Source organism: Gopherus flavomarginatus, chromosome 1, assembly GCF_025201925.1.
Source record: "Gopherus flavomarginatus isolate rGopFla2 chromosome 1, rGopFla2.mat.asm, whole genome shotgun sequence".
Classification (NCBI taxonomy): Eukaryota; Metazoa; Chordata; order Testudines; family Testudinidae; genus Gopherus; species Gopherus flavomarginatus.
In genome coordinates, this window is record NC_066617.1 from 62,661,329 (window position 1) to 63,814,761 (window position 1,153,433).

General features: G+C 42.0%; 2 protein-coding genes across 5 annotated transcripts; one reads left to right on the forward strand and one right to left on the reverse strand.

Moving 5' to 3' along the window:
* Positions 1-216,247: 216,247 nt before the first annotated feature.
* Positions 216,248-844,143, forward strand: SLC16A7 (solute carrier family 16 member 7). 4 transcript variants are annotated; one of them, XR_007769459.1, is made up of 6 exons: positions 216,248-216,469; positions 285,337-285,579; positions 338,451-338,594; positions 340,192-341,007; positions 344,271-346,462; positions 844,132-844,143. XR_007769459.1 is itself a non-coding variant. In XM_050923821.1 (5 exons), the coding sequence occupies exons 2-5, from the start codon at positions 285,366-285,368 to the stop codon at positions 344,540-344,542; spliced, it is 1,446 nt and encodes a 481-aa protein (XP_050779778.1). In that variant the 5' UTR covers positions 216,248-216,469; positions 285,337-285,365; the 3' UTR covers positions 344,543-347,479. The 4 variants fall into 4 exon arrangements, 3 of the variants coding, with proteins under 3 accessions (XP_050779778.1, XP_050779789.1, XP_050779799.1); XM_050923821.1 differs by lacking the exon at positions 844,132-844,143 and having other exon boundaries at positions 344,271-347,479; XM_050923832.1 differs by lacking the exons at positions 216,248-216,469; positions 844,132-844,143 and adding an exon at positions 232,542-232,599 and having other exon boundaries at positions 344,271-347,479.
* Positions 720,987-727,942, reverse strand: LOC127040636 (uncharacterized). Its single transcript, XM_050935089.1, has 2 exons — positions 727,836-727,942; positions 720,987-721,958 (listed from the first exon to the last, which is right to left on the reverse strand). The coding sequence occupies exons 1-2, from the start codon at positions 727,875-727,877 to the stop codon at positions 720,987-720,989; spliced, it is 1,014 nt and encodes a 337-aa protein (XP_050791046.1). The 5' UTR covers positions 727,878-727,942.
* Positions 844,144-1,153,433: the final 309,290 nt, after the last annotated feature.

The window sequence follows — 1,153,433 nt, forward strand, 5'->3', positions numbered from 1 at the left end:
CTTTCCTCTCAGGGAGCAGCCAATGAGCCACTCTACTCACCCCATCAATCAGCTATCTAGGTTCTCTTTGTACTGAAATATTCAATCAATCAGGAGATGATTGTTTATATTAACATTTTCAAGGTAAAATGAAATTAAAGCAGATGCCTGAGCCATGTAAGAAGCTGGGATGAGGATATTTGGTTCCCCCAAAGGCACTGCCCTTGTGGTACTGGCACCTGTTTGTTTTCATCTCTTCTCCTCATGCCTACCTACATACATGAAGTGTGCATTAATCAACATCATCACACAGACTATTTTGTCTCATTGCCTCAATATCTGCTCTATGCAATCCATGGGGAAAATATTTCTTACTCAGAATGTGTTTTTCTTTTACTAATCTATAAAAAAATCAGTTTCTTAAAAGAAAAGTGAGTGTTATCAGTTTGACACTAGCATTTGTCACTCCTGTCTAATTGACTGTTCCTGGATCAGAGAAGAGGACATATTAGACAGACTTGCAGAGTGACATTATGAAGTGTCTCCAAGGTTCCATTTCATTATTACAAATGATAGCTGTAAAAACATTTTGCATCACAGCACGAATGAAAAAAAGTTGTTCTGCAGGAAGTCTGTCTCAGGCTGAATAATACCGGCATGAGAATCAGAGTCCCACTGATGATTCATAAATCCTACTCTTTAGAAAAAATTCTGTTTATACTGAAAAAATGGAGAAAGATACAAATATTCTATTTCTCGGGCTATAAGAACTTATTACTCAAGTGCTCCATCTGTTCCTGCTGCTCATTCTATGCAGGTCTAAATTCAGAGATGGCAGTTCCTAGAACAACAGTATGTGTGCTCTTGCAGCATGAAGTCCAAAATGTTATACTGCAGTTGGGTTTAATGTTTCATTTATCTGAATGCCCAGGAGATAGATCTTGGAGAAATGCTTATTGTTAGTTGTGGTTTTTAGAAGATGGACATATTGTCAGTCAAGTCTGTTCCTTGTCTGAATCTCTGTTATACCAATATAATAAAAGCCAGCAGGATCTTATTAAGAGCGATAAGGCAAAGATGTCACATTTATTGCAAATATAATAATAAAGCAAAAGATAAAAGCAAATAACGTTGTTTTACTACTTATTCCTATCACTACTTATTCCTTATACACACACATACTATATGTTTTTAGTTTTTAGAGTCCATTTTTATAGGAATTAATTCCTATGTTAGTCTATGGGAACCGTTTCATCCTGCTGTTCTTGGCTCCATTAGCAGATGGCACATTCCTGGTGGCTCCACACTGTCTAAAGTGGTACATTCCTTCCAGGTGTTTGAGGTGGATCCCAGTTTACCCTCCGAGGGTTGTCTGGTGGTCTATCTGACACATTCTTCTGCCGATGGATCCTTTCTAGGCTGGCACCTCCCTAACCATTCACGTACATCAAACATTCATCAACATACATTCCATATCTTAACCATATCTTAATTTACTGTCTCTACCACTTTTGGGGTGTGTGTTAATTCCTATGAGATTCCCAGCCCTGTAATCACAGAGGATGGGAGTCTGTTTGTTTACATTGTATCAATTACAGTTTAAGGCTAGCACAGTGTTTACTTCAAGAACAAAGTCAATTAACTTGTTTGTAAGTTTTACATAGTAACAGAGTATCTTTCACAGGACAGATACAATCAGTGTTTTCTGCAGACAGGAGCCCACAAGCGCCAACAGAAGAACTAAAAGACCTCTGCACTTAGTGAAACTGAGGGGGGTCACTGTCACTTGGGGGAATCACTGTTAGTACCTTCTTTAATATCCCTACATCTCTACCACTATTTTTCTCTTTTATTTGTACCCGTTACTTATATATTAAACAAGCAAACAAAACATTACATGATGCCAAAGCATGCCAAATAGTGGAGGTGTGTAATTGGGACAGAAGCAAGTTTAATAAGAATTACACCAGTGTATATAAGGAACTGAGGACTCTATGGATTCAATTAAAGAGGGGGATGATTGAATGTGCCATACCTGATCGATGCCAGTACCTTTAAGTTGGCACAAGTGGATGTTATGGTGAAGTATAAAGAATTATGTAATGTAGGTCCAATTTACACAAGTGGTCTCTGGTTTTGCACACAGCAATAATTGTGCACACAGTTAAATGCAGGTGCAAAAGCTAGTATTTAGACATCCAACTACATAACTGTATCTAATCAGATAACTAGATGTCTAAATGCCCACATTTTATCCTGCAACTGAATTTAATAATTTTACAACACAGACAGAAAATTGTCCCCAATATTAGGGGCCAGGTTGAGGACCTTTTCAAAATCTCAGGTGTGGCTGCTTTGAGTGAATGTAAGGAGTTACAAAGCATTCATTCAGGGTGTCAAGGTTCCTTCCCCACTCTGAACTTTAGGGTACAAAATGTGGGGACCTGCATGGACACTTCTAAGCTTAATTACTAGCTTAGATCTGGTAACTCTGCTGCCATCTGGAACACTTTCTGTCCCCCCAAAACTTTCCCCTCCCTGGGTTGCCTTGTGGGACTTCACCAATTCCCTGGTGTACACAGATCCAAACCCCTTGGTTCTTAAGGAGAAATTAACCATCCCCCCTCCTTTCCCCCCACCAATCCCTGGTGAGTCCAGATCCAATCCCCTTGGATCTTAAAACAAGGAAAAATCAATCAGGTTCTTAAAAAGAAAGGTTTTAATTAAAGAAAAAAGGTTAAAATCATCTCTGTAAAATCAGGATGGAAAATACTTTACAGGGTAATCAAATTCATATAGCTCAGAGGAACCCCTTCTAGCCTTAGGTTCAAAGTTACAGCAAACAGAGGTAAAATCTTCTCAGCAAAAAAGGGACATTTACAAGTTGAGAAAACAAAAATAAGACTAATCTGCCTTGCCTGGCTATTACTTACAATTTTGAAACAGGAGAGACTGATTCAGAAAGATTTGGAGAGCCTGGATTGACGTCTGGTCCCTCTTAGTCCCAAGAACGAACAACACCCAAAACAAAGAGCACAAACAAAGACTTCCCTCCACCAAGATCTGAAAGTATCTTGTCCCCTTATTGGTCCTCTGGTCAGGTGTCAGCCAGGTTTACTGAGCTTCTTAACCCTTTACAGGTAAAAGAGGCATTAACTCTTAACTATCTGTTTATGACACAGGGCAACAGGCTGCAAGTACATTTGACATCAATAAAATCATAAAGATATTTTCAAAGGAAAGCAGCATAGCACTGCACACTAAACAGAAAATTTATTATTCAGATACAACATGGGATCCACTCAAGTCTTTATTTTAGTAATATGCTTTCAATACATCTTGCCATTTGTAGACACTAGTCACCCACTAGAAACATAGGGCCAAATAGTGACTTGAAAGCGCTGGCTTGCATTAGGGACTGTGCAGAGCTATAAATTCCTTGGGAACTTCTGGGACAGAGTATGCCTTCCTAGCCCAGGTCAGTTCTGAGTACAAGCATGAAAGTGTATTCACAGGAGGCATGCATGGGTCATGCCTTTTTCCAACCTACTTTAGGTAAATGATCCAAGGGGCGCTTGGAAGGAGCAATATTTATTTGCAGTAGAGTGCAGGAGCTGCAATTCTGTCTAGCTGGTCCACTGTGTGTGGTGAGGGAGGCGCAGGGGGAATGGTACAGGGAAAGCAGTGAAGGCAAGCTTTTTGCACTCTTGTCAATCATAACATAATCTTCAGCATCTAAAGGAAATTGGGGCACAGATGGGTGTTAACTCCCTGGGACTCAGGACAACTGAAGTCCTATTAACAGAATGAGGAAAGTAAAAACGTAGCAGAGAGTTTATCTTCACCTTTAATTTGAGGGGACTGCCTGCCATTTCCATAGCTTCTCTGGGATATCAAGATAGCAGCACCTGGCTGGAATGCTTTTAACATTTACCTGTGTGCTTGGCAAGGAGATTGTTCTTTTCTTCTGGATACAGACATCACACTCCATCGTCCGTGCCTTTGTCACCACAGTGTTGGACTGCTCTATATGGGACTGCACCTTAAAACCATCCCAACTGTACTTAGTACAGAATGCAGCGGCCATTTGATTGGTGGCGTGTCTCACAGGGAGCACCTTGGAATTGTGATCTTTGAAATACATTGGCTAACAGTCAATTTCCAGATGAAATCTAAGGTTTTGTTCTATACAGACCTACTGCAAATGATTTGAGTTCTGCTTAGCTGGGAGACTGCTTCTCCTTATGTGATGCTACAGAAGCTGTAGTCAGCTGAAGAGGTTGCTCTGGGTTAAGGGGTACTGAACATGAACTCATTTCCTTGATCTGCCAAAGCCTGCATTTGGTGACCTTCAGAATGCACTGCAAGAATCCCTGCCCTGCACTTTAAGATGGGGTGGAGGTGTCTGGCTGGCCGGGAGAAGAAGGCAATGCTTTCTGGCTTGGGGGAGGAGGGGAGATGTAAAACTGCAGGAAGTGCAGTCATTGTGGTGGATGACTCATCACCTAGGAATGAGGGGTTTAAAAAGGTCAGCCTGGGCCTGGCCACTCCCCCCATTCACTCAGAACAGGCTGGGCAGCAAACTCCATTGCATGGCTTGCTGCAGGACCACGTGCAGTCAAACGGTGAGTGGGGATAGTGTGTGGCGGGGACCCTTCCTCATAGGGCATAAAAGCAGGCAGCAGTTTGGGACATGGCAGCGGGGGGAGCAAGCACTGGTTCCTGGCTCCATAGAACTCTCCACGTAGCAGGGCCAGTTCTAGGCACCAGCTAACGAAGCAGGTGCCTGGGGCAGTAAATCTGAAGGGGCAGTACTCTGTCCATTCTTGGGGTGTTTTTGTTTTGTTTTTTCTTCTTTGGCGGCAGTTTGGTGGCAGCTTTTTCATTTTCCCTTCTTTGGCGGCAGTTCGGTGGCAGCTTTTTCATTTTTTCTTTTTCAGCGGCACTGCTGTGGCTGCTTTTTTTTTTTGCTTTGCTTTGCTTTGCTTCGGCGGCAAAAAAGGGAACAGCAAGGGAGAAGCAGCCCCTTCCCCAGTTCAGGCCATAGAAACAGGGTTGAGTTGGGACATGGTGGCAAGAGGCAGCAGAAACCCCATGTGAAGCAGCAGGGAGGGGTCAAAAAAAAAAGTGCTCAATCCACTCCCACATAGAGCCAGACAGCGTCAGACAGGGAAAGCAGGAAACCTCTCCTCTCCCCACCCCCAATCGCTACAGGAGGGACAAAGAGGGCACTGGAACCAACACATTTTCGCATATAGCCCATGGTGGGGGGGAGCGAAGAAGCCTCCCACTCTCTGGGAAAGCAGTGGTTGGGCTGCACTGGGGAATAAGAAGTGCACAGGGGGAAAAGGAATTAACGAGAGGTGCTTGGTAATTGAGCAAGCCAGAAGTAGTTGGGGACTCCTCTGATTGGTACAGCTGGGAGCCAACTCCCCCATCATTATAGTCACCTTAACCCCTCCTATGAGGGTTGATGGTAGGTAAGGTCCTGGCAAGGGAATTGCTGGAGGAACCTGGATGAAAAGGGGGGATCTGGTGGAAGCCCCTCCCTTCCCCAAAACTGGCTGGAATTGGAAGGTCCTGGCAGTGGCTCTGCAGGAGAGACATACATTTTGCACCTGTACTGCACATTTTATCCGCTGGGTTTGTCCTAGACATCTATCTAATAATAAAGTTGCGGACTGATTAAACCCATATCTAATGTCTCCTGCCATTCTTTTGGCATAGCCAGACAATCACTTGTTTTTCTATTTTTCCCCAGGTTTTTGGTTGGTGGAGGAGGCTGTTGATTAGAAGGTGGTTGCTGGAGAAAAACTTCATAGTGAGGGTTGAGGAGATAGGGTTAAAAAAAAAAGACTAGACATTACCTTAGAGATCTTATTGTTTTATACTACCACTTATCACCATAGTATCTGAGCGCTTTCTACGTAAAATCAATACTAATTGCAAGTAGTAAACTTGATTGAGTCGCTGGCACTTCTCCATTTCTGGGGTCAAAACCTTTTAAAATTGTTTCATTTCCTCGTGTTTTTTGGGGGGAATGTGAGGAAGGGAAGGGAAGTGTTTAGAGAGAGCTGGGAGTGTCACTCAGTGTTCTGAGTGTCATTCTTCTGGAATTGCTGGGGATGTACAGCACCCAGACACCTGGCTGGAATCATTGAATGGGAATAAAAAATAACCCCCGAGATCTGCCATCGGGCTATGGCATTAGAATGGCATCACTGTGGTACAAATCCATATGCTATTTAGACAACATGTTGCCATACATATGACATATTAACTGTTGTGCCATAGTACAGAGTAATTTCTCTGGCAGTATCTGTGCTGTAAATTTTGTTTTCTCCTGAATTCTATTGCATATGTGCATCACTTGACTACAGTAGACTTTAAATGCCTTTCAGCGACACTCTGAATCTGACTCATAATCCTCAATTTGAAATATAACAATTAGCTTGTGTGGAGAGGATTCTGCTTTCACAAACCATGTCATGTGAGGAGTAAGCAGCAGGAACAGATAAATTCATAAACAAAGAACTTGTCTTTATGCAAATATCCTTAGTAATTGAAACAAGAAAGAAAATATATCAGCAGAATTGTTTTTAAATAGAATATGCAGATTTTCCAAGAAGCATAAACTATGAGTGTGCAATAAATTCCACGCTGGCATGCGTATGCTGACTGAACAGGGTCTGCTTACCACATCCCTTGTCTGTTGCACTGTAACTCAGCCTTCTCTTGCTGGTGGTGGTGTGAATGTTGATGATTTGAGTGCTTTAGGTTGATGTAGCCATCTTGCTATATAAAAAGTTTTTCCTCTCTGGTGATGAAGAGTTAAAATGACTAACATTGAAGGTAATACAAAAACCATCTTACTACTTCATTTCTATCACTTGGTGTTTGTGTTCCTTTAAGAAGGTGTTCAGTAGCTCACATATTGTGAAATTAGCATTTATCAGGGCCTTTTTTCTATGAAACCAGAGTAAACAGGTTTATAATCCTACACTAACTGCCTGTACAGAATTGACTGCTATCTTGGGTCTGCAGTCACTTACACATTTACCCTTGCTGACATTTACCCGTATTTCTATCTAGCGCTGTGAAAGTTTGTGAAAATGCATTTGTTTGTGTATCTACGGAGAGCTTAATTAAAATCATTTGAGTTAGTTTATGTACATCCAATACTCAAGAGCATAGACATGGGAACTAGGGGTGCAGGGGGTGCTGCAGCATCCCTGGGTTTTGCACAGGGTCCCAGTTGGTGGCCCTGGTCCTGGCTGCTAGCCCAGGGGCTCCGTTGTCGGCCCCACACCCAGGACTCTGCTCCCAGCCCACATGCAGGGTCCTGGTTGCCAGCCTCGCACCCATGGCCCTGCTCCTGGCCCCATGCCCAGGGTCCAGACTGCCAGTCCCATGGCCAGGGCTCTGCATCCATCCCCAACTGTGGCCCCAGCCTTGGCCCCCTTATGCCATCTGCTGCCCGCCTCCTGAACCTATGGCCCTGCTCCCAGCCCCAGCTCTTAAGGATGTTGAAGGGTGCTGACAGGGGTAAGGGAGGGTGCAGCTCAGCTCCCCGACTCTAAACGCTGTTCCACTGCCACTGCTCAAGAGAAAAATGGATCAAACAGTACTCTTTTGGGGCTGAATTGATGCCTTTTATTTCTTTACTCACAGTCTCTCTGATGTTCAAGGAAGGCACTTCAAAATGCTCTTCTAGGGGCACTGTCCACACTCTTTTTCTCTTAGCTGAAGAAATCAGCCCTTTTTTGAGGCTGAGTCTAAGCCCATTGACTGTGGGAAAGGCAGCAAGGGAGACAAGTCAAAAATCATTTGAAAACATTAAGCCCCAAAAGAATCAGGGATGTTCTCAGAGAAGAGAGATGAGATTTCAAAAGAAGGTGCGCTTTCATCGAAGTATAGACTCTGATTTTGTAAAACTGGTCTCCAGTGTCACAGGCACAATTTTTCACCCTCAAATAGTTGCAGGAACAAGTTACATCAAGTATGTGTCTAGCTACCTGGTTACGCAGATAGATAGGCAGATGGATGCCTAATTATAATTTTGCCTCAATTAATCATGGGCAGAGTCTTAGAAAAGTACAAAATTGTGTAAGAAAAGTTAGAGATTTAGAGCAAATTAAGCCCCAAATCTATCAGCTCACTTTTTTTCATTTTGTCCAACTCAAGTTATCCAATTATACAAAAGGTTCCCACACAGAAGCATACCACAGTGTAGTAGTTCCATTCTTTATAACACTATGAAGATCCACACTCAAGAGTGTACTAAAGTTTCCTTGGGAAGGCTGAGAAGCCTATTTTGAAATGGTGAATCTGATAGATGGTAGGTGCCAAATCCATGGCTAAACTAAAGCCATATTCCTGTTATTTAGTCTAGTATATCAAGTTTTTAGCAAAGCTCTAAGCATCTTTCAGAAATATATAAAGCATATACATAATGTTTACATTCAAAGATTTCTCCATAAACAAAAATATTATCCTCTTCAAGCAATTCAACATCTCCAACAGCATCCTGCTCAAACAATAAAGCCCCTCTCCCTTCAATCTACTGAATCCTCCACAGCAAGAAAGGCCCGGGAAAACAAATAGGCCTTGCTGCAAGACAAAGTAGATTCTATCAGACAACCAAGAGAACAAATTCCAGAGGCGCGGCTCTTCTCCAGTACCCAAAATGTCACCCAGAAACAAACTAGAAGCCAATACAGACTATGGGATGCAGGTATAGAATTTTCCCCGCATGAAAGACTATTTAATAAGAAAGCAACTGAATTGTCAAAATGGCCTTCAGGTGTAGCTCAGTGTAGAGTGCATTGCAGTAATCTAAGTGTGACAAGGGCATGAATTACTGGAGTGAAGCCCAAATCCAGAATAAAAAGGCCCAATCATCTGAGAACCCCAGACAAATATATCAGTCAGTATCAACTGAGCTTCCCAGCCCACATATGCAATCCGAACAACAAATGGAGACATACTCCCTCAATAGAGGGAGCACATGTAATCTCTGCCATATTCTTCAGCTGCTTTTCCCAGCTGGGCAAGCATGACTTCAATTTTATTCAGGTAGGGTTTCATAGCAATTATCTATTCCTCCATCTCATCCAAAACAGGTAAGTCCAGATAACACAGGTAACATAGCCAACACTGTCTTATAATGCTCTTTATTAGACTCATAACTGATAAACAGGAGAGGTGAAAGAAAATAATCCTGTGGAATCCTCCATGAGGAAGGATCCTGCAGGCAAAGGGGTAATTACACTACTGCTTCCTGGAACTCTCAATCGGAATAGGGCCAACTGGAACGGGTGGAATGTTGCTTCTGGTCCAGGAGAACCAGCATGTGTGGTGGGATCACATTGTTTTGGAAATCAGGAATGGGCAACAGTGGCATCAGAACTTTCAGAACTGCATGAGAAGCTTGCACCAACCCTCCAGTGCCAGAACATTCAATTCAGGGAAGCCATACTGCTGCAGGGGCAGCTGGCTCTCACTAGATCTACAGACGTGAGAACATCACTCTTGTATGCGATATCAAAGGAAACTGTTTAACCTAAAAGGATCAGAACGAAACACTTAATTTTCTTCTGATGATAGATCAAGATGGATCAATGCAGTTTCTATACTATTCACAGAACTCAAAATAATCTGACTAGGGTCAAGTTAATTGGAGGAGTACAGATATTGCTGGAGTTGCCTTTTCAGTGGTTGATAACTGGTAACACTGCTAACATGAAGGAAAATATTTCTTGAGGTATGGCCTAACAGTCACCTCTTCAAGTGAAACCAGTGTCCTGTTTTCCTGAAAGGGATTTTCTTACAAAGCTGATACTTCCCTGCTGGCACTTACCAACCAAGGACATAGGTCTAGATCTCAAATAACCTGGAGCACCTCCATCACCTCCAGAAACTCAGTGAATGATTCCATCTGAGGCTCAAACACAGAAGGATCTGAAACTACTCTGCCACCATGGAGGCAGATAGCCCATTCTGGGTCTTTATCATTCTTTTGCACAATATGCCCAGATGCATCAGCCTACTCACCACTTAGGACATTTTTGCTGATTAGGATTTAGAAGGGGTAGGGTCAGATATTAATGACAAAACCTCTTTTTCTCCTCCCCTGCCACAACATAGGATTTAAGTTCTAATGTCTTCAGCTCTCTAAACCATCTTCCCTCTGACTTTGTCACAAGTCATCTGCAAGAAATAGAGCTGCATACCAGTGATCCATGGGATACAGCCAGGAAAAGAGTGTGTAGGAAACACTGTATTGAGAATAGAGGACAAAAGATCATTATGATTATGATGCACTACTAAGGCTACGTCTACTTTTGCACAGATACTGCATTATTTGGCCATGTACATGCTCATGCACATTCCCCACAGATGTGATGAGTGTCCACATATGCTGTTCTAGAGATGGGTATAATGCTGCATATGTCTGCATCCATACCAGTGGTGGAGACGTGCTGGCCACCACTTCCCACAGCTCCCATTGGCTGGGAACAGCAAGCCACGGCCACTGAGAGCTGTGGGCAGCCGTGCCTGCGGATAGTCAATGTAAACACTGTCTCGCAGCCCACTGGCGGATTACCCTGATGGGCCATGTGTGACCCGCAGGTGCCTACCACTGATCCATACTGATGCTGTTATGCAAAGTAAATGCTACTATTTCAAGGGCAGTATCACTGAGTTCTGTACATCACAGGAGACACTCTAGGAACTACTTTGCTTTGTGTTGTTGATACTGTCGCCCACCTTCTCACATTGATGTAGTTATACTGATATAGTTCTGTAGTGTAGACAAGATCTTAATGTTCATACTTAGCACAGCCAACAACAAATGGTGGAGGGAGGATGGGGGGAGAGAGGGAGGAAATGAGTGAACACTCTCCCACCCCAAACCAAGCTTATTGAGATTAAGTGCTCCTGATAATGGAGGTTTGTAAACAAGTGTGAACATTAAGATCTTGTCTATACTACAGAACTATATCAGTATAACAAACCTCCATTGTCAGGAGCACTTAATCTCAATAAGCTTGGTTTGGGGTGGGAGACTGTTCACCTGTTCTTTTGCTCCCTCTCCCATTTTTTGTTGACTGTACTAAGTGCTCTCAGTGGCATATACCTCAAGGATGAAACTGGTAAAGGTTGGGAGGAGGGAAGGAGCGGGGCCTTTTAATGACTGGGTAGTGGTAGATGCTTGTATAGATATTTTGTGTTTAGTTCTATATATGAACCAAGCCACAAAGATGTTTATCTGCCCATTTTCTGTGTTGTGAGTTCTGATGCTATTAAAACTACCAGTGATCTTGAAGCACACAATAATGCACTTTCCCCATTCCTCCTGAGTATCCTTGGGACTTCAGATATTAATTGGTGATTGGAGGAGGTCCCGGATGACTGGAAAAAGGCTAATGTAGTGCCCATCTTTAAAAAACGGAAGAAGGAGGATCATGGGAACTACAGACCAGTCAGCTTAACCTCAGTCCCTGGAAAAATCATGGAGCAGGTCCTCAAGGAATCAATTCTGAAGCACTTAGAGGAGAGGAACGTGATCAAGAACAGTCAGCATGGATTCACCAAGGGCAAGTCATGCCTGACTAATCTAATTGCCTTCTATGATGAGATAACTGGCTCTGTGGATGAGGGGAAAGCTGTGGATGTGTTATTCGTTGACTTTAGCAAGGCTTTTGATACGGTCTCCCATAGTATTCTTGCTGGCAAGTTTAAGAAATATGGGCTGGATGAATGGACTCTAAGGTGGATAGAAAGCTGGCTGGATCGTCGGGCTCAACGGGTAGCGATCAATGGCTCCATGTCTAGTTGGCAGCCGGTATCAGGCGGAGTGTCCCAAGGATTGGTCCTAGGGACAGTTTTGTTCAATATCTTCATTAATGAGCTAGAGGATGGTGTGTACTGCACCCTCAGAAAATTTGCAGATGACACTAAACTGGGAGGAGTGGTAGATATGCTGGAGGGTAGGGATAGGATACAGAGGGACCCAGGCAAATTAAAGGATTGAGCCAAAAGAAATCTGATGAGTTCAACAAGGACGAGTGCAGAGTCCTGCACTTAAGAGGGAAGAATGCCATGCACTGCTACAGAATAGGGACTCAATGGCTAGGCAGCAATTTTTCAGAAAAGTACCTAGGGGTTACAGTGGAGGAGAAGCTGGATATGAGTCAACAGTATGCCCTTGTTGCCAAGAAGGCTAATGGCATTTTGGGCTGTATACGTAGGGGCATTGCCAGCAGATCAAGGGACATGATCATTCCCGTCTATTCGGCATTGGTGAGGCCTCATTTGGAGTACTGTGTCCAGTTTTGGGGCCACACTACAAGAAGGATGTGGAAAAATTGGAAAGAGTCCAGCGGAGGGCAACAAAAATGATTGGGGGCTGGAGCACATGACATATGAGGAGAGCCTGAGGGAACTGGGCTTGTTTAGTCTGCAGAAGAAAAGAATAAGGGGGGATTTGATAGCTGATTTCAACTACCTGAAGGGGGGTTCCAAAGAGGATGGATCTAGACTATTCTCAGTGGTACCAGATGACAGAACAAGGAGTAATGGTCTCAAGTTGCAGTGGGGGAGGTTTAGGTTGAATATTAGGAAAAACTTTTTCACTTGGAGGGTGGTGAAGCACTGGAATGGGTTACCTAGGGAGGAGGTGGAATCTCCTTCCTTAGAGATTTTTAAGGTCAAGCTTGACTAAGCCCTGGCTGGGATGATTTAGTTGGGGTTTGGTCCTTTTTGAGCAGCGGGTTGGACTAGATCACCTCCTGAGGTCCCTTCCAACTCTGATATTCTATGATTATATTCTATAATTCTATGGTTTTGGAGGTGGGGACCCACGTGGGCGTGAGACAGACAGAAAAGTGTTTGCAGTGTGATGGCACCAGACAGTTACAGTTCCAATTCATTGTGAATTGTGAGGCCCAATCCTGAACCTGAAAATATCTTACGTTCCTCATACTGAGGAAGGCAGGTCCACAGACAAGTCAAGGAAATTTTAACATTTATTAAAACTAGTATATTAATGTGTAACTGACATATTTTAAAAAGGAAACATAAACTAAACATAAAGTGATTGAATCCATGATCCAGGGTCAAATGTCAAGGTCTGCACCTCCTTCTTGCACTTCCCCTCCTCTTCCCCCTGAGTGGAGAGTTGGGGAGAAGAACCACTGTGGAAAATTGTTCTTGGGGACAACCAGGGATGTCTCCTTCACAGGGTTTGAAGGTTTCACTTGGTGGGCTTCAGGGACTTCTATGATCTCATTGTTCCCCTTCTGTACACTCAGGGTGATCCCCTGCAAGGGGTTTCAGCTGCCAGTTGAGAGTGTTGTCCTGGGAGTCCTGCAGGCTTCTTGCAGCCACTCTGGGGGGTTGGGTCCTCCACCTCATCACCCTGGGTGGCAGCTGGAGGAGGAAATATGGTGCTAGTTCCGGAAGAGGTGCAGTGACAATGGCAGCAGGCAGATTCTGAGCTCATTAGACCACCAGTTCTATGAACTGCTCCATTAGGACATGCTCCCGTTCCCTGTGGTGTGCCTCCTGCCCCAGGAACTGGTTCATCAGTGTCTCTCCCTGCTGAAGAACCCAATATCCCTTTGTCCTGAGGAACTCAAACTGTTCCTGGTTCCTCCTGTCCATTCCAATGAGCACTGCAGGTCCTCCAGGGTCCTTTTCTGTCTGCCTTTGCTGTCTCTGTAGTCCTGCTCCTGACCTCCCAGAGTCAAAGGTCCTGCCAATTCAAAGACATGGGTAGCATTTTTTTTCCTTTGGAAGAAGCTGAGAAATCCCCCCCACATAACAAAACTTTGCTCTAGAAGGCCACAATATTGATGCTCCTCAGCATTGCAGCAATACGGCTGTTGGACTATCTTTGGTTCTCAGGCAACTTTTTCAGCCCCCAGGGAAGGAGCAGAGGCTTCTAACAGTCAGATATACATATTATTTTTTAAAATTTAAGTTTTTCATCGTATCTCAAGAAAGTGGAGTGTCAGTTCCTTCCTGGGGCTATGTTACCAGTTTGCCATTTCTTCTTCAAAGGCTGGCCAACGTTTGGAGAACATAGTCGTTTTCAAGGTACCAGAATGGAAAAGGGTTCTTTCTCCCTTTGTGGACATAATATCTGCTCCACCTCCACTCTCTCCCCTTTCATGCAGCTCCTGTTTATAAGGGGATGGTAAGATGTGAGGGGCAGACACTGTTTAGTCTTCCAAGGAACAAAAGTCAGTGGTTAGTAATTTTTACAACCAACTATACATTTTCTACAACTGTCCCATCCCCAGCCAGGACCTTTTAGACCCACCTCCTCCCTTCGTCCAATCTGTTCCCCCCACCTCCCACCCCCGCACCAACTTCCCTGCCTATGTGCTGGCTGCAAAACACAAAGATAGAGGAGCACAATAAATGTTACTTAATATGTTTTATAGCTTCCTCCAAATGCATAATAGTGGTCATGGAAATTCAATAAAATCATCAATTTATAGCCATGACTTGCTCTGGACCATTCTGGGGTAGAGGTCAGTGGGGGCTGAGCTTAAAATCAGGAATGTCAAATCAGAGCAAGAGGTGGGGTCCATCGTTACTTGCCAGCCTTGGATTCTGGTTTCTGCTGTGGTTTGGGATCCTCCTCAGGTTTGTCACAGGGGGCTTCCTCAACCAGGTCCTCCAGGTAGGAGGTACAAAATGTTTCTCTGCCTCTGGGTCTTCTGGGGCATCTTCTGTGGTCCCTGCTGCCTCTTTGCTCTGGCCCACATTGGTATCCCATGGGACAATGACGCTGGTAGGGCTAAGCAGGGGTCTTGAGCCACTTCAGGTTCATGAGGTCACAGTCAAGCTCGTAGTAGAAGGAGCATATATGGCAATCCCTCTTGGAGCAAGTGTTAGAGTCTTTTCCCCTATTGTAAAGGAGTCTCAGGCTCTTGATGTGTTCCTGGCACTGGGCCAGAATCCACTCCAGCTTCCATGAAGTTTCCCAGTACAGCTGTAAGCGCCTGTCACTCCAGGAGAAGCTGTGGAGGAAAGTGTACTCCAACCACACATTGATCAGCACCCGCATGTGGTCGGTGGACCAGGCAGCTGCTCTTGGAGTAGGATCATGTTCACCTGTATTGAACCGTAAAGTGTTCAGTGGAAAAATGTTCTGATATGGTCAGCACAGCTCACTACTGCTGTGACAATGGGAGGGGGCAGGGGTAGGAGCCTTAATAGAGGGGGTAAGGGTCAGGGAAAAGAGGGTTTAATACATTATGGGAATAGGTGGGGGAGGATTATTCAAACTCAAGACCTGGTAGGTGCCCCTCACCCCTTCCACACAGCACATTGGCATGGGTACGGACCTGTGCCACAGGCTCAGGTGTGCGCTTACTTGGACTCTACTTGCCTTCAGACATGCTTCAGGGCTTTAGATGTGGACAATATGAGGATTATGGCACAACCATGTGCATGGATACATGCAGTCGCTCATGTAGCGGTACCCTCAGACATTGACAGCAGACTCTATAACCAAGTGTGTTGCCATGTAATGCAGTAGGTGAACATTCATGTAAAAGACAAAGATAAATCAAGTGTGATTGTGAGATGCATGTAATTATAGCTGCATTCATCCAAGCATGCACTTTTTGGGGTCTGTTACTATTGGAATCTCACCAGGATAGTTTTGCCAGTATATGTCTATCACTGCATAGATCCCATAGGGCCTGTTCTCAGGGGCTGGCCCATGACCAACTATTGATGTTTCACTTGGAAGCTTTGTTTTTCACCTGAATTTGGCTGGGTTCTCTAGGAAGATTTTGCACGGCCCTACTTGTGTCACCTGCTGAATATTATACAAATTAGTGATCAGTGACCCTGAAGTGGCTTGGGGGTCTGGTTCAATGTTGAAAAGAATGTATGAATTTGATTCTCTCTATGTTATCTAGGTATTTCCCATCATGGTAGTATCTAAACACCACATGGGTATTCCTTATCTGAAATGTACTCATGCTCATCCAGTGTGGAATCAGAATGGCAGCTCCTGAGCTATTTCAGCAACTGAGCAGTGGAAATCAAATACCAGTAGGGCTGTGTAAGGTAGTTTGACAAATGATGGTGAGATGTACGGACCACAGGTAAAGATGGGGATGATTATTGGAGGTATCTCAATAAACTGGGATCTATACCATGAATTAAGAACCTGAAGATTTTCTCCTTTATAGAAAGGGTTGCCTTCAGAATATTTTATCATATTTGCCATAAATTATAATGTTACTTTGTGTGTTAATTAGCTGTATTAAAAATTAGCATTTTTAATTTGTTAATCTGCTTCCTAAGCTCTGAAATGCCACTCACTTCCTCATGTATTGGATCACATAATTAAATTTGCATGGGAGCCAATTTTACTTGTCTCTTGTTGAAACACTGAAGGTTTGTCTGCCCCAGAAACATGGAATATTTTTATTTTTGTGTGTTGACAATAAAATATTCATTAATTTTAAGCAGGGTAACAAAGCAATACAAATTCTGCCATTATAAATATGATTGCCTAGTAACAGCATGTTCCTAAATGACAATGTGAACTAACTCAACAATTATGACTGTGTTGCTGTCCACAATTTTTTTTGAAATGTAATCCTCATCCCCAGGTGATCGTTGCCTGTAAAGTGAAGGCATTTGAGCTAAATATTATTCTACTCTATAAAGTGTCAGTGTAATGAGTCAGACCCACAGCAGTGTGTGATTAATCACATAATAATTGGATCATTCCTTCATTGTCAATACATTACAAACTGCATGCTAGGAATTCAATAAGACGGTTTACAAAATCCCAGTTTCTCTGGAGAAATTTCACATTTTTCAATGAATAACACAACAACAACAACAACAAAAATACTTGTTCTCTATTCTAATTAGAGATCAATATCTAGATCTTAAATGTTTACTACGTGTTTTATCTACGTTGGGGAAAAAGATAGTCACTGTTTGCAAGCAATTAAATCTATTAGGGCCCTAATTCCACCCTGAGACAAACTTGCACAACCCTCACTGACTGCAGGAGGAATTGATCTGCAAGGACAGAATTTGGCTCAAAACAACGTAGCTCACACTGATTAGAGTTTACAAAATATAGTGATCAAATCTCTCACGTTGAGCCTTTGATTCATCTGCAAACCTCAGCCTATGCTTACAAAATTTGAAGTACATGAGGTAAAGTATTTGTGATAGTCTATCTGTATGGAATGGCAAAATCTGGCCCTGTGTGATATAACATTGTGAGACAGAGGTTGGAGTTTCTAACCGAGTTCATAATTTCTTTGACAAAGGATTTCTGATGATAGTCTGATGAGGTTCAACAAGGACAAGTGCAGAGTCCTGCACTTAGGACGGAAGAATCCCATGCACTGCTACAGACTAGGGACTGAGTGGCTAGAAAAGGACCTAGGGGTTACAGTGGATGAGAAGCTGGATATGAGTCAACAGTGTGCCCTTGTTGCCAAGAAGGCTAATGGCATTTTGGGCTGTATAAGTAGGGGCATTGTCAGCAGATTGAGGGATGTGATCATTCCCTTCTATTCAGCATTGGTGAGGCCTCATTTGGAGTACTGTGTCCAGTTTTGGGCTCCACACTACAAGGATGTGGAAAAATTGGAAAGAGTCCAGCGGAGGGCAACAAAAATGATTAGGGGGGTGGAGCACATGACTTATGAGGAGAGGCTGAGGGAACTGGGCTTGTTTAGTCTGCAGAAGAAAAGAATGAGGGGGGATTTGATAGCTGCTTTCAACTACCTGAAAGGGAGTTCCAAAGAGGATGGATCTAGACTGTTCTCAGTGTAGCAGATAACAGAACAAGGAGTAATGGTCTCAAGTTGCAGTGGGGGAGGTTTAGGTTGGATATTAGGAAAAACTTTTTCACTTGGAGGGTGGTGAAGCACTGGAATGGGTTACCTAGGGAGGTGGTGGAATCTCTTTCCTTAGAGGTTTTTAAGGTCAGGCTTGACAAACCCTGGGCTGGGATGATTTAGTTGGGGATCGGTCCTGCTTTGAGCAGAGGGTTGGACTAGATGACCTCCTGAAGTTGCTTTGATGCCTGATATTCCATGATTTGCAGACCTCCACTTTTATAATTTACTATTTCTATGTTAATATGTTCCATTATTATGGAACCTTCTATATATTTAAGAATAGTTAAGTGGTCTGAGTATTTACATAGCCAACACTGGATTCTAAAACATTTTAATAAAAGCAGGATCAATTTTGCACGTCTTAAAAAACAGGATTTATTTTTAATTAAGTCAGGAGGCATGAGTTCAGTGAAGGTGTAATGGAATGCTCACCTCATTTTGGGCCAAACTCAGGGACCTTTATTTAGGCCCTAAGCCTGAAAATTGCAACATGTGGCAGACCCCTGTATCCACATGAAGTTTCACTGATTTCATTGGAGCTGCACATAAATAATGGGATTGTTCACACAGAGGAACTCGAGGTACTGGTCCTTAGATTTTACTCCAGGTAAATCCCTATCAAGACATGATATTAATATACATTTATAGTTGAGATTTGGACATCAAGTTCCCATTAGGAATGAATGAGAATTGGGTGTCCAAATCCTCTAGCTGGCTTTGAAAATCTCATCCTATATCTGTATGTGTACACATGCCTCTGCATAGAAATACACTGACGAGCACATACACACATACATGTTACTGGTAGGTACACCTGCAACATGATGACTGAATAGCCATCATTCCCAAAACGGGGAAGAAGGAAGAGGACCGACAATTTAAAAAGGAGAGCTCAGCATAAGTCCCTCATCTAGCTCATTGAGACAATTATATACTTCCATAAATCAAAATATAGGTTTGCTGTTTTAATCTCCACAGTCAAGTCAAAAACATTAATCATGATTAATCGCATTGTTAAATTTCAATTGGTATTCTTTTGTTTATTAAATATTTTTGGATGTTTTTCTATGTTTTCAAATGTAATTGAAATAGATATAACACAGAATACAAACCGTACAGTGCTCACTTTATATTATTTTTTTATTATAGATATGTGCACTGTATAAATGATAAAAGAAATAGGTTTTTTTCAATTCACCACATACAAGTACTGTAGTGCAATCTCTTTATTGTGAAAGTGCAACTTAGAAATGAATTTTTTTGTTACATAATTGCACTCAAAAACAAAACAATGTAAAACTTTAGAGCCTACAAGTCCACTTAGTCCTACTTCTTGTTCAGCCAATCACTAAGACAAATAAGTTTGTTTACATTTGCAGAAGATGGTTACCCACATTCTGCCATATATTCCATGTTATAGTAGTCTCGGCTGATGACCCAGCATATGTTCGTTTTAAGAACACTTTCACTGCAAATTTGACAAAATGCAAGGAAGGTATCAATGTTAAATATCTGAAGATAGCGACAGCACTCGACCCAAGATTTAAGAATCTGAAGTGCCTTCCAAAATCTGAGAGGGATGAGGCATGGAACATGCTTTCAGAAGTCTTAACAGAGCAACACTCTGATGCAGAAACTATAAAACCCAAACCAACAAAATAAGAAAATCAGCCTTCTGCTGGTGGCATCTGACTCAGATGTTGAAAATGGACATGCGATGGTCTGCACTGCTCTGGATTATTGAGCAGAACCCATCACCAGCATGGACACGTCCTATGGAATCGTGGTTGAAATATCAAGGGACATATGAATCTTTAGTACACCTGGCACGTAAATATCTTGTGATGCCAGCTAAAACATTGCCAGGCAAATGCCTGTTCTCACTTTCAGTAATGTAAACAAGAAGCAGGCAGCATGATCTTCTGCAAAGGTAAACAAACTTGTTTGTCTGAGCAACTGGCTGAACAAGTAGGACTGATTGGACCTGTGGGCTGTAAAGTTTTACATTGTTTTATTTTTGATGCGGGGGGGGGAGGGTTGTACATAATTCTACATTTGTACGTTCAACTTTCATGATAAAGAGATTGCACTAGAGTATTTGTATTAGATGAATTGAAAAATACTATTTCTTTTGTTTTTTAAAGTGCAAATACTTGTATTCAATAATAAATGTAAAATGAGCACTCTACACTTTGTATTCTGTATTGCAACTGAAATAAATATATTTGAAAATGTAGAAAACACCCAAAAATATTTAAATAAATGGTATTCTATTATTGTTTAACAGGGCAACTAATCATGGTTAACTTTTTAATCGCATGATTAATCACAATTATTTTTTTAATCGCTTGACAGCCATAATTTTAGGCCATATCTCCAGATGAAAAAGTCCAAACGATTTGCAAAAAAAAAGTTATCATTAAAAATCTATTCTCAAGCTTTACTCTGTTTAAAACAAAGATTTTTCTTCGAGACTATCTGAACACTCACTGCATTTATGTCACTAAGCTGTTAACATCACAACTGTCACTTTGCTGGAGGATCTAAAACACTAGCAGAAGGTGCTAACTGAAGCAGCTTGAAGACAGGAGAGATGCTGGCACAATTAATTGAAGTATCCAGAATTGATGAGAGCTGTCAGGAGCTCTCTATGAGAAAGGCTACCAAGGGAGACTAATAAAGTGACTGAAAGAGATTAAGGAAATCGTGGGATCTCAGGAAAATGGCTGGAAGCAATGATAAACAGTGGGAGAGCACAGTGTGGCTTGTGGAAAAGCAAAAAAATACTCATAAACCCAATTATGAATTCAGGAGTGACTAGGGCACTAGAAGGGATTTAAAAAAATCTAGAGTAAATACCCCTCATCGCTTATCAGTGATCAAGCCACCGCTAACTTGTGAAGATAGAATCAGCATTCTTAGCTTTGTTATACAATATTCCATGTGTTTCCCTTATGTCTAATCAAAACTGTACTGGTAGAGCGGTTGCTTTTTTTTTTCTTTTTAGCTGAATCTTGAGACGTATTAAAATAAACCTTATGCCAGTTTTGTTTCTAATGATACCATGCTGAGCATGGCCTTAAACTGAATCTAACCAGCTGAGATTTTACTGGAAAATGTACTTGGCTGAGTAAAAAATAAATACTGTATATTTTATAAAAGGAATTTAAAATGGAAATATGAGCAACATGTGTAGCATTATCACAGAGCGAGACTTACCGAACACACTAATCCTCTGAATGAGCACAAAAAAACCCTTAGCATGTTCACTGGGGTCTGAAGATTGATTATGTGTTCAAGCTCCAATGTACTACCAGTGCTGAGAATGTCTTTTTAAACTGCTGATTTCACAGTCTACGAAAGCTCTGAAGAGAAGGGGCATTGGCTGTGATCTAGATGCAAGAATGAAAGGTTCAGAAACCACCTTGAGAACATTAATGTTTCTGCTTCTCCCTGGCACTGCAAGGAATTGCAGGCACAAGAAGCTGCAAACTTCTTCATTGATAAGTAGCTCACTCAATATACTTCCAAGCTTTGCAACAAAAATTAAAGATCTATGAAACTAGAGGTCCACACTATTTGATGAATTTTATAATTGTTAGAAAGTTATGCATTAAAAATGTCCCTATTATTAGCCCAGCTAATATGAAACTAGAGGTCCATACTATTTGATGAATTTTATAATTGTTAATAAGTGACACATTAAAAATGTCCCCATTATTAGCCCAGCTTAAAGTTCATGAGGGAGAGCCTCAATGTTGTGAGTAGTCCATGTAAATTGCCCATGCGGCCAACAGAGCTATGACAATTTACACCAGCTGAGGACCTGCCCCGTAAGTTATATTTCTTGAGTAATTTGACAAATACTGTATATTTTTAATAAAATATTGACATTTTCCTATTCAGTCTAATCACTGGTGTAACTGACATTTGGATTTTTTATTTGTTTTGGCTTTAAACTGAATGACAGTGCTAGATTTGCTATGACAATCTCTTATATTAAATTCTGTAGGCATCATTTCAATAATACTGCAGTTAACCTGTTAAATCAACATTCTGATTAGATTTTGTAATTGTAATTACATCCAGAGAAAAGAAAGACAATGAAAAGTACAACATTAAGCTGGAAAAGGAGCTATCCATCAAACTAAAATTTTCCAGACAGCCAGTATCTCTATTTGTACACTTTGTAATGAACTACAGCATAAAGAGCGCTATACTATTCAGTGTCCTACTGATTCCTTTTAAACTCTCAATTAATAACAGAAAATGATGTTCCAGTGTGTTCTGACTTTCCATTTCTAAATGTTATTTGTGCCTTTAAGAATCTCCCTCCTAAAATGTAAACACCAGATTTTCAAAAGGTGCTCAGCACTCATTGTTGGGGACCAGATTTTCAAAAAAGTCCTGCTCCCATGGGTATGTGTCCACTGCACCTATGGGTATGTGTCCACTGCAAGTGAAAAGTGTGATTGTAGCCTGGGTAGACATACCCCCATGCTATCTTTAAAGTAACTAGCACAGGTAACAGTAGTGCAGACATGATGGTTGAGGCTTCATCACAGTCTAGCAACCTCAGTATGTACCTAGGAACCCTGGAAGGCTGGTAGCCCAGATTTTTGCCTTGATCATCTATGCAATTTGATCCCAGGTTCTTCAGTTCTGAAGTACAGGCCACCACCATTTAAGCTAAAGGAGTAGTTTCATTATCTGGCAGTAGTAGTAGGCGTTAGCATGTAATAGACCAGCCCCTAAAGGGGAATGTGATACACACTGTGATAGTGTATATTTCAGTGAACTTTTTTAGTTCAGTTCTATGGCAGAGAAAAAGATGGCAGCCACATTCCCAGAAAAACTGGATTTATGCATGCCAGAGGAGGAGCTGAACAGAAGCTGATGTAAATGAGTTTTGTGGACAAATTTGGTGACATAAAATCACTTACAGGAATTACATGAACCGTGACTCTAAACCATCGAGTCCAGACTGTCAATATTTTGGAAAGACAGAAAAGAACGGCCGTTTGATGAAATTTCAAGTTAGAATAGAGTGACCATAAGTTGATGCCAGATGGCCACAAATATTTCACATTTATCAGCATTAGTTTAAACCAGTTCTGAGATATGCAGGTTTTTATTTCAGACAGGCAACTTGACAGAGATTGATGCAACCATCTGAGAAGAATAAGAATATAAATCTGTCTTATTGTGAGGAGAATGCAGGCAGCAGATAGGGATGAAGCAGAGGACATAATCTACATAGGCTTCAAAGAGACAGTAGACACAATATTGTAGAATGCAATAATAGATCTTCAGGTTAGCAAGTGACGCACAGAAGACACCATACCCTTCAGTCTGTCAGAGATTCAATATGGGATCCTAAACTCTGAAGTGGAGCACATATGTTCTTAACCACTACTTTTCTTTTCATCTCTCTTGTCCTTTAGCCCTTTGTTCCCTCTCTTTTATAAATTCTCCTCCTTTTACATCTGCCCTGTACTATAAATGTCCTTCCCTCTTTATTACCACCTGACTTCTCCTCTTCCTTCCAGTTCTCTGCTATTTCTCTATCCCCTCCTACTTGTGGTTTGGGAGCCAGTGCTTAAAATGCTCTAAAACACAGTGTGTATAGAGATGGTGGGGGTCTATCATCATCCCCACATCTGCTCATTGCTGCAGCTACCCATTCATTCTTCTCCTTCAGCCCCTAGTCCATTCTGCCCCCTCCCAACCTCCACTTTGCACCTGGATTCTTCAGCCCCCTCTCCTATGTCTGAGGGGTGCATGGCAATGGAGTCTTCTCTTCCCCCTCGCCAGGACAGGTATTGCAGGGAGTGGGATAAGAAGGGAGGGAGGAGCCATCCCTGTTGCTCACAGGAAGGGAGGTGGAGGAGGGAACAAAGCTGCCATGCTCTTTCTGCTCCTTCCTGAGACTGGAATTGGATTCTGAAGGGAAGAGAGAGATCTGCTTGCTTTCTGCAGCAGCCCAGAAGAGCTGTTTTTCATAGTGTTCTTAGAGGAAAAAATGAACAAAGGAATTAATTAATTGCAATGGTTTCCTGAAACAGATTTATAAATTGACTAGAAATAAAGGTCACAAATGGCTGCAGCTGTAGTTACGCAGCTGGGTTATACCAAATAATCTCTGGCGCCTTCTTTTTAAGGTTATGTGCTTAAAGATTATCACTGACATGCTCCAAATGCTCCCCTCCCCCTAAGACAATGGAGTTTGATGCAGAAAAAGTAAGAGTCATTGAGGCCACGGAGCAGCAGCAGAGACTCCACAGCTGCAACTGTATGTAACCCCTTTGGGGTTTAAAGAGCATGGCCCTTTTACAATTGTTTTTAACGGAGATGAAAATCACTGAGGAGTTTCTTTGCTCTGTGAAGGAGAACCCAGGGTGTGCAATTTAGGTGTGTGCATGTGTGTATTGCAAAGTCCACATACAGGCGACCAAGTGTAACTTTAGCGCCCTCGTAGCCAAGATTGAGTCTGCTCTGCAGGCAGCTCTAGCCAAGGGAAGGCACGCGCAGGAATGCAGCAGGAAAAATTCCTTTCACCCAGGGACACCTGTTTCAAACCGCCCCCCAAGTGAACGCACACACTGGAAAAGTACAATGGATATAAGAAAGGGAAATATTTATTTACAGAGGGATAAAAGGAGAAAAACAACAGGGGGAAATATAAGGGGAGCGGTAAACCAGGGTGGTTTAAAAGGGCAGACACTAAGCAATGTGTCTGCACACAGAGTTCAAAAGTTTTAAGCAAAATTTCAGTTCAGTGGTAAGTTTTGGGTGCTCCTGGTCATCTTCGGTGCCAGTAAACTTTTCCCAATAAACCTCTTTGGTGCCCTTTTTTGCCACTCTTTGCAAAGCCACGCAGAGCAACCACTTCCCCACTTAACTAGCTAGCAGCCCCCCTCCTTATTCCCAATGCAGGGTTACAAGTCCCAGTACTTACAGCCCCATGCAGCTCTGGGCAGCAGTAATACTGGGTCCGGCTCTGGCTTGCCCTTCTTGGACAATTTCTCCCTGGCACAGTGCTCCTCCTGACTCCTGTCCTGGGGTGTTCCCGATCAGCCACCCCGTTCTTTTCAGGCTTCAGGCAGGTTTTCTGCTGCTTTACTTTGTAAGGACCTGTGGGCTGCAGCCCTTCTCTCTTTCTGGAGCTCCAGAGCCACACCCTGGAGTTTTCCTTTTTTTTCTTACTGCTCCTCCTCCCTCGTTAGGAAAAAAATTTAAAGGGGCCATGATCTTTAAACCCCAAAGGAGTTACATGCATTAAGGAGGCCTCAGTACTCCCCACCACTGAATAGTGCATAATCAAGGGCAGCTCTATGTTTTTTGCCTCCCCAAGCAACACAGTCAGGCTGCCTTCAGCGGCACGCCTGCGGGTGGTCTGCTGGTCACGCGGATTCGACAGTGGTCTGCCAGTCCCGTGCCTTCGGCATACCAGCAGGCATGCCACCAAAGGCTGCCTGACTGCCACCCTCACAGCAACCAGCAGGCCGCCCCGGGCACGCACTTGTTGCTCTGGTGCCTGGAGCCACCCCTGTGAGCAGGAGCGCTGCCAGCTTTTTTGGCACCCTAGGCAGCGGAAGGTCCTGCCCCCGAAATGCCACCCCGATAGAGGCAGTGGAAGGTCCCACCCCCAAAATACTGACGACAACTGGGGCAGCCGAAGATCCGGCCGCCGTAGTCACCGCCCCCAAATCTTAGAGCCCTAGGTGACCACCTAGGTCACCTAATGGTTTGCACCGGCCCCACCTGTGAGTAATAGTGGATGTATTGGCCCCGGTCCTATTCCCTTCCTCCAAACCTGGCTTTACATTTCCAACATATATAGGATCAGAATACATACCCTATATTCCTCACAGTTGCACTATGATGCAAAACCTTCACTCAGACCTTGGCAACATTAATACATTTCTGTAGAGTATCAGTGTAATGGCAAAGTGCATAAAATGTTATTTTAGTACTGGGAAGTATCATGAAGTGATTGTTAGGCACTGATGAGGTACTGTGTCTCAGAATGCCAAGAGAGGGGTGATGGAGACCTGTAGGAATTAATTTTTAAATACATGTGAAATATTTTGGCTTTGATTAGGTTAAGATGATATTTTTCTTTCCTGGCACTCTGATTTTATTAGGCAAAATCATTTCTGGAGCTCCCAGAAGAGAGGGTAATTGAGTCGTCTGTTATTTGGGGAGCTAATAGCTGGCAATTTTCATTCTCATGTTTTAGGTCCTTTGTAATTTTAGTTGTAAAATGTCCCTATATTAGTATTGTTACATTAATATTGTCAGCAATGTTTAGACTGCTTAGCTATTGCAGTGATGCAACATGCCTTTATGAATCTCCTGTGGCCTTGATAATAAACTCCTCAGAACTGTGCCATGAGAAATATAAAGATGTCTCTTTCCACTTTTACAAATATTGGCATACAAGTACCAGCATTTGGCAAGGAAAAAAATTTGGCCTTTTCTGAAATAATGTATATGAACCTCACTATCAAGCATCCCTTTATAGTAACGAGTGCCAATATAGAATCTATTTTAAGAATTTCCCGCAATGCATTAAACCTGCCCTTTGAAAAATGGTAATTGGTAAGTGAGATAAAATTCATGAGTTTGCCCTTTCCACTACTGTCTATCAGATATTTGTCAAGAGTTTTATGTAATGGAATGAGCTTGGAATTCTTCTGACAGACAGTATGATAACCGAAACAACTCACCACCAAAAATTGCTGTCCACAAGTGTACAACTAGTTATAACCACAGTGACCTACTCTGTTACATATTGTGGTCCAAGTTCCGCTCTCATTTACACAAATTAAACTGTGTTGGGATTTCCAGAAATGTGAAAATATCCAGAGATGTTTTCTTTCATTGGTTTGAATGAAGAAGCAGTTAGACAATGAACACGTGCAACGAGAAAGTAAGAGAGCAATATATCAGAGCAAGGATGGAATAAGGAAACTATAGATGAATTAAAGTCTCAGATGGGGCTCAGGAAGTCTGGATTCCGTTTATAAATAGAAAGCCAAAATTCAAAGTGTGGATGCAGATCACATAGGCACATCTATTTCAGAATAACAATATTTTCAATGGCACAGAAATAAGATATTTATTGCAATGCTTGTAATATCTTAAGTGAATAGATTATAACAAATGATAAATACAGAGTCAAGTTCTGCTCTCAGTTACATTGTAAATCTGGCATAAGGAGGTGGGGGAAAATTGCAGATGGTGTGAGAAAATGCCATAGACACACACACTCTTAATCTGAACACAGGAAGTTTCTCCATGGATTTATTGGAGTTACTCTGGATTAACAACAGTATAATTGATAGAAGAATATGACCCATAATTCATAGAAAGGACCATTTGATCATTTAGCATTACCTCCTGTATTACACAAGCTATAGAATTTCCCCAGAATAATTGCTAGAGCAGGGGTAAGCAACCTATGGCACGGGTGTCGAAGCGGCACACAAGCTGATTTTCAGTGGCACTCACACTGCCCAGGTCCTGGCCACCGGTCCAGGGGACTCTGCATTTTAATTTAATTTTAAATAAAGCTTCTTAAACATTTTAAAAGCCTTATTTACTTTACATACAACAATAATTTAGTTATATATTATAGACTTATAGAAATAGACCTTCTAAAAATGTTAAAATGTATTACTGGCACGTGAAACCTTAAATTAGAGTGAATAAATGAAGATTAGGCACACCACTTCTGAAAGGTTGCCAACCCCTGTGCTAGAGCATATGCGGTAGAAAAAAAAATCCAATCTTGATTTTAAAATGGTCAGTTACAGAGAATCCAACATGCCCCTTGGTGAGTTGTTCCAGTGTTAAGTACCCTCACTGGTAAAAATGTATGTCTTATTTCTAATCAGAATTTGTCTAACTTCAACTTCCAACCACTGGTTTGTGTTATACCTTTGTCTGATAGACTGAAGAGCCTGTTATTAAATATTCATTCCCTATATCGATACTTATAAACTATAAGTCTTCTCTCAATCGTCTCTGTTAAGCTAAAGAGCTGGAGCTCCTTGAGTCTATCACTATAAGGAATGTTTTTTAAATCTTTAATAATTCTTGTGGCTTTTCCCAGAAGCATCTTCAATTTATCATGCATCTTCAATAACTTTCTTGAATGTTGACACAGGAACAGGACATAGTAGTCCAGCAGTGGTCACACCATTTGCAAATACGTTGGAAGAATAATCTCTCTACTTCTACTCAAGATCTACTGTTTATTCATTGTCACTGCAGAGTCATACTAGACCACTGAAAGATCATGTAAAAGTGCCCTATTATTAATACAAACAAATGTATGCAGGACAGGTTTAATCATAGATTATTAGATTTGGAAGGGACCTCAGGATATCATCTAGTTCAACTCCCTTCTCAAGGCATGGCTAGTCCTCAACTAAATCCCCACATGGCTCCCTCAAGGACTGAACTCACAACCCTAGGTTTAGCAGGCTAATGCTCAAACCACTGAGCTATCCCTCCCCCCACCAGGTATATTTAATTGGTGGCTTGTTCTGATCCACATCTCTAGCAAACTCAAAAATCCAAACAATTTCTGGTTTCTGCATTCCATGAGTGTTAATAAAGTATTGTCATCCTTGGCTGAGCTGGGTTTCGTTTGCTTTACTTGAGTAATAGGCTTTTTCTAGGAGATTATATTTGTAATATCCTTTATAAAAATCAAACATTGGAGGGGGATATGCTGGATTTCTTTTAGAATAATTATGTTTTGACAGGAGACAGACCAGTGTACAAACTGCTATTTTTTGGATCACTTGTGAGGAGATAGAGGGAAACCCACAACCTTGCTCACATGATCTTCTACTTTTATGCCCAAATAAGAAGTAGGTACAGCACAGAAAGCAGACCTAATTACTACAGAGCAGATTGTGTAGCTTCATGAAAAACAAACGTGTGTACTATTAAAATGTATGCAGCATATTCAATCTGTAATCATTCACAACAAAATATACATGCTTCTCATTCCAACATAGCTTTCCTATTACAGATTTCAAAACTTTATGTTCTACATTATAATTTCTGCCATATACAGCAACTACACTAAGGACTAAGATGAGCGCTTCTTAATACCAACTGTGTGAAGTCTTAAACACTTACTGAAAGGTGCTGAGCACCTTTAGTTCCAACTAAATTTGCTTAGGGTGCTCAGCACTTCATAGAATTGAGCCCTTGGATTAATGCCCACAGTTCAGTGGACTGGGGTTATAAGCAACACCACACTGAAGTAGCTTTAACAGGATATTAATAGACAAGATGGTGGAAATAAGGAGCACATAGACTGACTAGGAAGGCTAACATGGAAGGAGAAACTATGAATGTTGAGCTCCGTACTTCAGATTAAAGAAACAATTTTGCTCACTGAACTGCATGAGGCCTCTGTAGCCGATGTCTTTTTCACAGTTTGGGCCATTCTTGGAGTAAACTGACCCAGCTCCCAGTGACTTCAGATATTGACTTCATTGGGAGTTGACTTCATTGGGAGCTTAGATGAGAGCTGTGTTTGACCCATTCTGGGTGCCTTGGTTGTATACAAGTTTGGAGAGTCAATATTTAGAATCAGTGCTCTCCCCCTCCCACAGCTCACAGAATTACTGTTTCCTTTTCTTAAATGGATGTTATTCTCTCCCCCGCTCCACACACACACACACAAACTATGTGTCATCCGCACAATCCTGTGGTGCCTGGATTTCAATAGATCCATTAAGAATGGACTCACACACCAAGTATTTGTGACATTTTAATACAAACTGACTGTTTGACCATGTCCCTGTATAGTAATAAGTCCCAGCTGAACAACTGAGTTATGTAATTTGACAGTGAAGAAATAACTAGTGTCTTTCATCCCAATGGACAGCCCTGTAATGAATATGGAGAAAGGAGCTGTTATCTGAAACCACAGCAAGAAAGGGCACTGATGTGCTTCAAATGCTCCCCTCCCCCCAAGACAGGGGCATTTGATGCAGAGAAAGTAAGAGTCATTAAAGCCACAGAGCAGCAGCAAGGACTCCACAGCTGCAACTCTACTAAGGAGGCTTCAGTAGGTCCCACCACTGAATAGTGAGCTATACTGGATTTATTGGCCCCAGTCCTAGTCCCACCTCCAAACCTGGCTTTACAGAGAGCCCCTAAAGCATTGGTTTCATTTGGAGCTATGGAACTGAACCTGCTCCACTTTGGCTGGGCCCCTGTGAGAGAGAGATGAGGATTTTCACCCTAGTAGGTATTCATTAGTAAAGGCTGAAAAGAAAGAATAGAATGGAGCAATTGTTTAGTCATGATGTAGAAGAATGAATATGGGACTGGAAACAAGGGGCTTTTGAATTCTAATCCTGGTTCTGTCACTAACTTGCTGTGTAGCCTTGGATAAAGCACTGATCCCCATGTCTCGGTTCCTCATCTGAAAAATGAGTTAATCCTATTTCACTGAGTGCTGTGAGGGTTAATTAGTCAACTTTTGAAAAGCATGTTGAAAGTGCCTAGCACTGTATAAAGGCCACGTATTTTATTTCAAGCTAGAAAGCAGTGGAGATGCCAGTTTTGCTTCTAAGTTTTTATTTAAAGGGAAACAGAACTGTTGACAAGTTATTTTCTTACATAAACAGCTATATTGAGGGCATTGGATATAATAAATAGGTGCATATAGCAGTTTGAGGTAGCTAGTTTTAAGAGGACACATTAAGAACCTTAACTGGTTATATGAGACACCCGAGAGAATGTGTAGAATGGACATTACTCCTTCAGTATAGGCTGACACAATTCCACACAGCAAGGAACTTAAATTGAGATGTTCTGGGATGTGACAATGTAAATAAAGTCTGGACAAAAGTGCTAAAGAAAAAATGAACCACAGTTTTAACTTTCATGCTAGTGAGTTAGAGTCTCAGTGGTGTAATGAAAGATAAGATCACATTCAATAAATTTTCAAAAGAGATCAAATGGATTAAAATATGATTTTGGAATCTGCTATAATCCTTTGACAATGAAAGGATCAATTTCTTCCAATGCTAGAAGTATGGCCCCTAACCTTATAAAATGTTGCTAATTAATTTGGTCTTCTATTCTGGATTCTTGTTTAAGAGAAGTGTCATGAAATATGAGAGTCACTTCTAGATTATATGTCTTTAATAAAATGGAAAAAGACATAGGATTTTATGGAATACAGTCCAAAGATAAAAAGACCAGGAGTACTTGTGACACCTTAGAGACTAACAAATTTATTTGAGCATAAGCTTTCTTTCATAAGCATAACTCCTGTTCTTTTTGCGCATACAGACTAATGCGGCTGCTACTCCGAAACCAGTCCAAAGGTTTTTTTGTTCTTTTTTTTAAATCCCAAGGACCTAAACAGCCTCTTCCTCTCTCCTAGCCGGTGATAGACCACTTGATCCATACAGCTATTCCAAAGCTGTAAAGGGGGCACCACTCTCCCTTCGCATTCCTTGCAGTAGTGAGGAAACACTGATAGTGGCCAACAGAGCTGGCTAGAAACAAAAATTTCAGTTCTGTGGCAAATTGTGACATTTCAATGTCATCTTTCAAAATCTGAATGAAAAGCTGAAATTTACTGAAAAGTGTAAATTCTGAAAAAATTCTGGAGAAATCAAAACATTGTAATGCCATAGTATATTAAATTTACTAATATAATGTAAAAGTCAAAACTGAATTGAACTAATGTAATGTTTTGATATCATAGAAATGAGAAAGCCAGAATAATTAGTTTATACTTTTTCCTGTAAAAAATGTCATCAAAGTTGACAGATACCAAGATCCGCTGTAGTAGCTAAGAGCCACTGCACAGAGATTGTCTGGCAGTCCTGAGACTCTTCCTCCAGGTGGCAGCAGTATGCTTCACACAGCAGTATGCTTCACACAACCCTGCTCAGAAAATACTATGTTCTGACAAAAACAATTTTTCTCAAAATCTTACACTGAAATTGTCTAGTTTTTTCAAGAATATTTCAAAAGTGAAAAATTTCCGCAAAAGTTACATTTGCAGTAAAAATGGCCACCTTTTATATATCTATAAAATCAACCATAAATCAGTTAGCCATCTCTGCTGATGATGTTTGAAAATGTAAAGGATGATGGCTTAGGAGGCCCAGGAAGCCATGCCCATGTGCTGGCCCCTTTCTACGTGAGAAAAAATGCCAGCTCTGTCACTGGAGAAGGAAAGCCCCTGGCTGTGTGCCCCTTTCCTCAAGCATTTGAATACTGACAAAGCAGGGGAACAAACTTCTTCCCACAATTACAAAGGCTATTTACAGAAACAGCCTACATCTCTTTTGATTATTAGTATTCTTCATATCCTGGTTGGATCCCAAAAAAATGATCAGGCCCACACTGTGGTAGGTATAGACACATCAGAAAATATAGGCCTGCCCCAAAGAGTTTACAACTGAAATAGCCAAGACAGACAAAACAATAATACACAGGCTGTCAGGACCAAGCACGAACACATGGGCTATAACTAGGTTGGGTGAAGTTTATTTTTTTTTAAATGGCGACAAAAGACTCTGGTGAATTAGGATAATCAGGATAGAAAATAAACTTTGAGGCAAGAAGCATCTCTTATTTTTATATGTCTACAGTGCTCAGTACTATGGAGGCATATGTTATTATTACATTCAAAAACAGAACATTAAAGTTGCAAAGTGAAGCATTGAAAGGTTAGGAAATGCCAGTATTAAGGTTACCTGTGCAACCTTATTTGGCCCCTTGTGTGTATACCTTATGATATAATTTTGAATTACATGATCATATACTATTTTTCCCACAGGACCTCTGCCTCATTTAATGCATCAGATGGATATAACTTAACACAAGTGATATCCATCCACGGTTATATTTCTCACCCTCAACCTTAATTCTTGCTTTTCCTAACTTTTGAGGGCTTCATTTTGCAATCTCAGCATTCTTTTAATGCATTATTTTGCTGCTAATTTCCTACATTTTTTAAAAAGGTAAACAGAAAAATAACAATTACAGCATATGGAAAATATTGACTCCCACGTGGTTCATTAGCAGTGTTGGGATCTTCAGCATAGACTTACCTAGCAACTTGAAACAGAGTAACTGATAGGAGGTTGTTATTTTCTAGATCGACCAATCAATACCAGGAGATGAATAGTGCTTAATTATTAAGAAATTGCTGGGGCTCAAGCAATAAGGATGGAATCCTCCCACGGAGTGACGTTATACACTCCATATGTCTGAGGTCACGCCTTGCATGTCACTCACATAAGAGATGCCAGAGCTGAGCCCCTGCAAGCCTTGGCACAAATTAAGCTCTGGATATGAGACATTTTACCAGTGGGTTTTGCAGATATTTGGTGCCAGTAAAGTGATGTTGAGACTCAAATCCTGGGTTCAGGTTCTGGAGGGGAATGATTACAGGTTTTTCCACTTTTATAATCCCCAAACATGAGCTCTTCTACCCATGTTTCATTGTCTCTGTCATTACAATTAGCTGATGTGACTGTGTCAAGAAAACTGAATGTAAAGCTCGCAGGACAATTAATGAATCTGTCTTATATCTTTTTTAGTCCCTCATTTAGGAAGGAACCCAAGAGTTCTTTAATAATGTGCTCCACATCTGTAGCTATCTAACAATCCTCTTCTGCAAAAGAGAAGAGGAAAAGATTTTGTCTCCTAACGTTTTCTACTCCAGTGCAAATCAGGTCTGTCAAAAGACCCTAACCTGAAGATGCTGCTCTGCTAAATATTTAGCAACAATGAGTAAGAGGAAAATGGCTGTTGCATACTGTTCATAATAAATGTTAAATGTAGTTTGGTTTTCATTCCTCACACTCCAATTAAAGAAAATTCCATTAAGTCATGTGCAGCTATGGTTGCCATATATTTTATGTGAGTTACTTATACCTTCCTGCACTTAGGTCTGTAGAGTGGCAGTAACAGCTGGACCAGTAATAGCTAGTCTCTGCTACAGAAGGTGCTTGCAGTGTTTTAAACCAAGCATATGTTTCTAACGCTATTGTCCCACCTGAGTTCAACTCCCTTACAACTTGAGTTGTCATTGAAGGTTTGGGTTTATGAGCACAAGAGCTGTCAAAATGGTCTATGAATCCTTTCTTGGATATACTCCAGCACAGTCAAATTCTCTGGAGCCTAAGGAATCAACCTTCCCACTTAGTATCTGAGAGATGTCCTAAGTAATGAGAAAGAAGTCTCCATCCTTCCCATCTGTCAAGCCCAGTCAGTGCCAAATTAGTTATCTGCTATAGGCAAGATTCACCCTATACCAGAAATACAGCTTGTTCCTAGCATGCCTGTGAAAAGGGTAGTGGTCATACTGATGCCAGAACACATCTCTTCACTAGTGTGAGCACCAGCTCATTTCCTGTGAACTCAGAAGGGCTCATCTATGACAGAATAGCTAAAGTCAGAGCCTGGAGACACAAGTTTAAATATGTTTGTCAGCTCTCCATTTCTGCACAACTTGGCGCTGTGTGTCCTTCTTCTACACGATGATATATTAAAATGCTACAGCATTTTTATTATTGATATTGAGATCAACAGATACTAATTTATTTGGAATAAAGGGTGAAGCCTTAAGTTTTTTGAAGTTCCATAGTCTTTGGCAGTCATGGTCCTATGGCCCTGATCATGGGAGAAATAGCTGACCTCTCTTTTTTCTATAAAGTTTTAGTTAATTTAAATACTATTACAAGATTACATTTACATCCCTGGTACACTAAATAGAATAAAATAAAAACCTACCAGCACTGAAAGTCTCCTGCCTTGTTATGCATTCAAACCACAACTGCAATTCTTGGGATGTATGCTAATGTGGATTTATCATACATTCAGTTACCTCTGAATACCGGGGCATGTGGGGCAAAGGGTGGTTGTCCTTATTGTGTGGAATAGCTGTCATTTTCATATAAGGATATGAGTGTGGCTATATAGATCCAAGGTTATCCTCCATATGGGAAGATGGGGCCTGGACAGCATGAGGGCTGAAAAGACTGTGCTGGCTACAGCTGACAGCAGGTTGGTGTTGCTGTTTTATATAATTTATAAAGAAAAGTAATTTTGTTGTAAAATACAGTCCCCTGTTTTAATGCAGAGACCAGGGGCGGCTCCAGGCACCAGCACAGCAAGCACATGCCCGGGGCGGCAAGCTGAGGAGGTCGGCCTGCCAGTTGCCATGAGGGCGGCAGTCAGGCTGCCTTTGGCAGCATGCCTGCTGGAGGTCCGCCGGTCCCACGGCTTCGGTGGCAATTCGGCAGCGGGTACGCCAAAGGCATGGGACCGATGGACCTCCCTCAGGCATGCTGCCAAATCCACATTACTGGCGGACCTCCCGCAGGCATGCCGCCGAATTCGCATTTCCAGTGGACCTCCTGCAGGCATGCTGCCGAAAGCCACCCCTGGCAGAGACCACCACATTGACTTCTGTCCTCCCTAAGGAACTACAAGAGCACTGGCCCCTAATGTGTAGATGTCCCAGGACCTTCACAACAAGCAGAAGCATCTTCACAACAGTGCAGAGCCTTTATGCAGCTCCCATTTTAGGAGCCATAAAGCCCTGGGGATCCTACTGCTATGAGCTGGATGCTGAAAGCCACCTGCACTACATGTCAGCAACAACAGGTTTTTTTGAACCTACTGACTTACAGACAATGCTACAGATTCTTAGGTGCTAGTAGATGGAACTCCTGCTAACTATAGCCCAGTGCACAGGGCACTGGGACTCAAGAGACCTTGCTTGAATTCCCAGCTCTATCGTGCTTCTGCTGGGTGACCTTGGACAAGTCATTTCCCTGCCTGTGGCTCTGTTTCCCTGTTTGTGGAAGGGAAGGGGTGATGATGCTGACTTCCTTTGGAAAGTGCTTTGAGATCTGAAGATGAAAAATGCTACATAAGAACTAGGTATTATTGCATATGGATTTCTCTCTTTTACAGTGAGCTATAGTACCTATCAGTGACTGCTCCCCCCTCAGGGGCAGTGATGCCTGCAGTTATCGAGGTTGAAATACTGCTATTGAAACAAGCAGTACCTCCCAGATTTCTGGGTTCCCTAAAGACACAGTGCCAGAGTCTAGTATTCCTCCTTGCCACTCTCTCCACTTCCCTTGAAGTGCAGAGCCCAAGCCAATGGAATGGCTTTCAGTGGGGTTTGGGGCATGGGAGAGGAATGTAGCAGAAGCACTCCTCTTCTACATGGTCTTGGGGGCTTTTCAAAAAACTTTTTGTGCAAAGTGGGAAGTGTGAGAGAGATGACAATTTCCTGAAATATCCTAACTGTATTGGAGACCGTGCTGTATTGGGTATTACTGTGGGCCAGGATTCTATGTGACCTCTCTAGAAGGCAGATGTGATATAAGGCCTAGATGATCAAAGCACTATATTGAACTCTGCCCAAGAAAGGTGATGGCTGAAGAGCCAGGAACCTAGGGCAGGTAGACCAGGGAAGGGGAATATAGGTGAACTTGCCTGAATTGTGACAGGAGATAGCAAGTGAGGTCCCTGTGTGCTCTTTTATCTTTCTAGGAACTATTAATAAAGCACTAGATCTTATTGAGACCATTCACACTCTTCAGTCATGGCATTAACAAATCAGTGGCTGATCTTTGTTGACTGTTTTGCAAATGTTTTTATAGACATTCTCATTGGGTAAATATTTAACTGAAGTACCACAATCAATCACAGCGGTTTGCTATTAATTGTAGTTTAATAAAAGATTTGACACTTGGAAGATGAGCAAAATTGGAAGGAGAGAAAGAATGTAAATTTAATTCTGCAGCCTGCATGGCTACAACAGATGCAATCTGACTATGTTGTAGCTTCATGGAAACTCATTTGGTAACAGAGGGAAGGTTCTGTACTGGCACTCAGGAAATCTCAGTTGTTTGATCTTTAGAAGTGGGTACCAAGGCACAGAGAGTGAGGGTAATAATACTATTTCATTGACAATCTATTTAGATTGTAAAATCTTCAGGGCATGGACTATGTGTATGTACAACATGAAGCACCAAGAGTTACTGATCTTAGCTGAGACCTCCTGGTGCTACTGTAATACATAGGGCAAGACCTCACAGCATTTATAATAAGAATGCAATATGTATTTCTTGGCTACTACTACACTCGGCAGATTTTTTTTAAAATAATTGACAAAGTATTAATAGTATCAATTTAAATGTTCACAGTTGTGAGAAAGTTGGGGGTTGCAAATCAGACAATTATTTAATGCCAACAAATCTTGAGACTCAAAGATACAACTTTATAACCATTAAAACACAAACTATCAATGTCAAAATTTTAGCCTTAAGGCAAACTCTAATAAGGTCACAAGCAGCATTTTTCTTATATTGTCCATCAGTAAATTCAGATTATCAATGGAAATATTTTTTCATTGATTTCTGTTTATAGGGTTAAAAACATTTACCAATAAAAATCTAACCTTCCAAGCCTAAATACAACAATTTAAGAGTTGATATGGAAATCATTTGTGACTTCATATTTCACAACTCCCAAAGACTTGTTTCCTTCTACTAACCCCATGCAGCAGACAAATCTAAATATTTCTTGGACCTAATTCTTACCTCACAAATTCAGCTTTATTGCAGTTAATCTTGCTGTATGCTGCTATAAGATTATAGGCTCCTTGGGTCAAATCCTGGTCCCATTGAAGTCAGTAGGAGCTTTGCTATTTAATTCAATGGAGTGGGATTTCACCTCTTGTAATTTAGTGCTGTATACGCACTTGATATCTTGTTTGTGATATAAATACTGGGCTATTTAGAAGCAACATATCAAATAACTAAACTTGGAAGGATTAGATTTTTATTGGTAAGTGTCAGTAAACAATTTCACCATATACCCAAACTGATAAATATTTCCATCAATAATTATGAAATGAACAGATAGGCAAAGTAAGAAAAATGCTGAATGAGAACTTAGAGTGTGATGTAAGTTTGATGTTGACAATTTATGTTTTAACAGTTATAAAAATTTAACCTTTTAAATCTCAATGTCTGTCATTCATTATCTGAACTCCACCCATAATTTCCTGTAACTGAAAATTTAAATCAATCTCAAATGCTTTTAAAACGTTATCTGGTAAAATTATTTTTAAAAAAATATAATTCTGCCATCTCTAGAAATAAGTCATCCGTTTGTTTTGAAAAATATGCTTTTTCTTAATCAGAAAGCTCCTTTCTACTTTACACTAATTAGTTTACATATCCCATAATAAGTGGTACTTATGTACAACAATGTAAATATTATACATGATTTAAAAATATTTCACTGAAACCGCATTTAAGATGTGGAGGGAGGACTTAGAGGGTAACATTTTCAGAAGAACACCAACCTGGCCTCTAATTTCTCAAACTGAAAACCAGTTTCTATCCTAAAGGGGCAATCAGGTATTCAGTTATCTAAACACTATTAACTCTGAAACATTAGAGAATTTTAAAGAAAGATCTAAAGTTTCTATTAAAAGATCAAAAGTGTTTTTGGAACTTGTATATAGTCTATGCGGTACCATGAGTGGGGGGAATGTTTTTTTCATATTACACTTTAATTCAAGCACTGGTTTCATTGCAACAACAGGGGGCACTATAATTCTAAGTTTTCTTCCCTGAGTTATGATGAAAGGAAATAAATGTTGATATTAAATTATTTTCATACATATGAATAACAGATTCTGAAATGAACTCATTTTTTTACTATATCCAACAAACGATCTGTAAAAGAAGAAAAGTTGTGTCCTGTGATTGTCAGGAAGTTATACAAATCTAAAAGCAGCAAAGAATCCTGTGGCACCTTATAGACTAACAGACGTTTTGGAGCATGAGCTTTCGTGGGTGAATACCCACTTTCTCAGATGCATGTAATGGAAATATCCAGGGGCAGGTATATATATGTGTGCTAGCAAGCAAGCTAGAGATAACGAGGTCAGTTCAATCAGGGAGGATGAGGTCCTGTTCTAGCAGTTGAGGTGTGAAAACCAAGAGAGGAGAAACTGGTTCTGTAATTGGCAAGCCATTCACAGTCTTTGTTCAATCCTGAGCTGATGGTGTCAAATTTGCAGATGAACTGAAGCTCAGCAGTTTCTCTTTGAAGTCTGGTCCTGAAGTTTTTTTGCTGCAGGATGGCCACCTTAAGGTCTGCTATAGTGTGGCCAGGGAGGTTGAAGTGCTCTCCTACAGGTTTTTGTATATTGCCATTCCTAATGTCTGATTTGTGTCCATTTATCCTTTTCCGTAGAGACTGTCCAGTTTGGCCGATGTACATAGCAGAGGGGCATTGCTGGCATATGATGGCGTATATTACATTGGTGGATGTGCAGGTGAATGAACCAGTGATGGTGTGGCTGATCTGGTTAGGTCCTGTGATGGTGTCGCTGGTGTAGATATGTGGGCAGAGTTGGCATCGAGGTTTGTTGCATGGATTGGTTCCTGAGCTAGAGTTATTATGGTGTGGTGTACAGTTACTGGTGAGAATATGTTTCAGGTTGGCAGGTTGTCTGTGGGCAAGGATTGGCCTGCCACCCAAGGCCTGTGAAAGTGTGGGATCATTGTCCAGGATGGGTTGTAGATCCTTGATGATGCGTTGGAGGGGTTTTAGCTGGGGGCTGTATGTGATGGCCAGTGGAGTCCTGTTGGTTTCTCTCTTGGGTTTGTCTTGCAGTAGGAGGCTTCTTGGTACACGTCTGGCTCTGTTGATCTGTTTCCTTATTTCCTCGTGCGGGTATTGAAGTTTTGAGAATGCTTGGTGGAGATTTTGTAGGTGTTGGTCTCTGTCTGAGGGGTCAGAGCAGATGCGGTTGTACCTCAGTGCTTGGCTGTAGACAATGGATCGTGTGATGTGCCCGGGATGGAAGCTGGAGGCATGAAGGTAGGCATAGCGGTCGGTGGGTTTTCGATATAGGGTGGTGTTAATGTGACCATCACTTATTTGCACCGTGTGTGAGAATATGTTTCAGGTTGGCAGGTTGTCTGTGGGCAAGGAGAGCACTTCAACCTCCCTGGCCACACTATAGCAGACCTTCTAGAACAGGGCCTCATCCTCCCTGATTGAACTGACCTCGTTATCTCTAGCTTGCTTGCTAGCACACATATATATACCTGCCCCTGGATATTTCCATTACATGCATCTGAGGAAGTGGGTATTCACCCACGAAAGCTCATTCTCCAAAACGTCTGTTAGTCTATAAGGTGCCACAGGATTCTTTGCTGCTTTTACAGATCCAGACTAACACGGTTGCCCTCTGATACTTGATACAAATCTAAGGAATTTGGTCTTAGGTAACACAGGCAGCTCAAAAGCCTCTTGTTTCTTGAAAGAAAGGCCAAGATTTTCAAATGTTCAGTGACTCAGTGCATCCATGTTTGGGTACCCAATTGGAAGCATCTGAAAGGGATGGTCTCAAAGGGTCGGTGCTATGTAAGGCTGGCCAGGAAACAAGAATTCTGTTTAAGATCACTTAATCTGCACTTGGTTAATCAGTGTAGAACTTTATCATTTTAGGAGAAAGCTGGCTACACTTTGTTTAGCACAGAATTCTGAAACTGACATTGTGCATGGCAGAAGCATCAGTCTATGAATAAATGTAAATATAAAAAGTAAGTCTTGCCAATCCTGGGATTGATAGCACACAGGCAGACTGCTGTGCCAAGGTGGAACCCCACAGATCTCAATCAGTTGAGGACCTAACATTTTATCTTGATGCCAGCGTCAGATCTGGCCATTTTCCATTCGGTTTATACAATCACAAGAATAATATTTAGTATTTAAATAGCAGCCTCTTGGTATTTAAACCATTATGATAAACTCCTATCATCTCTGCCATTAAGAATTCAAGAGTCAAAGATGTCACATTTCCACAAAATGATCCCAAGAAGAAGTCAGAAATGCCAGTTTAGTTAAACCATGTAAATAGGTTGCATGCAGGGTTGTTGTAGTGGTGTTGGTCCCAGAATATTAGAGAGACAAGTTGGGTGAGGTAATATTTTACCAGACCAACTTCTGTTGGTGAGAGAGACAGCTTTCAAAGCTTGTCTCTCTCACCAACGGATGTTAGTTCAATAAAAGATATTACCTCACATAAGTAATCATTTACGGTTGTTCTGCATGTGTGGCAAGTTCTCATCTTGTGAGCTAGCTAGATGAACAGCTGAGCAAAATTAATGCAGCTTTCAGATAAAAGTTCTGTGACTCCTAATAGCAAGATACAATGAAAATGTTTGCAAAGCCATTATAACTAATTGAGTTAGCTATATACATACGATTCTACTGGTGTGTTTTTTTTCAAAACAAAGAATTAATAGATGTATTTTGATTTATATTTAAAATTCCTGAGATACTTGGTATTCATTATAAAATACACTATCAAAATATGGAGATGGAGGTCAGATCTCTGAAAGGAAAGATGCACTGAGTGATAGGGCACTTCAGGACTCCCTCCCCTCCTCACATTTTAACAGTTACTATTAGATTTCTCTCAAAATCTATTTTAAAAGATATTAATCAGCTACAGCATACAATTCATATAGGTGCAAACAGACAAACATCAATTTCCCATAGCTCCAAATGATAAGCATTGTATTTTCAGCTGTAAAAAATTGAGCCTGCTTTAAAACCAGGTTGACCTATTCTATTCTAGTTTAGCATTACAGTCAGGAAAATATGTCGATAAAATGGCAGCATCTTACTGTAGAGATACGAGTACTGAATTTGGTCTCAGTTTACTCTCCTTAATCTACTGACAAAAATATATTGTCACAGCTCTTATCACTGGATAGTCATCACAGCTATTGAAGAGTGAGCTGGATTTTCTAGCACCCTTATTATCAGTGAATTGCTAAGACCCTGAAGCCTCTTGCACCTACACAGTCCCATTGAAGTCACTGGGGCTCCACACAGATGGGAATCAAACCATTGAGCTCCTGTTGCAGAGTAAAGGATTTAAGATATGTATATACACTTCTGCAGGCTGAAGTGAGGCTGCACTGCACATCTGTGTTTGGCGGGATGCAGATGCAACAGGTACAGGTCTCCACTAAGGTCTTCAGTAATATATGATGCTTCTTCCTCCAAACTGTGGAACCTCTCCTCACTCTAACAGGATCCCAGAGAAGCCAGGAGTCAGGGGAGTCTGGAACCATGATTCATGAAGAAGATGTACTACCCAAGGATGTACAGCGGCAAGGAGTACCTTAGCAGATGTTCCTTCTCTCTGGCACATCTCCAGTGATCTGAACTACTTGCCTCATCCCTGGAGTGACAAACCCCACTCCCTGGTGGGGGAGAGTTCTATGTAAAGTTAGTGACTTAGCTCCTACAGTTTCCACTCCCCTATGTGGGTTATTCCTAGGTAGAAAATAATATAGCTCTGTGTTCAGTTTGTAGATTCTTCAGTATCACTGGTGCTGCTTCACAAGCCAGTGAGCTGGCTGTTAAGAGCCATGGAACATGAAATCACACAAAGCTATATTTTAGAGTCACTTTTATAGTAGAACTGCATTTTAAGAGATTACTTTTGTACTTTACTATTTCAGTTAAGGTAATATTTTCAATGAATTTCTTTATAGATTCTTTATCACTAAAGCTGTTAGATAATGAGAAATGTGATTTTGAATAATTTCATGTTCAAACAGAATATTTGAGCCAGATATTATTCAGCCTCATTTAGACATGAACAAATTATCCATGAATAACCTAGTAAAAGAAAGCAGCAAAGTTAGTAAATGAAAACTTCCTAAATGTGTTGAATATTTTGTTTACACCAACTAATTCAGCCAGCCCTGACAAGCACAGCACTTTAGGGGGATCTTGCGTACTTCATGAAGAGATCATTTAACACTCTTTCACTTTGTACACCTCTCCTGCCTGCCTCCTCCTTTGCAATTCCAATAAGGTTTTGACATTACTGCAACATAAACAACATTTGCACTCTTATTGAAAAGGTGCCAACCTTGCTGATCTGCCACATAAACCAATATTTTAATTACATTACCAAAGAGACATTGGAACCACTTTGGAGAAAAGAAGTTACTGCACCAAAAACTTCTCCACAAAACTTCAACGTCAAACCAAAACCGACCTGCTCTTGGAGTTTAAGAAATTTAACTTTATTTTTCAATAAATAAGGTCCACTTTGCATTCGTATAGTATTCTGAAGTGTGAGACAGTTAAGTGTTGTTATCTCTCTTTTACAGACAGTAAAACAGATGAAATAACTTTTCAAGGTCACAAAACAGCTTTGTACCAGTAACAGAACCCCAGTCTCATGATTCTCAGCCTTATGCTTTAAGTGCTAGATCATATTTTCTGCCTTTTCAGAAATCAATGTTTGCAGGTCTCTATGCTGCCTCACTTTAGGGCAGCAGAATAAGTATAGAAGCTGGGTGAGAGGTAGTTTTGTGGTCCTTTGCAGCCTGAGACATCCCAGGAAGTGCTAGAATTTACCAAGATAATGATTTCCCAGTCAGATGTTTAGAGAAATTCAAGTGATTGAACCAAGTCTTCAAACTAGGGAATGCCCCGGAATTGCAAGAGCTTGGTGGGGTGTTTGGATTTATGGCATTTCAGGGATAGGACTCGGCTGAGAATTTCCGATCAAGATCTGACTGTAACTAAAATTAAGACAGTTTATGGATCTATGGTTCTGATTCAGTTCCATCTCTACAGCAAATATTGAGGTCTGCCTATCACTGGGCTCTTTATTGAACAGTGATTAGAAAGAAAAATCAGTCAGGAACACTGACTTTTTCCTTAAATATTATCAGAAAGTGTAAGAGGTCATTTATTACAGCATAGGACTGCTCATTCCTGACACATTACCTCTGTCAGCTGTGCCATGCCCCTTTAGTCTAGCTTGTCTCCTAGCCTCATTGCATTGCTAACCTTAACAATAACCAATCTGCACATTTACTAATAGCTCCACTTTGTACTGCCACTGCTTCCCAGCTGACATTCTGTTTCTCCTCCTGACACTCTACTTGCTATTGACTATTAGCAAAAGAAAAGAATTCGCAGCTCTGGCATTTCAGTTGTGAGAAGTGGGATGGAGGCAGATCAGGTGCAATTCCACATATTGTGAGAAATTAGCTGTTATTCAGACCCTGAGAGCAGCTTCCTGAATTCTTACTAAGAATATCATTTTAAATGTTTGCTGATTTGGGCCTACTCCTGGAAAAAATGCAAGTGAAGAACTTTAGTCATTTGAATATGAGCAAGATTGGGTCTTCTTTGCATGTACATGAGATAGCATCTCCAAGCAGAACTAGCATAAGCTAAGCTTTGCTTCCCAATGGCAGTGTATGATCTGTGATGTGCTAAAGAGAATAAAGCTGGTACAGAATGATATAATAAATAGCCAGCCATTATATAAAAGAATATTTACTTTTCCTTGGTTATATTTGTATCTTTACTGACAGAGCATAAAATACTGCACTCTGTAAAATAGCCTCTGTGGTTGCAGGAAGTTGTTATAGAGTAGCAGTCACCATAATTATTTAGAAGCTGGCTAGCTTCTAATAGGTCCAATTTTCTACCTTCTCTTTCCTCTCCCGCACCCAGAAAGAGTCATTTACATTTCATCTCACAGTAGAATTTTTTTTTCTGGGAAGTTTGAGGACAAAAATAATATCAGAAAGGAGTTTTAATTACAAGTTGAAATCCTGTCCCTATTAAAAATCAACGGCAAGAGTCCTATCCACTTCATTAGGGCCAGGATTTCACCTACATTGTTTAAAATAGGGTTGCTAGGCATCTGGTTTTCAACTGGAACACCTGGTCAAAAATGGACCCTGGTGGCTCCAGTCAGCAGAGCTGACCAGGCTGCTAAAAGTCTGGTTGGCCGCAGAGGCCAGCTCTGCGCAAGTGGCTGGTGTATTCTGCCAGCTCCTAGGCATAGGTGCAGCCAGGGACCTCCATGCCCTTCCCCTATCCACAGGCACCGCCCCCGCAGCTCCCATTGACCATGATTCCCAGACAATGGGAGCTGCGAAGTCTGCTCTGAGGGTAGCACCAGCGCCGTGGGCAGGGGCAGAACACAAAGCCCCCCAGCCATCCCTGCACTTAGGAGCTGGAGGGACATGTCACCGCTTCCTGGAAGTAAGCGCTGCCCGGAGCCCACACCCCTACTTCCCACACCCCAACCCCGTGCCCCAGCCTTGAGCCCGCTCCCGCACTCCAAACTTCTCATCCCCAGCCCCACCTCAGATCCTGTACCCCCAACTGGAGCCCTCAACTCCTCCCACACCTCTGCCCCAGCCTGGTGAAAATGAGCAAGTGAGTGAGGTGGCAGCGAGTGAGTGATGGAGGAAGGGGGGATGTAGTAAGTGGGGGGCAGGGCCTTAGAAGGAACAGGGCAGGGGCAGAGCCTCAGGAGGCCAGGCACGGGTATTCAGTTTTCTGCAATTAGAAAGCTGGCCATCCTAGTTTAAAAATGTCAATGGTTTTGATTTAGATTTCTTTCTAACAACCAACATTTTGGCTCACTATGTCTCCCAAATGACTTGGCCTGCAAACTCCACATTTACTGTTTGTTGGTCTTGTTAATGAGATGTGCCTTTTAGTTATGTTTCTTTATTTATGCTAAGGGGAATCTAGAGGGAGAAATCAAAAGAGAGAGGACAAGATCATGAAGACAGGCCATTTGATGCTGGTGCTGCTCACTAGTGGAGCATGCTTCAAAATGAGGAGTAGCAGACAGGCCAAAGGTATGCAGGGCCATAACTAGTGAGTCTGATTTGCATGTGTCCATTAGCCACACACCCTATGGAGGGAGTGCCTACTGTAAAAGTGCCCTAATGCCTTGGCTTCATGTTGGGGTGGAGGGTTATGGCTCTACAAATCCCTTGCAGTTGTTCCATCCCTGTAATTCATTATCACTTAGGGTGGAATCCACAAAAGTACTTAGGAACCTAAGTTCCTGGTTTAGGCTCCATTTTGAGTCACAAACCTGGTTGGACCCCGTAGGATCCTAAGTTTTCACGGTAAAAGTTCCCTAAGTGCTTATGCTCTTTGTTATGGTATAATTCCCCACTCTGAACCTTAGCGTCCAAAAGACGGGGTACCAGCATGAATTCCTCTAAACTCAATTACCAGCTTAGTACTTGTAGTGCTGCCACCAACCAAGAATTTCAGTGCCTAGTACACTCTGGTCCCACCAAAACCTTGCCCGGGGACCCCCAAGACCCAGAGCCTCTGGATCTTAACACAAGGAAAGCAAACCCTTTCCCTCACCGTGGCCTTTCCTAGGCTTCCCCTCCCTGGGTTACCCTGGAAGATTACTGTGATTCAAACTCCTTGAATCTTGAAACAGAGAGGAAAATCCACCTTCACCCCTTCTTCTCTTTCCCCCTCCCAGACTCTTCCTGAGAGAGAAAGTAATCCTAACACAGAGAGAAATTAACCTTTCTCTCCCCCTTCCCTCCTTTTTCCCCACCAATTCCCTGGTGAATCCAGACCCAGTCCCCTGGGGTCTCACCAGAATAAAAAAACAATCAGGTTCTTAAACAGGAAAAGCTTTTAATTAAAGAAGGAAAAACAGTAAAATTTATCTTTGTAAATTTAAGATGGAACATGTTACAGGGTCTTTCAGCTATAGACACTGGAAATACCCTCCCAGCCTAACTATACAAGTACAAATTAAAATCCTTTCAGCAAAATACAAATCTGAACTCCTTCCAGCCAAATACACATTTGCAAATAAAGAAAACAAACAAAAGCCTAACTTGCTTTATCTACCTAGTACTTACTAGTCTGGATATATAAGAGACTGTATCAGAGAGATTGGAGAGAAACCTGGGTGCATGTCTGGTCACTCTCAGAACCCAGAGAGAACAACAACCAAACACTAATAGCACACACCAAAAACTTCCCTTCCTCAAGATTTGACAGTATCCTGTCCCCTGATTGGTCCTTTGGTCAGGTGACAGCCAGGCTCACTGATCTTGTTAACCGTTTACAGGCAAAAGAGACATGAAGTACTTCTGTTCTATTAACTCTTAACTATCCGTTTATGACGCTCTTGCACTGGGCTTGCCCCCTGCTGCCTCCCTCTAGGTTCCTGAATGTCCATCTCCCATGCAAACCCTAGAGTAAGCCAGAGAAAGGCAGACATTCAGACACCTATATTGCATGCGGGATACCATCAAGTAGGCAGCATCTGAGCACACCTACCTGATCAGGTCCCATTCAAAAACCCAGCTGGAGGAAGAGACTGTCCCCTCCTTATAACTCTTATCACAGAAGTTAGAGCACTCACCTGGCATGTAGGAGCCACAGGTTCTATTTCCACCTCACCCCAACCACTCCCCAAAAGAAGTGGGAGAGCCCTGTTCAAAACCTTTCTCTACCTCAGGCACAGGGTGGGGGAAGGGAGGAATTGAGCCTGGGTCTACCCCATTCCAGGAAAGCGATCTAATCACTGTGCTCAAGTTATAAGGTGGGCACTGGCAGCACCACCACTACCTCCTCCCAGTTAGGTGTGGAGTAAGGCAGGCACCTAGCTCATACTTGCAAGAAACACCTTAGGCACCTGAGAGGTCAGACTCAGACAGCAGGTTCCTATTCATATATCACTAAGCAGAGCTCAGACTTAGGTATTTATCTCAGAGAGGGACAGGGCTTGGCACACTCTTCCAGTTGTCATCTCCAATTGGCTGTCTTAGGCAGATCCCCACATTCTAATGGATCTTTCTCTCTCCGTTCATTGTACAGGGAACCCAGACACCTCACTCAGCTTTGAGGAGTGCAGTATTATTCCTGTGATTTTCTAGGCAGCATGATGCTCAGCATTGCAATGCCTACGTCTCCTCATGCAACCACTCCGCAGGATTTGCAAGAGTGAGGTTTACTGACAAAGTCACATTGGAAACGAGGCATAGGGTTTTTTTAGTAGTGAGGGTAATTACCCATTGGAGCAATTCACCTGGGTTTGTAGTGGATTGTCCAGCACTGTCAATCGTTATATCAAGATTGGATTTTTTTTTTCTAAAATGGTATGGCCTAGCTCAAACAGGAATTAATTCAGGGAAGTCCTATGTCCTCCATTACACAGAAGGTCAGACTAGATGATCACAGTGGTTCCTTCTGGCTTTATAATATATGAATTTGCGGGAATGTCTCCCATATTACACAGGAAGTGATAAAGAGCCCAATTTCAGGAGAGGATTAGCATCTTCAAGGGGGTTTGTGACCTCAGGCAAAGTCAGGATAAGATGAGGGTGTTCAACACCTTGTGAGAGATTCTCAGTACCACATATGATCAGGCCCAGAGATTCACTTGGCTAAGATTTATCTTCTCTCTGACACTACAGGCAATGCTGCCCTTCCAGCAGTAAGCACACTGAGGCAGAGAGGTTTATTAGCTCACAGCACTGCTCTCTGAGAATTGAAGAAAGGTTGGTAAGAGAATAACTGTCACATTTCTGTATATTTGTCTTTTGCAGCTCTTCGTGCTGAAGGAAACAGTTGGGTTATATCTCCTTAGTCTTCATTTCATCTAGCAATTAAGAGACACTAAAGAGAACCTAAATTAACTGAGACAACATTCCTGATGTTCTGAAATATTTTTAATTTTTGTTTGATGCCTTTTCCAGTTATATGTTTATAAATGCAATATAGATCAGAGTTATTACAGAAATCTCATTCCATGCAATTGTTGACTTAACAGCTATTGCAGACTGTTCTGTGAATGCAACTAATCAGAAGAAAAAGCTGTCAAATTAAAACTAAGTAACTAGTCGGTTTTCTGTAGGCATCTTGTGACTGAAATCAAGGTTTAAAAGGGACACTAGTCAGTTTAAAAAAAATCATTGACAATGTGAAAAAATCCTTCTTATTTCCTTTCAGTGTATGCCCCTACCTCTTCCATTTCACTGCTGCTGCTATTGGTAAATATCCTCTTGCAGTGCTTGGGACAGAGAGTATATGTGAGCCTCCCAGACCAGTGCATGAGTGGGATATTCTCATGCTAATACATGAGACAGAAAATTTATCTAAACTTCAAAAGCGTGAAACCAGAGTACTGTCAAATGCACAGAACAAGCAAACGGAAAATTCTGTATCATATTTGATTTTGTACAACAAATAAAACATTGTGAGATGCTATTCATGTAGTCATATCAAGGCCTCTCCTAATGGCCACTACTTCTTGACCCTCATCATTTTGCCAGGCAAACTGTACTCATTAATCACTACACCTCTCTATTCTCAGTATCTTAGCCCAGCCATATTTTGACAGACTCAACTTTAAAATCTTTGATACTTCCTCTACCTCTTAGCCTATGTACAACATGCTAAATGGCTAGGCTAGAGAGAGAACTCAGCTATCACTCACCCTCTCCTACTTCAGAGTTAAAGGAAGGCATCTAGGTGGAACAGAAACTTCAACAAGTGCTGGCTAGCACAAACAGAACTAGTTTTGAAGTGAACTAGTGAAAAAAAGACCATTCAGTTTCTATGGAGAAACACAGGGAATCTTGAACTGCTGTCTCCTTTCACAGGATCTAGTCTGACTACCTCAGACTTTGCACCATGGTAGTTAGCATTCATTGAAGTAAACAGTTTTCCTCAAGGACCAAATATTGGATAAAGATTTCTACATCAGCCACCATTCAATAATCCTTCTAATGAGATTTCCATAGGAAGAAGGAAGGACTGCAGTGGGGAGTGCAACAACGACGAAAACAACAAAAGGCTGTTATAGGAGCAGGAAGGAGAGGAAACAATTCTTCTTTTCTAAAAGCTGCAAAATTGCTTAATGATGTTGCTCATTAGGCCCAGGGGAGAAAGTAACTGAGGACACTTATCGGTGGGTGGGGGGAAGTGGCTCTGGCTCGCGGAAGGGGCGGGGCTGGGGGTCAGCATCCCCAGCCAGCCCTCAGCCTGTGCCACCCTGGGCTCCCATGTTGATTTAAAGGGCCCGGAGCTCCGTACGCCGCTGCAGCGCTTTAATGTCCCTACCCCTTTTGCCTTCCCTGTCGGGGGCCCTGCTGGTAGGGTCTGTACCGGCAGGGCCACCGACCAGCGGGTGGGGGAGGGAAGGGACAGCAACAGTCCTTTGCCGCGGCCGCTGTTTGAGAATCCTTAAAACACTGCTGCAGCAAAGGACCTTCCTCAAAGCGCTGCTGCGGCTGTGCTTTAACATTGCTGCCCCTTCCCTTCCATTGGCGGTGGCCCTGGTGGTACAGACCCTACCAGCAGGGCCCCCGACAGGGGAGGCAAAAGGGGCAGGGACATTAAAGCACTGCTGCGGCAGCACTTTAATGTGGGCTGGGTATGGGCCGGTGCAGATTCTTCCTGGTATGGAGTAGTGGCCTGTGCCAGCTCACTTTCACCCCTGATTAGGCATCAGATTGTGACTGACCCTCATGTGGGCCTAGTAAGAAGGAAGTGCACAAAGAGCCTCACTTGTACCCTCCATTCACTGGCTATTGTATTGCCTGTACTAGTCTGGTGCCCACTTAGACATATAGCACTGTGACCAGGTCACATGTGGGCTCACAATAAATCAGTGCTGGATCCCCTGTTAAGGGCCAAATGTTTTTTATTTGCTTTTCACCCCTCCTCAGGAAGGACCCCACCTGCAGCAGTCCTCCCCTGCAACAGACAAGTCACTGGTAGCAAATCCAAATAAATAGTCCCACACCAGGCCTACCTTCCCTCAGGAATGCTTTGGTAGTCAGCAGCCTCTACTCAATTCTTGACCCCAGCCAGGCTTGCTCACATAACACAATTGCTGGCTACCTGCTCTCCCTCCTAGCCAGCTCCTAGCTGAGTTGGACTCTTGCCTATTAATCCTTCCCTCCAAGCCTGACACCTAGTGCAGGTGTAGCAGGGTGGGGCTCCTTGAGCTTACAGAGACTCATTCACCTTTTCTAGCCAATGTGGGGTCTGTATATCGCATCACAGGCACTGTAGCCCTGTTTAAACTATGTTCAGAAACAGAGGAGAAAAGAGATGTGTTCCCTTCTAATGATTCTGTGATTCTATGTGTATATTGAGTAATGGACTACGATAAGGACTGGATGCTTTGGGGTAAGGTGAATTAGCATGTCCCATGCTCCAACTCTCCCTTGGTGAGCAGGGTGGTTCACCATGACAATTGGTGTATGATGGCATCACCCTTACATAGATATGCTGCTGTGGTGATCACAGGCATCATGTTTTTTACCTACATGACAATGTTGTGCCAACTGAATTGTTGCTGTCACTGCTGGCAGAAATGATATTCTACTAAGTTGTTTTGGGGTGCAGTCCTATGACTGGATGATGCATATCTGTCTCACTATAGGCATGATCTGCTCCACTTCTGAGCTTCTCAGATGGATTCTGGAACATGGATATATATATCCATGTCTGTATCACAAACTCTAGCTTTTCCTGCTGGTTACACATCCTCATGAAAACACCACCTGTGGAAGTGACTTTCCAAGACCTTTCAAGTGTGCCAGGAAACCAGCTTGATGGTTTCTCATGTTCGGCTCAGATTTATAATTTTTACAATGGTTGGACCTGAAAACCTTCCAGTTTTGCTTTTGATAATGAAGCAATACTACCACAGAATTTGCAGTATCCCCTACACTTAGCACAGGAAAGAGCTATGTAGTACCATAATAATGGCAGCTCCCTTAGAAAACCAATTAATAATGTTTTAAGGATGACCACATCTGCACTGTTTCCTGAAATTATGCCCATAGACATCCTCAGCCAGGATTTGGCCCTCAATGCCATTATGGTTAGGCTTATTTTAATTCTACTGCCAACAAGTCATATGAGCTGTCTTGAAGAAGTTAAAACAAACAAACAAACAACAAGATATACATGGAGAAGTATTTTTTACAGTATAGATAAATAGCTAGTGATTCCTGGAGAGAGTAGCAGTCCTAATACCGTTTCTGCTTTACCATCAATCACACTGGCTTCTTTTATAGTTTCCCCTCTAGCCTTAAGTGAAAACTGAACTCTGAAAAGAGTAAAAATCAAGATAAAATGAGGAAGGTTGACCAGAACTCCTAGAGCTCTGTGAAACAACTTTCATGCAGTCATTTGTGGCTTAGCCTCTATTTTACATCAGCTCCGAGTTATCTCAGGAGGGAAAGCATAGATTTTTTATAACAAAGCTCAGGGTGACTTTGTGCTGCAGGTTATTATTACATTTTAATCTCCAGATCAGATGCTCAAAACCTACAGCAAAAAAAATGAAAAGATGTACATTGTTTAGAATAAGTGATAAGGGAGCTAAAGGTTAGTCTGATGGAGTTAAAGGAATTTAAAGCAACTTTCTGTGTTTCACTGCTTTTCTTTACAAATAATTGCCTGAAATAATGAAAAATGCATGAGATGTGCCAAATACTTTCTCTCTCCACCCACTGTACCAGTTCATTTAAAATCCCCCTTCACATGGGAGGAACTGAAATTACAGTAATGGCTATTAATAGTACCAAAGGGGTTCTAATGTAATTTGTCACTGGTAGGGAATCAAAGTCCACAAGTTTTTCCCCAAGTAAGTTATCTTTGAGTAAATTAAATGAAATAGCACATCTTGAATTTCAAGATGTGAGCAATGGCAACTCATCTACTAATGGTAAGAGAGGCAGGAGATAGTGTGCACATAAAGCAGCATGGAATCCTAAGATCAAAGTAAAATTGTTATAAAAGTAGTGGACAGAATACTCATGCCACTCTTGAAGGCTTCCAGTTATATAATTGCAGTATCTAGACTGGCAGATTGTTATTTTTTCACTCACTTTTGGAATAGATCTTTTCAAAAAGCACTACATATTAGGACATTACTCTAACATTCACAATAAATAGCTTCACGTCAGGAAGAGGGTAACTTGTAATTCAAGTGTGCAGCATAGTAAATGTTTAGCATCTGATTGTAAAGAAGAGGAGGGGACAGAGATTTATAAGGGATCATAGCGGACATTGATGTATAGGAAAAAACTGAGCTGCAGAACTAGACAGTCTGTCAGATTTTTCCCATTATTATGAGCCGATTCTATATATTTTCCTGCCATGATATCCAGGAGACATAACAATTATTCTAACCATTATGCACTATCCCAATAAACAGAGCCTTACTATTGATATGATGGTAACTGATTCCCTCCCTCAACATTTCAGATTAAAATGATCTGCAACCTGAAACAACCAAATACATGCACACGTCTCTTATAAAATATGTGCTGTCTCCTAAACTATAGAAGGAATTTACCATTTACTGTGGTATTCATCCCTCCAAGATTTAATTCAAGAATATTTTGAGATAACACTTTATTTATTACTTTAATACATTCTTAGCTGGTTACAGGGAACTTTTGTTATTCAGATTCGTAATATGGAATCATATTACTGCTTATTCAAAGATGTAAAATGAATATTAACATATTACATATTAATTTGCAGGGCGAAACAACTTGTAAATTGCAGTCCACATTTGAGATTTTATAAAGTAGCATCCAAGAGTCACTTGTAATATAAGTAGAAAATGATATCTGACTCCAGAGTGCAGTTTATGAAAGCTCTACGACAGTCTACAGACATTTTCTTTGCCTCTGTCACACCGAGCTTCAAAACTTCTTGGTTGCAGATGTCCTTATTAGTTTCTCTTGTTAGAGGCTTCTGCAATCATGGCCCAACAGGAGGCACTCTAGAAGGCTGGAAAAAACCTACATTTTAGGAAAAAGCCCCATTAAAACAATTCTGTTCCTTTGAGCTCTTCCAATTTTATCATGAAAGATACTTCTCTTCTTTGATGTTGAAAACCACCCCCAAAACTTTTTGTACTTTGCATGTATTATCTACAAGTTTTAGTTCACTCAGAGGAAAAAAATATAACAAGAAATACAAACCGATCTTACAAACACTAATGTGCTTGCTTAATTGTACTCAAACCTAAATAGTCCTGCTGAAGGCCTAAAGTAATGAACCTGGATGGAAAGAACCTGACATCTATGCAGAGCCCAGCTGACATCAGTGTGAATTCATATGAATGGATAATCTCCAGGGCTGGCCTTACCGTTGGGCGCTGTGGTCAGGATGGCACTGTGGTCACAATGCAAGGAGCGGGGTGGGCCTAAGGTATGAGGCTGCAGAAGGGAGCTTGGGGCAATGGGGGGGTAGGAAGACAGTGGAGCCTGGGGGCAATAGAGGGGTAGGGAGCCTGGGGAGGCAACATGGGTCAGAGGGGATGGGTGGGGTGACCAGGGAAGCAATAGGGGCCAGAAGAGATGGTGAGTAGGATGGGAAGGTATTAAGGAACAGGGGAATGGATGGATAACCTGGGGAGGCAGCAGCGGCCAAGATAGATGAGGGGTGGTGAGTCCAGGGAGGCAAAGGGGACCGAGGGCAATGAGGGGGGCGTCGGGATCCCAGGGAGGCAATGGGGGTGGGGCACCAAAATACAAGTTCTCCCAGGGCACTGTTTCCCCCAAGGCAGGCTCTGATCTTTTCATCTGTGTGAATTTTCACTGAAGTTAATGGAACATGGTTTCTGCATGGGAGTCCTGGGGTGGGGATCCAGTTGTAGGACTAGTCATTAGAACTGGGGATGTGAAATCTGGCTTAAACTGTCTGCTTTGATAAATCTGTTCTCTTTTCTCTATTTTAGGTACAGTACTGAGCAAGGGTCTCTAAAGCTGGAAATCTGATGAATGTGGGGAGATTATTATTTTTTTCCATAAAACTTAATAGTAGAGGTGGTCAGAAAAACTTCCATTGGAAAATCCAGTTCCATCAAAATCAAGATGCTTCATGAAAATGTCAATTTTGCCAAAATTTTGTTTTGGAGGAAAAACTGGAATGAAAAGTTTTGATAATGCCAAATGTCTCACTTCAGCCTTTTTGACTGAAACATTTTGATTTTTTATTTCTAATTTTTTTAAATGTATCCGAATAGAAAATGTAAAAAGTTGAAATCACAACAAAACAGCTTGATACTCTCAAAATGAAACATTAGCTCAATCCAGGAAAATTTGTTGGGAAAGGGAATGGAGGGGAATTTTCTTACACAGGAATTTTCAATTTTGTGGTTTTCATTCCGAATTGAAATGAAGACTGGTTTTGAAATCTCAACATGTTCTGTGAATGAGAATTTCTGTCCTCTGCACAGCTCCACTTCATAGAGTTTTCAGAAATAATTTATACAGCACCACAGCTGTACCTGACATTTTACCAACAAATAAAATGCTTTGACCCAAAGGGTTTACAGTCCATTCAATTCTGCTACATTTAGAGTCAATGGGATTGGGATTGTGTTCCAATATAAAGCCATAACAAGTTATGAGTTACACAACATAACAGTGGTGAAAGAAAAAAAACAGAGCAGTGAGATCAAGTGGTTGCTTTGGTTAGTAATACTCATCTAGAGGGCAATTACATTTTTTTTCTTTTTTAAAGTTACTGTGACTTTGGCCTGGTCTACACTGCGGGGCTGCGGGGGGGGAATTGATCTAAGATATGCAACTTCAGCTATGAGAATAGCGTAGCTGAGGTTGACGTATCTTAGATCGACATAGACTGACTTACTTTGCATCCTCGGGGTGAAGGATCGACGGCCGCTGCTCCCTCATCAACTCCGCTTCCACCTCTCACCCTGGTGGAGTTCCAGAGTTGACCGGGAGCACGTTCGGGGCTCGATGTATCATGTCTAGATGAGATGCGATACATCGATCCCTGATAGATCAATCACTACCCACCGATCCAGCGAGTAGTGTAGACATACCCCTAGAGGGGAAACTATGTTTTATGTGCCTTTGTATTACTTTCTATTTGTCCAATAGGCACCAACTTAATCTTCTGTGGGGCTGAGCTTCACTTAAGCAAAGCATTTAAGCATTGTTGACCTGCCATCATGTGCTTTATGTTCAGCACGTTTCTGTGTTTTGCTGAATAGGGCCAGAATGCCTCTACCAAGGAGCAGATCACTATTAATTCTCACTGATGTAAGTTATAGATGCCCAGTACCTCCCATGACTCATTGGGAGCACTTAACCCACCACTGGTGCAACTCATGACAGAGTTTCCAAGTAACCATGGATTTTCCATACCATGATACCAATTTGCATATATATTAGTGTCCTTCCTCCAAATTATAAGGAGTCTTCAGTAGGTATTATTTCTAAAATAAACATTTCAATCTTTGCATCAGGGATGATTTCAATATCATCAGAATTCCCTGAAGATTTCTCTTGTTCCTTGGTATGATGCTGTACACACACCTTAAAAGTTTCTGATGACATCATAATAACCACAAGAGTGATGTATGAGTACTCTGAGGTCCTATGTGTGCTGGACTTACGAGTCTGAGCAACAATGATCTTCATGTACTAACCCACTAGTCCTTCTATTGACTACTTAATAAGAGATCTAGTGGATAAAGCTTGGGAATCTGACTCAGAACATCTGGATTCTGTTGCTGATTTTGCCACTAGTCTGCTGGGTGACCTCAGAAAACTCATTTAACCTCTCTGTGCCTCAGTTTCTAGATCTGTAAAATGGGGATAATAGTAAAGAGTGTTGAGATCTACTGATGACAAGCATTAGATATTCATTATTGATATTTTAAATTGGCATTGCTAGTTTTCAGAGTCCTGAGTGCATTAAGACCTTCTTCATTAGCCTCATCCTGATGGGCATCAGTTCAGAAAACATATATGTTTATAGATTCCACTGTAGTAAGATGAGGCCCTGAAACATAAACTGTTGTGTCAGAGGCCTAATCTGAGGCCTAAAAGCCTGAATCCTGAACCAAAGGACTTCCAGGCCCTGCTAAGCAAAAGCTGGGCTGTGAGCCAGAGGCAGGCCTCACTCACAGAAGTAGCGAGAAGAGGAACTTGTGCCAAGATGACATCAGGATACTCCATAGACATAACAAGGAACAGCCAAGTGCATCTTAAAGACAGGCCAGCATGATGGATAGATCTGTATGTCTGGAACAACATGATCAAAGGAGAGACAGCACCCTAATAAGCCAAGAGGCTGTACCTCAATACGTCAGGAAGGATGAGTAATCTGTCCTGTAACTGTATAAAAGTACATCCTGGAGTGTGCATCTTTGTCCAGCCTAGGGGTCAGTGGAAAGTCCCGCCACTGACTGAGCTGTGCCCATTGCCAGGGGGCACATATTCGTAGTATGTCCTGTAGAGTCTATAGGAAACTATTACTGTGCTTCATTTGACAATAAACCTGGCTCGGGTTCCTTCATATCTTACTAGAGTCTGTGGTCTTTGGGGGTTCTCTCAGGGTTTGCTCTGTCAGCTATCTGCACAGAGCCGGGACAGCAAGCAGAGGGAACGCACATGCAGCCAACTGTTACCATCATCGAACAAGAGCAGAGCTACACACCAGTAGCTACTAACAACATCCACCATTGCACCAAGGACCAGTGAATGATTAAGTCCTTCTTGATTGCCCTTGGAGTATGGAACTCACTGTCTAGACATGTGATTCTGCCTACTCCTCCCACTTTAAAAAATGCATAAAATATTTCTTCAGTTGCTTTTTAATGGTGATCATTTTCAGGCGTTGGGTAGGACAGCTCCCTTCCACGTTTAAAATATACTCTGTCCGTGGGTGGATTTGTCTTTATAGTAGGGCTGTCAAGCAATTAGGCCCATTACTCAATGGGAGGAGGGGGGAATAATAATAAGAAATGTGGAAATGGCAGAGGTGCTTATTAACTTCTTTGTTTTGGTTTTTACCAGGAATGATGGTGGCGATTTGACATCTAATGTAGTGAATGCCAGTGAAAATGAGGTAGGATCAGAAGATGCTAAAATAGGCAAAAAACAAGTTAAAATTACTTGTACAAATTACAGGTTTCAGAGTGGTAGGCATGTTAGTCTGTACCAGCAAAAAGAAGGAGTACTTGTGGCACTTTAGAGACTAAAAAATGTATTTGGGCATAAGCTTTTGTGGGCTAAAACCACTTCATTAGATGCATGCAGTGGAAAATACAGTAGGAAGATATATATATATATATATATACAGAGAACATGAAAAAGTGGGTGTTGCCATACCAACTCTAATGAGACTAATCAAGTAAGGTGGGCCATCATCAGGAGGAGAAAAAAAAACTTTTATAGTGATAATCAGGATGGCCCATTTCAAACAGTTGACAAGAAGGTGTGAGTAACAGTAGGGGAAAAATTAGCATGGGGAAATAGTTTTTAGTTTGTATAATGACCCATCCACTCCCAGTCTTTATTCAAGCCTAATTTAATGGTGTCCAGTTTGCAAATCAATTCCAGTTCTTCAGTTTCTCATTGGAGTCTGTTTTTGAAGGTTTTTTTGTTGAAGAATTGCAACTTTTAGGTCTGTAATTGAGTGTCCAAGGAGGTTGAAGTGTTCTCTGACTAGTTTTTGAATGTTATAATTCTTGACGTCTGATTTGTGTTCATTTATTCTTTTGCGTAGAGACTGTCTAGTTTGGCCAATGTATGTGGCAGAGGGGCATTGCTGGCACATGATGGCATATATCACATTGGTAGATGTGCAGGTGAAATGAGCCCCTGATGGTGTGGCTGATGTGATTAGATCCTATGATGGTGTCTCTTGAATTGATATGGGGACAGAGTTGGCAAGGGCTTTGTTGCAAGTATAAGTTCCTGGATTAGTGTTTTTGTTGTGTGGTGTGTGGTTGCTGGTGAGTATTTGCTTCAGGTTGGGGGAGCTATCTGTAAGCGAGGACTGGCTTGTCTCCCAAGATCTGTGAGAGTGAGGGATCATCCTTCAAGATAGGTTGTAGATCCTTAATGAAGCACTGAAGAGGTTTTAGTTGGGGGCTGACGGTGGCGTTCTGTTACTTTCTTTGTTGGGCCTGTCCTGTAGTAGGTGACTTCTAGATGTCTTCAAGTCACCAGAGCCTGATGAAATGCATCCTAGAATACTGAAAGAGCTAACTGAGGAGAAATCTGCACCATCAGTGATTATCTCTGAAAAGTCATGGAAGACAGGATTGATTCCAGAAGATTGGAAAATGGCAAATATAGTGGCAGTCTATAAAAAGGGAAATAAGGACAAACAAGGAAATTACAGACCAGTTAGCTTAACTTCTGTACCCGGAAAGATAATGGAGCAAATAATTGAGCAATCAATTTGCAAACATCTAGAAAATAATAAGGTAATAAGTAACAGTCAGCATAGATTTGTCAAAAACAAATTGTGTCAAACCAACTTGATAGCTTTCTTTGACAGGGTAACAAGCCTTGTGGATAGGGAGGAAGTGGTAGATGTGGTATATCTTGACTTCAGTAAAGCTTTTGATACTGTCTCACATGACCCTCTTATAAACAAACTAGGGAAATGCAACCTAGATGGAGCTACTATAAGGTGGATGCAAACCTGGTAGGAAAACTGTTCCCAAAGCATAGTTGTCAGTGGTTCACAGTCATGCTGGAAGGGCATAATGAGTGGTGTCCCAAAGGGATCGGTTCTGGGTCTGGTTCTGGTCAATATCTTCATCAATGATTTAGATAAAATAGAGAGTACACTTATAAAGTTTGTGGACGATTCCAAGCTGGGAGGGGTTGCAAGTGCTTTGGAGGATAGGATTAAAATTCAAAATGATCTGGACAAACTGGATAAATGGTCTGAAGTAAATAGGAAGAAATTCAATAAGGACAAATGCAAAGTACTCCTTTTAGGAAGGAACAATCAGTTGCACATTCACAAAATGAGAAATGACTGCCTAGGAAGGAGTACTGTGGAAAGGGATCTGGGGGTCATAGTGGATCACAAGCTAAATATGAGTCAACAGTGTAAAGCTGTTGCAAAAAAAGCAAAAATTATTCTGGGATGTATTAGCAGGAGTGTTGTAAGCAAGACATGAGAAGTAATTCTTCCGCTCTGCTCTGCTCTGATTAGGCCTCAACTGGAATATTGTGTCCAGTTCTGGGCATCACATTTCAGTAAGGATGTAGACAAATTGGAGAGAAGAACAAAAATGATTAAAGGTCTAGAAAACATGACCTATGAGGGAAGATTGAAAAAACTGGGTTTCTTCAGTCTGGAAAAGAGAAGGCTGAGGGGGGACATGATAACAGTTTTCAAATATGTAAAAGGTTGTTACAAGGAGGAGGGATAAAAATTGTTTTTCTTAACCTCTGAAGCTAGGACAAGAAGCAATGGGCTTTAATTGCAGCAAGGAAGATTTAGGTTGGACATTAGAAAAACCTTCCTAACTGTCAGGGTGGATAAGCACTGGAATAAATTGCCTAGGGAGGCTGTGGAGTCTCCATCATTGGAGATTTTTAAGACCAGGTTAGACAAACTGCTGTCAGGAATGGTCTAGATAATACTTTGTCCTGTCACAAGTGCAGGGGACTGGACAAGATGACCTCTCGAGGTCCCTTCCAGTTGTATGATTAAAAAAATTAATCACATGATTAAAAAAATGAATCACGATTAATCACTCTGTTAAACAATAATAGAATACCATTTATTTAAATATTTTTGGATATTTTCTACATTTTCAAATATATTGATTTCAGTTACAACACAGAATGCAAAGCATACAGTGCTTATTTTATATTTATTTTTTATTATAAATATTTGCACTGTAAAAAAGAAAAAATAAATAGTATTTTTCAATTCACCTAGTATTTTCAAGTACTGTAGTGCAATCACTTTATCATGAAAGTTGAACTGACAAATGTAGAATTATATACAAAAAGAACCTGCATTCAAAAAAAAAACAATGTAAAACTTTGAGCCTACAAGTCCACTTTTTAGAGCATATAAGTCCATTCAGTCTACTTCTTGTACAGCCAATCACTCAGATAAACAAGTTTGTTTACATTTGCAGGAGATAATGCTGACACTTCTTATTTACAATGTCACCTGAAAGTGAGAACAGGCATTCACATGGCACTGTTGTAGCTGGCATCGCAAGATATTTACATGTCAGATGCGGTAAAGATTCATACATCCCTTCATTCTTCAACCATCATTCCAGAATACCTGCTTCCATGCTGATGAAGGGTTCTGCTCAATAACGACCCAAAGTAGTGTGGACTGACACACATTCACATTCATCATTTGAGTCAGATGCCACCAACAAACTTTTGATTTTCTTTTTTGGTGGTTCAGGTTCTGTAGTTTCCATATCGGAGTGTTGCTCTTTTAAGACTTCTGAAAACATGCTCCACATCTCGTCCCTCTCAGATTTTGGAAGATACTTCAGATTCTTAAACCTTGGGTCAAGTGCTGAAGCTGTTTTTAGAAATCTCACATTGGTACCTTCTTTGCATTTTGTCAAATCTGCAGTGAAAGTGTTCTTAAATTGAACATGTGCTGAGTCGTCATCCGAGACTGCCAGAACATGAAATATATGGCAGAATTCAGGTAAAACAGAGCAGGAGACATACAATTCTTGCCCAAGGAGTTGAGTCACAAATATAATTAATGCATTCTTTTTTTTATGAGTGTCATCAGCATGGAAGCATGCCCTCTGGATGGTGGCCAAAGCATGAAGGAGCATTCGAATGTTTAGCATATCTGGCATGTAAATACCTAGCAATGCCAGCTACAACAGTGCCATGCAAACACCTGTTCTCATTTTCAGGTGACATTGTAAATAAGCAGATGCGTTATATCCTGAAAATGTAAACAAATTTGTTTGTCTGAGTGATTGGCTGAACAAGAAGTAGGACTGAGTGGACTTGTAGGTTCTAAAGTTTTACATTGTTTTGTTTTTGAGTGCAGTTATGTAACAAAAATATTTACATTTGTAAGTTGCAATCTCAGGATAAAGATTCTACTACAGTACTTGTATGAGGTGAACTGAAAAATACTATTTCTTTTGTTTGTCATTTTTAAAGTGGAAATATTTGTAATAAAAATAATATAAAGTGAGCATTATACACTTTGTATTCTGTGTTGTAAATTGAAATAAAATATTTGAAAATGTAGAAAAACATCCAAAATATTTAATAAATTTCAATTGGTATTTTTTTGTTTAACAGTGTGATTAAAACTGAGATTAACTGCGATAATTTTTTTTAATCGCGATTAATTTTTTTGAGTTAATCACATGAGTCAACTGATTAATTGACTGCCCTACTTTATAGCATTGTGTGTCTCTAGGCATTGGAAGGTTGTGATTTGTTTTGATATTCTAAATGTTCCAAGGGCCAAGTGCTTTGGCAGAAGAGGCAGCGAAGGAGGGTGCTTTAAGGATTAAAAATGTTAGGCTGTCAAACCCTGAGATACGTAAAACCTCATTCCATTTCCTTGTGCAAGGCTGTGTGTAGAATGCTGAAGAATACACACATTTCTAAAAGAAAAAACATGTGTTTGTTAACATTATAGTAGGATTCCCCCATGGGAAAGATGTGGAATCAGATGGATGGGAGATAGGGAACCCCTGGGGTCCTGGAAAGAGTAGGGCAGGAAAGGGAGTGCCTCAGTTGCTCTGGTGATCTTCTCCCCCCTCATGCCCCCAGAACATACATTCCACTGTGGGTACGGGAGAAGGAGAAGAGTTTTTTGCTACTTCCTTTGCTGTCCATTAGCCAGGCATTTGAGGGAAGGAAAGAGCTCACTGGCTGTCATACCCTCAACCCTGTTGTGTGTAAAGGTCTTCCAGGCACGCAGCAGTCATCCTGCTGGTTTCTGCACTGCGTTCGTTGACTTATTATTAAGGTATAATTTGAACTGTGCTTCCAGCATGCTGTGGGTGACACTCTGCTGGATCACTAGTTTTGGGAATCAAGAAAGAATTCCCCTTGAGACTTTCCTTTGCCTCCATCACAGTATCCTGGAGACCCAGTTTTCAGCTAATAAAGAGTAAGGCACCACTTTAAAGGAATATACATTTATAAGGGGAATTTGTCATTTACAATTTGCAGCCATCATCCAGTGTAAGTTTGGGTCTCAAAAGGGACCAGCTTCCAGAAGAAAACATGAGAAAGAGGCCAGGAAATGGCTGGTGGACCCTGCTAGCCCATAGTGGAGAGGGCAGACCTTAATTCTTTGCAGACTGGGGGACCCTTCCTGTGTACCTTCATTCCCACTTGTGGGAGGAGGGTAAGAAGATTCTCAGATGGACGGGGTCATAGGGGTTAAGATGAAGGGGGCCAACCCTGAATATTAGTTTAATGGCATAAGGTTATTTAGTACCACACAGGACCCAGCTAAATGTCTGGTATTTTGGGAGGCGTTTAGTATCACCTCCACTCTCCCCCGCAAAAATGTAAGGTTAATCTCACAGAGATGCAGCCTGGCACTTTAAATTCATCCCTGTCTGTGTATCTTTCTCCTGTATGTCCTGATCAAATGGCCCCTTTCGTTACAGAGAACCATGGAACAGTTAAGGTTTCAATGACAAAAGTCAGGGGGTTTTGCAAGTTAAAATTTACTACTTCATAAGACAACTGAAGTTCATCATGCCTTGAAGGCATTGCACTTCATATCACCCTTGCAGGAGCTCCAGAGGCATTTTGTGCCACCTTTCTGAGGCCACGTCAGCCCCCTAGGTTAGAGAAATCTCAGAGCTGCTCTAACTTGTGCCCTATTGCCTATGGCCCCAAGAGGCTGCTCCAGCTTCCAGGAGTGCAGCAGTGTTTAGCCATGTCCCAGGAACAGCTCCCAACATGCCACCTTCACTCTGAGCTATGAGAAGAGTGGCACAGAGTCATTATCCTGACTCTTCTTTGCTTACTGAATTCCTCTACCGTGGGGTAATTCTGGATGAGCCAGAGCTACTGGATTCAGCCTAGCTGGTGTAAAAGGAATGCTGAATCAGGCCACCTGCATGTGTGAAATAAAGTGCATCTACAAATGAAACAAAAATGCTATATGTACACATTAATAACATCCCAATCAACTTGGAAAGAAATCCACATACATAATTGTACAATAATTGTATAAACTTCTCAGTTAAATTACATATACAACCTTATTCCCAAGAAACATCAATTGTAAATGCTTGCCAAACAGACTCTGATGTTGATTGATAAATATTTTCCCTAATAATTCTCATTTAGCAGTGCCCCTTCAGAAAAAAAACAATTTAGATACCAAATCAAGTTAAAAATCAATATATAAACAAATCCACACAACAATTCATGGATCAGCATTAAGATAGTTGTGTTATGATGAAATATTCATTTATTAATAAACAAGTTAATCATATGCAGGATTAACTGAGTAGTACAAGATTTATATTCTTATCCATTTCCTTGTTATTAAGTTATTGGGTTTTGCAAAGAATGTGGTAACCAAAAACAATGCTGTCATTTAACAATGTTAACTGAAGTTTTTTAAGCAGTGTTTTGATTTTGGAATCTGGTAAACAGAAGTGTTTGAGCACTGGCTGATGAAATGAAGTAGATCTCACAGACTGAAAATCCAGAGCTATTCCCAACCACAGTGTAACATTGTTTCATAAATAACAATTGTATTTTGTCAAAGTCACGTCAGCCCCTTTAGTGGGCCACTATGACGGCAGTCTATTTATTTAAAAGGGAGATTGTTTACTAGGTTGGGCTTTTATAAGTTCTCATTAGTCTAATGCTGTTTCCAGCCCCTTTCAGCACATTTCTTTGAAGAGGGGGAAATTGCACCATATTGTGGGGCTACTGAAACATGCCTAATGGAAAGATTTCTACTGCTGTAACTGATCATGCTTCCGTTGACTTCACTTCACCCATTACCTGTACACATATCTGACAAGCTAGAGGAGGGAAATATCTTCAACTTTGGTGTCTCCTTAGTTACTTGCAATAAAGCCGCAATACAAACAAATATGATGCAATCTTTGATTAATAATTCAATTGAGGGTGGACAGTTTTTCCATTGCTCACCTCCCTTTTTCATTAAATCCATTGTCAATATCTTTCCAACTGCACTTCCCTGTTTTCACTCTAGCTCTAAATTATTAATGGCAAGAGTTTGGAAGAGTTTTCCCATTGCTTGGTGTCAGATACACCAAGTAAAGTTAGCTCTTTCTTTGCTGTATTTCACCATTCCCTGCTTCATCTGCTTAATAATTCCCTTTTATTATAAGCTACGTACCTACCTACACACACATACACACTTTGATAATGTTAGTATTTGCAGGAGGGGAATGAGATAGGGGAAATTCAGTAATTGCCACCCCTTTTCTAAATTATGCAGCATTAATTAGTTGACTTGGTATTTCAGAGATTGCTTCTTCTCCAGTCGGAATGAAGGCTCTGGGTTCAGAATGGCATCTGTCTCATAGCGTTAGTGCAACAACAACAAAAATTAATAATGTATGGCTTGTGTCACAAAAGCAGAAGTGCTGCATTCATCTGTCTGCTTGCCATCTGAATGTCAGAAATGGAGCGAACACACCACTCTACTGCAACCTCTGGGGGATCACGGAAAGGCTGAAAGAGATATCACTGTTTAGGGCTGTTCTAAATGTAATATTTCTGATACATTTGGAGGGAAAAGGTTAATTTATTTTCCAAGGATTGGATTGCTGTGATGCAATTGCTTTGTCCTAGACAAGCAGAAAAAACAGGAGCTTTGCAACCTGTGAAACTAAAGGTCTTTTTGCTGGATTTAGGAGTAATTTGTAATCCATTGAAACACAGACCATTTCTTATTCTGCTGGAAAGAAGCTAAACTGTACACATTTCACTTCATAGGAGATACAAATGTTGATAGAAACAGAAATGCAGCCATGGGCTTCTCTCTTGACTGATAGTTTAAGGCCCTGATCCTGCTATCGAATCTGTGTGGATTCTATTACATGATCGAGGCTTAAAAAACTAATATATCTTCCTTGTTAGGTGTGGGAATTAACTTTAGAATGCCAGTGGCGAGATGATGCTACAATACTGTCAAGGTTCCTTCCCCACTCTGAACTTTAGGGTACAGATGTGGGGACCTGCATGAACACTTCTAAGCTTAATTACTAGCTTAGATCTGCTACCACTGCCACCATCCAGAATTTCAGTGTCTGGATCACTCCCTGTCCCCCCAAAATCTTCTCCTCCCTGAGTAGTCTTGAGAGACTCCTTCACCAATTCCCTGGTGAGTCCAGATCCAATCCCTTGGATCTTAAAACAAGGAGAAATTAACCATCCCCCCTCCTTTCTCCCACCAATCTCTGGTGAGTCCAGATCCAATCCCCTTGGATCCAAAAACAAGGAAAAATCAATCAGGTATTAAGAAAAAGGCTTTTAATTAAAGAAAAGAAAGGTAAAAGAAAACCCTCTGGGAGAGATTAGCATACCAGCTACTCTCGGAGACAACAGATTCAAAACACAGAGGATGTTCCCCTGGGCACAATTTAATTACACAAAAAAAAATACCCAATTTGATTCTACCTCTAATTGCATAAGACAGGTTACAAAGAAATAAACATAAACCTATTTATTCCTTTCTAAAACTTACTACTCTGACAAGAGGCTTTTTCACTCTGGCTGAAACTGAAATTCAAACAAAGGAAAAACTTCCCTCCTTCCTTTTGAAACAGCTTGTTCCCTGATTGGTTCCTCTGGTCAAGTGTTAGCTAGCCTAGGTGAACTTTTTAACTCTTTACAGGTAAAAGAGGCATTAACCCTTAAGTATCTGTTTATGACAAATACATAGTCAAGGTGGATAAAAAGTGAAATATCAATTCATCATAAAACAGCTGGATTTTTCTCTAGCTGTCATCTTTTGAAAATGTGCATGGCTCTGAAAGAAGCTTCTTAAAAGCAGATTTTAGAAAAAGAAAAAAGAGGCAGGAAGAAACAGAATTGGAGGGAAGAGATCTAAAATGCCCTTTAACAATATTATAATACTTTGCTATAATGTATTAAGTAATATCAATTTGTTTTACAAAAGCCATCAAACATTGAGTGTTTTGCAGAATATCATAGTATTTTTTTAATGAAATGGGAAGAGAGTAACAAGCAATAGGATCTGAAGCCTCAAGGATAAAGGACCAGGCTCTGGTTCCTTTACTCTTGCTCCTGTCAAATAGTATCTTTTCTAGGACTGGTCTCTTTGATTTCGTTGAGACTACTTGCAAGGCTACTGCGGGTATTAAAATCTGAATTAGAATGCACCTAATTTGGTATTAACACCATTTAAATATTAAACCTTGTAAACAGGAAACCTGTTTTCAGTGATTCTTAAAACAAAACAAAAAATCTACCTAGATGATTTTCACTGCAGTAAGGGGAAGAGCTTTGGCTGGTGGGAAAGTAAAATAGTCTTGCATCTGACGAAGTGGGTATTCACCCACGAAAGCTCATGCTCCAAAAACGTCTGTTAGTCTATAAGGTGCCACAGGATTCTTTGCTGCTTTTACACATCCAGACTAACACGGCTACCCCTCTGATACTTAAAATAGTCTTGTTATTCGCTGATAATCAGAATGAAAGGTTTAGACTTGGTTACTGAAAGTAACAGAAAAATCTTCCTGACACTTCATTTTGATGAGTTTTGAAATAGGTTAGTTTAAACTGATGCTGATTTGCTCTGCCTCACTCCTCATAGAGAACCTGTGAAATGACAACAGAGGGTGTAACTAGAAGAGGTAGCCAATCCATCCCCAATGTGAGCAAACTTCTTCACCCACATTCTTCCATGCTAGTTAAAATCTTTAAGGGAACTCCCAGCACTGTAACTTCAAGGAATACTTGAGTCCTCATTATTGTCAGAGATTCCATCGCCCCTGCTGCAACCCCTATTAAGGAATCTGAATGCTGCCTGCGGCTCTCCCTTTAACATGCTAGTCAGCTTCCTGTTTAGGCAGGGAAAATAAAAGGGGTTGAGAAATGTGCAGAACTTCTGTAAGTTGTTTGCATTCCATTGAAATATTTCTTTAGCTGAAGGGGATCAAATCAATGAAATATGATGAAACCATATGCTCATTATTTCAAAAAGAGAGCAGCTGCTTCAGGGAGTATTGAGAAGATTTATTAATTCTACCAGTACTGCTCATTAAGACTAGGTGTCTCTATACCTGTCTTTCTCAACAAAAGCTCCTCAATAGCAAAATCACCCCTATGGAGTTCACACTGATGTTCCTCTTGGCAACATTCCCTGTATTCTTGCAGGACACAGGAGACAATATGCTGAGCTGGTTCTATTGAAGAAGTGGTACACTCATTTCTTCGGAAAAGCAATATAGCACAAGTTAAGTTTGGAAATGCCATAAGAGGAAATGTGTGCTGGCAAAGACTGATTCTGCCTGCTATGGACCATATGTGTATTTAATTGAGTTTGCAAGTTTCCAGGAAGGATGCCAAATGGACAGTCTACTGCCAGGTAAGAGTGAGGAAGTTTTCCTCTCTTGTTCTCTCACAAGCTTTGGGGTCACAAAGATTCATGGAAGCCAAAAGATATGTCCTGCCTGGGACTGATAGTGGTATGTAGGTGAGCAAGCTAATAAGCTACAGGAAGATGAATGATTGTTGCAACAGTTGTACTTAAAGGTTACGGCTCAGACTAACTTTACAACCTGAGTAAGAAGTGGCGCCACTCCAAGAGCTGACCAGGGAGGGAATTGTGACTTTTGGAGTCTCATCCGGTCACAGTTTCCTACAGTGGATCCCCTCTTATTCTAAGGGAGAGGTAAGAGAAGTGATTTGCTACTGATATAGACCAGTGATTATGAAATGCTGGACTTTGGACCACTGGGTTGTCAGCAGAGCATTTCCAGGAGGTTTGCAAAGCTAAGTTCCATCAATGGTAAAGCATGCACAAAGGGAATAGGAGATAGTTGTGCATTCAGTCTTCAAGCAGAGCTCTCTTTTATTCATGATAGTGTCCCATGAAAACCTTCATCGGCTTGGATTGCTGTCCTGGAGCTGAAGTTTGTGGAACAAGTCCCTCTCTTGCTGACAGATAAAATTTCAACCATAATCAAATTTGTTGACAACACTACAAATGAAGCAGTGATAAGAGAGGCATGAAACAAACTACTGGCTTGGAAAAATCAGAGCAGTGGGATCTGCATATAATGAAAGAAAATCAGGTGTTAATAAATATATAAAATCCTGCTTCTACCGAGAGAGGAAATAAACAACAGATGTACAAAACCAGGGGTCAGTAATAACCATGCAGCTGCACCCATCCATTAAGCTGAGTTTATTTTCATTGTGTCTTTGTGATATTCTGTTGTAATATATTTTGATGTAAGTACGAAATAAAGTTGCAACAGGGGAGGAGAGCTGCTTTGTGACAGGTGCTATGCCTTAAGAAGTGGTCCAGATTTGAGAAAGTTGCGAGGTCTTGATTTACAGTATCCTTTGTGCCTCGTTTTCAGAAACACAGTCACCCACAACAAACATCCATCTTTAAAAGCTGCTTTAAACTACTTTCCTGCCTTCAGATGCCAAAATAAACTTTAACCCACTTTATTTTAGGTGCTTCCTTATGGAGCACTAGGGACCAGTAACATCGAAAAGGAACTGAATTGCTTCTGTGCTGTATATGAATGAATTGAATGTGGCGAATAAAAGGAAATATGTAACACATTCAGTAGAAGGAATTGAAGAGCTGATGTTTTTCATTATGCATTTCTTAACAGGCATAGGCTGCCATGTGACACCACAGGGGCAGTAACAGGGTCATGCATTAAACAAATGAAAAGCTCTGTCTGCTGAACTCTGTCCAAACAAAAGAGGAATATTCACAACAAATTCATTATTTTTCCTCAGATGCTTCACCTCTCTTCCGTTAAGCTTTGTTCTAGTAACACTGTCTGAGTTTTCAGCAAAGCTAATGAACTTCAAGACAGCTGTGGTCAAACGTTTGCCATCCCATGACCACAGGTCAGGCACAGTCAGATTTCCATCCTTACTGAGGGAAAAAATATGCATCTCTTTCTCTTACAACTGCTATGAATAAAATATACTGGAACTCAAGTTTGCCTAGGGTTTGCCCAATTAATGAGCACAGTAATTAAGAAACCACAGTAATCCACTCTCAATAAAATGTATCATTAAAAGAGAACAAAGAAAAAAATTCTTGCTGTCTACACTGAAATCTGCAGAAGATGAGCTATTTGATATCTTATCCAATGTATGAATAGCAGTGGCAGCTCCAGGCACCAATGCTCCAAGTGTGTGCCTGGGGTAGCAAGCTGGGGGGGTGCCCTGCTGGTCCCTGCGAGGGCGACATTCAGGCAGGCTTTGGAGGCTTGATTGCAGGAGGTCCACCGGTCCCGCAGATTTGGCAGCAATTCGGTGGCAGGTACGCCAAAGCCACGGTACCGGCGGACCTCCCACAGGTGTGACGCCAAAGGCAGCCTGTCTCCTGTGCTTGGGGCGGCAAAAAAGCTAGAGACGCCTCGATGAACAGGAGTTATTTTTAATCATTTCAAGAAAATATAAAGTTACATCAAAAAGAAAAAAGCTACCTTGTCATCCCAGAGCAGCAAGGGACAGCACAATGTGATTGTTGTGGTTAGTTCCCTTATAGTTAAGGCCAAACCCACTACTCCAGTTTGATCCTTTCTCATAGGTGCTGGAACCAGGGGTGCTAGGGATGCTGCCAGGGCTTTGAAGTGGAGCCCGGAGATGAAGCGCGGAGCAGCTCCAGGGCAGTGGAGCTGCAGGTTTTTGTCTGCAGCTGGAGCAGAGCCAGAGCACAGCTCCAAAGCCCTGGATGCTGCTTCAACTGCTGGCTTGAAGCAGTTTCCATGATATACAGGACTTATGCTTTGGTTCAATGGCTCTCAGCACCCCCACTATACAAATTGTTCCAGCACCCCTATCCCTTCTAAGAGAGAGAGAGAGTTCAAGCAGCTTTAAGTTGCACCTTTGCCAGTCCATCTATAGACCACAGCAGACATCGGTACCAGTGTAAGTCCTTTATTCTTGGATGACTCCAGGTACACAGGATGTATCAGTCTTCATATAATGTAATATCAGACTCAGATGTTTGTAATATATATTTCGTATTGAAAATACACATGAAGTGGTACATTTATGGATGGGAAGGTTCAGATGTGTGTAATTGAGTTGAGGGCACTGAGGGAGGAGCACCATCCCTTTCCAAAAACATCATTATTACTAAAAAGAGTTGTAAATCTCTCTCAGTTTTTTTGTCTAAATGAATATTTTCATGAAAGAAAATCAGTTTTCGTCAGTTTTTTTAAAACACCTGAAAACATTTTATTTTTTGACTGACAAAGCCAAAACATTCTGCATGTGGAAAAAAATACCATTTCCCACCCAGCTCTAATTATTTTTTTGGAGATCCCAGAAAAGTGCTAGATGCCTGACAAACAAATGCAGGTGCAGTCTCTGCCCTGAAGAGTACATGACTTTGATTTGACACTGATGATGATGGAGTCTCACACTGCTGTCAATGTACAAAGATTCAGCAAACACTACACGTGAACATGTACATGGGAGATTAGACCAATGCGAGAACTACAAATATTGTTACATGTGGGACAGGATTTGATTTGATACTTCAAGTGAAAGTCGTAACAAAGAGACTGGAGAGAAAAAGGTAACAATAATAAAAATAAATGATGTAGTTACTCAATTAAGCTATACCTTCAGATTGATGGTTTAGTTCCCTTTATAAAAATGATTTTTCTCCCCCTTCATTTCACATAGCTTTTGTAGGGAGAGTTTTGACTGCAGAGAAGAAGATGGTTTGTTAATATTATATTCAATATTTATTTGTACAATGGTCCTCTCTATAATCTTGGCAATTATGCCTTAGCTATACAGGTAAGCTTTGAAGTACTTACCTGAACTTCAGGATAGCAAATAGCTCACCAGTTATGATTTGTAGCTGTGATGGCATAAGAGCAGAAGTGCTTTTTAATGCCATTATTACAACAGCATAGTCCTGCAGTCAGACTTTGTGCCGCAGAGGAATGACTTTGTGCCATTGCTTCCATGAATTGGAATAGTTTTAAGAAATCACTGATGTCATATTTGTGTATAGTGTTTGGGAACTATGCCTGCCTACTGGTGAAATTATATGAATCCCACAAACACAGAGGCAATGCTACTCAGATAACTAAACCGGTTGGCATGTATAAGGATAAATACTGCAGAGTGCCCAACATCTGTTAGTATAACATAAGCCAAAAGCACTGGCAGAAATCCAGCAATTGCAGCTTCCGAGTGAACATACTGGGTTCTTGTCCTCAGCAAACATTATATATTAATTTTCCAAAAAATTGCACATTATATAGGAAGCTCTAGTTACACCATTAAAAATTCCACCCAAGTGTTTTAGATGCAGATGACCCACATCATTTTCTTTAGTACATATGGGAGAAGGATGTGGGAGTTACATACACAAAAATTGGTCTGGTCTATGCAACAACACCTGAGATAAAGTTAAAGATGTAGGGACAAATTCACGGCTGACATAGAAGAGTGAAATTACCTTGACATCAGTGAAGCTCCATTGGCCCAAAAATGTAAAATGAATGCAATATGACATTATTACATGAGACATATTGGATTTGATCTTAGCTGTGTCTTGCGTCTTTAAGGTAACTGGGGCTTGGTGGTGGTGTTCTCATGCCCTAGTTAACTTTAAAACACATATTGGGAATATCCAAGCATTAAGGTTTACACAAGAAGAGATCTTAATAACATTTCTTTAGTTACTGGAGGAAGAGTTTATTGACAATAGGGTCTGCTGTCTCAATTGTGTTTTATTATTTTAATAGGCCACCTAAGTTCCAGATGTATCAAAGAAAAATCCTGTAAGCCTTGTGGTTGGTAAAACAAAATTTACTCAGTCTTTGGGAGCAGAACCAAGATCAGCTGAGGAAGAAAGGATTATGGGTTTAGCAAAAAAAAGTATTTCTATAAAAGACTAAACTGCATGATGATACTGACAAACTGCAGGACCCTTTATTCTGCAAATTAATTAATTTATAAATATTAGTTGTTGGAAGAGCCACTGTAAACCTACCACTAATGAGTGAAAATTGGATGCAAATTAACTCAGGAAGTCAGAAATTTGATTATTGTTGAAACTATGCACTTTTGTGAAAAATTACTCCCTTCTTTCCTTCCCCATTTCCCCAGTATCCTCAAGAGAAGATAGAATATATAATGGCCAGACTCTGATCTCCTTTCTTCCATTGAAAAACTCTAAAAAGTCCATCCAAGTTACCCCAGATTCCGAATGGATTCCCTGAGATAAAAAATGGCCCAAAGAATGCAAGATGTGCTCAGAAATCCTTTTTTCATTATTATAGATAGCTGGGTGAGTAATTGAGTTTTTGGTTCACTGGTCTAACTGGAAAAAAATCATTTTGGACTGATCCAAAACATCAATTTCAGTTTCCTCAGACACCAAAACAAAACTAATAATGTGTTTTGGGCTGATATTTCAATGTTTAAAGCATTCACCCAGGATGTGGGACTTGATATTCAAGTCCCTCTATTGCCCCAGGTGGAGCAGGGATTGGAACATGGACCACCTACCTTCAAAAACAGACTTCAGTGAGAACTGCAGAACTGGAATTAATTTGCAAACCGGACACCATCAAATTAGGCCTGAATAAAGACTGGGAGTGGATGGGTCACTACAAAGACTAATTTCCCCCTGCTGATATTCAGGCCTTCTTGTCAACTGTTTGAAATGGGCCACCTTGCATCTGAAGAAGTGGGTATTCACCCACGAAAGCTCATGCTCCAAAACGTCTGTTAGTCTATAAGGTGCCACAGGACCCTTTGCTGCTTTTACAGATCCAGACTAACACGGCTACCCCTCTGATGTTTGAAATGGGCCACCTTGTTTACATTGGCCTCATTAGCACTATAAAAGTGATTTCCACCCCTTCTTGTCAACTGTTGAGAATAACCCACTTCCACCTTAACTGAATTGGCTCGTTAGCACTGACCCCCACTTGGTAAGGCAACTCCTATCTTTTAATGTGCTGTGTATTTATACCTACCTACTCTATGTTCCACTCCATGCATCTAATGAAGTGGGTTTTAGCACACAAAAGCTTATGCTGAAATAAATTTGTTAGTCCTTATGCCACAAGGACTCCTCGTTGTTTTTATTTAGTGAATGGCACCTAAGTTCCTCTGTGAATCCATCCAAAAACCTTTTCTTGTCCAAAACTATTCAGAGACTTTTGACACAAATTTGCAATTAGTTTTGGGTAGACCAAGAGTGCATTTTTCAGTGAATACATTATTCATTCAAAAATTTAACCAAGCTCTAATTACAAAAACAGAAAAAATACATTTCCTGATATTAAGTATCAGAGGGGTAGCCATGTTAGTCTGGATCTGTAAAAGCAGCAAAGAATACTGTGGCACCTTATAGACTAAGATGTTTTGGAGCATGAACTTTTGTGGGTGAATACTCACTTTGTCAGATGCATGCATAAGCTTTTGCCATTCATCTGACGAAGTGGGTATTCACCCACGAAAGCTCATGCTCCAAAATGTCTGTTAGTCTATAAGGTGCCACAGGATTCTTTGCTGCTTTTCCTGATATTAATTTGCTTTGTTTCTTTTATGAGATAAATGACAGATATTAGCTGGCAGATAAGAGGTTGATTTTTTTTTCCTTATGTGTGATGATGAGGAAGACTGAAAAAAAAATATTGATTGTACTAGAGCATGTTTCATATCCTTTATATCATCCAATTGCTATTAGTTTTTGTTCAGAATAACAGACTGCATAGGAATTATTGATTTCACTATTTAACTTTAAATATTTGTGCAGAAGTTGATTGTTAATTCCTCATTTATATGGATTTATTTGCATTTTGGGCCAAATCCTGACATTCTTACTCAGAGTAGGTCTCAGAACTGCTGAGGAAGGGAAAGGGTGAAAAGTTGAAAGGTGACTGAGTCATCTTTGCACATTGTGATCCCCAGGCCTTTTTGCATTCATCTAGTCCTCCAGTGCAAGTAATCAATAGCACAGAGATTACCCTGAAATTTGATTAATGACAACCAGTCTCATATACTGTATTGTTTCTTAGAAAGTTTTTGTCATGTTTGACTTTCTGAAAAGTAGGAAAAGAACTATTCACAGTGGTTGGTGCTTAGGTCTGATGCTTGGATTGTAGTAGATTTGGTCATTTCACCCCCACAAAAAATAGCATTTTGAATGATACACGTTTTTTCACAAAAATTGTATTATTTGAACTTTTCTGAAATTTTTCTCAAAATGAAAAATTTTGTTTCAATTCAGCTCAGAATGGAAAATTTCAAGTTTTCATTTCCAGTTCTCCTCCTCTCTTTTTCTCCTTTTTCTGCCCCTCTGAAAGAGAAAGGAGGTAAATAAACAAACAGCCCTGAAAATCATGATGTTCAATTTCAACTGAAAATTTATTTTTCCCTTTTGATGAAAAAATTCTGTGAAATTTCAAACATAACTGTTTGCAGAAACAAATTGCCATTTTTGGCCATCTCTAAATTATATGCAGCATGGCCTGATTACCAACTCTCTATGATTAATAACTCTGCCAGCTGTGATTTTATGGCTATTATGACAGAGAAAAACATTCTCTTTATTTCATTTGCTGCAGTGATGCAGTTTAGCAGCAAGTCTTTGTTTTGATGGAGAACAGTTTTGCACTCTATTAATTTGAGGCAGTTTTACAACACTACTGTTCTATTCATGTCAAAGGCGCTAGGATTTCACCCCAGTATCTATTGATACCTGGGCTAAAATTTGGATCTTAGACCTCAATGCCATAAAATTTCCAGGGGTATAAATATGAATCTTTAAGTAAGAACCCTACTTTCTACAGCTTTAATTCAGATCCAAACATAGAAAGAGTCATTTCTAATTCAGATATGACCAAAACCTTGTAAAAAGAGATTTTCTTTGATTTTTGCTTGACGTGGTAGAAATCTCATCAGAACCACTGATTTTGTGAGAATTCATCCATACCAAGATGATGGGTTGTTGTTTTGTTTTGTTTTTGCAGGACCAGGAGTTCCTGCATTTTTTTTTCAGCCGTCTTAGGCCAATTCTACGTAATATTTTAGGAGGCTGAATTAAAGTAAATAAATTGAAAATAAAGAGTGCAAATATAATGTAAACTGGATAAAAAGTAAAATATAGATTTTTGTAGAAAAGAAAAGAAAAGAAAAGAAAAGAAAAGAAAAGAAAAGAAAAGAAAAGAAAAGTCGTGATATCCTTCATGGCACCAAGTAATTTGAAGCTCTGATTCATGTTTCATTTGAAATGCTAATTCCAGCAACACAGCACACCTATACACCATTCTGGATAAATACAAACTCAGAGAAAGAAGTCTTGAATCATCAACTTCTTGCAGCCTTTGGATTTCTTTTTTAAGATCTCTCTTACTGACCCAGTACTAACCAAGCCTGACCCTCTTAGCTTATGAAATCTGACATAATTGTAATGTATATGTATAATCATAAAGTATCTGTGGGAAAAATAAATGGGCATAAATGACAAGAAAATAGACATTATATGTTTCTTTCTGCTCTCCTACCTGCTATTTCACTATTATTTCTCTATTTATAGGAAAATGCTGTGGCTTCTAAGAAAAATTAATTTTAAATGTTGTCGTGCAGAGTTTATAATATAGCATCAACATTTGGTTATGAGTCTAAGAATAGTTTCAAGATGCATATTTTGAATTTTGTACTTATGTTGAAGGGCAAGAAAACATATGGCTAGGCATTTTATGAATCTTTAGACTGCTAACAGTGGTAAATTCCACACCGAACACAACTGTGAATAGATAAAATTTAACTAAGAAATTAAAATATGCAAACAAGCGCATACAGTAGAAATCCTGGACTCACAATACAATTAAAACCCCCATTAATTCATTTACATTTTTCCAGAGGCAAATACATTTTACATTTGGTATAAATCAAATAGAAACAATTCCTCTCTTCCCCTTAGTCACTGAAACATAGTGAGAGGATATAGCTGTTGCTGGGTTAGAGGTTCCACAATTGCTGCACCAACTGATGCACTGTGTAACTTTGGGCAAGTCACCTCACTTCTCTGCTTCAGTTTCTTTACTTAGCAGAGAGGAAGGGTTGTCCAGTGGTTAGGGCACTAGCTGAAAAGTTGTGAAACCTGGGTTCAAGTCCCTGCTAGATCACAGATTTCCCCTGTGAATTTGGGTTAATCACATCATTTCTCTGTGCCTGTAAAATGGAACAACAACACCCTCCTACACACACACTTACAAGGATGCTGTGATGATAAATTCATTAAAGATTGTGAGATGTTCAGATACTATGGCAATGGAGGCCCAATAGGCACCTTGGATCTGTACTTCCTTTATGAAGTACTTCGATACTTACAGCAGACAAATGGCTGCATGAGAGTACTATTGTCCTGGACAACACACTTGCCTCTTTTAATTAATTACTGCACATTTAAAATATGTTATTCTCCAGAATTCCTTATTATTTTGCTAATCTAGTGAACTTTAATCTTTAGATTTGTTCTTGGGCTGTTTTCAGCACATCTAACAGTTTTCTTTTTTTGGTTCTTCCTCCCTCTTAGCACTCCAGGAAGTTTTAAGAGAAAACAAAGTAGAAGAGTTAACATAGATTTGGGGTCTTAAAACTGTAGTTTGAAATCAATACACTATTATTAATCCAAAGGCTGGTAACTGCTAAGGTTTTTTTGGTTTGTCATTGGTGTGGGGGGTTTTTAAGGATAGCATTTAGCAAAATCAACAAAATTCTTATGTATATTTTTTTTCCTGGAGAAGCTAGTGGTTAATAAAAATTGATTTACTTTTACCCTAAGTCTCATGGATGCAGATCTTTTTTTTTCCCTAGCTGAAAAATCCACAGAATGAGAGGGCAGAAAAAGCAGTCTGGTTAAGGACAAATAGAATCCTGAAAGTATAGATTCCCCCTACTTGCAATGTTGCTTTGTAATGTAAAACACTAACATACAACCTGTGGGATCTGCAGTGTCAGATCAAATGCAGATAGTTAGAAAAGATAAAAATTGCCTCTAAACTGTATTTCAGTTTTAAGAAGAAGTTTGTACAATATTTGAAACCTTCTCTCTTAGTGGAAATCTCCGATGAAGCTATGGAGGGCTCCACATGCAGCAGAACTAGGACAGTTCCAGCCACTCTGAGGGTGGCTACCTGTCGAGACACATGGTGATGAACGGTACAGAAACATTACTACAGACCCACAAACATCTCTTTACTGGATTGCCTGGAAAGTGAGGCAGTAGGCCTCTCAAAATGTCTGGATTGCTTTGGCACCCAGGTAGCCACCAACATGTCTGCTGTGCTTGACTTACTATGGACTGCACACACCCATTCTACCTTTCCAGGGTGAACTATTACAATTAATGGAGATTGTGTACAATCAGAACACAGAGAGCTGATGCAGAAGATCCCTACAGACGGCATATGTTCACATTGTATCTCTGTCCCAGGGCTATGAAAAAAAATCTCCTACTTGACTTGCCAAAGTCCATGAGTACAAACAGACTAGCTCCTTGCCATCTGCACTCACCACACATATTTTGAGTCCATTACCCTGGCTTTCTTGTCCCCTTCTTATTTTTTTTTTATCTTTTCCATACTTCCTCCTACTGGCCTCAGCTCCCTTATTTTTCAGCCCTCCACTCATCCCTGATAGTTAGTTCCCTGCCACCATCCTTGAAATACATCACATGTTACAATAACTGCTCATAAAAGTTCATCACAACATTAACTGTTTTTTCATTAACTTTTTATTTTAGTCCTTTACACATTGCAAAAGGAGAAGTGAGACAACGTAGTCAGACACAGACATACACAAAAAAATGGTGTTATAACTACTTCTGCAATGTCAGAGCATCAAGAACAAGAGCAATACACACAGAAAGGTAAAAGATTAGGAAAAGATTATATTAAAATAAAAGATTTACTAGAACTTGCCATGGCTTTGCTTGAGCAATCACTTTAATTTAAAAACTGCCATGAAAAATATCAATCCTTAATTATTACTCTAAATTAACTGAAATGGCTACCCTCTACTCCATTGACTCAGAAGTAATGAGAGCTAGCCAAAAGTCAATGTTTGCATTACACTGAGTACCAGAGATATTTGTGCTCATTTCAGGTCTCTGTGAACTTTACTTCACAATATAGCTCTAATCAAGATTGAAGAAAACCAGAGAACAATGGGCAGGCTTAAGGAGAAGTCCTAACTATCAGACTATTGCAAAAGTCTGTTAATCTTTGAAACTGTCTTCTTGGCATGCAACCTGTATCATTAGCAACTGATACACTTAGCAAATTAAATTAAACCTATTGAAGATATTCCTAAGCAGTGACTAGCAACCCCACTCCCTCCTCTTGTATACACACCTAACCAAATTCTGCTCCTTATTGCTAGACCACATTGCATCGACAGTAGGGAAAACCACACGTTGTGTGAAAGAGAAGGCTATGTTTGATCAAAGAGACTGGTGACCTACATCAGCTGCATCTAGGCCAGCAAGATAAGAGTGTGAGTGTCTGAAAAATAATTACAATGATAGTTTTGTTCCACTATCCAAGTGCTGACAAAGCATGGCCAAGCAAAATTGCTGCCACCTCATATTATATAACTCATCTACATCTCCAACAAGACTCTCCAACAAGACAGGGTCTAGCAATGGGTACTGTGTGTCCAAAGTGGCTCCTCTAATGTTTATAAACACCATCCAGAAGTTGGAAGGGAAGAAACCAGTCCTTGCCTTCTGAACAGAAGACAGCTGCACCTGTTTCTCTTGATTGCAGAGATCTATAAATAGCAGAGCTGGATGCAATGAAAAAAAGTCACCTTTGGAGGAAAAAAGGGTGCTGGGGGGTGGGAAGTCAGGGAGCTGGATGGTGACCAACCACAGGAATCAGAGCAGAAGGTTGAAGTTACAGGAATAACTTAGAAGGTTTTCTTTCTTCAGGGGTGAAACAAGCAAGGTGAATGACATTTTGGGTTTCCTTTGGGACTTGGCTGAAGAAAAATACCACATTCAATTTTACTTTAGCTGAGGGAGGCTGGTCTGTACTAAGGTTAGGCCACTACAGGGGCAACTTACCTTATTCTAAAAGGCCTGTGACTGTAGTATTTAAACTCCACGATACTGATATTTAAGCCATATCTTAGGAAGTAGTTTTTTCACCTTTTTGGTTTGCTGTGACCCTGACTTACATGTCAGAGTGTTATGTCTATTATTGATTGCATCACTTTTGTCAGAACAAGGTATCAACTCCACCCTTCCTTAAATCATGTGTGATTGATCATGGTGTTTGTTGTCCAAGAGAACCATTTTTGGATCATTACAGGCTCTGTTATGCCTATGTAAAAGGACAGATATCGCACCATGCCCTAAAGGTGATGGTGTAACAAAGTGAATGTCCAACGATGATCACAGATTTAGGATGTCTGATTTAAGGTTCAAAAGGTTGGATATACCTTCTGAAATAGAAAAGAGGAAGTAGGACATTGAATGATGGTTCATATTTCCAAATGCTAACAGAAAAAAAGCTGATGTTAGAAGCAGCTAGAAAATTGTAATAAATGAACACTAACAAAGAAATGAAATAAAACAGCTAGTATTAATGTTAGTGTGAAGAAACTCAAATAAAGTCTATGTGTAATAAGCATCCACTCCCTACACGCTTAGGAGTAATCATATGCTCTTCTTTGGCTGCACATATTAGGGGGCAGAAGGCATTCTGACATGATCTGTAACCTAAGTGACTTTTGTGACCCCTAATGCTGGGTCTAATTCATCCTTGTTGTTATTCCATTCACACAACTGAGGTTACAGTGGGGCTGAAGTTTGGCCCACTCTCTATGATATTTGGCTAGCTGTACACCTTGGACCTTCTGGGCAGCCAGCCCTGCCTAGTTTAGGTTGAAGACCTATCATATTATCATCACTCTGTATACTAACACAGTAATGAGCCCTGTATAAGTAGCATCTGCCTTTACCTTAGCCTACGATCCCACACTATTATACTGCTAAGCTTCACAAACTCCAATTGCTTGCTATAGCTACATGGTAGATTTATCTGAAAATCAGGAGACAATAAACTACCAGTAGTTCAAATAACAAGCCTAGGAAAACAAATCATTATTAAACCAAAGGAACATATTTCCATGAAAATGTCTGGAATAGAGCCCAGCTGAAAGCAGACAGAAGCTGAGTAATTCAAAAGCAAATGACTCAGTAGGGAGGAAGAGACTACGAGAGACTTGTCAAAATGATAATAAAAGAGGAAGTGGAAGGAAAAAGCAAGCAGAGTTCCCAATAAATATTAAGCTAGAGATGCTCAAATGTTCAGGGGGAGTGTGATCGAAAGTTGTACCAGAACTTGTGAGACAGTGAAAGCTACCCTGAGTAGTTAAACAATTCCACAGCCATCAAAGCGTGAGTAACAGCCACATAATGAGTTGTGGATTTTAGATGCAGCTCTTGGGGGTGGGGGTGGGGGGCAGCATACACCCTTACTGGGAGCAATGTGCCCTCACCTACAGAGGAGCCATCCAGGATTTGGCCCTATGATTTATTTTTCCTGTTTTGAAGTCATCTGTTATTTATAAAACACACTGAAAACAAAAAATACGACATCAGCATCATCTGTTATTACAGATTATTTGTATTACAGTAGTACCTGGAGGCTCCAAATGAAAGCAAGAAGTCAAAATCTCAAATTTTTATGAATTGATCCAAAAATCGGATTAACTCACAACATTTCAGTTTGATACTTTCAAAACATTTCATTTCATTTTTACCTTTTTTATTAATTTAAACTAAAAAAGGTTTCAAAACCTCAAATTTCAAAAACAGGAAGTCATTTCAAATAGAAAAATGAAACTCTTTCAATCTGGAGATTTGTCATAATTAAGCCTCTATTCCTAACAGTTTTCGTTTAGAAGAATCACCATTTTTCAATGAAAAAACATTTTGTTGTAAAATTCCTGACCAACTCCAACTCAACTCTGTTCCACTGCTGACTGTTCTAGTGTCCAGTTAAAGTAACAATCTAAGATCAGTTATACAGTCAGCACAGATGGATTCTAACTCAAGCAATAAAATCATAATATGTGGAACTATGGATAAGCAACATTAGAATTTACAGAGTTATAAAGTTTAACGCCAGAAGGAACCATCAGATCAACTGTTCTGACCTTCTGTATATCACGTCACCAATATCACCCGGCATCCACACACTAAGCCCACCAACTGAAATTATAACAAAATATTACAACCCACAGGAAACCAGACTACTCTATGCCATAGTGAGAGAATAGGCAGGACTGAAGTGCACCAATGCCTGAGACTCCTGCCACAGCAGGAAAATGATTCAGTGAGATATATCCAGATAACCTGTGCAAGTGACCCACAGCCACATTCTGCAGAAGGTGGAAAAAACCCCAAGCTCACTGCCAATCTAACCTAGGGGAAAATTCCTTCCCAACCCCACATATGGTGATCAGTTTGACCCTGAGGATGTGAGCAAGAACCAGCCACTGTAGCAGCTGAGATACAGAATGTTCAGTGCCACCTCAGTACTGGCACACCCCATCCATGAAACTGAAGCTGGCCAGAGCTGGCTTTCTCCCACTCCTCACAGAGGGAGCAGATAGTTCTGCCCTTGAAGTCTTCTAGCTCGGGGTTTATACAGGTCTGTGTTTTAAAATATAAGCTCTTCTTGGGGTTAGGGACTGTCTTTGTCTTGTACAGTGTCAAGCACATTGCAGTAGAGGGGAATGAAATTTGAACTTCTGTCTTATGGAAAATTCCAACATTTGGTTTCATCTCAACTCAGAACAAAAAGTTGGCATTTTTCACAGACTGGAAATTCAAATAAATAAATAAATAAATACAAAATGTTGAAACATTTAATTTTGGCTTGTTGGGCTGACCCAAAGCATTTAGTTTCAAACAGTTCAACACTAAACTGCATTTTCCCATTGTGATTCATTGCCTTATGGGATTGTAGTTTGGGGAAGCCAGATACCCCATTCTCCCAAATGAGCCAGAAGAAATCTCCCATAATGCACCCAGCATGTAACTCCTGTGATATACCAAGCACCCTGCTCAGAGGGGAGCACCCACATTGCATTATGGGAGATGTAGTGCTCTAGTTAGCTTGGCCCATAAAAGAGAATGGATGCCTAAACTTCAACACTCATGAGGCAATGCACTGCTATAGAAATGCAATTTAATGTGTAGTTGAACTGATTCAAAATGAACTGTTCAATTTCAACAGTTTCGTTCAACAAAAAAAAAATCTGATTTGGCTCAAACTGAACTGAAACAAAATATTTCATTTTGATTATTCCAATGGCAGGCAGAAAATTTTCAGCAAAATCAAAATTTTCCTATGGGAAAATCTTGATTTGTGGAAACTGCATTTTTCATCTTAAAATTCCCAACCCAGCTTGCCATTGTAGGCACTTAAATAATATTGGTTCACCATTAATGAATTTGGCAATAGACTACACTGTTCAACATCATGGGCTGTATTTGTCCCACCAACATTAACTTTAGCCTCTTCTTATCTAAATGTATATGAAAAAAACATTACAGGGACATCCATTCTTTAAAATTAGTAATTTTATATGGCGGTGAAAATACCATTAATTATGCAAACTTATTCAATTTCCTCTGATCTTCTCATGACTCATAGACTCATAGACTCTAGGACTGGAAGGGACCTTGAGAGGTCATCGAGTCCAGTCCCCTGCCCTCACGGCAGGACCAAACACTGTCTAGACCATCCCTAATAGACATTTATCTAACCTACTCTTAAATATCTCCAGAGATGGAGATTCCACAACTTCCCTAGGCAATCTATTCCAGTGTTTAACTACCCTGACAGTTAGGAACTTTTTCCTAATGTCCAATCTAAATCTCCCTTGCTGCAGTTTAAGCCCATTGCTTCTTGTTCTATCATTAGAGGCTAAGGTGAACAAGTTTTCTCCCTCCTCCTGATGACACCCTTTTAGATACCTGAAAACTGCTATCATGTCTCCTCTCAGTCTTCTCTTTTCCAAACTAAACAAACCCAATTCCTTCAGCCTTCCTTCATAGGTCATGTTCTCAAGACCTTTAATCATTCTTGTTGCTCTTCTCTGGACCCTCTCCAATTTCTCCACATCTTTCTTGAAATGCGGTGCCCAGAACTGGACACAATACTCCAGTTGAGGCCTAACCAGCGCAGAGTAAAGCGGAAGAATGACTTCTCGTGTCTTGTTTACAACACACCTGTTAATGCATCCCAGAATCATGTTTGCTTTTTTTGCAACAGTATCACACTGTTGACTCATATTAAGCTTGTGGTCCACTATGACCCCTAGATCTCTTTCTGCCATACTCCTTCCTAGACAGTCTCTTCCCATTCTGTATGTGTGAAACTGATTGTTCCTTCCTAAGTGGAGCACTTTGCATTTATCTTTATTGAACTTCATCCTGTTTACCTCAGACCATTTCTCCAATTTGTCCAGATCATTTTGAATTTTGACCCTGTCCTCCAAAGCAGTTGCAATCCCTCCCAGTTTGATATCATCCGCAAACTTAATAAGCGTACTTTCTATGCCAACATCTAAATCGTTGATGAAGATATTGAACAGAACCGGTCCCAAAACAGACCCCTGTGGAACCCCACTTGTTATACCTTTCCAGCAGGATTGGGAGCCATTAACAACTACTCTCTGAGTACGGTTATCCAGCCAGTTACGCACCCACCTTATAGTATCCCCATCTAAATTGTACTTTCCTAGCTTATCTATAAGAATATCATGTGAGACTGTATCAAATGCCTTACTAAAGTCTAGGTATATCCCATCCACCGCTTCTCCCTTATCCACAAGGCTTGTTATCCTATCAAAGAATGCTATCAGATTAGTTTGACACGATTTGTTCTTTACAAATCCATGCTGGCTATTCCCTATCACCTTACCACCTTCCAAGTGTTTGCAGATGATTTCTTTGATTACCTGCTCCATTATCTTCCCTGGCACAGAAGTTAAACTAACTGGTCTGTAGTTTCCTGGGTTGTTTTTATTTCCCTTTTTATAGATGGGCACTATATTTGCCCCCTTCCAGTCTTCTGGAATCTCCCCCGTTTCCCATGATTTCCCAAAGATAATAGCTAGAGGCTCAAATACCTCTTCTATTAACTCCTTGAGTATTCTAGGATGTATTTCATCAGGCCCTGGTGACTTGCAGGCATCTAACTTTTCTAAGTGATTCTTTACTTGCTCTTTCCTTATTTTCTCTTCTAAACCTACCCTCTTCCCGTAAGCATTCACTATACTAGACATTCCTTCAGACTTCTCAGTGAAGACCGAAACAAAGAAGTCATTTGACATTTGGATTAGTAAAAGTTGTACTGTATTATGGTCATAAATGACACTTCTGCTAACTTATTGGTCAAAATAGAACATTTAAAAAGAAAACACGCATTCCTACTTTTTATTAAGGTGAATGCAAAGCCTCTAAGTAAACCAATATATCAGCCCCACTCTTGTAATATATCAAATATTCACAATGATATGTTTTTTCACCTACTATATAGAAAAATATACACAGAAGGAATACAATTTAAATTACAGTAGAAAATGAGTTATGTTTGGAGGAAATGGATAGGGAAGAAAGAACTTCTTGGTTGAGGTGATCAGTAATGGGATATGGAACTTTTCACCTCTAGGTTACCACCAGTTCAAATTTGTTTTAGGTGAATAGAGACCAAAAGTCACTGCAATCTAAAGTCTGTTCTGTGGCCTATTCCAAAGGTCTCGATTCAAGAGAGAATTCTCAGCATTGTAACATCACCATTACAACTGGAAACTGAATTGCACCTTTGTGCTTAGAGATGATCTCTATAGAACAAGGTTGAGACAGCATCAGAAAGAATTTGGTGCCCTATAACATGGCAAAATATAACATTTAATTTCCAAAGTCCCAGTTTAGAATCTTTACGGGAGCATTAAAAAATTGCACTAGTGACCTCAGTGAGAACATAGCCTACTGGTTAGAGAATGGGGCTGGAAAGCAAAGCAGCCAACGTTTTATTCTGGGTTGCACTGTGACTTTGCCATGTCATTGCATCTCTCTGTGCCTTAATTACTTCATCTGTAAAATAGGGTTAATAATTATCCACATAAGTAAAGTGTTTTGAGATTATCAGATGAAAGATGCTATTAGAATGATAAGTATCATCATTATTTTTATTATTAAGAAGAAGTTCCAATATTTTATACATAGCATACCTACATCTAACCTGTAAAGAACAGGTGACAACTAACTGGAAAATAGATCTTACAAATTAAAACCCACCATTAAACTCCCTGGGAAAAAATGCAAAGAAAAAAATATTAGAAAAAATGTCAACCTTAGTTCAGCTGAAAGAAAAATCAACCCTGCAGTACTTTGTGCATGTTTTAAGAAAAGGCTAAAACAATCTCATCATCTCTGTGCACTGATCTGATCCCAACTCTCAAAAGAAAAGATGAGCCATATGCAACTTTAACAAGCTGTTAAGAGAGTAAAGGAAATATAAGCATGTCAGCTGTCAATCCTATCCCTGACTAATATATAAACATAATTTTATAACAGAACTTTGCTGTCTTACTGATCGTAATTACTGTAATGGCAGTGTAAATTTAATATAAGCAACTTTCTCCTTTGATGGAAATAGTAGCGATAAATAAATATTTTTTAAAAATCAGAAAAACATAAGGAAAGAAAAGGAAGAAAAAATATTCCTGGAGCTAGAATGTTCCATGATGTCAAACTATGGATCAGCAACAAAATAACAAGTTACTTAGGATTTGAGCTGACAAGCTTTCTTCCCTCAGCTAAAATAGCAGCCAAATTTCTCAACCAATAAACAAGAAATAAGGACAATGAAAAGTGCTGATCTGCAGGTGCACCGAATACTATTTTATGGGGATCCAGATCAGGGAAATTGTGTCCAGTTATTAAATGTCTGCAATTTATAAACATAAAGAAGTTTTATCTTTCTGTAGTAAAATACATCAAACACCTGAAGAAGGCAAGAAAGTTTATTTTCACTTATGTGCAAAGACTTCCTAGCTTACTTCTTGCTATAACATACTTTGCTACTAGTGAGTTACTCATAGACTTGGAAAGATTCGATTTTTATCTGTAAACATCAGTAAACATCAATTTCCCCAAACACCTACAAACCGAAGAAAAAAATATTTCCATCAATAATAATTGACATTTACAGACAGACAAAGAAAGAAAAAAATGCTGCTTGAGATTAATTAGAGTTTGATTTAACGGTATTTACTTTGAATATTTTGATATATGATGTTGATAGTTTGTGGTTTTTACGGTTATAAAGCTTTGATTTTTTGAAACTCAACGTTTACTATCATGAAATAATTATTGTATGACTGCTCCATTGTCTAACCTCCACCCCATAATTTCCCACAACTGTGAACATTTAAATTGATAAAAAGAAAAAAGCTTAAAACCCATAATTCTGCACAACTGTGAAAATGTAAATAGATAAAAATAGAAAAAAATGCATACAGTAAACATTAGTTTTATCTGTCAAAATTACTTTTTAAAATATCTAATTCTACCAAGTCTAGTTATAAGTCATGAGACTAGAAGAACTACCAAACTGGAAAAGATCAATTGTTGCTCTTGTCCACTAACTTGTTGCTGACCATGGCTAATGATGGATGCATCAGTGGAAAACATAAAATCCCTATATACAAAGAAACTATTTACCTAGCCCATGCCACACAATTTTCACCCTTCCCAGGTCCTTTGCCCAGAGGACCTAGCAACAGCAGCCTATCTCAAGGGAGCAGCTTCTGTTCCTTATGTGTGTCTCACTCATGATTAAAAGATCATTATTCCTATCCCCTTTCTCAGCACTCACGACTGCAAGGGCCACAAGTACAATGTACACACTGGGGAGAACTACCAGTCCCAGAATGCTTCTCAGCTGGGCAGAAACCAGGAAGAAGCTGGTCTTTGAACTCACTTTAAAGGGACAGGTCAGTGGCAAAACTCCCATTGACCCCTATGGGGCCAGGATTTCACCCTTGATTGGGCTACTTAAGCTTGAAAAATTATGTAAGTGGTTATTTTTCAAATAGTGTCTGCCTGATATCACTGAAAGACCACTGTTACAGAGGACTAATGGCCTATGCGCTGCATAATATTTGCCATTTAAAAATGTGAAGTATTCCAGAGAGGTTTCTTTGTGAGAACTGATTGTTCTATTTGAACTGTTTTTGAAGGATGACCAGAATTTTGTGAAAATTAACCAAAGCATGTACACATTTTTTAAAGAATGCACACATTTTAAGCTTTTCTGACAAGATGTTTATAACAGAATCATTCAGCCTCGTCCCACATAACTTGCACAAAGCTTAACTATAAACAAAGATATGATGAACATTTTTACATTTAATGGAACTCATTTGAGTACCAGATCAGCGGAATACTAGGTCAAAAAAACCAGGAGCAAACAGGAGAGACAGTCTGGATAATGACTAGAATGAGCACTGATTTCAGATCCTAGCTGACACACTAATTAAGGGAATACACCCAGTGCAACATACTCCATAACTTTTAGTATATAAAACTACATAAACAGTACTGTGGAAACAATTGTCTATGAACATAACTAGTGCCCTACCAAATTTACGGCTGTGAAAAACCTGTCATGGACTGTGAAATAAGCCCTGTCCATGAAATCTAGCTATTGGAGGGGTTGCGGATGGGCAGGGCTGGGGACAGCCCAGCCATGGATTCCTATCATTCTCCAGGCTCCATCTGCTAGTCCCCCAGATGGGAAGGGATGAGATTTCCTCATCTCCTGCACAGCCTCTCTTATGGGGAGACCAGACCCAGCTCCCTGCTGCAGAAAGCTCGGTGGCTGGGCAGCAGCCCTGGAGCTGCTGGGCCCACCCGAGGCTTTCCCTACACAAGCAATGACCCCTGTTTGAGAACCCTGGTATATATATTATAGGAAATGTCTACTTTGCCATAAAAAACCTATCTACAGAGTCTCAGAGCCCAGATCAGCTGACTCGGGATCACAGGACTTGGGTTGTGGGGCTACAAAATAACAGTGTAGACATTTGGACTCGGGCTGGAGCCCAGGTTCTAGGACTCTCCCACCTCATGGAGTCTCAGAGGCTGGGCACTTGCCAAAGTTCAAATGCATATACTGCAATTTTATAGTCCCACAAGCCTGAGCCAGCTGACTGGGGCCAACTGCAGCTCTGTTGCAGGTCTTTTATCGCAGTGTAAACCTACCCTTGGAGGCTCAAACTTGGGAGGTTCTGAGTGCCTTCATCTCCCACTGGTATAAGCATTGGGCCCTAAGAAGTAAAACTCCATATGAAAAGGAAAAAAAGTAATAATTACATAGAAATTCTTTGTCTGCCTTTCAAATACACAAAGGTGCCAGCATGCATTGCATAATATTGGCCTGAATTTTTTCTTGGTGTGTTGTTTTTTAAAGATACAGAAGAGAAAACAAATCTGAAAATAGACTACCTTTACAACTGTTAAAGAGAGTGTATACACCAAGTTTTTATTAAGAGAAAAATTTCAAGACACATCGTTAATCAGAGCAGCATACATGTCCTAGCTATACAGTAACATAGTTGGAGGCATAGTGTTTTAAAGTTACTAGAACTGTCAGCACCCAAGCGTAAAGCCAAGAGTGTTACCTCACTGACAGATGTATTTACAGTTCAAACTGACCTCTTTGAATGCAGGTACGGGATTCAAGGTAGGATTTCAGCTATTATAGCAGGATATAAAATTATACGCATGAGGGCTGACCTTACTCTCTCAAGGTGAGACAAAAAATGAAATTGCCAACAAACATATTACAATTGTGATTAACTAGCATTTTACACATTATTGGGAACATTGGGACAGACAGTTCTGAGGGCAAAAACAAGATTTCTTCTGATTGCACTGAACTATTTGTCTCACTGCAGAGGTCTGATACCAGATTTCAGTAGAAAAATGGTTATAATAAATACATGAATTATATATCATGTAACCATCATATATATCAATGACTCCAGTTAAATTCAGTTACATATCATGAACAATTACACATAGGATTGTCCCTCTTAAAGGTGATTTTTAATGCTCATTTCATTTAAGCTATAGATATGACATATCTTACTTAGGATTTTCAACTTATGATTTTCAAAACTCAGGCATGAAAAAATATTTAATTAAAAACCACCATCTACAAATAGAGAATATTTTAATGCAATGCATTCAATTTTACTATGTATTAGACTACATAAAGCAAAATCCCATCAGAATAATGTTTATTATTCTAGGTTAAATCAGCTACTGAACACTGCGCCACTGCAGGCTTGGAGAAACATATTCGGTTGTTATATTTTTTTTGTCATTGTGAAAAAGCAGAGTTCTTAAAAATTTATGTGTGAGGCCTGAGAGCCTTCTTAGTTTATTTCTTTGTGTATTAAGACTTGCCAAGCTCTCAGCCCAAGGTAAGTACATTGATCAAATATTGGTACTTTGAAAAAAACCCAATGATTATAGACATTTAGGGACATTAAAAGGAGTTCATAGGATACATAAATATTTACGAGGCTGAAAACTAAGCCAGAACTCTGACATTGCTAAGATGAATATGACCAGCACAACTAGAGCAAGCACATGCAAATATTCATCATGATTATTAAGAGTGACATAAAATGGAAACCAGTGGGTTCAATCCATGCACTTGTCAGATATGTGAAATAGCATATGGTGCTTTATTTGGATGGGGAATACCCAGCAACTCCCAAAGTTGTCAAAGACCTGACATTTATACAAATAAGCAGACAAGAATCTGGACCCGGTAAAGACCATACATGTATACACAAAAGCACAGGTATTAACCTGAATGTAAAATCTGCTATGCAACCCCATAGTTCTGGCCTACAATATTCTCTCTCCCTTATTTTGGAAGAAGCCCAGAAATATCCAGATCTGGGCTTTAACTACATAGCTAATTAGAATGCTCTTTCTGGTGTGAGAGAAGACAGCAAAAGCTTCAAAATATCCTATATGACTGCTTACCTGGCCATCAGTCCAATCATCTCTTGTGATAGTCAGTCACAGCCCGGTTCTTGCCCATCTCTTGGGGCTGCACTTACATGCTGCCCTTTACTTGGGCTGGATTGTAAGATTACAATGTAGCCTTAAATCCATGGACATTTTGTCAGGCTGAAAGGATTCTTTGCTGACAATTCATTTACAGAAACCTGACTGGCTCCTAGAGCATAGTGGCTGGGTATACTTTTCTACAAAATCAAATGTAACGACTTGCCCCAAACAAGTCTTTTTGACAAGGTGTTGATAAAAGTTTAACCCTATTTAATTTAGCCCTTACTTAATTTTTAAAACGGTTGCTGACAGTAGATGAGAAGATGCTAATATAGGAAAGCTCGGAAATGGACTTCAGCTTCAATCATTTTTCCCATTGACATCAATGGCAAAATTGCTAACGCGGGAGAAAGGCAGAGCCCTTTATTTGGCTTAACTCTGTTGGAAACTTCAAAAACAGACATGGAGAGTGATCCTGGTTTTATTGAAGTGAATGCCAAAACTTCCAATGGGAGCAGCCCCTTCAGAAGTTGATTATCTGAAGTTCCTGCATGAAAAAAAAAAAGATATTTCTTATCATTTTCCAGTATGATCCAGAACAACAAGAGCTTGGATCCACTGGATCAGAGCCCAGTTAGGGAGATTAACTTTGAACACTGAGGGAAACGGTGTGATTCCAGATTGCTCTGACTGAGAATTCAGGCAGGTCATTCTATCCATCTGAGATGACTTTCTAACAATCTTTTACCCTCCAGTATCAGCTATTGTGGTTCTTACATGCCCTAGCTGCCTCTTCACAGATCCTTATATTAAGATCCTGCAACAGGCAAAGATATTAACTGTCATGTGCCAAATCTGAATAATCATTTCATAAAGATTTTTTGAAATCTTATGCTGCAGCTAGGCAAAAAAAAAGTTCTTAGCCTCCTGTATTGTATCTGCAAGTCCTGAAGAGTGGAATCATTCCAGCTGGTGGACAGCATAATTAGCCAGGGGTGAATCCATTGATTAATAGAGTCAAGGTTTTATTACTGTGTGGAATTTTCATATTGTTTTGCACAGAGGGCCACACTGACCCAGAGAGAGCTATCATTCTCCAGACAGAATATGAAAGGTACAAATGCAAGTTTGCTTACATTTCTACTGATGACACTCACTCAGATTCTGGAGGTGCTGGGGAAACCTTGGGCTACAGGAGGGGTCAGCAACCTTTCAGAAGTGGTGTGCCGAGTCTTCATTTATTCACTCTAATTTAAGATTTAGCATGCCAGTAATACATTTTAATGTTTTTAGAAGGTCTCTTTCTATAAGTCTATAATATATAACTAAACTATTGTTGTATGTAAAGTAAATAAGTTTTTTAAAATGTTTAAGAAGCTTCATTTAAAATTAAATTAAAATGCAGAGCCCTCCGGACTGGTGGCCAGGACCCAGGCAGTGTGAGTACCACTGAAAATCAGCTTGTGTGCCATAGGTTGCCTACCCCTGGGCTACAGGCTGAGAGTTGGATAAGTAAGACCAATGAGGAAGTACTGTGTTTACACCTGTGGGAGAATTTTCAGGAGGAAAAGTGCCTGCTTCCCTTCAGGAAGCATTTCTTAAGACAATCTCTTGATGAGGTCAATATTGCTAGGTATCGGGCACATTCAAATTTTCATTTGCTGATAAAAATAGTTGACAAAATTGTGTTGAGAAAGCTTTAGTTCTCAGTGTCCCTAGAGTGCAATTCTCTGGGGGGTCCTCAGCTCAGGAACTTATTTCTATCCCCACCCCTGACATAAGCTTCTTTACGTTTTTCTGTTTTCCTCAGTGACGGGGTTGCCAAGTCTATTTGTATTTTAATTTTCATATGAATGGCACAAGTCATTTCCTGTGCTTTTCTGAAAGATATCCATACTGGAAAGTTGTCATATTGAGGAAAAGATATCATTCTGTGCATGGCTACAATGCAAATAGCAGATCCCTATTTGGTGCAGAACCCACTGTCAGTGCTTTAAATAGGTAAATGCTGCCAGATTTCCATGGTTCATAGTGCAGATCTGATGGCAGCACATGACCCTTTGTTATTCAATCTTCATAGGAAAGACAAGAACATAGAATTTTCATCTCCTAATACTGTAAGGGCCCTGGGAAATAGTTCTGTTATAACAATGTGCTATACTTCAGATTCTCTTGACTTACTGCAAGTTAATATTGCAAACAAAAAGATATCTGCAGACTGATGAGAACCACTTAAACTGTTTCACTGCCTTCCTGTCTAATAAAGAAAACTGTACAGTGCAGCATTTAATTTTAGTCTAATTTACCACATCAAAAGAGTCTGGCAATTTATATCTAGGACATATTCTATTTTACCACCCATTATGCTTTATATGCCCTACAAGAAAAATAGATGTATTTTAATTGCTTTGTGCTCAGGTGTGTCTAGATCATGAGTCAACTTTACAAGATGATGTTGAAGAAGAAAGGCCATGTAATATAGTTGTAGAGATTTATACTGAAACATATGACTTAAAGCACAAAATGTGAAGTCAGTGGTACTCATTGTCTAATTAAGCTAACAGACTTTTGTCCTAGATCAGTGTAGAAATAGATTTGACAGTGCAAAAACTCCAGCTGTAAGTTTCTTAGTGCTTTGACGATTTCTCAATATAAACAATGGACATATTACCTTTCTATTTTGCTGGTTCAGATATCTAGTTTAATAGTATTTGGAGGGGTTTAAAGTCAAATGTATTTTTCCAACTGTATGTCATGTATTTGTACTAAACCTCACAGTGCAACTCACTGAAAAACATGCAGCATAAGCTGATACCCTATTTTTATGAAAAAAGGGACATGTTACTTAATGTGTGGGTATTCTTAATTGTTGAACTGGTGCTTCTTTAATGATACTGATTCTGATCACAGTAATGGAAGAAATAAAAGATTACAAACATCACTGTAACTTTTAGAAGCATGTTATAAGTTATAATATCAACTATTGGCAGAAAAATCTATGGGCACATAAATTTCTATCAAATTCCATGACAGCAGGACCAGGCTTTCTTTTAAGATTTCCAAAACTGTTAATTGGTATATACCGTACAAGGTCGAATACAACAGGAGTACTGAGCTTAACAAAAAGCAAAATATTTCTCCTCCTCTCCTAATAATTCAAAGATCTCCTGCAAAAGGTAAAGTGCTAGAAGTTGTTTAATGTACCATTCATACAGTTTTACAGTTTTAAAAATAAGACAAGCATGAAGATCAGTGGTTCATATTTTGGAAATCAAATGTACTTACAGGAGTCAGACTTTTCCGTGACAAATTTTCTCATATCTTTGACCAGTTCCAATAAAACTGGTACAGCATACCCCACTTTACATTGCAAGATTGGAGTCTTAGTTGATTTCTAGGCCACAGCCAATATTCCAAGTAATCAGCCAGCCACATGCAGAACCAATACATTTTACATGAGTTAATTTGGGAGCCTGGATTATTTTTTATCTATAAATTATGGGTAAGTTTTTCAAACATATCTAAGCAATTTAGAAGCCTGAGTACAAGTGAAAGTCAGTGGGTCTTAAAAGCCTAAGTGCTAAAGTCACTTTTGAAAATGGGACAGAGCCTTCTATGTCACTTAGGGTATGTCTACACTGCAGTAAAAGAACCATGCCATGGCTGTGGCTGGCCTGAGCTGGTTGACTCAAGCTGGCAGGGCTCAGACTGTGGGGCTGAAAATTGCAGTGCAAACATTTGGATTCAGGCTGGAGCCCTGGCTATGAGACCTACATGCTTGGTGAGGTTTCGGAGCCTGGGTTTTAGCCTAAGCCCGAACGTCTACATAGGAAATTTTAGCACCGCGGTCTGAGCCCTGTGAGCCCAAGACAACTGGTCTGGACCAGCCGTGGCCATAGTGCAGTTCTTTTATTGCAATTGTGATGGGGCAAGGCCAGATGGCTACAGTAAAGTACTGAGAAACAGGTATGTTAGCCCCAGGCTAAACAAATCCCTAGTACCCTGGCAACCAAATGGCAGTTGCTCCAGGTTAATCAAGGCACCTGGGGCCAATTAAGATCTTTCTAGAAGGCAGTGGAGATAGCTACTTTAATTAGAACACCTGAAGCCAATCAAGGCAGGCTAATCATGGCACCTGGGTTTAAAAAGGAGCTTACGCCAGTCAGGCAGGGAGGAGCCAGAGGAGAAGGAGCGTGTGTGAGGAGCTGGAAGCAAGAGGGCAAGGAGCTGAGAGTGAGAGAGTGTGCTACTGGAGGATTGAGGAGGACAAGCATTATCAGACACCAAGAGGAAGGTCTTGTGGTGAAGATAAAGAAGGTGTTTGGAGGAGGCCATGGGAAAGTAGCCCAGGGAGTTGTAGCTGTCATGCAGCTGTTACAGGATGCACTATAGACAGCTGCGATCCACAGGGCCCTGGGCTGGAACCCGGAGTAGAGGGAGGGCCCGGGTTCCCCCCCAAACTTCCCAACTCCTGATCAGACACAGGAGAAGCTGACCCAGACTGTGGGTTCCACAAGAGGGGAAGATCACTGAGGTGAGCAAATCTGCCAATAAGCGCAGGACCCACCAAGGCAGAGGAGGAACTTTGTCACACAATGTAGATGTACCCTTAAGCACTTTTGAAAATGTTACCCAGGGTTACTTATGTCCAGCAACAAAGTGCTGGTAAGAACAAGACAGTCTGAACATACAAAGATACCTTTCAGATAATCAGCCTCATAAAGATAACTCTTGAACTGCACTATACATTAGAAACAATTAAGATAACAGTTGGTTAATGCTAATGAACAAGTTCAACAGGTGGCAAATGTCAATTAGCAAGGAGAAAAGCAGAGTGTGGCAGGAGTAATGGGGATGAGAAGAGAGACCTCTGACAGCAAGCAGGGAAAGGACTGAGATATAATACTCTGGACAGCAAGCCTGGAATGGGAATTAGACCTACACTGCAAAGTCAGGTAAATGTAAACTGTCTTGCGTGAACCTAGCAGTACATTTGTCTGCATTTAAATTTGTCTCCCACAGTTGAAGTGCCCTGTTACAGCATCACATTAGCACCACCTCCGCCAGTGGTGTTTGAGCCATGGTTAATGTACTGAGGTCAATACAGTGTGAATGTAGACAGTCTGTTACCTATGTCAGCCCTAACAGTCCTCCAGCAGCTGTCCCACAATGCCTGACTCTAACTGCTCTGGTCACAGTTGTGAACTCCCCAGCCCAGAGATCACAGAGATTAGACGCCCCCTTTCTCCAGCTTGGTGAGCACACTTAGCATCTCTCCGTGACTGTGTGCAACTGCCTAGCTGACTGTGCTGCCTACATGTTCCAGACACAATCCAGCCTGGAGCAGAAAGGAGATATGGACTATTCAAAGAAACATGGATATCTATGAGCAGATTGCATGATGGATGCCAGTGAAGGTGTACGACAAGGATCAGCAGCAGTGCAGTATGGAAGCAAAGGTACTGTGGCAGGCATATCAGAAAGCCAGGAAGGCCAACTGTCATTCTGGGAGCCGCAGATCTGCCACTTTTACAAAGAGCTGCATGCCATACTTGGCAGACATCCCATCACCACCCTGCAGACAACTATGAATACCTCTGAAGAGCATAAGACACAGACCCCAGCTGTGAACAGGAAGGAGGAGGATGTGGGACAGGGAGTCCATCTATGCCAAAAGTCAGGGCCTGTTAGAGACTCCACAGCAGTCCAGTCAGTCCTGGGGCAGTTGAGCACAGGTGAGCCTAATGCAGGGGAAGGAATCCTGGGTAAGTGTATAATTGTATTTCCCATTAAAATGATGTACTGATGGCACTATCCACTTAACAGGACACAATTATCGACTTTGTATTAATTTACTGGTAATAGAAGAGGTAGCGGCACAACAAAGAGAGGTAGCAGCGTTATCTCCTTTACTTTACATGGAGAGATCTCAATGAAAGCTTCCTGGAGGTACTCTGCAATCCTCTCCTGAAGGTTTCTAGGGATGGCAGCCTTATTTCTTCATCTGCGATAGGACACTTTCCCACACCACTCCACCATAGCTTCAGAAGGCACAATTGCAGTGTACAAGCTAGCAGTATACGGGCCCAGGCGGCTTTGGGACACCAGTAGCAGCTGTGCTCTCTGTGCTTTAGTTATCCTCAGGAGTGAGCTATTAGCTAAAATCACCAACATCTGTGGAAAATGGTGCCAGTCTTCAGTGCCATGGCCTTATACGCATAGTTTCATGCAACAGAGCAATTCTGACCCCATTGCTCTCACTCCTGGTTGGCCACACTCATCGTGGCTGGTGCAGTGGTGGCAACAAGCATGTCTTGTTTAAAACTTGAGAGGAACGAAGGGAGTTCTGAATCTTTCACTTTCCATTGTGACTATACTGACAATGGTACCTCTGTGTGTTTTATCTGCACCTGTTGCAATTGCAGCCTTGAGGGGTTCCCCTGCCACACCTGCGGAATGCCTAGGCCAGATAAGAAGGAGAAAGAAGAGGACTCAGGATGGTTGTTCAGTGAGATCTTGAAAGCCAGTGCAGCATCAGACCATGAGAAGACAGTCTGGAGGGTGAGTATTTCAGACTGTATGAAGAAGGAAAGAGCAGACATGAGAAAAGCCCAGGGTCCCAGCAGGAAGATGAGAGGGAGATGCACCAGGACATAATAGGGCTTCACCAGCAGCAAACACAGATACTGCAGACTCGTGTGAACCTACAGGTTCAACAGTCATAGACTTGCCTCCCTTTGCAATTCATGAAGAATTCCAGTTCAGCATCTCCCTACACCCTCCCTCAACATTCCACAAGGCAAGGGGCCACATCCCTACTCCTACCACTATGGGGAACTTTAAGGATAATCACAACTTCACATACATTGACCTATGAATCATAGTTGCTATATGGGTAGCCAAAATGGACATGAATGTTCTTTCCCCTTCTTGAACTCTGTTCCAGAAATGTATTAAGTTTTTAATGTATTTGCTTTTAACCTGCACAGATCTTTTTGAATTGCTTTTGTTACTCAATAAAAATCTATTTTGAGGGGAAAATAATTAATCTTTATTACCGTAGTTTCCAACATATGCTGCCAAATGCCTAGTGATACTGAAAGCACCCATTTACTTATTATTGTACAGTGTGACACAACTCATAGGATCAATGAAAAACGGTGTAATAATCATAAATGTACAGCAAGCACCACAAAATTAGTAGATGCATTGACTGTGTTATATTCATAGATGTGCACCAAGCACCACACAGGCCCCAAAAAAGCAGAGTCAGATTGAGCACAGCATACCACAATGCATTATTGTGGCTCAAAGTTAAAGTCCCCTTTACAGCTTTGCTTTGAACTCTTCTATTAGCCCCTGTGTCTGGCTGTTTAAACTCAACAGATAGCCGCTCTGTCCTCCACCCCAGCAGCAACATTTTCCTCTTTGCTTCATAGACATGCAGGACACAGCAAGCAGCTATAACCATTGGGAGATTTTTTTCCCCACAGAGATCCAATCTTGTGAGTGAACAACACCACCATCCTTTCAATCTACCAAAAGTGCAATCAACCTGTCATTCTGCACCTGCTGAACCTGTAGATGAATCTTTCCTTTGTGCTGTCCAGGTGGTTGGTGTATGGCTTCATGAGCCAGTGGAGCAAGTGGTAGGCTGTTTTCCCCATGATCACTGTTGCCATTTTAGCACCACCAATAGTAATCCACCAGTTGGGAAAGAAAGTCCCTGCTTGTAGCTTTCTGAACAGACCTGTGTTCTTAAGGATACAAACGTTATTCACCTTCCCAGGCCAGCCAACACTGATATCAGTAAAGCATCCCTGGTGATCCACCAATGCTGATACAACCACAGAAAAGTAGCTCTTTGCGTTGCTGTAACTGTGGCAAGGTAAGCTAGCGCCAAAATGGGGATAAGCATGTTGTCTATCACTGTACTGCAAGTTGGGAACCTCTTTATTGCAAATCCATTGACTGTGTCCTGCACATTGCTGAGAGTCACTGTCCTGCATAGCAGCAGATGATTACTGTCCCTGACACTTGCATGACTATCGCCCTCACAGTGGAATTTTTCAACTACAAATTGATTTCCCATTGACTGGTAGCAATCTCGCATTGCAAGTTCCAGAGTGTGATAGCCACTCACTTCTTCACTGGCAATGCAGTTCTCATTGTGGTGTCCATGTTCTAGAAGGCTGGGGAGAGCTCGGCGCACAGATCCAGGAATGTGGCCTTGCGCCTCTGAAAGTTCTGCAGCTACCATTCATCATCCCAAACTTTCATTATGATTTCATCCCACCAGTCAGTGCTTATTTCTCTCACCCACCATCTGCAGCTGTTCCATGAATGCCACCGACAATCATGAATTGGTTCTTGCTATGTCCCACATCAATATGTCCTCCACAAAATAGTCATGTTCCCCACTGATTCAGTTCTTCTTGCAACTCTGCAAATACCAGAGGATTGTGCATGCTGTGCTTGCAATGCTCATGACAATAGTGCAGAACTATGCAGGTTCCACGATTCTGTCAGAGATGGCAGACAGCAAGGACAGCCATGAGGGTTCATGGGATTTTTTTAAAAGGCACAAAATTATGGGATATGGATGACATTATGGGGTGGAGAAAGTTGCATGCTGGGAAGTTGACCCCTTGCTTTCTCTCATCCTTGATCTACTCATTTCTACCCCATCTTGCATTACCAAAGCATCCAGAAAGACAATACTCTAGATGGTGGTGAGTTGCACACTGGGATACCTACTCATATTGCACGGCACAATGCATCCACACAAACATTGGTGAGTATACACAATGCTGAGGCAAGGAGCCAAGTATGCATATGCACAAGTGATATACTAACTGTGGTGGCTTTATGCTGATATAACTTGCGTTGGCTGACGTTTATAGTGTATACATGGGGTTAGTGTCCGATTAAAAGATCCCTACTAGAAGAAGTGCTATATTACACAAAAGACTGTGACAAACCAGTAAATACACACTAGGAATGGGAGAACTTTCAACTTTTCTGAATTGATGAAGAGTGTAAGACAAATTCTGGGAGTGGAAATTTGTTATTTACTTACTAGACTGTCTGAAAATATTCTCAAGGCAAATAGAGTGTTGGAAGGATCTGTCTTTGAATCACACTGAAAAAGTTTCAATTTAAGCACATCTTTAGTGGTAGTATAGTCTGTAGTTAAAAAAACCCACATCATTTTCTTCATTTTTATTATTCTTTATTAAGCATTGACAACATGCCCAGCCCTGCACATGACACAAAGAGACTAATCAAAAACCTCTTGAAATTCAGGGGAGTCTCTGCATCAGATGCAAGTTCTTCTTAAAACAGTGGCTCCAACAGGAATGAATACACATATGAAGTATGGAGGGTGAACATCTATAATATATAGTCATGTACACCTGGAACTCTCCCTCTGTCCCTCTAGGTCTTCATCTTTCCTTTCTTCAGATCCCGCCTTAAAAAGCATTTCCTCAAAACACTACACAGCCTAATCCTTCCCTATGGGAAGTACTAAGTTTCATTCCAACCATCATAGAAAAAAAAATGAAACTTAGAAGATGTGCTATACTTCACTGCTCATCCAAGAAGCTTTCTGTTGCCTCCCTTAGTCTTCACTGTATTTGCATGTTACCTACCTAAACCGTAAGCTCTTCTGGGAAAGGAATGTATTTTTTTACATGTCTACTAGGTTCTGAACAAATAATGAATAATCATCATCATCATCATCCACAATACAAATGCTTTTTATTGACTTATTTTATATACAACTTATTTCAAATACCAGGAAAAAAAAGATTTATTGAATATAGTATCTGAAGAGCTTCAAGTTATTTGGGATTTCACCAAATACAAGTGGTATTTGACAAGCTACTGCATAAAGCTGGCTGAATAAAAAAAAAAGTAGTTCTTATATAAATTATTCAGAAAAAAAGTGGAAATTACCAAACATTATTCTAATTTCATATGAAGTAGTAATACTGCTGCTGAATTGTTGTAAGATAGAAAGAATGGACTGTTCATTTGGGATTGCAGACTGAGAGACCTTTTTGTCAGGAGAGAAAGCCATGATACATGTGAAGAGTGTCAATCAGAAAGACATGATCATCAGTCCTTCCTGAATGAAGATCTGATATTTTTCAGAGTTTTTTTAATACCCTGTTTTATTTACCTCAATATGGTAGCACAGGGTCTGACCTTTCATTCTCTGAGGAGTACTTTGAAATGCTACCTGAGAAAATGTAAATCTTTCTCCAATACACACAGTCATCCTGACCCTGTCAGAGAAGCAGAATGGTAATATTTTTGAGCTAGGGAATTAAAGTTATAACAATGTGCAGTACTTCTCAGATTCCTTAATTTATTTTATACAAGGAGCTTCCTTCATTATGTCTAATCATTGTCCAGAAAGCGCCAGATTTACAAAGGTGTTTTGGTGCTTAAAGTTGCAGACAGGCACCTAGTGAGATTTACAACTGAACCTTAGAAGTCAGGTACCTAACTCAGGCACTTTTGTGAATCCACCTAGGTGCCTGTCTGCACCTAAACACCTTTGTAAATCTGGCCCTAGGCATAGCTTGCTAGGGTTTCTTCCTCACCCCTGACTAGAATTCACCTGTGGGAGTTATTGCTGAGGACATGAAGCCAGTTAGGCTCTCAAGGTCTTACTTCTTTTGTGAGTAAAGCTCTGATGACTCCTGCAGAGCCATGGTAAATGACCAGGGGAGAGGCCATTATGGAGAAATGAGCCAGTTTACACATAGGAAACAGGTAACCCTAGAGACTAAATTGCTACCTCAAAAACCATAGGAACATTGGACAGGACTGGAAGGAACCTCCTGGGTCATCAAATTGAATCCCCTGCTATTGTAGGCAACCTCATCAGAGAATTCCATTCATAAGTTCACCAAGTTTCATCTTAAAACTACTTATAGTGGTTTGCCCATAACTCCTGCTGGAAGGTTGTTCCAGATCTCACTCCTCCCATGGCTAGAAACTTTTTTCTAATTTCCAGCCTAAATGCATTCATGACCAGTTTATAGCCATTTGTTCTTGTGTCATTGTTGTTTGTCAGCTTAAATAGCTCTTCTCACTTCCTGGTGTTTACCCCCTAATGTATTTATGGAGAGCAATCATATTCCCTCTCAACCTTCTTTTTGTTAGGCTAAATAAGCCAAGCTCTTTTAGTCTACAGAACCCTTGTCGTTACTTATTGCCTTATTTTTAAAACTTTTAATACAACATTTCAGTTCCTAGAATCTATGTTTAGTTTCCAGACAAATAATGAAAACATTTGACAAATACCTATGTCCTCTAGGACCAGATGCGCAATTATCGCACCTGAGCATCCCAGTTAGATGTTCACAAATGGCTCACTATATATCTAAGATACATATATGGCCTCCTTTATCATAATATCTGAGCACCTCACAGTCTTTCATGTATTTATCCTCACAATACTCCTGTGAGGTAGGACAGTTCTGTTATCCTCATTTCACTGAAGGAGAACAGAGACACAAAAAGACTTAGTGATTTGCCCAAGTCACAGAAAAATCTGTAGCAGAGCAGGAATTTTAATCCATTTCTCCCAAATCCTAGGTTACTGCCATAACCACTAGAGTATCCTTCCTCTCTGTGGATGCTGATTCATCCTTCCTCTGCCTTAACTGTGGTATATTTGCATACTTGATATTGAGATGAATTGCACAAGCAATTGAGGCTTGCAGTTTGACATCTAACTTGTTTAAATGTAAGGGGCCTTGTATTTAAGCACTAACAACATTTATCTATACTAGGAAATATTCACTAGTTATAAAGTACCTTATTGCATCATCATGTTTCGATAAAACCAGAGACTATGCACACTACTGTATTGTGATATATACTAAACTCCCAAGTGTTGGTAACATATAAACAGCTTGGTCAGTGAGATTCAATACAACAATTACTAGGTTATGCTACTTCTGACCTAGGGAATAGTCAAGGTTGTGATTGGGTGGAATAATTAGACTAGGTATGTAAAGGGACCTCCACTTCAGAAGAAACACACTGTAATTATAGTACTGCAGGCTCAAAATGTACTTCTTTATTTAACTACATAACAAGTAGAGTGTGTGGGGAGGAATTCCCTAGTAACTGAACGGGGAGCATGCCTCCAAACCATAATACTCTAACTAACCTTGTTGACTCCTTAATGACCACTTTATTATTGCTAGAATAGGATACCTGGCATTGGCATGCTCCCATACACATAAATGGTGTTGGTTACAGTACAATATGCAGTTATTATCAACATCTGTGAACAATGTGGAGAATCCTTCCTCAGAGTCATACCACCACCTAAACTCAAGTGTGGTGTAGAAATAAGAGTTGTGTCACCTACCCTGCAATACCTCAACTTTGAATTTTTTCAAAGCTTTTCTAATATATTTTTAGTTTGTCTCAGAAAGACTATCCCAGGGTGGCACATTAATAAACCTTCTTTTAACTTTGTTGCAAAGCTGCAGAATATCATTTCCTGTGCGTTTAGAATGCCTTTATTTCTGCATTTTGCTTGTAAATTCTCATCTTGAAATTCTCATGACAGCATGTCTTATATCTGTGTAATTTGATAGAAGTTTCTAGCATCAGCCAGGTTATTTTATAGCAACAAACATGTGCCATTTCCACTTCCCTTAGGGAAAGGAACACAGAATTTAAATACACAACAATGGCTACACATTTTCACAAGTGGTAAACATAGTGTTTAAAACAAGCAAAATGAAGACTGGGATATTTTTATTTCTGTAGCAATTTAAAACAAACTTCTTTAATGTTTGACATCTAATAGTGGAAAATATGCTGCTGATATGGGAACAAAATTATATCTGATGTATATCCATGTGGTCATAGTATTCCTGTGAGGTGTGCGGCACATATACTATAGTTAAGCTTAATTCCAATATTTAAGTCCTCTAGAAACCGCAGGCTGCTTCTCACCCAAATCTCTAGGACTCAGATCTAAGCATTCAAATCCATCCCTAAGAGTTCTTTGGTTTCCTAGTGCCTGAAACTCACTGAACGCCTGAGTTTGGGTTTTGCCCCCCTCATAGGAGCATTTCTGAGCATGGGTAGCTGGGCCTTTACATTTGGGAAAGAAAACTAGATACAGATGTGGAGTGAACCCCTGGCTCCATTTAAGCCAGTGACAAAACTCTTGACTGAAGTGGGCCCAGGATTTCATCCTTGATACGGTCATTTTGCCTTGGACTAATGCAACTCCAGCCCTTTCAGCTAGTATTGTTTCTCCCTCACTGTCCTCCTGTCACCCCCCTCTGACACCTTGTCCCATCCTCTCCAAGAGATGGCATATCCTACTTTCTTTTGCCCCTCAGTGTGTCCATGCTTGACTCAACCCACAGGTTAGTTGTTTTGCCAGTTTGTGCAATATCAGTTTTTGGCTAGTGCACCCGGTTAAAAACAAAAGAAAGCAAAGCAAAGCAAAACAAAACAAACAAAACCCCTCTTCCCTGCACGCATTTTGTAACAATTAAAAGGAGGCAACTGGGAAGTGTAATACAGTTCTCAGAGGGCCAGGTTGCCTAGTGAGCAGCACATCCCATTTCCAGTCTCTTGTCTTCCGGCAGGAAGGGTTTTCAGTCCAATCCCCAACCCTTGCATGTAGCTTATCGTCATCTTAGGGTTTCCCTCTTGCCCTCTTCGTTGTAGAGGGAGTGGTGGTGGTGTGGCAATGAGGCTTATGCCCCTTTTACAACAAGGGCAGTTGGCAGGGGAGCCTGGGGCCTCCAATCCAGGACCCTATGAGAGACAACAGGATCAAGCACTCAGGAGCTGCCTCCCTGGGCCACTTCCTACAATCTTTCTCCCCTCTTCCAAGGCCATTATGATATATCAAAAGAAAAGACACCTAAACCTTCAGCCCCAACTGGGCTCACCAGGCAATCAAACTACTTCTTCACAGAGAGGCTTCTTCAGCACCCTTGTTCAGGAGGCCCCCGACTACTTGCTCCCTTTTAACTTCTCTCTGCACTTTGAGCATGCTCTGCATGTCTGGAGGGGCAAAGTAATGTGGGCCTACTATTGTCTTTTAACATCTTCAGGCCTACAGGGGGTTTGTACACCTCAACACAGCAAGGTGTATGTGTTCACAACCACGCTTTCTGGCTTGCTGTAAAGTAGACTGTACATTGTTTGGGGGTAAGGATTGTGTCTTTCAGATTTTTGTACAGTGCCTAAAACAATTGGATCCAGATCCAGACTTCTAAGTATTAACGTAATCCAGACAAATACACGGATACTTACAAAAATTGTACTAAGTGACTTGGAAGCCTAAATCCTATCGAAAATCAATGGGGCCTAGGCTTCTGAGTCACATAAGCACTTTCTAAAATTGTAGTTCTAGTACACAAGTTTGAACATGAAGTTTTAGTTTATACTGTATCTGACCGAGGAAGTACCTCATTTTAAAGGCATAAGACTAAGGAAACAGGATTGAGGTTGAGCTTAACTCTATCTAGCCCTATTGGTGAGTGCTTAATTGCTTAACCTGAACATTGTATTAGTGCTCAGTTTGTATATAGATTATAGATTTTGGAAATGCACCTTGTGATAAAAGACATAATGGAAATAGCAGGTGTTTGTTTTGATTATCGCTGTAGCTAAAAACCATCCTTCAGTTATGAAGATCTAATGCCTCTACAACCTATCAGAGTACAGTAATGCAATGACAAATGCTGCTTTAATAGAAAAACTAATTCAGAAGATGAAACAATTAGCAGGTATGTGTGCATATATAAAATATGGTATTCATTTTCCTGTAGCTCATAAGGAAATCTGAAATCTTTGAAAAGTCATTAAACTCCAGCTTGTTGATATTCAACAGCATAAATTCCCAAACCACTGGTTTCTATATAAAAGTCTAGCTCCCAAGCTTTTAAATAACATTTTTGGGTTATACAGTACCACTGAAAAGAGTTACCAACTTCTTTTACTTCCCCTTTCTTAGGTTTTCTTTACTAGTCTGGTTATTTTGAATATCAGTTAATTATGGATGGGGCTGATAGCTCAAGCACACAATTCTTTGAGGCAAGAACTTTAGCAGGGAGGTGAGCATTAATGCCTTTTGCCAGTGCCACAAATATCTGACCAAACTGGGCCAAGTTACAAACCTGGGAAAAATAGCTGTTTGCACATACTCCATAGGGACGTTCTAGACTACAGCTAAATTCCTTGAAGACTCCAGTTTCCCTGAGCATGGCTTCTAGTGCTGACTAGACTGTGCATACACCATCCCCACAGAGAGACTGAGCATGCTACCTCCAGCCCAGGGCTACAGGGACTCAGAATAACTTTCCCTGTAACTGTTGTTCCCAGCTTCTCTGGGCCAGGCTCCCTGCTCTCAGTAGTGGTATCTCTCTCTTCTGTGCTGTCAATGGCTCCCCTGTTGGCATCAGGGAGCATGGGGAGGAAGGCATCTGGTTCAAATGCAGAGGGGGACAAAAGCTGGATGGAAGGAGTGAAAGGAATAGGCTGGAATAAGAAATCTGATGACACTGCAAGCCATAGTAGGGAGGTTTGGACTGGACATGGATGACGGAAATGGGAGCCAGTTGGCTGCAGCGTGGACACTGAGTTCTGATGAGGACCTGGAGGGAAGACTTGGTCTGGCTGGAGATGGAGATGGACTAGGGACTAGTGAAGGAACGGAGACAGGAAAGAGATCTGAGAAGGAGCTGGGATGTTAGGGGGAGAGAACTGGGACTGGTGAGGCAAGGGAACTAGGACAAGAAGCTAAGGAGAGTGTGATGGGAGAATAAGATTGGATGAAGAGCTAGTACAGGGACACTAGGACTAGTGCCAGCAGTGTGGGGGAGGGGAGAAAGAGGTCAGACAAGGAGCCAAGAGAGGGTGACTGGGACTGGCTGGGCAAGGAAACTGGGATGGGATACAGAGAGAGGGAGAGATTGTGAGTGAGGAGACTGAGACATGGACAGGAAGCCTGGATGTGTGAGACTGGGACAGCAAGGAGAATGTGACTGGAACAATGAGCAGGAAGCAGGGAAGAGCAGGACGGGGACAGGGGAAGGGATCCAAAGTTTGAGGAAAGGGGCAGAAGAGTCTGGCCCCTGGAGCACACTCCCCTCCAGAGCCTGCAATGGATTCCCAAGATTTTTGAGTCCTAGCATTTCTCTGCTGTCATAAAATATCTGTGACACACACTGGCAAAGTGCATGTCCCATCCCCCATCTCATGCTGGTCCACACAGAGGATGACAATCTACTTCTGCTATCAGGTATTCCATTAGCTCAAGTGGAAGAGATCTGTGCAGTGACTAATGATTCCAGCCCTGCTGATGAATGATGTGGGTGTCAATATGACGCCACATGATAGAATATGTTTTAATCAGTTTGTTTAAAAAAAACTGTGAAATTACATGCTCCAAAGTTAGGAAATGCCAGAATTAAGCTGCCTGAATGCAACCTTAATTTGGCCCCTGGTGTGTACATTATGATGCAGCCTTTTATTACATGATCATACTATTTTTCCTACTGAGCCATAGTTCCTGTCTCCTGCATCCCTCTCTCCCAACAGCATTGCGATAAGGGTGATAGGGTTAGGGGAAGGGGGCAGAATAAGGAATTTGTTGAGATATAGCTATCTCCGGCAGGCATATGGTTGGGTTAACTAAACTTTCTAAAACAAAGACTATTTGATATCAGGTCAATTTGAATCTAGGCGACAGTTTGAATCTGTTGGGATTATTTTTTTTTAATTTAGCTAGTTAGATTATGTACCAAGCAACTGTTTATGTTACAAAGCATTTACTTTATTGTAGAACTATCAATATACAATGAAACTTGCACAAGACAGACCATTCTATATTGTCTCTTCAATATTCTTAAACACAGTAAGTATAATTTTGTTTATCATTATTAGGAGTTCACCTTGATTAAGCAACCAGTGTTACTAAGTTCCTTTGAATGGTAGCCTGAGAGAGGTTTCATTGTATTCCACCAATTAGCACTCACATCACTCTTTTTAAAATTTCATTAAGTAAGATTAGAATAAAATAATAACTTAGAAATCATGCTTTTGATCTTTCCTTTAATGAATCTGTTATGAAAGGAATTTTAATGTGAATTCATCAGAATCAGACAGCTGTTGTGTTTTTGTACCTTGCAAAATTTCTGGTAACTTACAATGGAGCTAGGGTCATTTCTGTAATTTTGATTATAATTTTGATTAAAACTAGAGCTGTCAAGCAATTAAAAAAATCTATCATGATTAATCACACTGTTAAACAATAGAATATCATTTAGTTAAATATTTTTGGCTGTTTTCTACATTTTCAAATATATTGATTTCAATTACAGCACAGAATACAAAGTGTAAAGTGCTCTCTTTATATTTATTTTTATTACAAGTATTTGCACTGTAAAAACAAAAGAAGTAGTATTTTTCAGTTCACCTAATACAAGTTGAAGTTACAAATGTAGAATTATGTACAAAAAACCTACATTCAAAAAGAAAATGTAAAATTTTAGAGCCTGCAAGTCTACTCACTCCTACTTCTTGTTCAGCCAATCGCAAACACAAACAAGTTTGTTTACATTAGCAGGAGATAATGCTGCATGTATCTGGTTTACAATGTCACCTGAAAGTGAGAACAGGCATTCTCATGGCACTGTTGTAGCCAGCATAACAAGATATTTACATGCCAGATGCGCTAAAGATTCATATGTCCCTTCATACTCCAACCACCGTTCCAGAGGACACGTGTCCATGCTGATGATGCCTTCTGCTCAATAACAATCCAATGCAGTGCAGACTGATGCATGTTCGTTTTTATCATCTGAGTCAGATCCCACCAGCAGAAGGTTGATTTTCTTTTTTGGTTGTTTGATGTGGAAACTACAGAACCCAGAGTGTTGCTCTTTTAAGACTTCAAAAAGCATGTTCCACACCTCATCCCTCTCAGATTTTGAAAGGCACTTCAGATTCTTAAACCTTGGGTCAAGTGCTGTTGCTATCTTTGGAAACCTCACATTGGTACCTTCTTTGCGTTTTATCAATTCTGTCATGAAAGTGTTCTTAAAATGAACAACATATGCTGAGTCATCATCCGAGACTGCTATAACATGAAATATATGGTAGAATTAAGGTAAAACAGAGCAGGGGACATTGAACTCCTTGGGGGGAGAATTGTATCACAAATTTAATTAACGTACTTTTTTAACGAGCGTCATCAGGAAGGAAGCATGTCCTCTGGAATGGTGGCTGAAACATGAAGGGGCATATGAATTTTTAGCATATCTAACACGTAAATACCTTGCAATGCCAGCTACCAAAGTGCCATTCAAATGCCTGTTCTCACTTTCTGATGACATTGTAAATAAGCATTATCTCCTGTAAATGTAAACAAACTTGTTTGTCTTAGCGATTGACTGAACAAGAAGTAGGACTTAGTAAACTTGTAGGCTTGGAATTTTTACATTGTTTTGTTTTAGAGTGCAGTTATGTAACCAAAAAAATTCTACATTTGTAAATTGCACTTTCATGACAAAGAGATTGCACTACAGTACTTGTATGAGGCGAACCGAAAAATAAATTTCTTTTGTTTATCATTTTTACAGTGCAAATATTTGTAATAAAAAATAATATACCCTTTGATTTCAATTACAACACAGACTACAACATATATGAAAATGTAGAAAAACATCCAAAACATTGAATACATTTCAATTGGCATTCTATCGTTTAACAGTGCAATTAAAACTGGAATGAATTGTGATTAATTTTTTTAATCACAATTTTTTTTGAGTTCATTGCATGAGTTAACTGCAATTAATTGACAACCCTAGCTAAAACCTTTAGGCTCAATGAAGAACACTAAAAGTTAGCCCCTCTTGAAAAATATGATGCACTTTCAATTTTATATATATGCCAAGAGGCACTTATTTCCTTGATTTTGTTAACACCAAAATAAAGATAAAGAAGATCTCTTGCAGCATGTTTAAATTGTCTGCCCAGAAAACACAGGATTAAAAATGGGAAATTTAGAAGCAGAACTGCCATGATTAGGTAATTCAAATAGTATCAATCATTTTTTTACACTATAAAGTTTTAAATTATATTACTATATGTCAAGTATATTTACATTAGCTTCTTTCAAGCTGATAACATGATAGAATACATGAAGAAGAGTATCATATAAAGATAAAATAAATGCCAAGCAGCCTGGATAATATTTAAGATACTTTTGCTTAAGAATAATATTTGACCTTCATCTATATTTATTTTCCCCTAGGGTTTGTTTTCAGCTTTCCTTAGGTTTGTTTTCTCTCTTACAACTGATGTACAGTATTTAAATATACTAGTAAATACAAAAAGAAGAGAATTTGTCAACATTATAATATTGTGCTCTTGTGAGAGTTCTGTGCAGAAATTTATTAATAAACACTATTGTCACATCCAAAAAACCAAACATAAAATAGAAAGAAATCCCAAAAAATATTGTCATGTGAGAACACGCTGTTACATGATGGTTCAATAAACTTTCTGCTCTTCTGAACAGCTCTAAAAGGATCTTTTTTCTTAGACAATGTTTTTTTCTATCATTTCGCACATGGAAATAGACTACTACTTAGACCAACTATGCCTACTTTAAAGTGTTCCTGAGCATAGTGTATAGTATATATATCCAGCTAATTGTCGTCATAATGGCACCAAGATGTACACATGCGTGCCATTTCAGCAACAAATAAATGACCTAGTCCCTCTAGTGGTACTCAAGAGGTTGAGAAGCCATTTTAAACAAGAACGGAAAGAATCTGAAAAATTGCATTGCCATATTGTATATATTTACACGAAATGTGGCTTATTTTATAAACCTAGGTGGACTTAAATGAACATACATAAATCTGTGTGAGATGTAACAATAAGAACACATAATCACCATATATCAAAACACCATGTCCCTAAAGTAATCTTTTGAATGATAGTGTCCTGGATATTCATTGTTAGCTCTCAATTGTAACGTAATACCTCTTTTTTCCATTTAACCCTTTGAATGTCTTGCACATCAGTTTTAAAGTGTACTTAATGATCCAACATCATCATATATAGAACACACCCAAAGGCTTTCACTTGGGAATATGTTCTCTACATAAATTACCAATGAGTTAACATGAAGCCAGAATATGATTACAGTGTTTTTACTAAAGAACTGACCTAGCAACAGAGAGACAGAAATAGTTCTTATTCTATTTTCACATAAACCTTGAATATAGTAATTGCTGAAAATGAAGAAAGAACTCAAGCTAAGATTAGTTCAGCTCCTTTAGTCAAACAAGACTTTAAAAAGTCTGCGATTTCAACTCAACTCTTTTAATGTATTCGGGATTAACTATGAAATGTGTTTTGCTCTGTTAAGGGAACTTCGAAGGTCACAATTCAAGTAGAACTGTCTGGTAAAATATAAGCACCAGATTGTGACTCAAAACCAGGAGCAAGGGAGCCACAAAATAGCATAACTAATTAATCAGATTCTAAAAGCATATTAACACAAGAGTACAGCCAGAGCCTCACACAGTCATGAAGCTCTCAATTTAAAAAGTCAATGTCTGTTTTCTCTAAGACAAGGGAAAACACATTACATAGTATTTCTGTCTAATTTGTCCAGTAACGTTAACTCAAATTTACTGTACATATAGTGCAACAGTGTGGGATATTCTAATTCCAGGAAATATAAGGAATTCTATTTTAAAGGAGTTTTCAATTAACACCAGTGGTTTGTAAAATGACATTAGTGAAAAAGAACATTCTATGTGAGCAATACCTAAAGAAAGATTATTCTGTCCGTAGTTAGAAATAGACAGTGGCTACTGTTCTATGAAAGTAGTGTTGTGCTTCATGATGTCAGATGCCATCTTGCATTGGGCAAAATACTCCTGGAATGCGATGGTGATTTCAAATGACTGATTTTTCTAAACACTTGTTTGCACTAGAAAATGAAACTGATCATATTTGAGACCAAAGTCTGACACAAGATGAACACAGTTAATATCTTATAGAGGTAATTTACTATGAAGATTGTAATACTTGAAGCATCATCACAAAAAATAACTAAATAGGATTACTGATTTTTTCCTCTAGGTTGATCATTTAGTTGCGCAGTGCTACTGTCATCAGATAAGATTAATGATATGGTTTTTGCTCAAAACATTATCATAAGTCATTTGAATATGGCCCAGGAGAAAAGAGATTGTAAGATAAATTGTATAAACTCTTAAAAACAGTATAAAGCTCATCTGCTAGAAATAGGGTTTAATTTGATTTTATTTGTTTGAAAGAACAGAATAGCAAAGTAACCATACACCAACAAATAAGTGTCACAAGTCAAGCAGTAGTGAGGAATTTTTTGATCATCTCACACAAAACACCTGCATTAGAGAAAAAATAGAGGACAATTTTGCTCAATTTAGTTTAATTATAGCTATATGCATTGAAGATAAGAACAGAAGAATGGCCATAGTGGGTCAGACCAAAGGTCCTTCTAGCCCAATATCCTGTCTTTCGACAGTGGCCAATGCCAGGTGTCCCAGAAGGAATAAACAGATAATCATCAAGTGATCCATTCCTTGTCTCCCATTTCCAGCTTCTGGCAAACAGAGGCTAGGGACACCATCCCTGCCCATCCTGGCTAATAGCCATTGACAGCCCTATCCTCCGTGAATTTATTTAGTTCTTTTTTGAACCTTGTTATAGTCTTGGCCTTCACAACATCCTTGGGCAAAGAGTTCCACAGATTGACTGTGTATTGTATGAAGAAATACTTCCTTTTGTTTGTTTTAACCTGCTTCCTATTCATTTCAGTTGGTGACCCTTAGTTCTTGTGTTTCAAGGAGCAATAAATAACACTTCCTTATTTACTTTCTCCACACCAGTCATGATTTTATAGACCTCTATCCCCCCCTTAGTGGTCTCTTTACCAACTAATGGCAGAAGTCTTGTGAGATCAGTTGATCTGCCAAAATTTCCACTATCCTAAACAGTTTAAATGTGAGATCAGTCATTCTTGTGAGATTTCTGCCATAACCAGAAAATAATCTTCCAATTTTGGAGCTAACTCACCATCAACATTATTGTGTGGCAAATTTGGATATAGGATTTAATGTATAACCCCATGTTTGACAGACTAAGAACAATTGCTCAATGACCAGAGTTTAGCGGGTGAAATTATGGAGCCATACAACTTGCCCCAGTTTTGAAACCTTGGAGTGTGGTTCAGACAAAGTCCTAGTCAATGTTTGGAAGATGGCCTGGAAGTTTGGTTTAGGCAGAAGCCTGATTTAAATTTGAGAGATGGAGATCAGTTGGGAAGCCAGGCAGATACAGAGGTATGCTCCAGTTATCCAGAACTAAATCCAGAAGAATTGATACATCTTCACTTCATAACTAAGGGCAGGTATGACACCCACTGCTAACAAAGAGCACTAGCCCTTCCCTATCAAGTTAAACTCTGCAGTGGGATACTCATATTCTTCCCCATATAGACCTCAAATTAAACTTATTTTCATAATTTCCGAGGCCAGAAGGGATCACTGTGATCATCTAGTGAGACCTTCTGTATAACAAGCCATAGAACTTCCCCAGACTAATTCCTATAGCAGATCTAGGAATTTTAATCACAGTAATATTATAGTTATAATATTTTAATCATAGTTTATAAGAGAACAGTCTACTGATATCTGCTAAAATAACAGTGCACTTCTTGTATCGAGCCAGGCATGTCATGCTTTCCCGTGAACATCAAACTCAAGAGCTTTAAACATACAGGAAAAATATATTTTAAAATGCTAGGTCCCATAGGATGGAAATAATACATGCAGGGCTCAATAAGGCAAGGCACTAGTGACTTTACTGGGACTACTCGCATGCATAAAGTTAAGCACGTGGTCAAGTACTTTGCTAGGTTGGGCCTGCAGTGTTCAGCACTTTGCAGAGCTGAGATCATGGGGAGGTGGAGTTTATAAGTAACTGCATGAGGGAACAAATATCTGATAATGGGCTTTTCAATCTAGCAAGACAGACAAAGGCATAACAAAACCCAGTGGCTGAAAGATGAATTTAGACAATCAGACTGGAAATAAGGTGCAAATTTTTAACTGTGATGGTAATTAATCATTGGAATAATTTCCTAAGAGCAGTAAATTGCCATCACTGGCCATTTTAAAATCAAGATTGAATGTTTTTCTAAAAGAGATACTCTAAGTCAAATCGGAATTAATTCATGGATGTTTTAATGCATGTGTTACACAGGAGGTCATACCAGATGATCACAGTGGTCCCTTCTGGCCTTATAGTCTATGAATATTGGGAACAATTTATATTTTAAGTTTAACAAAAACAAAACAAAAACAAAAAAACCAAACACCTAACAGCTGAGAAGAGCTTATATTCAAACAAAAAACCCCATCATCACCTTGATCCCTTTTCCCCACCACAAACTTTTCCTTTAAATCCTTTGGTCTTCTGAATGCACAGGGAGTCTTGCAGCTGAGGTTACTCTGCTGTTCTTTTTGAAGGTTTGGGGCTGTAGTTTGTGAGCTCTTCAGCGCTGGGACTGTTTTCCCCGTGTGTTTGTAGAGAGCCTAATGCTGATCCTGACTGGATCCGTTGGCTTTGATGGCAATACAAATTAGTATTATTAGTGAGTCTGTCCTAGGTCATTGCTCAAAGTTAGAAAGTTATTGCTTATTATTGAACAAGGTAATTTATCAGCCAACAGGTGGCACTGAAAGTACTTAAATTTTATAAATTTCTCCTTGTTTCTTTAGGAGATCTTATGTTTTCCAGAAGTAAATGGTATATCATGCATACAAATTATAACCCAAGGCACATATCAAAGCCTTTAATTAAAAATATTACATATTTTTAAACAATAGTAGAACTATTGAGAATTAAACAGAATCCCAGGCAATATGAACAAATGCATTGCATTATTTGTACCTTTGTCATAACCAGATTTAAGGCAGGATATCTTATAATGCAGCTGGGAACAATAACATTCAAGAAAGCATCATTGTTACAATACTGAAAGTCTGAATATCTGGGGGAAATCTGTAGCATTCCAGCATTGGTTTACATTATAGCTTTTGATGCCAAGATATCAAGTTGTGATTTCTTCCCCCCAACTGCTCTTTGTTGCAATTGTGTGAAGGAAAAAAAGAACATACTGTATAAGTAACAATGTAATTTTTATCTCTAGTGTTCACCAGAATTATATTAATACACAAACTTTTCATCAAAGTGTGAAATTGTTGCTTATAAACAAGCTTCTATGATTAAAATAAATGAAATCTTTCTGATCATATTTCAAAAGAAATGGATATTCATAGGCGGGACTAACTCTCCTCAGTAACACTTTGCTAACCAGACCAGGTTGTTTGAGCAAGTGTGATCCAGAAGTTTTTTAACTTTTGCTTTTTCTGTCTGTAGGGTTGCCAATTATGTTTAGACGTATTTCTAGAGGCTTCATCACATGACATAATCTTTAATTAAAGATTAATTTTTAATTCCTGGAGACTCCGGGATGATGCTGGAGATTTGACAACCCTATCTCGTTATATCAGGTACAAGTATAATCCAATGCTTTACACATAGTCAGGCCTTTGCACATACATACATTCTCCTGTACCATCTTATCCAAGTCTTTCCATTGATGTCAGCAGACTTCGGATGAGAACAGAGAGAGAAATATGAGTGATTTGTTCTCAAGAGTGCAGTACTAACAGCATGGTGCAACATCAATCATAAAAGTTACTCCATCTTCAGATTGCATCCTGGCCACCTTTACAAAGCTTGTAGTTTTAAAGTCATTGTGTGTGCCATAGCTTCTTTCATCTATATCAAATCCACATGCAGTAACAACATCCAGGGCTGGCTTTAGGAAGTGCGGAGCTGTAGAAGTCCGCTGTCGGAAGAGGGGGTTCACCCCTCTCTGAGGCGGCTGGGGGCCCGGCTGCCTCACCACCTGGGGTGACAACAACAGTTCCGGGCCCAGACCCTCAGGCAGGGGCTGAGCAAGCAGTTCAGTCTACAGAGCCCAGGCCCTGGATCAGGGCGGGGCAACAAACACTGGGGCAGGGCTCAGACCCTCAGGCAGGGGCTGAGCAAGCAGTTCAGTCTATAGAGCGCAGGCCATGGATCAGGGCGGGGCAACAAACACTGGTGCAGGGCTCAGACTCTCAGGCAGGGGCTGAGCAAGCAGTTCAGTCTATAGAGCGCAGGCCATGGATCAGGGCGGGGCAACAAACACTGGTGCAGGGCTCAGACCCTCAGGCAGGGGCTGAGCAAGCAGTTCAATCTATACAAGGTAAGAGGCCCCAAGCTTCTGGGCCTGAGCGTTGGGGCAAAGGGGGAGACTGCCACCCGTGAGTGGGGTGGCAGGGGGGATGCAGGCCCGTCCACTCCTCTGGGTAACGAGCACGGGGAAGCTCCGGCAGCTCCTCTGGGTAACGAGCACGGGGAAGCTCCAGCAGCTCTCTGGGTAACGAGCACGGGGAAGCTCCAGCAGCTCTCTGGGTAACGAGCACGGGGAAGCTCCAGCAGCTCTCTGGGTAACGAGCACGGGGAAGCTCCAGCAGCTCCTCTGGGTAACGAGCACTGGGAAGCTCCGGCAGCTCCTCTGGGTAACGAGCACGGGAAAGCTCCGGCAGCTCCTCTGGGTAACGAGCACGGGGAAGCTCCGGCAGCTCCTCTGGGTAACGAGCACGGGAAAGCTCCGGCAGCTCCTCTGGGTAACGAGCACGGGGAAGCTCCGGCAGCTCCTCTGGGTAACGAGCACGGGGAAGCTCCGGCAGCTCCTCTGGGTAACGAGCACGGGAAAGCTCCGGCAGCTCCTCTGGGTAACGAGCACGGGGAAGCTCCGGCAGCTCCTCTGGGTAACGAGCACGGGGAAGCTCCGGCAGCTCCTCTGGGTAACGAGCACGGGGAAGCTCCGGCAGCTCTCTGGGTAACGAGCACGGGGAAGCTCCAGCAGCTCTCTGGGTAACGAGCACGGGGAAGCTCCAGCAGCTCTCTGGGTAACGAGCACGGGGAAGCTCCAGCAGCTCCTCTGGGTAACGAGCACTGGGAAGCTCCGGCAGCTCCTCTGGGTAACGAGCACGGGAAAGCTCCGGCAGCTCCTCTGGGTAACGAGCACGGGGAAGCTCCGGCAGCTCCTCTGGGTAACGAGCATGGGGAAGCTCCGGCAGCTCCTCTGGGTAACGAGCATGGGGAAGCTCCGGCAGCTCCTCTGGGTAACGAGCATGGGGAAGCTCCGGCAGCTCCTCTGAGTAGCGAGCCCGGGGAAGTTCGGACCACTCTGGGTGGCTACCCTGGATTGCAGGAGTCCCCTGGTCCCGAGCTCCTGGAGGAACATCTACTCGCTCCAGCTGCTGGCGCCTCACTGAGCTTGGAGGGCCTTCCTTTATACTTCTGGGTCGGCGCCTGACCCTTTGCAGGGCGGGTTCAGAGCTCTTTAACTCCACCCAGTCCAGCCTCCGGCTGGGCTCGTCGTCCTCCAAGGTGGCTGGGAGCCAGGCCACCTCATTACAGGGGCCCAATTCGAACAGTTTCAATGGGGCCCCGGCAGGGGTGACTACAAAAGAAAACACATATAAAAAAACACATAGGTCTTGTACTCACCGGGCGGTGCTCCAAGTCTTCGGTAGCACTTTGGCGGTGGGTCCTTCACTCACTCCAGGTCTTCAGGGCACTGAAGGACCCACTGCCAAAGTGCCACTGAAGACTCAGAGCAAACGAAGGACCCGCTGCCGAAGTGCCGCCGAAGACCTGGAGTAAAAGAAGGACCCGCTGCCAAAGTGCCGCTGAAGACCCGAAGCGCCGCTAGGTGAGTACAAATGAAAAAGGAGCCTCTAGCCAGGGAAGGGATTCTCTCTGGGAGCGGGGCCCTCTTAGATGCGGGGCCCGATTCGGGGGAATTGGTGGAATAGGTCTAAAGCCAGCCCTGACAACATCCATTACAATATTATATGGGACAGAAGCAAGTGATGTAAGTATGGAAGAAATAAAGCATTAAGTAGTGAGAAACAGTAATTTCTATGGTAGTTAATTACTGCTGCCACCAACTGGTAGCCTACCATGGGATTTCAGTGCCTTACAAATACTAACATTTGCCTGAAAGGGGCGGAATTGAATTGCACCATACGTTAAAATAATAATTGTACTTTGTTAACAAGAAGAGCTCCATTTGTAAGATATTGTCATTTACTCAGCTGTACTGGACTCAGCACCATAACTACCAGAAGCTAGGAGCTTTTCACATATCCCTGCCTATATCACTCCCTGCTAGCAGGAAAATTAAAATGTCTTACATTTGTAGAGCAGCAGCACCTAATAATGCATTGTTACTGCACTAGCCCATGCAAGGAGTAAGTTTAATACCTTTCCACATTACCAGAATGGCTTTAAGGGAGCTATGACTCCTGCAGGTGAGTTATAGGAACTAATGCGCCAGAATCAAAGACTATTGCAGGTTAAAAATTAGAAACATAAATGTAAAGTTAACATTTGTATTTCTGCTTAGGAAATCACCAAATCAAGGGCAAATAGAAGGTGTGTTAAGTTACCAAGAGCTTGTATGACAAGCTCTACTGAGAATAATATATGACATATCACTGATCTAAAACACAATAGGTCTAATTAAAAGTCTTTGTTTGCGTTTATCCGCATTATCCTAGTAACCACTTTCGTATTTCAGTACCTTAATGGAAACGAATGGCCAGAGGTGGGCATCAGTAGCAGTATGTAGATCAATAGAGTTTGGGGCCAAAAACATACAAAAATGGATTTGTGAATATTTTATGAGATAAAAGCAGCATTCCAGCTTGTTGCTCTTGAATACTTGCATAGCCACGGGGTATTCTCAAAGTGTTTGCAAATCTTGAATTTTTCATAAGCTTTTTGTATGAATAATTTGTCTAAAATTTTCTACCCAAAATGCATTATTCATTATTTGTTCTTCACCATTGATTTTATTGTTTATAAAGGTTTATTCATGGATCAGAAGCTGTCTCTGATACTTATGTGACCCCCTATTACCATAGTGTATGAATGCCTCACAATCTCTAACAGTTTTCCTCACACCCGCTGGGAGGCAGGGAAGTGCTGTTGTCTTCATTTTACTTATGGTGATCCATGGCACAGAGTGACTAAGGCCCAACTGCTGAAAGAACTTAGGGCCCCATCTTCCTCTTTAGGTACCTAGGTCCACCTTTTAGGTGCCACTGACATTTTCAAAGCTGTCACTCAGCTGCCACCTAATCCCTTAGCCATCTAAGGGTATGTCTACATTGCAATTAGATGCCCCCAGCTGGCCCATGCCAGCTGACTCAGGTTCACAGGGCTCACACTATGGGGCTGTTTAATTGTGATGCAGAAGGTTTGGGCTCAGGCTGGAGCGTGAGCTCTGGGACCCTTCCCCCTCACAGGATCCCAGAGCTCAGACTTCAGCCTGAGTCCGAGCATCTACACTGCAATGACAGAGCCCCTTAGCCCAAGTCATCTGGCACAGGCCAGATGTGGGGGATTTTAATTGTAGAGTAGACGTACCCTTTGTTCCTATGGCACCTAAGTTTCTACCAGTCAGCATTTGCGAAGCTGCCCAAGCATTGATGCTGCCCCACAGCTCTTGAGTAGCTCAGAACCCTAGCTCAAGCCAAAGTCCTGGGAGACACTGAAGCAGGATTCTCAGATTAGCTATTTTACCAGTGGGAATGGCTATTTTACCAGTGGGAACTGATCTTGTGGGTATGGTCAAACATGCCTCAGACCAAGTAACTGCCAGACCCCACAGCAGGCCACTAATGGGTAGATAGCTCAGGACCTAAACAACAGACACCAGGAGCACAGATAAATGCAAGGCAACTGCAAGAGAGGTATCAAATGTGAGCGGGCAATTCAGATGGTTTGGGCTGCTAAGGCATTATGCGCCTGACCTGGCTTAGGTGTCTAACTCCAGGAGGAGGGTTTGCAATTGAGCAATCCATTTCTGAATGGACAAAGATGCCTATCTCTATCCCAGGTGCACCAGGTTGGCTGCTTAGGTGCCTAAGTCCTTCTCCCCTCCCCATCATTTCACCTGTGATTAGCTTAGATGGCTCCCACTCAGCTTGCTGGCTTCTGAAGGTCCCTTTCTTAGGATCTAAAAATCCTCAAGCATTGGGCACCTAACTTAGGGCTGAGGATTCTACTTAGTGGCAAGCAGTGTATAGAACACCTACGCTGCAAAAAAAAAAAAAAAAAAAAGCCTGCAGCAGCACATCTCAAAGCCCAGGACAATTGACTCAGGCTCACTGGGCTCATGCTCTTGGACTGAAAACAGCAGTGTAGATGTTCCTGCTTGGACTGGAACCTGGGCTTTGAATGGTGAAAGGGTGGGTCTCAGACCCTGAGCTACAACCCAAGTGGGAATGTCCACACAGCTATTTTTAGCCCTGTAATGCAAGTCCTATGAGCCTGAGTCAGTTGACCTGGGCTCTGAGACTTGCTGCTATGACAGGGAGAAGGGGTTTGCCTTACAGGTTAGGTGTTATGATGCTCAGTGGAGCAAATACCTATGTGCCTAAGTGACTCGTTGAAGGTCACACAAGGAAGCCTATGGTGAAGTAGGGAGCTGGGCTTGGGTCTCAAGAAATTCCATGTAATATATCTCACCAATCACACACCACAAATGCATAGCAAAGAGTTAAAGTGAACAGCTCACAAGTAACCCATAGGCAGACACTGCACAGATACCTATGAGCTACAGATACATCTGACATAATCAGGATTGGTTCTTAAATAGGGAAAAAGACTAAGGACCTGATTCTCATTGACACTAAAGGCCCTTATAGACTGCTCTGGCATCATAAAGGGGCCCTTCAAGTTATATGACTTTACATTCCTTTTACTGTGCCAACAGTGTCTTGGTGCAAATGAGAATCAGGCCCTACATTTGCAATGAATATTATTCATAATAAATAATCTGACCAATTCTAATTGGACTTGGATGCTCATCTAGTTCTTGGATATTTGCACCCCAAATAGAACTTTCCTAGTTAATGAAGAAAATCATATTCTTTCTCTAATGAGGAAGCCAACAAGATGCAGTCTAATGGGGAGACTTGTTAAAACATCGCCTGCTGCTAACAGGCTTGGTAGGCATAAATTAGAGACAGTAGCTGTTTTAACCTGCCAGGGCACTTTACTAAGGTGAACGATTGAAAGTCTCCAACTAACTGCCAAAGATGAGATTTCATCTTATGCTTCAGTGCATCCATGCTCCAATTATCTATGGGCAATTTTTTTTATAAGAAATGGAATTCAGATGAAATTTGGATAAATAGTGAAAAGCCCAGGTGCTCATAAAAACAGGGACAGATTTTGTGAGTGGGGATACCCTCACCTGCTCAGGGAGAGCTGCTGCTCTTGGATTTTACACAGAACCTCTACAATTAGAATTGTGCCCAATACATCTGCCCTGGCTCTAAAGCAGCAGTTCCCCATCACACTGAAAAGAAGAGCGCATTAGATGACATTGTGTTGCCTCTGCCCCTTTCTCACATCTCTCCGTGGGGCTGTTGCCTCTCACTTGCTTTCACACTGCAGAACAGAAGCAAAAGAGACAGTCACTGGCATTCCAGCACAGAAGTAGATGCTGCCACTCTTACCCACTGTAGCTGGTGGAGTGGACAAAAATGTTAGAGGAGCAGTAAAAACAGGCAGATTGGAAGGATGGGGCAGAGAGGAAGGGGAGAATGGGCCCAATGGTATATAAAATGGAATAGGAGCATGTTAGATGAACACAACATGGAGAAAGAAAGCAAGAGCAATAATGCTTCTCTTACTTAATTCCACTCCAAAAACTGCATTAAAAATGGCATGGTGCAAAGTGATGCACTTAAATGCCTCGTGTTTCAGTGCTTCATTATATGGCCCCAGACTATTTCTTAAATAATAAAATGTAATATAATGATTATATTACACACAAAAACTAAGTTAAAAGGGCTGTTAGGTAGCAATATCTGCACTCAAAAGTCAGGAAATGCCAGCGTTAAAACTGCCTGTGCAACCTTAATTCCAACCCCTTGTGAATCTGCCCTGTGCTACAATCATACTATTTTTTCCACTTGCCTCATTCAGTGCACTGAAGAGACAGTGCTCACTTAATGAACAACTCTCCGATGTTTTGTTTTCTCCTCCTTGTTCAATGTGTGGCCCCAGGACTTCTTTACTGCACATAATCAAACCTTGCTCTGAAGACAGAATTATACATTTCCTTCTGGGCTTTTTTAGGTCAGGCATCACTGTAATGATTATTTTCACAGTTATCTTGTGATGTGAGTGGTGGGATTATTTTCCCCATTTTACAGCTAGAGAACAGAAGCACAGAGATTAAGGTCAAAAGTATCTTCTATTTTTGAATGCCCAACTTGAGATGCCTTTGGCTTAATTTTTCAGAGTACTTAGAAGGTGCTATCTAATACTGTGTTGAAAGCACAGCTCCCATTAACATCAGCTGAGGTTGTGAGTGCTGAGCATTTCTGCAGATGAGACTCTGGGGTCTCAAATTTGGCACCTAGAATATGAGGATCACACAGATAGGGATCACCTGTGAAAAGTTTGGTTTAAGTGACTTGCCAGCATCACACAGAAACTCTGTGCCAGAGGCATGGTTTGAATCCAATTCTCCAAGCGGCACTCATCTTCCTACCTGTAGTCCACAGCCTCATTCACTATACACCATCCAACGCAGCTGTCAAGGGGTTGGACTTCCTCATGAAACCTCTGCTGCACAACCCCCATCTATGTGTGCAGGTGGTGAAGTCCTCCTTGGTGTGCTGGAGCTCGGTCCTGGCTGGTACTACCAGAGTCTGAGATCATGACTCTCAGCCAGTGCATAGAGTTATCCACCCCACGCCTCCCCCATCATGTACTCCAGAAGATGAGAGAAGTTTTGCTTCCTGTTTCTCACATTGCTTAAGCAAGGCCTGCAGAAAGGTGCTCCCCACCTACCTCTCATTCTTGGACATTATTTTCAGGCCCCCCTGACATGCCACCTGAGACAGCTGCACAAAATCTAGCCAGTCCGCCTCTGAACCACACCCGGGAAACATCTATATATGCTCATGTATTATTCACTTCCTTGCCCTTGTGTCCCACCCTGGTGCCAACTGGCAGTACCTGTTGCCACCCAAGGAGGGCGAGAAATCCCCCACTAGGCGAGTCTGTACTCCACCCTGATCCCATGGCCCACCAGAGACCTTGGTTGGCAGCTCCTTCATGGAATCGTGAGCACAGGTGTATACCTGGCATGGGTAACTATCTCCCATGACACCTACCTATTATGCAGTGAAAGGGAGACCCGCTGCACATCTGCATAAGGTGTGTCAGTTTGCAGCCTCTCTTCCAGCTCCCCCAAAACCTCTTACTGAGGTTCTAGCTGCACTTTTCCCCACACCTCCTGATCTGTTCTCACCCTATCAATGGTCCCACAGAGTTTCAGGACCTCCTCCTCCTCCTGGAGCTAGCCAAGATGGCCATCCATCACACCAGAAGGAGGAAGTTGGATGGGGGATGGTCTGTAACTGTGAGGCCTATTTCCAGTCCCTTATCCAATCACGCTTCTGGGCAGAGTTCCTCTGAGTGGTGTCCACTGACTTCTGAGATGCTTTTGAGGAGCAGTTGGCACTCTCAAATGTCCTCTATTCAGTGTTCCCCTCTGGATCCCAGATACTTAACTTCTGACCTCACCCCTACTCCTGTTTTTTCTGTAAGCGGGGGAATGGTCCCACTATTGTGGGAAACTTTCCTGGCTTCTGCACTACCCCAGTGAAGTGGGCCAGCAAAAGGATCTGAGTCCTTGCTCCCACTTCCTTTACCCAGAGGCCTCCCTGCCCTTGAGGACTCCCTTTCCACTCTCCTGTCTGGCAGAGTCCTCGTAACCCCAACAAGGCTGGGCCCAGGATTCCTGGGGGGCTCAACCCCCAACCCTGCTGTGGTCACCCAGGACTAGGGTGTCCCCACTCCGGGGTACTCTCTTTGCACTGCGCACCTCCCTGACTCATTGATCACATCATACAATTTAAAGCAAATACAAGTTATTTAATTAACAATTAATTTTAAAAAAGAATAAGGAAAAATGGGAAAGGTTAAAGGAAAACACATCACCCCGCTCTGTGGCAGGGACCATCACAAACAGTGTCTCTGACATCAGGGCACTTCACAGTCTGTTCATTGTAGGTCCCAGGCTTCCTTCTCAGGCCCTGGCTGTGCTGCAGGGATGCTGTGGGTCAGACAGTTGCTCTGGTGGTGACCACACTCTCTCAGGCTCTGGGTGGCAGGACCTTTCTCCCCAGTGTTGTTAGAACAAAAGTCAACTATTTGCTTATCATCTAAGCTGCTCACCTCATGCACGTAGCTGCTTTCCACGTGCACGTACTCAGGCTACTCAGTAAAAGAAGTTAAACAGATACATCCTGTTTACACCTAAAGAGGAATTCAAAAAATGCATAGGCTAGTAGAATTTACGCACGCTAAGTTGTTTGTTACCGGGTATAAAAAGCCTGCTCTGCGCTTGTAAGGTGTGTCTCTCCCTCTGGCATGAGTCGAGGGGAGCATCCGCTCAGCTAACTGACAAATGAAGAGTTTGGTATCTGTCTTCTTGTCTTCTGTGCCTCCTTGGGGTAATTGAGTAAGCTCCAGGGGGAAAAGAGCCCGTTTGGCTAACAAATTGGAGACCCAGATGGGACTTCTATCCCTGTAGGGGGCGCTGACTGGAGGCCGAGGGCGATTCCGAGGAGTGGCCACCTCGAGCTGTTGGTTTGCTCAGGCTCCGGATCGTCACAATCGGCCGGGGAGGCTGTGTCCCATCTGAAGATGACTCTGAAGGACCCGGAGGCAAGACGGTTCCACAAGAAGGGGAAGTCCGACTGCTGGATGCGGCCACTCCGGGCGGTAAGTGTGTTTACCTCCTGGGTTTGAGGAATAACACCCCCGAAGTGTGGGTTGGACGATGGAAACCCTTTAGAAGGTCCGTATACGGGAAGGTATATTAACATTGTTGCAGTTCTTTGAATGTCTTGTTGTTGTGTTATTGATTAAGGAGTGAGCGAGTAACGGCTGAGGAGTAATTTTACTAACTCCACTAGTTTTGGGGCCATTTTGGACAATTATTGGGACTTAGAACAATCCCAAGGATTGCTCTTGTTCCTAGTGGGAGTAATCCTGTTCCTCCTCCTAATGGTGTGTTGGAAACCGAAATTATAATTAACTGAAAATCCTTTGTGAAAGGTAGATGAATGCCGCTGACCAGGTCTGAGACTTAAGCTGACTCCAGCCGCCCCGAGACTCCTGCGAGGGGAAACCCGGTGACCAGGATATCTTGATTGCAAGGGGGGTCAGCTGAACCTCGTGACCCAGTGAATCTTTGAGTTGGGACTAGATCCCTGTCTTTCCCTTTGTTTCGATAAAAATTGGGTAAAGCATAATGGGGTCCGGACAGAGTACCTTGTCCAGGACACCCTTGGGATGTATGCTGGATAACTGGAAGGCGTTTAGACGCCAGGCTGATTATGGGATTGTATTATGTAAAGACGATCTTGTAAAATTCTGTACTCTTGAATGGACGACATTCGGGGTGGAATGGCCCGAGGGGGGGACACTTAAACCAGAAATTGTACAAGCTGTACACAGTATTGTGACCCGGGATGGGCATTGGAACCAATATCCCTATATAGATATTTGGCAGGACCTCGTGGCCAACCCTCGTTCGTGGCTGCAAAAATGTAGGTCATGAACTATTAAAATTTTAATGGCCCGTACCCCTGTCAAGAAACTCTGCCCCTCTGTTAAGAAATCTTGTCCTCCAGCTGTGATTCCTTCTGCCCCTGATCCTATGCCCCCTCCCCCTATGTATCCTGGCCTCCCGGTCCGGGCAACCTCGATTGAAAGCCCCCCGCCTCCTCTGAGGATAATGCCTCAACTAAAGAAAAAAAGGATGAGTCAAGTGACTGGGACTCTTCCGAACAGGAGCCCCTTCAGATCTCTTCGACCTCCCCGGCTAGGGAGGACGGGCCATCTTACCATACTAGGAGCAAGACTGGCCCCTCGATAGCTCAGAGCTCCAAAACGCAGTAGAGCTTGTCATCGGACTATAATCCTGGGGATATTCGGTTTACCATTATTAGCCCATCGGGCAACGGCGGCCCGGTATTCCAAATGCCTCTAAAACAGAGCTATTTGTGTCCAATGTGGGAAACTGTAGCCCCTCATGGCGGTCTCACTATGGTATATGTTCCCTTTACTACTAGTGATCTATATAATTGGAAACAACAGAACCCCCCGTTTTCGGAAGATCCCGCCCCACTAACAGCAGTGTTTGAAACCTTAATTACAGCCCATAACCCTACCTGGGGCGACATGAGGATCGCTCTTAACACACTACTGACCGCGGAGGAGAGGCGTTTAGTCCTCTCAAGGGCCCGCGAGTGGCTAGCAGAATCAGTAACAGACCCCGCCGAGGTGGCTGCACAGCTGCCCGAGAGTCCTCCCGACTGGCCACATGACGAGCCAAGCCAAATCCTCCATGGCCGATATGCCAAGGCCATAGTACAGGGGATGAAATGCTGCATTAGAAAAACCCCAAACTGGGCCAAGCTATATAATATAAGACAGGAGAAGAATGAAAAATCCAGCCACTTTTTATGAGCGGCTTTGCAATACTTGTAGAAGATATACCGACCTCGATCCTGAGGACTCCAATGGGAAACGGGTACTGATCCCCCTTTTCATTGGACAGTCCTATGAGAACATTAGGAAAAAGTTGGAGCGGGCGTCGGGCAAGAATATAGAGGAACTTTTAGAAATTGCCATGAAGGTTTATGATCGGAGGGATGATGAGGAACGAAAGAAAGGGGCCCGCGTTTTAGCAATGGCCCTGAGGGAAGGATATGAAGAAAGGGGGGCCAAAACTAAGGGGCGGCCAGGGTTACCGGGGAAGGGACTGGGCCCTCGCCTGGGTCAGAATCAGCGCGCTATCTGTAGGGAGGAGGAACATTGGAAGAATGAATGCCCCCGGCAACGGGCCATGGGAGAGGAGCATAAGGATAGAACCCCGCCCCTTCCGGTCCTTTACAATAGTGCAGGACTTTCGGGGGAGGGATCTTCCCCATAGGGGGGCCGGGGGACCCAGCGGCCCCTCCTGGCAACACAGGCCACCAGCCTGGATCCCACGGTAAAACTAAGGTAGAGGGCCACTAAATTGAAGCCCTTATTGACACGGGGGCTACCCTTAGCTTACTCCCCCTTAATAAGGCTCCCCAAGGTAGAGCCCGGGGACATGCCATTGTCCAAGGAATTGAAGGACAGACTACAGATCTAGAAAAAACTCTTCCCCTCCTAGTGAAAATAGGGGACTGTCAAATTTCCCACCAGTTTGCAGCCCCTCCTGCCCCATCGCGCTGCTTGGACGAGATATCCTTACTAAATTACAGGCGGAGATCTCGTTCGACAATGGGACTATGGAAGATAGGCTTCCTAAATAGCAAACCTCCAACTACCAGATGGCCCTTATGCGCGCGAGAAATCTCTCCCCAAAATGCCAGGGGAGTGAAGGAGACCAGCTGCCGGGGGTTAACCTAGAGGTTTGGGCAGAGGAGGGAGGCGTCGCTCAGGCTCAGAATGCTTCACCAGTGCATATTTCTCTTAAGGAAGGAAGCAGCCCGGTCCGAATTCGACAATACCTTCTTAAGCTGGCCACTCAGATCGGGTTGAAACCTCTGATTCAAAAATTTCTGCAGTACGGGTGGCTCATGGAGGGCACGTCCCCATACAATACTCCCATAATGGGGGTGCCTAAGCCTAATGGACAGTATTGATAGAGGCTCCCTATCCAGTTGTCCCGAATCCTCATACTATCCTGGGTCAGGTTCCCAAGAACCACAGCTGGTTCTCTGTTATAGATTTAAAAGATGCCTTCTTTTCCATTCCCCTTGATTCGGAGTCTCAAAGACTGTTTGCCTTTGAATGGGAGGATCCAGATACCCACTACAAGGCTCAATATCTCTGGACCGTTGTCCCACAGGGACTTACCTGTGCACCTGAGATTTTTGGCAGCCAGCTAAAAAGAGACCTTGCCCCATTCTTGGCTAGACATCCCTCATGCAATATAGTCCAGTATTGTGATGATCTGCTCCTGAGTACTGAGACAGAGGCGTCCTGTAAAGAGCAAACTATAGAGCTCCTCAATTACGTTGGGGCACAGGGGTATAAAGTCTTAAAGGAGAAAACTCAACTGGTTAAACAGCAGATCACCTTTCTTGGATATCATCTTTGTCAAGGAAGTCGTAGCTTGGGTAAAGAGAGAATCCAGATTATACTTGATAGCCCTCAACCCCGGAATCCTCGAGAATTGAGGGCCTTTCTGGGACTGACTGGCTTTTTTCGGCTCTGGATCCCTGATTACGGGGGAAAAGCCAGACCATTATATGAATCCCTAAATAAGGAAGGCCTGCTCCATTGGACATGGACCAGAGAAATGGAAAAAGCATTTCGAGAGCTTAAAGAAGCTTTGATACAGCCTCCCGCTCTGGCCCTCCCAGATCCCCGGAGGCCATTCACCCTATACATTCATGAGAGAGGAGGGGTGGCAGCTGGAGTCCTGTGCCAAAGGTCAGGACCAACCTGGCGACCCATTGGATACTACTCAAAGGTTTGGAGCCTGTCACCAAGGGGTGGCCTGCTTGTTTACGGGCCGTTGCAGCAACTGCTCTCCTCGTCCAAGAAGCTGAAAAGTTAACCCTGGGTGAGGACACCGAGGTTGTGGTCCCCCATGGGGTACCTCAAATACTGGAGACAGGAGCCGGGGAGAAGCATCTAAATCCCAGCTGACATACGAGATATGAGGTGAGGCTCTTATTAGCCCCCAATTTAACCTTTAGGACAGTTAATTCCCTCAACCCGGCTACCTTACTGCCTGATCCTCAGGCTTCCTATGAGACCAACCCCACTCATGACTGTATTGAAGTTTTGCAACAAGAAACTAAACCTCGCCCTGACCTTTTGGACTTGCCCTGGCCCAACCCCGATATCGAAGGATACGTTGACGGGTCTAGCTATGTGGTAGATGGCAAGCGATTTACGAGGGCGGCAGTTGTAGTTAAAAACAAAGAGGTACATAAGTTTAAACTCAGCCCCAATTTATCCGCCCAAGTGGCGGAGCTAGTGGCTCTCATTGAGGCTCTCCGGTTGGGGACCGGGAAAACTATCAACCTATATACTGACAGTCGTTATGCCTACATGGTGGTACATGCTCACGGGACCCTGTGGAGAGAAAGAGGATTCATCACAGCTTCAGGCCAAAGGATTGCACATGGGAGCCTCATTAAAACACTTCTTGAGGCCCTGATGCTTCCTCTCCGGGTCGCCGTGATACATATGCGTGCCCATGGAAGGGCCCCTGAGACCGAACAGCGCAGGTATAATCAACTAGCTGATCAGGCTGCAAAGGAGGCCGCACGAGAAGGGACCTCGTGGCTTCTCTTAGTTCAAGATACAGAAGCTAAAACCCCTCCTCCCCAATATACAGCTGAGGAAGTGTGCCACGCGCAGGCTGCAGGGGCCCGGCAGGTTTCCTCTGGGTGGTGGAAATTGCCTGGGGGAGAGATTTTTGTCCCCAGACTAGTACTTCAGGAAATTCTCCGGCTCTTGCATAAGGAGGGACATCTGGGGTCGGGGGCCATGGCTGATTTGGCCACCCAGTCCCTTAAGGGGTTGCACATGGAGGCCCAGAGAATTGTTAATAATTGTTCTGTCTGCCAACGAACAAATCAAAAGGGGTGTGGCCCTCCTGCCCCAATGGGAGGCCAACCCTGGGCCACTCTCCCTTTTCAAAGATGGCAAGTCGACTTTGCCAAGATGCCCCCTTGCAGGGGCTACTCGTCTTTGTTGATCAATTCACTGGGGGGTAGGGTGTTACTCCACCCGGCATTGTCAGGCCCGGGCTGTCACCAAGGCCCTGTTACACGAAATACTTCCTCGTTTCCATCTCCCCTAGGTAATTGAGTCTGACAGGGGAAGCCACTTTACTTCCCAAGTGGTCCAACAGGTGTCACAGGCCCTCGGTATACAATGGAAATTGCATACACCTTGGAGGCCGCAGAGCTCGGGTCAGGTAGAAAGAATGAATAGAACTCTCAAAGATACCCTCACTAAAATATGTACGGAGTCTGGTTTAAAGTGGCTTGATGCTCTACCATTTGCCCTTACCCGCATTTGAAGGGCCTCGCGTAAGGGTCTTAAACTTTCACCCTTTGAACTGGTCTTTGGGTTTCCTCCCCGAATACTTATCCCGGGGTTCCGGGAGGATGTAAACTGGGAAATGGGGAATGACTCCTTATGGAAACAGGTTTCCGGGCTGCAATCTGTCTTGTTACAGCTGCATCGATATGCGGTGCCCTTCCAGGCCCTTCCCTTGGATCAGCCCGTGCATCCGTTCCAGATCGGTGACCAAGTCCTTGTCAAGAAGTGGAAGCATGACCCCCTCACACCACGGTGGGACGGCCCTCACACTGTTTCGCTCATCAGCCAAGCTGCAGTTAAAATTCTTGGAAGTGACAAATGGACACACCATATGCGGGTGAAATGGTTCCTGAACCCTAACCTGGAGGCCGAGTCAGCAGAAGAGAACATCAGCCCTCTGTCCGCCCCAGCTCCGGAAGCCCGGGGTGGCACAGGTGAAGACCCCACCTGGGAATATCAAGGACTAGACGGACTAAAAGGACTGTTTAAGAAAAAATAAGATAATGCAATTATCATTAATACTTTTGCTTATGTACTCCCATCACTATTATGGTTGGGAAAATAGGTTTTTACAACTAGGGGAGACAATAACGAATTCCTTTAATCTCAGTAATTGTTGGGTGCATGGGGGTCCAGGAGATTTGAATGAATGGCCCTGGGTAGCCCAACCGGTACAACTCAAATGGTGGGTTAGCAACTTAAGTATAGTGCACGATGGGACAAAAATTTGAACTGAGAATAGTAGTCCCTGGCGACTCTATTCCTCTGGAATAGGCATCTTTTGCCTTAATCGGATATGGCTGGAGGGAGTGCATGTAGGAGAAATTAAATGTGAATGGACTCTATCTCCAGGATTTACCCAACTGTCACCCATACGGTTGTTCGGGAATCACCCGGCGGGAGTCTATCAATGGGCATGGCAGCACCCTAATGGAACTCGTACTTATTTCAAATAGTTTTGGTCTAGTACCAATCGGCCAAAATGGGGCTGTAACTGTGTTTGGAAAACAGGAGCTGGGGCCTGGAAATGTGATTACTGCGATTCCGACGGTTCTCCGTCAGCGGTTATGGGGGGGCCATTAGGGCCAGGTAATCACTTATACTATGAGCAACCATCGGACTCCGAGACCTGGGGTGGTCCCTTTGCTAATGGAACTAGGGCCCTGAAAGGCCATTACTGGATTTGTGGGCAATATGCTTACCGAAGATTGCCTCCAAATTGGTCAGGAGTATGTTACATTGGATATATTAGGCCTTTGTTCTTTCTACTACCCCAGATACAGGGAAATAAGTTAGGAATTAAAGTATATGATTTGATTAGAGAAAGGCGTTTGTGGACTCCACATTGGCCGCCGGGAGCTCCCAAACATGGGGAGCTCAGGAGTGGCCCCCTGAAAGAATTATAAAACATTATGGACCGGCCACTTGGAATCCAAATGAATTAATATCAGGGGCCAGGGAACCTATTTATAACCTAAATCGAATAATTAGGCTACACACTGTTTTGGAAATATTAACTAACCAGACAGCCGCAGCCCTCGATCTTTTGGCCGATCAATCAACCCAGATGAGGAATACGATCTATCAGCACCATATAGTCCTTGATTACTTACTGGCGGAGGAAGGAGGAGTCTGTGCAAAATTAAATGAGTCTAATTGCTGTTTACGAATCGACGATAATGGAAAAGTGGTAAAACAGCTAACGAAGGAAATGAGAAAGTTAGCCCATGTCCCAGTTCAGACCTGGGGAGGGTGGAATATGGGTTGGTTTACTTCCTGGTTACCACAATTAGGATGGCTCCGAAAAGGCTTCCTCTTCTTTGTGTTCTTTATTACAGCCCTATTAACCCTAGCTTGCTTTGCTCCCTGTTTAGTTGCATTAATCCGACGAATGGCTAGTCAAGTTGTATATCAATGAATGATGCCATTATACCAGCTGATAAAAACTGAAGATTGGGGGCCATAGGGCTCTCAAAATGCTTTTAAGGGGGGAGAACCTCGTTAGAACAAAAGTCAACTATTTGCTTATCATCTAAGCTGCTCACCTCATGCACGTAGCTGCTTTCCGCGTGCACATACTCAGGCTATTCAGTAAAGGAAGTTAAACAGATGCATCCTGATTACACCTAAAGAGGAATTCAAAAAATGCATAGGCTAGTAGAATTTACGCACGCTAAGTTGTTTGTTACCAGGTATAAAAAGCCTGCTCTGCTCTTGTAAGGTGTGTCTCTCCCTCTGGCATGAGTCGAGGGGAGCACCCGCTCAGCTGACTGACAAATAAAGAGTTTGGTATCCGTCTTCTTGTCTTCCGTGCCTCCTTGGGGTAATTGAGTAAGCTCCAGGGGGAAACGAGCCCGTTTGGCTAACAGTGTCACCCCCGCTCTGTCAGGGTTATGATCCCTCTCCAAGTCTGGCCTGCAGAGCCTCTTGGCTGAGGCGTCTCCCCGTGCTGGGCCCACTGCCCAGGGTCCCCCTCGCTCTCCCCAGCTGGTCACCGCACCCAGCTCCGGACTGCTCCAGCCCCAACTCCACACTGCCTCAGCACGGCTGCTGTTGCTGCTCTGTCTCTAGCTCCCTGGGCTGCTTCTCTGGCCTCTCTGGCTTCAGTGGCTAGAGCTCCGCTCCCAGGGCAGGTCTGCTCTGCAGGCTGCTTCTGTGTCTTTCTCTCAGCTCTCACCTGCTTCCTGGGCTGCTTGTCTGGCCCCTCTGGCTCTGGTTGCCGCAGCTCTCCTCCCAGGGCAGGTCTGCTCTCTCTGGGCTGTGCTCTGGCTTTTTGGGTTGCAGCTCTGCTCCCAGCAGCTTAGCTTGGGCCCTGCTCTCGCCTTAGCTTGGCCCCACTCTGTCTGACCCAGGCAATTCCAGCTCACACGGAGGACGGAACCCACTCTGGCCTTCTGTCTCTTTGATTAGCCTGCCCGCCCGCCCTGTCAATCAGGCTGACCTGGAGCATTGGCCTCTGGCCATTGTTCCTGGGGTCTCTCAGTCTCATCGATCCCTCCCCTTTTAGTGCTGGGAGCTAGCAACCAAAACACCCTCACTGAATGTTAGTAAGGGGATAACAGTCCGATTACATTTCATTTGTTGTCTCCTGTAATCACTTGATCCCTGGATACAGTGGTTCCTCCCTAATTGAGGGGGACAGCCTTTAGTTTTGGGCAGGCCTATGCCTGCCCATCCCCAGTACTTCAAATAGTATACACTTTCCAACTTCTGGAAGAAATGAGGCAGGGGTCCTGCAGACAACACCCTTTGTCACACAGCTCTGATTCACCTCTAGAGCACAGTTAATCCTGAGCACTGAATGAGGCAGGGGTTCTATGGAAAAAATAGTATGTGATTATTTAATTAAAGACTATTTTAATGCATATAAACTAAGTTGCAAATTAAGGTTGCACAGGCAGTCTTAACAGGGGCTTTTCCTGACTTTTGAGTGCTTGACTATCCAACCTTAATGGTTTTAACTTAGGGTTATATACAACAAAATAAAAAATAAATCCTTACACACTGGGAAGTTACACACAAAAACTGGAAAACAAACAAAAATTCCATCATGTGGCAGCACATTAACCACATGAGTCATCACCAAGGGTACATCTACACTACCCACTAGATCATCGGGTAGTGATCGATTTATCGGGGATCGATTTATTGTGTGTAGTGTAGACGTGATAAATCAATCCCCGATCGCTCTCCCATCGACTGCTGAACTCCAGCTCGGCGAGAGGCGGAAGCAAAGTTGATGGGGGAGCTGCGGCAATTGACCCCATGCTGTGAGGACGTGAGGTAAGTCAAACTAAGATATGTCGACTTCAGCTATGCTATTCTTGTAGCTGAAGTTGCATATCTCAGGTCAATCCCCCCCCTCCAGTGTAGACCGGGCCCAAGAATAGAACTTTTAAATCCACACCACAGAACTCTGCCTCTTGAGCTAACGAAGTAACCAAAACTAGTAGTAAGTCCCTGATCCACAGCGTGGAGGTGCCAGAGCTTCTCAACAAAATTGTTTTAAGATGTTTTTTTTAAAAAAGGGACAAAACAACATATTTTTACTTAATCTCATTCCATGAAAAGGCTGGACTGTTTTCAATGAAACTGTCCAGAAAATATCAGGCTAAGGTCATGGAAAATTTCAGCAGTTAAAGTTTGGCAAAGTTATAAGGACCAGAAAACAGGGACTTATAATGTAAAGTGTCAGGCAACCTTAACTACAGGCAGTACATACAGATCCATCTATAATAAGATTTGGGTTGATAATAAGACCAGGGTTTGATTTGGCTCCATGAGTCATTTTTATAAAAGGTTTGGAATGTGTTTATTTAATGTAGATTTGATAGCTGCCATGCAGATTTTCCCTAAGAAGGCTGCTCCATGGAGGAGGAACCATTCCTTCTAGTCTGTCTGGGAAGCAGATAGCATGTAGTGAGTGCTAGCATCAATACATAATGAACAAATTCAGAAGTGACATAAGATTTTGTGCAAGACACACTTTGTGTATGTTGACATACATAAACTGATTTAAGTAGGCCAGATGCTCTGACGTTGGCATAGACAGGTGTGAATTCCATCTCCCGATGTCAGCAAATCCCATTGTGCTTCAGAGGGGATTCACTCTGAGACAAGGGAGCTGCTCGTTCTCCTTAGGGATTCTCCCAGATGAAGGCATGTTTAAAGCTCACTAGGAGTTTTAAAGTAGACACTGCTCAGAGGACACACAAAGAGTTTTGCAGCAGACCCTAAATCATCTTATTACTTGGCTGCCCACACTCTTGGCAAATGCTGCCTAGATTTTTTAGTACAGTGGTCCTGTCACAGTTTCTGGGTTAGTTGTACCTCTCCCCTATCCAGGTTTCTCCAAGAGTACCCCCTGATGGGTTAGGCCTCCTGCCCCTATTGGTCTTGGGATGGAATTTCACAATACTCACACTCTTAGACCAGGACCCAGGTACACACCCTACGGTATCCCAGCCTTGTATCTTCCTGCAAGTCTGATTCAAGTTTAGGCACTTGCTTGATTCTTCCTTTGGTATTCAGTGACAGTGACCAACAGCCTTCTTAAAACAATGTATTTTTAGTCAGCAACTGGAACAAAACAGAGGAAAAAGGATTTTAAAAACAGTCTACATGTATATTTAGTCTCATCTAATCTTACTCTTCACTGCAAGCTAAGTTAAGTAGACTTTCCCCTTAAATTACAAGGACAGAACTGAACCAACTCACATTTTCTTAGAAAGCAAGGATCCTACTGTGTATCTCTGGGTCTTTCAGTCAGCACCTCTCTGACCTCTTGAAACAGTTTGTGCCTGTATATCAGCCAGACAGTCCTCCCCTTTATCCTCCTAGGCATGTACAGTGTACATAAATCATGACCCCTCTGCTCAGACTGGCATGAGGGCTTCCCAGGAGGTTGGGTAGCCATTAGGGCTACTGGTTTTAGCAGTGTTTCTTAGAGACTCTTGAGTGGAATCCCTTAGGTGACTATTAGAAAGGGCCTTCTTTTTCCTCTCCTGAGTAGACTCTGCTTCCTAGCTACATCCCTAGGGTGAAATATTCACCCCCCATAAATGATACAAAGGTAGAGCTAATGAAACATCTAAATATAGTATTAAAGAGTGCCCCTACATTTGTCACAGGTCCCTTACAGCCCACCTCTTCTGATGGGCTACAATGGCCTTCACAAATGGAGAAGAGTTTGCTGAAATGGCCCTTATAGGTGGACAGGAGTTTAAAGCCAAGCTCTGACATTGCACCATCATTGTAGCAGACATTCTATCTGAGGGTTCTGTGCCTACTTTACTGAGCCTAGGTTTCTGCCAACTTCTGCCCTGCAGAAACCAGGGCCATAACAACAACCACTCAGTTGAGATCAGCAAAGACCCTTGAGCTGTAGTCCTACTGATATAAACAAGACGACAAGCTAGCTGGGCATTCCATGAGGACCCCATGGCTCTGGAATTTGTTTCAACTTAGAATTGGTTGGGATTTTTTTTTTAACAGAACATTTTTTGTTAGAAAATGCCACATCCTTGAAAGCAAAACTTTTCAAACAAAATTTATACTGGGTACGTTTCTTAGGTCCAGGGTAGAATTTCTGGTGAAAATGGGAGAGACAGGAGAGAGAAGGAGGAAAAAAAACCTAAATACCATAGAATAGCCAATAGCCCAGTGGTTAGAGCACTCCCCTGGGACGTGGGAGACCCAGCTTTAAGCCTTTACTCAAGGTCTCTGTTTCATGCCAATGTGGCATGAAAACAAATTTTGAAACCTGAAAACGTTTTATGAAACAGAATTGTTTTCCAGCCAGACCTAATCCTTTTGTCTAAAATATGCCAAATCTGATAACTTTCATGGCATATTACAAACTTCATTTTTTTACCCAGGCAATTACCACACTGGGGAATTGTTAGAGCAGGAGGGGGATTGGAGCTCTAGAGTTGCCTGGTTTCCTGGATATGGGCTATAGTTATGTACTTTGGTTATGTTTGGGTGTTAGTTTTGTGTTTTTTAAGTCAGGGCAAGGACAATTACGGTATATGATTCGGTGCCTTTTTTAGTGTGATTATAAAACTAACTACATAACTTCCCTTCAGGGGGTGAAAAGGCAGGACTGTTTGTGGGGGGGGGAGCAGGGGTGTGGATTTGCTTAATCTTATACCTTCTACTACAATATACCCTCTCTTTCACCTTAGCTTATATGTACCATCATTTTACACTCACACCAGTTTACAACAATTTACCAATGTGTAATTTACATAGAACCAAATTTGGAGGTGTAGCAGGTAAGCACCCACTCCAGCTCTGAAGGGGCTGGAAAAGCCCTGCAAAGGGCTGGGGCTGGGTAAGGGAGCAAAACCATGGCTGACTGGGGAAAGTGGCTGCAGCTGGGGCTGCGCCCCAACAGACTAACCGGGCCTTAAAAGAAGGCCAGGGCAACCAGAAGCTCAGGATTCTCTCTCTGCTTGTAGAGAGAGAAGGGTCTGGCTGCTAGGGAGCTGAGCAGGGTACTGGGAGTGGAGCAGGGCTGGGGGAAGGCTAGAGGAGCTGGGGAGCGCTGGCCTAGCTGAGGGCCTAAGACCAGTACTGCGGCTGCAGAAGGGCAGCCCAGCTATAGAGAGAGGCAGTAGGTCCAACCCAACCTTGCCTGTGATGAGTGGTGTATACTCAGTCTGCGCCAGGGAGTGGGGCTAGATGGTGACTGGCAGTAGTCTTACACTGAGGCAAGGTGGGGATAGTGGGTGGGGGGTTCCCCTGGGTGGGGAGACCCAGAGTGTGGGGGTACTGCCAAGGGGGCAGCAACCCAGAGAAAGGGGCACTGGGGTCCTGGGAGGGACACAGGGGCCAGCGGCAAGGTGGATCACCAGCATGCAGGGGGTGCTCCAGGATGTTGGAAGAGCTAATTCCCATGAACCACCAGCAGGAGGTGCCACGGGGTGAGTCCATTTGCTTACAGGAGGTAACATGGTATCTTTCTGATTCTGGAACTGGAAATATAAATGTTCATTATAAGCGTCTCAATTTGTTTTAATTCTATTTTGTATGCAAAGTTTGAGTTTGGGTTGTTTGATTCCTTTTATAACATCCACAAATACCATCATACAATAAATGACCAATGCATCTCCATTCTTCTCCTTATCCCCAGCTGTACCTGTTCTTACAGACAGAATTAACAACTTATTTTCCCTCTAAAAGCAAGATAGACCTAAATCATTAATTAAATGTATATTATTTCCATACACATACACAGAGAAATGAGCTCTCAATAATGATCATTCCATCTGAATCAGATTGCTAAGAACTCTTTTGAAGCATTTGTAATTAGCATAACTTAGTAGAAGTAGGGCATAACTCAATAGCAGTAACCAGAAAAATTGTGTGGTATAAGCATCCACTTTGCTTCTGCATACCAAAAGAAGAAAAATAGATTAATAGATAAATGAGGCTACCCACATGACTGTCTGTGTGACCTGTTGTAAATACCTTGTTTGTAGGGCAGATCTACACTTCCGGCCCATGCAGTATGACTGTGTATTAACACCTGATAATCAGACAAACAAATTAAATTTCTATTGTCACAGCAGCCTTGCAGCCTCACACAAATATTCTATTTACAAGGCAGCTTTGGTGTAGACTTTGTAAGACTCCTCAGAGTCTGGCCTAAGGAGTGGATACCCAGCAGAAACACAAGTAGGAAGTTAGATGGGGGCAACCAATTTCAAATCTGTCTCCTGTGCAAATATCAGAAGTGGGAGTCACACGTCTCTAATGTACATAGCTGATGTCTCCTCAGTCACTGTTCAGCAGCCATTGAAAAAGGCACTATGAAAACATTTGAATCAGAGAGCAGACTTGGGGAAAATTAATGTAAATATTTTAGGATTTAATTACAGCTGATCTGCCAAAGAAATGGAAAATTCAGGTGCAAGAATACTAGTTCCTAGCTGTCCTCCTGCCAGTGTTTTATAAATGAAATTTCAAATTCCTGATCTCTCCAAAAGTTGCTGTCACTGATGATCCAGGCATCACTCCAGATCCTACAATGAGCTCCACATGCATCCATGGAGCCTTATAAATATGTAGACCCCTATTGCCTTCAGTGGTGTTCTGCTTGGATGCAGTGATCTGGCCATATGGAGGTCAGTACAAGATCATATCCGTCTGCATATTCTGCCACCTACCATAGTACAGGAAACTATAGTCATGAGATGTATTTCCTAAAGGGTTAAGAAGTTCATTGTCAAATTAAATTGAGTGATTTAGTCAAACAATATCTTTACAACCACAGTATTTGAGTCTTTTAAAACAAATCAATCTTGGAATTTTTGTAAAAATTGTATCATTTGGAGTCATCCATTAACTCGGGTATACTGATGTACTGTGATCCTGAGGTATTTTGTTGGGAGTGAAGTGGTGATTGGGCCAAACTCATACAAATGGCAGTGATGTTATGGTCTGGATTGCAACTTCATACCTGTGGCCTATATTTAATAAGATGCTTCCAAATCTGGACCCAGCTCCTGTACTACTCACAAGTGTGCACATACACACAGAGACCCACTGAAATCCAAGTGTGCACCCACACCAGTGGGGCTTAATACACTAGATTCAAATCCATTCAGACTTTAGGGAAATTCAGGCCCAAATGTTGCAGATCTGGCCCACATTTAATTAAGAGGGAATTTTTGCAAAAAGAAAAGGTATCCATTGGTATCAACATGAGTGTGCAAACTTTGTGAAACAAAAACTAATTTTAAATTGGTGAAAGAGAAAGACAGACAGCAAGAATATAGACTTGTCCAGAATAGAATGAGTGTGTCACAATTGGGAGTTAGACATTTCTATGAGTGAATCTACTAGAGAAATTGACCTCTAATCATGAGTGTCACAGTTCAGGGCAATCTGTTACCAGATTTGCCCATTACTTTGGGGTATGCTCATTTATTCGAGTTACTCTTCTGGGGGAGGGGATTCTGTAAGTCTATCAATGTACTGCTTGTGTTGCTCATGTTTTCATATGGAGCTCTACTTCTTCCTTCTGCAAGTCCACTCCCAATGGAGTTATCCTACAGTATCTAGGATTGGGTTTCTCCAGCCCCAAAACCAGATGAGCGCACACCCACCCACACATACATTAACAGAGCAAGTCTGAGTGGACCGGATCAATCAGCACCGTCAAGCTGACCCGTTATGTCTCTGGACTCACTGGGCTTGATGAAGCTCGACTTTCAAGCTGCCTCTCCTTTTATGTACCTGGGCTCCATGGACTAGGTCAAGTAGCACTTTCAAGCTGTTACCTTTATGCATCCCAGATTCAGCATGTCCCTATCCCCACTCTAACATCACAATTGTACTGGTAGTAACCTACTTGATGAGCAAATCCCACAGTATTTTGGGTGCTGCAGGGATTTCTAGCTTAAATAAAAGAACTGTTACTGTAGAGTAAATGGGGGGAAGCTAAAAACACAAAAGAGTAAAGTTCAGCAAGAGAGAGAGAAGCAACCAGCTTAACCATAAAAGTTATTTATTGAATAATAGCGATAGCTACACAAGGACGGCTTAACCAACATAACATACATTATTAAAGGTTAATACCTAAGGTAGAAAGGAAAACAGAGAGAGAAAAGGGGGGGGATCTCACCCACTCCATGAAGTTTGAACTGTTTGGGGTTCCCAGGTGATGGTGATAGCTCAGGGTCCTAGAGCAGGAGACAGGCAGAGTCCCCAGTATGATCAGTCAGAAGAAGATGGAGTCCCAGTGGAACTGATGCAGAGTTTGGATCTTAGTATCAGAACCCTGACTACAGGGTGAGTAGGGATTTTTGTAGAGAAAATACACTCTTGGGTATGGGTGGTGTTTTCTTCCAGGGAGTTCACAATGCAACTAGGCTGCTTTCAGTATTTTGGATCTCAGTCAAAGATTCATTACTAGAATTGGTCTGATAATTGCTGAGCTGGGTGTGTCCAGGCATAGGTTCATTAGCATCAGGAGCAGAGATTCCCATGATGCAGTGCTTCCCTGCTTTTTCTGGTCCCAGAGTTCAGTGTGATTCTCTGCTCTCCATTCTGTATACAAATGGAGATGTCTCCCTGTCCCATCTCTCATGCAGATAAGACTAGGGGAGTTGTCTCTGCTCTCCATTTTGTATGCTAATGAAAATGTCAATCTTGTCAGCCTTGTCACGAGGGGTCTAGGTGTGTCTCCCACCACCCTTCATTGCTCTCTGTAAGTCTTTTCTCTGATAGGTTTTGGTGTAAGCAGAGGCGGGGGAGAAGGTATCTTTCATGAATCAGGCTGGATAATGCACCCTGGTTCCACAAGAACACAGAACTGACTGGTATCAAGTTGCAACTATATCTTGCCCTGGGGTCCAGCGAGGAAACCCACTTTTAGAGTCCCAACATCACCTCTCTTGATTAGAGACCCACATTTCTCCCTCTCCTGAACATTTTTTTCCAGGCTGTGAAGTTCCCTGGCTACACTGAGAATTCCCCTGCAAGTCAGACTGCTTAAACAGGCCTTCTTTGCTTGTCTCCTCAGAGGTTATAAACAGCACAATGGCCCACAGTAATAAGGTGTCCCATAGCTCTTCCTAAGCAAGCACATTTATTCTTAAGATGAAAGCATTACAGAGAACACATAGTAAAACACTAAAAGAAACTACAGGCATGCTAATAAGCTCACTAGAGGTCACCTCAACTGCATAAAGGGGTTTTGCAGGTGATCAGTCCTTCAAACCCCACACAGGGTTTTTCTATGGTTACAAGTCCATAATAGCCTAAGCTCAGAACAAGAACCCCCATGAATCTGTGAATCCTTTCTTTATATAGTTCGGGGTTTTGATGTTATCCTCATGAAACAGGTGATCAGTAAAATCCTCTCCTGAGGTTGAAGCCTCAAAAGACTGAGTTCCTGCATAACTGGAGGAGGTATATTTGCATACACCTGCCTCTAGGGATTCCTTGGAAACACATTTAACTTGAAAAGTTCATTCTTGTCTGGCACATTGTTTCAAATAGTCCTTTGAAGCTCCTAACACTTCCCAGTGACCAGAAGTACCAATTTTATAGGGACAGTCCTGAATATCAGGACTTTTTCTTATATAGGCACCTATTACCCTGCACACTCAGTCCTAATTTTTCTTATTTGCTATCTGGTCTCCCTACTTCTCAGGTTTACACTAGTCACATCTCCCTTGTAGAGATGTTACACACAATTCCTCTTGGGAGAATTCTGTGCCACTGCACATGCACAGAATTCATATCTCCTGCAGATTTCTTTTCTTCCCAGAAGAAAAGTGACTGAGAGGGAAGCAAAGGGAAGCCACAAAAGCAGCCATGTGACCCTCCCCAGCAGTATGTTTTGGGTGCCCAGGGCAGTAAGCAGAGTGGTAAATCACTGTGGGGCGGTGGCGGGGGGCGGGGTGGGACTGAGGAAGACCCAGCTGGTAGCTTCTACCCGCACTAGCCTCAGCTACTAGTCCCAGAACAGGGGCCAGGACTTATTATTCCCTTGCATGGCATCTGGGGCCAGGTCAGATCCAACTCCAGATTTCTCCCCAGGCTGCATGAAGCTCTGAAAATTCTCCCCCCTCCCCTGCTTCCTGCCCATTGCTCCTCAGCTGCAGGGGGAGGGATCACTGTACAGGGACCTGCTCCCCCATGCATCCAGACCCCCTCATATTCAGACACTCCCACCAAGCCTCACCCCACCCCACCTAGACCCCTGCCACCACTGAGCTCCAACCAGGTTCACTTGGACCCCCTGCAGGGTCCCATTACCCAGAACCCCCCAACAAACTCCTGTGCATACAGATCCCCCCGTACCCAGATCCCTCACTGAGCTGCCTGCACCTAGATTGCCCCCCACAGAACCCTCTCAACCCACACCTGCTCCCCCCCTGCACTCAGCCCCTCCCACTTGGATCCTGCCAGGCTGAGCCTGCCTGCCCACATCTGGCACAGAAGGACAGGAAACAGGAGTGTTTCTGGGGAAGGCCTGTTCCTTTTACTATGCCAGGTTTGGGTGCAGCCTCATTGCTGAGTCCGTGTCCTGAGAGGGAGCTGCGCAGTGATCTCCCACCTCTGTGCAGCCAGTGATCTGTGCTCCTCAATGCCATGCTGGAGCCTCCACATTTCTGCAAATTTTATTCGTCAATTTTAAAATATTGTGCACAGAATTTTTAATATTTTGGCACAGAATACCCTCAGGATTAACACAATCGCCCAATAAAACATTTTCATTTTTAGTACAGTGAACACCTAAAAGACTTTGTTATAATTTGAATGAAGGTTTGAAAGATTATCTGCCCTTATTAGTAAACAATACAGCTGGAGTACTAAAAAAAAAAACAACTGAATTCCATTTTTGGAAAAACCATCAGCAAAATAAATACGAAGAGAAAAAACAAAATCACTGTATTCATGAGGAGTAACTGGTTGTAGAAAGAATATAGCTCCTTAAGGGCTTTAGGCATTCAATCATTCAATTTGCCATAGGACATGTTGTTGTTATACTCAATAGATTTGGTTGGAAAATGTTCTATAAACTTCCTCACACAACCTGTTCCCATTTGTATTTGAAGGAGTATTTTGAATTATGAATAACATTTCTTTTGTTACTCTTTTCTTTTTTCTTCCACTGTGTAATATAACGTGCTTATATTATTTAGGAAGTTGTTTGAATACTGACCAGATAATTGCTGGGAATACAGGAGTTGAAAGTACATGTACTTTTACTTATGAATACATAAGTACTATTTCCACATCATATTTATACTTAAGTTCTCCTGTAATGGTATGCTGGGCACTTACACTTATGTTCTTATAGCAACATGGCACACAGAGTGGCTCCTTTATTCAATATGCAATAGGTGCTGCTGGATTTCAGTGGCAGAAGTAGGCCTGAAAAGTGTGAATGGAGGTATCATAACAGTAACATTCCAGGGATTGTGAACGTATCTCATTAAAGGTTACAGTTGCAACAGATTTACATTCTGAAGGTATTCCCTCCTGAGACAAACTCAATGATCCAAACCACGAGGAAGGAAATTGAATTAATTAAAGGAGCTGTAGGCACAGATGTTTCACTACTTTTTCAGGCCTAACCTCAAATAATTTATTAATGCAAAAATATTTTGTGCAGGCAGGAAGGGATCTTAAGGTAGCAAAAGAATTCAAAAATAGAGCACAGAGCAACACAGACATTGACAGTCTGACATTGACTACTCAAATGAGTAAGTGCTCACCAGTGTGAGAAAACCACTCTGTAGCACTGATTGTATAGTTTAGGCACATCCCAGAGTATGGGATGGTGCAAAGTCTGCATCAGGGAGGCAAATGCCTCCTAGAGATTCGTGGTACACAGAGGGAGTACACAAGCTTTATGCGGTGCAATTCACCACTATACTGGTCCCTTTATACACCAAGATTTCTTTGGCATTGAAACTATAGTGATTACACTCAAAAGTCCTTAGACTCTGCAGGCAAAAAGAAGAAGAATACTTACTCCTACAGTTCCTTGAAATGTGTAGAGTACAATTTCCTGAATTGTGTTTGTGAGCTGTCACACAGACACTGGGATTCAGCATTATTACTTTTCTGCTTCAGCCCCTACAGAACTGCAGCACTGTATTATTGTATTTTTAAAGAAATTTCTAAGGAGATTCTGCAACTTGGTAATAGAGAAGTAAAGTTTAGGAGAAGCATCTGCTGATCAAGCTTGTTTTGTGTTTTCAGAAACCATGCTCAGTGAGCACAGGATATTGCCACTGAATTGGAGCATAGACATTTGAAGGGTCATGATACAGCCTAAGATCACTTAACCTGCAGAGTAGCTAACTGGGACTATCATACAGTAGGCATGAAAAAAACAGGAAAAAAGAAATGAAAGTGTACCAGAAGTCTCAGTCTATTAGCAACTTAGAGAACCTATGTGCAAATAAAAATTTCTTGACAGATTCATCTGTCACAGCTGTGTAATTCCATTTAAAGGCAATGGGTTTAGACAGGTGTCACAAAAATAATTTCAAGAGACCAGGACCATGCAGGTGTGAGGATCAAATCTGGCTCGCAGAACTTATTACTGGTGGAGATGTGTAAGACAATTCTCAGGGCCCAGGATGAGTTTGCCCATTTATTTTTCTTTTGGAAAAAATATTTTTACTTGTAAACAGAGTACTCTTAAAACACAATTGTAGCTGTGTTGATCCCATGGACATGCTATAAACAGATATCCACAATGTCATTTTTACAGTCATTTATCAGACTAGAAATGCAGTTTAAAGGTATTAGAAACTTAAGACTTTTTTTATTGTTTAGTTACCATTGTTTTTAGAGCTAAAGGGCTAATTCTAGGCTACCAAAGAGAGCAATATCGATTTCAAACCAAAGCAGGTAGTGATTCTCTGAATGTATGTTTGTTTCACTGCTCCAGAGATCTTTGTGAGAAAGGGCAATCAGTCATGTGGGTTGTTTTCCTTCTTATCCTCTTTGTTGTGATCCTCTTCTCACAGTTGTGCTGCCAAAGAAGGAGTTCTGCCTTTCCTAGAAGTGGCAGCTCTTATTGTGTTACCAGGGCCGGCTCCAGGCACCAGACAAGAAAGCATGTGCTTGGGGCAGCACATTGAAAGGGGCAGCATTCCGGCCAATCTTGGGGCAGCCAGCCCAGCCCTGCAGGGACACGGGCCCTGGCCCAGGGGGCGGGGCAGAAACTAGCGATCCCCGCCACTCATCGTGCTGCCAGGCTCCCCAGGACGCGCCACTCCCCATCGCCTGCACTGGCCTCCGCCTCCCGCGCCTTTCTGAGCCCAGCCTGGCCAAGCCATCTTTAAAGGAGTGGCTGAGCCACCACCTCCTGCAGCTCCTGGGCACCGGAAGGAGGGAGGGTGCTGCAGCGGCCCAACGGGCAGCGGAGAGGCAGGCCCCTCCGATCCCGGCACCCGCCGTTTGCACTGTGCCGAGCCCCGCTGCAATGCTGGCCCCGCGGGGAGGTCACAGACCCCAGCCAGTGATGCCTGTGTCGGCCTCCTCGGAGCCTGCCCGGCCGGGAGAGGCACCCCAAGGCTGGCGGGGGAGCCCCTCTCGCCCAGCTGTGAGCAGGCTACAGCGCCTGGCTGCCCACGGGTGGAGGTAGTGGGTAGGTGCTGCCCTTCGAACTCCCTGCAGCTGCCCTTTTTTTTTTTGCCTGAGGCGACAGAAAAGCTAGAGCCGGTCCTGTGTGTTACACAAGAAGTTATAAAGGTGAATGTTGGGAGGCCACCAGTACAGATCACACTCTATCACTCCAGGCAGACACCACAAAAGTGAAGGCTGTTGTCTCCAATGCTGAATGAACAGGGCAGGAGGAAATAAATACTACGCAGCTGAGAATTCTGCAGAAAGCTCGAGGAATATAATTCAGGAAAGGAAGATAAGATACCAAGCACTACTTAATTTGTGCTGCCTTGAATAAATAATCACATTTTATACTAAATTACTCGTTCGCTTCAGTCAAAATGCAACAAAAGTGCTGTGGAGAAAATCACAATGAGAACACTCCTTACTTCAATAATTTCCTACATTATATACTTCTGACCCTGCAATGCACAGGCAAGGAGGTTCTCAACAATATGAGTTGTTCCTGTATGGCTGCAGCAGCACATCTATCCTTTTCTCTTCATTCTCACTGCTCAAACCTTATTCTTGCCTTATCTACTGCAATTTCTGTTTCTCTCCTCCCCTCTGTACATCAGTATTCTCCCATTATTGCCCAAGAGAGAATTACCCTATTGCTTTTACAAGGGCCTCCTACACTCTCTAAAGCAAACCTCTGAGAATTATCCAATATTGAAATCATCCTCCCCATAATCAAGGAGGATTACATGTTAATGAGACTATCAATTCCACTCCTAAATTGACTGGTGTAGCTGTTCAGTAATTTAAGAAACTCACTTAGCCAAGGGGATATGTAGGTCTAAGGCCCAGATCCACAAAGGTATTTAAGTGCCTAAACCCCAGATTTAGATGCCTACATCTCAATTTATGCTGCATTGCAATCCATATAACTCCTGCTCAGCTACTGCTTTATCCTGTAGGTGCCTAAACTCCCCTGGCACCTAAATTTTTAGAGTAAAATTTCCCTAGGCATCTATGTTTCTGCCTCTGAGCATACACTGTTGCCTCACTCTAGGTGTCTGAGTGCCTATTTCCCACCAAAGCCCCAGTTTGAGCCACAAACCAAGGGAAGATAAACATTCCTCAGCCCATCCTGAGCATTGGGCCCAATCTGGTAGATGTGTTCACATCAGGTCCCATTCAAAATCTGGCCAGAGGAGGAGATAGTGACCTGATAACTTCTAGCCTAGAGATTATAGTATTCTTGTGGGAAGACCAGGCTCAACTTTCCCCCCATCTGTGGTGGAGAAAGGAGCTGAACCTCTCTGGAGAGTTCTCTAACCACTGAGCTGCAGAATAGGCTGATGTGAGGCTTTCTCAATCTCTCCTGTTGAGCAGTTACAATTTGGATAAATTAGAGTCATTGGAGCAGGAGGACTGGCTGTTGGGTCTCCCACCTCCCTTCTAGGTGCCCTAAGCACTGGGTTGTAGAGTAATTCACACTCACTCTGTCCCAGCATATCCCATAGTTCAGTGGTTAGAGAACTTGCCTATGAGGTGTTAGAGATCCCTGTTCAAATCCTTTCCCCTCCCCCCCCTCAGAGAGAAGAACTGAACCTGAGTCTCCTACATCCCAGCTGAGTGTACTAACTATTGGGCTAAAAGTTATAATCTGGCACCAGGTCCTCCTTCTGCCTTTTTTGTGTGGAGTGAAGCAGGTCCCTAGTTCATTCTCACAAGAAATGATGTACATGCTGTGACAGAGTGGGGCATCCCCCTCCAGTGCAGGGTGACTACATCCCATCCCTCAAGCTGCCTTCTGCCTCTAGGCAGTGATGCCTAAGGGTTTAAGTACACCAAATGGCTCTTTGCTGTAGGAATATGTGGTTTAGGAGTCAGAGTCCACAGTAATACCCTGATCCACAGGGCAGTGAGGCCTAGTAGCCAGAGTCAATAGCAATACCATGACTCATAGGGCAGTGAGCCTAATGGCCAGAAAAGGGGGGGCCACCACCTAGAGAGGGGGTGGTGGCTAGGGTAGGGGGACCCAGGCCCACCCTTGTCCACCAGGTCCCAGCCCAGGGCACTGGCTGCAGCAAGTGAGGTCACCACAAAGTCAGTGGGGATCAGATCACACAACACATGGACTATGCTGGGGATTATGGCTAGTCCCTCCCCATGACTGCTTCCTACCATGACTCCTGTGTTCATGTTCTGGGTGACTGCAGGGTTCCCAGGTTCCTCTGCCTGGGCTGGTCCTGATGGCTCCAAAGTTCCTGGAGTGTCTACAGGCATCAGGTTGTCTACCAGGTTCTCTGTGTCTCTGGCTTCCACTTTCAGCAGCTGCCACAGCTCTGAGGCAAACACCTGCAACAGACATCCTTCCTCTCCAGCAGTCAACCCCAACTGAGCTGGGCTGCTCCCTCTTATACTGGTGCTACATCTCAAGCATGCCCAGTAGGAACATGGGGGCGTGGCTTCCTCAGCCCACAGTGAGGAGTTAACTTCTCTTTCCCTATCCAGTGTGGATGAGTGCATCCTGTCACAGGCACCTATGCCACCTGATTGCAGGAGACAGGTTCCTAGCTGTGGATTGCTAATAGATATAGGTGCCTCCCTGCAGCCCAGACTTAGGCACCCATCTCAGTGGGAGGGTCAGGGCTTAGGATACATCCCACTGGCTAGCTTTGGTGATCCCCTCCTATCATAACCTAGTCCCAGATTTGGACCTTAGCGTCCAAAATATGGGGGTTAGCATGAAAACCTCCAAGCTTAGTTACCAGCTTGGACCTGGTAAAGCTGCCACCACCCAAAAAATTAGAATGTTTTGGGGCACTCTGGTCCCCCCAAAAACCTTCCCTGGGGACCCCAAGACCCAAATCCCTTGAGTCTCACCACAAAGGGAAATAAACCTTTTCCCTTCCCCCCTCCAGGTGTTCCTGGAGAGAGACACAGAAGCAAACTCCGTGAATCTAAACAGAGGGATTCCACCCTCTTTATTTCCAGTCCTGGAAACACAAGCACTTCCCTCTTCACCCAGAGGGAATGCAAAATCAGGCTAGTAAATCTAACACACACAGATTTCCCCCTGACTTCTTCCTCCCACCAATTCCCTGGTGAGCTGCAGACTCAATTCCCTGGAGTTCCCCACTAAAGAAAAACTCCAACAGGTCTTAAAAGAAAGCTTTATATAAAAAGAAAGAAAAATACATAAAAATGGTCTCTCTGTATCAAGGTGACAAATACAGGGTCATTTGCTTAAAAGAATATTGAATAAACAGCCTTATTCAAAAAGAATACAATTCAAAGCACTCCAGCAACTATACCATGTAAATACAAAAGAAAGCAATAGAAACCTTACTGCCTTGCTATATGGTACTTACAACTTGGAAATAGAAGATTAGAAAGCAGGAAAACAGAAATCACTTCTCATAGCCGAGAGAGTGCAGGCAGAAGACCCAAGAACAAAAGACTCACACACACAAAACCCTCCACCCAGATTTGAAAAAGTCTGGTTTCCTGATTGGTTCTCTGGTCAGGTGTCTCAGATACTTCTTTCCAGGTGTAAGAGACATTAACCCTTAGCTATCTGTTTATGACACCTCCCCCCTACTCAGTGTGCTGGCTTTTGTGAATCCCATTCTCAGGCACTTGTCTCTCTCCATTCATCGTATAGGAAGCCTAGGTGCCTAGCTCAGGCATTGTGGATTGCAGTCTTGTTCAAGTGCTTTTCTAGATGCCTAAAACTTAAGTGCTATGATACTGAGAGTCACCATTCTTAAGTCCCTTTGTGGATCTAGGCCCAAAAAACTCAGAGTCCAGAAAATAAGAACCTCTCACTCCTGCTTTTGTCCCTTTACACTGGCTAAAAGGGCTGGAGTGCCTTAAAGAGGTCCTAATAGTCCCTTTTCTGACCGGGGAGAATTTCCCAGAGTAAGCTCTGAAAAGACAGGTATGAGGCTGTCCTCCAACAACTCCGTTGAAAGCCCTGTCCTCCAACAACTCCGTTGAAAGACCTCATGGGCTGCAATGCTAACTGCTGTGACACCAGCCCTAGTGTTGGGGGCATGACAGGGCTGGTGTCACAGCAGTTAGCATTGCAGCCCATGAGGTAGCCTGAGGAGGATTCTATAACCTGAGAACCTCTGCCACCCCTGGAGCAGCCCAGGAACAGTAAGGCACAAAAATGCCTTACTGTGTGCTGTGAGTTCTATGCTGTACCTTACAGAGGCACAGCAAAGAATCTCACCCCAGGTCACCATGCTCCAGGGCAAGTCACTGGTAAATAAACATTGTTATCGATTCAAATATATGTGGGTTATGTAAGTAACCCTCCTTTTTACTATTTAGGAAATATTTCTTATGTTTGCAAAGTCATCAATAAATGTATGAAAAAATATGTTTCTGGTACTTAAGTCAAATTGTTTCTCATGTAGGGTTGTGATCTCAGTTACTCTGATGTAAGGTGGATAGAGAGCTGGCTAGATCATAGGCCTCAACAGGTAGTGATCAATGGCTCCATGTCTAGTTGGCAGCCGGTTTCAAGCAGAGTGCCCCAAGGGTTGGTCCTGGGGCTGGTTTTGTTCAATATCTTCATTAATGATCTGGAGGATGGTGTGGATTGCACCCTCTGCAAGTTTGCAGATGACACTAAACTGGGAGGAGTGGTAAATATGCTGGAGGGTAGAGATAGAATACAGAGAGACCTAGACAAATTAGAGGATTGGGCCAAAAGAAATCTGATGAAGTTAACCAAGGACAAGTGCAGAGTCCTGCACTTAGGACAGAAGAATCCCATGCACTACTACAGACTAGGGATCAAGTGGCAAGGCAGCAGTTCTGCAGAAAAGGACCTAGGGGTTACAGTGGACAAGAAGATGGATATGAGTCAACAATGTGCCCTTGTTGCTAAGAAGGCTAACAGCATTTTGGGCTCTATAAGTAGGAGCATTGCCAGCAGATCGAGGGACGTGATCATTCTCCTCTTTTTGGCATTGGTGAGGCCTCATTTGGAGTATTGTGTCCAGTTTTGGGCCCCACACTATAAGAAGGATGTGGAAAGCAACAAAAATGTTTAGCGGGTTGGAGCACTTGACTTATGAGGTGAGGCTGAGGGAACTGGGATTGTTTAGTCTGCAGAAAAGAAGAATGAGGTGGGATTTGATAGTTGCTTTCAACTACCTAAAAGGGGGGTCCAAAGAGGATGGATCTAGACTGTTGTCAGGATACCAGGTGGCAGAACAAGGAGCAATGGTGTCAAGCTGCAGTGGGGAAGTTTAGGTTGGATATTAGGAAAAGCTTTTTCACTAGGAGGGTGGTGAAGCATTGGAAGGGGTACCTAGGGAGGTGGTGGAAACTCCTTCCTTGGAGGTTTTTAAGGTCAGGCTTAACAAAGCCCTGGCTGGGATGATTTAGTTGAGGATTGGTCCTGCTTTGAGCAGTGGGTTGGACTAGATGACCTCCTGAGTTCCCTTCCAATCCTGATATTCTATGATTCTAAGTCTATCTCCACCGAAAAGTGTAAGTGAACTCAATATCTGACCCTTCATACCCATTACATTTAACTTCTCAGCAACTTTAATTATTTTTGATCTCCAGATACTTCTAAAACACATCTAAGCTCTGTGTGAGCCAGGCTTTTAGTTTCATTGTAGCTCTGCTCTAAATTCTCTGTCTTCAATCATTTAGGATGTTTGGGACTTACTGCCCTACTAACCAATACATATTACTTGTTTAGCTTTCATCAGAATTGTTTTAAGATCTGAAGTTCTCTTGGATAACTGCAAATACATTGACGGAAAAAATGCCAGTCCTTGTATGGACAGCTGTTCATCTTGAAACCTGTTTTATTGTGCCATGTTATGCAATAACACGATGTAATGAAATGTCTTATTCCAAAATGAAAGAAAACTATACTAGTTTTATAATTGGGATGCTGTTCATTTGAATACTAAATATAGTATCATATCTGAAATGCAAACAGGGACTTAGGCTGGGAAAATGTTACTACTTTATGGTATTTGCTTACAATTATGACCTAAGGTAGAAATGCATTTCACAAGAATTTGTCAGAATCATATCTTCTTCTGAATCTCTGTTTATTGAAAGCTTTACAGAGTAACATTATCTCTGATATATTTTTAATGAAACCAAATAATTTGTTAAAATTCCTCAATGGAACCTTACCCCGGCTTAATGTTAAAGGATTCTCTCCCACCTGCAAAACCTTTTTCTGTATGAAATCCTGAACTGTGTCTGTCTTTGCTATCTAAAATCAAACAGAAAATGCTTTCTTTGTTAATGAGACTTCTGAAAAACATCACTGATGTAATTGGCCAGATTAAAAACTGTAGGAAACAAATAAATCAACAATTTCAGCCTGGAACACAGCGTATAAAAGGCAAAGATAATACGGGTAAATGACCATAGTCAGTTTAGTCTAGGTTCTGAATTTGAATCTTGTTTTTAAAAAGCGCAGGGGAGAGGTAAGAAAATCTACACTGAAATGTGTTTGTGATGTTCGAGAGTTTCAGTTAACAATTACTTTATCAATATAACCACTGAGCTGCAGTATTTTGAGACAAACAACAGTATTCTAAGAGTGTGCAGAAACAAATTATGACACTGACTAGCAACTAAAGTGAAACTGAACATTCCAGATTTATTGCCCAAGCTAAGAGAAATCCAGATAATAAACATTATGGATAAAAAGTGGTGTTATGGCAGGCATTTACCTCTAGAATGTCTCCTTGTATCAAGGCTGCTGTATCTGCTCCCATGCTCCCTATTGTCTCAGTGCAGAACTGTGGGTATGACCCTGCCTTTGTTTCCCCTACTGGGCCTTTCAATGAGCTCAATGAGGCTTTGATCCGATGAATGGTGTCCCATCAGGTGTCTAATTTATTTAACCAAAGACTGAACATTGCACATAAGCAAACCTTCACCCCATCATTTAGCTGGATGTGTAAACCTTTGTCTTCCCCACCTGAGTCCAATCTGTTTCTTTAGCAAAGCATGAAGTTGAATGCAGGTTCAATTGAACAAATGGAACTTAATTAAAACCCATGGTCTGCTCTGTCCATATGCTTGAGTTGCTTCCAGCCTACTCCATCTGTTCCCCTGGTGTCCTTTCAATAACAGTCCTTCCAGGGAACATGGGCCCTCTGACTCTAGTTCCTCTGATGATGATACATCTTCCCTAGTTTGCAAACATTTTAATATGAACATTTAAATCAAATAATTGATGCCCAGACCACTACCCCATGTCCCTTCAGCCAGAGGCTGCTAGTATATAACTCAGTTTGTGTCTTGTCTTTACCACAGAGTCAACTGGTTACATCACCTTAGAGATCCTTTGTGTTCCTCAATAGGTGACCTATCTCAGGAGTGACTTATCTCTCTGCAGAGTATGCGCCCTCCCTGGGGAGTTGCCCTCCAGATGGTTCTCTATATCTTCATTCGGTGATGATCTCTGTAAACTCTCTCTGGGTGTTGTGTCTACTGCCTCATGAGTATCTGCTGTTCTTTCAGATCACTTGTCCCTCTTGCATAGTCCCTGCCTATAACCTGGATGTCACTGTACCCTTCACTACTGCTTTAGTCCACTTCACCTCTGGTGTCTCTTTAAAGGCTAGATCCTCACAGCAGCGCCTGTCTCCAGTGCTGGCAGGTCCTTGGTGGATGTGTCATACTCTAGTGCCTGCTTCCTCTGCTTGTTGGCAATCTCCTCTCAGTGGTGTCTCCATCCTTTTGGTTGCATGGTTTTTATCCTGTGTCCCATCAGTGCCTGCACTGGACTGTTTCAGCACTCTTGTGATGGGGTATTCCTGTGTGTCAAAAAATGCTAAAAAGGGCTCTGAATCAGAAGAAATAGCCGTGTAAGAGTCTCTTAGCTGTTTTCACAGCTGATTTCACCTTACCATTATTCTGGGTATGCTGGAAGGAAGTGTGTTGGTCAAACTCCCATATGAGTGCAAATTCCTTGAATTCTTTCAAGGCAAATTGTGGTCTGTTGTCAGTGAATGCCAGATCTCCCAAAGGGAGCCAATCACTGACTTGCTTCTTGTATCAGGCAGTGCATCAATCTCCTAAAAATGTGTGGAGTTGTGATTGTAATTAAATATTAAATATAGTGGTGTCCCCCAGGGGTCTGTACTAGAACCAGTACTGTTCAACAGCCTCATAAGTGATCTGGAAACAGGGTGAATAGTGAAGAGGCAAAATTTGCAGATGATACAAAATTATTCAAGATAGTTAAGTCCAAAACAGACTGTGAAGAGTTACAAAGGGATCTCATAAAACTGGGTGACTGGGCAACAAAATGGCAGATGAAATTCAATGTTGATAAATGCAGAGTAATGCACATTGGAAAACATAATACCAACTATACATATAAAATGACAGCGTCATGGTAGATAGTTCTCTATCTTATTGGTGTGATTTTTATGTATGCTTCTTTGGAAGGTGAGTTGATACTTCAGATGGGCCCACTGACATTAGCTTCCCTGGAACAGTTCCTGGAAAAGGAGAGGAAGTAACAGAGGCACATCCAATTTCAATTTGAGTTGGGTTTCTGTCTGGCCTCTCTCCTTTGGAGGTGGGAGAGGAGCAAAAACCTTTGAGACTGTTTGGAGGGAATGAGTGAAGGAGTAAGAGGATGCTGGGGAGTGTTTTAGCTAATGATATGGTGGGAACTGGAAAGAGATTGTGTTGGGTGGGGGAATTATGCTATCCCAAGAGTACTGTTAATAGTAATTCTATTCATAGAATGCTTCCACCGACATGCACAGGCAGAAATTGTGGAAAAACAACATTCCTTGCCTTATAACCTAAGTCGTGCAGAACGTAATGCCATCCACAGCCTAAGAAACCACCCTGACATTATAATCAAAGAGACTGATAAAGGAGAGGCTGTTGTCATCATGAACAGGTCTGACTACCAAAAGGAGGCCACCAGACAACTCTCTAATACCAAATTCTACAGGCCACTTCCCTCAGATCCCACTGAGGAATACGCTAAGAAACTGCACCATCTACTCAGGACACTCCCTACACTAACACCGGAACAAATCAACATACCCTTAGAGCCCCGACCACAGTTATTCTATCTATTATCCAAGATCCACAAACCCAGAAATCCTAGATGCCCCATCATCTCGGGCATTGGCATTCTCACTGATGGACTGTCTGGATATGTGGACTCTCTACTCAGACCCTATGCCACCAGCACTCCCAGCTATCTCCGTGATACCACTGATTTCCTGAGAAAACCACAATGCATTGGTGACCCTCCAGAAAACACCATCCTAGCCACCATGGATGTACAGACTTTCTACACAAACATCCCACACACAGATGGAATACAAGCTGTCAGGAACAGTATCCCTGATGATAACACAATGCAACTGGTTGCTGAGCTCTGTGCCTTTATCCTCACACACAACTATGTCAAATTTGATGACAATATATACCTCCAGACCAGTGGCACTGCTATGGGCACCTGCATGGCCCCACAATATGCCAACCTTTTTTTGGCTGACCTGGAACAATGCTTCCTCAGCTCTCATCCACTCACGCTCCTTCTCTACCTATGCTATATTGATGACATCTTCATCATCTGGACCAATGGGAAGGAAACTCTGGAAAAATTCCACCACGATTTCAACAGCTTCCATCCCACCATCAACCTCAGCCTGGACCAATCTATACAGGAGGTCCACTTCCTAGACACCATGGTGCAAATAAGTGATGGTCACGTTAACACCACCCTATACCGAAAACCTACCGACTGCTATGCCTACCTTCATGCCTCCAGCTTCCATCCCGGACAACCACACAATCCATTGTCTACAGCCAAGCACTGAGGTAGAACCGCATCTGCTCCAACCCCTCAGAGACCAACACCTACAAAATCTTCACCAATCATTCTCAAAACTACAATACCCCTATGAGGAAATAAGGAAACAGATCAACAGAGCCAGACGTGTACCCAGAAGCCTCCTACTGCAAGACAAGCCCAGGAAGGAAACCAACAGAACTCCACTGGCCATCACATATAGTCCCCAGCTAAAATCCCTCCAATGCATCATCGGGGATCTACAACCCATCATGGACAATGATCCCTCACTTTCACAGACCTCAGGTGGCAGGCCAGTCCTCGCCCACAGACAACCCACCAACCTGAAGTATATTCTCACCAGTAACTACACACTGCACCATAGTAACTCTAACTCAGGAACCAATCCATGCAACAAACCTCGATGCCAACTCTGCCCACATATCTACACCAGCGACACCATCACAGGACCTAACCAGATCAGTCATACCATCACTGGTTCATTCACCTGCACGTCCACCAATGTAATATATACCGTCATATGCCAGCAATGCCCCTCTGCTATGTACGTTAGCCAAACTAGACAGTCCCTACGTAAAAGGATAAATGGACACAAATCAGATATTAGGAATGGCAATATACAAAAACCTGTAGGAGAACACTTCAATCTCCCTGGACACACAATAGCAGATTTAAAGTTAGCCATCCTGCAGCAAAAAAACTTCAGGACCAGACTTCAAAGAGAAACTGCTGATCTTCAGTTCACCTGCAAATTTGACACCATTAGCTCAGGATTGAACAAAGACTGTGAATGGCTAGCCAACTACAAAAGCAGTTTCTCCTCCCTTGGTGTTCACACCTCAACTGCTAGAAGAGGGCCTCGTTATTTCCAGCCTGATTCTTGCTTGCATATGTATACCTGCCTTTGGAAAATTCCACTACATGCATCCGATGAAGTGGGTATTCACCCATGAAAGCTCATGCTCCAATATGTCTGTTAATCTATAAGGTGCCACAGGACTCTTTGCTGCTGTTAATTGTAGTTACTCTAGGTATCACAGAATCCAATATGTCAGGGGCATGGGGTATCAGTGAAAGGGATATTGTATAATGACTATGAAGATTGTGTAATGTTTCTGTGTATCAAGAAGCCGGGTTTGTGTCTGGGTATTGGGAGAATGCCAGAAGCAGAATCCTGAGCACCATCCAATGGATGCTCTGTGGAGATATGGAGCACCTATAATGAGACTGAGTGAGAACTATTAGTTGTGGTTGACTTCTGGTTTGACTGAACTTCGGATGTCAAATGAACTGTATTTGGAGGATGTGGCAAAGCTTCAGTGCCAAGGTTCTCTTGCCAAGAGGGTTGCAAACATTGTAAGGGGGGAGTAGGCTGTGCCCTCTGGCATACGTTTGGTCTTGATTTTTGACTTTATATCATGTTCATTTTTCTGTTGTGTTGTCCAGAATTTATTGTTTTTACATTGGTTGGTGTGTTTTATAAAAGATCTCACAGGACCATCTATCTTCTGACAGATGGATTTTTAAAAAATCATGGTATTAAGTATTAGTCTGTTTTCTTAATATTGTAAGTAAGGAATTACTTGTTTAAATATGATTTTTGACAACATCTCATAAAATAATAAATGGTCACCTTTTGTATGGGAATGAATAAATAAGTAGGCCTTGTTTTGAAATTTGTGTTCCAAATACCTAAAGTTGTTAAGAAACCTAGCCTCACGGATTGTAATGTGTGCAGAGCTATGCTACTGAGCACATCTTGTACATTATGGTGATATAGCAGTCCAGACTGGAAGTAACAAACACATACTTTATCTATACTCCAGGGTTTGCCTGCAAAAAATAGAAGCTGAAATCTTGCAATTTTTTTTCAGATGGGAGATCACTATTCTGACCAAAGAAGACAAATTTTCAAAAGACAGAATTAGGTCTAGCATTACAACCAAATCCCTAACAAAGTCAACGATGTTTGTATATTGACCATCAATCTGTGTGTCAAAAGAAAAAATTCCCTAGAATTAACAACCTTTTCTCTGATTCATTCAGAATTTCGCAGCATTTTGCCACATCCAATTCTGAAGCTCTACCAAGGCAAAACAGTATTTAGCATCACCCCATGTCACATCATGGCTAAAATATCAAAGAGGTGGGAATAAGTCATAATTCAGACTATACCACCGAAAAACTAAAGTCAAAGGGCTTATGTACATTGAATGTAATCTGAGATCTGAAAGTCGAGCAGAGTTCTTACTTTGGCATACATCATCATCATCACTACATGATTCTTCAAGCCTAATTATGCAGTCAATTACACCTGTGCAACTCATTCGCTTTTACTGCTGATGAGACAAGGAGGGTGAAGTAATATCTTTCATTGGATCAATTTCTATTGGAGAAAGAGACAGTCTTTTGAGCTACGGAGTATTCTTCTACAGGTCTGGAAAGGTACTCAGAGTGTCACAGCTAAATACAAGGTGGAATAGGTTGTTTAGCATAAGGCACCATTCAAGGTGAAGTATCCCGTTAACATCTTTGTACTTATAGGACAAAAAGGAGGGTTAGTGATTTACAGATTAGTGTAAAATAAGTCATAAATTCAGTGTCTTTATTAAGTGATTTTTAGTGTCTAGCAAAGTTATGAATTTAAGATCCCAGGTTTGTCTTTTGAAGATGTTGGGCAGGTTTCCTTTGAGGACAAGGACTGAGAGGTCATATATGGAGTGATCATTTGTGAAAAGTGTTTGCCTGCAGGTGATCTGATATTTTGACAATCATAGATGAAGATATATTTTGCCTGCAGAATCTGTTAATGATGATGCATGAGAATGAAAACACCCGAGACTAGTAGCAGCTTTTGGCAGAAGGGAACTGGAGCAACTGCCTAAGAGGGCTGTATTTAAAAAAAAATTGAGGAAGGTGTTGGGAGCAGCTTAGTGGAGTAAGCCTAAATAGACTGAGAAGCATTGTAGGCCTGGGAACCAGTGAGACATTGTGGTCTGATGATGAGGGTGGACATGTCCTCATGATGTAAAGTCTTAAGGCTGAGATCCAAAGCAGAGGGGCATGAGCAGTACCTCTACAATGCTGCCTGTGGAGGTAATGTGGCTACTTTTGCAATGAAGGAGAGGGAAACTTTATGAACTCATGGGACAAGGCTTGTTCTGGAACTCCTGCAACCCAAAGGCTTGGCCCAGGGAGGACAAGCAGTTTGTGGAAGGGAAGCCATTTGATACTGGGCAGGGATAAAAGACTGTTTTGTCTTGAAAAAGCAAAGGGCTTGTGTCATAAACAGATAGTTAATGGTTAATGTCTCTTTTACCTGTAAAGTGTTAACAAACAGGGAACCGAACACCTGAGCAGGGGACCAATCAGGAGACAAGATACTTTCAAATCTCGGTGGAGGGAAGCCTTTGTTTGTGTTTTTTGGATTTTGCTTTGTTCTCTCTGGGTCCTGGAAGGGGCTAGACGTGCAACCAGGTTTCTTGCCAATCTCCCTGCTACAGTCTCTTATATATTCAGAATAGTGAGTATCTAGTAAGGATCAGGCGGTTATAGTCTTTTTAATCGGTTTTCCTTTATTTGAAAATGTGTATCTGGCTGGTAGAAATTAAGTGTGTATCTGGCTGGTAGAAATTAAATGTGTATTTGGCTGAAAGTATTTTAAATTGTATTTCTGTTGGAGGAGGCTTTTTCGCCAGTTTCAATAAGCTGACAGACCCTGTAACTTTTACCATCTAAAGAACAGAGACAACTTTTACTTTTTTCTTTCTTTTCATTAAAAGTTTTGTTTTTAAGACCTGTCTGATTTTCCCCCTTGTTGAGGCTCAAGGGAATTGAGTCTGTACTTAACAGGGAAGGAGAAGGGAGGGGAAAGGTGGAATCCCTTTGTTTTAGATTCACGGAGCGTGAATCTGTCTATCTCTCCAGGAGACCTAATTTCTCTGTGTTGTGATTCAAGGAGTTTGAATCACAGTAATCTTCCAGGGTAACCCAGGGAGGGGAAGGCTGGGAAAGGCAACTGTGAGGAAAGGGGTTTACTTTCCTTGTGTTAAGATCCAGGGGCTCTGGGCCTTGGGGGCCCCCAGGGAAGGTTTTGGGGGGACCAGAGTGTATCAGGCACTGGAATTCCTGATTGGTGGCAGCTTATCAGATCTAAGCTGGTAATTAAGCTTAGAGGAATTCATGCTGGTACCCCAACTTTTGGACTCTAAGTTCATGGGACAAGGCTTGTTCTGGAACTCCTGCAACCAAAAGGCTTGGCCCAGGGAGGACAAGCAGTTTGTGGAAGGGAAGCCATTTGATACTGGGCAGGGATAAAAGACTGTTTTGTCTTGAAAAAGCAAAGGGCTTGTTTTTCTCTGAATTTGCCCTAGGAGGGAAGATGTTTGACTTGACCAGTGAGCCAAACATAGGTGCTGGAACTATGGGTGTGCGTGCGGAGGTGCTGCTGCACCCCCTGGCTCAAAGTGGTTTCCATTATATACAGGGTTTACAGTTTGGTTTAATGGATCTCAGCACCTCCACTGTACAAAATGTTCCAACACCTCTGGGGCCAAATCCCCAACTAACTGAAATCACCCTACTGAGCATAAGAGGATACTGAGGCATCCTGGCAGGAAAATGGTAGCACAAACATATCAGGATCTTTGAGAAGTTAGCCATAACCTCGGAAGCATAAACAAAATATGAATATCCAAAACAGCCAAAACCTATTTGAAAGTAGCAGACTAGTTTTTCAGAGGAATCTATATCTTCAGCTCCTGGAATTTGCAGAAGTTTAGCAAGTAAAAGAGTCACAAAGGCTGGCAAATCAAAATACCAGAAAAGAAATAGTAAATTCAAAGAGCTTGAAATAATCTCACTGAGCTGGTCATCCTGAAAATAATAGACAGTACTGCTGAATAGCTTGGTCTATTCCTGCCTCCTATGAAAGCGAGAGACCTAGTAAGGGAAGCCCTTCAACTTTCAGCATAGCTCCACAGCCCATCTGGAGGTCATGAGCCCCAGTTTGAGAACCACTGCTAGCTATTTTTCTCAGTAAAACCTCCACTTGCCTTCTTGTACTCATGCTGAGATTGTTATGGCCCTAAACCCACAGCTAAGAGGGCTGAGAATTTCTGTTGGGATTTGAATGCTGCTGTTAACAGGAGCATGTGTATACTAAATTGAGCTCTGATGGCCAAATGGGATGTATGTTCATTTATTTGACATGACATTTTGTACAACATATACAAAATGTTGAAAGTACAAATCATACATATACATTTTAGCAGGAGCTCAGCTTCTGAAGTTAAGGCTGAAAAGCAGCTTCCATTCTAAACCTTCTCTCTATTTCTATTTTTAACTTCCAAGCAAATTCCTTTGTGGAATTTTGTTTGCCCACCCAGAGATGAATTTTTGGTTGGTTAGTTTTTGGAAAGTGTATGTAATAATAATAGAAGTAAGTTGATGGAGCATATAGTAGATAATGCCAGAAGGAGAGTCCAAAGGAGAGACAAAATGGAGGAGTGTTATTTTTCACAAGCTGTCTCACACAGAGAACCCAATTTGATTCTACAGTCTGCTTGCTTGCTCCAGTCCCAATACACTTACATTCTAGCTAACTAACATTCTGTTCAGATTTTAAGATGTATGGGTTTAAAAATACAAACAAAAACCTCACAGCTGTCCCATATATTACAAGAAGAAATATGATAGCCTTCCAACTCCCCCTCATTCTTGCAGTTGTGCTGATTTGAGTTGGTCTAGAGAAACTCAAAGGAAAGTTTTCTTGTTGCAAACATTAGCTGTTCATAACTATAAAACTACAGAACTGATTTTCTTCAAGCTTGGCTTCTGTTGTAGAGCTCAATAAAATTTTAAATCAAGCTAAGTGTGGAGGGAAGGTTGGATAATTTTCATGTTGTATAGAGGACTCTTTATTATAAATTAATCTTAAAACATACACAGAAGACTTAAGGGTGAACTTTCAACTTCACTTGAAAACAGGACGGGCCTTAGGGAAAATGGCATCCTGGGCAAACTTGTATTTTGGTGTCCCTGGCCTCCATGGGCATGGTGCCCCCCATTGCCCCTGGACTCCACATGCTCCCAACTGCTCTTCTCCCCTAACCCCTGCACTGTGCCCTCTGTGCCCCTAACTCCTGCATCCCCCTCCTGCACCCACATGGGGAAACTGACCTGGATGCATGGAGGCTGCCCCCTCCAATGTTGCTGCTCCACACATCCCTAGGGGGCTTTGAGGGGGGAGCATGGAGCAATGTCAGGGCTCCCTGCATCCAGGTTACTTTCCCCATCTGGGCTGTGTAAGGGGAGGACAGGAGAGCAGCAGCCTAGGTGGGGAAATTTACCCAGATACAGAGAGTGTGTGGTGTTGTTCCTCGCTACCCCATCACAGACTCTTGAGGGTGTGGAGGAACATCACGGGGGAGCAGTATCTGTATGTCACTGCTCACCCCCCCTTCTTCCACTGGGAGGAAGCAGGGAGAAATCTGGATGCCTGCCCATGCAGTGCTCCCCTGCCAGCCAGGAGCAGCTTCTGATTCTACAAAGGCAGTGCACACTTCTGCGCTGCTCCACAGCACCTCTTTGATTATGGCATCCGGAGCGATCACCCAGGTGGCCCACCCCTATGGCCAGCCCTGCTTGAAATATAGGTAATAAGAAGTCATTCATGTTTGTATTCCAGAAACATCCAAAAGCCACCTACTGCCAACTGCGGTATTCAGACATGCAGGAAGATATGGTGGCCGTCATCAAGAACTCACAATCTAAAGTGACCAAAAACTACGTGGGTAAAAAGTGGGACCACACAATAACAAAGGAATCCGAGGGTGATGAGCAGAACTCTTGTTAATTCCATTTTTCTTTGCCTTTTAATTTTATTGGTTTATTTACCTTCATTTTTATTATAAGGAAAAGGGTATGTGAGGGTGGATGGCAGGAAGGTGTGAGAAAACAGGAGCAGTGAAGAAAAAAGGAGGGAGAGAAGGATGTAGAGGTGAGTGTGCAGAAAGGCTGGAGCAAACAACCAGATAGCAAACAAAATCATAATATGTACAATCATGCATGTACTTGAACACAAGTGACCAGATCATCATCAGATACTCCAGTGAGTTCAATGAGAATATGCCTGCTGAGAACTGAGCTGATGATGTGACATTAAAAAATGCCCTGCCGGTGACAGGCAGACACACAGTAGAAATTTTTCTATTGACATCAGTAGGAAAAGTACAGAACCCAGCATCAAAGAGCCAATTAAACATTCTGTCAAACATAAGATAAGCACAGCATCAGATTGCTTCATTTAGAAAGGAGTCCATTTGGGTCTAGTAACAAAAAATCACTTGAATTTATTATTTTCTGAGCCTTTAAATGAAACAAAATCAAAATCTTCCTTGCAAGGTGTAGTCCTGGGGCAAAGTAACTTGTGTGATGTATTTCAAACATCTCAATTATGCTTGAAAAGGTATTAATAAAGAGATTGCTCATTTTATGCACACACATCATCATGATGAATTGGAAAGGCATTAGCTAGGACCCCTTTTTTTCTTTATTCCCCCGTCATAAACAGATAGCTAAGGGTTAATGTCTCTTTCACCTGAAGCACCTGACCAGAGGACCAATCAGGAAACCGGATTTTTTCAACTTTGGGTGGAGGGAATTGAGTGTCTAAGTCTTTAGTGACTCTGCCTGCTTTCTCTGAGCTTTGGAGAAGTACTTTCTACTTTCTAGTCTTCTGTTTCTAAGTGTAAGGACAAAGAGATCAGATAGTAAGTTCTATGGTTTCTTTTCTTTGGTATTTGCATGAATATAAGTGCTGGAGTGCTTTGATTTGTATTCTTTTTGAATAAGGCTGTTTATTCAATATTCTTTTAAGCAATTGACCCTGTGTTGTATCATCTTAATACAGAGAGAACATTTGTATGTATTTTTCTTTCTTTTTATATAAAGCTTTCTTTTAAGACCTGTTGAAGTTTTTCTTTACTTCAGGGAAATTGAGTCTGTACTCACCAGGGAATTGGTGGGAGGAAGGAATCGGGGAGATCTGTGTGTTGGATTGCTAGCCTGATTTTGCATTCCCTCTGGGGGAATAGGAAAGTACTTTTTGTTTCCAGGATTGGGAACAGAGAGGGAGATTCACTCTGTTTGGATTCACAGAGCTTGTGTCTGTGTATCTCTCCAGGAGCACCTGGAGGGGGGAAGGGAAAAAGGATTATTTCCCTTTGTTGTGAGACTCAAGGGATTTGGGTCTTGGGGTCCCCAGGGAAGGTTTTTCAGGGGGACCAGAGTGCCCCAAAACACTCTAATTTTTTGGGTGGTGGCAGCAGGTACCAGGTCCAAGCAGGTAACTAAGCTTGGAGGTTTTCATGCTAACCCCCATATTTTGGACGCTAAGGTCCAAATCTGGGACTAAGGTTATGACATGGTGTAGCAGTGGTGGGATATAGACAGAATCCAGAAGCCAGTAGGAATATTATATTTTTCTTTTGTCTGCTAAGGGCTTTTTAGCAGAGAGAGAAACAGTTGGTTTTAAAAGGGAACCAGAGAGAATTTTTTTTTCTGCTCTCTCTGGCAGTTTGTGGCTTGCATGTTAAGCGAGAAGCCATTAAGAGACTGTTGAGGGTCTTTTGTCATGCAATAGCCCTCCCATTAGGAGGCAAGTACCAGCACTTATATGCATGCAAATAAAGTGGTTTTTCTGGTTTACTTTCATTGAACATTAGCTAGAGAGAGAAAGGGAAAAAAGCACTGTTGCTAGGCAGACTTCAGGAGGCAAGAGAGAACCTGCAGTGCAGAAGATAAACACCGGAGGGCACCCCAACCCAAGAAAACAGGAACCATGACTTCTAAGGCAAAAATTGAGGCCGAAGAACAATTCAGAGAAGCTGAACACAGGCGACAACTGGAAATAAAACAAAAAGAGATGGAGATGAAAGAAAGAGAAGAACAGATCAAAGAGGCAGCCTACCAAAGAGAACAGGCAGCCTACCAAAGAGAACAGGCAGCCAAAGAGGCAGCCAAGGAGGCAGCACACAAAAGAAAACTAGAAGAAGAAGAGGTGGCCTACCGAAGGAAACAAGCAGAAGAAGAGTTGGCCCACAGAAGGAAGCAAGAAGAAGAAGAGGCGGCCCACCGCCGAGACATGGAAAAACACCAAAAAGAAATGGAAAAAACAACAAAAAGAAATGGAAAAACAACAAAAAGAGAATGAAGAGAAGGAAAAACAGAGAAAACATGAACTGGACTTGGCAAAAGCTGGGCTGCCTGTGCCAGCCAACCCTAACAACCTGGCGCCAAATATTGCTCCACAGCACAGGAAATTTCCCACCTACAAGGCAGGTGATGACACCGAGGCCTTCTTGGAAAATTTTGAAAGAGCCTGTCTTGGGTACAACATCCCCGAAGACCAGTACATGGTAGAATTGAGGTCACAGCTCAGTGGACCTTTAGCAGAGGTGGCAGCTGAAATGCCTAAGCTGCAAATGAATGACTATAAACTTTTTCAAACCAAGGCCAGATACCGAATGGGGATAACCCCAGATCATGCCCGTCGGCGCTTCAGAACCCAAAAGTGGAAACCCGAGGTGTCATTTCCCAAACACGCCTACTACATTGCAAAAAACTATGAGGCCTGGATAACAGGAAACAACATTCAAACCTTGGAAGAACTGAACCTCCTCATACAAATGGAGCAGTTCTTGGATGGTGTTCCTGAAGACATCACACGGTACATACAAGATGGAAATCCCAAAGATATCGCTGAGGCGGGGGAGATTGGAGCCAAATGGATGGAACTGGCAGAAAGCAAGAAAGCTACTGTCAAGGGGAACGATTACCCCAGGGGGCACACAGACCATAAACCCTACAACCGAGGACAGCCAAAGACCCCACATACCACCCAAGTAAAGCCACAGATACCCTACCCTTCAACCTCACCAGTCTCCAGTAACTCACCTCGGCCCAGTGATCCATCAGATGGAAGATGCTTTAAGTGTAATGAACTGGGACATATCAAGGCCAACTGTCCCAAGAACACCATGCGAGTGCAATTCATTACGCCACCATCACACCAAAGATCCCCAGGCCCGGATGCCTCTCAAATACCCTTGGAGCGAAGGGAAAATTTGAGAGTGGGCGGAAAGAAGGTTACTGCGTGGAGAGACACGGGGGCACAAGTGTCAGCTATCCACCAATCCTTCGTTGACCCCAAATTCATCAACCCAAAGGCCAAAGTTACAATTTACCCCTTCATGTCACAAGCTGTAGACTTGCCTACAGCTCAACTGCCTGTCCAGTACAAAGGCTGGTCAGGAATGTGGACTTTTGCAGTCTATGACAATTATCCTATCCCCATGCTACTGGGGGAAGACTTGGCCAACCAGGTGAGGCGGGCCAAGAGAGTGGGAATGGTTACACGTAGCCAAACCCGGCAAGCTTCCAGACCCATTCCTGTTCCTGAACCGTCCACAGAGGCCCCGTCTGTGTTACCAGAGACCCAGACAGAGGTAGTGGACCCAGATTCCACGCCAACCACTGAAACAGCCACAGCATCTCCAGTCCCAGGCCCGGAACTGGAACAGCAACCAGCACCAGCAAGTGCAACCACATCTTCAACCTCAACGCCAGAGGGCGCCAGCGAGCCAAAACTGGCAGAAGCAAAAGACAGCCATACCCAAAAGGCTCAGCCAGAGCCTGAAATACCCTCAGGTGCACCAGCGGAGAGCGGTTCACCAGCAACGGAAACAACCCCATCACCTACATCGCTTCCAGAGGGACCAAGCCCAAGTCCACAGTCTGAGGAAGAACTGGTGACCCCAGCCTCAAGGGAACAGTTCCAGACTGAGCAGGAAGCAGATGACAGCCTTCAGAAAGCTTGGGCGGCGGCACGGAGCACCCCACCGCCTCTCAGCTCTTCTAATCGATCCCGGTTTGTTATAGACCAAGGACTTTTATACAAGGAAATTCTTTCTGGTGGACACCGGGAAGAATGGCAGCCGCAAAAACAGTTGGTGGTTCCAACTAAGTACCGGGGGAAGCTCTTAAGCTTAGCTCATGATCATCCCAGTGGCCATGCTGGGGTGAACAGAACCAAGGACCGGTTGGGGAAGTCCTTCCACTGGGAGGGGATGGGCAAGGACGTTGCCAAGTATGTCCGGTCTTGTGAGGTATGCCAAAGAGTGGGAAAGCCTCAAGACCAGGTCAAGGCCCCTCTCCAGCCACTCCCCATAATTGAGGTCCCATTTCAGCGAGTAGCTGTGGATATTCTGGGCCCTTTCCCAAAAAAGACGCCCAGAGGAAAGCAGTACGTACTGACTTTAGTGGACTTTGCTACCCGATGGCCAGAAGCAGTCGCTCTAGGCAACACCAGGGCTAACACTGTGTGCCTGGCCCTAACAGACATCTTTGCCAGGGTAGGTTGGCCCTCCGACATCCTTACAGATTCAGGGTCTAATTTCCTGGCAGGGACCATGGAAAAACTGTGGGAAACTCATGGGGTGAATCACTTGGTTGCCACCCCGTACCACCATCAAACCAATGGCCTGGTTGAAAGGTTCAATGGAACTTTGGGGGCCATGATACGAAAATTCATCAACGAATTCTCCAATAATTGGGACCTAGTGTTGCAGCAGTTGCTGTTTGCCTACAGGGCTGTACCACATCCCAGTTTAGGGTTTTCACCATTTGAACTTGTGTATGGTCACGAGGTTAAGGGGCCATTACAGTTGGTGAAGCAGCAATGGGAGGGGTTTACGCCTTCTCCAGGAACTAACATTCTGGACTTTGTAAGCAACCTACAAAGCACCCTCCGACACTCTTTAGCCCTTGCTAGAGAGAACCTAAAGGATGCTCAAGAAGAGCAAAAGGCCTGGTATGACAGACATGCCAGAGATCGGTCCTTCAAGGTAGGAGACCAGGTTATGGTCTTGAAGGCGCAACAGGCCCATAAGATGGAAGCATCATGGGAAGGGCCATTCACGGTCCAAGAGCGCCAGGGAGCTGTAAACTACCTCATAGCATTTCCCAATTCCTCACTAAAGCCTAAAGTGTACCATGTTAATTCTCTCAAGCCTTTCTATTCCAGAGACTTACAGGTTTGTCAGTTTACAGTCCAGGGAGATGATGCTGAGTGGCCTGACGGTGTCTACTACGACGGGAAAAAAGACGGTGGCGTGGAAGAGGTGAACCTCTCAACCACCCTGGAACGTCTGCAGCGGCAACAAATCAAGGAGCTGTGCACTAGCTTCGCCCCATTGTTCTCAGCCACCCCAGGACGGACTGAACGGGCATACCACTCCATTGATACAGGTAATGCTCACCCAATCAGAACCCCACCCTACCGAGTGTCTCCTCATGCCCAAGCTGCTATAGAACGGGAGATCCAGAACATGCTACAGATGGGTATAATCCGCTCATCTACCAGTGCATGGGCATCTCCAGTGGTTCTGGTACCCAAACCAGATGGGGAAATACGCTTTTGCGTGGACTACCGTAAGCTAAATGCTGTAACTCGTCCGGACAACTATCCAATGCCACGTACCGATGAGCTATTGGAAAAGTTGGGACGTGCCCAGTTCATCTCTACAATAGACTTAACCAAGGGGTACTGGCAAGTACCACTTGATGAACCTGCCAAGGAGAGGTCAGCATTCGTCACCCATGCGGGGGTGTATGAATTCAATGTCCTTCCTTTCGGCCTTCGAAATGCACCCGCCACCTTCCAGAGGCTGGTAGATGGTCTACTAGCAGGACTGGCAGAATTTGCAGTTGCCTACCTCGATGATGTGGCCATTTTTTCAGACTCCTGGCCCGAACACCTACTACACCTGGAAAAGGTCTTTGAGCGCATCAGGCAGGCAGGACTAACTGTTAAGGCCAAAAAGTGTCAAATAGGCCAAAACAGAGTGACTTACCTGGGGCACCAGGTGGGTCGAGGAACCATAAACCCCCTACAGGCCAAGGTGGATGCTATCCAAAAGTGGCCTGTCCCACGGTCCAAAAAGCAGGTCCAATCCTTCTTAGGCTTGGCCGGATACTACAGGCGATTTGTACCACACTACAGCCAAATTGCTGCCCCACTGACCGACCTGACCAAAAAGACCCAGCCAAATGCAGTTAAGTGGACTGATGAGTGTCAAAAGGCCTTTACCCAGCTTAAGGCGATGCTCATGTCTGACCCTGTGCTCAGGGCCCCGGACTTTGACAAGCCATTCCTAGTAACCACAGATGCATCTGAGCGTGGTATAGGAGCAGTGCTCATGCAGGAAGCAACAGATCACAACTTCCATCCTGTCGTGTTTCTCAGCAAGAAACTGTCTGAGAGGGAAAGTCACTGGTCAGTCAGTGAAAAGGAATGCTATGCCATTGTGTACGCCCTGGAAAAGCTACGCCCATATGTTTGGGGACGGCGGTTCCAACTACAAACTGACCATGCTGCACTAAAGTGGCTTCATACTGCCAAGGGGAACAACAAGAAACTTCTTCGTTGGAGTTTAGCTCTCCAAGATTTTGATTTTGAAATTCAACACATCACAGGAGCTTCTAATAAAGTTGCTGATGCACTCTCCCGTGAGAGTTTCCCAGAATTCAGTAGTTAAAAAGTGTTCTTCAAATGTAGAAGTCTGTTAGTTATATATTTAGGAGTATATGTAAAGGTGTATGTGTTGTATTAATCTGTTTATTTTCAAGTTGTAGAAGGAAATCGCCGCCAGTGAGCTTCCCCACTGTCTGCAATTTGGGGGGCGTGTCATAAACAGATAGCTAAGGGTTAATGTCTCTTTCACCTGAAGCACCTGACCAGAGGACCAATCAGGAAACCGGATTTTTTCAACTTTGGGTGGAGGGAATTGAGTGTCTAAGTCTTTAGTGACTCTGCCTGCTTTCTCTGAGCTTTGGAGAAGTACTTTCTACTTTCTAGTCTTCTGTTTCTAAGTGTAAGGACAAAGAGATCAGATAGTAAGTTCTATGGTTTCTTTTCTTTGGTATTTGCATGAATATAAGTGCTGGAGTGCTTTGATTTGTATTCTTTTTGAATAAGGCTGTTTATTCAATATTCTTTTAAGCAATTGACCCTGTGTTGTATCATCTTAATACAGAGAGAACATTTGTATGTATTTTTCTTTCTTTTTATATAAAGCTTTCTTTTAAGACCTGTTGAAGTTTTTCTTTACTTCAGGGAAATTGAGTCTGTACTCACCAGGGAATTGGTGGGAGGAAGGAATCGGGGAGATCTGTGTGTTGGATTGCTAGCCTGATTTTGCATTCCCTCTGGGGGAATAGGAAAGTACTTTTTGTTTCCAGGATTGGGAACAGAGAGGGAGATTCACTCTGTTTGGATTCACAGAGCTTGTGTCTGTGTATCTCTCCAGGAGCACCTGGAGGGGGGAAGGGAAAAAGGATTATTTCCCTTTGTTGTGAGACTCAAGGGATTTGGGTCTTGGGGTCCCCAGGGAAGGTTTTTCAGGGGGACCAGAATGCCCCAAAACACTCTAATTTTTTGGGTGGTGGCAGCAGGTACCAGGTCCAAGCAGGTAACTAAGCTTGGAGGTTTTCATGCTAACCCCCATATTTTGGACGCTAAGGTCCAAATCTGGGACTAAGGTTATGACACCCCCCCCTCCAAATTTTTTAGTTCTGTTTAAAAAATGACATTTGGTTTAGTTTCACTTAGTGTAAGCCGAGTCTGAATGAACTCTCCCCTAACATCTAGTGATGAGCTATGGAAGAGGAGTTCAGGAGCTGATCTTGTTTGCATGGGCACACCCACCCCGCCTAGGTGCTCAGCATGATGGGATTGCTTGCCCAAATGTTCACGTTTGGTTGGTGTTGGATTCCCGGTCTCCTTTTTACTGGGGCAGAAGTAATAAAGGGTTGTTATCCTTGTTGTGTGAATCCAGGGCAACAGAACTGCACTTGGCATTTCCTGATTGAGGGACTCACCTTTAAGTAAATGACACTCGCTAGGCAGGGGACATGGGCTCCAAAGTCCAGTGAGTTGAAACAGAGTGGTGGCAAGTATGTGTACCTGGTGATGGCCCTGCCTGGGGGTTCCAGACACTATCTGAGCTGTTCTTTATCCACTGTGTAATAGCAGAGCTAATTTAGACTCACTTGAGAGTCTTGTTACATGCTGTAGAGCTGAAATTACTAATACTAAGATCTAAGTATTAACTTGCTTTAGGATAATATCTCTGATGCAAGAGATTACCCAGTGTGTACCAGCAGTGAAGCTCCCCCAATAACAGCTGAAATTATTGAAAGCTGTGTTAAGTGGTGGGTCCTGAAGATATCAGGATGAACAGTCAGCAGGGTTGCTGGTGGAGGAGTGCAGCAAATGGCTAGCAGGGCAGCTGGTGGAAACATGCAGCCAGCAGGGCGCCTGGCAGAGAGGAGTGGTGAGTGAGTGCCTGAGCAGTGGAGTGAATAAGGTGTCTCATTACCCTCTCCACCCAGGGTGGGAGGTGAATGCTGCAAAAGCACCTCTGAGCTCTGTGTCTGCATTGTCTAAGGACAATAAGTGTGAGCGGGGTGCAGAGGAGGACATATTAAAGGGACTTTTGGGTTGCTGGGCTTAAGAACCTGAGGGGAAAAGGACACTGCCCAACTTACTTGGGGGTGGATCTTTCACTCATGGTTTATGTTTATTAACCCTGTTTGTGGTATTTCCCCAAATTAATGCCATTATTTTCCTCCTTTTATTAAATTTCTTTTGCTACACTCAGAGTCTCTGCTTGTGAGAGGGGAAGTGTTGCCTCTTGATAGGCGCCAGGAGGGTTGTGTGTCATTGTCTCAGGTCACTGGGTGGGGCTTGAGCTGATTTTGTGTTGTACTGTTGAAAAGGAACCCCTAGATACTGAACCCGGCCCTTGTTGCTGCCAACTTTGACTGGCAGAAGGGTTACATTAGCATCTTTAGCTTGGTGGTTCATCTAATAGAGGTTTCAATGAAATAAAAATATTTGTTATTTCTAACATCATCTCAAAGCTGAACGTTAGAAATACAAAATAGAACAAAATCCTTCTTAACATTGAATATTCTTTTCCTAATTTATTGGTGAGAGGAAATCTATAACTTCTTTTAAAGTTCCAGTTCTTGTGGTGCTGACAGGCCATTTCTTAATAAAGAAACCTTCTCCTGAGTGTGAAGCGATAGTACTAAAATGGCTGCCATTTTATGTATTATCCATTTACAGTTCTTTAGGACTAAATTTTACAAATGAAATTTGTAGCAAAATTACTATATCTAATTTTGATCTTTATTCACAGATTTTAAAGGACCATTACAATGATCTAATCTGTCTCCTCCATAACACAGACCCCAGATTCATCCCATTGATTTAGGCATTTGGTGTAGCAATTTGTGGCTGAACTAGAACATGGATAAAACATTCAAAAGTGCCTAAGTGCCTGACACTTTTGAAACTGGGACTTAGGACTTCAGAATACCATATATTTTAGAAAGACATCCAATCCTGATTCCAAGCGATGATGTTTTACAATTTATTTCCAGTGTGAATTTTTCAGACTTCAGGTTCTAGCCACAGGACCTCAGTATGTCAATGTCTGCTAAATTAAAGAACACTCTAGTATCATCTTCTCTCTGCACGGAGATTTACAAACTATGATCAACTTGTGTCTTAACCTTCTCTTTGAATAGCTAAATAGATTGATCTCCTTTAGTGTCTAACCATAAAGCATGTTTTCCATGCCTTGAATCATTCTTGTGGCTCTTACATCTTTCAACATCCTTTTTGAAGAGTGGACACCAGTTTTGAACACTGCATGATTTAGCTACATGGCCAGTTAGAATAGAGTTTTATATTATGCAGCTCACATGAGCCAGTTTTAACAGCTCTTATGGATGAGAGCCGGCTCTAGGCACAAGCAAACCAAGCACGTGCTTGGGGCGGCACATTTTCAGGGGCGGCATTCTGGCCATCTTTTTTGTTTGCGTCCAATGGCAAAAGTCTACAGCTGGCCCTGGCAGCAGCAGTGTGTCGTGTGCAGGGGGCGCCCTGGGGCTGCGACGGTTTGCACCGTGGGGAAGCAGTGCCCGCACCTTGTGACTGGGCCAAGCAGGCTCTGAGCAGGGGACACTCGGGCTGGGGTCCAGCCCTGCGGGGCACACGGAGTCGTCTGCGGGTGCTGCAGGGGGGGCCACCCCTCAGTGCCACAGCCGGAGCTGAGTGAAGCGGCCTGAACCATCCAGGGACTGCAGCAGGGAATCCAGGAGCAGAAACAGCAGTGAGGCCATAGAGGGCAGGGCGCTGCTGTGCAGGTCCCATGTCCCACTCTCCGAGACTCTGCTCCCTCTGGGGCTACCCTGCCCCGGCTTGTCAGCCTCCTGCCGGGGCAGTCTCCTGGCTCTGCCCTCCTGGGTCCCAGCCGGTTCTGGAGGCAGGAGTCCTGGCTGGAGGGACCCTGGGCTGAGGCACAGCCCGGAAGCCCTGCTTCTTACCCTGATCCTGCCAGTGCCGGACTGGCTGGAGGTGAGGAGGGAGCGGGAGGAGTCAGCACTGGTGGGGGGGAGCCCAGAGCTGGGGCAGCAGGGGGTGTGGGTGGGGTGGGAGGAGAGCCCAGAACTGTGGTGGCACGGGATGTGGGGGGGAGAGAGAGCCCAGGGCTGGGGTGGCAGGGGGTGCGGGTGGGGGGCATTGGAGGGGGGGCGAGAGCCCAGGGCTGGAGTGGGGAGCAGTGAAATTTTTTTTTGCTTGGGGCAGTGTAAGGTTCTTGGGAGGCTACGGGCCTACCCAGGGTGCTCTGCAAGAACGAGGCCCACACACACTGTGAGTTATTGGCTTTAATGAAGGCAAAGTGGTACACCCACAACGGGGACTCCTGGCGTTGCTGTCACAGAGGCGGGGAACCCAGCGCACCAAAGCTCAGCCTGGTATGGAGTCCAAAGGCAGGGCCGAGAGCATACAGCTATATATACAAAACACAGAAGCAACTCATATATATGCAAATAGGGCCTTTCCACGGCTCTGTCCGCCCCTTGTCCACAGGCAATGTACGCCCTTTGGCCAAGGGCCATACAAACTGGCTCTAACCAGTTAGGAGCGGGCTATAGCTGGCTTGCCGTGTCCTACAGTGACCGGCCACTTAGAAAGCAGGGGCTTTCCACAGGCCGTCGAGAAAGCAAAAATACCCTAGCTAGGCCATTACACAATCTTCTGCGGTTCCCTACAGGCAGCAAAAAACCTAGAGCCGGCACTGTATATAATATACCAGTAGCTCATTTTATACAAAACTTTGCATAATATAACTACACATGAGATCAGAATCAAATCAATATTTACCTTTGGCTTTTGGTTTCACAATATTCAGCTCTAAAGCTAAGCAAATATTTTACAGAAACAGTGATTTATGCAGTTATAATAAATCTTTCATGGATTCAGGCAAACTTGACTAGTAAAACTCAGTATATATGCCAATAAGATTTGTGAATCACCAACGTACTAGACCTTGTTCCTGTTTGTTTGTAGCTTTGAGATACTGAAGAAATGCAACATATTACTATGATATGATCATAAACTCTATGCCCTGTAATAAATGATAGGTATAAAAACTTTCAGGAGTGTCAGAATGCTAAATGGAATGTGAACCTTTGAGGTTTTTATACTGTTTGGGTCATATTTTCAACATGCTTTGTGCTGCCTAAATTTGGGGGTTAGGTCCTAAATACCTTTGTAGAGCTGGGTGTCTTAGATAAAAGCTAGTCCATCAGACTATGATGTGATGACTTTCACAAAAAGGCAAAGGGTTAGACTAATCCCAAAATATTAGCAAAGGTAGAAAAAGCCTGGGGAATGAGGGGCAAGGGAAGTAAAGTATATGTAGAATAGAAGTCCTCAGGTCCAAGCTAGAGCAGTGTTCCAGAGAGCTTTTTATACTTGGAGAAAAGGATCTGGTTGGAATTAAGGAGAGAGAATAGACTGAATAATGAGACTGGGCTGAGTCCAGTTACATAGAGGGACTGGATACAGAAAATGAGAAGGAGGAGAAATATATGAGAAGCTTGATATAATGTGAGTACTTTCTGAATTGTCATTTGATTCAGAGAAAATAGAAGAGTTCAAACCTTTTGAACCTTATCCAGATCTAGCCATTAATATTGTATTAACCAAGCACAAATGTCATCTTTAACATCCGGGATGAACATGTTATTTCACTTCCAGCCGAAAGAACTGGAAACATATTATTGTAGTCAGTACAATGACAATCTCTCTATGTCCTTCTAAGATTTCCTAGCATAATAACATAGCAGAGGATGCTCCATATAAATTCTTTGCTTCAGGCATCTCCTTCTAGACTCCAGTTGCATAATGCAACTGGTCATCTTAATGGTGTATCATATAGATTGAATTAAGTTCTAGTATTTGCCCCCTGATCTTCTGCAGAAGCACGAACAGTATTAACATTCTTAAAGGTGTCTATTTAGGGACCCATTTGAATTCAAAGTAAAAAAAAATGTAATGACTTGCAAAGGACACTTCTTTTGGCAGTACTATTCAACTTATTCATAAATAATCCATATAAGGGGGTAAACAGTGAGGTGACAAAAGCTGCAGAAGATACAACACTACTCAAGATAGTTAAGTCCAAAGCAGATTGTTTGAAGAGCTACACAGGGATCTCACAAAACTGGGTGACTGGGCAATAAAATGGCAGAAGAAATTCAATGTTGATAAATGCAAAGTAATGGACATTGGAAAATATAATTCCAACTATATATAAAATGATGGGGTCTAAATTAGAACTTACCACCCAAGAAAGAGATCTTGGAGTCATTGTGGATAGTTCTCTGAAAACATCCACTCAATGTGCAGTGGCAGTCAAAAAAGGTAACAGAATGTTGAGAATCATTAAGAAAGGGATAGATAATAGGACAGAAAATATCATCTTGCCTCTCTATAAATCCATGGTATGCCCACATCTTGAATACTGCATGCAGATGTGGTCACCCCATCTCAAAAATGATATATTGAAATTGAAAAAGTTTCAGAAAAGGGCAACAAAATTGATTAGGGGTATGGAACAGCTTCCGTATGAGAAGAGATCAATGAGACTGGGACTTTTCAGCTTGGAAAAGAGATGACTAAGGGGGGATATCAATGAGGTCTGTAAAATCATGACTGGTGTGGAGAAAGTAAATTAGGAAGTGTTATTTACTCCTTCTCAGAACACAAGAACTAGTCAGCAGGTTTAAAATACACAAAAGGAAGTATTTCTTCACACAACATACTCAAACTGTGAAATCTTTTGCCAAAGGATGTTGTGAAGGCCAAGACTGTAACAGGGTTAAAAAATAGATAAATTCATGGAGCATAGGTCCATCAATGGCTATTATCCAGGATAGACACAGATGGTGTCCCTAGCCTCTGTTTGCCAGAAGCTGGGACTGGGTGACAGGATGGATTACTTGATGATTATCTGTTCTGTTCATTCCCTCTGGGGCACCTGGCATAGGCCACTGTCAGAAGACGGGATACTGGACTAGATGGATCCTTAGTCTAACCCAGTATGGCCGTTCTTATGTTCTAAGATGGGCCATTTTATCCCCAAATACGACATATTCACAGATTATTTCTAACCTGTTATGTATTATGAGAACTGTATCAGCAAACAGACCATCCAACATCTAGGAATTATCATGTATCAAGATAGCAGCTGAGTCTAACCCTGAGAACTACAAAAATACCCACTAATCCACTATGTTGTAAGATCAAGAAAAATAAGAAATTTGCCACTTCTAGCTTTCATTTCCAGTAGACAACTTTTCAAAATAAGGAATTAAAAATAATAGTAATGTAAAAATCATCACAAGGTAAAGGGACATGTCTATCCTACTTGCAAGTTACCATATAACATTTTGAAAGTACCCAAATCTTGGCAGGGTACCTCCAAAAATCTAAGACGTTAGGTCTATTCCGCCCCAAAACAACAACTTTCCTTCCATGACGTCTTCTGAAATCCTTGCACGAGGTTGTGGTTGCTCAAACCATGCCAAAATGTATGTTCATTAATTCTAGAAGGTTTCCCCCTGAATCCCATTCAGTCCGCATTGTTGTCCATTCATGGCTGTCTGTAAACTAAAAATACAGTCTAATCTCTTTTAAAAAAATAATTAAAACTGCACCTTGTGTAATTTACAAAATTAAACTAAAAATGCACTTTTCTCCATAATAGCAGATGGGTAAACAAACAAAACAAGAAGAACAACCCACAGTTGCTTTGGGAGGTACAGTTATAACTAATCTCTACAAAATACTGTATATTCTGCATACTGAAATCTGCAAAAGTATGAGCTAGCCTTTTATGATGGCTAAAAACTATGTGTATTCTTTGAGGCATACTTTATTTCTGAGTTAACATCTTCAAGCTTACTTAGGGCTTTGGCTTCTCATTCTGTGGGTAACTGTTGTTTAAACATAAAATCATCCAAATCATTGCAGCTCTTGTATATTTTTTTATTTATCCAAAAAGCTGCTTACTAAGGTTTCACACATAATTTTATAGTAGATTGAACATAAGGATTTCCCTTCTTTTTTAATTCGGTAGCACTCCTTTGATCTTTTTTTGAGCATCTGAACTTTGAAAATGATGATTATATAGCATATAACAACATATTGCCTCCTTAACTTTAGCAGTGTTTTATCAGCTGAATACTAAACTCTAATGCCCAAAGAGAAATGGAATTCTGAAAATAAAAATGTATTTAAAGACATACTGGGAAAGGGGATTTTGCCACTTGCCTCTAACACTACATTTGAAATGCTAATGGCTTTTGCTAGCATGAAGTTTTATTATGATCTTTGTAGTTTGCATATTGATGCTTTAGATGTAGTAAGAGTTGCTTTTTTTTAGTAGAGTTGTATGGTTCCATTATTTGAATTGGCAGGTGTGGAATAAAATATCACATAAAAAACAAACACTAGGGCTTAAAGATCAGCCAGCATTTCTAATTCATATTCTTGTTGAATGTTGCTAATGTAGAATGATGAAGCATTACTTTGAATTGAATTAGATCTCTTTATACATACAGCCCATTTATTCATAGGAATGTCACCATAACCGCAACAGTACTCCTAAATTATGTTTAGGATCTGAACTGATGTTGCTAGTAACAGATTTCCTCTTAGTTTAAATTTTGCTAATAATGACTTTTAAGAAAGAAAGAAAGAAAGAAAACTGACACTTTGACACTGTAACTAATAAAAAGGCTAGAAATTATGATTTCTAACTCAACCATTCAGAGAACGAGAGAGGAATAAGGATTCCCCCTTGTGTGGTCTTACTAGGCTACCTGGATGTCTGATTTGGGCAATATGTGGGGAAAGTTTAAGGGTTGGATAACAGATGATCCCTCCCTTCTCCCTCAGCAGGGCTGGCTGGCTGACCACTGGGAAGGGAGTAAACTGCACTCTGAAAAGGGATGTTTTAAATTACCTTCCTTGCCCAACCCAATGAATAGGAAGCTCTGGACTCTGATTAGTCTCTAGTACAAAGCTTATGTATCTTACCACTACAGATGAAATCTACATTTTGAGCTTTCTTTTGGAGCAGGCAGGACACCTTTTACTCAGAATAAAATTTGCAGAGTTCGTCAAGTACTTAAGTTGTAAGAAAACTGCTATTTTGCTCTCATATTTGGCTGATTTGCATCAGGGACATGGCATAATGAAATCAGGGGAAGAGTATCCAGCAAGACACATGGATATAAAAGGAAATGCTTGAAAAATAAGTGGAACTGTCAGGGGGTTAGTAAAAGCTTTCTGTATGAAAAGCTTTAGCAAATGGAATTGTGCTGATTCTAGATAGTCTAAACACTCAGAATAAACAAGAACAGTGCCACACTGAAAACAAGAAACATGGCACAGGATGCCACAGCTTATAAATGTGGGGTAAAATGATATAGAGTAACAGATTTTAGGATGAGCAGCTTCCATTGTTTTCTCTCAGTGGGTCCAATCCTGTAAGGGGCTGAGCAGTCCAGCTTCTTCTGGCTTTGCTAATTTAGTAGTATGTGTACTATCATGTCACCCAGGAGCAGTCCTTACTGACAAACACTTATGCAATCAGACTTCTATATTGTGTTGGAAGACACTGGAGACAACTGTAGGCACTTATTTAACTCTGAAGTTATAAAACATCAGGCTAAGTTAATTTGCCAACAGTTCTGAAAAAAGTCATAGTATAGGATAAAATACATGTTTTCTTCAATACTAAATTTATCCTAGGTTGATAGTAACAGGTTCTTGTTGCCATCTGACGACTGTTAAATTGGTTTTGTAAAATGAGTTGGTTTCTAATGGATAGTGGTCCACACCACAGAACAGCCACCCAAACTGGTTGACTGGTAACAGTCACAGGAGAAAAGTGACGGATTAAGTGGGCACAGAGACTTAACCGATTTCTTGGTTTAGAGGTGGTCCCTCCAGGCCATTGTTGAGGTACATCAGTGTGGAGAAAGTGGGCTTGCTGCTGCTACTTGTGCTGTCCTTGCTTCATCTTTATGAGTACATAGAAGGTATCAATGTCCATGACTACCATACATACATTGTAAATAAGAATGTAGTCCGCATAAAAACAATGGTTCACTAAAGATATGGAATATGCTAAATTATTTCCCCTTTGGCAATGTTCAAGGAAATTTTCAGGCTGTACATTCTTTAAAAGGTTCTGAAGAGAAAACAAATAGAAGCTGGGCAGTCTTGGTGGATCTTTTACTCAGAGTAGAAATGACGTCTGAGGTTTATCTAGCTGGGTGGGTTTGAAGGGCTTGGTGCTAATCCCTTTTTCCCTAAAGAGAATAGCAGGTCCAATTTGGGGCTCAAAATTCGGAGTCAAGTCATATCTCCAGTTCTCAAGACAGAAGTTGAAGCAGCTGAAACCCACCTTATTATTTAATAAGGATGTGGTTCTAACTTACGCATTTCAGTTTGATACTCATATATATATATTTGTCCCATCTGTAATTTAGTTGTTGTTCTTTACAAGGCTGGGATCTGGCTACTGAATAATTCACAAATAGAAAACAAAATAAAACTTTAATCCATTGCTAATGAAGTACAGTAAAAGCATATTTCATGGCTGTTCCCATCTGTATACCTGCCCCTCAGTTTTTTTATTGCTTTTATTACCAGTCTGATACCAATGCTGTTACAATAGCCTAGCTTCATTATCAGGTTAGTGAGTTTTTTAAGCATAAAAGCTATTGTTACAAAATATTAGTAACTCTGCGGTGTTTTATATGAAGATTGCTAATATAGTACATTATAGAACTCCCTAATATCCTTTTAAAATAGCTCACAGTGACACAGCCTGTCTCTGTAGGAATTATTAGCCTGCTAACTTAAACAATTAACCTTTGTCATATTAGTTATTGATTCTATTACTTTTGTGGATTTATTAAATAAATGTAGCCTCAGATACCACCACTTCCTTTACATTTCTTTTCATAAAGAATGGATCTGTAATTCAAGTCTCAAAATGATGGAGATTCTAATGAACAGTGGTGGATTTATTATCCACAAGAAGAAAGAAAAAAGACATTTGAAGGGAAAGGTTAACTTGAATAAGAAATAAAAAAATGCTTAATTTTAAACAGATGACCAGTCCCACTGAAGTCAAGAGGTTTCATCTGAGGCTTAGCTGTCAGCATGTATTTAAGTGTTTTGCTGAGTTAGAGCAATAAGCATAAAAAAATGGAGACTCATTAAGTGACATGAGAAAGTTAGGGATACACTGTCCCAAAAGCAGGAAAAATGTTGTAATACTTACAGTAACTGGTCACAAATGATGTCTGCGTTATCCATTTAATCAAGGAAAGTGTCTACAATCACGTTTATTTCCAGTATCTGCAATATGACACTTGTTCAAATAAAATTATGGACCAAATCAGTTATGGCATAACTTGACATATATGCAGTTATACATGTAATAATCTTCTCTACATCAAGGACCCTCTTTCCCAAGACTTATTACACAGTTTTGGCCACAGAACTTTAACATGACTTCCTGCCTCAGCAAGGCCCTGTTGCTGATTCATAAATCAAAGTTGTGTTCTTCTCAAGCCCCTGGGAATGCCTCTCAAAATGGTGTTGACTCCTTAAGACATACTTGGCTGTGCTCACTGGGAGGGAATCACCGTATCCACTGTGCCAAGAGCCAGCAAAGGCCTATGCACCAGTAAATTTCATTTAAGCCTTATATAAGTGGGATTTAAATGGTGCATAGGTCCTGAGTGGCCCGCTGCACTGTTGGTGAATTTAATCCACAGTGAGATTATTATTTGAACTCCCTACCTAAGCATGCTTAATAACTCTTCAGATATAAATACAGAAGATAGTTTTTCAGAGGCTGTCAATTAATGGCACTTGTAGGGAGTTACTCTTGGCAGAGAAAAGGTTAGGAGATGTGTAAAAACAGGGCTCTGTTTCTAACTGAAAATAATCATCTGCCTGGCAAACAAGAGCTTTTGTAGGAATTAGTTTAGCTCCAGGATAGATTAACTTTTATGCAAAACAGAAAAAGATGCTCTCATAGTCATGCAGGGCCAATATTCACTGCTGCTGAAAGAGGGAGAGAGCTCCACACATGTGAAAATCTTCATTTAAATTTGTTGCCTCTGGGATTAGGCTCTTCATGGAAGGCATTTGTGATACAGCAGAAAATGGAATCTGCACTCAAGCCAAGTTCTTACTAAATTACCAGACTGGAAGAAAAAGGCTGATCTTCAACCTTTCAGAGTTTTCACTGTGCAAAAGATCAGATCGTTTCAGGGAATAGAGCTGTAAGAGGTTTATTACATGGTGTATGCACCCTGTCCTACAAACAAGTATGACATGGCAGGGCTTCTCACCAGCCTAACAGCACATGTGGTTGTAATCCATGCTTCTGTCACTGATTCTTAACAGTAATAGTTAGTTTTGTTTTGTTTTTGCCAAAAGGGTGGAGCAGCTGTCTACTGACTCCAGCTAGTCTGGGACTAGCAAATAAGCAAAGGAAAAAGTTCATAAACAATTTGAGTATGATCAATAGGGCATCTTCAAGGCTGGGGCCAATTCCACTCCCACACATAGGACAAAAGATGCCAAACTCTTCAGTTAGTTCAGTCAGATAGCCATACCAGAAGGGAGGGGAAGATCTCTGCCCTGAGCTCTGATGCTCACATGCCTGCTTTTACTAATTGCAGCAAGAAGATAAGTGCAAGGAGATACCAGCCTATTCAAAGAACTGGGTATTTAATGTTTCTTCAGCTCAGGACGATGTGGAGACATTAATGCCAAATCAATGGTGGAGATTTTGAAAGCATAGGATTTGTGGCCTGTGTACCTTTTGGTACTGAAGAAATCTGTATGTTTGATATTATTATTATCATTTATTATTATTATTATTTTGCATAACATTTGCTGTAATGATTAGATTGTGTTTAGATTTATGAGGAATCTTAGTTAACTCTCAGATTGTCCTCTTATAAACTTACAGGTTTTTTTAGTCCGAGCAGCTTCACTATATTGTGGTGTCTTTATTCCAAACTGGAGGGTATAGGCATTCACAACTGTCCAAACGTGGAGATTTATCATCCACAGGTAGAAATTCTGCTGTCAAAACAGACTGGTAAATCAGTTTAGTGAGATTACGCTGCCACACCCAGTCCTCTTTAAGTAGGTTTAGTGCCCAAACATAAACCAATAAACAAACAAGAGAACCCAGCCCCTCAGATCACCCTTTGTTCTAGGATTTCAAACAGTCTCCCCGCCCAAGGTTTCTGCTTCTTGCAGTTTCCCAGTCCCAGGCAGAGCCATAACTATGGCGGGGTGAGGGGGCACCTGCCCAGGGTGCAGAGCTGGCAGGGCACAAAAATGGAGCAACACAGAATCAGTCCCAGTGGTGTCTGCTCTCCCCTCCCCTCCCCCCCCACACGCTATGATTGGGCCTAGCAACCTCGGCTGCAGTCATGGGTGTAGTTTTTTGGGGAGACATTGCACCCCCAAACAGAAGCCTGGGCCAGGAGTGGAGGGAGTATGGAGCTGCTTCTCCTGCCCATGGTGCCTCTGCAGCTGGACGCTGCCTCCTGGGTTCTAGTGCTGGTCATCTTCCCCTTCTCCGTGTACTGGGTGCCCTGCATGGCTGGTCAGCATCCTGTTTTTTGTTCCAGGCTGAGTGCCCATGGGGGAGAGAGGGGGGCAGAGCAAGAGGGATGGGGGAGTTATGGGGGCAGATGGATGAGGTGGGGGGAAGAAGCAGTTGGGCAGGATGGGGGATGGGATAGAGCAGGGGGAGGTGGGAGTGGGGGGAGGGAGATGAGGAAGGGGACAGTGGGGAAGAGGGATGGGACAGGGAAGAGAAGGGGATGGGGAACGGCAGTATGGAAGTGGGAGCCCCTCATGAAGCACCCCTTGGTGGCGGCGGCAGCAGCAGCTGGAGCTCCCCCATTAAGCCAGCCCATCCCCCACCCAGCATTGGCAGCCCAACTCTAATGGGTACCCCTGCCACAGGTACCCCCTCTAGTGCCATCCAAATATCCCTTCCAATACACAGACATCCCCTCCAACACTCCCCAAATATCCCCTTCAGTTCCTCTTCTCTCCCTCCCCCCGGTAGTATCTTCTATTTGGGAACTTGAAATATGGTAACCCTAGGGGCTGCTCCATTCTCATAGCCTAGGCTTTGGGACTCTGAAAGGTGGGAAAGTTTGAGAGCTTGAGCTTGTATCTATGCCATAATTAAACAGACCCATAGCCTGAGGCCCACAAGCGCAAGTCATCTGACACGGGCCAGCTGAGAGTGTATAATTGCAGTGTAGATGGATACTGAAGGGCCTGATCAGCACCTTTCCACATCAGGCCATTACTTGGTAGCGCACCTTCCACACAAACTATCCAAAACACTCATAACAGAGTTCAAGGGGAAATACACTGCATACAACATGATCTGCCTGCACAGATTCTTAAACCTACACAGTTCCACTGAAGCTAATGGGAATCAGTGCAGATGGATCCCTTAGAAAGATGGATCCTTGCTTAAAGTTGGTTTTACTGCAGCAGGTAATGCTGGACAGGACAGTGGGAATGACCCCCAATGTTTTTAAAAAAGATTTTAACATCCATTTAGGTATGTTGAAGAGAGCTGGGTTTGGACTAAAGAAAAGCACTCTGACAGTACAGCGTCTATATATATATATATATTGCGATGCTTTCCACTAGGAAGCCTGTCTTGCTTCCTGTAACCACAAAATCAACAAAAGGGAGTGTTTCTTGCAAAAGTCATAGTACAAAAATTACATAAATATCCAATGCACATTTTTGAGGGGTAACTGTTATTCCTTTCCTGAATATTATTTCAATATTGAACTATATTTTATTTAATACAAAATAATGTTTTTTTTTCTTTTGATATTACCCTACACTATCTCCTGTTACTTTTTATGTTTTGTCAAGAAGTCATTTGAAAATTCTGATATCTGTCACCACTAACTGTCTACAATAATTTTCTAGCCAATGGCATACAAGAGAATGACAATATGTTTCTGTAACTCTCTCCAAGAACTGCATTCCAAAATAATGTGCTAATTTTAATATCCCAGCAAGTCAATAAGAAATAATTAAATTGTCATCTTTCCAGGATTTATATTTTCACTGGGCATATATAGTTTGATATTCCAATTTTATTGTTCTTTACAGAGGTTAGTATGCAATTGTTGTTACAAGAAGTAAAGTATAATTAATAAAAATAGGGTGACATTTATTTTGTAATTTTTAAGACAAATATATGTTTGGCAACAGACCCAACAAATTATATGTTTATATGTACACATATATTTGTCAGTTCTGTTGCCAAAATATATATTTGTCTTAAAAATTACAAACCTAAATATATATACATATTAATTTAATATGCTGTTCTACTGTGCTCAGAATTCATTATTCTATTCATGTGCTATCAAAAATAAAGGCCTGAACAAGATGCTATTCCCAGTATTCACAGCTGCATTTTTTTCTTCATCTCCACAACTATATTACAGGAGCATGGTCAAGTCACCATTGGTAAGGCTGCAACCTTCATTATATTGTGAAAGCCCTATTTTAGACTCCTCTTTACACCCTCCCTCATGCTGTAGTTCTTACCATAGTTTCACTTTTGTCTTCACTCCTCTGTGGTTCTTTCTACTTCTGAGTCCTGCTTCTGCCTTGATCTCCTCCCATGGTTACTGTCCTATTAAATTCCACTCCACAGGCACTTGTAGGAAGTGAAAAGGACTAAAATTTAAAGACTTAATAGCCTGGAGAAGATGAGAGTAGAAGAAGCAAAGGTTTTAAACCATCTTTCCCCTCTTCCTGATCCTGGAACTGACCTGCTGTTGACGGGTTCCCTCTCCTTGTCTAGTTGGGTTAGAACATCTTTTAGGGTCAGGAAAAAGAGACTCACAGTAATGAATCTCTGGTTTCCAGATGGTGTCAGGATAGTGATACTGGTTAATGATCCCTGCTACTAACAACATGCAGTGTAATGACTCCAAAATAAGTTGTCCAACAGCTGCCCTGGAAAGCATGTTCAAAGGAGGTGGCAACTCTGTTGTATCAAAATGAACCAATCAGAATAAACATCTAGTGGTTCTACATATGCACTTCCTTTCATTTTAACAAAATCTTAGTTTATTACTAAGTCAATTCTATGGCTTCACTCTGAGCCTTGAAATCCACAATCAGTAGTTCTTTTAAACAATTGTAGTTTGCATCATTTATTTGATTCAATTCTGTACTTTCTTTCAAAAACACGTTTCTGTAACACATTTTATAGGTTAAAATGACCTCTTGCTGTTTTTTACCCACTCTTATTTCAGCAAGGCTCCAACTCATGATACAGACCTCAACACAACGGATTATGTAGGCCCAACTCCTCCCTACATTCTTTGGGGTGATTTGTGTAACAGTAGTCACTAGAGGGAGTGAATACTAATCCCTGCCATGTGATGGGAATATAACCTATTGTAAATCATACAACAGGGGCTCTGAAATAATAGGTAATCCCTATCAGAAGTAAACAAAATCTTTAATAAAAATGGAGCAAATGAAGCCCCATAAATCTATTAGTCTGGATCGGAGTCTGGGAGAGACCCACAGGAAATGATTGCAGCACTTCTATGTTTTCCTGGTTTACATCATCATGTTTTAGAGTTTGTAGTATGTGAGTGCCCTTTACTAAATAACTTTCTTCCTTTTCCTGAATTTCTGTGTCTGTGTTCAATTTAATTTTTATATCCAAAATTCCATCTGTTGTTTCATCTGGGTCACAAAGAAATTAGTTTCACCCTTAAACTCCAATGATTTAACAACTTTGTCAGACAAAATGACATAGATTTAACTTGTTGTAATAAGAAGGCACAGTTGTGGCATGTATCAAGGATGGTAGATCAGTCTAAACTATTAGGTCCTGATTCACTGAGGTACTTAATCATGTGCCTTCAATTAAGCATGTGTATTCCCACTGATTTAACTGGAATTACTTATGTGTCTAAGAACATTGTGAACTGGGATCTATATTTCTTTTTTAATATTGAAATTTGTCACAAGTACTCTTAGAATTTGATTTGCTTGGGATTGTTAACAGTAAAAAGGTACTCATTTGCTATTCTGGGTGTCTTTGACTTTATTTATATAAACCACCAGCAGCAGCAAACCTATGGAAAAAACTTCAGCAAAACTCCACCCTCTACACAACCAAAGAGGTATCAGGCCACAGGGTGTACACTTGGCTTATGAAGACACATAATTAATTATCTAGAACTAGTACAGGCATGAATCCTGTTGACTAACAGAAAATCAAACTCAAGGTATTTTTTGGCTGGGATTTTTTCAGTAAAAGTGCCTGCGTTACTGGCATCATTAGAGCTTTCCTTTAAGAATTCCCATTGGGAAATGAATAGAAATTAACAGAGCTGAGGTTATGTAAAATTCTATTTAGCCTGCTTTGAAAATCATGCCAGATTTTATTAGACATTGCTTAAGTGATCTGTACCAGTGCTAAAAGATTGCAGATTGATCTTGTTTAACAAATATTACTTTCACTGTACATTTGTTGTGATACGAAAAATTACTCAGGAAATGCAATTGCATTAGTGCAAAAAAACTGCCATTCAAAGAACCAGAGAATTGACAAATGAGTAAATAAGATGCACATGAACTTCACTGTTATGTGATATGTGGCAAAAGCCAACACATCCTGCAAAGCAATTAGAGCTAAGTCTGGTTAGCTAAGCATTTGATGAAAGTCGTAAGAAACAGAAACTATTGTTTTAATATTTAGGAGGAAGAAAATTTGTTCCCTGTCAAAGCACAAAATTGTTGAGTACCACATCTTCTTACCTGTGCCAAGCCCAAGTAAACAGTCTTGGCACAGGGATGCACTATGCAGAAAAGAATCCTCCCCTAGAATATCAAGGCCATGCTTCAGTGTGTACAATAACCTGAGTGGTAACTGCAGCCATCACCTCTGCCATAAGGAATTTGTGAATATAATAGCCAGGCCCCCATTCACCCTCCCACAGCTTGCCCAAACCCACAAAACACCCTTGCTGCTGTGATCAGAGATCCACAGACCTATGTGGGGGATGCAAGATATCTGCATTGTATCCCCTTCTTACGCTCTGTGATGGGGTCTGTATAGGTAATGAAAGAGATAACAAGACAGACAGCAAAAAGAACACCTGATTGCACACGCAGATGCCAGCATTCCTTTATTAATCCAAAGGTCACTTGGTGGTGGCCTAACTGCAGATGAAGCCCAACTAATAAGTTTGCTAAAGTTTACCATGATTCAGTTTCCACAAAGTATTCCTTTATTAATCCAAAGGTCACTTGGCGGTGGCCTAACTGCAGATGAAGCCCCGCTGCAGGAGGAGCTGAGGTGAACATAAAGAGAGGAAGCGTGGATAAAAAAGAGGTTGTCAGAGAGAGAGAAGGAGAAGTCTTCTTTGCCTCTTTGGTGCTAGAATGTGGAAGAAAGACCTAGAAAGAAGCAGAAGTACAATAAGCTAGGGAAACACCAAGGTGTCTAAAGGAGCAGATGTTAGTTGTTTGCCACAAGGTCCCTGGACTGGAACCAGGAGGTGTGTGGGGGCTCGGATTCTCCTACCGGTCCACTAGAAAAGGTGGTTAGGAAACAGTCTGACACAAGAGGGAGGGAGAGAGTGTTGAATTTGGAGCCCTGGTAAGTGATGCTCTTCACAAGAGAAGGGGAGCTACTCTGCTGAGCCCAGGAAGGGGTCGAGGAATTATGTTTATTTGAGTTTAGTTTATTTGACTCTTTCTTTTCCCTAGAAGGGGTAAAACTAATGTCACCTGGCTGTAGGGCTCAGTCATGAGAAGAAGTAGACCACCACAGAGCTCAAGGAGCTGTTGGCAGAGAGTGCCAGTGGAGGAGAGGCTGCTACACCACATCTAGTCATTAGAGGGAGCATCAGCAGTGAGTCTAGTCTATCACACACTCCCTCCTGTTCATCACCTAGTATACTGAATCCTCACTGGTTTTGCTGTCTATTGGATTCTTCACACTCACAGAGCAGGATTTAGCCCTGAGTACACTTTTTAGAAGTGTGCATGGATAAAAATATAATTTGCTGTTACAGAACATTAACTAGAATAGTAATTTTTAAGGACTAGTCCTTATACTAGTCCTTATGTTTTGGGGCATGTGTTGATCAGCCGGTAGTATCAGGATAAATTTCCCCATGTCATAATTAGGGATTTTATAAGAATAGTGGGGACTATACCTTCTTCTGACCGCCTGTCATTGTTCATCTTCTCATCTAACTTACTGTATATGTCTCTTTTTTATTTGTTTCAAGCCAATTTCTATTTTCATTTTATATTCATATTACCATATTACAGAGGCATCAGTCAGGACTGAGGCACCATTGTGCTAGGTACTGCACAAACACTAAGATAAACATGTCCCCTACCTTGCATGACTTGCATTTAGGGGACAAGTTACATATTTTGCTGAATGGGTTGAGTAGTTATTGGAAATAAGTTCCCTAATAAGTTTGCTAAAGTTTACCATGATTCAGTTTCCACAAAGCATTCCTTTATTAATCCAAAGGTCACTTGGCGGTGTTTACATCCAAATAAAAATATAAGTACCTACACACTTATACTCTATATTGAGGTCGGCAGCCTTTCAGAAGTGGTGTGCCAAGTCTTCATTTATTCACTCTAATTTAAGGTTTAGTGTGCCAGTAATCCATTTTAACATTTTTAGAAGGTCTCTTTCTATAAGTCTATAATATATAACTAATCTATTGTTGTATGTAAAGTAAATAAGGTTTTTAAAATGTTTAAGAAGCTTCATTTAAAATTAAATTAAAATGCAGAGCCCTCCAAGACTTGTGACTAGGACCCAGGCAGTGTGAGTGCCATTGAATATCAGTTTGCGTGCCACCTTTTGCATGCGTGCCATAGGTTGCCTACACCTGCTCTATAACCTAGCAATAACACAGTTATAAGTACTGGCCAAATACTCACAACAGGATCAGGATCAGGAGATATCTTCCCATCGTGGTACCCAATTAATTATGTCTTCTTTATTTCTATCATCTCAGACCAATCCTTAAACATGATAACACTGGTATTTCAAGGATTGCCACAAGTTTAACACAAATGACTATTCTTTCTCATACTTTTTTGGTCACATGTTTTGGGCCTATCTTTCATGCTAACATCCAACTCAATTGAAAACTATATTTTACTGATGTCTAATGTGGGCCTATGCTCCTATGGTAATCAAAGGTCAACAGAGGGCAGTGTGGAAATCTGCAGTCAGTGAATCGGCTGCCCTTCTCCCTCCTGTTCTGCACAGAATAGGACAGCAAGATGGGGAAGGTTCTAGACTGCTGGGAGGCTGATTGATGAGTGAGTCCCAGAGGGGGCCATGTGGGAGGCCCTGGCAGGAGAGTGACATTGAAGGCAGTTTGCAGAATGCTGAATGGGACCCAACAACATTGTAGCATATCTGACTTAGGGCTTGGAGTGCCTAGTGAATTTTCTGTGAGCTTATGGTGCACAAAGCATACTACTTGACACTTGCCAGGGGCTGGTGTACACAAGATGGGATCAACAATTAAAAGATGAAGAATGGACAGAGAGGGATATAACCAAATATACTAATTTTTTTTTTCAGTACAAAGATTATTAAACAGCATCATGTGTTATTTCTTAGAAAAATTATCTATCGGGAAACATAACTGTAATACTCATTCACCTTAGATTTTTGAAGATGTAGGTACTTAGAGGATTAGAGTCCTGATGAAGCTGTACCCAAAAGATTGGTCAGTCTAACTGCAAAGATTGTAAGATGTTCCTGCAATTCTTTCTATGACCTTGCTGATTTATTGAAAACTCATATACATGATTACAAAAATTTGTAGATCTCTTTGCAGATTAATGGGAGATAAGGCATAATGGCCTGATTTTAATTCACTGACTTCTTCCAAAGCATGCAGCTTTCTGTGCATCTTATTGCTAAACCAGTTCAGAGGGAAACTCCCATTGAACTTAGTAGAAAATGATAAATTACGTTGTGACAAGATATACAGCATGGAAGGACCAGCATGGCAGGAATTAAGTAATTATGTTTTGGACTGCAGTGGCCCTACTCCTCCATTCCTGCAAATCATGCCAGGACTTGAGGAGGAGTTAAAAGGAGGAAACTTCACTCAGACAGGACAACCTTGGGAAGGGAACAAACTGTGGAGCTCCCCAGCTTCCAGAGAGAGATCAGACAGCCAACAGAGCCCCTGTCCTCACATAAAGGAGAACACAGACCCCCTGGACTAAGGAGAAAGAAACTGAGACTTATCCTGGACACTGGAGTGGAATGTGATACTTCCAAGGACCTCTGAAATAAGAGTGGCCAATATCCTCATTGAAACCACCTATAGGTTTTCTTTCTTTTCCTTTGTGCTTTAATTTAACCTCATTTGCTGACTGGACTGTTTTGTTCATTTCATCTGGGACCAAAAGGCCTCGGCTGGACGGTTGAGCACCAGCCCTGCTAGACTGGAATTGGGGGGCAATTGTATCTGCATGCTGCTGCTTCCCATGTAGTTCCTGAAGGGGGCACTCTGCCAAGGACCCGTCTATGACATATATTATTTAGAAACATCCTGTAGGACTTAATAGAAAATTATATACTTGCTATAGTTCTACAGGATGATTTAAAATTTAGCAGGAAATAGGTTTTACGGTAACTTCTATAGAACCCTATTGGTTTCATACTGGTGTATTTCTTTAGCACTTTTCCATAAAGGAAAAATTTAAAGGTTTCAGAGGATGTACTTTGATGGGCACCCAAAAGTTAATCTACTTATCCATAACTAATCTAAACTGTCTGACTCTCCTGCCTACCAAATTGGAGAATAGACTCTCTCAAGAGACCTTTGTATACTTCATCCTGTCCCTCACCCTTTATCTGTTTATTGGAGCAGATACAGTGTCTTCTTATATGATGATACCATACTTAGCACATTATGGATGCTATCAAGAAACCCCTTTGAATGGTGGAGATCCTTGCTGAATCAAGCACTTAATTTTTTACAGTCACAATGGCACGCAGTGTAAGAAGATAGTGGGTAAACAATTTTATTAGAAAGATAATATATTATACTTAGTGCATTTCAAAAGTCAAAGTTTCTTTAAGGACTTTAGTTATGAGAATTCCTGTTTAACAGTGTTGCTCTAAAAAACTCTGGCTTTTATTTAAAAAGAAGTGAGAAAGAAACATACAAAATATTGTGATGGGGAAGGCCAGATGGCTACAATACAGCCTGAGAAACAGGTATGTTAGCCCCAGGCTAAACAAATCCCTAGGACCCTGGTAACCAAACGGCAGTTGCTCCAGGTTAATCGAGGCACCTGGGACCAATTAAGATCTTTCTAGAAGGCAGTGGAGATAGCTACTTTAATTAGAACACCTGCAGCCAATCAAGGCAGGCTAATCAGGGCACCTGGGTTTAAAAAGGAGCTCACTCCAGTCAGGCAGGAAGGAGCCAGAGGAGAGGAAGCTCGTGTGAGGAGTGGGAGCAAGAGGCGCAAGAAGCTGAGACTGAGAGGGTGTACTACTGGAGGATTAAGGAATTATCAGACAATCAAGCATTATCAGATACCAGGAGGAAGGTCCTGTGGTGAGGATAAAAAAGGTGTTTGGAGGAGGCAATGGGGAAGAAGCCCAGGGAGTTGTAGCTGTCATGCAGCTGTTACAGGAGGCACTATAGACAGCTGCAATCCACAGGGCCCTGGGCTGGAACCCGGGGTAGAGGGCGGGCCTGGGTTCCCCCTAAACCTCGCAACTCCTGATCAGAGACAGGAGGAGTTGACCCAGACTGTGGGTTCCACCAGAGGGGAAGATCACTGAGGTGAGCAAATCTGCCAATAAGCGCAGGACCCACCAAGGTAGAGGAGGAACTTTGTCACAATATGTAAGGATTTCAGTTAAGCAACAGTAATTCTTCAGTTAGGGATGCTCCCAGTATGACTTTATAGTTACTTTACAGCACATTTTAAATCTGATATGAACAGTTCCCATGGCTGATGATGTATTCCTTTATCTTATGAGCAAATCCTAATGGGACTACCTTAACCTGTGACTGCCAGAAGCCGAGAGGGGAAGACATGGATGAATACCTCCAACTGCTCTGTCTGTACACACCCCTGAAGCTCTGGTACTGGCCACTGTCAGAGACAAGATATTGGGCTAGATGGACTATTGGTCTTATGATCTTAATATGCATGGGAAACTCCCATTAACACTGATGTGTGAATTACATGTGAGTATCAAGCGGAGAATAATGCTTTCTCTTTTAAAACTGTTTGGTATGATAGTTCTGTTAGTGTTAGGATGGTCTTTCTGTGCAGAAGGCGGGATGAGATGCCTTTGCAGCACTGCCCTTACTGTTTCTTGTATAACATGATGAATACTATGAAAGGACTCCAGATTTCTAAATGAAACTGGCTCTTCATTATGGAAACTATTTACAGAGATGCTGCAACTGCAGATAGCATTCCGGTCATGTGCTCACAAGACTGGCTCCCTGATCCTTCCTCCAAATTCTTCCCTTCTGCAATCTGTATTCTTCCCTCCAAATTTCATGTAGGTTGCTACTGTGATGCTACAACCTATATTCTTCATAGAAATATTATTATATGACTATAGCATAACTAGCAAAAATAAGGCGTATTTTATGCAAGATGGGACATATGAGATATCATTGGAAAGGTTATGATTTACTGAATATGATTATCCTATTTGTATGCATTTATCTTTTCTGTATCTGAAGTTAGGCATATTGACCATCTATCAATTACTAAAGTGTTTGCACCTGGGGAATGCCCACCAGACAGTAGGCAATCAGCCTGGATGGGCCATTAGGAAGGAAAATAGGACTTTGAAGATGTTAATCTCCCTTCTTCCTGAGAAGTTTCCTGGGATCCTGCTCTTACACTGCAGAGTCAGGTGATCATGTCACCTGGTACTGGACACCATCCTGGACTTGTAGTGTTTTTCCACTAAGAGGGACTGGGGGGTCAAATTGGGAAACAAAGGATTCCTACCATATGCAAATCCTATTTAAAGCTGGGGAGTGAGATAATCTCGGTTCATTCTTCTTTAACTCCCCACCTAGGATAACTGTTGAAAAAATCTAAGGAACAAAGACAAAGGGGAAGAGGGTGAGTACCGAACCTGGGCTAGGAATTGTCTGTCCAGTGAATGATATACCTAAAGTTTTAAGCTACAAGCAAGAGCTACCTGACCACAAAGAAATTCTGTAACCTGCTTAAAACAACGTTTAGGGTGAGGAATTACCATTTGTAGCCAGTGTCTTTAGTGTATTAAGCTTAGTTTGCCTGTTTGTTTTATTTGCTCAGTAATCTGCTTTGATCTGTTTGCTTTCCCTTGTAATCACTTAAAATCTATCCTTTGTAGTTAATAAACTTGTTTTGTTTTATAAAACCCAGTTTGTGCAATTCATAACCGGGGGTGTGGGGGGGGGGAGGAGCTATGCATATCTTTCTCCACATTGAGGGAGGGGGCGGATTTCAATGAACTTTTAAATCTGCTGGGACTGCTGCTCAGTCATCTTTAAACAAAATCTCATCTTGCACACATGCAGCTAATCATTCTTCTGGTAGTAGGGGGTAACCACCTGTGGCATTTGCTCCTTGCAGTGTGGCCAGTCCTGGAGTATGAACTGTTTTACTGCCTGTAGCATCTCATCATGCTGGGTGTTGCAGAGCGCAAGCCTTAGGTTTGTCTGGGATTAACTCTAGGAAAGTAGAAGTATGGGTGGGCCTTGGACTGGGCAGATGGACATCATGCCTAGCCCCACAGATCTTCATGGGAGAAGGTTTTTCACAAAGCACACCCCAGGACTCCTGGCAGTGTGGCCATGGCATGTTCCTGGTAGTGCAGGTTCACTAGAGCCATGTTGCTAAGAATTAGGGAGGGTGCAGTGGGGCAGAAGCATGCCAGACACCAGAGCACTTGCAGAGGCACAGGACTTCAAAGCACATGCCCTGCCCTGCTGCATATCCCTTGGAAAGCAATGGGTTAGGGTGGATAGCCTGCTGCTTGCCCCACAAGGGAGGTTAAACTCCACCCCTGGTATGTCTCACAATGGAACAATGTAGGGAAACTCCGTAAGGAAGAACTTTACAGAGATTTCTTCTCCAGAGTTCACCTTCTGGGGGTTCTTCTTCAGGAAAAACTGAAACATTTTGCTATATCTTAAATCTCTTTTACAAACTCAAGTGACTTTTGAATTACAAGAAAAACCCATTTTCTTGACCTCACCATTAAGGAAAACAAACTCATGTAAGGTTGAGACTGTTTGTTTGAAGTGTGCAAAATATAGTGAGCCAAATAGGCCACATTTTAAAGAAGCTACACCAGTTTACACCAGCTGAAGGTTTGGCCCACTATTTTATGAGGGGAGAAATTGTGATTATCACCTGGTGACTTGTGAGGAAAATCATGATTTTAAATAAAGACATGGAAGCAAGATGTACAGTACCTCCCTCTATTGTTCGTTTTATATATTGTTGTACTTTGAATGCAGTGAATAACAAATTTAAATGTTCCCTTTGAAGAATGATTGCTTATGCCAGATGTCCGAATTACCATTTATTCCAAGTTACTTTGAATTCAAGAGTTGATTTATCATTCCCAGTTGTTATCTTGATGAGTCAAGGATATTGGGAGCATCAAAAGAATAATTTGCTCACCTTAATTAGGAGTTTGGATTAGTGTATATGCAAACACTCCTTTGTTAAAGGTTCTGCTGTTGTCAGGAGGAATAAAAAGGGAAGACGCTTGATATGGAGTCATAAGTGTTTCACCCTAATATCTTGCACTGACGTTATTTATCTACTTTGATTTCTTTAAAAAAACAAAAATGAAAAGGGTCTTCCCTAGGATAGAGGCACATCTGACAATTTAAAATACATATAATTCTTATTAATTACAGATCCAATAATTTCACTTATCCCCTCTAGGAAAAAATGACCAAGCTGAAAATAAACACAAATCCATACTGGCAGCACAGTTGTCCCTTCCCCAAAAGATTAGACAGATCGATGAGCTTTATAGTGTGTTCAGATGTCAAGAGACCAAGTCAGAGAGGGATGAAAGAGAAAGCCAGTCCGATAATTTGACTGAATGTTTTTCTGTCAGAAAGTGATTTGTTGAAATCTTTTCCGGGACTGTATCAGTTTTACTGGATTGTCCAGTGGACCTAGGCAAGTTTTCTGAAAGCTCTCCTGCTTGACAGGATGCCTCTGAGCTGTGACCCTGGAAGCCCTATGAGCACTAGGGCTCTTGGGGTTTCCACACTTCCTGCTATGCAGCTAGGAGCCTGGAAGCACAGGCTCAAGCTGGAACTGTCAGGGTTTACAGGCTCCGGGCTGCTGCATAGCCCACCAGGTAGGCAGCCAGAGCTCTGGGAAACTTGGGGAGTCTCATCAATTTTTTGTTTGAAAAAGTCTAAATGGAATGTCACTTCAATTTTTCAAAACCAAAAAAATTGGCAACTGCCCCACTCACATCCCCATTCTGCAGGAAACTTAAAAATCAAAAGATTTTGTTCCAATGAGCAACTTTTTGTGGTTGAAAGTTTGGAATTTTCCATGGAACAGATATTCTGTGTTCTGGCCAGCCCTAATAAGAGATCCAAAGTTCAGAGAACACCCTGCCAGCACCTCCCTTGCTTATTAAACTGAGACACCCTGCTCAAGTGTCTTAGCTGATGTCAATTACAGCGATATAGCCCAGGGAGAGAGGCCTTTGATTTTACTTCTTGAGTAGTTTTGGTCTCTGTTTAATCATAAAGTATTTCAACAATTTGTATAAACATGTTGTTACAACTCTAAGCAGAGTATAAATGCAGAGTATCATTTTGAAAATAATAAAAAAAAAATCTAGAGGATGCCACTTTCTCATGTTTACCTGTTACCTATGTAATCTTGATTCCCCATTAAAGTGACTTATAATGGTTAAAATTACAAAACAATCACTACTAATCTTTGTAGCTTTGACAAAAAAAATCACCTTTGGAGCAGACAATTTCCATGGCTGGAAATTTTCACTATATTTTGAGTGGAGAAAAAAGTCAGCTGGAATACTCTCAAATTAAAAAAAAACAACAAAAACACAACCAAAAAAAGCCACTTTTTACTGTATAAAAAAGGCTAGGATAATTAGCATGCTTTCTGTACTAGTTACAGCAAAAATGCCCATGTGTTAAAATCTTGCTTGCAAAGAGTACTTTGCTAGATTAGCGGTTTACTCTATAACAAATGTACCTGTATGTCCTAGAACTTCACAGGGATAAAATTTGTTTATATTTTTGCCTCTTTCTCTTTCCTTTCTTTTCAATTGCTTTTATCCTCCTGAAGACCCCACACATACACAAGTGAAACTGGCAAGTGAGTTAAGGGAATGCTCCTACATCCCTACTACAATCAAAATGACCTTTGAAATCAATGGGAATTGGGGATGTCATGGAATACAGAGCCATGACCTAAACCTACAGTTCCACAGCATTAAGACTGGGAAGTTATAATAAAAAGACCTAATTCAGACTGGTGTAGATTGTGCCAATAGTTAGATTTGTGTATATGAAAGGAGAATCAGCCCTCAAAATATCAGCATATGCAAAAATTAAGGTTTCTTCTTTCATCTTAACTCTGATTTTTTGGCACTTGCTTATTTAAACTGGTCATGCAATGAGAAGTCTAGGATAAAACATCTTTAGTCAATATTTGAAACTATGAATGTAAATAATCATACTATTTATTGTTCAGTGATATATTAAAGCTACATTTAAAGCAATAGACAGTAAGCAACTAGGACTTTCCACAAACTGGTGTATGTAAATTGGTTACTTTTTATACATGCCATCCTCCTTGGAACTACATATAGAAGTAATTAAAGGATACGAAGTCTTTTTACACACTAGATACTCTTACATAATTGTTAATTTGTATTGTGTCTGATATAAGACATGATTCTATTTTTGGTTGTTTTTTTCCTCTAAACAATAAGACAATGACACTGGTTAACATTTAAAATATATTTATCTGATGTGTCTCATTATTATTCTTCAGCATAAATCTACAGGATGATTCATAACTTTTTTTATTGTACACACAGATTTTTAAAATCACTTTCAAACAAATTGGGAAATAGTCTTTTATTTTTTGTTCATCTCCAAAGAATTCTGCCATTAAGTGTTCACATCTCAGTACCTTCAGCCAGTCTTTGGTGTCCACCTGAGTGGATTAACAAAATAAACACAGATGACAGTGGATTCATTCTAGCTCTTCTTTATTGGAAGGGAGCCATTTATAGACTTTTCTTTGGTACTCACTCTCACTAAAACTCTGCTAACTTTATTTCCCTACAACTCAGTCATGCCATTTGATAATCCAGCAAGATTATTTATCAATGATTCAGTTGTTAAGAATGCATGCGTCAGATCAATGCACTTCATAGTCAGAGATTTGAATGGTGATTTGAATATAAACATATGTTGTATTACTCTTTTAACTGTATAGTTAATACTATCAAATTCTTCTAATCATCAGGGAGAACCTCTTGCTTCTGAGGCTCTCACTGGGAAAAAAAATGAAGTTATATCCAACCCACTGAAGAATAATGGGAGTTCACCAAGAACAGATGATATCATGTGCTCCTCTGAGGATCAGCATCAGACACTCTTCTGTGACATGAATACTCTTTTGTGATTGTTGCGCTAACAATATGCATATAATATAACTTGTATGCCTTGAGTTGTGTATTGTTTCATATTCAATCAACTGTAATTGAGTGTGGGGTCATTGTGATTGAGATTTTTGTCAGATGCTATTTATGGGTATGATCCTTCTTCACTTTACTGTGGTAGTGATTTTTGTAATTGAATATATCAAATAGCATTTCCAACAGTATGTTGAATATCATTCTAGAGCTGACAGGCATGAACAGTAAAACTATTGCTGTCCTTTCAGCAGTAGATGTGACACAGCGTTGTGGAATTGAGTTGATCAGTGACCTACCTGAGTGACCTACCTGAAGGAGGTTTACTATGTCTAGATTGCTTTTCTATTTATCTTCCATACTCCTATTGATGGTCTACTTGCTTCAGCTGATAACTGGCAGCTGCCTCAAATTCTGTGTGAAGCAGGAAACATTTTTTTTTCACATTTAAGTCTATTACTGTGGTTACAAGCAGTGTGCTGTGTTCTGTACCTCCAAGAGCTGTAAAAACATGTTTGTGCAGATTCTGGAATAACCATTTCCTGTTCCTTATATAGAACACTGACCTAAATAAAATCACTCCCACAGGTTACTTTTCATGTGAATTTGATGACATAAGATGAAATCGATCTTGTTTGACAATAATTTTTGAGTAATTTCCCCTTCTGTGTGGTTTTATTTATTTTATTCTAAAACAGGACAATATTTACCTACAGCGTCACGACTCAGACCCATTCATGTGTCAGACACTACTTTCTGGTACCAAATACCATGGCATAAAACAAAAATAAAATGTTGCTTTCTTTTTTTACTTAAAATAGGATTTGTTTAGAGATTTCACTAGTATTCAAATTCTGGCTCATCAGTGTAACCTATACAGTCAGCAATAAAAATGCACAAAAAAGTTCACTGTGGGCCTGACTTCTGCGTTTACCTGTTCTGAGAAATTTATTCTACAGGGATCCCTGTTACTTGTTTTAGGATCTTTTAATCCCAAACGTACATTCATTTAGTCTTGATGCACCTACAAGACATCTTTCTCAAGTATGATCAATGATTCCTCGCTAAGTTGAAAGTGATGGGACTATTAATCTATACTTAGGTTTGGAAGGATTATAATTTTATTTGTAAATGTAGATTTCACCAAGCACCAACCAACAAAATATTTTCATTGATGCATCTCAAAATTTACAGATAATCAAAGTAAGAAAAATGCTCCTTGGGAACAAAGGATATTTCAACATTCTGACATATGATTTTTGACAATTTGTGATTTAAAGGTTATAAAGCTTCAACTTTTTAAAATCTCAGTGTCTATTGTCAATAACTAGTGATCGTCTGACCCTTCCCATAATTTTCCACAACTGTGAAAATGTAAAGAGATAACAATTTAAAACAGTGCTTAAAAATAAACATTGATATTATCTGATAATTAGATATTAAAATGAATTTGGCCAGTCTAATACACAAACACACACACTGAGTGGAGGCACCAATTGCAGCTCTATATTTAAAGCTGAGTTTTGAACCTAATCAAGAGGTTGAATTACAGCTATATATATGAAACATAGTGTCTCCTCTTCAGAATTACAGCAATGGACTGAACTAAATACCAAATAATATGGCAGTGCAAATACAGTGACTTAAGTACATTTTTTAGTTGTAACTGAGGGTGGAATTTGGCTCTAACACTTTGGCTCCAAGGCCACTGTATACCTGGATAACCCAGGGCATGAGATCTTTCAGTATATCAATTGCTCAGAACACCTTTAACATAACTGTCTGTGTCAAGTGATGCCTACCACCCAACTCAGTGGCATTTCTCTGTCTATAACATAACATTTGAAGACTGTGTCCAGTCAATTCCAAACTTGAAGGCAATATTCTGGGCACCAATGGGAAGAACTCCTCTTGATTTAGGTGACAATCAGAAAACCAAAACATTGTAAAAGCCTGACTTCCATAGAGTGCTCATTTCATGCTGTAGACAAAGTGACATTGTGACATCAGTGGTAACTAAACTAAGGCTAGGCCTACACTGGAAGGGAGGAGAGTTAACTTAAGATACACAACTTCAGCTACGTGAATAGCGTAGCTGAAGTCGGCATATCTTAGGTTGATTTACTTGGCTGTGAAGATGGCGGTGAGCCAACCACTGCCACTCCCCCGTTGACTCCGCTTCTGCCTCTCGCCACAGTGGAATTCCGGAGTCGATGGCAGAGCGATCGGGGATCGAATTTATGGCGTCTACATTAGACATGATAAATCTATCCCCAATAGATTGATCATTACCTGCCGATCCAGTGGGTAGTGTAGACATACTCTAAGTAGCACTTTCAGCCTCCAATTGATTTGCATACTTCAATCCTATTGGTTGTAGAAATGAGACAGCAAATGAAACTGAAGTGCAGCACAGAGATGCTTTGACAGAATTAGGGATGTTTGTTGGATTTCAAGCCTGGAGTGGGTGGCTACTTCAGATCTGGAGTTATAATGGCTGAGTAGGAGTGATACTGAAGATTTGCATTTAACTTCGCCCAGTTAAAGCTGTTTTAGTTAATCTAAATGATGTTCATTTGGTGTTACAAGCAGAGAGATTCCTCTGCCTGGAGCACCAAATGGGCACTTTTAAGAAGAAGCTACTGATAAAAGAACAAAGAGAGGAGGAGTTGCTTAGATGACATCACAATAAAAATTTAGATTTACTGGCAGTGTCCTGAAAAATTGCTACATGTACAAAAGTAGAGACTGCATTCCAGCTCCTCCCAGTTTGACTTACATAACCAATGAAGTATGCAATCCTTTAGTAAATAAAGTGTCTCATATGAATGTGTGTGTGTGTGTATATATATATATATATATATATATCTTTCCACCATGATAAATTTGCTTTATAAACTATGTGACAGGTGTAAATCTAGGGTAACTGAGATAAGGGTATATGCTTCTGAATAATGCAGGCAAGAATTACAAACCACCATAAATGCACCTAATCGAGCATTAAAGAGCAGGCCCAGTCCCTCTGCATAGAGACATGTAGAACACAGCATTACAGTTTAGGAGTGGAAGCAAAGAATGTTGTAGTCAAATGAAACTGCAGGATGAATTTAACTAAACAATATAGATTGACCTAGCATGAGATTTAACTAGGCCCTTGGGATTAATTATCATAATACTTATGTAATGCTTCTGCCAGGTGGAGTTGGCAGCAACAAGGGCCAGGTTCTAGGGGATCCTCTTAATAATACAATGATTTAACTGGATAGCAGGAAACCTCACTGCCAGTACAATCTCTGCATTTCCTTTTGTTTCACTTCTGGTCCCTACACCAGGTCTAAGGCATAGCCCCTAGAGCTGCTTGTCAGTGAATTACCTCTGGTAATCACTGAACAGAATCTGTGACTCTCAGTTGAGTCTAATCAGATCTGTCTTTAAACACCAGTAAGGGGACAGTCAAATGGTCTTTAGGCATCATTCACACTCCCCTCCCATCTCCACCAGGCTTTGGCATACCTACTTCCTGCTTAGTGGATGAGGTTCGGTTTAGAATGATCCCCTCAATCAGGGTAGGCTAAGTACAGTTCTGCTGCCCTTTACTCATACAGTATGCAAAACAACATTGCATTCCCCCTACAGTCAATACTAAAGTGATCTGTAAGCCAACATTACACAAAAGTGATTATTTTGGTAAAGGAGTGTCATCATGCTGTATACCTAGGAAGAATAGGTGTGCCTATGCAAACACAGTCTGCTCCTGAAGTATTTTCCTCAGCTCATCACTAGATGTTAGGGGAAAGTTCATTCAGTCCCTGCTTACACTTACAAAAAAAATCACAGTACCTTAATCCCCATAAGTGGTGAGGACCTCAGGTTTTTTTTCTCCTGTGAAAACTGACATTTCCAATGTTTTCCATCATAACACTCAGTGTCAGATTCCTGCAGCAACCGCTTAGACTCAGAAGGAAGATGCTTAACAGTCAACCTCCTCATGTCCTTATCATGCTATTGTACATAGATGTAACAAATAATACAATGAAACAGATGCTTCTACGGAATGGCAGTTAGAAGTTACACTGTATTCTTTCTGAAAATCACAAGGAACAGAATACAGTTTATTCTTTCAAGTGTACCAACACAAACAAAAAGTCCCATGCAACAATACTTTAAAACAGTGTTTTTCAACTAATGGGCTGCAGATCCCAGAGGCTGTGGGGGTGTTAAATTATAATTAACAATCCAAAACAAAGAAACTCTTTTCTCCTGTCCACAGGCCAACCTCTCCCTGTTCACCCTTACGATCTGAGGTCAAATAGTTTCTGCCAGCCTCTTGAAACCCATACAAATTATACAGGTTTATAATTGATACTTTGCTCCAAATCTAAAACTGTTAGAAGCATTTTTTTTTCCAGACAGGAAAAACACAAATGCTAGAGGAAATAAAACAGGGGAAATGAATTTTTTATAATTAATGACTTTGCTTTTTCTTTATTCCATTATCCAGTTCAATTCCATTAAATCTAAATGCACAGCACGGCATGCCAGGTCAGTGCTTCACTGGAAAAGATTATGTGTCTTATGTTTTATAGGAGCTGGCTCTGGTTCTACACTGCCTATGACTTCATTAGGGGAATACCATGTGCTTGGGCAGTTTTTCTATGGAAAACAGCTGACACTGCGTGTTATGCCACCTGTGCAGTGTAGCTGGAAACAGGGTGGCTCCTTTATGAAAGGTATAGTGCCAGCTTCTGCCCTTATGTACATAATTGCAATCCCATTGACATCAGTGGGGTGGCATGCTTGTAACTGAGATAATTGGCTCACATGTAAGTTTCTTTCCCCTCATTCCCACCAATCATTGCTTATATTTTTCTGTTCATTGTGTTCTTCTGGATTGGCATTTCTTCCTAGTTTTTTTTTTTTTACTGTTTTTAGAGTGTATTTCCAATTCTCCTCCTCCCCCAAGCTCCACACACCCAGTCACCTTAGCAGCACCAGGAATATTGGCTATTGTCATAAATAGACTCTGAGGTACTCAGCCTGTTCCAGAAAGAAAAGCAAATATCACATGACTAAAAGTGACGCTTTATATAAGGTACACTTACTTAGACTTAGAATCTAGAGGTAATCCATTTTTTCCCATGTCTGTCCAGAATTAGGTGTTTGACTCCATCATAAGTCATGTCCATGACAACAGCATCCTTTTCAATCACCTTGCAATAAGTCATTCTTTGTCCTCTACACCTTCTTTTCCCACCATGTGGCATCTGCCTTGGGGTAGCCATCTCTTTCTGATTGTTGGGTTCACAGGCTGCTGACCCATAAATACCCAAGATATTTCTTAAATAAAGCTGGTGAAATGCATCATCTTCCTGTTATGGACTTCAACTATCTGCCACATTTCTGAGGTATGGTGTTGGGAAGACAATAGTGTGGTTTAGTCTCATTTTAGAGTATAGATGTATCTTCTTACTTTTCCAGATGTTTGACAAACAGGAAAATGCTTCAATGGCTTTTCTGATCCTGGCTTTCACTTTGTGAGCTGGCCATTAGCAGACATTGTACTTCAAAGATAAAATCATCAACTCTTTCGTACTCTTCTCTATCAATCTCACATCTGCCACTGTTGACAGCATTCTCTCATATCTCCATGATCTTACTCTTCTGGATATTGATGCAAAATTCCACTTTAGCAGCTTCTGCTTGTATGCTTACTGTTGATCTCTGATTACTCTCGCCCCTCGCTCCACCGAAATGGTCACAAGGTGCCTGTTATCTACCAGGTAATGAGCGCTAGGATAGGGCAGAGGCTCGATCACTGGATGTCCTCGGGAGGGGTGACAAGTGTCCCCGAAGGTAGCGATGGGGATAACGCAAATAATGAGTCGTGGGGTTAAAATTGAGGGTTTATTGAATGGGTCACAGGTGCGGATAAGGAACAACTTAATACTAGTTACAACTTGGGCCTACAATACAATACTAGAACAAATAATAAAAATACTGCAATCACAAACAGAACCTGACCCTGGTACCTCTCCAGGTCCCAGTAGTTATTCAGGTCCTTCCAAGGGTTAGTAAAGGTGCTATTGGTGCTATTATTAAGCATAAATGCAATTACACGTCTAAGTAAAAAAAATGCAGTAAGACAGTTAAAGATTGCCGTGAGACTCCGGCCAATCCCCCTTGCGTTCAAGGTTTCCTGGTTAGTGGGTTTCCCCTCGCAGGAGCCTTGGGGCGGCTAGAATCGGCTTTCGTCTCCGTCTTACAACAGACGATTACAGGCTCAGTTAGTTAGCAGAATTAGCAGCTAGGCATACTTACACACACAAACCACAAAAGTTTCATCACCACCGGCAGACGGGTAGGCTTCTGAAAACACGGAGCCGAGGGAGACCTCAAGTTGATCAGGCTCGGTTACGGGTACGGGTTTCTGCGTTTCTCCCTGCCCACCGGTGGCACGGTGGGCCATTTATAAGGGTCATGACGTGTTCAGCTTTTTGGCCAGGTTTCTCCTAATTAGGAGATTTACAGATGCCTCGTTACCACCCTCATTGGGGGGGGAGGCTGTCAGGAACTGGCTGACCACAAAATTTGCCTAGCCCCAACGATTACTTTCAGGGAAATGCTTCTTGTTTGAGAGTACGTGTATGCTCGTTTCCTGAACATGGAGGCCAAGACAAAACCTGCCTAGGGCTGTGGCACTAACATGGGCACTAACACTTACAAAGAGTCTTTTCGTTCCACCCAAGCTGGTAACCAGTATGACTATCTGCAAAATCTAGGTCTCGCAGCTTATATTTTGTCCAAACAATACTAGTGTCTTCTCATCACAAAGTTAATGACAATGAAGAAAAGAAGTGGGGATAGCATGCAACCATGCCTTACACCAGTGACAATCTTAAACCATTCCAGGTTTCCACTCTCTGTCCTGAAGCAGCATACAGTCTCATCACATAACGCTTTTATCAAATTAACAATCTTTGCCTGAATTCCATGATGTCTCAGGATTTTCCAGAAGACTTCCTTACATAACAGCAGTGCCTGAATCTGGAATGAGGACCCATTGTGTTAGGTATTGTACACATGATTAAATAGTCCCGACCCAGAAGAACTTGCAATCTAAGGACACAATACAAAGCAGTGGATAGTAACAAAGAAATAAAAGGAAAATGGAGATGGGAGGATGAGGGTACAATAAAAGGTCACATCTTTCAGGTTTCTAGTGTACATATTGTGACAAGATGGCCGATGTAGTATGGTGGGTCCTGCGCTTTTCTTGATGGGGGGCTAAGATGCCACCCCTTGCCCCTGCTCTTGAGGCACCGAGGGCCCCACTAGTGGCCCAGGAAGGTGGTAAAGGGGGGAAGCAGGGGAAGGGCCTGGGTTTGCTCCTCATTCTGAGTCCTAGCCCCTCTCAACCTCTGTGGGTCCTTACCCTCTTCCCCCTTGGGTGGGGTATCTTCAGTCCTTAGACGCTGGGGCAGGGAGTCTCCCTCCCCTGCTGGGGTAGGGTCTCCCTTACTCCAGTTTTCTGATCTTTCAAGTCTCACAGCACACCTCCAAGCTCCAGTCCTCTCACCTTCCTCCTTCTTTCCTGACTGCCTGAAACTGGGGGTTTTATTAGGTTGCTAACAGGGCCTTAATTGACTACAGGTGCTCCAATTAACTTGTAGCAACCCTCCCTAGTCTTCAGGGAATCACACTTTAATTAGCTAGGGCTTATATACTTCCTCTCTACCACTCTCCCCCTGCTCCCTGGCCCTCCTGTATCACAATATCTTGTGCTTAATGATATTAATACCAGTTGTAAAATAAATCTAAATGTTTTCCAGAAACCCACTCATTTAAAAAAAAATCTCCTCCTTTCTCACTCACCAGCCACAAAATAGAATATCTACCCATCCTCAACCATGGTATATTTCCTATTCCTTTACCTTTACTCCATTTATACATGTGTAGGGAGGTTCGACCGGGGCTCGTCCCGCTCCAGGGCGGCAGGGAGCCAGACTGCCTCACTATGTGGGTCAGGTGTGTCGGGGAATTAGCTTGGCTGTGTGGCAAACAGTCAGTAGCTCAGGCCCTCGGGCAGGGCGGAGCAAACAGTTCAATAGTACCAAGCCCAGGCCCTGGGTGAGGGCGGGCCAACAAACAGTCAATAGCATAGACTCATAGACTCACAGACTTAAGGTCAGAAGGGACCATTATGATAATCTAGTCAGACCTCCTGCACAATGCAGGCCATAGAATCTCACCCATCCACTTATATAACAAACCCCTAACCTATGTCTGAGTTACTGAAATCCTCAGATTGTGGTTTGAAGACCTCAAGCTGCAGAGAATCCTCCAGCAAGTGACCTAGGCTGCAAAGGAAGGCAAAAAACTTCCAGGGCCTCTGCTAATCTGCCCTGGAGGAAAATTCCTTCCCGACCTCAAATATGGCGATCAGCTAAACCCTGAGCATGTGGGCAAGACTCACCAGCCAGCACCCAGAAAAGAATTCTCTGTAGTACATCACAGACCACTGGGCATACTTACCGGCTGATAATCAAAGATCAATTGCCAAATTAATTTCCAAAATTAGGCTATCCCATCATACCATCCCCTCCATAAACTTATCAAGCATAGTCTTAAAGCCAGATATGTCTTTTGTCTCCACTACTCCCCTTGGAAGGCTGTTCCAGAACTTCACTCCTCTGATGGTTAGAAACCTTCATCTAATTTCAAGTCTAAACTTCCTAGTATCCAGTTTATATCCATTTGTTCTTGTGTCCACATTAGTACTAAGCTTAAATAATTCCTCTCCCTCCCTAATATTTATCCCTCTGATATATTTATAAAGAGCAATCATATCCCCCCTCAGCCTTCTTTTGGTTTGGCTAAACAAGCCAAGCTCTTTGTGTCTCCTTTCATATGACAGGTTTTCCATTCCTCGGATCATCCTAGTAGACCTTTTCTGTACGTGTTCCAGTTTGAATTCATCCTTCTTAAACATGGGAGACCAGAACTGCACACAGTATTTCAGATGAGGTCTCACCAGTGCCTTGCATAACAGTACTAACACCTCCTTTTCTCTGCTGGAAATACCTCGCCTGATGCATCCTAAAACCACATTAGCTTTTTTAATGGCCATATCACATTGACGGCTCATAGTCATCCTATGATCAACCAATACCCCGAGGTCCTTCTCCTCCTCTGTTACTTCCAACTGATGTGTCCCCAATTTATAACTAAAATTCTTGTTATTAATCCCTAAACCGCCTCGCTACAGCCCCCCCCCCCACTTAAGTCTGGCTCCCGCTCGTCGGGGCCAGACTCTTCCATACCTCCCAGGCGGGACAGGAAATCAGCATTAGCGTGGTCCTTGCCTGCCCTATGGTGAACCGTAAAGGCATAGGGCTGGTGTGCCAGGTACCACCGCTGTATTCTCATATTATTGTCTTTCATGAAGCAGGGCACAGTCAGTAACTAGGGTGAACGGGGCTCCAAGAAGGTAGTAACGGTAGGACATCACAAGCCCATTTCACTGCCAGAGCCTCCTTCTCCACCACCGTGTAGTTCTTCTCCCGCGGAAACAATTTCTGGTTGATATGTAAGACCAGATGGTCTTCCCCATCTATCTCTTGGGACAGGATGGTGCCCAGTCCTACCTCCAAGGCATCGTCTGGATGAAGTCCGGTTGAAACTTGGGGTGTAGAGGACTGGTTCACGGCAGAGACTCTTTTTGAGTTCCTAAAAAGCGTCTTCGCATTCTGGAGTCCAAACCACATGTCGAGGGCTGTCCTTGGTTAAAAGGCCGGTCAGAGCAGTGACAGATGCAAAATGAGGAATTAAACACCGATAATAGCAGGCAAGGCCCAAGATCTGTCGCACCTAACAATTTGTGGTGGGAAGCGGGCAGGCCGCCAGGGCCTGGACTTTTCCCACAAGGGGCTTCATTTGTCTGTTCCCTATGGTGTAGCCCAGATAAGTAGTCTCTTGCCATCCAAAAGGCCATTTTTTTGGGTGGGCAACCCTGTGGCCTGCAGGGATCTCAGGACTGCTGCTACCCATACCAAATGATCCTCTCAGTGGCGGCTGTAGATGACCACATTGTCCAGTCCTCTGCAGCCCAAGTTTCAACCAGGACTTCATCCTCCAGACGATGCATAGTCTCGATGGGAGTGGAGGACACGGTCCATCAGCCGCTGAAACGTGGCTAGGGCCCCATGAAGGCTGAAGGACATCCGGGTGAATTGGTATAGACCTGTTGGGGACCTGAAGGGCATCCGGGTGAATTGGTATACCCTGTTGGTATAGACCTGTTGGCAAACACGGTCTTCTCCCTCGAAGCGGGGTCAAGGGAGATCTGTCAGTAGCCCTTGCTGAGGTCAAGTGTGGTGAGGAAACGCACTTCCCCTAACCGGCAAGCAGCTCATCTACGTGCAGCATAGGATATGCATCAAATTTGGAAATGGTGTTGACGCGTCAGAAGTCAAAGCAGAAGAGCTGTGTCCCATTAGGCTTGGGTACTAGCACTATCAGACTGCGCCATTCACTCTGTGAGGGTTCAATTACGCCTAGCTCTAGCATGGCTTGTACCTCTTCCTCGATGATCTGCCGCATGCGGTCTGGCAAGGGCCTGGTCATTTCTCAGATCACTACCCCAGGTTCTGTCTGAATGGTATGATAAACCAGGGTTGTGTAACCCAGTTGGCTGGTGAAGGTTCGCGGGAATGCCTGCAGAAGGCACTGAGCTTGCTTGCATTGTTTGTCCTTGGGGGTCTCCGCAAGCTGGGGCCCCCTGGTGTCTTGGGTTAGGGTGGCATGGGGGCCCAGTTCTGGCTCCAGAGGGTAAGGGTTAATTAATAAGCCCTTGCACTCCCGCCAGGGCTTCAGGAGGTTGACATGGTACCGCTGGGTTTTCTTACTCGGTCCGGTTGGTTAACCTCATAGGTGATGGTTCCCACCTTCCAGACCACCTCGTAAGGGCCCTGCCAAAGGGCCAGTAGCTTGGACTTGCTCGAGGGCAGGAGAAGCAGGACCGGTCCCCAGGTTTAAAGTCGCAGCTCTGCATGTCCCAGTTATAGGTTCGTTCCTGAGCCTCCTGGGTGACTCTTAAGTTTTCCTGTGCAAGTGCCCTGGCCTGAGTGAGGCATTCCTGGAGCTGGAGGACATAATTCAAGAGGCTCCGTGTTGGTGATGGAGCTTGTTCCCAGTTTTCGCGCATCAGGTCAAGCAACCCCCGTGGGCGGTGGCCATACAACAACTCAAAAGAGGAAAACTTCGTAGAGGCTGGGACACCTCCCGGATCGCCAGAACCAGTAGCTGGTCCCATTGGTGTAGTTCTTCTGGGGGGAAATTGCACAGCATGTCTTTTAGAGTACAGTCAAACCATTCAACCAAACCATCGGTTTGTGGATAGTAGATAGAGGTGCGCAACTACTTGATCCCCAGGAGTCTACACACCTGCCACAGCAGTTGGGAGGTAAAGTTGGTGCCCTGGTCTGTGAGGATCTCCCAGGGCAGGCCTACAAGAGCAAAGACCTTCACGAGCTCGCCCGCAATGGTTTGGGTGGTGATGCTACACAGCAGTACTGACTCTGGGAAATGGATAGCATAATCTACTAGGACCAACACATACTGAAATCCCATGGTGCTTTTCAGGAGGGGCTCCACCAGGTCCATGGCCATGCATTCGAAGGGTGTTTCGACTACGGACATGGGAACGATGGGTGTCCACAGGGGTGCTGCTAGCTGGCACTCTGGGCAGGAGTTACAATAGCTCCTTACTTCCTGATGTATGCCGGGCCAGAAGAAGCATGTCAGTCTCCAGGCTAGAGTCTTCTCGTGACCCAAGAGCCCAGCAGCAGGGATGTCATGGGTGAGTTTCATTACTGCCCACCAGTGACAACAAGGCACGAGTAGTTGGCTCTGGGGTTCTCCAGTGCGCGGGTCCCATTCTACCCAATAGAGCCAGTCTAGTCGCAGTTTGAAGTGTGGCCACTGCTTTGCCCAGTGCGGGTCAATTACGGCCCCATGACCATGGCTAGTTGCTCATAAGTGTGACTGAGGGTGGGATCTGCCCTTTGGTCACAACAAAAGTCAGTATGAAGCAGGGGTTCAGCAGCAGCTTCTGGAGGGGAGTCCTCCGGCTCTTCTTCTGGTCTGTTGAGGTCTGGTGCCTTGTCCCACTCTGATTGGATCTCAGGGAGACTCCCTTCCAGTACTGGGGTAGTTTTAGGCCTCTCGCTGGCACTGGAGCGGAGGACTTCTGGGAAGCCTGGCCAGTCCCACCCCAGGATCATTGGGTAGACAAGCCGAGGAGCCAGGCTGACCACCTAACACAGCCTTTATTTATATACAATTTTTTCCCTACAAGATGGTTAGTAGGGTTTGAACTAAGGGTCTTAAGATCCTCAGCATAAATTTACTCTACTTAAACTAAAGGAGAAACCAGTAGCAGAGCTAGGCTGTTATTCTCTGTGTCAACTAATCCATAGACAGCAACACAACACATGCTTTGCCAATGGTTATATAACTATAACTATACCAAATGACCAGAGGATAGCTAATGTGACACCAATATTTTTAAAAGGCTCAAAAGGCGATCCTGGCAATTACAGGCCATCAAGCCCAACTTCAGTACTAGGCAAACTATTGGAAACTAGAACAGAATTATCAGATACATAGATGAACATGATATGTTGATGAAGAGTCAATAAGGTTTTTGCAAAGGAAAATCATGCCTCTCCAACCTATTAGAATTCTTTGAGGACATGGTGGTCAAGGGTGATCCAGTGGATATAGTGTATATTCAAGATAAGGCATGTGAGATATAATTGGAAAGATTATTATTTACTGAATATTATTATCCTACTTGTATGCATGTATCATTTCTGCATCTCAGGTAAGGAATATTGACTATGTATCTGTACTACAAACTGTGTTTACACATGGGGAATGCTTACTAGACAGAATGCAATCGGTCTAGATGGCTAGCTGGAAACAAATCAATGGACCATTAGGGAGAACAATAGGTCTTAGAAGATGCTAATCTCCCACTGGGGAAGCTTGCCTGAGAACGCTACAAACAGCCTCTGAGTTATGGCTGCAGGGACATGTGACCAAGTCACCTGGTACTGGACTCCATAATAATATTAGTGTTCTTCCCCTGACTGGGGGTGGGAATCAAACTGGGAGACAAAGGATTCCACACATATGCAAAGCCTGTTTAAGGCAGGGGAATGACATCATAATGGCTCATTTTTCACTAACTCCCCACCTAAGAAAGAAGGCTGCTGGAAACACCCAAGAAACAAAAGAACTGAGCTGGGGGAAAGAGCTGAGCCCAAGCTAGAGAGTGTCCGGCCTGTGAAAGGAACATCTGGAGTTTTAAGCTGCAAGCAAGTCTCTGCAATCTGCCTAAAACATCAGTTAGGGTGAGAATTAGGCACTTGTAACCAATTTCTTTAGTATATTAATCTTAGATTATGTTTTATTTGCTGGGTAATATGCTTTGATCTATTTGCTATCCCTTATAATCATGTAAAATCTATCTTTTGTAGTTAATAAACTTGTTTTTGTTTTACCTAAAACCCAGTGTGTAGAATTCATAACTAGGGGGTAAAAGCTGTTGCATCTCTCTCTCCACATTGAGGAAGAGGGTGAATTTCATGAGTTTACACTGTACAGTTCTCTGTGCAGCACAAGACGGTATAATTTTGGGTGTGCACTCCAGACTGGGGTGTGCACTTGAGTACTGGGCAGTTCTCTAGCTGACCTCAGCATCTGTTTATAAAGCTGCAGATGGGTGTGTCCCTTACCTGTATGTGTGCTGGTTAACTGAAGTCTAAAGCCTGAAGGAGGGCTTGGCCAGCTTGCCTCAGCAGTAGAGTGAAAGGGCCCAGGCTGGTGGGTCAGGTAGGCTCAGTGGTACCCCAGTTCCAAGTGGCACCCCGGGGAAACCCATCACAGTGTACTTGGACTTTCAGAAAGCCTTTGAGAATGTCCCCAAAGGCTCTTAAGCAAAGTAAACAGTCATGGGATAAGAGGAAATGTCCTCCCAAGAATCAATAACTGCTTAAAAGACAGAAAACAAGGGAAGATATAAATGGTCAGTTTTCAGAATGGAGAGAAGTAAATAGCAGTGTCCTGCAGGGATCTGTACTGGAATCAGCACTGTTCAACATATTCATACATGATCTGGAAAAAGGAGTAAACAGTGAGGTGGCAAAGTCTGCAGATGATACAAAATTACTCTAGATAAGGCCAAAGCAAACCGCAAAAAGTTACAAAGGGATCTCACAAAACTGGGTGACTGCAACAAGATGGCAGATAAAATTCAGTGTTGATACATGCAAAGTAATGATATTGGAAATCCTAAGCTCAACTATACAGACAAAATGATAGGGTCTAAATAAGCTATTACCACTCAAGAAGGAGATCTTGGAGTAATTGTGAATAGTTCTCTGAAAGCATCTGCTCAATGGGCAGCAGCAGTCAAAAAACTAACAATGTTAGGAACCATTGGGAATGCAATAAAAAATGAGACAGTAAATATCATGCCACTAGACAAATGGATGGAATGTCCACAATACTGATGTAGTTTTGGTCACCCCATCTCAAAAAAGATATATTAGTAATGGAAAAGGTACAGAAAAAGGCAACAAAAATGATGAGGGATATGGAACAGTTTCTATATGAGAGATTTAAAAGACGGGGTCTTTTCATCTTGGAAAAGACTAAGGGAAGGATATGATAGAGGTCTACAAAATCATGAATGGTGTGGAGAAAGTGATTATGGAAGTGCTATTTACCCCTTCAAATAACACAGGAACCAGGGGTCATCCAATTAAATCAATAGGCAGCAGGTTTAAAACAAACATAAGAAAGTACTTCTTCACAAAACATACAGTCAACCTGTGGAATTCGTTGCCAGGGATGTTGCGAAGGCCAGAATTATAACTGGGTTCAAAAAAGAATTAGATAAGTTTATGGAGGATAGGTCCACCAATGGCTATTAGCTAAGATGGTCAAGGATACAAACCCATGCTCTGGGTGTCCCTAAGCCTCTGACAGCAAGATGCTGGGAATGGAGAAAAGGGGATGAATCACTTCATAATTGCCCTGTTCTGTTAATTCCTTTGATGCATCTGGCATTGGCCACTGTCAGAAGACAGGATACTGAGCTAGATGGACCATTAGTCTGACCAAGTATGGCCATTCTTATGTTCTTATTTGTACGACAGCTGTGAAATGGTGGGTATGATCTTTGGTTCTGTTCCTGGCTCTGGGAGCAGAGTGTGGTCTAGTGGTTTAGAAGCAGAATAACTAAGCTCATCATTTTGGCACATTTATTTTGAAAGGTTGAGTGGAAGGGACTTAAGGCTAAAATGTTAGAGACCTGGGTTCTCTTCCTAGCTGTGTTAAGATTCAGGTCTACCAGACCTTGTATAACCTCTGTTTTCTTATATATAAAATGGGGGAATGATAGTTTCTGCCTCCAGAGCTGAAGATACGATGTCAATAATAAGACCTGTGAGCTTTAAGAAATATCACCAGTATTCAGTTGTTGAGACCAAACCTTCTGGCTCCCAGCCCAGTGCAAATTTCCCCAGTATAAAGGACATTTGGAATTTATCTTTTAGTTTAAAATTACAATAAAAATATATTAAGATTGCAAAGTCTTACACAAAATTAGGAAATGCTAGAATCAAGATTGCACAGGGAACCTTAATTTGGCCCTCTTGTGCATCTGTATTATGATGCAGTCTTTGAATACATGATCACGTATTATTTTTTCCATGATACCCATGTCTTAAGGATGGAATCTTCAGAAAATTTAGCTGCCACTCTAACAAACATCTACTGAACATGTGTGAACTTGAGATTTTTTTAGTCAAGTTTATAACTTGGCCAGATTTGGGCTGATTTCCACAATGATGGCACAAGGCACCTCACTATCAAAAAGGGCACCACACTGCCAAATTTCGAAGTCCTGGCCCAAAGTATGCAGATGGTAAAGTTCTTCAAGGAAAAGGTCATCAGAATTTATTTTTAGCATGGATAAAATAATGAATTTTTCTGTAACCTCATTCTCAGAAACAGCTGACCCATTTTAGCTTCCAAACTCTCCAAAATACTTCAGCCTGATGCAAACACCAGGCATGGAAAATTTCAGCCCTAAAGGTTATAGTGCTGCAAAGATATGAGCAGCTGAAAACTAGATCATGTACTGGGAAGTGTCAGGCGTGTAATAATAAGGGCTGGGAGAGTCTGACACTTTGCCTGCCAAAAGCATGAGTGTCATGTGAAAGGTGTCACACTTGACAGGTCTTGATGGGCCAAGTGCCCTTGTCCTCTCCTTCTCCACCTTAAAAAAACCAAACCAAACCACATCATACAATTATTTGATTCAGGCTTCCTGGAGGGCTGGGGGTCTCAGGTTATCCTGTAGAGCAGAGGAGGGCAAACTATGGGGGGAGGGATAGCTCAGTGGTTTGAGCATTGGCCTACTAACCCCAACATTATAAGCTCAATCCTTGAGAGGGCCACTTAGGGATCTAGGGCAAAATCAGTCTTTGGTCCTGCTAGTGAAGGCAGGGGGCTGGACTGAATGACCTTTTGGGGTCCCTTCCAGCTCTATGAGATAGGTATATCTCCATATATATATATATTTAAATCAGCAGGCAAGATCCTGCTGGGGCACTAGGTTGGGGGCTGCAAGAAGCAGGTCAGCCCCACTCTGGCGCTCCAGCTGGGATGCCAGGTTGGGGACAACACCACGCAGCTCCTGTAAGCAGCAGCATGGTCCCGTTCTGAGGGTTGGGGCCACTCCACACATAGAAGCTGGAGAAGGGACATGCCACTGCTTCCAGGAGCTGCTTGAGGTAAGCGCCGCTTGGACCCTGCACTCCTGAGCCTCTCTCTATGCCCCAGCCCTCATCCCCCTCCCGCTCTCTAAACCCCTCAATCCCAGCACGGACCACCCTTCTGCACCCCAAACCTCTCATCCCCAGAGCCTGCACCCCCAGCCAGAATCTATAACCCTTCCCGCACTCCTGCCCCAGGCCTGATCCCACTCCGCATCCCTCAGTCCCAGCCCAGAACACACTCCTACACCCCAAACTCCTCATCCCCAGCCCCACCCCAGAGCCTAAAACCCCAACAAGAGCCCTCACCCACTCCTGCACCCCATGTGAGCATTCATGGCCCTCTATACAATTTCTATTCCCTGATGTGGCCCTCAGGACAAAAAGTTTGCCCATCCCTGTTCTGTATGTGTGTGTGGGGGTGGGGGGGGGAGCTCTTACCCATGTAGAGGAGTGCATAGGTCAATTGATCTTGGATGCCTTGTTGGGTTTGGGAATCTAGGAAATTGAGGAGGCTGCCGCCAACTACTACCCTTCTGGCCCGACACCTGCTCCTCTCCCACTACTGCCCCTCTGGTCTGACACCTGCTCCCATCCCCACTACTGTCCCTCTGGTCTGACACCTGCTTCCTTCCCACTACTGCCCCTCTGGTCTGACACCTGCTTCCTTCCAGCTAGTGCCCCTCTGGTCTGACACCTGCTCCCGTCCCACTACTGCCCCTCTGGTCTGACACCTGCTCTTCTCTATCTAGTGCCCCTCTGGTCTGAAACCTGCTCCCATCCCACTACTGCCCCTCTGCTCTGACACCTGCTCCCGTACCACTACTGCCCCTCTGGTCTGACACCCGCTCCCATCCCCACTACTGTCCCTCTGGTCTGACACCTGCTTCCTTCCCACTACTGCCCCTCTGGTCTGACACCTGCTTCCTTCCAGCTAGTGCCCCTCTGGTCTGACACCCGCTCCCATCTCACTACTGTCCCTCTGGTCTGACACCTGCTGCGGTCCCACTACTGCCCCTCTGGTCTGACACCCACTCCCAGCCCCACCACTGCCCCTCTGGTCTGACACGTGCTCCGGTCCCACCACTGCCCCTCTGGTCTGACACCTGCTCCGGTCCCACCACTGCCCCTCTGGTCTGACACCTGCTCCGGTCCCACTACTGCCCCTCTGGTCTGACACCCGCTCCCCCCCCTTCTCGGTCTCCTCGGCGCCCCCCCAATCAGGCAGGGCCAGGAGCCCGGTTGGGTAGCCCAGAAGGCGGCTCCGGCAGCAGCCTCCGCCCAGCCACCTGGCTGCTGCTATAGTCGCCGCAGCGGCTGCCCCTTTGTCACCATTCCCCAGGAAACCGGCGCCTTGTCCCGAGGGGCCGCGAGCGGCAGCAGGTCCGGGAGCAGCAGGGGCAGCCGCTTGCCCAGACAAACACAAGGCTCCCTCCTCCGGCTGCTGCTGCTGCTGCTGGGGACACGTCATGGGGAATAAATAAATAAATAAATCCACTCACCCAGTGGCAGTGAGAGGAGCCGGCGGCGGCGGCGGGATTAGATCCAGCCCACCCAGCCCAAGCTAGAGACCAGGTAACGTAACCGACCCCTCAGGAGGGAGGAGAAGGAGGAGGCCGCTTATCGTGGCCCCTGCCCGGGAGGGCCCGGGGAGCGAAGGGGGCTGGCACCAGGGCTAGTGTTCGTGCCCGTTATGTGTACCAGCTGCTGCCCACCGAGTGTGGGTAGCGGGCAGGCAGCGCGCTGCGCAGGGGTCGCTCTCAGACACACACTCGAGCTGCCGCTGCAGCCGTTGGAGCGTGTGCGGGATGCAGGTGGTCCAGTGGTCTGAGTTGCTGACACACACCCCGCACGGACGGCGGCTTCCATTGGCTTGGGTGCGAGGACAGGATGCCCCAGCAGCCTCGCTCATTGCCACTGACACACACCGCGCACATGAGCTGCCGCCCTTGGGTTGTGCGCAAGGGGCAGGTACCCCAGCACAGCCTTAGTCACTGACACCCCCCACACACACACCCAATTGCGGCTGCCCTTGGGCTGTGGGCAAGGGGCAGGTATCCCAGCACAGCCTTAGTCACTGACACCCCTCCCCCCCAATTGCGGCTGCCCTTGGGCTGTGGGCAAGGGGCAGGTATCCCAGCACAGCCTTAGTCACTGACACCACCCCCCCCCCCACACCCAATTGCGGCTGCCCTTGGGCTGTGGGCAAGGGGCGGGTATCCCAGCACTGCCTTAGTGATACACACACACACGCACACACGGACATCACCACAATTGCTGTTGCCCTTGGGTTGGGGGCAAGGGGCGGGTACCCTAGCACGTGACAGCCTCGATCTCACACACACACACACACGGCACTACAACAGCTGCCGCTGCTCGTAGATCGTTTGGGAGCTGCAGGTCCGCCCAGTGCACTAGAGCCTCATTCGTGGCCGCTGCCGCACGCACACAAAGAGCGGCGGCCCTTGGCAGCCCCGCCCCCTGAGCGGCGGAGAGAAGCGCGGAAGCCACCCCCGCTGCGCTGTCCCGCACCATGGCGCGCTGCAGGCGGGACTGCTCCAGCCTCCGGGGATGTTTCTCTGCCCACGAGGCCGGGGCCATTCCCGGGACTGCCGGTTACTGGGGTAGCTGGCCCCGGGGGGATCCGCTGCTTGGCAGCGCTGCAGGGGAGAGGAGGTGAGCGCGCCTTTGTCGCTGCGCTGCAGCAGGAGGCGGCGGCAGCATCCCCGAGGGCCTCCTTAGCCCTCTCATCCCACAGCCCGGCCCCCTTCTCCTCCCCCCGCGCTGGAGCTGGGCGTGCTGCTGGGCAGAGCACGGGCCAGCGCTGGGCTGGCGTCGCCCGTCCCGTTGTCAGCGCCCCTCAGTGACAGAGCCGCGGGGTGCAGCTGCCAGACCGGGCTGGGCCGAGGGCGGTTTCTGCTGCTCCCCCCCGCTCCCCGCGGTGGCCAACAGGAAACGGCGCGGAGGCGGCGAAAGGCAGCTGGAGAGGAATGGAGGCTGCGGACGGGAACCGCAGCCGCCTGGGAGGGGAGGTGGGCTCGGCCGCCTGGCATCGCCCAGCTAGTTGGTTCAGGGGCAGCTGCGGCCGCGTGGAACGCAACCCTGCAGGGCCGAGTTCACTCTGCGTAAGCTGTGCTGCCTCCCGCCCGGAGACGGCCCGACTCCAGCTCACACTGCACACAGGGGAGCGCTCCAGAGGGAAACGTGGGAACTTTTAAAAAAAGACCCGATTAACTTCTCATTGTGAGAGGTGGGGCTGAAAGAACCAGAGATCCTGTCCCCGCAGCCCTCTCTGAGCTGTGGGGAAATTCGGCCAGAATAAGTCTCCCGACTCTGGCTCTCTATGTATTTATTGCTCTGATTACTACTACAATCATTCTGGTGTTGGTTATGGTGGCTGACATTTATTGATCCAGTGGTGTCATGGCAGTGTAGAAAGGAAGAAGGAGACATGAGGAAGTTCATTTTGTTACTGCAACTACTTCATATACTTCAGCATACTTCCAGATCTAACGGGTGCAAAATAGTCCTAAAGTTCCTTCAGGGAATGTTTCCAATTTAAAGGGATTCCTTAGCCCTGCACTACTACCCCCCATTCAGTTGCAGGGTGCCCTGGAAATGGGGCATCAGTGAGGCACTGCCATGCCTCAGTTATTTTTGGCTGCTGGAATGGCCCATATATTGTTACAGTTGAAGCACAAGTTTAGAGCAGGCCAAGAAGCTGCCCTCCGCTAACCCATGCTAGGTTTAACTGTCCCCTGGCGGTCCTAGTATTTAGAAGGCACATTATCGCCTCAGTCTCTGTCCCATGCACAATATCAACATAGGAGTGAGTCCCCCTGAGTTTTCACAGCTAAGGCAGAGACAGTTCAGACATGCAGAGTGCATCATGTGCCCATTGGTGAAGTAGGAATCTTACTGAGATAATTGTTGAAAGCCTGTGTGGTTAAAACATCTGAACAAACTGAGGTCACTTGTGAAGCCTTCCATATATGTTTCACTGGTCTCGATAGTAATTCTTTGCATTGCTGTAGCTCACGCTACTTATCAAATAGTAAAGCATAGGCGCATACAGCTTCCTTTGCAGGAGTGGGGCTGTAAACTCAACAGCACACCAGATAAGCCTAGCAACATACCAGCCCAGGTCTAAAGAGAGTTGAATCATATGAAGGTCATGCTTAAAGGCAAATATTTTGGACAGACAGAAAAAGTAGAAAGAAATTACAAGAGAGGGCCAATAAAGGAAGGAAAAATTGTTTATGTTTAAGTTAGTTATATTTGAGAATATTAATAAGATACATATTTTTTAAAAAAAGAGAACCTTCCCCACTCCTTTAGTTCTAGATTGCATATTAAAGTTCTTTAATATTGAAGATTTCTGATATTCTTTTTGATAAAGAATGCTGAATACATTCAGTTTCTCTAACCATTAAAATGAATTTATAAATTAACTGAGGGATAAAAACTGATAAGTATCAGTTTCATCAGAAGAGAGTTGAGGATGGCTTTTTTTATTAGACATTTCTCTTAAGTGTGTAATTTAGTATGGAGTAATAACTGTATGAGGAGTTAGTGATAGATTATTTAATTTAGTATTGACCTTTTTTCTTAGTGATTTTATCTTGTCTGTTTTCCACAATAAAAGCAATAGTTGTCAGGACTGCCCCCAGTGAGAAGTCATTTCCTTTATCATAAAAATGTTGCTCTACCAGAATACCCAGTATCTGTGTTCGTTCCACTCATATTTATCGTTCAAAATACACCTTTACATTTCTCCCTTCGGTTTTCTTATCATAGACTTCGGGGGTTACAGTTAGGCTAAAGAGGAAATGTAATCTTAAAAGAGGGATGACAAACATCAGAGGGTGAAAGGTAAAAGACAAAGTGGAAGGCTGGGTGAGTTTTACTTGCAGGATTTCCTAGACCTTAATCTTTTCAGGTTAGCTAATGTAGAATAGAAGATCAATTTTTCAATAGTACGCTTTTTAGTTGTTTTCAGCTTTATCTTATTTTATTGTGTAGGTAGCTATATTAGCTACTTGTATGCCATTGCAAGGTTGTGCTTATTGATGAATCATGAGTCATTCCATCACAGAGTTGTTCTTCAGCCCTTTGCTTTGCTATTTTGTAAAACATCGATCAGTTATGATGCTAATACCAATACCATTTTAATATGCATAAGAGAAAAAATAATGAACAAGTGAATAACATGAGTCTCAAACTTAATGCAATTTGAAAAAATAAAAGACATGTCTCTAGTTATACAATGTATATTTGTCCTAGAACTTTAAAATATTTTGAGTTATAGGAATGCTATGTAAAAAGGAACTATAAAAATTACTAAGGTCTAGATCCTGTAATTGGTCCATAGGGATGTTTGACTGCAATGGGGCTTTGTGCACACACAGCAATCCACCTATGTTAATCCAGTTTCAGGATCTCAACTACAGCTGGGCAGAAATTTTATGCTGAATAGCTTTTTCATCAACAAATACATTTCCCGTGATCCAAAACTATTTGTAAAATTGAATTGAATTCAACAAAGAATTTCAGCCAAGAAAATTTTTTTTTATCAAAACATTGTTTCAGCTTTTTCATTTTGACACATTTCATTTTAAAATGACATTTTGAATTAAAAAATTGCCAGTTTTTTTAAATGACATAAAAGTATGAAAAACACCTGAAAACTGCTAAATCAAAATGAAAATCTGTTAAAAAATTGTGCTGAGTTGGCTAAAACATTTTGGTTGACTCAGACCCTCCCCCCAAAAAATTCTATTTAGAATCAACTTGAAATGTTTCAGTGCATTCAAAGTGAAATTGTTTAAAGTTCTTCAATAAAAAAATAAAAAAAGGAAAATGATTTTGGTGAATCAAACTAGATTTTTTTTTGGTTGGGGGGGTGTCAGTCCCCAAACCAAAAAAAATCTATTCTATGCGCAACTCTAATCCTTACGCTAAATTATCCTTGTGATTTAAAAAAGCGTTCTTCCAACTTGAAGCTTTCAGTCCAGTTATAATGTTTAAAAAAATCTTGAAAATAGTATTTGGTAAAAAATAGGGCTGTCCAGTGATTAAAAAATCATGACTAATTGTGAGATTAAAAATTAATTGTGATTAATTGTGTGATTAATTGCATCATTAAACAATAATAGAATACTATTTTAAAATATTTTTGGATGTTTTCTACATTTTCAGAAATATTGATTTCAATTACAACACAGAATACAAAGTATACAGTGCTCACTTTATATTGATTTTTTATTACAAATGTTTGCACTGTAAAAAACAAAGGAAATTGTATTTTTCATTTCACCTAATAGAAGTATTGTAGTTCAGTCTCTTTATCATGAAAGTTGAACTTACAAATGTAAAATTATGTACAAAAAAACTGCATTCAAAAATAAAATAATGTAAAATTTTAGAGCCTCCAAGTCCACTCAGTCCTATTTCTTGTTCAGCCAGTCGCTCAGACAAATAAGTTCATTTACATTTGCAGGAAATAATGCTGCCCACTTCTTGTTTACAATATCACCTGGAAGCGAGAACAGGCATTCACATAGCACTGTTGTAGCCGTTGTGGCAAGATATTTATGTGCCTGATGGGCTAAAGATTCTTATGTCCCTTCATGCTTCAGTCACCATTCCAGAGGACATGCATCCATGCTAATGACAGGTTCTGCTCGATAATGATCCAAAGCAGTGCAGACTGATGCATGTTCATTTAATCATCTGTGTCAGATGCCATCAGCAGAAGGTTGATTTTCTTTTTTGGTGGTTTGGGTTCTGCAGTTTCCCCGTCAGAGTGTTGCTTTTTTAAGACTTCTGAAAGCATACTCTACACCTCATCCCTCTCAGATTCTGGAAGGCACTTCATATTCTTAAACCTGAGGTTGAGTGTTGTAGCTATCTTTAGAAATCTCACATTGGTATCTTTGTGTTTTGTCAAATCTGCAGTGAAAGTGTTCTAACTGTAATCTGTAACCTATCATTTAAATCCGTTTCTGTACCAAATAACTGGAGGACAGCTAATGTAACACCAATTTTAAAAAGGGTTCCAAAAGTGATCCTGGCAATTACAGGTCGGTAAGCCTGACTTCAATACCAGGTAAACTGGGTTGAAACTATAGTAAAGAACAAAATTGTCAGACACACAGTTGAACATAATTTGTTGGGGAAGAGTCAACATGCTTCTTGTAAAGAGAAATTATGTCTCACCAATCTACTAGAATTCTTTGAGGGGGTCAACAAGCATGTGGACAAGGGGGATCCAGTGGACATAGTGTACTTAGATTTTCAGAAAGCTGTTGACAAGGTCCCTCACCAAAGGTTCTTAGCAAAGTAAGCAGTCATAGAATAAGAGGGAAGGTCCTCTCATGGATTGGTAACTAGTTAAAAGATAGGAAACAAAGAGTAGGAATAAATGTCAGTTTTCATAATGGAGAGAGGTAAATAGTGGTGTCCCCCAGGGGTCTGTTCTGGGACCAGTCCTATTCAATCTATTCATAAATGAGTGTGGAAAAAGGGGTAAACAGTGAGGTGGCAAAATCTGCAGATGATTCAAAATTTCTCAAGATAGTTAAATCCCAGGCAGACTACTAAGAGCTACAAAAGGATCAAAACTTGCATGTTCTCAAATTTTACATTGTTTTGTTTTTGAGTGCAGTTGTGTAACAAAAAAAAATCTACATTTATAAGTTGCACTTTGATGAAAAAGAGATTGCACTACAGTACTTGTGTGAGGTGAATTGAAAAATACTATTTCTTTGGTTTATCTTTTTAACAGTGTAAATGTTTGTAATAAAAAATAACAAGATAAGGTGAGCAGTGAACACTTAGAATTTTGTACTGTAATTGAAATCAATATATTTGAAAATGTAGAAAAACATCTAAAATATTTATAATAAATTTCCATTGGTATTGTATTATTGGTTAACAGTGTGATTAAAACTGCGATTAATTGCAGTTAATTTTTAAAATTTGTTTTGAGTTAGTTGCTTGAGTTAACTGCAATTAATTGACAGCCCTAGTCTATAACATGCACCTCAGAAGATCTGATTTCATCTGCTAGGGGACTGTGATGTATACTTACTAGCTAATCCATTGCAATATTATAGCTACAGTTGTATGTCCATATTTATACGTTGCTCATTGTATCCTACGAACATTTTAAAAATGGCAAATGTAGGGGCAGTATACATTGGTCTAGTAAATGGGGTGCTGGACTAAAAGTCAGAAGACCTGGGTTTTATCCCTGGCTGTGTTGATTCACTATGTGACTTTGGGCAAATCATTTAACCTTTCCATACTAGAGTTTCCTATCTACACAATGGGGTGTATAATAGCTACTCACCTTTGAAAAGCACTTTGAGGTCATCAGATAAAAATAAAGATATGAGTGCTATCATTATTTACTATGACTATGCTTATTATTATGGAGGAGTAGGCAAAGTGACTCTAAAAAGAACTGAAGTCTCTTAAGTGCCAACAAACAGTGCAGTCAACAGTGAACAATTATATCCTAGTTGATTTGATTTCTCTTTCCTCATTGTTTCTGTGCTCCAGCATCAAGAATATCACTGAATTGCTCTCTTTTGACACTTTGAATATGTGAGTGTAGGATGAAGAGAAGGAAAGCAGAAAATACAGCGTGTGGAGAGGGAAACAAAGAATGTAAAGGGGAGAGAAGAGAACAGATTGAGGGAAGACAGGATTGGAGGCGGTGAGAAACTAGCTCTCACAAAAGTGATAGCAGATTAAGATAACACAAGAGAATGGGAGAGTTGTAGATAGAAAGAAAAAAGGATAATAAAAGTGATGGGTGATTTAAAAAAAAGGCTGTTATTAGAGGTATAATTTCAGGAAAAGGCCATATAACATACCCAGAACACACAATATATTATATTTTTAAACATTTTGAAAGCTTGAATCCACAAATACAATTTTTAAAAAAGAGGCAAAAAAGAGGTTTAAAATTATTATTTTCACTCTCACCTCATTTCCAAGGAATCAGCCCTGGTTTTGTACAAACCATATAACTATGCATTTCCTGTGTGTTACTAGTTACTTAGGTTGCCTTGGAATATTACTACACTAGTAAATTATGAGCAGTCATTCTATAATTATGCAATTCTATACTGTATTATAGAATTTATGTACTGTATTTGTAAGTAGTGTCCCAGAGGGGATGAACCCCATCTGTCAAGCTTCAAAGCACAGTTCTGTGCCACTTGAGCTGAAAGACTAACTCTAGAAACTGAACATACAGTACAGTTTAGACACATTACAAATTAGATATCCAAAGACTGGAGTCCAGTCTTGAAGCAGTGCATGTATTTTTATTGTTCCTTTCTTTCTCTGACCCCCCACTGATGGACTACCATTGAATGTTTTCACATAAGTAGTTTTGTGTGTTTTAATGAAATATTTGAATAAGGAGAGGATAGTTGTTGTGTTCTTCTCGTCTTACCTAAAAGGCATTGTAAGCAATCATGGTGGAGTCTAGGGAATGCCACAAAGAGTCAGTGCAGTAGGTCTGCATTCTCTTTTTGCACAGAGCCATGCCCTGTTTGGGTGGTCCGTCCACAGTAGTCCAGAGAGGTTTGGGGCATGAAGAGGCTGGAGTAATCAGATCTACTGGTCACTACCATCCCCCAAATAGGATGCTATTAAAGTACACAGGATACCGTAATAGTGGTGGAATATTTCCAGTAGGTGGAAGGATACTCTTTGGTTCCTGTGGAACATCCCTGTGCAAAGTTAATGTAGTCAGGCTTTGTACATTGAAAAGGATTTGGGCCATGATGTACAAGGTAAGAGAGGTGTTCTGCACATAGGGGGCAGCATGGAGCAAGCATGAAAATGAGAAATAGAGGCTTGGGTGAAGGAAATAAAGAGTGAGTTTGTGCAGACGGGGGTAGCTGAGGTTTCAGAGAGGGTGGTAGCTAAGGGTTGTGTGCAGGCAAGGGGGGTAGCTGAACTTGCAGGGATCGGGTAGCTGGGGCTGTGTGCACACGGGGTGGCTGTGGGTTCAGGGACAAGGGTGGCTAGGGGCTGTTCATGCAGGGGGTAGATCTGGATGCACAAAGGTCATAGCTCAGTGTGTAGGGAGAGGGTTTTAGGGGCTGTATGCTGGCAGGACTCCCCTGCAGTCCCTGTTCCTGAAAGGGTCTGCCAGCCACGGAACCGGTCTCCCCACCCAGGGGGCTCTTATGACTGCCTCTGCGGGAGCAAAGGGGGCTGGGAGCTGAGGAGCAGCTTCAACCTGGAGTGCCAGCAGGAGAGAAAGGAACACTGCTGCTGCCTGCTCCATGGCACCAACCAGAGCAGCAGCTGCCCCGCACTACCCGGCTCTGGCTTCCTGCCTTTGACCTGGCCAGGGGGCAGGGAAAGGAGATGGGGGGGGAGGTGTGGCGCTGCCCCTGGGACTGCCGTGATCTTGTTCTGCAGTTTCGGAGGTGGGAGACAATGCCCTCCATGTCCCCTGCTCTGCCCATGGGCTCAGGGTTTCTGCCCTACCAGGAGCACCAGGGCTTGGGGCTCCAGGATTCAGCCTCGCACCTCCCAGCTTCATCCCTGTGGGGGCTGCCGGGGATCGGGGTTCAGCCCAGGGAGGGGGGTTGGGGATCAAGGTTTCAGCCCGGGCTTCTCAGCTTTAGCCCCACAGGGGCGCTGGCGCTAGGGATCAGGGCTTCATAGAATCATAGAAGATTAGGTTTGGAAGAGACCTAGGAGATCATCTAGTCCAACTTCCTGCTCAAAGCAGGACCAACTACATTATCCCAGCCAGGGCTTTGTCAAGCCAGGCTATAAAAACCTGTAAGGATGGAGATTCCACCACTTCCCTCGGTGAACCCCTGGGGATCAGGGCTTCAGTCCCATGCCTCCCGGTTTCAGCCCTGCGGGGGACGCCAAGCATTAGGGCTTCAGCCACAGGGCCCCACAGCCTCCTTGAAAAGGCTTGTGGACCCCGAGGGAGCCGCAGACCCCCAGTTGAGAACTGCTGATCTGTGGGCTATACTCTGGACTGTGTCACCCAGTAGCAAGAGTCAATGGCTGCCTTAGCTTAGCAGCAGGATTCAGCAGCTGTGTCACCCAGTGGCCAGGGGAAGGGCCTGTTCCACCAAGTTCCAACCCAGGGCTCAAAGAAACAATAATTCAAATTGCACAGCATAGGAGATGGGCATCCCTACCTCTGCTGTCTGTTCTACTTCCTATCCCAGCTTTAGCTCATCTTTTGGTATCACTGGCCTGTCTTGAGGTCCCCTCTGGAGTTCTTTGGGGCCACTGTCTGAATGGTTTCCCTCTTTCTGTGGCAGTTTGGCATCCATGGCTGAAGGGTCTGCAGCAGCTTGATTGTGAGGCCTAGTCCCAGCTCTTGGAAGCCTCAGTGGTTCCTCTGCAGAAGGCTGCAGCACCCACCTTCTCTCCTGTTTAATCAGCCCAGCTTCAGGGCCAGTGCAACTATTTAGGTGACCTAGGCGGTCGCCTAGGGCACTGGGATTTGGGGGGCACCATTTTCTTTGGCAGCGGCCAGATCTTTGGCCGCCCCTGTCTCTGCCAGCATTTAGGCAGAGGGAACTAGGGCAGAGGAGTGTGGGGAGGGGCCGCCTGCAGCAAGTAAGGCGGGGAGGCGGCACCAGGGGAACTCCCTGTCTCAGCTCACCCTTGCCCCGCCTCCTTCCTAGCACGCCGTGGCTGCTTCACTTCTCCCACCTCCCACACTTGCGGTGCCTAAGCTGATTGGCGCCGCAAGCCTGGGAGGTGCAAGAAGTGAAGCAGTGACAGCGTGCTCGGGGTGCTTGTGCTCGGAGCAGGGGTGAGCTGGGGTGGGGTGGGTGCCTCAGGGCAGAGGTTGGGGGCTGGGGAGCTGCCGTGGGGGAGGGGGCACCTCAGGGCGGGGGCGTGCGGGGGGGCTAAAGGTGGAAGTTTCGCCTGGGGCACAAAACATCCTTGCACCAGCCCTGCCCAGCTTGAGCTGAGTTGCTCCATTTTGAACCCTCTCTCCATTGAGAGTGTGCCCAGCAGGACACTTCCTATGTCCAGAGCAACTCTTTAACCCTCACCTCACCAGTATGGGGTTGGTACACTCTGTCACAGGGTCCAAACATGCTTATTGTCTCCTTGCCTCCATAGCAAACACCCTTTCTTTTCTAATATGCAGTCAAGTCCAGTGAACACATTCATGCTCAGAATCGTACTCAAATACAAAATCTGAACTTTGAGCTTGGAAAGATATTTACACACACACACACACACACACACACACACACACACACACACACACACACACACACACACACACACACACACACACACACACACACACACACTTAGTTAAAGTGAAATGAAAGATCTTTGTTATAATGGTGGTGGTAAAAGAATCCAAAAAGGACTGAATAGACTAGAAAAGTTGTGGACACATATCAATAGCCTGAGTGTATGCTACTTTGCAAAAATTACACTGTTTAGAAAATAAGTTAGAAATGTCAAGTTTTATGGCTTCCCTTCTTAGTTGAGGCATTGACTTACATTCAGATAACAACCACACCTTTAACTCTGCCCTAATAGAGTTACAGCTATGTAGTCATCTCAAAATGACTAAGAAAGTACAGTACTGTACAGTTTGTGTTTGTTTAAATTTGGGCTCTAGGGAATCTGGATAACTTTAAGAGAAAAATTCATTGATAGATGAAAAATTGAGAAGACTGAGAGAGAAGTAGAGCTGTAGTGGAGTCATCTGCCATGAAGTCTTGTGGTGATTAGGGCTTCACATTCAGTTGTACAGGAGTCTCTGTTTAACATGGACTTTGTGTGGTGCTGTGCTGTTAAGGCACTGGCTGCATGAGGACAGTTATAGTAGGGGGAGATGAGGCAGCCAGCAGCTCAGGATGGGTGAGATTGTGAGACAAAAGTGAACAGAGGAACGTGGGTGACAGGAGTACCAGTGGCAGAGGCTGAAGCAGAGGTGGGGTTGATTCTGGGGATTTGTGGGGAAATGGTGGTACATTGTTGGTTGGGGGAGCAGAAACATTGGCAGCTGGTTTGGGTACAGTCATGGGGTACCAAGTAATCAATTGCAGGGAGTCATGAGAAATCTCCTTAGAATGTGCACCCACTAATTCCCCTGTCTGTGGGCTTACCCGTCCCATGTGGTTGGCCAGTCTGGCTGGCTGGAGAATGTCAGAGTTATTGTCCAGCTGCTTCCCCATTTTTCCTGTTCCTTTGGGGGCACTGTGCAGATGAAGGAACTCTCTTTGCCTCTTCAGGACCCAGGTGCTGTAATTCTGTCTGGTTTTTTTATGAGCCATAGAAGGTTCTTTATGCTGCTCCTTTGCACCCCCATGGAACACACCACAATGCATAAGTGCCAGGGCACACAACACTGGGAAATATGACATATTGTTTAATTTTCAGACTTGAATTTTCCTCATATGCAACACATTCAAACATGTTGTTGTTGAATGATGTCTCACCCCCTGTCAGATCTTGTTATTTGGTTCTGGCATCTCAGGCTATGTCTACACTACAGACTTACAGTGGCACAGCTGTATTGCTGCAGCTACCCTGCTGTAAGGTCTCCCGTGTAGCTACTGTATGCCAGTGGCTCTCCCACTGGCATAATCAGACCACCCCCAATGAGTGGCGGTAGCATTGTCCATGGGAGAACCTCTCCTACTAACAGAGCACTGTCCATGCCAGCGCATTTGTAGGTGAAATTTGTGTCAATCACACCCCGACCGACAAAAGTTTTGCCAACAAAAGTGCTAGTGTAGACAAAGACTCTGTTGTTATCTAAGCCAACAAATCGTCAGTCCTAAATGTTCAAACTGGTAAAATAATTAATAATGAACATTTTATTGGATGAATGTTGTCTCTTTTTCTGAGAACGAATAAACAAAGGGATTCTTGAATTTGTTGTTAAAAATGTGTCTTCACCTAATAATTGTTGTACTGCGAGTCAGTTGTGAGCAGTTCATTGTGAATAGTCCATGTAAATGCCATTACATAAGGCACTGGTTATTGTTCAAGGGTCTGATCGTTGCCCGCTTAAATGACTTATATAGCAAGCAAACAGTGTGAATTTTGAATTGCATTTACATGTCTAAAATTTTAAATTTGCACTGTTGTTAGTTAACTAGACAAGTCAAAACTGGTAAACACAAAAGAGTACATAAACTTCAATTTTCAAGATTACTTGCATTAGTAAAGCTAGATGGCTACCATATTCATAGAAAGCAGGACCCAGCCTATATACACACTATCTATATACTTTCCATGACGTAGCTAAAATTAGCTGGACAGATATACGTATTGCAGACTTCCTGAGTTGCACATTTTACAAGCATAGCAAAACAAAATCCTGAACACAATGTACTGTGCTGCATGTGATTTTCAAAGGCTCATAACTCGGTCAAATTGAAATCAATTTTCTCTGCAGCACATGAGAATGCTATTCCTATGCCAAATTTCAGCTTTCAAGACCATGCCAATGTGACTGTGGGTTTGTTTCAAAGAAAATCGTAAGAATATGTTCATTGTAGAAAACATTCACTCTCCTCTCACACTAACATGGCTATACTGAGTCTGCTCAAACTTAAAATAAATAAATAAATAAATATATCTTAATTTTCAGGCTTGTTTTCTGTTTTATCAGCCCAAAAGAAAATTGTGAGTGTTCAAAAGCAGGTAGTGAGAACATAAATTATTATACAGCATTAAGTATAGTGGTTGCTGCCACTCCTGCTATCATGTATTATGATGATTAGTGATCTTATTAGTGACACAGCTGGATTGTGACAGAAGGATATGATATGGGAAAATAAGATGAAAGGAAATAATATGTCAGTTATGAGCACCATAGTCTGAAAATTAATAGTTTCTATGAATAAATTGTGAATTGTATGAAACAGGTAGTAGTGAGAAGTGAACCTCATCTGGTTGGGAGGTTCAGCTGGATTTTTGGAAGTCTGAATATTTACTGGAAACTTATTTAAAGATTTCTTGTGATCTCCTGGACACCACCTCCACTTCTTTCTAGAGCGGGGGTTCTCAAACAGGGGGTCAGGACCCCTCACGGGGTCGTGAGGTCATTACATGGGGGGCAGTCACGAGCTGTCAACCGCCACTCCAAACCTCGCTTGCCTCCAGCATTTATAATGGTGTTAAATATATTAAAAAGGGTGTTTAATTTATTAGGGGAGCACACCCAGAGGCTTGCGATGTGAAAAGGGTCGCCAGTAAAAAAGTTTGAGACCCACTGTTCTAGAGTCTCTGTCTGCCTCCCACTAATGACTTCTCTAACTGGCTGTCCCTCTCAGTACCCTCTCTTCCAGTGACTGACCTCCTCCTTCCTAGTCTTGTTTTTGGTGATCTTATCGTGAGGTTGCTCTCTTCCTTCAGAGGAGGCCTGCAGATCTTCCTTCAAGGGTGGTGCCTGCAGCTACTCCCTCGTTTCTCTCCCCCTGCTCCTCCTACCCGCCAGACAAAAAAAAAAAAAAAAAAAAAAGACAGCAAGAAGGAATCCTGCGAAAGGAAGTGTAACCCTCTACTGAAGGCCACAGCAGTAGGGGATTATGTTTGCTGACACAGATATATAAGAAAAAGAACGTACACAGAGATAAACAAAGTTGTTGAACTGTAATAGAGCATCCAGCAGGAACAATAGTCTGTTTCCTATTTCTGACCAAAAAAAAAAAGGAAATAGACTATTGTTCCTGCTGTGTTAGAGTTCAACAACTTGCATTTACCACCCCTCTGTGTTTTGTGTTTACCACCTCTCTGCCCTCTTCCTTATGTACTTATGTCAGCAAACATAATCCCCTCCTGCTGTGGTGTTCAGTAGAGAATTGAACACCCTTCTACCAGGTCCTTTCTATTTCTTTAGTAACTGAGGCTTACCTATCACTATTCCCCTTTATCTTCCAGTACACTTCATCCCTCCTAAAGGAACCTGGTCAGATACAAATTAAACTTTCAGACATCACAGAGATTAATTAAATGATTATATTTTCTCATTATTAAACGAGTCGTAAACAAGAGGGAAAAAAAATTTCTTTATTTAAACAAACTCTTATATTGGGTTTGCACATACTAGTCCCATAACAAATTTCAGTGTTTTAGCAAGATAACTACCAGGCTTAGAAATGCCGATTGTAACTAATTGTTATTTTCACATAGATTTAATTCATAGTGAGAATTGCTTCTTACCCTGTGAACTTTCAAAAAGTGCTCGGTAGAGCAAAATGGGAAGTTTTCTTATAAAATCTGTTTCAGACACTGGCGAAATTCACAAATCAAAGTAGTTGATGGTGTGAAACTTTGGAGGTATTAATATTAGTTGTACAGCGACTATTTAGGACAAGTTAAGGTTTCAATTTATTTCTGTACCTGAGGCTACAGAATTTGTTTTCCATGTCATTTAGACATGCGATGTCAACTCTTTCAGCACTGAGTCATTCTTATTGTATGCTGAGTCAAACTGCACATAGAGGACTGCGGAAAACAATATTTTCACTGATCTTATGACATTAAAAACCATTTAATCTTTTTTTTAATTTTTCTATTCTTCACAGAAAAATTGTGGTATTTTTTTCAATCAAAAAGGAAAATCCTTATGTGCAAAAATAATGAATGCATTTTTACATGGGCCTAAAGGGTGAAAAGTTGTAACTTGTTTTGGATAAATTTTTGCCCTTATGCATTCATTCATTTTGCCACATATCGTCAAAATGATTAGATTTCGCCCTTCTTCAAAAGTGAGAGCTTTTGGAAATAAAATAAAATAAAAAAAAATAAAAACCATGCAGCTCTAAAGCAAAATCTGTAGGATACATGCGGAAAGATATCTTTTTAATTAATGCAGCAGATAATAGTGGTTATTAACACATAGAATGTTCTAATTATTCTACAAAACCTAATGTGAAATTTTAGTATGTCTGTGAATTAATCTGACTACAGAAATCTGTGAAATATAAATCCATATTTATAGTTAATTGCTGGATAATTTTGTGTACATCAGAAAAAATTACATTTTTTGTAACATGGTTGTTGCAATATGAATATCTATTTCATGTTTTCAAGAGTATGCATGTGATATTTACCGCATAGTTAACTTTAGTGTTTGTTTGATCTGTCAACTGAAATAAGTAGTGATAATTTTCACTCATTGTACTTCTTAAGTGACATAAAAGACCCATGAGCTCTGCATGTGGAACTCCTATTAACATTATTAATAGACTGAAAACCCTAGTTCCCCCTAAATGTGGGTGTTCATGTTGGATTCTTGTCTGAATTTTTTCCACATATTTTTAAAACAATTGCTTTTCATGCAACATGAAGATTGATTTTCATAAATTATAAGATACATGGTGACAATCAGAAAAATCCTCTGTAGTAGATGAAGAAGCTTTATGAGAGATCCTGGGTAGACTTGTATCAATATTAGGGAAGAACACCAGTTTTACTGCATAATTTTCCCTCTTATGAAATAGCATCCAGACAGAAGCATCATAACTTCATACATCTGAAGATGTAATTTGAGATGCCTGTTCCTTTGGCTATTGGTTGCTCAAAATAAACAATAAAAACATCAAGTGTGGTCATAAACCAATCAGGACTACAAAGAGTCTTTAAATGCTCAGTCTATCTGAAGTCCCTGTAAGTATCAAGACTAGATTATTAGCTGGGACAGCAGCCTCTTCCAGGTAATGTATCACTTTGTATTTTCTTTTACCTTTGCTTAATGATAAGATAGTTTCAAACTACTAGATAAATCCATGCAAGCCAAGCCAGTGTTATACAGAATATTGTGTAATGTGTGATGCTAAAGTATTATGATTATTTCTTTATATAATGCCACTGTAAAGACAAGTATGAAAACAAGGATCCTGTCCGAAAGAGTTATAACAAAAAATAGCATGGTTGAGTGGTGGCAGTCACACATCTTGTAATTTCCTTGTTCAGACACTTTTCTTTGTATATTTTGTTAATACGTCTGTGAAGAGAAGCTGTTTATCAAAGATGAGTCTTGTGAAGAGGAACTAAAAAAAAAAAGGGGGAAATAGCACTGCAGATATAGGCAGGAAATGGGCTTCAGAATTAGTGGACATATGAAATAAGTTACAGAGGCAGGAGTGAGCTTTTATCTACTGTGGACAAGATGAGAAGGGCCAGTAAAAGGATTTGGAAGTGGTCGAATCAGCAGGCAAGGTAGATGATTTTTGTGAAAGTGTGGGGAAGGGAAGACCAGAATCCAGGATGCCAAAGAAGATCAACTCTGTACATCCTCAAAGTGGGCAATCATTTTAAAGAGACAAGATGGGTGAGGTAATATCTTTTATTGGACCTACACTGGAAACAATCATTTTAATATATTCACTTAAAAGATCTTACTGGGATGGGCTCTTGAGATAAGCGTCTTTATTTTTATAAGGGCTTTGGGGAGACAGCAATAACAACATATCTCTGGCATAAAACAATATAGAACACAGTAAAACAGAAACAACGAGCGAAAGGCAGGACACTGAGCAACATTGAGCAGTTACACATTCAGTTCATTTTGCAATGTTAAAACTTTTTAAAAATAAGGGACTAGAGGTTTCTTCAAAGCAAACAATATGAGAGTCTGTTTTAATGAAATTGTCTCTCGCCACTAGTTTTTGCTCCAGGCATTTTAAAATTAATAGTCTGGTTTTGAGTGAAGCATGTCTAACAGCAGTTTTCAACTTTTTATTCATTACATAAAAAAGTAATTTATTTTTTTTTGCTAATAGCCAATGCACCAGTAATTTTCAAGTAGCTGTTTACACACAATTTAAGGCAAAATGTTGACTGAGTTTTTCATAAAGATAAACTGATGATTGTTAGGGTTGTCTCTGTGAAATACATATTATAACAGTTTAGAGACAGAAAGCCTGATGATGAATCTCCCATTGATTTCCATAGTGCAGGATTAGGACCTAAGAGCCAGCTCCTCAGGTAGTATAACATAGCTCCTTTGAAGTCAACAAAAGTGTGCTGAATTACGCCAGCTGAGGAGCTAGCTGTAAATGTATTAAAATATGAAACTCAAAATATAGGTCACTTCAATGGCTATCAGAACACTATGCAAAAGTAAGACAGTTAATTATAGTGTTGTGAAACTTGCATTACACTTTTTTTAATGATCCTCCTTATTGCTTCTGTACTGAGAATCACTGATTTAATTTAGGATTTTTGAGGGAAGGGGCAGAATGGATAGGAAATAGTTTTTTCTGATATGAGCATCTCTATTCAGACATGCTTACTGGCTGCAGCTACTTGTGCATCCCTCCGGAAAAATGTCACTGGTGGTTTCAAAGTATGGATATTCTCACTAGCCCTGGTCAAATATATCACATTTTGAACTTTTTTTAATGAAAAAAACACAATATTTTTGAGAGCGGGAGGGGAAAATTGCAGGAAAACCTCCTTGTTTTTTGACCAGCACTAGTTCTCACCAATGGTCTAGACCACAATATCGTTCATACTTTGGGATGGAGTTATGTGCCTTTCCACACTGAGGATAGGCAACACCATACCCACAGGCCTGGGGGAAGACAGCAAAAAGATGAGTCATGTTGGAGATGACCAAAACTCCCTGCAAAATCTACATTGAGGAGTGATTCTGAGACATCAACAGTTTTTCAAGGTGCTGAAACCTTAATAAAGTCTATGGCTGACTAGTATTCCTCTTGTTTTAACTGATCTCATGCAAAGCTACTTCTGGAGTGCCACACTGAGTTTCCAGGATACCTTCCTGTCCCATCAAACAGCTAGGATGTGGAAGAAGTGAAGAATGAGAGAAAAAAACATTTCCATCTCCCTCTTAAATGCCAGGGACAAAAGAAACACCATGCCCAATCCACTTAGCAGAAAGCACAGGGAAGGAAAACGGGAGAAGGAGGAGAGAGTGTACTAGGGAGTTACAGAGATTATAAAATAATAATAGTGTGATGTTTATACATTGTTTTATAACATTTATCTTGAGATTTTCCATTAGTATATGGTGACACATAGTAACATCGCTGACAACGCCAACCACACTCACACTGTTTTTTTTTGTTTGTTTTTTTATAATCACAGACAGAATCAGGCGTAAAGTAAGTAGGAGAATATGCCCCTTCCTTAAAAAAAAAAAGAGCAGGGAGAGAGAGAGAGAGAGAATTGCAGGGGCACTTAGAAGCTGGGTTAATTACAGCACTAGAGAGAGAAGTTGGTTGATATAAAATATCTATTATTGGACTAACTTCTGTTGGTGAGAGACACAAGCTTTTGAGCTACACAGAGCTCTTCCTCAGGATAGGAAAGGAACATCACAGCATCACAGCAAAATGCAAGGTGGAAGTAGTTAGCACATATTCTAAGAGACAATTCAAGGAAGAGTGGCCCATTAAGGCCTCTGCACAGGATAAAAAAAAGGACTGCAGACTCAGGCCTTTTATTAAAAAAAAAAAAAGATGTTATCTACTATGAATATATCATGTCCATCAATGTAGTACTTGACTACTGTAACTAGGGGTATGGCTACACTTGAAATTTCAAAGTGCTGCCGCAGCAGCGCTTTGAAGTGTGAGTGTAGTCAGAGCACCAGCGCTGGGAGAGAGCTCTCCCAGTGCTGCACGTAAACCACATCCCTTACGGGCGTAGCTTGCAGCGCTGATTACACTGAGGCTTTACAGTACTGTATCTTGCAGCGCTCAGGGGGGTATTTTTTCACACCCCTGAGCGCGAAAGTTGCAGCGCTGTAAAGTGCCAGTGTAGCCATGGCCTAGGACTCTACCAAAATCATGGTCCATTTTGGTCAATTTCAACTCATAGGATTTTAAAAATAGTAAATTTAATGGTTTCAGATGTTTACATCTGAAGTTTCATGGTGGTGTAACCATACCCAGACCCAAAAGAAGGAGCGAGGGGTCACAAAGCTATTGCACGGGGGTCACAGGGTTGCCACCTTTACTTCTGTCCTGCTGCTGGTGGGAGTTCTGCCTTCAGAGCTGAATTGAGCTGGGCTCTGAAGGCAGCGCAGCCATGGAGTTTCTTGCAGCTAGTGTTGGTTCCCAGAGGTGGGTCTGACCTGGCCAGAGGAGTGGCCCCTGCAGGGGAAGAGGAAGTCCTGTCCTTCCCCAACCAGGCCAGAATTAGAAACTGGAGCCCAGCACACAGTAGGAGCCCCCGGCAGGGGTGCCCTGAACAGCACAGGGGAGATCAGACTCTCTTCCCCTACAATAGCCAGATATTACGAGAGAGATCAGATTTCACAGCTGTGAATTTGGCAGGGCCCTAACTATAACCTCTTCCCCTAATGGATCTATGACTTTGTGTCCATGGGCAAGTGAAAGACATAACTTTTGTCATTCAGAGGTTAAAAACAAACACATGCTCCCAAAAGACAAAAGTTTTGTTCACAACAAGCGCTGGTGTGAACAGCGCTTTGTCGTTAGGAGTGCTCTCCTGCTGACAACGCTAATGCCACTCATTGGGGGTAGAAGTTTTTTGTCAGTGCCACCAAACAGCATCTACACTGTGTGCCTTTTAGTAGCACAGCTGTAGTGGCACAGCCGTGTCACTAAAAGCTGCATAGTGTAGATATAGCCTATGCCAGGGTTTACACTGCAGGATGCCAGCATAAACTACTGTGAAGTTAGCCAAGGGTGTGAACATGCAAAATGTAATTATGAAGTTAAAAGAGGATTGATAGGTCCTCAAAGGAAACCCTCACATTCAAAAGATGAGCCTAGGAACTTAAATTCTTTACTCTGCTAGAAACAATCATGGACCGAACAGAGAGAACACTTCAGTCTCCCTGGACACTCAATAACAGACTTAAAAGCGGCAATTCTTCAACAAAAGAACTTCAAAAACTGATTTCAATCAGAAACTGCAGATCTGGAATTAATTTGAAGACTGGACACCATCAAATCAGGCCTGAATAAAGACTGGAAGTGGATGGGTCACTACAAAAAGTAATTTTCCTTCTGCTGAAACTCACACTTTCTTGTCAACTGCTGGAAATGGCTGATGTCCACCTCGATTGCATTGGCTTTGTTAGCACTACAAAAATAATTTTCCCTGTCTTGATATTCACCCCTTCTTGTCAACTGTTGAGAATAGGCCACTTCCACCTTAATCGAATTGGCCTCGTTAGCACTAAGATGACCAGATAGCAAGTGTAAAAATCAGGACACTTTTTTTTTTCAGGGTAGAGGAGGGGAATCATAGAATATCAGGGTTGGAAGGGACCTCAGGAGATCATCTAATCCAACCCCCTGCTCAAAGCAGGACAAATCCCCAGACAGTTTTTTTTTTTTTTGTTTAAACCCCATTTCCCTAGATGGCCCCCTGGGTTTAACAGGCTAATGCTCAAACCACTGAGCTATCCCTCCCCTATATAAGACAAAGCCTTTAATATTGGGACTTAGGTCATCCTAAGCCCAGGGCTCCCTAACACAGCTCAGCTGACTCAAGTCCCACTAACCCTGCACTTAAACTGTGGTGCAGACTCACCCAAAGTGGCCAATGACTCTCCTGCCTGGCTTTATAACCACCCCCACTCCTGCTGGGAGAGATAGTTGGGGGCGGCACATGGGAAATTGCCCCACATCGAGGCACCACTCTGTGCCGCAAACCCCTTGATGCCCTCCCCGCCTCTGGCCACTGCAGGCTGCAATCCCCAGCCAAATGCCTTCGTTGGGTCATGGCTGTTGGCGGGCAGTGGCCCGCAGGGCTGCCATGTGGGAGTGGCGTGGTGGGGGCCGGGGAGCTATTTACCTCGCTGGTGCGTGCGCAGCGCCCAGCACTGAACGGATCCCACCTACCTCAGGGAGCTGTGTGCACGGTGAGTGGGGAGCTGAGCTATGCGGTCTGCTGGGCAGGGTGGTGCCAGGGCCCCCTCCAGCCACCTGGAGCCAGGTGGCGGCAGTTCCACCAGTGGTGCTGTGCCGCTACTTCAAGGCAGGCTTCTCCCCCAGCTCACAGCCGTGCTGGCTTGCTGCGCTTCCTGGGATGGCAGGAGCCTGGGGCGGTGCTCTCCGGTGCTCTGTGCTGCACATGGGGCCCCGATCCTAAGAGACAGAGGGACCTGCTGGGGGGCAAGGTGGGGAGCCCCAGCAGTGCTTACCTGTGGTGGCTCCTGGGAAGCATCCAGCAGGTCTCTCTGGCTTCTAGGGTTGGGTCTGGTCGGGGGGAGGCAGAGGTGCCTGCAAGCCCCACCCCTGCAGCATTGCCGGTGCCTGCAAGCCCCACCCCTGCAGCACTGATTGGGCAGGAGGGAGACAGTGCAGCATGCAGAGACCCTCTCCACCTTTGTGCCTAGGGGCCACCAGCACTGCAGGCTCCTGCTGGCAGGCAGGCAGGCATGCCGCTGGGAGCTGCCCCAGGAAGCGCTGCCACGCCAGCCCCTTGACTTTGGCGGTGATGGTGAACAGTCCCAGATATCGGGACAAAGGGCGTCCCGGCCAATGTGTGGTTGGGACACGGGACAAATGTGTTAAAATCAGGACTGTCCCGATAATATTGGGACGTCTGGTCACCCTATGTTAGCACTGTCCTCCCACCTGGTAAGGCAACTCCCATCTTTTCATATGCTGTAATATTTATACTGCTTACTGTATTTTTCACATCCGTGCATCTGATGAAGTGGGTTTTAGCTCATGAAAGCTTATGCCCAAATAAATTTGTTAGTCTCTAAGGTGCCACAAGGATTCCTCATTGTTTTTGCTGATAAAGACTAACATGGCTACAACTCTGAAACCTGAACAGAAAGACTGAATTTATTGCTTATTACAACTCTCTGTAACCCACTAACCTCCCCCTCCTTGTTCTATGACTGCAAAGGTGTTAATGGGCCATTCTACCTTCATGGTCCCTTACAATATGTGCTAACTACTTATGCTAAACAATCTGTTCCACCTTGCATTTTGTTGTGAATCTGGGAGTACCTTTCCCAGACCTGAAGAGCAATGGGGTGTGGCTAGACAATTTGTGTGTCTCCAACAGGAGCTGGTCCAAAAAAAGATGTTACCTGTCTCACCTGGTCTCTATAATATACTGGGACTGACATGGCTACAAGTTTACTGCAAAATTACAGCACTATTCAGTCGCAGCTTGGTTTTTTTGGGTTTTTTTGCACAGCTCCAAAGTGACTGACAATATTGCAACTTAAAACTCAGTAGTATTTTCTGTTCAATCCACTTTTGTAATCCCCTTTTAACTTCATAATTATATTTGGCATACAGTACTCAAATACTACATTGATTGGCATGGTATCGATCAGGGTTTCTCAACCAGGAGTTGCCACTTGTGTAGGGAAAGCCCCTGGCGGGCCGGTGTGTTTACCTGCCCTGTCTGCAGGTCCGGCTGATTGCGGCTCCCACTGGCTACAAATCGATGCTCCGGGCCAATGGGAGCTGCTGGAAGTGGCGGCCAGTAAGTCTCTCAGCCTGTGCCACTTCCAGCAGGTCCCATTGGCCCGGAGCAGCGATCCACAGCCAGTGGAAGCTATGATCAGCCAGACCTGCAGATGGGGCAGGTAAATACACCGGCCCAGCCCACCAGGGGCTTTCCCTACACAAGCAGTGATCTGTATTTGAGAAACCCTGGTATAGATAACTATATTCATAGTAACAGGAGTACTTGTGGCACCTTAGAGACTAACAAATTTATTTGAGCATAAGCTTTCATGGGCTACAGCCCACTTAATCAGATGCATAGAATGGACCATATAGTAAGAAGATATATATACATACAGAGATCATGAAAAGGTGGAAGTTGCCATATCAACTCTAAGAGGCTAATTAATTAAGATTATCAGGAGGAGAAAAAAAAGTGATAATCAAGATGGCTCATTCCAAACAGTTGACAAGAAGGTGTTGAAGATACTTAACATGGGGAAATAGATTCAATTTGTGTAATGACCCAGCCACTCCTAGTCTCTAGTCAAGCCCAAGTTAATGGTATCTAGTTTGCAAATTAATTCTAGTTCAGCAGTTTCTTGTTGGAGTCTGTTTTTGAAGCTTTTCTGTTGCAAAATTGCCACCTTTAAGTCTGTTACCAAGTAACCAGAGAGGTTGAAGTGTTCTCCTACTGGTTTTTGAACGTTATGATTCCTGATGTCAGATTTGTGTCCATTTATTCTTTTGTGTAGAGACTGTCTGGTTTGGCCAATGTACATGGCAGAGGGGCATTGCTGGCACATGATGGCATATATCACATTGGTAGATGTGCAGGTGAACGATCCCCTGATGGCGTGGCTGATGTGATTAGGTCTTATGATGGTGTCACTTGAATATGTTTGTTTTAAATATAGGGTCTGACTCTTCCAGTCCTTTTCAGGTAAAATTACTATTGAAGTCAGAGTTTGTCTGATGACTTGTCTACACTTGCAATGCTGCAGTGGTGCAGCTGTGATGCTTAGCATTTAGTGAAGACACTATGTTGATGGAAAGTTTCTTCCATTAGCACAAGTTCTCCACCTTTCTGAGAGACAGTAGCTATGTGACGGGAAAAGCCCTCCATTGACATAGCAGTGTCTATACTGAGAATTCAGTTGTTATAACTGCATCACTCAGGGGTGTGGATTTTCCTTTGAGTGATGTACTTATAGCAACATAAGTTTGTAGTATGGACCAGGGCTGAGTAAGGACCCAGGACTGGGCTCAAACACTTTAATGAGAACTAGGGGATACGGAAAAGTTTAATTTGCTTGTTTCTCTGTGCTTGGACAATCAAAATGAATTGGTCAGTTTCATTTTTATTTAGAGACATTTTCAAAATCAGTGTTACTTTTTGGTTCTCATGTATTATTTAATTTAATTAGGTGTATTAAAAGCAGCAATCAAAATTCCAAGTTTCTGTGCAAAAAATAAAATAAATATTAGGGCTGGTAAAAAGTTAAAGAGAGATGAGGGATGTAATTAATAAGGTTACAGACCTGTTTTTTTGTTTGCTTGTTTTCCCCTCTTGACTTTCCCCACTGGAAAATATTGTAAAAAGTAAAATTAAGGAAAAGACACTTTTGCATCGTTTTAATTTTTTTCCACTGCAAAAGTGTGAAAAAAGTAAAACCCAACTTAAAAAAAATTATAGCCTTTTCCCTCACTTTTCCAGTGGAAAATCGGAGGAAGGAATAATGGTGAGAGGGGAAAAAAACCCTAAAAATTCAAAATGATTTTTTTTTCAAAATATTTCGTTTAGAAAAACTTTGTTTAGATTTACTTTCAAAAATGGAGGGAAATTTTCAAAGGAAATGAGAACTTTTTTTTTTCAAAATATCTTGTAAAAAAATTGACCAGCTGTAACTAATATCAAGACAAAAGATTTTTCTGCTGAAAGGCATTTCACAATATAGCCCATTAATATCACAAACTGCCAACTTGACAATTAAGAACCCAGCAAAAATTAACAGCCTGCAACTAGCCGCCCCAACATGTGTCAAGCCACCCTGAGAAAGCCCAAGAGAATGGAGGCCCCTTATAACAGGCTGTGGAGTGAACAAATGAGAGCTCTGTCAGATCACATAAGCTTTATACAATTTTTTTTTACAAAGTTGGTGGCAAATAGTTTATTTTAAAACATTTCCATTATGGAAGAAAGTGCCAGGCATCATTTCTCCTAGTTTTTTGGTTTTGTAAAAGTCCATTTTCAAATACATCTCTACCCCGATATAACGCACCCCGATATAACACAAATTCGGATATAACGTGGTAAAGCAGTGCTGGGGGAGCGGGAGCGGGGTAAGTCTGCACACTCCAGTGGATCAAAGCAAGTTTGATATAATGCCGTTTCACCTATAACATGGTAAGATTTTTTGGCTCCCAAGGACAGCATTATATTGGGTAGAAGTGTAGTAAATTGTGGGTCAGATTTGACCAGACAGCATCCCTTTAATTAGGGAGATCCAGTGCAAATAGTTTTTTGGAGGCCCCATGAGTGGGGTGGGAAGGTTGAGAGCACAAAGAATGCAAGGTCAGGCCTACACTGGCACCCAATAGTTTCTATGTGGGTAAGCATTTGTCAATATTTTCATTAAAAATTTAGTGGGATGCTTAACAGCAACAGGAGTTTTGGGTGCAGAAGTACAGGACTGAGGCCATAACATGGACAGGGATGGTTAGTTGTTTATGAAAAGTATGTCCTATATCTTTTAGGCAACAAACTAGCCACTATGGCATGAAATTCTTGCATGTGGATAACAGACACACAATAAGAGCTTGTTTACTATACATTTATGCCTTTCAACACTATTAAGAGCAATGGATTAGGAATAAAACAAAGAGCATGCTATACATCTATGAAACAGAAACCCTGTTAATGTAACTATTCCTTTAATTAAAAATGGAAAGTGTGACAAAGTTCCTCTTCTGCTTTGGTGGGTCCTGCACTTATAGGCAGATTTGCTTGCTTCAGAGATTCATGGCAGCCCTCAGTTTGGCCACTTTTGCTAGTGGCTCAAACCTGCTGTCCACTCAGCTAACCTCATCACTGGCCAGCATGGGGGAAACGGAGAACAATCCCCACAGTCTTTGTGTCGCACATAGTGGGTCGGGGACAGGCCAGATCCCTTTCCAATTTACACCTTCTCTTTTGGTGTTTCTCACAGACCAGGTCAACTCCTCCTGTGTCCGATTAGGAGTTGGGATGAGGGGAACCCGGGCCCAGCCTCTACATCAGGTTCCAGCCCAGGGCCCTGTGGATAGCAGCTGTCTACAATGTTCCCTGTATCAGCTACAACTCCCTAGGCTACTTCCCCATGGCCTTCCCCAGCACCTTCTTTATCCTCACTGCAGGATCTTCCTCTTGAAGCTTGATCACGCTTGAACGCTTCACTCCTCCAGCTGCACATCTTCTCACTCCCTGTTCCTTTTACTTACTTTTATTTTATATATACATATACATACACAACTAACTGATGGGGGAGGTCATTCTTAAACCAGGTGTCCTGATTAGCCTGCCTGCCATAATTGATTCTAGAAAGTTCTTAATTGGCTCCAGGTGTCTTGTTTAGCTTGCCTGTCTTAATTGGTTCCAGCAGGTTCCTGATTGCTCTAGGGCAGCCCCTGCTCTGGTCACTCAGGGAACAGAAAATTGTTCATTCAGAGGCCAATATACTTGCCTTCTACCAGACTCCTGTACCCCACTGGTCTGGGTCTGTCACAAAAGGCATATATTTCAGTTATAGTGGAAATACTATTTATTGCCAATTTCTCCTAATAATAAACCTTTAAATTTGAAATAGCTTTGCCTTTTCAGAAGTCAGTTGATGGTGAAAGCCACTGTGACAGAAATGTAGACTAATAAAGAGCAATACCCTCAGTGGTATTGTAATGGAGTCCTTTTTGCATTTTATCATGTGATTATAAATGCAAAGTACTTTCTCCTTCAAGGGCAAGAAGTTTGAGAGAAGCTATCAGCAGCTGTATCAGGTTCTGTTCATAAAACCATGAAACATTATGGTGTACTGTCAACAGGCATTCCTTCCCCTACTACTAAAACAGAAAGGCATTTCAAGAACTGGCTAGTTAATTTCCTGCACAAACTGATCTAAACTATAGGCAACAGCGCTATTTAAGGAACAGGTAATCTACTTATGAAGCATTTATAACTCTAGGACTAGTTTGTAGCTTAAAGCCAGGGGCCAGGCCCACTGGATGGGCTGCATCGACTTAGAATTCCTCCTGAGCAGCCTGTGCTGCTGCAGCAGTTCTTTCATCCTGAGAGAGGGAACAGCATATGTTTCCTTCTGTCACTAGCCAGCTGTACCACTGCCTTGCTTCTTTTGGGGAAACAGGCATTGCTTGTGTCAAACACAGGGTTCACCAGCCACAATGTGGCTGGTCTGTACACAGTAGAACAAAGGGAGGATGCAATCTTCAACCCAGTCATATTACACCCCTAGAGTCCCAGCTGATAAGGTGCTGAGCAGTCTGGCTGTGATCCAGCAAAGCACTTAAACACATGCTGAAGATCAGGAGGACACTATACTGAGCCGTTATTATATCGAGAAGCATTGAGTCACTGAAGAACTTTGCTCCCAGCCTGATTGCCCATAGCTAGCTCATTTTTATTCAGTGTAGGTAATAATGGGGTGGATTTTTTTAAAAATAATATTTCTTATCTGACCACTTCTTATTTTTTATCTTTTTATCTATTAACTATCATTTTACAATATACAGCTTATAGAAATATTTTACATTTGATTAAGTTTACAGTTGTCTTAAGTCAAGGAAATATGTATTACCTAATCTTTCATATTTGGGAATAATAAATAATTTCTCTTTCATTAGCTAGTTAATTTTGTATCATATTAAAAATAAAACGTTGAGGACCTCTGACACAGGTGCAAGAGTATGAAGGGTCATTGTGACCGAAGAACCTCTTAATGCCAACTGACAAAGGGGTGTAGAGTGGCTCCAAAAATCTCCTGATTTTGGTATGTGCCTTCTGATTCACCGTGAGGTCTTAAATAAAAGCTGGTGTCACACTGGTCATCAACATCATTGTAAAATGTATGTACAAATACTGTGAAAGGAGACAAATTAGAGGATTGGGCCAAAAGAAATCTGATGCAGTTCAACAAGGACAAGTGCAGAGTCCTTCACTTAGGACAGAAGAATCCCATGCACTGCTACAGACTAGGGACGGAGCGGCTAGGCAGCAGTTCTGCAGAAAAGGAGCTAGGGGTTACAGTGGACGAGAAGCTGGATATGAGGCAACAGTGTGCCCTTGTTGCTAAGAAGGTTAACAGCATTTTGGGCTCTATAAAGAGGAGCATTGCCAGCAGATCAAGGGATGTGATCATTCCCCTCTATTCAGCATTGAGGAGGGCTCATTTGGAGTACTGCGTCCAGTTTTGGGCCCCACCCTACAAGAAGGATGTGGAAAAATTGGAATGAGTCCAGCGGAGGGCAACAAAAATGATTAGAGGGCTGGAGCACATGACTTATGAGGCGAGGTTGAGGGAACTGGAATTATTTAGTCTTCAGAAGAGAAGTATGAGGGGGCATTTGATAGCTGCTTTCAACTACCTGAAAGAGAATTCAAAGAGGATGGATCTAGACTGTTCTCAGTGGTAGCAGATGACAGAACAAGGAGTAACAGTCTCAAGTTGCAGTGGGGGAAGTTTAGGTTGGATATTGGGAAAAACTTTTTCACTAGGAGATTGGTGAAGTATTGGAATGGGTTACCTAGGCAGATGGTGGAATCTCCTTCCTTAGAGGTTTTTAAGGTCAGGCTTCACAAAGCCCTGGCTGGGATGATTTAGTTGGGGATTGGTCTGGCTTTGAGCAGGGGGCTGGAGTAGATGACTTCCTGAGGTCTCTTCCAACCCTGATATTCTATGATTTTATGATTACGTATGTACACTGAAAATATGGTCTTAAAGTCTGTAGGTATTGATCACCACCAAAGGTGAAAAACAGGACTTCTGTCATACAAGGGTGATTCATTCATCTACCTGTTGACGTGTAAATAGAGTATTGTCTCATTTACAATGGGATTCCTATGAACAGTCTAAACTGAATGTAAATGAAGGATTGTGGGGACTTCAGAAAGATCTAACAGGAAGAGAAGAAGGGAAGGGAATGTTGTTTGGTAGGAGCACTTCAAAGGTTTGTTTGACTATAGTTGAGGGAGGTCAAAGAAGACACTAAGGCACCCTTAACTGAGGAAGCAAAAGAACAGCAAGTTTGCATCATGAAAAAGGGGTCTGAGCCAGGCTTGGCTAAAAACAGTGAAGAGAACTTTGGTGAGAGAGAACTTCTTTTGACAAGAGAGTAACTTGTCAGTTAAGTTTACTCTCTAGAAAATGTATCATGATTTTGATTTACATGTAACCATTTATTTCCAATAGTCTTATTCAGTCTAACTTGAATCTTGAAATTTTTGATAATAAACTTATTCTTGTTTTCACCATAAATATTTCTTAATGCTGTAGTGTTAAGCAAGGTGGTGGTCCTGAACTGAATCTTTCAAGCTGGTATGTACTATTCCTTTGGAAACAGCAGATGTGGTAATTCATAGACTCATGGACTTTAAGGTCAGAAGGTATCATCGTGATTATCTAGTCTGACCTCCTGCACATTGCAGACCACAGAACCCCACCCACACATTCCTTAAATAGACCTCTAATCTCTGGCAGAGTTACTGAAGTTCTCAAAGTTCTCAAAGACTTCAAGTTACAGAGAATTCATAATTTACACTAGTTTAAACCTGCAAGTGACCTGTGTCCCATGCTGCAGAGGAAGGTGAAAGCCCCCCAGAGTCTCTGCCAATCTGACCTGGGGGAAAATTCCTTCCTGACCCCAAATATGGCGATCAGTTAAATCCTGAACATGTGAACAAGACCCACCAGGCAGATACCTGGGAAAGAATTCTCTGTAGTAACTCAGAGCCCTCCCCATCTAGTGTCCCATTTCCAGCCGTTGGGGATTTTTGCTCCTGACAGTCACCGATGGGCCACATGTCATCCTAGGCAGTCCCATCATACCATCCCCTCCATAAACTTATCAAGCTTAGTCTTGAAGCCAGTTAGGTTTTTTGTCCCCACTGCTCCTCTTAGAAGGCTGTTCCAGAACTTCACTCCTCTGATGGTTAGAAACCTTCTGCTAATTTGGTGGCTAAATTCATTGATAGCCACTTTGTATCCATTTGTTCTTGTGTTCACATTGGTGCTTAAGTTAAATAATTCCTCTTCCTCCCTGGTATTTATCCCTCTGATGTATTTATAGAGAGCAGTCATATTTCCCCTTAGCCTTCTTTTAGTTAGGCTTAACAAGCCAAGCTCATAAGGAAGGTTTTCTGTTCCTTGGATCATCCTAGTAGCCCTTCTCTGCACCTGTTCCAGTTTGAATTCATCTTTCTTAAATGTATGATACCAGAACTGCACAGAGTATTTCAGATGAGGTCTCACCAGAGCCTTGTATAACAGTACTAACACTTCCCTGTCTCTACCTGAAATAATTCGCCTGATGCAACCTAGGAATGCATTAACCTTTTTCATGGTTGCATCACATTGATGTCTCAGTCATTCAGTGAGTGTTCAGTGGATAAGGGGCTGGACATGGCAGGGATGCTTGGAGGACTCAGGTGATGGCATGTGCCTATTGCTATCTGTACAGAGAGAGCAAGGCCTGGAAGGCAGTGCTTGTGTTGCCAGAGGCTGGTGTAATCAGGGAGCTGATCCACAGCAGGCACAGACAAGGCTGCTTCACACTAAGGGGTTGTGGGGAGATATCTGACAGCCCTGAGTCCCCATGGGGAGCGTCATAGCAATACTATATCTTTCTACAGATAAACCTATTGAAGATGAATAGAAAGCCCAGAAACTGTCTACTCCCTCAGGGGCAAAGCTTTGAGGATTAAGGAGAAGGCATGGGCTGTGGCGTTCAGGTTCCAGCTGTATGAAAACAAGGGGGTGCAAATATGGAGCAAAAGTATGTGTTGCACAAAGCAACATTAGCTCTAATGCAGATATCCACTACACCCTTGGGATACATTACTGTTCACTTGCTCCATCACCATTATTCACTAAGCCACAAAGTCTTGAACCCGAGAAGTTGCAGTCCAGAGGCTTCTGAATGCTTTCAAGAAGGGGAGGAGCATGTTGTGGAAGTGCTGCTTCCCCTACTTTTACTTTTTAAAGCCCTATTTTTCTCTTCTTTGCTCCCTTCCATTCCTACCACCTGGATGATTTTTAACTTCCTCAGTCACTCTGCTCTTTTACATATTCAACCACTCTATCTTGGTTCTCTTTCTGAGAACTCTCTAATGAATCCTTCAGTGTCTCCTTTGTTGGTTTCTTCTCCCTCCCATTCCACCAGTGTGCCTCTATTTCTGTACTTAGCCCTTTATTCTTAATATTACATCTTATTCCTGGGTGATTTTTATTCATTCTTGTTATCAGTCTAGTGCTTATAAGAGTAGTTTATCTGCATATACCATATGTGCACTGATGACTCCCAAATCAACATCTTTATCTTGGCTTTTCCTCCTCTTCCAGTTTTAAAGCTCTAAGATATCAGTTCCTGGATGTTTGTTTGACAGTTCAAGCTCAACATTATGAAAAGAGAACTCCTCAGCCTGCCCTGCACATCCTAGATTTGTGCATCCAAATCAAGCAGCTGCGTGTATGCCTGATTTACATATACAAATATACATTGTTTTTTAAAAAAAAGTAATTCTGTCCCTCATGCAAATACTTTTGTCTGTTACCCTCGTAATCTCCTGCCTATACTGCTTCAACCTCTTATTTTTTGACCTACTTGACTCTCACCTTGCATCCTCTTGTCTCTGAAAAATGCCACTGCTAACCTTATCATCTACTCATTCTCTAATTGTTTCTCTTCACCCCCTCCCCCACTCCAAACACTACCTTTTTCACTGAGTCTTCTTTTCCTACATCACAAGTGAACTCCTTCATATGTCTAGGGATCTCTGACCCTACTTATATCTGAGCTCTTTTTTTTTCTGCTATGTCAGTCCCTCATGCCCTGCTGTCTTCCAGTTCTGTTCTATTTCCCTTTATGCTTCCTTTACATCTTTTTAATATAAGTTCCTCTGTACTTTTTTCCTGCACTGCCCTCTGCATGTCATCCTGCACACCGTGCAACTATGCTCTCCATCTACAAGTTCATTCTGAAATGTTACTTCTTTCAGTTCTCCCGTCTTCACAATGCAGACTGATGCTCCTGCATCAAGTTGATAAAAACAACATATTGAAAAAAACTATGAATAAAAGTGTAACTAGCATGTAACTAGTATTCACTGTAAACACAAGAGAGCACATGATAGTATTTAATGCAAACCTAGAAGCTCTCTCACCTGCACCTTTTCTCTGCTGTACATTACAATCAAATGACCTAAAGATAAATTCAAGATAGTGTTCATGAGATTGTAAATTCTTCAGGGCAGGGGCTGTGGTTTTCATTTGTCTGTAAGACATCTGTATAAATAATAAAAGTCATAGTAATAAAATGGGACCAGATAGTCCTCTGCTGAGCCCACTGCAGGATGTCATTTTGACTGCTGTGGTACACAATTGCTTCTAGTTATTTGTTAGGGTGCTCTGTGCACCACAGGCTGGTGACAAGCACTACGGGCATGCCAAGCACTGGGCTCCGCAGACTCTGTCCGTTGGTGGAGTTCTACTGTAAAGTAAAAGAGGAATCTTTACTGCAGTTGACAGGAAAGAAAGGAAGCAAACTTATTAGGTAGGATTCTCACACATTAGTTGAAAAAGGAAAGTGGATAATATCCAAACTACACCACAGTATGTATGTCTACACTGACATACCCACATAGCCCCCCAGCATGGGTATAATTAGCAGTGTAGCCAGTAAGATATGACTTAGGAGACAAATAGAGTAAAGACATGCCTGAAGGGTGTGGGTATGTACTCACATGTACACTCTGGGGGAGAGTCAATAGCAAGGAAAGGCTCCATCAGTTCCCTGCTGCTGGAGCTTACCCCACCACAGGAAAAGGTTCTGGCAGGGAGGAAAGACCCCAGCAGCTTCCTGCTGCTGGCACATTTCCCCTTTAGCAGCAAGGAAGCAGTGGGGAAAGCAGCTTTCTGCTGCTGGAGCCCTTCCCTGCCACAGTAAAAGACTCCAGCTGTGGGAAAAGGCTCTGTCAGCCCCCATTGCTGGAGCCTTTCCTCACAGCAGGGAAAACCAAAATTGGGGAAAAGGCAGTGGGAAAAAGGCTCTAGCAAGAGGGAGGAAGCAGGGAAGGGCTGAGCCAGAGCCTTTTCTTGCTGCAGTGAAAGGCTGTGGCAGCAGGAAGCTGTTGAAACCGTTCCTCGCTACCACCCTTCTGTCAGGGTCTTTCACTGATATGTGTAGCTACCCACAATAAGATGGGCCCAGCCTGCTTTTCACTACAGAGTGTAGCTACATATACACTCCATGCTTCTACCAGTGGTTTGTAGTGTAGATGTAGACTAGGGGACATACAAATAAAGAAGACAAGCTAACCTCTCAGAGTTCCCTGGGTCTAAGATCCAAGTAGCTTTATTATGTGCACCTCTCTGTGAGGAGATAGAGTCCTAGGCCTTCGGTCTCACAGGCCTAGTTTTCTTCAGTCTCTGGTGTGCTAGCCATCTTCTGACTGTCACACTGAGGATCCTTCCCTGCCACATTGCTACACAGTAGGTCCATATGCTGTTCTGGACACAGTGCCTGCTTCAAAATCCTTATAATGCCTTTATTTGCTCTTCCCTTTAACTCTGGATCATACACTTCTTTCTGCTGGCTAGATCCTAGCCTAAGTCCTACCCATCCTAGAATGATTTATAATAACCCAATGCTTCTCCTTTGGGTCATTCCAAACAAGCAAGGGTACCCCATATTTCAAATTTACACAAAATTGATTATGTTAAATGGCACCTTTGCCAAAACCATGATAATTTCAGTGGGAAAACTACAAACTTACAACTGTTGGGGAAAGTGCAGACTTATCAGTGTAGAGTAAAAAATGTAGGCAAATATCCTTCCGTTAAGACTTGACCCAGGAAATGTTATAATAGGAACAATACTAACATACTTAATGCATCCCTTTAAGCTTTTTAACAGAATTTAACAGGAATACATGAATGCAGCTCTGAATCAGTTAGTATTCTAGTTTTGTTGCTAATTTCTTTCTTTCTGAGACTTCTAGTTTTGTTAAAATATTCAAGAATGCATCATTCAGTGACATCAACAGTGCCTTGGGTTGCCACAAAACCACAGGTATTTGCAAAGTCAGAGAATGATGTATTCTGGATAAGAGGCGTTCACACAATAATAATAATAATTGTAAACAGTTCATGTTACTGCCTGCATACTGAGAGCATTCAGCCCACATTTCTGAGTTTAGTTTTCATATTTGATTTAATGTTTGCCTTTACTGGGCAAAGCAGGCAGGGAGGACAGAACATGCACCATTAGAATTCAGGCCAGCATTTGGAGCATAAGGATCAGTGGGACACAGCAACAAGTAGTGAGTCACAGCATAACAGAGAAGCAACAGTAGGAAGTACTTCTCATGAACGATTGCTGCTGGCTGGTCTTGTGCTTCCAAGAGACCAAAATTAAAACTCAGTGGAGAAGAAGCTTGCCAGAAGTTGGGAATGGTTGACTGGGGATGAATCGCTTGATGATTACATCTTCTGTTCATTCCCTCTGAAGCACCTGGCATTGGCCACTGTTGGAAGACAGGATACTGAGCTAGATAGACTATTGGTCTGACGCAGCATGGCTGTTCTTATGTTCTTAAGAAGATGCGTATACAATGTTAGATCATATTGTAACCTGAGGGCAAGAAGCATGAGGGGAGAATCCAGAGGAGGAACTAGGCAAGCCAGAACAGAAGAGTTACTATGGAGTCATGAGGTCCCCTAATGGCCCTCATGTCCTGTCACAATGTCATGTTACATTACCAAAGGGAACGTGTTGGGGGCTGGGGGAGTGGGAATTAGAAAGGATATATGCTGTCCTGGTGTGTGTCAGTGATGCTATGACATATTGTAGGAAGGGAGGGCTGAGAAAAGGCCAAAATGAAGATGACAGCTGATTATTACAGCATGGGGAAGGGCACATACCATTAAAGTGCGAGGCAAGAATTACCACAGCCACAAGTCAGTTTTCTAAAACTTTCTGATGCTGGCTGGGCAGAGAGAAACTTGATGAGGCCAGTACTGACTCAGTCTAAGAGAACGAGGACCGATATGTTCATGATAGGCTTGGCTACTTGGGATTGGACTGTTTAAGTTTAGATATCTTGTCTAAACTGGTAGAGAGGTGGAAATATCTCATCTGAGAAGTGTGGAGCAGCGTGGATACATCCAAATTCCTAGAGAGCCTTAATATTCATCCCTGAAAGTAGGTGTCTTGAAAGATCTGTTGGATGAGGACAAACTGATGTCTTTTTGAATTTTAAGGGTAAATATGGTCTCATGGACAAACAATTTTTATTGTTATGCAGCTGCACACCAGCCTGATACAAATACATGTAGTGACAAAATAAGGAGGAATTTTTTTTTTTTTAAAAGAGTCTTTACAAATTATTTTAATCAACTCTGGGACTACAAACACGATTATGCACTAATAATAATTGTACTGTCATTTCATAGCATCTATACAGGATGGAGTTAAAGATGTCTGGGTGCCTTACGTGCATTTCCTTATCTTAATAGATTTGAATTTCTTTTAAGCTTATCTTCAACTTTGAATTTCCTGGAGTTGTAAAACCTGTTTTAGGGATAATTACATTATCTCTTAAATGTTTTTACCATGAAATAACTGATATATACTCAACCTTAATCTTAATTCCAGTTTAATTTAGATTTTTTTAAATATGGGACTAATAATAAAACATAAATGTAGCTTTCTTGATAAGGAATTTCTGCAATGAGTAAAATAAATAGCCCAGATATTATTGTGAAATTCATTTGTAACAAACAATCAGTTGATCAAATGCTGTATATTATGTCTGTTAGCATAACTAAATTCTCATAGTGTTTAACATTATATTACTTAATATCTCACCTCTGATCCTTGATGAAGAGTTGCAGAATATGAAAAAAGCCTTGTAGGATGTGGTTTACCTCTCAAGTGAAATGCATTATATTTTGTTTTTTTGTAAGTAGTATATTTGTCCACAAAGATCTCATGTTATTAATTTCTAACTTGGCATGGGTGATTTAAATCAGCAGCATGCTAACATCTGGCTTCATAGTCTGGATGAACTACTTGTGCAATAGCAGCATGTGATGAAAATGGCAAGCAGTGTACATAACTTTAGGCTCAGCTGGTTAAGCAGGCTGAAAAAGCAGTCAGTCTGAGACGTTAATGTAGGAAAATGTAATTAGCTTCGTAATAAAAGTTACAGCAATTCAAGAAGTGGATATAAACTGAGGAACATAGTGCTATCACTGGGCAATCAAACTGGTCAGTTGGAATGCTGGACTTTGCTAGCAGTCACAGTGGTCTGTATTGCATAGTGGAATGCATGGGTTTGAGAGGAAATTACAGAGGCAAAGCCCTCTTTGCTGTGAGTATCATAGATGTCACAAAGTACAGTCTCAAGGGGAGAGATGAAGTTTCCTATGTCATCACAACTGTCCCTGTGGTCAGATGTTTGGCTGTGTGTGTGTATTTTCACAGTGTGCCATTCCAGCTCTGTGCAGATGATGGGTACAGCAGACCTCGATCAGCCTGCCCAATAAATTGACAGACTTGGTTTTCAGTGAAGGCACCAGGCCAGGTTTATTGCTGACGAAGCATGGTCCTAGCTCCCCGGATCAGTGTCTGCAGTTACACTAGCACATGTATGCTCATGACAAGGGACACAGCTCAGTCAGTGGATCAACCACTGCCCCCTAAGGCTGGCCAAAGACACTCCCTCTCAGACACCACTTTATGTTTATATACAAGTTACATATTGCCCTGCTGACATAGTTAATTACTGCCGCCTAACATGGTTTGTACCACCCATTACCTTGTACATGTTGGTTTCATCAAAACATCTCTATCCATCACACTGTCATCCTGACCTTGTCTTTAGGAGGGGTCAGTCTGTTCTCCTTATCTTTGGGGAGTGTGATTTGGTAAATTTTTCTGGAATGTGTGTGCGCGAGTATCCTGTGCTTAGTACTTCTTAGGAACGTGTGTGTGTTTTTGCAACACCAGCCCTTTTCTTGCCAAGTTCATGTATTGGACAGTGATCCTGCAAGCAGGAATCTGCTTTGTAACAGGGTAGGGCCTGACTTGGCCTGACTTTTGCTAACTTTGCTTTATGTCAGCAGGGCTTGGTTACACCAGGCCCCTTGCCTCAGGCTCTCTCTTTCTACTATGGTCCCATCAGTCAATTCACAAAATTGGAACTAAAGAGAAGGGTTAATTTGCAGTGCAACCTACAATATGGAGTGTCAGCTTGGTACGTTCCCTGTAGGAGGACTAAGGTTAAAGAAAGAAAAAGAAATCCGTGAAAGGCATTGCAACCCTTCCATGATAAAAAAAATAGGTATGCCTCAGTTTCCCACTCTTAGTAGGCTAATTTAGTTTTTCAGCTACACCAAGAGTTTCCTCTTCCAGGGTAACAAAAATCTAAAACTTTTACCCTGTCTTATCTCTGGGCAACAGCCCCCCATCAAAAGCCTATCAGTTTTCCTCCTTCTCCAGGGATAACTGCATCTCATCCACTCATTATCTCTCTCTCTCTCTCTGGGTCACATCCCTCACTGAAATTTTCCACCCATCCAAAATACCACACCAACATCCCCTGGTGGCTCTCAGAATCAGAAAGGAGCTCACAAGCACAAACTACAGTGGTGAGACCACCACCTCTCCTCAACTTCTCTTCCCCTAGAGCTAATTCCTTTGACTCTGCTACAATCCTTTAATTCTCCTCTCGGAATTAGCCTTTTCAGGCTTTCAAGCCAAAATAAAATCCTTCCCTCTCAGTGTATTTTACCCAGCCACATGGCTGTCTTTTTAGGCCCTCTTTCCAGGTCATGGTACTAGAGAGAGACAGAGCCTCCGTCACTCTTAGCAGAGATGTCTACATGAGGCCTTACTCCCTCCCTGGTCTCTCCTTACTTATCTGGGCACAGAGTTTAATTATATTCCTATCTCTTTTTTCCCCAGAATTCCTGGCTATTGCCTACACTTTTCAGGGTCCCTTTGGAAACTACAAGCTCTAGAATGTCTTTGTTCTGAGTTGAACTGGGAATAGAGCTTTCCTGGGCTAGGAGCTTGTCTTAAGCAGCCAGCATGCCTTATTGCAGGCATTAAACACATGGGCCCTGATTCTGCTCTCACACCAATTTTACAGTGGTGTAACTCCATGAACTACAATGGGGTTAAAAGTGTGAGAGTGGAGTATATGATACGACAAAAGTAATTGTGCACCTCTTGAGAGGGTTTTATGATACATACATTTACAACTGCCAAAGGTCATGCAAATCTCAGATTGGACTATTTAGTCACATGAGACATTGCAAACCATCTACATCATAGGCTGCAATTTCCACTGTCTCTCAGAGATAAAAGGATGCCAACATCTCTGACAGATGAAGTTGAGGCCACTCATTGTGTCATAGGAATGCTCAGCAGCTTGAAGAATCTAAAGCTCTGAGCATCCATTTTCATTTTTGTAACAAAAATATTTTGTTAATTTTTTTCATATTACTTTCTAAGGTTCTTATTGTTTTTAACTCTTTCTGTTCTCCCAGAATTTCTTTGCTGAGTTCAGCATGTTAAACTTCTATGCCTTCCAACATTCCTTTATTATTTTCTTCATTTCTCCCTCTCCCGCGAGCACATGCTCCTTCACATTCATAACTAAAATCACTGTATTTATTTAAACACATATATGGCTCCAGACCTAAGTTCCCTGTAAGCTGTGTGGCTGCACAGTAGCCTATTTAGCACTGCGCAGGCGCTCAGGGAACCTGCCATGGCTGGAGAAGGGGCACTCCTTCCCTGGCCCCAGCCCAACCCCCAACATGCTGTGACCAGGGAAGGGGTACCTATCCTGCAGCCCCAGCCCTGGAGCTGCCAGAATGGAGAGAGGCACACCTCCCCCCCAGCCCAGGTGCTGCTGCCAGGAGATAGAGCTTGGGGAGTCCTCTCTCCCTGCTGTAGCCCCGGAGCACCCTCGTGCACCCCAAGCCCCTCATCCCCAGCCCCACCTCAGAGCCTGCATACCCCTGCACCCTCCCACACTCCGAACCCCTCAGCCCTGCTCCCACCCCAGATGAATTTTGTTATGTGAACCAAATATGAAAGTGATATGTCAAACATCACTTGCATATTGGTGCACATGACAAACTTCATTCCACATGCGTGTGGGAAAAATTAGAAGGAACACAGCTCCAGACATGAAAATATCTTTGCTTCATGGACATTTCAGGACACATGCACCTTTGCCTCCCTCCCACAAATCCTAAAATCTTTGTACATGGAGGGTCAGATTCCAATCACTCATATCACTGTAAAACAGGAGGAACTCCACTGAGGACAATGGAATTACAATAATATGAGATAAGAATGAGGTCTATATTCCATTCTAGTCCAAACCTTTTTTTTTGAAAACCTGTATTAAAGTGCTAGCCTCCTTTTCTGACACCTTCCCACTGACTGAAAATTTTCATTTATTATATTTACTTTACAGTAGGAGTTTTAATGTTCCCTGGCAGTTTCAGAAACTGTAATAGAAATCATTTTACTAAACTCCAATAGATGCAAGAGTTAAAGTTCGGTGAAACAATCTCCTTATAACTTTTGTCATCTGTGACTTTCACACAGTATCTTTGAGTGCCCTATTCAGTTGCTATAACAACATCTGTTGTTGGAAACTTCAAGTTGTATTTGTCACATGCATACCACCTGAATGGAAGTAGGAAAATTATACGTTAGCTTTGACATCGTATCACATGACATGCCTAATTTATCTGGATGTAACTGGCTGAGAGTGGTTCAGCCTGTTACTTAGCTGGCATAAATTTACTTCCTTGTTGGCTTTGTGGACCATTAGTCATTAATTTTAAGTAGTAGCAAAGTGCTTTGCAGTTTGATTACGGGAGGAACTAATTGTGTAAGGTATGGGATTATTTACAATGGAAAATAAATTAAAATGAGGGTGTAGATGTTCTTAAAATTCTTTTTGGCTTCATTTCTAATGTTTGTCACTGTAGTTTAGTAATATCTTTGTTGTTGGGACATCTTTCAAAACATGTTATGCAATATGTACGAAACATTACAGGAGTTTTCAGAAATTCCTCCAAAGCTGGAAATTTGAGTTTAAAGGAAAAGTCTTCAAATTGTAAAATAGAATTAATTATGCTGGCTATCAAATAGTTTGGGTGCATATTTATGTAGTTTGTAACACTGATTGAGCTCTGATATATTTCTCTGTAAAAATATTAAACCTTTTCTTGACATCATTGTTGATGTTATTAACAAAAAGTCTGCTCCTGCTCCAGTTTAAGTCAATGCAATTTTTCCTTTGGCTTCAATGGGAAGTGGACTAGACCCATAGACTTGGAAGATTTATAAGTTCTAAATATTTAAGGTTTTGTTTTCTTCATTTCTCTAGGCTGAGCCAACTGATTATTGTCAGTGATCAGATATTGTTCTGTATCTCTGTTGGCACATCTAGCACTTTCTTTAAATACCTTTGTAAAAGCACATTTTTCTTCAGGTATTTGGATATTCATTTATTCACAGGTTAGAAAGAATCATTAAGGGAAGAAAAATGTTTTGCATTTTTAGTGGTACCTAAAAATTTTAAATTTTAATTAAGAAACAAATGTAACACATTCCAAGAATAAAATTTTACAGTACCACTAGGTTTTGAAGTATCTGTGAAAGAATGCTTCCATTGCTGCTTTGTTAATTCTGCGTTAATTTATAACTACCAAATGAAAGCCTCCAGCCTCAACAATTAAGAAAACTACAGATAGTTTGAATTGGTTTATCTTCAAAATGTTACTCAGTAGCACAAGATGTTATTTATTATTTATACCACAGCAACACCCAAGGGCCACAGTTAGAATCAGGAGTCCAAGGTGCTGGGAGATGTACAAACATAAAATAAGAGTGTCTCTGTTCTGGTCTGTGCTTCCAATATAAATAGATGGAAACTTAAACTCCAACTGCCACATTTTCAAAAGGTTTTTATTCCAGTCTCCATTTCTGTGTGTGCAACTTTGTATGTTCAGTTTTTGTTTACTGTCTTGCTCACATAAGGCCTGATGCTTCATTTTCCTCCGCCTTATGATGTCATTTGCACATGTGCAAAATGAATGCAGAGCAACTCAGAGTCAGAGCATAGATGCCCAACATTTTCTGAAAAAAAAAAGCTCCTTTAAGTTGTTTCAAGTTGATTTCACAAAAACAGAATTTTGAAATATCAGTAATCAGTTTTGAAAATCATGGCATGTGAGTCCTGGTTTAAACAATAAGATCATTCTTCCTTTCTAGACCAATCCTCCTCTTTATTTTTATGATATTACTCACAAACTGGGAATGAAATGTAGTGTGCCCAAATAAAGGCCAAGTTTTGAAAATTCATCCATTATGTTTTTTTAATATTCCGTTTCCTCCATCCATTATCTAAGCAGTTATTAATTCACCTACCTCCATCCACCACATCTTCCTCCATTATTGTCATGCTATCATAAACATTTCATGTAACTTTGGGCCTGTGAGTTATGCTAAAAATCTAGCTGCTTGTAACTACAACTAAGAAGCTCTATGAATAGTTTTGTATAGTTTGTCAGCAATCAAGAACCCTTGATTTTTCTACCTTTGGAACCTGAACTATTTAAATTAGAGAGGGGAAATAAAGTTTGGGGGAGATTTTGCAGCCCCTTGAGTGCTACATATAAATAGCTTTTTTGCCCCTCCTAAGTAATTTGATCCAGAAGGTGAGCTGTTGCTATAAGATAAAAGCCCTTTTGGCTACTCAGTTTTCTGCATTGTTTCTGATCCCTATAGTATCTACAATGATCTTACTTTCTAGTTATATTCATAGTAAGGGGAAACTTATGTGGGACCAAGCCCCTAAGACTGCATATTTTGCAGGAAACAGTGAATCTCACTATAGCAATGAGGGGACCATAGCTCTTGGTGTGTACTGAATACCCAGACAAGAAGTTAAAGGTTTGGGAGGTTGTGAAAGGGAATTTAAATGATGTAAAAGTTTTCAAGAATCATAACCCTACAAGAGAATAAAAGCTCTGCTTCTAAGATGAAGTTTCTGAGCAATTCTTTTTTGATGAAGAGCTATAACATAAAACCCAGCAGTTTGTCCCAGAACTATTTATTGCCCTTTCCAAAATTTGTTGGATGATTTCACAGTTGAAAATTGTTATATGCTCCAATTCTTTTCCAGAAACATTTTGCACTTTGCACTGCTTAGTTTGAGGAGAGAATGGAGATTGGAAGAACTGAGGGATGACCCCATCTATATCCATACAGAGCTTTAAAAAATAATAGAATAAAAAGATTATTTTATACTACAGTTCCATACATGCAACTGCATATTCTATTGGACCTTTCCGATCTCACTAAAGTTAATGAAAGGACCTCCATTGATTTCAGTGGGCACTGGATGAGGCTCAATAGGCTGCACCCAATCTGAACAGGTCAAAAGTTTCTTCCTGAAATACATAGACAAAACATCTATTTTCAGCAAATTTCAAAATAGCATTTGGGTCTTCCCCCCACCTTTTCAGCTTCATGAAAAAATGAGTAACACTATCTATTATTCCTTGAAAGACTCAGAACGTTTCCTGTGGAACTGTTAAAGTTTTCAAGGATTTCTGATTGCTTGTCACAGATTATCATCATCATGCTGAGGACTAATTATTAATTTTTTTTTAATTCTCTGAATGCTATATATTGTACACTAACGGAGAAGCCTACCCTGGCTTCCCTAATTTCTGTAAAAAATATAGAATTAGGCTTTCTCCGAGTGAACAAAAGCGAACAAGCAACAAAAGCCAAAGACGCCATAAACTAAGTGAGAAGCAAAAATCAGAGAAGTGAAAGTTGATTGCCTATTTTGTAACAAGTGTACATGGTTTAACATGAATCAACTTAGACTTTTTTACATAAACAACTCGCCTTCCCCTACCCTTGCTTGATTTAACACAGAATATAAGTGCATGCAGGGTCAATGAGGGTAAACCAAGGCTCTGGTCACAAGAATACAAAGGTGACCTTGTTCTACTATGATGTCAGATATTTTATCTGAATCCTCAATCGAGTCCTCCAGCTACTGTATCCTTGAGAGAGCTAGCATAGATATTAAAATATTGGAAACATGAAGGACACTGGTTAAATAAGAAGTGTGTGACAAGTTCAGTGGACCGAATGAATGACAAAATGCAATCAAAGCTTCAAGAAATGTTTATGCACACAGCATTCTGATGTATAAGTGAAATAAATGTATTGCTTTCCTGTGTTGTCTGTTGCAACTATTCTGTTTATTTCATTATGAACAAATTCTGCTTTAACACTAAAAATAGGCCTAATTCACTTCCTCTTCCTCTTTCTATTTAACAGGCATATATATACATACTGCAAAATACAGACAGCCATTAATTGGGCTTATGCAGAATGCTTTTTGTTGTTTATCTCTGCTAGACAATGTAAAACACAATACTACTTCTCCAGATATGTCACTGGCTTTGATTTCATGTGTAAAGCCATACCTAATTTGGGTCCTGAGCCCTGGCTGAATCACAGTCCACCTCTCTGTTTCTGGTCGTTTGCAGCACTTAAAATCAGCTGAGCTACGTCTGTATCTTGGACTGGAACTTTGGGGGACTAGATGCAGGACATTCTTGATTCAAGGCCCTTGGCATTAGAATCTGCTTTCAGTGTTGGTCTCTTGAATACCTAATTTGTTGACCTTCAGACTATAATGGAAAGCTCATCTGTTGACTTCTATTAGGGAAATACAGTGGGATGAATTTTACAGAGGTGGTTGCTTCCTATTATCAAGGTTGCTACTAGGCTGCCCTCCACTTTGGTTTGGAAAATTTAATTAGTCTGGAAATTGTCAGATTTATTGTGAAGACATGGGAGAATATTTTTGCAAAGCCTTAAGAATTTGCTTTAATCATTTGTGAGCTAGATCGTTAAAAATTCTCATGATCCGAAATGTTGACTTTGCCTAGTGTTTGTCTCATTCTGTAGCTCAAAATGGCTTGTTATTGTTCCCCCTTTGAGATTTCCACATACATATATCTTGAAAACTTGTGTGCTGGACCAAAAATGAAGAAAATAAATTACAATTAAACCAAGTCATTAATTTAATTTCCTTTGGATAGTTTTAGGTTCAATCCTGTTCCAACTGATTTCAGTGGGAGTTTTTTGCCACTTACTTTAGTGAGAGAAGTCTTGGACACTGTGGCCTAAACTTTCAAAAACATGAGCTCTGTTTTTTAGTCTCAGTTTGAGTCCCCAGCATAAAACAACTATGTTTTGATGTCTTCTTATTTCTAGGTTTAAGTCATATTGAATTTGTTCTGAAGACACTGAATAAACTAAATACTTCTTTTCAAATGGAGCCTTCAAAATAATTATTGGAAAGTTTTGTGTAGTGTCTAGGCTTTCTAATGTCCCTTTACCAGCCCAGTGAAACCCCATTATATCACAACGCTCAAAACATAAATAGATTTGACTGACTATCCGCAGCAGCCTTACTGTTGCTTTTTAATCTTTATACAGTACAAGAGTGATAAGCACTTTAAAAATGCAGATAGATTAGATAGATTTTGACATTGGCTTGTGCAAGATGCAATTTTCAAGGACAGAAATAATAAAATGTTTAAGGATTTTCTATTGAAAAACTAGACACAATTCTCCATCACTGAAAACTGATTGAGAAAAGAAAAAAGCCAATAGAGAATATATTCCACAATAGCACCCCCCATCAGTGATTTATTTCAGTGGCCAAAACAAAGATACCAGAGTTGGTGCTTATATAAAATGCATTCTCTTTGAGAGCTTTTCATGACCCTTTAAAAATGCTGGGGTGATATTTTCCTTGTAGACAGTGCATTTTCAGTGACAGATTCTTTCTACAATTTCCAAATAGCTAGAGGAATGTGGATTTTGTTTTATAGCCATTATTAGTTTGATCAGCTCAGCTCATCCCTTTAATTTAAAGATAGGATGACTCCCTATTCATAACATATCAAATAACTTTATCTTCATTTACCTATGTAATAGACACTGACAAAAACAGCCCTGGGGAATTCAGAAACTATCAAAATGATCCCAAAACTTTGTTTAAAAAACCTAGTTAATGTTGCTAGGTGATTATCTATGGACTTTTATTTATTTAGATTTAAATAATAACTCTAAAGATGCCTATTCAAGACCCACAGGACATTAACACTATATTAATATCATACTTAAATCTCAACAGAATTAAAACTCAACAGAATTAAAACAATCAATTCAACAGGACTTCAGCCAGCCAGCCAACTACAGAAGCTCCTTTACACCTGTTCATCAATATGGTATACATACCTTCAGCACTCTCCAGAACCCATCTCAAGTTTCTTTTTGGAGCATGCCTGCAAGGTCACCACATTTGGGCTATTTCGGAGGGGGGGGGAGGAACAAATTCCAGGGTTTCCGAGCTCTCACACACAATGCCCTGCCAGCCACTTCCTCTCTTTTATAACGAGGAGGATCCATCTTGATCATTCCTGCTGACTGTAGCTGTGGCAGTATGGCACAGGAAAAGAGGCAATCCCTCACATAAGGCAATCCTAGGCCCTTTAGGGCTATATAGGTCATAACCAACACCTTAAATTCCACTGGAGACTAGTGAGCAGTCTAGATGACCCCTACGTTTGAAACCTAATAACTGATGGCAAACACACACTCAATCAAAGGGGCTGATATTACCACCATCACTTCCTCGGGCCGCTTGCCCTACTCCTCCACCATCACCTCAGTCTCATATGGGTTGAGCTTCAGCCAGCTCACTGTCATCCATGACTGTATGACCCCCGTGTTTATAGTATGTGAGCACTTTGAGCTTTAATAGATTTAGCCTCACAACCCCCTAAATGATGAGAAAGTATTACTATACCATGATTTAAATGACTGACTGAGGCAGAAGGGCTCCAGTGAACATGAATGGTCCCACTAAAGCACTTGAACAATGCTTAAGGTCACACAGAAATGCTGTAACAGAGCCAGGAAATGAACCCTGATTGCCTGAGTCCCAAGTCAGTACCTTTAGTCACAAGACCTCCCTTTCATCTTACATGACCTACAAATTGCAAGTACTTAAAAGTGCACAAGTGTTTAAAAATCATAGAATCATAGAACTAGATGGGACCTCGAGAGGTCATCTAGTCCAGTCTACTGCACTCAAGGCAGGACTAAGTATTATCTAGGCCATCCCTGACAGGTGTTTGTCCAACCTGCTCTTAAAAATCCCCAGTGATGGAGATTCCACAACCTCCCTAAGCAATTTATTCCAGTGCCTAACCACTCTGACTAGGAAGTTTTTCTAATGTCCAACCTAAACCACCTTTGCTGTAACTTAAGCCCACTGCTTCTTGTCCTATCCTCAGAGGTTAAGAAGAACAATTTTTTCCCTCCTCCTTGTAACAACCATTTATGTACTTGAAAACTGTTATCATGTCCCCTCTCAGTCTTCTCTTCTCCAGACTAAACAAACCCAGTTTTTTCAATCTTCCCTCATAGGTCATGTTTTCTAGATCTTTAATCATTTTTGTTGCTCTTCTCTGGACTTGCTTCAATTTGTCCACATCTTTTCTGAAATGTGGCGCCCAGAACTGGACACAATACTCCAGCTGAGGCCTAATCAGCACGGAGTAGAGAAGAAGAATTAGTTCTCATGTCTTGTTTACAATACTCCTGCTAGTACATCCCAGAATGATGTTTGCTTTTTTGGCAACAGCGTTACACTGTTGACTCATGTTTAGCTTGTGATCTACTCTGATCCCTTTCCACAATACTCCTTCCTAGGTAGTCATTTCCCATTTTGTAAGTGTGCAACTGATTGTTAGAGTACTTTGCATTTGTCCTTATTGAATTTCATCTGATTTACTTCAGACCATTTCTCCAGTTTGTCCAGATGATTTTGAATTTTAATCCTATCCTCCAAAGCACTTGCAGCCCTTCCCATCTTGGTATCATCTGCAAACTTTATAAGTGTACTCTCTATGCCATTATCTAAGTCAGGAATTGGCTACCTTTGGCACATGGCTCATCAGGGAAATCTGCTGGCAGGTCAGGATGGTTTGCTTAATTGCAGCGTCCACAGGTTCATCCGATCTCAGCTCCCACTGGCCGCGGTTCACCATTCCAGGCCAATGGGGGCTGCAGGAAGTGGCGCAGACAGTGCGAGCTGCGATTGGCTGAACCTTTGGACACTGAAGGTAAACAAACTGTTCTGGTCCTTCAGCAGATTTCCCTGATGGGCGCGTGCCAAAAGTTGTCAAGTATCAGAAGGGTAGCCATGTTAGTCTGGATCTGTAAAAGCAGCAAAGAGTCCTGTGGCACCTTATAGACTAACAGATGTATGGGAGCATGAGCTTTCATGGGTGAATACCCACTTCGTCAGATGCATGCATACCCATGAAATCTCATGCCCCAATACGTCTGTTAGTCTATAAGGTGCCACAGGACTCTTTGCTGCTTGTGCCAAAGGTTGACGATCCCTGATCTAAGTCATTGATGAAGATATTGACTAGAACTGGACCCAGAACCGATCCCTGTGGGACCCCACTCGTTATGCCCTTCCAGCATGACTGTGAACTAGTGATAACTACTCTCTGAGAATGATTTTCCAGTTAGTTATGCACTCACCTTATAGCAGCTCCATCTAGGTTGTATTTCCCTAGTTTGTTTATGAGAAGGTCATGCGAGACAGTATCAAAAGCCTTATGTATACCACATCTACCACTTTCCCCCTTGCACAAGGTTTGTTACCCTGTCAAAGAAAGCTATTTGGTTGGTTTGACACGATTTGTTCTTGACAAATCCATGCTGACTGTTATTTATCACCTTATTATCCTCTAGGTGTTTGCAAATTGATTGCTTAATTATTTGCTCCATTCTCTTTCTGTGTACAGAAGTTAAGCTGATTGGTCTGTAATTCCCTGGGTTGTCCTTATTTCTCTTTTTATAGATAGGCACTACATTTGCCCTTTCCCAGTCTGCTGCAATGTCTCCTGTCTTCCATGACTTTTCAAAGATAATTGCTAATGGCTCAGATATCTCCTCAGTCAGCTCCTTGAGTATTCTAGGATGCATTTAATTAGGCCCTGGTGATTTGAAGACATCTAACTTGTCCAAGTAATTTTTGACTTGTTCTTTCCCTATTTTAGACTCTGATCCTACCTCATTTTCACTGGCATTCACTATGTTGGACATTCAATCGCCACCAACCTTCTTCATGAAAACCAAAACAAAAGAAGTCATTAAGCGCCTCTTCCATTTCCACATGTTCTGTTATTGTCTTCCCCCCCGCCCCACATTGAGTAATGGGCCTACTCTGTCTTTGGTCTTTCTCTTGCTTTTAATGTAGTTGTAGAATGTTTTCTTGTTTCCTTTTATGTCCCTAGCTAGTTTGTTCTCATTTTGTGCCTTGGCCTTTCAAATTATGTCCCTACATATTTGTGTTATTTGTTTATATTCATCCTTTGTAATTTGACCAAGTTTCCACTTTTTGTAGGACTCTTTTTTGAGTTTTAAATCATTGAAGATCTCCTGGTTAAGCCAGAGTGGTCTTCTGCCATACTTCCTATCTTTCCTACACAGTGGGATAGTTTGCTTATGTGCCCTTAATAATGTCTCTTTGAAAAACTGCCAACTGTCTTCAGTTGTTTTCCCCTTAGACTTGCTTCCCATGGGATTTTACCTACCAACTACAAGTTTGCTAAAATCTGCCTTCTTGAAATCCATTGTCTTCATTGTGATGTTATCCCTCCTATCATTCCTTAGAATCATGAACTATACCATTTCATGATCACTTTCATCCAAGCTGCCTTCCACTTTCAAATTCTCAACTAGTTCTTCCCTATTTGTCAAAATCAAATCTAGAGCAGCCTCCCCATGGTAGCTTTCTCCACATTCTGAAATAAAAAAAATGTCTCTAATACATTCCAAGAGATTGTTGGATAATCTGTGCCCTGCTGTGTTATTTTCCCAACAGATGTCTGGATAGTTGAAGCCCCTCATCACCACCAAGTCCTGTGCTTTGGATGATTTTGTTAGTTGTTTAAAAAAAGCCTCATCTACCTCTTTTCCTGGTTTGCTGGTCTGTAGTAGATGCCAACCATGACATCACCCTTGGTTTTTTTACCCCTTTTATCCTTACCCAGAGACTGTCAACAAGTCTGTCTCTTATTTCTATCTCAACCTCAGTCCAAGTGTATACATTTTTAATATATAAGGCAACACCTCCTCCCCTTTTCTCTGCCTGTCCTTCCTGAGCAAGCTGTATCCTTCTATACCAATATTCCACTCATGTGTATTATCCACCAAGTCTCCGTGATGCCAACTATGTCATAGTTGTGTTTATTTCCTAGCATTTCGAATTCTTCCTGCTTATTCCTCGTACTTCTCACATTAGTATACAGTCATCTAAGATACTGATTTGATTTCCTCCCCACCTCCCAGTTCTGTCTTGTCTCTCCCTTATTTCTGCTATAACAGCCCATGCTCCCCCAAATTCCTACCCTACTCTCTTCTGTTTTTGACTTATCTGATGGCTTTGGTCACCATCCCCTGTCGAACCTAGTTTAAAGCCCTTCTCACTAGGTTAGGAAGTCTGTAGCCAAATGTGCTCTTCTCCTTCCTCGATAGGTGGACCCCATCTCCGTTTAGCAGTCATTTTTTCCTGGAACAGCATCCTGTGGTCATGGAAGCCAAATCCCTCCTGGAGACACCATCCTCACAACCATGCATTCACCTCCAGCATGCATCTGTCTCTGCCGAGGCCCCTATTCTTGACTGGAAGGGCTGAAGAGAACACCACCTGTGCTCCCAACTCCCTCACCTGTACTCCCAGAGCTCTGTAGTCACTTCTGATCTGCTGAGGGTCATATCTCGCAGTAGCATTAGTGCCCACATGGATGAGTAGCCTGGGGTAGTAGTCAGAGGGCCGGATGATCCTTGACAATTTCTCCGTAACATCTTGGATATGGGCCCCTGGCAGGCAGCATAGTTAAGGATCTCATAAATGTGCCAGTAGGATAAACATAGACACAGTATTTGTATCAAACACGAAGAAATGCATATTTAATCACAATACAGCAACATTAACACAGAGCTCAAATCAATACTATTATTTCATTAGGAATCTCAAAACATACACACAATGCAAAATACTTCTTGAAAAAGACTGTGAAAAGAGAAAAATGATACATGTACACATTAGTGATACATTGATCAGCTTCATATAGAAACATACATCTGTGAGAGAAAGGATGGGCTTGTGGTTAGGGTGGAAATCTAGGATTTGATAGATCTGTGTTCAGTTCTTTGTTCTGCTACAGGCTTCCAGTGTGACTTCAGCCAAATTACATTCTCTCTCTGTGCTTCATTTATCCAGCTGTATAAAATAGAGCTTTCCTACCTTACATCATTAATACATTAATGATGGTGAGGTGCTCAGGTAACAAGGTCACAGACGTATCTTAGATATATACTTCAGCAGTGCTGTATGCTTTTTTTTAACTCAACTATTTAAACATAATTATCAAGAAATAGCAAAAATCTATTGTCAGTTAATCTATTAATTGATATTACCTACTTAGCAGTGTCCCATAAAGAAAATATTTGAATAAAAACATTAAGATAATAAAAGTAATGCTATTAAGAAGCTACCATTTGGGGGTCAAATTTAAGATTGTTTTGTCTGGATGAAATATATATTTCTTTCTGACTGTTTATAAAGTCCTCATCTGTGGTTGTAGTAGGGTCCCTGTGGTGCAAAGCTGCATTGAGCCGTTTTTTCTTATCTTTTGTTTAAAGAAGGCACTCCATTTCAAGTGCTTTATTGGCAGTTAATGATTTTGCTGTTACATGGTAGCATATGGAAGAACAGTTTCTCATTAGAGCAAGTATGCATGGTCAGTTAGAGCAAATCAATAGATGCTTTGCTGTGCTTATAGACAAATTAAAGGTCTTCTTAGAGTGATGTGCAGCTAAATAACTATCTCTGTTATGAAAGCTTTTAGATATGTTGTGTATCTGGGCTATTTAACTATAATTTATCATTTTTCTGTCTAATTATGGAGGAAGCACAAGTACAGACTGTCTAGTCCAAGTAAACAACACTGCTATTTCTAGGGCATATTTATCGTTTTGCAAGATTCTTTCCATATTACATGAATGTTATTCATATGAAGAGTCTCAAGGCCTACTCTTGTTTCTTTGGTTTTCAAGAGTGATTAAAGGTAATTTTTCTTCTAATAGAACATAAAAATATTTTACTTTTGAGTAATGTTAATCAGTAGATAATTACATGTCTGTTATGCTTTTTTAGGAAGTCAGGCAATTTTTGATTAACTATATTAAGCAATTTGTCTAGTATAATGAACCTTGGAGATGCTGCAGATAAGATCAGTGGTGCAGTAAGGCGGTATGATTCAGTACGCAATACCAGTAAGCTATTTATAGCTGGTATGGTGTACTGAAAAGATACAGTAGAAGCAGAACGTGGGGCCGCCGGCAGCCTCATGCTGGCAGCTTCTCCGGTGCAACTGTACTGTCCCCAGCCCCTTGATGCACCTGCATGCCCAAATCTCCTGTCTGGGGACTGTACAGCAGCCCAGCTGGAGGACAGGGCTGGGGGAAGTACAGCTGCACCACAGGAGCTGCTGGCAAGGGGCTACCCACCCGGTGGCCCCATGTTCTGCTCCTTTTGCCACTGTGGTTTCTGGGAGAGCCCTGAACCACAAGGCTCTCCCGGGAGCTGCAGCAGTGAAAGAAGAAGAACATGCAGCTCCTCCAGTGCGGCTGTACCACCTCCAGGCCCACCCCCAACCTTGCGACACAGCTGCGTGCCTGTCTCTCCTGTCCGGGTCTGTACAGCAGACGACAGGGCTGGAGGCGGGGTTGGGGGTGGTGCAGCTGCTCTGGAGTAACTTGTAGTGAGTGACTGAAAAAGTTTGATTGGATTACTGAAGGCTCTTGTAATAGTCAACTTAGCCTTTTATGCCTAGGTTATCCAACTGGAATTTAACAGCCCACAGTAATGGGTTATGCTGATAGTTCTTGTTTATAAGAGCCACCTCCCATAATCTCTCTGCACCTCATTTATCCAGCTGTATAAAATAGAGCTTCCCTATCTTACATCATCAAAGATCTTCATAATGAAATCTTTTATTGTAGTTTTAGAGATACTTAATTATGAAGTGGCATGGCAAAGTAGCTGAGATCTATATACTATGACCTGAAGTTGTGAGCAAACCTGTTAGTTTTCATCTTGAGCTTATCAAAATTTTGGGTGATCAGCTTTGTCTTGCACTTAGCTTTATCCCACATGCCTCAAAGGAGTTGCATGTTTTACTTTCATTGATTTCCCCCCCCCCTCATCTTACAGAACTAAATGTTGAAAAGATGTGCCATTTTGATTATGTGACTGTTGGTTTTTTGTTTACCCATCATAGTTTTGGTCATAAAAAAGTCAGATTAGGAAAGCTCTTACTGTGGATATCTGGAGGGTAGAAGCTGTAGACAAAAGCCGAGTATAAAAGTAGACAAAAAGACATGTAAAAATAGTCTACGAAATTATTTATCTGGGAACCCTGCTTAGGATAGAGAGTAAGAAGTTTTCCTTGACTCAGTGAAAGATTCAACAGTATTCGTTCAGTGTAATTACGGTAATATAGGTAATTATTACAGGTAATAACATGAATTATACTGAAAGTGTATGCCACACTTTAAAAGCTCACAGCAGTAGTACAGATGCATAACAGGCGGAGACTGCAGCCAATTGAGTACTGCATTATAATGCCTCCAGAGGTATACTGGATGACAAATGTAGCATTGACTCCAACACACGGCAGCCTTGCAACCACTTCCTGTTGTGCAAGGGAGTTTGATCATGGCCACATCTCTGTTATGCCTTGGAGAGGACAACAGCACTAATGGCCCATCTCCTTTGCAGGAGAACTGGATGGGTACAAAGACTCCCTCCACACTTTCTCCCTTTACCCTCATCTCAACAGACTCATAAATGGGAAGGCTTTGTACAGGCATCCTGCATATCCCCTTACCTTGCACAACTATATAGAGACTAGTCACAAGCCTATCCATAATGTACATAATTATACTTTTCCTCATGACAAACGTTGAACTAGTTTGTCTCTGTTCATACTGATTTCTAGCCTTCTGTTTCTGCACACTATCATTTCATTCACTCTCGTGTTTCCTTCAGTCACACTCTCATTCACTCACACACAAATCTGCCAACTCATCTCCCTCTTTAAAGTCTCTATGCCTTCCTCAAGTGCAACACTTCCATTGTTAAAATCCTCTTCCCTCCATGATAACCCATGGCTCAGAGACCCTTGCCACCCAAGCTCAGACCCCTTCCCTTCAGGTGGAGAAGTCCACCCCCATTTCCTAACAATCCCCTGCAGCTCAGAACCTCCCTTCACATCAACTCCAACCCCCCAAATTCAGAGCCTTCCCCTTTCCACCTGAGCATTCCCCCTTAACCAACTTCCCCATTCCAAGCCCACCAGCAGACCCACAGGACAGCTGTGTACACAGTGGCTTCTGGGGTTTCCAGAATCTGGAAAAGCCCCATCCCCACAACCACAAGGAGTTCCAGCTGTCAGCAGGTGATGCTGTACACTCTAATACAACACCCAGACCACAGGTGCTATGCAATAGTATAATGTATGCATATATAGTCTACCATATATAGTTAGTATAGTATACCATAGTCACAGACCTTATATACAATAAATCAGATATTCCTCTCACTTTCATGGAGTTAGTCCTGATTTACACCAGTGTAAGTAAATCGTGTAAAATTGGTATGAAATCAGAATCCGTGTGCATAATGTGGCTGATAGCAGGGGCCTTGCTGATATGGTTTAGTTTCACCAGTCCCTGGTGACCTGGCATCCCAGCTTATTTCCCTGGCCTAGGCAAAACAACTCCATGATCACAATTCTCCTCAGATAATTCTATCATTGTTCGTAATACGAAAATATTCTCAAACTTGAATTCACAGTAAAAATAGCCATCTGTTTGTGTACTTTAAATACATAATACGTGGAAGATTCAAATCAGATTCACAGTACACAGACATATAAAATGATCATGTTCGCATAGTGAGCAGTGGTCACCCATCAGATGTTTCCAGGAATATCTATGCTATTAGACAATGTAACTGCATGTGATAAGATGTCTAGTTCTAGCACCCTGCGTGGAATTATTCATTTATTTCAGTTGGGTGTGGAATTCCTTTTAGAACACATTGGTGCCTATCCAAGGCTGTGGGTGTTCTTGACATACATTTAAATACACAGTAAGTTACAAAACATCAATGGTCAGAATCAGCAGCCCTTCTGTTTCATCACACGTCTTTAATCACTAGTCACGTGACCAGTTCAGTTTAACATATCAAAGTTTTTCACTAGACAAAAATTTCATCTTCATCTGCCAAAACAGGGGAGTCTCATTAGCTCCAATCCAAGAGTATAAATGGTTTTGTGTATCTCTTTTAGTCAGCATGGAATAAGGGACAAGAGAGGAGGTCTTCTGGGAACTACTCAAGTTCCTTGTGATTCTGAGAGACATACAAAATCTTTTAGGCTCCTGAACTGGAATACAACCTGGTCTGGCTCACTAATGAAAACCACTGGGTCTGCTTCTGCCATGAGCCAGTAGAGTTGCCCTGTAACTCACTGTAGGGTCCTAGAACATGGCCAACTACTAATGAATGTGCTCTAGGGAAGAATCCTACACTAGCTGGGAGATTGAGTGGTTACTTAGTAGCCCTTTTCCACATCTGACTTCGATGATGTGGTGCTTTTCTGCTTCTTCTTTTTTTTAAGTTACTCAGGCTATAGGAAGCAAAATATCAAGAGAAAAGAAAACTTATGCAAAAATAAAAGAAATTAAAATATTTGTAAACTTCCTCTAGGAAGACCAAGATGGGTACTCAGCAGCATTCTGAGTAAACATGACATTTAAAAATATGTGTGAGTGGCAGAAACTGGAAATGTAAGAGATGTTCACTTACATCCTGCTATCCAAGATGGTTGCTGCTATTTCAGCTGGAGCTGTACTATTGACTGAGAAAGTCACCTGGACCTGTTAGGAGATGTTACTAAGAGTTTAATCCATGAGTACTCATAGACAGACCCCCCCCCCCCCGCACTGGTCCCATGGAGATCAGTTGGGCTGAGTGTGGAAGCAGGAGTCCATGCACACTTATTACAGAATTATGGTTTAAGCCTTCAGCATGTTTAAGGCAAATATATCTTGATAAAGATTATAATACATACATATTCTAGAGCTGAGATTTTTGTATATGTAGAAATCTATTATTGTTTTGTGGGATGAAAGAGTGACCTTCAGTGAACAATGATGCTCTCAGTGTGATTCCAGCATTGTATTGCATTGCATTGTCAGGTACTTGCAAATGCAAAAGATCTTCCATTATAAATTTCTATTGCAGCTTCTCTGTCTCTCTAGTTCAGTGGTTCCCAACCTCTTTGGCTGGCGGGCGCCAGCCGAAGGACCACTGCGGCGGTGGGGCACCTGCCAAAATGCTGCCGAATTTCGGCAGCATTTCGGCAGCAACGCCTCTCGATGACGTCACTTGTCGACGGCAAGCGACGTCATCGAGAGATGTCCCCGTTGAAATTTGGGAGCGACGCCTCTCGATGACATCACTTGTCAGCGACAAGCGTCTTCACTGAGAGGCGTCCCCGCCAAAATGCCGCTGCGGCATTTCGGCTGGTGCTCTCCCAGGGACCAGGATGCGTGCATTAAGATGGTGCCCACGGGCACCGCGTTGGGGACCCCTGCTCTAGTTCATACACACGAGATATATACATGTATAATGTATTTTGCATGTTTTAACATTTATGCAAAATTTCATGTATAAAAACATTCTGATAAAATCTTGTTTTTATGTATAAGCTGACCTTCAATAGGAATTATAAAGACTCTGACAGCAGTCTACTGTCTATATGTATCTATATGTCACTTGAGAAAAGCATGACTCATGATTTTCTGCTACTGAACTGATTAAACTTCTGTCCTGAAACTACAGGAGAGTCATTGTTCAGACTGATGTTCTCAATGTCCTACATTCAACAGAGTTTACTCTTGATTTATTAAGCTTCCAGGTAAACATGTGTAAATGTGTGGACACACCCCCCCGCGACACCTCCTGCTGGTTGCTTCAGGGAATTAACTCGATTCCAGTTACAGAGAGCCCTCTTCAGGCCAGTGATCCACCTATCCTCTGCTGGCCCCGGGCCCCTCCCTGGACCTCACTGCCCCTTTAACTGGGTCTCCCCCTCCCAGGGGAACCCCACCCCACTATGCCTCAGTATTGGCTACTGCCCAGTCATTGTCTAGCCCTCACACCCTGGGGCAGACTGCAGTATCAGCCACTCATCATAGGCAAAGGGGTTTTGGCCTAACTGCCTTTACCCACCCTCCAGCTGCCCCTCTGCAAGCCCAGTACCTTGAAGGCCTAGAATTAGGCCCTGCAGCCTGGGGAGTTGCTGGCCTAGGGCTTCTAAGCTCCTAAGGCTTTTCCCCCAGCCCTGCCTTCCTTTAGGTCCCCTGGGTGAGTCCCTGAGCGGCTGGCCAGCCAGCCGGCCTGTCTCCCTGTCAGAGAGAGACTCTTTCTGCTTCTGGCTCCCTTGGCCTTCTTATACAGGCCCTCTGGCTCAGTTTGGGGCATGGCCCCCAGCTGCAACCACTCCTGCCATCAGCCCAGACTTTTGGCTTCAGCTATGGCCCCTTGCCAGGGCTGTTTTAACCCCTTCAGGGCAGGAGCAGAGATCCACTCTGCTACAACATGATTTACCTAGTTTCTTGTGCAAATATTTTTACTGTGTCCTTTTGCTAATTGGTATCATAGAAATACTATGAGTGTCTTTATATTTCTGTCCTTTCCAAGCTTACTGTATGTAAAAAAACCAAAATGTATTTCATTTCCCATTTCAGATATTATATTGGATTTTTGTGATTTGAATTGTTTTGATCTATATTTTCTAATAATGATGGAAAACACTTGTTTTGTTATATGTCAGGGGTTGGCAACCTCTGGCATGCGGCTCTCCAGGATAAGCCATACCAGGCCAATCGGGGTGGCGGGAAGCTGTGGCCAGCACATCCCTCACCCTCTTTGCTTCCGATCGCCCCCATTGGCTTGGGACAGCGAACCACGGCCAGTGGGAGCCACAGTCCGCCGAACCTGCCGTGACTGGTAAACAAACTGGCCCGGCCTGCCAGGGTGTTTACCCTGGCGAGCTGTGTGCCAGAGGTTGCTAACCCCTGTTATATGTTATCACACTTGACAGAAAAATAATCTGGAGTATAAAGCTTTTCCTCTGATGATGGAGAAATATCGAAAGATACTTTCAACTAATGCAGTGGTCCCCAACCCTTTTTGTTCGGCGGGAGCCAGACAATGAGCCACAGAGAACTGTGGTGGTGGACAAGCATCCACCGAAATGCCGCTGACAAGCAGTGCCATCCAGAGGTGTCACCGCCGAAATGCTGCTGAATTTTAGTGGCATTTCGGTGGCGACGCCTCTGGATGATGCTGTTTGTTGGAGGCAAGCAGCGTCATCCAGAGGCGTCGCTGCCAAAATGCCACCGAATTTCGGCGGCATTTTGGCAGATGCTTGTCCGCCGGCCAGTATGTGGATGCACTTAGACGCCGTGGTGGGTGCCCTGGTGCCTGTGGGCACCGCGTTGGGGACTCCTGAACTAATGCATATTTTTGTTTCTTTGTTTTTATTGTGGACTTTGGGCATTGGAGGTTTATCACTGTATAGTGCCAGGCCTGATAGAAATATCTCTTGAGGCATGAAAATGGGGATTCAGGGAAGTAAATAATTTAAAGGCATGTTTCCTTAAGATTTGGGGTTAAAGCCCAGATTCCCCACCATACTCTAAACATTTATTGTGTTCAGTGCATGTGAGTTGGCCTGGGAGGGTCCCACTCTGGAATTTTGTAAGATTCCTTTTGCATACTTTAGTGGGTTGGTCTGGACCTTCTTGGGCTCCTCAGCTATTCAGTGGCACTGCTTTAGAGGAACACCACAACCTTAGCATGACATGTAGACTTTCTCTGCATCACTTTCCTCTGCATCCCATGAGGCTATAGCAAATTACAGAAAAAAAAAGTAGAAAAGGAATGTAAATTGATATGTGCTTACATAAATAACATGATAAGAATCTTTACGTACGCTCTAAACTTTGTTACAGAACATCCAAAGATTATCTTGTCTGTACCATTGTAGAAATGTTAGGCCTCTCCATGACTTTGAGAGATATAGCAATGTGATATGCTCATAGGAGGATGTGTCCTGTGTAAGTACTAACTTCCTCCATTAAAGATAAGGGACGTTTTTGATCTCTCCAGGTCCAGTTTTTCACAATGGGTGGCAAAATACACATTAGCATTTGATTAAACCATCTTGTCCTTTAAAGTTAGTTTGTATATATATATCACTGCATCAGCTCATTAACACTTGGACAAAGTACATAGTAAGTTTGTAATTAAACATCCTCTCCCCTCCTATGGAACTCAGACACAATCATACATTCTTCCTTCCTTGTATTTGTTTGTGCTAAAGCCTTGTCATTGCCCCAATTTTGGTACATACTTCAAGTGAATTCTTTTACTGTCATGATTCAAATAGAAAAACAAACATTTTTGCATATACTTAAATGTTCTTTTATTCAGCTACCAGTCCCAGGTAACACATCATGCAAATGAAAGTCAGTTCTTTACTATTATATAACTCAGTTAAGAAATATTGAAACACAAGTACAGACATGACAGAGATTAAAAATTAAATGGGCTGGACATAAACAGCAAGTCCACCGTGGTATTACATGGCTGGCAGACTTCACAATGGCCAGGCAGAAGATTAAAAAAAATGGCAACATATCATAAGCAGATATTATATTAACTGGCTTTTCTCTTGAGAAAACATTCTATTTGAGTCAAACATCTCCCACTCCTGTAATGAAATGTGCTGGAGTTTTAATATTTTTTTATGATTCTGAGGCCACATCAGTTCAGTTCTCTTTTCCTTTTTTAATGTAAGCAATATTTCCTACCTCTACTAATGTCATGTCAAGACATATGGTTGAAATACCCATTCTATTTACTGTAATAATATAGTATTGTAATTCTCAGATGGCCTCAATGTGTTTTGAATTCAGTAGTTTATAGTGTAACCTTTACGGGTAAAGGAAACAACATATTTGTTCTCTCTTGGCAGATTTATGTTGGTTTGATTTTTCAGCTCAAATTATCTATGTCATTTTAATTCTAGTTTTCATATCAATAAATGGGCTCACTCTCTTACATTTCTCTGATCTTACAAAACATACACAATTCAGACATTTTTTCTCTTCTGATCAATGTCACTTGAATTTTATTCTTTTCATATGACTGAAGGGCTTCCCCCGCCCTTAGTTTAAGTAACTCCCAAGTAATTTATTTTTCAAGCCTAGTTTCCCCTTTTGTAAGTTTCTATACAAGTTTTTCTCTCTGTTTCTTTAAACCTTTACTACTTGCCTTCTCTTCTGTGTAATCTAGCATTAATGTCAATTCCTTTCATTGTAAAATAAATAATTCAATAGGTTTTTCCAGGGCACACTTAGAAAGTTTCTACCACTTTAGAAGTTCTTACCATTTCTACTGGTTTCTACAGGAAATGAACAACAGCTTTTAAACTGGTAGAAAGGGTTGAAGGTGACCACTGTGTAAGGTTCTGTACTTTGGAGCTGGTTTTCAGCCTCAGACTATAATTTGAGTCCAATCCAATCATATGTCCTAAGAGAGAGATTCTGTCTCAATTTACATCTTATTACACAATATGAAGAGTTGTCACTGAAACTTAGACATTACACATTAGCGTCTATTATTAGAGTATTAGTAAATGAGTGGGAAGAAAAAAGGCTTTCTTAATTCAGAGACTGATGCCTTCAGGTGAGGATATAGGCCTCTGGTAGGTTAATGCACAGGAAGTTTGTTCAATCATCAGTTTTTGATAAGAAAACAAAAGAGACAATGGGCTGGATTCTAATCTCAGTTATGTTGGTGTAAGTATAGAATAGCTGTAATGATTTTTTTGGAGATATCCACTGGTATAACTAGAATCAGATTCTCTTGCTTCTTCTTAAGCACAAATATTAAATGGATAGATAGATATTAATACTTTTTAATAGAAAATAAATATTACCAATTTCAAAATCATGGCTTTATGTAAGAATCAGAAGTTTGAAATATGAATGTTGTGGTTCAGGAAAGTTTTATCCAATAGTGCTGTCACAGAATAGAGTAGTTTTTGTTAGTATCCATAGTTTTTCTCAGTCCTTAATATTAGGAGAATGGTATTGAAATGATCATCTGTTCCTACTGATCATACAAAGGCAATCTATTTCTTTCAAGAGATCATGCAATATTTTTTTCAAGCAATGTACCAGAGCTGTGTAGGTAACTCCAACACTGCTTTGAAACCTTAGCTCTACCTATTATATAATGTTGAAATGCCATGGAAACATCCTTTCCTCCTCCCAAATCTAAGTGCATACAAAAATAATTGTATGCAATGGGCCGATGTTACAGATGCTGTACTGGTCTGTGAAGTGTTAAAATGTTAGGTACAAACAGTGGGTTCTAGAGACTCTTACAGTTGAGATGTCAAGCTGCAAGTAACAATTATAGATAATGGCTCAGGAGTAATGCTAGAATTTAAGGGATGGAAGGAATAGTTAAAAACAGACTAAGTGGATCAGTATCCTTGCAGTGCACGCAGCCTCCAGTCTGAATGGTAAAATGTGGGTTCACTGTTCTTATTAAAGCAAGTGTTGCGGAAAGGCTGGCTGGTTTGAATTTTTCCAAAGGCTAGAGAGATTTCAGAGAGAAAAGTTAAACTTAACAGAAGAACCAGTAGAGGGATTAATTTTAGCAAAGGGCTGGCACTAGACGATCACTTTTATTGCCAAAACTGATTATTTCTTCAAATTTAACCAATTACATTTCATTTAGATATATGCACTCGGACTTGGTTGTGGTGTTGCATGTTCAAGGCTACAGATAGTCTATAGAATGACTTTCTTGAGGTAATTCAAATGGAATTACTGAAACTTCATGGAAAGCACCATGTCTTCATATATGTTTGTACTGCACTTAACACAATACAGCCCCAATCCTGAATGCAATACAATATTATAAGGTTGGTATAGCTTTTACATTTGTATATTAACAAAAGAGATGATTTTCCAAATTTGATCTATTTGATGAAGTGTCTAATACTTGAGAATTTTCTAATTCATGGTAAACATCAATTACAGATTTCAGTGGTCTTACACTGACTGAAAATCATTTAGATCTTCTAACAGAGAGACTGATATCTTCTTGTGAATCAGTTAAATGTGTGTGACCACAAATCAGCTGAGTCTAACCATGAATATGAGTGATACAAAGTTTTTGAAAGTGTCACGGATAGCTCTTCAACACAAATACCAAATCAACATGGCACCATTTCATTGTTGGATGTGTGGTGAAGAAAAGTAAAAACAAAATGCAAGGAAAAATAATTAAATTAGTAGAGGAAAGATAAATAAATTACTATATTAGACTGAGTGAAGTAATATGTCTTTAATTTCTAACCTTCTTGCTTAATTGTTGGTCACTGGTTTACTTTTCCTCCATTTTCTTTTGTTCAGAGACCTATGTATCCACTTCTTAATTTAATTTGATATTACGGGTGAAATCCTGGCCACACTGAAGTCAATGGCAAAACTCCCATTTTCTTTGATGGTGCCAGGATTTCACCTAAGATCCCCTCATGCTCATACAGTCATTCCAGCGCTACTCTTTGCTGGCATGTCACAGAACTTCAAAATATGCTGATACAATGTCTCAGAAGATGTGTTATTACTATTGTTATCAGTCCTAACAGAACCATGAAACAGCTAAAAAGCAAAGTCTGGGTATTTTTTTTAGTGTAACTTGTTTTATTTACATTCTATACCTTAGTCATTATAAAGATGTGGTCAAACTCCATGCAAGTGTAATGCTGACAGACCCTGGTCATCGGCAGGCAGGATCAACTCTGGGACTTCTGGAGTTGAATGCAGGAGCCTCTACTGCATGAGCTAGAAGCCAACTGGCTGTAGAGCAGACTCATTTTATCTCTCTAAGTGGTCTCGGTGCCACTAGATGGGACAGAACACCACACCCAGGAGGTATGTGGGCAGAGGTGAAAGTAATATTAAACATTTACTGGTACAGGGGCCCAGCTCTGGGCCTCTGGCAGAAGAGGCGGGACCTCAAGCAGAAGGGATGGGGCTAGGGGTCAGCCTCCCCCAGCCAGCCCATCTGCGCTGCCTGGCCTGCTCCGGCAGAGATTTAAATTGCTGACCCCAGGGCAGCTGCCCCTTTTGCCCCTCTCCCCCATCAGTAACCCTGCCTGTAGAGTCCCTATCGGCAGGGCTACCAACGGGGGTGGGGTGGAAGTGGCGGTGGCAAAAGGGGCAGTGACATTTAAGTGCTGCTGCAGCAGTGCTTTAAGGAGGGTTCTTTTTCATGGCAGCACTTTAATGTCAGCTGCATACAGCCTAGTACCAGCTTCTTACTAGTATGCTGTACCGGCCCACTTTCACCCCTGTTTGGGGGTTACATACTTCCCCTAGCTGAGGAAGCATATCTTGAGCTTCAGAGACTTCCCAGTTGAAATCCCGGAATAGCTGCCACTTGTAATGCTGACAGACCCCAGCTGTTAGGCAGGACTGAACCTAGGGCCTTTCGAGCTTAGTGCATGAGCTACTCCTGTATGAGCGAGAAGCCAACTGGCTGCTAGCTAAAGCTGTAGAGAAGACTAATTTTATCTCTCTAAGTGGTCTCAGTGCCACTAGATGGGACAGAACACTACTCCCAGAAGGTGTGTAGGTTACACAAACAATTATCTTCTTTAAGGAATTTTTGCCAAAACACACTGCAATGCCCAGTAAGTAACTCTGCCCCTAGAATTGGCTGTATTTATAAAGATTAAGACAGAGTGCAAATTCTCCTGCTGCTTGCATTACAACATTTCTTCAAAGACGGAACAGTGTTCACAGGGTAATAAAAAGAACATGTACAAGTATGCCTGACTATCCCATCTGGTGATTCCTGCCATAATGAGAAATTACCCAAAGCCCAGTAAATAACAGTTTATAAAAATTTTAGAAAACTGTAATTTCTGCAGTGTTTAAACAAGACAATTTTCTCTGTATTGAAGAAAGTGTAATTCCTGTGTAGTCCATTCTTCTGAACTGGTGTGACCAGCGAACCGTTGATTTTAAATTTAGTAGACATGCCTAATGATGAATGAGTTTGGGATTAAGGTATATCATATCGATTATTCAAATCACTAAACCTCAAATTTCTTTTTGACTTGGGCCCCGATTCTACAATCTAATCCATGCCGGCAGACCCCTGTACAAATCAAGGGATTTGGGCTCCTAAATTATCTAGGTGCTTATGAAAACTACAGCTTTACCACATACTTCACTTAGACACTGATTCTTATCCCTACTCTGCCACTGATTTATTGTGAGACTTGGGTAAGTTGTTTAACCTCTCTGTACATTAGTTTCCCCATCTGTAAAAGGGATAATAATGTTGAATGGTTTCACGAGTTACTGTGAAGCTTAATGCACACATTTTTGCAAAACCCTTTGTTATCCTTGGCTCATCCTACAGGTTTGGAAAGCACTGGACACATACCAAGTATTAATGTTATTGTACCTTAATTAAGGGCAGATTTTTCATATCCCAAGTTCTTTCCATCACAGATGAATGGCTACCTAATCAAGCACAAAGAAATTGCAAGCCTAGTTTGGTTTAAAAAAACCTCCCAAACCTAAAAACATTTACTGTTAGATACACACAAAAGCAAAACTGCAACTCACATAAAAGTAGAGGTTCTGTAAATATGAGAAAGACAAACCTTTTCAGAATATTTCTTGACAAGCTCTTGATGGTTCATTTGGGCAGTGGACAGCTGCAGAATATTAATAAAGTACTGGGAGAAGAACAATCTGAATATGTTGGTCATGGCTGACCAAAAGTCGCAGGGCATGATATCAAGATTTATTATTTATCTCTAGATATTGGTCTTAGTTTGACCTCGTTACTGCAATATTTTCTTTTTCTTTCTTTCTTTCTTTCAGTGGCATTCACTGGCACTAACCTTTGACATTGAACCATCCACAGAGATGGACTGAACATTTACCCAGTTGATTTTCTTAGTGGCCAGAAATTAGATTCCAGTAAGCAAAGTGAAATCTAGATAATTGTGCTTAGCATAATCAGGTCCTGGCCCATGGGGGCAAAGAATAGGCAGAGCCAGCCCAGCACCTGGTGGAAAAGCCTATGCAATGGGTGAATTTCCTGGGGGTTTATGTTTTTGTAAGGTTCAAAAACTATATTTGTTCAACTTTTTCCTCAGAGATGTGATGGTAGTGATTTTTAAACAGGTGTGCGTGTGTGTATATATATATATATATATATATAAAAATAAAATAGAGGACTTACTCAGTTTATTATCACTTTAAACTATGTTACATTATGGACTTAAAAGTTGATGTTATATAGACTGCATTGGTATAATTTTAATGGGTTTAAAATGTTGATACATGAAATATCTTCAGTTCAAACTGATGAAATATAGGAAAATAGATTCATGTCTAAATTTTTTAAATGCGTATTTGTAGGATGTGTCGAAAAAGTTTGTCAGCAGGGCTGGGAAATTGTGATCAGTAGCAGGTAGGAATCTCTTCAATTACCCTGTAGTATACCCTCAGCTGGCACCTATAGGAATGAAGTAGTGTATTTCATGCTAAATTGAGTTTGTTTTCTGAATGCTTAGAAGCGAGATTAATAAATCAGCATGTCTTTTGGATGGCCAGAGGAAATGGTTTTTTTTTAGTTTTAGCATTTCAGACCCTGATTCAGTAAGGGACTTAATCATGGGCTTAAGTGCTTTGCTGAAATTAAACATCAACTAGCAATCTATACAGTCAGAAAAAACTCTTTGTCCTCATTGTCCAGATTCTTTGCCCTGGTCTACAGTATGAGTTTAGGTCAAATTTAGCAGCATTAGATCAATTTAAGCCTGCATCTGTCCACATGATGAAGCCAGTTTTGTTGACTTAAAAGGCTGTTAAAATCAATTTCTGTACTTCTCCCTGACGAGGGGATTAGCGCTGAAATCGACCCTGCTGGGTCAAATTTGGGGTAGTGTGGACGCAATTGGCCTCCGGGAGCTATCCCAGAGTGCTCCATTGTGACCAATCTGGACAGCACTTTCAACTCAGATGCACTGGCCAGGTAGACAGGAAAAGTCCTGCAAACTTTTGAATTTCATTTCCTATTTGGCCACCGTGGTGAGCTGATCAGCACAGGTGACCATGCAGAGCTCATCACAGCACAGGTGAGCATGGAGTCCCAGAATTGCAAAAGAGCTCCGGCATGGACCAAATGGGAGGTACTGGATCTGATCGCTGTATGGGGAGACAAATCTGTGCTATCAGAACTCCATTCTAAAAGACAAAATGATTAAGGGCAGCCAGACACCAGGGCATTAGGAGAGCGCAGCAGGGCATGCTGCGCATCAGAGAAGCTTTGAAAAACAGTTTCATGACTGGCCAGGCTACAGTGTGAAAGTTCTGTTTGTTTCTCCTTGATGAAAACCCGCCCCCTTGGTCCACTCAACTTCCCTGTAAGCCAACCGCCCTCCCCTTCACCTCACCTCTTTGATCTCTGCTTGCAGAGACAATAAAGTCATTGTTTCAGATTCATGCATTCTTTATTAATTCACCACACAAATCGGGGGATAACTGCCAAGGTAACCCGGGAAGGGTGGGGAAGGAGGGAAGCACAGTGGTGGGGTAGTTGTAGGGGCACCCCCTAGAATGACATGCAGCTCATCATAGAAGCGAGATGTCTGGAGCTCTGTCCCAAAGTGGCCATTTGCCACTCTGGTTCTTTGGTAGGCTTGCCTGATATTCCAGGCAGGATTGAATCTCCATTAGACAAAACTTAAAGAAGGGAATGACCTGGAGTCACTTCCATTTATGTCCAGGCGACCCCAACCGACCTCACCAAGACTGGCCAGGACCACCCATGTCTGCCCAGGCACCCCTGACTGACCTCACCGAGGCCGGCCAGGAGTACCCATGTCTGCCCAGGAGCCCCCGACTAACCTCACCAAGGCTGGCCAGGAGGAACCAGGAGACAGCAGCAGATGGTACAATACGGCTGCTAACCATCCTTGCTAACTTGCAAGGGCAAGGAGCTGCTGCTGTGTAGCATTGCAGTACTACATCTGCCAGCAGCACCCAGAAGATCTATGGTGACAGTGAGCTGAGCAGGCTCCATGCTTGCCATGGTATGTTGTCTGCACGGGTAACCCAGGAAAAATGGCGAGAAAAGATTTTTTGTCATTGCTTCCATGGGGGGCAGAGGGGCTGATGACATGTACCCAGAATCATCTGCGACAATGTTTTTGCCCCATCAGGCATTGGGAGCTCAACCCAGAATTCCAATGGGGGTATGTGGACACTGTGGGAACTGTAGAATAGCTATCCACATATTAAATCAACCTAATTTCATAATGTAGACATACCTTTTATTTCTTTCAGATAAAGGACCTGATACTCCTCTCACCCCAGTATAACTTAGTGGAGTCACATGAAAGTAAAACAGGATAAGTGAGATCAGAATAAGGTCCAAGGTCTTGTCTTGTACTTTATGTCTATTATGTGCTGTATGTATGCGACAGGTACCTATTCCTGACAAAACCAGGCATGTCTGATGTGATGCAAAAGCCAAATTATTTGGGCTTTTCCAACTTTGCATAGGAGCCAAAAGTATTTTTATTTGATTTAGCCCATAGAGGTCTGTTATTACAGAAGTGATGTTTGCAATCATCTTGGAGTGCAGTGACTTTATGTATGGGCTAGGCTGGTAATAGATAATCTTAAAGACAACCCTATGTTTGTTTTCTAACATATATTGTATGCCTTGTTAGATGCACTTTACTATGAGTGTACTCAAAGCACACTCCAGAGAGATTAATTGAAGCTAACACACTTCATTTTTTACATTTTGCTAAAGGTAATCATATTACTGCCACCACTGATATAATTTGCTATGAAAAATCTGAGCATTCTTTAAGTGGCATGGAAAAAAATCACATGGAGATCCACTGACAAAAGTATGCATAATGGAAACCTACACATAATTCTGGGTCTGTAACTTTGGTTGATGGTATAGAGGTGATCACTTGAGCTTAAAACAGAGCTGAAATGCCCAGAAAGGAACAGAAGTGGAGGGTGAAAGCTTTATTGCATGTTCTCTAAATGTTCTGGAAAGACATAGATGTAAACACTGAATGACTGCTGCTCCATGTTTTTAGGGTTGGGAGATGCCATGGTGGGAGGATAGCAGGACTGGGAAGCAGACACTCTATCCAACATGTTGTCCACTGACACCAGTTGATTTCTAAGCAGGATGTGGATTGTCTTGGTGTTCAGATACCGGATGAGCAAAGTATAAACCTTAATTAGATAGGGTTCAACAGGGGTTGATTTGATTTTCCCATTAATTCTTGGGCTCCATAGTGTTTGCTGGTTGCACTTGTTATCCCTCCCATAAGAAGAACATGAAGTGGTATATCTGTAAGATTTGACTTTTTAAGCTTTCTGCAATAGAAAATTATTAGTTGTTAAAAGTTTGAGAGATATTTTATTCTCTTCATAAAAAACTCTGCTCTCATATCCTCACAGCAGTTATTGACTTTAAGAATCTGCTACCTATACATGTTCAGAACTCACTGTGACATCAGTAGGAATTCTGTGTATGTCAGAAAAGCAAAGTATTACAGTCAAGTTCTGTAATGTGCAGCTGAAAGAACTGTATTCTTATAAGTTACAGTGTACATCAAAGTATGCCAACAAATACATCATAAAATTATAACTTTTTAAAACTCTTATGATGGATACACAGAGAATTTAAATCTGACATGAAACTTTTAAAAAACATGTTCATATAGTAAAAGTGAAAGATTTCAAACAGCATTCAGTTTAATAAAAGCATTTTTTGGCAATTTGTTACTTTGTATTATTTCCCAAAGACTTGTAGACTTTGAGCAGATGTTATTGAAATGGCATTTAGTCATGGTGGATTGCATTTTTTTTACCATCATTTACTATAAGGGTGAAATCAAGCTTTACTTTATATTTTGACACTTCTGTTTGAATTAAAAAAAGACAACTCTTTAAGACACTGGAGCTATGTCAGTTCCCACCAGCTGAGAATCTGGCCCAAAATGTCACTTTTTCTATAAGTGATTAATTGATTAATATAACTTCAGTGTTTGGGATCAATGATCTGTAACAGTAACAAGGTACTTAATGTGATTCTCTGAATAACTATAGCCAATTAATTCCCCCTATCCCTTTAGGGTAGATATGGTTTTAAAGGCAAGTATTCGTGCTATATCATCCCAAGCCTTCTGGTACCATCTAGGAGTTTGTTCTCTATTGTGATTATGGTTTATAATCCGTTATCATTATTATCAATAATATGTATTTGTTAAATTCAGTGTGCTAAAGCAAAAGGGATGCTATTGAAACATTGTTTCTATTTTTCATTTACAGCCTTGCTTGAAATCAGACAAAGCCTGACAATGCCGCCAGCTACAACAGCACCACAGTACGCACCCCCAGATGGAGGATGGGGCTGGGTTGTGGTCTTTGGGGCTTTTATCTCCATTGGATTTTCCTATGCATTCCCAAAAGCCATCACAGTGTTCTTCAAGGAAATTCAAGAGATCTTCCACACATCATATAGTGAAATAGCTTGGATATCATCGATTATGTTGGCTGTTATGTATGCAGGAGGTAAGGCATTTGAGAAACTAACAAATGGTATAGCTCTTTAAGGTTTTGTGTAGTCTTAAATAATGTAAAGTTAATTCCTGTTGCCTGCTTGCACACTCGCTCACCATACCCTGACTCATCATGGCATAGCTGTAGCTACTCCATTGTTAAGGTTGCATCTATGTTTCCATCGTGAACCCAATTATTTCACCAACCCCTGATCCTTTCTTAAATCTAAAAAGTAATATCAGTCAGGGTTAGGTCTGGAACCAAGATAAAGTTGTTTTACTATATTTGGTCTGTAATTGGACAAAAGATTCTTCCAAAAGACTTCCAACTTTGTCACTTTGTAGGTAAAAAAACCTCCAAAAAATCACTCACTCACACTAAGGGCTTGTCTACATCAGAAAGTTGCAGCGCTGGTGAGGGAGTTACAGCGCTGCAACTTAGGAGGTGTACACATCTGCAGGGCACCACCAGCGCTGCAACTCCCTGTTTGCAGCGCTGGCCGTACTCCCGTTTTGTCTCGGGTGTACAGGATCCAGCGCTGGTGATCCAGCGCTGGTAATCAAATATAGACACTTACCAGCGCTTTTCTTGACCTCCGTGGAATAAGCAGGTATCCCAGCATACCTGAGGAAGCCTCTGGTAATCAAGCTGGTCTCCTTCCCCGGTTTGCTCTCGCGTTCCCCGAACCCCGAGCAAGCAGGTCTCCTTCCCTGAGGTTTGCTGGGTGGTTCCGGGAATGCGAGAGCAAACCGAGAAAGGAGACCAGCTTCGCCGTGGTTTGCTCTCGCGTTCCCCGAACCCCGAGCAAGCAGGTCTCCTTCCCTGAGGTTTGCTGGGTGGTTCCGGGAACGCGAGAGCAAACCAGGAAAGGAGACCAGCTTCGCCGCGGTTTGCTCTCGCGTTTCCCGGAACCACCCTGCAAACCGCAGGGAAGGAGACCTGCTTGTTCGGGGAACGCGAGAGCAAACCGCGGCGAAGCTGGTCTCCTTTCCCGGGTTTGCTCTCGCGTTCCCCGAACCACCCAGCAAACCGCAGGGAAGGAGACCTGCTTGTTCGGGGGTTCGGGGAACGAGAGAGCAAACCGGGAAAGGAGACCAGCTTCGCCGCGGTTTGCTCTCGCGTTCCCCGAACCTCCCTTGAAGCCGCCCAACAGCGCTGCAGTGTGGCCACATCTAACACCACTTGCAGCACTGGTTGCTGTAAGTGTGGCCACTCTGCAGCGCTGGCCCTATACAGCTGTACTAATACAGCTGTAACAACCAGCGCTGCAAAATTTTAGATGTAGACATGGCCTAAAAAACATACACATAAAGGAAGGCAATAAAATTTAGTTGACCTGATAGGTTGGTTTATCTAGTTCAAATATAGGGCTCAATATTGCAAGATGCTGAGCACTACAGTGGGGTGCTGAGTGTTCTCACCTGCCAATGATGCTCAGGGCCTCAAAGAGTTCCCAGTACCAAATATTAGTTGATTGAACTTAAATTTAGAAACTTCTGATAATATTAATATCAAGTTTATGAGGCTAGCTGCCCCTCTGTCCCCCCTGTGGTCTCTCTGAGGGCACTTTCCCTGAGGTGTTAGAATGCTTGCCCTTCCCTGTTTCAGATGGAATCTCATGATTATTCCACTCTTAAACCAAGATCCAGAGTACTCCCCATGTATACCAGCTGCTTATCACCCTGCAAGTCCTACTGGGTTTCAGGCACCTGCATTTCCTCCCTTAGAGAATGGAATGCCCAGTTAATAAATATTCCAAGACACCATGTTCTTGAAAACAAAACAAATAACTGTATTTAAGGTTAGAAAAGGTAATTATGCATTAGGAAAAAAAGGACTAAAAATGAAACTTGTATACATGCCTATCTTACCTGAAGTACTACCATCCCATAATGGCAACCAAGGCAAGTTTTGCTTCTTTAGACATCTCTGCTGGTCGCTCTGAGTATCTCTCTCCACACCCTGGAGAATGTGTGTTTTAAAATTCTGCCTTGTTTCTTCACTCTTTTGGAGACTGCTTTAAGTGTTAGTGGACTTGCCCCCACCCCCCAATCAAACTATTGTTGTAGGCTGTCCAGGGGACTAGCTCAGGGTTATCAAGGCCAGTAATTGTGGCATTGTCATTTAATGACAGTGGAAGCTGATAGGTGACTATCATAAGACATCTCCTCCTTCAAGTCTGGAATGTTCCAGATGGTTCTCTATGGGAAAACACTTAGTCAAAATTATATGTCCTGAAAACAGGCCAGTGGCAGATTAAGATATAGTTTTCATAATTATTAAAGAGCACCCACATATTTCTCAGAAGTGACACCTGAATAATAATACTCTATGGTAATATCAGGCCCTATACACTTAAAAAGTGATTGCCGGAGACATACACTTTCATTTTTAAAAAAGTAAGCTCCTAGTCCTTTTCCTTACAGATGTAGATCTCAGAGCCTCTGTCCTGGGATGTTCAGGGGCTGTGCTTGGACAGGAGATGGAGTATAATCCTTTGTACCATGCCTATTTTGGGCAGTGCTGAAGGCTCCTATATTAGCCCCTGCTCTTTGCAGAATCTGGGAGGCGCGAAAGTGTCTTAAAGCCATTTTTGCTTTCCTTTCCTCTTAGCTGTGCCTTCTGTGCTGGGCCTCCTCAGGGCATGGAGTCTGTCTTACTGTTTGTAACATGCCCCTCTAATCACTGCAAAGTTTTGTAAAGGCAGATTTGTCCTGCAACCCTAACTAAGTGTTTTGTTGCCTGGGATTAATGTTCAATTTACACAACCATCCATATAATCTCAGTTTGGCCCTTAATTATTAGTAGTACAAATGCTAATGATACAGTATTCAACAATGGGAGAGCTCATTTTCGGAGACCATAAAGCAGAAAGAGATTGTTTGTGATACTACCTATTTTTTTTTTATTTAGTATTTCTTTAAATCCAGTGGCCAACAACCTGCTAATTTCCCATTCAATCTAGACTAATCAACATATACCTCAGTCAATGTAAATAACATCAGTACAAGAACACTGTGTAAAGTTATTTTGATATCTTATTACAATACTAACAGTGGGCAACCCTGCCCAACATAAGCTTTCTTTGAAGCCACAGCTACTGTATAACTGTTTCCTAAAAAATAAGCCATTTAGACAATCACTGGCAGAATATGAAATAGGCAAGCCCTAAGAAAAACATTTGAGGTGGAAATCATTCTATTGTTTTTCCTCTCTGGATATGGCTATGTTTGCATTCTAGCATTTGATGTATTGTAATCTGAAATAAGCAGGAGGTACAAGCTGCATTGTTTACTATGAAGTGCAATAGGTATATCTAAAATGTTACTGGTACACTTTGTTCATCATACTGCTAATTGAGATAACCTGAAAAAAATCTTAAGATCTGACACACTCATTATGGCTTAGCATTCAACCTACTAATCATCTCAGTGGGGTCATTGAGTAAGTTAGAATCTATTCAGAGGTTCTTTGCTTTAGAGGCTGCAGCCACTTGCAGTAATTAGATGGCATCTGTGCCTCAGTAACAAGATATTAACTTACCTTTCAATGTTTGAAAAAAATTGAAACTAATAAAAGGCATCCAGTAAGGAGCTAAAAGAATGTTAATTATGTTTATTACTTACTTCATACTTAGAATAAATGGCATTACATTGTAGCAGACCATCTGGCAATCCATATGGTATCCTAGAGTCCTGGTGAATTCCAGCAAATAGGTCAAGCACAATGTTCACCCCATTAGGAGAGCACTAAGCCGAGATGGCAAATAGTATAAATTAAATTAATATGAAACCCTTTTTCCCCTCTCAATACAATATAATGCACACTTGTATGCTTTTAACAATGAGCACATATATTGTTTCTTTTTAGTTAGATAGTTATTTTCTGTTGGTTCAAGTTGATTAAATTGCTAACCCTGAAAACAATATCTTCTGTGTGATCATCATGGTACATGGACAATGGGCAGCCAGTGGCAGTGAGAGCTCCCCATATTGTTCAGCCTGTGCAGTCTGAATCATCCTCTGTGGAGAGGAGCAGTAGTTCAGTAGCCATGGCAACTCATTCTTCTGCCTCTCTTGAGCAGAAACTGTCAATTGTGTTAAATTAAAGGTGATGGTTTTGTGATGGACTCCTGATCACAAGGGACTGAGATTGAGATCACCAAACATTTTACTGGAGGCCAAGACACAGGATGTTGTGGGGTTTGTGTGTCAGTGGCTATAATGCAACTTATTTCTATCTACCTATCTACCTTAATATTTATATAACTATAGATGCATAGATTAAACTTTGCTATTTATTTCATAAATTCACTTTTTACTCTGCAGAGCATTAACTGCCAAAAAGTGGCTGCAGTAAAACAGAAAGCTTCCTCCAAATCGTTACCTTCTTAGGGTTCAATCCACTTCCCATTAAAGTCAATGGAAAGATTCTCATTGTCAGCAACAGAAGTTTGATAGGGCCCTTTGTGACAACTATGAAGCCAGTTCCATGGGACGGCTCAGTACACCCCAGACATGTCTGACCATATGTGTTAATTTTCCTTGGGAAATAATATTTTTGCTATTAGATTCTGCTTTGCTACTGTTTTTTTCAGTCATAAGTTCCATGGTAGCCCAATAATGACTATTTGGGGTTCAGCACAGCAGAATGAAACATTTCTTTCAGAGAAAAGTGTTTTGGTATTTTATCGTTGTAATAGAAAAATAAATAAAATTATGGCCATTTCTAGGTACAACTTTAAAGTCCCCGTCCATTATTTGATAACTTTTATCAAGAACACAGACAATACTATTGAGGGTAACAAATGGTATCACATCTTTATTAATTAAAATATTCTTCCACCCCCACTCCCAGAGGTACTGGCAATACTTAAAATTAAAGACCCACAAGCTTGATAGAAAGGAATGGCAATAGATTATGGTGTCCTAGCCCAGACCAGAGTGGTGCTAAGTGCCCTTAACTCCCATTATCTCAACTTCTCTTCAAGGGAGTTGAGGGATCAGCATTTAGCAGGACTGAATCCCTGAAGAGTTGCCATAGTTCAATGAGAGAAGGATTCATTTCATTCTAAGTGAAGTAATTTTTCTAAATAGATCATTTAAAAAGAACTTTGTGATCCTTCTGGATGAAAGATGCTATAGAAACAAGTAATAAAATTGTGACTATTTCACACTAGATAGACTCTGACAGTGGACAAAAAGTACAGTAGTTCACTTTTCTCGTCTCTCTTTTCCTCATGTTTTAAGTTATGTATGTTTTTGGTTACTTATTTTTATATATCATCAAATTCTGAAAGGGTTTGTTCAGATGACAATTCAAATATAACCTACAGACAAGTGCTCATAGTGCCTTTGTCAAATATTAATTGGGAAAATAACTTTTCATATGGTATGTTCAAAATATTTGCAATTTTACCTCAGTGGTGTTTCAGTGATACTGCTGTGAAGGTGAAATGGCATGCTCTATGGAAATGACAGTTTGCAAAATCCATGTAACACAAACAACAGATGGCTGCATTTTTAACTTTTACACTAGCACTACGCCCCCATGATTTTTCTGTTGACGTACAGAGAGGTTTTTCCTGATTTTTACAGAGATTGGCACACAAATCTGAGTGAATGTGAAGAAGGTGATTGAGAAACTTTCTTGTCCTGATCTATATCCCTTGTTGTGAGGGACAAACCTATATTCCTCACCAAAATATGCAAAGTGTTGAATTTTAATAACCTAATTTAAAGTGTCATTGAAAACAGAACCTATCAACTTTCCAAATGCCTCATGGGCATGAGGGAATAATTCACATTTAGTTTAAAATATATGTCCAACATCTATGTCAAGTTAATTTGAGACTGCAGATAAAGGAAAGGGAGCCATAATGAGATGGCACAAGAACAGAGAATTGTGAATCTCATTAAGAAAATGAGACAAATACAAGAAAAGAAGTTTCAAGAGTAACAAAAATAGTATAAACTTACAGTAGCTTAATTTAAAAAAAAGACTTGCATGTTAAAGAAGCCTGAGAAATCCTTCGTACACTAGTATAACCTCTTCTTCCTATGCCGCTTCCAAGACTTTGCTAATAAGATTGATGGTGTATTCTGTAGGACAGTTTTCTAAGTACTGGCATAGCAATCCTCCTCCTAAATCCTCAAGCTTGCCTAATGCACAGAAGACACTTATTTAACTGGATGCAGGAAGAAAGATGCAAAAAAGATCTTCACCTGTGACTTTTTTAATGTTGCTGTTTTCAGACTATTCTAAACATGTGGATGAGATCAGTCTACTATTTTTCCTTTCTTGTCAGTCTTCATGTTGGGCTCAGATTCAATAATAATAACTTCTCCCTGTGGTCACCTGAGCTTCCCCTGGGAAGCCAGCCTCACAGTTAGGAATATGCTGCTATGGAGAAAAATACCATCTGATTTCGTCTTGTGTTATAATGTTTACCATAATTCTAAATAATTGCTTTAGAAACATTCAAATGTCACAAAACTATCCCCTCAGCCTCCTCCACACCCCCAAAATTGTGATAAATGACAATATAATGTATACCATAAAATATGTTTTCAGGTTAAATTGTTTACGTGGCATGAATTATTCAAACCCCTCACATTTACATAATCCATGTAACATGAATGATTTTATTTATCATTCAGCAGGGCAATTATTTTAATCTCTAACCAGTTTTACTTGCTTAATCATTTTTTTTTAAGCTGGGCACTTATATCAGCAAAGCGCTAATACTACCAGTGTTTCTATCCAAAAATAAAGATTCTTTATTCCTGTCCCAAGTTTTTCTGAGTAACAAGTCACTGAAAAAACAATAATAAATAGAATACACCATAAAGTACAGTCTCTGAGGGACTAAAACCTTTTGTTTGTTTAAGATAGATATCAAGGGACCAATTTTGTCCTTTGATATGTGCATTCAACTTGTAAAGCATGCTTACTTTGTGTGTACTAGTAATATTGGATTAGTTCCCACATAGTTCATCATATCAAGGATCATACGATGCTTTTACTTATGATAAGTGTGTCATGGGACTCAAAAGGTCAAGAAACAATAGTGTAGCACATATGGAATCCTGAGATACTTAGGCAGACACCCAAGAAAGTACCATGAGGAAGGAAAAGTCTATCTAGTCCTGCTGTGTATACTATTGTAATCATATTACCACACTAAATGAAATAATAAACTTAATGTTTTACAATGTACCTATTATAAAGCATAACTATTCCATTGTTTTGGAATCAGAAAAATATTTGCCTGTTTATTTTTGAAGTTTATATTCCAGTGGAACAGAGTTGAATGGAGACTCATTTGTGAGATATTTCCAAGTCAGAATTAAATATCTGTTATTGTTCAGAAGAATTCTACTGTACTTCATAAATATATATGGTTGATAGTGGAAAGAAATAGATCATGGACTTATTAGCGAGAGATGGGTACTGATCCTGAGGGAACTCCAAAATACAAACAATGAGACAGTGTTGACCTTCCTTCTGAGGCTAACGTATCAGTTAATTAAATTAACTAGTTTTCAAGCTCTGTGGGGAGATCACATGCAATATCTACTGCAAAAGGTTTCTCTTTTCAATCAAAACCTTCATGTGTCATTTGTTTAGTACTCTGTCAATTTTAAATTCACCTTTGGCAAACGATCAATTATAACTGCATATTTAAAAAGAAATTGTGCATTTTTTTTCCCTCTCAGAATTTCAGGAGTAACAGGGAACATGGCCAGTCTGGTTTTCTCCCCCACCCCTCGCACACACACAAGTTTTCACAAGGTATTTTTTTTCCAAAGTCAAAAACCAGTGAAGCAGTTGCATTACATCTTTTCACTAAGTTTATTCAGAGGAGGAAATATTTCTTCTAGCTATACTAGCTTTGACAACAGATCAAAGAATGTGATTAAATAAATGACTTTGTTGCGAAAAAAGATGTTGACTTAATTTTAACTCCTCTTGCAACAGTTTCCCTCAATAACTTCTGTGAGCAATCTGTATAAAACTTTGAAGTGATTATAATCAAATGCATTGATTTTACAAAATTTACAATTTAATTCTTCTCTTTAAGTTCCTGCTATTACGATGATTTATATTACACTACCAAGAGAGACCCCAATTGATATCAGGGCCTCATTGTGCTAGGTGCTATACACTAAAAGACAATCCCATTCCCAAAGACCTTACAATCTAAGTACGTCAAGACAGACAGTGGGGTAGAAAGGAAGTATTATTATATCCATTTTACAGATAGGGAACTGAGAGACAGAGAGATTAAATGGGGTGCCTAAGGTGCCACAGGAAATCTGTGGTAGAACAGTGGTTTAACCCAAATCTCCTGAGTCACAAAGTTTTGTCAACATAGCTACCTCAGTTGGGGGTATGATGAGATGTGATCTGTGACTGACAGATATGCTGGAAAAAGCCCCTTGGGTAGAGGCTGTTATACTGGTAAAACTGTACTTTTGCCAGTATAGCTTATTTTGGTTGGGGAGCTGAAATAAACTATACCAGCACAAGTGCAGTTTTGGTAGTATAAACTGTATCTACCCTAAGAGCACTTCGCTGGTACAGCATATGAGAAAAGCTATGCTGGTAAAGCTTTCCAAGTGTAGACCTGACCCTGGTCTAGTACTTTATCTAGAAGACCAATTTTTCTCACTGTGAAGTTCTGCACACATTGTTAGCAGGCAGAGCTTCTGGTGCGTTAAACAATAAACCCATATGTTATTTGATCTACATTTTGTATCCTGAATATCATTTCACAATGTTTCTCTGTCAATGCTACAGCTTTATCAAATGTGAGACCAGTTGTGGTGCCATTACAATTTGCTAGAGCTCATAAAGTTATCCATTTATGTACATTCTTTTTGCTGAAGTTGTTCACTAGCAGTTGTTCTTTACAAATATAATTTCCATTAATATAACTTGCTTAAATCACATCATCCACTAAATACTATCTCAACTGGACATATCTGCTGATTAATCCAAATGAACTGCCAAGTTTACACTCTTTTGTAGTTGATTGATCAAGTGAAGCTTGAAATCTGTGGATCTGTCATCAGTTCTTCTGCTTACTGTGTGCTTTAAAAGTTGAATATACTTCAGTTTCTTTGCAGCAGTGTCCTCAGACATTTCCCTATAAGAGTCAGTATCAGCTAGCCATATTAACTCTTTGCTGATGGCATGAGGCACCTTACATTTTGCAGTTCTGTGTGATGCCTTCTTTGACTTTCCAGAAACAGAGATGGATTAAGTGAGCATTTTCTTCTTTTATAAGACTAAGCTTTTAACCTCTGTAGAAATACTAATTTGACTTGGATTTTATCTCCACCCTGTATGCTAGAATGCATTTGGCCCTTAAGCATGTGAACAATAGAGAAGGCATAATGAATTTCCTTACCTTTCACAGTCTGCATAGGAGCCAGACAACATAGCCTCTGTGAACAGGGGAGCACAGGGATTGCTCCCTGTTTTCCCAGGGGCACACATTACCCTAAATGATTAAGGAGAAAGTGGCACAGCCCTTTTGCAATGGCCTGCTGGGCAGGATTGGCACAAGTGAGAGAACGAGCTTGAAGGGGTGTAGTTGTGGATGTGCCCTCCCCCAGGTGTAGGGAAAATCAAGGAAGAATTTTGTCTCCTGGAGGTAGAATCCCTCCCTGAACTTCTCCCAGGGTAGTTTTGCTCTGAACTATTCCTTCAGTTAGTCTGTGCCTAAATGACACAATTAATCCCTGCAGCCACATTTTTTAAATTGAATGCCTAATGTTAAGCACCTAAATTGATGTTTACACATCTAATTAAAATGCTTCTGATTTTCACAGGTGCTATGATTTAATTCCCTAATTGCTACACAGAGATGCTATTTGTGGAGATATTAGAGAATCCCTTTGCAGAAACCAGACAGTCTAGAAGGGAATAGAGACACCATAATTTCTATGCTGGAGATGTGAATGAGCTGCATATAGTTTTAAAGGTAGAACAGAGCAAACAGTTTTATTAGAGTGAGACTAAGGTCCTTGTTTGTTTTCTGGACCTCTGCCCAGCAAAGAGCAGTAAAAGTAAAGAACTAACACTGGGATATAAATGCTATATTGATAGGTAGTCTGTGGCTGTGTGCTATGTTTGATGAATCTACTGGTCATAGTCAAATTGAAACCTATGCATTCTGAGATATTAATTTAGTGCTGGGTGAATAAAAATTAAATTAAAAAAATAAATTAGATTTTTTTGGTTGAAATTGGATTTTTTTAATTTAAATTAAATATGGGTTTAGTTTTTTTAAAAAAAACTATTTAAAGTTAATTTTGAAATTCACAACCCATGTTAAGGCCTAAACTTCTTATAATATATTAAAATAATTTAAATTAAATAAAAAAATATTAAGTTGTACATGTTTGCCACCAAGTTTTCCCACATTTCCTACCTGTCCTAGAGCTAAAGAAGAGTTCTGTGTAGCTTAAAAGTTTGTCTCTTTCACCAATGGAAGTTGATTCAATAAAAGATATTACCTCATTGTTCCTGTCTCTCTGATATCCTGGGACCAACACAGCTACAGCTGCAACAACCAAGTTTTAAAGTCAAACCACTGAACTGGTGGAAATCATCAGCTGTGCCTGGAACCAGAGCTTGTTAAAGTGCTAAATCAGCTTTAGACAGCAATAGCCCCTTCTGAGTTATAAAGAGAATATTTTCTTCATTTCATCTTAACAATGTAGTTCAGTTCAATGTCTAGTTAATTCAATTATAAGAAACCATCTGGGAACTGAAAAAAAGCAAGAATCTATGAATAAAAACTAGATGTGAGAAGATGAGGTCCTCTAGTTCTGAAATCTAGAAGGACATAGTCAGGGCTGCGCGGGGGGCGGGGGGGCAAGTGGGGCAATTTTCCCCAGGCTCTGGGCTCCACAGGGGCCTCCATGAGAGTTTTTTGGGGGCCCTGGAGCAGGGTCCTTCATTCACTCCGGGGGCCATGGAAAACTCTCATGGGGCCCAAGCCCCGAGAGCTTCTTCTGCTCTGGGTCTTCAGTGGCAATTCAGTGGTCCTTCTGCTCTGGGACCTGCCGCCACAGTGCCCCGAAGACCTGCGGCGGGGGGGTCTTTCCCCCCAGGACCCACTGCCGAAGACCCCAGGCCCCCTGAATCCTCTGGGTGGCCCTGTGGTGAAGGACTTAAAGGAAGTGTTTGTTAAAAGAGCAGAATGGGGGACAGAGGATGGGGTGGGGCACCTATGACTGGCACCGCCGGCAGCCAACCCTCCCTTTCTTTATAGCCCATCTTAACCCTCATTTGAGGGGTGGGGATGGTAAAGTCCTAGCAATGGGTTGGCTGGGGATCAGAATAGAAGAAGGGGATGCTGGTGGAAGCCCCTAGGTTGATATTGAAATGATCATGGAGTTACATGCACTGTACACTTTTATCCGCCAGGTAGTCCCAGACATCTAATAATAAAGTTGCAGCCTGATGAAACCATATCCACTGTCTCCTATCCTTTCAGTATAGCCAGTCAATGTTATTTTTTTACATTTTCAATTAAATAAAACTACTTTAAATGTTCTGAGTATATAAGACAAAAAGTTTAACCATTCTTGTGTATTTAAAATTAACTCATTTACTAAACAAAGGAAGTATTATCTGTAGTTAGTGAAGGAAATCGATTGTTTCTGGTCACTATGTCCAGGACTGCCAAGAGGATTCAAGAGGTCCGGGATCTTCAGCGGCAGAAGCCCCTCGCTATCAAATTGCCGCCGAAGACCCGGTACTTTGGCAGTGGGTCCCGGGGCGGAAGGACCCCCCGCTGTGGGTCTTCGGGGCACTTCGGCGGCAGGTCCGGGAGCAGAAGGGCCCCCGTCACCAAATCACTGCTGAAGACCCAGAGCGGAAGAAGCTCTGGGGGCCCAGGCCCCGTGAGAGTTTTCCGGGGCCCCTGGAGCGAATGAAGGTCCCTGCTCCAGGGCCCCCGAAAAACTTGTGGAGGCCCCTGCAGGGCCTGGGGCAAATTGCCCCACTTGCCCCCCTGGGCGGCCCTGCTTTACCAAGCTATTTATCTGATCACTGTATGTCTTCCCTATGGAGTACCGGCGTTGGACATCAATCCCATACTTACATAATGAACGCTCACCATAACAAAGCCCCCTTGAACCTGCTGAGAGGAAGATGAAACTGCCCCTCTCCCCCCCGCCTCGACTCCACCTTGGCCAATCTGGTGGTGAGGGAAAAATTCCTTCCCAGCAACCCAAGAAAGGAGCAGTTTGTATAATGCTCACAGCAGGTCCTGACTAACATGGCATTTTGCCACTTCCAAGGGCAGAGAGGATGGGTGCTGCTCCATGTGGTCTGGGGAAACAGGGGCTTCTTCTGCCAGGCTCACCCTTTATCAACTCCACAGGCCTTCCAGTCCCTGGGAGATGTTAACATCGCGACACTGACACACTATATGTTTGAATCATCTTCTGTGTCTCTCTCTTACCCCCTAGCTGTAAAGTGCTATACTCCTTCCCCCAGCAAACAGGACAATGGACCGCCCCCACTTAAGGTGTGAGGCAGTCATTTTAATATTTTTAAATTATATTTTAATTTCCATCCAAATAGAACTTTACACAAATTATAAATAAAAGATTAATCATAATCTAGGAAATAAGAGATATATTGTTCACCATTTTCTACATAATAAAGAATGTAAACATTAAGAATCTGAATAAATGTAAGTTAAGCTATTCCACAGATAAACATATGTGGATATACAGTATTCTCCTGGTTAACAAAAAGAAGCACCTAATTTAGTTTAAAGGCTATATTTAATTGCAATTCAATATGTTTTAATGATTAACAGGTAAAGAAACAATCTTTCTTTAGAAAAAAAAAGGTACAAATGCAAAACACAATTAAAATTGATAATTTTAATCAAGGTTTCCTGCTTGCTGATTTAAATCATGATTAAAATTGGTGCCTTAAATTGCTTTGATGCAGACTGTGTCTGCGCCTATAAGTTTACAGCAGCACAATCCATTTCCCATTCCCCTTGCGGTGCGAGGGAAGCTGCTCTCGGCTTCTTGTCCCAAGAGAGTGGAGTCTAATGCAGGCTCCCAGCTGAGAGCGGGGTGTGGCCACCCGTGTTTTTCATCCTGGCTCCCAGCTGGGATCACTGGCTGTCTGGGCCTCTTGCCCTGGCTTCTAGCTGGGAGTGGAGTCCATTCTCCCCTGGTTCACAGCTGAGAGCGGGGTCCAGCTGCCCAGCTCTCCAGAGGAACGAAGGGCAGCTGAGCTCTAGCTTCCCACCTTTCTTGTCAATTTCACTACAGGAGCCATTACATTGACAAGACAGCCAACTGCTGATGTAAGGGATGCAGTGTCTACACAGACACTGTGTCTGCCTAACTACACCAACATAAGCCTTATGCCTCTTGTGGAGCTGGATTTATTATGTTGGGGTAATAGGGCACTGACATCTCCCGGACAAAGGCTGTAGTGTGGACACTGATACTGACATAAAGTTGCTTTATGTTGACCTAACTGTGTAGTGTAGACCAGCCTTTAGTGTCTTCAAGATCAGGGTCTTAAACCAGTTTAGCTTCAGTGGCCTACTTCCCTTAGGCACTCTTGAAATCCCATCCTTAATTGTTACTTACTTCCACTTGTTAAATGAAGTAACATGAAATTATATATAAAGTATTAATCACCTCTCTCCAAAGCAAAATATAAATAAATAAAATAGAATTAACAGCTAAGATGTACAGTATTTGAGCAAAGATTGAACTCCGTCTTTAGATAACCACTTGCCTAAGCTCTTAATGAAACCCATTGCTGCTAAACATATCTCTGCTTCTTATTTTGCTCCCATTTATGTGGGTCTGAAGTCTTGAAAGGAAATGATCTTTTCCACGTAAAATGTACTTTACAATTTTAAATCTTTATATTATCTAATGGAATTGCTCACCGTCGCCTTTTTCTTTCAGCACTGTGTTATAAAACAACGCATTTTATCATTATGATTTAGAAGGAAGAGAAAAATCCTGCTCTGCATGCATTGGGGTTCAACCTTGGCCAATAAGGCACTGTGTCACCGCCTGCCCTGCAGCTCTGGGTGCCTTAAAGGCTATGCTGCTGCTGCGGCTAGCATGACTCAACATCCTGATATGAGGAATTTTGGTCTTATATACGCAACTATACTTCTCCCACCCAGAAAAAAAAAGTTTTCCAATTTTTCACGCTTGCTATCTGAGCACCCTAGCTGCGGCTCACAGTTCTGATACCAATAGACCATATACAAGCATGCAGATCACACCCTGGCTTCCACAGTCCTGGTCCTTTTTGCAGAGTGACCCCAACACCCTCCAAGTCCTGAATTTCCCCCACACCGTCTGTGCTGTAGTGTCCAGCCCTCTTGCTGAACACTTACAGAAGTTATTAAGTTCACTGCTCCTTTAAAGGAACAGGACCTAGCAGCTCATTACCTTGAGTGAGGTTAACAAACACTCTATTTTAATCAAAACACTGAATTAGTTTATAGTAAAAGTAAAATAAGTTTACTAAACAAAAAGTCATAGGTTTAAGTGATACCAAGCATAAGGAATAAAAATAGAAAGGGTTATAAACAAACAAAAGTAGAAATATGCTTCTAACACAAAAACAATTTTCGAAAGTTACAATCTTTGTCTTAGCAGGTTTCTCATATATATCCAGCTTCCAGAGACTTCAGCTCCCTTGCATGAAAGGCCCACCATTCTCTGATTTCAAGAATTCTGGCCCCTTTAATCCTTCGAGTGATGGATGCTAGAATGGTTTCTGTCCTTGCTTATATTTCCCAAAGGTCTATGTCTTTGCTTCAGGAGACAGGAAGGTTACCTAAAGCTGCAGGTTCCGTCATCTGCCAAGATTGTTAAGTAGTCATTTTTCCCCATTTGCTCTTCTGATGGCTTTGCTTACTTTGCATATAAACATGATTTTCTTTGGCTTTGGTCATCCCTTGCTTAATTTACATAGGAGCTACATTCAAGCAGATGAAAACACATTCCTTTGTGTGGAAGAGGTGTGGCTTAGGCACTGCTTATGAAATACATTTTAAGAACATTTGCAGTGCATATCTAAAAAGTGCTTTGTGGGATTATCACACATACATCGTGCAAGAATATTAATAATCAGTGAGTTATTAGTTTTCCAATGATCTATTACATCCCATCTTTTGAATCTATATCATGACAACAGTGTGCCAGCTGGCATTGTGGTGCCCTTAGGGTCACACCCACCTTCTTAATAAAAAACAGGAAACTTCAGAACTGTTACTTAAAAAAATAGAAAGCAGTATTTAAGGATCTTTAGTTAAATATAAAAGTCTCCCTCTATAGAATTTATTGCAAACTTACTTCTTAACAATATAGTTCAATAAAGAAACGCTTATCTGATTAACTATTGCCAGGAGTCCATGTTACTTCTAATCTTTGAGTCTGAGGTCTTTAAAAAAGTGCCCTGGAGATATACAATTGGAATTGGAGGACACTCTACAGCTCAGCTTTAAGAAATATGAGTCTGATTCTCTTCTTCCTTATATAGGTGTAGAGACAAAAGTAACTCTGTTGACTCCCTGGAGTCACACTGTGCAAAAGTGGTGCAAGTTAGAGGAGAATCAGGCCTCTTGAATGTAGTGAATTATTCTAGTCATGTGCTGAGGTGGGACAGTAATCTGGTGTGATAAACCAAGGCTGGTAGTGATCTAAAAGTACATGACTCAAACAAAAAGGCAAAACAATATTAGAGCAGGTGGGAGTAAAGGGCTTCTGCAAAATTTTTGATGAAAATATGTTTTGTTGTTATAGAATTTTTCAGAGGAGCATTTAGACAGCAAATATGAAAAATCAGGACAGGGTGAGTGGTAATAGGAGCTTATATTAGGAAAAAGAACCCAAAATCGAGGCTGTCCCTATAAAATCAAGACATCTGGTCACCCTAAGAGCATTTCAACTTTTTTCAAAAAACAGTTTTCTATAAAAACCAAAATATTTTGTCCCAAAGTTTCCAAAATCCAGAAACATTCAGTGTCCAGCAGAAAATTGTTGGGTTCTCCAATGAAAACAAAATCATATTTTTCAAGAAAAGCAGACACTTCCTGCAAAAAAAAAAAGTGGGTGAAAGAGTTTTGAATTTTTGATCAGCCCTAATTAGCATGTTTATCCATCACTTGAGCCATTACAAACTCCTTGTGAAGTCAGTGGGACTTGTGCATGTGTCTGAACACAGAATTTGGTTCACATCTTATTTAGAAGCTGTTAAGTTGTACATTGGTATAACTCCATTGATTTTAATGAATTTTCATCAGCCAAGGAATATCAACTATCTCCTCATCAAAAACACCAAAACTATGTTTACTACTTTATAGGACCCAGCTTCTCCTCTCATGAATCAGGGAGAGTGCTACTTCCAGAATAGAGATAAATGTGGAGGTGGGCATATAACTTTAGGCACATCACTCTCTGTGTCTTGTGTAAAACAGGGATAATACCTACTTTGCCGGGGTTGTAAGAATAAATACTAGAACTGGTAAAGAATTTTCTGACACAGTGATTTTTTAACAAAAAATTCAGTTTCCACAAATTTAAAAAAAAATAGATTGTTTTTTTGTCATTTGTAAATCCAAATAAAACATTTCATTTCAGGTTGTTCAACCCCAAATGAAAACATTTTAGTTTGTTGACATGACATGAAATGCTTCATTATGAGTTGTTTCAACATTAAATTGTATTTCTCTAGCAGGCATGCATTGCCTTGTAGGAGTTGTAGCTCAAAACCCAATTGTCTCCTATGGACTGGGCTCCCTGGAGGACTCCTATAATACAACGAAGGGACTTCCCTTTGACTGAGCTGTGTCATGTATCATGGGAGTCATATGAGTCTGGTTGCTTTGTGACTGTTGTAGTCCTGCTAGGGAGCCTCTTTAGAGGAAACTGCGAGCATCAGGCTTCCGAACTACAACTACTATAAGACAATATGGAAATGGAAATTGAAACAAAACATTTCAAATAATTTCAACGAACCAAAATGAAATGTTGATTTTGGAAATGTCAGAATGTTTCATTTCAAATGAAAATGTTGAAACAAAATCTATTTTTTTAAAATTTACATTCCATCAATAATTTTGAAATTTCAACTTTTCATCCTAATTTAGAATGAAAACAAATGTTGAAATGTCAGAATTCCTGTAGGACAAAAAATCCAAAATTCATTCACCTCTAATACATATGTTTAAATATTGCAAAATACTCAAATAATATAGTGATGGGGGCCATATAATTCACAATAGTTAGATGGCAAAATAGCTTCCACTGTTTTCCTGAGTAAGTTGGCTGTTCAAGGGACAGAGAAATTAAAATTTTCACTCTATATGGGCTGTAAAGTTACAGCAGAGCCATTTCTCAGACACTAATAAAAAGTCAAGGTTTCAGTAACCTTTATGGCAGTTGTGACTACTGTGCAGAGGAGTTTAGGCACCAGAACAGTAGTCATTAAACACGATTCTTTTGTTCTGAAATCATGGCTTTCTGTCTTGTTCCTTGAAACTCAGTCTGAATGCCACAAAACTTTTGCCTGCTAATTAACTATACAGGAAAGTACTTTGTCCCACTAAACAACTAAATCCACAATGTGTGGGCTAGATTCTCCAGTTTTGCATCTTGCGTCATCATTTACACACGTACAAAGTGTACACAAAGAAGATGTACACCGCTGCCATTCTGATTAGTAACTTTGTACATTCACTTTTCACAGCTGTAAATAATGACTCAGGTGCAAGACAGTGGAGATTCAGGCCCTGTGACCACTGAGAAAGCAGAGTTTATCTAGGATTAAAGGAAAATGGCAAAATACAAACCTGTTGCTACATGCTATAAAAATTTAAGTGGCAAACTGTTCAGGTACATACATCAGTTAGATCAGCCAGGTTACTGTCTAATCATTCCTCATTGAGACATATTAATTCATACTAGGGAATCATAGTTCTTCCTAAAGGAAGAAAATCATTCATTTACTAGTAAACCTAAATAATATTCTCATTACAAGCACACATTCTAAATTCTTGCAGAAGCTGGTATATTTCACTCGATCACTTTAATGTGATCTGGCTGAAGAATATCAACATAACTCCTCAAATGAAAGGTGGTTTTGGTAATGTATGATGTCTAGGCAGCATTTGTAACATAAATCATGAGAAGCCTGTGGTTTAATGGCCATTAATTTATTTTGAACTTGTGATGCATTGCAATCATTAAAAGTAAGCTACTTTACATTAGCTCAAGGAGAATAAGGTTTCTGCCAGTGGTGTGTTATTTCTTGACGCCAGTTAAGAAAATATGTTTCAAAGGCCAAATAAATTCTGCCACTAACCGCAGTAAGATGGCACTTGGTTACCATAGGTGCTGGAACTAGAAGTGCGGGGGGTGCTGCAGCACTCCCTAACTTGAAGTTGTTTCCATTATGTGCAGGGTTTACAGTTTGGTTCAATGGCTCTCAGCACCCCACTATAAAAATTGTTCCAGGACCCCTGTTGGTCAATAATTCTTTCCAGCAAAGTTCACCTGTTTCCCTACTCACACGAGCAAATTTCATCTATATATTTTTGTTAATATTCAGAAGAGCCTGAGTATGGTTCTCTATGATCCATTGCTATATGGAGGGAAAACACACCACTGATTATCACCACCCTTCTAGTCCATGCAAAACTAAGGTGCTAAACATACCATTTTTTGGCTCTCTCTCTTGCTCTGTCACCTTCACTGTCTCATCCTCTTCTAGTGCATCAATTTCAGGCTTTTCCTCTTCACTTTTCATAACTCTAACCCTCCCTATTTTGCCACTTTATGGTAATATTTTTTTTTATCAAGGACAACACATTTTCCTCACAGAAAAAAAAGTCAAAATAGCTTCTGTTGGCTCTGCAGCACATGGGCAATGAATAAATTCAGCTAATCCAGAGAAGAAACACTATGTGAGTTCAGCCACGTGACAACCCCCAACAAATCCAGCTCGAAGCTGGAAATCACACCATGAAAAGCTCCACTGACATTTTTGCTGAAATCTAGGAAGTGTGCATAACTTTGACAGAATGCTGACTTGAAAAATTCCAAAGGCAAAGTTGCATTTTCATGGAAACACAATGTAATGGCCTCCTGGGAACATCCTCTCCATATACATGGTTAGGACCATACATGGTGGAATTAGCAGTGCTGGGGGTGCAGCAGCAGCCCTTGGCTTGAAGTGGTTTCCATCATATACAGGGTTTACAGTTTGGTTCAATAGCACTCAGCACTATAAAAATTGTTCTATCAATTGAATAGGACTTTAGAACAACCTGAAAGACCTCAGTCACCTCAGCCCTCAGTCACCTCAGCCCTGGTTTAACATTAAGACTAGTGCAAGGGTAGGCAACCTTTGGCATGCGGTTCACCAAGGTAAGCACCCTGGCGGGCCAGGCCAGTTTGTTTACCTGCCACATCCACAGGTTTGGGCGATCGCAGCTCCCACTGGCCACGGTTCACTGTCCCAGGCCAATGGGGGAGATGGGAAGTGGTGACCAGCACATCCCTCAGCCCGTGCCGCTTCCCGCAGCCCCCATTGGTCTGGGACTGCAAACCGTGGCTAGTGGGAGCTGCAATCACCCAAACCTGTGGACACGGCAGGTAAACAAACTGTCCCACCCTGCCAGGGTGCTTACTCTGGCGAGCCGCGTGCCAAAGGTTGCTGACCCCTCGCCTAGTGCATGCTGCAACAGGACTTTGGGAGTAGTGAAATTTTTCCACTGATAATAAATTCACCAAAAATTCATTTATTGAGGGACTGAAAAGTCAGGCAATATTTGGCAAATAGTTTCCAGCTGAATTTAAAAAAAATTGGAAATGTCTAAATGTTCAAAATTTTCTATTTTATTTTGACATTTTCAAAACAAATATTTTCAACAATTTTAAATTAAATTTTCAAAATAAAATGTTTAAAATCAACATTTTTCAAAACAAAATGTTGATTTGAATTACAAGAGAGATAAGGTGGGTGAGGTGACATCTTTTATTGGACCAGCTTCTGTTGGTCAGAGAGACAAGTTTTTAAGCTTACACAGAACTCTTCTTCAGATCTTCAGCTTCAGATTTTAACTGTTGTTGAATTTTGTTGTTTCAAAATGTCATTTCAAATCCACATTTGAAATGTTTTGTTTGATTCAAACACATTTGTTGTTGTGTCTGTTTCACTGATGACAAACAAAATAATTCAGTTTCAGTTTGAAGTGAACTGACATTTCTTTAAGCCACTGAACCAAAAAATAAATTATTCAATCAGCTCTATGTGGGTGTATAACCAGTGTTGTGTGACTAGTCATATAGTTAGATAGGAGCAATGACATTCAAAGTACTGCCAGTCCTTAGCATTCAAAAATCACGAGTCAGGCCCTCAGAAATCATAGACTGCCTTTAATATAATGAAATTAATAAATAATAATAATGATTAATAAATAAAGAATGAGGGTTATTTTAAACCTTTTGAGGTACATGTTTTCAAGTTTTTCTCCACAACCATGATTGTTAGGTACTTATTTGGTTTTTTTTAATGAAAGCTGAGATCCTCATGTATTCACTTGACTCTAAGAGCTTTACAAAACACCAGATAATGTGAGACTTTCAATAAAACTGCAAGAGTCGGCAGTAGTGGGTTCATCAATATGCACACTTTCTTATTGAATCTTCCTTGATTAAAGGCAGATTAAAGTTTAGAAGGATAACCAAGATCATAACAAACTGCACATATTTACTTTTTAATATTTCATGTCAGATATTTTGCACAGATTTACATATATACAAGAAGTACTGCAAAGAATAAAATGGGATAAAGACATGGAAGGAAATGGAATATGGAAAATATTGAAAGATACTATGCACATAATAATGTGCTAGGCTTCTATGTCTGTCTGTCTGTCTTCACTAATATCGCCTTTTCCTGGAGGGAATATTATCATCAGGCCTCCACAGAATGTTTGATCACATCTATAATTACTTTAGCATATAGATAGAGAGACAACAGAAGAGGGGAGAGAAGAGCAGGAAGACAAGAAGAGGAGCAAGAGAGCAGAACTAAGTTTCTGTTTTACCAAAACCTAGTTCAGTAAGAAAGTGTGACCTGATTTTGATAAAAAATTCAGTGTAAACTACTCTTGAAATTTTCATGAACGAGTGGGGAAGTATTCCATTCTGAATCCTGCAAAATGGGACCTCCCCATGTTTTGCTCAGCTCTGAGCTGGAGTAGAGGTTAGTGGTGCAGAGTTATATGAAATAAATACGTTTTGAAAAGGAATTCAAGGAGGACAGTGAGACCACTTGGATAACAGAAGAAAGGAAGCTGTTCTAGGTATAATAAATATATTTCAAGCATGTTAAGATTCAGTGCACCACAGAAGTGTTAAGTGTTGTTATTACTACTGCCAACTCAGGAGGATGAACTGGTATAGGGCTTCTGGCTCCTTTTAATCTTAAATCTCCTGTGTTTCAAAGTATTTAACAGTTATATTGCTTCAAATCTTTTTGATCCATAAGGAAAAACAAACAGTGTAACCTTTAGATGTCATCCTGTTATTAAAGGGACCCTGTCAATCCCCATAGGTCTCATTTTTACCTTGCCTGAAAAAACAAAGATTCTTAGGGTTGTTCGATAGCAGAACTTATTTGTGGTTTTATGGTCTTGTCATCTTGCCCATTTATTAAGTGTTCACAAGGAACAACATAAGCTATCATGCTGGCATAATCACACTGATATACTAGCCTGAATTTCCATGCTTAAAATCATGGGGGTGGAAACAAACACATATAGTCTACTCTGTTTGCACTGCCAAGAGTGTCCTGGCATTTGTAATCTAGTGTGTGTATGTACAAAGACAATAGGCCAGATGCTCAGCTTTTGCAAATTGGTATAGCTTTGTTGAGTTCAGTGGAGCTGGCACTGACCCTTTATTTTGATCTTACTGATAGTTTTCTTCTTCTTTTTCCAAATCATTGGTTTTTTAACTTCACAAATAGAAGCATACAAATGTAGGCATCAATTCTGCATTCTAGTAGTCCAATAATTCTATACTCAGACAAGTAAAAACTAAAATAATTTAGTTGGGAACATCTTTTAATCTAATATGAATCAGGTACATTCATATTAGAAGGTTTGAAAGGAGGCACACCAGAAGATCATTTGCTAGTTAGAGTATTTCACACCATCTACAGCTTCTAAAAAGCTCACACTGTAATTGCCAAGTGTGCTGTTTAGATTTAGGCATTGTATCACCATATGTACAGTTTTATGCACCTTTTCTGTAATAAAGAGGCAAATCTGTGATTCACTGCTAACAGTTACAGTACTTCAGCACCCATCTCTAAATACTAAACATAGCAGTGTTAGTCAATTAATGTTAGAGCCAACATTTATTTTAACATGCATCTTGTTTTTATGCAATTTAAAGGCTGCCATCTTCATTGTACAGACAGGGGTCCTCATAGATTAACAGTTTTTCATTACCATTGTTCCCTGACTCACTTCACACTTTAGCTGCCAGTATTGAGGCTGTCTGACACTGATTAGTTTTTAGTTAGTTAGTTTTATCCTGACAGCAGTGCTATTTCATAGTTTACTCAAGTACAGTAACTCCTCACTTAAAGTCATCCCGGTTAATGCTCTTTCATTGTTACATTGCTGATCAATTAGGGAACATGCTCATTTGAAGTTGTGTAATGCTCCCTTCTAACGTTGTTTGGCAGCCGCCTGCTTTGTCTACTGCTTGCAGGAAGAGCAGCCCCTTGCAGCTAGCTGGTGGGGGCTTGGAACCAGGGTGGACTGGCAGCCCCCTATCAGCTCCCCGTCAGCTCCCCGCTCCCTTAAGTTCCCTGTGCAGCAGCTGCCTGCAGTTCAGCTGTGCCCTCCCCCCGACTGCCATGTGCTGCTCCTGCCCTCTGCCTTGGAGCTGCTCCCCGAGACTCCTGCTTGCTGTGCTGGGGGGGGGAGGGAAGGAAGAGGGGGGCTAATGTCAGGGTGTCCCCCTGCTCCTGCACCCCGCTTACTCCATCTTCCATAGAGCAGGGGGGACGCACCAGGGCTGCAGTCTCAGCAAGCTGACCTAATTAACAAGGCAGTGTATTTAAGGGAAATGTGCATATCTCCCTCCATTCCTGCTGGCTTGCAAAGTGAGAGAGTTAACCCTTGAGGGCTCAGCCAATTGCTAGTTCATCATTTAGCAGTAAGGGAAATATTCCCCCCTCTGACTCCTCCACCTCAACCAAGCTTCACAGTCATCATCACTGTGTACCAGTATTAAATTGTTTGTTTAAAACTTAGGGTATGTCTACACTATGGGATTATTCCGATTTTACATAAACCGGTTTTGTAAAACAGATTGTATAAAGTCGAGTGCACGTGGCCACACTAAGCACATTAATTCGGTGGTGTGCGTCCATGTACCGAGGCTAGCGTCGATTTCCGGAGTATTGCACTGCGGGTAGCTATCCTGTAGCTATCCCATAGTTCCCGCAGTCTCCCCCGCCCACTGGAATTCTGGGTTGAGATCCCAATGCAAAAACAGTGTCTCGGGTGATTCTGGGTAAATGTCATCACTCAATCCTTCCTCCGTGAAAGCAACGGCAGACAATCATTTCGCACCCTTTTTCCTTGGATTGCCCTGGCAGATGCCATAGCATGGCAACCATGGAGCCCATTTTGCCTTTTGTCACTGTCACCGTATGTGTACTAGATGTTGCTGACAGACGCAGTACTGCAGTGCTACACAGCAGCATTCATTTGCCTTTGCAAGCTGGCAGAGATGATTACCATCCCTATTGCACCATCTGCCATGCCATTGTAAATTGGCAATGAGATGACAGTTATCAGTTGTCCTGTACCGTCTGCTGCTGTCATGGGTGCTCCTGGCTGGCCCGCTGAGGTCAGCCAGGGGCACATGGACAAAAATGGGAATGACTCCCCGGGTCATTCCCTTCTTTATGTTTTGTCTAAAAATAGAGTCAGTCCAGCCTAGAATAAGGGGCAAGTGTACTAGAGAACCAGAGAGCACAGCCGCTTCGTGTCAGAGCCCCAGAGATCCCGCAGAAATGATGAGCTGCACGCCATTCTAGGGGGTACCCCTGCAACAACCCCACCCGTTGCTTCCCTCTTCCCACACCCCTCCTGGGCTACCATGGCAGTGTCCCCCCATTTGTGTGATGAAGTAATAAAGAATGCAGGAATAAGAAACACTGAGTTTTTAGTGAGATAAAATGAGGGCGAGTAAGCCTCCTGCTGCTATGATAGTCCAGGCAGGACATTAAAGGGTGGCGAGGAAGAGGAGCCCACCTCCCACTGCTGTGATAGTCCAGGCAGTATAGAATCTTTTCTTTAGACATGAAAGCAGGCCGCTTATAGAGCTCAGCCTCCAGTTGCTATGATGAAGATGGTTACCAGCCGTTCTGTACCATCTGCTGGGGATGACCGGGAGTCATTCCCATTTTTACCCAGGCGCCCCCGGCCGACCTCACTGAGGCCAGCCAGGAGCACTCACGGGATAATGATGAAGACGGATATCAGTCATATTGTACCATCTGCCATCAGGAAGGGGATGCTGGAGTTCAGCGCTGCAGCACCCCGTCTACCAGCAGCATGCAGTAGACATAGGGTGACATTGAAAAAAGGTGAGAAACTTTTTTTTCACTTTTCTTTCGGGGGGGGGGAAGGGTGTACATTGATGACATATACCCTGAAACACCCGGGGAAATGTTTTTGACCCTTCAGCCATTGGGAGCTTAGCCAAGAATGTAAATGCTTTTCAGAGACTGCGGGGACTGTTGGATAGCTGGAGTCCTCAGTACCCCCTCCCTCCCTCCATGAGCATCCATTTGATTCTTTGGCTTTCTGTTACGCTTGTCACACAGCACTGTGCTATGGATTCTGTATCATAGCCTGGAGATTTTTTCAAATGCTTTGGCATTTCGTCTTCTGTAACAGAGCTCTGATAGAACAGATTTGTCTCCCCATACAGCGATCACATCCAGTATCTCCCGTATGGTCCATGCTGGAGCTCTTTTTGGATTTGGGACTGCATCGCCACCCGTGCTGATCAGAGCTCCACGCTGGGCAAACAGGAAATGAAATTCAAAAGTTCACAGGGCTTTTCTTGTCTACCTGGCCAGTGCATCCGAGTTCAGATTGCTTTCCAGAGCGGTCACAATGGTGCACTGTGGGATACCGCCCGGAGGCCAATACCATCGATTTCCGGCCACAGTAACCCTAATCCGACAATGGCAATACCAATTTCAGCGCTACTCCTCTCGTCGGGGAGGAGTACAGAAACCAGTTTAAAGAGCCCTTTATATCGATATAAAGGGCCTCGTTGTGTGGACTGGTGCAGGATTAAATCGGTTTAACGCTGCTAAATCCAGTTTAAACGCGTAGTGTAGACCAGGCCTTATACTGTGTGTGTTATATATAATATAGTCTTTTATCTGGTGAAAAAAATTTCCCTCTCATTTACATTAATTCTTATGGGAAAATTGGATTTGCTTAACATTGTGTCACTTAAAGTCACATTTTTCAGGAACATAACTACGTTAAGTGAGAAGTTACTGTAGTGGAAATTGTCATTCCAATTAGACACAACTATTTGTATTATGATAAAGGGATAAGAACAGTGAAGCACACTGTTCAGTAAATAGTATCCATAGATGTTTATTTTATAATAATATGAATAGATGTTTATTTGTTATTAAAATGACTTAGACAAACTAGATAAATGATCTGAAGTAAACAGAATGAAATTCAATGAGGACAAATACAAAGTACTCCACTGAAGAAGGAACAATTACTTGCACACATACAAAATGGGAAATGATTGTCTAGGAAGGAGTACTGGGGAAAGGGATTGGTGGAGTCACAAGCTAAATAGCGTCAACAGTGTAACACTCTTGCAAAACCAGCAAACATAATTCTGGGATGTATTAGCAGGAGTGTTGCAAGCAAGACACAAGAAATAATTCTTCCGCTCTGCTCTGTGCTGATTAGGCCTTAGCTGGAATATAGTGTCCAGTTCAGGAAAGATGTGGAAAAATTGGAGGAAGTCCAAAGAAGAGCAACAAAAAATGATTAACGGTCTAGAAAACATGACCTATGAGGGAAGACTGAAAAAACTGGAGAAGAGAAGACTGAGAGGGGACATGATAACAATATTCAAGTGCTTAAAAAGTTGTTACAAAGAAGAAGAAGAAACATAGGATTTGCAGCAAGGGCAGTTTAGGTTAGACATTAGGAAAACTTCCTAACTGTCAGGGTAGTTAAGCACTGGAGGTTGTGGAATCTCCATCTATGGAGATTTTTAAGAGCAGGTTAGACAGACACCTGTCAGGGATGGTCTAATACATAGTCCTGCCATGAGTGAAGGTTACTGGACTAGATGACCTCTCAAGGTTCCTTCCAGTCCTATGATTCTATAGTTTTTAAATCAAATGTATAATTTACAGGCCATATAGGAACATAACCAGTGTATGATATCCAGAACTGACTTGGATTTGTTCCCAGTCTGTTGACCCAATGAATGGCACTAGTGAGTATCTCTGCATACACACCAGTGTCGTGATAACAATGAAAAAAATTCCCATATCCTTTTGGTGGTGAAGTTGTTCAGAAAGTGTATATTGGGCTTCAATGTTGAATATGGATGAAATACCAAAAACAGAGTTGGGAATAATCTAGGGATAAGTATATTAAGTTAACAGAGCAAATATTCACCACTCCAATTTGAATTTCAATATTTAGATGTCCCACGCATATAGACAAAGCTATCAGTCTCCAAAAAGGATCTGCAGACAGTCTTAAAATCTCAGCTGATTAACTGGAAAGAAAGCAACAACAAATGCAGGATGAAGCATTGGTTGGAGGCACAGTCATACACATCACATGATCTCGTGTCAATGAACTCCCTAGTGTTTTTGATTTAGCTCTTTTCACATTTTCTACCAAGTTGTCTGGCTTCTATTGTTCCTCTCTTGGGCTCTGTCCCTGTAGTTAGGTGAACTTCAGGGGTATATTTAATTCTTACTCCATGGGCAGTGGGTGAACCAGCAGTGGGGGAGGCTAGCTCCTTCCCCCTCCCCTTCTGCCCAAGGCCCTGCTCCTCCCCCTCTACCCCCTCTCCCACTGGAGCCTAGAGCCCCACCACAGCCGCTGCCCCCTACCCACGCCAGGCTAATAACCCCAGCCCCAGGGCCCCCAGTCTCAGAGTGCGGAGCGAGCAGTGCATCCACAGTGGCCCCGACCCCAGCCCAGAGTGCGAGCACCCCCAACTCCAACCACAGAGCACCGGGCAGGTGGTGCCACCGCAGTGCCCCCAACCAAAGCACCAGTCAGGTACCTGCCCGAGCCTCCCCAAGTCCTGGTGGCAGGCCATCTGACCCCAGCCCAGCACCAGCCTGGGCCATGAAAGAGAGAGAACTCACAGGCACTCCTGGGGGTGGAGCATGGGCGGGACCATGACAGATTGCTTGGGGAGGCTCAGCCTCCCTCAGTCTATGATACCTGACATCCATGTCTTACACAATTTGAAATATTTGGCCTGGGCAAGAGGACACTTGAAAGCCCTTGATATTAATTGGCACAGGTCTCCAGCTTTAACTGAGAGGTTCAATTGTGCAGGCAATCTTGAGATTTCAATTTTTCCCATGAATTGCCATATTATTTTTAAAATCAGAATTACACTTGTGTTGCTCCTGCACACAGCAATAGGAGCAGCATAATGAAATGAATGTGATCCACACCTTCTAAAGGGGCTTGTAGAATGACATTATGTGGAAGGGCAGCAGAAGAGTAATCTTCCATGTTGGGGGTTGGTCTGTATGGAATGCACCCCCAGAAGCAATGGAACATTGCCTCTTTGCCCCTGCTGCCCCTGACCCAAGAAAGCACTGCAGTGTGGAACTTTGAGGATTAGATTAGTTTTGCTGTGTTGCTCCTTCTGAGGAAACCCTGAGTAGAGAAGCGCTAAAGGCAGCCCTTAGGGTAATGGGAAATAGAAGGAGAGAGTTTAAAGCTCCAAACCTCCAAACACATATGTTCAAGCCTAACTTTACACAAGTGATATGATGCTAATGGAGATAATGGGACTTCCTATGGCACCAAGTTAAGTGTTTGCATGATCGAGTCCTTAAGGGGGAATAGGAGAAACAAGAGGAGGAGAAGGAAGGATGCAAATAAATGAGTGAGCAAGATATATAAATAAGTAACATGCATATGACAGGGTCTGTCTGGCCTTTCTGACCCCTGCTGAAGGCATCAGTGCCCTGACACTCCTGCTTAAGGAAAACCTTCTCAGGCCAGGCTATCAGCAATATCTAGTCCTCCAGAGGCCTTAGAAGGGCCAGGAAGTGAAACAAACCAATAAGGACCCAGTAGGTCAGTTAAAAAGGCTTGCCTGATTGTTCTGAGGGTAGTGTGGAGTGGGACTTGGATAGAAGTGAAGCTCCCTAGAATAATACAGAACTCCAAGTCCAGATTGGGTCCTGGATTTAAGAGCTGCATCAAAGTACCTGCCTTATGTTTGTTTTTATTTGTTTGTTTAGGGACACAGATTGTCAGATTCTGAGTTGGTTATTATTTAGCTATTTAAGGACTTTATGCCAAAGATTATGGAATATGCTGCCTTTCTTTGGACCAGCTGCCACACTTTGTAAACAGAGCCATGGAGTGTTGTACCTCAATGCAGGGAGGTACAACAGTGATGAAGGGAGTCACAATTTATCTTTTATAATTCTTTGAAATTACAGATTGTCATATACATATATGTGTGTGCATATGTAAGAAATCATTTCTAATTGGGTGGAAAGAAACTCTTTTATAGAAAAAATAAATAGATACTAGGGTGAGGCAAGAGGCAAACAAGAAATATTATAAGACAACTAATATGATGGGAAATTTGCATCAGTCAAAGAAATTCAAATGGCAATATTAACTAGAGCTGGTTTACTTCATAATGAATACATTAGCTGACAAATTAAGTCCTTTCTATTTGCAAATTGTTAGTGAACTTATCCTAGTTTCAGGTAATATGTTTGGTATTCATAAATATTTGCCAAATAGTGTATATGGAATCTTTATGAACAGTTCACTTTGACTACTTGCTATCTCAGACATGTGATTGTTCACCTAAATAACAAAATATTGTTTCTGCTACCTGACAGGATGACCAAAGATTTTTAAACAGAATAAGAAGTAATGAATGATAAGCAGAGAATAACAAACAGGGAATAACAAATAGCTAATTCTCTTGTTCACACTTACATGCACATGAGCAAGTGTATACGAGCATTGTATGAAGAGTAGTCATTCTCCAAACATGTGAATAAAAAACCTCTGCATAGAAACATTTGACAATAGCTAATAAAATGGAACACAGGCAGACAGGGAGCTCATTCAGAATTCAAACAAATGGATGCAAACACTGTTTTTGCAATATTCAGACAGATCTGAGATTAAGAGTAAAAGACATGTTACTTCAACAATCAGAATTTTAATTTACTATAATAAAGAGAATTGTTATAATTTAATCACTCTTTTCTTTAAATCTAGCATTGTTAAGAAATAATATTGAAAGTAAGAACAATAGCAAAAAGAGAAGAATGGCTAAGGAGGAAGATATCTAGGACTCTAAGGGTACATCTACACTGCCCGCCGGATCGGCGGGTAGGGGTCGATCTGTTGGGGATTGATTTATCATGTCTAGTGTAGACGTGATAAAATCGATCCCCGAGTGCTCTCCCATCGACTCCAGTACTCCATGGCCGTGAGAGGCGCAAGCGGAGTCGACGGAGGAGCAGCAGCAGTCAACTCAGCGCCCTGCACACGCTGTGGTAAGTAGACCTAAATACGTCAACTTCAGCTACTCTGTTCTCATGTAGACTAGTGTAGACCAGGGCTAACGGTCTGTCTTAGACAGCAGCTAGGAATGCATTACTAATACAGGTAGATGTATGTACTCTATTTCTGCTTGAGCTAGCATCTAAAAATAGCAGTGTGGCCACAGTGGCACAGGCTAGCCACCTCAGTATGTACCCAGGGAATCAGGTGGGATTGTTTTCAGGTGGCTGTGTGCTGTGGCTATGCAGCTATTTTTAGATGCTAACTTGAGCAGAGCTAGTTTGTGTATATCTACCTGCGTTGTGAATCACACCTCCCACCTGCTCCATAGACATCTCCTAAGGGGCTGATCTTTCACCCCTTGAGGTTAATGGCACTACTCCCTTTGATTTAAGTGGTGCAGGATCAGAATTTAAGAGAAGTCCCAACTAGGAGACAAAATGTTTGCAAATAAGCCTCTGAGCTCTTTATCTTCATTTTTTTAGTATCATATTCTCTGCCTCTTCGAAACAAATCTGAAACAAGAAAGAAGAGATATCACCCCACTATGCCTTTTACAGGCAAAACAAAAATAATGACAGGTTTTGCAATTTGATTTGCATATGGAGCACTTTTCATCTTTAAAAACAGGTTTTATAGTTAAAGGTGATTATCATCTGTCATGCATGGCATGATGCATAGCAAAAGCCAAGTATTGTACATTCTGGCCATTTGTCATACATTTTGAAGTCTAGCTACTCTAGAGATTACAGACTAGCTACTCTAGAGATTGAAAGGTAAGAGTGAGTGTGATTGGCAATTCCTTTTGTTTGTAAGACCATACACTGTCCATGATCCTAGAACACTATCTCCATAGTATATTCTATGTCTTAGCAAAGGGGAGACGATAGAAGTTGATAAAGTACAGGTAGGAACTGAAGAAAAACTGTCAAATGAAAAGGAGTTGCATTCAATTATGTCACATGAAGGCAGACAACTAAATATTGACACATTTTATAAGTGCTTGTATATAACTGCAAGAAGTCTAAATATTGATGGGTGAGCTTGATGAGGATATTGATAGAATAGGCATCACAGAAACGTGGTGGAATTATGGTAACCCGTGGGAAACAGTAATGCCAGGGTACAAAATACATAGGAATGACAGAGTAGGTCTTGCTGGTGGGGGAGTGGTACTATGAAATAAAGCATAGAATCAAATATAATAAGAATCTTAAATAAATCAAACAATACCACCTAATCTCTATGGATAGAGATTCCATGCTTGAATAATAAGAGTATAGCAGTAGGAATATACTACCGAACACCTGACCAAGATGGTGACAGTGATCTTGGGATGCTCGGGGAAATTGGAGAAACAGAACAGAAAACCCAATAATAAAGAGAGTTGTCAAATATCCCCATTTTGACTGGCTATATGGGATAGGAGGACAGGATGCAGAGATAACATTTTTAGACACCATTAATGTCTAATAGCTTCTTGGAGCAGCTAGTCCTGGAATCCACAAGGGGAGAAGCAATTCTTGATTCAGTCCTAAGTGGCACACAATAGGTGAATACTGATTTGTTCAACTATAATAGCTACCATAATGTACTTACATTTAACATTCTGGTAGTGGGGAAAATACCAAAGAAACCCACAACAGTAGCTCTTAATTTCAAAAAGGAGAACTACACAAAAAGGAGGAGTCTAGTTAAACGGAAATTAAAAGGAGCAGTTACAAGAGTGAACTTCCTGCAAGCTCCATGGAAACTTTTAAAAAACACCATAATAGAGGCTCAAATTAAATGTATGCACCCAAATAAAATAAAATAAAATAAATAGTAAAAGGACCAAAAAATGCCACCATGGTTAAATAGCAGAATAAAAGAGGCAGTTAGAGGCAAAAAGACATCCTTTAAAAATTGGTAGTCAGATCCTACTGAGGAAAATATAATAGTATTGTGGGATAAAATAGAGGACTAAAAACCATGAATGGAGTGGAGAAAGTAAATAAGGAAGTGTTATTTACCCTTTCACATAACACAAGAACCAGGATCATCTGATGAAATGAATAGGCAACAGGTTTAAAACAAACAAGAGGAAGTACTTCACACAGTTCAGAATCAACCTGTGGAATTCATTACCATGGATTCTTGTGATGGCCAAAATCATAATTGGGTTCAAAAAGGAATTAGATAAGTTCATGGAGGATAGGTCCGTCAGTGGCTATTACCCAAGATAGTCAGAGATGCAATCCCATGCTCTGAATGTCCCTAAACCTCTTATTGCTAGAAACTGGGACTGGATGACAGGGCTGGATCACTTAATAAATTGCCCTGTTCTGTTCACTCTATCTCCAGCATCTAGCACAGGGCTAAGCAACCTATGGCATGGGTGCCGAAGGTGGCACGCAAGCTGATTTTCAGAGGCACTCACACTGCCTGGGTCCTGGCCACTGGTCCGGGGGGCTCTGCATTTTAATTTAATTTTAAATGAAGCTTCTTAAACATTTTCAAAACCTTATTTACTTTACATACAACAATAGTTTAGTTATATATTATAGACTTATAGAAAGAGACCTTCTAAAAATGTTAAAATGTATAACTGGCACACAAAACCTTAAATTAGAGTGAATAAAAGAAGACTCGGCACACCACTTATGAAAAGTTGCCGACCTCTAATCTAGCACCAGCCACTGTTGGAAGACAAGATACTTGGCTAGATAGACTCATAGACTCATAGACTCTAGGACTGGAAGGGACCTCGAGAGGTCATCGAGTCCAGTCCCCTGCCCTCATGGCAGGACCAAATACTGTCTAGACCATCCCTAATAGACATTTATCTAACCTACTCTTAAATATCTCCAGAGATGGAGATTCCACAACTTCCCTAGGCAATCTATTCCAGTGTTTAACTACCCTGACAGTTAGGAACTTTTTCCTAATGTCCAACCTAAATCTCCCTTGCTGCAGTTTAAGCCCATTGCTTCTTGTTCTATCATTGGAGGCTAAGGTGAACAAGTTTTCTCCCTCCTCCTGATGACACCCTTTTAGATACCTGAAAACTGCTATCATGTCCCCTCTCAGTCTTCTCTTTTCCAAACTAAACAAACCCAATTCCTTCAGCCTTCCTTCATAGGTCATGTTCTCAGGACCTTTAATCATTCTTGTTGCTCTTCTCTGGACCCTCTCCAATTTCTCCACATCTGTCTTGAAATGCGGTGCCCACAACTGGACACAATACTCCAGTTGAGGCCTAACCAGCGCATAGTAAAGCAGAAGAATGACTTCTCGTGTCTTGTTTACAACACACCTGTTAATGCATCCCAGAATCACGTTTGCTTTTTTTGCAACAGTATCACACTGTTGACTCATATTAAGCTTGTGGTCTACTATGACCCCTAGATCTCTTTCTGCCATACTCCTTCCTAGACAGTCTCTTCCCATTCTGTATGTGTGAAACTGATTGTTCCTTCCTAGGTGGAGCACTTTGCATTTATCTTTATTGAACTTCATCCTGTTTACCTCACACCATTTCTCCAATTTGTCTAGATCATTTTGAATTTTGACCCTGTCCTCCAAAGCGGTTGCAATCCCTCCCAGTTTGGTATCGTCCGCAAACTTAATAAGCGTACTTTCTATGCCAACATCTAAATCGTTGATGAAGATATTGAACAGATGGACCATTGGTCTAAAACAATATGGCTATTCTTAAGTTCTTAAGTTTTTATTGATATCACTGGGAGCTCCACTGTCACATGAGGACAATGGCTCTTAATATCAGCATAACAAATATCAAGACTTATACTAAAGTCTTTGGCATTACAGTGAATGTGTTTCAGCAAATTGTTTAAAACCGAGAGGATTATTTTCTTAGTAATATGCATTTAAGCAAAGTGTGAATGCATAGTCTTAGTCTGTGCATAGCTGTTTTCTAGTGAGATTATTCTGAGGACAGAAGAACTACTATAAATACTGGTTAGCTATAGATAAATACAATATTGCTAGGAGCAGTGGGAAATTTGTCCATGACACTGGATTACTTAATATGCCTAATCTTTAGGATGAGGTTAATAACTATTTTTCTTAGTTCCACGGAAGTAGACAAATTAGATAGGGTCCATGTTACTCTTTTCAAAAATACAATACTCCTATCAGCACAACTGCACAAGGAAAGATATTGCCAAACTGTACTCAGTCTTTCACCTGCAACCATCCACATAGAAAGAAAAAGAAACACCCACTGAGATTAATAGATAATATTTCAGAGAAGTGGGCCTCAGCAGGAGGACTGTTATGTGTTTTACTTGGGGCATTGCTAAACTTAGAGTCATGCCTCCTGAAATCTCCTGTGAAGCCTAATAATAGTATATATTTCATGAGGTTTATCATTAAAATAACAGTCCTGTATTTTTAATTTTAGATTAGCAAATTAGTGGTTCCAGTTTGGTTTCTCATTTGAGGAAGGAGCAATCTTTTGTGCCAGTGGTTCCTTGTTCAGGTCACTAGAAATAATGTTTAGATGAGATCTTTGAAAATTTTAGAGATGAAAAAAACTATGTTAAGTTTAGATTCATGGAAGCACATGCGCCCCAAGGGAATTGAATTAATCACTGTTAAATGCTAAGCAGGAAAAGTTCAGTCTGTCTTTTCCTCTGATGGAAACATTTATTAATTCCGCAAAGCACCTTGTATTTGCCAGTGAATTTGCTAATGCTCACAGTGACACATTTACCACTTAAATTACAAGCTGCTGGTTTTCCAAATGTTATGGTTTTCTGAGAAGAGTATTTTCAATTTACATATCATGTGCTGATTCTGTTTCTAGCTCTCTTCATTTCAATAGCATGAAGGACCCTTTTTGAAAAATATGTGCCTTGTGTTGCAGTATATCGATTTATATAGATCTCTTTCATAGATATTTTGGCTTCATCTCATTACTACCTATTTTCCCCTACTCTAAGGATTAGAACCTGCACACATTTATCATGTGTATGTCTTTACTCATGTGAATAGTCTTATTTAAATCAATGGAAATATTCATACGAGCAGGGCTGGTGCAAGGATGTTTCACACCCCAGGTGAAACTTTCACCTTGCACCCTCCCCCGTCCCTGAGCCACCCACAGTTGCTGCCAAAGTAAATGCTGCCCCCCAAATCCTAGTGCCCTCGGCGACCTCTTAGGTCGCCTAAATGGTTGCACCAGCCCTGCATACGAGTAAAGTTAAGCAAGTGCTCAAATGTATGCAGGATCTTGCTTAACTCATTGCAAATGTGACCTGAAAAACTATTCTGCCATCAGTTTTTAAGCAGAAGTTCTCCTTTGAAGTCAGTGGAACTAAAGCGAACTGATTCTGAGGCCATATAACCCTTACATGGGAGATGAAATTATTGAGCTCCTCTCAGAACTGGGCCTATTTTTGACTACACTTGATACAGTTTTCTCCTGCTGCTTTACAAAGAAGTGTTACAAATTGTATTAATTAATACTTCTGTTTTGTGAATTCACTGTGCTACCTTGTTGTAAGAAAAAAGCTCCACAGCAGGGCATACAAGGGATAATAAATATCATTGATAGCTATCCATATAAATAACAATCAACATGGATATATGCTTCTTAAAAACTCGGACAGCAAAATTCCCACAGTTTAAAAAAAATATTTGGCTGGACTCACAACTTCTACTGTGTCTTTGTGTATGTGTGTGTGCATGTATAAAACTGCATTAACTTTAAGTTAAGGTTTCCAGAGTGCATCGCACACAAATCCGCACCATGGCAAACAAGAAAACAGCAATTAAGACATCCAGCATAGCTTTTCTACCTAAATATAACCCATAGCCCACAAATTTCAGCCTCGTTCTGAACCAACCACCAGTCTTTACTGACCACATCTCTACTTCCCCAGTGAACACAAATATGCAGATTTCCATCCTGTAATTTTGATATAAAAATATCATATATGAAGCAATCATTAGCAATATAGCTCACCCATTTGTATAGTTTTTTTGTAAACATTGCCGAAAAGCATCACACAGCTACCATTTTTAATCTGACATAACACCTTGCTAATTTACCTACACCAGTACAAACCCATATTCAGTTAACTCTTAGGGGAAGAGGCAGTCTTTTCATTATGTGTTTGTACAGCACTGTCAGGAGTAAAGCCATGCAGATATGCCTGCTCAGTCTCCTGACAACCTAATTAGCCTGACAGATCTTCCTGCCTGATTGGCTGAAGAAGGTAGCAGGCTTGCTCTTAAGTTCAGCAGTGGCAGCAATTTTCTGGCTGCACAACACATGTGCCTGCAGTTATGCTTCTTTCCTGTGCTTATCTTGTGCCAAGCCCTGCTTTTGCATTGTGCCACCTTGCTCCAGCCTGGACCCTGTCCGATGTTGGGACGGTGCTGAATTATTATGAATTAGTGTAGCTGGTAAGCATGAGTTTGGTATGGGTTGGTACGTCTGAATTTGCTAGAGGATTCTGGGAGCAGGATTCTCTTAGCATTAGATAGATGATGTGGAAATTTACTGGAAGTTCTGAAATTGCACTTGAATGGTTAATAAAGGCTCAACCTGCATGTATGTTTCAACATCGAACTTTGGAATATATCAGCCAGGGGACAGCTCACCAAAGTATAGAAGACATAAAATCATGTGATCAGTGGGCTTGGTAGAGGCTGGCTATCAAAAGACCAGAAGACCTCAGGGTAACCAAGACCATGCTTCAAGGGACATTTGATAGACCAAGTACCTGACAGGGGAAAAAAGAGAAGAAAAGAAGTCCCCATCTAGGACTGGTAGCTGTACCTGCTTTGTCTGCCAATCAGGATATTGTGTAAGGCCATCATAGTTACTGAGGATTTATGCTTGGGTAATTGAGGCTTATTAGGGAGATGTGTATTATGTAACTTTACTGCTTGTGTGATTCTTTCTCAAAGAAATGACTATGCATTAAGCATATTGTTTCCAAATTTTCACTGGTACTGGTAAAAATCTGCCCAGCTGTGCACCATTAAGGATCCATTTCAACATCTGGCACCTGCTTCTGCCTTAGACCTAGCCTTGCCCCTGTGTTGCCTCACTCCAGGTAAACTGGTTCTGACTCTTAGCTCCGATTCATGATCTCTGACTTTGGTTCTGACCCTTGGCTGTGGTGTCTGACTTCTGAGCTGTGGTTCTGACCATGAGTTCCAGCTCCAAGCACCTGAATCTGGCTCTGATCCCTGGCTCTGACACATGGCCTCTGGTTCTGGCTCTGATTCCTGGCTACCAATGCCTGCTATAACAACTGGGCCTGATGCCTGTTCCAGTTACTAAGCACAACTGCCCACATCCTGCTCTTGACAGTTTGAGCATCCACAACCCCCCAAAAAGAGCATTCTCCACCGCACTATTTTCCTGCCACAGACACAGGATGCATTACAGACCCTGCTGGTCCAGGCAACTGGTTGAAGGTGCAGAATGCAGCATTGCAAGGACAGGTAGTGCCATCTCGAACTCTGACTCCTGGTGCCCGCAAGCCAAAGATTTCCCTGCCTGACACATTTAACAGTGATCATGATAAATTTTGAGGGTTTCTAAATCAGTTTCTTGGACACCCGCAGTCATTCCCCGCAGACCAATTCAGAATGGGACTATCAGCCTGCTAACTGGGGAGGCTCTGGTTTGGATCTGGCTCCTAGCAAAAGCAAGCCCACTCCTGCACTAGCTTGAGAACTTTATTTAAACCCTGACTGTGAGCATCAGTGATCTGAATAGTGAACATAGAACTGCCCTTCAGGTGTTGCGGCAGAGATGCTGGAGAAGCAGCTCTGTCCCACTCCCCATCCTGCTGCCAGGGAGAGTGGACGAATGTGGGTGGGAGGAGGAAGGAGGTGCAGGGAGAGAAGCACAGAGACCCCCTCACTCAGGTAACATGGGGCAGGGAGAGTGTTGGGGCCTCAGAGCGGGGACAGGGTTGGGGGGGTCATAGGCAAAGGAGGCACCTGGGGCATCAGGTGTCCTCCTCTTTAGATTGTGCTCCCTCCCCCAGTATGGGGAGCACAGGTCATCTATCAGCACTGGGCATTCGGTCTATGACTATACTGTGGGGAACCAAGACACATCGCATCAAGTTGCCCTGCCAAGATCCGATTTGCTTCCCAGTAGGGAAATGCCAAGTCTCCAGCCCCGATAGAGGGTCTGGGCTAGAGTAGCACTCTCTCCCTCTCTTCAGCACCCAACATCAGTATCTATCTGCTGGTACCTTGGGAACAACTAAGTTTGGACCTGACACACCTCTGATTTTCCCTACAAATCTGGCACGCCACCATGTCCGAGGTCAGCCTTGAGGCATTCATATGCTTCCAGCAACTTCTTGGACTTGGACTGTGTGCAGGTACATATGATCCCCACCCAGTGCAAGAACTCTTCAGACTTGATAGAGTCTATTGACACCTTGCTCCTTTTGTCAGGCCCAGTTACTCACCAGACCATCCCCATCAAAGTTGTTACCCTTGAAAGGTCATTGAGAAACCCTTCAGTTAGACCTTATCTGAGCACCACCCTTTCCAGTTCTTGTCATTCTCTGGTTCACCACCCATGCATTTATTGGTGGGCAGGCACAGTACAGTTCAACTCCCCGTATTTCAACTATTTTGTCTCCTGAAACCTGACTGTGGGGACCACGGACCAGGAGCCTTCGAGTCTGAGCAGGGAATCTCGGCACCCTCCATGGCACCTTCCACTGTGTCTATGCAACCTCCAAAATACAAGGACTTTGTTGCTGTGTGTCTCAAAAATAAATGCAAACATCTGCCACCCCATCGCAGTTAAAACTGTCCCATTGACCTCTAGCCTGGTGCAGAAGCCCCTTTCAGCTACATCTACTCCCTGAACTGCAAGGTCTCCATGATTACCTTCAGGAAAACCTACAAAAGAGTTTATTAATCTTTCCATGGGGTTCTGATTTTCTGTGTAAAGAAAAAGGATGGCTCTCTAAGGCCTTGTGTTGACCATCAGGTGTTAAACAGGGTTACAATTAAAAATGGATATCCCCTCCCTCTCCTTAATGAACTCTTTGAAAGACTCCACAGCACTAAGGTTTTTACTACACTGGACTTTTGCAGAGTCTATAGCTTGGTTCAGATTGCAAAGGGAAATGATTGCACACAGCACAGACGCTTTGAATATTTGATCATGCCTTTCGGCCCAGTGACTTTCCAGCACTTCATGAACGATATCTTCAGGGATGTGCTAGTCTGCTATGTAGGCATTTATCTTGATAATATCTGCATCTTTTTTGATTATCAGGCTCTTCATGATCATCACATATGCAGTGTGAGAAAGACTTCACTAACACCATCTATGAGTGAAGCCTCAAAATTGTGAGTTTTACCAGGATATGATATAATTCATTAGCTATATTATCCCAACAAGCTAACCATGGACCCATGCAAGGTTGCAGCCATATCCAACTAGTCTGTGCCAAAGAACATCCTCAGGGCACATCAATTCTTAGACTTCATTAACTTATACAGGCAGTTCATTGAGGGGTTTTCAAGTCTAATAGTCTCTCTGACTGCACTTCTGCGAAAGGAAGTCCAGTTTACCTGGTCCTCGGAAGCTCAAACTGCCATCAGTTGGCTAACATAGAACTTAATTACAACACCCATCCTGGTCCACCTAGATCCTGCAAATCAATTTAGGGAGGAAGCCAACAGATCTTGTTTCACATTAAGTGCAGTGCTGTCCCAGCCAACAGATCCTAATGGTCAACTTCACCACTGTGCCTTTCAATCTTGCAAGCTAGCCCCAGCAGAAAAGAATTATGATAAATGGGACAAGGCACTCTTAGCCAACAAGGCAGCACTCAAGGGATGGTGTCATCATCTGTAGGGAGACATGTTTCCCATTCAAGTTCTCACAGATCACAAGAACCTGGAGTACCTCTGAATGGCCAGACATCAGGTCCACTGGTCCTCTTCTTGCCTGATTTGACTTCATAGTCACCTATTACTCAAGAGCAAGAAATGGGAAGGCTGATGCCCTGTCCGATAAGGATGAGTACTGGAAACATGGTGGGAAGACTCCTTCCACAATTTTCAAGGCAGTCAGTTTTATTTATGGCACAGTAGACAACAGTCTACTCTTGTCAATTTACTCCTTGTTAACCAGCGACCCCTTCACTGTTCAGATCCGCCGGACCCTGGGTAATGCTGGTGCCATGCCTGCCCCCAACTTCAAGTTCCAAAATGGAAATCTCTACCACCAGGGCCATATCTACATCACTAAAACTTCAAATTCTGAAGTTATCTCATGACGTGTCCCTTGTGGGGCACTTTGGCCATCTCAAGACCTGGAATCTACTTGCAAGGAGTTTCTGGTGGCCACGCTTGCACACATACATCAAGAACTACATAAAATCCTGTGATCTTTGCATCTGGACAAACTGTCCATCCTCAGAACTACTCAGCTTTCTCCAGTCTGTGGCCATTCCATCTCAGCTATCTGCTACCATATCCTATGACTTCATTGTGGAGCTGCCGCATTCCTAGATGCATACAGTGATCCTAGTTGTGGTTGATCTCTTAACAAAGAAGCCTCCCATTGCTTCCTGTCTTGCCATCTCTATCACCCCTGAAAAAACTTGCCTCTTTCTGGAGAACATCTTTTGTCTCCATGGATTACCATCAGTCATCATTATTAGATCATGGTTTCAATATATTTTTTTCAGTTCTGGTGGGAATTTCTAAGGCTTCTGGGGATTGAGCCCTCCTCTGATCCACCTACTATCCACACATCATTGGACAGATGGAGCAGGTCAACCAGATTCTTGAGCAATAGCTTCATTGCTTCTTGAATTATGATCAGGACGACTCGTTGTCTCTGCTTCCATATGCCAAGCTTGCATATATATAATGCCTTCACCCAGGAAAACCCCTTTTTGTACACTAGGGGTTTCATCATGACTTTCTTTTGGATGTCTTCATGAAGTTCCCAGTACCCATTGTCGCAGATCTAGCTATCCATCTCTGCCAAGAGCTCAGGGAAAAATTACAAATAACTAAGGAAGTATTTAAACATCACACTGACCAGGAATGCCAGGCCACTCCCAACCTTGTCCACCTGCAATTTTAAATCGACTCATCCCTTGGCCAAGCTGGACCACCGATGTCTGGGTGCTTTCTAGAGTAAGGCATGGATCAACCTGTAATGTTCAAATGACAATTACCCAAGTCTCTGAAGATTCATTCCGTATTTGACGTCTCCCTCCTGAACCCATATACAGAAACCCCTTCCTGCACCATTCCAGCCTTCTGCCTCCATGTGTAACAATCCAAGGGTAGGATGAGTGCATAATGAAACAAAGCCTTGATTCCCAATGTGTTAGGGGACAACTTCAATGCTTGGTTGACTGGGAGGGTTACAGCTCTTACAAATGGTTCTGGGAACTAGTAGAACACATCCGCACCTCAGGTCTGCTGTGAGCTTCTCCCAGAAACTACCCTCAGAGCCACGCCTGGGGGTGCCTGCAAGGCACTCTCAAAGGGAGGGGGTACTGTTAGGAACAAGGCCCTGCAACTGCTCCTGCTGTCTCCTTGCAGCCTAATGAGCACAGCTAAACCACATCAGTCAAACTGCCTGATGGATCACCTCTCCTGATTGGCTGAAGAAGCTACCAGGCTTGCTTTTAAGCCTAACAGCAGTTCTCTGGCTGCTCATCACATACACCTGCAGTTTATGACTCCTACCTGTGTTTGTCTTGTTCCAAGCCCTGCTTCTGCATTGCTCCCACCTTGCTCCAGCCTAGACCTTGCCCTGCATGCAGCCTTGCTCCAGCCTTGCTTCTTCCTTAGACCCAGCTTTGCCCCTGCCTTGCCTTGCTCTAGGTAACCCAGTTCTGACCCTTGGCTCTGGTTCCTGACTTTGGCTCTCACAATTGGCTATGGCACCTGGCCTCTGACTCCAACTCAGACCCTGGGCTCTCATTCCTGGCTACTGATGCCTGTTCTAACCACTTGGCCTGCTACCTGCTACAACTACTAGCAATCACATCCTCCTGCCAAGTGTCTAGTGTATTGGGCTTCTGCTCTGTGATTGGGACACCTAGGAGCTACTGCAGTAAAAATATAATAAATAATAATAATAATAATAATTGCATTACTGTTATTATTATAAATAAAAAGAACCATGTACAGTGTAATATATGAAAGCAAACCAACCCTATATTAATCAACAGAACTCATGAACGAATAACGCATAAACATGGTTAGAGTTCAAAAGTTGGTCTGGCTGAAGAGAGAGGTATGTGGGCTATGGGTGATGAAAGTGTGGTAGTTTAGCTTAAGATGAGGAACTGATGCATAAAGTGCAGGTGGGATATTGAAAGACTTAACTGCTTTTTCCTTGCTTTATATGCCTTGTGCTAATGAGCTATGCAGTTTAGCAACCTTAAATCAACATTACCCTTTTTTTTTTTGAAAGGAGAGAGAGAATATGTAGATATACGTACTGCAAATTGTGACAAGTTTTAAATCTCATGTATCCTTTTTTGAGTTTCCTTCCTCCATGCTGTGTTGCCCCCCAGTCCTACCCCTCTCCTTAACCCTACAGAAGTGTTCAAAAGCCTTTGGAAATAGAAATCGTATCACCTCACAAAGCCCATTAGTCCCATTTAGACCCACCAAAAACAAAATAGATTTTAAAGCATTGTCTAAGGATTTGAAAAAGTTTTAAATGTGATCAGACTAAAAATTTACGTTTCACCTGATGCCACAGAAGCCATTTTGCAGGCAGTGGCAGGAAATTACAAAAAAGCATTTGTTATTGAGCACGTATCTTATAAAGGAAAAAGTAAAGTTTTGTTTTAGCAAACTAACCTAGGGCTCTTTGTCCAAACAAATCAACTCATCACATGCAAATAGATTTTGTAGGTAGTAAAATACTCAATTAACATTAGAGGGTGTGTTTTGTTTTGTTTAAGATTGTAGAGTTCCTCAGACATTTCCAGTTTGGTAGAAAACAGAAATAAGTCTAAATCCAGACAGAAAAGAGTTACACTGACTTTTCCAACCATATGGCCAATCCTGTAGTTGTGTTTATATCATCTGACTTGGCAGGCTGCCATCTATAACAGTATATTACTGCAAGCTAAAATAAAACTATTGTGCTTATTTTCAATTTCTTTCATGAATTTTATGTTATGTACAAAAGTGTCACAATATTCAAATTGACTCATTTCAAATGCATGGTTTCAAAGGGATCAAGTATGATGTATGATGTATTCATTGCTAACATATGTTTTAAATGCTATTATTATATTAAGCAACCTCTAGTGTAGTTCAATGTAGATGTCAAGACAGAAGAAAATTCAAAGCACAAGTGGGCAGTACACTAAACACAATATGAGGATGAAAGAGTTTTAGTTCCACCAAAAAATATATCAATGAGAAGTCAAACTAGTAAGAAGTAAGTATTGAGAAGATAGCTAAAAAACAAATGTATTTACTTATTAAAATAAATGTCACTTCTGCAGCAAGCGTATACATAGAAAAGATTTGAAGATGACCTCTGTGTAGAACTGAAGGTCATTGGTGGCAGCTTGATACCTGTACCAGCTGGTGTTATCATCTTTGAAGTCTGATTAGCTATCATCCAGTTAAGTTAAGCTAAGTTACAAAACATGTTTCTTTTATCAGAACGAGTGTTACCTGTTTGTGGGAAATCTGTCTAAGGGAAATATATTTGTTCTTAGTTCAAAAAATGACAGAACAGAGAGAAGAAAGCAGGGATTATAGTGTCCTAGATTCTCTCTTCTTATAAATTAATGAAGTATACCTAATATATTTGGACTCATAAATATTATTCTACCTGAGAGCTCTGCAGGATATAGATTTTATGCCAAATAAATCTTCCTTTATTCTATTCTGTGGCCTTAAAGCTGATCTGCCACTACCATTACCTCTAGGTATTATGAAATGGAAATATCTAGGTATTATGAAATTGAAATATTGTTATCTGGTTTGCATCCTTTGAACTCTTAGAAACCTTCAGTAGAATGCTGTTTGATTGTCTTCAGAGTTAGATCATTCATGAACTGTGTATTCCTTTTAGGAATGATAAAAGATGAGGACAGGTAAGTGTGTGAGTGTGTGTGTTTTAAACATATAAAATGAGTCCTAAACATTCAGTTCAGCAGAAATATCATGTTATGATTTTTAACAATAGAATATTTTACTGTTCAAGTTCTTTTAAGATTATATTAGCACAGTTAGTATTTTTTAAGAAGGTAAAAAGGTCATTCCTTCAAACATCTGCTTTTTATACCTTATTATTCAGTCATGTGTAGTCTTTTTAACTGCTGCTCATGTACAGCATCATCGCTTAGCACAAGAGGGAAGATTAAAATGGTGATTGAAAAGAGAAATTTGCAAGTGAGAGGAAAAGAACAACATGGGTTACTGGTACCTTTTTTATTTAAAGGGAACAATAATATGTTCTATTTCTACATCAGAGTCCTGTTGTTCACCTCTGGCCAAATCTTCAGTTGGTGTAAACTGACTGCAATGGAGTTATGATGATTTACACCAGCTGAGGGTCTGCCCAATAGGTTTAAATTTACCACTGTGCAGAGGGGCCAGCACAAGGTGTATTGAACAGTAAAATCTCATGTAAACACTCAAAATAGAACCTAAGCATGAATTAAGTGGCACATAGGCTTTGTGCAGAGGTGATGTTCATCCTTATATATTTAAGAGCCTTCAAGTGAGGGTCAAAGAGTTTATCATGCCACAAGTTTAGGTTACCCTTCCTATGTATAAAGGTACTTTATATACAGCCAAATGCATTAAACAAATACTAAAGCACCTGTAAAATACAAGTCAAATTAATCAGTGACTTATCCAGTGCTGTAGATTACACTTTGGGTGTACGTTAGTGAAAAAAAAAGATTAAAGTAGTGCCATTTGCATCAACCTGGCATCCTGTGGTGTGTAAGATACTTTTAATTTACATACTGAGAAGGCAATAGCCCTGAAACTTTATTGCTCTGTGCCTTTTTGTAATCATTTACATCAGTGCAAAGTGGATGCAAAATGTTTCCGTGCTTTTTGGTAGCATTAGTGTAAATGATTAATTAATCTGCAAGGCTACAGAGAATCAGACCTAGAAGATGAAAAATGCATAAGAGGAAAAGCAACTGAAAAGAGGGTATAAAATAAGCCACACAGGAATTGGGCTTGGTCACAGGATAGAGAATGCATGGGATTATGAAGAATTTCAGAGTGCTGATTTTGAGAGCTGGCTAATACATCCAGCTTTAGTGTTCCCACTGGTGACAGTTTAAGAAAAAAGCTCCAGATACAAATCCAGAGTCTTTGATAAGGCTTCAGCTGTTGCCATCTCCTGATAATCTGCTGAATTGTCCATCTTGCTTTGATAAAACTTCTAGATTTTATTATCAAGCTGGTCATCTACTGTGACCAGTGTTCCTCTCAGTTTAATCAAGCAGGATGTTTTTGTGATGTTTCCTCTGTGTGAGCTGAGGAATGTGCAATGTGTTGAGAGTTTTAGACTGCTAGAAAGGATAACTTTATATTGAGAATGGGAGAAATTTTGCTCAAAAAATCTAGCAAAAATATTTCCATTGTTCATCAACATTTTCACTCTTCCATTTCCATGATTTCTGGAAAGGGAAAGTCTAGAGAAGAGTGGGGTAGGAGGAAGTTGGAAATCATTTTTTTCTGTATTTATTATATACCTCTGGGGGCTCCAATAATAGTGAGACTTTTTAAAGAGAAAAGTAAGGAGAAGAACTATTAGAAACATCCAAGAACATCCTTAAGTATCCTTGGGAAGCCAAGGGAGCAGACCTCACCAACTGGCACGTTTGTTATGAATTATTCCCTTTAGATGCCATATGTTTACCATCTCAAGGGATGAACTGTCTTCCGTCAAGAGGAGTGGAAACTAAAGCTTTATAGTGAAGCTGGGTCTATGGCTCCTTTTTACAACATTTTGCTTGGGACTGTGACTTTCCCAGCCATGGACTTTGGGAAAACTCCTCCCTTTCCCCACCCTTAAGTATGACAGTGTTGCAATAGGTCAGAGTCAGAGTGTGGAATAAAACCACAAACCTTTGGGAAGAACCTGGTCCACTCCAGTGTGAGATAAAACAGAAGTGTAAATGGCTCTCTGGAGAGCAGATATCTAGGCTAAGCAGTCCTGAGGTAAGAAGTCTAGTAGTGACCAAGCATAAAGAGAAGGCTTTGGCAGAATCGTATGGTATTTTTAATTCCTCTGTTGATCAAATCAGTCCCCAGGAAGAAGAAGAGTTTTGACCTATCTCAGCATCCTTGTCAGTTTTACTAAAAACAATGTTTTGCCTCAGTTTTTCACCTGCCTGCAGACTGGCTACCTCAGAAAGCATCTAATCACCAGGGCTGGTGAAAAGGACAACATAGTAGCTGAGTGTACATGCATCTTCAGAACCAGCTTGCATCAGTCCTCTTACATGTTGACTCACTGGTCTCATATGTACAAACAAGATCACCTGATGATCCTACTAATGTCTGAGCTATGGAGCCAGACCTCCCCTGCATGTAGAGCTGAATCTACCTTTCAGTGAGGCACGTGAGGGTGGAAGGGATTGAAAAGAGTCCTCAGCTGCCAAAAGCTGCCTCTGTACAGCTCCCTGACCCTCTGCTAAACCATCTCTCTGTAACCCTCTTATCCATTTTGACACATACACAGGTGAGAATTGTTCCTTTCTTCCCTTGAAAAGTCTGCCCACCCTGCCAGCCAGAGAAGAATCAAATGAAAATCCAGGCAAGAATAGAAGTAGAAAGTAAATAATTTTCCCATTTAAGAGTCAAGAAGTCTGCATATTGAATCAGAATTTATTTTTACTTGTTTTGTAAAAATATATATGTATTAACTGATAGCATGATTTTGCAACTGATTTGTTTCTTGAAGTTGAATGGCTGAAATTTGTTTTATATTCAAAAGAAGAATGTGCAGCAGGTTATAGATACATGCTCAGATGTGAACATTACTTAAATTATTTTAGTTGGAGTTAGATGTAAAATCTCATTTGTGCTTGCTCATGAAAAGCCTGATTACATGCTCACAACTAGAATTTATGAAGATTTGTAAATCCATACATACTGATGAATACGTGGTATTTTACGAGACTCTAAAAACCAAAGTATATGCAAAGACATCAGCAGAAAATGTTTAATCCACTTATCAGGTCTGATGGAAACTGGGAAATATATGGAGTTTCCTCATTCAGTGGCTTAACACAACATTATGGTTTATATGACAATTAATTTTAATTCCCCACGTGTTCGTATTTTAAACTGAAGTACTGGAATATTCCCAGAAAACAAAATTAAACTGGAGTTAAGGTGGTAAATACATGTCAATAACTTACAGGAAAAACTTTAATAGAATGTTGTAGTTAAAAAGAAGTTTGCAAGTCAGCAAATTGATTTCAAAGTTGTGCTTAAAACAACATTAGACTATGACCCTGCAGAGCACGGGTGCCTCCAATTCTTCCCTTTTGTCCACACTTGCCACCTACCCAAAACCATGGGATCTCAAATAGATCAATGGTGCTCTGGGATCTGCACTGGTTGCCTTTTAGTTGGAGTTTAAGCCAGTATTGGCTCTGACCTAAAAAGTGCTAAATAGCCTGGGACCTGCCTGCTAACAATATTTTCCGTTGTATGCAGTGTAGTTGTAGCCATGTTGGTCCCAGGATATTAGAGAGACAAAGTGGGTGAGGTAATATCTTTGATTGAACTAACTTCTGTTGATGAAAGAGAGACAAGCTTTTGAGTCACATAGAGCTTTTCTTCAGATCTAGGCAAGTGATGTTCTGAGTACCTTGTCTCACTACTTATGAGATATTTATTTCCCCATTCATTACTGCCATAATTTAAGGCCAGTAGACTTGAGCGGCATGTAATGAAGGCTGTGGGAAGCTAAGCTTTCCCAAACCTTGTGCCACCAGGAGGAGGAGGGTAGTGGCAGATTTGGAGCCCCCAGAAAAATCTCCCCCTTTCATGGCCGTGGGGCCAGGGTGAGGGCACAGATTTTTTCTGGTCTCAGGATCACAGAGGGGGGATGGGGAGGGAGAAGAGCAAGTAAGGAGTGGGGCCTCGAGGTGGAAGAGGCAGAGTCAGGTGTAATGGGGCGGGGTCACTGGGGAAGGGATAGAATGGGGTGTGGCCTTGGAGGGGGGGGCGCAGGTGGAAGGACAGAATGGGGGATGGGCTCCAGCCTCAGATCTCCAGCCAGGGCTGAGAGCTCCTTCATGATCCCAGCTGAGGCTGAGAGTTCAACCTCAGCTGGGACCAAGTTCTCAGCCCCCCTCCTGTGACCCCAACTAAGCTCTCTGCCATGGGGGGATGTGGGGGCCTGAGAGCAGCAAGTGGGGGTGTGGCCTTGGCTGGAAGGCATGGCCTCAACTGGATGAAGCAGGGTATGGGGCTAGCCTCCCCAAAGAGAAGCTTCACCTGCAGCCCGTGTCAGTAAAGATGCTTGAGCTAGAATTTCCAGGGAGATGCTGGCAGGACTTTCCCATTCTGAAAAAAAAGCCCCAGTATGTTCATCTTCAGGACACTTTTTGTTGTGGGACTTCTGGGATGAAGAATGTTGTTTTAAGGGTCATTTTTAGGGAGGGTGGGAGGGCATTTGCCTAATTATTTTATTTAATTAGTTTCTGTGGTGTATGATGAAGGCTATTTAGGTTTTGTCTTCATGTTTGGTTGTGCTTTTAAATAGTCAGCAGTGGTGCCTAGGTGCCTTTTTGGTGTGTGGATTAATAAATCTGAGTCAACAATTTAATTACATATTGTACTGAAACTTCTCTCGGGTGCTGTCCCCATATCCTTCTAATGCACAAAACTCCAGTATGTGTACCCCCAATCCTTTCCTTATCCTCTCCCCATCCATTCTTCCATGGCTCTTCGAACCCATCCCCTATTCCTGATTCTTCTTCTTCTTCCCCTCATGAGGAGAGATCCAAATTGCTTTAAGTCCATAACTCCAGTAGTCCATAATCTTGTACACCTCTACATGCAGCTCAAGGTGTTGTTCATAATGTATGAGCTTTAAATGGCTTGAGACCAAGCTCTCTAAGTGCTTACCTCTCCCACTCTCTCCTAGCATGATAGTTGTGATGGGGTTCCTGAGGTGCAGCCTGAACTGTGGGACTGCTGAGCCCTCTGTCTCACCAAGTTGGGGTATCCCTCTCACACTGTGATGCTGTGACAAGTGATAAACCTCTGGCAGGTACTGCACTGACATAGACCTCCACAGGCAGGGACACACCCAACTGAGTTACATGAACGCTTCTCCCAGCCACCAACAATAGAGAGGCTCCAGCCAATTCCCCACAGTTCCCCAGCCTAGCACCCTTGGAATATACAATATTGTCCTTGTTAGCAGCCTGACCAGTATAAGTTTATTACCCAATCAATATGGAGAGGACACACACTCACCTTTGTAACCTGAGCAGGTATTGCCCAACCGCTTCAACCAAAACACACTGTTTTAGGTAAAATGGAAAACAGATTTATTAACTACAGAAAGGTAGATTTTTAGCGATTATAAGTAGTAAGCATAGAAGTCAAATTTGGTTACCTAATAAATAAAAGTAAATTCACAATCTAAGTTCTATAAACTGAACAGGTTTTGAATCAAGCAGTGTCTCACCCTGATAGATGGTATAATAGGTCACAGATCTTTGATACATAGGCTAGAACTCTGCTTCAGCCTGGGACCACCTGTCCCCAGTTCAAAGTCTTTGTCCTCCAGATATGTTTCCAGGGGTTGAGTTGTGGGGGATTGAGGCCAAGTCATGATGTCACTTCCCCTCTTTATAGTTTCGTCCAGCTTGCTAGTGACGTGGAGGTCCACCCCCATTGGTCAAGCAGCCTCCATTGTCTCCATGCTCTTTCTGAAAAGTCTTCTGGGATGGCCTTTGGGCAAGTGAATTCCCCTTTAATAGGCCATCAGCATGTCTGGCTACTCCATTGTAGTACCTGAAAGGCTGGTTGTACGTGTTTCCAACCTCACAGCATATTTCAGTAACACACACATAGCAAAACTTCATAAAACTTCACATTCAATGATAGCACATACAATCCAACATGATATTAATGTTCAACAGATCAAGACTTCTAAGATGATACCTCATGAGGCATACTTTGTATAAAACATATCAGAATTACATGACAGTGGTGAATATGGGGGTTTAAGGGTGCTGTTTTGAGGTACAGAGTGCCACAATGGTTCTTTCCTGGAATTGTACATCCCAGGACTGGCAAAAGGGTGTTCTCTATAGGAACATTCATGACTAGATCATGGTTCATGAGAAAATTCAGTAAGCTTCAGGTCACAATGCAAGATGCATCAGGTCAAAGCTTTGAGTTTGATTTCTCAATTCCATGCTTCTCAATAATTCTTTTTATGGTTAGTGCTGAAAGAAGACATGCCAGTCTATCACATAGGAAACTGTTCCCAAAGTATTTCTCACCTGACCAGAAATGAAAAGTATTGAATATCTCAGGAGAAGGCCCATCATCCAAATCTCTTGAAAATTGTGCTGGAAATCTTTTGGAAAGTATCCAGACTTCAGTGTGTTTAACCAAACTAAGGACTGTATCATGCCATTGATTTTTAAATGGAACTTCCATCTAGGGCAGTGTTTTTCAATCTGTGGGTCGTGACCCAGTACTGAGTCGCAGCATGTCAGGCCCTGGATCGCCTTGCTCTGGTCAGCACTGCCAACAAGGATGTTAAAAGTCCTGTTGGCGGTGCTGCCCAGCTAAGGCAGGCTAGTGCCTACCTTTTCTGACACCACACTGTGCCCCAGAAGTAGTCAGCAGTAGGTCTGGCTTCTAAGCAGGGGGGGTCATGGGGCCCCGCATGCTGCCACTACTCCAAGCATGCGGCCAATGGGAGCTGGCAGGGCGATGCCTGCAGGCCTGCACCTCCGTCTAGGAGTGGGACTCATTGCTGGCCGCTTCCGGGATGCAGCGCGGTCCGCAGTTCCAGGACAGGCAGGAAACCTGCCTCTGCAGCCTGGCTGCTGCACTGGCCTGGAGTCGCCGGAGGTAAGTCAGTGCCCCAATCCTGCATCCCAATCCCCTGCCCCAGTCCTGAGCCCCCCTAAACCTGGAACCCCTTCCTGCACCCCAAACCCCTCATCCCCAGCCCCACCCCAGAACCTGAACCCCCAGCCCAGAGCACTGACCCTCCCATACCCCAACCCTTTGCCCTAGCCCTGAGCCCCACCAACCCAGAACCCCTTCCTACACCCCAAAGCCCTCATCCCCAGCCCCGCTCCAGAACCTCAACCCCCAGCCCAGATCCCTGACCCCATCAGGTACCCCAAGCCCCTACCCTAGCCCAGCGCTCCCTTTCTTACTCAGCCCCTCATTCCTGGCCCCACTCTGCAGTCCTCACCCCTGCACCCCAACCCTCTGCCCCAACCCTGAGCCTCTCTCACACCCCAAACCCCTCTGCTCCAGCTCCACTGGGTCGCGGGCATCAACAATTTTCTTCAATTGGGTCCACAGAAAAAAAGTTTGAAAACCACTGATCTAAGGTGACCAGATGTCCTGATTTTATAGACACAGTCCCGATATTTGGGGCTTTGTCTTATATAGGTGCCTATTACCCTCACCTCTGTCCCGATTTTTCTCACTTACTATCTGGTCAACCTGCTTCCATCAGTTTCAATTGAGACATGCTTACAATGTTGATGGCATGGTATGGGCCTAAGACTTTTGTATGTAACCCATCACTAATAGTATCAGTTTTAAGATAGATCAAACATTTGGACCCAAACTAGGACATATTGCAAACAATGCATATCTCCAATTTTGTTGAACTTGATTTGTGTTGCCAATGAAAATGCTGATGTGTATTTCTTTAGGTGTTTATAATGGGAAATTTGTACTGGAGCCAATACACAGTAGGAACCAGAATGATTTTCAGTAAAACCAAATGTAATGTTTGACATTTCACTTTATATCTGGTCTCTTTTATCACCAGTCCTAAATCTAACACCCCTCAACTATGTTTTTATAATGGAGTGAATGTAGTGCCTACAAAAGTAAAGCTGTTAATGTTGGTTAGGGCCACATATAGTACAATCAGGTGTAGAGCAAGCTTTGTAAAGCAGCTCTGACAGCTTCTTAATCTTGATATGCCACACACTATCTATTCCTGTTGTAGGCCTTTAAAGAACATACAGTGCACATCATGACAGGTTACATGCTGGTTCTTTGTTTGGGATGGACAAAATTACACTGGAATTAATTTCATTTGAAACTAAAAACCAGGTTTGTAGCCATATTTTCAAAGTTTCTAGGCCATTATACCAAGCATACTTCAGAAGTCTCAGACTACAGAACAGAATGATATTGTCCATTATCACTCTCATTCAGATCTGGACAAGGAAAATAGATCTCAGCTGTCAGTTATTTATGCTCCATTTCAACACTTTAAGCAAGTGAGTAGTCCCATTGACATAAGTATGTTGCCTTGGTCAACAGCAACAATTATAGGGAGTTCAGAAAGAGCTTTCATCCTATCAAAAGATGTTGTAATCTGACTCATTTAGAGATCTCTTCTGCTCTGTTAACTGTAATTTTGATTAGATAACTTCCTTCCATTTGAAATTCTGAACTAGACTGCAGACAGTGGGCCTAATCCTCCATTTCTTGCATACCCAAGACTTATATTGACTGGGCCTGTTGTTGGTTCTTTGAGAACTGTAATTAACAAGCTTGCTGAATTCATGTTTTACATCTTTTGATCTACTTCTATGACCACAGGATACTCCCAGGAAGGGTAAGTAGTCCTTTGGACTTCTAGTATGTAAGTTCTTGTGTTGTCAGGCTCACAGGGAGGTACTTTTAGTAACTGAAAACACTCAACTGCAAATATATTTTTCATGGCATGATGGATAATTTCTCCCTTTCCTACTATTAGGTCCCATAAGCAGTATTTTGGTGAACAAATATGGTTGCCGGCCAGTGATGATGGCAGGAGGTGTATTGTGTTCATTTGGAATGATTGTTTCCTCTTTCTGCAGTAGTGTCCTGGAGCTTTACATATGCGTAGGAATTGTTGGAGGTAAGTAACTGTTCAAAAATGATAACTACTCCAGTTAATTTTAACTATCCTAAACTGTACTCATTTAAATGGATTTTTAGGATATTAAATTACTGCTTGGGATATTTCATGCACCTCTGATTATTTTATTCAATAAATGCCCTATGTATTTGCCATACTGTACTGCACTATAATTACAATACAGGAATTGATTGACTCATGACAGCACTTATTAGAGTCATTTGTATTGGATTTTGCATTGATTTTTTTTTAGCCTTCAATCTTGAATAAAACAGCAGAGATGAGGTCAGGTCTACTAGATATGCAAACTCTAATATTAAGCTTCTGTAGGCTCACAAAAAAATATATATATATATATACATATCCAGCAAAATAGTATGCTGGGCACGGTCCAGCTGTCCCCAGAATAAAAATATTCCTGTCTGAAAACAAATGCTAAATCCCCAAAGCTCTAGAACTGATCAAAGGGTTGGAATTAAAGTGATAATAAGGCCACTAGATTAAATTACCTCACTACCAAAGGGATTCTAATTTTTTAAAATCATCGCTTTTGAATAAAGAAAGAAGGTGAGATTAGAGGTCATATAGAAGCATGGAATACACAAATAAGATCTTATTCTGTCACTACATCAAAGCTTATGTTTATCTGTAATTGACTTGAGTAGAAGTTAATCATTTTGAAAGAAACTCTTTCTTACTGAGTGTGGTGGGTTTCTTGTTTGTTTTGTTTTGTTTAAGACCTAACGTCTCTACTTTTTAAGAGCCAAATGCAGGAACCCACTACTTAGACCAAGGAGTGAGCTAGGCACTATGTTTGCCCATGGGAGAAGAGAGAAGGAATTCTTCCTCAGACACTACATTGCAGGTGCATTGCTACTAAACTCTGTGGCTCCAGTGTATCCCCACCCAAGGAGGAGGACCACAGGTGGATCCTCTGACTGCACATCTAGCCCAACTTTGCCTCACCCCCTGCTCTGCTGTGCAGGGAGCTGGGGCTGTGCATCCCCACACAGCCCCTTTCCCACCCCAGTGCAATTCCACTATCAGGACCTCCACAGCTGCAGATGTGGGGCTGGATTTCCTGCAAAATCTCTATTTATTAATCATATTACATCTTACTTTGGATACATGTTCAACCTTTAAAAGGGATAGAGGGATAAAAGCCAGTGGATTTATGCTTCTAAATATATTGTGCTCTCTTTTGTAGATGAGGTGACATTTAATACGTTTTGTGAAATGAACTCGGAGAGAACTGTGTTGCAGCTTAGTAACATGCAAAAATGGTGTATTCAAGGTCTTGATACCATTGTTCCTCTGTCACTCCATTGTCTATATAATTGCTCAAACATTACTATGAGTATTTACTTTTATTGCAATGCAATACAAGGAAATAACAGTACTCGAGTGTGACATAGTGGTGACATTAAAATGTGTGGAAAGCAGTGAAACCACATTTCATTTTCCAGTGCTGATAGTGTTTTATCTTCATTGGGAATTTCTGAATGGCATTTTAGCTTTTTTGAATTATTTTGTCTGCTTATCGTGAAGGGTTTTCAATGTATTACATGCAATAACTCTGTGCTCTTTTGTTGTTTAGGTCTTGGCTTAGCCTTCAACTTGCAGCCTGCCTTGACTATGATTGGCAAGTATTTCTATAAGAAGCGGCCCATTGCTAATGGACTGGCCATGGCTGGAAGTCCAGTGTTTCTAAGCACACTAGCACCTCTCAATCAATTCCTCTTTAATGCATTTGGATGGAAAGGAAGCTTTCTCATTCTGGGAGGACTTCTTTTGAACTGCTGTGTGGCTGGGTCACTTATGAGACCTGTTGGACCAAAACCAGTCCCTCCTGTGAAAAAAGATGTCGAGAAGGGAGCAGAAGTTTCAGCCTTACACATGAATAACAAAAAGAAGTCATGCTGGCAAACTGTGAATAAATACTTAGATCTGTCCCTCTTTAAACACAGAGGGTTTCTGGTTTATTTGTCAGGAAATGTTATTATGTTTGTTGGCTTCTTTGCCCCAATAGTATTCTTGGCTCCTTATGCCAAACACAAGGGAATTGATGAATATTCTGCTGCTTTTTTGCTCTCTATTCTAGCTTTTGTAGACATGTTTGCTAGGCCTTCAATGGGACTTGTAGCAAACTCCAAATACATCCGGCCAAAAATCCAGTACTTCTTTAGTTTTGCTGTCTTGTACAATGGCATCTGTCATATCATGTGCCCACTGGCAGAGGACTATACAGGCCTGGTGGTATATGCTGTACTTTTTGGATTTGCTTTTGGAATGGTTAGCAGTATCCTTTTTGAGTCGTTGATGGATCTCGTTGGTGCTGCCCGGTTTTCCAGTGCTGTGGGACTTGTCACAATTGTGGAGTGCTGCCCTGTTCTCCTAGGCCCCCCTCTAGGAGGTAAGGATTCCTTTTTATTCTCCTTTCCAATATCACTGGGCTGGCTGTGAATATTTAAGTTATTATTTATATTTATCTAAAATATTAGACGTGCACATGTTAGTTAATGTTGCCACAAGAACTGTCATGTTTTCACCGCTTGTTCTTTTGAATTTACTTTTGTAACATTACTTTTTTTTTGGCATATCATAGATTTAGATTTATATGCAGCTTTATATTGCCTGTGTATATATGGTGTATAGTCGTCATGGCTATGTGTGTCGCTATATAGGTAGACATACAAACATAGATAAGATATGGTAAGATGGTATTTGCTCTCAGTGCTAGCCACCCAGTCCTATTTTTCATGTGCCTTACTAGGCGATTAGCAGTGCTGAGAGCATCTCTTCCATAGTGGTGCTTCCATTACCTCCTGGTCAGCACAGCTCTCTCTCTCTCTCAATGGGCTACATTCATGGGACTCCACTTTATTCCCCAAAACAAAGAAGCTACTTCTGTAGGTGCCACCTCACAAAATGGTTCCTAATTTCCCTAACCAATGGCTGCCAAACTAGTGGCTGCTTACAAATAAAATGATACATATATAAATTGTCATTTTAAAGCTCCCCACATGCTACTTTACTACCGCACTGTTTTAATCCTAAGCACATGGGAGGTTATTGAAATCAGATTGATTCTCACAACATGGCTGAGTAAAGTGCATGCACAAGAGGGCTCTGATAGATATTGCCCCTCAGCGCATAAGCAGAACATTGTCCCTCATTATGAAAATACAGTGTTAGTTAATTTTCATATACTGATCACCTCCAGAATTCTGATAAAAGAGCTGGGATTTTCAAAAGAATTTTAGGGAATTAGGTGCCCAAAATCCAACTGTGAAATCCCTGACCAAATATTAATTTGAACTAAACATATACAAATATATACTTTTGAACTAAACAATATTAGATTTTATAGATGTGAATTATAAATGTAGCTCCTAGTATTGCAAACTCTTACACACACGCTCAATACTACATGCAGGAGTACTCCCATTGAAGTCAATGGGTCTACTCATGTGGGTAAAGTTATATAGGTAAATGTTTGCGTGACCCAGGCCATAATTTGTACTAAAATAACATCTGTTGAACTTATTTGTTAATGAAAATTTAAATGATGCCAGCTGATTACAACGTATGCACTTTATTTTATTGAAATTAATATTTAACAGTTATACAAGTCATTCCAAATGAATCTGATCTCATCTTATGTTCATAGATGTTGGAACACAATAGATTCCTCTAACACAGACACTTGGAATGCCCCCTAGTGGAGGGACTGTGTCTATGACTAATAAAATCCAGTCACCTGAAACATTGAAACCTATATTAATATTAAATCTAATATTAATGTAGTGATAAAGTATACATCTATTTATTTTTCTCATATTTGTTATGTGGATTTTTTTGAAGTGATACCTTTTGGATATAATCAGGTCACCTTTGTTAATTTCTCTACTTGAATATGTTGAAAAGCTCATACTCCAGTTTTGATCTGTTGAGGTCTCTTAAAGTATAATGATGATCTCATGCATGAACATTAAGTTAATTTTTGATAATAATTCTTTGAGACTGGCACCATTAAAAACTAGCAAATTGCCTGGATTATCTACCTCAGTTGCAACAATATATTAATATTTTAATAGTACTATATTATTAGTGTCTCAATATATACATTATTTTATTATTCCTAAGTAGTAAGCATAGGGAATACTGCCAATACTGAGGTAAACATTTCTATTTATTTAAGGCAAAACTACTAACTTTATAAAGGGTAACCACTATGCATTATCTTCAAAGGTTTTATTGCATTAGATAAAATATTACTGCTTTTTAATGCTTTAAAAATGTATTTAAATTTAATATTCAAGCAGGGCAAAAAATTTCAGGTGGAACACTTGTCCAATGGAAAAAAATTAAATGAAGCATTTTGATAAAGTCAAACATTTTGACCTTATCAGAATGAAACATTTCATTTTTTGTTTTGAAATTATATATATTCTACTGTTTTCTATCATTATATTATAAAAATTATTAAAACACAAATTTAAAATATACAAACATTATAAATATATAGATTAATCAATACACCCCCGTTTCCCCCCTAAAATTTCATTTAGCAGGATATTGGAAATTTTTCAACTTTATTCTGATTTGGAAAATCTGATTCTGATTTTAAAATCTGTTTCCCACAGAACAGAAATTCCAAGTTTTGACCAGGTCTAGTTGGTATGTCAGTTTTATGGCCCCAATACAGCAAAGCATTTAAGCACATACTTAAAGTATGTGAATCATCCTGTTGACTTCAATAAGATTACTCATGCTTAAATTAAGTATGTGTTTATGTGCCTTGCTGTACTGGTAGCCTGTCTTTTAATTTAGAGTTTAGAAAATGCAATAGAATTAAAAGAATGACTCAATGTGAAAAGGTAGTCAGAATACATTTTTTTTTCATCCAAATGGCTTATGAATGTAAGTCATGCTTGCTTATTGTGGCACTCTCCTTTTGGTAGTGGCAAGGTCAACTAGAGATTGACTAGTCTGATACAACCTGGACTAACAGAGCAAGTTCCTTTAACTCAGACGGTAGAAGCTCATGCCTTAAGATACAGAGGTCCCACATTTGATCTTTGCTGCTGATAATCCATCTGGGGGCGTAAACATTACCCATACAAGTTTGGGAACACGATTCAGAGTTTGAAACTCAGTTTTAATGACACTAAGGTGAAATATTCTGTCCTTGGGGACAGAATAAGTGGAGCATAAGTAGCAGCTGCACAATGGGACATAGTAATAGCAGCTGAGAAGGCAGACACCTTTCCAGCCTCTTTTCTGCAAGCAGCCCAAATGAGTGCTAGACATCCATTCCAAAACAACAATAGAAAGACATTAGGAGAAGGCCGGGGGGGGGGGGGGGAGGGAGACAGGTCTGAACAGAAAAGTATACAACCTACTATTGTTGATTAGACTCTATTTCCTTAGTCTCAATTATTTTACTACAGATAATGAATGCAATAACTTCCAATCTAACTAATATAAAATTTATTAAAGCTCCACTATACATCTGTCTGTGAAAATGCCCAATCTAGGACAATTTTTATAGTGTTGAAAATACTTTTAATGCAGGACATTTATTGATAATACCTGTGGGAAGGACCTGGAATTTATTTCTAACTACAGTTGAAATATTTTCAAGTGTGGTTTTGTATTGTTTCTGTCTTTCAGGTTGGTTAGTGGATATAACTGGAGAATATAAATACATGTACATTGTCTGTGGATCGATTGTGATTGCGGCAAGTATTTGGTTGTTCATTGGCAATGCCATCAACTACAGGCTTTTGGCAAAAGAGAAGAAGTTAGAAGAAGAAAAACAGAAAGCATTAAAGAATGCTGATCCCAAGGAAGCAGAACCTTTGACCAACAATGAGAATGAGGAGGCTGCCAACAGGTCTGACAAAGTACTCAATGATTCTTCGGAAAGGGAAACTAATATTTAATATGAAATATGCCTCAGACGTCAATGTTTTTTACTTCCATTACAAGTATTTTGTCAAGTTACAGGCCAGGTTTTGTAGTAATAATGATCAGTCACAATATTGGATAAGAACAGAAATTTGCCAAAGCCGAGATTCCAAATAAATTACCATTGACAGTTTGTTTTTTTATTTTGGTGATGAGAATTTTAGATTTCAGAGACAGTGACTCCATGCGCATTAGTCCAATCCAACCCTAACTGTGGACAGTGTGGGTCAGGTAGAATTAAACTTTAAGCTCCTCCACCACAAATTACCTTGTTCCAAAATAACTTCTAATGCAACAGTATCTGTTTAGTCGTGTTACAGAAGCCATCTGTCTTAACCCTCTGAACTGCCAGTGCCTGTTGACTTCTACTCACCACCATATTTTGGCCTCGAATATTAAAGAAGGATATCAGATTATGGGTTAAGATCTGAAAAGGAAGACAAAATACTGAAATGGTCTGAGTAAAGTGCATAAGAAACTGCCTACCCTTTTATAATGTATGCCCACTAGATCAAAAGGATGTATTTATACATATAACTGGAATGTGGCTGTAAAAGATAAGGTTAGAAGATAAAAAGGTAGATTTTTTTATTGCTAAAATGCAATAAATGTTTCATTATAATAAATGCAAGTGTTTGTTTCCAGTGATAGCTAGTCACATGTTTAAACATTTAGTTTTGAACTATGAGAACACTCAGGCTGCATTAATATAAATTAGCTTAAAAAGCCATTTGTATTAAAAAAAAATAAAGATAAACATGTCAGTGGTACATAGGTTGTAAGGGTAGCTACCATTTCATTCATCAGATACGAAGACTTAAATTAACAAGAGGGACTAACTGGTTCAGGGGATTAGAATGATTCAGCTTTTTATTTCTAGCGACCTAATCCAATACCCAGGGAAGTCAAAGAGAGTCTTTCCATTAACTTCAGTGGACTTTGGATCAATTAGTCCTTTGGTAATTTGTTCTAATCACAGCCATATGTTTATTCACAGAAGGTCATTATCCTTTGATAGCCTATGTGAAAAGAATTTTAAGATGTAACCTAGGGTCCTTGTGCACAGGTAACCTCATTACAATTCCCATCTACCCACCCGACACATTAAGCTTAAACTAACTCCTTTGTTGAGTGTATGAGCAGAAAGGCCAAAAACTGAACTCGCTGTAAAACAATTGAGACATGTTGGCAGCGCAGGGTGGGAAACGAGGCATTGCTCCTATCTGTGGTACACTTTTCTTTTTTGTATTGGATTTTGGTCTTGTACCTACAGTAGTTCATAAATACTCAAATTCAATTTCAATTGAAAACATTACAATTTTTTTCTTAAAGGAGGACAAAATACAAACAAATACTAAACAGCATCTGTGTATGATTACTCTTGAAAGCTAAAACTAAAAGCTAATTCCACACTTGCAGAAGTTTCAAAGTGATGGTGTGTTAAATGAAAATATTTCTGTTTTATTTAGGTGAGTAAGGGAAGCTGCTATCCATAAATCTTGAAGGGAGGCACCTACATATAAATGCATCTGAAATCTTGAAAATTAAGGGTCTGATTCATGCAACATTTATGAATGAGTTTTGCACCACTCACACATGATTCAGGAAAACATACTATTGTGCAGTTAATTTGACCCTCCCCCCTTTTTTTAACCTCTGAAAGGTGTGATCATGTTAAATATACTGATAAACTAAGCAGAAGGGGAAATCCCAATTTCTCAGATAAAATAAGTAAAGAAATCTGTGAAAAATTGGCAGATGTGTGTGCATTTAAGGTAGATTTGCCCCAGGACTCATGTTCAATTTGATTATTTACATCAGGTTTTTGTTTTTCTTTTGATGTGCTATTATATTTAATGTACAATGAATTGCCATAGCAGATGCAACACTTTGTCGTTCCTTTCAAGACTCAGCATTGTTTTCAATAATGTATTGAATCCACTTCTAGTGCTGTGCAGAAATGTAAATTGACATTTACCAATGCTCTTGCAGCAATGCTGGACCATTTTGAGAAAAATCTTGTGATTTTATAGGAATCTCTGCAGTGTTTAATGCACAATAGAAGCAAATCTTGCAGAGAAAACACCTATTATTACTCAGTTTGGACTGGATTGAAAGTAGGCTCAGTGCTGTGTAACGGGCAGTCATAGTTGTGTCACCACAGGGCTCGGTCACAGTTCCTGCCCTGCCTTGTCTTGCTTCAGGGAGAACAAAACATTGAAATAAGTAAAACTGTGCCTATGGGCCACATTGTGGCATCCTTACTTATGCTAAGAAGTACCTTACTCCTCAAGTAGTACCATCAGCAACTTTCCTTAGTGTTCTCCATTCTTCTGGGGGCCCAAATTCTGGGAAATGCTAAGCAACTCTCTCTTTATTTATGGAAGTGAAGGGTGCTTAGTACAGTATCTCTGACAGCTCTCAGCACCTTGCTGGATGAGGCCCTTCGATTCTATGATTAGTGACAAATGGGCCATTTGTCATTTTCCTTATTAATATTTTCTCCCTCCATTTCCTTACAAAACTACTAACCAAAGTAGTCCTAAGGTGTAATCTATAGGAAAAAGGTGTTTTTCATCTTTATGAATGGCAACCTCTCAGTACTGGTAGCAAATAGACAAGCCCTTTGCTTGGTGAAACTGACTCCTGCAGCACTGGACCGTAGTTCTCAGAATAAATAGGAGGGAATTGCTCTCCTATAGTAGTTACGTTAGCGCTGACCTCAGCCTCTTTTTGTCTGACCTCAGCCATAGCATTTGTGCCCCTCAATGCATGCCACTTTGGGCCTCATCTTCTTCTTGCTTATACCGGGTTAATATAAGAATAACACCACTGAAATTTTAAAGGAGTGTGAGAATCAGGCCCACTGCACTATGCAGTGGTGTTTCTCCGATGATACTATTTGGCTACATTTTTAGATAGCTTCTTAGAGCATATCTTCACATGCAGTTAATTTCCTTTTATTTTTGTGACCTCCCTCCCTCTGTACTGTCCTTTTTAACTTCAAAGAAAGACTTCACACCGATGAGTAAGGTTAGAACTTTTTTTCAAGCTTTTAATGCATGTAGATGTACACGAACCCTCTCATCTGCTCCTCACTGAACTGTTTGTAACTGTCTCCACTTCTGGATTATCCCCAAACTCACAAAAAGACCTGATATTACACCTTCTGGAATAAGAAGTCACATCCCAGAGCCCTCCTCAAACAGAGCATGAACTGTGAACTATCCTGGTTGAGTTCAGCAAGGTCTTATTTTTCCCAATCAGCCAACTTTTCCCTTGTTACTGCTCTCATTTAGAGGGTGAAATCCTGGCTGTGTGGAAGTCAATGACAAAACTCCCATTGATTTCAGTAGGGCCAGATTTCATATTAAGTTTCTTCCTTTTATAACTCTGGTATACCTGCCAAATTTTCAGTGTGGATAAGAGAGATTTGTCTCACTGGTAAGGTAATGGGCCAACCCTTGCTCCCAATGATGATGTCAATGGTAGTTGAACAATCGAATTTAGTGGGAGCTAGTCTGTTCCAAATGGTTCATGTACAATGTTGCATGGTGAATTAATGAGGCAACAAAACATGGGACATTGAATCAGGGTGTTACACACGTGATAGTGTGCGTTGAAAATACTATTACAGTAGTTTTTAAAAGGCTGAAAAGTGGGGTGTTTTCACATTTTGATGCAAATACTCTGCAAAACCAGACATACACTTCATCAAGTGGAAGATGGAAGATCAGGACTCTGTTAGCCGTACTGGAATGGGTTAGCAACAGGCCCTTGTAAGAAACCCATACAGTGCTTTAGGTCAGCTCATTAGATGCTTCCTTCACATTACGAGGTCAGACAGCATCAAGAAGGGTACAATCTTTTCCTCCTGTTTCCTTCAAGATTCTTTTACAAGTTTCTATCATACAGAAGGGATGGGGAAAACATTACAAATACAAATGTGTGTGACAATGTAACAAGATGGTCAGTATGTGTAATACCTGTCATCCCTTTCACTCACTCATCCATTGTCATGGCTGCTCATTAGTTTCTGCAGTGACTTCATCTTGACTTTGAGCAATACTTTTTCTCTGTTACCATCACCTCTCTTTATTGCATTGAAACTGTAGCTAGTATTGACTCAGAAGACACACCATGGAGAAATAGGAGCCCAATTGTGCAGTCAGTCTATGTGCAGAACAGGCCTAAAGATTACGGAGGATGGTTCTCTCTTTTCTTTGTCCTTTACAGAAGAAACATTGAGGTTTAGTAATTTTATTTCCCTTCCACTACACTTATCACTTCATTTATTTCATCTTCTCCTTTTCCCCTGTCATTCTGTTATTTTCTCTCTACATTGATGTATCATAATAGAAGTAGTATCTGGTATATTCAGGAGTGGCACCAGAGTTTCTGGCGCCCTAGGCAGAATTCGGGGGGCGGCATTTTGTGCGCTCCCCACGGGGCGTGGGAGCTTCCAGTTCCGCTCCTGTTGCGCCGTCGAAGAAGGACCCTCCGCCAAAATGCTGCAGGCGACAGCAGCAGTCATTGAGCTGCTCAATTGCCTGCGCTGTTTTCCACGGCACGTCGGCGGAAGGTCCTTCTTCGGCGGCGCTACAGGAGCGGAACCAGACGCTCCCGTGCACCCTGTGGGGAGCGCACAAAATGCTGCCCCCCAAATCCTGGCATCCTAGGCAACCGCCTAGGGTCACCTAATGGAAGCGCTGGCCCTGGGTATTTTGTGACTTTTGTTAAGTGTTTTCTTCTGCTTTTTTATTTAAATGCCTATGTGACTTCTCTTTCCACAGTCTCCCTGTGGGGGCTGTGACTTCAGAGGGTTGAGGTAAGTAACGGTTAGATCATATATAACAAACCATATAAGTCACAAGTAACCATCAGTTCTGTCTCTGACATGATACATACCTGAGGGTTTCAGTAAGCAAAACCAGTGAGTTATTTTTAGACTACCTTGCTGTAAATTAAGCTAACATTTTTGCCTAGTAAAAAAATGGAATTAACGCACATTTTCCTAATTTCTCCGTGGAAAACTATTTTTCTACTCATATACAGCTATATAAAGGGAGTTTTTATTGGTTTTATTGGTTATTAGCATTTCAATTTTTAGTAAATGTGCTCTCTATATAGGTTTTATTTTTACTCTTTTGATATTAGTGTATGCCTGTTCTTTGCATTAAAAATATAGAATATTTTTTCAGCACAAATTGCATATTCTTCTTTTGCAATACAGTATATGTTCTTTTCCTATCATCTACCTCTCAGTTATAGTTTAGAGAAGCACATGGCCCCAGGAGAAAGTTAGCAAATGTATAACAAAACCTATAAAATTAATTAGAAAGCCTCCCAAATATGTTAAAATCAGTCATTGTAATATTTTTATTTTATTATTATTTTAAACAAACATTGCAAATTTAGGGCCAGAATCTCAGAAATCTGTGTTTACAGCTGAGGAATTGGACTACCCGGGGAAGATTTGACCCTTGACTGGCATGGGTATTTACACTTTAATACTCTCTATGGTATCATACCTGCATGAAGTGTCCTATTCACTTTTGCATCAAATACACTATGTTACCATATATATAATTACTGGGATAGAGGGAACCAGGTCATGGCAACAGGTTACAGAAATTTTGGTACATATATACTACGCATTTTTCAAAGGGAGAATGTTACAGTAAACTAATGCATTTTGCAGGTTTGAAATCAATCCTTCCTTTATTTCAGAAATAGTAAGGGATTTGATATTGCTTTGTTATTTGTCTTTTACGGGGAGGGTAGTGATCATAGAAAGTAGAACTGGGTCAAGGGTGCAGTTAGTTCCCTTCATACCTTTTGTACAACAGCACAGATGGCATTTCCTCCAAGGATATCCTTGTTTTCAGCCTGCAACTCTATTCTTGATACAAATCCCTCTGAAGTCAATAGAAAGACTCCTATAGAAAGGGGGTTGGATCAGACTCTGAGGGTGAAATCCTGGCCCCATTGAAGTCAATGGCAAGACTCCCATTGACTTCAAAGGAGCCAAGATTTCTACTCTTTAACTCTCTACTCTTAACTATTTCTAGTCTTTAACGCCCTACCCTTTAACTATGTATGCCTGTCCTAACGTAACAAATACTAGCTTTGTGACAAGACATAAAGTAGGTTGTCCCTGCACAATATTCCTAATGAATCAGTTCTTAAATTTTCACACAACGTGTACTGTTTTAATAGTCTATGTAAATAATGAATACTTGTAGATTATTAAATATAAAAGGCATATTTAAATAAATACCTAAACAAATCTCATTTAAATCCAAAGGAAAGTTACCTAGTTCATTCTTTCTGAAGCCTTTCTTCAGCAGATTATAGTTTTCATTATTCATATCTATTTGGAATGTGTTTTATTTCTTTATGGATTTTTTATATATATATTTTAATCCACTTACAAATGTTTTATTTACCAAGCACAGTTTGTAACCCATTATATATATAGTGCTTATAGTGTGTTTGGTAAATAAAACATTTGTAAGTGGATTTAAAAAAGGATTTCAACAAATGAATGAAACTGAAAATTTTCTACAGGAATATATTTCATTATTTTTAAATTCTAGGTTTTATTTATATTAGAAATTCATTCAAAGAGAGAATTGAAATATTAAATATCACTGTGTTCTACCATGTCCCACATGTTCAATATGGCCCAAAATATCATCGGGTATTGTAACTGCTGTTAAAAAGGGAATTTTTTATAATATAACTGTAGAAATATTGTATAGAGCATCAAACTTCATTGCACCATGACCCTCTTCTGACAACAAAGTTGCTACATGAACCCCAGGGGGCAGGTGGAATCTGAACCCCTCATCCCTGGGTTGGGGGGGAAAGGGGGCCAGAGCCAGTCTTGCTGCCCTAGGTGGTGGTAGTGGGGAGAGTTCTGGAGTTCCAGCCCCTCCGCCCTGGGTGCAGGGGTGGGGAGCTCGGGCTTCAGCTTCAGCCCTGGGTCCCAGCAAGTCTAATGCTTGTCTTGGTGACCCCATTAAAATGGAGTCGTGACCCACAGTTTGAGAACCCCTGGATAGATGATCTCTGCACAAATGGTACAAGTTAAAGTACTCCATACCTTGATGGCCTGATTCTCTGAGGTGCTGAGGGCCATTAAGTCCCTTTGAATTCAGTGGTAATTGAGGCCACCAGGAGAATCAGAGAACCTTGAAAAGTTGAGCTAACATTGAGAGTTTAGAAAACCTTTGCAAGTACTTACTGAAGTTTAATGAATGTCAAAGTTACAACAATCTCATTCTGACTAGTTATCTTTTTGTACTTTTTGTATATGTGTTTCAGTCTGCCAGAAGGTACACAATACAAAGAAAAAACTGCATTGGCATAAAACCCAAGGGAAAGTTTCATCAGAAAGAATAGAGTGCATTTTCAAAATAGTGTGTGATAAGCACCCTTTCTTAGGTGAGACGTTGGTGCCTTTTCTACCTATGACCCACTTTGAAAATGCACCACTTCTGTTCCCTACCAACAGAATTTGCTATGCAATAATTAAATATGTAGTAGTCACTCTTATTGACTAACAAGATTTTTTTTAAATTTGCAATACTGTACATTTTTTTACTTGAACATATTGACTAGAAATTTTTTGACAATCATTTATTAGTTAGAGGTGCTATTCATATTCCAAAGATGGTTAGGCTGATAATAAACATGTCTACATTCAATAACCTTTTTTGAGTTGACAAAATTTTGTTGTTCATACTGTATATTAACACTGTACAAATGCTTATACACTATATTATGTTGTAATTATATGTATATTTATTTCTTCTTGCTCTTTAACTCCTATTCCAGGCCTGTATTAGAAACTAATATGTCCAGTTTGTCCATATGTATTTATGGAATTACAAGAAAAATTACCTATGATAAGCAATTTAAGAAATGAAAACTGAAAATAAAGTTTGTGAAGGAATGTCAGCTTTATCTGTTCTTTGAATGTATGCATACAAATTTGTTTACACTCATAAAATAGAGAAAGATAAATTAGGTGTGATAGTCTCCTCTTGCTACATATATGTAACTCCCATTAATAATTATGGGAATTATTCATGGCCCTCCATATGGCCCAATCCTCAGTATTTAAGTGGCTAAAGCCCATGGAAATCAATGCACCAAATACCTTTGAGGATCTGGGACTATGCCCTCAAGACTTGAAATGAGTGGGTGTGGGTTTTTGTTTCTCTTGTCATCTTCTAACCTTTCCCAGATCACCTATGCTAATCAATTGGCCAGATTCTCCCCTTACACCACGGGTAGATCCATTTGCCTCAGTGAAAATACTACTGATTTACAGTGTCAACAAGATCAGACTCAGGTCAGTTATTTTAAATTCAGGAGCATTATTCAACATTGTTATGATTTTTCAGCATAACACTAGGGTATTAATGTGCATCTTCTGCTGGACAGGGGAGCCATGGGATACTGGAAGACAAGTGTGTATAACTTTAGAAAACAGGAAACTGGTGAATATGCCTCAGAGGACGAACTTGAAAGCACATAGTCTTTGTTTTTAGAATTTTATGGTTGATTTAACCTAAATTCAATATTCTGTGACTTTTGCTACAGCCTACTTAGTCTGCCAAGATTAATTCAACTATCAGAAATTATTTAGAATTTTGTTTAGATGCCATTTTTTTAGTCTGCATCCATGTTACTCAAAATCTTAAGAAATAAAAATTTTTAAAATATATACCTTAAACAGTAAGCAGTGAGCTCAAAATACAGGAATGAAAATGTTGAAGTTGGGATAACTGAGATAAAGGAATGAGTCCAAAGTGGCTTCCTGCAAGTTTTGTTTTGTTTCCAACAAGAGATTGCTATTAACCCTGTTTATCGCACACAGCTATAACACTCACATTCCTAACTAAATGTAAGAGTGGGCCCATTAAAGCCAATGGAACTACTCATATGCTTCAGTCCCTTGCTGACTCCCGGCCATTCTGAATAGAGTCCAAACTTACCCCCTTGCCAGGGTTTGGAATTGGCTTGTTGAGACTTCAACAGCAACAGAATGAAAACCTCAACCTAAGGTTTCTCCCTAAGGTTGGCTGTTAGTATGTTGCCCATACAAAAGCTATTCTGTCCCACTGAGCAAGACTTCCTAACCTCTTATACTCCTGGTTGTCATTAATAAGTCGCACCTGTCACTCTGTCTCAGCAGTAATTACCCTGCACCTTTATTCAGGGTTCATATCCCTGACAGCTGGATGACTCAGAAAATTCCTGTGCACAGTCCTTGAATCTGCCATCCAGATACAGTTCATGTGTAATTATCTTTAAAACAGTAATTATAAAAACATTTGCTATTTTCACAATGCCTCTTTCTCACCTAATGGCATATAGTTCTCAGCATTTCACTTCCAGTACTGCTTTTAGCTTAAGATGTGGCAACTCCTTAGAAGCTCGCGGATACTGAATTTTATGTTCAAAGATGTAATCAGAAGCATAAGCAAAGAAAATAAATTGTATACATAATGAACCAACAAGTCATATAATCAGCAAATGCAGTGTTGTGGTAGCCATGTTGGTCCCAGGATATTAGAGACAAGCTGGGTGAGGTAATATCTTTAATTGGACCAACTCTCAGCAACGGAAGTTGGTCCAATAAAGATATTACCTCACCCACCTTGTCTCTCTAATAATCAGCTAATAATATTCATTGTTAAAATAAACACTTTCATTTGCAATAAGAACAATTCTTAATTTTGAAGATGTCTCAGGACCTGTAAGGTAGCAAGTACTTGTTTAGAATGATGCAACCCTTTGGGACCTTGGATTTTCCCCTAGAAAGTGCCTCATATCTTAACCACTTATGAAAGTTTTAAAGACTATTCAGATCCCTCAACTTTCCTTCAGTACTTCTGATGGTGTCCCTAGCCTCTGTTTGCCAGAAGCTGGGAATGAGTGACAGGGAATGGATCACTTGATGATTACCTGTTCTGTTCATTCCCTCTGAAGCACCTGGCATTGGCCACTGTTGGAAGACAGGATACTGGGCTGGATGGACCTTTGGTCTGACCCAGAATGGCCATTCTTATGTTCTTATTTGCACATTTGGCACAGTCCTCAGCAGCGTCAAGATCACACTTGGTGCAGCTGACAGAACAGGGGAGGCAAAGGGCACTCTTAACAAGACAGTTAGGCTATGTGTACACTTGAAGGTCAGAGTGTGATTTCCAGCTCATGCAGACATACTTATGCTAGATCTTATCAAACTAAAGTGCTAAAACTAATGATGTAGCCACAATAGCACAGGCAGCAGCATGAGCTAGCTGCCTAAGTACATACTTACCTGGATCCCCAGGGTATGTACTCAGAGTGGTTAGTCTGTGCTGCCACTCACTGGTGCCTTTGGCTACACTACTATTTTTAGTGAGTTCACTCGATGAGAGCAAGCATGAGTATCTCTGCCAAAGCTGAGAATCATACCCTCAGCTCCAGGTATAGATGTAGTTTTATGCTGGGGAAAGTAGAGCAGCCACGGAGTTGCGCTAAGTTACACTGGCTAGAACAATCACCTGGGGACTGTTCCAACAGCAGGAGAGCAGCTCCTGCTCTGCCTCCAACCAACTGTGACACCCCCACTGCATACCCATTAATAACTAAAGATAATAGAACAAATAATCAAGCAATCAGTTTGCAAACACCTAGAAGACAGTAGAGTGATAAGTAATAGTCAACATGGATATGTCAAGAACAAATAATATCAGACTAACCTAATAGCTTTTTTTGAGAGTGTAGCAAGCCTTATGGATAGGTGGGAAGCAGTAGATGTGGTATATCTTGACTTTAGTAAGCCTTTTGATACTGTCTTGCATGACCTTCTCATAAACGAACTATGGAAGTACAACCTAGATGGAACTACTATACGGTGGATACATAACTGGTTGGAAACCCATTCCCAGAGAGTAATTATAAGTGATTCACAATCAAGCTGGAGGGGCAAATTGAGTGAGGTTCTGCAGGGATCAGTCCTGCATCCGGTTCTGTTCAATATGTTCCACAATTATTTAGATAATGGCATAGAGCAGTGGTGGGCAACTTGTAGCCCATGGGCCTCATGTGACCCATCAGGGTAATCTGATTGTGGGCCGCAAGACATTTTGCTGATGTTGAGTGTCTGCAGGCAGCTCCCAAGAAACAGCAGGCCGCAGGGACATGCTGCCTGCCGCTTCCCGCATCTCCCATTGGCCAGGAACAACGAACTGCGGCCACTGGGAGCTGTGGGGAGGGCATGCCTGCAGACAGTCAACATAAGAAAAATGTCTCACAGCCCACAATCAGCTTACCCTGATGGGCCACATGCAGCCCGCGGGCTGCCCACCACTGGCATAGAGAGTACACTTATAAAAGTTTGTGGATGATACCAAGTGGGGATGGGTTGCAAGTGCTTTGGAGATACGATTAAAATTAAAAATGATCTGGACAAACTGGAGAAATTGTCTCAAGTAAACATAATGAAATTCAATAAGCACAAAAGCAGAGGACTCCACTGAGGAAGGAACAATGAGTTGCACACATACAAAATGGGAAATGACTGCCTAGGAAGGAGTACTGCAGAAAAGGATCTGGGAGTCATAGTGGATCACAAGCTAAATAGGAGTCAACAGTGTAACACTGTTGCAGAAAAAGAAAATATCATTTGGGATTAATTAGCAGGAGTATTGCAAACAAGACACCAGAAGTAATTCTTCTGCTCTGCTCCACGCTCATAAGGTCTCAACTGGAGTATTGTGTCCAGTTCTGGGCACCATATTTCAGGAAAGATGTGGATAAACTGGAGAAAGTCCACAGAAGAGCAACAAAAATAATTAAAGTTCTAGAAAATATGACCTATGAATAAAGATTGAAAAAATTGGGTTTGTTTAGTCTGGAGAGGAGAAGACTGAGAGGGGACATGATAACAGTTTTCAAGTACATAAAAGGTTGTTACAAAGTGGAAGACGAAAAATTGTTCTCCTTAACCTCTGGTACCAGCATCAGGAGAGAGGGGAATAGCTCCCAGCGCTGGGAGTGCGGCTCCCAGTGTTAGTACACTGTCCACACCGGCATTTTACAGCACTGAAGCTTGCAGCACTCAGAGATGTGTTTTTCCACACCCCAGAGTGAGAAAGTGACAGCACTGCAAAGTGCTAGTGTAGACAAGCCCTCTGAGGCACACTTGAGTGATTAAGTTGCTATTCCCGATTGGCTGTAGGAAAAACTGAAAAATCCTGTTTGTTCCACATTTTATTTTCATTTTCTGGATGTATTTAAGTATTTACAGTAATCCATGGCCATGTCCTGTCTCTGTTCCCATCACACCCACTCTCCTCTACTCCCCATAGCACTCAGTTCAGTGAAGGTTATAAAGGAATGTTATTATGCAGAGTGCTGTGCAAATTCTTCCTCACTCTGGAGGAAGTTGCAAGTTCAGCAACTCCCAAGTACACTTATCTTGGCTCCTCACCATTCTAGATGCTACAGGCTGGAGTAAAGTCAAGCCACTTTACTTTACAACTGTGGCAATCTGCAATTTATAGAGGTGTATTCAAATGGCAGGGAAGATGACACAGGTGCTCCAACATAGAGTTCCCCTTGAGTTGTTTGCACAATAGTTTAGAAATTCGCCTGAGGGCAAATGAAAGGGTTTCAGGCTGTGGGAATATGATTTGCAAGAAAAATCAAAAGAATCCCCCCTCTAACGTAAGAACATTCCTCCTAATAGGATTGTATTAGGCCCTGTATACTGCTAAGGAGCCTGTGTTCTAGAACCCTATCTACAAGCAGTTCAAACAGATCTGAAAGCAAATACTTCAGCTGCGAGCTCTCACTCCTTGGGAGAGATGTATCTGTGACAAGAGTTTGGAAAAATATACCTATATTTCTACACGTGTTACCCTATAGACATCTTTAATGCACAAGCATAGCAATACAAGTATCATAGTGTAAACAAAAGCAATACAATAAGCACCATGGTCCCTGTATCCTGCAGACCTTGCTCCAAAGCAGCAGACCAGATGTCTCATTGCTGTACGCACATTCTTAGAAAGGGTTGCATATTTTGAAAGCTTATCTTCCAGACAGGCAATGTAGTACAGAGACTGAGAAAACAGTATTGAAACAGGGAGACTGGAGTTCAATCCCTAGCTCTATGCCTGACTTGTTGGATGAATTTCATCAAGCTTACTCTAGTTGATTTCTCTTTCCCCAATATAAATATTGGGCAAATGATGGCCAAAGACCTCTGTAATGAATCCAAAGCATGGAATCTGTGATCATTAATATTATGATGTTCTCAAAACACCTGCTATTTTCCTGATTGCCCTGTGACACCTGAACAGTATCACAGACATGCATGCAAGAAGTTCTCAACATAGGTGCTAGCTTTCCTAAATAGAATGTGACAGAGCAGCTGCTCACCCTCTCTAATACCCTGGGGCTGTGGGGTTAAGCCAATAGTTAACAGAAACTCTCAGTCACACACTAAGTTAAAAGCAAATGTTTGTTCAATATAGTTGCTGATTTCTAATGAGAGCTTCTAAGCAGTCAGAGATAATAGATATGCACACTTTCAACAGTGCTAATAGATTATGTGCTAGGAATTTTATACTATGGAAATAACATGTAAATCATAATTGGTGAGAAATGTATTAGCATACCTCTGCATCTCAAAATGGGGTTTGATGTTGGAGGGCCTATGCTTCAGTGTTTTGAATTATGTAAATAAAACTACATAGTTATAGGAGAAAGGAGATTCCAACCAGAGAGTTACTCTGATATTTTTGTCTCTTCTGAGTTGGCCATTTATACTTTGTATGATACTTTGTATGTCATCCACTATGTGACTTCAGCTAGCCAGTCCTAAATTATATTATTGGTTTGAGTCCTCGTACAGCTGTGATGAGAGTAAGTGTGCAGTCATTAAACAAGCAATGTTGTCAGGGTATTAGCTCCAAGTGTTTACTCTCACCCAGGCTTATTTTGATTAGGGTGTCTTCTACTACTCTGACCTATCTCCCCAAACACAATTGCAGTTGCAAAAGTAAACTCTTATTGTAAGATAAAGTCAAATAAACCTATGGCTATATAATTGTAAAAACTGCTGCAGGCCCTTGTTTCTATTGACACTTTCACTAGGGACATAAGTAGGTCTGTAGCTCAGGTAGTGGGCTAAAGTTTTCTCAGTATCTGTTGCCCTGCATCTTGTGTAGCTTTTTTATACCTGTGCAAAGCAGTAATGGAAAGTGAGCATACAACTACCAGAGAAGATTGGTACCTCCTTTGCACTGGCTGGATCAGGTGCAGGGCAATGTAGAATCAGGGCCAATCTGTTGAGAGAGCTCCCCCATATGTTCTCTAGATCTATATATTTATTAAGAAAGCTACCAGTGGGTAGGGTGAACAGACAGCAAGTGTGAAAAATTGAGATGGGGTAGGGGGTAATAAGAGCCTATATAAGAAAAAGCCCCCCAAATTGGGACATCTGGTCACCCTACCAGCTGAAAGAGAGAGAGACTAGGAGTTAATAAGGTGGGTACCTGACCTTTGCTATTTTACAGCTCAGCTGTATTGAATGAACGTTTAGCTGCTGACTGGAGCTGCCTACTGCCTTTCTTTATTGTTGTAGTATTCCCAAGGTCCGTCTCAGCATTGGGACCTATTGTGCTAAGCAAGGTTAAAAACAGACCGGGAGATGCCCTGTAGTGACAATCTTTAATTCAGAGAGTGAAGTGAGCATGAGTGGGTAAGACATTGTGGGGAAAGAGTATGACATGCAAGCAAAGGCAGATGAACACCATGTAGCTCAATCACTTTCTCTATTTCCTTGCTTATGTATGAGGAGCCGTGCTCAGCAGCCTGTGCTAGTCTAGGGAGAGGGGGAAAGTGCTTTCCTTACAACAGACTGTTTGTTTGGAGGAGGGCCTCACTCTTAGTTAAAGTAAACTGATGTAACTCCATTGATTTCAGGGATGTACATCAATGTAGAATCTGGCCCACAAGTTGTATGCAATACCCCTATGCTAGGGAGTGTAATTTTAAATAGATTATTTACATTAAAACATTACTGTTTAAAGGCAGATGCTGTGCTTGTGAGAAAGCCCCAGGAAGTGGGCTAAGAAGGGTGCTATTGAACTAGCCTAAATTACAGCCTAACTGACACACAGGGGGAGGAAACTTGTCTGCTCTAATGGCTTTTCCACTTTGGCCTAGTCCTGCAATCAAATTCATGCAGGTGGACTTTTTGCACATGCAAAGAGCCCCGCTTCATAAGTGCTTGCAGGACTGGAGCCTTATTTGTAATGGACACATCTGTGGAAGCTGGTGGTTCATCACTACAGGACAGCAGCAGCAGTTTTGAAAATTCAAGCCATTTGTTTTACACAGGCAAATTCAGTCATCTATCTGTGCAGGTGTTAGACTCTATCCAGTGGCTGTGCAAGTGAGCACCGGAAAAGCACAAGACTGGAGTGAAGCTTCATTGAAAATCAGTCCCAACTGCGATGCTAAGGTATGAAAAAGCCCTCTGGCTGTCCTATATTTGTATAGATTGTCTTATCTTATTTGTCTATACATTTTATTTAACCTTCTATATCTACTAAGTGTCCTCAGGAAAATGTAATTTATACCAGAAAGCAATTACTTCTCCTAGCTATTTACTCAGAACATCTTACATTTAATGAAAGCTGGGATGCAAAAAGGTCAAGCAAGTTTTGTACTGGCCTCAAAGTAATGGTTCTCAGCTCAAATAATTTAAAAAGTCCATTATGGTATTTAGCTTTTATATTTTACCTGCACTTTGATTTTTCACATCATGGACATGGTAAAGGTTCATAGGAATCTGCTGTATTCAGCATGAACTTCCTGTGGAGCTCTCCAGGTAACTTTCAGCTGAATTTCCATTTAAAATATTAATAATCTTATATTTCAACTTTTTAAAGCTCTCTCTGCTCATAGGGAACAATCCTCATTTAATTCAAACAGTTTCTTCATATACATAATGAACTGTCTATTTTATATTTCATCTCCTTAAGCACTTCTTGTTAGGAAGATTATTTAAAACTGGGTATAAAGGAAAGGGTCAGAAATGTAGTCTGGTTGCACTGATCAGTAAATGGGATCTCTCCTTGTCATTGAAGCTATCAGGAGATCTCTCCAGGAACTAAAAGGAATGGCTCTGAAACATTCCTTTAATCAAATCCAGAAATGTAATTGCTACTCTGTTCATGAAATCTGCAGTTTAACAAAAGAAATGAAAGGTACCCTTGACTCTCTCCTCCTTCAAGACTCCACAGCTGAGTAGTGAACTGGAGAGAATAAAAGTTCAGGGTGGAGACTTCTGAGGCAGTGGTTCCTGTCTCACTCTCAGAAACTGAGTCCTCAAAGGAGAAAAAACTTTACTTTTTAAAATAGACTGAGAAATGAGGCTGGCCTACTATCCTGAAATGAAATTTAAACCCCATCACAGGCCAGCCTGGCATGTTGAAGTCTTCTACGCTGCTATACAAGAATTTTAGGGTGAGACCTGTCCTTGGCTTTCCTACTATTTTGGTGTAAGAATCACTGGACCTAAGTTTCCACTACCTTTCATGTTGTGTAGTCATTTACACCTGTGCAAGATGGGTCAGGTCAGAATTATCTACTCACTTCCTTACACACACTTTGCACAGATACAAATAATTATGCAAGTTGCAAGGCATTGGTGAATGAGGACAATTAGGCTGTTGTACTGAAAACCGCAAGAGGGAAAGTGAATTCAGATCCTCCCATTTTCTCTCACTTTGTCTTTAATTGAGGTTTAATTTTTTACAATGCTTTCATCAAAGATGTCCTTTAACAGTATCTCAGTGGTAAGTAAATTCTTTCAGAGTCCATAAAGTTTCCATAGCTGCTACTTTTAGAAGTTTAGACTCAGTGCTACTGGGGACAGATGAGCTGGTGATGGAATGGGACAGAACTCGTTAAAAAATATGAATTTCCTCTCAGCACTAAACAGGCTCTGACTGGCAAAGAAATGGGATGTCAGTTACATCACCTGCTTGATCGTTTTATTAGCTCTCCATGTGAATCACATGTTCTTGAAAGCATTCCCAAGCCTGGTGCTAAGAGCTATAAATTTGTCATCAATAATTTGAGGGAGAACTGAAAGATTTGTTAGTGCATGTGTCTAAACCATGAAACTAGTTGAATGATAGGGAACGTGCAAGCATGTCTTAAAAGCAAAAAAATGGACATTAGCAAAACTCACTCTATGAAATGATGCTTTATCTGTAGTTGTGGACCAAATCCTTGCCTGGTGTAAATCAGCATAGTTCCAGTGGTTTTACATTTGATGTAAATGACTACACAATATTCAGACAATGATGAGCTCAACAGAGCTACACCAATTACACTACTGAGGATCTGTCCCTGTGTTCTTCACAGGAGCAGGGGAGATTGATGGAGGGTTTTTCTTCAGTCATAGTGCTGGGAATGAAGGGTTCCCTGAGCTACTGATAGAAGTGGAGTTTGAATCTAATCAAACTTCCATGCTACCAGGAAAACAAGAATTATGTTATGGGCTGGTTCAGCAGCCCTTACTCACAATGGCTTCAATTCATCACTGCTCTCCATCTTCTGTAATCATTTACATGAATGCAAAAGGGTGGGTAAAATACTTCTATTCTGATTTTATAGCCAATTACACTCAGTTTGCACTCGCTGATCCCTGGGGTAAATGGCTACATAAAGTATGGCCAATCCAAGGCTTAATGCTTATTCATTCAAATGGTTTGGGTTAATGTCAATGGGAGGAAGGATTTAAAACCAGTCACTGTGTTCTGCCCTGTGTTGGTCTGAGGAGTCTGATATCACAGATTGCTGCTAGAAAATAAATGCTGAGGGAAGAAGTGGGTCATTCTTTGCCTGACTTTAATCTACTGCCCCCAAATGAATGTGCATCCATAGTTCTAGAGAGCGGGTCAGAAAATCCTTTTTTCCCACAAAAATGAAGAGAAATTATCAACACTTTTCTCTCGTTGAAAAATCGTTTCCCCCCCACTTTTTCCAACCAATTTTTAAAAAAATTTTGCCAAAAATTAAACATTTAATTTTTTTTTAATCTCTAGATTTAAAATAATCTAGAGCAGCAGATTACTCTCAAGTGGTTCCTGGAGTGTGGTTAACAGGTCAGTGTAGTAAAGTGCTCATAGCTGGAGTTAACTCTTTTACCCAAAGTATTATGTGATGAAGTTACGCCCCAACTCTCCCTTATTGCTTGTCTGGTAAGTGGGATTTCTCCCCTGTCCCCTGAATCCCACCATCTCTTGTGATGCAGTTGAATAAAGTTGCAAGTTGCCAGCCTGCTGTACCATCAGTACCAGGGATTGTTCTTGTTGAATTGAGCGGTCCCTTTATAAAAGTCAGGTTGAGGGGATGCGAGGTGGCATAAAACCCTCTTTTAAACTACACTGAGCCTGCTGCGCTCTGTGAAGACATGTCTCCCTGCTCTGTTTTAGATAAGCCTGAGGACTGTTTTAACTTAATCTGGGCTACAATGATTAGAGGACCAAAACTACTGCTAAGTTTTGGTCTGGGTCTAGGGTATCCCAGCCATGTCTCCCTTTCCCCAGCTACACAAGCAGCGAAAAGAGAGAGAGACATATGAAACATTGGTTCTGCATTTCTGGAGGATCACCATGGTTTGGTTTTTGGTGCTTTGGAAACTATGCTTTAGCCAAACCCTAGGCTAAGCTTGAAGCACCGTATTGGAGTGGGAAGGTCCGATATGTTATCTTATCCTGTTGCCTGGTCCATGCCTGCATGAAAACTACAGATTCCATGACTCCATATGAGAGGGGGATAACTGAGTGTCCCAACCAGAGATTCCCTGTCTCTGAAAACAGACTCTACAATTGAAAGAAATGTGTGAGCAGCAACAGTTAGCAAATAATGGCTGCTGCATTTGCCTCTGTTACCAAAGCAGAGAACAAAGGGCTATACATCAAGTCAAAAATTCTGTGGTAGTCCAAGGGATCTTAAAAACTGCTCAGTTCTAAGGAGCATAACATACCATACAACAAAAGCAAAAAATAAAATAAAACCACCCAAGCAACCAAACAAGCCATACCTCACTCACTGTTGCACTATACATTAAAAGAAATATACCTACTGCAGCTAGTGGATCTGATCACCAACCTGGGCCAATCAATCAGCCACACCAGTTTCATTTACATCCCCTTAACACAGGGCTCTGTTTAGTCTCCAACACAGACAGGGGGACATGTAGAAGAATAGCAGATGCAATAGCCTTGTTCCTGGCTGAGAGTGTGGGGCCCTCTGGCAACCAGAGGTTGTGGATCTCTCCAGTCTAAGGATGTCTGCTTGCTCTTTTGCAAGCAGCCATCTGCTGCAGCCACAGCAAAGTGTATTCTCAGCTCTCCCCACAACCCATGGAGCTGGGGCCCAGTCATTAAGTACTGTTTCATCACCTGGGAGAGCTGATTCCCAGCACCTGCCTTCAGGCTTACCTCCAGAACAGGGCATGTGGTGGTTGATCAAATAGATTCTGATGGGTTTGGTAGTAAAAACCTAACCAAAGTCTCCTACCAGCTCCCTTGTTTCTTCTTGTGTTTTCTCCTGGGGTACCTTTGTGCCCCTATACTTAGGTTCCTAAGTCTCCATTGACACAGAATCTAATTCTTCTTCAAGAAAGTTCTCCACAAGGTATACTGTCTCTTCCAGGCAGGTTGGTCAGTGGCAACAGACCCATTTCTGGGTCCTACTGGCAGGATCTAACAGAATTGCTCCATATTAACCAGCTTAACTGTTTCCACTGAAGAACATGTTTCTGGTTTCAATCAATGGAAGTAAAAGTCTCTCAGCTACTGCCTACTGCTGTAGGCTAGTAGTCTGGGGTAAATGGTTCCCATCTGAATCACCATTGATGCCTCTCTTCACTGAGCCTTAGGCAATCCAATATGGCAGCCTTAAGCCTCCCATTGTCTTTTTTCACACTTCTACCCAAAGCACAGTAAATACCACAATATTTAGTTGCCCACACTTTCTGGGGCCACTAATGGTCCTCACTTCCCCCAACTAAGGTTTCTAAGAAGGCCTCATGGTCATCTTATGTCCCCATCTTAGAGAGGACTCCTCCCCGCCCCCCACACCAATCTGTATTCAGCAGGCAAAGCATGAACTGCTGCTAGTTTTCCTGTTCCTCATGTGTTTCTTGCTGCCGTAACTGCTGCTGCTCCAGGACCAGCTGCAGCTATTGGGATGCTGTTGCTGTCCCATCCATTTTATTAGAGCTTCAGGATTCACAACTACCACTAGCTAGTGCCATACTATACCCCATATTCTCCAACTCATGTAAATTGGGACAAGTAGCCACCTCTACTTCTATTTGTAGCCCCTTTCCTCAGGGCTGTTTGTTCTCCCAAACAGAACAAAAGGAAATGTAGAACAATACCAGAAACAAAAGCCCTGTTCTTGGTTGAGAATGTGGGGCTCCTTGTCCTCTGTAAACCAGAGGGTCTGGACCACCCCATCCTGGGGAAGAGAGGTGGACTACAGGGCTGGCCGGCTGGCCTGCCTGCTTCCCTCTTGCAACTTTCTGCTGCAGCCATAGGCAAATGTACCCTCAGTTCCCTCCTGATCCTTCACCCCCTCAGACACTTGGGGCCCTCATTTATATCCTCCAGCCTGGAATAGGATCCAGTCATGAGGTGCTATTCAGTTGGGTCAGCTAATTCCCAGCACCTACCTTCTGGGATTCCCTCCATAACAGTGTGGGCTGCTTCCTTCTCTCCCTGGCCCTTAAAGGGCCAGACCTTCTGTTACACCTACATTTTATGTCTTTACTTTTTTTGCTACATCAAAACTAAACATTGCATGCACCATTAAAAGGGACACTCAGTGTCCAACAAACAAGCACATTTAAGTAGCCACCAATAATAATATTTAGAGCTGGAAGCCTGAGCTGACTCTCCCACTTTACCTCATGCTGCTTTATCTTCTTTGACTGTAGTATTTATGCTTAGTGACACAAGAAGGAGCTGGAGCATCAGCCCACATAGTCTGCCTTAAATATAAATTTGAATGAAGTTCCTTGCATTTTTTTTTATCTACAGTTGTTATTGAGCTAATACACTGATCATCTAGAGACAAGAGCATTAGTAGAGTTGGCCAAAGGTCAACAAATGAGAAATGCTGCATTATGTGTGTTCTGAAAGTAATCTGTCTAATTGGCTCAGGGAATCTTGCTTCAGAGAGATACTTTTTTGTAACAGAAGACACACAATTATTAGGCATAAGACACTGGTCAGGTTTAGTGAGAAGGGAAAAAGAATAATTGGCTTGCATCATATTTCCTCTTTGTCAGTAAAGACACTTCTATGAGATCTGCTTGATTTTGTTTCAGTTCTTCGAAAGCTGTTAACATTTTTTCTTCCATCCCTCACGCTTTATAAATGGATTGTCCAGCAGCTGTTACTATGATTGCTTTCCTCTCCATTTTTCCCACCTCAAAGTCATGATCCTACTTATCTTCCTTTCATCTCAGAGATAAGAGTAAACAATACTAATTTGTTTTCCCTTGACCATCAGTAAAAGGAAGACAAGGGGATGCCTAAGATAGAGAGAACTGAATGATTGGTAAGGCTTAAAAACCAAATGTTGGAATCAATCCACAAATTAAATTTTTGTATTTATATAGGGGTTCTCAAACTGGGGGCCAGGACCCTGCAGGGGATCACAAGGCTATTACATGGGAGGTTGCGAGCTGTCAGGCTCCACCCCAAACACCACTTTGCCTCCAGCACTTATAATGGTGTTTAAATATATAAAAACATGTTTTTAATTTTTAAGGTGAGGTCACACTCAGAGGCTTGCTATGTGAAAGGGGTCACAGTACAAAAGTTTGAGAACCACTGATTTATATATTTTTATTTTTCCAAATACAACAAGTAAACCAAAATTATTCTGAAAGAGTATTTGGCTTTGAAAATTAGACTTGACGTTTTTTAATTTCCTAGTTCTAGACATTTAAATGTAGTTTTGTCTTCTCAGTTCATTATCTTCTGCAACATAGGTCTCTTCCAGGATCCTCTATCCCAATCCCAAAGAAATGCTTTTCTTGGCACTTGGAGATATTGCACTTTGAATATACCAGGCTCAATATTCCTCTGGCAAATGAGCACAAGGGGAAAAAAAGGGGGTGCAGGATAGCTTGTTCCCAGTTCTTGAGGGATGACAGTATTCTGCACTAAGTATCCTGGCAGTCTAGCTATGTAAGGTGTGGAGATGTGCATCTTGGCCTATGTGAGGGTGGTTCGGAGGAAAGGGAGCAAGGATAAAATGTGGCATTTGAGTATCTAGCAAAGGCAGGCAGGAGGTCTGATAAGCACATTGCTCCTTCTGAGAAGAACAGAAACATACTTCCTTCAGAAATGGATGTACCAGTCATAATGTGGATGCACAGAATCTGATTCTCCTCTGCCTGGCACTTACATATGCACAAAGGGAGTGTAAAACACTACTGTTCTGCTTGGTAGTATTTTACTCTAACTTTGCATAGATGTAAATGACTGCACCAATTGCCAGGCTGTGAATAAATGAGTAGTAGTAACTCCTGAGCTTGTGCTGCATTTGAACAAATAACCTAGAGGTGAAAGACTGCATATTCTATGATTGATTCCTGAGCCATCCCATCTTAACTTATTCCAAATGCAAAGTGGAAAAGAGAGTTGACAGTTAAAATTTTGTATTGTAATACCGCTATTCCTGCATGCATCTGAGATTTGCTCATTAGTGTGTATTCCTTCTGTAGTAATCAGAAAGGAATAAAACTGGAATTATTGCAAGCTGACAAGATAATCAAAACAGAGACTGTGCTCCTTATTCACTTAAAGAGTAAGCAAGACTGGATATCTTATATCCAAGAGATTTAAAAGAGCTGGCTGAGAAGCATCCTGGACCACTAATGTTGATTTTCAACAAGTTTTGGAAGTTCCAGAAGACTGGAAGAAAGCTAATGTTATGCCAACATTTGAAAAGGGTAAATTGGATGAGCCAGGTAGTTATAGGCCTGTCAGTCTGAAATTGGTCCTGGACAACATAATGGAGTGGCTGATATAGTACTTCATTGATAAAGAATTAAAAGGAAGGTAAAGTAATTAATGCCAATCAACAAGAGTTTATGGAAAACTGATTCTGTCAAGCTAACTTGATATATTCTTTAATGAAATTACAAGCTTTATAAAGGTAACAGTGTTGAGGTAATAGACTTCTGTAAGACATTTGACAATGTCACAGATGACGTTGATTAAAAAGCTACAAAGATATAAAATTAACATGACACCCATTAAATGGATTAAAAGCTGCAAAGGAACAGGTCTCAAAATGTAATTGTAAACAGAGAATCATCATCAAACAGGTGTGTTTCTAGTTGGGTCCTCCAGGGATTGGTTGCTGGCTCTAGCTATTTAACATTTTATTAATGACTTAGAAGAAAACATAAAATGACTGATGAAGTTTGTAGATGACACACAAATTGGGGGAATGGTAACTGATACAGAGCGATCTGGATTGCTTAGTAAGGAGGGTGCAAGCAAACAATATCCATTTTATTATAGCTCAAGGTAACTGTATATCTCTCAGAACAAAGAATACATGGACATACTTACAGGATGGAAGGCTTTATCCTGGGGAGTAGTTCCTCTGAAAAATATTTGGTGGTCATGGGGCATAATCCCCTGAACATGAGCTTTCAGTGCAATGCTGTAGCCAAAAGGGCTAATGCAATCTTTGGTTGCATAAACAGGGGAATCCTGAGTAGGAGTAGAGAAGTTATTTGACCTCTGTATTTGGCACTGCTGCTGGAATGCTGTGTCCAGTTCTTGGGACCACAATTCAAGAAGGATGTTGATAAACTGAAGAGGTTCAGGGAAGAGCCACAGGAATGATTCAAGGATTAGAAAATATGCTTTATAGTGATAGACTCAAAGAGCGCAGTCCGTTGAGTTTAACAAAGAGAAGGTTAAAATTTAAAGGGTGTCTTGATTAGTCCATAAGTTCTTACGTGAGAAACAAATATTTGGGGCTATTGAGACTGGCAGAGAAAGGTATAATACAATCTAACATCAAGAAGCTGAAGCTAGACAAATTGACTGGAAATAATTACTGTTAAGACATACATTTTTAACAATTGAAACAACTTATCAAGAGTCATGGTGGATTCTTATTCACTGACAATTTTTAAATTCAGTTTGGATGTTTTTTCTAAAATGTATGCTCTGGGAATTATTTTGGGAAAGTCCTATAGACTTTGTTTTTTGGGAGGTCAGACTAGATGATCAGAATGGTCCCTTCTAGCCTTGAAATCTATGAAAGATAATATCCTTTTTTGAAAACACTTTCCTAAATAGTTCCTTCTGATTTTTTGTTTTACAGCAACTAATGTAACATTATTCTGAATGCAGTTCTTAACAAATCCTTGAAGGTCTTTCCCCAGAACATGAAAACTGTCAGTAAAAAAAATCTGTATTCATTATTAGTCAACTAATGAATAAGGGATCAGCTATCACTGAAAGAACCTGAAGGGATGAGGTTACATATTTTATTTTAATGAACAATACAAGAAGTGGCCACTACCTTAATATTCAGTACTTTTGACCTGAATATCTTATTTTGAATATATAGTCAAATTATTTCAAGATTATTTTTCTTTCTCTTATACAAAATATCTGCACATTATTTTTAATATGAATTTTAATACTTAGCTCCTTAAACTGGTTATCACAACTTGAGAAAGTTTTGTGTTTTAGTTGATAGCAAGACTACATTGTCCTTGCCAGGGTACGGGGCACAAAAAAATGCACATTTAATAATCAAAAATTTGAATCAAAATTCCTGCAAATTGAAAAGAACTATCTAAGCGGGGAGACAAGGTGGGTGAGGTAATATCTTTTATTAGACCAGCTTATCCATCTTGTCTCTAATAACCTGAGACTGACATGGCTACAACTACACTGCATATAATTGGCGGGGGATAGGAGGGCATTTTAGTTAGAAAAGCTTTAGAAAAATATAACTGTGATTCAATATCTCAAGGGATAGCTCAGTGGTTTAAGAATTGGCCTGCTAAACCCCGGGTTGTGAGTTCAGTCCTTGAGGGGGCCATTTGGGAACTGGGGTAAAAATCTGTCTGGGGATTGGTCCTGCTTTGAGCAGGGGGTTGGACTAGATGACCTCCTGAGGTCCCTTCCAACCCTGATGTCCTGTCTTAGTATTGTACAGGGAAATAATTGATGGCTTTTAGGCAATGGGATTCCCTAAGTGCAGTATGGCAATAGATAAAACACATATCCCAATTTTGGCCTCAGACCATCTTGTGATGGAGTACATCAGCTGAAAAGGGCTATTTCTCCATGGTCTTGAAGGTGCTGATGGATCACTGGGGCCATTTCACTGACATGAATGGAGGTAGTCAGGGAAGTTGCTTAATGTACGCATCTTTCAGAACACTGGACTACATAGAAAGCTGCAAGCAGGGGCTTTCTTTCCAGGCCAGAAGATTCCAATGAGGGATGTGGAAATGCTCAGAGTGATCCTTGGAGACTCCATCTATCTCTTGCTCCCTTGGCCGATGAAGCCTTACGCTCGGAACCTAGACAGCAGCAAGGAGTGCTTCAAGAACAGGCTCAAGGGGTGCCGAATGACCGTTGAATGTGCCTTTGGCCGATTAAAAGGCTGCTGGTGATGTCTTTTTGGCCAGTTAGACCTCAATGAGGAAAATATTCTGATGGTCATTGTGGCCTGCTGTACTTTGCATAATATTTATGAATCAAGGGGGAAAAGTTTCCCCAAGGATGGACTACAGCCGCTGATTGGCTGGCTCTTGATTTTGAGCATCCAGATACCAGGGCAATTAGAGGGGGGCTATTCGAATCAGGGAGACTTTGAAAGAGCATTTTGACAATGATTTCCAGTAATGTGTCGTGATGCATTCAGACAGGCAATATTTACTTGCCATCTTGAAATCCCCTGTATCACTTGCTTCCTCAGGGTTAATTGTATTGAGCATACCTGTAGCCACTGTGTTTTGAATGTTAGCACTTAATGACACATGTCTGACACAAATAAAGACCTTTTATTTCAGCCTCAAGTTTAACAACAGGACAAAACACAAATTTTGGTCAAACGGGGTATGGCAATGAGGAACAATCTTGTGTTAGGGCTTTCACAGTGCTGTGTAACTCCAGCTCTTATCGTGAAACTAGTCCGTTGGTGTGGAGTGCACGGGGTACTGGGAGGGACTGGGAACACATGAGGAATGTGGTGGGGGAGTTTGGGGAGGACATGTGTCAAGGATGAATCCCCACTCTGGCACTTCAAGTGCAGATGGTGGAGGCCTGCAAGGATTTTAAAAATTAATACTTGCTACTCCAGGCTTGTATTACGCTCCCAAGGTTACAGCTGTTTAAAAAACAAACAAACAAAAAACCTTGGCTTGCTAAATGCTGCCCCCTTGAGCCCAGGAAGGAGCACTTGGGAATTCCTCCCTGTGAGGTACCCTCAAGCCCTTTCACTCCACTCCCTCCAAGGAAGACCTGAGAAAGAAAACAAAGGAAATTAGCTGTTGCCACCAGCTAATTAAACAACATACATAAACCTCTTAGGACACCAAAAATCCAATCCTGTTTCTTAAAAAAGGTAAATTTTATTAAAAGCAAAAAAGAAAGAAAATACATCTGGAACTTAGGCTTTTGCTAGATTTTAAAAGAGCAATTCCAAAAATCAAGCACCTAAAATAGCTTTCTTAGGGGTTCAACTTAAAGGTTACAAGCAAAAAAAGCATCTGGGGTGAGCACAGAGGAGTCCACAAGCCAATAAGAAATAACCCTCATTGCATCTTTCTAGATATTCCCTAATTTTACTTACTTATCTAAGGCTTCAGATAAGTAGTTCAAGGTATGAATTGATAATCTGTAATCATACCTGGTTTAAAGCTGCTTACAGCATTACTGCTCCGTGTCCCTGAAGCCCAGAGAGAACGACAGACGAAGGGCAAGTTTTTTTCCCAATTTTAAAAAGTTCTAACTTCTCATTGGCTCTTTCGGTCAGGTGCCCACTTCCTTTTCTTTACCTGTAAAGGGTTAAAAGTCCCCGAGGTAAAGTAAGCAGAGAACAGCTACCAAGAGGGACTTTACAGCTAACTGGATGGTTGGGTGTCCATAAAAGGGAGCTATCCCCCACTTCATTTATCACAGCATGGAATAGAGTTCTGTATTGGCTGCAGTGGGAGTCATGCATGGATGTGCTCAGACTGCAATGTAATGAGGGACTTCAGCATCTCTGTTTGGCCCTCCAGTAGCTTTATCATCCTCTCCTGTCCATCTATCATCTGCTCCTGCCCTTGTCTCCTTTCCAGGCTATCTAACCTGAGCCCATGGATGGCGGGTATAATAGGCCAGGGGACGCTCAGCCTCTCCTGGTGCTGCCGCAGCTGCTGGACCCCGTTAACAGGGGTGTAGGGGGAAGTGTTGAGTTATTATGCCACATGCAGGTTCTGGGGTGGCTGAGGAGGAGGTATGTGCTATTTAGTTTCACAGGTTCAGGTGCAGGCTCTGGGAGGGAGTTGGTGTGGGAGGGGGTTCAGCGTGCAGGCTCCAGTTGAGTGGTGATTACCATGGGTGGCTCTCAGAAATGGCGGCATGTCTGGCAGCAGCTTCTAGGCTTAAGGGTGGCCAGGCTCCTTTGCGCGCTGCCCCCACCTGCAGGCACCGCCCCCGCAGCTCCCATTGCCCATGGTTCCCCATTCCCAGCCAATGGGAGCTGCGGAGTCGGTGCTCGGGGCATGGGCAGAGCCCCCTTGGCTGTGCCTTTGTCTAGGAACCATTGCCAGACATGCCAGCCACTTCTGGGAGCAGCACAAAGCCAAGGCAGGTAGGGAGCTGGACTTTTAATAGCCTAAAATCTCCCGGATTGGCTTCAGTAGCCTCTGGGAGCTTGAGCCTGATTCTAGAATCCTCCCAGCCAAACTGGGAAGGTTGGCAATCAGCGGTAGCTCTCAAAGTTCCTATAGCTCAAGTGAAGCTGCAACTGCTTCGCCACCTCCTCTCCCTATGGATTCAGCAGCTCCAGTGTACTACGCGGGAGACTCTCTGCTGCGGAAAGCTGGCATGGTCAGCTGGGAAGATGCTGTGTGGACTGTGCACACTGAGCAAACAGGAAGAGGCATTTCAAAAATCCCCAGGCCTTTAAATAGAGGAAGGGTGCGTACCTGTGTACCTGCAGGTCAGCGGAGTTCAAAATGCTGACCAGAGCAGTCAGGATAGGCATTGTAGGATACCTCCTTGAGGCCAATTAGGGCAACATAACCAAATGCACTGTGTCAATCTATCTATGTTACAAAAAGCTCTATGCCGCTCATCGAGGTGTTTTTATTATGTCAGCGTAGCAGGGGAGTTCATCAGCAGGAGGAGCATTTCAATGTGTACACCTCCACTGTTCGTCGATGAAACTGTATAGTGTAGGCAAGACCTATGCGTACCATAGCTATGAGTATAAATTCTGCCACTGCACAGGCTTTTTATTTGGAGGGAAGGGAATAACTTGAAGGTTAACCCTGGTTGCTGTGTTAGTAGCATTGCTCTCACAGGCACAGACTACTATGACAGCAGCAGTAAGTACTGATATCATGGGGAGATCAAATTCTTCAGCCAGCTTTAATGATACTAGGTGATTCTTTAACATTTGACAGAATATTAATAAACCAGGTAATATGAATAATTCATTTAATGCTGTGAAATATCTTTAGGTTCTGTGTCATATATTTATAAACTTATTTTAGTGCTGTTGCCATAGAAATCTATTTTTCTTCAGTAATTGTTAAAGATACATTTGTTTGTCCTATAACCATATCACCTTGGGTCATGATCCTGCCAAATCTGATAAACTAAATGAAGTTGAGTTTGGATTGTAGACCCCCAAGGAAAATCTACATGTTGCAGGAATTAGTACTGATGATTCATTAAGTGGCACTTTTCCCTCTGTATCAGAAGCTGAACAAATTTCTCACTATGTTGCTAGAGGGCATTGTGCTGCTGTTGGAAGTGCTGTCTCTTAGATTAAATTTAAAAAAAATGTTTTTTTCCCCTTTTTGCATTGGTAGTAATATTAACCTCTTTGACCTTCTAGTTAATTGCAATTGGTTACATTATGCCCATGTAAATTTCTCCCTCATTTTCAGCTGAGTAATGTATTATTCACTTTCTGTACTTAGCTAAATTGTACAATGCTGCTTGAGCATTGCTACCTTCCACCTCAGAGTTGGTTGCATTTTAGAAGTGGGGGAAGGAAGAGAGGTTTTTATATATTCAATATGGCTTGTAAAGTGCTTTGAATACTATAGGATTTTTGGAGAAAGATGCTGTGTGAATTTCAGTCATTCTCTTCTACTTCAGAAAGCTCAGTAATTATGTACATCTCAGGCACAATAAACCAAAATGTTACAAATAGGATGTGGCAACATTTTAGGCATGAAACATTTTTTGGCAAAAAAATTGAGATTCAGTGACATCAAAACATTTTGCAAATTCACATCAGTCTTGGCAAATTGTTTTGGTGAAAAAATGAAAACAGTTTTGTTTCAACAATTCACATTTTTTGAAACGAAGCAATTTGTTTTGGTTCAAAATGACTTCTTGTTTCAAAATCCCTTTTATATTTGTTGTAAAAATAATCAAAAAATGTTTTGAAATAGCCATATTCAAAAGGAAATGTTTCAATTTTGCCAAACATTTCATTCAACCAAAAATGTTTGTCTTTTTATTTGTTTTTTAATTTGACTCACTGAACAAAATGGTTTTCAGTTGAACCTGAAACAATGTTTTTCCCAATTTCCCTTTTTAAATTACCAGTGAACTGAAAAATCCATTATTCACACAGCTTTAGTTAAAAAATATGTTTACCTTTTTAAAAAAATATTTCCAATTACTGTAGTTGCAGTTATAATCTCAGTATAGTCCATTTTAATTTGCTATTAGACTGAGATTGGCCTTTTTCAGGATAGCGCATACTGGGTTGGGTCTCTCTCCAGCTCTGCTTTTGAAGATGTCCCACTTCGCATAAAATATTTGACTAATCAGTGGGCCAGAGAGAGAGAGTGAGAATGGCTGTATAGCTTGGTAGTCAAGGCACTGACTTTGGATGTGGGAGACCCAAGTTTAAGTCCTTGCTCAAATGAATATTTAGTTATTTATACAAAGTGTGCAATAGCTTTAACAGGAGAAAGTCCTACATCACAGTAACCTCTGTCCTGGTGGTAAGGGTATTCTGCTAGGCTGAGGGAGAGCTGAGTTCAAATCCCTGCTCCAGAGATTCAAATATGGGTCTCCCAGTAGAGTACCTTAGCCGCTGAGTTAGAAGGTGAGCACCTCCTCCACCTGCCTGATGAATCAAGCTAGAAAATTTTTCTGGACAAAACTAATTGGCAGATAGTTTCACATCGACCAAAGCTGCATGTTTTGGTCAATAAACTATTTGTCCAAATATTTTTTTCCCAGCTCTAGTTATAATTGACCCATGAGTAATGCATAATACATTTCCTCAAATTTTAAAAAGCCCTGGATTTTTCACCCTGATGTTTGTACTTTTCAATAGGTTTCAGAAATGTCTGGTGAATTACATAGTCTACTATTGTTTGCAGATCACAAGTGATTTTTAGCTCTGTCAAATGAGTGCTAACTTTTTCCTTCACAAAAAATATATTGTGGATATATAGTTTTTCTTCACTATACATCCACAATATATTTTTTGTGAAGGAAACTGTAAAATGCAGCTCTATTAAAACTAATACCGAACAATGAAATCTGTGACTTTTGTATTATTTGACAGTCTGTTGGAGCTTCAGGGTGTTCAAAATTAGTATTAGGCCAAAGCGAATCCTTTTTTTTTTTTTTTTTAAATAGAATTTGAGGTTTTTTGGATCTTAGAACTGAACACTTTTAACCAGAATAAGTTACAAGGTATAGTTCTCCAGAAAATTAGGGGAAACAAATCTTAACCTGGGAAAAACCTGTACTACTCTATAGCAACAAAATAAAACTAAGACTGAGATCAGTTCATTAGTGAGTTATTTTCTGGGGTTTTTATCAGTGTTGTTTCAGATTTTAATTCAATTTGATTATCAAAGTAATCCTCAAGCAAACATTTGGCTAAACAGCGGAAAAAGGAGCTCAAATTGTTTATACCAATTATTCAATCTTTGGGTTTAGTATTAAACCTTCTTCAGCAGAATGCAAATATTCTAAATTAATTTAGAACACAGAACTGGAATTACTGGTAAAATGGCATGTCATACAGCTGAATTCAGTTAAGAACTATTAACTTTTGTGTGCAAGAGATTGAGAAAAGCTGCTTGATGTTTATTTACATTCCTCACAGGAAGCACTATGAGGTGTAAGGCTTCAATTTTTATAGGGATTTAGGCATTGTGCTGCGTTGAAATGCCTAATAATTTAGGAGCCCACATCCAGCAGTATTCCTGCTCCGAAGTGAGGGTGAAAACCCTTTTAAAATTAGATTTAAGCTCCTAAATCAGTTAGGCATTGCAATACCGAGCACTGCAATGCCTAAATACCTTAAAAAATCTGGGACTAAGAGCCCAATCCTGTAAACATGCACCCGAGTGACTTTACAGATGTGCTTAATGGAGTGTCTCACATGTGTGATTACAGGATTGGAGCCTAAATCATTAATGTTTGTAAAGCGCTTTGAAATCCTCAAATACAGGCTGTTTTAGATGTATATTTTTAAGATTTGTGTGTGGTTTTCTATCCATCTGATTCTGCCACTCTTACTCAAGATGAGTAGAACCTCAGCCATGCTGGTAGCTTTCAATGGAATTACTTTCATATGTAGTGTACTACTCTGCATGAGTATCGGTGGCAGAACAGAGACTTATGTAAGGTACTCATTACCCGTTACTATTATTTTTATTACTTCTGAGACCATTCAAAATTGGTCCATATATATAGGAAGAGACAGAACCTCAGAAATTTAGGCTCTGATTAAGTGAGAGGTTAAGTACATGGTTATGTCTATCCCTGTTCAGAGATACTTACAAACATCCCAAAAGTTAGTCACTTGTTTAAGTGTTTGTCTAGATAGGGTTGGACTGCTGAACCAGGACTTTAGAAACACATTTGATAAAAGGAGAGAAAGAAATGCAAAGTACTATTTGCATCCACAGTATGTAGAGCCAAAAAGCCATTACTGAGAAATATGGAGAATGGTTAAAACTTCCCCTGCCGGCAAGCATCTTGGGGAGAAACAATAACACTTCGAGCAAAGTAGAAACCCATAGCAAACATATATCGTCTCATGTCAATTAGACTTGCAGACATCCCTGTATTATTGGCTGTAGCTGCAGACAATTCAGATAAAAAACTTGGTAATGCATTTACCAGCCATTAAAGATCTATAGCAAGTCACCCCACAGCTCCTAAGTCCTTCCTGACAAACACTCCGTTATCACATGGACAGCACTCACATCACAGGAACCAGGACTTCCTGGTGTTCTCAGACTGTCACCGTGCTGATGTTTGGAAGCACTGGAGCAGCTTAAAAGCATCATCTCGAAGTGCATTTTCTACTGAAAATGTAAAAGAATGCTTTTCATAGGACAAAACCTTTTGAAAGGTTACATAGTATGAGAATGAATGTGTTTGAAATGTACTCAGATGCCTTCAGGCACCTATTGTGCAAAAACAGCTGAAAGATAAAATAACATGGACCTGACCAGTTAGTTAGTAACAGACATTTAGCTTGTTCTTTTCCCTTCAGTTCACGAACATGGTTGGGTGAGCTATGAACACCCTACATTATTTAAATTATATAACCATGAGGCCTGTATTTTTACATGTTGTTATCATTATAATTCTTATTTAAAAATTATGAACACAAATAATAATGCTCACTGACAAAAATGGTTACTTTTTGTTTTGATTTTTATCTGCCAGCATTATGACACCAGGCAGATGAGGTGAAAAGAAACTATCCACACTATGATCCAATTTCTTTCTTTACCAGTATGAATCTCATTAACTAATGGAGTTAATCTGTGCTTCCAGCAGTACAAGTGAGATAAGAATCTGTTCCAATAGTATATATAATTTTGCATTTGAATTAACGCTTTGTGTGCAGAAGATTTTCTAGGTGTATCTATGAAACTTGATCATACTGTTAACACTTTCACATATCACATCATCTGCCTGAAGTTACGATGCTATCAGTCAGAACACAGTGTAACTATTTTATTAAAAAAACAAACATGTTTGTGAGCATTTCCCTGGACTTATACCCTTGTATAAGGTTATGTATTATGTATGAGGTTAGAATATGAAATGTTATAATGCTACCTATTTTAATAATTTCTATGTAAATGAGTAATATTACTAAAGAAAGGTCAAAAGATGACAGGCAAAAGCATGTGAGAGTTATATTAACACTAGCAATTCTTAAGTGAATTTCCTCATTTCTAGGGAAGAAGAATATTCACAAACGAGGTGATCCAACTGTTCTTTACTCATGTTGTGAGGGATTGGATCACAGAAACCCCCGTGGGGCTGCCAACTGATGTGTCAAGACTACTTCTGCCCCTGCTTTCCTGCCCTGGCAGCTTAGGACTTCAATGCCCTGCCTGCTGCAAACCCAGACCCAGGAGCCTTCTGTTGTCCTATGGAATTGTGAGATACTTTGGGGTGTCTCCTGGGACCCAAATCAAGTGTGGCTGCAGCTACACTGCAAAGAAATAGGGGTCAGACCCTGGGTCCTGGCTTATCTCGATCTCAGACCCTCCAGCCCTGCAGGATCCTGGAACCCTGGGTCTCAGCTATAAGTTAGAATAATTGCAGAGTAGAAGCAAGGCTGAGTTAACAAAGGACTGTTCTCTCCGGTGGACTTCACTTGAGTAGGGATGGAAATAGAATTCTAGGATGGAGGCTGGCACAACTGATTAAAGGAGCTTTAAACTAGAAATTTGGGGGAGATGGTTGGGAGATGTCCAGATAATCTCCACGCCGGATTTTAACATTGAGAGGGAAGAAAATGAAGTAAGAAAGGATACAGCTGTGGGTAGGAGAATGGACATAAGAAGGAAGGGTATCATAGATACCAGTCTAATGGGTGATACTGGTGGTAGAATGTCTGTGCCTAATTGGGTAAAGAATGTGAGAGAAGCCAAACAGCAAAAATTAAGATGTTCGTACACTAATGTGAGGAGCCTAGGTAACAAAATGGAGGAACTAGAGCTATTGGTGCAGGAAGTGAAACCAGATATTATAGGGATAACAGAAACATGGTGGAATAGTAGTCATGACTAGAGTACAAGTATTGAAGGGTATGTGCTGTTTAGGAAAGACAGAAATAAAGGCAAAAGTGGTGGAGTAGCATTGTATGTCAATGATGAGGTAGACTGTAAAGAAATAAGAAGTGATGGAATAAATAAGACAGAGTCTCTCTGGGCAAAAATCACACTGGGGAAGAAAGCTACTAGAGCCTACCCTGGTGTGTAGGCTGCTTGGGGTGTGCTATAGACCACCGGGATCTGATTTGGATATGGATAGACACCTCTTTAATGTTTTTAATGAAGTAAATACCAATGGAAATTGTGTGATCCTGGGAGACTTTAACTTCCCAGATATAGACTGGAGGACAAGTGCTAGTAGTAATAATAGGGCACAGATTTTCCTGAATGAGAGAGCTGATGGATTCCTTCACCAAATAGTTGCTGAGCCAATAAGAGGCGATGCCATTTTAGATTTGGTTTTGGTGAGTAGTGAGGACCTCTTAGAAGACCTCAAACTAAATGGAAGGATAAACAAAAATAGATCTGTGAGTAGGGTTTTTTATTTCAAAAGGGTTAACTTTAAAGAATTAAGGAAATTAGTTAGGGAAGTGGATTGGACTGAAGAACTTGTTGATCTATAGGTGGAGGAGGCCTGGATTTACTTCAACTCAAGAAGTCTGCATCCCAAGAAAGGAGGCAAAAACTCATAGGCAGGAGATGTATACCAAGCTGGATGTGCAAGCATATCAGAAAGGCGATTTAAAAAAAAAAAGCAGAAAGCCTACAAGGGTTGGAAGATGGGAGGAATCAGCAAGGAAAGCTACCTTATTAAGGTCAGAACATGTAGGGATCAAGTGAGAAAGTCCAGAAGCCATGGAGAGTTGGACCTTGCAAAGGGAATTAAAACCAATAGTAAAAGGTTCTATAGCCATATAAATAAGAAGAAAACAATGAAAGAAAAAGTGGGACCGCTAAACACTGAGGATGGAGTGGAAGTTAAGGATAATTTAGGCATGGCTCAATATCTAAACAAATACTTTGCCTCAGTCTTTAATGAGGAGGTTAAGGATAATGGTAGGATGACAAATGGGAATGAGGATATGGAGGTAGATATTACCACATCCAAGGTAGAAGCCAAACTCTCACAGCTTAATGGGACTAAATCAGGGAGCCCAGATAATCTTCATCCAAGAATATTAAAGGAACTGGCACATGAAATTGCAAGCCCATTAGCAAGAATTTTTAATGAATCTGTAAATTCAGGGGTTGTACCGTATGACTGGAGAACTGCTAACATAGTTCCTATTTTTAAGAAAGGGGAAAAAAAGTGATCCGGGTAACTACAGGCCTGTTAGTTTGACATCTGTAGTATGCAAGGCCTTGGAAAAATTTTTGAAGGAGAAAGTAGTTAAGGACATTGAGGTCAATGGTAATTGGGACAAAATAGAACATGGTTTTACAAAAGGTAGATTGTGCCAAACCAACCTGATCTCCTTCTTTGAGACGGTAACAGATTTTTTAGACAAAGGAAACCCAGTGAATCTAATTTACCTTGATTTCAGTAAGGCATTTGATACGCTTCCACATGGGGAATTATTAGCTAAATTGGAAAAGATGAGGATCAATATGAAAACTGAAAGGTAGATAAGGAACTGGTTAAAGGGGAGACTACAATGGGTCATACTGAAAGGTGAACTGTCAGGCTGGAAGGAGGTTACTAGTGGAGTTCCTCAGGGATCGGTTTTGGGACCAGTCTTACTTAATCTTTTTATTACTGACCTTGGCACAAAAAGTGGCAATGTGCTAATAAAGTTTGTGGATGACACGAAGCTGGGAGGTATTGCCAATACAGAGAGGGACCGGAATATCCTACAAGAAGATCTGAATGGCCTTGTAAACTGTACTAATAGGATGAAATTTAATAGTGAAAAGTGCAAGATCATGCATTTAGGGATTTATAACAAGACTTTTTGTTATAAACTGGGGTCGCATCACTTAGAATTAACAGAAGAGGAGAAGGACCTCAGAGTATTGGTTGATCACAGGATGACTATGAGCCGCCAATGTGATATGGCTGTGAAAAAAAAGCTAATGCAGTCTTGGGATGCATCAGGTGACGTATTTCCAGTAGAGATAAGGAGGTGTTAGTACCCTTATACAAGGCACTGGTGAGACCTAATCTGGAATATCGTGTGCAGTTCTAGTCTCCCATGTTTAAGAAGGATGAATTCAAACTGGAACAGGTACAGATAAGGGCTACTAGGATGATCTGAGGAATGGAAAACCTGTCTTATGAAAGGAGACTCAAAGAGTTTGGCTTGTTTAGCCTAACCAAAAGAAGGCTGAGTGGATATATGATTGCTCTTTATAAATATATCAGAGGGATAAATACCAGGCAGGGAGAGGAATTATTTAAGCTCAGTACCAATGTGGACACAAGAACAAATGGATATAAACTGGCCATCAGGAAGCTTAGACTTGAAATTAGGCAAAGGTTTCTAACCATCAGAGGAGTGAAATACTGGAATAGCCTTCCAAGGGGAGCAGTGGAGGCAAAAGACATATCTGGCTTCAAGGCTAAGCTTGTTAAGTTTATGGAAGGGATGGTATGATGGGATAGCCTAATTTTGGCAATTAATTGATCTTTAACTGTTAGCGGTAAATATGCCCAATGGCCTGTGATGAAATACTAGATAGGGTGGGATCTGAATTATTACAGAGAATTCTTCCCTGGAGGTCTAGCTGGTGAGTCTTGCCCACAGGCTCAGGGTTTAGCTGATCGCCATATTTGGGGTTGGGAAGGAATTTTCCTCCAGGGCAGATTGTCAGAGGCCCTAGGGGTTTTTTGCCTTCCTCTGCAGCATGGGGCATGGGTCACTTGCTTTAAAGTCTGAGTTATGTTAACACTTTCTGTTCTGATCACTGATCTGCAAACACACCATCAGAGAGCCTCCTGGGTTGGTAATGGAGAGCAAATAGATTAAGTCTTTTGCAAAGTGAGCTGCTTCCTGGTAACATGAAGGGCAGGCAGTAAAGTTTTCCCACAGTGCACCACGTTCCTAGGGCAGTCACATTTTGAGGCAGGGTGTTAGGGAATGTGGGATATGGTTACTTTGACTTAGGATTCCACACTGCAGTGTGGACACCAGAGCCCTAGATTCGAGCACAGGTCAGAAGTCCTTAACCTAGTGTTAAAATACGAAGTAGATAGTCAAGCCCAGGGTTTCCTAACACAGATCAGCTGACTCAAGTCCCACTAACCCTGGGTTTACACTGCAGTGTAGACATAACTTTTAATGCCAAATATGATCAGCCGCAAAAGTGCTTCTGTTGATTATCAGTATGAAATGTGAGCCTCACTATGTCATAGAAAGCATTACTATGTGGGGAAGACAGGTAAGCAGACAACCAGAGTTTTAAAAAAGTATGAACTCAGCAATAATGATGATAATACATCATAACGGGTTAATCTTGTTCTCCAAAGGTAATGCCTCCATAGATCTGTGAAGTCCCACATTGTTTGAGTCAGTTGGTCATCAAACTTATTTAAGCAGTACTTGACAGTTATAGGGTGGCTGCACATCTCTCAAGCCCTATGACCTTTTAATGCCTTATGCCGTTTCGTAGATTCCAAGGCCAGGAGGGACCACAGTGATCATCTAGACTGACTGACTGTATAACACAGGCCACAGAAGCTCCCCCAAATAAATTCTAGAGCATCTCTTTAAGAAACACATCCAATCTTGATTTTAAAATGGTCAATAATGGAAAATCCACCATGACCCTTGGAAAATTTCTTCCAATGGTTAATTACTCACCATTAAAAATATATGGCTTATTTCCAGTTTGAATTTGTTTTAGCTTCAACTTCCAGCCATTGGATTGTGTCATATATTCCTCTTTAAATTGGAGTCCACTGTTAACTATTAAATATTTGTTCCTCACTATAAAAACTTACAGACTGTATTCAAGTCAACCCTTAACCTTCTCTTTGTTAAGCTAACTCATTGAATATATCACTATCATGTTTTCTAATCCTTTACTCATTTTCATGGCTTTTCTCTGACCCCTTTTCAATTTATCAAAATACTTCTTGAATTGTGGGCACCAGAACTGGACACACTATTCCATGAGCAGTTGTACAGTGCTAAGTATAGGGGTAAAATAACCTCTCTATCCTACCCAAGAGTGCCTTGTTTATGTATCCCAGGACTGCATTAGCCCTTTTGGCCACAGAATTGCACTGGGAGCTCACGTTCAGCTAATTATCCACTCCGACTCTCAAATCTTTTTCAGAGTCACTGCTTCTCAGATTGAGTCCCCCATCCTGTAAGTATGGCCCACATTCTTTGCTCAAAGATGTATAAATTCAACTTTAGGCATATTAAAATATATATTTTTCTTGTACCCACCTTATCCAGCGATCTAGGTCTTTCTGAATCAGTGACCTGTCCTCTTCATAATTTACCACTCCTCCAACTTTTGTTTTGCCTGCAAACTTTATCAGAGGTGAGTTCAGTTTTTTTCCAGATCATTGATGAAAATGTTAAATAGAATAGAACCAAGAACCAAATCCTGCAAGACTCTCCTGGGAACACACCCACCTGATGATCATTGTCCATTTACAGTTATATTTTTGTTGATTACAGATTGCTCTCGCCCCTCGCTACACCGATATGGCCACCAGGTGCCCGTTATCTACCGGGTAATGAGCGTTGGAATAGGGCGGAGGTTCGATCACTGGATGCCCTGGGGGGGGGGTGACAAGTGCCCAAGGGTAGTGACGGGGATAACGCAAGCAATCAGTTGTAGTGTTAAAGATTGAGGATTTATTAAATGAGTCACAGATAAGGATAAGGGACCACACGATTAGTTACAACTTGGGCTTACAATATAATACTAGAACAAATAACACAAACACTACAATTACAAATAGAAGCTGGCCCTGGTATTTTTCTAAGTCCCAGTAATTATTCAGGTCGTCCCAGGGGTTAGTAAAAGTGATATTGGTGCTATTAGTAATCATAAATGCAGCAACTAATCTTATTAAACACAAATTGCGAGGCTCAACTGGTCCCCCTTGCGTTTAAGGTTTCCTGGTCAACGGGTTTCCCCTGGCAGGAGCCTTGGGGCGGCTGGAACCAGTCTTTGCCTCTTATCTAGCAGCACAGATATACAGATATCCTTAACAGCTAATTCTACTTACACATACAAACCACAAGTTTCATTACGGCCGGCAAGCTGTCAGGCTTCAGGAAACGCGTGAGCCTGGGAGAGACTGCAGGGTGATCAGGCCTGGATACGGTTCGACGGGGATTCGTGTTCTCTCCACCCGTCCCCGGGAGGGGGCCGACAATATATAACGAATTTTTCGTCATAATTTATGATAAGCCAATTGCGGGGTCGCGAGTGGCTCATGCCCATACAAGGGAGGCAATCGGGCCCCAGCATCTCTACCCAGGAAGCGACTGTCGTGGGGGAACTTCCCCTCCTCAGGTCGGCCGACCTCAAGGTGCTGTTTCCTGTTACAAGTTCTGCTTTCTGAGCAGCTATGTGATCAGTGGCAGTTCTGGGGGCTGGGGGAAAATTCCGTTGGGGGGTGGAGGCCGGAGCACCTGTTGTCTGGCCCTGGGGCCCAACTTGGGGGTCTAACAATTTTGAGATCTATATGAGTGTGCCAGTTTTCAATCCATTTAACATGTGCCGTGCTAATTTCATATTGTTCCAATTTTTTAATCTCATGTGCCATATCAAGTCAAATGCCTCACAGAAGTCTATTACATCCACACTATTACCTTTATCAGCCAACCTTGTAGTCTCATCAAAAAAGATACCTTTAAACTGTCTCCTAGTTCTTCTCTGTATCCAGAAGCCTTAGGCCTTGAACTCCAAAGCTCCAGGGAGGTGCAGGATTCCCAAGCTCACTTAGTACATAAAGTGCTTCAGAGATCTTGCTTTATTCTGCATCCAGTCCTAGCTGACTGTGCATAACAAGAACTTTGTCGTGTCCACCCAGACTTTCTAGGAAGACATAGTCCCAAATACCACATCTTCCCTTCCAAGCCAAAAATCTAATAACTACATTTACTAACAATGTTTCAATTAATCTTTAGGTGCCTTGTGTTATCACTTGGACTTAGGCAGTTCCCCTGCAACATCAGGCTACTGCTCTCAGGAGTCGTCCAGTCCACTTGTTCTGGTTATGTCACATCCCATGTGTTTATTGTCTCAACCTGTTTGTTGCCATGGTTGTCGCCTGTCTGAGATCCTCTTGGGTAAAACAGCATACTCAGTGCCATTTATCTTCCCCCAGTCTGTGATTTGGAGAAGGTGTCATCTATCCTTCCATAGTATTTGCACGTCTGTGGTGACTACCTCAAGATACATGCCTGTGGGTTCATACCCCACTGCTGGTACCCTGCGATGTTCAGTGAGAACTCCGTGCTAAAAGTGCTTATAAAAGATCTGTTTTTTTTTTCTGTGTCTGGATCCAACTGGCTCCGGTTGCCCAGAGTCTTTCTGGGAATCTCAGCCCTTAAAGACACAGTCTCCAATACCACAGGAGGAGAGAATGTCAGCAAGGCCGTGGAGGCAAAACTTGAAGATAACAAGAGTTACGGTAACAGGTAACCCCTTTTTTTCCTTCTTGCCTTTGCTTGACTGTGCCACTCTGTAGGACACTAGCCACCAGTGACATTATACAGAAGATGGACTGTGGAGCTCCATTAGTTGGACAATGATTTATTACCCTCCTAAAAGCAGCAACCATACGTGAGCTTAGATGACCGCAAACGGTCTGATAGATCTCGTCAGATGCTATTTAGGCAAGAGTGAGTCCTTCAGCAATCTTTGCACTCAGGTTGTAGATTCATGGATTCTTAAGCGGGAAGTGACCAGTGTGATCCTCTAAACTGACCACCTGCATAGGGCTATAGGAACTCCCTAAATTAATTGCTGTTTGAACTAGACAATTGCTCTTTAAAAAAATCCTGACTTCTCCTGGAAGCTACAGAAAAAAACTACATGGATTGATTTAGGTTAAAATCAACACAATTTTCATGAGAAATATTGGATGAGACTTCAGAGCCCTCTGATTCTTATAAAAAGATTATACTAGGTGTTTTTGCCTTAAATGACTGCAACTCCTAAATCCTAGGGCAACCACTAAGAAAGACCTTCAGTAAAAATTTGGTATATCTTAAAGGCTCAAAGGGCTCATCCATATGCCCGTTCAACTTTAAATTTAAAACCCTCAGATCACTAGGCTTCTGAATAGGAGGATATAAATCTGCAAAGCCTTTCAAATATTGTTTTACCATGGGATGAACAAATTCCTTTCATGGGGACATAAGAAGAAATAGCCACTAGCTATGACTTAGCTGTTGCCAGAGATGATTTTTAGACATGAATAGAGCAAATAGATAATAATAAAATACCTGGGAATGAACTGTGCTGTGCATATACCTCTAGAACAAAGATTACTTGTATCCGTCCAGGTTCTTATATGGTTACCCGCCCTGTAGTAGCTTTAATAGAGTTGGTCAACATTTTGAAAGTTGCAGTTAAGAAAGATAGATAAGTTAGTTGAAAAAAAAATCATGAAAATGTTTTCCCTTTTTGTATCCAGTTGTAATCTTTATCTTGTTGAATCTTTCTCAATACAATAGAGATAAGATGGCAGGAAAGACACTTACAGGGAAGCCCTTTTCCCTAATATAAAAAAATATATATATCTTATAAGCATTTCAGTCCTTATCTAAACTGCAACCCCTTTTCTGATAAATCATGTTTGGGAGACTTTGCTTGGCAAGAGTCAGACACTGAGAGATTGAATGGCAACTCAAGCTGATCAGAACTTTGGAAACATTGATTATTGGCAACGGTGGTATTTTTTTGTGGGAAGATAAGGGTAAGTGTCAGACTCAGCATTCATGAAATCACCCGATGTACCATTCCCAGAGATGGATTACTTCCTGAGGTACAGTGAGGAGGAGAGCTTGCTCAGCTAGTATATAACAGCCATATTGTCTGTAAGAATCTGAATGTGTTTCCTTCCCTTCTATGCAAGGAAAATTTGAGAGCCAGTCTGATGGCTACAATATGTATGCAACACCTCAACTTCTGGGGCTGCCTGTGAGAAAGCAAAGGTCCCAAATCAACCCTCAGACTATGTTGGAGTCATCTGTACTCATCATTGTCCAAGGTACTGTTTGTAAGAATAATTTTCCCTCCAAGAAATTATCTGGCTGCATCCACCACATGTCAGAATCTTTGAACTTCCTGGAGTGGAAAACAGTTCATGACCAAACTGTTATCAGAAGGCTCTACAAACCAATTCCACCATACGATCAAAGAACACATCCAGGGCCTTTAGAAGCAGTGAGGAAAGTACAGAATGCCATCAGGCCCAATACCCCAAAGTAGAATCCAACTAGTCCATCCAGTATGGACTTAATTTGGCTCCTTACTTGGAGACTATCATGAAACCTTTCCTGGGACAGGCAGTCTAGAGTTCTTGTGGACTAAAGGGTAGATCCTCTACAAGCAAGAACCTCTAGATATCAGAGTATCCTTCTTTGTATTTACTCTCAGGCCAAGGGATTTGATAACAAAGAAACACTGCAAAAGGGTATGACCAATGAAGTTGTAAGACAGGGCTCTTATTATCTAATTACAGAATCTATGTCTAGAGCCAGTCATCTAAGTAAGGATACATCTGTATGCCCCGAAGACAATGACCCTTGACCATCTCCAAATATTTAGGCCCTGAGTCAGCAATGCGCTTAAGACTATGCTTAAGCACATGAGCAGTCTCATCAACAATGCTGCAAATACACTGAATACCCTGTGGTAGGGTACTGCCACTAGAGAGTAGTACCTTGTACTGGTAGTGATGGATGCTTCTCTGAACACGAAGTTCTTCCTATATCTTCCAAATACTGCACATAGTAAGTCCATTTTAAATGATAAAAAATAGTTCAGTAGATGTTTCCTGCTTCTTACATTTATTGAGAAATCAGTTACAAATTTAATCACAAGTCTACTAATACACTCTGTACGTTAGTACTTGGAAAACCATATGACAGGAACTCTTCATTTCCTCACATTAAAAATTATTATTTTGGGGTCCTTAGAACAGGCTTATTTTTTAGCCAATTTTAAGAGTGAGAAAAATATATAGCTGCAACCTACTTTGGATGGTAAAAACTCAGGTGCTGGCAGACAAATTTAATTGAAGAGTTTAGTAAGAAACATATATAGCAGTAGGGAACAGGGAGAAGTGTTATAATCAGATACTGTAGCATTAAGACCAAAGAAGTCTATGGGTCATTAATTTATATTTACACACTCCACTCCCATCAGATCAATAAAATATTCAGACAGTATTGGCACATACTTTTGACAGATGAGATGCTGGAGGGAGCATTCTACCTTCCATTTCTCATATACAGATGAGAAGTTTGAATCTTACTGACTCAATCTGCCAGTGATTCAATGACACGATGACTCTCCTGACTCAACCGATTTAGCTATTAATAATGCTAAAACCAGCGCTTTCCAAAGGAGTGGTAGTTTCTCCTCCTCAAAATATGCACAATGCTAAGGGCTAGATGGCACAGTCAGTCAATGCATTGTTCTTTCATTTCCGGTGGGCTTTGTGCACATATAGCCACAGTGCACAGGTTAGTGTTTTCATTCTAGTCATCATCACATAGCCACATCATGAAAGCCTTAGCAATTAAACCCTTGCGTGGCAGGCAGCTTCTTCTCTAAGAGATTTCAAGAAAAGGATACTTCAGAGGCACTGTCACAGGCAGGTGGGAGCCCTGTCTGCACTATGCATTGATCCAACCAGTGTTATTCTTCATTTCCATAAGTGCGAAATTAACTGATATTTTAAAAACATAATAAGAATAAGACAACACAGTCCAATAACGAGATAAAACAATTTGTCCGGCAGCATTACTTATTTAAGTTTAACATGTGGCAAAGAACCACAGACCTTTCTTTTCTTCTCTTCAGCCCAGTGTCTCCCTCAATTCTAGACATCTGGGCTGCTCTCCTCTCTCTGCAGCTCATGGAGGCCGATCAGTCTTTTGGCACCACAAGGTCTGGCCATGCCACCTCTGCTCCCACTTGCTGCCAGATTCTCTGTGTCTGAGGCAGCAGACAGTGGTGGTTTCTTTTGCTTACTCCTCCTATTTCAACTTTTCTGCCCTATTTTTTTGGACAGTGGGGAGCAGTGCTCTCTCCCTCAGCATTTCTCCTTCCACCAAAAAGCTGTGACTCCAACCAGGGAAAAATGGACCAGGAACCCCAGTGCAGAGTACAGAGAGGTTCCAAGCGTGCAGAAGGACTCTGACCATTTGACTCAGGGAGTCAGTCTGAGGGGACCCCCAAAGAACAAAGAGGGGACCCTTGTGACATGACTAGTACCTCCCAAGTCTCAAAGTGGGTCCTGAGCACTCTGGGAAAGAAGCAGGATTTCTAATCAGGTCTTCTCCCTCCTAAGCCAACCAGGAGGACTCTGACAATGAGTTCCTCCTTTCCAGGGGGAATGGGACACAGTGAGGGGGAGGATTCTGAGATAGAGCTCTTGGGAGGGTTTCAGGCTCTACGGAAGGCAAACTGCAAAAGGTCTCACCAAATCTGCAATAGAACTTTTATGCTCCTAAAGCATGCAGAAGAGTTTAAAAATCTAAAAAGAGAAAGAAAAAATCTAGCAATATCAGACCTCTGACTCCTCTCCCTCCTTCCCTTTCTCCACTGAGAAAGTTGTTCTGTGTGGCTCTGACTCCAAGCAGGGAAAATGAAGAAAAGTTTTTCTCCTCCCCCCGCGAGAAATTTCAAGCCATGTGCAGCAAGGTTGTCGCTGCAATTCAAATCCAATCAGTACAGGTTCCTAAGAATAAGGCTCAGAATAAAATTTCTTCCCTGAAACTCCTCTCCTGAAGCTTCAACACCCCTTCACTCCTCTTCTGAAGAAATGATTAGTGATGAATGGATCAAGGCTGGTAAGGGTAAGCGTATTAACAAGGGTGACCTCAGGCTTTGTAACATTCAAGAGCAAAAGGGCTGTATTGTGGTGATACCGAAGGTTGAAGCTGCTGTGGCAGCCCTGGACAGGGATATAGTTATTCCCTCAGAAGGAGAGTTCTACCCTAAGGATTCCACAGATAGAAAAATGGAGGCCACTCTCAAAAAGGCCTTTGAAGCTTTCTCCACTATCCCCTGAACATCCCTACCAGCTACCTTCCTTGCAGGAACATCTCTTGCCTCACTGGAAGATCTCCAAGCCCTTAAGGACAGAGATCACCCTGACTTTAGGTCCATTTTAAAGACATTCTCCCTAGTAACAGTATTTGTAGCTGACACCTCGATGGATTCGATGAGGTTCGCAGCCCCAGCAATGGCTTCCAGCTCAATAGCCAGGTGCCACCTATGGCTCTGACCCTGCATACCCGCTCTAAGCAGGTCTTATGCTTGGCCAAGTTTACAGGCTCCCTCCTTTTTTGGAGACCAGCTGGATAAGGTGGTAGCTGAAATGCCACAAAATCCAGTCTCTCCCATCTTCGTTAAGTGTCCCCTTCAGACAGAGGAGCTCCTTTCTCTCCCCATTCTCACAGAGGTACCAGCAAAAGGACAACAGATGCCCTGAGAGAAAACTGCACAATCAGGGTCCAGGGGAAAATCCAGAGGGACCTCAGGACCCTCCTCCTCTAAAAACACTTTATGACAAGGATTACACAGTCCTCCATCCTGAACTGATGCTAGAGAGCAGGATTTCCCATTTCCTCGAGGAACGGTTTTCATCAACCACAGACAAGTGGGTCAGGGAAATAGCAAGCAGGGATACTCCCTCAAGCTGTGGGCTCCACCCCATCTGTTCTTCATCCAGTCACACAGCTCCAACAACTCTGTTAAACACAATCTGATCCAGAATGAAATATCTCAATTTCTGGACATGGGAGTGATAAGAGAGGTTTCTGTTTCCTCAGAAGAAAGACTCTCTGGGTTCCATCATCTTCATTGTACAGAACTAAACAAAAAACTCCACAAGTGGATGAAGAAAATGAAGTTTCAGATGGGGTCTACAGTGTCACCCTTGTTATCTTGATTTCAGGAAACCGAGCAGACATACATCTCTGTGCCTTTGCAAGCTACTAAGGCTCACTTATGTCAGGAAACATTGTCAGTACTGAATGCTACTGTTTAGCCTGTTGTCAGTCCCCTGGGTTTTGGTGTTCATAATAGCCAGATTCAGGTGACAGGGAACTTACCAGTACCCTGATCAGACATCCGGTCAGAGTCCAAAGGGCCATGTCTCAGAGCTTGAATCTCGTCCAGACACATGGCTTCATCACCAATGCCAAGAAAGCTCTGGTTCCATTCTCCAGAATAACACACCTGCGGCGGAACTAGACACTTCAGTAGCAAAAATCATTAGAAAGATTTGAGAAAATCCAGGAACTTATTTTCTTGCTCTTATTTTTCTTGTTTAAAAATGACAAATGATGGCTGAGGGAGATGACTGCATCGTATATGTGTATTAAGAATGATAAAAAGAAATTAATGCGTTTTGCTATGATTTACACTATTACTTCATCATTTCATTATTTTTCTTTAATAAAATTAGCTCTCACTCAGCTAATTAGGCAAATTGGCTCAGTCTTGTCTGTTAATCACACAAGTTTAAAAACATTGTTTTCATCAAGAAAAAGCTGATTTAATAAACAATTGAAAGAAAATAAATACTCTTAATGAGATTAATATTTCCCTCCCCTACCGCTCTTTATAAAAGAAACTAGGGGTACACATTTCAAATGTACCTAGAATACTTAAGTTCCTAAGTCCCAGTTTCAAATATGATTTAAGCACTCAAGAGCCTATATTTCACTGAAAATCAGTGAGAATTAGAGCTTGTTCACACAGACATGTAGGGCTTGTCTAAACGTAAAATGCTACACTGCTGTAGCGCCTCAGTGTAGAAACTACCACCACTGACAAGAGGGATTCTCCAATTGGCATAAGTAATCAACCCCCCCACCCCTAGAGATGCAGTAGCTAGGTTGATGGAAGAATTCTTCTGTCAATCTATTGCTGTCTACACAGGTACTTAGGTAGATTTAACTATGCTGCTCAGGGGTGTGGATTTTTCACATCAGGCCTTAGTGCACAGAAATCTGTGAAGCATTAGCCTGCCACTCACTAAGTCTCCACATGGACAAGTCCTTAGGCTCCTAAATTCCTTGGGCACTTTTGTAAATGTTACTGCAGACGTACTGTAATTCTTTAGTTTACACACACCATCTTGTAAACTTGCAGTGCAGAATGAAGAACTGGTAACCAAACTGGCCACAAGTGTCCTATACAACATTCTCTACGGCTCTGCCAATACACCTTCAATTTAGTGATGTATCTTTAATAGTCTAATCCTGGGCCTCTTCTGATTAGAGACTGGAAACTGTTCTAATTTATAGTGTTTTTTCTGAAGGCAGCTACATTGTTATTGTAAAAATAATTTCACATATGATGACACCAGATCTATCTCTTTGACTTAGTTTCCCGATAGTATTCATTTCATGCAATATAGCAGGAAAGTAGGTGGAACGTTAATTCTGGCATCATCGCAAGTGACCTGAAAACACTGCTGAAATTTAAAAATATAATAAAAGTACATACATTTACTTATCTTTTTTCCTCTGTAGTCACAAACCTTGCAACCTTTCCTCAGGTACAACTCCAGTTAAAGTCAATGGGAGTAGTGTCTTAGTAAGGTCTGCAAAATTCCTGTTTACTGTAATTGGAGTGTTACTTGAGTAAGGGCTAGGATTTATCTCTCAGGGACAAAAGATATTAAGAAAGAATTGAAATCTTAAATTAACTTTTTGCAGTATAGTGCAAATCTCAGACTCAATGAAAAAACCCATTAAGGGCTTTGTCGTGAGCAGCTTAATGTGCCAACACAGGAAAGTAAGGAGGAAAAGGTGACCCACCTTTATTTTTGGGATATCCTAGATATCTCATATCTTGGGATATTTAATTACATAAGCTATCAAAAAGAGAGCAGTGATTGCAACACCTGTTTCGCTAGCACCATATCAGTACTCAGGCACTCATTCAATGCTGACTCCAAAGGAAGAATGTCAGCTATGAAATCAATACTAACTCTTGCCATATCTTGGGTTATCCTTAGAATTTCCCCATTCACATACAGGGCAGACTAGACCAGTGGTTCTCAACCAGGGGTACATCAACTCATCTAGATTGAGGTCTTCTGGGAGTTCATCAACTCATCTAGATATTTGCCTAGTTTTACAAGAGGCTGCATAAAAAGCACTAGTGAAGTCAGTACAAACTAAAATTTCATACAGACAATGTCTTGTTTATACTGCTCTATATACTGTACACTGAAAGGTAAGTACAATATTTATATTCTAGTTGATTTATTTTATAATTATATGGTAAAAATGAGAAAGTGAGCAATTTTTCAGTAGTAGTATGCTTGACACTTCTGTATTTTTATGTCTGATTTTGTATGCAAGTAGTTTTTAAGTGAGGTGAAACTTGGGGGTACCCAAGACAAATCAGACTCCTGAAAGGGATACTGGACTAGATAATACTTAGCTTGTGAGAACTAATGAGATCATGGCTCAAAGTGCTATGACTTCAGGCTTCTACTCTAGACTTGCTGGAAAGAATGACTGTAGAATTTTGTACATACTTAATTCAGAACATACAAATGTGTCTACCTTTATGATGAAGTTTACATCAAACAACACCTCAGCTTAAAGGATGCATTTTAAAAGTACAACATTGCATCCAAAACAATAAACAAACAATGAAGTCAATTTCAAAACTTTGCCTTTTTTTCTGTAACGATGCTGCTCTTATGTACCTGCAATCTTCCAAGTGCAAATGTCTTAACTCCTATGGCTTTTATTTCATTTGATAATGGCAACTTATCCAAAGCCTTTTGAACCTGAGTGACATCTCTCAGACAGTGAATCCATCCTTCAGACAGCAGCACTCATTAATGTGCACTGTTCATTCTTCATAGCAAGGAAAGGAGCACAGAACTGTTTGAACAGAGTCATCTACAGAGGAAAAGACATTCTTGTACAGTGCAACTTGGTTTTTTTTGGCTGGTATTATCATGAACAATGTACCCACTATCTCTTTTGTAGAGGAATTCTTATCTTGTTATTTTCCCTTAAGTCTGCAAAGTATTCTTACAATATTTTGGCCTGTCAGATGTTGGAGGGTTTGCTTTCTATTTGATTTGTGAAAATTCAGTCTGTATACTGAGCTCTCTCTCTCTCTCTCTCTCTCTCTTTCTTTTAATTCTCTTCCTTTCATCTGTAAGAAAATGGTGATTTCTTGCCATTAAAAATGACTTTAAAGGTGGGAAAACCTTCTTCATAAAGTGAACATTCAGTGTATGGAGTGGGGCAAGAGGAGTTCAGTTCAGTACGTTTGTGGAATCTGATCTGTTTCTCTGAAATATCATCCTTCTCATGTGTGGTTCTTCCACTCCTGTGATGTTCCCGTGCTGTAGGATTTACCCTTCATTGTTTGCAAGTGGAACAGACAGTGTGAGGAGCATGCTGAAGGACCAGAAGTTTTGCACTCAAGTCAGCGCTGCTCTAGCCAAGTAATGTATGTGCCCACCATTACCACAGTGTCTGAATGTCTCACAATTGCTAAGATACTTATCCTCACAACACAGTACGATTATCTCCATTTAACAGATGGGAAACTAAGGCACAGCAAAGGTATGTAATTTGTCCAAGGTCACACAGGAAGACTGTGATGGAGCAGGAAATTGGACACCACAATCTTGAGTCCCAAGATCATGCCCTAATCACCTAGCATTCCTGTATAATGCCCAATATAGGGCATAGAGAGGGGATACCAATAGAAGCTTCTTGGTTCTTGTTATTGTGTACTGTATATGTTAGATACATAGGCCAAGCCCCTCCTCAAACTATGGCTAAATTCTACTTGCCTTACTCTTGCAAATAGACCCATTGATATAAGTGGGGCTAAGTGCATGGGTGAAGCAAAGTAGGATTTGGCCCTCAGTGTTGTATCACTTTCAATAAACCTTTGCAACCTGTTTGTTTTATTTTACTTAGTAAACTGCCTTAGTGACCAGAGGTGGAGCTCAGATACTATGCTGGCAAAGCTATTTGGAGGGTAAGCTAGTTACTAAGGTGTGCCAAATGGGAGGGTTATGTGTGACAGAAAGTAAGCTGGAATCATCGCACTCATTTCACTTATAAAAATCCAAACTGGCAGGAAGCTAAAGCAGCACTGAAATGAAAGGCAGTTGCCTAATTAGTTTAGCAACACAATTTCACAGATTTATTAAAATTTATAAGTGTCATAGTTGTGAACCATAAACATTAAATGCTTTCCAGTTAGAAACCTGGTAAAATAAAGTGTTGTGACAGTAGTTTGTGTAAGCGGCTGACTGTTTGCTCTGTGAATGAATTCTCTCGGCACCATTTGAGAAGTACTGCGCTGTTACTTAGAAGCCCATTATGGGCCAGATTCTTGGCTGTGTGTTTCAGACATTTGCACCACCCAAAGTGCATAAAGTGGCCAGACAAAAGCCCAACTGAAAATTCTCCTGACTTGGGAATTCTGAGCTTGTAGTGAGGCAGCACATCTAGCCCTAGCACCACTACCCCAGTGCAGGGGTTGTGCTCTGGTTATGCTTAGCTGGCATATGGTCCCTCTAGGCTACACTAACGTAGGGTTTAACTTACTAATAATACCTGGCTTGTATATAGTGCTTTCTATCCCTAGATCTCAAACTTCTTTACAAAGAAGATCACTGTCATGATTCTCATTTTACACATGGGAAAACTGAGGACCTAGATCACCCGGCAGGCTAATGCAAAGCCAGAACCCAGGTCTCCTGAGCTTCAGTTTAGAAGGTCTACCCACTAATCCACACTGCCTCCAGATTTACCCTGAAAATCAGGGGGGCATAATCAGATTCCTGAGGCCCTCCTTCTCTGCTGTTGCACTAAGCAGAAGTTTGGCACAGCAGTGACTCTGAACCTATATCTTCCAAGTACACTACAAATACTAACTAATCCTCCCAACACCTCTGTGAATAAGATAAATTTGTTCCCCATTGAATCAACAGATAAACTGAGATAAAGATAGCATAAGTAATTAACAATGCCATACATTGATGCAGTGAAGGGGGTAGCAAGAAGTGCACCCTGCAGGTACGCGACCCTATCAAGGTCAAAACTCATGCCTAGTATACCAATTCCAGTTGTTTAAGTATTTACACTTTAACGGACTATAATGTACATACATATATGCTGCAGGCGTGCCTTTAGGCAGGACTGGGATGTTTTTGGATCCTACAGTTCCCATACTTACTTCAGCCAGGTCTTACTCAAGCCACACACACAAAGGAATGCTTACTAGGGTTGCCACGGTTTTATCACCAATGGCCTCTTTCCTGCCCTTGGCAGGGGCAAAGGGGTAGGTTTCTGTGGGCTGGAACCACAGCTGGAGACCTACAAGGGAAAAGAGGCAAGGGGGGCCAGCCTCCTTAGGGACTTTTACCCTAACGGAAAGCCCGTGGTCCCTGCACACCTCTCGTCAGTCCAGAGCACCAGCCTTCAAGCCAACGGTGCCTCTGCAGCTATCAGATCGGCGGTGCGGTTTCCCGGGGCTCCCCTTCTCTCTGAGAAGGGAAGGGAGCTTATGGCTCCGGAGGGCAAAGAAAGGGACCCTGCGGTCCTTTACAAGACAGTACTCGAAGAGCGATCACAGGGTCATAGGTCATGGAAGGGGAAGGGAAAAAGGACGGGAAACATGCACGCACCTCAGCTGGATAGCCACTTACCAAGGCCTGCCAGCTGGGAAGCTTCATAGTCTCTCCAAGCTCAGCTGTGGGGCTTGCTTTCGAGACACTCCCGGTCACGAGCTTTCGCTTCGCAGGAGGCTTGGGGCGTCTTCCCACAGCTGTCACTCACACTGGCCGCTTGGCCCACACACACAGAGGCACGTTCTTGACACAGCTGTCAAGGCAAGAACCTCAAAACCTGGGTCCCCATCAATCCTGGTAGGAAGGGGACCCCCAATCAACTCCCAGGGCGTATGAGCCCAAGAGTGGATCAGGACTCACCGGACCAAAAGAAACGTGGTCCGTGGGCTGCCGGCCATACCTTTTAAGACCTTAAGACTATAAGGATCTTAGAAAGACCTTTAAGAACCTTGACAGGTACCTTAAGACTTTAAGAACCTTAGAGAAAGGGCATCAGGCCTGTCTGAAATTAAAAGTTCGATTCCAGCTTGTGACTTACCCCTAGCCGGAGCCTATGGGCTGGTCCCTCTCCTAACCCCAATAGAGATTTCAAAAGGTCTCTTACCTATTAGGTGGGCCCGGGGTGTGGGAGGAAGTCGTCCGCGGTTCTTTGGTCCAGGGGGGTCATCCATGGAATCCGAGTCACGGCACCAAATTGTTGGGGAAAGGACCACCACCCATTCGATTTTGATCAGACTGGTCGAGGCACCTTTACTGATAAAACAAGAGTACAAGTATGCACACAGGGAGAGACAGAAATCCCATGCAAGGGATAAACTGCTTTGTCCCTTACACCTTTTACCAAGCTTTTAAAGGCTAAAACCGCAAAACGTCATATTGATTACACAAGTTATTTGCTTATTTTGGTAGTTAATATTGCAGATCAGCAGGTTATTTACTGTAAATTCAGCTTGGGATATTTCCAGTTAGGGTCTTTTGCAATTACATTGACGGTCTTATGACTTTTTAATTGTGAATACATATTGCACAAGCTATTAGAATATTGCATAGGTCACACATTTTGGGAGTGATTAAGCTGGTCACTTGACAATGCCACCTGGCAATTTTCTGTAAGCAAGCAGTCTTATTAAGCTATATTTTGCTTAAAGCCAGACTGGCAGGAAAAGACCCCTGGTCCCTCCCTGCCTAGTTCCTCTTTTGTCAGTATACTATACCCTATTTTTTAATATTTTGTTTCCTCCCCACCCAGTGAAAGACATTGCTGATACACAAGTTAGGTCTGGGCCTGTAAACTAATGAAGCCAGAAACCTTTAATTTACAATATTATATGTTAAGATTACAGGAGCTTATATCAATGTCAGGACTCTGCAGCCAGGACTGATTTGCTTAATATTTTCAATCAGGGTCCCGCTGCAGTATTTATGACAGTGACAGCAAATTCTTAAAAGCAGTGGCTAAACAAGGTTCTATAAGAACAGAAAGCTACAAGTATTAAATTACATATTAGGACTATAGATGCTCGTATTACTGTTGGGAACCTACCACTAGGGTACTTGATCAGGCCTGGTTTTTGATCAGAACCATAGGGCAGGAGCCACATCAGTGACAGCAAGATTTTAGAGGCAGTGGCTAAACAAGGCCCGACCTGGCTGGCACTAAAGCTACATATAAAGGGTGGGGGTTATGATTCCTTACATTGTGCTCTTTATGATTTATTTTGCATTTCCAGTAGCAGATGCCAAGAAGTTTTCAGAAATTGGTATGTAACATTAGACTCCCAAGTCCATATTTAGATGCCTAAATAAGTGACCTGCTTTTCAGGAGTGCTGAGATGCAGGTGCAAAAGAGAGAAACCAGATCTACTTAATACCCAGCAGGCTTTATATTGAATTTTCTCTTGTCACAGTTCTCAAATAATGGTTATGTCTGTTTCTGTGGCCACCTTTCCTCCTGACTAGAGCTGCTGCTTCTGTATTTATCCCTGAATAAAGAAGTAGGTGTGAGATCTTTCCTCCTTGTTAGCCCGTCACCATCATTCCAGCAGCTGAGCCCATGGCTATTATCCTGTGTCTGTGGTTACACAAGGTAGTTGCAATCAACTACAAATCTCTTATCCTTTAGCCTGCTCAATACCTGGACACTTTACCCCAAGTTCTGGGGCTAGAACAAAACACAGAGGGTCTCCAGGCCTGCAACTCTTCTATGGCTCAGGCATGAACTTCCTTCCCACTCCTCCTCACTGTTATCAATGCTTAGTGATCAGTGATGGTATAAACATAAATATGCTTCTCAGTAATATTTCCCCCTTTCTCACCTCAGGTAATGCAACCAATTTCCTAGCCTTCAAAATGAATTACTGGTTACTTGGTTCATGGGATGGGTACAGAACCAGGGGCATGTGAGGTTTTGTTTATTGTCATCAGACTAGTTCTTCCAGCTTAATTCCTAGTTCCTAACACTTTACTCTATCAGAAGAACATATATTTCCCTTGATTTCCTGTTTTTCTGTTCCCCACTATCAAGATCGTGCCTAGCCTTGCTACTCCTTAATTAGCCAGGGAGAGTGTCCATGAAATAATCAAATTTTCCTTGAATCAGCAGGCTTTCTGGCTTCTTGGTTACCTAGGAGAATGAGAGTTTCTTGACTCCAGCTTGATATCCAACCGTTCTGCAATTGAGTGCAACATGCTACATTGGTGCATCTGTAGCTACCGTTGGTTTTCTTTGTGGGAAAACTGGTGAATCACTTACATGTTTCTCTTCTAGGTCAATCTCACAGAGATCGATCTATTTCTTTTTTATTACAGAAACTTGCAGAAAGTAGTGTTTTCATGACATTTCTTTTCAAACATCAATGAAATGTATTTTTGTAAGACTTCCAATGGCTCTAATCTTCAGATTAAATTAAAAGCATAGAATTTTAGTTTCTTTAACATTTCAGTGATCAAGATGAAAGTTTAAAAACAAACTGAGATCCAAATGCCCACATTTAAGTCATGTGGTAGAACTTCGTGAGGATATATATCAAATGTTGTTTTCACAGTATCACCTAGAGGTTCCAGATATGTTAAGGACTCCATCGTGGTAGGCTCGGTACAAAACCCAGCCCCTGCCTGCAAAAGCTTGCAAACAAAGTTGATCAGATAGAAAATAAGTATAATTATTTTTTCATCTTAGGGGTAAGGAAATTCAGGCACGGAGATACAAAGCTACTTGCTTAAACTCACAAAAGAAGTATAGGGATAGAACTAGGAATTAAACCCAAATGTCTCCAGTGTTGTTAACAAAGACCATCTTTCAGCTCTCATCTGTTTAGGAGAAGTTTTGGGCTGGCTCTTATCATTACAAATGAGTTTTGTAATTTCAGGAGTTTTGCATCTGACAGAAACCAAAAGAAGTATTGCCTTGTAAATCAGTATCCTACTGAAACCTACTTGACCTTCAGCTTTTCAGTACCATGAATTCAATGACAAATACACATTTGTGTTCAGCATAAGCTGGCCTGTCACAGAAATGTTTTGCTTCTTTGTCAAGGTGGCTGCATGCTATTAAGAGACAGGAAAATGGAATCTGAGCCCCTGTACACTGATTGAGCCAGATGGATGCTGCTTGTCCTAGAACAGATATTATCAAGTAGTAATCATAGGGGAAACCACAGCTGCCTAGAGTCTCTTTTTTGGCGTTAGTCCATGTGCATTGTGCTGAGAACACTTAAGGTAACAGGACAAGGATGAAACAGAAAAATTATATAAATCACCAGAATAAATGTTTTCTTCTTATGCTTGAATCCTGCTACCTGACAGAAGGTTGTTCACATTAAAATAGGTGCTGGCCCCGCCTCAACAGGTTAGGATGGTCCATGGAACTTATATAACTTATTTGTTCGGATTAGGAGTGAAACGCTGGGGAAGGCACAGCTAAGAGATGTATTTTCATCATAATTATTAATTATTTTTATTGCAGTAGCTCCAAGAAGCCCTAGTCAAGGACCAGATCTCATTGTATTAGGCACTGTACAAACATACAACAGAAAAAAGGTCCCTGTCCTGAGGAATTTACAATCAAAGCATAAAACAAGAGACAACAGATGGATATAGACAGACAGGAAAGTATAAAGGAAAGATAAGACATTATTAGTCAGTATGATGGGCACTGGTCTCTGCACACCAACAGCCTAGCCGTTGTCAAGTATTTTGTAACATTATGACAAAGGAGAGTTTTGAGGAGGGACTTGAAGGTGGATACTGAGGCTTTGCAGAAGTTTATGGGGCCACCTGAGTGCTCGGGTCAGTGTGGGAGAAAGCATGAAGGTACCTGTTGGAAAATGTAACAAGCAGACAAAGGAGATTGGCATCATCAGAGGTGAGCATCAACATCTCAGTAGCAAATAAGAGATGCATGATGTGAAGTCTAACTGTGCAGGAACTCTCATGTTGGGGCTGTGCCTGACCAGCTACGAAGGATACAGAGGAGTGATGGGCTTATTGTAAAGGTGCCGGGCTGCGCCCATCACTCTCTACCTGCCAAGGCCCAAATATGTGTGTGAGAAACCCAAAATGAGGGTACATGACAATTATTCATGAAGATAATTTAAAATTTGTGGGACTCTTTCATTTAGGGTAAATATTTCAGTAATGTCACTCATTAATCATTTTGTTTCTGAAGTAAATAATTTTCAACAGTGAGTGACAAGACATGGAATTTCTATAGAACATAACTAATTTAGGGACTAAAGTGAATAATGTCCCTCAAAGCTGAGAGGCATGACTTTAGTTTAGGAGATCTAGGTTCAGGTCCTGGCTCTGCCACAGACTTCCTTTGTGACTGAGGACAAGTCTTTGAATCTATCTATGCATCAGTTCCCCAGCTGAATATAGAGATAATCATTATTCCTTTCTCCCACCCCTTTTCTCTCTTTATGTACACTGTAAACTATTCAGGGCAGGGATCATCTCTTATTATGCTTATACAAAATGACATAGTGGGGCCCCAGTCTCAGTTCAAGCCTTTAGCTCCTACCATGATATAAAAACCAGTAATGATCAAGTAGAGTTTGAGGTGGTGGATCTGAAATGTGTGGACCAGCCAGTCATTTCTCACAGGGGAAAAGGCAGCATTAAGATTACGGCATGCTCATTCCACAGTAGGGACAGCAAAGCACTTCCAGGCCCAGTCTCTAACCTGGACAAGTAGAATTTTATCCCACTTCCATCCACGTAGATTCCTAGCCCTCAACCCGATAAGCTGAGCACCGGGAACAAGATTTGGTCTGTTTTCAGCCATCAGCAGCTGCATAGAAAGACACTCATATCCATAGGTTCAGCAAAGGGCCCATTCACAGATATAAGGCCCAATCTGATAGCCTCTATTCACACGAATAGTCACATCAGAGTCCTTACTTTGTATATTTTTGCTTTCTAAAATCTTCTCTTTCCCATATCTTTAAGTTTACCCCTTGGGATTTATAGGTGCTGATAGTATATACTGGAAAATGTAAGTTGCTTCAAATGAGCAAAATTGGAGGTTTTTTACTATATGACTAATTAGCATTAGCAAGCTCTTGTCTCATAGCAACACAGATCTGATGATGAACACCTGCCAGCCCAGATGGTTTGGGGAGGAATTTTCTAGTTTAATAGAATAAAGTATTGTTGCTGAGCTGCCTGGAACCATTATTTAACAGAAAATTTGCAAGAAGTCTAAAAAGTGATTATTGTGAAATTTCAACAAATAAACCTCTCCAAAGTTGTCATGTTCAAATGTCATCACTTGTAGAGGCACAGCTCTTCAAGATCATATAAATAATGCATGGCTGCTACATCTTTCTCTATACACATGTGTTACAAACAGTATTGAATTTCAATAGGCATGAACACAGTAATACTGCAAAATCAATAGGGTCTGCAAAATTACAAAACAAGGCCTTATACTGTAATATTTTTTTAATAATCACAATCCATGTTCTAATGAATTGGATGAGTTCCAAGAGCATATCTTGCTAAAAGCACATACAAAATGTTCAAATAAATTAATCCTCAAATATTTACCAAGTTGAAGTTTCTAATTTATGGAAATGAATCAGGGAAAGGAGGGCTGAGTGCAAGGCGCTAAAATATACCTGAAGACAAGAGTTGCTGCTTCATATTTCACCAAGCCTGGAAGTCAATGGATGAAATCCTGGTTTCACTGAACACAATGGCAAATTGCCATTGACTTCAGTGGGGTTAGGATTTCACTCACTGAGTGTAAGGAGTCTTAGAAGAATCTCTACCGTTTAGAAAGTACAAACTTCTCCCAAGCTCTTTTCCTAGTCTCTTTAGAGTACAGTCTTTTTAATATCAGTTAAAACTCCATATTTTCAACATATCTGCATTGTAAATAGCACCTAATACCTAGTTTCATGCTCTCAAAAATTCCTCTTTTACTCAAAGACTATTTAATCTGTTTCAATAATAACATGTTTCCATTGTCTCCATCAGGAAAAAAAAAAGAACGTGTAATAGTATAGATGGAAGGAAAATCTCTTTTGGAAATCCTGGAGAATATACATTCAGTGTATTTACTCTGATGCTTCTCAATATTTAATTTTAGGGGAGTAAATAGATAGGGATAAATGTTAAATGAAGTTATGGCAGGAAAAATGACTAGTTAATTCTGTGTCCCATGTTTTTCCCCTGCATTCCATATCCAGTGGGTTAAATTTACACTTTATTTAAAAAAATAACAAAACCAAACCCTATGTTCTTTCTGTTTTGAACATCCCCATCAGACACTGCCTATTCAATAACATTCTCATGCTGGAATTTAGTTGGCAATTTTATTGATGTATAAATCAGATTAAAAACTAGCTTCAGTTTGTGATGCTGTATTGACTCTGTAGTGCTGACAGCAAAGTCTTGATTTTTGTCAGTAATCTAAACAAAGATGGCTGAGAAAATGTATAAGGAGCAGCTAAATGTAGTAACAATGCATCATTTTTACACCTTCTTCTCTAGTGATATCTACACTTTAAATTATGTCTAGAATTTGAAAAGAGTGTATTTCACCATTCATTTCCCTTTCATTGCACATCTGCTATACAGTATATCTTAAAGGTTACTCAAACCTCCCCCGGGTTTATCAGTTAAACAGACTAGAAGTGAGTGTGAAAAAGAACATACAGTTGTCCCTGTCCATTTATGACTGGGAAAACAACCTTTCATCATATTGGGAAAAATCTACATTCTCACTTAAAATTCATACCACAGGACAAAAGGAAGAGATGTCTGGAAAGAAAATGCAGTGGGCTAGCAGGAGGAGCAGCAGGACAATTTTTTGAGTCCAAAAACCATAAATGGACACTTAAATGTTTCAATCAGTTTGGATAAGTCAGTCTAACCTCCCCTCATTTCCAAGCACATACACACATATACACAACAAAGCACACTCTGCTTTTGCTGATAAAATTGCTGGGTCCAGAAGTTGTGAGATCTGTGCTGTGCAATTTGTATGGAAATCTTGCAAAATCCAAATGCAATAGACTTTGTGATGATCCTAAGAACATTAATATTTTTAATTCAGAGTTTCAGAAGATTGAGAAGGAGATTGCTGTGGCTTCTAGGTCTTTCAGTTTATTAACAAAGGTAAAAGGTGTGTGTGTGTGTGTGTGAAAGAGAGAGTTCTTACTTCATCTCCCTGCTAAGATGGTTGCAGGCGAAGCTGAAGGAGGCTTTGTTCCTTGAGTAAGTTTTCTGAATGTGAGAGTAGAGTTATCTCTCTGTTTAGACACTGATGCAAAAGTTACTGGGTATGACGTGGTGGATCCTATGGTGCTATGAGCCAACACCATGAGCCTTTTTCATGTGGTGCCTGAAGGTACCTGTAGGGAAGCTGACGGGAACTGCACTGGGGAAAGATTTGAGGTGGAGAGACAGGCAATAGGAGTACGTGTGCAAAAGGAAAAAGAGTTTGCTTGCAACTCCTTGCTGTTAGGGAGTGGTTGCAAAAGGGGGCCCTGGGTATGGATGGGGTGGAACAAGGCTTGGCATGTCCTCCATTTCAGACTCTGCTTGAGATCTTGAGGAGGGCAGGAACAGAGCTGAGCTTTACCCCTACGTTACTGATACAGCCACACTGGCAAAGGCAGTTTAGTGGCCACACCTGTGGTCTTCCCATCCCTTGTAAGTGGAAAGGGGATATAGCACTGGGATTTCCTCTGTTGCAGGGGCTTCATTCTCTTTAAGGGACTCCAGCTAGGGGATTATTCAGCATCTGAGTTGACCAGAGGGAAAAGTGGCCCACAAGAGGCATTTTTTAGAATCTGAAGTGGAATCTTTTGTTTTTCTTGACCTGGAGGTTCCCAGCAACACAAAAGGAAGCCCCCATGCCGAGGAGGAAACACAAAGCCTTGTCATGAGTGAGCAACTGAGGAACAGTGACAATAAGGGAGGACCTGAGGTGTCTGTTTCCAGTCAGCAGTTGCAGCCAGTCAGGATTGGGTTTCTGTGGGAACAGTTTGGAAATAGGAATGAGACTGGAGACTGGGGTGATTTGGTCGCCATTCTTTATTCCAATCTGTCATTAAGCCTGTGACTATTTTCTTTCTCAGGGAAAATATACATGAAATGGATGTTCTACACTGAGTTTCAGGTTATATCAAAGGGTTAAAGCCTCCAGTTAAAGTTTGTGACCAATTTAGGGTTTGGAATGGTGAATATAAAGGCACCTGAGAACTTTTCCAGGTAAATAATATAGTACAACATCTCCCCAGTATATTTTATTTTGGTTCTGAGTGAGGCTACTCTTGGTATCCCAGGCAGCCACACGGTTGTTTTACCTGTGGCTCTAAATAGCATTTTTTGTGTGGGCTGTCACATGCACTGTGGCTCTAATGCACACAACACTGAGGACTGCAGGGACCTCGTCAGAAGCAACATGTTTGGGAAAGTTGGACATGTCTATAGGCAGTGCCTGGAGACTAGTTCAACAGGGAAATCATCGTTCCCAGCCTCCCAAGGACCTTTCCTCCTTCTCTGAGCCAGGGGTCAGAAGATTTAAAGCAGCTGTGCAGGGATTAATTAAAGTCCCATTCTGAGTGGCAGGGCCTCTCTTTTTCTGAGGTAAGGATGGACCCTGTCCTTTACTGGTGCAGGACTGGGAAGGGATCAGGGAGAGGGAATGGGAACCATTGAAAGCCAGTGTGATACAGATGGGAACATGAGCACTGGTAATGTGGGAGAAATAATTGCCAATGGGGAGGATGGGAGAGGAAATAGAAACTGGGGATGGAACATCCACGGGCACAACTGGTTATGCAGGAAAGGATTGCCATCCTATGGATATAGCAGGCCACGTAGCTGGGGAGCAGGATTTGATGTGCTCAAGGATTTATGGGTTGGAGATTGTGATAAACCCTCCTGGGGTTATTGATATTTTGGGACTCACTTATGGGAGATTAAGGTGATGAGGTAGAAGAGATGGTGCTGCTGCTGCCCAGAGTGAGTGAGAAGTGGGGTCCCTCTCTACTTCCTGCCTGCTTCCCTCCATCCCACATGGAGGCTGCATTACCTGAACTGAACCCAAAGGAGGATGTGACCTGGAAAAGTTTGGGAACCACTGCTCTAGCCAATATGACCATGTAGGGATGTTGTAATGTTCAGTGCAGACAACACCAAAGCTGTATCTTTATCTTAGGGTTAAGTTGTTATTTTGCTTTGACATTATGTTTTTGTCTTGATTCTGAAGGGAGTAGGGGGATGTATGTGTGGAAATTAAGTCCAGCCTGTGTGTGTGGAGTTGTTATTTGCAGTGTTACAAAAATTAGAAAATGTATTAGATTATATTTTGAAGTGTAGCCTGTACTATAGAATGTTTCCAATAGCTTCAACATCTGCCAAAGTATGCTTTTGTGGATCTGGTGTCACTTTGGATATGTTTAGCTTTAATTTGTCTCTTTCCACAGCAAAAACAAGAGTAAACCTTCAATAACTGGCATCTCAAAACCCAGAACTTTGAAGCCATTAGACCTTGCATTTCAAAAAGTGCCTTCCCCTCACAGGATTTCAAAGTACTTTACAGACATTAATGAGTTAAGACCCACACTATAATAATAATCTTATTAGGTAAGCAATTATTGCTGCATGAATAATAATGAATAATTTGACTGTGGCATCTTTTTCTGTAAAGGGATTCTTATTTTCTCTAATATATTTGTTATTCAAAATGATTCACCAAATACATTTTTCAAATTATTGATTTGTTTAAATTTCTGGCTGTTCTGAATGGTGACATAAGGTCAGATGGTATGATTGGTTGAGTGCAACTTTTCGAATCAGGGTTCCAAAGCAAATGCTTGCATATACAAATACTAAATTCCCTTTTTGCAAAAATTAAGCTAAAATGGTAGAAAAATCACCGTTCTAGTGAACATTCTTGCCAGAAAAAAGGGCAAAGATGTTGCTCCGTGGCAGCTGGCAACTAGCTTTAGCACAGTAGCACTGATCCCAGCTCCCTGGCAGCAGGGCCGGCTCCAGGGTTTTTGCCACCCCAAGCAGTGATAAGAAAAGAAAAGAAAAGCTGTCATCGCGATCTGGAGCTCTACCGCCGCTGCTTCAGTCTTCAGTAGCAATTTGGCAGCTGGTCCTTCACTCCGAGGGGGAGTGAGGGATCCGCTGCTGAAGACCTAGATGTGCCACCCGTCACCCTTGGCCGCTCCAAGCATCTGCTTGCTGGGCTGGTGCCTGGAGCCGGCCCTACCTGGCAGCCTGCTCACTATGTCTATCAGCCTTCCAGAGGGGTAGCTGTGTTAGTCTGTATCAGCAAAAACAATGAGGAGTCCTTGTGGCACCTTAGAGACTAACACATTTATTTAGGCATAAGCTTTCATGGGCTAGAACCCACTTCATCAGATGCATAGAGTGAAAAAAAGTAGGTAGGTATAAATACACAGCACATGAAAAGATGGGAGTTGCCTTACCAAGTGGTAAGTCAGTGCTAACGAGGCCAATTCAATCAGGGTGGATGTGGCCCATTCCCTACAGCTGACAAGAAGGTGTAATTTTTTTTTTTTTTTTTTTTTTAGTGACCCAGCCACTCCCAGTTTGCAGGGAATTAGAACTGCAGAACTGGAATTAATTTACAAAATTGGCACCATCCAATTAGGCCTGAAGAAAGACTGGGAGTGGCTGGGTCACTACAAAAAGTAATTTTCCCTCTGTTGATTCTCACCCCTTCCTGTCAACTGTTGGGAATGGGCCACATCCACCACGATTGAATTGGCTTTGTTAGCACTGACCCCCCGCCTCCCTTGGTAAGGCAACTCCCATCTTTTCATGTGCTGTGTGTATATATATATTGCTTACTGTATTTTTCACTCCATGCGTCTGATGAAGTGGATTATAGCCTATGAATGCTTATGCCCAAATAAATGTATCAGCCTTCTGTAACCTGCAGGCAGCCAGCTCTCTCCCCGGCTCCTGTGTCTGCAGAAGACAAGAAGCAACCAGTGCTAGAGTAGGCCAGGGAGCCTGCACTCCATCAGAAGAGGAAGGCATCTCAGAGGGAGAATATAATGTTTTCATGGGATGATTTTTCAAATCTGTGAGGAGCTGCGGACTGCTAGAATATTTTCTCTCTATTCTGGTAAATATGGGGTGTGTTTTGTTTGGTTTTTATCTTATTTGCTGTTTTTTCTGGCAACAATTTAAGAAAAAAAGAACTTACAATTCACCCAAATGCATATACGCCACTCCAGCGGCCCCAGGAACTTGGAACAAGTATTGTCCTTGTTGAAATGTCTCATAGTGGGAGCTCTAGGTTTAATAACCCCTCTGCATTCTGCAAGAAATCAAAGTACCTAGGCAGGTCAGGGTCCTATGCACAGCATAGTGGATCTTATGCAGAGCACATATGTTAGCCACGCAGGCTGGGATTTCTATATACCAATGTAACTGCATTCAACTATTTTCAGTAGAACATCACACCACTAACCAAGATGTTATACCAGGACAAAGACTGTGTGTAGACCAGGTCTTAGGATCCTTTAGAAATTAGTCTTCGTAGGCAGAAACAGTAAGCCCATGTTGGCTGTTTAGTCCAGACCTTCCACTATCAGCACAGCCTGGATGATTGGGACCTGAAGATTTTGCCTCTCAGCCTCAGCGTTTTCAACTTGGATATGAAGATGTGAGCCCTTATATTTGGGTTTTACTCCATTTCCCTGAAACTGTGAATTTTTGCGTAGAGAAATACTTAGGTGGCAATTGTTCTAAAACCACCCCGCCTCTTCCAAAAGACTTCTATCACGCTTGGTTTGGGGGAAGTCATATGTATAGAGGTTGCATGTTTTCTGTGTCTAGGATACCATTTGCCTTAAGCTAGCCCTAGTTTCCCAAACTACAGTACCATTGTTCTCTTCATCATTAAAATAACTGACAACAAAAATAATTTTGTGAGCAATACTTCTTCTGTTGTGTACAGTATTTGCTCTAGAAATTGTTAATTGTAGCTTATGTATGGCATTCTCTGTATTTATTACGCACAGTTTAAAAACAAAGATACAGTACCAGGAATCCGACTACAGAATAATCAGTTTTTCTTTATTTGTTCATTAATGAGCTCAGAAATTCCTCAGATGCTGTTTCTCAATGGTTTAAGTTGCACAATAATCACTGGTGGGTCTCACAAGTGCAGATGCTGGTTTATAAAAAAGCAAAGCAAAGGTAAGAAAAAGATGAGACTCTCTGAGAGTGAGGCAGTTCCTATTAAAAGAAGGAAAAGGGGGGAAACTTTCCTAAGTGAAGCACTGCAGTGCAAATTGGGATATTGTAATTAGCTGATGATTAATTGATAGGTTCAGTTTTGCTGCAGTTCTGATAATACTATGTTTTCATTTGAAGTTTGTCCTAATCCAAATGTAGTGAGTTTTGCATACATTTGCCAGGTACCCAGTTTTTGACTGGGGCACCTGGTGGAAAAGAGATCCTGGTGGCTCTAGTCAGCAGTGCTGACCGAGCCATTAAAAGTCTGGTTGGCAGCGTAGTAGGGCTGGCAAGCTCCCTGCCTGGCTCTACGTGGTTCCCGGGAAATGGCCAGCATGTCCCTCCAGCTCCTAGGCAGAGCGGCATCCCCGGGGACTCTGAGCACTGCCCCTGCCCATAGGTGCTACCCTGAGCACCTGCCCCTCAGCTCCCATTGGCTGGGAACTGAGGCCAATAGGAGCTGCGGGGGTGGCATCTGTGGGTGGGGGCAGCATGCAGAGCCCCCAGCTGTCCTTGGGCCTAGGAGCTGAAGGGACGTGCTGCTGCTTTCCAGAAGCTGGCTGAGGTCAGCAGCATTGCCCAGAGCCCACATCCCGAGCCCCCTCCTGTGCCTCAACCCCCTGCCTGAGCTTGGAACCCCCTCCCACACCTAAACTCCCTCCTGGAGCCTGCACCCCATCCCATACCCCAACCTCCTGCCCAAGCCTGGAGCCCCCTTCTGCACCCTAAACCTCTCATTTCTAGCCCCATCCCAGAGCCCACACCTCCAGCACAGAGCCCATAACCCCTCCCACACCCCATACCCCTGCCTCAGTCCTGAGCCTCGTCCTACACTCTGAACCCCTCAGCCCCACCCTCAGTCCCCTCCTGCACCTCAAACTCCTCATGCCCATATCCCCAGCCAGAGCTCTCAGCCCCTCCTGTACCCCAACCCCCTGCCCCAGCCTGGTGAAAATGAGCGAGTGAGTGAGGGTGGGGAAGAGTGAGCAGCAGAAGGAGGAGGGATGAAGTGAGCAAGGGGTGGGACCTTGGAGAAGGAGTGGGGCAGGGAGCAGGGCAAGGGCATTTGGTTTTCTACAATTAGTAAGTTGGCAACCCTAGCTTTGCACTATCTGCAGTCTCTTGGGTATACCCCCAGTTTCCCTTCCCTCTGATCACTACATATGCCCCTAGTATCTATTAGCCTTCTCTGTGTGTGACTTCTTCAACAGCACTTCTGCCCTCCCTTCCAGCCACTTCTCACATCCTCCCAGAAAATTGTCCTCATAGTTCTCTTAGACACCATCAACCTGAGAGACGTGGAACATCTTGCAGTTTTGTCCCCCAATTACAAGGCCCTCAAACATGACAAATCAGTTTTCCACTGACCTGTACATTTCCACCTCTACAACCTCAACATTCCATGGACCCACCTCCCTCTGACCACCATTAATAATCTCCCAGTTAACAGACTTTAGGCTTCTGTAGAGAATTAGCTATCGACTTCTAGCTACTCCCTGTCTCAACTGTCCACTGGTTAGTTCTGGTCACATTCAGAACAAATCTCAGATAAAAAAAATTAACCATCCAAACCCGGTGCATCCCTGACAATTACCATTCCATCAATCGCATTCATTTTTCTCTGCCATTGCCCACCAGTGAATAACTGCACAGATACTGTGAATTAGAGTTTCAGGTGTGTTATTCAGTGCCTGAAGGCAGGCAAAAGAGTGGTTCTGCCATAGGTAGTACAAAACTACTGAGCTGACAACTGTCAGAATATCAGAGAAAATACATGGCAAATGTCTCTCCTTCCTTATCAAGGCAGATGCTCTGGTGTCTGAAAGAGGCCAAAAGCCAGCTGTCCATAAGTCTGATTATGCAGTTTGGAAGCCAACAAATACCAAATGTGGACACTAGAGGAGCAGAATAGTGAAAAATGCTCCATTGTCTCCTTTGATCCAGAGCAGGCTTCCTGGGGGCACCTCCCTTGTAGGTTACTTCTAATGTACAACTTACCATGAAATACCCGATACCATATATCACTGTACTTGAAGGGAACTCTGTTATTTTAAAGGTACAACAATGCCCCAGAGAGACAACCATCTGGGTCAATAGTTCCCAAAGTTTTCCAGGTCATGACCCCTTTGGGGCTCAATTCTGGTAACATGACCCTCATGTTGGAAGATGGCGGGGAGAAGGAGGTTTGAAAGGGAGCCTTCCCCACACTCACCCTCCAGGTGTCAGTGGTTCCTGTGTTTTGTGGGGAGGGGAGTTGAGAGGGAGCCAACCCTGCTCTCACTCGAGGAAATGGCAGCTCCTGTGTGCCAAAGGGCTGGGCCCACCTCCCTGCTGTGGGCATTGCAACCTGGCACACATTGTTGCAGCACCATTCAGATTTGGGCCATCTTCCCCTAGGGAGATGGAGGGACAGATGGCCCAAACCATCTTGTGACCCCCCCTTGTGATGAAGTGGGAATTTTCTTAATGTTTTCTCCGAATACTATGTGGGTGCCTCAGTTTCCCCTATGCCTTTCTTAAGTGTCTGTGTGGTGGGATTAGAGTCTGTGATTGTTGCAGAGCCCTAGGCAGGTGTGATGTGGTCTGCACAAAGAATGGCCACCACCCTGTCTCCTGGCAACTGGTGGCCTGGGCCCCTCCCCTGCAAAGGTGCCAACTGAAGCAGTTGGAGAACAAAGAGATCAGATGGCCTCCTGGCCCTGAAAAGAGATGAGGGTGAGAGGAGGGGTTAGAGGGGATGTCAGTTTAGAGATGACTGGGGAAACGGAAGGAGGCCCAGAACTGGGGTCTGGGCTCCCTAACCGTCCAAGATGGACCTGACTGAGGAGTCCTATTCTCTGTACCTACAAGCTGTTTTAGACCGTGTTCCTGTCGTCTAATAAGCCTTCTGTTTTACTGGCTGGCTGAGAGTCACATCTGACTGCAGATTTGGGGTGCAGGGCCTTTTGGCTTCCCCAGGAGCCCCACCTGTGCGAACTTGCTGTAGGAGGTGCATAGTATGAAAAGGGGATGCTGAATGCTCTGAAGTCAGACCCGGGAAGGTCGAAGCTGTGTAAGCTTCTTGCCCTGGAGACAGTATGCTCAGAGAGAGGAGGCTCCCCCAGAGTCCTGACTGGCTTTGTACGGAATAGTCCCAGAGCATCGCCCGATGACTCCGTGACACCACCTGGCTCCCATTGCAACCTCCAACCCACAGTTTGGGACACACTGGACTAGAGAATTCAATCCCTATTGGATGTTGGAAATCCTTTGGTGGAGGAATGCAGTACACAGTGCAATTTGTGGTTAACAGTGGCGAAAAAATAGCAATATAAATACCAAGAATGAACTTTTTTCATGTATTTGGTTACAGATATAATTTATATCTGTAAAGTATATACAATTAGGACCTTAACAATTATGCTTAATCATTTATTTGTGGTTGGTATATTTCATTCATCACTCACTATGGATTTGTTTGCTACAGCATTTGAACTAAGTTTGTATCTGTTCTCTATTCCAAATATTAGAGGGGTAGCCATCTTAGTCTGGATCTCTAAAAAGCAACAAGGAGCCCTGTGGCACCTTATAGACTATCAGATATATTGGAGCATAAGCTTTCCTGAGTGAATACCCACTTCATCAGACGCATGCGAAAGCTCATGCTCCAGTACATCTGTTAGTCTATAAGGTGCCACAGGACTCTTTGTTGCTTATTCCAAATATTGACAGTTACCTTTGCTTATATTTTGTAACCACAAATGGTTCTTTTTTATGGCAATACTCTAATATTTTCAAAACTCAGCCTCCAATGAGGAAGAAAAATACATCAGTATTTTCCAGCGTTGTCATCTAATTTGTTACATTCTGGCCTGTTTCAGACTTGTGAATATTATAAATAGGGTCAGCAATGCAATTTGAAGTAACAGAGTAATTGCACTTCTTCTGTCAAGTTGCATGAAGCATAGGGGCACATATTCAATGTCCTTGTGGAGGAAATGATGAACTGTTGACTTGAATTCTTCAGTTAATAATCAGAAACCGCAAAATAGCATGATTTGTAACAGCAGAAATGACATCAATTCATGAGTCAATCTGAAAAGCACTGAAACTGTTTTCATTCGGTATCCCCTTTTCTTGGCATTTTATCAGATGACATGGTAGTTTTTCAACAGACTTGGAACAGACATCAATTCTAAAACCTGACATAAAAAATTACAGTCACATGTTCTGTCCTTTGATCCACAGGTAACACAATCAATATGTAAAATCTGCAAGTTGTGTAGTATCTGCAGTTCATTCAATTTTCTCCTTTCGTTCCCTGGTTTCATACAAGTGCACAAGATTATACTGAGGAGCAAGTGTTTGTCAATATGACCAGACTGAAAGGGTGGAATAAACTCTCTCCAGGGCCATTTTTTAGGAAGTTAATAGATTCTGAAAGAGAGTATTAATTTTACACAATATGAAAAAATATGTATTGGAAATGAAGAGAAATGTAAAGGATTCTTATAAAGAAATTAATTTAATGTTAGTTACTAGAACACAGATGTTTTTTATGCCATACCTAGACAACCATTTCACTAAATTCAGATCACTAATTAACCAGCATCTGGTTCTTATTCAGCAGTAAAATGATTCATTGGAACCATTTGCAGAAACAAGTACATTTATATTAAAAAATGTATCCAATCTTTCTGTCTTTTCCCAAAATTAGTTAAAATGGTGACTGAGTGGTCCAAACCTAAAGAAATGTCCCAAAGAATGCTGTAAGCTTGTTCCTTATTCCAGCTCTGAACCATGTTTTAGCAGACTGTGTAAGTGGTATCTCATGAGCCAATAGAAATTCTTAAAATTAAGGAAAGCAAAGTGAGTAATGCAAAATATTCTCTGTGACTATTCATTTGAATGATAAATTAATTTACTCTGGCTAAGTTCCATTTCTTTCTAGGTTTGCTTTCCTTTCCACAGACATTCTAATAATGCAGTACACTGGCTCATGGAAAGCACATTTTAAGTGATTTTTTGTATTTGTGCTTATTGGATTGGAACTCTTATCCAATCAGTGAACAGAAACAATTCCGTGTAATTTAACTGACCCATCTCAACTAAGCAATAAAGCTTGAATTAAGAATTGAGAACAAAATTCAGTTATTGGTTCAATATGTTCAAGGCAACAATGCAAGCAGAAAAGGCATACATTTATCAAATAAAATGCTACAAATTATTTGCTCAGCTCTAAATTAAGATATGAAAATCTGTTTTCTGCATCTTTGCGAATCTGAGGGAAGAGGAACAAGAGGAAATGAGAGAAAAATTGTGGATACATTGTCAGACTCAATAAATGAGAGAATCAGAATCAAGCACAAAACAATAAAATGATAGATCTTCAAATTACCTAATTGTTTAAATTATCAATGATTGTTTAAATATTTCTGCACTTTTTCAAACTCCCTTATGGGTGCCACATAAGAATTGCCTCTCTCTCTTTCTATATATATATATATATAAAGAGAGAGAGAGAGAGAGAGAGAATCAAATCAAAATCTGTATTATGGCCACTGATTGAATTTGAGCAAGAACAAATGTTCTGGCAGACACTGTCCTTGTTAGGTGAATAGTGATTGGGTGAAATTCAAAGGCTTTGAAAGTTTCATATGAATAATATTCAAGAATCTGGGTTGCTTCTTAATGCATCTCTAGACATCAAAACTCTTTGGTCTGCAGCCCTGAAATACAAATCTCACAAAAAATTAAGTTTTGGCAAGATTTACACTACTCTCATTGCTGGTAAGACTGGAAATACCCCAGAAAAGGGAAACATCTGAGAGCTGCAGGAAGCCATGAGCTGTCTGTTTTTAATACTATAATGAAGAGAAGGGGAAAGGATTGTAACAGCTTCCTCCTCGCCCTTCAGATACCTTCTGTGTACAAAGGTGGTGGTACCAAGGGCAGCCCGTTTTGTGAAATATGGATTTGTAAATGCCTTCCCTTGAGATAAGATAATCTGTCTTGGGTAGGAAGGTTGTATGTGAATCGAGGAGTGGAGCTCTGGGCAGGCCAACATTAGGGCACTAAAAATTACAGGGCTTTCATTTTGCGTGGCAGTTTGAAAAGAGAAGCCAGGAGAGTAGAATTTGGTGAAGTCTTTGGGAGATTGGGATCCTGTTCCTAGTAACCACATAGCATATTATGAATAGAGATAGGCTCACGCTGCAGAAATTAAGATCTGCATTTCAAACATAATAATCTGCCGGCTGTTCAGATCTGGAGTTCCGGTACAGGTCATTATTCATTACACAGATAGAACAATGATTATTTCTTTTTGGCTTCCATGGGTTACATATACATTTGGACTGTTTGTTGTTTTGGTTTCTGTTTACAGGTGGACCTATGCTGCAAAGTTTGGGGATGTACAGAGGCAGGGTTTTTTCTGCAGTCACCTTCTATGCATCCCTCATGACTTCTTTAGTCTGCTCCTTCTGGGGTCTCTTTAATGGCAGGATCCTCACAGGAGTGCCTGTCTCCTGGGACAGTAGATCCTTGGCTGACCTGTCAGACTCCACTGCCTGCTTTTGGCCACCATGCTAAGAAAGGTGGCAGGGAAATAAGAGACAGAGTAGGAAGGAGGCTAGCTCTGTTATGGGTCTCTGTATAGAAAGGGACCTGGACAAAGCAGTAGTGACTGGGGTAGGTGAGGAATGTCTCTCTCTAAGATAGGCATGAAAGACTCACAGACTCTAGGGCTGGAAGGGACCTAGAGAGGTCATCGAGTCCAGTCCCCTGCCCTCATGGCAGGACCAAATACTGTCTAGACCATCCCTGATAGACATTTATCTAACCTACTCTTAAATATCTCCAGAGATGGAGATTCCACAACCTCCCTAGGCAATTTATTCCAGTGTTTAACTACCCTGACAGTTAGGAACTTTTTCCTAATGTCCAACCTAAATCTCCCTTGCTGCAGTTTAAGCCCATTGCTTCTTGTTCTATCATTAGAGGCTAAGGTGAACAAGTTTTCTCCCTCCTCCTGATGACACCCTTTTAGATACCTGAAAACTGCTATCATGTCCCCTCTCAGTCTTCTCTTTTCCAAACTAAACAAACCCAATTCTTTCAGCCTTCCTTCATAGGTCATGTTCTCAAGACCTTTAATCATTCTTGTTGCTTTTCTCTGGACCCTCTCCAATTTCTCCACATCTTTCTTGAAATGCGGTGCCCAGAATTGGACACAATACTCCAGTTGAGGCCTAACCAGCGCAGAGTAGAGCAGAAGAATGACTTCTCTTGTGTTGTTTGCAACACACCTGTTAATGCATCCCAGAATCACGTTTGCTTTTTTTTGCAACAGTATCACACACTGTTGACTCCTATTTAGCTTGTGGTCCACTATGACCCCTAGATCGCTTTCTGCCATACTCCTTCCTAGACAGTGTCTTCCCATTTTGTATGTGTGAAAATGCTTGTTCCTTCCTAAGTGGAGCACTTTGCATTTGTCTTTATTGACCTTCATTCAGTTTACCTCAGACCATTTCTCCAATTCGTCCAGACCATTTTGAATTTTGACCCTGTCCTCCAAAGCAGTTGCAATCGCTCCCAGTTTGGTATCATCTGCAAACTTAATAAGCGTACTTTCTATGCCAACATCTAAGTCATTGATGAAGATATTGAACAGAGCCAGTCCCAAAACAGACCCCTGCAGAACCCCACTTGTTATACCTTTCCAGCAGGATTGGGAGTCATTAATAACTACTCTCTGAGTACGGTTATCCAGCCAGTTATGCACCCACCTTATTAGTAGCCCCATCTAAATTGTATTTGCCTAGTTTATCGATAAGGATATCATGCGAGACCGTATCAAGTGCTTTATTAAAGTCTAGATATACCACATCCACCGCTTCTCCCTTATCCACAAGGCTCGTTATCCCATCAAAGAAAGCTATCAGATTGGTTTGACACGATTTGTTCTTTACAAACCCATGCTGGCTATTCCCTATCACCTTACCACCTTCCAAGTGTTTGCAGATGATTTCTTTAATTACTTGCTCCATTATCTTCCCTGGCACAGAAGTTAAGCTAACTGGTCTGTAGTTTCCTGGGTTGTTTTTATTTCCCTTTTTATGGATGGGCACTATATTTACCCTTTTCCAGTCTTCTGGAATCTCTCCCGTCTCCCATGACTTTCCAAAGATAATAGCTAGAGGCTCAGATATCTCCTCTATTAACTCCTTGAGTATTCTAGGATGCATTTCATTGGGCCCTGGTGACTTGCAGGCATCTAACTTTTCTAAGACAACTAAAAAGTGTCTAGAGAGAGCTGAGGAAGAAATCCAAGAACAGGTGAGATCATTTATTTTGGGGATTTTGTTGGAGAGATGTTTGAGGAAGAGAGCAGGGGAAAGTGTGTTATCCTGGGCATAAAAGTAGTGCTTGCAAGGAAACCTAGGATAATTCTCTATTTCCCTTTAGGGTCCCAGAGTTGGGGCTTCCAGTACAGAGTGAAGAAGTGTTCTGGCCCAGAGAAGGTAAAGAATGTCTGGTGGGAAGCATTATTTGTTTTGACTTTTGTTTGGACTTTCCTAATTTATACAGAGAGCTAAATTTTATACTAACTTACCAGCTGAAAGGGAAATTGAGGAACAATTGAAAGGCAGTACCAAGACAAAGGTGTTGCTAGGGAGGAAAGCCACACTGTGATAATGGTGCATGAAAGAAATAGCTTTATTTTGTAAACGATGGGGTCTAAATTAGCTGTTACCCCTCAAGAAAGAGATCTTGGAGTCATTGTGGAGAGTTCTCTGAAAACAGCCACTCAATGTGCAGCGGCAGTCAAAAAAAGTGAACAGAATGTTGGCAATAATTAAGAAAAGGATAGATAATAAGACAGAAAATATCGTATTGCCTCTATAGAAATCCATGGTATGCCCACATCTTGAATACTGCATGCAGATGTGGTCGCCCCATCTCAAAAAAGATATATTGGAAAAGGTTCAGAAAAGGGCAACAAAATAAGTGGTATGGAACAACTTCAGTATGTGGAGAGATTAATAAGACTGGGACTTTTCAGCTGGGAAAAGAGACAACTAAAAGGGGTATGATAGAGGTCTATAAAATCATGACTGGTGTGAAGAAAGTAAATAAGGAAGTGTTATCTACTCCTTCTCAGAACACAAGAACTAGGGGCACCAAATGAAATTAATCGGCAGCTTAAAAACAAACAAAAGCAAGTATTTCTTCACACAAAACACAGCCAACCTGTGGAACTCTTTGCCAGAGGGTGTTGTGAAGGCCAAGACTATAACAGGGTTCAAAAAAAAAACTAGATAAGTTCATGGAGGATAGGTCTATCAATGGATATTAGTCAGGATGGGCAGGGATGGCATCCCTAGAAGCCTCTGTTTGCCAGAATCTGGGAATGGGTGACAGGTGATGGATCATTTGATGATGACCTGTTCTGTTCATTCCCTCTGGGGCACTTGGCATTGGCCACTGTTGGAAGACAGGATACTGGGCTACATGGACCTTTGGTCCAACCCAGTGTAGCTATTCTTATGTTCCAGATTCGAAAGGGACAACTATACAGGGTTGGGAGAAAAGTGTTTGAGCCACTACTAAGCCATAGGGGAAATACTGTTGATATACAATATCATGGTGTTAGTTTTGCAAAATGTGCTTTTTCACTTCTTCACACTTTTATATAGAACATAAGTACTTTTGTCAAAAGTACAGTATAAAGTATAAGTTGTAAGAAATCTAGATAAAATTAGTTAGACAGAATTATTGTGCTATGTAGCTTAATAGGCCCCATTCAGTGATCATATTATCTGCAATGTTTTGAGGGGAAAAACGGAAGAAAAGGACCTGAGGATGATTTTTCTACTTGTACATGTTTACGAAAGTGGCTAGATAAGATTAAAAAAAGAAAACGCATTTACTTCAGTTGCAGCTGCAGGTACTCAGTTTAAAAAAACAGGCTATTTTTATTTAGGTGTCCAACTTTAGGCACCCAAATTTCAATTTTTGGACTAAGGGTGCGATCCTGTAATCTGTTGAATGCCCTCACTTCCACTGAGTGAATGGAAATTATCTGAAGGTGGTAAACACCATTCATGATACAGTCCTAGCAGATTTATAGAAAGTCACACAGGGAGTCAGTATCAGAGGGGTAGCTGAGTTAGTCTGTATTATAATAGTGGGAATAGAACCAAAATGACCTCTTTGTTTGTTTTCTCCCAGTCCTGAGCCCCACTCACTTGGGCATATTTCCTCATGTGGCGCACAGGTGGTATTGTGATGTTTCAAACATCGTGACAGCAAATGTTGTGATACCATGATTCAGGTCAAGTTTGAGAAATGTTGTGGTTAAAACCTAAATCATAACCCAGACTACTAATTACCCTAAAATTGTCTAAAACATTCCTGTCTAACACACTGTTTTTAAAGAGCAGAGAGGAGGCTTTATAACTTTTGAAAATTCCTTCAAAACTCTCTCAAATGAAAGCAACTTTTTGTGCCAATTTTTATGGCAATCTTGTTTAATTTTCTTGCTCTCTCACTGAAGTCTAAGAGATGACAAGCTTACTTTGACAGGGTTTTAATTAGTTTCCATATGTGATCTATTTGTACCATGTGGCTCTGAGATTTTCTTTGTGGATGGAAAAAAAAGGCAATTCAAACTGTTTCAGTTATTTACCTGCATCAGTTCTAATGTTCCCAAAACAGATGGCTTTGACACTTTTTGTTTTTGTTTCGTGTCTTTTGGATTTTTTTTTCTGTCATTCCAGCTTGTTTAGATAGACTATTTTTCTCTCTGAGCAATTGTATTAGAAGAAGAAACAAAGATAGACAGGAGGTCAACTGAAGGATTTTCGGCTGTTAAACTCAATTACAAGCAATGAAATGAATTTAAAAATGTCTTTCCTGAAGGGTAAATGTATGCTGTTCTCTGATATCTGACATGACAGTGCTTAAAGGTCCTTTTTGAGATGAACTGAGCTCTAATTTTTTTTTATTATTATTATTATTGTGTGTGTGTGTGTTGCTTCAGCTGCTGTCAATTTTCATAGGTGCACTAAAAAAAAATACTGTCAAGTATAAATCACTTGCTATATTCCCATGATGAGTTGTTCATCTGACAGGAGCCATTTATTTACAACACACAATGTACAAAAATGTTTTATTCGAAGTTGCAACAATATTAAACAGCAAAATGAAACATTGACGGACAATTTGGTTTACATTGAAAGGAAAACAAAAACCCAATACCCCAACTATTCTCAAGGAAAGTTGATTGATTGTTTTATTTAAAAATAAATAAATACAAAGGAAGATGTTTTCCTTTTCTGTGAGTCACTCTTAGTTAGGGGATATGTTTGGGAGCTGAAACATTCCCAATTATGTAATTATCTACTTTGCTCAGTCTTTGGGGTGGCAGTTTTGTTTTTCATGCTGCTCATTATACTGTTTTTGAGTAAGCACAGGCAAATATTTACATCTCTGTGTTGAATCAATAATTAGAGTTATTCAGAGTTTCTTCTAAAACCATATTTATTAATTACAATTAACATTTTAGGGATCTAATCTATGATCAATGTAAAGAATATTTTACAAGGACAGATCTATAATAACAAGTATAGTGTATACTGTCTATAGAGAGATCCTGTATTTGCAGATAACTGGGCTCCATAATTTAAACCTTGATAAGAAAAGCACTTAAGTATACAGTTAGGTGCTTCCTTATTCAAGACAGTGCTTAAAGCACGTTCAGAGAGGGTAGACCATCCTGTCTGACCTCCTGTACAACACAGACCATATATCAGAGGGGTAGCCATGTTAGTCTGGATCTGTAAAAGCAGCAAGGAATCCTGTGGCACCTTATAGACTAACAGATGTTTTGGAGCATGAGCTTTCATGGGTGAAAACCCACTTCATCAGATGCATGTCATCTGACGAAGTGGGTATTCACCCACGAAAGCTCATGCTCCAAAACGTCTGTTAGTCTATAAGGTGCCACAGGACTCTTTGCTGCTTTTACAGACCATATAATTTCATTCATGCTTATATTGAGACCAATAACTTGTCTTTGACTATAACTAATCTTCTAGAAGGGTATCTAGTTTTGATCTATGGATCTAGGAGATGGAGAGAGAGAGTCCAATACTTGGAAATTTCTTAACTTGAAGTCAAGCATTAATCGATGGGATTTAATCATGCATTTAATGTTAGGGAAATATTGAATATTACCTTTCTGAATATAGATGCTTTCCTGAATCAAGGCCTTAAGTTTTAAGTATTTGCATAATTGTTTGAAGGATCTAAACTTTAATTGAGGGCCTGAGGGCTCAATCCTGCTCCCACTAACATCAGTGGCAAAACTCCTACTTACTAGAAAGAGAACAGGGTTAGGATCCATGGAAGTATAGTAAGATAAGGAGAACTCAGAATATTGAGAGAGAAAGAGGAAAGCAAACTGAGGAGAACTGTGACTCAGGGCCAATGAAACTATCATTCTGAGGGCCTCTTTTCAACTGTTATTGGAAAGTTCTTATAGAAGATCATGAGTATTTTTAAACCAACATCATGATTTTCGGGAATCTGACTCATGATTTTTGAATGTTTCAGACTGGCAATACTGGATTCATTCCCAGTTTCCCTGAGGACCTGGTAAATACAAACACCTTTTCTTTTTATGTGGCTAAAAGTTATAAGCAGGTTGGGGGATGAGGGGGAACCACCTCTACATCCTCCTCTGGCTGGTTTATGTGAATTTAGCTGTAGCATGGATTGGGCCCTGCAGACTACATAGATAGGGAATGGCTGGTTTTTTGCTCCAAAACGTCTGTTAGTCTATAAGGTGCCACAGGATTCTTTGCTGCTTTTACAGATCCAGACTAACATGGCTACCCCTCTGATACATACTCTGAGTTAATTAATAAGTAAAAAGTGATTTTATTAAATACAGAAAGTAGGATTTAAGTGGTTCCAAGTAGTAACAGATAGAACAAAGTCACCACGCAAAATGAAATAAAATGCGCAAATCTATGTCTAATCAAACTGAATACAGATAATCTCACCCTCAGAGATGCGTCAGTAAGTTCTTTCCTCAGACTGGACACCTTCCAGGCCTGGGCACAATTCTATCCTGTAATACAGCTCTTGTTCCAGCTCAGCTGACAACTAGGGTATTCTTCATGATGGCTCCTCTCTTTTGTTCTCTTCCACCCATGTATATAACTTTTGAATAAGGCGGGAATCTTTTGTCCCTCTCTGGGTTACCACCCCCTCCTTCTCAATGGAAAGACACCAGGTTAAAGATGGATTCCAGTTCAGATGACACGATCACATGTCACTGCAAGACTTCATTACTCACTTGCCAGCACACACATATACAGGAAGACTTATAGGTAAAATACACCCATCTGCATACAATTGTCCTGGTTAATGGGAGTCATCAAGATTCCAAACCACCATTAATGGCCCACACTTTGCATAATTACAATAGGCCCTCAATTATATTTCATATTTCTAGTTTCAGATACAAGAATGGTACATTTGTACAAATAGGATGATCACACTCAGTAGATTATAAGCTTTGTAATGATACCTTACAAGAGACCTTTTGCATGGAGCATATTCCAGTTATATATTATTCACACATTAGCATATTTTTTTTATAAAGCCATATAGACTGCAATGTCACACCCATAACTACTGGACTATCCTTAGTCTGGGTATATGTGCCTGTATCTTTCTCTCTCACATATACATTCACATTGACTATTAACATGGAGAATAATCCGAAGTGTCTCATGCCCCAATCTGTAATACGTTTTAGTGAATAACCTGAGCATATGGAAGTGTAGACAGTGTTCTGCTCTTAACTGGACTGAGGAGGACACTAGCAGCACATTCTCTAGAAGTTGCCAGGGAACTGGAAGAGGAGCAGCTCTTCTATGCTCTCCCTTAAAGAAGGTGGATGTGTGGTGTGTAGTTGCTGGTGAGTATTTGTTTCAGGTTGGGGGGCAGTCAAGGACTGGTCTGTCTCCTAAGGTCTGTGAGAGTGAGGGATCATCCTTCACGATAGGTTGTAGATCCTTAATGATGTGCTGGAGAGGTTTTAGTTGGGAGCTGTAGGTGACAGCTAGTGGTGTTCTTTTACTTTCTTTGTTGGGCCTGTCTTGTAGTAGGTGACTTCTGGGTACCCTTCTGGCTCTGTTTAATAAACAAATACTCACCAACACAACACACAACACACCACACAACAAAAACACCAACCCAGGAACCAAACCCTGCAACAAACCCCGGTGCCAACTCTGTTCACATATCTATTCAAAGGATACCATCAAAGGATTTAAGGCATATTACAGACTGGGACATGAGACACTTTGGATTATTCTCCATGTTAACAGTCAGTGTGAATGTGTGTGTGAGGGTGAGTGAGAGAGAGAGATTCAGGCACATATACCCAATGTGGCAAAGTACCACCTTCTCCTCAGCAGGCTCAGTCCTTTTTAGCCTTGGAGTCACAGGCTTGGGCAAGACAAATCCTTACAGGTAGCACAGGGTCCGGCTATTCCTTTCCTCAGTCAGTCCCTTGTGCTTGTTTTCCTTCCCTTCTGGGGAGGGAGTGCAGCCTTCCTTCCTGGAAGGTTTCAGTGTCTTGCTGCACCCAGCCTACTGGCAGCTTCCCTGCTTTTTTCACTCTCTCATACTCCCCTCCTTCTACGCAGGGGAGGGTTTAAAAAGATCTCAAGCAGTTGGAGCCAGCTGAACCTAATTAGTTCCCTAGTAACCCCTTTTCCAGCTGAACTTTATTTCCCTCTTATCTCTTCTCAGTGGATAGGGAGAGGCCTTTTAACCCCCTGTGACTAATTACTACCCCTCCCACCTGCTTTTGTAGCTGTTTGTGCTGGGTTTACCATACCAGAGTAAGGATAGTCCAGTAGTTAAGGTGCCACAACTACTCAAAAATTATTTTTCCTCCCTTGGTACCCTGCTGTTAATTGACTATTCTCGTTAGACTGACCTCACAGTTGGTAAGGCAACCCCCATCCTTTCATGTATTTATACCTGCTCCCATATTTTCAACTCCATGAATGTGATGAAGTGGGTTCTAGCCCACAAAAGCTTATGCCCAAATAAATTTGTTATTCTCTAAGAGTATGTCTGCATCAGGAAGTTAGGTCAAATTTATAGAAGTTGATCTTTAGAAAGACGTTTCAGCCTTCTGTTACTTGGGCATCCCTCTGGGGTGGAGTGGTTAGGTGCCCAGAGGCCCTCCCATGTTCTTGGGCATCTGAGTGAAGAGGCTATGGAACTTGGGGACGATGGCGGTCTGTGGTCTGTGCTCCTGCTGCCTTTCCTGCAGCTCCACCAGACCCTGGAGCATATTAGTTTGATCCCCCAATAGCTTCAGTATTGCATCCTGCCTCCTCTCATTGTACTGCCGCCAGCTCTCATCTTGCTCCCATCACCTCTCAGTTTGCTTGTCCCTCCTGTCCTCGCATTCATTTTCTGCTTTTCTGGACTCTGACATTGTTTGCCTCCACACATTCTGCTGAGCTCAGTCATTGCGGGAGGACTGCATGAGCTCAAAGAACATTTCATTGTGAGTGCGTTTTTTTTCACCTTCTTATCTGTGCCAGCCTCTGGGATGGAGATGATGGGGGAGCGTTGAAACATTTGCAGCTGCAGGAAAAAAAGGGAGAGTAGTATTTAAAAAAAACACATTTTAGAGAACAATGGGTAGACTCTTTCACGGTGAACCAAGCTGTTAACATTACATAGCACATATGCTTTCGGTACAAGGTCGCATTTTGCCTCTTATATTGAGGGCCTGCCGGTTTGGTTTGGAGAGATCACATACGCAGGGCCAGGCAACAGAATTCAGCTTTCAGGTAGCCATGGTAAGCCACAGCCTTTTGGCTTCTTCAACCTTCATAACATGTGGGAATGGTTTCAAACAGCAGTGCCCTCCATTCCCACACCAAGCACCTGTTGGGTTGATCATTTAAAAGGAGGGGCTGTACTGGCCGCGAATGCATCCCAACTTTTCAGGGCAAATTAATCATTAAACACACTTGCTTTTAAACCCTGTATTATATTTACAAAGGTACACTCACCAGAGGTGCCTTCTCCGGCTTCATGGTCCATGAGCCTGCCTTGGGATGGTTGAGAGAGTATTGGCTTCAGGGTGATAAACAGTTGCTGGCTGTCGAGGAGAATGGTTTCTCCACTTGCGTGCTGTGTGCTATCCTCCTCCTCCACTGCTGCGAGTCCCTGCTGTAGCCTCTGTCCATCATGCCCTTGGAAATTTTTTCAAATATTTTGGCATTTCATCTTTTGGAACGGAATTCTGATAGCACAGATTTGTCTCCCCAAACAGTGATCAGATCCAGTACCTCCCTTTCGGTCCGTGCTGGAGCTTTTTTGCAATTCTGGTCACCTGTGCTGATGAGCTTGCCACGCTGGCCAAACAGGAAATGAAATTCAAAAGTTCCCGGGTCTTTTGACGTTTATCTGGCTAGTGCATCTGAGTTGAAAGTGCTGTCCAGAGCAGTCACAATGGAGCACTCTGGGATAGCTCCCGGAGGCCAATACTGTCAAATTGCATCCACACTACCCCAAATTCGACCAGGCGATGTCGATTTTAGTGCTAATCTCCTCGTCAGGGAGGAGTACAGAAATTGATTTTAAGAGCCCTTTAAGTTGACAAAAAGGACGGGTGCAGGGTTAAATTGATTTAAAGCTGCTAAATTTGACCTAAACTCGTAGTGTAGGCCAGGGCTAAGGTGCCATAAGTACTTCTTGTTCTTTTTGCTGATACAGACTAACACGGCTACCACTCTGAAACTTGAAAGCATGTTAAGTGAAACAATTTTCCAGTTGTGCAACATATTTCTGAATGGTAATTGGCTAGCACTGAGCCATTAGCTAGCTCCTGAAATGGATGCCTTTCAAAGACAGAACTGCTGGAAAAAATGTCCAAAATGATGAAATTCTGAAAACCCATGGTATGTTATGATACTATAGCTGCTAATGTAATTTACCAACACCACTTTTCTAGTGCATTTCTGCAGAGTATTTGACTTGTGTAGCCCAGGCTCAGTGGCTTTTTGCCTGGACCACATAGACTAGAGTTTGAGTCTGCTGCTGCCTTTGAGTTAACAGACTTGTGTCTTTTAGCTAGAGAGGGACATTGGGTAAGTGTGGGTTACCCTTATTTTACAATTATTTTATTGAGAATAGTTTCAATACAATAAAATTTATTTTGAGGTGATAACACAAAGATACAAATCCTATCTCACCTATCCCTCCAACAATATCAGTCGATTTAGAATAATGACTAAGGTTACCTCTAAATTCTGTGTTAGGGGTGTGATTCCCAGTTTGCATACACATACTCATGGTAGCTTGATGAGAGCTAGCACAAGTCTAAAGAGTAATGCACCCATAATAGCACTGGCAGCAATGGTATGGCTTGGCTACGCATTCAGAAGGGTTTGCACTCACCATTCCAAAGCTGCGCTATCACTGCCTGTGCTACTGTGGCTACATTAGTCTTTATACTGATGCTAGCTCTCATCAAACTACTGCAAGTATGTACAGGCGAGTTGGGAATCCACCCCAGCTCACAGTACAGGCATAGCCTGTCAGACACAATTAGATGCAACAACAAATCTGATGTAACCCTGACTATACAACAGTTGTAGAAGCTTCTTCTTCTTTTTTTTTTCAAAATGTACCATATAATCAACTGAAATTCTGAAAAATATTGAAAACATACTTGATAAACTTCCATCCACCAATATTGTAGGTAACTATTTGCAAGGTAAACTACAACAGTTATTTATTAGTTTGGTATTTCTCCATTGAGTCAAATAAAGGCTTTTTAGAACTATTGGATTTGATACTCTGTACTGGGGAGTTTTCTGCAATAAAATTCAAACTCTAATGTTTCAGTCTTCACCCTATTGTTTGTCATTAAATTGCATAGATCAGATACACAACAAACAAGCTTTGACAAGCAGAGGCAGTTGAACCTTGGCAAATAGAAATGGTTGATATCTGATTTAAGAGTTACTTTGCTTATCCCTAACAGGAAAGTTGATATCTCATTTTGAAGTTTGTTCTCTTTAATTTATTGGCAGTGTATTCCACTTTCATTTATAAGAGAACTATCCTTCAGAACTAGAACAAGATATTTATTGTGGGTTTTTTAAAGAATACTGTTTGTGGTTACTAGAGCATAGAAGGATAGAAGACACAATACAACTAAATATGATCCTGAATTATGTTCTCCTTATATACATTGCAAGGAAGACTCAGCAGATAGCATGTTAATTTCAATCCTTCTTGCCTCTTGCCACTGCCTGTTAAGGAGTTAGCAATGTAAAGAAGAAGAGTATGTATAACCCTTCTACTTTTCATTAGTCCATCTGTTTTTCTTACCTTTCTTACCTAATTAACAAGCCAGACCTACAAATTTTAGCTCCTGATTTCATCCAGCCACAGGATTTGGAGATGTTCTGATCTGGGATTTTGTTTCAACCCTTCATGACAATGGTGACCACACAATTCAATCCAAAATCCAGGTTAGGAATCCAGTAGTTCAGATCTGGGATTGTGTTTTTTAATTATAGTGCTAGAAATCAATTCAAGTTAGAAGTTTAATTTTTAAATAGAAAATGCTTTTTAAAGCTGTTCCTTAAGACACAGAATATATGTTCTGCAAAGAGAAGCAATACTATCCCTAATGTACAAAGACAGTCCTTCTCCATCTTTGACACACTGTAATTGGAGGAGATAAACATTTAAATGATATCCTCCTCATGCATGAGCATATAGAAAAAATGGATCCAAGCTGCACACTTGTTTAACTATTGTGATAGGTTTTTTGTATTAGAAACTCATTAGAGAACTATGCAGATTTTAATTTCTTTTCTCTTTACAAAACTTTCTCGTTACCGTCACATCTCTGTATCTCTTAAATAATCTCATTTGGAAGGAATTGTGCATACAGTTCCTGTAGCATAAATTAGGTGATTGTGTGCAAGTTTTTCTGGTTTCTCTGGTCTAGGTACAGGCAATCGGCCATCCATGGCTTCCATAATTCAGTTCTTAGGTCACCATGGGCTAGTGTTTGATATTCTCAGCAGCAGTTTCTAGCTTTTGAAAATCTAAAATCTAGTTTCACAGTGGTGTGAAATATCAGCGATCATAAACAGCAAATTCAGAGACAAATTGTGAAATCCTAGACCCACTGAAGTCAATGGCAAACCCCCCATTAGCTTAAGTGAAGCCATTTTTCACCCACAGTCTGTACTTTTTACTATCAGTAAAGAAGTTTTGCTTAAAGACTGTGACATTAGAACACAGGTATGTTACAACAAGAAGGTCAAGGAAAGTGTGGGCCCCTTACTGAATAGGGAAGGCAACCTAATGACAGAGGATGTGGAAAAAGCTAAAGTACTCAATGTTTTTTTTGCCTCTGTCTTCACGAACAAGGTCAGCTCCCAGACCACTGCGCTCAGCAGCACAGTCTGAGGAGGAGGTGACCAGCCCTCTGCGATTCAGGACTATTTAGAAAAGCTGGATGAGCACAAGTCCATGGGGCCAGATGTGCTGCATCCGAGGGTGCTAAAGGAGTTGGCAGATGTGATTGCAGAGCCATTGGCCATTATCTTTGAAAATTCATGGCGATTGGGGGAAGTCCTGGATGACTGGAAAAAGGCTAATGTAGCACCTACCTTTAAAAAAGGGAATGAGGAGTATCTGGGGAACCAGAGGCCAGTCAGTCTCACCTCAGTCCCTGGAAAAATCATGGATCAGGTCCTCAAGGAATCAATTTTGAAGCAATTAGAGAAGAGGAAAGTGATCAGGAACAGTCAGCATGGATTCACCAAGGGCAAGTCATGCCTGACTAACCTAACTGCCTTTTATGATGAGATAACTAGTTTTGTGGATGAGGGTAAAGCAGTGGATGTGTTATTTCTTGACTTTAGCAAAGCTTTGATACAGTCTCCCACAGTATTCTTGCCAGCAATTTAAAGAAGTATGGGCTGGATGAATGGACTTTAAGATGGATAGAAAGCTGGCTAGATCATCAAGCTCAACAGGTAGTGATCAATGGTTCCATGTCTAGTTGGCAGCCGGTATCAAGCGGAGTTCCCCAAGGGTCGGTCCTGGGGCTGGTTTTGTTCAATATCTTCATTAATGATTTGGAGGATGGCATGGATTGCACCCTCAGCAAGTTTGCAGATGACACTAAACTGGGAGTAGTGGTAGATATGCTGGAGGGTAGGGATATAATACAGAGAGACCTAGAAAAATTAGAGGACTGGGCCAAAAGAAATCTGATAAGGTTCAACAAGGAAAAGTGCAGAGTCCTGCACTTAGGACAGAAGAATCCCGTGCACTGCTACAAACTAGGGACTGAGCAGCTAGGCAGTTCTGCAGAAAAGGGGTTACAATGGACAAGAAGCTGTATCTGAGTCAACAGTGTGCCCTTGTTGCCAAGAAGGCTAACGACATTTTGGACTTTATAAGTAGTAGCATTGCCAGCAGATCAAGGGACATGATCATTCCCCTCTATTCAGCATTGGTGAGGCCTCATTTGTAGTACTGTGTCTAGTTTTGGGCCCCACACTACAAGAAGGATGTGGAAAAATTAGAAAGAGTCCAGTGTAGGGCAACAAAAATGATTAGGGGGCTGGAGCACACGACTTATGAGGAGAGGCTGAGGGAACTGGGATTATTTAGTCTTCAGAAGAGAAGAATGAGGGGGGATTTGATAGCTGTTTTCAACTACCTGAAAGGGTGTTCCAAAGAGGATGGATCTAGACTGTTCTCAGTGGTAGCAGATAACAGAACAAGGAGTAATGATCTCAAGTTGCAGTGTGGAGTTTTAGGTTGGATATTAGGAAAATCTTTTTCATTAGGAGGTTGGTGAAGCATTGGGATGGGTTACCTAGGTAGGTGGTGGAATCTCCTTCTTTAGAGGTTTTTAAGGTCAGGATTGACAAAGCCCTAGCTGGGATGATTTAGTCAGGGATTGGTCCTGCTTTGAGCATGAGGTTGGACTAGGTGACCTCCTGAGGTCCCTTCAAACACTAATATTCTATGATTAGAGCTGAGTGAAGAACTGATTTTTTTTCAGTTCTCTGGCAGTTCAGAAACAAAACAAAAAATCAGTTCGACCCAACCAAACTCAAAAATTGCCAAAAAAAAAAAAATCAGCTCACTGTCTCCTATTGAAGCTGCTCCATTTTCTATGAATACTCATAGTAGCAAGGGCACTTAGAACTCAGGTGTCTCTCCACTAGGGTATAGAGACATTCTCATTCTCTCTCTTCCCCCTCTTAAGGACTATTCATTGTCATTATGAATGACTCTGAATTGCTTTTATGAATAATTGGGACCAGTTGTTTAGCTAGAGCAAGCCAGAGTGGTGAGGGCACTGTCCTACAATGTGGGACACTCTTCTCCATCTTTGGGGGAAGGTGGTGGTGGAATTAAATCCAGCTGAATGCTCAATCCACCGAGTTAAAATTTATAAGGGAGACCCTCCTCCTGCCACTCTCTGCTTATTATTATTATTTTTGCCAAATCTGTTTGGCAAATTTGTGTTAAATTCACAAATAGTTTCTGGTTGACCAAAATTAATTTTTTCAGCAAATAAACTATTCATCAGAAAACTTTGTCCATCTCTAAGTATCCTAGGTAGCATGACTATATTTCCCAAGGGAAAATGTGATGCCCTCCCGCCCCCCGACCTACATGAGGGGCTGGCCTGAGCCGCTCACCCAAGTCCCACCTCCACACAGGGATGGCCCAAGCCGCTTGCCAGAGTCCCCCTACCCATGCTCAGGAGCAGGCAGGACTCAGATGAGCAGTGACACACATACTAGATAGGGTGACCGTATTTCCCAAAGGCTGGGTCTGATGTCACTGCTCGCCCAAACCCTGCCTGTACCCTGCGAGAACCCTGCCTCCCACCCCCACGTGGAGCTGGCATTGCCGCTCACCCCCTGCATATTCCTCTTCATCCCACTTGTTTAACAAATGCCCACTTTTGCCAAAAAGTTGGAAAAGCCATGACAGGGCTTAAAAAAGGGACTGTCCCAACTCTCTGCCGAAGCGGGACATCCTAATCCTAGAATGTATCAGAGGGGTAGCCGTGTTAGTCTGGATCTGTAAAAGCAGCAAAGAATCCTGTGGCACCTTATAGACTAACAAGTTTTGGAGCATGAGCTTTCGTGGGTGAATACCCACTTCGTCAGATGCATGTGGGTGAATACCCACTTCGTCAGACATGCATCTGACGAAGTGGGTATTCACCCACGAAAGCTCATGCTTCAAAACGTCTGTTAGTCTATAAGGTGCCACAGGATTCTTTGCTGCTAATCCTAGAATGTTATTGGGATACTAAACATAATCATTACAGATATTCTAACAAGGGTAGTAAGTCATTAGGAAAAAAATCCATAACAAAGAACCACTGGTTGAATCAATCATTATTCTGTTACTGATGGATTAAGACTGAAAGTTCGGAAGTCAATTTCCTTTTAGTTAGGGACCAAAAGGTTTGAATGCTTAGCCAAATTATCCAGATTATTGGGTTATGACAGAGTGTCCATCCTTCCTTTTAAAATTGGATGTTTAATTCTCTGAAAGGACTAGACTCGTACAGAATGGGACTAAGGTAGATGGTTTTCAAGTATGGTGCGCAAATGTAAAAAAAGGCAACTAAGACTTTAATATTTGCACACAAGAGATGGGATCTCTCACTTCTTAGTGCAGATCTAATGGCAGAGTGTGACAGTGCAACTGAATGGCTACAAATAGCAGGGGAGGGATAGCTCAGTGGTTTGAGCATTGGCCTGCTAAACCCAGGATTGTGAGCTCAATCCTTGAGGGGGCCATTGGGGATTGGTCCTGCTCTGAGCAGGGGGTTGGACTAGATGACTTCCTAAGGTCCCTTCCAACCCTAATATTCTATGAACTCACTAGTTTTACAAACTATTCTGCACTGCATTTACTAGTAAGTTATGAAGGGTTATAAATCAAAACTAAACTAGAGTTGTCAAAGACAATTGATCTGGTTACATCTGATGGTATATCCCTTGTTTCTTCCATTGTTTATGTACTCAGTTTGCTAAATTCAGTAGTTTGCAACATGTCTTCCCATTATTTGTAAAAATTAGAAAGGTTACACTGTATAAAGCCATGTTGTTATTTGCACTACATTTTAGTGAAGACAACATTAAATAGGGCCTGAATTATACCTCCACTCACTAAGAAAATTTGCACTGGTGTTACTACATCCAGGTAGCTATGGTTGGTCAGAATCCTAGCATAGATTCATGGCATCATTGCACAGTGGAGTTTAAACTACTAAACTACAGTGGTGTTTACAAAGTAAACTACAAAGTTTACTTTGGTATGGTACCGGGTGCCAGTGTAGCAGATCTGCATTATGTGTCTGCACCAATGTACTTACACCAACGCAGATATCCTTAATGTAGACAGGGCCTATATTGGATTAGGTTAGTAATTGTAGAAGATGGAGTCAGTGGACTGTGCCTCTATAGCTGACTGCTGGAAAATGACAGCACCTGGTGGGAAGCTAGAAAAGACAGGCCTGAAGCAGTATGTTGAAAGACAGAATTCAAACATGTCAAACTAAGAGGATGTCATCATGCCATGCATCAAATTAATAAAACAGAACCAAACTTGGCAGGCATTGGTGCTGGCAATCCCAGGAGCATCTTGGAGACAGTCAGACAGCATGATTGTGAAGATTAGGGCTGGCCCCAGACCAAATGGCACCCCAGGCGAGAAGCATCTTTGGTGCCCCCCCCCTCTGCTTGTTAAACTTTTGAATACCTTATTTTTTATTCCTTTTTTAGCCCATTTCACGATTTTGATTGCACGATTTACATGCATGGTTTAAATTTGTATGCTAGGATCTATACATTTGTATTTATTCATGCCATATAAAAGCAAATAAAAAATAATTTCCTATAATCTTATAAAAACTTTTTAATTTTAAGAATAACTGAACTGTACGAACATCAAAAAATTGAACTGTGCACCAAAATTGGGTGGAGCAGTATTAAATAGTGTTACAGGACATAACAGTCTTAGAATGTTAATCCTAGTCCTTTAGTTCAAAAGGTGCTTTTCTCACCTTTGACCTCATGAACTGAAGCACAGGGTCAGAGAGATGCCAATGGCATTTTCAAGTGATAAAACGGCAAGTGGTGTCAATCTCTTGTTGGCCTTCATCGACTGAAGAAATGTTTTAATGAGTCTGAGCTTCTAAAACTTGCACTCACCACTCGCGACTGTGACCAGCAGTAGAAGCTGAATTCTCAGTGCTAATCACACATAAGGAAAAGTGTCCTTCAGTTCTGCACCATGAATAAATTGGAGAACCTGGAATGGTGAGTGCTTCTCATGTGGCAAAATGTGACAGATGTTTTCCAGTTCAACATAGAGGTCTTTATGACTGACGTCCAAACATTCCCCATGTGTCAGCATCTGGTGAAGGTCCAGACAATTGTTCAAGACTGTGTTCCTGTATACCGGCAGCTTACTAAGATCATACAACCCCCCCCCCCCAGGTGTTTTCATGGTGCTTCATTTGTCCAAACCTTTCTTTGATGGATGCTCATGTAGTGTCAACAAGCAAGCGAAGAAAAACTCCCTCATTAATTTTTCTTCCAAGCTTCCCATCACTTCATCTCTGCCCTTGTAACCAAACCACCTCTTCTTCCGGTGAATACGAGTTTCCTAGAAGACAGGCTCAACTCCTACGTTTTCCATCACTTCTTTGGCAGCAGTGATGGTGTCATAAATAGATAGCTAAGGGTTAATGTCTCTTACACCTGGAAAGAAGTAATCTGAAACACCTGACCAGAGGACCAATCAGGAAACAAGACTTTTTCAGATCTGGGTGGAGGGTTTTTTGTGTGTGAGTCCTTTGTTCTTGGGTCTTCTGCCTGCACTTTCTCAGCTATGAGAAGTGATTTCTGTTTCCTGCTTTCTAATCTTCTGTTTCCAAGTTGTAAGTACAGTATAGTAAGGCAGTAAGGTTTCTATTGTTTTTCTTTTTGTATTTACATGTCTGTAGTTGCTGGAGTGCTTTGAATTGTATTCTTTTTGAATAAGGCTGTTTATTTATATTTCTTTTAAGCAATTGACCCTGTATTTGTCACCTTAATACAGAGAGACCATTTTTATGTATTTTTTCTTTCTTTTTATATAAAGCTTTCTTTTAAGACCTGTTGGAGTTTTTCTTTAGTGGGGAACTCCAGGGAATTGAGTCTGCAGCTCACCAGGGAATTGGTGGCAGGAAGAAGTCAGGGGAAAATCTGTGTGTGTTAGATTTACTAGCTTGACTTTGCATTCCCTCTGGGTGAAGAGGGAAGTAATTCTGTTTTCCAGGACTAGGAACGGGGAGGGTGGAGTCCCTCTGTTTAGATTCACGGAGCTTGCTTCTGTGTCTCTCTCCAGGAACACCTGGAGGGGGGAAGGGAAAAGGTTTATTTCCCTTTGTTGGGAGACTCAAGGGATTTGGGTCTTGGGGTCCCCAGGGAAGGTTTCTGGGGGGACCAGAGTGCCCCAAAACACTCTAATTTTTTGGGTGGTGGCAGCTTTACCAGGTCCAAGCTGGTAACTAAGCTTGGAGGTTTTCATGCTAACCCCCATATTTTGGACGCTAAGGTCCAAATCTGGGACTAGGTTTATGATAGATGGCATCTTCAAATGTCTCTGTAGGTCACAACTAAATCAAGGTAGCTTCTCATCAAAGTAGTAGCGGTTGCAATGTCCATTGACTAAGTCTCTAATGCCTTGCTTACAACATTTACTTGGAACAGGATAACGTGACAAACCATAACTGAGACCAGACATTTGAAGTCAGTGATCTGGTTTGCCAAGCTTTGCACCTCATGTTGGAATCTGGCCTTGGCTTTACTCAATTTCACCAGTTCCATTAGGGCGTCATAAACCTCAGTCACTTGGTACCTCACTGACCTTACACTGTCAATGAGACTCTCTCAGTTAGTGTCATTTAGTGGCTTCATGGTCAGATTAGTAACACTGTCCATGAGGATCTTCCACCTGATACTTAATGCTGAAAACAGGACACGTCCTTTGCAGTACTCCTAAGAGAGATACTGAATCTAAAGAAGACGATGCTGCATCTGACACAACTAGCTAGAGGGAATGGCAGCCACAAGGCACAAAGAAAGCTTTTGGATTCAGCACAAGGATCCTTGTCTGGATGCTACTGTTTCTTCCCTTCACCTTCACGCCGTTGTCATAGCCTTGGCTGTGGCAGTCCTAAAGCTTTATTTTATTCTCATTCAAAACGTTCATAAACAGTTTTGTTAGGCCTTTTCCAGTAGAGTGGTCCACAGACTGGAAACAGATAAAGTTTTCCTTTACTTGGATACAGTCATTCTCATCGTCAACAAATCTTATTGTGAATGACATAATTTCACCATGACTAATGCTGGGAGTGCAGTCCATTGTTATGTCACAGTACTTTGCTTTGCTGACCTGCATCAATATGATATCAAACACCTTCCTTGTCCTATGTTTAATCAATTTGTTTTGAATTATTTTCTTGCAATAATGGTCCATAGCTTATTTACAAAATACTCGACATAAGTACTCACAAATGATGTTGTCATATTTCCCAGGGAGCTCTACCAAACTGAGGAAATTACAACTTATCCAAAAGCCCCAGAAAGCCAAATTGTTTTTTGCAAGGAAGAGGGTAATTGAGATCAAACATTCGAGCATGTTCTTCCAATGCTGTGTTTCTACAGTAATAATGCACTGGTTTTCTGCATCTGTGCATTTATTCAGCTTGAGCCTGGACTCAACCTCCATCCATTTGGAGTAGGCCATAAAATGGCTGGGTGACTTTTCATGTTGCTTCAGATCATCAGCTAAGTTATGCCAGTAATTGAGCTCAGTAAGCACAAGCTATGATTTGGTATTGTCTAATTTTTTGCAACAAAAACAGAATACTGGTCAGTTGGTTTTCACTAAACTAACCAATGCCAATTTAGTTTCTCACAATCCTCGAATACTCTTCGCAGTGTTACTTTAAGAAGTGTCACTTCCGCTCATTTACTGGAAAATGTAATATCCTCATTTTTTGCACAGTCTGTACAAAATTGTATGATCAATGTCAGCAGAGTTTAGGACCACCAGCCATAAAGCAGGATCTGATGTATCGATTTGAGGTGTTCAATTTTTCTCACTGCTGTTTCTGTCATCATGCAAGGCTGATTCTTCTTTATTGTTTCTCTCCTTTTCATGTAAATCAGATTTTTCCTTGTCATTACTTTCCTTTTCCTGCGAGTCACATTCTTCTTATCATTGCTCTCCTTTATGTCACCAAGAAAGTTGGAAGATTCTCCTTCACTTTCCTCACATTTCCGTTCCTTAGTAATAGGACTTCCATCATTTACATTTCGCTCCTCAATTTCTTCTGTTCTAGGATGATCGCTACTGCCTAAAGCTTAGTCTATTATTATATTATATTTTCTGTCAAATTTGCCTCTTGGTGCAAACTAGATTGTAGTTGAGCTTTTTGCTTCCTATGCTGAGCACCTGAAGGCTTCTTCAGGGGCATATTTTATTTTCTATGTGGCGAAAAAAGACAATATTAGGGGAAGCAAAAGTCTATGTTCCATAATCTTCGAAAATCATCAAACATTATGTTTAAAGCATGGCAAAAGAAGAAACAGTATTTTTTATATTATTGTGTAGATAGGGGATTGATAGGTATCTGTGGTATTTCATTAAATATGTCCTTTATTAGTCACTACTTATACTCTTCAAGTCTTAAAACACAAGCATACTTTCACAATTACATAATAAAACAAGGTTCACAATATTGCAGCTGGGCTCTCACTTCACTTCAATTCATTCTTATATCTCACTGAGTGACTGGAGACACCCCATCACTTATATACCCAAAAGGGTGTGGCTGACAACATTGTAGGAGGTTTGAGGACAGTGTAGTTCTCAGCAAGTCTAGAAGGTCCCACGAGATTCTACAAAGGTCCAGAACATTCTCAAAGGTTAGTGAAAAATGAATCCAAATACAAAATACCTGAAACATTTTACTTCAAGCATTCTATTTTCCGTTTTGTCACTAACAACAAAAGCAGCACCCCGAGCCTGGCGCCCGCCAAGCCTGGCAGCCTAGGGAGCTACCTGGGTCACTTGCACCTAAAACTGGCCCTGGTGGAGACGTCACCATTGTGTACAAAGGATTATTTTTTTCAAATCATACACAAAATCAGAATAATTTGGCTTTCTGTGGATGTTTTGCCCAGGACATGGGGGAAGGAGCATGAAATCCACAACCCCCAGTCTAGAGGAAGGCTGCACACTTCATCCATGACTATTAATGACTGGTAACCCTACAAGCCACATGATCTGATATCTTTTCATTAGCTTGTCCTTCTCCCAGTCCTGCTACACATAGACAGAACATAGTTAGCTGCCTCTTAAAGTCTGAACAAAATGGTCATTGAAGGAATAGAAGCTGTGGGACTAAAAGAAGAAAATTAGGCATCTGTAATAATTCTTCCTTTATTAAGAATTACCGCACATTTAAAAGTAAACTGCATAAAATTATCCTCAGTGCATACCCCACAGAGGTCAGTTATTACATTTAGCATGTGACCCATTGTGGGAGTAACACAATAGCTATACATAGAAATGGTAATATTTATGAAATACATATTTTATTGTTATTGCTGTAAAATGATACCAAAGTTAATGAATAAAACTGACAAAATCTAGTGAGGTCTTACTTTTTTCAAATAGTAACATACAATAGTAAAATAATATTTAAGTAGATAGGAGAGAATTTTTTTTAAATCAAATGAACGGTTAGGTGTTATAGTAAAGCAGTGGTTCCCAAACTTTAACAACCTGTGAACCCCTTTCACTAAAATGTCAAGTATCACGAACCCCCTCCTAAAAATTAATATTTTCAGGGATTTTCTCCTTTATCTGAGTATAAATTATAAAAGCAGCGATCTCAGAAATATAAAATTTGTTTATGTGACATGCTAATTGCACACTATTTATTATTAATTATTATGTATCATGACAGTATTTTTATTACATTATGAAAACAGCAACACTCGTCCAAGATCTCTCTGTCCTAGCATGTATCACTTTGAATAAGCCTGTTATAAGACAAGGCTCGTATGTTTCATCAAGGAGTATCAGATGTGAAACAGCATGAAGGGATTTAAGAAGCCAACTCAGAGTTCCTCCTATACAAGCATTCAGGTCTTGAGCAGTCCAGGCAAACAACACATGTTACAACAAAGCTTAAACTTGTTCTTCATAATAATTTTAAAAACAATACTAGCAGCCTATTTCATTTTAAAAACAGCCAAAAATATTCACCTCCCTTTCCATTTCTTATAAGGAGTTTTGAAGTTTAAATCTCCTCAGTGTGATAGATACGCTTGCTTTGATCTGCTTATCTCTTGGAAGTCCAGGGGCTCCAGGATGCTGGTCCCATGCTTCCCAGGGTCCCTAGGGACAGCTCTGGCTGCCAAGAGGGAATTTTTTTCAGAGAACTCCATGTAACATTTTGTGAACCCCCAGTTTGGGAACCACTGTAGTAAAGTGGCACATATATTTATATATTGATTTGAGAAGAAGTGGGAGAATTTTTGGATCGCTTTATTTTATTTTCCACTAGTGTTAATCTAACGAGTTACAATAAAATGTACAAACACGTACTGCGAGACAGCCCCAACTCCAAAGTGCTCACAGTCCGATCTTCTTTTGTACACCTGGTGTAGAGCAGCAACTACAATTTCACCTGAAGTTGATAGAGCCAAATGGCTACATCAGGAGAAGCAGAATTTATTGCAGTGACACCTCCTTCATATTTATAAATTGGGCAATAGGTAGTCATATGTTCTATGGTCTGTCATAGGGAACCACACTTGCACACCAGGGACTCCCTGATTTTCCATTTGTGCCTTAGATGTCTGCATCTGCCATGGTTGGTTCAAATTTGGTTCAGAGTTGACCAAGATGACCATGCAAGGTCAAACCAAAGAACCTTCTGAGAGGGATCCAGCACAAGGTGCTTATTTTTTAAGTGTTATTTAGCCCAATCTGCTTTTCATGTCTCCTTCTGATTGTAGCCTGATTGCTTGAGGCTAAACAAATGTTTCCAGAAAGGCTTGCAGGACTTAAGATGTTTTGGAGGTGGGGTGTTGTCAAGGCCTTGGTGAATAGGAAGACATCTGATTTCCTGGAGTAGCTGAGCTTCATGGAATGTTGCAGCAGTTCAGCATATCAGTGGAGGAGCAATGTTAGACAGGACAGGTAGCCATGATATTGGAGTCGACTTAAGGGTTCCCATGGTGCACCACATTGCTGTATTCAGCTGGATATCCACAAGTCACGTGTGGCTGCATCTGCTCCATACCAGTGCACAATATTCAGCTAGTGACTATACAAGTGATATTGCAGATGTTCACAAGATTCATGCTGATGCAATCCAGGTTGTACCTGATAGTTTCTGAATTATGTTGGCTCTCATTTTTATCTTTGCAGCTACCTTCTCAAGATGATCATTGAAGGTGAGGGTGCAGCTGAGTTTTACTCCAAGATATGTTGGAGTGCAATCATATCACACATTTTTACCACAGAAAGCTTTCTTTAAGTGTGTGTTTTTGGCACTCCTATTATTAAGATGAAATGTGCTTACTATTGTTTTCCCAGGGTTTGCTTTGAGCCGCTATTTCTGAAAGTATTGTTCCATAATTTGGAGGTTCTCAGTTAATTCTTTCTCAATGTTATGGAGGTTTGATATTTGGATTGTCATGGCAAGATCATCTGCATATCCAAATTTTCATGATTTAGTTGGAAACATGTCACTTATGTAAATATTTAAAATGGTTGTCTAATTAGACAAACAGGCATAAAAGGGTAAAATGCCTTGCTCAAAGTTACTCAACAGACAAATAGCAGAGTCAGGACTAGAACCTAGCATTCTTGGTTCCCTGTCATGGTTGCTAGCACATCACATTGCTCCTTAAAGTATAGATACACTTTGTCTGGATGACCTACTTAGACTGTATGTTCTTTGGCCCATGGTCTGTCTGTTTGTATGTGTTTGTCAAGTGCCAACCACAATAGGACCCAAATCTTGGTTGAGGCCTCTAGACTCTACCATAATACACATATAAATAAGAGATTAAGAGTATAGGGGGAAAAAAAACCTAAATAAAAGTTTGTCACCCAGTCTTGCTGTAACTGGTTAGCATAGCCTTAGTTTTTCAGCACTCTGCTTCCTGTCCTGGTGGAAACCAAAAAGTGAGAGATGCTTGCACACTGAAAATAAAGATAGTGGTGATAGCATGTCAAAGGGAATTATGCTTTTTTTAAAGCTTTAAAAAAGATTTGGTTCTACTTCTGTGCAAAGGTTCTGGTTAGTTCTTATATTATCCCACACCAGTTTTCCCATCCTTAAATACTAGTATAGAGAAACTTAGCAAGGGCTCAAGATGTTGTGAATTGGCAGAAGTTAGGTGGGCAGAAAAATTGTTAGCTGTTTGTCCTTTGGTTCCGTTGTAATATACAGGATTTTGACTCTGAACCACATGTAGTTATGAGAGTTGTGATTTAAAGCTGGATGAATAGTTTGGATGGGAAATCCTAGCTCATTAGAGCCAGATATGTTAAACAAAATCTCAGACACTGATTGTAAATTGGTGCAACAGACAGTGTCTTGATGTCAGACTAGCAACAAGATCATCAGATGCAAAAAGACATCCCTAATGTTCTAGGTGATACATCCAGGAACAATTGATGGTTACGACAGGACAGACATGTAGGAATATATGCAAAGCCTAAAGAAGGATTAAAAATTCTGTGGCAATCACCAAAGAGGAGAGTTTCTCATCACTCCTCAGTAGAAATAGAATTCTTATTCTCCTCAGCCAGCAATATCCACAATGTTACCTGCTAGCACTCTTACAAATTGCATGTTAATGCTTGAAATACTGTTTTGACTACCACAAGCACTAACTGACACAGTTCTGCCTTCCACAGACAATGTCCTCAAAAACTGATATTTCAGAGTATTGGCTAAGAGTGAGAGGGAGGTATAGGTTGGGAGGTGCCATTTTTTTTTATCTGAACACCTCTATTAACGTGTCAACAGTGAATGTGGAAATAGTAAGTACTGTGTATTAAAAAATAAATGACTTATTCTTACTGTTTTAAAAGAAGTCACTTTGAATGATCCCTTTTTAAAATATAGATCCCATTCTTAACTTAATTCTGAATGGATGATTAGCAAGATTGTATTACCTAGAGAAGGTCAGTTATTTTTCAATTACCCACTGAGAATTAGCTAATAGAGATCTAAACAACTGGATTTTTAGGCTGAAACTCCTAATTAAAGTTGCCACAGCATATGTCACATTACAGTACGGCACAAACTTGTTAAACATACTACCTAATGCAGGGTGTCAGGATTTTCCATGGCAGTGCAATAATCCAAAATGTATTAATGGTAAAACCATGGGAGATCCAATATAGCTAATGCCAAGGGATACATAGGGTTTGTTCCTTTAACACACTTCAGAGAATCTTTTATGAAAACGTAATTGTAACTATCAGACGAGAAGTAATTTTAAAACCCCAATCCCTGTAATTGGTTCACTGATTAACAAAAGTACTGGCCAAATCCAATGTAGCTGAATGCACCTGGCAAGTCCTAATGATGTATTTCTTTTATTATTTTGGGCTTTCAGACCCAGATCCACAAGGAGTTGTGACTGAGAATTGCAATGCCTAACTTTTAGGTGCCCAGAAAGTTTTAGGACAACATTGCAATCAACAAAACCTGGATTAGGCATCTAAGCTCCATATATAATGAATGGAAGAGGTAGGTACCTAAGAATGCGATCCACAAACCCAGCACTCTAGGCAGGGAGATGCCTAAACTAGCCAATAGGAAATGCCAATAAGAAAGGTGTGTCTTAAGCCCCACCCATTTCACAGAGATGTATGTGTAATTATAACCTGCAGGGAGGTGCTTGTATCTACTTGTGATCCACAACTTGGAACCCCTCTCCTGATGTCAGGAAGCTTGGGCACCTAAATTGTTTCTTCTAAGAATGAGTTAAGCTCCTGACTAACTCTATGTAAAATGGTTGGAGGAAGAGCTGACCTTATAACTTTATGCTTAGAGCACTCACCTGGGAGTGTGGGAAACCTGGATTCAACTCCCTCTCTGCAGAGAAGGAGAACACATTTGAACAGGGAGCTCTTATGCTATTTTAGAGTGGAAGGGGATTGCTAACCACTGAGCTATGGGATATTGTGATCTGGTTCATCCTCAATGTCTCCTGTTGAAGCTGTTCCACATTGGATAAAGCATTAAGAATAACTGGAGTGTGAGGGCTGGCTCCTGGGTTTTCCATATAGATTCCATAGCCACCAAACTATAGAGTCACTCTCATTCTCTGGCCCAATAAGTCTTTAGTTAGTTAGCCACAGTGGAACAACTTCAACAGGAGAGACTAAGGAAGACCTACATCAGGCCTGTTTATTTGTTTTCCTTACTGCAATAATAAAATAGCAATGGTCTGTTCTTCTGCCTCTCCATCTCCTTTTCTGTCCCTCCTCATAGGGGTGAAAGTAAGCCAGGACGCCCTGGTATGGCATTACTGGCAAGAGCTGGTAAGCTGTACCAAAGTGGCCTGGCTTCCCCAGATGGCAATTTAAAAGGCCCAGGCCCTTTAAATTGCTGCCAGAGCCCTGCTGCTGGAGCCCTGGGGCAGCGGCAGTGGGGCTCCGGGGGCTATTTAAAGGGACAGGGCTCCCATTGCCTCTACTGCCCTGGGCCCTTTAAATAGATGCTGGAGCCCGCCGCTGCTACCCCAGGCTCCAAGGGCTATTTAAAGGGCTGGGGCAGTTGAAGCAGGAGAGTCCTGGACCCTTTAAATAACCCCCAGAGCTCTGGGGTAGCAGTGGCAGCCGGGGGCTCTGGCAGCAGTTTAAAGGGCCCGGGGCAGCAGCAGTGGCTGAGCCCTGGGCCCTTTAAACTGCTGCCGGAGACCCTGGCTGCCGCTGCTATCCCGGCAGGGGAGGGAAGGGCACTTACCGGTACAGGGAGGGCCAGGGCTGGCTCTGACCCCCCATCCCTGCTCCTTCTGCCTGAGGTCCCACCCCTTCCACGGGCCAGAGCTGGCCCCAATCCAGCCCCGTACTGGTAAGTCCCTATTTCTACTTTCACTGCTGCCTTCCCATGCACTGTACTTCCATGGAACATTGCAATGACAGTCTCCCATAAAAAGTCAATGCATGCAACTCTGATCTTCACCTTGTCATCCAATGTTTGTGTCCCAACTCCGTTTTGTTTCATGAATTATTTAAAACAGGAAAATAAGTCTTCTGATTTTCAGATTCATAGATTTTAAAGCCAGCAGGGACCATTAGGATCATTTAGTCTGACCACAGAATATAGTTTCACCCAGGATTGCCTGCACCAAGCTCATAAATTCTGATAAGATATGGTACTTATCACTCTTTAAAGTTTTTTTTTAAAGCTTTATGTGGTAGTTCCTTTGAGACTTTTCTCTACTCTAAGAATAGGCCAAAGTATACTTCAGATAACTCTTCAGACTATTTTAGCCTATTGGATCTCCATATTTGGACTGGAAACCTCAGGTGAACCAGTTATGAAATTTCAAATACTTCCTGCTTGCAGTCAGCCTGGAAGTATCAAAGCAGTGTAGCAGAGTGTCCAGGGATAACTTCTATCTGGCCACTTGCATAAAAAACAAAATGGAAGAGAAGTCTTTCTCTTTGTAAAGAAGTGCTAGCAGCTTGCAGGGGAAAAATCTATTCAGTGTGGATGGACCAATGGTAGGAAATAAAGTATAATAAAACCTGCACTGGGAGACCTATAATGAATTATCTGAATAGCTGAGGTTTATTAATAGGTGTGTTTTAAATTTAGAGAACATAACACTCATACAGGAGCTAATATGATTTACAATGTTAAATGTGAATTGGAGGTTTTATGGGAAACATTTTAATGGGCTTCAACTGAAACAATTTTTTTTTGTAAGTTGGAGTTAATGTCACCAGCTCCTTTGAATGGTTTAACAAACTGTGACAAGTCTCTCAGCACATTCTGTATATTAATTTAGATTTCATAGTAGCAGGCAAATTTATCTCCTTTCTTTTTCTCTCAAGTGTCAATAAGCTTAAAGTGAAGTCCCAGCCTGAAGTCAGTTCGGATGACTGGAATTAGACCTGTAGCTCAGATCTGTCCATGAGCTGAGTTTGTGTGTTTTTTGCTGCTGCAAAAAAGTTTCTTTTTAAAAGTGTTTGCTTTGACAACTGAGTGCTGGGTCAATAACCACCTGCTGAGCATGAGCTTTCGTGGGTGAATATGTTTCAGGTACATATTCTCACCAGTAACTGCACACCGCACCATAGTAACTCTAGCTCAGGAACCAATCCATGCAACAAACCTCGATGCCAACTCTGCCCACATATCTACACCAGCGACACCATCACAGGACCTAACCAGATCAGTCACACCATCACCGGTTCATTCACCTGCACGTCCACCAATGTAATATACGCCATCATATGCCAGCAATGCCCCTCTGCTATGTATATCGGCCAAACTGGACAGTCGCTACGGAAAAGGATAAAGGGACACAAATCAGATATTAGGAATGGCAATATACAAAAACCTGTAGGAGAACACTTCAACCTCCCTGGCCACACTATAGCAGACCTTAAGATGGCCACCCTGCAGCAAAAAAACTTCAGGACCAGACTTCAAAGAGAAACTGCTGAGCTTAAGTTCATCTGCAAATTTGACACCATCAGCTCAGGATTAAACAAAGACTGTGAATGGCTTGCCAATTACAAAACCAGTTTCTCCTCCCTTGGTTTTCACACCTCAACTGCTAGAACAGGGCCTCATCCTCCCTGATTGAACTACCTCATTATCTCTAGCTTGTCTGCATATATATACCTGCCCCTGGAAATTTCCACTACATGCATCTGACGAAGTGGGTATTCACCCACGAAAGCTCATGCTCCAAAATGTCTGTTAGTCTATAAGATGGCACAGGATTCTTTGCTGCTTTTACAGATCCAGACTAACATGGCTACCCATCTGATACTTGACACATGCTGAGGTATTCCTTATTAGAACAGAATATTAAAATGTGTATGATTTATGTCCCACCTAAAACCATCAGTCATCAAGTAATATTTTCTCATTTTTGGCTTGGTTCTGCATGGTGCAGAATGACTCTTTTGAAGCAATGAGCATTCACAAATCCCACTGTACCCAATGGGATTTAAGGGTGCTCAACACCTTTATTGAAATGCTTAGCACCTCCCAAGATCAAGCTCATTGCTCTTATTTTAGGGCCTGATCCTGCAGCTGCTCCATATGTGGAACTGAAGCCAAAATGAAGCACTAGTGGAGTGGTTTAAATGAGTCGACAACTATAGTATTGTCATGGAGACTGAGCAGCTGGGCTGACTTATAACAAGATGCTACAGACCAGTCAGGGTGAAAATAAATATATTTATCTTCAACACTACTATCCCATACACATGCTGGCTCGCTCATGCTCTTTCTCTCTTTCTGTCTCTCTCTCTCTTCCCAACAAAAGTTACCATCACAGCTCAAATTGAGGAGGGAGAGGATTACTAGCCACTTGCAACTCTAAGTCCCCTTTCCAGGGCCTCGCCTCCTTTCCCCAAGATTCCAATTTGTATTTACTTTTTATATTTAATGAGGCAGGCTTCACAAGCATAAAGAATATATAGTATCTACGTGACTGAAGTGCCATAAAAGCTACTCCAGTTCTTAAGTGAGAGTCTGGGTGGCAGAACAATTCCAATGGAGCTACATGGAGCAGGGAAGAGGATCCCCCTTGCTCTTCCTGCAGTTTTCCAGTATCTAGGACTAGGTTGTGAGGCCTGGAATTATTATTTATTTGTACTGCATTTTGTACTGCAGTAGTGCTTAGAGGTAGTGCTTAGAGGCACCAATTAAGGATCAGGCTCCACTGTGCTAGACATTATACAAATATAGAGTAAAAAGACAGTCCCTTCACTAACATGGAACTGAGGCTTACGCCCAGATTTTTAAATCCGTTTAGGAATTGCTGTGTTCAGTGTTAAAACACTTAACTAATTAAGGAGCCTAAATCTCATTTTCAAAAAGGATTAAGGATGGAATTTAGACTCCTGAGTGCGTAAATCCCTTTTGAAAATGATGGTATGTCTACACTACCCTCCAGATCAGCAGACAGCGATCGATCCAGCAGGAACTGATTTATTGCGTCTAGACTAGATGCGATAAATTGACCCCCGAGTGCTCTCCTGACAACTCCTATACTCCACCACAAGAGGCACAGGCAGAGTCTACAGGGGAGCAACATCAGTTGACTCACTGCAGTGAAGATACCATGGTGAGTAGGTCTAAGTACGTCAACTTCAGCTACGTTATTCACGTAGCTAATGTAGCTGAAGTTGCGTAACTTAGATCGAGTACCACCTCCCTGCTCCCCGGTGTAGACCAGGCCTAAGATTTAGGCTCCTTAATCAGTTAGGTGTTTTGATGATGAATACAGCAATACCTAAATAGCTTTAAAAATCTGGGCCTTAGTGACTATGTGCATTTGCAAATACTGTATCTAATTGATGTGGAAAGCAAGCACTTCATGTGATCATGATACAATATTCTCAATACTTTGTTGTATCCTTTTATGAAAGCTTCATCTGGACTACATAGGTTTTCTGATGGGTAAGTTGGTATGTTAGATATCTATCAGTTTCTAACTGGAGATGTGACAGATTTGCATTTCCTTCTACCAAAACGTAATGGGGAAAATAAGGGTATTTGGAGATATCCCTAAACTCTAGCATGCAGAATCTTGTGGTACGAGATACTGATACCTCTGTGAAGGTCTTTCTGCACTCAGGACTGCTATCCGGTTTCTTTTGATGAAGTAAACATTTACTAATTATTCAACGTGGACTTTTTTGTTGTATGATGCACTATAGTAGATAGCTAAGGAAACTGCACTTGAAAAAGAAACAGCTAATTTGAAAGAGATTTTTTTTTAAATCACTTAACATTTAGAAAGCGGAAAAAGCCCAATTCTGACTCTGCGTTTATACGTGCTCAATTCATCCTAAATTACCGCAATGCTTCATTCACCATCAAAATTCATGAGATAAAATTCATAACAAAAGTGCTTGTTAAGCAAAACAAATAACATAAATTGTATCAATGCTGAGTAAATGGATTTCTGAAAATGCTTTTTACTTGACTCCTAGTACCCTATCTGAGCAAAGCTACTGCTGATTCTGTCAGGCAGAGTGGATAATCTGATTGATAACGATTAGATTTACAAACAGGATACCCAAAATAGATATTGTTCCACATACTGTGAAGGCAGCAAACTCCTTTCACCATTTCCTTTAGGATCATGAGATGATTTTACCCAGGGTTCCTTCTCCTTTTCAGTCAGGCATGCAAAATCAAGCCAAAAAATTGCAAGGGGTTTTAACCCTTTACAGGTAGAGCAATTAGAGAGCAGCTATTAAGACGGATTTTATGGCTACTAGCTGGCTGGGGGTCCATAAAAGGGAGCTAACTCCACCCCACCCCCCGATTTCATTTATCACTGGGGTACAGAGAGAAATCTGGGCAAATTGGCAAATCACAGAGACTAAAGTACTACCAACATAAAGAATAGTCTCATGGGAGTTTATTGGATCAGGGCCAATGGCTGTGTGTAGGTGGGGGTTCTTATTTTTCCATTTGTCCAGTCCTAAAATATCCAAAAGAGATGGTATTTACACTACTGTGTAAAGTGAATTTTTGTCTGTTGATTTTCCACTTAAAGGAATCTATTCTAAGCATTCTTGTTTTGGAATGTTCACTCCACACTAGTCCCTGAAGGGGATAATGTAGCCTAGGTAGTACCTGGAGGAGGAGCCAGGGAGCAATGAGGACTAATTAAAGGATGAAGTTCACATGGAAAGGATCATGTGGGGCTTGTATAAAGCCCAGAAGCTGAGGGCAGAATGGGGCTGCAGTGAGGATGTCTGTACTTTCTCTGAGGCTAGGGAGAGAAGGGAGCTTGGCCAGTAGAGAAGGTCATACCTTGAGGAGAGTGGAGAAGGAGACTGAGAAAGGGTGTAGGAAGCAGTCCAGGGAAACAGCATCAAGATGCGGTTTAGTGCAGACCTATCTAGGTGGTTGTAGGGTCCCTGGTATGGAACCTGGAGAAAAGGGCATGCCTGTGGGGAAGTGGCTCCATTCAGGGCCAGTGAATTTGAAGACTGCCTGGAACAGCTTGTATAGAGAGATTTTGGTACACACACCTCTCAAAAGTGGAAAAACTACAGCGACCTGGCTGGAGGGTCAAACCATAAAGAGGGAGCAGTTGAGTCCTGAGTGAGACCCACAGGAGGAGGCACCAGACAGGCACAGCTAATCCCCAGCTGTGGCCTCAAGGAGGCACCCGAGCAGTGAATAGACCTCCCTGCGACAATACATTTTTAAATTGTTTCACTCTGAACTAGAGTCACAAATTTTTTTGTTAAATAAATGGAATTAACGATCCTAAGAAGTAAAATGTTGCTCGTGTAGCTGGGTTTGTGGAAAATATTAACTGAGTCTTAGAGAAGAGATCAAAAAAAAATTTTCACCCGAAGGACAATTTTAATTGAAGAAAAAATACAAATTGTCAGAAAATTCTTTAATCATTTGTGGAGTGTCTTATTCCTGACTGTCAAAAACATAAAGCTTTTGCTATTTTTAATTCTACCTGATCTTCCTTCACCAGAAGAGATGGAAAGAGGGAAGTGTGACACTTTCTCTACCTAATTAAGAAAATTGTTTCTTGATCCTTTTCATTTTTAAAAATATCTATAAATAGTTTATTTGAAGCTCACTGTCTGCTCCTCTGACTGCCCCACATTAACCATATTTGCAAAGACTGGAGGAAAACATGGTTTCCTCTTGGAGGTGGTTAGGAGGAATTGGTGTTTAAATGCTAGAGCCAAGAGTACAGCTAGGTGAAACATTATTTTCATGAATAGCTTATGCACTGAAAAAATGAACTTTCAGATCTACTGCAATTACTCATGAATTCAATATGTTCAAATCCCTGCTCTGGAACAGGAACTGTGAAACCAGGTCTTCCCGGTTATCCTAGCAGTACGTGTGGGTGCCTACATCACTAGGCTGTTTGAATTATCTAGGGTTGGAAGGTTGTTCTCAGTCTCTCTTGTTGGAGCTGTTCCACTTAGTATAAAATATTTGAATAGTCACTGGGCCAGAGAGATAGTGAGTGATTCTATGGCCTGGAAGAGAGAGAGAGAGCTCCTTGCTTTTCTGAGGCCAGCTCTTGAGTGTCCTGCACTTTGAATCTCAGGGACCTGAGCAAAGGTACAACTGTCTTTTTACAGTGGCTACCTCAGAATAGATTGTGCTCTGAGACTCCATTTTTTGAAGCATGCATAAGGGATCAGCTTTGAGTTAAACAGCCAACCCCACATGCCTCTGAGACTGTCAAACCTTAGATTCCAGTAATGACCTCGATTATTTTCATGGAGGTTCTTCATCTCCAAAGCCCAAAGAGCTCTCATGGTCAGTGCCCATGCAAATATAATGTGATATAAATTGAGGACTGATGATCAAATGTTGTTTTAAATAAACAATGAAGAAAAAGGGGAAAAGTCTGTTAAATGTAATGTATGTTTAATTTCAGCTACACTTAATTCAGTTGATGATAATCTGTTCAGAGATTGTAAATAGTAGAGCACTCACTGTTCATTATCTCCAGTGAGATGATCTGTCTGAAGAGTACTGATTAACATTCTTTTAAAGAGCTCAGCTTGTTTCAATGAGAATCGTGATTGCTTTTTGATATGGCAGCTGCTGAGAGTATTTACACTTCTTCCCACTTTTAGCTATATGCTGCTGGAGGCTTTACACTTGCATCCAGGCGCGACTTAAGTGGTCCTAAAGCATTTGTCACATATCCTGGAAAAATTAGAAGTCTGAGCGTAGCTAGATTTGAGTGAATAATTTGTGATGAATAATTTATTCAGCAGATTTAACCTCTTTCCTGTTGGAATTATCAGTGAACTAGCGATTTTATGAATATTGTTTGCTGTTTGTCACAGTTTAATCTTTTGTGCAAATAAATTCCAGATGATGGGTTGCTTGTGAATTGTTTAACATGAGTATTCATTACTCCTGGTCTGCTGTTCATGCTGTGCAACTGGTCTTCTTAGTCACATGCTGGTGTTTGTGCTCCCAGATTTAGATGACCTAAGCCTTATGAATTGGAGCAGTGCCTGAAAAATCTCTGAGACTGATTATCTCCAGGATAAGATCTGATGTTCCTTTAAAAAAATAATTCCATCTACCTGCTGTTTGTTTCAAGCAGTGTCTTGTTGGTAACTATATGAAACTTGTACTGGTCACGCACACTGCTAGACCTGAAGTCAATGGGAGCCTTCCAGATCTGTAATAAAGAGGGCAACCACAGTGGAAGTGTAAGTAAGGAGGAGTCTTTCTTTCTTTCTTCTTTCTTAGGCCCTGTGCAGTAGCTACAGGGCAGGCCTCACACATCTGTCTAGCTAGGTACTTATATAACTTCAATTACCAATTTTCACTTCAAGAGCAATTTTAATTGAAGAAAAAATATGAATTGCGACAAAACTTCATAATTTTCCTGGTGTCATATACCTGGCTGTGACGTCATCAGAAGAGATGGAAAGAGGGAAGCATGACACTTTCTCTACCTAATTAAGAAAATTACCATGTTATTTGAGTTCCTCACAAAGATTAATGATTTTAATATTGGAACACCCCAGAGAACTAGGGAAACATAACCCCCGTTGTACAAATGGAGGTCTGAAGCAGAAAGAGTTAAGTAGCTTGTTTAACATCAGATGGAAGGCTGCCAGAGCTGGGAATGGAACTCAGAATTCATATGTCCACTGTATTAACAGCAAGAGCATCCTTCCTCTCATGGGTGTTCCCAAGTTAGCTTTGTCTCCACCTAATAGTGCTTCTGGTAATGGCAGGTCGCAAAAAAGTGCTCCCCCCCAAGTCAGTATAGCCCAGTTTCACTGAGAAAAGAAGAAAGTCAGGGACCAGAGAGACCCATTTAAGTACAGATAATTTGGTGAGGGTTGCTCTCCAATCACAAGGGCAGTGTACCTGCAGGTTTTATGTGTAGATGTGCTTTTTAAATTTTAAATGAGATGATGATGATGATGATGATGCTACAGTAGTGTCAGTTGTTATGTCTCTGCAGCAGGAAAAGTACAAAGGTAGGATAAGAACAAAGTCTGTGGGAATCCCCTGCTACCACTCATGGTGACAATGGTGATGGTTGCAACACCAGTACCTACTTACTATGCTTTTCAATAATTTATTTATTTATCGCCTGCCTGCTCCTGTAAAATGTTCTTAATTCTCCCCCTCCAGTTTTAACTCTCAGAAAACTGAGAACTTTCAAAGTGGCTTCAGGATCACTCCCGATGCATGAATGCAACCTCACATATACTAACTAGTATGTGTGACACATTAGCTTTCTGTGAATATTATTATCAGAATTGCTGGCCTGAGTGTTTATGACTAAAAGGATTTGTTCCTCTCCGGCTGCATAACTTCAAGTGTCCTCAAGAGAAATGTAGCATCACTAAGTAAGAGAATATTGTTGTCACGCTACTATAATGACCCAGCTGCAAAAGTACATGGAGATATGTAACACAGTCGATACAAACTACAACAGATCGGAAGTGAAACTGAGTAAAGTTGGTTGAAAAATGCAACTGATGCATCATACAATGCCAATCTCAATGAACTGAGTAGTTTGCTGGGTAGACAAATGTTGGTATGTTTTGTTTATCTCAGTCAGGACCAGATTTTGACACCCCGCTGATGCTGAATAACTCTTTATTTCACAAATTGTCTCCTTTTTTGGTGCTAGTCATTGCAAGCAAGGGTGTTAGGATCTGGTCTCCACTGATTTACTTGTTTCACCTAGTAAGAAAGTGCATCTGTTATTGAGAAAAGTGCTGTCATCCAGGCTATGTATTTTTAAAGAGTTCCTCTCACATTAGTGTTTCGTGTTTTTGCTGAACAGGGATATTTTTTCTCCCTGTAGGATTAACATTGCCCAACCTTTGAGTGAAGAGACGGGGCAAATCTAATGTATTCGCATCAGTCCTTGAAAATATTTCCTTGTCTCTTTTATTAACCCTTAGAACAGTATTCCTTTCCATTATTGTCCAATCCACTGAAAGTAACTATAATTTTCAGGGTTTTCCCTTTTCCTTCTCCCCTCCCCAATGGGCGCCCCTTCCTCCCACCTGCTTTCTCTTTTCCTCCCTGCCCCCAAAATAAAACTAATCCTACTCTGTTCCCCACATATGCACACTCTCTCGCTGACACTCACAGGTGTCTTTATTAATCCAACTCTGAATTTACTCATCCTTCCTACCATTTCACACGGCTACCTCCCCACTCTGGTTGCAGTTGGTTACCATGATGACTATTCCATTATTTATATTTATTATTTATTTATTTTGTCTCCAGAGATTTAGGAGCCCTAGTCATGGATCAGATCCCCATTGTGGTGGGTGCTGTACAAACAAAGAACAACAGACAGCCACTGCCGCAGTGAGCTCACCATCCAAGATTAAGACAGGAGATAACATGTGGGGACAGATAGATGGGGGGAATACAAGGAAACAAGGAGGTTGAGGGGTCATGATCTGCTTTTTGTTTTCCATCCTGAGGGACAAATCAAGAACTAGTTTTAAGGGAGGTAGTATGTATCAGGAAAGCAGGCCAGGGGATGAAGAAAGATTTCTGTCAGCAGGATACTGGATTGAGATGGGCCAGGGCACTCTTGAGACAGATTGTTATGTGGGCCTAATCTGAATCTCTAGTAATTTCCTCATTCCTGGGATTTTCTGTCCCCCTAACTCTAGAACTAATTTTTCAGAATTACGTCTATCTGGGGGTTGCTTAATCTGCATTATAGAGACTAAACCACAAAAAAAGATACATTTATTTAAAATCACAAATATAAGATCATTCAGATTTAAAACAGAAATGTTATGTCTGCCTCACCTCATTGGTACCATGCAATGTCTAATAATGTACAAAAATGTCAATAAACATAACACAGAATTACACTCATTCCTACAAAAGCAATGCATCTGTCAGTTTTGTTCAGCCAAAATATTATCTGTGTATTAATATTCAGACGTGGCTTGTATGACATACGGAAGTTATCAGTTAGATTAGGAAGGCTAATAGGCATATTTTATTATTTCATTATGTATTGCTGTTATTTTCCCTTAGTGGTTATTTCATTATTTCTATACATGACTGAGAGAAAAAGGGCCAAATTTTAATCCTACTTTAAATTGAATTCCAATATTGTGTCTGCAAGATTTTTGTGTTTTACCAAGATAGCAGGCCAAACTATATCAAATATAGTAATACATGTTCTTTCATGTATTTCTGCTTACATTTTTGCTGAAATACATGGCAAAGTTTGGATTTTTTTTTTCCAGGAATCATTAGTCAGCCTGGGGCTATTGTACTTAATCAGACTTAAATTAAAAGTTAAATAGCTTCCCACTGCCTTGAAAGAGAACACCACATATCTGCTTAATATACAAAAAAATTGCATTTAATATAAACAAAACAATCATTTTATTTTAAATGCCATGGTACTCTTTAATATTTTTCAAACAAAAGGTGTTAGGTAGTAAGATCTCAAGCATATCCTTGTTATACAGCTTTCCAGACTCTTTGCAGCTGGAAAGTGCGTATTCATGGATTTCTAAAATCTGAATCAGAGTATAGGGTTCTCAGCACAACAGTCATACTCCATTTTGCATAGACACATATATTCAAATTCTTTCCTCTGTGATTTTATCCAGCAACTATTTTACTCTATGGGGTGGCCTAAAATGAATCCTTTAGAACTGGTGACTTCAGGATGAAACAAAGAGGAAAAGGAAAAACAGCAGGGTGAAGGGGGAGAACTCTATCTGGAGGTGCACATCAAAAATTTGCTCCACTATATTTGGGAGTCATAGAAGACATCCTGGCACCCTTCACTGGAAAAGTAAAAGGACAACAATTTGTTTCATGAAAAATGTGTCTCAACCAACCATGGTTGAAAACACTGGAGTGGACTTTGGGTGAGAAGCTTCTTTAGACAAGAGAATAATTTGTTAGTTAAGTTTAATCTTTAGAAAATGTGTTATAATTTTGTTTTATATTTGTAGTTGGTGTGTGCCTGTTGCTACCTGTACAGAAAGAGCGAGGCCTACAAGGGCCTGGATGTGCTCATTCTGCCAGAGGCTTTTGGTTTTAAGGAGCTGTGCAGCAGGCATACATAAGACTGCTTCAAACAAAGGACAGGCATTGGTGAGGTGTAACCCTTGGGAGGGTGACAGATACAAATACCCATTTTTTTTTTAAAAGTAATCTCTGTAAATTATTGGCAAATTTATTTTCTTTCTATTGTACTTGTTTTTAATATAAAGGAAACTAATTGAATGAAACAGAGAAGTAGTGCCTTTTAAAATTATAATCTGGGGAGCATGAGTAATTCTGTGGGCAAGTTAATGATAAAAAGGGAAGATAGATTTCATTGGATGCACAGAATCAGAATTTCAATGGTATCGTACTGTGTGGTGTGGCAGGGGGAATAGTTGACCTCCCCACCCCAATTCAGGTTCTCTAGGCTGATGGAAATCATGATAATACAATATTATCAAAATGGGTTGAGATGGGTACCATTGGAAAGCCCTTTCTTCCCATGAACACAGTGGTACCAAACATGACAAACCTAGAACAATTATGTATGCCATCTTTCTTGAATGGTTTAGACACAATAAATCCTGCATTTTGTTAGGGAGTTCGACTGGATGACCCTTCTGGCCCCTTCTAACCCTGCGGTTCTATGATTCTATGATACATATTTGAGAATATTTTAAAATCTATATCTTTTAATTATACAGTCATGTCAACATGCAGCCCTCACAAAGTTAAATTATGGTCCTCTTCTGACAATATTGTGTTCTCAGCTAATGCTCAGAATGTGATACCTGACTGTCTTTTTTGTTAATGATACAGATTACTAGAAATGGAAGCAGTGCTACAAGTTGGTTTACTATAATCCTCAAAAACAAAAAAAAAACAAACAAAAAAAAGAGGTTCAGTGGTATTAATTATTAGCTTTGTCTATTATGCCAAGAGTTGTAATGAGGCACTGGTTAAGATGTCAGCATCCAGTTAGAAACTACTGGATCCATCCACAAAAATATGCACATAGTTACATAACACACATTACATAATTAAATTACAATCCAAATTAATTTATTTTAAAATCTGTGGGGAGTTACATTGAGTCTGCCTGGTAGATGCCGTCAAAGAAAGACACGGAAACTGCAAAACCACAAGCTTAAACGTGTTCACTGACAGAGACAGATAAGTGCTGAATAACAAGCCCTCATATGGCAACAATGGTCATGAATGAGGGTAAACATAAACAGGGCCAGAGAATTTAGCCGGGAAATTAGATGGCAATTATTGGGCCAAGACTGAGACCAGAACTGCCCACCCGAGGAAAGGAAGGGCTGATGATTACAATAAAAAGGAAACACAAAAGGATCTCAGTTCTCACTCCTTGGGATGTGGGGAAGGTAAACGGGTGGTACTGCTTTGCTTTCGTTTCTCACTAAGTCCCTGCTACAATAAATGGTAATGTCATAACTGAAGACTCTAGTCTCTGTGTGGTGCTATGTGTTGGCGCGGCAAGCCCAACAATAGTGGGATCCTGGGAACCCCAACTACATCCTTGATTTTACTTTCGTCTTGATCATTTTTAGGCATGTATGAGGAGATGAACAGTATTGACTAATAGCTGAATCTTTAGAGAATACTCCTGTGTATTACTCCTGGGTAAATGCAATTCTTGGTGTCACTTTACATGCTATAAGAAGTTCACCCATAAATTGAATTTGGCAAGGTTAGAGAAGAAATACGTTAAACAACAGGGAAAAGTTGAAGAGGCTCGGCCAAGTACTAGCTGTGAGTGAGACCTATCTTATTCTAGGTATCATGGCATGCATTCTGAGAACACTTGCTTCCTCTGCAGTAGGCCAGAAGCATGAAAGTATCCACTAAGCACAGTTTCAACCTGTGAGGCAAGTGAGAAATTGTATGAAACTGTCACCCTTAGCAAGAACATTGCATGGAAAGTAAAGTGGGTGCACTGACTCAAAAGATGCCCACACATATCACACTGCATATCACACTGAGTGCTACATCAAGAATTATGTAATGTGTTGCATCAAAAGATGAAAGCAACAGATACAAACTGATTTTACTACTGCAAACTGTGACTCAGATAGAGTTCATAAATTGCCTCACAGGCGCCAATGGATGGAAAAGTGGTGGTGATGGCCAATGAAAAGGCTAAGTACCAAAATCTGTACCAAACTCATGCAGCTTGTGCATAGCACAGGCTGCTCCATTGACTACAATAAAATTCTCCGCCTGGAGATTGCAATGGCAAATGACATTCTTCTCTGCATGGAACTGAATGAAGGGTTGTACTTTTCCTCATCAAGACTTATATTTTGTGCTGCCAATAACTTAGGCTTCCTTGAAGATACAGCAGATGGTAAATGTACCCTTCGTGTTACTGTTTTGGTCTATTAACAGGAGTGCATTAATGGGGATCAGTCCCCCTCTGTCGGTGCTGTCTGGACCAGAAAAGAACTGTTCCTTTAAGGAGCTTCATGACTCACTAGTTTTCTTACCAAAGTCCAAAATTCTGAAGCCAAAAAGTTCGGTGTTTAGAGAAGCAGCAATTAAGTTGACTATAGTATAGCTTTCTATATTCACTAACCCTGATTTCATTTGGTTATTGTGCAGAAGTGAGATTTGCTCCAGAGGTAAAAAAATCAATGGGTATGGCTTCACCTGAAGAGATAGAAGCCCCACCCTTAAATTATCCAGACAACCAGGACATACCGTATCACACCATTTCAGAAGAAAGGTATATTCCAACATGGTCAGAATTTTACTCGGCACTACATGAGGTACCAGAATGAATGACCCATATATGCATCCTGACGATTATCCTGTTAGCCCCATTTTTCACTCAGTTCATTCAGAAAAATTGGCATCTACAAGGGGTAAATTTATACCTGCTACTGAGAGAGGAAATTATCAAGTAATGGAATGGCTCAGGGATTATAAAAAGCATCCGAAACTACCCACTCCTACTGGGCATGGATGGGTCTTGAAGAACGGACTGATCATACCAGGTATGTGTGAAATACCACGTGGTTCTGAATCAATCCTTCAGCCAATCAAATGCTCATGTACAAAGACCATACTTTCTCCACCCTACAGAAGTTTGGTCAGAAGCCTGCCTTATACAGGAATGAGTGTGGTGAGCTCAAGGATCAGTGTGACCCGTGTATCTGACAGTGGTGCCCTAGACAGAGAACACTGATGGCTTTCATTAATAAATGTTTTCAGTACTACATGTGAACGCTAACTTCCTCAGATTACCAAAGATCAATGTCTTTTTTTTTAAAGTAAGCTGTGCATCCTGTGTTAAAGTATAATTTTAAAAAATGTTGATTTTTAAACATTGTCTTGAATATATATCTACATAATTGTTCTAGATTTGTCATATTTGGTACCACTGTGTTGATGGGAGAAGGCTTTCGAACAATGCCATTTCTGACAACATATCATTATATCCACCAACTCGAGGACCTGGAATTGGGGGATCTGCCACATTGCACAGTGTGAAATAATTGTTTGGAATTCTAACTTTTACTCATCAAATGACACTTCCTGTGACCCCCTCCTCCTAGGATGCCACCTGATGTACTGGAATTTCACTGAGCCTGCCTGCTCCACTAGCCTGGGCTCCTTCTCCCTGTTTTGATGAACTATGATCTCTGGCCTCAGTCAGGGTGGCCTTCAACATTAGTTCTCCACTTGTAAGGTAACTCTCTTCTCTTCATGTGCCAATATATATTTATGCCTATATCTGTAATTTTCACTCCATGCATCTGAAGAAGTGAGTTTTTTACCCATGAAAGCTTATGCCCAAATAAATCTGTTAGTCTTTAAGGTGCCACAGGACTCCTCATTGTTTTTTCAGCTAGGAAATCACCCAGCACTCAAGTGCAGCTCCCCTCTGGAAAGTACACCCAAAATAATATTGTCTTGCGCTGTAGAGAAATCTATACAAAGTGAGCTCATAAATTTGCCCCCTCCCGCAATGTGGAGGAAGATATGCACACCTTCTTGCCCCCCCATTAGAAATTGCACAAACTAGGTTTAATAATAAACAAAAACAAGTTTATTAACTATAAAAGGCAGATTATAAGTGATTATAAAGTATAGCAAACAGAACAAAGCAGATTACCAAGCAAATAAAACAAAACACGCATACTGAGCTTAAGATCTTAAAGAGACTGATTTCAAGAAATAATTTCCCTAAATGTTGTTTTAGGTAAGTTGCAGAGTTTTTGTTATTTCCAATTATTTCTCTTTACAGACTAGAACTCTGTTTTAGTCTGGATTCAGCCCTTGCCTTTCCCATTGCTCAGTTCCTTTGTCTCTTCAGGTACTTTCAGAAGTCTTTCTTCTTGGGCAGAAAAGCAAAGGTGAAGAGTCCTGTTTGCCATACTCCCTAGCCTTAAATAAGATTTACATAAGGTGGGAATCTTGTTTCCCAGTCTTGCCTGCTCCTTCTTTTTACTGGAAAATTACTAGAAGTCCAAGATGGTGGTTAGTACCAGGTGACAGGACCACTTGATCTAGTAGTGTCACAGCTACGTCCCAGGATGCCTCTCCGGAAGGAGAGAGATTAGCATCTTCAAAGTTTTATTGTTTCTTCCTAATGGCCCATCAAGGCTGGATGGCCTGTTGTCTGGTGGGTATCTCCCAAATACACACACAGTTGTCATTGTTACATTGTCAATATTACTAACTTCAGATACAGAAATGATACATGCATACAAGTTGGATAATCACATTCAGTAAATTATAACCTTTCCGATGATACCTTACAAGACCCATCTTGCATAAAATATGTCTCTGTTACACCATATTCATATCATAAGTATATTTCCATAAAGAAGATGGGGTGTAACGTTACACCTCCCTCATCTTCCTATCACTAATGTACCCATTAAATGAGACTTTACTGCACTATGCTCCCACACTATTACTGCAAAATGTCTGTGTAAATGACATGCTCTAATTCAACAAATGTGCTCTTACTGTGTATTCAGAGTTATATCTTCTTTCTTCAATGAAAACAGAGGGGGTAATAAGGGATTAATTCTCTGAGTCTGTAGAGAGCTGAGACGCGATGGAGAAGGAAGGGAGCGGGGGCTGATAGGAGGCAGAATCCTTCTCCCTGAATTTTAACTGCCTGGCCCAGAAGAAGTTAAAGCTGCAGGTCATCTGCCAGCAGAGAAATGGATGTTGTGGACCCTCATCCACTAGGTCTCACGAGCTCACTCCTACACCAAGTGATTCAGCTCGATTCTAGGGCAAATCTCTGGCCCACAAAAGTGACTCTGAGTTTTTATTACTTTTTACTTCTGTCATCTCTGTAGAGCCATAACTGCTTTGAAAAATTGAAATGGATTCCTCTGGCTTGTGCATTATATATGGAATTGGGAGCTAATTTCTACCTATGTAGCAACGTTGTCAAAGAATGATGCTGTCAGTTAAACGTGTGCAATCTCAGCAGGGTTGCACAAAATTGTTTTTAAATGATCAGTTACTAAGCAATTGCTTGGCATTGACCTAGTAAGAGCTTGGATAGTTCACTTTTGTTCCAGTACTCATAGAATTTTATTTGTGTAATGATTTGAAGTACAGTAGTTTTACTAAGGAGTGTTGATTGTTTAGTCTTCATATACTGTTTAGGATTGCCTGATACACATCAATAAAGTTTAAAAGAAAATTGATCATAATCTGACCTCATTTGAAGTCCAGAGACATTTTTATGGCTGAGTTATAAACTTCTCTGCATAGGGATTAGTAATAAAAATTCTGACAGTCCCTTAACCATAGTTTCATATGAGGCACAAGTATATTATTTACCTCATCTACATTTGTAGTCATATAAAGTGTAAGCAGTAGTCAGTGGTGACATGAATTATGCATAGTTATTGTGAAATATCAAATTCAGTATCATTTAAAAGAAACTAGGCAGTAATTACACAGCATATCCACTGGAAATAGTATATTGTGTTATTTGTCCTGCTTTATCTCCGGATTTCATAGATTCATAGATTCTAGGACTAGAAGGGACCTCGAGAGGTCATACAGTCCAGTCCCCTGCCCTCATGGCAGGACCAAATACTATCTAGAAAATTCCTGATAGACATTTATCTAACCTACTCTTAAGTATCTCCAGAGATGGAGATTCCACAACCTCCCTAGGCAATTTATTTCAGTGTTTAACCACCCTGACAGTTAGGAACTTTTTCCTAATGTCCAACCTAAACTTCCCTTGCTGCAGTTTAAGCCCATTGCTTCTTGTTCTATCCTTAGATGCTCAGGTGAGCAAGTTTTCTCCCTCCTCCTGATGACACCCTTTTAGATACCTGAAACTGTTATCATGTCGCCTCTCAGTCTTCTCTTTTCCAAACTAAACAAACCCAATTCTTTCAGCCTTCCTTCATAGGTCATGTTCTCTAGACCTTTAATCATTGTTGTTGCTCTTCTCTGGACCCTCTCCAATTTCTCTACAGGATAACTGTGAATAACTTGTCAATATTGTTATTCATTTATATTACAATAGCACCTAGAGGCCCCAAATGAAATGGGAGAACCATTATGCTAGGCACTGTACAAACAGCTGGCGAGACACAGTCCCTGCCCTAAGGCGATTATAATCTAGCAGGCAATACAAGCAATCAGGTGCAGAGAAATGTGTGCCTATGTCAGTTTTAAAAACATGAATGTTAAAAGCACCATCTCATCCTCTGAGCTTTGCTTACAATAATTTACATTATACTAAAATGGTAAAATTCATTTTTGCTCTAATCATAGTTCATTCCCCCTCCATAAATCTGTGATATCACAACTTTCAAATACCCATTCTCTTGAGTAAAAAGGTGAACGTTGCAGTATGCCTGGAAGATTTATCAATCTCAGCTCTGGCAGACCATGGTTGGCTTGTGTGAAAGAGTTAGGGTATGTGTCATGTACCAGAGACAAGAGGCCCTCACAAAGAACCTCTTGCCCATAGCTGCCTCTCAGCTGTGTTGGGGGAAACTCAGGCTTGAGCAACTTTGCTGGTTGCAACTATGGAGATATGGGGTGAGAAGATAGGTCTCTGGAAATACAGACCAACACCATTTAGGCCTTTAAATGTGAAAACAAGCACAGGCAGGCAGTGGAGCTCATTTCACCAGTGTTACATGCTCCCAATGAAAGTGCTGCTTGAAGTTCAGAACATGGCAGCCTGTCTAATATCTGTTTTCTCATGGACTCAAAATGTAGCCCCAAATAGAGCTATCTTCAAGCCTGAATCTCTAGCAAATGCTCCACTGCACATGTGGTACCAGACATATTGGAGCTGTATAACTGGGTATTTTACACATTGAATAAGGGAGTGGGAACACAGAACTCTGCAAAACACTCCACAAGTATGAGTTGTAGTTGTTGGATGATACCCAGCATGGGTTCCAGTGTGGAGTAATAGGTGACAAGTAGGTGTGTGCAGTCAGAGGAAGTGGGTGAAACCAGACAATCACTATGCTTTTGAAGGTCCTGTATGAGTACATATCAGTCCTCACCCCCACAAGAAATGTGTTAACTATTTACAGTAAACAATCTGTTCCACCTTGTATTTAGCTGTGGCACTGACAGTTTAACTGACAGCTGTGGCAGATCTGAAGAAGAGTTCTGTGTAAGCTCAAAAGGTTCTCTCTGTCACCCACAGAAGTTGGTTCAATAAAAGATATTACCTCACTCATCTTGTCTGTGTTTTAATATATTGTGTACATATATGAAACAGACTATTATAAATAGTTATATATTATAAATAGGACATTCTAAAGGTCCTAGTTCAAGTTAGTATTTCGATAGACAGGTGAACACTCATTATGAACATTTGTATCACTAGTCCTCCTCAAACCAAATAACTAGTCCTAAAAATCAAAAGCAGTCTTTATTTTCAGTGTTGGACTACATCAACGTTTTGATTTTATTTATTTATTTTAAACGGGATAAAGTGAACTGGTATATTCCTCCCCCACACACACATACACCTTGGTTTGATATGTATGGAATAGAGTTCCATTTTGTGTATTCATGGTTTCCTCTGATGTGGAGAGACAGAAGTGACTTGGTGTTATGGGCCTTCAAGATACTTTTTGCCTCTTAGAAATTCAAGTAAACATTAATAAGGACCACCTATGAATGTCAATGTAATTTTTTTTAAAGGTTCAGTTTTCTATTATCATGGATAATAATATTGATCTTTTGTAGTGCACCGTGAGGGCTAAAGATGAAAAAGTGTTTAAAAACTAGGTTTATTTTATTTGTATTTATTCTAAGTTGAAACAATAGTTTCTAGTTTATCAGGCATAATCTTTAGGCAAAGTTCACGAGAGTAAGCATTGAACACTGTAAAAAACAAACAAGAAACCGTTAGCCCTTTTCAAAAATTGCTTTACAAAGCAATAATTTCTTTTGAAGTAAGAAAAGTTCTTTATGAAGTTGTTCACTGTGACCAAAGAGTTGATACTGCTAAACACAAATGCGTCTGTTCCCATATCTTGTTTTACATTCATTTAGGCAGTTCACTTACTATTTCTATTCTTTTCCATCAGTCAAACATCAATCTGACTTCTTAAGCATCCAAAAATGCTTGCTTAGTACTACATATCTTTTCCCTCTAAACTCTTATGTGCCATTCACGGTACTGATTGCGTGTGTGGAAAATGAACAAAATTGAGCTTAACACACCCTCTTACTCTGAGAAACCTGGGTGACAGAATATCTATAGCCCTGGTGTGTTTGGAGGAAGAATTATTGCCTAAGAATTACAGAATACATGTTATTAAATTATAAGTTTCATATACTGCGATCCTCATTTACGCATCTTAGTGCTAAATATTTCACAGTGGTATAATGTGGTTTCTGGTTGGAATGGTGTACACCAGATAACAGTTTTTGTTGAAGGTTTACAGAGAAGACATGTATTAGCAGTTGATAGAGAGTGGGAAAGAGACATACTAAATCATCCAGTTATCCAAGACACTGAGTAAACCAGGTCATCTAAGAATCCAGGCTGAGTAGAAAAATTTCCCATAGAAATACGGGAGTTAAAAATGGAGTGCCTGGTCTCTCCATTTGGGATGTTAATATTTTTTATTAAGCTCATATAATTTACTTAATTTGAAGGTCACAGGTTCATGACTAGTAGATAATCTGTAGCTAAATTATGGGAGCATCAAAGAATTTAAAAGGTCTCCAAGGTAATTTTGAATTCTATTGTCAATATCTTCCCAAACAGATGCCTGTTTGATAACTGATTAAACATTTTATATAATCAGTCCATGGAGCTGGGTGAAGAAGCAACTGGAAGAGTCTCAGGATGAAAAAATAAAATGAAAACAAACAAAATAAAAGTCCATGCTGGAGCAGAGGCGCGAAGATGAATAAATTCTCTGTTTTACACAAACATTATCTAAAATATATTGAAGATCAGTTGAAGCTTAGATCTTACAAATCCAATGTCCAATATTCAGAGGATACTTTTATTTACCTGATACTACTGTTATTTTCATTCAGAAAAATATTTAGTCCCATATTCTGTAAGTGGTTACACAAAATACTTTTTCCATTGACGTGATAGAGGATAGAAATTTATTCCTAAAGAAGTGGAGAGGTTGGAAAGCATGTTTCATTTCTTTCTAAATTCAGTTCCTTTCATTAAAAAAAATTAGAACTAAGCCTAAATAAATTGGCACACCGTCTTGATCACATATATTATAGGAAAGAAAATATCATTTAGCACATAGATAGCATTTTATATCTTCAGTGTGCTCTGAAGTGACTAATTTAGTATGAGCTAAATTGAGAATATCTCTAATCTTCACTTCTTACATCTTATGCACCCTATACTTTGCTCCAAATTGGTGATTTCCAGTTCTAAACAAAGATTTAATATTAGCATTTAATGAGATTTCATACCACAAAGACTTCATTATCTCTGCAAAAGATATATTACAGTACAATAGATACTACTGGCCAAATTGATTCCCTTAATTATACCAAATAATTTCTTACTGCACAATTAGTCCCATAGAAGTCAAAGGTTGCTAATTCAAAGCACCTTTCAATTTACAGCTATTAGAATCTGGCCCTAAATTGGAATTCACAATAATAAAACAAAACTGAGTTAAACAAAATGTGCAAAAATATACCTTGTGATGTTTATCTTCATTTTTATTCGCTTAATCTCAAATTCATACATTTATTATGATGAATTAGCAAGGTTATATTATATTTTATATATAGTTTTGTTTTTCAATAATGCTTTTTCAAACTAATAATTAACGAGCACATCTGGGGATCTCAAAAATACTTTACAAAGGTGGGTAAATATTGTCTTTCATTTGCAAATGAGACAACTGAAGCCACCTCAAAAGAGATTAAAAGGCCCCATTCTTATAACCATGCATCTAAATTCCCTGCAAACTGCATGGCCGCAGCCTATTTAGTGCAGTGCAGGTTGTCAGAGAACCCAGCCGGAGACCTGCGCCTCTCCCCCGACCCCAACCTAGCCCTGTCCCCAACCTGCCACAGCCGAATGCCCCCCCAGCCCCAACTATGCTGCAGCCTGGACCCGCAGGGGCTGGGGCGCTCCTATCCCAGCCTGAACCCAGTTGGGGTGGCATGGCACAGCTCAAACACGGGTGGCCCAGTCCCAGCTGCAGTCGGCGTGGCCTGAACCCAGGCGGCCCGGTCTGCACCCAGCCACAGCGGCCCAGCCCGAACCCAGTCATGACCAGGGCAACCCGGCCTGGACCTGGCGTGGGGTGCCCCTCCCCAAATCCAGCCCCAGCCTAGATCTGTTGTAGGGAGCCCCGCCCTGATCCCAGTCCTGGCCTGGACCTGCAGGGGCCAGGGGAGCAGGGCCCATTCTGCAGGGCCCAACTCAGTCCCGGAGTTGCCATGACAGGGAGAGGTACCTCTCCTCTCCAGCTCAGGTGTTGCTGCTGGAAGAGAGTGCTGGGGGGAGTCCTCTCTCTCTGCCATAGTCTCAGAGCACCTTTCAGCACCACCAACCCCTCATCCCCTGCCCCACCGCAGAGCCCACACCCCCAGCTGAAGCCCTCACGCCCCTGAACCCCAACTCTCTGCCCCAGCCCTGAACCCTCTCCCACACCTCAAGCCCCTCATCCATGCCCCACCCCAGAGCCTGCACCCCCCATGCGCCAACTCTCTGCCCCAGCCCTGAGCTCCCTTCCCCACTCTGAACCCCTCGGCCTCACCCTCACCACATGAATTTTGTTATGTGCACTGATATGAAGGTGGTGTGTCACCTCTATCACGTCGATATTGGTGCACATAACAAAATTCATTCTGCACATGGGTGGGAAAAATTGGAACACTGCCTTATTTTGACTAGTACTTTTTTCTGTAAGTAAAACAATGAGACCACGCATGGACTAAGATACTATTCAGTGTGTATAAGGATAATGGAATCTGACCCCACACAACTCACTCAGGGCTGCAAAGTAATGTGCAACAGAGCCAGGATTTGGAACCTAGATATCCTTGGTCAATCTTCTGTCACCAGCAGAATACACTGCCTTTTCAGCTAAAATAGTTGTTATTTTATGGGAACTAGCCATTGTCAGATGTGACAATCTACATATAAAAAATGTGTGTAATGCAGGGATTGACATCTCTCAGCCCATGCTGCTTCCTGAAGTTCCCATTGGCCTGGGATGGTGAACCGCAGCCAGTGGGAGCCACGATCTGCCGAATCTGTGGACACGGCAGGTAAACAAACCATCTCGGTATGCCAGGGTGCTTACCCTGGGAGTCCATGTGCCAAAGGTTGCCAATCCCTGGTGTAATGTTTAAGGTTAAGTTGTTTATGAAGATGAAGTCATAGATAAGATATACCAATAATTAATAATAACAACAATAATAATTGGAGGATTTTATTATTTTGAGCCAAATGCTCTCCTCCCTCAGAAAAACATGTGAGAATATAGGAAGTGCTCACAAAACTATGGTAGTAAACCTGAAATTCTTCCCTGTGAGGTATGAGGATAATGACTACACAGGGGATTGGTGTTGGCAACTAAAGAGAGACCAATGATCCATGGGAAATCCTGCCTCCATGCCTTAGTTTTTAGGATGTCCACTCAGGGTACACATTCCCATATCCTCTTTAATCCCCTCTTCATTGGCATGGATCACTCCAGAATCAATTACCTATGGTCTCCCTGAGGTATTTTTCCATTGCTATGCATTCCAAGATACAATCCAAGGAGAGCAGTTGGCACAGAAAACCTAACTGGCTTCAAGACTGAACTTGATAAGTTTATGGAGCAGATGGTATGATGAGACTGCCAATAATGGCATGTAGCTGATCTGTGGCAGCTAATAGCAAATGTCCCCAATGGCCAGTGATGGGACACTAGATGTGTGTGTGGAAAGGGGGAGGCTCTGAGTTACCACAGAGAATTTTCTCATGTGTCTGGCTGTTGGGTCTTGCCAAAATGCTCAGGATCCAACTAACCTCCATATTTGGAATTGGAAAGGAATTTCCCCCCAGATCTGATTGGCAGAGAGTTTTTTTTTTTGCTTTCCTCTGCAGCATAGGGCATGGGTCACTTGCAGGTTTAAACTAGTGTAAATGGTGGATTCTATGTAATTTGAAGTCTTTAAATCATGATTTGAGGATTTCAGTAACCCAACCAAGGATTAGGGGTGTATTACAGGAGTGGGTGGATGAGGTTCTATGGCCTGCAATGTGCAGGACAGACTAGATGATCATGATGGGCTCTTCTGGTCTTAAAGTCTATAGTCTATGCAGGGGAAGGAGGAATGGGACAGAGTTCAAGTTAAGCTCAAGTGCTCTGAGCTCCACTAATTTACATGGACTGGAACCAAAATGGAACCAGATTGCTGGTGCTTAAAATTGAAGCATAGAGCAGTTTTTAAACTAAGGACTGGAGGAAAGCTAACAGGTGTGGAGGATCATGTTGTTCGGACATCCCTTAGGAGAGGATCTATAAATGGAGATTCTCTATGTCCTAATAAGGAGGAGAGGATGGAAGATGATAAAATACAGGTAGGATCTGATGAGAAACAGTCAAATGAAAAAAAAGCCTCATTCAATTACATCATGTAATTGCAGACAGCTAAAAAGTGATAAGTTTTTAAAGTGCTTATATATGAAAGCTAAAGTCTACATAATAAGGTGGGTGAATTAGAGTGCCTCATATTAAATGAGGATATTGATATAATAAGCATCACAAAAACTTGGTGGAATGAGGATAATCAATGGTTATACTGATAGGGGAACTGGCACTATATGTGAAAGAAAGTGTAGAATCAAATGAAGTAAAAATCTTAAATGAACCAAACTGTACCATAGAATCTCTATGGATAGTAATTCCATGCTCTAATAGCCACAGTGATATATTACCAACCACCTGACCAGGATGGTGATAGTGACTGTGAAATGATCAGGGAGATTAGAGAGGTTATTAAAATAAAAAACTCAATAATAATGGGGGATTTCAACTATCCCCATACTGACTGGGTACATGTCACCTCAGGACGGGATGCAAAGATAAAGTTTCTTGACACCTTAAATGACTACTTTGTGGAGCAGCTAGTACTGGAACAAGAGGAGAGGCTAATACTAAGTGGAGCATAGGATCAGGTCTAGGATTTACTTGGTAATAGTGACCATAATATAATTAAAGTTAACATCCCTGTGGCGGGGAAAACACCATAGTGGCCCAACACTATAGCATTTAATTTCAGAAACGAGGACTACATAAAAATGAAGAGGTTAGTTAAACAAAAATTAAAAGGTATGCACTAAAAGTAAAATTTGTGAAAGCTCCATGGAAACTTTTTAAAGACACCATAATAGAGGCTCAACTTAAATCGGTCTTCATGGTAGAGGATATGAGGGAGATTCCTAAACCTGAGCCATTCTTTTTAGGTGAAAAAATCTGAGGAAGTGTCCCAGATTGAATTGTCATTAGAGGAGGTTTTGGAACAAACCGATAAACTAAACAGTAATAAGTCTCCAGGACCAGATGGTATTCATCCAAGAGTTCTGAAGGAACTCAAATGTGAAATTGTAGAACTACTAACTGTAGTCTATAACCTATCATTTAAATCAACTTCTGTACCAAATGATTGGAGGATAGCTAATGTGATGCCAATTATTTTAAAAGAGCTCCAGAGGTGATCCCAGGTTCAGTATCGGGAAAACTGCTTGAAACTATAAAGAGCAAAACTGTCAGACACATACATGAACATAATTTGTTCAGGAAGAGTCAACATGTTTTTTATAAAAGGAAATCATACCTCACCAATCTACTAGAATTCTTTGAAGGGGCCAACAAGCATGTGGACAAGGAGGATCCAGTGGATATAGTGTACTTAGTTTTTCAGAGAGCCTTTGACAAAGTCCCTCACCAAAGGTTCTTAAGCAAAGTACACTGTCATGGGATAAGAGGGAGGGTCCTCTTACGAATTGGTAACTGATTAAAAGATAGGAAACAAAGGGTAGGTATGGATAAATGGTCAGTTTTCAGAATGAAAAGAGGTAAATAGTGGTGTCCCCCAGGGGTCTGTACTGGGACTAGTCCTATTCAACATATTCATAAATGATCTAGAAAAGGGGATAAACAGGGAGGTGGCAAAATTTGCAGGTGATGCAGATCTACTCAAGATAGTTAAGTCCAAAGCAGGCTGTGAAGAGTTACAAAAGGATCTCTCAAAACTGGGTGACTGGACAGCAAAATGACAGTTGAAATTCAGTGTTGATAAATGCAAAGTAATGCATATTGGAAAACGTAATCCCGACTATACATATAAAATGATCGGGTATAAATTAGCTGTTACCCCTCAGGAAAGAGATCTTGGAGTCTTGTGGATAGTTCTCTGAAAACATCCACTCAATGTGCAGCAGCAGTCAAAAAATCTAACAGATCGTTGGAAATCATTAAGAAAAGGATAGATAATAAGATAGAAAATATCATATTGCCTCTATATAAATCCATGGTATGCCAACATCTTGAATATTGTGTGCAGATGTGATCGTACCATCTCAAAAAAAGATATATTGGAACTGGAAAAGGTTCAGAAAAGGGCAACAAAAATGATTAGGGGTATGAAACAGCTTCTGTATGAGGAGAGATTAATAAAACTTGGACTTTTCAGCTTGGAGAAGAGACGACTAAGGGGGATATGATAGAGGTCTATAAAATCATGACTGGTGTGAGAAAGTAAATAAAGAAGTGTAATTTACTCTTTCTCATAACAGAAACTAGAAGATCACCAAAATGAAATGAGTAGGCATCAGGTTTAAATCAAACAAAAGGAAGTATTTCTTCACACAAAACACAGTCAACCTGTGGAACTCTTTGCCAGAGGATGTTGTGAAGGCCAAGACTATAACAGGGTTCAAAAAAGAACTAGATAAATTCACGGAGGATATGTCGATCAATGACTATTAGCCAGAATGGGCAAGCATGATATCCCTAGCTTCTGTTTGCCAGAAGCTGGGAATGGGTGACAGGGAATGGGTCACTTGATTATTACCTGTTCTATTCAATTTCTCTGGGGCACCTTTCATTGGCTGCTGTCAGAAGAAGGGATACTGAGTTAGATAGACCTTTGTTCTGACCCAGTATGATCACTCTTATGACTGTTCTGCGTGGTTTTCCAAGACGACCATGATGCACAGAGTGGCTACTCCCTAGCTCTTCTCCCTTTAGCTAGATTATTCTCCAATTTTCTGCAAACCACCAACCACACACTATTTATGTTGTGTGTAATAGTAACTGCTGGACCTTTTTGGGAGGGAGTCTGCTGGCCAGGCATGGGCCTGATCCTGGTTCACCCTAGAACAAAGGAATTTTGAGAAGTGTAATTGAGGGACACTGGAGACTAGAAAGTAGGTAGCAATGCATTTTGGCAAAAGAAGCAAGGAAATAAGTCATCTTTTTGGCTCTCTTTGAGTAAGATCAGGAAGGGAGGAGGACTTGTATTGGCACTCTCTTTGAGACAGTCTGAAAAAGTTGGGCTAAAGTCTAGGTAATGAGAGAGTCTTTTGATCTTTATACAACAAAAACCATGTGAAGAAACCACATGGGCACACTTGGTCACAAATAACCATGTTTACTAAATATATAGAAACATGCCAAGTCTGGCTACGTATTGGCCACTGCTTTGACTGGTTTCTGGCAGTTTCTAAAATATAAAATATTGTGAGTGCAACTGCAGCTCAGAAATTATGCCAAGGGATGCTACCCTATTCTATATACTACCTTCTGGGAAGAAATTAGCTCTAGGTCTGTCTACTGAGGCAAAGAGAATAAGAAAGGGTAGCATAAAATAGAACCCAGCATGTGAAAGTGGTGAATAGAATTGGGGTCTGGATAGGACCCACAGATAGCTGCCCAGGAAGGGCAGTGGGAAGAAGCATGAGAAAAGGATGAAGAGGAGGCCTAGAGAGGGACTAGCAAAGTGAAAGAAGAGGCTGCAGGCAAAGGTAACAAAGAGTCCTTTGGATGTGTGCTAAGTTCCATCTTTTTGTTTTCAGGCCCACGGCTGAGTCTTCCAAGGGATGGTTGTATGTATGGACCAGAAAGCAAAAAAAGGCTAGTGGGAGCTATTGTTTGTTTGGACTTTTTATTTACCTCAGGAAGAGTGGAGTTTTCCTAATCTAGTCAGGTGCTCATTTAAGCTACTTTAATGGCAAACATGCTGTTATTGCAACTATCAGTTTGTGAGTTTAGTTCATTATTACAAGTGTTGCCTTCTCCTTTGCTTCTCTTCATCATGTGGATAGTAATATCTAGGCCATTTGGTTTTCTTTAAGCTGCAGCAGAAACAGGTACATTAAATTGTAGAGCAACGTTATTAAAAAAAGCCCAAACTTATGAATGTTAATATATTTGGTTTCTGCAACTAAATGCTTGTGCTTAACCTTCATCAAGAGACTCAACCCTTTCTTTGTTGCATGCTGGTCTCAGAAGCAATGTCTCTTGTGCTGAAGAGAGTATAAACCATTCAGTGATTTGTTCAGGTATTGTACATCTATCTATACTGTCAGATCAGTGTTGAGATCTGCCAGACTTCGAGGTCCCTCATGTCCACTCTGCCTTCATGTAGCTAACCTCTTTCATTTAGCCAGGAAGCCTAATACTGTACGTTGTCTTTTGTACTTTTGGGAGCTGTTGCAAGCTGTTCACTCAGATTCAAACAAGCTCCCATAAGCGGTCTTGGAATAGATTTGGCAACCAAGGGCCCTGATTCATCACAAAAAATCTTCAGCTTCTATGCTGCACAAGGACTTCATCTGCCATTTCATGGTTAGGAACACAGTAAACATATGTTTTGCACCATGTGGTTTTCCAACCTGTGCTAATGAGGCAGGATGATATGTCACCAACAATCTATTGCCAAGATCTTATCTCCACCTGTTTCCTAATGCCACATTGCTTTCCCTCCTTTGCAAAAAGTTGTCACTTTTTATATCATAAAGAAGTACTGGAAGAGGCAGAGACTTAAGGGAGAAAGTCAAAACTGAAGCAAAACTGCATTTGTAAATTATATTTGTGATGTTTCCTTTTATTTGGGAAGCAATTTTATTGATCTCTGAGAGTTAAACTTCCAGAACCAGTTCAGAACAGTCAATGGAAAGATACTGGGCGGATAAGAGGAGAATTTAGCCGATTCCCAAGAACTGAACAGTTACTGTAACTACCAATCCAGAATTTTTTCTGAGTTTGGGCAAGCTTCTTTTGGCCTTCCCATCAGGGAGTTTCTTTATCTTTTTTAATCCTTTATCCATTTCTTTATCCTGTTTCATGTAAACATTGGGCACTAAGGCCTAGATACCTTGCTAGTGTGTATTAGCATAAATCCATTAACGTCAATGAAGCTTTACCCATTTACACCAGCTGAGGAGCTGGCCCTAAATTAGACCTTGTAGATTTTTTTTCAGTACTGTTTTAGGGGGATGGGGAGATGAACATGGGCTTTTAACCATAATGATTTTTTTCATAGATTTGTTTGATTTTTTTACACACGCACTCCTTTTTTTAAGTTTCTTCTCCCACCCTTTTCCAAGGGGAGGAGGGGGAAGGGACAGACAGGTAGAAGAAAACCAGTTTTGTGAAACAAACACATTCTGTGCATTTTTGAACAAAACAAAATTTGCTTTGTTAGAAATTTTCTCAGAAAATAGAAAGCATTTTTCAACCTGCTCAGTCCTCAGTATCCAATTCAGTCCCTCAGTTCTGCAGAAAAAAAGAAAAGCCAATTAATAACTGGTGAATATGAACAGCAGACATTTCACATCTAATTAGGTCATACATAAAGTATGTTTTGATTGTCAATGAACTGGGGGAAATCTATACAGCATCTCAATTGCATCTGAAGTAGCTACTTTTTATAAAACATTCTACTATATTTTTCATTATATGCAAACGTGTATTATTTAAAGCACATTAAAATTTAATTAATTTGAAGGATCCTTTAACAGAGCATGCATATTTAGAACAAAATAATCAGTAAAACTCAGCAAATATCAATGTATTCATTGATGTGATATTCGGTTGAAAGGCTCCTTTTATGCCACACAATGTCAATGGAATATTACTTTTTATGTTGAACAATACATTAAAAAAATTAACACTCATTTAAATAATGTTATGATAAAACAATTACAAAAACAACTCAAAATATAGTCTCACTTTAGAATTAACATGTTCTATTGAATTTAAGCATTGTAGTACTGGCTATGCGGGGATTTTTAATACCTGTTCACTGTATTTAGTCTAATCATTCTGTAATGCTTGGATATTGTTCCTCATTGCAAGCAGATGGGAACAGAAACATTTCTTTGATATCTTTCTCCTGTTAACAAGGAGTTTGACCATTTAGAATCATTGGTTGACTTTATATATATGCTAGCCCTGTGGCATGAACCCCTAAAGAGAAAAGAGCTCACTATTGACCCTTGTTGGTGAATACAGAGAAGAGTGCCCTGAAGTTCCTTGGGAATTCTATAAAAGCAGCAAAGAGTCCTGTGGCACCTTATAGACTAACAGACGTACTGGAGCATGAGCTTTTGTGGGTGAATACCCACTTCGACGTTTCATCCGACAAAGTGGGTATTCACCCATGAAAGCTCATGCTTCAATACGTCTGTTAGTCTATAATGTGCCACAGGACTCTTTGCTGCTTTTACAGATCCAGACTAACACGGCTACCCCTCTGATACTTCGGAATTCTAGACTGGCAGGACTCCATAAGGGAGGGAGCCCTTTACTGGCACCTGTTGGTGAGCTGAAATGAGTGAATGGCCCAGGCTGCAATTACATTTAAATTATGTGACAGTTTGGGGCACTTTGGTTAAAATGTAGGTAAGTTTTGAGTTTGGGAGCAATAAAACAATATTATTCTTGTTTGGAAATGTAAGGATTATACTAAATATGTCTGCCATAAGGGTCACCCTGACTGCTACTGCAGTCACATGCAGTTGGGTAAGGGAACCTGTAGTAGACTAAAGGTGTTTTTCAGCTGGGTTTGCTTCTCTAGTGGTAAGGACTCAGTTGGAGGTTCTATATACACCAATCATTTCCTGCTGATGACTTAGCACAGAGGTAGCTTTAAGACAAAGGATGGTTTGAAATGATGGACAGAGCTGAGTCAAGGCAGCTTTGAGGTGATGGGCAGAGTTAAGCTTAGCTGGTGGACAGAGCTGGGCAGAGGCAAGTGATAGTACTGAGGTGGGTTGCACTGAAACTCCTGAGAACAGCCATCTCCCTCAGAGACTTTGATATGAGTCTAATCAAAACTGAAATCACTTCGGGTGGGTTAGGTAGTAGGGCCCCTAGAGCAGCCCAGGAAGGATTTGCTTTAGGGGTGGAAACTGACGTGCCAGCAGTCTTGGACTCCTCAGTCCCTAGACAACAAGTGAGGAGTGAGGAGTTCGGGAGGAGGGAAATGGCTAGAATGTATTAGGTATTTACAGCTTCAAGAGGAGGATAGAGATTATGGCTAGTGCTAAGACACCTTGGAGAGGCTTACCTAATCAATATTGTTTGTTTATTAATTGCTGGCTTTCGCAAATGTATTATTTTGACACCTTTTCTCTCAGCCCTCCCCCCAATAACATTATCATTGTTTTAAACCTCTGGACTTAGTGCTTGCAAATGGAGAGGCATTACCTATCAAGAGTACCCCAGGATGATGTATACAGTTTCTGAGTTGGGGCTCATGTTGTTTAAATTTTCAGATGGGACCTCTAGAAACTTGAACTAGGCAACTGTTGACAGCCTGGCAGAAGGATTACACATATATTGACTTAATGTATGAACACAGAAACAGTATTGCCAATCCCAAAGATTCGATAATCATGAGACCAATTTTAAAACAAAGAAACAAAAAAGCCCAGCAGTTCTCTTTGTCTCTTGAGTTTTGAACTGTTGTAGGCTCACGCTTTCAAGCTTTTCTCTGCAATCAATGAGGTGTACAAAATTAATTTTTATTTCAGTGAAAGATGAGATTCTCAGGGCAGCCCAGTACAATGCCAGGAGGCCACATGTTCATAGAAGCAGATGAAAACATAATTATTGGGAATGCAATGACATATCTTTGTTAATGGGTCCACAACACAATTAGCAATGTTTGGAGCCCTTATGGGTAGTCTGAATGGGCAAGGAGACAGATTCCCCTTCTCAGCCCTAGAAGAAGTCATTCAGGCCAGGATAGTATGGACACATCATTTCAGAGTTTATATCCTAGAACACCTATGGTACATGAAGAATTTCCATTTCCAGAGCTGTCAATCCAGCCATTTTTTAGGAGCACTACATTATTTTTTAAAAGTGTATTGTGTTTGGTTTGTCATTTTTTCTTTCAAAAAAATTTCTATTAATACTAAGAGACATGAGCAAAAGCATTTAAGGAAAATTTTTCCAAAATAAGAGACTAAAATTAGGCTCCTAAAACTAAATTTAGGCACCTACACAAAGTGACTTACTTTCAAAACTGTGGTGCATCAGTGACTCCCATTTACCTTAAAGGGAGTTGTTTGAAGTTTAGCATTTTTGCAAATAGATATTTAGGTGCCTAAAGATGGATTTAGAAGTCTGACTCAAAACTCCTGTTTTGGAAAAAAAACTTGACCTACAATGTTTTGGTTTAAAACTGTGTATTTTACAATTTTTTAAATACTTTTTATCTCACAACACTTTTTGGTCAACTGCAACAGTGCTTTTATTTTAATTTCTGATGTCTCTCATTGATCAGCTATTTATGTATATTTTCACTTCAAAATGTTATTATCTAAATTATTTTGGCTACTTGCTGGTTATGCACAAACAAAAGCATGACTGTCACCATGCTCATTGTTAGTTACACAAACATGGCCTTCTGGAGGCACTGCTTCTGAGGAAAGGTATTACAACATATTGCATTTTACCATGTCAGTGGTGAATTCAGTCTTTACGAATCATTTTTATATATTCTTAAATCAGAGTGAAAGCATCACAGAGTTCTGCAACTGTGCTTGGTCTAACCTTTATGAGTAGATGTAAACTTCTATATGTAATTATTTTTTCCTGGTGATACTAACTGTGAATCACAATTTTTGCTCAGAACAGGGCATGGTAAATACAGGTTTGTTTAGAATAAAGGCATGAGGCCAAATTTGCAACATTTTTGTGAGCCTCAGGTTTGGCACTGAAGACCTGGCTTTCAGAAATGTTGAGGAGTATAGCTGGTAGAAAATAAAAAATAAAAACAAAAACAAGAAAAGATAGGAAGAGAGAAAGTTCTGTCCAGTTTTATAGTTGAGGAAAGATCAAGGAATAATCAGTTGCACAAATAGAAAATGGGAAATGACTGCCTAGGAAGGCGTAGAGAAGACTGAGACAGGAGCATAATAACAGTCTTCAAGGACATAAAAGGTTGTTAAAAAGAATAGGGTGATAAATTGTTCTCTTTATCCATGGAGGGTGGAACAAGAAGTAATGGTCTTACATTGCATCAAGGGAGATTTAGGTTAGATATTCGGAAAAAACTCCCAAATTATCAAGATAATTAAGCACTGGAACAAATTACCTAGGGAGGTTGTGGAAACTCCATCACTGGAGGTTTTTAAGAACAGGTTAGACAAACCCCTGTCAGGGATGGTCTAGAATATAGATAATACTTAGTCCTGCCTCAGTGCAGAGGACTGGACTAGATCAGTGTTTTTCAAAGTTCGGGTCATGACCCAGTAGTGGGTCGCAGCATATCAGGCACTGGGTTTCTCTGGTCAGCAATACCAACTGGGATATTAAAAGTCCCATTGGTGGTGCTTCCCAGCTAAGGCAGGCTAGTGCCTACCTGTTTTGACACCATGCTGCGCCCTGAAAGCAGCCAGCAGCGAATCCAGCTTCTAGGTAGAGGGGCCACAGGGCTCCGGGACTGCCCCCCCCCGAGCACCAGCTCTGCACTCCCATTGGCTGGGAACCAGCCAGTGGGAACTAGGGAGGGTGGTGCCTGTGGGCGAGAGTCACATGAAGCCACTTGTGCGCCTCTGCCTAGGAGCCTGACCTGCTGCTGGCCTCTTCTGGGGCGCAGCACAGTCTGCAGTGCCAGGACAGGCGGAAGCCTGCCTCTGCATCCCAACTGCACTGTTGACCAGGAGCTGCTGGAGGTATGGCCATGTCCCAATCCCATTCCCAGAGGCGGCTTCAGGCACCAGCACACCAAGTGCATACCAGGGGCGGCAAGCCACGGGGGGCGCTGTGCCGGTCGCTGCGAGGGTGGCAGGCAGGCTGCCTTCGGCGGCATGCCTGTGGAGGGTCAGCTGGTCCCACGGCTTTGGCGGACCTCCCACAGGCATGCCGCCGAATCTGCGGGACTGGAGACCTCCCGCAGGCAAGCCGCCGAAGGCAACTTGCCTGCCGTGCTTGGGGTGGCAAAATAGCTAGAGCCACCTCTGCCCATGCCCCAATCCGCTGCCTCAGCCCTGAGCCCCCTCAAACCTGGAACCTCTTCCTGTACCCAAAACCCTCAACCCTGGCTCCAGCCCAGAGCCTTGACCCCCTCCTGCACCCCATCCCCCTACGACAGCCCAGACCCCCCTCCGACACCCCAAACCCCTAATCCCCAGCTCCGTTGGGTAGCAAGCATCAACAATTTCTTCAACTGGGTCCCCAGAATAAAAGTTTGAAAACCACTGGACTAGATGACCTATTACGGTCCTTTCCAGTCCTATGTTTCTATGATTCTATATTGCTCCTCAACAAAAATTCTTAAGACTAAGGAAATCCCAAGTTAAGAATACAGCTTTACCTTACCCTATTGCCCAGGCAACATGTTTCCATTGATGGTGACAGACGGTTACCTCACAAGGAAATGTAATCTGAGTCAAAAAAATGAACAAACATACAGCACACAGTAATCTCCCATAGAGTATAAAACAAAACTTCAGGGAAGGTGATGGCCATTTTGATAAAGTCATCATATCTATAACATTAGTTGTCTCACTGTAACTTCTTCCTCTTCTTCAGGTCAGTGTCATTCTGGCTCCTGAAGTTAGGTAATTTCAGGCTAAGCTTTGTGAAATGTGCAGAGAAGACATTTGTGCATATGTATTGCACTTAATTAATTGGCATAAAATTAATGCCATTAAAGGTTGACATTTATCACCTGCAATAGTTACATTTAGCAGGTAGTTGCAGTTTTACTCCTTCTAAGGAGAATGATACTGAAAATATGCAAAATGTCCATGTTTGAATGTTACCCACTGTATTTTCTGTTGGGGTCTGGCCCTTGAGAGGGCCTGATCCAGAGTATCTACTAGTCCAGTGCCACTCTAGCCCAGTCCCAAAAGTTGTATAATAGCGTCACGATGTAGTGAATTGTGAAGACAGATTAAGACCGTGGTTTTCTTGAATGCATTTTTACTGTAGATCAATTGAACACATTTTTACAAAGAGATTTGCAGGGCTCTTATTCTCACAGATATTCATATGCCTTCGAATCACTCCTCAATAACAGGGTCACCTTTGCCTGACTGAGTCAAGAAATTTTGAATCACATATATTAATTATATTTTCAAGCAATGAAGTGTTTTTTTCAAAGGGCAATGATTTTTCATTTTAAGGTGGGTTAAACTAGCACTGAGTAATAAAGACATTTAACAAGGCTTAATAAAATGCAGTCATGGTTTGTAAACGCAGCTTTCTGTCTAAAGAAAATATTTGATGAATATCTACCCTTAGAACTGGAACTATAAGCTACTATTTGAAGTGAGCCTGTTAGTAAAGCAGTTGTGGATGATGTTATTTGTACTGAACTATGTAACAGGGGGAGGAGGGGTAAATGACACAGGTGCTTTGATTTTCTTAGAGAAAACTAAAATGGTCTATTTCGTCATTATCCTGTCTGCCAATCCTTATCTATAGATTGGTTTGCCTCTCTAAGGACCTCTAGGCAGTAAAAGCTGAAGCATGAATCTGGCCATTAAGAAGAGCCTTTAAGGTCTCAATAGTAGAGCTGTGTGAATAATGCTTTTTTTTTATTATCTGGCAGTTTAAAAAATTGAAGTAAATCATTGCTTCAGGTTAAACCAAAACCAAACATTTTAGGAATTTTTGGTTAACTGAAAAGCTGAACAAAAAAATCATTTTGGGTCGAACCAAATACTTCAGTTTGATAAAATGTAAACATTTCATTTCAATGTTTAAATATGTTTATAGTTTTTAAATAAAATTAAAGGACATTTTGAAACAAAGACACTTTGAACCAAAGAAATCAAATTTGGTAAATATCAATTTGTTTTAGGTTTTACCATTGATATTTGGTAAATATCAATTTGTTTTAAATCAAAACATTTAATTTGGTAAATATTAATTTATTTTTGCCTAAAACAATTTGGTGAAACAGAGTCAAATGCACAAAACATTCAGTTGTTGCCGAATCTGCATTTTTTTTTCTGAAATGTTTTTGGTTATATAATTTCACTTAGCTGTACATAATAACTCTGTTTTCTTAGATGGAACATGGCAGCTAGAACACCTTAATTTTTCTTTTAGAGATGAGGAAAAGCAAGATATTTTTGAGGGGAGGGAGCCTTTTGTTTGGTTGGGTTTTTTTAAACATAGCTTTTGAGGATTTTGTTCAGTGATTATCCCACTGAAATGGTATTCTTCTTCTGTATCCTTGCAATTATGCCTGGGCATTGATTATTTGCACTTCTTTTGTAGCTTTTGCAAGACCCAAGTAGGCAGGCTTTGCGCATGAGAAATATGAAGGAACTGTGAGATATGGACTCCAAACCAGTAAACTTGTGTGAAGGATATTGAACAATTGTGAAACTCTGCCACAACTGCTGCTGTAACCCCTTCTCATTCTAAATGTGAGGCTTTCTGACCACAGGGTCCACTAAATCATTGACGCATATCACCAAAACCCAACACCCCATTGGCCTATGCTGAGTTAGCATGGAGCGCAGATGTGCACATGCAGGGATTATGCATTTATGTTACCCTAACACAGCACCATGGAGGTATGTAACAGAGTCATTGGTAATTTTTCCCTAAGGGGGTTGGGTTAACTCACCCTGCCCATATATCTACTCTGAGTGGTCACAACACAGGCCCTACTTCCCTACTGTTTGCAGGAGTTGTGGGTGTTCTGCCCTTTGTGGGCCTCCTTAAGTCTCTCTGCCTGGGCAAAATGAAAGTCACAAACCCCTTGCATTCAGGGATACTTGCTCCCTGTGTACCAGCAAATTGGGGATGGGGGCTGTGGATGAGTCTATAGTGCTGCCACTAATTCAGCCCCAACGTAACGGGTTTGGGGAAATTGCTCTAGCTGGGTCTAAGATGAGCTCAGCCTGTCTGTCTTATCCTGGGAATCCTCTCTACTCTCCTCAGGGTCGGGGTGAAGGTTTTTTGCCCAGGAGTTCCCTCGGAGCTTCAGAAGTCACTCCTGCAGTCTGCGTCTCCTGCTCCTGACTGCAGTTTCTTCCCTTTTAAAGGCCTCCTTCCTATCATGCACAATTGACAGGACCAGAGGGGAGGGGCTAGCCCTGTCACCAGGCCTCTCTGGCCCCTTCCTCATCCATGTGGGGCCAATACATGCTGTGACAAAGTAATTCTACTGTGTGATGGGGGGAAACGGATGGGGGGGATTTGGACACACTATGTTGATCGGTTAAGTTCACCAATAATGTGCAAAGTTTTAAATATCTAGCCCTTTCTGTATTGGTAGTAATGTATATATGGTCATAAAGATTTTGGTGCCTAGTAATTTGTACATTAACTCCTACTACATTATCCAAGATACACATATAGTAAATCAATCTTCCTGTATGGCTCTTATTACTAAATTAAACCAGTTGCTTGTTAGTTTCTATCATCTTTTGCTAACCCCCACATAGTTATTTTCGTGATACTTCTTTCTGTGAAATCTTCCTTTGTTTACTGCCATTTCTACATACAAGTTTTTTTGCTTGCATATTCTAACAAATCATCAGTGAGAATAGGCTTTTTCCACCCCCTGTAGCCATATTTGTTTTTTCCTTTTGGACAGGTTTCTCTTACTTGATGTTGACAATTTTTATTTTTTCTGTGCCAATTTCCTTTGGAATCTATGAAGAATTTTTAAAAATGCAGTTTAAATTTGCCTGTTCAAATAGGCAAGTGAATATATTAACCAGTTCTGAACATGGATTTTGCATAAACAGCTCATACTGTATGCACTTGTTTATTCGTATTTTCTATTTACAATCACAGAATCATTCAATCATAGCTGATAGGGCAGGAAAAGACCTCTTGGGTCATCCATTTCAATCCTTCTGTGCGCAGCAGGATTTTTCTCACTGTTAGTTTCCTGAGTGTTTATAATCTTCTCTTAAACAACTGTAATGATGGCACCTCAGCTCCCTCCCCAGGCATCATTTCATTGTCTAATTGTCCTTGCTATTAAGAAAATGTTCTAATGTCAAACTTATTTTTCCCTTTCTGTAGTTTCTAGTTAATTATGCCACTTCAACCACTGTCTATAATTTATCCCTCTGCTTTATAGAATTACTTCAAAAATATTCATGGCTCTTACTGTAACCTCCCATACATACCAAAAGAACACTTCATTTCTATCTGTCTACGCTGTTTTTCCATCTTTCTCTCATATCTTAATTTCCCTTAATCTCACTCATGGATAACTGGGCCATGTGGAGAAGTTAGATAGAATTTGGAACCTACCTGAAATCAATCTGTGTGTGGATACTTTATTATATTGACAAGAATCAACCCAGATTCACAAACGGTTTGTAAACCTGAGCTGCTGCTGTTTGCACATCAGCCATCCTTGTGTTTTGATGTTTTCAGGGTGTTCAGGTGGCCTCTCCTGCTCTGATCAGGAATTAGATGGCCTCTTTCTTCACTGTTCACCAACCCCAGTTGAGGCTTTGGGATAGAGGGTGCATTGTCAGCCATAGGCCAGGGCTTTTAAAAGGGTCTTTGGGAGGACACAAAGTCTTCCTTCCCATTTGAAGGGGGGTTGGAACAGGGAAACATTTGCCTCAGCAACGGCTGTTACGTGAGCTCAAAACTAGGGATGCCTGATAATCCCTGTGCACTATTTAGGGGACCTCAGGAGGAACGGGGAGGGATTTCCCTAGCAACCATGTACTTGGAGCTGAAACCCCCATAATTCCTAGCACAGATTCTGCAACAAACTTTCTCTCTATTATTGAGCATCTCTGTGGAGGCTGTCTAGTGAAGTTCTCTGTAAAGACCCTTTCGGGTCAAGGAAGCCAAACCTGATTGGGGATGGCCATTCAGTCCTCTGGTGCTGCCTTATGTTCAGAGGGAGGCAGAAAAAGTCTATTCAGCCCAGTGATAAAATGGGTGTGGGCTACCATATTCCCCACAAGATATTATAGGTAACAAGTGTCTCAGGATTGGGGAGAAGCAGGAGTGCTGAGGTGTAGGAAAGGTGTTTCTGTGGAAATGCTGCTTAGAATTTCTCATTTAAGTGGAAAGAGAACTTCAAAACAAATCTGCAGTGGTTGTTCTGCTGCCAGTTATTGTGAAGAGTCTTTGCCTGTTTCAGTTTGTATGGACCATACAAACACTGAACCATTTGCAGCGGTGGGTTCTTGTACATGCTGCCTTTCTTTAGAACCCTCATTGCACCTTCTTAGCAGTTTGAGACAGACAATATTTTCATCTATATTTGGACAGCACCTAGCACACTGGGGGTGACAGTGCAATACAAGTCATAAAAATAACAAATGACATCTTCTGACATTGCCTTGAAAGAAGACAAAAGCCTTTTACAAGCTCCTAACCAGTATACAGGCTTTGTCACATTCAGCTTTAGTGTTAATTACATCTGAAAAGAAAACGACATTAAATCACCGTTAAGGTTACAAAGTCAAGCACTTACAAGTTAGGAAATGACTTAAGACTCTTTGTGCATCCTTAATTCAGCTACCTTGTGCACCCATTCCATGCACCGAATGAAGCAAGGTCTTGTATGGAAGATAGCATGTGATTATGTAATTATAGACTGTATCATAAGGTGTATGCATGGGAGAGGGGCAAATTAAAGCTGCATATGCAAACTTAATACTGTCACTTAGGGCACATCTTTATTAGCAATGTTAAAGCACTGCCATGGCACCACTTTAACGTGGCTTGTGTAGCCGTGGCACAGCACTGGGAGAGAGCTCTCCCAGCACTTTAAAAAAACCACCTCCACAAGGAGCGTAGCTCTGAGCACTGGGAGCATGGCTCCCAGCACTGGTGCACTGTCTACACTGGCACTTTACAGCGCTGAAACTTGCAGCACTCAGGGGGGTGTAGACAAGCCCTTACTAACTTGCTGTTGCAACCATCATGCTGTTTTTAAATGTAATTCCCTAAATTTTTAAAAAAACTTGAACATTGAGAAAATAAAAATTACATCATGTGGAACCATAGTCACCCTACACACTGGTCACCAGCAGGGCTGGGATCTCTAGATCCACCACACAGACCTCTACCACTTGAGCTAACTGTAGAAGGCTGTGTGTTATCTTTTATATGGTCCTGTCACTAGATAGGGATGGAGACACACACTTTACAGTTATTTGTTGGATAGCAAAGGTATATTGAGACTCAGGAATAATAACTTTAGTTTCAGCTTCAATGTGAAATTTTCTCTAGGTTGCAGACTCTTCTGTGCCTATCTCTTATTCTTGTCCCTTTTGCCTCCTCCCCTTGCCCTTTCCCCTCAGCTCTTGCTCATGTTCCCCCCCACCACTTTCTTCTCCTGCCCCTTTCACCCCCAGACTTCCTGTAACCCTTTTCTGCCCAGGTTCTGATCTCCCTTACACTGCATCTTGTTCCTCTCTCTCCCTATTTCTCACAATTAGCCTGACTCAAATTCAGCTTCATTCTCTATGCTGTATGGGGGCTATTACCTGCTGTCAGTTCCAGTGCTTGGCATCATCGCAACCCAAAGCAGTAATTGTAGGGCAAGTCCAGCTCATCCTGTCAGCCTTAGGGTGACGCATGCTCAGTTGCTCTGTGGGGATGATGCATGTGCAGACTAGCAGGACTGGGCACTATGAGGTGATGGAGCATAATATAATCAGTGAAGATGGAATCCTCAGATAATTTAGCTGCCAAAGTTGAACAAGTCTCTCCTGAGCATGTGAACTGATTTTGTTCAGAGGCTTAACTTGGGGGTGGATTTTCACAGAGAGGCAAAAGGCAAATCCTAACATTAAAGCAATTTTTGGCAGAGTTTCAAATTCTTGCTCCAAATAATGGAGGCATTGGAGCATCTTAACTGTGGTAAGCATTTTTAACATGGCAAAATAATGTTACAACATTCTCAGAAATGGCTAGATGACTTTTGCTGAAACTTTGTCAATTTGTTGAAGACCTAAGCAATGCCTTTCATAGAACATCTATGGACAGTTAACAGCTTTGTCTATCAACTGATATCTATGTGTACTAATAACCCCACTGTCCTACAACTGATAACCCATTGTGACATGAGGCCATACAACTTTCAGGCTAATTGACACTGTGTCGTAACATTTTATCCCAGATCTGGACCTTAGCGTCCAAAATATGGGTGTTAGCATGAAAACCTCCAAGCTTAGTTACCAGCTTGGACCTGATAACACTGCCACCAGCCAGGGATTTATACAGTGCCTAGCTCACTGTGGTCTCCCCAAAACCTTCCCTGGGGGACCCCAGGACTCAGATTCCTTGAGTCTCACAACAAAGGGGAATAAACTATTTCCCTTTCCCCTCCTCCCCTCCAGGTGTTCCCTCCCTGGGTTCCTGGAGAGATATACAGAAGCAAGCTCCGTGAATCTAAACAGAGGGATTCCACCCTCCCTGTTTCCAGTCCTGGAAAACAGAAGTACCGAGAGAGCTAACCTCTCTTCCCCCCTCACCCAGAGGGTATGCAAAGTCAGGCTTAGTAAATCTAACACAAAGAGATTTTCCCCCTGACTTCTTCCTCCCACCAATTCTCTGGTGAGCTGCAGACTCAATTCCCTGGAGTCCCCACTAAAGAAAAACTCCAACACGTCTTAAAAAGAAAGCTTTATATAAAAAGAAAAAAAAGGACATAAAAATGGTCTCTCTGTATTAAGGTGACAAATACAGGGTCATTTGCTTAAAAGAAAAAAATGAATAACCAGCCTTATCCAAAAAGAATACAATTTAAACATTCCAGCAACTACACACATGTAAATACAAAAGAAAAACAATATAAACCTATTGTCTTACTATCATTGTACTTACAACTTGGAAACAGAAGATTAGAAAACCTGGAGGTAGAAAAATCACTCTCAGAGCCGAGAGGGCACAGACACAAGACAAAGAACAAAGAACTCACACCCAAAACTTTCCTCCACCCAGATTTGAAAAAGTCTTGTTTCCTGATTGGTCCTCTGGTCAGGTGTTTCAGGTTACTCCTTTCCAGGTGAAAGAGACATTAACCCTTAGCTATCTATTTATGACACACTGATTCAAGCTTTAGAGAAATATTAGTAGATAATGTTTGGGTTTTGTGTGTTTACATATATACTGTTAGAGGTTAACAATGTAACCAAATAGTTCGTGTCAATTCTGTATTCTGTTAATTCAGAGATCAAAAGAAGATCTTAACATTTGAAAGTACTAATATCACTGTCATAATTTCTTTTTGAAGTTTGTGGTAAATCCCCTGTAAAATGGTGGGAGATAGGCAATAGCCTGATGTTAGTCCATGTAGCTAATTACCAGCAATGCTTAGGAAATAGATCTACTTTAAAGCCACAATGATAGCTTATTGTTCACCCAGGACTGGTGCTGCCAAAGAGTGCCCAGAAACTGTATAAAGGACTCTTGGGTCCTGATCCTTTTTTTCTCAGATCTGCTTAAGCTTCATTTGGAGGAAGTTTGAATAATAAGATTGAGATCTCCAGTCCTATCTGTACTGCCCTGATATTGACTATTTGGACATCGGACGATGACCTGATGAACTGATTCTGAAAAGGGCACTTTGTGATTCTAAAGCTTACCATCTCTGCTATGAAACTGACTTAAGGACTCTTTTCATATCTGTATATATAATGATCTTTTACCCAATATGCTCTCTCTCTTTTCTTATTGAATAAATTTTAGTTTAGTTAATAAGAATTGGCTGTGAGTGTGTATTTGGGTAAGATCTGAAGTATTCATTAATCTAGGAGGTAATGTGTCAGATTTTTAGTAATCTCCATTATATTTGACTTGTCTGTCTGGGAGGATGACCAAGGGCCGGTTTGCTTTAAGGGAACTGTGTTTTGTCTTCTGTGTAACCAATAAGATATTGTAGAAACTGTTCTGTTGATAGCTTGGTGGATCTAAATAGTAGAATAACCACCGGTTTTGGGGATTGTCTCCCCATTCTTTGAAGTTTGCCCTAATTGAGCAATCTCAGTGTGGCTCCCCAGGGACCTGAGTCACACCCATCTAAACATCTTGAATGAATCCCCCAAGTGACTCTGCATCCTCTTTCACACCCACCATGCCATATTTGGAACGGCCTATTTGTGATGATTGCTTGTCTAGTGTACGTTACTCAAGTGTAACTACATTTGAAATACTGATACATAGTCAATATTCATAACTTCAGATACAAAAATGATTCAAGCATACAAATAGGATAATCATATTCAGCAAATCATAACTTTGCCTTACATGACTTATTTTGCATAAAATGCATTCTAATTATGTCCTAATCATGTCACAATAATATCACTGTGAAGAATATAGGGTTCAGTGTCACACTCTTGTATTATATGCACCAGGTAACTTTATCCTCCTTCAAGAGTCACTTCAACAGTACAGTATTGCTTTCCACACCAGCACTTCTGGTCTATTTCCCTGTCTTTACTTCCTCAGTCTTTTTAGCACTTATATTATTAATAGCAAAAAAGCACAAACAAATCATTAGAAACAAAACAAGAATCCAGCAAGAAGGGTATGTGACTAAAGCACAAACCGGGATCACATTTTTTAATCCTTTCCCTATCTGCTCACACTCCCTTCAGCTTGTATTCACAACCTAATTTATGGCTAGTTTGCAAGATGCTGAGTGTCTCCCACAAGCTCTCAATGACCTTCTTTCCCACTGACATCAGTGGAAGCTGACCTCACAGGAGCTACTCAGCGCATATCTAGGGCTGTGACATTTGATTGTAAACTCTTTGTGACATCTATACTACTACATCTACTTCAGCTATCCACTACATCTGTGAAGTTCAATGCTAACCCATGGAATTGTAGAAACATCAAATGATATATTCCTTTCCAAGTGTCATTTACCTTTGCAGGGACACTGCATTGTGTATTCTGTATTCTTTACCAATTTAATATCCATTGTTTCACCAAAATCCTTGTTTTGAATATTCGTTAAGCAGAATCATCTTGTGCTGGACATTAATTCTCCCTTTGCCCACCTGATCAAGTATGTTATTTATCTAGATTCTACTTGAATCACCTTTGAGACAGGTACACTTTTAAGTGTTTCTGCTTCAGTCTAGCTAAAAAGCTCTTCTTAATAAATGTTTTTATTATATTTAACTGAACTATAAAATAATGCAAAAGTTCTCAGTATTATTTTAAATTGTGACATTATAATTTAAGCAGTTAAAAAGTATCATTATTATACAACAATTTAAAATGTTTTTACAGTAATATTTGGTCTAACAGCTGCTCTGGTCATATTAAACATTATGATGTGAATTAATACAGTTGCCAAATTCTTCCTATAAATAATTTAAAAACTCATTACAAATAAAATTAAAATCCTCATGGAAGTTTTCTTTTCCTTTCTAATAGTGTTGGGAGGTGTTGTGGTTTATTTTAACTTAGGCATTGTCAAAGACTTTAAGGGAAAAAGGAACCACTAGATCATTTAGTCCACCCCCTGTATATCAGAGGACACCACCACTACCCACACGCTAAACCCAACAACTGAAATTAGACCAAAATATTACAGCACACACCTGTAGGAAAATTCTCTCTCAACCCCACATATGGAAATAATTTAGACCCTGAACTTATGAGCAAGAACCAGACAGCCAAGCACTTGAGAGAGAGAGAATACTCAGCGCCACCTCAGAGTTCTCCCCTTCCAGTGTTCAATTTCCTCTCATGGCCATCCCTGATGCTCTCTAGAGAAAGGCGATTAAAAGCAACAACAGCAACAACCAGAGAATACAACTTTGTAAACCTAGTCTTATAATAGGAATAATGTCCATTGCTTTGGAGTATACTTCCAGTAAACTGATTTTATAGTTATCAAATGCATCTGCATCCCTGTTTAACCAACCACAAAATCACTAATAGGCTCTGTCATAACTATAAAGGGAAGGGAACAGCCCTCCTGTGTACAATACTATAAAATCCCTCATGGCCAGAGACACCAAAATCCTTTTACCTGTAAAGGGTTAAGAAGCTCAGGAAACCTGGCTGACACCTGACCCAAAGGACCAATAAGGAGACAAGATACTTTCAAATCTTGGTGGGGGGAAGGCTTTTGTTTGTGCTCTTTGTTTTGGGGGTTGTTCACTCTTGGGACTAAGAGGGACCTGACATCAATCCAGGCTCTCCAAATCTTTCTCAACCAGTCTCTCATATTTCAAACTTGTAAGTAACAGCCACGCAAGGCGTGTTAGTTTTATCTTTGTTTTCTCAACTTGTAAATGTTCCTTTTTGCTGAGAGGATTTTACCTCTGTTTGCTGTAACTTTGAACCAAAGGCTAGAGGGGGTTTCTCTGGGCTATATGAATCTGATTACCCTGTAAAGTTATTTTCCATCCTGATTTTACAGAGATGATTTTTACCTTTCTTTCTTTAATTAAAAGCTTTCTTTTTAAGAACCTGATTGATTTTTCCTTGTTTTAAGATCCAAGGGGATTGGATCTGGACTCACCAGGAATTGGTAGGGGAAAGAAGGGAGGATGGTTAAATTCTCCTTGTGTTAAGATCCAAGGGGCTGGATCGGGGTTCACCAGGCACTTGGTGAAGAAGTCTCTCAAGGCTACCAGGGAGGGGAAGGTTTTGGTGGGAGAGAGATAGTGTTCCAGGTACTCAGAAATCTGGATGGTGGCAACGAGACCAGATCTAAGCTGGTAGTTAAGCTTAGAGGTGTTTATGCAGGTCCCCACATCTGTACCCTAAAGTTCAGAGTGGGGGAGGAACCTTGACAGGCTCATATATTCCACTGCCATGAACAGTAGCCCTTAGAAACATTTTCATACTTGTTCATCCAAATGTTAGAAAGTCTGATTTCTTGGTACAATAAAAGAAAATGGGAGCTGTGAGTGTCTCCTGAGAGAAGACTTTCAGAAACTTGTCATATTGGGTTCAGAACAGTATGTCTGCATGCAGCATCCACTCACATACAAAAATCCACAGTAATCTTAAATTAGCTCCATTTAGCATTTATCTTTAGCTCTTATTTGCTAATGCAACGAAGAATGAGGTTGCCACATTTTATGCCTCATCATAGTCGCTTGCTGTAATAATGTAATAAGCAGATATGTGGGTGTGAGAGAGAGAAAGAATATACCTTTCTGGTGATTCTTCCATAAAGATAAAGCTCATAATTGAAACTTGGTCTCACATTATTAAAATTAGCTTTAAAAGCAATTAATTTAGGGCTAACATCTGGGTTGATTTTATTACAGTAACATCCTAAAGGTATATTGAAATGGAGCTGAATTGCTACAGTAACGGGCAGGCTAGAAATGGGATGGAATTGAAGTCCACATTCATAACCATGTGCTGTTCATGCAATATTTCAGACAATAGGTGGGATTTTCAAATGTCACACTGAAAATCAATGGGATTTGTGCTACCAAACCATTGAGACATTTCCAAAAATATCAGCCTACATGTGTGTTCTGGACATACATCCTACAGTTAGTGAAAATTAGCAACAGCTTTTATAAAACTGTATGTAGATTTATTTAGATATGTTACATTGCATACAAATGTAAGAGCACAGCAAATTGTATTCACAAATTAGGAAAATGCACTGGCTGGTTAAAAAGCACCCAAGCTGAAAATGTTTCCTTTTGTGGCAATAATAACTATATAACAGCTGTGTCAATAAATGTACCATAACTGTATTATATTTTTATGTAGTTGGATGGATTTACACAGAGATCTGTAATATTAGCACATGCATGTTGTATGTTTACATTTTGTTGCTATTAAGTCTTGTATGGATAAAATATAGTCCATTAATTATTATATTACAATAGAATTACTATGAAATAATAATCCTAGTTTCCTACCAAATTAATTTATTACAGTTAATTTTATTACAACGAATACTAAGTACCAAAATTGTTACCAAAATACAGTGTATTGTACATTCAGATAACAATACTAAGATACTGTCCCATGAACTGAAAACTGCTAAAGGACCATAAACAAAAGCTAATGATCAATGGCAAAATATTGAGTAGCAGGAAGATGTATATTGGAGTAGAGGAGAGATTTGCATTTATGTGGACTTATTTCAAATATTTAATGAACTAAAAAGGGGAATAAAGAACATTTTCATGAAATTCATTGATGATCAGCTTGATATTTAATTGGGTGGAACAATGAATACAATTGAGACAAACATAAAACAAAGAGATGAGAGAATAGAAACATGGCAGTTAATATTAAACTAAGATTTTACTTAAAAAATGAAACAAGCTAATATATATAATGCCAGATTGCAATAGACTCACTCATGTTGAAGTATCTTATATTATGAGGAATCCTATTACTATTTTTTTTTTTTACTGAGAATATTTGTGAAATATGGCACTACTCAGTGTGAATAAGGGCATCGCAATCTGGCTCATAGGAACAACCAAGACATAATCCATGAAGAGGTGGAGGGGATGGGGTAGGGTGGGGAGTATCTGTTACAGCTATCCCCCTATTCCATTTTGTTTCTTACAGCTGTCCCCATACTCCATTTTGTTTTTGTTCTCCTCCTGTGGCCGCCCTTCCCTGGCTGTTAAGTTGTTTACCAGGGCCACTGCCCTTCTCAAAGGGAGGGCCCCTTAAGTTGTTTACCAAGAGCCATTGCCCTCATCAAAGGGATGGCCACTTGTGCTGCGTGCTAAATGGGACCACTGCCCTGTTCAAAGGGTTAGTCCTGTTATCACCTCGTTGAACCTGGGCTCGGTGTAGGGCAGGCAACATCCAGAGCTGCAAGACCTGTTGTGTTTTTAAGATCCTGGGCATGAGTCACAGGCCTCATGTGCTTTTGAGTCACCTATTGCACAGGACTCTGCCCAGGCACGTCTCTGTGCTCATCTGCAGTTTTTCCCTGTGCCTCCTCCCCTGTGACAGAGGGAGCCTATCAGGATCACTGGCGGGAAACTGCCCAAGTTTGCCTTTAAAAACAGACATTTTTGAAACAGACATCAGAAAGGTTCCTGCATTGCTGCCTGGTCTGATCAGCCAGGGGTTTTTGGGGGGTCCTTTCTCCGCTCTCGTTTTATTTTTGAGCGTACCCTCGGTTTTTTAACCCCCCCCCCACGAAGAACGAATTGCTACCTGAGAGATCTCCTGATTATTGAGACTGTACCGAGCCCTCCTTGCTTCTTCTGATGTTGCTGCTGCTTCTGCCTTTGCTGCTGCCTTGGGGACTGGTAAGAATCCATCTGTAAAACTTTCCCTACTTTTATTTTATTATTTTAGCTGCTGGCTCTGTTTCCCTAGCACACAGACTCAAGCTAAACCTTGGTCTATGTCTTAAAACCTCTCAAACTCCACGGCGCTTTGCTGCTAAAAATAAGTTTGTGCCGCTGCTAAGCTCTGCTCCTGGGGGCTTTGCCTGGGGTCTCTCTGCTTTCAGCTGTATCCACTGCTGCAGCCACCATCCCTTGGCTTCCTTGGGAGCTGGATCCTGGGCACATACCACTCTGCCCTCTGTAACTTCCCCATAGCATAAGGTACACCATAGGTTTTGGTTTTTTTAGTTTAATAAGTCATAGTTTGTTAAGATTGTAGAGCTTGTAAGTTTCACTTGCCTTGTTATAGTTTACTGTTTTGTTGCTCCATATAGTTGCTTGTTATAGTTTTGCTTAGAATTGTGATATTTGTTGTTTTGCCTAGTCGTTGGTTAAGATAGATAAGGTTTTTGCTGCTTAAATTCGTCTTCCCGCTGTCCCGATCTCTCCCTGAACTTTCCCGTGTCTGTTTTAGCCCCGCTCCAATCTCCCTCTCTGTGTACTTCTATAGATAAGGTTTTTGCTGCTTGAATTCGTGTCTGTTTTTCCCCTGCTCCAATCTCCCCCTCTGTGTGCTTCTCCGTGTCTCCCTGTTATAATACTTTGCTGCTTTTTCCCCCGCATCTACACTCTCTCCAAACTTCCCAACTCCTTGCTGCTTCCCCCCCCCCACGTCTGCATCACCCTCCAAACTTCCCAAACCCCTTGCTGCTTCTCTCCCTGTGAAACTTCCCAAACCCTTTGCCACTTTTTTTCCTTTGTTTTTGGTGTCCGCTTGTTGCTTAAACCTCTCTCTAGCCCTTCTTTACACTTCTCCGCTGCCCCTCCCCTACCGAAGATCACCATCACACTGCTCCATTGTCCTTACCCTGCAGGGCTTCAGAGTCTCTCTGCTTCCAGCCACACTCTCCTCTCATCAGTTGCCACTAATCATTCACTCCCCTCCCCCTCCTGTTCCTTGACCCAGCCTTTAGGTACACTCTTGCAGATTATCTGCTATCCTAGCCTCACAAATTAAGTCATTACTTTTCTTTTATACCATTACATTGCATAATTTCACTTATCACCCATATGGTATTATTGCACTGTGATTCACATTTTACTTGTAATTATAACACTCCATTGGTTGCTTCCACTTTTCTGATATACTTTGTATTTGCATTGATACCATTGTGTTACATTGTGTATAAGGCCATTAACCACTTAATACATTCTATCTAAGATTGTTGACCATTTTATATAGAAGCTACCATTTTATTTTGCATTTCTTTTTGATACGCTTATTGACTGTACTGTATCCCATTGTGCTGAACCCCACTTACTGTACCCCACTGTTAGAACTCCCTACACTGTTCAATAAGAAGAATCCCCCCATCATTGTCTATTGTAAACACCCTATACACCCCATCCCATAGTATTTCATTGTTAAATTCCCACCACTTCCTTTTTCCTTTAATAAAGAAATTAATTGGCACCCCACCTGTGTGGTAATTGCTCCCCAAGATCCCATATACCTGCAGGCAGGGACAGGGAGATACAGAAACCATTGTTTCTGAAAGACATGCGGGAACAATAGTGAGCATGAACGTTTACCTATTTATTTGTATTATTTTGGTACCTCTGCCCCCAGCCACGAACCAGGATCCCATTGTGTTAGGCATTGTACAAACACGGAACAAAAAGACAGCCTCTGCTCTAACTGATATGGCCACAGAGGATACTGTTTGGATCTGTATATGCAGCGATGTTCAGTCACACAGTGTAGAGTGCTAATGATATTGTCAAGTCATAGTGGAGAAATAATAGGTCTGATGGATGGGTCATTAGAGCAGCTATCAAGAGAACTGGTTTCTAGTACCCGTTCTAGATCTAACTTGTTGTATGACCTTGGGCAAGCCACTTCCCTATTCTGTTCCTTTGTTCCCCTCCCTAGACTCTGTCTACCTTATCTATCTATAGTAAGCTCTTCAAAGCAGAGATTGTTTGTTCAGAGGCTCCAACTGAGATCAGCACCTGAAGGAGCTATTGTACACTGATGACTACAGATGATAATAATTTGAGATTTCAGATTCAGGTGGGAAGGTCAGAGGCAATGATTTCTCTATTCATGCTAAGTGAAATTCCCTCAAACCCTACACAGAACTATTCAGCCTTCTGCACTGGGATAAACTTCACCCACTGTAACTTGTTGATATTTCAGCATGTGAGATATTGCCACTGTCTTGTGCTTGTTATGAATATTCTGTATATTATCCTATTTATTTAGACTAAGAGGCTTCTGGGCTCTTGAGAAGTAAGGTGTTGATGAAAGATAACAATGGTAGACAGCGCTTTTAACATTTGAAGCACATTTTTTCGACCCCCTAAGTCTTCCTTGTTTGCTCTTGTTAGGTAGAAAACATTCTCAAAACAATGAAGAGAGAGTGGAATAAAGGGCACAATCCTGTTATCATTGGTAAAACTTCCATCAGCTTCAACTGATGCAGTGTCAAGACCATTAAGATAATATAAAATATATCTATCTGCCTAAAAACCTGCTACAATTTTCACATAGAACTATGGATACACTTAATTTTCTTATGATCTGTTCAGATGTATTCCATTTCTTTTAAAACATTTCATGAGGGTCTTTTTGCTACATGAAATCTATGTAATACTTTGTGTAATCATTTTAACCTTTGTAGCCTGCTTTTCAGAAGACACTTGATTGCTTTACAAATCCTCCAGTATGACCCAGCAAAGCCCACAGTCAGAAAAAAATGAGAGGCTAATAGGCAAGGCTGAAGTATTTGCTACAGTTTGCATTTCATTCAGTCAGAATTCTATCTGGCTATTCTAAAGCTAGCAGTGTTTGTGTGGGGAGGGCTGGTGGGACAGACATAATCTGGAAAAAAAATGAGGTGCTGTACCTTCAGAAGCGCTGTGGCCTAGTGAATGGCACACTGGAGTAGGACTCAGAAGACCTAAGTTCTATTCCTAGGTCTGCAAATGATCTACTGGGTGACCTTTGGCAAGTCATGTTGTCTTTCTGTGCCTCGGTTTCCCTTTCTGTAAAACAGGGATAAAGTTACTTGTCTCCTTTGTAAAGTGCTTCGAGGTGTTTTTGTAGCCAAGATTCTCCAGTGGGGAACATTACTAAACATGCATGGGTTTTTTTAGACATGTTTTCAAATTATTACTCCAAAATGTGCAGAAAACTTGTTATCTGGATCATTTCAGGAATCTGGAATATGTTCTTTCCATTAAGGAGGATTAAGGAAAGCCAGTCAGATGAAATGCTATATGTAGACACTTAAAAGGCAATCTTAAAAGTTTGAGAACTTTTCTCTCTTCTTTCTAAAAGGAAAAAAAACAACACTACGTTTAAATCAGAAAGACCTGTACAGATAAAAAGCTGCCAGTGGCAAGAGGATGAAATCCAGTAGCCAAAGAAAGATCTGAAACTGAAAAATACATTCAGAAACTGTCAGTGAAAGATGCAGGGAAGTAGGAAATTGAAGTTCAAGGGTGGCCATAAACCAAGCATCAGTGAGTGGAATATAGTATAGATCTTGGAGCCATGATGGACTGATAGAGGTGGGTAAGATGTTAAAATTCTGCCACCAAATTCAAGAGAAGATTGAAGTGATTCTGCTTTGTGATGGAGTGCACAATCTCTTTTGATATCACTTCACATCACTGGCAGAGGCAATTTACCATGGGCTAATCTTCTGAACAACAAATTTCTAGTGTACTTACTATACATTTGCTTACAGTATTGCCAAGCCGAGTTTTCTTGGCCTAAACTAGTAAATGTCAGATGTATATTCAAGTGGCACTGCATAAGGCAGGGAGAAAAGACATATACATACCATTGCTCAGCAACCAGAGAAACCTGGGAGACGTCGTCCAACATAAGCCTAATCAACTCTCAGACCAATGTCATTTCTGAGGGTTAGTCTACACAACTGCTTAAGTCAATGTAACTTTCGTTGCTCAGGGATGTGAAAAAGACACCCCGCTGAGCAACTCAAGTTACAGAGACCTAAGTGCTGTCCACACTGATGCTATGTCAGTGGGAGATGCTCCCCCACCAACATAACTTCCACCTCTCGCAGAGATGGAGTAATTATGCCAATGGGTGAGCGCTCTCCTGTCAGCATAATGCGTCTTCACCAGATGAGCTACAGTGGCAAAGCTGTGCCGATGTAGCGCTGTAATGTAGACTTGCCCTGAGTGTTCACAATTCCTTCTGCCTTCTTCCTGAAGTGGAAGTAATAATAATTATAAACAGGGCCACCCAGAAGTGTGGGGGGCAAGTGGGGAAATTTGCCCCAGGCCCTGGGCCCCACAGGGCCCCCCACGAGAATATAGTATTCTATAGTATTGCAACTTTTTTATGGAAGGGGCCCCCAAAATTGCTTTCCCCCAGGCTCCCTGAATTCTCTGGGCAGCCCTGATTATAAAAGCTCTTTGTTAGAATACTGGCAGCATAATTACTGACTCAGAGAGTGGGTAACAACTGCACTGATGTTTCCAAGACACTTTGAAATGTATGTCTGGCAGCAAGGCTAACACAGAAAATATTTCAGTGCTTCAATACCACTTAATGAAAACCACATTTATACTAAGTATGTGCTGTCTTTATAGTATGACTTTTTAGGCTTAGCCCAGAGCAAGGGGTAGTGCTAGGAGTAACAATGGAAGAAATACGCTTCAGATGCCTTTCTGAGTCACAATTTCTCTCCTGCTCCCTCTTGGCTTTCTGGAAGGCCCTTCCACCCCATGTGCTGTCTCAGCTGGTAAGGTGGGTGGAGCCAAGGCACTTGCCCATTCCCTATCCACCTGCTTTAGGTGCGACTCACTTACTTCATGCACCTGCAGCCAAGGTCCAGCAAAAGATGCTACTTACCCACTCTCAGTCTCTAGAACAGGAGTGCAGTCTGTCTATTTTAGAATTTTATACTACCATCTGTCAACATAATGTTGGAGCATCTTCTATGTAAAATCACTTGCAGAAGCAAAGTGCCTAGTGGACTTTATGGTCTCTCTGGATCTCCAGTCAGAGTCCAGATGTAACTCTTTGACTTGTGCACAACTGTATAATAAAAATGGCTGCATAATTAATGGGGCAACTGCCATTCCATGTAAATGTATTTAACATATTTTAGACGTTTTGCACAAAGAAGATAATAGTTAGTCATCTTGATACTAATGGGTTAGGGGGAAAAATGATCCTAATTTTCAAGCTGACCTGCAGTAGCTCTAGAAAAGAGGATATATGTTAACCCTGTCCTCACTCAATAACAGCATGTAATGTATCACAAAATCTACTTCCATGCAAAACACTGCACATCTGCTAGTTGATGTAGGACAGAACAAAAACAGTTCTGGTAGTGGGTTAGCTTCATACCATTTCTCATACTCATTGCAGTCATTGTCACAAGAAAGGATTTGTTCTGTTTCTCTTGCACTTGTTATAACCTTTGTCATGAGGATGATGAATGTGAATTTCAGTGCCTTGTATATTTCTTGAATTATAGCAGTGCATCCGCCTATTCTGACCTTTCCAGTCTTCCATCATTTTTGAGTGGCTGGCTATTCCTTTTCCCATTTGGTTACAGCTTTACATCATTAAAAAGTATTGCAGTATCTCAGATCCTCTTCCATAAAAATGGGAGGGTAAGGATTGCTCACTGCCTAATGGTGACCTCATTTAAAATAATAATTTTTGAAAGGTAGGGTTTGGAACGTTATTCATACTGTGCTATCTGCTACAAATTTCCTTAGGTGTGTACATATAAAGGGGACACAGAAGGAAGTAACTTAGCCACTGAAAAGAGAAAGATAGATGGGAACAGGACCAGAAAACACTTACAGCTAACATGGAGGACAGGATGGGCAAGAGAATCAAGTGCTCTCAACTTCCTGGAAGGACACAAAGGACAGGCACAAAGAAGATCAAACACATTATGTTTATACATGTAAATCAAATAAAATGCCATATCAGTAGGTTCTGAAGTTACATTGACAGCTGTACATATCTTGATTGACACTGCTAAGTTCAAAATTTACCACTTTCTCAGAATTCCACAGAGAGGATCTCTTACAGACTGGCTGAAGAGATCTGTCCAAGTCAACTTGTCCAAGTTTTTGTAATCCTCCTGTAAAATGTGCTGAATGCAGAGCCTCTTTTGCCCCCCAGCCTTTGCTGTAGTCAGACTCTGAATACTTCTCTACATCTGGAGATTCTGATGAAGTGACAGTTTTGGCTGGACTGTGATTGGTTACATGTGTCATGATGGTAAATTCATGTAGTCTTTTACAGCTTCTTGTATTTTCCAAAATTTGTTTGACACAGAGAAGAAATGAACAGTGAAACCTTATTGGCAGAATATCGCTCACTTTACTCTGGCTGCAATTTGATGCTGATGCTGTGATATTTTGGAGGGATTCAGAGCTGGACATTTCCAAAAGATGACGGAGGCAGTGGCAAGAACAAGCTAGGTTTTTATTATAGGGGGAGCTGTTGGTAACTCCTATATTTTGGTTGCCCTAAACATTTTCAATTTCATTTTCTCTGAGGGAGGGAAAAACCTTCACTGTTTACAACAGTCCTTTGATATTCAGCAGCGAGACAGCATAGAGTCACATTATACACCTCCATGATGTTCTGTCCTCTCTTGCCATGTTATAGGGTAGGATGCCTGTGAGGGACTCCATCCAGCCATCATGTTTTAGGCCTTCTGGAAGGTCTTTTCCATCCTGCTTTCATTGGATCAAAGTAAAAAATAATTCTCACAAGGAAGTGGGTAGGCATTCAGAACAGAGAACCTTAGGGTTGGGTGACCCTTTGAGAGAAGGGGACCTGTTTAGTTAAAAAATGGATCTCTTCATTCCACTTGAATTCATAGCATTTTATGTCTTTAATCATTCCAAGATCCTTCATCTGAAGGGTGTCCAACTTCTTTTCAGTCATGACAGCGAGGAGCCATGTTTCAGTCCATTAGGTCAGAATACCGATACTGAAGCATTATATATCCCCAGCTACATTTCTCTGCTTGTCAGAGTGTTCAGTTTGTGAAAAATGTTCTTGATGACATCGTCCATTATTGATGATGCTTTTGAGGTGTGGGGTTCAAGTTCTTCTTTGAGTGCTTGCTCATGTTGAGTCCATTGTAGATGTGTGCATGCCCACATGCATAGCTGTCAGAAACTTTTGCCTTAGGGGTACCTGTAGGGCCGGCTGTGGCACCCTATGGAGTGCCACGCTCATGGCACAGTATATCAGGCACCACTGGCCCTGCGCCCTTTCAGTTCCTTCTTATTGCCCATGGTGGTCAGTCGGAGCACCTCTGACCCTCACTTCGCAAGCGATCAGTGGTTTCTCATCTAGCTTAGACACCTGCTTTACCTGTAAATAGTTTAATCATTGTTAGTTACTTAGCTTTAAATACCAGTTAAGTGTTGTTAGATAGTGTCCCAGTGGGGACTTTGCCCCCAGCAGGGCATGCCCCAGTCTCCAGGTTTCAAGCCCTGCTCTTCACGTAACAGGCCTATGCCTGTTAGTGACCCGCACAAAAGTTGTCCACAGTGCCTCGGGGAAACCCATATAAAGAAGCACTGTCACATCTGCCAGAACTTTTGTCCACGGACACAAAGAGAGTGAGACATCCATCTCAGAGCCCTCCTGATGCAGGCCGCCCTGCACCCTGCTTCAGAGCCAGAATGGCACGAACCGGAACCCAGCACTTTAGTTTTGGTGCATAGCACACCTCCAGCAACAACGAGCGATAAAGGGCCTAGGCTGATGGCATGGTCGACCCCCTCCAAGGCTCTGGCGCCTGGAGAGCTGACAGCGCTTTGGCCACAGCCTGCAACACGTGCAACAATGGAGCTAGCTAATGCTCCCCACAAGAGCAAGCCTGCTAGCAAGGCCTCGCACAAGACAGATGAGCACAACCGGTCTCCAGAGTCAAGACAGAGCCCAAGGTCGCCATGTTCTTGGTCTCCCCATTGACCCAAGTCTCCAGCTTGCCCCTATGAGTTATTGTTACCGCGCTTCCAATCCCTGTTGTCGTCAATCTCCCTGGCACCAGTTTTTGTCATGCCGTTGGTTGCCATCACCAAGATCTCAAGGATACTCCCTGATGTGGTGCTGCTCCCCCTACCCTTGGCATGGTCTCTGGTGGTGACAATGAGCCATCAGACTTAAGTCTCCACAGCCCTGCCCTCATTGCCAGAGGGTGATGACTTCTCAGGCTTGGAGGCACAATTCAGCCCCTCACCCAGGCAACCTGATTGGGCTATGGAGGGTGCGTCCGTGGTATTGGTACTGACCTGGCAGCAGAGCCAGTGACTGACCCAGTGGCCTTATTGGAATGCATGGGGCATTCCCATCATGCCGGTGCCCCACTCCCGCCAGCCCTTGGTCACCATGTCAGACAGGCCACAGGTGGTGCCCCCAGTTCCTATGGCACTGGACTCAGTGCAGGATGTCCCAGTGACTGCCTTGGGTGAGGACCTGGTACCCAAGGCTGCCATGCCTGATAGGTGAGGACACCGCCAGACCTCCCCTGGTTGTCCAGTCTTCCCCTTCCTTCCCAGACAAGGCAGTGGCAGGGCATTCCAGGGCTAGCCCACTGGACAATTTCTGCAAGGATCAGGTGCTGCTCTGCAGGGTGGCATCCAACTTAGGCCTCAAAGCAGAGGATATGCAGGAGCAGACAGACACATTATTTAGTGTGCTGCCTGCCCCAGCCTGGGTCGCACTCCCAGTACATGAGGGGGTCCTGAACATTACCAAAGCCATCTGGCAAACTCCGTACTCCATCCTGCCCACTTCTGAAAGGGCAGAAAAGAAGTACTTCATTCCTGTAAGTGTTCAAGTACATGTACACTCATCCGCCATTGGGATTATTGGTCGTGTCAGCGGCCAACAAAAGGGACAAACAGGCCCCCCAGTTCCACCCCTAAGAACAAAGAGGTGAAGAGACTGGATTTGTTCAGTTGAAAGATTTATTCTATAACCAGCCTCCAGTTTTGGGTGGCAAACCACCACCAAGCCCTCTTGGTGCACTACAGTTTTAACTTGTAGGACTCTGTCCTCAAGTTCAAGGACTTCATGTCCCAGGAGGTCGCCCAGGAGTTCATGACCTTGGTGAAAGAGGGGACCACAGTGGCCCGGTGCTCTCTACAGATGGTCTGGGATGCAGCCAATTCAGCTGCCTGAGTGGTCACCTCAGCAGTGGTCATGCGGTGCAGTTCCTGGCTCCAGACCATCAGCCTGTCCCAGGAGATGCCGGCCTCTATCCAGGACCTCCAGTTTGATGGCATTGGCCTGTTTTCCGATCAAACGGATGCACGTGTGCATGGCCTGAAGGATACAAGGGCGATGCTCCACTCCGCTCTCTGGGGGTGCACGCTCCTCAGATGTCCAGGTGGCCGTTCTGGCCTCCTCTGCCACCTAGACAGTGGCAGCCTTGACAGTGCCGCCTTTGTTGTTCCCAGCTCCTGTGCAGCCTGGCTTGGCAAAACACTCGGGAGAAAGAAGCGCTCATTTTGAGGATGTGCTTGGGAGCAACACACCAGCCAACTGCCGGGATCCTTCCCTCCCTTTCCTTGACTGTCTTTTCCCCTACCATTTGGCCTGGTCGTCAGTTACATCAGACCTTTGGGTCCTGGACATAGAGGCTCAGGGCTACACCCTGCAATTTTTGGCCACCCCTCCACTTCCCTATCCCTCTTCAGGGACCCTTATCACAAGCAACTCCTCATTCAGGATGTTGAGTACCTCCTACACCTGGGGGCCATTGAGGAGGTTCCTCAGGAAATGAAAGGAAGAGGATTCTAATCCTACTACTTCCTAATCCTGAAGGCAAAAGGGGGGCTCATACCCATTCTGGACCTGCAGGGCATCAACAAATCTCTCACGAAGTTGAAGTTTCACATGGTATCCCTGGCCTCCATCATCCCTTCCTTGGTTCTGGGGGCATGGTACACCGCTCTTGACTTAAAAGACAATTACTTTCATGTCTCCATATTCTCAGGACACAGACATGTCCTGCATTTCATAGTGGCAGGGCACCACTTCCAGTTTATGGTGTTACCCTTTGGCCTGTCCTTGGCCCTCAGGGTATTCACAAAATGTGTGGCACTGGTGATGGCTTACCTGAAGCATCGAGGAGTCCAGATCTTCCTGTATCTCAATGATTGGCTCATCAATAGCAGGTATCCAGCATAGGTCCAGAGGAACCTCAACCTTGTGCACTCCACCTACAGCAATCTGGGTCTCCTAATAAACATAGAAAAATCCATGTTAAACCTATTTCAACACATAGAGTGCATTGGAGAGGTTCTCAACTCCACACAGACCAGAGCCTTCCTGCCAGAAGCATGCTTTCAGGCTATGTTGGACTTGATCAGACACATAAAGAGTCAACCACTCACCATAGCCCACGTGTGCCTGTGTCTGACAGGCCACATGGCCGCATTCACCTACATGGTGAGCCATGCCCGGCTTCATCTGAGGCCTCTGCAAGCATGGCTGGCCTCGGTCTACATTCCAAGCAGGCACCTCCTGGACTGAGTGGTCACAGTGCCAAGTCAAGTCCTCTTGTCTCTGGACTGGTGGCAGGATCTCAAGCTGGTACTGCAGGGAGTTCCCTTTGTGACCCTGTTACCCTTACTCACCTTGGTCTTGGATACATTGGATCTGGGCTGGGAGGCCCATCTGTGTGAGCTCAACACACAGGACTATTGGCTACAACAAGACCGAGCCCTTCATATCAATCTCAGGGAGCTCAGGGCAGTTCGCCTGGCATGCCAGGCTTTCTTGCCCCACCTGGAGGGCAAGGTCGTGCAGGCCCTATTGGACAGTACTGCTGCAATGTACTACATTAACAGGCAGCAAGGCACCAGGTCGCCAGCCCTCTGTTGGGAAGTGCTCAGCCTCTGGGACTTTTGTGTGTGGCACGCCATTCATTTGGTGACCGCTCACCTGCCTGGAGACAAGAATGTCCTGGTGGATTGCCTCAGCAGAACCTTCTCATCTCACCATGAATGCTTGCTCCATACAGAGATGGCCAGCCTAGTTTTCCACAGGTGGGGAACTCCCCAGGTGGACCTGTTTGCATCCAGACAGAACAGGAAGTGCCATGTGTTCTGTTTTCAGCTGGGCAGGGACAAGGGCTCCTTGTAGTATGCCATCCTGATTCAATGGTCGGGTGCACTGATATACACCTTCCCACTGGTGCTATTAATCCACAGAGTCCTGCTCAAGGTGAAGCAAGATAGAGCTGTGGTCATCCTTGTAGCCCTGGCATGGCCTTGTCAGCACTGGTTAGCCATGCTCTTGAGTCTTCAGGCAGCCACCCCATTGAAGCTGCCTCTTTGGCTGAATCTGCTGTCAAATATGGCAGCGGTGTACTTGATGGCCTGGTTTCTGCATGGCTAAGCGAGGAAGAATGACAGTGTCCTGCAGGCGTCTAGCAGGTCCTGCTAGGCAACAGGAAATCCTCCACTGGGGCTACCTACATAGCTAAGTGGAAGCAGTTCACATGTTGGGCCTCAGATTGCCAGATCCAGGTGGAAGAGCCCCTGCTGCAAGACATCCTGGAGTATTTGCTGCACGTTAAGCTCCAGGGTCTGTCATTGTCCTCAGTCAGGGTGCACCTGGTGGCCATTTCAGCTTTCCATCCTGTTTCATGGCAGGTCGGTCTTCGCTCATCCCATGATGTCATGGATCCTGAAATGTCTGGAGCACCTTTACCTGCATGTCCAGGACCAGGTCCCTCCTTGGGACCTGGTCCCTCCTTGGGACCTGAACCTTGTGCTGTCCAGGCTCATGGGACACCCTTTGAGCCCCTGGCTTCCTGCTACCTTCTGCTTCTCTCTTGGAAGTTTTCTTTTTTGGTCGCTATAATTTTGGCCCATACAGTGTCCAAGATCAAGGCACTCATGTTGGAGCTGCCTTATACGATTTTCTGTAAGGACAAGGTCCAGTTGTGTCCACACCTGGCTTTTCTACCCAAGGTCGTCTCCCAATTCCCTACTGCTCAGGACATATACCTACTGGTCTGCCCAAAGCTTCATGCGACGGATGAGGAACACAGGCTGCATATTCTAGATGTCCGGTGAGCACTGGCCTTCTGCATAGAGAGGATGAAGCCGTTCCGTAAGTCTAAACAGCTGCAGCTGGGATGAAGGGTTGCCCAGTGTCTACCCAGAGAATCTTGTCCTGTATCAGGGCCTGCATCCCCTACTGCTATGAGCTGGTGAAGGTGCCCCTGCTGGCAATCATGACAGCTCACTCAACTAGGACGCAGGAGTCATCAGCGGCCTTCCTCGCTCAGATGCCAATCCAGGAAACTTGCCACACTGCAACCTGATCGTCCATTCACACATTTGCTTTGCACTGTGTGCTAACCCAGCAATCTTGGGCTTATGCTGGTTTCAGCAGAGCAGGTACTCCAATCTGCAAGACTGTGAACTCTGAGTCCACCTCCAGGGATTCTGCTTGCGAGTCACTTAGAATGGAATTGACATAAACAAGCGCTCGAATTAAAAAAAAACTGTTACCTACCTTTCATAACTGTTGTTCTTTGAGATGTGTTGCTCATGTCCATTCCATGACCCACCATCATGCCCGTCTGTCAGAGTTGTCGGCAAGAAGGAACCGAGAGGGCGCGAGGCTGGTGGCACCTGATATACTGCACCATGAGTGCGACGCTCCAGAGGGTGCCACAGCTGACCCTATCGGTACTGCTAAGGCAAAAGTTTCTGACAGCCAGGCTTGTGAGCACATGCACACCTACAATGGAATGGACATGAGTAACACGTCTTGAAGAGCAACGGTTATGAAAGGTAGGTAATCATTTTATCTTTCTTGATGCTGCCCATCTTTTTGACAACAGTGCTGGGATAGATGAAGTCACTAACAGTCTTGATTGGGTGGTCAGTTGCCAAGATGACAGAGTCTGTAGTGTGTTCAAAAGCCACAACTGGAAGAATTTTGGTTTTACCTCAATTAATTTTCAGGCCTTTTATTTATTTGTTTGTTTGTTTGTTTATTTGCTGCTGAGCTTTCTAGGGTTTTAAGTGCCACAACTAGTTCATCCTTTGATTTGAAAACTGATGCTATTTTGTTATGAAAATCAATGTCCATGAGGTTCTTATCATCAAGGAATATGCCTACAATGCATATATTTAGTGTCTGGTCAAGCATATAGTCTATGACAGCATTAAAGAGTTCTGGGGTGTCAATGCATGCTGACTGAATGCCTGACTTTATTCAGAAAAAGGTTGTTGTTTTCCCATTTACAGCAAAGCAGCTTGAGGAGTCATTGGATAGAAGACAAACATTCTACAGTGCTTGACAAGGAAGCCTTCAAGTTTCAAGATCAGGCAAAGCGATTCTCTGTCAACAGAGTCAAATACGGCCTTTTAATCCACAAATGCAATGTGAATGAGGTGCTTGAATTCTCATGCCTTCTCGATAAGCTGGCACACTGTAAAAATTTGCTCCATTGTGGAATGGCCAGGAGTGAAGCCAGCTTGTTGTGATCTTTTGTTGCTCCTTAAGATATTAGCAGCTCAGGCCAGCAAGACAGAAGCAAAATCTTTCCCCGAGATGGATAGAAAAGTAACACCACAACAGTTACTCGTTCACTGCCTGTACATTTCCAAAGCAGTACAGTAACACCTTTTTGCCAGTCAGACAGGACCAACTTTGTTCTCCAAATGATATTGAACAGCATCTGCAGTCACAAAGGAATAGCTGGCTCAGCACTTTTTAACAGTTCCACAGGAATTCCACAGATTCCTCCCACTTCATTTCCATTAAGCTTCTTTACATCTCTATGAATTCTGTCAATAGTGAATTTGCCAGGATCAATCTGTGTGGAGTGAGACAACTTGGCAGTGACCTTAATGTACAGGGGCCAAAGAAATTAAACATGTGTTTGTCAACCGGCTGAAAAATTCATTTCAGTCTGCCAGGCAGTCTGTTTCTGTATTGATTAGCCAATCAGAACAGGAGTAGACTGCACTGAATGAATGAGGTCTTATAAGTGTGTATACAAAGAGGTGATGTCATTCCTGGTAGAAGCTTTCCTGAGTGTGATAACTTTGGCTTCCATAAAAACTCTTCAGTCAGCATGTATTGCTTTATTATGAGCATTATTTATTTTATATGTGACCACACCACCTCTCAAACAATATGTGCAGCAATTTTCAGTGATAGTTAAAGTATTAATAGCAATCCAGGGCTTCTTGGCTCTCTTTTGGGAGAGGGACCTGTGATGGTTTTGGTGGCATCGACCATCTGGTAATTGAAGTCCATTGAGGTACATTAAGAATCCATATGCTTTGGTAGAGTCTCAAACCTGTTCAAGATTTCACCTGCATACTGGTTTTGAATGCTACCACTTTTTAGGTTAGATCATTCCAATTTTGGAAACTCAGTTGTCACTTTGCCTGTGCTTTTTAGTCTAATTTAGACTAATTTATTTTACTAAGCTTAACAAGCTGATCAGTTCTGCAGTTGCTGATGAACAATTTCCAATGATGAGAAATTTTCAATGACAAGAGATTATGCTGTAATCATTCATCTTCGTTTGTCATTATTTGGCCACGTAAATTGGTGAATTTTGTTTCCTATGAAACCAGATATTTGTAATGACAAGTTCAAGAGAAATACACATCTGAAAAAGGCGTTTGTCATTGTTATTTAAGGTATCTGGGATAATGGGTCCATGAACATTATTCCATGGTCCATTTGAAATATCAGCAGTAGCATTAAAGTCGCTGAGGAAAGTGATGTCATGATTCAAGATAGTTGAAAGAAGAGAGCTGAGTTGATTGTAGAACAATGTGTCTTCATTAGCTGATGCACAGCAAAGAGTAACAGTCCATCTTCAGTGCTTATGCTGGAGCTGGGCTTTAAGTAGGTGACTGGAAATTGGTTCAAATCATGAGATCGATTTTTGGATATAATGGTTAAAAAGAAGTCTCACTCTTTCCTTTCTCGTATCCAGAGCATCTGATCATAAGATATTAGTTGCTTTATCTTTTAAGTTGTGGGTTTCAATGAGGCCTATGATTGATGTCTTTAACTGGGACATTTTTCTGATGAGCAGATTTTCTGAGCCTTCTTTATTTAGGGTTAATATTTTCCAAGTTCCAGTACATAAAAGACCCCTATTTATTAGATTATTTTTGCATGTCATGAAGCAGGTTAAACCAAGGCAAATACATTCATGGCAGTTGGGGTTTGGGTTAGGGTTGGAGGGGGGCGGTCACTCCTGTGTGACCCTATGGTAGGGTACAGTAGGAAAACATGATAACCCTGAGGTGAGCCCCACTCACTCCAATACAGTTAGAGCTGCCCTCTATGATGCATTGAATCCAGCTGGTTAGACAAGTTGGGCTCCCCCTATAAACCTTCCCAACCCAGCACATAGACCCCCCCCACACACACACTTCTGGGGGCATTATCTTGGGGCAGGGGCTAACTGAACTGCTGGGTCTGGGGCGGGAGAGAGGAAAAAAACATACTCCATCTGTAAAGCACTCAGACTCAGCACATAGTTACCACAGCCCAATCCACTTCTGGGGGTACCACATAGGGGCAGGATCCTCCCATTTCCTGGGGTGGGGAGGAGAGAGAGTTGGGCAGGACTCTCCCCAGTCATCTCCTGTATCCAGCACATGGTGCCAGCAGCACATCTCCCAATGCTGGGATAACAGCCTTCTTCTGCTGTCAGTTAATGTAGTCACTGCTCTAGCTTGAGCAGGGGATGTCAGCACTTCAGTTCTGAATGCTCAGAGTTCAAGTCATGATGATGTATAATTGGGATGTTATTTTTTTACTTATATCCATTTAAATAATCCCTAGGAAATTATACAAAAGCTACATGAAAAGGATATTTTTAGGTTGCAAGATCAAGCACTTCGCAGATAAGAAATACCAGATTTACAGTTCCACTGTGTCCCTTTGTGTGGCTGCATTATGTTCGTTTTAATTGTGTAATCACATGCTGGTTTTTCCACAGTGCCCTCACCTCATTCACTGTGCAGGTTGGCCACACAAGGGGGCTGAAGAAAGATTGCATGGGCAACCAGAACTCTGCATTTCCTAATTTATGTGGTATAAAAACATATATAGAATAGAACTTTCAAGTGCTTGACTTGGTAACATAAATAATATCCTTTTGCCTAAGTATTTTGTATGTAATTATAGTTGTGGTTTCCTCTTCTCATTTTGCTACGTCTGGTCCCACATCTTCCAAAATCAAAGGGAGGAGGAAAGCCAATAAGGTGACAGTTGAAGGCCTATTGAGAGGCTGTTAAGAGGGAAGGCGTTATAGTTATAGTTATGCTGAGGATAGGTGAGTAGAGGAGGCTTGGGTTTTAAGAAATAAGTGAAGGTTTACATGAGGTTCATATTTTTTCTCAAGTATCTAAAGATCTCCTACTGAACAGCGTGTGAAAGTAGTATAGTGGAAGACTTTCTTCTTTTTTCCCCTCTAGAAATTCATCAGCGCACCACTCAGACCTGTAAGGATTCACATTCTTGTTCTCTTTTTTGCATTACCTTATCATTGGCAAAGGTCTGAACAGGGGGCCTTTGGAATTCCCCAGTCGCTTCCCCCCTCAAATTTTGAGGGAAAGCGCCTTCTTTTTCATTTTACCCAATGTAAAAGGAGCACGCTTCTCAGCAAGGTTTCACCGCAGTTGTATGACCAAGATTTTATAGGTTTACAAACCAAAGCCTCATAACTCATACATGCCTCACTTTCACTGTCCAATCTCCAGCACTCATAATTCACTGGATATGGTCTTCTGTTGCAATCAAATATGCTATTACTTCTGAAATCTTTTAAATGTTAATTGTGGGATTTAAAAATGTGTTTGCACATCCATTTTCTCACAAATAACATTTCTGTTTTTTATGTCAAAACATGATGCTTGACTGGATATTTGCAATGAGATTAACAGCCTCAAATTTAAAATTCCATTTCATGTCCTGCTTATAAAATCTTAAGTCGTCTTTGGTTTTATGGAACTTGACAATAAAATTGTATTGTAAACAAGGTAAGAATGTGATTTCACCTGATAGATAATATGAATTTAAATTTTTAAAACAGTAAGTTTCATTAATTGTCAAAGATTAATATTGCCTCAATGCACTCTCTGGAACATAGAGGGCACTGTTACATAAAAGAATATAGCATTTTCCAAACTGAAGCACTTAGAACTGTTTTTAAAGCTAGGGAGTGAAGCACCAATATGGGATGAGGAGGAGGATAATCCTAGAGTTTGTCATGTCTGTCAAAAGGCATTTTTCACAAAATGTAAATTGAATTACATATGGATTTCATTCATTCTGAATGGGGCAAAAATAAAAAAAATCTGCATATTCAGGGATGCTTTTATTTATTATTTCTTTCAATATAACCATATACTAAAAAAGCCTATTCACAAGTTCTAGGCACTCACATAATGATTAAATTAACAGTCACATAAGGATATTGCTGCACAGAATACCATGATTGTCCCAAAGTGATCAATAAATACTGCAGCAAAACAAAGCCTGACTCCACTCCCACACATCATACCCTTAGGCCATGTCTACACTTACAGTTTTGCAGCGCTGGTAGTTACAGCTGTGTTCGTACAGCTGTGTAGGGTCAGCGCTGCAGTGTGGCCACACTGAAAGCTACCAGCGCTGCAGTGTGGCCACATTTGCAGCACTTGCAGCGCTGTTGGGAGTTACGCATTGTGGGCAGCTATCCCAGCATTCAAGTGGCTGCAACGTGCTTTTCAAAAGAGGGGGGTGGGGTGGAATGTGACAGGGAGCGTGGGAGAGACAGAGAGAGTGGATTTTTGGAGTTGACACTGTTCTCAGCTCCCTGCCTTGCAAGTTCTAAGGACTGGAAGACACACAGTGCCTACCTTCAATCATTTTAAAAGTTCTAACTCCCTTCCCCCACTGCTCTCTCATTCACTAAATGCAAATTATGTACTTTTAAATACCCGTCAGACCAGATAAGCAACTGCTCAACACTGACTTCCCCCTCCCCCTCTGCCGTGTGAGAGTGCTGTTTCTCTCTTCAAGCAAACAGCTGTGAACATTCCAAAGTAATTCCCCTGCCTGCCTCCGCTCGCTCAGCAAACAGGAGCTGTGTTTGTTTTTTAAATAAGCAGTTTGGCTGAACTCCGAGCTCTCCCTTTCTTCCAGTTTGTTGTGGACAGGAATTCTGGGATACCTCCTTATACCCCGGAGGTCAATAAAAGCGCTGGTGGGCGTCCACACTTGCTGACCAGCGCTGGATCACCAGCGCTGGAATCCCTACACCCGAGGCTCGACCGGGTGTACAGCCAGCGCTGCAACCAGGGAGTTGCAGCGCTGGCCGTGCTTTGCAAGTGTGGCCACATCCTAAGTTGCAGCGCTGTAACCCCCTCACCATCACTGCAACTCTCTAGTGTAGCCATGGCCTCAGTCCTCCTCAGAAGACCTATCCTGAACATCTGCAAATGCGGAATACTTAAGACCAATTGGAGGACTGAGTTTCAGAACCAAGTTCTAAGTAACAGTAGCTGATAACAAGAACTGGGAGGAAAACAGAACTGTTTCCAGGAGGATTTTGAGAGTTCAAATTTTGTTTTAGTTCTGCGTCAGAACAAACCTTCAAAGTTTCAAATTTCTCCATGGAAAAAAATAATTAACAAAAAACATTTGATCAAAATATTTTAATTTGATTTTAGCTAAAAGAACGCGTAGTACTTGTGGCACCTTAGAGACTAACAAATTTATTTAAGCATAAGCTTTCATGGGCTAAAACCCACTTCATCTGATGCATGCAGTGGAAAATAGAGTAGGAAGATTATATATATATATATATATACACACACACATAGAGAACATGAAGAAAATGGATCTTGCCATACCAACTATAACAAGAATAATCAAGAGAGTAATTAAGGTGGGCTATTGTTAGCAGGAGGAAAAAAAAACTTTTGTAGTGATAATCAGGATGGCCAGTTCCAACAATTGACAAGAAGGTGTGAGGGGGAATAGTTCTACTTTGTGTAATGACTCCCAGTCTTTATTCAAGCCTAATTTAATGGTGTCTTTTTAAAATGTTATAGATTATAATACAATTTAAAAAAAAAGTAATTTTAAAAGGAAAAATTGAAATGTTTCATTCTAACAATGTCAGAACTCCCCTCCTCCCCCTGCCAAAACAAAATGTTGGTAAAATCAATGTGATTTTGTGAAGCGTTTCTATTTCAATGGATATGTGCCTTCTGACAGAAAATGGTTCTGTTGAAGTTTTCCTACCAGGTCTACTCATAATGATGCTTTAAAAAGCTTTTGGGTATGTCTACACTGCTGCTGGGAGCAAGTTTCTCAGCCCCGATAGACACACTTGCACCAGCAGCGCTCAAGCAAGCATGTGAAAAGTAGTAATGTGGATGTTCTGGTTCAGGTAGAATCTACTGGGTTCTCAAACTGGGGGTCACAAAGTTATTACATGGGGGTTGTAAGCTGTCATCCTCCACCCCCAAATCCCACTTCAGCTCCAGCATTTATAATAGTGTTAAATATAAAAAAAATTGGTTTAATATGGGGGGGGTCGCACTCAAGGCTTGCTCTGTGAAAGGGGTCACCAGTGCAAACATTTGAGAACCACTCAGGTTCTCAAGCCCACCTGACTCCTAGATTCAGAGATCGAGCTCCAGACTGAGCTGGAACATCTACATGATGATTTTGAGTGTGCTAGCTTGAGACCCGCTATCACTAGCTCAAGCCGTGCTAGTTCAAGTCTGGCTACCCAGTATTCTGGCTGGCTCCCAGCTGCAGTGTGAACATATGCCAGGAGTGGCCAAACTTATTGAACCTCCGAGCTGCACATGACAATCTTCAGACGTTCAAGAGCTTAGGCGCATCTGCTAGGGCTTGGAGTTTCAACCCTGTGGGGAGGGGGTGTTCGGGGTTTCAGCTCCATAGAACATGTCTGCCTCGGCACAGGGCTTCAGTTATGCTCTTGCTGAAGCTCTGAGCCCCAGCAGACGTGCCCGGCGGGACTGAACCCCTGAGATCCTCCTCCTCACAGGGCTGAAGCCAAAGATGACACATTGGGGGGGTGGGAAGGGGCAGATTTTTACCAGGGTTTGCTGGCCCTGCCAAGTCACATGGTGCCACTGGGCCTCCTCCCTGCAGGGCAGCTGCTGGAGCTGGCAATCTGGGAGCTGCAGCCATAGGGAAAGTCAGTGGCAAACAGCTGCAGAGCTAAAGCAGTGGCCCCTCCCTGAAGCTCCCAACTGTTTGCTGCTGCCTCTCCACCCAGAGCTAACACCTGGGAGCTGCAGGAAGGGACCTCTAAGGGTAAGAGGGGTGTATGTGCTTGGGGAAGCATGACTCAAGCTGTTGGGGGGGTGAACCTTTAAATTGTGTTCCCCTGCTCTCAGCAGGCACCAGTCATCTCTGTCAGAAGCCTCTAGCTCCACCACCCAACTGCAGGCAAAACTGGGAGTGGAGGAGGTCCTGGGGGCCTCCAAGAGCCACACTTTAACTGTAAAAAAGCCACATGCAGCTCAGAAGCTAAAATTTGGCCACCCCAACATATGCTTTGTAGCCAAATAGTGCATAGTGCACAGCCAAAGTACAAGTGCTGCATGGCAAATATTTGCCTGACTGTTGGCTGGGTAAGGAATTCCTGCTCTGCAGACTGCAGAGCAACAGTGAGTGTAAACTATGGAGCAGTTACTGTATGTTTACAGTTGCAAAACCCCTGAAATTGCTTTGCTGCTCCAGAGGAGAGAATACCATTGGAGCTGTTCAGTCACTTGTCTGTCAGCCCTCTGCTCTACTTTAGTTTGCTTCCAAAATTCTATCCAGGCATTAAGGTGCAGTGAAATGCCACAGAGATGTGGTGTGTCAGGGATACTCCTCCTTCCCACTCACAGCAGCACAAATTCACTTCCTCTGTGGTTAGGGGACTTGTTGAAGTCAAGGATGAGGGCAGAATTTGTCCTTTAGTTTGGACACTCCCTGTGTTAATCAGTTGTAATGAACCAGAAGACATATAAGTAACACAGAAAATGACAGTAAGATGATACATTTTCATGAAATGCTAGTGATGTATCTCTAAATGTTCTGTCATGTAAAACTTATGCAATGTATGGAGAGACCTTTTTCCTTTGAATTGAGAACAATCTGATATTCGCACATAACAGACATAGTGTTAATATACTCCAGTGGTTACCAACCCGTCAGTTACAATTGACTGGTTGATCCTGGAGCCTCTGCCAGTCGATTGTCATCTCCGGGCTGCTAAAAGTCCAGTGATGCAGCAAGGGTCAGACAGGTTCCCTGCCTGCCCTGGCCCCACGCCACTCCCAGAAGCGGCTGACTGCTGGCACATCTCTGTGACCTCTGAGGGGAGGGGAAGGAGGAGTCAAGGTGGCTCCATGTGCTGCCGCCACTCCCAGCACCATCCCTGCAGCTCCCGTTAGCCGGGAACCGGCCAATGGGAGCTGCGGGGGGCAGCACTTGCAGGTGCAGGCAGTGCACGGAGACCCACTGGCTCCCTCCTCCCAAGGCAAACAAAAAGTCCACAGTATTGATACACTTGTAACAAGAGCTGAATCAAATTTATCAGCTACTGTGGGTGACAAATGACTAATGAAAGCTGTGGGCCCTCAGCACCTCTGAAAATCAGGTCATCATAATTTACAGGAAAATATGACCTGAATATTATGCAATTTATTCTCCATTCCCTATTTCACTATCAATATTATAATGCTATCCCTCCAGAGACCAATGCACCATGGAATCTATACACTACCTACCAGCATTATTGAAATCCAGTTGACACTATTATTTGTCCCACCCTCTTTTCAAAGGATTGCTTTTGAAGTTGAATATAAAGGATATCTGAGATCATTTCTATAATTAATGTTGAAGGGTTATGTTCATTGAAGGAAGCATTAGCAGCCATTCATTTTTAAACAAATTGAAAATAAAATTGCTTAAAATGGAGTGCAATTGATTTTAACTGTCCGCTAGTGTCAATCCACTAATGATGGTCCTATTGTCAATGGGAACTTTACCAGACCTACACTGGAACAGGATTGGGCATTTAATCAGTAGATACTAGTTTAGAAAGGAAATGAATGCCATTTCTGTGTCAGTCTATGCAGTACATATCCTTTCAGTTGCATCAGTATAGAAAGTTAGTCTGTGAATCATTTAACTTTAATTGAGCTATCTTACAATTGTATCAGAATTTCCCATGTAATTTTGTGTCTGCAAGTAGGATCTGCAGGGTCATATCTAGTGCTATTAATCTAATAGTTGCCAACTATTGTGATGGTTTGTGTCTTTCTTATGGCCCCATCTCCCAAAGTCAAGTGCTAAAAAATGAAAGCTGAGATTCTCACATTAAAAAAGTTATTAGCCCTTGTAGTTTCAGAGTAAAGCTTAAAGTCATTCTAAGTGTTCCATAGAGAATCAAAAAAATCAAGTAAAAAGAATCCAAAATGTATGTTTTCTAAAATGTCATGATTTTTCAGCCTGTCTCATGATGTTGGAATGCTTAAGGTTAGCATTATACCACATGTGAGAACTGCTATCAATGTGACAGTTACAGAGCAAAGTAATAAATCACAGAAATGTCTTATAAATATATTTGTTGTATAGCTCTGGATTTTATCACATGGTTCCACAATTTATCACATGGCTCTTCCAACTCATAGGCTCAAAGACTTATAGACTTTAAGGTCAGAAGGGACCATTATGATCATCTAGTCTGACCTCCTGCACAGTGCAGGCCACAGAATCTCACCCATCCACTTCTATAACAACCCCCTAACCTATGTCTGAGTTATTGAAGTCCTCAAATTGTGGTTTAAAGACCTCAAGCTGCAGAGAATCCTCCAGCAAGTGACCTGTGCCCCATGCTGCAGAGGGAGGCGAAAAACCTCCAGCGCCTCTGCCAGTCTGCCCTGGAGGAAAATTCCTTCCCGATCCCAAATGTGGTGATCAGTTACCTTTGACTATCTCACCATCTTCTGGCTGCTAAAACATTTTTGGGGGACTTATCTTTAAAAAAAAATCAACCTTCCACAATAACATTCCCTTCTTCCTTCTCTCCAAATAACACTTATGCAAGATCCGGTATAGTAGGGATTCAGTTGTGGGTATTGGGCTAGTGACAGCTTTTCTTTCTTAAGGGAATGATTTTTTTATATCTATGAACACTGAAAGGATAGAAGTACATTTATACCATTGGGAAGGGAATATTCCCAGTTTCCAAATGGGACACAGACTTGCTTATATTTTGGAAGGCAGAGAAATATTAGACTTCGAAGTGTGACCTAAGAGAGAGTTTTTTAGACCTAAGAAGGTCCACTGGAACTTTAAGAATCCGTATTGTCAATAGTAAAATATTTCTATTTCTAGGCTTGCAAAGCTGCAAGATAGAAGATGTCAAACCTGTCACTGGTATAGCACTGTATATTGATCCTGAGTCTCAGGCCAGTGGGGAAACGAAATGTTTCTCAGGCAGTTGTTTAAATCTGATCAGTCTTAACATATTAGAAGTAAGTTGTGGCAGCTGGATAAGTATGCAGAAGGCCAGTGAAGTGGTCTGGTTTGCTTCATAAATTGTGAGACCATGTGATAAATTTTATATTTCACATTCTTCTGCAGTTTCACATTGATAACTCCTCTGCATATGTATCTGCACCCATTTGAAAATTAAGGTAATTTACGTGCCATCAATAAAGACCCCAGATGTAGTACACATATGTCCCACATGTGTTAGAAGCACATATTTACATCATGCAACATGCTGTTTAAATGTCACTTCTTCAAATCATCAGATAATTACAGAATTGTACTGTGGGTATGTACCGCAGAATTTATAATTAGCATTTCCTGTGGATTGAGATGAAGAAACACAGGCTTTATGTCACCTCATAAGTGAATGTCTTCTTTTTATCTTCTTTCTACATTTTAAAATAGGCAAACGAAGAGATAGTTAACTGTTTGAGTTAAGTGGCCCCAAATACTTTCATTTTAGCTGACTTTCCCTCATAATGAGAAGGCAGACTTTCCTCTTTAGGGTGACTTTCATACTTGATAAATCTTCTGGGACAGTCTCCTAAGACACACAAGTTCTATTCTCCTTCTGGCAAGCCATAATAATGTCACATTCAGAAAACCTCAGCCCTAGCACCACCATTACCAGTGTTTTTTTCTTTTCAGTTTGGTTCACAGCTCTCTTAACCCAAACACTTGCTAAAGACCTCTTCATGCTACAGTCTTCCTCTCGCTCTCTCCTTTCACTTCGACGCTAAGAGCAGACTTTTCAGAGCTGGTAAATGGAAAATGTTGAAGAGTTTTAATCATAAATCAAACTGAAGATAAGCCAGTTGTGCGATGTTCAGTTTTTGCCGGGGAGGGGAAGATCTCATCTGCAACAAACCAATTCTAATGTACAAAATGGAACTTGCTGGTACAGTAAATGAGAGATGGAAAATGGACTTTCCAGGACAGGTTGTGTGTGTTCCTATATTTAATAAAGAGATGTATTTTTAGAATCTTACGCTCACTATATTAGTCAGGCTGAAATATTCCTTTAATTTCCTAAGTTGATTCTTTCCCCATTTAGCTCCAAATTCGTGAGCTAATTATATGTAATGTTTAGCTCTACACAAATCTTCCCAGAAAAAGGAAGACAACTCAAGCACTTTGTTTCCCTTGGGTTATTTCAGAAATCTAGTGAGCTGCTACCGGAGGGAGCACCTGCAGTTAATAAGCTACCTCCTTGGGGAAAAGCTACATACTCTGTGACGTTACCATGAGTTCCACAGCAGAGCTGCTTTGTTGAACTGCTGCACTTGCAAAACCTACTATTTCTAGAGAAATGAGGGATAGAAGGACAGTTTCCTGGCAAAGAATATCTTTAAAACAAAAATCCATCTTCTAGAATGTTGAATCTTATATCAGTTATACCATCTGTCTATGCCACTCTGGGCTATGATGCTGCACTGTTGTGGGAAGAGATTTTTCAGCTGTCAGTTTCCAGTTGTTGGTCGGTGGTCAGCAGTTATTGGCCTGTGTTCCAGTGTATTTGACCACCTTTTCTTTCTTGATTCTTTACAGACACAGCAAGAAAGCCTTTCCTTTTGTGTGCTGGGGAGGAAAAAAGCAAAACAAGATTATGTTTTGTTTGTGTTATTCAGAGCTCATTGTACTTGTGGACAGAGATGACCTAAAATGCTGACTTTTTAGACAAGCAAACTCTAAACTCTGAACCACCGGTCAGCATGTAATATGTTAGCATCATACTATGGGTCTCATGTTTCCTTGTTGAAATGTAATGGTCTCTGGGCAGAAACTAAGTTTTCTTATTAAGCACTGAGTACAGTGTTGACTTTTAAGTAATAAACTATTGATATACATACTCCTAGGTCTTTTTCCTTCATGCATCTGCTTACTAAAACATAGACCTTTCGCTTTGTGAGAAAACTTAATCAGGTCTGTAGTGAGAAAGCAGCCTACTATATAAATATATATATTTAAAATTACAAAACTTAGGGATTTTGATAAGGCCCATAACCTCTCTGCCTCAATTTACCACATGCTTAAAGTGAATATATTATCTACATAAGGGGGATGCTTAGACTTAAATACTTGTAAAGCCCCCTGAGTTCTTCAGATAACTGGAAGTTTATTTTAATAATTATGTACCTGTCTACATCAAATATGCCACCATCTCATAGCCACATATCCTGTCTCATGAATATTTTGCATTGATGTCTATTGCTGACCAGTGTTTGATTTAATGTGCATTACTTTGTTTTTCATATCCTGGCATTGTTCATAGATTTATTGATGTGTATACTGTGACTATCAAAAATCTAATTAAAATATTTTATCTCAAAACCCCTCTGTGCTAGCATCACTTTTCAAAGCACTAAGGAACATATTGTTGCTCTACTCCTTTGTCTGTCTTTGTTCAGTTTATGTTCACTTTCCATAGAAGGTGCTCAGATATCACAATGAGGAGTCTGACATTACAATCTGGATATAATCTGGACTTTTGAATGGCCGTGTCCCCTCAATTCTTCAACCTGGGGTGCCTTTTATGCTGTTTCACTGTGAGAGCAACCACTCCTGGTCTGCCCATTCACAGCTTCCAGCATGTAATTCACCGTAATTTATACTGTATGAGTGCTCTAGCTAGCCAACCAGCCACCCATGAATTATGTTACAGATAAGCATCAGCAAATTCCTAGTCCCAGACTTGTTTCTAAACATGTGTATCTTGTACTGCCCAGTAATCTCCTACACAATACAAGCTCATATGAAGTCCATCATTTCACTGATAAAAAATGATTGATTATCTCAAATGGAGTTCCCCAAACAGATAATCTGGGGACTCTGTTCCTCATTTCTATATCTCTCCCGCCTATTGAGAATCATCTCAAGCGGGGGTTCAGGCAGCAGCCAGCCTGTTTTCACAGAAATCTCCAGCTGTTCCTTTGCCAAGATGTAAATTTCTTGCTCACACCCTTCTTCCTGCCAAAGAACGGTAACTTAACCAAGTGATTGTCCATTTGATTATGTTTACATCTGCCTGAGGTGTCAGTTTGCCTTTTGTCTCTGAGAAAATGTTTTGTGTCTGCTTTTCTAAATTTGGAATATGTCTTATACAGTAGAGTTTTATAACTTCACATCCAATGTTGCATATTTTACCTGGACAATGATGTTCAGAAAATCATAAGTTTTCAAATGGTCACAAGGCATACTTTGTACAAAATTTATCAGACTTGTAAAAAGGATGAACATAAGGGTACTGAGTGTCACAATCGGTGACCTTATAAAAAGTTAGGAAGGTTTGTTTTCAGGGGAGTTCTCAGTAAGGGGCTCCCACTGAAATGCAGGTCACAAAGTAAATTAAGGGAGTCCTAGTAATCATACATGAACAAATTAACTAACAGTAGTAGTTGCAATAAAGACAAAGAGACACTCATTATTGAATGTGAGTTTCTACTTCCTGTCAAAAACGGTATGTAGACTGCTGATATTTTTAAGAATGTGCTGTAACAACACTTTTTTAAAGGCCATCCATCTACACACCGCTGACATCTTTTCAGGTTTGGGGGGGAGTTGTTTGTTTTGTTTTGTTTGTTTGTTTTTTGGGGGAGGAGGTTGGCCAGGTAATAGGTATAATGGAGAATTTGCCTAATTCGCTTTTTCAGAAAATAAAATATGAAACTTCATCAAGAAAATAGCCCAACTATTGTTGTATTAATCATTTTAAAATGAAGATGAACTTGGAAAGTGATTGCACGTTTCAGTTCACAGCACAACCACACAATTTCATGACGATTGAAGTAACACCTGCATTATCTGTTCTTCCCATAACACATCTTGTTTCGTGAGCAAAATCCATTACCAAATGTCTGTACATCAAGTTATTTACTTTGAAACATGCCTGAGTATTAATTAGTACTTATGTCAACATATTCATTCGTGCCACTCAGAAGACATGCAAACCACCCACACACATTCTATTGCCCTACCTACCCAAAGATTTGGATTTGAACAATACAATAGGATGCTCTATTGTAAAAGAAAAAATGATTTGGGGAACTGTTTCCCCCTCTTTCTAAGCTGACTATAACACTGGATATTAACATATTCCGCTTTTGAAATGATCAAAAACAGTAGTACAATGTGAAGTACAGTACTGGAAACTGAAACAACTTAGTAACATTTCTGTGCTACTGAATATCTTGAAAAAGTTTAGTAAACTATTTTAGAGAACAAAAAATTCCACTTTGTAGGTAAAGTATACTAAAAGGTAACTTGTTTGGATACTTAGTTTCCTATTTATATTAAGTTCTTACTTTCATATTCAGGTCTCATTCTTTATTTTTTCACCCATGCAGCCTCATGATGATATATGCCTGCTCTGTCCGATGAGCATTGGACACAGTCACCGTTCTTTCAGACACCAATCCTGTACTAATCATGGTAGAATGACTCAGTGTACTCTTCAGAGCTGGGTCTATCTATCTCCCTTCAGTGTACTGGCATTCAAGTTCTAAACTTGGATTCCTGCATATTGCATTTTGAAATGACAGCTAGCCTGCTCCATTTAGTCTCCTTTTGTATTTTCTTGCTTGGTAAATTTTTAATGTGAATGCTGGCACAACTGGGAACTATAGCAAGGGTTATATCTGCCACTTTAATGGATGGTTCCCTGATTAGTAAGGTGAATATTAGACCAATTCAAGAGTGTGCATGGCGGGAGAGAAAAGGATCTAATAACAGCTCTCAGCCTAAAGAGATCTTGTTGGAAAATGGGGGAGAAATGTGATTTTTTTTAAATGTTATTTTCATTCCACTGGTTTTAAAAGGAATTGGTTTTTCATGAATTTGAAATCTTTTCCCCAGTTCCCCTCTCCTGATAACACATGTGTTCACTAATAAACCCATGACAGCTCTGGAGGAAAAAGAAAAAAACACCCAGCTGGCAAACGCATTATCTGCTTTAAAGAGCTCAACAAGCTTCTGAGTCTAGGGAGAGCTTCATTACAGTTAATATAGGAATTTCATTGTATTTTATCGAATTTCATTGAAATCTTGCTCCCTCCCAGACATTCTCTCAGACATGACTACTGCACTTCAATATCTCCAAGTATAACTATTGACAGCTTTCAAGCTTTCTGTTCATTCTGACACTAATTGGTGATAGACAATGAGTTGGCATGTTTTTTCCAAGCAAGCACAGAGCAGCTTGTTTGCCATCATTCAGATTTCTTCCAGACATCTCTTTTCTCTGTGAGAAAGGCTGCCAAGGGACTTTTAAGAACAATTCACTGCCACAGTCTCCCAAATTATGGAGAATTAAGAACTCTCCCTCAGATTATAAATTTCTACTTATAGCTGTGTACCCATATTTTAAATTCTACCAAAATTTCATAAATCTGATGTCTCTGATTAATACATAATTTAACCGGTTCCTAATATTCATCCCATCTTCCTTATATTGCATTTGACTGTGAAATCTGCACAATTCTAGAGTATATCAAACTGTGGATATGTATCCAATTATTTAAGTTTCCATGATATACCCATTTTATTTTCACTCAAAGTCTCTAAGCAGAGAAAATACATAATGATAGAATATGTTAGAAATAGGCTAACACAATCTTAGTACTCAAACCACCCACCAATGCTGATCTAGTATAAGAGGACTAAAGTATGAAAAAAGCACTTTTCTTTTCTCAAGAACAATAGTTCTTTACCATGGTACTGGGACGAGATCATATATATTTTAGAATGATCTCATTTTTGTCAAGATCTTGGTGGCATTAAAAAACAACTACTGTATTTCAGTGTTAACCATGACTTGTGCAAGCCTCACTGCAAAGGGAATACTATCTCTGAACAGAGTCCCCTAGTTTTCTAAAATGGCTCTGAGTGGGTGTGACAGGGTGGGGCAAGAGGACATTGCAGTATGAGCCCATACCACATTCATACCACCATGGAAGCGCCTGTCCCATGGATCTGGGCCTGGCTCCCTACTCTGGGCATTTCCACTTGGGTGCTGGGTGGCAGTGCCACTCAGTTTTGGAAGCCTCTCACACAGGGGGCTGAAGGCACACTGCCCCTTTTACTCCCACCCCTGGTCAGTCCTGGCTGGCAGCTGATATAAATAATGAGAAGCCAAGACATGTGTTTTCTATATCTTCAGGAAACCATATATAAGCAGTAAAAGGCTTATAAAGGATTTACAAGAGAAAGACAGAACCATTACAGTGTCTGTGAGGACAACCTAAGTGCCAGATGCATTGGTCAGACAAATGATATAGAAAGCCTACAGAAAAGCTATGGCTGCTTGCATCTTGGTGACCATTGGAAGAGTTTGCTTAGGACTGATCATATGCAGTGTAAGTTTATCTGAATTCACATCCCTTTAATCTGAAATCCCGTTATTTGAATGAAGGTGGTGTCCCTGATTTAGATTTCAAACTTCAGGTATAGAGCAGGTTCTGTGCTGCATCCAGCTATTGCTGGAGAGGTACCATCAAGAAACCACTTATCATTCTCTGCCCCACCCCTGATTCCAGTTAAAGCAGCCTGAAGACTGCTTTAACTTCAGGCATAATGTGGGTATCTCAAAGGATCATACATTAGCAGGAGACAATGGGTTCAAAGCACTCTGTCCCCAACATATCCCTCTCCACGTCCTGCACCAGAGGCTATGAAGATAGTTGTAGCAGCCAGCTCCACCTATTTTAAGCCTGCTGCCCTGTGTGAAGCTGGACCATGCTAATGAATTGAAGAGAGGAGCTGACTCATACATGAAAAGTAATCATCCACTTCTATGGGTAAGTCTACACTGGCAACTGTATGTGATGTTTCCATGTGTGTGGTTGTACCTTAAACCTCATATTGCCCACATCCAAACTCCAGAAGCATGTGTCTCAGTTAGGGTTGCCAACTGTCTAATCTCACAAACCCAAACCTCCTTGCCCTGCTCCTTCTCTGAGGCCCTGCCCCTTCTCTGAGGCCCTGCCCTGCCCCTTCTCTGAGGCCCCACTCCCATTCACTCCATCACTCCTTCCTCCATCGCTTACTCTCCCTCACCTTCACTCACTTTCACAGGACTGAGGCAGGAGGTTGGGGTGCAGGCTCTGGGCTGGGCGAGCCTGAGGGGTTTGAAGTGTGGGAGGGGGCTCTGGTCTGAGCCTGGGGCATGGGGTTGAGGTACAGGAGGGGGTTTGGGGTGTGGGTTCTGGTCGGGCAGCACTTACCACAGTTCCCGGCCAATGGGAGCTGTGGAGCTGGTGCTCAGGGTGGGTGTAGTGTGCAGAGCCCCCCTGGGCATTCCTACATCTAGGAGTCGGACATGCTGGTTTCTTCCAGGAGCTGTGCAGAGCCATGGCAGATAGAGAGCCTGCTTTACCCCCACTGCACTGCTGACTGGATTTGAGCGACCTATTAAAATCTCCCAGATTGGTTTCAGTAGCCACCAGGAGACTGATTCTGATTCCAGGAGACTCCCAGCCAATCCAGGATTGGGAACCCTAGTCACAACATGAGTAGAGAGTAAATAAGCTAGTACTCCTGAAGGGGGTGAGTAAGTACATGCCTAAGGCTGTGGCATGGCCCCATCTGTGCCCATGTGCAATGTGGATAGGGGGCAAAAGGTGGCTACCAAGTTTCAATAGTCCTCCCCCTGTGTCCCACAATGCATGGAATGCTTTTCTGCCTGACCCTTACACAGTTTATAAAAGTCCCTGTCCCCCATTTTCGCTAATAGTAGTAAACTGCAGGGACCACAACAGAACAGCTTTCCACTGTACTGTTTTGATCAGTACAGGTGAACATGACTCTTGCTCTTAGACCAGTCATTTGGCCTGCTGACCACAACCAGGGTCTGAATAATATGTGTAAGAGTACACCATCCTCCACAACTTCTCGTGGAGTGGCAGGAACATTGACCTCGCCCAGGAAATTTCAGAGGCTGGAGCAGATGGCAATCAGTGGACTAAAGGCCAGTGCCATGAATGCATCAAGTACCTGAGGCTCCTGAACTGGAGGCAAAAGACTCCAAGAGTCACTCTAGAAGAGATTGTTGTACATGCCCTTTCCACAAGGAGGAATCATGAGCAGTTTGAGTTCCTTGGGGCATGCTCAGTTCAGGCTCTTCAGCAGGAAGAGACACTGATGAATCTGTTCTTAGAGTAGGAGGAATGCCTTATGGAATGGGAGCATCCCCACAGGAACAGGGAGCATTCCCTGAGGGAGAGGCTCATGGAACTGGTGACTGAATGTGTTTGGGGTCCACCTGCTGATTTGGGCCTGGCCCCACTCTGTGTACTGGCACCGCCACCACCTCCTAGTCCTCTCCGTCGGCTGCTGCCCAGGGTGCTGCTGAGGCAGAGGGCCCAACCCCCTTGAGTGACTGGGACAAGCCTAGAGGATTCCTGGGACCACACCCTCCACTGGTATTCAAAATGTCTTGCAGGAAGAGCCCCCTGACTAGCCATGAGGGGAACAATGAGCCTATGGGAGTCCCCAAATGGCTACCCACCAAACCCTGCATAAGAGATGTCCCCAATTGTCCCCAAGGACAATTTTTCCCCCAGTTGCTCTCCTCTTGACAGAGGAAGGTGTAGACAATGAGGATAATATTTGCTTATGCTAATTGAAAATGTGTTGAAATGAAAGTAGAGAGCAGGCTTTTAGACCTAAAGTGTATGCTTTGTATTAGATAAAGTTAAGTTTGTTATTATGTGTGAATAAGATGTATTAATAGAAGTGACTCAAGGCATAAATTTGGGCCATGTCGTAAACATGTTTTTGTTTTAACTGGTTTTAGCAAGTGCTACAGGAGAATTTTTGGATGTTTTGGAATATTGGTAATTGCAGAATTTGCATTGATGCAAATGATGATAAGAATTATGTTTGATATTAATACCCAATAAAAAGTAGAAGTTATTTGAATTTTGGGGTGCAGAAGATTAATTAATGGTAGCAGAAGATTAGATATGGTAAAAAGTGGATTTACTGTTAATTAGATTATTATAATATAAATAGGGTAGCTCCCAATTTAAGGGGAGCTCCATACATCATCATACACACTTAACGGAAGGATCATACACTGATTCCTTCATCAAGGGACTGATCATCCCCTCATGTTATTTCATTTTAGGAATGTGAGTATAAATGTAGAGTTAAGTTGTTCTGCTGTACATTCTTTTATGCATGCTTGCTTTAGTTTTATCATATAATACATTTTGAATTTCATCACTACCTGTAACTGAACATAAGAATGGCCATACTGGGTCAGACCAAAGGTCCATTTAACCCAGTATCCTGCCTTCCAACAGTGGACCATGACAGGTACCCCAGAGGGCATTAAAAGAACAGGTAATCATCAAGTGATCCATCCCCTGACACTCATTCCCAGCTTCTGGCAAACAGAGGCTTGTAGGGACACCATCCCTGCCCATCCTGGCTAATAACCATTGATGAATCTATCCTCCATGAATTTATTTAGTTCTTTTTTGAACCTTGTTATAGTCTTGGCATTCACAACATCCTTTGGCAAGGAGTTCCACAGGTTGACTGTGCATTGTATGAAAAAATACTTCCTTTTGTTTGTTTTAAACCTGCAGCCTATTAATTTCATTTGGTGACCCCTAGTTCTTGTGTTATGAGAAGGAGTAAATAACACTTCCTTATTTACTTTTTCCACATCAGTCATGATTTTATAGATTTCTATCATATCCCAGCTTAGTCATCTCTTTTCCAAGCGGAAAAGTACCAGTCTTATTAATTTCTCATCATATGGTAGCCATTCCATACCCCTAATCATTTTTGTTGCCCTTTTCTGAACCTTTTCCAATTCCAAAATATCTTTTTTAAGTTGGGGTGACCACATCTGCACGCAGTATTCAAGAGGTGAGTGCACTATGGATTTATATAGAGGCAATTTGATATTTTCTGTTTTAGTTTATCTATCCCTTTCTTAATGATTCCCAACATTCTGTTAGGTTTTTTTGACTGCTGCAGCATATTGAGTGGATGTTTTCAGAGAACTGTCCACTATGACTCCAAGATCTTTCTTGAGTGGTAATAGCTAATTTAGATCTCATCATTTTATATGTATAATTGGGATTATGTTTTCCAATGTGCATTACTTTGCAATTATCAACATTGAATTTCATCTGCCAACTGATTCAACTGAATCAAGGACTGAACCTTGGGCTTATATTGTTTTTTAAATTTTGCATCTAAACATAATAATGGAAATATCAAAACTAAACATTACAGAGGGCAAGGACATGGGTGCAGAGACATTAAAATTTGGCCATTGTTCACAGATTCAGTCTTGTTATGTTTTGTTTATCTACATTGCCTTTTTAAAATGTTTCAGTTATACATTCTGTAGTATGTTCAATAAATGTTGTTATTTCTTTGAGTGTGTGTGGATCCAGCTTCCCAAGTATGATGAACATAAGATGTTTTCTGATTTGGGATTGGGCCTCCACAATTCACAGCACATGAATTGCAATAGTGTGACTGTCTGGTGCTATCAAAACCCCACTGCCCAGGTTAAAATATCTGAAGTCCCAAGGATTGACAATGAACTATTAAAAAAAAAGTGCACATCCAGCCCAAATCCAGTGCTTATAAAGTTCAGAGTGCTTGAGTGCTGCTGCTAATAGACAAGTGTTAACATAAAGGTTTATAAACAAGTGTTAACATTTAAAATGAAAACATTGCATAAAGCATTACAGCTTAGCCACCTCCATCCACAGCACAAATTCAACCTTACGGTGATAACCCAGTGGAGGTTCCTTGTTATAATTGTCTATAATAGTTGAATTGTCACAGGAATGAATGGTTAATGACTGTTGGGTACTGAAGAATAAAACCCTGACAAAGCTATGTTGCCTCACAGCTATGTGCCAATGTTCCCTCATGTGCTTTTCCAACAGCTGCAGAGGGTGTGAAAGTCCCTCAGCATAGGCAAATGTCACCCTCTATCTCCCTTCTGTGCCAAGATATGTACAGATATGGCATCCCTTGATTGCTGGGAACCAGGACCAGTGCACATGTGGATGGGATCCAGCTGTCTATACAGAGTTTGTGAACCAGACTAATACTGAGCCCGCTCTGGATGGTAGCACTCCTTTTTACCCTCACAAACTGCATGGAGTGTGCAGCAAGTGATGATTATGCAATTGGTGTTCTCCACATAGGCATCCAGATGGATGTGTAGGCATGCTAACAAGATTTCAGCCTTCCAAACACACACTCCACCACCATTCTGCAGCTACCGAGTTTGTCACTGAATTCTCTTTTTCCCAGGATCCTTAATGTTGTTTTATAATTTCATGAGCCAAGTTGGGAGCAGGTATGTGGGATCCTCAAAATAACAGCACAAATAAACCATACAAAACCATGTCATTTCTGGGGAATAGAGTTCCTTCTTCCCCTTTGAAGTACAATCTTGATCTGAACACCCTGCCGTCATGAAACTTTTTAGTGTTTCCCAAACTGGTATTCATGAATCTGCCTTTATGATCTGCTAAGCCTTGCAAAATCAGGTAATCTTTTTGGTTCACATATTCACTTACCCATTTTTGTGAGCAAGTATTGGGACATGGGATGTGAGTGATATTGATGGCCCCTGCACAGTTCAGACATTCCATCCTCTGAAATCCAACTATTATTAATTGCCTTGTAAACCTGCACAGTTATGGCCCTAACACTGGATTCTTCAACCCCAGAATGGTATGAAACTGTTATCGCTAGTGCTGCCAGCTTCCACAGGGCAATAGCCACCTGCTTCTGTACCAGTATGATGTCCCTGACTCAAGAGTTCTGGTGCTGGAGGTTTGATGCAAGACCCTCACACAGCTCCATGAAAGTCTGTTTCTTCATTTGAAAGTTCGGAAGTTGTTGTTGGTCATCCCACCACACCATGGTCATTATCCTGTACAAGAAAGGATGATCCACCCATGGGCACACTGAAGCAATACCAGGATTCACAATATCTCTTCAAAAGCAGCAAAGAATCCTGTGGCACCTTATAGACTAACAGACGTTTTGGAGCATGAGCTTTCGTAGGGGAATACCCACTTCTTCAGATCTGAAGAAGTGGGTATTCACCCACGAAAGCTCATGCTCCAAAACGTCTGTTAGTCTATAAGGTGCCACAGGATTCTTTGCTGCTTTTACAGATCCAGACTAACACGGCTACCCCTCTGATACTGAATATCTCTTCAATCGGACCTGAATGGAGTGTCATTTCCTCCTCAAGGTCCGCCATCTTTGGCATGTCAGACAGTTCTGCCCAAATTCCAGCAATAAAGAGTAGGAGCAGAACCACATCATCATCTCATTGCTCCATGTCTTCTTTGGCAGGAGGGATATGTGATCAGGAACTGCCATCAGCAAATGTATGAAGGTGGGGAATGGTATCAACAACATACATAGTAAAGTGATTTCTAAAGTGTCTTCCTGTGATGCACAGAACCCTGGGATTCTCCTCCTAAAATGGTAACAGTAACATCACACAACAGCAGCAGCAGGATGGGTGTGGGCGTACACAGTGTTTACCCAAGACTAGCACAGCATATGTGGGCACTCAACATAGGTATAGGGAACATGTGCAAGTGTATACACAGTCTAGTAACCAAATAAGTGTGCCAGTGTAGCTATAGCCTAACTAAAGCCAAGGTGTGTTGCAAGAAGTTTCTGCGCCCTTTGCACAACCTGAGCAGTACAAAGGAAGCAATCAGACTTTCTGCCCCAGTATGTTTATGACTGTTAGACTCTGACCAGAGCCCCTGAACAGGATGTACCAATAATTAAGGCTAGAGCACAGCCCCTGACACCCTGTAACAGACTGGTCTTTAGGAAAAAGATAGCATCTAATTTACAATTGCTTAATGTCCCTCAGCTGCAATACTGGTTCTAAATACTATCTAACAATTTCACTACTGGCTTCTAAACTGTGATGTTATTGGAAAATCAAACTGTCTGCACATTTTACTTATAAAACATGTAGGTTCAAAGTCTGGAATGGAAAGAATTCTTTTAATAAAACAAAAGATACCACTGGGTATATATATATTTTTAAAAACCCAAACAATAAGACACTGTATTTTTTAGTTTAATTATTCTATCATAACTGAAAGTGGAACAAATTTTCTTGCTATTGATAGGTACTGCACTGAAATAACTAAAAAAATTATTCTCAATAGCACTCATAGTGCTTTTGCTTCCATTGTAATTTTCTCAGTGCTTTTACAGCAGTTTCCTTCACTTCAGTGTCCCTTGTTTGGATGAACACAACTTTTTTTATCTGTTAGATCAGTTCTGTACATTTGATAATTAGCTATTATATTTTTTGATGTGAGATATCAGTCTGCATACTGTAGAAGGAGAATGATCACAGTGACTAGCATTCACTGGAGGTCCAAATTAAGCAAAACAAATCTCTCTGTGGGGTCTCTCTGATTTATTTACAATGGTGTTCAGTCAAATAATCTGAAAAGTTTCTGGCCACCTACAATTCATGCAGATTAACCATCTGTAAATTTTAGTTAGAGATGGAAGATCATGTTCCATATCTGGGCCACCTCCTCTCTTCATTGCAGGAGCATGGGTCAACTCTACACAGAGTAGGCATTTGTATTTCTTTACTACCCTGGCAGAAGACAGTTTCTCAGTGTCACCAGGTGACATCTGGAGGTGCATTGTAGACAAAGAGGTGTGAGGGCGGTAGAGTGGCAATAATTGTCTTTGATGAGCAGTTTCTATATGCAGAAAGTCTTTGTACTGTAGCTTGCGGTGTTCTTTGCTATCAATGAGATGCAGCTCCTTTTGAAATACATTGAAGTAAATTAGGACTTTTATTTCATCCAAGGTAAAGTTTCTTTGTGAGTTCCTTTTAGGCAATTTCCTCCTCCTTCAGATTAGTGCATGGCTCACTATTTGCCCAAATGTATCCTGTCATAAAATAACTAGGCAACAAAAGAAAACTAATTTCTTTTTCTCTTTCTTTGAAGGAGCACATAGGACATAGAATATTGCAGAAATCAGGTGAAGACCTTTATTTCTTACGCAGGGAAGCCAAGACTAGAATAGTGCTTTTGATAAATGAGATTAATTCAATATTCCCTATTCAGATGCCCCTGAGGTGTTTTCTCTGCACTAAAGAGAGCGGACAGACAGAATAATCTAACTAATATTTAGAAGTGCTGCATTTTGCAGTGCTGCTGAAATCTAGAGGTAGGATAAAATGGAACCATTTTGAGATGCAGTTTGGAGAGCAGGAAGCAGGATCTAGGTGTTTTGGTTGATGCCCACTCCTGTCTCCTCCTGCTGCTGCTGCTGCTGGGGACATTTAATTCCCACCCCTCTACTCCCTAGGCTGAAATGACAATTAGAAATCCAGGGTGAAACAAATTGTACTCTTTTCTGGTGCTGCTGGCAGGGACACCAAGTCCATCCTGTTTTCCATTCCCTATCACCCTCCATTGCCATTGGAAGTGGACGTGATGTCCATGCCCTGGGGGTGAAACGCCTCACTCCTATTTCTCTGTCCTCTTTGGTTCTTTTTGCAGGTGAGATCTTCAACATTTGTTTCATATTTTATAGTGTGTATGTGTTTGTGTGGGGGGGAGTTGGTCTTGTCAATCTATTATCTGTAAATATTTTTTGTGCTTCAGGAATCATTTAACTGACTTTCATATAGCGGATGCAGCCCATCTTGAGATGAATAATTCTTGGTTATAAATATTCAGAATTCCAAAAGCGTTGCTTTGTTTTGATTGGATATGCAGACCCCATTGAATGGTTTCTACTCCCCAAATGGGTAAGCATAATCAGCTACTTTCATTCATGAGTTCAGGATATATGTCTATGAATATTTTCCAATATACTCTTAAAATGTGCTGCTGTTTGAACTTTCCTATTGGAAAGTGCATTCATTGTGGAAAGTAAAAGGGATGGGAACAAAGCTGAAGTGGATTCAGTTTTATTTGAGAAAATATTTATGTGGAAAAGTGTTGATATTTGTGATCAGCTATAATTTTGATCAGCATGGATTATGGAATATGTTGCTGATCAACAGCAACTGGGGAGTCAGTTGTAATATCTTGGGCACGTACCTCAAATGTGTTTCCCCCAAGTTTATTCTGACACACAGTTTTATCCTCGGTGGCCATTGTCTGACCCAGAGGCAACCTCTATGCAAATATTCAGAGTCAGTGGCAAAATTAGCACAGCTCTTGCTAGCTGAGGTGGGATCTTTTGCAAAACACGTGCATGATTATCAACAAAAGACAATCAGTTGCAGGTGGGGATTACAACTGATCTGAAACAGAACTCCCTTATAATGTCAGGAATTTAAAAATATTTTTAATGAATTATTTATATGACAGCAGCATTCAGTTGCTCTATTCATATTGGGGCCGCACTGGTCAGATCGATATTCTAACACGTAGCTAGAGACAGTCTTTGGCCAGAAAAGCTAACAATCTAAGTGAAAACAACATGAAACAAGTGGATGACTACACAAACAAAAGGAGTGGGGGTGGGAGGAGGAAGGTAACAATAGTAGGAATGCGCAGAATTATACAACTTTTGATTATTTTTAATTTAAAAAAAGTATATAATGAGAAGGTATTCCTGATGTCAGTAATCCCTGCTTCTTCATTGAGGATGTTCCTGGAAGCTCCTATAATAAAGCTTTATACATAATTGGATAACTAAGCAGAAACTCAAGGCCCCTATAAAACAATAAATTTCTGCGTACATAAATACATCTCACAGCAGTTTTCTGGAGTTCCTCTCTGTTGGCAGGGAACCCTCCCTTCCATTGTCTCTCCCCTTCCTGTATATTTTCTTGTTTTACTAGTTTGTTCCTAGAACGTTGCTTCTCTGAGCCACTGTCCCAATACTACTCTTTTTAGTGCCAATAAAATGGCCATGGCCACAAGGCGAAGCCTAAAATGTATTAAGCATGGCTGTTTTTCTGGTTTTCTAAACTGTACTGCCAAAAGCTCTTTAAAACATTCACACACATATTTTGTCTTTATTCAGAACCAAAACCAACAGGGCAAATTCAGATCTGACAACCCAGGTTGTGCATCTCCTCCAGTATCCATCAGGTTGCGTTCAGATTAGAGATGGTATGGACCAACTATTCCACTGCATGACAACTTTTGAGTTTTCAAAATTTGTTTTCATTCTGCACTGAAATGAAAATAAAAAATTACAACAGCTTTTTGCAAAGAGGAATTGTATAGAAATGTCCATTTTTAGACTAAAAAAATCAAATGTTTAATTCTGGTGTGTGTCTCTTTATTTTTATCTGGAATTGACCTCAGAAAACTTCCCATCAAAAATAAAGTTGATATGTCTCCAGAAAACAATTCAGCTTTGACAAAACAGCAGTGTCTGATGAAAACCCATTTAGTCGAAAATGTTCCATCCATCTCTAATTTGGATTTGTCTTGTTAGTTCAGACCAACCTTTAATGTTTAGTATGCTTATGGTGGGAGAGAGGTTCAGGACTCAGATTAATAGTATGAGTGTCATAATCCTTCAGTGAAACATAATTTCTCTTTGAAACTCCAAATAAACAAGGAAATGAAATTGTATATAAAGCACCAACATTATAATAACATTCATTTTTGACAAAATCCATCAACAATCAGGGCAGCTAGAGTGAACGTTGACATTCTGCTCGACTGTGCCAGGCACAGTTCATTGCCTAAATTAAAGATGGGATGTCAGCCTAAATTTTCAATATGCTGGATTTTATCACATAATATAATAATGTAATATTGATATTGTTTTCTATTTCACTTCAGGTTTGCAGGTTTAAAAAGTCTGTGGGAGCAATAAGACATGCAAAGCATGTATTAGGATGAAATGTTGCTATACTTCAACTACATTTTTTGGCATTATAACAACCTGTCTGCAGCAAGATGACCTGTGCAGCAAGCTCAGTGTCAGTCTTTCAATGGTCGATTAAAGTTGAACTCAAAATGTGGCTATTTTCACCTTTACATTTGCAAATAAACACAGAAAAGTAATTACTTGGGTTGTTCACAGCACTTAAGCATGGACCTACACTCATCCCCCATGGTTTTGGTTTAGGACAGAGGAAGTCCTTTTCTATCCCTAGAGCCTTGGAAATCCACCGATACCTGCTTTGTATCCATGGACCATTTTTGCATATCACGGGAGATGCGGATCCAAATTTTAGATGGAAAGCCCTGCAAATCTGCAGATATCTGCTTTATATCTGCAGATAATTTTTGCAGATCATGGAAAGGATGCAGATATACATTTTGTATAAGCGCAGGGCTCTACCTATCTCAGCATTCCTCTAAGGTGAAGCAGGCAAGCTTGTGGGCCCTTCTAGATCCCTGAAAGACTAAGACTTGTTACTCCAACCTGACTGTGGTTTTCCTAAGCAAGGAAGTATCAGGGTGCTGACATGTCTAGCAGTAGGCAGCAAAAGATTAATAGACCCCCATCACAGCCATGCTTTGACACTGGAGAGGCAGCAATGACCCAACACATTCACCACATGAGTTTATGATTATGGTTCTGTACAAACTTTGTTAGGAGCTTGCAAAAATACTAATGAGTACTATTCAGTTGCTGTCTCCATCTAAAGTGATCCTTTACTTTTCATTAGAGCAGGGCAAAACGTTAATATCAAGTTTTAAATTAACTCAAACTGGTCTTGATGCCAAATGTCCGTATATGCTAAAAAGGTGTTTTCATAACAGAGAAGTCATGCATCTGACGAAGTGGGTATTCACCCACGAAATCTCATGCTCCAAAACGTCTGTTAGTCTATAAGGTGCCACAGGATTCTTTGCTGCTTTTAGAGAAGTCTGTGAACACTATTTTACACCCACATACGCAAGTTTGCATCCTTGCTACAAACAGCCAATCTTTACCATCCCCAACAATTCCCTGGTACCTCTGTGAGCTTATTCTGTCTTTGAGGAAATTGAGTGGCATCATCTTCAGATCTTTGGGGACCAGAGAGGGGCAGTTTCCCTCATATTCTACATCCCTGGAGCCACAAGTCTGGGCCACTGGTATGGTATTATGGAGGGCAATAATAATAAAATGCATTGAACTTACAGGGCTCAGATCCAACACCAGCTGAAGCCAATAGGGGTTGATTCAGGCCCATGCAATGTTTTTCATCCATAGATTTCAAGCACAGAAATCCCACCACCAATCCTTTTTAAAAGAAGCAAGAAGATGAAGCCATTCCTCCATTGGATGCACTAAGCTTCAACGCTACATATCACAATAGGTAAGGAGTGATTTAAGATTTCCTTAGCAAATGCAAGCTAGAACTCAAAGTCTGTTAATGTAGATGAGTGAAGCCTCTCTGGTGTAAATGAATTAAATATTTAAGGTTACAGTACAAGATTAGATGAATATGAGATTTAAACACAGATGATTTTGAAGATACCCCTTCAATAGTTTCTGTTCAGTAATAAACCCGATATTGAAGTTCACCACTATAAAAATCCAGATTGAAATAATCTGAGTGGTTTTACTATAATACTCTTTTGAACTGCCATTATGTCAGATATCAGAACAGTAAATGATCAAACTTTTCTATCAACAAAAATAAAGAATTTTGGAGCAGGATTTTTGCAAACACAGATGATTTTAAATAAATATCAGAGAATTTTAGTGATAAATGCAAGTGTAACCCATGATAACACAGTGGGACTCACTGTCTCCCTCTAGTAGCTAAACTTTGTATGGAAGTTCATGAGGCTGCTACTACCTCTGAGCAAATGGTCTTAGTCCAGGGGTTCCAGACAATGACCACTCAAGGGGTGATGGTGGTATAAAAATATTGGAACAGACCAACTGATTAAGAAAGTCTGTAGAGCTCATCCAGTCAGGTAACAGGAAAGTATATTTTGACTTTTGTTTCTAATAAAGCAAATTGGAACCTCCATGCTCCATCCAGATGCCTGTGTTGCTTCCTTCGCCTTCACTTCACCGCCTCATGGACAGAAAGTGAGGCCATGTGGGGAACTAGCATCTTGTGTTTCTGCTTCTTTTTGCAGGACAAATGCTCTCTCCAGCTGTTAAAAAACACTAATCATAACTATAACCAGCTCTTGGCAAAAAATTGTCTTGTAATATCTAAAATGCCAGTGCAGATACTTCCTTTATTTTGGCCACCCTTATTCCTCTTACTCTTACAGAGCCTTATCATTAAACTTCTGTAAAGAAACCATCATGATTCCACATTGCTGTAGGTTGAGACCCTAATGTAATGCAAAGTAAACTGAACATAAACTCCTTGGGCCTGACTCATTGGTCCATAAACTTAGTTATAGAGTAGAGAATCAAGCCCCTTTTGTGCAAAAATTTATTTTATGTGCTGAAAACTGTATTGCTTTTTTCCCCCTCAGAAGTAAAATATTCCAGGTAATTATGTATGAAAGAATTCTTCTCTAACTACCAGCTATTAGCAATGGCATGACTTCTGCAAAATGAGGTATCTACATTAACAAGAGGTGATATTCTCTCTAAATACATCTCTACCCCCATATAACACTGTCCTCTGGAGCCAAAAAAATCTTACTGCATTATAGGATTATAGGTGAAACTGCATTATATCGAACTTGCTTTGATCTGCAAGAGTGCGCAGCCTCACCCCACCCCAGAGAGCTGCTTTACCTTGTTATATCCGAATTCGTATTATATTGGGACATGTTATATCGGAGTAGGGGTGTATATGTCATATTCTTTAAAAAGGGAGTTTCTAAATTCCTCCACTTTATCATCTAATCTACCTCATGCATCTATCTAGATATCGCTACAATATTCATCACCATGGTGTCTGAGTGCATCTATCCATTCAACTTTCCCTGAAATAAGTGCTTGCCTTTGTAGACATCAAATGATAGTACAATTTTGCTGGAAAAAGAGATGAGGTTTTCTAATAGTAAGCAGAAACAAAACGGATAAAATAAAAGCCTTTATTTTACATGAATCAGATTATAGAAGCTTAGCAGAATGAAAGATTTGTCTGGATATATATCTATATCTATATCTATATATATATTTAACAGTACATAAAGAAAACAAAAGTACAACCTGTACTATGATGTGCCAAACATATCCAGGTACAACTTTCCATCATACAACATTATTATTACCATCTGCAGGGCTTTCAATTTTCTTTATACATAAGATTGAATAGGTTGTCAAAGACGAGTATACGAGTTTGTTCCTTTTAATTTGTTGTTGTTGTTTGTTGCTTGGACTGTACGCATCTGGCAATGGGAAATACAAGTGATCTCATGCCCACTTTTGCAATGAAGGCATACAGGAAAAAGCTGACCTTTCTCACAGTTCAAGTGGATTCACTGAGCCTTTAGTTAGACTTTAAATCTATGCTTCAGTTTTTCAGTTTGCATGATCCTAAGCCTCTCATCTCTTGATGATTTTTGTGCAGTGCACTTTTTACTCTGAGGCTAGGAAAGCAGCCATTCAGACATGTTTTTACCAATGAGAATCACTGATGCTGTCCACAAAGACCATGGAAACATTTACATTGCAGATCATCTCTTTAGACATAGATTCAACTAATAGAAATAAATATCCTTTCCTGGGTCATCGTGGATCAAGCAGAAATATATTAAGCCTGCTTTTCAGGCTGGAATATGTTTTCATTTCTATATTTCTATATATATTTCCACGTAATGTTATTTTATATAACTTCTGCTTCAGTCTGCTGAAGCTATTAATTAGCAGCACAGTTTAGTGGAGTCAAACGTGTTGCTATCACCTTTCAGAATCTAACACTGTATCAATGAAGTAGAAAGTTGTTCCTGAAACCTAATAGTTTTACCTTTACTTATCTTAATTTAATTATCTTTCATTTTTGTCCTCACAGACAGATATCTTCACCCTCTTTATCTCCTCTCTTCTTAAAAAAAAAATAGGGCCAAATCCTGTCTCTTCTTCATGACCTAATGGAAACTGTGTTGTTCCAATAGGAAGTAGAATTTGGGGACCTTCTGTGTAAGGACCTCATTAGCTATGGACCTTTTATAAGACCTACACCATAGCAGACAACACATTGGCAAATAGAACAGTGCTGGCCAGGTGAAGGATGGGGTATGGCTGGTGGATTACATTGCTTTATGCTGAGCTGGAAGGTGTTTAGATACTGTACCATAGCGATGGCTGTTGTATAAAAACCTGAAAAAGATAGAGTGATTAAAACAAGCAATTTATAACATTTACAAAATTATTTGAAAAAGTAGTTCAGGATCAAGGTAGTTTGGTGCCTAAATAATGAGCTGAAGTTTTCAAAAGTGCCCACTGAAATTAATGTAATTTGGGTACCTCAGGACTTCTGAAAATCCAACTGAAAATCTGTATCCTTGGGTGACTAAATATCTTTAAAAATCTGGTTATACATCTCTTAGAAAGTCAATGGGATTTAGGCTCCTAAACGGCTATGTGACTTTTGAAAATGGGATATAGGCTTCCAAGTCAGTCAGTCACTTTTGAAAATTTGACTCTGAGTCCCTTATTACCCTCAAATTTTACAGGTGGTTGGAGATAGTGATTGAGTTTGGCTCATTAAATAAGCAGGCCTGAATCACAAAGTTCTGATTTGGATCTCAAAGTTTGAGTGAGTATGATGCGGCCTAGAGGCCCACACTGAATGAGGGCTGGGAGGAGAACAAGATGACCAGATAGCAAGTGAGAAATAACGGGACATTTTTTTCCACCCAGGGATGTATAGTTGCCTTTATAGGACAAAGCCCCTACAATGGGAACATCTGGTCACCCTAAGAGCAATACTGGGCTAGGGAGGCTTTGCACTTCAATAGATGCAGGGCATGTTTCCAGTGAACGAACAGTTTAAAAAGATACTGGTAGTCCAGGAAAAGCGGGGAATGGGCTGCATGTGGCACCAGGAAGCAAGGTTGATACTGAGAGATGCCTCGGGAGTGGCAACAACTTTCTGAAAGCTGGTCTAGTAGCAGTGACTTGAACTCTCCCCCTCTAGCAGTGTTGGAACAATTTGTATAGTTTGTGTGGTGTCATGGGGAGGGCTGAAAGCCATCAAACCAAACAGTAAACTCTGTTTATCATGGAAACCACTTCACACCAGGGGGTACGGCAGCACCCCAGCATTCCTAGTTTCAGCACCTCTGTCCTCCTTTCTCCTTTGGGAGCTGAAAGCCCTAAAAAGAGAGACCAAGGGACGTTTTCTAAGCCAGTAACTATGCCCCAAGCTGAGGAGTACCAGATTGCTGGGAAAACATAATTTGAGGTATTTCAATAACTGGGCAGGACGTTCTGCTAAATTTTTAGGGCCCTGGGTTGGGACCGAGTAGAGTGGATGGATATGGCTCCCCCTACATTGCCCTCCCAACCCCCAGAGTGATAGAACCTCTGGAGGTGCAATCAGAGCACATGGGCTGATTGAGGCCACAGCTGGGGCCCCATTCTGAACATCTATGATGGCAGAGACCATAACACCACAACCTGACTACTGTCTAGCTGGTCATTGGACCTTCCCGGTACAGGTAGTTTCACTACAGGTTTCTTGTGTCATTCAAACATCACATTCAAGTTTAAGGGTTGGATGTGGATGCTAGAGTTCAAACCCCTTTCCAATTTAGCCCATTTAAATGCATTGTAAATGTGCCTTATAGTTATCAAATACAAGAGGTGACAGACAGGTGTGCAAGTCTCTTGAAGAGAATGGCTTTTTAATGAATAATTGAAAATACATTTGTGAGTCCTTATTGTGTGTCTGCTTTTGGTACATGAGGAGGAGAAGGAGGAGCTCAGGACAAAGAGGGAGACTCAAGCAGAGGTCAAAGAACCAGACAGCACATTAAAAGTCACTTAAGAACATGGTCTGCACTAATAATTTATAAATCTACTGAAGAGATCTTGCTAATAGAACTAGAGCTCCAGCCCCATTCTGTGAAATTGGGTTAGTGGAATCCCAGGTAGCCCTGGAATGCTCTTGCCAGCCTAATCTTCTTAGTATCTCAAACAAGTCTGTCAGTGTGCATTCAAAACTTCGCTTTCATGCTAATTATTTACTGCTTTCTGTGTTACAGGCTTATTTAATATGCTATAAATCTTAGTCAAAGTTTAAGGCTGCCTGTTGAGAATTAGCAAAGGCAAACACTAAATAGGAATGCCCACTATTAACTCAAACATAATTGAATGTTAAAGCATGTGTGGGTCATGCTGGAGAATAAAATAAAATAAAAATAGCAACAAATACATTTTATCAATTCAGCTGAGCCTACAGCTTCAGAGCCTATAGGATCTGATATCCTAGTGATCTATCCTCTCAAGATGTTTGTAAAAAACCTGCCTACATTCTGCTACTTGAGGTGATAGCTCTTTATGAAGAGCTTACTATTATGACAAGATAATAGGTACTGGATTTAATATGAGGGATATGGGGGGAGTGTTACACTTTAAATTCTTCCCAAAATAAACTGGTCCAGATTCACGTAATTTCACTAGTCTATATCACTGTTTAGCTTAGGTAAAAATGCCTCTGGAACATACAGTGAACCTGGAGCCATTCAAATAAGTTCTGCCTAAATAATTACAAATCTAGTGCAGAAACACTCTTCTCCATTTTAAATAGCCTCCCACCATCACTCAAATGCATACTGATATGATATCAAGTGTCAGGGGGTAGCTGTGTTAGTCTGTATCCACAAAAATAACAAGGAGTCCAGTGGCACCTTAAAGACTAAGACTAACAGATTTATTTATAGGCGTCAGCTTTGCCTCTCCTGGAATTGACACCTCCTCATCTATTATTGGGAGTGGACTACATCCACCCTGATTGAATTGGCCCTGTTAACACTGGTTCTCCACTTGTGACATACTCCCTTCTCTTCATGTGTCATTATATACTGCCTGCATCTGTAACTTTCACTTCAGGCATCTGAAGAAGTGGGGTTTTTTACCCACAAAAAGCTTATGCCCAAATAAATCTGTTCATCTTTAAGGTGTCACCAGACTGATATGATATGTACATACTGGAGCAGGAGAGCTAACACAGCTATAGTTAAGGAAGGATTCCTGAGCATTTCCAATCTGATCAGTGAAATCTGAAGAACTGGCTCCCTACCGGGTCCTCGGTGGCACTTCGGCAGCAGGTGTGTGTGTGTGTCTTCACTTGCTCTGGGTTTTCGGTGGCATTTTGGTGGCAGGTCCTTCACCTACAGCGAGAGAAGACCCCCACCCCTTCCTCGCTGCCGAAGTGCTGCCAAAGACCCGGTAGGGAACTGCATGGTGAGTACAGTACAAGCCAGATTGAGTGAGCCCTGCATCAGAATACCCCCTAGCTGAGAGCCTCAGGCCCTTTAAATTGCCCCCTGGGGAAGCTGGGCCACCTCTTTAGCAACCGGTTCAAACTGGTGCGAACCGACTCCAGCTCACCACTGGTTTTGATTTTACTGAGTCATGAGCATTTGAATATACATTTCATTATTTCTTTGGCACTTTTGGAACATTCGGACTGAAAGGAGGACAAGTTTCACATCTGTAAGGAATGCTCAGCTCTCTGCACGTGCAAAGCACTAAAGCTTAGCTTCACAAAGGTGCTCAAGCAGTGTGATGCCTCACTTTTAGGCATCTAGAAAATCACAGGAACACACTGCGATTCATAAACACCTAGGTGCCCTATATAATGACTGGCGAGAGAGAGGCACTTTAAAGATACATACACATCACACACTCCTTTCAGCCGCATGTAGAGTACATACACAACGCACTTCCCTAGCATGGGTATAAATAGCAGTGTAGACAGTGATGTGCTGTTTAGTCAAATAAAGACATGCCAGTACCTTAGGGTATGTACCCTACACATCCAAGCAGCGCTTTCTCCATCTACACGTCTATTTTTAGCAGGGTAAAGCCCCACTGTCTCCATGCTACTGGAGTCTTTCCCCAACGCAGGGAAGGGCTCTATCTGCGGAGAAAGGCTTTGGCAGAAGGGAGGGAGTGGGGAGAGGCTCCAGCACTGTCTGAGCCTTTCCCCATTCCCTCCCCTCTGCTAGAGCCTTTCACTGCCATGTGCAGCTAAATGCTGCCATGTGGATATAGCCTGCTTTTCATTGCAGTACATTGCTACACAGACCCTACATGCCACAGCCAGCGGTGTGCAGTGTAGACATACCTTTAGATTGTGATCCACAAAAGCCAGCTCGCTAGGTGGCGACCCACCTAAGCTAGCCATTGGGAGACGCTGATGAAAGGGAAGTGTATTTAGCAGTGCCTATGTCCAGGCTGCAGGAGGCACTTACCTCTGCTAGAGATTCACAGCTGGGAACTCTTTAGGGTTAAGTGCCTGTGCCATTTTGGCAAGAATCGAGGAGAGGGGGCGGAAAGCCCTGCCTTGTCCTTTAGCGCAGTGGTTAGAGTCCTCACATCGGATGCAGGAGGCCCATGGTTCAAGTTCCCCTCCGCCGGATAAGGAGAGGTTTGATCAGAGATCTGCTTCCTCTCATGTGAAAGCTCTAACCACTCAGCTAGGGAGTATTCTGATGCAGGGCTCACTCAGTCTGTCCTGTTGAAGCTGTTCCACTGTGGATAAATAATTTAAGCATCATTTGGACCAGACAGCAAGAGAATAAGAGAGAGCACTGCCCTGAGAATGTCTCTATAGCCTGCTGGTCAGAGCACTCACCCAGGAAGTGGGAGATCCAGGACCCAGTCCCCTTGCTCTAATGACTCTTTAAAGTGCAATAACTTTAAGAGAAGAGACTGAGAGTGCCTCACATCAACATATCCCACAGCCCTGTGGTCATAGCACTCATCTGAGAGACGGCGCATCCTTTCTCCTTGTCAGGTGAAGGGGGGGACTTGAACAGAGGATCTCCTCTATCCAAGATGCATACCCAAACCTCTGGGCTAAAAGTTAAGAGTGAGGTTACCTTTGAGGCCCAACATGTAACTTAGTATACATTATCTTCCTTAGCTTGTGAATCTCTCTGTGAGTTAGCTGCAAGATAGGCACCCAGATGCCTAGAGGGAGGCAGAAGTAAGCATGCTAAGAGGCAGAAACATATGTGTCTAGGAAGCTTTTTGTAATGGGGTTAGGGGTAGGAGCATTGTAAAATGGGATCCTACTCCACCCTAAGTTAACTCAGTGGGATGAGAAACAACCCATCTCTCATCATTCTGGCATTACACAGAGGAACAAGCTGGATATGATTCCCCTCCTGTGGGAAGGAGTGAGACACTTGTAACTTCAGGGGACTTCCTTTCTCCTGATCTATCTTATGAGTAGGGCCTTGTCTACTGGATCCCCAGAACACTCTGGGTTTGGTTATAAGGCTGTAATCCAACCATTGTCCCTCTTGAGGGATGTCACAGCTGCTCATGAAACCGAGGGACTGACCCTGAAGACTGGAGACTATGGCAAGGGAGTTTCCAAATCTCCTCACCATCCCATCGCAGTACCTCCTCCTCACTCCCCAGTTGCTCCTCTTACACACATTGGGTCTGTCTGTGAGGCACAGGTGCTGGCTTCCTCTGGGACACAGGTGTGCTCAAACACCCTGCTCCGCCCCTGCCCCTTCCTCATCCATCCCTGCCCTCACCATGGAGCACCCATGGAGTTGGCGCCTATGCTGTGAGGTGGATTGCTCCCACCCAGTTACTAGATAGGTTCCCAACATATCCCTAAATGGGATGGTAGCTTTATCTTGAGCTAGACTGTTAAAAGGGGCACACACACAAAACACCAAATCAAGAAAAACAAACATATCTATCTCAGGAACAGCCTATAACCCCACCATCACCCTTAGGCCTCCATGTTTCTTTCCACAGAGCAGGAGTGGCCAAACTTACTGACCCTCTGAGCTGCATATGATAATCTTTAGAGGTCTGAGAGCCAGGCACACTTGTCAGGGCTTGGGGCTTCTCCCCTATGGCTGGGTGGTGAGGCTAGAGGCTTCAGCCCCGTGGGAAGCGCCTGCCGGGACTTGGGCTTCAGCAAGCGGGGATGAAGCCCCTGGACCCCATCCCTGCTGGGTATAAGTCCCTAGCCCCACCATTCTGCTGCAGGGCTGAAGCCCTGATTCCCCCCAACCCCCATCTGGTAGGTGAAGAGGGGAGTGGGGAGCCACACTTTAACTGTAAAAGAGCCACATGTGACTTGCGAGCCTCAGTTTGGGCACCTCTGACATAGAGGCTCACAAAGCAGTGACACATCCTTGAAGGATCCTTAAACACATAGTTTCTGGGCCTCATTCTTCAATGACTGCCACAGCATCCCCTGGGCAGGAGATAGGGTCAGGAATGGGGGCCTTTGATTCCTCTGCACACTCCATTCATTTGCCTCCTGCAACAGCAGCACACCTAATGGGGGGTGCCAAGCTGGGATTAGCTACAGGGCCACCTCAGTGAACTGTGAGCTCTCCCACTGTGCTGACCTAGAGCAGAAGGATTAGTTAATGCCTGCTTTTTTTTTCTATGATTTTGCTCCTCTCTATGCCATGCAGCAGCAGGGTACATAAGGGAAATATTGCATACAAATTATAACTCCTAATAGATAAACCATAGGCCAGACAGACTGACTGAAGGTAGGGATAACTTATAGAGCACTGTGTAGACTGGGAATCCTAATTTCCTTGCTCATTTATGGTGGAAGAGTTGTATTCAAGAATCCTTACTAAGAATAGAAGATTTAAAGAGTTTTTGATTACAGCAGCATCTGCTAGCAGGCCTAAAGCAATTGCTAGTGACAAGCACTGATTATTTATGTGTTTGTCTGCAGGGGTGCATATACTTACATATTTATAAATTTGAGTCCCCGATGTTTCATGTTAATATGCAGAGGAGTTCAACATTTAGATTTTGGGTGTGACTTAATTTTTTATGGAAACTTCAGGTGTCTATTGATCAAGACAAAGCGAAAGTGAGATGGCTATCTTAAATTTTAATAGCTCACTGTTTTAGAAACCTTTAAAAATAACTTGAAAAGCTGCCTTTTATTTTCCTTTACTTCCTCCTAATTTTCTAATACAGCAGGTATTTAACCTGCCACTGTTCACAGTAAATTTGGAGCAGAGATTCATTGCCGCTTTAGTTTACAGGATACTCCAGGGAAGGCTATTCTCCTTTTTGTTTTTATTGGGCAATAGATCATATGATGATGTGTCACAACTCTGTAGACTATTACTTTGAGCAGAATGAGCAATTATGTCTAATAAAGCAAGCCACCACTCTCATATTGACAGATGATAATCACTTCAGTTAGATTTAGACAGATATGGACATGCCCATTTTAACTGTATTTCCAAACATTATGATCTTTTCTAGTTTAATGACAAATTGACACTAGTTACTGATCAGTACAATCACCTTCACCTGTTCATGTTCATCTGTTCAGCACTAAAAAGGATTTAATAGACTTGGAAAAAAAACCTTTGATTTTAAAATGAAAAATAATGGAGAAAACAATTGTGAATAACTCTCTTTGCAATAGTAAGTGTTGTCCATATGGCCAATAGTGTCATTTAGTTGTGTCCTATTATTCTGCTGCAAATGAGGTAATGTATCCAACTGGTTCAGACAATCTGTAGTAGCATCTTAGGGTAAATTTATTCACATGGTACTTGAGAAATATGGGTATAGCTGATATTAATAGTAATAGATGCTGTGTATATGATGTTTCACTCTATGCTGGAGAATGAATTTGGATTATCACTAAATGACACAATGTTTGTATTTTACCAAGAAGGACACTGATCTGTAATTTTAATAGGGAAAGTAAAGTCAATATTCCTAGCAGTGGTAAACAGTGGTAAACTGAAGTAATGCAGGGCAAACGGATGTAAATTTTTAAGTTTGGCAATATTCAGTCTGCAAATTACTGACCTTATAATAGAAAACATCAAAAACATTCTGTACTCCTATAAGACATACTTTTCTAATACATTTTAAAAAAAACTGTTATAAAAACACTTCAGAGTTTTCTATTTCTACCTTTATGTTAGGCTCTGTTTGCTCTTAAAGTACATGAAGCTGAATTCTCCTGGTTCGACTGCAAGATTTGGGAAGTCCATGCAGGAGTTCTTCACGTGAGCTGACATCCAAGCTTTGGGGTGGTGCTGTAATAGCCACAAATGTATAGAGCAGGAGTTAGTAGCTCAGTGAAATCATTAGCTTCTTGCGTTTCCTATAACTCCCTCAGTTTTGGTCTATACCTAAAAGTTTTACTGGCATAGCTATGGCAGTTAGGAGTGTGGTGATTTTTTTGTTTTGTTTTGTTTTGTCTTAGTGACATAATTTGGCAGTAAAAATCCAAATACAGATGCAGTTATACTGAAATAATTGTGTCTTCAGCAATATAGCTTATGCCAATTCAGAGACTGACAAATTGCTATACCAGTATAAGCACTTTTACACTGATACAACAGCGTCCACACTAGAAGCTTTTGCAGTATTGATATTCTGGTATATGTATACCAGCAAAACTTTTCTTGTGAAGACCTAAAATATAGATCAGTGCTATCAGGTCAGTGCCTAAAGCACAAGTATGTCTACACTGCAAAAACAAAACAAAGGACAAGGGACTTGGGCTTACAGGACTCACGTTACAGGGCTAAAAATAGTAGTGTAGGTGATCCCGCTGGGACTGGAGCCCAGGCTCTGAAAGCTGACAAGGCGGGGGTTGGCTCAGAGGCCAGGCAGGAATGTCTACCCTGCTTTTTTGAGCCCTATGGCCCTGAGTCAGTTGACCCAGGCTCTGGGACTCGCTGCTGTGGGGGTTTTCTTGCAGTGCAGATATCCTCCATGTCATAAAATCCACTCTCACAATTGCCACTTTGGATACTAGTTTCATCTGACAAGCTAATGACTCAGGTACAATAGCAATGGGTGTAGGAAACTTGCACTGTGACTGCCAATGCTGGTTTTCTTCAGAAGATGACCAGAGAATATCAGCCTCTAAGATCATTAGTTTTTTTTTAGTCCACAAACAAGAAGGTCATTTAAAACACTTAAAAATATTTTTCAGAAATATGTTTCTAGTGGCTGAACCAGATCCACCAAGTCTGCCAATGCTTCAGCAAAGTGTGAGAAACCTCAGCATAAGTTGAACTCATGGGGTTGAAGTATAACATTGTGACTTTCAGATTTTCAATCATTACGCATGATGATAAATTTCTACGCTGCACATGCCACCTCATCTGAAATTAAATTGCAGAAATGCCAGAAAATGCTGATTTATAGCCTATTTCCCATGCTCTAAAAGCTGGCTGAGCTCACTGATGGAATAAATAACTTACTACAACTACCTGTTTTAATTTAATTTAATTTTTTTTTTACCCTTTGAAACCAAATGAAATGATTTTTTTAGGAGCAAAAATTTCCAAAGTGTCTAAGCAACTTAGACAAGATTTTTAAAGAAAGTTAGGTGCCTAAATACCTTTACAAATCCGGCCCTTAGTCAGTGAGACTTTGTGGATGGTTTGGAAAGGTTAAGAAACTCTTCTCCAGTTACTTCTATATTGTGTAAAAAAACCCCAACTGACTGGGGCTTCTGCTCTGGAGCTAAAAAGAGCAGTGTAGACAGTCCTGTTGGGGCCGCAGTCTGGGCTGTGAAACCCTGCAAGTGGGGAGGTTCTCAGAGACTGAGAGAATGTTTATACAGCTACTTTTAGCCTTGTAATGTGAGTCCCATGAGCCCAAGTCAGTTGACGGGGCTCTGAGACTTGCTGCCACAGGGAGGTGGGAAAGGGGAGAGGTGTTTCAGTGTAGATGTTCCCATTTTCTCCTGCAAAACTGTGGACCTATGGGTGAGCAGGTAGCCTGCAACAGGGCAACTGGACCCTTTTAAGAGGGAACAGGATCCAATGCACCTGGACTACTTACTTTCTGCCCAATTGGGTTTAAAAGAAGGGCCTTATAAAGGGGGAGACAGCTGCAGGTGGAATTTGGCAGATGCCTGCAGAGAGTAAGAAGGCTCCTGCAAGACTCTAAGTCAGCAGGGAGAAGACACCAGAGGGGAAGGCCAAACTCCAAGCAAGAGGCACCTGTAGAGCAGGAAAATAGACACTCACAGATGAAAGGGTGCCCATTTTGGGACTGGGGTGAAAGAAATTAGCTTTAATGTGAGGAGTGACCTTTAGAAGCAGGGGCTGGACCTAGTTAAAATTGATGAGGATTTTGTAGCTTTGAGTTCTATGTTGAAAGACTTTGTGCAGGACTTCATAAACTGGACCCCAGAAAGGGGAATGTTTAGCATAGCTGTACTGTGTGGATTTTTAAGGGGAAACTGAGGCCATGCCTACACTGCAAACTGTGGTTAACACAACTTACATTGGCACTATATCACTCATGCACATGCATACATGACTCCTTATGCCAACACCGTGCATACTCATTAGGAGTGCTTGTGTCAATGCATGGTGCAATGCACCTTGTGTAGGTATCCTGCTGTGCAATTGGTCATCAACCACCACATTATCTTGCGCAAAATTTGAGCAATACATGGTGGGGCAGAAATGAGTCATGCAGAGATGACTAGGAGTGAGGGGTCAAGTGCCATCATGCAACTTTTCCATCTCTGTGCCATAATTTTCACACCTTTTTTTAAAATCCCACAAACTTGTCACCATGTGCCATCTCTGCACAATCCACTGGTATTTGAAGAGCCACAAGAAGAACTGCAGCAGCGGGGAACATGACAATCTCATGGGGGAAAGATTGCTGTGGAACATATCGAAAATCAATTCAAAGTGATTGGTGGTGTTCACAGAGCACCTGCAGATGGTGGAGTACCATATTTAGGTGTGAAAAAGGAGCACTGACTGGCAGGGTCACATTGTAATGCAGGCTAGGGACAAACGAGCAGTGGCTGCAGAATTTTCAAGTGCAAAAGGTCACATTCCTGGATCTGTGTGCTGAGCTCACCCCAGCCCTCCAGTGCATTGACAACAGAGTGAACGTTGCACTGACAGTTGAGAAGCAAGTAACGAGCACATGGTGGAAGCTTTCAACACTGGATTGCTACTGGTCAATTGGAAATCCAGTTTGGAGTTGGAAAATCCAGTGGGGGCTGTTGTCATACAAGTGTACAGGGCAATGAATTATCTCGTGCTATGGACTGTGACTCTCAGTAATGTGCAGGACATAGTGGATAGATTTGCAGCAATAGGATTCCTGAACAGTAGTGGGGCAAAAGATGGCACACATATCCCTATTTTGGCCCCTGCCCACTGTCGCACAGTATAGATCAATAGAAAGGGATATTTTGCTATGGTTATGCAAGCATTGGTGGATCACTGAGGACACTTCACCAATGTCAATGGTGACTGGTTGGGGAAGGTGCATGATGCTTGTTATCCTGAAGAACACATGACTCTTCAGAAAGTTGCAAGTAAGGGCATTCTTTTCCAACTGGCAAATTACCATTGGCAATGTTGAAATGTCTGTAGTAGTGATCCTGGGATACAAAGCCTTTCCCTAGCTCTTACACTGGCCATCCGACAGCATCAAGGAAAGATTCAGCTACCGGCTCAGCAAGTGCAGAGTGACATTTGAATGTGCTTTTGGTAAAGTAAAGAGACACTAGCATTGTTTATTCACATGACTGAATATCTGTACGAAAAATATCCTAACGGTGATAGCTGCCGGTTGTGTTTTGTATCTGTGTGGTAAAGATGCCACCAGGATGAAGATGGAGAAGCTGTCTGCTTAGTTTGAACAGCCAAACACAAGGATTAGTACAAGAGCTCATGGCTGAGGGAAGCCTTAAAAGAGCACTTTAACAGTGAGCCACAGTATTGTGGTGTGGAGGTGTCAAGGTTTTTCCCCCACTTCGAACTTTAGCATCCAAAAAGTGGGGACCTGCATGATCACTTTTAAGCTTAATTACCAACTTAAATTTGGTACGCTGCCACTAGCCAGAAGTCTGTATCTGGCACACTTCTGTTCCCCCAAAAACCTTCCCTGGGGAACCCAAGACCCAAACCCCTTGGATCTTAAAACAAGGAGAAATTAACCATACCCCTCTTTCCCCCCCCCCAGACTCTCCTCTCCCTGGGTTGCCCTGAGAGGCTACACAGATCCAAACTCCTTGAATCCTAAAACAAAGAGGAATTAATCCTTCCCCTTCCTTTCCCCCCACCAATCCCTGGTGAGTTTAGACTCAAGCCCTTGGATTCTAAAACAAAGAAAAAATCAATCAGGTTCTTAAAAAGAAAGCTTTTAATTAAAGAAAGAAAAGGTAAAAATTATCTCTGTAAAATCAGGATGGAAAATGCTTTACAGGGTACTCAAATTCATATAGACTAGAGGGACTCCCCCCCTCTTCCCCCAGCCTGAGATTCAAAGTTACAGCAAACAGAGGGAAAAATCCTTCCAGCAAAAGACACATTTACAAGTTAAGAAAACAAACATAAGACTAATCCGCCTTGCCTGGCTATACTTAAAATTCTGAAACATGAAAGACTGATTCAGAAAGATTGGGAACACCTGGGTGTACGTCTGGTCCCTCTTAGCCCCAAGAGCGAACAACGAACCAAACACAAAGCACAAACAAAGACTTGCCTCCACCAAGATTTGAAAGTATCTTGTCCCCCTATTGGTCCTCTGGTCAGGTGTCAGATAGGTTCACTGAGCTTCTTAACCCTTTACAGGTAAAAGAGACATTAACCCTTAACTATCTGTTTATGACACGAGGATTGCACTCCGCCCGGCCATGAGTTTTGGGAGCTATTAGGAATTGTATTGTTCTTGGTGTACATTTATGATAACATCGTTTGCTAATGCAGCTATTAATTCTGTGGTGCTTTCTATGACTTTATAATTAGTATGCTGTGTTTGTCACTGATTCCATGAGTTCTGTTGCCCTGTACAATTACATGTGGTGGGGGATTTCATTAGGACTAGACATTCTGTATGCTATGTTGTAAAATAATAAAGATACATTATGTTCCCCAAAATTGATTTTTACTGTGTGCCCAAACTGGTGCATAGAAACCATGTGCAATAAAAATAGACTAAAAACGTCTGAAATAAATTAATGGAACAGAATTAAACAAGGGGAAAGGACATTGCTGTTCATTTCACTCCATTTTGGCTACACATACAGCAACATGGCGCTCACAGGTAACTGTATGTGAAACTTTGGTTGTCCTTACTGTCTTCCAGGATAGATTGGTAGGAATAGGGATGCTATCTCTGGTAGCATGTGGAACGTTGGGGGATGTAAGGAAGTGCTAACATGGAGTTCTTCATGGACAGCAAAGGAAGTGAAGTCATGCTTGCTGAACCTGTAGGAGAAGCCCCATTATGTGCTGGTGCATCTCACACTCCTTTTCCTGCTGGAACTCCTGGGCCTTTCTCCTGTCCAGTCTTTCCTTCTCCTTACTGTTTGTAATATTTACCCTCCTGACCCTCTGTTCACAGTCCAGTGCAGCACTGGCTTGCAAGATCTTACTGAACATGGCATTTTGCAATCTTCTTTGTTCTCTTTATCTGGCTCAGGCATTTCCGCTGTGTGGAGAGGGGAACCCCTTAAGGCCACAATGAGAGCAGCTACCAATAAAACAATATCATTGTAAGTATAGTCAAAATGGATTACAAATTTTAAAATTCAGAACTCTTTTTCCCCACTCCCCTAAAGTTTTAAACAAATCATGTTTATGCCTAAGATTTAGTCGTGGGTATTTTTAGCAAAAATCATGGACAGGTCACTGGCAATAAAGAAAAATTCATGGCCTGTGACCTGTCAGTGACTTTTACTATTAATACCCATTAGTAAATCTCTGCTCTGCTGCCCTGGGGGACCTCCTGCTCCAGCGGTGGGGGCTGACTGCCCCTGGTGGCCCTCTGCTCCAAGGACCTGGGGCCTGGTCTCTCACTAGCCTCCAGCCCCTCCCACTCCCTCCGGGCTGCTGCTCCAGCCACTCCCAGGACTGCTTCTGCTTGGGTAGTCCCTGGTGCCAGCTGCACTGGCTGCTGCTAAGGCAGTGCCCGGGACCAGCTGCCTGGGGCTGTCCAAGCAGCAGCTGATGCAGCTGGCCCTGGGTACCACCCAAGCGGCTGGCCCCAGGGCTGCTCCGGTGGCAGCTGCTGTGGGTGACCCTGGGACAGCCCCCAGGATCACTGCTTGGCTGCTCAGCCGGCCCAAGAGTCAGCCACACCAGCTGCTGCAGCTGTGGAATTCACAGAGGTTGCATAAAGTCATGGAATCCATGACTTCCATGACCTCCATGACAGAATTAAAGCCTTAATCAAGCTTATTGACAGAGCGCTGGATTTTTTTTTTGTATGATCACATGCTACTTTGCTTTCAGGACCTGTTCAGCGGACAGGATGGACATCGCTCAGGCAGATATTTAATATTAACTTTTTATTTCATCATTCCTCTATCTTGTTTACTGCACAACATCCAACTCTGAATGGAATAAAGAGTTTTTCTTTCCTTATAAACTTTTCTGTGGTTCTCATCCAGGTGCTTCCCAAAAGTGCATCCTCATAACATCTGTTTACATTTGGGAACTATTATGATCCCCATGTTGCAGACGGAGATCTGAGGCCCAAAAAGACTAAATGCTCTGCTTCAGGATAACTTGGGAATTCTGTGACAGAGAAAGAAAAAGACTTAGGTCAAGGTTTACAAAACCGATTGATGACTTGGGCTGCCTCAGTTTTTGAATGCCTGGCATGAGACACCTTAAAAGAGCCCAGTTTTCAGAAAATAATGAACACCTGCCATCTGAAAATCAGGCCCCTTTAAGATGTCCCAAACTGGGCATCCAAAAACCATGTTTGAAAAACATAGCCCTAAATCTCCTGGGTCCCAATCCAGACTCTTCCAATAGTGCATTCTTCGTCTTCTGGCAGATTCTGCCTCATTTAGTTAAAAACACTATGAACCTTCTGTAGAGTCTGTTAAAGTGTGCTAAGGACATCTTACATTATCTGTCGGTCTCAGATGGGAAGCCAGTAGACTTATTGTATATTTAAATGGTAATGTTCCATTTTTCCTCATTATTACTCAGTAGAATCAGTAGTTTTAAGTATGTTTCTGCACTTACAATCAAGGTCAAGTATCTTCTTTCTGAAATAAGACATTTAAACTAGTGTAAATGGTTGATTCTCTGTAACTTGACATCTTTAACCATAATTTGAGGGCTTCACTAACTCAGCCTGAGATTATGAGTCTATTGCAGGAATTGGTTGATGAGGTTCTGTGGCCTGAGATGTGCAGGAGGTCAGACAGATCACAATGGTCCTTTCTGACCTTAAAGTCTTTGAGTCTATTTAACCTGTATTTCATTTCAGACTGCCATCATGAAAGGATTTGATCCTGCACCACTGAAATGTATGGGAGAGTTGCCATTGAAATGTATGGAAGCATGATCAACAGCAAAGAAAGTAATGGTATCTACTTATAATAAATAATTTTTCATGTTGTGGTATTTTTGTGAAGGATAGATTATTGGGGTTAGGATTAAAGTAACAGGAAAGTGAGACTACTGAAAGGAACTGACAGGATGAGAAAGGTACAGGTTTATTTGCCAACACAGTTACCACTAAGCTACCCCTCCTCCAAAAACTCAACACATTGAACTATTTTTAATTAAACCTAATAAAGCTCTTTATATGGATTTGCTCTCCCCCATCTACATTGCACAAGAAAGATGATGATCAGTTCCTTTTGTTCTTTTCAGAAATATGCTAGCTGAAAAACAGAATCATTTTCACAATGCAAAGTATACTAACCAGTGCTCTATGAGAAGAGATTACACATTTTATTATCTTTCATGTTTCAAATGACTGAATTGTCTATATCGATAGATAAGAAATATGGGAAGAATATTCCTCAGTAAGACTCTGATCCAGCAAAATCGGAACACTTAAATTATCTGCTTAAAGTCACACAGATTATTTTCTTAGATTAAAATTTATCAGCCAAATCTTAGTCCAACAGACATTTACCACTGGATTTCACTATACAGTCCAGATACTACACATGAGTAAGACTTGTGGGATCAAATTATTTTCAGTTTATTTTGATGCAGTAGAAAAACTTAAGATGAAGATAGTCAGTAGTAAGCAAATTTTCCTCCATTGTCCCAGATGCCTCACAAACAGTTTACAAACTCTCTGAATATGAATTCAATTTTACACTTACAGTGGTTTACAGAAGTGGGTGGAGGTTACTTTCAACTGCTTCAATCATCATCTTTATAAACATTTCATTTTTATTTTCCTAGAAGAAGCAGAAAATGAAAAGAGCAAAGATTTATGCCATTGAATGTCATAGCTGATTACCTCCAGAAATGAAAAGAATGTAATTTTTATGACTTTATTTAAAAGTCAGCTATTTTTCATAGGGAAACATAGTCTGGTTAGACCATTTTAATTTTTAAGAATGCCTGGTACACTGTGGTATGAATTTCTAAATTAAGTTGTATCTTTGCAATGATTATTTTCCTAAATAATACATCAACAGTGTTCTAGTTATGTATGATATTTCCATTCTAATTTTAAACCACATTAGAATAATAATTTTCCCTTGTAAGATACAGAACATCCAAAATAATTTGAAGGACCTGTTCACTAATAAATCACTTCCAGTGATGACCCACAACCAGCCTGTGAAGTCTCATAAGATTTATTGCGAAATTTAATGGAAGCATCATATTGTTCTATTTGGTAACATGGACTTTGCATTAGGTATATGAAGCTATTGAGATCAAGGGATCAGAATACTTAGGTTGCTATCTGCATGAGACTCAGCACCACTGCCTCCCCAAAAAAGTGGCTGCTAGTGTTCTTTGAAAATGTGGGGGTTAATTTAATAAAAGAAAACATTTTTGAAATTGTCTCCCACACTTTCCCCCATTTTGAAGAGGTCAGAAATTCAATGAAAATGTTAGTTAATTTCAAATTTTTGAAACAAAAATTGACTAACTCTAGCATCTACATATTCTTGTGCTGCAAAAATCAGATACAGAGATACTGTGATCCAATTACTAGGGCTCAGAACTGGGAGTGTTCAGCATTCTTGCAACTTGTGCAAGTCACTTAACCACACTGTGCATCTGTAAAATGAGGATATTTGTACTTACCCTCCTTTAAATAGATCCATAATTTTTAGTTTTCCTCCCTCAAGTACCAGTATTGTGACTACTAAAAACTCTTTCCTCATAGGTTGTTTCATACAGAAAAGGCTAGCAACAAACAATACAGAAAGGAGAAAAAATTTCTCATTCTGAGGCTGTGACATCATCTTTAGCTGCTTATAACTTTCTCAGTATTTACCCTTCAAAACGAAACTTAGCCCAGGAGTGAATAGTTATTAGAAAGTCTGAGGGAAAAAACTGCTCAATTATCTTTGAGAGAGAAGAGAGTAAAGTAAAAAAAATCTGCTGCAAAATGTTTACGAAAAGCCAAACAGATGACAGAGACAGACACTCTGCATACAACTGGGACAAATACTTTTTAAAATTCCAATTACATTGTGAATGACACATGACATGAGTCTTTCCTCTTCTGGGACATTCCAGAAATATAAATGCATAGCAATATATTTGTCATCATTTATTTAAATTAATACAGAACTATGCATATCCAGAGCTTAAGGTCTTTGTATAATTATAGTTTATACAAATAATTATAAACTGAAATGTTATTATGAGTTAACATATTTTAATTAATTTTAGTTTGCAATCTATATAGCAGTAAACATATTGTTTTAAATTGTAATTTGGGGGTTAAAAATATTCATCCCAATTTTTCACAATTTAATAAACAGGACGGTGGGAATATGTGCCAGGGGCTGCTCTCAGGTCCCCCACCCCACCTAGGGCAGGTGGAGTGTCCAGGTCTCCCCACAGTAACCTGGGTGGCTCTTACCATAGCCCAGCTCTGGCTTATGGGCTGGCCAGGGGAAGGGGCCCCAGAAGGAAGATGAGGAGCAGGGGGCAGGGCACCAGTTCTGGCACTGTGCCCCCACCCAATTTCTACCCAGGTTACAGAGCTCCTGCAGGGGTCACCAAATTGGCCAGGTGCATTAATTTGACATTGAGAGAGATAGGCAGGTAAGAATGGGATCCACAAAAGTTAGTATACTAGTTGAGGAGCCACCTAAGCTAAGTGTAAGGTAGCTAAGGCCCCTAAGCCATTCTTGCAAGAGGTGCTGAAAGAGCAGGTGCTGGTGCCATCATTATAATTTTCATACCAGTGGTTAGACCACCCAGGATGTGGGAGCCAGGGTTCAATCTCTCCACCCTCTGCCTTATGGGGAGAAAAGATCTGAAGAGGGGTATTCCACTTCTCACGAGCATGCCCTAACCATTGGGATCTCGACTATTCTGGTGTGCGTTATTCTGTCTCTCCTGTTGAAGCTGTTTCACTTTGACTAAATAATTAAATACATAATGCAACAGAGAGACTGGACCATGGGTCACCCAAATGAGGGCTCTCTTGCTTTGGCCCAGTGAGTCTTTAAATATTTATCCAAAGTGAAACATCTTAAATAGGAGACATTTGGGGATTCCCCCTCCAAATCATAGTATCCTCTCTTGCAATTGTTAGGGCACTCTCCTAAAAGCAGGGAGACTGAATCTTTTCTCCACTTCAGGCAGAGGGGAGAGTGCCCTAATCACTGGACTAAAAGTTATAAGGGAAGGAACCTCTTTGGGCCTGATCTGTAAGGCATGCTCTGAGCTAATGTCTTCATCTTGCTTGCAAGAAAGTCAGGGGAATGCTATCTTTCCCCTGTTTGTTGATCACTTTTACAGTGAAAATTTAGGCGCACACATATTTAGGCAGCAGCTGAGTGGGGGTTTGTGGATTTCAGTAGTGCCTAAATCTGGAGTTTAGGTTCCTAAGTCCCTTTTTAGATCTTTCACCCCTTATCACTTTCAGAATCCTATTGGTGTCACGGCCGTCACATTGCTACCAGTGCAAGATGCTTTTATATACCATTACTGTACTTAAGGTTATATGCATGACTTGAGCATGATGAATTACATAGGAGTGGGTGTGCATTGATTGACAAACTCAAATCCTGTTGTGTTGTTGCTTGCTTATATAAATATAAAAATATGCACCATACACTGACATTGTTAACAAATACAATAGACATACTTTGTTTTGTGGGTGAGACTAGAGAAGTTCAAGTGTGGTGTGTACATGCAGAAATCTGCCAATGGCAGCAAAATGCCTCAGGCTGGCCCTGAGATGATCCTCTCCCTCACCCACTCCTAACTTCCTTATGGTTTGTTCTGTTATTTCTTTAAAACCTCATTCCACTTGTTAGCAGGAAGCAAGGTTATATCAATATCATCCCACTATGAACAGAGGAGAAAGCAAAACCACAAGAAAACTAAAGGCACTGAAAGTGTGTGCTGCATTTCTGTCAGGAATTGCTGGTGTGTGAAGCTATAAGGCCCTGGTCGTGCACCATGAAAGCTTGCACTGACTTTAATGGTGCAGGATCAGGGCCTAAATGAGGAGCAAATTTCAGTTTACCCTCTTTATTCAAAATGGTGGCTCTGCAGTAAGTAGGCTCTGCTGGTTTTGTATATGTTCATAGTGATTAAGAGTGCTGGAGGTGATTCCCATTTTTAGAGACTACAATACTTCCCTAAGGTAAGAGAATGCCCAGGATATTATTCCTAAAGAAAGGAGATCAGTTCTGGAGTTTATAGCCTACAGAGACTTCTTCCTCTTTTATTTCTCACTCAGGTCTCTGTATCTCAGTAAAACAGTTTAATACAATTGGGGTATCCTGTTCAAAGGTTCTCCCTTTGTCCTGCCCCCCCAAGGTCTCAGTTTGCTCAGTAACAGATTGCTCTTTTGAAATATTGCAAATATATTTTGTTCCTTCACTATACTGTTGCTAATGCCTTCATGTTATCAGGTAGAAACTTTTTTTAATTGCACATTTGAAACTTCGTTTATTAAAGGCTATTATGCTTTATTACACTTTACTGCATCTATCATTCTTTACAATCAGGTTTCTGAACTCTTGGAAGTGTGTTATATATGTGAATTTTTGCCATGTGAATTCCTTAGCCAACAATAACAGGTAACTCATAGCTGAAGAGTCAATTTAATACTAAATTGCAATTAGCGTAGTAAAACCATACATTTCAGGTAAGATGGTTTGCAGTTATATGAGCATGCATTTTATGAATTCATACTAAAGGGGATCATTTAAATGTTCACATAGATTTCTCATTGATACACAAACTGTTTATATAATGATGTGGAATCTATTCAGAAATAGATCTAGTGGGTTAGGCAGGGGCTGCTTATTTGTAGAGATCATCCTGCATTCTTGCAAATAGACTGAGAGTTGCAGTCACCTTGATTAGATGTGATTTTTCAGGATACTAATATGCTGGGCATGTTGGTAGTTTCAGCATTATCAGTGAGTACTATGTTCCTGGTGTTCTATAAGACAAGACAAGCTGATACAAGGGAGGGAATTGGGCAAAATGTGGAAAATAAGCCGTTAAAATAGAAAAACACAGCTGGTAAAGGAATAAATGGCAGACATTAGGCTTCCTAGCAATCTCTCAACCCTGGGAATAAGATCAGGATGAAAAATGTTACTCTTGTGGAGTCTTCTCTTAACTAACTGCTACATTCTCATGTTACATATAATGGAGTAAGGAATTCCTATCAACTGAAAACTAATTACTAAAGAATTCACTTTCTATGCTGCAAGTTTATAAGGTGAAAACATTTAACCTGGAGATGAAATCTCTTAAAAAAATAAGAGACTATTAATTTTCTCACTTATGGGCTACAGTTTTATTGGTTGCCTGTAGTTTCTGACAGTCCTGTAATCAGAGGTGTTGAAGATGTGTGTGAAAGATTCTGTTAACCAGTCTATGTGGCTGTTATCTTTTAGTGCTGCAGTTTATTGTGTACATATATTACTAGATAAAATCACAGAGTTTTGTTTTGGTTTAGTTTTTTTTTTTCCTTCCTGAGACTGATATTTCTGTTCAGCTCTATACTAATGCACCTGACACCTTCCTGGAACTTTAATCAACCACAGACAGAATGGAAATCAATAAAGCCCTGAAACATAGCCCTGCAATACCAAAAATAAGTGAGAAAAAAGACAGTCTATGCAGCGTAATTCTAAATGTTTCTGAGGATTGTGCTAACACTGCAAAGAACAAGTGTTATTTTTTTTTCTCTGTAGACAGCTAAGGATCTGAATATTATATGACACATTTAGTGGTAGGTAATATATTCCTAAAATAATATTATTGAAGTCTTATGTCCTGATTCTGACTAATGAATATCTGGAGTAACTCCATAAAGAATCTTTGAAGTTATTCTGGATTTACAGCGGTGTACAGAATCTGGTCCTGTGGTGCCCTTCTCTACCAGGTGTTTATGGGAATGTCTTAGTGGCTAACAAAAACTGTATGCTGGTAGATAATGAGGTTTATTTTAACTATGGTTCTAAATAAATTTTGTATAGAAACAGGAAAAGGATTTGTTTATGTTAGAACAATATACCTTTTGGGAGAACCTGTGAGAGAAAAGCAAAATTCCATTGAATGCGAGAGCATTCTCTTGTATGATTTGATTGAGTGGGTTCAACTGATAAACCATAATCTTATGCATGACAGATGGTAACCACTTTGTTCTAACTGAATGAGAGAAAGCAAAGCCTTCCTCTGCAGAACAAAGCACACTCTTGGACTACTATCTAAACTCTAATGTAGTGGCTGTCCTATGCCCAGCTAGTATTTAGTTGTTTGCCTTGGCAGTTGTTTTTAAAGTTCACTACCATAGTCATCAGTTATTTTTCTAGATTTCATTTCTGAGGAGAAAGACAGTGGGGAGAGTAACATCTACCAACATATTTTACAGCAGGCCATGTTTGGAATTGAGGTAGTGATCTGAAAACTCATAGCAGTATTGGATTCTGCCCACTATTTAGAAAATGAAGGCTAATGATCTGTCTCTTTATCTTTCTCATAATTATCCAGTCCATTAAAAATCTACAAATTTGGATGAAGTATCCAGTTCCCAGCTCATTCACTAAATACAGTCTCTAGAGCCTGCAGTAGGATATTTCCACAGGAAACAATGCCACCTGCAGCATTAAATATTCACTCAGAACAACTATTCAGAGGGGGCAAGTTGGGCAGGGAATAGCAAGTTTTTGCTCATGCAGCTCTAGATACCCTGCTGGTGTTTTCACAGTAAATTAAAGAATCTTCTCTTTGTATTTATAGCTCTGTCAAATGGAAATATTTTCCATACAGGACTAATACTCTGACACCTTCTCATCCTAGGACCTAAACCGGTTTGTAAACACTAGCTAATTAATTGCCAGAACATCATTGTGACAAAACAGTAATCTCATTTTCAATAAGTAGTGTTGCCAACTCCCACAATTTTGTGATATTTGGGGTGTTTCTTAAAGTCCCATCATGCACTGGTAGTCATTTGACTGTGAAAATCTCAGCTTTCATTGATATAAGCAGGTCTCCCTGACATTTAGTGATCGCTGAAAGAGCTCTCCTCCAACCTCTAGTAATGAAGTTGGTGGGGGGAGACTTCAAGAACAAGGCATATTTGCATAGACAAACCTACTCTGTTTAGGTATTTGGCAAAGCATCTGTATCTGCTGATGTGATCAGTTTTGGCTGGTTTTGGATTACAATTCACTTTACTTAATGCAGGGGTAATGAAATGTTGTTATCCATATGGTATGAGTAAAGGGCAGCAGAACTGTACTTAGCGTGCCCTGACTGAGGGGGTCACCCTCAACTGAACCTCACTTGCTAAGCAGGGGGAGGAATGCCAAATCCCAGTGACAGAGAGGGCTTGGGGATAGGTGTTCTTATCTCTGAACTTTGGGGCTTCGCTGACTGACAAACTATGAGTGGGTTGTTAAAAGGGATGTTTGTCTGTGAGGCTTGCACACCTCAAGGTGAGAAATTAAGGCAAAGGATACTATCCAACATACTGTGGAGTGAGTGTGGTTACATGCTTTTGAATCATGGTTGTGGTGGCTTACCAAATTAATGCTGGGTTCTCTTTCCCTTTTAACAAAAGTTATCTTGTGTTATACACAGACTTAGTTTTGTGGGTGGGGAAGTACTGCCCCTTAGAAGTCCTTGGGGTGGTGTTCCTAGATTACTGGGTGGGGGGCTCAAACTGGTTCTGTTTTGTATTGTTATTAGGAACCCTTAGATATTGAACCTGTCCGTTGTTGCTGCTGACTTCAACTGACATTAAAATAAAGTTTATAGCTATCAGAATTGCAGAGAAAAGCTTGAAAACATGAAAACCAGACGGCAAATACAAAGAATAAAAAAAATCATCTTTTAAAATCACATGATTCTGAAGCCAATTTAGTGGGTTTTTTGGTGGGTAGTTGACACATGATTTTTGAATGGTTTGGCTTGACAATTTTGCACATGGCAAATCTGAGACACACATTAATTGCTGTACTGAAATTTACACAGGAAATCAGTGAAAGAGCTGGGATTAGAACCTAGATCTCTTGACTTCTGTCATGGATAAAAAACAGACCCCTCTCCCCCAGCACTTGCTTCTTATACACTTACTCACTATTAACAATGTAGAATGTCCATCCCTTATAATGCAGTAGTCAATCTCTCTCTAGTTCTGCACAACACTGCTATACTAGGTTTGAATAGTTTGGCTGGAAGGAATGAGATACAAGAATCACTGCCCCATGGAAGATTAAAATTGAAAATCTCTGTATTAGCAATCCAGAATTTATCTGGCCCTTCTGTGAAATAGATTCAGAAAAAGATCCTCAAAAGGTATTCAGGTGTCCAATTCCCATTAAAGATGTGGACCTCACTTTCTAGAAAATTTGAAGAAATGACTCGCGTTTGGAACTTCTTGTCTGCTATGCAGCCTCAAAATAAGCCTTGTCCCTATGAATTTTCCATCCAAGTTAGATTCCGCTTGGTGGTATCCTTCCGTCATGTAACACTTTCAGTCTATCATCCCCGGATATCATGGAAATTCCCTTGCAGACAGACTCCTAAAACATCTTTTAACAACCCTTAAGCAGTAGCTTTTGGATTTATTCTAATCTGATAGTTTCACATCTCATATCGTAGCCTGATTTAAAAGTGGAGTTGGTGAGTTTCTGAAATATGTTGCCCAATGGCTTTCTGTTTCTTAATCATTATGAATCAGTATCTCCCTTTGGTTGAAGTAGCCAGTGACACCCTCTTGGTGTCAGGAACACAATCCTTAGGTTCTATTGCTTTTCTTTGTAAACAGGCTTTTCTCTGTTTTCTTATAGATAAGATGCAAAATAAGCACTAATGAGATTTTAAATATTTACTGGAGAGTGGTGCGTTATTTAACAAATCATCTATGAAATTTCCAGAATATTTATCTGTCTCTCTGTTGGTCAACCACCCCATCATCTGCTGCCAAGTGTCCAAGTTCTCTTCTTGGTTACTCTATTTTCTGGTCCATTCCTGCCTGTCCTGGAGGCCAGAATGAGCTAACTTGACTTAATGCTTTCTATTCCAGCATCCTCAGTATCCAACTTTCTGCTCAGGCTCTTGTTGTATTACACTTTTCTTTTGTTCTGTCTCTAAAATCATACACAATAGTGGACTTTTAATAACACTAGCTGCCTATTTCCCTATGTGGATTTAACAATCAGCCACTTACAGGCCTGGCAAATTTTGTCAATTTATATGAAGACTAAAAAGACAAAAAATGAAGCAAAAAACCCCATGTCTGTTTTTTTCTCAAATGTCATACTCTTTGTGAAATCTGTTAATGAACTGAGCTTCAATAACCAGCCTGTAATAAAATAGCACCATGTCTCTGTATCATCCTAATAATAAATTCTGTACAAAAGATACAAGACAAAGTAGTCTTTGTTTATGTAAGTATATTAAATTTGAATTTTCCTATTCAGTAAATGCTTGATTTATACTTTGCCTTTTGTAGCCTGCTGCCAGTGAGATACCATATTTTCTGGTACTGTATTGTGCACAATATACGTTTGACAGTATGCTTCATGCATCATGTGAGACAAAATTTGTTATATTCTTACCGTCAATAATCAAAGGGTAATTTTAAATTTTCTGTAACAAAAACTGGCAATAATAAAAAACCATTGACTCATGCACATTCCCAAAGAAAAGTAGGAACAATAGTTCCTGTAATTTCAAGAAGGTCAATATACCACAGTGATATTATAACTTTGTGCAATTTCTTTGGTTCAGCAGATTAATGTTCCCTGCATTTTTCTATTTAAAAGTTAAATTGTTACTTGCTTCTATCTAGCATTATGCTAAAAGAGATAGAGAAGAAAGAGAACTTTCTAGAAATGTTCATTCCAATGATCACAGCTTTCATGGGCGGCATGGACTGGAAGATAAACTCCTTTCTGAAGCCTAATTCAAAAGACTTTTCACTGTGTTCTCCCTTTCATCATTCTTCATTAGAAAAAACTGTGTTTCAAACCATCATGTTGCTTATTATGAGAAATATGAAGGCAAAATAGTTGTAACATTTACACAGATTTCCCAATAGTAATTGTAGAAATATTATAGCATATGTTGTTATCCACATGGACAAAATCCCTATTCTTTTGAGGCCCGACCTAGATTCTTTCCTCTATTTTAACCTTCCTGTCTACAGTATTCTATGACTTTGATATATAGGCTAAACAGTAAAAGAACTCCAGTTTCTAAGTTTCTTGGTTAGAAGGAAGTCCCCTGGTAGGATTCTATGTTATATCTATAGATTAAGTTTAACTGGTTTCCTTTGAGATTCCACTTCAAGCAGACAAAGGTCAGATTTCAGTTAGGGTCTAGTTGATGGTTCACTGTTCCAAATAATAAAAGAACCTCCAGGCATGTTAGTGAAGTTTGGTACAGTCAGTTTTTGCAAGGAGAGAGAAGCCGGGGAGGAGTAAAACAAACTCCTCATTGAAGAAAGAGACCTTGGTCCACATTTTGCTATTTAGCGTGGCTGTACTGCAGTGTGCAGTCAGTGCAAAGAGAACCTAAAAACCAGGTCACTTGCCTTGGAGGATTCCACACATGTAAACAGCCCTTGGTGAATCATGTCCAATGATAGCAGCGTCACTGCTACTTTGAGATCTCCTTCCCAGCTGCTGGCACAAGGGGCGCTGGAACAATTTGTATACTGTAAACAGGGCCGGCTCCAGGCCCCAGCGTGCCAAGCGTGTGCTAGGGGCAGCATGCCGCAGGAGGCACTCTGCCGGTTGCCGGGAGGGCGGAAGGCAGCTCTGGTGGACCTCTCGCAGGCGTGCCTGCGGAGGGTCCGCTGGTCCCACGGCTCTGGTGGAGCATCCGCAGGCACGCCTGCGGGAGATCCACTGGAGCCACGGGACCGGCGAGCAGCAGAGCACCCCCCGCGGCATGCCACCGTGCTTGGGGCAGCGAAATGGCTAGTGCCGGACCTGACTGTAAACCCTGTATATAATGGAAACCACTTCAAGCCAGGGGGTTCCAGTTTTGTTCAATGGCTCTCAGCACCCCCAGCACCCTTAGTTCCAGAACTTATAGGCACAGGGGCCTGAGTGAAGTAAAGAGGTATGGTCTGGGATCCCATGTGCCTTACTGATCCTAGTCTGCTGTTTTGACCTACAGGCTCCATTGGAATGTGTAACCTGCATGCAGCTTTAAGTTACACTCGGGGTAACTAGCCTGGCACATGTCTGCTCAGGAACAAGGATGCACAAAAGTGGGTTTTATGCCACCTTTACACCACTCTCCTCTGCTGCAGTGTGAACTTCAGTTGCAATTGAAGATCTGTTTCAGCGCCTGGCTCTAATTTTCTGTTCCATTTACAAAGGATACTTCAAGGACTTTGGTACTTCTAATTTTCTTTCATCTTGTTTAGCATATGCTTTTCCTTACTCTTTTCTCAGTTTCTGGTTTTTGTTTCGTTTTTGTCTTCTTACAGTTTGACACCTATCCTCTCTTTCATAAGAAAGAAAAATGACTTTTGAAACTAATTTGCAGTGTTTATTGATATAATAGAGACTGGAAAGCTTTCACAAGAAAAGAGGTGATTTTACTGAGGTTTAACAAATTTATTTAGTGTTTTTGTGTGGTGTCCAAGGTAACTCCACCCACTGTCAAGTATTCCCTTTATGACAGTCTACTCCTATAATTTTGTGGGAAACATGGGGGGGGTCTACATTTCAGCTATGGGACTTCAAGCTCACATTCAATTTGAAATAGATGAACTTAGGGTTTGAGAAAATGTGAAAATTGTCCCTTTTTATGGTGAAAATGGCAAAACTGAATTGCAACTAAAAATATTGTGAATGGCAACTGTACCAGTTTTACTGCAGGTAAACATCTCTTAGACACAAACTTATTTTACAGTGTAGTTTGGGATGCTACTGAATTAGGGTGACCAGATGTCCCGATTTTATAGGGACAGTCCCAATTTTTGGGTCTTTTTCTTATTAGGCTCCTATTACCCCCCACCCCCATCTCGATTTTTCACATTTGCTGTCTGGTCCCCCCATACTGAATTATGCTAAACTTTGGAATTGTGGAAATCCTTTGACATCTCTCCTCATATTGTGGTGATGTCTGATATCATCATTTTAAGAAAGATAGAGCCTGGTCAGTTCTTGTATAAGAAGCCTCCAAAGAAAATGCAGAATAGTGTAGAAATTGGTGTTGGTGATTTAGCATGTGGCACTATTTTCTCTGAGCCATTATCAAACCTTTTTTCTAGCATGGTGTGATGGGGCACACTTGCCCCACACTGGTACTGTGAGTGTTAACTCCAGTTTCTGGGCTGAGGAGGCCACGCCCCATGGCTCTGCTGGGCAGACTCTGGCTGCAAACTAGGTATAAAAAGGAGCAGCTCAGCTCATTCAGTGCTGACTGCTGAAAAGAGAGGATACATGCTGCAAGCTGCATCCCAGGAATTGCAGAAACCCCAGATGACAGAAGCCAGGACTCTGAGACTCTGGAAGACAGCCAAGGAGTGGCAGAGCTGTTGGGAGCCTCACTGGCCGAGGAGCCCAGAGACCCTGAAGATGCCAGGACCATGGCATCAGCAACCGGGTAGGAGGTAGCTCAGGGAGACTAGCTGTGGTCCTCCAAGTGGGGTCAGTGTGTTTTGGGCAGATTTCCCTATGACCCAGTGGCAAGCATACTTGCCACTGACAGGGCCATGATCTGGGACCCAGTGGAGCAGGGAAGGCCTGGGTCCCCCTACCTGGCTGCCACCTACCTCAGGGTGGCTGCCCACTCCCCTGATAGGCCACTAGGCCACGCAGCCCCATGGAAGGGGCAGTGATACAGACTCAGGCCACTAGGCCATTCAGCCCCAAGGAAGGGGCAGTGATTCTGACTCTGGTCACTAGGTCACGCGCCCCTGAGAAAGGGCGACCTTACTGACTTGTCCACTAGGTCATGCACCCCTGAGAGAGGGCAACATTACTGACTCTGGCCATTGGGCTATGCAGCCCTGAGAGACGGTGGCCCTACTGACTCTAGTTGCTAGGCCATACAGCTCGGCTGAGCCAGGTGGCCCCACTGACTTTGACCACTAGGTGATATGCCCCAGGCGAGCTGGGAAGCCATACTGACTTGTGCCATTGGGACCCACAGCCCTGTGTGAATGGGCTGACTCTGGCCATTGGGCCATACAACCTTGAGAGAAGTGGCCACCATATTGACTTTTACCACTAGTCCACAATACCCCAAGACAAGGGGTCCTCATAAGGACATGGCCGGGGGAAGTAATTACTGTGCCCCACCCCAAGAGGGGACAGGGCGCACTTGCCCAGCAACACATGGCATCAAATGAGATGAGATGTGCAAGTGTTTACTCAACACTTTTCCATGTACGTTTTCTTGGCCAAAGTATGTGTGCAGTGTCTAGAGTGCATGAGTTTACTTCAGTATCAAGCTATAGAATTAATGTTCTATTAGAACTAAGGGCCTGTACACTAAACTATCTTCCTGAAGTATTTGAGTTTCCAGGTTGCATTATGTTGTCATTAAATGAGTGCATTACATTCTTCCTCTACTGGTTTACAAACCCACCAAAGCCTAACTTTTATAAGCCAATCTTTACAGTTTTATTCCTACACAAAGTAGTATTACAGATCTGCAGAACTTCTTTCTGTGGTCACATACAAATACTGTTTTTCTTTTGATCTGCAGAAATGTTAAACTCAAATATTTCTAATGGAATTCTATGATTTGGATCCATTTTACTACCAACTCTCTTCCTGGATTTGTTGTGGAGTTTGTGTAATATTTTTCTCAAAGAATGTACCTGTTTTCTTTTCTGGTGTCTCTAAAACATCTGGAATGGGGTGTATTTGTCTCCCTAGTTCTGTCTTTTCTCAGCTGAACTGCCTGTTCCCATCCAGAGTTAATTTAACAGCAAGATTTTGTCTCTGTGTGTGTTTTTTAGTTTTGTTTTTCCTTTCTCTATTTCCTATTGTCTCGTCTCTTGTAGTCTTAATGCTTGATTTTTTTTTTCCAGTGACTTACACATTGTGTGGTCACTTGCAAAAGGAATGGAGAATGATATGGGCCAAATCTCCAACTGGGGTAAATTGTCACCACTCTGTTAACTTCAAAGAAGCTACAATGCTATACATAAACTCAGAATTTAGCAACATTATTCTAACATGGTAGTATTTTACATTCACTTTGCAAAGGTGTAAAGGGTGCAGACAGTGCACAATGGGCCCTTAAATCTTGACAAGCTTTACATTTTCTTTCTCTTTTTTGAACACTTCAGTTTCTTCTGGCACCCTCTTAAATTCTATTTAAATAACCTTTTTTATCGGTCTGCATTTGTTTGAAGTTGATTCTACTCTGTTGAGGCATGTTCCAGCTTTGTCACTATGGCTCCATTCTAATTTCTTCTTTGCAGCTTCATTTCTTTTTTATTTGTATTATTTTGTGTGCACTTTTCTTTTGCATAAGCATAGTCTAAGAAAATGATGCAGGTATAAGCTTGATATTTTTGTCTTCTAACCCTATTTTCAGGGCACTGAGGTTCTGACAGATTCTCCCATCATGTAGATGTATTCAGCTTTCTCTGATTCCGTATTTTCTTATCACACAGTCACAGTCTGATCTTCGCTGATATCTGCCCTGTGGATGTTTTCCCTTTATCTCATTGGGCCTGAAAGGTTATTAAATGATGTTGGGTTTTTTTTATTCCACACTTACATCTTTTCTAATACCATGGAAGTAGAGTATCCTTCTGCTGGGTAGGGATTATGACCCACTTCACCTTATTCAAATATTTTCAAACCCCAGCATTACTATTTAAATTGAACTGTCAGCTTGTGTGGCTTCCACATACATATAGGTTTCATATTGTTCTGTGTCCTTATCCAGCATCCAAAAATCTGTCCAGCATTAACTGACTCACTAAGGACTTTTCTCTAGAGCTGTCTGTTAAGCAGCTAAGCACTGTTAGTGCCTGCTAACTTTGGCACCTAAATTTCTAGCATGGAAATTAGGCACCTCCCTTCCAGCCTGGGCTTAGGCACCTAACTCCCTAAAAGGTGCAGAACTTAGGATACACCTCTCTCCTTGGCATCTGCTTTTGGCTAGTTTAGGTGACTCTTAACTTTGTGTGCTGGCTTTTGTGGATCCCATTCTTAGGCTCCTCTCTCTCTCTCCATGAATTTTATAGGAAGCGTAAACATCTTAGTCAGGGTTAATGGCTAAACACATAAAAAGTTAAGTGCTGTAACGCTGAGCTTTGCAAAACCTAAGTCCCTTAACTAATTTGGGCTTTGTCAGGTAGAAATTCCTATCTGCCATGTGTCTTCTCAAACGATGGATCATGAGTTTTTTACCTTCTTGGTCACATACTCTCTCTCTGGGGTTTTAGCTTGGACCCCAGAAACCATCTAAATTTAAAGTTTACTGGCAACCTTTTTTTGTGAAAAGTTTTGGTCTCAACAAATTGACTTTTTTTTTTATTTTGTAAGAAAAGGAAAAATGCCTTGCCAGATCTGATCCTTACTCAGGGACAACATCCACTGAAGTCATTGTTTCCCTTGTACTCAAAGTATCATTTATAGCCAGGGTGGCTAAACTTATTGACCCTTAGAGCCGCATGAGACAATCGTGAGAAGTTCAAGTGCTGGGGCTTAGGGCATCAGCCTGTAGGGAGGGTTGTCTCGGTATTTCAGCCTTGTAGGAGGTGCTTGCCCAGGCACAGGGCTTCAGCCCTGCTCTAGCTGAAGCTCCCAGCCCCAGTAGACATGCCCAAGGAGGCTGAAACCCCGAGACCCCCCCTTCCCACAGGGCTGAAGCCAGAGGCGACACGTAGGGGGCATGTGCCTGTCCCAGATTTTTGCCAGGGTTTGCTGGCTGCGCTCCATCACAGGGTGCTGCTGGGCCCCCTCTTTGCAGGGCAGCTGCTGGAGCCGGCAATCTGGGAGCTGCAGCCATGAGGGGAGGCAGTGGCAAGCAGCTGGGAGCTGCACGGAGAGCTGCAGCTTTCTCTCCAAGCAGAGCGAAAGTAGCAGCCACTCCCTGCAGCTCCCAGCTATTTGCCGCTGCCTCTCCACGCAGAGCTAACAACAGAGAGCTGCAGGGAGGGGCCACTGAGAGTAAGAGGGGTATGTGTGTTTGGGGGTGTATGACTCAAACTGCTGCTGGAGGCAAATCTTTAAATTGTGTGCCCTACTCTCAGCAGGCACCAGTTGTCTCTGGAGGAAGCTCCTAGCCCCCACCGCAGGGCAGAAGCCCTGAGCTGCCAGCCCCTACCCCTCAGTCTGGTAGGCAGAGAAGGGGGTGGGGGTGCGACGTGTGGGATTCTGCGAGATGCACTTTAATTGTTAAAGAGCTGCATGCAGCTTGGAGCCACACTTTGGTCACCCCTGATTAATAGTTTGTAAAACAACTTGGGATCCTTTTGCAATAAAAGGCTTTGTGCAATGTAAGGTATTATTTATTATTAATATAGGCTTCAATCTTGCAAAGAACTCTGCATGGTCAGAATCCTACACATTGACTTCAGTGGAGCTCTTCACAAGCCTCCCTGCAGGTTCAGGGTTATTGACTCTTAGAAGAAACTGAAACAGAGTTGCAGTTATTAGGATTAATTGCAGTTTGTTCATTCCAGCTGTGGTGCACCACTCCCAAAATACCAACAAAGGATGCACCCATTACAGCTGCATTCACCCTAACTCAAAACTTTGTAACTTCCCTTTAGAACTAAAATACAGATTCACAGAATAGGTATAATTTTGTATTCTATGTTGCTCTTGGACATCTCCTCATGACCACATTAATCCTCTGATGACCTTTTAATTTCAAGAAGCATAGCTCCTTCTGTGCTGCCTCTAAAAATAACAAATCTGCTGAGGTGACTAACCTCTAAATTATTTTTGCCTTACTAATCAGAGACAATAAATAAAGAAGCCCTCGCTCTTTGCTGCATCTCCGAATTCTGCCTTTACGGAAGAATAGTCTTCTGTGCAATCCAATATTATTTTTTGGGGGGAGGGGTTTAAATGCCAGTATTGAGTGATATCTGTATATTTAACATTTATAAACTGTCAGGGATTTCAATAAGAGAGCTCTATTTCTCCCTGGTCCCTTGACATTTTTTCCCCATCTTTTTTAGAGAAACTGAAGGGCTTTAGTTTTCATTGCCTTTCCTTGACAGAAATGCCACAAGGTAGCTATACATCTTGAAGGCTAACACAAAATCAATCTGTGTGATTATGCTAATTTATCTACTAACATCTGTAAATTACTTTATTATAAAAAATTCAAAGGTTTTGCCGAAAGCCAAATTAGGCCTGGTAGCAACACAAAAACATTATCAACAAGGGAAATCTCTAAAAGCACCAGCAGACAACAAAACATCAAGTGATGTTTAGAAAGACATAAAATGTGATATACATTTATTAAGTGCTGACTATTGTTGTTTTAGTTGCGATCCGAGTAAAAGTGCACTGCTGCTGGGTTTGCCAAGTTGCCCTACAGGGAGCCAATTTACCTTTCTTTCCTTTTTTCCCTGTTGTTTTTGAACACTTTATCCTTAAACTCATGTTTACCAATAACTTGTAGTCATCCAGTTAAACTGAAGGGAAAGTCCTCGACTTTTGATTGAATGAAGACAAAAAACTGCCGTCCTATTAGGAAACTTGGTAGCTAAAAGTTTTTAGTCTGCATAGTTTTAAAATGAAGGACATTGAACTCCAGGTTAATCATTTATGCCAAGGAGCAGTACAAACAAATAAATAACCTGGTAGAAAACTATTGAACTTCAAACATCAAAGGCAAAACTCCTATCCGTTAGGAGGTCAGTGTGCTAATGTTGCACAAAACTGCACAGTAATGATTTGTGATGCCAAATCTGATACCAGGGCCGCCCAGAGGATTCCGCGGGCCTGGGGCCATCGGCGGCAGGCGGCTCCGGTGGACCTCCCGCAGGCGTGCCTGCGGAGGGTCCGCTGGTCCCGTGGCTCTGGTGTCTAGAGCCGGCCCTGTTCGGCGGCAGGGGGCCCTTCCGTTCTGGGACCCGCCGCTGAAGTGCCCCGAAGACCCGCAGCGGGGGCCCCCTGCCGGCGAATTACCGCCGAAGCGGGATCCGCCGCCGAAGTGCAGCCTGCTCTTCGGCGGTAATTTGGTGGGGGGGGGCCCCCGCCACGAGTCTTCGGGGCACTTCGGCGGCGGAACGGAAGGGCCCCCCGCCGCCGAATTACCGCCGAAGACCAGGTTGCACTTCGGCGGCAGGTCCCGCTTCAGCGGTAATGCGATGGCGGGGGGTCCTTCCGCCCCGGAGCGGAAGGACTCCCCCGCCAGCGAAGACCGGGAGCGGAAGAAACTCCAGGGCCTGGCCCTGCAAGAGTTTTCTGGGGCCCCCGAGCGAGTGAAGGACCCCGCTCCAGGGGCCCCGAAAAACTCTCGTGGGGGCCCCTGCAGAGCCCGGGGCCTCGGGCAAATTGCCCCTCTTGCCCCCCCGCCCGGGTGGTCCTGTCTGATACTGAAGGAAGTTCAAATTCTCAATGAAGTCAAGACGAGAAAAGATTTCCCACCAAAGGCTAGACATTGCAAAAATCTCTCTCTTTGCCCTCATGAATACCACTCAAGTTCTTTTTGCAACCACAGGAATTTCTTGTGTTCAGCTAAAAGCCTGGTGAAGGGAAAAAGCTCACTAGACAGTTAATGCAAAAGAGCCAGTAAATACAATAGCTTAACAAAATGGTGTTAACTTTCTTTTTTTGTTTGTTTGTTTCTTCTGTGTCCTTCACTGAAATAATGAAAGATCATATATCTGCTCATAAAGTGCCTATCAATTTGCAGGCAATGGGTAAATCATTGTTAGGTCAGGTATGAGTCTAATGTTTACCCCCTGATTTCACAACCCAAACAGGTTTAATTGTGTCTGATGTGATTCCTATTATCTCATTTTAGTTTTAGGTGACCTCATAATACTTTCTTTGTCTTTAGTAATCATATTGGTGGCATTTGGCACCAAAACTCTCAGGAAAAACTTCAAAGTGTCTGATAATATAAAAGTTCTTTAATTTAAAAAGTAAAATACAATTAAAAATCCCTTGCATACATGCAATCTTAGGCCTTGGCTACACTGGCGCTTTACAGTGCTACAACTTTCTCGCTCAGGGGTATGAAAAAAACACCCCCCTGAGCGCTGCAAGAAACAGCGCTGTAAAGCACCAGTGTAAACAGTGCTGCAGCGCTGGGAGCGCGACTCCTAGCGCTGCAAGCTAATCCCCATGAGGAGGTGAAGTACGTGCAGCTCTGGGAGAGCTCTCTCCCAGCGCTGGCCCTGCGACCACATTCACACTTCAAAGCGGTGCCGCGGCAGTGCTTTGAAGTTTCAAGTGTAGCCAAGCCCTTAGAGAAACACAACTATTATCGTGTAGCTGTAGAAAACTAATGCAAATCTTTGTTTTAAAAATATCTTAAAGTGATATCTTGTCAGATGTACAGATTTAAGATTATACCTAATGTGTATTCTGAAATGTGAGCAAATGAGTGCAGTGTAAAATATTCCAATTGTTTTACTACATCATCTATCATCTAACTATGTACAAACTAGGCATGTGGCCACCTCAAAATATTTCATGAATGTGTCCTATTATTACCCCCATTTTACAGATAGAGAACTAAGGCACATTGAACTTGGGCAAACAATTCAAATTTCATACAAGCATGCAGAAGAAGCAGGAATTGAATCCTCCTGAGGCCAGTCTGATACCTTAACCAGGAGACCATTCTTCCTGTCACTGTGGCAGCTGACTGCTTTCAGAACATATATTTATTAAACACGGACTTCCAACTGAGGTGAGCTTAACAGAGCTTCCTTTTGGCTTATGTGGTATAACTATTAATAGATCAGGACTCTTTTTTGAAGTCAACTGTAGTAAACTTCAGAACACACACTGATATTGGGGCCCATACCTATTATGTCAGGTATCTATAGGATATGAAAAATATTCCTGTATGTATTAAAAAAGAAAGGGGAAAAACTAGAATTATGTGGTCACTTCTGAGAATAGTGAGACTTGAGAATGAGGGATGAAAAGAGAAAATTGGGAGAACATGAATGGAGAGGAAAATCTAGGAGGGAGTGAAGAAAAGAGACTTTGGACTAAGAAGAAAAGACGAAAGAGACAGTAGACAATTCGGGAGGATCCAGAATGTGGCATGAGAGAATTAGGAGAATAAAAATGCATCATCAAAGTAGAAGAAAAGTTGAAAATATTTTCACAGAGAGAAAAGCAGACAGTGAGGAGAGAGAAGGCAAAAATCACCATAGAGAAATAAAGAAGAATAAAAAAAAGAAAGAGCAGCAGACAAGGGAATAAGGAAATGGAAAAGGGAAAATAAAAGGTAAGAGAAGCTTTTAGATTTGGTGGATTTTTTTGATTTTTTTTTAATTATTCATGATCGGTACATTTTATTGTATTTCCCTAGCAGAGATTTCACATCCGCACATAAAAGGATGACAGAATGTTTGTTACTGTAGGATTTAGAGGTGAGCTGAAAATATAAACCATAGTATACCGTTATAGGTCGAACATCAGAAATAAGAGAGGTAAGAGGGGCATTCAGCACACTTGTCATTTAAATGTATACTACTTCCCCTGCAGCCTGATTTAGGATGTACTAATAATATTAATTCATCAATTTAATTTGTATTTAATTTGATTTTATTAATTAATAATATTAATTAATTATTATTATTAATAGTATGGGTTTTAGGCTCACCAGTCTGTTTGATCAGAAGATAAAAGTTCTTGTCCTGAATTAAGCTCCACAGAATTTACAAAGGACCCTCGGAGATATGACAGGAAGCTCATACTGGGACAGATATAGCCTTAAAGAATTTTTATTAAAATTAATAGTAAGTAAATGTTAAAATAATCAGAGTTACAAAGTTACAATTGCATTACTGCTATTCAAAAGATACATATGATCATATATTACTATATGCAACAAAGCTTTGGTTAATATACTCACACCCATCCTTGATAACCTGGTGGTAAGAGACACAGGACCAGCCTTGTAGTTCAGGTTTCTCAATTCTTGAGTGAGGGATGCAGTGCTTAGAAGAAACTAATGCTAAGATCGATTAGAGCTGTCATGGTATAAACCCCCACTCTGAACCTTAGCGTCCAAAAGATGGGGTACCAGCATGAATTCCTCTAAGCTCAATTACCAGCTTAGAACCTGTAGCGCTGCCACCAACCAGGAATTACAGTGCCTGGTACACTCTGGTCCCCCGAAAACCTTGCCCGGGGAACCCCAAGACCCAGACCCTCTGGATCTTAACACAAGGAAAGTAAACCCTTTCCCCCACCATTGCCTCTCCCAGGCTTCCCCTCCCTGGGTTACCCTGGAAGATCACTGTGTGAATCAAACTCCTTGAATCACAAAACAGAGAGGACAATTCACCTTCCTCCCTCCTTCTCTTTCCCCCTCCCAGACTCTTCCTGAGAGAAAGTAATCCTGGCACAGAGAGAAATTAGCCTCTCTCCCCCCCTTCCGTCCTTTCTCCCCACCAATTCCCTGGTGAATCCAGACCCAGTCCCCTGGGGTCTCACCAGAATAAAAAAACAATTAGGTTCTTAAACAAGAAAAGCTTTTAATTAAAGAAAGAAAAACAGTAAAAATTATCTTTGTAAATTTAAAATAATGGAATAGGTACAGGGTCTTTCAGCTATAGACACTGGGAACACCCTCCCAGCCTAAGTATACAAGTACAAATTAAAATCTTTTCAGCAAAATACCAATTTGAACTCCTTCCAACCAAATACACATTTGCAAATAAAGAAAACAAACATAAGCCTACTCGCTTTATCACCTAGTACTCACTATTTTGAATCTATAAGAACCTGTATCAGGGAGATTGGAGAGAAACCTGGTTGCACGTCTGATCCCTCTGAGCCCCCAGAGTGAACAACCACCAAAACTAACAGCACAGCACAAAAACTTCCCTCCTCAAGATTTGAAAGTATCCTGTCTCCTGATTGGTCCTGGGGTCAGGTGACAGCCAGGCTTACTGAACTTGTTAACCCTTTATAGTCAAAGAGATATAAAGTACTTCTGTGCTATTAACTTTTCTTATCTGTTTATGGCAAGAGCGAAGTTAGAGTTTACTTGACTAACTTAAACTTAAAATCAAAACCTAATAAACTAAGAATAAAAACTTAGGGAAACCAAGCTTAGCCTAGTTTCCTTGAAACTTAAAGTTTAAGAAGAACAAGTATAGACTATTAATAGTCATTGTAGAGAGATAGAGTAGAAATAGAATACTGTAGCAAGGTGGGTTACCCTCTTTTATAGGGCACAGGTGCCAAAAATCCTTTCTCCTATGCCCAAATTTCATTCCTCACCCACAAAATGTTAGGCTATGCTTACTCCATAGGCTAGTGTGTATGTGCGTATTGATGACATGTACCTACGCACATCAGTTTCCTTGTGGTGTACTCAGTAAGTCTGTGGATACAAATTGAACCCTCCCCCCACGCCATTCTTCCATCGTCTGTTGGTCTAGATAAAAGGTCTTAGACATATGCGTGGATACTTATCTATTTAGGTAACAAGATATAGGTCAACTTTATTTTTCTGGGTAAAAGGCCTCAATATAGATATGCTAACTTTGCCTTAGCTTACATACAGGGTTTTGGACTGTACGTCTCTTGCATTACAGCCAAACTTACTTTAATATAAATTTATAAACCTATTACAATAAACCAAATACTTAAACTATAAGAAAAGATATATACATATAATATGCAAGCACGCAGATTAGTCCTATAGACTACACCCGACCCCTTTTACAAATCCTGAATTGCAGCTCATATAAATCTTTGGTTTTTCTTTTTTGTGACTGCGTCGTATGTTCTGTGTTGAAGCATGGGAGGGAGGTCCCTTTCGGAGATGCCAGTCCCTACAACATCCCCATTCCTGTAGACAAATAGGCACTAGGGAAAGAATGTTCTGGAATGAAGCCATCTTTGGGAGCAGAGAGATTACCCCAGTACAATCCAACATAACAGTATCAAGAGCAGGTCCAGGCACATTTGGAAACCCCCTGGACAAAATGGACGTCATCAGACTCTGCTTTCTTCAGTTTGGGCTCAGGATATTTTTCCCCCATTCTGATTGGCTGTTTGCTCCAACATCCTCTCCAATTAATAGACCCTCCAGTGCCACCTTACTTCCCCAGCCCCCCTGTCCCATCAGACAGGGACAGCCAACAGGCATATTGTGGTAGTGTGAGTTGCAATGATATTTTCCAGCCATCCCTTTGATCATTCTCCTTGAACGTTGGTGTTGATTACTGATTACTCTCGCCCCTCGCTACACCGATATGGTTACAAGGTGCCCGTTATCTACCGGGTAATGAGCGTTGGGATAGGGCGGAGGTTCGATCACTGGATGCCCTCGGGAGAGGTGACAAGTGCCCCGAAGGTAGCAATGGGGATAACGCAAACAATCAGTCGTGGGGTTAAAAATTGAGGGTTTATTGAATGGGTCACAGGTGAGGTTAAGGAACAACTCAATACTAGTTACAACTTGGGCTTACAATATAATACCAGAACAAATAATAAAAATACTACAATTACAAACAGAAGCTGACCCTGGTACCTCTCTAGGTCCCAGTAGTTATTCAGGTCCTTCCAGGGGTTAGTAAGGGTGCTATTGGTGCTATTATTAAGCATAAATGCAATTACTCGTCTAAATAAAAGCAAAATGCAATAAGACAACTAAAGCTTGCCGTGAGACTCCGGCTTACAACACTATACAGACTCAGTTAGCTAACAAAAATAGCAAAATCAGCACCCAGGCATACTCACACACACAAACCACGAAAGTTTCATCATCACCGGCAATCGGGTAGGCTCCTTAAAACACGTGGCCGAGGGAGACCTCGAGTTGATCAGGCTCGGTTACAAGGTCCAGCTTTTTTCGTTTTCTCCCTGTCCACTCTATACACACTGGGCAATTTATAAGGGTAATGACGTGTTCAATTTTTTGGCCAGGTTTCTCCTAATTAGGAGATTTGCAGGTGCCTCGTTACCACCCTCAGGGAGGGGGAGGTTTCCTGGAAATGGCTGACCACAAAATTTGCCTAGCCCCAACGGTTACTTACAGGAAATGTTTCTCGCTTGAGAGTGTGTGCTTGCTCGTTTCCTGAACATGGAGGCCAGGGCAAAAGCTGCTTAAAGCTGCAGCACTAACACGGGCACTAACATGCCCCCGTGCCCTGGGCTCCATGTGAACATTATGCCTATACCTCAGATTCCTCGTCCGACTCGCCGTCCCCTTCTACAAGAGGGCGTGTGTCGGGGGAAGAGGCAATGTAGGCCGACCCGATAACACGATGGACGCAAGCTTTTAAGCAGGCACAGCCAAGGCAGAGCAGGATACACCCGACCAGGAGGGAGATAAGGAGAGATTGGAAATAAGCCTTGTAGGCTCCGAGACCCAACCAATCGAGCCAGGACCAAAATCGGAAAGTCTCCCTGGACTCACGCACGGCGGTTCCTAAAGCCCAGAGGTTATTAATTACTTCCGTTAAATTTCCAGATACAGAGGAAACAGAGACACAACACTTATCCTTAAACTGTGGGTACATGGATATGAGAGTCTCGCAAAAATCCCGTGATTGCAACAAAAATTGTATCATTAATCGGTTCTGAAAAGAATAATCTTATAATTCCCGTTAGCTGCTGATTAACTAAATTAAAACCTTTTGCGGTGGTATTTGCCAGCGTTTCAATAGCCAGTGATTGGAATAATACTTGCTCACGTAATAACATATATCCAACGGGGTTAAACAAGACCACTGAAGACACTACAGAGGACAGCGCACCCTTTGCCTTCTCCCACCAACCCCAGGAATGTCGAACCCGTCCGGCTGAGTTGGGATGCCAGGTCTTAACATAAATACCACCCCCTTTTATCAGGATAGAGCCAACGGTACATTTACCTCTAGGGTTAGGGGGGAGCGCCGTATAGGCTGACTCGCCACACAGCCAAAAGTGACCGGGTCTGGGGGACCAAGGGGAAAAGGCAGAGTTCTGACATGCCGAGCCTCCCTTAAAAACTAACTTCTTAATGTGGCTGTGGGATAGATATGTGTGTTTAAGGGGCTGATAGAATTTTTTGCCGCTATAAGTGACGCCGCCGGACCCAATTTTCCGGCCGCGGCTACTGCATAAAACGGGGGGTGGGGACGTACGATTGAAAATAGGGCTGCTGGCCGTCTCATTTCCGTCTACAAGCTGCCACTGGGAACAATTGGGGTAGGCCCCAACCCAAATGGTTTCTGTTGGATTATTTCCCAAAAAGGCCCAACAGTGGGATGCCATGGGCCTTTCCCCAGGTGACAAGGGGAGTGGGCCCATACGACGTACCCTAGTTTCATTAAAAATAGAAAAAACAAGGGGGGAAATGGGGTCAAAAAGATTGTTTGTGCAACCTGTCCATTGTACGGTGGGGAGCCACTGAGCAAAGGGGGAAGAGCAATTAAGGGGACCATTAATGCTACTAAAATTAAACACTAAAGGCAATAAATCAAACAAAGGCCTATATACAGACAGCCTATTGGAACATGCAAGGCAGTTATCAGGGGTCAGTGAGGATAAGTCGATGTTTCCTCCCAGGGCTTCCTGGATCCAATAGGCCGCGAACATAAGCTGATGGGTATTTTCGCCCACAGGATACGGATGTCTTAGGTTCAGCAAATCTGGGCCCTCCTGGTTGTCGTCCTGGCTTCCCGCCACTATGGCGAGCTGCAAGACAAAGCAGAAGGCGGCCTTATTGGCCCCCGTTAGTTCGCTCCTGACTCAGAACGTTTGCTTATCCAGTTATGGTGGACCAAGGTGTGGTTGCCCTGTACATCCACAACCGTATAGGTATTGGGATATTTACCTGCAGTTACAATTTGTGCAGCGTAGGGTTCTCGGTGACCTGAGGCCTGTGGCTCAGCCACCCAGACAAGTTGGTCAGGGGGATATACGGGAGTCCAGGGGCCTCTAGGCCTGGGGCTGATTTCAGGCCAACGAGAATAGTTTGCATTGAGGGAGATAAGAACCTGTGGTAATAGCGCACTCCAACCCTTATAGTCAACGTTGGGATTGACTGAACGTATCATGGTTTTCAGAACCCCGATTTTCCGCTCTACAACTCCATTACTTTCGGGGTGATATTTTAAGTGAATATGGAGGGAGGCCCCCCATCCCAATACCAATGCTTCGAAACGCTTACTGGTAAAAGGGGGTCCCCCATCTGCTTGAACTTCGGAGGGCACACTCCATGCTGCGGCCACCTGTTGCAGTGCCCCAGCCACAGCCGCAGCCGCGGTGGTATTCAGGGGGATGCAGTGAGTTTGACGGGAGCCCAAATCCACCACTACGAGAGCCTTTGGGTGGCGACGGGCTCCGGGTAGGGGTCCCATTAAATCTATTTGCCACACCGCGCCGGGAGGAAAGTACTCTGCAGCGTACGCCCACCGCTCGTAACGCGGGCGGTTTTTGGACTTGATTTGTGCACACTTAAGGCAGGACTGTACTATTCTTTCGCAGTCCTGCCGCCGTACCTCTGGTTTTCCCTGAGCACCTAGGGCTAACTGATTGTATAGGCGGCCGCTAGGCAAATGCCCCCAATCCTCATGAAGCCATCGGAGGAATGGGTCGGTTTTGAGCTGGAGCTGTTGCCCCAGGCACACTTGGGGCGCTTGAATTTCCCTTATCTTTTGATCCAATTTGGAGTGGAGGGGGCTAGAATCAGGACGATGCGACGGGCAATGGGTTATAAACCAGGGCCGGGAGAACTTACGTACAAGGTTGAAAATAGTGTCCCACAGGGGCGTAAATGCTGTGGGGTTAGCCTCTCCCGTGAGAATGCTGAGACAAAATTGTGAGTCTGTGCCCAACACGACTTGAATAGAAACGGAATGGGCCTGAGTAATGTGCTGGGCAGCGAGAAGGACCCCATGGACTTCGCTCTGCTGGGCCGATGAACCCGGGGGAAGGAGATCAACCTGGAAGTGTTCGCATTTAGCACAGAGGACTCCTGCCCGGGGGGTCGGGGAAGTGCCCCCGTCGGACACAATCCAGGGGTCATATTTTGTTTCTATACACAAGGGCTCCGAGGCTGCTGGGAATCGGATATCGTTTGACAGCGATTTAAGCGTCCATTCCCGCCACGTGATTTCCCCCAAATAACACAGCTGTTGCCAAGTTAGGCTGGTCCCGTGAAAACTAGGGGGGGGCAGCCGCGTGAGCCAAGGAATGAGGTGTACCTCTGGGCCGATCAGGGTTCCTTTACTAGATAGCGGAGCCCAAATGCGTGCCTCGCCTGTGGCTAGCAACATAAGTCCTATGGGTCCATATCGATACTGAGGGCCCTTGAGCCGTCAGGCCCAGTTATAGACCGGTTGCCCGTCTTGTGATACTGAGTACCCATAGTGATGTTGTGTAAAGAAAAGGGTAATGGTAAAAGGTGAGTCTCTTTTACATCGCGCTAGCCGTGGGTTAGAGGCAAACCAGGCGGCTATTCGTTCCAGGCTTTTTTGGGCCTCGGGACTCCATATTTCCCGTTTCCGTTTGGACGAGAGGGGTTCCTGGATCGTCTCCAGGTCTACAAGGTGTTTATCTGGGATGAAGTGTCGGTGATAATTAATTAGGCCTAAAAGTCTCTGTAGTTGCTTTTTATTCTCGGGCGGGTCTTTTACCCAAGGGTCTAGAATTCCTGAGGTGGGTTGGCCACAGTTGTAGGGGTCATAATGTTGGCCTAAGAAGGAAAAGCTTTGAGAGGGCACGAGGTGGCTTTTTGTCTCATTAATTCACCACCCATTGGCCTTTAGTTCGGCTACCACGGTGTTAGTTACGTGTTGGACTATGTGTTCGTTGGGCCCAATTATGATTATGTCGTCCACATAGGCTAAAATGGTGGTGCCCCCAGTGGCTTCTATCCCTTTTAAGGTTTTTGCAAGAGCGGACGTGGCCAAGGCGGGGGAATTACAGAACCCTTGAGGGCACACCTTCCACTGGTACTGTGCGCCCTGGAACGCGAAGTTTAGAATTTGGGGTTTGTCCTCTAACGGGATTTGATAGAACATACCCTTTAAATCCAGGGTGCAGGCCCACCTCCCACTGGCATCGCTTAGCTGCTGCCGTATTTCTGGAATGGTGGCTGGGCCCGCAAATGGAAGGTGTCGGACTCGACTATTTGCTTGTCTGTAGTCGATGACCAATCGAAATTCAGAGGGGTTGCCGGGCTTGGGGATACCCCAGCCGGGCGATAGATAGTTTGACGCGGTTGCCTGCGCTATCCGTCCCTCCTTTAATAATTGGTTGAGCAGTTGCTTAATGAGGGGGATGCCTTCAGGCTTCGTGGGAATAGGGGAAAATTTCCATGAACTGTTATTAACAAGCTCGGGGCTATAAGGGGGGGGGGCATCGGGCGACAGGGTGACAGGCAGGGCCTGACAGACCTGTTTTTGTAATCGTAGTCGTTTTATATCCCCAACCCCCAGCAAATTTGTTCCTCCCAACAAAGCCTTAACTTTCCGCTTATACCCTTTGTGAATCAGAGTAAAGCAGACTACAGGTTTTTCTTCAATGCTGTTAAGACCCTGAATAAACATAGTAGAACTTGTGGGTACATGCGGTACATCGGGTTTAATAACGGAGATTTGAGCTCCGGTGTCCAACAGAAAGGATACAGGGGTGTGAAGGGGACCGGCTACCAATAGGGTGTAATATGGTCGCTCATCCCAAGTCTCTGTGGAGGCCGGGGCGCACCCGGCCTCTACTCCTTTTTTGTTCTCAAATAATCGTCCCAGTCCTTCCATCCTAACTGTTTCCCCAGGTCTTGTTGTTGAGAGTTAGACATCTTCCGCAGTGCTTCCTTGGGGATCCCCTTATGTAATAGGAACCCAAAAAGTGCCCTTTCAGCCTTGGTACGTTCAGGGTGCTTAGGTTGACCCTTATTAACAGGGTTCTCAGCTGGAAGGGCTGAGATGGGGCTCTTGGGGGCTTGTGGCATTCGAAGACGAGACATAGCCTCATATAAAGTAATAAGAGGTTGCCCAATCCAACCACGCAGCAGCAGGGTTCCCCCTGTGTCAATCGGTGGGGCGCCATCTATGGCTAAGTCCACTGCATCCCTATTGACCGGGATCTGAGTTGGGTCCCCAACATAAATGAGCGGTGTGTTCGATTGGATTTGCTGCGGATTCAAGTTCAAGGGCACCGTCTGTGGGTCCCACATTACGATGGATGCCCTGGCAATAGCCCATATGATTTCATGGGGTGTATTTATGCTGCCGGGAGGTATATACATGCCCTTAAAACTGCCCTTCATGGCTAAAGAGGCTGCGGCTGGTGTAGTAAGTGGCCAGACCCCATTTCTTAAGAGGTTATGGCCTGAAAATCCTCCCGATCAGGTGGACGTTTTGGCCAAGAGACTAGCCTCCTCCCTGTTCACTATCTCTGCCCCGTAATCCAGGGCCAGACGGCCCAGCCAAACGAGGGCGGGCTCGCTCTCCCCATGCCTAGTATCTACCATAAACTCCTTCAATTCTGCCTTAGTGCGGGTACGATATTCGGTGGTAGTAGTAATTTGGCCTGTATTAGAGTCCACCTTGCTTTTTGTAATAGCAACTGGCATTGCCTCCATCCACATCTCCTTCTCAGGCGCAGGTGGGGCTGAGGGGAAAGCAGGATAGATCGAAGGAGGAGGGGGGGCTTCATAGGGGGGTGGGTTTCTGCCAGCCTGACTCCCGTCCTCCTTCTCCTTGTCACTCATCTCGCTTTCTGCGCTATCGGTGCCGTTCGCGGCAGCCTGTTTAGCGGCAAACATAGTGCTTCCATGAAGGACCGCACAGAGGTCCAGCGCTTTGTTTAGTGCGCTGAACAAGACCGTGGACACGTCTTCTGACTTATACTCGTCCGGTCTAAGTTTCTTTGACCGCTTGGTCTGTTCTAATTCCTCCATTAATTGGGTTAGCAACCCGTGGGCTGGGTCACCCGGCTGTACCCGGGGCGGGGGTATGAGTTTAGAAATGGTGGCCCCGGATTTTTTAATGATACGGCTACACTCCTTCCAAATGCCGGATGGTGTCTCGGTCCGACTAGTATCCGCAACCCCCGTTCACTGGGGTTGCAGGGAACTATCAGCCAGCTGACATTTAAACGTGGGATGGCAATGGAGGAGACACCCTACGGCGGTCAGGGTTAACGAGGTCGTATAGCTTTTTGACCCTGACCCTGACTCTATAACACAAACCCAATCTAGGGTGGGCCTCTCAGATTGTCTGCTGGCCACTTGGTGAAATTGTAGGTGTTGAAATTGCTCGAGCTCAGACTGTTCACGGTCCCCACTACGCCACGGACACTGACCCTCCCAAAGGCATCCTGTTCATGACGCCATGTTGATTACTGATTACTCTCGCCCCTCGCTCCACCGATATGGTCACATGGTGCCCGTTATCTACCGGGTAATGAGCGTTGGGATAGGGCGGAGGTTCGATCACTGGATGCCCTCGGGAGGGGTGACAAGTGCCCCGAAGGTAGCAATGGGGATAACGCAAACAATCAGTCGTGGAGTTAAAAATTGAGGGTTTATTGAATGGGTCACAGGTGAGGATAAGGAACAACTCAATACTAGTTACAACTTGGGCTTACAATATAATACCAGAACAAATAATAAAAATACTACAATTACAAACAGAAGCTGACCCTGGTACCTCTCTAGGTCCCAGTAGTTATTCAGGTCCTTCCAGGGGTTAGTAAGGGTGCTATTGGTGCTATTATTAAGCATAAATGCAATTACTCGTCTAAATAAAAGCAAAATGCAATAAGACAACTAAAGCTTGCCGTGAGACTCCGGCTTACAACACTATACAGACTCAGTTAGCAACAAAAATAGCAAAATCAGCACCCAGGCATACTCACACACACAAACCACGAAAGTTTCATCATCACCGGCAATCGGGTAGGCTCCTTAAAACACGTGGCCGAGGGAGACCTCGAGTTGATCAGGCTCGGTTACAAGGTCCAGCTTTTTTCGTTTTCTCCCTGTCCACTCTATACACACTGGGCAATTTATAAGGGTAATGACGTGTTCAATTTTTTGGCCAGGTTTCTCCTAATTAGGAGATTTGCAGGTGCCTCGTTACCACCCTCAGGGAGGGGGAGGTTTCCTGGAAATGGCTGACCACAAAATTTGCCTAGCCCCAACGGTTACTTACAGGAAATGTTTCTCGCTTGAGAGTGTGTGCTTGCTCGTTTCCTGAACATGGAGGCCAGGGCAAAAGCTGCTTAAAGCTGCAGCACTAACACAGGCACTAACAGTTGGATCCATTACCTTTTCAGGGCAGAGACCGTTTCTTTGTATGTAATTATATATCAGTTTGAACCATGAATCCCATTTTAGAATGAGGCCTTTAAGTGCTACTGTAATCAAATAATATAACAAAAAGGCATTATATTAGTCTTCCTGGGTATCTGAACGTGCTCTTTTAAATCCAATGAACCCTAACTGAACACAAACCCTAAAGAGTATGAATTTTCCTGTGTGGGAGAACTATAACCTTCATCAACTGAAATCGTACATTGCTTTAATTTGTCACAGCTTTAAAGGATTTATAAGGTCTATCGATAAAAGCATGGCTTAGATACCATCTATGAAACAGATAGAGAGGTTCCTGCAAACATGTTATTGCAACAAAATCGATACCTGGGAGAAAAAAATCACACATGAAAAATGCATATTTAAATACTTCTATCTTTGGTGCAGATGCCCCTCTAAGTTGAGCCTCTATCAGTAAGGGACATATCTCTATAGTGCTATCTGCAGAGAAACATCTGTTCCTTTGCCTTTCAAGAACAAATAATACTGTTTATTTGACAGGAATAATGACATACTATTTTCCCAATTCAAATATAATAACTAGAGAAATATGTATATATATCTTCCACCTTTTCATCATACCACCAGCAGCTCAACAAGAGGATTAAATGAGAGAAAGGCAATGTCTTCAAAGAGCTCAGACTCCTAATCAAAATGGGATAAATATCCAGCTACCTGAACCAGCTCTGTACACTAAGTTTCTGAACACTTATTCTGGACTCTTTGGCATAACAGAAGTGAATCGGTCCCAAACGAAAAGAGAATCTCTATGATCTGTCCCTGATTTCTGGCAAACACACAGCCACAAGGAAGGATTGCTGCTCTATCCCCTTGCAATTGTTGCTGTGTGAGCTGCTGCTTCTCCTGCCTGTGCCATTCAACTCAAGCTCTGCTGGCCACAAGGAAGAAGCGAGAAGGCCATGAAAAACTCCCTTTCCAGAGAAAGGCTAGTAGAGGTGATGGAGTTATCACAGGGCAGGGTCTGAGCTCAGGTGAGTGCAAGCATTACAGTTGTCATAGCCCAGCTATCCATGTGTAAGCTGTAGTAACTAAAGCCCCAAAATTCAGAGCTATTACTATGTTAGACTTGCCCACGCAGCAAGAGCTTCTTTTAGAAAAGAGGGCTAAGAGAATAAAAATCCAAGGCCTAACAGCTAGATTTCTTCAATAGTCTGAAAAAACTCAGAGTTGCTGCAGTCTTTCACAAGAGTGTACCACTAGGGCAGCTAAAGAGACTTCTCCTTTGTCTGCTGTCTATGAATAAGTAGATGAACTAAAGTCATATTAAATTAATATCAAACATTGATATAACATGATGTGTTGGATACAGTAGTAAATTAGGGAACTTGATGGAATCTAATATAATTAAAATGTGTATAAAAGGGAAGTGAACTATAAGTGATACAGCTTTAGGCACAATATTGTAAATTTTAATGACGGGATTTAATCTCATGGGCAATCCTGTTGTTGTTAAAACAGAACAGAACAGAAAGATTTATGCTGCTGCTCTGGCCTGCTGGAGAACTACAGTTTGCATTGTTTAATAGACTGTTAAAACGAGTTTAAAGAGCATCAACAAATATGGAGAGAACTTTGATTTGGGCATTTCATCAGCTAAGAGAATATTGATGGAGAAAATGCAACTTAAGTAAGCATAACTGCAAAGTTGGCTAAGGAATGCACTGCAAAGGGGCTCAGGGAAAGTGGCTTAGAGATGTAAGTTGCCACCAGGACAAATCAGACAGTATTCGAGGTGTGTCCCAAGATTGTTGTACCAACATCTGTGGCCTAATTTGTTGTACACAAGCTGGTATGACAAGATGTATTGCACAAAGAGACTGGAAAATTCCATTCCCAGTTGGAAGAACTCAAAGCTGATATCTCATTCCCTGATTGGTTGGTGAGAGAGGATGTCTCTCATTTTGGTTGGACATTTCATGTTTTTTGGAAGAAATATGGGTCACCATCTGATTGGCTCAGGTCAGCAACTCCAAGAACAGAAACCAAGTAGGACCACACAGCAGAAATAGGATAAAATGGCCCTTCTCCTTTAGCACAGCACCTCCTGAAAGCCAAAGACACCTGGAAGGGAAAAGACTGAGGTCCTGGGCCAGCCACCACCTTCCTGCTGACACCAAGTACCTATCTTTAACTGTTTAACTTTAACTGTTTCCTTCTATTTTCCAACAATTTGTGTTGCCTGCTAATGCACAAGGGAAGATTATAGTCCTTCACTCCATTTATGTTTGCAGTGTCAACTCCTGCTGTGAACAATAACTCAGCTAAGTGAAAGCTGACAGCTGAACAAAGATCTGGTGATAAGTAACACACTGTCTTTTTCTTGGGTGAGGACCCAAATCAGTCAATCGACTACTTCCTGAAACAGAGTACTTAATTAGTCAGGAAGGATACACGCTTGTGTATGTGTTTTAAAGATTGTTACATTGTGTCTGTTTTGTAACAGGTTCCAGTCAAGCAGGGCTGGCTCCAACGCTTTTGCTGCCTCAAAAGGCAGAAAAAAAACCTGAGAGGGACTGAGGGACCTGCTGCCAAATTGCAGCCAGAGAGTCAGATGTGCCGCCCCTCTCCATTGGCCGCCACAAGCACCTGCTTGCTGCACTGGTGCCTGGAGCTTTAAAGTAGCTTTAAAACTGAACAAGTTACTGTTGTTAACTAAGGTTATAGAACACTGTACAGGTGCTATCATAGTTAATTGTTTCACGCTGCCTTTCAAGTTCTAGGTGTACATAAACATAAAATGAGATCAAGTATGCATGCTTTTTGAATTGCACTCACTCTAAACAGTATGTCATAAATGTAAGAATTTGTTAGGTCTGGTCTAGAAATTAGATCAATTTGCCTATGTTGCTCAGGGCTGTGAACATTTTTGTGCCTATTCACCATAATTAAGTCAACCCAACCCCTGGTATAGAGGTAGCTAGATTGATGACAGAAGAATTCTTCCAATCTACCCACTGCCTCTTGGAGAGATGGATTAAGTACATCATCCAAAAACCCCTTCTGACGATGTAGGAAGAGTCTATGCTATGGCACTACAGTGGCACAGCTGCAGCACCATAGATGTGCCAGTGTAGCATCACTAGTATAGACATGCCTTTAGATATATAGGAGTATTTGTCAAATACCAAGGCTAATATTATTCACTGGGAAATAAGTTAAAAGGGTTGACTGGTATAGATCCTTTGAAAAGGATACCTTGATGAATTGGCATGCATGTAATTGACCAAATTATTTTGTGATCTAGCTTTGGATTGTTTTTCGTCTGTTGTATTAGCAACACTGGAGTTGATAAAGTGAAGCCCTGTTCTGGGGGACTCAATCAAAAATCTGAACAAAGTTACATTCCCTAGATAGCTACTGAGTATAAGTGTTATTTTCAATTGTGGTTGTGTGATTTGATTCCAAAAACATGAACAATTATATTGACCAGCTTTCTAATTTATGCAGCCAAACCCTAGTCCAATACAATGTTTGCCTTTTATATTCTATACTACTGCTGTTAAGGATAGTGAACAAAGCTTTGTGAAGCTAAATTCAACTCCAGTCCTTTTCTTTAACCAAGCAATTAAAATTAAAAGAATCCTAAAAAAAAAAAAATGTTACAGGTAATCAGTTAAGCAGTTGCTTAACTAAGCTTGGTTTTATACCCTATCTTTCTAACAAAGCACTCTGGCCAAAAGCTCCAGAGGATAAGGTGCTCTCTGCTCTCATCTTTTGGTGAACTGGGGAAAGAATGGTCACAGAACTGCTTCATCTTTGTAAGTTAGTTACCCACAACTCCAGATGGACAGAAGCTCCAAAGGAGCAGAAGATCTCTTCCCCATCTATTGGTGAACAAGTGGGAGTATGGCTAAATATAGATTTACTTGCAGAAGCTTTCTGCCCTGGATTCCTCTGGTGATGTAACTGTACACAAACTCAGAATCAGTTGGGTAGTGGAATCAAACTGAGAGATTGAAAGAGTTCTTTCCTTGGGACAAGGACTCTGCTCAAGGGTCCTTATATGTTGCTGGTTCTTTTTTGCTGAAGATCCTGTGCCATGGGGAGGACTCTTCGGCAGGAGATGTGGCAGAAATGTCTCTTTGCTGAAGCTTTAGAGCTTCAGCGCTGTATTAACTCTGGTAAGGCTCCTTCTGTCTAGCCACTAAATGAGGCTGAAATATCTATGGTTGGCTTAAGAGGTGGAGCCTCAGGACAGGACCAGGCAGCACTTTCCAAAGAATTGGAGACAGGTGTGCCTGAGAGGTTAACTTCACCCTAGTTATTTGGGGGCATTCAGAACATAATGCTACAGTTTGATTTAGAAAATAGGTTTTTCTGGCTTATGTTGCCTCATCCTATTCTGCATGACAGAACAAGGGTAAAGCTAGGTCTTCCACCTGAGGTGTAGCTACTGCCTGTTGCTTCATTCAGCTGCTATCAATTCCAATGCAATGGAAGGCTTCCCTGCACACTGGTGTCTGCTGCTGCTGCCATCTAACACAGCCCTTGAGAATGTCACTTATAAGAGGAATGAAGAATAAGACTCCAAAGGTGAGGGTTGGTTATACTACAGGTTACAATGAGTTTTGCAGCTGATATGAATTCTGGTTTAAATATATCCACATGATGAGGGATGAACATTATTTCAGGATAAGGAAACCCACAATCATAGAATGAACAAATAAAAGTCTCCAGGAGAGAGTATATAATGTGCTATTCAGAATTAAGGAATCTCTTCACATTAAAATGGCTAACATAATACAATGAAAACAGAATTTCCTAATATTTTCCTTAATTGTACATAGCTGCATACACCATGGGATATCTTTTGTGTTACTGTGTGGTTTCTTGAAGTGGATATCAATTGATGTCATTCTCATATTTTTTTTCTTGGGGACTTTTGTTTGGGGAAGATTCCTTCTACCTCCTGAAATTTTTTGACTCGTACTGGTTTGGACCATCTGCTTTTTTATTTTAATTGATCTTTGTAGGAGAGTTATGATGGCCCAAAAAGAGAAGTGATGAGTACTTGAAAGGAGGCTCAGGAGCAGGGAGTTAGGGGCAAGTGATTTTTATTTTATTTTATTTCTATTTATGAACCTGAGTTGGAAGTTGCTCAGAACTTAGACTCCAGATCCTTCCCATAACAGGTAACTTCTAAAAATGGTCACATGGTAAAGGATTCTGAGAGTCCTGATTTCAAATGGGGCTTGGAGTTATTCCATTGCTTCAGACTATTAAAGGTCTTGCTGTAAAGTTGGAATCTAAAATAGACTCGGTAGCACAGGCACCAACTTTTCAAAGTGCTGGGAGATGGAGTTGACCCCTGGCTCCACCCCATGCCCCGCCTCTTCCTGACCCCGCTCTGTCCCCTCCAGCCTCTTCTCACACAGTTTGTCCCTTCCCCCAGTGCACAGTGTCCTCACTCCTCCCCACTTTGCCCTTTCCCCCACCCAGCCTCCTGGACACCGCATAACAGCTGTTTGCAGTGGGTGGGAGGAGCTGGGAAGGAGGGAGAGGCACTGATCTGTGGGGCCTACTGGTGAGTGGGAGATGCTGGGTGGGGAGAGCTGATGGGGAGCTGCCAGTGAGTGTTCAGCACCCACTATATTTTCCCCATGGGTGCTCCAGCCCCAGAGCACCCACAGGTTGGTGCCTATAACCTGAAGGACCTCATTTTGATAAAAATATATATATTTGAAGGAGGAATAAAACTCTGATTCAGCTAATATACACAGTCTGAGACTTTCTAAAGCTTTCCAGTTTGTCTTGATTAAAGATAAGGTTTTGCATTTCATAGAAAAGTTAAAATCTTTGGGGAAAAAATCTAAAAATTCTAACTGAAGTATATTCAGCATAACTGAAGGTGCTAAAAGGGACACATTTGATTTTAGGAAACCATTTTGGGTCACAAACCTTAAATTTGTGTGTTTAAAGGTTTTTTTTGGATTTCTACTAAGAGTAAAAATTCTCAGCTCCCTCAGGTGTTCCAATGGCAAGGGCTGGAATATATTCAATATTCCATTGCCCATGATTTCTGCTGCGGGAGGAAGTACTTTCTCAAATATGGTTCTTTCAGCATGAGCTAAAGTTCGTGGCATATTGGTAAGGTGTATGGGTGCTATCAGAGTATCTGCAGAATGTTATTAAGAGCTCGCAGGAGTTCCACCAATGAAGATTGAATCAGTGCATGTAGTGACTAGCCTGGCCTAGCCCAGCTCTTCGCTGGTCAGCCCTACCCAGGGGTGAAAGTAAGCCGGTATCACAAGAGCCAATACGTCGTGCTGGACCGCACCGGCTTCTGCGGCGGGCATATAAAGGGCTCTTGGCGCCTCGCCGCAGTGGGCAGCCCAGAGCCCTTTAAATCCCACCCGTGGCTCCATCAGATTTAAAGGACTCTGGGCTGCCACAGCTGCAGTCAGCCCAGAGCCCTTTAACACACACACTCCCACTGCCACTGCTCCGGCAGCCAGGCTGGGGCCAGATTTAAAGGGCACTGGGCTGCCACAGCTGCAGTCAGCCCAGACCCCTTTAAATCCCACCCGCAGCTCCAGCTGCCGGAGCTGCGGTGAGGATTTAAAGGGTCTGGAGCTCCGCAGCGGCCAGAGCCCCAGGCTCTTTAATTTGCTTCTCAGCCCTGGGGGCTCCCAGCTATCTCTGCAGCTGGGAGCCCCGGGTTGATTTAAAGGCACTGGGGCTCCCAGCCACAGCCAGTGCCCCAGGACCTTTAAATCTTGAGTGGCCACGTCTCTTCTGGTTGAGGCCACGCCTCCTCAGGACTCCAGCAGTACTGGTAAGTCCTGTAAGTTACTTTCACCCCTGGCCCTACCAGCTCCAGACCCTCGGGAAGATCCAGTGTTGGATGTCTCCGTTGCTAATGGGTGCCTCAACAGGTGGAAGTATTACCATTATGTGGCTACAAAATGGACCGTACCTGCTTTAACCAGCAAAAATCAGAGACTGATTCTTCACTAAAACTTCTCTATACTTAAAAATATTTTGAAGTCTTCGGATAAAAAATGTTAAAATTTAAAGCATTTTGTCACCTCTCAATTGCTAATATCACTGAGAAGTCAAACTCACTGCTGGGATAATTGTCAGTGCCTTCTCTTCAGATTTGGATGCCTTTTCCCTAAATCTCTACCATCACATATAACTTTCAAACCTATCATTGCTGAGTTTTAAAGTATGAAAGTTTTTTCTCTCTGTTTTAATTGAAGTAAGGTACATGTTCAGTGACATATCAAATGCCCAGTAACATCAGAAACTTCAGGCCAGAAGTTGCTCTTGGTTAAGTTGGTGTATATGCAGTGTAATTCGATATTACTTATTTATGCTGGTGTAACCAAAATCTGAATTTGGCCCACAGAATTTATTTAACCAGACCCTATTTATTGTGTGTGTGTGTTGGCTGGATATCTCTTGGCTGTAAATGGTGATTCTATGGAGCCAAAATATTAAGGCTCTGGTCTATAGCTGGTACTAATTTATGAAAAAGCACGGGCATGAACTTAAAATATAGAAAAAAATATTTTACTGGTGTATATTTGAGAACAAATACCCAGCAATACCAATGTCTAGTGACTCTATTTAGTGTTTTCCTAAGCTATTTATCCATCCAGCATCACTGAAAAAAGCTTTTCCTCTGTCCTATATCAATCCTGTGGCGGATCCTGGTGTAAAATGATGTGTAGCTGTTTAAATTATATTAGTGGTATTTGCACAATCACAAGCTGATCCTCTGAGATAACAGCAAAAGGCTGCAGTGCCGCTTATCAAATAACACTGGAAGAGGGCAGACTTCAAGATCCCAAGGCAGCACTGTTATTCATAAATGTTTTATGAGGCAGATGCGTAATGAATGGCTCTGATTTACTCTCAGCAATGGTGTTCTAGTATTTTTTTTTTCTTACAAGGCAAGATAGGTAATCAAGCATCAGTGAGAGATCATTAGGCTTTGCTAATCCTTCTTACTTGCCAATCTGTACATAAAAACAGGATTTTCTGGGCTCAACTCTAGCCCCATATAGACTCAAAATGTTTAACATACTGAATAAGTGAAAAAGAAAGAGCATCTCAAATCTTTTTTAAAAAAGTATCTGTCTAGTTTATGGTGCTTTAGTCATAGTAGATTGAAAAATCAGGGGATTTTTTTAGAGCTAGGAAGCTTTTTTCCTGATCTTTTTTATTTGCTATGTAACAAACCACTGAAATAACGTTGTTGGTTTTTTTACTGAAATAATTTAGTAATCTTTTAGAAGCAAAGACGCATTGCTCAGTGGAATCAGGAAATGTTCATTCCTTACCTGGCTGTATAGTTTACTCACAAAGTGATCTTGGGCTCACTTAAGCGGCCGGTACCTCAGTTTCTCTATGTATAAAGTAAAAATGACATTTATGTGCCTTTGTTCTATGAATGATATCTAACGCATATGTGCATTATAATTGCTTTATTATTACTAATAATAACTTTCTGTTTTGTAATGCCAGACCTAAGGGTGAGCATTTTTAAGTGAGACTATACAACGCCATGCCTGCTGCCATTATGGCAATGATACCAGCTGTGAAAATCACTCCTAAAGGTTCTACTGTTTCGAAATATCGTTAATAGTGGGAAACAGTTAAGTGGCTTTGGTTCCTGATATGCTCATAGCTGGAGAAGATATTTGTGGGTATCAATAGGCCTCACAACATGCTGGATATTTCGCTGCCTGTTAAGAGTAAATCGGTCAGATTTACTATATTTGGTTGTGGAAGATACAGCATGGTTCCATTGCAATTCATTGGCCAGTTGAGACCTCTAAAACAGTTCCAGTTCAAGACATGCTGCTTCTATCCTGAGATACACTTTTAGGCTGGAGCCATTAACATTTTTAGCAATGTTCTTCCAGATAAATCCGATACCTTTCTCATGTAAATGAGACCCAGCATCACAACTAGAGATGTTGTAGACAGAAGGCAATAGTGTCTAAACTTCATCACTTTCTAGTAGTCATGTCTTACAAAGATTTGAGTGTGCTCAAACTTATAAGACCTGGCACTACCATGTTCTTTAGGCAAGTCCCAAAGTAGGAAAATCCTAGTAAGGAAGCTAAAACATTATATGTAGCATATTGTTTTGCCAATACTTAACACCCCTGGTGATGGTGCTTTTAGCATGAGTTCAGGGCATGTTGATCAGGTTTATGGGTACTATTGGAGGCACTACTTGCAGGTAGATTGATCTATTGTACAGTAACATATTGTACTTGCTCATTTCAGTTCTACTATTGGTGAATACATAAAGCAGATCTGTGAGTGCGGTTGTGACTTTGACAGTTAAGCAGCTTAGATCAGTTGATCCATGCAGATGTATTCAATTTCCAGTTCTGAGAAATGGCTGCACAAACTGAGGTTGTCAGCTGACAATGTCAGAGACAAACTGTCAACAAAAATAGGTTATCTGACCAAAACCAGACCCTTGTTATCCAGGTCGTTGACTTAGCTAGATCTTTTTGACTTAAGATACATGCTTGGCAGCTCTTCATTACTGTAAATGTTTGAATTTGGTTCATTTTGTGTTTAAGGTTTAGATCAGGTTTATCTCTCCCCCTGCCCCATACCAGTTCACACATCACCAGTGTGAGTGATCTGCATCACCTCAGAGCAACATTCTTGTCTTTTCTTTTTAAAGCAACATACTTTATCTTGAACCTTCCCAGACAAAATGTAAAGGATGGTTCAGGGGAAGGGGCACTGGTGTGCAGTGAAGAAATTGTGTTTAAATTTGAACCTGGTTTAGTCTACAAAAGCAATATAAAGGATTTATACCAAACATTATTGGATTTGTTGATCCTATGGATAGAAGCTTAATTTGTTAAAGAGTATAGATATTTCTTTATTTAATGCTACTTTGCTTTCAAAACATTTTTACTAAAAAAAAACTATATCATATATTTTATTTGTATTACCACAGGTATGGGGCAGGACCCCATTGCAGGTAGGTGCTGTATTAACACAGCACAAGAAGATGGCTTCTGCCCTAAGGAGCTCCTACTTTTTTTTTTTAACTGCTGAAATTGCTCTAGTTTGCAAAGTTTGTTGAATGAGAGTTGAGGAAAAAATGCTAACCACATAGATGCCTCAGGCTGCTCTTGAGTAATTCAACTATTGAAAGAGAGGAGAGGACATTGAAATTCCTCAATGACTTTTTCGGTTAGACTTCATTAAAGTGAATGAAATGGGATCAATTTCAGAAGAGTGATGGGGCACTAATGAAGAGGCCCAGTGCTACTGAGAACATCACACATCTGATGTTGTTTTTATTCTGAGGCCTGTTCCATGGGAACATCCTTACTCCTAAGATGCTGTTCTTTGTGTAATTATCCCCTTCAATGGTGAGGACAGGCTGCACATCATTTAATCATTCCATCTGCAAAAAAGTCCTTCTCTATGACACCTAAAAGCACATAGAAAGGTGCTGCTAAACAGGGAAAGGACACAGGATAATTTTGAAATCCCATGAAACAGAATCAAAAGCTCTTGTGTTTCCTTTCAGATAACATGAGAAATGAAGACGGATTAGAGAAGCTGGCAGAGTGTCACTCAATCTTTTTTAAGATACATTTCTTTAAAATACTGGATGACTTCAAACCTTTCTCTTTCAAATTTCTCAGATAAGACTACTTGAAATGCTATTAATCTTTTAGCTCATGTAGCCTATTCATTTGGCATTTATTTAGTATTTGTTGAATGAGAGTTGAGGAAAAAATGCTAACCACATAGATGCCTCTGAATGAATCTCATAGATCCAGTAGTTAGGGCACTGAATTGGGAGACAGAGTTTAATCCTGGCTCTGCCACCAACCTGCTGTGTGAGCTTGAGTCAGCCATGCCATCCTGTGTCTCCATTTCCCCTCCCCTCATATCTATTTTGATTGCAAGCACTTCAGAGCAGGGACTGGCTCCTGCTCTGTGCTCCTACACACTACCACAATGAGCCCTTGATTTCAGTCAGGGCCTTTATGCCCTCCTTATAAAACAAATAAACAACAATAATTTAACTGAAGTAGGCTTTTGGTAAAATACTTGACTATCCAAAATACTGCTTATCTAATGTGAGTTAGCAGTTTGGGAGTGGTGACATCAAATGAAGGCAACTATAACTAAATACATTGTGGGGATATTCCCTAATACTAGAGTGGGTCAGGAAAGACAAAAAAACTTGTTGGAAAATGCCAATCCGTTAAACTCGAAACTTTTTGAGAAAATGTGTCTGTTTCAACAATACTTTCTTTGGGAAGGTTTCTCAGATCAAGGATGGAATGTCTGAAGGTAGACAAAGCCATCACAAAATAGCCAACAGCTCAGTGGGTATGGCACCCACCTGGGATAATGGAGACTTTGTTTGAGTCCTTACTTTGAATCAGACAGAGCAGGGACTTGAAGCTGGGTCTCCCACATCTGAGGTGAACACTATAACCACTGGGATATTGGTCGTTCTGAGCTGGGATGGTCTACCTTGGTTTTTCATAAACAACATTCAAAAAGTCTCATTTTCATTTGATGCAGAACAAAAACAAATTTCAAACCGCAAGATATGTTATTAAATGGAATTGTTGTTTTTGCAGCCAGCCCTACTTAATACCCAGGCCTTAAATTCTCATAGAATATTTTCCGGAGTCCCAGGGCTTCTTCCCCACAGCTCATGCTGGGGCTCGGAGTTTCTGCCTCATGGGTTTGAAATTATTTACTGGACCTCCATTCCAGACAGCTCTACTGAATTCAAACCCTGCTAATACCCATGAATACCTCCCAATGTACCTATCCTCAACAAGGATTCTCTGATCAGTCCCTATGTGGCATTTATTTCTGGAAATATTAGATAATTACTAACCAGTCTGTGTTCTTCAGCATTGCACCATTATTTCAATAGAAGATCTCACCTATTCACAAAGACTTCTGCTCCCTTACAATTCCCTCTAATCAACAGGCTCTGTAGCAGACTTTTGCTTGAACAACATACTGTCCTCTCCTTCTGGTGTTATGTTGTAGGGAATGACCAATGGAGTGCATCCCATTACCACTTCTTTGGATGAGTTGCTCTCTCTTCTGGTTTCTTCGCCAAGAAAAGCAAAGATCCTCTCCAACATGGAAAGTCTTCTGAAGTAAGCACCGCTTCATCAAATCCCCAAACTTCAGTAGGAAACAGCAAAGAGTCACTTCCTGCTGCTCGCAGAAATGGAAGACAGAGGCAGGCCTACAGCTGTCTTAACAGTTGCTAGGGAAACCCCAAAGCTGAAAGAATATCTTTTTTTTTCCTGCTTGGTTAATGGAGAACCGACAATGTAGATGCTTCTCTGCATCAAAATGACTTATGCCAACCCTCCTGACCACACAGGATAGACTCTACTAAGCAAGGAACTTGTTGCTAAACAGAGCACCAGGAAGATATAGATTAAATAATAAGGCTGTAATTTTCAAAAATGACTTGGTTTTGAAACCTGAGAGAGGCCAGGCCCTGGACAGTGCCTGCTTATCCAATTCAAAAAGCAACAGATCTGCTGCAACATTTTCCTTAGAACCAAAAATATTTTCATTCAGTTCCATTGAATTCTTGTTTGAAACTGCTCCGGTTTTGCAAATATTTGCAAATTCATTAAAACAGGCAAATTTATTTCATTCAAAATGTTTCATATGGTTCTACTCTGAATCGCCAGGAACAGGTTATTGTCACAAGCAGGATAACTGTAACTAGGATGAGCTATTGGTCCAATTCAATAAGGCAAATCCTATATTCCTACATAAATATGAGTGGTCTCATCCTAGTACCTGGGTGAATTTTTCCATATTCTAAGTTAATACAAACATGTCATAAGAGACAGTTTCTGCTTTGCTCCAGAACTGTAAAGTTCTGCTGAATTTCAGGCATAATGTAAATTCTGTCTGTAGAAAATGGCCATAGGTAAAAGCCTTGGTAGTACATTCTTTTATATATTGTTTGATTTATATAGTGTGGCTGTTTAATAACGTGGTGTGAGATTATATATATAAACATACACACACACACACAAACATGCTGTAATAAAGGGAAGGGAACTTCAAGTTACTTTTTGTTCTTAATTCATTTCTGCCCCGTTCTTTATGTATCACTTTCCTTTTTCAGAAATGTGCAATTATCACTCCTTAAAGTCTGGATATTCTGTCCCTCTGTAGAGAAATAATACTTAGCTATGACAAACAATTTTTGAAAGTGATTGCAGACTGAATGACTGCGCACCCACTCCCTGGGACTGGGTGTCAGACACCATGATGGGGATGGTCGGGCCTAGTGGCCAGAGCAGTGGAAGTGAGGTCTAGTGGTCAGAGCCAGGGGGCTGAGCAAGAATCTGGAGTCAGTGAAGCCAGAGTGAGAGCAAGGCTGGCGCAGGATTGGGAACAAGGCTGGAGCAGGCTAAGGCTTGGGTAGTCTGTTGTCCCTATCAGGCAGAGAAGAGTTCTAAACCCTCATCAGTGAATGTGGCTTAGTCAGACTCTAGTTCAGGAATGACTCATCACCATATCCTGGGCCCATTTAAGGTTTCAAAATTAAGTCATTTTTCAATGACCTTATTACTTAATCTATATCTGTCTCTTTTGGATCTTTTCATACTATTCTGCCTATTTACTATTTTCTACCTGTCAGGCTAATATCCAAGCATTATATACTATCCAGTCAAGACTTTAATTGAATTTAGTAGAGAAAAGACCTGTGGTGAAATCCTGGCAGCTCTGACACCAGTGGGAGTTTTGCCACTCAGTTCAGAGGGATGAAGACTTTACCACTCGTTCTTCACGACTTCTGGAATCAGTTGTGTTTACTTAGAATCTCTATTTAGTTTATATTAATGAGTTATTGGGATAGTGCTTTGCCTGACTTTCATGACCATCAAAAGCATGCTCTTAGAGATGTTGAGAAGGGATGAAGAAATGCAAGGAGGGAAAAAAAGAGTAAATTGAAATTCCCTTCCCTGAAAATGTATTGACCACTAAAAGGGAAATTTCAGCCAGAACTATGGTGAGTATTAAAGAAGATGAATGAGTTATGACACTTTCCAGTTATGTTTTCTCTGTCCTATGTCTCCAATATGTAGCTGCTGTTCTCCTAATATGACAAAATCCCATTTCTTACAGAGCAGTAATTAAAGTGCAGTAATACTTCAGATGACAAGAACATGAAGAGACATGTTTTATTTGGTTTTAGATTTTTTTTCCTCTTCATTTTCTCCAAACTTGGAAATACTGATCCCTAGTTAGCCTAGAATGATACAAGGAGAGTAGAACAGCATGAATATGGTGCACACATTTAAATTAAAGGTCACTGCCGAAAAACCAGTCACCTTGAATTCCGTCAAATGCAGCAGAAAGTATATGTTGGAGTCCCTAGAAAGTCTACTGGGGCTAAATCACATTCAGATTGGAACAGATATGTTTATTTAAAATACATAATGCATTAAGGAAATGTGATGGTTGATATTTTTGCACAAAAATGACTCTTTCTTCCACTAGAAAAGCATATAAGTGAACATATGTAATCTGACTTCAGGAATTTCTCTGCTGATATGCAATCTTCACACACATTCTCATCATTTAATCCTGCAGGAAACAATATGGCTGTCATCTTTTATTGGATTTTCCCTCCCCTTTATCCCCTCCATCCCCCGCTCCCCCAAAAGTAAAACAAGATATCTTATTCTAAGGAAAACTACCCATTCTATATTGCATTCAGTTTATGTTTTTTAGGTCCTGTTCCTCCAAAATGTTTTCTTTGGGTTAACGTTTATATGCCAACAGCAGAGTTCTAGTGAAATAAATTAATGCTAGAGGTTTGCCTGCAAGATCAGGGCCATATGCAGCACCTACAACAACTATATTTAGACAACAAACAATAGTGGTTAAATATATACAGAGTTCAAAACCAAATCAAGCAGTCCTGTCCTCCATAAAAACTAGAGTTGCTCAAAGACAGAAAACAAAACTATGAAAAAAATTCAACAAAATGTTTCTATAGTTTGGGGACTATGCTTGTTCTTTTCTAAACAAGCAATGTATAGGGAGATTGAACTGTCCATTAAATATGCTGACACAGTGGAGAGAGAGGAGTTGCGGTGGAAGATAGTTGGCAATGCTGTAAGCTCCTGTGGTGCTTTCTCCTAGAGTTTCCTTTTGGAGACCTCTGATACCTCTTCAACTAAGGAGGAGCAGAGAACTGCCTCTAATGGAAGGGGCAGAGTCCTTTTCTTCAGACCTGCAGATGTGGGTCTTAACTTGATCTCCTAAGTGTTATCTGGGCCTGTTTTTGGTTTTGTTTTTTTTTTACACGTGTCACACATCCACAGCTCCCATAGTTTCAATGCAAATTGCAAATGCTCAGCATCTAGAAAATCAGGATGAATTTTTTTGCTAGAAGGGTCTAAATCTTCAAAAGGCAGGTCAGAAGGGGTGAAAAGAGGGGAGCTGTGTCCACAAGTTTAGCAGAGCTGCCTGAATCAGCTTTGCTTATAAACATGGCTAAAAGACGTGGTTCTGCAAACACACACAGCTTGTATTTCTAATCCAGCTATATCAGGATTGGAAGAAAAGTAACTGGTAACTAAAAAATATTTGGGGTTTGTTTTCTAAGTGTTTGTTACACATAACTCCAGCTTCTCCCCTCCCTCCACCCCACAGCCCCAACCACCAGTACTTTGAAATTATATCCCCTTTTCTTTGATCATTGTTATCTTTAGGTTTGGTTTGCTTAGGCATGTGAGGAGAGAGAAGATACATTACAGGTTTTTTATTTAGGCATCCAGCCAGACAGCACAGCAGAGGAAATTATTATTTTTTTAACTGAATGCACTGGTAATGATGCACCAAAATGCCCCAAATTAGTTTTATTTTTCAAAGTTTCCAGGGGAGCAAAATACAGAATCCCTACCATAAATATTAACAGCACCAATTATCCAGGAGAGTGCTGCTTTTCTCAACCTCTGTATATTTCAGCAGATATGGGTTTTTTTTTCTCTCTCTCTCTCTCTGAACTCTTCTGCCCAGAGTGTGAAATCTAATACAATAAAACAGAGAAAACTATTAGTAAGATAATCTTCCAGGGTTTTTTAAGTACTTCCCATTGGTTCCATCATGCTCATTAATTCTAATGCTGAACACATGTTCATACTGGAAATGGTTCCTGCAGTCATATTGGTGGACTTGCATTTTTAGGGTTGGGTCTGTCGGGTTGTGCTGCTGTTACTTTTTTCTGTATTTCCTACCACCATCCCCATTAACTTTCCTATAAAGAGCAATAATTTAAGATGGAATATCTTCTTGTTCTTCCTCCCTTTCTCCATGCCAGCAATTCTTAGAGTGGCATTGATAATAGCTTTAGCGGTAGCTGCTTAGTAGCTTGCTCTCTCAGCCACAAACTCATTTTTCTTCACATCACTGTACACTTCCACTGGATGTTAAGGGCCCTGATCACAGTTAATAAATAAATGAGAGGAAAAAAGGTCAATAATTTAAAGAAGCACATGCATAAAGGATGATAAAAACTGTCTCCTCTCAGGGATGAAAATGAGAGTAAGGTCTGGGCTAGATGATAACACTCAATACAATTTGCCTGGTCTACGCTGACCAGTTAGTCATAGTCAGTTTATGGTAGCAGCTAATTTGAGCGTTTGTAATGCAGCTTGAACAGACTACAATTTTGCAGTGTGCACATTCCCTATTAGATTGACTGTCCCGCCCCTTTAAGTTGAGGAAATTTGGCTGGACAGCTGAATGAAGGGAACAGTGCTTTAGGGCTGGGGAGGTGAGGGGAGAGAGGTCAAACTGCTGCAAAAAGGGACAAGGGGACAGCATAGTGACACTGACTCATCCCCTGGAAACCAGATGAGCGAAAGGGCCTAAAAGGGGCATGCCCATGCGGTTAAGCCTTCTTTTACATGGAGCAGGCTGAGGCAGCACCCACCTTCCCTCCCCTTTAGGTGGTGAATTACCAGGTTTGGTCAAGACCTGCTGTGAGCATTGTGCTAGCCGCCCATTTTTATGGGACTGAAGAGGAATTTTTCCCTTACTGCCAGATTAGCCTACATGGAGTTGGGTTGTGTGGTTTTTTTTTTCCTTCTCCAGAGCAGGTTAATGGAGGGCTTTGTTGGCATGTACCATGAAGGGAATTTGGCTGTATATTGTGACTCATTATATAAGTGTACGATGGATGTCCGATGCAGGTACTTCACAGGGACAGTATACAGTGACTATATAAATGGCTTAGAAAAGGACTTCAAAAGGAGGTGTGGATTAAAGGAATGGAATGAGGTTGAAGGGCTTTGGGGCTTCTATGAACGATATGGCAGGGAACCAACTCCCCTTTCTCATAGCCCACCTTAACCCTTCTACAGGAAGTGTGTTTGTGTGGATGGCAAGATCCCAGCAATATGTTGGCTTGGCGATGTAAAGAATTTGTCTTCTAATCTTGGTTTCTTTACCATTTACATGAAACTAACACTGCAGAAATCATTTACCTTGTATGATAATTAGGAAGTATTTCTTTTTGTCTTGAGTCTCTCAGTTTGGGTCTTTGTACCACTTTTGGACCTTTAACTCTACTATCTGACCATAACTTGATCAGTGTAGACCTCAGAAAGAGATGATTACATTATGTGCTTTTAAATCTCAAGAGTTACACTTCTAGATGCCTTTGTTATCCAATTATTAGGACATTATATATAATGTCCTAATAATTGGATAGAATATATGTATAAATGTACAGCAATGGACATGCATCTAATAAATATAATGAAATACCTTAACTAAATTACTATACATTAGGTAGCTTTGTTCATTTTATAATAATCAGATCCTTATCCAAGACCTTTAATTTAATGGGTCATCAAAATTTGTTTGCTAGGAATATCGTATTGAGACTTCCTATCACATTTTCAATATTATCCTGAAGCATTGCCAGTTAGTTACAACTCAGATCTTTCATTATAAGTGCTAAACATCAAGCAATTTTACATGAAGCTCCACAATTACATACATGCTCTAATCAATTTACCTATTTCCTTTTTAAAACCAGTCATTACATCAAGCAGTTTAAGATACTTAAGTAATTAATTGGAAGTTGATGGCCCAGCATATGCAAAGAACATCTTCCCTAAATCCACTTTAATTGGAGGACAATAAAAATTGTAATTAATCAAGAAATCTTAATGCACAATTACATATTATTGGTTTCATATAAATAAGCACCTTTGATGCATTTAAGTATTTGTAATAGATGGACCTTACTCTAACTTCTAGCAGATACCCAGTCTATTAAATGTGTTCATAACATTGGCAACAATGTTTTGCTATTATCGCATCTCCACAGTAAAATTATATAAATCCATTAAAGGACCAGATGTGGGTCTTAATAGAATTAGTTTTATAGAAACTGATATTCCCTCAGCTCTGGTTAGAAGGTCTCTTCTAGGAGAGAGAAATTTATTCTCTCCATTCTGATGAGTATTTCCCAGTTCAGTTCTTTGGGGTTGGGGTGTACTTCTGAATTTGCCCAACCTTTGTGTAAGGGTACATGCTTTTGCTTCTCGCTCCCTTCAGCTCACATTGAAGATGACTTAGAGAGCCTGTATTTTATTATCGCAATATGATTGTGACACACTGTGTATGTAATTTGCAACAAATCATTTATCTATTTGAATTTAGCCTTTCTTCCACTCATGGTGTGCCATGATTTCCTCATTTGTATGAATATACAAACCACTTGTTTTACTCTATAAAACTGATCATGAACAGTTTGAGATACTATAGTCAAAATTTGACCAATGTAATTTTGTTATGAGTCAGCTAATCACGTGGTAACAAAGTCAGTGGGACTACTTGCATGCTTAAAGCTGGGCTTATGTTTAAGTATCTTGCTGAACTGCAATCTCTGTTCCTGGATTGGATAACCATACAGACACTTCTATCAGTAATAGCATTGCATGAAACTTTGAAATTGCCTTTCTGCAAACTTTCATTCCAGTAAAACACAATCTTCTAAGTATTCTCAGAAGGTAAATGTGAAGGGTACAAGTATGGCCAAAGACATTTCATTTTAAGAATCTGAGTAGATATTAATGGGAAAGTTTCTGCAGTATTTACCAGGATAGCATGATGACCTTGCAAATGATTAAGATGCACATTCCATTTGAAGGCCCTATTTTACTACTGAATTTTGTTTCTATTTGTTCTCAATCCAGAGGTAAATATTAAAGAGAAAGCTGCAAGAAAATATGTTCAGCTATTTTAGGCTCCAAGTGGGGAGGAGCAGATGGGGAAAAAAGTATTTTTCAAAGATTACATTTTCCACACACAGACTTCCAGATACTACATATACCAGCAGGTATATACGTGGAAAAATAGAATTAGCATACTTGAATTTATTGCAGTAATTAAACATTCACAGTTTTGCTTTTTTTCCCCCAGCATCCTACTTTTTCTTTTTGAAGTATAGCAAATTTGTGTATGACGGTTTAGATAGATGGCACTTCTTTAAAAGATGTTCATATTACCTGGCCTTGTGAGGGTCTGATTACTTCACTATTGGACATCAATACATTTCTTCCAACAATGTTGACATCTCATTAATCATGATTGTAAATTTGTGCCAGGTCTTGCAAGAATTGTAATTGATACCTAGTGGCATTGAACCAGGCTCTTAAATTGTTCATCAATAAAATATCATGTAAATTCTGTTCTTGAGGAATAATACACCTACTTTATTTGGCCCAAAACTGGGAATCCCAGCATCCACTTCAGAATTTCCCATGTAACTACTTTAGCTGCATGTTAAAATGATCCTTTAAGAAATGGTACATACATTTCTTATCTCCTCCCATAGTTCCTGCCTTAAAACAGTGTGTGATATTTTTACTATATTCTGTTTGTAGTACTTACAAGGGAGACCAATCCTGGTAGGCATTACTGGACTATATTATTTAAAATACTAAATCAAGAAGTACAATGATTTCTGCATGGAAAAAAAATGCCGCAGATTGCTAGAAACTGTACTGATTTGGAGGTAGGGGGTGTGGAAAAAGCCAGAGTAAAGAACTGGCTGCAGGAGTCATGTTCCAGTAAAATTACTAAAATCTAACAGTGAAATATAAACAGGCAAAATAATCCCCTGAAGTGGAACTAAACTCTTCTAAGTTTTATTTTTGATGCACGTGAGCTGGTGGAAGGAAATATCAAGAAAAGGAAGTAAAATGGACAAATACATTCTGTTTTTTCCTGTATTCCAGTATTTGTTTAAAAACCTGAAATTTAAAGAAAGCTTTTGCAAACACTTTAATAGATTTTAGTAAAATAATCCCCCCGAAAAATAGTTACCCAGTGTATATCCTGTTTCTATTTTACAGCCTGTTATACTGTAATGCAGGTTTACTATACTTCCAGTCATCCCTTATAAATAATATATTATTGTCAATAACTTACAATACGGTTGATTTAAACAGTGAACAATACACTGAACTATGAATAAATCATAATACAGATTTAAAATATTATATTCTCTGCATAAATCTGCCTAAATAAATGGGAAAATATAGGTTATGGCATGAATGATTTTCTTTTATCCTAAGACAATCTTTATGAAAATAAAGCAAAAATACTTAAAACCCTATATATATATATATATATATATACACACACACACATATATACCGGTGTTTTTGAGCATAATTCACTAATGTGATATCAGTACTTGCTACAATGATACCGATCAGACTAGCCAATGAAATCTGAAAATGTATTTAGATCTAATTTAATAACTTTCCTGTACTTGTACTTTTTTATAGTTTTTAATTCTGCTATAGAAGTTAAGAGGAAAAATTTGCATTTCACTGCCAATATTTGGTGGCTTGGAATTTTAGAATTTTAAATAATATTTGTGGGCCTCTACACTTAGATCTATTTTCTCCTTATTTCAGAAGCCAACCAGTGATGACTGCAATGGGAATGTCGTGTATTTGCAACCCAAAATATTAGTGTCATCCTTTTTGCAAATATTAAACCAGACGATGTTATTCTAGATCTGTAAGATCTCTAGGAAATATGACATCCATGCTAAATCTATCCTTTTACTCTCCTACAGTTAATTGTCATAGTATAATTCCCAATTCTGAATCTTAGCGTCCAAAATATGGATACTAGCATAATTTCCCCTAAGCTTAATTACCAGCTTAGATCCTGTAGTGCTGCCACCAATCAGGACTTAGAGTAGAGTGCCTGATAAACTCTGGTCTCCCCCAAAACCTTCCCTGGGGACCCCCAAGACCCAAATTCCTTGAGTCTCACAACGAAGGGGAATAAACCATTTCCCTTCCCCCTCCTTCCTCCCTCCCAGCTCTTTCCTGCCCTGGGTACACCAGGAGATCACTGTGATTCAAACTCCTTGAATCACCACACAGAGAGGAATGTTACCTCCCCCTCCTCTTTTCCCTTCACCCAGATGCAATACAGATTCAAACTCTGTGAATCTAAAACAAAGAGGAAATTCACCTTTCCCTTCTCCCCACCAATTCCCTGGTGAGTACAGACTCAGTTCCCTTGAGCCTCAACAAGGGGAAAAAAATCAGACAGGTCTTAAAGCAAAACTTTTAATAAAAAGAAATAAAAAAGGTAAAAGTTATCTCTGGAATTTAGATGGTAAAGTTACAGGGTCTGTCAGCTTATAGAAATTGGAGAAACAGCCTCCTCCAGCAGAAATACAATTTAAAATACTTTCAGCCAAATACACATTTGCAAATAAAGAAAAAACAAATAAAAAGACTATACCGCCTTTCTACCTTTGTACTTACAAAACTGTAATAGAAGATTAGAGAGCCTGTGGGTACGTGTGGTCGCTCTCAGAGCCCAGAGAGAACAAAGCAAAACCCAAAAAAACACAAACAAAGACTTCCCTCCACCAAGATTTGAAAGTATCTTGTCTCCTGATTGTTCTCCTGGTCAGGTGTTTGGTTCCCTGTTTGTTAACCCTTTACAGGTAAAAGAGACATTAACTCTTAACTATCTGTTTATGATACGCCCCCCAAATCGCAGACAGTGGGGAACCTCACTGGTGGTGATTTTTTCCTAGAACTTTAGAATAAACAGATTAATACAACACATGCACCTTTACATATACTACTAAGTATGTAAACTACAAGACTTTCTACATTTCAAGGACAAATTTTAACCAGTGGATTCTGGGAAACTTTCACGAGAGAGTGCATCAGCTACTTTGTTAGAAGCTCCTGAAATGTGTTGAATTTTAAAATCAAAATCTTGGAGAGCTAAACTCCATTGAAGCAGTTTTTTGTTGTTCCCAGTATGAAGCCACTTTAGCGCAGCATGGTTGGTTTGTAGCTGGAACCGCCGTCCCCAAATGTATGGGCGTAGCTTTTCCAGGGCGTACAAAATGGCGTAGCATTCCCTTTTACTGACTGACCAGTGACTTTCCCTCTCAGACAGTTTCTTGCTAAGAAACACAACAGGATGGAAGTTGTGATCCGGTCCTTCCTGCATGAGAATTGCTTCTATACCACGCTCAGATGCATCTGTGGTTACTAAGAATGGTTTGTCAAAGTCCAGGGCCCTTAGCACAGGGTCAGACATGAGCGCCACCTTAAGTTGGGTAAAGGCCTTTTGACACTAATGTCCCCTTGTAGAGAAATAATTATGTAAGGAACATAATCACAGAGCTTCATGTTCATGGCCCGTGCTCAAATGTGGCACTTACTTAACAAGGGTAAACTCACAACTAGCTGGGGTGCTGAAACAATTTGTATAGTGGGGGTGCCAAGAGCCGCTGAGCCAAACTGTAAACCCTGTGTATAATGGTGTTGTAACACCAGGCCTGCTTCTGCATGTCTGCCCTGGCCTCCATGCTTAGATGCAAAGCCAGCACGTACACCGAGCTGTTTCCTGTTATTGTCTTTGCCAGTAAAGGCTGAGGGTTGACCATTCCAGTAAGGCTGAGGCTGAAGTTTGACCGCTCTGTTGCAACTTTATAGATACTTTACAGATATTTTGCAAACAGCTTGCAACAAAATATCCCCCGCTCTTCGGGAAAACTCGGCGAAACCCTATCTATAGTTAATTTTACCTTATTTGGTAGACGAGAAGCCCCATATAGCTGTCAGCGATTTCTTCACTAGATCTTGGGGGGGGGCGTCACTTTGGGTATATCTGTCCTGCCCACAGTTTGGCAGGCAGAGAGGAGAATGCACCTGAGTCACTTGCACCCTGAGTGCATCCATAACCGAGCCTGATCACCTCGAAGCCTCTCTCAGCTCTCGTGTTCCAGTGGAGCTTACGCGTCTGCCGGCCGTAATGTTTTTGCATTGGTTTGTATTAGTAAGTATGCTTTGTAATTAGTTGTTTTTGGAAGTTAACAAGATTTTCTTTTTGGGTTAACTGTATATTGTGTCTTTCTTTGTATGAGTATATTGTGTGTTTCCTTGTATAAATAGAGTTGTTAGTCAATATTGTTTCTGTATCACTAATAAACCATTAAGGTAAAACCATACGTCTCAGTGCCTGCACACTGTGCCACAACTGTTCCCCCTCTAAACATCCAAAAACGAACCTTTATCGTTTGGTCACCCCTGCAACCTGGTAGATAACAGGTGTGCATCTGACTACTTGGGTCCTGGCATACTGTTGGGTGACTAACAAATGGAATCCACTTCCAGCTAGGGGGTGCAGCATCAATCACCCCTATTTCCATCACCTATGCACCTTGAAGAAATCCAGCAGTGAAATCCTAGCTCTGTGAAAGTCAGTGACGAAAATTCCATTGCCTTCACCTATTGTGCCAGGATGCCACCCCATGTGTATTAGCTGTATACTATCTTTCAGTGTGTATAACTACATTATTGTACTATCAAATTGAGATGACCTCTGGTTCACAATCCAGTCAGCAAGACATGCAATGTAATTTGGTGACTTTTTTCCATAGAGGGTAATATAATCTAGGTTTTTCTGCCTCCAAATTAACCCTTGTTTTCAATGTTTACATTTATCAGAGAGAAGTGTGTCTCTATTTCCCCTTTTTGTGTATTGCTGTTAGTTCAAATAAAATTGTCTCCATATGGTAGGTGAAAACAACATGTTGTAAAGGGCTAGCTACAGGAATAGGAAAAAAATAACTTAACCAGGCTTAAAAAACCCCACAAGATTAATCACTAAAGGAATCAGCACCTACGTATATACTGTCCGTAAATACCTGCCTATACATTATTCTGAATTACAAATAATTGCATGCCTGATTTTCCTCTTGTATTTACATCAGTGTTTATGTAGTTACACTAATGAATAACTGGAGTAAGAAAGTGGAGAATCAGCACAGATAGTGCTTATCGAAAATAAAAGATGTTCCTCTTACCCCAAAACCGCTGTCTTGGGAGTTGAAGAGGCTAGCTCTTGCTAGTTTCAGCAATCCAAATCAACCGTTGGACTTGCTCTTGGTTCCATTCAAGTGTCAAGTAAGTTATTAGGTACTCATTCCTGCAGTCCAGATCAGCTGAGATTGAGAGTTTGTTTCCACTTCAAGCAAAATGCCCCCTAAATCTGCCCAGCTAACCTTTTCCTTTCCTTTCAGAGAGTGAACTAGATCGTACATGTAGCCAGCATGACATTCTCTGGTACATGCCTATTAAGAGATGAAACAATTCACATGTAGTCAAAAAATAATCGAAAAGAATGAGAACCTTCATCTCATACAGGTCGTGTACCCAAATCATATAGAACCTTACACCACTGATACTCCTTTTGTCACATTCATCAAGTGCACATTAGTTCAATTACATGCTAGATTGTGGCTACCCAGCAGTTTCTGCAGTCAAAGCTGATTCAGTAAAGGCTCTGAAAGCCACAGGGGGCCTAAAGTCTGCATCAGTTAACAAGGACTTGGACCCCTTTGCCACAATCTCCGACAGCTTTTTGAGGTTCAGACTCCCTTAGAAGATTCTTCATGAGATCCTTAAAATTCCCTCTCATATGAGAGATTTTCTGCCCTGCATAGTAAATTCCATTGTATGAAGCATATATTCCACATATATAACACATTGTCATTCTGCCACTTCTACTCACTCTTCTTCCAAATCTAGCGCACAGTCCAAACCATAGAACTGGAAATCTCTCTCCTCACCATCTAGTTGCCTGGCAAGCCACCTGCTCCAAAGACCATCAACCAATCTGGTGACTTAACGTGAGGAGGGAAATATACCTTGGAGCCAATGAGTCTGAGAATGCAGGTGTTCAAGCCCCCTGGGGAACAGGATTTAAAGGGCATGTCCTTACTAGTTGCTATTATGCTACCTAACCTCTCCTTCCTCTATGACACAAGCCAGCCAGACCAATGAACTGTGGGAACCTCAGATTTCTAATGTAATAAAAATGTATATATTAAATTCTGGTAAAATATCTGAAACAAAACATATCAGATAAGATTTCTATGATAATCTGGAATTTTATGTCTTAGTTTTTTGCTTTTTATCCATATAAAGAAGCACAAGTGAAAATATTTTTCAGAATGTATGACATCTGCAAGATTAAGTAAGATTAATGACCCTATTTCCACAGACTGTTGGAATGGTTGCCAAGAAAAAAAAAAAAAAGGATCCATATGTGGTGGCATTAGCCTTATATTGCCCAGTTCTGGCTCATAATCAACAGGATAATTTTCAAACACAACCGGACTAATGCTTCAATTTACTCTAGATGCTTTTCTACTTAGATTATTCCTGAAAATACCACTAATGGGTTTTCACAAAGATTTTTACAACCACATAATCCTTTTTAAAAATAACAGTATTGCTTGTGCAAAATAGCCATTCACCGCCAATTGAGGCTGAATAGTTACATACTCACACAACAGAAAACTCTTTATTCACCATTTACAAATTTATTGGTCTCTTCTATATAATTTACTAGAAATCTTATGTAAACAGTGAGGGCAGATACCCTTACTCCTACTGAATAGCGCCTTACCACAAGAGTAGTCCCACTGAAGTCACTGGGAATATTTGTGGAGTAAGGTGCTACTCAGTGGTAGAAAGGGTGTCACATTCTGGCCGTGAAAGAATATTCACATGCTGTATGAGTCACTAATACCATAGTAAGATAATCATCATGAAAAAGTATTGCTAACAATAACCAAATGGTTTTTATGAGATTGCAGTACTGCTTTCCCCTAGAGATAGAATAGAAGATAGCAGCAGCAGCAAAGGATGGTAAATGTTGACATTTTAACAGCTTGTGCTATAATACCCTTCCGATCTCCAATAATAATATGTTAGGTGAGAATGTGTTTTAATATTCACCTATCAAAATATTCAGCGTTATACCTAGTCCTGGAGTTTTATAGCAATACACTCCATACAAGAGTACTGTGGCATCAAACTTTTTTCCTTCGTTATCTCTCCATTTGGAAAATATCTGTGTTCATGGGAGAGACAGAGTGGGTGAGATAATATCTTTTGTTGGACCCATGGGCGGTGAGTATAATAGGCCAAAGGAGGCTAAGCCTCTCTTGGCACAGCTGCTGCTGACCTGTGGCCAGACCCCTGGGCCATGGTGGTCCCACCTACTCTCCGCCTCTTCACCTCTCTGCTCTGCCCTTCCCTGAGACCCCCATCACATGACACTACCTGGAGAGTCTGTCTCCTTCTCTATGCCATCCCCCACCCTCTAGAGGTCCCTGCTGCTCACTGTGTCCCTCCTTTCTTCCACCCCTATACTTAGCAGGCAAGGGGGTCTCGAAGGGGTTGGGGATAAGGGGAGATGGGACAAGTGGAAGGCAGGGGGCTCTTACAGGGGCAGGGGGAGGAGGGATGCAGAGGAGTCTCATGGGGAAGTGGGGAGTGGTGGGCGGGGGGTTTATTGCAGGATTGGGCAGTGGAGGAGGGAAGGGATGCAGCGAGCGGCAGTGGCTGAGGGGCTGAGTGGGAAGGGGGACAAGCGGTGAAGGGAAGGAGCCTTGGGGAGGGGTCTGGGGTGGAACAGGGTTGGAATGTTGGTGGGGCTGCAGGCCAAAGAGGCAGGACAGGAAGCTAGCCTTCCCCATGAGAAGTTTCACCTGACATGCATGGTTGGACCAACTTCTGTTGGTGAGAGAGACAAACTTTTGAGCTATACAGAGCTCTTCTTTAGGTCTGGGAAAGGAAGTCCTTTTTCCAATAGTAACAATTCCAATGGCAAAACATGTAAAAATATGACTAGTTACAATACTGTGATTTTTTTTTAAATATAATGACTACTCTAATACTAATGAATAAAGCAACATTTATTTTGGTGGATTTAGAGAAGTACATTTTCTCCAGTTCCTTGTTTGTACACATGATTCAATATTTACTAAGAACATGTGGCAGGTGTGTATTCATGGGTGGGCTTGGGTGAGACCACTCAAATCTGAGTCTGGGTGAACCCCAAGTTCAAATAAATTTATTAAAAGGCTTTTTTTTAAAAAAATGCTCAAGTTCTAAACAAATAGGCTATTTTTAAAATATGTAGCAAACTTGTTCCAAAGACAAAGTTATTGTGGTACAATGCTTGGGTGGGATCTTTCTCTAACACAACGAACTGCAAGCAGCATTTGATTAAGACATTGTGAGATGTGATGTGAATGTGCTGGAAGCCCTGACTAAATTACAATGGCACAGTATGTACCCTCATTTATTATGCCCAGAAGTTTGTGTGGAGATTTTCATGTGTGTGTGTATAATATGCCTGGCTTTGAGCCCAAAAGGGGTGTGTATATATAACTGATGCAGAGAAAACTTAACTCATAACATAAAAAGTGTATTTAACTATATGTACTGTTCTATTAAAATTAGAAGAACCCTAACCGGTTTTCTGTTTACTGATTTTTCTCACTATTCTCATAATTATGAAGATTGCTGCATTGCAATTAATGATTTTAGGCCTTATTTAAATAGCACTTGAGACCTTCTTGAAATGTGAGAGTAAAATATGCAACTCAGAAATTTTATCATAACTGTCTTATACATGCATAGAGAGAGATATGTTTGGAATAATCCCTGGACTGGTCGGTTAGATATGGATTTATGTGTAACCAATCATCTCTCTCTTAGTTCTAAAGATCAATAATAAAATCTCAGAGGCAAAAGTATTGAAATGCTAAACTGCTGGGAGGCTAATTTTATCATTCCAGAGATCAAAATGTTCAAGAACAACTATGGGCTTCCAAAATCTTGCTTCCTTATTTGAATTTTCATGTTGGTCATCAAAGCCTTATCTAATCTTTAACTCAGGTTTGCTATGAAATTTTAGTTTTTGCTAGAATTGTCGGATAGTAGGTCAAGAACATACTAGTGAATATAGTACAGAACATTCCAGTTTGCTTCTCTTAGAATAAAAAATCCGCTTTCAATTATTCAGTGCATATCTCCTCACACCCATCAAAGAAACTATCAAACAAAAATAAGCAAGAAAAGTTGCTTCATACTGCATTGCAAGAATGAAATAACATTTGGTTAGTACTTTTACGTAATATTATAAAAAGAGCAGAAGAAACACTAATTTCACTTCTAGCTGGTTTATCACTGAAAAAACATACTTTTTTTTTTTTTACAATGTGTTGTATAGATGCACTCACAATCAGAAAGGATGAAACAATCAGTAAAGCCACAGTGATACTAACAGGAATCGCTTTTGCTGATGCATCTCACTTTAAATATTTTCAGTAAAACTTTGATTCAATATCAAAATCAAGAACATCTACATGTAGGAAAAAGGAATAAGCAAGCAATAAATAAAGAGATAATGCAAATAAAGCACTTTTAAAAATTACTTCAGACAAGAATAGCCTCAAAGAATTAATCATAAAAATATTTTATAATATGCAAAAAGAAGCCTTAAACTTTAAAATTGGTTAGATTATTTCTTTCAGCTTCTATTTTTAGCATGAGGAGCTGGTAGAATGTTGACCTTTGCTGAAATAAGTGCCTTAGTTGATTACTCCCATCAAATTTAAGAAATAAAAAACATAAAAGTGAATCATAAAGTGTGCTAGAGACAAAGAAATAGAAATATAGCAGAAAAAATCAGGATCTAGGAAGAAAATAATTATTTGCCTGTGTAGCTTGGCTTCTGTATCTCATGATACCTTGATGAGAGTTTACCGTTACTGTAACATTATTGACATAAACTGTGACCATATAGATCATTGTTGCAACCACTGTTATATATTTGCAGCAAATATTGTACAAAGGTTGTTGTGTGAGGTGTCTATGAGGGAGTTATGATTTGCTGGTTATGATTATGCTATCTGTATGTGTGTACCATTTTTATATTTGAAGTTATGAATATTGGCTATGTACTTGTATCTCAATGTGTTTGATTCTAAATAGCATTAGTGAAGCATTTGGTCAGCTTCTTGAGAAAGGAATTTGCAAATTAAGTGCCCAGTCAAGAAACACTTACCTGATAATGGACCTTGGGAGACTCCAATCCACATAAATCTTCCTGGGATGTGCAAGGTAGCATGTGAGCAATGGCTGCTGCCTGTAAACTGAGTCATGCATGGACATGTGACTTGCCCATGTGACTCCAGACTCCCTCTTGCTGCTGTGATTTTCCATAGTAAGAGCAAAGGGGTCCTTCCACAGGGCAAAGAATATAAAAGGCCCTGGAAACCCCTCCATTTTGTCTTCAATCCTGCTTCTTACCTCTGGAGGAACATTTCTACAAACTGAAGCTCTGAACAAAGGACTGAATGCCCCATACAGCTGTGGATGTACTCCAGAGACTTGATTTGAGCCTGCAGTTTATTCCATTACTGCTACAAGCCTGAATCAAGAACTTTGTCATTACTGTATCTAATTCGGTCTGGGGCTTGGTCCTTTGGGATTGGGGGAACCTCTTTCTTTTACTGGGGTATTGGTTTTCATAACCATTCATCCCCATAACGACTGGCACTGGTGGTGATACTGGGAAACTGGAGTGTCTAAGGGAATTGCTTGTATGATTAATGGTTAGCCAGTGAGGTGAGACCGAAGTCCTCTCTGTTTGGCTGGTTTGGGGTGCCTTAATAACACTGCTCTACAGCCAAAATGCTTCTGAAATAAATGTAGTCCAACTTTACTAATTCTGGGTCACTGAGAACAAAAATGATGCTTAAAATTGTTGTTTGGCTCTAGTTTTCAAGATATGCTATTGGGTCAGTATATACGACCCTTGACTTGGGAATGGCGGAGGATAAGTGAGTTATAAAGGGAAGGGATCTCAATTTAAACCAGAAATGACTGAAATACATCTTTGACTGAATCTATGAATAAATCCATGACTTGGTTTGGACAGTACTTGCTTTTCAGGCAAAACAATGAATGATGCAATCTGAAGCTGGTATTGTTTCATACCTGATATGAATTGCATCATGTTATTCCTAGAAGTCATGGATGATGCAATCATAACGAAGCTTACATCACTCTGCTGAACAAATTGCCCTATATCAGCTCTAGAAATCATACAGTGTCATGCTCTCTTATTTGTCAGTGTTTGATTTTGCAAAGGGACACATTTCTGTTTAGCCAAAGTGAGCAGAGATGCCTCGTACTTGTGTGAACAGTGCAGATAACTTCTGCTATGTTTGTGGTGAAGTGACTTTTGCATCACATAAGCGCAGTATAACCACTATGGTTAAGAAAGCTTATCACCTTTATTTTGGCTGCAAAATTGGAGAGCAGGACAAGAGGTGGGCCCCACACATATGCTGCAAGACTTGTGCAACAAATCTTCGCCAGTGGTTGAACAGGAAAAGGAAATCTATGCCTTTTGCAGTGCCAATGATTTGGAGAGAGCCAACAGATCATACCAGCAATTGTTACTTCTGCATGGTGCCTCCAGTTGGGAAAGGTGTGTCAAAGAAGAAAAAGTGGACTGTGCATTATCCAAACATTCCATCAGCTATATGCCCAGTACCCCACGGAGAAGGACTGCTGGTTCCTAATGCACCAGAATCCTTCTCACTTGAGTCAGACGAGGAAGAGGAAGAGGATGAAACTTCTGGTCCTGAACCATCAATGTCACAGGACCCATATTTTCTCCCATCCTCCTCCTCTGAACCACACCTCCTAACACAAGGTGAACTGAATGACCTTGTCAGGGATTTGGAACTACCCAAGAGTAAGGCAGAGCTGTTGGGCTCCAGACTACAGCAGTGGAATCTCCTGGCAGGCTATCAGGGCAAATGGAACCCATCAATGCTTGCAGACTATTGCTGGACAGTGACAAGAGATGCTCCATTTAATGAATACAAGAGACAAGCCAAGAAGTGCCGAGTAGACACTGAATAGGACTAAACTATGTACATAATAGTTTTTTGCCTTTTCTTTCATAATACTTTTTATTTATAGAAACCTTTTGCTGATTTTTCAAGTGTTACATAAACAGGACAGGTGAAATATTATCATGTAAAGCAACCATAAACACATGAAAAGACCTAGGTTTACAATTTATGATTAAAACTCTACTATCTACACAATATACATAGACATAAAATGTAAAAACTTAAATATCTTAGAAACAGTAGCCAATCAGTTGTTTTAATTGTCATATTTGAATTCAGCACATCAAAATACATAATAAATATCACATTTTATCTCTGAAGCAGACGACTTCTCAAAAATTGTAGACCAGTGTAATAAAGGAACTCCAGCTTTGGGCTGTAACTGCCTTGCTCTAAGCAATTTGTCCTGAATTGATACTCTCAGTTGTGTCCTGCAAGAGGCAGCATTGTTACAGTTACTTTTTCTGGCCTCAGTTCAGAGGTCCATCTCTATTCAGCATAGCACTTGAACACATACTTAAAATTTTTGTTAACATATGAAGTACCTGATTATAAATATGCAAAACATTAATACATCAGCCTTAATACCAATACATTGCTAGTCTTAGAATCATACTAATTTGTGCTAATTGGTCCATAGGTTGAGATTTTGATTATACCACTAATATCTGGGAATCTTAAATAATGTAACTCTCAAAGTACTGCTCTCCCTACTAATGTTAGGATCATTCCAGGTGAAATCTGGGCACCACTGAAGTCTATGGCAAACTCCAGCTAGCTCCAGTGTGGCCAGATTTGCAGCCCAAGACTTTTTGTTATGCACATGGATAACTGATCTTTGTTTATGCTTATGCTCAAATAAATTTGTTAGTCTCTAAGGTGCCGCAAGTACTCCTGTTCTTTTTGTGGATACAGACTAACACAGCTGCTACTCTGAAACCTGATCTTTGAAGGTGGTCCCAAATAAGATTCTGCTTTGCATTTAAAGTGTCTGAAGTGTTCAGCTGTCCAAATATATGCATGGTATACTTGATGGAGGTAGTTCAAAACATGCTTGTTGTTTATGTATTAAACAACTTAGATGTGCACCATATTCCTTGCCCAGGGTGCCCCCTAGAGCCCCAGCTCAGGCTTTTGCACTCGCCAGCCTCTGGTTTGCAGCATTCAGATATTCTTTCATGTCAGTCCAGTCATAAGAGACTGAATCCCAGACAGTCAGTCCCTTGTGGGGCTGTCAACAAACACACACAAATGAACTGTCTCACAGGTATGGGCAGGACCTCTTTTTCCACAAGACTTCTGGTAAGCTTGGCCCCAGCTAGGTTTCCAATTCCAGGCTAATATAGAAGAATAGTTCCACCAAAAGTGGATGAGTATCAGGCCCTTCCTTCTTTCAGGAAGGGAACAGTCAGGCAGTGGTCATCTGAGGCATTCTTGGCTTCAGCCAGCCCTTCTGCAGGAGCTGAGGACTGGAAGTCTGAGCTCCTCTCCAGTCTGCCACCAAGTATGCTGTGTACTCTGTCCCTTTTAAGCTCTTCCCACCAAGTCTGACATCTCGAGCAGCTGTGGCAGATCAGGGTTGACTGAGCCCACAATAGCTCACTACTCATGTGTTGTGCAGTGTGGGGTTTATATGCCCCATCACAAATTACATCATATTGCTCCAAGAAGTTTTGAAATCAGAATTAAAAGGCACCACATACAAAATCCATCTCCTGCATCATTGACTGCACAGCCGAAAATATCTTATATAGAAAGCTCAAAGCAGTTCCCAGCACTACGTACTCAGTTTAAGTAAAGCATTTAGGCACACGTTTAGGGCCATTTCTATTCAGTAAAGCACTTAAACGTGTTGTTGTTATGCAAGATTCTTGACAATTTGTTGTACAAACATAATGTGAAGTGGTCCATTAGTGAAATTCATTTTGATTCTAAATCTTGCAACACATTCGAGTTTTTTAGGTTGATGTGTTAATATTTTGTATATTTATAATCTTTCAGATTTCTTGGCTCTATGACCTAAGATGTGAAAAAAAATGATTTAAGGTACAAAAAGATCAATAAGACTATCACGTTTAAATTCTGTGTTTATATTATTAAAGAATAATAAATTATTCAGACAGTTTATTTTTATTGAATTCACCTTGTCGAAGTGATTTCTAGGCAATTACACTATGTGCTCCATCTCACACATTTTTGTATATAATATTACAAATAATTATGCTAAAATAACATCAAGGTTGGAGAGACAAGGCAGGTGAGGTAATATATTTTCTTGGACTAACCTTTGTTGGTGAAAGAGACAAACTTTCGAGCTACACAGATTGCATCATGGAACAGGCCACCCAGATATCTCGAGATAATCTGATTCAATACTGAAATAAAATCTCCTATAGCCACACACACTTCCTAGGTGCCACCTACCACCCCTACACTGAAACCTACATGGGGAATCATCAAACAACTACAACTCATACTCAATGGGGATGCATCCTGAAATAAATCTTTCCTGAACCCCCTTTTCTGACCTTCAAACAGGCCCACTCTTTCCAAGATCATCAGAAACAAGCTCTCCACAGACCAGGATACACCAACTCAAGTCAGCACCAGACCCTGCCAGAACAACAGATGCAAAACCTGCAGACATATCTCCACTGCTACAATGATCAACACCTCCACCCCCAATGCACTTTTCAAGATCCATGGGTCCTACACATGCCTATTACAATATGCAGTGTACTTTATCCAGTGCACTAGATGCCCCAACAATTAAGTGGATGAAATCAGATAGTCACTACGCTCTCAAATGAATTCACCCAGGAAAATGATAAAAGACAAAAACACCTTGTCCCCTGTGGGTGAACACTCTTCACAAAGCAATCACTCTATATCCGACCTACGAGTCCTCATCCTGACAAAGGAAACCTGCACAACATTTTCAAAAGACAAGCCTCAGAGATTAAATTCATTACTTTCCTAGATACTAAAAATCATGGTCTTAATAAAGACACTGCATTTATAGCTGATTACAACAATCTCTCTCTTTGTCCTATGACTCCAAGAGTATTAATAGCCACTTCACCTTGAATTGTCTCTTAAAATACCGTTCTAACTACTTATGCTAAACTATCTGTTCAATCTTGTATTTAGCTGTGACACTCAAAAGTACCTTTCCCAGACCTAAAGAAGAGCTCTGCAGAGCTTGAAAGCTTATCTCTCTCAGCAACAGAAGTTGGTCCAATAAATGACATTACCTCACCCATCTTGTCTCTCTAATATCCTACAATACAGCTACAATAACACTGCATACAAGCATTAAGGTTGCAGTATCAAACAATCAGGGATGCTGGAAAAACTTTTATGGTAAGGGTGCTGAGAGAGCCATTGAACCAAACTGTAAAGCCTGTATACAATGTAAACCACTTGAAACCAGGAGGTGTGGCATCACCATCAGCATGCCTGCTTCCATAACCTATGCAAACAGTTTATTTTTCTCCCAACCTTGCACTCAGAAAGAGCTGAACCCTTTTGTCTGAAACTACCAAAAAAAAAAAAACAAAAAAACCACAACACCAAACCAAAACCAAAAAACAGTCTGAGATGGACACCTTATATGGAAAATTTCAATCCAATTTTTTTTGCAAAGCCATAAGCTACAGTGATCAGTGTCCTATAATGGGACATGTTGGGCAGCTTAAAAATAGACAGCGCTGACAGCTTTGCCTTATAACATATACAATTATTTTATAAAGAACAACCTGAAATAATGTCAATGAAAAATATTTCATACATTTACAAAAATAACACCTGTTTTGCTATTTATTAGTAGGATTATCTACAATAGAATTCAGAAATGGAAATATTAGTCTGAGTATCATGGACAATTCCTTAGTTAAGATCTAATGTAGTGGAACAATATCTGAAGTACAATGTTGGTTGAGTCATTTGCTTGAATTAGTTGAAACTGGAGTAATAAAATGCTCCTGTCTGTAGGGGGATCGTTTTACTATACTATACATGTTTAATTTTTTTAAAAATAGTTTGGACAAATTCTGGAAAATAGGTTATAATCACATAACGGAGGGTGCATGCATTAGATGAAATCTTTCCCACCTTGAATCTCCTTTACTCTTCTGTATAATAATTATACATTCAGAATTATGGAGTTAAAGCTGCATTGTGTGAATGGTTTACTAATGACCATAAGGTCACTTCTAAATATAGGGCTGTCTTGTCACATTACATGAATACATTGCTATAGGGAGCTGGTGGGGAGGCAAGTTTAAGTCCATTTTTACCACTTCAGAGATGAGAAACAACTCATCACATAACAGGGTGGCTGCTGCCTGAGCACCCCCTTCTGGCCAGGGGTGCCTCTGCAGTGTTCTGCCCGTTTCCCCTTCTTCAGAACCCATTAAACAAACCTCATGCAGTCTTTCTCCTTCAAGCACAGCCCTTCTTGGGGTCTGGTTTCTTTGTTTAAAAAGTTCCAAAAAGCAAGCACAAACAAAAAAAGAATTTTCCTAATCACTTAGAGGCCCCAAAAATCTGTTTCAGGGCATGGCTTGTACCTCAGAGCCTGGGGCAGTAGAAAAAGGTTCCCTCACATAGCATCTCTTATCACTGCACAGCTTCCGTGTGCAAATTGACTCCCTTCTCAGAGACAATCCCTTTCCCTGTGCCTCCACTGAAGGAACTTCAGCTTTCTCATAAGGAACAGAGGCTTGAAGTTCCTTCCCTGCCCCAAGTATCTCTGGTTGGGTGATTTAGCAAGACACTCCAAGTGTCCTGCAGGCAGCTCCCATCCTCCTTCTGACTCCCTTTGCTCTCTCAAATATCCTCACAGATATATTCACACGTGTAATTTTGAACATAAGAACATGAGACTGGCCATACTGGGTCAGACCAAAGATCCATCTAGCTCAGTATCCTGTCTTCTGACAGTGGACAATGCCAGGTGACCCAGAGGGAATGAACAAAACGGTAATCATAAAGTGATCCATCCTCTGTCACTCATTCCCAGCTTCTTGAAAACAGAGGCTAGGGACACCATCCCTGCCCATCCTGGCTGTGGAAGTGGAGAAAGGGATAAAGAATCCGAACATAGAGATCTTAGTCTCTAGGAATATAGAGCAAGAGTTAGGCTAAGAAAGTGAGACCGACTCTAACTCTAATAACACGAGACTTGAAGGCTTAGGCAGGTAGATAGCGAGAAAGTGAATGGGAACAGACAGTAAGAGATACTGTTTTGACCTTGTGTTAGATAAGAATGGAATGTAGACTACAGCAGAAATTAATGAGAAAAGTGAGATATCGGGAAGAAATATGTATAACAAAACGCAGCTGTTGCTCATTATTGTATGTGATAAAAGGTATAAAAGCTTGCCTTAACTGTTTATCTAACAGAGACCTGCCCTTGTGTACTCTCCTGTACATTTGCAATTGCTCAAAAATAAAGCTGCTCTGGCTTGTTGCTTCAAACTCAGAGTGAGGACTCGTTTTTCTCACACATAACTAATTGCCATTGATGGACCTATCCTCCATGAATTTATCTCTTTGTTTTTGAACCTAGTTATAGTCTTGGTCTTCACAGCATCCTCTGGCAAAGAATTCCACAGACATTGTGCGTTGTGTGAAGAAATACTTCGTTTTGTTTGTTTGCCTATTAATTTCATTTGGTAACGCCTAGTTCTTGTTTTATGAGGAGGAGTAAGTAACACTTCCTTATTTATTTTCTCCACACCAGTTATGATCTTATAGACCTCCATCATATCCCCCCTTAGTTGTCTCTTTTTCAAGCTGAAAAATCCCAGTCTTATTAAACTTGCCTCATATGGAAGCTGTTCCATATCCCTATCATTTTTGTTGCCCTTTTCTGAACCTTTTCCAATTCCAATATATTTTTTTTGAGATGGGGTGACCACATCTGCACGCAATATTCAAGATGTGGACCTATCATGGATTTATATAGAGGCAATATGATATTTTCTGACTTATTATCTATCCCTTTCTTAATGATTCCCAACATTCTTTTAGATTTTTTGACTGCCGCTGCACATTGAGTGGATGTTTTTGGAGAACTATGCACAATGACTCCAAGATCTCTTTCTTGAGTGTTAATAGCTAATTTAGACCCCATATTTTTATATGTATAGTTGGTATTATGTTTTCCAATGTGCATTGTTTTGCATTTATCAACATTGAATTTCATCTGCCATTTTGTTGCCTAGTCACCCAGTTTTGTGAGATCCCTTTATAACTTTTTGCAATCTGCTTTGGCTTACAAAGCTACTCAAGATAGTTATCATCTGCAAATTTTGCCACCTCACCATTTACCCCCTTTTCCAGATTATTTATGAATATGTTGAATAGGACTGGTCCCAGTACAGACCCCTGGGTGACATCATTATTTAACACTCTCCATTTTGAAAACGGACCATTTAGTGCTTCTTGCTGTTTGCTATCTTTTAACCAGTCACTGAACCATAAGAGGACCTTACTATTTATCCCATGACAGCTTACTTCACTTAAGAGCCTTTGGGAGGGAATTTATCAAAGGCTTTCTGAAAATCTAAGTACACTATATCCACTGGATCCCTCTTGTCCACATGCTTATTGATCTCCTCAAAGAATTCTAGTAGATTGGTGAGGCATAATTTCCTTTACATAAACCATGTTGGCTCTTCCCCAACAAATCCATGTTCATCTATGTGTCTGACAATTCTGTTCTTTACTATAGTTTCAACCAGTTTACCCAATACTGAGGTCAGGTTTACTGGCCTGAAATTGATGGGATCACCTCTGGAGCCCTTTATAAAAATTGGAGCTATCTTCCAGTCATTTGGTACAGAAGCTGATTTAAATGATAGATTACAAACCACAGTTAGTAGTTCTGCAATTTCACATTTGAGTTCCTTCAGAACTTTTGGGTGAATACCATCTGGTCCTGGTGACTTATTACTGTTTAATTTATGAATTTGTTCCAAAACCTCCCCTAATGATGCTTCATTCTGGGTCCATTCCTCAGATTTGTCACCTAAAAAGAATGGTTCAGGCTAGGGAATCTCCCTCCATCCTCTGCCATGAAGACTGATGCAAATAATTCATTTAATTTCTCCCAATGGTCTTTTGGACCTTGAGTGCTCCTTTAGCATCTCTATCATCCAGCGGCCCCACTGGTTGTTCAGCAGACTTCCTGGTTCTGATGTATGTAAAAAAAAAATTGCTATTACTTTTTGAGTCTTTGTCTAGCTGTTTTTCAAATTCTTTTTTTAAAATCCATCTATTACAAATATTGAGGCCGAAGACTATATCTGTTTTGCCACAAAACAAAATTGCTGTATCTCCTCACTCTCGTCTTAGAGCAGTTGCTATATTTGGAAGAGACAACTATTCTTAGGTCATCTGTAATGCTTTCTATTATAAGAATATCCCATATATATCTCCTCAAGCACAAGATCACATCATGGTTTCCTCTTCCAGCAGTCTACCAAGACACACTTTGATAATACTAGATGGTGTGAAATCAATTTTGTTCTAAGGAGTGGATAGATCTCTTTACCAGGAGTCCCTGAATGGACTCCTTTGGTAATATAACTTTTGTAATAACCAGGAAAGAAATTTACGTTCCTTGACCAATATTTCTGTGCTCTGGGATATGAGTAAAATTACCTTTCATTCCACAATCTATCCCGCAGTTATCTAATGTGTCTCTCAGTTTGGCAGTAAATTTAATGTTACTTTTTGAAAGATCTGTCTTGATAGGATAAACTGGGTAGGAAGCTGTAGCATCAATATCTTCTGAATAAAAATTAGAGGAGACGTAAAAGATTTCTCAATTCTGATGTAATTTTAACTTTCTTTCTAATGGCTCCTCCAGCTAACCTGACTTATACTGCTAAATTAAAATGTGGGGAGTGAACGTCAAAGATCAAGCAGTGGTAAACGTACAGCTCTGCTTATCTAGCATTACCATTGTTTGATTTTGGCCTTCTTGGGTAATCATATTATTTAGGTAGATATCAACCACAGGTTTGTAGGTTGGGAATAGACATGGGAGGTCTACTTGGACAAATCAGAAGCTAATGTAACTCTCTAACCATATGTGATCCAACACTTTGAGGTTGAGGAAGGAAAACAATTTCCCCTCATCACCACTCTTATCTGTGGCATTTAACACAGGCTTCTGGGGAAAGTGCAACAAAAGGACAGCCAGCTCCTTTTACACAAGGACAAGGCTTGTAGGGGTAACTGGGTAACCATATTTCCTCTCTAGTGCAAGACAGTCCTCAAGAGGCAGGTAACATTTTGTGACTTTCCCTGTAAGCCCTTGTGTACCTTGCACTTCCAAAATCTCACATGCTTTCAGATTGTCATTGGAATAGGGGAAACTTATACCAAATTCAGCCTTTTGAAAATATTTCATTTTTCCTGGGTTTATAGGTGGGGCTTGAGCCAGTGGTGTTAGTTAATTTTAAGCGGAACCCTTAGATATCTGAACCTTCTCGCTGCTGACAGCATCTGGCAGACAGGTCGCATGTGGTTGTCTGAGCTGCTTTGTTCTCTTATCTTCTCCTTCTCCTCCCTCTTTTTGTGTATCCAGTCTGGCTGCAGCTCTCCGGCTAACACTTTGGGTTCGTTGACATTCTCGCTTCCACAACCTTATGCAGTGTTAATGCTTGTAAAGTCTTTCCCCAATCATATAAAGTTCCAGGATTATTAAAGTTTGTCAGTCCAAGGCAGTCAGGGAATCCAAGGTTAGAAGAGTCTATAAAGGCCCTTGTTTCCCCACAAGGTTAGCAGAAGTGTGGTAAGCAAGACACAAGAAATAAATCTTCCGCTCTACCCTGCGCTGATTAGGCCTCAGCTCGAGCATTGTGTCCAGTGCTGGGTGCCACATTTCAGGAAGGATGTGGACAATTTGGAAAAAGTCCAGAGAAGAGTGACAAAAATGATTAAAGGTCTAGAAAACATGACTTATGAGGGAAGATTGAAAAAACTGGGTTTGATTAGTCTTGAAAAGAGAAGACTGAAGGGGGACATAATAGCAGTTTTCAAATATGTAAAAGGTTGTCACAAGGAGGAGGGAGAAAAGTTCTTCTTCTCAACCTCTGAGGATAGGACAAGAAGCAATGGGCTTAAATTGTTGCAAGGAAGATTTAGGTTGAACATGAGTTAAAACTTCCTAACTGTGTTACCAGATTTGCCAGTTACTTTGGGGTACGCTCATTTATTCGGGTTACTCTTCTGGTGGGGGGGCGGGGTGTTCTGTAATTCTATCAATGTACTGCTTGTGTCGCTTGTGTTTTTATATGGAGCTCTACTTCTCCTTTCTGCAAGTCCCCTCCCAATGGAGCTATCCTGCAGAACCTAGGTTCCCTCCCAATGGAGCTATCCTGTCAGACCTAATTGCTCTCCGAATGGAGCTATCCTGCAGGATCTATGTTCCCTAGGGCTGGGTTCCTCCAGCCCCAGAACCAGATGAACACACACACACACACACACACACACACACACACACACACACACACACACACACACAAACAGAGCAAGTCTGAGTGGACCAGGTCAATCAGCACTGTCAAGAAGACCCCTTATATGTCTTTGGACTCACTGGACTGGATGAAGCTGCACTTTCAAGCTGCCTCTCCTTATATGTGCCTGGGCTCCATGGACTGGGTCAAGCAGCACTTTCAAGCTGTTACCTTTATGCGTCCCAGATTCAGCATGTCCCCATCCCCACTCTCACATCACAATTGTACTGGCAGTAACCTACTTGATGAGCAAACCCCACAGTATTTTGGGTGCTGCAGGGATCTTCAGCTTAGGTAAAATAAGTGTTTCTGTAGAGTGACTGGGGGGAAGCTAAAAACACAAAAGAGTAAAGTTCAGCAAAAGAGAGAGAAGCAACCAACTTAACCATAAAAATTATTTATTGAATAATAGCGATAGCTACACAAGGAGGGCTTAATCAACATAACATACATTATTAAAGGTTAATACCTAAGGTAGAAAGGCAAACAGAGAGCGAGAGAGAGAGAAAGAGAAGGGGATCTCACCGCTCCCTGAAGCTTGAACTGGTTGGGGGTCCCAGGTGGTGGTGATAGCTCATGGTAGCTCATGGTCTGAGGGCAGGAGACAGGCAGAGTCCCCAGCATGATCAGTCAGGAGAATATGGAGTCCCAGTGGAACTGATGCCTAGTTCGGATCTAAGCATCAGAACCCTGACTGGAGGGTGAATAGGGATTTTTGTAGAAAAAATACAATGGTTCAAGGGAGAACACTAGATTTGTTTATTGGTAAACTGATGGCTCAAGGATTTTCTTTAGGCTAAACAATAGGAGCTGATCACTCTTGGCTATGGGTGGTGTTTTCTTCCAAGGAGCTCACAATGCAACTAGGCTGCTTCAGTATTTTGGATCTCAGTCAAGGATTCATTACTAAAATTGGTCTGATAACTGCTGAGCTGGGTTTGGGCAGGCATAGGTTCATTAACACTTGGAGCAGAGATTCCCATTATGCAGCGTGTCCCTGCTTTTCAGGTCCCAGAGTTCAGTACGGTTCTCTGTTCTCCATTCTGTATGCAAATTGCGATGTCTCCCTGTCCCTTCTTTCATGCAGATGAGGCTAGGGGAGTTGTCTCTGTTCTTCATTCCGTATGCTAATGGAGATGTCTTAATCTTGTCACCCTTGTCATAAGGAGTCTAGGTATGTCTCCCAATGCCCTCCACTGCTCTCTGCATGTTTTCTTTCCTCTTATGGGTTTTAGTTTAAGCAGAGGCTGGTGGGGAGTGGGGTGTCTTTCATGAGTCAGGCTGGATACTGAACCCTGGTTTCCCAAGAACACAGATCTGACTGGTATCAATTGTTAGGGTGGTTAAGACACTGGAATAAATTGCCTCGGTAGGTTGTGGAATCTCCATCATTGGGTATTTTTAAGAGCAGGTTAGACAAACACCTGTCAGGGATGGTCTAGATAATACTTAGTCCTGCCATGAGTGCAGGGGACTGAACTAGATGAGCTCTTAAGGTCCCTTCCAATCCTACAATTCTATGATTCTAAGGTTAGTTTTTACATCCAAAGGTAAAGAAGAGTTTCTTCCAGCTTTTAATTTTTCTCCTAAATGAACCGAAAGGAAGAAAAAGTTAAAGAAGCAAAACACCATTCACAGAAAATGCTGGCAGAAGGCAGCAGTAAATTATTCTCTCCTCTCTCCTGTATCCCTACCTCCACCACCGGACCAAGGAGAAGCAAGGTGGAAATTGTGGCTCCTTTTTTTTTTCTGGTGCTACTCATGACTTAGTGCAGCAACATGCCCCTCCCTTCACCCCAGTTACTATGGGCTATGTCTTGGAAACACAATCTAACCCACTGTCTGTGTACCTAGAGGTAGGTGTTTGACATCAGTATTTAAATAAATCTTTATCTTTCTTTTTTTTTTGTCAAGGACTTTTGGAAAGTCCATGTAATAGCATAGATTGTCTAAGGTGGCTGATAAACAGCAAAGTTCTGTGGCAGCTTGAAGCAATCTGAACTGACTCCTGGTGAAATTAAAAAGCCAGGTTGAAGCTCTCTGAGTCCTGATGTTTTCCAGTTCTAGAAAAGTGGCAGCCCTTAGGTTGAACTCTTTTGCTTTCCCCATATCTAGCACTTTTAAAAGGTGTTTCATAATACTGTCACTTGAAATGACACTTTAAAGTGATATAGGTCCTAAAATTTGACCAGTCTTTAAAATTGTCACAATCCTGTGAGGAATGTCTTCCACATTCTAAATACATTAAATAACCTCCAAAACTGTCCACCACTCCATCACTAAGAAATTACTAAAAGAAAAACAGTGTGGTCTAGACAAATGTCAGAACTTCTTTGGTTTTTTTAGGCTACAAACCTTAACAAATTTTTTTCCTTCCCCCATCCTGCCAAGTGTTATATGATTTGCACTCTTTGACCCAGATTATCACCCCTAGATCAATACGAGAACAATTTCATGCAAAAAGGAGATGTATCTCCCTTGCAATAATTCCTGTGAAACTCTCAAGAGAGAGCTTGAGTACTCGAGAGGATAGGTGTTGGCCAGTTAGGACATTTCACCCCATAGGAATCCTGGAGAAAGGACAGTGTGGCCCCATGTTGTTGTAGTTATTATTACAGTTTTACAGGAGTTGGGGTTGTCATAGCATTCTTTCTCAAATCTGAGCCTTAGAGTCCAGGAATGAGATACTAGCATGAATTTCCCTAAGCTTAATTACCAGCTTAGAACTGATAGGCTGCCACCACCCAAAAATATAGTGTTTTGGGGCACTCTGACCTCCCCAACCTTCCCTGGGGACCCCAAGAACCCAGATCCCTTGGGTTCTTAAAACAAGGAGAAATAAACCATTCCCCCACCTTCCCCCTCTCAGAACTTCCCTCCCTGGACTATCCTGAGATACTGATCTAACCTCTTAAATCACCATACAGAGAAGCATCTCCCTTCCCTTCCATAAAGAGGCAAACAGATTCAAGGAAAACAGAGAGAGATTTTATCTCTCCTTCTCCCGTCTCCCCACCCGTCCTGGTGAGTTATCCCAATCCCCTGGGATAAAACAAGGGAAACAGAGAAAAAACAATCAATCAGGTTCTCTAAAAAGAAATCTTTTAATAAAAGAAAGGAAAAAGTAAAGAATTATCTTTGTAACTTCAAGATGTAAATATTACAGGGTCTTATAGCTTACAGACACCAGAAAGAGACTTTCCCACCAGTAGCAATACAAATCAAAATATTACCAGCAACTACACATATAAAAGTTAACCAGCCAGATCCACAAATGCAAATAGTGTAAAACAATTAAAAAGCCTAAACCACCTGTTTTACTTACTATACGAAAAGAAACTTAGAGAGCCTGTAGTAATGTCTGGTCTCTCTCAGACCCTCCGAGAGAAGAACAAAGAACAAAGAACTCACACCCAAACTTCCCTCCACCCGAATTTAAAAGTATCTTATCTTCTGATTGGTCTTCTGGTCAGGTGTCCAGTTTCCTGCTTGTAACCCTTTACAGGTATAAGAGACATTAACCCTTAACACTCTGTTTATGACAGGGGTAATGGACATTCCCTGGGGAGAGGGAATCAGAGAAAAGAGATTTCAGGTGTGTTGGAGGGATCTTATTAGAGAGAGGTTGGAGCATGATTATGGTGACTGAATAAAATGAGTTCCTAGAGGGTGAGGAAGGGAAGCAGACCGAGTTGGGGTGTTGGTTCGGAGGAAATGCAATAAGGAAGGTAGAGATGGAAGGTTTGAGTGATTAGGCTAGAGAGGAACATGGACTTAGAAATGGGGGAGAGGTAAGGCAAAAGGAAAAGAGGTGGGTGCTGAGTAAAAGGGAGGGAAAGGAGAATGAAAGGGAGGTAGGATGAAGTTAAAAGCAGAGGGCAGACAGAAGGGAGGGAGAGAAGGCTCTGGGAAAAGAGGGAAAAATTGAAAGAGCATGGAAAAAGCACACATGGTTGGTGAGACATTTATTATATGTTTGTACAGTGCCCAACACAATGGAGGGCAGCTGGTTGTGGCTTTTAGGCTCTACCACAGTGCAAATGCTCAAAAAGAATTACAGATAGGAAAGAGATATAACATGGAAAAAGACAGAGTGGTTTAAAGGTGACCTGGAAGTAAACATGTACAGTTAAGAGAACCACTGAAATATGAGCTAATCAGGCTGTGGATGACTTTCTACACAGAAAATTTACATAAACATTAAAAAAACAAATAATCAACCCTCGATCCCACAAAAATAACCCTGTTAGTGCCAGGTTTGCTAGGGATGACTCAGAATGCATCAGTCTGGGATGTCAGATACCTAATCTGATAAAATACTTAGCCACTCCATAGGGATAAGTCATGCTGTAAAACCTGATGTTATTGTTCCTGTCTGGTGCATTTCTCATACAGTACGCTTTTAATATTATTTTATACATGCATTAAAAAAAACATAATCACCCAGTTGATAAAAAAGAAATTACCTAAGCCTTATGCATTCATTCAATAGTATAGTTGACTAGATATCTCCCAACCTGCTCTATTACTGTCAGATATCATTGATAGAGTGTGTGTCTATTTGAGGTCCAATAGCATGATGTACATTTCTTTATAGTTCAGAGTGTGTGTGTGTGAGAGGGTGGGTACGTCTACACTACAAGATTATTCCGATTTTACATAAACCGGTTTTATAAAACAGATTGTATAAAGTCGAGTGCACGCGGCCACACTAAGCACATTAATTCGGCGGTGTGCGTCCATGGTCTGAGGCTAGCGTTGATTTCCGGAGCGTTGCACTGTGGGTAGCTATTCCATAGCTATCCCATAGTTCCCGCAGTCTCCTCCACCCCTTAGAATTCTGGGTTGAGAGCCCAGTGGCTGATGGGGCAAAAATCATTGTCGCGGGTGGTTCTGAGTAGATGTCATCAGTCATTCCTTCCTCCGGGAAAGCAACGGCAGACAATCATTTTGCACCCTTTTTCCCTGGATTGCCCTGGCAGACGCCATAGCACGGCAACCATGGAGCCCGTTCAGCTTTTTTTTTTACAGTTACCGTATGTGTACTGGATGCCGTGGACAGAGGCGATACTCCAGCGCTACACAGCAGCATTCATTTGCTTTTGCATGATAGCAGAGATGGTTACCAGTCGTTCTGTACCATCTGCTGCCAATGTAAATTGGCAATGAGATGACGGTTATCTGTCCTTCTGTGCTGCCTGCTGCTATCCTGGGTGCCCCTGGCTGAGATCGGCTGGGGGCGCAAAAGCAAAACTGGGAATGACTCCCCGAGTCAATCCCTCCTTTATGGTTTCTAAAAATAGAGTCAGTCCTGCCTAGAATATGGGGCAAATGTACTAGAGAAGCAGTGTATCAGAGAGTACAGCTGCTCTGTGTCAGATCCCGCAGAAATGATGAGCTACATGCCATTCACGGGGGGTGCCCTGCAACAACCCCACCCGTTGCTTCCCTTTTCCCCCAACCTTCCTGGGCTACCGTGGTAGTATCCCCCCCCCATTTGTGTCATGAAGTAATAAAGAATGCAGGAATAAGAAACACTGAGATTTTAGTGACATAAAATAAGGGGGAGGCAGCCTCCCGGTGCTATGATAGTCCAGGCAGGACATTAAGCAGTGTGGGAGAGAGGAGCCCAGCATCCCACTGCTATGATAGTCCAGGCAGTACAGAATCTTTTCTTTTCACATGAAAGGGAGGGGGCTGATTGAAGCTCAGCTCCCATTTGTTATGATGAAGACGGTTACCAGCCGTTCTGTACCATCTACTGGGAATGACCGGGAGTCATTCCTATTTTCACCCAGGCGCCCCCTGCCAGCCTCTCCTGAAGCCAGCCAGGAGCACTCACAGGTTGATAAGAAGGACGGTTACCAGTCCTACTGCACCGTCTGCCACCGGGGAGGGGAGAGGAGCGGATACTTCTCTTCACTGCTGCAGCATCGCGTCTACCAGCAGCATTCAGTAGACATAGGGTGACATTGAAAGAAGTCAAGAAATAATTTCTTTCCCTTTTCTTTCACGTGGGAGGGGGGGAGTAAATTGACGAGCTATTCCTGAACCACGCCGGACAATGTGTTTGAACCTACAGGCATTGGGAGCTCAGCCAAGAATGCAAATACTTTTCGGAGACTGCTGGGGACTGTGGGATAGCTGGAGTCCTCAGTACCCGCTTCCTCCCTCCATGAGCGTCCATTTGAGTCTCTGGCTTCCCGTTATGCTTGTCACGCAGCACTGTGTAGCCTGTAGATTTTTTTTTCAAACGCTTTGGCATTTCGTCTTCTGTAACAGAGCTTTGATAGAACAGATTTGTCTCCCCATACAGCGATCAGATCCAGTATCTCCCATACGGTCCATGCTGGAGCTCTTTTTGGATTTGGGACTGCATTGCCACCCGTGCTGATCAGAGCTCCATGCTGGGCAAACAGGAAATGAAAATCAAAATTTCGTGGGGCTTTTCCTGTTTACCTGGCCACTGCATCCGAGCTGAGATTGCTGTCCAGAGCGGTCACAGTGGTGCACTGTGGGATACCACCCGGAGGCCAATACCGTCGATATGCGGCCACACTAACCCTAATCCGATATGGTAATACCGATTTTAGCAGTACTCCTCTCGTTGGGGAGGAGTACAGAAACCAATTTAAAGAGCCCTTTATATCGATATAAAGGGCCTCGTAGTGTGGACGGGTACAGCGTTAAATCAGTTTAATGCTGCTAAAATCGGTTTAAATATGCAGTGTAGACCAGGCCAGAGAGAGAGAGAGAGAATACAGCATAACTTCTCATTGACCCTGTTTCAGCAAGGATACTTAAATATGAGTAGTAGTCCCAATGACAGCAAAGAGAATACTCATATACTTAAAGTAAGGCACATGCTTAATTAAATATTGAGAAAGCGACATTGAAAGGCTGACTTTGTTAGGATTTGTTTTTAAAAGTTTTACAATTCTCTTTCATTTTGCTTCTCCTGTTCTCCTGCTCCTCCTCCCAGGATTTTTACATGGTTGTACCCCTGAAAGTGGATTCAGTTTTGAGAATCTTTGAGAGGAAAGGCAATAGAGAGTGTTGACCAAATTCTGCCTTTATATACACACATTCACCAAGCAGAGACACTTCAATGACAGCGGTGCCAGAACCTCTGAGGACAGAACTTGGCCCTGTGTATCTAACCTAAAATGTTTTAGTGGAGTTTTCACCTAGATACAAAACTCTAATTCTCCCCCCACCCCATCCACAATGAGCCTGAACCAAAGTCACATTTCTTGCAATATGGTGCGTGCCCTTGACTCTCACAGATATCAGTGGCATTTTGGCTGCCCAGCACCTCACTGAATTAGGCATAAAATCTTCAAGGAACAAAAATCAAGGCTTAAATACTTCTCCTGAAATGTTCAAAAGCACATCTCATTGTTTTGAAAAGTATCACTTAAAAGAGCTTCCCTTCTCTCTTTAATTCTTGCTTAGAGAATGATTAAATAAAGCACCTTGCAATGGCTGCATTGCTCCTTATCTCCTTTTGATGCTCACAAGGTAAAATTAAAGTAAATAAATTGTAGTTTTGGAGACCAGGGGCTCACTCCATATTGCTCATTTCCTTCAAACAGAGCTCTCTATTTCCAACCAACTAGCTCATCTCTAGATCACTTCACGCACTTCCCTTTCAAAAGCAAAATGCCCATTATAAAGGCCACAAATCAAGACAAATTGGTTTTATTCACAGCATGATTCTTCATGTCAGAAACTCACTCATTTCCACTGTTTACAAGATTGATATCGATTAGATATAGGTATATTTCTTTTTGACATTGTTGCTTTTTGACATTGAGGGGAAAATTTTCATGTTGTCTCCAACTTCCCTCTTCGCTGAAGGTACTTCAGGGTTGAAGTCGTGTTCCCAGCAAAAATGGAATCTATCAGGCAAGTGGCACTAATGTCATGCATTGGAGCTTGTCAGTGGGCTGAGCAGTTCAACCTAGCTGTAAAATAAATTAGATACCACGAAAAGAGCCCCGTTCACCACTGCATTACTCCAGTGTAACTTCAGTGATTTCAGCTGAATTAACCAGAGCAAAACTGGAGGGGCAAATTGGGCCCAAAGTGGATAGTTTATAATGGAATTAACAATAAAGGCAGTGAAATCTGAACTAGCATTTTCTGAGCTTTTGATTTAAAAATGCAAGGGAGATTGCGCAAGCCAGGAAACAAACTATCGTTCATGGCCTACATTATGCTTTATATATATGTAATCCTGGAAATATAGTCATTGATTTTGAAGTTTATTATGCATACTGAATTTTATCCATTTTGATTGTATTAGGGCGTAGCTCTTTTGTGTATTGACACCTTTTTGATACACTGAGACTCTATGGAGATTATATTTGTTATCCATAAAAGTAAAAGCCAGAAACAACATAAAATTTCCTGATTGTGGTGTTTTTTGCTTTTTGATTAAGTTTTGAATATGGGGTTGAGAGTTCCCGTCTTCATTACATTAAAATTTCTTTGGAGATTTGGAGATTTGACCTTTAAGTTGACAAAACCCTTCAAATGGTTTACTCTGCAGCTCTACTTGAAAATAAATTATTCTATTTAATCTCACATGTAACATTGGGAAGAGCAGATGGAGCTACTTTAGGATAATTGAGGTGTTAGTGGAGTGAAGGTAATTAAAGGAATACACCGGTTAAACAAGTCTGTGAAAGTCAGAAAGCACCTCATTATAAAGCAAAAATTCATATTGTCTGATTGATGAACGTGTGATATCTACAAAATGTCTAATATCCCAAAATCTAAATTGTAATTTTTTTCCTGCTAACATTATTTTAATTTATAATCATGAAAAGAGCAAATAATAAATTCACCTTCAACTTAAATTCCATGTGTGCACAGTTTTCTCTTCGAAGAGTTTGATCCACATTGTTGCAACTGCAACTGAACTGTGGGCACAGCTCCATCTAAACATTGATTGTGGGCATGAATCAGGCAGTTAGAGCCATACATATACTAGGTGCACCTTGTAAGTTTATTCCAAACATTATGCAAACTGGAGCTTTGCCATTGACTTTAAAGGGGTCATTTCCCCATATGTCATTAATGATTTTGGGTACCTTAACAAGGCTTGACTTTCAGAAAGTGCTGAGCTTCTACCCTTTGAAAACCTGTCCCTCCCCCAAGAAGGTGTGTCAAATTGAGTACTCAGAATCATTAACATGTTCGAAAATTCAGATTTGAGTTTCAAAGATATCCCATAGACTTGAAATGGAAAATATAGTACTAGATGCAGCAATCATTATGGGTATATCTACATTAGTGGTTATACACATGTCCATGTGTGGTCCTGTGCTATAAACCCCCTATTGTTCACATTTAAACCTCTAGAAATACATGACTGAAGGAGAGTAGAGGGCAAGGAAGGTAGCACGCCTGAGAAGTGTGGGTAAGTACATGCCTTGGGTAAGTAGTCATGGCAGTTTACAGCATGATTGGGACCAAGGGTATGTATGAGGTCTCATTCTCCTCACCCGCCCACACACACTCCATTCCCACAATGCACTGATCCTTTTCTGCCTGACCCTTACCCATTCTGTAAAGGGCCCTGTTGTAAAGGGTACTAGTGAAGTATGCTGAGCACATCAGGACAGCTTTCTGTTGCACTGTTTACAGATCAGTACAAGTGAACGTGGATCTTACTCCAAGAGCAGCCACCTGATGCATTAACAATGTGTGGTCAGAGAACACTGTTCTCCTGGAGTGGCAAGAATGTTCACTTCTATCAAGAAATTTCACAGAGGCTGGAGCAGGTGGACATTCAGCAGACACAGCACAGTCCTGAGAAAGCATCAAGCACTTGTGGTTCCTGTATAGGAATGTGAAGATTAAAACAACAGCTGCTCCAGGATGGCTCATCATATGGCCCCTTCTATGAAGAGCTTGGCCAGGTGCTGTCAAGTGCTCTCAGTACAGAGCCTGAAGTGGCTCATGACCCCTCCTGAATCCCACCAACCTCATTGTCCAGTGGGATGTCGATGCATCTCAGGACAAGGAGGCAGCAGGGCCTAATTTCTGCCAGGGCCATCTGGAGCAGAGCTTCAGTAAATATTTTCAAACCTGCGTGAGCCCCAGTCCCTCCCATGGGGCTGAAGGCCTGAGCTCTGGTGCACCCTGTGGCATAGAAGCCCCGAACCCCAGTGCCCTCCCATGGGGATAAAGCCCTGAGACCGCTTACCCCACAGCTGAAGCCCAGAGCCCTGAATGGGGGGCAGCATGGAGAGCTCTGGAAAATAATCTCTGAGAATATAAGCCTTGATGCCCCAGAAGTCCTGGCAGGTAAGGAGCATATGATTCTGCACCTCTACCCAGAGGAACTGGTTGAGGAAGCCCCCCGGTGAACACAAGGAAGACCTCTAGCCCTGGTCAGACCAGAGCCTAAGGCTGGTAAGATACAATGGACCCCTCATGCTCGCTTCCAGTAGCCCCTCTTGCTCTGTGTAGGGCTGGCTTAGCTGACATGCGCAGGCCCAAGGTAAGACAAGACATGCCTGAACATGTAACTGCTGAACAAGCCTGAACAAGTAAGTGCTGAAACTATTGTGAATAGGTTAATACAGAAAATAAGGAAGGCAGAAACTACTATAATTAAACTAACTATTGTGAATATGTTTATACTATACAAAGTAGGCAGAAACATCCTGAACTGGTAAGATTGCCTTACACAATCTGCAAAGTGATTGATCTCTACATGCAAGAAGTATAGACATTAGTAGCTAGAAAAGATGTATATAAACTGTGTGGAGTGTGACATAAATTGGAATTGTGGTATCACCTTGTACCTATATCCCTGGCATCTGGGCCTGGCCATTGTGAGCAAAGAGTTGTTCCATGCCTAATAAAGTAACCTGATTAATGAGCTGGAGCCAAACTGAGGTTTTTTTGGATCCCAGAGAGCTGGATGAAGAGTTGTCTCAGAACTGGACAAGGTGTTCTGGAAAAACTATGTGAAAAAGGTCTTGGAGGGTGGTAAATTCCTGATTTTAAGATAACACACATTTGAAGTACTGTGAGACTGACTCCCTGGATAATGTGCCATGCATTGCTATATCTTTGTGTTTGAATTGCAGTGCTGAAGCCACAGCATTGTCCCACTCCATCCCCTTACCAAACTCCTCCAACTTTCCCCCCTTGATCCGGTGCTCGTTTTGTGCCATCCCGAAATAGTCCTCAAGTGAGACAGTGTTCTAAATCAATGATTATATTGATTTCCAATGAACCGCAATTATGCATTTGGCTTTCAAAGCTATTTTTTCCAAACACATTATAAAGGCAAAATTATTGTACCACTGCATGTGCGCATTTCTCAGCCAGCAGTCAGATAGTAATGGTCCCAGGGCCATGGGAGATTGGGGAGGAAGGATATGGAAAGGCCCTAGTTGGAGAAGGGAAAGAACAACGTTGTAGAAAACTTAGTTGTGTAAGGAAAAGTTAGTTACAGCTGTTTTTTTTCTTCCTTTCAAGATTACAGTTTCTGTTCAGTGTTTGTTGTCTGAGGCAGGGGGTTGTGGTGCTCAGCTGAATCTTCAGAAAACCCAAGGAAGTTGCAGCATTTCTCTTTTTCTCTCTGACCTCTTAACTGTTAGGAAGGCACAGAGCCAGGATATTCGGGGGGAAATGAGGTTGGTGGTTCAGAGTCCAGATCTCATTTTGCATGAAATTTCCATATGATAGCTGAAATTGAGGATCATTTTCAACTGATTTGCCTCCCACCCCTGTAAGCATATTTCAGCAAATTGCTGTTGCAGCAAAACCTCTAGGTGTTTCTTAATTTTCATCAGCAGTACAATCTGCTTGGCCCAGCCTTCAGAAGTGACCAAACCCATCTATTCAGCACTATGTAGAGGGGAGACCATTAGCAGAAACATCTCTGTGGGATAGATTGCTGGATCCCCACCACAAGACTGGAAAACCACTTTTCTTTTCCATACTTTGTCATACTTAGAAATTTTCAATGTTCTCCAACCTTAAGGGACAAAAATGTAAATTGATAACCTAGCCCCTGGAAGAAATTATCCCACCCCGTCCACCCATGCTGAGACATTATGAACATTTTAAGTTGTTAAAAACACTAATATCGTTTCCTTGCCATTATTAGCCTCTGCTCATTCCTCATGGGCTGCAAAAGTTGTCTGGGAATCAAGAATTGTGAGACAGCTACATTCCTAGGTCCCATGAGTGAAACCATGCCACCAAGCAGACTGGAGCAGCCCCCTAAAGGCAGCAGAGGCAGATGCAGAAAAACCTTGGAAGTGCTGCTCATAGGGATGTACAAAAGAAACCAGGAGCAATTTGAATTCCTTGGGGCATAGGAGAAGTAGTTTCCTCAGCATGAGCAGACACTTATGAACCGGTGCATGGACACAGGGGCAAACCTTCAGGAATGGAAGTGTTCCCTAATGGAGAGGCTCATTGAACTGGTGGTCAAAAGAGTGTGGCACTTGTCTGCTGCTGAGGCCTCAGAACCAGCCCATCAGTCACCACCTTCTGCTCTGACTACTGCTCAGGGTGCTGCCAAGCTGGAGCATCCTGTTGCAGTGAGACTTCCTAAAAGACTAGGAGGAGAACATGAGCCTTCAGGAGAACTGGAATGCCATCATGCTGCGACCACCTACACCCCTCAGAGGAGACATCTCTGCTTCTCACTAAGGCTATATCTATAATACAGCTTTACTGGGTATAAGTTATATCGCTCAGGTTCTCCTGCCAGCATAACTACTGCTGCTTGTGGGCGCTGGAGTAATTAAGTTGATGAGAGAGCTCTCTCCCGGTGGCTTAGAACATCTGTACTAGCTGTATTGGTGCAGCTGCACCATTGTAAGCCACAGCCTGAGAGCCATTCCCCCTATTTTTCACCCCTTCTGGTTAGGAGGGGAAGGAGATGGGTGGAAAGACATTAAACTGTTGTCAGCATTCCTGGTTATAAACAGTCACTTTCATAACAATGTTATGAACATATTCATGAATACATTGTTATTTATGTCCATTAAACCATCTACCTCAGACTTTTAGTAAAATGGTATGCTTTGTTTTAACTGTGCGTAGGTCCTTCTTCCTAATGATGAACTAAAGGTGTTTTTTTTTAATTCCTGAATGGGTCACAAGCTTCCTACCTCATGCAATGGAATGTATAAAATCTGGTGCCATAATAGTGAAAATATTTTTGATTTCCCCCCTCTTAGTTCAGAAATATCTTAACTTATATGGCTACACAGGAGTGATGGGGAAAGTTCAGTGTATGGTATTATATGCTTTAAAAAGCACTATTATTTTTCTACATTGCAGATGTCTAAAACACACAAAGCATGACTCTTCTCCTCGGTGTCTTTGGAGCTTTATTACACTTGCTGAAAATCAAAACACAAGAACAATTCAGAGATTCTAAGGGTAGAAGAGACAATTGTTATCATCTAATCCAACCTCCTCTATAACACAGACAATAGAACTTCCCCAAAACAATTCCTAGAGAATATCTTTTAGAAAAACATCCAATATTGATTTTTAAAATGGCCAGTGATGGAGACTCCACTAAGACCCTTGGTAAATTGTTCCAAGGGTTAATTACTCTCATCATTAAAAATGTACACCTTATTTCCAGTCTGAATTTGTCTAGCTTCGACTTCCAGACATGTTCTACAAAGGTAGATCATGCTCTACCTTTCTCTGCTAGATTGAAGAGCCCATTGTTAAATATTTGTTGCACATGTTATATTCTTATAGATTGCAATCCGATCTTCCCTGGATATTCTCTTTGTTAAGCTAAATAGATTGATGTCTTTGAGTCTATCACTATAAGGCAGATTTTATAATCCTTTAATTGTTTTCATGGCTGTTCTCTGAACTCTGTCCAATTTATCAACATTTTTCTTTAATTGTTGGCATTAGAACTGGAAACAGTATTTCAGCGGCGGTTGCACAAGTGCCAAATGTAGAGGTAAAATAGCCTCTGTACTCCTACATGATAGTCCCCTGTTTATGCATCTCAGGATCACAGTGGCTCCTTTGGCCATAGTGCCACAGTCATTTTCAGCTGATTATCCACCACAAGGCCCAAATATTTTTCAGAGTCACTGTTTCCCAGGATAGAGTCTCCAATCCTGTAAGTAGGGTCTAAATTATTTGTTACTAAATGGATACATTTATATTTACCCATATTAAAGCACATATTGTTTACTTGCTCCCAGTTTACTAACTGATCCAGATCACTCTGAATCAGTGACCTGTCCTCCCCAGTTTTTGTGTCACCTGTAAACTTTATCAGTGAAAATTTTATGTTTTCTTCCAGGTTATTGATAAAATGTTAAATAGCGTAGGGCCAAAAACCGATCCCCGTGGGACCCCACTTGAAACACTCACACTTGAGAATAATTCCTCATTTACAATTACATTTTGAAACCCTATTAGCTAGCCAGTTTTTAACCCATTTAATGTGTGCCACATTAATTTTATATTGTTGTGATGGGGTGGACCAGGCAGCGAGGCGCCTTGCTGGAGTCCTTGTGGCCCTGCCACACCTCACGCCAGAAGAAAGCAATGGCGAGGGTCTTTGAAGCTGCCTAGAGTGGCTGTATGGAATACAGTCAGTCACTCAGAAAGGGGCTGCAGGGAGCAACCAATCAGGGCACAGTGGGCTAGTGTAAGAAGAGCTGCAGGGCCAGAGTGAGCTCAGTTCCTTGCTAGAGCTGGAGGAGAGTGGATGGTGTGAATGGCTTGCTAAGCAGCGCTGGCATTCCCAGTGGGGAATGTGAAGGAGCTCTGGGCTAGCTGCTGGGACTCAACCAGGACAAGGATAAAGAATGTGCTGGGGCTGTGGGGAAATGACCTGGGGAATTGTAGCAGTGACACAGTTTATTTAAAGGTTTGTGGTGGATGGTTGCTATCTATAGCAGTGATGGGCATCCTGCAGGCTGAATGCGGCCCATCAGGGTAATCTTATTAGGGGCCATGAGACATTTTGCTGATGTTGACTGTCCCTCCCCGAGCCCTGCAGCTCCCAGAGTCTGTGGTTCACCATTTCCGGCCAATGGGTGCTGCGCGGGGCTGTGCCTGTGGATGGTCAATGTCAGCAAAATGTCTCATGCCCCCCAGTCAGATTACCCTGATGGGCCGGCCACCTGTGGGTCGCAGGTTGTCCACCACTGATCTATAGGGTTCCTTGCTGGGACCTGAAGTAGAGGTTGGGACTGGATTCCCCTCTACCACACAAGCCACTGGGAAAGTGTCCTGGACTTTGATAAATTCCAGAAGGGGAATTGAACTCTTTTAGTGGCCCAGCTGAATAGTTGGGCCCAGAAATGCCTGGAGAGGCAGAGTCTCCAGGGAGGGTGCCCTGGGGGGATGCGGCCCCATACCAGGTCCAAGACTGCTTGAAGACCAGGAACAATTTGAGGGAGCCCAGAAGGGTCTAAGAGACAATTTGGACCAGGGTACTGTGATAGGCCCTGCTGAACTGATTGAGGAATGCCCAGGGATAGGGCTGCAAAGAAGAAGACCTTGCAGATGGTGCTGAGATAAGCTCCCTATTGGACTTATATCTCAGAAGAGGTTTGCTTTATCTCACATACAGATTGTGTGTGACTTGGTCAGAGGGCTGGGTCACTGAAGAGTCACCACAAACCAGAGAGAAAGTGAAGGGGTACACACTCAGCCAAGGGGGAATTCATAAGAGGTGAGTGCACCCCATTACAGTTGCTTTAGGTTTTTTTTAATTTAAAATGTCATGTGGTATGAAATCAAACACCTCACAGAAGGCACAACACTTCCTTTATTGACTAAATGTGTAATCTCATCAATAAAAGATATAAAACTAATTTGACAAGATCTATTTTCCATAAACCCATGTTGATTTGCACATATTACTTCCTTTAAATTTTTCTTAATCAAGTCCCACATCAGCCACTTTATTATCTTGTCCAAGACTGACATCAGACTGACAGGCCTATAACTGCCTGGGTTGTCCCATTTATTCTTTTTAAACATTAGCACATTATCTTTCTTCTAATTTTCTGGAACTTCCCCAGTGCTCCAAGACTTATTGAAATCAACATTAGCAGTCCAGTGAGCTCCTCAGCCAGCTCTTTTAAAATACTTGGATGCAAATTATCTGGACCTACTGATTTTAAAAAGTCTTATTTTAAAGTAGCTGCCATTTAATATCCTCCAGAGATACTAGTGGAATTAAAAGTGTTATCATCATGATATGGTGAGCCTATATCATCTCTTTTTCCCCCCCAAATACATAACAGAAATATTTATTGAACATTTCTACCTTTTCTGAAGAATGGTGCTCTGCAAATGCCAAACTTGCCATACACATGCGTGCTAGAGAGAATTGCTAATTCTACTATTTCCACCTAGCTGTGGACTAATACAATTGTCCAGTTTCTTTTAGTACCTTTTTAAAAAAAAAAAAAAAAAAAAAAACAACCTCTTTCTGATTGTCCTTAACTCTTCTGGCCACAGATTTCCACTTGTATCCTCTGCTTTCATTATCAATTTTCTACAACTCCTAACTTCTGATTTATATTCATTACTGCCAACTTCTCCTTTTTTCCATTTGTTATGTATTATTATTTCTTTTATAGCTGCCTCACTTCTCCTCTAAGCCAGGTCATTTTTTTTAAAGCAGCACAGTCTTATTCCTTGATTGTGGCTTTTGGGGCATCTGGTAAGGTATTCTTCAATAATTCTCAACTATCATTCATTTTTTTCTAATTAAATTTTTCCTCCCAGCTGATTTGGTTCATAATTGTTTTCAGCTTTGTGAAATTGGCCCTTTTAAATAACCAAGTATACATATATATTACAATTACAAAGAAAGAGAGAATATACCAGCAAGAACAGCATCTGCCAGAACCAATCCCCACTTTCCCGAAACCTTAAGGAGTTTCAGCTATCGTAGGGATTAGAGCTTGCTAACAGCCATTAATTGCATTTAGCACTGCAGACAATAAAGTCAAAAATCACAATGGGTGCAGTACTCCCAATCCAAAGCAAACCTTCATAATTCTCATTAAAGTTTAAGTGCTCCCAGCAGCAGAGCTAAAGAAGCATGAATAGCAGAGACAAAAACATTGCACATTGGCGCCATAACTGTTTAGCCACCACACTCCACAGCACAAACCCAACCCCAGGGTGATAATCAGTGGAGTTGCTCTGTTATCATTGTTTTGAATGTGTGTAGTGTCACATGAACAAATGACCTTCCATTACAGGGGAACAAAACCTTCACAAAGCTATGTACCTGTAAGTATGAGCTGATGTTCCTTCATGTACATTTCTAGCAGCTGCGTAGGTTGTGAAGGTGTGCCTTCATTCAGACAGATGCCACCTTCTGAATCCCTGGTATGCCAAGATGTGTGCACATAAGGCATCCCTGATCTCCCTTGCCCACTGGGAACCAGGAGCAGTGTGTACAGGGAACAGATCTGGATGCCTATATAGAATTGTAAACTAGACTTGTCCTGAGACTACTCATCTCTGGGGAGTAAAGTCTTTTTTTTTCCCCTCTTCAGATACCATCCTGATCTCCTCAGCAACCTGCTGTCATTAAGTTTTCCAGTATATCCCACCAGTGTTGTATTCAGGAATCTACCTCTGTGATCACTATGTCATGTAGAATGATTGAAAAGTAACCTCTTGTGGTAGGCAAAGTACTGGGATATGAGTATATGGATATGGATTACCCCATCTTTTGAAATCCAGCTATTATTTCTGCAAATTTCTTATGGCAAATTACCTGTTGGTAAAGCACATTGTTAATTTCCCCCAAAACCTGTCATAACCACAACAGCAGACTTTCCAACCCCAAAGTGGTTTGCAAAAGATCTATGGATGTCTGGTATAGCCAGCATCCACAGGGCAATGTCTTCCCATGCCTGAACTAATATAGCTTCCCTGAATCAAGTCCCCTGGCGAGTTCCTCTCACAATCAAGCTCCATGAAAGTCTATTTCCTCATCTGGAAATTCTGAAGCCACTGCTGGTCATCTCGGATTTCCAAAACAATGAGATATCACTGTACTGTGCAGAAGTGACAGTGAACAAAAGGGCATACCATGACAATACCAGCATTCACTTAAACTGTATGGTGTGAGTTGAATGAATTGTCAGTGACCTTTAAGGTCAGCCATCTTTGCGTCAGAATGTTCTGCCCAGATTGCATCCAGGATCCTACCAATCACCTGCTCCTCTGCATAACCATGAGTCCCACAACTAGGAGTGGGAGCAGAACCAGATCACCCTATTGCTCCATGTCTGTCTTCATGTTTTGCACGGAATAACAGTGAAAGTCTGAGACACTTCCAAGGGATACTCTGACTATTTCATAATTATGTATTAGCATTTCACTCAGACAGCAGATAGAGGCCCATTGTGAACTATTCTATGCTTAATTGTAGACAGACAGATTGACAAATATTACTTGCCTGAAAGAAAACCTTTTTCATCTTTGTGATGACCAGTCCCTAATCACACCAAAAGAACAATATTTTCAGTGTGTATGCAGAACTCCTTACACAGCATGCATACATATGTTTTGCAGTTATTATCACGTGACACAAGCTTTCATTAGAGGCCTTACAAGACATTCTTTTGGTGAATCCAAGTGATCACTGTACTCTATGTACTACTGTGACCGCTTCCTATTGGCATCCAGATGTCCTTGAGTCACAGCGATAATGTGATCAGGAACTGCCATTGGCAAATGTGTGAAGGCAGGGGACAGTGCCAACAAGACACAGTAAAGTGGCTCCTTTAATGACTCCCTGTGATACTTCCTCTGAAATGGCAGCAGTAACATCACATAATAGTGGTGGCATGGACACAGGTATACGTGTTTACATAGCATTATACCCATGTCCGGCATAGCCCATGTGGACTCTTGGGCCTGGGTATGGGAAGCATGCTGTAGCATTATATCTTCCACTACTTGGGTATGTGTGCAACTGCAGACAGAGCCTACATCTGAAATAAACACTGTGCCCACTGTGCTCTGAATTACATCCGCAATTAAATTTGCAGGTGAATGTTCTTGGTGCAAAAATTGTGCCCCCCAACAGGAAGGAGGCCTTATGAAAACTTACCTATTGCTATTTATTCATATATAGCTTTACATACCCCCCCCACCTCCACACACATCATCAATGCAAAGTATACATCAGAAAGAGGTTCATCTTTTAAACACAAGACTCTGATCTTTTCAAGATATTGGCTGTTATTTTTGGTAATGTCTGGGGATTAATTGTATCCTCTACAATGATCCATGATGCAGGGAAAGATTGCAAAGAAACTACTTCAGCGATGGCTAATTCTTAGATGAATTAGTTGGCACTTTATCTTGATTATGCTTATATTCTATTTTCCAAAGAAGCTTAAGTAGGTGAATCCCACAGTCAATAAATACACATTTCATTGACAACTGATCTCTCCCACAAGGGAAATCTAAAGTGGACCTATTCCTTTAAAATATAATAAAAATGTTTAACTTCACAAGGCAGACACACTGAGCCAGATTCAACTCCTGTGCATGCAGGATTATGGATGAAAATATCCTTGTGTTCTACAGCTTTAAATTCCATATGGAGTTTTTGCCAGCAGAGGGCTCATGAGAAATTCTGTCAGTCAGCATATACACTAGTCATCATGGCTCCTCCTCTTCCCCAAATGGTTCCACCCAGTTTGACTTTGCCTGCCAGTCAGGGGCACCTGGCGAAGCGAGGCTCATGCACGGTCTCCCTCTCCCCCAAGGAGGTGCCTGAAACTGCAGAAAACCTGAGAGTCTCTGGATTAAGTTTAGAAGTTTGAGCAACAAGGATGATATTGTGGTGGAAGTCTGCTATATATCACCAGACCAGAGGGATGAGGTAGACGAGGCTTTCTTCAGGCAACTAACAAGTTACTAGATCACAGGCCCGGGTTCTCATAGGGGACTTCAATCACCCTGATATCTGCTGGGAGAGCAATACAGCAGTGCATAGACAATCCAGGAAGTTTTTGGAAAGTGTAGGGGACTTTCCTGGTGCAAGTGCTGGAGGAACCAACTAGGGGCAGAGCTCTTCCTGACCTGCTGCTCACAAACAGAGACAAATTAGTAGGGGAAGCAAAAGTTGATGGGAACCTGGGCAGCAGTGACCATGAGATAGTCGAGTTCAGGATCCTGACACAAGGAAGAAAGGAGAGCAGCAGAATACAGACCCTGGACTTCAGAAAAGCAGATTTTGACTCCCTCAGGAACTGATGGGCAGGATCCCCTGGGAGAATAACATGAGCGGGAAAGGAGTCCAGGAGAGCTGGCTGTATTTTAAAGAATCCTTATTGAGGTTGCAGGAACAAACCATGCAGGTGTGTAGAAAGAATAGTAAATACGGCAGGTGACCAGCTTGGCTTAAATGAAATCCTTGCTGATCTTAAACACAAAAAGAAGCTTACAAGAAGTGGAAGACTGGACAAATGACCGGCAAGGAGTATAAAAATATTGCTCAGGCATGCAGGAGTGAAATCAGGAAGGTCAAATCACACTTGCAGCTAGCAAGGGATGTTGAGAGTAATAAGAAGGGTTTCTACAGGTATGTTAGCAACAAGAAGGAGGTCAGGGAAAGTGTGGGCCCCTTACTGAATGGGGTAGGCAACCTAGTGACAGAGGATGTGGAAAAAGTTAATGTACTCAATGTTTGTTTTGCCTCTGTCTTCATGAACAAGGTCAGCTCCCAGACTACTGCACTGGGCAGCACAGCATGGGGAGAAGATGACCAGCTCTCTGTGGAAAAAGAAGTGGTTCAGGACTATTTAGAAAAGCTGGACGAGCACAAGTCCATGGGGCCAGATGCACTGGATCCGAGGGTGCTAAAGGAGTTGGCGGATGTGATTGCAGAGCCATTGGCCATTATCTTTGAAAACTCATGGTAATAGGGGGAGGTCCCGGATGACTGGAAAAAGGCTAATGTAGTGCCCATCTTTTAAAAGGGAAGAAGGGAGATCTGGGGAACTACAGGCCAGTCAGTCTCACCTGAGTCCCTGGAAAAATCATGGAACAGGTCCTCAAGGAATCAATTTTGAAGCACTTAGAGGAGAGGAAAGTGATTAGGAACAGTCAGCATGGATTCACCAAGGGCACACGTCATGCCTGACTAACCTAATTGCCTTCTATGACGAGATAACTGGCTCTGTGGATGCCGGGAAAGCAGTGGATGTGTTATTTCTTGTCTTTAACAAAGCTTTTGATACGGTCTCCCACAGTATTCTTGCCAGCAAGTTAAAGAAGTATGGGCTGGATGAATGGACTATCAGGTGGCTAGAAAGCTGGCTATATCATCATGTTCAATAGGTAGTGATCAATGGCTCCATGTCTACTTGGCAGCCGGTTTCAAGCAGAGTGTCCCAAGGGTCGGTCCTAGGGCTGGTTTTGTTCAATATTTTCATTAATGATCTGGAGGATGGTGTGGATTGCACCCTCAGCAAGTTTGCAGATGACACTAAACTGGTAGAAGTGGTAGATATGCTGGAGGGTAGGGATAGGACACTGAGGGACCTAGACAAATTAGAGGATTGGGCCAAGAAAAATCTGATGAGATTCAACAAGGACAAGTGCAGAATCCTGCACTTAGGACAGAAGAATCCCATGCACTGCTACAAACTAGAGACTGAGTGGCTAGGCAGCAGTTCTGCAGAAAAGGACCTAGGAGTTACAGTGGAGGAGAAGCTGGATATGAGTCAAGAGTGTGCCCTTGTTGCCAAGAAGGCTAATGGCATTTTGGGCTGTATATGTAGAAGCATTGCCAGCATATTGAGGAACGTGATCATTCCCCTCAATTTGGCATTGGTGAGGCCTCATCTGGAGTACTGTGTCCACTTTTGGGCTCCACACCAAAAGAAGGATATGGAAAAATTGGAAAGAGTCCAGCGGAAGGCAGCATAAATGATTAGGGGGCTGGAGCACATGACTTATGAGGAGAGGCTGAGGGAACTGGGATTATTTAGTCTTCAGAAGAGAAGAATGAGGGGGGATTTGATAGCTGATTTCAACTACCTGAATGGGGGTTCCAAGAGGATGGATCTAGACTGTTCTCACTGATTGAAGATGACGGAACAAGGAGTAATGGTCTCTAGTTACAGTGGGGGAGGTTTAGGTTGGATATTAGGAAAAACTTTTTCATTAGGAGGGTGGTGAAGACTATGAGGGTGGTGGAATGGGTTATCTAAGGAAGTTGGAGAAATCTCCTTCCTTAGAAGTTTTTAAGGTCAGGCTTGACAAAACCCTGGCTGGGATAATTTAGTTGGTGATGGGTCCTACTTTGAGCAGAGGGGTGGACTAGATGACCTCCTGAGGTCCCTGCCAACCCTGATATTCTATGATTCTATAACAACAGCATGGGTTCTTACAATGGAAGAGATGAATCTGAAATTTAAATTATCAGTTGCATTTTGGGCTAGATGTTTTCAAAGGTCTTTAGGTACCTAAAGATATATATAGATGCCTAATAGGATTTTCAGAGGCCCTTACACAGTTTAAGCATATGACTCTAATTGTGCAGACCGTCAGAGGAGAGCAACCCCACCCCAAGCTGACATCTCCCTGACTACCACTGAGTCTAATTTGGCCTGTCAGTGGGGTTTAGGTGTGGGGGGGAATTATTTATCACTAAGTTCTGGAGCTCAACAACTCAGACAGTTAAAACTGAAACACTGATTGGGTTTTGCTCATTTTATCATATAGAAAAGAGTTATTGTACTTCTTTTTTTGTTCAATTTTCCCCTCAAATCAAGGGTATTTGTTGTTCCATGTTCCCAAGGGCTGCTGAGTACTTGTGAGTGGGGAAGACCTCCCTGCAAAGCTGACCAGGGAGGTTCTATTTTAATTTCTTAAAGCCAGAAGTAGAAGTTCTTATTTCTAATACTTTCTCTTCTTTTAGAGAAGGGCCCTGGAATGGATTGAACCTGGTCCTTGTTGCTTTGATTGGCATCTGGCAGAATGGCTACATTATAAGAAAGGTGGATGGAGGGGAATCTTTTTATTTTATATTGTTAGAATCCTGTAACAATAATATTTACACTAAGAACAAAAACTGTCTTTTGTAGAACTGCAGACAATGAATTAGTCCCAAGAGATTTGGGCAAGTTATTGTCATCACCAACACTCCAATCACCACATCATTATCATCATCATCATAATAACATAGTGATATAGTAATCTGATATAATACTTAAATGTCCTAAGTAGGCCATTTTCTTGACCTTGTTCCATAATTTTATCCCAGTGGATATGTTGTAATTTGGGATTAAATAGAAATCTAGGAAAAACTCAAGTCAAAATAAATTTGAACAGATTTTTCCATGGTCTCTAAATGACAGACTCATCAAAGTACAGAAAATTATTTTTGCTCTTTCAGGTGCCCCAGTGGATTACTGGGTAAATTCCGAGTATCTATTTTTGGTTGTCTGAACACTTGTTTGAAATATGGGAAATACACTTTCCTCTTTAAAAAGAGCATTCTGAGTCAATACATTTTCATTTAGATAGTTTTCTGACTGTAGGAGATTTGTGAAACTTGACAAGCTGTGGAGCCTGGCAGTCATGGTGAGTCACCAGAGAACCCATTAGCCATTGAATCCAGCCTAAATATTTTCAGGATTGCTCTTCTTTAAGTAGATTAGTTACATTAACTGAATGAACTAAGGCTAAAAGAGAGCTTTATATCTATTTTCATTTCAAATCAAGGGACATTTTATTTTTTAAAAGTAGGTTTAAAAACACATGGTAATATATCATTTGGGCCTGACTTTTCCCTCGCTACTCTTACAAGGTTACATGGATCAGAAATACATCTAGAAACTGTCTTAATTTTCAAAGAAACACTTTAACTGTCTTTTCGGTAAATGTAATAAGAACAATTTTCAATAATAATTCCGTTGTAGCCAAGGCATTAGAAAGAAACAGAAATGACAAGCAACACCACTAGGAACATTCCTTCAGTTATATCACAGGAGGTCAAGTGGTCCTTTACAGACAGACTCTGGTACATGTACCAAGAGTTTATAAGGTCTTCTCATATAAAACCTACTATACATGAAAAAAATATTATTTACATTTGAGGATCACCATGTTAGGAGTGAGAAAATTCCTGAGCCAGTTGTCACATATAGAAAGCCACTATATAAATAAGATAGGTCCCAATGCTGCAGACACTCACACATATGCATGTATGCAAAGCATTCATTACATGCCCTGTATGCCTGACTGGCTGTGCCTTGTCTAACTAGTGACCTGCAGGCTGGATTCTGTCCACTGGATGATTCTGTCCAGCCACCATGGAAGATGTCATTTTGTAGAACAACATGGCATTCTCTGTGCCGTGTAATCTCATATTTGCCATACATGTGAGGTCATGCCATGTGGAGAATGCCATTTTGAACCACCTAAAGAATGCAAGTGAGTTGTTGCATGTCTAATTAAAACTGTAATGGCATGCCACTGCACGTATGTTATTTTACACACTGTGTAGTCCCATTGACATCACTTGACATTCAGGCAGGTGAAGCTAAGTATGAGGATAAGTGTTTACACGATCAAGGTCATATAGCTATAGTACATATTTTCAACTGAATCATAACAGCTGGAGAAAGAACAGATCTATCAGGTTCTTAATTCCTCTCATATTAATGCAAACTTGTTCTCTACAATATATTTTCTAGTGAATAATCAGATCTTGTTTATATAGCCAAAGTGATAGGAATTCCACCATTTCTTTTGGGAGACTAGCCCTCAGACTACTGCATCAATCAGGGATTTGTTTCTGATATCCAGTCTCCATCTTCGTTTCCTTTATTTCATTCTATCATTCCTAGTTATAACTACAATCACTCTTCCATTTTTGCAGGTGCTTATTTTTAAAATCTTGAATATTTTCTTTCGTGTTTGACCATTATCAATTGGCCTTTTGCATAGATCTTTAAAGCTTCCTGATATTCCTTTTTCTCTCTGTGTGTGTCTGTGTGTGTTTAATTCACTGCTTTTTATTTCCCAGCTTCTTTAAACGTGTGACTATGTGGTCATCTCTTGGCATATTCCTCCTTTTTCTTTTTTAGTATAAAACTTAGTTTTAAAATATCATTCAAAAAAATCTCATTTCCTCTTGCAATTGGACAGGTTGCCAGTTTTTATGAAGCCCATCTTTTTTCTCCTCCTCTCATTCCTATGATTTCCCACAAGAATCTGGCAATATCTCCCTGCTTCATGAAGCAAACTGCAGCAGCTCCTTCTCACTCTTCTGTGGAAGAGGGGTGTTAGAAGAACTCCTGTTCTTGAGCCAAGAGGAGGAAGTCTGATCAAGGCTTGAATGGGAGTGGGGTACTTCCCTAGTTTTCACTTGCAAGATGAGTTTTGCTTACTTGAGATACCAAAATAAGAGGCCACTTGCATCAGATTATGCAAATATGCAAAATATGATCATGTTGGCTCCTCCGACTTGGCTTCCCCTCAGTGGAGTTCAAGTAAATCATAGACACTGTAGGCAGGTGTCTACATCTCCAGATTCTACAGTCATGTGGTAATCTCAGAATCTAAGCTTTCATTAAAAAAGGGAGGGAAAAAAGAGAAGAAAAAAAAATGTAACCCACATAATTATGAAGAAAAACCTGAAAACTTGAACTAAGCATAAACTGATACAAGGAAATTTACCTGGGTCTTCAGAGAGGGGGCAACAACCACTAGAGGCAGGAAAGGCGCCACCTGGCCCCACACCAACCTATACACCTGGCTTCCAGTGCTTTACAGTATGGCTGGTTGGTGGTACGCTTGAGTGTTACACTAGGCTCTGTGAGATAGGGTCCTCCTCAGCAGACTGGTCTCTCTGGCATTGGCTTTCTTTAGATGGGGCTCTGTGATAGGGTATATAAACCCTACAGTGGGCAACATGGGATTAATAAACTATTGTGGGCTCAGATGGACCAGCCCTGCCATCCTGTGAGAAATGTCAGATCTGTAAGGAGGAGCTTAAAAGGGAAAAACAGCAGCATAGTTGATGGTGTAAACCAAGGAGCACAGGAGACTGCCAGTCTTCAGCTCTTGGAGAGAGGGCTGGTTGAAGGTATAGCGAAAATAGCTGGAGGGCTAAGCCTCCTATGACTGGACTAGTGTGGTGGAACACCTGGATGTTGAAGACCAGAGGCCTAGGTAAGTGCAGGGCTCAGCCCAAGGCCTAGGCGGTGCCCTGGGGAAGAAAGTTGGTGATAGGTTCAGATGCTCCTCTCCTCCCTTTTGGCTCCTGGGGTGAGAATGGAGGGAGGAAACAATAACTTTATCTAAAACACCTTCCACTCATAGCACCAAAATGAGATCCTACTCATGTAGATTGTATAGATCTGTGATCCTCCCTCCCTTTTATTTGCTTTGATAGACACTGCTATATAGGTTCATGTTTGCCTAACATTTTCATATTTTCTCCACAATCATAAAATCTAGTGACTTTATTTGTTTTGAAAAAGGGAAAAAACAAAGCAGAATAAAATGGTGTTGTCACCTGGTGTAACCAAGTCTAATCTGAACCCATGGTCTGATATTCTTGTCTCTTTGTTCCCCATGCCGCAAATCCCAAATAAACGATGGTGACTGAAAAATCCCCACATTGATCTAAGTACAATGTATCCTCACCTACTTATTTATAATCATTCTTGGGCACTGAACACATCCTATCTGAAGAACTTTATATATATATAATGTTATATCCCAGGGATTGCATCTGACATTTCAACTCAGACTTTTAAGATATAAATAAACCAGACTTTACTTTATGGGTGTGGGGGGGACGACACATTGTTAAATAGAAGCAATAAAAGGTCAGCTCACACATTTAAAGAATGAAGTGCAAATACAATAGGCCAAGTGTTTACCAGGAAAAAAACACGCTTTTCATAAAGTGCAGTTAATGTTAGTTCCATTTCACTTTTGGAGTTAAAATATCGCCATTCCTGTTGAGAAGAGCATATTGATATATGGTATATTTCTGTCTATCAGGGGAACAATAGTAGAAAGCTGAATTCAGAAGAAGTCAGCTTGGAAAGTACTGTTCTACACTCCAACTGTTCGCAAAACTGTTTGAGTGATTATTAAAATGCTCACATTATGCAGTTTAACTGCCACTTCTAATAACATGATCATATTAAATTTTGCTAGCGCCTAGATTAAACTGAATAGCAGAATTCTTGGGTTATTCTTGTTATGATAGTTGTTCTTAACATCATCAGTACAGTGAGTTTGGAGTGCCTGCTATTAGCAGTTATATATACCCATCTCAGCTGTTCCCCTTACTTGGTGGCCACCCTTAGTTTTAGACTGATATTTAGCTACATCCATGCCAATTGGATACGCTCATTATTCAGAGGTGGTCAGATATTTGCTGAATGCAGTATTTTTTCAAACAGTGTCATCTTTCATTTTTTAAAAAGTCTTCAATTTTCCCCTCTTATTCGATTGGCATCTTTTAGAACTGGCTATACAACTCAAGTAAATTGCTCAAGGAGACTTGGCACTGTTCTGCTAAACTATTTGAAAAATAGCTTTTCTGATATTTGACCAGCTCTTCTGTTGTTTAATTATAGGTAGACTAGGTAGCACTGTTTATTAGTCAAGTTTCTTGATGCTTTCCATGATAAGATCTTGTTTTCAGATGATTATAATTTTGCCAAACTTCAACTGTTTGCATTGAAATTTTCCATGGTAGGTACAGGGCTGGAGTTAGGGAAAATGGTGCCCAGGGCTAACTTCTATTTTGGCACCCTGGCCTCTGCTGCCTTGAAAAATCTCAGTTTGCATGTGCTCAATATGGCCTTCTTAGATTTTAGCAGCTAAATTCTCTGAAGATTCCATTTGCACTGAGCATGTTCTACCTCAGGCCACAGTGGATTAAGCAGGACTTCCCTACAATTGCAGCTCTGGGATGTTTTGTGCCATACTGGGTTTTGTCTGGGCACTTGAACTAAGGCAGGGAACCTGTGTTTGCTGTACTCTTAATGATTCCTTGCTAAGACCAGGCATTGTGGTGAGGGAAGCTGTCTGATTCAAATGTAGAAGGGAGAATAGCTAGATCTGCAGGAGGGGTGGGATTAGTAAACTAGGACACAGAACCTGGGCAGGTGAATACTGAGATTGGAAAATGGGGAGGAAGATTTGGTACTGGAAGCCAGTGGGAGTGGGAAATATGGGCTGGGGGTGAGTAGAAACCAGGGTGAAGGAGAGACCGACCAGAACAGGAGCTTGGAAGAAGAGAATTGGAACTGACTAGGAAAGGAAACTGAGGCCTGGTCTCACTGGGGGGGGGCGCGGGAGGGATCAATCTAAGTTATTCAACTTCAGCTACGTGAATAACATAGCTGAAGTTGACGTACTTAGACCTGCTCACTGTGGTGTCTTCACTGCGTTGAGTCAACTGCTGCCACTCCCCCATCGACTCTGCCTGTGCCTCAGGTGGCGGTGGAGTACAGGAGTTGACTGGAGAGCGCTTGGGGGTCGATTTATCGTATCTAGACTGGACGCGATAAATCAATCCCTGCTGGATCAATCACTGCCCCCCGATCCAGTGGGTAGTGTGGACATACCCTAAGAACAAGGATTTGGTGGGATGGGGAGACTGGAAAGGAGAGTTACACAACTAAGATTTGCTAGTCAAGGGGTCTTGGTTTAGGATGAGAGGACTGAGGAACTGGGACTGGCTAGATGAGGAGAATGGAATTAGGGTGAAGTTTCAGGGGTGGAGAAGAGACAAGGCTTGGAAAGATAGGAGGGGATGGAGCAGAAGGGGTCAAGCTTAGAGATACTAAGCAGAAGTCTGTGCCTAGTAGCATACCTTCGCCTCCAGAGTTTGCAATGGAACCCAAGATTCCTAAATTTCATCATGCCTCTGCTGTCACCAAATCCTCTTTTACCAAACAAAATCTAATACAGACTATTTGATAGCAACCCCTGCTTAATTCAGTGACCAATAAGTAGGTTTTAGATTTAGATACAAACTTTCACAAAACAAAAAGTGAAAGTTTGGAATTTGTCTAAAAATGTTTCCTCTACTCTCCCTTATGCCTGCAGCGAAGCATCATTCCTGGTTTTGCTGTCAGAGACAAGAAAAGCAGTGGTAACTATTTCATTGACTGACCAGCGTGGGTGCATGTAAATGATGGAATTTATCTTCTTCCCTTGATACCTGTATCAATGCTCATTACAGATGAAATTCACATCTGTGTAGAGAGCCAGCACAAGTCCTGAGCACCACTTACAATAGTTAAAATACAGATGGATTTCAGCCTAAAAGTGTTCAGTAGCTGAGCTCAAGACTCATACATTGTGTTAATCCCTTTTACAGTTCTGGGCCAAATCCTAATCATAGTTCCACTGAAGTCAATAGACATTTTCTGAGGATCTCCCCTTCGTTTTTATGATACATTTTGTATTTTGCAATAAGTTCTGCCTTTTCAGAGGCGCACATACAAACGGTGAAATTCAGATTTAGCAGAAGATTTTGGAGCGCTTTGGAAAGTGAAATTTAGAACCTAAAAGTATCTGAGACTAGTTACTTGTCAACAGTTTTGACCCTTTTTCTTCCTTTCAGGGCTATGATCTCTATTTAATGGGTGCACTTGACAGTAGCAATCCTCTACAAGTACTCTAAAAGCAGACATAAGTAAAACAACCCAAACCACATCCATTGTTAATAATTGATGTTTGTTCAGCATTGGTGAGCATTGATTATAGGCCTAAAAGGAAGTTCTTTAAAATATTGATTTTGTTGCTTTTGACTTTCTACATAGAGACTGAAAGCAGCATGCACTTAATGGAAGTTGGTCATATTCCTTAAAAAATTAAGAAGTCATTAAGCTTGTGATTCTGTACTAGTCACTATCCTGTTTCTGTGGTATAGATGTCCTTGAAGAAATGTCAAAAACGTTTTAGATTTTTTCAGCCTTTGTAATAGAGTATTATAATTAATAACTACAACATCTTGTTGATGCCTTGATTGCAACTTTCAGTAGGCTCTGAAGTTCTTGCATTTGTTGTGTGTTGTGAAAGATGGATTATGACTTTAGTAGCAAGTTTTGCAACATAGCTAGGAAGCAAAACACTAAATATTACAACTTTTTTATTTTGCTAGTAGGGAGGGCACCAATTAGCCAGAGTTTTTTAAATAATGTAAAAGGGCTGTGCTGATTCAGACTATGGTAAATATGGGACTAGAGATGAAGATGATAAAAATAGGGAAAACACATTTAACTTGATGAAGCAGATGGTTGCTTGAGTACGGTTATGTTGGAGCATAGAATACATGAATATAACTGAGTTATAGGTTTCCAAAATGACTATTTTTATGCAATATGAGTCAAACTTAAACCAAGATGTCTACCTATCATTAAGCATATATTTAAGAGATTTCATCTTGCTGACTTTCTATAGACTTGTGGGATTTCTTAAGAAATGGACACTCCTCTTTTACCTTTAAAGTAATAATGACAATTTTCAAAGGAAATCCACCCTGAATTGATCTTTACAAACTTTTGAAAACTTGTTAGGGGGAAACGTTAATGGTTGACATTTTGTTTGTAACTTAGACTATTTTGAAAAGAAAAAATATTTAAAGAGAAACCCACATTTGTTAGTTAATATACTATGTGAAACCAATGGAATACATTTACCATAGTTATAAATTGTCAAGTCTTTCTTTATTTGGGCAAATGAGGTTTCCAATGGGAGTTTTGACAAATAGAATTTGGCCTCATTGAAGGCTCTTGATGAAGATCCAAGGGAAGTCTAGCTAAATATTTCTTTTTATTGTAAAGAGAAAATTGCAAGGAATTATTGCTAACCTACAACACAAAAGAGCTGGAAAGCTCATAGCTTGCAGAGAGGCTTTTATCTACTCGTATTCAGTGTGAAACAATAGTCAACCTCTACTAACCCTGATCTGACTGTTCAGGTCAGCCCTTCTTTGAAGATTACCCATGATCATAGAATCCTAGAATCGTAGGCACCTCAAGAGGTTATCTAATCCAGTCCCCTGAACTCATGGCAGGACTAAGTATTAGCAAGACCATCCCTGACAGGTGTTTGTCTAACCTCTTCTTAAAAATCTCTAATAATGGAGATTCCATAACCTTCCTAGGCAATTTATTCCAGTGCTTAACCACTCAAACAGGAAGTTTTTCCTAATATCTAATTTAAACCTCCCTTGCTGCCATTTAAGACCATTGCTTCTTCTTCTAGCCTCAGAGTTTAAGGAGAATAATTTTTCTCCTGCCTCCTTGTAACCACCTTTTATGTACTTGAAAACTGTTATCATGTCCCCTCTCAGTCTTCTCTTCTCCAAACTAAACAAACTGTGTTTTTTCAATCTTCCCTCATAGGTCATGTTTTCTGGACCTTTAATCATTTTTGTTGCTCTTCTCTGGACTTTATCCAATTTGTTCATCTTTCCTGAAATCTGGCACCCAGAACTGGACACAATACTCCAGTGGAGGCCTAATCAGCACAGAGTAGAGTTGGAAGAATTACTTCTTGCGTCTTGCTTACAACACTCCTGCTAACACATCCCAGAATGATGTTTGCTTTTTTTGCAACAGTGTTACACTGTTGACTCATATTTAGCTTGTGATCAACTATGACCCCCAGATCCTTTTCTGCAATATCTCTTTCTAGGCAGTCACTTCCTTATTTTGTATGTGTGCAACTGATTGTTTCTTCCTAAGTGGAGTATTTTGCATATGTCCTTATTGAATTTCATATATTTTCTTCAGACCATTTCTCCAGTTTGTCCAGATCATTTTGAATTGTAATCCTATCATCCAAATCACTTGCTTTTTCTTCTGTGTAGGAATACCACTTCCCCGAATGACATTAGGTACATCAACAGAAGCCTTGTTCCATCAAAGTAACTGTGACTATAGTGGGGGGAGGGGGGTAATGCTGATGTAGCTATGTCGAGTGCAGTTTTAATACCACTGATTAGTTATGGCAATATAACTTAAGGGTAGACTGAACCAGAGACAGGCTATCGGGATAGGGCCATAAGAGCTTGTAACCAATAGAGCTCACTTCCCCAAAGAACCTGGAATAGAACCAGCAGTCCTCTGTCTCTACACTCCTCTGATATCTGCAAATAGCAATGGAAAAGTTTGTGACTCATCCTCCATCAAGTGGCAGGTCCACAGAGAAGATAATAGTAGACAACTGTTACCAGTTACAAAGTTAGTCCAAGTGGTAGAAGTTTATACTGTGAATCTAAAGGTTTGAGTGATGCTGATAAAACAAATTAAGGGTTAATATGGTTCTACATGATAGAATTTGTTTGGGTTTTTTTGTGGGCTTTTTTGTTGTTGTTGTTTTTCCTCAGTTTGTGTGATGATGGACCTGGGCAAGTCACTTTCAAAAAATGTTTTCACATTGACTTCTAATTGTGTTTTCCTTATTTTTCTGTTTGCACTACATGAGATCGCTAGAGCTGCAGAAGAACTGAGCCCTCACAACTGCAACAAAAATCAATCACAGCTGTCCTCTGAACGTAAAGTGTTATAAAAATTCTAAGTACTCTGAAAAATAAGGCCCTCAGTGTCTCTTGGTGGGCTCCCAAAATAATGCATATTTCTGATAATCGTGGCCTTAATCTCTCTGTGCCTCAATTCTCTAGCTATAAAATAGGGATAACACCATCACCTAATCTTGCAGGGGTGCTGTGAAGATAAATTAATTTGTGTTTGTAAAGAGCTCAGATACTATAGTGCTATGATTTAGAAATGGCACAAGGTAATTAATACTTTTGTATTCAGTCAGGGTTTGACTGATGTGCAGTAAATAAGACGTGGGGTCACACCCTAAATGTGGAGGATAAAAAGCAATATTAACTACTACTCGTTTACTGATTGAAGTGGGGTCCCATTAAAAATGATTAATAATCATTATGCATATGCACCAGGGGGCTTAGTTAAGGTTTCACAAGCAGCCTTAATTCTGGCATTTTCTAACTCCTGTTTACTTGATTTTTGCAACCTTAATGTGCTTTTTAACTTAGTATTTTAAAATGTAATTATCAATATAAATAATACAATTTTGTGTCTAGACTGAATCAATGCATTAGTTGATTCCAAGTTTCCTGGCTCCTAGTCCTGTACCTGAATCACAAAACCCTCTGTAGTCCCCATTAAATAATTTTACTTTGTAAATGTATTGAAAAAATCATATGACTATATCCAAAATGCCAACTGTGCACATTAATGACCATGTCACTACATGTCCTTGCAATTGCTTCTGCAATCTCATCTAGATGCCTGGTATTTCCTTTATTAATAAGTACCAACAATCTGAATGTCCATTTGCTCTTGCTGCTGGTAGTTTTTAATAAATATTTATACTGCAGTAGTACCTAGAGATCCCAGTTAGGACCCCCATTTTCTTAGGCACATCTAATGTCAAGACAACCCCTATCCCAAAAACTTTACAATCCATGTATAATAATAAGCAAACGGGGGGAGCCTGCAATTACTGATAACAGTCCAATACACATGCTTTGAATTTCTTTTAACTTTTCAAAACTTTTAGTTAAAAAAATCAAAACTTAATTTTCAGGTAAGGAAATAATAAGGAGGAATTACTTCTTGCATGCAAAAAAAAAAAGAGCAAGTGGTATAAAAAGCATATTAATGCAAAAATAGATATCAACATATCAAACTTTATAGTTTTTGTCCAATTTATAATATCAGAATAAAATATTTCAGTTTTCTAAATTGTATTGGCCTAAAATATTAAACACTTTCAAAATAAAAGTAATTAAATTTAAAATGTATGCAGGAGGAGGAGGACGAAAGGAAGAAAAATAGAAAAGACATTGTCAATCATCTCCCCATTAAAGTAGAAGTTAGATGATAAGAAGACCCAGGTAAAATAAGAGATCCAGATTATCTCTAAAGTTTTACCCTTTGAATATAACAGCAGGTGGTTCTACAACAAAACTAAATCAATTTAGGAGACAGAAAATTATTTTTAGGATGGGAAACATTTTAAATAGTAGTGGTGGCTTCTCAGTCTGCAAATTCATAACGCTATTAAAGAATGGGCTAGATTATGACTTGAACTCTAGGCCAAATTTTAAAGGTATTTAGGCCCCCATTTGCTACCTAACTTCCATCTTTTTTAATAGGACTTAGGTGTCTAGGCACCTCTCTGTATGTTTAGGTGCCTAAACTTGACTCTGTGCCCATACAAAGGAGTAAGAACTCCTACTCTTTTTACTGCCTACAGGGCAACCTGAACCTAGGCTCTGGTTGATGAGAAATAAGCCTGCTGCTTACTAACACCCAATCATTTGCTCTATAGCAAGGGAGAATAAAGGGGCAGGGGATGAGTAGATGAGGTGAGAGTTTGGCTTCAGTTACCCTTTGCTGGCCAAGCTCATGCCAGTAGTGTCATAGGCTTGCGTCACATGTGTGTGTTTTCAGGCTAAAGGCCGTAATTTGCCCTTGCTACCCTTAGAAACACTCCTCTATATGAGTTGTATGTCTACACAGCAAAAGCTCTTCATAGACTGGCCAACCTGATCTAGATAGCGTGGATAACAATAGCAGTGAAGACAATTATCAGAGGGGTAGCCGTGTTAGTCTGTATCCACAAAAACAACAAGAAGTCCAGGGGCACCTTAAAGACTAACAAATTTATTTGGGCAAAAGCTTTCATGGGTAAATGTTGCATCTGAAGAAGTGGGATTCTTTTACCCACGAAACCTTATGCCCAAATAAATCTGTTAGTCTTTAGGGTGCCACCGAACTCCTCGTTGTTTTAGTGAAGACAATGTTGCACAGGCTTCAGAGAAGTCCAGTGATCTGAGTATGTACCCAGGATCCATGCTGGCTTTGTGCTACTTGTACTGTTTGTTGCTATTGTTTCCCATGCTAACTGGATTGCTTGGTCAGGCTAGCCCAGGCACAACTTTTGCTGTATAGTCTGAATCATTATGCTTCCTAGGTCTGCTCCTGGAGTGGTACAATTTAATACACCACCCTTTGATCAAGGCTGTGTCTAAAATCACAATCTAAAACAAAGTTCCTTTTATTTCTTAAAGCTGATGAAGTACTTTGTAATAAAAAGAAGTAGATCAACCACTTTTTTCATTTACGCTCGAGGTGCAGCACCAGTATTTTTGACATATTGGTCTGCTGAAGTCATCTCAGAATTATTTCCCAAACATTCCTCATAGGAACGTACCATACAGATGCTGTTCTCAAGCAGTACTGTCATGGGAGCAGCAGAGGAATTGTCATCCTTGTAGAAAAAAAGAGACTGAATTTATGGTTTAATAACCTGTGCTACTGCTTATAGGGTATATGCAGAATGTCCCCTGCAACCTCTGGTATGTTGTAAAAACATTCAGCCCATTACAAATGAGAATCTTTGAGCGCAAAACAGGAATGAGGTCACATGACAATTACCTTGCAGTTCAACATTTCATTAAAACAACACATTTTATTACAGCCCTTAAACTTCAGAAAGGGTCAAACAGGTCATGCTGCTCAGATAGCGGAAAGACAGGAAGAAATTAATTTTAAAGTTATGGATCTGCTATATCTCTAAACATCTTTAAGAACATACAGTTGGGTTTTAATTTGGATAACTTTTACTAATAGGTCAAGATTCCTATCTGACCTTGGTCGATAGTGACTGAAAGCCATTCTCTGATTCCTGTAGTCAGCTATGTGGGATGAATAGGTGCTTTCAGTCTAGATCCCAGTGCACAGATATCCATTTCACAAGGGTTAATGATACTAACTGGCCTCATTGTTGATGCTCTCAGGATACAGAGAATTTGTTGCAAACAAGCACTTAAGTTTAGGTACAGAGGCTTAGTTGGCCTGTTCTAGACAAGCGCTTGCCTTTTGCAGACAAATTTTAGGCATCTCTATTTGAAAATTGGGTTCAGAATAGTGACCATTGGAGACAGGTACATTGATACTGAAGATATACAAGGATTTATTTATTTTGATTTTTTTTTGTCAGCAGTACAAACTGGATTGATGTGAATTTTGCATTAATAAATAAATAGCTAAGTGTTCTTTACTGTGGATGAAATTCTGGATCCCTGGAGTTCCAGGGAAAAATTTCCATTGACTTCAATGGGGCAAGATTTTACTTTGTATCTCTGTGAAATTTTAAAATGGGAAGTTTTGGGCTCTGATCCTGCAAGCTGTTTCCTGGGCTACTGCAGATCTCTCTGGAGCTCAGATATTATTTCATGAAGCATCTTGCAGAGGACAGTCCTGGTAGCAGGTCCTTAATCCTTTACCTTTGCTCCCATTCTTCATTACTTTCTCTAAAGGAGATCTGGAAAGAAGTGATCTGCATGTATTTGCATTCTGTGTAGACTACAGAATTTACACACACACACACACACTAAATCTGGATGGTGCTGGCAACAGTTTGCTATTCAACGCTGTCAACAAGTTGGAAGTTAAAAAATAATTTGGATGGATGGAGGAGATAACTGTGTTAACACCTTTGTTCCTTTTGTTGTTTGTATATCATTTGTATATCTTAACCACATTTTTATTATTTGATTTATGGTACTGCTTAGAGGCCCAAACTGAAATCAGGACACCATTGTTCTATGCAATATACAAACACATGAAAAAATTATCTCTGCCCTTAAAAAAAACCTAAAATCTAAATAGACAAGACAGAGAATGAGTGGGAGAAAGATAGTACTATGCCCATTTTACAGATGGTAATGAAGGCACAGAGCAATTTGGTGACTTGCTGAAGGCAACAGAAAGTTTGATAAAGCTCTCAGTGATGTTATTATGCAGGTTCAGGGCCTAAAGCACCATGTAGTAGAGCTGGTTGATTTTTTTTTAACAAATATTATTCAAAGTTTCACACACAAAAAAAAAACCTAACTGTATCATACACATCTATTATGTTTAAGTAATCCATGATAACTATGCATCAGTACCATGGATTTAAAAACTCTTCATCACCTGGAGTCTTTACGCAGATGGTGAATATCTTTCTAAAGAGATGTTGTAGGTTAACCACCAAGTAACTGCATGGAAGAATAATTCCCTCCGCTTCAAGGATTACTGGGTGAAATTCTATTACCTGTGTTATGCAGGTGATCAGACAAGTTAACCATAGTCTTTTCTGGCCTTAAAAGCTATGAACTTTGAGAAAGCTCAAAATTAGCTCTGCTTTTTAGTTCAGATCTCCCCTTCTATCTTCAGTTTTCCTGTAGAATCAACTAACAGATGGACTAGGCTATAGATCAGTAGTCTTTGTACTGTGGTTTCCATTCAGTTCATGGTACAGATCAGAGCCAGCCTAGCAGTTGGGGATCCAAACTTCTCCAGCACATCACAGGCAGTAAGGGGGTCTTTGCATTTGGCATTGGGGCCGGTTGAAAAGTTCCGATTCAGAATGTGGCTTAACTAAGATGTTTGGATTTAGAGTTTTGGACATCCTTAAGAAAAGTGTACTTGACCCTGAGGAGCGCAAAAGGTGGTTGCAGGGCTCGCCTTTGTCTTGTCCCAACGTTCCTGAGCCTTGTTGCTGCTACCCTAATCCCAGATGCAACCTAGAGCTTCCTGGAAGCTGCTGTAAATTGCTCCAGCTGCCAATTTCCCCCAGGGACCTTTACAGCAGCTGGGGATCTGTCTCAACCATGCTCAAAGGTTGTCAGATGATCCCTACCCAGGTGGATCTTCCTGTGGCCACTTAAGATATGCAAATGCTCTGAAAATCCAGGCCAGTGTGTCTATAGGCTAGGAATGAAGTATTCTAAAGAAAGATGCTTAAAACAAAATTCTTTCCTCGTTTGTTATCTTGGAAGTCTGATCGTTCAGTCTGGACTCAGTCAAGCATACTGCAGTTATGCACAATTCAGACTTCCACACACTTCTTTACTGATGCACTTCAGGCTTTCAGGCTTGACCTGCCCACTTTGCTATTTTACCTATAGATCTTAGTTTTCCCAGGGCAGGCACTGCCAGTTATGAAATGTGTGATGGTTTGAGATTTCCAATCATGGGTGATCAAATACTGCAGTGATGATTGTGATATAACAAGAACTTAAATACATAGAAATTCAAGTCTCTGGAGTGAAATGTTAGCTAAATAACATTGTGCTACCTGCTTTTGCATTCTTCTCTCAATTTTTTTTCATAGAACCTATATATGATCTGAAAAACTGCATTTCTATCTGCACAATATGCATTGAAAGTCAGACTGAAACTTTTTAATATTACCTATATCTCCTGTGTGGAGTCCTTCAGTTCTCTTAGTCCAAAGGTTTAGTTTAAATTTAGAAATAAGGTTACCCAAAAAAGGGTCCCAAAACCCCTTGGTGATTAATTGCTAACATAAGTAGTCCTTGATTTCAATGGGACTACTTGTGCAGGCTTTTTTATCAGCTGGAGTAAGGATTTATTTTTTTCTTTATAAAGAACTCTGAATTAGATGCACCCTACACCATCTGATTCTCACATGTATAAATTTGTTTTACAAGATTTAATGAAATCGTTCAGTGGCAAATGTGTGCTCTTTCTAGTAATGATCATACATTTAATCATGAAAAATGACACCATCATGCTCTGGATAAAATCTTAAGGTTCCTTTTTTTAGATTTACAGCTAGTGGAACTTTGTCATTTTAATAGCAATGTTTCTTAAGTTTTTTGTAGAATTTATTTATAGTAAAATACCCTTTTTCATTTCAAAAAATTGTCATACTTCATGGTAGATAGCAAGCAATCTTATTCCAAAAGGTAAGATAGATCTACTTTCATAATATTTTTCCAACTCTGAGATTCTTTTCATGTAGTTCTGGTCAAATAGGTATAAACACTGATTAAATCTTTTCTAACTATATGAGATTTCCTTAAATTGTTAAGCTAATAAATTGCATCTGTACTAGATTATCTTGAGGTAGACTTGGCTGTTGAAGGACTTGACCCTAAAGTCTTATATATTTCCAGTTCCTGTTTAATGAGCACATTTATTGCTTAATTACTTCACACATCAATGAATTTTGCATGTTGATTAGGTAATAGTTTTATGTAATTCTCTGGATCATTTGAGGATACACCCAGGAAACATCTGAACCATAGTAATGAGCTTCAAGAGGGCAAAATACATATTGCGGCCTCATTAGAGTAAGCTTTCTGTCCCCACAGCAATGTTTGCTTTTTGGGCTATGCCAACCTAGTCATTTTCACTGTAGTTCCCAAGATACTATGCAATGAGTTTTGTTGCTGAAACTTTATTTCTGAACTGAACATGACTTATCTGTGTCTCACTATGCAATAGTGGCTGGAGTAACAGCTGTATCTTTCTGATAAGGTCTCATAAGGGAGCATGGAGATTATTAGTCTCTGTTCTGTAGTTTAGTCTTTTGATTTTTATTTCATCATGTTTTAAAAAAAAAGTACTAATCTGAACTGACTTTAGGAGCTCTCGTTGTTACTCTGTTCTTGATTTCTACTCCCACCTGCACCCACAAGATGTTAGCTATCTTTAAAAAAAGATATCATTTCCCTTGACCTCACTGTTCTATTCATGCAGGTATGTTACCCACACACAGTTAATTTGACAGACAACAGTCTCAGTGTGTGGTTGCCTGCTAGGTAAAACTTTCAGCTTGAAATACATATATCAAAACAGTGGAAAACATAACCTTGGATATCTCCACTTCGGAGACAGTAACCACTCTAAATTAAACCAGAAATATATGGAATGTAGAACACATGAAGGAACATAGAGACACAAAAGGAGGTATCAGACACAGCTTTTGCTTTTAAGGCACATTCACTCAGCATAAAATTCAGATTGCAGATTCAATTTTAAAAAGAGCAATATGGAGACTACCTTTTTAATGAGGCCAACTACAGGATCAGGCTAAACATGGAATAGTTTGCAGGAAATACAAAGCAATGAATCTCTTTCAGTCTTTTTTGAGTTTATCAATTAAAAGGCACTCATGAAAAGATTACCACACAGGTCCTCAAAATCTGCTTGTGAATTTCCTGTATGCATAACAATTGGACATAATGCTCAATATTGTGTTATCACTTGCAAATATTCCTAACCTCTGCTCCCTCTGACACACTCCATGGTAATCTTATTTACATAATCATATTATCTTTTCTGTTGCACTTGTATTGACATGCAGATTTAAGTGCAATTTAGGATAGTGTGTGTGGTACTCAAGCAACTGCAGTTGTTGCATGCTATGTCCTTTAAACGTGTATACATACCTACATACACGCAGGGGTATGTATCTTTCACATCAATGCATTTCTCTTTCACCCCGCAAACCATGTCTACTCAAATATAGTTGCTTCAAACTGTAATATTTTCCCCTTTCTATTAAGAGGTAGTGGTGGTGGCATCACTTACGTTGTTGGAAAGATCAGTCTTATATTTGAAATGTTTCATTATGTGTCTGCTGCCTAATGTGACACCTTAGTGCCTGTAGATGTCTATTAGAGAATCTTGTACTAGAAGTTCACTAATGGCAGTCATTGCAACCGTCAGCATTTTTTCACTTTTCTCATGAGGATACACTTGCTAATTGGATTAAGTCTGTAATCTCTGTGAGCAGCAGTGAAAGGAAGAACTGCAATGTCACACCTGGCTTATATGCTAGGAAGTGATGAACACAGCTAATAAGAGTAATTTAAAGCACAACTCATGCACATAATTAACTATGCCTTATTTCCTTGATTAACAACCTGCTCCTTGAGACTGGAATAAATACTTGAATTACCAGAATTAGATGTGATTTAAAGGTACTGAATAGGATGGGTGAGGGATAGTCACCGTGTCTCAGTGGGTCACATCTGAAAATGCCAAATTCAGGACCAACTGCTGAGAAATAGGGCAGACACATTCCAAACTAGGTGGTTACTCTAGCATTAGATTATACCAAGCCAGTAACAAAAGTGAACTTCTGTATCACCCCACTGGTTAACAGAAAATCAAAGATGCAGTCTCCTTGCACATTCCAGCCCTTGTCTCACAACCCAGACACTGGACTCTATGATAGGGTGACCAGATGTCCTGATTTTATAGGGACAGTCCTGCTTTTTGGGACTTTTTCTTATATAGACTCCTATTACCCCCACCCCCTGTCCTGATTTTTCGCACTTGCTGTCTGGTCACGCTACGCTATGATGAGTAGTTACTGAAACCAATTTTATCAAACAAAGAATTCTTCTAATCCCATGAGATCAGCCACGTAGCCAGGTCAATATATAACTCAGCTCTTACCCAGTAATAGAAGGTCCTCAGCCCATAGTTCAAAATATTCCTTTTTTTTGTAAATCCACAGTCCAGAGAATCAGAGCAGAAAAAGAAGCATAAATGGAGATCTCAGGAGTCTTTTTTATCTTTTGCCATGTGCCTGGAAATGTACTGTCTCTGTGGAAAGTTAGTGGCCTAAGATAGAGTCAGGGGTCACATGAGCTTATCACATATCCTTACATGGTTTGATGACTCACAGGGGCTAGCAACTGCCTATATTCTTGCTGAGGCATCCAGGGGAAGAGCTATCAGGGCTGGAATGCGTTTCTTCTATGGCCCATTGTGAGTATCCTTGATGGGCCATCTGGACTTAATGTAAATTTTACCTGGTGGTTGTTACCCCGGAATACAGCACATATGTATGATGCCAGTACATAGCCAATGTTCATAACTTCAGATACAAAAATTATATGTGCATATAAACAAGATAATCATAATAGCAAGAGTAGCTCAGGAAGAGTTAGTGGAAGTGGAGGAAGCATGCAGATATTGATTTCCAGCAAAGTTTTTATATTGCATCTTGAATTGTATGTGAGTTCCTGATAGGAACCAGATTTGATTTCTGGGTAAGGAATCATGCCCTTCCTCCCCCTCTCCCCTCCACCCCCAAAAAAACCCATTAAAGGAGAATGTTTGATTTCATTTTGGAGTTTACTTTTGGTTTGTCCATCCCTAACAATCTAGCAATTCAAAACGCTTTGTAGAGATAGCTGCATAATGATTTTTAAATTCTACATATTTACCTATACTACATGGGGATTTATAGTTGTTGTTTGTTGCTGCAGTATGTATTGGAGAGCATGAGAGGGATAATAATTTTAAGAATCTGAACATCCAAATTCCTGTTTTAATCCAAAATTTATATCTGTCCAAATTTAAATTGGTATTAAAAAATATATTGGGGGTATTTTAAAGGTTTCAGAGACCTATGCTAATCTTTTCCTTTACAACTGTAATTCTTTTCTGTGATACTCATCACTGTAGGGTCTGAGTAAGTTCCAACCCTTTCAGATTATATTTTTAAATATTTTGATGACTTTGACTTTTGATTTCACCAAAATGTTTTTACATAAATAACAAAATACATTTTTAAAGTCTTGGACTGAGCCCTTTTGATAACTCAGCTGTTGCAAATGCTTTGTTTATAGACCATGACATGTAATTTTGAATGTACTGTGTATGCAGCAGTTTTACAGGTGCTTGTCAATCTATTTTTACTATATTCCATGTCCTTGCTGTTTTTCCTCTATTTCTGGCATTACTTTGTTTCAGTCTCCAGATTTTTTCATTTTTTTAATTAAAAAGTTAGATATACAGTCTAATAATTTGATGGATATGTGATTCCACATTCTCTGTTTTACATACCATGAATCCTTTTAGACTGCAAAAACTGAAATTGCTGAGTTTCTGATTTAATTTAGAAATGTAATGAAAATTCTTCATTTGTTTCACTTCTGTATTACTATTATGCAAGAGTCTCCACATAATGTATGTTTCACATATGTAGAATGAATTGATGCATGGTATGTGATATTAATTACATACAAGGCTGTCAAGCAATTAAACAAACTAATTGTGATTAATCGTGCAATTAAACAATAGAAAACCATTTATTTAATTTTTCGGGATATTTTCTACATTTTCAAATATGTTTATTTCAATTACAACACAGAATAAAAGTGTACAGTGCTCACTTTATATTATTTTTATTACAAATATTTGCACTGCAAAAACCAAAAGAAATAGTATTTTTCAATTCACCTCATACAAGTACTGTAGTTCAATATCTTTATCATGAAAGTTGAACTTACAAATGTAGAATTATGTACCAAAAAATAACTGCACTCAAAAATAAAACAATGTAAAACTTTAGAGCCTACAAGTCCACTCAGTCCTACTTCTTGTTCAGCCAATCGCTTAAACAAGTTTGTTTACATTTGCAGGAGGTAATGCTGCCCGCATCTTGTTTACAATATCACCTGAAAGTAAGAAGAGGCGTTCGCATTGGAACTGTTGTAGCCAGCATCACAAGATATGTATGTACCAGATGCACTAAAGATTCATATGTCACTTCGTGCTTCAACCACCATTCCAGAGGACATGCATCCATGCTAATGATGGGTTCTGCTCAATAACAATCCAAAGTGGGGTGGAACAATGCATGTTCATTTTTATTATCTGAGTCAGATGCCACCAGCAGAAGGTTGATTTTCTTTTTTGGTGTTTCTGTAGTTTCCTCCTAGGAGTGTTGCTCTTTTAAGTCTTCTGAAAGCATGCTCCACACCTCCTCCCTCTCAGATTTTGGAAGGCACTTTAGATTCTTAAACCTGGGGTCAAGTGCTGTAGCTATCTCTAGAAATCTCACATTGGTACCTTCTTTGTGTTTTGTCAAATCTCCTTTTAAAATGAACAACATGTACTGAGTCATCATCCGAGACTGAGACATACAATTCTCCCCCAAGGAGTTTGGTCACAAATTTAATTAAGACTTTTTTTTTTTTAAACGAGCATCATCAGCATGGAAGCATATGCTCTGGATGATGGCTGAAGCATGAAGGGGCATACGAATGTTTAGCATATCTGGCACATAAATACGTTGCAATGCCAACTACAAAAAGACCATGTGAATGCCTGTTCTCACTTTCAGGTGACATGGTAAATAAAGCAGGCAGCATTATCTCCTATAAATGTAAACAAACTTGTTTGTCTGAGCAATTGGCTGAACAAGAAGTCGAACTGAGTGGACTTGCAGGCTCTAAAGTTTTACAGTGTTTTATTTTTGAGTGCAGTTATGTAACAAAAAAAAATCTACATTTGTAATTGCATTTTCATCATAACGAGATTGCACTACAGTGCTTGTATAAGGTGAATTGAAAAATGCTATTTCTTTTATCATTTTTACAGTGCAAATATTTGTAATAAAAATAATATAAAGTGAGCATTGTATACTTTGTATTCTGTGTTGTAATTGAAATCAACATATTTGAAATATAGGAAAAAATCAAAAAATATTTAATAAAATTCAATTAGTATTCTATTGTTTAACAGTGCAATTAATCGTGTTTTTAATTTTATTTTTTTAATTAATTGTGAGTTAACTGTGATTAAATGACAGCCCTAATTACATATGCACACATTATACCTCACTGTATCCTTGCTATAAAGTTCTCTGTTAGAATACTCTTTCTATTCTAAAGCCATATCTCTGTAAAGATACATGGCCTTATGTATTCTTCTTGTATTTCAGAAGACTGGAAGTACTCTTTATTTTTGGGGAAAGAGTTAATCAGGAATCTCTACTTTTTAGTCTCATGTCAATAAAAATACTGCATCTTCTGTTAGAAACATGACAGTGGATTTGGCCACATATAGTCCATTTAGCCTGGTAATCTCTTTCGAATGGTGGCCAATGCCAGCTACCTGTAGGCATGAAATGCTCCTAATCCACTTGAATTAAGTACTGTAGCACACAAAAAAAAAATCTTCTTCTTCTTCCCCCACTGGTAATAGGCTTATTTGTCCCCTCTCCCTAGAAGCATGAAGAGGACTGCTAGCCTTTATTGTTTTTATCCTAGCTAGTGCAACGGTAGATGCTATTCTTCATATAAAAGGCTAATCCTTTCTTGAATCTTCCCAAGAAACTTATCTCCATAAAGAGATAATAAGCTCCACATTTTAAAGAAAGTAGAGCTGGGCTTAATATTCCATGTTTGGAGCAGGCGGAAGGGCAACCATATTAAACCATAAAAGGAGACACCACCTGGAGAGGGCATACATTAGGTCTGCAACTGCAACTTTTTGTATGCCTCTGAACAGTTGTGCCTATGCCATGTTTCGGTTTAGCAAGACCTCATTAGTTGGACATGAGTTTGCAAAATGTTTGAAGTGCTGGGATATTACAGATGAGCATCACAGAAAAACCTCTAAATAAAATATGAGCAGAGTTGTCTTGAGGGTCAATCGATATCTAAATGCTTGGATGTATTCCAATTAGTTTTGTAACTTACACTTACCTACTATTTCATAATAGGTAGGTTACAGAAGATGGAGAAATCAGGTTTTGAACAGTTAGTAGATCATTCTCATACCTGCTTAATTTGTATGTCAATTTCCCTTCTTGAATGCCTTCAATTTTTTTCGATGAACTCTGATCACTGTAGCAAGAGTTTCAATTAAGCTGAATCACAGATAGAATGAAGGACAGCCATAAGTGCTCATGCCTTTCTCATCAGGCTGTGGGAATTTTCTGAGAGAACTGATGCCTTAGGTGAATTATACAATTTCTCATTTTATGAAGTGCCTATCCAATCCCAATTTTTTTCCTATACCAATATAACACTTAAGATCATCCAATCCTACCAAATCTATCTTTCTACTTTTAGAGACACTGCCACCAAGGCTGTTACTATAACTAGCTTAAATTTCCTCAAGTATGCCTTATTCTAAGTGTCTTTTTCTCTGGTACTCTGCTCAGCCTTGCATTATCCTAGTCTACTTTTTCAGTAAAGGATGCTTCATCTATTGCATTACTATATAACCTCACAAGATTTTATTTAGTTTTTTTTAAAAGTAAACTGTTTTAAAAGTGTTCTCTAATATTTTCTTGTTCTCTGTTCACTTCTTTCTTAGAGATTTTCTATTTATTGGAGGTGGTTGAAATTTTTCCAAATTTGAAATTTAATAAAAAACCAGGGGACAGAAAGCTTATGATTTCCTCCACCACCATGTGTCACTCATCTCTAATAAGTATAGGGTCTGCTGTCCCTACTTAGGGAAAACTCCCATTAAAATCATTGGGCATTCAGTGCCTGATGTGCTTAAGTACCTAGCAGGATTTTCAAAAGCACATCTCTGTGTCTTTAGACCCCTAAATACCTTTGAAAAATCTAGCTGTAAGTGCCTAAATTACATCTGAAAATAGAACTTGAGCTCCAAAGTCACTTGGACACTTTTGAAAACATAATCCCTAGACTGCTATCTTTTTGGAATCTTCACAGGGCTACTCACCCACTCTTACTCCTTTCTCTGCAGAAGGGCAACTACCATGTCTGGAAAATAAAGGAGGGGTTGGAATGGTGTTGCAGAGCTATCATAGCAACATCTGTGGGAAGAAGGGAGATCCACATTAAAGAGATTAACTTCCAGGTTGGGGGAGGAGTGGGAATAATCCTACCTCCTGTTTAAGATAATGTGGTGATGCTACAGTAAAACTTTATCTGGCATGTTGGGGTAATGGGGGGTGCTGGTTAATCAAAAATTCCGGTTAACTAAGAGTTATTCTTACCAATGGGAATACCAATTTTTAAAGAATTAGAATACAATAAAATGAATAAAGTATAAAATAGTATACAGGTATTCACCAACCCAGTAGTAGTACTGTACTGCAGAGTGGTTGGTTTCTTGAAGCACTTACGTGTATGCAGGTAAAGTTTTCTATACACTAGGTTATCTTATGACACTACATATCACTATGGGCAGTGCATGGTGTACACCCAGATCACTAAAAAAGAAGCAATACTGAACATAATTTAATCTTTCTTTGATGATTCAAAGCGCACTTCAGGACCTTGCAGTGCCTCAGGGTCGTCATTATTAACATCAATTATCATTGTAGATGTAGTAGGTGTAGAAGATTGGGCTGAATTTGTAATGACCCTAGGAAACACCCTGGAAGCTGCGTTTCTGAATAAATCCCTGATTTCAGCTTGCTTACTTGTCTTCTTCCTCTTTTGCATAAAACAGTGCAGAATGTGCAGTTGCATAACTTCTTGGGCAGTATACTAATCCCAGTTACTAGATTGAAGATTTGTTTTAGGAGATATCAGAAATGCTGATTAATAGATATTTCTGGTTGATGAAGTGTGGGATAACACAGCTTTTACTGTATTTTGAATGCTTGTAACTGGAAGGAAATGTTCTTAAGGCAATGTTGCAAGCGCTTTCTTTACCTCAAGAAAATAGCATCTTCCATACAAACAGTTGGAACAATTCATTAATCTCAATTTTAATTAAATTGTGATCCTCATTTAGCAGTGATAAATTACAAACAGCTAGATAAATGTAGGCAGCAACATTTAGTTAGGTATAATATTACTCTTTTTTACCCCTGTGAATGAGTAATGCATTGGATACCACAGTTTCTCTTGTTCAGCTTTTCTTCATTTATTAGACAAGCAAATATATTTTACTAATAGGATTACATCACTTTATTTGTAAAGGTCTCTTAATTTTAACTTCAGAAGAGCTTCATACCTGCATCTAAATGTATGTAGAAAGAGCTACTTAACTTTTTCCAGTTTTAAATCCAAGAATCCTACATTTTGTCAGATTAACCTTTGGTACAAAGGATTTTGTCCCTTGCTAATAAAAACACACTGTCATTTGTGTTCGTGTCACGGAGTGTGGGGGATTCCGGCCCTGCACCCCTCTTCCTGGGACCCACAGTGACTCTCAGCCAGCCAGTAAAACAGAAGGTTTATTGGACAACAGGAACACAGGTTACAGCAGAGCTTGCAGGCACAGTCAGGACCCCTCCACCGAGTCCTTCTGGGCTTTCAGGGTGCTTGGATCCTAGCTAGGATACCCTGAATTCCGCCCACACAGCCCCAAGCCCAAACTCAAACTGCTTCCCTCCTGCCACTCCCTTCCTTTTGTCCCCTTCCCGGGCAAAGGTGTTGACCTTTCCCCTCCCTTACCTAGCTCAGGTTACAGGCTCTGGCCTCGTCCATCTCCTAAAGTCCTCCCCTGCTCTCCCACTCCCCACACAGACAGTCCCTACTGCATCACATCTCTCCCCCCTTCGAGACTGAACTGAGCGGGGTCACTCTGCCCAGTGACCTGGGGAAGTTCAGGGTCCCCTCTCCGGGACAACGCATCCGCTGTCAGGTTGGCACTTCCCTTCACATGGACCACGTCCATGTCATAGTCCTGCAGGAGCAGGCTCCACCTCAGGAGCTTGGCGTTGGCTCCTTTCATCTGGTGCAGCCAGGTCAGGGGAGAGTGGTCGGTGTACACGGTGAAGTGTCGCCCAAAGAGATATGGCTCTAGCTTCTTAAGGGCCCACACCATGGCCAGGCATTCCTTCTCGATGGCCGCGTAGCTTTGTTCCCGGGGTAGCAGCTTCTTACTCAGGTACACGATGGGGTGTCTCTCCCCCTTTTCATCCTCCTGCATTAACACCGCCCCCAGTCCCGTGTCTGAGGCATCGGTGAACACCATAAAGGGTTTGTCAAAATCTGGGTTTGCCAGAACTGGGTCGCTAACCAGAGCCTCCTTCAGCGCCCGGAAAGCCTCCTGGCACTGCTCAGTCCAGATCACCTTGTCTGGCTTCCCCTTTTTGCACAGTTCAGTGATGGGGCCGGCTATGGCACTGAAGTGGGGCACGAACCTTCGATAGTACCCCGCCATCCCAATAAAGGCCTGGACCTGCTTTTTGGTTTGGGGAGCAGGCCAGTCTCTGATCACCTCCACCTTGGCTGGTTCCGGCTTTAGGCAGCCGCTCCCCACCCGATGGCCCAGGTAAGATACTTCAGCCATCCCCACCTTGCACTTCTCAGCCTTTACTGTTAACCCAGCCTTTCGGAGTCGGTCCAGGACTTGTTTAACCTGGGACACGTGGTCCTCCCAGGTCTGGCTGAAGACGCAGATGTCGTCAATATACGCCACGGCAAAACTCTCCATCCCCCTCAGTAGCTGATCCACAAGGCGCTGGAAGGTGGCCGGCGCTCCCTTGAGGCCGAAGGGCAGGGTCAAAAACTCATAGAGCCCCAGAGGGGTGATAAAGGCCGATTTCAGCCTGGCATCTGCGTCCAGCGGCACTTGCCAGTAGCCTTTGGTAAGATCCATAGTGGTGAGGTACCGTGCACCTCCCAGCTTGTCTAGGAGCTCGTCAGGCCTGGGCATAGGGTAGGCATCAGATACGGTGATGGCATTGAGCTTTCGATAGTCCACACAGAACCGGATTGACCCATCCTTCTTGGGAACCAGCACCACTGGCGAGGCCCAAGGGCTGGAAGACGGCTGGATCACCCCCAAAGCCAGCATGTCAATGACCTCTCTTTCAAGATCCTGGGCAGTTTTACCAGTGACCCGAAAAGGGGAGCATCTTATAGGGGGGTGTGACCCCGTCTCCACCCGGTGGACAGTCAAATTAGTGCGTCCAGGCTGGTTGGAAAACAGCTGTCGGTACAGATGCAGCACCCCTCTGATCTCAGCGTGCTGGCCCGGGGTCAGTTGCTCAGAGAGGGGAATCGCCTCCAGGGGGGAACCAGCTTTTGTCCCAGGGAATAGATCCACTAAGGGGTCATCTCCCTGCCCCTCCCAATGTCCACACACGGCCAACACCACATCCCCCCTGTCATAGTATGGTTTCATCATGTTCACATGGTACACCCGACGGTGATGTGCCCGGTTTGATAGCTCCACCACATAGTTTACCTCATTCAGTTGCTTGATAACCTTGAAGGGCCCTTCCCAGGCGGCCTGGAGTTTGTTTCTCCTCACGGGGATAAGAACCATCACCTGATCCCCGGTTGCGAAGGCACGGGCCCGTGCCGTGCGGTCATACCAGACCTTCTGCCTCCTCTGGGCTCGGGCCAGATTCTCCCTGGCCAGGCCCATGAGCTCGGCCAGTCTTTCCCGGAAGGTCAGGACATACTCCACCACTGACTCTCCCTCGGGAGAGGCCTTCCCCTCCCATTCGTCCCTCATCAGGTCTAGGGGCCCCCTCACCCGCCTTCCATACAACAGTTCGAAAGGTGAAAACCCGGTAGATTCCTGGGGTACCTCCCTGTACGCAAACAGCAGGTGAGGTAAGTACTTGTCCCAATCTTGCGGATGCTGGTTCATAAATGTTTTTAGCATCCTCTTCAGCGTCCCGTTGAACCTTTCTACCAGCCCGTTGGACTGGGGGTGATACGCTGAGGCCCAGTTGTGCTGGACCCCACATTTCTGCCATAAGGACCGGAGCAGGGCCGACATGAAGTTGGACCCCTGGTCCGTTAAGACCTCCTTGGGGAACCCCACCCGGCTGAAAATTGTCAGCAGCGCATCTGCCACTGTGTCTGCTTCGATAGAGGACAAGGCCACCGCCTCGGGGTAGCGAGTGGCAAAATCCACCACCACCAGGATGTATTTCTTCCCTGACAGGGTCATCTTGCTGAGAGGTCCCACTATGTCCATGGCCACCTTCTGGAAAGGTTCTTCTATGATGGGTAAAGGCCTCAAAGCCGCTTTCCCCTTGTCCCGGGCCTTCCCCACCCTCTGGCAGGGGTCACAGGATTGGCAGTACTGTCGGACATGGGTAAAGACCCCAGGCCAGTAAAAGTTCTGTAGCAGCCTCTGCCTGGTGCGCTGGATTCCCTGGTGCCCTGCGAGAGGGATGTCATGGGCCAGGTACAACAGCTTGTGACGGAACTTCTGGGGAACCACCAGCTGCCTCCTGATCCCCCATGACTCTACTTCCCCTGGGGGAGCCCATTCTCGGTACAGGAACCCCTTCTCCCACAGGAACCTCTCCTTGCAACCTCTCCTCATGGTCTGTACCGCACTAAGGTCAGCCCGGTCCCTGTGCTTCCGCAAGGAGGGATCTTTCTGCAACTCGGCCTGGAACTCAGCAGCTGGGACAGGAATGGGGACCGGCTCTCTCTTGCTGGCTGGGTCTGAGGCCGCAGCCTCTCTGCACCGTGCCCCTGGGCGTTCCCCGCTCCCTGAGTTAGGGTCCTGCACCTCAGGTCGAGTACCTTCCCCGTTTTCGGGGTGCAGTGCTATTTGCCGACTCTGACTACGAGTCACGACCAGGGCACTCTGGGTGTTACTAGGCCAGTCCTCAAGGTCCCCTCCCATTAACACGTCAGTGGGCAAATATTGGTGTACCCCCACATCTTTGGGGCCCTCCTTGGCCCCCCATTTCAAGTGTACCCTTGCCACGGGTACCTTGAATGGGGTCCCGCCCACGCCCATCAGGGTCAGGTAGGTGTCGGGCACCATCCGATCTGAGGCCACCACCTCGGGCCGGGCCAGCGTCACCTCTGCGCCCGTGTCCCAGTACCCAGTGACCTTCCTCCCATCCACTTCCAGGGAAACAATGCACTCTTTCCGGAGGGGCAGCCCCGCGCCCACCCGGTAAACCAAAAACCCGGAACCGGGAGCATCCATAGGTGGTATGTTGCCAACCCCCCTTTCCTGGGAATGTAGCCCCTCCTCCGATTGGGTTTTTACCCAGTCCACCCTCTGCGGGTTGGGTCTGCTTGGTCTGTCCCTGAGCTTGGGGCACTGGGCCCGTATGTGACCTCGTTGGCCACAGCGATAGCAGCCCATATCTCGTGGGTCCCCTTGAGTGGGTCGGAGGGACCTGCCGCTGGATGTTCCCCTTTTGGGGGGGTTCTCCATAGGCCCCCTTTGGGAGGTCCCATGTTGACTCTCTCTCTGCGTTGAGGCAGGCCTGCTCCTTCGAGACTCCTCCCTGCCATCCCCTGCCCGACTGTCCACAAATTGGTCGGCCAGCTGGCCTGCATGCTGCGGGTTCTCCGGCTTCTGGTCCATCAACCACAGCCTCAGGTCGGACGGGCACTGCTCGTACAGGTGCTCCAGTATGAATAGGTCAAGCAGGTCCTCTTTAGTTTGGGCCCCAGCTGTCCACTTGCGGGCATACCCCTGCGCCCGGTTGACCAGTTGTAGGTATGTGACCTCACGGGTTTTACGCTGGGTCCGGAACTTTTTCCGGTACATCTCAGGAGTCAGCCCAAACTCGCGGAGCAGGGCCTGTTTGAACAGTTCGTAGTCCCCTGCCTCCGCCCCTTTCAGTCGGCTGTACACCTCCACGGCTGTGGAGTCCAGTAAGGGGGTGAGAACTGCGATCCTGTCTGCAGGGTCAACCCTGTGCAGCTCGCAGGCATTCTCAAAGGCCGTCAGGAAGGTATCTATGTCCTCCCTCTCCTTACGCCGGGGCAGCAAGTGCTTATCAAAGCTCTTTGTAGGCTTGGGTCCCCCCTCACTCACCGCAGCCGGAGCCTCACTGCTCCTCAGCCGGGCCAGGTCCAGCTCATGTTTACGCTGTTTCTCCTTCTCCTCCCGCTCATGCTGGCGCTGGTTCTCCTCATGTTTACGCTGGTTCTCCTCATGTTCACGCTGTTTCGCCTTCTCCTCCAGCTCTCGCCTCTTTAACTCGAGCTCCTCCCGTCTCAGCTCCCTTTCATATTCCAGCCGCATCCGCTCCACGGATGCCGAGCGTTGCCGGGAGGATCCCCTGCTGGGGGGTGAGCTTCGCTGGCAGGATCCCCTGCTGGCCGGGGGTGTCACGGTGCCCTCGGTATACACTGGGCTCCTCCCCGCCCTTCCTCTACGCCTAGGAAGGGGGGGTCTCGGGAAGCCCTCGTCCGCCGGCTGACCACTCCCAGCGGGGACAGACACTGGTGCCTGCGCTGCATCTGCCCGGGTGCTTCCCTCAGAGACAGGGCTCCGTTCATTCATGCGGTCTCCCTGCTCCAGCTGGGCAATCAGCTGGTCCTTGGTGCGTCTCCCTGGGTGCAGCCCCCTCTGCTTGCACAGCTGCAGCAGGTCGCACTTGCGCCGCTTGGCATACATCTTCCTGCTGACCACTCACAGGCCGGGGTGCTCGCCGCTCCCCACGGTTTCCAGGGGGACCCCTAGTGCACCAGCCCTTCTTGAGGTCACCACCTCTCTGCCAGGGTCGAGCTGCAGACTCCTCCGCCCCTGGGACCGCTCGCTGCAATCCCCCGGGGGACCCTGTTACTGCAAAGTCCTTCTCACTGGGCACACACTCCCAGGGGTTAACCACCCCTTCGTTTTACTGCTCCCCAGTCACTTACTGCAGGAAGCGCTGTCCACGGGGTGCAGTATCTCCCGCCGCTGCCACCAGTTGTCACGGAGTGTGGGGGAGTCCGGCCCTGCACCCCTCTTCCTGGGACCCACAGTGACTCTCAGCCAGCCAGTAAAACAGAAGGTTTATTGGACAACAGGAACACAGGTTACAGCAGAGCTTGCAGGCACAGTCAGGACCCCTCCACCGAGTCCTTCTGGGCTTTCAGGGTGCTTGGATCCTAGCTAGGATACCCTGAATTCCGCCCACACAGCCCCAAGCCCAAACTCAAACTGCTTCCCTCCTGCCACTCCCTTCCTTTTGTCCCCTTCCCGGGCAAAGGTGTTGACCTTTCCCCTCCCTTACCTAGCTCAGGTTACAGGCTCTGGCCTCGTCCATCTCCTAAAGTCCTCCCCTGCTCTCCCACTCCCCACACAGACAGTCCCTACTGCATCACATCTCTCCCCCCTTCGAGACTGAACTGAGCGGGGTCACTCTGCCCAGTGACCTGGGGAAGTTCAGGGTCCCCTCTCCGGGACAACGCATCCGCTGTCAGGTTGGCACTTCCCTTCACATGGACCACGTCCATGTCATAGTCCTGCAGGAGCAGGCTCCACCTCAGGAGCTTGGCGTTGGCTCCTTTCATCTGGTGCAGCCAGGTCAGGGGAGAGTGGTCGGTGTACACGGTGAAGTGTCGCCCAAAGAGATATGGCTCTAGCTTCTTAAGGGCCCACACCATGGCCAGGCATTCCTTCTCGATGGCCGCGTAGCTTTGTTCCCGGGGTAGCAGCTTCTTACTCAGGTACACGATGGGGTGTCTCTCCCCCTTTTCATCCTCCTGCATTAACACCGCCCCCAGTCCCGTGTCTGAGGCATCGGTGAACACCATAAAGGGTTTGTCAAAATCTGGGTTTGCCAGAACTGGGTCGCTAACCAGAGCCTCCTTCAGCGCCCGGAAAGCCTCCTGGCACTGCTCAGTCCAGATCACCTTGTCTGGCTTCCCCTTTTTGCACAGTTCAGTGATGGGGCCGGCTATGGCACTGAAGTGGGGCACGAACCTTCGATAGTACCCCGCCATCCCAATAAAGGCCTGGACCTGCTTTTTGGTTTGGGGAGCAGGCCAGTCTCTGATCACCTCCACCTTGGCTGGTTCCGGCTTTAGGCAGCCGCTCCCCACCCGATGGCCCAGGTAAGATACTTCAGCCATCCCCACCTTGCACTTCTCAGCCTTTACTGTTAACCCAGCCTTTCGGAGTCGGTCCAGGACTTGTTTAACCTGGGACACGTGGTCCTCCCAGGTCTGGCTGAAGACGCAGATGTCGTCAATATACGCCACGGCAAAACTCTCCATCCCCCTCAGTAGCTGATCCACAAGGCGCTGGAAGGTGGCCGGCGCTCCCTTGAGGCCGAAGGGCAGGGTCAAAAACTCATAGAGCCCCAGAGGGGTGATAAAGGCCGATTTCAGCCTGGCATCTGCGTCCAGCGGCACTTGCCAGTAGCCTTTGGTAAGATCCATAGTGGTGAGGTACCGTGCACCTCCCAGCTTGTCTAGGAGCTCGTCAGGCCTGGGCATAGGGTAGGCATCAGATACGGTGATGGCATTGAGCTTTCGATAGTCCACACAGAACCGGATTGACCCATCCTTCTTGGGAACCAGCACCACTGGCGAGGCCCAAGGGCTGGAAGACGGCTGGATCACCCCCAAAGCCAGCATGTCAATGACCTCTCTTTCAAGATCCTGGGCAGTTTTACCAGTGACCCGAAAAGGGGAGCATCTTATAGGGGGGTGTGACCCCGTCTCCACCCGGTGGACAGTCAAATTAGTGCGTCCAGGCTGGTTGGAAAACAGCTGTCGGTACAGATGCAGCACCCCTCTGATCTCAGCGTGCTGGCCCGGGGTCAGTTGCTCAGAGAGGGGAATCGCCTCCAGGGGGGAACCAGCTTTTGTCCCAGGGAATAGATCCACTAAGGGGTCATCTCCCTGCCCCTCCCAATGTCCACACACGGCCAACACCACATCCCCCCTGTCATAGTATGGTTTCATCATGTTCACATGGTACACCCGACGGTGATGTGCCCGGTTTGATAGCTCCACCACATAGTTTACCTCATTCAGTTGCTTGATAACCTTGAAGGGCCCTTCCCAGGCGGCCTGGAGTTTGTTTCTCCTCACGGGGATAAGAACCATCACCTGATCCCCGGTTGCGAAGGCACGGGCCCGTGCCGTGCGGTCATACCAGACCTTCTGCCTCCTCTGGGCTCGGGCCAGATTCTCCCTGGCCAGGCCCATGAGCTCGGCCAGTCTTTCCCGGAAGGTCAGGACATACTCCACCACTGACTCTCCCTCGGGAGAGGCCTTCCCCTCCCATTCGTCCCTCATCAGGTCTAGGGGCCCCCTCACCCGCCTTCCATACAACAGTTCGAAAGGTGAAAACCCGGTAGATTCCTGGGGTACCTCCCTGTACGCAAACAGCAGGTGAGGTAAGTACTTGTCCCAATCTTGCGGATGCTGGTTCATAAATGTTTTTAGCATCCTCTTCAGCGTCCCGTTGAACCTTTCTACCAGCCCGTTGGACTGGGGGTGATACGCTGAGGCCCAGTTGTGCTGGACCCCACATTTCTGCCATAAGGACCGGAGCAGGGCCGACATGAAGTTGGACCCCTGGTCCGTTAAGACCTCCTTGGGGAACCCCACCCGGCTGAAAATTGTCAGCAGCGCATCTGCCACTGTGTCTGCTTCGATAGAGGACAAGGCCACCGCCTCGGGGTAGCGAGTGGCAAAATCCACCACCACCAGGATGTATTTCTTCCCTGACAGGGTCATCTTGCTGAGAGGTCCCACTATGTCCATGGCCACCTTCTGGAAAGGTTCTTCTATGATGGGTAAAGGCCTCAAAGCCGCTTTCCCCTTGTCCCGGGCCTTCCCCACCCTCTGGCAGGGGTCACAGGATTGGCAGTACTGTCGGACATGGGTAAAGACCCCAGGCCAGTAAAAGTTCTGTAGCAGCCTCTGCCTGGTGCGCTGGATTCCCTGGTGCCCTGCGAGAGGGATGTCATGGGCCAGGTACAACAGCTTGTGACGGAACTTCTGGGGAACCACCAGCTGCCTCCTGATCCCCCATGACTCTACTTCCCCTGGGGGAGCCCATTCTCGGTACAGGAACCCCTTCTCCCACAGGAACCTCTCCTTGCAACCTCTCCTCATGGTCTGTACCGCACTAAGGTCAGCCCGGTCCCTGTGCTTCCGCAAGGAGGGATCTTTCTGCAACTCGGCCTGGAACTCAGCAGCTGGGACAGGAATGGGGACCGGCTCTCTCTTGCTGGCTGGGTCTGAGGCCGCAGCCTCTCTGCACCGTGCCCCTGGGCGTTCCCCGCTCCCTGAGTTAGGGTCCTGCACCTCAGGTCGAGTACCTTCCCCGTTTTCGGGGTGCAGTGCTATTTGCCGACTCTGACTACGAGTCACGACCAGGGCACTCTGGGTGTTACTAGGCCAGTCCTCAAGGTCCCCTCCCATTAACACGTCAGTGGGCAAATATTGGTGTACCCCCACATCTTTGGGGCCCTCCTTGGCCCCCCATTTCAAGTGTACCCTTGCCACGGGTACCTTGAATGGGGTCCCGCCCACGCCCATCAGGGTCAGGTAGGTGTCGGGCACCATCCGATCTGAGGCCACCACCTCGGGCCGGGCCAGCGTCACCTCTGCGCCCGTGTCCCAGTACCCAGTGACCTTCCTCCCATCCACTTCCAGGGAAACAATGCACTCTTTCCGGAGGGGCAGCCCCGCGCCCACCCGGTAAACCAAAAACCCGGAACCGGGAGCATCCATAGGTGGTATGTTGCCAACCCCCCTTTCCTGGGAATGTAGCCCCTCCTCCGATTGGGTTTTTACCCAGTCCACCCTCTGCGGGTTGGGTCTGCTTGGTCTGTCCCTGAGCTTGGGGCACTGGGCCCGTATGTGACCTCGTTGGCCACAGCGATAGCAGCCCATATCTCGTGGGTCCCCTTGAGTGGGTCGGAGGGACCTGCCGCTGGATGTTCCCCTTTTGGGGGGGTTCTCCATAGGCCCCCTTTGGGAGGTCCCATGTTGACTCTCTCTCTGCGTTGAGGCAGGCCTGCTCCTTCGAGACTCCTCCCTGCCATCCCCTGCCCGACTGTCCACAAATTGGTCGGCCAGCTGGCCTGCATGCTGCGGGTTCTCCGGCTTCTGGTCCATCAACCACAGCCTCAGGTCGGACGGGCACTGCTCGTACAGGTGCTCCAGTATGAATAGGTCAAGCAGGTCCTCTTTAGTTTGGGCCCCAGCTGTCCACTTGCGGGCATACCCCTGCGCCCGGTTGACCAGTTGTAGGTATGTGACCTCACGGGTTTTACGCTGGGTCCGGAACTTTTTCCGGTACATCTCAGGAGTCAGCCCAAACTCGCGGAGCAGGGCCTGTTTGAACAGTTCGTAGTCCCCTGCCTCCGCCCCTTTCAGTCGGCTGTACACCTCCACGGCTGTGGAGTCCAGTAAGGGGGTGAGAACTGCGATCCTGTCTGCAGGGTCAACCCTGTGCAGCTCGCAGGCATTCTCAAAGGCCGTCAGGAAGGTATCTATGTCCTCCCTCTCCTTACGCCGGGGCAGCAAGTGCTTATCAAAGCTCTTTGTAGGCTTGGGTCCCCCCTCACTCACCGCAGCCGGAGCCTCACTGCTCCTCAGCCGGGCCAGGTCCAGCTCATGTTTACGCTGTTTCTCCTTCTCCTCCCGCTCATGCTGGCGCTGGTTCTCCTCATGTTTACGCTGGTTCTCCTCATGTTCACGCTGTTTCGCCTTCTCCTCCAGCTCTCGCCTCTTTAACTCGAGCTCCTCCCGTCTCAGCTCCCTTTCATATTCCAGCCGCATCCGCTCCACGGATGCCGAGCGTTGCCGGGAGGATCCCCTGCTGGGGGGTGAGCTTCGCTGGCAGGATCCCCTGCTGGCCGGGGGTGTCACGGTGCCCTCGGTATACACTGGGCTCCTCCCCGCCCTTCCTCTACGCCTAGGAAGGGGGGGTCTCGGGAAGCCCTCGTCCGCCGGCTGACCACTCCCAGCGGGGACAGACACTGGTGCCTGCGCTGCATCTGCCCGGGTGCTTCCCTCAGAGACAGGGCTCCGTTCATTCATGCGGTCTCCCTGCTCCAGCTGGGCAATCAGCTGGTCCTTGGTGCGTCTCCCTGGGTGCAGCCCCCTCTGCTTGCACAGCTGCAGCAGGTCGCACTTGCGCCGCTTGGCATACATCTTCCTGCTGACCACTCACAGGCCGGGGTGCTCGCCGCTCCCCACGGTTTCCAGGGGGACCCCTAGTGCACCAGCCCTTCTTGAGGTCACCACCTCTCTGCCAGGGTCGAGCTGCAGACTCCTCCGCCCCTGGGACCGCTCGCTGCAATCCCCCGGGGGACCCTGTTACTGCAAAGTCCTTCTCACTGGGCACACACTCCCAGGGGTTAACCACCCCTTCGTTTTACTGCTCCCCAGTCACTTACTGCAGGAAGCGCTGTCCACGGGGTGCAGTATCTCCCGCCGCTGCCACCAGTTGTCACGGAGTGTGGGGGAGTCCGGCCCTGCACCCCTCTTCCTGGGACCCACAGTGACTCTCAGCCAGCCAGTAAAACAGAAGGTTTATTGGACAACAGGAACACAGGTTACAGCAGAGCTTGCAGGCACAGTCAGGACCCCTCCACTGAGTCCTTCTGGGCTTTCAGGGTGCTTGGATCCTAGCTAGGATACCCTGAATTCCGCCCACACAGCCCCAAGCCCAAACTCAAACTGCTTCCCTCCTGCCACTCCCTTCCTTTTGTCCCCTTCCCGGGCAAAGGTGTTGACCTTTCCCCTCCCTTACCTAGCTCAGGTTACAGGCTCTGGCCTCGTCCATCTCCTAAAGTCCTCCCCTGCTCTCCCACTCCCCACACAGACAGTCCCTACTGCATCACAGTTCGGTCTTCTGTTTGAAATATAAATCTGTTGGTTCTGGGATTAAGTCTTTTGGCCTGCAATTATTTTGCCACTTAGGGTATATCTACACTATGAAATTAGGTGGAATTTATAGAGTCGATTTTTTAGAAACCGATTTTATACAGTTGATTGTGTGTGTCCCCACTAAGCACATTAAGTCGGCGGAGTGCATCAACAGTACTGAGGCTAACGTCGACTTTTAGAGCATTGCACTATTTCTGCAGTCTCCGCTGCCCATTGGAATTCTGGGTTGAGCTCCCAATGCCTGATGATGCAAAAACATTGTCACGAGTGGTTCTGGGTACATGTCATCAGCCCCCCCACACCTTCTGGAAAGCAATGGTAATAAATTGTTTCTCACCTTTTTTCCTGGGATACTCGTGCAAACGACATACCATGGCCAGCATGGAGTCCGCTCAGCTCACCATCACCGTACGTCTCCTGGGTGCTGGCAGATGTGGTACTGCATTGCTACACAGCAGTAGCTCATTGCCTTTTGGCAGCAGATGGTGCATTATTACTGGTAGCCATTGTCATCGTATTCCTGGGTGCTCTTTTAGCCAACCTTGGTGAGGTCGGTCGGGGGTGCCTGGACATAAATGGGAGACGACGATGGCCAGCAGTTGTACTGCACCGTCTTCTGGTGAGCAGCCAGGAGATGACAATGGCTAGCAGTCTTACTGCACCATCTTCTGGCAAGCAGCCAGGAGATGACAATGGCTAGCAATCGTACTGCACCATCTGCTGCCAGCCTAAGATGTATAAGAGAGATGGAGTGGATCAAAACAATAAAAAGAGCAGATTTGTATTCATTTGATCTGCCCCCTGCCCCCCAGTCCCTCCCTCAGTGAAGAGTAGAGAGAGGGATAGCTTGGTGGTTTGAGCATTGGCCTGCTAAACCCAGGGTTTTGAGCTCAATCCCTGAGGGGGCCATTTTGTGTGACAACTCTGTAAGCCATGTCTTCTGTCACCCCTCACTCCATCAGAGGAACAGCAGACAATCATTTCACATATTTTTTCAGTGCATGGAGCCCTCTCAGATTACCATCGCTGTTATGAGCACTGTAAACACCACACACGTTATCCTACAGTATATGCAGAACCAGAACCTGCAAAAGCAAAACCAGGTGAGGAGGCGACGGCAGCACGGTGACGAGAGTAATGAGGACATGGACACAGATTTCTGTCAATGTGGACAACATGATGTTAATGGGGCAGGTTCATGCCATGGAACGCCGATTCTGGGCTCAGGAAACAAGCACAGACTGGTGGGACCGCATAGTGTTGCAGGTCTGGGATGAAACTTTCGCATGCATAAGGGCACTTTCATGGAACTTTGTGACTTGCTTTCCCCTGCCCTGAAGCACAAGAATACCAAGATGAGAGTGAGTGGCGATAGCCCTGTGGAAGCTTGCAATGCCAGACATCTACCGGTCAGTCGGGCATCAATTTGGCATGGGCAAATCTATTGTGGGGGCTGCTGTGATTCAAGTAGCCAACGCAGTCAAAGAGCTGCTGATATCAAGGATAGTGACTCTGGGAAATGTGCAAGTCATAGTGGATGGCTTTGCTACAATGGGATTCCCTAACTGTGGTCGGGCGATAGACGGAACCCATATCTCTATCTTGGCACTGGAGCACCAAGCCACCCGAAAGGGATACTTTTCAATAGTGCTACAAACACTGGTGGATCACAAGAGACATTTCACGAACATCAACGTGGGATGGCCGGGAAAGGTACGTGATGCTCACATCTTCAGGAACTGTTTCAAAAGTTGCAGCAAGGGACTTTCTTCCCAGACCAGAAAATAACCGTTGGGGATGTTGAAATGCCTATAGTTATCCTTGGGGACCCAGCCTACTCCTTAATGCCATGGCTCATGAAGCCATACATAGGCAGCCTGGACAGCAGTCAGGAGCTGTTCAACTGTAGACTGAGCAAGTGCAGAATGGTGGTAGAATGTGCATTTGGACATTTAAAAGTGCAGTGGCACAGTTTACTGACTTGGATAGACCTAAGCAAAACCAATATTCCCATTGTTATTATTGCTTGATGTGCACTTCACAGTATCTGTGAGAGTAAGGGGGAGACATTTATGGTGGGGTGGGAGGTTGAGGCAAATCACCTGGCTGCTTATTAAGCACAGTCAGACACCAGGGCGGTTAGCAGAGTACAGGAGGGTGCGGTGTGCATCAGAGAAGCTTTGAAAATCAGTTTCATGACTGGCCAGGCTACGGTGTGAAAGTTCTGTTTGCTTCTCCTTGCTGAGCCCCCGCCCCGCCTTGGTTCACTCTACTTCCCTGTAAGCTAACCACCCTCCCCTCCCCCCTTCAATCACCACTTGCAGAGGCAATAAAGTCATTGTTGTGTCACATTCATGCATTCTTTATTAATTCATCACACAAATAGGGGGATAACTGCCAAGGTAGCCTGGGAGGGGTGGGGGAGGAGGGAAGGACAAGGCCACACTGCACTTTAAAACTTATTGAATGCCAGATTTCTGTTGCTTGGGCAGTCCTCTGGGGTGGAGTGGTTGGGTGCCTGGAGCTCCCCCCCACCACCACCACATTCTTGGGTGCCTGGGTGAGTAGGCTATGGAACTCTGTGCTCAAGCTGCCTTTCCTGAACCTCAACCATATGCCGGAAAATATCAGTTTGTTCCTTCAGTAGCCTCAGCATTGCCTTTTGCCTTCTGTCACCAAGCTGATGCCACCTATCATCTTCAGCCCACCACTTATTATCTTCAGCCTGCCACCTTTCCTCGCGCTCATATTGTGCTTTTCTGTACTCTGACATTGTCTTCATCCATGCATTTTGCTGGGCTCTTTCAGTGTGGGAGGACTGCTTGAGTTCAGAGAACATTTCATCACAAGTGCGTTTTTTTCATCTTCTAATCTTTGCTAGCCTCTGGGAAAGAGAAGATAGTACGAGCGTTGAAACATTTGCAGCTGGTGGAGGGAAAAAAAAGGGAGAGTGGTAGTTAAAAAGACACATTTTAGAGAACAATAGGTAGACTCTTTCATGGTAAACCTTGCTGTCAACATTACATAGCACATGTGCTTTCAGTTCAAGGTCGCATTTTGCCTCTTATTGAGGGTATGCCATTTAGTGTGAGAGATCTTTCATGCAGGGACAAGCAACAGAATTTGGCTTGCACGTAGCCATGGTAAGACACAGTCTTTTGGCTTCTTTACCCTTCATAACATGTGGGAATGGTTTCAAACTGCGGCGCCCTCATTTTCCATACCAAGCAGCTGTTGGGTTGGCCATTTAAAATGGGTTGGAGGGGCTGTGGTTTTTGGGTTAACGTGCAGTACAAACCCAACTAACCCCCCGCCACACACACACACAATTCTCTAGGATGATCGCTTCACCCCTCCCCCCACCTGTGTGGCGAACAGCGGGGAACATTTCTGTTCAGCCACAGACAAACAGCCCAGCAGGAATGGGTGCTTCTGAATGTCCCCGTAATAAAATCACCCTATTTCAACCAAGTGATAAGGAATGATATCATTCTCCTGAGGATAACACAGAGAGATAAAGAATGGGTGTTGTTTGAATGCCAGCAAACGCTGGGACCATATGCTGCCATGCTTTGTTATGCAATGATTCCAGACTATGTGCTACTGGCCTGGCATGGTAAAGTGTCCTACCATGGAGGATGGAATAAGGCTGCCCTCCCCAGAAACCTTTTGCTAAGGCTTTGGGAGTACATCCAGGAGAGCTTTATGGAGATGTCCCTGGAGGATTTCCGCTCCATCCCCAGACACGTTAGCAGACTTTTCCAGTAGCTGAACTGGCCACAAATGCCAGGGCAAATTAATCATTAAACATGCTTGCTTTCAAACCATGTATAATATTTACACTCACAGAAGATCCCTTCTCTGCCTGGGGGGTATGGGAGGCAGTCTTTGGTGAGTTCGGGAGGTACTGACTCCAGATCAAGGGTGAGAAACAGTTCCTGGATGTTGGGGAATACGGTTTCTCCCCTTCCTTGCTGTGAGCTATCTTCAACCTCCTCCTCATCATCATCTTCTTCATCCTCAAAACCCGCATCCCTGTTGTGTGCTACTCCATTGACAGAGTCAAAGCACAGGGTGGGGTGGTGGTGGCTGCACCACCTAGAATGGCATGCAGCTCATCATAGAAATGGCACATCTGGGGCTCTGACCAGAGCAGCCGTTTGCCTCTCTGGTTTTTTGGCAGGCTTGCCTCAGCTCCTTAAGTTTCATGCGGCACTGCTGCGGGTCCCTGTTATAGCCTCTGTCCTTCATGCCCTTTGAGATTTTTTCAAATATTTGGGCATTTTATCTTTTTGAATGGAGTTCTGATAGCATGGATTCATCTCCCCATACAGCGATCAAATCCCATACCTCCCGTTCGGTCCATGCTGGGGCTGTTTTGCAATTCTGGGACTCCATCATGGTCACCTCTGCTGATGAGATCTGCACTCACCTGCAGATCACCATGCTGGCCAAACAGGAAATGAGATTTAAAAGTTTTGGGCCTTTTCCTGTCTACCTGGCATCTGCGTTCAGAGCACTATCCAGAGCGGTCACAATGGAGCACTCTGGAACAGCTCCAAGAGGCCAATACTGTCGAATTGCCTCTACAGAACCCCAAATTCAACCTGGCAAGGTCAATTTCAGCACTAATCCCCTCGTCGGGGGAGGAGTACTGAAATCGATTTTAACAGCCCTTTAAGTAAAAAATAATGGCTTCATTGTGTGGACAGGTGCCGGGTTAAATCGATCTAACGCTGCTAAATTCGACCTAAACTCATAGTGTAGACCAGGGCTTAGAGTTTAATTCCTTTGGCTGGTTTAACCTCAGCTGTGCCTAGATTCTACCAAACTTGTGGCTTCATTAGGCTCGCTGGTAGGGGATATGCAGTGCTTTATATGTGTTCACATTTCAGAGATGGGTCTTGTCCAAGATTAGAGTTGGACAGATAGCATGAAAAATTGTTTTCATGTCTTCACAAAATCCATTTATGATTATAGACAAGGCAAATACATGGGAACATGAGTGACGTAAGAAATGAATGGTGCACAGAAGATAATTTTGTTCCTGTTTGCCCTTTTTCATACACAAGGACAAGGGGACAGTCAATTAAATTAAAAAGCAGCAAACTTCATTCTGATAAAAAGAAAATATTTCAAAGTAAAAAAAAACAAAGCACCAAACTGTGAAACTCGCTGCAATAAAATAGACCAAAGGCCAAGAGTTTAGGATTTAAAAATTATATATTTCATATAGTTAATCCAAACAGGCACAGTTATATTGGATAAGAAAAGCAACAGAAGTGATTATAAATTGGCATGTTGCAGGGCATAAGCCAATTCTAGATGGAAAACTTAGGAAATTTCAACCCATCGAATCACTGTTCCACAATTGTTCATGTCAGGGTACTGACCGCAGTCAAAGATAGGCCAATGGGCCATATAGTTATATATTCTAATACAGTATGGTAATACCTGTGTTCCTATGATTTGAGCTGTTCATTTTTTTTATCCCGTCAAATATTCCTGCTGCAGTACAAGTACATTCACATCAGAGTTTCAAGAGGGCTTCTATTCAGCTAGGTGCTCAAATACTACAGTGATGAGCATAGCATAATAACCTATATAGAACACAGTAATATATAGAATTTTGCATATACAAGCACTGTGTGGGAAGAGTTACACTTGTGTATCAGTTAAGCACACTTTAATGCCTGTGTGCACATTGGATGACTCCTGATTTGGACAGGAGTTCTCCTGTTTTCTGAACTTCTCCTGGTCTGCACCTATGGTTAGGGCATGTAAACATCAGTTAGTCCTCCAAAACTAAATATAGCAACTCAGAAATGTAAATTAGTCCTCCAACCTAGCGAGGACAGTAGACTTGGAGCAAATTCTAAATATCAATTAGAGCTGGTTACAGATTTATCAGCAAAGTATTTCTCAGTGAAAATGGCTTTTAAAATGAATTTTTGATGTGTTTCCTTTTTCAGGGGAGACAATGTACAAAACAACTTTTTGGTGAGAATTTTTCTTTAGGAGTGGGGGGCAGAATTGTTAGGAATTTCCTGTGATGGGGGGAAATCCTTTTTTTTAATCATCCCTAATATTGACTACTGTGAGCTCAGTCACTTTGACCAGTTCAGAAACAACTCACAAGCTCATATGTTTGAAAAAATTATTCATGAAAAATTAATAAATCAGAGAGTGAAATTCCCACTGAAGCTAATAGGAGTTTCACCACTGACTTCAATGGTGCTAGGATTTCACCCATAATTTCTGCATGGATAACTCAAACACAAAAAAAGGCCAAATTTGATTAACTAATTTGTAATAAATAGTTTGATTGGCTCTCTGAGAGATGTATTTATTTTTTCTTTAAAGGGCTTCAACCCATGTCTTGTAATAGTTACCATCAGGGGAGTCCCAAGGGAAGGCATCACTAAATACAAAAGTGGCATTGCATGCTCCACAGCCATGTTGCCAGAATACATAAAAATACCCCAACACAATGTGCTTCAAACTCCCCCTTGATGCATGAAGAGGTGTACAACTTGAACCTACCTGGAGTCATCCATGGAGCTTCCTCCCAGATTTTCAGGATTCAGTCAGACCTGGAAACTTCACTGTGATGCCTGGGGCCATCAACCATGGTCACTCTGGCTGTTGCAATGGTCCTCTGTAGATGATGAGCCTTTGAAGGCAAATCATCCATTCAACTACCATTCCAATGTTGAAGTTTGATTTAAAGGTTACTTTTTCTTTATAACTGTATTTTCGCCTAATGATCAGGCAGAAATGCAGCAAGTGGTTTCCCCTTTTCAATTATAGTCCAGTTCTACAGCTCCCCCAAGGGCTTCCGGGCTTTCTCCTTAGTGCAGGGACTTCGAGGTCTGGACACTTGAACATTCAGGGTTTTTCCACTCAAGGTAAAGGCTTCTGTTGCTGTCCCATCTTTTGGGAGTGAGTGGGAGAGCCTGAGCATCCCATCTCTCCTGGGCTTTGATCCAGGGCCCATTGGTGGGCAGCTATGTTTTCTACCTTGGGGTGCTACACAGCTGCTCCCCTGGACCACTTCCTACCCACGTTTCCCTTTTCCCCGTGGAGTTAGTTACAGAACCACCAATATTCTCTGACCTTCTCAGCCAGTCACCCATCTCGGTTTTGTAGGGTTTTTATTTATTTATTTATTGTAGTAGAGTTCTGCTCCCTTACACAACCTGTCCCCTTCTGAGCTGCAATGTTTCCCCTTTTAAGCTCTGCCTCTAGCCTGTGCTGGCTTTGCAGGTGTGGCTGGGCAGGCCTACCTGGGCTCAAAACTTCTCATTAACCCCTGCTTCTCCAGTGTGGGGTTTGTACACCCCATCACTGCCCTTTAATTATTTTGTTCTCTATATTATACTTCCATAATTCACCAAAATATTTAAGACCCCAGTCTCACTCTTTAGAAGACTGGGGCCAGTATTCTAACTTTGTCAAGGAGACTAATGGCTTTTCCTTTAGAGCTCTAAACTTTCAAGTCAGGCCTCAAATTCCTTTTACATACTATGCTGGAATCTTGATGCAGACTTTTTTTTAATCCCTTTGCTTTTATTTCCTGTTTTAATAGTCCTTTCCTTCAACTTTTGCAGCAGGTAATTAGCTGCTTCTGATAAGAAATGAGATTTCTTTGAATTCATGATACAGCATGACACTCATTTGCTTTCTGTAGAAAAGCCCAAGAATGAGTAGACCTTCAAGTCTAGCTTTGATTGTTCACCCCCTCCCATGCCTCTCCCCGCTATGTCTCTAACAATAATTGTTACACTCTTTTTAAACTGAGACTTGTTTAAACCACCAACCCTGCATTTTAAAGGCTGTCCCTTCTATGGGGTCTAATGTCCTATTACCCTTATCTAATAAGAAGCTAAAAAGAATTTGACAAGATTAAGAGTTTGTTTTCATGCAGTATTATGCAGAGGACTGGTGCATAAGAATGATTGTATACTCTTTGTCCATTAATTTAAATTTGTATTTTTTTCTATTAGGGTTTTGTTTGTATGTATCTTAAAATATAATTTCTTTCAAGGATTTCACAGGATTGGGTCCATAGTACCAGATATACACTTGTAAGCATTTGGTATTTTCTGTTAATACATTTTTAAATGTCCTATGTTTGTGTTTTTATGATCAGCGGACTCTTTCCAGTGTTATAAATGATTTTGCTCTTGCAAAACCTTATGGCAAGATTTTTAAAATATATAAAATATATCTCTTCTTGAGAGATACTTAAAATGATAGGTGAGCTCCCAGGGCTATTAAGGCAACATATGCTAGTTTGACCCCAGCACAACAAAAGTATATCACTTCTGGAAAGAATGCCCCTTCATCACAGAAATGAATTCTTTCATCAGACCTAAAGCCACTTGCAGTTATTAATATGCAATTACAATTTCATGAGCTGCAAAGCCTAGAATTAATTACCATTTTAATATTTGATCTTGCCTTCACATATTCGTTATAAATACATTATTGAAACTTTTCCTTTAGGTACAATAGATAAGCTTTATTTAAAAAAAAATGACCATGTTAATTAGTTAAGCAGAACCAAGACAAGCAATATCATTAAAATCAGAGGACCAGAACAATGTTAATTTAGTCCTGAATTCATAGAAATCACAGTATAAATGTTCTGAAAAGTAGTTTTTTTAAAAGCCATGAGGGAGATCTGAATTAAAATGCATTTTTCGTCATTCTCTTCAGCATAATTGCACTGTGATAAGAGAAATATGATCTCAAATGCATATATAGTAGATGAGGGACTAGACATGAAAAACAGGGTTTCAGAAATGACTTAACTGATGTCCTGAGGTCCTAGACCATCTGGAGGTCTCACTGCATACAGTTCCTCCTTAAAAATGCCAACTAAAAAGGAGTGGGTATAGCTAGCTGCAAAAAATACCCACTCCTCACTTCCTGTTGCATAGCTAGTCATAATTTCCCAGCTTGTATACTCAACCTCGTGAATAATTATATGCTTCTGAAAGATAGCGGGAATTCTTTGAATATGGGAGACAGTGCATGGCCTACACACTGAGCTGCCTCTCAAACTTAGAAGCACCAACTTGTCTTCTGAAGTGAGATGCTGTAGCCATCATGGACAGAAAAATCCCAAATTAACCAGATTTACTTATACTTCATGTGCTGAAACTCAAATTAATGCCATCTACTTTAGATAGCACATGGGATCACAGCAAGGAGACAAGCAAGGCGGCATTTCCTGCATTTGCTCAGAGAGCACAAAATCATTTGAGAAGGCAGTCAAAAAATGTGCATGCTGCAGACATATGAAGTATACATTTTAAGCTGAGTGATAACTTCCCTGATATTCAATTCCTCTCACTCTGCTTTCACCCAAACAGACCAATAAAATCCCCCCATTGTTCACTGCAGCAACATTTTTTCCCCCCGCTCAAGCAATATAAAACAAGGTAACTTTGTTTGTAGTCCTATATGTATGGGAGGGGAGTGTTGGAGGATTATTTGAGAACAGCAGTTTAAGACAATGACTTGGGAGGCTGAGTCTATGCATTTTTACAGGCAAAACAGCACAACAATGTTAACAGTACTTACTGTATAATGTCAGTGAAAAGCAAATACGCAATTTTTGATCCCACAATATTTGTCAACAAAACTCCTGCAATAGGCCACTCAGCTTTGCTCTTGCAAACAATTGCAGCTGTACAATGCTCCATTCAAAAATTAAGAGGTACCTTTAGTCACATTTTTACATTGCAATTGAAGAAGCAAGAGCACATCTTAGGGAAATATGCATTGGGAATAGGAAAACATCAGTCACATGAAAATATATATTGTATGTAAAAATAGGATAGGTTTTTAATTCTTATCCAATGGATATCAAAGGATGTCTTAGTAGACAATTGCTTTCAGCATCTGTCTGTGCAGAGAGACACAGCCTAATTTTACTCTTAATTGGAATGTCTACACTAGAGTTTATGTCGGTACAATTTATATCAGTCAGGGTTTGAATAAGCCACCCTCAGAGTGACATAACTTACACTGACCAAAGCACTGGTTTGGACAGTGCTATCTTGACTGGAGAGCTGCTACCATTGCTCCTTGAGGGTGAATTAATTGAGGCTATGGCTACACTAGAGAGTTTATATCTGTACAGCTGCATGCACCAGTGAGCCATAGCCTCTAGTGTAGCCATAGCCTCAGTTTGACTCCCAACTAATTAAACAAAACTTTTAGTAGACCAGGATGAACTTGATAATACTTGCCTGCTGAGTCATTTTACAATACTAAAACACAAACAAACAAATAAAAATAAAAATAAAATAAAATCAAAGTTGCTGAATTCATGATGCTTAATTAAAAATCAGTGAAGAATGTACTGCTTTATTTTTTTAAAGAACCTAACAAATGATGCATGCAAACTAAAAAATACTAGCTCTTGACACAATTCTTGAGAAGGCAGATACAGAACCAACTCTGACTGATTTGAGGGGTTGGATATGGCAAAGATGGAAACTGCTATGCATTTTAGGAACTAGATCTGGGTTCAGATCAACACCCCCCCGGATCTGAACACCCCTTTACTTAATGCAGGTTTCAGTCTAGATCCAGTTTCATGACTTATCATGACAGTGATAACAAATACAATGAGGAAACATCACACCAGGAGTAAATCCATTCTTCCATGTATGCAGAGTGTAGTGTATATAGCTGTACAACTAGGCTCGATCAAGTGAACTGACTCAGATTAGTAGTGGTGAAAACCTAAAACTATTGTACTCCAGTCACTACTACCTCCCATGAATTGTATGGAAGCCCCACACTGTATTCCCATTCCTCCTCATTTCCATAGTTATCACTTGCTTATCAAAATAAACTCTGGCTTACTGAGGAGAAAAACAAACAGGAAGCCTTTTATTCCCTATTTAATAATGTCTGAATGCCCTGCCAGACCTTTTTGCCAGTCCTCTCCCAGGCAAGATAGTTAAGTATTTTCAAGTGCCAAGAATTAATTACCTACAAATAATTATTTTCAGCTAGACCAAATCTCTACAGTATTTAGCTCTACTGCTATGGCATAAAGCAGGAAAAAAAGAAGCTAAATGATACATATTAAAATGGGAACATTACTTCATTATAAAAAGTGATTTTTCTAATGGATCAAAAAAAAAACCTATTCATTAGCAATATACATGTAAGGGAGTTTGTGCAGTTGTAAGTATTTATGAATTTAAAAAATAGGCAAAGTCTGACTGACTTTAGCAGCAAATGTATTTTGTAGTATGCATTTTACTATTAAGTTTAGTTCTGAAAGGATTCATCACCCTAATTAAAAGAGTTGGAAAGTACTATGCTCAGTAAAGATAGTCAGGAATATTTTAAACAATTTTTCATTGAAAAATATTGATTTTTTTCAGACTAAAACTTCATGAAACGAGACTGGGTTCAAATTTTCCAACTTGAAAAACTATTGAAGTTTAGAAATTCTGTTTTGTTTTGGCATTGTCAAAATGAAAAATTCTGTTTTTCCAGTTTAAAATGATTTTTTATTTAGAAATGTTAAGATTAGAATGAATATTAAAGGTCAAAATTGAAACATTTCAAAATTATCAAAATGTTTCAATTGACCCAAAATGAAAAAAAAAAGTGTAGTTTTGGTTCATGAATATTTGAGGGGGTTTTGTCCTGACTTGGGATGGGAAAAACAAAACTCTCAACTATTCAAGGAAAGAGAAACTGTTTCCCACACAGCTCTGCATTCAGTAAGTTGAACAGCAGTTGCCAACACAGGAGTTTTGCATTGTAAACATCTATACATACAAGTGCAGCATGAAGCAATCTCACACATCATCATAGCACATTCTCAAGGGATGTAGCCAACTTATAAATGCTTAAGGTGATCTAACGATATAGTCATAGATCTCACAAACAAAATGGAGCTGTGCTGTTTAGTAACGCACTGACGTACAGCTACACACATTACTTAGTACTTAGATGGCTCTGTACCTTAAGGAATACTTAAATGCTGCTGAAAGTGCTGTTGGTTATTCAGAATGTAGTATTCTTCCTTCTGCGTCAGAGTAAAACAACTGTTCCCCCAGTAGTGGTAGTGGGCATTATGCTGCATGGAAGTAAAGTTGTGTAGTTATCTGTGGTGCTGTATTAGTTGATTTTTGTAGAATAGAGGCAGATAGGGTTAAAGTGCTCCATAACTGAAGCAAACCAGAAAACTGGTATTGGTATTGTCCTATGCTTAGAGCATTGCCATAGAAAAGAATCTGCATGCCAGAGTTACTAAACTCACCTTTCCCTTGTTGTCTTAATGAGTGTCTGTATTGTTTAGGAGTACGCTAGCATCCCATTACATAGCTTGAGCTCTCTAGAGGCACTCACTATGTTTTAAGTTTAGAAGTCAATATAAACCAGTCATTGTAGCAGTCTGTATGTAGACAGGCTTTGCATGTTAGCGCATATTTAGTAAACAATTATCTGGATCCCATTGCCTATGTGGTTTCTTCATGGTTTTTGTAATCTAAAGTTCAAAAGAGACAACAGTATCTGATTTTTCTGATCTTCTCCAAAATGGACAGGAGACTATTAGGTGGATGTAAATGATGAGAGATAGTAGCAGTAGCCCTACTTGGGGCCTGGAGGCAAGAGTTTCATCCACAGAATAAAATTTGTGAACAGCAATGTTAGCCCTTCCCTTTCAAGCTGGATGGTTAGAGTGCACAGTAGTAGCAGTGAAATAAAGTGCTGTTCAAATTGACAACAGCATAAAGCCAGTGTGAGATTTAAATAACAGAATTATTGCCATAATGTCTCCTGGTCAGCTTACAAAGCTAGGTCCACTCAAGCTTGTGTCTCCATTAACAGTTTGTCTCTGTTTTAATAATTCTCTCTCTCACTCTCTTTAACTACCCAATCATTATAATTAATGCTGACACCAAATCCCTGGATAAGATACTCCCCTGAGCTTCAGGATAATCTGGCTACACAATGGGTCGATCAGACCCACCCCTAGTTATAACAGACATTAATTTAGAGGCTGCCATGCCAAACTAAATAGATTCAGGTTTTGCTAGAAAACTGAAACTCACAGTTGAGCATCTGTGGAAACTGTTGTTCAAGGAGGTGCTGTGATGAGGAGTCATCACAGGACGGTACAGACAGAAAGAAAACTCCTTCAGGCACCATACGGGGCTATTGCTATGAGTATAGTATTATCATATTTCAGGATTCCCAGAAAGAGGATCCTGCCGGAAGTGGGGGAACTGAGAGGAGGGTCGATCTGGGCGGTACAGTTGTGGGTGCTAAAGAGGGTACCTGCAGTGGGGGTCAGGGCCATAACCAGGATAGGGCAAGAGTGGCAGCTGCCCACAGTTCAAAGCCACTGGGGCAAAAAATAACGGGGCATGACAAAGGTCCGTAGGGCCAGCCCTGCATGGAGACTGGAGAGGCAGGCAGGGTGTGCAAACTATATACCGGTTCTAGCACTCCACAGCCTGTCAGAATCACTCCTCCCTCTTGACAGCGATGCACATGGGATCTGCTCACCACAGCTGAGTACTCTCAAAGAGCAGCTGGGTTCCACGGTCTTCTCCCCACCCCCACAAGCCGGGCTCTCCTGCACCCCTGCATCCCCAAGAGCTGCTTGGAGCAGAGTCGGGTGAACTCCCGGGGAGGGAAGGTGTCCAAAGGCAGGTGAAACTTCCTCACAAGGGCTGAGCAGCCAGAGCCTCCCCGGGCACTCTGGGCAGAACTTATTCAGCAAGTGGAGCCATGTTTTTCTGTTTGTAGGATATACACAGTCAGGTCATAAATTTCCTCAAATTTATTCAAGATACCTTGTCGTAATGTTTCCAGGCAGCATCACAAACCATGAAATCTGGTCTCCCCCCATGAAATCTTGTCTTGTGTGTGCTTTTACCCTATGCTATGCAGATTTCATGTGGGAGACCAGCATTTCACAAACTGGGGGCTTTGACCCAGAAGGGAGTTGCAGGGGGGTTGCAAGGTTATTTTAGGGGGAGTCACGGTTTTGCCACCCTTACTTCTGCGCTGACTTCAGAGCTGGGTGGCCAGAGAGTGGTGGCTGTTGGCTGGGCACCTAGCTCTGAAGGCAGTGCCCCACCAGCAGCAGGGCAGAAGTAAGGGTGGCAATACCATATGTAACAAGGCGGTGTGGCTCCCCTCCTCATCCGGAAGGGTCGAGCCCCGTCACTCACCCAAAGGGGTGGGGCCACTAAGCGGAAGTCCCGCCCCTCAAAGGGTCAAGCGGCGACCTGGAAGGATAAATGCCGGCCCTCAGCCCTCAGTTGGGCCCCAGCCACCCTCAGGAGCTGCCCTGTCCGCGGGAGCTCCTGACTGGGAAGCTGCTGAGGCCGCAGGCCAGTGTCCGGACTGGCCGGGACCCCCGACGCTCGCTATACTGAGGAGCTGCCAGAGCTTCCCTACGCTCGCTATAACGAGGAGCTGCCAGAGCTTCCCTGCGCGCTACAATGAGGAGCAGCTGGAACCACCCCGCCCCCGCTGCGGCCCTGAGGACACCCCAGAACAGGCCTGGCCGGACTTCCTGGAGGAGCTGCCGGACTTGCCGCCCAGCCCTGGCCGTGAGGAGCCTCCATGGTGGGACGTCCCCAAAGTGGGTCCCACGAACCAGGGAGGCTCAGAGGGGGATACTGGAAGTAGCCCGGGGGCAGCCGACCCGAGTCAGGCCGCTGATTTCCCGATACCCATGGCAGTGTGTTGCGGTCAGGATCCCCTCTGACCACCTGCAGCGGTGATCACCGCTTCTAGGGCCCCGGGCTGGAACGCAGTGGAGTGGGTGGGCCTGCGTTCCTCCTGCCACCCATCCATGGGTGTCAGAATCCCCCTCTCCCCCGGCCTGAAGAGGGCTGGAGCTGAGATAACTGTGTGTTGGTGCACTGCCCGAACCAAAGGCTGGGCCCCCTTTGACTGTGCCACTGCTCGGTCCTGTCCCAAAGGGCCCAAGCGACCCACACCCTTGCTAGCCCGTCCCTGAACCAAGAGGGCCGGAGCTGAGATAACTGTGTGTTGGTGCCCAGCCCGAACCAAGGGCTGGGCCCCCTTTGACTGTACCGCCACCCGGTTCTATCCCCAGAGACCGAGCCACCCGGACGGCAGGCTACAGTTCCAAGGACCTAGACCCTCAGACGACAGGTCGAGGCCGGTGTGGCTCCCCTCCTCATCCGGGCGGGTTGAGCCCCGGCAACGCCTCGCTTACAATTGTCACCTGACCAGGGACCTGAACCCTAGCTCCTGTGAGAAGGGGCTGGCAGGAGGGCATTAGTGCGACCAGCCCTCCTTAACCGGAGACATGGATATCGAATGCCTGTTCCAGCTGCTGGCGGAGAGCGAGGAGCGCCAGCAGGCGGCGCAACTGCTGCAGCAGCAACAGCAGCAGGCCGCCCATCTCGAACAGCAGCAACATAGGGATGCCGCGCACCTCCAGCAGCAACAGCAGCAACATGCCGCTCAGCTGGAGCATCAGCAGCAGCTGATACAGCAACTCGGAGGCCAGCTGCAGCTGCTCCTCGATGGGGCCACGGGAGAAGATGTCGGGGGCTTCTGCCCGTCGGTTCCCCTGCACCTGACCAAGATGGGCCCAGGGGATGACCCTGAGGCCTTCTTGGTCACGTTCGAGCGCGTGGCCCTTGTCGTGGGGTGGGCCCGGCACCAATGGGCCACTCTGTTGGCCCTGTACCTAACCAGACCAGCCCAGCTTGCCTATCGTGGGCTGGCGACGGAAGAGGCCAAAGACTACGATCGGGTAAAGGCAGCGGTCCTGGACGCTTTGGATGTTAGCCCCGAAACCTTCAGGCAACGGTTTCGGGGCCAGACCTACCTGACAGGCGCCCGGCCCCGGCTGATTGCCCAAGGCTTGAAGGAGGCCTGCTGCCGCTGGCTCCAACCTGAAGTCCGTACGGCGGAGGAGGTAACTGAGCAGGTGGTCTTAGAACAATTTGTGCATATTTTGCCTGCCCGGGGAAGGACTTGGGTACTCTGCCACCGGCCAGCCACCCTGCGGGCGGTGGTCTCCCTGATGGAGGATTTCCTGGCCGCGGAGGCTTCTATGGCGGCCGCCGTTCGGCCACCCACCCCGGGGCCCGACCAACTCCGTGGGGAGACGAGGGCATCCGCCTCGCCCGGGCCGCAGTGCCCGAACCACGGGCCGGACCCCGCGTCGGCCTTCCGGGCCCAACACCCGGACCCTGCCCCGCACTCGGTCTCAAGGGCTGGCCTCGAGGGCCTCCCCCGGGGGCCAGTCGGGGCCCTGCCGAAGCCCCCCCCCCGCAGCCCTCGAGCCGCCGGTCCCCGGGGCGGATGCCCGGAAATCGGACCCTGCTTCGGATAAGGGAGGGCCGGTCACTTACAACGGGACTGTCCCAAGATGGAATGTGACTTTGGGCACGTCTGTGCCGGAGAAGGCCGGGCTCGATGGCCCCAACCCCCCAAGCTCACGATCCCGGTGGTCGTAGGGGACCACGCCACAACAGCCCTAGTAGACTCGGGCTGTGGGCAAACGCTGGTCTACCAGGCTCTGGGGCCCCGATGGACCCCGGTCTGGGGCCCATCCATTTGCAGTGCATTCATGGAGATGTCCAACCCTACCCGAGCGCCTGGGCCCGATTGACGGTCAATGGCCTCACTCGGTCGTTGGTAGTCGGCTTGGCTCCCCGACTAGCCTACCCCGTGATCCTGGGATGCGATTGGCCCGCCTTTGAGGGGCTCCTCCTGTCCATACCGGCTTTAGAGGCTGAGCCCTGGAGCCCCCGTTGGAGACAGAAGAGGACGCCGAGGAGGTTGGGGCAGGAAATCCGGAGTCTGAAGGCCAGGGGGAGGAACCCCCCGCCAGGCCTCGCTTTGACACGGACTTCTATCTGGACCAACGGGCCGACCCCACTCTCAGCCGGGTTTACGAGCAACTCGCGGCAGTCAATGGGTCAGTTGTCGACCCCCACCGGGCCATGCAGTGGCCACACTTTGAGCTTCGGCGGGACAGACTTTATCGGGTCGAGCAGGACCCCCGCACACGGGAGCCACGGATGCAACTTCTTGTGCCCCGCTGCCACCGACGCGCCGTGATGAGCCTGGCTCACGACGTACCAGCAGCGGGACACCTGGGGCACGAGAAAACCCTGGCCCGAATTCAGACCCGGTTCTACTGGCCGGGGCTTGATGGGGACGTAAAGTGATACTGTAACTCTTGCCCGGAGTGTCAGTTGGCCGCCCCGCCTCGGGTACCCAAGGTGCCCTTGGTCCCCATGCCATTGGTTGAAACGCCGTTTGACTGCGTCGCCATGGACCTGGTAGGCCCACTGCCCCGAAGTGCAGCTGGTTTTCAGTATTTCCTGGTCCATGTCGACTATGCCTCCCGGTTCCCGGAGGCTATCCCCCTGCAGAGCATCACGGCTCGAACCATTGCGGACGAACTAGTGAAGGTGTTTTCCTGCGTAGGATTGCCTAAAGAAATCCTGACCGACCAGGGCACTAACTTCACCTCCCGGCTACTGAAGCAGGTCTGCCAACTCCTGGGGGTAAAACAATTCCACAGCTCCGTCTATCACCCCCAGACGGATGGGTTGGTAGAATGGTTCAATCGAACCCTTGAGGACATGCTGAGATGGTTCCCGCCGGACGACCTACGCCACTGGGACCAACTCCTACCACCTCTGCTACTAGCCATCCGGGAAGTCCCCCAGGCGTCAACCAAATTTTCCCCCTTCGAACTCTAGTAGGGGCGGAGGCCATGGGGCCTCCTGGACTTAATGAAGGAGACATGGGAGCGGTCGGCCTCCCCAACCCAGGGCCTCCTCCAGTATGTTCTCTGACTGCTGGAACACCTTACTCAGGTGGGGACCTTGGCGCGGGAAAACCTGAAGGTAGCCCAAGAGAGGCAGGAGCGGAGTTATAATCAAGAAGCGCAGGTGCGAGAGTTTCCCCCCAGAGACCGGGTTCTGCTGCTCCTACCCTCCAAGGAATCAAAACTATTGGCCCGTTGGCAGGGCCCCTACGAGGTAACTCGGAAAGTGGGCCCCGTTAATTATGAGATTCACCAACCAGGCCGCCGGAAGGAGAAACAGCTATACCACATCAACCTGCTGAAGCCCTGGCGTGACAGGGAGGGCCTCTTGATCAACCCATGCCCGCCGGAATAGGAGCTAGGCCCGGAGGTGGTCCAAACGAAGGACTTGGCGGAGCCCTCTCTGAGGTGTTCCCTGACGGACGAACAGCGTAAACAGGCTCAATGCCTCCTGCAGGCGTTATGGCACACCTTCACGACGCTACCGGGCTACACGACCTTAACCTGCCGCACGATCCAAACCAAGCCCGGGAAGGTCATACGGGAAACTGCCCGGCCGGTACCGTATCGAATAGGCCAAGAGGTCGAGGATGAGGTCCAGGCCATGTTGGCCCTGGGGGTCATCGAACCATCTCGGAGCGAATGGTGCAGTCCGGTGGTCCTGGTGCCTAAGCCAGACAGCTCCCGGCGGTTCTGCATAGACTTCTGGAAAGTCAACGCCATATCACGCTTCGATGCCTACCCAATGCCCCGGGTCGACGAGCTGCTGAGCCGCCTCGGGGAGGCCTGATTTATCACCACGCTGGACCTGAGCAAACGTTACTGGCAAATCCCGCTTGAGGAGGCCTCCAAGGAGAAGGCTGCCTTCGCCACCCCGTCGGGACTTTATCAATTCACACGGATGCCCTTCGGTCTCCATGGGGCCCCCGCGACCTTTCAGCGGTTCATGGACCACCTCTTGCGGCTGCATCAGGAGTACGCAGCCGCATACCTAGATGACGTCATGATCTACAGTCGCTGCTGGGAAGACCATCTAAATCAGGTCGTGGCGGTTCTCAGAGCCCTGCCGCAGGCGGAGTTGACGGCGAACCCCAAGAAATGCCAGATAGAGGTAGGTGGTCTCCTGCCAGGCTGCTATACCGTCGGGCAGGGGCAAGTAAAACCCCTCGTGGGGAAAGTACAAGCCCTCGCAGAGTGCCCCCCCCTCGACAACCAAACGACAGGTACGACGCTTCCTGGGACTCGTGGGGTATTACCGGCGGTTTATCTCACAATTTGCATCCATTGCCGCACCATTGACTGGGCTGCTGACCAAGAACAGCCCTCGACAGATACAATGGACCCCCGAGTGTGAGGCGGCCTTTAAAATGCTCCAAGGCTGCTTGTGCCAGGAATCCGTCTTGTATGGTCCCGATTTTGATAGACCATTTATCCTCCAGACGGATGCGTCTGATGTCAGCCTAGGGGCGGTCTTGTCTCAGGAAGGGGACGGAGGAGACCACCCCGTACTGTACCTAAGCCAAAAACTATTCCCCCCGAGAGTGGAACTATGCAGTGATTGAAAGGGAGGCCCTCACAGTGAAGTAGGCCTGCGAGGCCCTTCGGTTCTTCCTCCTGGGCGCCCCTTTCACTCTCATCACAGACCACGCCCCCCTTCAATGGCTCATGCGTATGAAGGACAACAATGCCCGCATCATGCGCTGGTACTTGGCCTTGCAGCCCTATGCGTTCACCATCCAGCATCGGGCTGGCAAGGACCATGCTAACGCGGACTTCCTCTCCCGCTTCGAGGAGATGGAACCGCCCGGCCCCGACAAGCGGGAGCCGGGCTTGAGGGGGGAGCGTGTAACGAGGCGGTGTGGCTCCCCTCCTCATCCGGGAGGGTCAAGCCCCGTCACTCACCCACAGGGGTGGGGCCACTAAGCGGAAGTCCCGCCCCTCAAAGGGTCAAGCGGCGACCTGGAAGGATAAATGCCGGCCCTCAGCCCTCAGTTGGGCCCCAGCCACCCTCAGGAGCAGCCTTGTCCGCGGGAGCTCCTGACTGGGAAGCTGCTGAGGCCGCAGGCCGGTGTCCAGACTGGCCGGGACCCCCGACGCTCACTATACTGAGGAGCTGCCAGAGCTTCCCTACGCTCGCTATAACAAGGAGCTGCCAGAGCTTCCCTGCGCGCTACAACGAGGAGCAGCCAGAACCGTCCCACCCCCGCTGCGGCCCTGAGGACACCCCGGAACAGGCCTGGCCAGACTTCCCGGAGGAGCTGCCGGACTTGCCGCCCAGCCCTGGCCATGAGGAGCCTCCATGGTGGGATGTCCCCGAAGTGGGTCCCACAAACCAGGTAGGCTCGGAGGGGGATACTGGAAGTAGTCCGGGGGCAGCCGACCTGAGTCAGGCTGCAGATTTCCTGATACCCATGGCAGTGTGTTGCGGTCAGGATCCCCACTGACCACTTGCAGCGGTGATCACCACTTCTAGGGCCCCGGGCTGGAACGCAGTGGAGTGGCTGGGCCTGCGTTCCCCCTGCCACCCCCCAGGCCTGAAGAGGGCCGGAGCTGAGATAACTGTGTGTTCGTGCCCCGCCCGAACCAAGGACTGGGCCCCTTTGACTGTGCCGCCACCCGGTTCTATCCCCAGAGACCGAGCCACCCGGACGGCGGGCTACAGTTCCAAGGACCTAGACCCTCAGACGACAGGTCGAGGCCAGTGTGGCTCCCCTCCTCATCCGGGAGGGTCGAGCCCCGGCAACGCCCTGCTTATACATACCATGTCATCCTTACTTCTGCACTGCTGTCTGCAGAACTGGACGGCTAGAGAGTGGCAGCTGCTGACTGAGGGCCCAGCACCGCAGGTTGCAACTCAGAAGAAAGAGTGGCAATACCATACCATGGCATCCTTACTTGTGTGCTGCTGCTGCTGACAGCTCTGCCTTCAGAGCTGGACTCCCAGCCAGCAGCTGCTGCTCTCTGGCTCTGAAGACAGCATCGCCACCAGCAGCAGTGCATTAGTAAGAATAACACAATACCTTGTATTACAATAATCTTGTGAACTCCCCCAAACATAACTCCTTTTGGGGTCAGGACCTCTAAAATTATAATACCATGAAATTTCAGATTTAAATAGCTGAAATCATGAAATTTATGATTTTAAAAATTCTGTGACCGAGAAATTGACCAAAATGGACCGTGAATTTGGTAGGGCCCTAAATATATAGGCTCAAAGGTGTAACATGATCCAGAAAATGTCCAACATTGAGCAGTTTCAAAGAAGGTTCATATTTTATATACAGAGACCTCATGGCAAACATTTAAAAATATTTGTAACCTTTTATTAACAATAAGGGAAAAAGTTAAAATATTTGAAATATAAAGTATTCGGTAAGGCTTTTGTTGTAACAGCATCCCTTGTTTTCTTTCCCTTTAGCTGGAGAGAGTTGCTAAAAGGAAAAAAAACAAACAACAACCCTGTTTGACAGTGTTTTCAATGGTATCAAAGGTAGTAATATATCCATTTTGGGGATGTTGCACATTTGCTGTTTACTGCCTCCTGAGCTGCCTCTGTGGACATCCCCCATGGTGCCCTTTAAGAACTCAGCCTCTAATGACCTAAGCTCAGTCCCTTAATTCACTTATTTTACTCAAAAAAACTGCTCAAAAGTCCAAAACAAACACCCAAATTTTCATCTTATTGTCCCTTTTTTAACTCCCACTCAGAGGCTTCAGCTGGCTAGGGCTCTGCAAGGGCTGACTTGCTTCTCGCAAGTGCTTCTTCTACCAGCTCCACATTCTCCTAAGCATCCCACCCCCCCTTATTGCCTCTGCCAGTCCAGCTACTCTCTCAGCCACTCCACCCCTTGGAATGTCCTGCTGCCTTTTATATTAGAATCACCTGATTTCTCTGAGGAGTGGATCATTTTATAATCAGGGCTGATTTAGCCCCAGGTTCTCCAGCCCACAGGCAAGCCAGCCTGTTACAAGGGAAAAAGAGAAGACGTTAACGAAGATAGGCTGGTGGTGTTGGTGTTGTCAAGTTCACTTCCCTTTCTTGGAAGAAAAAACAAACACACAAAAGGAGAAAGAAAAGAGCAGCAAAGATTAAAAACTGCAGCTTCTTTCTCTGGTGTTAACGTTCACTTGCAGTCTCACTGCGCGAAAACCACAGGCATGGCATAGGGTCTTATAAGCCACTGGGAGACCTGGCAAACTTGAACCAGCTGCTCCAGACACTGCCTTTAGCAGCATCTTTGATCACAGACTCATGGCAGTATTGCAAAATATATTCTTGACCAGCTAAGTCAGAAAACTCCTATTAGACATTGTCAGAATGACGAGATGGTGAGCTGATGCAGAGGCAGATGTAGGCTGAGCAGGGGCTGGCTATGTTCAGTAGAGATAGTCAGGAAAAAAAGAAGAGGGATAGAAAAGAAAAAAATTAAGGTGGGGAAAGAAAAGGGTGGGCATGGAGGGAAAAATTCATAACCCAGGTAGTTATTTGTGATTCAGCGAGAGCTAGTAGTGTTGGTGATGTCATCTGAGTCCTTCTCTTGGCCCAATCTGGTCAGGACCTCTCAGGATCAGAATCAGGCCCAACAGTGACATGGCAGATCCCAGGGTCCTCAGAGATGGTGGAGGTGGCAGCCATGATGGTGAAGTTCAAGCTTCCCTATTCTCTTGTCTTAAAATCAGTCAATATCAATGTTCTTCTTGTCCCCTGTCCGCTCCCCCGCAAAAGTCTTTTCTTTTGAGAATGCCAAAAGGGAGAAATGGATTGAATAGCCCATCCCCTTATTTTGTCCACCAATTAGGCCTAATTCTGATATCCTAATTCTGGTTCATTTATTTTTGTTCAGTCCTTTAGTCATATCAGTAGACCTCTTTGTTTGGACTAATTCAGTTTTTGTCTCTGCCTTCTGCACCTTTTCCCATCAGCATTTATCCTTATACGTGATTAGAACATTTCATAAACTTTAATCCACTTTCCCACAGTTGAGATCAAAATTAGGGTATATTTGTAGGACTAATTATTACAACAAGGGACAGAGTTTGCTTTCTTCAGCTACTTCTAGTACCCACAAACATCAGCAATGGGTGCCTGACATCAACTCAAATCAGGCTCCTCAGGTGTTTCCCACTCTTCCTGGCCCAGGGCAGAGAAGTGGAAGTGTCTAGTAAAAACTTTGGCAATCCAGCAGGCTGGCTGAATTCCCTACTGTGTGCACATACTTGACGTAGGCAACATGAGATGAGAGTGGAGAAAAAAAACCTGCCTGCCTCGGAGGGAAAGACCAGCAGGATGCGTAGAGTGAGACTCCTATGTTGTATAGGACCAGCTAGGGTGACCAGATGTCCCGATTTTATAGAGACAGTCCCAATTTTGGGGTCTTTTTCTTAGATAGGCTCCTATTACCCCCCACCTTCGTCCTGAATTTTCACATTTGCTGTCTGGACACCCTAGGACCAGCAGAGCTGATTTCTGCTGCTACCACATCCTGTCTTCTCCACACCTTTGGAAAGAGGGAGAGAAGATCATTTGCCCCAGGGTTAGTGTGACTGTGTTGGGAGGAGGAGCTGGACACATTGCTCTGGGGCAAGCACTGGTACATATAGGGTGACCAGATGTCCAGATTTTAAAGGTACAGTCCCGATATTTGGGGATTTTTCTTATATAGGCTCCTATTACCCTCAGTCCTGATTTTTCACACTTGCTGTCTGGTTCCCCTAGGTGCAGAGATATCGAGGAAACAGCTTGTATTTCTACTGTTCAGCAGCTCTGGGGTTGGTTTTGTCCTAGTGAAGGTGATGTTTTTATGTCAGTGGCACCTGTAGGGCTCTGATGGACTGTAAGAATACACCCCAGCCAAGACTCCTGCTATCCCAAACTTCATCCCTCTCCTCTGCCCAAGCCATGCTCACCCTGAATCACCACCATTGTGTGGGGCTGCTCTGTAATTGGTGAAGAACTGGTGGACTGGCTCTGTATCATGTGTACATATTCTCTTGTACAGGGAGTAATCACCAGGTGGAGGCAAGAGGTTGTTCTGTCTATGCCCTATGGCTTCTTTTCACCAGCTAGGCTAGTGCCAAGTGGCCCTAGGGTAACAGTGTATAGGGAAATGGTCCTATCCATTTTCCCATTCAGGGTGGACAATATTTTTGACAGAAACCCACCGTAATATTTGAAGAAAGTTTGAACACACATGGTAAAATTGAGAAGAGAAAATTGAACATAAGTACAAAGGTACCTACTTCAGGAGTCTATGACTTCACTGGAAAAAGAAACTATAAATTCTTTTAAATAGAACACTAAGTGCCCTTATTTTACTCCAAAATGCTATACAGTAACCATAGATTTAGCTTGACATGAATAATTGGACATGGGTGAGGCCTTATTTCTTGGGGGAGAGAATTAGGGGGGGGTGAATGGATCAGCAGGCTGGAAACAGGATGTCTGTACTAGCCAAGATAAGGGGGAATGCACAGGGAACCATTTACAATGGATAAAATAAGCCAAGAATGTAAAGATGACGTAAAGAGTAAATCATATGTCGACAGAGTACTCTGTACCAAGATTGGTTCCTGAAAAGTAACCAAGCCAATCCCAAAGCATGTAATGTGGAAATGTATACAAAGGAAGAGGTTTGTTGTGTAGCTCTGAATGTGCGGTACACCCTATACCAGTGGTTCTCAAACTTTTGTACTGGTGACCACTTTCACATAGCAAGCCTCTGAGTGCAACCCTCCCTATAAATTAAAAATACTTTTTTTATATATTTAACATCATTATAAATGCTGGTGGCAAGACAGGATTTGGGATGGAGGCTGACAGCTTGTGACCCCCCCATGTAATAACCTTGTGGCCCCCTGAGGGGGTCACTACCCCAGTTTGAGAACCCCTGCCCTATACCCACCCCCCTACACTTGAGCTTGATCAACTCATGTGTAGTTTGATCGTATGCCAATAAAGAAACCTGAGTGACAAGATGGGAGTCAAACTGAGTTATTGGGGAATTGAGTGGAATAGGCCTTGAGGGATCACTAACATACTGATGCCCATGACTCTGAGTTGCTCATCTGAAGCAGGTAATGTATATATCCTTTAGTGTGAGGGTTGCAACCTAGCATTAAGGAAATGGCATTGGAAGGGTTTAAATATGAGGAAGTTAGTAACATACTGGGGAAGTGGGTTAAATCTAGGGCTGAACCTATGGATTTCTCAAGGAAGTATCTAAAGTAGGCTGGGACCAGATGAAAAAGGAACTCCAGAGAGTGGTATTAGACTTAAATTAAAAAATGCTTGTCAGAGCACAGGAAAGGTCTGTGAAATGTCACTGAAATTCTCTAAAAATGGGCAGCCAAGAAAAAAAAATTTAGCTTTTTTCCCCCTTAAAGCAAAGAAAGCTCAAATTAAAGCATCAGTTTCACAAGGATTATTTCTGGTGGCTAAAACTTTACAAACTAAACATGCCACTATGAAGAATGAATGTAAAAAAATAAAAAAAAATTTAAAACTTCTGAAAGAAAATGTCTGTTATTGGCATAAATCCAAAGTAAAAAGCAGCCATCCTGCAAGGGCTGTAATTAGAGAATATGGCTTTTCAGGCAAAGTGTACCAAGTTAAGAAATAACTGTAAAAAAGAAGTTTACAGAAGCTGAAACAATCAACTGAAAAATGTATCTGTTTTAATAAATAAATTGAAGGTAGGAAAGTGATGAGTTAAAAAAAAAAAAGCCTTTGCACAAATGAACACAGCAAAGTTGAGAGGGAATTAAACAGTTGGGGGTTGCAAAAATGTTTCAGTGTTAAAGTTAAAACGTTAAAAAGCTAATGCTTGGTTTAATAATGAAACCCAGTTACAGTCGTGTAACTTGGTGCAATCATGCTCAGTAAAACCCTTTATAATAAAACTAATTATGCAAAAGGGAGATCGAGTAACAACTACCACCACTATATGCATTTATCTCCAAGAAGCCTTTACAGCCTGAACAAAATGAGCCCTTCCTAATAAATATGTCTGTAAATAATTGTGCTGGCTGCTGCAGGTACAAAAACAATTTAAATTATTGGACTATGGACAATGTAGTCAAAATAGCTAAAAAGGATATAGGGATTTCTGTGTAGCTTGACTGCTTGCAAATGTACTAGTGGGGATGTAATCTGGGTGCAGTTATGGAACCAAATAATTTAAAAGTGTTGAAGGGGTGTTAATCAGCTCAAACAACAAATTATGTGACATAAAACAAATAAGGGGGGACAGAAATATTTAGCTGGAATATTTTTTAAAATTGTAAAAAATACTGCCAAGAAATTTCAGACCAAATGGCTAAAGTTTGGCAAAGTAACAAATTGCAAATGGGGTCTTAAAATGGAAAGTGTTGGGCAACTGTCTCTCTAGGTGGCACTACCAGCTCCTCTTGTAAAATGGGCTCCACTGCGTGGGATGTAATGGTGGTGGTATTCATTTAACAGATTGTTTTGCTTTTGTTTTAGATCATGTATGCAGTAGATTTTCATCATCAACCGTCTCGTTCTCTGAAGACTGTGGTGTGCAGTACATTGAAGCTGTTAGCAGGTTTATTAGTCCACAATAATGTTTCATAGTGTAAGAGATTAAAAGCATTTTTCAAAGCTTTACTTAGTTTTTGTCACAAAGCATTATGATAACTGCTGTTGCAATAATATTGAATGAATTCATAATGATGGCCACTTAAAATAATGACACCGTTGATTTTAAGTTTTAATCTTTAATTATTCATTATGAATTTGATCTAATAATACTGATCATAATGTATTCATTAGGTATTCTTTGGATATTGTATGTACTGAATGTGCATAGGTGCTTGCCATTTGAATGCTATAGTATTTAATGGACACTTTTTCTACAGCTGGGATCTGATGGAAATATTTTGATATCAATTTTAAGATAAAAAACACTATCAGATCCCAGTGCCTTCCAGTTACAGCTCTAAACTACCCAGTGTAGAGTTCAAAATAGCATCCTAATTAATGTGCAGAGTAATATAAGCCCCTAAAACTGTTTTGTTGACATTTACCACATTAGTGCCTACTAATCTTTGCCTCTGGTTTCAAAGCAGGGACAGCCATTATAGATTACTCTAAGTGCCCTCAGCCACTATTGCTATTCTCAATGATAATACCATAAGTAAGCTTAATCCTGATATCTTTGAAGTCAATGACAAAACTCCCATTGACTTCCATGGAGCAGATTCATGCCCTGTGTGCCTAAATAAATGCCCATAAATTAAAACCACTTTAATGCAAAAGATTAGCATGCTATTCCCTTCCTGTTACAACACTGCACAACAGGCAAGTCAGGAAACCTCTTCGTGTTTAACATTACCATTTGTGTGATTGTGCTCTTAAGAAAGTCATAAATAAGGAAGGTGACTTCAGTGGAAAAGGATCATTAAACCATTTGATTTACGAAATCTTAATCTGAATGTGCTCAAAATGTCATTGCTGTTGCAAACAGGCAGCAACCCAATTTATCTGAAAATCTGGGGAAAATGAAGGGGCAGTTTTAGAAATGTCAGTAATTAAAAAAAGTTCAATAGGAGTACATCTTTGATGCATCTTGTATGTATGTGTTAGCGCTTCATATTGATTATGTGAATATTGGATAACACAAATTCAGCAGATTATGTTTGACCTACAAATGTGCTAAAGCAGCAATTATTACAACACAAATTACCACAAAGAATGCAGTGAAGCTGGAACTAGACTCTGATGTCATTCATAATAAAGAACAATCTTAGCAACTGCCCTAAAGGATGACAACCAGTGTTCTACTTTTAAATTGTTATTTCTATTTAATGGGGAAGTTTGTGTTTATATTGGATGTGGTGTCTCTACCTGTTGTCATCTCATCTCATGACATAAAGTATGTGAGCCAAATTCTTTGCAGACTTGCACCTTGTGTGACTCCGTTAGTTTCACTGGGGTCACACGGAATTTGATCTTCTGTTCCTTTGCATGTCTATGTAGTTGGATATACTTTAAGTGCAGCACCCCAGGCGTTAAACCAGCATTATTGGAGTTAAGTCTTCCAGACTAATTATTGTTGCCTCCAGGTATAATAACAAAGTTTGAGTAAAAATTATAGGAAAGCAGAACCAGAAATGGATTCTGAAATTACAGATCTGTAGATGAGTTCACAGTAGTAATGCTACAAAATGGTGGTAAAATCCCCCACTGAACTCCTACAACTCATACCAAAGAGAATACAATTAAAATATCCCAGAAGACCAGGGGGCACTAACTGAATTTTGACCTCAGAAGTAAGAGAGTGCTATAAATGTTAGCTTACATACAGCACAGAAAGTCATTCATTTGGTAAAATCATTCAGATGGATTTATCAAAAATCTGAATCTTCTCTAGCTGGAACTCCAGTTTTTATTTTGGAGCCTTGTGTCTTTGTAATACTAGTGATGGTTTCTTTCATTTATAGTGGAGCTGGTACTCTCCTATTAGTTAAGGTTGAGAAGACATTTCTGATTTAAAGAATGACTCATCTAAGTAGTCAGTTATCATGCTTGCATTTACCCATCTAAATCAGGGCCAGGCTCTTGTAGATGTGGATATTTTCCACACTGTACTGTATGTATCCAAAAGATTGAACCCACATGTAACAGGGTGGTCTGTCTCACTATGGGCTGGGGGCTCTGGGTCCAGCCAGCTCTGTTCAGCTATCACATCCAGTTGGGAAGGGTCAGATAATCCCTTTAAAGAGCTGAAAAAGGAGTTGCAGTGAGAGATGGAATTATGTTAGGGCCTGAAGCAGGGGGAAGGAATGTGTCCTGTCATGTCATCCCTTCAGCATTGAGAGGCAAGGGGAAAAAAGCTTCTGGAAGCAGTAGACAGATGTCATGGTACAATTTCCCACTCTGAACCTTAGCGTCCAAAAGATGGGGTACCAGCATGAATTCCTCTAAGCTTAATTACCAGCTTAGAACCTGTAGCGCTGCCACCAACCAGGAATTCCAGTGCCTGGTACACTCTGGTCCCCCCAAAACCTTGCCCAGGGACCCCCAAGACCCAGTCCCTCTGGATCTTAACACAAGGAAAGTAAACCCTTTCCTTCACTGTTGCCTCTCCCAGCCTTCCCCTCCCTGGGTTACCCTGGAAGATCACTGTGATTCAAACTCCTTGAATTTAAAACAGAGAGGAAAATGAACCTTCCCCCCTCCTTCTCTCTTCCCCTCCCAGATTTTCCCTGAGAGAGACAGTAATTCTAACACAGAGAGAAATTAGCCTCTCTCTCCCCCTTCCCTCCTTTCTCCCCACCAATTCCCTGGCGGATCCAGACCCCGTCCCCTGGGGTCTCACTAGAATAAAAAAAAAATCAGGTTCTTAAACAAGAAACTTTCAATTAAAGAGAGAAAAACAGTAAAAATTATCTTTGTAAATTTAAGATGAATTAGGTACAGGGTTTTTCAGCTATAGACACTGGGAATACCCTCCCAGTCTAAGTATACAAGTACAAATTAGAATCCTTTCAGCAAAATACCAATTTGAACTCCTTCCAACCAAATACACATTTGCAAATAAAGAAAACAAACATAAGCCTACTCGCTTTATCTACCTAGTACTCACTATTTTGAATCTATAAGAGCCTGTATCGGAGAGATTGGAGAGAAATCTGGTTGCACGTCTGGTCCCTCTGAGCCCCCAGAGTGAACAACAACCAAAACTAACAGCACAGCACAAAAACTTCCCTCCCTCAAGATTTGAAAGTATCCTGTCCTCTGATTGGTCCTCTGGTCAGGCGACAGCCAGGCTTACTGAACTTGTTAACCCTTTACAGACAAAGAGATATAAAGCACTTCTGTGCTATTAACTTTTCTTATCTGTTTATGACAACAGATGAAGTGCTTTTTTGTTTTGATATTTTGCCTACATTTTATGTTAAGGATTAAAACTGTGAGTCCTTCCTTGAAAGGTTGGTGATCCAACATGACAGAGGGGAAACTGAGGTAGTAGCTAACCTATAGCCAGGCTGAATAAGGTGGTATTGCTGCACCATGTGAAGACCAGTAAGTGCAGAGCTGAAGTCTGGTGATACTTAGTATGCACTGAAATACATTTAATTTAGCCATTTTTTTCCTGAGTCAAGGTGGGTGAGGTAATATTGTTTATTGGACCAACTGCTGATGGGAGAGACAAGCTTTCAATCTTCACAGAGCTCTTCCTCAGGTCTGGGAAAGATACTCAGAGTCTCACAGATAAATACAAGGTGGAACAGATTGTTTAGCATAAGAAGGGCCACATTGGGTCAGACCAAAGGTCCATCTAGCCCGGTATCATGTCTGCTGACAGTGGCTAATGCCAGGTGCCCCAGAGGGAATGAACAGAACATGTAATCATCAAGTAATCCATCCATTGTCACTCATGCCCAGCTTCTGGCAAACAGAGGCTAGGGACACCAGCAGAAGTAGCTAACATATATTCTAAGGGCCACTCAAGATGAAGTGGCCCATTAACATCCCTGCAGTCGTAGGACAAGATGGGTCTGTTAGTGTGTTACAGATTGTTGAAATGAACCCTAAATCCAGTATCTTTGTTAAGACCATGATTTTTAGTATCAATCAGAGTTATGAATTTCAGCTTTCAAACTCATCTTTGAAGGTATTGGACAGGTTTCCTTTGAGAACAAAGACTGAGGGCAAATCTACACTACCGCATGACATCAGCACAATTGCACTGATGCAGCTGAGATGCTGTAGCGCATCTGGTGAAGATGCACTATGCTGAGGGAAGGGTGCTCTCCCCTCAGCCTGATCACTCCACCTCTGTGAGAGGCGGAAGCCATGTTGGCGGGAGACACTCTCCCACTGACATAGCACCAATGCGGATAGCGCTTAGGTCAATGTTACTTACATCGTTCAAGGGAGTACCTTTGTCACACCTCCGAGTGATATAACTTCTATCAACTTAAGCAGTAGTGTAGACCAGCCCTGAGAGTGGAGTCATGGAGTGACTGTTTTATAAAAAAAAAAAATGTTCTCCATGGCTTTTTCCTGACATTCGGGCATGCAGCTGAGTGGGGCAGGTTTAGTGGAGCGTGGGAGTGGCTAATGATGTATCCAGTTCCACGTTAGTTAACATTAGTTAGATAACACCTATGTGTCATAAGTCTTGCATGGTTTCTTAGTGCTAAGTGGCCATAAGAAGATTATTTTAATTTTTGTATTGATTTGGTGTGTATATGGTATATGAATAATATTGATTTTTTTATGGAGTATCATATATAAGTTATACAGTTGGTTCAGTCTAGTAGCAGTCTGTCCTTATGAAGTATTGCACATGGTAAAATAAAAAGTATATTGTCATTTTAAGCATATAGTAAATATTTAAGGAACATTTCTGAAAATGTTATTGTCAAGGTTTTTTCCCCACTTTAAACTTTAGAGTACAAGAAGTGGGGACCTGCATGAACACTTCTAAGCTTAATTACTAGCTTAGGTCTGGTACGCTGTCACCAGCCAGAATTTAGTGTCTGGCACACTTTCTGTTCCCCCAAAACCTTTCCTGGGGAACCCAGACTCAAACCTCTTGGGTCTTAAAACAAGGATAAATTAACCATCCCCCTCCTTTTCCCCCCACAAGTCCCTGGTGAGTTCAGACCCAATCCCTTGGATCTTAAAACAAGGAAAAATCAATCAGGTTCTTAAAAAGAAAGCTTTTAATTAAAGAAAGAAAAGGTAAAAATTATCTCTGTAAAATCAGGATGGAAAATGCTTTACAGGGTACTCAAATTCATATAGACTAGAGGGACCCCCCACCCTTAGCCTTAGATTCAAAGTTACAGCAAACAGAGGTGAAAATTCCTTCCAGCAAAAGAAACCTTTACAAGTTGAAAAAACAAACATGAGACTAATCCGCCTTGCCTGGCTATTACTTACAATTTTGAAACATAGAAGACTGATTCAGAAAGATTGGGAAAGCCTGGAATGATGTCCCATTCCTCTCAGTCCCGAGAGCGAACAACGACAAAAAAAAAAGCACAAACAAAGACTTCCCTCCACCAATATTTGAAAGTATCTTGTCCCCCTCTGGTCAGGTGTCAGCCAGGTTTACTGAGCTTCTTAACCCTTTACAGGTAAAAGAGACATTAACCCTTAACCATCTGTTTATGACAGTTATATAAGAAGTATTTGTACAAACTTTCTGTGTTTCTTAGAAAAACAATAATCATGCAGTTGCATACTGCTCAAAGCCATTAGAAAACTTATAACTGTCTGTTACAGCTATCCCCCTATTTCCCCATACTCCATTTTGTTTTTTTTCTCCTCCTGTGGCCGCCCTTCCCTGGCTGTTAAGTTGCTTACCAGGGCCCCTTGAGTTGTTTAACAAGAGCCATTGCCCTTCTCAAAGGGATGGCCACTTGTGCTGCGTGTTAAATGGGACCACTGCCCTGTTCAAAGGGTTAGTCCTGTTATCACCTCGTTGAACCTGGGTTCGGTGTAGGGCAGGCAATGTCCAGAGCTGCAAGACCTATTGTGTTTTTAAGATCCTGGGCATGAGTCATAGGCCTCATGTGCTTTTGAGTCACCTATTGCACAGGACTCTGCCCAGACATGTTTCTGTGCTCACCTGCCTGGTTTTTCCCTGTGCCTCCTACCCTGTGACAGAGGGAGCCTATCAGGATTACTGGCGGGAAACTGCCTGAGTTTGCCTTTAAAAACAGACATTTTTGAAACCAACATCGGAAAGGTTCCTGCATTGCTGCCTGGTCTGGTCAGCCAGGGGTTCTGGGGGGTCCTTTCTCCACTCTCGTTTTATTTTTGAGCATACCTCTGTTTTTTGAAAACCCCCCCCCCCCACGGAGAATGAATTGCTACCTGAGAGCTCTCCTGATTTTTGAGACTGTACCGAGCCCTCCTTGCTTCTTCTGATGTTGCTGCTGCTTCTGCCTTTGCTGCTGCCTTGGGGACTGGTAAGAATCCATCTGTAAAACTTTCCCTACTTTTATTTTATTATTTTAGCTGCTGGCTCTGTTTCCCCAGCACACAGACTCAAGCTAAACCTTGGTCTGTGTCTTTAAAACCTCTCTTAAATTCCGTGGCGCTTTGCCGCTAAAAATAAGTTTGTGCCGCTGCTAAGCTCTGCTCCTGTGGGCTTTGCCTCGGGGCTCCCTGCTTCCAGCTGTATCCATTGCTGTAGCCACCATCCCTTGGCTTCCTTGGGAGCTGGATCCTGGGCACATACCACTCTGCCCTCTGTAACTTCCCCATAGCATAAGGTGCACCATAGGTTTTGTTTTTTTAGTTTAATAAGTCATAGTTTGTTAAGACTGTAGAGCTTGTAAGTTCACCTGCCTTGTTATAGTTTACTGTTTTGTTGCTCTGTATAGTTGCTTGTTATAGTTTTGCTTAGAATTGTGATATTTGTTGTTTTGCCTAGTCGTTGGTTAAGATAGATAAGGTTTTTGCTGCTTAAATTCATCTTCCCGCTGTCCCGATCTCTCCCTGAACTTTCCCGTGTCTGTTTTTTCCCCGCTCCAATCTCCCCCTCTGTGTACCTCTCCGTGTCTATAGATAAGGTTTTTGCTGCTTAAATTCGTCTTCCCGCTGTCCCGATCTCTCCCTGAACTTTCCCGTGTCTGTTTTTCCCCGCTCCAATCTCCTCCTCTGTGTGCTTCTCCGTGTCTCCCTGTTATAACCCTTTGCTGCTTTTTTCCCCGCATCTGCACTCTCCCCGAACCTCCCAACTCCTTGCTGCTCCCCCCCCCCCGCGTCTGCATCACCCTCCGAACCTCCCAAACCCCTTGCTGCTTCGCCCCCTGTGAAACTTCCCAAACCCTTGGCCGCTTTTTTTCCTTTGTTTTTGGCGTCCGCTTGTTGCTTAAACCTCTCTCTAGCTCTTCTCCGCTGCCCCTCCCCTACCGAAGATCACCATCACGCTGCTCCATTGTCCTTACCTTGCCGGGCTTCAAAGTCCCTCGCTGCTTCCAGCCGCACTCTCCTCTCATCAGTTGCCACTAATCATTCACTCCCCTCCCCCCTCCTGTTCCTTGACAGATTATCTGCTATCCTAGCCTCACAAATTAAGTCATTACTTTTCTTTTATACCGTTACATTGCATAAATTCACTTATATTCACATTTTACTTGTAATTATAACACCCCATTGGTTGCTTCCACTTTTCTAATATACTTTGTATTTGCATTGATACCATTGTGTTACATTGTGTATAAGGCCACCAACCACTTAATACATTCTATCTAAGATTGTTGACCATTTTATGTAGAAGCTATCATTTTATTTTGCATTTCTTTTTGATACGCTTATTGACTGTACTGTACCCCATTGTGCTGAACCGCACTTACTGTACCCCACTGTTAGAACTCCTTACACTGTTCAAAAAGAACCCCCCCCATCATTGTCTATTGTAAACACCCTATACACCCCATCCCATCCTATTTCATTGTTAAATTCCCACCACTTCCCTTTTTTCCTTTAATAAAGAAATTAATTGGCACCCCACCTGTGTGGTAATTGCTCCCCAAGATCCCATATACCTGCAGGCAGGGACAATAACAATGTCAAACACAAGTTCCTGTTTTATGAATGTTTAATACACTGTAACATTCAGCTATAGCATTTCATTTATGAAGCATGTAGGGGAATATATCACATGTGCTGGATGTGTCATCTACTTAGTTTTATTTATGTAAAGTGCCACAGGGTAAAATTGTGGCCCTGGTTCAACTACTAATTGGAGCCTGGCCAAAATGGTGGAGTCTAACCAATTTGTGCATTGAGACAGCCTTAAATATACCCTGTGGGGAGGGGAAACCTTCTCATAGGTTACCATGTAATTAATCAATACTACCCAGCTCCTTTCCTTGCCCAGAGGTTGAAGTCACAGACTCTGAAGCAACCAGGCTTTGGGAGACATGTCATGGAGATGGTGAAAAAGGCTGTACCCCCTGACTCATTTGGCTGATTGCGTGTGTTTATATATAGCAAGATATTTAGATTCAAATAGGAATCTAGAATTCAGAATGACTAGCACCTTCCTCTTACCTGTCCCTGCCTGCAGGTATATGGGATCTTGGGGAGCAATTACCACACAGGTGGGGTGCAAAATAAACTTTATTAAGAAAATGCAAAAACAGGGAAAATTTAATAGTGAGGGGTATGGGGTTTGTTAAGGTAGGCAATTGGGGAGGGAGTTCTTTTAGTATAGTATAGTGGGTTTCAATAGTGGGGTACAATACAGTGGGGTACAATACAGTTGGTAACCAACTAACACTGAAGTATAAATGTAACAGGTAGCTAACAATTTCTAGGTAAAGGGTGTGTCACAGCAGCATATAACCAACTAACAGTTATGGGTAAAATGTGTTAAATAACCAACAACTCTAGGTAAAAATGTGTCACAGTGGTGTAAATATAAAATGTGAGGTGTGTGAGAGAGAAAAAGGGTAACCAATGGGGTTTTATGCTAGACTTCAGTAATACAATTGAGGTTTGGCAGCAGTAGGAGCGGGGTGAACACGTGGGGGAAGGGATTAAAAGAGAGAGAGAGAGAGAGAAAGGCAGTGGTAGAGGAATGAGGTTAGGGGATGGGGGAAGAGGAGCACGTGGTGGAGCAGAAACCAAAGATAGAGGCGCTACAGAGGGAGATTTAAACTCAGGGAGACACAGAGAGCAGACAGGCTGCAAGTTTAAACAGCAGAGAGACTGCAATGAGTGACTGGGGAGCTCGTGGGGGGGGGGGGATTGGGGCAGTGGGAAGACAAATTCAAATAGTAAAAACCTTATCTATCCCCTAACTTAATCAAACTTATATAAAATGACAAGCAGCTACAGAATACAACCAGGCAATGATTTTCTAAACTTATCTTAACCAACAATTAGGCAACACAACAAATATCACAGAAACTTACAAGCTCTACAATCTTAACAAACTATGACTTATTAAATTAAAAAAAAACAAAAAGACCTATGGTGCACCTTATGCTATGGGGAGGTTACAGAGGGCAGAGTGGTATGTATCCAGGACCCAGCTCCCAAGGAAGCCAAGGGATGGTGGCTACAGCGGTGGATACAGCTGAAAGCAGAGAGCCCCAAGGCAAAGCCCACAGGAGCAGAGCTTAGCAGTGGCAAAGAGCCCTGTAGTTTAAGAGAGGTTTTAAGACACAGACCAAGGTTTAGCTTGAGTCTGTGTGCTGGGGAAACAGAGCCAGCAGCTAAAATAATAAAATAAAAGTATAGAAAGTTTTACAGAGGGATTCTTACCAGTCCCCAAGGCAGCAGCAAAGGCAGAAGCAGCAGCAACATCAGAAGAGGCAAGGAGGGTTCGGTACAGTCTCAATAATCAGGAGATCTCTCAGGTAGCAATTCGTTCTTCGTGGAGGGGGTTTCAAAAATGGGGGTACGCTCAAAAATAAAACGAGAGCGGAGAAAGGACCCCCCAGAACCCCTGGCTGATCAGACCAGGCAGCAATGCAGGAACCTTTCTGAGGTGTGTTTCAAAAATGTCTGGTTTTAAAGGCAAACTTGGGCAGTTTCCCACCAGTAATCCTGATAGGCTCCCTCTGTCACAGGGGAGGGGGCACAGGGGAAAAACTGAAGGTAAGCCCAGAGACATGCCTGGACATAGTCCTGTGCAATAGGTGACTCAAGAGCACATGAGACTATGACTCATGCCCAGGATCTTAAAACCACAATAGGCCTTGCAGCTCTGGACATTGCCTACCCTACACCAAGCCCAGGTTCAATGAGGTGATAACAGGACTAACCCTTTGAAAAGGGCAGTGGTCCCACTTAGCATGCAGCACAAGTGGCCATCCCTTTGAGAAGGGCAGTGGCCCTGGTAAACAACTTAACAGCCAGGGAAGGGCGGCCACAGGAGAACAGAAAACAAAATGGAGTCTGGGGAAACAAAATGGAATAGGGGAATAGCTGTAACGGACATGCCCCCCTGGCCGACCTGAACGGGCTGTGAGGGGGATGTCCCATGCAAAGACCAAAAAAAGAAAAAAAAGAAAAAAAAGGTTTTACAAGTCATCGTCTTCGTAGTATGGAGGTGGTGGTTTGCTGCTGTCCAAGGGGATGGAGGAATACCTCACCTGCAAAGGCAGGGCTGACACAACCTTATGAATTAGCTGCTTGACCACTGCTATCCCCAACAGAAAGGCCACAAGAACAATAGCCACAGTAATAAGCCACTGCTTGATGGACTGAGCCCAGGTCCCCAACCCCCAGCTGGACCACTGAGCTTGCCACCAATCCCACTGCTTACGCTCTTTACGAATCTGGACGGCGAGGGAGGATAGTTGGTCAGCCACGGCTGAGACATTGTTCCACCCAGGCTGAAGGCGCAGGCAACATTGTCCTTTAAAGCGAGGATCGAGGTCCTCCAAGGCGACACAAAAGTCCTTCTGTAGGATGGTCTGGATCAGAAGACCGTTCTGCTCGGCGTAGTTGGCTAGGATAGTGAGGGCGTCGCTGGTTCAACGAAGTCCTTCTGCTGTGATGTTGGTGAGGGCCTCCAGACCAAGCGACAGTCCACGGATTTGCTGTAAAGTTAAACTGTATGAGAGGGGGTTAAACTGTATGTACCCTCCTATGACCATCTCGGTGGCTGACTTGAGTCGCTCCCATGCGGTGGCTGTTCGTCGTTTGCGTGGTGAGGAGAAGAAGGGGCGACGGTGGTGAAAGAGCCCTCCTCCCTTTATGACGAGTTGCCCGATGGCACATACCCCCTTTGGGAATGCGGGTAGAGCAGTCCGGGCAATGTTGTTCCCACAGAGCCACACTTGTCCTGGGGAAGAGGGTAAAAACTGGTCATGGATGGAGCTTCGCTGGGGGGATTTCTGGCCAGGTGGTATATCGACCTCCATCCATAGTAGGTGGGCGGCTCTGACCTGTCTCAGTTCTACATGGGTCTGAGCTGTGGATAAGTATTGGGTGGGGTTAAACACTGTACTTGTTGAAAGATGATTAATAAACCTGGTGAACTCAGTGCGGTATCTTGAGCTTCCTTTCTTGGGGTTTGAGTTAGGCCGAGGTCCTATGAACCATTGGGTGCAATTGGGATACTGCCCCAACGGAGTGGGATTGGAGAAGCCAAAGAACACGATGCAGGGGGCTGCTGGGAGTGGTCCTGTCACCGCAACAGGGGCGAATGAGTTGGGTCTTCGGTCGTCGCTGGTGGTGTTGCACGTGAACAGAGGCCGATGAACCCAGTTTGTGTTGTTGCAGGCTGAAGCTGGATGCTGTGGAGTCAGGTTCGTGAGGGGGAGGAACTCCCAGAGGAAGGGGGACCCTCCCTCTGAGGCCTTTGGTCTTGTACAGGCAACGCAATCGTGTGATGGGGGGACATCTGACAGGTTCCCGATGAGGACCTCCTGTAGGGCGTAGGCTCTCAACCAGGCAACCAGAGGGTTTTCTCGAGGCGGGGTGGCAATCATGGCGACTGATTCCTACGGAGACATAAAAGAAAGGTGGCCCCTCTTAGGGCCTGTTATGACCGAACACTAAGCCAGTTGTGGTGGACCAGGTCAGGCTTGCCCCGTCCATCTATTTGAATATGATAGGTGTTAGGGAACCGGCCAGGTGTGATGATGGTGGCTGCTAGTGGAGTGCAGGTTCCCTGGGCATTGGGAATAGAGACCCACACTGGCTGAGAAATACTATAGGCAGGTTTCCAAGGTTCCCGTGGTTTAGGAGCAATTTCTGGCCATCGGCTGTATGCTGTATTAAGGGAAATGAGGGCTTGAGGCAGGACCCGGTCCCACCCCTTGTAATCAGGGTTGCCAAGTATGGCCCGAATCTGGGTCTTCAGCATTCCGATCCGTCTCTCCACGACTCCGTTGCTTTGGGGGTGATATGGCAGGTGGGTGTGAAGACGCACCCCCCACTGGGACACCGTCTGGTCTATAGCTTTACTGGTGAACGGTGGCCCTCCATCGGTCTGGATCTCTTCGGGTGCCCCCCAGGCAGCAATTACCTGGAGAAGGGCTACAGAAACAGCTGGTGCAGTAGATCGCCTGAGGGGAGAACACATTAACTGACGAGACCCTAGGTCAACTATTACAAGCCCCTTTGGATACTGTTTGGCCCCCGGGAGGGGGCCAATGAGGTCCATCTGCCAGGTTTTACCTGGGCTAAAGTGCTCAGGGCTATAAGCACCATGAGCATAGACAGGCTTGTTAGTGACTCGTGCCTGTTGGCAGCTCAGACACCCTTGAACAGCTTGGGTGCACTGCTGCCTAGACACGCTCGATGTTCGTCTCCCTCGGTCAGTCAACAGCTGATGTAGGGCACGGGCAGGCAGGTGCCCCCACTCTTTATGAAGCCAGGTGATGAAGGGATCACTGCAAGAGATAATGTTAACCTGGGATATGTTACACTTATATTCTCGGAGTTGTAGATCCAGGCTGGAATGAAGAGGGTTACTGTCAGACCTGTGTGAAGGACAATGAGTAACAAACCATGGCAGCTTGGACTGTGCTGCCAGTTGAGTAATCTGTGCCCATATTTCTTCATGAGCGGTGGGCCGTCCTTCTCCCATCAGGATGGACACGCAGTAGCTTGAGTCCACTCCCAGGACCACGCGTGTTTTCGGGTGGCCTGCCACAATGTGAGAGGCTGCCAGTAGGACGCCTTCTGCTTCGGCCTTCTGAGCTGAGCTGGAAAAATCTAAGGGTTTAACTTTGAGGGTGTTACAGGTAGCACACAGCATTCCTGCTCGGGGAGAAGGCGATGTGCCCCCATCAGATACAATCCAAGGGGCATAGGCACTCAGTTGGGCAATAGCCCCCGGCTCAGTGGGAGCTGCAGTGGAGGAGGACTTGAGGGCCCAATGTCCAAATACCTCCTGGGCCTGGTAAACGAGTCGCTCCCAGGTAGCAGGGGCTCCCTGGAACTGGGGGGCCGGGGTGAAGGTGAGGTATGGGAGAAGCTCCACATGAGGCCCCTTTAGGGTGCCTGTGGCAGATTTACCCCATGGGAGAGCACACTGGACAGCAAGCATGGCAATGCCCACAGGCCCATGACGATATTCGGGTCCTGACAACTTCCGGGCCTGATTGTGGACAGGGAGGTCCTCTTGGGACACAGTTACGGCCACATGGTCTGAGGACACAGTGAGGGTAATCTCAATAGGGTTGGTGGGATTCCATCGAGCCAAGGTGGGCCCAGAGCCCAACCAGGCAGCCAGGGAAGACACCGCCTGCTCGGCCTCTGGTGTCCAAGGGGTTTTAATGTTCCTGGCATATTGCTGCAAAACAGATAGTTGTGGCAACAAAGCAGCAGGGAGAAACTGTCTGTGATAGTTAATTACACCTAACACATGCTGCACTTCACGTCTGGGGGGAGCTACCCCCAAGGGGAAAGAATTCGTGAGTGGGTGGTAAGTTAAGTGGCGTAGCTGTCCCTTTTCTACAGTAAAACCTAAAAACTGAAAGGTAGAAGTAGCAGTGAGGACACTTTTAGGCAAACTGAGGTTCCACCCATCGGTGGATAAAGCGGCCTGAACCTGTTCAGTGACCTTTTGTACTTCAGTTGGTATGGTGCCAGTTATAAGAATGTCGTCCATGTAATAGACAACATGAATGTTGGGGAGGGATGGTACCTTCTCTAATGTGCGGGTTAGGGCCTCACTGGCACAGGCAAGTGAGTTTTTGTACCCTTGGGGACACGCTTGCCATTGGTACTGGGCTCCCTGGTAAGCGAAGTTTAACAATCCCTTGGGGTCATAGAGGGGGATCTGATAAAACATATCTTTTAGGTCTATTGTACAGGCCCATTGGTTAGTGTCGTCCAGTAGGATGCGTTCTATAGTGGGGATATCCCATTTGGCGGCGAATGCTACTGATCGTATGTGTTTGTTAGCGGCGCGATAATCTATAACCATCCTGTACTCATTGGTTTTGTGTGGTTTTGGGATTCCCCATGCACTGGACAAGTATTTGCTCGCTGACACACGCCGAATCTTGTTATCATTAAGCAATGTTTCAATGAGCTGGGCAATGTGTGGTTGACCTTCTGGGGCTGTGGGTATGGGTCTGTATTTCCAGGGTGTGGGGTTGAGAAGTTCAGGTTCATGGGGGGCACTGGCACCCAATAGGGTGACTGGTAGTGCATCAAGCACGGCTTCGGCCAGTTTAAAACGCCGTAGCTCCCGAACCCCAAGGAGTGGCATGGGTCCCACTAGGGCCCGAAATGTTACTGGTGTGTGGCCTATGGATGCGTGTACCTTTACTTCTGCACGGGGTTCTGTGCTGTTGAGGCCTTGCACATAAATGGTGTGTCCTGTGGGGGTGTGAGGGACGTGAGGAGGAACAATGGACACCTGTGCCCCCGTGTCCAGCAAAAAGGGGATGACGAGACCCTTGTCAAAAACTAGCGGATAATAGGGGCGGGGGTCCCCTTGCCGGGTGCTGGCCGCCGCCAAGCACCCGGCCATTACCCGTTTTTTGGCTGGGAAGGTTCTGAGCGCTCTTCCCATCCCAGAGCTATGGCCAAGGCTCTTTGCTGCTCACTATTGAGCTTACGTACAACCTCCTTAGTGAGGCCCTTGTACAATAAGAACCCAAAAATTTTGCGTTCTGTAAATGAATGCTGTGAGTACTGGGGCCTGGGTTGTGAACTGGCATGTGGGGGGTGTGGACTGGCGTGTGGTGGGGGTGGACTGATGGGTAGAGCTTGGGCTGAGGGCCATCTTATTTTCTCGAGGGCTTCATAGAGTCACCCAATGGGGCGCCTAGCATACCCCCTTAGCCACAGAACTGCCCCAGTGTCAGGGGTGGTACTGCTATCCATGGCTAAGTCAATGGCAGCTTCGTCTATGGGTATCTCGGTGGGGTCAATAACGTGTCTGAAGGCATTGACCTGGTTAATCTGAGCCTGAGTAAGCCCCAGAGGGTGTTGGGTAGGGGACCACAGCATGATGGACCCCCCTGCGATGGCACATCTGAGGGAAGAGATGTCCTTGACGCTTCCTCTGGGGACTTGGATCCCTTGAAGGGAGTGCTGTAAATGGAGGAAGGCCAGTGCTGGGGCGGTCAGCGGCCATGCAGTGTTAGATATTACCAGGCTCCCTGAGAGACCCCTGGACCAGCTACTGGTCCTGGCTAATACTATGCCCTCTTCTCTATCCACTAACTCTTGTCCGTTTTCCAGAGCCAGGCGGCCTAGCCACAGTAGCGGTGGCTCATTGGCCCCCCTAGCGGTGTCCGAGATGAACTTCTTCATCTCTGCTTTGGAGCGAGGTCGGAGTTCTGTCACCTGTGTGGTATTGCCCTGGTTATCAATCTTTATACGACTGATGGATACCGGCAGGGCTTCACCAGAGGTGATAGTGGGTGCAGGTTCATGGGCTTGGGCCTCTAGAGGGGCTGAAGGTAGGGCTGGGTATAGTGGGGTTTTCTTGAGGGGAGATGAGGCCTCTGGGTGGGTATATGGGGGTGGTTTTTCAGGGGATTTATTGGGACTGGGCAGGCTAGAGGTCAGCGGTGGTCCCTCCTGGCTAGCCTGGCTAGTGGTCTCCTTGGCTGAGGTCATTAGGGCCCCATGGAAAACAGTTAGTTTATCAAGGGCCTGAGCCAGGATCTCATAGGTAACTGTGGCTACCTTTTGGGGCTTATATATGTCATGCCACAGTTTCTTGGGCTTTCGAATTTCATCCAGCTTCTGCACCAGTTCTGTTAATATCTGGTGGGTGGGGGACCCCTGCAAAATTCGAGGTTCAGGGGCGAGCTTAGATGGAGCCCCCCTGCAGGCTTTCACAACCCTTCCCACCTCTCTCCAGAGGCGGGTGGGATCTGAATCTGCGGCTGGCTCTCCTGCCTTAGTGCAGACTGGCCGGAGGCTGGAATCAGCAGGGCTGGCCCTGAATGTGGGGTGGCAGGTTAAGAGGCACCCCACATCAGTGAGCCCCAGGTGGGTGGTATACACCCTGGAGCTCTGGCCTTTGCCAATAGTACAGACCCATTCTAGGGCCTTAGGCTGCTGTTTACTTTGCAGCAAGTGGTATTGTAGGTGGTTGGTCTGATCTTCCTCTGTCCCAGAGGTCTTGGCCTCTTTCCAGGGACAGGGAGGGCAGTAATTGTTACCCCAAGATCCTGTTCGTGACGCCATGTCCCTGCCTGCAGGTATATGGGATCTTGGGGAGCAATTACCACACAGGTGGGGTGCAAAATAAACTTTATTAAGAAAATGCAAAAACAGGGAAAATTTAATAGTGAGGGGTATGGGGTTTGTTAAGGTAGGCAATTGGGGAGGGAGTTCTTTTAGTATAGTATAGGGGGTTTCAATAGTGGGGTACAATACAGTGGGGTACAATACAGTTGGTAACCAACTAACACTGAAGTATAAATGTAACAGGTAGCTAACAATTTCTAGGTAAAGGGTGTGTCACAGCAGCATATAACCAACTAACAGTTATGGGTAAAATGTGTTAAATAACCAACAACTCTAGGTAAAAATGTGTCACAGTGGTGTAAATATAAAATGTGAGGTGTGTGAGAGAGAAAAAGGGTAACCAATGGGGTTTTATGCTAGACTTCAGTAATACAATTGAGGTTTGGCAGCAGTAGGAGCGGGGTGAACACGTGGGGGAAGGGATTAAAAGAGAGAGAGAGAGAGAGAGAGAAAGGCAGTGGTAGAGGAATGAGGTTAGGGGATGGGGGAAGAGGAGCACGTGGTGGAGCAGAAACCAAAGATAGAGGCGCTACAGAGGGAGATTTAAACTCAGGGAGACACAGAGAGCAGACAGGCTGCAAGTTTAAACAGCAGAGAGACTGCAATGAGTGACTGGGGAGCTCGGGGGGGGGGGGATTGGGGCAGTGGGAAGACAAATTCAAATAGTAAAAACCTTATCTATCCCCTAACTTAATCAAACTTATATAAAATGACAAGAAGCTACAGAATACAACCAGGCAATGATTTTCTAAACTTATCTTAACCAACAATTAGGCAACACAACAAATATCACAGAAACTTACAAGCTCTACAATCTTAACAAACTATGACTTATTAAATTAAAAAAAAAAACAAGACCTATGGTGCACCTTATGCTATGGGGAGGTTACAGAGGGCAGAGTGGTATGTATCCAGGACCCAGCTCCCAAGGAAGCCAAGGGATGGTGGCTACAGCGGTGGATACAGCTGAAAGCAGAGAGCCCCAAGGCAAAGCCCACAGGAGCAGAGCTTAGCAGTGGCAAAGAGCCCTGTAGTTTAAGAGAGGTTTTAAGACACAGACCAAGGTTTAGCTTGAGTCTGTGTGCTGGGGAAACAGAGCCAGCAGCTAAAATAATAAAATAAAAGTATAGAAAGTTTTACAGAGGGATTCTTACCAGTCCCCAAGGCAGCAGCAAAGGCAGAAGCAGCAGCAACATCAGAAGAGGCAAGGAGGGTTCGGTACAGTCTCAATAATCAGGAGATCTCTCAGGTAGCAATTCGTTCTTCGTGGAGGGGGTTTCAAAAACGGGGGTACACTCAAAAATAAAACGAGAGCGGAGAAAGGACCCCCCAGAACCCCAGGCTGATCAGACCAGGCAGCAATGCAGGAACCTTTCTGAGGTGTGTTTCAAAAATGTCTGGTTTTAAAGGCAAACTTGGGCAGTTTCCCACCAGTAATCCTGATAGGCTCCCTCTGTCACAGGGGAGGGGGCACAGGGGAAAAACTGAAGGTAAGCCCAGAGACATGCCTGGACATAGTCCTGTGCAATAGGTGACTCAAGAGCACATGAGACTATGACTCATGCCCAGGATCTTAAAACCACAATAGGCCTTGCAGCTCTGGACATTGCCTACCCTACACCAAGCCCAGGTTCAACGAGGTGATAACAGGACTAACCCTTTGAAAAGGGCAGTGGTCCCACTTAGCATGCAGCACAAGTGGCCATCCCTTTGAGAAGGGCAATGGCTCTTGTTAAACAACTTAAGGGGCCCTCCCTTTGAGAAGGGCAGTGGCCCTGGTAAACAACTTAACAGCCAGGGAAGGGCGGCCACAGGAGAACAGAAAACAAAATGGAGTCTGGGGAAACAAAATGGAATAGGGGAATAGCTGTAACGGACATTACCCAACTGCCTTTGTGTTTATATATAGCAAGATATTTAGATTCAAATAGGAATCTAGAATTCAAAATGACTAGCATCTTCCTCTTACCCAACTGCCTTTGCCACCTAACTTCTCACTTTTTAGTGCACTTTTCAGTGTCACAGTTTCCCTCCCCACATTCTCGTTCCCTCTACTCTTCTCCTCCACTCTCCTACTTCCCCCTTTCCAGACTTAGACAATGATAGAGTGCAATGATAGAGTGCAATTAGCAATGGAATGCAATGCTGGTAGTAATTCTCTTATCAGATGCAAGATGGGACAGCGTACTCTACTGTCTGAGGAGGATAAAAATCCCAATCCTGACTATGACTTCCATTTATGTAAGTAATCCATTCTTTCTTGAGCAGTCAAATTGGCTTCAATGGGGTTACTTGCATGTGTAAGATTTATTGGATGGCTGAAGTTTGCAAAACTGGCTCAGAAATTGTGGGGAAATAAATACATCCACCGTATATAGGTTGACAGATTGTTCTTGAATGTCCTTAGCTGAATTTATACTGGACAACTGGGGTGGGGTGGGGTGGACACATATTTAGGAATACTGTACCAGTATTTGAAGATGGGGCATTTTTACTATCCCTGAATAAGATCTAGATGATCAGTAAAAACACCTATATACAAATTTTTTTATTACTTTCTTTAATGTAGAAATACCGAGCATTGGGGAGAGGGCGAGAGAAAGGCATCTTCAAATACTGTGCACCAGAAAATATGCATTAAAGGGTTCATGAGGATATGAAATGTCATAAAATAGAAGCCTCTGCGTTTCCAAGAGATGATCCAGTTGGAATCTGGAATCAAAGTGTTCTGTAGAGAATGTAAAAGAAAACATGCACTCTTACATATATGTTTATATTGATATAAAATGAAGTTAACACCTGAATAGAAGATTTGTATTCTCTAGTAAAAGACCTATTAGAGTATATTCTAATATACTCTATCTGCCCTGCTTCTTTTTGCAGATGTACTGAAAATTGCACACTGACATTTGACAAGTGCATCTTCTGTTTGACTTGAAAGATTAAAGATTACAAGCCCAGTCAAAGTCTACCTTCTGCAGGGCAGCATATTATCACAAGACTATGTAACTGTATTAGAGATGGACAAAGGTTAGGTACTTTAAAGCACAGTAATGTCCATATATTCATAGGGATTGTGTGTATTTCACTCCTTCCTTCTGTTACTTATTGAGCAGTTTGGTTTAATTTACAAAGCTCAGAATAAATAGGGAGAAATGTGTGAGAGAAAGAACCTGAAAAAAATTAAGACTCAATTTACAAAATTGTATACAGAAGAATATGAGTAGTACAGACACTGTGGTAACATCATCTATTTGTCTTAGAGATAATTTGCAAGTTTAAGATCTACAACGATACAACACATATTTGAATCCTCACCACTCTTATCTAGGATGGGTTCTACTGTACTTGTGCCTATAACTTTCTCATTTGAATACATTTCCTATACAGATAATCTGCATATATATTGTAGTGAGGCAGCTACCCCATTCCAGTAGGCAGGGGTTAAAAGCAGCCCTGGAGAGGGCTGCAGCTGGGAAGAAGGAATGAGAACAGCTCAGGAAGCTGACTGAGTAGCTGACCACAGCTGTGGCCAGATCAATTAGGGCCTAGCTGGCTCTGATAAGAGGGCTGGGGGGCCAAGTGCTGGAGCAGTCTCTCTCTTGCTCTGGAGAGAGAAGAACTTGCCTGCCTGGGAGCTAGGGAACAGAGCAGGGCTGGGGAAAGGCAAGAGGAGCTGGGGAGCTCCAGGCTTCAGGCCTTGAGAAAGGTCCAAAACAGGTACTGGGGTTGTAGAGATACAGCCTGTGAATAGGCAGAGGCAGCTGGTCCTAACCCCTTGGCAATGATGAATGACCATTACAAACTGCAGTCTGCCCCAGTGAGCGGGGGGTAGATGATAACTGGTAGTAGCCTCTGAGGCAAGGTGGGTTTAGAGGGTTGGGGGTTCCCCTGGGAGGGGAAACCCAGAGTAAGGGGTACTGAGGGGGCTGCAGCCCAAGGTAAAGGGCACCAGGGTCTGGGAGGGACATAGGTGCCAGTGGCAGGTGAGTCACTGGCCAGCAGAGGGTGCTCTGAGCTGGAATTGAGCTAATTCCCAGGATAACCAGCAGGAGGCGCTGCACTGGTGAGTCTTTGCTTTGCTATGTATATTTATAAAGCTACTAATAAAATGGCCTCACATTATTTTAAAAAGAGCCTATAACAATTATCTAGATGATGATATTAGCATATTCACTGCAAATTTTGTTGATAAATAATATAAATCCATTGAAGTTGCTGGAAAGACTCACATTGACTTCAATAAGATTTGGATCAGGCCTCAAATGAGTAAGTATTACACAAGCTGGTAATGCTATATCTAAGATTCTGAACATTTATGAACATACTACTACAATGTTTGAAATTGAACTGAATTCTGTTTACTTCACTTACAAGTCTTAGTGGATTTTAATCCTTATATTCAAGGGCATTAGCACTTCTTTTCTCGATCTTGTTTTTCTAGTTTGCCTAGCTTCAACTTCTGGTGCAACATTTTATGGTGCACATACTTTCTGGTGAAAAGCCCTGTTGTTAAATATTTGTTCCACACATACATACATACAGACTAATTAATTGTCACCCCTTAATCTTCTCTTTAAGATAAATAGGTTAGACTCTTTTTGAATCTATCACAAATAAGGCATATTTTCTAATCCTCTAATTATTTTTGTGGTCCTTCTCTGAAACCTCTCCAATTTACTATCCGCCTTCTTGAACTTTGGGCACTAGAACTGGACACAGTATTTCAACATTGGTTGCACAAGTGCGAAATACAGAGGTAAAATAACTTCTCCAACTATATTTGAGAGTCCCCTATTTATGCATCCCAGGATCACCTCAGCTCTTTTGGCACAGTGTTACATTGGGAGCTCATTTTAAGTTGATTTTTCATTACAACTCCCAAATCTTTTTCAGAGTCACTGTTTCCATTCCACAAGTATTAAAATACATATTGTTTGCTTGCACCCAGTTTACAAAGCAATAAATATCATTTGGAAGTCTTGACCTGTCTCTATTTACCACTCCCCCCGTTTTTGTGTCATCTGCAAACTTTATCAGTCGTGTTTTTTTGTTTTGTTCTAGGTCACTGATAAAAATGTAGAGCAAAGAAGTGATGCCTTTGGGACCCTGCTGCTCGATGACCGTTACATTTTTGAGACCTATCAGTTATCCAGTTTTTAATACATTTAATGTAATGTTCATGTTATGTCATTTTAGTTTTTTTAATCCCTTAAAAGCCTGATCCCGAGATCAAGCATCCAGACATAGTACGCAGTCTTTGGTTTCAAAGCCAGAAAAGCTGGGGACAAACCCAGCAACTGAGAGGTTGATGCCAGATAGACTGGGATCCATAGCTGTATTTGTATGACTTTAATGGGAACTGGAAACATAGGCTTCAAGAAGTGATCCTTCTCATGCTGGAAACATATCAGTAGGAAGGCCAGTAAGGAACCCACCAGTATAGGTGTTTGTTGATGACCAAAGCTTCTCAGATACAAAAGAAATCCAGTGCTAGTCCTGTCATCTACTGTTCTATCAATCCTGGAGACTCCTTCAGTACTAATGTGCTTTGTTCCATTGGGACATGCCCAATGCAGATTCTCCCTTTTGTATTTTACTAGGCAGCAAAAGTTCAGTCCCATAGCACCAGACCATCCAGGTAGGGCTCTTCAGCACTGTATCCTAAGCAGCATGCAGCACTTTCACTTTGAGAGTGTATTGATGCTGCCCTAAAACACAAAGGCAGGAAGAAAATAGAAACACTGAGAAGTTTTTAGTGCTGGGGTCTGAGCATGATCCCAGAAGATGAAGTTTCCTTGTTTAATTAATACTTCTCATCCCATGATCTTGAGAGTTGTACTGGTAGCTAGACTTCCACAAGTGACCTTAGCCAGAGGACACCTCAAACAGAAAATAAGTTAGTTACTTGTGGTGTTCAAGAGAGCTCCATCTGCTTATTTATACTGCTCTACCACCTTTTCCTCCTTCCTCACAGTTCTGCTGCGATAAGACTCTTGAGTTCAGGGGAAGGGAACTGAGGGAAGTGGGGCTGCACAACCCTTTTTATAACCTCAGCTCTTTATGCTTCGTACCATAAGAAGTTACATGTGGTCCCAATGGGCACCTCTTTCCAGAAGATCTGCAAAAGTTGATCATGCAGACAGAGGGGAAACCGCATCTCTGAAGTACAAATATACAGAGATAACATTCTCAAAGAACATATTTGCCACTGTAGGTAGCCATTCTTTCCATATAATTTAGGCAAGTCCTCAAGAAAACAGAATTGCTGAATTAAGGTTAACATTCCTTGGAATACAGATGATCACTCTCCCTGTTTACAGTGCCTATAAGGAAAAGACACCTTTAGTTATCTACACACCACTTCTGTGTCAAAGCACTCCCCTTGGGCAATGCTCAGAAGGAAATAGAAAAATTCTTTGTTTATTTTCACTCTTGCTCTCTGGAGTATTTCCTTACCTGGCAGAATATCTTCCTTTTTCCTTTATATCTTTTGCTGACTAGAATTCTCCTCTTTTCTCTTCCTTGCCTTTGTGGTCCCCCCAGCCCCAAAGAAGGTGTATTTTGTTTGAAAAGAAAATTGCACTTTGGCAGGGTCACTCTTTTAAAGTGCTTCTGCAGTTTGAATTCCTTGTAGGTGGTTTAGACAGTGCAGTTCAGCAGCTCTACTATACTACTGTCACGATCTATTTTAAAAGATAATAAAAACCTTATTTTCTGGGAAATCTCAAGGTTGGGAAGGTCTCCTGTTAGAAGAAGGACAGATGACTCTAGGTGGTAAAGAAAAAGCTGTTTAGATAAGTTGCAGAAAGAAAAACCTTAAATTGTCTGACTTTAGCTAGTGTCCCAAATTCAGAAATTAGGTTAGAAAGTTTTGTTAAGGCCCAACTTGAACCAAATACTAGGTGACTTTGGCGTTATCACTTACCTCCTGTAAGCATGCATTGAAAGGGAAGTGGACTGATTTATGTTGTAGATCTCCAACACTGGTAGGTTTCTGGGATTTGTACAATTTTGACATGATCTTGTTTTTTTTACTAAGTTTCACTTTTAATTTCCTGAAACCCAAAACTCAGTGCAAAAACCTTTAGGGCAGAAGTAGGGGGAGAAAAGGTTGATGAAGCCATATAGTTTGAAACAAACAAAAAAGATATATTTACACAATGTACTCTCCTTTTCAGAATTATTTTTCCCAAGTTAGCAAATGTCGCTATCTGGGAATAAGAGGTAAGGGCATTCTACTTCCATAGGTGGGGTTCAACCTGAAAGCTGAGTGTAGACCACCAATATAGCATATGTATTAGTTCTGGTAAAAGAATGCCAAATACTTGTCACAGGAAATAATTTTAATAAATTCTTCTACATTTCCCACAAAATGATCTTGGTTTTTCAGCAAAAAATAAATTAAATCTCAAAATTCAGTTTTTAAAAGGCATTTCAGGTTGAAAACTGGATTATCAGTGAAATCTTTTGGTTTTCAGTAATAGTTTTCAGTAAACATTTTTATTGACAACTTACCAAAAAAAAAAAAGTTTTCTGATTTCCCCCTCATAAAACAACTGGAAAATTTCAACCAATACATAACTTTCATCAACTATTTTATTTTTGGTCAAAACACTTTTTTCAATGAAAAGTTATTGACTTTGTCCAATACTGATGCTGAATCTTTTTATTTGCTTTTGCAATTCTTATGTAATACTCTCCCTGGGGAAGGTACCATTTGTCATGAAAAGGAACAATTTTAAAATTAAGGTTTTTTTGGGGAGGTGGGATAAGTGATTTAGGGATAAGGAAGAAGAGAATGAGTTACTGGTACTCTACAATTCTAGGCATGAGATTCTCTCCTGTTGCTACAATGTATCCTTTTGAATGAATGTTTTGGAGTAATTAATTATTCTGAGGTGCTTAGTTTCTGTGATGCTTGTAATCCATAGACATACTTATAAATAGATATAATAAATTAATGAGACAGCATTGAGGTAATTGACTGAAAAATAAAAGGTTCATCTCAGTTGCTTACATAGACCCATATCCTGTCATCGTGTTCAGTAATGACAAGATAAGGCCGTACACCTTACCAGGACACCCAGTGAGAACTTTTAAACCTTTGCAATATACTGAGTGAGAGCTGCACTATCTAAGGGTATGTCTACACTACCCACCAGATCGATGGGCAGCGATTGATCCAGCAGGGGTTGATTTATCACATCTAGTCTAGACTCAATAAATTGACCCTGTTGACTCCTGTAGTCCACCACTACGAAAGGCGCAGGCAGACTTGACGGGGGAGCAGCAGCAGTTGACTCAGCTACGTTATTCACATAGCTGAAGTTGCATAACTTAGACTGATTTCTTCCCACCCCTACCCCCTAGTGTAGACCATGCCTAAGAAATGGAGTAGAGGAAAGTCCTAGCCTTACTAATAACACTGGTCTACAATTTTTGAGAAGTCGTCTGCTTCAGAGATAAAATGTGATATTTATTATGTATTTTGATGTGCTGAATTCAAATATGACAATTAAAACAACTGAATGGCTACTGTTTCTAAGATATTTAAGTTTTTACATTTTATGTCTATGTATATTGTGTAGATAGTAGAGTTTTTATCATAAATTGTAAACCTAGGTCTTTTCATGTGTTTATGGTTGCCTTACATGATAATATTTCACCTGTCTTGTTTATGTAACACTTTAAAAATCAGCAAAAGGGTTCTATAAATAAAATGTATTATGAAACAAAAGGCAAAAAACTGTTATGTACATAGTTTAGTCCTATTCAGTGTCTACTTGGCGCTTCTTGGCTTGTCTCTTGTATTCATTAAATGGAGCATCTCTTGTCACTGTCCAGCAATAGCCTGCAAGCATTGATGGGCTCCATTTGCCCTGACAGCCTGCCAGGAGATTCCGCTGCTGTAGTCTGGAGCCCAACAGCTCTGCCTTACTCTTGGGTAGTTCCAAATCCCTGACAAGGTCATTCAGTTCACCTTGTGTTAGGAGGTGTGGTTCAGAGGAGGAGGATGGGAGAAAATGTGAGTCCTGTGACATTGATGGTTCAGGACCAGAAGTTTCATCCTCTTCCTCTTCCTCGTCTGACTCAAGTGAGAAGGATTCTGGTGCATCAGGAACCGGCAGTCCTTCTCCGTGGGGTACTGGGCGTATAGCTGATGGAATGTTTGCATAATGCACAGTCCACTTTTTCTTCTTTGACACACCTTTCCCAACTGGAGGCACCATGCAGAAGTAACAATTGCTGGTATGATCTGTTGGCTCTCTCCAAATCATTGGCACTGCAAAAGGCATAGATTTCCTATTCCTGTTCAACCACTGGCGAAGATTTGTTGCACAAGTGTTGCAGCATATGTGTGGGGCCCACCTCTTGTCCTGATCTCCAATTTTGCAGCCAAAATAAAGGTGATAGGCTTTCTTAATCATAGTGGTTAGACTGCGATTTAGGATGCAAAAGTCACTTCACCACAAACATAGCAGAAGTTATCTGCACTGCTCACACAAGTACGAGGCATCTCTGCTCACTTTGGCTAAACAGAAATGTGTCCCTTTGCAAAATCAAACACTGACAAATAAGAGAGCACGACACTGTATGATTTCTAGAGCTGATATAGGGCAATTTGTTCAGCAGAGTGATGTAAGCTTCGTTATGATTGCATCATCCATGACTTCTAGGAATAACATGATGCAATTCATATCATGTATGACGCAATACCAGCTTCAGATTGCATCATTCATTGTTTTGCCTCAAAAGCAAGTACTGTCCAAAGCCAGTCATAGATTTATTCATAGATCCAGTCAAAGTTGTATTTTAGTCATTTCTGGTTTAAATTGAGATCCCTTCCCTTTATAACTCACTTATCCTCCGCCATTCCCAAGTCAAGGGTCGTATATACTGATCCAATAGCATATCTTGAAAACTAGAGCCAATCAACAATTTTAAGCATCATTTTTGTTCTCAGTGACCCAGAATTAGTAAAGTTGGACTACATTTATTTCAGAAGCATTTTGGCTGTAGAGCAGTGTAATCTATTTTTTTCCTATCAAATATATCTTTGCATTTTTAATTTAAAAAACCATGGTTCTCAAACTGTGATTATCTCCAAAGACTGCTTTCTTTACCTCATCACTTGTTAGAATCCCAGAGAAATCTATACTTGCATTAAAGGCTCTACGTTTAAGGACGGAATCAATGAAAACTCAGCTCCCGTCTCTTTCCTCCACCTCTCTTTATCAGCTCTTCCTCCACCTCTCCTTCCTAACTGCTAAAGAAACCTCTTACACTAATGGCCCTGTACACATCTCTCTCGGGAACTTAAAAAGGGCCCATATAGTTCCTGCTCCCTAAATTCTCTCTTCCACTGACAGCCTCCTATGTGAAACCACTTCCTGGCTATTAGTTGCAAGAGATGCCAGCTCATTCTTCACCAAGCTTGAGACAAGGTGTAGAGAGTCCAAGAAGACCAGAAAGGGAGTCCAAGAAAGCAAAGAGAACTTCCTGCCCAGGCACAGTAGCTCACCTGACTCCTTTCCAGATGGCTATACAAACACTCCTTCCCTCTCCAGCTCATTCTCCCCCATACTTGCGTACATGGGGCAGGACCCTTCTATTGGCCTAATGAAACTACACAATGTTTTTATCATTGGGATATGCTAGAGTCCTGGGGTGCCACTGTCCTGTAATTGCAATTTTTAGTTAAAACAGCAAAACACAGAATAGATTCTGAAATACACATTTTGATGAATGTTGAATAAGTAAATTTGGTTATTATGTTCCTTGAGGTATGTAGCAATTGCATTTTAGTAGGAAACATTATAGAGGAGACTTTGTCCTTAAAATTCGCATTTTATCTATAATTTCACCTCATGTTAATGCTTCAGGTTTCTTGTTGCAGTTCCATGTTCCGCATGTTGTTTTAATCACTTTTGTTTAAAGCCACATTAACTGTGCTAAAAATAAATTCAGAACCAAAGATATATTTGGTGATTAAAAACTAACAGGTGTACTTTGCAGGCAGTGTAAAGAGGGAAGGGGTGAATCTAATAGCTCTTGGAACAGTTTCCAGAGATTCTTCATATTGCAGCCCAACATGAAGCCATTAGACCATCACACCATAGGTAAGAAATCAGAAATTTTTAGGTCTGTTGAACATTGTGAATGTTTCACAGTTGATTAGATTAAAGTGCTGAAGCACAGGTGTTTCTGTAACTGTGATATACTGAAAAAATCCAGCATTCAATGGCCCTCAAATTCACACGTTCACTATGCAGCATGCCGGTCTAGTGAATAATGCAAAACACATAGGCTAGGTTAAGACCCATGGTCTCACTGTGTATGCTGCTTTGTTTATCTAAGCATCATCTTGTTACCAAACATAATAAGATAAGGCAATTTCTAAAATGGGAAATGGTTTATAAAATCAGAATAGGGATATTTTTAACTAGAAGACTCCCATACTATATCACAAGGACACTGCCAACATGTAACTAGTAGACACTGAGAAACTGTAGAAGAAGGATGCGTTCAAGTAATGAGATGACTAAGTCTGTGCAAACCCCTGCAGTGTCAGTTCAGAGGGGCTGGTAGTAAGCTAACATCTGGAGATTTGTTTGAAACACAAACAAACCTCCAAGAAAGCAACCCACAGATAACCACACTCGCTTACATGTTTATGTCTACAAGAGGGACTTCTACATTGTTGCCAGTAATACTGATTTCTCATTGAGCAGGAAATATAAGAAAACAGCCTTTTTCTTGTTTCCAATTCTGAGAGGAGCAAAAATACAATCATTGCTGCTCAACCACATGAAAGTCCTACCTGAGGTGCCCAGGTGAAGGTGCCAACTAAGAGGAGCACAAGGGAATCAGGGAGCAGCAAGTTCTTCGAGTGCTTGCTCATATCGATTCCAATTAGGTGTGCGCACACCACGTGCACGTTCGTTGGAAGATTTTTACCCTAGCAACACTCGGTAGGTCGGCTGGGCACCCCCTGGCGTGGCACCGCTATGGCACCGAATATATACCCCTGCCAACCCATCTGCTCCTCAGTTCTTTCTTTCCGCCCGTTCTAATACTTATTGTGTATATAATTTATTCTCTATAGTTCTACTTAATACTTTTAATAACTTTTCATAGTTAGTGTATATAGTTCAGAGGGTTGGGGATTAGCCCTTTCCCTCACCCGATGCCCAGGCCCATGCCTGGCTCACCGGGTTTCAAACCATGCTCGGCTTGCTGCAGGCCGATGCCCACAGGAGACCCTCACGACTCCTGCCTCAAGTGCTTGGGGGAATCCCACCTCACAGACAAGTGCCAGATCTGCAAATCTTTCAAGCCGTGGATGAAAAAGGAGCGGGACTTTCGCCTCAAGCAGCTCCTAATGGAGGCAGCCCTCACTCCTCAGCCTTCGGCACCGGGTGCCAGACAGTCCGCACCGGGGAGAATTACCTTGTCAACACCGGAGTGCTCTGGCACCACGAAGATATCTCGGCACCAGCCAGCACTGGCCCAGAAACCGGCACCGCTCCCTCTCCCCATGAGCCAAGAAGCTCAAAGCTCCTGCGGCTTCACGATCTACACCGCAGTCTGAGCAGCAGCCTAAGGCGAGCCGCCTGGCACCAGTAACTGCCGCGGCACCGACAATCTCAGCACCGTTGATTCCGGCTTCACAAGGGCTGTTGAGTCCAGGGCCTGACAGCTCCCCGGTGCATGCCTTGGTAGAGCTCATCGTTCCCACAACGCCAGAGACATTTTCTACGGCGAGGGAACTGATTGCATTAACGGAGCCCACCCTGCCTCAACCCTCGGCACTGCTGGTGTGGGTTATTCAGTCAACAGGCAAGCCTGCCATGGTGAGACCGCCCTCAATCGGCACTACCGAGAGGCACTACTCAAGATCGAGGTCCCACCAGCGTTCTCGATCTCGGCACCAATCCCGATCCCAACACCGCTTGCAGTCCCGGTACTGATCTCCTTCTCGGTACTGGTCGTACTCGCAGCACCACTCGAGATCCCACTCACCGGCCCGATACTCCAGATGCCGATCCAGCTCCTGGCACTGTTCGTGCCACAGCCACTCTCATCATAGAGCTTCAAGATCCCGGTCGACCTCCCGGCACCGCGCCGGTCGCAGGTCCCAGTCCCACTCCCGGTACCGGTATGGAACCCGGTACCACTCTCTGGTGTGGCATGGAGAACAGTTTGCTGGACGCAGGGCTCCTCCTCAAGTGGTCTCCGCTCCACCATGGCCATCGCGGCATGCGTCTGTCTCATCGCATGCCGATAGTGCCTCCTACGGGGATTCGGAGGTATACAGCCGGGTTCTCCATGAGGCTCAAGGTCCAGACCAAGGTCCTCAACAGTGGTCCTTCTGGACGCCTTGGGCATATCACCAGGCCCAAGGCGAACCCACGGTACCATCATGCTCCGCCCCATTGGAACATCACGCACCGGAGGCCACTGTTAGCCACCCCCCTCCAGCGGGTACAGACGAATCTCCTTTGGCACCAGACCCTCAGGTCCTCCCAGACCCTGACATGCCTCCTGACCACGAGTCCATACATGAGCCACTCGTCGCTGGTCTGTCTTCTTCCTCTTTCCCAGATGAGGCGGTAGCCGGGACATCCTCATCAGGCCCGCCTCCTATTGACCTCCGAGCTCACCAGGACCTTCTGAGGCGAGTTGCCTTAAATATCAATCTACAGGTCGAGGAAGTCCCAGAGGTTGAAGACCCAGTAATGGACATATTGTCAGCGGATGCGCCAACTCGTGTCGCTTTACCATTCATCCGCTCCATACAGGCCAAAGCGGACACCATCTGGCAATCCCCGGCGTCTATCCCTCCTACAGCCAGAGGGGTGGAGCGAAAGTACATGGTGCCCTCCAAAGAGTATGAGTACTTATAAACCCACCCTCCTCCATGCTCTCTGGTGATCCAATCCATGAATGAACGAGAGCGCCCTGGCCAGCAAGCCCCCGTCCCAAAATCAAGGGAGGCTAGACGTATGGACCTGTTGGGACTTAAAGTCTACTCTGTGGGGGGCCTCCAACTGAGGGTGGCGAACCAACAGGCCCTGCTTAGCAGATATAATTATAATACCTGGCAGGTGGTGGGCAAGTTCACTGAACTGGTCCCACAGGACTCCCGCCAGGAATTCCAGGCCCTTCTGGAGGAAAGAAAGAAAGTTGCACAGACCCCCCTCCAGGCCTCACTCGATGCTGCCGATTCAGCAGCCAGAACCGTGGCTTCTGGAATCACGATGAGACGAATTTCATGGCTGCAAGTGTCAGGCCTACCTCCTGTACTGCAGCACACCATCCAAGACCTGCCATTTGAAGGCCAGGCCCTCTTCTCTCAGAAAATGGACCCTAGGCTGCAGAGTCTCAAGGACAATCGGGTGATTATGCTTTCCCTCGGGATGCATACCCCACAGACCCAACAACGGTCCTTCCGTAGCCAGCCTCAGCGCCCCTTCCCCCCACCCAGGCCACGACAAGACTTTTGCAGAAGGCGCGGTCGCGGTAACCGCAGGCGGCAGTCTGGACCCCAAGGGGGCCACAATAACGGTCCCGCCAAACCAGCGACGGGCCCTAAACCAAACTTTCGAAGGTGCGCCCGAGAGCAGAGCACCAATCCTTCCCCAGGATCCCCTTCAGTTTTCCAACTGCCTTTCCTCCTTCCTCCCTGCGTGGACTCAATTAACCTCGGATCATTGGGTCCTACGCACGGTAGAATTTGGATACCACCGCCAATTTATTTTGCCCTCTCTCCCTCACCCCCCTTCCCCATCCCTCTTCAGGGACCCCTCTCACGAGCAATTCCTCTGGCAAGAGGTTCGTACGCTCCTCTCGATCGGGGCTATAGAAGAAGTACCGGAGGAATTAAGGGGCAAGGGATTTTATTCCCGATATTTCCTAATACCCAAGGCAAAAGGAGGTCTCCGACCCATCCTGGACCTGCGAGGACTCAACATGTTCTTAAAAAAGTTGAAGTTCTGCATGGTATCCCTGGGGACCATCATCCCATCCCTGGATCCCGGAGACTGGTACGCTGCTCTCGACATGAAGGACGCATATTTTCACATCGCCATTTATCCCCCGCACAGACGGTACCTACAGTTTATGGTGCGCCGCCAACATTTTCAATTTGCGGTCCTTCTGTTTGGCCTCTCAACAGCCCCTCGTGTGTACACGAAGTGTATGGCTGTAGTGACCGCCTTCCTCCGTTGTCGGCGAATACATGTCTTTCCTTACCTAGACGACTGGCTTATTCGAGGGACCTCCGAGGACCAAGTCACCAGACACGTAGGCATCGTCACGGACATATTTAGGCGATTGGGCTTGATGATCAATCTAGAGAAATCTACTGTAGTGCCCACACAAAGAATAGAGTTCATTGGGGCCATTCTAGACTCCAAACTCGCAAGAGCCTGCCTGCCCCTACCCCGCTTTCAGGCATTAATTTCAATTATAAAAAGCCTCCAAAGCTTTCCGACGACCTCGGCTCGCACCTGTCTCAGCCGCCTCGGTCACATGGCCGCATGCACCTTTGTAACCAAGCACACCAAGCTATGCCTACGTCCCCTTCAGACCTGGCTTGCCTCAGTTTACCGCCCAGGCAGAGATTCCATAGACATGGTGGTCACCATTCCTCAGAGCATTTTAGGCTCCCTCAACTGGTGGCTAACACCCTCCCTGGTGTGTGCAGGACTGCCATTCCATCCGATGCAGCCTTCAGTGTCCCTAAGGACGGACACGTCATCTCTCGGCTGGGGGGCTCACCTAGGCTATCTTCGCATGCAAGGTCTCTGGTCATCTCAAGAGCTAGCATTGCACATAAACATCCGAGAACTGAGAGCAGTCCGCCTGGCGTGCCAGACATTCCAGCAACATCTGCAGGGTTGTTGTGTTTCAGTGCTTACGGACAACACAATGGCCATGCACTACATAAACAAACAGGGAGGAACTCGATCCTCCCCTCTTTGTCAGGAGGCGATCCAACTGTGGGAATTTTGCATAGCCCACTCAATAGACCTTGTAGCATCTTTTCTCCTGGTGGTTCGGAACACTCTGGCAGACCAACTCAGCAGATCTTTTCTGTATCACGAGTGGTCGATTCGCCCAGATATTATACATTCTGTCTTCCGGAAGTGGGGCTTTCCCCACATAGACCTCTTCACTTTTCGCGAGAACAGGAAATGCCAGAGGTTCTGCTCCTTCCAAGGTCTCGCCCCGGGCTCGATATCGGACGCCTTCCTAATCCCATGGAAGAGCCAGCTGCTTTACGCCTTTCCACCCTTTCCACTGGTGCACAAGGTTCTCCTAAAGCTCCGCAGGGACAGGGCTCGCCTGATCCTGGTCACCCCTGCGTGTCCCCGACAACACTGGTACACTGCGTTGCTCGACCTCTCGATAGCCAACCCAATCTCCCTGCCTCTTCTTCAAGATCTTATAACTCAAGACCATGGCAGGCTTCACCACCCAGACCTGCAATCCCTTCATCTCACAGCGTGGCTCCTGCATGGTTAACCCAATCGGAGTTACACTGCTCTGCCCCAGTGCAGGAAGTACTCCTGGGTAGCAGAAAACCTTCCACTAGGTCTACATACTTGGCCAAGTGGAAGCGATTTTCCTACTGGTGTCAAACACTGAATGCCACACCCAGGAGGTTCCCATCCCCACTATACTGGACTACCTCTGGTATTTTAAACAGCAAGGCCTCGCTAGCTCATCATTGCGAGTACACTTGGTGGCTATTTCTGCTTTCCACCCAGGAGAAGGTAGTCACTCTGTCTTCTCCCACCCTATGGTTTTGAGGTTCCTCAAGGGTTTGGAGCATCTATACCCCCTAATACGCCGCCCCGCCCCTTCCTGGGACCTCAACATGGTCCTGACGAGACTTACGTCTCCTCCATTCGAGCCATTAGCAACCTGCTCGCTTCTATATCTGTCACGGAAGACAGCCTTCCTTGTAGCCATCATGTCCGCTAGAAGAGTCTCTGAGCTTCGGGCTCTGATGGTGGACCCACCATACACGGTGTTCCACAAAGACAAGGTGCAGTTGCGGCCACATCCAGTGTTCCTCCCCAAAATAGTGTCGGCCTTCCATCTCAATCAAGACATATTCCTCCCGGTCTTCTTTCCCAAACTGCATGCATCTCGTCGGGAACAGCAGTTACATTCCCTCGATGTCCATAGGGTGCTCGCCTTTTATATTGACCAGACAAAGCCCTTCTGCAAAATGCCCCAACTCTTCGTTGCAATGGCAGACTGGATGAAAGGCCTACCCATCTCTTCTCAGAGGATTTCGTCCTGGGTAACGGCGTGCATCCGTACTTGCTATGATCTAGCTCATGTTTCTCCGGGTCATATTACCGCACATTCTACTAGGGCTCAGGCCTCGTTGGCTGCCTTCTTAGCTCGAGTACCTATCCAGGAGATATGTTGAGCAGCTACTTGGTCTTCAGTACACACCTTTGCTTCCCATTATGCCCTGGTGCAACAACCCAGAAATGATGCAGCCTTTGGCTCAGCAGTTTTGCATTCTGCACTATCTCACTCCGACCCCACTGCCTAGGTAAGGCTTGAGATTCACCTAATTAGAATCGATATGAGCAAGCACTCGAAGAAGAAAAGACGGTTACTCACCTTTGTAACTGTTGTTCTTCGAGATGTGTTGCTCATATCCATTCCAAAACCTGCCCTCCTTCCCCACTGTCGGAGTAGCCGGCAAGAAGGAACTGAGGAGTGGATGGGTCGGCAGAGGTATATATTCGGTGCCATAGTGGTGCTACGCCTGGGGCGCCCAGCCGACCCACCGAGTTTTGGTAGGGTAAAAATCTTCCGACGAACATGCACGCGGCACACGCACACCTAATTGGAATGGATATGAGCAACACATCTCGAAGAACAACAGTTACAGAGGTGAGTAACCGTCTTTTTCAACAGGGATGCTCAACCTTCTAGGCATGTGAGGAGGAGTTCTGTGTGCTCCATCCCCACAATACTCCTCCTATATACTTCTGCAGAAGCAGGTAGAATGTGCAAGCTCTGCATGGTGTTCTGGTCCAGCATGGACATCACAAGCATCATGTGCTTTCTGGACCTGGCTGTTCTTCTCTTGGGGAGATTGCAAACTATGGGGAAGGACCAGCTGCAAGCTGAAACGGAGTCTGTAAATCAACATACTTCTGCAAAGTCTCAAAGCTACACAGGAGTACAGTGGGGTGGGTGAATGAAGACAGCATCATCACCAAATTGAGCAGCTCATATAGCACATACTCCTTCAGTTTTCTGGCCTCCATAGCAGCTCTCTGAACAGTACATGTTTATATGTGAACTAATCAATCTTCTTAGAGAATATTTAAATGTAAATTAAGAGATTGGAGTACAGGAACATATACTATAAGAGCAATGCTGACAAGATGAAAGGCCACCTGAACTATTTTCTAGTGAAAAAGGTTATACTAGTTGGGTTTTTTGTTGTTGGGTTTTTTTTAGTTAAGAGTTTTAATTTATTTCTGTTTGGATTTATAATTTGTCTTCATTAAAATAAAGATGCCTCTTGTATCAACCAGGCATAAGGTAAGTATCATCATCCTGAAAGATAGTAAAGAAGGAAATCAATATAAGATTGCATAACAAAGGTAGAAATGAAATTGTGGAAGTGATAAGGTGGACTGGACACTTTACTGTCTCCCAGCCATTCCAACAACAACAACAACAAAAAAAGATTTTTGTTTTTAATCCCGTGAGTGATCTGCCAAAAAAGCCTACTTTTTTGTTATAAAGTCTAGATATTTTTATTCTGATTCACTTCTAAGTTTGTTGGTGAAATCAATATTTATAACCAATGTCTGTTTTGCTGGAAGATTTAACTCATTATAAATGTGGAGAACTTGTGTACACAAGAATACAGTGTATTAATAATTCACCCCACTAATACCAAACAATATTCCTTAGCACACTAAATGATCATGTCTAGAAATATTGGCCCCTTGGAAACTCCACTTGTGAAAGAAGATTTCAGTAGCATTCTCCTGAGACTGAAATATGATTTCCAAAAGTACTCTGTAGGGATGCTGCATTTCTAGAAAGTTAGCTTTGGGTATTATCAAAAAATAAGGATAAAAGTCTAGGGCACCTTTACGTAGCCAATTTCATTACCCTAACACCAAAACCATAGTTCATGTTTCATTTCCAATATGATCAGACTCTTGTAGTAGAGCGGCTTCTCTTTCATCAACTTGCTTACTAATCTTGAACCACAGGCCACATTCAAACTATTTTATTTTCAGTAGTAATCAAGGTAGAAGATACTAAATCATGTACTCTAATTTCCTAAAGTGTCTGGATCCTGTAGGGCTTATAAATTGCCTTCAACCTTTTGCATTAACTTCAAACATGGGATTCAACATTCATTACTGTAGTCGTTTCATTTTGTACATTATCTGTATTGATACACTACTGCCATTTGGGGGGTGGGTATTATTTTTAGCTAAGAGCTGAACTAGCTGTTAGTATTCCCAGAAGATCACAATTTACACCCAGGTGCATGCTACTAGCAAGTTTTGCTTTAAGGAAAAAAAGTCTGTCCAGCTTGGACATTTCAGTTATTTTACTATTGAAAGCATAGTGATTCAAGCAAGTTTTGAGGGCTGGATTTTGGGGGAGAGGAATTGTTCTGCTATTTGTAAAAGGAAATATAAGAAATAATGAATGAATTGAAAGCAATTGCTATCATACAGAGCTTTAGAAATAATACATCCCCTTCCCACAAATACACAAACCTAATAAGTCCTTCATATAACCAGGGCCGGCTCTAGGTTTTTTGCCGCCCCAAGCAAAAAAAATTTTTGGCTGCCCCCCGTCCCAGTCCTGGGCTCTCCCTCCCTACCCCCTGCCCCAGTGCTGGGCTCCATCCTTTCCCTCCCACCAGTACCCTTCCTCCACCCCTCTGTCACCCCAGCCCTGGGCTCTCCCCCCACACACACCAATCAACAATTTTAAGCATCATTTTCGTTCTCAGTGAACCAGAATTAGTAAAGTTGGACTACATTTATTTCAGAAGCATTTTGGCTGTAGAGCAGTGTAATTATACATTTGTAAGTTCAACTTTCATGATAAAGAGCTTGCACTACAGTGCTTGTAGGAAGTAAACTGAAAAATGCTACTCTCGTTTTTTTACAATGAAAATATTTAATCAAAAAATAAATAAGTAAGCATATACACTTTGTATTCCGTGTTGTAATTGAAATCAATATATTTGAAAATGTAGAAAACATCCAAAAATATTTAAATAAATGGTATTTTATGTTTAGTTTTTTATTAATCATGCAATTTATTTTTTAATCACTTGACAGACCTAATGTGTATGTGTGATTACTCCGCATTTAATGTAACTAACTAGAAAATTTATAGTGCTTTGTAGTACTGCATAGAAAAGTTCTCTTCCTTTTGTCCATTATAGTTTACTCTGAAAGCTAAAGTATATAGGAAAGGTCCTGCTGCTGGACGTGTATTCAGTGTATCTTCTGGCCAATGAACTGTGCTCTTGGTGACATCAGAAGAATGTAAGCTCCATGTCTTTCTGTCTTCAAAGTTGTCCTGATGGTAGCCAAAGGATAGGACAAGATGAGGGAAAGGGAAGGAACAGAACTTTTTCAAGCACTAAATTTGTATCTTAGTCCTTGTGGGTGTGCTCAAATGGGAAAGGATGCAAGTAGCTTCTTCTCCATCCCTGTACTGAGGGGAATGCAGCGAGTGTTCCCACTACATGCTCCCAAGGCACATGTTGCCCCAATGTGAATAGGCTAAAGATGGGGCCATAGTCCAATCCCCCTCCACGTTGGAGGGGAGGGGTGAGGCAGCAAAAACAGCCTGTACTCACCCAGTCTGTGAACTGAACAGCACAGTCATACAAGTGTAACCCTTCTGCCCCTCTGAGTTGGCAGCAACAAGGGCCGGGTTCAGTATCCAGGGGTTCCATTTCAGTAACACAATGCATAACCGGCTTGAGCCCCCATCCAGTGACCTGGGACACTCACATACCACACGCCCCTGGGCGCCTCTAGGAGGCAATACTTCCCCTCTCGCAAGCACGGAGTCTGAGTGTAGCAAAATCTTTTTAATAAAGGAAGGAATCAATGCGGCATCCCATTGGAGAAACACCACAAACAGGGTTATAACACAAACCATAAACAAAAACCCACCTCCAAGTACGTTTGGCACTGTCCTTTTTCCCCTTAGGGTTTTAAGTCCAATCACCCCGAAGTCCAACAACCCAAAAGTCTCTGGTCAATGCCACCCCAGAGTTCGAGAGTTTATCTGTAGAGGTCCCTCCCCCAGCTTGGGTAGAAAGGGGCACCTTACGTGGTCTGGGGCCAACTGCCCTGCCTCTCCATGGGTTCTGCTTCCGCCTTCTCCACGAACTGCTCCGCTTTACCAGACACTCCACTCTGCTGCTCCAGCCGTCCTCAGAAACTGCTCCGCTCCACCAGTTACTCTGCTCCATGAGCTGCTCTAGTTCTCCCTGCAAACTGCTCAGCTCCGTTCGCTCTGTGGGCCGCTCCACCCGTCCCACAGCTACTCCGCTCTGCCAGCCGCTCCGCTGCCACCAGCTGTCCCGTGATCCGCTCCAGCCGTCCCCACAACTGCTCCACTCCGCCAGCTGCTCGGTTCCACGATATAGCTTCAGGCTCCTCTACTAGTTAGCACAGTACTCAGTGCTCTCAGCTCAGTAATTTCAGCTCTTTAGTGATTTCAACTCTCAGTGATCTCAGCTCTTAGTAGGGGAGCCCCAGTGCTAGTGCACCATTAGCCCAAAGTGAGTTCAGCTCAGTAATCTGTATTTAGATTCTTGAGGGAATAAAAAAATCAACTCTGACATTCCACAGTGGAGAGAGGAGGGGGTGGAAATGGTGCTGCTGGCTCCACAAGGCAACTACACCACCAGGCACAGATACCTGTCCCCAGCCTCTCTCAATTCACTGGGTTTTGGAACCCATGTCCCTTGTCTAGCAAGTGCCACCCAACTGAGGGTGAGTCATTTGTCACCAATCAGTCCCACAGCTCCGCAGTCTGGGATAGGGTAGGCGTGCCTATGCAAATACATTCTCTGAAATTCTTTCCACCAGATGTCAGGGTAGAGTTTATCCTGACTCTGCTTACATCCTCCCCTAAGCCAAGAATTTGTCGTCCCGACAAATCACATTCCCTACTATACCAACTTATTGGTCCCCTCCAAAAGGCATTAGATAGCCCACTTTAGCTTTCACAAACCTGTGTGCTAAATGTATAGGCTCCTCACTAATCACCCCAGGTGCATCGTAAGTTAACCGTTTCATTGGTCTTATTACCCTGTCTCGCCTATTGAGAATCTCTGTTGCTATGGTAAGGGGGACATCCTCTTGAGTGACGGATGGGGAGGTTTCCTGTGAGTTCCCCTCAGATAATGGCATAGGCCCCTGCATTTCTAGTTCTAACAGTGGAAGGTCGCAGGTGCTCTGGACATCCTCCATCTGTATGTCACCACTGTCCAATAGCCTGTGTAAGTCATTACACGGGGGTCCCACCAGTGGCTCAGGGATGTCAGGAATGGGCCTAAATACTTCTGCCATAGGGTTTAGGGCGGAAGAGGATTGCTCTCTTTTGATTCAGTGGATCGAGACTGAAATCTTGTCTTCATCCCAGGATACACCATGGTTGTGTCTTCCTCCTCAGACTCACTCTCAGATGTGCTGAGTAGGGGTAAGTTAGCTGCAGGGAGCCGGCTGTCCACGTTGGAAGACGGCTTTGGCACAGCACCTTCGTTCTGCCCAGTTGCCCGGTTGTGGCCAATCTCATAAGGGCTGCCTTCCAATTCCCCCACAGGGAGCAAAAGGTTTCTGTGCACGGTCTTCGTCTGCCCTGTACCCTCTTCAGGTTTGATCTTATAAACCGGCAGGTCTCCTAGCTTTTCCATCACTAGGTAAGGTATTGCCTTCCACCTGTCAGCTATCTTGTGTTTGCCAGCAATACCCAAATTTCGCAGCAGGACTCTGTCCCCTGGCTGGAGCTCTTGCAGACGTACCCTAGCATCATATCGATGTTTGTTGCGGCCTGCATTCTTCTGAGCTGCAGATGTAGCTAAGTGATAAGCATCCCGCAGCTTTTCTTGTAGTCGGGATAGATATTGCTGGTGAGTTTCATAGCTATCTCCATCCTCGGATACACCAAAGCACAAGTCTATGGGTAATCTTGGTTCTCGCCCAAACATTAAGAGATATGGGGTGACTCCCGTAGCGTCATTCTTTGTGGCGTTGTAGGCGTGCACTAGAAATGCGACATGTTGGCTCCAGGTTGCCTTCTGCTCTGGCCGCAAAGTCCCTAACATATCTAACAGGGTTCGGTTGAACCTCTCTGGCTGAGGATCACTCTGTGGGTGATAAGGCGTTGTCCTTGACTTTTTAATTCCTGCTATCCTCAGCACCTCCTTCAGAAGGTGACTCTCAAAGTCTCGTCCCTGATCCGAGTGTATCCGGGCTGGGAATCCATAAACTGAGAAATATTTTTCCCACAGTACTCGAGCGACGGTAGTGGCCTTCTGATCACGTGTGGGGTATGCCTGCGCATATCGCGTATAATGGTCGGTCACTACTAGAATGTTCCCAATATTCCTCTTATCTACTTCTAAGGACAAGAAATCAATGCAAACCAGCTCCAGAGGTTTGTTGCTGGTGATGTTCTTCAGATATGCAGCCCTTGTGGGCAGAGTTTTCCTTTGAACACAGAGCACAGGTGTCACATTTTCTGCGAACATCTTCGGCCATCCAAGGCCAATAGAACCTACTGCGGATAAGTTCCAGGGTCCTCTCCATCCCTAAATGTCCAAAGTCATCATGCAAGGCCCTCATGGCCAGGGCTCTGTACTCTTTTGGCAGCACTAGTTGATTCCATTGCTTTTGTAGAGGGTCTGTGGTCACGCGGTGTAGCAATCCCTGAATCAGTTTCAGTTTGGTCCATTCTCTCAATAGTAGTTTACCCTCTGGGGTAGGTGGGACAACCGCAGCTGGGCCTCGCCCCTCTTTTTTGGCAAGTGGTGTATCACAAATGTCAACATCTTGCAGCTAGGCTTCCTGCCAGTCAGCTGAATTGAGCATGGACAAAGGAGATTGGTCCAAAGCAATATAGTTCACTGAAGCAGAAGGCATGCATTCAGGGGGCAGGCCCAAAGCTTCAGCAACACATCCATGAAGGCTCTCAGGGGCCTCCGGCTCTTGGCGACTCACACTGCAGATACCCACGGATGGCGTGAGAGCTATCACAGCAACGTCAGGTGCCTGCGGACATCTGGACAAGGCATCTGCATCTACATTGCTTCTCCCTGATCGGTATTGAATGCTGAAGTCATAGCTAGCCAAAGTGGCCACCCATCTTTGCCCTGTAGCATCCAGTTTAGCACTTGTTAACACATAGGTCAGTGGGTTGTTGTCTGTCCACACCTGGAACTGAGCACCGTACAAGTAGTCTCGAAATTTCTCAGTGATGGCCCATTTCAAGGCCAAGAACTCCAGCTTGTGGATGGGGTAGCGAGTTTCACTGTCAGACAGTCCTCAGCTGGCAAAGGCTACCGGTTTGCGTTTGCCTTCCACTTCCTGATACAGTACTGCTCCCAGACCCTCCAAACTGGCATCAGTATGCAGACAAACGGTTTGCTTGGGTCAGCAAAGACTAGGATGGGAGCATGAGTTAGGCAAGTAATGATTTCCCAAAAAGCCCTCATCCCACCGTGGCCCAAATGGTTCGAAGGGGCCATAGTGTCTCTGCAACGGAGGCTTTGGAGGCCTCCGCTTATTCTGGGTCTTAGATTTGTTCTTGTTGGACTGGTATCCCCTGGTAAGATCATTCAGAGGTTTTACAATCGTAGCATAGTTCTTCACAAATCTGCGGTAGTAGCCACTAAATCCAAGAAACGTCTTGAGTTCTCTGTAGTTAATGGGACGTGGCCAGGTAGTGAGTGCTTCTATTTTATTGGGGTCAGTACTCACACCCTCTTGGGACACGATGTGACCTACATACTTCACTGAGGTTTGGCAGAACTGGCATTTATCGATTGAAAGCTTCAAACCGTATGCCTCCAACCTATCGAGCACTTTAAGAAGTCTTTCTTCATGTTCCTCCAGGGTTCTTCCAAACACAATCAGGTCATCCAAGTAAACTAACACCTGCAGTAAATTCATGTCTCCCACGACTTTTTCCATAAGTCGTTTAAATGTGGCAGGGGCCCCAGAAATCCCTTGTGGCATGCGTTTGAACTGGTAGAACCCTAACGGGCAGATGAAGGCTGTCTTCTCCTTATCCTCTTCTCCCAGAGGGATCTGGTAGTATCCACTCCGAAGATCCAACACAGAGAACCACTGACTACCCAGCAAACAGTCCAAGGCATCTTGTACTCGAGGCATGGTGTATTGATCAACTGTAGTGCGCCTGTTTAAGGTGCGGTAGTCAATACACATCCGGATTTTTCCACTCTTCTTACGAACGACCACAATGGGTGAGGCATAGGGGCTTCGTGACTCTGTGATGATACCATTCGCGATCAGCTCTTGAAGATGATGGCGCACGTCTTCCATCTCAGAGAGGGCAATCCTCCTAGACCTCTCCCTGAAGGGTCGGGGATCTTGTAGCCTGATATGGTGTTCCACTCCCTTTGCACATCCTACGTCCCACTCATGTAGTGAGAACACCTTGGATCTCTCGCAAAGCTTCTTCCTCAGGCGATCCTTCCACTCCTCAGACAGCGGTGAGTCCCCGAAGTCAAACTTCGCAGGATCTATCATTGGAACTTCAGCTTCACACTGGGGTCTCACAACGCTTTCAGGCTCAAAGATGTCTGCAATCTTCTGCCCTGGTTTTACAAACACATCACGGCGTGTTTCATTAGCAACCAGTATCGTCACCTCCTCCTGGGCTTCAGCAGGTAGGGTTATGACTCCACTGAGAACCTGCACTCCTTCTGGGAGCCCTCCCTTGGTTGGCTGCTCTACCACAGCTAATGTTCCCTTACTTCCTTTTAGGCAGGTACTCCTGACAATCACCTCCTTTTCTGACATGGCAGGCACCACTAAAGGGGCCAGGCCTGCATACCTCAGTGCTCCTACTGGCAAATCAGTCATCACTTTTCTTGTATCCTCAATTTTTCTGTAAGCCGCGGCACAGTGTGTGTGTGTATCACCAAGGTGTTCAGATATTGGTCTCCTGCTTGCTGTCTGCAGTAATCGGCCAGTATCCTAAAGAGGCTGGAGTTGGTCCCTATTAGCACAGACACATCAGAGGCTCCTTTGGGGTCAGGGCATATTAAAGCAGCGGTGTCTACCTCTTGCTTTACCCCAGCAACCTCCTCTGGGAATTCCAGGTGCACTATGACATACCCTTGATAAGGGTATTCATCCATGCTCAGGCCACACAGACCAATGCCAGTCAGTGGCTGTATGGGCAGGTGCCTAAGCATCTGTTGGTAGAATGACTGAAATATAATAGTCACTTGAGATCCAGTGTCAAGCACGGCTTTACACTCTGCCCCTTCAATCCTCACCATGACCTCTGCTCGAGGCCCTATCAGTCCTGCAGGGATCCCAGCTGGATGGTCTCTTCTGGGGGAATCTTCAAATCCTCTAGGCCTAGGTGGTCTCTGTCCCCGGACCTTCTGGCAGCTACTGGATCTCTTCCAACTAATCCTCAGCTTTTCATACACTAAGGAGGGGTTCTCTTCCTTATGGCAGTTAGCAGCACTGTGCCCATCCTGACCACACCGGTAGCAAAAGAATTGTCCTTTCCCCATTCGGCGAGGTGGGATGATACTGACTTCTCTATCGTCACAGTCTGAGGCTCCTTATTCCTGGAAATCTTAGCTTGGTCAATGATGCTTTGCAGCTCAGCTATCCGTTTTGTCAGGACCTGCATTTGTTGGTCAAGTTCCTCTGTGGTGCTCACCATCAGTACACTGGCCATTGGCGGTGGTGTCGTGCTGGCTGGTTCCAATGTTTGGGCTTCCCAACACTCGCTGGCTGCCTGCCTTTCTTCTTCTTCCCTGACCTCCTTTATCAGCTGGGAGTAACTTGGGGGATGTTCCTGCCGTTCTCTTAGTCGGAGATGAAGTAGGATTGGGTTCTGATACTGAGTCCCTCTTACAACTTGAGCCAGTCTGGTCTGATCCATCTGCTCAGCAGTCACTGCTCCCCTCATAACAGCTCTCTGAAGTAGTCTCTCCAGCCTCTGTATATAGGCTGAAATTTTCTCACCCCTTTGCTGTCGGGAATTAATGAATTTACAGTAACTGTCCTCAGGGCCCTCTACGCTCCCAAAGGTATTATCAAGGGCCTCTAGGCAGTCCTTCACACTGACCTCAGGGTCAATGAGCTTCAGGGTGCGAATTACATCTAATGCTGGGCCACTAAGGCTCTCTATTAGACATCCATCGTCTCTTTTCTACATCGGGTACGGCCCACTCCCGCAGCATTTCAGTAGTATGCTCCGACCAGAGTTCAAACTCCTCTTCCCCATCAAATAACCTTAACTTACGACAAGAATTTGACGTAGCATAGGCCAACACAATCTTTTCCAATATATGCCCCAGTGCTTTTGCCCAATCATAGGCTGAGTCTGCCGCCCCTGAGCTAGAGGCTGCAGGACTGGGGCCCAACAAACCCGACATATTAGCCATTATACAAACAGTAGTTTCCTCAAAATATAAACACAATTATTTCCCAATACAGTGGAACACTCAACTGGTGCTTGCGAGGGGTACTGAGCCAGGCATCCCGGATGAGCCCCCAAAAATGTAACCCTTCTGTCCCTCTGAGCTGGCAGCAACAAGGGCCGGGTTCAGTATCCAGGGGTTCCGTTTCAGTAACACAATGCATAACCGGCTTGAGCCCCCACCCAGTGACCTGGGACACTCACATACCACACGCCCCTGGGCGCCTCTAGGAGGCAATACTTCCCCTCTCGCAAGCACGGAGTCTGAGTGTAGCAAAATCTTTTTAATAAAGGAATCAATGCGGCATCCCATTGGAGAAACACCACAAACAGGGTTATAACACAAACCATAAACAAAAACCCACCTCCAAGTACGTTTGGCACTGTCCTTTTTCCCCTTAGGGTTTTAAGTCCAATCACCCCGAAGTCCAACAACCCAAAAGTCTCTGGTCAATGCCACCCCAGAGTTCGAGAGTTTATCTGTAGAGGTCCCTCCCCCTAGCCTGGGTAGAAAGGGGCACCTTACGTGGTCCGGGGCCAACTGCCCTGCCTCTCCGTGGGTTCTGCTTCCGCCTTCTCCACGAACTGCTCCGCTTTACCAGCCACTCCACTCTGCTCCTCAAGCCGTCCTCAGAAACTGCTCTGCTCCACCAGTTGCTCTGCTCCATGAGCTGCTCTAGTTCTCCCTGCAAACTGCTCAGCTCCGTTCGCTCTGTGGGCCTCTCCACCCGTCCCACAGCTACTCCGCTCTGCCAGCCGCTCCGCTGCCACCAGCTGTCCCGTGATCCGCTCCAGCCGTCCCCACAACTGCTCCACTCCGCCAGCTGCTCGGTTCCACGGTATAGCTTCAGGCTCCCCTACTAGTTAGCACAGTACTCAGTGCTCTCAGCTCTTTAGTGATTTCAACTCTCAGTGATCTCAGCTCTTAGTAGGGGAGCCCCAGTGCTAGTGCACCATTAGCCCAAAGTGAGTTCAGCTCAGTAACCTGTATTTAGATTCTTGAGGGAATAAAAAAAATCAACTCTGACATTCCACAGTGGAGAGAGGAGGGGGTGGAAATGGTGCTGCTGGCTCCACAAGGAGACTGCACCGCCAGGCACAGATACCTGTCCCCAGCCTCTCTCAATTCACTGGGTTTTGGAACCCATGTCCCTTGTCTAGCAAGTACCACCCAACTGAGGGTGAGTCATTTGTCACCAAGCAGTCCCACAGTTCGGCAGTCTGGGATAGGGTAGGCGTGCCTATGCAAATACATTCTCTGAAATTCTTTCCACCAGATGTCAGGGTAGAGCTTATCCTGACTCTGCTTACACAAGTTTAATCTTCCTCCACGTACACTTGTATGGGGAGCAGGGTAACTGCCACAGATGAGAGCTTAATCTTTGTTTTGACAATGCAAAAAATAATTTGAAACATTTGTTACTTTTAAGCGACTGAATTCATTTTGTCCCATATTTAGAAATGTACACACTGAATATAGAGTTAGGGGTTTAAAGCATAGGATTGGTTAAAAATAAGCTGCTTTGCATTCTATTAGTTAGAATTAGTAAAGCAGTGATACATATACAAATAAAAGGAAATTATGGAGGAATTATCAGCTCTTCCCTTAAACCAAGAACTGTAGTCCTGCCACCTTAAGAAATGAGCTCACCAGATCTCAGAAAAGAAATAGGTTGGGACATAGAAATACCTACCAAAAAACATAGGAAATGAATTACTTACAGTGCCTGCAAGAGAACTGTAGCTCCCTGGATTCAGCTCGTTAACAAGCTTAAAAGAAAAGAAAATCAAAAAACCCTTTCATTGTTGAAATCAACTCTATTATATCTAAGTACAAAATATAGTTTCATATTAAGCTGTCAAGGACAGATTTATTTTTTTTAACTCCCATTGGGAGTAAGGCTTCTAAGTACTTTTGATAATGCCACTAGTCACCTAAATACATTTGAAAATCTGGCCTTCAGTCCCTACACAGGTATCATCAGTATGTGGATCAAAAACAGGCTATAGCTCATGTTAATTAAAATCTGGTACTGCTTGAAGATCTCCCACATTAAGACAGAAAATAAACTAAGAAAAGTAAAGTATGCACAGACTGACAAATTTTGCAGCCCAATTTTATATGCAACCTGCATAGTAAAATATACAACTTAGCTAAATATTAAAATATATTCTATATGTTGGACCTGTAATAGGGAATGTTAGCCTCACTTTTACATTTAATATGAATCTAAAGCGCAATATTTAAGTAGTTTAAAGCTTCAGAGACAATTAGACAGTTTTTTGAGGTTTGATTATAGTCATGGTATTCATTCTTATACTTAAACATGTATCAACCTTTGTTATAAATTATGTTATTATTTTGGCATATAATGGTGTAATGGAAATTGTTAATATTGTACATACAATAACAATAGATTTAAAAAAATCCCTATAATGCTACAAATATGCATTTGTATATAAGGATGTATAGTAACTAACACATGGCAAAAACCCTTATTGGATGTGATTGTTGTGCTAAATTTGTATGTATTTGTTAAAATAAATACCAATTTGCATTGTGAACTTTTGGGGGCCAACTTGCCCCATCCTGTTGGTGGAAAAATGCAAGAAAGAGCAACTGGTGAGGCCCCAGATTATTTAATTGAATGGAGCAAGCTTTGTCCCTCTTGCACAGCTGTTCAGGTGATGTCAGAGGATCTGGAACTTGATTGGCTGCTGACCATGGCCATTATGCTACCATGCTATCTCTGGGGTACCCTGACCCTTTTCAGATTTATTTGCCTGCAGCTATGCTATAGAGAAAGTCCTTGAGGAAGTTGTGGAGATGCCACACTTCCTGTACATTCCAGATGCAGTCTTTGGTTTCCTGACTGACTTTCTGCTGAGTCATAAACAAAGAAGCCCAGAACGGGCTACACAGAGTAATTGTAGTTTGGTTACCTCATTTCTATACATAAACTCCTTATTATGAACAAGAACAATCTTGAAAGTGGCCTGCTCATCAGTAAGATGCTGCTGCTATTGCCCTAAGCCCCCTTAAGGAGTTCCACAGTATATGCGGCTCCACCACAACACAAAGTTAATATATCCTCAAGCTCTATTAGCCTTCCAGTGTATTCCCTTCTGGTTGTTGTCAGTCAGGGGGAAGAAAAGTGATTTGTACACCACCCAGCTCATTACTGGCCAGCTTATCTATCTCCTCTCCATGCATGGAGATTTCTTGGCCTGAGTAAGGAGGAATGGTGCTGTAGAAGTAGCTAATTTCTCCCATAGTCCAGTGTGTGCAGGGTTCCCACAAGAAAATCTGGAAAAACTATATTGTACTTATTGTTACTCTTTTTTGTTCACGCCAGTTCACATGACAATAGTTTGATCAAATTTCAACATGGATTTTGGGAGACTACAGGGTATGCAAATAACTGGTTCATTGGCAGGTCTGTAAAATTAAAACATTTTTGTTACATAGTGATCAACTTTTTTTTTTAAATTTTCAGTAAACCAACACTTTTTTTTAAGTTCATTTTTTGGGTCAATACAAAACATTCCGTCTGACCAGGTACAACATTCTTCATTTCAATTTTTTTTTAAACAAAATATATTGTTCAACCCAGAAGTAAATGTTTCATTTCATTTGTTTTAATATTTTTCTCTTTTAAATAAATTGATGCACATTTGAAAGCAGCCATTTTGATTTGAAAAATTTAAGTGTTAATTTTGAACATGTCAAAATGAAACATTCTGATTTCTAAAAAAATCTGTTTTCAAATGCAACATCTCAGCAAATGTTTCTGACTCTAATGTACTTTTTTTTTTAATGGGAGGAAGTTTTGGACAAAAATTTGCCCAGCTGTACAATATTGTCCTCCCATTATCCATTCCATTTGTAATCTTATCAAAACGCTGTAAATTTTTTGTTGTTGCAAGATTTCATATTTATAAACACAAAGCACTTAGCATTGCCTTAATTCTGTGCTCCTGTTTGAAGTCCATGGCAAAACTGCTTTGGAAATTTCCATCCAATATATTTATCACACATTGATCTATCACATCCTTCATACTTAGTGGTTGGTTTTGCTTTCTTAAGCTATGATAATTTACTGGAGATAGATATGACACTTGCAGAATGGTAACTGCCATAAACACTCATTTTTTTCCTGATTATAGGTAAAGCATATACTTTCTTTCAGTGTGTTCCCATTTGTCAATAGTTTTTCAAAAATAATTTCCAGCGGTTCAGTCACATTGTTTGCCAATTCTCTGTACATTTTAGGATTCATCTCATCTGGACTAGGTGATTTGCATAAGCTCTCACTCTTAAATATTGCTTCACCTGTTCCCCCCCCCCAGCCAAATTAATATTTCATCTTAGTGTATAGATAAAAAAAATGTCCAAATGTTTGGGCATTTTTCAATCACACTGAACCCTTATATCCCAAATTTCTTTTCCTAAAAATGAGGAGGCACCATGGCTCTTTTTAAAAGACACTAAATTATGTTAAAATGATCAGGAATACTGTCTCGCTCTAGTCGTTTATCAGTCTTCTTTCAAGAGTCTATTGAGAATAACAGTATACAAAATCCATCATCCTTTTAATCAAAGAAAATAATGGAAACTCATTTTTAAGCACAGTGGGACACTGGTAACACAATGTATTAATTGTCATGCCAGTGTTGGTTACATAATAATATTGCGGTTAATTACAAGTAAAAAGTACTGAAATATAATACTTGATAACACATTAATAGGTAAATGCTAATGTGTGCTCAGCCCTGTACAAAATATAGGAAAACCAACTCCCAGGGCATGGAGTTTTAACCTTACGCTCTATCCTTTTACTACAATAGGGCACAATGATATGACAGTGGCTACAATGAAGAGCTGGACAAAGTCTTTTATTCCAGTGTGGAAGTACCCTAAAAGGGCTCTAGAAGGGACAACTGAGACCAAAAGGCAAATTAAGCCGCATTTATAATTGTTAGTGTCTAGGGAGGGATAGCTCAGTGGTTTGAGCATTGGCCTGCTAAACCTAGGGTTGTGAGTTCAATCCTTGTTGGGGGCCACTTAGGGATCTGGGGCAAAAATTGGTCCTGCTAGTGAAGGTAGGGGGCTGGACTCAATAACCTTTCAAGGTCCTTTCCAGTTCTAGGAGATAGAGACTGGTAATACCTATCTCCAAATTTAACTCAAAGAGGGATAAAAGAAAATATTCTTAAGGTTAGGATCTCAGATAAGGAAATACTTCATCTTTATAGACTATCCTAAGGCATGGTGGCTGTTGGATTGGTTTTTTTTCTTTGTTTTTGTTTTTTTCCCTCTGTATTTGTACTTTAAGCATCAGTTCTTATAATATTAATATTATGGTTGGTGTTGATAATTGTGTTTCTGTAAGAATCCCAGAATTAGTTACACGTTCTAAATACATTTCATACTTTATTTGTTTCCTGACCTAGTGGGAATAGTTAAATGTAAATAACTCTATTAATGTAATAAGGAATAGAGTTAATGTTGGCCACAGTCAAAGCAAGGTATTCAATGTTTAAAGAGGAATCAAGAGTAAAAACCACTAGCCTCCAGGAATAGAAAACATTTTTGTTCTTCAAAGGGTCCATTTGCTAAACACTTAAATTATTTTGCTCTCCCACAAATAAATGATCCATTAATTGTACTGAGACTATCTGACTGGAGAGGAGGATTCATGGGTTGTTGCATTAACTTCTTTTACCAGTGCCCTAGCATTTCCATTTGACATGGATCATTACAGTGTAGACAAAACAAATACGCTAATTCCTTGATGTATATCTTCAAGTGTAAGAAACTGGTATTAATTTATTTCAGAAACTTTTTTTCTGGCATTAAGAGTGGTTGCTATATTAAAATATCTGACAAATGCTTGTATTATCCAATTAACTGCATTAAAATGCTGATTAATCACTGAAAATGATGGTTCATAAATTTTAAGACCAGCCCAGTGTACTATAATATACTTATCATTAATACCTTGACAAATTTAATGGTGTTGTCCTAATTAAATTAAAGCCATTGTAAGCATTTCTTTTAACCATTACTGACGCGGCAAATAAAGCTGTCAGTGCATAAATAGACGGGTCTGTTGTTGTTGTTTTGAGAATCCAGCTTGGCTCTGTGTTTTATTATTCTTCTGTGTCTGATAAGTAACATCTCATCAGATACTCACAGGATGTCCCTTTTCCAGTATTCTCCCCACTGTGGTTTGTTTGGTTTTTTGTTGCGAAGACCTACCTATAGAAAGAGAACTAAAACAATGGTCTGTAAGAGGCTTTTGTTAAAAATACTTAAATATTCAATTAAAGAATTACTCTGTGATTTAGAGTCTCTTAGGGTGGTATCCACAAAGGGACTTAGTTATTGCAATGCTGAATGTAGTGATACCTAACTTAGGTGCCTACGAAAATCACAGGAACAACGCTGTGATCCACAAACCCAAGTTAGGAGTCTATCTTCCCTGTACAAAGAATGGGGAGAAATAGGGTCAAAGAATGTGAGCCACATAAGCTAGTGTAGTAGGCTTTAGAGATGAGTTAGGCACCAGACTTGCTCCAAATGTGGTGCCGACTTCCTAATCGCACAAAACCAAACACCCTTGCCCCGCCCCCGGCCCCTGCTCCGAGATCTCACCCCTGCCCTGATCCTTCTTTGAAGTCCTGCACTCCTGTCAAGGTATTTTTCCCAGCTTAGATATTCTCCCAGTCCTGCTAATAGACCATCTACCAGCCTCTGGAAAGTGGCGGGTGCATTTCGAAGGCCGAAAGGAAGGACATTAAATTCATACACCCCCGCATGGGTGACGAATGCTGACCTCTCCTTGGCAGGTTCATCTAGCGGTACTTGCCAGTACCCCTTGGTTAAGTCTATTGTAGAGATGAACTGGGCACGTCCCAACTTCTCCAATAGCTCATCGGTGCGTGGCATTGGATAGTTGTCCGGACGAGTTACCGCATTTAGCTTACGGTAGTCCACGCAAAAGCGTATTTCCCCATCTGGTTTGGGTACCAGAACCACGGGAGATGCCCATGCACTGGTAGATGAGCGGATTATACCCATCTGTAGCATGGTCTGGATCTCCCGTTCTATAGCAGCTTGGGCATGAGGAGACACCCGGTAGGGTGGGGTTCTAATGGGGTGAGCATTACCTGTGTCAATGGAGTGGTATGCCCGTTCAGTCCGTCCTGAGGTGGCTCAGAACAATGGGGCGAATCTAGTGCACAGCTCCTTGATTTGTCGCCGCTGTAGAGGTTCCAGGGTGGTTGAGAGGTTCACCTCTTCCATGCCACCGTCTTTTTTCCCTTCGTAGTAGACACCGTCATGCCACTCAGCATCATCTCCCTGGACTGTAAACTGACAAACCTGTAAGTCTCTGGAATAAAAGGCTTGAGAGAATTAACATGGTACACTCTGGGCTTTAGTGAGGAATTGGGAAATGCTATGAGGTAGTTCACAGTTCCCAGGCGCTTTTGGACCGTGAATGGCCCTTCCCATGATGCTTCCATGTTATGGGCCTGTTGCGCCTTCAAGACCATAACCTGATATCCTACCTTGAAGGAACGTTCTCTGGTATGTCTGTCATACCAGGCCTTTTGCTCTTCCTGAGCATCCTTTAGGTTTTCTCTAGCAAGGGCTAAAGAGTGTCAGAGGGTGCTTTGTAGGTTGCTTACAAAGTCCAGAATGTTAGTTCCTGGAGAAGGCGTAAACCCCTCCCATTGCTGCTTTACCAGCTGTAATGGCCCCTTAACCTCGTGACCATACACAAGTTCAAACGGTGAAAACCCTAAACTGGGATGTGGTACAGCCCTGTAGGCAAACAGCAACTGCTGCAACACTAGATCCCAATTATTGGAGTGTTCGTTGACAAACTTACGTATCATGGCCCCCAAAGTTCCATTAAACCTTTCCACCAGGCCATTGGTTTGATGGTAGTACGGGATGGCAACCAAGTGGTTCACCCCATGAGTTTCCCACAGTTCTTTCATGGTCCCTGCCAGGAAATTAGATCCTGAATCTGTAAGGATGTCGGAGGGCCAACCTACCCTGGCAAAAATGTCTGTTAGGGCCAGGCACACAGTGTTAGCCCTGGTGTTGCCTAGAGCTACTGCTTCCGGCCATCTGGTAGCAAAGTCCACGAAAGTCAGTACGTACTGCTTTCCTCTGGGAGTCTTTTTTGGGAAAGGACCCAGAATATCTACAGCTACTCGCTGAAATGGGACCTCAATTATGGGGAGCGGCTGGAGAGGGGCCTTGACCTGGTCTTGGGATTTTCCCACTCTTTGGCATACCTCACAAGACCGGACATACTTGGCAACATCCTTGCCCATCCCCTCCCAGTGGAAGGACTTCCCCAACCGGTCCTCGGTTCTGTTCACCCCAGCATGGCCACTGGGATGATCATGGGCTAAGCTTAAGAGCTTCCCCTGGTACTTAGTTGGAACCACCAACTGTTTTTGCGGCTGCCATTCTTGCCGGTGTCCACCAGAGAGAATCTCCTTGTATAAAAGTCCTTGGTCTATAACAAACCGGGATCGATTAGAAGAGCTGAGAGGTGGTGGGGTGCTCTGTGCCACCGCACAAGCTTTCTGAAGACTGTCATCTGCTTCCTGTTCAGTCTGGAACTGTTCCCTTGAGGCTGGGGTCACCAGTTCTTCCTCAGACTGGGGACTTGGGCTTGGTCCCTCTGGAAGCGATGTAGGTGATGGGGTTGTTTCCGTTGCTGGTGAACCGCTCTCCGCTGGTGCACCTGAGGGTATTTCAGGCTCTGGCTGAGCCATTTGGGTATGGCTGTCTGTTGCTTCTGCCAGTTCTGGCTCGCTGGCGCCCACTGGCGTTGAGTTTGAAGATGTGGTTGCAATTGCTGGTGCTGGTTGCTGTTCCAGTTCCGGGCCTGGGACTGGAGGTGCTGTGTCTGTTTCAGTGGTTGGCATGGAATCTGGGTCCACTACCTCTGTCTGGGTCTCTGGTAACACAGACGGGGCACCTGTGGACGGCTCAGGAACAGGAATGGGTTTGGAAGCTTGCCTGGTTTGGCTACGTGTAACCATTCCCACTCGCTTGGCCCGCTTCACCTGGTTGGCCAAGTCTTCCCCCAGTAGCATGGGGATAGGATAATTGTCATAGACTGCAAAAGTCCACATTCCTGACCAGCCTTTGTACTGGACAGGCAGTTCAGCTGTAGGCAAGTCTACAGCTTGTGACATGAAGGTGTAAATTGTAACTTGGACCTTTGGGTTGATGAATTTGGGGTCTACGAAGGATTGGTGGATAGCTGACACTTGTGCCCCCGTGTCTCTCCACGCAGTAACCTTATTTCCGCCCACTCTCAAAGTTTCCCTTCGTTCCAAGGGTATATTGGTGTAATGAACTGCACTCGGTTGGCGGTCTTTGGGCAGTTGGCCTTGATATGTCCCAGTTGATTACACTTAAAGCATCTTCCATCTGACTGGTCACTGGGTCGAGGTGAGTTACTGGAGACTGGTGAGGTGGAAGAATAGGGCGTCTGTGGCTTTACTTGGGTCGTATGTGGGGTCTTTGGCTGTCCCCGGTTGTAGGGTTTATGGTTGGTGTGCCCCCTGGGGTATTCGTTCCCCTTGACAGTAGCTTTCTTGCTTTCTGCCACTTCCATCCATCTGGCTCCAATCTCCCCCGCCTCGGTGAGATTTTTGGGTTTTCCATCTTGTATGTACAGTGTTATGTCCTCAGGAACACCATCCAAGAACTGCTCCATTTGTATGAGGAGGTGCAGTTCTTCCAAGGATTTAACATTGTGTCCTGATATCCAGGCCTCATAATTTTTCCCAACGTAGTAGGCGTGTTAGGGAAATGACACATCTGGTTTCCACTTTTGGGTTCTGAAACGCCGATGGGCATGATCCGGGGTTATCCCCATTCTGTATCTGGCCTTGGTTTGACAAAGTTTATAGTCGTTCATGTTCTCCTTAGGCATTTCAGCCGCCACCTCTGCTAAAGGTCCACTGAGCTGTGGTCTCAATTCTACCATGTACTGGTCTTCAGAGATGCTGTACCCAAGACAGGCTCTTTCAAAATTTTCCAAGAAGGCCTCGGTGTCATCACCTGCCTTGTAGGTGGGAAATTTCCTGTGATGTGGAACCATAATTGGTGAAGGATTGGCTGGAGCCTGTTGCTTAGCCTCTTCTAATTCCATGGCCTGTCATCACCTGCCTTGTAGGTGGGAAATTTCCTGTGATGTGGAACCATAATTGATGAAGGATTGGCTGGAGCCTGTTGCTTAGCCTTTTCTAATTCCATGGCCTGTCAGTGGGTTTCTTTCAGGAGTTCCAACTCTCTCCTGTGGGTAGCCTCTTTTTCTCTTTCCCTTAGCTCCATCTCTTTTTGTTTTATTTCTAGTTCCTGTATTTTTTTTTCCCATATCTCGCTTGTGCTCTGCGTCTTTGATTTGTGCTTCGGCCTCCATTTTTGTCTTGGTAGGCATGGTTCCTGTTTTCTTGTGTTGGGGTGCCCTCCGGTGTTTATTGTCTGAACTGCAGGCTCTCTGTTGCCTCCTGGGGTCTGCCTAGCAACAGTGCCTTTTCCCCTTTCTTCCTTTAGCTAATCTTTTCAATGTAAAGTAAACCAGAAAAACCACTTTATTTGCATGTGTATTGTGCTGGTAATTGCCCCCTAATGGGAGTGCTATTGTCTGACAAAAGACATGTTTGTCACAACTTAATGGTTCCTTGCTTAATATGCAAGCCAAAAACTGCAAGAGAGAGCAGAGAAAAAAAATTCTCTCTGGTTCCCTTTAAAACCAAACTTGTCTCTGCTTAAAAGCCCCAGCAGAGAAAAGAAAAATATAATATTCCTACTGGCTTCTGGATTCTATCTTTCCCACAAACGCTGCCACTCATGTCATAACCTATTCCCAGATTTGGACCTTAGCGTCCAAAATATGGGGGTTAGCATGAAAACCTCCAAGCTTAGTTACCAGCTTGGACCTGGTAAAGCTGCCACCACCCAAAAAATTAGAGTGTTTTGGGGCACTCTGGTCCCCCCAAAAACCTTCCCTGGGGACCCCAAGACCCAAATTCCTTGAGTCTCACAACAAAGGGGAATAAACCATTTCCCTTCCACCCTCCAGGTGTTCCCTCCCTGGGTTCCTGGAGAGATACACAGAAGCAAGCTCCATGAATCTAAACAGAGGGACTCCACCCTCTCTTATTTCCAGTCCTGGAAACACAAGTACTTCCCTCTTCACCCAGAGGGAATGCAAAGTCAGGCTAGTAAATCTAACACACACAGATTTCCCCCTGACTTCTTCCTCCCACCAATTCCCTGGTGAGCACAGACTCAGTTCCCTGGAGTTCCCCACTAAAGAAAAACTCCAACAGGTCTTAAAAAGAAAGCTTTATGTAAAAAGAAAAAAAAATACATAAAAATGGTCTCTCTGTATTAAGGTGACAAATACAGGGTCAATTGCTTAAAAGAAATATGAATAAACAGCCTTATTCAAAAGAACACAATTCAAAACACTCCAGCAACTACACACATGTAAATACAAAAGAAAAAAACAATAACCCCTATTTTTTTATGATCTCTGTACTCACAACTTGGAAACAGAAGATTAGAAAGCAGGAGACAGAAAAATCCTTCCCATAGCCAAGAGGGACAGACACCAGACAAGACAAAGAACTCACACACAAACTTCCCTGCACCCAGATTTGAAAAAGTCTTGTTTCCTGATTGGTCCTCTGGTCAAGTGTTTCAGGTTACTCCTTTCCAGGTAAAAGAGACATTAACCCTTAGCTATCTGTTTATGACAGCCCTGCATTCCTGTCAAGGTATTTTTCCCCCAGTTTGAACTTTAGCGTCCAAAAGTGGGGACCTGCATGCACACTTCTAAGCTTAATTCCTAGCTTAGATCTGATAGCGCCGCCACGAGCCAAAATATAGTGTTTGGCACACTTTCTGTTCCCCCAAAACCTTCCCTGGGGAACCCAAGACCCAAACCTCTTGGGTCTTAAAACCAGGAGAAATAAACCATCCCCCCTCCTTTCCCGCTCCCAGACTTTCCCCTCCCTGGGCTACCCTGAGAGGCTCCACTGATCCAAACTCCTTGGATCTTAAAACAGAGAGGAATTAACCTTCCCCCCCACTCCTTTCCCCCCACCAATCCCTGGTAAGTTCAGACCCAATCCCCTTGGGTCTTAAACAAGGGGGGGGGGAATCAATCAGGTTCTTAAAAAAGAAAGCTTTAATTAAAGAAAGAAAAAAGTAAAAATTATCTCTGTAAAATTAGGATGGAAAATGTTTACAGGGTAGTCAGATTTATATAGCCTAGAGTTACTCCCTCCCCCCTAGCTTGATATTCCAAGTTACAGCAAACAGAGGTAAAACTCCTTCCAGGAAAATACACATTTGCAAGTTAAGAAAACAAACATAAGACTAATCCGCCTTTTCTAGCTATCACTTCCTATTTTGAACATGAGAGACCGTTTCAGAAAGATTGGAGAAACCTGGGTTGCACGTGTCATAAACAGATAGTTAAGGGTTAATGTCTCTTTTACTTGTAAAGGGTTAACAAACAGGGAACCAAACACCTGACCAGGGGACCAGTCAGGAGACAAGATACTTTCAGATGTCGTGGAGGGAAGCCTTTGTTTGTGTTTGTTGGGTTTTGCTTTGTTCTCTCTGGGTCCTGGAAGGGACTAGACGTGCAACCCGGTTTCTTACCAATCTCCCTGCTACAGCCTCTTATATATTCAGAATAGTGAGTATTTAGTAAAGAAGGCGGTTATAGTCTTTTGATTGTTTTCTGTATTTGCAAATGTGTAGTTTGCTGGAAGTATTTTAAATTGTATTTCTGCTGGAGGAGGCTTTTTCTCCAGTTTCTATAAGCTGACAGACCCTGTAACTTTTACCATCTAAATTACAGAGATAACTTTTACCTTTTTCTTCCTTTTTTTAATTAAAAGTTTTGTTTTTAAGACCTGTTTGATTTTTTCCCCTTGTTGAGGCTCAAGGGAATTGAGTCTGTACTTAACAGGGAAGGGGAAGGGAGGGGAGAACGGGGAATCCCTTTGTTTTAGATTCACGGAGCTTGAATCTGTATTGCCTCTGGGTGAGGGAGAAAGGGGAGGGGGGGAAGGGACATTCCTCTCTGTTTTAAGATTCAAGGAGTTTGAATCATGGTAGTCTTCCAGGGTAACTGAGGGAGGGAAATCCTAGGAGAGGCACCGGTGAGGGAAAGAGTTTACTTTCCTTGTGTTAAGATCCAGGGGGTCTGGGTCTTGGAGGTCCCCAGGGAAGGTTTTGGGGGGACCAGAGTGTATCAGGCACTGGAATTCCTGATTGGTGGCAGCTTATCAGATCTAAGCAGGTAATTAAGCTTAGAGGAATTCATGCTGGTACCCCAACTTTTGGACTCTAAGGTTCAGATTGGGGAAAGATACTATGACAGCTCATCTGGTCCCTCTTAGCCCCAAGAGCGAACAAAGAACAAAAACAAACAGCACAAACAAAGACTTCCCTCCACCAAGATTTGAAAGTATCTTGTCCTCCGATTGGTCCTCTGGTCAGGTATCAGCCAGGTTTACTGAGCTTCTTAACCCTTTACAGGTAAAAGAGACATTAACCCTTAACTATCTGTTTATGATACCCCACTCATTCCAGCCCAGCCCCCTCCCTGCCCTCCATCACTTGCTCTCCTCCACCTTCACTCACTTTCACTGGGCTGGAGCAGGGGGCTGGGTGCAGGAGAGGGTGAGGGCTCCAGCTGGGGGTTTGGGCTCCAGGGTGGGGCCAGAAATGAGGGGATTGGAGTGCAGGAGGGGGCTCTGGGCTGGGCTGGGGCTTAGAGTGCAGGAGGGGGTTAGGGCTCTAGCTGGGGGTGCAGGTTCTCGGGTGGGGCTACAAATGAGGGGTTCAGGGTGCAGGAGGGGGCTCCAGGCTGAAGCAGCGGGTTGGGGTGTGGGGGCAGTGAGGGCTCTGGCTGGGGGAAGTAGGTTATGGAGTGGGCCTGGGGATGGGGGTTTGGGGTGTAGGAGGGGACTTTGGGCTGGAGCCAAGGCCTTTGGAGTGCGGGAGCAGACTCAGGGCTGGGGCAAGAGGTTGGAGTGTGGGAGGGGGTGCTGGGTGCAGGCTCTGAGAGGGAGTTAGGGTGAGGGAAGGGATTCTGACCTGGGGAAGGGTGTTGGGGTGGGGGTGGGCTCCAGCCAGGAGGCCCTTGCCTAAGGCAGTGGCACAGCGGCACTAAGACAGGCTGCCTGCCTGCCCACCTGCTCTGGCTCTGCCCTGCTCCCAAAAGTGGCTGGCATGTCTGGCTTCTAGGCTCAGGCACAGCCAGGTGGCTACGTGTGGTGCACACTGCCTGCACCGACAGGTGCTGCCCCCACAGCTCCTATTGAGCACGGTTCCCACCCAATGGGAGCTGCAGAGCCAGTGCTCAAGACAGGCTCAGTGCACAGAACTTCCCTGGTTGCACCTGTGCCTAGGGGCTGCAGGGACATGCCAGCTGCTTCCAGGAGCTGCGCAGAGACAGGTCAGGCAGGACTGGACTTTTAACAGCCAGGTCAGTAGTGCCTACTGGAGCCACCAGGGTCCCTTTTCGACTAGGTGTTCCAGTAAAAAAAAAAAAAAAAGGACACCTAGCAATCCTACCTCCACACAAAATGGTTGGAGGAGGAGAGCAGGTGATGCTGCCCACTTTGGAACTTTCATCTCAGTGAATATGGGCACTCAGCTGGGATGTGGGAGATCCACATTCAAATTCCCCCTTCTCTGCCAGCATGCTCTAGCCACTGAGCTGTGGGATAGCCTAACGTGGGGCTCCCTCAATCTCTCCTGCTGAAGCTATTCCACTGGAGCCAGGCTCTCCCACCTCCTACAAAGATGCCCTAACCACTCTCTCTCTGTCCCAACAATTATTTAAGTATTTACCCACAGTGGAACAGTCACTGGGCCAAAGAGAGCAAGAGAGAGACAATTACTCTGAAGTCCACAGAAATCCCAGAGCCTGCATTCCCAAAGGAACAGTGTACCTCAGGTTTACCTTAGCTCACTACTCCTGTATTCGCACACACAGCACTTGAGTTCAACTGTAGTAAAACAATAGGTAATGTATTTAACAAAGAATAGAGATTAAAATAGAAACAATTGTCAGTGATGGAAACAAATGGTTACATGTCAAATGCAAACCTGAGCCTAGTCTTATTAACAGAAACCTTTCCTATCTAATAAAGTAGATTATCACCCCCAAGTTCAGTCTTTGGCAGTACTTGCTAGCCCCAAGGAGCTAGAACCCAATCTTTCATGAAGCACCCAGCTCATCAAGGTACTCCCTCAAGGAATGTGCCCAAAGTGCTTTCTTCACCTTGAGATATCCCAAATCAGTCTTTTGTCTGTATTCAAAGACAGGGCAATCCCCTCACTCTCATAGTGTTCCTTTTCATTTACAAATGGTTCAGTGTTTGTCTTTTCACTGCAGTGTGGAACTGCACATATCCTACATGCAGCAGTGGTGTGCAGTGTAGATATCACCTATGGTACAGGATACTGGACTAGTTGGACCACTAATCTGATTGAGTATGGGGATTCCTATGCTACTGAAAGTTGCTTAAGCACAGAAATAAGCGTTGAATAACCCCAGAAAGTGGGCTATAGAAATTCAGCACATTAGTTTAAACTTCACCTTTTAAACAAATAAAATAAAATCCTACAGATATGGCTGGCTGAGTTGAGGCCACAGTAGAAATAAATCAGTTCTAGAAACCTCTCAGAATACATCATTGTGGAAGACTGGAGACAGTGGAAAAGTTGATGGCTGCATTAAGGCAGCCCCGAGCACTACAAGTTGGTCATAATGTATTGCCTTTAGCTGCAATACAAATTTCACAGTTTCTTCATATGAAAATTCATAATTTTAAAATAATTCTGTTGTAATTAAAAGTTAGGCTCTTCAGCTCATCTGTATAATCTTGAACCAGGAAAGAAAAACTTAAATTACCTTTCCTAGAGCCTAATTTTTTTTTAAACCAACAGCAATGAATCTTAACAGTTACCAAAGGAGAGTGATAAAAGGATCTCTTCTACCCTCAGGCTCAAATCTAGTTTGATTAGCATTCCCTGTATCTGAATTGGAACAAACTTGAGTCACAAGAACCTCATAGTCTGTAAATTCCAAGTTCAAATTCTGTTTAATTACCATGTTCTATTTTTTCCAATATGTATCCAATTTCATAATAACTGTGTAAGAATTAGGCTTGTTACATTTTCTGGTTTTGAACACATTTAAGGGGACAAAGGATTAATTCTCCAACAGCAGTGTGCTTCTGAAAGGTGTGCATAGTCAGAAAAGTGATGCTGTTTAATTCCATCTTTAGATTCTCTCTGACTCTGTCGCATTCTCTTTCCTTCTGTTCTTTCCATACTTGGCCTCTGGCTTGTGACTGTCAAGATATACTGTAACATTATTCATGTCTGATCAGATTAAATGTATCCAGAGTACAAATGCAGACTGAGACCGTTTTGTTAGCCACTGTTTAATTTTGTGTTGGTCAAAGCAATATATTTAGGCATAACACATCTGAAAAACTGTATTGCTTTCACAGTTCTGAACGTCTACATCAGTCCTGCTCCAGCTACTCTGTATCTTGCTTAACTACTATCCTTCCTGCCCTTTATTCACTATCTGCATCCATAACTTTGAGTATATATGGCACTGTGCCTTTAATCTAGGATACCTTTATCAAGAAAAGAGGAGTAGGTGGGAGAACATACAAAAAAGTGCAGAAGAACTTAGAATTCTTCAACATTGTATCTACTAAAAGGACACAGTACAAAATAGTTCTCAGGATTCTTATTCTGCAGCTACTAACCGATCTGCTAAACATTTACAAAAGTTAACCAAATATTCTGCTTATACTTGTGCAAAATAATATAAAAAAAATGCAACCAGCTCATCTTTACTCATTAGTTATTGGGCAACCTAAGGAGTCAACAAGTGTGCAGTGAAGCTCTTAAAACTAGTCAGATTCCCCGTCTTAAAATTCCCTGGGCCAGATTCCCAACAGTTAATCATCATAGTTCCACTGACTTCACTGGAGTTACATTTATTAACGCTGACTGAGATCTAGAGCACAATATCAGTTTCTGTGAGAAATGACCAAATGGGTCCTTGATCCCTTTGGGGAGAAAATCTCCTAGAAAGAGGAGGGACAAGGAGGAGCAGGGAATTTTGCCCCCTCATCTCCCAGCCTGTGGAGTGGAGCTAGAGTACTGTGGGAAGAAACCTATGCTATCCTCCTGTCTGACAGAGTGAACTTCTGCCCTCTAAACTCCTCTGACATAACAGGTATGTCTGCACTGCAGTAAGACTCGCGCGACTGGCCCATACCAGCTGATTCAGGTTCACAGGGGCTCAGGCTTAGGAGTTGTTTAATTGTGATGTAGATGTTCAGGGTAGGCTGGAACCCAGGTTTTAGCACCTTATGGGGTAGGAATGTTCCAGAGCTCCCAGGAATGTGCCCAAGCCCAAACACGTACACTGTAATTAAAAAGCTTCTTAGCTAGAGCCCAGCAAACCTGAGTCAGCTGGCATGGGGCAACCATGGACATCCAATTGCTGTGTATACATATCCAGTGTCTCCTGGTGCTCTCTCAAAGGGCAATATAGTATCAAGGGTCTGTGCATATGACTCAACTGAACAATTTTTTGCAATAATGTTCAGCCAGTCTCAGAGTCACTGAACAGTGATTTCATAGAACTTCAATTAGGTGTCCAGATATTTATGACAGAAAATGGATTATTAGATGTATCTAAAACTGACATTAATTCATTAGCATTGTAAGGATGCTGCACAACTTCATACTGATCATTAAATCCATTCCATATACTTGATTTACGGAGCTGAGAGATATTGTTCTCTTTAGTAGGACAAGCTAGAATCACCCCTCAGGTGAACTCATGTGGCAGCACTATCATAACCTTAGTCCCAGATTTGGACCTTAGCGTCCAAAATATGGGGGCTAGCATGAAAACCTCCAAGCTTAGTTACCAGCTTGGACCTGGTACTTGCTGCCACCACCCAAAAAATTAGAGTGTTTTGGGGCACTCTGGTCCCCCTGAAAAACCTTCCCTGGGGACCCCAAGACCCAAATCCCTTGAGTCTCACAACAAAGGGAAATAATCCTTTTTCCCTTCCCCCCTTCAGGTGCTCCTGGAGAGATACACAGACACAAGCTCTGTGAATCCAAACAGAGTGACTCCCCCTCTCCGTTCCCAGTCCTGGAAACAAAAGCACTTTCCTCTTCACCCAGAGGAAATGCAAAATCAGGCTAGAAAATTCAACACACACAGATCTCCCCCTGATTTCTTCCTCCCACCAATTCCCTGGTGAGTACAGACTCAATTTCCCTGAAATTTCCCAGAAAAGAAAACTCCAACAGGTCTTAAAAGAAAGCTTTATATAAAAAAGAAAGGAAAAATACATACAAATGGTCTCTCTGTATTAAGGTGACAAAATACAGGGTCAATTGCTTAAAAGAATATTGAATAAACAGCCTTATTCAAAAAGAATACAAATCAAAGCACTCCAGCACTTATATTCATGCAAATACCAAAGAAAAGAAACCATATAACTTACTATCTGATCTCTTTGTCCTTACACTTAGAAACAGAAGATTAGAAAACAGAAACTACTTCTCCAAAGCTTAGAGAAAGCAGGCAGACAGACAAAAGACTCAGACACAAACTTCCCTCCACCCAGAGTTGAAAAAATCCGGTTTCCTGATTGGTCCTCTGGTCAGGTGCTTCAGGTGAAAGAGACATTAACCCTTAGCTATCTGTTTATGACAAGCACAGATTCCTTTTGTTTTTCATTTTATTTTGTGTGTATTTAGCCTGCAAAATGCTAATCAAAGGTCCAACTCTGAATTCTTCATGCACCCAATCTCCCACTGAAGCCTATGAAATGAAAGATTTGCAAAGACTACAGAAAAGTGCTGTGTGAAAATGTTTTTTGTTCAAAATATAACAAATGGAAATACAACATGATCCCTGGCTGGAATTACCCAAGATATCTGATCATTTCCACGCAGCACATAAACACCTGTTTTGTTGCATTAAAATATTAGTTATTTTCATGCTCTTATAAAAAGCTCTCTACAGTATTTGCCTTAGCAGCATATAATGCTGGTCTGTGTGGTGCATGACACAAACTGGTATTATTTTTGTAATGCACAAAAAGATATTGAATGCTAGTTATTTCAATTTATACCATGTTTCTACTTAGACAAAATGGTTAAAGTAGTCAAAACAGCACTGAAACTTCTGAAACCAAAGTATGAAGTGACAGGTAAACACCTAGAAATGAATGGCTAGTATTTCTGAAATGTTACTTAGATGTCTTTATGCTTTCTTTACATAAATATTTTACTGATTGTTGCTAATCATTATTGCAGTTAGGTTTAATAAGCTGGGGATTTCACCAGCCTTGGACTTTTGGGTTACATTTAGCCAATAGGGAATGGGTGTTAATACCTCTCTCCTTTATCCTTAATTAAGAAGATTTCATAGGTTTAAGGAAACAGCAATTAAAGTGTTATAGCAATTTGCATATTTTAATAAGTCAAGAAGTCTTGGAAGTTTAGAAAAAAATGTTTTCACTACCAAGTGCAATTAAAATCTGAAAAGGCCTTTCAGAATAACACTTTGTCTCCAGAAGCATAAGCTTCTGGGTGCTAAGAACCAATGCAAGAGCATTTATTATTAGTGCTTTGAAGGTGATTTGTGATTCAAAAACTTCTAAGTTTAAAGTAATAAACTTGCTACTACTTACTTAGAACCACCTTGAGTAACCTGGGTCTACCTAAGATATTTCTCATCTACCTTTCCTATTTGAAACGGTGCATTACCAGGTACATATAGGACCCAATTCAGCAAGGTGATTAAGCACATGTCTAACTTCAGTCACATGAGTAGTCTCATTAAAGGCAATGCTTAAAATTAGGCACATAATTAAATACAATGCCAAATAGAGATGCCAAAAGGTTTTGTGAATTAGTGGGACAAGCTCTATGTTTTTTTGCAGTGTCCCATCAGACCTGCCATATTATTACCTCTTTGGAATATCCTCTTCAAGAGGTGAGCAAATACTTTAGCAGGATTACTGCCATTATTTAGGAGTTGCAGTGTTCTCCTTACATCCTCTAGTTTGTTCATTTCAGGGCTTAACTAACTTTAGCTAAAACAACTAAAATCACATTGAGCCTTACTTCGATGGTGTAAGTGTTTCTACAATACAGTGCACTCAATCAACCAAGCCACTAACACCCAGCCACTTCATTTATTTTAAATCTGATCATTTTCATTCTCTTCTATATTCCCTTATTCACAGAAACACCTGAACATCTTTCCTGACAAAAGTGGCAGAACAAAACACAAAAATTATGTCTTTAAAAAACAGAATTTTGTCCCCCTTAATGGAAAGGAAGTGTGAGTGGATCTCTCTTATTTCCACATGATGTGACTACTGCTGCACAGACCTATTTGTGATGTGCTTTTGGTTATCTAGTATTGCTACAATGAAGACCCAAGAGGGTGATTCGAAGCCTACTGAAGTCCATGGAAAAACTCCCATTTTGGACTTTGGTGGGCTTTGGATGAGGCCCCTGTCTCATGAAGAGAGTAAAATTGTTCTGCCTGTTAATGAAGGTCTTCTTGAACCTGCCAAGGGTTTATAGTTCTCCCTGGTTTTGAAGCTCTATGTGGCCAAAAAGCTGATTGCTACTACCAGGTGCTGTGGCAGGGCTCAGGGCCGGCTTTAGGCCCATTTGCCCGATTCCTGGGAACAGGGGCGGCTCTAGACATTTCGCCGCCCCAAGCACGGCAGCATGCCACGGGGGGCGCTCTGCCGGTCGCCGGTCCCGCGGCTCCGGTGGACCTCCCGACCAGTGAACCCTCCGCAGACACGCCTGTGGGAGGTCCATCGAAGCTGCGGGACCAGCGGATCCTCCGCAGGCAGGCCGCCGAAGGCAGCCTGCCTGCCGCCCTCCCGGCGGCCAGCAAAGCGCCCGCCTCAGCTTGCCACCCCAAGCACACGCTTGGCGTGCTGGGGCCTGGAGCCGCCCCCGCCTGGGAATCGAGCCCCGCGCCTAAGAGGGCCCCGCGCCTTAGGTACCTTTTCAAAAAAATTTTTTAACTTACCCCGGCTGCGGCTGGGGTCTGTTCCGGGGTCTTCCGTGGTCCCACTCCCTTGACCAAAGCACTGGCTGGATCGTGGCAAGCCCCGCGGCCCCGCTCTCCCAGCTGGAGCTCTGGCTGGAGCACGGCAAGCTCCAGAGCCCCGGCTGGAGCTCCGGCTGGAGCGCAGCAAGCCCCCTGGCCCCGGCTGGAGCTCCGCTCTCCTGGCTGGAGCTCCGGGCCCTTTAAATAGCCCCCAAAGCCCTGGAGTAGCGAGGGGCTTCAGCTGCCTCTGCCACCCTGGTCCTTTAAATAGCCACTGGAGCCCCACCACCCCCATGCATTCCCCAGCGCTACCGTGGCTTTTTAAAAGGTCCGGGGTGGGGTAGAAGCTGGGGAGCCCCAGGCCCTTTAAATAGCCCCCTAAGCCCTGGGATAGCAGGGGACTTGGGGGCTATTTAAAGGGTTGGGGCTCCAGCTGCCTCTGCTGCACCCCCTGCCCACTCCAGCCCCGCTCCCCCTTCCTGCAGCCAGCTCTGCACCCCGTGCCCACAGCCAGCCCCTGCCAAACCCCCTGCCCTGTCTCCAGCCAACCCCTGCGGCCTTGCCCAAAGCCAGCCAGCCCCACACACACTGCTGCCCGCATTAGACCTGCACACCCTGCCCTGCCCACACCCCTTGCCCTGTCTCTAGTCAACCCCTGCTGTACCCCCCTGCCTGAAGCCAGCCAGTCCCGCACTCCTCTATCTCCAGCCCTGCCAACCTACCTCTGCTGCACCCCCTTGGGGCCCTGCCTGAAGCCAGCCTGCCCAGCACCCCCCCGTCTCCAACTAGCCCCGCACCCCTTGCCCTGCCTGCAGCCAGACCCTACCACACAATGCATACCCCCAGGGAGTGGCGGGGACCCACACGTGAAACAGCGGTCATTAATAACCAATCAACAGCATATATGATGCAATGTACATAATATATAATTTTATTATTTATATAGTTATGGTAAGTAAATAATACATGAAAGAAATGAAAGGCTTTTTTTTCCACTTTATTTTTTTTAAGTCATCCCTGCCAGGGTCCCTCTGAAATTGTTCAAATTGGGCTCCGCACTTCCTAAAGCTGGCCCTGGAAGGGCTGGTTTACTTAATCCTACCTCAGTTCAGGTGGGTGAACTACATAGCCTCTTGAGATCCCTTCCAGCACTACATTGTTATGATTCTTTCTATGGAGGTCTTATTTATAGCTATATAACTATTATACATTTTAAATGGGGGGCACTGGTAGTCATAGTAGCAGAGGAAAGAGCAGAAGGTGCCAAATTGTTATGTTCAGAGCCTCGGGAGTGACAGTCTAGGCAGAAGGCCTACTCTTCTACAACCCCTGTGCTTCAAATTCGCAATTATCATACAATTAACTATCATGAGGAGTTTCTATGCAGCAGCACAGTAAGAATAGACATGACCAAAATAATACTTCATGAGGTTAAAATAGTTATCACAAGTGACAGTTCACACACTGATTGATAGAGATAATACAAAACCACTGCCACTTCCACAGGCTTAGCCTTCTGCTGATGCTGAAGTTACTGCACTATTCCTTTGTGAGGCCTGTGCCCTATCAAATATAATAATACAATTTTTGCATTTGGCGTGAAAATTTTGCCAAACGAAAAACAACAACAAAACTACTTTCCATCCCTCCAGTTCCTCCTTAACTACACAAACTGTGATTCTTCTGTGTGTAGTCACTTTTCAAAAGGGACTTTAAAAATCATGCTTTCATTAAACTGTAATAGAAAGAGCAGCTAAGCAGAGATTTTGTCTCTCTGAAATCATGTTAAAATGCCTTCTGCTGACCCTCCAGATCAAATGGAGTGTGCTCAAAGAGGGGCACTGGTGCAACAATATGTGTACAGTAACTTCATGCTTAACATTGTAGTTATGTTCCTGAAAAATGTGACTTTATGTGGAATGATGTTAAGTAAATCAAATTTCCCCATAAGAATTAATGTAAATAGGGGGGGTTAGGTACCAGGGAATTTTTTTTTCACCAGACAAAAGACTCTCTCTTATATATACACATATACACAGTATAAGTTTTAAACAAACAATTTTAATACTTTACACAGCAATGATGATTGTGAAGCTTGGTTGAGTCAGAGGATGGATTAGGGTGGGATATTTCCCAGGGAATGCCTTACTGCTAAATGATGAACTAGTACTCAGCTGAGCTCTCAGAGATTAACATGTTGTTATTGTAGCCTCACAAATGGAGGGAGGGGAGACAGCATGGCAGCATGTGTGTGAGAAAGAGACATGCATTGCCCCTGTAAGTACGCTGACCCCACTCTAAGTACACTGCCTTTTTAAGTAGATCAGCAAGTTGAGACAGCAGCTGCTGCCAGGAAGCTCCCTCAGTTCTGAGTCCTGTGTCCCCGCTACTCTCTGGATGGGATAAAGGCGGAGGAGACACACCCTGACATTAGCACCCATCCTCCCCCCAGCCTTGCACAGCAAGCAGGAGGCTCCTGGGAGTAGCTCCAAGGCAGGGGGCAGAGGCAGCCTATGACAGTGGGGGGAGGGACAGCTGAACTGCCAGCAATTGGTAACCTGCTGTGCGGCTGTCACACAGGGAACTTAGGGGAGTGGGGAGCTGACGGGGGGGGCTGCTGGTCCACCCTGATTCCAAGCCCCCACCAACTAGCTCCAATGGGCTGTGTAGCAGGGTGGATCCTCGTTCCTGCCCTGAAAGGGTTAAAAACAGCCTGGGAAAGGGGCTGAGGCTGGAGAAAGCAGCCCTTTTAGGCTGGGCTGATTGGGGAAGTGGCTGCAGCTGGGAGCCACGCCCGAGACTGAGCGACAGGGCCTAATAAGAAGGCCAGGGAAGCCAAGGGTAGACAGTCTCCCGCTCTGTGTTCAGAGGGAGAAGGGTCTGGTTGTATAGAACTGACACGGTACCTATAGTAAAGCAGTGCTGGAGAAAGGCAGAGGAGCTGGGGAGCTCCTGCCTGGAAAGCCCCAGGCTGCAGCCTAGAATTAGGCTAGGAGGTACTGGGGTTGTAGGGTGTAACCCAGGGGTAGGCCAAGGCAGCAGGTCCAAACCCCTTTGCTGATGATGAGTGACTGATACTGCAGTCTGCCCCAGGGCGTGGGGCTAGACAATGACTGGCAGTAGCCTACACTGAAGCAAAGTGGGATAGAGGGTGGGGGGGTTCCCTGGGAGGGGAAACCTCTAAGGAAAAAGGGGTTGCTGCCAGGGGGCAGAAACCCACATAAAAGGGGCATCGGGGTCCAGGGAGGGACATGGGGCCTGTAGCAGGAAACAAGGCGCATCACCGGCCTGCAGAGGGCGCTCCACTGGATCCTGAGCTAATTCCTAAAGTGACCAGCAGGAGGCTCCGCGGGGGTGAGTCCGCCGGTTTACAGGCTGCTTTTTCTGCAAGCAGTAGACAAAGCAAGCAGCTGCCAAACAAAGTTACAAGGGAGCATTGCACAACTTTAAACAATCAAGTTCCCTAATTGATCAGCCACGTAACAATGAAACAACATAACCGGGACAACTTTAAGTGAGGAGTTACTGTATTTATATGGAAGTGAATGTTCTGACTTAAAGCCCTGATCCGAAGCCTGTTGAAAACAAATGGAAGTTTCATGTAATTTCAGTGAGCTTTGGAATGAGCTCTAAGTGCCACATTTAAAAAACAGGCCTTATTGTGCACTTTCCTGAATGTCACTGCACCTTTTTAGCTCTGCCCTTTCATCACAAATGAAGACAGTGACACAAGTTTTTTTGTTTGTTTGTTTTTTCTTCCAGAACACTTCTTTACAGAGCAGAACAAAACAATTTACTTATACTTTTTTTTTCTTTAGTAGGAATATCTTTTGAGGGCATTCAAACTGTAACACACCAGCATTTGTTAACCCAAAATTTATATAATAAATCTCCAAGGCTAATCTAGTGTTATTTATAACATCAGGAAAAGGATCTTCTATGAGGAGCAGGAGCTTTTAAAATCTCAATAGAAAATTCCATGTATTTACAGCAATCCCAGATTATGAGGAAATAATCACCTGTTTGCAATACTGTTTCATGGAATAACTCCATTTGAGCCAATGACAAACAGGTGATATCCTAGAGTTCAGTACTGCTAATATACCATTAGGATTGCTTTTCTGTTACCACTTTCCCAAGGTTTTCTTTATAAATATTCACTGTTAGCTGCACCTTATAGCACCTTCTACTGGTGTTTTTCTCCTGTCTGAGTTGGGATAGCGACTTTTCTGAATGCTGTTTCCTACATCAGAAAAGAAGGCTGATCTTGTAGTTAAGGCACTGAACTACAATTCAAGAGACTGATTCATTTCCAAACTCTGTCACCAATTTCCTGTGTGACCTTCCTGTGTGACTGGGTAAATTGCTTAATCTCCTCATGGTTTATACCCTCATCTGGAAAACGAGGATAATAATGTTACCTTTCTCCCACATTTTTTTCTGTCTTTTCTATTTAGCTTGTGAGATCTTCAGAGTCGAATGTGTTTCTTCCTATGTGCATGTATAATGGCTCACACAACAGGGCTCCAATGCTGATGACTGCTACTGTAATACAAATAATTAATAGCATACTTTATAAAACTTAACATCCTATATTAAGAATGCTTGCTAGACTATCATCTTCTGCATTCCTAATACATTTTGTAACATCCTTAATAATGAGTTCATAAAGATTGTTGTTGCATTTCTTAATTACGTATGTAAAAGGCAACATTAGTTGTGTTTTCTAATCTCTAATGGGAATCAAAGCTTACAATAATTATTAAAATATTTAGCTCCTAATAGTGGGCTATTTGTTAGAAGATGTAAATGTTGCAGTCATTGCTCCACATAGCTTGCTATCTAAATAGACATGACAGAACAAGAAAATACAAAACAAGCAAAAGCAGGACAAGATTACAGCAGCACAATCATGTGATTCCTTAAAAAGATATGCTTACAGTCTGATGAATTTGTACTGCTTTGAGATGGAGATAGGTGGTGTTGAATTACATCATGTTGTTACAAAGCCGCACTTCTAGAAGCTGGTCTGTGTTGCTGGCCTCCTGCACAAAACACGGAGACCATCTGAAGTCAGTAAGACTCTGCATGGGAAGAGTCATCTGTCCATGTACAACAGCCAGAAGGATCAGGACAACATATTTTGGAATATTAGCCTCATGGGCCAAGACCACCCTACCAGGGATTAAATAATTTTATGTTTCTTTGAAAACCTTAGAAGCCAGGTTTTGTCTTAACCTACCCCAAAATCAATTTCATAACATGTCCAATTGACAGAGCTATATTTTCAAACATAAACACCTAAATTGCATATGTAAACTGAGCATCTGAACATTCAGTGGTAAATTTCATCTGTACTTATAAAGCACCAATCACCACAGTATAAAGTTGCTGTAGATGCAATTAAACTAGTATATGACAGCTTGTAGGGTTGGGTGGACATAGCAATCAACATTGGCATCTTTGACACACTTGTTTATCTGACAATTTTCTTGGCTAAAATCCATTAAATAGAGCTGGCGATGTGAGATGAAGGCTTCACACTTATGACCATTTCCTGTTTGGATTTTTTTTGTTGGTAAATTGTTAAAATGACCTTTAGTGACCTATGATAGAAATGTCAAATGTCATGTTCATTCTCTTTTGCAGCCAACAATCCACATGTAATGTGTACTAAATTTCAAGAATGTATCTCGAAAGGGTACTTGAATAGCTGAAATCTGATAAGGAAGACAGATGACTTTTAGATAACCTCCGATAGAAAGGTCAAAAGTAGGATTTGTTCCCCAGCATATCCAAGCTCATTATGAGGCCTGAAAAAATTAGATTTTATTCTGTAAATATTGGTAAACTTTGATTTCATAACATCACAAGCCAATGAAAAACATAGTTCCCTGGATGATAATCAAAATTTACAGAAAAGGAAAGTGAGAAAAATGCTGCTTGAGAACTACAGTTTGATTTAAGGACATTTACTTTGCATATTTTGACATGATATTGACATTTTGTGTTTTAATGGTTATAAAGTTTTAGCTATTTGAATCTCAACATCTACTCTCATTAAATAATTGCCTCCCATAATTTTACTGCCACTGTGAAAATTTAACTGGATTAAAAACTGAAAAAATGCTTAAAACCCATAATTTTGCAAAACTGTGAAAATTTAGATTTAAAAAAAATCGAAAAAAATTACTTATGTGAATGTATAGGGAATACTAGTACTTCGGGACAGAGGCCTGAGTTGGCTGGCTGATTACCCTTCCCACTGCACCTGAGAAAAACCTAGAACTTAATTAGTTGATCTTTATCAAAGAAGGCAGCAGCAAATGAGGGGGGTGGAGTGCAAAACCCTCTGGAAAGATTAGAGTCAGTGCACCCAGTGGACTGCTGCTGGAACTACTGCAGAGGAACTGCTCCAGAAACCAAACATACAGAAGGAGAGACTGTGTGGAGTCCTTTACTGATGAGGCTGAGGAAAAACGCAGGAAATTTTGGTTACTGGAGTTACTGGCATGAGAAACAGATTTGAGGAAGGGACTATTTGGCCTGTACAGACTCTTGAGGGAATAATCTGCAAGGTTTTGATTTTGTTTGTTAAGAAGGATTAAGTAAAACAATTAACCTTGCTGGAAACTGATTCCCTAGGTTCCTTCAGAGCACTCAGACAGAATTAGCCCAGGGAGTGAGCTGAGTTAGCAAGAGCAAAGAAAGACTGGTCTGGTAGGAAGGAGTGCTTGCTATAAGATAGGTCCTACTCCTTCTATAACTTAAAAATAAACATCAGTATTAGCCATTGAAATTTATAAATAAATAAATCTACAAAACCTACTCCTAATAAATAAACATGCTAAGGTATAGTAGCACTATGAAAGTATAGCTCAGTATGAAAGTTGCATTAGTCATTTTAGCCATTTGCAATCATTTAAAAATACATACAGTTTCTGTCTCCAAAGACAATCTTTATCCCTCCCTCACTGCAAATTTGACTATAACCTGCAGTTTCCTATAGTTGTCTGCTTTTGTGAGAAATATCCTCAGACTGTAGTCTGGACTTGTGTATTTCTAAAGGAAGATGTTTGTAGACAGTATTTTATTACTGGTATTCTTAAAAATGGCCAAGATTTGGGTTCATTCTGATCTCCAATATAGAGAACTTACATATTCATGAGTCTTTCAAATAGTCTTTCATTCAAAAAATGATTGTATAGTGCTTCCAATGGCACAAGTAAGCCTAGGTAAGGCCAAGTGCATCTTCTAAAATGTGTGCCCTTAACAAAACTAATGAAGAAATAATGACCTCCAAAACATAAAACATTTTCTTTGAAGTTGTCTTTTCTGATTTAATCATGCTACACAGCTTGTTAAGTTTGTTAAATGTTTCTTTTTCTTTTCATGGAATAGAAACGCAAAACAAAGCCAATCAGAAAGCTTGAAATTATAGTAGGGATGACACAAAAAAGGTTCCTCTTTTTAAAGGTAAAAGAAGGACTTTTCCTTTTCGTTAAGTCTTTTTCTTTTAAGAATGCTTAGTTGCAATATTGAAAATAACAAGTGCAGCTGTTAAATCTTTTCAGAATTCTTCATCCTTGATGTACAAAGCATGTGCTCTCAGCGGGTGGAACTGACAATTCCATTTACATTCAACATCTTTAAATTACTAGCATGCCACACAAAAAGACCGTATGCACTCCAAAGCCCCCAAATCATTTATTTATATGACATTTTATCAAACTCTTATTACTGAAGCACTCATGTTCACCTCAGTCTTTCTTTGTCAATCATTTAGAGATGTAAAGCACTGACTTAGCAGTCGGACTTTTTGTTTGTTTTAAATTTTGCTTTTGGAAGGATGCCATGCCTAAGGTTTTGTATGTTACTGACCAAGAAAATGTGCTCACATTTTCAGTGACAAAGCCACATTATGGAAGTGAGATCAATTTGGCAGTGTTTGACAAGTGACAGTACTAAAGTAGAAAAGAAGGTGAATGAAAAGAAACCTTTACAGAAAGAGATGACACATTTTAGTCTATGGCAGTACTGGAAATGTTGCTGTAACAGAAAAGTTTATTCCATCAAATCAAAAGATATATAGCAGAGGGGAAAGGACATAGTAGGGAGGAAAGTTCAGATTTAAATTTAGCTTGTTAAAATGATGTCTTAAATGTATATAATTCCTTTATCCCAAGTGCTTTACCAACTGACTTATAAACTGGATGCAAAAGACTAATTCATCCACCAGTGAATGATAAGAACCCTGATGAAAAATACTTCAGCTGTGTAAGAGCACACAGTAATACTACACAGTAGTTTAGTACAGGATCCAAAGAATGCTATATTCATTTGGAACTACTATGGGATTGGTGGCAGAGGGAGGGAGATGGTGGGTTGGTAGGAAGAATGTAACTGTCCAAGTTAGGATTTGGCCTTGACATTAACATGTTATCTCATGGCAGAAAGTGCCATAGGATGCTTAATACTCACAAATAATTAATAGCAGGAGTAGGACCGTGATTTTACATTTCCTTAAAAACAGGGTATTGTTTGAGATCTCATTAACACTGTTCTGGTATGCTGATCCAAGATCTGATGCTATCAGACAACAGTATTGGCTGTGACATCATTTAGCCTTAGATGGAATCTCATTTCATAGGATAGGCAGCTGCCATATATTGTCCTTTGGAATAGAGGTATAAAGAGTCATAAGTCCCGATTCACTGAAACAAAGAAATCCTTTTCTAATTCAACAATCTGTACTGTTAAAATCACTGAGCAATGTTTTCTTTTCTCGGCGACTGAAGAGGCGAGGAAAAGAAAATTGGGCCATAAACATTGTTTCCAACTTTATGGCAAACTTATAAAACTTCTTTGAATGAGAAGGGGTAAACAGAGGAGCAGCTGGCAACAACAACAAAACAAGAAAATGCAATGGAAAACATTCCCCCAAATATTTTCTCTAAAATGGTACAGGAAATTAGGAACCAGTAGTATTGTCTTATATTACATATCTGCCCACAGATTCATCTCCTTCATTCAACTGAATGATACTACAAAGACAGAGAAGAGACGAACAGGAGTAACAATTCACAAGGTCACTGAGGTTGGTAATATCAGAAGCTGTGGCTTAATTATAGGATAATAACGAATGAAGTAATTCCTTAAGATCTTTTGTCATGTAATCCTTCAAAAGTAGATGAAGAGTTGAAGTTAAAAAGTTTAGAAACTGTACTTTTGCTCTGGGCATGCTTTTTACTGATTAGAGCTTGTTACTAAAAATGGGACTGTTTCCTGGAAAATAATAGTGCACTCAATTGTAACTCCCTAGGACTAAATCTATTCAGCTAAACTTTCAAAAGTGTCCACTGATTTTGGATGCCTTAATTTTAGGTTCTTAGGCTGAGACACCTTGCACCTCATTCTCAGAGATCCTAACCACCTATAGCTCCCACTGTCTTCAGCTGGAATTTTGGGTGGTGTTCAGCGCTGCTAAAAATCAGTTGCAAGGAGCCTGATATTCAGGGAGTGTAAACTATAATACTGTAACTCCATAGAAAACAATGGAGTTACACCAGTACGTCACACCCCACTGAGGATCTAGAGGACCTTCAAGAGGAATTCTCCAAAATTGTGGCACCCTTAACTGGTGGACACTTTTCTGAAAATGTTTACCGTTGTAGATGTCTAAAGTAAAATGAGTGAAGTTAAAAATATTTCTTTTTTTTACTAGTAGAGAAGAAATTATCAGTTCTGAGAGTACTCATCATTATAAGAATATGGCAACACTTCCCCCAACAGTAAAATTACCCATCTGTAAAGAGATACAGTTGGTGCACTTACAATAAAATCACTGGGATTTTAGAGATGTTACTAGTTGTAGTGGTATGCTCTGTTTTAAGTATAAAGAATATGTTCAAAATCTTTGCTATTAGAATAAATTTTCAAGCATGCCCACTGAAAAAAAAGAACTTCTAAAATGTTTGCCACTGTATATATATTCTTCTCTATTCAGTGTAGGGCCCTCATTACACTGTTCCAGCTAATTGCAGTTTCGTTTACATTTGCAAAAGGTGAAGCCTATTTTGGTTTCTCAGAGCGTTGAACAGGCACATTTAAAAATATAAATGAATAAGAAAATATACTCTGGTGTTTCCATGCTCCCACTGGAGGATTTTTCCATCAGCCACCATCACACTTTTTCCAGAGCAGGAGGACCTTTCACATCTGTATTTAAAAATGAAGGGCCAAATTCTGTTTTTGGTTAGACTTGTGATTTGAATGGTTTTGCACAGATGTAATTGAGGTCAGAATGTGGCCTGTAACATGCTACACTCAAGCAAGAGTACATCAAGTTCTGTCCACTCTAGCAGATGTTCACCTTCTGATGGTAGATTTAATTGTTATATGTTCAAAGTAATGCTGCTATGATAACATCATGGTTTTGTCTCCCACCAATGGCACTTTCTCAACAGGGTACCAGAGGATGTGCCTAATTTTAAGCATTGACTTCAATGAGACCTACTTGCGCAAAGAGTTAGACATGTGCTTAAGGACCTTGTTGAACTGGGGTCCACGTGCTTTGACTAAGCCATTTTTCCTATTGCATTTTTCTTTTTGCCTACTTTACTATTGGGAACTCTGTCAATGAAAAAGGTTATTCTATCTTTTTTCTGTCTCAGTAATCCTTGCCGACACAGAGTTGGCAACCTAATTAAGAATCTTTTTTTTTTTCTTCTTGTAGTAGCCTCACCCTGTGGGAGAGAAACAGATGTGGTATCTTTGAATCTAAGTTTTAAAACTGTAGGAATAATGTGTGCCTCTGATCTTAGTATAGTTTATGCAAAGACTTTTCAATGTGGCTAACCTCCCTGTCCACCAAATGCTTTTCAAACATCCTCATAGGTCACTCAAAGGGGATTACCTGGCTGAGAGAAGCAACATGACCATTCACGCGTGTGTGGCCACCTCAAGATTTTAAAAGAGTGACACACATTTTGATGTTGTTCATCTGAGTGCCATACAGAAAGCTGCACCATGTGGAAGGTCATCAGGGACATTATGTTACTCAAGGATTTTGGAGGATAGGTCTAGTGGAACATCACAAGTTTTTTAACTGAGTATCTATTACTGAAAGAATAATTGTTTTATATCTTCAAAGGGGCTGATGTAGAAAGGCCAAAATTTTCAAAAGTGGCTAGTGGGCCTGGGTGACCTAATTTTCAGAAGGTGCTGAGCCCCTTCCTGTAAAATGTAATACTCTCTTAAAGGTGTCTCAGGTTGGTCACCCAAAGTTGAATATCCAAAAGAGCTAGTCACTTTTTAAAATCAGTCTATCTTCTGTGGGATTTACACCACCACCCCATCACCATAGTATCTGCATACCTTCCATCTAAAATCAGTAGCAATAGCAAAGCCCCTAGTAATCTTTGGTTCTTTTTTCTTTTGGGGTTAAATACCTCTGCTTGGGGTATGGCATTTCCTGGGTGGGTAGGTGGGGGTTTGGGAGCTATGGCTGTCCAAGTTAAAATCTTGGCTGTATTATCAATCTTTGTTTTTTAAAATCATGAGAGTCAAATTCAAGCAGTATTCAAAGCAATCAAACTCTCCATCCTTAATGGGAGGAAATGGAATGCCTGTCTAAGTCCTTGGCTCAGAGGATTTCTTCTAGGTCTGATAAGCATATGTAGGGGTAGCCCATGGGGGAAAAAAATTTAAAGTACAATTCTAGGCCAGAACTTTCAACCTCAAGTGCCTATACCTAGGCACTATATGAAGGACTTGTATTCAGAGATGCTGACTACCTGTAGCCTCCATTGTGAATTATTAGGGTTCAGTGCCTTCTAATTATAGTATTAAGAGTGTACTCTATGTTTCAATGTTGTAATAGTGCCATAGTAATTATACGAAACTTACATTTATTATTATAGACAGGGCTGGTAGTACTGACTTAGTATTGTCAAATACTTGCCCAATACTTAACAATGTAAGACTCCTCTATTTATCTGCTTACACTTGAAGCTGGGTGGGAGAGTGTTTTCCCATCGTGCGAGAATTTTTGAGATTTCAAAAAAAAAGTTTCTTGACCTTCTGAATCAAGATGAAAAATCAATCTTGGAACTTTTCACAAATTGAAAATTTGTTTAAAAAATCATATTGGGTCAATCAAAATGCTGTATTTAGATTTCAACCTTTATAATTTTTTACTATAACAAATTTTGAACAAAAAATCATTTCAAACAAACAAAAAATGGAGATTTTCTGTTTAGAAAATGTTAAAATATCCTATTTTGATAACTTGGAAACTTTTTGGGAAATTCACCAAAACCTATGAAAGTTTTGGTTTCTACAAGCAGGGCCGGCTCCAGGCACCAGTGCGGGAAGCAGGTACTTGGGGCGGCCAATGGAAAGGGGAAGCACGTCCGGGTCTTTGGCGGCGGGTCCCTCAGTCCCTCTCGGAGGAAAGGACCAGCCTCTGAACTGCTGCCGAAGAATAAAGCAATCGCAGCTTTATCTTTTTCTTTTTCTTTTTTTTTTGATGCCGCTTGGGATGGCAAAAAAGCTGGAGCCGGCCTTGTCTACAAGTCAGTATTTTCTGTTGAAAAATTGTTCAGTCAAAAAATTTCTCACCGGCTCTAATTATATCTTTAACAAACTTAATTATATGGTCTCATGCCAGATGTCTCCCTCAGGCTGAATAGTTTTGGAAGCCTTCAGCCAAAACAGTTCAGCTATTTCAAAGAACAAGGCTAGGGAAAAATACATTGTTTGCCCATATTGAATTAGTGCCAGTGACCTTTTTAACAGCTCTAGCATCCCTCTGCTTTGGAGCAGGGAATTGAAACTTGGCAGGGCGGTGGCCTTTGAATCAGGGATTGCTTTGAATCCCTGTGAATGTCTACCCAAATTTGGCCTAGTTGAAAATTTTCTGTATGCACAGACTCAGTAGAAACTTCCTAGATCTTCCACAGCTAAATTACTTGAAAAGTCCATTTGCACTGAGCATCTTCAACATGGGGCTGAACATGACTTTCTCTGCAGTTGCTGCTTGAGGCTGCTGCAGACTGGGTCAGATCCAGAGACTAGAACTGAATGCAAGGAGACTCTCTCTCCTGTGCTCTCAATGCCCACAGTGCTGAATTTAGAAAATATGGAGGAGGAAGCTGCCTTATTCAAATGCAGAAGAGACAAGATCAGGACATGGAGAGTAGGGGGATTAGATTGGAGAAGCAGCTAGGTGGGTGGGCAGAGAGACTGAGAATTGAGGAGTGGGGCAAGGAGAGGGAACCTGGAGCTGGGAGTTGGGGGAGACTGAGAGTGGCTGGGCATGGAGACTGTGAGCTGGGGTGTGGAGACTGGGACTTAACAAAGAGATTAGGCCTAGTATGAGATGCCTGAGTAATGAAGACAGTGACTGGATGGGTGAGGAAAATGGGCCTGGGATAAGGAGCCAGAGTAGGAAAGAGAAATGACTGCAACAGGAAGTGGTTGAAGGAGAAGGGGCAACTGTGATCAGGCTTGGGAGGAACAGGCAGAAGAATCTGTGCCCGCCAGAGCACACTCTCTTCCAGAGCCTGGAATGGAACCTAAGATTCTGACTCACTATTCCTCTGTTAGCTAAATTCTGTTAACCTAAACTGCCAAATTTTCCCATCCCTCTCTAGGGCTGATCCACACACAGAATGATAGCCTACTACTGCTATCAGTTACTCCATTCCTGTACGTGGCAGACATTTTTGTGGTGGATCTAAAGGTTCCTACCTTGCTGATCCATTGATCCTTGGATATTGTTATCACATGATGGAATTTCATTGATTTTTTTTTTAGTTTACTTTTCTAAAAACTTATAAAATACCGTTAAAAAGCATTACCAAGTTTGCAGAATCATGCACTCAAAAGTAAGGTTACCTCTGCAGTCTTAACTCAACCCCCTTAAGTATATGTGTTTTGATACAGTCTTTAATTACATTGATCATATGGTGTTTTTATCACAGGACTCCTGGCTTACTCATTCCACAGGATGGAGTTGGTCTGGAGATCATGAAGGGCTGTGTAGTGAAGGAGACTGTGGGCTATAGGATTCCCGCTTCATTTGTTGCAGAAGTTGGAAGTGTACCTATTGCTGGTACTGAATCTAGGCCCATCTGAAACAAAAGGCCAGCCCACTGAGACCACTAGGCAAATGATCATGGGGACAACAAATGAACACAGAGAAACAAAGAGGAAGGGGTCATAACATAGTGCCACAACAAGTGATTCAGAGGGTGGTCACCAAGCAGAGATCCTCAATCAGTGCTCACTGCTCCTCAGAAGAGTCCTAGGAGCCAGTGAATGCCACTCAGAACTGCCCAACAGTCGCAATGCACCCCACCGTCAGGAAGGGGTGTAGTGAATGAGGCAAGAGATTATGAAAATAGAAATAATGGTCCAATGGGCAAGGCACTTGAATGTTGTACTGGATTCTATCCCTGCCTCTGCCACAGAGTTCCTACATGATTCTGGCCAAATCACCTGAACCAAAATTTCCACAGGTGGTCACTAATTGTGTGCTCATTTACTTGGGCACCTGACCTTAAAATGTGATTTGCAGAAGTGCTGAGAACTCACAGCTGAAAGTGAAGTCAGTGAAAGCTGTGCTTTGAACATAGAGAGTGCTATATAATACTACATATTCTGAAAAATCAAGTCCCAGGTGTCTCAAACTGGGCACCCAAAATTAGTTCAGACTTTTGACCTTAAGTCACTGTGTCTCAGTTTCCCATCTGTAAAATGGGAATAGTACTGCCTCAGAACCTCACAGGGGTGTTGTGAAAATAAATTCATTAATGTTTGAGAAGGACACAGATACTGTAGTGAAGAGCAACATAGAAAAGCCCAGGAGGAAATCAACACCACTGTCTTCAGAGCAGTGTTTGAATAGTGTGCAGTAAATAAAGCCTGGGCCACACATTGAACAATAAGGAGAAAACAAACTATTTAATAGCTGCTCATTAGATGAGCACCATCCACCTGGTGCATTGAATAAGGCAGGAGTTCTTTGGAAAAAACAGTTTGTGATTATGAAAATAAGTCTATATCACAATACTGATATACACAAAACTTAAGTATTTGTCTTTGCAAGAATTAATGTTCTTTTAACAGTTTTTGTGTGTGATTTTAAAAATTGTAGTGTTCTCCATAGAAGAGAATAATCTAGTCCCATACAAAGCACTATGCCATATACTGATTTGCACAAGCTGAAGATTTGGCCCTTATACTCACAATATACAGTATAATTATTATTGAAGACTTATTACAGAAAGTGAAGTAAAAATCATAGCAAATAAGAAATGTTACATGTTAGAGAAAGTACATCTACAGTACATGTAGTTATTAAACTCTGATCCAATAAAGAAATTGTAAATAAATATTGCAGTAGAAACTACAGTAAAATTATACTGAAATGTACTTCTCAGCCAAAGTGCAGTAATGTGCCAATTTCTCAGGAAGAACTGTGCTGTATAGCTTTTCTGCTATTTAAGGACTTCAGTAACTCAGCCAGAGGTTAGGGGGTCTATTACAGGGATGAGTGGGGGAGATTCTGTGGCCTGCAATGTGCAGGAGGTCAGACTGAATGATAATGATAGTCTCTTCTGACATTAAAGTCTGAGTCTATGCAAATCCCTTCACTGTGGTTGTTGCTGTTTGGTTTTTATGATCACACTATGGCTATTACTCAGGAGTTGCACTGTGTGTATACAAATCTCTCTTCTAAACGGCTGCTATAATTCCTCTGCTCTTATTGGCTCCTCTATGCAACTTTCAAACTGCAGAAGCCAGAAATATGGCCACCCGAGCTATTTCCTGCTTATTCATGAGAAAGGAAAAACTCCACATTTTCTATGAAAGTGTGGTGGGAGATGTGTTGGGAGGGGGGAGTCCCTAAGAAGCAGAGAAATGGGGCTGCCACAGTGCTGAAAAGAAAATATCTGTTTTAAAATGTTAAGAAATCCTCTGGCTAATTTGCCTCCTCATGCGTCTAGCTTCCTCCCTCCATGTTAGCAAGTGATAACTTTAATATTTTGTTTATACTGGGAGAATGTAGACTTCCCTTTCCTAATTCACATTCAAGGCACAGGATTAAATTATTGCTTTTTGGAAAGAAAAAAGCTTTGGTGTGTAATGAGAGAAAAGGGGTAGTGAATAAAGAGCTAAGGGGGAAATGGTAAACTGAGGGAATAATAGGCAGGGGAAAGCCCCCGCCCTCCCCCAAAAAAGACGTACCTTCACCTAAGATACCATATTGACTGGATTAGTACTTTTAGGTCTCAGTTGCCCACCACAAGGCAGGACAGACCTTCCCTAGATGTCAAATACATTTGCAATTAATAAGATGTTCTGTGGAGTCCCTCAGTGATTTAATTATGAGTAGTCTCACTCTGAGCCAAATTATGATCCATTACTCATGCAGAATAATGTTACATTAAAAAACTGACTTCACTGAGATTACTTTCCAGTGATGTACAAGTCTACCTGGGTAAGGGGATTGCAATCTGATAATCAGAGAAGGGAATGGAGAATACTCTAACTCAGATAATATAAAAATGGAAAGCGTTAGGATTAAATGAAAGAGAGAGGTAAGTTTCCATATGAAGTGATTCAGGAAAGACAAATGTAAAGTATAGGAAGGCATACAGAATGGAAGGAGGCCAATTATGCCAGAGCATTCTAAGATATGTCTCCGCTACTCACCATTGGTGGCAATGTGTATTGTATGTGTAGCTACATGCTGCACTGAAAAGCAGGCTACGTTCACATTGCGGCATGTAGCAACACCTGTCAGTGAAAGGCTCTGGCAGAGGGGAGGCAGCAGGGAAAGGCTTCAGCAGCTCCCCACTGTCACAGCCTTCCTTTGAAGTAAGGAAAGGCTCCTTTCCCCACTGCTTTCCTGTTGTCAGAGCCTTTACCAGCTTCCAGACCTTTTCCCTGCATCCAGGAAAGGCTGCAGCAGCAGGGAGCCACTAGATCCTTTCCCTGCAGCCTTTCCTTGCTGCAGGAGTCTTTTCCTGTGGAGGGAAAAGGCTCCAGTAAGAGGGAGGCTACAGGACACTAGATAGTTAAAAAGAGAAGTGTGGCTGGGGAGGCAGTGCTTGGGTGAATAGACAGCATGTTAGGTATGTGCTCGAGTATATACCCGCCCCCTTCAGGCGTGTCTTTACTCTACTGGTCTAAGCCATGCTTCACCAGCTACACTGCTATTTTTGCCCATGCTGGGGGCTATGTTGGTATGTCCAGTTTACGCTGCCAAAAGAAGCATTACAGTGTAGACTTATCCATGGAGAAAGACCTGAAAGTTAGGACAAATTGAATAAATTAATGTGACTCGAGGGAGGTCAGTGAAATTAGTTTTATCAGTGCAAGTAGCACAGGTAAAATAGGCAAGATTATTCCACTCGCTCTGCAGCACTAGTTATGAGTTAGGCCTCAGTTCATGCACTGTTTTGTGGGTTGGTTGCTATATTTAAAACTGGCATAGACAAATTGGGAAAAGTGCAAAAGAGGTAAACAAAAGGAGATAAGACCCATGTGGAAAGAATTAAGAATTTGGGCATATTCAATCTAGAGAAAATATGTTTAGGCAAACATTGCTCTACAAATCCAAAAAGGGATGTTTTAAAGACAGGGATCATGTATTCTGATAATTCTGGTAATTTTCTCCAGTTTTATTGGGAACAAACTTGTAATATCAAAGATAGATAACACCAAATACCAGAACGGTCAGTAACATAACACACACCATTATAGGATTTAAAAGAAAACCTTTCTGATCTGTTTGCAAGCATTCACAGACACATAGATTTTGTTCCTTTAACTGAAGTAGGAAGATCACATTGCAAAAGCAGTTATTTCCTTTGATCCCATCGGTCGGCTTGATGGGAGGAGACAGAGCTGTCGCATAATATCTCTACTTTGTAGAAAAAATAGATTTCAAAATTAATTGCTTGTATGATGTACCTACCTATACTAAATGTAAAAAGAACGTTGGTCCTGAGCCTGCAGTGCTCTCGTAGAATGACAGGGATCTTCAGAATTTGAAGGGATGCTTCAAACATTCTAGGATTGTGGGAATAATTCTTCCTCCTGGAAAATGTGGTATTCATGACCAAATTAGTTTTGTCTTGATTAAATAGCATTTCTACGGATGCAGTAGCACATAGAGGACTTAAAGCTGTCCTAAAGTAGTAGCTGGTAATTCCACTGATATATGGACTTTATTCCATCCACTCTAAAGGTTTGTCAGGTCAGGCAGAGTGTGTAACAGGGATAAATAGATGAGGCTAGATCAAGCCTGCACAACTCGTAAAGCGGCGAGGGCAATATGACTCCAAAGAAAACACCTGAGGGCCGACCCCCTCCCCTAGCACTGCCAAGCCCCCCTGAAACACAAATCCCCCACAGTGACGCCCAGCCTCCCTGAAATACTCCCCCCTCAGCACCACCTGCTTCGCGGAATCAAACCCTTCTTCCCCAGTGCTGCCCCATGGAAACAGTGGTATTGAACCTTGTTAATATGTTATAGCGGGCCCCTAAGGTAGTATAATTAAGGTAAAAGAAAAATGTCTTTTTGCTAGAAGTAGAATAAGACCTTCCCCCAACTTTGTAATCAATTGCCCTGTTGAATGAATGAGGCGTGAATGAGGATGGCGTGGAAGGCAGGCACCTCCAGACAGCTGCAACCCTTGGAGAGGCGATGGGAGCCAGACCAGATCAGTAGAACAGGTCAGCCACTGACTCGTAGCTTGCCTCCTCAGCCCCCCGTCCCCTGTGGCTCGCCTACTCAGCCCCTGCCACTGCCTGCCCAGCTGCCGCCACTGCCCACCCACTCACCTCAGCCCACCACTCCCCCAACTTGCCTCCTCACCTCCCGCCTCTTCAGCCCCCCTCCCTCACCCGTCACTTGCCTACTCACCCCCCATGGGCCACACAGTGATCCCACCTACTCACCCCTCACGGCCTGCACAGTGAGCCCATGCGGGCTGCATGCGGCCCCTGGGCTGCATGTTGTGCAGGCCTGGGCTAGAGTATGTTGTGATCCAAGGATCCTACTCAGTACAATTCAAGGCAGCTATGTGGCTGCTCTAACTTATGCCAGGGCCCTGTTTGATCTCAGGTTAGCCCCAAGACCACAAGTAGATGGGGGTGTCATAAACAGATAGTTAAGGGTTAATGTCTCTTTTACCTGTAAAGGGTTAACAAGCTCAGTGAACCTGGCTAACACCTGACCAAAGGACCAATCGGGGGACAAGATACTTTCAAATCTTGGTGGAGGGAAGTCTTTGTTTTGTGCTGTTTTTTTTTCTTTGTTCTCTCTTGGGACTAAGAGGGACCAGACGTGCAACCAGATCTGTCTCCATTCTTTCTAACACAGTCTCTCATGTTCATAATAGTAAGTACTAGCTAGAAAAGGCGGATTAGTTTTTGTTTGTTTTCTTAATTTGCAAATGTGTATTTTGCTGGAAGGATATTTTACCTCTGTTTGCTGTAACTTGTACTTAGGCTAGGGGGGAAGGAGTCCCTCTAGTCTATGTAAAGCTGAAGCCCTGTAAACATTTTCCATCCTGGTTTTACAGAGAATTTTTATTTTTTCTTTCTTTAATTAAAAGCTTTCCTTTTTAAGAACCTGATTGATTTTTTTTCTTGTGTAAGACCCAAGGGGATTGGGTCTGAACTCACCAGGGAGTGGTGGGGGGAGAGAAAGAGGTGAAAGGTTAATTCCTCTCTGTTTTAGGATCCAAAGAGTTTGGATCAGTGTCTCTCTCAGGGTAACCCAGGGAGGGGAAGTCTGGGAGGGGGAAAGGAGGGAAAATGGTTTATTTCCCTTTGTTTTAAGACCCAAGGGGTTTGGGCCTTGGGACCCCAAGAGAAGATTTTGGGTGGACAGGGAGTGTACCAGACTTTCTGGTTGGTGGCAGCGCTATCAGATCTAAGCTAGGAATTAAGTTTAGAGGGGTACATGCAGGTCCCCACTTTCTGGACGCTAAAGTTCAAAGTGGGAATAATACCTTGACAGGGGGAGAATGGAAAAGTTATATAATTATTTTTGCCTTTTTTCCCCTGCTCAGGCTCTGCTATGTCAAGCATTGTAGCTGAGGAAGTAGCCATCAATCAAGGAATCAGAGACTATCAGGGTTGGAAGGGACCTCAGGAGGTCATCTAGTCCAACCCCCTGCTCGAAGCAGGACCAATCCCCAACTAAATCATCCCAGCCAGGGCTTTGTCAAGCCTGACCTTAAAAACTCTAAGGAAGGAGATTCCACCATCTCCCTAGGTAACCCATTCCAGTGCTTCACCACTCTCCTAGTGAAAAAGTTTTTTCCTAAAAGCCAGCCTAACCACCACCCCCCACTGCAACCTGAGACCATTACTCCTTGTTCTGTTATCTGCTACCACTGAGAACAGCCGAGCTCCATCCTCTTTTGAACCACCTTTCAGGTAGTTGAAAGCAGCTATCAAATTCCTCCTCATTCTTCTCTTCTGCTGACTAAACAATCCCAGTTCCCTCAGCCTCTTCTTATAAGTCATGCACTTCAGCCTCCTGATCATTTTTGTTGCCCTCCACCAGACTCTTTCCAATTTTTCCACATCCTTCTTGTAGTGTGGAGCCCAAAACTGAATACAGTACTCCAGATGAGGCCTCACCAATGCCAAATAGAGGGGAATGATCACGTCCCTCGATCTGCTGGCAATGCCCCTACTTATACAGCCCAAAATGCTATTAGCCTTCATGACAACAAGGGCACACTGTTGACTCATATCCAGCTTCTTGTCCACTGTAACCCCTACGTCCTTTTCTGCAGAACTGTTGCCTAGTCATTCGGTCCCCAGTCAGTAGCAATGCATGGGATTCTTCTGTCCTAAGTTCAGGACTCTGCATTTGTCCTTGTTCAACCTCAGATTTCTTTTGGCCCAATCCTCTAATTTGTCTAGGTCCCTCTGTATGCTACCCCTACCCTCCAGCATATCTATCACTCCTCCCAGTTTACTGTCATCTGCAAACTTGCTGAGGGTGCAGTCCACACCATCCTCCAGATCATTAATGATCATATTCAACGAAATTGGCCCCAGGACCTTGGGGCACTCTGCTTGAAACCAACTGCCAACTACACATGGAGCCATTGATCACTACCTGTTGAACTCGATGATCTAGCCAGCTTTCTATCCACCTTAAAGTCCATTCATCCAGCCCATACTTCTTTAACTTGCTGACAAGAACACTGTGGGAGACCATATCAAAACCTTTGCTAAAGACAAGAAATAACACATCCACTGCTTTCCCCTCATCCACAGAGCCAGTTATCTCATCATAGAAGGCAATTAGATTAGTCAGGCATGACTTGCCCTTGGTGAATCCATGCTGACTGTTCCTGATCACATTCCTCTCCTCTAAGTGCTTCAGAATTGATTCCTTGAGGACCTGCTCCATGATTTTTCCAGGGACTGAAGCGAGGCTGACTGAACTGTAATTCCCTGGTTCCTTCTTCTTCCCTTTTTAAAAGATGGGCACTACATTAGTGTTATGTATTTGGTTGTCATGGTTTTTGTTCATATGGCAACTGAGTTAGATTATTAGGGGATAGCCCAGCCAGTTTCGGCCGGTTAGGCGAGCTCTGTGTCTGTAAATAAATGGTAGTTTTGTTAGCTGTCTGCCCTCAAGTGATTTCTTCCTAAACCTGCTGCCCCCAAGGATATAACAAGTGGCGACAAGGGTGGGATTCCAGTGCTGCTCCAGTAACAGAAGGAAGTAGAAGTCAAGGTAAAGAACAAACAAACAAAAAAACTGCTTGTTTGCACTGACTGTGAAAGTGAAACTAAAAATCATGGCTACTCTGACCGGGCCACTGGAATCTTTTGATGAGAATATAGTGCAGCGGCATGTGTATACTGAGCGTTTTGAGCTTTTTGTTATTGCAAATGACATTACAGAAGAGAAGAAGGTGCCAATACTCTTAGTTTTGTAGGGGCTAAAACCTACTCCCTGCTACGCAGCTTACTACACCCTGTTAAGCCTGAGACTAAATCTTACAGTGACATCGTGGAAATTTTTCCCCCAAACCACTGGTAATTGCAGAAAGATATTGGTTCCACAAAAGAGACCAAAAAGAAGATGAAACAGTTGTACAATTTGTAGCAATTTTAAAAAAGCTAGCAGAACACTATGAATTTAAAGAGATGTTAAATGATGCCCTGCGTGACAGGTTAGTGTGTGGCCTCTACAGTGAAGCTATATGGAAGTGCCTACTGACAGAGGCTCAGCTTACATTACAGAAGGCTGTTGATATTGCTGTCTCCATGGAACTGGCTACAAGGGAGGCGCAATACATCGGTGCATCCCCTAGGGTGCAAAAAGTGTCACAAGAACCTCATAGACTCATAGACTTTAGGGTCAGAAGGGACCAATATGATCATCTAGTCTGACCTCCTGCACAAAGCAGGCCACAGAACCCTACCCATCCACTTCTATAACAAACCCCTAACCTATGTCTGAGTTATTGAAGTCTTCAAATTGTGGTTTGAAGACCTCAAGCTGCAGAGAATCCACCAGCAAGTGACCCATGCCCCACGCTGCAGAGTCAAGAATGTTACTGCTGTGGTAAGCCAGGTCACCAGGCATCAGAATGCTGGTGTAAGGACCTGGTGTGTTGACACTGTGGCAAAAAGGGACACATTGAGTGTGCCTGTAAACAAAAGAAAAAGAGGCCTGTGGTCTGGCCGACAAAAAGAGGAACCCTGCATACCCTAGAGCAGACCCAGGATGATCAAGGTGACACTTCATCGCAAGTGGAAGTGCCACTGCATGTTTTGTCTTTGGCGGCGGGCTCACATGAATACTGGGTAACCCCGTTGTTGGATGGCAAACCTATACGCATGGAACTGGACACCGGTGCAGCCGTCTCGCTGGTCTCCGAGACTGTGTATAAAGAAAAGCTACAGCATCTTCCGCTTAAGACAACAAAAACTGTTCTGAAGACGTATACGGGAGAAGCTGTGCCCATGCTGGGCACTATTGATGTTAAGGTGGAGCTCAATGGACAGGCTGCTAAATTGCCACTGTTTGTGGTGAGAGGTAACTACCCAGCCTTAATGGGTAGGTCTTGGCTTGGGAAGATTCAGCTGAACTGGGCAGAAGTGCACCGGATGACTAAAGAAGAAACCAGTCTAACCTCTATACTAAGGAAACATGCTGCTGTTTTTGGAGATGATTTGGGAAGTATGAAGGGAATCACTGTGACATGGAACATTAAACCTGACAGTCCACCAAAATATCTGAAAGCCCGAACTGTGCCATATGCCATCAGGCCAAAAGTTGAAGCAGATCTGGAATGCCTGGTCACCAATGGAGTCCTAATACCAGTTACCCGTAGCTCATGGGCCACTCCTATCATTCCAATAGTGAAGAAAGATGGCTCTCTCCAGATTTGCAGTGATTTTAAAGTGACTGTTAACCCAGTGTTGTGTGCAGAGCAATACCCGCTTCTCTGCATCGATGACCTCTTCACAGGCCTGGCTGGGGAACAAAAGTTCAGTAAGATTGATCCGAGTCAAGCATATTTACAGATGCACATCGATGAAAAGTCCCAAGAGCTGTTGACTATTATGACTCATAAGGGGCTTTATCGATACTGTGACCTACCCTTCGGAATAACGTTTGCTCCCGCTCTGTTCCAGAGGGCTATGGACCAGATCTTGTGTGGCTTGTCAGGAGTTCAGTGCTATCTGGATGATATCCTGGTCACTGGAAGGAATGAAGGGGATCACTTAAAGAATTTAGAGGCTACCCTACAAAGACTGGAAGAGTATGGCCTACGAGATCGCAAAGACAAGCCCTCTGTTGATTATTTGGGACATGTCATTGATTCTGCAGGTCTTCATAAGGCCCCTGCAAAAGTTAAAGCTATTGTGGAGGCTCCCCCACCTCAAAATGTAAGCCAGCTGCGCTTGTTTCTAGGACTACTGAACTATTGTGGAAAGTTCATCTCACAGTTAGCCACACTGCTGAAACCACTTCATGAGCTCCTGGGGCAGAACAAGGCCTGGAAGAGGACTGAAGCCTGTGATGTTGCATTTAACAAAGCTAAGGATGCATTGCTAAATTCTGAAGTTCTAACACACTTTGATCCATCCTTACCCTTACAATTGGCCTGCGATGCCTCCCCTTATGGAGTGGGAGCAGTTGTGTCACACATTATGCCTTCGGGAAAAGAGAGACCTATTGCTTTTGCTTCATGCACTCTAAGCAAAGCAGAAACTAACTACACCCAAATCGAACATGAGGCATTAGGAAATGTTTTTGGAATTCGGAAGTTTCATCAGTACCTGTTTGGGTGAAAGTTCACTCTTCTCACAGACCATCGACCTCTTACGTCAATTTTTGGACCCTACACAGGCATTCCCCCATTAGCTGCTAGTCGTATGCAACGCTGGGCATTGTTACTTTCAGCACACACACATGAAATCAAATATCAGAAATCCACTCTGCATGGCAATGCAGATGGCCTCTCAAGGTTACCTTTGCCAGTCAAACATCAAGATAGTGCCCAAAAGGAAGTATTCTACTTTGAACAGGTAGAGAATACACCCATCACTGCTACTCAGATAAAGAAAGCAACTCGCGTTGACCCAGTATTGTCCCAAGTTATGGACCTGGTGATGCATGGAAAATCTCGACAAACTTCTCTGGTCTCACCCGACCTTATTACTTACATGTCCAGCAGGACGGAGTTATCGGTCCAATCTGGTTGTTTGTTGTGGGGGAGACATGTCATTATTCCTCCACCACTGAGATCACAGATGTTAGAACAGCTACATTCCAGTCACTGTGGAATAGTGCGCATGAAGGAAATTGCACGAAGCTATTTTTGGTGGCCTGGATTGGACAGTGCTATTGAAGAGAAGGCAAAAGCTTGTATGTCATGTCAGGGTGTGAGGAATGCACCCCAGTGGGGACCCCTACACCCATGGGACTAGCCTGAAAACCCATGGCAATGTATTCACATTGACTTTGCTGGCCCCCTTGAAGGAAGCATGTTCTTGGTGGCAGTAGATGCCCATTCTAAATGGCCGGAAGTCTCTATAATGCAGTCCACTACTGCAGAGAATACTATCCAAAAACTGCGGGGACTCTTTAGTCGTTTCGGCCTGCCAGGACAACTTGTGAGCAACAACGTACAGCAGTTCGTCTCTCAGGAGTTTCAAAATTTTATGAAGGCAAATGGGATACACCACATCACGTCAGCACCATATCATCCATCCACCAACGGATTAGCTGAAAGATTTGTGCAGACAATGAAACACGCTTTGAAATCAGCAAGGGGACAACACTCCATTCAAAAGCATCTGGATACCTTCTTACTTTCCTACAGAAACACACCTCATGCTACGACCCAGGCATCCCCGGCCTTTCTAATGATGGGATGACAGCGGCGCACTTGCTTTGATCTGCTGAAACCTTCTGAACCCTGACAAATTGTGCAACATCAGCAGCAATATCAAGTCATCAGACGGGCACCCAGAGCAAAAGACTGAACCTTTAGCCAGGGACAGCCAGTTTTGGCTCGGAATTATACTTCCAGAGCTAAATGGGTCCCTGCCACGATCATCACTCAAACAGGATCTGTTTCCTACACAGTCCAGACTGCAGAGAATCTTACCTGGTGGCGACATGTAGATCAGCTGTTGCCAGGTCATGCCAGTCCTCAGGACACATCTGCCATTGAGTGGTCTGACTTCATCTCTTCCGGTGAGACACCGAATCACCTATTCCTAACTGTTCTCCTCCATTACTGTCGGCGGCTGAGATACCCCTTTGCCCAGCACGAGCTGATACTGTCTCCTCACCTGTTCGTGCTGCGGACTTGAGCCCATGGTAGTTTTGGGTGCAACAACACCAGAAGTTCGCTGTAATCCACCTAGAGTCAGAAGCCCTCCTCATCCACCTAGAGTCAGAAGGCCTCCTCATGGACTGGATCTTGAGCTAGGGTGAACCCACGGTTATGGGGCAAAATAATCCCCAGCGTTTAGCCGGGAATGCAGGCAGTCTACCCTCCTTCTCTAGTCTAGTGTGTGTTTTATTTAGGGGATGTTCTTATTAGGGGGGAGGAATATGTTGTGTATTTGGTTGTCATGGTTTTTGTTCCTATGGCAACTGAGTTAGATTATTAGGGGATAGCCCAGCCAGTTTTGGCCGGTTAGGCGAGCTCTGTGTCTGTAAATAAATGGTAGTTTTGTTAGCTGTCTGCTGTCTGGCCTCAAGTGATTTCTTCCTAAACTGGCTGCCCCCAAGGATATAAAAATTAGCTTTTTTCCAGTCATCCGGGATCTCCCCCAATCACCATGAGTTTTTTAAATATAATGGCCAACGGCTCTGCAGTCACATCTGCCAACTCCTTTAGCACCCTTGGTTGCAGTGCATCCGGCCCCATGGACTTGTGCTCATCCAGCTTTTCTAAATATTCCCAAACCACTTCTTTCTGCACCATCAAGATTAATCATTACTTAAATTGTCTCTGTGAAAGCATCTTCTTCCTCTATAATATTTTATTTCTTATAAGACAAATGTGAAAATGCTCCTACACACACTCCTTTCTCCACTTAAAAAAGTTCTAGCCAAGCGTACCCTGTGCCTTTTTCTAAGGTGCCGGAGAATTAAATAGCTAGAAGTAACAGCCACAGACACACATCAGTCTTTCATGTATCATTGCTGCAAGAGGTTGATGGGCAAATAGCTTCCCAGAAGATATCTTTTGGGATTGATGAAGAAAAATTGCCAACTGGTTTGTTAAAGAAGGAGGATCTTGGGAAATGGCTATCTGTACACACTTTCAACAGTGAGCATTTTCTTTCCCACCATTTGGTTGTCCTGAGTAAGGTAACTTTTGAACATACAGGTGTCTACCTGAAATTGATGCAAATACCTACATGAGCAGCAAACAAACAAAAACAAAAAGCAAACAGACCAATCCATAATTTTGGGTTTCCTTGATAAAGATTTTAATTATTACTTATTTATTTTATTTTATTATTCCTTTGTATAGACTTCTCTGGAAGTTTGGAGTAATCTGAAATGGGAGCAGCTACCTTGGCCTTTTGCAAGTCAGGAAGAGAGACCCTGTAGCCCATGCTGACAGTGTAAAACCAGCAGAGGGAGCCCAAGTATAGTCAAGTATAGCCAAAGGAGGAAGTGTGCACCCTGCAATGTAAGTACACAGCTATCTGAGGAAGATCAAGCACAGAGTTTTGTTTGTTTGTTTTTTTAATGTTTCCTCTGTGGAAGAAAAGCCATATAGAGGGCACAAAGTCCAACAGGTAGAAAAGAAATGGCAACTTTTGTGGGCAATGTTGAACGGGTGAACCAGAGGTTGCGTGCCTTGAACAATTTGAGCAATTTGTGGCCTGCAACTCCATCTCGGATGGACAGCGAGTTTAAACCTTGTTGACAGTGATGGGTATGAAGGCATGCAGACTGCTCCAGCTGCACCTGGGCCTGCCCCATATACTGCAATTAATGCAGCAATGTAGGAACATTTTTCTTCTACCCCATCGATGACAGCAGAACGATATTGGTTCCATCAATGACATCAGGGAAGTGGAGAGTCAGTTGCACAGTTTGTTGCTGCTATAAGTAGTTATGGCATTGTCAGTTTGGATGACCAGATCCGAAAAAAGTTATTGACAGTCTCAGTGCTTACATCCAAGAAGACTGTCATCGTAGTTATTGCCAAGGAAACCAGAGAGAAGTAGTCTGTAATTTGGTGTGAACCGAGAAGTCCACCTTCTGAATCAGTGAGATAGAGGGCCACAGAAATGTAAGGAATTTCCTTGTGACTGTTGCACACAAACTACACATTCTGAGAAGGATTGCCGGGGATGCCAGTTCATTTGCAGGAAGGACCAGAAGAAAGGACACATTGTTGTGACCTGTCACATAGTTCAACAACCAGCAACACAAATTAACCATCCATCCAAAAACACCGCATATGAAGACTGGATCCCTATGAAGAAGTCAGGAATTCATAATGTGGAAAAAGACTAAGAGTTCTAGTGACACAGATCAAGATCTAGCATTGCATCTGTTGTGAGACTCTTGGGTCAGAGATGGCATCTGAGTCACACCCTTGATCAAGGGACTTCCTATAAGAATGGAGCTTGATACCAGAACTGCCATCTCACTGATTTCTGCATTTACCTATCACCAGACTTTGTCACAAGTTCCTCTGGTACCTCCATAGTTTTGAACATTTATACCTGTCACGGTATAATTCCCCACTCTGAACCTTAGCGTCCAAAAGATGGGGTACCAGCATGAATTCCTCTAAGCTCAATTACCAGCTTAGAACCCGTAGCACTGCCACCAACCAGGAATTCCAGTGCCTGGTACACTCTGGTCCCCACAAAACCTTGCCCGGGGACCCCCAAGACCCAGACCCTCTGGATCTTAACAAAAGGAAAGTAAACCCTTTCCCTCACCGTTGCCTCTCCTAGGCTTCCCCTCCCTGGGTTACCCTGGAAGGTCACTGTGTGATTCAAACTCCTTGAATCACAAAACAGAGAGGACAATTCACCTTCCTCCCTCCTTCTCTTTCCCCCTCCCAGACTCTTCCTGAGAGAAAGTAATCCTGGCACAGAGAGAAATCAGCATCTCTCTCTCCCTCTTCCCTCCTTTCTCCCCATCAGTTCCCTGGTGAATCCAGACCCAGTCCCCTGGGGTCTCACCAGAATAAAAAAAATAATTAGGTTCTTAAATAAGAAAAGTTTTTAATTAAAGAAAGAAAAAACAGTAAAAATTATCTTTGTAAATTTAAAATTTAAAAAAATGGAATAGGTACAGGGTCTTTCAGCTATAGACACTGGGAATACTCTCCCAGCCTAAGTATACAAGTACAAATTAAAATCTTTTCAGCAAAATACCAATTTGAACTCCTTTCAGCCAGATACACATTTGAACTCCTTCCAACCAAATACACATTTGCAAATAAAGAAAACAACCATAAGCCTAACTCGCTTTATCTACCTAGTACTCACTAGTCTGAACTTATAAGAGCCTGTTTTGGAGAGATTGGAGAGAAACCTGGTTGCACATCTGCTCCCTCTGAGCCCCCAGAGTGAACAACAACCAAAACTAACAGCACAGCACAAAAACTTCCTTCCCTCAAGATTTGAAAGTATCCTGTCCTCTGATTGGTCCTCTGGTCAGGTGACAGCCAGGCTTACTAAACTTGTTAACCCTTTATAGTCAAAGAGATATAAAGTACTTCTGTGCCATTAACTTTTCTTATCTGTTTATGACAATACCAGAGAAAAGTTACAAAGAATCCTGTGGCACCTTATAGACTAACAGACATTTTGGAGCATGAGCTTTCGTGGGTGAATACCCACTTCCTCAGATGCATGTAATGGAAATATCCAGGGGCAGGTATATATATGTGTGCTAGCAAGCAAGCTAGAGATAACGAGGTCAGTTCAATCAGGGAGGATGAGGCCCTGTTCTAGCAGTTGAGGTGTGAAAACCAAGAGAGGAGAAACTGGTTCTGTAATTGGCAAGCCATTCACAGTCTTTGTTCAATCCTGAGCTGATGGTGTCAAATTTGCAGATGAACTGAAGCTCAGCAGTTTCTCTTTGAAGTCTGGTCCTGAAGTTTTTTTGCTGCAGGATGGCCACCTTAAGGTCTGCTATAGTGTGGCCAGGGAGGTTGAAGTGCTCTCCTACAGGTTTTTGTATATTGCCATTCCTAATGTCTGATTTGTGTCCATTTATCCTTTTCCTCAGAGACTGTCCAGTTTGGCCGATGTACATAGCAGAGGGGCATTGCTGGCATATGATGGCGTATATTACATTGGTGGATGTGCAGGTGAATGAACCAGTGATGGTGTGGCTGATCTGGTTAGGTCCTGTGATGGTGTCGCTGGTGTAGATATGTGGGCAGAGTTGGCATCGAGGTTTGTTGCATGGATTGGTTCCTGAGCTAGAGTTATTATGGTGTGGTGTGTAGTTACTGGTGAGAATATGTTTCAGGTTGGCAGGTTGTCTGTGGGCAAGGATTGGCCTGCCACCCAAGGCCTGTGAAAGTGTGGGATCATTGTCCAGGATGGGTTGTAGATCCTTGATGATGCGTTGGAGGGGTTTTAGCTGGGGGCTGTATGTGATGGCCAGTGGAGTCCTGTTGGTTTCTCTCTTGGGTTTGTCTTGCAGTAGGAGGCTTCTGGGTACACGTCTGGCTCTGTTGATCTGTTTCCTTATTTCCTCGTGTGGGTATTGTAGTTTTGAGAATGCTTGGTGGAGATTTTGTAGGTGTTGGTCTCTGTCTGAGGGGTCAGAGCAGATGCGGTTGTACCTCAGTGCTTGGCTGTAGACAATGGATCGTGTGATGTGCCCGGGATGGAAGCTGGAGGCATGAAGGTAGGCATAGCGGTCGGTGGGTTTTCGATATAGGGTGGTGTTAATGTGACCATCACTTATTTGCACCGTGGTGTCAAGAAAGTGGACCTCCCGTGTAGATTGGTCCAGGCTGAGGTTGATGGTGGGGTGGAAGCTGTTGAAATCATGGTGGAATTTTTCCAGAGTCTCCTTCCCATGGGTCCAGATGATGAAGATGTCATCAATGTAGCGTAGGTAGAGAAGGGGTGTGAGTGGACGAGAGCTGAGGAAGCGTTGTTCCAGGTCGGCCATGAAGATATTGGCATATTGTGGGGCCATGCGGGTGCCCATAGCAGTGCCACTGATCTGGAGATATATATTGTCATCAAATTTGAAATAGTTGTGTGTAAGTATAAAGGCACAGAGCTCAGCAGCCAGTTGTGCTGTGGCATCATCAGGGATAGTGTTCCTGACAGCTTGTATTCCATCTGTGTGTGGGATGTTTGTGTAGAGAGCCTCTACATCCATGGTGGCTAGGATGGTGTTTTCTGGGAGGTCACCAATGCATTGTAGTTTCCTCAGGAAATCAGTGGTGTCACGGAGATAGCTGGGAGTGCTGGTGGCATAGGGTCTGAGTAGAGAGTCCATATATCCAGACAGTCCTTCAGTGAGAGTGCCAATGCCCGAGATGATGGGGCATCCAGGATTGCCGGGTTTGTGGATCTTGGGTAGTAGATAGAATAACCCTGGTCGGGGCTCTAGGGGTATGTTGATTTCTTCTGGTGTTAGTGTAGGGAGTGTCCTGAGTAGATGCTGTAGTTTCTTAGTGTATTCCTCAGTGGGATCTGAGGGAAGTGGCCTGTAGAATTTGGTATTCGAGAGTTGTCTGGCGGCCTCCTTTTGGTAGTCAGACCTGTTCATGATGACAACGGCACCTCCTTTATCAGCCTCTTTGATGATAATGTCAGGGTGGTTTCTGAGGCTGTGGATGGCATTGCGTTCTGCACGACTTAGGTTGTGAGGCAAGCAATGTTGTTGTTCCACGATTTCTGCCTGTGCACGCCGGCGGAAGCATTCAATGTATAGGTCCAGGCTGTCATTTTGACCCTCAGGAGGAGTCCATGTGGAGTTCTTTTTCTTGTGCTGTTGGTGGGAGGGCACCCGTGTATCAGTGCACTGTTCAGTGTTGTCCTGGAAGTATTCTTTGAGTCGGAGACGGCGAAAGTAGGCTTCCAGATCGCCACAGAACTGTATCATGTTGGTGGGGGTGGCAGGGCAGAAAGAGAGTCCCCGAGATAGGACAGACTTTTCTTCTGGGCTGAGTGTGTAGTTGGATAGATTGACGATATTGCTGGGTGGGTTAGGGGTACCACTGTTGTGGCCCCATGTGGCAGGTAGGAGTTTAGACAGCTTACAGTCCTTTTTCCTTTGAAGAGAGGTGAAGTGAGTAATGTAGATCTCCTGTCTTATTCTAGTGAAGTCCGTTTGTATAAAAGTTTGGTTATTAATGAGAGTCTCCAGGTTGGAGAGCTCTTTTTTGATGTTTTCTTGTTTGCTGTATAGGATGCTGATCAGGTGGTTCCTCAGTTTTTTTGATAGAGTATGACATAATCTCTCACTGTGGTCTGTGTAGTATGTAGATAGCAGTGGATTTTTTACCTTTAGTCCATTTGGTATGATGTCCATCCGTTTGCATTTGGAAAGGAAGATGATATCTGTCTGTATTTGTGCAAGTTTCTTCATGAGGTTGATGGATTTCCATTCCATACGGCTAAATGCAGTACCTTGCATGGTGTCAAGTATCAGAGGGTAGCCGTGTTAGTCTGGATCTGTAAAAGCAGCAAAGAATCCTGTGGCACCTTATAGACTAACAGACATTTTGGAGCATGAGCTTTCGTGGGTGAATACCCACTTCCTCAGATGCATGTAATGGAAATATCCAGGGGCAGGTATATATATGTGTGCTAGCAAGCAAGCTAGAGATAACGAGGTCAGTTCAATCAGGGAGGATGAGGCCCTGTTCTAGCAGTTGAGGTGTGAAAACCAAGAGAGGAGAAACTGGTTCTGTAATTGGCAAGCCATTCACAGTCTTTGTTCAATCCTGAGCTGATGGTGTCAAATTTGCAGATGAACTGAAGCTCAGCAGTTTCTCTTTGAAGTCTGGTCCTGAAGTTTTTTTGCTGCAGGATGGCCACCTTAAGGTCTGCTATAGTGTGGCCAGGGAGGTTGAAGTGCTCTCCTACAGGTTTTTGTATATTGCCATTCCTAATGTCTGATTTGTGTCCATTTATCCTTTTCCTCAGAGACTGTCCAGTTTGGCCGATGTACATAGCAGAGGGGCAGAAAAAAGTTAGTTCCCAAAGCGATGCTCAGATAAAAGTTCAATTATGTATGTGTGTTGTAAGCTGTGCTTGACATTGTAGGGCTTTCTTAACCTGAGTAATTGGATATGGAAGGGGCCTTGTTTCTTGGAGATAGAATTAGAGTGATAACTAGATCATTTAGTTGGAGACAAAATGTATGTGCAATGCAGTACTAGCTGAGGTAAGGAGGGAACACCCTGGTTCCACATACTTGGATGAGAGAACTGTAGAATATAGGGAGGCAGAGAGCAAATTAGGTATGCATAGTGCAGAAGCAGAGCATGCTGTTCAAAGATTGGTTAAGCAACCCAGCCAGTCCTGAAGTATGTGATGTAATGTGCAGTAATGCAATGTTTGTGTAAATGTACATAAAAGGAGAAGGTTTGCTGCATTACTTTGGATCTCTGGTATGCCCTATACCCTGTGTTAAAGTCTGATCAACTCTGCGTAGTCTTTGCTGTATGCCTAATAAAGATACTGGAGTCACAGAATTGGGAGTTGAACTAAATTCTTGGGAAAGCTGAATGGAAGAGGTCTGTGAGGGAATCCCAACATAGGGACAATCAGTCATTTTATCCTGACATGATTAAAGAAAATCATACACCATTAATTGGCAAGAATTGGCTTGAGAAGCTGAAGGTGAATTGGACCAAGATCAAGGTGATCACCAAAGCCCCTCAAAATCTTCAAGGAATACTGGACAGACATGTCAAAGTTTTTGAAAAAGAACTTGGACAGAAGTGCTACATGTCAGTGAAGCTCACATTTAAGTGTGACAGCCAGCTAAAATAAAATAAGGTACAGAGTTGTACCTTATGTTCTGAAACCTCTGGTAGAAGCGGATTTGGATCATTTAGTGAACATTGGAGTCTTGTCACTGGTTCACTCAGTGAGTGGGCTACACCCATCATACAAGTGATCAAGAAGGATGGCTCCATAAGAATTTGTGGAGACTTCAATGTGACACTGAATCCAGTTTTAGGTACAGATCAACGTGAGGTATTACTGGAATACTGTGTCCGTTCAACACCTCAAGAAATATGTGGACAAATTGGAAAGATTTCAGAAAAAAAAATCCAGAATCATTCTGGGAAAACCTGTCTTGTACTTAAGAAGCTTAATCTATTGAGCACATCGAAGAGAATGTTAAGAGATGACTTGATCACCAACCAAGTACCTAAATGGGGAGACAATTTCTGATTGTGGCTGTCTCTTTAATCTGGAAGACAAAGGTATATATAACAAGATCAAATAGGCAGGAACTGAAGTAAGACAATTCAGAATAGAAATAAAATGAGGGCAATTAACCACTGGAACAACTTGCCAAGGATTATGGTGTGTTCTCTGTCTCGGAGATATCAAGACTGGATATATTGTTTAAAGATTCACCTTAGCTCAACCAGAAATTATAAACTTGATGCAGGAGTTATTGGCTAAAATTATATGGCCACTGTTAAGCAGGAATTCTGACTAGATGATAAAATGATCTCTTCTGGTATTAAAAAGCTATGAAATTCTTGCTCATAAGTACAGGTTAATCACTCCCCTTCCCTTTCATCCCCTCTATGATTAAGACATGTTGGTCATAGAAGTCAATAAAAACAAGCAAACAAAAAAAAATTTTTTTCACCAGCTTTCTCACCATGGTATATGGCTGGCCACCTCAATGTGTCTCAGATTCAAACTTCAATCTTCAGTGAAATTCACACATATTTCCTCTTACCTTCTCCTGTCCCCTGAGGTGTGGGGACTTGCCATTCATCTCTAGTCCCTTCTGTAACTAAACAGGATAAACACCTGCCCCACTTGTATTCTCCCTCCATATACCCCCACAGTCACCTACCCACCATATTCTCCATCCCTGCCATGGCACATTTCTCCACAGCTCCTCCATCTGCTTCCTACACTTTCCTACATTTCTTTGTCTGCTGCTTCCTGCTTCTCACATTCTTCTGCATTCCTCAGTCAGCCTCTGCTACTCACATGGTTTGAATCCTAATAGTTTTCTGTACTGTTTTCTAACACATTCCCTCTTCCTGTTGCTCCCATAATCTCATTACCTGAACCTCAGCATTTTCTTATCCCCTAGTAGCTCCTCAACACAATGATTAAGGGACTGCCATTTTTTCTGGGAGTAGCATGGCTTCAGTTCCATTGAAAACCATAGCAAGACTGGTCATCTTTGCTAGGGAGCATCACATTCAACTTTAAAAGATAAAGGGATATTGCCATCAGTGAAGTGGCTGCAATCTATGGCTTGAATCCCATTCACAGTAATGGCAGAGGGTGGCCATTTTGGGCAAGGGCAAAACTCCATGGGAATAATGGCAAAACTCAGAAATCCATGCAAATACATTAAAAAGGAACCAAATATTATGAGACTGGGAATAATAATGCAAGAGTTGGCAATACTGATATCCTCAGTACTGACTTCAACAAAGGTATGTTGATTTACATGAGCTGAGTATATGACCTTTGAGAGTCAATACCACTGTTTCCCCCATAACAAGAATAGGAAATAACTGGTAACTGATTGTCTTGCAAATGTTTACTTTTTAATAGTGTTCACTGTGCCTGCTGATTCAATGTAGCATGATACTATTCCTAGCAGCACTATTGTCAGAAGGTGACATTTCGCAAGTGACATTACAGGGCCAGTAAATCAATGTTTTCAATGCTGTCACGTTTGACTGATAACCATGATACTCTATTCCTGTAAATAGTGCCCAGAAATGTTGCAAATTGATTGGTGGAGTTTTCATTAAAACTGTTGTAAGAGTCCGGTGCTGGGGCCCATCCTTCTCAGGCACGATGGGGAGCCAGGGCGCCTCCCTACAGGCAGCAATCCGTCCAGAGCCTAGACCACTCAGCAGGAGCTGAGCAAATAAATGGTCTCTAAACAAGGCAGAGTCCCGGCCCTTCAGCAGGGGTCAGGTAAATGCAGAGTCTATAAGCCTGGCCCTGAAGCAGGGCGGGGCAGTAAGCAGTCAGGCTCAGCTCCTTCAGCAAGGGGCTGAGCAAGCACCGTATATAAGCCCAGGCCCTTGGGCAGGGCGGGGCAGGAAGCCATTCAGGCTCAGGCCTTTCACCAGGCTGAGCAAACACAGTATATAAGCCCAGACCTTGGGCAGGGCGGGGCAGTGAGCAGTTCAGGCTCAGCTTCTTCAGCAAGGGCGCTGAGCAGCAGTTCCACAAGGAAGTCTATAGAGCCCTAAGCCCTGGTTCAGGACAGGGCAATAAACAGTTCAGGCTCAGGCCTTTCAGTAGGCTGAGCAGCAGTTCCACAGTAAGTCTATAAAGAAGGCCTCCTCAGGCCAGGGAGAGGGGGAGTCTGCCACCCTTGGAAGGGTGGCAGGGGGAACGAAGACCCTCCCACTCCACTGCGATCCAGCCCGGGGCCCTAGCAGCAGCCAAGACTCGCTGCTGTCAGTGGGGATCCTGGCTGCAACACACTGACATGGGTTCAGGCTCTTTGGGAGCCAAACCAGGGTTGGCTACCCTCAGGCCACTTCCGACTTCCCCCTCTCTGGGTATCTGTCTCTCGCTGGCGTCGTCTGGTGGGTCCCAGACCATGGGCTCCTCAGGATACCAGTCGTAGGGAAGCTCAGGCAACTCCTCTGGATACCGGGCGTAGGAAAGCTCAAGCCGCTCCTCTGGGTAGCGGGCGTAGGGAAGCTCAGGCCGTTCCTCTGGGTACCGGGCACGGGGCAGGCTCAGCCAGTGCTCCTCAGGGTAGCAAGCACAGGGCAGGCTGGGCCCGGCAGGAGCTCAAGCACCAGCATCAGTCCTCTCCGGCAGCCTGTGCCTAACTGAGCGCTGGGGCTGGGCCTTTATATTTCCTGTCCCGCCCCTGGACTTCCGATGGGCGGGGACAGGTGGCGGTGGCTCCACCCACTCCGGCGTCAGTTCTGGCCCATCCTTCTCAGGCGCGGCGGGGAGCCAGGGCCCCTCCCTACACTGTTTATTTTATTTTATTTTATTTTGCTGTTTTGATTAATGTATTATTAAGTGCATGAGTTTTATTGTTAAGTGTCAGTTACTATGATGAAGTCAACTTTGAAAATTCATAATTAATCTAATTGCAGATGTTCTGTAATTAAAACATTCACACTGCAAGTCAACATTAGTCAAAGTAATTTTAATAATTGTATTGATTGTTAGAAAATATTCTGTATACAATTACTTTTAAGTGGACAGATAATTACTTTCAGATGGAATATATGCATGTAGAAGAATAAGTGTTTAGATTTGAGTACTAAAACCAATATATGTAAAGTATGTTTATAATTGTTTCTTAAACAAAATGCAAGATATGTTGTTAATATCTCTTATAAGTAATGGCCTGAAGTTTAAATTTTAGTTGCATAACTTATTTGTCTCTCTCTAACTCTCTAGGTGCACTCAGGTAAACGATAAAACATTTAGGTCCTAGTCTTGCAATTTACAAAATGCTCATAAAAATAATATGATTAAGTCACAGATTCCATGACTTTAGCATGACTTCATCTTCAGCTGTCAGCGGCTGCGGCAAGAGACAGGGCTGTTGTATTCTCTTACATACATAGCTTAATGTTCTAATAGACTATCTGATGACAAAAGCATAAGACCAATGGGGATAAAACCAAAGCTATGCCTGCCTTCTATAGAATGGAAAGGAATGACCTGCCAATGCTGCATGTAGATGGCAAAAGCATTGAATTGTGAATAGTTTTATCTATCTGGGTAGCTGGTTAATAGAAGGAGATTCTATGACTCCAGAAATCACATGTTGACTCAGTTTTGCACCAATGGCATTTCATTACATTCAAAGGCCTGTGTTTGGATAGCAGGATATTGGTGTGACAACTAAGATATAAGACAGCTCTGTATATGGGGAAGAAATCCATCCATTAAAAGCAGCTGAGAAGAGGAAATTTTCGGTTTTCAATATTGAAAGTTATAGTATATTCATAACATCCTTTGTGTTGATTTTGTTACAAACAAGTCAATACTTAGACGATCCTGGCAAGTTGCAGTCTTCCACCAGTTGATAGCAAGACTGCAATGGTGCGGTCATGTCTAACAGGCAGAAGGAAGCACACTTTTACAGAAGTTTTATAGAGCTGAGGTCAAAGGACCATGAATGAGGTAGAAAGATGCAATTTTGAGGGATTTAAGAAGCCTAAATCCTCCCATAGTGACTTTTGTGGAAGAAAGAAAATTTGCAAGGGACCATTCAAGATGGGAGTCCATACTGAATTCCAGTGAGGCTATATCATAACCATGTGAAGCTGCTACTGCTGCTTGCAGTTTACAACAAGGAGGTGCAGCCAGTCAGCTTCACGCAGTGAATTGCAATACAGGGGTCTTAAGAGCTAATTCTTTTGGATGACTGATACAGGTTGGAATATCACAGTAAAGTTTTTATAACTACCCTCACTGGCATTGGTGTGAAAGAACATTGGCTTTCCATCAAGTATTCAGAAAAGGATAAAGAATAACATAAAGTTATAATGTAGTTTGGCAAATGAATGGTATATTATGTCCTCTGACTACTGCCTTCAGTTTTGTCCACCTTGTTAAGAATAAAATAACGTAGCAAAAATGGATACAAGTACAAAGAAGTGAAAAATGATTAGAGGCATAGGCGCTTCCATATGAGAAACAGAAAAAGAAGACTTGGTGAGATTCCTACCCCTGTTAGGGTCCCTTTCCACTGGATAAAAGGTGGAATGGCAGAAAGTGGTTCTAAAAGCCCTGGGTGTGGTAGGGAGATAATTCTCCAGATGCAAAAATTGAGGGAGAAAGTTGCAGGCTGTACACTGAGGACCCCTGGCACAGAGGGAGGTTCTGGGCATGGGTGTACAGCATATAGCACTGCAGAGACTCTGCACCATGTTGTTACCCATAGGGTTATCTGGGGAGAGTGCTATAGCAGAGCATAATTGGAGCAGCTCAGATTCAGAAAGACATGTTACCCTCCTCTACCTCTGCGTTGCAAATTCTTTGATGCACCTCTAAAAAGAACAGCACTGAATCTCACCACTGGTGTATTTTGTTTGCAAAGAAGAAAAGAGAGAAATCATGCCCCATTCAAAACTACATTACAGCAGTTTTATGCTGGTGCAACTCCATTTTACACTGGTGAATGAGACACTGTGATACAATAATTAAAATTGCCATTATAATTCTGATTGTATATCTTCTTAAAGCAAAGAAATGAAAAAAGTCTTTTTTTTAACTGATTGTTTTGCATATGTGGCTTCATGTGGAGTCAACCAACTATTTATGATACTGTATGGATGTCAAAAATAGTAGCATTTCTCTGCTAAACGTTTTCTTTTTGCTAGTAAATATCCCAAATCTAGCTTGATTTAAAGATCCAACTTTTCGTAGAAACTTCGGGCTTCAACGCACCCAAGAGGCCTCTGAAGTCATCTACCCAGACTGAAGCAGGACCAAGTATATCTAGATTATCCCTGACAGATGTTTGTCTAACTTGTTTTTAAAAGCCTTCAGTGATGGGGAATTCCATAACCTTCTTTGGTCACCTATTCCAGTGCTTAACCATTTTTATAGTTAGAACATTTATCCTAATATCTAAAATAAACCTTCCTTGCTGCAGATTAAGCTGATTACTTCATGTCCACTGAAGTTAGGACAAGGAAAACAATTGATGACTGTGCTTTTTATAACAGCCCTTAACATATTTGAAGATTGTTATCCGGTCCCCTCCTAGTCTTTTTTTGTCCCCCAAGACTAAACATAGACAGTTTTTAAACCTTTTCTTGTAGGTCATGTTTTCTAAACCTTTGCAACCTTTGTTGCATTTTCTAAGCCCAAATGATTACTAGGAGATAGGGGTATATTGAGCTAAATCCATGTGTATATACATGTAAATATATTCCAGTTCAAATTCAAAGAAGTGGGATTTGGGGAAAAAACATTCTTGTCATTGCAACGTGAGAATTCTTTTGAACCTTGCATTTGCAGTCTTCTCTCTCATAGACAAGGAAAGAATTTTAGAGTGAAGTCCTGTTACAGGTAATCCATCTATGTAGTAAAACATGCCTCAGTTCCCATTTCCTTCAATCTGTTTTAATGGAACAAATAAACTGACACTGCGAATAAAACAGCTGTTATAGTGAGAGATCACTAAGCAGTATAAGCTATATTAAAGGAACACCACTTTTAACTCACATATAACCATCTGTTATGGATTCCAATTTAAGAAGATCATAATTTACTGTTGCTCGAAATGTAAGCTATACATGATGGAAATGCATGCTTCTGTTTTTATCCAATGCAACATGCATCTGTTCTATTTTCAATGTGTAATAGCCAATAATCTGGAGGAAAATATTTTTCCTCTGGGAATGTTTTTCATGGGAAACAGGAATCCCTCACAAGAGTTTTGCTCCAGGTTGAAGAATGGAACTAGATGTAATCCATTTTGTATGAGTTTCAATAAGTCATGGCCAATAATTTTGATCTTAGATGAGGAACCAAAAACAATAGTTAAACACCTAAAAGCCTAATCCCGGATAAATAATGAAAGAGAAAAGGATACCTATTTATGAATTAATTGCTACCAATAGATTCTCTAAGTACATTCATAAGCAACCTTTAACTTTCATGTGAGAAGTAGACATGCTTTCATCACATACAGTGTTTTGAGGGGCAGACACTTAAATAGCCTTACATTTCTAATTTTATTCAGCACAGGGAAATCCTGCCCTTTTGACTTCAGAAGGGCCAGGATATATATGAGCATTGCCTCAATATTTAATATTTCAGCTTTTCTGTAAATCTATATCTTAAGAAAGGCAAATGTAAGTCTAATGAAAACACTATGAAGTGTACTACTTTTAGTAATTGATTTTGATTCTAGGTCCTTCTACAAAAGTGACATCTTAGGATAATTATCCTTCATAAAAGATCACTGTTAATGATAGATTGAGTAAAAAAAAAAAAAGTATACATAGTCCCCTTCCCCCCTCCAGTTTGAGAATGTATAGGGCTGCATTGTTATGCTTGGGACTATGGGGGAATAAGGTCCTGTGAAGCCACCGCTCCCGCCATATGTAGTCATGTAAAATCTATCCAGATTTTGGGTCCAGGTCTGGTGTGGAGCACAGCCCCCCTACACTGTGGATATTCCTCTCCATCTCCCTACCCTATTGCCACCATCATGAACAAGTAAGTAGAGAAGCATGGAAAGTAGACAAAACCATGGTTCACCACTTTAATGTATTAGCCAGTGGAGCTGGCCTGTCCAAGATGGAAAATAGACTGTAATCTACAATGAGCTGCAATAATTTGTTTCCCCCAAGTGCAGGAGGGAAGTAGGGAAGGAATTAAGAGTCTTGGATTGGTACAATTATGCACTATCCATCACTTGGGGCTGAGCCTTTCAGTTCATTCTAGTCCATAATATATGAACAAATTCTCACGGTAAAGGAAACTGAAGCCCTCAACCCACTCTGCCCAAAAAGGCCCATGTAATATGAGTTGTCCAACATGCCCTGAGGTCAACCAATCTGTATTTCTGTCAGCCTAAGGAGGGAAGTAACTTTCAGAATCAAGATTCTAGAATGGAACATTCTGCCAGCAACTCCTTGTTTATACTGAGGGTTATTAATTGAGGAACCTCTGATGGTACCTGCCATAGTATTGTGATGCTGACAAACCAGGTGCCAGCTCTTGTCAAGACTTCAGGCATTAGCTAAGAACTAGTAAACTCATAGCTTGAAATGCTTATTAATTGCTGAATGTATCAGTCTCACATGTAATGTCAGTATTCCATGTTATAGAAAATATGTAAGTTTTGTTTTATAACTTTGAAAATGTTTGCTCTGAACTTGTGAACCAAGGCACAGAAATCATCGTTTGTCCCTCTTCTTCCCCACACCCATCCAAAAGGATTATTAAAATCAGAAGGTCATCAAGGAACACCACGATACAAATAATTTGTGAATTGCCCTACCACACCTTTGAAATGCTACCTGCAAGGAAGCTCATACTGTGGACTTGGAAGCTGAATTAAAGAAATAAAACAAAGTCACAGGAAAAATTTCCGTCTCTCTTCACTGTGTAAACTCTGACAGGTCCAGAGACTCTAAACTGAGGCAGATATGCCAATGGTTTACCCCTGGGTCCAGCCTAAAATACCCTTTGAACTGACAGATCATTACAACTCTGTCACTCTTAGGATTTATGTAATAACTCATTTGTGTGTATACACTTGCTTGCTTTAACCTGTAAATAACTCATTTCTTTTTTCTAGTCAATAAACATGTAGATAGTTTATTACAGAATTGGCTACAGGCATTCTCTTTGGTGTAAGATCCAGGGTACCAGTTGATCTGGGGTAAGTGACTGATCTCCTGGAACTGGAAGCAACTTGAATATTGTGTGATTTTTGATGTAACTAACCAATTATCACTAAGTTCAGTTTGTCTGTGTGGCAAGATAGACTGGAGAGTCTAAGGAGTCTCTATGCAATTCCATGGTAACATTATTAAGGTGATCCAGGAGTTCAAATTTGTTAGTGGCTTGGTGAAATCTAATTATAGAACACACCACCAGTTTGTGGTGTCTACCCTCTTTTTGACAGTCTGCCCTGAGGTAGGCACACACAGTCATGAGCCACTCCAGGCAGCGTGACAGGTATGACTCAGGAATAGAATCAGACTCTGATAGCCAAAGCCCAAACAAGTTGGGGCTTTATATGTAAAAGATCACACCTTAAATTACAGCCCAGTATTAACATGTAGTTCAGAGCAATGGTGCAATATATTCTCTGCACAAAACCTTAACAAGCTGACAGCTGTATTTTGCACTAACTGGAGTTTCCAAATGACACTGAAGAATGTAGCCCTATGCAGAGTGTATTACAATAGTCTAACTGAGCTGTGGCAAAGGCATAAATAATAATCAAAGTTCCCCCAAGCCAATCTCATTGGACTAATTTGGTTAAGGTGCATCAGGTTCATAGCTAACAGAACCCCAGGAAGCATACCAACCACCTTTGACTACCTGACCTTGATGGTTCAGGTATGCATTTTGCAGCTGGGTGAACTGGAGGTGGCCTTCCGGTGTGATATAGAGCAAGACTTATGACTTTCAGGACTGTAGACGAGTGCCTTAACCACTCAGCCACCATAAATAGTAACCCCAGCCAACAGTAATGGTCATAGTCTTTATGAAAAGTGCAAATAAATGCAGTCTTAACACTGATGTCTATAATCATTCTATCGGTACTTCCAAGGCACCTATCACCATGCTATCTAAATGCACATAACTGTTAAAGTGATACTTGGTTGTCCAGGAGCAGCACCTCTTGGTTGTGAGCAGGAGAAACAAATAGCAGATGCACTGTCTCAAGCTCAGGGGCTGACATCATCTCTGCCTGTTCCCCTGGTTGCTACTCTCACAATGCAAGCATGACCTCAGTTTTTCTTTTCTGGGTTGAGCCTCAGCCACCTAGCCCTTATCCAAGCCCCAGTCTCATTTCAAAACAAAGTGAAGAAAACAGCAGCATTGTTACCTAAAGCTTTCTGCTATAATATACCAGCTGAGGCAGTGATACAGAGTGAAGTGAACCCTGCAAGATCCATGTGGTAGAACAGTGTCAAGGAAACTATTTATTCTGTTGTATACATTTCTTTTCCCCAGGGTCAATCTCATATTTTTCCAAAAGAATTTCAATTTCTACTATTCTTTCCTGTCACTTCTAATATCTTCCTTTGATCTGGTCCTGGCTGTACTTGTAACACTGCTTGCTATTTAAAAAAAAATGGATTCCAAGTTTTTTCTTTTTTTTAGTATACATTTCACCATCTAATCTGTAACCTTCTGAAGCTTCATTAGTTTTTTTGGAGGAGGTGACAGCTGGCTCTTACAATATCTAGTGCCAATTAGCACACAAAACTCTCATATGGAAACAATTATCTTAACATATCTTGTAATCCCCAAATGAATATGGTTTTCTTATCTAGTGGAATAAGAAATACTTTCACATTAATTTGACTCCATATTGATTCAATTCAGTATAGCAGATAGTTGAAAACATGTTTAAGCATTACAATGAGACATGGCAGAAAACAAGGCCAATGAACGTAAGCATAACAGAGTATTGTGGCAATAGTCCCTCTCTACAAAGCACTGGTGTGAGTATACATGGAGCATTATGTTCTTTTCTGGGTATCTTGTTGCAAGAAAGAAATTGATGAGGGAGGGAGGAAATTCAGAGATAGTAAAAATCAGGATTAAACAAAGACTGTGAATGGCTAACCAACTACAAAAGCAGTTTCTCCTCCACTGGTTTTCACACCTCAACTGCTAGAAGAGGGCCTCATCCTCCCTGATTGAACTAACCTCGTTATCTCCAGCCTGCTTCTTGCTTGCATATATATACCTGCCCCTGGAAATTTCCACGACATGCATCCAACAAAGTGGGTATTCACCCATGAAAGCTCATGCTCCTATACATTTGTTAGTCTATAAGGTGCTACAGGACTCTTTGCTGCTAAAAATGATCAGTTTCACATGGTGAGATGGCCCTTTAAGTGATAGGGACTCAGCTGGACAAGTGACAGATGTAGCCCACAGGTGAAGAGAATGAGAGGACATGGGTCATGTGGTGGAAACATGTGACTAAATCAAGGCTTCTGCAAGATAAAAGGCAGCTTGTGGTCATTTGGGGCACAATTGATTCTCTCTCTCTTTTTTTAGGTGCTAGATAAAAGCATTGTAAGGGATATGTTTTAGCTGAGGAGCTAAGCTAGCAAAGTACAGTGAGCTTGGAGGCAGACAGTCTACTGAAGCCAATTACTAAACTGACTAATGAACCCTAAGGCAAAGGCCTGCAAGTGTTTGAGTGTTTTATATTAATAAACCACGCCCAGAAGGAAAGCAGTATTGAGAGCCCACACAGTATGAAGTTTCCTTAACTGGGGAAGAAAGGGAAACTGAGGCAGTGACAGGGCCTGAAGTTAAACTGGGTAAAGTCCTGCTACAGTCAGGATGTGGAATGATTTATAAAGAAAAGTTTTTTTAAAAAGTTAAATATATGCAAATTGTCCAAGTGACAAACAAGAGCAAGGCATTAAATCCTAGCTGTTCATCTTCATGATCCTTCATGGGATAGGCTCTTGGAGCCCAGTAACTTGCTGCCTGCTCAGACTCCGGAGTGCAGTTGAGGAACAGCCAGCATCAAAAGAAATAGCCACCATGCTCCTCAGCAACCAGTTACAAGTTATATTTTTCTCCATATGTTTTCAGAATGTCTTTTATTCTGGATGGAAGGATGCAACAAACAAGAGAACAAATGTCAAGTGTCCGAGTGAGAGCAGTGTCATCTTTGATTGAACTAGGCCAGTGATTAGAGGTGGCTGAGTGAGAGAGGTTGAGACATCCATTCCAGCTGTGTAGGGCTCAGGCTTTAAAAAGCACACAGGCTCCTAGCCTAGGGACTAGTAAGATGAAGGCAACTAATGGCTAGGAAAATGAGACTAAGAGAGCTAGTCAGCTGTTGAGTATCTCTGGGGCACTTCTGTCTTCTTGTCTATACACAAATGCAAGGAGTATGGAGAATGAACTGGAAGTATTAGCGCATAACCTAAATTATAACTTAATTGGTATCACAGAGACTTAGTGGGATAAGTGTCATGACAGGAACATTGGTATAAATGAGTATAGCTTGTTTAGGAAGGACAGATAGGATAAAAGGGAAGAGCTGTTGCATTATAAATAAAGAATATATATGCACACCTGTTCTGAGTACAGAAGGAGGTGAGAGGCAGACCAGTTGAAAATCTCTGGGTAAATAAAAGGGGTAAAAATAGTGGTGATGCCATAGTAGGAGGTCTACAATAGATCACCAAATTAAGATGAGGAGGTGGATGAGGCATTTCTAGAACAAATAACATAAATATCCATAACACAAGACCTGGTATTAATAGGGGACTCTAACTACCCTGACATCTGTTGGAAAAGTAATACAGCAATACACAAAATTTGCAATAAGCTTTTGGGGACAACTTTTTGTTTCAGAAAGTAGAGTAAGTAACCCCAGGTCCCAGCTATTTTAGATTTGATTCTAACCAATAGAGAGGAAATGGAAATGAATCTGAAGGTGGAAGGCAATTTGGTTGAAAGTGATCATAAAATGATAGATTTAATAGTTCTAAGGAAAGGAGAAAGTGAGAGCATCAGAACAAGGACAATTGACTTTCACAAACTCAGAAAACTGCTAGGTTAGGTCCAAAGGGAAGAAAATCTTAGGGATAAAGATGTTCAGGCAAGCTGGCAGTTTCTCAAGGAGACAACATTACAGGCACAAATGCAAACTATCCAGATGTGAAGGAAAGATAGAATAGTAAGAGACCAATAGGGCTCCATCTGGAGGTCTTTGATTATCTAAAATTCAAAAAGGAATCCTATAAAATTGGAAACATGGATGAAATTCTAAGGAGGAGTACACATGAATACCACAATCATGTAGGGACAAAATTAGAAAGATTAAGGCACAGACTGAGTGGCCTAGTCTACACTAGGTGGGAGGCATCAATCTAAGATACGCAACTTCAGCTACCAGAATAGTGTAGCTGAAGTTGATGTATCTTAGATGGAATTAAAATTACTTACTTCGCATCCCTGTGGCACTGGATCAACGGCTGTGGCTCCCCCATCAACTTTGCTTCCGCCTCGCGCACTGCTGGAGTTCAGCAGTTGACGGGAGAGAGATTGGGGATCGATTTATCGTGTTTACACTACATGCGATAAATTGATCCCTGATAGATCGATCGCTACCCGCCGATCCAATGGGTAGTGTAGACGTACCCAGTTACGCCTAGTAAGATACATAAAAGGCAATAAGAAAAGGTTCTTTAAATACATTAGGAGCAAGAGGAAGATGAAGAAATGTGTAGATCCTCTACTTAGCAGAGAAGGAGAGCTAATAACTGATGACATCAAGAAGGCAGAGTTGTTTAATGCCTATTTTGCTTCCATCTTCCATAAAAAGGTTAATGGTGACCAGACACTCGGCACAATTAATATTAACAACAAGGGAGATGGAACACAAGCCAGCATAAGGAAAGAACAGGTTAAAGAACATTCAGATAACATAGATGTTTTCAAGTTGGTAGGGCTTGATGAAATTCATCTTAGGGTTTTTAAGGAACTAGTTAAGCAATTCAGAACTCAGGCTCACCGACAGGGCATTGGGGGCAAAGGGGCAATTGCCCAGGGGCCCAGGCAATTTAAAAGGGTCCTTGAACTGTGGCCAGTGGGAGTTGCAGGGATGGTGCCTGTGGGCAGCAGCACTCAGAGACCTCCTGGGTCCCCCGCCTAGGAGCTGATGCCAGAGGGGTGTGCCGATCACTTTTGGGAGCCACTTGAGGTAAGTGCTGGCTCCCTGACCTCAAACTCTTGCACCCCAACCCCGTACTCCAGCGTAGAGCCTGCACTCCACACCCAAACTCTCTCCCAGAGCCCTCAGCCTGCTTCTGCACCCAAACTCCCCCCTAGAGCCTGCATCCTGCACCCCCCCACACACCCCAACCACCTGCCCCAGCCCAGTGAAAGTGTGTGAGGGTGTGGGAGATGGACAGAGGGGGGACGGAGTGAGCAAGGGACAGGGCCTCTGAGAGGGCAAGGACAAGGGCATGGTCTCGGAGAAGGGGGAAGGACAAGGGTCTTTGGGTTTGAGTGATTAGACAGTTGCTAACCCTACAGGATGGACATGTAGAAGCCCTGGCCCTGCCGGAAGAGCGTGACCAGCAACGCAGCTGGTAGCTTGCTGGGCACCAGCCAGTGCAGGCACAGCACCACCCAAATGTCAGGTGGACCATGTCTGTGGCTTGTGTGTGTGTGTGGGTGGGTCCACTGACTGTTGTGCTCTGGGGCCTGGAATTGCTGTCATTGAGCCTGTCAGAACCATTACCCATTATCTTTGAGAACTCGTGAATAATAGGTGGGTTCCCAAAGGACTGGGAAAGGGCAAACATAGTACCTATCTTTTAAAAGGTGAACAAAGAGGATCCAAGAATTATAGACCAGTCAACCTAACTTCAATTCCTGGAAAGGTAACAGAACAAATTATTAAACAATCAATTTGTAAGCACCTAGAGAATATTAAGGCTATAAGAACTAAAGCATGCCAAACCAACCTAATTCCCTTCTTTGATAAGTTACTGGCCTAGTTGATAGGGGAAATCAGTAGACATGGTACATCTTGATTTTTGTAAGGCAATTATCACAGTCCCACTTGACATTATCATAAGGAAACTAGGGAAATGTAGTCTAGATGAAATTATTATAAGGTGGGTGCACAACTGCTTGACAAGCCCTACTCAAGCGATAGTAATCAATGGTTCACTGTCATACCGAGGGGGTGTATCTATTGGAGTGCTGTAGGAGTCTGTCCTGAGTTCAGTACAAGTCACTATTTTTATTAATGACTTACATAATGGAGTGCAAAGTATGCTTATAAAACTTGCAAATGAGACCAAGACGGGAGGGATTGCTAGTGTTTTGGAGGACAGGCTTTAGAATTCAAAATGACTTTGACAACTTAGAGAATTGGTCTGAAATCAACAAGCTGAAATTCAATAAAGACAAGTGGAAAGTCTTACACTTAGGAAGGAAAAAGCAAATGCCTCCTTACAGAATAGCAAGGTAGTAGTACCGCTGAAAAGGATCTGGAGGTTATAGTGCATCACAAATTGAATATGAGTAAACTATGTGATGCAGTTGTGGAAAAGGCTAATATCATTGTTGAGTATATTAATAGGAGTGTTGTATGTAAGGCACAGGGGAAAAAAAATTGTCCCACTCTACTCTACACCAGTGTGGATCACAGTGGCTGGGATAGGTAGCTAAGTATCTTTGTGGCTTTGGGTTTAAATGTTTTAAAAGGGGTATTCCCTAAAAATCAAGAGTGCACTACCTCAAGGGTAAAATAAAAAAATATTTAGACATTCTTTAAAGCTTCCTGATATACACAGCTTGCTTATAAACCATATAATACACTGCATGGTCTGCTAGGCTAAGTATTGCACTTATTGTCTTTTACACACACAGTCTTTTCAAATTGGACACCACAGAGAATACAAAATATACAGTAAAGTATAAGATTGTCTTTGTACATTAAACAAATGTACTTCGAAGTATGCAGAAGGCATTTTAAACTTGTTAAAGCAGCACCAGACTCAAAGCACCAGACGTATGAACAGTACCTTAGTTCTACCTCCTTGCTCTGTGACCTTGTCAGATCTGAAAAAGTAAGCATGGTTCAACTGGGTCAGTAGTTGGATGGGAGAGCTTAAGAGAAACCCTAGGTATGGGAACTTTGAACACTTCTAGTTCAGGATGTTGGTACAATTGTGTATATTTTCTACATGTATGAAGAGCTCTGAATGAGTTCATTTTAAGTAACTGTTTGTCTCCTGGACTTGTTCCAGTTAGAGTAGTCCTTTTGTGATAGAGCGTCGATCACTAGTGCAAAACTTCAGCAAGATACTGAGACAGAAAGCTACTCCATCATGCTGCAGGTACACTTAACCTTTGAATTACAGCTTTCTTCCCAGTCTCACTGTTCCATGAGATAAAAGCATCTCTTGCCAATGAGGATTTTTTTTTTCGGATGAAACACCGGGCAAAAAGTGAATTTTCTTGCCCATTGGAGAAAACTGATAAAGGTTAGTTGCTGTGTATGAAGGTACTTGTGCCAATCTGCTCTAAATAAAGACACCATGGTGTGACTCGAATTAGCTGAGCACAGACTGTGAGCGTTCATGCAAACACCACCTGCAAGCTGTTCAGTTCTTGTCTTGTCTACAATAGGCCTTGGTTGTCTTTAAAAAAAATTGCTTAGTGAAGTAGAAGAGTTAGGCAAACAGGGATAATACTAAGTTTTTCAGCCTGAGCTGACACTGTGTTGCCATCTTTAATGTGTTGAGATATTAGTGCTTGAACTGGAAAATGGTGATGATATCTCTCTTTACCTTGAATGACTACTTGCATTCCTTCATGTCACCAATACTGCTGCTTGCAAATAATAAATAAGTTAGTTCATACATATTCATTATAATCTCAGCCACATTCAGGAAATGCCAAATATAAGATTCTAATTTCACACTGTATGTTCAGTACAGGGAATCATGACAGCTGCAGAGAAACAAATACTAAACCCTACAGATTCTTTAAAAAAAAAAAATAAAATGCTTCACACACTATCCTTCTGTATTCCTATTTTCAAGCCATTTAATAATTAATCACATAACAGATCTACAAGGTCAATATATGTTCTCTTCACTTCCTTTCTTTCTGTTGCACTGGATCATCTCACTTCTGTAATATGAATAATCTATAACTGTACAGAAAAAAATACATTGATTAAAAGCAAGCACAGGACTGAGAGTCAGGAACTTTTGAGTTTTGAGTTTCAATATTTTAAAAAAGTGGCCACTAATTTTGGGGGCCTCAAATTTCAGGTGGTGTTTTTGAAATGCTTTGGGCTAGATGCACATAGGTACTTACATACCTAAACCCCAAACTTAGGAATGAAATTTGAGTTCATGTGCCTAGGTCCCTGTTTTAGCGTCCACTACAAAATTCCTGCCAAACCCCAGATGTACTTAAACTCACTCAGTATCTAAATTTTCAGGGTAAAAATTTCCTAAGTGCCTAAGTTTCTGCCTCCAGGCAGATTTAGATGCCGATCTCCTGCCTAAGCTCCAAAACAATTTATGAACTGGGGAGATAGGCATTTGCACACCTATCTCATGTGTGGTGCCTGATCCGGTAGGCATGCTCACAAACTCAGGTCAAAAAATGGCTAGAGAAGGTTGTGCTCACATCACTTTTAGCCCTGTGATTAGAGCACTTAACTGGGAAGTGAGACACCTATGTTCAATTCACCTCTCTGCCAGGGAGGATTTGAATAGCAGTCTTCCACCTCTCAGGACGGAGGTGCTCAAATCATTGTGATATGGGGCTCCCTCAATCTCTCCTGTAGAAGCTGTTTCACTGTGAATAGTCACTGAAGCAGAGGAACTGGATCCTGTGCCTCCCACCTCCCAGATGGGAGGGAGACACCAGGTTAAAGAATCTCTCTCTCTCAGAGGATTGTGGGAGTGTTTGGGAGGGAGGCTAAGAATGGGCATGCTTTGCTGTTCTCTTTTTTTCTTTCTGTTGGGTAAATGGGGGGCTGTTTTTGTGTGTTTAATTAGTTTTTTTTTGGTGGTTGTGAATTAAGTTCAGGATCTCTATCCCTGGGAAACAGAGACATTGGTTTGTTGATTCTGAAGGTTTAACACATAGCTGTGGGTTATGGATTTTGCCTCCAGACACTGCCTTTGTGGATAATTGTGTTCTACCTGTGGGGAAGATTATTGAGGTTTAAAATGTGAGGTATGCCTCCCACATAAGCAAGGCTGTTGTGTTTGTGGCCACACCTAGCTTTGTTGAGCAGGTGGTTGTGGAAAGGGCTGTTGTGCAGGGTGCTTTTGTCTCTGTAGTGCCCCTTTCAACACTTGCTATTAAAGTCACTATCCATAGTGTTCCTCCTTTTTTAGGAAATAGGCAACTGGTGAGGTATGGTGGATCACTAGCCTTACTAGGAGGATTTCTTAGGGATTAAAAGCCCCAGAGCTTTGTCAGTCTTGTCCTTTTGTGAGCAGGTATATATGCTATTAAACAATGCTTCCAAAATGTTAAAAGTTTGCCTGAAGCATAGGACTTGGAAGCATGACTACAGTGTGTTTGTTGCCAGTGAGGGCATGTGGCCCATTTTCACTGTGGGAGTCTGACACGTTTAATCAGTGCCCTAAGAAGAGGCAGACTGCCCCTGGGAATAGTGACCCTTTGCCTAGGAATGCGGGGGTTTGTGAGAGTAAAGCACAGGTTGGGGTGACTGTGGAAGACACTCTCAGTAGGCCCAAGATGTCTCTCAGGATGTTGGTTCAGGGGGATTAGTGCCCCCTTTACAAACTGGGGAAATGGTATTACTGGTTCTATGGCTCCTGACTCAGTGGCCTCTCAGCCTGAACCTGACTGTGACAGGGCGGCTGAGCCTGTTGCTATGGAATCCACAGCCTTGGCTGAGGGTTCTGGCCTGCTGCAAACCCCAAAGTCAAAATGGCCACTGAAAGTGAAGGGGATGCCAGTTTTTGAGGGCAAAGCAGCTAGTTTGGTCAGTGCACTCACTCTTGAGGGTGCTGCTGAGGGAGGTTCTTTGGTTGGGGGCATGGAGAACTTTCTGATGGTAGTTTTGCCCCCTTAATCCCAGAAGCCCCCTCCCTCCGGCCTCTGTCAGGTTCTCCCCCTTGAGGTTTGTAGTGACTCTGAGAGCAGGGGGATAGCCCTGAACTCCCTGAGTTTATCCCAGACACTATTCATATGTTTCTGGTTGAGACTACAGGGAAATGTGGAGTAGAGGTGACAGATTAGTTTCCTGACCTTAATCTGTTATTGTTGTCTGCTTAATATATTATGAGATGTGTCTGTGTTTGAGTTTCAATCTGTACTGCTCCTGTTTGTCAAAAAACTGATTGTTACCCAAGGTTCCCTAAACCCAAAGCTCTTGGTAACTACTCTCTGCAAGGTGGTATCAGGAAACAAACCAAAGGAGATGCAGCACCTCTACACGGCTAGCATAAATCACACAAAATCAAGTGCTTTTACTTAAAACCTTCACTTTATTAGTCTACAGAACTCTCAGCAGAATGCTTTACTCAGATTCTCTGCTTTATTTAGTCTCAAGCATATACAAACACAATAGTTATAAAGCACCCCAAAACAATAATTACCCATGGTCTGGAGGGTCTCAAGTGGTCAAATGACAAGGTTCAAGTGGCCAGCTATCTGCCTTCCACCAGGGATTCCAAGAGTTGTCCAGAAGATCAAATCCAAATTCCTCAGACCTGTCCCCCTTTTATGTTAGTAACTGCTACAATTACATCAACAACAAAGAAAAACCATTAATTAAGCACTTTTAAAGCAGTTAGTTATACGGATGTGTTTTTGCAGAGTCTACAGTCTCAAGGGCCCTGACGCACATAAGCACCAGAAGTCAAATATAGGTAGGCTTACTATTTTTCACAGATGCTTACCCTAGTATATCAGGGAGGACACAGTTAGGCCCACACCTTGTGATTGCTGTCACTACTTTCTCCTGGTTTTGCTTGAGTGATACTAAGGCCTGTACAAAGGTTTTTCAGGTGCTACTCTTGGCAATAAGCAAAATAATCGATATTCCACCCCAATAACTGGCAGTGGCTTGAGCAGAGGCAGATTAGGGGTTTATCGGGCCCTGGGCTAGAGCAATTGGGGGCCCCTCCCCACCCCTTCTGCCTACAGTCCATCCCTGTTCCCGGAGCGCCTGCCAGGGAGCAGGGTTGGAGTGCGGGGGTTTATCCTGACCTGTCCACCCCACGCCCTGACCCTGCTCCCCAGCAGGAGCTCCAGGCAGGCAGAGTGGGTCAGGGTGCTGGGGTGCCCATTTTTCTGGGAGCCCCACAATTGGCCCTGGTCACAAGCCCCATTGACCCAGTGGCTAATTCCCCACTGGGCTTGCACAGCTGGCTGGTTGATAAAAATGCCCCTCATCATGAAGACCAAAGTGCATGTCTTTCTGACCAGTGGAATTGTTGGATATAAGAGAATTTGGTGTTTTTGTTTGAAGCTTTGGGTTTATTCTGTATCTTTTTCTTATTTTTTCTGATGAGTACTGGGCTGATGGATAATTTTGTATGTGGATTTCTGAGTGTGAATGGGTGAAGAGACATTAAAAAGTGTATGCCTCTTCCTGAGTACCTGGTGGACATTTCATTTTGGCAAGACGCAGATGCAGGGAACCAAACCAACTAACTTGTGTCTGGAGAGGGGAGGCTATCCTGAGTCATGGTTCCACTGCAAGCACAGGGCTTGCCTGTCTCCTTGTGGGCAGGGTGAAGCTGATTCAGTGGTTGTGCAGGAAGCTGTTCCAGGCTGTTTAGTGATGGTTCAAGCCATTCTTGCACAATATCTCTTTCTCTGTCTTGTTTGTTTGTTTTGTTTGTTTGTTTTGGGGTATTTTTTGTTTATTTATAACGTTTATGTTTTCCCCTGTAAGGAAAGTTGGTGGGGGGAGTTGGATTTTTTTTCCAGAGCTTAGATGCTTTTTTGATGAATGGTTTGACAAGTGATATTTTTATTTTGGGGGACAATTTTAATTTTACTGATAATGAAAAATTGGAGAGGAATCGCTTGAAACCATATCCACTGTCTACTCAGTGACTTGCAACTTGTTTACAGGCTTCTCATCTGACTGATGTGTGATGACATTTACACTCTTATGAGCAGCAGTACATCTGATTGAGTGCTAGTCCCAGCATGTTCTCTAATCATGTTTGGACCATTTTTACATTTTTACTCATCATTTGTCTCATCTGCTTTCTAGCTGAATTGTACCTACTGGATTTCAGATCATGGTTTGGTCTTATTTGTGTTGTTTCTTCCTTCTATTCAAGACCATCATCCAGATTGTAATTTTAAAGCTCACCTTTTACAAGATATTCAGTTTTGGGACTCTGTCAATTATTTTTGTGGAGCCTGGATTGCCTGAAAGGATAATTTTCCCTCCTTGAGGCAATGGTGGGAGGTAAGTCTACATATTAAATATTTTGGTCAGCTGACAACCCTGCTAGAGTTGAGGATTATGGAACTTGAAAAAGCTTTTAATGGCAGTTAGAATACTGGGTTTAATCAGAGCTTGAAATATAAAAATCAGCTTTTAGGGCCTGTTGGATAGCAAAGTTCAGGATGCACTGGCTAGGGCTCAACTTCAGGTCCTTTCTCAAATGGATGCACGTACTCAGGTTTTGTTCAGCCTGGAAAAGAAACATGCAGAGCAAAAGATGATTGTTCATTTCAAGACATTTCTGGGTCAAGTGCTTTCAGATCCTCTGTGGATTAGGAGCTTTGCTATGATTTCTTTCTCAGACCTGTATACCACAGAGTTTGTATGTCCAGCTCCTTGAGGCTCTTCCTACGATCTCAATGTTGGATGATGACAGACTTAAACAAGATCTGATGCTCTAAGAACTAACTTCTCCCCTAAATGTTTTTGATCCAAGGAACTGATAATTCATCTATTAAGTTGTATAAGGCCTTTTGGATCTTCTGGGGATTAGGAACTTTGCTATGATTTCCTTCTCAGACCTGTATACCACAGAGTAGGTATGTCCAGCTAAGAAATTGCAGCTCCTTGTGGCTCTCCCTACGATCTCAACGTTGGATGACAACAGACTTGAACAAGATCTGATGCTCTCAGAACTGACTTCTCCCCTAAATGTTTTTGATCCAAGGAATTGATAATTTGCCTATTAAGTTGTATAAGGCCTTTTGGATCCTTCTTGAAACTGAGTTGCTCTAGGTTTTTCAGGAGAGCATCAAAGAGGAGATATTGCCACTAAGTAATCATCAAGAAATTCTTACCCTTCTGCTTAAGAAGGAGGAGCTTCGGAAGGTGAAGAATTGAAGACCAGTGTTCCTGCTTTGCTCAAACTATAAACTTTTTTCAAAAGCTTTAGCAAATAGACCAAAAACTGTGATTGGTTCAGTTGTTCACCCTGATCAGACCTATTGCATCCCCAACAGATCCATTTTGATAACCTTTTCCTACAAGGAATGTAATTTCAGCCTCAGAAATATTTGATTTGTACATTAAGTTGATTTCCCTTGATCAAGAGAAGGTTTTTCATGGCTATTTGATTCACACCCTTTGTGCTTTTGGGTTCAGACCCAGGTTTGTCTCCTGCATTCAGTTACTGTATAATGATTATATATATTTATAATATTAATGGAGTTTTGAATGACCCCTTTCCAGCTTTCATGGGAATCAGACAGGATGGTTCCCTGACTGGCTTATTGTATGCGCTTTCTATCAAGCCTCTGTTATACATGTTTGAAAGCACCTTTCTGGCCATTCTCTCCCTCTTCCAGCTTGTGCTGGGGTGAAAGTCTCTGCATATGCTGATGATCTGACTGTGTTTATTACTCATGCTTATGATGTCCAGGTTTTGACTGAATGTCATCATTTTTTTTTAGCAGGTTTCCTCAAGGCACATAAATTGGGGGAAGGGCAGTACTCCTGCTGGGCGCTTCAGTGATCTCCTGCCCCCTGACTTTGCTGCGGGGGCTAGTGTGGAGCTGAACTGGCATTAAGATACTGGGAATTGTGCTGTGACTGGCTGATATTTTGGGTCAGTATTGGGAGGGAGATATGGAAAAGTTGAAGGGGAAGTTGCAGAGGTGGAAGTGATGTTTGCCTCGACTCTCCTTCCAAGGCTGGGTGTTAGAGGCAATTAAGTTATTTATGACTATGTTGTGCATAAGTGTATTGTTTCAGATCCCCATCCTCTTGTTTTAGAAAAAAATCAGGAGACTCTTTTGGACTTTTTCTGGCATGTCCATCATTGGCTGAGGCAGAATATTTTGTATCCACCTCTTGTGGAAAGGGTATGCACTCTTCTAGTGCATACTCAAGGTATCATTAGTCTTTGGAGAAAGTCATTACTTTTTAGTTACAGACTCTGCAGCAGCTGTTGTTTGTGGATGACCCTGTTCATTGAAAGCCTTTGCATTTCTTCACTGGGTAGAAGGTTTGGGTTTTAATCAGGAACGTTTTTTGTTGGACCCTGGGTGGCTCAATTTAGAGATGTTATCAAAGCCTTTTTTAACACATTTTTTTTTAAGCTGAGGGTGCAGGATAGGCAGCTGGAATTCCCAGGGTTGCTTGCTGAATCCCTTGTTTATAATTCTACTGTGAGGATTCCTAGTCTTATTTCTAGAGTCTTACCGCTTCCTGTGTAGCAGTAGGTGTAACGAAACTGGTTTATTTAATTGATAATACAAATTTTGCATGGGTCTCAGTGGCTATCTTGGTTGTCTAGCTTGGTTTTCATTCCATTTGCTGGATTTCTCAGTTTTTATCAGAGGTGGAATCATTCCTGCCTGAGTCGGTATTACCAGTCTATACAACTGCCTCCTTGAGCAAGCCTTTCCTAATTATCCTAATGGTTCCTTGCCTGTTCCTCCTGCTGTGGATTGTGATGTTAGCAACTTGCTTGTCTTCAATGGGTCTTCTGAATTTACTTTTCAGAGCTTAGGCCATAAATCATTGTATGTGCTTGTATTAAAGATTTGTCGGTTTTGGACACTTGTTGATTATCCCACTATGGTATGAGAAGACAACTTCTGGTTATGCACTCCAGCCAGTCAGCTTGGCCAATTGTATACAAGCCTCCAACTGCAAAGAGTATGGGTGAACTCCAATGGAGAATTCTTCATAGGACTATGGACATAAATGTGTTTGTGCATCATTTGACTCTGTGTCGTGTCCTTTTTGTGACATGGAGACTGTTTTTTTCATTTGTTTCTAACATGTTACAGGTTACAGCCATTATTTGTTTTACTTCAGGGTATTTTTCAATTATTGTCCCTTGATTTTCCTCCTATTGTTTATCTTTTAATGTTAAGTATAGGTTCACAAATAGATCTGTGGTATGCCTTGTAAACTTCAGTGTGGATCAATCAAAGACAATGTAAAAGTCAACAATGTAAATTTTTTGGTCTGGAGCTGCTAATATTCTTTGGGTGGGGGGTTAGATTTTTTTTAGTGATTTTTACACCTTCATTTGGCATTTAGATATTATACTCTTATAAGCAATTTGGATCAATGTATTGAGCAGTGGGCTGAATGCACCTTGTACTGTTTGGGATGGGAAATTACTTTGTCATTTGTAATTTATTTTCTTGTTTTCACTATGTTTGTTTACTGAATTTATTGTGTTTTAAAAGTCAAAGTCTCTCTTTCTTTCTTTTGCAGAGCCAATGACTCTTTGTCAAAATCTCTTTCATCATGTTTTGCTTTTTCAATGCTTTTATGCATTATTAGAAAATGTATTCTCCATTTTTCAAGTTTGCTTTGCTCACTTGTGATTGATTCAAGCTAAAATAATCCCCTTTTCTCTTTTACTAATTATTGCCCTGCTTCTAGGGCTGTAGGAATAAAATTGAAAGTTAGTGGGAGCTAGGTACTTAATTCCCCTCTATGTGTTTGAAAATGGATGTCAACATTCTCATCAAAATTACCCCAATCTTTGGAAGCCACCTTCACCTTGTATAGTTGAGCATCCCTACAAAATTCCAACCCCCTCCATGAAGCATATCACACAATAAATAATCCTACTCCATTCTGAGACACTGGTTGGCACCTGGAACTAATACATTGGAGCCAATGCCATATATAGCTAAATTAGAGTTACAGTAGCTGTTGATTGAGTCCATTGTTGGTGTTTAATCATGCACCAATTGAAGTCGAGAGAGATTTTATCATTGACTACAATGGGAACATGATACAGCAGAATATATTTTAGCCTTCCTCACTTACATCAACGCACTGAGGTCCACAATGCATGTATGGAAGGGGTTTGATTAATAAGAGAAACAACATAGTCTAGTTTATAAGGCACAGGACTACAAAATGGGACCTGAGTTCTTTTCCCAGTTCTGCCACCAACCTGAGGTATAAGTGACACGAGGAGAAATCACTTCACCTCTGTTTCCTTTCCTGACTATTTAGATTGAAATCAATGGCATCTTACTATACATTTGTACAGTGCCTAGCACAGTGCAGCTCCAATTTGCTTTGGGGCTTCTAAGATCCAAAATCAAGAAATCAGCATGTGGATCAGATAATTGAATTTACTCCACAGACATTTTCATAGTTGTGCAACTATAACCACAATAGTTTCTTTATGTTTTAAGAGTTTGTGTTTTCATTGCACTATATACATCCAAAGAGCTAAGAGTCATCTCTTCAGTATGTCAGGAAGGGATCAATAAATGTCCGTTTATACTTTATATCAAATGATGTATATATACCAGTGTTTACGTATGTATCTATAAATATCAGAAAAAGAAGAATTATAGGATATTATAAATGGAATTAGATTCTTATTATATCTTTAGTTTTAATTCCCCAATGATTCCTATCTATCCCTTTGCATACAGTAGCTTTACCACATGATTCAGAATCTTTTCAACATATTCCTTGCATTAAACTACTCAAATAATACATCCTTTTCTAGTGCATACTCAGTCTTTACTACTACAAAATACCTAATCCTCAAAAATTAAGTATAGGGAAAACCTCTAATAATAGAGTTTTGATAGAACCTAAAGACCAAAACAGAATTCTTTCTATTTCTTATATAGTATGGGCTGTATTCTCCTCTTCGTTACACTCACTGTAGCATCCTGTTAATCCATTTTCACAGGACTACAAACCACAGTCACCGTAACAATCTCATATATAAGGTGAATATATCCTGTATATTCCTTTAATTCTGAAAGCTCCTTCTCAATAAAATAAAATAAAATACTGAAATTATTTCCCTATAGTGACTTCAGTGGGCTTCAGTACTCCACCTGAATTGAACACAGCTAACATGGGAAGGCTGCAATTGGTCCAGTATTGACCAACAAAGATCAGGACTTTCTGGCCACCATGCCTTAACAGAGTGCAATAGAAACCAGTAGAGAAAAGTGTTAGCAGGAACTATGTATGACCTCTAGTGAGAAACACATTAAAAACAACAGAGGCAGATTTCCTGCATACTGTCCATCCATATCCTATATAGTCCCTATCATAGCAGTATCTGCTCCCAGACAACAGACTTGGTAGCTTGCTTCCATACAACAGGCTAGAACTGAAATTTCAACAAGATTACAAAAACATCTATTTTCCACACCTCTGCCAGCTCCAGTATCCCACTGAGATTAACCACATGCTAACATTCTAGTATTTAACCCTTTGTAAGAATTAAGTTTTACAAATTTAAGAGTATTTATGTTTCACAAGAGCAGATTAACTTTCTGGGGGCTGACTGGTAAAAAGGAATGTGTGTCATGGCATAGGTTGCCTGCCTGCTCAGATCTGAGCGTCAAGCCACTGCTGAGTAAAGTCAGTGTTTTCCATTGTTCACTTTAACTGAAGAAGCTAAGCGATTTACCTCATTATTCTCCAGATCAGATTAGCATACACAAAACCAGAGAGCTGTTTTTACCCTTGTACTGTAATTGAACACAATTTTGCCCAGTCCAGTAACCAGCTCAGATGAATACTATCCTAATGGGCATGGACATAGTATACCTTCATGTTGTGAATTTCACTTTTAATTTTGGCTGAAAAAAATTACAAGTCCTGGTCCTAATATAAAGTCCTAAGTGATTTGAAACTCAGCTATTTCAGAGACCACTCATCTTCTACAGTCTTCCAAAGCAGCTGTGTTGAGCAGTCATTGTGCAGCTGGAGAGAACAAGGTATAGTGTACTGGATGCTGAGATAGAGCACTCTTTGCAGTTTGTCCTCAGTCATGAAAGTCCATGCCAGAGAAAAATAAAATGAGCCTGAGCCTAACTGTTTTAGACTGAAACTTAAGAGACATCTTTTTAGCATAAAAACGAAACTACAGTAGTAGCAACAGATCCTCGGGCCCTATATAAATCTTAGACACTGGAGAGAGGAAAACACGTTTGTTTGGATTTATTATGCTTTCTTCATACACAATGTCTAACTTACACCCATTTCATTCATTCCCAAAGCTCCCATTGAATTCAGTGGGTCAGAATCAGGGCTCTTAGGGTTACCTAAAACAGAGATTTTAAAATATCAATAAGCCAGCATGCAGTGAGTCCATTGTTAACTCCTATTCTGATGATAAAATATTCCTTCCAATTTAAATATCTCTTCTTCAGAATCAAACGGGCAAGGTCAACTCTAAAATTAAGTTGTGGTCCCATATGAGCTTCATGTCAAATATTGTTGAGTGGTAGCAAGCCTTTCACATGCAAAGCACTAACAATGAAATTGTACATCAGGGCCATCATGGATGTTTTGCCATGGACTTCAATGCACTCAGCTAAATTATCTCACATCTATTTCTCTTATCTCAGCAAACTCACTGAGGGAAACTAGTGCTAATGTACTCATTAATCAAAACTAATAACTGATAACCTTTTCAGCCATCCATAAAATACCATTTTTTGATAGTTTTTCTGTTGAAAATATCTCTTTGTTAATCCAAATGTGATGTAATTCTTCTCCCTTATATTTGAAAGGTGGATCCATAGTTAATCTCACACTGTATATGTCATCATTTTACCCTCTTATTATCTTGTTCTTTTATTTTATCTGATAGATAATTAATGTGGATCCAGCTGTGTCTGCCAGATATATAATGATTACTCCATCCCTAGACAAATTACCCAATACTGTCCTTTCTATCTTTGTTAAATTAAAAATACTTTGTGTTTCTTCATCGCTTGTAATATTCTGAGATCTCTATCCATGATTTTGTTGGGAATTGGTCCTGCTTTGAGTAGGGGTTGGACTAGTTAACCTCCTGAGGTCCCTTCCAACCCTGATTTTCTATGATTCTGTGACAGTAGGTTACTCTGCCATGGCGATTCCAAATGAACAGTTTATTTAGTAAATCTGCAACCTTTTCCTGTTCAGATTGTTCCTGAACAGGCTGATTGTCTTACACATCCATTTGCTAGTTGAAACTGTTAAGTGAATATGTGGGGCAAATAAATGTAACCTATGTATCACTTTTTACTGTCTGCTGTATTTCTTTTTGCTTTTGATATTTGAGTGAATATCACTCAGTGAATTGTCACTTGGGACCAGTTTGTGAATCCCTTATGCACATTGGCAAAAGGTTACTCAGCTGAGTATACCCACTGAAATCAACAGGGATGGGGACTTGGCAGATCCAGCACAGTTGGGGAAGTAATGTATTTCTCATGTGGACCATTAGTAGATTATTTCCTCTCTGGTGCAGGGAGAGAACTACACAAGGAATTGTGACTATTGAGATGAGGCAGCTATATCCCTGCCCCTTACTGAGGATAAAATGTGAAATGTCTTTCTTGCCCTTAATTAGAATGAGGGCTTGAAAAACTCACTGGGGCTTTGAGTCTCTCAGGAGGTGGTAGCACTTTAGAGAGAAGTGAATATGTGATATTAGGAAATTTTAGAAGATTTTAAATCTCTTTTGGGGCTATATGGCTCTTGGATCATTACTAGAAATGATTCAACTGCTGTAAGATGTGTTGGCTGAGTACAGAGTTACATTTAATATTCTGTCCTCACAATGTAGTTGTATGTGTACATGAACTAGCTATGAACGCTTTGATAAGGTCAGTTTAATGATTGTTTAATTACCTGTGAAGCAGGCTCTGGCGAGGTATATGGGAAACCCTGTCCTCATGCTGTGTCCAGCAGTTTCTCATCTCATAGGAAGTATTCTATCCTCAGTGCAAATACACTTTGCAAGCTTTAGATTTGCCTTCAGCATTCATTTATGCAAACAGAACTCACATACAGTTGTATTAATTTTAATGGTATAAAAGGGTCCAGAGAGTCAAAGTTGTTAACATAACCCTAGTACAGTACACAGTACAACACTAAACAGTTAAGATTCAGGGTTTTCAATACCAAGACCTTTGCCTGCTTAGTATAACACACAATTAAAAATCTGTTTTCACCTTTTATTAAAGATAATAAAGGAAAAAGAGTTGAAGCATTTAAAATGTTAAGGATTAAGGTTTTCATTTTAACAATATTCCTTCCCTTTTCTTTTAGCTGTAGTTTTTAAAAAGAAAAAAACTGTTTAAGAGACTCTTAGAGCATGTCTGCATGAGCTGGAGTAATCCTACCCATGCTAATTCTGATCATGCTACTGCATTAAAATAGAGGCGTACCCATGGGGGTGTTAGCAGCAGGATGTGAGAGTTTCCTGAGTATTGTCCCATCTGAAATCTTTGGTAAATACTTGGGCAGCTAGCTCGTCCTTCCGCTTGCACCACCACCATGGCTATACTAAGTTTTCATGTGCTAGCTCATCAGAGCTATCGTGGGTATATCTACCTGAGCTGGAAATTACATCTTCCAGCTGTCCTTTTGGGGGTGGGAAAGAGAAAAATGATTTGAGATGGCCTGGAGCTTTTGATGTTGCTCTGATCCTATTTGCCTAAAGACAAACACATACAAAAAGGGAGAGAAAAAGAACAGCAACATTAGAAAATACAGCTTCTGTCTTTGATACTGACTTTCACTTGCAACCTCAGTAATGGAGAACCATAGCCACAGCACATGGTCTTATTAGCCTTTCCAAGACCAGGCAAACTTGTACCAGCACTAGGCTGTTTAGGGCATTGCTTTTACCAACCTTTCTGTTTGCAGGCTCACAGCAGTGTTTCAAAATATGCAGTCTTACCCAGCTGATCCAGCCTTCTACTGAACAGAAGGCAAAAGGAGAGGGATAGGAAAGAGAAAAATAAAAGGGGGAAGGAAAAGGAAGTAAGAGGGAATAGGGTGACAGCAGGAACTTAGGTCTCACATCCCAGGTCATGTTTGGGATTTAGCTAGAGCTGATGGAAGTGTCAATTTCATCTGGATTCCTCTCTCTGGTCCAGTTTGGTTTGGACAATATAGAGGTCTCTCCTGTGACACCAGGTTCCATTGTCAGAGGTGGGATGGCAGCCATGACGGTGAAGCTCACTTCTTTCATTTCACCCAATCTGCCTAGGGTGGCTGTATGGGAAGCAGCCAATCAGGGCCCAGCAGGCTAGTATAAGAACAACTGCAGGGCAAGGGTGAGGTCAGTTCCTTACTGGAGCTGGAGGAGTGTGACTGGTGTGAATGGCAGGCTGACAGAGCTACAGGACCCTGGACAGAGCATTGCTGGCAGAGGCTCGGGGAACACAGAGTTCTGGGCTGGCTGTTGGGACTCAACGCAGACAAGGTCCTGAGGTAAGGGCAAAGAATGAAGTGGGGCTATGGGGAAGTGGCCCAGGGAATTGTAGCACTGTTTCAGTTTATTTAAAGGGACATGGCAGATGGCTGCTCTCTATAGGGTACCTAAGCTGGGACCCAGAGTAGAAGATGAGCTCTGGTCCTCCCACCAGCCCTAGGGGATATGGCCCCACACCAGGGCTGGAACTGCTTGAAGAGTAGGAACAATTTGAGGGAGCCCAGAATGGGGCTGAGAGATACTTCAAACCAGGGTACTGTGATAGGCCCTGCTGGACTGATTGAGGAGTGAGCCCAAAGATAGGGCTGCAGATCAAGGGATCTTACAGAGGGCACTCAGATACCTCCAACAGGTGACCTATATCCTAAAATTAGTTTTGATTTTTATCCCGCATACAGACTTTGTACCTCAGCCAGAAGGTTGAGTCACCAAAGACCCACCACAGAGAAAGGGAGAGAGAGTGTGCAGGCACACACACTGAGATGGGGGCACTCATGAGAGGTGAGTGCACCCCATTACACACACCAATTTTGATTACACACACCAACCACTGATTTCCAGTCCCACACTCCTCTTGTTTACCATCTTAACACTTTTCTTATAGTATGTATGGTATCACCCATTGTTTCATGTTCTCTGTGTATATATATATCTTCCTACTGTATTTTCCATTGCATGCACCCGATGAAGTGGGCTGTAGCCCATGAAAGCTTATGCTCAAACAAATTTTTTAGTCTCTAAGGTGCCACAAGTACTCCTGTTCATCTTAACACAGTCCTTCAGTTATATCCATAGGTCATTTTGTTTGGATGCATGCAGTCTGTTTTCCTTTTTTATCTTTTCCAATCACCACTTAGTGTTCAAAGGTTATTGTGACATTTTATGAACCTTTACCCACATTCCCAAGTTGAGCTCACAGTTGGGTTACATCCTTCATGCCCCCATTATTACAACATCAGATGTTTATAGAAAATGAACTCTGAAGGGTGTGTGCAGTAAATTCCATACAATTTTAATTCTAGCAACTACTGCAAAAATATTTTGGGGAGTACTTGCCTCTCTAGTAGCAACTATAACACAATGCAATGTAGAAGAATTTAAGACTTCAAAGGTTCTCCAAAGGAAATTAATAGATTCCCTAGGCCAGTGATTCTCATGTACCCCTGGGTGTATACAGAGGCCTTCTAGGAGATACACCAACTCATCTAGATATTTACTTAGTTTTACTACAGGCTACATAAAAAGTACTAGCGAAGTCAGTGCAAACTAAAATTGCATACAGACAATTTTGTTTATTCTGCTCTATATACTGTACACTGAATTGTGGGAACAATATTCATATTCCATTTGATTTATTATATAATGATATGGTAAAAATGAGAAAGTAAGAATTTTTTCAGTATTAGTGTGCTGTGACACTTTTTTTTGTATTTTCATGTCTGATTTTGTAAGCAAGAAGTTTTTAAATGAGTGAAACTTGGGATATGGAAGACAAATCAGGCTCCTGAAAAGGATACAGGAGTCTGGAAAGGTTGAGAGTCACTGTCCTAGGCAATTGGTTTCATGGAGAAACCAAAAGAATCCAAGGTAATTGAGACATTAGCAACCCTGTAATTTACTGATATATTCTGTCCCAATAATAATATGTCCATATGAGATTGCTACATTAATCCTAGCAATAATTCTTTTAAAAAAACACATGCAAAAGATAAACTTTCTCATCAGCATTCTTGTTGTTCCAGATTTCCTTATTCCTAGTTTCTATTTCCTACATAACCAATATCCTTCTTTCTTTTAAATATATGAAATTATTCTTTCATTTTGTAAAAGATGGTAATTTACTTAGGTCAACACCCAAAATAAAATATTTTAAAAAATTCATATCAGCTTTAATTGTGTAAAAAATGGCATCTTTTCTGTAGCTAAAATTCATGCTATATATCCCTGGATAGTCTTCAATTTATACTCACTCATTGAAGGTAGGAAAGAATATGAAAAATAATATTCTAGTAAAATCTGTCAAAAATTGAGCTGCACATAAGAAGACTGTTTTGTGCACACTAATTGTTTTTTTGAATTCTGGTTTTAACCAGTGTTCATCCTTATATAACTCAACCCTCCAGCAGGGCCCTACTTTATAAAATGTCTTTATTCTGCTGGTTGGAACTTAACACTAAATGTAAATAGCTTTTATTGATTTGCTGGGAAATAGTTTTCTTTGCCTCCTTAGTGCTTCTTGGGCAGCAGGAACAGAGAAGCTGGTGTAAGAAACTGGATTCATGCAGCTAGCCCTGATGAGCAATGCTTTCAGGAATCAGTTGCAAACTGGACAAAACAGTTTTCTTCTCAGTCTCTCAGTTCAGCTGTCACCATTCTGCAAGTTACTTATTCTCCATCTTTTTTCCAAAAGTACTGTTGTATTGACATTAATAAAATGAGTTAATAGATCTGTTTGGAAACATTTTTTCCATCACAAAATGCTGATTTGCGAAACTGAAACTTTCTACTGAAACATATGTTCTTCTTCAAGTGATGGTCCCTATGTGTATTCCATGCACCTGAGTCCAGAAGTTTCTCTTAGCTGTGTCTGACTTGGCATAGTGCATCTCCTCATGCTTCCAGTTGACATCCCTCCAGTTCCCTTTTTCTGCCGCATGGCCTGAGTCAGAAACCCTTGTTCCTTCCCGCTTTTAGTCTGCTAAGAGAATTATTCTTGTTTGTACATGGTCTGTAGATAGTTTTACAGGTAAGTTTGCATAGTGTAATTAGTTTAGTAGTTCTCTTTCCCCATTCGGAGACAGCACCCCCAGGGACTATGTACAGGATCACAGGCTTCAAAAACTGTATCTCCTGCCCGTGTTCCTTCTCCATGAGCCACTAATTCCAGTGATGCCTCTAGTGCCTGGCAGACATTGAGCATGGTGTTGCACATTTTCATCACCTTCAGGTAAGTCCTTTCCACTCCGATGGAATACCTTATAGAGGAGGTAATGCGGCCCCTGGGCACACTCGGATCTAGGCTCAGGAGACATCCTATACGGCAGACACTACTAACACCTCTCCAGCACCTCGCATGGCTCAGAACCAGTGGTACCAAGATGCAAGGACAAGTCCTGGCAGAAGAGCAAAACACACTCTTACGGGCATAAGAGCAGGTCCTCACAAAGGACTGCTCACAAGCCCTTTGTTTCCTTCCCTGAGTCATGCCAGGTTGAGTGAGATGTTGTATGAATCTGGCCGTACATGCACCAAAGATGCCCTGGATGGAGGGTAAAGTCAGGTGCAAATGGGATCCAGTGGTACCAATGATCATATTAGTATTCAAGCCTCTAGAATGCTGACTGGTGCACGCAACACCACCTGCTCCACCAGTACCTACACACCTTCCAGACAGGGCAGCCACACAGACACCACCAGGTCCCTCCAGCATTTTCATGAGTGCTCCGTGAACTCCTGGCCAAATGGACATATTTTTTACGGTGGAGGAGTTAAACGTTTCCTACCCACAGTTGGGTATTCTCTGAAGCCCTCAGCTTGCCCATGACATCCATACACCAGAGGATGAACCCCTGCTGCTTCTACCAGATAAGCTCTTCCCTTTCCCACTGCACTGCAGCCCTCCAATACCAATGGTCCCGCCATTCCTGGAACCATTCTCTGACTCCAAGAAATTCTCTGAGGTGGAACCATCATTTTCACAAGTGCCATGCTGGAACTCAGGCATGCAGTCTAGATTGCCCTGTGCTCTGGTCTATGAAACAATAAAAGAGGTCTGGCACCACTTGCTCTGGGGCCCACAGTATCTGATGGACCCCTCCTTCTGGCTATACTGGGGATCCTGGGATCCATACCACAGATGCCATGCATCATCTCAGGCATCCTACCAGACAACCCCTCTACACCCATCACCATCATTGATGTATGAAGAAGAGGAAGATATTGAACCAGTACTGCCTGCTACGCTGGTCCTGGCCAGTGCATCTTTGTCCCTGGAAGAGGCAATCATCCCCCTCCCACTCTCCACAAGATGATCACCAGCAATACCAGGACTTGCTTCAGAAGGTGTCTGCAGACGTGGGAATCCCATTAGAGGAGGTTCCGGACCCTCAAACATCAACTGCTGGACATCCTTCAACCCCAAGTGCTGTCCAATGTGGCTCTCCGTATCAATGAGGTCATCCTGGAACCAGTGCAGGTTCTGTGGCACATACTGGCCTCGTGGTCACCCCACCTAAGTGAGTGGAGAGATGATACTTTGTGGTAGACAAAGGGAGACTGGTCACTAAGGTGGCCCTCCAGACAGCTGTAAATGTGGCCAACATGTCCTCTCAGTCTTTAGCCGCCAGGGTAGTTATGTGCAGGGATTCATGGATACCATCTTCTAGCTTCCCCAGTCAGTTCCAAAATATGATCAAGGACCTCCCTTCGATGAGAGTAAACTCTTCAGAGAGTGCAGGGAGTCATCTGTCTTGTTACTGAAGGACTCCAGATAGACACTATGGTCCCTTGGTATATATACCTTGGCCCCTAGATGCAGACAGCAGAAACAACCCTGCCACCCACACCTTACCCTGCCTACTATCAGCATGAACCAGAGCCCCCCGGCCAATGACAACACACTCAAAGATCTAGCTTCCTTGCCTCTGCTACAACCACCTCCTCACCTTCTTTCAATTACCTAAATTACACTTTTCTTTTTGACTATGAGTTTAGCCACGGTGTTCCACATTTTCATCACCTTCAGGTTGGACTACTACAGTTTTCCTCATCTTTGACTATAAGCAAAAGTCTCACAAGCTGATGCTGGTCCATCATGCAATGGCCTTTCTCCAAAGTGGGAGAGAAAGAAGACTGAACATCAGCCACTGCTCTGCACTCTGGACTGGTCCCCAGTCCTATACCAGATTCCTTTCAAGGTATTGGCCTTTATCTTTAAAACATTTAGGTGTAAGTAATTACCCCTCTCTCCATGAACCAGTGAAACAACTATAGTCACTTCAACTAATTGACCCCTAACTATTAAATTAAACTCACAGTTCCAAGATAAAGCTCCCTGGGCCCCAAGGAGCAAGTTCTTGATGAATTTCCCTACTACCAAAGTCCAGGATAAACCTGAATTTTGCAACTTTCAGGCCATTATGAGAGACCAATCTCCTTGCTCAATCTTTCCCAAGTATTGCAGTTACTGACAACCTTTGCTTCAAGCTCCTAGACAAATTGCCAACATTATCCCCCTCATTTTAGACTATAAACTCAGCAAAATGCTAAGAGTTTAGTTAGCTTTATGGAAAAGATGTTTTGTAACTTTATAATAGTGCTTAGGAATTGTACCATGCTGATGGTCACTCTGGAAATGAATGGATATAAAAATAATGTGTACTGTCCATTTTGTAAACCTACAATATACAAATCTTTTTTCATAAGAAGGATAGTAGTGTAATTGGGAAATGTTTCAGGCATCACTGGCATTTGCTTTAGATGCCATATATAGCAATAGAAATGGGAGGTAAATATAGCTAATGCTACATTTTGCCCCCTCTGAAGATGTACATTTTTCAAGATTCTCTTAGGGAACCATGATTTGTTTTTGACATAGCAGAGCCCAGAAAATCCACTGACTCCAGTAATGTTTGCCCTGGTGGCAATTTGTAAATGAATAAGCCCTCTGAGACATAACTGATCTTCTAAAATGGGATTGCTTTTAAAATTACAGCTGCAATTTTGTCATGTTTCTTTTTAGTTCTCTTCACTATTTCATATACTGTATGGATATATTTTGCATTACTTATTTTAGTATTTTTTTGTTCCTCGTTCCAGTCCATGTATATAGCATCCCTTCCCAGCTCTGTATCAACTCTCTAGGTAGTTTTGTTGTTTTGAGGTTTTTCCTCTGATTTTCTATGTTGCTGTTTTTATGGTTGATAAAGTTAATAGCACTTCATTCCAATGTTCTTTATGGACCATGTACAGCACAGGCAATGCAGGATTATGGCACGTGGGGATAGAAGGCAGCTTTCTGGGCCATCAAGTCCAGTCCCCTGCTATCCCTTTTGTCAAGTCCAGGCATATAATCCCATTCATAATCTTATTGTCACAAGGTGGACTGGGCCCTTTATGAGGGAACTGCTCCAGCCTTCTCTGCCCCAGGCTTCATTGACAGCCTTGATTGAACCTGATAGAGGACAGAAGTGTACTATAAAGAGGGAGAGGGGAATAGGAAACAGAAAGAGGAAGCTGTGGCCAGAACCTCACACTTCTGATGGTTAGAAACCTTCTAATTTCCAAGAAATTAATTCTTGGCCAGTTTATACCTATTTGTTCTTGCATTTCCTTTGTCTAAAAGCTCAGTTTTCTTATCAAAAAAAGGTATCAGGTTAGTATGGCACAATCTACCTTTGGTAAACCTATGTTGCATTTTCTCCTATTTTCTGTTTACCTCTAACTCTTTCATTATTCTTTCCTTCAAGATTTGTATTGTTGTTATTAATTTGTATTACTGCCGCATCTAAGAGTCCCAGTCACAGACCAAGACCCCATTGTGCTAGGTGCTGTATAAACTCAAAACAAAAAGACAGTCAACTGTGGTCAGACTAACAAGTCTGTAGTTGCTTGGATTACTTTTTTCCCTTTCTTGAATATAGGTACTACATTTGCTGTTCTCCAGTCATATAGCATGCATCATCCCTGATTTTGACAGTGTTATTACAAATTCTTACCACTGGATTTACAAATTCATGTTCCAGTTCTTTCAGTGTTCTGGGATGGAGATTATCCAACCCTCCCTGACTTGAGTGCACTGAACTTTGAATTTTGCTTCCATCTTGGATGTGGACACAGCCATTCCTGCTTTCTATTTTATAATCCCTATTGAAAAATGGTTGTTGGACCATATCTGGATTATCTTTAATCTCTGCCCCATCTCTGCTGTAAAGGTATCATACTACCCGCTATTAAAATATATCCATCTCTGTGGTAAGAGTTCATCAGGCATTCTAAACCAACACCACTCCTCCACAATTTTTTTAGGCGGTAGATTATTATTATTATTTATATTTCTGTAGTGCCCAGAGGCCCCAGTCAGGGTCAGGGCAGACAAGGAATTTATTAACTTGGCACTGAGACATTAGGAGATATTTCAAGCGAAGAAGATGTTTGACAGACAGGCTTAGATGAGGGATTGGGTTGAGGGTTATGGGTCAGGAGTAGAGAGATTTGAGAATCATCAGTATAAAGATGATAGCTGAGGCCATATGAATAGATTAGACCAGTTCACAATAAGGTAGCAGGAGAAAATGAGGCATCCTGTGGGACTCCAACTGAAAGTGTGAGAGAGAAAAGGAGGATACACCAAAATGAGACTCTAAAGAAATAATTGAAGAGATTATAGGAGAACCAGTAAAGAAAATAGTTGCAAAAACCAAAGGAGGACTAGATTTCAAGGATGGTAGTCAAGGAGGATGAGGCTGGAATAGAAGTCTGGAGAGATCTGACCAGGAAGAATTATGTGGAGAACTTGATAGACATTTCATTGGAGTACAGAAAGTGCAGAAACCAGTTTGGAGAAGGTCTAGGATGGACAAGGACTCAAGGCAGTGATTGTAGATGGCACACTCAAATTGTTTGGAGAAGAAGACAGATAAGCATTAGCTGGAAAGGGAGGACACTTACAATGGGGGAGAACATCATGGGAGGACACTTGAAGAGGAAGTGAATAATTTATCTAAATAAATATATGAAAGTGAATAACTTATCCACTTGAAATAGATAGTGAATGTAAGAAAGCAGAATGTAATTTCCTGAATTGGAATTTGAACAACATTTCCTTTGTCTTCTTCTATAGCTTTGACCTTCCTCGGGAAGGACAGGCAGGGGAAAAAAGAGAGGAAGTGTTGCTTTATATATTAAAAATGAGTGCGTTTGGACTGAGGCTGAGATGGAAATAAGAGACAGACTTATTGAAGGATAAGGATAAAAGGGGTAAAATATAAGGGTAAAGATAAAAGGGGAAAAACAAGGGTGATGTCATGGTAGGAGTCTACTACAGACCACCTAACCAGGAAGAAGAGGTGGATGAGGCTTTTTTTGAATAACTAACAAAATCATCCAAAACACAGGGCTTGGTGGTGATGGGGACTTCAACTACTCAGATATCTGTTGGGAAAATAACACAGCAGGGCACAGATTATCCAACAAGTTCTTGGAATGTATTGGAGACAATTTTTTTTTATTTCAGAAGGTGGGATAAGCTACATGGGCAGAGGCTGTTCTAGATTTGATTTTGACAAATAGGGATGAACGCTTTGAGAATTTGAAAGTGGAAGGGAGCTTGGGTGAAAGTGATCATGAAATGATACCGTTTATGATTCTAAGGAATGGTAGGAGGGAGAGTAGCAAAATAAAGACAATGGATTTCAAGAAGGCAGATTTTAGCAAACTCAGGGAATTGGTAGATAAGATTCCATGGAAAGCAAGTCAGAGGGGAAAAACAATTGAAGACAGTTGGCAGTTTTTCAAAGAGATATTATTAAAGACACAAGAGCAAACTATCCCACTGTGCAGGAAAAATAGGAAGTCTGGAAAGAGACCACCGTGGCTTAAACAGGAGATCTTCAATGATCTAAAAATCAAGAGTCTTACAAAAAGTGGAAATGAGGTCAAATTACAAAAGATGAATATAAACAAATAACAGAAGTATGCAGGGACAAAATTAGAAAGGCCAAGGCACAAAACTAGATCAAACTAGCTAGAGACATAAAGGATATGAAGAAAACATTCTACAAATACATTAGAAGGTAGAGGAAGACCAAGGACAGAGTAGGCCCATTACTCAGTGAAGGGGGAAGGGGATAATAACAGAAAATGTGAAAATGGCAGAAGTGCTAAATGATTTATTTGTTTTGGCTTTCACCAAGAAAGTTGTTGGTGATTGGACATCTAACATAATGAATGCCAGTGAAAATGAGGTAGGATCAGAGGCTAAAATAGGAATAGAACAAGTTAAAATTACTGAGAAAATTGGATGTGTTCAAGTCACTGGGGCCTGATAAAATGCTTCTAGAATACTCAAGGAGCTCTCTGAGAGGATATCTGAGCATTAGTGATTATCTTTGAAAAGTTGCGGAAGACAAGAGAGATTCCAGAAGACTGGAAAAGGGCATATATAGTGTCAATCTATAAAAATGGAAATAAGGACAACCTGGGGAATTACAGACCAGTCAACTTAACTTCTGTACCTGAAAAGATAATGAAGAAAATAATTAAGCAATTTGCAAACATCTAGAAGATAAAAAGGTGATAAGTAACAGTTAGCATGGATCTGTCAAGAACAAATTGTGTCAGACCAACCAAGCTTTCTTTCACTGGGTAACAAGACTTATGGATGGGGGGAAGTGGCAGACGTGGTATATCTTGACTTTAGTAAAGCTTTTGATACTGTCTCGCATGATCTTCTCATAAACAAACTAGGCAAATGCAACCTAGATGGAGTTAGTATAAGGTGGGTGCAAAACTAGTGAGAAAACCATTCCCAGTTGTCATAAACAGATAAGTAAGAGTTAATAGAACAGAAGTACTTCGTATCTCTTTTGCCTGTAAAGGGTTAACAAGATCAGTGAGCCTGGCTGTCACTTGACCAGAGGACCAATCAGGGACAGGATACTTTCAAATCTTGAGGGAGGGAAGTTTTTGTGTGTGCTGTTAGTGTTTGGTGGTTGTTCTCTCTGGGTTCTGAGAGTGACCAGACGTGCAACCAGGTTTCTCTCCAATCTCTCTGATACAGTCTCTTATATGTCCAGAATAGTAAGTACTAGGTAGATAAAGCGAGTTAGGCTTATGTTTGTTTTCTTTATTTGCAAATGTGTATTTGGCTGGGAGGAGTTCAAATGTGTATTTGGCTGGAAGGAGTTCAAATTTGTATTTTGCTGAAAGGATTTTAATTTGTACTTGTATACTTAGGCTGGGAGGGTATTCCCAGTGTCTATAGCTGAAAGACCCTGTACCTATTCCATTTTAAATTTACAAAGATAATTTTTACTGTTTTTTCTTTCTTTAATTAAAAGCTTCTATCGTTTAAGAACCTGATTTTTTTTTTTATTCTGGTGAGACCCCAGGGGGCTGGGTTTGGATTCACCAGGAAATTGGTGGGGAGAAAAGGTTAATTTTCTCTCTGTGTCAGGATTACTTTCTCTCTCAGGGAGAGTCTGGGAAGGGGAGAGAGAGATGGAGGGGGGAAGGTGAATTTTCCTCTCTGTTTTAAGATTCAAGGAGTTTGAAACACAGTGATCTTCCAGGGTAACCCAGGGAGAGGAAGCCTGGGAGAGGCAATGGTGAGGGAAAGGGTTTACTTTCCTTGTGTTAAGATCCAAAGGATCTGGGTCTTGTGGGTTCCCGGGCAAGGTTTTGGGGGAACCAGAGTGTACCAGGCACTGGAATTCCTGGTTGGTGGCAGCGCTACAAGTACTAAGCTGGTTATTGAGCTTAGAGGAATTCATGCTGGGGTACCCCATCTTTTGGACGCTAAGGTTCAGAGTGGGGGATTATACCATGACACCAGTGGTTCACAGTAATGCTGGAAGGGCACAATGAATGGAGTCCCACAGGGATCATCTCCAGGTTCAGTTCTGTTCAATATCTTCATCTTCAAAGAGGGGCAGCACGTAATTCACAGCCCAGGGTGAGAGGGGGCTAAGGCAAGTTTAAACCACCTTATGCCCTCCTGATCCTGGGCTGCTTTGCCCCTGATGGAACTCACACAGCCTTGATGGCCTAAGTTACAGCTGCTTCATCAATATCTTCATCAATGACTTAGATTATGGCATAGAGAGTATACTTATAAAGTTTGCAGATGATACCAAACTGGGAGGGGTTGCAAGTGCTTTGGAGGATAGGATTAGAATTCAAAATGATCTGGACAAACTGGAGACATGGTCTCAATAGGATGAAATTCAATAAGGATAAATGCAAAGTACTCCATTTAGGAAGAAACTATCAGTTGCACACATACAAAGTGGGAAATGACTGCCTAGGAAGGAGTACTGCAGAAAGAGATCTGGGGGTCATAGCGGACCACAAGCTAAATATGAGTCAACAGTGTAACACTGGTGGGAGAAAAAAGTGAACATCATTCTGGGATGTATAAGCAGGAGTGCTATAAGCATGACACAAGAAGTAATTTTTCCGGTCTACTCTGCGCTGATTAGGCCTCAGCTGGAATATTGTGTCCAGTTCTCGGCACCACATTTCAGGAAAGATGTGGACAAATTGGAGAAAGTCCAGAGAAGAGCAACAAAAATGATTAAAGGTCTAGAAAACACAACTTATGAGGGAAGATTGGAAAAAAAATAGGTTTGTTTAGTTTGGAAAAGAGAAGACTGAGAGGGGATAACAGTTTTCAATATATAAAAGGTTGTTACAGGGAAGAGGCAGAAGAATTGTTCTTCTTAACCCCTGAGGATAGTACAAGAAGCAATGGGCTTAAACTGCAGCAACAGAGATTTAGATTGGACATTAGGAAAAGCTTCCTAATTGTTAGGGTAGTTAAGCAGTGGAATAAATTGCCTAGAGAGATTGTGGAATCTCCATCATTGGAGATTTTTTGGAGCAGGCTAGACAAACACCTCTCAGAAATGGTCTAGATAATACTTTGTCCTAAAGTCAGTGCAGGGGACTGGACTAGATGACCTCACTTCCATCCTATGATTCTATGATTCCTAAACGCCAAGCTCAACCACTCTTCAAAATCCATCCTTCCTTCATTCTTTTATATTGCCTGTATTATTGTCAACCTAATTTATCTCCCACTCACCATATTAAAATATATTTAAAAGCAGCTTGATTTATGTATTATATCTAACCCTCAGCACCTTGACTCAGAACAGTTACTGGCTAATTTGTTCAAAGATTTATATGTTTGAAAAATTCAGGTCTGTGGGGAAAGCAAGCATCAACTATTTGATATTGGTGGATAGGCTACAACTTCATTTTGTTGTATTTTGGCAGTCATCCATAGAGTTAACCATGATGTCCTGTTGACCCTGTGATGAGCTTATGAGATACTACATTACTTGGATTTAAATCCTGTTTGGGCAAGACAGTTTCCAATTTATGCAAAATTTTAATTCTGTTTCCACAGCTGTTGACTAGCTGCCCTCCAAGGCCCATATCCTGAGTCAATTTATTGATATTCCATTTCCTTTTGGCTCTTTTATTTAGTGCCATGGAGTGGGTTTTGCTTCTAAGCCAACATTCCAAAAAATATTGTAAACTTCTTACTAACACCCAGAAGATTTATTCTTCATCCTACTGGCCTCTGAATAACTCGCCATGGCAGGCACTCAGATGTTTTCAGCACCATTTCAAACCCATCTCTGTTTACAATAGTAATACAATGGTATTACACCATTCAGTAGACATGGTGGTTACCATTACAATATAACCTTAACTATTACCAAACAGTTGCATATGAGATTATCATAGTTTTCCCCTGTACTTAGTAGCAGAGATCTCTGCTATATGGTAACCATTGGCAAGGGTTGACTTGTTAACAACTATTGTTGTACAGATGGAATTAAATCCAGCTAATTTGTGACCCATGCAATCTGATCCAAGGTAAGAGGTGAAATACCAGCATAACTGTTCATTCTGCCAATAAGTCTGCTGCAATTACAATTTACAAAGCAATGTTTTCTGTAAGAATTTTGTTTTTATTTATTTTAGATTACACAGATATACATGCAAGTACAAAAGATGGCTATATTCTATTTGGCAGCTTTGCCAACTCATTCTGGGATCTGAAGGTTAAATTGCATTCAGTCTGGCTTGCACTTCACCAAAATCAATATAGCTTTTGCAATTGGAATTCATTTAACAATTCTCTTGATGTTGCATGAGCCAGAATCTAGCTCAGCCTGTGATAGCTCCTATTGGCACTGTAGGACTAACACTACTAAAATGTAATAACTTATTTTTATCACTAAAACTAGTTATATGCCTTGGAACACTTACAGTGAGCAGATCTGTTGAATAACAAGGCGTTACATCCATGCCGGTCTGACTTCAGTGGGACCTATGCACATGCTTCCCTGAATAGGGATGGATTTAAGAACATGTTTTAAAAAATGACCGCATGCTTGACTGTCTCTCTGAATTTAGGCCTTCATCAGTCACTAACATCTGATTATTTATATTTGACATCTGCTATATAATATTTTTTCACATTATTGGTGTCTGAAGTAAGGAATATAGAAGTTTAACAAAAGTTTTTGTATACCAAATGAATTATTTTCTAGGTACAGTCTCTAATATAGTTGCCTAACTGTACTCCTAGTTCCCTGGGGGAACTGTGGTGAATTAGGAATTGTAAGCTTGTTGTTCCACACTTGTCAGAGTGAGCACATCAGGTCTGCTGTAAAAAGTGAGTGCAAAAATCTTTTAAGGGGAAATAATGGCCAAAGGAATATAAGATACTTCCAGTTCCTTAATCAAATTTAAAATATGAATGATTTCTATAAAAAACCTCCTATATGATGTGGAAATATGCGATAATGCAGTAATGATATCAGCTTGAAGACATGCATCACGAGACAGGGTGATGTTCTGTGCTTCTCCTTCAAAGAGGGCAGCACAGAATTCACAGCCTAGGGATCAGTTCCAGGTCTGGTTCTGTTCAATATCTTCATCTTCAAAGAGGGGCAGCACATAATTCACAGTCCAAGGTGAGTGGGGCAAGTTTAAACCACCTTATGCCCTCCTGATCCTGGGCTGCTTTGCCCCCGATGGAACTGAGACAGCCTGGGGGGCTTAAGTTACAGCCGCCTCCCCAAGCTGCCCTATGGGCCACAGCACTGCCCAGAACTTCCATATCCCTGCATGATGCACACATGGCCTGACATATCCCTCTTGTCCCCCTTCCTTTCTCATTTCATCCCTAGCACATCCCCTGTGCCAAGGGTTGTGATGGGGTCCTTGGAAGGCAGCCTGATGGCTGTTTCTTCAGTGCCTGCACCAAGGAAATCCTTCCTTGTCTGACCAGGGAGCTTGTAGGTCACCATTGTGCCATTCCAGCTCTTACTTGTGCAAAGGGGCCAGAGCGGGGTGAGGTTTCACCCAAGAAACTGACATCTCTGGCCAGAGATACCAGGACACATCCACTGCTCTCTTTTTAAAATATGTTCTCTGGTTTTGTACATTTTATGTTTACTTATTTCCTCCCCACACTAAATAAAAGTTAATTCTCCTGCTGTTCTGGTGCCTCTGGCTTCATTTCTGATCTTTCTATCTTCAGGCCTGATTCTGCAAGTTGCATTGCACACTGACTTCAAATGGAGTTCAGGGTTTCCAGCACCCCCACTGGATCAGAGAGCTAGCTACATGTCAGCTGTATATCCTGTTGAAGTTAGGCAGGTTCTAAGAATTACACAGCTTCCCACTTCTTGAATTATTGACTTGATTTCATTGTTTAAATATTATGATATTTTCCCCCCTCACCTCGATAGTTATCCAAAAGGCAATATACAGAATCTAAACATTTGTTTTTCTGTAGCCATTACTCGAGTAAAAGGGAGGAAAGTTCATATATTGATCTGAGCAGAAATTACTGAAACCATTAGTAGTAACAATTTTTAATATCATGATACCACAGTCCCTTTATGTCACATGACTTTCAAATGAACCAAATATTGCATATTAAAATTATAGTAATTAGAGGGTGGGTAAAATAACTTATTCTTTCAAATCTTGTATATGCATTATATATAGTTGGAGTTTATTTGTTTTTTTTATTACAGAACACTAAGTGTGCATACCACAAACTAGTGTTGCTCCTACAAATCTAAATGTCATTTACACTCACAATTAACAGTGCCCTGCAAAACTGTATATTTTTAAAGGCTGGCTCGAAGACCATAATAGAGTATGAGTAGCATATTTTGTGTATTATTTACACCACCACATCATTAAAGGAGAACTGATGCCATATAAACTTCAAGCCATCCTAACACCTGTAATTCACATCAGACAGATTACAATGGAATTATCTATTTGGTATGTATTAACACTAATTATAAATTAATTTGATGTTTAAAGCTTTACTGTTGCAGTAGGATTCTAAACCCTATAATGCATTGTTTTATGGCATACAGTAAATAGGAAAAATATTAGATTTCCTCTATTGCTTTTTCAGGGGTATCTTATATTGATCTGAGGGAGGGAAATGGAAGTAAATAGTTCTGCATTAAATGGCTGTAAATATATTACACATGAATAAAACAAACTTGGAACAGCCATCTATCATCAGCCACCCTATGCTTACAATCCTACCCATTTTATAAAGAATACAAGAGTAGATGGTGGCTAGAGAGCCTTCATTACCATAAAATTGTGGTGACAAATTATACACACATGGCAGAATCACAAGTGAGCTATGCAAATCCTTCCAGACAAGTGGCAATAAAATCTTTATAGCATCCTATGTCCGCATATATTTGGTGTGACTTTTTTTAATGTAGTTGTCTTATTTTGTTCAGCTTGTCCTTTTACCTAGATTTCCTCTACTTTTTCCCTTTTGAACTATATTAATTACTATTGCTTTGCTTTAGAAAGCACTTAAGCACATGAATTCAGTGGGCCTGAGTTAAGTTCAGGCTTCTCTTTCATATTTAAGTGTTTTACTTTAAGAGGGCCCAAGAAAATCAAAGTAGCTGCTATGGACAAAGTGATGTCCCCATTTACTGGATAAAGTTCATTTTTGTAATAGTTCCACAAATTCATATAAATTAAAGTTTTTAGACCATTTAGTGCTTCTCTTCTCAAGAAATTTTACAGTGACTAGTGATCTACACTGAAGAAACCTTGATATCTTTCATTAGTACATCCAGTATATGTTAACATTTCAACAATGTACAATAAGTGGGATCATATAATCAGTAGTTATTGATTCTTATCTAGACTGTTTTTTTTGTTGGTAAAGCTTTTCTTTTTTGTGTGAGTTTCCCTTGGGTGTCTTTTGCAAAATGTTTCAGCAATGACTCCTGGAGTAATGACAGCTGCTGTGATCTCCTATTTGCCATAATATGATAGTAATTTGACCTGATAAGCATATGAATTATTAATTGATTCAGCACCAGTTATCAAGCAAATGACACCAGTAGTCTGTGGCATGGACAGTTACTGGATAACTGAGCAAAGGACGAGCAAAGATTACCAAATTAATTAAAGTGAGAATTATCACCTTTTCTATCGATATAAAGTTTTAGAGCTGAGAAAATAATGGAAAAATGTTTAACTGTAGAAGAAAGTTTCATCTTGACAATGTACATGACCCCTGTGACTTATCTAATCAGCAACATAGCACACCTTCTGTAACTAGAGGCATGTAACTAACCAATAGAGTGTGTCTGTGAAGTGAGAGTGTTAAAATACAACTCAAAATTTGTACTGTGTTGCTGGTTACATAAGCCATCCAACTGAGAGAGAAAAATGATTAGTTCGCTAAGCAACACAGTGTGACTATTTGCAATTACCTGTTTGTAAGCAGTCTGAAGCCAAAAATATTAAATGAGGAAATGTGTAGATAATTCGGAACAAATACATTCAAGACTTTTTTTAACCGTTAATCTTTCTGTGATATGTTTGAAGTTCACTGGATGAATCCTCTGTGAACTATTTGCTCAGCTCTAGTTTCAGGTAAAAATACTGGCCAATGTTTTATATTTAGATTTTTAGGCTCTTTTCAAAATCTCACCTAAGAGTATACTATCATATCATACAATGGTATTTAGGTGCCTAATTCTCGTAAGCTCCCTTGAAAAATCTCACTCTTAAATTCTTTCCTTGGCATCTGAACAAGTGACATAACCTTTAAACATGCTGTGCTCATTAAAATTAATGGGAACTTCTGGGTGCTCAGCACATTTGAAAATCGGCCACTTGTTTAGATGTCTAAAAGTCTATATTTTGGCTCTCCTTTATAGAAGTATTTACCATATGTGATATATTGATGCATTTTATTCAGGAGTAAATATATCTAATAACTGAGCACCAGTCACTGCTGTGAAACACTCAGAGCTTATTCTCAGCAGATAATGATATTTATGGGTAGTACACTAGAAGAAAAACATTGACTCAGCTTCTACCCGAACTCTAATTTTGGAAATGTATCATCAACTTGGGTACCTATATTTTGGGATACTCAAACACTGATCTGTGTATGCAAATGTAACCCACACTACTGGGTGTGGTATTCTGTACCATCTAGTGGCACTGAGACCACTTAGAGAAAGAGATTAATGAGTTTGCTCTACAGCCATAGCTAACAGTCAGTTGTTTTTTAGCTCATGCAGTAGAGCCTCATGTACTAAGCTTCCGAGGTCCCAGGTTCAATCCTACCCGCTGACGATTGGGGACTGTCAGCATTACACAAACAACATTTGGAGACAAACATTGAGTTGTCAGACATCTAAGTGTTCAATTAGCGTGCACTACCATAACATGTTTGTGAAAGAAATCAAAAGTTTGGAGTGTCCAAAATTGGCCTCTCAAAGTGTAGACTGATTTCAAAGTGTAACCCTATGAATACATATGCAGTGCAAACTCAAAAAATGTATTTGAATGTGCTTTAAGGACTAAGGCTTAGTCTACACTACCACTTATGTCACTATAACTTATGTCACTCAGGGGTGTGAATAAGCCACTCCCTGAGCTACGTAAATTACATCAGTGCGGACAGCACTGTGTCGGTGGGAGAACTTTTCCTGACGTCATAGCAGGCACCTCTTACACAGGTGGTTTTATGATGCTGATGGGAAAGCTCTCTCCCATCCACATAAAGCATCTTCACTGGATGTGTTGTAGCAGAGCAGCTGTGTTGGTGCAGCTGCACTGCTATAGTGCTTCCAGTGTAGACTAGCCCCTAGTGTGCTTGACCCAAAGCAACATTTCTTAGTTGCAAGCTCTTTAGGGCAGGAGAAACTTCTTTCTATCCCTTTGTATAGTCCTTATCACAATGTGGCCATGATCTTGGTTCACAGTACTACTGTAATACAAAAAGTACTATTTTTTTGAAACCTTCCTACAGTCCCTGGTACAGGACTCTACAGGTTAGTTCAAAACATCTTCTAGAAAGGATTTGTTCTCTATTAAATTCTCTAGTGCCTTCAGTGGATTTGTGCCAACTGACAGCAATAAAGAATTTGGCCCTATAGGTTTTTGGTTTAATTTCTGTAGAAATCCATTTAATTTAGGTAGACCCATATTGGTTTAATTCCTAATAAATCTCTAGGAACTTTCCATAAGTGAATGACATTAATTAGCAAATCTGTTTTCAGTCTCAGCAGAGATACCAAGCACTGATGAGCATGGAGACTGAATTACTTCTCTTCCCTAGGTTGGGGAAACACTGAGGTAATGCAGACAAGCTTTCACTCACACTATCCAATCCATTTCTGCCTTGCTTCAGTAAATAGACTCTAGTTACCAAATAATTTTAAATCCAGCATCTATCATTAACCTAAAAACCAAGCTGTTAAATATAAAAATCAAACACACATACACTTCTTTGTAAAACAAAAGTGCACCAAACTGGAATTTTTTCTAGCAACAATGAGTTGTCTATCTTCTGTGTGAGGGAGGCTTGGATACTGTAAGATGATTTACAGTCTCTGTTTTTAGTTTTCAGTGCAGCATAACCACATCTTTTCGAACAAGCTGTTGCTATACATTTGGGTAACTGTTGCTCATACCAAATTACTTCTGTGAATTAGCAAGAACCAATGATACATAAAAGCTGATTTTTCTTCCTCATGCTGTGCATGAAGCATAATGAAAATCAATTCTCAAAAGGCTTCACAGCTCTAAGATGAAACAAAGCTGAAAGAAATGATAATAGAGGGCATAACAGATTGGACTGACACATGTAGTTCCTTATACTCATACAGGGTATCCTGTATATGTCCATAATGACACAGCTGAACCTTTCTGTTATCTTATACATTACATAATAGTCAGTTCAGACAAGCTGCCAAACCTGCAGCTGCAGGGGAATGTGTCTCAGAAGGGGCACCTCTCACTTAGGATATGCTGCCATGAGTTGTATATGCTATGATGTAGTGCAGAGATTCCTAAACTGTGGTCCATGAGCTCCATTCAGGTGGTCCGTGGATAGTTCTCTCTAAGGTGCGCACCTGAGTGGCCACACTCAACAGAATGAAGGGCCACCCACCTAATTAGTGGAGACACTAATTAGGTGCCTGGACTCTGGAGAAGGTGCACATGTAAGGTGAGGTGGTGGTCTTTGGGGGAATAGAGGGTAGATGGGAAGGGGAAGTGGGGTGAGAAGAGGGAGTGGGGGAATTTGGGACATGCAGGGTTATGGTGGCCAAAGAAAGATGTGACTTTCCCCAGCTCCAGGGCTGCAGCTGCCAGGGAGAGACAGCCCTCCTTCCCAGCCTCAGCTCTGTGGCTGCTCTGGTGGGCTAGAGATCCCACTCCTTTCCAGCACCAGATCGGAGGCTACCGCAGCAGGGAGAGAGGGCAGATCCATCACATTAGAAAGGTAAGACTACTGATATTAAAATATTAGTTGTGTGCTATTTGTAGAAGAAAAAAATGCTAATTATTATTTTTTTATATAGTGCTTTTATCCAACGTGCTTTACAATAGTTAGCTAATGGTACAAATAACATTTGGAAAGATCATTAAGTGGTCCACTAAGATTCTCAGCAATTTTCAAGTGGTTCGTGGAAAAAAAAAAAGTTTGAGAACCACTGACTAGTGCACTTGCTGCTATATCAGCAGCATGTCTCTTTGTGTCTACCTTAGCTAGGACTAATTAAAGTATTGATATGCCCCCTTTGTAACAGGAAACCTTCATCTACCCTTCACTAAACACTAAAACTAGGTTTGGACACATTTCCAGTTGCTCCCAACCTCTTCCACCTAGAGAAGACTGCACCCATTCATTCACAGCTGGCATGATAAAGTTACATGTAGGGAGGTGTTAGATACTGAATCTTGGGCTTTGCATCCAACGATAGGTGACCCAAATGAGTCCCCAATTTTGCCTTAACTGGTTCTGACAAGGTATTGTAAATAGCTATTGGCATTAGAAGCATTAAAACTGATAGTGTACCAACAACCACTATATTTTGACTTTTGCCCAAAGACACAAATGAGCTGTTCTTTACAGAAAATATTGTTCTTGAATTTAGATGGAAGGGAGAAGTTAATAAGAATAGAAAAGTCAAAAACCTTCCTACAACCCAACCAACCAAAACAAAACATCCACACACTATTTATCAGTTTGTCCATTTGTCACTGATCTGAAAGCCAGATAATTTTTAAGTAGTGCACTCCAAGTACAAGCCCAGGAGTAAAAAATGCAAAGGCACTTAAGTGGTTTTGGCACTTAAGGGCCTGTCTACACATGGATACTCAGGAAAGTTAATCTGAGTCAACAAATAGTGTGAATTTAAAGTGAATTAGTTAAACTACATTAAACCCTTTTGTGGACACTCTTATTCAGAATTTAAGTGTCCACTTTAGTGAATTAAACTAAACTGAATTAAGGCCACTTTAATTCTGAATGAGAATGTCCCTGTGCAGACAACCCCAAGTCACTTTTGAAAATCAGATATAGGCATTTAGGAATCTAAAGGCTTCTCTACACTTAAAACACTGCAGCTGCACTTCTGCAGATAAGCTTCAGTGAAGACATTACCTAAGCTGATAGGAGGCACTCTCCCATTGGCATATGCACACCACCTCTCTGAGAGGTGGTGTGGCCCATGCCTAGTGTGGGCTCAGGGAAGAATGCCAAATTCAGAACAAACTGATGAAAACAGGGCAGTTAAGCCCAAAACTGGTGGTTATTCTAACATTAGAGTTCACCAAACCAGAGCCCTCTCTCACCACACTGATTAACAAGAAGCTAAAAACACAGTAGGTAATCCAGCCCCTGTCACCACCCAAACATCTGGTCTTTATGATGAGAGGTTACTGAAAACCAGATTCATCATACATAAGGTTCTTCTAATCCCAATAGATCAGCCACTCTCCCAGGTCAATATGTATACTTTAGATCTTACAAAATACCATGCTATAGCCAACTAAAAGTAACTAAAGCTAAAGGTTTATTAATATAAAAGAAAAGAAGAGCATTATGAAATGATTAAGAACTCATATACATTACAATTGATGTTTAGAGTTTGCAGGTTAGGATAATAGCAGTGATGTTAAATCTTCTGACTTGCAATAAATCTCTCTGGTTCAGCCATTAGATTGGAGTCATTGGTCCATTGTTCAAAGGTCTTCCTTGTTAGAAATCATGTCCAGAGGAGCAGAGAAGGAATGAAGACAAAGCAGTGATGTCATACCTTGTAATTTATATCTCAGCCCATGTGAATTGGAAAGTTACTGGCCAATATCTGGTCCAGGGTCACATGAACATCGAAAGTTACTGGTAAAAGATGAAGTCTTAGATCATATGTTCTTATCACGTCTGGCTGAGTCAGAAAGAGTTCATTGAGTACATGCTCTTTGAGGAGTTTTTGGGAGGGTTCCTGGAATAGTTGATTGTCCCTAATGGGCCATCAAGCTGGCTGACTAGTGTTGATGCAAATCTGTCTGGGGGTGTCATCCAGGAATAAAAAAGATGTCTGAGATACAAATACATAGCAAATATTCATAACTTCAAATACAAAGATGATACATGCATGTTAACAGGATTATCATACTTAGCAGTCTATAACGTTTTCATTGATACATTACGTGACATACTTTGTGCAAGATTTATTGCAACAGTGGTGACTGCATCAGTGCAGCTAGTTAACTTCCTTTCTATACAGCATCGCAGGTGGTAGCTAGGTTGAAGGGAGAATTCTCCCATTGACCTATTAATGTCTACACTGGGGGGTTAGGCTGATTTAAATGCATCGCTCAGGGGTGTGGATTTTTACACCCCTGAGTGACATAGTAACACTGACCTAATTTCCTAGTGTATATCAGTCTCTTTCAGAGTCAATGAGACTCAGGATCCTAAGACATTTAGGTACCTTGGAACATTTTACCCAACATCTCCAAACTTGAATAGGAAAAAGTAGCTTAATTCTTTTCCAACAGCAAATACCCTGAATAGCTCGAATGCTCTTTTGTCTGTAATATGCACTATTCACCTGAGGATGTTCACTCATTCGTAAACTTCAAGTTTCCTATGAAGACTAACTGACTGACTTCTGAGCCCACAGAATCCAAGCTGATAAAAAACAGTTTCCTTCCTTCCAAGTTTTCTGTAGGAAATCCATTGTTCTAGGTGTGGACTTCTTTGGCTGGAAGACAGTCACAGTCGATACTCTTGTTTTTCCCCTTAGGGAGATGTCACACATTACAATAAACTGCCTTTGGCTTGTCCTTGACATCCCTAGGCAGTTATAGTTGCACACTCAATATGTGGTTACAATGTCAATTAAAAGTAACAATTTGATGGAGACATTATACCAATTTGTCACAATTATTTACTCAGATTCAGAGATTGTTGGTCAAATCCAGTTTTACAGTAGCTAAAAAAAGCGTACTACAAGGTTTCTATGAAAGAGAATTGCCTCATAGTCAGAGGATTTTTTTCTCATGGAAACACAATCATTATGCATTTTTTTTCATCTCAACATAGAGTGAAAAACCAGTTCCCTGAACAGAGATCCATCCGATCTCATTTTAAACTAAGGCCTTTGTTTCAGATCCTCAGCTGGTATAAACTGGCATGACTCCATTGATTTTTAAGCTCTGAAAGCAGTGGTGTCTAAACTGTGCAACTGTTTCTTGCTCAGGTGAACCTTCACACAGCTAATCCCACTAAAATCACACTTAGTGTTAACAATCTGTCAGCAGTATTAATAGGTGTTCCTCGGTAATTCTACCAGTCATGAACGGCTTGGGTCTGAATCCAAGATGATGAGATTAGATTCCCCACCCCCCCATTCCCACTACTTCTAAATTTTTGTTTTGTGAATGCACCAAATTTTATGAAGTGGTAAAGTGTATTTTCCATCTTGAGTACAGTTTAATAGATTATAGCTCCAGTTGTCCACACAGGTATCCCAAATGTAGTCAACCTTCACTGAGACATATCTTCGAAATAATAGCAAGCCTAATTCTGCCAGCTTTACTCATGCTGAAGAGTACCTTCCTCTGCATGTATGACAGAATCCTGCCTGAAGTGACTCATTATCTTGTCTCTCACATCACAGACAAAATACACTTACTTCTCCAGAAGGTGTAAACACCTTTGTCCAAAGTAATGAGAGTTCCAAGTCCCTATTCTCCAAAGCCAGTCTCTGGCATGGAAGTATACAACAATGATGTCATCCTACTATCTAGCAAAGAATTTCTATATATTGTCCTTTCACTCTATGCCAGGGTTAGGAAATTCCATTATTTCCTTCAGGAAATCTTTTAAAGCCCTTCTTGTAAGTGATGCATTGTGCTATGCAAGTGGCAGATCTCCAAGGGAAAGATAAAACTTCTCTATTTGGACTTCTAACAAAGACTGGGAGCAAACATTCTCAAAAAGAAATGTAATCATGAGGCATATCAGTTCCAACTGTAATGAACACCTGAGACCTTTAAATCCTATGGAATGAAAATGGTTATTTGCCTCCTCTTGTAACAATGTGAAAAATGGGGCTTTCTCTTGGTGCGCTGTCTAACTTTAATTTGATTCCTCCTTAAGCATACTAATCCATATGAGAATAGTTCTAGTCTTCAGCCTTCGGCCCCCCTCCCCCCACACACATGCACACACTTCCTGGATACATGAGTATCCAAAGTAGCCATAGCTGATTATTAAAGGATTACTTTAATTTCCTTTAGTCTATGAACACCATATCTATTCATGCAGACTGCTATTAAAGTGACACATTATGCTGGGTTTGGGGTTAAGATACTTCTTTTCATTGCAGACAAAATTGTAACGATTCTTTATAGGCACAGTATGATTCTCACTTCATTCATTACCATAGTACTGAATAACGATCCAGTATTTTTTCCTTCCACTTATCTGTTTGCCCTAGTTGTGTCACTGACCATAAAAGACAATATAAGAAAGTGGGACTTGTTATTGGTAAATGTATAGTGAAAATTGATTTTTGTTCCCATCTTGAATATAGTAACTTCAAGTGCATGAACAAGCAAAAGAATAGTTTATACTTTTGTCTTTGAGATTTCAGATTAGCGTTAATACTCTTTCAATACTGGATATAGAGGAAGAGAATAAGGACATTTACTAACTAAGAAAGAAGTCTTCACCTTGTTAGCCATTCCCCAATTACTGGCATGCAGAAATGTGAGAATTGTCATCCATTAGCTCTCTCCATGCATACTTCCATTTTAGCATCTAGGGAGAGAACTAGAAGCATATTAGAGAAGAAGTGTGACCTGAGAGCAAGACTGGGAGACAAGAACTCATGTATTAATCCCAGTTGTGACTCCATATATGACCTCTCTTGGAGTTTCCAATCTGTAAAAACTGAGATGATACCGATTTAATTAATATATTTTTACAGCATTCATCAGTCAGGATAGTGTGCATAGCTGACTGCACTCCTAAGTGTATTTCTGAGGATTTGTTAATAGCTGTAAAGCATTTTGAAGACTAAGGGGACGGGATAAAACACACAGGCAGACTATTTGAAATACTGGTGCAGGCAGGTCTGAGCCCACCCAAAACTAAAATAGTGTGACTAGATAGCAAGTTGGAAAAACTGGGACACTTTTTTTTCCAGGGGTTATAGTTATATATATATATATAACAGACCCCGTGATATTAGAATGGTCCCAATAATATTAGGATGTCTGGTTACCCTAATCTGAAGCTCCTCCCTCTCAATTCAGGGATACAGAGGTGGACACCAAGCAGAAAGCCCATGACAGCTTCCACTGCTCCTCAAAGGTGTCCAAGGAGTCCATGGGCACCTCCCAGAGGAACTCTACTTGGAGGCATGACTGAACAAGGGAATTGAAATAGGCCCAATAGCCACAGAGAACCCCCATCCAACTTTCTTCTCCTGGTGTGATGGATGACAATCTTGGCCAGCACCAGGAGGAGGCTGATGAGGAGGTCACAACTTTGTGGGGCCATGGATGGAGTGTGCCAGGATCAGGAGGTGCAGACAAAAGTGGAGACAGAACCTCAGCAAGCAATTTTGAAGAGAGGCTACAACCTGACACTCTACATAGATGTGCACTAGAATCTTCCTCTTGCTGCAAAAGGGACAAGTGTCGAGGGAGTTCATGAACCTCACCAGGTGCATGTCCATGATCATGGCTGTGTGAAGGAATTGGCAACTAATATCCCTGGTGGATCATGGAACCATAGTGGGGTACTCACTGACCCATCGGAGTTCCTTGACCTCCTTAGATGGCAGCAGGTCTCACCACTTGGTGTTGGGGCAGGACACAAGGGTGGATTGTGTGAAAAATGAGTGCATACAGATGTTTTCTGAGAGCAGTTTGGAGGCAGACAAACTGGGTAGCATACAGTCAGCTTGCGGCTGAGGCCCAATGACAAGTTCCAGAGGGCCAAGGGTGAGAGTGGGGGTGAGGGCATCCTCCTCCTGCATAACCCACTCAAGGAAAGCAAGAGAAGCAGGAGGCAAGATTGCCCTCACCTCGTGGAGCATACAATGTGGTACAAGCAGGGTGGACAGACCCATGCACTGGCCAAGCTTCTTCTTCTTTCATATGGCATTTGAAAAGAAACGGGCTGGGATTAAAATTGAATCTTGATATTTGAAAGTCATTCTAATGCTTCTGGGGTAGGTAGGTGGATCTCCCTTGTGTCACCACTGTGAACATGAATGGGGCACTTGCTTATGATATGTCACATGGTTTGTATCTCACCACAGTCACAATTTGGTGATTCTTTGATTTTCCATTTGTGGAGCAGATATCCACACCATCTGTCCAGCTAAATGCAAGTTAGTGACTCTAGGGAAGACAGAATTCTGGGACTTATTTTGTTGAATCTTCAATTAGGTCTTTGTTTAGGACATTACAAGTGGCCCACAATTTGAGCCAATGAATGCTGGTGTCTTTTCCTCTGACCTGTAGCATTGACACATCGATCCAGAAAGACTTCCTGGATTTGAGTTGGGAGAGTAGCAATGAATTGAGGTCTTGGTGTATCGGCAGTTCCAGAGCATCCAGGATCTTGTTGTACTCCTAGACTACAGCAGCATCTCACCTGGTGTTGGTTGGAGCAATGCCCACAAAAACTGGTAGCCACAGTATTAGTGTTGATCAGTGCCCATGGCACTGATTTCGGTGTCAATGAGATTCGTGTGGGAACTGTTCCACCAAACTGGCATGCAATACTCTGCTGTTAGCAAGGCCAGGGCTTGTACTGACATTTGAAGCATGCATGAATTACTTCCCCAGGATAAGCCAGTGAGATTCTGGATGATTTTAACTCTTGTATTTATCTTCCTTTTGGAGTTGGTGATAGCTCAGCATCTGATCTAGGGTAATTCCAAGCCTGCCACTTTCCCAGGTTTAGTGTTGGAAAGACTGTTGATCACCATGGATTGTAGTCATGTAAAAGAGGTGGACCACAAAAGTCTACTTGCAGTGGCACTTTGTCCTCAGGATTATTCAAGGGGAAGGGAGAGATGAGGGTTTTTGAAGCATTGGGTTTCAGATGCCAAGCTTTGAAATATGCCTTCAGTGCCCAGAGATTGTTGTCTATGACCATTTCTGTGGCTGTCAGAGAGGACACTTATGTTGCTAGTGCATGGTCATTTGCATAGATGAATTTACAGGATGGTGACTGGAAAGTTGCTGGTGTGGAGATTAAACAGTGCAGGTGCTGAAACGGATCTTTGTGGGAGGCCATTGTTCAATCTCCATAATTTGCTGGCATGTTCATCAAGGCGTATGATGAATCTTCTGTTACTCAGTATCTTGAGAATGAGTCTGATTGTTGATTGGCATGGGAAAGCTCATCAGAAGACCTTTGCACCGTACAGTGTTGTATGTAGAAGAAAGATCAATGAATGCAATGGATGTTTTTAATTTTCACTGGTAGCCAGATTCTATGTAGCTGGTTAAGGCCAGCACCTGGTCCCAGCAATTGTGACCAGTTCTAAATCTAGCCTGATCTTTGGGGACCAGTTGCTCCACTATTGGCTGTAACCTTTGAAGTAGGAGCTGCTCAAACAGTTTATAACAGCTGCCAAGTATGGATGTGGGCCAGTATTTTTGGGTCAGTTGCCTCTTTTCCAGGCTTCAAAGTGGCTGTGATCTAAGGTAACTTCCACTCTTTTGGTATTATGCCAGAAGAGTGGATGTTGCTAAAGAAGTCTACCAGTAACCTTCTTGCCTTTGTACCAAGGTTCTTCAGGAATTCTGTCCATTCCTGCTGCTTTCTCAGGCTTAGTGTTGGAGAGACACTTGTCCACTTCATCAACTGTGATGGGGAAGAAGGGGTGAAGACAAGTGGCATTGATTTAGTGCATGGTGGAATTGTTTGTGGACTTGCCACCTGATTTTTTTATCCATAAGCGCATGGGAGTTGGCAACTAACTGTGTGGAGACAGCATCTGCGCTGACTTGAGGTGGTTTGTAGGCTGCTGGAACTGCACTACCTAAAAGACAGAGGAGTTTCCAGGCTTTGTGATTTGATCTTGTGAAATCAAGTGCAGTGCCTCACTCTTTTCTGTCCAACAAGGAGTGAACACTTTTATGAAGCTCCTTGAAATGCTTGATTTGGTTGCCAATGGTAGTAGGCCTACAAAGCGGTGGTAATGAGCCAGATATGGTGGGATCTGGTTTATTGAGCCCTCTATAATTGCTGAATAATAGGACCAGTCTGTTGCAGTTTGGAGTGAGATCAAATGAGTGGAACTTGCAGACCTACGCAAATCACAACTGGGCAGTGTTGGTTGTTGGTACAACTCAGGGAAGCTAAATTGGGGAACTAGGGGGGAATTGGCTGGAGCTTCTCTATTGTTAGTTCATGAGTGGCTGGAAGATTCACTCATGTAACTCAGCTGGGTGTCTCCCTGCCTATGGATATCTGTGTGAGTGTAGTATCTACCAGAGGTTTGCAGCTTGTCACAGCATCACAGAGTGAGAGAGGGAGCCCGGGTTGGTGGGACAGAGAGCTAAGCAGTACGCCAGTTCCAGGTTGCACTCTGGAAAACCTCTCACACTCTCACACTAGCTAAATTAGGATTTACACACACATACTCCTTGGCAAGAAAATATCTGTACCATCACTCTGCCCATACCCACTCAGTCAAACTGCATATATTAAGTGGAGCAAATTGCCTTGCATATGCCCTCAACACTTGTGTTAATTTCACCTTCTGAGGCAGATTTCATGCCCAAAGATTTTTTGTTGTTGCTGTTGTTTAAACCAAATTATAGTCATTTTCAGCATTTCAAATATGAAGATTTCCCCTATGTTGTCCTATTAGAGATTTTGCTCTCAGATTACATAAATAAATAAATAAAACATAAATCTACTAATACTAGAAACTTCAGAGAAGGCTTGCTTTGTAGATCTCATTGATGCCTGGGAATCAGACCAAGTTTGAAGAAAATTGATTTAAGGTTTTTAAATGATAAGGATTCAAAATCTTCATGATGAAGTGTATTAGAATTTTTCTTTTAATTTCTTATTAAATTTTTAAGGTTGTCCCAGTCCAGGAATTACTTGGCTTTTCTTAATCCTTATAAATTCAGAAATTGTCAACTGACTTTCTTCAAATATAGTCTGATTGTTAGGACTCAATAGCATCTACAAAACAAGCTAGAACTAAAGAAAATGGGTTCATCAGTTTTAAAGATATGAACATCTGAGGTTGGCAAATGAATCCTTAAATGGAACAGCCCTAGAATTCCAGAAAGGTACATAGTTAGAGATTATTGTGTTTGTAATGACCCAGAGTTCAGGTTATGTAAAATTCTAGGATGACCTAGACTACCGAGTGGGACATCAATCCCAGAAGCTCTGGATCAATGAAATTAAAATTCCTGAAAGTTATATAGCTTAGAGTTGTTGTCTTTTAAATTTTTCCTTTTTCATTGTGTTATTTGACAGATTATAAATAAGAAGATATGAAGAGAGGCCACATTTTAGGACCAATGCACAAGGAAACATAATTAAAGATAAGTTTAATATCTATGGGTAAGTCTTCACTACCAGCTGGATTGGCGGGCAGCAATCGGTCCAGTGGGGATCGATTTATCATATCTAGTCTAGACACAATAAATCGATCCCCGAGCACTCTCCCATTGACTCCTGTACTCCAGCTTGGCGAGATGCATAGGCAGAGTCGACGGTGGAGTGGCAGCAGTCGACTCACCATAGTGAAGACACCATGATAAGCTGATCTAACTATGTCGACTTCAGCTATGTTATTCATGTAGCTGAAGTTGCGTAACTTAGATAGACTCCCCCCCACCCCCCAATGTAGACCAGGTCTATGTATGGTACTCATAACAGGTAGTCTTATTATAAGAGTATATATATACCTTCAGTTTCCTGCACATACTATTTTTTTAATCTGTCAGAACATTTGTTACCTCAATAACAAAATGAAACCTACAAAATGAAAAGAAAAATCAATCTTTTTATTTAGGAACAAATTAAATCCCCCCATAAGGTAATGATTTTTACCTTAAAGCTGTGATAACTATCTTGTCACAGTGTCAGGTTTCTCACCTTCTTATCTTACAGCTGTTAACCTTAATAATCCCCTCACTTTCAAACCATTCTTGACTTTTGGCTCTTTAAGCACTTTCAGTTAAGCTTGATCGTTTACTTACATTTGGCCTCTAATAGAGTCAGTGTCACTTTGAAGATTGTAAATGGATTTTGCTGAAGAATCAAGTTCTTCAGATACTCTAGGACTAATAGTTTTTCCTGTAATTGATATCTTTGTTAGATGAATTTTTGGTGTTTTTTGTTGCTCCTACTCAATAATTCTAAGTAATGCAAACTCAGTATTGTACTGGGAGGTAAGTGAATAGTTTTGGACAGTTTTATCTAAAAATATATCCACAAAGCTTATAAATGGTGAGCCGAAATTGTTAGGCACTTATTTCAGGAAGGATCATGCCTTACAAACCTTTAAGCAGAATTACCAACAAAATATTTTAACTAAATATTCCGGTCTGATATTGGTTAAATGATTTCCCAGTTCTTTTAGACCTTATTAAAGACGTCCTAGTACTGGTCAAGATTTCAGTTCTACATCCCCTGAAGTTCTTGTTATTTACAAATCCATTCTGGGTGTGAAATAAAGGAAGTAAAGTGTTAGGTTTCTAATAATTTAATATTAAAGGGCCTGGTCCTGCTAGCAGATCCATGTCAGTACATGAGTTCATTTATGGAAGCTTATTGTGGAATTCAGGCCAAAGATGTATCTTATACAGTATTTATGTAACACATTCCATCCTGAATAATCGCATATCACTTTATGAAATATTTGTAATCACTTCATTCATTGCTGAAATAAATTAAATAGTACAGAGGAAGAAAAAAGCCTTGGTCACAGAATATTTTATAGTTTCATTTGCTCTTTGATTCGAATCTGGAGTTCTTTTATTATAAATCTTTAACATACACTGGAGATCAGGTGTCTATTTCTCTTGCATTTCCTTTGCTGTCTTTTTAAAAAAAACTTGAGGTTTATGTGATATCTAATCTATGGCCACTGCTCTGTATGATGAAAGTACAGAGCTAATTTCAGACGGACATTCATTCCTGCAGGCAGTGGCTCTGTAGTACAAGTATTGTGCTTATCACACTTCCAGAATCCCTCTTAAAAATTGTAAAAAGAAGATGATGTCCATTTAGGATGTCCTCTTTACTTGGTATAGAAAATCAGTTGTTTTTATAACAATACTTTTCATGCAAATATAAACCTGTGACTGAGATCATCCTTGACTTAAGGGATTGCCGCCATCGCCTTTCCATGTGAAGGATGAGGACCAAATATTTTTCTTTCATGAGTCGCTAAAAAGGAAAGTATGTTTAAAAGTAGGTCTGTGAGTGAAAACTTTTGGATTTGGATGGGCCTGTAACATTACCAAACATTTTGGCTTTGACTCCTCTGAACCAGCATGCTGTGGTATTCTTTTTTAGGCACTGGCTCTGTGTACAACATACTGCTAAATATGGAAAGGTTAGAAGTATGTAAAAGAGTTATCCATTCTCTGTTGAAGAGTGTACTAGGCTAATGCAATGCTTTTGTTTCCAGAGAAGTCAGGCAATGGAGCTATCGTTTACATATTGATTGACTGATTAATTATCCCATGAAGTGATTGAGTAAACAATGATAGGTCAGTTTTATTTCAGTTTTACTAACATGAGCAGAATTTGACTCATTGCCTAATTAATGCAATTATGTTGGTTAAGTAGTAGTTTATGTTAATTCAGCATATACCGGGAAGACATTGAAATATGTCTTTTTTTAGTTTTAGGCCAAACACCAAAAAGGTATTAATTCTTTATCTAAATCAGATATTCATTAATAACTTTCTAGTTTGAGAAAATGTAAAAAGCCTTTTGAAAAAAATATTTTATTATTATTATTATTTACTTGTTCATTAATATCCAGCTCCTCCCTAGGTAAGCAGACCTGACATCTTACATTTTCCAAGCCCAGGATAAAACTATATATTTGGAGTGAAAACAAAATAAAAATATGAACTCTATTAAGGCAAAGTAATAAATTATTTTTATGCTCCAGTTTAGTAGCAAGTTACTCTATTTGACTAAATTGTTCGATCATTCTTTAGAACAATCTAGAATGTAGCCTGTTTCTTCTGCCTAAAACAAGTAGTCAATTTTAATTAACTTGTGTGCAGAAGTCTTTGGCATTTGTGGAAACTGGGCACACAGCCAATCCTCAAAGCACCTCTGATCAATTTGCCTGGAAAGAAGTAACGAAAAGGAAGATATTTGCCTAGAGAGCTTTAGACTGATAGCCTGAAATCTCAACAGCTAGGAATAAAAATTAAGCGCATAGTCCTGTGTTCCTTACTTATATGAGTAGCCCCATTTACTTCAGTGGAACTATGCACCACAGTAAAGGTTGGACAGTTAATCATTACATTTTAACAGAAATTCTTTGCTAAACAAAAATGATGGCACATCTTTTAAATATTCCTATTTTTGTTGAACTTCAGTATATTTTCAATGCAAAGGAGTAATAAAAGCTATGGTATTTAAAATCTGTTTTCTTGTGCTGTATTCCCATGTAAATCGCATCTACAGGGGTTTAATGGAATAATTTCTGAGGTGAGTGTGGAAAAAGCTGACAGGAATTTTATTCTATATTTTTGGAATAACACCATGAGACATCATTAAGGTGGTAGAAGATGTACATTAAATTTTCAAAGAACCAGCATCTTTTATTCTTTTCTTGAATATGAAATACTGAATCTGCCGTATGTGCAACCTTTCTGCTACATCTATTATAAAGCAGCATGTGTATGAATGATAAACCAGCATGTGTGTGATATAGGTAATTTATTTTACAATTGACTGCACCTAGGAATAGCAAGGTAACCTTTTAAGATTTTCAGTGAAAGTTTCTAAAAAAATGATGTATTTTATGTAACTATTGAACTACTCAAATTTAGCCGACTACATTATGTTAAAGTCTAAGAAAAGAAAGTTTATTTGTGCTCCTCAAAAACAGGGACAAAGCCAGTAGGCTAAAAATATGCTGTTCACTGAACATTTGTTGTATAATTCAAACCTATTTTAAACTGAGTAATTAAAACTATTCCAATTTTTAAAGAAAAGATAAAGAATTGTTCATAGTTATGATTAAATAGGAATTTTACAGTGCATTTCTAGGTAATAAAGGACATTTTAAAACAAAAATAAAACTCTGTTAGTGAAGCTAATTTGAACCAATGGAACTTTTATCATTGATTTCAAGGGGAGGAGTATCAGGCCCTATACCCCAGATGTGTAAATATTTTATCTTGATTTTGTAAAATCACATTAGATGAAGAGGACTTTTATCACTTTACAGATAGGTGAGAAATGTGAAAACATTAGGCCCTATAGTGAGCTCTGCAAAAGAAGAGTCTCATACCCAACTCCAGTGGGGCTTCTTATGGGCGGAAGGGTTCACCTCTAAGAGCCCACTGAAGGATAGGGCCCTTATTTTTCACTTCAGAAGATGTGCAAGTGAAATCTGATCTCCCAGTGAGTGTTCTCATGCTGAAATTTCACTGTTTTCGCAGTTCTGACAGCTTCCCTGAGCAGCAGTAAAATTTCTGTCAAAATCTTCTATTGCTCCTTTACTTGGCTGAAAAACTAAATAAGGTTTGGGCCTGGTAGCTGTTGCAAAGCTTGTAGGTTTGAGCCCAAACACAAATGAACCTTTCTCTCTCTTGTGATCTTGTAACCACTGACCTCTTTCACTCCAGACCCTCCCTATTGTTTGTTACCAGAATCTTTTGTTCTTTTCTTGAATTGGAAGTACTGAACCTTTATTATGTGCAACCTTTGTACTACTTCTGTTATAAAAGAGCATAAGTTTCATCAAGTCTAAATGTATGTTGTATGCTCTCAGGGTCATGGAATTTGTATCTCTACACATCTCTGTGAGAGACACAGCACACCAGTGGGTGCCATAAAATAGTAAATAGTAAATAAAAAGTGTCTTACAGTTCCAATATCTGTTCCCTAGTTTGTCTGAGAATGAGTTCTGCTGCAACTTCAAACACCACACAGCTGACAGTACGAGATAGGTAACATAACTCATGCCCAGGCAAACCACTCAGTATGTAGCAGAATTCATGCCTACAAACTACTTATTACTATTATTATTATTTATTTGTGAAATTGTAGTTCCCAAGAGCCCCAATTATGGATCAGGACTCTATTGTTCTGGATTCTGGATAAACACAGAACAAAATGACAGTTCCCACCGCCAAAAACTTGCTCTTCAGAGAGAATGAGCTTAAGGCTCAAGTTGTATCTGGATAAGTTGGTGCTATGGACTCATCCAAGTTCCTTGTACAAGATGGTAACAGAGTTCCATTTGAATCAGTGTGTTGTTCTGCCAACATTCTTCTGACAAACATAAGACCATCTCAAGGAGGTCCTTCTCCATAAGCTCAACCTAAGGGATATACTTGCAGAGAAAAGTCCACTGCTCTTTGTTCACTTGACTCCAATCTCCTGGCCAATGCCATCACTAAGAAGACCACATCAGGTAGCCTTGATCAATACATTTGCAGAGTAGCAGCAGACCAAGGTGTGACTGCTCAATAAGATGAGGTAAAGATGACTTGGATGTGGGGAGCCATTGGGTGTCAGAGAGCAGGGCAGAGACCCTTGCTGGGGTTTCTAATCACTGCAGTCACCCTCCTCTTTCCATTTCCACGTCAATCCCTGCTGATCAATTTCCTTTTCCTCATCTTGTTGAGCATCTTCCTCTTCTGCTACTCTGCTTAGTAGCTTCCCCTCCTGTTCCTTGTACTCTTTTAAAAGTCTCCTCACCCATCCTTCTTATCTCCATCTTCTTCATAAAGGGTGGTTGTGCCAGGAGCCCCCCTCTCCACAGCATCACCAGGGTCTGGATTCTTCCTCTCCCTCTGCATCTGCCAGTGCATCTCATCATAGTCTATTAATCTGAAAACTTTGATTCACCAAGAGCTTTAAAACAACTTTTGGGTATTAATAGTTGGAAGAGGATTATTGTGGAACCTGACTGATTGTGCCACTGCTAGACTTTTACTGTCCATTCTGTGTCCCAGACAATCATAACTGAGTTACATAATCAACTCTCAAACCTTTTACTGCCCCTCATACTTACTGACCTAGGTGATCAATGATTCCTCACACAGAGCCCGCCAAACTTCCTTCTTCTAAAATACCACTCACAGGGCTCAAGGGTGACAATGTAAGGGTAACAAAGTAAATTTTTCAAGTGGAAAATAGGAAGTCACACTTCAATGCCTGTAATGTACCATTCTGTACCATTCTGTAACTTTCCTTATGGAACTTCCATAGATTATATAAAAGAAAATCCCCTTTCTACAGTTTTCTTTTAAATAATCTTATACAATTTATAAATTATAGTCCCAGTATAGTATTCTATGAAATGGCTAAAACCAAAGCTATAGTAAACATATCATTCTCTGTTGAAATCTGTAGGATTTTGGAGTGGATTCTATATTAAATGTTCATAGATCCTTTTGCTTTTATCTCCATTAAATTCAGTAGATCCAGTCATTGTACATTTTTTTGTCTCCTCAACCTCTGCCTACCAGAGGGAAGCTGAACTTTAAACTTTAAACTTTACAGAAGTCTCTTCTGTATACACGAAATGTATTCTCCTTTGAAGAAAACTCTGAGATACAGTACTTTCTATGAAATGTGATGACTGGGATATGAAAGTGACAAATTTAGAGGAAGGGGAAAAGATTGTGAGACAGTTGCCTGGGCAGAAGTCAGTTTAATAATGCACTGAAAAATGTTTGGCTTTAGAGAGGCATCTGCAAATAATAGTGAACAAAGTAGTGCCCCGAACCTCTAAGTTAATGACTTCCAGGCTCACATGGACAAGTGGGCAATGATGCATACATTCTTGTGCAACTCTTAAACATCATTACGGAAGATAATTCATTATATATCAGATGATACTAGTGGAGAGTCTTCAGCAGGAAAAGGAGAAACATCCTATAACTCTGGGTATTTTGGGCTTAATTGGAGGAGAGAGGCAGACTGCTGAATTTTGCTTATGAACAGCAGGAGATTCTGTATAAGGGAAAGTGTATTCTTCCTTCTATTGCCTGATTTAAACCCAATCAATTGTAGCAGACTAAAAAAGGTTACTGAAACCTGAGAATCTTTCCACAAGTGGAGATGTTGAAGCAGATGTCTTGTACCAGCAAAGTTATATGTTAGTTTTACTACAAAAATCTGCTTCTTCTAAAAGGGTGCAGAGTTAAAAAAATAGTTTTTTAATGGTCTTCTATCATAATATCTATAAGAGGGTTTCCTATACAAAGACAAGGCCTGCTTGCAGTTTCAGGAGATGGCTACAGAGTCTCCAGTTGTTCCTGATTTATTTCTATCTGTCTAGGTTTTATAGGTCACATTTCAGAATGATATCTGAGTGATAGAGCAGGCAAAAGGACCCGAGGATTGTGCCAACATTCTATACAGGCAAATTAATTATCAGCCCTAAATGTGATAATCCATTCATTCCTTTGCTTTAACTCGGGAATAATCATGGTGGAATATGTAGGACCTGATTTCAGTCAGAGATACTTGAATTTCCTTCTAAAGCCAATAGACTATGTGTATGCAGGAAGTATATGAGAGCAGAATTGGGTCTATAATTCCAATTAGCTTCTGAGATATCATTTCTACTGATATTTAATTATAATATTATGAGGTAATGACTGTCCACTTCTCCATCTTCAATCTCAGAAATGTAGATTCTGCAAGTCTCTTCTAGGAAGACAACACATGCACATGCACACGCATGCACACACACACACAAACACACACACACAAAACCTATAAGGCAAGTATTAATTATTTTGTTTACAGTTTCCTAGCTTGTTCAGAATAGAAGATTAAACATCTTTTTCCAACTGGACCCAGCTCCTATTCCCCAAGATTTGAAGATATGTAAATCATTGTAGGGAGTCTGCCACCTGTGCCCTTAACAACTTATATCTTCTCCTTGGTCTTTGGGCCTTCCCTTTTGTGCACCTGACACACATCCTAGGAAAGGAAACCTCAATGCATGTCTCTTTGACTGAGACCTCAAAGGCCTGTTAAGTCTCTAGACAATTTGAACCCTTATTACTTCTTTTTAGACGTTGAGGGATTTTGCTCTCTTTGGGGTGGTCAATGAAAAATTACCTAACCAACAGTCCATGGATCAAATAGTCAATTACAAAGGAAGATTTATTAAAAAGAAAATGAAAATGAGAGTAAACAACATAAACTGTTTGGATAATATATCTACATGCAATCTTCTCATAAGCTGAATTAGTCAAGGTATTCTCAGCTTAGTTGCAATAAAAAGAACAGAAAATATGTTACATCTCCCCAAACTATGTTCCCCTGACCATTCTGTAGTTAACTTTACACAGCATCCCTTTTGCTCTTATTATTTATTATTTGTAATTTCATAGCACCTAGGAGCCCTCGTTTTGAACCAGGACCTCTTTGTGCTAGGTGCTGTACAAACACAGAACAAGAAGACAGTCTCTGCCCCCATACAGATTATAATCTATGTATAAGGCAAGAGAAAAACATAGCTTGGACAAAAGGAGACAGGTCTGGGGTAGAGAGGTAGGTGAGACCTCAGTATAAAGATGGTAGTTGAATTTATGTTTGCAGATAATATTACCTAGAGATAAGCTGTAGAGGAAGAAGAGCAGGGGACAGAGCACAAAGCCCTATGAACCACCATAGATAGTTGGAAGGGGGATGAGGAGGATCCTCAAAAGGCCATGCTGAAGCAGTGATTAGAATGGTAGAAGGAGAGCCAGGAGAGGACAGAGACATGGAAGCAAAGGGAGAATAAGATTTCAAGAGGAGGAGCATAATCAACTTGCTGTCTCCCTTTCCTCATACCAAGACTGTTTCAGGCTCTTTGGTCCATGTTTGACATTTGGGGCTTAGGATTTCCAGAGTTCATTATCATACTGAACAGTCCCTCTCATCTATGACTGGCCTTTTCCTCAAGAAGTCTTTTGAAGATAGATGCACACAAAGGATGAATGTAAACTGGCATAGCCTCTCACCTTGGTCGAGATGCTAGACTTTATAGATGCTAATTCACCCTTTTTCAGATATTTAACATCTTAATGCAACAGAAAGTGTTGTGCCTTATAGTTGAGCTCAATTCCATGTCTCTTTATCCAGGTTTAGCTAAGTAATTTACAGACATCCATTTCTCAGGTTTTTTTCCACATATTTTTTCTCCATGTTAAATATCATTCATTGACAGATAACAGCCTTTCTGCTATGCGACTTTGTTTCAAATTTGCAGTAATGTACATACAGGTTCAATTTAATTAAGAAATGACTCTAAAATGTTCCCAAAACTCAAGGTTCAAAACATTCAATTAACTTTTTGTTTGTTTGTAAATGTCTCTGATAAATCCTGTTTGCTGTGTAATTGTCGCTGTGTTGGTCCCAGGATATTAGAGAGACAAGGTAGGTGAGGTAATATCTTCTATTGGATCAACTTCTGTTGGTGAAAGACAAGCTTTTGTGCTACACAGAGCTGAAGAGAATATGTTACTTAATTCTACTCAGCTTAAATTTTATAGGACTTCCTTAGGGGAAATCCATCCCTCTCAGCATCCAATTGGGTTGTGACATTAAGTAACAAGAGATTTAACAGATTTCCTAGTTGCAAATGCAAACACCTTATTAAAATATACCTCAAAATCTGATTTAAAAAGTCTTAAAGTGTGTTGAGTGCCAAAATGCAGAGATAAGGTAGTGTCTGAGCTGGCAGAATGATGAGTGCCTTTAGCTCCTGTATTTATCAATGGAAAATTAGGGTATGCTGCACCTTGCAATATTGGGCACCTAGTGGTGGACGGCTTCCTCACCCTCAGTATAGACCTTGCAAATAATGTGCCTCCTATTTCTCTCTCTCTGTTCCCCTTTCTCCTCCTCCCTCAATTTTCTGAGCCTTTTTTATTCTTTTATACCAAGCCAGGGCCCAGTCTTGTCCTAGCATAGGTAAAATTCCCCATTGAAATCAATTGAGAGTTTCTTTTGAATAATGGCTACATGATCCAACGCACAGTGGTGTCAAGTATGTAAGCAAATTTGTCAGGCATGACCTCCTATTATTTATTCATGCTGAGTGTCTCTTTTATTAAATAATGCATCTTCAAATGGTTTGTGATTTTCCTTCTTCTCAATGCTTTCAGAAACTACCACAGTTTCTAGCAAACTATTAAAAGTCTTAAAAAAAGAATACTTTTCCAAATTCCTTCAAAATTTGGAAATCTAGGTTTCTTTCATGACAGCCTACTCAGTTTCATCATTTGTAAAAATCTACCACCTGCTTTAATTCTGAAACAATCAATGATTAGATTTTATGGAAAGTCATATGTAATCCTTGCTGATCTGGTATATAAGGCTGTTTGTCATTTTTAGAGCCAAAAAAAGAGTCAAGCTGGAAGGAAGTAATTGGAAAATAAGATTATAGAGGCTTACAGATGTTTCCACTCTGCTCTCAACAGAGTATATGCACACTATATATAGTCCAAAATTACTCGTTTCTTGGGGTTTGCTTTTATAGCTAACTGAAATAAAATCAACAAAGCATAAACATTTGCCTAAGCTTTCTCTCAAGCTTGGATATTCCTAGAGTTTCCCCTGCAGATCCCGTTTCTCTCAACCCCCTGTTCTCTTTGCCTCAGAGAGAGAGACAAACATTTTTATATCCCCAGATGGAGTTACAGTAATAATACCTGCCTAATTTGTCCCCAGTGAGTTTACACCTCTATGTCTGACTCATGGACCTGGCTTTGGGATGACTCAACATAAATATCTTGTATTCCTAGGCAGGGTGCTAGCAAATGTTAGCCTATTATAAGAGTCAGCATATTGGCCAATTTTCAAGCATAGGCATTTAAAGTTAGGCACCTACTTTAAATTCATATCTGCCACCTAAATGAGAGCCCTGGTTTTCAGAGGCAATAAGCACCCAGTTCTCAAAAAGAAGTTGGATCTGAGACTGCTCAGTACCTTTGAAAATAAGGCCTCCTAACTATGGATTTAGGTGCCTAGCTTTAAAATTCTGTGGCTGAAAGTTTTGACCATTGTCATTACTTCCAACCCCACCCCTAGGATATGAGTACTTAATTATTGTAGCCTCATATTAATTCTGCATTCCAAAGCAGACCACTAAGCTTTGATTTTTCCCTTTGGCAAGTTCTACACGTCACTGTGCATCTTGGAAAATCAGTTTTTGTATGTGCATTATTGCCCAAGAACAATTTTCAAAGCAAGCAGTTACTGATGCTGCATATCAGAGTGGAGCATTAGGCCCATTAGTATACATGTAATCATACTAAATAAGCACACATTGCATTTATGTTTCTGATATACAAGGATACATTTGTAGGCACATTTTTGTTGTGTTGCAAAGAATTAATTTAATAACCATTTTATATTCACAGGAAGTCTTCTTTTTATGTAATAATGTAGAGACACTTCTACAGGCCACTCATTAAAAATACAATTTATATCCTTGCTCCTGCTGACCTAGAAATTTTGGTACGTTCACTCATTATGGGCCAATAAGTACAGAAAAAATATTCTACTTGATCTTTTCCACCAACTCTTCTTCAGCTGCTTTAATCAGAATTCTACTTCAAATGCCCTTACAGGCGAACCTCAATTACGGACACCTTAGGAATGGATGTTGTTCATAACTCTGAAATGTTTGTAACTCTGAACAAGACAGTATGGGATGCTTCTCAGGATGTACTGCTTGGAGCGGGGGTTCACAGCTGTGACTATGAACCTCAGCATCTTCACTGCCTATTTGTAACTGGCTGCTCAGTGAGTGAGGGTGGGGACTGGCAGCTGGTTCTAGCCCCCAGGCAACAAAGGTGATGACTGAGGCACCCTGGGGCACTGCGGTGTCAGTGGGCGTGCAGTGTAGACTGTGGCCCTTTAAAACTGAGCTGCTCCTCCAGAGTGCAGCTTGCAGGCAACAGCTTGAGTTTTGGCTCCATCAGCTCATACTCCAGGCCAGGTTCCAGCAGTAGCTCCCGCCCCAGTGCTGGCAGCTTCCTTGCAGCATCAACAGCTGGGCTGGAGAAGCTTCTTTCCCTGGCTCATACTGAGTTTTCAAGCTTCTCCCCATCCTGGTCAGTGTTACAGGAAAGCATCGCAGACCCCAGTATTGCTCCTACTCTGCCTTCTTGGGGGCTCAAAGCTGTGCCTGTGAACCTCAGCATCTTCATTTCCTACCTGTAAGTGGCTGCCCCACTTGCATATGGCAAATAGGGGGTGGGTGCAGGGACAGGCAGCCCAGATGTGCCTACCTTAAAGATGCCATACAGGTACAGTACAGTACAATACTAGCTGGGTTTTATTGTTTGATTTTTATTTTTTGTCTCCACTGCTACCTGATTCTTACTGGTTCCACATGGTGTCTGGCTGACCAGTCGATCCATAACTCTGGTGTTTGTATCGTCGAGGTTCTACTGCATACATATTTTAAAGTGTATGAGGCCTCATATCTGATGAAACAAACATGAGTTAAGTTACCAATTTATTTACTGATTTTTGGCCAAGAAAATTGCTAACCTGTGGACTACTATTAATAACACAACCATTGTTAAGTGCATGATGTGTCACATGAGCCCAAATGAAATGGCAGTAAAACAATTCTTTTGGCACCATCATGAATCCATTATAGGATGGTGGTGGAAACAAGAAAATGGCATCCCCATGTCATCAGATTGATTAGGTGGCATTGCCTACTGTGTAATAGGTCATGCTCCAGTCAAGCATCTGGGAGGTGATGGCAAGAAGTATGGCTGATTGATATGGCTCAGTGCCAAGTGCAACACATCTTTGTTGGAGGCAGTGCAATCAGTAGGTAAGCACAGACATTTGTCAGGCCTTCAGTGTCTGCTGTGGTTGGTCCTGATATACTCTATAAAAAGTAGTGATTGTCCTTAAAATATACTGTGTATTACTGATTTTAATTTAACATGGTATATATTGACAATAACTTAGCTAATATACTAATCCACTATGTGACAATGGTTTAAAAGTTTTGTGGCCCTATGGGTTAGGTTAATATGTCTGATTTGATTCTGAACAAGATCCTAGGATGTCGCAGATTCCAACATCCTATAACTTGGTGCTGCAGTAAAGAAAACAAAAATTTAAAAAGGGGAATAGAAAGAATAAGTAGAGACATAAGCAGAGTGAGAAAAGCAACAGCAGAGTGAGAAGAAAAGAGGAACTATAGGAAAGGCTAAGATGAAAAATGGAGGGATCATCAAACTATATATCTTAGCTGTATAGTATAGTCATCATGGGGTATACAAACTCCATGTTGGCTTCACAACTAACTGGTTAATAGAAAAAGTGACTGCCTGATCAGCTGGGGCTGATTGGTGGCATCATAACAGCTGTAAAGATTAAAAACAAAAACAAAAAATTGGCTGGGGATTTGTCCTGCTTTGAACAGGGGGTTGGACTAGATGATCTCCTGAGCTCGCTTCCAACCTTGATATTCTATTAAAAGGGCTGCAAGGGAGAAGAGTGTAGTGGCTGCCAAAGACATGGAGGGACTACAGAGAGAGGAGATCCCTTCAGCAGATGCAAGAAGCCACCAAGAAAGTCTTCCTTCTAGCTCCTTCAAACAGGGTTCCTGAGCTGGAACCCAGTGAAGTGGATAGGCCTGAGTTCCCCTACCAGCTCCAGCAGAAAGCATAGTAAAGACTTTGGAGCAAGAAAAGGGCTTAGAACTATCTACCCTTCACTAGGGCCTCCTTCTACCCTTCACTAGGAACTCCTGACTATCACCCCAAAAGGGCAAAAACTAAGAAGGCCCTGGCGAGAGGTCTGGAGTCATAATAAAAAATGGATAGACATGGAACTATATGATTGACAATGTGAAAGGAAAACTGAGTCAGGCTCAGTGGAGCACCGCACACAGCCAGAAGACGGTGTCAGCTAGTGAAGATAGCCTCAGATAAGTGTCAATCACTGTGGGTGCTAACACAGGCAATGAGGGGGAACCACAGAGAAGCAAAAAAGGGGGGAAAATAGCAGTTGAAAAAACAGAGTTAAAGGAAGGATATAGGCTAGGGGTTTGTTATAGAAGTGGATGAGTGAGATTGTGTGGCCTGCATTGTGCAGGAGGTCAGACTAGATGATCATAATCGTCCCTTCTGACCTTAAAGTCTATGAGTCTATGAAGGAGCATAAGAAAGGATGAAAGTAAACAGAATGACGATTATACTGTACAAAGAACACTGAAGCAGAAAGTGCACGCACACACACGCACGCATACACACTAGTAAAAGTGATGGGTTTGCCTCGCATAAGTATAGAGTTTGCAATGTTGCTGTAGCCCTGTTGGACCCAGAATATACGAGAGACAAAGTGGATGAGATATTTTCTTTTATTGGACCAGGTTTTTTAAGAGCTCTTTGTGGCTTGAAAGCTTGTCCAGAAGTTGGTACAATAAAAGATATTAGCTCACCCACCTTTTCTCTCTCATAAGTAAAGAATGATACACAAGAAAGCAAAGTGTAAATGGGAACCAGAAATGCAAGTAAATATAATCATTATATTATTACTATTTTGGATTAACTGATATTAGTTATTTTTACATATATTATCTTTTCTTTAGTTATAAAGTCTTGGATCTGGCCCCCAGTTCTCCATTTACAGGATATAAGCAATTTCCATTGACTGAATGGAAACTAAAGCGTGGGATTCACAAAGATATTTAGGTTCCTAACTCCTGTTGATTTCAGTGAAAGTTAGGTACTTACATACAGTTGTGAATCTCATCCTAAGTGTATACTTTAAGGAGAAAATGAGGGCCCTGGAACAAAGGGGGTTGAGGTTCTCACCCTTTATAAAATATTGATCAGTCTGTGATGCTACCAAAGGAATTAGTACTAGGGCATCAAGGTTTACTTACAAAAGTTAAGCATTTCTTATTTTAAAGTCAATTAAAATCCTCCAAAACTTCAGTTTCACTGCATTGTGCTGTAATCTGTTATCTAGTGCCCTCCATGTGCTATATTATCAGTGACACTCTACAGTGATTAATTTCAGAAATTTAATTAAAATGTCATTAATTTTATGCTTAGCTTGTTTAGGAGATATAACAGTGAAAATAAGCTATTAGATCAAGCTTAGATTTAACCAGTTCATTTCTTAAAGGGAATATTTTATTACATTCTTAATTCTCTCAATTAGTGGGGATTATTTTATTATTTACATCATAGATTCACAAGTGAAAAGTTTCTGGAGATTACAGTCCTGTAGCCTCAGACCTGAAACCATTCATCTCTGTATATTTCCAGCAGAAGTGTACATTCCCATAGTAACTCCTATAATTCCTAAATTACCAGGAGTAGTATTTTCTATTTAGCTCATCTACTTTGAGTCGGTTTCATCCTCACATATTCCCACATTATAAAAGTTACAGTAGCAATAGCTTCAAATATAGACACATATAAACGAAGGCATTTATTCCAAAGAGGCAACATTACCAAGGGCTCATAGCCGGACATGGGAGTCCAGAGTCATTGGCTACATACAGTAGCTCCTGTAATATTTTCATTCTCACAGCCATACACAGCTTTATATGTAAATCTCAGAATGCTAAGTCAAAAATATGTTTCTAATAACTAGGTATCAACAGAGATAAAGCAATATGACAGACAGCTGCCATTTTATAGAATGCAAAAGAGTGAGTCAATGTATTTTCACCTCATCCATTTTTCTCTGACATTTTCTTCATTCTTTATATTGTATTGTCTTTATTATGAAATATTAGTTACTAAGGGCTTGGCTATATAGTCCTGCAGTGCTATAGGGATGTGATTTGCACCATTCACTCAAGTGCTGTGCTGTAACTGCCTCATGTAGATTCTTCTAGGCAAACTAAAAGATGCCTAGTTTGTGCTACCATAGTCCTGTTTGAAATGCAACTATGTTAATGGGCATCTCTACATTCCCACAGACAGGGACGGCTCCAGGTCCCAACACGCCAAGCGCGTGCTTGGGGCAGCAAGCCACGGGGGGGCGCTCTGCTGGTGCCGTGAGGGTGGCAGGCAGGCTGCCCTCGGCGGCTTGCCTGCGGAGGGTCCGCTAGGTCCTCTGAAGCCGTGGGACCAGCGGATCATCCGCAGGCAAGCCGTGGAAGGCAGCCTGCCAGCCATGCTTGGGGCGGCAAAATCCCTAGAGCCGCCCCCTGCCCACAGACTGGTCAGATATAACATCTGGCCTTTTCTCCATAGTTCCCAAGACCCTAATAAACCTTACTTTTAGATATCTCCAGGACGGCTGCTCCTATCTCTCTCCTGCGGCTGGGCATTCCTCTTTACACCAGCCATGTTATTTAAGGGCATTGGATAACTACTCTATCCATGCCTCTATCTATTCAGAGGACCAACAAGTAGGCAGGCCTCGAGAACACCTAATACCTAGGTAGGGAGGAATTGTGATTCTGAGTAGGATCTTGGCAATGTGTCTAGTGGACAGAACACTGATGGGGCTGGGACTCAGAAGACCTTTCTATTCCCAGTTTTGCCACTGGTTCATTGCGTGACCTTGGACAAGAAATTTCACTTTCCTGTGCTTAAGGCTAAGGATAAAGGAGAATAAGGATGTTCCAATGGTTAGGGCACTTCCCTGAGTGATGGGAGACCCTTGTTCAAATCCTCTCTCCCTGTGAGGGAAAGGGGAGAAATGAATCTGGAATAAGTTGTTCTACTTATTCCTATTTTTGTTATGCTGTCTAAATATTCCTTTTCATCATTTCATGCAAAGGATCTGATTTTTAACCAAATTGGTTTGCATCTGGAAATACATTTGTGTGCCTGGTTTGAATACACAATGACCCGATTTGTATATACAGTTCTGGCAGATACATACACAAACAGTCATGTAATTGTATACATAACCTGTTTAAAAATCTGGTTTATTAGCTCCCAGTTATATCCTGAGCTAGTGTGAAATGCATACTTTGAATCTCAGAGGTATTCAGGCCTTGTCTACACTATGGGAGGAGATTGATCAAAGCTACACAACTTAAGCTACACGAATAATGTAGCTGAAGTCAACATACTTAGATCTACTTACTGCGGGGTCCACACTATGCTATATCAATGGGAGACACTCTCCCATCAACTGTCCTTGCACTTCTCACTCGGGGGGAGTACAGGAGTCGACAGGAGAGCGATCTGCAGTCAATTCAGTGGGTCTTCGCTAGACCCGCTAAATCGACTGTTGATGCGTTGATCATTGCGCGTCGAGCACCTGGTAAGTGTAGACAAGCCCTCAGTCAGCCTTGTTTTGACTCTATAAATCAGTAGTGATTCTATCAAAGTTTGACACAGACATTTTTATTCTATCTATATTTCAACAAATATTTAGAAACTGTTATACATAGTGCATTTCTAGTTCAAGGCAGGTTCACTGCAAAATTTAATAGAAATTTAAAATGGTGTATGGCACAATGTATGTTTCCTTGTCTGATCCAACTGTCTATCATAATTATGTAGGTACTGATTCAGTACAGTACTTAAGCAGATGCATAACTTTAAGCTCCTGAGTAGTCTGAAGTCAATTAGACTGTTCAAATTATTAAAATTAGGCACATCCTTGCTCTTTCTGATTTGAGTGATAGTCAATTTTGCAGTTTTTTTTGTGGGTGCTGTTCCACTTTGCATAAATAAAGGTTCATGGGGCCATAAGGACACACTAACTCTATAGCCAGGTGATTATAGCACTCACCTGGGATATGGGCGACCCAAGTGAAAGTCCTTGCTCCAGATCAGGGAGTTGAATCAAGGTCTTCCATATCCCAGGTATAGGTCCTGGCCATTGATTGTTTCAGTACGAGTCTGTCTCTCTCATAGAATCATAGGAATGTAGGCCTAGAAGGGACACTGAGAGAGTATCTAGTCCAATCCCCTGTGCTGAGGCAAGACCAAATAAACCTAGACCATCTCTGATAGGTGTTTGTCTTACCTGTTTTTAAAACCTGCCATGACAGGGATTCCACAGCCTCCCTTGAAGCCCAGTCAAGATCTTAACTACCCTTAGAGTTGGAGGTTTTCCTAATGTCCAACCTAAACCTCCATTGCTGTAAATTAAGCCAATTACTTCTTGTCCTACTCTCAGTGGACATGGAGAACAATCAATCACAATCGTCTTTATAGAATCCGTAGAAGTGAGGTGTATTTATTTGACCTTTGGGGCTCCCTGGTGTGGGCCCCATGGTCCTACTAAACCCCACTCCAAGAAGCACAAAGTGAGAGGAAAAGAGAAATGAAAGTGAATCTTCCAGGATTGCATAGACAGGACTCTCAGGAACAGCCATTTTGGAAAACCACAAAACCTGGTCTTCTAAGAGCTAGAGAGGCCAATAAAAGGTCATTAAGATCCTGCTGGCCAAAAGAGAAATGGTGCTTCCTGGCCTTCACAGTTCAATTTGTGGCTTGAAGCAGAGGAATGAAGAAGCGTACACCTCTCTGGCTAAAGTAGTCCATTAAGTACTCAGAGTTTATGGCTGAATTTACATAACTGAGATTGTAGAAGGAGATGAACCTGAGGACATTGCCCCTGAGGTGAGGCTGGAGATAAGAGGCTCTTGTAGGAAAAGGCTCAGGGACATAGCAGAAAAGTATTGCAATAAGCAGTATGTGGCTTCTGAATACTGGGTTCTTTGGTTGGAACCCAGTGTAGTGAGTGGGCCTGGGTTTCTTTTCCAGCCACAAGTGTATACCTAAAGATGACAGAGCTTATCTGGGAATCCAAACAAAGGGCTGAATTTAAAAGACTCAGAACCAGAGCAGAAAACCTTAGTGAGGGCAAATAGACTGTTGATTTATTTGACTCTTTAATAACCCAGAAGAGGTTCATTTGGACCTTGTGACTTGGCAGGACAGCCAAGCCACTGAAGACCTGCTAAGGTGGGTGGGAAGCCTACAGGCAGTGCCGGGGTGAGAACAGGCTGATGGTACTACATCCAGCTACTAGAAGGCTCTCCAGAGCTGAGTGCCTCTTTACAATCGTATAATGTATTTAAAGACTTATGAGTTCCCTAATAGATTCCAAGGCAATTATCCCAGAATCATAGAATTGTAAGACTGCAAGGGACCTAGAGAGATCTTCTAGTCCAGTCCCCTGCACTCATGGAAGGGCTAAATATTATCTACATGAATCCTGGCAGGTATTTGTGTAACCTGCTCTTAAAAATCTCCAATGATGGAAATTCCACAATCTCCCTAGGCAATTTATTCCATGCTTAACCACCCTGACAGTTCGGAAGTTTTTCCTGATGTCCAACCTAAACTGCCCTTTCTACCATTTAAGCCCATTGTTTCTTGTCCTATCCTGAGAGGTTGAGAACAATTTTTCTCCCTTCTCCTTGTAACAACCTTTTAAGTATTTGAAAACTGTTACCATGTCCCCCATTAGTCTCCTCTCCTCCATACTAAGCAAACCCAATTTTTTATATCTTCCTTCATAGGTCATGTTTTCTAGACCTTTAATCATTTTTGTTGCTCTTTTCTGGACTTTCTCCACTTTGTCCAAACCTTTCCTGAAATATGATGCCCAGAACTGGACACACTACTCCAGTCAAGGCCTACTCAGTGCAGAGTAGAATAGAAGAATTACTTCTCACATCTTGCTTATAACGCACCTGCTAATACATCCCAGAATCATGTTTGCTTTTTTTGAAAAAGTGTTACAATGTTGACTGATATTTAGCTTGTGATCCACTATGATCCCCAGATCCCTTTCAGCAGTACTCCTTCCTAGGCAGTCATTTCCCATTTTGTATGTGTGCAATTCAATGTTCCACAGGCGCCAACTTTTCAAAGTGCCCTGGCTCTGCCCCTGGCCCCACCCCCACTCCACCCCTTCTCCCAAGGCCCTACCCACACTGTGCCTCTTCCCACCGCTGCTTCACCTCTTCCCACCCCCATTCTGCTCCCTCCCCTTATCGTGCCGCCTTCTCACTCCTTCTCCCTCCCTCCCAGCCTCCTGCCTGCACACCATGAAACAGCTGATTGCAGCGGGTGGGAAGCATGGGGAGGGAGAGGGAGGCACTGATCCACATAGGCTGCTGGTGGGCAAGAGGTGCTGGGGGCATGGGGGGGGAGTTGGTAGGAAGGCTTCCGGAGGGTGCTCAGCACCCACCATTTTTTCCCTGTGGGTGCTCCAGCTCCGGATCATCCACAGAGTCGGTGCCTATGGCTTGTTCCTTCCTAAGTGGAGTACTTGGCATTTGTCCTTATTGAATTTCATCCTATTTACTTCAGAACAATTCTCCAGTTTTTCCAGATCATTTCGAATTTTAATCCTATCCTATAAAGCACTTGCAACTCCTCCCAGCTTGCTGTCATCCACAACCTTTGTAAGTGTACTCTGTATGACAATATCTAAATCATTGATGAAGATACAGCCAGGAATGGTGTCCCTAGCCTCTGTCTGCCAGAAGCTGGGATTGGGTGACAGGGCATGAGTCACTTGATGATAACTTGTCTGTTCATTCCCTTTGAGGCACCTGCCATTGGCCACTGTCAGAGGACATGATATTGGGCTCGATGGACCTTTGGTCTGACCCAGTATGGCCATTCTTATGTTCTTATATTGAAAAGAACTGGACCCAGAACTGATCCCTGTGAGACCCCATTCAATAAGCCCTCCCAGCTTGCCTGTTAACCACTGATAACTACCCTCTGGGAACAGTTTTCCAACCAGTTATGCACCTATCTTATAGTAGTTCCATCTAGGTTGTATTTTTACTCAGGGTTTTAAACCCAAAACAGTAGTAGCTTAACTGTTTCACTCCAGGTGGTGTCAGGAATACATCGATGGGAACACAGTACTTCTAGCTGCTGAAAAAGTGATACAAATAAGTATGCTCTTATCTAAAACTACTATTAGATCTAAGCACAGACAAACATAAGGAATAGGTTTAGAATATCCCAAATAATTACTTAAAATTTGAAATGGTATTGAGCAATTAGTAGCAGGTCAGCAATGGCTGGTTGCTTCCCCACCGGGGAGTAGGGTGTCTCTCAGGATAGCTTCAGAGAACAGCTCCAAAGTACACTCTATTATCTAGTATTTTCATAACTGGCTTTTTAAAAATACATAGCTCATAGTGCCCCCTACTGGGTCATCACTTCAGTAAATTACTTATCAATAACACATTCCTAACAATCTTAGCCATAATAAGTTCTGTGTCAAAGGTGCCAAAAAATAAGATCTCCATCCACTTATTTTCTTTCAATCTAGTAATGTGTTGACTCTTTTCACCCCTCCGTCCATTCTGATTAGCAGAAACGGCAAGTCTGCAACTAATATTTGATCTTGCCTCTAAAAGCCCTACTTTTCCAAATTAACCTTTAATTATCTGGTAGTCAATTTCATTAACTAATGGTGGCTAAATGCACACAATATCACTGCAATTAGCTTGATCAAATTCTGGGGTAACACTTCCCTCAGTTCTGGGATAACACAATTACATTAGTTTGTTCATGAGAAGGCCATGCAAGAAGGCCATCAAAGGCCTTACTGAAGTCAAGATAAACCACATCTACCACTTCCCACCCATCCACAAGGCTTGCTACCCTGTCAGATAAAGCTGACATGATTTGTTCTTGCCAAATCCATGCTGATTGTTACTTATTACCTTATTATCGTCGAGATGTTCTCAAATTGGTTGCTTAATTATTTGCTCCATTATCTTTCCGGATACAGAAGTTAAGGTGATGAGTATGCAATTCTTCAGATTGCCATTTTTAATCTTTTTATAGATTGGCACTATATTTACCCTTTTCCAGTCCTCTGGAAACTCTCTTGTCTTCCATAACTTTTTGACGATAATCGCTAATGGCTCAGATATCTCCTTAGTCAGCTCCTTGAGTAGTCTAGGATGTATTTAATCAAGCTCTGGTGACCTGAAGACATCTAACGTGTCTAAGTAGTTGTTCTCTTGTTCTTTCCCTGTTTAGCCTCTGATCCTACCTCATTTTCACTGGTATTCACTATTTTAGACAATTGTGATCAATTAGTCTACACCTTGATTAGAATAGGCCATAAAACTTCCCCAAAATAATTCCTATATTATATCTTTCAGAAAAACATCCAATCTTGATTTACAAATTGTCAGTAATGAAAAATCCACCATGATTGGTAAATTGTTCCAATAGTTAATTACTTGCACTATTAAAAATGTATACTTTATCTCCAGTCTCAATTTGTCTAACTTCAAATTCTAGCCATTGAATCATATTACATATTTCTCTGTTAGATTGAAGAGCCCTTTATTAGCTATTTGTTTCCATGTAGAGATGCACAGACTATAATCAAATCACTTCTTTTTCCTTCTCTTTATTAAGCAAAATAGATTGAACTCTTGCTATAAGACACGTATTCTAGCCCTTAAATTATTCTTGTGGCTCTTCTCTGAACCCTGTTTGCTCCAACATCCTTCTTGAATTGTGGGCACCAGAACCGGACAAACCAGTTCCAAATATAAAGATAAAATAACTTCTCTACTCCTACTAGAGATTCTTCTGTTTATAAATTAACTTTTTTGGCCATAGGATTGGATTTAATTAACTCTTTTGGCCACAGCATCATGGAAGCTCATGTTCAGCTGATTAGCCACCATGACCCCCAACTCTTTTTCTCAGTTGCTTCTTCTCATGATAGAGTCCTTCATCCTGTAAGTATGACCTACATTCTTTGTTCCTAGATGTAGATATTTACATTAAACTATATTAAACACTTTTGTTTGCTTGCACACAGTTCACCAAGTAATTCAGATTGCTCTGAATCAATGCTCTTTCTCCGTTATTATTTAGAACTCCTCCAATTTTTGTGTCACTACAAACTTTATTAGTGATGGTTTTACGTTTTCTTCCAGGTCATTGATAAAAATGTTAAATAGTGCAGGACCAAGAACTGATCCCTCCTCAGTCTTCTTTTCTCAAGACTAAATATTACCATACTTTTACAACTTTCCTCTTAGGTCAAAATATCTAAACCTTTATCACTTTTCTAGCTCTCCTCTGGATTGTTTCCAATTTTTCCACATTTTTTCTTCAAGCATGAACAAAGTACTTGGGCTGAGGCTTCAGCAGTGCTCTTTTACTATGAAATTCATGTTAATATTGGCCAGAATATTAGCCTTTTTTTTTTTTTCAACTGCATCACATTGTTGGCTCATATTCAATTTGTAATCCACTATAGCCCCGATATGCTTCACCCTAGCTATTAATTCCCCACTTTGTAGTTGTACTGTAAGCAGAGTCAGGATAAGCTCTACCCTGACATCTGGTGGGAAGAATGTCAGAGAGTGTATTTGCATAGGCACGCCCACCCTATCCCAGACTGCTGAGCGGTGGGACTGCTTGGTGACAAATGACTCACCCTCAGTTGGGTGGTACTTGCTAGACAAGGGACATGGGTTCCAAAACCCAGTGAAGTAGAGAGGCTGGGGACAGGTATCTGTGCCTGGTGGTGCAGTCTCCTTGTGGAGCCAGAAGTACCAGTTGCACCTCCTCCTCTCTCCACTGTGGAATGTCAGAGTTGATTTTTTTTATTCCCTCAAGAATCTAAATACAGGTTCCTGAGCTGAATGCACTTTTGGGCTAATGGTGCACTAGCACTGGGGCTCCTCCACTAAGAGCTGAGATCACTGAGAGTTGAAATCACTAAAGAGCTGAAATGACTGAGCAGAGAGCACTGTGCTAACTAGTGGGGGAGCCTGAATATATGCTGTGGAACAGAGCAGCTGGCGGAGTGGAGCAGTTGCGGGGATGGCTGGAGCGGATCACGGGACAGCTGGGGGCAGCAGAGCGGCTGGCAGAGTGGAGTAGCTGTGGGACGGGTGGAGCGGCCCACAGAGTGAGCGGAGCCGAGCAGTTTTGCAGAGCAGCTCATGGAGCAGAGCAGCTGGTGGAGCGGAGCAGTTCCTGAGGACGGCTGGAGGAGCAGAGTGGAGTGGCTGGTAAAGCGGAGCAGTTTGTGGAGAAGGCGGAAGCAGAACCCACGGAGAGGCAGGGCAGTTGGCCCTGGACCACGTAAGGTGCCCCTTTCTACCCAGGCTGGGGGGAGGGACCTCTACAGGTAGACTCTCGAACTCTGGGGTGGCATTGACCAGAGACTTTTGGGTTGTTGGACTTTGGGGTGATTGGACTTAAAACCCTAAGCGGAAAAAGGACAGTGCCAAACGTACTTGGAGGTGAGTTTTTGTTATAACCCTGTTTGTGGTGTTTCTCCAATGGGATGCCGCATTGATTCCTTCCTTTATTAAAAAAGATTTTGCTACACTCAGACTCCGTGCTTGCGAGAGGGGAAGTATTGCCTCCTAGAGGCGCCCAGGGGGGTGTGGTATGTGAGTGTCCCAGGTCACTGGGTGGGGGCTCGAGCCGGTTATGCATTGTGTTACTGAAACGGAACCCCTGGATACTGAACCCGGCCCATGTTGCTGCCAACTAGAGGGGCAGAAGGGTTACATTTTTGGGGGCTCGTCCGGGATACCTGGGTCAGTACCCCTCGCAAGCACTTGTTGAGTGTTCCACTGTATTGGGAAATAATTATGTTTATATTTTGAGGAAACTACTGTTTGTATAATGGCTAATATGTCGGGTTTGTTGGGCCCCAGTCCTGCAGCCTCTAGCTCAGGGGCGGCAGACTCAGCCTATGATTGGGCAAAAGCACTGGGGCATATATTGGAAAAGATTGTGTTGGCCTATGCTACGTCAAACTCTTGTCGTAAGTTAAGGTTATTTGATGGGGAAGAGGAGTTTGAACTCTGGTCGGAGCATACTACTGAAATGCTGCGGGAGTGGGCCGTACCCGATGTAGAAAAGCGACGATGTCTAATAGAGAGCCTTAGTGGCCCAGCATTAGATGTAGTTTGCACCCTGAAGCTCACTGACCCTGAGGTCAGTGTGAAGGACTGCCTAGAGGCCCTTGATAATACCTTTGGGAGCGTAGAGGGCCCTGATGACAGTTACTGTAAATTTATTAATTCCCGACAGCAAAGGGGTGAGAAAATTTCAGCCTATATACAGAGGCTGGAGAGACTACTTCAGAGAGCTGTTATGAGGGGAGCAGTGACTGCTGAGCAGATGGATCAGACCAGACTGGCTCAAGTTGTAAGAGGGACTCAGTATCGGAACCCAATCCTACTTCATCTCCGACTAAGAGAATGGCGGGAACATCCCCCAAGTTACTCCCAGCTGATAAAGGAGGTCAGGGAAGAAGAAGAAAGGCAGGCAGCCAGCGAGTGTTGGGAAGCCCAAACATTGGAACCAGCCAGTACGACGCCACCGCCAATGGCCAGTGTACTAATGGTGAGCACCACAGAGGAACTTGCCCAACAAATGCAGGTCCTGACAGAACGGATAGCTGAGCTGCAAAGCATCATTGACCGAGCTAAGACTTCCAGGAATAAGGAGCCTCAGACTGTGATGATAGAGAAGTCAGTATCTAGAGTCACCGTCCCACCTTGCCGAATGGAGAAAGGACACTTCTTTTGCTACCGGTGTGGTCAGGATGGGCACAGTGCTGCTAACTGCCATAAGGAAGAGAACCCCTCCTTAGTGTATGAAAAGCTGAGGATCAGTTGGGAGAGATCCAGTAGCTGCCAGAAGGTCCGGGGACGGAGACCACCTAGGCCTAGAGGATTTGAAGATTCCCCCAGAAGAGACCAACCAGCTGGGATCCCTGCAGGACTGATAGAGCCTCGAGCAGAGGTCATGGTGAGGATTGAAGGGGCGGAGTGTAAAGCCGTGCTTGACACTGGATCTCAAGTGACTATTATATTTCAGTCATTCTACCAACAGATGCTTAGGCACCTGCCCATATAGCCACTGACTGGCATTGGTCTGTGTGGCCTCAGCATGGATGAATACCCTTATCAGGGCTATGTCATAGTACACCTGGAATTCCCAGAAGAGATTGCTGGGGTAAGACAGGAGGTGGACACTGCTGCTTTAATATGCCCTGACCCCAAAGGAGCCTCTGATGTGTCTGTGCTAATAGGGACCAACTCCAGCCTCTTTAGGATACTGGCCGATTACTGCAGACAGCAAGCAGGAGACCAATATCTGAATACCTTGATGATACACACACACTGTGCCGAGGCTTACAGAAAAATTGAGGACACGAGAAAAGTGATGCCTGATTTGCCAGTCGGAGCACTGAGGTATGCGGGCCCGGTCCCTTTAGTGGTGCCTGCCATGTCAGAAAAGGAGGTGATTGTCAGGAGTACCTGCCTAAAAGGCAGTAAGGGAACATTAGCTGTGGTAGAGCAGCCAACCAAGGGAGGGCTCCCAGAAGGAGTGCTGGTTCTCAGCGGAGTCATAACCCTACCTGCTGAAGCCCAGGAGGAGGTGACGATACTGGTTGCTAATGAAACACGCCGTGATGTGTTTGTAAAACCAGGGCAGAAGATTGCAGACATTTTTGAGCCTGAAACCGTTGTGAGACCCCAGTGTGAAGCTGAAGTTCCAATGATAGATCCTGCGAAGTTTGACTTCGGGGACTCACCGCTGTCTGAGGAGTGGAAGGATCGCCTGAGGAAGAAGCTTTGCGAGAGATCCAAGGTGTTCTCACTACATGAGTGGGACGTGGGATGTGCAAAGGGAGTGGAACACCATATCAGGCTACAAGATCCCCGACCCTTCAGGGAGAGGTCTAGGAGGATTGCCCTCTCTGAGATGGAAGACGTGCGCCATCATCTTCAAGAGCTGATTGCGAATGGTATCATCACAGAGTCACGAAGCCCCTATGCCTCACCCATTGTGGTCGTTCGTAAGAAAAGTGGAAAAATCCGGATGTGTATTGACTACCGCACCCTAAACAGGCGCACTACAGTTGATCAGTACACCATGCCTCGAGTACAAGATGCCTTGGACTGTTTGCTGGGTAGTCAGTGGTTCTCTGTGTTGGATCTTCGGAGTGGATACTACCAGATCCCTCTGGGAGAAGAAGATAAGGAGAAGACAGCCTTCATCTGCCCATTAGGATTTTATCAGTTCGAACGCATGCCCCAAGGGATTTCTGGAGCACCTGCCACATTTCAACGTCTTATGGAAAAAGTCGTGGGAGACATGAATTTACTGCAGGTGTTAGTTTACTTGGATAACCTGATTGTGTTTGGAAGAACCCTGGAGGAACATGAAGAAAGACTTCTTAAAGTGCTCGACATGTTGGAGGCATACGGTTTGAAGCTTTCAATTGATAAATGCCAGTTCTGCCAAACCTCAGTGAAGTATGTAGGTCACATCGTGTCCCAAGAGGGTGTGAGTACTGACCCCGATAAAATAGAAGCACTCACTACCTGGCCACGTCCCATTAACTACAGAGAACTCAAGACGTTTCTTGGATTTAGTGGCTACTACCGCAGATTTGTGAAGAACTATGCTACGATTGTAAAACCTCTGAATGATCTTACCAGGGGATACCAGTCCAACAAGAACAAATCTAAGACCCAGAATAAGCAGAGGCCTCCAAAGCCGCCTTTGCAGAGACACTATGGCCCCTTCGAACCATTTGGGCCGCGGTGGGATGAAAGATGTGAGAGAGCTTTTCGGGAAATCATTACTCGCTTAACTCATGCTCCCATCCTAGTCTTTGCTGACCCAAGCAAACCGTTTATCCTGCATACTGATGCCAGTTTGGAGGGTCTGGGAGCAGTACTGTATCAGGAAGTGGAAGGCAAACGCAAACCGGTAGCCTTTGCCAGCCGAGGACTGTCTGACAGTGAAACTCGCTACCCCATCCACAAGCTGGAGTTCTTGGCCTTGAAATGGGCCATCACTGAGAAATTCCGAGACTACTTGTATGGTGCTCAGTTCCAGGTGTGGACAGACAACAACCCACTGACCTATGTGTTAACAAGTGCTAAATTGGATGCTACAGGCCAGAGATGGGTGGCCGCCTTGGCTAGCTATGAGTTCAGCATTCAATACCGATCAGGGAGGAGCAATATAGATGCAGATGCCTTGTCCAGACGTCCGCAAGCACCTGATGTTGCTGTGATACCCACGGATGGCGTGAGAGCTATTTGCAGTGTGAGTCGCCGAGAGCCGGAGGCCCCTGAGAGCCTTCATGGATGTGTTGCTGAAGCTTTGGGCCTACCCCCTGAAGGCGTGCCTTCTGCTTCAGTGAACTATATTGCTTTGGACCAATCTCCCTTGCCCATGCTCAATACGGCTGACTGGCAAGAGGCCCAACTACAAGATGCTGACATTCGTGATACACTACTTGCCAAAAGACAGAGGCGAGGCCCAGCTGAGGTTGTCCCACCTACCCCAGAGGGCAAACTACTATTGAGAGAATGGACCAAACTAAAACTGATTCAGGGAGTGCTACACCGCACGACCACAGACCCTCTACAAAAGCAACGGAATCAACTAGTGCTGCCAAAAGATTACAGAGCCCTGGCCATGAGGGCCCTGCATGATGACTTTGGACATTTAGGGATGGAGAGGACCCTGGAACTTATCCGCAGTAGATTCTGTTGGCCACGGATGGCTGAAGATGTTCGCCGGAAATGTGAGACCTGCGCGCGATGTGTGCAAAGGAAAACTCTGCCCACGAGGGCTGCATATCTGAAGAACATCACCAGCAACAAACCTCTGGAGCTGGTTTGCATTGATTTCTTGTCTTTAGAAGTGGACAAGAGGAATATTGGGAACATCCTAGTAGTGACCGACCATTACACGCGATATGCACAGGCATATCCCACACGTGATCAGAAGGCCACTACCGTCGCTCGAGTACTGTGGGAAAAATATTTCTCAGTTTATGGATTCCCAGCCCGGATACACTCGGATCAGGGACGAGACTTTGAGAGTCACCTTCTGAAGGAGGTGCTGAGGATAGCAGGAATTAAAAAGTCAAGGACAACGCCTTATCACCCACAGGGTGACCCTCAGCCAGAGAGGTTCAACCGAACCCTGTTAGATATGTTAGGGACTTTGCGGCCAGAGCAGAAGGCAACCTGGAGCCAACATGTCGCATTTCTAGTGCACGCCTACAACACCACAAAGAACGACGCTACGGGAGTCACCCCATATCTCTTAATGTTTGGGCGAGAACCAAGATTACCCATAGACCTGTGCTTTGGTGTATCCGAGGATGGAGATAGCTATGAAACTCACCAGCAATATCTATCCCGTCTACGAGAAAAGCTGCGGGATGCTTATCACTTAGCTACATCTGCAGCTCAGAAGAATGCAGGCCGCAACAAACATCGATATGATGCTAGGGTACGTCTGCAAGAGCTCCAGCCAGGGGACAGAGTCCTGCTGCGAAATTTGGGTATTGCTGGCAAACACAAGATAGCTGACAGATGGAAGGCAATACCTTACTTAGTGATGGAAAAGCTAGGAGACCTGCCGGTCTACAAGATAAAACCTGAAGAGGGTCCAGGGCAGACCAAAACCGTGCATAGAAACCTTTTGCTCCCTGTGGGGGAATTGGTAGGCAGCCCTTATGAGATGGGCCACAACAGGGCAACTGGGCAGAACGAAGGTGCTGTACCAAAGCCGCCTTCCAATGTGGACAGCCGGCCTCCTGCAGCTAACCTACCCCTACTCAGCACATCTGAGAGTGAGTCTGAGGAGGAAGACACAACCATGGTGTATCCTGGGATGAAGACAAGATTTCAGTCTCGATCCGCTGAATCAGAAGAGAGCACATCCTCTTCCGCCCTAAACCCTATGGCAGAAGTATTTAGGCCCATTCCTGACATCCCTGAGCCACTGGTGGGACCCCCATGTAATGACTTACACAGGCTATTGGACAATGGTGACATACAGATGGAGGATGTCCAGAGCACCTGCGACCCTCCACTGTTAGAACTAGAAATGCAGGAGCCTATGCCAGTATCTGAGGGGAACTCACAGGAAACCTCCCCATCCGGCACTCAAGAGGATGTCCTCCCTACCATAGCAACAGAGATTCTTAATAGGCGAGACAGGGTAATAAGACCAGTGAAACGGTTAACTTACGATGCACCTGGAGTGATTAGTGAGGAGCCTATACATTTAGCACACAGGTTTGTGAAAGCTAAAGTGGGCTATCTAATGCCTTTTGGAGGGGACCAATAAGTTGGTATAGTAGGGAATGTGATTTGTCGGGACGACAAATTCTTGGCTGGAGGGAGGATGTAAGCAGAGTCAGGATAAGCTCTACCCTGACATCTGGTGGGAAGAATGTCAGAGAGTGTATTTGCATAGGCACGCCCACCCTATCCCAGACTGCTGAGCGGTGGGACTGCTTGGTGACAAATGACTCACCCTCAGTTGGGTGATACTTGCTAGACAAGGGACATGGGTTCCAAAACCCAGTGAAGTAGAGAGGCTGGGGACAGGTATCTGTGCCTGGTGGTGCAGTCTCCTTGTGGAGCCAGAAGTACCAGTTGCACCCCCTCCTCTCTCCACTGTGGAATGTCAGAGTTGATTTTTTTTATTCCCTCAAGAATCTAAATACAGGTTCCTGAGCTGAATGCACTTTGGGCTAATGGTGCACTAGCACTGGGGCTCCTCCACTAAGAGCTGAGATCACTGAGAGTTGAAATCACTAAAGAGCTGAAATGACTGAGCAGAGAGCACTGTGCTAACTAGTGGGGGAACCTGAAGATATGCTGTGGAACAGAGCAGCTGGCGGAGTGGAGCAGTTGCGGGGACGGCTGGAGCGGATCACGGGACAGCTGGGGGCAGCAGAGCGGCTGGCAGAGTGGAGTAGCTGTGGGACGGGTGGAGCGGCCCACAGAGTGAGCGGAGCCGAGCAGTTTTGCAGAGCAGCTCATGGAGCAGAGCAGCTGGTGGAGCAGAGCAGTTCCTGAGGACGGCTTGAGGAGCAGAGTGGAGCAGCTGGTAAAGCGGAGCAGTTTGTGGAGAAGGCGGAAGCAGAACCCACGGAGAGGCAGGGCAGTTGGCCCTGGACCACGTAAGGTGCCCCTTTCTACCCAGGCTGGGGGGAGGGACCTCTACAGATAGACTCTCGAACTCTGGGGTGGCATTGACCAGAGACTTTTGGGTTGTTGGACTTTGGGGTGATTGGACTTAAAACCCTAAGCGGAAAAAGGACAGTGCCAAACATACTTGGAGGTGGGTTTTTGTTTATGGTTTGTGTTATAACCCTGTTTGTGGTGTTTCTCCAATGGGATGCCGCATTGATTCCTTCCTTTATTAAAAAAGATTTTGCTACACTCAGACTCCGTGCTTGCGAGAGGGGAAGTATTGCCTCCTAGAGGCCCCCAGGGGGGGTGTGGTATGTGAGTGTCCCAGGTCACTGGGTGGGGGCTCGAGCCGGTTATGCATTGTGTTACTGAAACGGAACCCCTGGATACTGAACCCGGCCCTTGTTGCTGCCAACTAGAGGGGCAGAAGGGTTACAGTACTTTGGATTTTTCATTACTAATTGTAGCATATTACACTTCTCTTTATTGAATTTCATCTTGTTGATTTCGGATCAACTTTCCAATTTGGGAAAGTTGTTTTTAATTCTAATCCTATCCTCCAAAATTCTTGCAACCCCTCAGAGTTTGGTATCACTTGCAAACTTCATAAGTAGGCTCTTCACTCCATTATCCAAGTCATTAATGAAAATATTGAATAGTGCTGGACCTATGACAGACTATTGCAGGACCTCACTAGATACGTCCTCCCAATTTGACAACAAAATATTGATAACTACTCACTGAGGACTTATGTTTTTAGAAAAAAAAAATCTTAAGTTCTAGCTTTTGTTCCACTATAGAATGAACATTGAAACTTCAGAATTTTCCTGAAATAGAGCTCTTGTTTTCAGGCCTGCCCTACTTGGAAGTTAAGAATGGGCATTTGAGTAAGCACCACCTGTTTGGTTTGTTTCTCTAGTCCCTGTGCTTAGTAAGATTCTTATATTGTTAAATGTTGCACTCCTGCCCCTTTAATCTTGTTTAAAATAACAGCAGTTATATAAACCGGTTTAAAGTCATTGTGTCTTGCCATGAAATTCATTGGGCTTTGGCTCAAGTCCTATATCACTGATGACCTACATAACTACACTCCCCTTTATTTTTACTTCTTTTTGGGGCGGGAGGAGTGAGATTTGGGTATAATTCTCAGATGTGTGAAACACAGAACCATTTTTGCAAAAGGTAAACTAGGGGATCAAAGAATCTTTAAGTATCCCTGCAACAGAAATGTTAAACACAAATTAAATTCAATGGTGCAATATCAGACTTAAGTTTAATATGGCCATCTGTACGTGAACTATCCATCTTCTAAAAGGATAAAAGAAAGGGAATATGATGGTTACCAATAATCAGTCTAAGAGGGGCTAACTACAATGTGTGTGTGGCCGGGGGTGGGGGGAGTATTTATATTTTTATTATTCGCTCAACACTATGTTTTGTCTCTTGAGTGTAAACTTGATTTATTTTTTTGCTGAAAAGTTTCTTTTGTCAAAAAATCAAAACTTCATTTCTGAACACACTTCTTTCATTTAAAAACTGAAAACTTTTCAGCTGAAAACAATACTGTTAGATTTTCAGTTGCTGAAATATATTTTTAATAACATTTCTCATGGCAACATTTTAATGACTTTTTGTTTCTGTCAGAATTTTCATATGAAAAAAAAAATCATTTCCTGATCATATGTGCTTGAGAGCTAGGAAATTGTAAGACGTTGGGAGCACCTTCAATAGCTGAGGTTTCTGAAGGGAGGACACTATGCTGATATAAGGTGTAATGCCTTGTGTGTGCTGAGGAGTGGGAGAGATGCTGAATATACCCGAAGTGCTCCCTCACTCATCCTTTGCAATGTCCAGACAATCACCTACTCCACTGGGACATGGAGCACTGTAGGGCTGTCTAGACTACCCTCTTTGTGCTCTTCAGTGATTTGCAGTCAGATTATGGCTGCACTGTACCTCAGTGTGCTACTCCTTCTCCCTACTCTAACGCACCTCTGATTTTGGAAGTGAGAATTGAGATATACTCCAGTTTTCTACAGCTGTGGAAGTGCTGGATATCTCTTACAAAGTGTCCTATGTGCAGGGTAGATCCACAATGAACATGGGACTTTGACCAAATGGATGGATGGATGAAGCTTCCTAGTTATGGGCATGATCCAAAGCCTACTGAAGTCAATGGAAAGATTTCCACTGAATTTAAATAGCCTGTGAATCCGCACTTGTATGAACTGCCCTCAGTTTGCCACTACCTTATCTGTACACAGCCTGCATCATTTATACATTGACTATTATGACACGGTTTACAGTCCATTGAGCGTTTATTTTTTATCTTCTTTCACAGGAAACCCAAGTTTAGTAGCAAGAAGTGCTGCTTTCTGTAAAGTTAATTTTGGTTCATATTCAGATACTTTAACTTATTTAGCACATACTGATGGCTTCTATTCAATATTGTCTGATGCTTTTACCATTTTGATTATCTTTCCTTAATAAAATTATTAATTATAATTATATATGATTGGAGTACTATTTTAATATATTTAAAGTCTATTGAGTACCAGCCTCCTAATGACATTAGATTTTGATTCAGATTATATTGCATCTGTTCAGAGCTTTTCGTTTTGAGCTGCCTATTGTCTAATTATACTTGCTTGATTCTCTATTAAATCTTCTAGAGCTGAATCAATTGACGCTATCATCATCTCCTCTACTGGAATAGATTTTGGTACTAATGAAAATTTAAAACCTCAATTTAAGCCATTAAATTCCTTTTTTCTTATTTTTATGACCAATGTTACAACTATTTTTATAATTCTAGTATGTTTAATTATGTCATTCCTTCTTCGATTTTAATCAACTTTTCAAAGTTGTTACTGACTGCGTTTTACTTTCCTCAAACACTGCCATATGCCTGTTTACAGTCTAGCTGAAGCCATAACATTTTCTTAGCCAAAGTGTTTTTCAGCTTGGAATGTAGCTGTTCAGTCATTCAACTATTCATTTTGTGCTCACTGATTCTGAATAGTAACTAGATGTCATTTCATTCATCTGTTCTTTTCATCTGAGTGGTGGCAACAGAAAAACAATGGTGTAAACTCACGCTACAGATGTGTCAAGGATATATCTTTTGTCAATCATTCTCGTCTCTTGAGAAGTTTGGTTATGCCAACTTCACCATCTAAGGAACTTTACCTTTTTTTTAACTCTAGTGTGGCCTAATTCAAAGCCATTGAAGTCAAGGGGATTTTTTTTTTCACAGTGACTTTGTCAGGCTTGGAATTGAGCGATTTTTGCTTTGTGGATATTTATAAGGGTAAACCTGCTCTTCAGAAGAACTCTATGTGAGGGAGCTGCTGGGTAGCTATAACATCCATATTATGATCATTATAAGATCAAAGTTCACTTGAATGTGCTGCACAGAATGCCCTTTTTATAACCACAACCCAAGTTTTGTTGAACCATCAGTTTCCATTCACGATGGTTTACAATGAGGGACTAAATGTCAGACTATATGAACTGAAGGGCTCCTTAGTAAACTGCATGGTAGAGGGCTAAAGTAACCCTTTAAAAGGATCTCTAAAACAACTGTATACATTGATTGTTAACCTTATGTTCTAAGAAGTTTTTAGCTCTATGAATGGTTGTTCATTATTTTGGGATCTTTTCAGAATCACTGCTCTTTTATAGCTGTCCTTTGACCACTTATTTCATCAACTCAATAGTCCCATCTTTAGCAATTATCAAATTTAAAGCAAATTCAATTAATGATTTTACCATACATTTGGGGGTTTTGTAGTAGTCCCAGTTTAAAAAATGGTTAAAGAGAAAAATATTATTCTATTATTTCTTAAGATCAACAATAGGCTATAGCTCATGTATCCAGAATTGTTAACTTTTGCTTGGCTATTGCTGGTGTACAGTACGCTGTGGGTATTACATGAGTGTCCACTATACTGACAAGAGGAGAAGGAGCGTTAAACTTGTAGTAAAGTCTATAACAGCCTCAGTATCAGAAAGACTTGCAGCAAAAATAATTTACTGCAGCATTTTTAAATATCGCTTATGGTCAGGGTATTGAACTGCCATGATTAAAAACATGTTAAGGTATAATCTTTGGAGCTAACAATAAGGGAAAGTATGAGCATTGCTACTAGCAGTTGCAGCCTGAAACATGAAGCAAAACCCAACAAATCAGATAGAATTGCCGAATTGCTAAGTAAAATTTAAACTCAAAGTTTGCTAAGTTTGCATATCACTAGCAGTTCACCAAAAAAAGTTGACGGCCAGTGTAAGGGCCATCTGTGGGTTTGGTACAGTGAGGAAAGCATAACACTCATCAGGGGGTTATATCTGCACATCACACTTACATGGGGTGGGGGGGCGGGGGGACCAATTCTCTTTCCTCACAAACTAACACAGAGTAAGATTCTTCCAAAATGAATCTTGCTACCAGCCATGATTATTTGTGTGAAGGACTGTATCTCTGCTGCCAAGGCATCACAGTTCTGACAGCTGTGCTTCCATTACATGGAGAGCTTACCCAGAGGACATGTGAGGCTATTTCTAATATCCTCATGTCAATGGAAGGGGAGGACAGCATGGAAGAACTTCCATCTGCAGGTTTTTGTTGCTGCTTTGGCTACTGGAACTGCTTTTGAGTGCTTATCTCTTTCACAGTATTGCCTACTGCAAAGAACTTTTCACTTGCTTGGTCTCTCCTTCAGAGCTGACTACGGGTCTTCATCAGGATGGGTGCGTAGATATTAGCTTGAAGAGTGTGTGAATAAAAACACTACAGTTTCAGAGAAGATGGTGGTGAATCCTCCATGGAAAAGGTTAGTACAATTGTCTTTTCCAAGCCGTCTTTGTCTTCTCCCTGCCATAGATTTTGGGCCCTTCAGTTGACCTACTGATGGGCTTTCTTTAAGCCTAGAGTAGGGTAAAAGGAAACAGCAAAGGAAAAAGTGATAATTCAGTCTCTTTATATTAAGCAGTGGCATAACTTATGTATTTACCAGGAGGAAAATAGTTTTCTAAAGTGCTGAAATTTATGGCAACTTACTGTGGATCTTGATTTGTCAGAAATTATTTTGCTCAAACAAATTCTAAAATTGCTTTGTACTTATGCAATTTTATTTTAATTGGGGGAGAAATTAATGCTGTCAGGCCTAGAGTGTGATTGATTTGTAAATGTTCTGACACAAAAGAAATACATTGTACTGAAACAGTTGGTGTAGTATTTTTCTTCTAGTCTGCTCACACATCTTGAATGAAATAATTTACACTTATTCATTAGGTAATGAAGAAATATTCAGAAGCTATTGTTAACAAAGCTGGTTTAATCTTATTGTTTTATAAAGTTTTTAATCACAGCCAAGAGAATATTTGTAGACAATTATATTTCATCACACTTTCAAAAATGTAGCATTTTTGTATTATAATTAGGGACATATATTCTGTATTATAAATAAGGATGTATATTAAACCCATTAAAGAGCCTTTATTCTGCATTTCTATTTTTCTTCCAATTACAGAAGGGAAATGCATTATTAAAAATAATGAATCCACTTAAATATTTTGCGTTTGAAAACATTCTATAGATTTTACCTTCTAAAGTTCAAGTTCTGTTAAAAAATTGTTTTAAAACTGCCTTGATGAGCATATAAACATTGATGATATGTAAAAGCAGCAAAGAATCCTGTAGCACCTTACAGACTAACAGACGTTTTGGAGCATGAGCTTTCGTGGGTGAATATTCACCCACGAAAGCTCATGCTCCAAAACGTCTGTTAGTCTGTAAGGTGCCACAGGATTCTTTGCTGCTTTTACAGATCCAGACTAACATGGCTACCCCTCTGACTGATGATATGGAACATGCAGTACACTAGGCCAGATTCTCAGTTGGTATAAACTGGCATAGCTCCAATGTGCACCAATTTAGAATCTGTTCCATTTTTAAAAAAAGATTAATTCACTTTAAAAGCACAAAAAGAACAGGTGTACTTGTGGCACCTTAGAGACTAACAAATGTATTTTAGCATAAGCTTTCATGGGCTACAGCCCACTTCATCGGATGCATCAACAAGTACTCCTGTTCTTTTTGCGAATACAGACTAACACGGCTGCTACTCTGAAACCTTTAAAAGAACAGTAACTTTGTATCTGCATGTTAATAGCCTTCCTCATGTAATGCTATTCCCATGAAATCCTTATGATGTTTTTAACAGAAGAGACACAGGTTATCTTCTACCTCCGTTATAATCAAGTCATTAATTGATATGTACCTTTTTTAAAACATACCTCATCAATCATAGACTTTACTGGCCTTATGTGGCTTTCTATTTGATCCTGTTTGCCAACTCCCATAGAGTTCCCTGTACAAAAAGCTATCTGATCCTGAAATGTAGTTCACTGTTTCATTTCTATTCAGAAAGAAAGAACAGCTCTTCTGTTAAAAATCTCCCTGCAATTTTGGTGATCTGCTACTCCCACTCTGCCAGCTAGATCTAGGTCTCGGGAGACTACTATATATGTCTATTTAAAACATTAGCCCCATTTTGAATATGTGAATCAAATTGGGGATAAATAATCCTGGATAACTGTGTGTGATGAGGTTTTGTGCAAGAATGATATTTTTGTTGATCAATCAATTGATGCTTGTTTCAGATGCTGCCCAATCAGGGGGCTAAAACTGGTGTTTAGAAGCAATAGCCATAGGGATGGTATGTTCTACTTTCTTTTGGTCATAAAAATCTACAGTGGGTTATCAAAACAAATCATCTTTAGGATTAGCAATATGCAAAAGCAATAGGCTAACATAATCAATAGTGAATTAGAGACATAAGTCAAGCCTAGAACATCCCAATTTTCTATACTACAAAAATCCTGCCCTGTATATCAATGTTCCTAGATATGATCTAGACAATAGAATTTCTGACCTCTTTTCCCCCCCGGAGTCTGTAAAATCAAATATGCTGCTTGTGTCACTTGTTGCACAAAAAAAGAACCAAAGTTAACCAAGTGTAACTCAAACAAAACACAGCACTTGAACTGTAAGTTATAACCCCCATTAGCATTGGATTGTTTTCTCTTTATATCTGTTGTAAAGATGCATCATTCTGTGGTACAGTGGCAATCAACAGATGGATTATATTTAGTGCTGGAAATGCCTTTTCTGATTTCTTGAAGAAATCTCACCAGTTCTTGTTTCCTCTCTACAGGGACTCAATTTTCAAAAGTCTTCACTCTACTTTTTGTCAGAAGAGAGTTTGAGAGTATGTCTGGATGGGTGCATTAATCAGAAATATTAATCAATAACATGATCACAAAGCACCTGGAGAAATATAGACAAAAGAAATATACTCACTAAGCTCCATAAACCCAGCTAGAATGTTATAAGAGGGAAAGCAATGGTTATAATTGATCTTCATCTCAAAATACTGTTCTGAATGTTGTCACAGATGAGGTTTTTGAAAGTACAGCATCGAAGGCATCATTTTAATTGATTAGAAAGTGGTTTAGAGCAGGAGGGCATATTGTAAAAGCAAATGGCCAGGGGAGAAACAGCTAATTAATGGTGTACAACTGTGACTGGTATTGAATCTGATTCTTTTCTTTTTGGGGGTTGGACTAACAACAAACATGAGACATAATTGGCTAAAACTCAAACAGCATAATTATTAGTGGTATACTGTCAAACATGGGAAGTGGCACTGAGTGGGGTCCCCAGGAACCAGTCCAGGGTCCAGCATAATTTAATATATTCAATAACAACCTAGAAGACGGGAGTATGGAGAGAATGCTGGTGCAATTTGCTGATGATTAAAAGACTTGGAGGGACAGCAACTGCCTTAGAGAATAGAGCTTAAAATAATACATGATCTTGAAAGATTAGAGGCTAAAATCAATAAAATCTTAATTCAATAGGGACAAATGCAAAGTGGCTCATGGGAGGAAAAATAAATGTGCACAAGTACTACTACACTGTCAGTGTTCTTGCATTCTGTAAAGTACAGATGGATTATAGGACCAGATCAAGAAAGAACTTCAGCACCACCACTGGCAAGTTACTGAGTGCTCCCAACTGCTTCTAAAGTCAATAGGAAATGAGGGTATACAGCACCTTGCTTAAGGTACCCAGTACTTCAAAGGATCAAACTCATAATATGTGCTAGAATTGATAAGTTAACAACTCTACAGTGAACTGTTTCTTCTAGAAACAGCTTATTCTGTTTTGTAGACTAGGCAGTGAATCATAAGAACCTGAGTTCTAGTCTGACCATTAACATGGACTCCTCTTAATGTTTTGCACTAATATAGTGCTAGATGTTATGTGAATATTATTTACATAATATTGGCCCTTGGATACCGTGGTGATGTACACATTAGGAATGTGCAGATGGGTAATTATTATTTAGTTATGATGTAGTTTGATAGCATTATCCACACTATAAATGAGGGAAATTATGTCCAGAAAAAAGTAAGTGACTTGCCTAATTTCGCACCCTAGAATCCAATTCCTGACTTCCAGCTAAATATCCCATTTATCCAGGCAAACTGCCAAACCAGGACTATAGAACAAGTTAAGTTAGATAGTGGCAAAAAGCTTGAGAGCACTCTGGTGAGATATTGCTAAAAATGGCTGAAATCTCGTGTGAGATACCATAGATTTTAATTTCAGAAGAGGACATTAGATCTTCTAGTCTGACCTCTGTATAGCACAGACCAATTAATTTCATCCGCATACATGTTATTGGGCTCAATACAGGGGTATTTGACTACAGCATATCTTCCAGAAAAATGTTGAGTCTTGATTTGAAGACACTGAGAGATGAAGAAGCTACCCCTTCCTTTGGTTGCTTGGACCACTGATTAAATGTATGCCTTTTTTAATTTGGCTTTTGGTTTTTATCTTTCTCTACTAAATTAAAGAGCCCTATAGTACCTGATACTTGCTCTCAGTATATAAGTACTTTCACAGGGAGAAAGTCACATCTCAAGCTTCTTTTTGATAAGCTAATCCAATTGAGATCTTTAAGAGTCTCATGGAGACATTTTCTTCAGTCCTCAAATCATTTTTGTGGCTCTTTTTGCACCCTCTTTAATTTTTCCACAGCCTTCAAAAATATGGACACTAGAACTATGTGCCACATTCCAGTATCAGTCTTACCAAAGGTAATATCATTGACCTACTCCTAGTCAGTACTCCCCTTTTCATACATCCAAGGATTGTATTACTCCTTTTTGCCATAGTACCACAAAGGAAGCTCATGTTGTGGTGTTTGCCCACTATGATCCCAGAGTCATTACTCCGTAGGATTCAGTTCCATATTCTGTATGTATGGCCTGCATTCTTTGTTCCTAGATGCATTAGCTTGCATTTGGCTGTATTAAAACAATATTTTAAATGAGCCCATTCTACCAGATGATGCAGATTGTTCTGTATAATTGCTTAACCCTCATCAGTATTTTGCACTCCACCTACCCATCATTCCCAACCTTTATTTGTTATATTTACTTCCAGATAAGTGATAAAAATATTGAAGAGTATCAGGTAGAACTCATCCCTGCAGAACCCCATTAGAAACACCCCATTTGATGTTTCTTCATTATTAACTATGTCTGAGATTTGCCTGTCATCCAATTATTAATCCATTTCACATGTACTTTATTGATGTTATATATTGCTATTTTTATCAGAATATCATGTAATACTAAGTTAAGTGCCTTACAAAACCTAAGTGTTACACATCTCAGTCGCCTTTATTAACAAAATTTATCTAATGAAAGAATGAAATCAGGTTTGTTTGACAATGCCTTTTTTCCATAAAACCATATTAATTGTCAGTTATATTCACCTCCTTTAATTCTTCATTAAATCCTGTAAACAAGCTAAAAATGAATACATTTCATTCAGTTTTGGATCTGAACTGGAATCAAAGGAGTGCAGTCTGATTTTGATCTCTAAGTTTTAATGAGAACTTCCCCTACTTTCAGACATTTGAAGAGGTTCACATTACCCATTCTGATTTGTGTTCCATATCTAAGTAACATCCATTTTCTTATTAAATACAAACTCACTTTTAGGGGGGCCTGTAACCTGAGCCCCCCTGCTTGGACTTCAACTCTGAGCAGTGGGCCTTGGGCTTCAGCTTTGGTCATGAGCGGTTGGGTTCAGGCTTTGATCCAGGGCCCCAGCAAATCTAAGCCAGCCCTGGAAACCCCCTTATAATGGGGTAGCAACCCACTTTGGAGTCCCAACTCACAGTTTGAGAATTGCCGAGTCCTAGCATATGCTTATCTCTAAACCAATACTACTGAAATATCCTGGCTAACTACATATGTGGACTTCTCTCAGTAGTCTCTGACCTCAGAAAGAATGAGGGTGCTACTTATGGATGAGTACAGCTGGGTAGGAAACTGTTTTCTCATCCTGTAAAAAATTGAGACTTTGAATTATTTTCCTCTTGTAAAATGGGACAAAATGTCAAAAGCTGAAACTTTCGTAAACCAATAATCCAAAAACACTTCAGACTAGGTCGTTGAATCATTGTTTATATTTTGACCATCTACAATTCGTAACCAGTTCTTAGTATAAATTTACTAAAATTTTGAAACAGAGTCACTTTGAATGGAGAAAAACAAGTTGAAACCAATTTGTTGAAACTAAGCCTTTCCTAGGTGATGTTTTTGGTGTGGATGAATCAACATTTTCCAGTGAAGAAACATTTTGTTAGAAAATTCACAACTAGCTCTACTGATAATTGACCAAATTATCCATTTGGCAGGTGCTTGTGCTTTTGGTGTAGAAGGTCCTGGGTTTCACTCCCTTATGACAACCAGGGTGTCAGTAGGTATTCTGTCAAGGTTTATTAAACTTACTTCTATTGATTACCTGTCACCAGTGTCCTAAGCAACCTAAATAACAAAATAGAAAATTCATCCAACTTGGTCTTCCATGACCTTTTTTATTAGGAAAGTATTAGTTGGACGAGAGCCTATCATGTCAGTCAGAAATAGTGATAGGTAATACATTCGTGTTCAAAAGTCATCTGTCTAGATAATAAAAAGTAGTGAGCTAATTCAATTTATCTAATTAATTTTAAGAATTCTCCCATAACCAGCAGTGAACAGTTGTCAATTTGTTGCTTTGTGTGGGATCAGGAAAGGGAATCTTTAGCCTCTAGACATGCTATAAAACAGCACCAGCATAATTATTCTTACCAAGTACATGCTCAGTTCTAAACAGATGCTTGCTTTTATTGATTGCCTGTCACCGCTGTCCTTAGCAACTAAATACGGCAATAGAAAAGCACCTACATGTTTGGAAATATGACCCCAAATCAACTAAGCAACCAAAAGTGGAAATAATTCATTAAAGATTATGGCCCTAGACAATAAGATTTATGTTAAAGCATATATTATGGCCCTAGACAAAAAGATTTATGCTTAAGTTTTCCGCTGCTTCAAAAACAATAAGACTGACACTTCTCCAACTGCCAGTGCAACACTTGAAAATTGTAAATACCTCTTTTTCATACTTTTTGAAAAGCTGTTTGTTTCTGCTAATCATACAAAATAGCATGTAGTGTTTTGGCAATGGAATCAGATGGAAAAGGCTCAGAGACAATACTCTAAAAAATAAGATGATTTAGCAGTGACTATAGCTGCCTCAATATCAGGTTTTGGCATGCAGTGCCTCTTTAAATAACAATGCCACCATATGTTCAGTAATTCTTCATTTGGCAGATTGGTGTCCATTGTTAGAAAATCCATTCTAATACCAAGAAAATGTTATCACCTGTGACAGACCCGCATGTTCAGAATTTGAGGATAACACTAATTCAGTTGTCATCTTTTCAAATGCATGTAAACATTACACACAAGACCCACACTGACTGGGCCTTCATCCAAATAGGGAATCATCTAGGGCATGCCCACTTGCTGATTTACTGGACAGATTACAAATATGCAGTAGTAAAGACATCAAAGGCTGCTCATTTAGTAGAGCCACACAAAGGCACTGTTTTGTCAGAATAAAACTGCCCACTGACCTGAAGAACCTAACATCCCTTGATCCTACAGGTAATGAGTTGAGTTTTAACCTACTGTCCTTTCTTTTGGTTTTGTTATTGTGTTATAATTTGAAATACATCTAACAGTCATCCCATTCCAAAGCCACTAACCAAGATTTAGTAATGGTATGTCACAGTGGTGGTATAATTTACTCAGCAGGTGAGAGTTGGGCGGGTGTTACACTGTGATAAAAGGTTATTCAATGGAAGACAAAAAAAATTGCATAACAGAGATTATATTTAAACTGGCACAAACAGAACTGGATTCCACCTACCTTCAGTAACACACACACACACACATGTCTCTGCATCTACAGACTATGATCTTATAGGTTATTATTAGTTCAAATTTTCCTTTTCCCAAATCTCTCACTAGGTTCTGTCTAACACCCAAGTCAGTCTCTGAGCCTCAAGCACCTCTTGTACTTTCCTGAAGAGATGGATTCAATGACAGTGTGCCTACTTGCAGAGGTGGACATTAAACCAGACCCATGGGATCTGAGGGCCCTTTGGTTCCCCTGTTCTAGATCTCTGGGACAACACCAGTCACTGACAGGGTGCAACTGGAACAGATGCTCAGGAACATGCCATCAAACACAGAGTGACTTGACCTGCCAGCTTTTAAAGGAAGGGGCCCCTCTCCTGTCTGTTCAGCATCTCCAGTAATTTTCAGTTTCTCTCAGTCCCAGTTTCCCTCTGCCCCTCTGGCTGACCCCTCCTCTCACCCTTTTTCTTTCAAGTTACTCCCTCAAGTTCCCCTTCTGCCTGCCCACTGTCTCCCTCTTCCCCTCCCCTGATGGAAAGGGCCACTTCCTCTCACTTTCTTAGGATTGAGTCCCTTTCCCGTATTTAGACTATTATTGCTTGTAAACAACAGTGAATCCAGAAAATTGCTTTATCCAGTGCATATTAAATACTGCAGAGAAGATTAGTACCTATGCAGATGTTAAGAGAACTACCTCTAGAGTATAAAAATCCAGAAGCAACTTGAATTTTTGGTGGCTTTCGGGGGGCTTACTGAGGGCTATACCTACACTAGGAGAAAGACTGCCTACAATTAGGGTACCTTCTTTACCTATATCAATCAACTTGTGTACTTTCTATGAAACTATTTCACTAACTTTTAAAGCTTGTCTTAAAATTTAGACTCATATATATGTATAACATTGAAACTTTTCTCCCACACTGTCAGTACATGACAGTTACCATTTCCACACCTGCTTCATTTCACAACAGGAACTATTCACTAAAAAGGAACTATTCTAGCTTTAGTATGGCATCTTATAATGTCATAAATATCACCCTAATGATCCTGGCTCCTCTCTCTAATTTCTCTTCATTGCTCTTTGATGATTCCTCACAACAGTTTATGTTGAGCTGTTAACCACATTTAACAATCATACATCATATAGAGACAACCATTTCTCTTGTTAATTCTCCCCAAACAATATTTCTAACCAGACATAGGCTCTTTTAGCATCTGCCAAACATGGATTCAACTCAATTCAAATATTTCTTGCCTACTTAGGCATCATTACCTCTCCTACAAAGCATTTATTATTATTTATTTGTATTACCATAGTGCCTAGGAGTCTTGTGAGGGACCAGGACCTCATTGATCTAGGTACTGTGCAAACGCGCAGCAAAAAGACAGCCCCTCTTCTGAGGCCCTGTTTAACTTCATCCAGGATAGATGAAGAGAGAGATATGGTACTCTCTCCGTCTACTGGTTGGGGAATATTCACTGTGTTGGCTGTTTCAGGGAAATAAATAAAATTTAAACTGCTAAGATGAAACATTGCCATTTAAAACATTACGTTTTCTTCACATAATGTGGTGTTTTGCATTATTTATTTACTTTGTTATGTTTATTTAAAAATTATTGAAAGACACCTATCCAAAGATGTAGGCCCCCTAACACACATTGACAATACAACTTCCATCTCAGCAGCATTAAAATGATCACTTCAGGAAGAGCTCAGCTATCCACCTACAAAAACCTTTCTGCTCTTTCCTTGTGGTGGGATGCACACCTTTAGGCTTTTCCGCAAGCTCTCAAACAGATGGCTTTTTCAGCATGCCCAGAAAGTCATGAAATGAAGCATATTTCAGGTGGTAGAAGCAAAATTCAGATTTCTAGAGCCCTCATAGAGAATACCCTGTCACCTCTCTTTTTAAAAAGACGAATCCAGATTAAGCGTCCCTGCTGACAGCAGCATGACATGTTAGGTAATATTAGTATATATAGTACTTATATTTCAGTACTATGTTGTTTAATGAAACAGTGCCCGCTTTCTTCCCATTTTAGTATGTACAGTTAAGACGGAGTTCACAAGCATACAGCAGACTTAGAACAAAAGCAAACCCACTCCACCATAGAGAAGCCAAATTATATCACCCTAGTAAATGTGCAAAATGATCAAAGCCAACACTCATCTGTATAAGGTATTGCAGCTGTTACTTTTAATTGCTTACTTAGTCAAAGGAAACATTTCACTACCTTATCTGCTGCTTTACTGTGTTAAGAGGAGCAATTCTCAGGATAAAATTTTTTAGAGGATTGTCTTCCTAAGCTAAATTGCTAAATTATGCAATGTGTCTCCCCATTTATTCAAGTCAGGGAATAGACCTTATACAGTGTGTGTCAGGACAAAATATCCAGAATATTTTTTGTTCAAAATTGAGACTATTTAAGCAAAATAGCAGTGGGAGACTTGTTATGAGTTGAGAGACAGGTAAACATGAAAAATAATTGGATTTTAAAAAGGACTAGAGGGCACAATTGATATGAACTGTAGTTACTAGCAAAATATTTAGACATGGGATGCACTTACAGGAAGAGTGAGCCTTAGTCCCCCTACTTTGTAAATCACATATAAAAGATATTGAGTCAGGTGTTTAATATTCCTCTCAGAATTTACACTAAAATGCTAGAGAAAATTCCATTAATTTCTATAAGAGTTAGAGGCCTATATGCCACATAGAATGCTCAATACTTCTACAAATGGCATCTGTACATTACTATTCTTGTGCCATTCTACAGTCCTCCTTTCAGTTGTAGATTCTCATTTATATAACCTTAACCCTAGTATCATTGCTTTATATGCGTGAGCAAAAATAATTCTGCATATAAAAAGTGCACATACTATCAAATAAAAGTGATATTGTGCATGAGATGGAAACGTGCAATAGGTGTACAGGGTGGGGCATGCTGGCAATGCACATTGAGACACCGAGGGGAAAACTCCCAGATAAAAAGCATACCTTTATGCCTTTGTCATCTGCCTTGTTTAATTAGCAAATTGGGTTATTCACAGTGACACCAGGTAGCAGATAAATTATAATCTGAACATCTCTAGAATTCCGAAGCCAATAGCCATGCTACTGTCCGTTCTCAGTTACATTAATAGTAAATGGAAGAGTGAGTTGCTATTTTGAATTGACAGTTACCTCTACTTCTCAATATTACAGAAAACAAATCACTAACCAACACAGGATTAGGTTTATTTTAGGTAATGATTTAAAATTATTAGTTTATAATTGCCTAACTTCATAAAAACATCAGTTTGTGTCACTTAACGTATAACAATCTGTCCTTTGCCCCAGGCACAAAGGAAGAAAGACAAGATGCACATGATGTGGTTTAATTAGGCCACAACTTTATTAACAACTCACCAGGGAACTACCTGGTATTAGCTCATAAAGAGCAGGTCATGATTCTGTCTTCAATGGTTTCCTCATGGCAGACAGCTGCTATCCATCCTCTGCCCCTCCACAGCTGATCCCCAGTCCATAGCTGGGACTCCCAGCGTCCTCCCCTCATATAAGTGTTAAGGGATTGGGGAAAAGGCGTATGTGACAGAGCAGAGTTGCCCCGCATTGGTACCACAGGAATTAACCCTTTCCTAGCAGAGGAAGCCACGCCCTGGAAGCTCTGCTGGGCATGCTCCAACTGGAAAACAGGGATAAAAGCCTGCAGAGCAGCTCAGTCTGGGCTGACTGCTGGAGAAGAAGGAGGCATGCTGCTAGCTTCCAAAGAGAGAAAGTCTGCACACTAGGATCCAGAGGCTAGACAAGCCGGGACACTCCCTGATACCCCAATGGAGGATGTCACTGGAGGAGAACAGACCAGAGGACAAAGTGGCATTGTTGGTAAGAAGTAACGTAGGGGAACTATAGAGGCAAATGGCATTAGATCCGCATAGGCACTCAGTGTGTTGTGGGTGGATCCCCACTGAGCGGGTAGCAAAGGGAGCTTGCCACTAACAGGGCCCTGGCTTGGGACCCGGTGGAGAGGGTAATCCCGGGTTCCCCTACCACCTCACCCCTTGAACCATGAGGAATCCTAGGGGATCTGGCCTCTAGGCCGTGCTACCCTGCTCACAAGGGGGATCATATGGACTCTGGCTGCTAGGCCGCGCTACCCCACTCATGAGGGGGATCGTATGAACTCCAGCTGCTCGACCACTCTATCCCACTCATGAGGGGGATCGTAAGGACTCCGGCCGCTAGGCCACACTACCCCACCAGACACGGGGGGGTAGTGTGGAAGGAGGCCATTAGTCCGCAACTGGCTGCCTACAGAAAGGCAGGCTCAGGAACCTGAGAGTGGTGAGGCTTCGACACCCCATCCCACCCCTGCCACAAAGGGTGCTGCGGTGTCAGGCCTGCTACAGGGTGTCTCTTCATTGTATCAAATATTAAGACCTCCAACTCCATTCCTCAGTTTCTTTAGAGGATTCTTCTCCTAAATCCACATTAGCAGGGAATTCCAAATTAGGAAGGAACTGGACTCCACATGGAATGAGAAACTGCACTGGACAGCTGCCACAAAGAGATACCAGCAATTGTCTTGGCTGATTCCTGCAGCCAGGTTCCCAGATAATTAACAGCTCCCTTGTTAGCATGAGCCAAAATCTATCTGCTTCCAGCAGAGAGGTGTACACCATCATCCCTGAATGACTCATGCACTATACACAGAGTTGCCAGGCATCTGGTTTTCGATTGGAATGCCCAATTGAAAAGGAACCCTGGTGGCTTCAGTTGGCTTTCCCAACTGGGTTGTTAAAAGTCCAGTCGGTGGCACAGCAGGGGACCAGGGCTAAGGCAGGGTCCCTGCCTGCCAGCCCTGACTCTGCAAGGCTCCTGGAACTGCAGCCTGTAGGCACATAGGCAGCTGGGAGGCTCCGTGTGCTGCCCCTGCCTCGACTGCCGGCTCCGCAGCTCCCATTGGCCAGTAACCACAACCAATGGGAGCTGCAAGGACAGCACCTGCCAGCATGAGGGCAGTGTGCGGGGCCTCCCTAGTCAATCATGTGCCTACAGGCCACAGGAATTTGCCTTGCGCATTATCCTACTATGGATTTAAAGTTGATTTAATATATAAGAAACTAAGAATAAAAGAGAGGAATAAATAGTCCTCCACTGGTAAAATAGTTAATGAGGGTTCCAGAATGAAGAGTCCTAGCAGTATTTTTGGAATTTTTTTTGCTTCTTTTAATTCAGTAGTGTTCAATATACTGATTAATGAGCTGGAAGACAGAATGCATAGGGAAGAGAGCAACTTTGATAATACAAAATCATTTAGTCAAAACTAACCTAAAGAAGATTCTAAGGACCTAACACAACCAGATAATTGGGCAACAAGATGGCAAGTGAAAATGATTGTACACATATGCAATGTAATGTAAAATGGAAGGAACATTTACATTTTTGACACACACTAATGCATTTTACTGAATTAGCTGTAAATTCTCAGGAAATGAGCCAGTTGCCATCTTGGGCAGCTCAATACAGCTGTCTAAAATAGTGGACAAAAATCAAATAAGATACTAGGCTATATTAAGTATAGGATAGAAATACTAAAATATTATACTATAAATTAATGATGTGTCTCCATTTTGGCTACCTGATGAGAGGGGACTTTTTGTAGCAAAAATAGAAGGCACTTTATTGGATAGTAATTATTATGGAGGCTCCAATTGCAGCTACATACTTACAGTTGAGTTGAGTTTTGCAGTTAAAGTAGGGATCCAGTCTCTTCGTTACATATGAAAAAGGTGGTGTATCCTCCTCACAATTATAACACTTGCTCTTTGAGTATAGAATGAATTCTCAGAATTTGTAAGCAGTTTCTGTTAATTTTTAGGTTAACATTAATTTTGAAAACAAGTCTTTTAGGAAGTGTAACAGTTTGTATTACCCCCCCCCCGAATGATATTAATAATGTTTGTGATTCCACAGGCTACATTTGAAGGATTTTTTTTTAAAAAAAGAACAATGGACTTTAATTGAAATAATTTTTTCATAAATGAAAGCTAATTGCCCATTTTCAAAATGGTTGATACAGCTAGCTATCTTTAGCTGCTAAAATGGCCACCATCTCCCATTGTTCATAATGGAACTGAGACCACAAGGCTGCCCTTAGCAAAGGTAAGCTTGGTAACGGTGAAACTGAAAAGAAATCCAAGTACATTGAGGTATGAAAATACACAAATAACCTTAACAATGCCTAGGAGAGACATAAAGAGGAAAAAGCAAAAAGCAAATATAGCTTTAAAAATCAGTTATCTAATCTTTTAAAATGGTTTAATCTTATTCATATGCTTATTGCATTGTGTCTCAAGTGGATAGTGTTAAATTTGTCTGAGGACCTCAATTGCATTTTCATCCTTGAACATATTTGCATTTCTTTGAAGGTTTACCTTACATCCTGGATATATAATATTCATTTTTGGGATAACTGCAATATTTTTTTAATGTGTTTTATCCTAAATCACTGATATGTACTATTAGTCTTAACTCTCTTTTGGTGTAGTTTTTGTCTGGGAATATTATATTATTGTAATACAACAAGATCAGGTCAAGGCCCATTGTGCTAGGCATTGTTCAAACTGTTAGTCTCTAAGGTGCCACAAGTGCTCCTCATTCTTTTTGCTGATACAGACTAACATGGCTACCACTCTGAAACCATTCAAACTTACAGTTTAACTGTGATACTTGCATGCAAGGAGAAATTTTGAAAGTCGAGGATGATTAAAGTCTTTTTCTATATTTGTTTTGTGTTCCTCTGAAGCATTATGTATAAGCTACTAAAGGAGGCATGGTAGTATTTGGTCAAATATGAAAATTCCTAAATATTGTCCCGCTCTATAAGTGTCTCTTTCTTGGAGCATCTTAATACTCCTTTAGTATTATACTGGAGCACCGTTCTTTCCAAGAGGGCCAGAAAAGTGCCATATCTGGCTGCATAAGCTTTTTTTAAAATGGAAGTGCTATAGTGAGAGCATATCTTTTTAATATAGATACAAATCTTCTGCACAAACCATTGTTTTCACATTTCTGGACTGGAATCTTGCTCTCATTACTCACTTGATGAACCTGCTTGTTCAGTAGAATGGCTACATTCATTCGCATCTGTTACTGTGGTATTATGCCCACTCACTAGGTTGTATGCCAGTTTGAGGAGAAAGTAAATGCTGTTGATGAAAATAGGTTTGATGGAATAATTTTTAGAAGACCAAAAGTGATACCTAACCTTTCAAATCCCAAAACTTGGAATTTCTCACCTTTAAATCATAAGGATTTTATAGTGTCAATGTATGAAGAAGGCGTAATTGACAATCTGAATTCAGCATTACAGAAGTGTTTGTATGTGAGGGTGTAGCAGGGTGGTCACCCTGCTGTAGCCTGGAAAGGGTTAAAAGCCAGCCCTTAGAGAGCGCTGGAGCCGAGAGCCAATAAGCAAAGGCTGAGATATAGCCAGTCAAGGCCAGGCTGGGCCCTATAAAAGAGCTGCAGGGCCATAAGGCTGTCAGTCTCACTCCAGCCTTGGAGTGGGAAGACCAAGCTGCTTGGGAGAAAAGGGTACCTGAAGCAGAGCAGAGCAGGGCTGGGGAAGGGCAAGAGGAACTGGGGAACGCCAGCCCAGCAACTCCCCAGGTTGATGGCTTGGTAAATGCCTAAGGAAGTACTGGGGCTGCAGAGGTACAGCCCAGGGATAAGCAACCCCCTTGCCAATGATGCGTGGCCATTACAGACTGCAGTTTTCCACAGTGAAAGGGGGCTAGATGATGACTGGCAGTAGCCACTGAGGCAAAGTGGACATAGAGGGTTGGGGGTTCTCTTGGGAGCAGAGACTCAGAGTGTGGGGGCACTACTAAAGGGCAGCACCCCAAGGTAAGGAGCACTGGTGTCCAGGAGGGACATGGGGGGCCTGGGGCAGATGAGACACCAGCCATCAGGGGGTGCTCCGACAGCTGGAAAGAGCTGCGCTGGTGAGTCTGTGACCTGTTATGGAATGTTATTAAAACATCATGCTCCACCACTGACTTAGTGTGGCTAAGTGTGGCTCAATGATGCCTTAATTCACACACACAGACAAATCCATTTTCACTCACTCCAGGGCAACAAGTACTTCTTCAGAACTAAGAGATGAGGGGGAAGGAGGTCAGCTGTATCTTTTCTTCTGTACTCTGTGGGATGGCCTGGTTGCTGCTTCTCCCTTGTATGCTTTTCAGATTAACTATTTTTTCCTTGTATGTGTGGTGGTTGGTAAGGCCTCCTTCCATTAGTATTGCTGCCTGCAAGGATCAAGAATGGCAGCTGGAGAATAGGGCATAGAGTGCCCTATCGGGTTGTCTACAAGGCCAGGGATGGTAGAACACAAGTTGGCAAACCTTGGGTTTGAGAATCCAGGGTTTGGGTATCTACGCTAACTGCTGATGCTAGGTTGAGAATTTTTGAATGTGGGCCCAAACCTGGGGCTCCAGTGTACACACTGCAGTATGCAGGGCCGAGTCCAACCAGCCAACTCCCAGACTTCCTAGAGCCCCAACCCCAAATATGGCTGCTCTTGACTTTTGTTCATGATGTGTGTGGAAAAACTTGACTGTCCACCTGTGCATGTCACAGGAAGTTTCAGCACACTCTGCTGAGCTATCATTTTGATTTTTATGCTCCTAGCAACTGGAGCTAGCAACATGGAGGCACCAGCAGTGGAAGTGGGAGGAGGGCAGGGGGCACTGGTTGTCCCCCAACAATTTTAAAAGTGGGAGAGCCCGATCCCTCCATTTTTTAACGAAAGAAACATAAGCGCAGAATTCATGGCCCCTGCAGATTTTTTTCTAGTAGATTCTGCCAGGGAGGCACTGCAATTACACCTTTCATCCACCAGGGACTGCTGTAGTACCAGAAAAAGGGCTATCACTGCTGGGGCAGCCAGGTGTGGAGAGGGTGGGGGCACTTTGGCCTTTCCCACCCCCACACTTCTACAAAGGTTCCAGAACCCTTGCATGGAGGAGTTGCCATTTGAAGGACTGCTCTCACTTTCACTTTCACTCATGTTTAAGGAAACAGACAGAGCTTCTGTGAGTTTCTGGTGGACATTTCAGAGGTGTTTTCTGACACACAGAAGGCACCTGACAGAACTAATGATGGAGGAAGAGGAGAACACAGCCATGGCAGACTTGGATTGCTTGATGCTGCTCATGATACTCAGGGTATGTCTACACTACGGGATTATTCTGATTTTACATAAACTGGTTTTGTAAAACAGATTGTATAAAGTCGAGTGCACGCGGCCACACTAAGCACATTAATTCGGCAATGTGCGTCCATGTACCGAGGCTAGCGTCGATTTCCGGAGCGTTGCACTGTGGGTAGCTATTCCGTAGCTATCCCATAGTTCCCGCAGTTTCCTCCACCCCTTGGAATTCTGGGTTGAGATCCCAGTGCCTGATGGGACAAAAAACATTGTCGCGGGTGGTTCTGGATACAGCCTCACCCCTCCCTCTGTGAAAGCAGCAGACAACCATTTCGCGCCTTTTTTCCTGGGTGAACTGTGCAAACGCCATAACACAGCAAGCATGGAACCTGCTCAGATCAAGACTGCAATCGTGGACGTTGTAAACACCTCACGCATTCTCGTGCAGTCTATGCTGAACCAGGACCTGCAAAGCCAGGCCAGGAGGAGGCGGCTACGGCAGAGCGGTGACGAGAGTGATGAGGACATGGACACAGAATTCTCTCAAACCGCGGGCCCCTGCACTTTGGAGATCCTACTGGTAATGTGGCAGGTTCTAGCCACTGAAAGCCGATCTTGGGTCCAAGAAACAAGCACAGACTGGTGGGACCGCATAGTTTTGCAGGTTTGGGACGATTCGCAGTGGCTGCGAAACTTTTGCATGGGTAAGGGCACTTTCATGGAACTTTGTGACTTGCCTTCCCCTGCCCTGAAACGCCATAATACCAAGATGAGAGCAGCCCTCACAGTGGAGAAGCGAGTGGCAATAGCCCTCTGGAAGCTTGCAACGCCAGACATCTACCTGTCAGTAGGGAATCAATTTAGAGTGGGAAAATCTACTGTGGGGGCTGCTGTGATGCAAGTAGCCAAAGCAATCATTAAGCTGCTGCTACGAAAGGTTGTGACTCTGGGAAACGTGCAGGTCATAGTGGATGGCTTTGCTGCAATGGGATTCCCTAACTGAGGGGGGGCGATAGATGGAACCCATATCCCTATCTTGGCAGCGGAGCACCAGGGCACCCAGTACGTAAACTGCAAGGGGTACTTTTCAATGGTGCTGCAAGCACTGGTGGATCACAAGGGACGTTTCACCAACATCCATGTGGGATGGCCAGGAAGGGTTCATGACGCTCGCGTCTTCAGGAACGCTACTCTGTTTAAACGGCTGCAGCAAGGGAATTACTTCCCAGACCAGAAAATAACAGTTGGGGATGTTGAAATGCCTGTAGTTATCCTGGGTGACCCAGCCTACTCCTTGATGCCATGGCTCATGAAGCCATACACAGGCAGCCTGGACAGTAGTCAGGAGCTGTTCAACTACAGGCTGAGCAAGTGCAGAATGGTGGTAGAATGTGCATTTGTCCGTTTAAAGGCGTGCTGGTGCACATTACTGACTCACTCAGACCTCAGCCAAACCAATGTACCCATTGTTATTGCTGCTTGCTGTGTGCTCCACAATCTCTGTGAGAGTAAGGGGGAGACCTTTATGGCGGGGTAGGAGGCTGAGGCAAATCACCTGGCTGCTGATTACGTGCAGCCAGACACCAGGGCGATTAGAAGAGCACACCACGAAGCGGTGCGCCTCAGAGAAGCTTTGAAAACAAGTTTCATCAAGGGCCAGGGTACGGTGTGACTATTGTGTTTGTTTCCCCTTGGTGAACCCCTCCCCTTTGATTGACTCATTCCCTGTAAGCAACCCACCCTCCCCCTTCGATTACAGCTTGCTTAAGGAAATAAAGTCATTATCCTTTAAAAATCATGTATTCTTTATTAAAAAGTCATTATAAAAAGAGGGAGAGAACTGACAAGGTATCCTGGGTGTGGTTTGGGAGGAGGATAGGATGGAAGGAAAAGGCCACTAAAAATATTTCAAAGTAATGACAGCCTTCTGGTTGGGCTGTGCACGGTGGTGGAGTGGGCGGGTGCATGAAGCCTTCCCCCACGCATTCTTACACGTCTGGGTGAGGAGGATGTGGAACATGATGAGTGGTGAGGGTGGTTACACAAGGGCTGCAGTGGCACTCTGTGACCCCGCTGCTCTTCCTGAAGCTCCACCAGACGTTGGAGGATATCAGTTCGATCACGCAGCAGCCCCTGCGTTGCATCCCGCCACCGCTGATCTTCCTGCCTACACCTCTGAGCTTCCTGCCGCCACCTCTCATATCGAGATCTCTCCTATCCTCACGTTCATCCCTCCTATCCACACGTTGGTCCCTCCTGTCCTCACGTTCACTGGCATCTTTCCTGTAATTTGATACCACGTCCTTCCACTCATTCAGATGAGCTCTTTCATTGCGGGTCACTTCCATGATTTCCGAGAACATTTCGTCTCACGTCTTTTTTTTCCTCTGCCTTATCTGAGATAGCCTTTGAGATGGAGTAGGGAGGATTGAAAAATTTGCACCTGCATGAGGGAGGTAAAAAAGGGAGAGAAGTATTTAAAAAGATACATTTTACAGAACAATGGTTATACTCTTTCACAGTGAACAACACTATTCACTTTATATAGCACATGTGATTTCACTACAAGGTCACATTTTGCATCTTAATATTGAGTGCCTGCGGCTCTGGTGTTAAAGATCTCACAGACGCAGGTCCGGGCAGCAGAATTCAGCTTGCATGCGGCCATGGTAAGCCATTGTCTTTTGGCTTCTTCAGCCTTCATATACACAGTGCCTTCCTTTCCCAAATACCAAGCAAATCCCGTTCAGTGCTGCTTCTTTCCTATTAACATGCAGCAGCAGAAACCACCCTCCCATCCAATTCTCTGGGATGATCGCTTTACACCTCCCACTACCGCGTGGCTGGTATCATGGAAGATCACAGCTAATCACCCCCCTGTCCCCCCCACCCCGTGGATGGTAGCAGGGAAGATCCCTGCTATCCAAACGCGAAAAAGCTCAGCGCCATTACCCCCCCTTCCCTCCCCCGCTTGGCTACATGCAAGGAAGGATTTCTTTTAAGCAACAGGCAAACAGCCCAGTAGGAATGACCATCTCTGTCCCCTTAATTAAATTCCTGAATTTCAACCAGGTTATCATGAATGATATCACTCTCCTGAGGATAACACAGTGAGATAAAGAATGGATGTTGCTTGAATGCCAGCAATCACTGGGACCATATGCAACTATGCTTTGTCATGCAATGATACCACATTACTTGCTACATGCATGGCGTGGTCAAGTGTCCTACCATGGTGGACGGAATAAGGCTGCCTTGCCCAGAAACCTGCTGCAAAGGCTTTTGGAGTACCTTCAGGAGAGCTTCATGGAGATGTCCCTGGAGGATTTCCACTCCATCCCCAGACATGTTAACAAACTTTACCAATAACTGTACTGGCCGCGAATGCATCCCAAGTCCTCAGAGCAAATCAATCATTAAAAAACGCTTGCTTTTAAACCATGTTTTATATTTACAAAGGTACACTCACCAGAGGTCGCTTCCATGGCTTCATTGTCTGGGCTACTGGCTTGGGAGGGCTGGGAGGGTAATTCCGTCTGGGTGAGAAAAAGCTCCTGGCTGTTGGGGAGAACGGAGTGCTGTGTGCTCTCTGCCAGCTCGTCCTCCTCTTCCTCCTCCTCATCTTCCCCATCCGCAGAATCCTCCCCCACCTCGGAATCCACGGACAGGGGTGGGGTACTGGTGACGGACCCCCCTAGAATTGCATGCAGCTCAGCGTAGAAGTGGCATGTTTTCGGCCCTGCCCCGGACCTTCCGTTTGATTCTTTGGTTTTCTGGTAGGCTTGTCTGAGCTCCTTACCTTTCACCCTGCACTGCACTGAGTCCCTGGTGTGGCCTTTCTCTATCATAGCCTTGGAAATTTTTTCAAATGTTTTTTCATTTCATCTTTTGGAACGGAGTTCTGTTAGCACAGAATCCTCTCCCCATATAGCGATCAGATCCAGTACCTCCTGTGCGGTCCATGCTGGAGCTCTTTTTCAATCTTCAGGAAACTGCATTGTTACCTGTGCTGATGAGCTCTGCGTGGTCACCTATGCTGGTGAGTTCTCCACGCTGGCCAAACAGGAAATGAAATTCAAAAGTTCGCGGGGCTTTTCCTGTCTACCTGGCCAGTGCATCCGAGTTCAGATTGCTTTCCAGAGCGGTCACAGTGGTGCACTGTGGGATACCGCCCGGAGGCCAATACCTTCGATTTGCGGCCACACTAACCTTAATCCGATATGGTAATACCGATTTCAGCGCTACTCCTCTCGTCAGGGAGGAGCACGGAAACCGGTTTAAAGAGCCCTTTATATCAATATAAAAGGCCTCGTTGTGTGGACAGGTGCAGTGTTAAATCGGTTTAACACTGCTAAAATCGATATAAACACGTAGTGTAGACCAGGCCACAGTATAGCCACTGATGCTCCCTACTTAGACTGGTGCTTCTAGGGCAGGGCCACAAGCACAGACTGGTTGGACCACATTATCATGTGGACCTGGGATGGCCACCAGAGGATCTAGAGCTTTTTGGAGCATTATGAGCAGCTTGTCCTGACCCTCCAGTGTCAAGACATATGCATGAGGGTGGCCAGGCTGATTCAGAAGCAGGTTTCTATAACCATCTGAAAGCTGGCTATCCCAGGCTGCTGCTGCAGTTCTATTACCAACCAGTTTGGTGTTGAAAGGGTGAGCACAGTAACCTGGTAGTCGAGGTTTCTGAGACAGTCAGGTGTGTGATATATCCAAAGATAGCAGACATAAAAGATATTGTTGAAGTAACTGCTGTCTTTGAAAAAGTAGGTTTTCCAATCTGTGCTGGGGCCACTGTTGAGCAAAACTACTCAATATAGTTAAGTCCAAAGCAGACATCAAAGAGTTACAAAGGGGCCTCAACTGCGTGACTGGGCAACAGAATGGCAGATGAAATTCAATGTTGATAAATGCAAAGTAATGCACATAGAAAACATAATACCAATTATACGTATAAAATGATGGGGTCTAAATAGCTGTTATCTCTCAAGAGAGAGGCCTTGGAGTCATTGTAGATAGTTCTCTGAAAACATCCATTCAATGTGCAAAAGCAGTCAAAAATGCCAACAGAATGTTGGCAATCATTAGGAAAGGGATAGATAATACAGAAAATATTATATTGCCTGTATATAAATCAATAGTACACCAACATCTTGAATACTGTGTGTGAATTTGGTCACCCCATCTCAAAAAAAAGATATACTGGATTGGAAAAGGTAAGAAACTGTCAAGAAAAATGATTGGGGTGTGGAACAGCATGTATATGAGAAGAGATGAATAAGACTAGGGCTCAAGCTCTATTTTGCTGTGTGGACTTGGGCCATGGGAGTCCATCCATGCTATATCCACAATACCATGGACCAGTGTTCTTTGTTCTCTATCCCACGAGTTACCAATAGATCCCATGAAACAAAGGCCTGGTTTACACTATGTATTTATACCGATTTTAGCAGTGTTAAACCAATTTAACGTTGCACCCATCCACACAACGAGGTCCTTTATATTGATATAAAGGGCTCTTTAAACCGGTTTCTGGACTCCTCCCCAACGAGAGGAATAGCGCTGAAATCGGTATTACCATATCGGATTAAGGTTAGTGTGGCTGCAAATCGACAGTATTGGCCTCCGGGCAGTATCCCACAGTGCACCACTGTGATCGCTCTGGAAAGCAATCTGAACTCGGATGCACTGGCCAGGTAGACAGGAAAAGCCCCGCAAACTGCATTTCCTGTTTGCCCAGCGTGGAGCTCTGATCAGCATGGGTGGCGATGCAGTCCCAAATCCAAAAAGAACTCCAGCATGGACCGTACGGGAGATACTGGATCTGATCGCTGTATGGGGAAACAAATCTGTTCTATCAGAGCTCCATTACAGAAGACGAAATGCCAAAGCATTTGAAAATATCTCCAGGCTATGATACAGAGTCCACAGCACAGTGCTGTGTGACAAGCATAACGGAAAGCCAAAGAATCAAATGGACGCTCATGGAGGAAGAGACGGGGACTGAGGACTCCAGCTATCCCACAGTCCCCGCAGTCTCTGAAAAGTATTTGCATTCTTGGCTGAGCGCCCAATGCCTGTAGGGTCAAACACATTGTCCGGGCTGGTTCAGGGTATATCTTGTCAATTTACTCCCCTTCCCCCGCCCCATGTGAAAGAAAAGGGAAAAAAAATCTTTTCTTGACTTTTTTCAATGTCACCGTATGTCTACTGCATGCTGCTGGTAGACACGGTGCTGGGGCAATGAACAGCAGCATCCTTTCTCCTCCCCTCCCCAGTGGCAGACAGTACAGTGCAGCAGGACTGGTAGCCATCCTTGTCATCAGACCGTGAGTGTTCCTGGCTGGCCTCAGGTGAGGTCGGCTGGGGCACCTGGGTAAATATAGGAATGACTCCCGGTTATTCCTGGCAGAAGGTACAGAACGGCTGGTAACCATCCTCATCATAGCAACTGGAGGCTGAACTCCATCAGCCCCCCCCTTTCATGTCTAAGGAAAAGATTCTGTACTCCCTGGACTATCATAGCAACGAGATGCTGCGCTCCTCTCCCCTCCACCATTTAATGTCCTGCCTGGACTATCATAGCAGCTGGAGGCTGCCTCCCCCTCATTTTATCTCACTACAAAGTCAGTGTGTCTTATTCCTGCATTCTTTATTACTTCATCACACAAATGGAGGGACCCTGCAACGGTAGCCCAGAAGGTTTTGGGGGGGGAGGGAAGCAACGGGTGGAGTAGTTGCAGGGACACCCCCTAGAATGGCATGCAGCTCATCATTTCTGTGGGATCTGACACAGAGCGGCTGTGCTCTCTGATTCTCTGATACACTGGTTCTCTAGTACACTTGCCCCATGTTCTAGGCAGGACTGACTCTATTTTTAGATACAACAGAAAGGAGGGAATGACCCGGGGGGTCATTCCCATTTTTGTCTGTGAGCCCCCTGCCAACCTCAGTGAAGGGCAGCCAGTAGCACCCATGACAGCAGCAGACGGTACAGAACAACTGATAACCGTCATCTCATCGCCAATTTACAATGGCACAGCAGATGGTACAGAACAACTGGTAACCATCTCTGCTACCTTGCAAAGGCAAATGAATGCTGCTGTGTAGCACTGCAGTACCACCTCTGTCAGCGGCATCCAGTATACATACGGTGACAGTGACAAAAGTCAAAACAGGCTCCATGGTTGCCATGCTATGGTGTCTGCCAGTGCAATCCAGAGAAAAAGGGCTCGAAATGATTGTCTGCCTTGCTTTCACGGAGGAAGGAATGAGTGACGACATTTACCCAGAATCACCCGCGACACTGTTTTTGCACCATCATGCATTGGGATCTCAACCCAGAATTCCAATGGGCGGGGGAGACTGCAGGAACTATGTGATAGCTATGGGATAGCTATCCACAGTTCGACGCTCCAGAAATCGACGCTAGCCTCAGTACATGGATGCACACCGCTGAATTATTATGCTTTGTGTGGCCGTGTGCACTCGACTTTATACAATCTGTTTTACAAAACCAGTTTATGTAAAATCGGAATAATCCTGTACTGTAGACGTACCCAAAGGCAACCTTCTTTGTTCAAGTGCAGTTCAGAGTTTAATCCTCCAATTTTATTCTTACCACTGAGAAACAAACACAGTGAAACTTCTCCTGCCTTTGTATTGGCTATAGACCAAAAGAAGTTCTTTGGAGATATCAGAAATGCTGGTTTCTAGAGCTTTACATTTGGTAAAGTCCCAGATAACAAAGCTTTTACTTTACCTATTTGATATATGTCTAAATCTTTCATTTCATTCAAATGTCTATCTAACACTTCCATTACATAACACCTATATACGATAAGAAGGTTTAATATTAATCCTGAATTCTGTTGTGCACTGGGAGTTAGAATTGATAAGTCTTTGGAGGTGGGAGAAATGATCCATCAGATGAAACAACAGAATTTGTATTTTCAGTCTTCCTTAGCACATACTGGGTTCAGTTTTGCTTTGCTTTAATGGGCACAGTAGCATCTGAAATGAAGCTTCATTAGAATGTTATTTTCCCTGACTTTATTGGCAACTTGCAGCTTGAAAGGAGCAATGAATCTGTCTCATTTTTGAGCAGCCATATCATATGTTTGAATAATACGTTGACCTACTGATGCAACTCCATCACGAACAATTTAAAGTGTAATGTTGTCACGACCAGCATGTCACTTTCCTCCAATTTCAGATATTGAAACAAAGCTTGCTTTTAGTGCTACTTCAAAATGTCCTATCATTGTTATTTATTTGGGTGGTTAAAATAATAGCACTGATCATAGATTATTCATGTGATATACAAGTCTTACAAAATTGCAGGATAAAATATGATTAGTTAATTGACACCAATGGAGAAGTGTTAACATATTTAACAAGCTCAAACTGAAATAAATAAAAATAATTTAAGTAGGGTATGACAGTTGTAAACCTGACTTAAACCATATAAGGTTTTATGTAGTACTCAGTGAATAACTTTACATTGCCTTTAAAACTAATGTTATCTATAAAAAGCTTGTACTTAGGATTTTGGTATAACTTTCCATTCTACAATGAAAGCAATGACTTTATAAAAATAAATTAAATTCCCTAGAAAATACTGCTATGATGTTTTACAGGGCATCGATCAGTTCTACGAAATCTACTTCTAGGCTTCTGTTTTTGAAAATGTTGTTCCTCCTCTTCAGACAAAAATATCATTATTTCAGTGGGAGTGTTGCCTAAGGGCTGATCTACATTAGGAAATTAGGTCAGTATAACTACGTCACTTTAGGTTGTGAAAAATCCACACCCCTGAACAATGCATTTAAACTGACCTAACTCCCAGTGTAGACAGCATTAGATCAATGGGAGAATTATCCCTTTGGCCTAACCACTGCTTCTTAGGGAGTTTGAGGTGTAGGTAGAGACAGGTGTAGGTAGTGTCTTCAATGAAGCACTACAGGTGTGCAGATGCAGCTGTGAAGCTATACTGTTGCAGTGTATTGAGTGTAGACAAGAACATAAGAATGGCCATACTGGGTCAAACCAAAGGTCCATCCAACCCAGTATCCTGTCTACCGACAGTGGCCAATGCCAGGTGTCCCAGATGGAGTGAACCTAACAGGTAATGATCAAGTGATCTTTCTCCTGCCATCCATCACCACCATCTGACAAACAGAGGCTAGGGACACCATTCCTTACCCATCCTAGCTAATAGCCATTAATGGACTTAACCTCCCATGAATTTATCTAGTTCTCTTTTAAACTCTGTTACAGTCCTAGCCTTCACAACCTCCTCAGGCAAAGAGTTCCACAGGTTGACTATGCACTGTGTGAAGACCTTCCTTTTATTTGTTTTAAACCTGCTGCCCATTAATTTCATTTGGTGGCCCCTAGTTCTTATATTTTGGGAACAAGTAAATAACTTTTCCTTAGTCACTTTCTTCACACCACTCATGATTTTATATACCTCTGTCATATCCCCCCTTAGTCTCCTCTTTTCCAAGCTGAAAAGTCCTAGCCTCTTTAATCTATCCTCATATGGGACCCCTTCCAAACCCCTAATCATTTTAGTTGCCCTTCTCTGAACCTTTTCTAATACCAGTATATCTTTTTTGAGATGAGGAGACCACATCTATGTGCAGTATTCAAGATGTGGGCTACCATGGATTTATATAAGGGCAATAAGATATTCTCCATTTTATTCTCTATCCCTTTTTTTATGATTCCTCACATCCTGTTGGCTTTTTTGACTGCCGCTGCACACTGCATGGATATCTTAAAAGAACTATGCAGGATGACTCCAAGATCTCTTTCCTGATTAGTCCCCATCATATTGTATGTTTAGCTAGGGTTATTTTTTCCAGTGTGCATTACCTTACATCTATCCACATTAAATTTCATTTGCCATTTTGTTGCCCAATCACTTCATTTTGTGAGATCTTTTTGAAGCTCTTCACAGTCTTAACTCTTAAGACTTCTTGGTCCTAACTCTCTTGGGCAGGTTAGTATCTGCAAACTTTACCACCTCACTGTTTACCCTTTTCTCCAAATCATTTATGAATAAGTTGAATAGTATTCCAAGGGGAATAGTAGGGGCAAAAGACATATCTGGCTTCAGATAAGTTTATGGAGGGGCTGGTATAATGGGATAGTCTAATTTTGGAAATTAATTTGTCTTTGACTACTAGCGGTAAATATGCCCATTGGCTTGTGATGGGATGTTAGATGGGGTGGGATCTGAGTTACTACAGAGAATTCTTTCCTGGGGGTCTGGCTGGTGAGTCTTGCCCACATGCTCAGGGTTGAGCTTATCACCATATTTGGGGTCGGGAAGGAATTTTCCTTCAGGGCAGACTGGCAGAAGCCCGGGGGGGGGTTTCATCTTCCTCGGCAGCGTGGGTCACAGGTCACTTGCTGGAAGGTTCTCTGCACCTTGAAGTCTTTAAACCATGATTTGAGGACTTCAATGGCTCAGACACAGGTTTGATACAGGAGTGGATGGGTGAGATTCTGTGGCCTGCGTTGTGCAGGAGGTTAGACTAGGTGATCATAATAGTCCCTTCTGACCTTAAAGTCTATGATTCTATGATTCTATTGGTCCTAGAACTGACCCTTGAGAAACACCACTAGTTACCCCTCTCCATTCTGAAAATTTACCATTTATTCCTAACCTTTGTTCCCTGTCTTTTAACCAGTTCTCAGTCCATGAAAGGATCTTCCCTCTTATCCCATGACATCTTAATTTACGTAAGAGCCTTTGGTGAGGGACCTTGTCAAAGGCTTTCTGGAAATCTAAGTACACTATGTCCACCCGCTCTCCCTTGTCCACATATTTGTTGACCCCTTCAAAGAACTCTAATAGATTAGTAAGACATGATTTCCCTTTACAGAAACCATGTTGACTTTTGCCTACCTATTTATGTTCTTCTATGTGTCTGACAAATTTATTCTTTATTATTGTTTCAACTAATTTTCCCGGTACTGATGTTAGACTTACTGGTCTGTAATTGCCGGGATCACCTCTAGAGCTCTTTTTATGTATTGGTGTTACATTAGCTATCTTCCAGTCATCAGGTACAGAAGCCTATTTAAAGGACGGGTTACAAACCATAGTTAATAGTTCCACAATTTCATATTTGAGTTCTTTCAGAACTCTTGGGTGAATGCCATCTGGTCCTGATGACTTGTTACTGTTAAGTTTATCAATTAATTCCAAAACTTCCTCTAACGACACTTCAATCTATGACCATTTTTCAGATTTGTCACCTACAAAGGACTACTCAGGTTTGGGAATCTCCCTAACATCCTCAGCCGTGAAGACTGAAGCAAAGAATTCATTTAGTTTCTCCACAATTAGTGCAGGATTGCAGCAAAGTGGGACAGGCTTGCTTCTCTATGCCTAATGCCTCGTGGAGTTGTTTACACCTGTGAAAAATAAGCATAAAATGCTGCCACTCTGATTTTGTACCTTTTTATATCTACTTTGCACAGAGATGAATGACTCCACATGGTACAAAGCAGTCGAGAATCAGGCCCAGATTGGTCTATGCACTGAAATGCAAAATAAAGCCTTTTGCCATAACAATTTAGATAATGACGTACATTCTCTAGGTGATCAGCATTGAACTTTTCTCAAAGTTTGTGTTTTTCATTTTTGTGTAATTCTTTCACATTTGCATCCCTGTACCTAGCCTTGAGGTTCCCCCTTGACCTTTCTCCTCACCAATAGGATGAGCAGTCTTGTTTTTTTGTAATCCACACCAGAGCAGCAAGCATAGATATAATCAAAACATTCCAAGTCATTCACATTGGGGGGAAATAGAAAATTGGCTAAGATGGTGGGGGAGGAAGGAAATATTACAAAATATGATCAATGCAAACAAGATATTGTTCATATTAAGACTTGCATATGGTGCCTAACTATAATACATTATGCCTTTTCCTAACCTTACTGAGGAATGCCAAAGCAACTCCGTATGTCACTAGGTAGTGTGGGCTTGAAGCTTTCCTTCTGCCCCATGCCCTATAATTCTCAGGATCTCCTGGGCCAGTGGGGAGCTAGCTTAGACAGGAGAAAGAAGTTAATGGACCCTCCGACTTCATTATATTTGAGAATTAGGTCCATTAATTATGTATATATTAGGAGTCAGATTCTGTCTTTGGCTGTATATAGTCAGCTACTGTTCAAAGTTAATGCTAGCCACATAAACCCTGCAAATGCAGAATTCTTCCTTGATTGTGTAATGAGGATTTAGAGCATAAAGAGCTTATCTTTCCCCCCAATAAAAATGTAAAATGAATATTGGCCACATAATTATTTTTTTTGCTAATGTGGAGAAATACATTTTACTAACATGCCAAAAGGCAGCCATGTTCAGCTCCATAGTAACCACCTTTGATATGAAAGCACTTTAATACATAGTCTTATTGACTTCATAGTAGACATGTTGTGTTAATGGAACTGGAACAGTTTAAGGTAATAACTTATCAAATAAAATCAATATGGTTTAAATGCAATGAGATTTCTTTAACGGTAACTTGTAAAGACTTTTTAAAAAAACATGCTTGTAAGTTTTCTTGACTTTTTAATGATATATAAAGAAAGTCTGAACATGTTTGGTTGGGTATATTTAGTTTGGTTGTTTTTCAGGGAGATAATTTTTTTCCTTAGATATATTAATAATGTCATTCTGGTCTCCCCTGATTTTGCTGTAGGATTTGCTTGAAGTCATAGAGGAGTTATACTGTTAGTGTTCACGCCTTAATTAGAAGGAGTTGGGATGTTAAATGATTAATAAAGACATCCTTTCACCATAATATTAAATAAAACAAAGAAAAATAGTCTTAAAGAGTCTAACTAAAAATCCCTTCCCTTCTTAACTGTTCTAATAACTTCAGGCTTTTGTCTTTTTTTACTAGTTCCTTAGTCATCATGCGCTTTCTACACTAGCATTTATCTTCAAATTGCTGACCAGTCTATTGGTACTGATGTACTGATGTAGGCTGACCAGATGTCCCAATTTTATAGGGACAGTCCCAATATTTGAGGCTTTTTCTTATATAGGGGCCTATTACTCCCCCACCCGCTGTCCTGACTTTTCACACTTGCTATCTGGTCAGCCTATTCTGATGTACTTCCACCAGTGGTAGCAATAGTGGGAAAGCTAGCACAGACAGACTATACTAACCATATAATATAATGAACCACAAAACAGACCTAGATGGCCACCACTGGGTCACACTGTTGCTACTATCTAGACAGCTGCACTGATATTAGCATAAAGGAGTGAAATTTTAAGTTAAATGCTAATATAGAAAGACTACAGAGTTTTCTTATTTAAACAGAACCAATATTTTTAATGTAAAAAAACAAGTATGTGAGGGGAGGAAGCCCCCATATCCTACACCTTGCAAGTCACCTTTAGGAAAACTACTCTTATCTCCTCCAAAGTGATTCTTCGTGAAGAAAATAGTTGGGATTCCTGTTGACATTTGGTAAGTTTTTCATTGATACAGTAATTCCAAAAGGCAGCTGTTCACTGATTTACTACTGTTCACTGACCTGTAAGGCAACAATGTGCTTGGCACTGGCTAAGTTAGTTTAACAGGCTGGCCCACTTGATGTACAAGCAATAAATAATGCATGAGATGGAGCATTAATGGGCCTTTGGAGTACACACAGTCAGAAATAAGACTCAATAATTCAGAGAGACGAATTATGGTTTTTTTACATCATTTGTCAGTTTATTCCAATTCAATCAAAGGTCATAAACTTGAACTGTCTTTTGTGATCTTTTAAAGTTAATTTTCTTGAAATGATTCACTGTTGCTGTGACTAAATGTGCACTATTACAGATGAGCCCTCTGTATTCACTGGGAAGGCTTCAGTATATTATTAGCTCTGATCAAAGAGAGGGGAAAAGTGGTGTCTGGAAGAAATCATCCCTGTCAAATAGGGAATGGTATTCCAATGAGCATCAAAAGAAATAATTTATCCTTGCTTTCGACAGTGTCTAAGAAATGAATAAATAATTTCTTGTCTATTTTATATCTTATATTACAGTAGAAAGGATGCTGCTGCAATTGTCACTAAATTTTTGGGTTACATCTAAACTTTTAGCTTTGAATGTGGAAAAAAAACAGTTAAAATACTCCACCATAAGTTTATTATTAATTATTATTTATTTGTATTACAGTAGTTCTCAGATCTTAGTCAGGATTGATGTCCTATGATGCTAAGTTCCTGATTCAGGAAAGCACTAGTATATCAAGTCCATTCTTATTTAGCAAATAAATTAGGGACATGCTTAACTTTAGACATGTGCTAAATCTCATTGACTTAAGTTCGTTCATACCAGCAAAGAATTTAAGTAAGTGCTTTGCTGACTCGGGGCCCATGTGTTGTACAAGTACATAAAAAACAACCATTTCTTTCAGAATTTTAGTTTTCAGCTTTTTATTCATTAATGAGATGTTTCTCTTAGTACTGAATAATCTCTTAGACTCCATCACCATAGGTTTTAATTATGTTTACAAAGTGAGGAGTTTTCCTTTAGTAGCACAACAGATGGCTTGTCTGAATTAGACAATAGTGCTGTTCCAAGTACTAAACATTACAGCTAAGACAGGAACATAGGAATTTCCATATTGGATCACACCTGTGGTCCATGTAGTCCAGTATGGCCAGCACCAGATGCTCCTACAGCAATTCAGTGTGTTCACAATAACCAGACTGGCCTGTAAAAAACAGTGAAGTGAATCCACCCATGACTTTCCCTCCAAGCATTATTGTACCCGTGCATTGGTGCACCACTACCGCAGTTCCCTACACAGCATCAAGAGTAGCAGGTGCATAGCTGGCAGCAGTGTAATGAATACATCTTGCCTTTACTATAAATCACAGATAGCAGCTGGTAGAGACTAAGAAGAATTCCACTTTGGGAGTATCTTGAAATGGTTGGGAGCAGTGAGGCCTGGAAGAAGCCCCCAGTCAAGAGAAGCAGATAAAACAATTCCTAGCTAGACAGGCCTCCTCATCACCACCATCCACACCCAAACACCAAATATCTTCTTCCCAGCTACCTCTCAAGCCTGCCTATGCCTCGGAGGGAGTGCAAGTAGGGTTTGAAAGTGCAAAGTAGATCTAAGTGCAGGACAGGGCCTGCAGAGTACACCATTATGAGGTCCATCAGGACCAACAGCACTTTTACCCTCACAGCTTATCTGATGTGTAGTCTGTGGAGAAGAAGTTAAGAGAGACCATACAGAGAACTCTGTCTCCTTGAAGGAACGCCTCACAATGTGGGACCTCCTGTGACTAGAGGCACTGCAGCCTGTCAGAAGCAGCCCTGCTTATAGCACTCATACTTAGGACCCTACCAAATTCATGGCCATGAAAACCTTATCACGGACCATGAAATCTGGTCTCCCCACATGAAATCTGATCTTTTCTGTGCTTTTACCCTGTACTATACAGATTTCACAGGTGAGACCAGCATTTCTCAAATTGGGAGTCCTGACCAAAGGTAGGGTAACCATATTTTCCCAAAGGAAAAGAGGATACCCCACAGGCTGGCCTCAGCCCTCTACAATGCCCAGCCACACATGGGGCTGGCGTGAGGTTCCCCTTCCCGGGACCACCCAATGTCCCTTCTCCACCAGAGGCCTCCCGGTCCCCCTCCCACCTAGGGCTGGCCCGAGCCCTCCCCAAGCCACTCTCCCTAGCCCTTCCTCCCACACAGGGTTGGTGTTGTCGCTCACCCTTCCAACCCCACTGCATGTTCTTCCACAACCTGCTGACACTTTTTTTTTTTTTTGCAAAACTGTCTATTTGTTGAGTTTTCTCTTGCCAACTGATGATCAGTTGCCAAAAAACTTGAGATGGCTGGGACAGGGTCTAAAAAAGGGACTACCCCAGGCAAAATAGGACATATAGTCACCCTATATGCAAAGGGGAGTTGCAGTGGGTCACAAGGTTATTTTAGGAGCGTTGTGATATTTCCACCCTTACTTCTGTGCTGCCTTCAGAGCTGGGCAGCCAGAAAGTGGCAGCTATTGGCTGAGAACCCAGCTCTGAAGGCAGTGCTCTGCTAGCAGCAGCACAGAAGTAAGGGTGGCATGGTATGGTATGATATTGCCACTCTTACTTCTGTGCTGCTGCCTTCAGAGCTGGACAGCCAGAGAGTGATGGCTGCTGACTAAGGGCCCAGCTCTGAAGGCTGCAGAAGTTAGGGTGGCAATACCATACCGTGCCATTCTTAATTTTACGCTGCTGCTGGTGGCAGCTCTGCCTTCAGAGCTAGGCTCCCAGCCAGCAGATGCTGATCTCTGGTGCCCAGCTCTGACGGCAACACTGCCATCAGCAGCAGTGCAGAAGTAAAAGTAGTACCACTGCAACCCCCCGTACAATAACCTTGCAATCCCCCCCCAACACACACACACACACACACACACACACAAAACTCCTTATTGGTTCAGGATGCCTACAGTTACAACACCATGAAATTTCAGATTTAAATAAGTGAAATAACAAAAATTATGATTTTTAAAATCCTATGACCGTGAAATTGACCACAATGGACTGTGAATTTGGTAGGGCCCTAATCATACTGTATTGATATAATTCTTTGGGAAGAAGCTCTCTCTTTTACATTTCACATAAACTATAACTTGCTTTTCCCTTTTCAGCAGGTCTTGAAACTTCTTCAAAGGCAGCTCAGAGGTCTAAATGTTCCTTGGCAAACATTAAATTGTCATTTCAGTTCTTGTTTAGACATTATTGATTTTATATAACAAGCAGGTGAAAGTCTCAGTTGGGGAATGGTGCTGTGTAATTGCTTCAGTGACGTCGCCAGCCAATACCACCCTGGACAACAGTTTGATCATAATCAATATAATGTCTATTTTTTTTTTAATGCTGAAAGCTCCAATGATGAAATATGGAGATGGGTGATACCAAATATTCAAGTGATGATATTTCCACTTTCCTGTCAACCTCTAATATCGTCTCACTGGTAAGTGTTAACTTTTTAGTGATCTATAAACATTTTCCATTCTGCCAACCTCTTTGTGACCACACACTTATAACTTCCTGAAAGATTCATCTTTTTATGGAAAATATTCTGCCCTAAGTTGATTTTTTTTTTGAGTTTGGCCAAAATTCTTTAGTCTTTTCGGTTCTATGAAAAGGTGACAAAAGAAAGGAAGGGAAGCTTTTTCCTTTATGAATATTCTAACCACACCTTTTGAGCAGGGCAACAGTAATAACAGCTGAAGTTTGACCTGGGTCTTTGCATAGGTAGTCCTTGATGAAAAACAAGGGTAAACAACTGATCTCCTCTCACATACATCAGTGCATCTCCACTAACTTTCAGCAGATTGACTCCCAATTTACACCAGCACAAGAAAGCAGAATCTGGTCCCAGAGATTTTGCTAGTTTTGAGGGGTAAAATTATTAAGGTTAAAATGTTACACATGATGGAAAAATCACTTCTGACCATCCTCAGCAGATATCTGCTAAAAATGTAACAGTGATTAATAAAGCATTCCCTCCCCGTGACATCATATTCTCCCTGCCTGACCAGGCCAGGAAGCTCAATGTGATCAGCGACTGCTGCAAGGACAACTTGCAAAAGGGAGAGTGTTCCTTTTTAAAGCAAATAGGTAAATCATCAGAAATAATCTTCCATAGCATTAGGGATAAGAGAAAATCAAAGACTTTGGAAAAATTAAAAGGGCCTATCCTATGACTCTGCAAATTCTAAGCCTTCATTTAAAATTTATGAATCAGATTGTTTGTCATGTTAGGGCCTCTCTCTGCTTCACTAGCTGTGCTACAGCATTCTAGCTCTAATGTTCCAGAAAACACACTTCCTCTCTATTGTTAGTTGAAGGAAAGGGGGCATGGCCAGAAAACCCCTGTGCTTCACTGTTACCTGACAGAGGTTTCATCCCTTTGGGGCAGTTATAATCCGGTGTAATTTACAGCAGCCTTCAGGCTGCTCTACTAAAGTCTGGGAAATGGCCCTGCACAAAGTAGCTTCAAGTTTGAGAGAGTGTTAAGGTGACATTTATACCACATTCCAACCCTGAAGTTAGATTATGAAGAAGAAATAAAGACAACATGCTTTTGTCCCTAATTGCTCCTTTCTGACACGTCTAAAGGGCTTTAAAATATTATTTTAAATGTCTTCCTCTTGCGTCAAATAAAAATGAGAAATATCAATATCAATTCAATTTGCTAGAGATCTTAGTAAGACTTTGAAGCTCTGAGTAGTTATGCCTATGGATACAATTGTGTCATGGTAAAATTTAGCAAAATTCATGGAACAATCATGGGAAAGAAGGTCAAAATCAGGAGATGGTCATGGCAGAGCTGAAGCCGAAGCCAGAGCCCCACTGCCCAGGGCTGAAGCCAAAGTCACAGCTTCACCATCCGGGCTGACACCTGGAGCCCTGCTGCCGGGAGCTGAAACTGAAGCCAAAGAAGTCACAGAGATCTGTTACTGTCATAGAATCCGTGACTTCTGTGACCAAATTATATTCTTAGTTATGCCCTTCAGTTGAGAGAGGAAGAACTACAATTTGTGCTAATTTCAATGGACCACTTCAAATCTTACTAGGTGAAAAAAGGAACGACAGGACCTGATACTTCTAATGTGAAAAACAGATAGCTGGATTAATGATACTGCTGGAACTTTAACTTTTGTTGTTTTGTGGCTATAGGATTGTGCAAGTAGGCATATGTATGTTGGGCAGCAGGGAAGTCAGGTATTTATTCTACTTGTGTTGTCTGCAAACTAATGGCCACCTCTTGAGTACAACCATCCCTGTAAACATAAACACAGTTCATATTCAAAGCTATGCTTCTATGATTTGCTGATGTTACAAAGATCCTGAAGGTACTGCCTCCTCGATGTGATACTTCCAGTTCTGTTCAAAGACTACACCTGCAGACAGAAATTCAGAGATTTTCTGATTTTTCATTTATTCTCCCAACTTACTATAATGCATCCAACTAGGTTGGATATCTCTCTAGTATTCTAGATACCACTAACAACCAAATGCATTATTAGAAGGCTCCAATGCTGCTGCTATTTAATTGTGATACAATTCAATAATCAATAATACTATGAATAATAAGCTAGATGTTAGTCTTATTTTCTTTGCTTCCATATGGACGCTCAGCCTAACTTTGATGTTTCTTTGAGTGAAGTTAGGAGGTCTGAATGAATTTTCAATTTTAATTCCCTCCTTCCCACCAAACCTGGGGAATGTGACAAAAAGAAATTTCAGGCAAGTCTGAAATTCCCTAGAACAAGTTCCTGCCATCTTTAAATCTAACCAATTCAGCAATAGAAAATTTCTCATAATTAAGTGCTATTTAGTGCATTAATTCCATTGGGGATTGGTGATAATTATATCCCAGTATGATTTCCTCAAAGATATCTCACAGGCCATGATAAACAGCTGAGAAGAAAAATCAGGGGATTAACTGTAATTATAGCAAAGTGGTTTGCTATTAAACTAATTGAATAAAAAGTAATTGGATTATGTATGATCTTCAACTGCTCCTAGACTTTAAATTTTAATTAAATTGTCCTACTCATCATTCAAAAACTGAATGGTAGAGCATCAACTATTTTTAAACTACGAAAATAGTAGAAATTAGAGAGATCTGTATTGATAACAATGTTCAGAGCTACCAGTAATAAGATTACTAACCAGTCCTTTTTTCTCCAAATGTTAAATCACTGAGAAACATGTTGAATTTGTGATTCTTCGTTCAGGAAGTTTTAAAATATTACTACTTGATGAGAAATCCATGAAAGTTGACTGAGAATCCATTCTTCTTAAACAATTAACCATTTTGCATTTATTAAACAGAACCTAGTAGCTCAATTTTGTCTGGAACGTTTCCTAGTAGTGCTCCATTAGCTAATTCCTAACTGACATTATAGGAAAGGTATTGAATTAGCTTTTGCAAATGCAAAATGCCAGCTATTTCATATCAGTTACAATCTTAGATATAAAATTCTACATTAGGGCATTGAAATTCACTGTATTTAAAAGAGTAAATGAATAATATCTCTACTAATTTATTTTATAGCATGTTCCCTGCATGGACTCAAAGACCAGATGGTGTGCTTTGCATCAAAAAAAGAATGGAATGAGCAGATGACAATGAGTATAACAAAATATTTTTTTTTTTAAAAATACAGTATTGAAAGTACAGAATAGTCCCATAAAAGCATGACTTTTTTTTTCAGAACAGAAGAACAGTAACACTATTTATTAAATGATACACCAGGACAAGCTCTCACCTAATAAAAATGCAGAGTTACAGTAAGATAATTCCCTTATATTCAAAATAGAGGGTGGACTTGAGCATTCCCGGGAGCACATATGTTGTGTGTGCATTGTGAAGTTATCTATTACTGTTCACGGCTACTGAAGTTTGTAAACTGAGCAGATGTTCTTCTGTATTTATTATAACAATATGCTGTGCTTTTCATTGATATCACTAAATGGTAAAACATGTTTTTTAAAATTCTAAAAATGGTGATAGCTACAGAAAATTACTGCAGCTGACCTAAGGTCCCACTCCTAGTCCCTTTGTGGGCCTTACAAGACGTTAACAGATACAGTACTGAAATTAAGAGTGAAAGATAAAGCTAAGGATTACAGGGTTAGAGCCACAAAGGGATTTATGTGCTGTGACACTCAGCGTTGCAATGCCTACATTTTAAGCACCTAAAAAATCACAGGAACAACACTGCACTTCACAAAGCCAAATTAGATGCCTAGGCTATACAATGTATGGGGCCAGCAAACTAAGCAGAGAGCCAAAGTTAGTCAATGGGAGAGATCAATGAAAGGAGCGTGTGTTAAGCCCTACCCCTCTCATGCAGATAAGTACCTAAGTCTGGGCTTCAGGGAGGTGCCTATCTCTGCTTGCGATCCATGAATAGGAACAGACAGCCAGGAGTGAGGCAGCCTAGGTGTCTAAGCCACTTGTTGCAGGAATGAGTTAGGTGCCTGCCTTGCTCCATACAAAGTTGTTGGAAGAGGTGCACACTTTATAACATCTAGCTGAGTGACTAGCAAACTCACTTAGGATGTGGGAAAACCAAGTTCAAGTCCCTTCTCAGCCAGAAGAGGAAAAGGATTTTGAGAGGCCGTCCCCTACTTTTCAGGAACATGCCCTAACCGTTGAGCTATGAGACATTCTGCTGTGGGTCTCCCCCAAGCTATCTTGTTGAAGCTGTTCCACTGTGGCTAAATAATGAAAGAGTGAAGGAAGCAGGAGGACTGGACTGAGGGTCTCCTCCTCTGAGTAAGTGTGCTAACCATTGAAGTACAGGGCCCTCTCTCTCTCTGGCCCAATGACTATTTAAGTATTTACCTAGTGGAGCAGTCATTGGGCCAGAGAGAGCGCAATGGAGGGAATGACTTTGTAGTCCAGTGGTTAAGGCACCGACCTTGGGAGGTGGGGGACCCTGGCTCCAGCTCTTCTGCTCCCTTTAGCCACAGTGGATCAGTTTCAACAGGAGAGCCTTAGGGAGCCACATATTGGACTATCACAGAACTCAGTGACTAGAGCACACCCCTAGGGGATGGGGGACACCCTGGCCAAATTCTTTCTCCCATCTGGCAGACAGAAGGGGAATTGAAGCTGGCTTTCCCATACCCTAACTGAGTGCTCTAACCACTGGGCGAAAAGTCATAAGGTGGGCACCTCCACCTCTTCAGGCCAGATTTTGTATGGGACCCAATCTGGTAAGAGGCCTCTGAGCACCCCTATCAAAGAGGGCTCTGTATAAGACTTAGTAGCTCCTTCCCCCAGTTTGTGAATTGCTCTGGGATTTAGGGGAGACATCAGCATCCAGACATGTGTGCGTGCCCCAGGGTCTAAAATTTAGGAGTGGGATTCACAAATGTAACCCTTCTTCCAGGTGGAGCCAGCAGCAACAAGGGCTGGGTTCAGTATCTAGGGGTTCCTTTTCAACAATACAACACAGAACTAGCCCAAGCCCCAACCCAGTTACCTGGGACAATTACCCACCACTCCCTGGGTGCCTCTAAGAGGCAATACTTCCTTTCTTGCAAGCACAGAGTCTGAATGTAGTAAAAGCTTTTAATAAAAGGAGGGAAGTAACGCAGCATTAATTTGGGAAAATGCCACAACTAGGGTTTATATACATAAACCATGAGCAAAAGACCCACCTCCCAAGTAAGTTGGGCAGTGTCCTTTCCCCTTCAGGTTCTTATGTCCCTTTAACCTGTCCTTCCCTTCTTTGTACCCCACTCACAGTTGCTGTCCTTGGCCAATGCAGCCCGAGTTCAAAGGTTCATCTGCAGAGTTCACCTCCCAGCCTGTGTGGAAGTGGGGTGGTGGTGTAAGGAGGAACCTTATCCTCTCCACTGCTCAGTCACTCACTCACCCTAACAGCGGATTGCTGCACCTCTCTGTGGGGCTCTTCTCTGGCCCTGTCCACCAGCTACCCTCCTGGCCATGCCAAGATGTTTTCAGGCCTCCCACTTAACACCACTCTCAGTAATTCCAGTTGTTAGTGGGGGACCCTCACTGATGGTGCACACTGGGCAGTCTCTTTCAATAGAGACACTGTCCCAAAGTAGATCTAATACTTAGATTTAGTTATCAGTGATTTTTTTGCTCTGTAGTGTGTAACAAGACTCTCAACTGAGTTTAAATTAGCTCTTCTTTTATTCCGTGGTATACGACCCTTAAATAACAGGCTATCCTAGCTATGAGTATCAATTCCCAGCCTGACTCAACTCATTGGGCTTTGGAACCCATGTCCCCTGTCTAGCAAGTGCTATTCAGTTGAAAGTGAGTCCTCCATCAGGGAATGCCAGCTACAGTTCTGCTGCCCTCAGTTGACACAACTCATAGACTCATAGACTTCAAGGTCAGAAGGGACCATTATGATCATCTAGTCTGACCTCCTGCACAATGCAGGCCACAGAATCTCACCCATCCACTTCTATAACAAACCCCTAACCTATGTCTGAGTTATTGAAGTCCTCAAATTGTGGTTTGAAGACCTCAAGCTGCAGAGAATCCTCCAGCAAGTGACCTGTGCCCCATGCTGCAGAGGAAGACGAAAAACCTCCAGGGCCTCTGCCAATCTGCCCTGGAGGAAAATTCCTTCTCGACGCCAAATATGGCGATCAGTTAAACCTTGCCCATGTGGGCAAGACTCACCAGTCAGCACCCAGGAAAGAATTCCCTGTAGTAACTCAGATCCCAACCTACCTAACATCCCATCACAGACCACTGAGCACTTACCTGCTGATAATCAAAGATCAATTGCCAAAATTAATTGCCAAAATTAGGCTACCCCATCATATCATACTCTCCATAAACTTATCAAGCTTAGTCTTGAAGCCAGATATGTCTTTTGACCCCACTACTCCCCTTGGAAGGCTGTTCCAGAACTTCACTCCTCTAATGGTTAGAAACCTTCGACTAATTTCAAATCTAAACTTCCTAGTGTCCAGTTTATATCCATTTGTTCTTGTGTCCACATTGGTACTAAGCTTAAATAATTCCTCTCCCTCCCTAATATTAATCCCTCTGATATATTTATAAAGAGCAATCATATCCCTCCTCAATCTTCTTTTGGTTAGGCTAAACAAGCCAAACTCTTTGAGTCTCCTTTCATAAGACAGGTTTTCCATTCCTCGGATCATCCTAGTAACCCATCTCTGAACCTGTTCCAGTTTGAATTCATCCTTCTTAAATATGGGAGACCAGAACTGCACACAGTATTCCAGATGAGGTCTCACCAGTGCCTTATATAACAGTATTAACACCTCCTTATCTTTGCTGGAAATACCTCGCCTGATGCATCCTAAAACCGCATTCACCTTTTTAATGGCCATATCACATTGGCGGTTTATAGTCATCCTGTGATCAACGAATACTCTGAGGTCCTTCTCCTCCTCTGTTACTTCCAACTGATGCGTCCCCAATTTATAACTAAAATTCTTGTTATTAATCCCTAAATGCATGACCTTGCACTTTTCACTATTAAATTTCATCCTATTACTATTACTCCAGTTTACAAGGTCATCCAGATCTTCCTGTAGGATATCCCAGTCCTTCTCTGTGTTAGCAATACCTCCCAGCTTTGTGTCATCCGCAAACTTTATTAGCACATTCCCGCTTTTTGTGCCAAGGTCAGTAATAAAAAGGTTAAATAAGATTGGCCCCAAAACTGATCCCTGAGGAACTCCACTAGTAACCTCCTTCCAGCCTGACAGTTCACCTTTCAGTATGACCCGTTGTAGTCTCCCCTTTAACCAGTTCCTTATCCATCTTTCAATTTTCATATTGATCCCCATCTTTTCCAATTTAACTAATAATTCCCCATGTGGAACCATATCAAATGCCTTACTGAAATCGAGGTAAATTCGATCCACTGCATTTCCTTTGTCTAAAAAAATCTGTTACCTTCTCAGAGAAGGAGCTCAGGTTGGTTTGGTACGATCTACCTTTTGTAAAACCATGTTGTATTTTGTCCCAATTACCATTGACCTCAATTACTTAACTACTTTCTCCTTCAAAATATTTTCCAAGAGCTTACATACTACAGATGTCAAACTAACAAGGTCTATAGTTACCCGGATCACATTTTTTCCCTTTCTTAAAAATAGGAACTATGTTAGCAATTCTCCAGTTGTATGGTACAACCCCTGAGTTTACCGATTCATTAAAAATTCTTGCAACAACCCCAATAACAAGGAGACTGGGGATCCAACACCAGCCACAAGTGATGGTTTGGGTAAGCAATCCCATCATGCTGAGCACCTAGGCAGGGTGAGTGTGTCAATGCAAACAAGATCAGTTCCTGAAGTCTTTTCCCACAGCTCACCACTACATGTCAGGGGAGAGCCCCTTCAGACTCTGCTTACACAAAGGTATGTAAGTGTCTAACTTCCAGTGGGAGTTAGGTGCCTACATACATTTGTGCTTTGCATCCTAGGTGCCTATGGAATTTTTACAAAGGAAATTTAGGTACTGAGTGAGTTTAGGCAGCTCCCAAGTTGGAAGTTTGTGGACCTAATGGGGGCCAAACATGATGTTTTAGACGACTAAATTGCTTTGCAGATCTCATCCATAGTGGCTAGCACAATGGAGCTGTGGCCCCTCAGCACTAACACAGTAAAAATAATAGATAATTAGGGATCTGTGTGTGTGTGTGTATAAGAGAGAGAGTGAGCATACACACTGCGTGAGAAGTAATGAACACTCTCAACTCCTATTGTTTTAACCTAAAGTAATGGGCACTCTGCCTCTCATGTGGTTGGACACAATTGGAGTTGGAGGGAATCAGGATTTTTAGGATTTACAAAACTCCTATTTATTATAGGGGGGGCATGCTTAAAGGCACAATTGGGAGGAGGGCATCCAAATCCCACTGACTTTCAGTAGAAGCTCTCTGTCCTGTTAACCCTTAAAAATTCTCTCCATACAGCCTATATAAGGACTTTAACTTGCATGAGGTGTTCAGAATCAGGCACTGAGACTCTTAATTGGGACACCTGAGTGGACCATCCATCATGTCAATTAAGTGGGTTTCCCAATTAAGAAAAGATTCCTTTAAAAAAAATCTGAAAAAAATGAAATAAAATACTGCAATAAATACCATTATGTAATGTACCTTGGCTTTACTTGAGCTTCATATCTTCTTTTAATCTTTCTTAAAAACCAGGAGCTTAGAGTTTCACACCTGGGCTAAATCCATTCCCTAGAGAACACCCTGAAAAGCAGCCAACCTAAATAAATTTTTCTCAATTAAGTGGAGTGAATATAGCAATAATGGAGAACATTCCCAGAGCTTCTCAGCTATAATTCAATGTCCTACCAGGATTAAACTACTTAAATCGTCATCCTCCTAGTTTATCCATCCACTCCAGACCATATTATAGTCTTCTAAAAAAGGCCAATACTGTCACCTATTAATCTATTTAACAATTATTATAGACACATGGCTTATATAGAACAACAGTGACATCCACATCTTTCTATAGACATATGCCATGCATCTTCATGGTATATTGAAGTCTGAGTGTTAGTGTTAGCTCTCCGGCTTCTCACTGAAAAAGTAGTTAGTTTTCCACGGTTACATAAAAAAAGCTATGTAAAGACTTTGGTGAAAAAAAATTAAAAAGCAAGACATGAAAGTTAAAATTCATTAGTTAAAATCAAATAAGACATTACTAGCAACCAAAGAGTGCATGACAAACTCAGATGATAAACCTTAAATTGTGATTTAAGAGTCATCTGAGTTTACTGCATGAATATAAGGAGGAAAGATAGTCTTTCATGCTGAAATATAAAAAGCTTATTTTATAGGGTTAGATGGTTCAATCCTGGGGAAAAAATAATTGTCCTTTATCATTTAACTGTAGTCTGCAGTCTTGTAATTAACTGAGGATCAATTTGGCACTATTCTCTAGAGTTAGATTGTCTAATACTTTAAACATGAGCAATAAGATTTCAAAATTCGTACTGTATTTAAAAGGAAGGAAATTTAATGAGGCTAAAATTGGAAAAATATGCTCATGGTTTTGGTTTATTAGCCTTGCAGCTGAGCTCTGAACCAATTGAAGCCTATTGATCCACTTGTCTAGTAGACCTGCTAAGACAGTGTTACAATAGTCCAACTGAGACATAATAAAAAAGTGCATTAGCTTTGCTGAAGCATGTTTGAGAGACATAGTAAGACCTTTGCAATGTCTCTCTGAGGGTAGAAGGCAGATTTAACAGTTACTTTGATGTACTCTTCAAAGATGAACTCTGAGTAAAAACAGCACACCTAGATATCTCACAACACATCTAGGTGTCAGATATCATTCATCAAAGTCACTTTCAAAAGGAGATGTAGTTCCTAGTTGATTTTCAGAGCGCAGTAGAAGCACCTTTGTTTAATTTAGTTTAACCCACAGGAAACCATAGGAAGCCAAAGACACCAGCTGAGTCTTTAAGTAAACTTCATTTAATTCAGCTACCATTAACATCTGACACAGTAATTGGATAAAATGTTACTTTAAAACATGAGTTCCATAAGTATCCTTTGTAATTTTCCTCTGATGTTGCTGTCCTTCGGTCTTTAAAAGTTAGTACCCATTGAAGGGCCAGGTCTTAGTAGGAAACAGCTACATAGCTGCTACTGGAAGCGAAAAAACAAAAAAGAAAAGAAAAAAAATCACAGAAATACAATAGAAGTTTCTGTCATACATAAATCAAAAGAATATTATTTCCAGATTTCAAGGTCAACTTATATACTTGTTTGTCTCCCAGATTGAGTGTGTGGTTTAGCCCATTTCATGGAATCTCAATTTGTCATTTCATAGTTCCAAAGTAATCTGAGAGATGGACAAGATGTTCTTACAATAGAGCTAAATAATAAATAGTGTATGATAAAACCATTGCTGTATATTACTATCTTTTGCACCAATGCTGTTAGTGAATTTTGCATTGGGAATAATTATTAATAAGAGTAGTGAATATGGTAATACCCTTATACTTTAAAGGATAAAGAATAACTAGAGATGGGCCAAAAATGAAAATTTGTATCCAGATCTGAACACCCTGAAGTTTGGGGATATTTTTATGAAGCATTTTTGGTTTTCACTATTATAGTGATGGGACACAGTGCAAAATTTAGGTCCAGATAATTTAAGTAGTTTTAATTAAATAATGATGAGCCCAAATTGTAAAAGTTAGATATAGATTTTAAATCTTGGAAAGAATTGTCAGATATGTAGATAAGCCCATAACAAATACTCAATTCAAATATCAGAGATTGTGGGGGGAAGGGGGAGGAGTAACTGAATACTGAACCTCGAACCAAATCTGAATTTTTCATCCAAATTATACTTCCAATATTGAACCCCAAAGGTCATAGAGTCTGGATCTGGATCCAAATAAGGTTTCAAGTGCCACCCAAAGTGTAGGGGTGCTTGAATCCATTATTTGGGTTTGTGCCTGTCATAAACAGATAGCTAAGGGTTAATGTCTCTTTCACCTGGAAAGGAGTAAGCTGAAACACCTGACCAGAGGACCAATCAGGAAACAAGACCTTTTCAAATCTGGGTGGAGGGAAGTTTTGGGTGTGAGTTCTTTGTTCTTTTTCTTGGGTCTGACCCTCTCAGCTATGAGAGTGATATTTCTATCTCCAGCTTTCTAATCTTCTGTTTCCAAGTTGTAAGTACAAAGATAGGTTTGTTTTTTTGTATTTACATGGGTGTAGTTGCTGGAATGTGTTAAATTGTATTCTTTGTGGATAAGGCTGTTTATTCATATTTCTTTTAAGCAATTGACCCTGTATTTGTCACCTTAATACAGAGAGACCATTTTTATGTATTTTTTCTTTCTTTTTTATATAAAGCTTTCTTTTTGAGACCTGTTGGAGTTTTCTTTGGTGGGGGCTCCAGGGAATTGAGTTTGCAATTCACCAGGGAATTGGTGGGAGGAAGAAGTCAGGGGGAAAAATCTCTTTGTGTTAGATTTACTAAGCCTGACTTTGCATACCCTCTGGGTGAAGAGGTGGGAGGTTAGACCTCTCGGTGCTTGTGTTTTCCAGGACTGGAAACGGGGAGGGTGGAGTCCCTCTGTTTAGATTCACGGAGCTTGCTTCTGTGTATCTCTCCAGGAACCCAGGGAGGGAACACCTGGGAAGGAGGAGGGGGAAGGGAAATGGTTTATTTCCCCTTTGTGGTAAGACTCAAGGAATTTGGGTCTTGGGGTCCCCAGGGAAGGTTGTTGGGGGGACCAGAGTGCCCCAAAACACTCTAATTTTTTGGGTGGTGGCAGCTTTACCAGGTCCAAGCTGGTAACTAAGCTTGGAGGTTTTCATGCTAACACCCATATTTTGGACGCTAAGGTCCAAATCTGGGAATATGTTATGACAGTGCCCTATCTAAATAGTTAAGAAGGCAGATTATAAAGACAAAGTCGGTGAGGTAATATGCAGCTAAACTACTACATTGCATACAAGGAGGAGGAAATCAGTTTTAAAGATGAGAAGGATACTGTTGGAAGGACATGTTTATGAATGAATAATATCTGGGCACAATTTAGTATCAGACATAATCAATGCATATTTCAGCCATGTCTCACTGAGGCAGAAAGAATTCATAATTGTGTGCAGTCATAATGTTCAAGTAATGATGCTTTTAGTCATGACAGCTCTAACTTTAGGTAAGTCAGAGCCAACCAATTTGGTTTTCCTGAAAACAAAAAGAGAGACTGTGCTGATTGAAGGTAGACTTTTCAATAGGAAAAAAACATGATGATTCCCATTATTAAAATATTAGGCAGCTATGGCAATTAACTTAAATTAATTGTTTTCAAAACATTTCTGCCAGTCCTGAAAACTAAAGAGGAGGAAATTGCTACATATTGAAAAGAAATGTGATCCATTTGTCATAGCTGCTACAGTTCACAGTTGCCTTACTCAGGGAAAGCACAGTTCAGCAACTTGCATCAAACTAATTCAGAATCTCTGTTCACTTATCACACTCCACCGCTTGGAAACAGCACCTTTTTCATGCTGACTTCAAGAGTCCTTCATTCTGTGGTCACTCACATTCTTTAAAGTCCTCCCTAAAGGCCACTTCTTTTAACTAACATTCCAGCATAGTTCATTTATCCAGTCCCAGCACTTTCCTGCCCTCAAATCTAACTCTCAGAATGAAATGCACCCAAAACCATATTGCCAAAAATAGAAGTGTGGAGCAAACAAGACATTAGGAAAGCAAATGAGTAACATGATTTTTATTTTTGTTGCTGTTGTTGACTCCTTCTCTCTCCCCTTCTTTTTTCTGTTAATCATCCACATTGCCTAGTGTGGAGCTTGGATTGATTCTGTCAACTGCACATAGCTCATAGTGAGGCATCACAAAATTTGATTTTTGTTATTGTATAATTTCGTAGGATAAAGGCGATGTTTATTTTAAGCACTTTTTTTTAATTTTTATAGATTTAAATGTTCAGTTGCACAAATTATGGGCTTTAAGCATTTTTTTCTGATTTTTATCAATTCACATTTTCAAAATTTTGAGAAATTATGGAGGAGCCCAGCAATAATTATTTAATGACAGTGGACGTCAAGATTCAAAAAGATGAAGTTTTCTACCATTAAAACACCAAGTATCATTATCAAGTCCCAAAATACAAAAAAGTTCTCACATTGCCTATCTATACATTTCTAATATTATGACGGAATAATAATAATTATAATAATATGATGGTTTTTACCTTTGTTTTGTGTGTGTGTGTGTGTGTGTGTGTGTGTGTGTGTGTGTGTGTGTGTGTGTGTGTCTGCAGTGAATTGATATTTATTGGCATTTACCAGTAAAAATTTAATCTTGCCAAGCCTACCCATCTGTCCTTTTGTGTCCATGCCTTGTCATGGTGGGAAAGCTTGTGTGCTCTAACAATTCCCAGAGTCTGTGTCGGTGAGGGTTCAACCATGCCAGATTGGTCCGTGGGGGCCAGACAAAACAGACAGTCTGGTCCTGCAGATAGATGGTTAGGCACAGGGCTAACAACCCTGTCCTGTAAAAAAATAAAATATGTTATAGAAACAGTGATGGACAAGTCAACCATTACTCTGTGTGACAGCCTTCAGAAGTCAATGATCCCCATGACTGCCAGTGGTGAAAACTGAAAGGAATCCACTGGCATGAAGACTGAAGTGCTCAACACCAAGACAAAAAGCTAAGATGAGACGCTACAGCTTACACATCCTGGGTGTCATCGAGAACAGATGGATGGGATCAGGAAGATTAAGAACAGCCTTGGGAGAAACTTTGCTGGATTCTGGACAGGATGATGGACACCACCATCAGGGTGTTGTGATCTTTTTGAAGAGGGGAGTGAAGCATTCCTTGCTTGAATGGAAGTCCATCAGCAGCAGACTTATGAGAGCCAGACAGAAAGAGAAATACAATAATATCACCCTGATTCAGTGCTATGCTCTGACAAATGAAAGTGATGAAGAAGTAAAGGACAAATTCTACCTTACGGTACAGGCAGAGTTAGAGAGAGTACCATGGCACGACCTAACCATTGTCATGGGAGATGTGAATGCCAAGGTCAGTAAGGACAACACAAATGAGAGAGCAATGGGAAGACATGGGGGTGGCATCATGAATGAAAATGGAGAGAGGCTTGTTGATTTATGTAATATGAATGACCTAATCATTGGTGGAACCCTATTTCAACATTGTGAAATCCACAAGCTGACATGGTGTTATCCAAATGGCAGAGATAAAAACCAGATTGACCATTTTGTGATCAATGGCAAATGGCGATGTTCACTGATAGATGTGAAAGTGAGAAGAGGTGCAGATGTTGGCAGTGACCACCACCTTGTGACAGCCTCCATCAAGCTAAAACAGAGAAGTGTGGGTCCATCAAACAAGGGACATAGACGTTATGATATTGACAAGCTAAAGTCCCTGGAAATACAGAAAGCCTTCATTCTGCAGTTAAAGAACAGGTTTCAGGCACTTGCAGACCTTGACGGGAAGGGAATGCAGATGAGGAGATCAACAAGCAGTGAGACAAAGTAACAGCAAATTTATAAATGGAGCTGTGAAGCTTGTATAGGCTACAGGCAGATGGGAAAGAAGGAGTGGATTACACCCAGCACATGGAATGCCATAGAAACCAGACAAGCCCTGAAGAAAAAAGTTTTAGACACAAAATCTAAAAGCTAAAGCACAAATACCACAAGTAGTACAGCGAGGCACACTGGGAGGTCAGTCACCTTGTGAGAGCAGTAAAACGACATTATACTGATAATCTGGCAACACAAGCAGAGGCTGCAGCTGTTCATGGTGAACGAGGAACTGTCTGCAAAATGACTTGGCTTGCCAATGGTAAACAGCAGACACCAACAAACACTCTCATCAGGGAAAAACCAGGCCACCTACTGACCACAGAAAAAAAACAAGAAATATGTTGGACAGAGCATTTCAAAGAATTGCTGAACAGAGGCACTAAAGAGGAAGCAAACATCTAGGAGGCAGAAGATCTTGATATTAACACAGACACCCCAGCTAAGGAAGAGATTATTCAAACCATCAAATCCTTAAAAAATGGAAAAGCTTCTGGCAAGGATAACTTGAATGCAAAATTGCTCAAGGTAAATCCTGAGTTAGCAGCATCTATCCTGGCCCCTCTATTTACATCAGTCTGGGAGAGGGAAAAAGTGCAACATGAATGGACCAATGGGGTCATAGTGAAGATACCAAAGAAAAGAACTCTCAGTGATTGTAATAGCTAGTGTGGTATCACACTTTTATCTGTGCCAAGTAGAGTATTGGGTAAGATCACAGTCCAGCATATATCAGAAGCAGTTGATAGCATTCTCAGAAAAGAGCAAGCTGGTTTCGGAAAGGGCGTGGATGCACAAACCAGATGTTCACTCTATGAAACATAATAGAACAGTGCTTAGAATGGCAACAGCAGCACTACATAAATTTCATAGACTTTGAGAAGGCTTTTGAGGACTAGCATAGGCACATTATGTGGATATATGGAATCCCTATCCATGTAATCAACATAATCAAAAGCTTTTATTTCAACTTTACTTGCAGTGTTGATCACAGTGAGCTCAGTTCTGAAGTCAAAACAGGAGTACATTAGGGGTGTGTCATATCTGCAGTCCTCTTCAACATTGCCATTGACTGGGTAATGCAGCATACAACAGAAGATATGTCAAGAGGCATTAAATGGACACCCTTCTCATCCCTTGAAGACTTGGAATTTGCAGATGATCTCACACTCCTATCACATACCCCCAACACCATATACAAGAAAAAACAACTCGACTCAACACAAATTGGACTGAAAATCAGTTGCAATAAGACAGATATCATGACCTTTAATATTCTCTCACCATCACCAGTACGGATAGAGAATTATGTTCTCACCAGTATAGAAACATTTGCATACTTGGGCAGAGCAATCAGCCAGGGCAGTGGAACAAGACAGGACACCCGAAACAAAATCAGTAAAGCCAGGAACACCTCCAGGAGCTTAAATAAGGTCTGAAAATCATCAAAATACAACACCAAAACAAACTGAAGATTTATCAGAGCTGCATACTTTCAACACTACTTTATAGTGCAGAATGCTGGGGCATGAGAAAGTATGAGATGTCCAAACTGTCTTCATTCCTGTAGTGGGCCAGTGTGGCTCCCCTCCTCCCCTCAGAGGGTCAAGCCCTGCCGGAGGCCAGAGTGGGCGGAGCTACGGAGCTCTGAGCCCGCCCCTTAAAGGGTCAGGCGGAGACCCGGGACTATAAAAGCCGGCCCTCAGAGCTCAGTCAGGCCCCAGCAGCCGGAGAGACCAGACGTACCTCAGGGAGCTTGAGGTTAGGAGACTCCGGCGACCCAGGGGAGCCGCTCAGACTGGCCGGAGCTCCCCCGCACTTGCTACCGGGAGGAGCTGCCTGAGCTTCCCCGTGCCTGCTACCCAGAGGAGCTGCCGGAGCTTCCCCATCCCTGCTAGCAGGAGGAGCCGACAGGGCTTCCCCGCCCCTACTACCCGGAGGAGCCGCTGGCTCTACCCTTGCCCAACTATCCCGAGGAACTCCCAGACCTACCACCCAGCCCCAGTCGCGATGAGCTTATGCTCGTGGACCCTTCAGAGGCCGACACTAGGACCCAGGTAGGTCCCAAGGGGGAGTACGGAAGCAGCCCTGGGGCAGCCGACCCCAGTCAGGCTGCGGAGTTGCCCGAGCCTATATCAGTGTGTTTCAGTCAGGATGCCCACTGACTGACCAGCGGAGTGATAGCCACTATTAAGGCCCAGGGCTGGGACGCAGTGGAGTGGGAGGGCCTGCGTCCCCCCTGCCACCCCACTCCAAGGTGGCAGACTCCCCGTCTTCCTGGCCTGAGGAGACCGATAACTGTTACTGTTGCTCAGCCCTGACCAAAGGCCTGAGCTTACTGACTCAGCATTTGTTACCCACCCTGACCTAGGGCTGGACTTTAATCTATTACTGATACTACTCAGTCCTGACCCAGGCCAGAGCTTACTGACTCTGTGTTTGCTGTCCGCCTTGGTGTAGGGCCCAGTGCCTCGCGGCTGGTAAGGCAGCCCTGCCAGAGGGCCTGAGCCCCTTGCCCACCGGATGGACAAGCCCCGCAAGGACCACTGGGCTAGTTTCCCGGACCAACCGGAGTGGAGTGGGCCGGCGTGGCTCCCCTTCCCCGCCCCCGGAGAGGGTCGAGCCCGGGCTGCACACGTTTACAATTCCATACAACCAGCCTCAGAAAAATCTTCTGTATCTTTTGGCCCAGAACAATCTCAAACCAAGATATATTGACTTAGTGCAGCCAAGATGATATGAGCACCATCATTGCCAGGAGGTGCTGGAGATGGATTGGCCATGTGCTTCAGATGGAAATTGATTCCATCAACAGAGTAGTAATAAGATGGACATCTGAAGGCAAGCAAAAACGAGGCCACCTGAAAACAACATGGTGAAGAGCTGTGGAAGTCGAGCTGAAAAATCTGGAGCACAGCTGGGGAACCATTGAAAGACTTGCCAGAAAAAGACAGGAATGTGGAGCTTCATCACTGCCTTAAATGCCAGAGGCATAATGGGAATATGATAATGAAGGCTACCCATAGTCAGGGATTGTGCAGAGTCATATTGCCCAGAAGGGGCACCTGGAGGCATTCTCCCAGTGCTGCGTGGTGCCCAAGAGGAGAAGACACACACGCACCTATTCCTCTTGTTTGATGGGTACAGCCATAGCTCCACCTCCTCCCTTCCCTGCCCACTCTTCCTCTTCACATTACATTGAACCTTTATACACCCCTTCCCTGTACACACACACACACATTACACTGCAGCGTTACATCCCAATTATGCAGATACTGATATATGTGAGTAAAATTACTGATGAGATTAGGCCTCCCAAAAAAATTTTTTTCACAGCAATGAGAATGACTATAATCATGATAGTCTGAACTGTTACGAGTAGTCATAGGTCATAGAGTTTAAGGCCAGAAGGGACCACCAGATCATCTAGTCAGACTTCCTGTATATCACAGGCCACCAACACCACCCTGTACACACATATTAAACCCAACAACTGAAATTAGATCAAAGTAACATAGTCCACAATATAATCAAATAATATAGGGCTAGATTGTGTTAAGAGAACATAGTCCATAGTAAGGAGAGGTGCAGAATGCGTTCTGGGCTTCTGCAGTGTGGGCAAGAATGCAAACTGCTACACTTCTTTCAAGAGTGCAGTATACTTCCCACCAACAACACATTATTGCATCATTCAGCTCTGTTGGCCAGAACATACAAAGTGGTCTTCGCCCTTCCCTACCTCTGAGTGCCCTTGAGGGAGTAATCCTGGAAAACATTGAGTCTCATTTGCAATTTTGCCTGGGGCTTATGCAGGCAATGCAACTGTTGGAGGTGCCTTACTCTTTACCCCTTTAACTTCCCATCTGCATACGGCTTAGCAGAATTTATTCTTAACAAGGAAAATCTGCAGTCAATTTATATTGTACAGTAGGGCCACATCATCACAAGTCTGTGACCAAAATTTCACATGCATAACCCTCTCCCATACTATTAAGTAATCTGGTAGCCTTCCGTAGATGGTATTACTATATGAGAATCACAGCTGAACCATTCTGGGCTGCCATATACCTGGAAAGTGCAATAACATGAAAAATATCAATTATAGTATTTTATATTTCAATATCTCAATCATTTTTCTATTAAAAGGTAATTTGGAGGATTTTAATTTGGCGAGTTTTGTAACATAATTCAGCTTCTTAATTCCAATCTATTTTTCAATCAGGTGACCAAAAAGAGGGTTTAATACAAGGTTATTTATTTCCTTAACATAATTTAAATATTTAAACCATTTGAAAATTAGGGAAAAAATGGTTTCTAGGGTTGTGACCTTACATGCCAAAACTGAGCTACTAGCCAATTTTTACAGCTGAGTTATAAACCCAGGGGATTATAATAAAAGTGCGGACACTACCCTTGCTACAGCAGAGCAGCTATAATAAAATTTACAAGGGCCCAAGTCAAGTATCTGGGATGTCTCAGCCTGTGTCATCTCCTATTGTGTTTCTTGGAACTATAATGGATCAAAAGAATGACAACTCTGATGATTATATTATTGCAATAGGTTATCAGCTCAATGCTGACAGGAACACTGAAGCGATTTCATGTTAACTATCCTTTATTCTTATGGTGAGAACAGAATTAGATAATTCTGGGTGGGGGAGAGATAAAAGGTAATATCAGAACTGTGATGGAGAAGGATGATCTCTGCAAATGTGAAACTCTTAGTATCTTTCATTATTGTAAAATTACCATGGCACAAACCAATATATTATAACAAGATCAACTCATGGTGAAATTTTTTTCCCAGGTGTAGTCAAAGATGCAAATATGACAGTATAAATTGAATCAAGAAAGTAATAGACTCTCTGAAACAGAATACAGAAAATGTTAGGATCCTATTAAATACATTGATGACCAAGACTCATCTTGAGTATTCTGTTCGATTTGGTTCACTGTATCACTGAAGTAGAGAAGGCGCAGATAGAAATACAGGGCTATGAAATGGTAAGGAAGGTGCTGTGTCTTCCTTATGAAGAAAACCTAACAACACGGGGGCAGATTCACAGCTGATGTAAACGACCATAGCTTTGAATTCAGTGGAACCATGGCCATCAGCTGAAGATCTGCCCCTAAGATTATTCAGCATGGGAAAGAGGAGATGAGACAGAAGCAAGTTAAAAGAAAAGGTATAAACAAGGCCAATCAGATACTCCAACAGTGGTCAGCATTATAAAGTCAATAGCGCGATGTTCCAATTCTACTGGAATATTGCAGGAGCTCATATACTACTTCATGGAAACTGTTAAATGATCATTTTATAATAAAACACACTATATTTACATTTTTTTCATGAATAAGAAGGCCCCCAGAATTAAAATGCCATACATGCCACATGAATGAAAGAAGTTTATATACAATTATAATTAGCATCGGAAACTGCCCAATGTGGAATATTATTGAAGCAAATAGTAAGGCTATTTAGGCACGTATAAGGAAACAGAGCAGATCCTGGATGGAAACCCCCAGATCCAAACACTCCAGACCTTGGGGAAATTCAAATTCACGATTGAACTTTGGGTCCATATCTAAGTAACAGGAGCACTAGCAGTTACAGTGGTCTTCAAATTTAGTACATAAACTGAGCTTCATGCAGACTCAGAACAAAACCTCCCTCCCCAGGTGCTATAATATTACAGCGCTGTTAGGTGCATTGGGCCTGATCCAAAGCTCTTTGAAGGCAATGAGAGTCTTTCTATTAGTTTGAATCAGCTTTGGACCAGGCCCAGTATGAGAGGTTTGTTCCTTCTTCTGAAGTATCTGGTATTCTTTGCTTTTGAAAATACAATACTGGATCAGGTGAACCTTTGTTAGGTATATTATTTATTATGTGGATAATTTATAATGCCTAAATATTCTCTGGGCACACTGACATAATTTAAAACAAATGCACAATGTACTAACCAATGTCAGCCCTAAACAGGTTCTCCCAGGATAGGATAGGCACATCCCCATTAGCATCCTTTGAGGCAAAAGAAAAAGCATTACACAATGTGCATCTCTGTCATAAATATAAAGGAAAGGGTAACAACCTTTATATATGCAGTAACATAAAATCCCTCCTGGCCAGAGATACTGAATCGCTTCACCTGTAAGGGGTTAAGAAGCTCAGATAACCTGGCTGGCATCTGACCAAAAGGACCAATAAGGAAAGACAATACTTTCAAATCTGGAGTATGGGGGGGGGTTTGTTTGTGCTCTCTTTGTGTCCTCTCTGGATACAGAGAGAGAGACCAAGTAGGTAAACCATCTCCTGAAAAGATACCTGAAATGATACATCTAAAATTACAGAAATTGTAAGTAAAGGCAAGGAAATGTGTTAGATTATCTTTTGTTTTAGCTTGTGAATTTTTCCTATGCTAAGAGGGAGTTTTATTCCTGTTTTTTGTAACTTTGAAGCTGAACCTAGAAGGGAATCTTCTCTGTTTTAAATCTTTTTATTTACCCTGTAAAGTTATCTTCCATCCTGATTTTGCAGATATGATTCTTTTATTTTATTTTTTTAATAAAATTCTTCTTTTAAGAGCCTGATTGATTTTTCAGTGTCCTAAAAACCCCAGGGGTTTGATCTGTGCTCACTTTGTAATCAATTGGTTAATATATTATTCTCAAGCCTCCCCAGGAAAGAGGGTGAAGGGGCTTGGGGGAATATTTTGGGGAAACAGGGACTCCAAGTGGCCCATTTTCCTGGATTTTTGTCTAAATCATTTGATGGTGGCAGCAATACCATCCAAGGACAAAGAAAGGATTTATGCCTTGGGGAAGTTTTAACCTAAGCTGGTAGAAATAAGCTTAGGGGGTCTTTCATTTGGGTCCCCACATCTGTACCCCAGAGTTCAGAGTGGGGAGGAAACCCTGACAATCTCTAAGAACTATTTGATGCGGTTACTAAATATTTTGTTTATCTTATATTGTGTGTGTCTGTTTTATTATGTATAAAGACTATATAGAGTATGTTATGTGTTTCCTAACACTGTATGTTTTGAATGTGATGAAGCAGGCATCTCTCATAAGCCTGCAAAATGTACAGTAACTTCAATGTAAACGATGGTAGAAATCAGTGTAACTCCACTCTTTGTTACACCACCTGTATGACATTCTCTAGCCAGAGGTGCACGGAAAATTTTTCAGCCTACTTGAAACTGGCATGATTGATTGATTAATTTTTTTTTAATAAATCAATTTCACAAAAAGCTGAAACTTCCATTTTGGCAAATTAAAAGCATTTTCCATGCCCAGAAGGCAAGAAGAAAACTAAAATGACACGTAGAAAAATAGTAAATTAGTATGCATAAAATAGACTCCAAATATAGAAAGAATATATGACCCATTGTGTGACACAGCTTAGATAAGTGTTGCTGGCAGCTAGATTAATACCAGCAATATTGTATAAAGGTCAAATATCAAGTATATACAGTAGGTGGATTTTAGCAAGAAGATTGAACTGCAGGGACCTTATTGCTAATCAAAAAATAAACAATAAATAAATTAAATGTGTGTGCATGTTTATAGAACCACATGTAAATATATGTATTTATAAGATAGACATGTTTCCACTTGACTATTATAGGCTGGGATGGTAGCACTGCTTATTATTAAAGTTGCCCACCACTTCCTATTGCAAGGGCCAGTTTTCATTTGCTTATAATTTTGTCAAATGTTATCTGTTTGGGCTGAAATTTTCCATGCTGGTTGTTTGCCAGCTGGCAAAGGAGATGATAACTGGGTGCCAAGGTGCAGGTGAGATATAAGAGACTGAGATAGGAAGCTGAGAAACAATTGGAAACAAGTGTGGAGGGGGAGAGGAGGTACAGGTCTGATAAGGGGCTAGGTTGTGTGTGTGTGTTGTGGAAGAACTGGGACTAGCCGAGCATAGAGACTGAGACTAAAATGAGAGGTCACAGGAGTGAGTCTGGGACTGTGGGAGGAGGATGAGACTAGAACAAGAAGCCAGAGGTAGAGATTAGACATAAGTGGAATAGGGACAGGTTGGAGGGGGACAGGGCAGAAGAGTACAGTCTATGAGTGGGAGGGGCAAGAGTGACCACTAGAATACTCTCCCCTCCAGAACCTAGAATGGAACTCATGATTCCTGAGTCTCATAATGCCTCTGCTGTCAGCAAACCCCTGTGAAGTCCAGTAGCAAAATGTCCCATCCCCTTTTAGTGCTGGTCCCCATAGAGGATGATAATCTTCTACTATCAGTTACTCTATAATGCTTATAAGAAGCACACGGCATTTTAAAAAACGATATAAAGCAAAACGCCATGTTTATTGAGAGTACAATTTAAGCATTAAAATCAGCATATGCTTACACACACACACACACACACACACACACACACACACACACACACACACACACACACACACACACACACACACACACACACACACACACACCGCAAAAGGTCTGCAGCTGGATCTTATAGTTACCAGTCCTTAGTGTTGCTCGGTCAGTTCCAGTGGTCAGCTGAAACTGCACATGAGGGAGGGGAGCTGGGCCTCTGCTGAATGCATTTTAAACTCCGAAGTTGATGCACTACTCCAAAAGCATATCTCGAGTCTGTGTAAATAGTGACAGAGGTTCCAGCTGCCAAACAGCAAGCTCTACTAAGGGCATATAAATCCGCAACCTGGGCAGATCTGGCGGTTGGAAGAGAAAAAGCTTCTACAGTGCCATGTAAATCACAAACTGCATAACCCGCCACAAGCTGACCTTCTGAATTCCTTAGGCATGAGCCATCTACAAAGAAAATTAGCTCGGGGTTCAGCAGGGGAACGTCCTGTAAATCAGACCTAGGGGCAAATAACTCAGCAGTTATAGAGAGGCAATCGTAGGGCCCTCCATCTTCCGCTGTGGGTAGAAGGGAGGCGGGATTTAGCACCGAGCACCTAATCAAAGTAATATTAGCAGCATTTAAAAGGAGCATTTCATATTTGGTGAGCCGAGAATTGGAAAGATTCTGAGTTTTGCCTTTTGTGAACAGGGCTGTAACAGCATGGGGAACGGCCACAGTTAAGGGGCTTCCTAGTACAATAGAGGCGGAAGCCTCCACACGTATTGCAATGGCAGCTACAGATCTAAGGCATGGGGGTAATCCTGCTGCCACGGGATCCAGCGAGGAGCTAAAATAGGCAACAGGTCTATGCTTATCCCCATGCAGCTGTGTAAGGACACCCTGGGCCGAACCCTCCCTCTCATGGCAATACAAAATGAAGGGTTTATTATAATCAGGGAGGCCTAGAGCAGGAGCCTGAGCTAAGGCACATTTGACCTGTAGGAAAGCCTCTTTGGCATCGTCGGACCAGGGAATGGGGTCAGGGACTTTATTCAGGGTTGAGTCTTGCAAGGGGCGAACGAGAGAGGCATAGCCCGGGATCCATTGTCGGCAGTAGCCTGCCATACCAAGAAATCCTCGCATCTGCCTTTTCGTGCAGGGTTTAGGGATTTGGAGAATGGCTTGGACACGTGAGGGAGACAAGCCTCGCTTGCCGGCAGAAATATCATGTCCCAGATAATGTACTGCGAGAGAACAAAGCTGTAATTTGGCTTTGGATACTTTGTGGCCCTTTTGAGCTAATGCTTGAAGCAAGACCAACATATCGGTTTTGGAGGCCTCCAAGGAGTCAGAGGCCAGCAACAAGTCATCTACATACTGGACTAAAACGGAACCCATAGGGAACCGAATGTCATCCAGGTCCTTTTTCAAGATCTGAGAGAAAATGGTGGGAGATTCAGTGTAGCCTTGCGGCAACCTAGTCCAGGTATACTGAGCTCCCTGGTAGGTGAAAGCAAATAGATATTGGCTATCTTTATGAATCGAGATAGAAAAAAAGGCAGAACACAAATCAATTACAGAGAAATATTGTGCAGTCAGGGGGATACAGGAGAGGATCGTAGTGGGGTTCGGGACTACTGGAAAAGTTGGGAGAACAGCAACATTTATAGCTTGAAGGTCCTGTACAAACCATCAGGTTTGTTTACCGGGCTTCCGCACCGGTAGAATTGGGGAATTACATTCACTAACAGTCGGTATAATAACTCCTTGTTCAAGCAATGCAGTAATCACAGGACAAATTCCGTCCTCTGCTTGCTTAGAGAGAGGATATTGTCGAATTTTGGGAAAGGGTTTTGCTGGATTAAGACTGATTTTTACTGGCTGGGTGAAACCAATACACCTGACCTGATTAGCATTCTCGGCCCACAATGTGGGAGAAACCTTTGCCAGCATTTCCTGTTGCAACAAGGAAGGCCTGGAGTCAGTGTCCTCCACAGGGGTTTGTTCTGTTTGAAGGAGGGCCAGTACTTCATTGTGAACCGGGTCAGATACTTCCAAAAACACCCCATCAGGGGAACAAAAGATTGTACAATTCAATTTACACAGCAAATCCTTTCCCAAAAGGTTAACCAGAGAACATGGACTAAGGAGAAATGCATGATGGGCTGAGAGGGGACCGATAGAAACTGAGAGCGGGGACGAGACAGGGTGGGGAATGGGAGTATTACCCACACCTATTGCTGTAACCATGTCCGAAGAAAGGGGTACAGAGGGGAACTCTTGCGCTCTAAGAGTGGATCGAGAAGCTCCAGTATCGATCAAGCATAGGGTAGTAACACCATTTATTAAACAAGAAACCGTAGGGCCGGTTTGGTCAACCGAGAGGAGGGGGGTGACGACGTTACTGGTCTCCTGACAATCCTACCAATTAAGGGAAGGAAGGGGTGGATTAGGGAGAGGTTGCTCCGGTGCTCCTCCTGGACGTGGATCTCGCCTAGGGGGCCGTGTGGGGCAATCCTTGATGAGATGACCCTCTTGCTTACAATAGGTACAAATTTTCCGTGGGCACTCAGCTCTCCAATGGCCCTCTTGCCAGCATGTAAAGCAGGCATTTGATTTGGGTGGGAGGTCTGCCTTTCCAGATACCTGTTTTTGCCTAGACAACCTTTTGCCAGGGCCCTGCATGGTTTGAATCTGAAAAGCCATAAGCTTGGATTCTGTCTCGTCCTTTTTCCTTTCTAGTTGTCTATGGATATTCTTTGCCGCAGCCAAAATACCTTCTAAATCCTTTCCTTCCCAATCCACTATGTTAATCTTCAACTGCTCTCCAACCTTGGGCAGGAGTCCCTGCACAAAGGCGGCTACCGCTGCTTGCCTTGCTGTCTCCTCAGCGTTATCAATTCCCGAATACCGTTCAAACACATGCTTAATACGTTCCATATAATCTGCTGGATTTTCTCCCTTATTCTGCTTACAGGCATTTATTTTTGTCCAATCTGTTTTCTTGGGGCAGATGGAGAGGACTTCCCTAACCAGGGCCTCTCTGCAGTCCTCCAGAGTATTGTGTGTTAAGTTTTCACCGGTGTCTGGCCATCCGGCCTTTCGGAAAAGACGGTTTAGTGTCTCTTTGGGCAACATGGCTCTTAAGAGTTGGTCCATATCTGCCCAGTTTGGGTTGTAGCATCTAATCACCATTCATAGCTGTTCTTGGAATTTAACTGGATCCTCCCTAATCTTTGGGAATTTATCTATCAGGCTATATAAATCACCTGGTGACCAGGGAGCATGTACCGTTACTTACCCATCTGCTCCAGGCAACTGTCGTAAGGGGAAGAGACCAGTAGTCAGTGCCTGTCCCTCCTTTAGGAGGGTCTTGAGACTGGTGTTTCGGGCTACATAGTCCAGTGATTTTAGGACATCCTGGTATTTTGGTGATGTTAGGATATGTTTTATTATAGACAGTCTACCCGATAACCGGCGTAGCGGCGATCGTTCTTCTTCGGGAGTAAGCTGTTCTAGATCCGCCTCCGCTCCCTGTACACCCATTATCAGTCTTTCTGCCTCTAATGCCAACCTAGTGAAATCGTCTGCTTGTTCAGGTGTTAATCTTGACCCAGAGATCAAGGGAGAGCGGGGGGATGCAGCTGATAAGCTGGCATGCAAGGATTCCTCTTGGGACGAGGAGGAACCGCTCGCGGTCTCCAACTCCGATTGATGATCTGGAGTGGTTTCACAAGATCCCAATGGGGAGGCTCTTGGAGGGTTGTACGGAAGTGGGACGCCCCATCATCGGCATTCCACGAACAGATCAATCAAATCATCGGACGGGGCTGTCAGGGTGGTTTTGGGGCTGGGACTGTTGGGCACAGTCTAGAGGGGCAGAGGGGTACCGAGCCAGTCTCGAGCGGATTTGATAATTTTTGAGCATATTCCAATTTCCCCTGTGCCTCTTTTAAGTGGACCTTTAATTTCTCCTGGGTGTCCTTAAGACCCCTCATTTGTGACTCCTGATGTCGTTTTCCCATCTCATTGTGCCACTCAAAATACGCATCAAACTGTCCTTGGGGCATGGCATTGGCAAAAGTGCACCCCGCAGATGCACAGTCCTGTCAAGGTCGAAGCTGCCCTCTAAGGGGAACTGCAGTTTTGGGTCATCCCTGGTATACCAATGCTATTTTTTCAAATATTTACACATCGACGGACTACGATGTACATACATATATGCAGCAGGTGTGCCTTTTGGTGGGATCGGAATCTCTTTGGATTCACCAGCCCCTATTCTTGCTTTCTGCCTTTTCACTCAAGCCACGGACACAAAGGAGTGCTTTTAGGATTACCACGGTTCTATCACCTATGGTCTCTCTACCTGCCCTGGGCAGGGGAAATAGGAGTAGGCTTTTGCTGCCCTGCACTATGGTGGGGACCTACAGGAGAGAGCAGGGGGGTGATGGCGGGCCTCCTCAGGGACTTTTACCCTAACGGTGAGCCCGTGGTCCTCGCACGCCTCTCGTCAGCCCAGAGCACCAGCCTTCAGGCCAATGGTGCTTCTGCAGCTATCGGGTCGGCGATACGGTTTCCTGGGACTCCCCTCCTCTCTGAGAAGGGGAGGGAGCCTATGGCTCAGTGGGACGAAGTAAGGGGACCCTGTGGTCCTACTGAGGACAGTGCTCATGGAGTGGTTGCAGAGTCACAGGTCGTGGAAGGGGAAGGGAAAAGGATGGGGAACATGCACGCACCTCAGCTGGGTAGCCACTTACCAAAGCCTGCCAGCTGGGAAGCTTACCGGTATCTCCAAGCTCAGCTGTGGGGCTTGCTTTCGAGATGCTCCCGGTCACGAGCTTTCTTTTCGCAGGAGGCTCGGGGCGTCTTCCCACAGCTGTCACTCACACTGGCCGCTTGGCCCTCATACACACAGGCATATTCTTGACATAGTCGTCAAGGCAAGAAACCTTGAAACCCCGGGTCCCCACCAATCCTGGTAGGAAGGGGACCCCCGATCAACTCCCAGGGCGCATTAGACCAAGAGCGGATCAGGACTCTCCGGACCAAAAGGAGCACAGTCCTGGGGTTGCTGCCAGCCATACCTGTGAGACCTTAAGACCTTTAAAGACCCTAATACCCTGAGACTTTAAGGACCTTAGAAAACCGTAGGAACCTCGGAGAGAGAGCGCCAGGCTTGTCTGAAATTAAAAGTTCGATTCCAGCTTGTGACTTACCCCTAGCCGGAGCCTATGGACCGGTCCCTCTCCAGACCCCCAATAGAGATTTCAAAAGGTCTCTTACCTCTTAGGTGGGCCCGGGGTGTGGGAGGAAGCCGTCCACGGTCCTTCTGTCCAGGGGGGTCATCCATGGAATCCGAGTCACGGCACCAGATTGTTGGGGAAAGGACCACCACCCTATTGATTTGATCAGAACAGCCTGAGGCTCTTTTACTGATATATCAGAGTACAAGTGTGCGCACAGGGAGAGACAGCGGTTCCCACACACAGAGGGTAAGCTGCTCTGCCCTTTACAATTTTGCCAAGCTTATAAAGATTAAAACTGCAAAACGTCACACAGCAATACATCCTTATTTGGTACTTACATTGCTAATTCTGCAAAACATAACTGATAATTTTCCTTATATTGCATATATATTGCAACTTCAGCAGAACTCTGTCACAACCATCCTGTTATTGTTCTTTGGCAGTCATATGGGCCTGACTGTTCTGTTACACCTACTTGCGGTTACCTTAGGCAAGCAGATTGTTGCCACACTATAATCACACAAAGCTGAAATGGCACCCAGGGAGGGCCCTTGTCCCACAACCAGTTCCCTATCCCAGACAGTATGTCTTTGTGGTCCGAGAGCGAGAAAAACAAGTTTTAAGGAAGTCAAATTAGTTCAGCCATGAGCTTGAGCCTGTAAAACCTTGATAACAGGAAAGCCCCGGTATATGGAGGGGATTTTTATTTTCCCTATCAGGCATATGAACTATAACATGGGCTTCAATCATATGGTCACATACTATTTTTTTCCACAGCTACCCTGCCTCTTTCAGTGAACAGGATGGGTGATGCTCTGGATTTGAATCAGAGTTTGCATAGTGAAGAAGGCTATTGTCTGCAGGACTCCTACCTCATTTGTTGCAAAAGTTGCCAGGTGTATACTGAATGAGGAAGAGGACTGCAGGAAGAGAAAGGATGGTCTCATGGTCAAGGCAGTTGAATGCTGCCCTGAAGATTTGGATTCTATCCCTGCCTCTGCCACAGAGTTCCTGTATGATGCTGGGCAAGTCACTTAAACCAAACATTTCAGAAATGATCACTCATCAAGTGTGTTCCTCATTTTCCGGGTGCCTGATTCAAGAGTCTGATTTGCAGAAGTGCAAAGCACTCAGTGCTGCAAATGAAAACACGGCAAGCTGTGCTTGAATGTAAAGTGCTATATAATGATAAGTATTCTGAAGAATCAGGTACTAGGTATCTCAAATAGGATGGATACTTTTGACCTTACTCTAGCTGTGCCTTCGTTACTCGTTTGTAAAATAGGGATAATATCTTCCCCTCTTCTCACAGGGTGATGTGAAAATAAATTCATTATTGTTTGTAAAGCACTCAAACGCTCTAGTGACGACCACCTAGAAAAGACCATGAGGAAATTAATAATTCTGTCTTCAGAGATGGATTTGACAGCATGTAGTAAATAAATCCTGGGCCACACACTGAACAAGAAGGAGAGAACAAAACATTGATTACTTGCTGATTAGTGAGCACCATGCATCCTATGCATTGAATAAGGAAGGGGTCCTGTGGAAAAAATAGTCTTTAATTACATGATCAAATACTGTGTCATAGTGCATATACACAAGGGGCTGCATTAAGGATGCACAGGTAACATTAATTTTGGCATTTCCTAACTTTTGTGTGCCTTATTCTGCAATCTCTATAGCTAGTTGGAAAACAGAATTTCTGATCTGTGGGTGATGTCAACATTTCAGTATTTATTTTCATTCTGAATAGGAACAAAAAGGCAAAATTTCTCCTGGAATTGAAAAGCTGAAAACAATTAATTCAGAAACATTCAAATGTTTGATTTCAATAATTTTGAATAATCATATAATATAAATATCCAATACCATACATATGTAATACTATATATAATATTAAAATTAGTATTTTAGTATAATATAAATGTCAAAATGAAAGGAATTAAAAGACTTTTGAAACTGAATGAAACAAACTCTTTTGATGTTATTGAAATGAAACAAGAAAATCAAAATGATATTTCTACTTTTTCCCAATATAATTTCATGAAAACATTTTGATTTTAACTAAACTGCATTTTCTGACACAAAACTGTTCTGCTGAAAAACTTTCAACCAGCTCTACTTAATAATGTTCCTTTAATGTTGTTTTTTTATGTTTGATATAGATAGTTCAAATTGCCAATAAAAGGTCTCTTCCCTTTCCCTGGGGCTATACTCACCCAAACACTCTTTCTCCCTTAAAGGACATACCTTTTTGATTTTTTCTTTCTGCCAAATGACTAGAATAAAACATAAGAACATGAAATATAAAGTAATCTTAACACTGTACCTCTTACTCTTTCCATCTGCTTTATTTTTTATTCATTTCTATTTTTTTTCTTGCTCTCTAGTCCTCAATGGTAATAGATGTTCAACCCACATAGGATGAAGAAACTTTTATACATATTATATATATATTAGGGCTGTCAAGCAATTAAAAAAATTAATCACAATTAATCGCACTGTTTAACAATAATAAAATACCATTTATTTAAATATTTTAGACATTTCCTATATTTTCAAATATATTGATTTCAATTACAACACAGAATACAAAGTGTACAGTTCTTACTTTATATTTATTTTTATTACAAATATTTGAACTGTAAAAACCAAAAGAATAGTATTTTTCAATTCCCCCATTACAAGTACTGTAGTTCAATCTCTTTATCGTGAAAGTTGAACTTACAAATGTAGAATTATGTACAAAAATAACTGCATTCAAAACCAAAACAATGTAAAATGGTAGAGCCTACAAGTCCACTCAGTTCTACTTCTTGTTCAGCCAATGTCTCAGACAAACAAGTGTGTTCACATTTGCAGGAGACAATGCTGCCTACTTCTTGTTTACAATGTCACCTGAAAGTCAAAATAAGTGTTCACATGCCACTGTTGTAGCCAGCATCACAAGATATTTACATGCCAGATGCGCTAAAGATTCATATATCCCTTCACGCTTCAACCACCATTCCAGAGGACATGTGTCCATGCTGATGACAGGTTCTGCTCGATAACGATCCAAAGCAGTATGGACCAGTGCATGTTCATTTTCATCATCTGAGTCAGATACCGCCAGCAGACGGTTGATTTTTTTTTTGGTGGTTCGGATTCTGTAGTTGCTGCATCAAAGTGTTGCTCTTGTAAGACTTCTGAAAGCATGCTTCTCACCTAGTGCCTGTCAGATTTTGGAAGGCACTTCAGATTCTTAAACTTTGGGTTGAGTGCTGTATCTTTAGAAATCTCACATTGGTAACTTCTTTGCATTTTGTCAAATCTGTAGCGAAAGCATTCTTAGAACAACATGTCCTGGGTCATCATCCAAGACTGCTATAACATGAAATATATGGCAGAATGTGGGTAAAACAGGGCAGGAGACATACAATTCTCCTGAAAGGAATTCAGTCACAAATTTAATTAACAAGTAATTAATAAATTTTTTAACAAGCTCATCAGTATTGAAGCATGTCCTCTGGAATGGTGGCCGAAGCATTGTCATCACACTTCCCCTTACTATTCCATTTTCTCACATCACATAATATATGATAAGATCTTGATGGTAGACACTCAATTCTGACCTCAGTCACTAGTACATACCACCTCAGAGGGGCTCTGGCTTTGCATTCACTTCTCTTGATCTTCTCCCTGTATATAGTATCAGAGGGGCAGCTGTGTTACTCTGGATCTGTAAAAGCAGCAAAGAGTTCTGTGGCACCTTATAGACTAACAAACATATTGGAGCATGAGCTTTTGTGAGTGAATACCCACTTTGTCGGATGCATGATGAAGTGGGTATTCACCCGCGAAAACTCATGCTCCAATAAGTCTGTTAGTCTATAAGGTGCCACAGGACTCTTTGCTGCTTTTTCCTGTATATAGATTCTATAGATCAAGGTGATCAAGAGAGCACTCATATGCTGCAAACAGAAAATACTGTATTTTGTAAATGTCATAAACAGATAGCTAAGAGTTAATAGCTCTTTTACCTGTAAAGGGTTAAGAAGTTCACCTAGTCTAGCTGACACCAGACCAGAGGAACCAATGGGGGATCAAGATGTTTCAAAAGGAAGGAGGGAAATTTCCTTTGTTTAGTCAGTTTTCAGTTTCAGCCAGAGAGAAAAAGATCAAGGAACCAGCCTCTTATCAGAGTAGTAAATTTTAGAAAGGAATAAATAAGTTCATGTTTATTTTCTTTTGTACTTGTCTTGGTGCAAATTAAAGGAATTATCAAATTTGGGTATTCTTGTGTGTATTAAGATTTTTGCCCAGGGGAACGTCCTGTGTTTTCAAGTTATTATCTGTGAGATTAGCTGATATGCTGTCTCCCAGAGTTTGGTTTTTTTTTCTTTCTTTAACCTTTCTTTTCTTTAATCAAAAGCCTTCTTTTTAAGAACCTGATTGATTTTTCCTTGTTTTAAGATCCAAGGGGATTGGATCTGGACTCACCAGGAATTGGTGGGGGAAAGAAGGGGGGATGGTTAAATTCTCCTTGTGTTAAGATCCAAGGGATTGGATCTGGACTCATCAGAAAATTGGTGAAGGAGTCTCTCAAGGCTTCCCAGGGAGAGGAAGGTTTTGGGGGGAAAGGGAGTGATCCAGACACTAAGAATTCTGGATGGTGGCAGCGATATCAGATCTAAGCTGGTAATTAAGCTTAGAAGTGTCCATGTAGGTCCCCACATCTGTACCCTAAAGTTCAGAGTGGGGGTGAGACCTATGACATGGTGAGCAGTGAAGAGATTTTAAAGGAACCTAGCCAGATTTTTTTTTCCTCCTTTGACATGCTGAAGAAGCAGTGAAGGAGAGATACCCTAAAGGCAAACAGATAAAAGTTTTTCTAACAAGGCTTTGGGTATGGCTACACTTGAACTTTCAAAGCGCTGCCACGGCAGCGCTTTGAAATGTGAATGTGATCGGAGCGCCAGTGCTGGGAGAGAGCTCTCCCAGTGCTGCACGCAAACCACATCCTCTACGGGCGTAGCTTGCAGAGCTGGGAGCTGCGCTCCCAGGGCTGCGACACTGATTACACTGAGGCTTTACAGCACTGTATCTTGCAGCACTCAAGGGGGGTGTTTTTTCACACCCCTGAGCGCGAAAGTTGCAGCGCTGTAAAGTGCCAGTGTAGCCAAGGACTTTGTTAGAAAGGATTTCCAGCAGGGCTTAGCTGGAGGGTAATTAACAGTTTGCAAAAGACAAGTCACTAATCAGTTTTTCTGGTCTCTTTCTCATTCTGAGAAGTCCAGTTAAAAGCTGTGGGTTGTTTTTTTTTTTAACTTCCCAAACCAAGATAGCTCAGGCAGAGCAGGGAAACACGTCAAGCAAAGAAAAAAAAAACCATACAACAGGAGCTGGAATTAGCCAAATTCCAGGCTGAGGAGAGCCAAAAGGAACATGACAGACAGATGGCCAGAGATGAGGCTGCACACCAGAGGGCTATGGAGATCCAGAGGGAGGCCCAGAAGCATGCACTGGAGTTAGCAAGGGCTAAGCAGGATGTACCAGCCAACCCTAACAACCCTTCTCCAGGTACTGCTTTCCATCCCAGAAAATTCCCCACCTACAAGGCAGGTGATGATCCTGAGGCCTTCTTAGAAAATTTCGAAAGGACCTGCCTTGGGTACAGCATCTCTACAGACCAGTACATTATAGAGCTGAGGCCACAGCTCAGTGGACCCTTAGCAGAGGTGGCAGCTGAAATGCCTAAGGAACACATGAACGATTATAAACTTTTTCAAACCAAGGCCAGAATCAGAATGGGGCTAACACTTGAGCATGCCCATCGGCGGTTCAGAGCCCTAAGGTGGAAACCAGATGTGTCATTTACCCGACGCCTAGCACATCGGAAAGAATTGGGATGCCTGGATATCAGGAGCAAGTGCTAAATCTCTGGAAGAGCTATCCTTCCTAATGCAAATGGAGCAGTTCTTAGAGGGTGTTCCTGAGGAAATAGAAAGGTACATCCTAGATGGGAAGCCCAAAACTGTAACCGAGGAGGGGGAGATTGGAGCCAAATGGGTGGAAGTGGCAGAAAAGAAAAAAACTACTAGCAGTTGGAGCGAATATCAGAGAGGGCAAACCAAAACTAAACCCTACCACTGGAGGCAACCCAAGGCCCCACCTACAACCCAAGGAAAGTCCAGACACCTTATTGTCCCACCTCACCAGTCTGCAGCAACCCAGTGACCAGTCAGCTGGGCGATGTTTTAAATGTAATGAACTGGGACATATAAAGGCCCACTGCCACAAGAACCCCAACTGATTACAGTTCATTACACCACAATCCCACCAAAGATCCCCAGGCCCAGATGCCTCTCAAATACCCTTGGAGCGAAAGGAAACCTTGAGAGTGGGTGGAAAGAAGGTTATCGCATGGAGGGACACTGGGGCACAAGTGTCATCTATCCACCAATCCTTAGTGGACCCCAAATTCATCAACCCAGAGGCCCAAGTGACAATTATCCCATCCCCATGCTACTGGGGGAAGACTTGGCCAACCAGGTAAAGCTGGCCAAGAGGGTGGGAATGGTCATGCGCAGCCAGGCCAAGCAAGCTTCCAAACCCATCCCTGTTCCTGAGCTGTCCAGCAGGGCCCCATCTGTGTTACCAGAGATCCAGACAGAGGTGGTGGAACCGGATCTTCTACCCATGAATGCTACAGCCGTAGTGAATCCAGTCCCAGAACCGGAACTGGCAAAGCAATCAGCACCAGAACCTTTGCCAGTACTGACTCCAGTGCTTGCAAACCCATCTACAACTCCAACGCCTGAGGGCACCAGCAGGCCTGAACTGGCAGAAGCAGCAGACAACCCTACCCAAGAGGCTCAGCCAGAGCCTGAAATATTGCATAGTGCACCAGCGGAGAGCGGTTCACAATCAACAAAAACAATCCCTTCACCTACATCGCTTCCAGAGGGACCAAGCCCAAGTCCATAGTCCAAGGAGGAACTGGTGTCACCAGCAACAAGGGAACAGTTCCAGGCTGAGCAGGAAGCAGATGACAGCCTTCAGAAAGCTTAGGGCGCGGCATGGAGCACCCCACCGCCTCTCAGCTCTTCTAACAGATTCCAGTTTGTTGTAGAACAAGGACTTTTATACAAGGAAACTCTTTCTGGTGGACACCAGGAAGACTGGCTTCCTCAGAAACAGTTGGTAGTTCCAACTAAGTACCGGGTAAAGCTCTTGATCTTAGCTTATGATCATCCCAGTGGCCATTCTGGGGTGAACAGAACCAAAGACCAGTTTGGGAAGTCCTTCTACTGGGAGGGAATGGGCAAGGACATTGCTAATTATGTCCGGTCTTGTGAGGTGTGCCAACGAGTGGGAAAGCCCCAAGACCAGGTCAAAACCCCTCCCCAGCCACTCCCAATAATTGAGGTCCCATTTCAGTGAGTAGCTGTGGATATTCTGGGTCCTTTCCCAAAGAAGACCCCCAGAGGAAAGCAGTACATATTGACTTTCATTGATTTTGCTACCCGATGGCTGGAAGCAGTAGCTCTAAGCAACACCAGGGCTAAAAGTGTGTGGCAGGCATTAGCAAACATTTTTGCCAGGGTAGGTTGGCCCTCCGACATCCTTACCGATTCGGGAACTAATTTCCTGGCAGGGACCATGAAAAACCTGTGGGAAGCTCATGGGGTGAATCACTTGGTTGCCACCCCTTACCACCATCAAACCAATGGCCTGGTGGAGAGGTTTAATGGAACTTTGGGGGCCATGATACGTAAATTCGTCAATGAACAGTCCAATGATTGGGACCTAGTTTTGCAGCAGTTGCTTTTTGCCTACAGGGCTGTTCCACATCCCAGTTCAGGGTTTTCACCATTTGAACTTGTGTATGGCTGCGAGGTTAAGGGGCCATTATAGTTGGTGAAGCAGCAATGGGAGGCGTTTATGCCTTCTCCAGGAACTAACATTCTAGACTTTGTAAGCAACCTACACCCTCCGACACTCTTTAGCCCTTGCTAAAGAAAACCTAAAGGAAGCTCAAGAGGAGCAAAAGGCCTGGTATGATAAACGTTCCAGAGAACAGTCCTTCAAAGTAGGAGACCAAGTCATGGTCTTAAAGGTGCTCCATACCCATAAAATGGAAGTGTGGTGGGAAAGACCATTCAAGGTCCAGGAGCGCCTAGGAGCGGTTACCTATCTCATAGCATTCCCCATCTCCAACATAAAGCCTAAGGTATACCATGTTAATTCTCTTAAGCCCTTTTATTCCAGAGAATTAAAGGTTTCCCAGTTTACAGCCCAGGGAACAGATGATGCTGAGTGGTCTGAAGGTGTCTACTATAACGGAAAAAGAGACGGTGGCGTGGAAGAGGTGAACCTCTCCATGATCATTGGACGTCTGCAGCGACAGCAGATCAAGGAGCTGTGCACTAGCTTTGCACCAATGTTCTGAATCGCCCCTGGATGAACCGAACGGGCATACCACTCCATTGACACAGGTAATGCTCACCCATTTAGAACCTCATTCTACCGGATGTCACCTCATGCCCAAACTGCTATAGAACGGGAGATCCAGGACATGCTACAGATGGGTATAATCCGCCCCTCTAACAGTGCCTGGGCATCTCCAGTGGTTCTAGTTCCCAAACCAGATTGGGAAATACGCATTTTCTTGGACTACCGTAAGCTAAATGCTGTAACTCGTCCCGACAACTATCCAATGCCACGCATGGATGAGCTATTGGAGAAATTGGGACATGTCCAATTCATGTCTACCTTAGACTTAACCAAGGGGTACTGGCAAGTACCACTAGATGAACGGAAAGGTCTGCCTTCGTCTCCCACACAGGAGTGTATGAATTTAATGTGCTTCCTTTCGGACTGCGAAATGCACCCGCTACCTTCCAAAAACTTGTAGATGGTCTCCTAGCGGGACTGGGAGAATCTGCAATTGCCTACCTTGATGATGTGGCCATTTTTTCTGATTCATGTGCAGAACACCTGGAGCACCTGGAAAAAGTCTTCAAGCGCATCAGGCAGGCAGGACTAACTGTTAAGGCTAAAAAGTGTCAAATAGGCCAAAATAGGGTGACATACCTTGGACACCAGGTGGGTCAAGGAACTATAAACCCCCTACAGGCCAAAGTGGATGCTATCCAAAAGTGGCCTATCCCCAAATCAAAAAAACAGGTCCAATCGTTCTTAGGCTTGGTCGGATATTACAGGAGATTTGTGCCCCACTACAGCCAAATCGCTGCCCCACTGACAGACCTGACCAGAAAGACACAGCCAAATGCAGTTAAGTGGACTGATGAGTCTCAGAAGGCCTTTAACCAGCTTAAGGTGACACTCATGTCTGACCCTGTGCTAAGGGCCTCAGACTTTGACAAACCATTCCTAGTAACCACAGATGCATCTGAGCGTGGTATAGGAGCAGTTTTAATGCAGGAAGGACCGGATCAAGAATTTCATCCTGTCGTGTTTCTCAGCAAGAAACTGTCTGAGAGGGAAAGCCACTGGTCAATCAGTGAAGAAGAATGCTACACCATTGTATATGCCCTGGAAAAGCTACACCCATACATTTGGGGACGGCGTTTCCAGCTAGAAACCGACCATGCTGTGCTTAAGTGGCTTCATACTGCCAAGAGAAACAACAGAAAACTTCTTCGATGGAGTTTAGCTCTCCAAGATTTTGATTTTGAAATTCAACACATTTCAGGAGCTTCTAACAAAGTAGCTGATGCACTCTCCCATGAAAGTTTCCCAGAGTTAACTGGTTAAAATTGTCCTTGAAAGTAAATAATTTCTTCATTAGTCAAATATTATAAAATTCAATGAGTTGTAATGGCATTTTGTGAATCTGATGTTCTGGAGCACGTGTCTGAAATGTTCTGTTTCACTGACTTCATTATAGTTCTGCATACCCATCAATATTATAACACAACTAAAGAAATTAGGCAAAATTTTGGAGGTAAAATTGTTTTAATAAAAAAATTCTAGTTTGAGTTGACCGAAGCATTTTATGAATTTGTGTTGAATTTGCCAAATTGTTTTGGTCAAAATTCACCCCCCACCTCCAACCCAAAAACAAAAATCAGAAAACATTGAAATGTTTCATTTTTCCATTTCAAAATGAGTTTTAATTTCCTGATTTTAAATGACTTTTTTTTTTAAATTTGATTCAAAGTCATTGAAAGGAAAGTTAAAAATGAAATAAAATGTTTCATTTAAAACATTCTCAAGGTGAATCCAAATAAATGTTTGTTAAATTGTTTTTATATCAGTTTGCAAACCAAAAAAACCCATATATTCATCCAGCTCTGCAACAGAACCAGTAGGCTAACATTAGTATGGGCTGGACCAAGCCAGAATAAACAAAGTTGATACACAAGTGTATATACTTGCTATGAATGCTCCACATTTGCTGGGGCCCACATGCTGTAGTAGCATCTATATTCCACAAGAGATTTGACTGATGGTCATTAATCCCCTTTTTGCCCCCTGTCTACAAATGCCTGTGACATTCCTCCATGGCTGGGAACAGGGAATCTTTTGTGGATTCTCTGACATGCAATGGGTGCAGTTCTCTGTGCATGAGCTTTTTGCATCCTGCACAGATGTTGTATCTCTCTGCACAGAATCCAATGTGTTCTATTGCACTTAGGTTCTCCCATGTAAAGGAGCACAAGTTTTGCTGTTAAGAGAAGAAGCTACAGCTAATAACTGTAAACTGCAAAGGCACTGCTATTAGGGAGCATGTCAACTAGCACTTATAACAAGATTGTTCTTTTGATTACGTTATTCTAGTCTTCCCTGAAGAAGAGGTAACAAATACATTAAATCAATCTACTGTGGAATACAGACTTTATAGACATAATATTACATTGAATAGGTTAATAATTATAGAAACATCCATACTGAGAGTCAAAAGTATTAATGAGTAAAAATTCTAAAGATAGGGAGAGGTCACAGTTATAAAAGATACCGAGCTTCCAATCTTGAGAATTTGATTTTTGATGGATCTATTTTTTTAAAAAAACCTGAAATGGCCCTAGAGTAAGATCCAGTGAATGAGGCTTAGTGTTTTGTGTGCAAAGCTCCCAAAATAAAGAAGTAAATTATTGTTTGTGAAATAACTCCTCAGAGATATCAGGTAGGCTAGATAGATCAATCACATGTACATTCAATTGGGAACTTTTCTGTACTGGGGTCATAGATTAGGAGCATCTAATGTTTGGATTAAAGCAGGGATACGTAAGAGAAACCTTCCTGGGAAACTAGCTTCACATTGTTTTTCTAAATTAAAGTTAACTATGTAAATCAGGCTTTTGAGCTGCGAGGATACCAGGAAAAGCTTCCTTCATTAAAGTAATACAGAAAAAAAAATCAAGCATTTATAAATTTTGATTTGAGCTGAAATCACTGGGAATTAGATCTGAAGAACTACGATCTTGTTTTGCTGATGATGTAGTTGCTGTGGCCCAACTCTTTGGGGACTTTAGTTCCAAGAACCAGATTGTGCCTCTGAGATCTACACACAGACAGAATACTTCCACTCATGCCCATGAGAAAGGGGACAGCACCCATCCCCCATTTCAAGAACCAAATGGAGGGCTCCCCATGGCATTAAGATCCATGTGATGGAAGCAATTTGGAGATACGAAGGAGATGGGGATAGGTGGGAATATGTTTAGAGGGGGATGGGTCAGGAACAGGGGTGGGGAGATACTATTCCCCTTGCAGCCCATGGAAATAAATGAGAAAATCAATATTGAAATAGGCAGTGCCCCACCTCTACCCTCTATACAGTGGAAGCTCCCATTTCAGCTGTTGTTGGGGAGGTCCTGGTATCACAGGCCCAATGCCACCATGATGGCTGACAAAGCATTTCTGAATTTTCAAACCTGGGCCTACAGTATCTACACTGTACAGTAAAGGGTTGGTGTGGGGTGGGGGAGGAATATGAGTCTGGGACCATCTACAAGTCACTGCAAAATGTTCCATGAAATGAGCTGCTCTTCCACTCCCAGTATCTAGCAGCACTTCAGCAGAAAAGCACCCCAGGCAATGCTGGGCCCAGGTTTCAAAACTCAGAGATGTCTTCTCAGCTGTTATGGAGGCTTTGCTGCATTTTGTACTAAATATAACAAAGACAATGGACTTGATTCTTCTCTCACACTGGTTTTACACTCTTTTGATTTACAGTAGACTAGAGGAGAATTAGGCCCAGTATCTCATTGCCTGCTAAGGGTTTGATCCACCACCAATAAGCAACTGGTGGTGTAGTCTCACCTGTGCAGTTCTACAACTAGTGCAAGTAAGTGGAGCATAAAGCATAGCTCTGTTAACTACAATACATTAAAGAAATTCAGCTTTTGGTCTCTGCTTGGTAATGATTTTCCACCAACTCTGCACAGCGTATAAAAGGTACAAGGCACTGGAGGATCAAGTTCCAAGTGTGCAACTTTGGGAAATTATATAAAAATAGAAATATGAGAGAATTGGGCCTTCCAGCTAGAGCCAGATCATCCCATAACCACTTTTTTTGCAACAATAATATTGCTAGCAGCCCTGAATTTCAGTTAAAATATAGATATTGAACTGGATAGAATTTATCAAAGTAAAAATCAAAGAACTGGAAGAAACAGAGGCAACTTAGGCTTTCTGCACTATTATTTCCTCTTTACTGTTTCACACAAGTATTGTTGCTTTAAATTTAGAGACCTAAAAGTGCTTTGCTAAGCATTAGTAATTAAGTCATTTTGAATGCAGCTAAGGTTAAAACTGAGGCTAACGCTAGACAAGACCACAGAGATTTATGTATTTCAAGAAAGAATTTATGAAAAAGAAAGTTGTTCCCATACATCATCCTGCTAAGCTGTTTGCACTGGGTTAGAAATAGTTCTTCTTTCTCTAAATGGATGTATCTTCACTCTGACTCTATTTGATGGCACATTGTTCCCCACAACAAAGCTGTACAAGCAGTTTCACATTAACACCGGAAACACGTAGAAATGCCTCATGCAACATATTAGAATGTCCTCTCACTCTTTCTTCCTTTTCTAAGCATTTGAGGGGCCAGGGGAGGAAGAAGGGAATAATCCCCGTTTACATGATTTAAAAGTAGTTATTTTACGTTGCTTGTGTTTCCACCTCAGGGAATTCCATGTATATAAGCACTCTCCCTCATACAGATCACACCTGTCTTGTGCCATGAAGGAAGTTTTGTTTGTGTGTGTGTACTGCATACTCAACATTATCATTAAAGAGGGAGAAGTTAGAGATTAAGAAGACTGGAAGTGGAGATGGAGCAAAATTGGGAGGAGGCTGCAGCATTTCCTCCATTTCCAGGAAAAGGCCATATATCTTCAAACTGTTTTACTTTTTCTGCACCACTCTACCCCCTCTTTTTAAAGGGTGGGTCATCCCTTGGACAGGGAGGCCCTGGGAGCATGGCTTAATTTGAGCTGCACTTCCAGGGAAGATGCCAGATGTCACAGAAAGCCCTTCTCTCCTGGGATCTGTGGGGCATGAGAGCAGACTCATGACTCTCCTAGGTCACGATTTGCGGAGAGATACATGAGAGGATTTTTTCAAAAGTTTCTTTTCTCATTACTCTCTTCCCTTGATTTTTCTAGTGAAAGGGGCAATGGAGATAGTGGTTAGTTTGTCTCAGGTTGTCCAAAAGACAACAAGCAGAAATGTATCAATTAAAAAGTGTTATTCTGAGGTTTGCACAGCTTGAAGACATCCAAATAGGCAATGCTCGTTATTCTGTGTTTGTGAAAATTGTTTCAGGCACAGTTAGTGACTCAGTTCACACTATTAGTATGCTGGATGTAAGATGTTTCAGTGAGGGTTCAAGCCAGTGGTGTCCTGTAATTTTAAGAGGAATCCCTAGATATCTGAACCAAGCCCTTTTTGCTGCTGACAGCACCTGTCAGGAGGGTTACATACTGACAGGTGGGGGCAGGGAATTACAATTTTGTTTCTGTGTATAGTGGAGTTATTCATTATTCCCCACCATCTCCCAATAAACTGCAACCAGTTTTCTTTCTGAGTTTCATTCATTGACACACAGTCTAAAATGAGGAAGACTATACAGTATTCCTATCCTGAGAAACATCTGTCTTTTCTGAAGATCTAGATGAATCTCACACAAACCTGGGCAGAACTTTTTCAGAGAATAATAAATTCATGGAATCATGCATTTTTCAGGGCATCAAAACTATTCACAAATTTAGGTCACCTTCAGCATATAGTTTCAGTTGAAAACAAAGCCCCCTGAAAACAAAAAAATCAGACATGTCAAAATGGTTTGTTTTGACAATGTAATTTTAAATCTACATTTAATCTTGAATTGTAATCATGATTAAAATGCCATTTCAATTCACATTTGAAACACTTCATTTGACCTAACGATTAGTTAGTAAATTAATTTATTATTGTGAGAAACATTGAAAAAAAATCAGTTTTGACTAGAAACAAACCAACATTTTTCAGATGTTTTTGATCCAGCCAAAAATAATATTAAATCAACTATTAGCTCAGCTTTAGGGCATGTCTACACTGGCAAAGTTACAGCGCCGGCAGTTACAGCGCTGCTCAGAGAGCGCAGAAGGAGAATGCTGTTGTGTGTTCACACTGACAGCTGCCTGCGCAATAGCGTGTTCGCACTTGCGGCACTTGCAGCACTATTTGGAGTGGTGCACTCTGGGCAGCTATCCCACAGAGCACCTCTTTCTCTTTTGCTGCTAAGACTTGTGGGTTCACGGGGCATCCTGGGTCCAGTCCCAATGCCCCATGATGCATTGCTTCACATCCAAGCAATCTCTGTGCTTCCGTCTGCAATCGGTGCCATCTTTCAACAGTTTGTGTACTGTGCGCCCTGCCTCTTTCAGGCTGCAGGAATGGATCCTGAACTGCCTACCAGTATCCTACTCACTCTTACCAACACGTCATGAGTGGCAGTGGAGTTATTCCTCAAACTACAAAGGCAAGAGGACTACATCAGTGATCTTGCCATCTATAGTAGCTACAACACGAGATTGCCTGTAGCATTCACAGAGATGCTGACCACAGTGGAACGCCACTTTTGGGATAGGGAAATGCACTGAGTAGTGGGATCACATCATCATCCACGTCTGGGATGACAAGCAGTGGCCGCAGAACTTTCGAATGAGGAAGGCCACATTCATGGGACAGCATGATGAGCTTGCCCCGGCCCTGCAGCGCAAGGACATGAGAATGAGAGCTGCTCTGTCACAGGAAAAGCGTGTGGAAGCTGGCTACCCCAGACTGCTACCGATTGGTTGCTAACCAGTTTGGAGTAGGAAAATCAACCGTTGGAGGAGTCATATTGATGGAAGTGTGCAGGGCCCTTAATCGCACCCTGCTCTGAAAGACCATGACTCTGGGCAACGTGCGTGACATTGTGGATGACTTTGCACAAATGGGCTTCCCTAATTGCGGAGGTGTGACAGATGGCACGCACATTCCAATTCTGGCACCAGACCATCCAGCCACCAAGTACATTAATCACAAGGGATATTTCTCAATTGTTCTCCAGGTGTCTGTGGATCACTGTGGGCGTTTCAAGGACATTAACACAGGGGAGTCCAGAAAGGTGCATGATGTACGCATCTTTCAGAGCACTGGCCTTCAAGAAGCTGCAAGCAAGGACCTTCTTCCTGGACCAGAAGATCGCCATAGGGGAAGTCAAAATGCCCACTGTGATCCTGGAAGACCCTGCCTACCCTTTAATCCCATGGCTTATGAAGCCATACATGGGGCAACTTGACAGCAGCAAGGATTGGTTCAACAACTGGCTGAGCAAGTGCAGAATGACTGTTGAGTGTGCATTTGGCTATTTGAAAGCCCGCTAGTGATGCCCGTATGGGAAGCTGGACATGGCTGATGACAATATTCCCATGCTTATACCCACATGCTGTAAGCTCTATAATATTTGAGAAGGGAAGGTTGAAAGCTTCACTCAGGGCTGGCCCAGAGAGGCTCAGCACCTAGAGGCTGAGTTTGAATAGCCAGATACCGGGACTATTAGAGGGGCACAGCACAGGGCCATAAGGATCAGGGATGCCTTGAGGTAACAATTTGAAGCTGAAAGCCAATAATATTTGTTTCTATGCTTGGGATTGCAGTGCTTGTAATGCTAGGAGGTGATTGGTGCACATGATGCAAGAAGAGGTCTTAACATAACTGTATGTTGCTTTGCAGTGCTCTTTTTGCTTTCACTTAATAGAATTAAGTTTGCTTTCATACAAACACAATTCTTGTATTAAAAGACAACAATTAGAGGAGAGAGTCAAATGAAAAAGCGGAGGCAGGGGAAGTTCTATAGAGAAGGGGGGGGTCCTAGAATGGCTACAAATTTTGTATGTCCAGGGATCATGCTCAGTCTTCTCCTTTGGAGTACAATGCAGCTGGTGCTGTACTTCAGCAGGGCTAAACTGCAGAGGAATGGCTGTTGAGTGCAGTAGGTAGTGGGAATCCACAGTACTGGACTGTGAGGAGGAGGGATTGGAATGTTGTGGGTAGAGATTGGAGGCAGGAGGTTGATAAGAGTGTGTTCGCAGTGTGTGTGGGGGGCGCATGGGAAAGAGTTTTGGGACAGCGTCTGCAGGGGAGAGTGGTCGCAGAGCTGCTTAGTTTGAAGAGCTAGTATCACCTGGAGCGTGTCCACTTGGCTCACCATAATGTTTTGGTCCCTCTTCTCATTGTCCTGCCACTCCTACGATTCCTGTTTCTTGGAGGGAGAGTGCATCATAACCTCACAAAGAAAGTCCTCCATAGTTCTTCATGGCTGCTTTCTAATTCTCCACAGCTGTTCTGCTGCCGATAACAAAGAGGGAGGCTGGGCTCCCAAGGTCATCTCTGTGAAGTTTAAATGCAACATTTTACAGAAACAGTATTGTTTGCAACACAGACACACTGATTCAGTGCTTTAAAACACAACCAGAACTCACGCGCCTGTCACTAACTGGCTGACCCCAGGCAAGCACATGAGCCACAAAACGGTGAGTAGCCACAGGGGCAGATAAGTATCAGAGGGGTAGCCATGTTAGTCTGGATCTGTAAAAAGCAACAAAGAGTCCTGTGGCACCTTATAGATTAACAGATGTATTGGAGCATAAGTTTTTGTGGGTGAATACCCACTTCATCAGACGCAAGTAAATCACTTTTCTCTGACCCTGCTGTACACTGGGCATGTGGCTCTTTGGGAGAGCCAGCACTAGGGGGGTGCGGGGGGGCTGATAACTGATAATCATTCCTGTCCTCACATTTTCCACAGGACGTGATCATTATGGAAGGTATCTCGCTGCTGAGGATGAGCAGGGAATCAAGGGAGAGTCTTCTTCCTCCTCCTGGCTCGGCCCACTCTCGACTGACACGCGAGCCACCGAAGTATCCACGGGGGCCTTTGCAGTGGAGATGGGGTTGCCACTGAGTATCGCACCCAGCTCTTTGTAGAACTGGCAGCTCATGGGCACAGCACTGGAGCAGCGGTTTCCTTCCCATGCCCTGTGGTAGGCGTTCAGCAGTTCCTTCACTTTTACCCTAAACACATATGACCTTTTTGGCTCAAATAGAGACTTGAGGGCCTTCTCTATAGGAACTTCTAGGGGTTACAAAGACAGGCACTCAAAAGGCTGTTGGGCTTTGTAACTGATTTAACAGCCTCTCCCATAATTCTACATCTTCCAGGGCTGCAAAATGCCCTAGCAGATCATCCAAGCAGGCACATTTCAATAGATCACAAGTGGACAAACAAAGATTCCATTACCCAGACATCTTTTGAAAATGGGATCAACCATCCACTGAACTTTTTGCTATGGACAGGAAGAACAAATACCTCAGAGTCTTCTGGAGGATTGCTGTTGTAAATATTCCTCATTATGCATATTCCAGGGATGATGTATGTTTATCTTTTCTCAGTCTTTTGATTCTAAGGGTACTAAGAAAGATCTGACAGGATTTGGCCGCAGTCATGATAACTGGCTAAGACATGTTTGGTATCCAGCCCTGATGAACTTGTTAACTCATCCTCCAAAGCCATTACCTCTTCTTTCTGACTTAATCTCACAAGGCAACAAAAATATCCTGCATCTACAACCTTGCACCTCATAACTTGGATACTGGCTGGCTGAATGATATGGAAAGATCTTGCTTTATTCACATCCAGAACATTATGGTTGAAAGCAAAAAAAAAAGATTCAACCATATTCATATATAGAGCCAAGTGAAAAAGAGTCATTATTTGGGTTCAGCAATGCCATTTAACTCCTATTCTAATGAATATTCTAGCTATCCTGGACTACTTGATGACTTTAAAGACCTCAGGACAGCCTATTTGCTCTATTATAGCTCACTTGGAAACCATCATCCCCCTATGTAGGGCTACACAGTTTTTTTTTCCCACCCTAGAGTGGTTAGGTTCCTAAAGGATTTCATATATGTTTTCTTTCCACTCGGGCAGCTTCCTCCTCCCTGGGACCTCAGTGTAGTCCTAGTGGTTTTGAGTGCTTGGCAATTTGCTTCCCTATTGCACTTGTCCATGACATTTTAATAGCAATTCATCAACCAAAAGAATTGGGAAAATACAGGCATTTATAGTACCTATATAATATAAAGATAAGATTATCTCCGTATTAAATTCTTGTCTAATTTAGTTTTGGATTTTCACTTGAACCAAATGATCCATTTGCTGGTTTTCATCCCTAAATCATATTCTAATCAGAGGGAGATGAGGCTCTAGATATCTATAGGTCCCTGTTATTTTATCTACATAGAACCAAGTCTCTCTTGGCCTTTTAGCAGAATTTTGAAGGGCCAGGGTCTCTAACTGGGTGTATTTTGATATAAAGCTATTATGAGATAGCCAATTTAAATTCCCCAACTCAAATTAGGTGTCATTCAACTGGGGTTTAGACAGATTATGCTGCGTTTGAGAAGCATATTTATCTCATATACATGCGAAACAGCTACATGGGGTTCAGTCCATGCCTTCTATGAGGTATTCCTCCTTTTGGAAGCAAAAAAAGCTGTGCAATCTTAATTTAAGTAGACTCCACACACCATCTGCTCTAATCAGAGCACCGCTTGTGCATCACTAAGCATGAAATATTTGTTGTAGAGCACTCAAAGAAGAAAATATAGTTACCTTATAGTAACTGTGCTTCTTTGAAATGTGTTGTTCACATGTATTCCATAACACACCCTCCTGCCCCACTACTGCACTCTTATAACTTCTGGAGTCTGAATTAAAGAAGGATTTAAATGATGGTTGGCCTGGCTCTGCCCTTGGTCTGGGGCATGAGGACACTCAAAGTGCATGTGTGGCCCCACTGGACATCGTTGGCCAAAATATTCTGACCTTGAGCATCTGAGGCACATGCATATCGCCAAGAGTAGAATATATATGGACAACTCATCTCAAAGAACCATGTTAGTGTAAGGTAAGTAACCATTTCTTTCCAGTTCTTCTGGTTCTGAACACAGCCATGATGAGTGTCTAAACTAATGCATGTTTGTCTTATTGAATTGGTAGACAAACAGGCAGACCTGACTTCAGAGGAGTTACACAAGCCCAGTTACTTTCCCAATTGCACAATGACTCTTAGATCACAACCAAATTCTCTAAGTAGAATTTTTCTTAGTTAAAATCGAATTTGCCCAGGATCTTTACAGTGCAGCCCCTGCCTACAACTAGTCTCTCATCTCACATCACTCTTTCATTAGCAACCTATGCTCTGCCTACATGGCATGCCTTTGTGCTCTCTTAGTTTTCTTTTCCTACAAACAATCACCTTCCTAGGTCAGTACCCTATGCTTGGAACAGCTTTCTGTTCCTGTGTATTATTCAGCCTTACTCCTCTTCAAATCTTTCCTTGACTCATTTCTTTCCATCCATCTTCCCCTGAAGTCCAGCCTTCACTCTAGAAATTGCCCACAAACTCTAGCATTAATGTATTCAAATAAATTATCTGATAACATTAAGCACACCAGATGAGTTGTAATCCTGGGGCCCAGTGTTGCCACCCTCACTCATACTGAATAATACCTGTTCTACCAGTTGCCCCATTTCAACCAGTGGGACTAGTAGTCACTGAGCAGTGTACTACACAGTGTCAGAAGAGAGTGGCAGAATCAGTCTCCAAGTGTTTATTGCCATTCTTATTGTGAGGAGTATATTGAGGCTGTATGTTCCTCGGGATGGGTACCTGTCACGTGGCTTGTCTATGATACTCCTCACTTTCCTTCAATAAAAATAAGGAGCAGAATTTGAAATGTTCAGCAACATTAATGCAGAAATTGTATTTTATGAATGGGAGTATAAGACTGGATTGTTCATATTTAATATAATCTCTGACCTTCTGCTGCCCTATTGAATCCATAACATTTCTGACTCCTTTCACTGGCTGATCCATCCCAGAGCTACAGACCTTTTACTTGACCCTTCCTTCTCTATCTGTCTCTGCCCAGTTGTTGCCTGAAGGAAAGAAGAACATTTGTTTTTAACTCTTATTATTGTGCTACCTCTCCCACCATTAGGCCCCCTGAAGTACTATGCTGAGGCAGCTTTCTGCCACACACAATGTTTACTTGACACAAGATGCAGTGCAGTTGTGGGAATTAAACATACTGTTTGAAAGAATTGTATTCTTCTTTCAGCCAGGAATTGGGGAATGCTGACAGAAGGAAGTTGAAATGACAGAGCGGGAAACAAGCATTTTATCAGTCAAATACCTTTCTACAGTATTCATCTAGGCTTTCCATCTTTTTTTACAAATCGCTGGATCCATAAATTAGAGCAATTAATTTAAAACTGGTAAAATCCTAGGGAAAAGGCCTCCTGCTCCAACCCCATAAATTAAAATCATAAATACGGAATTTGGTATTTTATTCACCACAAATCTGTCTCTTCATATAGTTTAAATCATTTGTCAGTTAAAAGAATATTGCAGTTTAGGTTCATCAGAATTCTTCATTCAGAGCCAACATGTGCAGTACAATTGTGTTACTGAACTCTTCAAGGCTTTTGCAGATTCACATGAAAGTCTCAGTAAAATGTGTTTATTCAAACACAACAAGCTGTCTTGAGACTGTTGTATGAGTAGCCTCCCATGTCTGCAAAGGATAAGTAGGTAAAAGACATACAAACCATAACAAGACCAAGTTCAACCAGAGGTACTGGAGGGTTATGACATGGTAAGGCAACTAACTAGGAGGATTTGTAGCAACATCTTGGTATCTAAGGCACCCTTATAACAGAAATTAGGTCTCACTCTAGAGATTCCAAGAGTATCATAAATGTTGCTTTTAATTTCCAATGTTATTAATGTTCTTAACATGTATTCGTCAGAGGTACCTGTGTTGAAGGGTAATTAGTGCACAAATACCTCTCCCGTCTTGGAGAGGAAGGTGGAGTTTGGTCGAAGCAGCAGGTGGATGGCCCAGCTCCTGGGGGGTTGAGGGGAAGAATAATGCCAAGATGTGCATTAAACATTAAAGCTGAACGTGCACAAGTCCATGGGTCCAGATCTAATGTATCCAAGGGTGCTGAGGGAGTTGGCGGATGTGATTGCAGAGCCATTGGCCATTATTTTTGAAAATTTGTAGCGATCAGGGGAGGTCCCAGATGATTGGTAAAAGGCAAATATAGTCTCAGCCTTTAAAAAGGGAAGAAAAAGAACCCAGGGAACTACAAACCCATCAGCATCACTTCAGTCGCCGGCAAAATCATGGAGCAGGTCCTTAAGGAATCCATTTTGAAACACTTGGAGGAGAGGAAGGCGATCAGAAACAGTCAACATGGATTCACCAAGGGAAAGTCATGCCTGACCAACCTGATTGCCTTCTATGATGAGATAACTGACTTTGTGGGTATGGGGAAAGTGGTGGATGCGATATATCTTAATTTTAGCAAAGCTTTTGATATGGTCTCCCCCAGTATTCTTTCCAGCAAGTTAAAAAGGTATGGATTGGATTAAGGGACTATAAGGTGGATAGAAAGCTGGCTAGATTGTCGGGCTCAACGGGTAGTGATCAACAGCTCGATGTCTAGTTGGCAGTGGGTATCAAGCAGTGCCCCAGGGGTCGGTTCTGCGGCCAGTTTTGTTCAACATCTTTATTAATGATTTGGATGATGGGATTAATTGTACCCTCAGGAAGTTCACAGATGACACTAGGCTGGGGGGAGAGGTAGATATGCTGGAGGGAAGGGATAGGGTCCAGAGTGACCTAGTCAAATTGGAGGATTGGGCAAAAAGAAATCTGATGAGGTTCAACAAGGACAAGTGCAGAGTCCTGTGTTAGGATATAGATATTCAGGCCTGTCTGTAAAGGCCTATACTTTAAGAATTTAGTTATATGTTTATATTTAGCTATATCACTGCTCTCAGTGGTGGCAGATTACAGAACAAGAAGCAATGGTCTCAAGCTGCAGTGAGGGAAGTCTAGGTTGGATATTAGGAAACATTATTTCACTAGGAGGATGGTGAAGCACTGGACTGGGTTACCTAGGGAGGTGGTGGAATCTCCATCCTTAGAGGTTATTAAGGCCCACCTTAACAAAGCCTTGGCTGGGAGATTTAGTTGGTGTTAGTCCTGCTTTGAGCAGGGGATTAGACTAGATGACCTCCTGAGATCTCTTCCAACCCTAACATTCTGATTCTATGATTCTATGTGCTGGAGCCATTGACTAGTCAAGAACAAAATTGATTGTATCTCTCAGCTCTCCTCCTCTCAATTTAAAGCCTTTGGAGGCATCCAGAGGCCATCTTGCCATGTTGCTGCCCTGCGACCTCCCTTGCTATGGGTCTGACCAAGTATCTGTTTTCAGGACCAGGAAGGATTTTTTTTTCCCATTGGGCCAAACTGGCAGACATTTAGAGGGTTTTTCTCCTTCTTCACAGGATTGTGGAAGACATGATTTAGGTTAAAAAAGAATAAGAATTTAATGCTTGGAAGAATACAAAAAAGTTAGTTTGTCACAACCTGCAGCTAGTGTCCAGTGCAGATAAAGCGTAAAAAAACCAGCTCCCACAGGCGCCTAAGAGCCAGGACATGGCTAATGGACCTTTTTTCCTTATGGAGATGGGGATACTTGAACTCCTAGCAGGCTGAGGTCCTCCTTGATACCTTCTATCCTCCCTCACAAGGGGAGGGGTTGAAAGGATTCCAAAATGAAATTAGTCCTAGGGGTTAGGCTTAGAGCAGAGCCATAGGAGTTTTAAAAAAAATGATATGGAGGGTTGAACAAAGCATTTTGTTTTTCCCACAATGCAATGTTTCATTTCATTGTCATTCTTTTTCACTTTAAAAAATAGATACAATTGAAGCAAAATTCAAAATGTAAAGTCATTTTGAATCGAAAAATGTAAACATTTCCTATCAAAAATGTCAAAACAAAACATTTTGATTTTTTTTTCCCCAGTCAAAACAATTCAGCAACATGAATTCAAAAAAAGGTTCCATTGATTTGAATCTGGATTTCTTTTGGCCAAAAAATGTTTAAGCTGAAAAATTTCACCTGAAAAATGTCATCCAAGTCTAGTTAACTGAGGAGGGTCTGTTTCTCATTGTTGGTCATATGGTCAGAGCCCTGTAACCCTGCACTGGGGAAGAGGAGAGGCACATACCAAACCTTCCCTTTGTTAAGTTAATAAAGTTGCAGCCTACCACTTAACTCCATACCTGAGTCTGCCTGTCATTCTGTGTGTCCTGATCAATACTAAATAAAATCAAAAGCTGACCTACCTATGTACTACCAAGAGAGTTATTACACAAAGTAGATATTATTGCTCTTTTTATTAGATGGACTATACCTGGTGCTACTTGCTTTCAAAAAGTGAGAATTCTATGAGATATCATCTTCAAAGAAGCATAATTACAAGGTAAATAATTTTTCCTTCTTGACATCAAGTTTCTGAATAACTGATTCAGTTGCGCCTTTGGCTGGTGTGACATTTGAAAAATTAACACTTAAAGATATTTCAAAACATGGTATGTATCAACTCCAGGTCAGGTTGGAGGCTATTAATAGGCCACTGTTTGGAAGCCCACCTAATGACTCATTAAATTATATCTGGCCTATAGCCAAACATCATTCATTCATCTCCGAAGCAACAAGTCTCAAGTTTCATAACTGTATTTGCAGGGGAAAAAAAGTTCTCACTGTTTATTAACCAACTGTAGAAATAGTAAATTTAATTAACTTGTGAATCAATTTATGTACATCAGTCCGTTTCCAAAAACAATGAACCCATTACCCATTGTGGGTCTAGAAAATGGCTGTCTTTACACACACTTACCATCTTTAAATCAGAAGTATTCACATGGAATATATTGTGAAGAAAAATCAATATACTCTTGTTATTAACCTAAGAGACCATTAGATGTTATTATTATTGTTATATGTAAACACTGTTGATATTAGTCTTCTAAGGAAATAAGAAACAGGACAGTTACAAGAGACATTCTTGCTCTTTTAAAATGCTCTGCATATTAGTAGGAAAATATTTTCCATTTCTATCAAAGCTTACAATTTCACATATAAAATGACTTAACCTTAGCTCATTTCACAAGCCCTGGGAAAAGAGTTATTCCTGAGACTGGACGCAAAAGAGCTAAAGTATAAATGGTTAATACCAAGGAGGAATAAATAAAGAATGTAAGAACAGCCATACTGGGTCAGACCAAAGGTCCATTTAGCCCAGAATGCTCTCTTCTGACAGTGGCCAAAGCCAGGTGCCCCAGAGGGTATGAACAGAACAGATAATCATCAAATGATTTATCCCCTCTTGCTCATTCCCAGCTTTTGGCAAACAGGCTCTAGGGACACCATCCCTGCCCATCCTGGCGAATAGTCATTGATGGACCTATTCTCCATGAATTTATCTAGTTATTTTTTGAACCTTCTGGCAAAGAGTTCCATAGGCTGACTCTATGCTGGGTGAAGAAATACTTCCTTTTGTTTGTTTTAAACCTAATGCTTATTAATCTCATTTGATGACCCCCTACTTCTTGTTATGAGAAGGAGTAAATAACACTTCCTTACTCACTTTTTCCACACCAATCGTGATTTTATAGATCTCTATCATATCCCCCCTTAGTCATCTCTTTTCCAAGCTGAAAATTCCCATTTTTATTAATCTCTCCTCATATGGAAGCTGTTCCATACCCCTAATAATTTTTGTTGCCCTTTTCTGAACCTTTTCCAATTCCAATGTATTTTTTTGAGCTGGGCAACCAGATCTGCACTCAGTATTCAAGATGTGGGCGTACAATGGATTTATACAGAGCAATATGGTATTTTCTGTCTTATTATCTATCCCTTTCCTAAGGATTCCCAATATTTTGTTAGCTTTTTTGACTGCCACTGCACATTGAGTGGATGTTTTCAGAGAACTATCCACAACAATTCCAAGATCTCTCTCTTGAGTGGTAACAGCTAATTTAGACCCAATCATTTTATATTTATAGTTGAGATTGTGTTTCCAATGTGCATTACTTTGCATTTATCAACATTTAATTTCATCTTGTTTTTTAATTTCATCTTGTGGATCTCTGCTTCTGTTTCATAACTCCAGCCCTCTGAGAGTCCAAACAGAGAAAGAGATGAAACATTTTCTTGTCAGCTATTTTTATTTCTTTCTTCTCAAATTCAAGCTGATGGATGAGCCCTTTTGCATGTAGCTTCTTCATGGCTATGAGGAGGCAATTAACAACAAGATGAATTTGTCATCTTGTTCATTTTGTTGCCAATTCACCCAGTTTGGTCAAGTATTGTCAAGGGGACAATAGAACAGACACAATTGAGAACATTTACACACCTGGTATGAATAAAAAATACAGTTATAGTTTTCAACAACTGTACAGAAAAATAAAAATAAATAGGGACCCAGGGGTTAGATTGTCCCATCATTTGTCTATTTGCAACTGTCACCCTGTCATGACCAAGAGTGCCAACTTCAGGGCAGACTGACAAGAAGCAGGGAAGAGATCCCAAACTGGTTCACCAACCCTGTAACAACTCCTAAAGCACTATAACAGTCTTATCATGGAGTCTCAGACAGTCCCCTTGGGCATTACAGTCTACTTTGCCACACAGGCAAGCTGCACTTGGTGTTAGTGGTTGCTATATACCAAAGATCACAAAATATTCAGTTTGTTTCTAGTCCCAAGAGACCAGTCACTTACCCCATGTCAATTTGTCTTTTAGATCGCACACCAAAGACAATGCTTGTAGTTAATCCTATAGTAAACTAGCTAAGTATTTATTAACTAAGAAAAGAAATTAGAGAGTTATTACAGGATAAAGCAGGCAAACATGAGTTACAGTCTATGGTTTCAAAAGGTATCAGAACTGTAGTAATCTGTCTGCTCGGGATGTCTTTGAGGGCAAACCCAGATTGATTTTGTGGATCTCTGCTTCTGTTTCATAACTCCAGCCCTCTGAGAGTCCAAACAGAGAAAGAGATGAAACATTTTCTTGTCAGCTATTTTTATTTCTTTCTTCTCAAATTCAAGCTGATGGATGAGCCCTTTTGCATGTAGCTTCTTCATGGCTATGAGGAGGCAATTAACAAAGTCTTTGTGTTGCAATGTCCCACAATAGTCCATTTAGTTTTGATAGTCCTTCATGATGGGTAGGAGATGATCCCTACTGAGTGGGTTCATAGTTTCAGAACAAACATTTTTTACAATTACAGTATAAAGCAAAAACTTTAATATGACCTAATAGCTTGTGATAAAGAAATTATAAGTGAGATTAATACATGCAGCAATTTACAAGAATTTCACAAAGTCTAAACAGTTAAGACATTGTTATAAGTCCAATACCCAATGTAAAAATACTAACACACAGGTGAATCAGACTGGTTTCCTACAATGAATTTGTCAGTGTTCAGCTAGAGTCTAAAGCCTTGGAAAGAACTGGCACCTAGTCTGCCAGTGTCACAACTTCAATGTATTGAAACACATCTAGCAGTTTTAATCATGCTTAAAAAGGAAGATGCCTTGAGGTCCTCTCCTGGAATCCTTACTAGGCCAAATTTTGGTCCTCCTGAAATTGACAGAATTTGTGCTACTAACTTCAATGAGACCAAGCTTTTTCAGCCAGCCTTTATATGGCCAAAACTCACATTGACTTCAGTGGATGTCTTGACTAATCTAGATTTCAGGATTGAGTTTACAAGAGCAGTCTGATGTGCTCATATGTAGGAAAACCACACACTGGGGATTTGGAATCTCCAAAGCTCTGATTTATGACTGTGCCCAAAAGGAGTGAGGGAGACAGTCCTTGGGCTGCTGGTATTTAGAGCAATGTCTGGCTGCTCTTAAATATGCTGGCTTGGTATGGCCCTAAGAGGGCTGTATGAAACCAGGCATTATGGGAGTACAGTATCACTTTCGACATGCTTCCTGTCTTCCAGACATGTCAATACACCATTATGGTGGAAACTAGAGGATGACACAGAAGCTGGAAGAATCCCAAGGTAACTCCTTTTCTGTCTTATTTGCACAGCAAGAGCAAGAGTCAAAGATCTGCTCCTAAGAGTTTCAATTTATGGAATATTTTCCTAATGATTCAGACAGAAGAAGGCAGGGGTGAAAGTAGAAATAGGAACTTACTGGTACGGGGCTGGGCTGGGGCCGGCTCTGGCCCCCGGAAGGGGTAGGGCTTTAGGAGGAGGAGGACGGGGTGAGGGAGTCAGAGCCAGCCCCGGCCCTGTACCAGTAAGTGCCCTCCCCCTCCCCTGCTGGGGCAGCAGTGGCAGCCGAGGGCTTCGGCAGCAGTTCAAAGGGCCCAGGGCTCAGTTGCTGCTATGGCCTTGGCCCTTTAAACTGCTGCCGGAGCCCCCGGCTGCCGCTGCTGCCCCAGGGCTCCAGCAGCAGGGCTCTGGGGGCTATTTAAAGGGCCAGGGCCGTACAGGCAGTGAGAGCCTCAAGCCCTTTAAATAGCCGCTGGAGCCCCACCGCTACTCCAGGGCTCTGGGGGGCTATTTAAAGGGCCCAGGACTCCCCTGCCTCTACTCCCCAGCCCTTTAAATAGCCCCTGGAGCCCTGGGGTAAGAGTGTCAGTGCTCCGGCGGCTATTTAAAGGGCCCAGGGCAGTAGAAGCAGTGGGAGGCCCAACCCGTTAAATAACCCCCAGAGCCCCGCTGCTGATACTCCAGGGCTCCAGCTGCTGGTGTCAGCCCCGGGCCCTTTAAATTGCCATCTGGGGAAGCTGGGGCACCCTGGTACAGTGTACCAGCAAGAGCCGATGCACCATACTGGGGCATACTGGCTTACATTCACTTCTGGAAGAAGGGCCATCAAAGTGAGAACCAGAATCGTATGGATGGTCCTACACGGAGGTAGAAGTTGCTTTTAGAGAACAAAAGGTGAAAAACTAACCTTTACAGCAAGAGGTAATACTACCAGTACATAATTTACTATGAGAAATCCTTGTGGTTGTGGAGGGAAGAAGCTGCATCCATTTCTTTCCTTTCCAACACCCCACAGAGAGTGTTATATCAGGGATCTGAGGAAGGTATCCACAAAGCCTCTGTTGTCCCCTGTCTGTGCTCTTCCACCTACCTGTCTGCTTTCCACTGAGTTTGGATCCCCTCTTAGTAGTGGAATATGACCCAGAAACTAGCATATTCATAACTAAGCTGCAAATTTCAAAGCCAACACTGCTGCTCTATTGTGGAAAGGCTGAATCATTTCCGCATACATGATTACTGGCAGACCATGTGTGCTGAGTCTAGACAGAAATTAGAATGTGAAGGGTCTTATATTCTTCAGTCTTATTCGCTCTTCAGAAAGCCAGTATGTCAGCTGAAAAAAGGTTACCCGACTTGCATATGCATGTGATGCTCTTCAGATTTTAGTTGTGTATCAAAATGTCATGTCACACTGTACTCTTTGTAAACCTCAAGATGCTCCTCAGGTCATTGCCACCAGAACACTGTACTTCACTTCACTGAAATTGCTGTAGCTTAAAAAATGGCATTGAAATTCATTGTCACCCTGAAAGTTACAGTTCACATCAAACATATTTTAAAAATTTAAAGGGAATTCTTTGACATTGTTGATAAACACCATAAATTAATCTTGCTATTTCTCCAATTTCCATGCCTCTGGGTGTCAGTTATACACTGCACCTGGAACTTTCAAAAGGGTCTGAAGGAATTAGATGCCCAAATCAAGGAGAACTGGCTGTCCAACACCTTTCTTTTCCTTTGAAAATCCCAGCCTACATCTAGATGTGATAAGTGTTGACCACCATTTTAACAATGGGCCAACCAGTTCAAATACAGTAAGAACTTCGTCAAACTTGGGCCCATACATAATAAGTTGTAGAATGAGGACCTGTGGTCTTTTCACCTTTATAATAATAATAATGGGCTTGCAATTGGTCTGATTCACCACCAGATCAGACCAGTTTTGCATTGATGTAACTGCATTCAAGTTAATAGCTTTACACTGAGGTATAAATGATGTAGGGTAGTGACAAAGCAGGTTCTGTATGCGTCATTCCCCTATAGAAATATTTACCATTATAATGAAGATATAATAATGTACTTGTCTATATCATGCATGATGGCTGATCTTAACGGCTATTCCCTGTGCTGGAGCCAGCATTTAAAATATGAAGTAAGTCTGTACCTGATGTAATACCTTTTCAATGTTTGTGGATATTGTCTTTTTGTATTTATTTAGTTTATTAAAATGTATTGGGCCAGGAAAAAAAGAAAAAAAAAAGTTGGGAGATCAGCCAACCAGTTTGCCAGCTGCCTTATGGACACTTTGAACAATTTTCTGATGTTCTGCTCATAGAAGAAAAAAAGTCTGCTTCATTGAATTTGCCTCAGAATGATACCACATTATATGGAACTATTCCACATCATCAGCTGGAAAGTAAACTCAAGATGCACAATAGACTGGCATGAAAAAATTAAATTGTCTTTAATTAAAATGTAAAAAGCACTCAGTTCTTCTCCCTGGCATATATTTGACATGTATTCCTAGAGCAGGCACAACATAGACAGAAGCAGTGCAAGTGTGCCCATGCTACCCCACCAGTGTGGCTCCACCTGGTCTGGAGACACCACATCTAATGGGGTTCCAATGCAAAAGCAGCCCTGGGGAACTTGGCTAGGACTGCCAGCTGGGATGTTAGCTACAGTGGGGTGTGTGGTGGAAGTTTTGTTTGTTTGTCATACAGACATTAGTCTAGTGTGATCAGCACCAAGAGTCAACAGTCTACTCATTTAAGATAGGCCACAATACAGTCATGATATGGGTGTTTCTTCTAACACAACCACATACTGGCCCAGATTATGCCCTGTGCAAAACCCAGAGGATGCAGCCTTGGGACAGGAAATTCCTGTGAAGATCAGGTGTTCCCTCCAGCTCACTATACTAGGATCAGGCTTTGTCCACTCTCATCTTTGTCCATGGAACTGGCTCTAGAGTAAGTGCCCAAACCTGACAGATGTTCTTCCTGATGCTTTCACCCTGCCCCAGCTGCCTCTAGCTGTAGTAGCTCTGCTACTCTATGATAGCATCAATAGAAAAGATAATACAGCTGTGACATTATTAATATAACCTGTGACCGCACAGATCATTGTTGCAACCAAGGTCCTGTAGTGGCACCAAATCTTGTATAAAGGGGGTCAATTTGGCTGTATACTGTCTGTATTTCAAACTTGTGCTGTGCTTCTGGGTGACACGCCAGACAAGCTGGTGTCAGCTCTGACTAGCCTGCTTGATGGCCCATTAAGGACCATCAGCAATACAACTGACCCATTGAGAGAAGGCAGACACGCCTTGTGACTCAGCAAGGGAGGCAGAGACCTGCCTATGGACAGAACTCGGAGGCTACGTCCAGACTACCCGCTGTATCGGAGGGTTAAAATCGATTGCTCGGGGATCGATATATCGCGTCTCATCTAGACGCGATATATCGTTCCCCGAGCACGCTTATATCGATTCCAGAACTCCATCAACCCCAACGGAGTTGCGGAATTGACAGGGGGAGCCGCGGACATCGATCCCGCGCGGTGAGGATGGGTGAGTAAGCCGATCTTAGATATTCAACTTCAGCTACGTTATTCACGTAGCTGAAGTTGCGTATCTAAGATCGATTTCCCCCCCGTAGTGTAGACCAGCCCTGAGGTTTTTCTATGCCATGTGCTGAATAGCAAGCATGTCCTTGGAACAAAGAAAGCAGAGAATCTTCTCCATCTTCTCTTTAATTCTGCTTTATACGTCTGGAGGGACTTTGCTACAAACTGAAGCTTTAAACAAGAGACTGAATGACTCATCCCAGCAGGGGATGGACTCTAGAAACTTGATTTGAACCTGCAGTTTATTCCATCACTGCTACAAGCCTGAACCAAGAACTGTGCAGTTACTGTATGTAATTGATTCCAATCTATAGCTCTCATCTATATCTTTTTCCTTTTATGAATAAACCTTTAGATTTTACATTCTAAAGGATTGGAAACAGCTTGATTTGTGGGTAAGATCTAATTTGTATATTGACCTGGGTCTGGGGTTTGGTCCTTTGGTTTCAGGAGAACCTTTTTCTTTTATTGGGGTGTTGGTTTTCATAACCATTCATCCCCATAACGAGTGGCACTGGTGGTAATACTGGGAAACTGGAGTGTCTAAGAGAATTGCTTGTGTGACTTGTGGTTAGATAGTGGGGTAAAACCAAAGTCCTCTCTGGCTGGTTTGGTTTGTCTTATAGTAAAGGAACTCCAGCTTTGGGCTGTAACTGCCCTTCTTAAAGCAATTTGTCCTGAATTGGCCCACTCAGCTGGGTCCCACCAGAACCAGCATCATTACAACAGCTCCAAACTAAACCTCCATGGGGCCAGAGCAGGAAAGAAACTATGAAGTAAAGCAGTTGTGTAAGGATGTGGCATGTGCTTCTCTGTGATCTAACAGAGGCAATTGTAAAAACTGTTCTTAGAATCATAGGACTGGAAGGGACCTCAAGAGGTCACCTAGTCCTGTCCCCTGCACTCATGGCAAGGCTAAACAGTATCTAGACCATTCCTGACAGGTATTTGTACAACCTGCTCTTAAAAATCTCCAATGATGGAGATGCCACAACTTCCCTAGACAATTTATTCTAGTGCTTAACCTCCCTGAAGATATGACTATATATTTGGAGCTATCGTCCATATCATTTCACATAAGCTCAGTTTGCCTTTTTGGCTACTGGGGAACATGTGATCACTGTAATGAGATTAGGCTTTGTGAACATGATAAACAGGTAATCTGCCAGGATAATACAGTGAGATTTCTCTAGCAGTACTATGTCCTTTTTGAAAGTAGGAGTGTATTAAAGACATCTCTGACAGAATTGCCTAAGACCTCAAATCAATTTCCATTTAAAGGAAAACCAGTGATGCTACAATTGCTTCAAGCCAAATAGTTATACTGCTCATACTACTGTGACTGTTGAGACTGACTCTCCACTGCTTTCTACTTTGTGTACTTATTTGCACTAACACACAATGGATACAGAATTCTACCCCACTAGTATTGTAGCGTTTTTCATGCAGTTTGCAAATGTGTAAAAGTTGCAGAGCAACTGAGAACCTGCCCCAGAGTTGGGTTTGGTTTTTTTTGCTTTGCAAAGTAAAGGAGGGGAGAGAACACAATCACAATTCACAGTTAGAATAATTGGACCAAAGACTGAATTGTTGGACCAAAGACTGAATGGGCATGGACATTGAAGCACTCTGCTCTTTTACCAGTAGAGCTGTACTTCCATGGCAGGGTTGAAGCACATTGGTGGGGTGAGGTGGAAAAACATACACGGATGCTTCCAAGTTCCGATTCTCTATCTACTCTGTGTAGAAGTTCCTGCAGGATTGCTAAGGATGCTCATGGTACTGGCTCCAAAGAGAGGATGCCACAGCCCCTATGCCCCACATACATCTGGCCCCACTCAGCCCTAAATTCACTACTAAAAAAATCAGGGGAAAAGTCATCATTCCTTTCACAATTCTGATCCAGACAGAGTCCCCAAAGATGCAGTGCTTTCAGACATGCTAATTTGTTTTCCTTGAAGTAATCTATCCCAGGGCATGTAGTACCTTTGTAAATTTTTTCAGTGGCAGGAATCAGCAAGTAGGAAAATACAATCTCATGTGGTGAATAGCGGGTGTTTGATTTCCTGCATATTTTTGTCTCCAACAAGCTGTTGTTTCTCTATGGCTTCTTTTCAGCTAATAATGTTCACCAGCTGTTCAAGGTGATGCTACAGGGTTCTCTCCCTTCCCCCCATGGCTCATTTTTTTTTCAAGCCTATGTAGTATAATAAATCATATCTAAAGTTGGTGATTAATAATGAGACAATTCATAGTGAAGCCTCTGCAAAAGAGGAAATTGCACAAACAGGCAGAGTTATCTGTCACCAACTGACAAAGTTCAAGTTTAAGAAGCTGCTTGTCAAATGCAATCGACTGAAGAGTGATAGATTAGATCTTAATAGCAGTAAAAGTAAGCTATAAACCAGTGCCTTTCCTTGCAACATAAAAGCCTCTCCTTTAAACACTCTATGATGAAATGCAGTAAAACAAAATAAAAACAGTACTGGAGAAACTAGTATTTTTTTTTCCTCTACCAGGAGCACAATGTACAGTGTTAGTATTTTTAATGCTCAACTCCTGTCAAGGTCAATTTAATCTTTTTCTTATGATAAAGTAACACAAATATAAAGAGCTCGTGCTTCTATCATAATTTCTATTGGGTTATAAATATCTCAGAAGCCTTATCCCCTAATGTGTATAGTAGAGCTGGGCAGGAACCTGACTTTCTGTTTCAAGGGAAATTCCATGTTTTTTAATTTCTTTTCCACTCTGAAACAATAATGAAAACAAAACAACAACAATAAGACACCCCAAATTTCCCATGAAATGAAGTTCACCACCAAAAAGTTTCTTTTGGATTGATTGAAATTTTCATTCTGATTTAGACTTTATTTAATATATTATGTCATGTTAAATACATTGAAAAAAATTAAAATGAGAAGACATTACAAAATGGAAAATCAAAATGCTCTGTTTTTTGTTTGTTTGTTTTGCATAATGGTCCATTTGAAAGCTAGATCTTTCTGTGAAATGTTTCACTTTAGACAAATCAGCATTTTTCATCAAGAAAACATTCAATTGAAAAATTTCTGATATCCTCTACTGTACAATTTGTCTCTTCTCATCTCTTTTTCTTCCTTTCCCCCAATGATCATAGTTGATATTCCCAACGAATATTTGGGCCTCTTTAACCAGTATAAGATCTTTACAAATTTCTTCACTGATCAATTTTTACTTCCCCAGTGAGTCCACACCACTGGCAATGAGCTTGCTTGGCATACTAGGTCAGAGGATTCATTATTATTCACTGTGATTGCTATTTTTAACTTGATTGTTAGTTCAGAGTATATCTGAATGCAAATTTCAATGTTCAGAGTATATCTGAATGTAAACACCAATTTCTATAGCTCAATAATGCACAGCAATGTAAGGTCCAGACTCTGCAAGCTTTTTCTCATGCATGTGATCCATATGCAAGGCCTTCTGCTTAACTCCAAAGGGATAACTTATGTGAGTAAGTGTTTGCAGGATCTGACTTTGATCTTATAGCTTTTAAGCATAATATTATTGTTTGGTGTATGTTATGATTCTTTTCAGCACACTCATTACTGGAGTTTTATTTTATTATTGTTGGTATAACTTATTTTTAATATCAATTTTATTATTTATCATTATACTGTGTCTTTGTCATACATTTATTATTTGCTGGAAACAAATGAGTTTTAGTTACTAGAGAAAAGACACTATCAAGTGTATTGTCTTGTATATACATTACTATAGTTATGAGAGTTACTTTATTAGCCCTGTGGGCTTGGAAAAAAAAAATGTCTCTAGCAAAATGCTTGCTCCTGCAGCAGGTTGCTTGTTAAATGCAAGAAGCAGCCTGACTGACATATTTCATTCTTCACTGAAATGATTTAGAACTCTGGGCCAGAGTGTTTATCTGTCATTTTGTAGGTAAATATGAAATAATGTATGAACTCAGGCTGTTAAAGAAAAGTCAGCACGGCCTGGTGGCAAGAGCACTGAACAAGCATTTAGGTGACCTGTGCTGTATTCCCAGCCATGCCATGGGATTGCTGGATTATCTTGGGTAAGCCTCTTCATTGCCCTGGGCCTCAGTTTCCCATTGAGAATAATGAGGTTTACCTCCTTTTAAGTCAGTGGATGAAAAGAGTTGTGTAAGTATTACCATAACAACAAATGCAATTTGGAAAAAAAAAATTGAAGTTCCTACTCAGCTTTAGAAATAGTGCTTCAATGGTTGCACATAATTTTCAATATCTCTGCTTTTCAAGACCGCCAACCCATGAGCAAGACAAATGATCATTTACAAGCATTCTGAACAATAGTTTCCAAAGTTTACTGGGTTTAAATAAAGAAATAGCACATTGCTGTAGTGAAATTACCAGTAGGTAAACTGTTGGAATTAAAAAATTAAAATAATAAATAAATTTAAAAACGGTCTCATGAGACGTTAGCTTGCAAGTTGTTTATTCTAAAACTGAATAATTGCTTCTTGTTCGAGTGATTGCTCATATCCATTCCAATAAGGTGTGCGCGCGCCGCGTGCACGTTCCTCGGAAGACTTTTGCCCTAGCAATACTCAGTGGGTCAGCTGGGCGCCCCCTGGGACTGGCGCCACTATGGCACCGGATATATACCCCAGCCGACCCAGCCACCCCTCAGTTCCTTCTTACTGCCAATGTCGGTCGTTGGAACAATGGAGTGCAGCTTAGCTGACCTCCACTTCCCTAGCTACTAGTAGTTTTCTCGTTCGTTATTGTGTATATAGTCATAATTCTTTATATATATATAGTTATGCTTCTTTAATAGCATAGTTAGTTTAGTAATAGTTAGAGGGGTTCAAGGATTAGCTCCTTCCCCGCACCCGGTGCCGGAGCCCATGCCCGGCTCACCGGGTTTCAAACCGTGCTCGGCCTGCCACAGGCCGATGCCAACAGGAGATCCGCACGACTCCTGTTTGAAGTTCCTCGAGGAATCACACTTGACAGCTAAGTGCCCCATTTGCAAGGCTTTCAAGCCGCGAACAAAAAAGGAGTGGGACATCAGACTTAAACAGCTCCTTATGGAGGCTGCTCTCACCCCTCCACCTTCGGCACCGAACGCTGGTCAGTTGGTGAGCAGAAGCGCCTCCTCGGCACCAGACCACACCAGTACACCCAAAGCCTCTCGGCACTGGACGTCGCCGGCACCGAAGTTGGCACCACGATGCTCCCTCTCCCCGAGGCTGAGGAAGGCCAAGACTCCTGCTTCTTCGGCACTGCCCACACCGCAGCTAGAGAGTGCGCCTAAGTTGGATCACCCGGAGCTGACACCTGCCGCGGCACCGACTAAGTCAGCACCGTCGATTCCGGTCCCACAAGGGCCGTCAAGTCCGGAGCCTGTTAGCTCCCCGGCGCGTACTGCGGTAGAGTTCACCATGCCGTCCACGCCGGAGACGTTCTCAACGGCGAGGGATCTGATCACCTTGACAGACTTGGCACTGCCTCTACCCCCGGCACTGCCGGTGAGGGCAATACAATCCATAGGCAAGCCAACCTTGATTAGACCACCCTCTGTCGGCACAGCGGACCGGCACTACTCATGATCGCGGTCCCGCAGACGCTCCAGGTCCAGACGGCGCTCCTGCTCTCGGCGCCGCTCGCAGTCCCGGCACCGTTCCACTACACGGTACCGGTCAGACTCATGGCACCAGTCAGTATCTTGCTCACCAGCTCACTACTCTCGGCAACGCTCCAGGCACTGTGCCTCCCGAAGCCATTCACGACGCCGGGATTTGAGATCTTGGTCGACCTCCCGGCACTGATCTTGTCGCAGGTCCAGATCTCGCTCCCGGTACCGATATGCTTCTCAGCACCAGTCCCCGATATGTAGGGGAGCGAAGTCCATTGGAACATCTGTCCAAGGCTTCTCCGCTCCTCCACGGCCATCCAGACATATGTTGGTGTCGTCACACGTGGAAAGCCACTATGCCCAAGACCGCGATTCCAATGTGCCCACCGGAGTTTTCCAAGAAGCCCGGTCTCAGGACCCAGGACCTCATCAGTGGTCCTTTCGGACACCTTGGGTGTACCACCAGGCACAAGGTGCTCCGTTAGTTCCGGCCCGCTCTGCTTCATCAGAGCACCAAGCACCAGAGGCCACAGTTAGCCGTCCTCCTCCCACCGGACAGAAGAACAGCTAGTCCACCCACTGGGTTCCCCGGTACCGCTGGAGAAGGAACTGGTGCAAGAGCAGGACGCCATACAGGAACTACTCGTCCCCGCTATTTCATCTTCTTCCTCTCCAGATGAGGCAGTGGCAGGGACTTCCTCCTCGGGGCCGCCTCCAATAGACCTAAGAGCCCATCAGGACCTCCTCAGGAGGATAGCGATCAATATGAACCACCAGGTGGAGGAGGTCCCGGAGGTCGAGGACCCTGTAGTGAGTATCCTGTTGGCGGATACCCCGACTAGAGTAGCTTTGCCCTTCATCAGGACCATCCAAGCCAATGCCGACACCTTATGGCAGTCCCCAGCCTCCATCCCCCCTATGGCAAAGGAGGTAGAGCTTAAATACATGGTATCCTCTTGGGGGTACGAGTATCTATATGTCCACCCTCCCCCCTCCTCGCTAGTTGTCCAATCGGTCAACGAGAGGGAGCGCCATGGCCAACAGGCGCCAGCCCCAAAGTCAAAGGAGGCTAGGCGTATGGACCTACTCGGCCGCAAGGTGTATTCGGCAGGTGCCCTACAGCTCCGCGTGGCAAATCAGCAGGCTCTACTGAGCCGATATAGCTACAACACCTGGGCGGAGGTGGGTAGATTCACAGAACTACTCCCCCCGGACTCCCGCCAGGAATTCGCTGCTTTCCTAGAGGAAGGGAGAAAGGTGGCCAGAACCTCCCTCCAGGCTTCACTCGATGCAGCCGACTCAGCAGCCAGAACTCTGGCCTCTGGTTTCACCATGAGACGCATCTCATGGCTACAGGTTTCCAACTTCCCCCGGAGTTACAATATACCATCCAGGACTTACGCTTTGATGGTAAGGGTCTGTTCTCGGAGAAAACTGACCCCAGGCTACAAAGCTTGAAAGACAACAGGGTCATCATGCGTTCTTTGGGCATGCATACACCTGTGACCCAATGCAGACCTTTCTGTCCCCAGACTCACCGCCCGTACTTTGTGCCCAGACACAGGCAAGACTTTAGCAGACGGCACGGGCGAGGTGGATGTAGACGCCAGTCAGGACCCCAAGGGGGCCAAAATCACGGTCCCTCGAAACCACCAGCGGGACCAAAGTCTGCCTTTTCAAGGTACGCCCAAGGACGGCGTACCAGTTTCAGGACAGGATTCTTTTCCTCCCTTTTCCAACAGCCTCTCTTACTTCCTCCCGGCGTGGTCCCAATTGACGTCAGACCTCTGGGTCCTACGCACGGTGAAACAAGGATACTACCTCCAATTTGTTTCAACCCCGCCTTTCCACCCTCCAACCCAGTCCCTCTTCAGGGACCCCTCTCACGAGCAATTCCTCCTACAAGAGGTGCAGACGCTCCTCGCCTTAGGAGCGATAGAGGAGGTACCAAAAGACGAAAAGGGCAAGGGGTTTTACTCCTGTTACTTTCTGATCCCCAAGTCGAAAGGAGGCCTCAGGCCTATCCTAGACCTGTGAGTTCATGATAAAGTTAACGTTCCGCATGGTCTCCCTGGGGACCATTTTCCCATCCTTGGATCCTGGAGACTGGTACGCTGCCCTCGATATGAAGGACGTGTACTTTCACATCGCCATTTTTCCTCCGCACAGGAGGTATCTGCACTTTGTAGCCAACCATCAGCATTTCCAACTTATGGTCCTTCCCTTTGGCCTCTCCACAGCCCCAAGGGTGTTTACAAAGTGTATGGCGTAGTTGCCGCACACCTCCGCCGACATCGGATACACGTATTCCCGTATCTGGACGACTGGCTCATCAGAGGGACCTCCGAGACAAAAGTCATGCAACATGTAGGCATTGTCAGGGACCTATTCACACGCTTAGGCCTGATGCTCAATACGGAGAAATCCACACTGGTCCCCACACAAAGGCTAGACTTCATAGGAGCTACCCTGGACTCCAATTTAGCCAAGGCCTACCTACCTCAGCCGCAATTCCAGGCAATGGCAACAATTATCCGAGGTCTGCGGAACTTCCCGACAACCTCGGCTCGCACTTGTCTTGGTCTCCTAGGTCACATGGCTGCCTGCACTTATGTGACCAGATATGCCAGGCTCCGCCTTCGACCTCTCCAAACGTGGCTCAATTCGGTATACCGTCCGGGCAGGGACCCGATAGACACAATAGTCACCATTCCCCCGAGCACCCTACGCTCCCTCGACTGGTGGCTAACCCCCTCCCTGGTATGTGCAGGGTTACCGTTCCATCTGCCACAACCCTCACTATTGCTGACGACAGACGCGTCATCTCTCTGATGGGGGGCTCACCTTGGACACCTTCGTACCCAGAGCCTCTGGTCATCGCAGGAACTGGTGCTTCACATAAATGTCCGAGAGCTGAGAGAGGTCCGCCTGGCGTGCCAAACATTCCAGCAACATCTACATGGCTGTTGTGTCTCAGTGTTTACAGACAACACAACGGCCATGTATTATATAAACAAACAGGGAGGGAATCGATCTTCCCCCCTCTGTCAGGAGACCATCCGACTCTGGGACTTCTGCATAGCCCACTCAATAGACCTGATAGCATCCCTTCTCCCAGGGGTTTGGAACACTCTGGTGGATCAGCTGAGCAGATCCTTCCTGTGTCACGAATGGTCGATAAGACCAGACGTTATTCATTTGGTCTTCCAGAAGTGGGGCCTTCCCCACATAGACCTATTCGCCTCTCACATGAACAGGAAATGCCAAGTGTTCTGCTCCTTCTAGGGTCTTTCACCGGGATCGATCTCGGATGCATTCCTCATGTCGTGGAAGCACCGACTGCTCTATGCCTTCCCACCGTTCCCGCTGGTTCACAAAGTCCTGATAAAACTCTGCAGGGACAGAGCGCACCTAATCATGATCGCGCCAGCGTGGTCCAGACAACACTGGTACACCACACTGTTCAACCTGTCCATAGCCAGCCCAATTACCCTGCCACTCCACCCAGATCTCATAACGCAGGACGATGGCAGTCTCCACCACCTGGACCTGCAGGCCCTTCACATCATGGTGTGGCTCCTGTGTGGCTAAACAAGTCGGAGTTACGCTGCTCCGCTCCGGTACAGCATATACTCCTGAGTAGCAGGAAGCCTTCCACTCGGTCAACCTATCTGGCCAAGTGGAAACGTTTTTCCTGCTGGTGTGAAACGCAGAATGCTACTCCCCCTGAGGTCTCGATCCCCACTACCTTGGACTATCTCTGGTCCCTTAAGCAACAGGGCCTGGCAATATCTTCTTTGAGGGTGCACTTGGAGGCCATCTCCACATTCCATCCAGAAAAGAGAGGCCACTCCGTGTTTTCCCACCCTTTAGTTACTAGATTTCTCAAGGGCCTGGAGTGCCTCTACCCCCAAGTACGCCACCCTGCCCCTACCTGGGACCTCAATCTTGTCCTAAACAGGCTTATGCTTCCGCATTCAAGCCATTGGCAACTTGCTCACTGCTATACCTGTCCTGGAAGACAGTTTTCCTAGTAGCCATTACATCGGCCAGATGGGTTTCCGAACTTCGAGCGCTTACAGTGGACCCACTGTATACTGTCTTTCACAAGGACAAGGTACAGTTGTGACCAGATCCGGCGTTCCTCTCTAAAGTGGTGTCGGACTTCCATACCAATCACGACATCTTCCTTCCAGTCTTCTTCCCAAAGCCTCATCCATCTCGACGGGAACAGCAGTTACACTCCTTAGATGTCCGTAGGGTGCTCGCTTTTTATATCGATCGAACGAAGCCCTTCCGAAAATCCCCCCTACTCTTCGTTGCGGTGGCTGACCAGACGAAAGGTCTACCTGTCTCCTCCCAGAGGATCTCCTCTTGGCTGACGACATGCATACGCATGTGCTATGACTTGGCTCATGTTCCCTCGGGCCATCTCACTGCACATTCAACCAGAGCTCAGGCTTCATCAGCCGCTTTCCTGACCCATGTATCAATCCAGGAAATATGTCGCGCATCTACCTGGTCCTCGGTCCACACCTTTGCTTCGCACTATGCTCTGGTTCAACAATCTAGAGATGATGCAGCCTTTGGCTCAGCGGTTCTTCACTCTGCCACATCTCACTTCGACCTCATCACCTAGGTAAGGCTTGGGAATCACCTAATTGGAATGGATATGAGCAATCACTCGAAGAAGAAAAGATGGTTACTCACCTTTGTAACTGTTCTTCGAGATGTGTTGCTCATATCCATTCCAAACCCACCCTCCTTCCCCACTGTCGGAGTAGCAAGCAAGAAGGAACTGGGGGGTGGCTGGGTCGGCTGGGGTATATATCCGGTGCCATAGCAGAGCCACTCCAGGGGGTGCCCAGCCAACCCACTGAGTGTTGCTAGGGTAAAAGTCTTCCGAGGAACGTGCACGCGGCGCACGCACACCTAACTGGAATGGATATGAGCAACATATCTCGAAGAACAACAGTTACAAAGGTGAATAACTATCTTTTATAAAACTTTACTGTAGTTACTAATAAATTTGAGGTCTGACAGTTCTGAGAAGGGTTTTTTTGGCCACTTTAAAAAGTAAGCCGAAAAAATAGGTCACTGTCAGAAGTTATAATTGTAACCAGATAGGCTGATTTCAGAAGGGGATGGAGATTCCCCACTAACTGAAAGCCTAGGTAAAGTTAGGCCTTTGTTGGCTGGTTTATACTTTGAGCTTGAGAGTCTTTTCTAAAGCTTCAGTTCAGTCACCCTTATTCGTTATTATTGATTGAGGATGTCTGAATGATTCTGCATTTCTCAACATAGTCTGGCTTCAGACCTGGAAAACAGCAGCAGAGGCAATTGTTCCTGATGGCAGCTTGGAGTAACTGAACTGGTGTTTCCAGACTTGCCTGTGTAGGATTGGCTCTGTCTCAGTACAAGAATAACAAGATAGTAGAGATAAGAGTGTATACTTAATGAAAAACAAATTACACCATCCCTGACTCTAGGACTTCAATTTGTCTTCAGCAATGGAAACTGACCAGCTGCAATGCCCCCAGAATGAGCACCTCTTGGCTGAAGAGCAACAGCATTAAGGTATCTAGAGATTCTACGTTGACTGGATTCTACCTCTTTGGCCTTGTGCTTCTCTATGAAATAGGTGGTGACTCCTCAACTTTTCATAGTATTTCAGTCCTTTGAGACACCCAAACTGTGTCTCACGCACAAACCAGTCAACAATGCTTTAGTGCCCTCTAGAATGTTCCACTTTAATTCTCTCTGAGTATGGTCAGCAAATAAGTTCCCCAAGAGACCTGCTTGCTTGTGTCTGGGTGCAGCATTCCATCTGTCCTAAGGACTTCAGTGTAATTTAGAGCAGACCTTTGTATCCTCTATCTGTTTAGCCTGGTTCCCAGCTGGTTATATAATTTTCTGGAGTTATTTCTCTAATCACTGGTTTCTATCAAAGCCCTTTGGTGTTGAGTGATACATCAAGCCATTGATACCCACGTTAACTTAAGGCTATAAGTTTCAAAGTTTCAAAATAGCCCTTAGGAATTCTCTTGATGTGTAGTTTATCTGTCGCCTCAATGGTGCTCCCGTGGAAGCATGATTGGTATCAGCTCTGTTATTTTCAGCGCTGCTTCAGTAGTTCTAGGTGCACTGCACAAGGCCAACTTGCACAGGGCTAACTTCCATCAGTGCATTGAGATTATTATTTTGAGGGCCTCTGTGCATTCCCATTTTTGGGATGGTGCTTCCCTGATGTCTTGAGCTTACTGAGAGATCGAAGTGCCAGAGCAGGAGCATCCCATAAGCTGCAGCACAAAGAGGCAACTCTTGAAAGGATAACATAATAAGTAAATCTTTCTTTTTGACATTTTGTCATCTTTCATCTCTTTGGTTCAGCTTGCCATTGTTCTACCTTAATGCTAGGACACTGGAGCAGAGTAAGCTAATTTACACCACGATGTGAACAAATTGTGTCCTTAGCTCAAAGACTGCCCACACTGTTAGAACTGCCAACTCAGCTGTGCATGTCTGCCTTTGCCATTAGTTTTAATTTGTTTGGTTTGTGCTCTTTCAGAAAGAGGCTCTACTAGCAAAAAAAAAAAAAAAAAAAAAAAAGTTTAATGCAGAAATTTTGATTGGATCAATTTTAATACATAGTTCTTACATGTTAAAAACATCATGTTTAAATTATTAATGTATCATAGTTCTTGAAATAAACAGAGCTAAAGAAAGAAAACACATAGACACGGTATTGTTCATGAATGTGTTGTCATGTATTTTCTTGCTTAAGCTGGTTGAAATGGTAATTTGGAGTAGATACTGCTTGTTTACAGTGTGCCACGTAACTGATGTCAGCTAACAATGGGATACTCCAATGTGTTTTGTCAGTGATAGATATTTTGGGTCTATTTTCCAGGAAGGTAGGTGGCTATAGGAAACTATCATGTGTATTGTGATATACACTGTGTGAGCATTACATGATAATGTTTTCCAGTATTGTGTGTTGACTGTATGCTGTGTTAGTAAATAGCACAAATGCTAAACCAACAGATGCTTAAAAATTCCAGTAAATATGAATTGGGCTGATGTCGGTACACTTTGTCATTGCTTGAAACAGGGTTTTCACGGCTTCCTGGGTCCCTGTATTGGAGCTGGAAGCTAAGCCTCGGCCAGAACTGGGGCTCCCAGGGCTTCCAGACTCTGCACTAAGGAGCCTGGAAGACTTGGGATCCCCAGCTCTAAAGAATTTCAGAGCAACAGATCCTGGAAGCCTTGGGGTCCCTAGCCCCCAAGCAGCCCAGATGGTAAGACTGTCCCAGAGCCACAGATCCTGGAGGCCCTGGGACCCAGCAGACCATCAGGTGAGCCAGCAGGATATCAGGCATGTTTATGAAAGAATCCTGCCTGTAGGTCATTGAAAGAGTGTAGAACCCAAGATATTTCCAATAAATATATCAGTTTCAACAAATTGGTGTTTTCTGATAAAACCCTGTTTTGATGGAAAATTTGTGACCAGCTCTATTATTGACTCCCTGGTCTGATGCATGATTATCCTCCAATTCCTCTAATACCAAATGTAATCAGACAACTCGGACAGGATTCAGCCAAAATGAATATACCGCCACCAGCCTGACCATGACAGTTTTGGTTCTTGGATCTAATGAATCTCTCAAATTCAGTCTCTAATCCAGTCACCTCCTCAGCTGGATGTAACATCCAAGAGTGAGGTCCAGATTCTCTATCCAGCTGGGCGGGCGATCAGAGATAGTGAGGAGCTGCTCATCCAAAATCACAAAAAGGACTCTACCAGATCTACACATTCTGCCAAATGGAAATGGTATTCTATCTGGGCCAACCAATGTCAGCTACATCCATTAGAGACTTACATTCCTAACATATTAGAATATCTACTGTTTTAAAACAACAAACAACAACAAAAACATGACTGGCCATATGTCCACTTAGTAGCCATTTCAGCTAATCACACTCTGATTCAGAGGTACTCAGTTTTCTCTCATCCCACAGTTGCTAGGTTTCTAAGGGCCTTATCACAGCGTCAGAAGGTATCTGGTCTATAGCACCCCCTTCTTGCCAAGTGTGGTGTAGTGGTGCCCCCTGCCCCAGTTTCCCAAAATGTGTCATCAGTAAATTAAATGAGGCTTTATGTAGGGAACAATGCCCTTTAATCAAAGGCCCAATGAAAATACAAACAAACCTTCACCTCGGTGTCTTACTTAGGAGACAGGGTCACTCTTAGTTTATGGATTCCTCCTAATTGCATGCTCTCCTCCATCTGGCCCTTTACCAGTAAGGTTCTCTCAGCTTGGGTCCCTTCCAGCAAGTCAGGACTCTTGCCACTACCTGAGGCGAATTCATCCTTCCCTGGAGTCAGGGATCTGCAGAGATCTATAAACTGCAGCTCCTCTCAGGTCAGCATCTAGTTCCTGACAGGCTGGGCTTCCAGCCAGTTTGGAAATTCCTTGTCACTCAGATCTCACCTTCTAGGCCCATTGCTCTAGTGACCGCTCTCCCTCTTAGCTGTCCTGGGAGCATCTCTTTTCAGGAGCTTTCTCTGTTCTTGTGGGCTCCTTGCTCTGGTGAGCTGTCCTGGGAGCTCTTCCTCTCAGAATTTCCTTGTCTTTAGGAACCACCTCAGCTGAGCCCTGGTAACCCTTTATCATCCAGGCTCATTAGCTAATAAGCTACCACCCACCCACCTAGGGATTTAATTATTTCTATCTGGGATCTGAGCTGACTGGTTCTCCCTTACACCCTGTCACATGTAGGCTGGTCCATGACTCTCCTCAAAGAGCCAGCCCCCTTTGGATTTAAACATCATAGTGTTAGGATTGATGGGGCCATCCTTTGAGCTTCTAGCTACATGTTCCCTTTTTCAACTAGTCATCAAAGCCTTTTTGGTAGCAGTAATATCTGCAAGAAGGGTAGGAGAGATTCAGGCTCTCTTGAGACCTCAACTCTAGTTTCTGCCTAAAATATTCTCTGATTTCCATCTCAATGAAGTAATTCACCTCCTGATTTTCTTTTCCAAACCACATTCCTACAAAGGGGAAACCAAATAACACACTTTAGATTTGCTTAGGGCACTGTCATTCTGCCTTGACCATTTAGGGAATCTCTTAGATTATTTATATTTTATGTAGCTAGGATGAACAGTCAAAACATTTCAACTCAAATTATGCTATGAACTCACTGATGCAGACCCACTGGTAAGAGTCACAGTCTATTCGACCAGGCTCAGACAGCCTCAGTGGCTTCTTTGAGAAGGATCCCCATTGCAGAAATATATAGGGCAGCTAATTGAAGTTCAATACATGCATTTACAAAACCTTACTCTGTTGCTTGTTTTGTCATTAGTTAGACCCCCTAGCACCCACCTCCATCAAATTAGGTCACTGCTTCAGAGTCACCGTCAATGGAATATATATGGACAAGCACTGAAATAATAAATGGTTACTTTCCTTACAGTAACTACGGTTCTTTGAAACAGGCCGCACAGAAGATTCGGGGGGGCTAGGGCAAAGCAATTTCAGGAGGCCCTTTCATAAAAAAAAGTTGCAAAATTATAGATTATATTCTTGTGGGGGGCCCCTGTGGGGCCCAGGGCAAATTGCCCCATTTGCCCCTCCACCCCGGACGGCCCTGCTTTGAAATGTGTTCTTCATATATATTCTATTCCCTCTCCCCTTCCTTCCTTTCCCGCTACTATGGAATCTTATAATAGCTGGATAATTATTGGTGAAGAAACTAAGAAGTGGAAGGGGTCAATCTGGCCTTTTGCCCTCATTTGGGCACAAGTTTAATCCACAAATGAAACTGATGGCCAAAAAGAATCCAAACTCGAGTGCCCAGGGTACAAATGCACTCATCATTGCAATGCTTTTGAAAAACACACAGTGATGGACCACAGTTACTGTAAGGTCAATAACTGTTCCTTTTACTGAGACAAGGTGAGTAACATCTTTTATTGGATCAATTTCTGTTGGTGAGAGAGATGAGCTTTGGAGCTTACCCAGAGCTCTGCTTCAGGTTTCTTTTACTATCAATTTCAATGGGAATAGTTAGGTCAACACTGAAAGCTTTTGAAAATCCCACACTATAGACATATCCTTTCATTTGCATAAAGCATAGATAGAAATAGAACCTTGTAAATAGTGATGATAAAAAAAGAGTGTGAATTTGAAGCTGACTAGAGCCACATTAGCACATCTATCATTGTTACATTCTTCAGTGGTGGATTAAATGAGAATAAAACCCCAAGAGAAAAAGAAATCTTCAAAGTATCAAACAACATATTTAGATGAGTAACAGACAGCTTTTGGTATTTCTGTATTTTCTCCTTCAGAGCAAAAAAAAGAAACTGCATCTTCGCAGCATCATTTCTTGATGATACTCTCGATGTTTTCCTCTCCAGGATGCTGTTCTGACACACTACCCCTGAATCTTTTAGGACCTGAGACATCTTCCTAGAATATGCATTCAATTAAGCCCAAATAGTTATTTAACACATTAATGTCCCCACGCCGCAAGTTGTAAGCAACTGACCATGTAGCAAATTAATGACGTCTAAAATGCCAACTGCATGTAATTGGAATATATGTTTCTTGGTTTTAATAATGAAAATGCTATTGCTTTGTAAAACCTACAGCTTAGAAATTCCTATCTTGCAATTATTTTTTCCACCAAATCACCCCCTAGATAAAGTGATTTTGTGTGAGTACAAGATTTTAGGTCAGAAAGGGTAATAGCACAACATGGTCACAGAAGCAGATAAAATACCTAAGAAAGAAACATCTAATCTGCATTTGGTCCTGGCAACAGTCAGACCTCACAAGTATCATAGAGCTCCTATTATTTGCCCTGTTTTCTGGCCAGCTTCTGCATTCCCACACTGGAGTCACCCTTTCAAACTCCCTAATGGGGGAACGGAGTAACTGGTGCTCAGCTGCTTCCCTCTGATGAGTGGCTTTCCACCACCCTGTGCCCTTGATGGTCATAAAGTCATAGAGTTCAAGGCCTTAAGAGACCATCAGCGCATCTTGTCTGATGTACCGTATATCACAGGCCACTAAACACCACCCAGACATCCTTACATCAAGCCCAACAACCAGAATTAGACCAAAGTATTTCAGCCCTTAGGAGACTAAACTATCATGTGTTACAGGCAGAGAACAGGAGGGACCTTGGTGGTGCTCTGCAATGATTCTCCCTGCAGCACTGGCTGTTGCCTCCATAGTAACAGCTAGTCCTGCACAAGAGAACTTTGTAGTTCCACTCTAAGATGGGGAGGCAGAGGCAAAGAGAACACAAGTTGAGCCTGGAAGGGAGAGGATATTCCCTGTCAGGAACAAGAGAGGAGGTCTGTTGAAAGAAAACTGGTGGCTGACTCAGGCTGAGGAAGGGAGAAAGATTAGAGAAGAAGGAAAAATGGTAGGGAAAAGTGCCTGTGGGAGTGAAAAGTTAAGTAGGGACTGTGTCAGATGTGTCACTACTATGTAATAATTTTTTGAACACTGTATGTGACCTTGTCAGTGAGGTGAAGTTACTGTATGTTGGGTTATTAGACTTTCCTGTATGAATGTATTGGTCTAGCTTAGAAAAACAAGCACAAAGTCAACACAATGGATTGAAGATCAGAATGTTGTAGAACACATGTGAAAGACTATGTGGAAAGCTAACAGCTTGATGCTTCCTACGCCCTGCCTCCAACAAGTTGCAAACCTTATTTGCCAGTGCTGGCAACTAACAGCTCAAAGGACTATAAACGGTTAAAAACTGACTTGTTCTCTGAGAAGGTAGATGATAGAATGCATTAAATAACTTTAAAGGATTTCCTGAAACAGGAGAGTGAACTGTTTTGTGGGTTAAGGGATCAGATTAACCCACCAAGACCCAAGCAGATACTTGGACCTATCAGAATCTCCATGTGGAAGATGGATTGACACCTAGTAACCTAGTGCTGTTGTAGCCATGTTGTTTCCAGAATATTACAGAGACAAGGTGGGTGAGGTAATATATTTTATTGGTCCACATTATTTTGGTGAGAGAGAGGCGCTTCTGAGCTTACTAAGAGCTCTTCTTCAGTACCCACCTTGTCTATTGATAAGCTAAACATGTGCACAGTGGATGGATTGTTTTAAAACCTGTTTTCTCTTAGATGTTTTTGCTCTAAATAAATAGTACTTTGCTTTAATATGGCTGCTTGTTTACTGTGTTAGCCACTGGTCACTGCTCCCATAGGAGCAGAACTGCAGGGCCTGACCCTAAATTGAACCTTCTAATATAATCATGGTTAGCACCAGGAGATTGCAGCCCAAGATCCAGTCTGATTCCATCCCAGGAAAGAGGTGATGGCTGGAGGTCCATACCCTGAGGGGGAGAAAACTCCAAGAGACTAGGAGGGGTCAGAGATACATGTTAGCCAATAACTGTGACAGGACCTCCCAACAAGTTTCCTAATGGGCAGCAAGAGAGACAAAACTTGTGAATGGAAGGAAAGAAGGAAGTGTGAAAGGAGAGAACAAGCATAGGAAAAAGGAAGAAAAGAAGTATATGGTAAAGAAATGAAAATAAAAAAGTACACAGTAAAAACAACTCTGAAAGGGAAAAGACAGCAGAGGAGAAAGAAGAACTTAGACATTCAAGAGAAAAAAATCTAGAATGGGAAAGAGGTTAAAAGTAGTACTAGTCAGAACACAGAATTCCTGTTCCTTGGGAAATCCCAAAATTAAAAAAAAAAAAAAATTCCATATCCAAACAAGAACTAGCAATTTTGAAATGTCTCATAAAAGGAGGGAGTCCAAAATTTTATATTTCATATATTGAAACAACTTTCCATTTTGATTCATTTTAAACAAAACTGAACAGAGACCCTGAGCTGCCCGTTGCTCTGGCTGTCTGCCTAGCAGGCTACTGAGAATCAGGAAGCCTAAAAGCACTGGCTCGAGTCTAGTCTTCTTACCATGGCTCTGCAGCAGCTCCTGAAGTGAGTGACCTGGCAGGGAACCAGGTATGTTTTCCTTGGAAGCCTGCCTGTATTTTGTCAGAAGATTTGACAAAATTGGCACATTCCCAAGAAACTGCTTCATTCTGAAGAATCAGCATTTTCCAACAGAAAACCAGTTAGTCAGAAAAAACACTGACCAAAAATAATAGCAATTTTTTAAAAGTTCACGATTTTAGAACAACTGTGGAAGCAAAAATATACACTACACAGATTAGGAAAATTCAAAAGGGGAAATATCAATAAACGAGTCACGGGTTAAACATAGTAAATCCAGTAATTTCATGTCTTTCACTGTAGTTTGTGAAGAGCAACGTCATTTTACATATGTTGGGAAAGTGGAGTCACACATTCTAGAAAATGTTCATTCGGTGTGTTAAATATAGGCTTGTAAAAATGTCGAAAGAGAAGAAATGTGGGAATTCAAACACCAAGGAAAAATAAAACTAGAGAAGGATCAAAGCACAAAGGTAGGGTGTTCCTAGAGCATAACATTGTCTGGCAGTACAGATTTAGTAATGGTTCTCAACACTTACATCAGTATATCCAGACTACTATCTTACAACAAGAGATCGATAGGCCATTGAGCATTTAGTCCATGGACTTCATCTTTGGCTCTGGAGTCTGTTATTTGATAAGTAAAGTGCAAAGGTGCTAATCTCTTTCCTATGATAATATCTATCAAACATATCACTATCATGTTTACTTCTACCTAAAATCCTAGAAAATGGTGGTGGGTTTATAAAGAGGCGTACACAATGGGGAAAGAAATCAGTCATCCAAAGAACCAAAGGGGAAGAAAACAGATCAGTATGAGCCACGCATCCAGCTGAAATGGTTGTAGAGAGCTATTCCGCTTCTCTGGTGGTAATAATTTACCACAGGAGACTCTGTTTAATGTAGAAGTTGCTGAGGTTCCCCATTAATTTTCTGTAAATACTTCCCAAGTGAACTCCATAAGGACCTCAGGGGTGATATATACAGGCTCAGAAATGACAATGTGCTATTCACCATTTAAGACTCTTAGAAGCTTAACATTTTAATGAAGAAAGTACTAAATCACAGACAGAGGCTTCCCTCAGAAGTAGTGGTTCTCAAATTTTCATCTCTGGAGCCTTCCTTGGCAACCCACAGAAAGAAACATTTTGAGACTCACGGAGGGAGTGTGGAGAATCCATAAGAGGAAATTTATCATACAAAGCTGTCAGTAGAATGGCAAAAGCTAGAGGAACACAGGTCTATGTTATTTCCTCCTCCTGCATGGTCTGCATCATAACTAAGGCTGGCAAAATTGGTGAAAATATCTTTGTGGAAATGTGTAGAATTTTCACCAGTTCCCTTCACTTTAAATTACAACCACATACAACCACATACTTCATGAAGTTTCTGGACAAGGAACATTTTGTTTTGTTTTGTTTTCTGCAGTGAAGCATGCATTAATTTGGAAAGCCACATAAATTTTAAAACAATTATACTTATGGATATCAAAGGATATGCTCCCACAAACTACATAGTTAAGTGGATTTAGGACAGGAGTAAGAACCAGGAGTGCTTGGTGGTGCTCTTGCCACATTTTTAACTGCCTGCTCTTAACAATATGTTGTACATAATGTACTCGCATTATTTAGTTATGAAATAGATAAATATCGTTAGTCCCAGTGACTTAGAGAGGTTGTGAATTGCCCAAAGTCACATGGTAAGGCAGCCTCCACAATAATTCTAGTTATAATGTGGTGAATTCATATTTCATGGGTTTTTAAACATAGGTAATGCAGAGCACCACTGGAAAAGTCCTGCTGCTCAGTCAGAAAACGGTTTTAGACGATCAAGGTCCAACTCGCTATTCTGGCTGAGCTGCATTTAACATATGAATGTTTGCACTCCCCATATTCTGCAGCCTCCCAGCTGTTCTGAGTTACATCTAACTGCTTATGCCTAAGTGGTCATGCCAGCAGCCAGTACTGGTAAATAATACAGATGCACTTGCCAGACCTCTCTCTCTCCCCTTTTCAATGAGAAAAAAAAAATATTTTTTCCCCATTTTGGATCAACCCAGAATGATTTGTTTTTTAAATTTTCATTTTGGCCAATGAACAAAAAAAATCAATTATTTGTTTAGCTCTAGTTAAGATACCATATTTTGCAAATAGATTTTTCCAGCAAATACGCTGATAAAATAGGGAAAGATTTCTATACTTCTTCTGCTAAATTCTTACTTGTACAGCTGATAAAAAATGGTGGAGCAGTTTTCCACCAACGGAAAAATGCCATTTTACTGAAGTCAAAATGTTTTGTAGGATAATGTTGATTTAGACAAAAATTTTAATAGGAAAGTTATGAAATGATTCAAAAACAAAATAGAGTTTTAATTTCAAATTTCAACTTTCTTATTCCCTTTTCACTTTGTTTTGTTCCAATTTTATATGTTGTTTCATTTCAACTCTTGTTTTGACTCTCACTTCATTCTGATTCTTATTTCACTCCAACTTGATGTGGAAATATTTCATCTCAGTTTGTAGGGGGATGGTCTTGTCACATGTTGTCCTGTGTGCTATTTCACTGGCTGACCGCACATTGTCTCAGATTGGTTCCGTTTATACACATGAAATCACAAGGTGCGCAGCAGCATTCTGTCGGGCCAGGCTCAGTTTTTGGGATCAAACTTGCATGACTGTGAGCGTGCATCACTGGTGAAAGAAAGCAGGGATTGCCAGGTGCTTCTCTCTCTCTCTCTTACCTCCCACAACTGCTGTGTGCTACTCTGAAGCAGGACGTAGTCATTGATTTCACCTCACAAAGCCTACCCCACCTCACCCCCTGTTCTGAAAGATGAAAAGAGGGAATGGCATCGATTCAGGTCACACTCGGCAATTGTCATCTTTTTCTGATACTGCTCCCACTATAAGCAAAGTTGCACCTTCCCTCATGCAGTCCCCGCCTGAGAGCTGTTAGCTGAATTGGCAAGCCTGAGCATGAGGGTGCTTAAAAGCATCGTTCTTTGCTGAGCACAGCAAGGATGTCTCCTGCTCCTTCTAGTTCATGTAAATAACTGCTATGCAGGGAAATCTTTCTAGAGGAGCTTGCTCACTTCCCGCTCTCCCTTTCTGCAAGCAGCAAGGCTGGAGAGAATTCTCCCCCTGTTTAAGGAACGGAGTCCCATACAGAGCACTTTTAAAGTATTAACACATTTTTTATACTAACACTCAATAGCACTAATGTTAAATAATTGTTTGTAATCCTGCTTTTATTGCCATCTTAGTAAGCCTGAAAGAGGTACACTGAAGTGGCACATCCAGAAAAGTATATACAAGTTGCTTTTTGTATCTCTGTGGATAACACTTTTCATGTCAGTGATCAGCTGGAGGTCATGTCAGGTTAACATTTCATTCTGTTATATCCAGTTTTTTGGGTTTTTTTTAAGAAAACGAGCAGTTAAACACTTCCTTTAAAAGAGCTTAGTACAGCTGATACTCAGAGTGCTCTTGGTTCTATTTCACAATTAAGATGTCAACATTTTTGTTCAACCCTGTGTTTTTGTCCTTTTGTTCCTGTTGATTGTCCTTCAGATTGTTGTTGATGATAGCTCGGCTCCCCTCTTCAATGCTATTTCTAGTTTAGGCACTACATGTTAGACTACATGCAAGCAGAGCTGGTCAGAAAGCAGAGTTTCCATCCCACCGGAAATTCTGACCTTCTGAAATTTGTTTTCTTCAAAAATTGAGACAAAAAGTCAAAATTTTCCATCAAATAGAAATTCTAAAGTGCTCTGATTGGAAACTCAAAATGATCTTATCTACATTAAACATTTTGATAATGTTGAAAAAAAATGTTTCTATCTTTTTCAACCTCAAACAGGTAGTACAGGGGTGGTCGTTTTGAATTCAATTTTCAGTGCGCCAGTTAGTCAGAGTGGTAAGAGCAGGGTGGGTGAGAGAGAGGGAGTAAGATTGATACTCATACTAACTAAAGCCTTCCTCGAGGGACTGGGATAGGACATGAGGGGAAGTGGTAGGGGAGACAGTCCCTTCTTTCCATCTCTTCCACAAATTTATCCAGTTCAGTCTTGAAGCCAGTTAGGTTTTTTGCCCCCACTGCTCTCCCTGAAGGGCTGTTCCAGAACTTCACTCCTCTGATGGTTTGAAACCTTTGTCTAATTTCAAGTCTAAACTTCCTGATGGCCCGTTTATATCCATTTGTTTTTGGTACTGAGCTTTAATAATTCCTCTCCCTCTCTGATATTTATCCCTCTGATATATTTATAGAGAGCAATCATATCTCCACTCAGCCTTCTTTTGGTTAGGCTAAACAAGTCAAACTCTTTGAGTTTCCTTTCATAAGACACGTTTTCCATTCCTCTGATCATCCTGGTAGCTCTTCTTTGCACCTGTTCCAGTATCAATTCATCTTTCTTAAACATGGGAGACCATAATTGCACATAGTATTCCACATGGAGTCTCACCTGTGCCTTGTATAATGGTAATAACACTTCCCTTATCTCTATTGCAAATATCTTGCCTGATGCAGCCGAGGATTGCATTAGCCTTTTTCATTGCTGTATCACACTGGCAGCTCATAGTCATCCAGTGATCAACCAATACACTCAGGTCTTTCTCCTGTATAGCTTCCAACTGAGAAGTCTCCAACTTATAGCAAAAATTCTTGTTGTTAGTCCCCAAGAATATTACTTTGCACTATGCAATTTCACCCCATTTCTTTTACTCCAGTTTAAAGGTCCTCCTGATCTCTTTGATATGACATCCTCCTCTGTAATGACAATACCTCCCAACTTTGTGACATCCTCAAATTTTATTAGCACACTCCCACACTCTGTTTTTTGTTCTTGTTAAGATTTGGAATTTCATAAAATAAAGTAGTGTTGCATTGCAACTTTCCAGATAGAGTGTTGTATGTTTTTATCTAATATCTCTGTTTGCATGCCATGAACTTTATGGCGAAAAACTGGTGATGAGGATGGGATATTTTTAAAAAAGTATAAAATGGTTGTATATGGCACTATGGGCAGTTTCCAAATTAAAGAAAAAGAGGAAGTTTTTGCAACATATATTCAGAGAACTTGAGCAGTATTTTTATGCAAATGATATAGAAGATACTGATAAAAGGCTGTTTTCCTAACACTGGCAGGAAAAACAATACAGGGCTTTAAAACATACGTTTTTTTCACAAGTACCTGGTAAACTGAAGGATAAGATGTAAGAGAGATGCTAAGGAAGTATGTAATGCATACCTGTAGTCTCCTGCCATAAACAACACTTGAGCCATGTGGTTCCTTTAGTCTCCTGCATCCTATGGTGGTTGTGACCATATTTTTGGCCTCTCTGAGCACACTCCTCTATGTTCTGTGGAGTGATGGTGGTGGAGTGAGCTGATGCTCACATGGAATGCACTGGTGGTGACAGCTTTTGCTCTGTAGCAAGATAACGCCTGTTTTCTTTCCTCTTGACCTAGTCTGCTGCTGGTTTTGGTCACCATGTGTTTCACTATGCCTAATGTCTGAAGACTTTTGGGTATGGGACCCAAATTGACCCTACATGTACATAGCTGGCAAATGGCACTGTTATTATCCACAGGATCAACTCATTGCCAAACCCTGGAGGATATCTGTCTAATACATTTTGCAGTATGGGGTGGAGGGACAGAAAATTGTTGATGGTGATGCTGAGAAATGCAGTGTGGGAGTGCTGATGTTCTCCCTAGTATTCCTACCAAAACAATATCAGCAATGACTTTTCCTCCCACTTGGGAGCTGTAACTAACAATGATACCTTTTCCAACATTAAAGTAGCAGAGCAAGGTTGTTAGCAGGAGCTGTAGCTGACCGTCTCAGGACCTGTTAGTGTCAGCCTGTAGAAGAAAAGCATCCTGCAGGATTCACTGGCGCTGCACTAACCTCCTCCTCCTCTTATAACTGCTAGCACCACCTCCTGCTTCCTGATTAGTCAGTAGTGCCCCAGGGAAATTTTCCACTCTGGGGAAGCTGCCTGTCTCAGGCAAAATAGAGTCTGTGGACGACTCTTCCATATAAATAGGATATATATTTTCCTGATGTCCATATATATTTTTCTTATTGAGGAAATATGACAGCTTTTAATATTATAATTATAATTAATAGTAAATATTAACAAGTATATTGCACTGTCAAAAATACTGTATAACATGGTGAACAAGCCTATGCACTCAAGGAGATAGATTAGATGACCAAATAGGTCTTTTTAAATCTCTTACTTCTATTATGCCTTTTCTATATTTACAATTATCCTTACAACATTATCTATATTGGACAATATATATTAGGTGTCATATACAGGAATTTCAAAAATATATCAGGCGTACTTGTACTCCTTTTGTTTAGAAAGCCACTGTGCAGTAGTTCAGCCATCCATCATAAAATTCTGTAAATCTAATCTTATTAGAGAAGAGAAGAGATTCCATTTTCTTTGAAATAGGAACTTTCCAGGCATTGATATTTCAGAAGTTAGCTGACTTCTATTAGCAGGCAGCATTGTGAAGCTGCAGGCTAGGTAGAACTTGACTAATGACTCCTGTGACTGACACTATTAATGACTTCTTCAGTGTGCTCTTGTGCAGATTAGCATGTTCTGCTATGCAGTGTTCACGGTGCCTTTCTCAGTGCCCTACATTGATAAAAATCAGATGAATTGCAAAAACCTACTTCTAATCTAGCAAATTTTCTTAAAGAATTCCCTTGCTCAAGCTGTGGGACTTTGCTTCCAAACAAGATGTCAATCGACACGCAGAAATGATCCAACTTTGGACTACATGCAACATACTGAGACAAGTTTTGATAGGAGAGGAAAAGTTCTAAGAACTTGTTACTTTCTTGAAACCATTTATTTGAAATAATTGAATACTTCTCTAAATTATATAACAACAAAACAATAAGAGTTAAAGTTCCACTGCCAATGAAATGTCTGAGGCATATATTTGGGCCCAATTTACAAAATAACATTTGCCACTGGCAACAGTATCATGGTCCTCTCACTTATACCCAATCAGTCTTCTGTGGGACATGTGCCAGTGAGGACAGAGGCAAAGATGCAAATTCTGGCCAAGTGGCAGCAACTTTTTTATAATTTGAACCACCACCAAGCTGTCTTGACAGCTGTGAAGGTGAAGAAAGCTGCCATTGGCCTCCTCGCTTTCAGTGCTCAAATCAAGAACTCCCGAGCTGTCCAGTGTCTATGTCCCACTCCATGTCCAGCCAAGGCCTGCAGCCTCATGTAGATGACTATGCCAGGAGAGCTCAGGTATCCTTACAAAACCACAGCAACACACAAACCCTTCAGTACAGCACATCAAATCTGTATTAACAATCACCTCTCCCCATAATTCTAACCCCACCAAGGGGAAATGTAACCCACTTTGTCAGAACAAACCAACACAGCTGCAGAACCTCTTAAACTTACCTGGCATATAATACCCCACTAGCAAACCTCTTCACCAATTCTCAATGCATGAGAGTATGCCCAAGTTGAAAATATCAGCCTTTTTGTTTCAGAAGAGCACACCATCCACATGAAAAAGTCCCAGATGGTTATTGGAAACACTCTAACGCTTCAGCATGTGGCCACCATTGAAATGTAAGTTAGTCCTTACTGTTATACTGTGCCCAATCCATAGCCTCCAGTTTGTGTGTACTCCACCAAGCACGTCACAGTAACAGCTTGGATCAAACTAACACAGCCACCAGAGACAACAAATAGCCTTATTGCAGCCCAGTTCAGACAGGTGAGCAGCTTAGTCCCCTTTACCTCAACCAAACAGCCATTTCAGGGGGAGGGATAGCTCTGTGGTTTGAGCATTGGCCTGCTAAATCCAGGGTTGTGAATTTAATCCTTGAGGGGGCCACTTAGGGATCTGGGCAAAATCAGCATTTGGTCCTGCTAGAGAAGGCAGGGGGCTGGACTTGATGACCTTTCAGGGTCCCTTCCAGTATCTCCATATATTAAAGGCCCACTGTGAAATACCCCTAGCACAGGGGTTTCCCCAGAAGGCACACAATTTATGTAACTGGCTCTATGCCACCCAAGAATAGAAGATGTGCTGTGGGAGAGTTTTGGACCACAACACTGCCATGCTTCAGGTATTCTCAGCTGATGCAATGGCTCCAGAGGTTGCTTTAATTTATGCCAGGGACAGGAAAGACCTTTTCTGGCTATGGAATGTTGGTTGAATAAGGCAAAAGGCTACCTTTGTGCCCTCCCTCTCCCAACACAGTCATACATTCAGTTCCTTTGCCCAGGGCCTCCCAGAGGATTCAGGGGGCCTGGGGCAAAGCAAATTCAGGGGTACCTTCCATAAAAAAAATTGCAATACTGTACAATGCTATATTCTCGTGGGGGCCCCTGCGGGGCCGGGCACAAATTGACCCACTTACTCCCCCCGCCCCCACAAGCAGCTGTGGGAAAAATAAACCTTCGGCATCTTGGCACAAACCCGTTTTGAGAAAACTTCTTTACAAGGTATCACTGGTTCTTAGCATCAGCTAGTGCTAAAAGGCACTAAAGCTCATTAAAAGGGTCGGACAAATATTTTCTGTCAAAACTTTTTCTGGATTGAAAACTAGGAGGGTTTAAAAAGCAGAAAAAAATCACGGACAATGTCTGCTTTCCTTCAAAATTTGTTGTGTTTTTTTTCATTGAAAAGCTGAAACTAGTCTGCCAAAACCTGAATATGGTTTGGGGTTTCAGAAGTGTGCGGGCCAAATATTTGCTGCTTGCTGTGTTTGATTGTTCAAAGAAACAATAAAAAAATTCTGCTTAAAAAAATACAAAACTTCTGAACCACCTCAGCTTGTGACCAAACACTTGAGCCCATCCAGTCAGAGATTTTTCCAGGTTTCTGATACTCTGCTGGCTTCCTTGACTCCTATCTGTCTCCATAACTTTGGGGTCATTTAGGTTAGAACATAAGAACAGCCATACTGGGTTAAACCAAAGGTCCACCCAGCCCAGTATCCTGTCTACCGACAATGGCCAATGCCAAATGTCCCAGAGGGAGTAAACCTAACAGGTAATGATCAAGTGATCTCTCTCCTGCCATCCATCTCCACCCTCGGACAAACAGAGGCTAGGGACACCATTCCTTACCCATCCTGGTTAATAGTCATTAATGGACTTAACCTCCATGCATTTAACTGTTTCCTAGAGACTGGCTCCATGGGGTCCCTCACAAACTAGAGATGGTTATTGTGGGTTTGTCTTTAGTATAGACTATGTACATACTCCACGAACTGAGCATTTGAGCTTGTTCCAGAATCAGGGATGAACCTATGTTGTGAAACTGAAATGCTCAAAATAGCACATGCATGTGAATGGACACAAGGTGCTAAAATTAAATTAAACCAGGGGTTCTCAAACTGGGGGTTGGCACCCCTCAGGGGGTCACAAGGTTATTACTGGGGGTCACGAGCTGTCAGCCTCCACTTCAAACTCTGCTTTGCCTCCAGTATTTATAATAGTGTTAAATATATAAAAAAGTGTTTCTAATTTATAAGGGGGGGGGGTCACACTCAGAGGTTTGCTGTGTGAAAACGGTCACCAGTATAAAAGTTTGAGAACCTCTGGAACCTCAGGGAATGTAGGGGAGGGGAGTCTCCCTTGGTAGGGTTGGGAAGGATATTGCTCCTCTCATGTGATCCCTCCCCCAGTGGCTAATTATAAATGAAGCTACCCTCCCCTGACATGAATCTCCCTATGGCACTGAAATTAAATGTAGACTATAATTTGGCATTTGAGAAGTGAAAAGGATGGTAGCCCTAATGGAAAAGTTAACAGCTTGGCTCTTCTGCAAGCCTCAAACTGCTGGATGAGCTTTAGTGTAGGGAAGGCTGCGCCTCCCAGACAGCCTGGCCCTGCCCCCATCTGACACCCACCCACTTCCTGCCCCCCGACTGCCCACCGCCCTGAGAATCCCCGACCCATCCTGCTCCTTGTCCCCTCACCATACCCCAGAGGCCCCTCCACCCCCCGAGACCCCACTCCTGCTCCCTGCCCCCTCACTGCCCCAACCCCTATCCATGCCCCCTGCTGAGTCCTGACAGACCCCCCCCCCGAATGCCCACAATCCAATGCCCTCCTGTTCCCTGTCCCGTGACTGCCCCTCCAACCTCTGCCCCCTCCCTGTGGCCTGACTGTCCCTGGGAATGCCTGCCCCTCAGCCAACTCCCTCGGCCCCAGCCCCTTACCCCTCGGCTCCCCCCTCACCCGGAGCCTCAGCCCATCCAGCAGGTTTACTCAACAGAGGCAGCATGGCTGCGGCCAGGCCCCTGAGCTCTGCCCCGCTCAGACCAGTGTGATAAGTGGGCGGGGCTGCGAGCTCCAGAGGGGCCTGCTCATTGCCACGTGACAAGGGGGCGGGGCTGCGAGCTCCCGGCTGAGTGGAGGGAGCTCAGGCCGCGCTGGAGCTCTCAGCCCCCACCCCCCACCCCTTACTACGTGGCTCGGAGCAGGGCGGAGCTCAGGGGCCCTGCCGGAGCCACGCTGCGGCGCTGTCCAGTGACGCTGCTGGAATTGCTGATGCTCTGGGATAGGTGCAGAGACTGGGTGGGGCTGGGGCCAGGGAGGGAGCCTGAGCCATTCTGGTGGGGGCCCCTGCAAAGCCTGGGTCAAATTGCCCCACTTACCCCCGCCGCATCCCGGGCGGCCCTGCCTTTGCCATGCATGATAGGCCAGGATGAATCAGGGCAGCTGCATGCAAGTACTTTGTTCACACCGAATAGATGTTTTTCCAGCCAGGTAAAATCATATGAATGTGAGAGGGAATGGAGATGGTTATATTTCATCCAAAAAAAAATTGACCTCTTTTAATAGTATCTTTATCAAGTGATGTTCTATTTGTTCAAACATGTAATAGTCCCACTTTGTGCCTTCAGAAAATCAAATCCTGTATTTGGATGTGCAATGTGTATACCTGGATATTTATCTTGTTTCTACTCCAGGTAGGGTTGTGCATGTGCAAAATGTTGCACATCATACACATCAAAATTGCAGGCACAAATTTAGAGGGTGAAGAGTTAAGGGCTCTTCAAAAATGTGCTCCAATTTCAGAGGATTATTTGCCTGTTCCAATGACCACTGAAGTCAATGGAGGTTTTTCCACTGAATTCAGCTAGCTCTGCATCAGGTCATATAAAGATCTCCAACTCTGCATCCTGTATACATAGCCACATCCATTTTAAAAGGAGCTTTGCAATATTACATTTCTAGCACAGTTTGAATTACATGTCCAGAGACTGCCAAATCTGTTCAGCTGGGTTTTACTTAGCCCAAGTATATCTCAGATTCTCTATATTACTATATAAAAATTGGTATTGTTATTCAGTGGTTGAAAATGTATGTTTAACATTCAGCAACTGCTAGTGCAATGTTGATCTACAGCCAGAAGGAATAATTCTAAAAGGCTGATGTTTGAACACATACTACAACACAGCAGAATTAAAGGTGAAAGTTCAAGTGCTGCAATTTCAAACTATTGATCAATGGTAATTTTTGGCACCCTTGGGTTAGTCGTGCTGGCATATGGCAAGCAAACAAACTACTGAGGTTAAGTATGAATCATCAATATCAATGTAACTCACCTTATCTAGTTTTCATTGGTTGACTAAACTCTTGCTGTTGAGCTCTTGCTCTCTTGCCTGTTCACTTGCTTACTTTTTATCACACCAACTATATCTTGAAAATCGTGTGCCTGGATTGCATCAGATTAGAGACAAATTCAAATGGAAATCTGTTTGATACTTTTCTTACTAGGTACCTTGACAAGAGCAATGTGTAAATGACTATAGTGATTTCTTTCATTACTTGAGGGAACCCCCAGACACTTTTCCATCCACCGTCTGTTTTTAAATCTCATCATCAAAAGATTCCCTTATTCTACAACTTTTGCTATAATGCTTGTGTGCCTTGGAATTAACATAGTGTCTCAGATGTGCACTTATCAGATCCCACTTGTGAAGCATAATTGGGTCAGTTGGTTGGCAAACCTTCCAGGAGGAGACAACGTATAATGCTGCTCAGGAATTTTCCAGTAAAATATTTTTTCATCAGAAAATGCTGATTGTCAAAAGCAGAATGTTTTGCAGAGATGTTTTGGTTTCAATTAATTGTTGCAGACACACAGGCAGACTTCTGTGGTTTTCTGCCAGCTCCACAGGCAGGCCACTAGGGACCCCAAGATTTCTATGGTCTGTGGCTCCAAGGCACCTCTACCATGCAAACTCCTGCAGTTGGGAACCCAGGGCTTTTAGGGTCCCTGCTGCAAGCCAGGAGCACGAAAGGCTTATCTCTAGCAGGGGCTCTCAGGGTTTAGGCTCTCAGTTCATGGCAGAGAGACTGGAAGTCTTGCAAGCCCCAGCTTGAGATGAGGCTCTCTGGATTTTTAAGCTCGCCGCACTCCAGCAGAGGTCCTGGTAGCTCTGGAAGCCCTGAAGCATTGGCTGGAGCTGGAGATCTCAGGATTTATATGCTCACTATCTATATCAGGGGACTCCTCTGATTCCTGGAAACTCTCCAGGCTTCCCCTCCATTCTGATGGACTCCCCAAACTGCCCCTGACTCCCTAGGATCAGCTCAGAGAGTCCTCCAGCAGTTGGGGGTATCCAAGTGCTCCATTTTTTCCCCAACAAAATTGAACCAAAATAGTTATATTTTTCCAAAACAAAAAACTGTGAATTTATTTTCAATGGGAAATTTTTAGTGTTTCTAGGTTTTGCAATGAAAACTCTTCAAAATGTTGACATTTCTTGTGGAACAGAAATCGGGAGTTTGAATCAGCTCTAACACTGTGTTGGTGAATCAGCGGCAGGAGATACTCTTTCACTGACACAACTCCGCAGCATGGTACTTGGAGACCATGGCTCTCTTGGACGTTACTATTTTTTTGGATGACACACAAAACACAGTCATGTCCATCTGTGATAATTAAAAGTCTTATGCCACTGTTTCCAAGAACAGGGATATTAGGTCTAGAGATGGTTGGGAATGTTTTTATGAGACATTTCTTCATCAAAAAATGTCAGTTCATTGAAAGTTTTTGTTGGAAAGTCAGTTTTGATAAATTTCTCAACTTGAAATATTTTTGCAAAAATCTTTTTTAAAAGTTGAAATATGCTGTTTTAATATTTTCAAAACAAGAATTCACTGTTTTCCTGTTGTAAATGAATTTGTGTTTAGAAATGTAAACCAATTAAAATAGTAATAATTAATCTAAGTATAAATGAACATTTTCAAAATTATTGAAAAATGTTGATTGACCCGAACTGATTTTTTGGATTTTTAGTTCCCAATTTTATCTTTATTATTTTTTCTTTGAGATTTCAACCTTTCATTCCAGTGGAAACATTTTCTGATATCTCCAAAATTTTCATGGGATGGCAAAAAGTATTTCATGTCCAGCTCTAGTTAACTCCAGTGAAGAAAATTACATTTTGACTATGTATGTTTCCTGTGTAGTTTTATTTATGTGTGGTGTTTTTCTTCATTTCCTACCCTAAACTGTTCTATTTGCCATTATACAGTTGATATGTTGCTCCCCAGAGGTAGCTGCATTTCAGTAGTGGAAAGAATTATTTCTTTACCAAAAGCTGAACTTAAATGTCTTTCTACCTAATCATTTCATTAACGAGAAATAAGAGCAGCTATGTGCATTATTCATCTCATTAGGCACCAATGAAATCTCATGTCACATTAAAAATACATCCCTGCTTCTTAATTCAATATTCAAGTGTCCTACTGTACTTTTTGTTTTGAAACTGTTGGTATGTCTTTGTGAAATGATATCCAGCTTCAACATAAAATCCATATGGAGTTTGAGGAAAATATCTGTGGTTAAGTGAATGAATTTATTTTGAAGCCAAAAATAAAAATGGAAAGCCTTTTTATTTCACCTAAACTACTGGATTGCACAGTTTATAAATACAAAGTAACGCAGACAAGTTGAATAGAAGTATGAGAGCCTCTGAGCTGCAGTTTATATTTCAAAGCCCCACTGGAGGCTTCAGGGGACTTTTTTATTGCTCCAATTCTTTCTTCTAGTATTTTGTGTGACATTACAGGAGACTGATTATTGACTAGCACTGTGAGTGAGACATGTGCCAAAAACCTCACACAAAAGAAAACCAGAACATTTTGCCTTTGCACAGCTTACTCTATCAAGGCAAAAGAAACAAAAACCTTCTACATGCAGTCTAGAATTCTCTCAACACAACAATAGTTTTTAGCAGCCTAAACAGGCTTTTTGCTGAGAAAAATGTAAAGCTGTACATCTTAATGGGGGATGGAAACACCTGAAGATCAAAGGTCAAATTTTACAGCAGCAGAAAGCAGTTTAAGCAGGCACTGCTGCGCTGGCTGCCAGAAGAGGAGAGAGAAGGGGGTAAAAATGGGGCAACTCCTTCCCTCGGTACCCCATTGACATGAAAATGTGCAATGGAGAGAAGCCTCTCTGGGAGTCTCTTCCTCATCCAGTTAAGTGGCCTTTTGAAAAGAAACTGCAGAGGGGAGTCAGGCAGATACCCACCGGCAGCTCACCCCAGGGCCATTGCCGAGAAGCTACGGAACTACTGCTGGCACTGGCTGGAGCCAGAGAAGCATACGGGGGCTCAGATGGCTGAAGTGGTAGTGCTGGAGCAATTCATGCAGATCCTCCCCTCCAGAGGGAGGGAGTCGGTGAAATGTCATCGCCCAACCTCGCTCTCAGAGGTCAACACCCTGATGGACGACTACTTGTCTTCTGAAGGGTTGGAGGTGCGAGATAAAAGGTCTGAGAAACCCAGGGACTCAGGCCAACTCCGGAGCCTGCACAAGCCAAGGGGTGTAAGCCCCCAACCCCGTCCGATGACAGCTGGGTGGGCGCCCACCAGAAAACAACAGACTGACCCGCCCCTCGGTCATGGGCATACAGCAGGCCCAGGCATACAAGCCCCGCCCAAGGTGGGATGGGGGAAGTGCTACGAGTGTGGCAAGGAAGGGCATTTCCATCATGACTGTCCTTTTATGGATTGCAACTGCGGCCAAATGTTAGCTGTGGGATCCCGGGATTGCTGGAGAGGCCCCACCAAACTCCTGATCAAACTGTGAGTGGAGGGAACCCCAGAGACTGCCCTAGCTGACTTGGGATGTAGTCAGATTCTGGTGCAAGCCGATCTGGTAGACATCCCCAATCCTGCAGGGGATCCCATGCTCATGCAATGTGTCCATGGGGATACATGCTTGTACACTGCTGCTTGGGTATGGTTGCCGGATGGACACTAGGAGGCGGTGTCCCAGGTTGGTTTGGACCAGAGGTTAGCCTACTCGGTGATCTTGGGGCAAGACTGGGGAGAGTTCCACAGGATTGTCCAGGACTGGAGTCACCGGGCGCCTGAGGAAGACAGGGCATGTCAGATAAAGAGGGGGCTCATGGCCCAAAGGAGGTCAGGGCACTCGGAAGGAGATTCTGCTCCAACAACTAGTTCTGCTCCCACAACCATCCCCGAGTCAGAGCCAACAGGAGGGAACAACCCTGATTGGCTAGACACTAGGGGGGGTACTTTATAAGGGAACAATGGGAGTATCAAATACTTAGTAGGGCCTGGGAGCAGGTGACAAGCCCTGATGTGGACAGAGGCACCGAGAAACAGACTCCACAGGGACCGCAGTTTGAGGGCCATGAAGATCATCTATACTAGGTGGTCTGTGAGCCCCAGATCCAGGAGAAATTATGGGAACTACTAGTCCCCGTAAGTACCAGAGGAGCCTGTTATGAGTGGTGCACTCGGTGCCCTGGACTGGCACTTGGAGAGGGAGAAGACCCTACAATGAGTGGCCCATAGATTCTTCTGGCCCTGCATTCACAGAATCTCAACGAGCTGTCCCAAACTGAGTACCAAACTGGTCGGCCTTCCCGTAGTTGGGGTGCCATTTGAGAGAACTGGTCTGGACCTGGTAGGACCCCTGGAAAAAAGCGGATCTGGCTGCCAATATATACTAGTGGTGGTGGATTACATGACTCAATACCCTGAGGCGGTCCCACTACAGAACACCACAGCACTGATATAGCAGCTGAGCTCCTGAAAATCTTCTCCCAGGTGAGAATACCCAGGGAGATACTAATTGATCAGGGGATCAATGTCTCATCTAAACTGATGGCAGAGCTATGTCGATTGCTGGATATCCGAGTGCTAAACACTTCTGTATATCACCCACAGACAGATGGCCTTGTGGAAAGATTCAACGGGACACTGAAGTCCATGCTTAAGAAGTTTGTAGAGGATGACTCATACCACTGGGACAAATTGTTGCCAGCCCTGCTGTTCATGGTGCGGGAGGTTCCCCAGGCCTCTATGGGCTTCTCACCCTTCGAATTGCTGTATGGGCAACAACCACAAGGAAGAAGACCTGGGAGGACCAGGAGTCACAGGCCTTGGGCTCAGTCCCCTACATACTGCAACTCCAAGATCAGCTCCCGAAGCTCAGAGCATTTGCAAGAGAAAACCTCCTATGAGCACAGCAGACCCAGGAGCATCACTACAATGAGGGACATGACTGCACACTTTTGAACCGGGAGATAGTGTCCTGTTACTACTACCCTCTGTAGAGTCCAAACTGCTGGCCAAGTGGCAAGGGCCATTTGAAGTGGTTAGGCAGGTGGGGCCCGTAGACTATGAAGTGCAGCTGCCAGGCAGATAGAAAGAAGTTAACCTCCTAAAGGAATGGAAGACTGAGGAGGGTTTACTGATCACCCCCAGAACCGGAACTTGGCCCACTGGCAGGTGAACTCATGGACCCCACGCCCATTGCGACTGGAGTAGGACTGGGCATGAGGCAATGGGAGGAGTTGCAGCAGGTAGTTGGAGCCTTTGCCATCAGGGCAGACTGAGCTGGTGAGTCACCACATCGCCACCCTCCACGGCCAGAAGGTCCAGGGTAACCATCATCTGGTGCTGAAGAAGATGTGGGGAGTAGGTCCAGAGAGAGCTCCAGATGATGCCTGACATGGGGGTCATGGAGGAATCATGCAGTAAATGGCGGAGCCCTATCGTACTAGTCCCAAAATCTGATGGGACCATACAAATCTTCATAGACTTCCAGAAGGCCAGTACAATATCCTGGTTCGAAGCATACCCAATACTCAGAGTGGATGAACTACTGGAACTGCAGAGTAATGCCACATTTATCTCAACATTAGACCTTACTAAGGGGTTCTGGCAAATACCCCTAACACCCACACCCTGTGAGAAGACGGCCTTCCCTATCCCATTAGTGGTGTACCACTTCATCACCATGCCTTTTGGCCTGCACAGGGCCGTGGCCATGTTCCAACAACTGATGGACAGACTGTTACAACTTCACCACCTGTACGCAGTGGCCTTTATAGATGACGTAGTGGTGTACAGCCCCACATGGGAAGGATATCTTCAGCACTTTGCAGAGGTCTTGCAAGCCCTAGTAGAAGCTGGACTCACCACCAACCCAGCCAAGTGCCACCTCTGGCAGTGAGAGGTAACATACCTGGGGTATATGGTGGGCCAAGGGACTTTATGTCCCCTGGTGGACAAGGTACAAGCATTACGGGACTGCCCAACACCTACAACAAAAAGGCAGGTATGCCAATTCCTGGGCCTAGCAGGATACTACCACCACTTTTTGCTGAGCTTCGCAATACTCATTCGCAACAGTCTGTTGGACCTAACGAAGAGTTCACAGCCCTGCAACGTACAGTGGTCAGCCGAATGCGAGGAGGCCTTCCAGGAATTGGAGGACTGACTAAGTAGGGAGCCAGTCCTATTCCACCCAAATTTCGACAGGCCTTTCATATTATAGACTGATGTGTCAGAAGTAGGATTGGGAATGATGTTGTCCCAGGAGGACGAGGGAGAAGAGCATCCAGTCCTCTATTTGAGTAGGAAGTTGTTCCCCCAAGATAAGAGGTATTCGAAAATAGAGAAGGAGGCCCTGGCGATGAAGTGGGTGATCGAAGCCCTAAGGTACTACTTTCTGGGGAACCTCTTCCAGTTGGTCCCTGACCACTTGCCACTTCGATGGCTTAACAGTATGTAGGAAACCAATGCCAGAGTCATGAGGTGGTACCTTTCACTGTAGCCATATGACTTTCCAGTCACCCACCGACCCGGTAAGGCCCACACAAACACAGACTTCTTTTCTCGCATAACAGGGGAAGATGAGGAAGAGAGGCCACCACTGGACACCCTCTTAAAGGGGGGGGGGAGTTGTGATGGGGCATGCATGCCCTGCACTGGGACTGTGGGATTAACCCCTCACTGTGGGCTGAGGAACCCATGCCCCCAGAGACCTACTGGGCATGCTCAAATTGCAACACCAGTATAAGAGGGAGTAGCCTGGCTCAGTCTTGGTGGACCGCCATAGGGGAAGGAGTTGTGCTGCTGGCCTCTCCTGAAGGGCTGTGGGCACTTCAGAAGATGGAGGCCAGCCAGCTGACAGCATCCCTCAATCCCCAGGTGCTGGACGCAACTGACAGAGAAGGCACCAAGGGAACTAGGAAGCCATGAGATGCAGAGAAGCAGGTAGGAAGTAAACCAGGGAGTTGGTTGGACAACCGGAGGCTAGCTCAGCATGTTTTGGCCAGATCCCCACTGAGATGGTGGCAGGCAACCCTGCCACCGACACAGCCCCATCTCATCAGTCTTGAATGTTGGGGAGTCAGGGGAAGGCACATAGATAAGGAGATGAAAAGTAAGAAAGAGTCTCAGGAAGTTAGTGAACTGAGAGATCAGAGGGTCCAATGCAACATGGATAAATGGCCTAATCCACAGCCCACTGAAGTGAATTGAAGGGTTCCCCACTGACTTCAATGGGCTGTGGATGAGAAGGAGAAGGCAAGACTGGGAGGGTCATGGTTGGGATGGAGAAAATGAAAATAAATGCAAGTCCAAGATTTCATTATTCACTATTTTTCTATTTTAAAAGTTTGCACCCAGTCAGAGATCAGAAACAATAGCATAGGGCTTAGGTATCCAGTCACACCACACAAATAATGTATATGTAAAGTGAACAACCTGTAATCTGAAAATTGTTCATCAGCATTATTTGGTGAATGCACTCTATGCTTCATGATATTAAAATGGAGTTAAAGTTCAGAGGTAGGGCAACTAGACAGCTTTAAATCTATCCTGTAGTAAGTCCATGAGGAAAAAAAGGAGAGAAAAAAAAGTCAAAGATATGTTTTTAAAGATCAGTTTAAACAAATGTGAGAGCACAAATACAAAAATGAATTAATCACAATTGTACGACCATTGCATGGTGTCATTAGAGGACAGAGTTTAAGCTGTTTGCATGCCTTGAATGTGTATTTCCATATCTGAATGTATCTGGATTTCTTATAAATTTAATCTTAACTCTCAATTTCCAAGGTTTGCAATGCACAGTTTGGGAATAATTACAATGCCCTGGTAATACTCTGATGTATTAAATTCCATGTAGCTTTCATCTGGGATAAAAAAAATAATTTGAAATGAATTAGTCCTTTACTGACCTGTCAGGATTCTGAAAAGATGTTGATATATAAACAGTACTTCTGTGAATATAAGGCACCACATAGGCCTTTATACTGGGTATATGGAACACGTATAAAATACAAGACTTTTGTTCTCATATCCATAATGCAGTTCATGGTAACATCCTCTTAGTTTCTTTGAGAAAAAAAGTTTTATTCCCAGTAATGATCCTATTTTGCTTTAACCCTTTCTTCAGTGAAGGGAAAATATATTTTTTGTCTTTTCTTTCATTAAAACCATCATACTAGTCATCATGCAGCTTTATTTCAATTTTTAAAAGTACACTATTTTGGAAAGGTCAAAGAAGAGAAAGGTAAGGCCATTATATTTGAGATGTGGCCACTGAATCAGCATTTTGGAGATGATTGGTGTGATCTTAAAGAATGCAACAAAATTGGGCAGCTGACAAGTGACCGTTTTACTTTAATCAAAGCAGCTACTGTACTGTGCATTTGTGCTATAGTGTCATTCTCACATGGCTGAATATCACTGAAAGTTTATAGATATGTTTTTATATGGGTGGGATGCACAGTAAACGCGTGGAACTCACTGCCAGGGGATATTGTGAAGGCCAAAAGTATAACTAGATTTAAAAAAGAATTAGATAAGTTCATGGAGGATAGGTCTACCAAAGACTATTTGCTAAGATGGTGAGGGATTCAGCCTAAACCTTCAACTGCCAGAATCTGGGGCTGGAGGATAGGGAATCAATCACTTGATAATCACTTTCTTCTATTCATTCCCTCTGAAGCATCTGGCACCAGCCACCGTTGGAACACAAGATAATGGGCTAGATAGACCATTGTTCTGACTCAGTATAGCCACTCTCATGTTTCTAGGAGCATTCTTTGGGGCTAGATTTCTAAGTCACTTGATGTTTGATCATTTTTAAAGACTGCATTTTATAGAGTGATATCTAAATGACCAGCGTAGGCTAGAAGGTTTATTGCAGCTGCGTCATATCAAACCTCTTTTGTTGTCCTGCAGTGAGCCAAATTGCTCTGTCAAAAACTTGTTTCCTGTTTACTCATCCTCCTACTAGTATCAGTTACAGTCAACCACTTCCTCCTAGCTCAGTCCAAAGCAATCAATAGAGAGAATTCAACCTCAATCTTGACAGTTTTTGGTGAGCCAAAATTCCTCAGAAGTTACAACTGGCACTGAACAAGTGCAAACTCTAATTTGGGATATGTTTGACATTCTAGGCTATTTAGAGCCTACTGGAAGATAGTGGTTAAAAAAATAAAGACAACTTTAGTATATCTGTTTTTCTTTCCTGAGAAGCAAGAAGCCCCTTAGGAATACTATGGGAGTAATTCTGTCTTCTGTGGTTTACAATCGTCCAGAAGCTGAAGGTTTTATAATAAAAGATGACTCCCTAGCCTTAAGTTGATGAATGGTTATAATTTTCCATCGGACATCCTGAATCTAGCCTGCCACAACACTGAAGAAGTTCTCTAATTCTGAATTGACAGTATAATTCTAAAAGGTGAAAGTCCACTGTGCAAAGGCAAGGATTCATGGAAAATGTATTGACATTCAAATACTGATGAGGGGAAAATATAGCATTACTTATTTACAAAGGACAGAGTTCTGGAATGAATTCGGCAATTTTAATGCAAGGAACAAAAGTATATTGAGGACCAAGAAAAGGTATGGGACAAAACAAGCCATAATCCAATGGCGAGCAACTTAACAGATATAACAAAGTTATTTTCAAGCAATAACTAAGCTCTAGCTAACCAGCTAAAATGTATGGACAAAAATTACACCACCAACTTCCATTCAGGGCCTGGAGGGGGAGAGGTTTACATGTTCGTGTGTTTCTTCCTCAGAAAAAGGACTTTGGGAACATTCATGCTAAGAGTTAAAAGCATTCCCCGTGTATCATTGATCTGGCTAGTCATGTTGAAAAATAATGAGTATGAAAAAACACATACAAGTTCCACATCAACATGGCAAAAACATGTAAAAGAATTTTAATCCCAGTGAAAACCAGTATTTGAAACTAAATCTGGGTATACAATCCTAACTAGATGGCAGCAATCAGAGTTTCTGCATGAGGGGAAACAGTAGTAATAACTATGTTTTGCTACGTAGATGGCAAAAGACAAAGACTATGGTGAACACGTTAGTACTTACATAATGTATGGTCAAAAATTGTCTTATGAAAGGAAAAATGCTTAAGACACTGGACTGGAATTCAGGAAAGCTGAGCTCAGTCCCCTGTTTGATTTTTGTTTGTGACCTTAACACATCACCTCAGGCTTGAGTACTCATTGAAGTTAATGGCAAAGTTCCCCTTGATAGGAACGTTGCATGATTAAGACCCCAGTATCTCTACCTCAGTTCCCAATCTGAATACTACTCCCTGTCTCTGTCTTGTCTATTTAGATTGGAAGCTCTTCAGGACAGGGATTATGTGTATATATATATATATAGCGCTTAGTAAAATCTGAAATACAAATAAATTAATCATAATTATTAATACATTCAAGAATTATATTTTCAGAATATTTTGAGTGCCAGGTGCAAAATAATCTGGCCTGAGGAAAGATGTGCTCATAGATTTATGAAGGAACTAAAGAAGTATTCTCCTTTAATGCAGGTAAGGATGAACCAATTATTTCTGTTACTCATATTATTCATGGATTTTTAGAAGAAGATGGAAAAATACAAAAATACAAGCAGTCGATGTCAATGTCTATTGTTCCATTCTGTATTACAAGTGTATAGACACACATTTGTAAAGTTTGCTTTTTAAATAAAGAGAGTAAAAACAAAGCCAATATGGACATACTGAGAAAAGACAAGAAAGCAGATTTCTGTAGCTTTTCAACTCCAAATGAGATTTCATTTGGCATATGTGTTGATATAACAATTCAGTGGAGGGGACTGTATGTCTCTTTTCAGTCACTCTGGCACACCTTTTATATTTAATCCTTACACTAATGCCAGTGATTTAAAAAGCATGATTCAAAACAAGCCCCAAATCCAAAGGTTACAGAATCAAACAATGTAGATTTCAATGGGGTGAATTATCTCTTACCAAGAAGTAGGAGGATGGGTTCTTGGACTGCAAGCCAACTGGTCAGCTGTTTCACTGAGTGATAAAATAAATGCCAGCTTAAATTTAGTGAATGCAAATGCCCCAAGAGCCTGGCAAGTCAGTCACACTTCGCAGGTTTTTGTACCAGCTTGCCAAGCAAGAAAGTGAATAGTAATCCTGTTTTTCCTAAGTACTAAATAGATTTTTCATGGTGGGGAAAGAGGGGGAAGGAGTGTTACAAATTATGAGTCCCTTATCTAGCATATTCAAAATACAATTGGAACTATGGATGTGAGAGTGGGCTGGCAAACACCCATTAAGTATCTATTTAAGACAAGTGAAAAACTCCTTTGTTCATAAGTATCAATAAGCTCAAGGCCAGCTCTATAAATAAGCACCAAATGGATTTTGTGGGATGATTTGATTTCCATTAGATTCCATTTTCAAATGTTAGTGATGCTTGATTTTCATATTCTCTCTTCCAACAAATTGAAGCTATTGTGAAATGTAGACTTAGGACATTGCTGTACTTAACATGAAAAAAAAATAGCCAAAAGTGAAGTCCTAAATGCAGTTTTCAGCTTCTAGGTGACATTCAAAACTGTAGTCCAGCACAGATCATTTTAGCTGCGGTGTCATCCCCGTTAGTAAAACAGGTAATTCAGTTGTCCTTAAAGTAGTACTAAAAGTCATTTTAAAATAAAAACATGACCCTAGATCTTGAGTCAATCTACCAAGGAGTAATAGGATTAGCCTAGAATAATATCAGCCCCATTCCTGCCTGTTGAAAAGGCACAAGATTGAAGAGTGGGGTAATCATTCCCAAAGCTGAGCTGTATGCCATCTGCTGTTCTGTCTAAATTGGCTGGTAACTATGTTCTACACTACACAATAGGGCCACCTATACAAAGTAAGAAAACAGCATTTGAAGATACAATAACATTTAGAACCAACAGGGAAAACGTTAAACTGGTTAATCTTTTGCCGCATCTTTGATTAACTTTATAATAGGTTATGGGATGGAAAAATAAAGAACTGCTAAAAACATAGATAAGAGCTATCCTTATTCATATTCAGATTATAGATCAGTGAACAGCATTTAAGGCCCAATCCACAGAGCATTGAACTTAATGGAAGAATTTCAATGGGTTTTGGATTAATCCCTTATTGTCTGGTCCCAGATTTTTTTTTTTTTTCACAAAAAAAGGGAAGATATTTGGTGTCTCTAGAAAAATACTGACATCCATTGTACTTAAAGATGGTCAGAATTTGCAAACCTTTCTGAGAAGCTAAAATATAGAACACTGGAATAGTTTAGTAAAGAGTAAAAAAAAAATCAAAACAAAAAATGCCCCCAGAACTATGCAAGTTAACTTGTCACAAATAACAAATCCCATGCAGTAGAGAAGTTGCCCAAATTGGTCCTTTACATTCAAGATCTTAGAGCTCAGATCCTGCAAGGTGCTGAACAACTGGCTTGGACCCATTAGAGCACTTGATCATGTGCTTAACTTTAAGTGCTACATTAAGTCACATGTGCTTATGTATTTGCTGTATTTGAATCAGGATCAGAGTGCTCAGCACTTTGCAGGATCAAGCACTGTAGTCTCGCATCTTACACACTCACCATCTTGAAAGAAATTGTGGCTCTGCATTAAAAGTGATTGCACACTTTAAATGCAGATCTGCTTTGGGTGTGTTTTCAAAGTCATGGCTGCTTACAATAGTGAGACAAAAAGGCACTGTTGAGTGTTACTGCTCCTAGTGCTACAGCCTACACAGCAGAGAGCAAGTGAGATGAATTTCATTCCTTTTTGTGCACCATCAATTGTTTATTGTGCCCCTGTAATGAACAGCAATATTTTGCAACCTTTGACATATTGATCCAAATCCTGAGGTCCATATAAATTCCCATAACTCCAGTTTATCTGAATAAAGACTCAATAAAAACTGTAGTATGCCCCAACTGATGCAGGAGGATCTCCCCCATTCTGTCTGTGGAAGAGGGTCACCTGCCTGCAGAGCACACCTCTCCCCTACTGGCTTCCATGTAGGGCCATTCTGGATCCCATGCAAGGCCTTCAGGGTGTCTGAGAATCTGCATGACGGTAATGGATAGGCTAGTAACAGACTTGAGGGAGATGCAGCCCAAGGAGTCACTTTCAGAGCAGATCTGTCAGCTGTGCTGTCAGGCACCCAGCCTACCTGTGACACACTAAGGAAAATGAGCCAACTGAGACCTACCTGTGAGTTGTTAATTTCCTAGGTGGCTGGGCAGCAGTTAATTAGTTAAGGAACACTTGGCATAATAGGATGCATCTACATTGCAGCAGAGAGTGAGCCTCTTGTTGCCCTGGATTTGAGGGGTGTGTATACCCCATAATGTGATGAAGTTAATTGCAATCATAATATGTGCATTCAGCCACCCTGAATTAATGAAATAGAACACCACATAGTTAAGGGTTAATTTGGAGACAGGCTTATAAGCAAGGTCAAAACTAGCTACAGTCTCTGCTAATCAGAATGGGAGGAGGGGACAAACAAGTCAACAATTGAGATTAAAATCCTTGGTGGTTAGAAAACCTTGAGTCTAGATGCCTCTAGTATTAAGTTTATTGAAAGTTAGAAAAGTGGTGGTATAGTAGGGGTCATTATGACCTATGTGTTTTGTTATAAAAGATTAGCTAATAGAGTATACTGCTGAAGCCATCTTGAGAGACATTTTTCCTGACACCCTTTCTCCCTGATGGGTGAGCAACTGGCCACTGCAAACCTAATATTAATTACTCAATACCCTTCCAGATGTTAGGTAAATATCTGGGATGTTCCAAAGCTATTGCTTATGTTTGTGTGTGCTTGAATCTAATAAACTTCAGTTTTATATAGAGCATGCTTACTTGCATGAATCTTATCAGACGGAAGTGCTATGTTCCTATTGATTTATTCCTTACACTGCCTGGAGTGAAAAGTTAAGTTGCCCCTCTTGGGGATTCTGAAAACCCCAGGTAACACCTCACAGGCTATGTAGACAGAGCTCAAGCTAGTGCTAGAAGGGTTTGAACTAGTGCACTAAAAATAACAATATGGATGATCTGCAGGTTGGGCTCAGAAGCCTAGAGTGTTGGGTAGGCTTTAAAGGCCAAGCTTCAGCCTGAACCAGAGCGTCCACATTGTTAATTTCAGTTTGCTAGTGCAAGTCTGATGTAATAAAACTAGACATCATTAATTTTATTTTATTATCATTATATTTTTATACACAGGTTTTTGAGGAATGGTTATGTTTTTTCCCCCAGGCATAGTGTCCAGTTTTTGATTAATTGTGTAGGAGATTATCTGGGACATAGTACAATGCATCCAGGGATGGATGCTGCATTAATTAATTAATTAGATGGATAAAAGCAGGGTGTGAGTAACACATTGCTGAAAATCTAAATTCAACTTCCACCTTCATAGATTCAGACTTTTACGATGGAGCTGAATTTTAATAGATGTCATGTCTGTGGTCAAGGGTTTGTCTGTTTTGCTAATTTACAGAACTTTGGCTGTTATACATTTCTAACACAAAAAGAAATAAGGAGTGACCTTATTTAAAAGTCTGAGCATATAATTTAATGACACTGTTCGTACAGTACTTAAAGGTATCAAAGGCAAACAATATACTGTATATCTTAATTGTTGATATAAGGTAATTATTAAACTCTCTCTCTTAGGCTAGCTGGAAAAAAGGGAATTTGAGTAACAGTTCACACCCTCCTAATGTTGGTGTTATATGTATAAGAATGAAGGAGAAAATGACTTCTGATAGGTAAACCAATTTAAATATTTTTTTTTAAATTGGAACCTTTAATATTTTTATTATGAAATGTAACATATGCAGTGCCATAGGTGTACATAGCACTATACAGAGAGGATGAAATCTTCTTCTGTGCAGAGGACCAGCTCAAAGGCTAGACCTTAAGTGATATATAGACTGCATGTTGACTCTCTGCAAAAAGCAGGGGAATTTCTCCCAAAGACAATAATAATATCCAAGAGCTATATAATATAATGTGACATATGGAACATGAAAAAGCAGCAAAGAGTCCTGTGGCACCTTATAGACTAACAGATGTTTTGGAGTATGAACTTTCTTGGGTGAATACCCACTTCGTCGGATGCACATAGTGGAGATTTCCAGGGGCAGGTATATATATATGCAAGCAAGAAGCAAGCTAGAGATAACGGGGTTAGTTCAATCAGGGAGGTTGAGGCCCTGTTCCAGCAGTTGAGGTGTGAAAACCAAGGGAGGAGAAACTGGTTTTGTAGTTGGCAAGCCATTCACAGTCTTTGTTTAATCCTGAGCTGATGGTGTCAAATTTGCAGACGAACTGAAGTTCAGCAGTTTCTCTTTGAAGTCTGGTCCTGAAGTTTTTTTGCTGCAGGATGGTCACCTTAAGATCTGCTATTGTGTGGCCAGGGAGGTTGAAATGTTCTCCTACAGGTTTTTGTATATTGCCATTCCTAATATCTGACCTAACCAGATCAGTTACACCATCACCGGTTCATTCACCTCCACTAATGTAATGTATGACATCATATGCCAGCAATGCCCCTCTGCTATGTACATCGGCCAAACTGGACAGTCTCTACGGAAAAGGATAAATGGACACAAATCAGACATTAGGAATGGCAATGGTAAATGCTATGTTGGTTCCTATTTTAGTGTTTGCATTTTAATAGACTGGATGAAGATAATTGCTGGGGAGATTGAGTAAAGATGTGTTTGTTTCAAGAAGGAAACAAGTTTATCTGGATTTTAACTATTCAAAATCAGATTAGGTAGATGTAAACTTAAAACCTTCCTTCGGCTAGAACATAATTTCATGGACCAAGAATGTGTGTATTTTTCAGTGTCCTACATATATGTACAGTGACAAGGTGGGTGAATTAATATATTTTAATTGGACCAACTTCTGTCAGTGAAAGAGACAAGCTTTTGAACTACACTGAGCTCTGAAGAAGCTGGTTGAATAAGAGGTATTATCTCACCCACCTTGTTTCTCTAATATCACTGCTCTACAGCCAAAATGCTTCTGAAATAAATGTAGTCCAACTTTACTAATTCTGGGTCACTAAGAAGGAAAATGATGCTTAAAATTGTTGATTGGCTCTAGTTTTCAAGATATGCTATTGGATCAGTATATACGACCCTTGACTTGGGAATGGCGGAGGATAAGTGAGTTATAAAGAGAAAGGATCTCAATTTAAACCAGAAATGACTAAAATACGTCTTTGACTGGATCTATGAATAAATCCATGACTGGGTTTGGACAGTACTTGCTTTTTAGGCAAAACAATGAATGATGCAATCTGAAGCTGGTATTGCGTCATACATGATATGAATTGCATCATGTTATTCCTAGAAGTCATGGATGATGCAATCATAACGAAGCTTACATCACTCTGCTGAACAAATTGCCCTATATCAGCTCTAGAAATCATACAGTGTTGTGCTCTCTTATTTGTCAGTGTTTGATTTTGCAAAGGGACACATTTCTGTTTAGCCAAAGTGAGCAGAGATGTCTCGTACTTGTGTGAACAGTGCAGATAACTTCTGCTATGTCTGTGGTGAAGTGACTTTTGCATCACAAAAGCGCAGTATAACCACTATGGTTAAGAAAGCCTATCACCTTTACTTTGGCTACAAAATTGAAGATCAGGACAAGAGTTGGGCCCACACATATGCTGCAACACTTGTGCAACAAATCTTCGCCAGTGATTGAACAGGAAAAGGAAATCTATGCCTTTTGCAGTGCCAATGATTTGGAGAGAGCGAACAGATCATACCAGCATGTTAGCTCCAGTTGGGAAAGATGTGTCAAAGAAGAAAAAGTGGACTGTGCATTATGCAAACATTCCATCAGCTATACGCCCAGTACCCCACGGAGAAGGACTGCCGGTTCCTGATGCACCAGAATCATTCTCACTTGAGTCAGACAAGGAAGAGGAAGAGGATGAAACTTCTGGTCCTGAACCATCAATGTCACAGGACCCACATTTTCTCCCATCCTCCTCCTCTGAACCACACCTCCTAACACAAGGTGAACTGAATGACCTTGTCAGGGATTTGGAACTACCCAAGAGTAAGGCAGAGTTGTTGGGCTCCAGACTACAGCAGTGGAATCTCCTGGCAGGCTATCAGGGCAAATGGAGCCCATCAATGCTTGCAGAGTATTGCTGGACAGTGACAAGAGATGCTCCATTTAATGAATCCAAGAGACAAGCCAAGAAGCGCCGAGTAGACACTGAATAGACTAAACTATGTACATAACAGTTTTTTGCCTTTTCTTTCATAATAAATTTTATTTATAGAACCCTTTTGCTGATTTTTAAAGTGTTACATAAACAGGACAGGGGAAATATTATCATGTAAAGCAACCATAAACACATGAAAAGACCTAGGTTTACAATTTATGATTAAAACTCTACTATCTACACAATATACATAGACATAAAATGTAAAAACTTAAATATCTTAGAAACAGTAGCCAATCAGTTGTTTTAATTGTCATATTTGAATTCAGCACATCAAAATACATAATAAATATCACATTTTATCTCTGAAGCAGACGACTTCTCAAAAATTGTAGACCAGTGTATCCCGAGACTGGCCCTGCTACAACAACACTGCAAACAACATATATTTGCAGTGTCTGCTTGGTCTGTGGTAGGTGTGCATCTTATACGTTGTGTGTGTCCCCAATGTCACAGAATCAATTAAATTACCAACTAAGAGATTTTTTTTATTAGTGTCAGCCTATAGCTGAGGGAAGGCATAAGTGTCATATATTCTGAATCTTGATGAATACAACTGGATCAAGACATGACTCACTATATTAATAATAGGCTTCAGGGCATTAAAGTTATAACTTGGAAATATAAATGGATTTAATCATCCTGTCCAAAAGGCAATGGAGGTTTTAATGTTTAAATTCGGCTCAGCATATGAGAGCACCATTGCAAGAAACTCAGTTTCTCCCAGAAGAGATAGAGAAGTTTACAAAGGAATGACTTGGATTCTCTTTTCTGCTGTCTGTTTCACTGAAAAGTCTAGATGGGTTTCCATCGTTACTAGAAAAGCTATGAGATAGTTGAATGGAGCAGAATGTTTCCCTCATATAAGTCATTCCAGATTTGCACTAGAGAAGAATTTGACTCCTTAAGTAATTTGAGGAAGGCAAATGTTCTTAAATCAAATAATTATTTTACAGAAGTATCCTAGTCTTCAGTATTTTCTGGTTAAAGATGCATCTACTTAATCTGTTATCACAAAACATTCTAACTGGAGGAGATTACAACATTGCAACGGACCATTGCCTGGACAAATCTTCCTGGATTCTAACAATTGATAGGTGGTCAACAGACTCTTACAACCCACATGATGTTTTATTTACTAATAAAAGACCTGATTTCAATTAATCGCTGAAGCTGCACTTTCTTCTGTAAACTCAACATGTCCTATTCTAAAATGAATCCTTTTCTTTTATCTCACTCTGCACTACATGAAAATTCCTACTGTAATACTTAAAAAAAAAAGTTCTCTCTAATCACATACAAATCTCAGTAATAGTAGCTTTTGAAGGTTATGTCCCCAAACAACTCATTATTGAACAATGAAAATCTTAAGAAATGCTTAAATGCTTATTTTTCATGTTTCATTGTAACATATCTCTACTTTGCTTTACTACAATTTGGAGAGCATTTCAAACACACAAGATATCTGGTTTAGAATAATCGGGTTTTGTCATTAAAAAAATATATTGTCAGAGATTACAGAAATGTGAAGAGGGCAAAAGGGAGGGGAATTTGGCAGAAGGATGACCTAAGAACAAAATATTTGCACAAAAAAGTCCAAGTAAAATCTACTCAGTGATCTCTAATTTATCAAATCTGGGCTAAAGGGACTGAGTACATTCTTTCTAATTGAGGGAAAAGTATTTTGAATCTCTGTTAATGCTAGCTTTCTAGGATAATAACAGGATAATTATCACAGGGACTCACTAGACCAGTGGTTCCCAAACTTGTTCCGCCGCTTGTGCAGGGAAAGCCCCTGGTGGGTCAGGCCGGTTTGTTTACCTGCCACGTCCGCAGGTAAAGTCCGCAAATGACTGATAAGATAGAAGGAGGAGAGCCTACCAGATAAGTCTCAAAACTATTGTTTTTTATAACTTCATTATTTAAACACAAATTGTGAATAAGTCTTTAAAATGTGAAAGTCTTCTTTTATTCTGAATGATCAGTGCTATTTTATTTTAAAAGCCATCTTGCCACTGTATGGTACAGTGTGTTTGCACTGTAGCCACTGCTCTTTTGGAAAACTGAGTTTAAACAATATTCTAGGTCACTAATAAAAAGTCTGGTTAAGTGTCCACTTGTTCATGCCACAGAACCAACACACATTTTGGTACAATTCTGCACCTTGGCAATCTCTGCTCAATGGAAGTCATCCAAGAAAAAAAATTAGCAGGGGTTTTGCAATCAGATTGATGCCAGATTGGCAGAACTTTGTAGAGAAGCTTGAATGGTATTTGCCTTCACTACTCATGGCTCAGGTCAGTGTAGTTTATATATTACTTTTATGAGTACATCAGCATGACATTTTCTTACTTTTTTAAAAAGAGGAAAATCACTTAAAAAGACAAAAGCTCATTGTATAATTGCCTGACTGATATCAGTGTTCCATAGTCAGGAGTAGATGTTGACCTAATCATGCCAAGACACAATTGCTGTTGATTGGCAGTCTGTACCAATATACAATTATTATATTGGTTTACACTTGTGACACATCTCTTGTGTTTACAAGGTGTGTTGTAAACAAGACATGAGAAGTCATTCTTCTGCTCTACTCTGCACTGGTTAGGCCTCACCTGGAGTATTGTGTCCAGTTCTGGGCACCGCATTTCAAGAAAGATGTGGAGAAATTGGAGAGGGTGCAGAGAAGAGCAACAAGAATGATTAAAGGTCTTGAGAACATGACCTATGAAGGAAGGCTGAAAGAATTGGGTTTATTTAGTTTGGAAAAGAGAAGACTGAGAGGGGACATGATAGCAGTTTTTCAGGTATCTAAAAGGGTGTCATCAGGAGGAGGGAGAAAACTTGTTCACCTTAGCCTCTAATGATAGAGCAAGAAGCAATGGGCTTAAACTGCAGCAAGGGAGATTTAGGTTGGACATTAGGAAAAATTTCCTAACTGTCAGGGTAGTTAAATACTGGAATAAATTGCCTAGGGAGGTTGTGGAATCTTCATCTCTGGAGATATTTAAGAGTAGGTTAGATAAATGTCTATCAGGGATGGTCTAGACAGTATTTGGTCCTGCCATGAGGGCAGGGGACTGGACTCGATGACCTCTCGAGGTCCCTTCCAGTCCTAGAGTCTATGAATCTATAAAACTATCATTTTCTCACATAGATGGGGCTGTTAGGAATACAAATCCTGACCTGTACAAGCCACGCTTTCAATGTTATATGTATCCTGGTAAGTGTTACTCCTGTTTTAAAATTATCTATTTTAACTATCAAGCTCTTTAGTCCATTCAGAAACATAGATGGTTATCTGAATCTATGGAGACTGCTCTCCTCCCACAAACTCCTAGAGCTCCTGGTCACCTAAAATCAGTTACAAACACAACCTTCTTCCAGCTAAGAAAGTGCATAGGCTGAGATCAGCAAAGTGAAGCTGAATCTAGGAAAGACTGAAGTGATGCAGATGGGTTCCAGGAAGGACCGTGAAGAACACATTAGCAGAATAAGATCATCCTTGACTGAGGGTGTCTAACTTGAGATCATTAAGATGAACCTAAACTAGAGCTTGTCACAAAACTTCTGAGAAAATATTTTTTACTCAGAAATTGCTGATTTGTTCAAAATCAAAATGTTCCATGGAGACGGTTCAAATTTGACAGCATTCCAACAGAACACAGACATCAGGGCAGCCCATCATATGGATTGTCCATCCATCTAGCCCACCAGGTGGACTGACCCAAAGCCCCAGGCTCCATTCGCTTTCATGGAGAATTTACAATTTTTGTTGTTTTTTTTTCCAAATCAAAATGAAACCAAATTTCAAAATATCAAAATCCTCCACAAAACAGAATTGTATTTCTCCACCACTCTAATCTAAACCTCTGTGCTCACCTGCTCACTGCTTCTAGGCACTGGAATAGCTATAACTCTGAAAAATGCCACTTTTCGTATTTGATTGGCCAGAAGACTGCACCCCCTTCTATCAGATTTCAACTTTGCCACAATAATCCACATGTTCATGACCTCCAGGCTTGACCAGTGTAATGCAATGCTATAATGATTCTTGGGGTACCCAGGACTGTCAGTCGTCTTGTTATACCCCTGCCTCCATTGAGAGAGAGAGATTTGCTTGTGCTTAACGTGTCAGCTTTCTGACTCCACCAGTCTATTAGCCACCCAAAAAAATCTCTGGGCTGTGAAAGCCCTTACTTTGCTGCAGGTTAACAACAGTGTACCCTGAGGCCTTTTGAAGCATTCCCCAGTCCCTTCTCCACTGAACATTAGTAATAACAGGTCTTCTGTTCCCAAGGGAACAGTGTACATACCTACCTGTATGATTCAAATCAGTATCAGTTCCTTATATAATACCACAGCACTGAAATATATTTATAGTTTATTATCAAAGATTTGAAATTCAAGAGAAAATGAGACAGGATAATGGAAACAAATGGGTTAGATAAAAAACAACATCATAACATGATATCTAGAGATTAAATTTAACATTTAACAGATTTAATTCTGTCTAAAGATGTTTATCTCACCCAAATGTTCTTTGTAGCATCTCAACCAATCCTAGTTGAGGTCCCATTTTCATGAATGTAATTGCACTGCCCAGTTACTTCCTATGTTCAGGATAAAGGGATATCTTCTACTTATATCCCCAAAGTTAACTGGAGGACAGTAAAATTCCCCCATTGCTTACTTTCCTGAGTCCTGCTTCTTCTTTATGGATTTCATTTCCCTGTTGACATTGTATGTTGGTGTATATTTTGTTGGTGTACAATGCTTAATTTACATGCCAACCAAGAGATAGGTGAATAAACATAATTGGTCAGTCAGAAAACCTGTTTGTCAACTCCTCTTTGACACAGACTTTAGGAACATATTTTCAGCATACATACATAATTCTGTACATAGTATCTGTACACGCATTTCACAACACTAATAATGACCATTGTGACCCTGCCTTTCATTTAAGACCTCATATGATATTTTTTTTGGTGAACTAGAAAGTACATACCGGAATCAGGAGATTCTTCTTACCCTCTTGCAGTTGGCATTGAGAGGCTTATGGGTCAAAAACAGTACCTTTGAGCGCAAATGCTACTGTTGATTCAGGATACAGCAGCCCATCTTTTCAGCAGCATAACCACTGACAAGTAGAGGAGAATCATTGTGTTTGTGGGGAGAAAAGAGAGGTTAAGCAGCTATTGCTTAATACATTTCTTCAATACAGTAAGAGTTAAAATTAAAGGTGAATGACATTTTTCATTTTTAGTCAAACATAAGTGTTGCTTATGAGAAAAGACTATGAAAATTTGTCTTTTACTGTAATTTTCTTTTTTTTACAAAATATTCTGCCACATGTTAACTGAAATTTGTATTGACATTGTTATCAATATTTTTTATTTGGCTGAAAATTTCATGAACTAATTTTTCCATTTTTGACCAGTTATAGTTATGTTCTGTCTCAGTCTCTCTTCTTAGCTTGTCAACGCAGACTTTTGATAGTCACCGTCTGGGATTATGCTCTTAAAGAAAGCGTGCTCTGGCATAATCTCAGGGAATTTTCAAAGGAATACACTCTCCTAACACATACATGGAGTCAGATATTAACTCCCATTGAATTCAATAGACATTTTGGTAGATTTTCATGTAATGACTTGTATGCATTACTGAGTGTCAGTCACTGAAGTTATTATATACATATGATGTTCTGCTCTTCCTTATAAACATCATGCTTGCAGATCTAAAGAGGTATGTATATTCTAGGAGATGAATGGGAAATCAAATTAGGAAATGGCCTAATAACCAAAACTAACAATTTTAACATTCTTCTCTTCCAAATAAGAACAACAGACTTTCTTACAGCTTTCCTCTTTGAGTCCCATCAATGTTAACACTGTCCTTCATTTGGATACATACAGCTTTCTGAAATCCCTGTAATTCCTTATTCATGTGCTTTCCAAAAAACAAACAAAAAAAACCTGGAAAAGTTAAAGGATGAGGAGCAGTGTGACTGGAAGGGAAAAGGTCACTTTTTCTAGTATGCCTATTTCCTGCTTTAGTCTTTGTCTTTATGCTGTTATATAGTGGATATAAAACATCAACACAAATAAATTTAAAAGATGTTGATAGAATGACTAATAGAGCCACCATATTCTCATCAAGCTTTCCTGCCTTTCTAACAGAGCATTATATCATAAAAGATAGCTGAACCTATCAATCAATGAGAGAAGAGGAGAATGATCAATATATAGATTTATTTTGTTCTAACAAACATACCTTATATAGAGATACATCTGCATCAGTATTTAAATACTCACACAGCTTTGCTTCACTGACACACACTTAAAGCTTTATTTATTTAACTAGCATAGATAATTATTCTGTATTTTATAACTAAAGACACCACTCATTCATTCATATATCCAGAGTGAACAATAGTTCAATTTACACTAACATCTGGTACAACAAGCCAGGCAAGACAGTTAGGTTAAATAATTTACACCCCTTCTTATCTAGTAAAGCTAAGAAGGAAAAGAAATGGAGAGAGAAGGGATGATATGTACTGACCTCAAGCACATGAGCTGGGAATGATGGATGAGTAGTATTTCCAGTGTTTCTTTCTGGATAGAGCAGCCACTTTAGACCACTCACAATACTATTATTTCAAGGAGCATATCATGGCCTGTCTTTCTGACAACATAAGGTACCTTTTATAAAACAGCCTTCCTGGAGCAGATTGTCTTGTGCACCCCTCAGCAGTGCAAAGGTGTGGTAATGTAACAGCAAATTCTGAACAGAAAATTCACCTGGCATGGGGGAGACTCTAGGCATAGCCGTGCATGTATGTGTCTTTGTCTCCAGGTTCCTTCTGAATAGTGCTAGTGTGTGAGAGCCTCCTGGAAGAAGTGATGATTTAGAAGGGATTTAAATGAGAATAGGTTTAGAGGTGATGGGACAATGAAGTGGGATTTGCAAGGCCATCCTATGAATTGGGGAACTACTAAATGTTGATTTTCAGGCTCCCACTCACCTACTTAGGTCTGAATTGCAAAACTGAACAAATCTAGTTTCACAGCTTTACACAACAAAGTCTGCATCACACAACACCAAATGAAGGACTCACAGTTTAGGGTTCACAAATCAAATCCTAAGAAATTGTGAGAACAAGTGTAATTTAAGTCCAGAAACTTTATTTAACTGAAATTAGACTCACCCAAATTAATAAACACAAAGTTAATTGGTGATGTGCAGTTGTCAGTATTTTAACAAATGGATCCTACAAAATATTGCCTCTTTGTACCAAAGATGCTTTGCTCACAAAGAGGCAGTATGAGGGTCTGCATTGCGTTTATTCTCCCATTTAAACAAAGAGAACAGCAGTACTTTGGAAACAAACTTATATAGAGCGCACTTGCTGGAAACGTTTAAACGTTTTTCCTTAAAAATACACCAAGTATATTAATAGCTGAGCACAGTGTTCAATTGGTGTCATTTGAAAATGAGAAGTGGGTGAAAATCTTGAAAGCAAATTTGGGGGTAACTTCCCTGATCAACACTTTTTGGAAGTACCTGAAACTTGGTGCAATCTGTAACATTCCAGTGCAAAAATATTTGAGGCTGTGTCCGGGTGCCTGGAATGGACCTCAATAAGAATGCCACACTCAGGGCAGACTGCAATAAATAGGCAGTCTGGTGGTTTATTCTATAATTAGCATCATCACGCCAGTAACAAATAGCTTCTGCAGTACCACACTGGTTAACCAGAAGCCAAACACAGTCCCCCCCAGCCCTTAGGCATTCCAGCCCTTGGCTCCCATCCAGATAAGCAGGTATAATATAGAGAAGGGTTACTGAAAACCCATTTCACTATGTGTTAGGTTCTTACTGATCCCAGAGGATCAGACACATATGCCCAGACAAATATAAATCTCAGATCTTGCCCATTAATCATGCTGATGATGCCAATCCTTTAGTAACTAAAAACTAAAAGTTTAATAATAAAAGAAAAGAAGAAGAGAGTTATAAATGGATAACACATCATATACATACAAGTGATTTTCAGTGTTCATAGATCAGGATCATGGCAATGATATAATAAATTGCAAGCTTGTAAAAGTTTCTCTGGAATCACTCAGATTGGAGGTCACCAGTCCTTGTTTAGTGATTCCTTGTTAGAAATCAATTCCAGAGAAGTGAAGCAGGAAATGAAGAAAAAATGGAGATGTCGTAGGTGCCTTTATATATCCTCTGCCATGTTACCTGCTATTTCACCTTTAGCAATCACTTAACAAAACAAAAGACTCTCAAGTGAGTCTAATCAGCTCTGTCTTTAAACAGTGAAGAGAGGGGAGACAAAATACTGTCTAAGAACTTGTCTACACTACGGGTTACTTTGGTATAACTTTTATTAACACCTCCGAGTGACATAAGTTATACTGAACAAAGTGCCACTGTTGACAGCACTATATTGGCCAAAGAGTTTCTCCCGCTGAGGCAGAAGTTATTAAGTGGACAGGAGAGCTCCCTCCCATCAGCTTAAAGCATCTCCACCACAAGTGCTACAGCAGTGCAGCTGTAGTGCAAACATACCCTAAGACTCTTAAACAGAGCCCACACCTTCAGATAGGAATACCTTCCATTTCTCCCTCCCTCTTTCACTGGGATTTGGCATCTCTATCCCTTGCTTAGCAAGTTCAGTTCAGTTGAGGGTGACCCCCTCAGTCAGGGCAGGCTAAGCATAGTCTTGCTGCCCTTTACTCATATAATAAGGATAACAACATTTCATTACCTCTGCATTGAAATTTAAAAGTTTTATTAAAGCTAATGTTAAAATTATATAATACACAGGTTGAGAAAAGAGTGTCTGTACACCTGGGTATATTGCTTAAATTATCCACAGATACAAAGTTTGTTTTTAAAAGTCATATGATACATATAGTACGTAATCAGCAACAACCCAAATTTAGGTGAATACATTTAAGAATACAGTTTAGATATTAGCATCCAAGTATTTGGGTACATCACTCATGAAAAGTTGTACAGAGGTTTGATTGTGGAAAGCAAAATAGATCAATGAGTGAAGATTGGACAATTCAATTACTGAGGGACATTTAGTAAATACAGTCTGTCAGGGAAGTATTTCAGTTACTTTCTGCATTGCTCATCCCTCCTGGTATTGCCAATGTCTTGTGATGTGTTCTATGTAGATGTCCTTCGACCACCTGATGGGCATCTGACACCATAAGTTGCCGCATCAGTCGAGTGTAGCGTTGACCGATTCTGCATCCTATCAACACACGCTTATTACTGGGGATATCATGCGCCCAAAGCTCTGATGATCAGGGCATGTGTCTGAACCTGGTAACCCCTAGCTCTCAAGGTTTCGGCCAGAGGGACATATTTCTCCACCTTTTGAGCTCAGGGATCATGGAAGGGGTCCTGTTCTTGATCACTCTGGCAACACAGCTCTGTTCACCAGATACCTAAGCAGAGAAGGTGTGTTCATGCAAATACGGTCTGAAGTCTTCTCCTCCCAGCTCATCACTAGATGTCACGGGAGAGCTCATTCAAACCCTGCTTACACTGGGCTGCTGAACTTCTTAGAAATCAATAAAGATGTTACAGTAGCTAAAGGTTTTTAGGTACAGACTTTGGTAAATAATTTCTAGCAGCTGGTTTTCTGAGTACTGGACTCTCCACTGATTAAAAAAAACTAAGAACTCCAAACCTTAAGATTTGAAAGCCAAAACAGAAATTATTAGAAACTTAATGTCTTCTTTGAGCTTTGTTCCAGCTTTTAGCTTTCAAACTCTCCTTGCCTTGAATAAAGAAAATGCTTAAGAATTATATCAAACAGAAGATAGTTTTCTCATGCTATGTATTTGTACTGCAACTAATACTCTGTGCTGCTGTTGCAGTTAGTCTATTTAGCTGAATAAAAAAGCCCCATAGATAACTTAAGGTTTGACATCTAATTGAGATTTGATCAACACAGTAATTGAAATTATCTTAAAGCAAGCCTCTGTCTTCACTTTTAATGCCTTTTCACAATTTTATTTACAGGTAAAAAAATCTTATATATATGCTAATTACATCTTTAAACCTGCCTTCTAGAGCAGGAGGGAAAACACACTGTCTGAAAGCTTGTCATGTTTGTAAGCAATGGCTCTGTGCACTACAACTAATTCCAATCTAATTCCAATCATTCTTTGTGGCCTTACTCAGCCCTTGGGTCACTACAAAGTGCTATGGTTCAGATTTACATTTGTATGCCAGGGAGTTTCCTTTAATAGATATCACACACACAATGAAAATGTGATTAAGTTAACCATGCTCACAGTTTTGTTTTTTATCTTTTACACATTACTTTTCTTGCAAAAAGGATTTTTTAAATGATCCTATTACTTTAATAGCTTCCATTTACACCCTGAATTTTCATTGTGCCAGTTATCTGATCCCATTTAAATGGTAAAACTTGTGGGCCTCATGGCTATTTGAATGTGATGCCTTTCATACTGTAATTGAGAGGAGTCTCCAATGAATAAAATAAATGCTTTCAGAGGAATCTCAAGCCTTCAACAGACATCAGCTAAAATGTTAAGAGTGCCTCAAACTCCCTCAGGTACTATATTTTCTAACCATGAAAGAAATGTCATTATTGTAAATTCCCAGCCTTTGTCTGAAAATCTTGTACCAGATCCCTTGAGTGTCAGTTCAGTTAATTAATTCAAACAATTTCCTCTCTAATCTCTAAAACATTTTCATATTTAAGACAATAAATGAGACACTTAAGGGGCTCATTTGTTGCTGGCCATTAATATGCCATAGAATTAAGAGAGTTATTGCTAGCCTTCAGTGACATGAATAAATTTCCTATGGTTTTGACCTGTACAAGGTTAAAATTATGACCTCTCAGTTCTCTGAGCAAGTGAATACAATAAAATCCTATTGCCTACATGCTCTCAGGTTAGCATTTGGTTCTCCCTTCTTCTCTTCTTGATAACCAATTTGACACTTAGCCATATGATCTATGCCAATGTTGTGATCAAATTATTTAATGATAATTTTAAAATTAGTAATTAATTTAGTAGTGGATTGACTGCATTTTCCTTGAACAAGTGCATAAGGTTAATGCAATTGGCGTCTGATGGGTCTGGTAACTTTGACACTAATTGGTGATTGTGTTACATGTTAAGATAAGAGTCAGCAGGAGAGAATTCCCATGAGATCTGCAGTGAGACAAGGCTGTGTGTTTGCAAATCTATATTTCTTCATTCAAACATTCGGCTTAAATTCAGAACTGAGTTATTTGACCATGAGAGTGATATTTCATGAGATTTAACACAATGTAATGCACAATATCAGACTATATGAATGCATTCACATAATTCTAAAATATGGAGATCAGAAGAACTAGGATCTTTTTTTGTGTTCAAATGTTATATGTTTTCAGATGTCAATATGATTTGCTGCCACCGTATACAGATATCATTGTTTCTTAATGTTGCTGATGCTCAGATTAAATATTAACATTATGGGTCCAAAACATATAATGAATATTTATATAACCATCAGCCAATGAGAACCTTTTCTGTTGCTTTGGCTCGTACTGCTTAGAATTTTCTGTAAAAGTTTAATTAGCAACTTGTAATCAATCAATGACACTGATTAATCAACACCTTCCAGAAATTGATTTAAAGATACTGTACAAAAGAGAATATTTTTGGAGTGAATTTTACCTTCCTTATTATTCTGGCTGATTAAACTTTCATAGTTATTGATCAATCTTATTGATGTCTTATTGATGTCAATTGATCTATTAGTATATAGTTAATTCAGTGGAATGGGATAATGCTGTTGAATCAAATAGATTACCCAAAAGACTCCTTCAATTTAGCTGGGTTGCCTTTGAAGCCAGATCATTAGACTGCTTTTGAAGCATATGAATTGATTTGCTACACTTATAGACTCTTTGAAAGATACATCATTTTAAAGAACATATTGAGTTAGAAATGCTAAAAAAAAAAAAAAAAAAGATTGTGTGTAGTGTACCTCTTTGTATTTTTAATGGATATATAGAGATAGCATTTTTGAGGGATCTAAAATATTACTCTCCCAAAGATAGCAGTAAGATGTCAATTTTTAGGAAGTAATTGATCTAAACTACTGCCAAGTAGTTTACATAATTTACATAATTTGTTACATATGATTGCCCTGTGGAACACATTTAAAGCCTGATCCAAAACCCAAACCAGTGAAAATCTTTCTGAGTGGAAGCCACCAAACTCATTATCACATGGAGGATTTGAACCAAGATCACCAAAGTTTGACCAAAGGGGTCAAAGTTAAAGTGTATTAACAAGCTGTACTGCATAGATCTCAAAGTGCATCTTTTCATGCATTAGAATATTATTTCTACTTTAGATTACTTCTACTGACAGCATCACTCACATCGTGTTAGAAAATGTGATGCAAGATGACGTGGTGCACTGAAAAATACAATACCTCAACTAGGAAATTTAGAAATAGAATTTAGAAATTTTTAAAATAGAATATTTGGGCATTTTCCACCTGTTTGAACTATCAAAACTTTAACATTTAGAATATTAGGAATGTGGGACATTTAGACTGAGTTGCATTGTCAGAGCTAGATCAGGAATCTTGGACATTTCCTGTCTTGAAAAAGTATTTTCCTTTTAGTTAGTGCTATAAGATCTTCACTTTTATGAGTACCAAATCACACAATTGCACTATGCACACACACAAAAATAGACCCTGATTGTGATTAACAACAACAAAAAGGGGAGCAGTTTCCCACAGTAGGGACCCTCTCCCAAAATAAAAAGGAGGAGTAGTTGTGGCACCTTAGAGACTAACAAATTTATTTGAGCATAAACTTTCGTGGGCTAAAACTCACTTCATCGGATGCATGTAGTGGGAAAAACAGTAGGAAATATATATACACAGAGGACATGAAAAAATGGGTGTTTTTTCATGTCCTCTGTGTATATATATCATCCTACCATATTTTCCACTGCATGCATCCGATAAAGTGGGTTTTAGCCCACGAAAGCTTATGCTCAAATAAATTTGTTAGTCTCTAAGGTGCCACAACTACTCCTCGTTCTTGTTGCTGATACAGACTAACACGGCTATACCACTCTGAAACCTGTCTCCCAAAATAGTCCAAGTTTCCTCCTCCTTCTTTGACTGTTGTTTTCCTGTTCAGACGTACCCTAAAACATGTTCAATCAGATCACAAAGTCTCTTTATCTAGCCTGATTTTTATATTGCCCCTCTCAGTAGAATATTTGACCAGAGTGATTAATAGGGTACCAGTGTTTGAATGCCAAAATTTTATGCCTAAACTTAAAAATGCCTATACTTAAGAATTAGCCTGTACGTCAGTGTTTAATTAAGTGACCTGATTTTCAGATATGCTAACCCCCCGCAGCTCCTCTTGACTTCCTGTTTGAAAATGCTGGACATGTTACCTGACCCTACTGAAATCAATGGGAGGTTTGCCTTTGCCTTCAATGGAGCCAGGATTTCACCCCATGTATATATTTACCTCTTCTGTTATCCTGATCCAAGCATGTTGAATATTTATGAATAGTCTCAAATCAGTAAATACATTCTCATCACTGGCTTTTACCGTCTCTGCCACCTTACATTTTTCTTCCTGGGCAAACTTCTCAGCAAGTATGCGGAATGTGCATTTCTCATGTGTACTCAAATATGTGAGCATTTTAAATGTACATCACCAACCTCCTGTTATTATACTAGCATCATTTTTGCATAGAGTTATAATGTTAGGGCACCTGCTATGAACTGAAATGATAAATGAAAGACAATATTTCAGGAGAAAATCATCCAAAAATAAAGGTAATTGTTGTCAGGGAAATACCTGGGAAAGAGACAAAGAGATAAATATTTGCTGGTTAACCAGAAAGAAGCCAACAAATTGGAGGGAATTGAGAGTGCAATAAACCTGAATAAAAGGAAGTGAGAATTGACTTAGGAAGAACAATTTAAAGACTTCAGTAAGTTAAGCCAGGCTACAGATGACTAATGGGGTCATGACAAACATGTACTAGAATTTGACGAGTATAAACACCCATCATATGAAGGTGGGAACACATTGTTCACTTGCAGCAAAGACATAGAATCAAGAGCTAGATAAGCATGGACGTGATAAAGGCCATTGTGAGGAGGATACACCTGGAAAACTAGCCAGTCTGGGTTACCTTACCTGCATAGGGGCATCTTATAGAAAGAGTTAAGGCAATTGCCAAATTTGGGATCAGGAAGAGCATTTCACTTGCTGTATATTAGCAAGGATTTGGGCAGCTTATTGTATTTTCCTTTGGAATAATGAATGGGGATCATCTATTGGGATCAGGAAAGTATATGTGCCTCTAATGATTAATTTGCTGGGATTGCAGGTGGGAAATATTGGAAGAACATATACTCCTTTCCCTTCTCAAGGATTGGTATGAATTGTTTAGGATGGCTCAATGGAGTTTAACTAGGGCTGACAGAATGAAATTGAACAAAGGAAAATTTGGCTGAATATCACAAAAAATCTCTTAATAGTGTGGTCTATTCAACTGAGGAACAGCATCTCAAGGGAAGTGATAGAAGCCCCATAACTTGAGTCATTTATTCCACACTAGACAATCCACACAAGAATACACGGAACAATCCTGGATTGACAAGATGGATGGAAACATTATTGTAGGTCTTTTCCATCTCTGACTTCTATAATCTTATGAAAAATACAAGCACACCAAAAATAAACAAACTCCATCAAAAGGTTGAAAAGGATGAGCTGCATTTTAATAGAAACACCTGAAATGACTATGCAGTTAAATTTTCTGGTGCACTAATTGTGCTGTTTCATCCAACTTCCTTGTAAAACATCTCATTTTATTTGTGCATTAAATGAAAGCAAATCACTAAAATATGCTAGTTGATTCTTTTTTGTTTTGATTCTTTCTGGTCTTTCATGATAATACTCCGAAGAGGTGGAGTCTTGGCTCCATGTAAGCAAACATGAACCAGAGCAAAATCTGAAACTGAGGCGCTCCCCCAGCCCTTCCAGAAAAATTACCACTGAGGGACACTGAACAAGCCTGACCTGTGCTCAGCCTTCAGCAGTAGCTCCTGTCCTATGGGGTTGGGCCCAGCTCCCTTCTCTGGGCATTGCAACCTAAAGTGTGGGGTCACAGAGCCACTCAGGTTTGATTCAGCTGCCCTTCAAATTTGAGTCAGGATCATTGTGACCTGGCATGCAGAGTCACAGCTCCACTTGGGTTGGGCCTCGTCGCCTCTCAGTCAATTGAGTGGTGTTGTGGCCTTGAGCACTAGGTCACCATACCTTTCACTCAGATTTGGCTTGACCAACCCTCTACCATGATGGAAGGGCTGCCAGGCCAGACCTGAATGGCTCTGTGACCATGTGCATCCAGTTGCAATGCCACTTATTTTGGGAGCCTTCTCAAACGGGTCCTGAGACAACCTGCCCCTCTTGGAGGAAGAACATAGCTCTAGCAGCTCCTAGATTTTCCAGATGGCGGCTGCTGCTGCTGCAGTGGTGGCAGCAAAGGGCCAGCTCTACAGAATGTTAATGTTCAGTTATCATTTTGGCATGCTGACAAAGTTTTCCTGAGAGACACAAGCAAGAGATGGAAAATTGTGGCTTATAACTCATCTAAACCTGAATGGAGTTTCATGAGACAAAGAGGCGAGGGTCTTCTCCAGCTTGTGGGCTTTCTATATGCCAAATTTGAAATGGGTGCTGCAAACACTGAAATATCAAAGCTTCTCAAAAGGTTGCAAAAATGCTTTATAGTGAAAGAATATTCAGCAATCTAATTATAACCTAACTATAAGGGTCATTATAGTAAATCCTCCTTATTCTGCTTTATCCCTTTGGCTAACATTAATTTGTTCATCTTTCATTCTCCTACTAGGTCTTTATGTTTTATTTTTTATTTTTTTATCCTTAGAATTTCACCAACATTCTCTTTTCACACTTATATTATAAATATTTCTGACGCATAACATCACCCTTCTTACCTCTTCCTCCTTTTTCTTCTCTTCTATGTAGATTGTACTGATCTATATTGACATTCCAAATATGGGAATCAAACCACCAGGTTACAAGTATACCTGCTAGATCACAATTACAATCAATACCATTTACTCAGTAGCACTTTCAAGTCTACTTACTTGTTTCTAGTGCTTCTGCATTCATGGACACACACTTTAGTATATTAATCAGTTATATGTAGAGCTAGAAAGTATTTTGAAAGGTCATCTAGTCCAGCCCCCTGCACTGAGGCAGCACTAAATAAACCCAGACCATCCCTGATAGGTGTTTGTCCAACCTGTTCTTAAAAACCTCCAATGATGGAAAATCCACTAACCTCTCTTGGTTAACTCCCCTTGGTTAACTTCCAGAGTTTAACTCCCCTTATAATTAGAAAGTTTTTCCTAATCTCTAACCTGAATTACCTTTGCTGGTGATTAAGCCCATTACTTTCTTGTCCTACTTTCAGTGCACATGGAGAACAATTGGTCAATGTCATCTTTATTACATATGACATATTTGAAGACTGTTATCAAGTTCCCATTAGACTTCTTTCTCAAGATTAAACGTGCCCAATTTTTCCTCACAAGTCAGGTTTTCCAAACTTTTTATAATTTTTTGTTGCTCTCTTTTGGCCACCTAGACTTTCCTGAAGAGTAGAACCCAGAACTGAACACAATACTCCAGCTGAGGCTGCACCACTGCCGAGTACAGCGACACAATTACTTCCCAAGTCTTACATACAAAACGCCTGTTAATAGCCCTCAGAATTATATTAAGTCTGCTTTTGCAACTGAATCACATTGTTGATTCATTCTATTTGTGATCCACTGTAACCCCCAGATCCTTTCCAGCAATACTATTGCCTAGCCAGTAATACCCCCTTCATAATTAGGCATTTATGTTTTCCTTTTCAAGGATAGTACTTTGCACTTGTTTTTCAACCAACCTCTTTGCTCCAACCTCATAATAATTTCATCGAGATCTATACCACATTTCCCCAGTTTTCTTATGAGCATGTCACATGGAATTGTGTCAAAAGTCTCACTAAAATCAAGATATACCCTGTATACAGTTTCCCTCCTTCCACTAAACCAATAACCCTGTCAAAGGAGGAAATTAGGTTGGTTTGGCATGATTTGTTCTTGACTACTTAATGCTGGCTATTCCTTATAACCCTATTACTCTCTAGATGCTTACAAACTGATTGTTCAATAATTCAATACCTGGAAAGATACTGTAATATAGTTCGGCTGTCTGGTCTAAAATTCCACAGGCCCTCTTCGTCCCCACTTTTTAAAGATAGGTACTATGTTTGTCCCTCTCCAGTCCTCTGGGACCTGGCCCATGAGTTCTGAAACATATTCTCAAAAATAATAATCTCCCTAATCTTTATCTTTTGCTTCAGAGCATCTTCATCTTCTGTTTTACACCCCATTGGAAGTATCTGCCAGACTGAGTCAGATAAAAATCTCCTTTTCTTCTCCTTCCCTACCCAGTTTGATGCCCATCTTTCTAGTCCTATCAGTTTTGAATGCAATAGGTTGGTACATCTTCTATCTGTGTAGAGACCAGCCAATGCAAACAGGCTGCCATCACAAAAATGGCTAGCTCTGTAGCATTATTACAACCACCAGTCAGAGTCTAATAATATCTTTTTTTGTTCCTCTTGAGTAGCACAAGGATCTCTGAGAAGCTTACTTGCATTTTTCCTAGTATTAGTTGTCTTTCCTGGTTCCTGAAGATATTCTTAGTCACACCAAATGTCTTTTGCTCATGACATTTATTCAGAAGTGAACTATAAATAGTGGGAATTCCCTAATGTTCTTTATTACATACAGCATACAATCCTGTTTTCTTTATCTGGGCCATAGACACCTAAGCCCAGGTTCCTAACTATCATGAAGTCAGCAAGTAGGATTACTTGTCTTTTTATTTCAGGTGGCTCCCTTTCAGTGTTCAGTCCATGGTCAGTAGCTGATGTCCTGACTTCATCAGGTCCTTCTACACTTTATCCTTCTATTTCTTTTCCAGGTCAGTGTATCTGTTGTGAGTACCAAGTTTAAATTGCTACAAAGCTATTCCCTGTCTGCTCTTCCTTCTGCTTTTTGTCTTTGATACAATGTTCCTCCATCTTCTTTCATTTTCAACCTCTGTCCCATTTCCCGCTTCAACTGTTGTGTCTCTGCTATGAGAATTTCCTTTGACACTACAGTTTCTCTACTAATACAATACCTATATGATCTAGTTTGACTTCCTTTCTCTTTTGGTGCTTTAAACCGCCTCCTCTAACTTTACCTACAAAGCAGAACTCAAATTGCAGTTAATACATGGCCTGCATCCATAAACAGGAAAATTTTGTAAGTTTCACATCAGACTCCCTTGAATATTTCAATTGGAAACTGTAGGAGACCCTGGAAGACTTTGCCATGGCCTAGTTAGGGCTTGTGCTTTCTCAAGGAGAGGTTATTAGCGGACACAGTATGCTAGCAGATGCTGCTTATAACCGGTTAGAACTGCCCTGTGTGGGAAGCCCTGGTGTTTTGAGGAACTGCAGAAAGCCCCTGGCCAGAGGCCAGGGGAGGCGGCTATGGCTGTTGGAAAGTCCCCAATTGCCTATGTATGTGCTGCTTTGCATGGTATTAGCATGATGCTATAAGTGCTGTGAGCCATGGGCTGCGCAGTGGGACTTCGCATCAGGCCGAGCTTTTCGGGCCCTGGGTTCCCCACCCCAGTGGCAGCAACGCTTGGAGTCCCCGTTGCGGGTGTGTTACTTAACCTTCATTAAAGCCAATTAATTCACCTGTGTGTGTGGGCCTCGTCCTTGCAGAGCATCCAGGCACGCAACAGAAACTTAATACAAGTTTTCACTTCAGCATCTTTTCCCCCTCAGATGTAGGATCCTGTAAGCGGAAAAACACTAAGAACTCCCCTTTTTGCCACACCCCATTCGTTGCTAGATGTTTTGGATATAAATGCCCTTCTCTGCTACATGCTGTGTTGCAATATGGATCATATAATACAGAGTAACTCCCACTTAGGTCCAAACTCTTAAAATGAGAGGAAATACAGGAATTCTGCAGGCAAGTTTTCCCTCCCATGGATTATATAATGAAGAAGAAAGGCCAAGGTCCCATATCATAAAATATCTTATCTGTATAACACTGGAATATAATAATGTGAGCTAAGAAGATAAATAATGTCAAACCTGACTCTACTTGAAAAAGTCACTCATATTGCATTTCTCTTTGCCTAAGGGAACTTTAAACAAACAAACAAAAACAAAGACAAAGGATAAAGGGACTGAAGAACTTAGTGATAAGGGAAGGCAAAATGACTGCTACTTTTATTTTAATTTTATTTTATTTTATTTTATTTTGCTGGGCATGTATATTTCATAATAGTTTCGTTCTGTTTTTTGTAGGAGCATTTTCACATATCCAGTCTTCCAGGGCTATGCATTCATTCACGTTAAAAATGACAACACCTCAAAATGTTTCTGTTATCTAAACAAACATAAAGGAAAAAGATAATTCTATGAATTCATAATGATTAAGTAAGACTTCTGCAGTAACATTTATTTACATTTCTTCAGGACGTCTTTGAAGTTGACCTTTTATCATAAAACAAAGCAGTGGATGTGGAAAATAAGCTTTATGGTAGCATCATAGCAATATAGCCCGCATATTCTGCTAAAGTAGTTTGTATTGTGATATAGTTATATTGTGTAATTTCTGTTATTGACAGGAAATGAAATAAACTGAATTGGAAGGAAAATGTGGGCTTTATATATAACTATGGCTTCAATGTTCATAACACACTTTGTGTAATAGTTATTGTCATCTTGTTTATAACATACATATAATTAAATACATCTTAAAAACTAATGTGCAAATGATGATGGCAAAGAGTTCTCTTGACAAACTTGAAATGGAGATGCTAATGAGACAGTGGCAGTATAATCACATTCTTGGGCCCTGTGTGGTGCTTTGGCATTACATCTAAAGATTTACTGGTCAAGAAGATCAAGTACAGTGGTCACTATTAAAAAGTAAACCTATATGAAGAATAACCATACTGTGGTATCAGAGATCTTGCAGTATTTGTGTCAGTATATCACAGAAAATAACTATACTATCACATATGCTGTGATGTGACTAAGTAAATGTTCACTTTAAAAAATAGTGATCACTTCAGGTATATTCGTTCAAGTGTAAAGGGATTATTAAATGAGAAAATTATGAGATATGTTTATGTATGATGTAAGAGGGTAACATCAATCACTGGTCACTTAATTGCTATATACATGTGCTGTAGCTTTACAAGTATCTTCCTGCTAGCATTCTCTGCTTTTTATGGTTTTATTTATTTATTTATTTATTTATTTATTTATTCTTGCCCTAGTTGTGAGCTTATCAAATTTGATGTCAGAAAATAATGGTAGTATCTGACTTTTTGGAAATTTTAGAGTAAGCAAGCATTCTTATTACATATATGCTTCTTGACAGGGAAACTGATCTGATAATTATAAATTACTCTGTTAAGATTCTCAGAATATTCAGCCAGAATTCATGCTTTCTATCCTGAGCTAAGTGTCTCTGCTATTAAGTATTATTTAATACCAGATAGAAAATATGAATCATACACTGATTGATGAAGGTCTAGCATTTTTGCTACATGTTTTTAGAATATCTATGGCAGCACTGGCTTTGTTACTTCTAGCTGCAGTATCCTTGAAAAAGCTTACTGAAATAAATCTAAGTACATTTTGGGTCCATTGTACTAAATGCAAATTTTTTGTATTATTGTGAGCTGGGATTGTATGTAACCTCTCTAAGGGGGAGATGTTATGTAAAGCCCGAATGATCAAAAGACTATGTTGAACAATGAACCAGCAAGAATAGACTTTTGAGACAATATCTGTGAAGTGGAATTTGGGGGAAACATCTAGGGGGAGGTGAATGCAAATTCCCCTCCTCCAGTTATGTAAAACTCCAGCCTTTTGAAACTATGCCCTGAATCTGCTGGTCACCTGCTACGTGGAGCCAATATCAAAGGCTCTCTCTGTACAAAGGAAACACTGAACTCTTCATGTTGTTCTGGTTTTGAATCTGAGATGGTTATGAATTTTTCACCACAGAGAAGACCTAGTTGTGGGTTCTGAAGGACTGACTCATACCAGGGACCAAGTGTGGAGTTGTGATGACCTCTGGTAAGCTTTTTAGCAAGTGTATTGGTTCACTGATTGTTCTTAATAGGTGCTTGCTTATAAATAGCTGTGTGGATACTTATAACTGTGGGCAATTACACTGTTCATAGCCTTTGAAGAGAAAGCAAAGCATAGAAAGCAGCTTGTTTAGTCAGTCTGACTTGCTGGCAATATCAAAGTGTAGGCAGGGAACTGTACAGTCTGGAAAAACATCAGTCAGTCAAGGAGCTAGAGAGACACTGGTCTCTACCTAGGAGAGGTGATAGCTAAGTTGCTGGGAGCCTAGAGTAGGTTTCCTTAAGGACAGGGAATATAGCTACAGTTGCCCTGAACTGCTTTAGCTACATTAAAATGAACAAAGGTAATTCCTGTTAAAATCATATTTAGTAAAACTAAAACTAACTGGATTTTAAAATGAAGGGGGGACAACGACATGACATAGAAATTGGTGAACATTGATCTTAAAGCCAGATATATGTCTAATTTTGAAATAAATTCACACATAGATAAATCCAATAAAGACTTTGGATTTATTCCATGTAGTAATTTCTCTAAGAAAAAACACTTTTGCAACAAAACTTATTTTAATATGATTGCAAGAATATTGGCAAATATTGTCAGAATCGTATTAAAATAAGTTTATTTGTAAGACAAGTTTTTCTAGAGAAATTATTATATGGGTCAAATCCAAAGTCCTTATCTGTTTTCAGGCATCCCTTATTCATGCAAACTCCTGCTGATATGAAAAATTCATGGTGACAATGCATACCGCATAAAACTCTCCTGTTTAGGGTTTTAATACAAAATGAAAGCTCAAGTCAAATTTGTTAAAAGACTCATTAGGGCTGTAAACCTGGACCAACTTCTGGTTTCTCAGCATAACCAGGTGGAAGACAACAGAAGGTGAATAGCTCTGAAGGGTGTGATAAATAGTTACCGTTGGTAAGCTGACAGTGGGCCAGACCATCAGTTGCAAGTGTCTGTAAGAAAAATGTTAAGACTAAGTAGCTCATATATAGATCATGGATACCCTGCTGCATTTACATGTTAAAAAGTTCAAAAATCTTAGATACGTTAAGGACTGTATCTCTCCTACACATCTGCTAAAATATATTTCACTCTTTTGTAATGATACACAGATACGTTTCAATAGCTTATTATCTCAATAAATGTATCCTGTTAAAAAACTGACTTGACTATGAAATTATAGTGAATTTGTATATTTTAATGGGAAGTTTAAACATTGTTTCTTTTTTATTTTTATATATAATTAGTTACTCTGTAAAATTTGTTTTACCATTTGTTTTCTATTAAATATGATAGTGTTTTGGCAGAATTAATAGGTGATGTTAAAATAGCTGTAAATTATTGTACTGAACTGCTATACCACTTTATTTCCTTTCTTTGAAGGGAAAGGATTCTAATTTTGTCACTGAAGCTGAATGGCTGATATGTAATAAAATAGATTGGAACAAAAAGTGAAACATAGAAGTTTTGACTCAGCTTGACTTTGATGTTTTGTGTCTATCTGAATCCAAAGGTTAAGTGAGAGTCAGAGATAAATAAATACATATAAGAAACAAAGAAGTGCTTTACACGAGAACCTGGTAACTGAAATCATATTGGGTCAGATTCTCTGGCTGGTGTAAACTGACATAGTTCCATTGACTTCCTTCAGTTGAGGATCTTTTACACAGGTCCATTGCTTTCTTAATGGACAGAGATTATTCAGTTCAAGTTTTTTCCTAAAAACACGCACAGCCTATGTAAAGTTTGTGAAAAACAGAAATACCACATTAGCAATTTTGCTGTTTGCAAAAGGACACAAATCTAATTAGTACACCACAGCTGGCCAAGGAGAACTGAGTCTCAAAGCTTGGCATTATTACTGTATTAATGGAATGTGTTGATAAAAAAGTCTCCTTTTTGAAACATTTTCTCTCCCTCTCCCCGCTATTTTCTTGCAATCAGGCCCTCCAGTTTCCTCAACTGAACACCTGCTTCTGGCCACCAAAGCCAATCTTTATCTAGTAGAGCTCCCTATGTCTCTTTCATACTTTCCCAGTAGCAAGAACACAAAAGCTAGTGGAAAGAAAATTGGAATGTAGCAAAACAAAATCTCTCTCTCTCTCCCTCCCACCCCATCATCATTAAGTTAATGAGAAAAATATAACTTTTATGCTCTGCTATACACATGCACTCATCAGGGCACCAAACACTTTCTTTAATTCTGTTTCCTTCTCCTGGGTGGCTATAAAATTAGCTATTTAATTTCCTCTGCTCATTATAATTTGAACTAAAGCAGTAACACCTGCTCATGTCCACCTTGCAATGATATCACACAGCCCGTTCATTTTTAACCCCCTGATTGTGAAGGGAAATCATGACTTAATTACAATCAGAGATAGACCCAAAGGGTGAAATTGGGATCCAGAGTGCAAGCTGTTTTCTGAAACTTTCCAAAGTTTAGGTGTGTTTTGATTTGGGGTTTTGGTTTCGGTCCACCTCTGGTTGCAATGGGCCACTTTTATAAGATCAGTTAAATCACAGGATACAGGCCAGATCCACAACTGCTGTAAGTCAGTTTAGCAGTACTGATGTCAATGGAGCTACACTGATTTATATATGCTGAGGACATGGAACTCCATTGTTTTAGTCAGAATAATAGCATGTCACTTTTTCAAATGCTTGAATCTCACTCTGCTGGCCAGGCAGTATCTGAAGAATTATGTGCAAATAACTGAGCTTATTGTGTAAGACTGTCCAGCAATGGCTATTGGCAGCTGTCATAAACAGATAGCTAAGGGTTAATGTCTCTTTCACCTGAAGCACCTGACCAGAGGACCAATCAGGAAACCGGATTTTTTCAACTTTGGGTGGAGGGAATTGAGTGTCTCAGTCTTTGTCTGCCTGCCTGCTTTCTCTGAGCTTTGGAGAAGTAGTTCTACTTTCTAGTCTTCTGTTTCTAAGTGTAAGGACAAAGAGATCAGCTAGTAAGTTATATGGTTTTTTTTCTTTGGTATTTGCATGAATATAAGTGCTGGAGTGCTTTGATTTGTATCCTTTTTAAATAAGGCTGTTTATTCAATATTCTTTTAAGCAATTGACCCTGTGTTGTATCATCTAATACAGAGAGAACATTTGTACTTATTTTTCTTTCTTTTTATATAAAGCTTTTTTTAAGACCTGTTGGAGTTTTTCTTTACTTCAGGGAAATTGAGTCTGTACTCACCAGGGAATTGGTGGGAGGAAGAAATCAAGGGGAGATTTGTGTGTTGGATTGCTAGCCTGACTTTGCATTCCCTCTGGGGGAATAGGAAAGTACTTTTTGTTTCCAGGATTGGGAACAGAGAGGGAGATTCACTCTGTTTGGATTCACAGAGCTTGTGTCTGTGTATCTCTCCAGGAGCACCTGGAGGGGGGAAGGGAAAAAGGATTATTTCCCTTTGTTGTGAGACTCAAGGGATTTGGGTCTTGGGGTCCCCAGGGAAGGTTTTTCAGGGGGACCAGAGTGCCCCAAAACACTCTAATTTTTTGGGTGGTGGCAGCAGGTACCAGGTCCAAGCAGGTAACTAAGCTTGGAGGTTTTCATGCTAACCCCCATATTTTGGACGCTAAGGTCCAAATCTGGGAATAAGGTTATGTCATGGTGTGCAGCTGGTGGGACTAGAATCCAGAAGCCAGTAGGAATATTATATTTTTCTTTTCTCTGCTAAGGGCTTTTTAGCAGAGAGAAACAGTTGGTTTTAAAAGGGAACCAGAGAGAATTTTTTTTCTGCTCTCTCTCGCAGTTTGTGGCTTGCATGTTAAGGGTCTTTTGTCATGCAATAGCCCTCCCATTAGGAGGCAAGTACCGGCACTTATATGCATGCAAATAAAGTGGTTTTTCTGGTTTCCCTTCATTGAACATTAGCTAGAGAGAGAAAAAGAAAAAAGCACTGTTGCTAGGCAGACTCCAGGAGGGAACAGAGCCTGCAGTTCAGAAGATAAACACCGGAGGGCACCCCAACACAAGAAAACAGGAACCATAACTTCTAAGGCAAAAATTGACGCCGAAGAACAAATCAAAGAAGCTGAACACAGGCGACAACTAAAAATAAAACAAAAAGAAATGGAGATGAAAAAAAGAGAAGAACAGATCAAAGAGGCAGCCTACCAAAGAGAACAGGCAGCCAAAGAGGCAGCCAAGGAGGCAGCACACAAAAGAAAACTAGAAGAAGAAGAGGTGGCCTACCAAAGAAAACAAGCAGAAGAAGAGTTGGCCCACCGCCGAGAAATGGAAAAGCACCAAAAAGAAATGGAAAAACAACAAAAAGAAATGGAAAAAACAACAAAAAGAGAATGAAAAGAAGGAAAAACAAAGAAAACATAAACTGGAGTTGGCAAAAGCTGGGCTGCATGTGCCAGCCAACCCTAACAACCCGGCGCCCATTATTGCTCCACAGCACAGAAAATTTCCCACCTACAAGGCAGGTGATGACACCGAGGCCTTCTTGGAAAATTTTGAAAGAGCCTGTCTTGGGTACAGCATTCCCGAAGACCAGTACATGGTAGAATTGAGGTCACAGCTCAGTGGACCTTTAGCAGAGGTGGCAGCTGAAATGCCTAAGCACCAAATGAATGACTATAAACTTTTCCTAACCAAGGCCAGATACAGGATGGGGATAACCCCAGATCATGCCCGTCGGCGCTTCAGAACCCAAAAGTGAAAACCCGAGGTGTCATTTCCCAAACACGCCTACTGCATTGCAAAAAACTATGAGGCCTGGCTAACAGGAAACAACATTCAAACCTTGGAAGAACTGAACCTCCTCATACAAATGGAGCAGTTCTTGGATGGTGTTCCTGAAGACATCACACGGTACATACAAGATGGAAACCCCAAGAATATCGCTGAGGCGGGGGAGATTGGAGCCAAATGGATGGAACTGGCAGAAAGCAAGAAAGCTACTGTCAAGGGGAACGATTACCCCAGGGGGCACACAGACCATAAACCCTACAACCGAGGACAGCCAAAGACCCCACATACCACCCAAGTAAAGCCACAGATACCCTACCCTTCAACCTCACCAGTCTCCAGTAACTCACCTCGGCCCAGTGACCCATCAGATGGAAGATGCTTTAAGTGTAATGAACTGGGACATATCAAGGCCAACTGTCCCAAGAACACCATGCGAGTGCAATTCATTACACCACCATCACACCAAAGATCCCCAGGCCCGGATGCCTCTCAAATACCCTTGGAGCGAAGGGAAAATTTGAGAGTGGGCGGAAAGAAGGTTACTGCGTGGAGAGACACGGGGGCACAAGTGTCAGCTATCCACCAATCCTTCGTTGACCCCAAATTCATCAACCCAAAGGCCAAAGTGACAATTTACCCCTTCATGTCACAAGCTGTAGACTTGCCTACAGCTCAACTGCCTGTCCAGTACAAAGGCTGGTCAGGAATGTGGACTTTTGCAGTCTATGACAATTATCCTATCCCCATGCTACTGGGGGAAGACTTGGCCAACCAGGTGAGGCGGGCCAAGAGAGTGGGAATGGTTACACGTAGCCAAACCAGGCAAGCTTCCAGACCCATTCCTGTTCCTGAACCGTCCACAGAGGCCCCGTCTGTGTTACCAGAGACCCAGACAGAGGTAGTGGACCCGGATTCCATGCCTACCACTGAAACAGCCACAGCATCTCCAGTCCCAGGCCCGGAACTGGAACAGCAACCAGCACCAGCAAGTGCAACCACATCTTCAAACTCAACGCCAGAGGGCGCCAGCGAGCCAGAACTGGCAGAAGCAAAAGACAGCCATACCCAAAAGGCTCAGCCAGAGCCTGAAATACCCTCAGGTGCACCAGCGGAGAGCGGTACACCAGCAACGGAAACAACCCCATCACCTACATCGCTTCCAGAGGGACCAAGCCCAAGTCCACAGTCTGAGGAAGAACTGGTGACCCCAGCCTCAAGGGAACAGTTCCAGGCTGAGCAGGAAGCGGATGACAGCCTTCAAAAAGCTTGGGCGGCGGCACGGAGCACCCCACCGCCTCTCAGCTCTTCTAATCGATCCCGGTTTGTTATAAACCAAGGACTTTTATACAAGGAAATTCTTTCTGGTGGACACCGGGAAGAATGGCAGCCGCAAAAACAGTTGGTGGTTCCAACTAAGTACCGGGAGAAGCTCTTAAGCTTAGCCCATGATCATCCCAGTGGCCATGCTGGGGTGAACAGAACCAAGGACCGGTTGGGGAAGTCCTTCCACTGGGAGGGGATGGGCAAGGATGTTGCCAATTATGTCCGGTCTTGTGAGGTATGCCAAAGAGTGGGAAAGCCTCAAGACCAGGTCAAGGCCCCTCTCCAGCTACTCCCCATAATTGAGGTCCCATTTCAGCGAGTAGCTGTGGATATTCTGGGCCCTTTCCCAAAAAAGACGCCCAGAGGAAAGCAGTACGTACTGACTTTAGTGGACTTTGCTACCCGATGGCCAGAAGCAGTCGCTCTAGGCAACACCAGGGCTAACACTGTGTGCCTGGCCCTAACAGACATCTTTGCCAGAGTAGGTTGGCCCTGCGACATCCTTACAGATTCAGGGTCTAATTTCCTGGCAGGGACCATGGAAAAACTGTGGGAAACTCATGGGGTGAATCACTTGGTTGCCACCCCGTACCACCATCAAACCAATGGCCTGGTGGAAAGGTTCAATGGAACTTTGGGGGCCATGATACGAAAATTCATCAGCGAATTCTCCAATAATTGGGACCTAGTGTTGCAGCAGTTGCTGTTTGCCTACAGGGCTGTACCACATCCCAGTTTAGGGTTTTCACCATTTGAACTTGTGTATGGTCACGAGGTTAAGGGGCCATTACAGTTGGTGAAGCAGCAATGGGAGGGGTTTACGCCTTCTCCAGGAACTAACATTCTGGACTTTGTAAGCAACCTACAAAGCACCCTCCGACACTCTTTAGCCCTTGCTAGAGAGAACCTAAAGGATGCTCAAGAAGAGCAAAAGGCCTGGTATGACAGACATGCCAGAGATCGGTCCTTCAAGGTAGGAGACCAGGTTATGGTCTTGAAGGCGCAACAGGCCCATAAGATGGAAGCATCATGGGAAGGGCCATTCACGGTCCAAGAGCGCCTGGGAGCTGTAAACTACCTCATAGCATTTCCCAATTCCTCACTAAAGCCTAAAGTGTACCATGTTAATTCTCTCAAGCCTTTCTATTCCAGAGACTTACAGGTTTGTCAGTTTACAGTCCAGGGAGATGATGCTGAGTGGCCTGACGGTGTCTACTACGACGGGAAAAAAAAACGGTGGCGTGGAAGAGGTCAACCTCTCAACCACCCTGGAACGTCTGCAGCGGCAACAAATCAAGGAGCTGTGCACTAGCTTCGCCCCATTGTTCTCAGCCACCCCAGGACGGACTGAACGGGCATACCACTCCATTGATACAGGTAATGCTCACCCAATCAGAACCCCACCCTACCGGGTGTCTCCTCATGCCCAAGCTGCTATAGAACGGAAGATCCAAAACATGCTACAGATGGGTATAATCCGCTCATCTACCAGTGCATGGGCATCTCCAGTGGTTCTGGTACCCAAACCAGATGGGGAAATACGCTTTTGCGTGGACTACCGTAAGCTAAATGCTGTAACTCGTCCGGACAACTATCCAATGCCACGTACCGATGAGCTATTGGAAAAGTTGGGACGTGCCCATTTCATCTCTACAATAGACTTAACCAAGGGGTACTGGCAAGTACCACTAGATGAACCTGCCAAGGAGAGGTCAGCATTCGTCACCCATGCGGGGGTGTATGAATTCAATGTCCTTCCTTTCGGCCTTCGAAATGCACCCGCCACCTTCCAGAGGCTGGTAGATGGTCTACTAGCTGGACTGGGAGAATTTGCAGTTGCCTACCTCGATGATGTGGCCATTTTTTCAGACTCCTGGCCCAAACACCTACTACACCTGGAAAAGGTCTTTGAGCGCATCAGGCAGGCCGGACTAACTGTTAAGGCCAAAAAGTGTCAAATAGGCCAAAACAGAGTGACTTACCTGGGGCACCAGGTGGGTCGAGGAACCATAAACCCCCTACAGGCCAAGGTGGATGCTATCCAAAAGTGGCCTGTCCCAAAGTCAAAGAAGCAGGTCCAATCCTTCTTAGGCTTGGCCGGATACTACAGGCGATTTGTACCACACTACAGCCAAATCGCTGCCCCATTGACCGACCTGACCAAAAAGACCCAGCCAAATGCCGTTAAGTGGACTGATGAGTGTCAAAAGGCCTTTACCCAACTTAAGGCAACGCTCATGTCTGACCCTGTGCTCAGGGCCCCGGACTTTGACAAGCCATTCCTAGTAACCACGGATGCATCTGAGCGTGGTATAGGAGCAGTGCTCATGCAGGAAGCAACAGATCACAACTTCCATCCTGTCGTGTTTCTCAGTAAGAAACTGTCTGAGAGGGAAAGTCACTGGTCAGTCAGTGAAAAGGAATGCTATGCCATTGTGTACGCCCTGGAAAAGCTACGCCCATATGTTTGGGGACGGCGGTTCCAACTACAAACTGACCATGCTGCACTAAAGTGGCTTCATACTGCCAAGGGGAACAACAAGAAACTTCTTCGTTGGAGTTTAGCTCTCCAAAATTTTGATTTTGAAATTCAACACATCACAGGAGCTTCTAACAAAGTAGCTGATGCACTCTCCCGTGAGAGTTTCCCAGAATTCAGTAGTTAAAAAGTGTTCTTAAAATGTAGAAGTCTGTTAGTTATATACTTAGGAGTATATGTAAAGGTGTATGTGTTGTATTAATCTGTTTATTTTCAAGTTCTAGAAGGAAATCGCCGCCAGTGAGCTTCCCCACTGTCTGCAATTTGGGGGGCGTGTCATAAACAGATAGCTAAGGGTTAATGTCTCTTTCACCTGAAGCACCTGACCAGAGGACCAATCAGGAAACCGGATTTTTTCAACTTTGGGTGGAGGGAATTGAGTGTCTCAGTCTTTGTCTGCCTGCCTGCTTTCTCTGAGCTTTGGAGAAGTAGTTCTACTTTCTAGTCTTCTGTTTCTAAGTGTAAGGACAAAGAGATCAGCTAGTAAGTTATATGGTTTCTTTTCTTTGGTATTTGCATGAATATAAGTGCTGGAGTGCTTTGATTTGTATTCTTTTTAAATAAGGCTGTTTATTCAATATTCTTTTAAGCAATTGACCCTGTGTTGTATCATCTAATACAGAGAGAACATTTGTACTTATTTTTCTTTCTTTTTATATAAAGCTTTCTTTTAAGACCTGTTGGAGTTTTTCTTTACTTCAGGGAAATTGAGTCTGTACTCACCAGGGAATTGGTGGGAGGAAGAAATCAAGGGGAGATTTGTGTGTTGGATTGCTAGCCTGACTTTGCATTCCCTCTGGGGGAATAGGAAAGTACTTTTTGTTTCCAGGATTGGGAACAGAGAGGGAGATTCACTCTGTTTGGATTCACAGAGCTTGTGTCTGTGTATCTCTCCAGGAGCACCTGGAGGGGGGAAGGGAAAAAGGATTATTTCCCTTTGTTGTGAGACTCAAGGGATTTGGGTCTTGGGGTCCCCAGGGAAGGTTTTTCAGGGGGACCAGAGTGCCCCAAAACACTCTAATTTTTTGGGTGGTGGCAGCAGGTACCAGGTCCAAGCAGGTAACTAAGCTTGGAGGTTTTCATGCTAACCCCCATATTTTGGACGCTAAGGTCCAAATCTGGGAATAAGGTTATGTCAGCAGCAACCTAGATAAGTAGATTCAAAATACCCCAAATCTAAATCCAGATGGAATTTATGATGATAATACAGGGATGTATGATGGGGTGGACTAGGTCCAGAGGCCCCTTGCTGGAGGCCCTGCTGCTCTGCCTCACCCCACCGCAGAAAAGAGCAGAAGAGAATCCTGTGGGTGGCCTAGAATGGCTGCAGGGGGAAGCAGCCAATCAGAGGGGCTGCTGGAGTGGCGAATCAGGGACCAGAAGGGCCATATAAAAAGAGCAACAGAGGCAGAGCAGTTCACTGCTACTTGGAGCTAGAAGAGGGAAGATAAGGTTCCTGGCAGGCAGAGCAGCAGGACTGAGCCCAAGAAAGGTTGCCAAAGACCAGGGGAACGAAAAAGTAGCTCCTGGCTGGCTTCAGGACTGAGGACTGAGCCTAGCCAGCCCAAGCAAGGGTACCATGATGGGCCCTGTTGATCTGGTTAGAGACTTACAGAACAACTCAGGGTACTCCACTGGGCCTCAGTTGGACTGTTAGCAGAGGGCAGTGTCTCTGCAGAGGAAGCCTTGGTGGTCCAGCCCCATGCCAGGGCTATGAGAAAATAGAGACTTTATACACCAGAAAGGGTTTGTTGGTTCCATCTACAGACATGGTGTGTTACTTGGCTGGAGGGCTGAGTCACTGAGACCTGCAAAAGAAACACCTGACCAGAAAGGGAGGCCACCCATGAGAGGTGGGTGCCACCCATTACCACAAACTAAGAAACAGCAGGCTCATACCTGACCAGAAAGGGGGCACTCGTGAGAGGCGGGTGCCATCCCAGCCTAAACAGAGATTGCAGATACGCATTGGCCCATGAAGGGTGCTCACGAGAGGTGGGTGTGGACCCCATTACAGGGAGCAAAAGACATAACACATATACTGAATTATTCCATTTAAAGAATACAGCTTGGCAGTACTCCATATATAGACTTACTCTAATATTGTCAAGGAGCTGTGTGGTGTCTAGACAGGCTGCTGTCATTGATTTTAATGGAAATATAACTCTTTAGAAATTTTGTGAAATTAGAAATGCAGGGGCAAATTCTGACCTTGGCTGCAAACATGTGACTCTCTCTTTATTGTGAATCTCATGAACACATTAGCCAGCAGAACAAGGATCTTAATTCTCAGTCATTTAGAGAAACTAAATATAATGCCTGCTATGATGCAGTGTCTCCTTAGGAACATCTTAGAGAGGGGGAAATAATTGTAAATTTTCTTTTGCTTAAGAGAAAGGAACCAAGCAGTTTGGACTTTGTGGAAGATCCTGACCAGAGGGAGGTCAACCATCTTGTTGAAAAATTGTTAAGGAAACTACTTTAAACAAAGGCAGTAGCTTGTTTTGTTAAGTGTTAGCCTCTAGAATGCATTTTTCACTTTTATTTGCTTGTAACCATTTCTAACTCTATCTTTGTACTTGAGATTACTTAAAATCTCATCTCCTTTTGTTAATTTTGTTTTACTTTTAATGTAAACCAACCCAGTGATGTTTGATTTAAAGTGATTGCTAGCTCACAACTGCAGCTGGAAGAGATTCTATATGGCAAGCTGCTGTGTATTGTATCTTTATAGGATCAGATGAACCTTAATTTGTCTCTGAGTGGTCCAGGAGAGGGCTGGACATTGCAGAGTACATGGTTTGGGGAAAATTCAGGACTAGGAGTGTGTTGGGGTCACCTCTGCATAATATAACTGCAACAGAGACTACAGTGGGGCCGTGGTGTTGTAGTTAGATGGCTGGACTTAGAGTGCTGAACCAGAGTTACATAGCACACAGACACTGCATACTTGTCTGCTGGCTGGAAGCATCCAGACAAGAGAACCAGAGCATTTTGAGTATCAGAGGGGTAGCCGTGTTAGTCTGGATCTGTAAAAGCAGCTGACATGCATCTGACGAAGTGGGTATTCATCCACGAAAGCTCATGCTCCAAAACGTCTGTAGTCTATAAGGTGCCACAGGATTCTTGCTGCTTTTACAGAGCATTTTGAGGAACTCAGGGTTACAAAGCCCCTCACTGGTCTGGATTCCACTCCAGAATATGACAGGGCCATCAACTCCTCACACAGGGCCAAATTGTGAACACCTTACTTGCACTGATAAGTTTCTAGAGTGTGTGTGTGTGTGTGTGTGTGTGTGTGTGTGTTCCCATTGACTTTTTTGGGAGTGCTTATGAGAGTAATTGCTCTCCCTTGTAAGCAAGGAATTCGCAATCGGGCCCTTAGTTTGTATAAATTGTCTCGGGCAAAGGACCAGCCTCAGGTCCCTCTACACTTTGACTGTTACAACAAACTGAAATGCACAATGGGGGGTGGGTCACTGTGAATCCAGTCACTCCTCTGTTATAATCCCTTCTAAATAGAGCTGGTCAAAATTTGGGATTTCTGGTTCATTAGCAATTTTGGCATTTCAAAACTTTGGTATCATTGTGAAGCTGCTCCTAGCCCCAGATCAGTCTACATGGCAAAGGTCCCCGTCAGATGAGCAGGCAGGGGGACCGGGCAGCTTTCTAGCAGAACCCTACTTATGTTTTAGCAAAAGTTCATTGAACCCAACTTGCTTTCCTAAGAAATTTTGGGTTTGACAAACCTGCATTTTCCAACTAAATTCTGTTGTCTGAAAATGCCCAACAAGCTCTACCTACCAGTAATTCTCACAAATAAGTAATGACAGGAGTAGGGGAAATATCCTTTTTTATTTTTAATGTAAACTGTCACTATCAACTAACTAAACCAGATAAACAGTGTTCCTGCTTTCTGTATAACAGGAGAATCATTCATATGCCAAGAACAATACAAACAAGCTATTATAAATGTTCACTGGTCCTTCGCTCTAGACAAACTATTTAAGAGAAGCATACATAACGTTTGTTTCTGACAAACCACACAAAAATCCTCTTTTAGTGGATTTACTAGCAATCAAGTAATCTGGAGTGGAGAAAACAGCTATCAGCCTTCTTTCCCAGCTCTCTTTGGGTACGTCCAGACTACCCGCCGTTATCGGAGGGTAGCGATTGATTTTTCAGGGATTGATATATCACGTCTCATTCCTATGTTTAGAGTGAGGTAAATTTAGTCCTGCCTGGCAGACATACTTTGATGACAATTTCCAATATGTCTGTAATTTTGAATTTGTCCTCTATACGTACAGTACACACTAATACTAATGATCAGTATGATACTAGCTTTTTATTGATATCTTTCATGACACGTTTTAGATACTGGCTATAATATTAGTGAGTTACACTGAACTGGTCAAGTCAGCAGAAACTCACTACCAGATATCAGCAAGCCTCTTGCACTGGGATGCTGTTAGGGTCACAGGCTCCGCTAAACAAATATGAACAATCTGCTTACTGAATTCCAGCCTTAATTGGAGGAGTAGTCCACGACATCTACTGGCAAGACTTCTTGTCTCAAGTCACTTTTAGGACATATTGCCTTATGAATGAATGGTATCTCTTTACCTATGTTCTGCCTTCATTAAAAATGATGTAAACTTACTCTATGGGCATTCCTACACTATATATGCTACAGTGGCACTGCTGCAAGACTGTAGCACGATATTGACGCTGTAGTAAATCCACCTCTTAGGGCTTGTCTACATCTGAAAGTTGCAGCGCTGGTGAGTGGCAGTAGCTAGGTCAATGGAAGGATTCTTCTTTTGCCCTACTGGTGTCTACAATGGGGCTTAATGACATCATATATGGCATGAAACCTTTCACAGCCCTGAGCTTAATGTAGTTAAGATGACCTAACTTTGCAATGTAGACCAGCTCTGTGACTGACCTTTAGAAAAAACATCCTGTTGTAAGAATTCAACCTCTTCATGTTCTTGGGACATCCCACAAGTGTTACACACAGAAAGTTCCACTATTAATCTGATCATAACACAGCATGTAACCAAGCTTCCATTAGCCTCAGGACATCTCAGATATATGAAGTTATCTTCTTAGCTAAAATATTCAAAAGAAAAGTGAACCTCAGTTCACAACCCTGACCACATGAGATCAAGTACAGAATGTTTTCTTATTTGAGATGTATTCGTTCTTGAATCACCCAGAATAAATAGGTTAGACCTAGTCCTACTCCCATTGAAGTCAGTAGCAAAGCTTACATTTAACTCAGTAGGAACTGGATTGAGACTGCAAAAAAGCAATACCACAGAATGTATTGCAGTAGAGCTATGGGAAAGAGTTTGGATCAAATCCAGATCTGAGGGGAAGAAAAGACAGTTGTTTTAACCTTGGCTGATATTTCTTAAGCATGAGAGCACTTCTGCATTCTATGGAACTTTCTAAGCTCACAGAGCACACAGGGCACAGGAAAACTTTAAAAAAACACCAGGAAGACAATTAGCAGCTTGTTAAAACACAGTGCAGTAAAGATCCAATTTGGTCTACAGCTTTTACTCTATAAAATGGCACTTAAGCCATCTTAAATACATTGATTTATATGCTACTTAGAACCATAATAATAAATCTAAGGATTGAATTTAATAAATATTTGAGTTTATTAATAGTAAAAAAAAGTTTGCAGCTGACAGAAATGTTTCACAGAATATTTCATGTAATTTATAAGGATAACAAGATATCAATAAATGCTAATTTAAGAACTCTCCATGATATAGAATCTCATAATTATTTCTTATAAAATGATCTATTGATTTTCAGGATTCTCCCGCAGAATTTAGCTTTGTTCACCTACGGATAATAAATAACTACCTCAAAGCAATTATTCCTTATTCATCTTTTTCATATAGGCAAAGATTTCATACAAATGTAGTCTTGTGTTCTAAACTGTTGAGTCCTGAGAATGAGAAATACAGATTGCATTGTAAAGTAGTAATATTTACTATTACTTCCTAAAATTTCCTGTCCTCCCCCCCAAGGGGCTATTTCTAAGCTTTCTGTATAGTGCTCTCCATTTCTGAAAACAACACATTTAAATGCTATCTAATATTTCTTCAGTGCACTAAATGCTATCTGATATTCTGCTTCACTCCATTACCTATAGGATTAAATCAGGGGCGGGAAAACTTTTTGGCCTGAGGGCCGCATTGGGTTTCCAAAATTGTATAGAGGGCCAGTTACCTGAGGCTGTGCCTCCCCAAACAGCCAGGTGTGGCCTGGCCCCATCCCGCCCCCTATTTGACCCCTCCTGCTTCTCACCCCCCTGGGACCTCTGCCCCATCCAACCACCCCTTCTCCCTGTCCTCTGGCTGCCCTCAGAACCTCTGCCTCGACTCCCCCCCCCAGCCACCCCATCCAACCCCTTCTCTCATTCCTGACTGTCCCCTGGGGACTCCTGCCCCCATTCACCACCCTGCTCCCTGACCGCCCCAACTCTATCCACACCCCTGACCACCAACCCGAACTCCATGCTGCCTGGAGCACTGGTTGCTGGCGGCGCTACAGCCGTGCTGCCCAGCTACAGCCAGCCACACCACTGTGCAGCACAGAGCACCGGGTCAGGCCCCGCCTCTGCAGCTGCGCTGCCCCAGGAGCTCGCAGCCTTGCCACCCAGAGCATTGTGCCAGCAGGAGTGAGCCGAGGCCAAGAGGGAGGGGAATAGCAGGGGAAAGACTAGGGGCTAGCCTCCCGTGGCAGGGGCTGGGCAGGAGGGCCCCACTGGTCGGATGTGGCCCACGGGCCATAGCTTGCTCACCTCTGGATTAAATCCTTCAGACGTCAAGAAAAAGCACATACATACTGGACACTGTTTTGATCATTAGGCTCAGATCATCTGTATCCCTTTGGAAAGGATGCATGATGGATGAAGTTACAAGAGGCAGTATTCTTTTGAGCCACCCCATGCAGAAGCCAGCCACAGCTGCACTCCCTGCCCTCTCCGAATCATAGAACGTGTTCCCGGATAGTGCTCATTGGGGTGCCCAAAAAGTGGTGGGAAAAAGCAGAGAATAGATGGAGCCAAACCCCTTCCCAGCCAGCCAGCAGAGCTGGGTCGATGTATACTGGAATGGACGCTGCATCCTTTTAAAGGGTGGCACAGCCGCTGCGTGCTGGGGATATTGGGAAAGCATAGCTGAGGTAGTGTCTTCTGAAGGTGCCCCGGGGTCCAGTTGCTTCAGTGGCATTGGAACAATTGTATAGTGGGGGTGTTGAGAGCCATTGAACCAAACTCTAAACCCTGGATATGATGGAAACCACTTTCAAGCCTGGGGATGTTGCTGCACCCCCAGCACCCCTAGTTCCAGCACCCCTGGGTTGCTTTTCACTGCTCTGAATGCAAGACTGAGCTAAAAAGGCTGGCATAACTTGGCCCTTAACATTATTTCATGACTGAATGTCAGGTTTGAATTCAAAGACAAATATTCTGTTTCTGCTTAGGCTTCAGGTTGCAATTTAATAAAAAAAAAAGTTGCCTCAATATTACTTGGTTCTTAAGCTTTAAATAACATAGAGATCGGTGTAGTGCAGATCATAACTTAGATTACAAGAATCCCAGTGAGTGATACCCTATTTAGGTCTGTTTAACTGAACACCATCCAAAACTCGTTTGTACTCAAATTCCCTGAAACACAGAGCTGATTTGCAAAAAGTTGTAATCTGATCTGCCCACATGCATAAACTCCAATGAATGCCGGCAAAAGGATGGATCCAGGGCCTACTGAAGTCTATAGGAATCTTCTTATTTACTTATATGGGCACATAGTGGATCAGACACTAAATCTTGATTTGTGCTTATATATAGGTATGTGTGCACATGAATTCAGGGTTTGGTACGCACATTAGATTTGACACACATGCAAGCTGGGGGCCTGCAAAAAGTATTAGATGTTACAGGGCTGCAGTGTATGGTACACTGACAGGTGCATGACAGGACATGTACAGAACTAAAAAATAAGAAACAATCAGGATGAAGTCTGACAATCTGCTGTCAACTTTCTTATAGATAATTGATGGTAAGATGACTTTTGTGCCAAGACTGTATCCTCCGCATATTTGCCTTTTGTGTCAATATTGGTATCTTTTAGCCATTTTTTCCCATCAATGTATTTCAATTGGTGATTAGGAAAAATGCCTGCTCTTTTTTTTATTATGCTAATAACATCTTCATTACAATTACATACTTCTCATGCTGCCATTTCCCTTCTTGTGTTTCATTGTCACTTTCTGAAATAAAAACTCCGAACTTGAATAGACAGGGATTGTTATTTTGTTTTGACCCCCCCAAACAATGAGAACACCATAAGGATACCACTTACAAACCCAACATATAAGAGCCTAATGTTGGCGATGAGGTGTGAATGAGCAACCACAAAGCTAACCCAAGCTTAGGAGCGAGAGAATATAGCATTGCACCTTGGAAGGCTGCAGTAGTAATAAAAGACTGGGTACTAGAGTCATGGACAGTATAATATGCAGTCATATGATGTCTTGACAAGCGCATTTCTCTCTTGGGGTCAGATTCAGCATCACTGAAGCCAATGGAAGTTTTGCCACTGACTTCAGTGGGAGGTGGGTCAGTGCTGGATCAGTGATAGTAAACAGGGGTAGACAAACTAGGCCAGATTTAGAGGTGATGTAGAGGTAGTTAAGTTGAACATCGGTAAGTTGTGTATGCCTCTCTTACCATCTTTCCCTGTTTTACACTCTCTGTCTTCTTGCTACCTTTTCCTAGTAGAACCTCACCATTATAGCCCCTCAACAAGTAAGTTACACCATTTTTATTCTCACACTAATTTATACCAATTTATCATCAGGTAACATATGCTATCTGTTATGCCATCTTTGAATTTGACCCTGTTAGCAAATAAGAGGAATGCATGGAATGCATGTAACCAATCATGTAAACAGAAATAGGATGAAGGGGCTGAAGTATTATGTGATATCTGTGTATTCCATAAATTGGGTAAGAACTTTGGAGGATGACCAGAGGAAGTAATCTCAAGAGTTTTGTCTCTTGGGAAACAACAAAAATCCCACAACACAGCCACAAATCTGGTCAATATAACTAAAATAATAATTTGGATTACAGGGACACATCCTTCTCCCTCTTTCATCGGCATAGCGGGACCTCTGCCAGTTCACCCAGTTTGTTTCAACTATTTAAGTAGAGAATTCCATACAGACCCTCTGGGTGATTTGGAGCCCAGCTCAACAAGGGGCATCCTGCATTCTATTATATGTGGGAATAAAAAAAGGAAGGGTGGCACATGAGAATCCACAACTAGGCAGATCTTACTCCTTCTCCACACAGGCTACACCTGGCTGGAATGGTTCTTATTGATAACTGTTTCCATCTCCCCAGCCTGGGAGGGAGGATTACACATGAGAGAGATTAGTAGTGCCCAGCTGATTTATTGGGCAGGTTGCTGGCAAAATCAGATTATGTCTCATTGAGCATGTGACTGTCACACAAATTTAATGGACAGATTAAATTGCATATACAAAAGTCATTTTACTATGTAGTCAGAACACATTCACTTCCTGTACTGAGAGTTAAAAACAAAACGTCCTGCATATTGGATCAAATTCTCCCATCAGACACACCCATGCAACTTCAGTGTGGTCGCACTGGTGGGGGAATCTAGGCCACTGGCTGTAGTTTGTATGTACTTGCTAACGTGAGCACTTATAGATATTCAGTTGAATTATTATGAGATTTAAAAAAAAATATTAATGCAATACATGATGGTTGTATTTAATTAAAGAAAGTATATATGAGTTTCCAGAAGACAACCAGAAAAGTTTGACTGTTAGCTTTATTCCAATCTTTCACTCTGATACAATTCTGCATGTGTCAATAAAAATATTGTAGACTTATTCAAAATATTTATCCATTTCTTTAATCAAATTCTTCAGATTATGCCCATTTGTTTTAAAGACAAATGGACAAGTTACGCTTGCAAAGTTTAGGATGCAATCTATGAAGAAGTAATGCAAATGTACAATCTCAGACATGGAAAAAAAACCATAACAACTAGGGGTAGCAGAGGAGGGAATAGACTTCTTTAATGTCCATAACTCACAGGGTATGAAAGCTGGAATGTATTACACAACGACTGCAGGAAAGGTTTACATGGATGTCCAATTATTGTAATGGTTGAATACACTGTTGTTCCAACCAACCTGAAAAAAGGGTGCTTTTAACTTCTGGCAGTTGCAGCTCTATCACCTAATCTGTCTGCTGCTGGAGCAGAATCATCAACCTGCTCGCCACTGCATTTCTATAATGATAACCGAATCATCCACACTCAGTTTTTCCTTATATAAAAATCATTGATAACCACAGCTGATTGGCAGTTGCCAGTATGTGTGCACCTGTACGTGGACCAATTGAAAAACATCAGGTTATTCTGACCATGCATGGCTTATGTGTCTCATATATAGTGACAACTGTGGCATTGTGCTGTAGGCATGAGTAATAAGCATGCCTGATTCCAATGGAAGAAATTGCTTTATTAAATATAACCCAGAAGTGATACAGGTAACAGGTACTTCCAAGTAGTGATGACTATTTCAGGAAGTGTAGTCTACCTGTGTCATTTCTGGGTTGTCTCGGACCAGGGGAGGAAAGAAAGGACACAAGGGATGTGGCCACACCATTATTAACTCATCTGGGAACTAGCTAGCAATAACTCATGCAAGATAGGTTGTCATTCTTTCCTTAATTGTTTACAGCTGATGGAAGGCTGCCATCACCCCCACCTCTGCACATCTGGTCCCAGCCCATTGCTGGAATCCTACTGCCTTCCCCTCATATGAAGGGGAAAAGATGGTCTCCTTGCTGTACCAGACATTAGGAGCCTCATCTTCATTTCTCAATATCTGGGCAGAAGGGGCTCAGACTGGAGGCACAGGACTTACATACCCTTCCACTGGTTGCATAGAGACCAATGGCTTACCTGAATCCACCAGCTCAGCTGATGCCTTTCCCTTCCCAGCTACCCACTCCCCAAACCCTTGGAGGGAAGGAACTTTAAAATAGCCATGACCCTTTCCATCAGTCCAGATATAGGCCCTCTGCCTATATGGTTGGGGAGTGGGGAGGAGGGGATTGGGGAAAGGAGGTGCATTATCATGAATAAAGTACTACTCTTTCCTATTGGAATCTGCATACCTCTCTGAGTAGTCTGGCCTGCATCAAAACATAGCATGATGTGAAACATAGGATAGTGTCAAAGATCTCACTATAATCTTGAAATGAATCTTTTCTGCATGTAGTAGGATCTACAAATTAACTCTTTGAATGCCTGACAGTGCAACATCAGTTTTACAGGAGCAGGTTTATTTAAATTGGAATACATTAAGAATGCACAGGAATGTTTCAATCTGACTAAGACACGTAGTTGCAGACAAACTGCCAGATGGCAGAGAACAACCTCAGAGGACGATGAAGCAAAGGATGGGTCCATTCAGACCCCTTTCTAATAAGAGGAAGTTTCTGAAGACATCACAATCAGAAATGCACAGCAGGTGATACAGCTCTGTGAAGGAGGCCAACATAAACCATATGAAACACTTAAGGCCCTAAAGGCATAAGTGGCACTTACATAGATCATAGGCTTTATGCTATCCTGCAGCACAGAGCTAAATTTCACCCAGGTAGAACAATTTCCCTGGATCCATAAATTATTTGCATAACCACTCCTAAATCCACTTCCAGAGTGTCCTGAGCTTGGGAAAAACACATTTCTGTCATGTCTCATTGCATCAAAACAGTTTCCATCTCTCATATTAAGCAGAAACATGGTATAACAAGATGCTTCAAAAATGCAGAGAATGTCTTGTATTTCATTTTGTGTACCAGCCCATGACTGAAGCAAGCACATTAGGCAGAAAGAAATATATTGACCATGGCATCAGAATGTTCATTAGTTACATAGGCACTGGAACTATGGTGCACAGCACCCACTAGCATGAAGTCATAGCAACCAAATCCTTTAGTCCTGATTTACTCCTTAATCAGGCAAAACTCATTGATTTTAATAGTGGCTTTGCTTGAGAACTTCAGAGTTGTTTTTGTGATAATGAACAGATCTCCCTTTCTTCCACGCCAGCAAAGGAGTTTTTTTGGTTAGTAAGATTATTATTGTTTTCCAGTTAGTCACAGTATTTGAAATATTTCAGTGAGCTGCTATTAAAGGGTCCCTCTTTGGTAATGGAGAGAAAAAAACAATGTCAAAAACAGATACAAGTGTGCAGAAAACAAATGCATTGTTTAAAGTGTCATTGCAGCAATCTATTTGCAGCAACCATTATTTATTATTATTTATTATTATTTATATTACCATAGCACGTAGAAGCCCTAGTCATGGACCAGGAGCCCACTATGCTAGGCCCTGTACAAACAGAACAAAAAGACAGTCCATGGTCCCCTGACTGCTTGCAATCTAGGTAAAAAGCAAGAGAGATACAAACAGGCTGGTAAATCCAAGGAAATAATGAGACAATACAGATCAGCAGGAAAGGCAGTGGTCTCAGCACACCAGTGGCCTAGCTATCGTCAAGTCTGCATCCATTTGTCGGCATCTTGGAAAAAGGAGGAGTTTGAAGGAGTCTAATGAGGTAGCTCTGCAAGTGTTTACAGGGAGCGCCTCCCAAATATGAGGGGCAATATACGGGAAAAGAACAAAGGTGCTTGTTTGGCTCCAGCAGTATATCACTAGTTATTGTTAAAAACTGTCACCCGAAATAACACGTAATCCTGTGCAGAACCCTTAAGTAAAACTCTTTCCAACTCTTTCCTATTTTTTAATACAATGCACTCCTTTTATAAGAATCACATCCACCCCAGTTTATTTGATTCTTATAAGTGGCTGATTCTTACAAAAGGAGTATAGGTTAGGTATAGGAATAATTTTATTCCAGTGGTTTTGATCACGATATGTGGTTGATTCTTATATCAGTGATTCTTATCAATCGAGTGCACTGTGTAACATTCTATGAAAAAGTTATGCAATTAATTCTAATAAACAGAACATTTTACATTCACCTTGTTCCATCATTCATGCATATGCACATGACAAAACCAGTTTGAAATGTATGCAATAATCAAGGATCTGCAGCATACAAATCAGGTTGATTTGAGCTATTTATTTGCTCATAGATGTTCTGCTGTCAATTTGGAGGGATTTTTTTCACTACTATGAAGCCATATAATTATGTAACAATGCTGAACATAGTTCCATTAAATCAGTGATTAATAATTCTAATAGATCATTAAACACATATTTAAAATGTCTAAATGAATTTATAAATATAATTAAGTTTAAAGCAACTAACAAACATTAGGATAATGATTAAATATGAAATTATTTTAATACTTTTGCCAGGGGGCTTATTTTATGTAACTGTCATGAAATAAGTGCTATTTAATTAGTAATTAGTGCTAAAAAATCGCAGTATAGGGAATGAAGTTACAATAATGAAGGTAACTACAACCACATTCCTAGTACATTCACAGAATCTTGATTTAAATGTAATATTTGAGTGACAGCTCTTCTATGAGGTCAGGCAAAATATAGGTTTAGATAGATGTAGCATACAAATCTTTCAATTGTTCAGAAAACTTCAATTGTATTAATGACATGGTCACTATTTCCAGGTCAAAGCATGCAAAAAATTTCCCACAACGTTCATAAGAGCTATAGCCTCATATTGACTGAAAAATAGTCCCCAGATAAGTTTTTGACTCTGCTTCCTATACCTGTAAAAGCTCACTTCTTCCATCAACATTTAACATCATTTAAAACAAGGGGTCAGAGTCCAACACTGCTATCTCACATACACGCTAATGAGACTGGTGAAATATAAACCTTTACCATCTCTATTCGATCTTAACTCATTACTTTATGATGTTCACACTCAACTAGTGACATCCTTATTCATCTCCACTTTCAGCTCTTTCTATGTATGAAGGAGACTATTTTCAAGAAAATATATCCCTCGGACTGACAGTTCATTAACTCTGAACTGTCTGCCTGTCTTACAGAGAGTGTAAGCTCTTCAAAGCAGAGAAACAAATCTTTGTTTGTAAAGTCCTGTGTAAATTCATAGCACTATAAAAATCTGTTATTATACAATCATTAGACTGGAATGGACCTCGAGAGGTCATCTAGTCCAGTCCCTTGTACTCATGGCAGGACTAAGTTTTATCTAGACCATCCCTGACAGGTGTTTGGAGACTTTTAAGATCAGGTTAGACAAACACCTGTCAGAGATGGTCTAGATAATACTTAGTCCTGCCTTGAGTGTGGGGGACTAGACTAGATTACCTCTCGAGGTCCTTTCCAGTTTTATGATTCTATGACTCTATGATTATAGAATATCTATGGTATTATATTTAATATTAAAATATATAGGGCTGTTGATTAATTGCAGCCAACTCACGTGATTAACTCAAAAGTAATTGTGATTAAAAACGTAATCCCGATTAATTGCAATTTTAACCACACTGTTAAACAATAGAATACTAATTGAAATGTATTAAATATTTTGGATATTCTTCTGTATTTTCATATATACTGTATTCTGTGTTGCAGCTGAAATCAGTGTATGTTATTTCTATTACAAATACTTACATTGTAAGAATGATAAACAAAATAAATAGTATTTTTCAGTTCACCTCATACAAGTACTATAGTGCAATCTCTTTATTGTGAAAGTGCAACTTGCAAATGTAGATTTTTTTAAACATAACTGCACTCAAAAACAAAACAATACAAAACTTCAGAGTCTACAAGTCCACTCAGTCCAGGGCAGGTTCAAGGAAGTTTCACGCCCTAGGCAAAACTTTCACCTTGCGCCCCCTCCTCCCCCCAAGCCCTGTGGTAGTTCTCCATTCACCCCCTCCTCCCTGAGGCGCCAGCCCCATGGCAGCTCCCCCTGGCCCGGGGAGCCATGTGGCAGCTCCCCGCCCAAGCTTACCTCTGCTCCTCCTCCTCCCCGAGCATGCCATTGCTGCTCCACTTCTCCTGCCTCCCAGGCTTGCGGCGCCAATCAGCTGTTCGGCACCGCAAACCTGGGAGGGAGAGAAGCGGAGTAGGGCGGCGTGCTCAGGGGAGGAGGTGAAGCAGAGGTGAGCTGGGGCAGGGAGTGGTTCCCCTGCCTGCCATGCCCCCACTTACTTGTTGCAGGTGGCCCTCCCTGTGCCCCCCTGCCAAGCTCCCTCTGCCTAAATGCTGATGATGACTGGGGAGGCTGAAGATCCGGCCACCATGGTTGCCGCTGAAGGACCCGAAATGCAGCCCCCCAAATGCTAGTACCCTAGGCGACTGCCAAGGTTGCCTAATGGGTTGCACCGGCCCTGACTCAGTCCTACTTCTTGTTCAGCCAATCGCTAAGACAAACAAGTCTGTCTACATTAATGGGAGATAATGCTGCCCTCTTATTTACAATATCATCAGAAAGTTAGAACAGGTATTTGCATGGCACTTTTTTAGCCGGCATTGCAAGGTATTTACATGCCAGATATACTAAACATTTGTATGCCCCTTCATGCTTTGGCCACCTTTCCAGAGGACATGCTTCCATGCTGATGTTGCTCGTTAAAAAAATGTGTTAATTACATTTGTGACTGAACTCCTTGGGGGAGAATTGTATGTACCCAGCTCTGTTTTACCCACATTCTGCCATATATGTTCATGTTATAGTAGTCTCAAATGATGACCCGGCACATGTTGTTCATTTTAAGAACACTTTCACTGCAGATCTGACAAAATGCAAAGAAGGTACCAATATGAGATTTCTAAAGATAGCTATGGCACTCATCTCAAGCTTTAAGAATCTGAAGTGCCTTCCTAAATCTGAGAGGGATGAGGTGTGAAGCATGCTTTCAGAAGTCTTACAAGAGCAACACTCCGATGCAAAAACTACAGAACCTGAACCACCAAAAAAGAAAATCAACTTTCTGCTGGTGGTATTTGACTCAGGTAATGAAAATAAACATGCGTTAGTCCACCACTATTTGGGATTGTTATCAAGTAGAACCCATCATTGGCATGGACCTGTGTCCCCTGGAATGGTGGTTGAAGCATGAAGGGGCATATGAATTTTTAGCACATCTTGCATGTAAATATCTTGCGATGCCAGCTACAACAGTGCCATGAGTATGCCTGTTCTCACTTTTAGGTGACATCGTAAACAAGAAGCGGGCAGCATTATCACCTGCAAATGTAAATAAACTTGTTTGTCTGAGCAATTGGCTGAACAAGGAGGACTGAGTGGACTTGCAGGCTCTAAAATTTTACATTGTTTTGGTTTTGAATGCAGTTTTTTCTGTACATAAATTGTACATTTGTAAGTTCAAATTTCATGATAAAGAGATTGCACTACAGTGCTTGTAGATGAATTGAAAAATGCTACTTTTGGGGTATTTTTACAGTGCAAATACTTGTAATAAAAATAAATATGAAGTGAGAACTTTGCACTTTGTATTCTGTATTGTAATTGAAATCAATACATTCGAAAACATAGAAAATATCAAAAAATAGTTAAATAAATAACATTCTATTATTGTTTAACAGTGCTATTAATCACGTTTAATTTTTTTAATCATTTGACAGCCCTAATTAAATATTATAATAATTAATCAACACTTTATTGATTAAATTATGGCCCTTGGAGCCTTTGAAGTTCTGGGCAAAGAGGAAGGCTAAGCAGCTGTAGGGTTACCAGATGTCTCGATTTTATAGGGACAGTCCCGATTTTTGGGTCTTTTTCTTATATAGGCTTCTATTACCCCCACCCTCGATTTTTCACATTTGCTGTCTGGTCACCCTAAGCAGCTGGAATGACCAAGCTATGATGTTTGGAGACATTATGCTAGTGTACAGCAGAAGATGGCATAATGGTGCTAGAGGCATAGTGTCTTGTGGAAGTGAATCCAGTCACAAACGTAGATGTACAGATTTAATGCTGATTTATTAGCAGAGTTGCAACCATCTGCTTCCGAAACTCAAAACTCCAGCATCAGACCTGGGCTGGGATGCTTGGCTTACTACAATATGGTGGCCTTAATGGGGCATTCCATTACAGACTACTGGGAGAAGTGTGCTCAGTGGAGCATTTGCTACACCTATAAAAGAGATGTAGTGTTGTAGAGTGCATTCCCCCAAATACCTTCCTTTGTGTGCCGTGTTGTTCTTTTTAGGGCAATGAACACCTCAATTATTCTTATTTAAACACTGCATAACTAATACAACAGCTACCAGATGCAGGTGTTGACAGCAGCCTGCAGATCTCAGCAGTGAAGGCTCTGGATGCATATGCTAAAAGTCTCCAGTGCTAGTCTTTTTTTTCTTTTCCTTTTTTTTTTTTTTGCCACATCGTCCATCACTTTTTGGCCTAGGAATCAGATTAGCATTTCTGACTGGGACACTTGCAGTTTGATTCAGAAATATTAGATGTATAAAAATAGGCAGAGAGGGGAAAAAACTGAATCAAGACACAGCTACTTTGGGCTAAATCACAACATAATCCTTGTTCTATCAGTTCAAAGCATATTAATGTATTAATGGACAATAGCTTAGCACTTGGGTATTTTTAACATCACTAATAGGGTTAAGCAGGCCATTGCTGTGAGTCCATATAGCAGTCATTGCTGAAGTAATTTAGTTTGTTGAGGTGACATACAGTCTGTATTTTTCTGTAAGTTAAAATTAGATAATAGACCCTTAAGAGATATCTTGTTATTTCTTATAAGAAATCAAAGTTTAGTTGTGACTACCCTGGGAATGTAAGGAAATATTCATTATACTGTACTTACATAAATCAGAGGCCCTTTATAAATTCTACATACAATAATATGCACATTTCTTTTTCATGGTTACTACTGCTTAATATTGTAAGTGTCAGAAAATCTCCCTTTTCCTTAGATAATGTCTAGTCCATTGGGACCAAAAACTGAAGTATTCAGTGATCTTTGACAACAGTGAAGACAAATTAAATAAATCCTGAATGAATCTTGATGTTTCCCTCCTTATATTCACATTTCTAAATAATAAACCTTGACAAGAAAGGCATTACCATCTCTTGTGACCCAATTAGGAGAACTCAAGGCCATATTATTTGCTGTGGCAATTCCATATGGAGCAATCCTAATTAGTTTATAAAAGGATAATAAATGATTAATAGATGTTATTTGTGTGTGTTATAGATGGTTATAAGTACACTTCTAGAAGGTAATATAGCTGGGTATAAGTTACATATTGGCTGTAACAACTAATTAATCACGTATTAAGGTATCTATTAACCATTTAAAATATATTTATAAATGCATGCAATATTGAATCTGACCAAAGGGGATTTCTCTGCTGTTTTAGGCAACTTGGTACTTTGGAAAATGGCATATCCAAGTATTAGGATGGCAAGCGAGGAAAAGATTTGAGTAGTGGGCATGACTCACACATCTCACCAAAAATAATTTTTATAACAGTGAGACTCCAGTCTGAGACTGAGCTGTAATTTACACAGATATATCTACTTAGGCCTAACTAGTATCATAAAACCTGGTCACAGTAGACCTAACATGTTTTACATGTAGAAGTCACAGGTAAATTGCACCCTGAAATTTTAAAGACAGCAAAGTAGATGTTGTCTTCTGAATTTGTTTTTAAAGGAAAGATCAAAGCTATGCATTGTTCATATAACTGAATGAAGATATCAGACAAAGAAATATTTGTCATTTATGTTGTGACAGTCAAAACCAAGATTGAAGCCCTCTTTTCTGGTACAAACACATAAGAGGCCTCAGTCCCTGCCCAAGAGAGCTTACCGTCTAAAAGACAAAGAAGAGATGAAGGGTGAGAGAAAGAAATACAACAGGAATGCAAATGACACAGTAAATGATTCAGATGTGTCAATATCCAGATTCTCCCAGTAAATAAATACCAAGTGTCGAGGCTGAATCTCAACTCTGTCACTCCGAGTGCAGAAGATGCAGGTCCACATCTTAATACTTGCCACTCCAGGCTTGCATTAAACTCCCAAGGTTACAGCTTTTCTCTGACGTTGGTTGGTAAATGCTGCCATCACCCAAATGCAACAAAACCCCTTTGAACCAAGGAAGGATCACTTGGGAATTCCTCCCTGTGGGGTGCCCTCAAGCCCTTTCACTCCCCCTCCGGGGAAGAGCTGAAAAAAGAAATTAGCTGTGCCTATCAGCTAATCAAACAACATACACAAACCTCTTGGACACCAAAAATCCAATCCCGTTCTTAAAAAGGTACATTTTATTAAAAACAAAAATAAAGAGAATACATCTGGAACTTAGGCTGTTGCTAGATTTAAAAAGAGCAATTCCAAAAATCAAGCACCCAAAACAGCTTTCTTGAGGGTTCAGCTTAAAGGTTACACAGGGTTAGCATGGAGGAGTCCACAAGCCAATAAGAAATGAAAGAAATAACCCTAATTGCATCTCGCTAAACATTCTGATCTACTTACACATTGGAGTTCAGATAAGTTCTAGGCATGATTCAATGACATATAATCATACCTGGCTTAGTAGCTTATAGCACGGTTGCTCTGACCCTTCAGCCCAGAGAGAACAGACAAAGGGAAAGTTTCTTTCCCAATTTTAAAAAGTTCTACCTTCCCATTGGCTCTTTTGGTCAGATACCCACTTTTCTTTTTCTTTACCTGGGGGACTTTTTCCTCTTTACTGTAAGGCAAGTAAAGAACAGTTACCAAGAAGGATTTTATAGCTAATTGGCTGTCTGGGTGTCCATCAAAGGGAGCTATTTCCCCCACCCCCACTCTTTTATTTATTACACCAGGATTTCTTCCTCTTCTGGTCTACAAATCTGGTAAATGTAGATAATTACAAGAGGTTATCATCAAAAGCAATGGAATACTGCACTTTCTTGGAAAATGGAAAGACTACCTCTCAAATATCAATAGCAGCCTCATGAGAAGCATGAGAATTAAAGCTCTATTAGCTCAGCAGCGCTCTTAACATTTCTGAGCAACTCACAAACAAACCAACACAAAGTCCCTGTTTTATGAATCATGTAACCCATCTCAGTTTGTCCAAAATGTTAAGCAATCAGTTTTGGTGTAAATTGTATAATGTTATATCACATTATTGCATATTACATGTCATAAGTACATCAAGAGCAATAAAAGGAAACAGACTAAAAAAAACTGTAACAAAATACAACATATGTTAACAGAGATGCAAGTCTCCTGTTTAGCTGCTGCCCTTCATACTATGAAGCAGCTAAGATCAGAACATATTTAACTATGTTAACTGTTGAAAAAGCTTGACAATATAGAATTTAATTGACTATTCTTAAGGAAATATTATGCATGTACGCATTGTAAAATATGTCAGGCTGGGAACAAGGACAGAGGCAGAAACAAGGATATAAAAAGTTAAGCTTGAGTTCATTGACAGGCTTGGTGCAGTTATAATTTAACAATTATATATATGGGAGAAAAAAATGAATTTCCAATTGTTAAATAAATACAAAGCCCTTAATTTAAGAACAGTTTCTAACATGGTTTGGATTGCTCAAAATAGAGAGACCAGGAAACAATTGTTTAATTTCCCCGCCACTTAATTATCGTTCCTACTGCCACATGTACTACTATGCTGATTTACCTCCCCAATGGATTTCTAGATCATTTGTCCCATATGCTTTATTTAGTAACAAATTCTGTGACCCAGCAGGGCCTGAGTAATAAATAATAATTTCTAATTGTATTTATATCACCATGGCATCTAGGAAACTCAGTCATGGACCATGCAGTGGACATTATACAAACACAGACTCTAAGAGACAAGAGGTCTTGGATACAGACCAAGGGGGAGTACAAGGCAACACTATCAATAGTGTTGCCTTGTACTCCCCCTTGGTCTGTATCCAGTGGTCTCAGCGCACCAGCAGCCTAACCATAGTCAAGCTTTTTGCCGCCCCAAGCATGGCAGTCAGGCAGCCTTCAGCAGCGTTTCTGCAGGAGGTCTGCCCCAGTCATGCGAATTTGGCGGCAGTTCTGTGGGAGGTCTGCTGGTCATGCACCTTCACCGTACCTGCCACCGAATTGCCGCTGAAAGCGCAGGACCAGCAAACCTCCCGCAGAAACGCCATGGAAAGCAGCCTGACTGCCGCCATCACAGCGACCGGCAGGCTGCCCCCCATGGCTTGCTGCCCCAGGCACGCGCTTGCTGCGCTGGTGCCTGGAGCCGCCCCTGATCCCTGCTGTTCTCTCAGACTCCCATATGTAAGAGGGGTCTGCCAAATTGGCCCTTGAACCACGCTGAGGAGCCACACCCCTGATTGTGCCCTCTGCAAAATCCCTCCATCTACTGTGCAGTGGTGCAGTGACTGGTACACACAGAAGAAGAAATGAACCCCTTAATGCTGTACTATTTTGTAAGAAAAATAATGAAGTAAATTGGTTGGTAAGGCCTTTCCAGATCACTCACAGTCAAAATGTATATAATTTACAGGCAAAGTCCATATTCGATGTCATAAAATTATTTGCCCTCAAGACCCCAGTAACAGAAGGAATAGGTGTATGTGAAAACTATCTTAATAACTAAAACTAATGAAAAATATAGATAGAGAGTGCATTGCAATAATCATCTCAGAGATTGCCTGTAGGTATGTCATTGCTTTTTCTTCCACCTTATGAGACCCATAAAGGGCAACCTTTGTTTAATAGCAACAACTGTCATTTATTGCTCCACTTCAAATAGCCAGTGTCCCTTTCAATTTATGAAGCCATAAGTGCATCACATCTCTCTTCTACCACTTTACCACTAGTGTCCTAAGTCTCATATATCAAATATTATGTTTAAGTCACTAGTCAATGTACATGAACAAAGACCAGTACAACCGATTTCCATCTAGCTTACAAACTTTTTCTAATAGAGGTTCCTGAGTTTGGCAAAAAGGTAACTTGCAAGCCAAGAATAAAGCACAGTATTCCAAGTTGACCCAACAGACAAAAGAAACACACTCAAACCCTTCATAAAGATGAGGGACAAAATTCTGCTCTCTCAGTTGCCAGGGTGTATTACCCACTGAAGCCAATAACTGCTCCATCCATGTGTACCCACTCTATACCCATCAGGGTAGGTTAGACCCAGAATCATAATTTTCCCTCTATTTTTTAATACTTAGTTCAATATTTGAACACAGTATTGCCAACTCCAAGCATTCATAAATTGTGAGTCAGGCCTCCAAAAAACATAACATTCTATTTTCTTTGTCTTCTGGTTTCAGAGACTTTTGGGTGCATTTTGAGTGCTGGAAACTTATTAGAATGAAAGCTGAGATTCTCATGTAATCAGTTGTCTTCATGAACTGGGGTTTCAAGAAAGACACCAAATGTTGTAAGACTTAAGATAAAATTGTGAGATTTGGTAACACTGAATAATACAGGGAAATGTATCAAGTTAGGGGGAAGGTCTACTGGGGTGTCTCAAAGTCTAGTTTAATTTAACATCTTCATTAATTATTTGGAACTGTATATAGAAAGCATAATAATTAAATTCTCGCATAATACTATACTGGGAGGTGTTAGCAGCAGCAAAGTCAGGCAACTAATAAAGAGAGACCTCAGAAAGGTTAGAAATATGATAAGACATATAACAAGATTCAGCTTGGAAAAATGCAAGCTGATGATAGAAAATAATCAGGAGCACAGATAATCAATTGGGAGTGAAATACCTGGAAAGCAGTAAAGTCAAACAAAAAATTATCCTATGTGTGTAGACAACACCTTTAGATAAACATTTGCAGGGTAACAGAGCCCCCAAAAAGTGCATTGCAGTTGTGTGTGCATGTATAGAGTTATCACATAAAGAAGCAAGGACCTACATCCATCTTTATGGGCTTCATCCGATATGCATTGATTAGTCTCATTTTTTATTTGATTTCTCTCTTTTGGGGAGGTACTAGGGAGTTTATTTGGTATTTTTCAATTCTCTTAAATTTATTGCATGTGTTATATGCTAATTATTTCTGAAGGCAAGGTCTTTGTGAACTGGCAAGAATGATTTTTTTTTCCTCCAAGGAGGGCTGGATTTCCTATTGTGTTTATCAACAGAGTCTTCATATTGACAGTTTATTTGGTCTATTACTTTTTACACAATCTCACCAATGTCATCTTAGAGATTTTCAACATCATTAGTAAAGGTATGTTTCTCCTAAGAAGCCCTAGTAATCTCTTTTGACAGTACTGCTGCTTATTATCTTTAATTTACAGATGATTAATTCATCATACAGGTGAAGCAGTTTGTTACAGAAGCAACCCAACACGTTTGCCAAGTGTAGCTTCATCCAGTAGCCCTTGTATTTGGAAACAATGACAATCACCGCAATAAGCTATTAAGTAGGGGGTATCTTTTTTGTAACTGAAGGAGTACCACTATGGTCTTCCCCACCCCTTCCTTGCTGCTCCCATGGTACATAACTGATGATATCTGATATATCTGTGTGCTCTTGCAACTTGAACTCCTAGGCCTTTCATCCTGCGCTAAATACACACAGGTGGACCTTGTTCCCCATGAAGATCCTCACGGACTTCCCTGAGACTCTCTGTGGGCCCACCCATGTGGATCTGACTGCAGAATCAGGGCCTTGTTTTTCAGGGCAATGGTATACAATATAATATAGCATATGATTTGACCCAATGAAGTGCAAGAAATAAAGAGACTCCTAAAACTTTAAAATACCCCTAAGTATTTCAAAGATAAAGTAGCACGTATTGGAAAGCATTTCCTGTATTTTCAACAGAAATAGGCTAATCTCATACTGTTCAGAGCTATACCCAATCTGGAAACATTAAGAGCAAATAAGGTTAACAAAACATTTGATTTGAGCTTTTTCAGACCCTCCTCTCAGCTGGAAAAGCTCTGTGTGAAAGGATATCAAATTACTCAGCAAAAACTGGATGTATATTGCATTGCTGTTTTGTCAAGGAGCTGGCATGCCATTATTTATGTACATTCTATTGTTAAAATGCTAGCTGCTGCTTCCACTCCGGTTCTGGTCCCACCTCAGGTACAGTTGCAGAAGAGAGGAGAGTGTGTTCTTCAGAAGACCTGCCTTGGCTGTTTCCAGTATTATCCATTTTCATCATATTAGCATTATACTACATCTCTGAGTGATGTGCTGAGTGAAGATATAATATACCTGAACAACAAATCTATGGCTGAAGCCTGCAGGCACCTTAAAGCACTGAGGAAAGGCAATGCATCTCAGGATATGGCTATGCACCATGCCTGAGGGCTTGTCTACAGTAAAAATGCTACAGCTGCAGCACTGCAGTACTGCTGCTGTAGTGTAGACACTACTGTCACTGAAGGGATTCTTTGGTCACTGTAGTAAATCCACCTCTCCAAGAGGCAGTAGCTAGGCCAATGGAAGAATTCTTCTGTTGACCTACCATTGACTACAACAGGGCTTTAGTCGCCTTACTTATGTCATTCAGGGGTGACATTTTTTACAGACCTGAGCAATGTAGCTGGGTTGACCTAACTTTGTAATGTAGATCAGGCCTCAGAGAGGAGGATTTTGGCTCTCCAACTTTCCTCAAGGGCAAAGGGGCTGAGCTGGGAAGACAGAGGAAGGAGATAGGACTGACTTTCCTAATCCCTCCAGAAGTCAGAAGGGGCCCCAGAGCTGCTCTCCGACTGACTAAACTGCTCCTACGATGGAAACGAATGTGACTTCCTCCCAGATGTCATAGGAAAGGTTCCCAATATTCCCTCACACACACACACACACACACACACACACACACACACACACACACACACACACACACACACACACACTTACTTACTTACTTGAATGTCTGGCATCCAGTTTTTACAACCCTCACTTAGTTGTGTAGGTTTAGCTTGTATACTTAATGTAATTGTACTAGATATATGTGATGTGAGGCAATTTTGCTTATCCCCCTCCTATAATATTTATGACAACCTCTTAGGAATACAAATACGATTTAAAAAAACCGCAACACTATTTTTGTCCTTCTTATTTGGCAAACATAGGTTTGTTTCCCAAGAGTTGAGAAATGAATTGAATTAAATGGAAGTTTTTGTTTAACAACAATTTCAGATCATATAGCTCCTTATGCCAAAACATCTTTGAGTGATGATGCCTGGTCACAATGATTTCAGCACAACTGTGGGAATACTGGGTTGTTAGATAACTACAAGTTATTATGCTGCTGTTGCAGAGTGAACAGTGGGAGCACAAAACATTGTTCACTTGGGACTCACTGACTTTGTGATGCTTTTGTTATGTTTCTTATTTTTTCTGTAGATTAAAAAAAAGACTAAATAATTTAGCTGAAATCTTCAATTCAGAATAAAATCTTAGTCTTAAAATATTGACTATAACCTTTTAATTTAGTTGATATTTTGCATATTTATAAAAATCAAAAGTAGAAACAATATACAAATTAAAGAGTTACTAAGAAAGATACTTGCACTGATGTCAGAGCCATCAAAAGGCAGTACCAATTTATGAGACATCTATATAGACGGAAGTCCTATTTGTGTTGTATGAGACCCAACATTCCCCAGGACTTGATAGTGGGAGATGACAATGTATACATTACATGAGACCCCTACATTTGTGAGACTGATCATGTGTGTATTGAACTCAATGCAACACTTTCATTGGCTCCAATGTGTATACAAAATCAGGCCCTCAATAAAAGACTTCATCTTGTAAACTGGAGTAATAGTAATAGGATGAAATTTAATAGTGAAAAGTGCAAGGTCATGCACTTAGGGATTAATAATAAGAACTTTAGATATAGATTGGGGACACATCAGTTGGAAGCAACAGAGGAGGAGAAGGACCTTGGGGTATTGGTAGATCACAGGATGACTATGAGCCGCCAATGTGATATAGCCGTTAAAAAATCTAATGCGGTTTTAGGATGCATCAGACGAGGTATTTCCAGCAATGATAAGGAGGTGTTAGTACCATTATATAAGGTGCTGGTGAGACCCCACCTAGAATACTGTGTGCAGTTCTGGTCTCCCATGTTTAAGAAGGATGAATTCAAACTGGAACAGGTTCAGAGATGGGCTACTAGGATGATCCGTGGAATGGAAAACCTGCCTTATGAAAGGAGACTCAAAGAGCTTGGCTTGTTTAGCCTAGCCAAAAGAAGGCTGAGGGGGGATATGCTTGTTCTTTATAAATATATCAGAGGGATTAATATTAGAGAGGGAGAGGAATTATTTAAGCTCAGTACCAATGTAGATACAAGAACGAATGGGTATAAATTGGACACTAGGAAGTTTAGACTTGAAATTAGACGAAGGTTTCTAACCATTAGAGGAGTGAAGTTCTGGAACAGCCTTCCAAGGGAAGTAGTGGGGGCAAAAGACATATCTGGCTTTAAGATTAAGCTTGATAAGTTTATGGAAGGGATGGTATGACAGGAGAGCCTAATTTTGGCAATTGAGCTTTGATTATCGCCAGATAAGTATGCCCAGTGGTCAGTGATGGGATGTTGGATGGGATGGGATCTGAGTTACTGCAGAGAATTCTTTTCTGAGTGCTGGCTGGTGAGTCTTGCCCACATGCTCAGGGTTTAGCTGATCGCCATATTTGAGGTCGGGAAGGAATTTTCCTCCAGGGCAGATTGGCAGAGGCCCTGGAGGTTTTTCGCCTTCCTCTGCAGTGTGGGGCATGGGTCACTTGCTGGTGGATTCTCTGCAGCTTGAGGTCTTCAAACCACAATTTGAAGTCTTCAATAACTCAGACATAGGTTAGGGGTTTGTTATAGAAGTGGATGGGTAGGGTTCTGTGGCCTGCTTTGTGCAGGGGGTCGGACTAGATGATCACATTGGTGCCTTCTGACCCTAGAATCTATGAATCAGCCAACTGAATATTTACTATTTTATTTAACATCTTTCAAAATATAGGAATTAGCTGCTATTATATGTTAAATGTTCAAATTTAAAGTTTTGCCTGTTTGTGTTCTCCCCATACATTAATTTAGTAATGATGCCCATAGTGTACATATTAAATAAATCTACCTATTTAAAATGTAAACAAAGGCAAAAATCTACATTGAGTAAAAGTGCTGCAAAATTTCAGTTTTTAACTTTGGGGGGAGACAGATATTCAAAAAAGTTTAGCACTCACAATTTGAACCAGATTCTCAAACTGTGTCAGCTCCAATTCAAGTTCTCTAAAGTTAATTGTTCATTGGGAATTTCTGGCCACACATTTTGGAAAATCTACCTACTTCATTAGGGAGCTTAAATGACAGTGGAGCTGTTTTAAAAACCTGGAAGTTTATTTGAGGAGCCTAAATGGGAGCTACTGAGCACTTTTGAGAAAACCACAATTAAGCCCAACTAGGTAGTTCAACTGCCCTGTTGAAGCCAATAGGAGTTTTGTCATTGACTTCAGTGAGGCCAGGATTTCACCCAAAGAATTTGCCTCTGGGAAAAGGGTGGCGCAGATGATTTAATAGGATATGAAATTGACTCATGGAGAGAGATTAGTCTTTGCAGGTACTGACCCCAGAAAGTTGCAGTACTTCTATAGGCCTGCAGATTCAGAAGCAATCTGGATGGCTAGGGTCCTTGTGTTTGTGGTTTCAGTGCTTGTTTAACACACACACACACACACACACACACTTTATTCCAATTTGATTGCCTTAAGACATTCATTAGAATCTAGGCAGAAAGCAACATGCTATCTTTTATCCTGAAGCAAGTTTAAATGGCAGGCACAAACTCCAGGGGAAAAAACAAACATAAAAAGAGCTTCAAAATGGAAATGACCACCAAACTTGACTCTTAAACAGCAGTGATAACAGACAGCTCAGTTTGTCCTGACCAGTTCAACAAGTCCTCTGAAAAATCCAGTAGGAGAGTTACCAGAAGAAAACAGGCAAAATAAGGCTAAACATCTCAGGATAAGGAAGTCAGTGTTTTTCATCGTTAACTTTTTGGAATTGTAGGAAGGTATTTCTACCAAGGTAGAGAAGGAGGGAATCAAAAACATCATATGCTGCAATTAGATTTTCAGAAAGCATTCTGCATCAGAAGCGGATGATCACTAAGATACAGAGTCTCAGAATAAGGAAAACTGCCAGATTGCATTGAAAGCTGGCTAGCAGCCAGAAAACAAAAAGACTATACATAAAATGTACAATATAGGGTCAAGCTGTGCATCTGAAGCATAATCCCTGTCCCAGCTCCTTAGCACATAACTATGTAGCCAATCAAGCAGTTTTTTCGAGAAGACCAGGTCATACCTCATCTCCTCCCTGCTGCCTTTGGCATGATTTCAATTAGAGCTGTAAGGACAGAAAATTTGTTTCACAGACTAATTTCAAAATTTGGATTTGTTCCCCCCAAAAAAGTAAAATTCTGAAAAGGAAAATTCCCTCCCCAAAAAATCATTTTGGGTAAAGTGAAACATTTTGTTTCACCATTTTGACTGGACTTCTTTATTTTATGTGATAATATATAATATAATTGAAACAAAGACATTTCAAAATGAAAAATCGAATGTTTCATTCCCCAAATAATTTTAAAAAGTGGGACATGTGAACATTGTGAAATGTTTTTTCTATTTTCTTCTGAAACAAAATTCTAGCAAAATCCACCCAGTTTCGCAATGTTTTCAGTGTCATCGGAAGTGCGTATTTTGATGGATTATGGCCCCATTGATGTTTCTTTGAACAGCTCTAATTGCCATCCCTCTAGATGGTAGGAGGAACAGTCTCTGCTTTCTGCTGAACATAAGGACTGGTGGGTCTGGCCCTTGTGCACAAACTAAGGAGATGATCTTTGCACAGTCACACGCTCCACATTCCCAGGCTAGAATTAGGCACACTCTAGCTGTAGTGAGGCGGTGTGGTTCCCCGCCGCCCCGGAGAGGGACAAGCTCCTCCAGAAACCAAAGTGGGTGGAGCCACTGAATCCTGCACCTGCTCTCAGAGGTCAAGGCTCAGGACAGGAAGTAGAAAAGCCCAAACCCAGAGCTCACTCAAGGAACCGCCGATGGAGAGGCCAGACGCCTGTGGCCTACCTCCTAGTTGGGAGATCCCGGCAATCGGCGGCTGACCCGAAGACTTGCCAGACCAGCTGATGCCTGATGCCAACCAGAGCCCAGAGGAGCTGCCAAGCCTACCGCTCGCCAGTTACCCTGAGGAGCCCATGGTGCTTGACCCCTTGGAGGATGCTGTCTGGACCCAGGTACCTCTAGAGGGGGAGTTAGGAAGTAGTCCAGCTGCAGCTGACCCTAGTCTGGCTGCAGCACTGCTAGAGCCTCTGTTAGTATGTTGTGTCCAGGAACCCCCCTGACTCAGCAGCAGGCCTTCTGTTGCTGCTAGGGCCCCGGGCTAGGATGCAGTGGAGTGGGTGGGCCTGTGTCCCCCCTGCCACCCAACTTGTGGGTGGGAGTCTCCCCCTCTCGCAGGCCCTTCAGAGCCAGGAGCCTGAGCCTGTTGTATAACTGTTTGCTCATCCCCTGTCTGAGGGCCTTAGCCATTGACTCCTTATTGCCCTAGCCTGGTCCAGGGCCAGGGCCTGCTCATTATACAGTAGTTGCTCAGCTCCTGTCTGAGGACCAGAGCCTGGGACACACTACTGCCCATCAACTGGGTGTGAGTAACTGTTTTGTTTCTACTGCTGCCGCGGCACAAGACCACCGTGGCCAGGCTAGTTCCCCAACACAACTGAGAGGAAGTAGCGAGGCGCTGTGGTTCACTGCTGCCCCGGAGAGGGACGAGCCCCAGCCAAACCCCTCTACACATGGTGGAGAATGTGGGCACGAGCCCTCGACTCCTGTGAGAAGAGATCTGGGGGGGGAACGTACCCCAGAAAGAGCCATGGATGGGGAAAAACTTATCAAGCTCCTGATGGAGAGCCAGGAGCAGCAGCAGGCGGCCCAGCTCCAGCATCAGCAGCAGCTCATCCAGCAACTGGGAGCACAGCAGCAGCAGCAGCTGATTTGGGACATGGGGATTCAGAACCAGGAACACCAGCAGCAATGCATACAGCAGCTGGCGATGGTACTGCCTTGCCCCGCGGAGCCCCAGCTGGCAGACGCAGCCAGGTCACCCCGTACCACCGTGTCGGTGTGACTAACCAAGATGGTGATGACCCTCAGGCCTTTTTGGTCTTTTGAACGGGTGGTGCTGGTCATAGGGTGGACCCCTGACCAATGGGCCACCGTCCTGGCCCCATATCTGACTGGGACTGTCCAAACTGTGTACCAGGGGCTATCTACAGAGGAGGCACTGGACTATACCCAGCTAAAGGCGACAATCCTATATGCCTTGGATGTCAGCCTGGAAACCTTCCGGCAGTGGTTCCGGAGTCTGACCTACCCCATAGGCTCCTGACTCCAGCTGGTGGCCCAGGAGCTGACGGAGGTGTGCAAGTGGTGACTGCAGCCCAAAAGGCAAACCCCAGATGAGCTCACTGAGCAAGTTATCCTGGAACAGTTCGTCTACATCCTTCCGCCGTGAGGAAGGGCCTGGGTCCTCCGCCATCGGCCTGCGATGCTAGCTGCCGCCATCACTCTGATGGAGGATTTCCTTGCAGCTGAAGCCCCAGTAGGACCAGCTATTCGAACTCACCCACTAGGGCCTGAACGCCCTAACCTAGAGAAGAAGGGAAGCGCCAGGACTGAACTGCAAAACGCTTTGTGGGGCTGGGAACTTCGGTATAGATGTCCCAAGGTGCCGGTTCGACAAGCCCCAGTGCTTCCTGAGCCAGGAGTCAGAAAGACCAATCACAGCCTCCCCTCAAGGTGCCCAGTGGCAGCGCCCGCCCAGCCTGAGTGACCAGAGCTCAGACCCTTGTTTCTCCTGTGGGATATAAGGAAACTTGCAACATGACTGCACCAAGATTGCGGCTTCGGACATGTTTGCACGGAGGAAACTCGTGCCCGACAGCGACAGGCCACCAAGATTATGGTGACAGTAGTTGTAGGAGATCGCCTGACCCTGGCCTGATTCAGGCTATGGCCAGATGCTAATCTGCCGAAAGTTTAGGCCTCCCTGCTGACTCGCACTTGGGGACGATTTGGCTTCAGTGCATCCATTGAACCAGCTGCTTTGATTGATGATGTATGTCCCTACCCCAGTACCCGAGTCCAGCTAACCATGGATGGGGTCATGTGGCTGATGGTAATCTGCCTGGATCCTCTTCTAGCTTACCCAGTGATCCTGGGATGTGATTGGCCAAAGTTCCCAGGGGTCCTTCATTTGAACACTGAGCAATGCCCTGAGATCACCCCAGCACTGGAAGGGGGCTGCCCTGAGACCTGCTCAGAGGAAGGGGAGGAACTGGCCCCAACAGACAGGGAGGAGAACCCAAGAACCCCCTGCCAGGGTCTTCCGTTAAACCCAGGCTTAGCACTGTGTTTTTCCGGGTCCAAACGGAGTACCCTTCCCTCAGTTGAGCGTATGAGCAGCTAGCAGCTGTAGATGGGACCCTGATCGATCTCTACTGGGCAATGCAAAAGAGGGCAATACCTTGGTAATTCCCACAAATTGACTTGTCCCCTTTCTTAAAAATGGTCATTCTATTGGCATTCTTTAAGTCAGGTAGAATTTCCTCATTAACCCAAATTCCAACAAGAACTTGATGAAGTTTTTCCACTAGTGTTATTCTACCATTTTGAAGATCTCTATGGGGATGACATGTAGGCCTGGCACCTTGTTGCTTCTAGTCTGAGTGATGGTTTGCTAAACTTCCTCAGAAGATGGGGGGGATGGTTTCAGCAAAAGTTTCTATCACTGGATACTGAGGAATGGACTCAATGGTGGCAGCTGAGACATCAGATTTACAGTTCAATAGCATCTCGAAATGCTCCTTCCAACATTGGTTGAGGGCCACATTGTCCTTAAGAAGAGGAGTTGTTCAGGGATTGCAGAGAGATTGTGCTGTTTGAAGTTGGCCCATAGATGGCTTTCATTGCTTGAAAAAATGCTCCTCATGTCACACTGATCAGTGAAACGCTGGATCTGCATGGCCTTTGCTTGCCACCATTAATTCTTGATGTCTCATAGCCTCTTTTGAACTACGCTTTAAGCCAATGTAAGCCTCTAGTTTTTGCTGGTTAGAGGGTTCATTTCATCAAGTGCAAAATGTGCTTCTTTTCTGATGAATAAGTACTAGAACTCATTGTTCTCATCAAACCAATCCTGATGGCAGTGAGTGGAATATCCAAATTAATCAGCACATCTTGTGAATAATGGTCTTGATTCCTCCCAATGTGTCTGGATGTCATTGATGTAGGTCAGAGAGCTTCTCAATGAAGCATTGCTGAAAAGTCTCATGACTAGTGTGATTTTGAAGTTCCTTGATATTAAATCTCTTCCACATTCCTTTTGGTTGTTTACGGTGTTGTGGTGAAAGCCACATGTTCATGATTGATATGACTAAACAATGGTCTGTCCTTCAGTCATTTGTACCTCTCATGGCTCATGTAATACGGACATCAGTATGATCATGGGCTCTGGCAATAACATAGTCAAGACGATGCCAGTGTTTAGAATGCGGGTTTTGCAAGTGGTCTTTTTTTGTCCATCTGTGTAAAGATGGTATTTGTGATCAGCAAATCATGCTCCATATATTTGCTGAGGAGAATTCCATTAGAGTTAACTCACCCCACCCCTTCTTTCCCAATGGTGCCTCTCCAGAATTCAGGATGTGATCCAACTCCTGAAGTCACCCATGAGGATGAGCTCATCTTCCTTGGCTGTAGCAGTGAGAACTGCATCAAGAGCACAGCAGAACTGCTCCTTGTCTTCTTCTTCATCATCTTCTTCTTCTTCATCATCTTCATCAAATGTGGGAGCATACACATGAATGACTGGGGCACACTGGTTCTTACTAAGCTTAAGACAAAGAGTCATGAGATGTTTGTTAATACACGTAGGGAGTTTTAAAAGCTGGTTAGCAATCTTGTTCTGATGGCAAAACGAACACCATGAATATGCCTTTCTTCAGATGGTTTTCCTTTCCAAAAGAAGTTATAACTACCTCCACCTTCTTTCAGTTGGCCTTCATCTGCCCAGTGGGTCTCATTTAGGGCTGCAATATTGATGTCATATCTTGCAAGTTCTCTAGCTATTATGGCAGTTCTTTCAGTCACTTTTCAGTGAGCCCACTAGACAGAGCCATCCACCTGGGGGTGAGGGAAGAGATTGAGATAGAATATGTTTAGAGTGCCTTTTCTAGCCACTTCCCCATTCAGGGTGAACACAGGGGATCCTGAAAAGGACCGCTCAGTCACACAGTTTTGACAGTGGCAGATAGTTCTGTCTCACAAGTCCAAGCCCAAGATTACAAGCACACGGCCGCCACCTGCATGCAGATTGGCAACTAAGGACTCCCAGAGATCACCTCTCCTCTTCCCACCACCATTCATCTATCACCGCAGGACTTAAGTCGTAGGATATGTTAACACCGTTGGCAGATGTCTATGTGTGAAATCTTTTCCTGTGAGGAAGCCGATGCACAGGCGGCAACCTCACAAAACTTGACGGGAAAGAGCCCTAGACTCAGTGGCAGGGGAGTCTGAGACAACCAGAGGTCTCTGTCCTGTTGCAGCCCTCATCCACTTTCACAGCCACAGAGAACTGACAATACACCTGTTCTGCCGCTGGGGTCTTGAGAAGTTTCGACCACACTTCATTTCAAACCTCACCTCAGAACTGTTGGTCAACAGTGATCCTACCAGGAGTACAAGACTCCAGATGACATAGTTCTGAGGGTCACTGGGACACATGAGCCTTTGCACCACAACAAGGGTAATGGTCCAAGGAGAGGTTTAGACCACATTACTCTACTCTTGTCTATCTATGAACTAGTATTAATACATCTGAGAACATCTTACCCTCTTCCTGATTCTCCGTATTCTCCCATTCTACACCTTCTCCTCAAAACTCAGAGACAAATACAGTTCCTAGGAATATCTTTCATTCTCTTTCTTCAGACATCTCAATTTCTTCTCCAGCTTTCTACTTCTTTTTACCCCACTCTTAGCACTGGCTATTTGTATTATCTTGTAATACCAATACTTTCTGAAATCCCATACACCTTTCATCACTATCTACTGTGACAAAGTTCCTCCTCTACCTTGGTGGGTCCTGCGCTTATTGGCGGATTTGCTCACCTCAGAGATCTTCCCCTCTGGTGGAACCCACAGTCTGGGTCAACTCCTCTTGTGTCTGATCAGGAGTTGAGAGGTTTGGGAGGAACCTGGGCCTGCCCTCTACTCCAGGTTCCAGCCCAGGGCCCTGTGGATTGCAGCTGTCTATAGTGCCTCCTGTAACAGCTGCATGACAGCTACAACTCCCTGGGCTACTTCCCCATGGCCTCCTCCAAACACCTTCTTTATCCTCACCACAGGACCTTCCTCCTGGTGTCTGATAACACTTGTACTCCTCAGTCCTCCAGCAGCACACCCTCTCACTCTCAGCTCCTTGAGCCTCTTGTTCCCAGCTCCTCACACACATACCTCACTGATTAACTGGGTGGCTTTTAACTAGTTCCAGACAGTCCTTGATTGGCTTCAGGTGTTCCAATCAATGTAGCTATCTCCACTGCCTTCTAGAAGGATCTTAATTGGCCCCAGGTGTCTTGATTAACCTGGAGCAACTGCCATTTGGTTACCATGGTACCAAGGATTTGTTGAGCCTGGGGCTAACATACCTGTTCCTCACTACTTTACTGTAGCCATCTGGCCTTGCCCCATCACACTACTTATATCACAACAACCATTGTGATATCTGAGCATCAATTCACATCAAATATGAAAATAAACAAAACACAACCAAAAAATGGGGTGCTGTGCTCTCTAATTTGAGTAAGGTTCATGAGGCAGATCCTCCGCTGGTATACATTGTCATAGTTCTATGGACTTAAATGGAGATATGACAATTTACATCAGTTGACAATCTCCCCCCACCCCATTTCCTTAAAAGGTGCAGTGCAGATTGAAACCACTTCATCCGTGCTTGAAATGGAGGAGAAAATATTTTTTCCAACACTTTCCTCTGTGTTTCAGCTGTCATCATGAAATCAGTCAGGAGTGGGTACAGAATAAACATAATCCAGCTCAAACACTTCCCTACAAAAGCTAGAAGTTCAGCTTCACTTAACTCACACTTTAAAATCAATTATATATGAGGGCATCTTCATCAGTAAAAAGGGATGGGAGAAACCTGCCAGAAGTCCATTTCCTTCATGCCAGTGCCACTGGCAAATGGGAAGTGTATCAGTGCAGCTATTCTCGCTTCACTGTCATGGGTCTTCTGTCAGTTTGAAGACTTCATAAGAAAACACATGGCGGCACTATGTATTGACATTACCCATCCCATGTAAACAGGACACATCCATATCAGTGTTACTCTATAATTCAAGCCATTCGAGTAACGATCTGTCATTAGAATGAGTTTCATTCTCTTGTTCCATGAAAAGGTCAGTAATGACAGGGAGAGCTCAGACCACATAACATTCCCCCACCCCCTCCCCTACCCTTTTCAAGCCAGAATCCATGCAAGCTTCTAAAATGCCATGTAAGCCTGAACAAAGGGCTAGAATGGCATCCAAAGTAAGTGCTCGTTATCAAAGGCTTTCAAATGAAACATTTTAAGAATATTTTTATATGAAGAACTTTACCCTTCCTTTCTAATGTGTGATGGGCCTTACTTTGAAATATACTGAGCTAGATCCTCAGCTGGTGTAAATGAGTACTTCCCCACTGAAGTCAATGGAGCTACATGGATTAACAGTAGCTGAGGATTTGGCTCAGCATTGATTTGGTATATTATGAGTATGTTGTGAAATTGATGTATATTTGAGTGTTAATAATGCAGGGAGAGGAAAGCAGAAGTGTTAGCTATTGGCAGACAGTATAATATTTCTGTGTATAAAACACTGAACTGAGGAAGGAGAGCCACCTAAGAAAAAGTAATCCCATGAGAAAGTGAAATTGTCCACTTGTTAAGTTTGCTTAACCTGGGGAAGGAGGGACAGCATTAGCAACTTGCTGCTCTGTCTCTAGATTTTAAACACATGCCAAATGGTTATCCTGAGAAAAAAATAATCCTTTGAGAAAATGGAAGTGTGTACTTGCTCAGTTTAATTGACAAGCACATGATCCCCCTGGCACCAGTTTCCTTTCAAGTACTGCTAAACAGAATGAGTTGAAAGATAAAAGGACTGAAGATTTTTAAAAAAAAGAACTTTATTTAGGGTGTCTGAATACACTAGGTACCAGAATCATATTGTTGATCTATATCATGTCAGCTACATAAGTAAAGAAACAGGGTTTATTCTCTAGTACATTGCTAGAAGTCAGAAGGCTCAGAGTTGTAGCGCTGATCCCACTATTAGTGACACAGTAAGCCAATAAATATTACAAATTTTAAAAGTATGGAAGCATTGAAACACAAATTTAAGGTACTTTTTTCTGAAGGCATCGAATAGACTACAAGGGAGGGGCAGGATGAAATATGAGGCCCCGCATATGCAGTACAAGTCAATGACAAGGTCAACATTTGCCAAATGTTAACGAAGTGAAGATATTCTAAATGTTTATGGTTGACAACACCAAATTCTTCCTGTCACATAGGCCTGTAACCTGGGAGGCATTTCAGCTCCTTCTTTCTTCCCTCACAAGGCTGCATCCAAATCGTGTGCTTCTACCTCAAAAATAGTATTTCTAAGAGCTGATCTTTTTCTATCCAGACAGCCAAAGCTCTTGTCCACACCCTCATTATCCAATTTCAGTATGTGGCTTTTTCTATGGCCACACACACACCTCCCACTGTTCCATACAAAATGGAGCTGCTAACATCAAAACATCAATTTCATTATCCTACTCCAACTATATCACCCTGCCCAGTGCTTCCCCTCTTCCATCACTTCAAGTTCAAGCTTCTTGCCCTCACCCTCAAGGTCCATTGCAACTCTGTTCTTTCTATTTGTTCACTCTTAATTCTTCTCACTTGTCCCCTTCCTCTCTATTCTTCCATTTATGACAGCCTCACCCACTCATTTGTCTGCTTCTCTCAGAACCACCTCCATTCCTTGTTCCATACTGTCCCTTTCTTATGGAACATACTCCCTAACCTGGAAGAGGCACAAACTGGGTGAGACACAGACTGGAACTTCTTGGATTCCTTTGTGGCCAAGCATGTACCCCTCAGTAAAAGACCAAAGGCATTTGCTTCAAAAGAGCGAGTCTCTGCAGCTAGAGGTATTTGTTTTATACTAGCCTACACTCTTTCAATGTCTGAAGGATAAGCTAATATTTACCTGATGCCACCTGAAGGGTTTAGCTTTTGTTTCTAACACCTGTCACCTGGACTGTTAGTGGCATTTGTTGTTCAGGAAAGAAAGGAAGCAAGCAAAGGTTCTTAGTCCATGTCCCAGGATAAAAGCACTAAGAAAACAGACCCGCTTGATACGCCCATTCATCTTCTGTGCTATATGTGAGAATGGTTAACTACCAATCCTTTGTGGGAAAATATAATTTTATTTCACTGAATGAAATGCTGCCCATTTTATACCATTTTAGAGAAATTGTTAAGTAACAGGCACAAACCCTTACAGGGAAAGATTCTTATACTATGTGCTTGTACAGGGACTCATGAAGCTGTGAACACAGAAGCTAAGTCTGTGACCACTGCAATTACTATGCAGCATACATCTTGGTTTAAAGAGCTCCGGCCTAAATTATGATGTCCAGTCCATTTTAATTAACATCCTCTGTCCTTGTGAATATTCTCCATGCTCCAGGAAATGTCTCTTTCTTTTTGCTAATTAAGATTTTATTGTTACCCAGGAGCTCTGCAAGCCCAGTAGGGTCACTCCCCAGCTTTCTGGTCAAGCATAAAAATACCCCAATACATCCATTTCTCATCAGGATAGATCCTGGAGGGTCTCCATTGAATTATATTACGCCAAGATGAGTTATGTCACATTGGCACATCACTCCATGTTCTGTCAATGGCATTCTGTAACCTGGTGTAACCTTCCAAAGTTCACTTAGATATATGGAGGATTATGAAATATTCTAGTTCTTCCAAGTAAAGCCTATAAGAAAAAGTGAGTTTAACAATTTTATAAATTATATAACTATTTTACAAATTTTGTTGTCCAGATTAGGGTTTGAAATTCCCAAATGCAGCACAGTACAGAGATGTAATTCAGAATAGTTATTCCATTTTTAATATGGATTAGGTACCTTAATTTTTAGCAGCCCAAATTGAGGCATCATACAAAGGCCTGGTTTGCCAAGGGTGAGGGCTCAGCGCTTTCTGAAAACCAGGCCACTTTAAGGCTTTTCCAGTTGAATACCTCAGAACTGAGGCATTTGAAATCATTAGTTACTTTTGAAACTGATGTGTACAGAACAGATAGGACATGTGTGTGTGTTGGAAAGTTTTCAACATAAAGGAAAAAAATCTACACCCTTAAATTGTAATATTAATTGTACATATTTCCTGATTTTAAGATTCCAAGTGTAAGCAGAGTCAGGATGAGCTCTACCCTGACATCTGGTGGAAAGAATTTCAGAGAGTGTATTTGCATAGGCACGCCTACCCCATCCCAGGCTGCCGAGCTGTGGGACTGCTTTGTGACAGAAATGACTCAACCTCAGTTGGGTGGTACTTGCTAGACAAGGGACATGGGTTCCAAAACCCAGTGAATTGAGAGAGGCTGGGGACAGATATTTGTGTCTGGTGGTGCAGTCTCCTTGTGGAGCCAGAAGCACCAGTTCCACCCCCTCCTCTCTCCACTGTGGAATGTCAGAGTTGATTTTTTTTATTCCCTTAAGAATCTAGATACAGGTGACTGAGCTGAACTCACTTTGGGCTCATGGTGCACTAGCACTGGGGCTCCCCTACTAAGAGCTGAGATCACTAAGAGCTGAAATCACTAAAGAGCTGGAATTACTGAGCTGAGAGCAATGAGTACTGTGCTACATATAAGCAGTGATCAAGAGACCACTGAGCTTTCATGCAATAAAAAGAAGAAGAATCTTTGACTGGCATTCTATTCCTTATTCTGCCTGATACATATACTTCAGGCCAAAATACTCAGCAGCTATGATCTGAAAACAATTTGTGGGGGAGCCTGAAGCTATACTGCGGAACAGAGCAGCTGGCAGAGTGGAGCAGTTTGTGGGGAGGGGTGGAACGGATCACGGGACAGCTGGTGGAGCGGAGTAGCTGTGGGATGGGTGGAGCGGCCCACAGAGTGAGCGGAGCCGAGCAGTTTGCAGGGAGAACTGGAGCAGCTCATGGAGCAGAGCAGCTGGTGGAGCGGAGTAGTTTGTGAGGACGGCTGGAGGAGCAGAGCGGAGCGGCTGGTAAAGCGGAGCAGTTTGTGGAGAAGGCGGAAGCAGAACCCACGGAGAGGCAGGGCAGTTGGCCCCGGACCACGTAAGGTGCCCCTTTCTACCCAGGCTGGGGGGAGGGACCTCTACAGATAAACTCTCGAATTCTGGGGTGGCATTGAACAGAGACTTTTGAGTTGTTGGACTTTGGGGTGATTGGACTTAAAACTCTAAGGGGAAAAAGGACATTGCCAAACATACTTGGAGGTGGGTTTTTGTTTATGGTTTGTGTTATAACCCTGTTTGTGGTGTTTCTCCAATGGGATGCTGCATTGATTTCTTCCTTTATTAAAAAGATTTTGCTACACTCAGAGTCTGTGCTTGCGAGAGGGGAAGTATTGCCTCCTAGAGGTGCCCAGGGGGTGTGGTATGTGAGTGTCCCAGGTCACTGGGTGGGAGCTCGAGCCGGTTATGCATTGTGTTACTGAAACGGAACCCCTGGATACTGAACCCGGCCCTTGTTGCTGCCAACTCAGAGGGGCAGAAGGGTTACACAAGTAGAAACTGTACAGCCAAACTAATAGTAACAAAACCACCATATTATGGTATTCTGTACCATTTCTTAACCTCTTCATAGCATACTATATATCATATCACATGGCTACAGAAGAGAGGGTATCTGGAAGAGAAAGATAAAGTTTTAACTGGAGATTAAAGAAAACCTGGGAAGTTGATAGAGAAAAACTGTCAGCAGATGAATGTAGTTTGGATGAAGGAGTTTAGGGGACAACTGATAAAGAGAAATGATCAATAATAAAAGACCTTAAATTTAGGTGCCATTAAAACAATTAAGTTTTCCCTGTGAAACTTACTGTACATTAAACACATTTTATTATTTGTATTTCAAAGAAATATTTTTAAATTGTGGCATCACCAAGATACCTCAAGCAGTGATCAAGAGACCACTGAGCTTTCATGCAATAAAAAGAAGAAGAATCTTTGACTGGCATTCTATTCCTTATTCTGCCTGATACATATACTTCAGGCCAAAATACTCAGCAGCTATGATCTGAAAACAATTTGAGGATTTCCCCACACTGCAGGCGAAACCAGGGAGTTCAGAGGACTAGATTTGAATAGGAAGAGGTTCATTGCCAGGGAGAAGCCAGAGTTATTTTGAGCTGCATTACATCCTTTGAAACTGTGCTACCAGGAAGCAACAGATTCAGGAACTGTGCCTTAGAGGTGATGATGATGCATAACACTTTATTTATAGCACACCCACATAAGGGAGTATGGGAAGGCATTATGCAATTTAAAAAGCCCCTTAAAATGCAAGCCTGACTGTACAATGAAATCACCAATGAATCTTTTAGTATATCTGTTCTGTAAGTGCCACATGAGCCTAGTTTGTGTTGTCCCATAACTACCATGTACCATATTAAAGTCCATTAAGGTCTATTAAAATTAATATATATCTATCTAACCTTGTCTCAGTAGGTCCTGCACTTCCAGGAAGATTACGCTAGTCTCAGAGGCTCACTGTGACCGTCCACATAGCCCTTCTCTCTCTAGAGGCAAGGGTCATAGCTTATTGAGTCATTTTCATCATAAGCCAGCAAGGGAGGTGGGAAGAAGCAACCCTCCCTCACACAGTCTCTGTTGTCTCACCATCTCTGATTAATCGCGGGGGAGAGGGGAGAGCATGGGCCCATCCTCTACTCCAGGCTCCAGCCCAGGTACCCTAATAGTAGCAACTATTGGTACTGACTTTTTGAAACAGGGTTCCCCATAGCAGTCCCCTCCCCTCCCCTTCCCTTCCTCAACATCTAGTCCACCCCTTCCTCAGGGCCTCCTTCTTTGTGCCTGATAGAGTTTGTACTGCCCAGTTTCTCCAGTAGCACAGCTCCTGACACATTCCTCCTACAGCTCCTGACACATGCCACTAACCAGGAGGCTTTTAACTAGTTCCAGCTGGTCCTTGATTGGCTTCAGGTGTCCCAATCAACCTAGCTGTCTCCACTGCTTTCTAGAAGGATCTTAGTTGGTCCCAGGTGTCTTAATTAACCTGAAGCAACTGCCATTTGTTTACCATAGCCTGGGGCTAACATACCTGTTTCTCCCTACTTTCCTATAGCCATTTGGCCTTGCTTCGTCACTATATATATATATATATATATAAAATTTCACCTAGTACTTCCTATAGTGTAGGAAATCATTCTTCCCTACTGCTTAATTCAGCACTATTGAGATAAATAACATGCAGGTGTATTGGAGCATTTTTTTTTTTGAATATCTAATCTCACTAGTAAGTCTTCAAGTGAGGATGACTATCACTTCTCTGGGTACACTCTTCAGACATTAATGATTTCCTAAAACATGCCTGCCTTAAATATCTGATTCAAAAGCTTCAGCTCAGAACTGGAACAAACTCCTTTTCAAAGAATATTTTTTCTAGAAGTTTTGTTTTGCATAATCTAAAGTTTGTTCATGTTTACCCCTTCCTAAGGACTCTGACGGGCTAACTGCCCAGCACCACTCTTTTAATGGCCTGGTACCAACTATACCCAGCCTAGCTGAAAGAGTCTTTCAAAATCAAAATTTCTTTAAACTTATACTTTGATAACAAAAGTCCTTCCTCCCAGTGTTCCTGTTGGGTGGAGAGATTTCTTGCTCCCTTCCCACTCCCAGGATGGAGAACTCAGGTTACCCATTTCCTATTCAGGAGGAGACTGAAGGTTTTGTGACAGATCAGTTTTTCCCTACAGGAACATTCTCCCTAAAGAAAGCAGGGAGTCTAATGTCCTGCTCTTCCCCTAGGTCTAGGGTCTTGTTTTCATTGGTCAGGGGATTGATTAGAAGAGAGGGAAGCCTTGCCCCTATCCTTCACTACAAGGGTCCTGGCCAGGGCTCCTAAAGAGATGGTCATCTCTTCTTGCCCATACTGGTTAAAAATTGTCCTTACAATGTAAAAAATCTTGTAGTTGTACATAATTAGCAGCATATGTAAGGGTGCATGTGTTTATTGATCTGTTTATTCTAGAGTTCTAGGGAGAAATCACTGCCAGTGTGGTTCCACACTGTCAGCGATTTGGGGTGTGTGTCATAAACCGATAAGTAAGAATTAATAGAACAGAAGTACTTCATCTCTCTTTTGCCTGTAAAGGGTTAACAAGATCAGTGAGTCAGGCTGTCACCTGACCAGAGGACCAATCAGGGGACAGGATACTTTCAAATCTTGAAGGAGGGAAGTTTGTGTGTGTGCTGTTTGTTTTTGGTTGTTGTTCACTCTGGGGGCTCAGAGGGACCAGACGTGCAACCAGGTTTCTCTCCAGTCTCTCCGACACAGGCTCTTATAAGTTTAGAATAGTGAGTAGTAGGTAGATAAAGCGAGTTAGGTTTATGTTTGTTTCCTTTATTTGCAAATGTGTATTTGGCTGGGAGGAGTTCAAATGTGTATTTGGCTGGGAGGAGTTCAAATTTGTATTTTGCTGAAAGGATTTTAATTTGTACTTGTATACTTAGGCTGGGAGGGTATTCCCAGTGTCTATAGCTGAAGGACCCTGTACTTATTCCATTTTAAATTTACAAAGATAATTTTTACTGTTTTTCTTTCTTTAATTAAAAAGCTTTTCTTGTTTAAGAACCTGATTGTTTTTTTATTCTGGTGGGACCCCAGGGGCCTGGGTCTGGATCCACCAGGGAATTGGTGGGGAGAAAGGAGGGAAGGAGGAGAGAAAGGTTAATTTTCTCTCTGTGTTAGGATTACTTTCTCTCTTAGGGAGAGTCTTGGAGGGGGAAGAGAGAAGGAGGGGGGACGGTGGATTTTCCTCTCTGTTTTAAGATTCAAGGAGTTTGAATCACAGTGATCTTCCAGGGCAACCCAAGGAGGGGAAGCCTGGGAGAGGCAACAGTGAGGGAAAGGGTTAAGGGTTCCTTGTGTTAAGATCCAGAGGGACATGGTCTTGGGGGTTCCCGGGCAAGGTTTTGGGGGGACCAGAGTGTACCAAGCACTGGAATTCCTGGTTGGTGGCAGTGCTACAAGTACTAAGCTGGTAATTGAGCTTAGAGGAATTCATGCTGGTACCCCATCTTTTGGATGCTAAGGTTCAGAGTGGGGAATTATACCATGACAGCAGCACTTTATTGCTCACACTGCTGATGTTTGGAACTCAGTCTGGCATAAATGCCTGGCTAGTGTTCAATCCCTTTGTGACTGACCTCAGTTATAAATGCCAGTACAGTGTGCTAGCTTTCAGCAGAGCAAAGACTTGTCACATTGCTTGAATTCTTCATTACGGAGTTGTGCAGTACTCTACCACATTTGACAAATCTTGCACCTATTTCAAATGACAGGGCTTATGATTTTATTTCATTTTATTGGGAAGAAAATTTGATGCAATCTTTATTTACTTTTGTTGTTTAACATTAGTTATTTAACATTCTTTGTGAATTTGGATAGTTAGAATATAAAGAAGTAACAAAAATCACCAGAGAAATGTAGAACCTCACAGTACAATGGGTTATTGAACATGTTACTAATATTTCACTCATTTTTTATAAGAAAACAGTGCACACTATATATATAGGTCCGGTTATATATATTACAGTTCTATAAACTTGCATACAATTTATTGTGTAATGTTATATTTAATGGAATACTATTTTCCAGTATTCTTTAATAGCTTTTCTACATTGAGCTAGCTTCATTTATTTTAATATTCTCAGCTGTATAATAGTTCTCACTGTGTCATTTAGACAGATCTAGTCAACTTTATGACAGGTCATGAAGAAAGAGGACATAGGGATAAGTGGCTATAATAGGGGAATGTAGATGGTGACAAATTTACCTTATACCAATCGGTTGATCATGGTTAAATATTCAGTGCCTTTGTTAGTTTCAGCATAACAAGTGCCAGACACAGTTTCACAAGTTATTTGAAATAAACCCGGGGGAAAGTCCAGTAACACTGGCTGTTTTCTACTCCAGCATCGATGATGCTACATGGCTAGATGATGAAAGTCTATGAAGAAGCAATGCTTGGACAGTGTGGACAACAATGACAGGGTTCTGCCTGAGTTAACAACTGGATTTTTTCCTTCTGTTTCTCAATGTAATGGCCTCTTGATATGCTCTGTGAAGACCCATGTTATTTGTTGCTAGAAGGCTGCTACGGCATTGCTAATCAGATAGAACACAGTACATGAAAACTCACTGTCTGATACCAGTAGATTAGGTGAAATGGAATCAGTATGAGGACTCTAAAGACACTGTAATTACTGCCAGTTTCTATACTTTCCCTTTTTAGTATTGCAAGATAGGACTTTACCAAGACCAAGGGCGTCATGACTACATTCTTTGCAGCTGTCTGCATTCAAATTTTATTATTTCTCCAGGGATTATCTTGAGAAGAAAATATAAGGGTGTGTGCAAAATGCTTCTGTTCCACTAACCTATGTTATGCAATGTTCAGCAACTCAGTAAATAAAATATTAGCATTTAGATTTCAGAGTGGCTCAGAAAAATTAGGCTCAAACAAATGGACTAACCCCTAAGGTAGCTGTTGCTTTATAGCCTTCTCATTAACTAATATTTAATCCTGGTTTATGAAGGAAAAAGGTATGGCATGTTTTCATGACAATTAAGATTTATGAATAAATAGATGCTGTTGTAAAATGTCACAGATGCTTTATTTTAAGAGCTGAAAGCTCACAAAAATAATCCTCTGATATGCTTTATTAAGGAGAGAGAGAGGAAAAAAACACGCCCTTTAACTAACCCTGCAATAGAGCACTGTCTTTCCAGAGCAGTGCAAAGTGTCTGGGAAATTCTCATAATAGCTTGGTATCTTTTATTCCAAATGAAATTATTTGATATTAATAATGGTAAGCAGAGTTTTAGGACATTATTAAGTGGCTATCATTCCTTTAACCTGTCAGACATTTTATATTACAGGGAGAAATAGGGATGAAAAAAGCTCCCAGGCACATTATGGATGGTGAGGTGAGGTGAAGAATCTGAGATGCAGTACTAGACAGCCAATTCAAATGTATCATTGCATAGGAAAGTCATTGCTGTATGAACACTGTCATGCACGTATCACTTGCAGCTCTCTTTTGTTTTTATTTTGGTGGTTTGGTTTGTTGAACTATTTTACATTTGAATCAGTGCCCTCCTTCTTCATATAATCCATGGAAGTATTGTGTGAAAAATATGCATGAAAGCTGAGGAAGTTAGAATAAAGCCCCAACAACTGTTTACGTCCAAGACCCTTTCCTTAGGGCTGGATTTATTTTCAAGTAGGAGTTTCAAAACGAGAGAAAATAAATTCAAAATATTGTTGACTAGCCCTCCACCCATCCAGAAGGCTTATTCAGCTTCCTCCTCTGCAAGAAGAGAGGATGCATCCTTCTTGGCTACCAGAAAAAGACCCACACATGGATTTTCCTAAACCTTGGTCACCCTGTCTGCCACCCCGACTCAGTGCGTTTGAGGAGTGGTGGGTGCTGTCAGAGGTTATCTGCTTAATGTCCCACTCTGGATTCCTGATTTTTAACCATCAACCTTTATTCTGATCCCTTTTTTCATTTGTTGCCCTAGGTATTTACTTGTGGCCTAGGTCCAATGGCTCCTCTGGGGGTAGGACTTTAGCTTTGGGTAGACTTAGGCCTGCTATTTCACGGTAACCACAACAGGTGCCCCTGCCTCAGAGACAGAAAGCCTTATATCTGGTTTCCTGAAGGGCACATGACTAGGAGAAAGCATGTGACCTGCCACTACAGCTCCCAGTCTTCAAGGGTTCAAAAGCCATAACACTTTCACCAAGGTGCATTTTACATAGTAAACTCTAAAGGCCATGTATTGTAAGTGGACTTTACAAATCCATGCAGGGGCTGGCCAGGCTGCCCAAATTGTGAAAATTTTAAAAATTAAAATTAGAAACTAGAAAAATAAATGGGGAATGGGGGAATTGACCACATTTTTGTGAAACTATATCCCTGAAAAAAATATCTGTAGAGCTGGCCACATTTCAAATTTTGAAATTTCAAAATGTGAATTTTTTCATATCTTGAAAAATAAATGTATATTCAAAAATGTTTTGCTAAATATTTTCCCTTTTTAAATTTTGATTAGCTCTAGTGTTGAATAGTCTACTCCACAAATAGTCCTACTGAAATCAAAGGCGTTAGTTGGTGGAGTGAGATGCTACCCAACATAAATAAAGTTACTGGAATATAATTGATAAAAAATGAATAGTTAATTTGACAAATAACACTTGATTATCTCCATGGCTTGCTAAACAGTAGAAAAATGTAAATATAAATAATTACAGGATGAAAATTTTTTTAAAAAAATCAGTATTATTATTATTCACAATAAAGACACTGATGATCAAAGGAAAGGAATGAAAAATTTACTCATATTTCTGGAACTTGTTTAGCTAAATATATTATAGTTTTTCAAATTACAAATTTTTAAATGTTACTATTTATATAAACTTTTGAAGTGAAATATAAATAGTCTTGGAAACTGATACTTCAAATTCAGTTGATAGACTGATTAACTTAACTTCAGGATAGAATTCTGCCTCCATTCCATAACATCAGTGATACTGGGTAGGAGGGGGAATGGTCAGGAAGTTGGGAGAATAACCCTCTACCATCATTGGAGGTTTCTAAGGCCTGGTCTACACTACGAGTTTAAGTCGAATTTAGCAGCATTAAATTGAATTAACCCTGCACCCGTCCACACAATGAAGCCCTTTACTTCGATATAGAGGGCTCTTAAAATCAATTTCTGTACTCTTCCCCAATGAGAGGAGTAGTGGCGAAATCGACATTGCCATTTTCGAATTAGGGTTAGTGTGGCCACGATTCGATGGTATTGGCCTTCAGGAGCTGTCCCACAGTGCACCATTGTGACAACTCTGGACAGCAATCTGAACTCGGATGCACTGGCCAGGTAGACAGGAAAAGCCCCACGAACTTTTGAATTTCATTTCCTGTTTGCCCAGCGTGAAGAGCTGATCAGCACAGGTGACCATGCAGAGCTCATCAGCACAGGTAACCATACAGTCTGAGAATCGAAAAAGAGCTCCAGCAAGGACCATACGGGAAGTACTGGATCTGATCGCTGTATGGGGAGAGGATTCCGTACTAGCAGAACTACGTTCCAAAAGACGAAATGCCAACACATTTGAAAAAATCTTCAAGGGCATGATGGAGAGAGGCCACAATAGGGACTCACTACAGTGCCATGTGAAAGTTAAGGAGCTCAGACAAGCCTACCAGAAAACCAAAGAAGCAAACGGAAGGTCCGGGTCAGAGCTGCAGACATGCCACTTCTATGCTGCGCTGCATGCAATTCTAGGGGGGTCTACCACCACTACCCCACCTCTGACTGTGGATTTTGAGGAGAGGGTAATTTCAGCCATGCCTGAGGGTTCTGCAGACGGGGAGGAGGAGGAAGACAAGCTTGCGGAGCGCACACAGCACTCGTTTCTCCCCAACAGCCAGGATCTTTTTCTCAGCCTGACTGAAGTACCCTCCCAACCCTTCCAAGGCAGTATCCCAGACCATGAAGCCATGGAAGGGACATCTGGTGAGTGTACCTTTGTAAATATAAAACATGGTTTAAAGGCAAGCATTTTTAAATGATTAATTTGCCCTGAGGACTTAGGATGCATTCATGGTCAGTACAGTTACTGGAAAAGTCTGTTAATGTGTCTGGGGATGGAGCGGAAATCCTCCAAGGACATTTCCATGAAGCTCTTCTGGAGGTACTCCAAAAGCCTTTGCAGAAGGATTCTGGGCAGTGCAGCCTTATTCCATCCTCTATGGTAGGACACTTGACCACGCCACACTAGTAGCAAGTAATCTGGTATCATTGCATGACAAAGCCTGGCAGTGTATGGTCCCAGTGTTTGCTGGCATTCAAGCAACATCTGTTTTTTTATCTCGCTGTGTTATCCTCAGGAGAGTTATATTGTTCATGGTAACCTGGTTGCAATGCAGGAATTTAATTAAGGGGACAGAGGTGGCCATTCCTACTGGGCTGTTTGCCTGTGACTGAAAAGAAATCCTTCCCTGCAGTTAGCCAAGCCCGTGGTCGGGGGGCATTGGTGCTGAGCTTTTCGTGTTTGGCTAGCAGAGATCTTCCCTGATACCAGCCACGGTGGGGGGAGGGGTAAAGTGATCATCCCAGAGAATTGGATGGGGGGCAGAATTTAGTTTGGTTTCTACTGCTGCACGTTAACAGGAAAACCACAGCACTCAACGGGCTTTGCTTGGTGTGTGGGAAAGGAGGGCACTGCTTTTATGAAGGTTGCAGAAGCCGAAAGACAATGTCTTACCATGGCTGCATGCAAGCCGAATTCTGTTGCCCGGACCTGTGTCTGTGATCTCTAACACCAAAGCCGTAGGCACTCAATATTAAGATGCAAAACATGACCTTGTACTGAAATCACATGTGCTATGTAATGTGAAGTGTTGTTCACTGTGAAAGAGAATAAGCATGGTTCTGTAAAATGTATCTTTTTTAATACTTCTCTCCCTTTTTTCCACTCCCTCCCACAGCTGCAAATTTTTCAAGCTTCCTCCTCTGTCCCGAAGTCTATCTCAGATAAGGCGGTGAAAAAAAAGGATGCGAGATGAAATGTTCTCGGAAATCACAGAATTGACCCGCAATGAAAGATCTCATCTGAATGAGTGGAAGATCACCCTATCCCAGTACAGGAAAGCTGCCAGTGAACGTGAGGCCATGAGGGACGAACGTGAGGAGAGGAGAGATGCTCAAGATGAGAGGTGGTGGGATACAATACTGGGGCTGCTGCATGATCAAATTGACATGCTCTGGCATCTGGTGGAGCTTCAGGAACAGCAGCAGGATCACAGAGTGCCACTGCAGCGCCTGTATAACCGCCCTCCCCCCTCACCATGTTCCTTAGCCTCCTCACCCACCAGACGACTAAGAATGCATTGAGGGAGGCTCCATGCACCCGCTCACTCCACCCCAGTGGACTTTTGAAGTGGCCTTTTCCTTCCCTCCTATTCTCCTCCCAAACCCCACCCGGGCTACCTTGTCAGTTCTTTCCCTCTATTTATAATCAATTAATAAAGAATACATGATTTTTAAATGATAGTGACTTTATTTCCTTAGAAAGCAAACTGTGATCGAAGGGGGAGGGTGGGTTGCTTACAGGGAATGAGTCAATCAAGGGGGCGGGTTTTCATCAAGGAGGAACAAACAGAACTTTTACACCATAGCCTGGCCAGTCATGAAACTGGTTTTCAAAGCTTCTCTGATGTGCAGCACTTCCTAGTGTGCTCTTTTAATCGGCCTGGTGTCTGGCTGCAAGTAATCATTGGCTAGGCGATTTGCCTCAGCCTCCCACTCTTCCATAAAGGTCTCCTCCTTACTCTCACAGAGATTGTGGAGCACACAGCAAGCAGCAATAACAATTGGTATATTGGTTTGGCTGAGGTCTGAGTGAATCAGTAACGTGCGCCAGAGCGCCTTTAAATGGCCAAATGCACATTCTACCACCATTCTGCACTTGCTCAGCCTGTAGTTGAACAGCTCTTGACTACTGTCCAGGCTGCCTGTGTATGGCTTCATGAGCCATGACATTAAGGGGTAGGCTGGGTCCCAAGGATAACTATAGGCATTTGAACATCCCCAACTGTTATTTTCTGGTCTGGGAAGTAAATCCCTTGCTGCAGCCATTTAAACAGATTAGTGTTCTTGAAGACGCGAGCGTCATGAACCCTTCCCGGCCATCTCACGTTTATGTTGGTGAAACGTCCCTTGTGATCCACCAGTGCTTGCAGCACCATTGAATAAGTACCCCTTGTGGTTTATGTACTGGCTGCCCTGGTGCTCTGGTGCCAAGATAGGGATATGGGTTCCATCTATAGCCCCACCACAGTTAGGGAATCTCATTGCAGAAAAGCCATCCACTATGACCTGCATGTTTCCCAGAGTCACTACCTTTGGTAGCAGTAGCTCAGTGATTGCTTTGGCTACTTGCATCACAGCGGCCCCCACAGTAGATTTGCCCACTCCAAATTGCTTTCCGACTGACTGGTAGCTTTCTGGTGTTGCAAGCTTCCAGAGGGCTATCGCCACTCGCTTCTCAACTGTGAGGGCTGCTCTCATCTTGGTATTCTGGCCCTTCAGGGAAGGGAAAAGCAAGTCACAAAGTTCCATGAAAGTGCACATGCGAAAATTTCACAGCCACTGCGAATCGTCCCAAACCTGCAAAACTGTGCGGTCCCACCAGTCTGTGCTTGTTTCCCGGGTCCAAAATTGGCTTTCAGTGGCTAGAACCTGCCCCATTACCAGTAGGATCTCCAACACATCAGGGACCTCGGTTTGAGAGAATTCTGTGTCCATGTCCATATCACTCTCATCGCCATGCTGCCGTAGCCACCGCCTCCTCACCTGGTTTTGCAGGTCCTGGTTCAGCATAAACTGCACGATAATGCGTGAGGTGTTTACAATGTTCATGACTGCTGTCTTGAGCTGAGCTGGCGCCATGCTTGCTGTGGAAAGGCGTCTGCACAGTTCACTCAGGAAAAAAGGCGTGAAACGGTTGTCTGCCATTGTTTTCACGGAGGGAGGGGTGAGGCTGTACCCAGAACCACCAGCGACAATGTTTTTTGCCACATCAGGCATTGGGATCTCAACCCAGAATTCCAATGGGTAGGGGAGACTGTGGAAACTATGGGATATCTACAGGATAGCTACCCACAGTGCAACGCTCCAGAAGTCGATGCTAGCCTCAATACATGGACGCACACCGCTGAATTAGTGTGCTTAGTGTGACCTCATGCACTCGACTTTATACAATCAGTTGTCCAAAATCAAATTCTGTAAATTTGGAGTAATCCCGTAGTATAGGCATATCCAAAGAACAGGTTGAACAAACACCTGTGGGATGGTCTAGATTTACTTGGTCCTACCACACTGCAGGGGGCATGACTTGATGACCTCTTGAGGTCCCTTCCACCCTACAGTTCTATGATTCTGTGTTCCTTATATCCACTTATCCAGTATGTGAAAGACTCAGCACAGGAGGATAGACACAGCGAGCTAGTAAACTGAGGCGTGCTTGTACTAGAGACACAACATGAGTGAGGTAATATCTTTTATTGGCCTAACTTCTGTTGATGAGAGACAAGCTTTCAAGCCACACACAGCTCTTCTGCATGTCTGAGTACCTTTTCCCTCTGAATCTTTAACATTGTGGATATACATCAAATAATTATAGTCAAGTCTTTGAAAATAACCCTGCCACTAGGTCTATATGCATAAAATGAATCACAGTGGTAATATTGGGATGGAAGAGAAGAGAGCAGAGCCAAGTTGAAGAGCTGCATTCAGTGAGGCTTGGCAATGGCCAAGGTTCCTGGATAATTTGCTCCTTCAGTTTTGGCAGAGTTCTTTTGCTCTGTAACTCTCCTTTCCCGAAACAACGTTAGTGTCTTGTTGGTAGGCTAGTGATATTACTCTATCCCAGTGATAGTCAGTGGTTCAGGAGCCAAATTAGTGATCAACATCACCGAAAAGAGCCACAGTAGTTTCATTTACTATAGTAAATTCATTGTTTCTTTTACTATGGTACTAGATAGTCATATTCAATCATTATGGCAGGAGAAATATTTACTGCAACTTTTCTATAATTGTAGAATTTTGTATTGATAGAGAGACAGACAGATTCACATTATAGTTATATATTGAGTGAAACTTGTGCCACATAAGTTTGCCAGTGATATCAGTGGTACCAGGCTTTCATCTATCATATGTTGAGAAGGCATGTAATAAAAACACAGTTGTAAGTTACATGAGTTAAGGTACCTGAATTTCCTGTTTTGTGTGATTAAAGTTAAATTTGAACACAGATTTTCTGTGTCTTTAACCCAACTCTGAAGTCCTTATACAGGCAAAACAAGAACTGATGTGTAAAGGGAATGTGATTGAAGTGGGAGAAGAGTAAAATAAAAGGAAATTTCAGTCCTCAAGAAGATAAGAAAATGATAACTGGAGAAAAGAGCATAGCTTACTCTGGAAGATGTATAATATGTTAGTTTGTCACTGTAAATCAAGATAGAGAAGGGAGCGGGGTATTTGTAAAAGTAACTATTTGCTATTGGAATTTGAAGCAGAGTATTTTTACCAGTAAAACTATTGATTTACATAATACTTACTTTACTCTTCAAACAATTGAGTAGATGGCCACTTTTCACTAGAGAAGAACCGTGCTCCCTGTGACACATCCTGCACACTACTGTAATAATCTTTGTACAAAATATGCCTTGTGAAGTATCAATTGAAAACTAACTCACTGGTCAATAATATCATGATGAAATATGTGTAGCAACATTATATGTTAAGTTATGAACATAAGCTGAAGTTATATCTGAAATGTGTTGACCAGACAACTCTGGGGAGAGGCGAAATCAGTTTCTCAAAGACAAAGGACAAGCTGATACTTCTAGACAGGTGTCAAAGTTAACTGGTAATCTCCTGTCAAGTGGCCGTTCTTTGCCAAACGAGGAGAGCAGGAACAGATTGACCTGCATTTTAACAAATAACAACATGGAACCTCTTTCACCATGAGACTGTGCCTATGTCCTCACAGCTGGAAGGAACGGTATCTAGGAGTAACCCTCTGAAAAATGCATTTCGAAGGGGGACTGGACTATAAAAGTGAGGGGCAAAACACCTCAGGTATTCTCTTTCTTTCTTTCTCACCCTCTCTCTCCCTCTCTTTCACCTAAAAAGACAAAAGGAACCAGCACTGGTACTTTGTGAGAGATCCTGACTTGAAAATTTGGTCAGCAATGTTACTGGAAATATGTGGTAAGGGATTTCACCTTGAACCAAGTCTAGTTTGTTAAGTTTATTACTAGAAACAGTTTTATCTTTATGTCTCTTTTAATCATTTCTGGCTTTAATGCCTTATACTTGTACACTTAAAATCTATCTCTTTGTAACTAAATAAACTTGTTTTATTCTTTAATCTAAACTAATCCAGTGTTATGTTTAAACTGAATTGTTTGGTAGTTCCAATTAAAGTAGCAAACTGTTGCACACTGATCCTTTACAGGGGCAATGGACCACAAATATCTGAACTGTCCAAGAGAGCTGTACAATGCAGTACACACATTTTTTTGGGGGGGAATCCGGGACTGGGGGTGTGTTGGGGTCACTCTGCAAGTGGTAAACAAGGCTGCTGGAAAACAGAGCATGGTTGGCATATAGTTGACTGGGGTAGGAATTGCTGGACCAGGACTGCAGCTACACACAGATACTCAAGGTGTGACCTGCATGCTGTTTGGCTAATTTTGACAGGCCCGGTTTGGGAGCTTGTGAGGTTCCCCAGTGTTGTCTGGACCAGTGATCTGCTAGGTCACTCCAATCCTCGACTCTGCTGTGAGAACCCACACTCCCAGGTTGTTCATACACAGCCTTTAGTATGTAAGTTGCTCCCAGCTACATGAGTGAGCACTTTTGGCCAGCCGCTGCTTGAACTGTACAACCGACTGACACTAGCTAATATCTCCAGTCGCTGACGCAACCCTAGGAACCTCAGTCTTGCAGTGTCCAGTTATGCCGCTGGATGCTGCAAGCTTTTATGAGTTCGTCAATTTAACAAAGAAATTGGTATGTATCAGGCTTATTATCCCCAGAGGAGTCTCTGACACACTTCAAACCAAATGCATTGCTTCAGGTAGAATAAATAAACAAATGTACTAGCTACAGAAGATAGATTTAAGTGATTATAAGTCAAAGCACAACAAGTCAGATTTGGTCAAATTAAATAAAAGCAAAACACATTCTAAACTGATCTTAACACTTTCAGGGCCCTTACAAATTAGCTGCTTCTCTGCACAGGTTGCCTGGTTGCCCTTCAGGTAGGCTCTCCTCTTTGATCAGTGCTTCAGTCACTTGGTGGTGGTGTCTGTAGATGGAGGTTGAAGAGCGAGAGCATAGCAAACGTATATCCCATTTATCATGCCTCATAACCTTAATCAGTCTCATAACCAAAATGAACCTCATTACCATATACATGAAATTACTATTATATAACAACAATGCTCAGTGCATCATGAACCTTCTGAAGACACCCAACATGACAAACTTTGCATTGGCTACCACACAATCATATTATGAGGATGAATATGGGGGTGCAGGGTGTTCCCTCGAAGTACCGAGTGTCACAGAACTACAGTAGCAAAGCATTGTGAGGCACCCACAGTTGTAGGGCAGGTGGTGACAACTCCTCACTAGTCTGGATTGCACCCCTGAATGTCATAGCTCCCCAGATCTCTCTCTGCATTTGACTCTCCACTCTACTATACAGAGAGTGGGCTCAGCCCTCTTTATGGCACCATTACTTCCTTCATCTTCCCTTGATGTGTGTTGGAGAGACCTGGGGTTCTTGTGCTGGAAGAAAGGGCATGGAGCAGGGACACTGGGGACAAGAATAGGTAGACTGCGGCCATCAACAAGGCAGCCATCATAATCTCATTGGCCCAGTGGAGAGTCTCTGGGAAAGGTAATGCCGGAGGTAATAGCAATCTTATTGTTTCTACAAAGTCTATGAGATAGCTCAGTGGTTTGAGCATTGGCCTGCTAAACGCAGGGTTCAGAGTTCAGCCCTTGAGGGGACTATTTAGGGATCTGGGGCAAAAATCTGTCTGGGGACTGGTCCTGCTTTAAGCAGGCAGTTGAACTAGATGATCTCTGAGGTCCCTTCTCACCTTTAAAGGAGGTTTTTCAAGCGGATGCAAGTAGGAGAGGCCAGGGGCCATGGCTCATGAAAGTGTTCTCTCAGGACTAGAAGCTAGAGCTGTCATGGGGCTAGAGGTGGCTCAGAGGCACAGCATTTCTGCCTGAGTGGCTTTGACCTCTAATTCAGAGTGGCGAATTATGAAATTCCTTGGGGATATACAAGCTTTTGTGCTGGTAACAAGGCTGGTGTTCAGGGCCAAAATAAAGCAAAAGTAAAAGAGCCCAATGCCAAGGACCCCAGCTCACGGAATTACATGAGATCATATTTTTAGCTTTCTTATAATACACAAAACACCACACCTGTGTTTCTACCCCTTATGGATGCAAAACAAAAAAGCTTTCAAATGTGAACTGTGTGTAACTGAAGCCTATCTACTTTTAGACAGCCTGAAACACTAGTTCCAAGAGTGGTGAACTGCCCCATTGTGGAAAGTCCCTGGGATCCCAGGTTCTCTTAATTTGCCCCACCTGCTCTATGCAGGGGCAATTTGAGAGATTTCCACCCCCTGAAATCCTTCCAACAAGGCTATCCAAGCTCCAAGATATTAAGGGACAATTCGACATTTAAGTTGAAGTCAATAGGATCTAAACAAAAGCTCACAGTTAAGCACATACATAAGTCCTTGCAGAATAGGGGACCAAAACAGGCCTCCATTAAAGTAGTAAGAAAAATGAACACTGCTGGGAGGATAGACCTTCTTATCTAATAAATTTGAAGCAGTATAATGGTAAAATGTTATTTAAGTAAGTGACAAACTCATTTAACCTTTCAGCTGAAAGAAGAATATATAACTTATAATTTGTACAGTCCAATTTTTGAAACTCATAACTTCATCTCTGGTTTCATATAAAATTTACAAGCAGTAATAAGTGACCAGTGATTGTGAAAGTAATTTATTATATTAATTTTATTCAAATTCAAATAAGGCGTGCGCTACACTGTATGAGAACACAAGATAGAATGAAATAATCCTCATTGGATAATCTTTGACAGGATTATTAAAAGACTGAACAATTTATGATTCCTATTGCAGATACATTTATCCTTACCCCAGGCAGTTAATATGAGGTGTAGCATTTTAATAATGCAAATAGCTGAATATTCAGTTGAGTATAAAAGGGAGCCTGACCTTAGATAATAATTCAAAAACTAACTTTCTAAATATCATGATAAAGCATCCATCAGAATCTTATTGCTCTCTAATTAGGACTTAGGTTAGTTTGTATTCTTTCACTTGTTGTATTGATTTGTATGCAAGCTGTAAAATAAAATCTTTTAATTTAATACATTAATGAAGTTATAATCTTAACGGGTGGCAAACATTCTGGAAATTAAATAAAATTCTTTATGCAGTAAAACTTTATTTAATTCATTTAACAGATGACTTTGTATTTGCACATTCTATATAGAGAGAGAGAGAGAGAGAGAGAGAGAGAGAGAGAGAGAGAGAGAGAGAGAGAGAGGTAAATAATGCTGTGTTACAATAGATGTGCACAAGGACCTAAACCTAAATTTGGGCTCAGTCTTTCTCTCAGTAAAATCAAAAGCAAAAATATCATGTACACTTCAGTAGGAGGAAGGTTCCAACAGAAAGATTTCATCTCTATAGGAATATTTTTCAATAAGTTGCTCTTTTGTTTGAAATGAAGCTGAAAGGAAAGGCAAGGAGCACAAAGCGTTAACTTGTTGCATTTAGCCACACCTCTGAGTAGGTTACAGAAACAATCACTTGTCCCTCTTCCCCCACACTTATTCCCTGAGAGGAATCTGCATGCTGCACCTTCCCACTCCCTGTTCAGCTTCAAAGGCCAGTGCAGAGGGGTTTCTAGCCATGATCCATCCCCTCAGCACAAGCATTAGAGCTAGGGAGAATCTGCTCATCACTTATGAAGACATTTCCACGTGATGAGGAGAAATGTGCACTATGTACATTGCCTTAGATAAATAGATATGCTACTTCAATACATAGTGGAAATATTGAGACTCATCCAAGTTAGGCCCCAAACCAAACCTAGTGTTAACTCTCAAAATGTTACCTCAGAGTCTCACAATTTTACCTCAGAAAAATGTTTCTAGCTCTCATAATAGCAGAAAAAAGCTTGAAAGTTTCACCACCAAAAGACAAAAGCTATGGCTACAGTACAGAATTTACACTCTAAGCTGGTGGGAGAGAGCTCTCCTGTCGACTTTACACCAGCCTCACAAGCAGTAGTAGCTATTTCAGTAGGAGAAGCTCTCCTGCCGACACAGTGCTGTCCACACCAGTGCTTAAGTCAGTGTAACTTACATCGCCCAGAGGAGTTGCTTATTCACACCCCTGAGTAACATAACTTATACTGAAGTAAGCTGTAGTGTGTACATAACCAAAGACAAGAAAGAAGGCACATTGCTGGGACTCATTACAGTCGGGTTCAATTCCCATCTCTGACACAATCCTCCTGTGTGATCTTAGGCAACTCGCTTAGTCTTTCTGTGCCTCAATTCCCCATCTGTAAAATGGCAATTCCCTACCTCACATATGTGTTGAGCAGATAAATATATTAAAGACTGTGAGATGCTCAGCAACTACAGCAATGGGGGTCATGTAAGATAGAAATTAAAAAAAAATTGTGTGTCTAACTTTCTGATTTTTAAGCTAATCTGGTGATTTTTAGGGGTCTGATTCATGATTTTTGAACGTATCGGGTAGCAAACCACTCCTACCAGACCCAGAAATCAGAGGCGCACAATAGAGGGTTAAAGGTGGCCTCCTTCCCCGCCACCTGTTCCAAGCAGAGAGCTGTGTCACAGCTGAAGATCTGGCTTCCTAGCTTCTCCAATTCTTTCTTTACATATTGTATTTGTACTTATTTGACTATATTCCCCAAGACCCTATATTATTTAATAAACAGATGATTACAGTGGGACAATTTTATATCAGATGTAACCTCAGTGAAGTCTGTGGAGTTATATCAGGGAAGGAATTGACCTTGTAGATGTCTGAATTAAAGCACAACACATGTATTTTGTTTTAATTGGGAATTCTCCTTTGCGGCAGGAATTTTACAGATTGCAATGGTCAAATGAATTGCAGAAAGCCCCCTGAGGGAGAAGCTCTCTTTTTTTTTTTTTAGAAATTTCCATGTATATTATGATCAGCCTTCAAGTAAAGGCTAAAAACAAAAGGCCAGGAAGGGAAAATGAGGAGAAAGTTGCTTTTTACTCTGCTCCATTTTTCTTTTTGATCTGAAAAGGAATCAAAACATCATGGCTTCTACTGAGAATGCCTTGCTTGAGATCTGCAACTCTTTTATACTGAACACAATAAGGATTCTGTTACAGCCTAATCTTTATGCTGTTGGAGCCAACAGCAGAACTCAATGGGACTCACCTAGGACTTGGATTTCACCCTTAAAGACACAGGGAACAACTACTGCAATATAGTCTCAATATTCACTACCACCCACCAAGCAAAAAAATGTATGCAAAATAAGTACATTTTGCAGAACAGATTAACAGGAAATTATAAAATCCTATTTTCTAGTCAAGGGCTCCATGTCCAGTATTATCTTCCACAAATGTATACTTCTTTACTAACTACAAAAAATGCACATATCAGTGACTACAGTACAATACAGTTAAAACACAGATTTGCAAAGTCTGAATGTGTTTAGATAAAACTGTAACACATTTCTTCACTCCAAACAGATCAGACATTCAAATTACATTCATAGATATATGCTCTACTCCAACACCATACTGTACTATGGGGAAACATACAGAACTCTGACATAGTTTAATAAACCCTGAGACTGAATTTCTTTGAAATTTGTATTACACAACACCAAACATTAAAACATCCAATAACATATTACAGGACAAAACAAAGGGGCTAAGTTAAGGTTGGGTGGGTGATTTCTGTCTGATGGGGTGACAGTAAGCAATGAAAGATTAAATGATTGGGATTCTTTGTGTGAGTCCCTTCACTCCTGTGGGGGCGGAATTATACATATAATTTAGATGTTTGCTTCTAGCTATTTCAGTATAAAAAGGAAATGGAATTTCTGAGCATACAAATTCCTTAGCTGGTACCTCCCATTCTAAATGCCTTTACAAAGAGCCTTTTTAGTGGGGAAATAATTTGATACTCTAGAAAAAGTCTAAATTAAATTGTTGAAATTTAATTCAAAGTTAAAATCAAACTTTGCTGTCTTTGAAGGCATCTGAGTGGATCCCTTTATAGTAGGAAGCTTTGGTGCCATTTTAATTCACCTAATAGTAAAAATAGTAAAAAAAATGTTGCACTCTTCAGTATAATTTAATGCACCTAAATTCTGGCTGAGGATACTCAGTGTATCCAAGAGAGCAGAAACCTTTTGCCGCATTTTAAATACTCAGTTTCTTTAAATTTGTGATGTAGCATTAGGAACATGTGACTTGGACTCTGATTCCACTAGTCTATATTGTTTCATTTTAGGTAAGCATTAATAAAATGCTTTGCTATTTTGGTTAAGCATCTCTCAAAAACAGAATACACAGGTTTGGTTTGGTTTGGTTTGGTTTTCACAAGGCACCTCGATCCAATTTGCCATAAAATCAGTGGAATGATGCCCCAGACTTCAACAGGGGGACTGAACTAAATGCAAAATGCTGGAGGTTATACTGTCAGAGTGCATATAAGGAGCGGAAAAAATAAACCTGTGTGATAATATCCCAGGAAAAACTTATATCCTTTCTCAGGATTGGATTGTAATCTTAAAATCCAGCCTGAGCAAGAGGCAACACATAGCGACACTGCCCCAGGAGCAGGACAGGGACCAGACTGTGGCTTTCAGTCTTGCTCCTCTTCCCCCTCTATTGTGATGACTTTGGGGACAGTTATCCACCCATCCCTTAGCTGATGCAGATTACTTCCCCTTCTAAACTGTTGGAGGAGTGGAGCTAATTTCAGGCACCAGCAACTCTCCCCTTTCCAGAATGCTGATAGCCTACATAGGACTTTTCAGAGTGCTCGTTAAGCCCTCTTACCTATGCAATTGTGCATCAGGGTTCACGATCAAGCCCTTAGCAGTTGTTCCATGTCTATAACTATTGTTGCCCATATATATGTGACCTTTCTGTCAGGTATAGTCAACAGCCACAGGGGCCAAATTCAATATTTATGATGCGTATGATAAAAGAAAGCTTTTATTAAAAGGGAAAGGGAACCCAACATTAATATGAGAAACCAGCAAACACACATTCAAAAGCATGTAATCACAAGAAAACGCCCACCCCACAGTATGCTGGGCAGTGTCCTTTGCCTGTTTCCCATCTTGTGGTGTGAAAATCTGATGAATGAATATCCCTTTAGGGTGCTCAGGCAGCAAGTATGAAAAATCGGGACAGAGTGTGGGGGGTAATAAGTGCCTATATAAGAAAAAACCTTGAATATCAGGACTGTCCCTATGTCCCTTTAACATGCCACTCCCCTTTCCCTCCACTACACCCCATTCACAATTGTCCTTGGTCAATGGTGCACTCACATGGGTTAACTTATGACTTCTGAAAAGCAGGGAATGATGTCAAGTAATGTGTCTGCCACTGCTCCTCATCTCTGCAACTGGCTTATTGCTAGCCCCGTTTTCACTGCCATCACTACCATTTTTATCACTGCTGCTTCTGCTTGCTGCTCACTACCACTTCTGTGATGCTGTGTTCTGAGATTCCACCACTTAGCTTAGCTCTTATGTAACTCTTCTGCCAAGTGGAATTGGCAGAGACAGGGGCCAGATTTAATATCTAGGAGTTCCCTTTCAACAATACAACCAGAACCAGCTTGAACTCCCACCAGTAACTTGAGAAAGTTACACACCACCCACTGAGTGCCTCTGAGAGGCAATACTTCCCCTCTCATAAGCACCAAGTCTGTGTTTGTAGAAAAGAAACTTTTAATAAAAAGGATGAAAGTAACCCTTCATTAACTTGGGAAAACACCACAGGCAGGAGTCATGGGCATAAAATCATGAGCAAAACACTCACCCTAAAATACATTGGGCAGTGTCTTCTGTCTCAGGTTCTTAAGTCTAACAACCAAAAGTTTCTTTAATGTGCCCCTCCCTCCCTACCTCCACACCCCATTCACGGATGTTGTCCTTGGTCAGTGAAGACCCAAAGTTCAGAAACGCATTCACATGAGTTCACCTCCCACCCCAGTGGGAGGGGCAGATAAGGCACATTGCTCATTTCACCTGGTGCTCTACTCACTCCACCAGCCACTCCACTCCACCTTCTGGGATGTTTTGAGGTCTCACCATTTAATACAGCTTTCAGTGATTTCATCTCTCAGTGATTTCAGCTGGTAGTGGGAAAGCCTCACTGCTAGCGTAGGCTGGGAAGTTTCTTTCACAAGAGACAGTGATTTCAGCTCTATTGATGCACAGCAAAAGACTCTCAACTGAGTCTTAATCAGCTCTATAATTACACAGTGGAGAGGATCAAATGGTACCTAGGACCAACAAGCAGAGTATCAGGTACAAACACCTGTCCCCACCCTCTCTCATCACTATTAGGCTTTGGCACCCTACTCCCTGCCTAGAGAGTGCCTTTCATTTGAGGGTGAGTCCCTCAATCAGGGCATGTCAAGTGCAGTTCTGCTCTCCTTGATTCACACAAGAATGACAACCCTTCATTACCTCTGTACCCAACAACAAAGTGACTTGCAATCCAACACCTGCCAAAAACAATCATTTGGGTAAAGCAGCTATACCATGCTGCTCCCCTAGGCAGAGTAGGTATGTCCATGCAAACAAGGTTGGCTCCTGAAGTCCTTTTCCCAGCTCATCAGTAGATGTCAGGACAGAGCTCATTCAGACCCTGCTCACACTTAGTGATTTCACAGGGTAGAACTACTAGTGTAACTTCTGTACTGTCTTTCACTGCAATATCAGATCTAAAGCTTAGTCCCTATGTCTGCTCATCAGTGATTCAGTTCTAATAATCATTGAACAGAAAAAAGGACTCTCAGTGAAGCCTAATCAGTTCAAGAGATGAGGCAAATAATATGACTTTTAAAACAGAGACCATATCACTAACTAAGAACACCTTTCCCCACCTTCTCTTTTATTACAGGGATTTGATATCCCTATCACTGCTTAGCAAGTGAGGTTAAGTTTTAGGGAGACTCCCTAAGTAAGTGCAGTGCTAAGTACAGTACTGCTGCCCTTTACTCATACAATAAGGATAACAATAGTTCATTACCCCTGCACTCAATACTAAAGTGAAATGTAACCCAAAAATAGTCAAAATTGATCATTCTGGTAAAGCAGCTCCATCTGCTGAGCACTTAGGCAGAGTAGGTATGTTTATGTAAATACAACCTGCTCCTGAAGTTTTTACCCCAAGTTCGTCACTAGACGACAGAGGAGAGCTCATTCAGACACTGCTTCCACCTCTATATCCAAAAAAACCCAGAATTTCCAATGCTAAAACAACAGCTTTCTTTGTAATTAACATTATATTACTATAAACTATTGACATGGTGACTCAAACATAATGAAGTCCTATTTGATGTGGTGTCCCAAGAGATTTAGGACAGGTTACACAATAAAGGTGTGAAGGATTACACTATATGGTTTCCCTGATGTGCAAACCTCTCCCATGGATGTCAGTGGAACTCTGTAAGAGTAGTGAGAGCTTCGTATGATCCTTATTGAAATGACAGTAATTTAACAGTAAAAGTCCTGGCTGAAAGAATAATGGAAATCAACTTAATATATCTTATTGGGTTATGAGTTATTTCCAAAGGGGTGGGGAAAGAGAAAACCTTTTCTGAATGATGAGAATGCAACCTTACTTATGGGAACAAGTTTACAATGAAGCACAAGATCCTGCGTGCAGTGTCTTATTCCTTGGTAGCTGGGGATATTAATTCAAGAGCTGTAGGCAAGCACATTGATCTTCCCAGCCATCCAGAAATGAAATGTCAGGTAGAGCTATTTTTCATTGCTATTCCAACAGACTGATTCACCCATGGTACTGTTTTCTTGCACTTAGGAAAGAAAATATCCAGTGACTCCTACAAAAATGTAGGTTCACATGGTTTCAGTTTTATGAATTCCCATTTGTTCCCAGCCTGATAACCACACATAAATAGCTTCAGATAATGTACATGTGGTACAAATCTAGTCTTGGGAGTGAGATTGTTTTTTAAAGAAAAAAAGTCTTTAAAATCTTCTGTTTTGCTCACATTGGTCCCAGTTCTGCATGGAATGTATCCCTAAAATTCCAAATGAAGTTCATGAGAATGTTGGAAGCACAAGAAATAGAGGATTAGGTCATGTGTGTTATGCTGTATTCTGTACTGTAACTATTTAAAACAATTTCTACACTATGAGGAAGCTATCTGGGTCACCTAGGAAAAATCTAAAAGTGCTTACTAAATCAATGTAACCAGATTTTAAAAGAATCCCTTAGAAGTTCTAAGTGTGATAGGAACATAAGTATTGCCATACCAGCTCAGGCCATGATCCATCCAGTTCAGTATTTTATCTCTAGCAATGGCCTATGCCAGGTGCCTCAAAGGCAGGTCCAAGAAATCTTATAGTAGGCAATTACGTGGGTATATAATCACTTATATAAGGAATTATTTCATCTTCCAGTGAAATGTAGTCAACCTTGGACAACTTTAAACAGTTGTTTAGTACAGGAGGTATCCTTACCCAACTGAAACTGCAGGAGGAATTTAGATAGACACACTGCAATTACCCAAACTGAAATTTGATCAGGACACTGGTTCTAACACTCCAACTCTTGTGAAAAGCGTTATGGGGTCTTAGATATGTAAAAGTCGTCAAAACCTTTGTTGTAGGTATGTTTCTTCAAAAATGGCAACCTCAGCAACACAGTAACAGAACCATTCTGGAATAATGAGGAAAGAGTGTCATGATCTCTTTCCCAGTTACTGTTCAGGACTGACACTACTTAGTTTATGAGGTCTGGAAAAATTACAACCCAAGGATAGTAGTGTCACTTTAAATTTGGCAAGCATAAGAACAAATACTTAAGGCCTGAAAAGTAAAAGTACAAAGGAACTTTATACAGATGTAAACAGACAGGATGATCTCTACCCTGACATCTGGTGGTGAATTGTGGCAAGTTGTGGAAAAGAACTTCAGGGACTGATCTTGTTTGCATAGGCGCACCCACCCCACCTAGCATGAGCCCAAATGGTCACTTTGGTTGCTGTGGAATCCCCAGTTTCTCTGTTATTAGGGCAGGAAGAATAAAGTGTTGTTACCCTGATTATGTGAATCAAGGACAATGAAACTGTTTTATGACAGAAGGACTCCCCATCAACTAAGTAGCATTCGCTAGACAAGGAACATCGGTTCCAAAACCCAGTGAATTGAGAGAGGCTGAGGACAGCTATTTGTACTGGATGGTATGGGGCCCCTTTGAGAGTTTGGAATACCTGTTGCATCCCCTTCTTTCTCTCTCTACTGTGGAATAGCAGAGCTAATTTTAAGTCCATTAGGAGTCTGAGCTGACTTCACTTTGGGCCAATGGTGCACCAACACTGAGGCAAGATATGTTGCTGAGCAGCTGGTGGAGCAGAGCAGTTTTCAGGACAACTGGAGGAGCTTGTGGGACAGCTGGTGGAGTGGAGCAGTTTGTGGAACAGCTGGAGTGGTTCATGGGATGGCTGGTGGAGTGGAGCAGCTGGTGGAGTGGCTCATGGTGAAGGCTGCATCAGATCCCCATGGAGAGGCGGGGCAGTCAGCCTCAGACCATGTAAGGTGCCCCTTAACACTGCTGCACCCCTCCTTTGCCCCCCCACCCATCCCCAGGCTGGGAGGTAAAACTGCAGATAAACTTTTGAACTCTGGGGCTGCATTGACCAGGGGCAGAGACTTTTGGGTTGTTGGACTTAAAACCCTGAGGGGAAAAGGATACTACTTATCTTACTTAGGGTGGGGGAAGTGTCTTTTGCTCATGGTTTGTGTTATGAATCCTGTTTGTGGTGTTTCCCCAACATAATGCTGCATTGTTTTCCTCCTTTATTAAAAGGATTTTGCTACACTTAGACTCTGTGCTTGCGAGAGGGGAAGTATTGCCTCTTAGAAGCACCCAGGGGGTGGTATGTAGTAGTCCTGAGACCCTGGGTGAGGGCTTGAGCCGGTTTTGCATTGTGTTATTGAAATGGAACCCCGAGGTACTGAACCCAACCCTTGTTGCTGCCAACTTAGATGGGCAGAAGGGTTACACATATTTAACTACCTTTTAACAATGTCATGTGCATCATTTATGGTGAAATAAAATATAGGATATGCTGCTTCTTAGACAATAATGTGTCACAGGAGAGAGAGAAATCAACATTACTTACAGCACCATTATTGATATCCCATCATTTTCTGCTTCACTACACCTTTTAGAAATTTCTCCCCATATGAAAAAATACTATACAATTTAGGCCCCAATTCTGCAAAGCACTTAGCCTGTGTTCAGTCTTAAGCATCTGAGTAATACCATTCCTATTCAGAAAAGCACTCAAAAGCCTGATCCAAACTCTATGCAGTCAGCAGAAGTATGCTGACTTCTATGTATATGGATCAGGCCCTTGAGTGGGTGCCTAAGTATGTGCTTGAATGCTTTTTCAAATAGGAATGGGATTATTCACATACATATATACAAATGCATTGGTGTACTGGGCCTTTATAAGGATTAAGCTAACAAGATTCTGTAGCAATGTAATAGCTATGGGATATTGAGGTAGATAACAGTATTTTTGAGCTAAACAATAGAGTTTTATATTAGGGATATAATTCTCTATAGACAGATTCAAAAACCTAAAGAGAGGTTATCATTTTCTATTACCTTCCATAGGCCTTTGTTATAAGGGTTGTGATGCCAGGCATACAAGTTTGTTCCATTCCCTCACCTCCCCCTCCCTATCTCCCGCCGCTACAAAAAAATACTAAGCTTGCAAAGTCATTAAATTCAGATATGCAAAGAGACAAAAGCGATCCTCACGGCTATCTTATTTTAATTCAAGATGCTCTGTGTAACTATAGTATGAGGAGGCCATGGTCCAATGGAATGGTTGCCTTTCCTGCATTCTTATTAGCTAGCTATGTGCCTTGAAATGTTTTGTCCTGTGCTGTATAATCATTCTTGGATGCCCTTCTTGAAAGGAAACTGCAGTGTCACTATCTGCACACTCACCCACACTTGCAGATATCTAACATTATTACTGTTCAGTGTATTGTTCTGAATATTCTTCTGCAGTGTTTCCCAAACGTGGGATGCCGCTTGTGTAGGGAAAGCCCCTGATGGGCTGGGCCGGTTTGTTTACCTGACGTATCTGCAGATCAGGCCAATCACGGCTCCCACTGGCCGTGGTTTGCTGCTCTAGGTCAATAGGAGCCACTGGAAGTGGCACGGGCCGAGGGAAGTACTGGCTGCCGCTTCCAGCAGCTCCCATTGGCCTGATGCAGCGAACCGCGGCCAGTGGGAGCCGTGATTGGCCGGACCTGCGGGCACGGCAAGTAAACAAATCGGCCCAGCCCACCAGGGGCTTTCCCTACACAAGCGGAGTCCCAAGTTTGGGAAACACTGCCTTATGGAAAAGTATCATAATTTATTAGAGAATGTTCTTTCTATAGAACGTGTAAATTTCTAGCATACAGTTCTATAGCAGTGGTTTGATTAAACTCTATAGGTTGGTTTGAAATATTATAGAAAGTGTATCATTCTCTATTAAATGCTGTAAACTATTCAGAGTAGTTTCTATCAAAACCTCTTGGTTTCATCCCTATTAAATGCTACTGAAGTTTTCCCATAAGCATTACATAGGACAGGTCCAAAGAAAAACCCACAGAAACAGCCAAACCATAGATACTATTTGAGCAGAGAAAATGATTTTGGATTATTACTCCTATGCTAGACCTCAGAGAATAATTGCAGCAGATGGTATACTCAATCAATTTAGCCACTTTGCCTTGTGGAATGTCAGTGAGCAGATAGGGATTTCCTCAGAGTTATTCAATATTCAAATTTACTTGTGTGTGAGTGTGTGTTTTGTTTTGTTTTGTTTTCTTTTGTTTTTTGTGAGTTATAATTTATTATTTGTATTCCCTAGATTGAAATAACGGGTAGAGCAGACTTACCCATTCCATTATCTCCCTTGTGGTCTTCCTGGGACTGCGTGACTCTACTCTACCATTAACCCAGAGGTGTTGTTTAAAAAGTCTAAACCTAGCCCACAGTAATTGTATGCACAGGCACGGCCCTATTTTCCCTCAGTTTTTGTCTGTCTTTTCTGTTGAAATTCTTTGAGCAGGGACCTTGTCTTCTATTGTGTTTACAGGGCACCTCCCTTAGTGGAATATAAATATCTGATAATATTAATAATAATTGCAAAGGCTGCCGGTAGATCCTCGCCTGGCTTATTATATTGCCTCTATGTCAGAATTCTGGTAAATGTATTTTTTTGAAATACGTCCTCTTATTGTGTCAGCCTATTTAAAAAAAACACAGTTTTGGGGTGTGAGCTTCCAGTTCATTTCCCTTGAACATTCACGGAAGAAATATTTGATGGGATGTTTGTGAACACAAACACTAAAGGAGTGTGATCATGCCTAAAATTCATTTTAAAGAAAAATTTGATTGAGTACTCACAGAATTTTTTTTTCAGTTCACCTCCTATACATTTCTACTTAGAGGCAAATAAAACAATTTTAACTTTTTTTTTTTAATTTACGCGCAAGTTTACCAGAAAAATCAAAGAAGGCCATTCCACTTCTTTTGTGGGATTTCCCCCTCCACTCTATTGCTGAGGCTGTAAGAAAGTAATCTTTTCTTATTTTTATACAAAAAGTTGTGGTTACAGTTTGTTAAGCAATCAAGCAATCAAGGGGTGAAAAGAAGGCTATGTCTACACTACCAGAGTAAGTTGACCTATGCTACGAATCTCCAGCTACATTATTCACATACATTAGTCGACGTACATTAAGTCAAGTTACCGCGGGGTCTACACTGGGGAGAGTTGACAGGAGAGTTTCTCCATTAACTTACCTTACTCTTCACATCGGGGGTAGCGTACAGGGGTCGACTGGAGAGCGATCTGCTGTCGATTTGGCAGGTCTTCACTAGACCCTCTAAATCGACTGCTGATGGATCGATCTCAGAGCATCGATCCTGGCTGTAGTGTAGATGTAGCCTTAAAGGTCTGTTGTGGATTAGAAAGATTTGCTGTACATTACAAATTTATGTCAGTATAACTATGTCACTCAGGGGTGTGGAAAATCCACACCTCTGAATGATGCAGTTATACAGACTGAACTTCTGGTGTAGATAGTGCTAAGTCAACGGGAGGGCTTCTCTCATTGACATAGCAACCGGCTCTTGGGGACGTGAAGTACTATGCCAATGGGAGAAGCTTTCCCTTTGGCATAGGTAACATCTTCATTAAGCACTACAGCGGCAAAGCTGCATCAGTACATCATTTTGGCACCTGAGGCAGGGAGCTCAAATGATGTCCCCATGCCTCCTCGCTTGGGCCAACATTGAAAGGACTCAATTCTGCCTTCTTCCTGTTCTACTCCTCTCATGGTACTGCTCTGCTACCTACCCCAATAAAGGAGAATTAACAACTTAAAATGCCTTGTTTAGGTCCACAATCTGGGCCAGCTCATGCTCTACTGAGATGGTTGAGAGGGAAGATATCAGTGTCTTAAGGGCTTAACTGGCTCCTACTACTTCAGTTGGCTGTCTGTTCTCCTCAAGTGGGTTCAGGGAAGCAGCAGGAAACAAGAAGCTTCCTGAGAAGCTGGTGTTAATCAGTCCAGACTCCTGGGGCTGCTAGAGAGGCACATAAGAGGCTCCTCCTCCTCTCTCTCCCTGCAGCTCCTGCTACTTTCTGTTATTTCCTCTCACCTTTTCTCCTGCCTGCCCGTTATGTCTCGTGCCCTCCTTCCTCCAGCACAGCACTCCATCATCTCCATGCATCTCGAGCAGAGAGAATACATATGCAGACATAGTTTTCTACACTCTGGGTCCTAGTGGCGCCCCCCTTCTCAGTCTGGCATCTGAGGCGGCCACCTTAATTCGCCTCATGGTAAGGCCAGCCCTGAGAGACATAAAGCAAAAGACTGGATAAATGGTCAGTTTTCAACATGGCAAAAGAATCCACCCTCAAGTTCTGTACTGTGCTCAGTGTTACTTCATATATTTATGAATAATCTGGAAAAGAGGAGTGAACAGTGAAATGCCAAAATTTGCAGATAATACAAAACTATTTAGGTTAATCAAGACTGAACTTCAGAGACCTCTAACAAAGCTGGATGAATGGGCAGCACAATGGAAGAAAGCATTTGATATGAAATAAAGCAGTGTACACTGGAAGAAATAATTGGAACAGCTCACACACATTGCTAGGCTTTCAACTGATTTAAATCACTCTGGAAAAAGACCTGAACATTATTCGGACAGCTCTGGGAAATCGTGGCCCAACATGCAACAAGGACAAAAGACAAACAAAATGTTAGGATGTGTAAGGAATGGGATAATATAGAAGATATCATGTCTCCACCAAATAAATCAATGGTATATCCTTACCTGGAATAATGTGGTCATCCTATATAAAAAAAGATATAGCAAAAAAAGAAGGGACTCTGGGATCGGCAACAAATATGTTTAGAGCCATTGAAAGATTTCAGTATGAAGAGAGACTGGGAAGACTGACTTTTTGGTTTTCACAAGAAACAAATACGAGACGTGATTAAAAAGTAAAGTAGTGAATGGCAAAGAGAAAGTAAATTGCATGCCTCTGACTTACCCTTCTCATAATACAAAAGCAAGGAAACATTCAATACAATTGAAAGACAGAATAGTTAAACCAGAATAACAAAAATATTTTTTATTCACAATGCCTGTAGACTTCCTTGCCATCACATATTTTTGAGGACAACAGGCTAATGTGATTAGAAAACAGATTAGACATTTATTCAATAATGAGAACATCGATGGTGCAATTAGATAAGATATTTTTAGAAGGTTCATGCTTCAAGGCCTAAGCCAACCACCAAGTATTAGATAAAAATGGGCCTGTCAAGGTATGATTCCCCTACTCTGAACCTTAGCGTCCAAAAGATGGGGTACCTGCATGAACCCCTCTAAGCTTAATTACTAGCTTAGAAATGATAGAGCTGCCACCACCCAAAAATATAGTGTTTTGGGACACTTTCTGGCCCCCAAACCTTTCCCTGGGGACCCCCACACCCAGACCCCTTGGATCTCAAAACAAAGGGAAATAAACCATTCCCTTCCTTTCTTCCTCCCAGATTCTCCCCTCCCTGGGTTACACTGGGAGATCACTGTGATTCAAACTCCTTGAATCTTACCACAGAGAGGAAATTTACCTTCCTCCCCTTCTCTCCCCCTCCCAGATTCTCCATGAGAGAGAGACAGTGATCCTAAAACAGAGAGAAATCAGGCTTTTCCTCCCCCCATTCTTTCCTTTCTTCCACCAATTCCCTGGTGAGACCAGACCCTGTCTCCCTGGGGTCTCACATAAGAATAAAAAAAACAATCAGGTTCTTAAAAAGGAAAAGCTTTTAATTAAAAAAAGAAAAAAAAATAAAAATTATCTCTGTAAAATCACGATGGAAAATGTTACAGGGTCTTTCAGCTTATAGACACTAGAGAGAAGCCTCCCCCCAGCACAAATACAAGTTGCAGCAAACAGGGATACAATCCTTCCAGCAAAATATACATTTGCAAATAAAGAAAACAAACATAAATCTAATCCAATTTTTACCTATTACTTACTATTTGAATAGAAGGGACTTTTTCAGAAGATTGGAGAGTCTGTATACATGTCTGGTCCCTCCCAGACCCCAGAGAGAGAGAACAAAGAAAAACCCCAAAAGCACAAACACAGAGATTTGAAAGTATCTTGTCTCCTGATTGGTCCTCTGGTCAGGTGTTCCAGGTTTACTGAGCTAGTTAACCTTTTACAGGTAAAAGAGACATTAACCCTTAACCATCTGTTTATGACAGGGCCTTATGAAGAAACTTACTCTAAAATTGCCCTCTACAGGTTCTCTTCCCCTCTGAAGCATCTAGTACTCACCATTTTCAGAATCAGGACAGTGGAGCAGATAGATGGCTGTTTTAATCTAGCCTGGCAATTCCCCAGTTCCTCTGTTGCTGTTGCAGGTTGAATATGCACCACTGAAAGCCACAACTGAAATTCTCTTCCATCTAGATAGAAAAATAAATTGTGAATGCAACTTTGATTTAATTTTTTGCTGCTCTGAAAAATTTCAGTGGAAGTACCAAGAACTCAAAAAGAGGAGCAATTCAAATCTCCATAACTCCTAGTTTGTTGGTGTTTTTATTTTGGTTGATTTATTTTATTCTGATAGCATTAATGAAGTTTCTCAAGTGTTTGTGGTACTAGTGGATCAAGATGAAATTTTACACAAAAGTGTGTAGTTTTTTAAGTAAATTTCTTCAGAAAAATTCTCTCAAATTGCTGGACAATCCATAGATTTCTCAATTGTTTGTCACTGAAAGGGTTAATTTGAATCATTGTAGGCTCTTCAAAGAATACAAAACTCTACTAATAGAGCATAGAAGTCTGTTCTTATATCAGCATCCATGCAGGTATTTTTATATGAAGGGATACATTTTCAAAGCACTGCAAGGGAGATACGTGCTAAAATCTGTTCCTGTATAACAGCATTTGTGCTAATACCTCCCACACACTACTTTGAAACTATACCCCTCTCAGTCTTTAATAGTTTGTACCCTTGGAAGGATTGTGATTTGGAAGAGGCTGACATTTGTAGAACAAAGAAAACTCTGGGAAAACAAAGCCACACTAAAACTAGTAACAAAAATTTGGTAAAAAAATATACACTATAATAATGCTCTCTTAAATTAAAAGTATCTTTCATCTGAGGATCTCAGTACTTTAAGATTAACCTATATTACAATCCCCATTTTACAGGCAGGAAATCAGTTTGATATTATTTGGTCTAAAATTAAAGAAACAGATTCTCAGTTGGTGTAAACCAATGCTGCTCTGCTGAAATCAATAGAATTACACTGATTTACACCATTTTAGGATCTAACCCAAACTTCTGACTGCATCTGCTTCAGTGAGGATTCAGAAGAAAAAGAAGTACATTTTTACTAATGCAGTATGTAAACAACACAAAAACAAATACAATATATAAAAAAATTCAGTTCTCTCAAGATATTTTCTAATATAGCCTGATCTGTTTGTGTGTTAGTACAGCCAGCTGAACACAAATACGTGACCCATAATAAAGAAACTATTTACATGTGTAAATTTTTCACAGTAGACTAAGGATGTCATCAGGAGCTGCAGGGCTTAGCTTGGTGAGATGCTGGTCACAAGCAAAGGATTATTGAAATGTAAGACCCAAGAAGGAGGCCTGAAATGAATGAGAGCAAACAAAAGGAAGTGATTATTTGATTGCAGAGTCAGGCCGAGGCACATAAAGCCATGCAGATTACCAAAGCCAAGGTTCCAGAAATCAAACTGAGGAGTCGTTTTGTGAAACAAATAAAAAAATATTAACACAGCTTCGTCAGTTCTCAATATCATTTAATTTCTCCAAAGAGGGCAGAGAATATGCCTATAATTTTCCCGCACCCTACCAATACCATAAGAAAAGAATTTTTTGTTTTACTTTCCCATACATTAAGTGTACCTCTGGGATATCATGGCTGATTTACATCAAATTCCAAATAAAAAAGGACCTATTTGTTTAAAAGAAATAGAAAGATTACAAAATGTATTTCAATATGACTCATTAGCTTAGGAAACATTGTCAAAAATGTATTGAAGGGGAAAAATATGAGCTGTAATTTAAGACTGCAAAATCTTCCAGCCTGATATCTAATCTAACCCTGCCTAGATGTTGGATGCCTCTCTTTTTGCATGCCCCATTTGAGACACTTTTTAAAAGGGTCTGATTTTGCTAAACATCTGCCCTTTGAAAATCAGGCTTCTTCAAGGCATTTCAGGCTGACGGCCCAAGTATACTAATCACTTAAAAATGGAGGTCACAAAGCTATCTCCCTTGTCCACGGAGATTATTTATCCATATAAACAGCACATGCTGGTCTCTTTCTCAGTCTGAAACCTGAATGAAAGAAGACCAAGATATCTGCAGTCAGTAGCCAGCATTTTAATTAGTTTGTTCAGAAATGGAAGATTTGGTATTGTGTGGTAGGGTTACATCAACAAGTGATTTCTTGTGTATTGATTATTCTTTGAGTGGATGTAGCTTTCCCACCTCAAAGGATGTTCAAATTAAAATATACTAAACCAAAGGCATGGATCAGAACTAGAAGATTTCTGTGCAGTGGCACAAGACAAGGGCAACCAATGCTCCTTCTTGCTTTCTTGGTAAAACTCCCGAACCAATACAATATTCGGTAGCTGAATATTGTGCACCGGTATGGAGAGATGTAGCCACACATAACTCGTTTGTGCCTGGCTGAGTACAGTGATGCAGTGCATCACAGGAAACTTTAAGTCAACTCCAACACCACGGCTACCTGCCCCTCCCCCCTGCCGCTATGCTGAACTGCTGTGACACTCCACAAAGTTCAGTGACTCCAGGAAAACAGATGTCTTCCTATCTACCAAGATCTCAGCAATGCCCACCCCAAAGTCTTAAGTCCCACAAGCCTTTCTGGGATATTTGCTTAGTATCACACAATCAGGCTATGATCAAAAGAAGGCTTGGAAAGCAGATTGGGCTAAACAAGACTTAAAAAATAAGCACTTTGTGCCAGATCTCATGCAGAAGGTTCCTGGGTTCAACCTTCTACGGTCATCTTGGTCAACTCTGAACCAAGTCTGAACCAACCATGGCAGATGGCTAATGCATAAATAGAAAATCAAGGACTCCCCAGCGTGTGAGTGGGGCTCCCCCTGACAGACCATTAATCATATCATCACCTACTGCCCAATTTATAAATACAAAGGAGGCATCACTGTGATAAATTCTGCTATTCATGATGTAGTCATTTGGCTCTAACAACTTCAAGTGAAATTGTAATTGCTGCTCTACATCAGCCATCCAAAAGAAGGAGGTAACACTACAACCCACTATTATCGGAATAGAAAGTTCAAATTATGGCATAAATATGAAAGGATACCACAGTAGCCTAATATGAAAATGTCACTGCCCCACTGCAACACTAGAAATTATTGTCTTAAAAAGAGTGTAAGTAGAATGTGTTTTTAGTGGATTATATAATGTGTATATTATAGAAAATGAAAACTATTTCCAAAGAAACAATACTTTAAAAATATTTTTATTGCAGAAAAGAGAAACCATGAATTTCAGGTCCAGGATATCACTATAGTTTCTGACATCCAAGACTCATCACTTGTTTATGTTGACCAATGACTAGGGTTGCCTAAGGGAACTATTAAGGTGTTTCTTCTAATAAAATCTGAAGAAAAAAAACCCACATGTTTAAAACCCTTTTTTGTTGTTGTTAAGTTAATAAAGCTTTTATGCTCAGATCAGTTGTAAACTCAGTCAAGCCTATATTTCCCTTTGGAGCAAAAGCTCTAGAAGTTTTTATTCTTCCTCTTTATATATCCCTTCCTATCTTCCCTCCCATTTTCCTTCTCCTGCTATCCCAGAATTTCATCTGTCTGGCAGTTTTTCCATCTTCAGTGCCTTGATGAAACATTACAATGTTTTCTACTCATCTGCTTCTGCAGTACACAATAGTTCTCTTGTATATCTGACAATCCTGTGGCCATTAAGCGTAATATTTTGGAGAGTAACTATCCCTTTCCTTTATATTTTTAATTTTCTCATATCAAATATCTCAGCAATAAGCATGATATAGAAATCTGAGCAGACAAATACTCAACCAGTTCCATCACATTCCAACACATGTATATTCACATTCAACTAATTGAAGCTAGAGGAAATTCAAATAGGAAGAAAAATGCTAATTTAGCAGTGACAATATTACTCATCTGAATATCTTCTCTAGAGATACGGTAGATTCTCTATCACTTGAAGTCATTAAGTCAAGACTAGATGTCTTTCTAAAAGACATGCTATAATTCCAGTACCAGTTGTTGGGCCTGATGTAGTATTTATTAAGTGAAGTTCTATGGCTTATGATATGCAGGTCAGACTAAATGATCATAATAGTTCCCTCTGGCCTTAAAATCTATGAACTAATTTTTAGGAAACACAAGTGAAATCTTCCTAAGTATTTGCCCCTAAGAATATATCAGTCTCAAAAGGTAGAAAGTTAAAGTGAAATCACGAGTTGTCAGAACCAAAATATCCACTTATCTGTGTTATGATACTAACTCTGAATGGCAACTGTTTATAATTCCATCTTAACCATGCATGCTATCAACACAGCTTGCATCCATAATACTTCATTTAAAGGTTAATTCAAAAGTTAAATTCTTGCAAAGTCTCCATCTCTCTAATGCAAACTGAACTGTAGAAGAGATAGTAGTGCATAGAGGACCTCTAAAAAAAAGTAGTAATGCAACATATTTACTGAAATATTTTATCACAAACATATTTGGTTCTCGATGTGGGAATGGGTTGCCAAACTTCACTTTGTGAACATGTGGTTAAGGATTAACCAATACCTACGGTAACACAAGCTTGTTTTGTTAGCTCAAATGCTGTATTCTAAGGGTATGTCTACACTACCGCTGAATAGTGTAGCTCAGATAGATGCACCCGTTCCAGCTCCAACTGAGCTAGTACGCTCGAAATAGAAGTGGTGTCATGGCAGCATGGGTGGCAGGAGGGATAGCCACTTCGGGTATGATCCCATCCAAGAAGCTAGGTACATACTCAGGTAGCTAGCCCATCCCTTCGTGACACTGCATATTTATATTTCTCCTGAAACAAAAGGTGCCAGTAGACAACAGTGTGCAATGTTTTTAAAACATGCATCTCAAATAGGTCAAGGATCATGCATATTTTCTGTTAAACCTCCTATTCCAAAATGTTTACTGCCTGTCAGTAAGAGGCAAGGATTAAAAACATACCTAAAAAGTTGAGCATCTGTTGGCACTGATGAAAAAGACTGGTCACGTGCCTGCTTTTCAGATGCAGTATACTGCCAACCCACGCCACATCACAGACATAGCTTCTGGTATGCCACATGCTGCAAAAATCTCCCAAACATTTTATATAAGAAATTTAACTTCTGCTTATATTCCACCTTCACACAATATTGGTTAATAGTATCCATTTTGCTCATCTCTCCCACCTGAAACTTTCAAAGATGTTGCCAAATTAATGGTAAAAACCAAATAAATTGTGAATCTAAAGAGCTCTCTGTCTGGCCACATCATGGCCTGTCTTAAAACTCCACCATCTATCCTTAGCACACTGGTTCATATTGCTGAATTCCCAAAGATATCAGTTAAGTATTTTGACTCACAATAAATCTTTCTTAAGGCACTGCTAAGGGAAAAGCATGACAACAGACTTAGCCATAGAATTTTGTCCTAAATAAGACAAATGTTATGTTTTATTTCCTCCCAAGTTCCAAAGAAGGATTATGAAAATATATTTTATGCAATTAAGAAACATTTTTTCAGCATTACATCTGAGTGTTATGGCAATAATTTGCATTATTTGTCATCAGTCCTGTATATGACAGACTTCCAAAATCTTTATGCGCTTTCTCAGGACTTTATTTGGCTGATTTCTTGATCCTCCTTTGAACAATTGTCTTTCTAACTTGTTCTGAGGTGGCTCATCTTCTTTTATTTGTCTATGGTTTGGGACAATTACAACTCTTATTTTTAATATTCGGTTGTATTCTGTCAATCATCCCTTAACATTACTGTGAAACTGCTTAAATATGTGAAATAATATCCTGAGGGAAAAAGCTAATCAACCACAAAGTAAATACACTCATGGGAATAGGTGCCTTTTTGAATAGGAATAGTGACTGCTATAGCATGTTGTTGATTTTAGCCCTGATGCTTTCATCAACTTGGCTTAGTCAATCCTGCTGAGGGTACAATACTATTTTAGCATATTACATAGTGAACACCTGGGGGGTGCCATAGCAGCTAGGATGTGCTAGCTACGATAGTCACCTGACCATTCTCGTCTTTTACCTGAATTACAAACAGCTCCAGCCATTCACTGGGCTGAAGGTAAATTCCTTCACTGCCAGTCCAGGGGTGGAATCCATACTATGGATCCTGTCATAGGGGGACTGCTGATATACATAGTCAGTTGTTTCGTCTTCTTGTGTCCTATTAAACATGTTGGTTTTTAAACAAAAATTACATCTTTCAATTCTCTTTTGGGTAAGGATATCCTGCCATGCTACTTTGGCAGTGTTATAAACCACTTACTCTCTAGCACACAGCATCAGCCCAGACTAGTGCATTAATTTGGGCTTGTATTTTAGGTCACAGTAACACTCCAAACCTACCTGATTTCACCTGATTCCAAATTAGAGTAGGAGATTTTTTTAGTCCCTTTTGCAGAGGTGTAAATAACTACACACAGTGCAAGATTGTAGAGAATCAGACACTCTGTACCAGTTTGCAAGACAGATCTCAATTAGAATGTTGCAGATTGATGCAAAGATCCATACTTCGAGACTCATTTCATTGATTTATTTGTTTAAAGTTCACTATTCACTTTTTAACAAAGTAAAGACCTCATTTAGATGATTCATTTAAGCATCACCCACGCTGACATGAATATCAATATTTCTTTCAATACAATTAGTTAAACTACATTAAGTTTAGATTGAAGTATTGCCTTTGTTTCATATTAATGTTGATCATGTTATCACGGCTGTCAAGAATTTTTAATCTTACCCATTTTTACAAAGGGCCAAAAAAACAGGAAGAAGGAAAATGGCATTTTTGAATATTTCTCATGTGCCTTCATGTGTACCAGTTCTGCTTCCACTGATGTTAACTGGATTTCTTCTGTTCACAATGGGAGCAGAATAAGAACACAAACTTAACTCTTATCACAGGAACTGAAACCATCATGAGCACATCATGACAACTCTTAAGGAATCAAAATATTATGTTGACTGTCACACTGTGTTTCCTAATATCCAATTTCTTACAGCCTTGTAGACAGATTGAGTTCTTCCCTCCACCCAGCTAAGAAGGACTCTCTTGTGTCAAAACTAAATGGGGCTTTCAAAGAAGCCGCACAAAGAAACCTCATGGATTCTGGCTGCTGACTTACACAGCTTTCCACCTTTAGAATTCTAAATTCAATTACTCCTCACTCACACTAAACTCATCTTCTGAAATTTTACAAATGGAAAAGAACATGCATAATTGATAGACTAGCAACACATGGCGGCATCACCTAACAGGCCTGTCTGAGGAAGATATTTAATACCATTTAGCCGTCTTTTATTTAAAATCAGGTTTCTGAGAAGATGGGTGCTATTCATGGTTCCTGTGTTCTCAGTGAAAACCTGGCATAACCTGAGAATAGTATGTGAATATTAAAAAAGAGCCAGGCAAATAAAGAGTTGGATCCAAAGGAGACAACGAGAGCAATATTCAGAAGACAATTATTTCTATGGATTATACATGTTAGTATAAAAAACCTGAAAGCTTTTATTATATAGATTTTTTTAAACTAAACCATTTACTGTAAGGAAATGAGAATTCCCTCTCCTCATCAGGTCTGATCAGAACATCACTCAAGACTGGGGAAAAAAAACAGTGGCATGATGGTAAATTTCTGGGTAAACATGGTGATGATGCTGGAGGGATCCCTGGGAAGGAGATGGTTATGAGGTTTTAAAAATATATCATTTTGAAGGATTAACAGGGGCACTGTGCTGTGATCATAAGGTTGGGCTATAATATAA

Coding starts and splice junctions, on each gene's coding strand:
- LOC127040636 (XM_050935089.1), bottom strand. CDS start 727,877: ATGTTGCTGCTGCTTCTGCCTTTGCTGCTGCCTTGGGGACTG. Junction 721,959..727,835: donor TGCTGCTGCCTTGGGGACTG/GTAAGAATCCCT, acceptor ATGTCTCCGTAG/GAATCAGTCGCCATGATTGC.
- SLC16A7 (XM_050923821.1), top strand. CDS start 285,366: ATGCCGCCAGCTACAACAGCACCACAGTACGCACCCCCAGATGGAGGA. Junction 285,580..338,450: donor GGCTGTTATGTATGCAGGAG/GTAAGGCATTTG, acceptor TCCTACTATTAG/GTCCCATAAGCAGTATTTTG. Junction 338,595..340,191: donor ATGCGTAGGAATTGTTGGAG/GTAAGTAACTGT, acceptor TTTGTTGTTTAG/GTCTTGGCTTAGCCTTCAAC.